This window comes from Scyliorhinus torazame, chromosome 18 (genome assembly GCF_047496885.1).
Source record: "Scyliorhinus torazame isolate Kashiwa2021f chromosome 18, sScyTor2.1, whole genome shotgun sequence".
Lineage (NCBI taxonomy): Eukaryota > Metazoa > Chordata > Chondrichthyes > Carcharhiniformes > Scyliorhinidae > Scyliorhinus > Scyliorhinus torazame.
In genome coordinates, this window is record NC_092724.1 from 9,265,949 (window position 1) to 10,331,081 (window position 1,065,133).

General features: G+C 48.7%; 6 protein-coding genes, 1 long non-coding RNA gene and 1 pseudogene across 19 annotated transcripts in view; 5 read left to right on the forward strand and 3 right to left on the reverse strand.

Moving 5' to 3' along the window:
- The first annotated feature begins 62,930 nt into the window (after positions 1 to 62,930).
- Positions 62,931 to 153,480, forward strand: LOC140394927 (guanine nucleotide-binding protein subunit alpha-14-like). 2 transcript variants are annotated; one of them, XM_072482121.1, is made up of 8 exons: positions 63,198 to 63,357; positions 114,807 to 114,920; positions 125,970 to 126,154; positions 133,799 to 133,953; positions 136,881 to 137,009; positions 141,593 to 141,722; positions 145,002 to 145,155; positions 150,004 to 153,480. In XM_072482121.1, exons 3-8 carry the CDS (start codon positions 126,008 to 126,010, stop codon positions 150,189 to 150,191), a joined length of 903 nt encoding a protein of 300 aa, XP_072338222.1. In that variant the 5' UTR covers positions 63,198 to 63,357; positions 114,807 to 114,920; positions 125,970 to 126,007; the 3' UTR covers positions 150,192 to 153,480. The 2 variants fall into 2 exon arrangements, with proteins under 2 accessions (XP_072338221.1, XP_072338222.1); XM_072482120.1 differs by lacking the exon at positions 114,807 to 114,920 and having other exon boundaries at positions 62,931 to 63,357.
- Positions 153,481 to 367,248: 213,768 nt separating this feature from the next.
- LOC140394930 (uncharacterized) lies at positions 367,249 to 646,598 on the reverse strand. The gene is made up of 4 exons (XR_011936074.1): positions 646,502 to 646,598; positions 640,608 to 640,700; positions 534,942 to 535,047; positions 367,249 to 367,777 (listed from the first exon to the last, which is right to left on the reverse strand). It is a non-coding gene; the product is annotated as an uncharacterized lncRNA (long non-coding RNA).
- On the reverse strand, positions 389,426 to 393,906 carry LOC140394928 (C2 calcium-dependent domain-containing protein 4C-like). Of its 4 annotated transcripts, none has more exons than XM_072482124.1 (3): positions 393,753 to 393,906; positions 393,383 to 393,470; positions 389,426 to 393,263 (listed from the first exon to the last, which is right to left on the reverse strand). In XM_072482124.1, the coding sequence occupies exon 3, from the start codon at positions 393,260 to 393,262 to the stop codon at positions 391,928 to 391,930; it is 1,335 nt and encodes a 444-aa protein (XP_072338225.1). In that variant the 5' UTR covers position 393,263; positions 393,383 to 393,470; positions 393,753 to 393,906; the 3' UTR covers positions 389,426 to 391,927. The 4 variants fall into 4 exon arrangements, with proteins under 4 accessions (XP_072338225.1, XP_072338224.1, XP_072338227.1 ...); XM_072482123.1 differs by having other exon boundaries at positions 389,426 to 393,267; XM_072482126.1 differs by lacking the exon at positions 393,383 to 393,470.
- LOC140394929 (ADAMTS-like protein 5) lies at positions 567,369 to 802,474 on the forward strand. 2 transcript variants are annotated; one of them, XM_072482128.1, is made up of 13 exons: positions 567,369 to 567,385; positions 645,764 to 645,836; positions 747,864 to 748,018; positions 765,334 to 765,394; positions 767,633 to 767,741; positions 769,823 to 769,950; positions 773,120 to 773,243; positions 775,876 to 775,959; positions 783,124 to 783,287; positions 792,152 to 792,353; positions 796,329 to 796,436; positions 799,128 to 799,199; positions 801,317 to 802,474. In XM_072482128.1, coding segments are annotated over exons 1-13 (1,590 nt in total). In that variant the 5' UTR covers positions 567,369 to 567,383; the 3' UTR covers positions 801,625 to 802,474. The 2 variants fall into 2 exon arrangements, with proteins under 2 accessions (XP_072338229.1, XP_072338228.1); XM_072482127.1 differs by lacking the exon at positions 567,369 to 567,385 and adding an exon at positions 644,784 to 645,412.
- Positions 802,475 to 815,432: 12,958 nt separating this feature from the next.
- LOC140394931 (uncharacterized) lies at positions 815,433 to 956,621 on the forward strand. 4 transcript variants are annotated; one of them, XM_072482130.1, is made up of 5 exons: positions 815,433 to 815,543; positions 815,699 to 815,868; positions 930,584 to 931,506; positions 950,018 to 950,231; positions 952,584 to 956,621. In XM_072482130.1, the coding sequence occupies exons 3-5, from the start codon at positions 930,600 to 930,602 to the stop codon at positions 952,789 to 952,791; spliced, it is 1,329 nt and encodes a 442-aa protein (XP_072338231.1). In that variant the 5' UTR covers positions 815,433 to 815,543; positions 815,699 to 815,868; positions 930,584 to 930,599; the 3' UTR covers positions 952,792 to 956,621. The 4 variants fall into 4 exon arrangements, with proteins under 4 accessions (XP_072338231.1, XP_072338230.1, XP_072338232.1 ...); XM_072482132.1 differs by lacking the exons at positions 815,433 to 815,543; positions 815,699 to 815,868 and adding exons at positions 901,535 to 901,632; positions 914,870 to 914,909; XM_072482129.1 differs by lacking the exons at positions 815,433 to 815,543; positions 815,699 to 815,868 and adding an exon at positions 901,521 to 901,632.
- On the forward strand, positions 854,708 to 854,915 carry LOC140395780 (U2 spliceosomal RNA; annotated as a pseudogene).
- Positions 956,622 to 982,518: 25,897 nt separating the features above from the next.
- On the reverse strand, positions 982,519 to 1,048,639 carry LOC140394932 (furin-like). Of its 5 annotated transcripts, none has more exons than XM_072482136.1 (16): positions 1,048,118 to 1,048,505; positions 1,041,572 to 1,041,676; positions 1,038,240 to 1,038,332; positions 1,029,861 to 1,029,989; positions 1,028,215 to 1,028,291; positions 1,024,178 to 1,024,263; positions 1,016,433 to 1,016,605; positions 1,012,473 to 1,012,685; positions 1,011,074 to 1,011,174; positions 1,006,394 to 1,006,497; positions 1,004,975 to 1,005,092; positions 1,003,324 to 1,003,503; positions 999,304 to 999,428; positions 992,286 to 992,405; positions 986,930 to 986,995; positions 983,037 to 983,163 (listed from the first exon to the last, which is right to left on the reverse strand). In XM_072482136.1, exons 1-15 carry the CDS (start codon positions 1,048,283 to 1,048,285, stop codon positions 986,976 to 986,978), a joined length of 1,812 nt encoding a protein of 603 aa, XP_072338237.1. In that variant the 5' UTR covers positions 1,048,286 to 1,048,505; the 3' UTR covers positions 983,037 to 983,163; positions 986,930 to 986,975. The 5 variants fall into 5 exon arrangements, 4 of the variants coding, with proteins under 4 accessions (XP_072338236.1, XP_072338234.1, XP_072338235.1 ...); XR_011936075.1 differs by having other exon boundaries at positions 983,055 to 983,163; positions 986,895 to 986,995; XM_072482135.1 differs by lacking the exons at positions 986,930 to 986,995; positions 1,048,118 to 1,048,505 and adding an exon at positions 1,048,627 to 1,048,639 and having other exon boundaries at positions 982,519 to 983,163.
- A 7,135-nt stretch (positions 1,048,640 to 1,055,774) lies between these two features.
- The window catches only part of LOC140395762 (receptor expression-enhancing protein 6-like), a 39,289-nt gene continuing 29,930 nt past the window's right edge, over positions 1,055,775 to 1,065,133 (forward strand). The window contains exons 1-2 of the mRNA XM_072483918.1: positions 1,055,775 to 1,056,100; positions 1,058,686 to 1,058,704. Of these exons, the coding sequence (XP_072340019.1) occupies positions 1,055,986 to 1,056,100; positions 1,058,686 to 1,058,704 (134 nt within the window). The 5' untranslated portion in view covers positions 1,055,775 to 1,055,985. The remainder of the gene's footprint in view (positions 1,056,101 to 1,058,685; positions 1,058,705 to 1,065,133) is intronic.

A 1,065,133-nucleotide genomic window follows, 5' to 3' on the forward strand; every position in this document is an offset into this window, starting at 1 on the left:
ATAGCCTGGGTCACATTGAGATCCAAAAAGAGGTGTTGGGCGTCTTGAAAAATATTAAGGTAGATAAGTCCCCAGGGCCCTGATGGGATCTACCCCAGAATACTGAAGGAGGCTAGAGAGGAAATTGCTGAGGCCTTGACAGAAATCTTTGGATCCTCACTGTCTTCAGGTGTTGTCCCGGAGGACTGGAGAATAGCCAATGTTGTTCCTCTGTTTAAGAAGGGTAGCAAGGATAATCCAGGGAACTAAAGGCCGGTGAGCCTTACGTCAGTGTAAGGGAAATTACTGGAGAGAATTCTTCGAGACAGGATCTACTCCCATTCGGAAGCAAATGGACGTATTAGTGAGAGACAGCATGGTTTTGTGAAGGGGAGGCCGTGCCTCACTAACTTGATAGAGTTTTTCAAGGAGGTCACAAAGATGATTGATACAGGTAGGGCAGTGGATGTTGTCTATATGGACTTCAGTAAGGCCTTTGACAAGGTCCCTCATGGTAGATTAGTACAAAAGGTGAAGTCACACGGGATCAGGGGTGAGCTGGCAAGGTGGATACAGAACTGGCTAGGTCATAGAAGGCAGAGAGTAGCAATGGAAGGATGCTTTTCTAATTGGAGGGCTGTGACTAGTGGTGTTCCGCAGGGATCAGTGCTGGGACCTTTGCTGTTTGTAGTATATATAAATGATTTGGAGGAAAATGTAGCTGATCTGATTAGTGAGTTTGCAGACGACACAAAGGTTGGTGGAATTGCGGATAGCGATGAGGACTGTCAGAGGATACAGCAGGATTTAGATTGTTTGGAGACTTGGGCGGAGAGATGGAAGATGGAGTTTAGTCCGGACAAATGTGAGGTAATGCATTTTGGAAGGCCTAATGCAGGTAGGGAATATACAGTGAATGGTAGAACTCTCAAGTGTATTGAAAGTCAGAGAGATCTAGGTGTACAGGTCCACAGGTCACTGAAAGGGGCAATACAGGTGGAGAAGGTAGTCAAGAAGGCATACGGCATGCTTGCCTTCATTGGCCGGGGCATTGAGTATAAGAATTGGCAAGTCATGTTGCAGCTGTATAGAACCTTAGTTAGGCCCACTTGGAGTATAGTGTTCAATTCTGGTCGCCACACTACCAGAAGGATGTGGAGGCTTTAGAGAGGGTGCAGAAGAGATTTACCAGAATGTTGCCTGGTATGGAGGGCATTAGCTATGAGGAGCTGTTGAATAAACTCGGTTTGTTCTCACTGGAACGACGGAGGTTGAGGGGCGACCTGACAGAGGTCTACAAATTATGAGGGGCATAGACCGAGTGGATAGTCAGAGGCTTTTCCCCAGGGTACAGGGGTCAATTACTAGGGGGCATAAGTTTAAGGTATGAGAGGAAAGGTTTAGAGTAGATGTACGAGGCAAGTTTTTTACACAGAGGGTAGTGGGTGCCTGGAACTCGCTGCCAGGGGAGGTGGTGGCAGCAGGGACGACAGTGACATTTAAGGGGCATCTTGACAAATACATGAATAGGATGGGAATAGAGGGATACGGACCCAGGAAGTGTAGAAGATTGTCGTTTAGTCGGGCAGCATGGTCGGCACAGGCTTGGAGGGCCGAAGGGCCTGTTCCTGTGCTGTACTTTTCTTTGTTCTTTGTTATCTGAAAACTGTGCTCACCACCGCATCAGTTTTGGCAACACTGAATTATGACAAGCAAGTTAAGGTGGCCATTGATGCGAATGATGTGGGTGTTGGTGCTATACTGTTGCAAGAAGATGGCAAAGGTTTAGAAAGACCTGTTTCCATGTAAACAAAATACTCATTAAAAGAAGTATTCAACCATTGAGAAGGAGGAGCTGAGTTTTGTATTGGCGTTGCAACATTTTGTCATTTATGTTGCTTACAATTCATCAGAGACAATTGCTTATACAGACCATGATCCATTGACGTTTTTGGACAAGTTCAAAGATCAAAATGCAAGACTGTTTAGATCGAGTTTATTGCTACAAATATTTAACTTGAAAATTATACTTGTAGCAGGAAGAGAGAACACGATTGCCGATGCGTTATCATGATTTTGAGATGTAAGAAAGCTGGTGGAAGGTTCAAAGTTGGGAAGAAAGACTGAAATGGATTAGAATTATTAAATTTGCATGCATTAACATGATAAAATATGTACTGTATAGATTAATAGTAGTGTTTTGTAATGAGTAGTGGTTAAAGTTGAAAAGCCATCTTTTTATATTGTTTTTTCATTTTTTAAGCGGGGAGGTATGATGAATATAAGAAATTGATTTGTGGCAGTAATGTTATTAAAACCCCTGGTTTAAAATATATGCAGTCATTATGTCTGCTAAAGCTGTAATTAGGTGTCGTAAAAGAGTGATGTAATCATTCCTTATTTGGTTACAGATAAAAGGCTAATGAAACATTGTTTATTTTTTGGATGGTTCCCGAGAGTGTAGATAATTTATGAGGGATTGGATTGAATCCCAGCTCAGCAGGTCATGTAATTTAGTGGGATACAGATGATGTAATTAATGGGAGGAGCCAGGTCTGTCTGTAGTTTTGCAGTTTGTTGTAAAATTTTTAATTGAACAGCAGTTTGCCATAGGATTTGATTCTGACAAGACAGAAGTTCTTTGTCAAATCTGACAAATCTGCTCTTGAAAAAGTCACTCTCTAAAAGTATCTACATAGATAAGCAAATAGCCTGTTTTGAACTTTATTTATAAGCGGCATTTGAACTTTTTTTGGTTGCTTAATTGGAATTAGTAGCAGAGGTAGAAAGTCAGTTCAAGTTTTTTCTTTCATTTAAGAACTGTTTAACTGATAATTGTAAAGCTATTGCTTTGACGCTAATGTGGTTAATTTTAAATTAAAGTTTGTTTTAACATAAAAGATACCTCTTGGTCAGAATCATTACACATGGGGTGAAGTATCCTTCCCTCATAGTTTTACAAATAGAAAATTGTTTGGGGTTTTCGTATCTGGTGAAAGTTGGGGTCTGGTCCAGGATACTAACAAACTAAAAGTCATAACAGGAAGCCAAGTCACCAATTCCTCTACAGGGTAGCCTTTGGCTGTGCTCACACTCAGGCCTGTAGTGAGGGCTATAGGCATGCCTGGAGCGCTGGCACCCCGATCTGCTACTGGGTGCCCGCCTCCAAGCAGTTGATCTTCCCGTTGCATCGGGAAACTGAAGGCTGACTGGAGAATCCCTGTCAGTTAATCCTTGCTCAGCAGGTCAAGGGCAGAAAGGTCAGAGTAGGAACGAGGTGAGCAGTAAGAGGACAGGGAATTGGGGGCTTGGAGTCATGCTTGTGAACCGAACTGAGTTGATCGGCAAAGGGAAATGCCTTTACGGTACCAATTTGCCAACCAATAGAAACACCCTTCACTACTAAGTCTTTGAAAATCTGTCATGATTTTGAGATGCTCACTTAAATTCTTAACCTTTTCCATTCTGGCAAGAAAAAAGCCATCAGTTTTTGAGCCTTTCATCCTGTCTGTAATTTCAAATTCCCAGTACAGTTTGAGGATATCTTCACTGAGCCCATTAACATCCTGAAATGGGATGCCAAGATCTGTTGTAATATTCCTTTAGGAGATAACAGCATGACATCATTAGAAGGGAAGCGTCATGCGATCTAAATCATTATAACTCAAGAACGACATCTAGCATTCCAACCAAACTCCAATTAATATCATGCACAAATGTAACATTGTTTTCTCATTTTCATATCGCAAGGATACAACCTCCAGTACCTTTGACTTATTAGAGTCTTTTCTACCGGCAGTTCCACTTTTATGAAATATATCAGCTGCATTTCTAAATCGTCCTCCGCTCTCTCTTACAGTCTAAGGTGTATCTGTCCCTGTGGTACCTGTCAATATCTGAGTTAGAATTCCCCATGCATGCAGCTGGCATGAAAAGATTCATGCCAGGAAGGCAAATTCACAAAACCCACCCTCAGAAACCCACGCTCAAAAGAACCAAAGATCAATCAGTCCATAATTTATTGGATTATCATTTTCCTTTTTGAACAGCCCTCCCAACCTCCAGTTCCAGTTTCAATGAAAATGATGATTAATGCCTCCGGCTTCATTCCAGACCTCCTTCAATATTTTTGGACCTTACAAGTAAATGCAGAAAGACTCAAGCTGACAGTCTGATCTCTAATGAATAGTTAATTAATCTTCCAATCTGCATTAATGAGCCTTCAATATTTCAGAAATATTATTCAAAGCTGGTTGACCTCATTCCAATCAGCAGATTTTGACTACAATTTAACTTGCGCGGTCTTCTACGCGGATTATAATTGCAATGTGAGGGTTATTGTATGAAGCTTGGTTGGCTTTCAAGTACACAGTTTACTATCCTTTACATTGTTGGGTAACGAGTCTTACTGAGCAGAAGGGGTGAGGCACTGGGATTGTTTGCGTTCTTTTTTTGGTCACTACGTGTGGCGACTATGACCTCGCAAATTGAATTAATGCCATGGTTGTTGCGTGAATATTGGTGAAGGCATTAGTGTACATGTGGTGAAGTATGCAGAGCAGGCAGATCCTGCCAGAAAGCAGTGCACAATGCTGATTTGATGTCAGTGCTCTCATTTTGAAGCTCACACTCCATCTAAAACCCTCACTCAACCTCGCACAGCTGAACATGGTGCTTAGCAGCAGGAAAGGAGGCCCCCCACCAGCAGTATTTTAAGGGATCAACAAATGCTTGCCGTATAATTACTGGTTGATTTCTCCTGGTTGTTGATTCTACAAGTACTCCGTGCTTTCTATTTCAAAAGTCTACAGAGGTGTGGCATGTGTTGTAGGAGTTCCTTTTGGCTGAATTCAAGGTATCTGCAAAAAAGAGTTGCTCCCAGATAATGGGCGTCCGAATAGGGAGAACCCGAGGAATATAGCATAACCAGGGAGAATGAACAAAAGGCCCCGAGAGTGGAACAAGCTGCTAGAAGAGGGAGGAGCGGAGACGGGCTCTCAGTAGCTGAGCGTACATTCCTAGATGTTCAGGGCAAAGGCCAAACAATTAGACACTGAGTAAGTTGGCACGGGTGCAGGGCACAGATGAGTTTTAGGGGCTAGGGCACGTGCATGAACTCCTTTGGTTATTAAAGTCAATGTTACACCTACCGAAGCTGCCTTTGTGCTCTGTCCAAAGTGTGCGGGCGTGTCATGTACGTTGAGCGCAAGTGTGTGTGTGACGGGTGGTCTTACCTCAGCCCCAGGTGAGTCTGCCCCCTTCCCCCTGGGCCGCCATCAACATCCCCCGGGCAGAGGACGGGACCGTGCGCTGCAGTGTCACAGCCGCATGCAGGGATGGTCCGGGTGGATGGTGGTACTGTGGCCATGGGTCAGACATAGTCCAACGATGTAGAGCCAGGAGCTCATCGGAGGCAGGTTGTCATCATCCTCCATGGCCTGCGATAGACACGCGTCCACCCGCAACTGGGTGAGCCCGGCCCGTTGTGCCGCCGGTGGATCGGCAATTGGGGGTGGGGGGGTGGTGTGCATGCGGGTGGGGTGTGTGGGGTTGGGGAGGGGGGTGAGGGTGCTGGGTGGGTGGATGGGTGGGGGGTGTGGGTGGTCGGCTGTTGTCATGGTGTGCGGTCTGTGGCCATACTACCCGATTCCCACGCCCATCTAGTCAGTGAAGCGGGCGTCTATCAGTCTGTCCCGTGCCCGCTGGGCCAGCCGGTAACGATGGACAGCCACCCGCCTGTGTCTACCCCGTCTGCCCTGACCATTGCCCCCATCCCCCTCATCTGGGGAGGACTGGGCCTCTTCCTGCTGCTCCTCCACTCCGCCCTCCTCTGCCTGCGGCACATCGCCCCTCTGCTGGGCTATGTTGTGCAGGACGCAGCACACCACAATGATGCGGCCGACCCTATCTGACCGATACTGGAGGGCGCCCCCAGAGAGGTCCAGGCACCTGAAACGCATCTTCAGCACGCCAAAGCACCTCTCGATCACTCCCCTTGTCGCTACATGGGCATCATTGTAGCGGTTCTCCGCCTCATTGCGTGGCCTCCGTATAGGCGTCATCAGCCACGATCGCAATGGGTAGCCCCTGTCGCCCAGCAACCAGCCCCTCAGCCGGGGATGGCGTCCCTCGTACATGCCGGGGATGGATGACCGCGACAACACGAATGAGTCGTGTACACTGCCTGGGTGACGGGCGCAGACGTGCAGGATCATCATGCGGTGGTCGCAGACCACCTGTACGTTCATTGAATAGGTCCCCTTCCTATTAGTGAACACGGCCCTGTTCTCTGCAGGTGGCCGCACGGCGACGTGCATCCCATCGATCGCGCCCTGGAACATGGGGAACCCGGCAACGGCAGAGAAGCCCACGGCCCGGGCATCTTGGCTGGCCCGGTCCACGGGGAAGCGGATGTAGCGGTGCGCCATGGCATAAAGGGCATCTGTCACTGCCCGGATGCACTGATGCACCGATGTCTGCGATATGCCGGACAGGTCCCCACTCGGTGCCTGGAATGACCCCGTTGCATAAAAGTTCAGGGCCACCGTAACCTTGATGGACACGGGGAGAGGGTGTCCCCCGCCAGTGCCACGCGGTGACAGGTGTGCCAGCAGGTGGCAGATGTGTGCCACGGTTTCCCGGCTCATCCGGAGTCTCCTCCTGCATTCCCGGTCCGTGAGGTCCTGGTATGACTGCCGGGGCCGGTACACACGGGGCGCCCTCGGGTGCCTCCGTTGCCGTGGGGCCACGACGTCCTCCTCCCCCTCCTCGTCCTGTCGGTCGGTCAGGTGTCCCTCCAGCCTGGGCGGCTGCCGCCTGCCCCTCTGCGGCAGCCTGCGCCGCCTCTCTGGCACGCTCCTCCTCCTCCTCCTCCTCATCCAGGGCAACATAGACATGAGCGGCTGCCACCACGGCGGCCAACATCGCTGGATGGTCTGAAAACATGACGGCCTGGTGGGGGGGGAGGGGAACGACGACATGTCATCATTGCCCATATCCCCTCCTCCCCCCAGCCAGGTGGCATGGACCGCATGGGTCCAACTGTTGGAGGCTGGCACCTGGCCAGGTGGACCAACTCATTTGCCCTCCCATCACCCACCCCGGCACGGACCCCCTCCCCAACCTCCACCCCGGCACGGACCCCCTCCCCAACCTCCACCCCAGCACGTACCCCCCCCCCCAACCTCCACCCCAGCACGGACCCCCCCCCCACCTCCACCCCAGCACGGACCCCCCCCCCCAACCTCCACCCCGGCACGGACCCCCTCCCCAACCCCCAACCTCCACCCCAGCACGGACCCCCCCCAACCTCCACCCCGGCACGGACCCCCTCCCCAACCCCCAACCTCCACCCCAGCACGGACCCCCTCCCCAACCTCCACCCCGGCACGGACCCCCCCCAACCCCCAACCTCCACCCCAGCACGGACCCCCCCCCCCCCAACCTCCACCCCGGCACGGACCCCCTCCCCAACCCCCAACCTCCACCCCAGCACGGACCCCCCCCCCAACCTCCACCCCGGCACGGACCCCCTCCCCAACCCCCAACCTCCACCCCAGCACGGACCCCCCCTCCCCAACCTCCACCCCGGCACGGACCCCCTCCCCAACCTCCACCCCAGCACGGACCCCCCCCCAACCTCCACCCCGGCACGGACTCCCTCCACAACCCCCAACCTCCACCCCGGCACGGACCCCCTCCCGGCACTCCCCCGGAGCCCAGCCTACTCTAACCCCCCCCCCCCCCCCCGCCGCACACACACACAAGCCGAGACACACCTCTCCTCAGGCAATCAGTCTGCGGCCACGCCATTTCCTGCCCAGAGCCAACCCCCCAGGCCGTCACTCACCTCCTCGCTGGTCGGCGTGAGCCTGGAGCACCGGGTCACGCCGATGAAAAGGAGGTTTGATTGACGTCGACGTGAACGGTCATCACGTCGACGGGACTTCGGCCCATCCGGAAGGGAGAATATCGGCAGGCCGAAAATCGGCTGCCTTGCGCAGACCCGTGACATTCTCCGCGGCAGCGGCGCCATTAACGCCCCGCCGACTTTTCTCCCTTCGGAGACTTCGGCGGGGCGGGGGTGGGATTCACGGCGGCCAACGGCCATTCTCCGACCCGGCGGGGGGGTCGGAGAATGACGCCCCAGATATCAAACTGTTTACTCTGGATGCAAAAGAAAAACCTGATGGCACCATTGATGAAGGAGCAGATAATTTTTCCAGTGTCTGACGTATGGTTACCAATTCTGGTTGAATATACACGCAGAGGTGTCGTCACATGACGTCCTACCGCCATTCATGAGGGCAGCACGGTAGCATTGTGGATAGCACAATTGCTTCACAGCTCCAGGGTCCCAGGTTCGATTCTGGCTTGGGTCACTGTCTGTGCGGAGTCTGCACATCCTCCCCGTGTGTGCGTGGGTTTCCTCCGGGTGCTCCGGTTTCCTCCCACAGTCCAAAGATGTGCAGGTTAGGTGGATTGGCCACGATAAATTGCCCTTAGTGTTGGGTGGGGTTACTGGGATATGGGGATAGGGTGAGGGTGTTGACCTTGGGTAGTGTGCTCTTTCCAAGAGCCGGTGCAGACTCGACGGGACGAATGGCCTCTTTCTGCACTGTAAATTCTATACCCCGCCTCCACAATCCAGCCATTGGTCACTCGATCATTGTGATGCCCCGTCTTCACACAGCAACTGAAAAGCGAACAGACTCCATTATCCAATTGGGTGATTCTTGACAATCAGTCAAATTGTAACCAATATGTTTTATGAGCACTGAACAAAATATTCAAAAGGGCATTTATTTATAGTGCACAGTTCTTTTTAAAACCCCCTGTCAATTTTCACTTGGATTCGCTTGCAGCAGCGCACTGGAGATGCATCTTTAATTCTCCAGGACAACCCCTGAGGCATAACGTTTGAGACCCACTCCAAGGTCTTTGAGTGCAAAAAGAAAATCAAGGTTGGCATTCCGATGCAGTACTGAGGGAGTGCCGCACTGTCAGAGGGTCAGTACGGAGGGAGTGCCGCACTGTCAGAGGGTCAGTACTGAGGGAGTGCCGCACTGTCAGAGGGTCAGTACTGAAAGAGTGCTGCACTGTCAGAGGGTCAGTACTGAGGGAGTGCCGCACTGTCAGAGGGTCAGTACTGAGGGAGTGACGCACTGTCAGAGGGTCAGTACTGAGGGAGTGCCGCACTGTCAGAGGGTCAGTACTGAGGGAGTGCTGCACTGTCAGAGGGTCAGTACTGAGGGAGTGCCGCACTGTCAGAGGGTCAGTACTGAGGGAGTGGTGCACTGTCAGAGGGTCAGTACTGAGGGAGCGCTGCACTGTCAGAGGGTCAGTACTGAGGGAGCGCTGCACTGTCAGAGGGTCAGTACTGAGGGAGTGCTGCACTGTCAGAGGGTCAGTACTGAGGGAGTGACGGACTGTCAGAGGGTCAGTACTGAGGGAGTGCCGCACTGTCAGAGGGTCAGTACTGAGGGAGTGCCTCACTGTCAGAGGGTCAGTACTGAGGGAGTGCCGCACTGTCAGAGGGTCAGTACTGAGGGAGTGCTGCACTGTCAGAGGGTCAGTACTGAGGGAGCGCTGCACTGTCAGAGGGTCAGTACTGAGGGAGCGCTGCACTGTCAGAGGGTCAGTACTGAGGGAGTGCTGCACTGTCAGAGGGTCAGTACTGAGGGAGTACTGCACTGTCAGAGGATCCGTACTGAGGGGGCGCTGCTCTGTCAGAGGGTCAGTACTGAGGGAGCGCTGCACTGTCAGAAGGTCAGTACTGAGGGAGTGCAGCTCTGTCAGAGGGTCAGTACTGAGGGAGCGCTGCACTGTCAGAGGGTCAGGACTGAGGGAGCACTGCCCTGTCAGAGGGTCAGTACTAAGGGAGCGCTGCACTGTCAGAGGGTCAGTACTGAGGGGGCGCTGCTCTGTCAGAGGGTCAGTACTGAGGGTGCGCTGCTCTGTCAGAGGGTCAGTACGGAGAAAGTGCTGCACTGTCAGAGGGTCAGTGCTGAGGGAGTGCTGCACTGTCAGAGGATAAGTACTGAGGGAGTGCCGCACTGTCAGAGGGTCAGTACTGAGGGAGTGCTGCATTGTCAGAGGGTCAGTACTGAGGGAGAGCTGCACTGTCAGAGGGTAGTACTGAGGGAGTGCCGCACTGTCAGAGGGTCAGTACTGAGGGAGTGCCGCACTGTCAGAGGGTCAGTACTGAGGGAGTGCTGCACTGTCAGAGGGTCAGTGCTGAGGAAGTGCTGCACTGTCAGAGGGTCAGTACTGAGGGAGTGCTGCACTGTCAGAGGGTCAGTACTGAGGGAGCGCTGCACTGTCAGAAGGTCAGTACTGAGGGAGCACTGCTCTGTCAGAGGGTCAGTACTGAGGGAGTACTGCATTGTCAGAGGGTCCGTACTGAGGGAGTGCTGCACTGTCAGAGGGTCAGTACTGAGGGAGTGCTGCTCTGTCAGAGGGTCAGTACTGAGGGAGTACTGCACTGTCAGAGGATCCGTACTGAGGGGGCGCTGCTCTGTCAGAGGGTCAGTACTGAGAAAGTGCTGCACTGTCAGAGGGTCAGTGCTGAGGAAGTGCTGCACTGTCAGAGGGTCAGTACTGAGGCAGTGCCGCACTGTCAGAGGGTCAGTGCTGAGGGAGCGCTGCACTGTCAGAGGGTCAGTACTGTGGGAGTGCCGCACTGTCAGAGGGTCTGTTCTGAGGGAGTGCCGCACTGTCAGAGGTTCAGTACTGTGGGAGTGCCGCACTGTCAGAGGGTCAGTACTGAGGGAGTGCCGCACTGTCAGAGGGTCAGTACGGAGGAAGTGCTGCACTGTCAGAGGGTCAGTACGGAGGAAGTGCTGCACTGTCAGAGGGTCAGTACTGAGGCAGTGCGGCACTGTCAGAGGGTCAGTACTGAGGGAGTGCGGCACTGTCAGAGGGTCAGTGCTGAGGGAGCGCTGCACTGTCAGAGGGTCAGTACTGAGGGAGTGCTGCACTGTCAGAGGGTCAGTACTGAGGGAGTGCCACACTGTCAGAGGGTCAGTACTGAGGGAGTGCGGCACTGTCAGAGGGTCAGTGCTGAGGGAGTGCTGCACTGTCAGAGGGTCAGTACTGAGGGAGTGCCACACTGTCAGAGGGTCAGTACTGAGGGAGTGCTGCACTGTCACAGGTCTTTCAGATGAGATTTAAACCAAGGCTTCATCTGTCTGCTTGGGTAGATGTAAAAGATCCCATGGAGGTATTTGGAGGAAGAGCAGGGAACTTGTATCTGGTGTTCTGGGCAATATTTATCCCTCAATAATAAACATCACCAGAACAGATCATTCGGTCATGATCACATTGTTGTTTGTCAGACTCTGTTGTGCATACATTGACTGCTGTATTTTGTACATTACAGCAAAGACTGAGCCTTGAAAGTGGTTCTAAAGCACCTTGAGATGTCTGGTCGCTGTGAAATGTGGGCTATAAGTGCATCCCTTTCTCCTTAGTAACCATCGCCTGAATCGACACTGCCTTCAACCTTCAAAGAAACCTGATTAACTGGTCATTTGGAGGGCATGTTTGGCTGCTGAATTTGCTTACATGCAAAAATACCTCAACAGCCATGGAACACTTTGAGATGTGATTAAAATATCAAGTAAATGTTTGTTGCAGCAAGGCCCAGAACAACAATGTTCTTCCAGCACCATCTTGTGGCGGGAAATAATCCTACAGTAAATGGGTGCCTCGACGGGCTGGCCACAACATTAGCCGCTTTGGCTGGAAAATTGTTCTCGAGTGTCTTCTGTTTTCACCACTAGTGGAGCCCGGACTCAGAAAATGGCAGCCGGAGAGCGTCTGGACATTCCCAGTGAGGCCAGCACCGCTACGCACACTCTAACCAATAGGACAACAGGACGCCAGCCTGGGTGTATCGTGCGTGTTCCCGAAGGATGGAGAGTGGGCAGTTTTTGTGATATTAAACAACCACTGTCGCTGATTTGGCAGATGTCTGCCGCCTGGGACCGCGCAGGTCCAGTTAACGCTCCCCGTTAGTCACTTCTGGCTAAACAGAGCAGCGGGCTGAATGGCCTACTCCTGTTCCTTAAGTTCGTAATGCAATTCATTAAAGGACAGTGATGCACAATCAATTATGACGAGACGAGAGTCGAGAGTAATCAAGGCTTTATAACGCAGAGATGTGGAGCCTCCCGCAGCTGCTGCCGAAATGGCTGCAGCTCGGTGAGCACACACATTTATACTCCGCTTACTGGGCGGAGCCAGCAGGCAGGGACCTACCCCCGCATCTGTAGTACAGGGGCCTTACCGTAATACCCCTCGTATGTGGTATATACAATACAACAGTGGTGACTACCACATTCACCCCCTGTTAAAAGAGAGTCCAGCGGGGGTGGTGGAAAGCTATTTACATACAGGTGTTTAGCATTTTAAGAAAAAGTTTACAAATTCAGACGATCGGGCACCTTGCTCCGTCGTTGCGAGCGCTGCAGTTCTGGTGGCGATTTTGGCGTCGGTTCGGTCGTCGGTGACTCCGGGAGCGGGTCGACCTCATCTTCATCCCCGGGTGGGACCAAGGGGTGGACGGATCGTCCTGGAGTGGGGGCTGTGGTGGGGTGCGCTGGGGGGAGAGAGGGTGGCGCCAGGGCAGGGGGGGGGGGGAGACGACCCAGCTGTGCCAGGTCCCTGAGGGAGACTGTGTCTTGGCGGCCATTGGGGTACGCTACGTAGGCGTACTGCGGGTTCGCGTGAAGTAGCTGTACCCTCTCAACCAACGGGTCCGCCTTGTGTAGACGCATGCACGGGGCCTGGAGCTGCCAGCCACGTTGGGAGCGAAATCCCGGAGGTGGACTTCCTGGGGAAGGCGACGAGACGTTCATGGGGAGTTTCGTTAATCGCAGTGCAAAGGTGCGACCGAATGGAGTGAAGGACGTCGGGGAGGACCTCCTGCCAGCGAGAGGCCGGGAGATTTCTGGACCGTAGGGCCAGCTGGACAGCCTTTCAGACCGTCCCATTCTCCCTCTCCACCTGCCCGTTTCCCCGGGGGTTGTAGCTGGTCGTCCTGCTCGAGGCAATGCCCCTGTTGAGCAGGTACTGGCGCAGCTCATCGCTCATAAATGAGGATCTCCGGTCGCTGTTGACGTAAGCGGGGAAACCAAACAGAGCGAAGATGGTGTTGAGGGCTTTGATGACGGTGGCAGACGTCATATCGGGGTATGGGACGGCGAAGGGGAATCTGGAATATTCGTCGACCACATTAAGAAAGTACATGTTTCGGTCGGTGGAGATGAGGGGCCTTTTGAAGTCCACACTGAGGCGTTCAAAGGGGCGGGAGGCCTTCACCAGGTGCGCTCGGTCTGGCCGGTAGAAGTGCGGTTTACACTCCGCACAGACCTGGCAGTCTCTGGTGACAGCCCTGGCTTCTTCGATGGAGTAGGGCAGATTGCGGGCCTTTATGACGTGATAAAAGCGGGTGACCCCTGGGTGACAGAGATCGTCGTGCAGGGTCCGGAGTCGGTCCACTTGTGCGCTGGCACAAGTACCTCGGGATAGCGCATCGGGGGGAATCGTTGAGCTTACCGGGGCGATACAAAATCTTGTAATTGTAGGTGGAGAGCTCGATCCTCCACCTCAAGATCTCATCATTCTTGATCTTACCCCGCTGTGTGTTGTTGAACATGAAGGCAACCGACCGTTGGTCAGTGAGGAGAGTGAATCTCCTGCAGGCCAGTTAATACCTCCAATGCTGCACAGCTTCAACGATAGCTTGGGCCTCCTTTTCGATGGAGGAGTGCCGAATTTCAGAGGCATGGAGGATGCGGGAAAAAAATGCCACGGGCCTACCTGCCTGGTAGAGGGTGGCGGCTTGAACGACGTCTGATGCATTGCTCTCGACTTGGAAGGGGAGCATCTATACGACCGCGTGCATCGCGGCCTTGGCGATGTCGGCCTTGATACGGTTGAAGGCCTGATGAGCCTCAGCCATCAGTGGGAAAACGGTGGAGTGGATGAGGAGCGGGCCTTGTCCGCATAGTTAGGGACCTACTGGGCGTAGTACGAGAAGAAGTCCAGGCATCGTTTGAGGGCCTTGCGGCAGTGGGGAAGGGAGAGTTCCATGAGGGGGCGCATGCGATCGGGGTCGGGCCCTAGCACTCCGTTCTGGACCACATAGCCAAGGATGGCTTATCGGTTTGTGCTGAACACGCACTTCTCCTTGTTGTAGGTTAGGTTGAGGAGTTTAGCGGTGTGGAAGATTTTGGAAAGGTTAGCGTCGTGGTCCTGCTAATCGTGGCCGCAGATGGTGACATTATCCAGGTACGGGAAGGTGGCCCACAGTCCGTACCGGTCAACCATTCGGTCCATCTCTCGCTGGAAGATCGAGACCCCGTTAGTGACGCCAAAGGGAACCCTAAGGAAGTGGTAAAGGCGGCCGTCCACTTCAAACGCGGTGTACGGGTGGTCCGCCTTGCGAATGGGGAGCTGGTGGTAGGCAGCATTCAGGTGCACTGTCGAGAAGACCCGGTACTGCGCAATCTGATTGACCATATCAGATATGCGTGGGAGGGGGTACGTGTCGAGCTGTGTGTACCGATTGATGGTCTGACTTTAGTCAACGACCATCCTGTTTTCTCCCCAGTTTTCACAACTCCCACTTGGGCTCTCCAGGGGCTGTTGCTGGCCTCGATAATACCTCCCTGTAGCAGCCGCTGGTCCTCAGACCTGATGAAGGCCCTGTCCTGGGCACTGTACCGTCTGCTCCTGGTGGCGACGGGTTTGCAATCCGGGGTGAGGTTTGCAAACAGAGAAGGCGGGTCGACCTTAAGGGTCGTGAGACCGCAGACAGTAAGGGGTGGTAGGGGCCAGCCAAATTTTAGGGTTAGGCTCTGGGGGTTGCACTGGACGTCGAGGCCGAGTAGCAAGGCTGCGCAGAGGTTGGGGAGGACGTAGAGCCGGAAGCCGCTGAACTCTACGCCCTGGAAGGTGAGGGCGGCGGTGCAGTACCCCCGGATCACCACGGAGTGGAATTCGGAGGCCAGGGAGATTTTCTGGTTAATGGGGAGTACTGTGAGGAAGTAGCGCCTTACCGTATCGGGGTGGATGAAGCGCTCAGTGCTCCCGGAGTCCAGAAGGCAGGATATCTTGTGCCCGTCAACCTTCACTGTCATGGACGCGGTCGCGAGGTTGTGCGGTCGGGACTGGTCGATTGTGATGGAGGCGAGACGCGGCTGGTCGGCAGCGTTTGCAGGCGATGAGCGGCCCGATGAGGTGGCCGACGAGCAGGGGTCCTGAGGCGGGGAAGCTGGCGGCGCCCACGGGCCGCACGTGTCCTGAGGCGAGCAAGATGGCGGCGCCCACAGGCCGCACGTGTGTGAGACGAGCAAGATGGCGGCGCCTACGGGCCGCACGTGTTGTGAGGCGAGCAAGATGACGAGCAAGATGGCGGCGCCCACAGGCCGCACGTGTGTTAGACGAGCAAGATGGCGGCGCCCACGGGCTGCACGTGTGTGAGACGAGCAAGATGGCGGCGCCCACGGGCTGCACGTGGGGGGTGCAGGGACAATAGCGGCGATTGAGTGGGACTGGCACACAGCAGCGGAATGTCCTTTCTTCCCGCAGGCCTTGCAGAGCGCGCTCCGCGCCGGGCAGCGGTGCCGGGGGTGTTTTGTCTGTCCGCAGAAGTAGCACTTGGGTCCCCCGGGGTTGGGTGGCTGCCGCGCGCCGCAAGCTTGGGGTTGGCTGGGGGCAGTCTCTGATGGGGTCCACGATGGGGTGTTCGCTGGCCGGGTCCAAGATGCCCATGACGGGTGAGCCGTGCGGTCGGGGGCATACACCTGTACATTGTGTGAGGCGACTGTGAGCGAGATCGATAGTTTCTTGGCCGTCGCAAGGTCGAGGGTAGCCCCTTCTAAGAGGCGCTGGCGGATGTAGGCCGACCCTATGCCCGTAACGAACGCGTCTCTAACTAGCAGGTCAGAATGTTCAACGGCCAAAACGGCCTGGCAATCGCAGTCTCTCACCAGGGCGAGCAGGGCACGCCAGAAATCTTCCACAGCCTCACCGGGGAGTTGATGCCGCGTGGACAGGAGGTGCCTGCCGTAGATTTTGTTGGTTTGCTGAGTGTAGTTCTCCTTCAGTAGCACCATGGACTCAGCGCGTCCCGGATGAGGGGAAAGATATCGGAGCTCAGCCGCGTGTAAAGGATCTGGAGCTTCTGTGCCTCTGAGGGTGGTTCTGTCGCAGATCCAATGTCTGCTTCAAAACAAGCTTGCCAATTTGCGGAGGCTGACTTGGAGTTGTCTGCTTGAGGGTGCAGCTGCAGGCGATCAGGCTTGATGTGGAGCTCCACCGTTGTAAAATCTCTGCGTAATAAATTGATGCGCTATCAGTTACGAGATGAGAGTAGAGAGTAATCGAGGCTTTATTACGCAGAGATGTGGAGCCTCCCGCAGCTGCTGCCGAAATGGCTGCAGCTCGGTGAGCACACACATTTATACTCCGCCTACTGGGCGGAGCCAGCAGGCAGGGATCTACCCGCGTATCTGGAGTACAGGGGCCTTACCGTAATACCCCTCGTATGCGGTATATACAATACAACAGTGGTGACTATCACAGGCAGACAGACTCTTGGTTTACTTGGCAGCACATTAGCACAAGTGGATAGCACTGTGGCTTCACAGTGCCAGGGTCCCAGGTTCGATTCCCTGCTGGGTCACTGTCTGTGCGGAGTCTGCACGTTCTCCCCGTGTTTGCGTGGGTTTCCTCCGGGTGCTCCGGTTTCCTCCCACAGTCCAAAGACGTGCAGGTTAGGTGGATTGGCCCTTAGTGACCAAAAAGGTTAGGAGGGGTTATTGGGTTACAGGGATGGGGTGGAAGTGAGGGCTTAAGTGGGTCGGTGCAGACTCGATGGGCCGAATGGCCTCCTTCTGCACTGTATGTTCTATCTTTTCTTAAAGTCAGCAACTGCGATGCAGCAGTTCCTCAGTAATGAATTGGAATTTCAGTAAAGACACTGCACTCTAGTCATGGTCATGCTCTCAAACCTACAGTGTCACAATTAAAAGACATTTCAATCGCTACAAAAACACACACGATATAATGTTGAACTACGATAAATAAACATAATTCAAGATCTACTTGGCTCCACAAAAATCAACCCCCTGTAATGGCCAATCTCATCATTCCCCCCTTCCCTTCCTGCTCCCTTCTCACTACCCTCTTTCTTCCCCTCTTCTCATCCCTCCTCTCTCCTCCTTCCCCTCCCCTCTCCCGACCTCCTCCCTCCCCTTCCTCATCATCTTCCCCTCCTTTTTTTCCTCCCTTTTTATCCTCCCCCCCCCTCCCCCCTCCCTTTCCCTCCACCTCTTTCCTCTCGCTGTATTCTCGAGCCAGAACCTGAGGCATTTAGGACAATAATAAGCGTCGCCTTTGGAGCCGAGAAAAAATATAAGAAAAGCCACAAGAGCCTCGAGCTGTGATCCAATTAGAGGAAGCTAAGCTCAAAGGGAGGGAAGTTCAAGACTGGGTTGCAACCAATTCTCTGACCCACACTCCCTTCCAGCCTAGATTCTGGTTGTGCAAGTCGGATTGGTGAGCCTACTCTTGCATGAAATTGTGGAAAATCAACAACGGAATGATGCACATACGCAACTGGTGGTGGTGATTGGGGGCGGGGGGGGAGATGGGGGCAGGTGGAGAGGATGGGCTGATCGTTGCTGCGATCATTTGAAATTTGGTATTCTTGTGTTTGTCATGATGAGTGGAAGATTGAAAGTTTTAACAACATATCTCTCTTTCCAGCAACATACGTGGCAACTGCAACAACAACTTGTGTCTATATAGCACCTTTTAACATAATCAGCTGTTCCACCACGCTTCAGGAACTTTATAAAATTAAAATTTGGCCCGATATAGAACGTATTAGGGAAGATGAGCAAAAGCTTGGTAAAGAGGTTGGTTTTAAAGAGCCTCTTAAAGGAGGGGAAAGAGGTAGGGGGACAGAAAGGTTTAAGTATAACCATCAATGATGGCGCAATGATGGGCAAGAGGTCAGAGGTCGGTCAGCACAGATACCTCGGACGTTTGCGGGGCTGGAGGGGGTTACAGAGATAGGGAGGGGAGTACGCTGCGCCGAATATCCACCGCCTCAGACCATTCCCTGAGGCCCGACCAGCTATTCTCCGCCGCTGACCGGCCGAATTCCCGATGGCGTGGTTCTAACATGGTCCCTCCGTCCGTGATCCTCGCGTGGCAGCTGCGGACTCAGTCCAGGGCCTCCACAGTCGGGGCAGGGCCGATTGGAGGGCAGGGTGGGTTTCTTTCGGGACTGGGGGCTATGTGTGCGGGCGGTCCGGGGCCGATGCGGGGCGCTATTTCGGTGGTCCAGGTCCGTTGGCTGAGTCCGCCATGAAGCACGGCTCGGCTGCTGGAGGCTGCTTCCGTGCGCAAGCGTGGCCTCTGATCCGGAAATGCAGGGGGGGACGTATTAGCAGCTGCGAGCTCTACGACCGCTGCCTGCTAACCCCCAGCAAGACGGGGAATCGGTGGCCTTTTGATGCCAGTTTTCCTGGCGTAAAAGACCAAAGCTTTCACGACGGCGAGGGGAAATAGTCCCAAAAACGGAGAATCCCGCCCCATCTTAGTGATGCCACCGGTAAATAGTTGGAAGATCATATTGATGTAAAAAATGACCCCAAAGAAGGGCAGCACGGTGGCGCAGTGGTTAGCCCTGCTGCCTAACAGCGCCGAGGTCCCAGGTTCGATCCCGGCTCTGGGTCACTGTCCGTGTGGAGTTTGCACATTCTCCCCGTGTTTGCGTGGGTTTCGCCCCCACAACCCAAAGATGCGCAGGGTAGGTGGATTGGCCAAGGTAAATTGCTCCTTAATTGGAAAAACAATGAATGGGGTACTAGATCATAGAATTTACAGTGCAGAAGGAGGCCATTCGGCCCATCGAGTCTGCACCGGCTCTTGGAAAGAGCACCCCACCCAAGGTCCACGCTATCCCCATAACCCAGTAACCTCACCCAACACTAAGGGCAATTTTGGACACTAAGGGCAATTTATCATGGCCAATCCACCTAACCTGCACATCTTTTAGAAATACATTTCTAAATGTATTTTTTTTTTAAATGACCCCAAAGCTGTGAGCACTCTGGTTAAGCCACAGACAGATGCCGTGGAACTTGGCGAAGTCCGTAGATAGGGAATGGAGTTTGCGGTACAGACTGAAAATAATGCGGGATCATCCGGTGCTTCCCGCCCCGGGACAAGAAATCCCCACCTGAGGTCAACGCACCTTTTGCCTTTCCATCAAATTATCCGTCCTTCCTGCAACGATTTTGTTTGGTGGGCGGAACTGGAAGATTTAGGCCAACAACTTGTGTCTTCCTAATATTTAATTGGAAATAATTTCTATTCATCCAGGACCGGATGTTGGATGATCAGTCTGGTCATTTTGAGGCAGTTGCGATGGTGTAGGGCTAGAACTCGCTGGACTGTTAATCCAGAGGTCCAGGCTGTGGACATGGATTAAAACCCCATCACGACAGCTGGTGGAAATTATAATCAATTAATAAAACACCCTAATGTCCTTTAAAGAAGGAAATCTGCTGTCCTCACCCAGTCTGGCCGATATGTGACTCCAGACTTGCAAAGTGGTTGACTCTTAACTGCCCTCTGAAATGGCCGAGCAAGTCATTCCGTTAGCGGTGGGCAACAAGTGCCAGCGACACCCAAATCCCATGAACGGATTGGAAAAAGATGTTGCCAAGGGAGAGCATGTAGATCGGAAATAGGAGGGGTGGGACAAAGGATAGATCCATGTCGGACACCAGGAGTAACTGCATGAATGGGAAGAGAAGCTATTGCAGGTGATTTGCTGGCTCTGATTAAGTAAGGATGGAAGTGGGCTCGTGCGATCCCAGCTGGCTGGGGGCTGGGGGCGAGACATGAGAAGAGGATGGGGGGGTGGGGGGGGGGGGGGGTTACCAATGTGAAAGGCCGAATGCAAGTTGGGGAGGCTGAGGACGGATAACTTCCTTTTGTCCCAGTCACATAGGATGGCATTTATGATTTAGATCCGAGTTGTTCTGATACTGTGGCCGACGCCTGATTGAACGAGTTCAGTTTGGTCCTTCTGGCAAAGATGGGCATGAAATTGGGAGCTAATAACACGGAGGTATTTTGGCCACAAAGCAATCCACAGTCAGAAAGTTTGTTGCTGTTCAGGACTCACATCCACTTGTACAATAAACTACCGGAAGAAATGTACCTCAAACAGCAGAAGTGTAAGAGAGGGAAACCGGCCGGGAGTAACTATATCAAATAAAAAGCAATGGAGGCCACAATTAAGTGGTCAGGAGTCTGAATTGAAGTCAATGACTGCAGACTGAAGATCTTGATCCAAAATGATTTATTAATATTGGCACTTATTGTTGGATTCCCTTTACAATGTCAATGGTTAAAATCTAATGACATTCGAAGGAAGAATCAAACTGGGACATCAAGGAGTCAACAAACTCACTGTTGCACAAGAGAGTCTGGTCAGCTTAACCTACATGAAAGAAACTTGGCAACAGGTTGCAAGACAGTTGCCCAGATCATATTTCAGAAAAGAGTCAAACGTTAAATTTCATGGACTTACTATAGTATCTATTGCTGTGCTAAAATCAGACATAAGGTCTACTCACCGTAGAGTTTCTGAAGAATCAGTTGAGAGCTACTTAGAAATGGGTGACATAACAATCGTAAACATTCCAGTGCGAATGTCACAAAGTGTTTCTGCGGTTTACATCGGTGCAAAGAGCTGTTCCGGAGACAGGGCAGAAAACGTCACTGTCGGCATGAACTATATACAAACCAGCCGGTAGAATAATAGGCAAATTGACCAATATCCCAGGTTAATTTAAAGGAATCCATCCAATATTGAGGATGACAGCTGTATATCGCTCAAACTTTGTTCGCCTTGTTTTTAACATCAACTGCCCCTACTCGTCCTCAGTTAGATGGCTTCCAAATAATCTGTTCTCTGCTAATAGGTCTGCAGCACTGTTGTTTATTGGACCTGGACCGTACAATCGTAATGAACAACGAAAGAGTTATAACTTAGACATCACAGTCTGAGAGTGATTGCAAGATGCAGTCTAACTCGCTATTAGCAACAACTTTCCGTGTCTTTAACATGGGGAAATGTTTCAAGTGCTTCACACAAACTAATTCCGACAAAAATTGACAAAGAAGGAAATCTTAAGGAGGTACACTTTAAGCAGCATTGTAGAGGAGAACCAAAGGACTGCTATTTTGAGAGGGAATTCTAATTAAGGGCCTGAAGAACCTTCACTGATGGGAGGAAGGGAGTACCAATATCTATCACCCGCCTTTTTACAAGATGGAGAACTTCTACTCCTTAGAATATTTAACTTATATTAAAAGCAGTTTTCTTTAAGGCCCTTGCAAACTGACAAGGTGATCGTGCCTTTAAGGTGGTGTCAGCCACTGAGACCAAAGCACTCTTGAACCCAAAAGCTTTCCCTGTGACCTGACATCAAACACCAACCGCTATTAGCAGAGGATCATTTTAAAGATACTCAGATACAACTTCGAAGCAAGAAAGGAAAAGCTGGTTGTGCAGGATAAAATCAATCCAATGTGTTTGTGTCAGTATCCTACCCACTCATAGAATCCATCATAGCATCCCTAGAGTGCAAAAGGAGGCCATTTGGCCCATCGAGTCTGCACCAGCCCTTGGAAAGAGCACCCTACTTAAGCCCACACTTCCACTCTATCCCTGTAACCCAGTAACCCCACCTAATCTTTTTGGACACTAAGGGGCAATTTATCATGGCCAATCCACCTAACCTGCACATCTTTGGACAGTGGGAGGAAACCGGAGCACCCGGAGGAAACCAACGCACACACGGAGAGAACGTGCAAACTCCACACAGTCAACCGAGGCTGGAATTGAACCCGGGACCCTGGAGCCGTGAGGTAGCCATGCTAACCACTGTGCCACCGTGCCCCCCCATTATCTCCATAATGTTTGTGTTTGTGTAGAAGAGCAAAACAGAGCCGGATTATAAAAGGTATCAGCCTCCCAGGGAGCAGCGATTCGATGTTCAAGTCCCGACATCTCTGCAGAGCGACTGACAGTCAACTTTGATTGGGGACAGAGTGGGATAATGGGATTGATTTGATTGCTCTGCGGGGAGTTGGCATGGACTTGTGGGCCTCATTGTCTCTTTCTGTGCCATTATAACTTTATCAGCTGAGTTTAATGCTTGTCAGCGAGCTTTAAGGTGGCTGCATGTGAAACCCAGTGGGCACCATGCACGTTACCTGAGTGACCAAACCGCAACACTTTTACAAGTGGTGGTGGGGCATCAGGTGACCTGCCCAATTGATGCTGACTTAAGGGCCTCGCCCAGAGTGCACTCCAATTGTCCAGCCGGGCCATTTTCCTATTTCGGGCTGGAGTCAGGCAAACGGTGAGGATTGCCCCTTAACAGGTATCCTGAGTCCATCAGTGGGCCCCTATTGTCCAAAACTCACACCCAGGTTCCTCTCCCCCCTCCCAGCCTATATACACTGGGGCCCCCCATTCCTCTTGCCCCCCTCATTGGGGCCTACAACTTGGCTCTGGCGAGACCCCTGGACATATCTCTAGCCTTGCCTCAATGCAGCTTGGCCTCCTCTTGGCTTCGCTGCAGTGCCAACAGTGACCACCATGCCTGGTGGCGCTGCCGGTACTGATGAGCTACTGGCCTGTGATTGGCCAGCAGTTTCATGAGGTAGATTAATGGCCAATCTGGCGGGGTGGGGCTCATACCCACCCTCCCAACATTTTAACTGGGGGTATGAGGGAGAGGGGGCCTCAATGCTCTGTTAAATCCAGCCCTATGATTCTAAGTGAGTATTAGTATTGAGAGTTAGTTTCTCAATATGAGGGACCGTATGCAACCCATTGCTCTAAAAGTCTCCTGGAGGGATCAAGAGATCTCTATCTGGTCAGCTTTGCAGGAAAATTTAATCTCTCAATTAATTCCGCCCTTTAAAGCTGGAGTGTAGAGGTCTAGACAAGGAATGGTGTCATGCACCTTGCCTGGGCTCTAAATGGTGCTTAAGCCTCTAATATGGTAGAGAGTAAATGCACACTTCTTGCGAGCCAGAATGCACCACCGCCGTATTGGTGGAGAAAACAAAATCTGACTTTTAGGCACACATACAAAAGCAGGATTTAGCTTCTTCACGCACGCATTAAAGGGCCTGTGGATTTGTCTTGAGGATATTTAGGAAAGCCAGGTCGACATGTGGCTCAATAGCTCTCTTTAAAGGGACCACAGCCGACCACCTGAGAGGTTATTTCTGCCAGTCGGTAAATCTGAAACACGGAGGCTCAGTCTCGGGATAAGGCGCCAGTCGTTTAGGACTGAGATGAGGAGAAATGATTTCATCAAAGGCTGGTGAATCTTTGGAATTCTCTGCTCCATTGTGAATCCTCCATTGTTGAACACATTTAAGGTTGGGCTAGACAGCGTTTTGGTCTCTCGGGGAATGAATAGATGTGGGGAGGGGGTGGGAAAGTGGAGTTGAAGCCCAAGTCTTGAATGGCAGAGCAGGCTCGATGGGCCGAATGGTCTAACCCTGTTCCTATTTCTTGTATCAACCGTCCAAAAAGTAAGCTGAAGATGAAGTTAAACCACTTGAGGATTCGGAGAGCTCCTATAGGTCCCAGTACCTCTCTGGGCTCCTGCATCACTCGCCTCCCACTGATTCCTGCCTCACATTACCAACATTGACAAGCACCTGGCAGAATGGCATGAATGAATATCTGGGCCAATGCATTTCCACATCATAAAGCTAAATGGAGATTATGTAGTTGTTGAAAGCTCTTTAAGGACCTTGCATTATGCACTGATTAAAATGAGGTACTAAAGCGTCTAGCCTGGGTGGTTGCACTCACTCAGCACCTGTCCAACTTAGCAGGTATCGCTTACCCGATGGTGTAGCTCGTGCGGTTGATGATGAAACCCTGCATTACCGACAGCCTCTCCCAGCAATAAGTATGCGATGATCTAGGTGCAGTGTGTTCAAAACCAAACTCAAAACATTCCAGAGAGTCAAGTACAAATTGAGTTATCAGCAAGCAGGAAGAGATTGAGGCAGCATTTGCTAAATTGCCTCACACCTGGGGAGATGGCGGGGTAGTGGTATTGTGACGAGGCAGTAATTCAGAGACCCTGGGTCATGTTCTGGTGACCTGGATTCGAATCATACAAAACGAAACAGTGAATCTGGAATTAAAAGTCTGATGGTGACGGTGACTCCCCTGGTGTAAAAACCCATCAGGATCACTCATGTCCTCTGTAACAATATGGATATTGTATGGGAGATAAAGAGTTAACAATTCAACGTTAAGACTTCTTACCGCCAGATGGGGTAAGAATTGGATGTTCTGAATCACATACAGGTCACCAACACTTGAAATAGTGCAACACTATTTTATTGAATCATTAACTGTTTAAACATACTCAGACTGCGGGTTAACACAATACTAGCTTTAACTAAAGACCTTTGCTTTGTCCTAACCAGTCGATGCACTCAGCACATGGTGAATGGCTGTGATACAGGCTGTGAGCTCTGTCCTCCTAGCTAGCTGCAACTTGAATGAGCAGGAACTCTGATGCCACCTGTCTTTATAGTGCGTGTGCTCTCACTGGTGATTGGCTGCGGTGTTGTGTGTGTTGATTGGTCCCACTGTGTGTCCATCAGTGTGTGTCTGCACCATGATATACTGGTGTATATTATGACAAAGAGCAGTCACATATATATATATATCATGCGACGTCCCTGGATTGGGAGAAGGTGTTTAGGCGTGAGATAGATCAGTTGTGTATTTGAGAGTTCTGCAGTTAGAGTTTAATATAGTTACCTTATACTTTACCAATACGTTCAAATCTTATTTAAGTAGTGTTAATAAATCAGCTTGTAATTTACTTCCCTTGATGTTCTTTGTTCTACACTACGCATTCAAGACATCCAGACAAAGAAAATAGAGAACATCACATCCTCTACTCTACATGCGGCCCCAGACGTTGACTCTGAAATGGCCTCGCGTGCTACTTAGTTCAAGGGCAATCAGGATGGGCAATAAATACTGGCCCAGCCATTGAGTGAATTTTTAAAAATGGATCATTATCCTAGTTATAATTATGGGAGCATTATGTGAAAGCCCAATTGAATCACTTTCATGAGCTGTAAGTTCTGATATTTTAGTAGCTGAGGATTAAAACAAATCAATACTTCAATACTGGAGGATTAGACACTGTTGAGCTGTGTTATATCATTTCTGTGTAATGCAGGCAGGTTGGAGGTTTATGCCAGTTAGCATAGTTGAGTGACGAGGGTAGATTCGCCTCTGTGTCACACTCAGTAGAAAGCCTTCAGATCCTCACTGTCACATCATTGTAACCCTACCCTCAACTTGTGCTTCATTCCAACATGGTTCCGGCTGACACTCCAGGGTCAATGAACTGTGGTGAATGGATTCTTGCGCTTTACTGCCATGGTGCAAAACGACGTATAAAATGGTTTGAAAATAGGAGTAAAAGCAAATTACTGCGGATGCTGGAATCTGAGGCAAAAACGGAAAATGCTGGACAGTTTCAGCAGGTCCGACAGCGCCTGTGGAGGGAGAAGGGAGCTCATGGGTGGGACGTACCGAGCAACCCGCTGTGCGTTCCCGCCATTGTCAACAAGTGCACCCCTCGTCGCCGGGAAACCTGAGGCGAGGATGCACCTTCGGTGGGACGGGAATGCGCCGTCGGCGGGACGGGAATGCTCCGTCGGTGGGACGGGAATGCGCCGTCGGTGGGACGGGAATGCTCCGTCGGTGGGACGGGAATCCGCCGTCGGTGGGACGGGAATGAGCCGTCAGTGGGACGGGAATATCCCGGCGGCGTGTTCGGCTGGTAAATTCCGCCCAATGTTTTGAGTCTGAATGATTCTTCGAAGATCCATCCAGACTCGAAACGTTCGTTCCCTTCTCTCTGCACAGATTCGGGCAGACCTGCTGAGATTGTCCAGCATTTTCTGAAAATGGGGATTCCTGATGCAGCTATAATTCCCTGCAATATTCCCTGTTTTCAAAAGAACTACCCAGTGGGCAGGTCGCCATTGTGACATCGATCCGGACTCTTTTGGAAATGGCCTGCAGGATGCTGGTGGACCAGCACACTGTTCTCCAGTGGCAATTTTCATGTCCGCCAATCTCTGGTCCCACTCCCATTGCACTCTGCAAATCCAGCCTACTGCCTCATTAAAGGAAAGTCAGAAAGTCGTTGTGCAGATTCCTGCCCTTGGAGGGAGAGTTTGGATGCATTAATCTGAAATGATACACAAACCTCTTCATACCAATATCCTTTCCCTGACATCTCTTATTTAGACCACTGCTATTGAGCTCTTGTTCGCTGCCAGTGATTAGTCATAGAATCATAGAATTTACAGTGCAGAAGGAGGCCATTCGGCCCATCGAGTCTGCACCGGCTCTTGGAAAGAGTACCCTACTTAAGCCCATGCCTCCACCCTATCCCCGCAATCCCACCTAACCTTTTTGGACACTGAGGGCAATTTATCATGGCCAATCCACCTAACCTGCACATATTTGGGCTGTGGGAGGAAACCTACGCAGACACGGGGAGAATGTGCAGACTTCGCACAGACAGTGACCCAAGCCAGGAATTGAACCTGGGACCCTGGAGCTGTGCAGCAACTGCGCTAACCACTGTGCTACTATGCTACCCACTTCATATATCTAATCACAGGTGTTGCCTCAGAGCTAACTAGAATTTCTTTTCAAGACTGTCCTCCCCTGAACAACTTACTTCTTGGGCGATGGACCCTGTGTTACACACAGCAGCAATCAGAGTCATCGGGGCTATTCCCCCAGATCACTTCAAAATTAGCTTTGCAGATGTCACATTGCACCATTGTCCCTTTGATGAACTTTGTGGTCCAGCACATCATGGTGGATGTGGTCCAGATGGAGCTACTCATCTGAATTGGGAATATTCATACAAGAGGTGACATCCCTAACTTGCCTGGTCATTAATCTTGCTGTGTATGGTGGTCAGAGTTTCACATTGCTTGTGCAGGCATGCGCCTGACCTGGAAGCGCCTGAAATAGTGCGAGAAGTTTTCGGGCGCGTGTCCTGATGTCATCGCGCAACATTTCAATCAAGAAGGTGATTTAACCCATTGCGGGGCTAATTGATATCAATGCTTTTACGGTGGCAGGTGGGCAGATTGGCCTAGCGGCCTTTATGGTTTAGCTGCAACCTGGATCCAGGGCGGGATGAACTGCCAGGGCTGAAATAAAATTAATAAATGTGCCTGGGAACTGAGGTCTGTGTATGACTGTGTTTTCTAGACACTCGCGGCATAGCTTTAATATTAATATTTATTGATCACGGGTCAGGATCTCTCTGAGACAGCTCCGCAGAGGCTGTCCCCCTGAGGCTGTACATTAGAAATGCCAGCCCGCCCTCCCCAGCTGCGCTTAGCCTCTCACAGAGCGCGTTTCACACTGGATGGCCGTTAATTAACCAGCCAGTGTGAAATTGTGCTCCGGAGCCGACCGCGTTGGGGAACGGGCTTCATGTCCACTTCCAGGCCCGATGAGTGCGTGTGCCCAAAGGGCGAAAATCCGGGCCTTGGTGTCCAACTTCCTCATGTAGCGGGTAGGGTAACTGACCTCTCCAAACTCTATACAAAGAAGACATTAAATTGCAAAGCAAACAAAATCAGCCCCCACCCAATACAGACAAAGACAACTATTGCTGCTTCATTCTCATTCTCTTTATACCCAACACATTGAGCAGTGCAAACCCCAATCCCACCAGCAATGCCCAGGAATGATCTCGATCTCCATGTTATAGGGCTCTCAGAGTGGGGTATTCAATGACCCCCAATTCTCTCTGCATTTAGTACCCCAGTGGCTGGGGTTTTGTTTCTGCAGTTTAGCCTGTCCGAGAACCATTTCCTCCCCTCGGGGGTGTTGGGGGATGAGGGAAGGTGGGGGGTGGGGAGAGGCGGTTGTAGGGATGTGAACTTGGAATCAAGACCAAGAACAAAGGGCAGCATGGGAGCGCAGATGTTAACACTGTTGCTTGACAGCACCAGGGTCCCAGATTCGATTCCGGGATTGGGTCACTATCTGCGCGGAGTCTGCACGTTCTCCCCGTGTCGGCGTGGGTTTCCTCCGGGTGCTCCGATTTCCTCCCTCAAGTCCCGAAAGACGTGCTGTTAGGTGAATTGGACATTCTGAACTCTCCCTCAGTGTACCCGAACAGGTGCCGGAATGTGGCGACTAGGGGATTTTCACAGTAACTTCATTGTCAGCCTACTTGTGACAATAAAGATTGTTATAAAAATGGGTCACAGGTTTAAGGTGAATGTTTGCTCTTACTTATGTGTGTGATGGGAATGACAGATACTCTGATGGTTTGACATAGGCGGTGAATTTTCTTGTAGTTAGTGTAAAGAAACTGACTGCTTTGTACTTGTGAATACAATATGACATGATGAGAGAAATCCCAAACTGTTCCAGTCAGATTTGCCGATCTGGGCAGTTAATCCAAAGTCATCCGATTGTGGGGTGAGGACCAAACCTCTGGCCAGCTCCCTCTTTTATTTGAAACAATAAACCAGCATCAAGCACCACCCCAATGTTGCCATAGAATTGCTGTGAAGAGAAGCAGGGGAGTTAGTTCCAATGCCCTGGCTCTCATTTACCCCTCAGGCATAATCATGAAAACCGATGATCTTGTTATTATTTCCTACATTGCAATAGTGACCACACTTCCAAAGTACTGAATTGTCTGTGACACACTTATGGATGCCCTGAGGTCACGAAAGGTGCTATATAAATGCAAACCATTCTTTTTTATGTTTCTCACTTCACTGCCCTCACTCTCCTTTCCTCTTCCCCTGTCAATGATATACTGCCGGGGGGAGGGGGGGGGGGTTAGTGAGAAATACAATTCCTCGTGGAGGGATGGGAGTGAGATGTTGACAGCTCTGCCTGCAAATATGTAAATAACATTAAACATGCGAGAAGCTGAACACTGAAACAATGAGGTCCCGGAGATGCTGAGTGGAACACGAGAATCAATCTTGTTTTAAAATTGACTATGTGGAGTAGTGGCTAGGGCTGTTCGAGTTGCATCTTCAACTGGGTTGCCACCCACCTCAAGCCACCCCACCCTTCACACCCCTGCCATTGGTCCATCTTCCGGGCTCATGGCCTTCCCACGGCCAATTGGGAAGCAGGTAGACTCTTTAATGCCCAATTGGATTCACCTTGGTTGTGAGTCAAATCGCCGTTTTGGTCCATCACCAATATCTTCATAATTAATCAATGAGAACTATTTTTGGAAACCCTCTTACCCTTGGGTTGCTGACAGCAATTTCGCAAAGATCGCTCCTCAATTGCTGAAGACTTCAGGGTCATCCTGGAGGGTTAGCAACCTTTCTCCTGAAATTTAAACATATCTGCATATATCTAGGTTTGGTGTCTTTTTCAGCTGTGGAGGTGAGAATAAGCACCAACTGCACTAGATTTAACCTGATGGGTTAATAGTCTTTCTGTCAGAAAGGACGAGGATACGCATGGAGATATGAAGTGCCTATTTTTTAAAATATGAATTCAGAGTACCCAATTCATTTTTTCCAATGAAGGGGCAATTTAGCGTGGCCAATCCACCTACCCTGCACATCTTTGGTTTGTGGGGGCGAAACCCACGCAGACACGGGGAGAATGCCGGGATCGAACCTGGGATCTCGGCGCAGTGAGGCAACAATGCTAACCACTGCGCAACCATGCTGCCCAATGAGGTGCCTATTATTACTACACTGAATGGTTTTGGCGTGGTTCAGAAGCATAACTTCGAACCCATTGAGTACGGTAAGCACAAGATTATTATTTTCACAAATGAAGAATGGACCTCTGCTATTTTCCAGACAGTGGCACCTGTGATGATTTCCTCAAAGCATAAGTTTTATTTGCAGTGTAATTGTGCGTTCTAAAGGCTGCGATCTTCTAAAAGATCAGAACAATAAGCATTGTGTAATTTTGCAAGAGGAAGTGAAAGCTGCTCAAACGGGCTGGGGACTGGTCCAGTTTTGTTCCCCGTGCATCGTCACACCCACATGGGGCATAGTGGAAGAAATGGTGGAAGGATTCCCCAGCTGAGTATCAGCCAGTTGGACCGTGTTGAACCCTCCTTCCGTGGTCAATGAGTCCTGGTGTTGAACTTGGACCGGGAGCTTCTGGTACAGCAATATGGGGCGCTGCAACTGCGCCACAAGCTCCCCTTCCTACTGCCCTAAAATACCATCTCGCTGAAGTTGACAGATCAGGGTGGCTGCCTTCACTTTGTCACATCTATCTATGAATAAGGAGAATAAACAATACAGAAGAAAATGTGGGGGGAAACAATAAGCAAATTTGCGGGTGATAGGAAGATTGGCTGGGTGGTTGACAGTGAGGAAGAAGGAGGTCTTGGGTAACAGGAGAATACAGATGGGCTGGTCAGATGGATAGATCAGGGGCAGATAGAATCTTAGCCTGTGATGTGTGTGGTGATGCACTTTGGAAGGAGTAACACAACAAGGGAGAGCTCAATGAATGGCCACACACTATGAAGCTCAGAGGAACAGAGAATCTTGGGGTGCTTGCCCCCAGATCCCAGAAGGTGGCAGGACAGGTGAATGGGGTAGTTAAGGAAGCACATGAGACAGTCATGGCAGAGATTCTAAAAGCAGGGAGGTTATGTTGGAGCTGTACAGGACTTTGGTTAGGTCACAGCTAGAGTACTGTGTTTAGTTCTGGTCACCGTACTATAGGAAGGAAGTGATTGCACTGGAGAGGATGCAGAGGAGATTCACCAGGATGTTGCCTGGGATGGAGTATTTTAGTTCTGAAGAGAGATTGGATAAGCTCAGGCTGTTTTTATTTGAGGCAGGGAAGGCTGAGAGAGAACCTGATTGAGGTGGATAAGATTATGAGGGGCATGGACTGAGTGAATAGAGAGAAGAAGGTTGAAGGGCCAATAACAGGGGGGAATCATTTTAAGGTGAAAGGCAGAAGGTTTAGAGAGGATTTAGGGATTTTGCTTTCACCCAGAGGGTGGTGGGGATCTGGAATGCACTGCCTCGCAGGGTAGCCGAGGCAGTGCAACTCAGAATCTTTAATAAATAATTTGGTGAGCACTTGAAATGTCATAACATTCAAGGCTATGGGCCAAGTGCTGGGAAGTGGGATTAATATATGAGTTTTGGTCCCCTTATCTAAGGAAAGATATACTAATATTGGAAATCATCCAGAGAAGGTTCAGTAGGTTGATGCTGCGTATGGAGGGATTTTCTTATGAGGAGAGGTTGAGTAGGTTGGGTCTGTACTCATTGGAGTTTAGAAAAATGAGAGGTGACCTTATTGAGACATATCGGATTCTCAGGGGGCTTGACGGGGTCGATGTCGAGAGGTTGTTTCCCCTTGTGGGAGAGTCTAGGACCAGAGGGCAGAATCCCGTGTTAGGGGTCACCCATTTAAGACAGAGACGAGGAGGTATTTCTTCTCTCAGAGGGTAGTGAGTCTGTGGAATTCTTTACCGCAGAGAGCTGCGGCTGGGCCATTAAGAATGTTCAAGACTGAGAGAGACAGATTTTTAATCAGTGAGGGAATCGAGGGTTATGGGGATAAGGGGGGGAAAGTGGAGTTGAGGATTATCAGATCAGTCATGATCTCATTGAATGGTGGAGCAGACTCGATGGGCTGAATGTCCGACTTCTTGCTCCTAAATCTTATGTACAGTGATTTCCCGACCATCATCTGCATGAGATCACCTTGGACCCATCATGAATTCTAAATTCCCTTTTTCACATCTGAACTGTTGCACTGAAGTAGAACAGTAATATTTACTCACCCATGAAGGTGGATGATTTGGCCTCAATATTGCAAATGAATTCTGATTGGATGTTCAGCAGGAAACTGGTTCTGCAGAGAGAATGTTTCTTCTTTGTCGGGAAGAGAATAAATAGAGATGCTCAAATATATGATAGTCAACAAGTAATCGAATAGTGAATTCACAGGAAACCTCTCCATCCAAAGAGTAGAAAAAATGTGGAGCTCACTAACACAGGGAGTGGGTGAAAGGAATAGTATATTCCCCAAAAGTTATTGATCCGAGTGATAGTCCTCGATTTGTCACCATCCAGCTGAGATAACCCCTAAGGGTTACAAACCCGAGTGAGGAGCGATGACTGACTCCGAGTCTTTATTCAACTCTTCCCTTACTCTGCTGGTAGCAACAAAGGGTTAATCTAACAAGGTTCCCTTTCCCTTGACTTTTCCAGACCCAGTAGCTTTGTTTAAAAACAAGTCAATTTAATCAGGCTTTCTTTAGTTAAGATAGAGTAAGTTTATTAACTATGAATAGGTAAGAAGAAATGGCAAAACTCTCATCTACATTCATACGGATTAGAGATAAGAATTGAGTCCAATAGTAAGTAAATATTTTAAAACGTTATATTGGGTTACGAGGAGTAGATGATGATATGTTGTCGCTGTTACGATTGTTTCCAGAATAGTTAGATGGCTTCTGCTGGCAAATAGGTGATTCTGCATTTCAGGTGTCCTGTCGTTCAGTAGTTTGGTAGAGGTTTCAGTTATTTTCCGGCTGCAATCATTCTGCTGGCTTATCGACTCTCACAGAAAGAGAGAGTTTTAGCCATTCCTGCAAAAGCTGGCTATCTTTGCAGGGGCCCTGCCTCAGTTATTGTATTCTCTTCAGTGTGGCAAACCTTCAGCTGTATTTTTCACAGCACGCAGACGCATACAGGCCGACAGATCATAGAAAAAAAATCCATAGTATCTCTACAGTGCAGAAGGAGGGCATTCAGCCCATCGAGTCTGCACCGACCTTCCGAAAGAGCACTCTACCGAGGCCCACTCCCCCGCCCTATCCCCATTCCCTGTGCATTGATCATGGCCAACCCACCTAACCTGGACATCTTTGGACAGTGGGAGGAAACTGGATCTCCCATGGGAAACCCAGTCAGACACGGGGAGAACGTGCAAACACTACGCAGACAGCCACCCGAGGCCGGAATCGAACCTGGATCCCTGGCTCTGTGAACAGTGCTAACCACCATGCCAGCATGCCCACTCTTGCGATGATTTTACAAGTACCTAGACTGGGAGCACAGAAAGAGGTTCCATTGTTCCTTAGAGAAAACCCCTGTAGCCAATACTGTCAGTGACTCATTGTACATTGTCAACCGCCTTTGATGTCTAGGTCTATTTTAAAAATATACAACTCGGGTCTTTGTTGAAGTCCAATATGTCCTGTTGTAATTCCAATATTTTTATCCATCGCCGTAAGGGAGAAGGGTTAGAGGTTGCGATGATAAATTTAGAAGAGGAAATGAGGGAGGAGACCCGAGTGATTCCAGCATGATTGGGCCGAATGGTTTGATTTCTGTGTCGGATATCCAATATGATGCAGCTAAGATCCAAAAAACATGACAGAATGTTCCAGACAGTATGAAGAAGGAAAAAAAGGGCGAAAAATGAATGCTCATTTAACGTACAGTCAGGACAGAAGATCAAATTAAATCCATGTGATTATATGGCTTTAGGTTTCACAGTATCAATTTGATGTTAAATTTTAACCCAACATTATCATTACGGTTCCCTTTTTGGATTTTCATAGTTTCAGATGGTTAGATTGTATAGCCCTGGTGTAATTTTATATGTAAAGGTCACTCAGTCATTGTTGCTGTTGTACACCATTTCTATCGGTAAAGAAAGTACTTTTGAAGTTGTTATGGGCCAGGGTTTAGAGAACCCCAAAGTGTATCATGGAGTTCCCCTGACCCACAACTTTTGCTAGATTGTGGTATGGGGAGCACATGGCCCACTCCACAGGTGTGGTACAGCAGAAATGGAAAAGTATTTTTTAAAGCAAAACAACGTTTATTCTATGAACTCAAGTTAACCTTTTTAAAGCATACAGTGAACATCTTAGCAACCATTAATTCAATACCCCAAAGAATACAACACTAAGTAAACCATTAAGCTTTCCTTTTTAACATCCATAAGACTTAAAAAAACAAATCCTTTATCAGAAGCACATCAGGTTAAAGTCACTACTGAAAACATTTATAATTCTGAATTCACCAAATGATCAAAAGCTAGTCTTTTCATGGCAGAGAGATCAACAGTACAGCTGCTCTGCCTGGCTTCAGCTCCCACATGGAAAACGAAACTAAAACACACCCTGCAGCCTGCTTAAAAGCGAAAGTAAAAAGCTGACAGAAAGCCCAGCTCCACCCACTCTCTGACATTACTGCAGTAGTAAACACCCATTTCTTAAAGGTACTCCCACTACAGATATTTATATACACCCATTCATAAACACGCATTTCTTAAAGGTACTCTCACATGACAAAGTGTAGTTACTTTGTATTGTAGGGAATTATAGCAGCAAGTTTTTTACAAAGCAAGATCCGAATGAGATAAAGGACCAGATCACCTATTTATCGGGCTGCTGGTTAAGGGATATTTATCAACTAAAGCACCAGGAGAATTGTCTCATTTCCTCCAGCGATCAATTACATCTACTTAAGAAAACAGGCAGGGTCGCAGTTTATCATCTCATCTTAAACACGGCGCTTTCGACAGTGCAGCACTCCCGCCACACTTCACTGAAGTGCTGCCCAGATTATGTGTTACTAACCCATGTTTGGGGTTTAAAGCAACAACCATCCGACACAGAGACAAGAGTGCGACCATCCAGCCAAGACTGACGTTTGCCACTGAAAATGTTTTTGGTGCACAGCGCGTGATTCAGACCAGAAAGAGTGAAAGAAAAGACAACTGATAGATGAATTGAAAGGAAAACTGTCAGTATTAGCTTGTTAATTACCAACATGAAGGCATACTCTAGACAAATTAGTGACAGCTTTTCAAATTAAAGCAACTTTAATGGTCTTTTCGGTAATTGGTTGTCAGGTTATGGAACATCTGCTGTACACAGTGCCCCAGATGTTCACTTCATTATCAATGGAGGCTGTTTATTGTTTAATTGGACAATTAAATAGTGATAACATATTCATGTTAATAATTACCCTGGTATCTTACTTCAGAAATCTAAATAGTTCTACTAGTGGCGTGACGGAGTCCCCTGCACTTGGCTGTGTTGTAGATGCTGGATCACGGATGCCACTCAATGGAGTTAATTCAAAAACAATCACAAATAATTTAGAATGAATATCTGCAGAGCTGGAATAAAACTCTTCTTTCTAAAGATAATTCGAAGGCGTTCATTTTCCTGTGGGTGGGAGGTAACCACACCCGCTGACTGTATATACGGGGAATTCACTCTCATGGTGCAATTCATCCCAACCAGTGAAGAATCCAGTGTATATTGGACGGATTTGGACAAAAGCTCGCTGGACATGCTCTCTGATCTTACTCTGTTACAAAGTCAGCAGAGAGTAAAGTTGGGCACGGTTTAAAACTGGGCATCCGACCCGAGCCCTCCTGGTCCTGTCTGGCATGGTCACAAACACCCTCCAATAGTGGAATGCTGTCAACAGGACCTCTCCCTGAATCAAGGATGCAAATTAACAATGTGCTTCATGTTACAATGTGTTCTTCTGATCAATTACCTGGTTAGACCACCCCTGGAGTACTGTGTGTAGTTTTGGTCCCCTTACCTCAGAAAGGCCACAGAGGGAGTGTAACAAAGGTTCACCAGACCTGTCCCTGGGTTGGTGGGACTGTCTTAGAAGAGAAATTTGGAAAATTGGGCCTGCATTCTCTACATTTTGAAGAATGAGAGGTGATCTCATGAAACCTACACAACTATTTAAGGAATAGACAGGGTAGATACAGGTAAGATGTTTCCCTTGGTCGGGGAGTCTTGAACCAAGGGGCACAATTTCAAAATAAGGGGGAAGCCACTTAGGATCGAGATGAGGAGAAATCTTTGGAATTCTCCAGCCCAGAGGGTTGTGGAAGCTCAAGCGTCGAGTATTTCCAATGTTGAGATTGATGGATTTCTGATTAACAATCACACAAAGGGTGATGGGGATAGTGTGGGTAAAAGGCATTGAAGCGTCCAATCAGACATGATCATATTGACTGGTGGGGTAGGCTCAACGGGCTGAATGGCCTACTCCTGTGTCAGCCAGGGGAAAGGTAGTGCATTGAGTCAGGCAATGGAAGTGAGTTAGGATGTTCACTAAAATTAACCATCCCTCTGAAGAATTCCCAATGTTATCATGGTTTGAGCACAAATGGAGATCTCAAGGTGGGCGATGAATTCAGTGGAAAAATGTCACTATGCTACAATAGCGGGCAGCCTTCTGTGGGTGTTAGTTACAGGGTTACCATTAATGGTACTAGCTTATCATTAATTAACTGAATTTAACAGCAACAGGATTTGAATTCAATTCCCTGGATCATTAATTTAAGCCTCTGTACTATTAGGCCATTGACATAACTGCTATGTTATAACATTTTCAATAAATGCCATTAAATCATGGCCTAGCAGTCAAGGTTTCCAATTGTCATGTGAGAGTACCCTTTAAGAAATGGGTGTTGAAGAAATGTACCTTTAAGAAATGGAGCTGCTCATGTTACTGGAGTGATGTCAGAGTGTGGGTGGAGCTGAGCTCTACTTCTGCTTTTTAGTTTCAGTTTGAGAAAAAGCTTGGGTGTGTCTGTGTTTTTCAGTGAGCTGCACTGCTGTTGATCTCTGCCATCCAAAGACTATCTATGGATCATTTGGTGAATTCAGAAGAATTATAAATGTTTTCAGTAGTGACTGTAAACTCTGATGTGCTTATGTTTAAAGGTTTGTTAAGTCTTTTGGGCGTAAAAGGACAGTATACAGGTTACTTAGTGTTGTATTCTTTGGGGGTGTATTTGATTTACTGGTTGCTAAGATATTCACTGTTTGTTTTAAAAAGGTTAACTGGAGTTCATAGAATAAACATTGTTTTGTTTTAAAAACCACTGGTCCATTTTCTGCTGTACCATACCTGTAGAGTGAGCCGTGTGCTCCCCATACCACAATCTATTAAAAGTTGTGGGTCAGGTGAACTCCATGATACACTTTGGGGTTCTCTAAACCCTGGCCCATAACACACTAATGAAGTAAATTTTCCAGTAATTAAATACAAGTAATCTCCTTTGAAACATGACTCTTTTGGTGTGGGCATCACCACATTATGTTGATGTTGTGTGAGCTCAGCACTGATTCGATTGGACTCACAGGACGGGATTTTCCGGCCGTGCCCAAGACCAGAAGTTCCCTACCTGAGGTCAACATACCTTTAAATGTTCCCCGCCCCGTCCATGATGATTCTTGCAGCGGGCTTGGCCAAAAAATTAAGGTGATCCTTTTCCAGACTAATTTAATCAGTTTCTGGTGCCGTGATGTGGCAGCAAACAAGTTAAGAGGTGGAAAAATATATAAGGATGTAAGGTTTAGGAGCGGAGTTTCAATACAGCCTTTCGCGCCTGCTCCACCATTCAACACCATCGTTGCTGATGTTCTGCCCCAACTCCACTGTCCTCATATCCCTTGATTTCATGAGAGACCAAAATAACCTGCTGATCTCAGCCTTAAGCATGTTCAACCGATAGAGAATCAACAACCGTCTGGAGTACAGAATTCCAAAGATTCGCTACCTTTGCAATAGAAAAATTCCTCCTTGCCTCGGTCCTAAATAATAAACCTTGAGACACTTCTTGAGTCCCCAGCCAGAGGAAACTAGCTCTCAGTGTCTGTCCTGTCAAGCACCTTGAAGACTTTGTATGTTTCAGTGAGATCGCCTCTCATTCTACTAAAGTCCAAAGAGCAAACATAGGCCCAGTTTGCTCAGTTTGTAGAAAAACACTCTCGTCCCAGAAACCAGCATGGAAAAGCATTAAAGTACCACCTCGAATGCAAGTGTATTTTTCCTGAAAAATGGAGACCAAAGCTGAGCACAGTATTCCAGATGAATACTAAAGCCATGTTCAATTGTAGCAAGATTTCCTTATTCCTGAACTCTCATATCCTTTTGCATTAAAGGCTAATAAAGGTCAACATACCATTTTCCTTCCAAATTGCTAGTTCTACCTACATCTGCAATACACTCAAGTCCCTCCAAACATCAATATTTACAAATTTCACACCTTTTAAAAGGTATTCTGCCTTTCTGTTCTTCCAACCAAAATGAATAACCTCACAATTCCTAACATTATACTCCATGTGCCACCTTGTTGCCCATTCCCTTTACCTGGCTATTCTCGTTGCGGTTTCTCTGTGTCCTCCTCACAGCTCACAATCCCATCTAGCATTTTCATTGTCAGCAAACTTAGATACATTACTCTTGATACTTTCATCTAAATCATAGAGATTGTACATAGCTGAGCCCCAGCACTAACCTGTGCAGCATCCACAGCCTGTCAATATGAAAATACCCCATTTACTTTACTCTCCGTTTCCTCTCCATTAAGCACTCCTGTATCCATGCTAATATATTACACCCAACTCCATAAGCCTTTATCTTATGCATTAACCTTTCGTACAGCACCTTATTGAATACCTTTTGGAAGTCTATGTTTGCTACATCTACAGGGTCTCCTGTATCTACCCTAACACATTAAAATCCCGATGAATCGATCCCAGAGGATCCGCCCACACATTGGAGCTTTGTGATAGCAAGGAGGACCCATTCCCACACGGATCCATCTCTATGTAACCAGATATGCCTACAAACACGGTCTAGGTCAGAAACAACATTTAAATGTCAAATGAAAACACAGTAAAGCAGTAAATGTGTGAAAAAGTCTTGTAAAAGGCCCGAGCTTTGCATTCAAAAATGTCTGAATTTAGCTCTGGAAAATCTTCAGACTCTTTTGCCATTCAGGCGACCAGGCGACTGATTATTCGTCAGACTCTTCAGGGCCGTTGGCCTCCTCAGTTGAAGAATGTACTGCATCTATGATCTGTCAGTTCAGTAGTGTAGTGTACAACATTGTCTACCTCCCTGTGAGTTTCCATGGTTTTTTCTGTTGGAATTTCCATGCTGGACTCCTATTGGTGAGTGAAGTGCGCTTCGTCATTGGCTGGTTGACTATGTTCCTCCTTGTTCTTAGGCAGTCGTAACTTGTTTGAACCCGATATCCGATCGACAACGCTTTTAACCTTCTCATGGGTTTCACCATGCTCACACACCTTGCGTGTCTTTTCACAGAGATCGCGATGTCAAATGATGACTTGCCCAGCGCGCCATGATACTGTGCTCCTGTGCGATCCAGCTTCTCCATAGAATCTATAGAATCCTTACAGTGCAGAAAGAGTCCATTCAGCCCATCAAGCCTGCACCGACACTCCGACCCACATCTCTGCCCTATTCCCATTACCCCACCTAACCTTTGAACACTAAGGGACAATTTAGCATGGCCAATCCACATAACCTGCACATCTTTGGACAGTGGGAGGAAACTGGAGCACCCAGAGGAAACCCACGTAGACACGGGGAGGACATGCAAACTCCACCCAAGGCCGAATCGACCCCGGGTCCCTGGTTCTGTGGGGCAGCGGTGCTAACCACTGTGCCACCATCCAGCCCCAGTCTTATTGTTTTCTCGTGTTTTTCAAAAAAGGGATTCCTCATGTGGGAACTCATTGTATAACAATGGAGCTGGTCAAGCTTTGGGGATATTTTCTTGTTGTCAGTGTACCAAATGACAATCTGGAATGGTAAGGAAATGAAAGCTGATGGGGAGAAAACAGCGAATGCGCAGTCCCTGGATAATCTCCATCCACCGACATTAATACCCGAACGCACTGACCAACTGCACCACAGGGTCTGAGACGCAGCTGGAGGCTCCTCTCTGATTGGTCAGTGTGGTCATATGACAAGTTGAGACAGGTTTGGCAAATGTGGAATTACCAGTGCGGAAATCTAGCTTATCACAGGTATTGTTCGATGGGATTTGCTACTCTGCCAGTGGGGAGTGGTTGACAACATTGAGATAACTGGAATTTTGTGTTATCTGAGTTTGACTCGTTGTGATTTCACTGCAGCTGCATTGTCAAAAAACTAAATAAATTTGTCAAAGGTAATTCCCATTTCAAAAAACTTTGTTGAATTTGTCTGATCATCACTATGATTTTTAAAGTCTATTGTTAAGACTTCCTTCATAATAGATTCCAGCATTTTCCCAACGACTGGTGTCAGGCTAAGCGACCTGTCATTCCCTGTTTTTTTCTCTTCCTTCTTTCTTGTAAACTTTCCAAAATAAACTTGGAATGGTGTTCTGATGATTCACTTCTGTGGTATTCAGTGGAAAGGTACATTTATGTAGTTCAAGAGCAAAAAAATCTTTTTTTTTAAATCCACAAATATATTTTCCATGCTCTCGCAGATAAATATGGTCATTCAAAATCTGGAACAGATTTGGGATGAAAGGAAATGAATGAAATATGACTCAATTTTCTCAGATAAAAGACTCGTTCCCTTGATTGATTGGAACGAAACAAAACTGCGATTGTGTAATGATGTTCTTTCAGAGGCATCATTAGTGAACAAAAAAGGGTTGATTTACACGGATCTACAAGATCCACAGCGTGTCCGCAGCTAGTACTGGAATACCTCCTGCCGAAGAGTACTCCTCCCCCTGGGGTGATTCCCTACTCTGAGTCCCGATTGGTCACCCAGTCAGGTGACCCTTACTCTGCTGTGTTGCCCTTAAAGGGATAAATCACGACAGATGGTTTTGAATATCTTTAGCACAATGCAAAGAAAAGCAGGGAAGTTCTCCAGAGTTCTGGCCAATATTCAACATCACCTCAATATCATTCATACTCATCTGATGTGGGACCTTACTGTATGTAAGTTGGCTGCCATGTTTCCACATATTATAACAGTGATTACAGTTGAAAAGTATTTCCTTGTCTGTAAAGTGTTTTGGGACATGATGAAGACAGGAAAGGTACAATAAAATTTTAAAATTCTTTTTTCCTCTTTCTTTTGAAACCCCCAAACCAAACTTTACCTCATGGCACCTTTCAAATTATCTCTTTGGAGTTTAGAAGAATGAGAGGCGACCATATTGAGACATATTGGATTCTCAGGGGGTTTGACAGGGTAGATGCTGAGAGGTTGTTTCCCCTTGTGGGAGAGTCTAGGACCAGAGGGCAGAGTCTCAGAGTGAGGGGGGTCACCCATTTAAGACCGAGATGAGGAGGAATTTCTTCTCTCAGAGGGCAGTGAATCTGTGGAATTCTTTACCGCAGAGAGCTGTAGAGGCAGGGCCGTTAAGTATGTTCAAGGCTGAGATAGACAGATTTTTAATCAGTGAGGGAATTGAGGGTTATGGGGATAAGGCGGAAAAGTGTAGTTGTGGATTATCATATCAGATTAGTCATGATCTCATTGAGTGGCAGGGTAGACTCGATGGGCTGAATGGCCAACTTCCACTCAAAGAAAAAAGAACAAAGAAAAATACAGCACAGGACCAGGCCCTTCAGCCCTCAAAGCCAGAGCCGATCATGATGCCCGAACTAAAAAAAAACTTCTGTCCTTACTCGGTGCGTATCCCTCTATTTCCTACATCTGATGGTCTTATCTTCTCTCCTACTCTTATTAACTTTGGTGCTCCTGTTTGTGAATATAAAATTACTGAGAATGTTTCAAAAAATTTACTGAATAAAAAGCAAATGGAGCGAACAACAGCACAACTGAACATCTAACACTTAGTGCATTAAACTAAGTGACACACCTGGTGAGTAACAAGCTTCATCTAGGTCATTATGAAGAAATATGGGAAGTACTGACAATTCTTAAAGATTTCACATAAGGTTCAAGTATTAAGATCAGGTGCAAGTCCTCACATATCCGACTCAACTGGTTTATGGAGCAAAACTGGAAGAATCTTGAAAAACAATAGGCTGGATTCTCCATTTCAGAATCTAAGTGCTGACGGCAGTGGACCACGTGTGGTCTTTTACGACCAAAAAACCCCGTGAAACCCTCACCGATTCTGGGACCGGTGAAGGGCTAGCACCGGGGCTGGGTGAACCTCCCAGCCCCCAGCCGAAAATGACTGGAGAATGGCCGGGTCCCGGGCCGCGCGTGCGCATGGCTGACGAACTGCAGCGGTCGCGCCGTACGACGTGACTCCGGCCGTGCGCGGATCCGACCCGCCATCCGCGACTCCACAGCCCACCCCCTGGCCACCCTCCACCAGTCCCCGCAGCCCTCATGGGAGCCCTCCTCGGCCAGCGGCTCCGATCCCGGCCGAGTGTGGCGGCGCTGGACACAGTCTGCAGCCGCCATGTTGGGTTCTTGCACAGCTGAGGCCACACATGTCCCACACCATCGGGAACTCGGTCCAATGGGGACGGAATATCGCAAGAGGCCCGACCCGATGACGCACCATCGCCATTGTAATGGCACTTGATGCGATGATGCCATTTCAGAGTGCATGGAGCATGGCTGACTGGCGTCAAACTGGCGCCGGCCCCAATTTCGGTATCGGAGTCGATTCTCCGCCCAATCGCCAATTACGATATCGGCAACAGGCAACGGAAAATCCTGCCCCACTTACATTTGGCCACTTATTCTTCCTGTCCCTCAATATGATTGGTTCGGAAGGGGAAACATGATCTAAACATAATTGGGGAAGGGGTGTTATAACCTGTGTGGGTCTCACGGGATAGAGATGATTCATTACCCCAGTGGAGCTTGAAGAATAAGTACCTTTGTATAATCTTGCTAACTTTTGGTTGGCTTTTAATTTGGTTCTGTTTAATCACGTTTGCTCAAGAGTCGCCAGGTATCTTTCAACTCCGCCACAAGGTTCAGAACCGAATACTGATCAATGACTCGATACACCAGTTAGTAAGTTCAAAAGCAATGCTCATTTATTTACACACAGTCAAATCTACTCATGCATAAACTCTACAAACTAAACTACCACTATTACTAAAGCCTATACTTAGCTTCGGGTACCCACTCAGTCAGAGGAACAATGGCCGTTGCTCGGTTCTGAGGCTGCTGGGTTGAGCTGTTTACAGGGTAGCAACTAGGAGTGTCTATCTCGTAGCGTGCGTCGACTTGGGACTTACTTGGTCTGATGTAGCTGCTAGGCTGGTCTCTCTCTTCGCTGAGAGCCAAAGCCAAAGGAGGAAAATTCTCCCTTGGGGGATACCTTTTATACTAAAAAGGGCTTCGCGCTCTTTTGGACGGGCCTTGAACTTGGCCTCAACTAATTGGGTCTTTCCCAATCACTTGTATCGATTTTCCTACAAAAGAGGGGTGGTTCCCTGATCGCTGGGCGTGTCCTGGTGACTGTCAGTCTGCTTTGTCTTAGCTTCTTCTGGCGCCGGTGAGTCTGTCCTAACATTGTGTATCTAAATGTTTCCCTTTTGTCCCCGGAGATGGCTCATTAGTATGTAGATTGTTTGGTAGTTTCTGTCCTGTCTGAGAGTTTAAGGTTCTACTCAACAGACAGAGCTTGCACCTGCTTGTTTCTTAGCATTGTCCAATTTTCCCTGCATTCTTTGCAGGTGTCTATTTTGTAATCGGGACGTGGCCATCCCAGATGGCTACACACCCTCCTTGTGATCCTCAACGCGAAGCGTGAAGGATCACATTACTATGTCGTCTTCATCCTCTGACCAGCCGGGGCACCCATACTTAGGCTCTACTGTCCTATCCTATGCAACACAATTTTACCTAAACCATTTAAATACATTCATTATCATAAAACTCTACGGGGTGCTATGACATTAATACATGCATTACAGAAAAATAAAAAACTGGAACCTCTAACTATTCTCAATAAACTATCCTCATTCAAACAATCCAAAAATACAAACAATCCAAAAATAATCTATACATCTTAAACTGTACAAAATAGCAGCACACACATTTCTCTGGCCTGGCAGTCAGACACAGAGGTTTACATCTCTTTATTCCACAGAATACATTAAACAAATGGATTCTCTTTAATCCATCCCAATGGGTTTGGGGGTCTGGTGAAATCCGAAAATGGGGGGCCTAAACCTGTATACCGGGGTGCGAGAGCGATATGCTCTCTTTCGCCATTTCCTAACTCTAAATGTTTGCACGGCACTGCAAAGTATCGCCAGCACTAAGAGTGCTTCGACTACATATGTGAGTGAGTACCAGGTGATAAACATATCACACCAGGGTGGGGTATTGCTAGCTGCCGCTGGGCTAGTTATCTCGGGGTTCCGTGTATTGCAGGGGTGAGAATCATTTACGGTTTGTGTGGTAGGGGTCAAGGGGGGTAGAGTCCGCGCGCAACTGAAGGGATCCTGCTAAGATCCATGTGAACACGAAGGCTGTCTTCATCTTTGTCGGACTTCTTCTTTGTCTTCCTCTCGGGTTCCTGAGGTTCCGGAGTTCTGTGAACACAAGCGTAATTTCTGTTATTATCTTGCTTAAGATCTCGTATGTCTGTCTGTCTGTCCTTGATTGCCAATTTCCCTTTATAATTGGTCACCATGTGTGACTCCCTCATTTTTTAATAAAACCGAATATTGGACTAGACATCTAAGAAAAATACTGCCGTACTGCGAGCCGTCTCGCAGCCTGCGTGATTTACCATCCCAGTGTTTGAGGATGTAAATAGCATAGGGAAGCAACCTAAGTGTTGCCAAAACCAAACAAAAGAATTTTGAATGTAATGAGCCAAAATGGGGTGCGTATGGGCCGCGGCGGGTAAGAAATGGGTGGAATCCCCAGGTAGGACGGTGATCAGTGCCATATGTGCTCTCCCGAGCGTAGCTGACCAGAGGGGGGTCCTCAGGCAGGGCGGGGACCAGTGCCCCTTTTCCACTGTCTGAGCAACCGGCAAGAATGGGTAAGAATGTGGCCGTCGTGGGGGCTGCCTCTCGAATTAGGAGAGCAATTATGAGTTGTGTTCTGTCGACAAACTAGTTCCTCTGAACTATTGTCTGGGGACAAACTTGTTCCATTAACAGCCGGGGGACGTTAAAGGAGTGGTGACGTGGGGACGTGAAAATTTTCGAGTTTACGAACAACACTTAACGATAACACTAACAAACAAACATTCAACAAACATGGTGCAGGTTCCATCAGAAAGGCCCCATTTTCTCTCCAGCGGTTCCTTTTTTTCTCCAGCATCTGGACTCCTCACTGCTCAATAGCGAACAGGGTCGCAAAGGGATTCGTTTGGTGGGAGTCAGACTTTAAGTCATCATCTTCTCCCGGCTGCCAAACTCTTGTCTGTAGTAACCGTGCTAAAGCTGCGTGGGGCGAATTGGGGTCCATCTCATCATTCCGGATGAGCCTGAACGAATTGTCTCGGTGCCAGAATCGCGTGTCGAGGTTGGAGCTACTATGCTTCAATCCGTAATCGTCGGGCAGAGGGTCTGGGTCAGGGGCTTTGATATAAGTAATCTCACATGGGTCGGTAGAATCATGCTCAGATTCGCTGGTACAGAGGCGTAGTCGTAACGTGGTGTGCTGTGGCTGTCGTCATTGTGATCGCTGCCACTGTCGCTGTCGCTGCTGGTTGAGGGAAGGGAGAGGCGGAGTCGTGCCTCTGGGGGCGGAGTTGAAGTTGTGTCTGAGGGTGGGCTGGAGTGGTTGGGGGAGGGTAGGAATACATCATCTGTGGGCGGGGTGTGATGGTCTGCTGCTGCGAGCAGGATGTGGTGTGTGTGGTTATTCTGCGAGCCGTAAGCCTTGAGCTGGTTTATATGAAACCACGCAGACTTACCATTGGGATAGGTTTTTTGTATACTGAGGGGTTGACTTTGTCCGAAATGGAGTACGGTCCGGAAAATCTTGGGGAGAGGAATGAACTGGGGTTGTAAAGGGAAAGCATAACTTGTTGCCCTACTGTAAACTCAGTGGCGTGCACTATTTTGGCGAAACAAGCCTTGCTCTGTTTCTTCCTGGTTCCAAGTCTCACTGCTGCTGCGAGTTGGGCTGCCTTTATGTTCTGTACTAGTTGTGTAACCGCATTTTCATGCGTGAGGGCTGTAACTGCGGGGCTGGCCAAATCCAGTCCTAATAAATACTCAGTGCCTTTCATGGGGCGTCTGCTCATGAGGGTGTGGGGGGGGGGGGTGTATCCTGTGGATACCGTGTTTCTTAAAAACATCAAAGCAAATGGGAGTACTGAATCCCAGGTGCTATTATTCTGCTGTACCATTTTCCTGAGGGTGGCTTTCGATGTCCTATTCATTTGTTCTACAATACCACTTGACTGGGGGTGGTATGCGATATGGAGCTTTTGTCTAATGCCGAAAATCATGAGGACGTTTTTCATTGCACGTCCGGTGAAATGGGAGCCTTGATCGGACTCTATACTGCGTGGGAGGCCCCATCTTGTAAAGATGTGGTGTGTTAATATTTTAGCCGTTGTCTTGGCCGTATTAGTTCGTGATGGAAATGCTTCCACCCATTTTGTGAAGGTGTCTATGGCCACCAACACATACTTGTAACCATTTCTGCACGGGGATAGGGGTCCTATATAATCTATCTGGAGATTTGTCCAGGGTCCATTAACGGGGCGGGTATGGCTAAATTGAGCCTTTTTAGCATATCTGTCCGGATTGTTCTGGGCACAGATTAAGCAATTCTCAACGTAGTGTATTACATCGGTTTTTAAATTAGGCCACCAACAAAGCGGTCTGAGGTGGGCTAGGGTGGGTTCAATTCCTTGGAGTCCATGATTGTCATGGAACTGACAAATGATCTGGTTCCTGTCCTGGCTGGGAACTATATAAATGCCATCCTTTAAAATCACACCGTCATGTGCGGTGATTGCGTTTATAAACTTCTCGTACGGGGCTGGGAAGGTTCCCTTTAAAACTTCCCTGATTTTCTCGTCCTCTTTCTGGGCCTTCGCTAAATCCTGAATATTGGTCTGTGAGACCTGAACTGCGTGTACTGGGGTGCTTTCGGGGGGGTTCCAAAAATAATCATGCCTGGAGACTGCCTTCGCTAGGGCGTCTGCTTTAACGTTACCAGGGGGGGAGAACGGTGATGACTGCGAACCTTAATCATTCCGTATTTCCTATCCTTCGCTGTCTCTAGGATATGGCGGAGTAATGGGGCTGAGAATAGGGGTTTACCGTCCACGGAAACAAATCCTCTTGTTTCCCAGAGTGGTAGGAATTCTGTCAAACTATTATGGACATACAAGCTGTCCGAATAGATGTCTGCTGGGGTCGGGACCGAGTCTGGTTGGTCTACAATATATGCAATCGCTGCCAGCTCTGCTGCCTGCGAGCCTAAGTGTCCTGGCAACTGCAATGAAATTTCATCTAGGGCGCGTCCCTGCGCGTCCTCTACATATATACCGCAACCGGTAATTCTCTCTCCATTTAACACTGTGGAGGAGCCATCCACATAGATCTTCAAGGGTGCGCGGTGTATGTGGGCTGGGATCTCTGGGGTGTACTACCTGTTTTCCTGGGGGGTGTTTTGGGAATAAAAGGGCCTGTGTTCTGTTTCATGGTGATGATCTCACATTCATGAGGGGTGCCTGCATACTGCAAATTATCGGCAAGGAAGGTGTGGGTTTTGGTTCTCTTTACTGCGATGTCCCGTCCCTGTAAAAGAAGGGTCCAACGGGCTGCGCGGATTTGGCTGACTGTGCCATCTTTAAGTCGGCCGTCTAACAATAGCTGTGTCGGGGTGTGTTCTGTGAGGATGGTGATGGGGTTTAGTCCTGTAATGTGGGCGAAGTATTGTACTGCCAAAAAAACTGCGAGCAGGTGCCTTTCACAGGCAGAAAATCCTTGCTCTATGGGGTCTAACAGGCGTGAGGCGTATGCTACGGGGCGTAACTGGTCGTGGCATTCCTGGAGGAGCACGGCCGAAAGGGTTCGGTCGGTGCTTGCTACCTCGATAGCGTACGGGGAATGTGGATCTGGGACCTGTAGTGCGGGGGCTGTGCTGAGTGCTCTTTTTAAAGCATCCACGGCATCTGTATGCTGTGGAAGCCATTCCCAAGGTGCCTGCTTCTTGAGAAGTTCGGAAAGGCGCGCTGCTTTAGTGGCGAAACCGTCAATATGGTTTCGGCAGTAGCCAACCAGTCCTAAAAATGACCGGAGGGCTGAGACATTGTGGGGAAGGGGCAATTTGACGATCGAGTCTTGTGCTCGATCTCGCGTTTACCATGAGTGATCACTGTTCCCAAGTAAATCACTTTTTCTTTCAGAATCTGGGCATTCTTGGGGTTGACTTTACAACCAATTTCTTTTAGGATTGCTAGGAGCTCGGTGAGAAGCAAAATGTGCTCTCCCTTTGTGTCTGTCTGTAGTAACAAGTCGTCTACATACTGGACCAGACAATCGGGGAGGGAAAATTTTGCTAATCCATTTGCCAGCTGTCGGTGGAAAATGGAGGGGGAGTTGTGGAAGCCTTGTGGAAGGCACGTCCATGTGTATTGTTGCCCTTGGAATGTAAAGGCGAATTTGTACTGGCACGCTTTAGCCAATGGAATGGACCAAAAGCCATTACTAATGTCCAAAACCGAAAAAAGCTTAGACTGGAGTCGCTGTTTGAGCATGGTCTCGGGACTCGTGGCTATGGTGGGGGCTGCTGTTGGGGTTACTTTGTTCAGTTCCCGGTAATCAATGGTCAGTCGCCATGATCCATCCGGTTTCCTGACGGGCCAAATCGATGCGTTGTTTGTGGAGGCTACTGATCTGAGTACGCCTTGATCAAACAAACTCTCTATTACTTTGGAGATTTCTCCTTCTGCTTCCTGGGGAAATCCGTACTGCCTCTGGGGTTTAGGGTCGGGACCTGTAATGTTCACAAAGCCAGCCAAACTGCCACAGTCGTGCTTGTGCTGTGCAAATGCTGCTTTATGTTCCTGCAGGACTGCCCTAACCTGTTTGTCTGCACTAATGGCTCGAGGGTCAAACCAGAAGTCTCCTACTGAGATAATCCTATTTATGTATTCTCCTACTGTGAGCGTGGTGGGGGCTCGTGCTGCCTTTGCCATTTTCCAAACACACTTGTTCACTGGGTCAAAAGAAAGGTTATGGGAGCTCATAAAATCGATCCCAAGGATATGTTCTGCTGTCTGGGGCAGATCAACTAAAACTACGGGGTGCTTAGTCATGATGTTACCTATCTGTATTGCTATAGGGACTGTGATGTGTCCCTGTTGTAAATGGCCTGTAAAGCCGCTGAGTGTAATGGTGTCTGTTGTGGGCCATGTGTCTCGCTGAAACATCGTGGCGGAATTGAGTGTGGTGCTGGACTCTCCTGTGTCCCAAAGAAATTCTACGGGTTGTCCCCGGACTTTGCCTGCCACTACCGGTCTACCGGACCTGTCCCAAAGGGTGTCGCAGACCCAAGTTGGGGAGCCCGTACACCGTCAGTTGGTGCCGTTCATGTCTGCATTCTCTGAACGGGCGCTAACGCTATGGATCGGCTTTGCCCTATTCCTGTTTGGGGTGCCTGTCTGTTGGTTTCTCTGCTGCTTCTGGGGCGCGTTGCACTCTCGTGCAAAGTGTCCTAGCTGTCCACAGTTATAACATTCTTGAGGTTTTGGCTGGGCTTGGCTGTTCCTGCCCTCATTTACCCATGCGGGGTTCTGGTGTGCTTGAACTGGGTTCATCTCTGCCTGCTCTTCATCAGGTGTTGAAAATGCAGTTTTGCCTGCAATTGATTGCTCCCAAGCGCAGGGCAATCTTTTCAAAACCATATTTCATTGTGGGCCTCATCTGAGGGGTCATAATTTGCGCAAGCTTTTCGTCCTGCTTCTGTGGTGTGGGAGACTAGAATTCGGGTCCATTTGGCCATATTATCAGGGGACAAATGGGCGCGGGCTAACTCTCCAAAAACTGCGGTGAAGTGAACCCACAAACGTCCAGCAAACGCTGTGGGGTGTTCTGTCTTCTTTTGCCTACACTTGTTTAGGCCTTCTACGGGGTCTCCTCTGTTAAAACCGATCGCATCAAGGATCGCTGTGTGCATCTCTTGGAGTGTGCCTCCTCCTACATTCTGTGGGTCGGGAAGGGCTGCTACGACTGAAGGGTCGAGGCTTAAAACTGTGAGCTTCACTTGCTCCTTTTCGACCAGGCCGTACATGGTTGCCTGTTGTTTGACTTTCGTGAAAAATTGGTGGGGGTCTGAAGTGGGAAGGAACGGTGTAATTTTTCCACATGCGTCCCGTCATTGGGTCACGGTTAACGGGGTTGTGTAAAGGAAGTCTGCTTCTCCTTCTCCTGCGGCCCTGCGGTGTGTGGTTACAGGATTCATGGGGGGGGGGGGGTGTTCTGCCTGTTCGGTTGGGGATTGGGGCGCCTTCCTTTTCTGGGGTTTTTCCTGCGTACATGTCCCATGTACGTATCTATGGACAGTCCCGTTCAATTCCTGCCAATCAGGGCCATTTTCTTGATCTAATTGGGGTCCGAATATACTTTGAAATCCATTTTGAACGGACAGCAGAGATTGCAATTCTGCAATTTGCTTCCGGCCCTTTGCGTGGTCTACTGAGCTCTGCCTTTGTTCCGTCGTGGAAGTATGGAGTGCTCGTAGGGCTGCTTTTAAATCTTTGCACTGTTTCTGCAATTTCTCAACTTGCTGTTCTGTCTCTTGTTTTACCAAGACCGCACGTTGCGTGTCCTGGTAGGCCTTATCATATTGCGTCTGAAAACTGTTCAAATGCACGAGACAAGACTGATGTGCCCTGTTGGCATCATCCACCTCTCTGTCCCTTGCTGCTAACTGCTCTTTTAAATCTCGATTCTCCTTCTCTACCTCACTCACGTCTACCTCACTGCTTCTGTCTCTCTCCTCGGTCTCTCTACGGAGCGTCCTAATGACCTCCTCTGTGCCTCGCAATTGTGCCAAACAGGACATGATTCCCATCGGCTTGTGAGCTTTCCCTAAGTTCTTCTTGTGGATCTCTGACAGGTTCTCCCACCAAATATGTCCTATACTCCCGGGTCCAATTTCCTCATTATTGCAGAATTCACTCCAAAGGGGCCATCCTTTCCCTTTGAGATATTTTCTGAACTCATCTTCCCAAACGGGACACTGTCCTACTCTACTGGTTGCTGCGACCTCGAATTCCTGGGGGTTCATAAGGCGTTCCATTGCCTTCATTACCATTTTCTCTACTAGTTTCTCTACCGAATTTGGAACAGTGGGTGATAAAACGGTGATGTAAACACGGGTATGGCTTTTGCTAATTTCCAGCCTACAAAACTCCCGACAGTTTTAGCAACAAAATTTCTCAGGTTTACCTTATATCCCTGTTAGTACGCATGCATTAACACATTTCCGAGTCTCAGAGGCTTGATCAGTACTGTTTTGACGCTTGTGGTTTTTCTGTTCCCATTGGATTCTCAATTCAAATTTTGGGTTCTCTCGGAGTGGTTAGGCCACTTCTAAGTCGAGTCCCGTCAGATGTCGCCAGTAAATGGTGCTACCTTTTGGTTGGCTCTTAATTTGGCTCTGTTTAATCACGTTTGCTCAAGAGTCGCCAGGTATCTTTCGACACTGCCACAAGGTTCAGAACCCAATACTGATCAATGACTCGATACACCAGTTAATAAGTTCAAAAGCAATGCTCATTTATTTACACACAGTCAAATCTACTCATGCATAAACTCTACAAACTAAACTACCACTATTACTAAAGCCTATACTTAGCTTCGGGTGCCCACTCAGTCAGAGGAACAATGGCCGTTGCTCGGTTCTGAGGATGCTGGGTTGAGCTGTTTACAGAGTAGCAACTAGGTGCGTCTATCTCGTAGCGTGCGTTGACTTGGGACTTACTTGGTCTGATGCAGCTGTTAGGCAGGTCTCTCTCTTCGGTGAGAGCCAAAGCCAAAGGAGGGCGTTCTCCCTTGGGGGATACCTTTTATACTAAAAAGGGCTTTGCGCGCTTTTGGGTGGGCCTTGAGCTTGGCCTCAACTAATTGGGTCTTTCCCAATCATCTGTATCGATTTTCCTACAAAAGAGGGGTGGTTCCCTGATCGCTGGGCGTGTCCTGGTGACTGTCAGTCTGCTTTGTCTTAGCCTCTTCTGGCGCCGGGGAGTCTGTCCTAACATTGTGTCTCTAAATGTTTCCCTTTTGTCCCCGGAGATGGCTCATTAGTATGTAGATTGTTTGGTAGTTTCTGTCCTGTCTGAGAGTTTAAGGTTCTACTCAACAGACAGAGCTTGCACCTGCTTGTTTCTTAGCATTGTCCAATTTTCCCTGCATTCTTTGCAAGTGCCCATTTTGTAATCGGGACGTGGCCATCCCAGATGGCTACAATAAAGTCAGCCAGTCAGACACCAACTAGAGAGGACCCAGTGGGGAACTGCTGGAGCTGTACATTATAGTTAACGTGTCAAATAAAAATAAGTTTGTCTTTCTCTCAGACATGTTGTGGGCTCCTTCCGTTGCCCTTTGCAATAGGGGGGCCCCGGGCTGTGAACATCAATAAATCTTTGACGTGCTCCTCATCATTGTACCCATTATAGTACACAAAAGACAAGGATGGCTTCCATCTGTACAGATTAGGAAAATGCAGGAACAATGCCTGCCAGGGAACATTGTGGGCAATTTCCTGATATGCATGGAAAGCACACATTTGTAAAGATTCTCCATTGTCGGTTATAATTATTGTTAAAAATTCTTACATGGGATGTGGGTGTCGCTGGCAAGGCCAGCATTTGTTGCTAATCCCTAAATTATATTACGCTAAAACTATCCTGCAGCTGATTTACCCATCTGCAGCAGTAAAGGAGCTGTAACTCCTATCCTGGGAAGACCATGCCACTGACTTATACTGAACAATTGTAATTATTTTTTCACAATGACAGAAGAGACATTCCTTAAAGAAGAGGAAATGCGATAGTCTAATTAACTAGTCACTGTCAGGACCATACTGAGGTTTGCTGAATTTTATGTTGATTTATTAAAATAATAATAGCAATGGTGGAGCGAATGACTTCGCTCGATGCCTTTAACAAGTAGGCCTTCCCAATTGGGGAGTATGGAGTGAGGCACTGCGTAGGGTAAACGGGACCTCCACTTGCCAAGGATGAGCATGATACAGTTTAACATGCATATAACATGGGCGAGAATGAGTGAGTTCTTCCAGGGGGTAGCAGATGAGTGTGAGAGGTGTGTGTGTGTGTGTGGGGCAGTGAATCACATGCACATGTTCTGGGGTTGTGGAAAATTGGAGAGATTCTGGACGGGAGTGTTTGCGGTCCTAACAAGGATAGTGGGGGAGGAGGAGGTGGACCCAGACCCTTTGGTGATGATATTTGGGGTTTCAGAGAAGCTGGAATTCATGGAGAGGAGGAAGGCCGATGTCGTGGCCTTCGCCTCTCCGATTGCCCGGCGACGATTCTTACTGGAGTGCCGGTCAGCATCGCCAGCGGGGGAGCGGCTTGGTTGGGTGACCTGTACGACTTCCTGCGATTGGAGAAGATAAAGTATGAGTTAAGGGGCTCAGCAGAGGGGTTTGAGCAAAGGTGTGACCGTGTTTGAGGAGCTGTTCGTCGCGGGGGGAGGGTGGTAGGGTGAAAAAGGGGAAAAAGTTGCACAAACTGCATAGTTGATTGTTGGGAAGTATGTTTCCCAGGGGGGCGGGGGCGGGGGGGTTTATTTGCTGTAACCTGTTTTGATACATGTTTGTGTTTGTAATAAAATACATTTAAAAACAAACAAGTGGGCATTCAACTTGTTCTTTTATTTTGGGGTCAGGATGGTCCAAAAGAACCTACATTCTGTTAGTTTTACTTGATTTCAAGACATCTGGTAGGGAAACTCTCTTACCCTAACTCACACCAAGTCCCATTCGTCCATCACCGTAAGACCATAAGACATAAGAACAGAATTGGGCCATTCTAGCCATCGGGTCCCTGTGCTTGCTAGCCTACATTGACCATCTCTCTTTTAAAATGGTCATCCTTGTCATCAAATCGCTGCATGGACTCCCCCTTCACTATTTCTGTAATATGCCCCAGCCCTAAAACCCTCTAAAGTATCTGCACTTCCCTGAACCCAGCCCATTTCCCATCCCTGATTATTATCGCTCTAACATTAGCAGCAGTGTCTTCGGTTCTTCAGCCGTAAGCTCTGGACCCCCCCCCCCCCCCCACCGCCCCCCACCCACCCCACCGAAACCTCTCTGCCTCCCCCTTCACATACCTCCTTCAAAACGCTCCTTATAACCTACTTCTTTGACCAAGGACCTAATAACCCCTTGGGATTAAGTATCACCTTTTCCTTGAGAACCTCTGAGGCACGTTGGGGATCTTTTACTACATTAAAGGTGCTTTATAAATGCAAGTTGTTGTTGAGGTTGCCCAGATTCTGAGTTGTACATTTTTTGTGATCCGCATCTTAAAACAATTGGATATTCATTTGTGGGATTAGTTGTTACGCACAGGAGCAGGAGTAATTTCAGCAATCCTGATTTCCCCTCTCATCGCCCATTCATAAACAGAAAGGTGATCTTCATTTTTGATTTTCAAAAGCAGTGGTTTATTTTTTGCCAACCCTTACATTTGGAGCGTTCCAATTCCCCATGAATAACCTGCACAGAAAACCTGATAAGATAAAATAAAAGTGTCAATTTATTTCACACACAAACACACACAAATGTAGGAGAGGGGTTTCACAATGTTCGCCTCTTTTGCAATAAAAGAAGGTAAGGGAAAGAAATGGGTTCAGGGCTAAACCGCAATAAAAAAATAGAGTTATAGTTTTATGGGAATCCAGAGTCCAGAATCGAAAGTCTCACAACGTATTCCCAGGAAGGGATGGAGGGTAGTAAGCTGACTCTTGCAGTCTGGATCCGTCTTTCCAGAAGCGGGGGACCTCCATGATGGGAGAAGGCATGTAGAGCTGGATTAATCTTGAAGGCACAAGTTCCAATGTTGCAGGAATTCACTGTGTAGACGAGGGACATGCAATTGTACGCTTGGGCTTGGGCTCTTTCTGCAGCTACGTGGGAGATGGTTAATGGTAGACAGAGACAGGCTGCCACCTAGAGACCTGTTTCTCTTCAGGGGTCAAACAGTAACTGAAGATAAGATCCAGCAGCTTAATAATTAAAGGAGTTCAGACAGCTCAAGTTTTGGTCATGTGACAGGGTGGTTGTCGGTTGACTGTCAAAGCCACTGGTTGAAACCAACCCATTCTGTTTTGGAGCAGGTAACAGTTGGGCCATTAACACATTGGATATTAGAAGTCACAAACAGCCACCTGTGTCCATAACTGGACCAGGCAGACATCACGTCTACTAAAACACTGTGTTGGTTTGATTGCAATGTTTCTGAGATGCAAAGTGTGTCACATTCCAGGAGGCGTGAGGTGTTAGCCTTGGTTCACTTTGCAATTGCTCTGAAACTTCAAGAAGCCTGCATGTGACCATCTTTCATCCATATAGAAATTTCTCCCTGTCTCCTGTCTCAGACAATATGCAGGTGATGTGCTGCTTCTGACCCCACAGTTTAAACTGCCACGTGTGATATTATGCATCAGAGATTCTGGTCATTTATTGAATGGACCCACAATGTACCAAGTGTGAAGCCCTGATCGTGCAAGACCTCTTTGGAACACTGATAGCGTTTCGCCTTTGAAGTGGATCACAATTTAGGTGGTACTTTAAAATGGACGTTGTATTTGTAAAATAAAAATCGTGCAACTCCTCTTGGGTTAATGGCAAAACTGTCCTGTAGTTTAATCTGCCCTCTCGTTTTCTCACTGCTCCCGGTTTGTTTTGCCTGCTGGTAATTTGCTCCTTATTAAACATTGGTTCACCCATTGACAAGTCCAGGTGTTCAAAAAGACGTTGATTATGTTTGCCTGTGGTGAGGAACTGTTAAAAGTTCACTTGCAGTTTTCAATCAGCATTCCTTTCACGATGAGGACTACAGGACAACCACAGGTTGCTGCCGATTTTGCAGGTTTCTGGATGAACAGCACCGCGGCCTTGCATGAACTGACCAGTATCCCGTACACAGTGGAATTGGCTGCTGGCGGAATGGAACATTTGCTGCCTTCTCCATCCAGAATCAGCATCAAGCACTTACAGATCAAATAAAGAGAAAAACTTTCGCAACCACAGGGTGTCCCAGCACCTTACATACAGCCAATGAAGGACTTTTGAAATGTAGTCACTGGGGTAATGTAGGAAATGTGACATCTCATTTGCAGTCAACATGATATCCTGGCCGGTGCTCGCTTCATGGCCACCTGGGGACCCATCTCCCCTTTGCCAATGGCCCCATAACATGTCCCTGTGTCCAGCTCCTGCCTGATCCAGGTCCAAATCTCTTTCCATGTTGCTCAATGCTTCTCAGATTCAGAGTGCTGCCTAATATAATTGCGTTCAAGGGAATTCAAATAGAATCAACACCTTCTGTTTGACAAGGTCCAAGTTTGTTCCTGTCTTGACACTTCTGGGGCTGGATTCTTGGATTCTCCATTTGGTCCCCACGCCAGTGTGAAAACGGTGGTGTTTTACGCCAGGAGAACTAGCGCACAATGGCCACCGATTCCCTGCTCCGGATCGGGGGCGGGATGCTAGAAGCCAGGTAGCATAGATCTCCCAGCTCTAGCTGCTGATATGGCATGGAGCATTGCCGTGTCCGTGTCCGTGACCACGCATGCGTACAGCAGTGGCCTGCAGCGGCCGCGCCGTGGTTCATGGCGGACGCAGCCTGTGGACCCGGACCGCAGACATAGTCCCCTCTTTGGCCCCTCGCCCGCCCCGGACTACACCCCTACAGTGCCCCCAGCCCCGAAAGAAGCCCCCCCATCCCGCAGATTAGCCCTCCCCTGACTGTGGTGGCACTGGACTGAGTCTGCAGCTGCCACGCTGAGTTCACGACGGATGAGACCATGCATGTCCCACACCATCAGGAACTCAGCCGGTCAAGGCGGCGCATCGTGAAAGTGGCGCCACACCCGATTTTGGCATCATCTGGGATTCTCTGCGTGCCAAAAAAGCAAAACTCCTACCCGGAATCATGAATGTAGGGAGGTGGCGGAACCGACAGGGCAGCAGCTTTGTCCACAGGACCAGGTTTATTCCTCGTCGCCAGTTTGAAGAAGGTACAGGGAGTCTATGCCAATTTGAACAAAAGAAACAAAGGTTTATTTATAAGGCTAAAGGTACACAGCTTCCAGTGATACCGAACTGGCTGGACGGGGTGACCTTTTATACATTAGCAATGAAGCTTCCCCCACCCTCTTAGCAAGGAAGTTCATATTCCGGAAAAGGACACTAGGAATACAATTGCCCGCACCCAGTAAGTCCCATGTGGAGGTTATGACATTTCCCTTGGCCTTCTCTGCTTTAAGGAAAACAGTCTAAGATTCTCTAGTCTCTCCGCAATAATATATTTCCACAATATACCCTGAAAAATACACAAAAAACCTCTGTAATAAGTGCGTGAAACAGGGTCTGTCGAGTTTTAACTTTTATCCTACAGAGCAATCCCAAGGTCGAGGACCACTGCCATCCATTGCTTCCAGTCCTTACAACAATGAGCCCCACTCTCAGTAAGGTATTTATCCAACTCCAGAGTCAGCGCTAGCACGTACAAAAGATTGAAGAAGTTCCATGTATCATGATAAATATCTTCAGATGTCAGGCTGACCAGATCTATCATAAAGCAGAAAATGTATCGGTTCTTTTGAAGTTAATCTCAGATACGCTTGTGGACTGAATATATTCCGTGTTGTTGTTTTATTCTCTGAAGATGGAAATTCACAATCACCAACAACAGATCGTAACTCAGACTACAGTAATGGAATGTTCTTGGTCTGAAGTGTGAATATTGCGTTCAATTATATATTGGGAGCCCGGTTCTATGTGGGTTGCCACTAAGCCGGGCTAAAATTGAAGAAAGGCATCCTATGAAATATGCAGTTATTAATAATGGATATTTGAGAATAACCAACCCAGAAATGCTCTCATTGAGTAATTCAGTGACATGCTGTGGGCGTGGCATGGTGTTGACGTTGGATATTTAAAGCAGAGAACAATCCGGGGAGACATGTTCTTCCAATTAAAAAGTTATATCTTGCCAAATTCCTCTCCCAACTGGTTCAACCAATGGACAGTTGAAACAATCCGGGGAGACTTGTTCTTCCAATTAAAAAGTTATATCTTGGCAAATTCCTCTCCCAACTGGTTCAACCAATGGACAGTTGAATAATGTAGATGAAAAAGTCTTTATTTTCACTCTCCACGTTGTGCGAAGCTAACAGATATTTTATGAACATACGAAATAGGAGCAGAAGTAGGCCATTGGCCCCTCGAGCCTGCTCTATCATAGAATGAGATCATGGCTGATCTGACAGATTTTTGACAGAATTACTTTAGAATTAATATAATTATCTTCATCAACCTTGGGTTAGTGAGGAACATTTATTGGCCATGACTTCTGCTGTTGATGGCTGCCAGCAGTCCCTGTATGGTATGTTTGTGCCAATGCTGACTGACAATAGCTTCAAACACATCAGTGGGATTCCTGAAATGGTATAGTAGGCTGACATACACATATTAAGAATGGTTCCTGGGGTGAGAAAGTGTGCGGCACAGTGGCCCAATGGTTAGCGCTGTTGCTTCACGGCGCCAGGGTCCCAGGTTCGATTCCCGGCTCGGGTCACTGTCTGTGCAGAGTCTGCAGGTTCTCCCCGTGTCTGCGTGGGTTTCCTCCGGGTGTTCCGGTTTCTTCCCACAATTCTCCCTCTGTGTACCCGACCAGGGGCCGGAATGCGGCGACTAGGGGCTTTTCACTGCAAATTCATTGCAGTGTTAATGTAAGCCGACTTGTGGCAATAAAGATTATTAAAAATTAAAGTGGAGTTTTGAGTGGAAGTGTTCTCCAGGCAGGAGTCAAGGTCATTTGGTAAGAATGTGGAGTGGATCAAATAAATTCTAGGAAAAAGGAGGGAGAAATGTTTTCAAAAAGTCCCAGTGCATTTTTGTTTGATGTTGCATATGCATTTTGTACTCATCAAGAAGCATTTTTCTCTAGGGTCAAATGGAGAAAATCAGGAGCAACTCATATATCAATAACGCCATTTTGGAACATAGTTGCTCGCTATCAGTAATGTTATAGGAGGAGCCTGGAGCTAAGTGGCATGTTCGCATTGTGAAACTAAATCAATACCTTTTCCAGAATACCATGCCAGATAAATATCTTTACTCTTTTTAAAATTTAGAATACCCATTTTTTTTTCCAATTAAGGGGCAATTTAGCGTGGCCAATCCACCTAACCTGCACATCTTTGGGTTGTGGGGGTGGAACCCATGCAAACACGGGGAGAATGTGCAAACTCCACACGGACAGTGACCCAGGGCTGGGATTCGGACCTGGGTCCTCTGCGCTGTCAGGCAGCAGTGCTAACCACTGCGCCACCATGCCACCCCTAAATATCTTTATTCTGAACTTAATTGAGGGAAATTGTTTGAATAAAAAGTTCTTCTTGGAGGCTTTTCTTTTAACTTCGCAATGGTCATATAACTACACCAGTCCTAGTGTGTGATAACCTACAGTTAACTCTTGAAAGTAACAGGCAGCACATTCGGGGTTAATAAATTGTCTGAAAGGTTTCGGATGGTGTCATCAGTAATGACACACAAAGCTTGAACTGATACTGCCATTTGCACCCTGGCTTGAGATTAGTTTCCTGATAATTGCTTCCATCCATTCATATTTTTAATAAATTCACTTTGGCCTCTTGCTGCCATGTGCTTGCTGGTGGTGGAAAGTGTTCCTTTGTCAGGAAGCTCTGCACAGTTAAAAAGCAAATCCCTGCGGATGTGGAAAATCTGGACTTTTGCAGAGGAAGGGGGTGTGAGTTGGTGCTCGGAGTGGCCAACCCCAATCCGTTCATGATCAGGGCGGGTGTATGTAATAATAATAATATAATAATCGCTTATTGTCACAGGTAGGCTTCAATTAAGTTACTGTGAAAAGCCCCTAGTCGCCACCTTCCAGCGCCTGTTCGGGGCGGCCGGTACGGGAATTGAACCCGCGCTGATGGCCTTGTTCTGCATTACAAGCCAGCTGTTTAGCACACTGTGCTAAACCAGTTCTGTATGTGTCACCTGTATTTATCCCCCTCCAATTGCAGGCCTGGGAGCCTTCTCACCTTTGCCCCATTTTCCTTGCTCCCTTCCTCCCCTCCTTGTCTGCTGCAGATGTGTCCACTTCCGCTGCACCCAGACTGTGGTTTCTGCACTGGTCTCATAATCACTTCCCGTTCCGTCATCACTTTTGTTATTCAATGAATCCTGCCATCCATTACCACAGACAGATTTTCTAAAAATTCTTTCACGGATTGTGGGCATCACTGGCTCGGCCAGCACTTTTATTGCCCATCCCTAATTGCCCTTGAGAAGGCGGTGGTGAGCCATCTTCTTCAACCATTGCAGCCCATATGGAGTAGGTACAACCACAGTGCTGTTGGGGAGGTTGTTCCAGGATCTTGATCCAGCGACAGTGATGGGACAGCAATATAGTTAGTTCCAGGTCAGTATCGCCAGGGCTTAAAGGAGAACTTGTTCCCATATCTCTTCTAGATGGTAGGCATCATGGATTTGGAAGGACTTTAATCTGGTCTTAACAGCCATTTGTCTCCAAACAGAAGCCGGAATGTGGCGACTAGGGGCTTTTCACAATAACTTCATACTTGTGACAATAAAAGGTTATTATTACATCTTTCAGTTCTGATAAGAAGTCATCATGCTGAAACATTAACTCTGTTTTGTTCTCCACAAACGCTTCCTGACCCGTCCTGTGTTTCCAGTTAGTTAACCTGTAATATATCACCATTTAATTCAATTATGTCCTCTCTTGACACATGCAAAAAGAACCAAGGTAAAGATTTGTCTTGTAACAATTATCTTTGTTTGTGTAACATCTCACATAGAACTCATCACGTAATCTAATGATATGGTCACAATATCTATTCAGGGAAAGCAAGTGCGAATATTTCCTGCCTGACACTAAATAAATCAACATTGTCATCGTATTGGACAGCAAGATCTGCTCATATAAACCATCTTATCAGCTGTCAGAACCAACTGTCCATATTTATTTATCAATTAAAACAACTCACATTTACACTGCCCATTTAATGTAATAAAATATCCCAAGGCACTACATAGGGGCATTACAAAACAAAGGGTGACACCGTGCCACATGCGGAGATATGTGGATGCTAAAAGCTTGATCAAAGAGGTCATTATTAAGGAGCGGCTTCTTAGACTGGGTTGGAGACAACTCACACAAGGTGGTGAATAAAGAGCGGGTTTCAGTTCACATAAATCTCAGATTGTGTTGGAAACTTCAGCTACAAACATGAGACGTACTATAGGGAACAATGTCACTCTACAGCAGTCACACCAGCATGTCTGCAAGTAATTTCACCTAATGGATAAACTTTTGGAGTTCAGTTGCTGCTTTTTGAGGGGAATGTTTTGAACCAGGTGATGCCAGATAAATAACAATGAGGTAAAACGACCAGTTCATCGATTTCTTTTGGCGCTATTGGATGAGGTGAACCACAGCGCTGGGAGAACTCACTGCTCCCCTTCCATTTGTCACAACCTTGAACATCTCTCTCAGCAGACAGCCACGGGCATCCCACCTTCTCCTTTCCCCCTTTCTTCCCACCCTCCTGTCCGCCCTCTCCTCGTTCTCATCCCTTCATTACTGTCGCTTACCACCTCCTACCCCATCTCCCCTCCTCCTACTGCCTCCCCCTCCTCTCCCTAACCTCTCTTCCCCTCGCCCTTCCTCTTTCTATCCCTCTCCTCCTCACAAACACACACTTTTTCCCTCAGGGTTCTCCAGTATCTGTGCAATTGTGAGCACCCTGAAATCGATTATATATCAGTAACTCAGTAAGAAGTCTCACAAACACCAGGTTAAAGTCCAACAGGTTTGTTTCGAATCACTGGCTTTCAGGTGAATGATGAAGGAGCTGCGCTCCGAAAGCTAGTGATTCCAAACAAATCTGTTGGACTTTAACCTGGACTTCAGGGCAGCATGGTAGCACAAATGGATAGCACTATGGCTTCACAGCACCAGGGTCCCAGGTTTGATTCCCCGCTGGGTCACTGTCTGTGCGGAGTTTGCACATTCTCCCCATGTCTGCGTGAGTTTCCTCCAGTTGCTCTGGTTTCCTCCCACAGTCCAAAGATGTGCAGGTTAGGTGGATTGGCCATGATAAATTGCCCTTAGTGACCAAAAAAAAAGGTTAGATGGGGTTATTGGGTTACGTGGATAGGGTGGAAGCGAGGCTTGTGGGTCGGTGCAGAGTCGATGGGCCGAATGGCCTCTATCTGCACTATATGCATGTTCTGTGTTCTAATCTGTCTATGTTCTAACCATGTCTAAGACTTCTTACGGTGCTCACCCCAGTCCAACGCTAGCATCTCCACATCACATCAGTAAATGTAACTACTTTATCGCCAAGGGCATCACAGCAAAATATTCCACAGGGGGCCCCAAGCGATGAGATATTCAGCAAATCCTGGTCACGTTTAATTTGGATTCTTGAGCAACTGCCTCAAACTCATTCTCATTCTGCTCCGGCCTTAATCTTGTTTGCCCTGTCTCCCACATCTGCGAATGAGCTAGTGTACTCATTTTGCATTGTCCATTTGACACAGGCGCTCTGTTAACACTGCCATCCGCTGTCCTGTAACATCATTCCTGGCTTTCTGGGTTCCGAATTTCCAAACAATACACTGACAGGCAATTGTTTGGCCTGAATAAGCTCATTGCATTCATTCATTGCAACCACAAATTCAACAGAGTGGGAGTGTCACAGATTCTTGGCACTTTACATACTGTGTAAACTCTGGCAGTTTCTTCCAATCCGCGACTTTTTAAGGAGATAGCTGCTGGAAACTCCCTCTCTGTCTCTCTCAATAATTCTCGGATTCATTTAGGAGCTGGGTGGGGGGTGATGACGGTGGATTGGAAAGAAGGAGGGAGCCAGGTCTCTGAGCTCTGATAGCCCTTGCTGCTTTTTGAGCTGGCTTTCAGGGAAGCGCCGCCTTTGAGGTGTTTGGTGAGTTTCAGGGAAGTTTGACGCTCCGGGCCGGTCCCTGGTCAGTTTCAGGAGTCTGCGAGCGAGTTGAGAGCGAGGGAAAGGGACTTTTACAACTTGGCGATGGCTTCGTGTTGGCGTCGCCTGTCTTTCTGTCGCTGTTTCTGCTGTTTGTCCGAGGACGAGAAGGTGGCATCAGACATTAACAAAAAAATCAACAAGGCGTTACAGCAACAGAAACAGAAGCGGAAGAGGGAACTCAAGCTACTGCTCCTAGGTAAGTGCCCCATTCACACACACACACACACACACAGAGCTGGCGCCTGACTTCATGCCATCTCGCTGGATCAACCAATTCACCCCGGGGACTTAGAGCCTTTCCATCTGTCCAATTAATCATCAATAATGCTGCTTGGTGTTTCAAAAGAAGGTTTGAAGTGTCCCCCCCGAAACTTTGCTTTCCTAGCAGGGGGAGGAGTTTGGCAAAATTTTCACGACAAGGAGAACGGAAGAAAGGATTTAAGCCTTGCGGTTAAGAGTTTGCGCTCCATGTTGCGAGGATTTTGCGCAGGTGGGGGATTTGGGCGCAGGGAGCCTCACAGGATGTGCTTTCCTGTGCTGCCAGTAGATGATCCATGCACCCCCCCCCCCCCCCACCCCCCCATTCCCAAATGACCATCCCAACAAGCAAGGTGGGGGGGAGAATAAAGGTGCCACAAGGAGAAAAGAGTTTCAATTCCGACAGCCAGTTTGCGCACAGCAAGATTCCACAAACAGCAATGTGACAATGACCAGATTCGATATTTTAGTCTTGCTGGGGGAGGGATAAATGTTTAGCTCAGGAGGTTTGCGATCACCTGATAGGACAAAGAGAGCCTTGGTTTGGTATCTGATCTGAAAGACCAACAGTGCAGCGTTCCATCATTTTTTCTTTATTCATTCTTGGAATGCGGGCTTGGCTGGGCCAGCATGTACGGAGTCTGCGCGTTCTTCCCGTGTGTGCGTGGGTTTCCTCCGGTTTCCTCACACAGTCCAGAGATGTGCAGGTTGGGTGGATTGGCCATTCTAAATTGCCCTTAGTGCCAAAAAGGATAGGCGTGGTTACGGGGATAAAGGAGATAGGATGGAGGCGTGGTGCCTAAGTAGGGTGCTCTTTCCAAGGGCCGGTGCAGACTCGATGGGCCGAATGGCCTCCTTCTGCACTGTAAATTCTATGATTCTATGATTTGTTGCCTTCCCTAATTGCCCTCGAACTGCGTGGTTTCCTCGGCCGTTTCAGAGGGCAGTTTTTAAAATAAATTTAGAGTACCCAATTATCTTTTTTCCAATTAAGGGGCAATTTAGCGTGGCCAGTCCACCTACCCTGCACATCTTTGGGTGGTGGGCGTGAAACCCACGCAGACACGGGGAGAATGTGCAAACTCCACACGGACAGTGACCCAGGGCCGCGATTCAAACCCAGGTCCTCAGCGCCGTGAGGCAGCAATGCTAACCATTGTGCCACGTGCTGCCTCCAAAGGGCAGTTAGGGATCAGCCATATTGCTGTGGGTCTGGAGTCACGTGTAGGCCAGATTGGGTGAGGACGGCAAGATTTCCTTCCCTAAAGGACATTTGTGGACCAGATGGGTTTTTTACGACGACGGATGATAGCTTTACGGTCAGCGTTACTGAGACTAGCTTTATCATTCCATATTTAGTAACTGAATTCAAATTCCACCAGCTACTCTCATGGGATGCCCCAGAGCATGAGCCTGGACCCTCATTTACTCCTTCGGTGACATCACCACTGCACCAACCATCTCCGCAACGCTGCAACCGGCACTGTCAGCCGATGTTGTGTGTTCAAGTCTCTGGAGTGGAACTGAATCCATAACCACTGACTCAGGAGGCAGGAGTGTTACTCATGGAGCCACAGCTGACATGTTGTTGCATGAACGTTGATGTGAAAAGTATTCTTGTGAAGCCAAGTGCCAGGTCTCGGTCCAAACCTACAGGAATGAATCAGAGTGAGATCCCAGACAAGGGGTGGTCTGCAGTAATCTGATTTCAACTGTCTACATTATAAAGGATATAAAGTAATATAAGTAAGAAAAGTGGAGTAAGGGAAGTAAAGCTAACCTAAGGGAGGTAAGTTAATAGTATTCTTATAGAAGCATTTTTTTGTTTAAAATGGGAGTAAATAAAGATAGTCATGCCAGGAGAGCTCACACCTATAACCTTTATTGTCACAAGTAGGCAAATAATCAGATATCATGGTATATATTGTACCAATGATAGGCAGAAAAAGGGATGAGGTCCTGCAACCAGAATTCAGGAAGCTGGGAAGTAGACTAAAAAACAGGACCCAAAAGGTAGCAATCTCTGGATTACTTCTGGTGCCGCATGCTAGTGAGTATGGAAATAGGAGGTTAGTTCAGATGAACGCATGGTGCAGGAGGGAGGGCTTTAGATTTCTGGTTTCATTGGGACTGTTTTTGGGGGCGGTGGGACCCGTACAAAGCAGATCATAATTCTGTTAGATTCAAGGTCGTTATGGAAAGGGACAAAAATGGGCCTGAAATCAAAGTTCTAAACTGGGGGAAGGCCGACTTTAATAAAATCAGATATGAATTGGCCAGAGGGGACTGGGAGTAGACACTTTTAGGTAAATTTGACAGAACAGTGGGACGCATTCCAGAAGGACCAACATGTTCCAACAAAGAAAAAGAATGGGACCAGCAAATCCATTGAGCCTTGGCTATCGAGGGCTACACAGCATTGAATAAAGAGAAAAGGGAGGCTTATGGCAGATATTGAGGACTCAAAATAGCAGAAGCCTTAGCGATGTATAGAATATGCAACAGGGAATTTAAAAAGGAAATTATGATAGCAAAGAGGGGACATGAAATAAAGGAAAATCCTAAGTTGTTTTAAAAGTATATTGTGGGTAAAAGGATAACTAAGGAAAGAGTAGGGCCTGTTAAGGACCACAGTGATAATTTGTGCGTGGAGGCACAGGACATAGGTACACAGAACATACAGTGCAGAAGGAGGCCATTCGGCCCATCGAGTCTGCACCGACCCACTTAAGCCCTCACCTCCACCCTATCCCCATAACCCAATAAACCCTCCTAACCCTTTTGGACACCAAGGGCAATTTAGCATGGACAATCCACCTAACCTGCACGCCTTTGGGCTGTGGGAGGAAACCGGAGCACCAAAACGGGGAGAAGGTGCAGACTCCACACAGACAGTAACCCAGCAGGGAATTGAACCTGGGACCCTGGCGCTGTGAAGCCACAGTGCTAGCCACATATGCTACCGTGCTACCGTGTAGGGTTCTAAATGTATACTTTGTGTCGGTGTTCACTAGTGAGAGAGATGGTGTGGGTATAGAAATCGGGAGATGGACTGTGATAAAATTAAATAAATTAACATAAACAGAGAGGAGATTCTGGCAGGCTTAGAAGTAGATAAATCTTCAGGGCCGGATGAAATATATCCCAGGCTGGTGAGCGAGGAAATAGCAGGGGTGCTGACAATTTTCAATTCTGGCCACCGGAGAGGTTCTGGGGACTGGAGGATAGCCAATGTGCTATCATTATTCAAGAAGAGAGGAAGGGATAACCCAGTCAGTCTAACCTCAATAGTAGGGAAACTATTGGAAGCAATTCTGAGAGACAGAATTAATCTGCATTTGGAGAGGCAGGGATTAATCAAGAACAGTCAGCATGGTTTTGTTAAGGGCAGATTATGTCTGAACAACTTGATTGAATTGTTCGAAGAGGTGATCACGTGTGTAGATGAGGGCAATGCATTTGCCATAGTCTACTTGGACTTCAGCAAGGCTTTTGGCAAGTTCCCACATGGGAGACTAATAGTGAAGGTAAGAGCCCAGGGGATCCAAGGAAATTTGGTAAACTGAAGACAGAATTGGCTGAATGGCAGGAAGAAGAGGGTGATGGCCGAGGGGTGTTTTGGGGACTTGAAGCCTCTGTCCAGTAGAGTTCCGCAGGGATCAGTGTTGGAGCTCTTGCTATTTGTGGTTCATATAAAGTTTGCGGATGATACAAAAATTGATGGGGTGGTAAATAGTGAGGAGGATAGCCTTAGATTAAAAGCGGAAATAGATTGGGTGGCCAGATGGGCTGATATTGGCAAATGGAACTCAATCCGGCTAAGTGTGAAGTGATGCGCTTTGGCAGGGCAAACAAGGCAAGGGAAAACATGATGAACGGCAGGACCCTGGGAAGCACTAGGGATCAGAGGGACCTTGGTGAGCACGTACATCGGTCCCTTAAGGTGGCGGGGCAGGTGGATAAAGAGGTTATGACCGAGGCATAGAGTTTAAGAGCAGGGAGGTTATGCTGGAATGGTATAAAATGTTGGTTAGCCCACAGCTAGAATATTGTGTGCAGTTCTGGAATCCACATTATGGGAGGGATGCGATAGCACTGGAAAGGGTGCAAAGGAGATTTACCAGGGTGTAATAATAATCTTTGTGTGTGCCACAAGTAGGCTTACATTTTCATTTCATTTCATTTCATTAACAATACACTGAAGTTACTGTGAAACGTTCCGGAGCCTGTTCGGGTTCACTGAGGGAGAATTTAGAATGTTCAATTCACCTAACCTGCACGTCTTTTGAGACTTGTGGGAGGAAATTGGAACACCCGGAGGAAACCCACGCAGACACGGGGAGAACGTGCAGACTCCGCACAGACAGCGACCAAGCCAGGAATCGGATGTCACCTGGGCTGGAGAGCTTTAGTTATGAAGAGAGATTGGATAGACTGGGGTTATTTTCCTTGGAGCAGAGGAGACTGAGGGGGGGCTATGCTTGAGATGTATAAAATTATGAGGGGCACAGATAGAGTAGATAGGAATAAACTTTTCCCCTTGGTGGAGGGATCAATGACCAGGGGGCATAGATTTAAGGTAAGGGTCAGGAGTTTTAGAGGGGATGTGACAAAGCCTTCTCACCCAGAGGGTGGTGGGAGTCTGGAACTCGCTGCCTGAAAAGGTGGTGGAGGCATAACGTTTAAGAAGTATTTAGATGTGCACCTGCAATGCCAAGGCGTACAAGGCTATGGGCCAAAAATAGGATTAGAATAGTTGGGTAGTTGTTTTTGACTGGCACAGATCTGATGGACTGCAGGGCCTTTTCTGTGCTGTAGGCCTCTGTGATTCTAGAACTCCAACCCTCGCCTGGTGTAAAGCCACATGGTAAAGATCCAGTAGGTAATCTGTGCACTGCTGAAACTTTCCATGGAATCTTCAGCCCTGGCTGGTGGCAAGCTTGGAGGTGGGTAGGGCATGTAATTAGGTTGATGACGTACCTGAACCCTGCTGCCTCTGCCACAGTTAGATTCTGGGTGGGAAGGCCCAGTAAGTGGCCAATTAATAAATAGTTTTTTTCAGCAGGCCTTAAATCTTTGGTGCTTTCTTCCGCAGATAGGCAGTGTCAATGTATAACTTTAAAGCAGAGGCAGTTAGATTTTTGATGCCTCAATCAAAGGCAGTCAGTGCACTGAACATCGGGCAGGGTGAACCTGCAGAGAGCCACCCTCCCTGCCCTTGATGTCAACCCCCATGTCTCCCCACAACCCACAACCCGGTGAAACCCCTTCTACTTTACTTTCCTGCGTGCTGGGACCCGGTGCCTGTCCTTACATCAGCAGCCACCCCTTCTCGCAGTGGCGCGGCCGAGCGCAAGATCTGCTGACTTCTGCGTGGACAGCGGTCTTCGGTAGGCCAGACCGATGCCCCTGGGGGTCCTGATTCCAGCCTAAGGCCCTCTGTTGGATGCTCCAGTGCCTGATGGGCTTGCGGTTTGCTGGGTCTTTTTGAAAAGAGACCGCCTGGGTCTCACTGGCTCTCTCGTTGACTGGCAAGGTCAACAGGACTCCATGCATTGCGTGGGATTTTCTTCAATTACCTAATTGGGGCAGCACGGTAGCCTTGTGGATAGCACAATTGCTTCACAGCTCCAGGGTCCCAGGTTTGATTCCAGCTTGGGTCACTGTCTGTGCGGAGTCTGCACATCCTCCCTGTGTGTGCGTGGGTTTCCTCCGGGTGCTCCGGTTTCCTCCCACAGTCCAAAGATGTGCAGGTTAGGTGGATTGGCCATGATAAATTGCCCTTAGTGTCCAAAATTGCCCTTAGTGTTGGATGGGGTTACTGGGTTATGGGGATAGGGTGGCGGTGTTGACCTTGGGTAGGGTGCTCTTTCCAAGAGCCAGTGCAGACTCGATGGGCCGAATGGCCTCCTTCTGCACTGTAAATTCTATGAAAACTAATCAAGTGGGATACACCCACCGTTCTCACATAATGGCAAACATTAATCCATTGAGAAAATAAAGCTCCTGATCGTATAATAAGCAGACATTCACCTCAGTGTTGTACAAGTTGAGGCCCATTTACCTACAAGTCAGGTACCGTTCTCAGATCACAGCCTCAGTTCCTGGTCTCTGGAAGGACCCAGATTGGAGCTTTGCAGTCCCAGTACGACGGAACCTGCGACTGTGCCATCAGCTGTTGGGGGCACGGCCACGGCCTGTACCAGCATGAGGTGCCACGCACCTGGGCACCTAGGACTGTGGCGAGGGAGTTGATCATTTATTGATTAGCCATCGTGCAGGACTGAAGCCCTCAATGTGACGGACATTTTCATCCTACACATTTTGTTCCTTTGATCTATTTACATTACAAAAACAAAACTATTTCACACCCGTACAGTCAAACTCTGCCTTTTTAGCCAGAACGTTTTGTTCATCTTCAAAATTAACGTTTAGAAATTCGACAGGAAAGTAATGGCTGCAGTGGAAGTAAAAGTTTTAATTTTAAAAACTTTTTTTTGGGTTGGCATCTCGCCACCGCCTCCTCAGGCTTTTGACTCAGTCTGGGGTGTGGCTCCCTGAGAGATCTCTCATTATTCGCTCTTCATGACAACTTTGGCAGCAACGTGCCGGTGGGGAGTCACACGAAACCCTGCCCAATGTTTACATGCGTTTCCCAGCAGGGGGTGGGGAGGGCCATAGACAGCAGTGAGAAACAGATGCCTGGACCACTTTCCCCTCCCCCTTGTCCTCACTCAGACCCCAGGGGCCATTTGGGACAGTCTAACAGCTGTTCTAGAAAGGATTAACTCATCAAGTTTCGGCTGAAGTAAAATCCTGGAATCAATAACTCAACAGGGGTTTGCCAACCCTTACTCATTTTTCTGCCGTCTTTCGGATTAAAAGTTTAATCTCCCAGGCACAGGTGCAAGGAGGAAAAAGATCTGCTCCAATTTCTGTTTCTATTGCAGATGTTTGTGCTGTTTCTAACACCAGCATTACAGGTTTAGGTGGGCACATAACTTCCTGGTTCTCCAGTGTTGCATTTCAGAAATACCCTAATGATGCTCCGGGGAATCCCTCAGGAAAGCAACTGTCCAGAAGTGCTAGCTCCCTCTGGACAACAGCGCTGGGAACCATCAGACGGAAGCGATTTAAATCGCTAACTTCGGATGGTTCTGCCAATTTTACTCGGATATTTGGAGGAAACAAAATCACTTCTAACTTCCTAAACTATTTACAAAACCGAGACCCAGTGTCGGACGGGACACCCCGCACAGGCACGAACCCGAACCCCCTGGGGACTCACCACACCACCCCCACCTCGGACCCGACCTAACTCTCACCCCTCCTGAACCAACATGACCCCACCCCCTCCTCCAGCCTGACCACCAAACCCCCCAGGCCCGCCCTGAAATCCCCTGTGTGCCCTGGCCTGACACCCTCATCCCGGTGCGACCCCTGGTCCGGCCCCCCACTTCCGAACTGACCCTCCCCCCCCCCCTCATCCCTCTCGGACTGACCCTCCCCTCCATGCGGTGCACTATTTTTGTTTTATTTGCACTTGGAATATGGGTCTCGCTGCCCAGGCCACATTTATTGCCCATCCCTAATTGTCCGTGAGAAGGGGATGGTGAGCTGCCCTGTTGGACCCCTGCAGTCCCTGTGGTGCAGGTACAGCCATGATGCTGTTGGGGAGGGAGTTTCAGGATTTTGATTTAGTAGCAGTGAAGGAGCGGCCGATATATTTCCATGTTGGAGATCGATTGCCGCAAGGGTGTATGTGTTGAGCAACTAATGATGGAAAAGCGTTGTGCTGGGTTGGCAGAGCAGCTGGAGATCATGTAATGTATACCTCCTGGATTGTGCCTGACCAATGTTGGCAACACTAAGCACCACACCTGTGCAATGGGCCATATTTTGCTGTGAGGCTAATGGCGTTCACTGCTATTCCCACACAAATTCATTTCCAACTTCTGGTGAGTATACATTCACAATTGAATGGAAGTTGCTGTCTGGGATACAGTACACTTCTACACGCTTCTTCTAAATGGCACCTCACCATCAGACTTACCTTGCAACCATATTAAACAATGTGAAGTTGCTGTTCTGATATTTTAGATGGAGACTAAATATGGCTAAAAAAGTTAGGGGGTGGATTCTCCATTGCCCTGCGCCGATATTGCAATCGCCGATTGGGTGGAGAATCCCTTCCGACGCCCGTTTTGACGCCGGTTTTCGATTCTCCGTCCCCTCCGAAATTGCGTCATCGCATCGCGCGACGCAGGCCATTGGAACGCCGTTGGCGTGTCTTCGGAAGGCCCTCCCCCCATGCTCCACCCCCTATGGGCCGAGTTCCTGACCACGTGGGGGACGTGTCGTCTGAGTGGTCGGGAACCTGGCGTGCCGGCCGCGCGCGGACTGTGTCCAGGTCCCGTGCTGCTGGCTGGGGGGGGGGGGGGGGGCTTCAGTGAGGGCTGGGGGGACTGGTGGGGGGTGGCCAGGGGTTGTCCTGTGGGGCAGTATTTGGCAGGTCGTGTCCGCGCACGGCTGGCGCATGTTGTACGGCGCAACCGCCGCAGGTCTTTGCCGTGCACCTGCGCGGCCACGGACCCGGCCATTCTCCGGCCATTTTTGACACAGGAGCCGGGAGTACTGCCTGGCGCCGCTGGTAGCCCCTCACCGGTCCCAGGATCGGTGGGTCGGCGTCGGCACATAGCCGCAAAATCGGAGAATCCAGTCCAGGGTTATCACATTCCAGTCTGATTACCCTTTTAATGGCCGGGTAAATCTTAATTACTGCCCTAAAAATCTCCCTGTCTCTGAAAATGAACTTTTACAAATGTGAAGTCTCAATCCTGCAGCTTCTAATCATTGTTGGCGATTAAACAAAATGAAAGTAACAATTGTTTAACTTCTACTTTCTCTCTTTCCTTCTCCTCTCGCTCTCCTCTCTCTCTTTCTCGCTCTCTCTCTCACTCGCTTGCTGCGATGTGGAGTGACATAGTGATATTATCACTGAGATCTAGCGTGATGCTGTGTGGCAGATGATGAAATTCACATCTGAATTTGATGGCGAATTCAATAAAAATCTGGAATTAAAAGTCTAACGGTGACCATGAAACCATTGTTGATTGTTGTAAAAACCTATCTGGTTTACACATGTCCTTTAGGCAAGGAAAGGTTCCATCCTTACCAGACTCCCCGCAACGTGGCTGACTCTGAAATGGCCTAACAAGCCACGCAATTGTATCAAACCGCGACCAAGTCAAGAAAAGGAATGAATCGGAAACCGAATGGACTACCCGGCATCGACCTAGGCGCTGGAAACGACAACGGCAAACCCAGCCTTGTCGACCCTGCAAAGTCCTCCTTACTAACCTCTGCGGGCTTGGGCCAAAATTGGCAACAGCCTGACATTGTCATACTCACAGAATCATACCTTACAGACAATGTCCCAGACACCACCATCAACATCCCTGGGTATGTCCTGTCTCACTGGCAGGACAGACACAGCAGAGGTGGCAGCACAGTGGCATAGAGTCAGGACGCAGTTGCCCCAGCGAGTCTTCAGCACCACCACTGGACTTCATGAACTCTCATGGAATCAGGTCAAACATGGGCAAGGAAACCCCCTGCTGATAACTACGTAGCGTCCCCCCTCAGCTGATCAAATCCGTATTCCTTCTGTCCATGACGGTATCAGTAGAAGTCACCACCTCGCAGTCATTGCAGAGACTAAGTCCTCTCTTCACCTACAGTGTTGAACTCCCACTGTGCTACATGGCATAAACTTCAAATGGATCTAGCAACTCAAAGGCATCCATGAGTTACTGTGGACTATCAGCTCCAGCAGATTTGTACTCGACCACAATCTGTAACCTCCTGGCCCATCATACATCCCACTCTACCATTACTACCCAGCCAGGGGATAAACTCTGCTTCAATGAAGGGTGCAGGAGAGCAACACCAGACCTATCTAAAAATGAGGTGAAAACCTGCTAATGCTACAACACAGGACAACTTGTGTGTCAAAAGGCATAGGCAAGTAATAGACAGAGCTAAACGATTCCACAACCAATGAATCAGATCTAAGCTTTGCAGTCCTGCCACATCCAGTCAAGAATGGTGGTGGACAATTAAACAACTCCCAGGAGGAGGAGGCTCCACAAATATCCCCATTCAAGGCTGAATCATTTGCTACAATCTTCAACCAGAAGTGCCAAGCTCGGCCTCCTCCGGAAGTTCCCAGCATCACGGATGCCAGTCTTCAGCCAATTCGATTCACTCTATGTGATGTCAAGAAATGGCTGTAGGCACTGGATAGTGCAAAAGCGATGGGGTGGGATTCTCTGTCGACTCACGCCGAAATTGGGAAACGCGATTGGATGGAAAAGCGATTCCGACGGCAAAGTCGCGGTGGGCACTAATGTGTCGCCAAATCCCAATTCTCCGTCACCTCGACAGCGGCGTCAATGTGGTCCAGAACGCACGTACAGTAAACAGTGTTTACTTATCATTGGCGGGCCCGACCGGTATGCTCCAGGGCCTCCACGATTCTCTGTCTCTGATTGGCCGAATTCCCAACGGCGCGTGCTATTAAAAATCGTGGAACCGGAGTGGTGGCTGCTGAGGGAGCGGGGGTACGGAAAGCGCCCAACATCGCCAGAGTTTGCTGACAGTTGCGCCGCTGGCCGGGGGGCGCCTGACAGGGCCGGAGGGAGTAGCAGGGTTGGCCAGGAGGTGGGCTGTGGGGTCGGGGTAGACGGCAGGGAACGCCATTGCCACGGCCTGGCAAGGCAGCGACGCAGCTGCGCACTCCACTGACTGCCCGCTGTGAACTTAGGGCCAAGGGTCGTATGGGCCCCCCCCACCCCCACCCCAAGCTACCCCCCAGGTGCCCTGTGGCCCCAGCTGACCCATCAGCGGGATGGGCGCGCTCCAGCGCAACCAGTGCCACCTTGTTGGCTGGGATGAGTGTGTGGGGGGAGTGTAATGTGTATGTGCGGCTGCAGCTTGTCAGCCTCAAAAAACAGTAAGAAGTCTTACAACACCAGGTTAAAGTCCAACACCAGGTTAAAGTCCAACAGGTTTGTTTCGATGCCACTAGCTTTCAGAGCGCTGCTCCTTCCTCAGGTGAATGACGAGGTATCTCTTCATTCACCTGAGGAAGGAGCAGCGCTCTGAAAGCTAGTGACATTGAAACAAACCTGTTGGACTTTAACCTGGTGTTGTAAGACTTCTTCCTGTTCTCACCCCAGTCCAACGCCGGCATCTCCACATCAAGCCTCAAAGAACAAAGAGCAAAGAAAAGTACAGCACAGGAACAGGCCCTTCGGCCCTCCAAGCCTGCGCCGACCATGCTGCCTGTCTAAACTAAAATCTTCTACACTTCCGGGGTCCGTCTCCCTCTATTCCCATCCTATTCATGTATTTGTCAAGATGCCCCTTAAATGTCACTATCGTCCCTGCTTCCACCAACTCCTCCGGCAGCGAGTTCCAGGCACCCACTACCCTCTGTGTAAAAAAACTTGCCTCGTACATCTACTCTAAACCTTGCCCCTCGCACCTTACACCTATGCCCCCTAATAATTGACCCTTCTACCCTGGGAAAAAGTCTCTGACTATCTGCTCCGTCTATGCCCCTCATAATTTTGTAGACCTCTATCAGGTCGCCTCTCAACCTCCTTCGTTCCAGTGAGAACAAACCAGGTTTATTCAACCTCTCCTCATAGCTAATGCCCTCCATACCAGGCAACACCTGGTAAATTTCTTCTGCACCCTCTCTAAAGCCTCCACATCCCGAGTGTCAATCATGGACCCGGCGAATCCCGCACCATTTCTCTTTGGAATCAATTGTGTTCCACGCGACCCCGGTGCTAGCCCCTCCACAGGCGCTAAATCAGTCGAGCTGCCGTGGAACTCCACAAATCCTGCACCGGCATCAACACTTATCCTCAGGAAAGGAGAATTGCGCCAATGGGCTGTGGCAGTATCCCGACAATAGTACTCAAGACTTGTGCTCCAGACCTTGCTGCAACCCTACCAAGCTGTTCCAGTACAGCTACAACACTGGCGCTACCCAGCAATGTGGAAAATTGCCCAGTTATGCCCTGTACATGAAAACAGGACAAATCCAATCTGACCAATTACCGCTCTATCAGTCTACTCTCGATCTTCAATAAAATGATGGAAGGGGTCATCAAAAGGCAACTCACCATCACCTTCTCAAGGGCGGTTAGAGATGGGCAATAAATGCTGGCCCAGCCAGCGACGCCCACATCCCGCAAATGAATTTTAAAAATAATTTATCCTTTCCTCTTTTTTTTGTTTGCTGTACCTGATTTGACATTGAATTCACCTGGTAACAACTCTTTCTAACACAGCTTTGCTCAGTTCTTTCATCTGATTATTTAAGAAGTTCACGCAGGTTCTGTACATCCTGTTCAATTTCAATGAATGATAGTAACCCTGCCATCCAAACCCTCCCGTACCAGTCTCCCCGAACAGGCGCCGGAATGTGGCGACTAAGGGCTTTTCACAGTAACTTCATTTGAAGCCTACTTGTGACAATAAGCGATTTTCATTTCATTTCATTTCATAAAACGTCTTTGAGTAAGCACAGATCTAACAATCAGCTAACAGCGTTTGGTCCTTAGTGAAAAACCCAACCCAATATCTCCGCTTTGTAGCTGGAGTGCAGGCCTCAACATGCTGAACAACACAGCTGCTTCTTTGACTATCTATGATCATTTAAAGTTTAGAAGAGAAAGAAATAGACTAAAGTCAAACAATAACATTACTCTTCCGCACATTTGGAATTTTCAGCAGTCTGAACTTGCTCCAGGAGTCGACTTGGCTTCATTTTAGCAGAATCTTTTGAGAAGGCAGCTCGCCAGTCCCAAGACTTCCCAGCACAATAATAATGTTCTTTTCAAATATCTCTGGCAGGTACTAACAATGATGTCCAAGGCACTAAGCGCTAAAAGGCAAGAATTACCTAATTTCTCCCGGACAGTTTTTCAGCCGCTGACCTATGTTTGGCTGATCTATGTGGTAAAATAATGGGTAAATTGAATTTTCTTCTGAAACATTTTTAAAATGCTGCTTCACGCACTCGTTCTCCCTCCCTCAGCTGCACTTTTTATTAGGCACTAATGCACTTCTTATAAAGCTGTGAATCAGTCTGGACTGAGAGATGATACCCTCACCTCGGAGTAAGAAAGTCATGAGTTCGGCAAATAAAGATTTGCATTTATATAGTGACTTTCCCGACCAACTGCAGTGAAGTGTAGTCACTGTTGTAATGGAGGAAACATGGCCGGCAAATTTCACACACCAACCTTCCGCACAGCAAAGTGATAATAAACAACTAATTTGTTTTCCTGGAGGATAAAAATTGCCACGGGATAACTCCTTGCTCTTTGAGATTGTGCCGTGGGATATTTCACACCGGCCTGCCTGAGAAGGTCAACAGGACCTTGGTTTAATGTCTGAGAGATGATGTGGTCGACAATGCAGTAAACCCCCCTCAGTGCTGCACTGGAGTGTCAGCCTAGATTCTGCTCAAGTCTCAGTCTAGGACGTGGAAGCCAAAACCTTCTGATTCATAAGCAAGAGTGCTACCTACCAGAATTCTGGCTCTCATCACCCTACCCCAGCCAGTTCGTACATAATCTAGGCAGACGCTTAGGTGGAGTACTGAGAGCGAGAAGCGTTTACAGAACTGCCATCTTTTGGTTGAGGCGTTGAACCAAGATACCACGTACCATCTGAACTGGGTGCGAAAGATTCCAGAGCACAATTCAAAGATGTGCGGGGGGGGGGGGGGGAGTTTGTAGACCGAGTGGTCTCGTATGTATGTAATGACACGCCTGCAAAAGAGGGCACATTGCAGGAGTGCGGGGGATATTGGTGGTAGCGCTGGCTGAGTGTTCGTGTAACTGCAGAGCTAATGAATAAACAACCTTGTTGAAAGTCTTTGTTGTCAGCGATTCAGGAACCCAACACACTTGCGTGGTGCCGGACGTTGGCAGTGTGGCACAATGACTTTGCCGCATTAACCTGCACGTCTTTGACAATATTGCGGGTAGTTGGGAAAAGTTCCAGAAGGAGTGGCGTATTTACTGTGGTGCTGGACTCTCTGATAAGTCGAATAGGTTACAAGCTCCCACGCTTTTAAAACTCGCAGGCCCCGAGGCCATCGGAAGATTCAGGTGGTTTGTTTTCCAGACAGAGGAGGGAAAAGTAGACTCTCAGGTGATCCTGAAGAAGTTCAAGAACATCTGTCCATTGGTAAAAAAAAAACATAATCCTTAATCGACATGCATTCAGTTCAATGAACCAAAGAGCAAATGGGTCAATAGAATCTTATACGGCCCCCTAAAAATATTGGCAAAGAAATGTGCGTTTGGAACTCTCATTGAAGATTTAATCAGGGATCGAGTAGTTTGTGGAATATACAGTGATTTAGTCCACAAGAAGCTGCTGCGAGAAAAAGACTTAACGTCACAAGCAGCTATCAATATCTGTACGTTAAATGCACAATTAGAGAGACGAAGCAGAGATTATAAGCGGGAAACAGGTATTTTCGGTCCAGGGGTACCCTTCTCCAACTGGAACAGCCAGCAGCCACCAAAGGAACAGCTTGTTTTGCATATGGTACAAGAGGCAACAAATGTGAGAAGTGGAATCACTTTGCTAAGCGTTGCAGATCTAAACTTCAGCAGCCTTTTCATCCATCAGCAACATGGTAGCTGTTCATGAACGTCAGTGATGTGAATGAATTGGAGTTCAACCAAGACAGTGAAGCTACAGAGCCTCCAACAATACTCTATTGCAAGAGCGTCGACACCACCACAGAAAAGGGTGAAATCTTCACCACCCTCAACATCATCAGCACGAACGACAGACTTAAAGTCAAGATTGACACTGGAACGAAGGGTAACGTACTATCCAGCCAGAGGTTATGGGAAATAGACCCGGATGCAGCACCAGATTCCAGAACCCAGATGTACCTCGTGGATTATGACAGACAGACAATCTGTACAGCAGGTGTAGCAACCCTCCACTGCACACAGAGAAGTGTCAAGTTCCATTTAGTTGACCAGAACGTAAAGCCACTACTAAGGCTTCGGGACAGCATTGCATTGGGGCTCATTCAACTCGGTGCAGACGTTCATGTTCTACAACTCCCAGAAACCACAGTGTGTAGAGACCTCTTCAACTGTGACGTCATGGCAAGCTACCAGTTGTATACCACATGAGATAAATGATTCCATACCACCAACATTCTGTGCTCCGAGAAGAGCACCAATAGTGGTGAAGCAGAAAGTCCTCAATGAGCTGCATCGGATGACAGCACTGGGTGTCACATCTCCTATAGATGTGGCTACAGAAGAGGTTTCAGCAATGGTGGCCGCTGTACAGAAAGACGTCATGGTGAGGATAGATATTGACCCAGTGCACTTGGACAAGCTGCTGCTCAGACCTCAGCACCAGTGAAGACAGTGGAACAGGTGATGACAAACATGCCGTCGCGTTTCACGATGGCGCGAAACGGGCATGGGTCGACTGATTCTATCCCCCACGGGGCCAGCACGGCGCTGGAGCGGTTCTCGCCGCTCAAGCCTCCCTTCCCGGCGCCAAATGGGTGGCGTGCCAACCCACGCATGTGCAGTTGGGTCGCGCCAACACGCGCATGCGCGGGGGACGTCTTCAACGCTCCGACCCCGACGCAACATGGCGCGGGGGTTCTGGGGCCAGAAATGGAACAGAGTAGGCCCGGGGGGGGGGGGGGGGGGGGAGAGGCTGGCCCGCCGATCGGCGGGCCCCGATCGCGGGCCAAACCCCATCGGAGGCCCCCCCCCCCCGGTTTATGAGCGCTTTACCCTGCCCCACAGGCCGCCCCTCGACCCTTTGCGCAGCGTTCCCGCCGGCAGCGACCAGGGGTGAACAGCGCCGGCGGGACTCTGCCGTTTCCGCACGGCCGCTCGGCCACATCTGGGCCGGAGAATCGGCGGCCCCGCCTCGTGCATCGGCCCGCGACCGGCGCCGCGCCAAACGTGCTGGCGCAAATGGCGGCGATTCTCCGCACCTCGGAGAGTCGGGCGCCGGCGTCGGGGCGCGGATGCGGCGATTCTCCGGCCCAGCGCGGGGCTCGGAGAATCGCGCCCAAAGTGATCAGCATTCTTGATGTGAAATGTGGGTTCCGGCAGACCCTGTCAAATGAAGAATACTCAAAACTAATCACATTCATGTCGCAAGTAGGCAAATATCGTTTTCCGCAATATGCTCAATGCGATCCCCACTGACAGTGAGATCCTCCAGGGGTGCATGGAGCGCCTCTTCGCAGGTCAGCATTGTTGATGACATCCTGGTTGTGAGGCCTACTAGTCATGATACACACCTTTGTCTTGTCCATGACGGAGTCAGGACCGTACAGATGAAGCTTAACCGTGCGAAATGCAGATTCCATTTCCTTACGTGGGCCATCTACTCACAGCTGATCCAGACAAGACAATAGCTTTATGACAAATGGACATTCCCGTGAACAAGCAGGGCCAACCCTGCTTTCTTGGTGTGACAAATTATCTTTCTAAGTTCATTCCACGTTATAGTGAAGTCACTGGACCTCTTTGTCAACCTCTCCACTGGGAATGGTGCTGGCAAGGGCACCACACAGCGGTCTTCAACAGACTCTAACAGGCACTCACAGTCCCTCCGGTTATACAAGATTTTGATGTTCAAGCACCCATAGTTATATCAGGAGATGCCTCCCAGCATGGGCTTGCCACAATCTAAATAAATAAAATAAATAAATGTTATGGGCCAGGGTTTAGAGAACCCCAAAGTGTATCATGGAGTTCACCTGACCCACAACTTTGAATAGATTAACAATTATCAACACCAATCCTCCCCTCAGATACAATATTCTATAAATAAACCTTAATCTTTCCTTATTAACATCCATAAGACAAAAGACCCTTTTTAACACAGAGATCAGATTTAAATTCTCTACTGAGAGCAGTCAGCACTTTGAAATCACCTAATTGATCTGGAAACAATCTTTAGTTTGCAGAGAGAGATCCTTACACCAGCTCCTTGCGTTGCCTGCAGGTATCCAGCTCTCAAAACGAAACTAAACACACCCTGTAGCTGCAAGTCCAAAGCAAAAGTAAAAGCAGACAGACAGCCTAGCTCCACCCACTCTCTGACACCATTGCAACTCACTGATAAACACCCATTTCTTAAAGGTACATCCACTACAGCTATTTTATAAAACCACCCATTTCTTCAAGGTACTCTCACATGACATAAATAATCGCTTATTGTCACAAGTAGGCTTCAATGAAGTTACTGTGAAAAGCCCCTAGCATCCAGAATGGCCTTTGTATCACTGACACTGAGACTCGTTCTGCTCAGATGGAAAAGGAACTCTTCGCTCTAGTCTTCGCCTGTCAGAAATGTTATGACTTCAAATATGACCATCCTACAACTGTTGCAACAGATCATCAGCCACTCGTAACTATCTCAAAGAAGCCTCTCCACACTGTGTCTGCACGGCTGCAACACACAATGCTAAAGCTGCAACGTTACAATTTCAGTGTCGCTTACAAACATTGTTCGGAGCTGTACTTGGAAGATGCCCCCTCCAGAGCCTTCCTAACGACTACACAGCAGGCAGATTGTCAGGAAGATACTGACATCATGGCAACAGAGGCGCTGTCCTCTCGTCCAATTCAGGAACTCAACCAGACTTCACAGGTGGGCATCACATGTAGACAACTGCACAACGTCATCATGAGGGGCTGGCCAGAGACCTCAAGGGAGCTTCCTCACCAGCTCCGCACCTTTCCTCACCATCAGAGATGAACTAACCGTACAGGATGGACTAATACTGCATGACCAGCGATTCGTCAACCCTGTTGCCTTCCCAGAGGTATTACGCCCAACAACTGCACCAAAGGGCACCCAGACACCCTCTGAGAGAAGAAATTCCTCCTCCTCTCAATCTTAAATTGACACCCCTTTATTCTGAGACTCTGCCCTCTGGTCCTAGACTCTCCCATGCAGCATAGTAGCATAGTGGTTAGCGCAATTGCTTCACAGCTCCAGGGTCCCAGGTTCGATTCCCGGCTGGGTCACTGTCTGTGCGGAGTCTGCACGTTCTCCCCGTGTGTGCGTGGGTTTCCTCCGGGTGCTCCGGTTTCCTCCCACAGCCCAAAGATGTGCAGGTTAGGTGGATTGGCCATGCTAAATTGCCCTTAATGTCCAAAATTGCCCTTAGTGTTGGTTGAGTGGGGTTACTGGGTTATGGGGATAGGGTGGTGTGGGCTTGGGTAGGGTGCTCTTTCCAAGAGCCGGTGCAGACTCGATGGGCCGAATGGCCTCCTTCTGCACTGTAAATTCTATGATTCGATGCAGGGAACAATCCTCTCAGCATTTACCCTGTCAAGCCTCTTAATATTTTCATATCTTTAATTCACTCCCGTTGCATGGAGAGATGGAGCTTTCTAAGAACAGACACGTGCGAATATATAAAAGAAAATGCTCACCAAATACTTAGTTACAGGAATCAGGGAACTCCTTGACTGACATGGGGAAAACCAAACTCCTTGAGGGCACTGAAACAAAGACAGAAAAATGCTGCCAATGGTCAGCAGGTTCTGGCAGTATCCTGGGAGAGGCCGACTCATCGTCGCAGATCCGTGACCTTTCATTGGAACAGTCTCATTTCTGATGCAGGGTCATTGGACTTGTATCGCTAACTCTGTTTCTCTCTCCAAAGGTACTGTCAGACCTGTTCAGTCTTTGCAGCATTATTGTTTTGGATTCCCAGCATCCGCAGTATTTTGCTTTTGCGTTGAGGTTACTGAATCTGCTCGTTTGCTGTTTGCACGCTTTGCATTTATAAAGTGCAGGGAGTGTCTTCACTGTAGTAATATTAAACCCGAAGACACAGTTCTGTGTGAAGTCAAAGGGTACAAACACTTGGCCCAGTCCAGCTCTCTCCCCTCTTTTTCTTCATTTCTTCCTTCTCTCACATAATTTCTCTACCCCGTTTTTTTCTAACTTTGACTCTCTTCCCCCGGATCTTTTTTCTTTGCTGCACAAGTTTGATATGTTTGATTTGCCTTCGTCTTGTTGACACTAATTCCACAATTAGCCTCCGAACTGGATTGACTTTTGTTAAGAATGGTTATGGTTGAGTGAAAGATCAGCTTTAAAGATCAGGGGCGTCATTCTCCGACCCCCCCGCCGGGTCGGAGAATGGCCGTTGGCCGCCGTGAATCCCGCCCCGCCTCCGCCGAAGTCTCTGCTCCCGAAGATTGGGCGGGGGCGGGAATCTGGCCGCGCCGGTTGGCGGGACCCCCTGCTGGGTTCTCCGGCCCGGATGGGCCGAAGTCCCGCCCAGAAATTGCCTGTCCCGCCGGCGTAAATCAAACCTGGTATTTACCGGCGGGGCCAGGCGGCGTGGGCGGGCTCCGGGGTCCTGGGGGGGGGCGCGGGGCGATCCGACCCCGGGGGGTGCCCCCACAGTGGCCTGGCCCGCGATCGGGGCCCACCGATCCGCGGGCGGGCCTGTGCCGTGGGGGCACTCTTTCCCTTCTGCCTCCGCCACGGCCTCCACCATGGCGGAGGCGGAAGAGACTCTCCCCACTGCGCATGCGCGGGAAACTGACAGCGGCTGCTGACGCTCCCGCGCATGCGCCGCATTTCCGCGCCAGCTGGCGGGGAAACAAACGCCATTTCCGCCAGCTGGCGGGGCGGAAATCCCTCCGGCGTCGGCCTAGCCCCTCAATGTTGGGGCTAGGCCGCCAAAGATGCGGAGCATTCCGCACCTTTGGGCCGGCGCGATGCCCATCTGATTGGCGCCGGCTTTGGCGCCAGTCGGCGGACATCCCGCCGTTGGGGGGGAATTTCGCCCCTGTTTCCCTGTCAATTCAGAAGGTCAGTGAGGCCAAACATCCTAAATTGCATTCAGCAACAGAAGTAAGCATTAGGCCATGATGAAACAAGTAAGCCTATCCACGGGGCTCTGTTAATTGTCACAAAAATGCATTTTGCACCTGAAAGCCCTTTAGAAGTATTTGCAGAGAGAATATATTGGGTAAATGTTTTGATTTGGTGGCTGCGTTGGGACGTTGTCTTCAAAGGGTGCATGGAGTGTAAATGGGATTAAACCATTGCATTTTTGGTTCTTTGGACCATAATCCATCTGTGTGTAAGCCCCTTTTGAGAGATCACAGGGAGTGACTCTGGGTACGATTCAGTGGACATAAAATAAAGGTCGTTTACGGGCGTGTTGGCGGGATATTTCTTAATGGCTTCAGGGCCAAGATTCACCCCGCTATTCACTGGAACTTTGTCATTTTTTGGGGGGCCTCGAGGGGTTTCTGGTGAGGCCGCACATTCGTGCATTTCCTGCACTGACGGGTTGAGCTCGCCAGCAGGAGCAGCTCCTCACAGGTCGGGGCGCCATCTCTGGCTGCTCCGACCTCTACACGTCCCCTTTCAGCACCACTCTTCCTGCTTTCTGGACCCCCTTCGCCCCTCTCTAATGGGCAAGCCCCCCTCCCCCTCCCCTACAGGACCAGACCCCTGGACATGCCAACCTGGCAATCAGGAACTATGCAGTTCCAGGGTGGCATTGCCATGGTGCCCAGATTGCACTGCCAGGGTTCCCGGCTGGCAGTGCCAAAGTGTCTGGGTGCCGGGGGAGCACCGGGGTACGACCCTTCCCTGTCCCAAACCACCCAGGGATCTCTAATAACACACTGTAGCGCACAAAGACTCCGAGAGACTAATAGAGTGAAGTCGATGAGGCTTTATTAAGCGTGACTGTTCCCCCGCAGTTCAGTAGTAGACTGCCTGCGGGGGAGGACTCCTGGTTCTTATACTCCGCTTTCAGGGCGGAGCTAGAGGTCAACAGCCAACCAGGACCCGGGATCTGTCAGCCAATGACATCACGGCTTCACAGTCCCACATGACCCCTAATGCATACTACCACATTCACCCCTTGTTAAAAATGAACCCGGCGGGGTGATGCTTCGCATGGTGGTAAGGGTTTACAAGGCTGGTCCTGGGAGGAAAACTTTTGCATGTTATTACAGTATGTACAAGGTTTTTTTTGTTTCAAAGTATTTACAGTAATCGTCAGGAGAAAAAGACAAAATGTTCTCGTTAAAAGTCCACATATTGTAGTGTTAGTTCGACGCCACGAGTCGGTCGGGCGGTCTGGTCGTCCGTGTCGATCGCCTCGGCCCCGGTGGTGGTGGTGGTGCTTGTTCCGGTGTTGTCGTCTCCGGGAGCCTTACGGTTTCAGCTTGGGCTTCACTCCTGGTCGGGCCTGGGAGGAAGACCGATCCTCCTGGGAAGGGGGCGGTCGCGGGATGCGGCGGTGGCAGAAAGGGGGTGATTGGTGTCGGGGGTGTGTGTGTGTTGCCGGCGGGCTCCAGATCTCGCAGGGAGACCGTGTCCTGTCGGCCGTCGGGGTACTCCACGTAACCGTACTGCGGGTTCGCGTGAAGGAGGTGAACCCTTTCGACCAACGGGTCCGACTTGTGCGCCCGCACATGTTTTCGGAGCAAGATGGGTCCTGGGGCCGCCAGCCAGATCGGCAGCGACGTTCCGGAGGAGGACTTCCTGGGGAAGACAAGGAGGCGCTCATGAGGCGTTTGGTTAGTGCTAATACACAGTAGTGACCGGATGGAGTGGAGGGCGTCTGGGAGGACCTCCTGCCACCGTGAAACCGGGAGGTCCCTGGACCGTAGGGCCAGTAGGACGGTCTTCCAGACCGTGCTGTTCTCCCTCTCTACTTGCCCGTTCCCCCGGGGGTTGTAGCTGGACGTCCTGCTCGAGGCTATACCGTTGCTGAGCCGGAACTTGTGCAGCTCGTCACTCATGAAGGAGGACCCCCTGTCGCTGTGGACGTATGCGGGGCAACCGAACAGTGTGAATATGGTGTTCAGGGCTTTAATGACTGTGGCCGCGGTCATGTCAGGGCAGGGGATGGCGAATGGGAAGCGGGAGTACTCGTCCACCACATTAAGGAAGTATGTGTTGCGGTCGGTGGAGGGGAGGGGTCCTTTGAAATCCAGACTAAGGCGTTCAAAGGGGCGGGAAGCCTTAATCAGGTGCGCACCATCCGGCCTGAAAAAATGCGGTTTGCACTCTGCGCAGATGTGGCAGTTCCTTGTGACTGTATGGACCTCCTCCAAAGAGTATGGGAGGTTGCGGGACTTAATAAAGTGGTAGAACCGAGTGACCCCCGGGTGGCAGAGGTCCTCGTGGAGGGTTTGGAGGCGGTTAATTTGTGCGTTGGCACATGTGCCGCGGGATAGGGCATCAGACGGCTCGTTCAGCTTTCCGGGACGGTACAGGGTCTCATAGTTGAAGGTGGAGAGCTCGATCCTCCACCTTAAGATCTTGGCGTTTTTGATTTTGCCCCGCTGTGCATTATCGAAAATGAAGGCTACCGACCGTTGGTCGGTGAGGAGAGTGAATCTCCTGCCGGCCAGGTAATGCCTCCAATGTCGCACCGCTTCCACTATGGCTTGGGCTTCCTTTTCTACTGAGGAGTGGCAGATTTCTGAAGCGTGGAGGGTTCGGGAGGAAAAAGGCCACATATTTGAATCTGGCCGCGCCGGTTGGCGGGACCCCCCGCTGGATTCTTCGGCCCATCCGGTCTGCCCGCTTGGTTAAGGGTGGCCGCTAGAGCTACGTCGGAGGCGTCGCTCTCGACCTGGAAGGGGAGGGACTCGTCGATGGCGCGCATCGTGGCCTTTGCGATATCCGCTTGATGCGGCTGAAGGCCTGGCAAGCCTCTGTCGACAGAGGGAAGGTCGTGGTCTGTATTAGGGGGCGGGCCTTGTCTGCATACTGGGGGACCCACTGGGCGTAGTATGAAAAGAACCCCAGGCAGCGTTTTAGGGCTTTTGAGCAGTGCGGGAGGGGAAATTCCATGAGGGAGTGCATACGTTCGGGGTCGGGGCCTATTATCCCATTGTGCAATACGTAGCCCAGGATGGCTAGCCGGTTGGTGCTAAAAACGCACTTGTCCTCGTTGTACGTGAGGTTCAAGGCTTTAGCGGTCTGGAGGAATTTTTGGAGGTTGGCATCGTGGTCCTGCTGATCGTGGCCGCAGATGGTTACATTGTCGAGATACGGGAACGTGGCCCGCAACCCGTGTTGATCAACCATTCGGTCCATCACTCGTTGGTAGACTGAGACCCCGTTTGTGACGCCAAATGGGACCCTTAGGAAATGGTATAATCGCCCGTTTGCCTCGAAGGCTGTGTACTTGCGGTCACTTGGGCGGATGGGGAGCTGATGGTAGGCGGACTTGAGGTCCACGGTGGAGAAGACCTTATATTGGGCAATCCGATTGACCATGTCGGATATGCGGGGGAGAGGGTACGCGTCTAGTTGTGTGTACCTGTTGATGGTCTGGCTATAGTCTATGACCATCCTGTGCTTCTCCCCTGTCTTTACTACTACCACCTGTGCTCTCCAGGGACTATTGCTGGCCTGGATTATGCCTTCCTTCAGTAGCCGCTGGACTTCGGACCGAATGAAGGTCCGGTCCTGGGCGCTGTACCGTCTGCTCCTAGTGGCGACGGGTTTGCAATCCGGGGTGAGGTTTGCAAACAAGGATGGGGGCTGAACCTTGAGGGTTGCGAGGCCGCAGATAGTGAGTGGGGGTATTGGGCCGCCGAATTTGAAGGTTAGGCTCTGTAGATTGCACTGGAAGTCTAATCCCAATAATGTGGGGGCGCAGAGTTGGGGAAGGACGTAGAGCCTGTAGTTTTTGAACTCCCTCCCTTGCACCGTTAGGGTAACTATGCAGAAGCCTTTGATCTGTACGGAGTGGGATCCTGCAGCTAGGGAAATCTTTTGTGCGCTGGGACGGATGGTCAAAGAACAGCGTCTTACCGTGTCGGGGTGGATAAAGCTCTCCGTGCTCCCGGAGTCGACCAGGCATGGTGTCTCGTGCCCGTTTATCAGCACCGTTGTCGTTGTCGTCTGGAGCGTCCGGGGCCGTGCTTGGTCCAGCATCATTGAAGCCAGCCGTGGTTGTAATGGTTGAGCGTCTTCTTCGAACCCCGTGGAGCCGTCGATGCTGGGGTCCGTTGTTGCCGTCCAAGATGGCGTCGGGGGTGAACAAGATGGCTGCCCCCATGCATCTCACATGGCTGGGGGGTCACAAGATGGCGGTGGGGGTGGACAAAATGGCCGCCCCCATGCGTCGTACAGGTCTGGGGTGGTCCAAGATGGCGGCGCCCCTCCTCCCCTCGTGGTGGCCGGGACCCAAAATGGCGGCGCCTGCGGGTCGCACATGGGGCACTGGGGGGGTTGGGGAGCGTTAGGAACACGCAGGACTCCCTCTTCTCTGGGGACAGCGGTGGCCGGGACCCAAAGTGGTAGCGCCGGCGGGTCATACATGGGGCGCCGGGGGGGGGGGGGGGGGGGTTGGGGAGCGTAAAAGGCGTGCAGGGCTCCCTGTTCTCCGGGGAGAGCGGTGGTCGGGACCCAAGGTGGTTGCACCTGCGGGTCGTACATGGGCGCTGGGGGGGGTTGGGGAGCGTAAAAGGCGTGCAGGGTTCCCTGTTCTCCTGGGACCGCGGCGACCTCCCGGGACCGGCACACAGCCGCAAAATGGCCCTTTTTTCCGCGGCTCTTACAGATCGCTGCGCGGGCCGGGCAGCGCTGCCGGGGGTGTTTCGCCTGGCCGCAGAAATAGCAGCGGGCTCCCCCGGTGTGACTTGGTGTTTGAACCGCGCAAGCCTGTGGGGTGTCCGGGGGGGGGGGTGGGTTTGTCGCGACGGGTGCGTACGGAGCCCAATGGGCTGCCGCGCGGTCGGGGCCGTAGGCGTGGGTGTTTCGCGCGGCCACGTCTAGGGAGGCTGCTAGGGCCCGTGCCTCTGAGAGTCCTAGCGACTCTTTTTCTAAAAGTCTTTGGCGGATTTGGGAGGAGTTCATACCTGCCACAAAAGCATCGCGCATTAACATGTCCGTGTGTTCATTTGCGTTCACCGGCGGGCAGCTGCAGGCCCGTCCCAAAATTAGTAGCGTGGCGTAGAATTCATCTATCGATTCTCCGGGACTTTGCCATCTCGTTGCGAGTTGATAGCGAGCGTAGATCTGGTTTACTGGGCGAACATAGAGACTTTTTAGTGCTGCAAACGCCGTCTGGAAATCCTCTGCGTCTTCGATGAGAGAGAAAATCTCCATGCTTAACCTCGAGTGCAGGACCTGTAGTTTTTGGTCTTCTGTGACCCGGCCGGGGGCCGTTCTGAGGTAGGCCTCGAAACAAGTCTGCCAGTGCTTGAAAGCTGCTGCTGCGTTCACTGCGTGGGGGCTGATCCTCAGGCATTCCGGGATGATCCTGAGCTCCATAGTCCTTTAGTCATGCTTAATAAATTGTAGCGCACAAAGACTCCGAGAGACGAATAGAGTGAAGTCGATGAGGCTTTATTAAGCGTGACTGTTTCCCCGCAGTTCAGTAGTAGGCTGCCTGCGGGGGAGGACTCCTGGTTCTTATACTCCGCCTTCAGGGCGGAGCTAGCGGTCAACTGCCAACCAGGACCCGGGATCTGTCAGCCAATGACATCACGGCTTCACAGTCCCACATGACCTCTAATGCATACTACCACACACACCATGCATTGATTCCAACTCTGGACAAGCCTCCAAGGTATGTGAGGAGTGTGTCAATATCTGAGCTCCAAGTGTCAGGTCGTGTGACAACGTTTCTTTATTATTACTAATCTCTTGTTCTCTCTTTCCCTTCCTCCTCAAGCTGCTGCAATTGGGTAGGCAGCAGTTGTTAGGTGCCAGAAAACCCAAGTGGAAAATTGGGGTAAGGGTGAGGGAGCCGTCCTCAATGTTCTCAGCAATGTCAGATGACACATGCTCTGTTGCTGTTGGTCCCCCAATGCTGAGTGTCATCGCCTCTGTAGGGCTCAGGATATAGGCCTGCTTGTCCCCTACTGTTTCTGCTCTGCTCCCTTCTACTGTGCGCCAACTTGTCCTGAAATAAAGAGGGCAGAATGTCTGATTGTGTTGCACTGAGCTTGGGTAATATTACTACCATCGCTGGGAGTATGTCGAGTCAGTGAGAAACAGGTGATAGGCCGGCAGCATTAGAATGTGTGAGAGGGATGAGCTGGAGTACTTGGATGTTAGGATTGAGTCGAATTTCAGGGAATGATACTGGGTGAGCCATCGGAGTGATGCATTGAGTACATGAGAGGAAGGAGTGAATAGAAAATGTGAAGATGCAGTCGCTGACTTTGACCACCCATGTGAGGTCATTCGACTTCCTCTTCGGCACTGTCAGGTCCCCGGGTGCAGGTGCCAGGAATAGACCACCCTGGCCACCGACTCTCAATGCTTTCCAAAGGTGTTTGTTGGAGGGATTTCTGGTCCTCTGAAAGACCATGGTGTATCTACTTACCCCACATCCACCACCAAGGCCTTTGGGACCACATGCATTGCCCCTGGAACCAGCTCACTGCCCTGGTATAGACAGAAGAGCAGAGGATAGCACTTGGCATCTGGACAGTTCTGCTCTGCCCAATGTTGAGCACCGAGGCAGTTGGCAACATGAAGATGGGAGCGGCGGAGGGCGCACTTCGCCAGCTGCTGCAATTATGGTGAGGTGGGTGCACCAAACCTGCAATCGGCTCCCCTTGGTTAGAACTGGAGGAAACCAGAGCACCCGGACGAAACCCACTCAGACACGGGGAGAACGTGCAGACTCTGCACAGACAGTGACCCAGCGGGGAATCGAACCTGGGTCCCTGGCGCTGTGAAGCCACAGTGCTACCCACTTGTGCTACCAAGCTGCCCACGGAGTGGCATCAATTGAGGCTAGTTGATGACATGAAACATGCAGTAATTTGTTTTTGACACCAGAGATTAATTCGCATTCAACTCCTATTTTTAAACCCTTTATCGGTTCCTGGTACTCTGTGTGTTGAGGCCATGTTGACCTGATGCAAGGCTCCGACAAATGTATCGCGCCTTTCCTTTGTCATCAGTGAAAAAGATACCTGTTGCAGGAATCAGGCAGCACTGGATGCAAACCCCCCCCCCCGCCCCCAGTTGATGGCCAACAGCAATGACCAAGAGAGCTGGGTGTATTTCAAGGGAACAAAATTTCTGCCTAGGTTCAGGGGGGTAGGGGTGTAACTGATCCACGCTGGCGGCACAAAATTGGCTCATCGTGAATCAGCAGCTGATTTCTTCCACAGTGCTTGCTCCCCTTTCCACTGAGGTTCACAGAAACCGTAATCATGTGACGGGAAATGGGAGAGGAAACCACACGTGTGGAAATTATCCCACAAAGAAACAAGCCTATAGGAATAGGCTTTGCCATGGGGGGTTCCGAAATTCCACAGCGGAGGATGTAATTCGGGCTTTGATTTCACGCGACGATAAACTCTGACTGTCAGAGGAGGGCACAAGCAGCCAAAACAAACACAGTGATGTCTGCATCCTGACTGTTCCCAGTCTCTTTATCCTTATTTGTGCTAAAGGCGAAGCTGCTTTCACAGCACCGTGCCGTCTTCTCGCTCAAATTAAAATGTTTCAACAGTTTCTCTTGTCTTGGAAGGGTGCCTGAATGTGCATGTGCAGTCGCTGGCACCTGTAGCGGCTGTCAGAACTCGTAAAAGATATTTTTCATTCAACCAGATTTATGCACTAGATAAAACCACACTGTTTCAGTGATGTCAACTTGGCCGAGTTTGTTGTAATCTTTCTTCGTGCTTAGAAGGATGTAGCTTCCAGTCCCACATTTCTAGGTTAAGATTTCAGTGCAATATCTGAAGGTCTTTGGCATGGGTGAGATGATGCACACTCCCTGCTATTGTGGATGTTATGATCCCATTACACTTTTTGAAGAAGGGTATAAAGATGTCTTAGTCGCAAAATAAATTAACCTATCAATGCTGTTTATCATAGAGTCAGACAGCACTGAAAAAAAGCCTTTGGCCCATCGTATCTGTGGGTCAGAAACAACCACCTAACTATTCTCATCCCATTTTCCAGCATTTGGCTTGTATGCCTTGGGATTGCAAGTGCACATCTAAATACTTCTTAAATGTTGGATGTTGTCTGTATGGACTTCAGTAAGGCCTTTGACAAGGTCCCTCATGGCAGACTAGTACAAAAGGTGAAGTCACACGGGATCAGGGGTGAGCTGGCAAGATGGATACAGAACTGGCTAGGTCTGGACACAGAAACACAATTTCGCAGACAAACATTATAATACAACATCCAAGGAAACAACATTGCTACGGAGGCATCAATCTTGATGCTAACTTGACAGAGTTTTTTGAGGAGGTCACAAAGATGATTGATGCAGGTAGGGCAGTGGATGTTGTCTATATGGACTTCAGTAAGGCCTTTGACAAGGTCCCTCATGGTAGACTAGTACGAAAAGTGAAGTTACACGGGATCAGGGGTGAGCTGGCAAGGTGGATACAGAACTGGCTAGGTCATAGAAGGCAGAGAGTAGCAATGGAAGGATGCTTTTCTAATTGGAGGGCTGTGACTAGTGGTGTTCCGCAGGGATCAGTGCTGGGACTTTTGCTGTTTGTAGTATATATAAATGATTTGGAGGAAAATGTAACTGGTCTGATTAGTAAGTTTGCAGACGACACAAAGGTTGGTGGAATTGCGGATAGCGATGAGGACTGTCAGAGGATACAGCAGGATTTAGATTGTTTGGAGACTTGGGCGGAGAGATGGCAGATGGAGTTTAATCCGGACAAATGTGAGGTAATGCATTTTGGAAGGTCTAATGCAGGAAGGGAATATACAGTGAATGGTAGAACCCTCAAGAGTATTGAAAGTCAGAGAGATCTAGGTGTACAGGTCTACAGGTCACTGAAAGGGGCAACACAGGTGGAGAACGTAGTCAAGAGGGCATACGACATGCTTGCCTTCATTGGCCGGGGCATTGAGTATAAGAATTGGCAAGTCATGTTGCAGCTGTATAGAACCTTAGTTAGACCACACTTGGAGTATAGTGTTCAATTCTGGTCGCCACACTACCAGAAGGATGTGGAGGCTTTAGAGAGGGTGCAGAAGAGATTTACCAGAATGTTACCTGGTATGGAGGGCATTATCTATGAGGAGCGGTTGAATAAACTCGGTTTGTTCTCACTGGAACGACGGAGGTTGAGGGGCGACCTGATAGAGGTATACAAAATTATGAGGGGCATAGACAGAGTGGATAGTCAGAGGCTTTTCCCCAGGGTAGAGGGGTCAATTACTAGGGGGCATAGGTTTAAGGTGCGAGGGGCAAGGTTTAGAGTCGATGTACGAGGCAAGTTTTTTACACAGAGGGTAGTGGGTGCCTGGAACTCGCTGCCGTAGGAGGTGGTGGAAGCTGGGACGATAGTGACATTTAAGGGGCATCTTGACAAATACATGAATAGGATGGGAATAGAGGGATACGGACCCAGGAACTTGTAGAAGATTGTAGTTTAGTCGGGCAGCATGATCGGCACGGGCTTGGAGGGCCGAAGGGCCTGTTCCTGTGCTGCACTTTTCTTTGTTCTTTGTTACGAGGGTCTCTGCCTCCACCACCCTTTCAGGCAGCGAGTTCCAGGCTCCCACCACCCTCTGGGTGAAAAGCTTTTTCCTCACATCCCCTCTAACCCTCCTGTGCCTTCCCTTAAATCTATGCCACCTGGTCATTGACCCCTCCACCAAGGGGAAAAGTTTCTTCCTGTTTACTTCATCTGTGCCCCTCATAATTTTATACATTTCAGTCATGACCCCCCCCCCCCCTCGTCTCCTCAGCTCCAAGGAAAACAACGCAAGTCCAACCAACCTCTCTTCATAACGAAAACTCTCCAGCCCACACAATATCCTGGTAAATCTCTGCCTGACGTTGCCCTGCCCATCATTACATCTCCAACATGTCTCTTACGCCCAAGTCCAGAGGCCTGTTCTTTGTGTGGGGCCAAGCAGGGGCCTGGCCTGCAGCAGTTCCCCAGGCGTCAGAGACCTTGGCTATCTCTTCCTCTGCCAGCCATGGATCTGCATCAGTGATGAGTAAGAAGCAGCTCAGAGACGGTTTATTAGACAATATCTGGGATGGGCGGATTGTCTTATGAGGAAAAGGTCAGAGAGGTTAGGTTCGTATCCAGTGGAGTTTAGAAGAATAAGAGGCGACTTGAACAAAACCTTGAAGATCCTGCAGAGTATTGACAGGGTGGATGTGGAGAGGAAGTTTCCTCTCGCTGGAGAATCTAGAACCTGCGGTCACTGTTTAAAAAAAAAAATTGCTCATTTAAGATGGAGATGAGGAGAATTTTTTTAATCTCAGAAAGACGAGAATCTCTGGAACTCTGCTTCCTGGAAGTGGAATATTAGAATATTTTAAAGGCAGAGCGAGATAGATTCTTGATTAACAAGGGGTGAAAGGTTATCAGGGATAGGTAGGAATGAGGGATTGAGGTTACAATCAGATTAGCCATGATGTTATTGAATGACAGAGCAGGCTCGAGGGGTCGAGTGGCCCACTCCTGCTCCCAATTCGAATGTACGGATGTTTTTATGATGTGCTCACCAGATTGTGACTCGGAGAAACTCTAGATGTATACGCGTCGAGGTAACTGTTCCTGCACCGGTTGAGGGTGTATCCTCTGAGGATTCTGTGGCACATTCCTCAGAGATGGGGTTGGGGCTGATTTGGTGGTTGGCCCCTCTTGATGGCATCCCCCTTTCCTTGCTGGTATACGGAATAGAGAAAAGAGCGATTTAGTGATTGACTAAACAGGCTTCATAATGAAGCAATCTCTGACTCTGTGGACAAGGCTGACGATTGCAGACTGGAGCGGTCCTCGCTGGCTTCTTGCGGGAGTCCTACCTCACCTTCAGCTCAGCAACGTTCCTGCCCCTCCCCAGATATCCCGGCAGCCAGCTCCTCGTCCAGGATGAGACTGCGAATGTCCGAAATTCCGCCTCCACTCCTGTTTGCTGTGGGTGTTCCTCTCGTGCAGAAAGGCAGAAGGGTTGATTGTCACCCCAGTGGTTGTTTAAGCTGTTCAGGAGCACGCATGTTTATGGCAGCCGCTGAGCCCCCTCCAGTTGATGATTAAGAAGCAGGATGTCCTGAAACTGATACAAGATTGGGAACACCAAGTGGCTGCCACACATTCAATGTAGATTTCCAATCCGCTGGTGAGTGCTGCAATGCAAACTCTTGTCTGACATCCCAGTGCACTTGCACACATACACTGCCTGATCCCCTTATAGGTGTCAGTTTGCAATGAGTGCAGACGGTGCCAGTTACCCTGGTGGAGCACAGCAGATAATTCACCTTCTTCTGACGCTACTGACTGTTTCTTTTGAGGGCCCCATGGGAGCTAGCCCCTGCTACGGCCTCCGTCCAGGCTGCTGTGGTCAGATGTGAGGGCCCACTCCTGCCATCCCAAGGAAACAGCCCCTCCCAGCTTTCCTGGCTGGCGATAGGAGAGTTTCCAGGGAAGCTTCACTGAACTGTGGGACCTCACATTGTTTTCTTCACTGAGGTATTAAGGACAGCCAGACTAAAGTTCCTGGCTTGCAGTGAGTGAAATATGGCACCCGGACCTTCGAGCCCATAAGGTAATGGCCGGGGATGGGCACTGCCTTCCTGCCCCTACCACGGGTGCATAGGTACTGAGCTGAACAGTGCAAGAGCATGTGCAGTCAGCTGCCCCACCCCTCCAGCGGAAAGCACTCCCACCTCCGCATTCACCAGAATTAGTCTTCAGAACGGAATATTCGGGCCAATTAATCTGGGACAAAATCAATTTGCACTTGGCAAAATAAGGGCTAATAAATGAAAATCAGCATTGATTTGTTGAAGGGAAATCATGTTTGACTAATTTAATTGAGATCTTTGCTGCAGGGGCAGAGAGGGCTGAAGAGGGCAGTTTTGATGGGTGCATACGGACTTTCAAAGGCCATTTGAGAAAGAAACACAGAGCACACTTGTTCGAAAGAATGAAAACTCATGGCATTAAAAAGAGAGCATCGATATGGATCTGAAATTGGCCAAGGGGCAGAAAACAGAGAGTAAGGGTGAATGGTGGTTTTCCATACTGGGGTTTGTAATAGGTCCACTGCTCTTTTCGATATGTGTTAATGACCTGGACATGGACATCCAGTGCATAATTTCAAAGTTACCAGATGACACATAACTCAGAAATGTAGTAAACAGTGAGGAGGATATAAAAGACTTTAGGCTGATGAAATGGGCAGACACATGGCAGATGAAATTTAACCCGAGTGAATTGTGAAATGATACATTCCGATGGGTGTTGCAAAAATGTTTAATTATGTGATCCGTGTGTTGTGAACATTATATTGGTAAATTTAAGGTAATTGAAAGTTTGGAATTCAAAGTTGCCACATCACGCAAGGTATTTACACATCAAAGGTCGTTCCATGTGTATTTAGATGTTGAGGGTGAGAGGCTTAAGAAGGGAAATTAGCCAGTTTGCTTGTAAAGGCAGTAAATCTGAAGCGAATTGCCTGATCTTCGTTAGAGATATAAATGATTCATGTAATTTCCCCAAGCTAAAAGAAGGATGAAAAACAACTGGTAAACAAGGAAATGGCTTAAGTACCCATTTTTGGGTGTTTCTCTGGTTGGCAATCAGTAGCTAGTGGTGTCCCTCAGGGATCAGTGTTGGGCCCACAATTGTTCACAATTTACATAGATGATTTGGAGTTGGGGACCAAGTGCAATCTGTCCACGTTTGTAGACGACACTAAGATGAGTGGTAAAGCAAAAAGTGCAGAGGATACTGGAAGTCTGCAGAGGGATTTGGATAGGTTAAGTGAATGGGTGAGGGTCTGGCAGATGGAATACAATGTTGACAAATGTGAGGTTATCCATTTTGGTAGGAATAACAGCAAAATGGAGTATTATTTAAATGATAAAATATTAAAATATGCTGCTGTGCAGAGGGACCTGGGTGTCCTAGTGCATGAGTCTCAAAAAGTTGGTTTACAGGTGCAACAGGTGATTAAAGAAACTGAATGGAATTTTGTCCTTCATTGCTAGAGGGATGGAGTTTAAGACTAGGGAGGTTATGCTGCAACTGTATAAGGTGTTAGTGAGGCCACATCTGGAGTATTGTGTTTAGTTTTGGTCTCCTTACCTGAGAAAGGACGTAATGGCGCTGGAGGGTGTGCAGAGGAGATCCCAGAGTTGAGGGGGTTGGATTACGAGGAGAGGTTGAGTAGACTGGGACTGTACTTATTGGAATTTAGAAGGATGCCGGGGGGGATCTTATAGAAACATATAAAATTATGAAGGATATAGATAGGATAGATGCGGGGAGGTGGTTTCCACTGGTGGGTGAAAGCAGAACTATTTTGAACAGCCTCAAAATAAGGGGAAGTAGATTTAGGACTGCCCTTAGTGGCCAAAAAGGTTAGGAGGGGCTATTGGGTTACGGGGATAGGGTGGAAGTGAGGGCTTAAGTGGGTCGGTGCAGACTCGATGGGCCAAATGGCCTCCTCCTTCTGCACTGTATGTTCTATGTATGTGAGGCTTATTAACAGGGGCTGGTTTAGCACATTGGGCTAAATCGCTGGCTTTGAAAGCAGATCAAGGTAGGCAAGTAGCAGTTCAATTCCCATACCAGCCTCCCTGAACAGGCGCCGGAATGTGGCGACTAGGGGCTTTTCACAGTAACTTCATTGAAGCCTACTTGTAGCAAAAAGTGATTTTCACTTAGGTGAGACAGTGGCAAAGAGGTATTATCGCTGGACTAGTAATCCAGAGTGATGGAATTTGAATTGAATTATGGGGCAGCACGGTAGCCTTGTGGATAGCACAATTGCTTCACAGCTCCAGGGTCCCAGGTTCGATTCTGGCTTGTGTCACTGTCTGTGCGGAGTCTGCACATCCTCTGCGTGGGTTTCCTCCGGGTGCTCCGGTTTCCTCCCACAGTCCAAAGATGTGCGGGTTAGGTGGATTGGCCATGCTAAATTGTCCTTAGTGTCTAAAATTGCCCTTAGTGTTGGGTGGGGTTACTGGGTTATGGGGATAGGATGGCGGTGTTGACCTTGGGTAGGGTTCTCTTTCCAAGAGCCGGTGCAGACTCGATGGGCTGAATGGCCTCCTTCTGCTCTGTAAATTCTATGATAATCTATGACTGAGTTTAGGAGGAACGTTTTCACCCAAAGGGTTGTGAATCTATGGAATTCCCTGCCCAGTGAAGCAGTAGAGGCTCCTTCATTAAATGTTTTAAAGATAAAGATAGATAATTTTTTTAAGAATAAAGGGATGTGGTGTTCGGGCCGGAAAGTGGAGCTGAGTCCACAAAAGATCAGCCATGGTCTCATTGAATGGCGGAGCAGGCTCGAGGGGCCAGATGGCCTACTCCTGCTCCTAGTTCTTATGTACTTATGTTCTTATACCTTTCAGATCAGGCAGTTTCATGTCTGGAGCTGGAACAGCTAGGGAAACGGGCAGTGAGAGAAAGATTTCCAGGAACTGGATACCTCAAAGCAAGAAAGCAACAAAGCCTATGCTTGAGCTGAGCTGAGGTGTTCACAATCGCGAGGTTCTTAAAGAGAATTGGAGGGTGACCTGACCAAATGCTTGTGGGAAAGACCTCTGAGAAATTTCATACCCCGGAGAATAACACGAACACTGAGGAGAATCTCAAGTGAATTACTAACAGCTGTGGCATACCTTGGTTTAGATCCAGGAAAAGTGATGGAACCATCGAGGGGTATAGGGGAACTCTTGGGTGGAATTAAAAACAGAAATAGAAGGGGTCCATTGAGACCGTCGAATCCAAGGGTGGGATTTTCTGCACCCCCCCTCTCCGGGAGGCATATTCTTCGGTGGCAGAGGGGGCTCGCCATTGGCATGTGGTGGGAACGTTTGGTCCCGCTGATGTCTATGCGGTTTTGTGTGACCTGCACACTCTGACACCGTGGAATGAGCTGCAGGGTGTCACCATCGGCGGGACTGGAAGATCACGCCAGCGGGAAGGGACAGACAATTTCGGCCTAAGTGTTTATGAAATATATGTAATAAATTGCAAGCACTTGCTTTGTTTAATTTTTCTATCATAAAAAGTTTATGTTAAAATGTGAAATCTTCTGGCTTAATTCTTTCAGTTAATAACTGGGAGTTTGAATTTCTTATCATAGGAAGAAATAGGAGAGGCAATACTGGAACGCGAAGACCTGGGCATTTATGTACACAAATATTTGAAAGGGACAGGACAAGTTGAGAAGACAGTTGGAAAACATTTGAGATATCATTTATTAAAAGAAGAACAGGGTACGAAAGCAAATAAACTGTGCTATAAAACGTTGGTTATGCCTCCATTGTGTACTGTGTTTAACTGTGGACGCCACACTTTTGGGGAAAATGAAATGTGCAAGGCCTTCAAGAGGTTGTAGTTGCGATTTTACTGAAATGGAACCAGTTATGTGTAGAGACCAAAGGAGCTGGGGTTGTTCCCCTTGGAACTGAGATGGTTAAGAGGAGAAAACGCTGAACTATTTTGTGAAAGTAAACACAAAGAAGCGATACTCCACAGAGTCAAGAGGGAGAAACTGTTCCCGCTCGCAACTTTCTCGCCCTTAAATTTCTAGTTTTTGACTATTGTCCCTCTTATTTGTACCTTTCGCCAGAGTGAATTTAAGTCTTTCTTAGGATGTGTGCATCACTGAAATCATAGATTATCATAGAATTTACAGTGCAGAAGGAGGCCATTCGGCCCATCGAGTCTGCACCGGCTCTTGGAAAGAGCACCCTACCCAAGGTCAACACCTCCATTCTATCCCCATAACCCAGTAACCCCACCCAACACTAAGGACAATTTTGGACACTAAGGGCAATTTTGGACACGAAGGGCAATTTATCATGGCCAATCCACCTAACCTGCACATCTTTGGACTGTGGGAAGAAACCGGAGCACCCGGAGGAAACCCACGCAGACACGGGGAGAACGTGCAGACTCCACACAGACAGTGACCCAAGCCGGAATCGAACCTGGGACCCTGGAGCTGTGAAGCAATTGTGCTATCCACAATGCTACCGTGCTGCCCGCATTTGTTGCCCATCCCTCATTGCCCCTTTATCTCAGTGGCTTGGCTCGGCTCTTTCAGTTAGTAGTCAACCACATTACAATATAGCTGGGGCTAGATTCTCCAGAAATCGGGCTATGGCCCCACGCCAGGGTAAAAATGCTGGCATTTCACTCTGGACTTTCCTTAAAGTCCTGAGCGATTCTCCTACCTGCAGGGGGCTTGCCCGGGAGTGCTCCTCGCTGCTCTGGCTGTGGATATGGGGCCCCGCACTTCCGGTCAGGAGTCCACGCATGCGCACGGCGGTGGCCGTGCCCTGCGACATGGTGGACTCGCACCGTGGACCGTCATCCAAACTGTAGGCCCGCGCGTGGCCACGGGTCTCTGCCGCCCGATCGCTCCCCTGGCCGTCCGACTGAGTCCGCAGCCGCCACCCGAGGTTCCCGATGACCGATACGTGGTTAGAAACACGCCGTCGGGAACTCAGCCAGTTTTGCGCGGAGTATCACGGGGGGGGGGGCTCTGTCAATGGCCCCCTACCCGTGCCATGTAGAACGCGCGCGAGCGACTCCTGAGCAATTCTCCGGGGACCGGAGAATCGCTTCAGCGGCGGCGGTCCCGATTTCCAGGTAAACGGCCATTCTCTGCCCCCACGCCGAACGCAATTTTGGCGCGAAGGCTCAGAGAACCCAGCCCCTGGAGTCACATGTAGGCCAGACCAAATAAAGATGTTAGATTTCCCTCCTCCAAGGACAGTTTTTATGACAATTGATGATAGTTCCGTGGTCACCATCAGGGATGCTAGTTATCAATTCCAGATTTTATTCATTGGATTTAATGAGCCTGGTTCGGCAGCTGCTGTGGTGGGATTTGAACCCCTGACCCCAGGCCATTAGCCTGGGGTTTATTCCCCAATCTGCGCAAATTGCTTTTGCCCATCCCAATCCCAATTTTAAATGTCAATTGGATCAGATCAAAGTCTGCCCATTCCAAAAACATACAGAATCAACTTCCTTACTTGCAATTCCTGACAGCAGGGGAAAGGGGGGGATTTTCCGGCTGGGATTTTCCAGCCATTCTCACCAGCGGGATCTTCCGGTCCCGCTGATGGCAAGCCCCCGCCATGAGTTCCCCGGAGGCAGGGATTAGATTCAATGGGAAATCCCATTGAAAGCAGCGGCGGGACGGGACGATTCCACCAGGCGACAACCGTGACCTTCCTCCCGAAAATGCTGTGGGGCAGCGCGGACGATTTCCCCCCCCATAAAACCCACTCCCCAAGGGTGATAATTAACTCATGCGATGAGCTGACCAAATTATACACATGTGCTCATATCATTAGTTGATTGAGAAGAAATGTAGGTCCCAAATGTAGTGCTTTAACTGACTGCTGGCAGATTAGCAGGAGTAGCAGTCAAATCAGCTCCTGCTTGTTGTGTGCCTTGGCTAAGTTCAGGGGTTGACGACGTGGGGAATTGTTGGCACAATACTGGCAACACAACACCTTGTGATTCAGCAAATTGGATCACTGCTGCAAAATGTCAGCTGCATGCTATTCTAACCATCTAAACAATAAATTGTGCGGGCCAATTTGAAATAACAATACTGGCTTGCAGTTCAACATGAATAAATGACAGATGTAGAACCCAATGGAAGCAGGAAGCTAGTTGGAATGAATGAACCAGTTTAGCTTTAGTGGATTGAGTCACTTGAAATGAAACTGCCTCCAGTCCATTAAACCTAAAATCAGAACCAGGAACAATCAGCAAAACTTGCAGTGTTAATGATAACAATGTTTTGAACGTATCTTCCTTGGCCATCAAGTCCTGGGGTGAGACTCGAACCGAGAGTGCCTGGCTCAGAGGTAGCAATGCGCCATAAGACCTCCTGCTAATCTGCCCTAGAATAAACCAAGAATCTGGCTCACTGTCAATTATAGCATAAATGACTACATGTTGCTAAAAAGCGAGGCATGTTGTCGAAACATTTTATCTTGCACTCATCAAACACAAAAATGCCAAATTTCAAACAATCACAACAATCTATATTACCAATCTATATTGGTTGACAACTTGACTCTGATTGGCTGAAGCAGTGCCATGGAGAAAATGATGGGGAACTATAGCCTCACCGAGCTCCTCAAAAAAAGGCTCATTACCTGAACATATTCCTTTTGTTTGCAGAGAATGGGTCCCTCTGTATGAATGTGTGTCACTTCTAGTAAATGAGCCAAGTAACAAGCTCAATTGATTATCTTCAATTGCTCTGGTTGTTTGAAATCTGACATTCTTACCTGGTGAGTGCAAGGCGCAAAGCTTTAACAAGACAGCATGACTCTTTTTTTTAGCAATATTCCAGCTCTGAACTACAAAGTGAAGAAATTAATGTCTCCATTTCACTTAATGCTAATCTTGTAAAGACCATTTGATTCACAATCCATGCAACAGAATCCAACTGCACCGATTTTACTCAACCAGGCCTTTTTTTGGATTATTCTCTACTCTCCGTTCTCTAACAAACTATTTGGACCAATGTTTCTTCTCAGCTGCAGCCTCTGTAAAACATTTGGGAGTGATTCAATGGAAAACAAGAATCTATGTCCGATTTTGGGCGCGTTTAGCGGGGTGTTCCTGATGGCTACAGTGCCAAGTAACACCCCGCTATTCAATGGCACTTTACCGTCTGTTTTTGGTCTTGGGGAGGTTTCTCTCTGCCGAGGCTGCACTTAGAGTAATTTCTTGCTGGGGTGACCGTCAGTGCCAAGGTGCCTGAGTGCCAGATGGAGTGCCAGGTGCCACCCTGCCCTGTCCACGACCACCAGGGATCTTTAATGGTCTGAGAGACACCCAAGGTGGCATTACAACTGGTCCATGTTTGTGGAAACCAGTATTAAATGGTGCACTGGCAAGGTGCCCCCCCCCCCCCCCCCCCCCCCACTGGACGCTGGGAGAATCCCACAAAAGCAGATTTAAATGAGCCTAATTTTGTTCAATCTGCCGAGGCGTTTTGAGCGTTGCAAATCGCGCAAGAGGCCTCTCGCGACATCAATGGCACCATCCCGACATCAAGTCGGGTGCAACGAGGATTCATGTCCCGATAACATCCTTTGGTTGGTCGTGCATTAAACCAAATCATGTAAGACTCCCTACCTGGGCTGTAAATTTATCTCATTGCTTCTTTCAAGTTCATGCTGTAAATCTAAACCAGTGTAACCCTACCTGCTCACACCACCAAGGGAGAGGAGATATTACAAAGGGTTTCACTATAAGGGAGTTACTGCGCGAACCTGAACTCTGGACCAGGTTTTCAAAACAGACTTGACTTGTATAATACTCCGGAATGAATGTATTGGAAACTGGATCTCTGTACAGGAACATTTGGTCAACTTTGATAAACATTAATACTCAATTAATATATAATGGGCTGGATTCTCCATTTGAGAGGCACATGTTCCTGCTGGACTGAATAGCGCGTGATTCGTGTTTCCATTGGGGCCGCTATTTATTCCGTGATTCAGGGCATGCACTCTGCAGGCTCGAATCAGAAGCAACCCTGGTCCAGCGGGCAGTGTAATCTCTGGGGCCGGAATTAATGCTGAGGAACCTGATAGCTGGTGCTGTTTTTAAGCACGCCACTCACCGCATACTCAATCCAGGCACGAAAAATGGCTAAGAGAAAACCTGTCCCCCCCCCCCCCCCCGATTTTGGGAGTCTGAGGTGGACCCACTGCTTGACGCCAATGAGGAGAGGAAAGATACCCTCTAACTCACGGTGGGCCACAGACTCAAGCCCACCCTCCTGAACAGCATCTGAGAGGGGGTGGCAGAGACAGTCAGTGATGCCAGCTTCACGAGGAGGAGACAGCTGGTGATTCTGATGTGTGAGGGTCACTTGTGAATGCTCTGCCCTGAGAAGGTTCCAATGGCCATGGTGCAGATGTCCTTTGTTTAGGGTGAGCTCTGCTGATCCACTGCTTCCTCTGCAGTGCGGCAGTGCTTCTGAGGAGTGCCAACACCTGGTGGGCAACTGATAGAGCTTCGTCATGTCCATTCCCTTGCTGATACTGCTGTTGTATGAAGGATTTCCAGAGGTGCGGCCTGGGTGGGCTCCCACATCACCAGAGGCTCTCTGAACATTTACAGGACACTGAGCAGTCAGCAGTGTGAGCAGCCAGGAGCCTGTGAGTAGCACCAAAGGGGTGTCTTTAAATCCACAGACTGCAGCAATGGAGGTCTGAGCCAGGCCACCACGATCCCAAGAGGGACATCCAGAGTCCACGGACTTGGCACCAAGTCATTCCTCGCTGCTGCCCCTTGCCAGGGCTACTGCTCCCCCTCAACAGCTGTGGTGCCCAGGCCTCGCTTGGAAATATTTGCGCTAATCCACACCCTCGAGGCCTCCGTCTAAGAGGGGCAAAGCATTGCGGAGGAGTGGGGCATGAAGTTTACAACCCGCTAATGATATTTAAATCCACGCAAATAACGGTTTGGCATGGACCTGCTGGGGCAGGGTGCAAACTTCGATATCGTCGCCAACAAGGAAACGGAGCATGGCGTCTGAATAGGTGCCAGGCGCAAATCGCGTTTTTTCCATTGCGCACTATTCCCCGACCGATTGTAATTCTCGCTGCTGGAAACGGAGAATTCAGCCCTGTATTTGTATAAATAGCCACGCTTCATTGTTCATCAGTGGCTGAAAACTTGAGTTGGTCTTCTCAGAGATTGGTCTGAATGTGTAATCACCTCAATTAACTACAAGTGCTTCATTCTAGACGAGGGAATATGTAGTACCAGCCTCCAGCTGGGTTCACTTGTTTTGGTACAGCAATAAATACTTTGCTTTGAAATGGTCCGAACTGAACTTTTTACATCCAAACTCACATTCTGGCTGAGGCTCACCTAGCTGACCCAGTTTTGAGCTTCAATTTGACCCAAATTTGCACAGATCGCAGTTGATGAATTGGCTTGTCAGGTTGAATTGCGCGGCAGGGTGGTGTCCAGATGTTACTTATTCCTCATGCGAGTAGTTTGTGGCTGATCGGTATATTGATTGTGACTCAACTCTGTGTTGTTCTGCCAGTCACGTCAGGGAGACTCTTGGAAACAGCCTTGAACAATCGAGTTTGTTACCTATGTTAATGCCATGGATATGATATCAACCCCTGTATATCAGACAAGGGGATGCAATTAGAAGCTCAAAATAATCTGGAAATTTACCAAGTGTTTCTCAATATAAAATGATTCAGATGTTCTATCTTTGTGACTGCAAAGAGCGTCATCTCTGACATACCTAAGGCGAAGAGCAGTATAGCGATAATGTGATTGGACGAATAGCCTAGAGCCCCCCGTCCCCCCCCGCAGCAGCGGGATTCTCTGTCCCGGCAGCCGGCCAATGTGGTTTCCCATTGTGGTCACCCCCACACCGTGGGGAAATCCGCCAGCGTGAGGGCCCTGCCGGCTAGACGGAGGGTCCCGCCGCCGGAGATTTTAAGCTGGTTGACTGTTAACCTCCCTGCGAAATGGTCGAGCGAATCGCACAGCCGAAGGGTAATTAAGGATGGGTAATAATTCGCACCCCAAAGATAAATTTCAGAAAATCTCAATCTGCTGTCATTTAAAAAAAAATAAAGTCAGATAATCCAATTAATTTTTTGCAATTAAGGGGCAATTAAGCGTGGCCAATCCACCTAGCCTGCACATCTTTGTGTTGTGGGGGCAAAACCCACGCAGACACGGGGAGAATGTGCAAACTCCTCACAGACAGTGACCCAGAGCCGGGATCGAACCTGGGACCTCGGTGCCGTGAGGCAGCAGTGCTAACCACTGCGTCACCGTGCAGCCCCTCAATCTGCTGTTAAAGCAGTTCCAAATTCAGCAAGTAACTGTTCTTTTGTTATTTATTCTCAGGTTTTTAAGGCTACTTAATGTTCCCCTCTTTAGTTGCCAAGGAGAGGTGGATTTGGTGGCAATTGTTTTACAATTGAATAATTTGGTAAGCATCATTCCGGAGGGGGTTTAGCATCAACCACACAGGGTGTGATCAGAGGCACTTAAAAATACAAGCAGGTAGTGGGGGGGGGGGTCAGTCTGCCTTCCTGGGAGGTCTCTGGTGATCTAGCAGGGGATCTACAGCAATTTGGTCATCGTGGCAATTTTATTTGGTACTAATCCCAAACTACCAAATTTCATGAACATATGGCTTGGCTGTTGCAATTCCAGTACCGTAAACACTGCTCGGCTCGACCCCTCAAATCCAATTATGATGCATATGCTGCTGAATGCTGACCTGACTAAAGGGGGTATTATTCGAGCTTCCAGTGAGAGCACTAACTTCAATAACAGCTTTATTGCAAAGCATCTTTCCTTGCTTCACTGGTGAACAATGGGGCACCCTATCTGGACAAGCAAAGTGGCTTTGCAATCATTAGCCATCCTGGTAGGAGACTCCAGCACAGTAAAGGGAAACTTTCATTGGGATAGAACTAAGAACAAAGAAAAGTACAGCACAGGAACAGGCACTTCAGCCCTCCAAGCCCGTGCCGACCATGCTGCCCAACTAAACTACAATCTTCTACACTTCCTGGATCCGTATCCCTCTATTCCCATCCTATTCATGTATTTGTCAAGATGCCCCTTAAATGTCACTATCGTCCCTGCTTCCACCACCTAGCGGGTTCCAGGCACCCACTACCCTCTGTGTAAAACATTTGCCTCGTACATCTACTCTAAACCTTGCCCCTCGCACCTTAAACCTATGCCCCCTAATAATTGACCCCTCTACCCTGGGGAAAAGCCTTTGACTATCTACTCTGTCCATGCCCCTCATAATTTTGTATCTCTATTAGGTCGCCCCTCAACCTCCGTCGTTCCAGTGAGAACAAACCGAGTTTATTCAACCGCTCCTCATAGCTAATGCCCAGGCAACATTCTGGTAAATCTCTTCTGCACCCTCTCTAAAGCCTCCACATCCTTCTGGTAGTGTGGCGACCAGAATTGAACACTATACTCCAAGTGTGGCCTAACTAAGGTTCTATACAGCTGCAACATGACTTGCCAATTCTTATACTCAATACCCCGGCCAATGAAGGCAAGCATGCCGTATGCCTTCTTGACTACCTTCTCCATCTGTGTTGCCCCTTTCAGTGACCTGTGGACCTGTACACCTAGATCTCTCTGACTTTCAATAATCTTGAGGGTTCTACCATTCACTGTATATTCCCTACCTGCATTAGACCTTCCAAAATGCATTACCTCACATTTGTCCGGATTAAACTCCATCTGCCATCTCTCCGCCCAAGTCTCCAAACAATCTAAATCCAGCTGTATCCTCTGACAGTCCTCATCGCTATCCGCAATTCCACCAACCTTTGTGTCATCTGAAAACTTACTAATCAGACCAGTTACATTTTCCTCCAAATCATTTATATATACTACAAACAGCAAAAGTCCCAGCACTGATCCCTGCGGAACACCACTAGTCACAGCCCTCCAATTAGAAAAGCATCCCTCCATTGCTACTCTCTGCCTTCTATGACCTAGCCAGTTCTGTATCCACCTTGCCAGCTCACCCCTGATCCCGTGTAACTTCACTTTTCGTACTAGTCTACCATGAGGGACCTTGTCAAAGGCCTTACTGAAGTCCATATAGACAACATCCACTGCCCTACCTGCATCAATCATCTTTGTGACCTCCTCGAAAAACTCTGTCAAGTTAGCATCAAGATTGATGCCTCCATAGCATTGTTGTTTCCTTGGATGTTGTATTATAATGTTTGTCTGCGAAATTGTGTTTCTGTGTCCAGTCTGTTTCTATTTTTGTTTTGCTGGATGTTGATTTCATGAGGCATATGGGCCAGGATAATTATATGAACTATATGAACTCAACCCCACCAACACGGCTGGCCCCGCAGCGATTTCACGCTCCATCAAAAGTTAATTGGTAGGAGACAGGTATTCTGCCCCTCATTCAGGAGGAAGCACTGCCTTCGAGAGCTGCGGCCGACCAACTCTTGTCCATACAAGAGCAGCTGCAGTGAACAGGACTAATACTGCAAGCATTTCCTAGAGCGTAAGTCCCTGAATTCCAGGATGGGGAGATTGGGGAAGCCTGGGGGGCTAGATAGAGGGGGATTGCCACATCGTTGGAGAGGCCAGGAGTGGAGGGAAGCAATGCGGTTACCAGGCCTTGGAGTGGTGGAGAAGGCGTCAAGTCTAAAACGGGGCCTGTTGACAGAGGCCCTCTCAATCCACCTTCCCGCCAGAACCTGATTTATTTTTGGCTTTTCCCGTACCCCAGAGCTCCTGAAAACTGAGGCTTGGTGGGAAATGGTACTCCCTCAGCAGCACTACACTGCGGTGTCAGCCTGCATGTTGACATTCAAGCCACTGGAATGGAACCTGAACCCACAGCTTTCTGACTAGGAGGTGAAAGTGCTACTCATTGTGCCACAGCCGACCCTGACTTGCAGAGAGAATTCCAGGGCTTGAGGCCTAGGCAGTTCGAGGGACACCACAGCCATGGGTTGTAGAAGAACAGCCACTGGACTATTATACTCACCTGAGCACAGCCCGCAGTGTTCTGCTTTGCCATTGCTCGTGGTAGTTGATGCCGAAGTTGGCGGGAGTTGGCGCATGCGCGGGAGCGCCAGCATGTACTGGCGTCATCCCAGCACATGGACAGGGGGGTTCTTCTCCGCGCCGGCCAGAATGAGCCTGGGGGAAACTGTGCAGGATAAAACAAACATACTATTTATCACTGATATTGGTAAATCATTAAATAAAAGGCCTTTTTAGGATTATGTCAGGATCTTTATCAGTTAACAAGTCATGGTACGACATCAAGTACCCAATGGAATTCTAGTTTCTTAAGCATGGGAAGAGAGACCTTGGGCGAAATTCTCCGGAAACGGCGCGATGTCCGCTGACTGGCGCCCAAAACGGCGCAAATCAGACGGGCATCGCGCCGCCCCAAAGGTGCGGAATGCTCCGCATCTTTGGGGGCCGAGCCCCAACCTTGAGGGGCTAGGTCGGCGCCGGACGAAAAGGCCTTTGGTGCCCCGCCAGCTGGCGCGGAAATGACATCTCCGGGCGGTGCATGCGCGGGAGCGTCAGCAGCTGCCGACGGCATTCCCGCGCATGCGCAGTGGAGGGAGTCTCTTCCGCCTCCGCCATCCGTGGCGAAGGCGGAAGGAAAAGAGTGCCCCCACGGCACAGGCCCGCCCGCGGATCGGTGGGCCCCGATCGCGGGCCAGGCCACCGTGGGGGCAACCCCCGGGGCCAGATCACCCCGCGCCCCCCCTAGAACCCCGGAGCCCGCCCGCGCTGCCTTGTCCCGCCGGTAAGGTAGGTGGTTTAATCTACGCCGGCGGGACAGGCATTTTAGCAGCCGGACTTCGGCCCATCCGGGCCAGAGAATCAAGCGGGGGGGCACGCCAACAGGCGCGGCGCGATTCCCGCCCCCGCCGAATATCCGGTGCCGGAGACTTTGGCAACCGGCGGTGGCGGGATTCACGGCAGCCCCCGGCGATTCTCCGACCTGGCGGGGGGTCGGAGAATCTCGCCCCTTGTTATCATAGATACCAGTAATATTTCTAAAATCACAAACATCTATTTTAGTCGGAATGTATTCTCACTAACTACCACAGGTGTGAGGATGATCTAACCGCACCAGAACATGCCGCAACCTGCAAAATCCTCTCTGGAGCACTTAAAAGGGAATTATTCAAGATATGCACATATCGTTGAAAGAAATGCAAACAGTCTTATCAATTATGTCTGATTTCTTAATTTGGTACAAATAAAACATCGTGGCATGCTGGAGTTTTCTTCCCGCACCTCAAAGGTTTGTAACATCTTTCGCGACCTCTTGTTCCTTTGTTCTAGCAATAAGCTGGAATGCGGCAATAAGCTGACTGACAGGGCGTGGAGGCAGATCCAAAAGTAATTTTCAAAAGGGGATTGGATAAATACTTGAAAAGAGGGGAAAACAAAACCCAGGGGAACGGAAGGCTCTGGGGAAAGAGCAGACTCGTGGGGTTAATTGGATAGATAATTTAGTAATAACCTTTATTGTCACAAGTAGGCTTACATTAACACTGCAATGAGGTTCCTGTGAAATGCCCCTAGTCGGCACATTCCAGCGCCCATTCAGGTACACGGAAGGAGAATTCAAAATGTCCAATTCACCTTTGGGGACTTGGTGGGAGGAAACCGGAGCACCTGGAGGAAACCCACGCAGACATGGAGAGGACGTGCAGAGTCCGCACGGACAATGGCCCAAACTGGGAATCGGACCTGCCGCTGTGAAGCAACAGTGCTAGCCACTGTGCTACCGTGCCGCCCAAGCTGACACAGATGCAAATCATAGAGAGAATCATAGAATTTACAGTGCAGATGAAGGCCATTCGGCCCATCGAGTCTGCACAGCCCTTGGAAAGGGCACCCTACTTAAGCCCTATGATCATACAATAGTCACTGTGCATCTGAGAGTTCCTATTTTATTCCATATATTCTATCCTACATCACAGAATTGTAATGCCGCAGAAGGAGGCCACTTTGTGTCACATTGGCTCCCAATGAGCTTTACGATTCAGTGCCATTCCCCGGCCTTGTCCCCATACCCCCGCACATTGTTTCTATTCAAGTAACCATCCAATGCCCTCTTGAGTGCCTCGATTGAACCTGCCTCCACCACACTTCCCGACAGCGCATTCCAGACTCGAACCAGACAGCCTGAAAATGTTTTTTTCCTCGCACCACATGGTGGGATTCTCCCCTACCCGGCGGGGTGGGCCGTACTGGCGCCAAGGAGTGAGGTGAACCACTCCGGCGTCGGGCTGCCCGGAAGGTGTGGAATCCCCCGCACCTTCAGGGGCTAAGCCGGCGGCGGTGGGGTTGGTGCCGTGCCAACAGGCACCGAAGGGCCTCCGCTGGCCGGCGCGAGTTGGCGCATGCGCGGGAGCGCCAGCGTGTACTGGCGTCATCCCAGCACATGGGCGGGGGGGTTCTTCTCCACGCCGGCCATGGCGGACCATTACAGCGGCCGGTGCAAAGGGAAAGAGTACCCCCATGGCACAGGCCCGCCCGCAGATCGGTGGGCCCCGATCAGGGCCAGTCCACCGTGGGGGTTCCTCCCCCGGGGCCAGATTCCCCCGCGCCCCCTCGAGGACTCCACAGGCCGCCCGCAGAGCCAGGTCCAGCCGGTACGGATCCGGTTTGATTTACGCCGGCGGGAACGGCCGAAAATGGGCAGCCACTCGGCCCATCGCAGGGCGGAGAATTGCCGGGGAGGCCGCTGCCAACGGCCCCCGACCGCCGTGGCGCGATTCCTGTCCCCACCAAAAAACTGGCGCCGGAGAATCCGGCAGCCGGCATCGGGGCGGCGTTGCGGGATTTACGCCGCCCCCTGGCGATTCTCCGGCCCAGCGGGGGGGTCGGAGAATCCCGCCCTTGATTCTTTTGCAAATCACTTTAAATCTGTGCCCTTTAGTTCTTAATCTGTGTCCTCTCCTTCTTTCTCTCAGCACCCTCATTATATTGCGATTGCATACTTTTACCATCTGTTGTACTAGATCGTTCTTTCCCAGCATTCCCTCAGCTTACTCTCTGCCTCACAATCTCCAGACCATCAAAACCCCAAATGCCACCCTAGGTGACTGGCACCTCTTCCCCTGCTAATCTCAAAATCTTGATGGCAACCTGCATCCATCAATGGAGGCAGGCTTTGGGCCTTGAGACCTCTGAACAAAAAGAGACGGGCGCACCGAATACAGGGAATTACAAAACTAGTTCACACCTTTAATTTGGATTCTGAGGCAAATTGTGCTGGCACTGTGATTAGCACTGCTGCCTCACAGCGCCAGGGACCCGGGTTCGATCCTTTCACTTCTGGGCCTAAGTTGAATCCCACCTCAATTGTTTACTGACGAATGGCAGGCATCGTCTGACGTGAAACCAGTTTGGCAGCTGTCAACCCTCATTCTGACTCCAATACAGAAAATGATTATTTTCAGCACCTGTCGCATTCCGAAAGGTCACAAGGAGGCTTGACGGAAGAAATGGGAAATATCCTCGGAGAAAGGAGTGCTGTTCTGATCCAAGGCTGGGGAAGGGGCGTTTTGTTAGTTCAGTGTACGTGGGATTTTATCCTGTATCTAACCTGTGTGATAGCCTGGCACAGAAGGATGTGAAAGATGCTCCATTCTTTATTTTCATCCACTTATGCTTTGGGAGTTGCCCTTCCCCAACCAGCATGGAAATTGCCAACCAACTACCTCGCTCAGGATATTTACAGTCTCCTGAGGCTCTGAGTGAGTTCCCGACCATGGGAGATTCTGCTCCATGGCCAGGGGACTTTGGATGGTGGGTTCTAGAATCAGTGCTACAAGGTTTCAGTCCCGCCTTGAAGAACCACTCGCTGAAAGTGTGGTTCTCTGGTCAGTGCAAGCATAACTTCTGTAATCCTGCCAAACAAACGTCAGCTGCATGTGAGTAGCCATAGTCTGGTTCTAAATTCTTTGCTTTTGTGGCTGGCAGCCATGCCTAATTAATCCTAATGGAGTTGCTCAACGCTTCAGACATGAAACAGAGTAATCATCATCCTTAAATACTCGTCTTCTGAAGAATAGAGGGGGTGAAATTGATCTGCGCTGGTACTGCGAACAAAACTGGAATGAATTGGAATGATGTGGCTCAACAGAGAAAGAGGAGGTGGAGGGGGAGGATGCAGAGCACCGTGGTCTCCCGGCAGCAGAGGGAGTGGACTGGGCCTGCCTTGGGGATCAAAGATCGTGTCAGGGTACCACCAATGTGAGGGATCATTTCATTCAGGCTCGATCCAACAGATCCTTTCTGACTTGGGAAGAAAAGTATGACCAGGAACTCACTCAGAGGTGCAATAGAACGATAGAATTCCTACAGTGCAGAAGGCCATTCCACACAACAAGTCTGCACCGACCCTCTGAATGATCACCCTACCTAGGCACACTTGAACCCGGGTCCCTGGTACTGAGAGGCAGCAGCGCTAACCACTGTGCCACTGTATCGCCCCTTCACTAACATTTCCATTGGAGCTACAGCCTGGGACATGCAGATGTTTTCTGCCAATGAGGGATTCACATCTGTCCAGAGGTTTTACTGTCACAATAGGCAGTCTCCTCGGCTCCTCCACCACGTTCTACCTCTTTTCTTGTCCCACCATCAATAAAAAGAGCCTTAAGTGTAAGGAAAATAAAGGTAGTTTTAAGGGATTTCTATTTATGTTGGTAAACATTAGAAATAAGGAATCATTTTAAGTGAGTTTAATTTAATGTTTCAGTGCCTGGAAGGGTAAAACCTATAGTTAATTCATGCTGGACAAAGGTGAATGTATGTGTGCGGGTTGGTTAAGTTCCAACTGTGTTTCTGTTGTGCTTAGAGAGGGCTATGGCTTGAAGAATAAATAAACCAGCAGGGGTTGCTTACCAACTGGGGCCTTGTAAGGTAGATAGTTTTAGTTTAGCTAATTTTGTTGCAGTTGAAGAAGGCAACTCTCACAGCTGTGCTAGAAGTAGTAGGTTTTAGAAGGCTACAGAGGGAATGTCTCCCTCAGCCTTGCTAGAAGAAAAGGCATACGATGGAGTAATGGATTAAGAAAACAAATGCCAGAAATCTAAAGTCCAGCTAGTTAAGGAAACTAGAAAATGAAGAGAAGTGTTCAAGAAGCCTGGAGTTAAGTAAACAGAGACAAATGTATGGTTTAGAAGGATTAAAGGAAGTGTTAACAAAGTGTTCTGAGTTAAAGAGACAATTGCAGTAACTAGATTTAAAGTAGGACAGCAAACTTCAGAGGTAGATGGAACATTTGATGTTATTTTAACACAGTTTGGGAATCGAGAGTTAAAGTAATTGTGAGCAGGTGAGCAGCAGTCAAGACAAAGCAATCCTTAAGGATTAGTGTAAAATCCTGGGCTGGATTCGCTGTTAAAAGTGGAGCGGAAGCTTCGTTTAGAAGTGTCATTTGTAAAACTTGGTCTGGAATTCGGGACGCAAATCGCTCGGGGAAGCATTATTATGAGAGAAAATTTTAAGTTGTGTTTCATGGGAATGGAGTTTGCAAGCAATCATGGGGCAATAGCTTTGGGCGTTTCTGAGGAGACATTCGCAAACATTCCCTTGGTGTTCAGAGCAGAGAGTGCGTATTTGACCACAGTCACCTTGTGTGCTTAAAAGGGACATGGTGTTAATGAGACCATTGTAGCTTAGATGTACTTTGTAATCCATATTAATCTTTAAATGTGTTAAGATAAGTGGGGAGGAAAGAAGTATTGCATCATAATCCAATTTTCCATTTATAATAAATGTATTTTTGTTGTTGTTACAACTAATTAGTTGTTTCGTGACTCTGTTGCTCTACATTTTATAAAAAAAACAATTGCAAGTTACGGTCTTTTGAGCCAGGTTTCTATTTTGGAATCTTCCCGTCCAGTTATAACATCAACTGGGTTCATAACACACGTGTGAGACTTCAAGTCTCATTATTTACACTGTGCTCATAAAGGCACAGTTTTGACGCTGGCGTGAAAAGCGGCGTTAGCCACTCCGGCGTCAACGGTCCTCGATCCTCCGGTATGCTCCCCTTCCTGGGGGGCTAGGTCAGCGCTGGAGTGGTCCCCGCAGCTCCAGCCAGCGGGGAACGGCCGGCGCGAGTTTGCGCATGCGCGCTATGGCCGGCGCGATTCTGCGCATGCGCGGGGGTTTCCGTCTCCGCGCCGGCCCCCGGGCAATATGGCAGAGCCCTTCAGGGGCCCGGCTCGGAGGAACATAGGTCCCCACGGAACCAGTCCGCCCGCCAATCAGTAGGCCCCTATCGCGGGCCAGGCCACCGTGGAGGCCCCCCCCCGGAATCAGATTCCCCCTCCCTCCAGGACGGCCCCCGCAGACACTCCTTCCAGGTCCCGCCGTGTGGGACCTGAGTAACCCACGCCGGCGGGACTCGGCCGAACCCGGTGGCCATTCGGCCCGTCGGGGCCTGGAGAATCGCCAGGGGGCCGCTTTCGGTATTCTATGTTGGGAGGGTGTTGGTTACAGAATGGAGCCTCTTACATCAGTCTTTGTAGTCTTCAGTAGGTTAACAAATAGAACATGTGCAGTCAAGGATACAGGCGAGGAGCTATGGAGCTGTCTCCATGCTTAGATCTTAACCCGTCTTGGAACAACACCACACTGAACCCTGGGTCTGGGTCATGTGCCTTCTTCCATCACAGTGTGGGCAGTACTGTACTCAGTCCCACATTAATTCTGCATGTACCAGACCCTTATGCTACACGCTGAGGCTCCCTCTGTGTTTTCTCCTTTCAAGTTGAAGAGAACCCACGTTTCTTCAGTCCTTCGCATTAACTGGGGGTTGCAATTGACCAGAAACCGAACTGGACCAACTGATGGGGCTACAAAGGCAGAGCCTGGAAACTCTGTGGTGAGTAACTCATCTCCCGACTTCACAAAGCCTGTCCACCATCTACAAGGCACAAGTCAGGAGTGCGATGGAATACTTTACAAATGCCTAGATATGGCTGGCACGGTGGCACAGTGGTTAGCACTGCTGCCTCACTGCGCTAGGGACCTGGGTTCGATTCCGACCTCGGGTCACTGTCTGTGTGGAGCTTGTACATTCTCCCCTTGTCTCCATGTGCTCCGTTTTCCTCCTACAGCTCAAAGATGTGCAGGGCAGGTAGATTGGCCATGCTAAATTGTCCCTTAGAATAGGGTAGTAGGAATAGGGCGGGGGATTGGGCCTAGGTAGGTTCATCTTTCAAAGGGTCGGTGCAGACTCAATGGGCCGAATGGCCTCCTTCTGCACTGTAGGATTCGATGGTTCTGTGTGCAGTACCAAGAACATTGAAGAAGCTCAACATCAAGCAGCTTGTTTGACTGGAACCCCATCTACTACTTTGAATGTCCACTCCCTTCACCACCGATGCACAATGGCAGCAGTATGCACCGTCGACAAGAGCATAGTGGTTAGCACAATTGCTTCACAGCTCCAGTGTCCCAGGTTCGATTCCCGGCTTGGGTCACTGTCTGTGCGGAGTCTGCACGTTCTCCCCGTGTCTATGTGGGTTTCCTCCGGGTGCTCCGGTTTCCTCCCACAGTCCAAAGATGTGCAGGTTAGGTGGATTGGCCATGCTAAATTGCCTTTAGTGTCCAAAATTGCTCTTCGTGTTGGGGGCGGGGTTACTGGGTTATGGGGATAGGGTGGGGGTGTGGGCTTGGGTAGGGTGCTCTTTCCGAGAGCCAGTGCAGACTCGATGGGCCGAATGGCTTCCTTCTGCACTGTAAATTCTATGATCAACTCATCAAAGCTCCTTCTACATCACCTTCCGAACCACAACCTCTAACACCTAGAAGGACAGGGGCAGGAGGTGGATGGGAACCTCCAAGACCCCTCCTCCAAGCCATACACCCACCTGACTTGGAGCTATATCGCCGTTCCTTCACAGTCGCTGGACCCTCCCTAACAGCACTGTGGGTGTACCTACACCACATGGACTGCATCAGTTCAAGAAGGCAGCTCACCACCACCTTCTCAAGGGCAATTTGGGGTGGGCACAACAAACCACAGGTTTGTTGGCGTTGGCCTTGTGAGTGGTGCTGACATCCTGTGAAAGAATTAAGAAAAGAAAGAATCTTCTGTGGCACGGAATCAGCCTTGTTGCTCTTTTTGTTTTGCACCGTTAACAGAGGCGGAATAGCTTCCTGGCGCACCCTTTGCAAACAAGATGCAATAGCATTCACAGGCTGTCTGACCACAATACTGCGCCGTTTAAATTTCACATCCTCCTTGTGGAAGTAAAAGGCTCAGAATATATCATGTGAACAAAGATCGGCCACGTTTATGCAGAACAGCGACCAGTGGCACCAAAGACTTAACCACTTGTCCTGGCAGTGGCTGAGGATTGTGTAAAAGGGGAAAGCAGGATATTAAAAAACGGGAAGCGATTCTCCATATAAAAATCTCTGCCTGTCTGCCTCTCTGTCTCTCCAATATACATAGAAACTCAGGGGAGGACATTTTGGCACTGACACTGGCGTCCATGGTCACGGCTGGAGGGGTGGAGAGCGGGGGGCGGGGGGGGGGGGGGGGGTGGATCTCAGCCATAGTTTTCATGAATTATTCCACTGTTGCCCTATTCTTCAATTTTATTGCATTGTCTGTATGATGATTCAGGCCAGAGTGATGATGAGGGAGCTACAGTTTGTCATAATATACACCAGTATATCATGGTGCAGACACACACACACTGATGGACATGCAGTGGGACCAATCAGCATACACAACACCACAGCCAATCACCAGTGAGAGCACACGCACTATAAAGACAGGGGACAGGAGAGTTCCCGCTCATTCTAGTAGCAGCCAGCTCGGAGCACAGAGCTCACAGCCTGCAACACAGACATTCACCATGTGCTGAGTGCATCACCTGGTTAGGACTAGGCAAGGGTCAACAGTTAAAGCTGGTATTGCATTTACCCACAGTTCAAGTAAGTTAATATAGTTAACCTTATAATAAAATAGAGTTGCACCACTTCCAGTGTTGGTGACCTGGTGCGTCATTCTCCGACCCCCCGCCAGGTCGGAGAATGGCCGTTGGCCGCCGTGAATCCCGCCCCCGCCCCCGCCGAAGTCTCCGGTACCGGAGATTGGGCGGGGGCGGGAATCGGGCTGCGCCGGTTGGCGGGACCCCCCGTTCAATTCTCCGGCCCGGATGGGCCGAAGTCCCGCCCAGAAATTGCCTGTCCCGCCGACGTAAATCAAAGCTGGTGTTTACCGGCGGGACCAGGCGGCGTGGGCGGGCTCCGGGGTCCTGGGGGGGGCGCGGGGCGATCTGACCCCGGGGGGTGCCCCCACGGTGGCCTGGCCCGCGATCGGGGCCCACCGATCCGCGGGCGGGCCTGTGACGTGGGGGCACTCTTTCCCTTCCGCCTCCGCTACGGCCTCCACCATGGCGGAGGCGGAAGAGACTCTCCCCACTGCACATGTGCGGGAAATTTTCAGCGGCCGGTGACGCTCCCGCGCATGCGCCGCATTTCCGCGCCAGCTGGCGGGGCAACAAACGCCATTTCCGCCAGCTGGCGGGGCGGAAATCCCTCCGGCGTCGGCCTAGCCCCTCAATGTTGGGGCTAGGCCGCCAAAGATGCGGAGCATTCCGCACCTTTGGGCCGGCGCGATGCCCGTCTGATTGGCGCGGTTTTTGGCGCCAGTCGGCGGACATCGCGCCGTTGGGGGAGAATTTTGCCTCTGATTTGTGATCCAGAACACCCAACACATCATGGTACAAGGAGTGGTTGCATACTAGCACTTCTGAGACCCACCTGCAACTAATCAGCATTCCGGCATCCTGAAGTATGGAGAACATCAACCCGCCACCACCGCTCCGCATCGCCGGCAATCTCGGGGTCAATTGGAAGATTTTTAAACAGCGCTTCCAGCTCCTCCTCGAAGCCACGGACAGGGAGAACGCCTCGGACACCAGGAAGATTGCTCCGCTCCTCTCCACGGCCGGGCAACACGCCATCCACATCTTCAACTCCCTCACATTCGCAGACGACGAGGACAAGACAAAGTACAAGACGGTTCTCCTCATATTCGATACCCACTTCAGCATAAAGGTCAATGAAAGCTTCGAAAGATACCTGTTCCAGCAGCGCTTGCAGGGTAAGGACGAGCCTTTCCAATCCTTTTTAACACACCTCCGCATCCTTGCGCTGTCCTGCAGCTAGGGGCCCCCCCCCCGACTCCATGATACGTGACTAGATCGTATTTGGTGTTCTATCAGACCCCCTGCGTCAGCAGCTCCTCAAAATTAAGCAACTCCCCCTAGTGACTGCCATCGAGACCTGCGTCCTGCATGAAAATGCCACCAGCCGGTACTCCCACATACAGGCGGCTGAAACGGCGCGACAAGGTCCCCATGAGGCGGAACGGGTCCAAACAATTGAACACCTCCAAGGCTGCAGCCTGGATGAGGGCGGCTATTTTGCGTGCTTTTCGCGGCCTCCCGTGCTTGTACGCGCCAAACGAGGGGACGGTGACGTGGAGGAACGTGATGCGCAGGCGCGCACCACGCAGGACCACACCGCGCATGCGCGGTGGCGCAACGAGCGTACTGACGTCACGACGTGCGGCAACTGTGGCCCCGCCCATTTAAAGCGGCAATGTCCTGCAAAATCGGAACAATGCCTACGATGTGGCAGCCTTGGCCCCTATGCTGCCTGCTGTCGAACAGCTCAGCCTGCCAATTCGCATCGCTTCAGCCAGCCTTGCAGGAACGTTCAGGCAATTCAACCCACGTTCACCAAGTCCGATTCCGACTTCCGGCAGATCAGTGACACCGAGGACCCGAGGGAACCTTTTCGAGTCGCTGTTATCACAAAGAACAGGCTGTCCCTGAATCAAAACCACCAGCCGCTGTCGGTGCACAGACGACGAGTGGTGTGCCACCCTGACGGTCAACCGATCCCAGATACGATTCCGCCTGGACACTGATGCTTCCGCTAATCTCCTAGCGTGGTCAGACTTTCAGACCCTTGGGGTTAAACCAACCATTCTCCCGTCGACCTGCCAACTAGTGGACTACAATGGCAACGTCATTCCTGCCACCGGTTCATGCCAACTCGAAGTGACGCACAACTCGCGAATAGCCATCCTTCCCTTCGAGATCGTGGGCATGACGAAGGACTCTCTGCTAGGCACACAGGCGTGCAAACTCCTAAACCTCGTTCAACGAGTACACTCTCTCTCCAAAAGGATACGTCTGCCTTCCAGGATGCGGACTTCAGGGCGCAACTCAATGCCATCATCGACCAGCACCGCGACGTTTTCGAAGGCATGGGCACGCTTCCATACACTTACAAAATCCTGCTCAAACAAGACGCCACGCCTGTGGTTCATGCACCTCGCAGAGTCCCAGCACCCCTCAAGGACCGCCTCAAGCAGCAGCTGCAGGACCTCCAGGACCAAGGAGTGCTCTCCAGAGTGACGGAACCAACCGACTGGGTCAGTTCCGTGGTGTGCGTAAAGAAGCCTTCCGGTGAGCTCCTGATCTGCATTGACCCAAAGGATCTGAATCGCAACATAATGAGGGAGCATTATCCTATCCCCAAGCGCGAGGAGATCACGTGCGAGATGGCTCGGGCCAACATCTTCACCGAACTTGACGCCTCGAAAGGATTCTGGCAAATTCAACTAGGCAGGTCCAGCAGAAAGCTGTGTACCTTTAATACCCCGTTTGACAGATACTGCTACAACAGGATGCCGTTTGGGATTATATCGGCATCAGAAGTATTCCACTGGATCATGGAGCGAATGATGGAGGGCATCATCATTTGGTCCACCACCCCGCAGGAGCATATCAGTCGCCTCCAGACGTTTTCAATTGAATACGGGACCAAGGCCTTCGCCTCAACAGAGCCAAATGTTCCTTCGGCCAGACAGAACTCAAGTTCCTAGGGGACAACATCTCCTGGTTGGGTGTGCGGCCGGATGCGGACAAGGTGGCAGCCATCACGGCCATGCAGAAGCCAGCGGATAAGAAGGCAGTCCTCTGATTTTTGGGCATGGTCAACTTCCTGGGGAAGTTCATCCCCAACCTCGCCTCCCATACCACAGCTCTCTGGAACCTGGTCAGGAAGACGACAGACTTCCAATGGCTTCCCGCCCACGAGCGCGAATGGGAGGGGCTTAAGACCAAGCTTACCACGGCCCCGGTATTGGCATATTTTGATCCCACGAAGGAAACAAAAATTTCAACGGATGCCAGCCAATCCGGCATTGGGGCGGTGCTCCTGCAACGCGATGAGGCTTCATCATGGGCCCCCGTTGCATATGCGTCACGTGCCATGACCCCCACGGAACAGCGCTACGCGCAGATCAAAAAGGAATGCCTGGGCCTGTTGACTGGGGTCGACAAATTTCATGATTACGTGTACGGCCTCCCCCAATTCACTGTCGAGACCGACCATCGCCCGCTGGTCAACATCATACAAAAAGACCTGAATGATATGACCCCTCGCCTCCAGCGCATTCTGTTTAAACTCCAGCGGTACGATTTCCAGCTCCTATACACCCCGGACAAGGACCTGATCATAACTGATGCTCTGTCGAGGGCAGTCAACACCCCGTGTGACCCAGAGGGGTTCGTCTGCCAGGTTGACGCCCATGTGGCCTTCACGGCCTCCAATCTGCCGGCCACGGATGAACGCCTTATCCACAATCGCCACGAGACTGCGGCTAACCCCCTACTACAGCGTGTCATGCGCCACATGATGGACGGGTGGCTCAAGGGTCAATGCCCACAGTTCTACAACATCAGAGACGATCTGGCAGTAGTCGATGGTGTCCTCCTGAAGCTGGACCGCATCGTGATCCCGCACAGCATGCGCCAGCTCGTTTTGGAACAGCTACATGAGGGCCATTTTGGCGTGGAGAAGTGCCGACGGAGGGCCCGAGAGGCTGTGTACTGGCCCGGCATCAATGAGGACATCGCCAACACAGTGCTCAACTGCCCCACCTGTCAGCGATTCCAGCCGGCCCAACCACGTGAGACCCTACAGCCCCATGAGTTGGTCACGTCCCCTTGGTCTAAGGTAGGCGTTGACCTGTTCCATGCGCTCGGCAGGGACTATGTTCTGATTGTAGACTATTTTTTGAACTACCCGGAGGTCGTACGCCTGCATGACATCACATCATCGGCGGTCATCCGTGCCTGCAAGGAGACCTTTGCTCGTCACGGCATCCCACTGTGATTTCGGACACTGGCCCCTGCTTCGCGAGCCAGGAATGGTCCAACTTTGCCAGCAGGTACAACTTTGTGCATGTGACATCCAGTCCCCTGTACCCCCAATCCAATGGCAAAGCGGAAAAGGGCGTCCACATCGTCAAATGGCTCCTCTGCAAGGCTGCCGATGCAGGATCCGACTTTTACCTCGTCTTGCTGGCCTATCGTTCGGCCCCACTCTGCACGGGCCTGTCGCCAGCCCAGCTGCTCATGGGTTACACCCTCAGGACCACGGTGCCGTCCATTCACGTCCCAGACCTCGACCACGTTCCGGTCCTTCAGTGGATGCAACAGTCCCGTGCACAACACAAGGCGGCGCATGACGCTCGGGCGACTGATCTCCCTGCTCTGGTGCTGGATGACAACGTCCGCATCCATCTTCCAGAGGGTGGCTGGTCTGCAACTGCTGTGGTTCTTCGGCAGGTGGCTCCCTGGTCGTTCCTGGTTCGTCTGCCAGATGGTTCCATTCGCCGCCGCAATCGGCGTGCCCTTCGTCTCGTTCCACGCTCGCTACGTGATCCTCCACCGGTGCCACGCCCTCCTGTTGTCCCCAACCTGGACTATGTGGAGATTCCGAATACTCTGCATCCTCCTCACTCTGCCGTGGCCCAGCCCGACCCTCAGCCGGTGGCTCCTGACTCACCCCTGAGGCGGTCAACCAGAATTTGTCGCCCACCTCAGAGACTTGACTTATGAGTTTTACAATGTTGGACTCTTTGATCTGTTCTGTTATCCTGTTTCATCGTTCCAGTAGTTTGTATAAAATGTTCATTTTGTTGTTGGTGTGACACCCTATTTCTCTGCACCTGGCACCTTCCCGTGTAACTAGATTAGCCTCATGTACATAGTCATATAAATAACACGCACACACATAGTCAGGTACATTCACTACACAATATTTATTGTCACGCAGGCACATGTTCTTTATATAAAAGGGGGATGTCATAATATACACCAGTATATCATGGTGCAGACACACACACGCACACTGATGGACATGCAGTGGGACCAATCAGCATACACAACACCACAGCCAATCACCAGTGAGACACACGCACTATAAAGATAGGGGACAGGAGATTTCCCGCTGATTCTAGTAGCAGCCAGCTCGGAGCACAGAGCTCACAGCCTGCAACACAGACATTCACCATGTGTTGAGTGCATCACCTGGTTAGGACTAGGCAAGGGTCAACAGTTAAAGCTGGTATTGCATTTACCCACAGTTCAAGTATGTTAATGTAGTTAATCTTATAATAAAATAGAGTTGCACCACTTCCAGTGTTGGTGACCTGTTTGTGATCCAGAACACCCAACACATCACAATCACATTTACTTTAATGTATGTTATTACGGTCTGAGCACATATTTACGAGTTAATGAAAGATTCTTATGTGCGATAGAGAGAAGCTTTGAATTGGATTTCAAATCTTAATAGCTCCACCTGTCCATCACATTACCAGCAGTGATCTGAGAGTACATTCATTTCCTTTCCCAGTCGATCTCAAGTGTGCAACAGATGAATAATTGCCTTTTTATTTGTACCTGATCCAGCCAATGCTCCAAATAGTCTTCGATATGGCGAGTTAACCACCAAATGTTGCTTTCTTTTTAAATAGAAGAAATAAAGTTATGCAACAGCTGGGTTCACCATTTGGTTGGGAAGTCTACGGCCCTCCATTGTCCTGGATGTTTGAGGGGTTGCAATGGGAGGAGAGCTACAGGCTCACTGCCTTGCTCGGCTACACTTTCTGTGCTGTCGTGTGCTTTTGACGTTGCACTCACTTTCGTTTTATTTCCCCCCCCCCCTCTCGGGTTGGCACAGTCCCTGGGAATCAATTAAAATTCACGCACAATTTTATTTTGTGTTTCTCCTCGAGAGCCGCCATGAACTGTGATGTTCAGATCATTTGGTTATACTCCTGTGAGCATTGCAAATAAGCAGGTAAATTCAATTGATCGGCATTTCAAGGGGCATTCTAACTCAGGAAAACGTTTAATGGAACATTACCAAATTAAATCAAAATGTATTTTTTGGGAGGTAAGTGAAGCACCCCCTCCACGGTCCCCACCAAGTGGAGCATGCCACTGACCTAGCCCTGAACGTAGTTGAGGAAGAGGGGCAGACAGTCGACCCGGGTGACCCCCTCGACCATCTCTGCCTGGACCTGTTTGTGATCACCTTAGCCAGGCCCAGGAGCATGCTTACAAGCAGGCCCACCTCCCTGACGGCATCCCCTCTGTGTCGGGTGGCAAAAGATGAGGAGCATGGCCAAAATTTCACAAGTTTAGTTTGTTTATGAGTGTTGTTTGAGGGTTAATTATTAACCAGAACACTGCAGGGAACATCTCAGCTCTTCTTGGCAGATTTCCGTGGGAACCACCTGAGAGAGAGGCAGGACCTCGGTGTAAGGTTGCATCTGACAGCGTAGCACTACCTTAGTACTGCACTGGAGCATCAGGGGACATGTTGTGTTCACGTCCTTGGAATGGGACTTGAAACCTACAGCAATAGCTCACAGGGAAGACCTCTACCAACCAAGCCACAGTTAAGCCTTTAGTAGGTGAGGCTGGCATATAGGTGAGGGCGGCACAGCAGCACAGTGGTTAGCACTGTTGCTTCACAGCTCCACGGTCCCAGGTTCGATTCCCCGCTGGGTCACTGTCTGTGCGGAGTCTGCACGTTCTCCCCGTGTCTGCGTGGGTTTCCTCCGGGTGCTCCGGTTTCCTCCCACAGTCCAAAGATGTGCAGGTGAGGTGGACTGGCCATGCTAAATTGCCCTTAGTGTCCCAAAACGGTTAGGTAGGGTTACGGGGATAGGGTGGAGGTACTGGCTTAGGTGGGGTGCTCTTTCCAAGGACCGGTGCAGACCCGATGGGCCGAATGGCCTCCTTCTGCATATTGTTCATTTGTAGCTGCCCTGAAAAAATAGCAATAGGCCTTTTTTTAAAAAATCAAGGTCACTTTGAACTTGAGTTAGCTGGGCTAGTAGCTTTGCAACATGTGGTCTAGATAATCTCACATCTTTTATGTTCATTTTTCTGGCGCCAACACACAAATTAAGATTCAGTTTCATAACCTGCCAAAATATAACTTGAACGTTTGATTTGCGGATTGCTAGTCTCGCACCTTAACCACTTCACCAAAATACACCGTAGCAGATGTATTTAAGATTTTGATTCTGGTCAGGTCAGCCTAGCATCCCAGGAATAAAGAGCTGTATCTCAATTCCCACCCAGATTCCTATTTCCACCTTTGAGAGCTCCATATCTCCCCCCCCCTCTCTCCTCACAGATCATCATCAAACCGTTTACTTTCCCCGGTTAAGACAAAATGCTGGGGACAAGTACCAAGGTTTCCGTCTGTGTTTCCCATTCCCATTCCAGGGAGAAACATCTCCCTTCCCGGCTCGGGCAACATTTATTGACCATTTGTAATTAATTGCCCTCAGATGACGGCAAGGTGCTTCCTTTTGAAGCATGATCACTTTGAACTTGAGTCACATTGGTTAGTTACTTTGCAACACGTGTTCTATAGAATCTAGAAACTTTTACTGTTATTTTTTTCTGGAGTCATCTCACAAATTATGTTTCATAACTTGTCATGATATAATTTGAACACAGCTGACTTTAGAATTGTTCGTCTGGCATCATAAGATCTTCACTAACAGACACAAGCTGATGTGTTTAGGATTTTGATTCTAGTTTGGTCAGCCTGTCATCCCAGAAGTAGAGTCATTTTGCCTCAATCCCCATCCACACACACAGGACTGGATTCTCCGACCCCGAAACCGCATTCGGCGATGGGGCGGAGAATCCCCGATGGCGCCGGAATCGGGGGTGCCGTCGTTTTGGCGATGCTCCGCTCGCTGATCCACGGCCTCCGAACGTTGGCTGAGGCCCGCCCGCCTCGCGATGCTCCGTCCCCGACCGGCCGAGTTCCCGACGGCGTGGGACACGCGTGGTCTCACCCGTCGGGAACTCAGCGTGGCGGCTGCGGACTCAGTCCGGGGCCGTCGCAGTCGAGGGAGGGCCGATCCGCGGGTAGGGGTGGACATATTTGGGGCTGGGGGCACTGTTGTGGAGCGGTCCGGCGTGCGTGAGCCGGCCGAAGGGGGGGGACTATTTTGTGGGCCGGGTCCTCGAGCGGCATCCGCCATGGAGCACGGTGTGGCCGCTACAGGCCGCCGTCGTGCACATGCGCGGCCATGGACCCAGCAATTCTCCAGGCCGTATCGGCAGCTAGAGCTGGGAGCTGTGTGCTGCCTGGCTGCTACCCCCCCCACCCCCAACCCTCGGAACAGGGAATCGGTGGCCGTTTTACACCAGTTTTAAAACGCCACAATTTCCACGCCAGCCATTGTGTCTCCCCTTTTCCACTGTGAGTGCGCCATATCTCCCCCTCTCCTCACTGATCATAATCAATTCATGCTCTCTTTCCAGTCAGGACAAAATGCTGGGGACAAGCACCAAGGTTTCCATCCCATTCCCATTCCAGGGAGAAACATCTCCCTTCCCGGCCATGTTTTTCCAGTGGCGGGATGGCTTTGAGATCAGCGGCTCACCGTGTAGCAAGTTGGGCGGCAAGACAATATGGAACGGGAATCCCCCTCATCGTTGCTTTGGCAGCTTCCCTTATTCTGTAATAATTGAGCAGCCGAACTTGAACCTTGATGTTTCTTTTAAACCAGGCACCGGGGAAAGTGGCAAAAGCACATTCATCAAACAGATGAGGATCATCCATGGCTCTGGATATTCAGAGGATGAACGGAAAGCCTTTGCAAAGTTGGTCTACCAGAATATAATCACCGCAATGCAGTCCATTGCAAGAGCAATGGACACCTTGAACATCCAATATCAGCATCACGGAAACAAGGTAAGATCGAAAGGAATGATATTTTTTTTAAAAGGCTGATACAAATCTGAGGTTTAAATTTCTTCCTTCATATTGTACTGTCTGTTTCCTGTGAGGATGGTTCTGGCGATATTTAAGCACTTTCTATTTCATCTGCATGTTATGAGTACCTAAGAAGTGAGAATGGCCGGGGATGAAGTTCGAAGTTCAATCTATTGACCGCGAGCCTTTGTCTGTCAGCTACACCCAACGAGGAACTGCAGTGATTGAACATTGGCACGGTGCCACAATTAATTAACATCATTGTCAAAAGATAAACACCTTGTCTTGCCGTCACCATTCCGCAAACAACAAATGAGTAATAAGTGGTTAATGGATTTTTGCTGCTGCTGTTTGAAGGAGAGATGTTGACTGAACACCAGGTTTCGTGAGGGCGGGGAGGAATCCAGCACGTGATTGTAGAGTCCAGCAGAAAGTAACAAGAATGTGTACAGAGGGTCAGTCGTTCACTACTGGTTCCGTCTCCAGCCGGTACCACACTGGCCAGCTCCATTTATACAACCGTGCTGCACCCCCTCTCATTGGAGGAGCTCATATTCCTCAAGGAACATGGGGTAGCCAATTGTCCCCAGCCAATAGGATCCGGGCAGGTTATAACACCAGGAGAACTCGTTGGTGTTTATTAAATAGTCACAGGACATTTTTAACATTCACCTGAAAGAGGCAGACAGGAGCACAGCTCAGTGTGTTACCAGAGGGTGGGACTCATGCGTTTACAGTATCTAGTACTCAGCAGTTTGATTTACTGAAGCTCCTGCCAATGGACTCCATCCGCTCGCTCAAACCACCACCAGTCTGCCATGCCGACCATATCAACGATCTGCAGGATGCACAGCAGCACCAGCCAAGGGTGCTTGAACAGTCCCTCACCCCCCTTAAACACTCCACCAAGAAGGTGAACCTGGGAACACCATCATCGCCAGGTTTCCCCTCACTGGTTATCCGTACAGTTCCTTCATTGTTGTTAGGTCGCTGGCCATAGAATCCATAAAATCCCTACAGTGCAGAAAGAGGCCATTTGGCCCATCGAGTCTGCACCAACACTCCGAAAGAACACTCTACCTAGGCCCACCCCCCTGCCCTATCCCCCTCGCCCATTGATCATGGCCAATCCACCTAACCTGCACATCTTTGGACTGTGGCAGGAAACTGGGGTCCCGGAGCAAACTCACGCACACACTGGGCAAAAGTGCAAACTCCTCACAGACACCCAAGGCTGGAATCGAACCCGGGTCCCTGGGGCTGGGAGGCAGCAGTGCTGACCACTGTCCTGGAATTCTTTGCCTGGCACCGTTGTGGGAACTCCATCATTACGAGGACTACAACAATTTATGGAGGAGGGCCAGCTGTACGTTGCCAGGGCAACTGGAATGGGCAATAAATGAGGCCCACAATCCAACAATTTATTTTGAAAGTGCTGCATTTTGATACATGTGGGAGAGGTTACGTGTTAAAATATTGGAACATTTTGCTGAAATTTGGAAAGAATGATGTAGAGTGGAAGATTAACCTTTCACTGCAGAATGTATCTATAAACAAGAGGTATTTGGAACAAGGAGGAAGATGAGGTCAGGGACTTTCATATCAACAGGCATTTTGGTTTGAGTATTAATTTGCATGTACAAAAAGGAACAGGAGACTGACAGAAATATTACCAGTTTGGCTGAATGAAGCATTTACTCAGACTAAATTATTTTCTTGCCAGACAATCTTCAAGTGGGTAATCTCACACCATTAATCCTCTGCCTGCTTTTGCCAGTAAAGTGGATAAGTTCAGGTAGCCAGCATTTATCAGCTGTGACAACAAGCAACGTGGAAAGGGAGATACAAGGGAAATATTTCATTTGGACCTTATTAATAATGCGTTTCTCTCACAAATTCTGTGCAGCCACAGTAAGGCTCTGTTCAAATATTACATTGTGCAAGAAGAGCGAACATCATTCCTGCTTCACTTCTTAACATCTTGAAAGGTTATCGGAACTCTTTTTCTTCTTGTCTTTTTGGGAGACTAGACAGTGTTGAAGTATCTCTTTCATGTGTGGTTAAGCCAGGTACCTGAAATCTCCATTCAAAGAGCAAAAAATTATTTTACAGTAAGGTCAAATAACCTTTTCCTGTTTCCCTTTAGAAGCATTTGATTATGCCACAGCTGTAACGGGTGCACTTCCTGTCCATGTGCAGTTGCAGTTCCTGTACTCATGATATTTCCCACATGTTACACACTATGCTTAATGTGTAACAGCTGTCCCCTGTACACTTGCTACACTTAATCTTCCTCAATCTATACTCTGCCATACCGTAACATAATAATAATCTTTATTGTCACAAGTAGGCTTACGTTAACACTGCAATGAAGTTACTGTGAAAAGCCCCTAGTCGCCACACTCCGGCGCCTGTTCGGGTACACAGAGGGAGAATTCGGAACGTCCAATTCACCTAACAAGCACGTCTTTCGTGACTTGTGGGAGGAAACCGGAGCACCCGGAGGAAACCCACGCAGACACTGGGAGAACGTGCAGACTCGGCACAGGCAGTGACCCAAGCCGGGAATCGAACCCGGGCCCCTGGCGCTGTGAAGCAACAGTGCTAACCACTGTGCTGCTGGTGTTAGTTTAGACGGGCAGCATGGTCGGCGCAGGTGTGGAGGGCCGAAGGGCCTGTTCCTGTGCTGTACTTTTCTTTGTTCTTTGCATAGAAAACTGCACCAAGAAACCTTTTTTCTGTTAGAACTTCTGTAAACATTTTGGTTAATAGTTGACAAATGTAACGATTTAAACACAAAACTATTTTGAAAAGCCTCTGCTGGTTTAGGTAACAAAATCTATTGATGAAAATTATAAACTATTAACAGGAAATTTGAATTGCGAAATAGAGCCCTTTCATTAAAATTTAACTTTATTTTTTGGTTGAAACCTTTGTGCTCGACTTTTAACAATTCGTTTCTTGCCCCTAAGCCAATGGCAATAAGGCAAGAAAACTTTGTACAGTATTGGTCACCTTATTTCAGGAAGAATGTAAATATGTTGGAAACAGTTCACAGAACCTTTACCAGACCAATACCCGGATTGGGCAGGTTGTCTTTTGAGGTCAGGTTAGGTTCGTATCCACTGGAGTTTCGAAGAGTAGGAGGCAACTTGATCGAAACGTATAAAGTTCTGAAAGGTTTTGACAGGGTAGATGGGGAGAAGATGTCTCCTCTTGTGGAAGGATCTAGACTTGATGGTCTGAGTTATAAGGAAAGGCTGGATAGACTGGGAATTTTCCCCCTGGAGCGTAGGAGGCTTAGGGGTGAACTTATAGTGTCTATAAAATAATAAGGAGCATAGGTAAGGGAGAGAGTCAACATCTTTTCCCAAAGTCTAGAACTAGAGGGCATAGGTTTAAGGTGAGAGGGGAGAGATACAAAAGAGACCAGGGGGGAAATGTTTACACAGGGTGGTGAGCATCTGGAACGGGCTGCCAGAGGCAGTGGTAGAGGCGGGTACAATTTTGTCCTTTAAAAAGCAGTTAGACAGTTACATGGGCAGGGTGGGTATAGAGGGATAAACAAAGAACAAAGAACAAAGAAAAATACAGCACATAACAGGCCCTTCGGCCCTCCAAGCCTGTGCCAACCATGCTGCCCGTCGAAACTAAAATCCTCTACACTTCCGGGGTCCGTATCCCTCTATTCTGTTCCTTTTCTATCCCATCCTATTCCTGTATTTGTCAAGACGCCCCTTAAACATCACCAACCGGGGCTGGTTTAGCACAGTGGGCTGAACAGCTGGCTTATAATGCAGAACAAGACCAGCAGCGCGGGTTCAATTCCCGTACCAGCCTCCCCAAACAGGCGCCAGAATGTGGCGACTAGGGGCTTTTCACAGTAACTTCATTGAAGCCTACTTGTGACAATAAGCGATTATTATAATTTTCGTCCCTGCTTCCTCCACCTTCTCCGGCAGCGAGTTCCAGGCACCCACTACCCTCTGTGTAAAATATTTGCCTCGTACATCTACTCTAAACCTTGCCCCTCGCACCTTAAACCTATACCCCCTAGTAATTGACCCCTCTACCCTGGGAAAAAGCCTCTGACTGTGCCCAAATATGGGCCAAATGCGGGCAAGTGGGACTAGCTTACTGATAGAAACTGGGCAGCATGGACAAGCTGGGCCGAAGGGCCTGATTCCTGCTGTAAACATCTATGACTCTATAACTCGGGTTTTAAAAATACGGGGCCATCCATTTAAAATGGAAGTAAAGTAACTTTTGTTCTCTCTGAAGGTCGTAGGTCTTTGGAACTCTTTACCTGAAGAGGCAGTGGTGGAAGCAGAGTTTTTGAATATTTTAAAGGCAGAGGTGATTAGATTCTTGGTAAGCGAGAGGAAGGGAGGGGGGGGGGGGATAAGTTATCAGGGGGAGGCAGGATACAGATTTAAGGTTACTGTCAGATCAACCACGATCTTACTAAATATCAGAGCAGACTAGAGGGGCTGAATGGCCTACTCCTGCTCCCTGTTCGTATGCAAGAATTGCTTCTGTGGCAGGTCAGCCGGTGTTTGGAACGGAAGGATAGCTTTTAATGCGAATTCCAGCATCAGTTTCCCAAATTCTGGCCCCTTTCTTCAGTAATTTCAACTCAGATTCCCAGCATTCATTGATTCCACTTCAGCTGAAACAAAGTGATTACACACCAGGCATGGCTTCTGCAAGAGGTAAGCTCCCCGTGGAGGGAAGACCAATAGAACTTCAGGACCCTCTTCCATTATTACTTCATGGTCCAGCTGCAGGGAGTAGCTAGTACCTCATATCCCAGCTGTGTGGGTTGTGCTAGTTAGATATTCAGTGCCAGAAATGCTTAGATCGCAGGGCTGATTCGAATTAGCAATATCCATGAAAATTCACTGCTAATCACATTAGCATTGTGTAAGAATATGCATGAGTAGACTTACCATGCAGAAATACCGACAGAACGTTACTAATTGATGGAAAGAAACTCATACAATGTTAATGACACACACTAGGTTTCCTAAACTTAATAAATATGTGCATTAATTTGCCGGTAATTGCCATGCCCACTCAAATTGTGTTTACTCTCGAAGGTTTACCAGACTGCCTCTTGGCTGAGTGCTGAAGTCTCCATTGCCGAACCTTGGTTAATGCTGAGTTCACTGAAATTAGCTGAGGCAGTGGTACGGGTGTCACAATTAATAATAATAATCTTTATTGTCGCAAGTAGGCTTACATTAACACTGCAATGAAGTCACTGTGAAAAACCCCTAGTCACCACATTCCGGCCCCTGTTCGGGCACACTGAGGGAGAATTCAGAATGTCCAAATTACCTAACAAGCACGTCTTTCGGGATTTGTGGGTGGAAACCGGAGCACCCGGAGGAAACCCACACAGACACGGGGAGAACGTGCAGACTCCGCACAGACAGTGACCCAACCAGGAATCGAACCTGGGACCCTGGAGCTGTGAAGCAACAGTGCTAACCACTGTGCCACCATATTGGTTTATGGAAGGAAAAGCGACTGTTTTACAGCAAACTTTAATGGAGGTGTGCATGTTGAAGTTAACTGAGAACAAGCCTGCTCTCAGTGGCGATACCCTCTGCATTTGGAGATTCTGCCTACACTTGCTGTGAAGACTCACATGAAGCACGGCTTTGGGGTGAGAGGGAGGAGAGTAACTGGTGGCTACGCATTCCAGTGAGCAACCCTCCAGTAAGGGACGCAATCTCTGGAAAGGAAAGAAAAACACCTCCAGGTGGGGTGCCCTTTGGATCGTTACCGTATGACAGTTCACTACATTGCTGCGAGCGCTCCGTGCCGTCCCAGCAAAACAGCCAATTTCCAATCTGACTACCTTTGCAGCCTGTATATGTAACCATAGGAAGCATCCTATCGGGCTGCATCTCTGCCTGGTATGGCAACTGCTTAGCCCAAGACATCAAGAAACTTCAGAGAGTCGTGAACACAGCCCAGTCCATCACACAAACCTGCCTCCAATCCATTGACTCCATCTACACCTCCAGCTGCCTTGGGAAAGCGGGCAGCATAATCAAAGACCCCTCCCACTCGGCTTACTCACTCTTCCAACTTCTTCCATCGGGCAGGAGATACAGAAGTCTGAGAACACGCACGAACAGACTCAAAAACAGCTTCTTCCCCGCTCTTACCAGACTCCTAAACAACCTGATTAATACTACACTCTTGTATGCTTCACCCGATGCCTGTGTCTATGTATTTACATTGTGTACCTTGTGTTACCCTGTCATGTATTTTCTTTTCATGTGCTAAGTGATCTGTTTGAGCTGCTCGCAGAAAAATATTTTTCACTGTACCTCGGTTCACGTGACAACAAAAAAATCCGAATCCAATCAAATGAAATAAATGAAAATCACTTACTGTCACAAGTAGGCTTCAAATGAAGTTACTGTGAAAAGCCCCTAGTCGCCACATTCCGGCACCTGTTCGGGGAGGCTGGTACGGGAATTGAACCGTGCTGCTGACCTGCCTTGGTCTGCTTTCAAAGACAGCTATTTAGCCCAGTGTGCTAAACCAGCCCCTGATCCACTGACGACCTCAGAAGACCTCTGGGGCTGGTTTAGCAGACTGGGCTAAATAGCTGGCTTGTAAAGCAGACCAAGGCCAGCAGCGCGGGTTCAATTCCCGTACCAGCCTCCCCAAGCAGGCACCGGAATGTGGCTCCTAGGGACTTTTCACAATAACTTCATTTAAAGCCTATTTGTGACAATAAGCGATTTTCATTTCAGAGCTGAATGAGGATGAGATTGATGGGTGAATGGGATTTAATTTTGGACAATTTGACCGGCAAAGAATGGCCAATCCGCAGGCAGCACCTTGGAGTATCCAAGGTCAATTTCAGCTTTAGCGGGGTTGAGAGTGGTGGTGGATTGGCCGCCAGTTGTATGCCCAACTCGATTTTACTTTCTAAGGGAGTGAATGTTGAATCTCAAGCTACAGAGGCAGGTATGAGGATTTCAGCAGCAGACAGGAAAAGAAGAGCAGACTCATTTCAAGATTAGAGTTGAAGGGTGATGTCCAGGTACTTTGTAATACTGACATTTAGAATTATTCATTAACAGTTTTCACTGTGAAATAGTTATTTTCATAAAGTCATTCCCTTTGTCAGCCGAGTGTAATCTTACAAGTTCACATAGGAAATTTCCATGTTGGATATACCAACAGCAATATAAAAGAGAGGAGCTGACAAGAAATACTCCAAATGTACGATTATGTAGCTAAGTACCAGTTGATACCTTGTGACATTTGTCAAGAACAATTGAATTGAATTTTAAGTAGAGGGCTGGAGATAATTGGCCAGGATGCATGGACGTAATTCAGTCCCTGTTCTAAAATTATACATTCCATTCTTTCTTTAATATTGGCACACAATTATGTCCACGTTTAAAATGGAAATGTCAATGTAAACTTGCCACTCCGTAATTACACCCTCCCTCCAGCAATGGCGCTCTACCGTCTCTGTTTAGCTCGAGCTGCAGAATTTGTCGAAAAGGCTTCATAAGAAGCTGAGGAACAAGAATCCGGGAATCAAAGTCATCCCTCTTCTACTATTTACATTCTTATTTAATTCAACAGGAAAATTCTCAGGTAATAAAGGAATTAGAAGCCTATAAAATCGCTACACTTGAACGACAGCATGCGGATGCGATTAAAAGCTTATGGAATGATTCAGGAGTAAGGACATGCTATGAACGACGTCGGGAGTACCAGTTGCTTGACTCTACAAATTAGTAAGTCTTCATTATCCTTTCAGATATTCCCTCGTGCGCAGATCAATCAGAGCGAAGAACGATGTCAGTCGTTGCATTTTAATTCTGTTTGTCTGTGCTGCCTGTTTTGATAATTCAGGAAAGTAGGAAATTTGCCTCAGCAATTCCATCGCGTTTCTGTTTGATCTCAGCTTCCAGCCGCCCACTTCTCAATCCCATTGTTCTCCAGAAGTACATGTAGTTGCCTTTTGAACTGACTTACGTTATGTGGTTTGATGGTCTTCCGTTGTATCTATTTCAATATATCTATTGGCTTCTGTGTGAAATGCAGTCAGGTGCCCCTGTGCCTGCTCGACCATTCAATAAGATCACAGCTGATCTGATTGTTGTCTCAAATCTACATTCCTGACTACCCCCAATAATTTTTCACTCCTTTGCTTACCAGAAATCTATTGAACTCTGCCTTAAACATATTCAAAGTCTTTGCTCCCACTGCATTTTAGGGAGAAGAATTCCAAAGACCATCTGAATGATTAAATGTCTCCTCATTTCTGTCTTAATTGAGCAAAGTCTTATTTTTAAACAGTGACCCCCCTAGTTCCAGATTCTCCCACAAGAGGAAACACCCTCTCCACAAGGGCGCGATACTCCCAAAAGGGAAAAAGCTCCCTGAGTGAGTGCATGTAGCTGCGTATTGCCCGGTGCTCGCAGTGCCGAGAAACACATGGCGATTCAAGGCGGCTCGCGTTGTATAAGGGTCTGAATGGGAACCGCGCTGCTGAGGCCGCACAGAGCCCCGTTTTGTACAGTGGGGAACTCTGCTCGCCGGAACTCCTCATTGTAGCGAGAGATTGGGGGGCCATATTTAAATGGCCTCCGAGGCCCCCGAAGCGATCCCCAAACTTCCTCCCAGCCCAAACGTGCCATGGGACGGCCCCTGGCCCCCCCACCCAACACCCATGCCGGGCACCCCCTGCTCAATCGTGCACACTCAAAAATGCCAGCTTGGCAGTGCCATTCCCTGAACATTCAACTAGTATGCAACCACCGCCTTCGGATCATGTACTTGTGCAGTTCCAATACCTGGACTGTTCTGGTGGTGCGCTGCAGTACACCCCCTAGAGGGTCTCCTGCTTTGTGGTGGGCTGCTGTGCTGGTCGTGGGCAAAGCAGCACTGTCTGGCGCTCATCACCAATTATCACTTGAGCGCTAAAAACATTGTGCATACGTTTAAAGTATTACAATCTTCTACACTCGAATTTCTCAAAGAGCCGCATTTTGGAAGTAGTGCAAACTTTTCCCCAGTGGTATTCATAGAGTTGGCCTGGTTTCCAACGATTAGCGGCACCGCCTGCAACTCCACTTTATCCTCATCGCCAATATTGTGTCCACAGAGGAGTCCAGGTGAGACGCGAAGATAAACTGTTTATTGAACAAGAAACTATTAACACATTGTACACAGGTCCCAGTCGGGACTTCCCTGGTTGGCTCCCATTCAGACTGAGCTTTTATACATTGTCACCATGGCTCTGCAGATGGGGCTGTCGCCCCTCAGCGGGGAAGCTTGTACTCAACGAGACTCACGGGAGACTAATTGATCCGACCCCGTAGGTCTCCTGTGGGTTATAACCATATACTTATATGAAATAATTTTCCCTGAATTCCTTACTTGCCTCCATTTCAAATAACAAATGTGATTTTCAGCCCTCTATTGCCCCTCCTTAGGCTGTCTGCCTGTTGCAATATGCTGCCCAGCCTTAGTTCAGGCAGTTTTTGCTCTCTCAGGAATGGGCCTCATTAATATACTAAATAGGGACACAGTTCAGACCCTATAGAATGTTACTGTCAATCAATCAGTGCTGTTACTGCTGTGTCCTGACAAACTATGGGTGTGGCCTGTTAATGGCAGTCCTACTGAAAGGGATTATAAACTGAAGTCACGCGAAGCTGGAGACAGGTGGGGCATTGACATTTTCTACATTCCTTCAGGGATTTTTAAACGATACAATTTCCTCAAGGTGAATTCCTTGCTGCTTTGCATAATCTGTCTATTTCCGCCTAACTGCTTCATGGAGCTGATCAATTTCACCCTGATCATTAAGGTTCAGTTGCACATTTGTGGCCCTCCCAAATGATAGTCTGCCAATAACATAATGAGTGCATAGTCCTCAGGCAGGTGGAGCAGATGCTGATACCCGTCCAAAAACTTACCCTCAGCCCAGATATTTATTTCCACCTCTCCTGACCCATAAACAGCACGTAAAAGGCACTTGCCTTCTGGATCCAGCCTTGCTCGTCTCCCTTCAGCTGCCAGGGTTCCCAAGCCCGGAGAAATCTAACCTGTAACAGTTACATTTAAATAGCTACTAAAATAATAGTCACACAGGATTGTTGACATATTTAAGTAATGGACCCGTCTGTTGAGCCGGTTCAACCACTACCCCCCTAATAATCTGTCTCCATTAAAACCAAATGTGTGCATACTGCATACAGGCTAGTGATGGGTTTCAGATGTTAGAGATTTTAAATCCCCTTCCTTCACCACCCCCCCCGCTCCCCCAAATCACACCCCACCACCCACCGTGGGGGTGTTGTCTCCAATTGACTTGGGTCTCAGATTTGAAATGTTTCAACACTTTGAGGAATGTTCAATATTTTTCAACTCCCCTTTAAACAAAATATATCTCAGTTAAAATTGTCGACGGGCATTCTCTCTTCAGAAGGGTGCTTGCATCGAGGAGAAAAGGGAAGTGGCCGGGCACCATACACACTGGGGATGTTGGATAGCTTCCATCACGTGACACATTGCAGCTCCTAATGATAAAACATTCCTGAGATGTCCTTGTTTTAACAATCGACCTATGGTAATGCGCATCAATTCTCCAAGAGGGAGAACGCTGTGCTGCCTCTTTTAAATTCTGACTCACACTAGTCCATGTCTTTTGCAGTTACCTGACCGACATTGATCGTATTGCGGCCAGTGATTATATACCAACAGGTCAAGACGTGTTGAGGGTTCGAGTACCAACGACAGGCATTAATGAGTATTCATTTAATATGCATCAAGTATCTTTAAGGTATGTGGAAACCATTTTGTGGGAATGAGAAGAAAATCCTCAAGTCGTTGGGGATATATATTCCTGGCTCAATGATGTTTAACAACACGTAGTGTGCGATCTACCGACCTGAATGGGGCACGGCCCGGCCGGTAGATGTCGGACGAGGTCTCTTCCGTGGTTTACCTGACTCGTCACGCCTCGCAAGACCCAATGGGATCCTCTACATTGTGGGTGGGATCAGCATTTGGCAAATCTGCATATTTTAGAGTGAGCCGAGTTGTCTCACTCTAATATCAGCTGGCCTGATCTACCCCAGGCGTTAGGATCTAACCCCTTCGCCTGGGGGGCTCCGACCGATAGAGACCCTTGTAGAAAGCCTCAAAAGCAACATTGACTTTATCCAGAGTAGAAACCAAGCTGCCTCCCGAATCCCTAACCTGAATAATGTCCCGGGAGGCCGCCTGCCACCTCAGCTGATGGACTAAAAGACGGCCGGCCTTCTCCCCATATTCGATAAAAAAACTTCAAATGCCGCATCCCGCTCACTGCCTTGCCCGTGGACAACAGATCGAACTGCACCTGTGACTCCTGCTCAGCAGGAGTTCCGGGCTAGGATCACGTGAATACCTGCACTTCCAGCGTAGCATCCGCCAACCTCTGCCACTCCACCCTTACCTCCCTATCCATATGCGCCTGATATGATATTACCTCTCCTCTAATTACCGCTTTCACGTCTTCCCTGAGCATGGAGAGCGAGACAGACTTGTTCTTATTGAACCTGACATACTCCTTAATAGCCTTAGACATAGGCCCACAAAATTCCCTATTCGCCAGCAACCCTACATCCAACCTCCACAGTGGTCGCTGAGTGGGGCCTGACTCCAAAGCCAAGTCTCCCAGATGTAGAGCATGGCCCACAATGACAGTGGCTGGGTATTCCGCCTTCCGCACACAAGAGTGAGGATCTACCCACCAGAAAAGAGTTGATCCTGGAATAAACCTTGCGGACTGGAGAGAAGAACGAGAATTCCGTATCCCCATGGTGCATAAGCCGCCACGGGATCTGCCCCGCCCCTATCTGCTCCATAAAAGCTAACAGCACCTCCGTGATCGACCTTCGCGCCAATGCCACCAACGTGCCTGTCAAGGATCCAATAACCATCTTGTACCTGCCATTTGGGTCTGCCACAACCTTGGCCAATGAGGAAAGTACCTGTTTGTTCATCAGATTGCCGCACCGCACCGCCCCCCCAGATCCTGCCATCGTTGGCTCACCCATTCCTTCCGCAATCTGCTGTGATCCCTCACCCGCAGGTACGTCTCCTGCAAAAACACCACACCAGCCCTCAGGTTATTTAGGTCAGGAATTACCCTCAATCTTTTTGCTGGACCACCCCCTTACATTCCAGCTGACCTCCCACAGCCCCCACCCCACTCAACCCGAAGTCAGCCACCGAGAGGGACTATCAAGCGCCTGCCCAGAGAGTGTAGGCCCAAGGCTGACCCAAGATGGCCACCAAACCCACCCACAACGTGAAACAAATAAAAGCTCATAGTCACTGTCCTTCCCCCCCCTCAACCCCCCCCCCCCTCCCCTGAACCACACCCGACCCAAATGCACATATTGGTTGCATACAAAAGAACAGTACCCCCTCCTAACCAACCCCAATCGCACCCCTCAAACAAAACAAAAATGCTAGGCTCATTGAACCTAGAAAATCAGGCCCAATAGGCCGCAGCCATTCCCCCCAACTTGCTCCCCTTCGCTAGCTTAAATTTACTGTTAGCGAGGTAGCCCCGACCCAGGGTAGAAAAAAAACTCTCCCACCCAACCCATTTGCAAAAGTAAAACAAGATCCAACACACCCCAACAAAGACCAAGGGCGGGATTCTCTGAAAATGGGGCTATGTCTCCACGCTGGCGGGAATACCAGCGCCAACCATTCCGCCGTCAACAGCCCCGCGTGATCTCGCGCATGCGCAGAATGGCCGGCGTGATCTCGCGCATGCGCGGGGGGGTCCCTTCTTCGTGCTGGACCCCGGGCAATGTGGGGAAGCCCTACAGGGGCACTGCGTGGAGGAAAGAAGGCCCCCCACGGAACCAGCCCGCCCACAGATTGGTAGGCCCCGATCGCGGGCCAGGCCACTGTGGGGGCCCCCCCGGGGGTCGGATCGCCCCGTGGCCCCCCCCCCCCCCCCCAGGACTGCCCCCGCACACTTACCTGCCAGGACCCGCTGTGCGTGAGGTGAGTAATTCACGGCAGCGGGACAGGGCAACACTTTACGGCCACTCGGCCCATTGGGGTCCGGAGAATCGCCGGGGGGGGGGGGGGGCACTGTCAACGGCCCCCGACCGGCGTGGCGGGAATCCCACCGGCCCCCGAAAAACGGCGCCGGAGAATAGGGCAGCCGGCGGCTGGACGGATTCACGCCTCCCCCCCAGGGACTCTCCGACCTGGTGGGGGGGTCAGAGAATCCCGGCCCAAATTCCCACTGGGTGCCATATATTTCAAACAATACCACCTTAAACAATACGCCACAGAACAGCTAGCCCCACATCCACACACAAAGTCCAGCCCAAGAAAACCTTTTTTTTCCAATTAAGGGGCAATTTATCGTGGCCAATCCACCTACCCTGCACATCTTTGTGTTGTGGGGGTGAGACCCACGCAGACACGAGGTGAATGTGCAAACTCCACACGGACAGTGACCCGGGGGCCAGGATCGAACCTGGGTCCTTGGCACCGTGAGGCAGCAGTGCTAACTAGAACGAAGAAATAAGAACAAATATATACAAAATACTCCTGAATCCCTTCCCATTAACAAACATAAACGCCTCCACAGGGCCCCATTAGCTTGATCCAAGTCCATGATTTTTAACAGAGGCACAGCCTCCTCCGAAGGATTGAAATAGTAGTCCTTTGACTCATAGAAACCCCACGAAACCCCACAGCTTCGCCAGATACAACACTCCAAACCGCACTCCATTCTTGTACAATGTGGCTTTAGCCTTACTGAAGGCCACCCATCGCCTCGCAAGCTCCACTCCAACATCTTGATAAATTCTAATGAGGCTCCCTTCCCACCTCGCATCACGGTACTCTTTGGCCCACTTCAGGGCCCACTCCTCCTGGGAGCTATGAAATCTTACGATAGCTACCCGTGGTGGCTGATTCGCCCGTGGCTTCTGACGGAGAGTTTGATGGGCCCTGTCCAGCTCTGGAAGGGACACGAATCCACCCCTCCCCCATCATATTCCCAAACATCTGCAAGAAATACGCAGTACGTTTCGGGCACTCTGTACCCTCCGGCAACCCCACCACTCAATTCCCTGCCACCAACGAGATCCGGCCTCCAGCGAGCGATTTGCTCGCTGTGCCTCGACCGAGCCATCTCCACACCCTTCAACACCTCGCCACACTCCTTCACCGCCTCTGAAGTTTTTTTTCCAACGTTTCTCGGGCGGGACCCAGCTCCTCCTCGATTGACCTTCGAAGGGTTTCAACATCACTCGCCATTGCCTCTCGAGATGCTTGTCGAACTCAATGGCCAGTACCCGAGTCAACATGTTGACCGCAGCAGCCAGAGCCACCACCGCCATCTTCTCGACTGCAGAACCAGGAGACACCTCCGAGTCCGTCAATGAATTTCCGTCGGCAGGCTGCTTACCTCCAGCCTTCTTTTGGCATTTTTCACAAATATGTTCCTTTTGCCTTCAGATGGGTAGAGTCTATCCACCAAAACACCCGGGTCATAAAACAAATACCCTGGTGGGAGTTGGCCAGTGCACAACCTCTCCCTACACGTCAGCACCAGAAGTCCAACGCCCCTGTTGCTCATACATCTGTCCACTCGACCTTGAATATATTCATTGAGCCAGCCCCAGCTGGTGTCTGAGGAAGAGAGTTCCGCAGAGTAATGCAAATAGTTTGAGTGAACTGTGGGATTGACGGTCTCTGCTCTTTCCAAAGGCCTGAAGCATTTCATAGCCCTGCTTACGCTCTGGACGAGAATACATTATCAATCAGTGAAGCACATCTGCTCTCCATCAGTGAGGATGGTTCATTGCTGGAAATGAAAGGATTAATGCGACCGAGAAGCTGGGGCCAAAGTCCACCATTTGCTGTCCAATGGTTTTGCAGGATGGGGAGTCAGAGCTGCCAGTGTGTGATTTTCCGATCTGTGCTTCCTGAATTTACCAGGAATGCCCTGTCAAGGAACCAGGCTTCCTGGCTGGACCGGGGTCTGTGACCCACAATTAAACAAAAAATTAACTGTTGGATTTATTTAGCTGAATATTGGATAAAGTTCTGCTCAATCTGACTGGAACCAAGTGGAATTGAAGGAGCATTAAACGTACAGAGAAACGTATCTTAGTTTTCCTTCATAAGAAAATAGCAATTGACAGTCAGTAAATTATCCTATGGTAATAAAAGTATTCTATGGGTTTACATTTAATCATTTTATTTGCGGCTATCTTTTAAAACAATAATCACTTGGCATGTATATTTTAAAAATGATACCTGCTTATTTGGTACACTGTGGTCATTTGTGTTCCCGAATGGATCGGTGATCTTCAAGATCCTTCTCTTAACTCTTAGAATTGTGGATGTTGGAGGGCAGAAGTCTGAGAGGAGGAAATGGATCCACTGTTTTGAGAATGTCGTGTCAGTTATATTCCTGGCTTCCCTCAGTGAATATGATCAAGTCTTAGAAGAGAGTGAGAATGAGGTAAGACTCCTTGGGCATCGGGGAGTTCCGTGTGTGAAGTTAACTTTCTCTAGACCTCTGCGCCCCTATTAGATTGTTGGGAACCAACTCATGAACGATATATGGGAAATTTTACAGCTCAGTTCCGCCTGCAGGAAATCTTATAGCCGACATTGCGGATCTGAAATTTGGACACATGCAATGTATGATTTTCTGACAAGTTGGTTTTCGTGGAAATTCATGCCCCGTGCCGTGTTTTGCGGCAGGGGAGGTGGCCTGCATTTGCTCATGGCAGGATCTTGTGTTCCCTTTGCTGTCAACGGGTCTTCTTGTTGTATGGGCCTCCCGCCACTGGGATACACGCGGCGGAGGTTCATTGTCGTCGGGGTCGGAAGATCTAAAATTCTGGCCAACATGTTCTGCAGTAAAAGCAAAAAATAGGCTGCGGAAAATCTGAAATAAAAACAGAGAGTGCTGAATATACTCATTCAAATCTGGCAGCATCTGCGGCGAGAGAACCGGAGTAAACATTTTGATTCCAATGTGACTCCTCCTCGGAGCTATTTGACCAGCCCTTAACCTGCACTGTTCTTCCTGAAAAGTTAAATTATTATAAACAAGTCTTGTACATTCTACAACGTGGAGCTCCCATTTAATGAAATCTTGGTGGGGGCATTGATACCAAAATAAATTTAACAAATGGAGTTTGGAATGAGGTTCCTTCAGTGACATTTTTTAATGGTGAGGCTCTTTGTTGTAATTTTAAATTGTCCATTGTTTTTTTAAAATAATTATCGGGTCAAAATAATTTATCTGAAATCCACCCTTGTCAGTTTCACATGCACTTGCTCGAATTTCTACTGGCAGGGTCCCTGTCAGCGACATCTCCAGTTGCACCAACCGATCCATCAGCTGAGCAGCCAATTTGTAGTGTCCCAGCTCACCTGGCCCACCCCGACTGTCCACCCATCCACACAACCATCTACCTACCCATCCCGTACACCTACCCATCCCATTCACCTACCCATCCCCTACACCTACCCATCCCCTACAACTACCCATCCGGTACACCTACCCATCCCGTACACCTACCCATCCACACAACCATCTACCTACCCATCCCGTACACCTACCCATCCCATTCACCTACCCATCCCCTACACCTACCCATCCCCTACACCTACCCATCCCCTACACCTACCCATCCCGTACACCTACCCATCCCGTACACCTACCCATCCCGTACACCTACCCATCCCGTACACCTACCCATCCCATTCACCTACCCATCCCGTACACCTACCCATCCCGTACACCTACCCATCCACACAACCATCTACCTACCCATCCCCTACACCTACCCATCCCCTACACCTACCCATCCCGTACACCTACCCATCCCGTACACCTACCCATCCCGTACACCTACCCATCCACACAACCATCTACCTACCCATCCCGTACACCTACCCATCCCATTCACCTACCCATCCCCTACACCTACCCATCCCATACACCTACCCATCTACACAACCATCTACCTACCCATCCCGTACACCTACCCATCCCATTCACCTACCCATCCCGTACACCTACCCATCATGTACACCTACCCATCCCCTACACCTACCCATCCCATACACCTACCCATCCCGTACACCTACCCATCATGTACACCTACCCATCCCATACACCTACTCATCCCGTACACCTACCCATCCCGTACACCTACCCATCCCATTCACCTACTCATCCCATACACCTACTCATCCCGTACACCTACTCATCCCATACACCTACCCATCCCATACACCTACCCATCCCATTCACCTACTCATCCCATACACCTACTCATCCCGTACACCTACCCATCCCGTACACCTACCCATCCCATACACCTACCCATCCCGTACACCTACCCATCCCATTCACCTACCCATCCCATACACCTACACATCCCCTACACCTACCCATCCCATACACCTACCCATACCGTACACCTACCCATCACATACACCTACCCATCCCATACACCTACCCATTCCATACACCTACCCATCCCATACACCTACCCATCCCGTACACCTACCCATACCGTACACCTACCCATCCCATACACCTACCCACCCCGTACACCTACCCATCCCGTACACCTACCCATCCCATACACTTACCCATCCCGTACACCCACCCGTCCCATACACCTACCCATCCCATACACCTACCCATCCCATACACCTACCCATCCCGTACACCTACCCATACAGTACACCTACCCATCCCGTACACCTACCCATCCCGTACACCTACCCATCCCATACACCCACCCATCCCGTACACCTACCCATACCGTACACCTACCCATCCCATACACCTACCCATCCCATACACCTACCCATCCCGTACACCTACTCATACCGTACACCTACCCATCCCGTACACCTACCCATCCCGTACACCTACCCATCCCGTACACCCACCCATCCCGTACACCTACCCATCCCGTACACCTACCCATTCCATACACCTACCCATACCGTACACCCACCCATCCCGTACACCTACCCATTCCATACCCCTACCCATCCCATACACCCACCCATCCCATGCACACAGCCACCTACCTCCCCATCCCATACATCTACCACCATATGCCCAATTACCCACCTCCCTGCCCACGTTCAGTCAAAGTTTCCTTCGATTGGAGCAGCATTTTAATGGGCTGACTATTACCTGATTAGCGGTCTACAAAAGTGCTAAAAATGCATCTGAGATAACGCTCAGTCAACTCTCCCAGCGGTCGCATGGGAAACACCATCATGTTCAAGTTTCTCTCTCGGTCACGTACACAATCCTGACTTGGACAAATATCTCCCGGTCCTTCCTTGTTGTTGAAATTCCCGGCATAGCCGAACTGTCGGAACACCTTCACCACCTGGACTAGAACAGTTCAAGTAGAAGGCCAACCACCTCCTTCCCAAGAACAGAGAAATGTAGGCCTTGCTGGCAATGTTGATATCGCTAACCGTCTCCCCGTACCCCCCACCTACTCCCCCCGCACCCCCCCACTCTCCCCTTGCCCCCCTTGCCTGTGGAGTATTGCGACTTATGCCACGCGTGCCCGGGAACCTTATTTCAATACATTAGCACGTCATTAATGAGGCCCTCTCCACACCTGCCCCCCCATAGAATATTCGCTAGGCGCCAGCGTGACATTTAGAACAGCTCCACACAAAATCTTCAACATTTAAATTTGAAAAAAATCTCGATAATTACCTGCTGTGATTTTCTTTGTTGCAGAATCGAATGAGGGAGAGCCTTGCTCTTTTCCATTTTATTTTGAAATCTGACTGCTTTGCAAATTCATCAATGATTCTTTTCTTAAATAAAAAGGACATTTTGGAGGAGAAGGTTCTTAAATCACATTTAGTGGACTATTTCCATGAATTTGACGGTAAGTAGAAAACATGATTCTTTAAGCCCGCTCTTTCTTCCATTCCTTGTAAGGATTCTCAATATTTAATGACAAAAATAAGCCTCAAATTGTGCACATCAAGGTGAAGATGGAAGACGTTAGTTCCAGGGAATGGAAGTGGATGAAGGCGTATAAGGAGCTCTGAGGATTGGATGAGATATATGTCAGCACGGAGGAGGTATGGGGGATAGGGGGCTGTGAGTTGGCATGGGTGAGGCATGAGGAGTGCAATGAGGATGATGAAGGGGATGTGAGGGTTAGAGGGCCTAGCAGCTTTTAAAACCGCTGGGACAAAGTCCCAGAGGCCCAGGCGGACCTTCTTACCATCTCCTGGGGTCAGTGGTCATGACCCAACCCTTGCAGGTTTATGGCCCGTCATATTCCTCTCCCCCTGGGGGCGATACTTATCTTCGCAGCCCGGTGGGTTCCCCTTGACTGCTTCACCTTTTAAAATACCTGCTGTAAACCTCGCTGGTGTGACATCATGTCGCCGAGGGGGGGGTTGGGGGGGGGGTCATGGCAGGGAAGCCCTTTCAGTGCATGTTAATTTATTCAAATGGATTTAAATGAGCTTCCCGCCCTTTCTGGCCAGCAACCTCTTTACTTCATTGGTGAGTGGCGGGGAAATCAGAGAACGAGATCTCACCGCCGAGATTCTCGTTCCCGCGGTCTCCCAAGATTTTCCACCGCCGTTGCCATTTTTGCCCGTGGCGAATGCCAGCAGAAATTCCCCGCCATGCTCCCGAAGCACACATCAGGAGAGTTATGCAAGACACGCGCATTACACCTTTTTCAACTATACAAAACCTTGGGAGAACCAAGGGGTTTATTCACCATGGCAACACCTCGACCAGTCTGCGTCCACTGTTAACCAATCAGCACTCTCTTCTCATGCAGTATAAATTGTTGTTCCCTTTGCTGTTGGTTTATCTTGCAGAGACACTGTGATGAGTGTCAGTCACAAACCATGTTCCTTTTTTCAGCAATACTCTAGAATTACTTCCCCAAACCTCCCTGCCTGTCTACCCTTCTCTCCTCCATTTAAGACGTTTCTTAAAACCTACCTCTTTTCCCAAGCTTTGGTTACCTTAGCCATTGTCTCCTTATGCGACTCCATAAGACCAGAAGGAATAGGACCAGGAGTAGGCAATGCAGCCCTTTGAGCCTACTGAACGATTTAATGAGATCATGGCCGACCTAACGCTCACTGTTTCTGTCTGTAACCCTTAGTTGCTCTTCTGATAAAAAAAACCTGTTGCTCTCAGCATTGAAAATGTTCAAGGACTCGGCCTGCTCAGGCGGGATTTATCGAGCAGCCTGCCGTTTCTTTCGCCGCAGCGGGCGGTAGCATGCCGTTGGCCGACGGTGGGATCTTCTGGTCCTACCGTTGTCAATGGGATTTTCCATTGAATGCACTTCTCGCCACCGCGAAACCCATGGGGTGGGGGGGGAGAGACTTGTGGGGTCAGTGGGGGCAGGGGGGGTCGGTGCCTGTGGCACCGGAAGATCCGGGGCTTAGGGGCTGGTTTAGCACACTGGGCTAAATCGCTGGCTTTTAAGGCAGGCCAGCAGCACGGTTCAATTCCCGTACCAGCCTCCCCGAACAGGCGCTGGAATGTGGCGACTAGGGGCTTTTCACAGTAACTTCACTTGAAGCCTACTTGTGACAATAAGCAATTTTCATTTCATTTCCCATTGGCACGAGCGATCGGAAAATCTTGCCCCACAGCTTCCTGGGATAACGAATCCAAAGATTCACCACTCTTTAAGAGAAGAAATTCTTCCTCAAATCCGACTTCAATGAGGTCCCCCTTATTCTGCGACTATGCTCCTTGGTCCTTCACTCTCCCAAGAGTGGATACATTTACCCTGTCTAATTCCCTAAGTGTTTCAATCCTATCACCTCTCATTCTTCTGAACTCCAAGGAGTACAGACCCATCCTGTTTACTCTTTCCTCACAGTCCCTCCATACCCGGGATCATCCTAATAAACCTCCTCTGTACTGCCTCCAATGATAATACATCTTTCCTTAAATAAGGAAATATTCTAAACGTGGCTTCACTAATACCTTTGTAGTCGCAGCGAGACCTCTTTACTTTTATACTCCAGTCCCCTTGAAATAAAAGCTAGCATTCCATTTGCCTTCCTTATTACCTTCTGCAGCTGTCTCCGAGCTTTCTGGGTTTTATAAACAAGGATCCCCAAGTTGTTTTGTGCCGCAGATTTCTGCAATCTCTCACCATTTAAATAATAATCCGATTTCTCATTCATTCTACCAAAATGAGCAATCTCACATTTTCCCATGTTGAATTCCATTTGCCAATTTTCTGCCCAATCACTTACCCTGTCAATGTCTCTCTGTAAGTTATTCATATCCTCCTTGCGACCTGCCTTCCCTCTCAGCTTTGTACCCTCCGCAAATTCTGTTCCCTCCTCCATATCATTCCTGTATGCGGTGAGGAGCTGCGGTCCCAGCACTGATCCCTGTGGCACTGCACTGGTCACTGCCCACCGTCCCCCTATCGCTCTCCGCTGTTTCCTGTCAGCTGGACAATCCCCTTTCCGGGGCAGAATCTTACCTCCAACACCAGGAGCTCCTACCTTGCATAGTAGCCTTGTTTGATAAGCCTCCTGTGAAGTGCCTTGGGACATTTTACTCTGCTAAAGATACTGGGTGGGATTTACCGGCTGTTCATGCTGGTGGGGAAATACGGCCCCTCGCCAGCCCACGGGTTTCCCAGTGACGAGGGGTGCGGTCAACGGGACAACGGTGGGACCGTTGATCCGGCTGCTGGGGTGCCACCCCCGCCGAAAAACACTCGGCAAGCTGGTAATCACACAGCTACTATCAGTCGTATCCTCTTAAGAACCTTTTTAATGTTTGATGATAGAATCCTTCAGCACAGAAGGAGGTGATTCAGCCCATCAACCTGTGCTAGCTCTTTGAAAGAACGATTCCTATCACACCTCTGCGTTTGCCCTACAAATCTTTCCCTATTAAATCTGTATCCAATTCCTTCTTGAATGCCACCGAGGGATTTTCTTGCATCAAATGATAGATCCTGGATCATAAAGGGCGCAATTCAACTAAAAGGAACAAAGTGCCATAGCGAGCTGCGTTTAGCTGCGTGTTTCCCAGCGCTCGCAGTGCCGAGAAACACATGGCTATAAAATGCCACCCATGTTAGTTAAGGGGCCTAAGCGGGGAACGCATGGCCGAGGTCGCATAAAGCCCCATGTTGTGCACTGAGGACGTCCGCTCGCCGGAACTGCTCAGTGTAGCATTTTTTATTGGCGTTCCAATCTCCAACTCCCCTGACGTGACTCCCAACCCCCCCCCCCAAGCCTCAACACCCTATGGGAGGGTCCCCGCTGTCCCGCCCGCACCCCTCCCTAAACACCTGCACAGGGGCACCTCCGGCCCGATCGCCAGTGCACAAAAAATGCCAGCTTGGCACATTGGCAGTGCCAACCTGGCACCCTGGGTCATTTCTGCGTCACTGGCGAGAGGTGGGGAAAATCAGAAAACACAATCTCGCTGGCAACAATCGTGTTTCCCGATTCTCGCGAGATTTTGCACCCACCTTTTCCGCTGATGGTAAAGGTGGGCGCAAAACCGCTTTCCAATGGCTTGGCTTGATATCTCTTTGAGGAGTGTGTATATATTGGATGGTATGAGTTGGTTTTATATTGTTCTTCCTCTGCCAGTTCCTGCACCTGGCAGTGGCTGGCGGGATTGTTTTATTATAACGTCAGGCAGTCCAGGAGTTCTGCTTGTTCACTGGGGCTTCCTGACTCCTGCCAGCTTTCCTGGGATCTGCAAATATGCCATTCCAGACTTGAGGGGCTGAATGGCCAACTCCTGTTCTTAAGTTTCTGTGGCAACAACATGCTTATCCACACAGCTGCCTTTACACACTCCAATGTCAATTATGTCCAGGGTGATACCATGATGCCATGTCACAATGCCAATACTTCATGCATGGAGGTACCAGTCCTCCTGGGCAGTGCCAGGGGCACCTATCTTTGGTGGGCAGAAAATCCACCAAGTTGACGTGCGTTCTGATTGTAATGGTATTCTTACATAGATTACATAGAACATACAGTGCAGAAGGAGGCCATTCGGCCCATCGAGTCTGCACCGACCCACTTAAGCCCTCACTTCAACCCTATCCCCTTAACCCAGTAACCCCACCTAACCTTTTTTGGACACTAAGGGCAATTCAGCATGGCCAATCCACCTAACCTGCACGTCTTTGGACTGTGGGAGGAAACCGGAGCACCCGGAGGAAACCCACGCACACACGGGGAGAACGTGCAGACTCCGCACAGACAGTGACCCAGCAGGGAATTGAACCTGGGACCCTGGCGCCGTGAAGCCACAATGCGAACCACTATGCTACCCTGCTGCTCTTCGAGCAGAAAGCTGAAAGGGTGATTTAATAGAGGCGTTTAAAATGATGGAGGTTTTAATAGAATAAATAAGAATAATCTGTTGTGAATGACAGGAAGGTCAGTAATCAGCGGGCACAGATTTAACGTAATTAGCAGAGAACCCAGAGGGAAATACTTTTACACAGCAAGTCATTACAAAATGGTGGAAAAGATTTGATAGTAACTTTCAAAAGGGAATTAAATAAATAGTTCAAGGGGGAAACCAAAAGGGAAAGAGAAGGGGACCGGGACTAATTGGATGAGAAAGAGCCAGCACAAAAACAGATGGGCCAGATGGAATAACAGTCCTGATATTCAAACACTCACATGTTCGGCCTTGCTCGGGTTAACTCGCTCCCCAGCTCAACAAATGTAATTTTCTTCGTCTTCAGGCACTAAAAGAAATGCTGGGGCTGCCATGAACTTTATCTTAAAAATGTACCTGAGGCAAAACGAAGAGAAGCAAAAAATCTACTGGCATTTCACCTGTGCCACGGACACGGAAAACATCCGAAAGGTCTTTATGGACGTCAGGGACACGGTTTTGTTGCGGAGTTTGGAAGAACTGGATTTATTGTAGAAGGAGGTGAGGACCTCACCGGGAAAGCAAGGCACTTTGTGTTGTACTCCTGGCAAAGTGGTGACTTAAACCTTCCCTCTGCAGCGTAGCTGACAACAGAACAAAATTCCTCAAAAGCTACATGGACGTGTCTACCAGTGACACGGGTTTCTTCAATCTCTCCGCTGCTGCGTCACAGTTTTGAAAAGTGCTTATCACCAAAACCAAACATTTCTGGGAATGTTCGCTTGACAATATTAGTATGGGCCTCCGTACAGCTCCCTGGAAATTTCGGGAATCAGCAAAGTCTTAACAGAAGATCAACCAGGGAGGGAGGGATGGTCAAACGATGAAGACTCTATAATGTAGCTTCATGAGTTTGCTGAGGAGGCTGTTCAACCGTCGCGATGTTCTGAAGTTAGCTTTTAAAAGTTGGGTTGCTTTTCACATTTAGGAATGAGTTTTTGCAATCCCAGAATCAGAGATAAAGTGGCAATAATCACAAGAGAGGTCATGATCCTGGTACAGGAGAGCGGTGGGGAGTATTGCACGCCAAGAGACGAGGTCATCGCTCACAATTTTCAGGCACACTTGCGATTTTATGACTTATGATTTTACGATGCTTCTCTGATGTTGTATCTTCAAAAAACTCCGCCCGCCCAATACTGCATTGAGACTACACCCTCCAACCCACAGGGGGGCATGCAAATTCAGCCCCTTCAGCTTTCTCTGCTATTCAATAAGGTCATGGCTAATCTGACAGTGGCTTCAACTGCACATTCCTCTTACCCCCCTATAACCTTTGACTCCCTTGTTAGTCAAAAATCTATCTACCTCTGCATAAAAATATTAATGGACCCTGCCTCCACCACTCTCTGGGGAAGAGAGTTCCAAAGATTCAAGACCCTCTGCGAGAAAATTCCTCTCACCTCTATCTTAAATGGGAGACCCCTTATTTTTAAACTGTATCCCCGAGTCCTAGTCTCCCCCACAACAGGAAACATCCTTTTTGCATCAACCCTGTCAAATCCCCTCAGCATCTCGTACGTTTCAGTAAGATCACTTCTCAATCTTCCAAACGCCAATGAATGCTGGCCTAGCCTGTCCAACCTTTCCTCGTAAGGTAACCATTCCCCGACCCACCTATCCATTGCGTGAATCGCCAATGGACTGCTCAATGAATAGCTAGGCCCAATCGCACGGTCTGCTCCTCCTACTCTCCTACTCTCGAGCTGTGGGCGGGGGTTCTCCAAGGGTTGCCAACTCTTGCTCGGACATAGTCCTGTAGCTGTCATCACATGACGCCAATCATCTAGCCCCCAAACTCCTGCCATTGCGCATCTGGCACAGTTCCACGCCTTTCCACACCAACAGGAACTGGAAAGAAAACACTGTCCATTACACAACTTGGTGATTCTTCAGTGTCGGTCAAACAATTTTTTCTCCTGCTCGCCAATATTTTTCGAATTCACAAACGTTTTCAAAGAAAATGAACAACAAGCTCCATTAAGTAGCTTGATTTAAGGTATTTCTCATGGACACATGATTCTGTCAGGAATAACTTTGTAGATGGTTTTGAAAGAAACACTCGGCACTTCTTGTTCTTTAGAGGGATACGGACCCAGGAAGTGTAGAAGATTTTAGTTTAGACGGGCAGCATGGTTGGCACGGGCTTGGAGGGTCGAAGGGCCTGTTCCTGTGCTGTACTTTCCTTTGTTCTTTTTTTGTTCTTTGTTCTAAGGATTTCATCTGAAAAAATTATATTTTTACAGATTCCACAAGTGGCAGTGAAAGTATCACAAAAAGCTGTTTGTTTTATTTGTACTTCTGAGACAGAGGTAAACATTTGATGGATATAAATATCTCTCTCTCAACATCTGAAAGAATTAATTGAACTTTTCTAAGCTTACAGAGATAGAAATGTTGCAACAAGAACCCAGTTTACATTGTACAAAGGCAGACTCTATTAAAGAACTGGCAGCCCTGGACTTAAGTATTTATGGAGGAATCATGGGGGCTTTAAAAGACACTTTTGCTTCCAGATGCACAGTCTGTCTTTGAAGGATGAGATCTTCCTGAAAGAACCACTTTGTACATCGTGAAACTAAGCAGGAATTAACTTTGCTAAATTAACGAGGGCAGTTGAAGTGACAGTGTAAAATCTGCACCATCTCGGTTTAATAGATTCATTAAGACAGCACGAGGCATTTGCATTGTCATTCCTGAAACTTCCTTATGACAAAAGAAACCCAAGGATGAGCATAATTTCAACATTTCAAACACGCCCACTGCCTTAGTTGACGTATAAGAGTTTTATTGCTTAGCTATAGAATTAATTTGCCTTTTCTTCATTCCATCATCAATTTTTCATCTCTGCCCCCCACTCTTGGAAGTGTTGACTCCTTCCAGAGCTGGGGTTCCATGGGCACTAACTGTCCTTGAGCTGCATTGTCCTGCTTGTTCCTTTGTCAACCTTGACAGTCTGTGTGTGGCCGTTATTCGACTGTAGGGGCATCGCAAGCCCGCCAGATCCTGTCCTTATCCGATAATCCTGACAATCGCACGTCCGGTGGGGAAATCCGGAGCAGGAAACAATTCCGATATTGATCTCCTTGGCACAGTGATGCTGAAAATTGGATGCTTATTATATTGGGCAGCCAATCTGCAGTGCCAGTTTTAAGCGTGGGTCCCAAGCGTGGGTAAATCTACCCAGTTCCCAACAACGTGAGTGTAGTGTGCTACAGGGCATTCTCAAAATGGAAAAGAAAACCTGACCTATTTAACTTTACTGTATTGAAGACACCAGCTGTTGGTAGAGGAATAGAAGTGACAATTTACAATATTGATGCCACTGTCTCCCTCTCCATCCTGCATCACCCAGCAAAGACACTCTCCATGTTGGTGTACTGAAAATGTGCCTGATTGGGCCTTGCACTTTTCAAACTTTTTAAACTTTTACAACAGATTGTGAAAAGTCTCAGCCTAGCAGATAAAGTATTTATTGTGACACAGACTCAGCTTGGGAAGCCTGATGGTGGCTGTCCCCAAACCTCTCGGTATGGGGATGGGCTCCTTTAATTGGATCTGCACCATCTGCATTGGAATTTTAACCAGCAGGCCTTACAGTGGAACACATGAACAAAGTTTGGTACGTAGAAAGGATTGTGAATTTATTACTTACAGTGTGGTAATATCATAAATCTATAAGCAATAACCTGTCATTATATAAATATGGTAAAATATAATTAACATTTTGTTAACTGTGGTTTTGTATACGTTTTCCTCATCGTATTCATGGATTAAATGTATTTCTGTACAATTCGACCATTTGTGTCTTTAAAATATTCTATTGCCTGTGAATCATAGATATTTAGACCGGATGCTGGAAATCCTGGTGGAGATCAGGATTGCTTGATACGCATACAGGTTGGGATTCCCCGACCCTGTTATTGCCGGGCAGAACAGCAGCTGAGGATGGAGAATCCACGGGAGTCTGCAAATGACTTTTTTGCCCTACATTTACATTTCCCCGCCGAATTGTCCCCCCACATTAGCATTTCCCCATCTCCTCCAGCATGACGTCACATCAGCACGATTTACAACAGGGACCTGGTGAATTGTCCCTGCTGGACGTGTACAGGTAAGGACAGCCCCCAGGGGGAGAGGGTCATACCCAGGCAGTTCCCTGGCGGTGCAAAGACACTGCCCCTTGGAACCAGGGCAGTGCCAGGTGACAATGCCAGGGGGCAGTGCCATAAAAGGGGGGGGCTTCTATTGCGGACGCTTGTGAGAGGGCATGATTTCCCATGTCCATGGTTTCCGTGTCCAAGGGTTGTGGAGGGGGGGGGGCTCCCGTTTCCGTGGGCACGTTTACTGGGGGGCAGGGTCTCCGGGGAGGGAGATCCTGTTTATAATTCTTTTACATCTGGGCACCCGATCTCTTGCAAGCTGAGGTTGCTGGCTGGGCAGGCTGATTCAGAACTGCCCGCTGACCACCGCTCCCTCCCCCCACTCCAACCCCACCAGCTTGACGTTGTGGGTCCCGCCTCCACGATTTATTGCGACTAAATGTCAAAAAATATGGCGGGAAAAGTCGGCAGTGGAGCTGACAGGTTACACATCGATTTCCCCGCCTGAGTTGACACTTATTCAAAAACTGATAAGATTCCGCCCGTAATTAGCAATGCTAGATATATTGGAGAGAATTAACACAAAAGTCATGTCTGGTAATTCACAAATATCTTGGGTACCATTCAGCAATGGGTGGCGTGCCTGGCGCGGAGCCGGGCATGATGGGTGAATCCCGGAATCATGGCATCGCTTGGCGTGATCCAGATAATAATATTTAAATGAGCCAAGGGGAAGGGGGGGTAAGGTGGTTTTTGCGTTGAGACAATAAATGTATGGGATATTTTAAAGAAGTTTAAGATGGAGGAGAAAGGTCACAGTTTAAAGTTGTTGAGCTCAGTGTTGCTTCCTGAGGGCTGTAACGTGCCCAATCGGAGAGGGGCAGCTGCTCCTCCAGCTTGCGTTGGGCTTCATTGGAGCATTGCAGCAGGCCAAGGACGGACATGTGGGCATGAGGGCAAGGTGCGGACTTAAAATGCCAAGCACCAGGAAGATTGGGGTCTGGCATATGGACTGAGCGAAGGTGTTCTGCGAAGCGGTCACCCAGTCTGCGTTTAGTCTCCCCAATGTAGAGGAGACCCCTTTGGGAGCAAAGAATACCATGGACCAGATTGAAGGAAGTTCAAGTGGCGGTTAGTCTAACATCGGGAATGAATCACTGAAAAGTGCTATGGATGCAGAATCGATTTTTCTAAAGGGAATTGTGGAGAAAAGAGTGCCTGTGTAATGGGGAAAATGTAGGGTCTAAGATTCCATAGCCCATCCTTAAAAATCCTGAAAAGCGGCAATAACAAAGGCTTGAAGAACATTGTGCTGAGGTTACAGGCTGGCTGGTACATTATTGTCAGGAATGCTCGTCTCAGGAACACTTCATACTGGGTCCCCATAGCCACCCAACTGAAGTTACCTAATTTCATTTAATTGCCTCTTTTTCCGACAGTGATTCTAATCTTTCCTATTTGCAGTGATTTAATTCCCTGTTACGATTGATTTGACTTAAAAACATCTGTAATAAAAGTGGCTGGAATTTAGGTAGGCCAGTGATCCTCGCAGTTGCAATGGGATTATTCTGATGACCCGCACTATTCACCTGTATGTGGGTTGTAGGGCAGTCTTCTCACTGAAACATTGGCAGCGGCAACCCCACCATTGGAGGGAGACCTTGAGCTCTTGCTTGTTCCCAGGAGGGTGAACAATTTGGTGTTTGCAGCTAAATCCATAGAATCACTGCAGTGCAGAAGGAGGCCATTTAGCCTACCGTTCCTCCGAAAGAGCAGCCTACCCAGGCCCACTCCCCTGTCCAATCCCCATTACCCAATAACCCCACCTAACCTGCACATCTTTGGACACTAAAGGACAATTTTAGCATGGCCAATCTACCCTGCTGCACATCTTTGGCCACGCAGACACGGGGAGAACGTGCAAACACCGCACAGACAGTCACCCAAGGCTGGAATTGGGCCCGGGTCCCTTGTGTTGTAGGACTGCTAACCCCAGTTACACTGTGCCACCCTGGCGTTTGGGATTAGGAGTCAGAGATTGTGGCGGATACATTGTCTCTTTTTACCCAGATCCGGGTGGAATTTTGATGAAAAGGCGTAGGTGACTGTTTGAGGAGTAGTTTACCCCTGGAATGGTCTGTCTTCTGATCGCCAGACCCAGCAGAAAACAGTGAGAGGTTTGGCTGGAAAGTTGAAACTGTCTTGTGCTTCACAGAGACAGTATCTTCCAGCATGCAGGCGGGGGAGGGGCAAGCTGTAAGGCCCAGTACGGGAACTGATGACTTTTATCAAGGAGGAATTCCATAAACAGAGGAAAGAAATGCATGAGGATCAAGCAAAGGCCATTGCAGAAGCTGTGGCACCCCCAAAGAGTACTTTGGGGGCGGATGGAGAGGTGTTTGGAGGTGCAGGGGTCGCAGATTCGGGAGGTTGAAGGAGTGATCTCGGACCACAGCGATCGTGTGGTGGCTCTGGAGGCGGAGGTGGGGCTCCTAGGAGACCTTTGTAAAACGCTGAGGGCAAAGGTGGAGGAGCAAGAGAATACCTTGAGAAGACAGAACCTGCGAATAGTGGGCCAGCCTGAAGGAGTGGAGGTGTGAGTGCCACGAGGTACGTCTCGAGGATGCTGGCGGGACTGGTGGCAGAAGTGGTGCTAGATAAGGCCACTGAAGTGGATCGAGCGCATAGGTCTCTGAGGCAGAAGCCTAGAGCTGGAGAGCCGCCGCGGGCGGTGATCGTGAGGCTTCATAAATTTGTGGAGAAAGAGAAAATTCTACGGTGGGCCAGGGAGAAGCGTAGCTGCGACTGGGAGGGAAATAACGTCCGGATTTATCAGGACATCGGAGCCGAGTTGGCAAAACGGCGGGCAGGTTTCAACACGGCCAAGGCGGTGCTGTACCGGCGGCAGATCAGGTTTGGGGTGCTCTACCCGCGAAATTATGGGTGACGTTCGGAGGCCGGGAGTATTATTTCGAGACCCCAGAAGCGGCCGAAGACTTCATTAAGGAGCATAAACTGGGGGAGAACTGAGTGGACAATGCTTGGGAACTGGGGTGCTGGCACTATGTAATGGTCGGGAGCATGTTTGAAGTGGGTGTAGGGATTGGGGGATTTTCGCCTTTTTTTTGTGGGGGGGGGTTTCTGTTCAATGTTGAGATTGTAAGGCGTTGTAGGGGTGAAAGGTTCATGTGGGGATGGATGATCCCATCCCTCCTCCTGTTTTATGGGACTGTTTGTGTTTAACATCTGTTTGCTTTTGGAGAAGGCTACCTGGAGTTCAGGAGAAGTCCTTGTCTGGGTGGGGGAGGGTAAGGCCAGCAGGAGGTCTTCTTCTTTGAGCTGAGGAGTGGCTGGGGAGAGGGAGGGGGAGGTCGTTAAGATGTGCCTTTGGGCAGGGGCAGCCACGCTAGCGGGTTATGCTGGTGAACGGAAGTGAGATGGTGGGGGAGAAGGCCAAGAGGGGTGGCCGGGGGAGGGGGGAAAGGGAAAGTAGGGAGGGAAGAAGGGGAGGGGAAAAGCAGGGGCGACGCGGCAGGGGGTGAGAGATGACATGGTCAAGAGCGAAGAAAGTGGCCATCTGGGATGGGCTAGGTACAGAGCGGAATTAAAGGGGCAGGAGTTAAGTGGGGAAGATGACGGACGGTAGAGGGGATTGGAGGCGCAAGCCTCCTGTAAGGGTGGTGACGTGGAACGTCCGGGGACTGAATGGGCCGGTTAAAAGGTCGCGGGTGTTTGCGCACCTCAGGAGCTTTAAAGCGGGGGTTGGCTTTTTGCAGGAGACACACCTCCGTGTGAAGGACCAGGTTAGCTTGAGGAAGGGGTGGGTCGGGCAGGTTTTTCACTCGGGGTTTGATTTGAAATCGAGGGGTGTGGCGATTTCAATGCAAATAAATGGGATTCGTGAGTGCGAAGGAGGTGAGGGATCCAGGTGGGAGATATGTGATTGTGAGTGGGGTATTGGAAGGGGCACCGGTAGTGTTGGCAGGGGTTGCTGGCAGCAATCCCGGGTTTGGCCACGTACCAGTTGATCATGGGAGGAGATTTTAACTGTGTCCTGGAGCCGAGGGTGGATAGATCGAGCCCCAGGTCGATGGGTAGGGTTCGAATGGCAAGGGAGCTGGGGGGGTTTATGGAGAGGATGGGTATGGTGGATCCATGGCACTTTCAGAACCCAGGGGGAAGGGAGTATTCCTTCTTTTCACACGTCAATAAGGTGTTTTCGAGGATTGATTACTTTGGAGTCACTCGGTAGATTTTGGTTAGGGTGGAGGGGGCAGAGTATGTGGGGATAGTTATCTCGGACCATGCAGCCCACTGGCTGGATATTCGGTTAAGTACGGGACTAGAGCAGAGGCTGGGGTGGAGGTTTGACTCAGGGTTGTTGGTGGACGGAGGTTTTTGTGATAAGGGGCGAGATTCTCTGACCCCCCGCCGGGTCGGAGAATCGCCGGGGGCTGACGTGAATCCCGCCCCCGCCGGTTGCCGAATTCTCCGGCACCGGATATTCGGTGTGGGCGGGAATCACGCCGCGCCGGTTGGTGCCCCCCCCCCCCCCCGCGATTCTCCGCCCGGATGGGCCGAAGTCCCGCTGCAAAAATGCCTGTCCCGCCGGCGTAGATTAAACCACCTACCTTACCGGCGGGACAAAGCAGCGCGGGCGGGCTCCGGGATCCTGGGGGGGGTGCGCGGGGCGATCTGGCCCCGGGGGGGTGCCCCCACGGTGGCCTGGCCCGTGATCGGGGCCCACCGATCCGCGGGCGGGCCTGTGCCGTGGGGGCACTCTTTTCCTTCCACCTGCGCCACGGTCTCCACCATGGCGGAGGCGGAAGAGACTCCCTCCACTGCGCATGCGTGGGAATGCCGTCAGCGGCCGCTAACGCTCCCGCGCATGCGCCGCCCGGAGATGTCATTTCCGCGCCAGCTGGCGGGGCACCAAAGGCCTTTTCCGCCAGCTGGCGGGGCGGAAATTCGTCCGGCGCGGGCCTAGCGCCTTAAGGTTGGGGCTCAGCCCCCCAAGATGCGGAGCATTCCGCACCTTTGGGGCGGCGCGATGCCCGACTGATTTGTGCCGTTGTGGGCGCCAGTCGGCGGACATCGCGCCGATACCGGAGAATTTCGCCCAAGGTGCGGTTGGCGATTAAGGACTATGTGGTGTTCAATCAGAATGGGGAGGTGTCGGCGGGCATTTTTTGGGAAGCACTGACAGCAGTGGTCCGGGGAGAAATTGTCTCATTTACGCTTCGTGCGAATAAGGAAAAGAGGGCGGAACATGGCCGTCTAGTGAGCGAGATAGTGGAGGTGGACAGGGAATATTCAAGGGTGCCCACCGTGAAGGGATTGGCGAGGAGGAAAAAGTTGCAGGGGCAATTTGACAGGCTGACAATGGGGAGGGCGGTAGGGCAGCTGCGTCGGGCAAGAGGGGGGGGCAATACGAGTTGGGGAGAAGGTGAGCCACATGCTGGTGCACCAGCTGCGGAGGCAGGCTGCGTCCAGGGAAATATTGAAGATCTGGACTGGGGCTGGGGATGTGGTGTCAGAGCCAGGGACGATAAATGAGGCATTTAGAGAGTATTACCAGGGACTTTATGAGGCAGACCCAGGAGGAGAGGGGGACATGGGGTGGTTCCTGAACGAGCTGGAATTTCCCCAGGTGGAGGAAGCAAAGAGGCAGATGTTGGAGGAGCTCCTGGGGCTGAGGGAGGTGCTGGATAGTATCAGGGGTAAGAAGTCAGGGAAGGCCCCTGGGCCGGATGGGTACCCTGCAGAATTTTATAAGGAATTTGCGGCGGACCTGGCACCACATCTGTTGGGGGCGTTTAATGAAGCCCTGGAGAAGGGGGAGTTGCCGGAGACGATGAAGCAGGCAGTAATCACACTAATCCCCAAAAAAGGGAAGGATCCGGTGGAATGTGGGTCTTATAGACCATATCACTATTGAACACGGATGTGAAAGTATTGGCGAAGTTGTTGGCGGGGAGCATGGAGGATTGTGTCCCGGGGTGGTTGCAGAAGATCAAACAGGCTTCATGAAGAGCAGGCATCTCGCGAGTAATATAAGACGGCTGTTGAATGTGATGGTGAATCCGTCGAGAGCTCTGGTACCGGAGGTGGTGGTGTCCATGGACACGGCGAAAGCATTTGATCAGGTGGAGTGGCGGTACTTGTTCGAAGTTTTGGGAAGGTTTGGGATTGGGTCGAGATTTGTGGCATGGGTGCGGTTGCTGTATGTGGCGCCAAGAGCGAGGGTGAGGACGAATGATATGAGCTCACAAAGCTTTGACTTACACAAGGGTACGAGGCAGGGGTGCCCGCTGTCGCCGCTGCTATTTGCGCTGGCCAAAGAGCCGTTGGCGATGGCTCTCAGGGGGTCGGCAGAGTGGCAGGGGATAATGAGGAGACAGAGGGAGCATCGTCGCTCTATGCCGATGACCTCTTGCTGTATGTTTCGGATCCGTTGGAGAGTATGGGAAGGGTTATGGGCCTGTTGGGGAGGTTTGGAGGGTTCTCGGGATACAAGCTGAATGTAGGGAAAAGCGAGGTATTCCCGGTGAATGAGCTGGCACAGCGGGCTAATTTAGGGGGGATGCCATTTACGGTAGCGAGGGATATGTTTAGGTACTTGGGGATCCAGGTAGCGAGGGAATGGACGGGGCTCCATAAGTGGAACTTAACGAAGCTGGTGGAGGAGGCCAGGGAGGATCTTTAAGAGGTGGGATACACTGCACTTAACGTTGGCGGGGAGAGTCCAAGTGGTGAAAATGAATATTCTGCCGAGTTTCTTGTTTATCTTTCAGGTCTCCCGATCTTTATATCAAATGCCTTTTTTTGGAAAATGGACACAATCTTTTCTGACTTTGGGAAGGGAAGGTGCTGAGGGTGGGGAGGACCCTGCTACAGAGGCAGAGGCAGCAATTGCCAAACTTGCTTCATTATTATTGGGCGGTGAATGTGGACAAGGTGCGGCGGTGGTGGGAAGGAGAAGGGGTAGAGTGGGTTAGGATGGAGGAAGAATCTTGTAAGGGGTCTAGTTTGAGGACTATGGTGATGGCAGCATTGCCAAAGGCTCCGAGTAGGTATTCAGGGAGCCCAGTGGTGCAGTGCACAGTGACGATATGGGGCGGAATTCTCCCCCCCCCCCATGCCGGGTGGGAGAATTGCCGGGGCGCCGCACGTGTCCCGCCACGACGCCCGCAAGCGATTCTCCCACCCCCCACAAACCGGCGTGGCGAGAATCACGGCTGGCAACGGGCGAGCGGCGATTCTCCGGCCTGGATGGGCCGAGCGGCCTGCCCAATACGATGGGTTCCCGCCGGCGCCTTCCACACCTGCTCACTGTCGGCGGGAACAGCGCGGGAACACTGGGGGATTCCTGCACCGGGGGGGGGGGCCTCAAATGGGGTCTGGCCCGCGATCGGTGCCCACCGATTGGCAGGCCGGCCTCTCTGAAGGAGGGCCTCCTTTCCTCCGCCACCCCACAAGATCCATCCGACATTTTCTTGCGGGGCGGCATCAGGGAGGACGGCAACCGCGCATGCGCGGGTGACGTCATTTACGCGGCACCGCTTTTACGCGGCGCCAAGGCCCGGCGCGCATAAATGTGCAACGCCGCTTCTAGCCCCCCAGGGGGGAGGAGAATAGGGGGCTGGGAGCGGCCTCCGACGCCGGAGTGAAACACTCCGGTTTTCACTCCAGCGTCGGCACTTAGACTCCCGATGGGAGAATTGGACCCATGGAATCAGCTGAGGAAGCATTTTAGGGTGGAAGGGATGTCGGTGCTAACGCCGCTGTGCGAGAATCATGGGTTTGAGGTGGGGGAATGGGTAGTGTGTACAGGAAGTGGAGCGAAGTGGGGCTGGTCAAGGTGAGGGATTTGTATTTGGAGGAAGGGTTCGCCAGTCTGGAGGAGCTCAGGGAGAGGGTAGAACTGCCAAGCGGTAGGGAGTTTGGGTATCTACAGGTTAGAGACTTTGCACAAAAGGTCTGGAAGGGTTCCCTAGATTGCCGGGATACACCCTGCTGGAGTGACTGCTGCTTCCGGTTGTGGAAGGGGAGGGAAGAATTGGGGATATATATAAGTGGCTGGGGGAGCAGGGAGGCGAGCGGGTGGTGAAGATCAAGGAGAAATGGGAAGCGGAGTTGGGAATGGAGATCAATTGGGGAGTATGGAGTGAGGCACTGCGAAGGGTAAACGGGACCTCCTCTTGTGTAAGGATGAGCCTGATACAGTTTAAGGTGGTGCACAGGGTGCATATGACTCGGGCGAGAATGAGTGGGTTCTTTCAGGGGGTAGCAGATGAGTGTGAGAGGTGTGGGCGGGGGCCAGTGAATCATGCGCACATGTTTTGAGGTTGTGAAAAATTGGGAAGATTCTGGGCGGGAGTGTTCACGGTCTTAGCCAGGATAGTGGAGGAGGGAGTGGACCCGGACCCTTCGGTGGCGATATTTGGGGTTTCAGAGAAGCCGGAGCTTATGGAGAGGAGGAAGGCCGATGTCGTGGCTTTCGCCTCTCGGACTGTACGGCGACGAATTCTCCTGGAGTGTCGGTCGGCATCGCCACCGGGGGTAGCAGCATGGTTGGGTGACCTGTACGACTTGCTGAGGTTGGAGAAGATAAAGAGTGAGTTAAGGGGCTCAGCAGGGGAGTGTGAGAAAAGGTGGGGGATGTTTGAGGAGCTGTTCGTCGCAGGAGGGTGGGTGTGGGTGATGGGGAGGCGGGGGGGGGGGGGGGGGGGGGCGGGGTGAAAAAGGAGAAAAATCTGTACAAACTGTATAGTTGATTGTTGGGAAGAATGTTTCCCGGGGTGTTTATTTGCTGTAACCTACTTTGATACAAGTTTGAATAGAATGCGTTTCAAAAAATAAAATAAAAAATAAAAAAACAAGTGATTGCCCTGAGGCCGGGCCGGCACAAGATCCTGCAGGACCTGCATCCTGGACACCCTGAGACCTCGAAGATGAAGACACACGTGAGGATCTACGTGGGGTGGTCTGGAGTTGATGGTGATATCGAGGACATGGTAAAACAGTGCCTGGCCTACCAGGAACACGAGAAGCTCCCTCCGCAGGCCTCGCGCTCTCCCTGGGAATGGCCAGGAACCCCTGGGTACACTTACACACCAACGCCAACTTTGCAGGGCCATTCATTGGGTCAATATTTTTGGTCTTCCTGGATGCCCAATCGAAATGGCTGGATGTACGCCTGATATCCACTACTACCTCGAGGATCAACGTGGAGAAACTACACCAATCGTTTAGCACCCACGGGATACCGGAGGTATTAGTCACAGACAATGCGACCCTGTTCAATAGTGAGGAGTTCCAATCATTTATGCATGTCAACGGGCTAAGGTGCATCTGGACTGCTCTGTACCATCCGTCTTTGAACGATTTGGTGGAGCGAGCAATTCACCCATTTAAACAAGGCATGAGGAAGCAGAGCACGGGCTCCCTTGGAACAAAGCTGGTGCGGTTCCTATTCCACAGGACAACCTGTCACAGCCAGGGTAGCACTGGCAGAGTTATTGATGGGCCGGTATCTTCGCTCTGTCAGACCCTAACATTCCCGTGGCTTGGCAGGAAATTAGGGATGAAGCTGGGCCTACAAAGGAATTATCACAACCACTGGACACCGGAGAGAGGTTTCAAATCAGGGATCCCCGGTGCATGTCCATAATTTCAGGGATGGAGCTCACTAGGTCCCCAGGTTAGTAATGGGGAGAATGGGACTGGGTTTCTCAGAACCAGAGAGAAGACCATGTGGAAACACATGGACAACCTCCAGGTCAGGGAACCCGCCTGGGAGAAAACCACGCCAGACGCATCAGTGTCTCCACCGCCACTTATGACACCATACGGTCAGGAGCCACAACCTGCCAAGGACCAGCATCCGGGCCAGCAGCACAACTACGACTCAGCCTCGGTTTTCGATATGGAAGTGTCAGCACTTCGGGACGACACCGCAACCAAAGTCGAGCGCTTGGCGGGGACCCTCCATCGCTCATCACGAGAAAGGCGATCGACAACTCGCTACAAACCCCCTGACCCGGCCCCAGCACTGGCAGAGGTGCAGCCACCTGTGAAGTGGCACAGAAGACCCACTCAGCTGACCCCTGGAAGGGAACTTTTGGACTTGGGGGCTGGCAGACGGGCGGGGTGTAATAACCCTTACGAGGCCCACGGGGATATACCAATCAATCTCCCTGTGAGACTCGAGGAATACAAGCTCGGCTAGTTGGCGGAGGCCCACCCAACTGGGGCTCATTATCTTGTTCTATACAAACGGCCTACTACCTGATACCTAACCATAACCCCAACTCTAACACTAACCCCAACCCTAACCCTAACTCTGGTAGTCCTGATTGTCACTTATTGTCACCGTAGCGGTTGTTTCTTTGACCTGAATAAACGTACGCCTACTTACCTACTCTGCCTCCTGGACCTTCATAGTTATCAATCAACACCATGGTTCAATCTTAAAAGACTCTGAACCTCTTTGTGAGACCCACTGAACAAACCCTTACAACATGTTCCATGATTCACTTCAACCATAGCTGACGTGTCCCTGAACTCCATCTGCTCAACTTGGTAATGTAACTCTCAATGCCTTGGCCAAACAAAACTTTTATCAACGTTAATTGTGAAAATTGATGCCACAGCTTTAACAGAATTTTAGGGAGAGAGTTCCAGATTTCCACGAGGCTTAGCGTGAAGAAATACTTCCTGATATCACTCCCGAATCAAAAAAAAACGAAACCTATTTCGCCACTCAGATTGTAGCTAAATCTCCTTCAGGACAGAACAACATAGCCCAGGAATTGCTGTTGCTGGTATTAAAGAAGATACTGCCTCATTTGTGTTCAATTGGAGAATTCCTCTGCTGATGCAACAGATATAAGAATGTTCTATAATGGTGTGAAGCACACATACATCACATTGCGAGGAAGATTTTGCAAGATTGTTTTGTTTTGCACAAAACTATGAAAACAGTAAGATTGGGAAGATTTCTCCATTCTGGAGAACAGTTTGTTTAGATTACAATCAAGCACTTTAGCGGATGTAATTAAAAAGATCTGAGTGACAGAGACCATCTGCAAAAAGTACTCTCTTGTGTCATTACGTTACAAAAGTGGCAACTTATGGGCAAGGTCCCCTTCCATTCCCTTGATTAATCAAAACCCAATTAGAACAGAACCTATAATGATGTTGAAGAAGAATGTAGGTTTGTGTCAGGGAAGACTGTACGTCAAAGTACACATTTCACCTTGACGTGTGTGTTTACAATGCAGGGAGAATCTTAGTTTTGCAAGCAAGTCTTCATAAAATGGTAAGTGGTAACACTCTGGGGACCGGGATTCGAATCTCACCGTGGCAGATGGTGAAATTTGAATTTAATATATTGAATATAGAGTCTGGAATTATGGCTCTAATGACAAGCATGACACCATTGTCGCTTGTCACAAAAACCCATCTGGTTCACTAATGTCCTTTAGGGGAGGAAATCTGCCGTCCTTACCCGGTCTGGCCTACATGTGACTCTAGATCCACAGTCTGATCTCCTTGGGGGAGAACCTTTGCTTGAGGGGGTGGGTGCACCCTAGAGACAGAGAGAGAGAGAGACAGGAAATGCTGTTTGAACAGTTACAAGCAGAAGGCTGTGGAGGTTACCCAGAGAGGTCATGAAGGAAGCTGCTTCAGATTAGAGACCTTTGAAAAGGGTTCTAAAGGAACTTGACTTACAGCAGAGAATTGCTTCATAAATACAAGTATCATCTTCGCCTGTCCATGTAAGTGGAATGAGAGCTGTATGTTTATTGGACGCGTTGTCTAATGGGAACTAGTGTGTTAAGTTAAGAAACTGCATGTAATCTGTTAGTGTTAGCTGAAGTAAAAGTTTAAATATTGTTTTATTTTCTTTTGTTTTAATAAAGTTTGTTTATAAAATAACCAAGCCCTATTTCTTTTATTATCACTCCTGGAATGAATCAATCTTTGCGCACCGCATTAGAACTTTAAAAAAGTTACGTGTGTGTGGTTCAGTATCTTTATCAGTGTTGAGGACTGCCCAGGTGTCTGTAACCGAAGGAAAAGTGATATAGTTCCCAGTGAGGATGGTGTGTGACTTGGAGGGTAAGAGATGATGTTCCCATGCATCTTCTGCCCTTATCCAATTCTAGGTGAGAGAGGTCATGGATTTGAAAGGTGCCGTTGAAGGAGCCTTGACGAGTTGCTGTAGTGCATCTTGTATATAATTCACACCGCTGCCACTGTGCATTGAGAGCGGAGGGAATGAATGGGCGAGGTTTACCAGCTCTTCGTGCCAGTGGCATTTTTTGGTCCTGCTGGAGGCAATCCCCAGCAGCAGGTTGCCGTCAGAATGATCCGCTCGCCACGCAAAATGCCGTAGACATTGATAAGACCGGAAGATTCTGCCAACGGCCAATGGCCAGCAACCTATGCCACCAGAACAAATGCCATGGGAGGGGCCGGGAAATGTGCTCTGTGTTTATGGTGGGTGGAGGGAGGGTGAATCAAATGAGCTGCTTTGTCCCGGATGGTGTCAAGCGTCTTGAGTGTTGTTGGAAACGCACTCAACCAGGCAGGCGGCGAGTGTTCCATCACACTCCTGACTTGTGTCCTGTCGATAGTGGGTCCTAGTCTTTCACCAGCTATCGTAGCAACGATATTAAAGTAATAGTTTGAAAATAACTGGCCTAAATAATATTTGAACATTAGTAACACAAATTGTGCCCCACATCACACATCTGTCTTACCCATCTTTTGCCAATGCAAAACTAACCTTATAATCATGTAATTCTGATGCAAATTATCCACAGTATGTTTAAAAAAGTACTAACTGCATGACCAAACCTGCATTCACAAACTTCCTGAAAATATATATATATTGCGCAATACTGGCAAAGAAATATGTTTCACCCTCAAAAGGTAAGCTTCCTTTACAGACCTGCTTAGCGGGGATTCCATGTAATCAACACCACCTCTACCTTCATTGAGAATGGGACTCGAATGGGGTATTGAGATAGTGACAGAAGAATAGGATTGGATTTGTTTATTGTCATGTGTACCGAGATACAGTGAAAAGTATTTTTCTGTGTACAGTCCAGACAGAACATTCCATACATGAAAAAAATATATAGGCCATACATAAATATACAGTGTAAATACATGGACACAGGCATCGGGGTGAAGCTTACGGAGTAAAGTACTACTCAGTAGAGAAGATGTGCGAAGAGATCAGTTCAGTTCATAAGAGGTTCATTCAGGCATCTGTTAAGAACAGGGAAGGAGCTGTTTTTGAATCTGTTCGTGCGTGTTCTCAGACTTTTGTACCTCCTGCCCGAGGGTGAACATAGGGACCGCAGAGTGGTCAGCGGCAGAAACAGGAACATGCTGAGTGAGAGGGGCGCACGAGAGACCTAGCCAGTAATGGAGTGAATGAAACTTGAGAACATATCTGTGCATAAGTAGCGAAAGATTGTGTGCACTGGAGGGCAGAGTGATGCAATAACGTTTGCAGATGTTGCATAATCAGGCACCACGTAATCAGATGTCACTAGGTCAGAATGTCATGTGTTCAAGCCTCCAGTGGTTTTGGCACCCTCACTTAACATGTAATAAGCTTAGTTCACCACTAGGCTGCAAACAGTTGCCACACAAGCTTCAATTTTTAACTAACAAAACCAAAATGTCACCAAAAGATGGCAGCATTAGCTAACTCAGTATTCGAGTAAATAAGTTTAAACAGGCTCACTGAAATAAAAGGTTACATCTATTTTTCTCTGTTTTCCAACAATGTTTAGTCGTTCCTCGGGCACACTGAGGTGCCAGTAGACACTGTTTTGTTACCTGTGTGGTGGGTAACATGTGCTACTCAATCCTTGGTTAATGATGAGGTCTTCTGAATCTCGATGAAGAAGACTCAAACTCGTCCAGTAGTAACAAAAGGTTTATTGAGTAACTGTAACAATAATTGCATGAGTTCTTTACTTTAACTTTGATAGAACATACAAAATACAGCACAGAACAGGCCCTTCGGCCCACGATGTTGTGCCGAACCTTTGTCCTAGATTAATCATAGATTATCATTGAATTTACAGTGCAGAAGGAGGCCATTCGGCCCTTTGAGTCTGCACCGGCTCTTGGAAAGAGCACCCTACCCAAACTCAACACCTCCACCCAACACCAAGGGCAATTTGGACATTAAGGGCAATTTATCATTGGCCAATTCACCTAACCCGCACATCTTTGGATTGTGGGAGGAAACCGGAGCACCCGGAGGAAACCCACGCAGACACGGGGAGGACGTGCAGACTCCGCACAGACAGTGACCCAAGCCGGAATCGAACCTGGGACCCTGGAGCTGTGAAGCAATTGTGCTATCCACAATGCTACCGTGCTGCCCTTGAGAACAAATAAATCTACACTATATCATTTAACCGTAATCCATGTACCTATCCAATAGCTGCTTGAAGGTCCCTAATGTTTCCGACTCAACTACTTCCACAGGCAGTGCATTCCATGCCCCCACTACTCTCTGGGTAAAGAACCTACCTCTGATATCCCTCCTATATCTTCCACCTTTCACCTTAAATTTATGTCCCCTTGTAATGGTTTGTTCCACCCGGGGGAAAAGTCTCTGACTGTCTACTCTATCTATTCCCCTGGTCATCTTATAAACCTCTATCAAGTCGCCCCTCATCCTTCTCCGTTCTAATGAGAAAAGGCCTAGCACCCTCAACCTTTCCTCGTAAGACCTACTCTCCATTCCAGGCAACATCCTGGTAAATCTTCTTTGCACCTTTTCCAAAGCTTCCACATCCTTCCTAAAATGAGGCGACCAGAACTGTACACAGTACTCCAAATGTGGCCTTACCAAAGTTTTGTACAGCTGCATCATCACCTCACGGCTCTTAAATTCAATCCCTCTGTTAATGAACGCGAGCACACCATAGGCCTTCTTCACAGCTCTATCCACTTGAGTGGCAACTTTCAAAGATGTATGAACATAGACCCCAAGATCTCTCTGCTCCTCCACATTGCCAAGAACTCTACCGTTAACCCTGTATTCCGCATTCATATTTGTCCTTCCAAAATGGACAACCTCACACTTTTCAGGGTTAAACTCTATCTGCCACTTCTCAGCCCAGCTCTGCATCCTATCTATGTCTCTTTGCAGCCGACAACAGCCCTCCTTACTATCCACAACTCCACCAATCTTCGTATCGTCTGCAAATTTACTGACCCACCCTTCAACTCCCTCATCCAAGTCATTAATGAAAATCACAAACAGCAGAGGACCCAGAACTGATCCCTGCGGTACGCCACTGGTAACTGGGATCCAGGCTGAATATTTGCCATCTACCACCACTCTCTGACTTCTATCGGTTAGCCAGTTTGTTATCCAACTGGCCAAATTTCCCACTATCCCATGCCTCCTTACTTTCTGCATAAGCCTACCATGAGGAACTTTATCAAATGCCTTACTAAAATCCATGTACACTACATCCACTGCTTTACCTTCATCCACATGCTTGGTCACCGCCTCAAAGAATTCAATAAGATTTGTAAGGCAAGACCTACCCCTCACAAATCCGTGCTGACTATCCCTAATCAAGCAGTGTCTTTCCAGATGCTCGGAAATCCTATCCTTCAGTACCCTTTCCATTACTTTGCCTACCACCGAAGTAAGACTAACTGGCCTGTAATTCCCAGGGTTATCCCTAGTCCCTTTTTTGAACAGGGGCACGACATTCGCCACTCTCCAATCCCCTGGTACCACCCCTGTTGACAGTGAGGACGAAAAGATCATTGCCAACGGCTCTGCAATTTCATCTCTTGCTTCCCATAGAATCCTTGGATATATCCCGTCAGGCCCGGGGGACTTGTCTATCCTCAAGTTTTTCAAAATGCCCAACACATCTTCCTTCCTAACAAGTATTTCCTCGAGCTTACCAATCTGTTTCACACTGTCCTCTCCAACAATATCACCCCTCTCATTTGTAAATACAGAAGAAAAGTACTCGTTCAAGACCTCTCCTATCTCTTCAGACTCAATACAAAATCTCCCGCTACTGTCCTTGATCGGACCTACCCTCGCTCTAGTCATTCTCATATTTCTCACATATGTGTAAAAGGCCTTGGGGTTTTCCCTGATCCTACCCGCCAAAGATTGTTCATGCCCTCTCTTAGCTCTCATAATCCCTTTCTTCAGTTCCCTCCTGGCTATCTTGTATCCCACCAATGCCCTGTCTGAACCTTGTTTCCTCAGCCTTACATAAGTCACCTTTTTCCTCTGAACAAGACATTCAACCTCTCTTGTCAACCATGGTTCCCTCACTCGACCATCTCTTCCCTGCCTGACAGGGACATACATATCAAGGACACGTAGCACCTGTTCCTTGAACAAGTTCCACATTTCACTTGTGTCCTTCCCTGCCAGCCTATGTTCCCAACTTATGCACTTCAATTCTTGTCTGACAACATCGTATTTACCCTTCCCCCAATTGTAAACCTTGCCCTGTTGCACGTACCTATCCCTCTCCATTACGAAAGTGAAAGTCACAGAATTGTGGTCACTATCTCCAAAATGCTCCCCCACTAACAAATCTATCACTTGCCCTGGCTCATTACCCAGTACTAAATCCAATATTGCCCCTCCTCTGGTCGGACAATCTACATACTGCGTTAGAAAAGCTTCCTGGACACACTGCACAAACACCACCCCATCCAAACTAGTGATAAGGTTAACAAGATCTAACTACAGTAACTATGCGTAACTCCACTAGCCATCTGAACTAATCTGATACAGCCCTGGTCACAGTGCACCCAAGAGAGAGGGAGAGACACAACGTGAATGCTTTTTATACCCCTGTTGGTCCGGCCCTTGTAGCCACTTAAAATGGCCAACTCCCGATTCAAAATGGCGAACGGCAAAGGCTGATGGGAAAGTCAGCCAACAAGACAAAAACCAGCAGCTGCAGGTTGGCTGTGTATTTACCTCTTGAAAGGCCAGACAATATCGATACCAGCAACCATCAGCATAACAAAACAACAGCCATCTGCATACTAATGAGCAATCCCCGGGAACAATAAGCAACATTTAGACACACAAAGCAAAACCAGACTCTTTGGTGCCAGCAGGAGCCTACACAAAAGGAGGTGAACGAGCACCTCAAGACCGCCCATCGATCAGGGAACCGCTCCAGCATTGGAGAAAATCGAACCAAGTGATTGGGACAAAGTCCAATCACTTGGGACCAGGTACAGGGCCGCCCCGAAAGTCGGGAAGCCCCTGAGGAATATAAGAATTGAGCCCCAAGTTCAAATCGCTCTCTTCTCCACCTCTTCGCTTTCTTCACGCTCTTCTTCCTGCCCGGGTCACCCAGCAACAACGAACCAACATTGACCGTGACCGGAGCAGTGATCATCGAATTCGTAAGTCTTAATTCAAAGCTCGCTACGAGATTGACGCTCCTAGCTACCAATCCATACCAACTTCGAATCCCGCAGGCTCAGAACCCGAACGAAAGGCCATTTGTTTCCCTGACCTGGTGGGCCAGTTCAAAGTTAAGTATAGGCCTGTTAGTTGTAGAAATAGTTTAGACGTAGAATTTGTGCATGTGTAGCGATTACTGTGTATAATAAATGTGCTTTGATTTAAATCTTACTAATCGGTGTATTGGATTATTGGTCATTACTCGGACTTGAACCTCGTGGCGGTATCATAAAGATACCTGGCGACTTGAGAGCAAAGGTAATAAAACAGAGCAATTGAACTAAGGCAAAGTCAGCAACACCCTCTAGTGATCATGTGGTGCTACTGATTACGCATTAACCTCTTATGTACATACCATACAGAGATCACTCCATCCCCCTTTTTTTTCTTGTGTTACATATTTTCTGTATGTGGTGAAGAAAATTGAACAAACATAATGGATGCAGTTTGCAACTGCATCACGTAAAATCAATGAGTTAATCAGTCAAACGTTAATACATTTAGTCTCTTAGGTTTTTCTTCTTGTTTGCTTGAAACAGATAGGCAAATGATGTTATATACAAGTTGTGATGATATTGATGATTATACAAAGCCAATTAATATTTATGAGTCCAATCTTAATTTAAAAAATTGTGGGTCCAAACTTTATGAATTTGTTCGGTTGAGTTGCTTTCTTCTTCTGTTGTCGAAGTGGTGATGTTGATGTCGTAATTTCTTTGTGAGCGTCGTCAGTGTTCTCGCGTTTGAGTGACCAACAAGTCATCATGAGGTGTTTGACTTAGTTGTCTGACTTAGACTTTCTTTTATGTTCTCTATGCTTGTGGTAGCGATCCTGTGTTACACCGTTGTCTGACCTGGACTTTTTCCTGTGCTTGCGGTATTGATTCTGTATGTCATATTTGTTGTCTGACTTGGATTTTTTCCTGTGCTTGTGGTATTGATCTAGTGTGTCATCTGCCTTGAAAGCTGGTATGGGCTTGCTTGTTCTGGAGCAGATGTGAATTTGTGAGATTTATTTTGTCATGCCATGGCATGGTTGTAATCTTGTCATTGTTTTGCAGTGTGCTGTGGCATTGTCCTTCATGTGCAGAGTTGTACCATGTTGTACAGGTCGTTGTTTCATTGTTGTTGTTTCTGTCATTTCTGTCTTTGTTGTTTTCGTTGTTGTTCTTGTTGTTCTTGTTGTTTTTGTCATGCTTGTTGTTTCTGTTTATGTTGTTTTCACTGTTGTTCTTGTTGTTTTTCTTGTTGTGCGTGTTTCTGTTTTTGTTGTTTCCGTCGCTGTTCTTGTCATTTTTCTTGTCGTGCTTGTTGTTTCTGGGATGCTTCTTGTTGTCTTTGTTGTTCTTGTTGCGCTATATGTTGTTTTTGTTGTTGCTGCGGTTGTTCTTGTTGCGCTCAATGAGTGTTCTGTGCGGATGATTTGAGTAATTGTCGCAGTTATTGGTGTCAGTGTCCATTGTGGCATCTGTTACATTGAACGTTTCTTCTTGAGAATTGTGAGAATGATCTGATGTTGCATTGATGTTGGTGACATCAGTCGTTTGTGGTGGATTTGATTCCTCTTCTTTGCTTCCTTGGTACTTCATTTCAGGTTCACTTGAATCATCATTGATTTCTTTGGGCTCCTCTTCTGGAGTTATTTCTGGTTCATTTGAATCACCTGTGGATTCTTGGTGCTCCTCTTCTGGAGTCAAAATAGTCACGATTTCATTCTCTTGTGGGTCTTGGTTCTCCTCTTCTGGAGTCAAGATCTTCAAGATTTCTATTGACGTGGTCTCTCTGGACTCTTGGTGCTCCTCTTCTGGAGTCAAAATCTTCATGATTTCATTTGACGTGGTCTCTCTGGACTCATGAGTAGCCCCCGTCTGATTGGTGAGTGCTTCTGTGCAGATGAGCTGAGATCTGTCAGTCTCGCTGTGATCCCGCACATTCTGTCTGGGAATTGTGATTTCTTTGTCACTTGTCTCACGTACAGTGGGTAGACATTCAGTGTCTTCTTGTTGGTTAAATGAGCTAGTTGCTTCACAGCTCGAGGGTCCCAGGTTCGATTCCTGGCCTGGGTCACTGTCTGTTCTCCCCATGTCTGCGTGGGTTTCCTCCAGGTGCTCCGGTTTCCTCCCACAGTCCAAAGATGTGCAGGTTAGGTGGATTGGCCGTGATAAATTGCCATTAGTGTCCAAAAAAGGCTAGGTGTGGTTATTGGGTTACAGGGATGGGGTGGAGGCATGGGCTTAAATAAGGTGCTCTTTCCAAGAGCCGGTGCAGACTCGATGGGCCGAATAGCCTCCTTCTGCACTGTAAATTCCATGATTCTATGATGCATAAAAAATTAAAAAGGAAGTCTTGCATTTATATCACACCTTTCATGACCTTAAGACAGTGTTTTCAACCTTTTTTTCCCGGGACCCACTTTTACGAACCTGCAGGCCTTCACAATTCATGCCGAACTTTGCGGCGGACCTTCGCGACACACGCCAGCTGCCCTTTGCGACTCACTATTATTGCTTACTTTTAACATAATAGGCCCTCATGATCCCACTTGCTTTGTCATTCAATGTTACATTGCTGCTGAGGACTTCAGCTGCCGATTCAAGTTCTCTCTGTATCCTTTGAAAAAAATCAAGATGTTTGTCCTCGAACTAACCATGTCTTCAAATGCCTTTGGAATTTTGAGGATTTCATTTGCCAGTACTTCCCTGTATTGAACACACATGGGCTTTGTTCCTGATTTGCATTGACAAAATTAACAATGTCATACCTCAAGAAATCATCTTAAGACTGCTTTGTTCCTGATTTCAGCTTCTTCTCAATTGTTTGTTCACCAGGGGCGCTGGAGCTCGGGATACAGCTCACACCAGCACTGCTTTGTCCTGCTGTGGACTCTCCTGTGAAGCTCTCTCCAGCAGATTAGGTTGTGAGATCCTGGCCTGTTTGTGTCTCTGGCCCTCTCTTCCTTATTACAAAATGATCCATCGTCAGTTCTTCACAGCCTGTTGTTTACTGGCTGGCAGCTACAAAATGGAGGAATCTCTCCTCCGTAATTTTGCAGCCAAAGCACAGACCTAGCACGTGACGCCAGGGGAAGTGTTGGGTGCGTGGCCCGCTCTGCCACCGCTTCTGGCAGGAAAACTCCAACGTTTGCATTTAAAGGTGGGTCGCGGCCGGCATTCTGAGAAGCCAGTCGTGACTGTTGGCTGCTTCTCCCACGATTGTGAACGCCATGACCGATCGCTCCACAACCCTCCTGCCCCCATCCCGCGACCCGCACTGAGTTTGAAAAACCGTAGGATGTTCCTGAGCACTTTATAGTCAGTATACTGTCGTATTATCGGAAACATGGTAGTTAATTTGCACACGGCAATCTCTTGCAAACAGCAATGCAATAATGACCAGATCATCTGTTTTGTTTGTCGATTGGGATTACGAGGTAGATATTGGCCAAGGCACTGGGGGGGAGACAATCTTCTGAACAGTGTTGTGGGACCTTTTTGCATCCAACTGAGAGGGTACTAGATCCCTCAGGACTGCATTGGGGAGCCAACCTTGGTTATTTGATCACGTCTGTAGTGAGGTTTGAACCCATGATCTATTGATGTAGACGTGTGAGAGTGACTGACTGAGTCAGAGGTGCTAAATTAATATTTAATTGAAAACACTGGCCCACAATTGTGCAAGTGGAAATATTTCAATGCGTAGTCTTGTGTTCAATCAGAATTGTAAACCAGCCCAAAAAGAATATTCCTGTAGCAGCATAAAGTACATGAATCACATAAATCAGCCAACCAAGATTCATACATTGACACTTACACAGCGACCACGATCTATGCGAAATACAGCACAAGTTACATCCTAGACAAGTCTGCGTGATTGAAACGAGGGCAAGTAGATTTGAATAATGTTACTGCTGGAATTGAAAGCTAATCAATGCAGAGTGTGATAAGAAGGTTAATTAACTATTCTTTGTAGATCAGACAGCCAGCTCCGGTCGAGCTGCATTTACTTGGAAAGTCCAAAGAATATTCAAAGAGGTTTGTAATGGCGCCAGAGGCATTAATCATCATTGTCATGGGGGGGGGGGGGGGGCTCTGTTCAAACAGGGAAATGATAATCCTGGAAATGATACACTCATCGATCTTTAGTTGGTTTGAGTGTGAGTTTTTAAGGGTGGATTTTGTGAATTTGCTTTCCGGCTGTGAATCTTTTCTTACCAGGGAGCATGCAGGTTGGCAGATACCACAGGGTACACCTTAAACCGTAAGGGGGCGCGGAGGAAGAGGTGTGCAGCTTCTGCATGTCATAAAGGTGGTGGTGAGCAGCCTTCTTGAACTGCTGCAGGCCCTTTGGTACACCCACAGTGCTGTTAGGGCCATTGTGGTTTCCGGTGCCTGGGTCAACACTGGGTGCATCAAGTCGTTACAAGATGTGACTGCAACAAGTCTTTTAATTGTAAGTTGCATCTTGAATGCGTGCCCTGCTGCGGTGGGGGTTTGCACGAGATCCAGCGGGGATGCAGTAACATCGTACAAGAGCTTGTAAGGGGGAGCTGTAAACATGGAGTAAATTCACAGGCAACACTTAGTGACATGAAATCTTGGGCCATCTACGAAGAAGTGTTAGCAAACCTTACTGTCATGTTATGCAAGTTGAATTCTCCTTTAACTATTCCCATCTCTACAGAGAAGTAAATGTCATTTAAATTGGCCACACCTTTGGCAAGGTGTGGTGCTCTGTCACTCGCTTGGGAGAGCGTTCTGTATTTTCAAACAGGGCATTTCTCCTCATTCCCACCGAATTGAATAGCAGGTCCACTTTGTCAGCCAGTAAACAAGGGGAAGATGTATCAGTCTGCTAATAGGCCACGGAATCTGACTATTAACATCCATTTTGTTCCTGATCTTTGCTTTTCACCCCTGTTCATAGAACATAGAACATTACAGTGCAGTACAGACCCTTCGACCCTCAATGTTGCGCCGACCTGTGAACCACTGATGCGCAATCAACTACTCTCGAGACGAAGGTATTCAGTAACTGAGACTTTAATGCACTAGAACTTTACCCCAGCAGCTTCGGTACAAAAAGTGAAGGCTGCTGGGACGGCACCGTCTCTTATACCCTGCCTTCAGGGCAGAGCTACATCATACAGCCAATGGTAGACTCCAGGGTCTTAACCAATGGCGTCGGCCTCTCAGGTACCGCAATACCTGGTACTACCACAACCACTCTAAAGCCCATCTACACTATTCCCTTATCATCCATATGTCTATCCAATGACCATTTGAATGCCCTTAGTGTTGGCGAGTCCACTACTGTTGCAGGCAGGGCATTCCACACCCTTACTTCTCTCTGAGTAAAGAACCTACCTCTGACATCTGTCTTATATCTATCTCCCCTCAATTTAAAGCTATGTCCCCTCGTGCTAGACATCACCATCCAAGGAAAAAGGCTCTCACTGTCCACCCTATCCAATCCTCTGATCATCTTGTATGCCTCAATTAAGTCACCTCTTAACCTTCTTCTCCCTAACGAAAACAGCCTCAAGTCCCTCAGCCTTTCCTCATAAAATCTTCCCTCCATACCAGGCAACATTCTGGTAAATCGCCTCTGCACCCTTTCCAATGCTTCCACATCCTTTCTATAATGCGGCGACCAGAATTGCACGCAATACTCCAAATGCGGCCACACCAGAGTTTTGTACAGCTGCAACATGACCTCATGGCTCCGAAACGCAATCCTTCTACCAATAAAAGCTAACACACCGTACGCCTTCTTAACAACCCTCTCAACCTGGGTGGCAACTTTCAGGGATCTATGTACATGGACACCGAGATCTCTCTGCTCATCCACACTGCCAAGAATCTTACCATTAGCCCAGTACTCTGTCTTCCTGTTAATCCTTCCAAAATGAATCACCTCACACTTTTCTGCACTAAACTCCATTTGCCACCTCTCAGCCCAGCGCTGCGGCTTATCTATGTCCCTCTGTAACTTGTAACATCCTTCCGCACTGTCCACAACTCCACTGACTTTAGTGTAATTTGCAAATTTACTCACCCATCCTTCTACACCCTCCTCCAGGTCATTTATAAAAATGATAAACAGCAGTGGCCCCAAAACAGATTCTTGTGGTACACCACTAGTAACTGGACTCCAGTCTGAACATTTCCCATCAACCACCACCCTTTGTCTTCTTCCAGCTAGCCAATTTCTGATCCAAACAGCTAAATCACCCTGAATCCCATGCCTCCGTATTTTCTGCAGTAGCCTACCGTGGGGAACCTTATCAAATGCTTTACTGAAATCCATATACACCACATCAACTACTTTACTCTCATCCACCTGTTTGGTCACCTTCTCAAAGAACTCAATAAGGTTTGTGAGGCATGACCTACCCTTCACAAAACCGTGTTGACTATCTCTAATCAAATTATTCCTTTCCAGATGATTATACATCCTATCTCTTATAAACCTTTCCAAGATTTTGCCCACAACAGAAGTAAGGCTCACTGGTCTATAGTCTCTACTCCCCTTCTTGAACAAGGGGACAACATTTGCTGTCCTCCAGTCTTCTGGCACTATTCCTGTAGACAAAGATGACTTAAAGATCAAAGCCAAAGGCTCAGCAGTCTCCTCCCTAGCTTCCCAGAGAATCCTAGGATAAATCCCATCCGGCCCAGTATGGTACTAAGGGAATGACCACAAGGGATCCCTGTACTGACTGCTTCCTCCCAACCCCTCTCATCGTCACCCATCTATCTTTATTCTTCGGAGTAACTACATCCCTGAAGCTTCTATCTATGACCACCTCTGCCTCCCGAATGATCCGAAGTTCATCCAGCTCCAGCTCCAGTTCCCTAACGCAGTTTCTGAGGAGCTGGAGATGGGTGCACTTCCCACAGATAAAATCAGCAGGGACACTGACGGCGTCCCTCACCTCAAACATTCTGCAGGAGGAACATTGCACTACCTTCCCTGCCATCCCCTCTAGATAAAAAAAAAGAAAAAGAAAGAAAGAGCTTACCTGTTATTCACTCCCCTTCTCAGCAAGCACTCACTCAGCAACCTCTTGCGCCCTGCACGATAACACCTGAGGGGAAATTCAGAGGCCAACATTTACCAAAATCACTTTGGAGCCATTAAAAGGTTACATTTTATTTTGTACCCACTTGATTCTGTTATAGGGGCTGCAGTCATTAATAGTTACTGACACAGTGGCACAGTGGTTCGCAGTACTTCCTCACAGCGCCAGGGACCCAGGTTCAATTCTGACCTTGGGTCACCGTCTGTGTCTGTCTCCCTGGGTCTGCGTGGGTTTCCTCCGGGTGCTCCGGTTTCCTCCCACAGTCCAAAGATGTGCAGGTTAGGTGGATTGGCCGTGCTAAATTGCCCCTTCGTGTCTAAGGGGATGCAAAACAAAAGTGTTGCCTGTGAACTTACTCCATGTTTACATCTCACCCATCATGGTGGCGTTGTTCCTGCCATCGTTTTACGCTCGAGGGAAACTGACTTTCCCCCTTCCCCGTCGTCCTCCCTGCCTGTCATTAAACCTACTGTGCGGAGTCCAGAACATTTTGCCTATTATTTTGGCTTGATTACAAATTAAGATGTTTTCGAGACTGCAGTTCCTTGAGTAACTGTTCAATACTTTTTACAAAGAGGTTCTGAGTCTTCTATGGTTGAACATTATTGGTAACAAAAGCTATATGTATATATAGGCAGGGTGCAGCCCAAGCTATGAATTAACTCCATGCTTGCTTCTACACAAGTCTCTAACTGGTCCGCAACTGATCCTAGTCTCAGGTCAGGTCTCATGTGTCTATTTACATTACACTGTGGGCAGGTACTGTTTCCCAGTCCCATGTTAACCCTTGTTATGCCAGATGACCTTATACTACAGTAACCACAACTGCCTTTCAGATAGTAGGATAGAGGATCCTGTTATGGGCCAGGGTTTAGAGAGCCCCAAAGTGTATCATGGAGTTCACCTGACCCACAACTTTGAATAGATTGTGGTTATGGGGAACACACACTCTGCAGGTGTGATGCAACCGAGATCTACAGTACTTTTAAATTAAAACACTGTTTATGAAACCAGTTAACACTTTATAAACCCACGGTAAACATCTTAACAACTATCAACACCAATAAATCCCCCAAAGAATACAGTACTCTATAAGTAACTGTTAATCTTTCCTTGCAACATCCATAAGACAAAAAGAACCCTCTTTACAGAAAGACATCAGGTTTAACTTCACTGCTGAGAACAGTTACCACTTTGAAATCACCAAATGAACATTCATAAGCTTGCAGAGATTCATATACATCTTGCTGTGATTGCAGCTTTTCCAAACTTAAAACGAAATTAAACACACCCTGTAGCAAACAGCCTAAAGTGAAAGTAAAAGCAGACAGACAGCCCAGCTCCGCCCACACTCTGACATCACTGATAAACACCCATTTCTTAAAGGTACATCCATTACAGATATTTTTATAAATACCCATTTCTTAAAGGTACTCTCACATGACAATGTCTATTTGTAAAGAGTCCCCCACAAGTGTATCACTTCAATGCAACATTTCAGTTTTCTTAACTGTCTTTTCCTGTTGGTCATATATCCAAATAACACCAGTGGTGGACAATAACATCAATTTTCAGTAATGTTCCACTGGTTTCAATCCAGTGATTAGGAGGAGTTGGGACCAAGTGTATGTGTCAAAGTTCACAGATGATACCAGGATGAGTGGTAGAGTCAAGTGTGCAGAGGACACTGACAGTCTGCAGAGGGATATAGAAAGTTTAAGTGAGTGGGCAAGGGTCTGGCAGATAGAGTTCAATGTTGGTAAATGTTAGATCATTTGCACCCAGGAAGTGTAGAAGATTGTAGTTTAGTCGGGCAGCATGGTCGGCACAGGCTTGGAGGGCCGAAGGGCCTGTTCCTGTGCTTTACATTTCTTTGTTCTTTGTTCTTTGTATCATCCATTTTGTAGGAATAACAGCAAAATGGACTATTACTTCAAAGTCCTTGCGCATGAATCGCAAAAAGCTGGTTTACATGTGCAGCAAGTAATTAAGAAGACAAATAGAATTTTGTCCTTCATTGCTGGATATAATAATAATAATCTTTATTAGTGTCACAAGTAGACTTACATTAACACTGCAATGAAGTTACTGTGAAAATCCCCCCGTCGCCACACTCCGGCACCTGTTCGGGTACGCAGAGGGAGAACTCAGAATGTCCAATTCACCTAACAAGCACGTCTTTCTGGACTTGTGGGAGGAAACCGGACCATCCGGAGGAAATCCACTCAGACATGGGGAGAATGTACAGACTCCGCACAGACAGTGACCCAAGCCAGGAATTGAACCCGGGTCCCTGGTGCTGTGAAGCAACAGTGCTAACCACTGTGCTACTAGAGGGATGGAGTTTAAAAGTAGGGATGTTATGTTGCAGCTGTACAGGGTGCCAGTGAGGCCACACCTGGAGTACTGTGTACAGTTTTAGTCTCCTTACTTGAGAAAGGATGTACTGACACTGGAGGGTGTGCAGAGGAGATTCACTAGGTTGATTCCGGAGTTGAGAGGATTTGCGTTTGAGGAGAGACTGAGAGAATGGGACTATATTCTTCGGAATTTGGAAGAATGAGAGTGGATCTTATAGAAACATATAAAACTATATAAGGAATAGACAGGATAGAAGCAGGCGGGTGAAACTAGAACTAGGGGGCATAGCCACAAAATAAGGGGGAGCAAATTTAGGACTGAGTTAAGGAGGATCTTCTTCACCCAGAGAGTTGTGAATCTGTGGAATTCCCTGCCCAGTGAAGCAGTTGAGGCTACCTCGTTAAATGTTTTTAAGGCAAAGGTAGATAGAGTTTTGAACAGTAAAGGAATTAAGGGTTGCAGTGAGTGAGCGGGTAAGTGGAGCTGAGTCCACAAAATGATCAGCCATGATCTCATTGAATGGAGGAGCAGGCTCGAGGGGCCAGATGGCCGACTCCTGCCCCTAGTTCTTATGTTATGTAACAAATTGTCTACAGATAGATAGGCAGGCAGGACTTCCTCCGAGGCCAGAGACCTACTTTCTAAGCTATTTCTATCACTAACAGGCTAATACCTAGCTTCGGACTGGCCCACCAGGTCAGGGGAACAAATGGCCTTTCGTTCGGGTTCTGGGTCTGCGGGATTCGAAGTTGGTACGGATTGGTAGCTAGGAGCGCCTATCTCGTAGTGAGTGTTGACTGGAGACTTGCGTTCTTTGGCGGCAGCTGGACAGGTCACATTCACTCCCCCTCCCAATCCTTTAACCAAATTTTCTCTTAACAAAAACTACGAACAAATTCTCCTTTCACGAAACGTTGATGAATCAATGAAAATTTAATGATGTGAGTCGCGCTGCGGTTCAATCAGTGGTAAATTGGATTTGTCAGTGGGATGTGTCAGCAATCATACATTCTCACATTTAACAGAGTTACATTAATAGTAATGGATGGTGGCAGAATAACTTTCTGGATGGGGCAAGATCCTTTATCCTGCTTGATTGATTAAAACTGGGTGGTGCTCATTCAGCAGGGGCGGGGGGTGGGGGGCAAGGCAATTCCACAATTCTTGATTCGGTGTGATGTTTCTTCGTTGAATCACATAATATATTTGCTTACTGCACACGTTCTGCTGTCAAACATTGAGAATGAAGTGCGGAGAAGAAATGGTGGTTAAAAGATGAATCAAAGATCGCACCAGGCTGTGGCTGGGGGCGGGGGTGGTGATGGAAGAAAGAGACAAGTTAGACAAAGCATCACACACATTGTCGGAAAGTACCTAATAGTGTGTCTTTTTAATGATTGCTGATGCTGTCAGCGGAAGCCTTATAAAATATTCAACTTGCATTATTTGTGATCGTTCAGCTGCTTGAAAGTCGCTGGAGATTTAATAGATTCAGACTCCGTCATGTACTTTGACTAATTTTAAATGATGGAGGTACGTGTGAATAAAGTATGTGTTGTCTGGAATGATTCCTGTTTTGGATGCACTTCATCTGGAGAAGTGTGCAGAACTTTGTACAAAGTGATGCTCTGAAATATTGTGTGGCGTCGCTCTGACACGGCGACAGAGGCTGAACGATGAGTGTGATTGGAAGTGAGATGAAGCGGCGACTGCTTATGAGGAGAGCCGACAGGAGGATAGGGAGCTGAACCTTCACCTTGTTGCCAACTTTTGGTTGGTTCAATTGGCTTTGTTTTATAACCTTTGCTCTAGAGTCGCCAGGTATCTTTATGATACCGCCACGAGGTTCAAGTTCAAGTAATGATCAATAACCCAGTACACCGATTAGTAAGATTCAAATCAAAGCACATTTATTATACACAGTAATCACTCTCATGTATAAACTCTACTTTCTAAGCTATTTCTATCACTAACAGGCCAATACTTAACTTCGGACTGGCCCACCAGGTCAGGGGAACAAATGGCCTTTCGTTCGGGTTCTGAGTCTGCGGGATTCGAAGTTGGTACGGATTGGTAGCTAGGAGCGCCTATCTCGTAGTGAGCATTGACTTGAGACTTACGTTCTTTGGCGGCAGCTGGACAGGTCACATTCAAGGGTTGGTTCGCGTTGCTGAGTGACCCTGTCAAGAAGGACGATTTGAACTTGGGGCTTTACTTTATAGTCCCCAGGGTCTTCCCGCCTTTCGGGGCGGACCCTGTACCAGGTTGCAAGTGATTGGACTTTGTTCCAATCGCTTGGTTCGATTTCTCCAATACTGGAGCAGTTCCCTGATCGATGAGCAGTCTTTGGGTGACCGTTAACCTCTTTCATGTTGGCTCCTGCTGGCGCCGAGGAGTCTGGCTTGGCCTTGTTTATCTCAAATGTTTCAATTGTTCCCGGGGATCGCTCATTAGTATGTAGATGGCCGCTACATTATTGTGCAGATGGCTGCTTGTATCGATGCTGTCTGGGCTTTTGCAGAGTTTAATACAGAGTAAACTTGCACCTGCTTGTTTCTGCCTGTGTTGGCTGAATTTCCCTTTAGCCTTTGCTGTTCTCCATTTTAAGTCAGGAATTGGCCAATCCATGTGGCTACACTCCCTCCTTGTGATCCTAACGCGAAGTAGGCTCTCCTTCGCCATTTCCTCAGACGAATAGTCTGCATGATGCAGCAGAGTATCGCCAATACTAATAGGGATTCTATCAAGTAGGTCAGGGAGTACCAGGTTATAAACCTGTCACACCAAGATGGTGTGCTGTCGCTTGTGACTGGGCTCTGGGTACTATGGGGAAGTGAATCATTAACGGCTGGGGGGGGGTTGGGGTCAGGGGGTTTGCATTCGCGCGCAACCAAATGTCCATTATGGTGATGAGCAACACGGAGGATGTCCTCATGGTTCTTCTTCTCTCTTTTCTCTTCTCTTCTCTTCTCTGGAGCTTCTGGGGTCCTGTGGGATCAAGCATAGTGTCTGTAACTATCTTGGTTTAATATCTCGTCTGTTAGTATGTCTGTCCTTCAGTGCCAATTACACCCTTTATAATTGGTCACTATGTGTGACTCCCTCATCTTTTTTTTAAACCGAATATTCGGACAAAACACTGTTAAAAATACTGAAACAGTGCGAGCCGCCTCGCAGGCTGTGCGATTTACCATCCAAATGTTTGAGGGTGTAAATAGCAGAGGGTTGGCAACCTAAGGGTTACCTGAAAACAAAAACAAAAATTTTGGAACAAAAATTGCCGAAATGTGGTGCGTATGGGCCGCAACGGGTAAGATTTGGATGGAGTCCCCGGGTAGGACGGCGACCAATGCCGTGTATGCTCTACCCGAGCGTAGCTGACCAGAGGGGGGTTCCCAGGCAGGGCGGGTCCCAATGCTGTTTCTCCACTGCCTGAGCAACCGACAAGAATGGGCAAGAAATGTAGTCACCGTGGGGGGTTGCCGTATTGGTTCTTCCTTAGAACCAGATGGGCAGTTACGAACGGGGGTCTGTGTTTCTGCCGACAGACGAGTTCCTCTGAACTGGCGCCTGGGACATTAACAAATCTCTGTGGACAAACTAGTTCCTCTGAACTAGCATCCGGGACAAACTAGTTTCTCTGACTGCCAGTGGGCGTTGGAAGGGTGGTGGCGTGGGGCAGTGGAAATTTTTTTTTCCGATCTTACATACATTTAACAGTACAACTACGAACAACATAAAACATGCTGCAGGTTTCATCAGAAAGGACACTGTTTTCTCCCAAGCGGTTCCTTTTTAAAACATCATCTGGACACCTCAGTTATCAGTTGCGAACAGGGTCGCAAAGGGGTTCTCATTTTGGGAGTCAGACTCAAAGTCGTCATCTTCTCCCAGATGCCAAACTCTCGCGTGTATCAGGGCGGATAGGGCTGCATGGTATGATTTGGGATCCCTCTCGTCATTCTAGACGAGTCTGTATGAGTTATCTCGGTGCCAAAAGGTGGTGTCTAGTTTTGTGGGGACGGAATCGGGGTCGTCATTGTGGGTCGGTGGTCGGTGGTGGCGTTTATTGAGGAATGTGATGAGGAAGGGATCACTCGAATCGTGGTCGGATTCACTGGGTGTGGGTCCTGTTGCATGGGGATAGTAGGGAGGCGTGCTGTGGCTATTGTCCGAGTCACAGTCGCTGTCTCTGCTGCTGCAGTCTGTGGGCATTCCGAGGCGGAGTCTAGAATTCGGGGGTGGAGTCGGGGTTGAGTCCGTGGCTGGGCTGGACATGTTGGGGGGAGGGTAGGGTTACATTGGCTGTGGGCGGGCCGTGGTCTGCTGCGTCGAGCATGACGTGGTGTGTGTGGTTAGATTGTGTTCCATATGCCTTCAGCTGGTTGATATGGAACCACGTAGTCTTTCCATTGGGGTACTTTATTTTGTAGACGGAAGGGCTTACTTTATCCGCAATGGAGTACGGACCCGAATATTTAGGTGACAGGAATGTGCTCTGGTTGTATACGGAGAGCATGACTTGCTGTCCTACACTGAACTCAGTCGCATGCACTGTCTTGTCGAAACAGGCCTTGCTCTGTTTCTTTCTTGTGCCCAATTTCACTGCGGCTGCTAGCTGAGCCGTTTTTACATTTTCCACTAATTGTTTGACCGCGTTCTCGTGTGTGAGGGCCGTCATTTCGGTGCTGGTCAAGTCCAATCCTAATAAAAATTCTGTGCCTTTCATGGGGTGTCCGGTCATGAGGGTGTGTGGGGTGTAACCTGTGGAAGTTGAAACTGTATTTCGCAAAAACATCAGCGCAATAGGGAGGACTGAATCCCAAATGGTGTTGTTTTGCAGGACCATTTTTTGGAGGGTAGCTTTTAGGGTCCGATTCATGCGCTCCACGATACCACTGGACTGGGGGTGGTATGTGATGTGGAATTTTTGGGTAATGCCAAATATCGTGAGGACGTTTTTCATGACACGTCCTGTAAAATGGGAACCTTGGTCGGCTTCAATGCTGCGGGGGAGTCCCCATCTCGTAAAGATGTGGTGGGTTAAGATCTTGGCTGTGGTCTTTGCCGTGTTCGTTCTGGATGGGAATGCTTCCACCCATTTTGTAAACGTGTCTATCACCACGAGTACATATTTATAACCATTCCTGCAAGGGGGCAATGGTCCAATATAATCAATCTGGAGGTTAGTCCAGGGGCCATTAACGGGGCGGGTGTGACTTTTTGGCATATCTGTCCGGATTGTTCTGGGCACAGATAAGGCAATTCTCAACGTAGTGAGTTACATCGTCTTTTAAACTCGGCCACCAACAGAGCTGCCTGAGGTGGGATCAATTCCCTGATGTCCATGACCGTCATGGAACAAACAAATGAGCTGATTCCTGTCCTGTTCAGGAACCACATAAAGGGTGTCTTTTAACACCACACCATCGTGTATGGTCAGAGCATTTTTAAACCTATCGTAAGATGCCGTAAATTTTCCTTTTAAAATCTCCCTGAGATTGCTATCCTGCTTCTGGGCCGGCACTAAATCCTCGATATTAGTCTGCGAGACCTGAACTGCATTCACTGGTGCGCTTTCGGGGGGTGTCCAAAAATATCCGTGCCTGGAACCTGCTTTTGCCAGTGCGTCGGCTTTTACATTTCCAGGGGGGCAGGAACGATGGTGACTACGAACTTTAACTATTCCAAAAGTCCTGTCCTGGGCTTTTTCTAGAATGTGACGGAGCAATGGGGCTGAGGGGAGGGGTTTTCCATCTGCGGAAACAAATCCTCTTGCTTTCCACAGGGGTAGGAATTACGTAAGGCTTTTGCAGACATAGAGGCTGTCCGAATATATGTCTGCTGGGCTGGGGAAGGAATCTGGGTGTTCCACTATGTTTGCGATGGAAACATCGCAGCCTGCGCGCCTAAGTGTCCTGGAAGTTTTATTGCTATTTCTTCTAGGGCACGTCCCTGCGCATCCTTGACGTAAATGCCGCATCCTGTTATGCGCTTCCCTTCTAATACTGTGGAAGATCCATCCACATATATCTTTATGGGTTCCCACGTGTCTGTGTGCTTGGGGCTCTGGGTTGAACTATCTGTCTTTCTGGGGGGTGTTTTAGCAATAAAAGGGCCTGTGTTGTGGTGTGGAGAGATAATTTCACATTCATGGGGGGTTCCGGGGTACTGTAGGTTATCGGCTAAAAAGGTGTGGGTCTTTGTCCTTTTAACAGTGATGTCCCGTCCCTGCAAAAGAAGGGTCCATCTAGCTGCTCTAATCTGACTAACTGTACCGTCCTTGAGTCGTCCGTCAAGTAAAAGTTGGGTGGGGGATGTGTTCTGTGAGGAGTGTGATGGGGTTTAGTCCGGTTATGTAAGAAAAATACTGTACTGTCCAAAAAACTGCGAGCAGGTACCTTTCACAGGCTGAAAATCCCTGCTCCACAGCATCTAAAACTCTGGAGGCCTTAACTGTTCATGCCGTCCCTGGAGGAGCACGGCCGAAAGGGTGCGGTCTGTGCTTGCTACCTCTATCGCATAGGGGGAAAGCGGGTCTGGAACTTGTAGTGCGGGGGCTCTTTTCAACGAATCCACAGCATCCGTATGCTGCGGAAGCCATTCCCAGGGGGCTCCTTTCTTTAGGAGGTCTGAGAGGGGCGCTGCCTTGCTGGCGAAACCTAAAAACGACCGGAGGACTGAAACGTTCTGGGGAAGGGGCAATTTGGCAATCGAGTCAATTCTTTTGCGCTCAATCTCGCGTTTACCATGTGTGATAATTGTATCCAAATATATCACCTTGTTTTCCAAAATCTTGGCCTTTTTGGGGTTGACTTTACATCCAATTGCTTGTATGAGTTCCAGGAGTTCGGACAGAAGCTCGATGTGCGCTTCCTTGGTGTCTGTCTGCAGTACTAGGTCGTCTACGTACTGGACCAGACATTCGGGGCGAGAAAACTTTGATAATCCATTTGCCAGCTGTCGGTGGAAAATGGAGGGGGAGTTGTGGAATCCTTGTGGAAGGCATGTCCACGTGTACTGCTGATTTTTAAACGTGAAGGAAAATTTGTACTGGCACGCTTTTGCCAATGGAATGGACCAGAATCCATTACTGATGTCCAAAATCGTAAAGAATTGTGAGTTGAGTCCCTGTTTGAGCATGGTCTCAGGACTTGTGGCTACCGTGGGGGCTGCTGCGGGCGTGATTTTGTTGAGTTCCCGGTAATCGATGGTCAGTCAGCATGATCCATCGGGCTTTCTCACTGGCCAAATCGGGACATTGTTAGTGGAGGCTACTGATCTAAGTATGCCCTGCTCTAATAAGCTGTCGATAACTTTTGCGATTTCTCCCCCTGCCTCTTGGGGAAATCCATAATGCTTTTGGGGTCTAGGGTCAGGTCCTGTGAGTTGTACTGAACCAGTCATCCGGCCACAGTCGTGTTTGTGGGTCACGAATGCTGTCCTGTTGTTTTGCAGAACTGCCCTAACCTGCTTGTCTGTGCTAAGCGTGGTCGGGTTAAACCAAAATTCGCCTACTGTGCTCATCTTGTTTGCATATTCTCCTATGGTGAGCGTTGCGGGGGCTCTTGTGGATTTTGCCATTCTCCAGACACACTGGTTTACTGGATCAAAGGATAGGTTGTGGGAATTCATAAAATCTATGCCCAAAATGTATTCTGCTGTGTGAGATAGATCGACTACAACTATGGGGTGCTTGGTGGTGATGTTGCCGGTTTGAATGGGTACATGGGCTGTGATGTGTCCCTGCTGTGAGTGGCCTGTAAAGCCGCTGAGGGTGATGGTGGCTGTAGTGGGCCACGTGTCCTTTTGAAACATGGTGGAGGAATTGATTGTGGTGACCCTCCTGTGTCCCAGAGAAACTCGATGGGCTGTCCCCATATTTTTGCTGCAACTACTGGTCGGCCGGACCTATCCCAAAGGGTGTCGCAGACCCAACTGGGGGAGCCTGAACACCGTCAGTCCGTTCCGGTCAGGTCCGTCTGATCTGAACGGGTGCTCACACTATGTATGGGCTCTGTCTTATTCTTATTCAGGGTGCCTGCCTGCTGGGCTCTCTGTGGCTTTCGTGGGGCATTGCATTCTCTTGCAAAGTGTCCCAACTGTCCAAAGTTGTAACATTCCTGTGACTTTTGTGGGGGGCTGTTCCTGCCTTCATTTACCCGTGTGGGGTTCTGGTGTGCCTTAACTGCGTGTATGTCTGCTTCTGCCTGCTGTTCTTCGGGATTTTTATTCGTGGGTTTGTTTTGAACAGGTTGCTCCCAGGCGCGGGACAATCTTTTTACAACCCATTTCTCATTATGAGCCTCCTCTGAGGGATCATAATTGGCGCAAGCGTTTTGTCCTGTTTCTGTGGCATGGGAGATAAGGGTGTGGGTCCATTTGGTCATGTTGTTTGGGGACAAATGGGCATGGTCTAAGTCTCCAAACACTGGTGCAAAATGGATCCACAGGCATCCAGCAAACGCTGTGGGGTGCTCGGTTTTCTTTTGCCTGCATTTATTGAGGCCATCTACGGGGTCACCCCTGTTATACCCGATCGCATCCAGGATCGCGGTATGCATTTCTGCAAGGGTGCCTCCTCCTACATTCTGTGGGTCGGGAAGGGCTGCTGCTATGACCGAAAGGTCTAAACTCAAAACTGTGAGCTTTACGTGCTCTTGCTCATCCAGGCCGTACATGGTAGCCTGCTGTTTAACTCTGGCAAAGAAGTGGTGGGGGTCTGAGGTGGGGAGGAACGGTTTGATTTTATCGCACACGTCCCGTAATTGGGTCACTGTTAAGGGGGTGGTGTACAGAAATTCCGTGTCGTCCGATGTGGCTGCGCAGTGGGTGGTGACTGGGTTCATTGGAGCCTGAACTATCTGCTCTGCGGGGGTTTGGGGCGCTTTTCTCTTCTGGGGCTTTCTCTGCGCACATGTTCCCTGACATATCTCTGTGCTGTCTCATTTAATTCTTCCCAATCAGGGCCGTCTTCCTCATCCAGCTGTGATCCAAAGGTTTCCTGGAATCCTTTTTGGGCTGAAAGCAGAAATTGCAGCTCTGCAATCCGCTTCCGGCACTTTGCGTGGTCTAATGAGCTTTGTCTTTGCTCCGTGGTGGCAGCATGGAGTGCTCTTAACGCTGCCTTCAGGTCACTACACTGCCTCTGCAATGCCTCTACCTGCTTCTCGGTTTCCTCTCGTACCAGGACTGCATGTTGCGTGTCCTGATAGGCCTTTTCCTCCTGTGATTGGAAGCTGCTTAAGTGCGTCAGACAAGACTGGTGTGCCACCTTGGCATCATCCACCTCTCCGTCTTTTGCTGCCAACTTCCTCCTTAACTCTACGTTCTCTTTCTCTACCACGTTGAAATCGACCTTGCTCATTTGATGTATGCCTTCTATCTCTTTCCGGAGCGTCCTAACGACCTCCTCTGTGCCTCGCAATTGTGCCAAACAGGACATGATTGCCATTGGCTTGCGAGCTTTTCCTAAGCTCTTCTTGTGAATCTCGCTCAGGTTCTCCCACCAAGTATGTCCTATACTCCCGGGTCCTCTTTCCTCATTGTTACAGAATTCGCTCCAAAGGGGCCATCCTTTCCCTTTGAGGTACTTCCTGATTTCCTCCTCCCAAACGGGACTCTGTCCTACTCTACTACTGGTCGCTGCGACCACGAATTCTTCGGGGTTCATGAGGCGTTGCATTGCCTGCATTGCCATCTTTCCTCTCTAAATGCTTCTCTTAAAATTTGTGGAACGAGGGGTATTAAGGCGGTGCTGTAATTACGGGTACGGCTTTCGCTATTTTCTGAAATACAAACTCCCGGCTGTTTTGTTGCAACAAAAAAATCTATCAGTTTACCTTATCGCCCTGTTAGTTACGGATGCATTTACACACTACCGAATTATGAGGATTGATCAGAACTGCTTGAACACTTGTGGTTTTTCTGTTCCCAATTGGATTTCTAATTCAAATTTTGGGTTCTCCCGGAGTGGTTAAGCCACTTCTAGATCGGGTCCCGTCAGATGTTGCCAGTAATATGTTGCTAACTTTTGGTTGGTTCAATTGGCTCTGTTTTTATACCCTTTACTCTAGAGTCGCCAGGTATCTTTATGATACCGCCACGAGGTTCAAGTTCAAGTAATGATCAATAACTCAATACACCAATTAGTAAGATTCAAATCAAAGCACATTTATTATACACAGTAAATCGCTACTCATGCATAAACTCTACTTTCCAAGCTATTTCTATCACTAACAGGCCAATACTTAGCTTCGGACTGGCCCACCAGGTCAGGGGAACAAATGGCCTTTCGTTCGGGTTCTGAGTCTGCGGGATTCAAAGCTGGTACGGACTGGTAGCTAGGAGCGCCTATCTCGTAGCGAGCGTTGACTTGAGACTTACGTTCTTTGGCGGCAGCTGGACAGGTCACATTCAAGGGTTGGTTTGCGTTGCTGAGTGACCCTGTCAAGAAGGACGATTTGAACTTGGGGCTGTACTTTATAGTCCGCAGGGACTTCCCGCCTTTCGGGGCGGACCCTGTACCTGGTTTCAAGTGATTGGACTTTGTTCCAATCGCTTGGTTGGATTTCTCCAATACTGGAGCGGTTCCCTGATCGATGGGCGGTCTTTAGGTGACCGTTAACCTCTTTTGTGTTGGCTCCTGCTGGCGCCGAGGAGTCTGGCTTGGCCTTGTTTATCTCAAATGTTTCGATTGTTCCCGGGGATCGCTCATTACTATGTAGATGGCCGCTACATGATTATGCAGATGGCTGCTTGTATCGATGCTGTCTGGGCTTTTGCAGAGTTTAATACACAGTAACTTGCACCTGCTAGTTTCTACCTGTGTTGGCTGAATTTCCCTTCAGCCTGTGCTGTTCTCCATTTTAAGTTGGGAATTGGCCAACCCAGGTGGCTACAATCTGTGGGTGAGCTCCGGGTGTGGAAACATAGCAAAGATGAAAGACGTCGGATTAAATAGGTTATGATGGAGGTCGATCTTCCCAACCAGCCCATAGCGGTGTTTGTGCTCCAAATCTATTACCGTAACTCTCCATCCCTTTCTCCCTCATATGTTTACCTAGATCCCCCTTAGATGCAAAAACGAAAACGCCATAGCCGTATTTCTGCCCTGTCGTTGAGCAACATATAAACCCCATCAATTATTGATGATATTTATGAACAAACAACTAACACGCTCACAAGCCATTCCTCCATCCACAATCTTCCCGCAGCTAAATGGGTTATTTGCTCCACTTGAGTAGCTGATGAAGGAATATCCTGCCGGTGTGCCAGTAACTGCGAAGTTGTAATGAGTGAAAGCACAACATGATATTATAACACAAACCGCACTGCTGTTAGATAGCCACTTTAAAGTCTGTTTCCAACAACGATATTTATAGTGTCTTTAATGCAGTAAATTGTCCCAAGGCACTTCAGCGACTACTGAATGATATGTAGAGTGACCTAAGTTCTTGGACTGGAATTGTGCTCTTCCCATCTCAGTTTGTAGTTCAGAATGTTTTAAGCCCAAAGTCGAATTGATGTAAAAATTAAATTTGATTTTTTTCAAGGTCCGCATTTGGTTGCCCATCCGCAATCACAATTGAACTCAGTGGCCTGGAGGCCAATGCAGAGAGCACTGAAGAGTCAACCACATTCCTGTGGGTCTGCAATCACATGTCGGCCAGAGCAGGAAAGGACGGCAGATTTCCTTCCCTCGTGGTTGCCGTCCCGCTGGCTGGTGTGAAAGGCCTTTGGCGCCACGTCAGCCGGGGCCGAAGGGACTCCACCGGCCGGTGGAGGTCCGCGCATGCGCGGGAGCGTCAGCGGCTGCTGACGTCATCCCCGCGCATGCGCGGGGGGAGTCATCTACGCGTCGGCCATCGCGGAGACCTACACGACCGACGCGTAGCAAAAGAGTGCCCCCACGGCACAGGCCCGCCCTCGGATCGGTGGGCCCCGATCGCGGTCCAGGCCACCGTGGGGGCACCCCCCGTGCCAGATCGCCCCCCCCCCAGGACTCCGGAGCCCGCCCACGCCGCCTGGTCCCGTCGGTAAGGGAGGTGGTTTAATTCACGCCGGCGGGACCGGCATTACAGCAGCGGGACTTCGGCCCATCGCGGGCCAGAGAATCGCCGGCGGGGCCCTGCCGACCCGGCGGGGCCCGGAGAATCCCTCCCCAGATGTTTCTGTTTTTAACAACAATTGTTGTCAGTTTCATGATCACCATTACTGAGATTAGGTACGAGATTTTCCACCCCCCCCCCCGTTCTTATTGAGCATGAGTGGCGACGAGGGTGGAAAATCCCACGAGTGGCCCAAATCGCGTTTCACGCTGATGTAAAGGGGTGACGCGATTGACCCCGCTCCCACCCAGTGACGTAACGGGATTCCCGACATTCAACACACATTTTCATAAATTTGAATAAAATTATCGGGCTTCCAGACCTGGTAACGCCTGCCTGTTACATTAACCATTCACATTGTCATGAAGGCACGCCAACATGAATTGTGACTGACCTCCCACAGCATGCACCTGGTGGAGAGACCTGTCAGAGGACCTCAGGTGAGGGCATTTCTCAGGGGGCAGAGATTGAGCAGTGCCAGGTGGCAGTTACAGGGGCAATGCCAGGGGGCAGTTCTGGGAAGTGTAGTTCAGGTGCAGGGGGGATTTCTATTTTTACTTTTGTGTGCCGGGGCAGCCACTGAGGCGGGCTCAATCTGATGGACAGACGTCGTGGAACCTGTCTCTTGTATTTTGTTCCCAACAATATGACAGAGAAAGCCGCTTTTCCTGCCTGCTGCCACAGGAAAAATTCCGCCCTAGCTTTATAATTCCAGATTTTATTAATTGAATTCAAATTCCATTGGCTGCCATGGGGGACTGAGCCCATGTCTTTGATTACTGGTTCAGTGACACTATAACAATAATAATAATCTTTGTTAGTGTCACAAGAAGGCTTGCATTAACACTGCAATGAAGTTACTGCGAAAAGCCCCTAGTCACCACATTCCGGCACCTGTTCGTGTACACCGAGGGAGAATTCAGAATGTCCAATTCACCTAACAAGCACGCCTTTCAGGACTTGTGGGAGCAAACTGGAGCACCCGGAGGAAACCCACGCAGACACAGGGAGAACGTGCAGACTCCGCACAGACAGTGACCCAAGCCGGGTTACTAACATCACATTATAAACCCCAATGGACTACGAACAGGAGTAATGTTCTTGAGTTCCTGTTCCTTGCCATTACTCAGTTACTCTTCTTAGAAAGTGCTTACGTGTGGGCGTTGGATAGGAGGGTATGGTATTATGCTGGGTTGCCAACCTGTGTCCACAGGTGAATAACCTGTTATACTATTATAACCGGTCCCCAGATGAAGTTCCCCAAATTTGTTTATCCGGCTGAGATCCCTCAAATTGTGATGCCCCGGGTGAGCAGGGATGAACTGGCTCCCTTTCTTTATTCAACCCCCTCTGCTGGTCACAACAACATTAATCCTAAAAAGGATTCCTCCCTTCATAGATCCCTTTTCCCAGTTTCAATATTTATGTTTGAAATGGAACTAATTTAACCAGGCTTTCTTGACTTAAAGAAAGAGTGAATTTATTAACTACTAAACTCAAGAAAGTGATAAAAGTGCATGCATAAACATTCACACAGGTGAGAACTGCGATTTGTTGTTCCAGTGGTGCTAACTTCCACAGGCAAATAGTCGGTTTCTAGTGCTCTGCTGATTGGCTGAGAAACTTTTTTTGTTTTGCAGCTGTGGTCTTTGCTGACTTACTTCCACAATCATAGTGCGCGCGGGTGCTGCTGCTGGTTCACTTTTCCTGCTTCGGTGTCACGCTTACGTTCAAACACCTCCAGCGTGAGTTCTCAAACACACACAAAGCAGCTTTGCAGCTGGCTTACCCCAGTCTTTGTATGTTCCTGGAAGGCAAAATCCACACGTCCACCTGGAGCATTTCGCGCAGGATATTTCTCCCATTTCCCGCATTATCTCCCATTGTCTCCACTGGATATGGTAATTAGTTTCTTTATGCTTTAGAAGTAACTTTTGCCTGGAAACAGGCTCCATTGTCTCTCAGAGTATCACCCACCAGCAATTAAGCCAATGGCTGACTTCAAATCCTTTGCCATCTATGGCTCGTACGTCCATTGTAAAACATTCAAAAGTCTTATTCAAAGTTCAATATTCCAGATGTAATTCAGTGTTTTTCCTTTATTATTATGACAATACCCATCTACATGCAAAGAACATCCACCCAGGATAATGTATTGGAGGGCACCAGATGTCCAAGAGTCCTTAGTGTCCAGCTCAAGTCCATTCTTTATGAAGACAAGAGTGGAAAATTGGGTGGTGGGAAGTAATAAATTATAAATCCAACATGATTTAATTTCTGAAGGGCTATTGTCCAACCATTGTTTGTTTACACACAGGCCTTGATAGGCTTCATAACATTGGCATGTTTGTGTGACAGTTATTGGTGAGATCATGTTATCCTTGACAAACATTTAAACAGAACAATCAACAGAAACAACATCACACGTGTTTGTGCAGCTAGACAAGAACAAAAAAACAAAAAGAACAAAAGGACAAAGGAACAGGCCCTTCGGCCCTCCAAGCCCGTGCCGACCATGCTGTCCGACTAAACTACAATCTTCTACCCTTCCTGGGTCCGTATCCCTCTATTCCCATCCTATTCATGTATTTGTCAAGATGCCCCTTAAATGTCACTATCGTCCCTGCTTCCACCACCTCCTCCGGTAGCGAGTTCCAGGCACCCACTACCCTCTGTGTAAAAAACTTGCCTCGTACATCTACTCTAAACATTGCCCCTCTCACCTTAAACCTATGCCCCCTAGTAATTGACCCCTCTACCCTGGGGAAAAGCCTCTGACTACTCACTCTGTCTATGCCCCTCATAATTTTGTAGACCTCTATCAGGTCGCCCCTCAACGTCTGTCGTTCCAGTGAGAACAAACCGAGTTTATTCAACCGCTCCTCATAGCTAATGCCCTCCATACCAGGCAACATTCTGGTAAATCTCTTCTGCACCCTCTCTAAAGCCTCCACATCCTTCTGGTAGTGTGGCGACCAGAATTGAACACTATAGAACAAAAGAACAAAGAAAAGTACAGCACGGGAACAGGCCCTTCGGCCCTCCAAGTGTGGCCTAACTAAGGTTCTATACAGCTGCAACATGACTTGCCAATTCTTATACTCAATACCCCGGCCAATGAAGGCAAGCATGCCGTATGCCTTCTTGACTACCTTCTCCACCTGTGTTGCCCCTTTCAGTGACCTGTGGACCTGTACTCCTAGATCTCTCTGACTTTCAATACTCTTGAGGGTTCTACCATTCACTGTATATTCCCTACCTGCATTAGATCTTCCAAAATGCATTACCTCACATTTGTCCGGATTAAACTCCATCTGCCATCTCTCCGCCCAAGCCTCCAAACAATCTAAATCCTGCTGTATCCTCTGACAGTCCTCATCGCTATCCGCAATTCCACTAACCTTTGTGTCGTCTTGCAAACTTACTAATCAGACCAGTTACATTTTCCTCCAAATCATATATATATACTACAAACAGCAAAGGTCCCAGCACTGATCCCTGCGGAACACCACTGGTCACAGCCCTCCAATTAGAAAAGCCTCCTTCCATTGCTACTCTCTGCCTTCTATGACCTAGCCAGTTCTGTATCCACCTTGCCAGCTCACCCCTGATCCCGTGTAACTTCACCTTTTGTACTAATCTACCATGAGGGACCTTGTTAAAGGCCTTACTGAAGTCCATATAGACAACATCCACTGCCCTACCTGCATCAATCATCTTTGTTACCTCCTCGAAAAACTCTATCAAGTTAGTGAGACACGACCTCCCCTTCACAAAACCATGCTGCCTCTCACTAACACTTCCATTTGCTTCCAAATGGGAGTAGATCCTGTCTCGATCCAGTTTGGTGACTATCCAGCCTGGAGGCCACGAGATTGTAGCTTCAGTTGTTACTGATCATTCAGTGACATCAGACAAAGTGACATGCGTCCAACAGAGTGAGAGCCTATCTTGGAATATGATGGGCGGGATTCTCCGACCCCCCCTGCCGGGTCGGAGAATCTCTGGGGGGCGGCGCGAATCCCGCCCCGCCGCTTTGACGCCCCGGACCCGGCTGCCGTATTTTCCGGCGGCATTTTTCGGGCGGGGGCGGGATTCCCGCCACGCCAGTCGGGGGCCGTTGGCAGCAACACCCCGACGATTCTCCGGGCCCCGATAGGCTGAGCAGCCGTCCATTTCTGGCCAGTCCTGCCGGCGTGTGTTACGTATGGTCCCACATGGCAGGACCTGGCAGGTAAGTCGGCGTGGGTTGTCCTCTGTGGGGGGGGGGGGATCTGACCCTGGGTGGAGGGCTTCCACGGTGGCCTGGCCCGCGATCGGGACCCACCGAACTGCGGGCGGGCCTGTTCCATGGGGCACTTCTTCCTTCCGTGCCAGGCCCCTGTCGGGCTCCGCCATGGCTGGCACGGAGAAATGAACCCCCCCACATGCGGCAAAATACGACGGCCGGTCTGCGCATGGGCGGAACTACGCCGGCAGTTCTGCGCATGCACAACATCACAACGGCCCTCCCGCGCATGCGCGAACATGCGCAGTCCCTTTGGTGCCAGCTGGAGCGGCGCCAACCCCTCCGGCGCCCACATAGTCCCCGAGACAGGTGAGAATTCCTCACCTTGGGGGCCACTTGACGCCGGAGTCATTGGCGCCCGTTTTCCCACCGGCACGGCCCATGTATCCATCTTTCCAGGCTTCATGGAGGAATGCAACAACAGCTTGCATTTTGATAGCACCTTTAACATAATAAAACAACTTGCAGGAGTGAATTTGAAGAAAAATCTTTAACACCAAGCCACGTAAGCTAATAGGACAGGTGACCCAAAAGCTTGATCAAGTTAGTCATTAAAGCTAATCTATAAGAAGGAGAGAGAGGCAGAGAGGCAGAGAGATTTTGGTGGGGAATTCTAGAGATTGGGGCCAGGTCACAGCTGCTAATAGTGGAGCAATTAAAATTGGGGGTGCTTGGGTAGGTACGGTGGCACAGTGGTTAGCACTACCGCCTCACGGTGCCGAGGACCTGGGTTCCCGTGTTTGCACATTCTCCTCCTGTCTGTGTGGATCTCACCCCCACAAACCAAAAAGATGTGCAGGGTAGGCCGTTTGGCCGTGTTAACTTGCCCCTTAATTGGAAAAAAAGATTTGGGCATTCGAAATTTGTAAAAATAAATAAATAAATTGGGGGTGCTCGAGGGGCCCGTGTTCGAGGAATATTGAAATCACGGAACGTTGCAAGGTTGTCGGTGGCTACAGAAATCAGGAGGGGTGAGGCCCTGGAGAGTATTGGAAAGTAGGATGAGAATTTTAAAACGGAGGCAGTGTAGTGGGACTGAAGCTTGTGTGGATGGAGGCAGGTTGAAATCAGGTCAGATGTGGGAGGCTTTTGTTTGCAGAGCAATGAGACCGGGAGAATATGCAGAACTGGCAGGCTGAAGTGGGTTTGGTTAATCATTCGCTGGTCTGTTGAAGCGAGAGATTGTTCTTAGTATCCTTCCTGTGATGGCGCTGGCGGATGGTAGATATCTTTATGTTATGGGCCAAAGCTTAGGAAACTCCAAAGTGCATTGTGGAGTTCACCTGACCTACAACTGTTTATTGATTTCAGTTATGGGAGCACAAGGGCCTGTCTTTCAGGGGTTATTCAAGAGAGGCCTTAAGTATTTTTAATCAAAAACAAAGTTTATTCGACGAATTTAGTTAACATTTTTATAAACACCTACAGTAAGCATTTGTATCAACTATCAACATAAATACCCCACACAGCTACAGTACTCTATGTATAACCCTTAATAAATTCCACCCTTTAACTGTTCCAATTTAATAACACGATCCCATAAACCAGAAAACCCTTTTCAAAGGTGTGGCCCAGCACACAGCACTCAAGACCTGGTTTGGATGCTCATGTCCTTTCCAAAACAGCAGGTTTGAGTTTCTTCCAGAAAACAATTATTTATTTTCAAGTTATCAAGCAGTCTGGAAGCAGCTTTTAAAATGCAGATGGAGGAAAAAAAATCTTCTTTCAACCTATGCAGAATAAAGCCAGTTCAAACTCAAAGCGAAAGTAAAACCAACTCAAAAACGAAAGTAAAAACCCAGAGCCACAGCCCAGCTCCACCCACACAATGACATCACTGAAGCCATGTATAAGACAAACATTTCTTAAAGGGACACTCCCATGATATATAGATCAGTTCGGGTGTTCTTCCATTAGGGGGTGTTTTTTCCCCCTTCCTCATTTCATTCGGGTCAGTAGAATGCTGTTGCTCATCCTGAACCCGTCCACTGGCTCAGAGAAGGTTCCACTGGTGGTGCCAACGAGGAGGGAATTTCCCCTCCCCTCTGAGGGCACACAGTTGTTGGGTGTCCTGACGATTTTCTTTCTCTATAGTGATGGTGCCTCCCGGCTGGGGCTGGCGGAATCATCCTTAATTTGTTGTTCAGTATAAATGGGGGTGGTGCACTTCCCTGGATGCGGTTGGAGGGGCGCAAGTCCGGCTGGGGTGTAGGGTTGTATCGGAGGTCTTGGGGGTTTCGATTCCTGTGTGTCAGGAGATGCTGGGCTGGGCTAGGCCAGATCCAATGCTATGGCTGGTATCCTGTTGCCCCCTGGAGCCTGGGAAGTCCCTTCTTGAAGGTGCCTATTAGGGACATCCTGAGAGGTGGGTGTTGCTTATTCGGTGCACCGGAGCTTGGGGATGAGCTGAGTCCTGTATTTTGGTTTATTTCCTGGTGCCCCGCTGCAGGGAGGGATGTGGATGTGTGGGGTGGGGGAGGGGGCTGGGGGGGGGGCGGGGGGTGGGGGCTTTGTTGGTTGAATGAGCAGCTTGTTCTCTTCCTCGTTAACGGGTGGTCGGTGTGCACCAAGGAAATATGGAACCAGGGTTGGGCCTTGATCCTTTGCAACCCTGGAGTTTACTTCTGGGAGCTCGACCACTTTTTCCGCTCTGATTTTCTTGGGAGGCTCTGAAGTCTTGACCATAATCCATGTTGTTGCTGGGCCCTCCGTGTACAAATGTCTGGAACGATGTTGGTTTTGTACTGGGCCTGACAAGTTGCGTTGCGTGGCATGTATGTAACTTCTTTCGGACTGCGGTTTTCATGTATTTTCTTTGCTTTCTTTTCTTTAGGAATATAGAAAGTATTCATGATTGACTCCTGCATGGGTACAGACAGGGTCGGTATCCGAGGAGAGGAGGCTGCGGTGTGCCATTGGTGCCTTTTGAACTGTTAGAGTTGAGAAAGTTGTATGTTGCCATGCTTCCGAACATGGCGCGGAAAACGTATCCTGAATTCTTGTGGTAAGTGTGACCTGCCGCGGCATGCGAAGGTGTGCACCATTTTACCATATTTTCATGGATTCATCCTGTCTCTCCCTTGGTCTCTAGCAGGGCTTATGGAAGCAGCTAGCTATGTCTGATGATTGAATCAAGCCAGTAATAATGTTGTTCTCCTGTCTCCTCTGTATTCATGTATGGGCAGCATGATAGCACAGTGGTTAGCACTGTTGCTTCACAGTGCCAGGGCCCCAGGTTCGATTCCCGGCTTGGGACACTGTCTGTGCGGAGTCTGCACGTTCTCCCCGTATCTGCGTGGGTTTCCTCCGGGAGCTCCGGTTTCTCCCCCCAAGTCCCGAAAGGCGTGCTTGTTGGGTGAATTGGACATCCTGAATTCTTCCTCTGTGTACCTGAACAGGCGCCGGAGTGTGGCAACGAGGGGATTTTCACAGTAACTTCATTGCAGTGTTAATGTGAGCCTACTTGTGACACTAATAAAGATGATTATTATTATGTTGAGCCATTTTTTCCATGCTTCCAGTGATGTATTTATTTATTTTGTAAATTTGTTGCATTGTTTGCAAAATTGTAAAATCTTCAGAAGCATACTTTACAAAAATCTGGGGCCATTTGTAGCGTATCTAACAACATGACAACTGTGATGAATGTAAGAAATTGTTATATATATTGTTTTATATATCTGTTGCAGTAATATTTTTTATAAATCCTGATTTAACATACAGGCAGGCAGCATGTAGGCAAAAGATGCAGTTAAGATGTCATAAAAGTGGGATAATCATTGATTATAACCATTTAATTGTTTACCCATATAGGGTTAGTTGACTTTTGTTTATAGAAAGTAGGTTCCCTGGAGTTTAGATAATCGGGGAGCTGTGTTTAGCATTAATAAGATAGTCATAAAGTAGTTAGTGGGATAGAAATAAGGTAATTAATAGGAGGAACCAGGTCTCTAGCAAGCAGTTTAGCTTTTAGTCTGCCAAAGACAGAAGGACTTGCAGCTTGTGACCAAAAGGGTCTCTCCTTTGCTAAAATCAACTCTCTACACAGAGCACAGCAAGTATCTCTGTGTTTCCTAACTTCATTTCTTAGTGGCTTTTGACCTATAATGGGCTTTACTTAATTGGAGATAGAGAAGGTATAAGTCAGAAGTTAAAGTGTTTCTTTTCATTGTTAAGAATTGTTTAACTGTTAATTGTAAGCTATTTTCTTTTAGGTTAATGTAGTCTGTACTGTGTTAAGAATAAAGTTTGTTTTAAAAATCCGTGTTTTTCAGTGGAATTACTCCTGGGGGTGAAATATTCCTTCCTCACAGTTTACAAATTGCAAAATGTTGGGGTTTCTCATCCAGGTCCCTCGCATACATTGGGGCCTGGTCCAGTACCATAGCAAAACACATCATAGAACATAGAACATTACAGCGCAGTACAGGCCCTTCGGCCCTCGATGTTGCGCCGACCTGTGAAACCACTCTAAAGCTCATCTACACTATTCCCTTATCGTCCATATGTCTATCCAATGACCATTTAAATGCCCTTAGTGTTGGCGAGTCCACTACTGTTGCAGGCAGGGCATTCCACGCCCTTACTACTCTCTGAGTAAATAACCTACCTCTGACATCTGTCCTATACCTATCTGCCCTCAATTTAAAGCTATGTCCCCTCGTGTTAGACATCACCATCCGAGGAAAAAGGCTCTCACTGGCCACCCTATCCAATCCGCTGATCATCTTGTATGCCTCAATTAAGTCACCTCTTAACCTTCTTCTCTTTAACGAAAACAGCCTCAAGTCCCTCAGCCTTTCCTCATAAGATCTTCCCTCCATACCAGGCAACATTCTGGTAAATCTCCTCTGCACCCTTTCCAATGCTTCCACATCCTTCCTATAATACGGCGACCAGAATTGCACACAATACTCCAAATGCGGCCGCATCAGAGTTTTGTACAGCTGCAACATGACCTCATGGCTCCGAAACTCAATCCCTCTACCAATAAAAGCTAACACACCGTACGCCTTCTTAACAACCCTCTCAACCTGGGTGGCGACTTTCAGGGATCTATGTACATGGACACTGAGATCCCTCTGCTCATCCACACTGCCAAGAATCTTACCATTAGCCCAGTACTCTGTCTTCCTGTTATTCCTTCCAGAATGAAGCACCTCACACTTTTCTGCATTAAACTCCATTAATATCAATTTCAAAATCACTAAAATCGATGATCTGGCCATTGCTGTTTGTGAGAGATTTCTGTGCACAAATTGGCTGCCACACAGTTCCAACATTGCAACAGTGACTACTCTTCAAAAATATACTTCATTGGCTGCAGGGACCAGAGGTCATGAGCGGTTTTACATGAATATAGGTTTACTGCACTTATCTCAGTCAGTGCCCCATATCCTTACGGAGAATGACGGTGACTTGGGTTAAGATAAACAGGGGGATTGCAGCAGGTTGCAATTCAGTATGACTCTTATCTCCCAGAATGGGACAACAACATCAAAGCATTTTAACGGCGGTAGTGTGATCAGAGTCGAAGTTAGAGAAATTGAACTGGGGGCAAATGAGGTGAGACAGCCTCCAGTCGATAGTCTGTCACTGTCTGAGTTTTACTCTCACTGTTCCGCGCCTGAAATCAACACTAAAGTGAAATTGGAAAAGCTTCCAGGCAGCTGACCACCTTAATGTTAGCATAGAGTCAAATATCCTGACAATCATTCCTAACATTATAATTTAATTGACATTGGGATGCCGAATAGAATATAAGTCTCTGCTGTTGCTGTTGTTAATGAGCTGCAAGGGCCTATGCAACAGCAGGTGAATTCCCTTCCAGGCCTCTGCCTACTCCTCACTATCTGGTGTCTCCGTCTGTAGCTAAGATGGGGCACTTGCGGTGGGAGTGGCAGAAATGGGAACAGAAACCCTGTTGCCATGGTCGAGTTTATTAGTGCTCAAAACCTTGCATCATCATGTTCCCATTTCATATTTACCCCTGATTCATTTGTTGTGGCATTGCCCAAGGCCAATAACTGAAACAAAGTTGTCTTTATGTGCACCAAGTGGTGGATCTGGACAGGATGGATGAGGTGGGAATGTTTCCTCTTGTAGGAGAATCTAGGACTAGGGGGTCATTGTTTAAAAATAAGGGGCGAAATTCTCCCCCAACGGCGCGATGTCCGCCGACTGGCGCCAAACACGGCGCCAATCAGATGGGCATCGCGCCGGCCCAAAGGTGCGGAATGCTCCGCATCTTTGGCGGCCTAGCCCCAACACTGAGGGGCTAGGCCGACGCCGGAGGGATTTCCGCCCCGCCAGCTGGCGGAAATGGCGTTTGTTGCCCCGCCAGCTGGCGCGGAAATGCGGCGCATGCGCGGGAGCGTCAGCGGCCGCTGTCAGTTTCCCGGCGCATGCGCGGGAGCGTCAGCGGCCGCTGAAAGTTTCCCGCGCATGCACAGTGGGGAGAGTCTCTTCCGCCTCCGCCATGGTGGAGGCCGTGGCGGAGGCGGAAGGGAAAGAGTGCCCCCACAGCACAGGACCGCCCGCGGATTGGTGGGCCCCGATCGCGGGCCAGGCCACCGTGGGGGCACCCCCCGGTGTCAGATCGCCCCGCGCCCCCGCCCAGGACCCCGGAGCCCGCCCACGCCGCCTGGTTCCGCCGGTAAATACCAGGTTTGATTTACGCCGGCGGGACAGGCAATTTCTGGGCGGGACTTCGGCCCATCCGGGCCAGAGAATCCAGCGGAGGGTCCCGCCAACCGGCGCGGCCCGATTCCCGCCCCCGCCCAATCTCCGGTACCGGAGACTTCGGCGGGGGCGGGATTCACGGCGGCCTACGGCCATTCTCCGACCCGGCGGGGGGTCGGAGAATGACGCCCCAGGTCATTTAAGACGGAGATGAGGCTAAATTTGTTCTCTCAGAGGATTGGAATTCTTTGGGGCTCTCTTCCCCAACAGGTGGTGGAAGCAGAGTCTTTGAATATTTTTAAGGCCGAGTAGATAAATTCTTGGTAAGAAAGGGGGCGATCGATCGTTATCGGGGAGGGCTGGATGTAGATTTAAGGGCCGGGATTCTCTGACCCCCCGCCGGGTGGGAGAATCGCCGGGGGGAGCGGGATGAATTCCGCCCCCTCCGGCCGCCGAATTCTCTGGCACCGGAAATTCGGCGGGGGGGGGGGGAATCGCGCCGTGCCAGTCGGCGGGCCCCCCCCCCCGACGATTCTCCGCCCCGCGATGGGCCGAAGTCCCACTGCTGTCATGCCAGTCCCGCAGGCGTGAATCAAACCACCTGCCTTACCGCCGGGACTGGCGGTGCGGGCGGGCTCCGGGGTCCTGGGGGGAAGCGGGGCGATCTGGCCCCGGGGGGGGGTGCCTTCAGGGTGGCCTGGCGCGCGATCGGGGCCCACCGATCCGCGGGCGGGCCTGTGAAGTGGGGGCACTCTTTTCCTTCCGCCTTGGCCATAGCCTCTGCGATAGCCGATGCAGAAGTGACCCCTCCCCCTGCGCATGCGCGGGGATGACGTCAGCAGCCGCTGACGCTCCCGTGCATGCGCGGACTTCCTTCGGTCCCGGCTGGCGTGGCGCCAAAGGTCTTTCCCGCCGGCCGGCGGCACGCCAACCACTCCGGCGGGGGCCTAGCACCTCAAGGTGAGGGCTTGGCCCCTAAAGGTGCAGAGAAATCCGCACCTTTGGGGCGGCCCGACGCCGGAGTGGTTCATGCCACTCCATCCCGCCGGGACACCCCCCCCCTCCCCCCCCCCCCCCCCCCCCCCCCCCTGCCCCGCCAGGTAGGGGAGAATCCCGGCCAAGGTTACTATCAGATCTGTCACGATCTTATTAAATGGCAGAGCAGGTTCGAGGGGCCGAACGGCCTACTCTTGCGCCTTGTCCGTATGTTTGTATGATCGTAAGATGGTGTGATGGCTAAAGACAATATGCATGAGACTTCCAGTAACAACAAAGGAGGTTTATTAACAGTTGGCAAAGGCAATTATATACAGGCGCAGAACAATGATGGTTCAGTTTGGACTCTCCAACTCCAGGGTCCACACCCTCTCGGGCCTCTGCTCCCAGGGCCCCCACTTTCTCTTTACTGGTCAGGGTTCACGTACTCCCACACAATTGACCCAGAGTCAGTCACATGGACCACTAAGCCAGCCCTCTTAAAGGAGCCACGCTACCACATCCCTCCTCCATTGAGTTCTTCATTACATTTTTATGTGGGATGATCGCGGAGCTGGGGATAAAATGCTCCTTGACCAACGTGACTAACTGGTCGAAGGCTTTTGAGTTGGGAGCCTCCGGGGATGTAAGATTTCTTATCAGGTTGTAGGTTTGAGGCCCACAAACCATCAAAAACATCACCTTCTGCTTGTCTTCCCCTGCTATCTCATTCACTAAGAAGTAATAGCAGAGCGTTTGATGTATTAGCACCATTGTTTGGTCACCTGGTCGACAGGTTCTAACTTTCCGATCATTGGTATTTTCACTCACACTTTGGATGCTATCATCGATGGTTCCCGATTCTCATCTGTCTCTGGAGGGTTCTCCCTTCCCACCTCAAATCCAAAATTGCTGAAGAATAGCGATCGAACCGTTTACTTTGTCGCCAATGTCGCAGCTCGAGACAATACACTGGAGGCTTCCTGTAACAACAAAGGGGGTTTATTAACAGGTCGGCAAAGGCAACTATATACAGGCAATGAACAGTGATGGATAGGTCTTGACTCTCCAGCTCTGGGGTCCACACTGCCTGGGCCCCTGCTACCAGTCCTGCACTTTTCCTCTATTGGTCGGGGTTCGGGCACTCCCGTGCGATTGGTCCTGAGCTGGTCATGTGGACCCCTTAAAGGGGCGGCACTACCACAGGTGGCCACAAGAAGCTGGGGCAGAGAGCCTTCTGACTCCACTCTGCCATCTACTCACTGGAGGCTGGAACTACATTGTGACAGGCACATTTGATATGAATGAGTTCAAATGTTCAGACACTAATATTCACAGGGTACAATCTTGAGGGCAGAGACATTTCAGAACTGAACTAACAACTAACATTTCCTCAAATGCAGTTTAGAATTAAAACTCAAAATATGAAAAATAAACACTGCTGTTTTTAGCTGGCTTTAAACACTATTTGGGAAAATTGTGAGCTATGATCTTCCAACCATTTAAAATGAAACAGGATTTCCATTCTAAAGGTTTACATTGACATTCTCAATGTTAAATGTTGCAATAGCAGTACTGCCATGAAATTATGCTATTTGATGACTTGGACAGTGTTTGGGACTATTAGGACTATAAGTGGAACACACCTAGTATATTTTTTTACACAATATTTTTAGTATGAAATATATTGTCTCTAAAGATTCTCTGCTTGATTTTAGTCACTGACAGAGAGGACTTTGTCTGATTTATAATGGCTGTACAGACTTTGTTCTTGCCATCTCTCATTGCTCACTAAGTGGGTGAGATGCAAAACAATTTCTTCAAATTGGCATCTGTGTAAAGCAAACCCAGAAATGGAAATGACTCATTATTATGAGGCTTGCAATAAAAGCGATACTGATTGTAGCATCATTAATAATGATTTCAGGTGGTTAACTGGAGCATCAGCTATCCGCAGACAGCTTGCTTCAATCTCCTGGTCGTTTGCTGTGTGTCTCACTTTACTGCCAATTAGCTTTGGGCACCTCTAAAAATACATTGCAATAACAACATTCTTTTTTATTCTTTCATGTGATGAGGGCATCACTGGCAAGGCCAACAATTTGTTGCCCATCCCCATTCCCTTCAGAAGGTGGCGGTGAGCCACCTTCTTGAACCGCTGCAGTCCACGCGATGTAGGTACACCCACCGTGCTGTTAGGGAGAGAATCTCAGGGTTCTGGACCAATGACAGTGAAGGAACAGCGATATAAGTCCAAGTCAGGAATGTGTGAAGCTTGGAGGGGGAAGGTGGTGGGTTTCCCAGATGTCAAGGGAGGGCCATGCTTGGGATCGGCCATGACGCCGTCATCATCAAATAGGCTGTTAACAATCCTTGGAACAAACTCAGATGGTGAAGTGGAAAAAGTACCAGAAGACATCTGGCACCTATGTTGCAATAAATACTCCATTAAAGAGTTGAAAGCTATAGGAGAGAGAGGGAAGAAAATGAAGATGAGAAACAGAAATATATATCCAGAACGGTTTTTAGATATTTTTTAATGAGATTGTCATATGGAAATAGCAGTACATGTGTCCCAGTTGATGGTGCATACTGAGGAGCTAACAGGACTATATTTATTTCCGCTTTTTCCATTATAGCATGGGGGTGAAGTAAACAAGCTGAACAACAGGTGACACTTCCATAGCCAGTTAATTGCACCCTTGTGCGAGTCACTGTTACCTTCACTCCAGTGCGGAGATCCATCAATCGAAATTCATTCATTCCGGTGCCCAACTGAATGTCACTGATCCGTTTCCCTTTTCTTTCTTTCAAATGCCATCTATTGAGAGAGATTGATAACAACTCTGAGCCATTCTTATACAAAACAAGTTGGTGCAAAATTGTATTCAGATGCTGAGGCTGTGCAAAAAAATCTTTGCAAAAATAATCATGTTTTGAGGGCAGAGGGAAGCAGACTGCACAAAAAAAATAGATACATGAATCTGCCCATTTTTCTCCATTGAGTCCCAGCTCGCTCACTCTAACTGGTTGAAAAACGACAGTGCCCAATGAACCCAAATGGTGTTTGAAACTTGGTTAAAAACTGCAGTGTTTTATTTTTCATCTTTTGAGTTTTAATTCCAACAAGTAACGTTTCCTCAAATGCAGCCTGGTTCAGTTCTGAAATGTCTCCGGCCTTGACATTACACCCTGTGAATATTCGTATGTGAGCATTTGAACTAATTCATATCAAATTCATTTAGCCGCCATTGTAATGGCGATGTTATGCCTATTGCACCAAGTGACGCCTCGTGGCTGTGGTTTTGGGTGAGCAGTGCATGAGTCCCCAGTCCCCTATGGCAGACCAACATTGTGAAATTGAGTAATTCAGGGCATCTGCAGGCCAGCAGGGGAGGTCTGAATCTGAAATCTATCAAATCGACCAAGCCTGCTCGATAATAAATTGTGGTCCCACTCTAATGTGACTCGTGAATGCCTCAGGGCGCATGATAGATACTGCCACCATCCCACAAACAAATTGGTTCAGTATTTGTTTGCTTACATCGCACAAGTAAAGTTTAAGCTTCTGGCTATTTATTTTGCTGTAACTCATGCTAAACAAGGGTATCCGATTACAATGATTCATTAAGCAGCCTTAGACTCTAGTATTCTGGTGAAGGGTGCAGAGTTGAAGGTGGAATTTGCTGAAAGGACTGAGATTACGTTGCTGTAGACCTGAGCTGGCAATTACATAATTAAGTCATTATGTTTTCCTGTAAAGCCTTTCAAGTCAAGAAACTCATTCATGCTTTGTAGCCAGGGCTCCTGTAAAAAACCCATAACTGGAAAGATTCAGATGCCAAGGCAGTTGAAAAGCCATTAAAGAATGTAGCAGCAGTACTGTAATAATCCCACACGGGACTTACGGGGTGGGGATGATTGTCTTGCCCGTGGTTCACGCAGAATCCAACCTCCCCCGCTAAGGAGTGAGGGAACTCAGTTGAGCATTGTATAAAAGTTCGGCCTGTAAGACACCAACCAGAAAGAGGCCCATGTAGGGATCTACCGGAAAGTGTATATACCGTATTGTAAATAAATCTTAACTTCTTTATTCTACCCGGTATGGGCTCCCCGTTTCGTTATTAAAAGTACAATGGTTGACTTATTATTATATGTAATATGAACACTGCGTTCAGTGAGCAATGTCCTCCCTTGCATTTTGGTCATTTGCCAAAGAGACCGTGGGGCAGCACGGTGGCACAAGTGGATAGCACTGTGGCTTCACAGCGCCAGGGTCCAAGGTTCAATTCCCCGCTGTCTGTGTGGAGTCTGCACGTTGTCCCAGTGTCTGCGTGGGTTTCCTCCGGGTGCTCCGGTTTCCTCCCACAGTCCAAAGAGGTGCAGGTTAGGTGGATTGGCCATGATAAATTGCCCTTAGTGACCAAGGAGGTATGGAAGGGTTATTGGGTAATGGGGGATAGGGTGGAAGTGAGGGCTTATGTGGGTCGGTGCAGAATCGATGGGCCGAATGGCCTCCTTCTGCACTGTATGTTCTATGTTCTGAAGCTCCAACTTTGATCCCTGTTTTTTCTGTCGAGTTAGTTTCTCACAGTCGGGACGGTGGTGGGTGACCTCCTGGAAGAATTACAACAGATCCAGAAAATGTGCTTCAGGAAAGGGAAAATAGGTGTGTCGGGAGGAAACTATCTTCCTGGCGACAACTCCCTCACAGATTTTTAACTGCAGACATCCAATAATATTACCGTAAGGCGAAGAATTGCTGTGACTTTACCACACGACTCCTCCAAGACTTCCATTCAGATGTGGAGATCCAAAAAGAACCAAATCTGTTCTCTGAAAACCACGGGCGGAATGTTATGATTGTTTTTGGAGGTGTTTTCTCGGCCGGGAAAAGCGGAGGGCATCCCACTGGCTGTCTTGCTGGATTTTCCCGCTAGGGATTTTCAAACATTTGGTAAAATAATGGAAAAGCCATGTTCCCCGACGTCATGCTCAGAATGAACCCATCCCACCAGCGACCCCAGCGGAGAGATCATGGTGCCTTTTTCAAAGAGCGCCTCAATTAAATTAAACAAAAATTTTAAAATGACCCCCCCACCCCCCCCACGGACCTGGGACCCCTCAGGGACAACATCCCTGCCACTGACAGAGCCCCACCGCCCCCCCAGGTAGCCAACCCAAGGGACATGTGACCCCCCCCCCAGGGAAACCACCCCTCCCCCCCACACACAAACCTCCCCATTGGAAGCCTGTCCCCCCAGCACTGCCCCCTGGCACGGCCCCCCAGGGGAGTACCTGGGGGCTGTGCCAGGCTATTGCCCGGGCATAGCCCTCTCCATCTTACCTGCCTGCCCCTGGCGAGTCCCCTTTGCCAGGTCCCAGTTTGTCAGGGCCTGTTGTAAACCCTGTCAACATCCTAATGCACGGCGATAATACAACGCGGAAGCCCGGTACTGATATTTAAATGTTTGCTAATTGATTCCCGACCATTCATGGCGGGGACCCCATTACATCATTGGCGGGGACGGGGACAATCTGAACGGGAAGTTCCACCAGCGTAAAAGGCATTTGGGGCCTCCTTTTGTATTTTCCGCTCCCACCAACTTGCCCGCCTACCGAAAACAGGGGAGGGGGGAGAGGTTACCGACCCCCCCCTCCCCCTTTCTCCCCCACCCCCACATAGTCTTTTCAGGCTGAAAACTGGGTGCGTGTTTCAAATTCAAAACTTATACTCCTCCTCAGCAATCAGATCTGGTCTTCAGGATATTTCTACCACAGCCGCACAACTTCGTTAAACACCTTTTATTAAATATCTTTATTCCCTGTCTTCTCGGATTCGATTGTCCTCAGTTAGGATACCGGAGCAGACCCCAACTTTTGTCAAGATATCAGCCAAGAACCCCAAAAGTTTTTAACATTTGTAAAACTGTGAGGAGAGGCTATTTCACCCCAGGAGTGATGACTCGGACCAATAGGTATCTTTTCATGTTAAAACAAACTTTAATTTAAACACAGAATTACCCACATTGGCATCAAAGAAGTAGCTTTGGAATTGAACAGTTCTTAAACAAAAAGAAAAACTTGAGCTGACTGGGCGCGATACTCCGTCGGCGGGATCCTCCACTTTGCCGGCAGCGGACTCATGCCCGTGGATTTCCTGACGGCGTGGGGGTGCCCACATTGGAAACCCCATTAGCTGGCTGCGGGGATGGAGGATCCCGCTGCCAGCAGGGGTGCGTGCACCAGGAAACGGGTACACGGGACAGAGAATTCCGCCCACTATCTATACCTGCTACTAACTTCAATTAAGCACCCAATACAGTTCAAATGCCGCTTATAAATAAAGTTAACAAACAGATTACTTGCCTATCTGTGTAGAAACCTTTGGAGAGAGAGACTCTTTCAGGATCAGATCTGGTAAACTTCGGTCTTGTCAGTCTCTTCTGCTCAATCTAACAACATTTAGCAAAACTGCTGTTCAATTTAAAAACTTCCAACAGACTGCTGAACTACAGATAGACCTGGCTCCACCCAATAATTACATCATCTGTATCCCATTAAGTTCTATAACCTGCTTAGCTAGGGCTAGTTATAATCTTTCATAAATTATCTACACTCCAGGGAATCTCCAGCAGTCAAAACACAATTTTATTAGCCCTCTCTCTGCAACCAAGTAAGTGGTCGGAATTAATGATGATCTCAGCTTTTCTGACTCTTTAGTTGCAGCTTTAGCAGACACACAGTCTGGATATCTTAACCTAGTTTCTTTAATAATATTACTGCAACAAATGTATACTTTAATCCAGGCTTTTAAAAACATTACTGCAACAGATATAAAATACAACATATATACCAATTTCTTACATTCATGATACATCAAACGCCTTTTTGAACTCAACATCTCTGAATATAGAAATCTTTCATGTTTTCCTATTTTGTCTCTACTTTTGGTCAATAAAATTTAATATACCTTCCCCCGTTTACTATACAAACTTTTGTAAGTTGTAAGGGTTCCTTGTTATCTCTGAACACCCGTTTGAAATTCAAGAGCTGAAATACCAAGTTTCCACACATCTTATAATGCAAATTTTAGATCCAACCTTTTTACTTGTAACTCAAACGCACTCTAATCCTTCATCACAAATGCACCAATCTAAAACCTTTATCTTTCATCTCTCGGTTCTCACAGACAATCTGTCTTGAGTAACCTCTACCGGTTTAATTATTCCTGGGCACACTCACAGCTTCCTTTACCTATACAGAGGACCAACATAACCCCCCAAATTAGAAAAAAATCTATCATCACTGCATTGAGAGCTGAATGCAAACAATGCAATTTTTGGTTAATATGCAAATCTGTCTATCATTCAAAGAACAAAGAACAAAGAAAAATTACAGCACAGGAACAGGCCCTTCGGCCCTCCAAGCCCGCGCCGATCCAGATCCTCTATCTAAAACTGTCGCCTATTTTCTAAGGATCTGTATCCCTCTGCTCCCTGCCCATTCATGTATCTGTCTAGATACATCTTAAATGACGCTATCGTGCCCGTCTCTACCACCTTCGCCGGCAATGCATTCCAGGCACCCACCACCCTTTGCGTAAAGAACTTCACGTATATCTCCCTGAAACTTTTCCCTTCTCACCTAGAACTCGTGACCCCCTAGTAATTGAGTCCCCCTTTTCTGGGAGAAAGCTTCTTGCTATCCACCCTGTCTATACCTCTCATGATTTTGTAGACCTCAATGAGGTCCCCCCTCAACCTCCGTCTTTCTAATGAAAATAATCCTAATCTCTTCACCCTCTCTTCACAGCTAGCACCCTCTATACCAGGCAACATCCTGGTGAACCTCCTCTGCACCTTCTCCAAAACATCCACATCCTTTTGGTAGTGTGGCGACCAGAACTGTACGCAGTATTCCAAATGTGGCCGAACCAAAGTCTTATACAACGGTAACATGACCTGCCAACTTTTGTACTCAATTTCCTTCCGATGAAGGAAAGCATGCCATATGCCTTCTTCACCACTCTATCGACCTGCGCAGCCATCTTCAGGGTACAATGGACCTGAACACTCAGATCTCTCTGTACATCAATTTTCCCCAGGGCTTTTTCATTTACTGTATAGTTCGCTTTTGAATTGGATCTTCCAAAATGCATCATCTCGCATTTGCCCGGATTGAACTCCATCTGCCATTTCTCCGCCCAACTCTCCAATCTATCTATATTCTGCTGTATTCTCTGACAGTCCCCTTCATTATCTGCTACTCCATCAATCTTAGTGTTATCTGCAAACTTGCTAATCAGACCACCTATACCTTCCTCCAGATCATTTATGTATATCACAAACAACAGTGGCCCCAGCACGGATCCCTGTGGAACACCACTGGTCACAGTTCTCCATTTTGAGAAACTCCCTTCCACTATTACTCTCTGTCTCCTGTTGCCCAGCCAGTTCTTTATCCATCTAGTTGGTACACCCTGGACACCATGAGACTTCACTTTCTCCATCAGCCTATCATGGGGAACCTTATCAAACGCCTTACTGAAGTCCATGTATATGACATCTACAGCCCTTCCCTCATCAATCGACTTTGTCACTTCCTCAAAGAATTCTATTAAGTTGGTAAGACATGACCTTCCCTGCACAAAACCATGTTGCCTATCACTGATAAGCCCATTTTCTTCCAAATGGGAATAGATCCTATCCCTCAGTATCTTCTCCAGCAGCTTCCCTACCACTGATGTCAGGCTCACCGGTCTATAATTACCTGGATTATCCCTGCTACCCTTCTTAAACAAGGGGACAACATTAGTAATTCTCCAGTCCTCAGGTACCTCACCCGTGTTCAAGGATGCTGCAAAGATATCTGTTAAGGCCCCAGCTATTTCCTCGCTCACTTCCCTCAGTAACCTGGGATAGATCCCATCCGGACCTGGGGACTTGTCCACCTTAATGCCTTTTAGAATACCCAACACATCCTCCCTCCTTATGCCGACTTGACCTAGAGTAATCAAACATCTATCCCTAACCTCAACATCTGTCATGTCCCTCTCCTCGGTGAAAACTAAAGCGAAGTACTCGTTAAGAATCTCACCCATTTTCTCTGACTCCACGCATAACTTTCCTCCTTTGTCCTTGAGTGGGCCAATCCTCTTGCTCCTTATATATGAATAAAAGGCTTTGGGATTTTCCTTAACCCTGTTTGCGAAAGATATTTCATGACCCCTTTTAGCCCTCTTGATTCCTTGTTTCAGATTGGTCCTACATTCCCGATATTCTTCCAAAGCTTTGTCTGTCTTCAGTCGCCTAGACCTTATGCATGCTTCCTTTTTCCTCTTAGCTCGTCTCACAATTTCATCTGTCACCCATGGTTCCCTAATCTTGCCATTTCTATCCCTCATTTTCACAGGGACATGTCTGTCCTGCACTCTAATCAACCTCTCTTTAAAAGCCTCCCACATATAAAATGTGGATTTACCTTCAAACAGCTGCTCCCAATCCACATTCCCCAGCTCCTGCCGAATTTTGGTATAGTTGGCCTTCCCCCAATTTAGCACTCTTCCTTTAGGACCACTCTCGTCTTTGTCCATGAGTATTCTAAAACTTACGGAATTGTGATCACTATTCTCAAAGTAATCCCCTACTGAAACTTCAACTACCTGGCTGGGCTCATTCCCCAACACCAGGTCCAGTATGGCCCCTTCCCGAGTTGGACTATTTACATACTGCTCTAGAAAACCCTCCTGGATGCTCCTTACAAATTCTGCTCCATCGAGACCTCTGACACTAAGTGTATCCCAGTCAATGTTGGGAAAATTAAAATCTCCTATCACCACCACCCTGTTGCTCCTACATCTTTCCATAATCTGTTTACATATTTGTACCTCTAACTCAAGCTCGCTGTTTGGAGGTCTGTAGTACAGCCCAAACATTGTTACCGCACCCTTCCTATTTCTGAGCTCTGCCCATATCGCCTCACTGCTCGAGTCCTCCATAGTGCCCTCCTTCAGCACAGCTGTGATATCCTCTCTGACCAGTAATGTAACTCCTCCATCCCTTTTACCTCCCTCTCTACCCTACCTGAAGCATCGATATCCTGGGATATTTAGTTGCCAATCATGCCCTTCCCTCAACCAAGTTTCAGTAATAGCAATAACATCATACTCCCAGGTACTAATCCAAACCCTAAGTTCATCTTACCTACTACACTTCTTGCATTAAAACAAATGCACCTCAGACCACCAATCCCTTTGCGTTCATCATCTGCTCCCTGCCTACTCTTCCCCTTAGTCACGCTGACTTCATGATCTAGTTCCTTACAGGCTTTAGTTACTACCTCCTTACTGTCCACTAACCTCATCATTTGGTTCCCATCCCCCTGCCACATTAGTTTAAACCCTCCCCAACAGCGTTAGCAAAAGGACCCCAAGGACATTGGTTCCAGTCCGGCCCAGGTGTAGATCGACCAATTTGTAGTAGTCCCACCTCCCCAGAACCGGTCCCAATGTCCCAAAAATCTGAACCCCTCCCTCCTGCACCATCTCTCAAGCCACGCATTCATCCTGCCTATTCTTTCATTTCTACTCTGACTACCACGTGGCACTGGTAGCAATCCTGAGATTACTGGCTCTGAGGTCCGACTTTTTAACTTGGCTCCTAACTCCCTAAATTCTGCCTGTTGGACCTCATCCCGTTTTTTACCTATATCATTGGTGCCTATATGCACCACGACAACTGGCTGTTCACCCTCCCCCTTCAGAATGTTCTGCAGCCGATCTGAGACATTCCTGACCCGTGCACCTGGGAGGCAACATACCATTCGGGAGCCTCGTTTTCGACCACAGAACCGCCTATCTACTCCCCTTACAATTGAATCCCCTATGACTATAGCCCTGCCAGTCTTTTTCCCGCCCTTCTGTACAGCAGAGCCAGCCATGGTGCCATGAACCTGGCTACTGCTGCCTTCCCCTGGTGAGCCATCTCCCCCAACAGTATCCAATACGGTATACCTGTTTTGGAGGGAGATGACCGCAGGGGACACCGGCACTGCCTTCCTGCTCTTTCTCTGCCTTTTGGTCACCCATTCCCTTTCTCCCTCAGCAATTCTAATCTGTGGTGTGACCAATTCGCTAAACGTGCTATCCACGACCTCCTCAGCATCGCGGATGCTCCAAAATGAGTCCATCCGCAGCTCCAGAGCCATCATGCGGTCTAACAAGAGCTGCAGCTGGATACACTTCCCGCACATGAAGGAGCCAGGGACATCAGCCACATCCCTGAGCTCCCACATTGAGCAAGAGGAGCACAACACAGGTCTGAGATCTCCTGCCATTTTTAATCTTAAGCTTAACTTAGTCCAACTATAATATCAAATAATAGATAAAGGAAAAAGGGGGGGAAAAAAAGAAAAATTGTTACCAACCACACTATCAAAAAAAATAGAAATAGAAAAACTTTACCTTATCAACACATTCAGCATTCTACTGTCAGGACCGATCAATACTATAACGGACTCCACAAACTCAGCCATTTCAAGTGAAGGATTCCATTCCAAAGGTTTAGCTGCCTTTTCTCTTTCCAATGCTGTCCAGCTCACTGCGCATTTGTGACGTTCTTTGCTTTCATTCCCAACATTTGAGTTGTGTTTCTCACCCCTATTCTCCCATCAACCTGACTCCCACCATGTACATGAGCTTTAAATGCTCCTGCTCTAATTCCCATCTTTGCAAACCATATTCTACGATCCACTTTAAGGATAGAAAAGGAATTTCTTTTTCACTTCTCTTACCAAAGGCAAACAAGCAAGTCCACCCCGCAGGACCACAACCTGCGCCACAGGTAGGGCAAAGAACCAAATCCACCCCAGCTGGCACGGAGGTCAAAGCTCATGCTGTTGGCACCAATCTGATTCACACAAGCAGCCTGGTACTCAAGTTATCAGTGTTGCTTCACAGCGCCAGGGACCCGGGTTCGATTCCCGGTTTGGGTCACTGTCTGCGTGGAGTCTGCACGTTCTCCCCCTGTCTGCGTGGGCTTCCTCCGGGTGCTCCGGTTTCCACCCACAAGTCCCAAAAGACGCGCTGTTTGGTGAATTGGATATTCTGAATTCTTCCTCTGTGTATCGAACAGGCACCGGAGAGTGGCGACTAGGGGATTTTCACAGTAATCTTCATTGCTGTGTTAATGTAAGCCTACTTGTGACAAAGATTATTATTATTAACCTATTTGGCCTTGTTATAAATGCAGCTTCCATGGCCGTCAAGTCCTAGAGCAGGGCTTGAACCCTGAGCTTCAGGTTTAGAGGCAGAGACGCTACCCACTGCACAAGACCAGCTCAATATGGAACTCAGGCAGGGAAAGGAGCTGAGGTCCCGATCAGCCAGGATTTCATTGAATGGTTGAGGAGGCTGGTCGGGCATAAAGCCCCCCCTCCTTTTCCCAGGTTAAGCCGAAGTGGTTCACTTGGCAACGCACTTGCCTCCGAGCCAGACGGTTGTGGGTTTAAGTCCCACTCCAGCGCTTGAGCACCAAAATCAAAAAGCTGGCACTGCAGTGCAGAACCGAGGGAGTGCAGCACTGCCGGAGCTGCCGTTCAGGTGAGATGTTAAACCCAGGCTCTGTCTGCCCCCTTCAGGTGGACCCCCAAAAATCCTACGGCACTCTATGAAGATCAGGGAGTTGCCCCCAGTTCCCTAACCAATATTTATCCCTCAATCAACATAACAAAAACAGATGATCTTGTCATCATCATGTGGCTGTTTGTGGGAGCTTGCTGTGCGTAAATTGTCAGCTGTGTTTTCTGCATTACAACAACGCTTACACTTCAAATAAGGGCTTAATTGTACACTTAGGACATCCTCGGCTCCTGAAAGACACTATCAAAATGCAAGCCTTTCTTTCTGTTTTAAGTAGCACTTTGTAACAGATCACAGCGCTAATGAATGCAAAATATGTGAAGCATCTTTATGGTAAACATACATTTCAATGGATGCCAACAGCTGATCAGCTCCTCTGAAGCACTAATCTCTGGACAGCTTTAGCTCATTGAAATTACATAAATGCTAATCGACACTTCATTGGCAAAGTTATTGAACAGAATACTTCAATGGCCATTAAAATGTGCCAACTCTGTCTCTCCACAGTAGCTTTTTTTAAAGGATTACCAGCAAAGATGCTGCATCGTCAGCTGCCAATAGCGAAGGACATTCTATTTTTAAACTTCCATTAAAAGCTTTCCATCTTTTCATTCCTTTTCTTCTCCATGGCAATACTGCTTTTACTCAGCACGCTTGGAGCCTGATATGACTAGAAAAAGTCCTCCCGAGCTACGAGAAACAATCTTTTCTGACTGCTAATCTAAGACATAAGATGCCCTTTGCCCCTCACTCCTCCTGCGGGACAGCACGGAACTGTCTTGTCTATTTCCACCCTCGCTGTGTCCAAACGTGTAACGGTTTCATTGTGGCTTGCGGTCACGAATGCTGCGGAAGTAATGAGGCGAGAAGGAGTGAGGCACAGACTTTAATGCCACTCTTGTCTCACACAAGCATCTCTTTATTTTAAAATAAGGCCGCATTGGTCACTTTTTAAGATTTGTTCTCGGGGTGTTAGTGAAGCCGGCAACGGTGCATTTTTGCCCATTCCCCATTTATGGGCGGCACGGCAGCACAGTGGTTAGCACTGTTGCTTCACAGCGCCAGGGTCCCAGGTTCGATTCCTGGCTTGGGTCACTGTATGTGAGGTGGCTGCACATTCTCCCCGTGGCTGCGTGGGTTTGCTCCGGTTTCCTCCCACAATTCCCGAAGGATGTCCTGTTTGGTGAATTGGACATTCTGAATTCTCCCTCAGTGTACCCAAACAGGCGCCTGAGTGTGGCGACGAGGGGATTTTCACAGTAACTTCATTGCAGTGTTAATGTAAGCCTGCTTGTGACAATAAAGATTATTATTATTGTTATTATTATTATTATTATTATTATTATTATTATTAACGCCATTGACAAGTTGGTAGCTTGAATGTCACCTGGAAATTAGTTTTGACAAAGGACCAGCTTGCTGGGTCATTTTAGACGGGTTCCAGTTTACAAAACCGGATTCCTGCTCAAAGTCCAGTTTGGTGGAATGATATTCCGGGTAAAAACCAGGAGCCTGAAAGACCTGGTCCTGACGTAGCCTGGGATTTGCTGCTCAGGCCTTGGGAAGATCAAAGCCTCAGCTCAGTCCTTGCAAGACCTGATGGGCAAGGGGCGAAGCTGGAGCCAGACCAAGGATTCTTTACTCTGGCAGTTCCTGCTTCTCAGGATTATACTGGACACACTGGGGCAGTAATGTAAAGCAATATGCAAAATGAAGTGAGTCATCCATGTTTCCGAGAATACAAGAAACAGCAGCATAGCTACATCATTTGGCCCATTGAGTCTGCTCCACTAATCAAAACAGCTCATGTCTGATCTGGGACTTCATCTTCACTTTTCTGTGCACTCCGCATATCCCTTGATTCCCTGAGGAACCATAAATCTGTTGATTGCAGATGGGATAGAACATCCACACCTCTCTAGGGTAGAGGATTCTAAAGATTCACAATCCTTTGAGTAAAGTAATTTCCCCTCATCTCAGTCCTAAATGGTCATCCCTCCTTATCCTGAGATGGTGCCCCTGTGTTGTATGGTGATATGCATCATTGTAAATACACAAGGGGTTAATGTATATACACTAGAACTAAATAAACACTAGAGGGAGCGCCAGAGACATCATGACACACAGACATTCAACCAATAGGTCAGTAAGATAGGACACGACCAATGGGCATTCAAGACACCCAGAGGTGATACTACCGTAAGGGGGCTACCCATATAAAAGGACAGGGCACACATGCTCTCTCTCTTTCGATAGGCGACACTCAGAGAGACAGGGGCAGATCAGGAAGCATCACCGCATGGATTAGAGCAGACTAGTTAGTTAGATTGAGTTACTACAGTAAGATTAGCAGCAGAGTCAAACACAAGTAGGAGAATTGTTAACTGTTCAATAAATGTGTTAAACCTATCTCCAAGTCTGAACCTTCCTTTGTCAGAGCATACATCAAGGAAGCAGCTTATGCTACATGAAGAAGCAGAACACAACATGTTGTAGATTCTCCAGCTAGCAGAAGCAATCTCTCAGAACCTACCCTAACCCCCTCAGAATATTATATGGCTCGAGGAGATTTCCTCTATCTCTTCTAAACTCCAGAGAATCTAGGCCCAATTTACTCAATGCCTCAGCGTAGGACCCCAGGGACAAATTTAGTGAGCCTTAACCTCCAATGTAAATACAGCCTTCCTTAAATATAGAGACCGAAATTGCATACCGTGTTCCAGATGTGGTCTCACCAACACCCTGCTTCAGAAGGTCAGGAGAGTGTCCAGTGTCATAATATACACCAGTATATAATGGTGCAGACACACACACTGATGGACACACAGCAAGACCAATCAACACACAGAACACCGCAGCCAATCACCAGTTAGAGCACACTCACTATAAAGACAGAGGGCATCAGTTTTCCCGCTCATTCGGGATGCAGCCTCTCAGAAGGACAGAGCTTACAGCTTACAGCACAGATCTTCACCATGCGCTGAGTGCATAGACTGGTTAGGACAGGCATAGGTCTTTAGTTTAATCTAACATCGTGTTAACCCACAGTGAAAGTATGTTCACCAGTTTCTAGCTTAATAAAATAGTGTTGCACTATTTTAAGTGTTGGTGGCCTGTATGTGTTCCACGGATCCAGAGCACCCAACACATCATCCTGGACCCCTAGTTTTGTAGCACTCCCGGGGTAAGAGGGCCAAAGAGTTGTCTCTGGCGGTGGAGGGGAGGGGAGAGGGATGGAGTAGGCTCCATCTCCCAGATTCCGGAGAATCCGTGGGGTGGGTGGGTGCCTGAGATGCGACTGAGGTGGGGCCCCGACCCCGCCCATTCTAGTATTGCCTGAAGGTTACTTCACCCAGATTTGCTCTGAATGCTTTTATTTTCCCCTGAGCTCAGCAGCTGTTGGCTGCCGTGACTGCATTAACTGGGATTGCTTACTGAACATTAATGTCACAGCAATCGCCGAATCACGAGAGTTCGGGAATGGAAAGTGGAGCTTTACTTATAATTGCAAAAAAAATTAGATTTAGATTAGATTAGATTTATTGCCACGTGTACGGAGGTACAGTGAAAAGTATTGCTCTGAAACATGAAAACATACATGAAAACATAGGACATGCGATAAATGTACAATGTACGTACATGAACACAGACATCGGGGCGGGATTCTCCGACCCCCTGCCGGGTCGGACAATCGCCGGGGGTCGGCATGAATCCTGCTCCCGCCGTCCTCCAAATTCTCCGGCCCCCAAAAAACGGCCCCGGCGTGAGTTGCGCCGCCCGCCTCGGAGAATGGCGGGGACCGGCGCGACTCAATGGGCCCCGGGGCCGCCCGAATTCTCCGGCCCGCGATGGGCCGAAGTCCCGCCTGTTTTTTGCCAGTCCCGCCGGCCTAAATTGGAGTAGGTCCTTACCGGCGGGACCTGGCGACGCGGGCAGCCTCTGGGGTAGTTGGGGGGGGCACGGGGGGATCTGGCCCTGGGAGGTGCCCCCACGGTGGCCTGGCCCACGATCGGGGCCCACCGATCCGCGGGCGGGCCTGTGCCGTGGGGGCACTCTATTGTTCCGCACCAGCAGCTGTACCAATCCGCCATTGCCGGTGTGGAAATGAAGCCCTCTGCGCATGCGCGGGGATGACGCCTGCACACGCTGGCGCTCCCGCGCATGCACCAACTCGCGCCGGCCGGCGGAGGCCCTTTGGCGCCGGTTGGCGTGGCGCCAAGCCCCTTTCCCGCTGGCCGGCAGGGCACAAACCACTCCGGGGCGGGCCTAGCCCCTGAAGGTGTGGAGGATTCCGCACCTTTGGGGCGGCCCGACGCCGGAGTGGTTCACGACACTCCGTCCCGCTGGAGTTGCCCACCCCGCCGATGACGGAAGAATCCCACCCCAGGTGTAACATGCAGAGTGTAGTGCTACAACTGTGGAGATGATGCATAGAGAGATCCGTTCAGTCAATAAGAGGGTCATTCAGGAGTCTGGTAACAGTGGGGAAGAAGCGATTTCTGAATCTTTTGGTGCGTGTTCTCAGACTTTTGCTGAAGACACTGCGAGGAAGCGGAAAATGCTCCACACCAGGTGATAAAAAGAAGCATTTTCGTGGGAAAATGTTATGCCTCTGTCAAAAAATGAAATTTTACTCCTTCAGGACACACATTTCCTTTCAATGATTTATAAATTGATACCTGCTGCAAATGGTGATCCGGTCACTAATTTCAGCCACCACAGCAATTTATATTTCTTAAATATAAATATAATTAAGATAATTTATTAACATAATAAAAACATCCCAAAACATTTCACAGGAACGTTTGAAGTGTGACGCCAACCTAGCTAAGGAGACATTAAGCAGATGAGCAGACGCTTGGCCAAGGAAGTTAATTTCAGGAATGTGGTGGAAGAGATGGACAGGGGGAGGGAGGCTATCCCAGAGTTGTAGGGTCAACACAGCTCAATGTGTGGCCACTATTGATGAAGCCATTAAAATCAGAGATGCACAAGAGGCCAGCATTAGGGGATCACAGATATACTCGGAGGGTTGCACAGATGGGCAGCACAGTAGCACAGTGCTTAGCACTTTTGCTTCATAGCTCCAGGGATCCGGGTTCAATTGCCGGCTTGGCTTACTGTCTGTACGAAGCCTGCACATTCTGCCCGTATCTGCGTGGGTTTCCTCCACAAGTCCCGAAAGACATGCTGTTAGGTAATTTGGACTGTATTCCCCCTCTGTGTACCCGAACAGGTACCGGAATGTGGCGACTGAGGGCTTTTCACGGTAACTTCCTTGCACTGTTAATGTAAGGCTACTTGTGACAATAAAGATTATTATTATTAGGGTTGGAGGGCTGGAGAAGATTACAGGGATAGGGAGCAGCAAGACCAGGGAGGGATTTGAAAATGAGGATCGGAATTTTAAAATCAATAGAAGTGATCATGGTCAGTGAAGGTACCACCGGCTCAGATTATGCCAAGCTTGTGCCCCACTGCTCTTTCAGTCTAACTTCTTAGTTTTCACATAAGTCCGATGTTCCGAGTTCAGATTATCCAGGACGGTTAACTGTTTTGGAGATGTTGACAGCGATAACTAATTTGCTGCCCTAGCAGGTATAAATAGCTACTTTGAGAATATCACATCAGTAGGATAATGGAAACTGCTATCAGTGTTTATAAGAGCAGATAGTATAATTTAAAACAACTTAAAAAGAAGTGCAATCTATATTACAGCAGTTAACAGGTGTAATGACTTGAGTTCTGGTCTCTAATCTATTCTTATGTCCCGTTGCCACTTTACCAGTCAATTATGTACTCTGAACTCCCTAATTCGGTCGATTTGCCAGGCAACACTCTCGGCATTGATCACTTGCTATTTGGTCGGCTTCCCGCTCTGATTGCTTTCTTCTGGTCAGTTAAACTGAGCCACGATTTGTCATTCCTAACTGAAGTCCGACTTGGGTTTTGTCCAAGATTTGTGTGCGGGGTCAGCGGACGGAATTCTCCACCTCCTGCCGCCGCAAACGTGAACCGCGATCGGGCGGAGAATCGGGCATCCGGCCAAAACCGATGTCCGTGCCGGGCGCCATACTCCGGTCCCTCGTTGGCGCCGATAGCGAGGTTTGGGTCCCGTGCCAGTGGCAGCGTGCAAAACTAGCATTTGCATTCATTTAAATGTGATCAGCGGGTTTGAGCCAGTGTGCTCCGGGAGTCCGCGATGCTCTGCCCCTCTCAGACAGAAGTCACTCAGGTGCGATTTAATAGAGGTATTTACAAACCGACACTGGCCGCCAGGCTGCTGAGGGGGAGAGGGAGAAGGTCAGCAAAGTTTGAAAAACTGCTACAAACTGTGGCGCATGCTGTGGGGTGGCTGCCTGGGCTGGAGGGAGTAGCAGAGAGCGATTTGGTGACAGGTCCATGGATTCGGGGTGTCCCCCTCGGTATCGGGGTGGCCTGGCTCAGACTGTCGTTGCTGCAGTGTTTGTTTTAAATGCACCCATTTGGTACAAGTTACAGGCCCCTGGCTGCTCACTCTGCAGACTGCTCACTGTGTCCTGCAAATGTTCATAGAGCCTCTGGTCATTTGGGAGCCCACCCAGGCTGCCCCTCTGGAAACCCTGAGACCCCAGCTGACCCATCACCAGGATGGGCGTGGCCAAGTTCAATCAGTGTCCACCAGGTGCTGCCTCGGTTCACTCATCAGAAGCTCAGCTCCACTGCAGAGGAAGCAGGGGAACAGCAGAGCTCACCCCAAACAAAGGACACATGCACTTGGCGTTTGGCACCCTCCTTGGCACACTGCCGCTCCCAGGGCAGAGGCTTCACCTCGACATGATCAGCTAGCCCACCCCTCAGACCACCAGCTGTCTCCAAGCCTAGCCTGCCCACCACACCCCTGCTCCCATCCATCCAGCCCCCGGACAGATTGCCACAACGTGTGTGCCACACCCTAGGACTCACATAACACTGCAGCGACGCTCCCAGCCGACGCACACTTCTGTGTCATTCCCCTTCTGTAGAACCTGCCCACACAAGCCTCTAAGCATGGAGGCAATTGGTACCACACGCTGCCCCTCTCCATTGCACAACCAGGTGCCACCCTGTTGGCGGGGTAACACACTGCTCACCCAGTGAGGCCATGCACATTGGAACATACGGCATGCTTGCCTTCATTGGCCGGGGCATTGAGTATAAGAATTGGCAAGTCATGTTGCAGCTGTATAGAACCTTAGTTAGGCCACACTTGGAGTATAGTGTTCAATTCTGGTCGCCACACTACCAGAAGGATGTGGAGGCTTTAGAGAGGGTGCAGAAGAGATTTACCAGGATGTTGCCTGGTATGGAGGGCATTAGCTATGAGGAGAGGTTGAATAAACTCGGTTTGTTCTCACTGGAACGATGGAGGTTGACGGGCGACCTGATAGAGGTCTACAAAACTCTGAGGGGCAGAGAATGAGTGGATAGTCAGAGGCTTTTTCCCAGGGTAGAGGGGTCCATTACTAGGGGGCATAGGTTTAAGGTGCGAGGGGAAAGGTTTAGAGGAGATGTGCGAGGCAAGTTTTTTACACAGAGGGTAGTGGGTGCCTGGAACTCGCTGCCGGAGGAGGTGGTGGAAGCAGGGACGATAGTGACATTTAAGGGGCATCTTGACAAATACATGAATAGGATGGGAATAGAGGGATACGGACCTAGGAAGTGTAGAAGATTGTAGTTTAGACAGGCAGCATGGTCGGCACAGGCTTGGAGGGCCGAAGGGCCTGTTCCTGTGCTGTACTTTTATTTGTTCTTTGTTCCTTGATGCCACTCAATGATAGGGCAAGCGGTACAGCGTGGAAGGCAACATAGAACATAGAATATCAGGGGTATTACTGAGGGGTAGTGGAGGTTTGTGGGGGGACATGTGGAGAGTGGAGGTGAAGTACAACTCAAGGTCACTATGCAGCTTGTTGGATCTGGATGGACAAGGAAATAGCATGGAATGGGGATTGGTTAGCCCACAGGAGTAAAGATAAATGGATCATTTTTGGGTTGAGAAGATGCAATGAGTGGACTATCCCGGGGATCAGTACTGAGGCCTCCAATGTTTACAATCTAAATTAATGACTTGGACGATGGGACTGAGTGTATAGTTGCTAAATTTGATACCATAAAGATAGGTAGGAAAGTAAGTTGTGAAGAGGACATAAGGAGACTGTAAAAGACATTGATTGGTTAAATGAGTGAGCAAAGATCTGGCAGCTGGAGTATAATGTGGGGAAATGTGGGCCGGGATTCTCCCCTACCCGGCGGGGCGGGGGGTCCCGGCGGGATGGAGTGGCGGGAACCACTCCGGCGTCGTCTGCCCCAAATGTGCGGATTTCTCCACACCTTTAGGGACCAAGCCCTCACCTTGAGGGGCTAGGCCCGCGCCGAAGGGGTTGGCATGCTGCCGGCCAGTGGGAAAGGCCTTTGGCGCCACACCAGCCAGGGCCGAAGGGACTCCGCCGGCCGGTGGAAGTCTGCGCATGCGCGGGAGCGTGAGCGGCTGCTGACGTCATCCCCATGCAGGCGCAGGAGGGGGGGTCACTTCCGCATCGACCAGCGCGGAGGCTATGGCCGAGGTGGAAGGAAAAGAGTACCCCCATGGCACAGGCCTGCCCGCGGATCGGTGGGCCTCGATCACGGACCAGGCCACCGTGGGGGACCCCGGAGCCCGCCCGCACCGCCAGTCCCACCGGTAAGGTAGGTGGTTTGATTCACGCCGGCGGGAACTGGCATGACAGCAGTGGGACTTCGGCCCATCGCAGGCCGGAGAATTGCCAGGGAGGGCCCGCTGACTGGCGCGGCGCAATTCCCGCCCCCACTGAATTTTCGGTGCCGGAGAATTCGGCGGCCGGCGGGGGTGGGATTCACGCCGCCCCGGCGATTCTCCGACCCGGCGGGGGGGTCGGAGAAACCCGCCCGTGAAATTTTCCACTTTGACAGGAAGAATTAAAAAAACAGGATTTTATTTAAATGGGGATAAACTGCAGAACTGTGTGAGGTACAGAGGGATCTGGGCATCCTGCTACATAAATAACAGAAGGTTAGCATGCAGGCACAGCAAGTGATAAGGAAAGCAAATGGAATGTTGTCATTTTTGCAAGGGGAATGGAATGTAAAAGTAGGACTGGTTTTGCCCCAGTTGTCTAGGGCGTAGGTGAGACTAACATTGTGTCCAACATGGAGCTGGGCACAGAGGGTGAATCCCGCAAGAGCCTAAATCGGGCTCTGTGCCGGGCGCCGGGCCAATCGCGAGTCACCCGACTTGCTCTGCACGTCGCGATCTGGATCTCGCCCGGGAGTCAACGGGCCTGCCTGCAAGGGCTCAACAGGGCGCCGCTTAGCACTGCCTTCCACAAGCATGGACCAGGCTTGACGGCACCGGGGGTGGGGGGGGGGGTGGGGGGGTCTCACAGGCCATTAGGAGCCACGCGGTGGTAGGGGTCAGGCCAAAGTAGTACCCCAGCTCTCTCCCTGGCATCCGGGCACGTTGAGTCTGCCTGTCTGGCACCCTGGCAGTGCCACCCATACTCCCTGGCAGTGCCATGTTAGGGGACACTGCCAAGGTGCCGGGGTGCTGCCAAGGTGTCAGGTTGGTAATACCAAGATGCCCAGGTGCCAGGTTGGCACTGCCAGAGGCCAGCCGGATGGGGAGTGAGGGGAGCTTTCCGATTAGAGGAGGGAGTGAGGGGGGGTTTCCAGGTGCTTTGATACAGTTGGGAGGGCAAAGGGTGGGGTCCATAAAGCGGGGGGGGGGCTTGTGGTAAACCACAGTATTACATTGTACTTACTGTTCTTACTTATTGTACTCACTGTTCTTATTGTTTGTTACATGTCTGGGTTTGTCCCTGCTGGCTCCACCCTTCAGACTCAAGTATAAAGGTGGCTAACCTCCCGTACCAGCCTCCCCGAACAGGCGCCGGAATGTGGCGACTAGGGGCTTTTCACAGTAACATCATTTGAAGCCTACTTGTGACAATAAGCGATTTTCATTCATTTCATTCAACCTTCAGCCCTGCCCTCATTCTGGGACCGGATGCCAGCAGGTATCTTTTAGCTGATTAAAGCCACAGTTTACTCTTCCGACTCTCGTCTGTCGTCATTGATGGTACAGCAATTTAATCAGCTAAAATGTAAAGATGGATCCATCGCTCAAGCCTGATCGCCTGGAGCTGGACCCCCAAGCAGCCGCCACCGCCACGTTGGAACACTGGCTAAGCTGCTTTGAATCTTACATTGGTTCCTCCGCCGCCGCCATCGCTGAGACCCACAAGGTGCGAGTCCTCAACCCCCGGGTGAGCCCGCAAGATTTCCTTCTTGCCGTTCCTGCTGGCGAACTCAGCTCACCAAATCAACTAAAGTGTGGCCTCGGTGGGGAGAAATCCCCAAGGAAAAAAACAGCAAAGTGCCGGTGAGTAGTGGGGTGAATCTTGGCACTGCAGCCGTTGAGAAACACCCAGCCTAATGCGTCCGAAAGTGGACCTAGTTTCAAGTCCGCTGAATTGCACCCCACACCTAGAGTACAGTGTACAGCTTTGATCTCCTTGGCCGGGATGTTAGGGCTGCTGCTACCTGGCAGGGTATTACTGTCCCGTAATATGGCAATTTCCATGGACCGCCACATTTTACATGGCCTGCCACATTCACCTGGGGAGTGTCTCATGACGGGACCATTAAATTCTGGCCTTTGTGTAAGAAAGGACATAATTGCATTAGAAGCCGTTGGGAGAAGGTTCATCTGAGTGATCCCTGGAATGAGGGGGTTATGCTGTGAAATCATCTTGGGCCTGTAATCATTGGAGTTGTAAAGGTTGAGAGGCAATCCTCTTGAAACACAAGAGGTCCTGAGGAGAATTGACAGGGTAGATGCTGTGAGAATGTTTCCCCTTGTGGGAGAGACCAACACAAGGGTCCCCATTTAAGACGGCAAAGAGAAGTATTATTTTTCGCTCAGGGGGTTGTGAGTCTGAAGAACTCTCTTCCTCGGAGAGTGGTGGAGGCAGGGGTCACTGAATATTTTTAAGGTTGAGGTAGATCCTTGATTGTCAAAGGAGTCAAAGGAGGTAGGGGTAGGAAGGAAAGTGAAATTGAGGCCACAATGAGATAAGCCTTGATCTTATTGAATGGCGAAGCAGGCTCGATGGTCCAAATAGCCTCCTCCTGCTCCAAATTCGTAAGTTTGTGTGCAAGCAGAGGAGGTAGCCTTTAAGATGTGTAGACTAGCTGTAAGTCATGCTAGCCACATATGTATCTGGATGCCTTGCTGAGCATGCGGCCTCCCGTCAGAGTATTTAACGATGGTTTACACGCCGCAATCTTTTTGATGAGCGGCCAACATGAATTTTGCATGCTGCCTGCAACACCTCAATCGGGACAGGGTATTCCTGAAAACCGGCAATCTCCAATTTGAGCTGAAAGGGAGGTAAGGAATCGCATACTTTTGAGGTCCTGGGAATGAATCGCTGACCTGGCAGGGCTTGTTGCTGACACCGAGTGCAAAGAATTGAAAGTTCTCCAGCATCGATATCCTCAACTTGATGACTGTAAAATTTCACACCTTTTTTATTAATTCCAACAGCCTCTGTCTATCCAGCTGGATGCAACATATGTGATCGACAATTGTGACACTAAGCACAGTGAGGGGCCTCCTCTGTGCCTGAGTAACACTGGGAGACCTGCCCACCACAACCTATTTGCATCATTAATGTATTGGAAAATGCCAATTCCCGACTCACTTCAACCTTTAAAAGCATATTCAAGAAAAAAATATCGCTCCGAGAAGGCGCCCTGATTTCCCCACTCTCTATTTGAAATTGTAAACAAATTGTTTGTATATTTTTATTTTCCCCCTTTACAAGGGTATTTTCCCTAATCCTCAGATTTGGAAATGTTCCCACCCTCCACTGATGACTTACACAGCAAACGTGAGGTAAGACGAAAATATTATACACCCCCCAAAACGGGGCCATGGAGGGAGCTTCGTCAACATTCACCCCTTTTTTACACCCACATAATAAATGGGGAAAGGAGGAGGGTTTCATGGCATAGCCACAATCAAAATACAAGTTTCAGGTTTTACTCGTGCAGAGTCCAGAATCGTGAGTCAACTAAAATTCTCCGTCCGAGGGGCGGTTGGCAGATGGTGGAATGCTTTGGCTTTCAGGATTGAGGCTTCACAACAGGAGAAGGCCCATAGAATTGAGTGGGTTTGGAAGCTCCAGCAGTTGGCAGGTTTGATGAGGGTCCGAGTTCTTTCTCGGGGTGGCACGGTGGCACAGTGGTTAGCACTGCTGCCTCACCGCGCCAGGGGCCTGGGTTCGATTCTGACCTCGGGTGACTGTCTTTGCGGATGACTGTCTCCGCATCTTTGGGGGCCGAGCCCCAACCTTGAGGGGCTAGGCCGGCGCCGGACGAATTTCCGCCCCGCCAGCTGGCGGGAAAGGCCTCTGGTGCCCCGCCAGCTAGCGCGGAAATGACATCTCCGGGCAGCGCATGCGCGGGAGCGTCAGCGGCCGCTGACGGCATTCCCGCGCATGCGCAGTGGAGGGAGTCTCTTCCGCCTCCGCCATGGTGGAGACCGTGGCGGAGGCGGAAGGGAAAGAGTGCCCCCACGGCACAGGCCCGCCCGCGGATCGGTGGGCCCCGATCGCGGGCCAGGCCACCGTGGGGGCACCCCCCGGGGCCAGATCGCCCCACGCCCCCCCCCCCAGGACCCCGGAGCCCGCCCGCGCCACCTTGTCCCGCTTGTAAGGAAGGTGGTTTAATTTACACTGGCGGGACAGGCATTCTAGCAGCGGGACTTCGCCCCATCCGGGCCGGAGAATCGCGGGGGGGCCCCGCAAACCAGCGCAGCGTGATTCCCGCCCCCGCCGAATATCCGGTGGTGGAGAATTCGGCAACTGGCGGGGGCGGGATTCACGCCAGCCCCCGGCAATTCTCCGACCCATCTCGCCCCAGATCAGTCCATAAATCCATCAGTCCATAAGAGGGTCGTTGAGGAGTCTGGTAACAGCGTGGAAGAAGCTGTTTTGAATCTGTTGGTGTGTGTTCTCAGACGCTTCGGTGCTTTGTTTAATAATAATAATAATAATAATAATAATCTTTATCGTCACAAGTGGCTTACATTAACACTGCAATGAAGTTACTGTGAAAAGCCCCTAGTCGCCAATTCCGGCGCCTGTTCGGGTACACAAGAGGAGAATTCAGAATGTCCAATTCACCTAACAGCACATCTTTCAGGTCTATCCACCCTATCCCCACACCTCCACCCTATCCCTGTAACCCCACCTAACCTTTTTTGGACACAAAGGACAATTTAGCATAGCCAATGCACCTAACCTGCACATCTTCGGACTTGTGCGAGGAAACCGGAGCACCCGGAGGAAACCCATGCAGACACGGGGAGAACGTGTAGACTCCGCACAAACAGTGACCCAAGCCGGGGATCGAACCTGGGACCCTGGCGCTGTGAAGCAACTACGCTAACCACTGTGCCACCGTGCATGGACTTGTGGGAGGAAACCAGAGCACCCGGAGGAAACCCAGGCAGACACGGGGAGAAGGTGCAGACTCTGCACAGACAGTGACCCGAGCCGGGGATTGAACCTTGGATCCTGGAGCTGTAAAGCAACTGTGCTAACCACTATGCCACCGCGCTGCCCTAAATGTGCCGGTCCCGCCTGCCGCGGGAAACGACACCGCCGGGACGGACAACTCGACGCACCATTCAAAGGTCCATTGACATTGGGCGTGAATTTCCGGCCTTGGGATGCCCACAAACAGAAAGGCCTGTCCACAGAAACTGTAACCATGCCTGGCATTGAATCAAAATGAGCCTCCCCAAACAGGCTCCGGAATGTGGCGACTAGGGGCTTTTCACAATAACTTCATTTAAAGCCTACTTGTGACAATACACGATTTTCATTTTTTCATTTTTCAAGTTAGGTTCCTCCTCCCTGGAGGCCACATATCCAATACATTTTCAGAAATTCCAACCCATCCACTCCCCACATGCCGCCCTCAAAATTTCTGATCACAAAATTTCTTTAATAGTCACACTGACTGAGTTTAAAAAGAAATCAATGTTTTGTTCCAGTGAACTGATAATATGGCTAGACATCTTTTGGGAACATAGCTTTGTTCAACCTGTTTCGAAAGTAATGAAGTTGACTTTTACTTTGAAGCACAGAGGACCCCCTTGTTCGTCAAACCAGGAGCTCCCTGAACGCCTTTCTGGAACCTTCCTTCAGCTATGCCCTCGAAGGATAGAGTTCAGCCAACTCATCACATGTAAACAGGAGCTGTGTTAGCTCAGAAGACGTATTCATCAGTATGTGTTACAGGGGCATCGGTTGGTGCAGCCAACTCTTCCCCAAGGGTTCAAAACTTCTCAAAACTTTAATTCTGAATCTATTACAAAAACAATTCTGTGAGAGGACACGAGGTGAAATTCACCCGATAATTGCGGCAGTCACCTGACCTCTGAGGGACATCAGAAATAATTCTCCACGCTTGACTTCACTCAGGATGCTGCACACACAGGGCTCTGGGTGCAAAACAAGGTTTCATATACGCTCTAAAGAGAAAATAAAATCTTGGCGCAGTGAAACATAATGGTCACGAAAGAAGAGCGACAGAAGGGGAGGAAATAAAAAGAAGGGAAAAGAGCATTGAAACCAATAGTTAATTTGCCATCTGGCCAACGTAATTGAACTCATAAATTAGACAGAAATTAGGTGCGGGATTTCCAGTCCCCCAGCCGTGTGTTTTCCAGTTGCCTGGCGTTCGCTGCGAAGGGGGTTCTATCCTCCGGGGATTTGTCAGTGGAAATTCCCATTGACCCCCCCCACGGCACCGCGTAACCCACTGGCGGTGTACAGTGAATCCCGACGACCGGCCTAGATGTGGGGTGGAATTTTTCCATTTCTGCAGCGTGCTGGCTGAGGCGGGAAAGGTGGCCTGCAGCTTGCCAGCCGCAACTCTCATCCTTTTGTGCAAAGAACAATGGAGGCGTGGCCAGTGCAGTCAGGCTGGAGGGGTGGGTGGGGCTGAAAAAAAGTCAGCAGCGACGGGGGGGGGAGGGGCGGCGGCGCCCCGAACCCCACAACCCACGCGTATGGAGATCCCCCAACGCACTTGGAGACACCCCCACAAGCATCACGGGTAACCCCGCCGCCCCCCACTCTCCCACAATCCCTCCCCCCCTCACCGAAAGGGGAAACCCCCCACCCAGGCACAGGTACGAGGACTCCTGCCAATGGAGCTCCCCAGAGGTCACCCCCTTCGCACCGCCCTTTGGCATCCGCCCTTTTCACTGCCTCATGGTATTGCCCCCTGCACCTGTCACTGCCTCTTTGGCACTCTGGCACTGCCCCAACAGTACCAGCATGCCAGGGGGCAGAGTGTGGTGAGCCACGTATGGCTACGTAAGGCTGTTGTATATATGTTCACTATTGTTCTACTGTTCTAGTACTATCATTATCTCCACTGTTGTATATACTTACTGTTATTGCTGTTCTGTTATTGGTTGTTGGTGTTGGAATGTTGTTATTGGTGCTGCTGTTGGCTCCGCCTGTGGCTCCGCCCCTCTGAGGAGGTATAAAGCCCATCGATCTGGGGCAGTCTTGCAGTGCGGGAGGAGCTACAGGTCGGCACATTTTTAGTCTATTAAAGCACCGGTTCACTCCTACTCAGCGTCTCGACTGAATTGATGTCCATCATGACTGTCCGGTCATGTCCCATCCCCCCCCCCCCCACCCCCAGGGGTCGTGCATACCCATGAGCCCCAGGGGATTCCCTTCACTAGGCCCATGTTTTTAAAAAAACAGTAGTAAACCTCACCAACGTGGTGCCATGCTAGTGAGGGGGGAATTGCTAATGTGGGGAATCCCGCTAATTATATTTAAATGTGTAGAATGAGGGGCGTCATTCTCCGACCCCCCGCCGGGTCGGAGAATGGTCGTTGCGCGCCGTGAATCCCGCCCCCGCCCCCGCTGAAGTCTCCGGTACCGGAGATTGGGCGGGGGCGGGAATCGGGCCGTGCCGGTTGGCGGGACCCCCCGCTCAATTCTCCGGCCCGGATGGGACCAGGCGGCGTGGGTGGGCTCCGGGGTCCTGGGGGGGGGGCGCGGGGCGATCTGACCCCGGGGGGTGTCCCCACGGTGGCCTGGCCCGCGATCGGGGCCCACCGATCCGCGGGCGGGCCTGTGCCGTGGGGGCACTCTTTCCCTTCCGCCTCCGCAACGGCCTCCACCATGGCGGAGGCAGAAGCGGCTATCCGCACTGCGCATGCGCGGGAAACTGTCGGCGGCCGCTGACGCTCCCGCGCATGCGCCACATTTCCGCGCCAGCTGGCGGGGCACCAAACGCCATTTCCGCCAGCTGGCGGGGCGGAAATCCCTCCGGCGCCGGCCTAGCCCCTCATTGTTGGGACTCGGCCCCCAAAGATGCGGAGCATTCCGTACCTTTGGGCCGGCGCGATACCCGTCTGATTGGCGCCGTTTTGGGCACCAGTCGGCGGACATCGCGCCGTTGGGGGAGAATTTCGCCCGAGGTACCCGACCTTCCTGGGCAGATTTCGACATTACGTCACGGGTGGGGAAAATTTCAAAACGTGATCTCGGCTGGCGAGATTCTCATTTTACGTATCTCGCAAGATTTTGCACCAGCATCTCCATTTGCACTGGTGGTGAATGTGGGCGCAAACACCGCTCTCCCCCCCCCACCCACCCCCCAGGCGACCATTACAAAGACTCTTCCGTTTTCAAGCAGAATCATATTCGACTCGAAGCCATTAACTCTGGGCAGGATTCTCCAGTCCCCCAGCCGTGTGCTTCTTGGACACGCGCTGTTCGCTGGTACCGGGATTCCCTCTTCCCGCCGGTTGTCACATGAAGTCACCCCACACCGGCGGGAGACCTACGGCCGTGGACACGGGCGCGCTGCCGGTGGTAACAGACAATCCCTGTTTCTCACTCCACAGCTGCCGCCTGTTGAGTTTTCTCAACACCTTCTATTCTATTTTAGACTTTCAGCAGCCACAGTATTTTGCTCTTATTCTGCAACGTATTCTGCAACATATTCACGCCGCTCTCTGACGTGGTGAGTTCATATTCACACCGCTCCCTGTTGTGGTGAGTTCATATTCACACCGCTCCCTGTTGTGGTGAGTTCATATTCACACCGCTCTCTGTCGTGGTGAGTTCATATTCACACCGCTCTCTGTCGTGGTGAGTTCATATTCACACCGCTCTCTGTCGTGGTGAGTTCATATTCACACCGCTCTCTCTGAGTAAAGAGGTTTCTATTGAATTTGCTATTGAATTTCTCGGTGACTATTTTATACTGATGGCCTTTGGTTAAGTTCTTACCCAGAAGTGGAAACATTTTCTCTGTATCCACCTTTGTAAAACCTTTTATTTATTTAAGGATCTCGATCAGTATTCAATACTCGATCTTCTCTTTTCCTGCTAAGTATTCCCATGCATTTCTGATATTATTCTTGCATATCCTCTCGGCACCTTCTCCATAGAATCCACAGAACCAAATATAACCCCTACAGGCCATTTTGTCCATTGAGTCTGCACCGACCCTCTGAAAGGGCACCCCACTTCGGCCCACTCCCCTGCCCTATCCCCGTAACCCCACCTAACCTGCACACCTTTGGACTGTGGGCGGAAACTGGAGCACCCGGAGGAAACCCACGCAGACACGAGGAGAACGTGCAGACTCCGCACAGACAGTGACCCAAGCCGGGAATTGAACCCAGGACCCTGGCGCTGTGAGGCAGCAGTGCTGACCACCATGCCAACGGCCAGTATCGGAATTACCCACAATTATTGTGGTATTACGAGGTTTAGTAAAGCCTCCCAACGGTCTCCTACTCTTATAGAGCTAGGTTTCAGCCAATAAACAATCAATATTTGACAATGTAGGCACAACTCCTGACTATAGAATATTATTTAGAAATTATGTTAATTGAAAAGCTAAAATGTTAAAAATAGAGTTCAATATATGTAAAGTAAAAGGTGAATTAGCACTGCTGCCTCACAGCGCCAGGGACCCGGGTGTGATTCCAGCCTTGGGTAACTGTCTGTGTGGAGTTTGCACTTTCCCTCCGTGTCTGCGTGGGTTTCCTCCGGGTGCTCCGGTTTCTTCCCACAGTCCAAAGGTGTGCAGGTTAGGTGGATTAGCCTTGCTAAATTGCCCCTTAGTGTCCAATATAGAATGAGATTCTGAGGGTTCAATATGATGGCCAAATTATCTGCACTCACTACATGCCACAAGTGTCCCACCCATCATTTTGGCTTGGACTGCTCAGTTTATGATCAGGGAGCACACCGGATGTATTAAAAATCCACAGATCAATATAAAAATAAACATATGTTTACTGGTCCGGTAACTCATGACACGAAGCACAATCCAGAAAGACCTCTATCTAAGGGGTTCACCTTCTCCATGCCAGTTAGTCATCAAGCTTCCGGTTAACTTTTGGACCTTTGCTTTGTGGTTGCATGAGTTAATCCCATTCCACAAGTGAGTTGTGGCTTCTGGGAACAGTTTTGTGCTGGCTTTGCACTGCAGTTGGCTGCTTTGGGAATTGTTCTGTTGGAGCCATGACAGGCCTGGCCAGTCTGACGTTGGGGCTGGCCACTGAGGGGGAAGAGTGAAGAAGCTCAGGGCACGCAGGAGCAGCCAGGACGAAGTGGGAGAAGGAGGAGTTGGCCATTTTGGGTCTTCAGGGAGTACTTTCCATCCCTCAAATTCAGTGATGAGCAATGTGTGAGTTGCCTACGCTGCGTCAAGGAGGTTGTCGCAGTTCTGACACCTGTTGCTTCCACAACTAGAGCCTCAAACCAGGGCATTGTTGGTCTGGGTGCCTCATCGACCACAGCAGTTTGTTGTGCAGTACTATGTTAAAGAGGTCACTAAGGGCTGAACATATGTATCACATTCCCTTTGGAAAAACGATGAGAGAGGACCAATCTTCGCCCACATGGCAGATTTTTCCCAAGGTCCAAGTCACTCCAGTCTGCACACGCGTTGCCATGAAGGTCTGTACCCAATGGTCAGGTTCCTGGCAACAGTCATGGTTCATTCATCCTGCGCAAGTCCTCTGTCAAGTCAAAAATCTGTCGGCCTTGGCAGTATGCCCGCAATTGAAGGGTATTACCCATAATGCACAAGTCAATTTTCAGTTGTGCCTGAATTTCTCGATGATGGGTCGCAACCCACCCCAGCACTCTGGGGTTTTCCTCATTCGATGCCTGGAGTTTGCTGTTAATTGATTAATTGATGGGCCTAACTGCCAAGATTAGTCAATAACCATTGGGCATAAGATACAGAGGTTTGAGAAATCAATAGTTCAAAAACAGCTACTTTCCCGCTGTTACCAGACTCCTGAATGACCCTCTTAGGGTCTGAAGTGATCTTATGGACTGAACTGATATTTCTATGCATCTTCTCTACAGATGTTGCACCATATACCGTATACTTCACTCGCTGTCTATGTTTATTTTCATTATGTATCCTGATGCATTTATCGGATGTTCTATCTTTCCATGTATGGAGCGATCTGCCTGAACTGTACACTGAAGAATACATTTCATCTTGTACACCTCGATCAGGTCGCCCCTCAGTCTTCTCTGCTCCAGTGAAAGCAACCCAAGCCTATCTAACCTCTTTTCATAACTTAAATGTTCCATCCCAGGCAACATCCTGGTGAATCTCCTCTGCACCCCCTCCAGTGCAATCACATCCCTCCTACGATGTGGCGACTAGAACTGCTCACAGTACTCCAGCTGTGGCCTCACCAAAGTTCTATACTGTAGCCACCTAAAATGGCTGATTCCCGATTAATTTGGCCAAACCCCGATGTAAAACGGCGAACTGAAAAGGCTGATGGGAAAATCAGCCAACAGGACTCAAACGGACAGCTGCAGACAGAACAGCGTATTCAACTCTGGGGAAGTCGGCCCAGACCGATACCTGCAACGATTAGCAGCACATCAACACAGCCATCTGCAGTTTAATCGGCGATCCCCGGGAACAATTGCTACAAATTAGCAATTGAATGCCGATCCAGACCTCTCGGCGCCAGCAGTGGCCGAGACAAAGAAAGGTGAACGACCCCCCCCCCCCCGATCAAGGAATCGCCCCATTATTGGAGCATATCGAACCCAGTGATTGGGACCAAGTCCAATCACTTGGGACCAGGGTCAAGGTCCGCCCCGAGAGGCAGGAAGCCCCTAGGAACTATAAAGATAGGGGCCAAGTTCAGATCGAGCCTTCTTCTCCTACTCGCAACCTTCGAGACCCTTCGACGAAAGAACAAGTAAGTCTTACTCCAGCGATCGCTACCAGATAGGTGTTCCAGACTATCGACCCGTACCAGCCTTTTTGAATCCCGCAGGCCAGACACAATTCGATAAGCCATTCGTTTCCCTGATCTGGTGGGCCATCATCAAAGTTAAGTATTGGCCTTTAGTGGTAGGTAATAGCCTAGAGGTAGTTTATTGTATAAGTATTTATTGCTGTATATAATAAATGATCGTTGATTTAACATTTACTAAGCGGTGTGCTGCATTATTAATCATTACTCGAGCATGAACCACGTGGCGGTATCAGAAAGATACCTGGCGACTCGTGAGCAAAGGTGACAGAATTAGAGCTAATAAAACTAAGGCTAATAAGAGCAACAATACAACTCCAACATGACCTCCCTGCTTTTGTAGTCTATGCTTCAGTGGCACAGAGGCACAGTGGTTAGCACTGCTGCCCCACAGCTCCAGGGACCCGAGTTCAATTCCGACTTCGGGTGACTGTCTGTGTGGAGTTTGCACTTTCTTCCCGTATCTGCGTGGATTTCTTCCGGGTGCTCCTGTTTCCTCTCACAGTCCAAGGTGAGCAGGTTAGGTGGATTGGCCATGATAAATTGCCCCTTAGTGTTCAAAGGTTAGGAGGAGTTACTGGGTTACGGTAATAGGCTGGAGGCATGGGCTTAAGTAGGGTGCTCTTTCCAAGGGCCGGTGCAGACTCGATGGGCTGAATGGCCTCCTTCTCTACTGTAAATTCCATGATTTTATGATAAAGGCAGGTACCCGGTATGGCTTTTCACTACACTGTTAACTTGCCTTCAGAGATCTATGGGCAAACACACCATGATCTCTCTGTTCCTCGGAACTTCCCAGTGTCATGTCGTTCATTGAATTCTTCCTTGTCAAATTTCTCCTTCCAAATTTATCACCTCACACTTTTCAGGGTTAAATTCCATCTGCCACTTATCTGCCCATTTGACCATCCCGTCCCTATCTTCCTGATATAGATTTGGTTAATTGAAAAATCTTTGCAGGAGGATGGCTAATGTCCATGAGTCACCCAGCACCTTCTCACGAATGAAATAAAATCTAGATTATTCGGCTCAACTGCAGATTACATTTTTCATTATATGGTGAATTTGTGGCTTTGTACTTGGAGAAGCAAAGACCTTTTTAGGTATGAAAGGTTTATATTGTAATCAAATAAGTATTAGGGGGCACAATGAAGTGTTACGAGTACCAAATCCTCCTTTATTGCTTCCCAGGAGGTAGAAAGCTCCATGCAGGAAAAATGTTTCTGAGTTTGTGCTGCTGTTGCAAATGGTCAGAAATTGGTTTGCAGTGCACGCACGCCCTGGCTTTTGAAATGTTCTTCTGCCAGAAGGACAAAGTCGGAAAATTACCTCCTAGGTACTTGAAGCTTGGGATGGCATGCTGGCACAGTGATTAGGACTGCTGCTTCACAACGCCAGGGACCTGGGTTCAATTCCGGCCTTGGGTGACTGCCTGTGTGGAGTTTCCACTTTCTCCCCATGTCCATAAGACCATAAGGTATAGGAGCAGAATTAGGCCATTTGGTCCATCAAGTCTGCTCCGTCATTCGACCATGGTTGAAATGTTCCACATTCCCATTGTCGTGATCCCCTTATTAATGAAGAAAACCCCTGATTGATCAAGAACACCAGATTTGTGCTTGAGATGCTGTTACCGACAAGCTACAGACCAAGAGCTGGAAGGTGGAATTAGACAGAATAGCCCCCCTGCGCCCCCACACTCCCCTCCCAACACCGATGCCAGGCGACCCTAGCCCGATTCACGTGCGCATAAATGCCAGCTTGGCACCCTGGTGTGGTTTGTCTTTCCCAACGATTCTGCCCGATGAGGGAGGATTCCTAGAGCAGATGTTTGTTATATTTTAAATAATGACTTATCTAAAATATACATATTACTCTTGAATCCACCAGGAGGATGAAATGACCTATAGTCTTCTTGTTGAAAGATGTAATATTTAATGAGTAATAAAATAATAAACTGTGAGTCCTTTGACTCAATACTAAACTAACTATCAATAAATAAAGTATAATACAGATAACTATATAACTATGCACTATTATAACAAACTAGTTCTAACTTCTCTCACTCTAGCTATTCTATGTCTTGCTTGTTCACTGTTCTGGATCACACTCTCTAACTAACTAAAAAGAGCGGCAATCCTGTTCTTATAGTATCTGACTGTGAGACATCTAGTGTTGAAATGACTGTACTACATTTACATACATTGATCATGTATATTGATATCTGACAATCACTACAGTGTTCAGAAGGCCGCGTGAGAGATGTGGAGCTCCAGTGCAAGGTGTGTAATTGGACGGTGATTGCCACTCCTCGGAAGATTCAACCCTGTATTTCCACATGATCGTTGCGCCCCCCTTTTGAAATCTTTGAAGGAATTCCTTTGCATGAGAAGTTCCAAATAGCATCCTGTGGTAATAAATATGGGAAAATGTAACTGCGCCAAAACATCAGTTCCCCCCAACTACACCCTCACTCACCAGCTGGCAAATTAACTGGCAAATAGATTATGCACCAGCGGAGGAATGTCAATTTGACCAGCTCCGTTAAAAACCCGGGCAATCTGCCAAGACCCTTGGGACCCACCGGCTCGGAGTCGCCGGTCGGTGCTGCGTCGGTGTCCGACGCAAATAAATAAGCGAAACCATGGTTATCTTACAGAACTGAAAGAAAATGTATCAGAATGCCTGGAGCCAACTTCTTCGCCTAGCAACATTTGGTTGAAAGGTTTCCAAAACTTCCAAAAGAACTAAACATTTTCTTTGGACCAGCTCGAGCAGCATGTCGAAATCTGTCATAATAAGGTGCACACTGTGCTATCCACATTACAGATACAATGCATGGTATTATGATGCTAGTCCAGCAAGCTGTGCCAGCTCACAATGCAATATTGTTCAGGAAATGTGAAGTACTTTTCTGTATCTATTTTGAAAAGACTCTTGTACCATTCGAGGCGGTTCAGTACGGTCATTATTTTAATGCATCTTCAGAGGAAGTAAACTTAGCCCACAAGCCTCGCTTATATTAACCTCTCAAGCTACATCTGGACCTGCAGAATCATATTGTTTCATCTTCAACTCAGCCACCTCCTTCACTTATATTCTGTGAGCGAGAAGGTTTAATTCCAGATCTGTGTCGTTGGTATCTGTCGCTACCTCTCCCCTCTGCTGTTGGCATCCTAATTCACGTCTTTGGCCGCGATTTTCTGGGCCCAATCGTCGCGGGTGCAAGTTCCGTTCTGGCCGCTGACTCCCACGAGAGGGGCATAATGGGGTTTGAGGGGTTTGTAAATGACGTTGCTTCCGGGGCCGTCTGATGTTCCCCCCCCCCCCCCCCCCTGATTACGTAATGCCGGCGGGAATCACTCCCGCTTTATAAAATGGGAAACCAATCATGATGACCACGGCAGGCGCTCGGGAGTGAGTGTAGCTCCGGATTGGTGAGCGGCATGGTTGCTGGCACTCTGGCAGTATCAGGTTTGCCAGCGGTGGGGCCTGGGTGGGGCCAAGGATGGGCCTCTAGGGAACCCCATTGGGGGGGGGGGGGTTCACATTATGTTTAGGGGAGGGGCAGCAATGATGTAGGGGGGAGGGGCAAAGGCACTGGTGCCCCGATGTCAGTGATGATGGAGTTGATAAAGGTTGCACACACCAGTCAACACCACCTTCACCGTTTGCCAAAATTGAAATACTTGCAAGACTCCATTTACTCCACAACTGGAGGTTTCTCCAGTTGTGATCCCATACCCCCCTCACCCCCCCATCCCCCACACTCAGATCCTATTACTGTTCTTCATTTCCAAAAACTCACCCTTTTAAGCAACCTTATCGCCTTGCCAGTCGAGTCACATGTGGTAAAATATTCCGTAACGACCTGTGTGAACATTTAGAAAGCTCCAGAAAGCTCAGTTCACATGAGAATACTTGTATAATAGAATTTAGCCTCCGAACTGTGAGAAGAAACCCCTCCCGTAATAAAAGCATCTTTTGCTCAAAGTCTCTCTTATTCACATGCATTGATGGATTTGCATTCAGCCCAAGACCGGTACAGGCTTGGAGGGCCGAAGGGCCTGTCCCTCTGCTGTATTGTTCTTTGTTCTCTTTGTTGTTTGTTCAATTTCCGTTCTACATTTTTGAATTTATTCAAGAAGATACAACTGAAGCTCAACATTATTCAGTATTAAATATGCAGAACAGTCATTATTATGTCAAAACCATTGTGGCACAAAAGAAGACTATTTGGTCCATTGAGGCCATGCAGATATTTTATTCAAACCAGACAAATAATACTCAAAGGGGGCGACTACGCACCAACACCTGCCAATGAGAGAGATCAGCGACACGGGCGTGAAATCTGGCGAAAATCGAGAAATGAGATTCTCGTCGGAGTTTCCCAATTTCCCACACCCCTGGCCAGTGACGTAACGAGGTTCAGGCCCCAAAGGACGAGAGTCTAATTTTAATAAATTTACAAACATCTTAATCTCATTACCGAGCCCCCCGGCTACATGACCGCCCCCCCTTCACAGAGTATTAATATTGCTGATGTGACGTGTCACGATGGCAAGGTTCACTACCGGTTTGGAAAATTGGGTATCGGTCCAGTGATCCCCCCGCCCCCCAGGGGCGCAAAGATAAGCATGGCCTTCGGGGGGGGAGACATGTTGTGTAGTGCCCTGTTACTTCTCCCTTTCATAGGTTAGCACTGCCAATCTGTGCCAGGAGACAGTGCCAGGACGGACCCTCTGGGGAGACCCATAGGGGGTGGGTTTTGTATTATGTTTGTTGGGGGGGGGGGGTGGAATAGGAGGCCCTGATGCTTGTAGTGAGGTGGCGATGGGGGTGAGAGCCTCCATGTTTGTGGAGCCAGCCTTGATGCCTCTATTAGGCTCCTCCCCACCATGTAAATCACACCCCCTGAATTATTTTTTTTGGCTCAAAGTCTGGACTAAAACCTCAGCCGTGCAGTGGGAGAGCGACACGCCGGCTTTCAGTAGAGCCTGGCACTCCGGACAAAATGGGAAATTCTGCCCAAAGGTTTTCTGCTCTGCAGGTCATCCCCTTGGAAGCTACCTGCAAAATGCTGAGAAACTGAGATCTCTGCATCAGTGCATTAAACTGTCAGCAACTCTCCTAATATCAGTTCAGCGTTGGGAAAACCACAAAAGCATCTGTGATGCGGGATCCAGTGGGACCCCGTCAATGTTCCAAAAACCACGGCTAATGGCATTTCATTCTGACTGGCTCAACAAAGCCTTGAAGGCTGGTGTCACTCATTATTAATTATGCAGTTCCATCATATCAGGTAAACCATTATCGTTTGTAGTTAAATTAGGATTTTATATGGACAGCCAAACACATTATGGCTCAGTCAAAAGATCTTTAGATTGTGTATGCCTTAAAAAAAATATTGCCTGAGAGTTAATCAGATGTGGGGTGGAAGAGAGACCAACATGTTCCTGTCACCCTAACCCACCCCACCAGAAGGCAAGTTGGCATCGGACCTACTCCATGTCAACCCGCCTCCCCACAGAGATGATGGACCGAATCGGGATAGTGTGGGTCTTGCACCCCTATCTGGGGAGTAAGTCCAACCCACTGCAGCTGATGGCCATTCTGATTGGCAGTGCCATTAGTGGGCGCCGTCAGGACTGTAACCAGGAGGAGGAGGCCCAATGTATCCCGACAACAGGTAAGTCCGGGACCTTGGACAGGGTGGGTTTGGGAAGGAGTGGCAGGTTTAATGTAGCAGAGGGGTAGGAAGAAAGGAGGGGAGCGGAGTAGGGGGGTGCACCTGCCACCGATCCGCAATGGGCAGCTACTGAAGGTAAAATCCCACTTCCTTCCCGCTCTTTAAAAAATGTTTTAAAAGATTGGACTACCCAAACCTGCCCGACCAATAGTTTTATGGAGCATATTATCAGGGTTAATTGGCTTGGTCAACAAGCCAATTTTACTACCCCCTTACCCTTCATATTATGGGTGTAAGCTCGGAGGTGGGTGGGAGGGTGATGGGCGGGCACCTGAAAACAGGCCAGGTGGGTGCACATAAAATGCAGCCCATCATCTTTGCACCCTGGAATTATCCTCCAGAAACACATGTCCTCTCAACTTCAGCCATCTAGAAACTGTAGATAGCAGGAATCTTTTGCATGGTTCCACTCCTGACATTCCAAATTAAGTCAGTACATCTCCAGCAGTGGCCTCTGTCCCATGTGCACACTGTTACTTGTGGAGCCTGCTAATATTCTATCCTTGGCCCAATCACCTTCCTTATCTAGACGCTCAGAATGGAGGCAGCTTCCTTTATAAATCTCAATGTCACCTCACTCAATCCATGACCAACTTCATGGTATTGAAATTTGTGTCTGCCATCAAGTCTTCTATGAATGATAGTCTCTTCAAACATAACGGGCGAAATTCTCCCCCAACGGCGGGATGCCCGCCGACTGGCGCCAAAGCCGGCGCAAATCAGACGGGCATCGCGCCGGCAAAAAGGTGCGGAAGTCTCCGCATCTTTGGCGGCCTAGCCCCAACATTGAGGGGCTAGGCCGACGCCGGAGGGATTTCCGCCCCGCCAGCTGGCGGAAATGGCGTTTGTTGCCCCGCCAGCTGGCGCGGAAATGCGGCGCATGCGCGGGAGCGTCAGCGGCCGCTGTCAGTTTCCCCGCGCATGCGCGGGAGCGTCAGCGGCCGCTGAAAGTTTCCCGCGCATGCGCAGTGGGGAGAGTCTCTTCCGCCTCCGCCATGGTGGAGGCCGTAGCGGAGGCGGAAGGGAAAGAGTGCCCCCACGGCACAGGCCCGCCCGCGGATCGGTGGGCCCCGATCGCGGGCCAGGCCACCGTGGGGGCACCCCCCGGGGTCAGATCGCCCCGCGCCCCCCCCAGGACCCCGGAGCCCGCCCACGCTGCCTGGTCCCGCCGGTAAATACCAGGTTTGATTTACGTCGGCGGGACAGGCAATTCCTGGGCGGGACTTCGGCCCATCCGGGCCGGAGAATCCAGCGGGGGGTCCCGCCAACCGGCGCGGCTGGATTCCCGCCCCCGCCCAATCTCCGGGAGCGGAGACTTCGGCGGGGGCGGGGGCGGGATTCACGGCGGCCAACGGCCATTCTCCGACCCGGCGGGGGGTCGGAGAATGACGCCCAACATTGGGAAGTCTGAAGCCATTAGTTATGGCCCTCACTGTAATTTCTACTCATTCCCACTTTATTTTTGCACATGATGATTAGCTCACTGAACCATAATCTTGAAATAAAGCCTACATCCTAAACACACATACAGATACCCAAACACACACACATGCATGCACGCGCACACAGACGCATACACATGCTCACCCCTGGAGGTGAGAAAAGAGAAGATTTACAACTGTGGGTAACAACATAGGAAGATCGGAATTAGGAGTAGAGGTAGGCCATTCAGCCCCTCGAGCGCGCTCCGCCATTCAATCAGATCATGGCTGATCTCCTCCTGGTCTCAGATGCACCTCCCCGCCTGTACCCCATATCTCTTTGACCTGTTTTTTTTATCAGGAGCATATCTATCTCTTTCTTCAAACCATTTAATGACTCCGATTCCCCCGCACTATGGGGCAGCGAGTTCCACAAATTCACCACCCTCTGCGAGAAGTAGTGCCTCCTCATCTCAGTTCAAAATCTACCGCCTCTCAACCTGTATCTGTGACCTCTCATTCCAGATTGCCCCACAAGGGGGAACATTTACTCTAATCAATCCCTTTTAGTATCTTATAAACCTCAATCAGATCCCCAACAATAAAAGATCCACAGAAATTAATATTAGTTCATGTGATTTTCAAAGTCCGAGAAGTCAAAGTCCAGAGGATATTTCCTTTGTGGTGGAGCTCAGTGCAGATTAGTTTCCGGTTGGATATAACAATATTAAAATGATCCAAAATGCTAGAAGCATGGGGTTGTTTGACATGTTCCATTAATGCATTATTCGCAACCTCACAAGCAGTTTCTCTGCTGCAGGTCAAAATTCATTGTTCTCCTTAGGAGCGAAATGGTGGCTGTTGACACTTCTTCAGGTATAATGAGTTTTGATGTCTCTGTCTTTAATATAGTCCTGGCTGGGGGAATCAGTTCATCTGTTAGTCATCTAGTTGTGCGACTAGAATCTGGCCTTACAATGTGCTGTGAGGTTCCTCAAGAATGGGAGTGGGACTCTTTTGTTCTTATCATCCCTGTTGGAACCTTCCAGAACAGATGGCTTACCTTGTAAGTCATGCGACCCACAGCAGCCATTTTGTAGTACGGCAGAAGTCTATTTTAAAATAGCAACAAAACCAAAAAGTTTTGACAGTGCAATTCTGATTTCTTTCCATGTCTTCTGGACATAACAAGCCAAATTTATTAATTGTTCACAAATGCATCAAGTTACAATTTTCAGCCTCATCTTCAAATCCCTCCACCATATATCTACAAACGTCTACAACCCCTGGGCGAGATTCCCCATCCCGCCACGCCCCAGCCGGATACTCCATCCCGGCAGCCAGCCAATGGGGTTTCCCGTTGTGGGCCCCCCGCACGCCAGCGAGAAATCCGTGGGCATGAGTGTGCTGCCGGCGAAACAGAGGATCCCGCTGACGGAGAATCCAGTCCCAGGACTCTCAATGCGTCCGACAACCATTGGCATTTTCTGTGTCGCCCGCTCCTTTTGCACTGCCATGGCTGATTGAACCATCTACACCTGACTTTCTGGAGCTCACTCCTAAAACCTAACTCAACTGGAGTCTTGTTCACGTATTCAAGGCCTCCCCTCTTCAGCACACCCTGCACTTCGCTGTCTGTTTCCATTTGAGAAGCAAGTTACATCGGAGGTGCTACACAAATGCAAATTTCTGTTGCCGCTACTGATATAAAGCCTCCTTTAGAAACTATCCTTTGTCCTTCTTATGTTAAGAAGACAATGTTAAATTGTATTTACTTTTCAAATTCTGGAAACCATTGAAGGGATGCAGTGGACCTAAAAACCCATCAAATACAATGAAAGGGCCTCTATTTAGATCACACCACACTTGATTGGTTTATGTTTAGAGACGTACAGAAAGAATAAATCGAATGATAACAGCAACCCTAATGGTATTTGTGACTTTTGTCTTCAGAGGGCATCTTTCTATGAAGCTGATGAAGTCAGCTACTTGTAGTTGATGATGTTATAAAAAGTGATCACTTTGTCCATACATGTAAAACTAATATTTTATCAATTAATTTTGTGTTAACAGGTTTGTCGAAAAATGTTCAGCTCATTTTGGAATCTCCTGGCATTTTTGAGCTAGAGTTATAGACAAATAAAATGTTACCAGAATTTATCGGGCCAGGCAGTGACCATCTCCAACAAGAGAGAACCTAACCACTTCTCCTTAACATTCAATGTTATTATTATCGCTGAATCCCTAATCATCAATATCCTTGAGGCTGTAGGCCAGGAGCGTAGCTCGAACAAGAAGATAAATACTATGGCCACGAGAACAGGTGAGTGGGAAAACTCACTTCCTTACTTCCCAACGTATGTCCACAAAGCACGTGTCTGGAGTGTGATGGAATACTCTTCACTTGCCTGGATAAATGCACTTCCAACAACACTCAAATAGCTTGACATGTTCTGGACAAACAATCCGCTTGATTGGCGTCCTATCCACCACCTTAAACATGCACTATCTCCACCACCAGTGCACTATGGTATCAATGCGGACGATCGACAAGATGCAGTGCAGTAACTCACCCGACCTCCTTCAATAGTCTTAGCAAATCCGTGATCTCTCACAGCAAAGGTAGCAGGGATATGGGAAGCTCTCAGCAGCAGGTTCTCCTCCAAGCCACACACCATCCTGACTTGGAGCAATCTTACTGTTCCTTTATTCTCACTGGATAAAATTCCCAGAACTCCCTTCCTAGCAGCACTGTGAGTGTACAAATGCCACATCGCTTGCAGCCATTCAAAAAGTTCATGACTGCCTCCTCAAGGGTAATTAGGGATGGGCAACATCTGCCGGCCTTGCCAGTGGTGGCAACATTTTATGATTAACAGTGGTTAGCACTGCAGCCTCACAGCACCAGGGACCCGGGCTCAATTCCAGCCTTGGGTGACTGTCTGTGCGGAGTCTGCACGTTCTCCCCGTGTCTGCGTGGGTTTCCTCCGGGTGCTCCGGTTTCCTCCCACAGTTCAAAGATGTGCAGGTTAGGAGAATTGGCCATGCTAAATTTCCCCTTCATGTCCAGGTGGGGTTAAGGGGGATGGGCCTAGATAGGGCGCTCTTTCAGAGGATCGGTACAGACTTGATGGGCCGAATGGCCTCCTTCTGCACTGTAGCAATTCTCTGGTAATCAAATAAAAAACACTACTTGGTCCATTGTCCCAATGTTGACTTTCTGAAAGATCTATCCAATTAATCTATTTCTCTGCACTTTCCCCATATACTTTAAAACTTCTTTTTCCAAGTACCCATCCACTTCCTTTTTGAAAGAATTCTGCGCCTGCCACTGGCATAGCACTCCATAGCCAATCAAAGCTCTGTGTAAAAGTATTTCCCTAACATCTCTCTCGTTCTTTTACCGATGTTCTTATCTCTGTGCCTCTTAACTCTGAGCCTCGTGTTCCTTCAGGAATATTCTTAACTGATTCCTTTGGTAACCAAATGATCTAGTTTTACATATATAGACGTGACAGCCTAGGTTATAGACACAAATCAAATTTCCTACTGCGAGGGAATCATAGAATTTACAGTGCAAAAGGAGATCATTCGGCCCATCGAGTCTGCACCAGCCCTTGGAAAGAGCATCCTACTTAAGCCCACTCCTCCACCCTACCCCCGTAACCCAGTCACCCCACCTAACTTTTTTGGACACTCAGGACAATTTATCATGGCCAGTCCATCTAACCTGCACATCTTTGTGGGAAGAAACCGGAGCACCCGGAGGAAGCCCACGCAGACACGGGGAGACGTGCAGACTCCGCACAGTCGACGAACGGCTGCCACCTCCGGGTGAACCCAACCATTGACCCTCGTAAGGGGAACTTTATCTTCTCGAGACTGAGAAACCCAGCCATGTCACTAACCCAGGTCTCTACACTCGGAGGCTTTTTTTCTAGTCCCTCCACATTAACAAGATCCGTCTCCGGGCTACCAGGGAGGCAAAGGCCAAGACGTCGGCCTCTTTTGCCCCCTGAACTCCCGGCTCTTCCAACAATCCAAAGATCACTACCTCCGGACTCGGCACCACCCATGTTTTAAGTACTGTGGACCTTGCCTTAGCAAAACCCTGCCAAAACCCCCTAAGCTTCGGGCATGCCCAAAACATGTGGACAGGATTTGCTGGTCTTCCCACGCACCTCGCACACCTGTCCTCCACCCCAAAAAACTTGCTCATCCTAGCCACTGTCATGTGTGCCCGGTGGACTACCTAAAATTGTATCAGGCTAAGCCTGGCACATGATGAGGAGGTATTAACCATGCTTAGGGCATCCACCCATAGACCAGCCACTATCTCTCCTCCTAGCTCGTCCTCCCACTTGCCCTTAAGCTCCACCACCGGAGTTTTCTCCGCCTCCGAAAGCTCCCAGTAAATATCCGATACCTTCCCCTCTCCCACCCAGGTACCGGAAACTACTCTATCCCGTATCCCCTGTGGCGGCAGCAGCGGAAACGCCGGAACCTGCTTTCTCAGGAAGTCTCGCACCTGCAAATACCTAAACCCATTCGCTGCTGGAAATTCAAATTTATCTTCCAAGGCTTTTAAGCTGGAGAAGCTCCCGTCTATAAATAGATCCCCCATCCTTCTAATTCCTGTCCTTTGCCATCTCCGGAACCCAACGTCCAGCCTACCCGGTACAAACCGATGATTATTATAAATCGGGGTCCAAACCGATGCTTCCTTCACTCTCTCATAGCTCCTCCATTCACCCAGATTCTCAGAGCCGCCACCACCACTGGACTTGTGGAGTATCGGGCCGGCGAGACCGGACGAGGTGCCGTTATCAGTGCTCCGAAACTTGTGTCTTTGCATGACGCCGCCTCCATCCGTTCCCAAACCGACCCCCCCCCCCCCACTACCCACTTCCTAATCATGGCTATATTAGCCGCCCAGTAGTAATCGCAGAAGTTCGGCAGCGCCAACCCACCTCCCCCCGACTGCGCTCCAGCAACACTTTCTTCACTCGCGGGGTTTTACCCGCCCACAAAAAGGCCGAAATAACCTTATTCACCCGCTTGAAAAAGGCCTTTGGGATGAAGATGGGGAGGCAGTGAAAGACAAACAGAAATCTGGGGAGGACCGTCATTTTCACGGTCTGTACCCTCCCCGCCAGTGATAGTGGGAGCGTGTCCCATCTCTTAAAGTCCCCTTCCATTTGTTCTACCAGCCGGGATAGATTTAACTTGTGCAGTGCCTCTCATTCCCGGGCCACCTGGATTCCCAGATACCAAAAGCTCTTTCCTACCCTTCTAAGCGGTAGCTCTCCCAGTCTCTTCTATCCTCTTGCCTGGATCGCGAACATCTCGCTTTTCCCCATGTTCAATTTATACCCTGATAAATTGCCAAATTCCTACTTACAATAATTATAATCTGTAATAATGACCAGTTGTAACTATTCTGCAACAAGGAAAACTGATTTAACAATGCCAACATTTGTGGTGTGAAAGATTTGCTGGATTTGAGATGTTAAAAAAACAGCGCAGAGAGATAAATCTACAGTCAGTACATCTACATTGAGCTGTTTGCTGAGTTCAGATACTTACCTGCATGCCACGTAATGAGACAAAGCTCGGTGGAGCTTTCAGCATGCACCACCTTAGCACCAACAAAAGATAAAAAGACCTGCCAAACAGGCTGTGAAAAGGACTCAATGAATTTCGAATGCAGTTATTTCGAAGTCCGGGTAAATTACTGTGTACATTTGCAGGTTTGATTCCTGGCTTGGGTCACTGTCACTTCTTGTTTCCTTTTGCAATTTCAAGCACCTTTGTCTCATGGTCTGTAGGTGGAATTTTAAGCTTGAATCTCAGCATCCACTTCTCAAAGGCCTGTGGGGTGGGGATGTCACCCCTTCTACTGTACATGAAGCCTGGCGATGGGGGAAGAGGCAGCAGATCCCGTCAAGTTAGCAGAACAATGGCTCAGAAGTTGGAGAGCATCAAGGTGTGTGACACATCCAGGGCACAGCTCTGATACTTGGCAAGGCAATGTTGTTAGTCATTGTGAGGACTCTGGGACCACACACTGTATAAGTCCCATAGTTAGTCATGGAAAGTCATAGGACAGGATTCTACATTCGGCGACGCCAAAATTGTGTTCGGCGATCGGCCGGAGAGTCCCCGTCTACGCTGGAATCGGGAGCGACGCCTATTTTGGCGATGCTCCGTCCCCTCAAAAACATCATACTCGAGGAGTATGACGCATGCCATATGGATGGCCTGAGGACGTCACCTGAGGCCCTCTCCCGATGCTCCGCTCCCGATGGGCGCTCCCGTGTGCTCGCACCGCGAGGCCCTCGCGTGGCGGCTGCAGACTGAGTCCAGCGCCGCTGTAGCCACCTGGGATGGCCACGTCCCGATTACAAAATGGACACTTGCAAAGAATGCAGGGAAAATTGGACAATACTGAAAAGCAAGTAGGTGCAAGGTCTGTCTGTTGATTAGAGCCTTGGCTCTCAGACAGGACAGAAACTGCTAAGCCATCTACATACTAATGAGCCATTTCCATGGACAAAAGGGGAACATTTAGATACACAATGTTAAGGCAGACACCCCGGCGCCAGAGGAGACTCAAACAAAGCAGACCAACGGTCACCTAGGACACGCCCAGCAACCAGGCAACCCACTCCTCTATTGGAGGAAGATCGATAAGAATGATTGGAAAAGGCCCATTTAATTGAGGCCAATTTCAAGGCCCGCCCAAAAGTGCGCGAAGCCCTTTCGGGTATAAAAGGTATTGCCCAAGAGAGAATCTTCCTTCTTTGGCCTTGGCTCTCAGCGAAGAGAGACCAGCCTAGCAGCTACGCCAGACCAAGTAAGTTGCAAGTCAACGCACGCTACGAGATAGACGCTCTTAGTTGCTATCCTGTAAACAGCTCAACCCAGCAGCCTCAGAACCGAGCAACGGCCATTGTTCCTCTGACTGAGTGGGTACCCGAAGCTAAGTATAGGCTTTAGTAATCGTGATAGTTTAGTTTGTATAGTTTTATGCATGAGTAGATTTGACTGTGTGTAAATAAATGAGCATTGCTTTTGAACTTACTAACTGGTGTATCGACTCTTTGATCAGTATTCGGTTCTGAACCTTGTGGCGGAGTCGAAAGATACCTGGCGACTCTTGAGCAAACGTAATTAAACAGAGCCAAATTAAGAGACAACACCAAAGAAAGCAAAACCGCCACAGTCGGGGATGGGGGAGCCATTCCGCTGGCAGCGGGGGCTTCGGCGGGGGCTGGGTGGACTGGCGGGGCGTGGTCCGGGCGTGATAAGGTGGATTGCAGGGGGGTGGTGTGTGGCAGGCCAGGTCCGCGCACGTCCGGCGCCATGTTGCACGGCACGGCCACCGCAGGCCACTGCCGTTCACCGGCTGTATCGGCTGGGAAAGCCAAAACCGCTGCCGGCTGCTCGCCCCCCAGCGGGCGGAGGATTGGGGCGGAGGTGGCACTGACTTTTTGGTTGTAAGGCCAGGTGCATCGCCCCGACATAGCCGCAGAATCGGAGAATCCAGCCCATAATATTTGCAATTAGGCAGCGTTCGCCAGTAAATGGCCTGGCTGTGTTATCTTACATTTAAAGAAGTTAGGGCTACATGGTTGGAATTCTGTGTAGGCTATAAAAACCTTGGCAAGAGGGATAATCCTGAATTATGCAACCCCTCTTTATGATATATCTCATCATTAGAAACCCAAGGCCACTTTGAAAACTTCAAATGACAGTAAAGACAAATAGAGAAAAATGGCACTGACATCAGCATTACTTGTACAAACTTCATTGTAATATGTGGGAGAACTTAATTTGCACAGTGCCACTTTGAAGTGATGTACAGCACAAAGGCTGCAATGGTCCAGGACAGAGGCTTAGAAGCAACAGTACGTAATTAGACTTCTGGAGTGGGATTCTCTGACCCCCCCGCCGTGTCGGAGAATCGCCGGGGGGCGGCGTGAATCCCGCCCTGCCACTCCAACGTCGGCTGCCGAATTCTCCGGCGGGGGCGGGAGTTGTGTCGCGCCGTTCGGGGGCCGTTGGCAGCAGCCCCCCCCCCCCCCCCCCCCCCCCACCAGGCGATTCTCCGCCCCGCGATGGGCTGAGCGGCCGATCGTTTTCGGCTCGTCCCGCCGGCGTAATCAAACCAGGTCCGTACCGGCGGGACCTGGCTCTGCGGGCGGCCTGCAGAGTCCTCGAAGGAGCACGGGGGGATCTGGCCCCGGGGGCTGCCCCCAAGGTGGCTTGGCCCGCGATCGGGGCCCACCGATCCGCGGGCGGGCCTGTGCCGTGGGGGCACTCTTTCCCACCGCACCGGCTGCTGTCAACCTCCGCCATGGCCGGCGTGGAGAAGAACCTCCGTGCGCATGCGCTGGGATGACGCCACCACACGCTGGCGCTCCCGCGCGTGTGCCAACTTGTGCTGGCCGGCGGAGGCCGGAGTATTTCCGCGCATGCGCGGGGGCTCTCTACTCCACGCTGGACCCCGGGCGATATGGCGGAGCCCTACAGGGGCCGGCACGGAGGAAAGAAGGCCCCCATGGAAACAGCCTGTCCGCAGGATTGGTAGGCCCTGATCGCGGGCCAGGCCACCGTGGGAGCCCCCTCTGGGGTCGGATTCCCCCCCCAGGACCGCCCCCCGCAGACTTACCTGCCAGGTCCCGCCGTGCGTGAGGTGAGTAATTCACGCTGGCGGGACTGGCCAAAACTGGATGGCCACTCGGCCCATCGGGGCCCGGGGAATCGCCGGGGGGGGGGGGGGGGGGGGGGGGCGCTGTCAACGGCCCCTGCCCAGCATGGCGGGATTCGCGCCGCCCCCCGGGGATTCTCCGACCCGGCGCAGGGTGGGAGAATCCCGGCCATGCCTTTGGGAATCAGCGTGGGGTAAGTACAGATGGTGAAGCCGATTCAGCTGATATAAATTCATAAATGCCGAGAAATCCTACAAATCCTGATTTAACTGTCCAGTTGAGTGAGGTTTGTGGGGGGGGGGGGACAATTCTTAAATTGTTAAATACATGAAATCTTGTTGACATTTTCAATGAATTGATTAAGAGACTTGACCTCCCATTGCCATGATTTACAAAATCCAGTCCTTTTCCATTCGTCAGTTTTAAAGATTTATAGCTTCCAAATTTCACAAAACGGATGAAAACGACATCTGTGGCCATCTTGCTTATTTCAGATATTTTTGTTCACGTTTAGAACCTGAGCTGGAGTTCAGTTCTGAAGGATACAATGAAAGTCTCCTCTGTCAGCTTGCTGTAATAGGGCCAAATGCGCATTGTTTTAAAGGCCCCGTTGCTGCTGGGTTCAAGGCCACAATACAAACCACGTCCGGGGTACACACAAACCCATTCAGAGTGGTTGGCATGGGGAACAATGCAAAGGTCACTCTGGTGCTCTTCCCAGGTGGGGTGGTCCTGTATAAGGACCCTCCCTGCCCTCTGATCGGCCTGCCTCCGACCAGGACGGCCGCGGACTGAGTCTGCAGCCACCACGCTAGTATCCCGTCCGGCAGGACCATGTTAGATCCACGCCGTCGGGAATTCGGCCGGTCGGGGGTGGAGAATGGCGGGCTGGGCCTCCAGCAATGGCCGCAGGTCGGGGATATGCGGCGCGGCGTACTCTCTGTGTATGCCGCTTTTCGGGGCCCAGAGAATCGGGGAACCCGCGGCGGTCCTGATTCCATGCGGGGAAATGGCGTCTCCGCCCTGGCGCCGGCCGGGATTTTGGCATTGGGGGTGCAGAGAATCCAGCCCCGATGCTTGCACTGCGCAAAATGTAAAGAAAATGTTGCATTTCCTCAACAATAATCTTTATTAGTGTCGCAAGTAGGCTTACATTAACACTGCAATGAAGTTACTGTGAAAAGCCCCTAGTCACCACATTCCGCCGCCTGTTTGGACACACACAGGGAGAATTCAGAACTTCCAATTCACCTAACAAGTACGTCTTTTTGGGACTTGTGGGAGGAAACCGGAGCACCCGGAGGAAGCCCACACAGACACGGAAAGAACGTGCAGACTCCGCACAGACAGTGACCCAAGCTGAGAATCGAACCCGGGTCCCTGGCTCTGTGAAGCAACCACTGCGCTACCGTGCTGCCCTTACTGACTTCCCATAAAGTCATGGGGCGAAATTCTCCCCAAACGGCGCGATGTCCGCCGACTGGCGCCCAAAACGGCGCCAATCAGACGGGCATCGCGCCACCTCAAAGGTGCGGAATGCTCCGCATCTTTGGGGGCCGAGCCCCAACATTGAGGGGCTAGGCCGGCGCCGGAGGGATTTCCGCCCCGCCAGCTGGCGGAAACGACCTTTGTTGCCCCGCCAGCTGGCGCGGAAATGACATGTCGGGGCGGCGCATGCACGGGAGCGTCGGCGGCCGCTGACAGTTTCCCGCGCATGCGCAGTGGGGAGAGTCTCTTCCGCCTCCGCCATGGTGGAGACCGTTGCGGAGACGGAAGGGAAAGAGTGCCCCCACGGCACAGGCCCGCCCGCGGATCGGTGGGCCCCAATCGGGGGCCAGGCCACCGTGGGGGCACCCCCCGGGGTCAGATCGCCCCGTGCCCCCCCCCCCCCCAGGACCCCGGAGCCCGCCCATGCCGCCTTGACCCGCCGGTAAATAGATATTCTAATTTACGCCGGCGGGACAGGCAATTTATTGGCGGGACTTCGGCACATCCAGGCCGGAGAATCGAGCGGGGGGGGGGGGGCCCGCCAAACGGCGCGGCCCGATTCCCGTCCCTGCCGAATATCCGGTACCGGAGACTTCGGCAACCGACGGGGGCGGGATTCACGGCGGCCAACGACCATTCTCCGACCCACTGGGTGGTCGGAGAATGACGCCCATAGAGTTTTACAGCGCAAAAAGAGGCCTGTGTCAGCCATCTACTACATATCTAATCCAATCCCATTTTCCAGCACTTGGTCAGTAGCCTTGTGCTGCGGCATTTCAAGTGCTTGTTTAAATGCTTCTTCAATGTTGTGAGGGTTTCCGCGACTAACACCCTTTCAGGCAGCGAGTTCCAGATTCCCACCACTTTGGGTGAAAAAGCTTTTCCTTAAATCCCCTCTAAATCTCCTGCCCTTTACCTTAAATCTACACCCCAATGATATTTGTGAAGCAAATGGGTTTCTTCACTAATTAAATGGCCTAAATTACCCCTCAAGAGCATTTTGCTCCAGACTTAGCTAATGAGTTGAATTCAAATTCTCCAGCTGTGATGGGATTTGAACTTATTCTCCAGGAGCGGACACGAAGCCAGCAGCCGAACCATTATGCTGTCACACACTTCGCTGAGATCGCACACAAGATTCAACTACTTCCCTAACACTCAAAAAAAAAAATAACTGGATCATTTGGAAGCACTCACAGTATTCCGGTCAATTACATGCAGTACTGAATAAAGGCTGCTCTGAATGGATGTCTGTAACTTTAACAAATGCTTGTGGAAAGATAGGCACGAGGCACTGATGCAGAAACCCTCAAAGAGTCATTGTTGCATTGTCAGTCTGCACATTTTTCATGTTCTGTGCAAAAACAAAACTAGTTCTGTCGGAAAGCTGCTGGACAGATGGGCCATATTTTCCTTCCAAATAAGAAAACATTAATAAGGCTTTGAAAGCACAAGTGAGCGAAACCTGGCAAGGTGTTTAATGGCATCTACATTTCAAATGAACACAGATATCGGGATCCACACAGGCTCGTCGGGCAGCTGTGTGACATTAAAGTCGAAACCATCATTTACAACATCCAAATAATCCTTGGCAACAGGCTGGCGGCCAATATTACTCCCGAGTGAATGCAGTTGTGTTGGGATGTTGGGTGGGATTAGGAGTTTGGATTTTTAAAAAATTATTTTTGAAAGGTATTTTTTACCTTCCATGTCTCTCGGATGAGTTCACTTCTATTACCCTTGTATTTGATGTTGGTTTTGGCATGAGTATATCCATTTATGAATACGGAGAACAATCCACATCGAAATCTATTGAAGAAACCTTAAAGAGGGAAATTTCAATGCGAATCACATTAAAATCAATCACTGGGTGTGTTCCATCTGATCATTTATTAAAATAACATGTTTCCTATGGCATGGTTGATGGTAAGGTGAAAGATTTGCTTTATTTATGAGGATAATTACACTTTGTAATGTGTAATGTATCTTACCTTGCTACCAAGGTGACGTTATATGTATCTGTCTCGCTTCCGTGGGCGGCACGGTGGTTAACACGACTGTCTCATGCCGTCAGGGACCCGGCTTCAGTTCCGGCCTGTGTGGAGTTTGCACGTTCTCCCCTTGTCTGCCTGGGTTTCCTTCGGTTACTTCTGTTTTCTCCAACAGTCCAAAGATGTGCGGGTTAGGTGGGGTTACCGGGAATGGGGCGAGGGGGGAGTGGGCCTCGGTGGGAGCTCTTTTGGAGGGTCAATGAAGACTTGGAGGACAGAAAGGCCTCCTCCTGTACTGTAGAAGTTCTATGGGGATTGTTCTACAGGGATTGTATGTTAAGTTCAGATTGCTATAAATAGGCACCTCCCGAGACCAAATAGAAACTAATTTCAGTTTGGTGGATCCTGGATAAAATTAGAGGGTATTTATCATTGGTGGTGGAAACAGGGCAGAAAAATCCAGTAGAAGCTGACTGACTTTTTTAACCCCTCTTTTAAAACACGTTTTACAAATTGTGATGACTTGAGACAATACATTGGAGACTTCCTGTACCAGCAAAATGGGTTTATTAACAGGTCAGCAAAGGCGACTATACACAGGCATAGAGCAATGATGGTTAGGTCTTGACTCGCCAGCACCAGGGTCCACACTGCCCAGGCCCCTGCTCCCAGGATCCCGCGCTTTCACGCTATTGGTCGGGGTTCACGCATTCCCATGCGGTTGGCCCCGAGACGGTCACGTGAACCACAAAGTCCTCCCCCTTAAAGGGGCTGTGTTACCACACAAGTGCATCCCAGATATTTGCATTGGAACAGTTATCTGATGACTAAAAAGGGAGGGACATGCACTTGATGCATTAAACACTTCTACTCCCTCTTTTGTTGCCTGTCTCGTTCCTCTCATTTCACTTCACTTTGATCTGTTCAAATGCTTAGAAAAAGTGGAGGGTTAGCACTGGGACTGCGGCGCTGAGTGTCTGCGTGGGGTTTCACCCCCACAACCCAAAGATGAACAGGTTAGATGGATTGGCCGCACTAAATTGCCCCTTAATTGGAAAAAAAATAAACATAATTGGGTACTCTAAATTTATTGAAAAAAATACAAAACAAAATAAAAAGTAGAATTCCAGCTCTGATCAACAGCCCACAGCTACAACGTGAACTTCTCGAATCTCTCCACAGATGCCAGTGGACTTGCTGAGTATTTCCAGCATTTTCTGTTTGAATTTTAAATTCAAGCCTTTTATTCAGGATCTTCTTTCACTCTAATTTTCAAACAACTTGCGTCCAACAGATGTAAAGGAACAATGCTGAGGCGGCGGGTGATGAAGAACTTTCAATGTTCACTACCCTCCTCAGTATCCCACCCCCACAAGCCCCATACAGTTCCTCGTGTTTTTCATAGAGTTCTTACTGGATGTCGAGAGATTTGAATGTTGCTAAGTGACTGCTGGAGACTTGCCAAGCAAGGCCTGCCAGCTGAAAGACAGATGCTGCTGATATATCTGGCAGCTAGTTAAAGAGTGGGTCTTATCGAGGGACCATGAATCAGCCGGCTTCAAGCTCCTGAGTGTTCATCCTTGAATACCGAAGCAATTAAGCAAATAAAGTTTGGTACTGCCTGATGTCAGCAGACACTGAAATATTAAATTGCTTTGCTGCTCTGAGATCGGTGTACAGAATCAGGAATGATTATCGCAATGGAAGTGGATCGATGGGGTCACCATGTTTGATAGCGTGAGGGATCAGTCAAGCGTTCAGTTGAGCTGACTGGAATTAGTGGAGCGCTTTGAGTTAGTGATTGTCTGGGGGGATGGGATTTTAACCCAGTTTGCTGGGTAGGAATCCCACCAGAAAAGGTGGAAAACCGGTTTTATAACCCGCTCAGTACAGCTCTCAATGGACAGTCAGGAGGTGTGTGAAACCAACATTGCCTTGTAATTTCCAGTGTGATGGTTAAAACTACCCCCAGATAATAATAGTCGGCTTATATTAACACTGCAATGAAGTTACTGTGAAAATCCCCTAGCAGCCACATTCCGGGCCTGTTCGGGTACACTGAGGGAGAATTCAGAATGTCCAAATCATCTAACAAGTACGTCTTCCGGGACTTGTGGGAGGAAACCGGAGCACCCGGAGGAAACCCACACAGGCACGGGGAGAGTGTCCATACTCCACACAGACAGTGACCCAAGCCAGGAATCGAACCCGAGTCCCTGGTGCTGTGAAGCAACAGTGCTAACCACTGTGCTACCACGCTGCTCTGTCGATCCTTTCCCACAAGGTAGTAAAGCTTTAATCCACTAAGGCAAGGGACTGTCGAGCAGGCCCTTTATTTTAGTAGTTGGTGTCGGCAATAATAATTCACAGGCCAAGCACAGCATGACACCAATGAATATGTCAACGGAAATTAAAATTAGGAGAGGTGTTTAGGAGTTGGAAGAGTCCATTCAGCCCGCCAAGCCTGTTCCATGCCATCCAGTTGGATTACTGCTGACCTCTATCTCAACTGCATCGATCCCCCTTGGGTCCATAATCCTTAATATCACAAGAAAGGAAATTGAAGCGTTGGCCAAAAAAATAACGATCATTTTGACAGTGACAGTGTCCGCCATGGCTCAGCGTGTAACACTCTCGCCTCCAAGGCATGTTGTGGGTTCAAGGCCCACTACAGAGACTTCAATTCATAGAATAGTAGCAGCACAGAAGGAGGCCATTCAGACTATTGTGTCTGTGCTAGCTCCCTAAGAGACACTCCCTTCCCATTACCCTGTAACCATGCAATATCTTTTTTTATCACATTCCCTTTTAAAAACCACAATTGAATCGGACTCCACCACACTCTTGCGCAGTGCACCCCAAATCCTAACAACTGGCTGCTTAAAAACAAACGTTTTTGTCAGTTGCCTTCGGTTCGTTTGCCATTCATCTTAAATCAGTTCTCAACCCTTCTGCCAATAGGAACATTTTCTCCTTAATCCACCTTGATTAGAACCCCTAGTGATTTCAAACAGCTCTCCCAAATCTCCTCTCGAAGGAGAGCAACCCAAGATTCTCCAATCTATCGACGTAAGTCAAGGGTAAAGCTGCAGTGTAGTACCAAGGGAGTGCTGCACTGTTGGAGGTGCCATCTTGCAGGTGGGACATTAAACCAATTCCGCTGTCTCAGAGGTGGACATACACTATGTTGAAAAACAGTATAGTTATTCCACTGTCCAGGCCAATACCTCAATCAACATCACTGTAACGGATCAACATTGCTATTTGTAGCAACTCCCCGTGCGCAAGTTGGCTTCTGTGTTTCCTACCTTGCAACACGAACGATACTTTAACAGTGCTGCAATGATTGTAAAGCACATCCTGATGTTGTGAAAGTTCTTTTTTGCACTCTTGTGGAAAGTCAAAATGGTCCCTAATAAATCTAGTTCTGAGAAGAGTAATTATTATATGTATCCTGGAAATTATTGTTGTCAATATTGCGCATTGGAAATAGTTAAGAAAACAGACAGAAGAACGTCATGCAAACTAACTGACCACGCTTGTGGTATTATCAGGTATTACAGTCCGAGAGGCTGAAGACCATTGGTTAAACCTAGGAGTTTACCATTGGCTGTTTGGTACGTAGCCCCGCCCTGACAGGCGGGGTATAAGAACCGGTGCCATCCCAGCAGCCCTCATTTTCTGTACCGAAGCTGCTGGGAAACAGTTCTAGTCGATTAAAGTCTTCAGTTATGATACAACCTCGTCTTTGATTGTTAATTGATCGTGCATCAATTTAATCGACAACACTTAAGCTGAAAGGATGGATCTCCGAATCAAACCGGAGTGTCTACAATTCAGCCCCCACGTGGAGAACTCGGCGGCGATATTTAAGCACTGGCTGGCGTGTTTTAAAGGCTACCTCGAGACGGCCGGAGGCACCCCCTCAGGAGAACAGAAACTGCATCTCCTGCACTCAAGGGTAAGCCCTGGGATGTTCACCCTCATCGAGGAGGCGGAGGATTATGATGCTGCGATCGAACTGCTGAAAGGACATTATATCCGCCCTGTAAATCAGGGCTACGCACGTCACCTGATTGCAACTAGACGGCAAAGCCCCGGGGAATCGTTGAAGGACTTCTACTGTGCGCTACTGATGCTGGGCAGAAACTGTGGCTGCCCGCAAGTTTCGGGGAGCGAGCCATTGGAACTTTTAATCCGGGATGCCTTCGTATCAGGTATGAGCTCCTCAGAGATCCACCAAAGACTCTTGGAAAAGGACACCCTGGGACTTAGAGATGCACGGGCCCTGGCAGGGTCCATGGATGTTGCCTCCAGAAGCGCGCAGTCCTATGCGCCCGACCGCGCGGTGGACCCCTGGGCTACGTGGCACCCCGCAGCGGCAGCCCCAAGACCTTCGCCCTGTCCCTGCAGGCCTGCACCGTAAGCCAGCCCGCTAACTCCGTCGGGCCCCAGTGTTTCTTCTGCGGGCAGGCGAAGCATCCCCGCCAGCGCTACCCGGCCCGCACCGCCACCTGCAAAGGGTGCGGCAAGAAGGGCCACTTTGTGGGGGTCTGCCAGGCATGAGCCGTGGCTGCGGTCTCCAGCGACTCCGGACCGCCGCGGCAACCCTCCCTTCGGGCCCCAGGCGGCCAGCATTCACCGCCACCCCCCTAGCCTAGGGCCACATGCGACCCACGGGCGCGGCCATCTTGCCCCCCGGACACCACGCTGGACGGATGGGCGCTGCCATTTTGTCCACCCCCACCGCCATTTTGTCCATCTCCGACCACCATGTGCGACCCATGGGAGACGCCATCTTGGATGGGGCCCCAAGCCCCCAGCTCGGCCGACTACGCGCTGCCCGATCAAAACCCGCAACTGCTTCATCTGGCCTCGGTGACTCTGGACCAAAATCGACCTCGGACACGCGCAACAGCAACAACGATGGTCTTCATCAACGGCCACGAGACGTCTTGCCTGATCGACTCTGGGAGCATGGAATGTTTTATACACCCCGAAACGGTAAGGCGCTGTTCACTTGTTACCCACCCTGTAAACCAGAAAATCTCCCTGGCCTCCGGGTCACACTCAGTGGAGATAAAAGGGTTCCACCTAGCAACCTCATGGTCCAAGGCAGGAAATTCAACAATTTCCGCCTTTATGTCCTGCCGCATCTCTGCGCGGCTACCCTCCTGGGGTTGGACTTCCAATGTAACTTGCAAAGCCTGAACTTTAAGTTCGGCGGCCCCATACCCCCCCTTACTGTCTGCGGCCTCGCGACCCTTAAGGTCAACCCGCCTTCCCTGTTGCGAACCTCACCCCGGATTGCAAACACGTCACCACCAGGAGCAGACGGTACAGTGCCCAGGATCGGACCTTCATCAGGTCAGAGGTCCAAAGGCTACTGAGAGAAGGGGTCATTGAAGCTAGCAACAGTCCCTGGAGAGCTCAAGTAGTGGTGGTAAAGACCGGGGAGAAACATAGGATGGTCATTGACAACAGTCAGACCATCAACAGGTTTACGCAGCTGGACGCGTACCCTCTCCCCCGCAGAGCCGACCTGGTAAACAGGATCGCGCAATACAAGGTCTTCTCCACGGTGGATCTCAAGTCTGCCTACCATCAGCTACCCCTCCGTACTAGTGACCGCAAGTACGCTGCCTTCGAAGCAGATGGGCGGCTCTATCAATTTTTAAGGGTTCCCTTTGGTGTCACCAATGGGGTCTCGGTCTTCCAGCGAGAGATGGACCGAATGGTTGACCAGTACGGCTTGCGCGCAACGTTCCCGTATCTTGATAACGTCACCATCTGCAGCCATGACCAGCAGGACCACGACACCAACCTCTGAAAATTTGTCCAGACCGCTAAAATACTTAACCTAACATACAATAAGGATAAATGCGTGTTTAGCACCGACCACCTAGCCATCCTCGGCTACGTAGTGCGAAATGGAGTTATAGGCCCTGACCCTGAATGCATGCGCCCCCTTATGGAGTTCCCCCTCCCTCACTGCTCCAAGGCCCTGAAGCGCTGCCTCAGGTTTTTCAGTTATTACTCCCAGTGGGTCCCCAACCACGCAGACAAAGCCCGACCCCTAATCCAGTCCACAACCTTCCCCCTGTCGACGGAGGCCCGCCAGGCCTTCTGCCGCATCAAGGCAGACATTGCAAAGGCCACGATGCGCGCCATCGACGAGTCCCTCCCCTTCCAGGTCGAGAGCGATGCGTCCAACATAGCTCTGGCGGCCACCCTCAACCAAGCGTGCAGACCCGCTTCCCCCGTACCCTCCATGCTTCCGAAATTCGCCATTCCTCGGTCGAAAAAGAGGCACAAGCCATAGTAGAAGCTCTCCGACATTGGAGGCATTACCTGGCCGGCAGGAGATTCACTCTCCTCACTGACCAACGGTCGGTTGCTTTCATGTTCGATAATGCACAGCGGGGCAAGATTAAAAATGACAAGATCTTGCGGTGGAGGATAGAACTCTCCACCTACAACTATGAGATCTTGTACCGTCCTGGGAAGCTAAACGAGCCTCCTGATGCCCTGTCCCACGGCACATGTGCCACCGCACAAGTGGACCGCCTCTGAGCCCTCCACGAGGACCTCTGCCACCAGGGGGTCATTCGTTTTTTCCACTTCATTAAGACCCGCAACCTGCCCTACTCCATCGAGGAGGTCAGGACAGTCGCCAGGGACTGCCAAATCTGCGCGGAGTGCAAACCGCACTTCTACCGGCCACAGAGGGTGCACCTGATAAAGGCTTCCCGTCCCTCTGAACGCCTCAGTATGGACTTCAAAGGCCCCCTCCCCTCCACCGACGGCAACATGTATTTCCTGAGCATGAATGATGACGAGTACTCCCGGTTCCCATTCGCCATCCCCTGCCCAGACATGACCGCAACCACCGTCATCAAGGCCCTCCAGGGTATCTTTACACTGTTCGGTTTCCCCGCTTACATACACAGCGATAGGGGGTCCTCCTTTATGAGTGACGAACTGCGTCAATTCCTGCTCAACAGGGGCATTGCCTCAAGCAGGACGACCAGTTACAACCCCCGGGGAAATGGTCAGGTAGAGAGGGAGAACGGAACGGTCTGGAAGACCGTTCTACTGGCCCTGCGGTCCAGGAACCTCCCAGTCTCCCGCTGGCAGGAAGTCCTCCCGGAGGCCCTCCACGCCATCCGGTCTCTGCTCTGTACAACTACCAATAAAATACCTCATGAACGTCTCCTTGTCTTCCCCAGGAAGCCCTCCTCTGGGACCTCGCTCCCAACCTGGCTAGCGACACCCGGACCCATCCTGCTTCGGAAGCACGTGCGGGCGCACAAGTCGGCCCCGTTGGTCGAGAGGGTCAAACTGCTGCATGCTAACCCACAGTACGCCTACGTGGCGTCTCCTGACGGCCGGCAAGATACAGTCTCCCTTCGTCCCTTCGGGACTTGGCGCCCGCCGGGACCCCACGCGCACCCGAACCATCACCCCCCCCCCCCCCCCCCCCCCCCCCCCCCGGCCACAGCACCTCACAGGAGGGTCAGTCCTCCCGCTGCTCCTGCCTAGGCCCTCCCTCCCACCGACGCCCCCTACACGAACCCCCCTCTCAGGTCAACCGTTTGCCCCACTAGTGCCACCTAGGGGTGACGAAACTGCCATGGAGGCCGAAGCCACGCTCCCGGAGTCGCTGACACCCGGACCCCCACCAGAATCACCACCGAAGCCCAGATGATCCAGGAGGACGACCAGGCCACCCGACCGACTGATTGCTTCACTGTAACTTTAATTGTAAATGAACACTGCATGTAAATATTCTCGACAACTCTGTAAGGAGGTATCACGGTACCTCCATATCTGATCATACCATGTTAGATGAGATTGTTACCATTGGCCACCACCCCCGCCGGACTCTTTTTTTAACAGGGGGTGAATGTGGTATTATCAGGTATTACAGTCCGAGAGGCTGAAGACCATTGGTTAAACCTAGGAGTTTACAATTGGCTGTTTGGTACGTAGCCCCGCCCTGACAGGCAGGGTATAAGAACCGGAGCCATCCCAGCAGCCCTCATTTTCTGTACCGAAGCTGCTGGGGAACAGTTCTCGTCGATTAAAGCCTTCAGTTATGATACAACCTCATCTTTGATTGTAATTGATCGTGCATCAACGCTTTTGTTTGCTAATGTCAACTTTTAGGTTTATGCTGGTACTATTTACTTAAATTAATCCAGCTCTCACACTGGGCCAAATTCTATCCAATAACTTGCAAGCATATTTTGTGGAATGCAATGAATTTTAATGTAAAATATACTGTAGGCTTGACCTATTCAATATTTGTACAGAGATATATTTTACATAATAATACTGATGAATGGGACACTGTTTCATTTTTAATGCTTAATTTTGGGAGCAAGACAGATTTATTACAGAAACGATGCAGATTAAAGCTCTGTCTCTGCTCTTGTTTTAGTAATTTACCCCGTCAACAAAGAACACAAGGTCTCTCCTTAAACTGGTGCAACATTTTAATCTCTCATATTACCAACCCTCACTGCCTGTCTGGGTAAGATGGCCAATTAATTCTGGATTATAGAATAGCTTTGCACTGAAGGCACACTCTCTAAGGAGCGAATTGAGATAGCTTAGTCTCATTATTAATAGGACCTTCACAGCTAGCAGAGAGCTTTCATCCAATTAGTCTGGCCTGCACAACCTCAGGACATCCCGAAGCATTTCACAGTCAATGTAGGGCTTTTGGAACGTGATCATTGTTCCTCTGCAGGCAAACCTAGCAGTAATTTTACACAGTGGAGGTCCCACAAGTTGCCACGAGATAATAGACCAGAGAAAACATTTTTTGTGACATTGAGAGATAAATATTAACCAGCAAGCTGGGAGAACTCCCTTGCTCTTCACTAAGAAGTCATGGGATCTTTTATGACCACCCGTGAGAGCAGGTGGGGCCTCAATTAAACATCTCCTCGAAAAGACAGCTCCTCTGATAGTGCAGCTCTCCCTCAGTACTGCACTAAAGTGTGTGGATGGAGCTAAAATTATGAGGGGTTTTAATTTAAATTTCCCAGGGTCGAAATGACAGTTAAAAGGGGGCACAAGTTCAAGGTGAGGGGGAAAAGGTTCAGTGGAGATGTGCGAGAGAAGTTTTTTACACAGAAGGTGGTGGTGGCCTGGAACGCACTGCCAAGTGAGGTGGTTGAGGCAGATACGTTAGCGACCTTTAAGACTTATCTGGACACATGAACAGACGGGGTATGGAAGGATACAGGCATTTAGTCTAGATAGGACACGTGATCGATGCAGGCTTGAAGGGCCTGTTCCTGTGCTGTATTGTTCTTCGTTTAATAACCTGACTGCTATCCCTTCCAACACTCGCTTAATATTCCCTAAAGGGAACAAGATTGTGTGCAAAGATATGAAACTGGGAGAAATGGGGAGAGTATTGAAAAACAAAACAATTAAACTGTCAGGGCTTGACTATTTTAAGACAATATGAATTTAGTTAAATTTGTACACACTAAATCAGCATGAGCAGTGCTGGAGTAGCAGTTATGTGGGAAATTTTACTTTGTCCCATTTTTAGAATTTTTTTTTTTATAGAGTGCCCAATTCATTTTTTACAATTAAGGGGCAGTTTAACGTGTCCAATCCACCTACCCTGCACATCTTTGGGTTGTGGGGGCGAAACCCACACGGACACGGGGAGAATGTGCAAACTCCACACGGACAGCGACCCAGAGCTGGGATTGAACCTGGGACCTCGGCGCCGTAAGGCAGCAGTGACTTTGTCCCATTTTTAAACTGCGTTTGCCCATTAAAGGCCAAACATAAAGATTGGCTTTAATTTGCACCAATGAACGTTAGGGGGAGGCAGTGCCGCAATGGTATTGTGACTGGACTAATCATGCAGTGGCCAGGATAATGCTACGGGGACCCACCACAGCACCACATTGAAATCTGAGTGCACTGAAAATCTGGAATTAAAAGTCTAGCGATGACCACGAAACAATTGTCAGAAAGATCCAGCTACTTCCCAAATGCCCTTTAGGAAAGGAAAGCTGCCATCCTTATCTGGTCTGGCGTACATGTGGCAGCAAAGTGATTGACTCTTAAATGCCCTCTGAAATGGCCGAGCTAGCCACTCGGAGTAATTAGGGATGGGCAACAGATGCTGGCCCAGCGCCAGCGAAGCCCACATTCCAAGAATGAATAAAACAAAATTAAGCAAACTCTGCAGTAACGGAGATCACCTTTTCGCACCTCTCTCATGTACCCACGCCATCTGTTCACACATGATCGGAGCTTACCCGTTTTCAGTGGGTGGAACCTTCTGCTTCATCTCCCTTGTCGGAACTTTTCAAACAAGAACATCAAAAGATTACAAGGTGAATACGGTAAAGGGAGAATATTCAGTCCGGGCCACTCATCCTCGCTCGCTACATCAAGTGACCGTGTGCACCCAGGTGACCCCAGCAGGGTTTCCCGCTCTGTCCAATATATATCTCAGGCCTTCCAGCAATGGTATGCTCAGCAGGATGCTGAGTGTGTTGTTGACCACGAGGCTGAGATTGGAATGTTATTTTGGCCGTCCTTCAGGTTCATTGGACTACCTGGAAAAAGTATTTTAAGATTAACGGGGAATTATGAATGCTGCTTTCTGTCTGGGTGGCACAGGGTTACCAAGTGCCAAATGTTTTGGTCAATTAAAATAGTCCCAGCCAGCTCACTTGTAATAACTTCGCCAGGGTCGGTCTTCTAACAATAACTTTATTAAAATAACAAAAAGTACCATTGCCGCGGTGAACAACACTTACATCACAGCCCAGGGACCTACAAAGATGCTGGTTCGGGTCAGGACAGTAAGTTTTAAACTCCTGCCAAGCATTTCCTATTGGACGAGCCTCCGCCCACTCACTAGGGGAACTCATGTTCCACGAAGCCAAAGGGGAGATCAATTAACAATCCCCTGTGTCCACCGTGGTCACCATACATCCTTCCCCACTGAAGCCCGTTTCCCCATCATAACTCCCCCCCCACGGTGAGGAGGTGCCTTCCACCACTTCACGATCGACCTGAGGGGCGGGATTCTCCGACCCCCCCACCGGGTCGGAGAATCGCCAGGGGGCGGCGTGAATCCCGCCCCCGCCGGCTGACGAATTCTCCGGCGCCGGGGTTGGGAATCGTGCCGCGCCGGTCGGCGGCCGCTGGCAGCAGACCCCCCCCCCCCCGGCGATTCTCCAGCCCGCGATGGGCTGAGTGGCCGCCCGTTTTCGGCCAGTCTCACCGGCGTATATTACACCAGGTATTTGCTGGCGGGACGTGGCTGCGCCGGCGGCCTCCGGGGTCCTCCTCGGGGTGGCACGGGGCATCTGGCCCCGGGAGGTGCCCCCACGGTGGCCTGGCCCCCGATTGGGACCCACCGATCCGCGGGCGGGCCTGTGCCGTGGGGGCACTCTACTCTTCCGCGTCGGCCGCTGTGGTCCTCCGCGATGGCTGACGCGGAGATGAACCCCCCTGTGCATGCGCTGGGATGACGCCAGCACGCGCCGGCCGACCCTTTAGCGCCAGTTGGCGTGGCGCCAAGCCCCTTCCCCGCCGTCCGGCGCGGCGCAAACCACTCCAGCGCCGGCCTAGCCCCTGAAGGTGCGGAGGATTCCGCACCTATGGGGCGGCCCAACGGCAGAGTGGTTCACGCCACTCCTGTGCGCCGTAGTTGCCCGCCCCGCCGATTCCCGCAGAATCCCATGTCTGTTATGGTTGGAATGGTGTCTGCAGGTGTGAACCGGATTGGTGACCTTCAGTTCCGGGAGGGAACAGTTTCCGATGCGGAATCTGCCTCGGTGTCTGCTGAAGTCGGAACACTCGATTCCTCTGCTTCCATCTCGAAACCTGAGTCCTTGTGTCAGGGGAGACAGACACAGGGTTCTGTGTCCTCTGTGGCCGGTGGTGGGGAATGTACAGGGACGGACTCCCTACTTCTAAGGTGGTCCAAATCTTTCTTCAAGACCTACCCTAGACCTTCATTTGTAGGATAGAGGTCATGTTTTCTCCAATATGACTCCAGAGACCAGCTCGAGTCATCTCCTAAGTCCCTCACATAGACTGGGTTGACTGCCTTGAATATTCTTTTGGATCTCATGGAATCATCATTTCGTTTCTGAGTCTCTTGTTGGGACCCCAACCTTCCTACCAGGTTTGGAAATAGTCGGCTTAATCTCGAGCGAAGATGTCGTCTCATTAACAGTTCCACTGTGGCGATGCTTGTTGTAGTATGAGGAGTGGTCCTATAATCGAATAATATCCATGCCAACTAGGTCTCCATGGATGCTGCCGGTTGCTTTTTCATTCTGATTGTAAAGGTCTGCACCGCCCGTTCTGCCAGCCCATTGGACGACGGGTGAGACGGTTCTAATATGTCTGATGCCATTTGATTTCATGAAGGCCAGGAACGCCCCACTGGTGAAGGTCGTGCCATTGTCGGCAACCAGGACTTCTGGTAGACCATGCGTGGAAAAGCTCTGTCGTAGTTTCTCGATCGGACAGTGGGAGGACATGGAGCTGGTGCGGCATACCTCCAACCGTTTGGAGTGTCGTCCACCAGGATCAGAAACATAGAACCCGGAAAATCCTTGGCAAAGTCTAGGTACACTCACAGCCATGGCCTGCCCGGAATCTCCCCTGGATGAGGGGAGGCCGAAGAAGTAGGGGGGGGTGGTCAATAACCAAGACTCCCAAAGAATGATACCATCCTCAACGCCAAGTTCATCTTCCTTGGTCAGATAAGATTTCATGCCATCGAAAGGTTGTCCTCAGACTCCACGTTCAGGATCAATTTTGACAGCGTTGGATCCTTTTGTCCAGGTCTTGATTTGCTTTGCAGAGACTGGTGAAGTCTCTCAACAATTCAAGGTCTTCATGACCTCTTCCAATGCCGTCAAGTAAGCTGGGCTTGTGGGACGAGGGGGAGGGACGAGGGGGGCGACACAATGCATCAGTGCTAACTATTCGTGTTCCAGGGCAGTGCTCTAAGAGATATTTATAAGCTGAAAGTAACAGGGCCCAATGCTGTATCTGGGTAGAGGCAATAGTGGGGATTGCCTTATCCTCCTCAAAAGGCCTGATTAAGGGCTTGTGGTCGGTCACTATCACAAAACACCTACCATAGATGTAAATTAGACGCCAGCAGCTGTCGTTGCACTTTTTTGTAGGGCTCCAACTGTGGCGGCTCCGAAGACCATTCTTGATGCTTTCGCAGCAGTATGTGCAGCGGAGACAGCAAGGCGGCTGTCTTGGAAAAGGTCAGTGTATTTACTGATAATTCGTACAGTCCACCAGTGTCCAGTCTGATCATCTCTAACTAATCCAGCCTGACACCCTGGAGACAATCTCTCCCCATAAGACTTGGCCCCTGTTCTTGCACAACAATGAGTGGAAGTCAGGTTGACTGCTGCCTACAGGTCACCAGGATCGTTGTAGTACTCTTAATCTGCAAAGGTTCCCCCGTGAGAGTGTCTAACCAGGCTTGGGTGTCTTCCAAACTCACGGATTGTGGACCGGTTTTGAGGCAATCAAATGTCTGCTCTCCAATGTCGAGTCCACCTCCATCTCCAATGGAGGACCAGTTATCAGCAAATGTATCATTGTCGGGGTGACCGTGTTTGTGCTGATATTGCATTGTCTCTTTGCCTGGGGGTGGGCATACCTGCAGGGTACAAGCCTCTGCTGGCCTTGGCTTCTTCCCTGAGTAGCACGCGTATTGCTGATTCCTATAGCTTTGCCTTGGTTACAGTGCTTATAATAGTCCCGCGTCTGACACCAACACTCACCCGAAACGGGTTCCCTCGCAGCCTTAGGACTGTCATGAAATTTCCTCGATTGCTGAGGGACATCAGCTGTGCTCCGATTTGGTGATGGCCAATTTACACAAATGCCTTTGACTGAGGAATCAACGCTTTTACATGAGGCCCTTTCTCCTAACCGGAGGACATCACTATCAGGTGGCACTTGTAGCTCCTGAGCCCCTGTTTCTGAGCTCTCCAGGGATAAGACTTTCTTAATGGCTTTGTTCTTTAGATCCAGGTTGGATTGGATTTGTTTATTGCCACATGTACCGAGGTACAGTGAAAAGTATTGTTCTGCGTACAGTTCAGACAGATCATTCCATACATGAAAAGAAAATACATAAGGCAAACAGGAAATACACAATGTAAATACATAGGCACAGACATCGGGTGAAGCATACAGCAGGGCAGAACTACTCAGCAGAGAAGATGTGTGAAGAGATCAAATCAGTTCATTAGAGGGTCATTTAGGAGTCTGGTAACAGTGGGGAAGAAGCTGTTTTTGAATCTGTTCGTGCGTGTTCTCAGACTTCTGTATCTCCTGCCCGATGGAAGAAGTTGGAAGAGTGAGTAAGCCGGGTGGGAGGGGTCTTTGATTATGCTGCCCACTTTCCCAAGACAGCGGGAGGTGTAGATGGAGTCAATGGATGGGAGGCGGGTTTGTGTGATGGTCTGGGCGGTGTTCACGACTCTGTAGTTTCTTCTGGCCTTGGGCCGAGCAGTTGCCATACCAGGCTGTGATGCTGCCAGACAGGATGCTTTCTGTGGTGCGTCTGTAAAAGTTGGCAGGAGTCACTGTGGACATGCTGAATTTCCTTAGTTTCCTGAGAAAGTATAGGCACTGTTTTCCTTTCTTGGTGGTAGCGTCGCCGTGGGTGGACCAGGACCGATTGTTGGTGATGTGCACACCTAGGAATTTGAAGCTGTCAACCATCTCCACCTGGGCCCCGTTGATGAAGACAGGGGTGTGTATGATACTTCGCTTCCTTAAGTTAATGACCAGCTCTTTAGTTTTGCTGGCATTGAGGGAGAGGTTGTTGTCGTTACACCACTCCACTAGGTTCTCTATCTCCCTCCTGTATTCTAACGCATCGTTGTTTGAGATCTGACCCACTACGATCGTGTCTTCGGCTCTGTCAGTAACATTTTTGGAGTTGTAACATTGTTTATTCCGCACACCAATCTGTCTCGCAACATCTCGGTCAGGATGGGCCGAATTCACAATGTTCTGCCAGTTTCCATAACCTGATTAAAAATTCAGTGATGGGTTTCCCCGGGGTCCTCCCTACCGTATTAAAGCGGTATCCCTGGAGGATGATGGAGGGCTTCGGGTCATAGTAATTCAAATTAGGTCTGCGAACTCGTCAAAAGCTTTCAAGTCGGGGAATCTGAGTGGGTCAGGCTTTTCATTACGCTGAATACTGGGGCCCCTCAGACCCCTCAGCAGGACCTCGAGGTGAGAGTGAGAGACCTGGTGAGCAGCCATTCCAGATCTCCTTCTCATGCTCCATCCTCAAACATCCATGTGCAATTAAGCCCCAGTAACCCATGCCATGGGCCCTTGAATTAGAAATCCTTCCTGAGAGAATGGGCACGTCATCCCACCTGTCCTCCATGATGGGCCAGGGAACTGGAGGCAGGAGGCTAATCTCACAGCTCAGTTAAAGAACTTTAGTAAAGCCCACTAAATCTGCCAGGAGGGTCAAATGATCCTGTCAGTTCAGCAAGGAAATTCCACCCATGGAGTCTCACCCCTCAGAAAGAAATGAATGTTCTGGATGTACAAATTTATCGCTCTCCTTTAATCCCACCAGTAAAGCTTATTCTTTATTTTGCGTTCTCTGATTATTTAAATGCAATTTATATTCCTCGCTCTGTGCTTCCAGGTTTGCACTCTGCGTGCCTCAGTGAGGATACTTCAATTTGATTGAAGAGTCTCTCAGTGGGTTACCCTATTCATTGATGCCATAGATTCCTGTAAGAAGATGCTGTATTGAAACAGATTTGCAGAAAATCTCTGTGGACAAGTCCATGAAAGATCTTTTTAAAAAATGATTTATTGGGATGTGGGCTTCGCCGGCTCGGCCAGCATTTATTGCCCATCCCTAATTGCCTTTGAGAAGGTGGTGATGAGCTGCCTTCTTGAACCTCTGCAGTCCGTGTGGTGTAGGTACACCCACACTTCTGTTAGAGAGAGAGAGGTCCAGAATTTTGACCCAGTGACAAGGGAAGGAACGGCAATATACTCCCAAGTCAGGATGATGTGTGGCTTGGAGGGGAATGTCCAGGTGGTGGTGTTGCCGTGTGCCTGCTGCCCTTGTCCTTAGAAATGGCAGTGGTCATAAGTTTGTCTGAGGAGGCATGGTGAGTTCCTGCAATGCATCTTGCAGATGACACACACGGCTGTCACTGTGAAGAGAATGAATGTTTATGGAAGGGGTGCCAATCAAGCGAGACTGCTTTGGCCTGGATGGTGTCGAGCCTCTTGTGTGTTGTTGGAGCTGCACTCATCCAGGCAAGTGGAGAATATTCCATCACACTCCAGAATTGTTGATTGACAGGCTTTGAATAGTCAGGATTCGAGTTCCTCGCGGCTGGATTCCTCGCCTGCTCTTGTAACCACGGGATTTATGTGGCTAGTCCAGTTCATTTTCTAGCCAATGGTCTGCAAGCATTTGTACCAGAGGTGAAAGGTAAAAGACGTCTCTTTGTTGCCGAGAACAAAATACAAACCATCATGTGATGTAATTGCAAGCACCTTTTTTCTTTAAACCATTGGCTGGACTTTCTAGTATTAAGAAGACTAGCGTTGAACTTGTTAAGAGCTAGTGAAACCAAAGATTAACAACAGGAACAACAAGTTTTGTTCTTACAACGCAAAATTACAAATTAAACATGAAATGCATTTATAGTTTTCCATTGCAGTACCGTTCGACCATTACAGCAGTGTTGTTAATTTTAACGGCAGCTGCAAGGTAAACAGAGGGAAAACCATAGTCACCCAAGAGAATTTGCAAGCAAGGAGCTAATTATTTGGTTCTTCCTCTGAAATTGAGTGCCTGAGAAGAATTAGATTGTGCAAATGAGTTCCGATTGACCTATGTCAAGAACTGCAGGGTTTGAGACTCAATTGTCAATCACAGCTGCTTTCCAAGAAGCCATGAAGTTGACAACAGCTATTAACTTTGGACACTTTTGTCTTCTTCTAGATACATTTGAAGATTAAGCGAGTAGCTCAATTCAATACACTGGTCACAGAGGTACTGCTCGGACGGATACCTAATTACATATACTTCCCTCAAGTGAAACAGCAGTAACTTTGGGCAGCACGGTAGCATGGTGATTAGCACAATTGCTTCACAGCCCCAGGGTCCCAGGTTCGATTCCCCGCTGGGTCACTGTCTGTGCGGAGTCTGCACGTTCTCCCCGTGTGTGCGTGGGTTTCCTCCGGGTGCTCCGGTTTCCTCCCGCAGTCCAAAGATGTGCAGGTTAGGTGGATTGGCCAAGCTAAATTGCCCTTAGCGTGCCAAATTTGCCCTTAGTGTTGGGTGGGGTTACTGGGTTATGGGGATAGGGTGGAAGTGTGGACCTTGGGTAGGGTGCTCTTTCCAAGAGCCGATGCAGACTCGATGGGCCAAATGGCCTCCTTCTGCACTGTAAATTCTATGTCTATGTCCAACTAGAAACATACCAACAACAAGTTGAATTGGCTAAATGGGCTAGAAATGGTTGAAACATGTCCTTTGAGATCACGTGGACTCAGAAACCATGAGGTCAAAATTTGAATTGTTCCCCCTGTTTTGTGGGTCTAAAATGGGCACAGGGAGAACAAAACTGCCATGTGGAGTTCTATGTCCAATCTGGATGGCACTTGGAACTGCTAAATTGGCCTTTTGCAGCCTGCCCTGGCAAGGAGGCCATATTTCAATATTGATTGAAAGATGCTGTGCTCATTTCAAACCTACACTCCTAACTGCACCTATAAGACCATAAGACCATAAGACATAGGAGCAGAATTAGGCCACTCGGCCCATCGAGTCTGCTCCGCCATTCAATCATGGCTGATATTTTCTCATCGCCATGCTCCTGCATTCTCCCCATAACCCCTGATTCCCTTATTAATCAAGAACCTATCTATCTCTGTCTTAAAGACACTCAGTGAATTGGCCTCCACAGCCTTCTGCGGCAAAAAGTTCCACAGATTCACCACCCTCTGGCTGAAGAAATTCCTCCTCATCTCTGTATTAAAGGATTGTCCCTTTAGTCTGAGATGGTGTCCTCTGGTTCTAGTTTTTCCTCCAAGTGGAAACATCCTCTCCACGTCCACTCTATCCAGGCCTCTCAGTATCCTGTAAGTTTCAATAGGATCCCCTCTCATCCTTCTAAACTCCCAACGAGTACAGACCCAGAGTCCTCAAACGTTCCTCATACGACAAATTCTTAATTCCAGGGATCATTCTTGTGAACTTCTTCTGGACCCTTTCCAAGGCCAGCACATCCTTCCTTAGATACGGGGCCCAGAATTGCTCGCAATACTCCAAATGGGACCTGACCAGAACCTTATACAGCCTCAGAAGTACATCCCTGGTCTTGTATTCTAGCCCTCTTGACATGAATGCTAACATTGCATTTGCCTTCTTAACTCCCGACTGAACCTGCACATTAACCTTAAGAGAGTCGTGAACAAGACTCCCAAGTCCCTTTGTGCTTCTGATTTCCGAAGCATTTCCCCATTTAGAAAATAGTCCTTCAGTGGAGCTTGTGCTTTGGGATGAATGTAAGAAATTGATATATTTTATATCTGTTGCAGTAATACTATCAAAAACAGAAACAGCATCTGTGGAGAGAAAAGGTAGCTAATGTTTTGAGTCTGGATGACTCTTTGTCAAAGCCAGAAAGAATTCTCCTGGAGCTACTTCTAGTGCGACTGTCCTCTGGTACGACTTACTGCCAACTGCTGAATCTCTCCAGTCACTTGGTGGATCTCTATCACCACCTGCTAGTCGGAGGTTGTACCGATAACTATTTACATGGTTAAATAATGATATACATTGATGTGCACATGCATATCACCCCAGAAATCAGACCTGAATCATTGCAGGTAGCTGCCAGGGCAGCTGACAAAAGGCCCAGACCAATTTAACAAAGGTCCAAAGTGCCTTGTAGATGGGACATGGGCCTCCGCACTGCCAATTTGGTTCTCACTGCAGCATTTTATGCCCCAAAAATGGGGGAAACAATGTCAAATGTCGACCTCATGCTTTGTTGTTACAGATGATCGCAAGGACATGTTTCTTCTTAATAAGCACATGTACGGTAGCACAATGGATAGCACTGTTGCTTCACAGCGGCAGAGTCCCAGGTTCGATTCCCGGCTTGGGTGACTGTCTGTGCGGAGTCTGCACTTTCTCCCCATGTCTGGGTGGGTTTCCTCCGGGTGCTCCGATTTCCGCCGACAAATCCCAAAAGGCGTCCTGTTCGGTGAATTGGACATTCTGAATTCTCCCTCTCTGTACCCGAGCAGGCGTCGGAATGTGGCGACGAGAGGCTTTTCACAGTAACTTCATTGCAGTGTTAATGTAAGCCTACTTGTGACAGTAAAGATTATTATTATTAGGAGTAGATGTAACTCAAAAAAGGCTCATCACTCCACCTTAAAATAGAAATTGCTTGGTGACATGACTGGGATTAGTCTGAGATGTCATATGGGCTGGAAGTGCGTCAGAGCTTATTGATAAATCTAAAGCACTATTTAACCTGAAACAAAAAAGATTATTTTGCAACTTTCAACCATTCGCTTGATAGACAACAGCAAAAAAATGAAAGGTGCAGAAAGTAAATGATAATGCCCTTGAACTCAGCCGATATGGCCTCATAGTTACCAAATCTGAGTGTCAAGATGTTTGATCATTCACTCTGGATCTGTCATATGCTAATTACTTTCTCGCATTCAACGCATAATGTGGAAAGTAATGAATTAACTATGTTTACATGTTTGATTGCAATTAGTGAAGCAATTAATTTTCAATGCTGAGGAAGGGTTTTTAAATATTCCAAGCTGCTTTGGAAGAATCTTGGATTCAAGTTCATTGCAAGTAAAGCATTTTAATTAATGGTTAAAATCTCAGAATAGGACCAGATCCTTTGAAAGGAATTAATTCTACCTGCACCTTCAAAATCATGACAGTCTATTCTTCTGTTTGATTCAATGACAGGTGCTGTGTATACTAAGTAGGGCAAATCAGAAATTTTAATTTTCTGTTCAGTCATTGGAGAGTTTAATTCTTGTTCAGCTCCAGCTCTGGGGAAGCAACAAAGTCATTCTTCATACCAGGAATTTCTCTCATCCAAAATCAAGCAGAAAGATTTATGAGAGCTCAAACCCGGGAGCAGTCAGATCCATTTGCATCGCGATATTGCCTGCACATGAATCCCATATCCCAGTAACACACGCACACATTACATCACAAAGTCAGGATCACACAAAAAATTGGAAGTTCCCTGCATGTTTCATCTGAATTAATAATCCAAAGAGATGGTAGTGGGCTTGGTGATGGTTTTAACTCTCTCAGATAGTTCCCCATAGCATCACATTTGGAATCATTATCCTCTACTGAAACCCTTTGCAAAGATCTTGCCTCACCTGACCTTCATTGCATCCTCCAGTCTTACCTAAATAGGGAACACTTATTGCTGTTGGTCACTGTGTCCGTAACTAGAAGACAGAAATTTGAGGCCATTCCCAAAAAGATGAAGGGTGAGGTTAGGTTTGCCATTTCAAATAGTTACCATAGTCAATGGGCATGCTCACCCAGTCCGAGTCCTTTCAGACCCACCCATCCCAATGCTCCTTAGCCCAGCTGATCTTCGTTCAGGCCAAGTATGTCCGAGCTTGCGTTCTCTACCCTGATTCAGCCTGCCCCACATGATAGGACTCATATAGCTTAGCAGTAGATCTCTGGAGCTTCGTCTTTAAACACTTTTATACAGTGCTATGGGCGAGGTGTTTTCAGAACGGCAAAATGTATCATGGAGTTCAACCAACCTCTCCATTTAATGGATTTGTTGCTTTTCCAAGCACGCGGTTTGTTCCCCAGGTGTGATATTACAATTATGGACACGTGGTTTTTAAACACAAAACAATTTTATTCTATGAACTCAACTTAACCTTTTAAATAAACATTGGATCCCTTAACACCCCTTACTTCAAAGATAACCCTGAAAATAATACACCACTAAATAATCCCTCAAAATGTTCCTTCAAACATCCAAAAGGCTTCAAACCTTCAAAACAGTAACACACCAGGTCACAGGTAATATATATTTTCTGTTTTATGGCAGAGATATATATGCTTGGTTGACTTCAGCTCCAGCACCTTGCTTTCTTCCTGCAGCTCTCTGGAAACACACAGACACACCCAAGCTGCTTTTTCAAATTGGCTTTCTCCCCTCAAGCAGATCACAGCAAACCAGAACTTCTCAAGCTGCTGACTCACACTGGCTTTCTCCTTTTAAGCAGCTCACAGCAAAACAGCCAGACACTTTTAAACTGCTCTCAGCAAAACCAGCCAGGCACTTTTTCAAACTGCAAAACCAAACTGCAAAATGGCTGACCTGACCTCAGCTCCACCCACTCTCTGACATCACTGTTTTCTTAAAGGTACAGAGCTTAAACATCCATGTCTTAACGGTACTCTCACATGACAACAGAGGCACATGTTACATTTTATACATCTGTTACGATCCCCTACAGGGACAGCATCCGCTATAAACAACGAGCATGTGTCCCAAAGTCATTGGGCTCGCTCGCAACATTACAGCTGGCGGGCACACGCGGGATTCTGAAGCATGCCCACTGACAACTAAGAGGGCAATTAAGCCCATTAAGGAGGCAATTGTTTTCAATTTCATGTGACAATTTTTGGGGTGCTTTATTGACCCCCTTAACTGCACTCTCATTTGATGTTTTTAAGTTTCAGTTGATCTATGTTATGTTCGGGCAGTGCCCCTAACAGGAGTGGCCCTTTTGCTTTGTCCCTAAGTTTGTTCCCTTTCTTCTATTTTGTTGGTTTACCTCAAAAGAGTGGCCGTGCACTTTTATGGTCAGCAGATGGTCCAGTTGGCCAGGTGGGCTTCACAGTTTCGCTTCGACCTTGAACCGGGACCGGATGAACTGTCCGAGGCGAAATGTAATGAAAAACGGTGGCCGGGATTCTCCAAAACCGCGGCCAAGTGTTGATGCCAACATAAACACCGGAGTGTTTCACGCCGGCGTCAATGGGCCTCTTGGCCCAGTGATTCTGTGGCCCATAGGGGGCCAGCATGGTGCCGGAGTGCTCCATGCAGCTCCAGCCGCCGATACGCGGCCCTGCACTTCTGGCCGCGGGTCCGCACTTGCACGCGGCGCCGCGTGACATGGCGGAGCCACACAGCGGGTCGATGTGGAAGAAGATAGGCACCCCCAGATCGCGCGCGGCCAACGATCGGTGGCCCCCAACTGTGGGCCTGGCCGTCGTGGAGGCCCCCATGGAGACTGATCCCCCCGACCCCCCACCAGGACGGCCACTGCAGCCGCGGCTTCGAGCTTCCGCCGGGTGGAACCATACGTGAACCACACCAGTGGGAACTTGGCTGGTCGACCGCGGAGAATCACCGCGGGGGCCTCTTTCAACGGCCCCCAACCGGCGCCGCGTCGACCGTGCGCGCGCGGCTGCCGCCGATTCTCCGATCGCCGGAGGTTCGCGTCCCGGCGTCGGACCTGATCACCGCCCCCCGCGCCAAGCGCGAGTTCAGCACGGAGGCTCGGAGAAACCCGGCCGGTGTCTAGGGACTGAGGCATTTTGAGTTCTGCTGTCAGGTTCTTGAATGTGCTGCATTGACACAGCCTTCTGCATTTGTTTCATCACATTTAATTTGTGCAGGTCTGCAACCCCCTGAGGCAGCTCCTCAACAGCTTTCTGTCTTTAGAGAGCTCATTAGACCTGCCCTCGCTCTCACCTTTCCTGGCACCCGCGCACCTCCCAATCAAAATAGCAAAACTCACGAGAGCAGTTCCTGGGTTACCATGTTTATAACTTCTTAACAAGTTCAATCCCTTTTTTGTTTACTCAGGACCGCTGCAATACACTGAGTCAGAAATAATGGTTCAAGAGAGTATTTTTCTGTGGAAGGTGATGCACTATCAATTACAACGAGACAAGAGTAGGATGTAATCGAGGCTTTATTACACAGAGATATGTGGCCTCCTACAGCAGCTTACGAAATGGCTGCTGTTCGGAGAGCACACACATTTATACTCCGCCTCCTGGGCGGAGCCAGCAGGCAGGGACCTACGTACCTGTAGTACAGGAGCCTTACCATATTACCCATATATACAATATAATACAACAGTGGTGACTACCACAGAAGGTCCCCTGCTCACCTGGTGCAAGAGTTGTAGAAACACTCGAGAACTTAGTGAATAATATTGACATAGCTTTTTCAGGATTTTCACGGCACATCTGACAAAGTTATGTCATTACGGCAGGTGGTCTTTCACTGAAATTTGCCTCATATGGGATCTTTTGCATCCATCTGGGAGAGCTGATAGGCCTGAGCTTCACCTCTGATAGTGCAACACTTCCTCAGTACTGTACTGGAGTGTCAGCCCGGATTAAATGACATTGAAAATTAACTCCAGGGCACTCCTTTCAGCCGATAAGATATCCTGTTCTCCAACATTCTGCCATATTCTTGGACCTTCATGGCTACTAAAGCTCTGGGTCCTTCCTTGATGCCAACATCAGGACCACAGAATATGAAAACTGATTCTATCCTGCTGAAACCCTTTGAAATAAAGAAATGCATCCATTATTAAATAAAACTCTGGAGATTGCTCCTTAATATAAATCCATGCAGCGCTGCATAATTCTGAAGGACAATGGAGTTGGATAATTGGATGACAACAGTTAATTATTTATGGACAAAAGTAAATTAATTATTCTCTGCAAGAATCAGTAAATAATACTTAAGATCTGATTTAAGTAGCGTATGTTCAGTGCCGCCAAAAAGGGCAAAACATGTTCAGTTCAATGAAATCCATTCATTATTAATTATTTTAACTGGTGTTTTAGTCAATTTATGCCATCCAACTATCAGCTAGTGCATTGACTAAAGTTGTGCTGGATATTAAATAATACACTCAGTGGTAAAGCTATGAAGGGTAAACAGAGAATCAGGGGTTAAAATATATTGAGGGGAAACCCCGTCTGTGGCTCGGTGATTGTAATTTGTAACCCGGCTACATGGGTTTCTGTTTGAGAATATAATGCTGCCTCCATTTATGCATTATCACTGTCGGCAGCCAGGGCTAACCTGAACGGTTGGCTGGCTGCACGCACAACAGGGGGCCTAACAATGGGCAAGGTTTGGCCCATGTTCTAGTTAACCATTGGGCAGCACGGTAACACAGTGGCTAGTACTGTTGCTTCACAGCGCCAGCGTCCCAGGTTCGATACCCGGCTTGGGTCACTGTCTGTGCGGAGTCTGCATGTTCTCCCCGTGTCTGCGCGGGTTTCCTCCGGGTGCTCCGGTTTCCTCCCACAAGTCCCGGAAGACGTGCTTGTTAGGTGAATTGGACATTCTGAATTCTCCCTCTGTGTACCCGAACATGCTCTGGAATGTGGCGGCTGGGGGCTTTTCACAGTAACTTCATTGCAGTGTTAATATAAGCCTACTTGTGACAATAAAGCTTATCATTATAACCTCCAACTCTTAAAGGCAGTCTGCCCCTCTTAGAGGGGAGCAGCCCTGATTCAAAGGAGATTGCTGCTGACTGTCACAGCTGCAAACAAAGAGAATGGAGGGGAATGGATCAAGATGGGATGAGTACTGACCCACGGATGCTAACGGTATAAATTGGAGCTTGGAGATGCACTCCAACTCCCTGTGGCTCCATCGCCAGCAAAATATATTGTAACAACTGATCATTTTTGGTGGCATGCAGTAATTGATGAATCAATGGTTAGGCTAACAAGTTGGAGGTACGGCCTTCATATTTTGGCTTTGATTCTCTGACATTCGTCTGTGGGAGCACAAGCTGACTGTATTGGTTTTGCTATCTTTAACTCACTGGTGAGGTACCAAAGTTGGCAACATAAAACTTGAATGAACCATATTAATCGTTTAACATGTAACGTCAGGAATATTTTGGAATTTACTAACTTGTCACATTAAGAATTTGATGTAACTTGCATTCGAGATGAAGCAAAATAGTGACTCAAGGCAGCAGTGTAGTCACTCACCATCACGGCTCAGCCTTGACATTATCTTTTGTTTGGCGTCAATCCCTGAAGCGGTAATTAAACTTGTCCCCTTGATTTTTCTCTCATCCGTCTTGTTTATTTTCCTCCTCCCGAAGGTGGTGACTCTTTGATTATGTGCGGTGCCGGAGCACCTGGTTGCCCACTGCTAACTCATTCGTATAGTTAGTATCCATGCGTGAACTTTGACAATGAGTATCAGGAAGTTATTCATCCACAATGAATATTATTGACTTTACAGTCACCTAATGCCCACAGACATGCTCTCGCAACAAACAATCAGTGGATAGCAATCACTAACAGGAGCCTTTGCTGAGTTTACCTTCTGTAATCTTCAGGAAGGACGTGAGGGCATTAGAATGTCGCAAAGTGCTGTACAGCTATTAGGGTGCATTTGAAGTGGAGATGTTGTTGTAACGTAAGAAACCCACCATCCAGTTTGTTCACAATGAGGTCCCACACACAGAAATGTGATAATAATCAGACAATCTGGTTTTTATTGATGCTGATTAAGGGATAAAATATTGGCCAAGACACCTGTGAATAATTCCTCCACTTTACCTCAGAATGGCGTCCTTGAATCTTTCACCCGAGAGAGTTGATGGGTCCTTGGTTTAATGTCTCATCCAAAAGAGAGAACACAAACAAAAACAGACAGATTCACGAGTGTGGGTCCAGGCTGAGGAGGTTTATGCGGATAGATCGGGCAGTTCTCCTGGGAAAAGAGAAGGAAAAGAGCAGATTTGATAGAGGTGTTCAAAGCTGTGAGGGGCCTGGACGGAGATAGAAAGGGAGAAACTGTTCCCTTTGGAAGATTAGGTGAAGAGCTAGAAGACATCGAGTTAAGGTGACTGACAAAAAAAGTAACATGACGAAAATCTTTTGACACAGCGAATGTCTAGGATCTGGAACGAACCGCCTAAGATGGTGGTGGAGGCTGATTTAATCGAGGCTTTCAAAAGAGAATTGGATGTGAGAAGATTTGTAGGGCCACGAGGCGAAGGTGGGGGAGTGGGATGCGAAGAGTGGCTCTTGAGGATATCTGGTACATGATGTGTTGGTTGTTCTGTGTCTGTGCCCCCTGTCTTTATAGTGCGTGTGCTCTCACTGGTGATTGGCTGCGGTGTTGTGTGTGTTGATTGGTCCATCAGTGTGTGTCTGCACCATGATATACTGGTGTATATTATGACATCCCCCCTTTTATAAAAAATGTACCTGCGTGGCAATAAATAGTGTATGGTGAATGTTCCTGACTACGTGTGTGCGAAGTATTTACAGGACGATGTACATAAAAACTAAGCTATTTACATGGGAAGGTGCCTGGTGCAGAAAAACAGTGTGCCACAAGAATAACGAGATGAACACGATATACAAACCACTTGAACGATTAAACGGAAGAACAGAGCAAATCAGAAAGTCCATGGGTGCGATTCTCCGCTCCCGCGCCGGTTGGGAGAATCACCTGGGTCGCCAAATTTTCCTGCGACGCCGGTCCGACGCCCTCCCGCGATTCTCCCAAGCGGTGAGAACGGCCCCGCCGAGTTCCGCAGCGCGCAGGCCGGAGAATCGCCCGAGACACCCAAAATCTCTATTCTCTGGCACCCCTCTCTGAAGGAGGACCTCCTTTCTTCCGCAGCCCCGCAAGATCCGTCTGACATCTTCTGCGGGGCGGACTCGGAGAGGATGGCAAACACGCATGCGCGGGTTGGCGCCGGCCATCCCGCGCATGCGCGGGTGATGCCAGTTATGCGGCGCCGGCCGCGTCATGTATGCGGCGCCACCTTTAGGTGGCGACAAGGCCTGGCGCGTGTAAATGACGCGGCCCCGCTCCTAGCCCATTATCGGGCCCTGAATCGGTTGGGATAGGGGCCATTTCACACTGTTGTGAACCTCAACGGCGTTCACGAAGGAGTGGGCACTTCGGCGCGGGAGCGGAGAATCCCGACCCATAAGTCCACAAAGTTCACAAATTAAGTCTCTGAGGTGGGTGACGAATTCTGGTTGACCGCCTCAAGGGTGGGTTGGGAGCCGCCGGCTGAGGAGCGGGCTGGACTGCGTCAGAGTGAGGAGGATGCAGAGTGACCGGAATCTCTGCATAGTCCAGGGCAGGGTCAGCAGGAGGGCGTGGCACTGGTGGAGGGTCACGTAGCGAGCTTGGAACGAGACGAAGGGCACGTCGATTACGGCACAGATTGGAGCCATCCGGTAGACGAACCAGGAACGAACGGGGAGCCCCCTGCCGAAGAACCAGAGCGGTTGCAGACCAGCCACAATCTGGAAGATGGATACGGACGAAGATGGGGAATAGGGTAGTTTGTGAGACAACGTGAAGTGTTTTCTGTGTTAAATGTTCTATATCAATGCAAATTGTTATTGATACAGTAGGTCAAGAGCGAGGATTAACCCTCTGGCCTGGTTGATCACAATTTTTAATTATTTTCGCACTGGAGTAATTTCTCTTCCAATTTCTTTCTTGTTTCCTTTATAAGAATCCCAATGGCGATCAACCATTTTGTTAAGTACAAAAGTATATTACTGTCTGACAGACATGGAACATGAAGCTGAAGTACTCGAGGTCTTTGACAGATTGATACTAATCCTCAGCTCGCCTGGCATCTCTGGTCGTAAAAGTATCGATTCGTTGCCTGGGACATTGGTATTAATAGAGAAAGCTGGCGTGTCAAATCTAGACTGAAGGAAGAAAGTACTGGACGGGTGTATGAAGTTAATGTGCATTCTACGCTGCAAAGGGCCGGGGCCTGTGAAACCTCACAACTGAAAAGTTGCCATTGTTTTCTCTGCATCGTGCTCTGGATGATTTTGACAGCTATTTTTAAAAATGGATGAAAGACTTGCATTCGCACAAAGGGGCGAATTCTCTGCGGGTGAGATTCTCCGTTCCGCTGGCAGTGTACCCCTCCATCCGTGAGTTTCCCGGTGGCGTAGGGTGGCTACAATGGGAAATCCCCTTGGCCAGGGGTGGAAACGGAGAATCCCATTGCCAATGATGGCACGCCGCCGAGGAACATGCGGGTGTGAAGGCGGAGATTTCACCCCAGTGTGTTTCACAAACTCAGGATGTCACAAAGTGCTTTACATCTAATTAAGTGCAGGTACTGCTGTAATGTAAGAAACCTGACAGCCAGTTTGTGCACAGCAGGATCCCACAAACAGGAATCTGACAATGGTGAGAACATCTTATTTTCTCAATGCTGGTTAGGGGGTAAAATATTGGGAAAGAAACCTATAAATAACTCCCCCCATTTTACCGCAAGATAGTGTCCTGGGATCTTTTACCTGGGATTAGATGGGGGCTAGGTTTAACGTCTCATCTGAAAGAGACAGAACACAAACAAAAACAGACATTGTGATAATGGAAAGAAGAGAAAGGCTGTATCATTAGTTAACTTTAATAGCGGTGGTGTGCTGTTACAGCTCACTCAGGGAGTTTGAGTTGCTGTGGCAATGTACACTTTGTAAGGACCTTTCCTCTTGATTCCTTTAGTTGCTATTTCTTTTATTTTACCTTTATCATTTTTAGTCCATGGATCGTTAATGAAGGCATACCTTTAAATCGAGCAGAGGAAGTAAGGAACTCAAAGTGCTGGATTCTACGGTTCCTCAGTCGCGTGTTTCTTGGCGGAGCGCTGTTTGCTGGCAGCAGAATTCTAAACTCACGCCACTTGTCCATGGGATTTCCCATTGAAGCCACCCCACGCCATCGGGAAACCAGTGGATGGGGGTGCACTACTGAGAGAAGAGAATTCCGACCAAAGTGCCAAAATAGTCAATGTGTTAACTTTTTGTATTTTGGGCAGAGAAACCCAGACTTTATGGCACCCGTGATATTGGAGGTTTTCGTCTCGATCGGTTGGGTGGTGGCCAATGGATTTGCCAGGGACAGTATTCTGCCCAGCGACCGAGAGCAATTGGTTCTTGTTAGGTGGTTTTTTTTTCAGAGAGTACCTGAGATAAACCACTGGACCCTCAAGGTGGAAGCAACTCTCTGTCTCTGCTCTGCTGCTTACTGCCTGAAGGCCGAAACCTCTAGACCCAAAAAGTAGAAAATGTATTTCTCTCGAATGTTGGCAGCCTGTTATTTCTGTCAATCTGCAGTGATAAACTATTACAAGCTGAAAGAAACAATATTGGCCATCTGAAAGCCTAGATTGAAGAAAGAAACTAACTGGAAGAAGTCCATCTGAAACAAAGACTCTTATCCTTGTAATTTTGGCATTATTTTACACCCCTCTTTCCCTTCTGTATTTGTTTGTCTGTGTGCGTGTAGAGAGTGGGACGAGTTACAAGGAGGGTTTAGAAATTAGATAATAGTTAACCAGTTGTAGTTGTTGCCTATTTCATTATCATTACAGTTAATAATAAAAAGTTAATTGTGTTTAAATTTATAAACCTGGTGACTGTAGTTATTGGACAGCCAAAGAACTCGGGTATTTTAAAAATAAAAGTTAATTCCAACTGTGTCGCGGCTCCGGCTCAAGTGGGGCTGGAATTAACCGTGCACTGGCCCAGGGTGTCTCCACAGCTGCGACAGGCATGTTGCAGTCTGGATCTGTGGATAGTGATCGTAGAGGCTGCAACATTCTTTTCATTACAGGATTGACCACACTCTTACGCCCTTGCCATTGGTGTGTGCGGGAATGATTTGCAGATTGATGCTCAACCTGTTTGGCCACACGATGAGCATACTTCCCCAGCCCATCAAGTTTTGGAGTTGGACTTGAACTCAAAGCAGAAAGAGCTGGAACCTATCGAGCTGGAGCATGGAGTGGACATTTAAAGCATTGTGAATAAACACTGCTATACACATACAAACGAGTGTCATCTCTGCATAGCTCTGAGATCCAAAATCTACACCTGCCTACATTACAATAGAGGTTACACTTCAAAAGTATTTTGTAAGCTGTGAGGCACTTTGGGATACCCCGAGATTATGAATTAAGGTGGTATATAAACATGAGTCTCTTTCTATTTCATCAAAAGGAAAATATGCAAATTAGTTCTGACAATAGGTTGTTGACCTGAAAAACTAACTCTCCGCCACAGAGTACATTTTTCTTAATATATTATTTTAATTTTTAGACTACCCAATTCATTTTTTCCAATTAAGGGGCAATTTAGCGTGGCCAATCCACCTACCCTGCACATCTTTGGGTTGTGGGGGCGAAACCCACGCAAACACGGAGAGAATGTGCAAACTCCACACGGACAGTGACCCAGGGCCGGGATCGAACCTGGGACCTCGGCGCCGTGAGGCAGCAGTGCTAACCACTGCGCCACCGTGCCGCCCTTAGACCTGCTGAATACATTTCCAGCATTTTCTGTTTATGTTTCAGATTTCCAGCATCTGCTGTATCTTGCAAATTATTTTAATACTTTCTTGCATTTTTGGCTGCACCTTCAACATCACCTCCCAAACCCATGACATCTTTCACTTTGAAGGACACTGGCAACAGCTGCATGGGAACACCTCCCCTTTCGAGTTCCCCTCCAACCCAACAGCATCCTGATTTGGAACTATATTGCCGTTCCTTCAGTGTCGCTCGGTCAAAATTAAGAAACTCCCTTCCTAACAGCACTGTGGGTGTACCTACACCACTTGGGTGCAGCGGTTCAAGAAGGCGATTCACCACCACCTTCTGAAGGGCAATTAGAGATGGGCAATAAATGCTGGTCTCGGCAGCGGCTCTCACACCCTATGAAAGAGTAACAAAATTATTTTGACGTTTGCTTTAAGGGAATCAAAGCAAATAGTTCACGAATAAAGACAAAATGCTGGGGATGTTGGAAATCTGAAATAAAAACAGAAAGTGCTGGATAAACTCGGGAGGTCAGACAGCATCGGAGGAGAGAGAAACAGAGTTAATGTTTGGAAATACAACATAGAACATAGAACATACACTGCAGAAGGAGGCCATTCGGCCCATCGAGTCTGCACCGACCCACGTCAGCCCTCATTTCCACCCTATCCCCGTAACCCAATAACCCCTCCTAACCTTTTTGGACACTAACGACAATTTAGCATGACCAATCCACCTAACCTGCACGTCTTTGGACTGTGGGAGGAAACCGGAGCACCCGGAGGAAACCCACACAGACACGGGGAGAACGTGCAGACTCCGCACAGATAGTGACCCAGCGGGGAATCGAACCTGGGACCCTGGCGCTGTGAAGCCACAGTGCTAGCCACTTGTGCTACCGTGCTGCCCCTGTGTGACCGTGCTGCCCCATCTGACCATCTGACCTTTCTATAGAACTGAAGAGTGACAGTATTTTGATGAATTATATATTGTGGAGGGGGCGGGGGGGGGGGGGGGGGGGGGGTGCAATGTAGAAGGGAAAGTGAGTGTTACGTAGGAGATAAGGAGAGATTAACAAAGATGTCACGGTAATAAGTCAAAGGGGCTGTTAATGGTGCCATTAGGGACAGAAGCGTATTAATAGTGGCAGAGGTGGGATAGCAGAATGTGTTGATAAGAGAGCAAAGGCCAGTGGTCATTGAGAGCAGAACTGAATAACAAGGGCCGGCGGCCTTGCGAGAGGAGTGGGGTTGTGTTGGGACAAGCCAGGGGAAACAAATATCAGAAAACAAAATGGAGGGTCTCAAGATGGAGGGGAAAGGTCACTGTCTAAAGTTGCTGAACTCAATATCGAGCCCAGAAGGCTGTAATATACCTAATCGGAAGATGAGGTGTTGTTCTTCCGGTTTGAGTTGGGCATCACTGGATTATCATAGAATTTACAGTGCAGAAGGAGGCCATTCGGCCCATCAAATCTGCACCGGCTCTTGGAAAGAGCACCCTACCCAAGGTCAGCACCTCCACCCTATCCCCATAACCCAGTAACCCCACCCAACACTAAGGGCAATTTTGGACACTAAGGGCAATTTATCATGGCCAATCCACCTAACCTGCACATCTTTGGACTGTGGGAGGAAACCGGAGCACCCGGAGAAACCCACGCACACACGGGGAGGATGTGCAGACTCCGCACAGCAATTGACGCATTGACGCAGATCGAGGACAGATGTGAGCGTGAGAGCCAGATGCTGAGTTGATATACCTAATATCCTGTTTGCAATTCGAAACAATTGAAGAAAAGTTTGTTTCATTAAACTTTGAAGGCATTGCAAAGTTATGTTGTTGTTGCTTATTTCATATTTCTAATCCAAAACACATTTGAAGGATCAATAAGGAAGAGCATGAATATTTAAAAGAGAGTCTAAATTTGAAAGAAAATCCTGGTTAAAATAGGAAGCTGGTTTCCGTGCTTCAGTTTATGAACAACAGGGTAAATAAATAAATATAGGTGGAACGGTAGCACAGTGGCTAGCACGGCTGCTTCACAGCGCTTGGGTCCCGGGTTCGATTCCGACTTGGGTCACTGTCTGTGCGGAGTCTGCATATTCTCCCCGTGTCTGTGTGGGATTCCTCCGGGTACTCCGGTTTCCTCCCACAAGTCCTGAAAGACGTGCTATTAGGTGAATTGGACATTTTGAATTCTCCCTTAGTGTACCCGAACAGGCGCTGGAGTGTGGCGACTAGGGGCTTTTCACAGCAACATACATTGCACTGTTAATGTAACCTTACTTGTGACACTAATAAAGATTATTATTAAATGCAGATTTGTGTCATAATAATATCCATTTCTTGACTTTGTAAGAAAATACTTATTTTCTAAAGTCTACTGATTTAATATGTAGTTGCCAATGTTAGCCTGGAATTCATACAAATTGAGTGTGTTTGACTAAAATTGTTTCAACTTCACTCAGCTAACATCCAGACCTAATCGTGAGTAAGTGATTGAATGACAAATGTCCACATGCATTAAAGCAGAACTTCCATTCATGTACTACCTTTTTCATCCTCAGAATGATCCAGTTTTAGTGAAGCCCGAGTCTGAAAGTTTTAAACCTTAAGCCTGTCATGTTAGGAGGGTGCAGTTTGCACGCCGGCGTAGGCAACTAAAGTTAGTAAAAAGTAACATTTGCAGGGCTGTAGGGAAAGGGAGAAGAGTGGAACGAGGTAAATTGCTGCTGCAGAGAGCTAGCACAGTCACAAAGGGCCCAATGGTCTCTTATTGCGCCGTAACAATCCGATGATTCTATATCCAGGGTCCCAACTCAATACCTAAAATTATGCTTATATAATATTACTCAGTTACATGTCACCTCCCAATAGAGGCTCCCAATACATGCTAAAAAGCAGGCAGGCTAGCATGGTGCCTAACGATGCTGAAGGTGGGCCAAATTTGCAGCAATGCAAATTTGTTCAAAACAGACAGTTGGTCCTATGCTCAAGTTCACTCGAGTTAATCTTGTAACGCAGCATCTTTACCAGAAAAGCTGATAACAGTTCACCATTCATCTGGGGAAGCCTTTCAAGAGAAATCCATCCAACAGAAAAACTAATTATGTGATAAATGACATTAAGCTTCTTTGATTTCCCTGAGGTTTTGATTTTTCAATAGTAACAATCGTTTGTTATGAGTTCTACATCTTATATGTCGGGGCCCACATTATTAATTTACACCCATATTTGAGTTTACATTGTATTAAATTATAGTTCATAAAATGAGCTACATTAAAACGTGGAATAACTTGTGGATAACAGGTGAGTTGGAAAATATCGCAAGTGACAAAGCATCTCAGGGCTCAAATGATGACCTAACCTCAGAGAAAAGTTTGAATCATCTAGCTGAACGTTCTTTTAAATAATGATGGACGTATGAGGAAGCTCATTCATGTGCATATGATAAAATGAAAGATCCTTCCATTTTAGAAAAATCCGTGTACTTTAGCTGATGGATAAATATATTGCTGCCTTATTTTGTGTTAACTTATCATTATGTTTGGTTGACTGAATGAATCTCATAGTAATCGGCTATTTAGTTCCTGATTCATCATCGAACCTCGATCTACGGAATTTAAAAAGAGCTAACCATCCAGAAGCTGAACTAAAAATTATGCTTGGCAGGATCTGAGGAAATTTCCCAGAGCTAATTAATCCAACACACTTTTAACTGACCACCTGGCTGGTTTTGATAAGGCAAGGGTCGGGTTAAATTTGCTGCAAGGATTGTTGATTCACAACACCCAGGTACCACAATGTGGAAATGTCCCTGAGCTGATGTAGTTAATATGAATCTCTCTGATGGTGAATGGTTAATACTTCCTCTCTCTTCCTGCTAACGTGGAAACATTTGGGATTGCCCATTGCATATCGAAGAAATCTTACAAAATGCATCATGATTTTTCTCCCCTTTCCACGGACCAGGTGACTCACTGCGAATGGTTACAAAGAACAAGCTGTCTTTCTTTTCGTGCTGGAAGCTGTTTTTGAATGATTTACCGTAAGTTACATAATCACAGAATTGTTATGGTGCAGAATGAGGCCATTTGGCCCATTGTGATTGCAGTGGAGTCGTCTACGAAACCTTAACATATTTGAAACCTCAGCAGCCTGAGACTCCAGCCCTATTTTGTGAGATCTCTTGCTGTATCTTCTGAGTACCTCATCTTCCTCACAGTCTGGATTGTGATGTGAAACCCTGATGAGACAATACTCCAGGTGAGATTGCACCTGGACTACTGTGTACAGTAGTTTTGGTCTCCTTATTTGAGGAGGGATGTAGTTGCATTAGAGGCAGTTCAGAGGAGGTTCACTCGATTGACTCCAGAGATGAGGGGGTTGTCTTGTGAAGAGACATTGAGCAGTTTAGGCCAAAACTCTCTCAAGTTTAGAAGAATGAGTAGAGATTTAATTGAGGTATTTAAGATGATAAAAGGTATAGACAAAGTAGATGTGGAGTGGATGCTTCCTCTTATGGGGCAATTGTCACGAGAGTGCCCCTTGAAGAAAGGTTTTTGTCTTATCACATGGCTTCAGTGATGTCATTATGTGGGTGGAGCTGAGCTGGGGCTGTGAGGTTTTTTTGAGTTTCACTTTCAATTTTGGCTGCTGTGGACTCAGACAGAGAAAAGACGTGTCTCTTTCCATTTTCATTTTAAATATCAGTTCCAGTAAAAAAAAACATTGATTATAGATATCTGCTTTGGTAACTTAAAAGATATAGTTTGCTTTCTGGAAGGGTTTAAGCCTGCTGGTGAGACGGGGTCAGAATCTCAGGGCAAGCCAGTCTTATTCAAGTGAGAATGCAGAGTGCTAGGCCACGCCCTTGAAAAGGGGTTTTGGTTTATGGGATTTTGTTTTTGAATTGGAACAGTTAAGGGGGAAATCATTAAGTGTTATACACAGATTAATGTAGCTGTGGGGTACCTTTATGATTGTAAAAAATCTTGCTGTTTGTTTATATATATACGTTAACTAAGTTCTTAGAATAAAGCTTGATTAGTTAAAGTGTCTTGGAAGACTGCTGAATCACACCTGAAGGGAAGGCTCTTGTGCTAATCCTAGCCAAATTCAACATGAAGATTGTAGGTCAGGTGGACTTCATAATACACTTTGGAGTTTCTAAACCCAGGCCCATAACACAATCTAGAACAAGAGGTCATAGTCTTCGGGTAAGGGGTAGCAGATTTGAAACAGAGATGAGGAGAAATTACTTCTTTCAAAGGGTCTTGAATCTGTGGAATCACTGCCGCAGAGTGCAGTAGATGCCGGGACATTGAGTAAATTTAAGGAGGAGTTAGACAGGTTTTTTAATTGGTAATGGGTTGAAGGGTTATGGAGAATGGGCAGGAAAGCGGAGTTGCGTCTGAGAGGAGGGCAGCCATGATCGTATTGAATGGAGAGTGCTCGAGGGGGCGAATTGCCTACTCCTGCTTCAGGTTCTCATGATGTGTTCTTAAAATTAGATTGTATCAGCTTTCCACTGGTTGGAAATTGAAATTATGAAGATTCACATTAAAATTAATAAAACTGTTTAGATTTTTAGCTTAACATTTTTTGTCTAAAAATATACATATATATTGCTTCACATTTCAGATTTCCATCCTTCGCTTCCATCATGGACTGTTCATTAGCTAGTTGTGCTGCACTGGGAGGAAAGAAAAAATGCCCATCCCTAGTTGCCCTTCAGAAGGAGTGATGAGCTGCCTTCTGGAACCACTGCAGCCCTTCAGGTGTAGGTACACCCACTATGCAGTGAGGGAGGGAGTTCCAGGATTTTGCCCCAGCGACAGTGAAGAAACGGCGTTATATCTCAAAGTCGGACGGCGAGTGACTTGGAGGGGAACCTCCAGGTGGTGGGGTTCCCAGGTACCTGCTGCTCTTGTCCTTCTAAATGGTAGTGGCCATGGCTTTGGAAGGTGCTGTCTAAGGATCCTTGGTGAGTTACTGCAGTGCATCTTGTAGATGGTACACACGGCTGTCACTGTTCATCGGTGGTGGAGGGCTTGAATGTTTGTGGAAGGAGCAGCAATCAAGCGGGCTGCTTTGTCCTGCATGGTGTCAAGCTTCTTGAGTGTTGTTGGAGCTGCACTCATCCAAGCAAGTGGAGAGTATTCCATTACACTCCTGACTTATGCCTTGTAGATGGTGGACAGGCTTTGGGGGGGTCAGGAGGTGAGTTACGCACCATAGGATTCCTCGCCTTTGACCTGCCCTGGTAGCCACAGTATTAAATTGCACATCTTTCAACACTGAGGGGCAATTTAGCACGATCAATCCACCTAACCTGCACATCTTTGGACTTTGGGAGGAAACCGGAGCACCCGGAGGAAACCCACGCAGACACGGGGAGAAAGTGCAAACACAAGATGGAATACAATGTTGACAAATGTGAGGTTATCCATTTTGGTAGGAATAACAGCAAAAGGGATTATTATTTAAATGATAAAATATTAAAACATGCTGCTGTGCAGAGAGACCTGGGTGTGCTGGTGCATGAGTCGTAAAAAGTTGGTTTACAGGTGCAACAGGTGATTAAGAAGGCAAATGGAATTTTGTCCTTCATTGTTAGGGGGATGGAGTTTAAGAGTGGGGAGGTTATGCTGCAATTGTATAAGGTGTTAGTAAGGCCACACCTGGAGTATTGTGTTCAGTTTTGGTCTCCTTACTTGAGAAAGGACATACTGGCACTGGAGGGTGTGCAGAGGAGATTCACTAGGTTAATCCCAGAGCTGAAGGGGTTGGATTACGAGGAGAGGTTGAGTAGACTGGGACTGTACTCGTTGGAATTTAGAAGGATGAGGGGGGAACTTATAGAAACATATAAGATTATGAAGGGAATAGATAGGATAGATGCGGGCAGGTTGTTTCCACTGGCGGGTGAAAGCAGAACTAGGGGGCATAGCCTCAAAATAAGGGGAAGTAGATTTAGGACTGAGTTTAGGAGGAACTTCTTCACCCAAAGGGTTGTGAATCTATGGAATTCCTTGCCCAGCGAAGCAGTGGAGGCACCTTCATTAAATGTTTTTAAGATAAAGATAGATAGTTTTTTGAAGAATAAAGGGATTAAGGGTTATGGTGTTCGGGCCGGAAAGTGGAGCTGAGTCCACAAAAGATCAGCCATGATCTCATTGAATGGTGGAGCAGGCTCGATGGGCCAGATGGCCTACTCCTGCTCCTAGTTCTTATGTTCTTATGTTCCACACCGACAGTCACCCTTGGCTGGAATTCGAACCTGGGTCCCTGGCGTTGTGAGGCAGCAGTGCTAACCACTGTGCCTCAGTGCCGTCCTGTTCACAAATATTTTCACCACCAAAGTTTTAAAAAAGAAGCAGGAAGCTTTTTATTCCACAAATAAAATGTTTATTAAGGAGAAGAGTGTAAGCCATCTGTTGCATGGAAAAATAAGCTCCTTTTAATTGATTTGTGACTATTATAAAGCATGCATTAGTTACACCATTAATCTGATTCTTTGTTCTTTCCGTGTTTAATTATGTTTATACATGTGCAGCCAAGTGAGAAAGCATGACTGGAATTACTAATTTGCGCTGGAGTTTTTTTATATCAGGTTTCCACAAAAACTGGAAGTAGTGAGTGAACTGGTTTGGGGCAAACATTTTAGGCTGGATGGTGGGGCGGGGGCTACCACTGGGCTCAAAGCTGCTGTGAGGAGATTATTTGACAGATTGCAATGAAGAAGGCCTAGCCCATTTCATCTCAATTTTCCAGACTACTGTCCCTACGTTATTTCCCACTGCAGCCACCTTGCAGTGTCCAGCAAGTTGGCAGCGTTCATCTGTGCCAGCGGGCAGTGCCATGCCATCTTCAACACAGGGCCACATTTAAATAGAGCTGGTGAGCTGTGGACAGTAATTGCTTCAGGAAGAAGCTGGCGGATCCTAATTGTAGCAAGTCGGAGGTGACCTTCCCCTCCTCAGACATCTCCTGGGAGAGAAGGAACAGCTGGAGGGGATGAACTGGGCTGGATCCAATCTGCAGCTCTTTCTTGAGGGCCGGGAGGAGCATTAGGCTAAACTGGCATCAGCTTCAGTCTTCCTTCGTGAAGGATCATGGGATGCTTTCCCATATTAAAGGCACAGAGTGCTGGTTGTAGTCTTGTTGGTGCAGCATTGTAGCACAAGTGGATAGCACTGTGGCTTCACAGCGCCAGGGTCCCAGGTTCAATTCCCCGCTGGGTCACCGTCTGTGCGGAATCTGCATGTTCTCCCCGTGTCTGCGTGGGTTTCCTCCTGGTGCTCCAGTTTCCTCCCACAGTCCAAAGACGTGCAGGTTAGGTGGATTGGCCATGCTAAATTACTCTTAGTGTCCAAAAAGGTTAGGCGGGGTTATTGGGTTACGGTGATGGGGTGGAAGTGAGGGCTTAAGTGGGTCGGTGTAGACTCAATGGGCCGAATGGCCTCCTTCTGCTCTGTATGTTCTATGGTGAAATTAGACATAAATGCCAAGAAAAACAGTCCGAAGCAAATAAATTACAATGTTGAAGATAGTATGAATGCAGACAGCGGTCTCCTCGTTGTATTATCTGAGAAAGGTTGATTGTGTTTCATGGCATGTTCAGTTGCAATTATTTTCCCAAACATTTTTTAATTGGTTCATGGAACATGCAGGCCATTTGTTGCCCATCCCTAATTGCCCTTGGTAAGGTGGTGATGAGCCATCTTCTTGAATTGCTGCAGTCCGTGTGGTGTAGGTACACCCACAGTGCTGTTAGGGAGGGAGCTCCAGGACTTTGATCCCGTGACAGTGAAGGAACAGCGACATAGTTCCAAGAGAGGATGATGTGTAACTTGGAGAGGTACTTGGAAGTGATGGTGCGACCATGAAAATGCGTGTCCTTCTAGGCGGTAGGTGTTGTGAGTTTGGCACTGCAGTCGGAGGAGCCTTGCTGAGTGTCTGCAGTGCAGCTGTCAACTTGCTCTCTCAAGCTGTTCATAGATGGGCTGTTTTGGCTAGGAACTATAGTTCAGCAGTTTGTGAATTACTCACCTTTTAGAGAATGATTATGCCAGAAATTTCTTGACAGAATCAAAATAACACTGTCACTGGCCTTCTGGCATTGGGTACCAGAAGTCAGGAAGTGTTCATATTGTGATAAGCACAAAATCTGAATTTAGATTGTAATAAAGCCCAATATCTCCCATCATTTTCGCACTAATTGGTTAGATATCAAATTCACCCATGTTACTGCTGTATTTCTCTTCAAGTGAAGCTACATCCCAGGCACTAAGTGTTGAAAGTAATTTGCAAGTTGAGTGAGTGGGCAAATGCTTGGCAGCTGCAGTATAACATGGATTGGGCGGCACGGTAGCACAGTGGTTAGCACTGTTGATTCACAGCTCCAGGGTGCAAGGTTCGATTCCCGGCTTGGGTCACAGTCTGTGCGGAGTCTGCACGTTCTCCCCGTGTCTGCGTGGGTTTCCCCCGGGTGCTCCGGTTTCCTCCCACAAGTCCCGAAAGACGTGCTGTTAGGTGAATTGGACATTCTGAATTATCCCTCAGTGTACCCGAACAGGCGCCAGAGTGCGGCGACTAGGGGATTTTCACAGTAACTTCATTGCAGGACACTGAGGACATTGCAAAGCCTACTTGTGACAATAATAAAGATTATTATTATAAATGTGAAGTTATCCAATTTCTGTAAATAAATGCGAAGTTATCCACTTCGTTCGGAGAAACAGAATGGCGGATCATTGTTGAAATGATACTAGATTGGAAAATGTTGATGTACAAAGGGATCTGAGTCTATCTTGTGCACCAGTCACTGAAAGCAAAATTTCAGGTACAGCAAGCAGATAGGAAGACAAATGGCATGTTGTCCTTCATTGCAAGAGGACTTGAGTATAGGAGCAAGCCTGTCTAGCTGCAGCTGTCCAGGAGCTTGGTCAGACCACACCTGGAATACTGTACGCAGTTTTGGTCTCCTTATCTAAGAGAGGATACACTTGCCAGAGAAGGATTGCAGAAAAGGTTCACCAGACTGATTTCCTGGGATAGCAGGATTATCGTATGAGGAGAGATTGGATTGACTAGACCTATATTCACTGGAGTTTAGAAGAATAGGTGAGGACCTAATTGAAACGTATAAAATTCTGACAGGGCTGGACAGACTGGGTACAGGGTTGTTGTTTCCTCCAGCTGGAGTGTCTACGACAAGGGGACACAGTCACAGGATACGAGGCCGGCCACTTTGGGCCGAGAAGGTGGTGAACATGTTGAATTTCCTAGCATTCTGGAGGCCAGGCCAAAACAGGTTCCTAAGATTCATTCGATGCCGTGAGTCTGGTTTCTCCTCTTCAAAATACAAAACCTAGGAACACATTGTCCTGGCAAGCACTCTTCTGCTTAAGGTGCATTCCAATTATGGGTCCCCAGAACAAAAATACAGAAATAAGAGAAAAGAAATGGAACAGAGGAAATAAACAGAAAGGACTCTTACATTCGTCTCAATAAATGAACCCACAACATAATTACCCAATCTCTAATGAGTGATACTAATAATAATCTTTATTATTGTCACAAGTAATTTTACATTAACACTGCAATGAAGTAACTGTGAAAATTTCCTAGTCGCCACATTCCGGCGCCTGTTCGGGTACACCGAGGGAGAATTCAGAATGTCCAATTCACCGAGCAAGCACCTCTTTCGATACTTGTGGGAGGAAACCGGAGCATCTGGAGGAAACCCACGCAGACATGGGGTGAATGTGCAGAGTCTGAACAGGCTGTGACCTAAGCCGGGAATTGAACCCAGGTCCATTGTGCTACCGTGCCGCATTGTTTTATATCAATATAACATGCCTGGTACTGAGATCTTCTTCCAGGAAAATAATTATTACCAGATTCTGGAGCATTTTTGTTGCATTTGTATTCTTTTAGGGGATGGGGATGGCACTGGTCAAGTCAGCATTTTTATTGCCCATCCCTAATTGCCCTTGAGAAGGTGGTGGTGATCTGCCTTCTTGAACCGCTCCAGTCCATTTGGTGTAGATATGCCATAGTGCTGTTTGGGAGTGAGTTCCAGGGTTTAGTCTCGGCGACAGTGAAGGAATGGCGATGTAGTTCCAAGTCAGGATGGTGTGTGGCTTGGAGGGGAACTTGCAGGTGGTGGTTTTTCCCATGCATCTGCTGCCTTTACCTGTCTAGGTGGTAAAGGTCATGGATTTGGTTGGTGTGTTGAAAGCCTTGGTGAGTTGCTGCAATGCATCTTATAGATGGTGCACACTGCTGCCACTGTGCCTAAATGGTGTAGGGAGTGGAGGTCCGAGGTTGTGGATGGGGTGCCAATCAAGTGGGGCTGCTTTGTCCCGGATGGTGTTGAGCTTCTTCAGTGTGGTTGGAGCTGCGCTCATCCAGGCAAGTGGAGAGTATTCCATCACACTCCTGACTTGTGCCTTGTAGATGGTAGGAGTCAGAGAGTGAGTTACTAACCACAGGATTCCTAGCCTTTGACCTGTTTTTGTAGTCAGAGTATTAATATAGCTAGTCCAGTTTGGTTTCTGGACAATGGTAGCCATCAAGATGTTGATAGTCAGGATTCAGTGATGGTAATGCCATTGAATGTCAAAGGAAGATGGTTAGATTCTCACTTGTTGCTCATTGGCAGGCACTAGTGTGGAACAAATGTTACTTGCCACTTATCAGCCCAAAACTGAATGTTGTCCAGGTCTTGCTGCATATGGGAATAGATTGCTTCAGTATCTGAGGAGTTGCGAATGGCGCTGACCATTGTGCAATCGTCAGCGAACATTCCCAGTTCTGACCTTATGATGGATGGAAGGTCATTGACGAAGCAGCTGAATATGGTTGGGCCCAGGACACTGAGGAACTGCTGCATTGATGTCCTGGAGCTGAGATGATTGACATCCAACAACCACAACCATCTTTCTTTGTGCCGGGTATGATTCCAACCAGCAGATGTTTTTCTCTTGATTCACATTGAATCCAGTCTTGTTCGGGCTCCTTGTTGCCGTACCCAGTTCAATGCTGTCACCTCACTGGAAACGTTTATTTGAAACCACCAGGAAATGATGACTATTATTCTTTTCTTTTACATGTTTAAAATGTGGCACAGAAATATCAATGTGTACGAAGCATATGTCAGAGGTTTGACATTTAGATATCTCCTGTATCCCATGCTTCTATGGAGGATGTTTTCAGCTAAGTAGTAGGTCTGTGTTGATGCAATTTCTCCGATTGGATATTTGAATCTTTAACAGAAAGGCACAGGATGATCACGTTCTTGGGCGCGATTCAACTAAAAAGGAACAAAGTCCCATCGCGAGCGTGTTTAGCCGCCTGTTTCCTGCTGCTTGCAAAGAAACATATGGCTATAAAATGCTACCCACGTTAGATAAGGGGCCTCACAGGGAACACGTGACTGAGGCCGCACAAACCCCATTTTGTGCACGGAGGAGGGCCATTTGTCGGAACTCCTCAGTGCAGCTAGAGATCGGGCCGGCATTTTAAAATAGTGTCCCGATCCCAAAAGCCCCCGATGCCACCCAAGCCCCAATGCATCATGGGAGGGCCCCAGCACCCCCTCTGCCACATCCCGCAACACCCGCACAGAGCGCCTCCGGCCCGATCACCCAGCGCACAAAAAATGCCAGCTTGGTACATTGGCAGTGCCAACCTGGCACCCTGGTAATGCCTCTGCCAACTGGCAGTGCCAACTGGCAGTGTCACCTACACACTTTGGCAGGGCTATGCTGGTACCCAGGTGGCACTGTCAGGGTTCCAGGCTGGCACTGCCATGGTGCTAGGGTGCCACCCTGCCCAAGTGTCATTCAATTTTTGAAAACCTGTGCAGAACAGCACTCGCCCAAGGTCTCTGAGGTGGAGGAGATAGATCCCAACGTTTCAAGAAACCCGGAGATCTGCGCATTACAGTGAGATAAGCTGTCTCACTTTAATATTCAGATTTGCTAAAAAGTGATCTCGCCCACGCAATAGGCAGGATTCACATCGCAACGCTTCGCGAGATCACGTTAGTTCTCGCAAGGCATTGCGAGCCAGATAGATCCTAGGAGTAGGGTCTCTCGGCTTTTATTGTTTACGCTGTGCCGTGACGAGCTGCTTTTCGGGCGCAGCGTGGCAAGTGGATCGTGCCTCTTGTATTTTCCTTCTCTGATGTGCTATAAATTACTGCACTCTGCACCAGTATTTAATATGTAAGAATATTATTGATGTAAATTTGCACCTTATCAATTTGTGCCCCACCGAGTGAAGAATCAAGATACCATGTGGTGGCATCGATCACACCTTTCACTGTATCTCTTGTGACAAAGGCAATGGCTTTTTACCTACTGTTTGCAAAAAATAACATTCAGCGACAAAAAGCAGAAGACTTTGAGTGTTGCCCTTCTCTCTTAAGTCATGGGAGCTTGGTGAATATTAATCAAATTATCTGATGGAGACAAAACAAATTTTGGTGATAAATAGCAGACAGCGCAATTGATATTCCTCTGCCTGAGATTCTAATGGAACTGTTAAATATCTTGGTTAAAGATTCCATTAAGATCGCAGACGGAGATTTATTTCACAAATGTTCCTCTGCTATTCTAACTGTAATTTCTATCATCAAACTGTTGCTTTTGGGAAACTAACTGAAAGTGGGAAGCTTGGGGACAGAGGCAAAGGGGGAGTTCAAAGTACACCGGAGTCTGTGTGTGTGAGAGAGATTATCCCATTGCTGGAGTTTTTATTCAAAGAGCTTACCTCAGAGAGTAATTAAATAGATGCCATACATTTCTTAATTTTGCATAATGCATAGCGTTCACTATGGTATAGTAATAGAGAAGAAACCTTGATGTTAATTTGTTTAAATAACAGGGGCAGGATATTTGCCTTCAGGCAGCGGAGAACTGATTTTATAAATGGAAATCATGAGGTCTACACGTCATTTACAGATAAGGGATTATTATTTAAATGATAAAATATTAAAACATGCTGCTGTGCAGAGAGACCTGGGTGTGCTAGTGCATGAGTCGCACAAAGTTGGTTTACAGGTGCAACAGATGATTAAGAAGGCAAATGGAATGTTGTCCTTCATTGCTAGAGGGATGGAGTTTAAGACTAGGAGGTTCTGCTGCAATTGTATAAAGTGTTAGTGAGGCCACACCTGGAGTATTGTGTTCAGTTTTGGTCTCCTTACCTGAGAAAGGACATACTGGCACTGGAGGGTGTGCAGAGGAGATTCACTAGGTTAATCCCAGAACTGAAGGGGTTGGATTACGAGGAGAGGTTGAGTAGACTGGCACTGTACTCATTGGAATTTAGAAGGATGAGGGGGGATCTTATAGAAACATATAAGATTATGAAGGGAATAGGTAGGATAGATGCAGGCAGGTTGTTTCCACTGGCGGGTGAAAGCAGAACTAGGGGGTATAGCCTCAAAATAAGGGGAAGTAGATTTAGGACTGAGTTTAGGAGGAACTTCTTCACCCAAAAGGTTGTGAATCTATGGAATTCCTTGCCCAGTGAAGCAGTTGAGGCTCCTTCATTAAATGTTTTTAAGATAAAGATAGATAGTTTTTTGAAGAATAAAGGGATTAAGGGTTATGGTGTTCGGGCCGGAAAGTGGAGCTGAGTCCACAAAAGATCAGCCATGATCTCATTGAATGGCGGAGCAGGCTTGAGGGGCCAGATGGCCTACTCCTGCTCCTAGTTCTTATGTTCTTATGTTCTTATGTTATGTATTAGTATATGTGAGGTTCCCTGTTACTTCCACTCACTTTAACATGTTTTAAAGAAGCATGTTGCATTCATTTAGGGCTTTTCAAAGCATGAGAGTGTTTCAAATTAATTTAGTAGCAGTTACTAACTTTTTGAAGTCACTTCTGCAATGCAGGAAATGCCGCACAGCAAGATCCTATAAATAGAATCGCAGTTCATGACCATAAAATCTTCTCATAATATTGGTTGAATGATCAAAACTGGTCAGATAATGACAATGACACCCAGGGTCATTGTGAGAAGACAAGGCCTTAATTTCTTGGGTGGAATTCCCCCAAGTCATCGCCGGCGTATTTGATGATGGGCATGGTGGAAGAATATGGCGTGAGGGCCAGAAATTGGTATCACACCAGCGTGAATTTACAGCAGGATCTTTTGTTGGTGCGTGCCAGAGGACAGCGTGAACCTCATTTAAATCCAATTAGTGGGATGCAGATGGAGGCCTGACTGCCCCCCGGCCCCCGCACCAGATTCTATGCGGCGCCGGCATAGAATTTACAGTGCAGAAGGCCATTCGGCCCATCGAGTCTGCACTGGCTCTGCGAAAGAGCACCCCAACCAAGCCCACATTTCCACCCTATCCCCGTAACCCAGTAACCCAACTTAACCTTTTAGGACACTAAGGACAATTTAGCATAGCCAATCCACCTAACCTGCAGATCTTTAGATGTTTTCTGACCGAACTTTCCCTACATTTGCACACAAGCTAAACCGAGAGTGAAGTGTTGACATCATTCCTGCCATGACAACAGCCATTATAGGCGGTCTTGTTTCAACTTGCATTGATTTTTGTTGGCATTATGAACAAGCTTTCACAGTGACTGTCATTGTAATCTGAGATATCAAATGTGTGCTGAGTTGAAAAATAGAGGGCTGAAAAGGAAAGAGGTTTGCGATTGGCAAAACCCAGAGGGTGAACAAAACGTAAATGAGAGAAAAAACATGTTATTTACATTTTAGTTTCATGGAGCTTTGAAAGACAGCAATTGAGAGATGGTATTTCTATTGTGATATATTGTGAGTGACTTTGACAGCATGAAGCAAAAGCCCATTAATTTGCCTGAACTGGACTCTGTTTGATGTTAAATTAGATTATTGTCACATTGTCAGCCTTATTTATATTGGTAAAAATAGCAACCCCAGAGATTTCAAAACCTGCTCATTTGCAACTGAATAGAGTGAGGCGCTCAGCTGTATCTGAAGTAGAATAAATTTTCCTTTTTAAATTATAAATTACCTCTTTGCTTTCATGAAATGAGTCAGCAGAGGTGTTCTTGATTGAACTTTGGGAGCATGACAGGGACATTTGAACTTATTTGAAGAAAATGAGTGATTTTTAAAATGGTCTTGCTCATGAATCATGTTTTAACCATTTCAATATTTAGAAGTTGTGCAATCAATTATTCCGACATGTAGTAGTGAATTCAGCACTCTTCATATTGAACTATGTTCAAAGGGAGATAGATGATTCAGAGACCAGGGGCGGGATTCTCCGACCCCCCGCCGGGTGGGAGAATCGCGGGGGGTCGGCGTGAATCCCGCCCCCGCCGTCCTCCCAATTCTCCCGCCCCCCCAAAAACCGGCCCGGCGTGAGTCACGCCGCCCACCTCGGAGAATGGCGGGGTCCGGCGCGACTCAATGGGCGCCGGGGCCGCCCGAATTCTCCGGCCCGCGATGGGCCGAAGTCCCACTCATCCATAGCCGGTCCCACCGGCGTAAATTAGAGTAGGTCCCTTACCGGCGGGACCTGGCGGCGCGGGCGGCCTCCGGGGTTCCTGGGGGGTTCTCGGGGGGGATCTGGCCCCAGGAGGTGCCCCCACGGTGACCTGGCCCGTGGTCAGGGCCCACCAATCCGCGGGCGGGCCTGTGCTGTGGGGGTACTCTATTGTTTCGCACCGGAGGCCGTGGTCCTCCGCCATTCTTGGTGCGGAAGCTATTCCCTCTGCGTATGTGCAGGGTTGACACCAGTACGCGCTGGCGCTCCCGCGCTCGCAGGCGGAGGCCCTTCGGCACCGGTTGGCATGGCGCCAAGCCCCTATCCCGCCGGCCGGCGATGCGCCAACCACTCCGGGGCGGGCCTAGCCCCTGAAGGTGCGGAGAATTCACGCCACTCCGTCTCGGCGGGACCCCCCCCCCGCCCCGCCAGGTACGGGAGAATCCAGCCCCAGATGTATAAGTCTCTTTCCAGCCTCTACTCTTTTGAGTACAGCTCAGTGTAGCCTCAAGTCCCTCATCAGGATTTCCAGGTGAGAGCGAGAGGCCTGTGGGGGAGCATACCCAGATTTAATTTCCATTACTCTGGGTGCTGCAGGCTGAAATATCCATGTGCGACTGAGTTCTTCAGGAACAAGCCATGATCTGTTCAACTCGCAATCCTTCTTTTGACAGAACTCTGCCCACCTCCCAAATTGGCAAGGGAGCCCGGAAGCAAGCATATTATTGGATTGCCCCAGGAAATAGCAACCATAACTGCACACACCAAGGAATGAGAGTCCAAACCCAAAGATGGTGATACCGTTGTGCCAGAGGTTGACGCAAATAGATTCTAGTCTTTTGAGTTTAGTTGACTCCAATATCCAAAGTCTAGCAATGAGTATGAGATCAAGTCAACCCTCTCTTGTCCTCTCTATAATTCATTGTATTGAAGCATAAAAAATAGAAGCAGGAGTAGGCCCTTTGGCCTAGGGTTGGCTCTGCCAATCAGGGCTGATCGTCTATCTCAACACCACAGCCCCCACACTCTTCCCCTTCCTCCTGACATCTTTAGAGTTCAGAGCCCACGATGACATGAGTCTTACTGATGCAACTTTGTTACTGCTGGCAAGGAATATTCCTACCTGCCCTGAGGTGAACCCAATGAATAAGTAGTCCATGATGGGGAAGTTTTAGGAAGTGTATCAGAGCAATGCCCTGGTAAACTTCACAGTTAAATTCCACACACTCTGGGTGGAAAAATGGAGTCGCAGTGCAAGATCAGCCATGATCATAGCTAATGGGCCCTATATTCTGCTTCCGTTCCTATTTCCCATCTGTTAATGATGCCTAGTTTCTCTGGGAAGAAATAAGGTTTAGATATTCGTATCAGCCTGATTGAACAGGAGTATCCGGTTTATTTCCATTAATGAGCCTTGATGAGACAGCAGAGTTCAGGCCAGGTGTGTGTGTGTGTGTGTGCGTAGCATGTCTCAGCACTAGCAGAACCGAGTTAAAAGAGGGGAGATGGGAATGCAGAATCAGCGTCAACCCAGGAATCCCTGGAGCAACCGCCGCAAAAAGGGGAGCCCTGCGCTTGGAACTCAGAGAAGAAGATATCCAGATGGAGTGATCAGAGCCTGGCCAGCTTCCTTCACTAGTACTGGTAATACTAAGATTGCAGGGGTGAGTGCGAGTTGTCTCTAAACTATATTCTCAGGAATCACTAGTTGAATAAAGTAAAGTTGCACTAAATTCAAGTGTCTTTAGTGTGACTGTCTAAGCCAATCGAGCGGGGTCTCCATCAACAAGGAAAAGAAAGGAGAGAATTAAACGGTATATGGAGAGATGTATGGGCTTGCTAGCTCCAATTCAACCATATGAGGCAAAGATAAAATTGCATTTCTTAATATGCCAGATTGTCCTTGAACCAAAAATAGAATCAGCAAAACATGACAGCCAATATGGAAATATATAATTTCTCTGGATTCTCCTTTTTTACTCTCTGACAGTAATAGCATTTTTAAAATGTAGTTGCTAATGGCGCGTAACAGTATTTTTGTATATCAAAAATCTTGATGTAGCGCAAGTGTCTAATTTCATGATTCATATGTTTTCGGAGTATAACGTTTAGTTGAGGATTGAAGTTTTAAATGTAAGTAACAGAGGCATTTGAGTTGCGAGGAGGGAAGGTTTGGTAAATAGATTGAAAATAATTGCAATTCAAAGAATAACCTGGATTCATTAAATATGGTCAGAGTTGGAAGTGTGAAAACACTAAGTAATAGTCTATCCCTCTGAGTTTTGTAGTGGAGATGGGACATCTACAGTTGTCTCCACAGGGGATTCAAATTATTCATGTAATTTCCCAGATCAAAGAAAGGTTGGAAAATAATTTTTAAAGAAGGGAAGTTCTTAAGGTATGCATATACTCTTAGATCAAAGGGCAGGTTTGGGAATTTAAGTTGATTAGTTGAAATCTCTTTCTGGGACATCCCAAATGTGCCACATTGCCATGAGGATAGGTTGCAGGAGGTACCCTTTTGTTTTTTTGTTTATCTGTGTGAGTTTTCACCAAAAGCAGATGTATACACCTATAGCTGGAATGGCTTGGAAACAGAAAGAGTGAAAGCGAACCAGCAGTTGGAGTTGGAGACTGGAACCAGCTTTGAGAAGCAGAGAGAGAATTTCCAGAAGCTGTAGATCAGAGGGAAAGGGTTATGGAAATAAGGGCATCTTTTTGATGTTGGAGCCACTGAGCAAGGGTCCACACTTTAGCTGGAGTGTCGATAATGATGAGATGCTTAAAGAGAATTTGACATCACCAGGCCAGCTCATGGAAAGATCCAAATAAATCTCATGCCTCGGAGAATAACAGGAACACCGTGGAGAATCAAAGTGGAGTCCTGAGAACTGTGGCATGCCTTGGTTTGGTTCCAGGAGAAATGAGGGCACCCTGAAGATCTTGTAAATTATAGGGGACCCCTTGGGTGAAAATAAGAGTAGGAGGGGAAGTGGTAGGTTGAGATTTCTGTGTTTAAAATCTGAGTTTACAAAATATAACATTTTATATTGCTTGTTTAACTCTTGTACAGTAAAAGTTTTTGTTTGAAATGGGAAACCGTTTGGAGTAATTCTTTCAATTCATAACTGGGAGTTTGAATTTCTTTTTTTAAATTAATGGGCTCCCACGATCATAACAACAGCCTTGGAATGATAATCTAAATTAGTTTAAGTTTCAGTAGTCTGTATCATTATATGAAGGAACCGTTCAATGAATTAAATTTTCTCTTTATATAGATAGTGACACTTCTCCTGTTTATTGTGAATAATCAGGCATTGAGGAAAATGTAATTTACTTTTTTCATTTTATCTCCTCCCTAAACGTATTGACTATTACTCAGCTTTTATTTAAAAATCTTGAGTCCTTTGCCCAAATGACCATTCTTCATGTGAGAGTCTTGGGGGGGGGATTCAGCAGGCTGTTTATCCAGGCAATGCATCACAGACCTTTCTCACCCAAACTTCCCACATGTGTGTTTTACCGTCGTGCGCTATGAAAATTGAGACAGTTTCTTTTCCTCTGTCTTTGATCTATACATCGATACAAAGGACTATCGCTGGCTACGGTTATGCTATTGTCCAATGTTTAGCATTTTTCTGGTGTGCAATTCCAAGACTGGAGAAACATAGCAAATCTCATCTGGCACATCAAAGCTCGTAAAAGTTTTTTTCCTTTCATTAATTAACAAAGGACAAGAAGGAGGAAACATTGAAGATAATATTCCAATAACCAGCTTCCAGTGAGTCTAAGATTGATTCTGATCACTTCTTAAACATAGCTTCAGTTAAGAATAATAATAATAATCTTTATTGATACAAGTAGGCTTACATTAACACTGCAATGAAATTACTGTGAAAAGCCCCTAGTCGTCACATTCCGGCGCCTGTTCGGGTACACGGAGAGAGAATTCAGAATGTCCAATTCACCTAACAGCACGTCTTTCAGGATTTTTAGGAGGAAACCGGAGCACCCGGAGGAAACCCACGCAGACACAGGGAGAAAGCGCAGACTCTGCACAGACAGTGACCCAAGCCGGGAATCAAACCTGGAACCCTGGAGCTGTGAAGCAACAGTGCTAACCGCTTTGCTACCGTGAATAGATTAAAGCCATTCTCTCTGTGTGATCAGTATCCAGTAAGGGAAATTGAAGGAAGGCCTCAAAGATTTGCCATGGGAACTGGCGTTCTCTCCTTCTAACATAGATATATGTAGAGATTATATATATGTCCGGATGTGTTTGAAAGGAGCTGCACTGTCAGAGATGTTTCCTTCTCCTCCATCTGATTTCTTTTTCTTTTGTAAATACTACCTTCCTGTTCCTGCCACTTTAATAAACAGCGTTCAATACAATATAATGTGATATTTTCCCAGAGAGAAAAACATTTTACCTTAAATCAACATAACCTATTATACAAAATGTTGATTTATTTTCAATTGTTCATTCAGGGGACACGGAGGTCGCTGGCTAGCCCAGCATTTACTGCCATCCCTAATTGCCCATGAGAGGAGGTATTCTGCCTTCTTGAACCGCTGGGGTCCGTGTGGTGTAGATACACCCACAGTGCAGTTAGGAAGGAGTTTGACCCAGCAACAAAGACGGAACGGCGATATGGTCTCAACTCGGGATGGTGTGTGACTTGGAGGGGAACTTGTAGGTGGCATTATGTTACACCTGCTGCACTTGTAGCAGTTGTGGGTTTGGAAGGTGTTGTCGAAGGAGCCTTGATGAGCTTTCTGCAGTGTATTTTGTAAATGACAGATACTGCTGCCACAGTGCATGGCTGCCGAAGGAGTTGGATGTTGAACGTGGTGGTTGGGGTGCCAATCAAGCGGGCTGCTTTGTCCTGGATGGTGTTGACCTTCTTGAGTGTTGCTGGAGCTGCGCTCATCCAGGCAATTGGAGAATATTCCATCACTGTGCCTTGTAGTTGGTGGACAGGCTTTGGGGAGTCAGGAGGTGAGTTATTTGCTGTAGGATTCCTAGTCGCTGACCTGCTCTGGTAGCCACAGTATTTATATGGCTGGTCCTGTACCGTTTCTGGTCAGTAATAACTGTTGACAGTGGGGGACTCAGTGATATTAATGCCTTTGAAAGTCCACGAGAAATAGTTAGATTCTTTCTTGATGGAGATTGCATTTTCCGGCACTAGCCCAAACCTGATTATTGGCTTCATCTAACTTGACACAGACTGCTTTAGTATCTTTTTCAAAAATTTGTTCATGAGATGTGGGCATTGCTGGCTGTGCCAGCATTCATTGCCCATCCCTGAGAGGCCATTTAAGAGTCAACCACATTGCTGTGGGTCTGGAGTCACATGTAGACCAGACCAGGTAAGGACGGCAGATTTCCTTCCTTCCCCAATGGACATCAGTGAACGAGATGAGTTTTTACGACAATCAACAATGGTTTCATGCTCATCGTTAGACTTTTAAATCCAGATTTCCATTTTCAAAATCAAATTCAAATTTCACCATCTGCCGTAGTGGGATTGGAACCTGGGTCCTCCGAGCATTATCCTGGATCTGCCGATTACTAGTCCAGCAACAATATCACAGCACCACTGCCTCCCCTCTGGGGAGTCGTGAATGGTGCTGAACATTATGCAATCATCAGTGACATCGGCGGTACCTGCAGATATGGACGGAGAATGACCATGTCCGTGGCCGCGCCGTAGACCGCGAACCCAGACTGCCCGATCGTGCCCCCCTGTAACCCCCCTCATCACCCCCGGACCACCCCCCACCAGCCCCCCCAGCCCCCACCGAAGCCACCCCGGCCAGCGAAACGGCATCCCCCACCCCCCCGACTGCGGCGGCGCTGGTCACAGTCCGTAGCCGCCACGTGAGGTCCCCTAAACTTGAGAGGACACATGACCGACGCCGTCGGGAAGTCAGCCCAGAGCATCAGTGGAGGGCCTCAGGTGACGGCCCAATGGCATGCGGCGTACTCAGCGACGACTCCATTTTTGAGGGGGCGGAGCATCTGAAAAACAGCGCTGCCCCCGATCTCGGCGTAAAAACAGATTCTCCGGCCAATCGCCAAACGCGATTTCAACGCCGGCACTTGGAGAATCCAGCCACTGTGTCAGCTGTGACTCTCACCTCTGTGAAAAGGACGTGAGCGACATATCCCACTCCAATGAATTGGGCAAATAATTCAGGCTGACACAAACTGAGGGACTGCAACACAATTAGAATTGCAATTTTCAGAAGAGACGTGAACCCAAATGTTTGTGTCTTCCTTCTCAGCTGGTGTAAAAGTTCCCATGGGACCGTTTAGAACTGTTTGGACAAGAGCAAGTCAGTTCTTTAGTTCCCTTGCCAAGCATGCACCCCTCAGCCTGCATGATTAATTTAAAAAATTTCACACTAAGAAAGACTTACATTTATGTAGCTGAATAATGTATCCTTTCCTGATTTCAGGATGTTTTACTCTGATTCACAGCTAATGAAGCAGATTTGAAATGAAGTCACTGTTTTACTGTTTGAACAGTAAACAACGTTCCACAAACAGCTGTGTGGTAATGGCCAGATACTTCCTTTTAGTGATGTTCGGTGAGCAATTAACATTGGCCAGGACACCAGGGAGAGCTCCTTTGACCTGACAAAGTATAAATGGTAAGATGTTATGCAAATGCAAGTCTGCTTTCCGTGTGTAGTCATGAAGGGTTATCGGTGAACGCGTCCAGGAGTTCAGCTGATGAAGAGGAAGTAGTTTGATAAACGGCTGCGCCTCGTGCTATAAATATTCAGCACCCTTGAGTAACGATCACACTGGACAGCCATTGTGGCAACACCAACAGCATAAGGACTGTCGTGGTTCAAATAACTTCTCAGTCCAAGAATTAGAATTAGAGCGAGAATCAGGACAGGGCTTCCCACATCCAAAAATGAATAAAACAAAATACGTGGGATTTTCCAGTCCGACCGCCCCTTGTGGCGTTTTTTCCAGCAAAAGAGGTGGCTCACCATTGTCCACCGGTGAGATCTTCCGTCCCCGCCATTGTCCACAGTGTTTTGCGTGACTTGCTCGTTTCACTGCTGAGGAACCCGTCGCAGGGAGTCACCCACAGCCGCTCCGGAAAATCCCGCTTATAATAATAATAATCGCCTATTGTCACAAGTAGTCTTCAATGAAGTTACTGTGAAAAGCCCCTAGTCGCCACATATCCAGCGAGTTTGCACCCCATGTTTCCCTCAAATACTTTGCTCTAATTTTAGGGGCAAACTTCTACTTTTTCTTTAATTTGCCCTTGAGCGCTTCCTCGAAAGTCTGTAAGTGTTGTCTCAGTCAATCATCTGAAATGTGGCAGCCATTTTCAGGGCTCCTTCGCCACACGTGCAAGTCCAGTTACGGTCGCTAACTCTCGTGAGAGGGCCATAACGGGAGTTGCAGCGGCCAGAACCCAGTTTGCGGTCACCCCCGCCCCCAGCCAACAATGTAATCAAGCTCATGCCCACAAATGAGGTAAACCCAATGACCATGAATTTAAATGAATTCAAATCTCATTAAACGGCAAAGCACCGTTTCTTCCAGAATTGTTCTTTCCCTCATTTATAATTACATTAGAAATGAGTCAACAGTAACATTTTGATTTTATTTTGCAGTAGTCAAATCATCCAACATTTTATACTCAAGCTGAGCTGAGTGAATTGGTGAGATACCTGTGACAATCCTCTCCAGTTCTGTTGGGAATATTGTGATGTTGTCAAGCAAGCCAAACGTGGTGCTATATTTTGTTGCAAGTATATCATAAAGCGCACTTGTTTAGTCAGATACCTAAGCACAACTTGGCTAAAATATCGAATGCCAATGAGGACATTGAAATGCAGAGTATTGTCAAAAATGAGAGACAAATGGAATGACTGATGAACTCATTGACCACTCGGACAAGGGATTCAGAAATGCCAGGATAGTCGTTGATTATTTTAAGTGTGAATAATAAATCTCTATTCCATATCTCACTTGGCCCTGACATTATAGGTATGGACTTCAATGCCAGAAATGTCTCGTACAAACACTCCATTCCCTAAGGTGTCAATATTTTTCATTACAATCTTCTGCTTGTCTAGTGAAATGAAAAATATGGCATTTATTATAAGGGAGCCGCTGAACTATTCTGCGTACAGAGGGAAGGTCTGAATTCTTGCGATAAATTATTCATGGCAGATATTTAATTACATTTTCTTCAGCTGCGGCTCAAAGCATCCCTGCCCCTGAATCAGAAGGTTGTGTATCCAATTCAGAGTCAGGAGACTATCATCCTGACGGACGGCGCAGAATGAGGGAGAGTTGGAGGTGTTGACTTCTGAATGTGACATTACACAGGGGCCCTGTTAACCCTTTCAGTTGGATGAAAAAAGACGGCAAGACGATATTCAAAGAGGAACAGGGAAATTCTCCTCAGTCTCCCGGTCAATATTTGCCCATCAAGCAACATTGCTAAATGGGCTAGCTGGTCATTATCTTGCTGTCGTTTGTAGGATCTTGCTCTGCGTAAATTGGCTGCTACATTTACTTTCTTACAGCCGTCGCTACAGTTCATTGGCTGCAAAGAACTTCAGGCTGTCCCGGGATAGGGAAAGACCATTATAAATTCAAGTTCTTTCTTCAAGGGTCGCTTATTGCTAGAGCATGGATATTCCAAAACAAGTTTCATTAATCATTTCATGACCTTCTACATGCATATTCCACCAGATGAACAAATATGCTAAGTCATGCGTTTTAATAATTCGGCGTACTCGTTCAAACAACAGTGTACGAGACAAAGGCCAGCTGGTGTAAGGCTGAAAAGTTCAGCTGAGCATTTTTAATGTAATATTCAAAGCTGTAGACCGACACAAGATCAGTCACTGCACTTCATAATCCACTGTATAAATAACTTAAATAGATGAGTTATTTTATTTTTGCCACCCATTTCAGCAATACGAAAAGATGGAGGTAGGATCAAACCTACATTTGAGTCAGAGGTCGTTTTGTTATGGACTTGTGCACCTTGATGGAATTATCCTACCCCTCCCACTGGTGGAATGTTCCAACCCTGCCAAGGACAATGTGTGGTGATATGCATTAATGTAAATACACGTAGACTAGCTAGACACTAGAGGGAGCACCAGAGACATGACACACAGACAATCAACCAATAGGTCAGTAAGATAGGACACGACCAATGGGCATTCACGATACACACAGAGGTGACACTACCACACGGGGGCATTACATGAACCCATATAAAAGGACACAGCACACATGATCTTCCTCTTTCCAGTGGAGACACTCAGTGAGTACAGACACAGGGTTGATTGAACATCACTCCCACCACGTGGATTGTAGCAGACTGGTTAGTCAGTCTGAGTGGCTATAGCAGGATTAACAGTAGCGTTGAATACAAGGAGGAGAATCGTTAACAGTAATAAATGTGTTGAAGCTATCTCCAAGTCTGAACCTTCCTTTGTCAGAGTGCACATCAAGGAAGCAGCTTATGCTACGTCGAGAGCATAACAAATCACAATGGACTTTTGAACAGCATGCCTCATTGGCGACTGAGCTATAAGATTCTGCCCCCATGTCTGTTTGCCCACATCTCCAAGTCTAATTTGAGTATGCCTAGTATTAGACAATACCCAGAATAAAATCATTCCAGTAAAACATCTCATAGGGACACAGGAAATAGGTGCAGCTGTAGGCCATTCGGCCCCTCAAGCCTGCTCCACTGTTCAATTAGATTATGGCTGATCTCTGCCTGGTGCCTCTGTGCAGCTGGAAGTATTCAGGTCTGGTGGTGTTGGTCCGAACGCTCACCTTGGGGGCGCTTTACAGGAGTTTCACCCACGAGGTGAAGCCCGTCCCCAGGCCAAACCTCGCCAGTACCTCAATGAGGTACTTCCATTCGATTCTGTTGAAGGCCTTTTATGCGTCCAGCGGGATGATCACTCTCGTGTTCTCTCTCCGGATAGGGGTCATTTTTATATTCAGCAGCCACCTGATGTTCGCAGTTAGCTGTCTACCCTTGACAAAGCCCATCTGGTCCTCTCCAACCACTTCTGGTACGCAGTTTTCCAGTCTCTTAGCCAGAACGTTCGTGAATATTTTCGTGTCAGCGTTGAGCAGTGAAATGGGTCTGTAAGATCCTCATTCCATCGGATTGTTGTCTTTCTTAGCTATCAGCAATATCTTGGCCTGTGTTGGCGTTGGAAGCAGGGTGCCCTTCACTAGCAAGTCTGTGAACATTTCCTGTAGGTGCGGGGCCAGTGTTGGTGCCAATGTTTTATACAAGTCCGCCAGGAACCCATCAGATCCCGGACTCTCCCCTCTTTCATGGAGCTGATACTTTCCATGATCTCTCCCAGTCCGATTGGTGCTTCCAGCTCCCTCCATCTATCGTCCCCCATGACTGGCATGTCCAGTCCATCGAGGAACCGTTTCATCCCCGAGTCCCCTTCGGGGGGCTCGGTGGTGTACAGTCCCTGGTAGAAGGCCTCAAATGCTTGGTTGACCTTTTTTTGATTCAGTTACCAGTCTGCCTCTGCTATCTTACATCTGCACTATCTCCCTCGTGGCTGCCTCCTCTCCACCAGAAGCTCTACTGTCGGGGCCTCGGAGTATTTTCTGTCGACCTCCAGAATTGAGTCGATCAGTTGTTGCCTGGTCGCCCTCTCTTGCCTGTCTCTACGAGCCTTGTAGGCTATAAGCTCTCCCTTAATCGCTTCAGTGCCTCCCGGAATGTGGAGGGTGAGACTTCCCCGTTCTAGCTGTTAGTGATATACTCACGAATGGCCTGTGATATTTTATGGCAGAAGACCTTATCGGCCAAGAGGTCCGTGTCCAACCTCCAGGATTGAACCCGCGCTGCTCGCTTGTTCTGCATTCCAAGCCAGCTGTTCAGCCCACTGTGCTAAACCAACCCTGTGATGTTGGTTTAGAGAGAAACCCAAGTTCCTTTCATTTCGTCATTGTAGCTTTGCTGGACGTACATGCGACTGGAAACCCTATTCATCCACGTAAACAATACGTCCCTCCTCCCCACTTCTTGGGAATTGCCACTATGGCAGGGTGAAAGCAGCTACGAGGAATTTGCCAGCCATATAGGGGAGAGCTCCACGCTGGACTTAATATCTCATCTGAAGGAAATCACCTCTGACAAGGCACTGCTCCCTCAAGTACTGCAAACGAGTGTCAGGTCAGAACATGCTCTTAAATTCTAGGTGTGTCTCAGACAAAATGACTTTTTGACTAAAGCACAAGAGTTACGACCAAGCAAGCAGGGTGAGCAGTTTGAGGCCTCAGCTGTTACAGAGATTATCACAAGTACAAGCTCCACTTCTGCCTGTGACTCAGACTCTTTTGCCTCAGTGTTGGCTAGTTTGGCAGTGTCAGCTTGCTAAAATTAAACGCGAGGGTTGATTCTACCTGCTGAGGGATTGGCGGGGATGTTGAAATTGAGTCATGATTCTCACAAACTCAACGTGAATCAGGATTGGCAAATAAAAACCTGTAACTCTAGTCAGAACACCTTTCCATTTAGTAAGGAGCATGCAGACTGGAAATGAAATGGGTGGAAGAATCCACCTGGGGCAGCACGTGGCGCAGTGGTTAGCACTACTGCCTCACGGCACCGAGGTTCCATGTTCGACCCCGGCTCTGAGTCACTGTCCGTGTGGAGTTTGCACATTCTTCAAGTGTCTGCGTGGGTTTCGCCCCCACAACCCAAAGATGTGCAGGTTAGGTGGATTGGCCACATTAAATTGCCCCTTAATTGGAAAAAATTAATTGGGTACTCTAAATTTATTTTAAAAAAAGAATCCACCTAACTATCGGTTTGGAGGCATTTTGCGAATACAATACAAGTTCCTGGTGGTGAACCTTCCTACTCTTAGCATGATGGGTATTTGCAACTTCTTAGGTTTGCACCCGAGCAGGGTGTCGAAACTTACATATATGTCAGGGAAATTCTATCAAGGCAAGCTGAGTAAATGCCGGTCTGCATGGACAAGCTAAAGGTCATCTTACCCATTGCTAAATCCCAGCGGTTTAGCCAAACTGATCCAAATGTTGTTGCTGGTGGCCCATCATCCTCAGCTGGTAACACTCCGAGTCACAAGGGTGTGGCTTCACGTCCTGCAGGAATTGTTCACAGAAATCTAGGTTGATGCTCCAGCGAGGGGAGTACTGCACTGTCAGAGGTGCTGCCTTTTGGTCGAGATGATAAACTGAGGCCCCGTCTGCCTTAATATATACACAAACGTCTAAGATCCTGAGGGGTTTCACAGGGTGGATGGGGAGAGGATCGCGCCTCTTGTGGGGTCAAATTGTAAAAATAAGGGGCCACCCGTTTCAGGCCGAGGTGGGGGGAGAAACCTTTTCTCTCTGTGGGGTTGTGAGGCTTTGGAACTCGCTTCCTGACCAGACGGTGGAAACAGAGGGCGCGATTTTCCAGGCTCTCCCGCATCGACAGGACCGGAAGATCCAGCTGGTGGCCAATGATGAGCTGCATCCGCTGCCGGAAAACTCTCCGCGGGGTGGGGAGCCTAAAACTCCGCCCGAGTCTTTGAATGTTTTCAAGGCAGAGATAGATAGATTCTTGACAAACAGGTGTCATAATATACACCAGTGTATCATGGTGCAGACACACACTGATGGACACACAGTGGGACCAATCAACATACACAACACCGCAGCCAATCACCAGTGAGAGCACACGCACTATAAAGACAGGGGACATCAGAGTTCCCGCTCATTCGAGTAGCAGCTAGCTAGGAGTACAGAGCTCACAGCCTGCAACACAGACATTCACCATGTGCTGAGTGCATCAACTGGTTAGGACAAGGCAAAGGTCTTTAGTTAAAGCTGGTATCGTATTAACCCACAGTTCAAGTATGTTTAAATAGTTAACCTTTTAATAAAATAGTGTTGCACTCCTTCAAGTGTTGGTGACCTGTATGTGATCCAGAACACCCAACACATCAAGAGGGGTGAAAGGTTAGCAGGGTAGACGGGAGGGGGGTGGGGTTACAGTCGGATTGGCCAAGATCTTATTGAAGTCCCCATCTCCCGAGCGAGAAATCATGCAGGCCTTGAGCCTCGGTGGAGGTCGTTGGTCTTCTTCTGACATTGGATGCTGGTCCTCCTGCTCTAACTGACAGCCACTGCCATTGCCTGCCAGGCAGCATTACTGACCCTGCTCCTGGTCCTCTGACCTCCTCGGGGGAAAAGGATGGCCGGCCTCTCATCGACAGCGTCGAGAAGCCTGGCCAGGTTGGCGATGCCAAAGCGAAGAGCAGGTCTGCACGCTGTCATTCTTGTAAGACGTCTGGGACAGAGTGGTGAGGGAGCGTTTAAAAGCAGCTCCTCCTTGTTAGCAGCGAGGAACTCAGGCACGAGGCAGGCGAATCAGACGGCAAGACAGCCAATGATGGCGAGACTCTCATGGGGGTTCATTTTTGGCACTAAGTGGCATTGAATACCGGCTGCGATCTCACCGACGCGGCCGTCGGGAAACACCTCGCTAAAGGGGCCCAAAATAACACTTTGAAATGTTTCCGTTAAATCGAGCCCAACGTTGCTAACACATTATTTGATCATTATCATGTTGCTATGTGTTGGAGTTGCTGCATTATGGTGTCTTCATTTCATAGTATCTTCAATGAAGCGCTTTGGAACATCTTGAAGTTGTCAAACATTATATAGAAATGCAATTCTTTCTTTTGTTTCAATGATCCATTCATATATAACGGGGTGGTTTGCCTGGGCATCTACCCAGTGGATTCCAACCAGTTTGACACTTCCATTACTTTCTCTTTCCCCTTTATCACAGGTTAAAGAAACTTTTCTGTATGAAGTTATTTTTCCTTTCTTTCTTCTGCTGAACAACCCCTCCTATTTTATTCCTGAATAACCATGGCTTCATGATCTTTCCAGGCACCTCCCCAGCGTGGTGGAGTTGCTATTCTATCGGGTTCCTCAGTTATTGTACGTTCAGATGTAAATGTGAGGAGTTATCAGTACTGATTTGGTTTTGTGATCTGCCTCACATAGTATCAATAGGTCTCCTAATGACGCAGAGAACTGACTTCATTGTTTATGTATTCCAAGAAGCTGCTTCATAAAACCAGAGTTTCCAGCCACAAAGTATATTTACACACCGCTTTATTAATGGAGTAATTATCCAGAGGCAAGACCAGGTGCAGGACAGGAAAGGAAACATTGTGCGCAGCCGAACGCCTGATTGAAATGGTAATGTTTTTGTGGAGGCTTCTGAACCGGCAGGGTGTCACGATTCATTTCTGAAAACACAGTCGAGATGGCTGAAAGCTCCATGAGCCACGGTGACATGCAGATAGAGGAGATGCGGAGGAGGTCACAGTCAGAAGAGCAGAAATCCCGGGCTCCTGCACCAGCCTGGAGGAGATTGCAAGGGGCAGAGTGGATGAGGCAAGGTTATAATAGGGAATGGGAATTCTGAGGTCAATGGGAAAACATTTTGGAGTTTGCAATCTCGATATATTTCTTGGTTCCAATATCTCAGTAGCCCAGAACACGTTCCCTACGATCCTGAATATATATTCAGTTGTCCAATTTTTAGCTAATTTCAGTGGGCCGAGCAAGCAAACTGGAAAGTCTTGTTACTAAACTTAGACTTACTGATTACATCACATGCCATGTTCCTCCTTAACATTGAGAAGTGGTAAAATAAATAGGTTGTGGTTTCGGTAGCACCTGCGAAGCAGACTTGCAAACAGATGAAAGAATAATTAGATAAGTGAGCAATAGAAATGATGCACGATATGTTTACAGGAGTTACAGGTGTAACTATTATTACGACACCCTTGGCTAAGGCATGGTCAATTCTAGTCCCCTTGACCCAGAGTCATAACACAATTGAATTAACCAATAATTCCGAGAAAAATACCCAAGGTCTTTGGCCCTTGGCTGCCCAATAATTACAGTCAACAGGTTTGTAAATTTAAACACAATTACTTTTTGTAAAAACAAGAGCTATACTGAAATAGGTAGCAAATACAACTGGTTCATGATTATCTAGTTCCTAATCCCCCACTTGCCCCCTTCTCACCCCCTATTCATAGACACACACACACAAGACAAACAAACACAGAGGGAAAGTGAGGGGTAAAAACGATAAGTAAATTAAAATCTAAGTCTTTGATTTAGGTGGTAATACCTAGGTTTTTGAGGTTCATCTTCACCCTCAATATCTTCCTTCCTGGTCTGGGAAGGAGATATTGGAGCATTCCCAGCTATCCATTCCTTACCTCGGCTCTCTGTCTTTCTTTCACTCTCCCACTTCCTATTATTTTCAAAATTACGGGGAGGTGATGGAACAAAGGTTTAAATACATGGATTAGCTCATAACCATCAGCCATAATTGCTGCTTGTCTAACAGTCATTACCCTTTGATCTTCACATGGGTTCTTATCATAGAAGGTAGGGAGTTCTTAAATTTCTCTGAGAGAATAACCTCTTTCAGAGCCTCAAAGATAGTTGCAAATTAGGGGCTGGTTTAGCACAGGGCCAAAGAGCTGCCTTTTAAAGCAGACCAAGGCAGGCCAGCAGCACGGTTCAATTCCTGTACCAGCCTCCCCGAACAGGCGCCGGAATGTGGCGACTAGGGGCTTTTCACAGTAACCTCATTTGAAGCCTACTTGTGACAATAAGCGATTTTCATTTCATTTTTCATTTTCAACTCCCAATGCTTGTACCCATCTATCAAAATTGTTCTGCCTACCCGTTTGAATTCTGCATATGCCTATCCCGGCTGTTTCTTAGATTCCGAAACTTTTGTCTGTATGCTTCGGGAACCAATTCATATGCACCCAGAATAGTGTTTTATTACCTTGTCACCCCCTCTGACAGGGAAGCATAAACCTCCTGTGCCGCCCCGTCAATTTCCTTTGATTGGGTACTTTCCACTTTTCTTTTGGCCATTCCATTTGGCTTGCTATTTTCTCAAAAGCCCTAAAAAAGGTTCCTACCTCCTTCACTTCGAATTGTGGGAGGGCCTGTATAAATTCAAACATATCACCGCTGGGTTCCGTTCCAGGATTAAGCTCCCCTCTAGTTCCTGGCACCTCCCCTCTAATTTCCAGTGCCTAAAATAATCTTTAGTGTCACAAGCAGGCTGACATTAACACCATAATGAAGTTACTGTGAAAAGCCCCTAGTCGCCACATTCCGGCGCCTGTTCGGGGAGGCTGGTACGGGAATTGAACCCGCGCTGCTGGCCTTGTTCTGCATCACAAACCAGCTGTCTAGCCCACTGAGCTAAACCAGCCCTGCTGGCACTCTCGCTCATTTTCTTTTTCCTCTCTCTCAATTGCTTTTTACCTTTCCCTCTCATGCCAACCTCTTCATTTCCATCTCCATTTCTTTTTTCGTTTTGTTGTATCTCTAATTGTTTTATTTGTAACTGGATTTTAGCTAATTCTCCTGACCCAGGCTGTGGTTCCAGCATCTCTTTCAGATTTAAACTTTGAGCAAATCCTTCAGTTATCTCTACCTTTCCAGCTTTAGCTGGTACCTCTATTTTTAATTTACCTGCCAATTCGACTGGCTTGTATTTTCAAAGGTCTTTAAAATAAACCAAAGGGAAGTTGCCCACCTGAACAAAAGTCTTAGCAGTTTCCAGAGCCATCCTGTTATATTGCTACAACCCTGGGGCGTCATTCTCCGACCCCCCGCCGGGTCGGAGAATGGCCGTTGGCCGCCGTGAATCCCGCCCCCGCCGAAGTCTCCGAAGGGAGAAAAGTCAGCGGGGCGTTAATGGCGCCGCTGCCGCGGAGAATGTCACGGGTCTGCGCAAGGCAGCCGATTTTCGGCCTGCCGATATTCTCCCTTCCGGATGGGCCGAAGTCCCGTCGACGTGATGACCGTTCACGTCGACGTGAATCAAACCTCCTTTTCATCGGCGTGACCCGGTGCTACAGGCTCACGCCGATCAGCGAGGAAGTGAGTGACGGCCTGGGGGGTTGGCTCTGGGCAGGAAATGGCGTGGCCGCAGACTGATTGCCTGAGGAGAGGTGTGTCTCGGCTTGTGTGTGTGTGTGTGCGGCCGTGGGGGGGGGGGGGGGGGGGGGGGGAGAGGGGGGGGGGGTGGTTAGAGTAGGTTGGGCTCCGGGGGAGTGCCGGGAGGGGGTCCGTGCCGGGGTGGAGGTTGGGGGGGGGGGTCCGTGCCGGGGTGGAGGTTGGGGGTTGGGGGGGGGGTCCGTGCTGGGGTGGAGGTTGGGGAGGGGGTCCGTGCCGGGATGGAGGTTGGGGGTTGGGGGGGGGGGTCCGTGCTGGGGTGGAGGTTGGGGAGGGGGTCCGTGCCGGGATGGAGGTTGGGGGTTGGGGGGGGGGTCCTTGCTGGGGTGGAGGTTGGGGAGGGGGTCCGTGCCGGGATGGAGGTTGGGGGTTGGGGGGGGGGGGGGTCCGTGCTGGGGTGGAGGTTGGGGAGGGGGTCCTTGCCGGGGTGGAGGTTGGGGAGGGGGTCCGTGCCGGGGTGGAGGTTGGGGGGGGGGGGCGTGCCGGGGTGGAGGTTGGGGAGGGGGTCCGTGCCGGGGTGGAGGTTGGGGGGGGGGGTCCGTGCCGGGGTGGAGGTTGGGGGGGGGGGTCCGTGCCGGGGTGGAGGTTGGGGGTTGGGGAGGGGGTCCGTGCCGGGGTGGAGGTTGGGGAGGGGGTCCGTGCCGGGGTGGAGGTTGGGGGTTGGGGGGGGTGTCCGTGCTGGGGTGGAGGTTGGGGAGGGGGTCCGTGCCGGGGTTGAGGTTGGGGGTTGGGGGGGGGGGGTCCATACTGGGGTGGAGGTTGGGGAGGGGGTCCGTGCCGGGATGGAGGTTGGGGGTTGGGGGGGGTGTCCGTGCTGGGGGAGGAGGTTGGGGAGGGGGTCCGTGCCGGGGTGGAGGTTGGGGGTTGGTCCGTGCTGGGGTGGGTGATGGGAGGGCAAATGAGTTGGTCCACCTGGCCAGGTGCCAGCCTCCAACAGTTGGACCCATGCGGTCCATGCCACTTGGCTGGGGGGAGGAGGGGATATGGGCAATGATGACATGTCGTCGTTCCCCTCCCCCCCACCAGGCCGTCATGTTTTCAGACCATCCAGCGATGTTGGCCGCCGTGGTGGCAGCCGCTCATGTCTATGTTGCCCTGGATGAGGAGGAGGAGGAGGAGGAGCGTGCCAGAGAGGCGGCGCAGGCTGCCGCAGAGGGGCAGGCGGCAGCCGCCCAGGCTGGAGGGACACCTGACCGACAGGACGAGGAGGGGGAGGAGGACGTCGCGGCCCCACGGCAACGGAGGCACCTGAGGGCGCCCCGTGTGTACCGGCCCCGGCAGTCATACCAGGACCTCACGGACCGGGAATGCAGGAGGAGACTCCGGATGAGCCGGGAAACCGTGGCACACATCTGCCACCTGCTGGCACACCTGTCACCGCGTGGCACTGGCGGGGGACACCCTCTCCCCGTGTCCGTCAAGGTTACGGTGGCCCTGAACTTTTATGCAACGGGGTCATTCCAGGCACCGAGTGGGGACCTGTCCGGCATATCGCAGACATCGGTGCATCGGTGCATCCGGGCAGTGACAGATGCCCTTTATGCCATGGCGCACCGCTACATCCGCTTCCCCGTGGACCGGGCCAGCCAAGATGCCCGGGCCGTGGGCTTCTCTGCCATTGCCGGGTTCCCCATGGTCCAGGGCGCGATCGATGGGATGCACGTCGCCGTGCGGCCACCTGCAGATAACAGGGCCGTGTTCACTAATAGGAAGGGGACCTATTCGATGAACGTACAGGTGGTCTGCGACCACCGCATGATGATCCTGCACGTCTGCGCCCGTCACCCAGGCAGTGTACACGACTCATTCGTGTTGTCGCGGTCATCCATCCCCGGCATGTACGAGGGACGCCATCCCCGGCTGAGGGGCTGGTTGCTGGGCGACAGGGGCTACCCATTGCGATCGTGGCTGATGACGCCTATACGGAGGCCACGCAATGAGGCGGAGAACCGCTACAATGATGCCCATGTAGCGACAAGGGGAGTGATCGAGAGGTGCTTTGGCGTGCTGAAGATGCGTTTCAGGTGCCTGGACCTCTCTGGGGGCGCCCTCCAGTATCGGTCAGATAGGGTCGGCCGCATCATTGTGGTGTGCTGCGTCCTGCACAACATAGCCCAGCAGAGGGGCGATGTGCCGCAGGCAGAGGAGGGCGGAGTGGAGGAGCAGCAGGAAGAGGCCCAGTCCTCCCCAGATGAGGGGGATGGGGGCAATGGTCAGGGCAGACGGGGTAGACACAGACGGGTGGCTGTCCACCGTTACCGGCTGGCCCAGCGGGCACGGGACAGACTGATAGCCGCCCGCTTCACTGACTAGATGGGCGTGGGAATCGGGTAGTATGGCCACAGACCGCACACCATGACAACAGCCGACCACCCACACCCCCCACCCATCCACCCACCCAGCACCCTCACCCCCCTCCCCAACCCCACACACCCCACCCGCATACACACCACCCCCCCACCCCCAATTGCCGATCCACCGGCGGCACAACGGGCCGGGCTCACCCAGTTGCGGGTGGACGCGTGTCTATCGCAGGCCATGGAGAATGATGACAACCCGCCTCCGATGAGCTCCTGGCTCTACATCGTTGGACTATGTCTGACCCATGGCCACAGTACCACCATCCACCCGGACCATCCCTGCATGCGGCTGTGACACTGCAGCGCACGGTCCCGTCCTCTGCCCGGGGGATGTTGATGGCGGCCCAGGGGGAAGGGGGCAGACTCACCTGGGGCTGAGGTAAGACCACCCCTCACACACACACTTGCGCTCAACGTACATGACACCCCCCGCACACTTTGGACAGAGCACAAAGGCAGCTTCGGTAGGTGTAACATTGACTTTAATAACCAAAGGAGTTCATGCACGTGCCCTAGCGCCTAAAACTCATCTGTGCCCTGCACCCGTGCCAACTTACTCAGTGTCTAATTGTTTGGCCTTACGGGCCCTTTGACTACGTCTACGTGGTTCCCCAGACGGTACAGCAGAACTGGAGGTGGACTCCTGTGATTCCTGCCCTCTGACACTGGATCCCTTTGGCGGCCGTTTCCTGGGGCGTCCTGGCCTAGATGGGCCAGGCTGCGGCCCGGGCGACTGGGATGGCGAGCTGCCAGCCTGTCCTGCCCGTTGCCCACCCGATGCACCTGGGACGGAAGGGGGGGAGTCCGAGGTGTCGCGGTGTACCGGGACCTCCCCTACAGAGGGAGCCGGGACGGACCACACCACCTCCTCCTCCCTCGGGGTGCCCGATGGCCCCCAGGCCTCTACATGGGTGGGGGATGCGAACGGACTGGCCATCCGACGCGCCCCCGACATCTGGCGCTGCCAGTCCTGGAGGCCCGTGCTGGTATCGACAGGGGTCTGCAGGTTTGCAGCCATGGAGCCCAGGGGGTTGTCGAACCCTGTCTGCGACAGTGCGACGCCAGCTCGCACATGGCCACTGGCGCCGATGCCCTCAGCGATGGTCTGCAGAGACTGGGCCATGGCCTGCAGAGACTGGGCTATGGCCTGCTGAGACTGGGCCATGGCCTGCTGAGACTGGGCCATGGCCTGCTGAGACTGGGCTATGGCGTGCTGAGACTGGGCTATGGCGTTGAGCGCCTCTGCCATCTGGCGCTGGCACTGGCTCATGGCCTCCTGTGAGAGGGCAGCCATTTCCTGGGCCACAGACGCCGCCTGCACGGAAGGCCCCAGGCCTCGCAAACCGTTCCCCATGTCTGACACCGTCGCACCCATTGCCTCCACCGCGGACGCCACCCGTGCGGTGTCAGCCTGGGTGGCACGCATGACCGGGACCACTCCCAGCTCCTGGACGCGGGTGGACTCCTCCACCTGCGACCGCAGCCGCCGCAAGCCACCCGTCACCCTATTCGCTCGTCTCCGTGTCAGTGGTTGCATCGGATCTATGTGTGGGTGTGGTAACTGCAGGAACCCGGGATCCATCTGGGCGGCAGATGTTCGCTTGGCCTGGGCTGCCCTCCGACCGCCCGGTCCCTCTGCTGCTCCTACCTCCACCTGCTGTACCGGGACGGCTGTGTTGTGCGCACCAGTGAGTGTACCAGACGCCTCATCACTAAAGTGCCCAACCGTGGTGAGTGTTTCTGCGATGGTGGAGGGTGTTGGTGACAGCAGTGGCGTTGTGTCGTGCTCTTCGTCCCACTCTGAGTCCATGGCACTTTGGGGTGGGGGTTCGTCTCCACCCATCCACTCTGAGTCACTGTCCGGTATTTCGTCTTCCCGGGTAGGGGTGTCCTGGGTAGTGCTGTCCCGGGTAGTGCTGTCCCGGGTAGTGCTGTCCCGGGTAGGGGTGTCCTGGGTAGTGGTGTCCCGGGTAGGGGTGTCCTGGATAGTGGTGTCCTGGGTAGTGGTGTCCTGGCTCGGGTGTGACGGGGGCCTGTGGCTGCCCCCCTCATCGCTGGGTGGTCGCTCCCGCACGTGACGGGGGTGTCGTCTCCCTGTTGCTCCAGGTCTCTCCGTCTCCCGTGGTGTGCGAGGGGCATCCTGCGGGCGTCGCATGCTGGAGGGTGCGGGTCTCTCCGTCTCCCGTGGTCTCCGAGGGGCATCCTGCGGGCGTCGCATGCTGGAGGGTGCGGGTCTCTCCGTCTCCTGTGGTCTCCGAGGGGCATCCTGCGGCGGTCTGCATCTGCGGGGGTGGGTGCCTGGACGTTTGGTCCTGCGATACACAATGAAGCATGCATAGTTAGACATCAGGCAGTGATCAGGTGATACGGGGGAGGGGGATATAGGGGAGGGGGGATATGGGGACGGGCTGTTGGTGGCTCACTTGCTCGTGGGGCCCCGACCTCTGCATCAGCAACCTCCCGGTCCTCAGGTCCGCCAGCCAGTTCCAGGGCCCTTTCCTCGTGTACGGTCAGTGGCCTCTCATCAGCGGGCCCTCCTCCAGTCCTCACATGCTCCCTATTGTTGTGTGCGCGCTTCTCCTGGGGGGGGGGGGGTGGTGGCAGGGGTGAAAGGCAACAGTGTTAGGCAGGTATATGAATGCACGCCATCAGTTGCGCGTGCATTGCAGAGGTTAAGGTTAGGGCTGGATTCACTTGGGGATATGGGGGATATGGGGGAGGGGGGATATGGGGAATATGGGTAGGGGGGATATGGGGGAGGGGGGATGTGGGGGGGATATGGGGGATATGGGGGAGGGGGGATATGGGGGTTATGGGGAGGGGGGATATGGGGGAGGGGGGAATATGGGGGATATGGGGGAGGGGGGATATGGGGGAGGGGGGATATGGGGGCTATGGGGGAGGGGGTATATGGGGGAGGGGGGATATGGGGAGGGGGAATATGGGGGATATGGGGGAGGGGGGATATGGGGGATATGGGGGAGGGGGGATATGGGGGATATGGGGGAGGGGGGATATGGGGGAGGGGGGATATGGGGGCTATGGGGGAGGGGGTATATGGGGGAGGGGGGATATGGGGAGGGGGAATATGGGGGATATGGGGGAGGGGGGATATGGGGGATATGGGGGAGGGGGGATATGGGGGAGGGGGGAATATGGGGGATATGGGGGAGGGGGATATGGGAGATATGGGGGAGGGGGATATGGGGGAGGGGGGAATATGGGGGATATGGGGAGGGGGGATATGGGAGATATGGGGGAGGGGGGATATGGGGGAGGGGGGATATGGGGGATATGGGGGATATGGGGGAGGGGGGATATGGGGGAGGGGGGGATATGGGGGAGGGGGGATATGGGGGATATGAGGGAGGGGGGATATGGGGGAGGGAGGAATATGGGGGATATGGGGAGGGGGGATATGGGGGATATGGGGGAGGGGGGATATGGGGGAGGGGGGAGTTTGGGGGCTATGGGGGAGGGGGGATATGGGGGATATGGGGGAGGGGGATATGGGGGAGGGGGAATATGGGGGATATGGGGAGGGGGGATATGGGGGATATGGGGGAGGGGGGATATGGGGGAGGGGGGAATATGGGGGATATGGGGGAGGGGGGATATGGGAGATATGGGGGAGGGGGATATGGGGGAGGGGGGAATATGGGGGAGGGGGGATATGGGAGATATGGGGGAGGGGGGATATGGGGGAGGGGGGGATATGGGGGATATGGGGGATATGGGGGAGGGGGGATATGGGGGAGGGGGGATATGGGGAGGGGGGGATTTGGGGGAGAGGGGATATGGGGGATATGGGGGAGGCTCACCCTGCCTGCTCTGACGAGGTCGTTCACCTTCTTGTGGCACTGGGTGCCTGTCCGTGGTGTTAGGGCCACAGCGGTGATGGCCTCAGCCACCTCCCTCCACAGACGCCGGCTGTGGCGTGGGGCAACTCTGCGGCCGTGCCCGGGATACAGGGCGTCCCTCCTCTGCTCCACCGCATCCAGGAGCGCCTCCACATCGCGTGACTCGAACCTCGGGGCTGAGCGACGGCCAGCCATCAAGTCGGGTGTTGCGGTCGGCTGTTCCGGTCGGGTGGGGGGGAGCTGCGCGGCCTTATGAGCCGTCACGCCGTGCAGCGCGTATGACGCTGCATGGCATGAACCACTGCGCAAGCGCGGATCCCGTTACGTCGCTGCTAGCCCATTTTGGGCCGCAGACTATCGGCCCATTTTTATGACGTGACGCAAGTGGGATTTGCGCCGTTTTTTGCGCCGATCGGCGGAGTTTCCGCCGATAACGGAGAATTTCGCCCCTGGTCTCTCTTTTTAATGTATACTTCACCCTCTAATTGAATTGGCAAATAATTCTCAGAAAAATACGCAAAGGCTATGGCCCTTGGCTGCCCAATAATTACAGTCACCAGGTTTGTAAAGTTAAGCACAATTACTTTTTATTAATAATGAGAACTAGAATGAAATATGCAACAAAAACAGTTGGTTAACTATCATGTAATTCCTAATCACCCACTTTAACATGCCCCCCATCCTTTACACACACACACACAAGACAAACAAACACAGAGGGGAAGAGAGGTGAAAATAATAAATGAAAGTAAAAGATAAGAGTCTTTGTATCAGATGCTTGTTTCTAGCACACTGTCCTTCAAACCAGACTTTCAGGTCGAGATTTCTGTTTTCCAGTCTGTAATGGCTTTCACTGTAGATTCATTCAGGCCTCTGCAGTTTCAGACATACAGCAGCTTTTCTGGAGAAAACACGAGAGAGAGAGAGACAGAGAGAGAGAGACAGAGGGAGAGAGAGAGAGACAGAGAGAGATAGCGAGAGACAGAGAGAGAAACAGAGAGAGACAGAGAGAGAGACAGAGAGAGAGAGAGACACACAGAGAGACAGAGAGAGAGACAGAGAGAGATAGAGAGAGAAACAGAGAGAGATAGAGAGAGACAGAGAGGGTCAGCGAGAGAGACAGAGAGAGAGAGAGACACACAGAGAGACAGAGAGAGAGACAGAGAGAGAAAGAGAGAGAAACAGAGAGAGATAGAGAGAGACAGAGAGAGTCAGAGAGAGAGACAGAGAGAGAGACAGAGAGAGATACAGTGGGAGAGACAGGGAGAGAGACAGAGAGAGAGACAGAGAGAGATAGAGAGAGACAGAGAGAAACAGAGAGAGACAGAGAGAGTCAGAGAGAGAGACAGAGAGAGATACAGTGGGAGAGACAGAGAGAGAGAGAGACAGACAGACAGAACTGACCCTCCCTCTGAGTGCCTAGGGACCCGACTCTGCTTTCTTAGGGTCTCTGGAAATCACCCCACTTAGGCAGGATCCAATCACCATTTGTTGCCAGGCAGAATGTGGCCGTTTGGTCAATTTATTGGCTACCAGCCAACCAATCAAACTGAGTTCCACCCCATCTCTCAGGTGCCACAGATTCTCAGATCTATTGTCCAAAACTAGCACCATATACCATGTTGCAACTTTTGAATTCTTCACTCTTTCTGCTGCTTGACTTAAAGATAAATGTCCATTAAGTATCCATGGATCAAACTGATAACGGCAAAAAAAAAGGGGAACTAAGAGAATCATCAGGAAAGACCCTTACACTATCCCTTTTCAGAAAATAGAAAATACAAAACAGTCATTTTTAAGTGAACTGAATATTTGATTTACCCATTGAGCTGACAGTCCGAGACTGACTTCCAGTGGCCGCCATGAGCTGATTGGTCGCACACAAGGGGCGTCATTCTCCGACCCCCCGCCGGGTCGGAGAATGGCCGTAGGCCGCCGTGAATCCCGCCCCCGCCCCCGCCGAAGTCTCCGGTACCGGAGATTGGGCGGGGGCGGGAATCGGGCCGCGCCGGTTGGCGGGACCCCCCGCTGGATTCTCCGGCCCGGATGGGCCGAAGTCCCGCCCAGAGATTGCCTGTCCTGCCGGCGTAAATTAAACCTGGTATTTACCGGCGGGACCTGGCGGCGTGGGCGGGCTCCGGGGTCCTGGGGGGGGGGGGGGCGCGGGGCGATCTGACCCCGGGGGGTGCCCCCACGGTGGCCTGGCCCGCGATCGGGGCCCACCGATCCGCGGGCGGGCCTGTGCCATGGGGGCACTCTTTCCCTTCCGCCTCCGCCACGGCCTCCACCATGGCGGAGGCGGAAGAGACTCTCCCCACTGCGCATGCGCGGGAAACTGACAGCGGCCGCTGACGCTCCCGCGCATGTGCCGGGAAACTGTCAGCGGCCGCTGACGCTCCCGCGCATGCGCCGCATTTCCGCTCCAGCTGGCGGGGCAACAAACGCCATTTCCGCCAGCTGGCGGGGCGGAAATCCCTCCGGCGTCGGCCTAGCCCCTCAATGTTGGGGCTCGGCCCCCAAAGATGCGGAGCATTCCGCACCTTTGGTCCGGCGCGATGCCCGTCTGATTGGCGCCGTGTTTGGCGCCAGTCGGCGGACATCGCGCCGTTGGGGGAGAATTTCGCCCATGGTGACTCCCACTTGGAGGCTCAGGGTTTGTCCATTCTCTACCCAGTTAATTGCCGCTTTGGTGGGGGAAAAGTGCAGAATAATTGGAGGGTGTTGGTTTCTTCTCCAGCGGGGAATGTTGGTGGGTGACAACACTTGGCAGAAGTCGAATAAAGCTTCAACTCAGGAGACCCTCGTAGAGCAGCAACAGAAAGTGTGGTGTAGTTGGATGTGTCGTCGTCGCCTACCCCACTGCCTGGGGAGCGGTTGATGGATTTCATCACATGGGGAGTTTAAGAAACATCGGCTTGAGGTGCAGGAGGACTGGCCCAAGGCGGTTGAGGACACGGTAGCCTCTCTTCACAGGATTTTGAAATGGGTGGAACAGCGGCTGGAGTCACATGGCACGACGATCCGCGAGGTGGAAAGGGTGGTGTCTGACCACAGTGACCAGATTGTGGAGACAGGGGTGGCATTGCTGGGGGGGGGGGGGCCTACAAGGTGTTGAAGGCGAGGGAGGATGATGCCCATATCGGCCTCCCCGAACAGGCGCCGGAATGTGGTGACTAGGGGCTTTTCACAGTAACTTCATTGAAGCCTACTTGTGACAATAAGCGATTATTATTATTATTATTATGATCAGGAGAACCAATCCAGGAAGGAGAACTTGAGAATAGCCGAATTGCCGGAGGGCGTCGAGGGAACAAGTGCTACAGATTATGTGGCAAGGATGTTCGCAAAGCTAGTCAAGGAGGGGGTCTTCGAGAAGTCCCCGGAGGCAGATTGAGCCCACCGGTCGCTGAGTCAGAGGCCAAGAGAGAGGGAGCCGCCGCGGGCTGTGATCTTCCGGATGCAGAAGTTTCATGGGAAGGAGCGAATTCTGAGATAGGCAAAGGCGACACGAGACTATAGCTGAGAGTGGAATCAGATTCGGATCTACCAGGACTTTGGGTCCGACCTGGCCAAGCGGCGAGCGAGCTTTAACAGGGTCAAGAGGGCGCTCTTTCGGAGCAAGATCCTGTTCGGGATGTTGTACCTGGCTAAACTGTGGGTGACATTTAAGGGCAAAGAACATTATTTTATGGAGGCAAATGGTTTTGTCACGAAGCATGGTTTTGGGGGAGGACCAATGCTGGGAACTCATGGTTTTGATATGTCTGTAATGTGAATGTTGGAAATCTTATCATGTTTTCTTTTGTTATGGTCGGTTGGGGGGATGATTCCTAGTCCTGGGTTTTTTCTCCAGCTGGAGATTGGGAGGGAGGGGGCTGTGGCAAGGAGGGGCCTGGTCAGGGTCTGTCCAAAGGGTGGAGGCTGGGGAGGAGGTGTTGGGGGAAGGATGGTTTGGGCAACATGGGTGGACTCCCTTGTCTTTCAGGTGGGGGCTGCCATGCTGGCAGGGATGCTAGTAAATGGAAGCTATGTGGGGGAGGGGGTTGCAGCGGGTGGCCATGGAGGGGGGGGGGGGGCAAATTGGTAGGAAGGGAGAGGGGGGGGGCGTTGTTGGTTGGATGGAAGACCTGAGGGGGAGAGGAGGGAGGCGTGCCCGGGGAGGGAGCCAGTGTCGCAGGTGGCTTTGTGGCCGGGTGTAGGTGAGAATGGAGGGGTGGATCCGGGAAGGATTAGGCATCAGGGGGAGAAGGAGTTCTCCTTCTCCCATGTACATTGGGTATGCACCTGAATACATTTTGTTGTGGTGGAAACGTTTTTCTTGATTGTTTTTTTTTTTTTTGGGGGGGGGGGGGGATTAAGTTAGTCAAGGTTTAAAAAAGATGTTAAAAATGACATACAGCTTGTACATTGGCTGTGTTATTTTGGGTGGTTGTGTGATTTTTTTTTTTGTTGTGTTTGGAATAAAATACATTTTTTTAAAAATCTGACAGCCGGAGAAATCTCAGGACGATCTCACATTGCTGATTTCAGATGAGCAATTCAGGCTGGAAATATTATTCAAATTTGGCAGAAATAATGCAGATTAAAGGCCTTGCTCTTCATCACAAAAAGAGCTGCCAATTGAACAGATATCCAAATAAACCACAAATGATGTTTGTATTCAAATTGAATGGATTGAACTCTCCTGTTCTGGACAGCAAAACAAACTGGGCCATTTTCTGTGTGAGCTGCTTTTTAATCCTGTTTTCAGTGCGACAGGAAGCAGCCAATAACTGGACATAACATAAACAAAAATGCTTCAATGTTTGCAAAAATACATTGCAGCATCGAGAAGCAGCCGGGTTTGGCAATTACCTGATTGATCGGGGAATTGGGAGTTGTACACTGAGTTTCGGACAAGCTGGAGCTCAGTTAGGGTGTGGCGTGGAAGAGCAACATTGGCAACAGGAGAGATAATGATGGCAAGAATGAGAGAATCTGTGGCTCTGAAGGTAAAGTTAGGGAAAAAGTATTGTTACAGATAAGGATAAAGGCGTTCTTCGTTTTGAGAGAGGCCTGAGGTTCGAAGCGATGCTCAGATCAATATAATAATTAATAATAATCTTTATTGTCACAGGTAGGCTTACATTAACACTGCAATGGAGTTACTGTGAAAATCCCCTAGTCGCCACATTCTGGCACCTGTTCGGGTACACTGAGGGAGAATTCAGGATGTCCAATTCACCTAACAAGCACGTCTTTCGGGACTTGTGAGAGGAAACCGGAGCACCCGGAGGAAACTCACGCAGACACGGGGAGAACGTGCAGACTCCGCACAGACAGTGACCCAAGCCGGGAATCAAACCTGGGACCCCGATGCTGTGAAGCAACAGTGCTAACCACTGTGCCACCGTGCCGCCCATATCAAAGGGACACTAAGATTGCTCATGGTGAAAGATGCGCAACCAGGCAGTGGGACATTTTGAGCTGGGCATGATTTGGGGCTAAAAACAGAAAATGCTGGAAAAGCTCAGCAGCTCTGGCAGCACCTGTGGAGAGACAATTAACGTTTCGAGTCCATCGGATTCTCCTTCAGATTTTGAGCTTGCTGATATGAAATTGGAAGAGGTCCTGGTTCATTAATGACATGGTATCAGAGAGCACGGAGTTGAGGGTGCTGATGGGAAAGTTAGTGCTGGGTTTTGTCAGCATAGAAATGCAATCTGACTCTATGCAGATGACATTGCCTCTGGGCAGTAGGCAGGAAAGGTGATTGAGAGAAAAAACCCAGGACTAGGAATCATCCCCCCAACCGACCATAACAAAAGAAAACATGATAAGATTTCCAACATTCACATTACAGACATATCAAAACCATGAGTTCCCAGCATTGGTCCTCCCCCAAAACCATGCTTCCTGACAAAATCATTTGCCTCTATAAAATAATGGTCACAGAAGTGGGACCACCCCATGCAGGGATGGCAGGGGAGCCAGTAGACAAGATGTTTTGGCCACTTGTCAATGACCAGATCAGAATGAAACATGCGCAGCGGTAAGAGGATGATTCTGGCAGCAGAGCTAATGGGGATAGATGGACATTTTTGACTCGTCGTACGTGGTGGAGAGGACCATGACACATGCTAAGCTGCATCAGAGAGCAGTCTTGGCTTTCTACGCAGCGTAGAAATTGGGTGGAAATAATTTGAACAGGAGATGATGAATGACTTGAGCAAAAGACATTGTTTACAATAGAATAAAAACATAGTGAGCCTCTTATAGAAAACAATTTATTTTAAAAATTAGGCAATTTGAAGAGTTTAATCATGGTGTATGTCAGGAAATTACATTTTCTTTGCTTTATCCGTGTTTGTTTATATTCAAGAATCCATCTATGGTTGATTACACAAAAATATAATCAGCTATGTAATTATTCACTGTTTCAAAATAAAATAAAAACTACTTACAGTTTAATTTGATTTAAACTGCGAAAGTGAAAATGCAATGTCTTAATCAATTCTGAGCATCTGGAAAGACATTGCTTGATTAGGGATAGTCAGCACGGGTTTGTGAGGGGTAGGTCTTTGAGGAGGTGACCAAGCACGTGGATGAAGGTAAAGCAGTGGATGTAGTGTACATGGATTTTAGTAAGGCATTTGATAAGGTTCCCCATGGTAGGCTTATGCAGAAAGTAAGGAGGCATGGGATAGTGGGAAATTTGGCCAGTTGGATAACGAACTGGCTAACCGATAGAAGTCAGAGAGTGGTGGTGGATGGCAAATATTCAGCCTGGAGCCCAGTTACCAGTGGCGTACCACGGGGATCAGTTCTGGGTCCTCTGCTGTTTGTGATTTTCATTAATGACTTGGATGAGGGAGTTGAAGGGTGGGTCAGTAAATTTACAGACGATATGAAGATTGGTGGAGTTGTGGATTGTGAGGAGGGCTGTTGTTGGCTGCAAAGAGACATAGATAGGATGCAGAGCTGGGCTGAGAGGTGGCAGATGGAGTTTGACCCTGAAAAGTGTGAGGTTGTCCATTTTGGAAGGACAAATATGAATGCAGAATACAGGGTTAACGGTAAAGTTCTTGGCAATGTGGAGGAGCAGAGAGATCTTGGGGTCTATGTCCATAGATCTTTGAAAGTTGCCACTCAAGTGGATAGAGCTGTGAAGAAGGCCTATGGTGTGCTAGCGTTCATTAGCAGAGGGATTGAATTTAAGAGCCGTGAGGTGATGATGCAGCTGTACAAAACCTTGGTAAGGCCACATTTGGAGTACTGTGTGCAGTTCTGGTCGCCTCATTTTAGGAAGGATGTGGAAGCTTTGGAAAAGGTGCAAAGGAGATTTACCAGGATGTTGCCTGGAATGGAGAGTAGGTCTTATGAGGAAAGGTTGAGGGTGCTAGACCTTTTCTCATTAGAACGGAGGAGGATGAGGGGCGACTTGATAGAGGTTTATAAGATGATCAGGGGAATAGATAGAGTAGACAGTCAGAGACTTTTTTCCCCGGGTAGAACAAACCATTACAAGGGGACATAAATTTAAGGGGAATGGTGGAAGATATAGGGGGGATGTCAGAGGTAGGTTCTTTACCCAGAGAGTAGTGGGGGCATGGAGTGCACTGCCTGTGGAAGTAGTTGAGTCGGAAACATTAGGGACCTTCAAGCGGCTATTGGATAGGTACATGGATTACGGGAGAATGATGGGGTGTAGATTAATTTGTTCTTAATCTAGGACAAAAGTTTGGCACAACATCGAAGGGCCTGTTCTGTGTTGTATTTTCTGTGTTCTATGTTCAATTCCTCAGCTGGTAAAGCACAAGTGCACTCTTGCCTCTCTCAGTTTTGTTTTGACCATCGTTCCAAAACAATCGAAGCACAAGCTGGATGATTATTTAAAAATCATTCTCTTCTTTTTCACCAACTCCCACCCAGTGCACAAAATCTGGCCTAATTCTCAGGTGGGGGCAAGGATCGCCAATCCACAGCTGTTGTTCGACATAGTCATCTTGGGTATAGATTATTCATTCCACGACATAATCGCTCTTCTGGCTTCTCCTCCTTTCAGTCTTAGAACATAAAACATAGAAAAATACAGCACAGAACAGGCCCTTCGGCCCACGATGTTGTGCCGAACCTTTGTCCTAGATTAATCATAGATTATCATTGAATTTACAGTGCAGAAGGAGGCCATTCGGCCCATCGAGTCTGCACCGGCTCTTGGAAAGAGCACCCTACCCAAACTCAACACCTCCACCCTATCCCCACAACCCAGTAACCCCACCCAACACTAAGGGCAATTTTGGGCACTAAGGGCAATTTATCACGGCCAATCCACCTAACCTGTACATCTATTTCATTAGTTGAGCTGTCAATAAACCCTCCAAACAAGGAATTCCCAGCCCGCATCCTGAGCAAGGCTTAAATGGTTCTGGTCATCGCAGAAATAATCAGATGGATGTTTGTTGAGGATGTCGGAGATGAGTTGACAATCCCTGATAAGGACCCAGATCCTGAAGGGAAATGTGAAGAATCGTTGGTGCAACCCCCTTTGACAGTCAAAATGCAAGTCAGCAGAGATGGACATTGAGTAGCTGGTGAGATACCACCTCTTGTATTCAGTTGACCAAAATCATCATTATGCCTCTTGACTGAGGCAACAGTTTTATCCCTGCTGAAATTCTCATTTATTTCTTTGTTACCTCCAGGTTTCACTATTCCAATGCAGTCCTGGCTGCATTCTACTCTTCATCAACTTGAAGTCTAACCTTTGCTGCCTGTGGCTTTACGTGCGCCAAGACTTTGTGACAAGAAATGTCTGGAGTGGGATACTCCTGTCCGCCAGTTGCGTTTTCCTGGGCGGCGCGCTCTCGCTGGCAGCGGGATTCTCTGTTCCTGTCTCCTGCCAATGTGATTTCCCATTGTGGCCACCCACCCTGGGATTTCCCAGGCCGCCAGGAAAAACACGGACATGGGTGCTCTGCCGGCGCAAATGAGAATCCCGCTGGCAGAGAATTCAGCCCCTTAACTTTCAAATTCTCATCCTTGCTTACGAAGCTCTTCATGGCACGAACCAGATTAACATGAATTTGAACCCACTACCATATACTTAGTCACATTTCATCCCTTGTCGAATCTTCCCACCCACCAGGCCTGACGTCATTCGGGAAGAGCGAGCATATAGCTCTCCTGTCAGAACCCTGCTCGCTCTCCTCCATCCCGCACAGGAATCCAATCGATACCAGAATGGAGCCAATGGAGCTGACCATTCTACTAATAACTGTACTGGGGGAGTTCAGACTCCAGCAGTAACGTGCGGCAGCATTGAGGGAAGACACTGCTGACAAGACCGGGGGGCTGCAGAGCAGGTTCAGGGGCCGGAGGTCGCGCCAGTTGTGCAGGGGGCATGAAGGCACCATAGGACATCAAGGGTCTGAAGAACCTTGTCCTTCATGGAGCTGTCGGAAAACATGTGCTGGCGAAGACTCGCCTCACGTGGGAGGCTGGGCGGAACTTGTGCCCCGTCCTTGCAGACTTTGCGTCAAGTGGCGGCATAGGACAACCGCTCCCTGTGGCAGCCCTAAACTTCAACGCCATGGGGTAATTCCAGGGCTCCACGAGTGGCTTTTGTGGAATATCACAGGCATAACATATAACTATATCCGTGAAGTCACAGGTGCACTGTATGCTCGGGCTCTGGACCACGTACATTTTGACCTGGACCAGGGCCGGCATGTCATGTGGGCTACAGGCTTTGGGGAAAAGCTGGCTTGCCACAGATACAAGCGCCAATCGACTGCACCCATGCCTCTGTCTGTGGCTGAGGGCACCTCTTCAACTGGAAGGGGTTCCAGTCCCTCAGTGTCCAGCTGGTGTGTGACTTTCAGACTGGCTTCATGCACGTGTGTGTCCATTTTCCAGGGAGTGTGCCTAACAGCTACATCCTGGGCCAGTCGCAGATCCCTGGAATCCTGCAGGGACAGATCAGGCTGGGGGGATGGCTGATTGGGGACAAGGGATATCCCCCCCAGGTCACGGCTGATGATGTCAGTGCGGAGGTCACAGACCACAGCGGAGATCAGGTACAAATAGGCACGCAGTGCGAAACGAGCTGTCATCAAGCAGTGCATCGGCCTGTTGAAGATGCGATTCCACTGCTTCGACAGGTCCACTGTGCCCTACAATACGACCCCCAGGGAGTCCGAAAGTGTGACCCTCTTATGACCAGGGGATGAAGTTGGTCAAGATACCGAACATCCGGCTGCTGGGTTTGGGGAATTCCTGACTGCCTGCTGGAGGGTGATGACGACTTGCAGTGAGGAATGTCTGTGATGATCCTCAGACACAGCTTATGTCTGACTCCCGTCTGCCTGCTGTCGGCACTCTGACTCCTCGATTTCTGTCCGAGTGAGGTTCGGCTCCACATTACTTTGTCCCTTAGCTCTGAAGGGGGGATTAGTGGCGAGGGTCTCGTGTTCACTGAATCTTGCCTGAGTCCTATCACTGCGAGTGACGCATTCACACTGAGAGGGCCCCTGCCCCTTCACACTCCCCCCGCCGGGTCGGAGAATCGGCGCGGCGCCGCGCGAGTCGCACCACGCCGCCCCGACGCCGGGACGCGATTCTCCAGATCGGCGCCATCGGCACCGGCCTGGTCGGCGGTCGAGGTATGCGCCGACTCTCCAGCCCGGGGCGCCGACTCTCCAGCCCGGATGGGACAAGCGGCCGTCACCAAAAATCCGGGTCCCGCCGACGCCGTTCTAACTTCCTCTGAGCCGGCGGGACCTCGGCGTTGAAGGGTCCGGGGGCGGCCTGTGGGGTGGGACGGGGGGTCCGACCCCGAGGGGGTCTCCATAGTGGCCTGGCCCGCGATCGGACCCACCGGTCGGCGGGCCTGCCTCTCTGGCTGGGGGCCTCCTTTCCTCCGCGCCGGCTCCTGTTGCCCTGCGTTAGTTGGCACCGGCCCAACTGCACACGCGCGGACCCCGTGGCGCCGGGTTCACGCAGGGATCGGCAGCTGGGGTGGCGTAGGCCACTCCAGCGCTGTGCTAGCCCCCTTTGGGCCGGGGAATGGGGTCCCGGAATAGGTGGCAACGCCGGAGTAAAACACTCCCATTTTTATGCCGGCGTCAACACTTAATCGCCCGATGGGAGAATCCCGTCCACTATGGTCACTGGGAGGGGGGGTTAAAGATTCTGAGGCGTTAAGGTGGTGATCAACACAAATATTCAATTCAGTGACATTTCTAATGATACAAGTGACAATGCCCTCCAGCTACGAGCGCCTAACTTCACCCATGCCGACGCTGTGCCACTATAATTCCTTGCACATGCATACTTCTCCCGGATGCACAGAGTTGGGAGCGCCTGCTGCCTTCCATGCCCCATTGCCTGAGATGCCCTCGGCATGAGTCCTCTGGAAGGGCGAGACCTAGATAGCTCCGGCCTACTTTTGGGTGGCAGTGGTGTTGTTGCATCACCCTGTTCTGCTCGCTGTTCCTGAGTTGCGCTGGTCTCAGGAAGGGAGGATTCAGATTGGCTGGTCACTCACAGAGTCTCTTGCGTGGAAGGCCTCGGGGTGTGCTCTAGTGGATCCCCTCCCTCCGGGTGCTCGTGGGCCCTGGGTTACGTTACCCCTTGGGATGGAGGGACAGCTGCAGTGAACTCCAGAAGCTTCAACGACATCTGGCACTGCCAGTCCTGGAGGGTGGCATTGTCTGAATACAGTTGAACCCCTCAGACATGGTCCTCCCGTCATGGATCTGACCTCTTCCCACATTTTCCACCGCAGACACCATCCTGCCACTCTTGCCAACAGGAGGTGGGACTCCTCCATTCAGCTTCACAGTCACAGGAGTGTCGCTGACATCCCATCCTGGTGTTTCCAGCTCTGGCTTTGCATCTCAAGCAGCTGAGCGACGAACGTGTCCAGAGGTGCGGCACCCGACTGTGGCACATCTGAATCCTGGGATCCAGCAGACCTCCGACTGACCAATCCCTGGGACATCCCTGCCTCCATCTGATGTGCATCAGAAGCTGTGTGATGCTCACCAGATAGTGGCCCAAAACGTGCCTGCTAAGATCGCCCACCGAGGTGTGTGTCTCTGCGCGGGTGGGTGGTGTGGGTGGTCGCTGTGACAGTTGTTCACTGTCCTCCTCTGAGATCTCCTCAAAGGTCATGTCAAGGGTGGGCGGTGGGATATTGCTGGTGGGCGGGCCAGGCTGTCCTGACTGAAAACTGATGCAAAGCCGAGTTTTCAGATCAGATGCTTTGGCACTCTGTCAAAAAAGAAAATCCTGAGGACGTAGTTTCTGCTGTCAGTGTGGCAGGGCAAGGCCTGACCACAGAGATCAAAGTGCCATCTTTAAATCAGAACTGACTTTAAACTACCCCAGCCCCTCCCCCCTCTCACCACGAAGGAATCGGAGGCTGTACCCTCCAATCGCACATTTATCAGGGGCTCTCCCATTTCGCAACAACCACAGCAACAGTATTGCTGCCACTCCACCCTCAATGTGTGCACCTCACCCATGCCCGCTGGCCCCTCAGTGAAAGTTCCCCTCTCAACGGCTGCTTTCTCCTTCACGGCTTCTTCCTTCAAAGGCCTCAGCGCTCTCCCCTCCCCACCCCCACCACACATTATGGGAACCAACCCCCTCCAGATGGGCTCCCCTGAGGGCCTATCCCTGGCACAGCTTAGTAGTGTCCTGGCACTCCCTTTTTCCCCCATGGGGGCTACTTGGCAACCCTGGCAGGAATCCCTCGACTGTTCCCTGTCTTTGTGAAGCTGTTGTGAACCTCCCCAGAAATCATAACAAAAACCCAATGGGTTTCTCCTCGTAAAGCATAATTTGAAAGAATGATGATCTCGCAATTCCGACATCTTAGTTTCACCTTCTGCAACCGCAAAGTCTGTCTGTCTTTTAAACCAGGATTTTAAAATAAATATTACTGCGGCAGATATACAAACTTAACCCAGGAGTTTAAAACAGTCACGGCAACAAATTTATATAAAACAATATATATACCAATTTCACTTATCGCACATTAAAATGTGTTTAAATGAAGGTCCCACCCTTTGTGGGTGGAAACCTCTACATCACTGGCGAGGGTCGGGGAAAATGGAGAAAGAAGATCTCGCCAGCGAGAATCTCGTTTCCTGACTCTCACAAGACTTTGCGCCTGTGTCCCCATTCTCACTGATGGTGGATGAGGGCACAAAGTCGCCCCCAGCATTTGTGCCATTTTTGTGAATCATCCATCGAAGATATGGTGGACAATTGGGAAAAAACCCCATGGAAATCAATGGCTTAGAAATCGAACTAGTTCTGTCTTCAGCTATCCAGGCCCGTCACAGTAGGACTGGTAATACGTGCAGCACCGTTTGTCAGATGTCAGTTTCTGTTACTACACTCATCCATCTCTGTTTGTGTGTTTGTCACAGGCTGACGAAGGAAGACCAGGGAACACACAAATATATTCTGCTCACGGACGTGAGGCAGCTTTGTATTTTCTGAGGTCAGCAGATGCACCGTTGCACAAAATTCCAATGTAGTCACCCCCAGAAATGTAATTCTCCTTTTTTGGTTGGATTCCAACTGCTTTCCTTTCTCATCAGCTGCATAAATATTAGTAAAGAATCTGCCCCCTTCGTGGGTTCAAATCCCATTACAGAACTTCAGCACCAAAATACCAAACCTGACCACCAGTGCAGTACCGGGGGAGTGCTGCACTGCCGGTGCTGTCGACATTCGGTCAGATTTTGTCTTCTCAGGTGGTCACAAAAGACACTGTGGCACTACTTTGAAAAAAAGGAGGGAGGTTTTCCTCAGTGTCCTGGCTAATCCCTCAATCAACATCACAAAAATAGGAAGCGGGATTCTCCCGAATCCCCGTGATGGCTGACGCTGGCGTAAAAAGTGGTGCGAACCACTCCGGCATCGGTCCGACCGGAAGTTGCGGAATTCTCTGCACTTCCAGGGACTAGGCTGGCGGCGGAGGGGTTGGCGCCGCGCCAACCGGCGCGAGTTAGTGCACGCGCAGACCGGCCGGCATATTCTAGCGCATGCGCAGAGGGGTGTCTTCTCCGCGCTGGCCATGGCGGAGTCCTACAGTGGCCGGCGCAGAAGGAAGGAGTGCCCCCACGGCACAGGCCCGCCCGCAGATCGGTGGGCCCCGATCGCGGGCCAGGCCACCGTGGGAGCCCCGCCCGGGGACAACTTCAGCCGGCCTACCAGCCAGGTCCCGCTGTGTGGGACCATGTGTAATCCACGCCGGCGGGTCTTGCCAGAAACCGACGGCCGCTCGGCCCATCGGGGCCCGTAGAATTGCCGGGGGGCCGCTGCCAACGTCCCCCGACCAGCGCGACGTGATCCCCGCACCCGCCCGAAAACCGGCGCCGGAGAATACGGCAGCCAGCGTCGGAGCAGCAGGGCGGGATTCACACCGCCCCCTGGGGATTCTCGAATCCCGCCCAGGATAGCCGGCCATTGTCAAATTTCTATTCTTTTGGGAGCTTGCTGTGCGGTGAATTGGTGGGTGTGCATGCTGCAGTACAACAGTGGTTGCATTTTAAAAGCATTTCATTGACTATGAAGTGCTTTTAATAATAGTAATAATCTTTAGTGTTGCAAGTCGGCTTACATTAACACTGCAATGAATGAAGTTACTGTGAAAATCCCCTCGTCGCCACATTCCGGTGCCTGTTCAGGTACACAGAGGGAGAATTCAGAATGCTCAATTCACTCAACAAGTACGTCCTTCGGGACTTGTGGGAGGAACCGGGGAATGTGCAGACTCCGTACAGACAGTGAACCCAAGCCGGAATTGAGCTGGGATCCTGGTGCTGTGAAGCAACAGTGCTAACCACTGTGCTACCATGCCACCCAGTGTTAGGTGGTCCTGAAAGATGCTATACGAACGCCATTCCTTCTCTCCCACCAAAAGAGTAAAGGGTTTGGTATTCACCTTTTCCCGCACTTGCCTTGTGATCATCTTTGTGGTTCAGACTGTGGAATGGCCATGGTGCACACCTCAGAGCTCTAGTACTCCGTCAACCTGCTCTTACCTGTTTGACAGAAGTGTTGGCTCATGATTCCCTTGTTAGCCTCGTTTAGGTCATATAGTAATGGAGCGGTGTTCCTTAACTTAGCTTTAATAATGATTGCTGCTATTACAAATTGAAAACCATGGAGGGACCAAATACAAATGTATATGTACTTGTATACTGTCATGTGTCAATACACAGGTGGCGCTCAGCTCTGCCTCACAAGCCCTGTTCTCAAACCCTCCACTGTCCCTAAATTGTCAGATGGCTTGTCCAAAACCGGGTCCTGACTAAAGACATTTCCGCCATTGTCTTCAGTCCCTGTTGTGACGACTGGGAGACTTTAGGAATGTTGGATTCTAAGTATTGGGTAATGTAAGAGTTAAAACCAGGAAAACTGGCGTCAAAAGGCCACAGATTTCCCGTTTTGGAGGGGGCTAGCAGGCAGCTGTTGTGGAACTCGCAGCTCCAGCTTCCGATACGGCCCCCCGCACCTCCGGGTTGGGGGCCGCGCATGCGCACGGCAGCAGCCTCCAGCGGCCGCGCCGTGCTCCATGGCGGACTCAGCCCGCGGACCTGGACTGCCAAAATAGTGCCCCGCATCGTCTGCTCGCCCGACCCGGACCACCCGCACACATAGCCCCCAGTCCCGAATGGAGCATCCCCTGCCCTCCAAGCGGCCCCGGACTGAATCCGCAGCGCCGAACGGGGATCACGGACGGTGGGACCATGTTAGAACCACGGCGTGGGGAATTGGCTCGGTCGGGGACAGAGAATCGCGGGGCGGGCCTCAGGCAATGGCCGGAGGCGGTGGATACTCGGCGCGGCGTACTCCACAAGTATGCCGAATTTTGGGGGGTGCGGTGGAGAATTGTGAAACCGGCACCAGTCCCGATTTTGTGCGCGAAAATAGATTCTCTGCCCCGTCGCCGGATGCGACTTCAGTGTTGGGGTGCGGACAATCCAGCCCCACTTGTTTTTTAGCTTGGGGAGATGCTGGGTGGAGCCAAGGAAGGCATAAAGATTTTTGTGAAGCTGGGAGAAAGGCAGTTTTGGAGAAAGCTGTTTGCGAGTCAGAGTTTGGGGGAAAGGTGTTTGGAAAATTAAGTCCGATCTGGCAATCCTTGTCCTTTTTAGACCACACGTAAAGGCAGTTTCCTTTCCCAGTAGGAGAGTTTTAAAAATGTAATAATAGTTTCAAAAGCAGAGCAGTCTTGTCTGAAGACAAGGAAGAGGCTGAAACAACCCAGTTGAAGCAGCAATTTGAAGATATTCAGCCAGAGTCTGAAGGGGTTCTAACCAGAGCCAGAATCTGCTCTGAACTGCAAATATTACTCGATGCCCTGCTGACCTTTAAGCTGGATTGAGAGCTGCATGTTTCCTTTCTCGTTGTTTAATGGGAAATTGAGTAGTAGCCTTTTCGGGTGTGAAGTTAAAAAATTGAATATTGTATTCATAATAAAGTTTTGTTTCAGAAATACCAAAACCCTGTTTTTCACGCAATCGCTCCTGAAGCGAATAATTCTTTCCCCACAACCTTAAAATAAACTAAAATATTGGGGGTTAGGTCTGGTATACTAACTGTTGTTGGGATTTGGTCTGGGATCGTAATACTGTCACAAACGCCATTCCCTAGTCCATCCCTCTCTTTGGAAACTGACTGAAGAGGAACCACTGTTTGCAGTCTTGATGTCGTATTTGGCTCCAAGGTGAGCACATGACCACATCTGCGCCATCATTAACTCCACCTGCTTCCAATTCTATAACATCGGCCAACTGGACCCCTGCCTCAGCTCATCCGATGTTGAAACCTTTATCCATCCCTTGACTCCCTCCAGGTTTGATGGCTCCAACACAGTCCTGACCAGGACATCCATTATACACCCTCTGTACATTTAAGCTCATCCAAAAACTCTGCTGCTAACCCGCACCCATTCACCCATCGCCCCTAGGCTCGCTGCTTCCAATTCAACAATGCGTTCTTGGACTTTAAAATCCTCATCCTGGTTTTCAAATCCCTCCATGCCACTGTAACATTTCCCAACCCTACAGCCCTCCAGGATTTATGTGCTCTTTTATGTTTACCCTGCTGCATGTCCCCAATTTTAATCAGGCAACACAGGTGGAGAAGGTGGTCAAGAAGGCATACGGCATGCTTGCCTTCATTGGCCGGGGCATTGAGTATAATAATTGGCAAGTCATGTTGCAGCTGTATAGAACCTTAATTAGGCCGCACTTGGGAGTATAGTGTTCAATTCTGGTCGCCACACTACCAGAAGGATGTGGAGGCTTTACAGTGGGTGCGGAAGAGATTTACCAGGATGTTGCCTATGAGGAGCGGTTGAATAAACTCGGTTTGGTCTCACTGGAATGACGGACGTTGAGGGGCGACCTGATAGAGGTCTACAAAATTATGAGGGGCATAGGCAGAGTGGATAGTCAGAGGCTTTTCCCCAAGGTAGAGGGGTCAATTACTAGGGGGCATAGGTTTAAGGTGCGAGGGGCAAGGTTTAGAGTAGATGTACAAGGCAAGTTTTTTACACAGAGGGTAGTGGGTGCCTGGAACTCACTGCCTGAGGAGGTGGTGGAAGCAGGGACGATAGTGACATTTACGGGGCATCTTGACAAATACATGAATAGGATGGGAATAGAGGGATACAGACCCAGGAAGTGTAGAAGGTTGTAGTTTAGTCGGGCAGTATTGTCGGCACGGGCTTGGAGGGCCGAAGGGCCTGTTCCTGTGCTGTACATTTCTTTTTTGATCTTTGTTCTTTGACCTGGAAAATTCCAAAATGTAATTTTGCCAGTCTATGTCAGTGCCATTGAGACTGCCCTCAGCCTGTGAGCACCTCACCAAACTAAGAACTTGGTCCACAAGTTATCAAATTTGTTTGTCCATCCTCAGAGCAAAACATTGAGTAAATTTTCTATCGTGGAATATGTCTCAGGGTAGATTTGAACAGCAATTAGAAATTGTAAGGGGCATGTGATGCTTTTCCGATAAAGAAACATTAAAGAAATTTTGCCTCCATGACTAAGGTGTTTAGACAAGTGGGGTAAACCTATACCATCAGAATTGGTCTGGGCTTGCACTCAGTGTGTACAATGGTAGCAATCTTCACTGGCATATTTCTTCCAGTGGTGTTAATTGCTATTTAAAATTTTAAATTTCACGTGAAAAACACAAAACGCTTACAATGTACGCTGACAAAATTTACGCAGTCGCTACCACAGGCAAGGAGGCTACATCCATCAGGAAAGGTTAAATAGAACGCGGATCTTTGGGAAAAAGGAGGCTGAGGAGACTTGATAGAAATCTTTAAGAGAGCGGAAGTGTTTAGAAGGACGCACATAGTGGAAATGTTTCCAATTGAAGAGAAATATACAAGGTAGTCATTCATTAATTCACTGGGGAATTCAGGAGAAACTACCAAACCCAAGCAGAAATAAGAATGTGGAACTTGCGACCATGATCGGCGAGATGGTCAACATGGAGGCTTTTAAGGGGAAACTGGATCAGCACAGGAGGGAGAAAGGAATAGAAGGTTATGCTAATAGGGTTGGGTGAAGAGCAGGAGGTGGAGTGTTGGAGCAAGACACTTGTGTGGGACAGTAAATGCTATCAGAGACCAGGTGGGCCGAAGGGCCTTGTTTCTGGGCTGTAGACTCACAAGGTGATGGTTCTCAGTCGTGTTGTTTCAAATCCTGTTGCATTCAAGTGGCATTTCTATCTGGATGGAATCTTCCGGTTGCGTCAGTATGGTGGGCAGGGGGACAGGGGGCATTGAGTTGGCGTGAGGTCAAATATTTGTGACCAGGCATCAGGATGAACTTTCGGAAATCTGTTCTTGGGATTTGAAGACTGGTCAAGCTTCCTACTGAACAATGTTGGGAGCCTGTTTGCATTTATGAGCATGTCATGCATGATCAGGACTCCTTACCAGAATTAAGCCCTCCCCAACCCCCTACCCCCACCAAATTAAGTCAGATGAGCTTCACTTCTTCCACAACTTTGAGGTCAGCAGATGCTTCTTTTGTCTTCTTGGAAATCGCTCATAACTTCACTCCTATCGGGTGTGGGAGCAGAAGTTGCATGAAGATTGGAAATCGGACGCTACCAGGTAGATCTCGAATCTCTGCCGGAACCAATGACAGTTTTCATTGAGATTGCCTTGGTACCTGAGCTGCTGTGGAACTGGAACCTTGAACATCATCTTGCCTGGGCGTTGTTGCTGGTTGTCACTGTTTTGTTGAGTTGAGCTATGTGGATTTAACAGTCACTCCTGGGTACCATGTTTTGTTCTGCTCTTGACGTAGCATAAGCTGCTTCCTTGATGTGCACTCTGACAAAGGAAGGTTCAGACTTGGAGATAGCTTTAACACATTTATTACTGTTAACGATTCTCCTACTTGGATTCGATTCGACTGTTAATCCTGCTACAGCTACTCAGACTGACTAACCAGTCTGCTACAATCCACGTGGTGGGTGTGATGTCAATCACCCCTGTGTCTGTACTCACTGAGTGTCTCCACTGGAAAGAGACTGAGCATGTGTGCTGTGTCCTTTTATATGGGTTGGTGTAATGCCCTCCTGTGGTAGTGTCACCTCTGTGTGTAACATGACTGCCCATTGGTCGTGTCCTATCTTACTGACCAATTGGTTGACTGTGTGTCATGTCTCTGGTGGTCCCTCTAGTGTCTAGCTAGGTGTAGTGTATGTACATTAACCCTTTGTGTACTTACAGTGATGTATATCACCACAGGGGTTAGTTTGGAAGGGTGGAGTGGAGGCTGAACCTGGCTGAACGGGCGGAGGGAGGGGAGAGCGACGGAGGATGTCCAGGTGCTCTTTATATATCGTCCAGTCCTCGATGCATAAGTAATGGCTGAACAGTGAAAGATCATGCATGCTCAGCTCTCCGACACCCCCCCACCAACACTAATCGCTCACTTCCTCACCCACCACTAAATCTAAACTTCAGAGCAGAAGATTCCGCTTTCTATTCCATTTCAATGGAGGAAAACAAAGGGCTTGCATTTATATAGCACTGTGCATGGTTTTACGTTGTCTCAAAAGTGTTTCACATCCAGTGAAGTAGTTCTGCCCTGTCGTCAACTGTTCTAACAGGCTGTGCACTGCCAGCGGGACCAGAGAATCCCAACGGCCGGAGAATTTCGGGCAAGACCTCCGACAGTGCTGCACTGGAATGTCAGCTTAATTCCTGGGGGGGGGAAAGAACAGTCCCGGGTATGAGCACATGACTGGTTAGTCCTGAAATCACCTGCAATGTGTCAATTTAATTGTCACCATAATGGATGACAGTAGGAGGAAAACATGTCAACAGATTTAGGGGGCGAAATTCTCCCCCAACGGCGGGATGCCCGCCGACTGGCGCCAAAGCCGGCGCAAATCAGACGGGCATCGCGCCGGCAAAAAGGTGCGGAAGTCTCCGCATCTTTGGCGGCCTAGCCCCAACATTGAGGGGCTAGGCCGACGCCGGAGGGATTTCCGCCCCGCCAGCTGGCGGAAATGGCGTTTGTTGCCCCGCCAGCTGGCGCGGAAATGCGGCGCATGCGCGGGAGCGTCAGCGGCCGCTGTCAGTTTCCCCGCGCATGCGCGGGAGCGTCAGCGGCCGCTGAAAGTTTCCCGCGCATGCGCAGTGGGGAGAGTCTCTTCCGCCTCCGCCATGGTGGAGGCCGTAGCGGAGGCGGAAGGGAAAGAGTGCCCCCACGGCACAGGCCCGCCCGCGGATCGGTGGGCCCCGATCGCGGGCCAGGCCACCGTGGGGGCACCCCCCGGGGTCAGATCGCCCCGCGCCCCCCCCCAGGACCCCGGAGCCCGCCCACGCTGCCTGGTCCCGCCGGTAAATACCAGGTTTGATTTACGTCGGCGGGACAGGCAATTCCTGGGCGGGACTTCGGCCCATCCGGGCCGGAGAATCCAGCGGGGGGTCCCGCCAACCGGCGCGGCTGGATTCCCGCCCCCGCCCAGTCTCCGGGAGCGGAGACTTCGGCGGGGGCGGGGGCGGGATTCACGGCGGCCAACGGCCATTCTCCGACCCGGCGGGGGGTCGGAGAATGACGCCCAGGCTTCCTGTGTGTACATCTTTAGGAGGTGGCAAGTAATTTGGCAACAGCTGGGGAGCAGTATTGGATCCCTCAATAACCACTGCACCGTGCTGAAATATAACCTGGAAATAAGAAAACCTGAACAGCCCTGCCAGAGAGACAGAGCAAAAAGCATGATTGGGAATACACGAGCACTAAGTGACTCTATGCTGCAAGAAACATTGAATGCTCACTGAGTTCAGCAGGCAAGTCCCAGCAGGATTGTCACCAAGCACGAAGTGTGGAGTTCCCAAACAGCACTTTCCAGCTATCTAACTGACCGACTCAGAGGCTGTCACGACTGAATAAACTTGATTTTTTTTCCTCTCATTCTCTTGCCTGAAGCAACACAACTATGAATAAGATATGTCTCTGTGCAAATTTACACAACCGCCCAACGCTGCTCGGAATCCATTGACTGCTGATTCCTGTCCCCCACCCCCCGTGCTCATTACACAACACTGACATCTGCTGAAAGGCTTAAATATAAACACACCCCTTCTGATCGTCTGGATGGTCGTATCCACCAGAGGAACCCCACCAAGATGGGCTGGGGACCCCCTCGGAAGGCCTGATGCACTGGCTACGCGGGAAACCCGGGAAGTTCCCAGGTAGTTTATACCTCCAATCAGTAATCTCCCCAGGGTCTGGAACCCTGTAAAATTCTGAGTTGGAATCGGAGACTTTGGATCACTCACTTAGAATAGTTACCAGGAAAAGTTAGGATTGAAACCAGCCCTACCTTTGGGTAACTATACTACTGACTTCCCAACTCCCCCACCCACCCTCCCAACTCCCCTACCCCCTCTCCCAACTACCCGACTACCCCACCACCCCCACCTGACTACCCCCGACACCTGAACCACTCTGTCCCTTACCCTCTTATTCACCCCCTCACCTGCCACACTACCCCCTTACCCTCCTGCCACACTACCCCTCACCCACCTGTCACACTACCCCCTCACCCACCTGCCACACTACCCCCTCACCCACCTGCCACACTACCCCCTCACCCACCTGTCACACTACCCCCTCACCCACCTGACACACTACTCCCTCACCCACCTGCCACACTACCCCTTCATCCACCTGTCACACTACTGTTGCCTGTTTCTCTTTACTATGCTCTTTACTGTGGCTCTGTCCCAATTATGACAATCAGTGAATTTACCTTCTTTCTATATTGTCTATGTCCGAATGCTTAGAGTCGGCAGGTATTGAATGATACCACCATAAGTTTCAACCGGCTATTGATCAAAGAGCCAAACACCAGTTAGTTAGGTCAAGGTCAAGGATATTTTATTTACAGACAATCAGTCATGCAGCATAAACACTACTAGTTAACTACACCTATTACTAAGACAACCTGTACTTAACTTCGGGCACCCGATTTAGGTCAGGAAACAGTGGCCGCTGTTCAGGATCTCTTGGGGTCGAAGGAGTAGCTGATGCTCGGCTGGGCTCATCCGTCTGGTAGTGGGCGTTGAACTCGAACTTGCTTCTGGTGTTGCTGCAGTTGGCGATGGCCGTGACCAGGGTACCAAGGCCAAAAGAGAGCGAGATTATGGCGAACTCTTCCTTTATACCCGGGGGGGTTTCGCGCTCTTTTGGGCAGTCCTTCGATTTGGGCCTTACTAATTGGGTGAACCCTGATCACTCCGTTCGATTCCTTAACCAATAAGTGGGCGGGGATCTGGATGGCTGGGCGTGTCCCAAGCTGTCACTGACCCCGTTGTTTGCGTTTCCCTTGGACAGGGAGTGGCGCCGAAATGTCTGGGACTGTACTGGTTGCTGGAGTACCAGTGCTTTGTGTTGGGGGAGATGGGCCATCACCTGTTAATCGGTCTGATTAACATGCTAATGGGACGGGGTTTCGATACCGTCTGGACTTTGCTGACGGATATGCATTTCAGGCTCAGAACCTGCCTGACTCTTGGCTTGTCCATTTTACCCATCAGTCTTTGTGAGTTGCTCTGTGTTTAGTTGGAAGTGGCCATGTCAGATGGCTACAGTACCCCTCACTCCCCTGCCACACTATCCCCTCACCCACTTGCCTTACATACTTAGCTTCCCTACTTAGCTCCTCAAAAAGGATATAGGGGGCTGGATTCTCCATTTCAGTGGCTAAGTGCCGGCGTAAACGGAGAATTCGCAGGCGTTTTACAACCCAAAAATCGGCACCGAACCTTACCGATTCCGGGACTGGTGCGGTGCCAGCAGCAGCGCCGAGCGAAACTCACAGTTCCCATGCCAAAAATGGCGGGAGAATGGCCGGGAGCTTGGCCGCGCATGCGTCGGCGACGAACTGCAGCAGCTGTGCCGTACAACATGTGCCAGCTGTGCGTGGACCATCCGCGACCCCACAGCCCATCCTAACCCTAACCCACCCCCCAACAGCCCACCCAGCCCTTGCGGAAGCCCCCGGCCAGTGGCACGGACCCCAGCCAAGTGTGGCTGCGCTGGACACTGTCTGCAGCCACCAAGCTGGGTTCCCGCCCGCTCAGACCACAAGTCCCCCTCGCGGCCGGGAACTCGGCCCATCGGGGGCGGAGCATCACGGGAGGGCCTGCCAAAAACGAGGCAACAGCGTTGCAACGGCGCGCGGTGCACAGCACTATTACGCCACTTCCGAGGGGGCGGAGCATGGCTGACAGGCGTCAAACCAGCGGCGGCCCCGATTTGGAGTGGATTCGGCGCCCGATCACAGATTACGATATCTGCGTCGGGCAACAGAGAATCCTGTCCAGGATCTTTAAACTCTCTACAACCTGGGATATGGTGGCTAGTGCTGTAAAAACCCAGAATAACTCTGTCCTGCATTTCCGAAGAGGCCGGTTGGGAAGTTTGGGCCAGAAATGCAGAGCTCCAGCGTAGGGTAGAAGTAGGACTGGACTGACAATCTGTCGCCTCAGAAGATTCAGCCCATTAATGAAATGAATGAAAATTGCTTATTGTCACAAGTAGGCTTCAAATGAAGTTACTGTGAAAAGCCCCTCGTCGCCACATTCCAGCACCTGTTCGGGGAGGCTGGTACTGGAATTGAACCATGCTGCTGGTCTGTCTTGGTCTGCTTTCAAAGCCAGTGATTTAGCCCTGTGCTAAACAGCCCCATTGCTGTCTTCATAATCTTCAGCATTGCATGTGTAGGAACATGGGACCAGGAGGCATTTCAACCATTCAATTAAATCACGGCTGATCTGTATCTCAACTCCATTCCCTCTTAAAATCTATCTTTAATTGTAAGGTGAAGGCCCTTGTTCTGAACTCACCCACCAGGAGATACTTGTTTTCTCCATCAACCCGAATAAATTCCTTAATCCTCTTAAACACCTCAATTAGTTCATCCTTTACTGTCCATAGATTGGGGAATCAGGTGCAACCCGTCCTTAAAATTTAATCGTTTTAGCCCTGAATCTATGCTCCATTACCCCCCACTCCCCCCCACCCCCTTTCCCTCCTCCTGCCTTACACTCACACCCCTCTCCCACAAGTCTAATATATCCTTCAGGTGCCTAGATCTGAATGTAATACTGATTTCTGCGGAGAGGTAAATCGATCCCGGCCCCAGGCCACTGTCCGCGTGGAGTTGGCACATTCTCCCTGTGTCTGCGTGGGTCTCACCCCCACAACCCAAAGAGGTGCAGGGGAGGTGGATTGGCCATGTTAAATTGCCCCTAATTGGAAAAAAAAAGAATTGGGTACTCTAAATTAAAAACAACTGTCTCATTGCATTCCGTGATGAAATAAAATCTGGAAATACATAAAACTCTAACAGCCCTGCCAGAGAGAGAAATAAATAAATTGGGCAGACAAGCCCATTCGAAGACTCTAGAGCCTGCTGCAGAAAGCATTGAATGCTCACTGAGTTCAGCAGGCAAGTCCCAGCAGGGATTGTCATCAAGCACGAAGTGTGGGGTTCCCAAACAGCATTTTCCAGTTGTCTAACTGACCGACTCAAAGGCTGTCACGATTGAATAAACTTAAGACATGATTTATTTTCTTTCTTTTTGCTTGAAGCAACACAGCTATGAATAAAATATGTCTCTGCGCTCTGTGCAAAATTAGGCAACTGCCCAACACTGCTCAAAATCCACTGACTGCTGATTCACAGCAGCTCCCTTGTGCTCTTGGGGATACGAACTTTCAATGCAGCTTAATAAGGGGGACAATCACACACCATTTATCAGCTGGTGGGTGTGTCAGATAACACGGTTTTCGCAGGGTTCAGTGATTCTCAGTTTCGACTTATACTTGAAGGATCTTACAAGAAAGTAGCCAAATTCCCCTCCAACTCGATTTTCAAATTTGCTGATGACACCACCGTAGTGGGTCAGATCTCAAACAATGACGAGACAGAGCACAGGAATGAGATAGAGAATCTGGTGAACTGGTGCGACGACAATAATCTCTCCCTCAATGTCAACAAAACGAAGGAGATTGTCATCGACTTCAGGAAGCGTAGTGGAGAACATGCCCCTGTCTACATCAATGGGAACGAAGTAGAAAGGGTCGAGAGCTTCAAGTTTTTAGGTGTACAGATCACCAACAGCCTGTCTTGGTCCCCCATGCCGACACTATAGTTAAGAAAGCCCACCAATGACTACTTTCTCAGAAGACTAAGGAAGTTTGGCAAGTCAGCTCCGACCCTCACCAACTTTTACAGATGCACCATAGAAAGCATTCTTTCTGGCTGTATCACAGCTTGGTATGGAGCTTGCTCTGCCCAAGACCGGAGGAAACTACAAAAGGTTGTGAACGTAGCCCAGTCCATCACGCAAACCAGCCTCCCATCCATTGACTCTATCTATAATTCCTGCTGCCTCAGAAAGGCAGCCAGCATAATTAAGGACCCACGCACCCCGGACATACTCTCTTCCACCTTCTTCCATCAGGAACAAGATACCAAAGTTTGAGGTCACGTACCAACCGACTCAAGCACAGCTTCTTCCCTGCTGCCATCAGACTTTTGAATGGACCTACCTCGTATTAAGTTGATCTTTTCTCGACACCTTGCTATAACTGTAAATTTATATTCTGCAGTCACTCCGTCCTGGGTTTGTACAGCTTGCAAGAAATAATACTTTTCACTGTGTACTTATACATGGGAGAATAATAAATCAAATCATATCAAATCAAAGAAATTGGTGCAAAATGGACCCTAACTGACTGATTTTGTCCAGTCACTCACCCTACACCTTCTACCAATGCTTTTACTGGGGAGTGGCCTTCAGACCCAGGCTGAGTCCCTTCAACATTGGTGCTTATCCTGCACCAGGACCCCCGGCCTGATTGGAAATCCAGACAGCACATCCTCCGCGTTGCTGGTACAGTCAAGCGGCAGACTGGTAAGCTGTACTGCAGCAAAATATTACGGGCGCTGAAAATGAAACAGAGAATTGTGGAAATACTCATCAGGTAAGACAGCATCTGAGGAGAGAAGAACAGAGTTAATGTTTCAGGTCCATGGTCTCATGGGCTTGCCGGACCTCATGTTCCACATTATGGCAAATCAGACTCTGATGTCTTGCCTAAGGTTGATGTGGAGATGCCGCCATTGGACTGGGGTGGGCACAGTAAGAAGTCTTACAGCACCAGGTTAAAGTCCAACAGGTTTATTTGGAATCACTTGCTTTCGGAGCACAGCTCCTTCATCAGGTGAGTGAAGAGGTGCGTTCCACAAACTCAGCATATATAGACAAAGTCAATGATGCAAGATGATAACTTTGAATGAGAGTCTTTGCAGGTAACCAAGTCTTTACAGGTCCAGACGGTGCGACTGGAGAGAGGGATAATCACAGGTTAAAGAGGTGTGAATTGTCTCAAGCCAGGACAGTTGGTAGGATTTTGCAAGCCCAGGCCAGATGGTTGGGGGTGAATGTAGTGAGACATGAATCCAAGGTCCCGGTTGAGGCCGTACCCATTACCTGCAAAGGCTTGCATTCAAAGTATAATTTCGCATCATTGACTTTGTCTATATATGTGTTTGTGGAACCCACCTCTTCACTCACCTGATGAAGGAGCTGCGCTTTGAAAGCAAGTGATTCCAAACAAACCTATTAGACTTTAACTTGTTGCCTAAGGTTAGAATTTAAAATGCTCCCTCCATTGGCAATGTTACCTTTCATGTCCACGTTTAAAGCAGACCTTCAGATCTTTCAAAAGAGTACATCTACATTTTTCTCAGCACGCACCACATCCCCAAATTCCCAATATTAGGTTCACCAAAACGTATCCCCTCCATAATACACAGAATAAATTCAGACTCCGATAAAAAGAAGATGCACTCAAAACACAATCTCTACAAACGGTTGTCTGCACTCCCTTGAGAGTGCGCACAGATTTTAATAAGTGCAGCTGTTACAGAAATCTGTTCTAATTCCTCAATAAATAGCAACCTCTTTTGTGTACCAGGATCATTAAAGACCTTCTCATCTCGTCAAAAGCCCAATCTACTCCCACCCCTCTCCCCAATGCAAATGCAAAAGAGGATTCACTGTTAAAGAAACAGTTACTTATTTCAAGGAGAACATCAAATGAAACTCATACACATTCAAGCGTCTGCACCTGTAAAACTGTTCACACCATTAAAGGCACAGAAATCAGTGGGCTACATATTCATCCTCAATGCCTGGGTGATAAACTGGCCCGTTATGGAACATGTGCGATCTACATTTCCATGCATGGGGTCTCTAACAAGCAGGCGATTGTTGGATATGATGTATATGTATCTTTAAGGAAGTGTATCTTACATTGTTGTCATTCACTCCAACCAAGACAGGATGTGATGTAGTAGCCCCATAACCCTGTGCTTACAAGGCAGATGTGTATACTCAGCCTCGTGGTTAACGATTATATGAACATGTGAACAAGGAGCAGGAATAGACCATTCAGCCTCTCAAGCCTCCTCTGCCATTTAATAAGATCATGACTGATCTGATAGTAATCTCAAATCTGCAAGATGCCTCCCCCGATAACCTATCTGCCCCTTGCTTACCATGAATCTATCCACCTCTGCCTTCAAAATATTCAAAGACTCTGCTTCCACTGTCTTCTCAGGGAGAGCGTTCCAAAGATTCACGATACTCAGAGAAAGGATTTAACCTTACCTCGGTGTCCCCTAGTTCTAGATTCTCCCGCAAAAGGAAACACCCTCTCCACACTTTACTTGGAGTATAGTGTTCAATTCTGGTCGCCACACTACCAGAAGGATGTGGAAGCTTTAGAGAGGGTGCAGAAGAGATTTACCAGGATGTTGCCTGGTATGGAGGGCATTAGCTATAAGGAGCGGTTGAATAAACTCTGTTTGTTCTCACTGGGACGACGGAGGTTGAGGGGCGACCTGATAGAGGTCTACAAAATTATGAGGGGCATAGACAGAGTGGATAGTCAGAGGCTTTTCCCCGGGGTAGAGGGGTCAATTACTAGGGGGGGCAAGGTTTAGAGGAGATGTACGAGGCAAGTTTTTTACACAGAGGGTAGTGGGTGCCTGGAACTCGCTACCGGAGGAGGTGGTGGAAACAGGGACGATAGTGACATTTAAGGGGCAACTTGACAAATACATCAATAGGATGGGAATAGAGGGATACGGACCCAGGAAGTGTAGAAGATTGTAGTTTAGTCGGGCAGCATGGTCGGCATGGGTTTGGAGGGCCGAAGGGCCTGGTCCTGTGCTGTACTTTTCTTTGTTCTTTGTTCTTTGTACATCCACCTATTCAAGACCCTCAGGGTCTTATGTTTTCACCAATTCGCCTCTTACGCTTCTAAACTCCAGCAGATATAACAATGTATACAAGTAGTTTTATCTTCAACCGAAGAACTCCCATTTTGTTTTACCAGTATCCCTGTTATACAATTGGTATGTTTATGTTGAATAGAAGAATGTGACCGTGATCTGCTCTTCCCTTTTTAACACCCAAGGGTTAAAATGAGTCGCAATGCTTCAAATCCTTCTGGGCATAACAGCAATTGTCCAAGACCAAATTACAGCACCACCCTCCCCTACATAGAAATTATTTTCAGAATTGAAGAAGTAATTTATTTTCTTTTTGATACAACAAGCAAGGACTTGTATTTGTAATGAAGCATATTATATCCACCCGGCCTATCATAAAGCACATTGCAATCGATGAATTACTTTTGGGAATGTGGGCAGTGCTGTGTGCAGGTGAGTATTGGAGCTAATTTGTACACATTGTAGTTCCTCAAATGGAAAATGGCAGTTAGGATGCTTTTCTCGTTTGCTGGAGTAACCTGAGACATCAGCGTTGGCCAGGAAACTGTTCTTTCTGCAGATCCATCGGAGACAGGGGCCAGGATTTTCTACTCCCGATCAAGTCGAGCGGGTTTGGCAACAGGAATGGAATCTCGCGAGAACTCCCAAATCACGTTTCATGCTGACGTAAACTTGTGAGGTGATTGTCACCTCCTCCTGTCAGTGACCGGGTGCATGTGCCCATATTCAACGCCGGGAACATCACTTGAATCTATTCGCATCTGATCATTAGGCCTCTGCGTCTGAATTATCCCCTTCCCCCCATCAACCATACATGTTGGCGTGAGGGCGGAATGGCGTGAAGCGCGGACGGTCTCCCAAGGCATGCACCTGGCGAGCAGATCTCCCAGAGGAGCTCAGGTAAGTGCAATGCTCAAGGTGGAGAGAGTCATGCCTGGGGCACTGACCAGACACTGCTCCCTGGCACTGCAGTGCTAGGGGGCAGTGAGTGTCAGGGGAAAGTGCAGTGCCAGGGACAGTACCAGGGGGTAGTGCCTGAGCAGTGTCAGGCGGGTGGGGAGATTCTAGGTGAACGCCTTTACACTGGGGTGGCCCTTTAAAAATGGCACCCTGATCATCGAGGGACAAAGTTGCTGGCGGGGCGGGAAAATCGTAGGCCGTTCCACCAGCATTGCGTCGTGGGACCTGCCCCCTTTAAATTCCTTATTTTAAGACCCGTTTTCTCCGCCATTGATGTCAGCGGCTTTGCCACCCGCTATCATTGTTTGTCGATATCCAGGAAAATTCAGTCCAGAGCATTGGTTAAACTTCTCAATAAAAAGATATCACCTCAGGCGTTATATCCAACCTTCAATGCTGCAGAATAGCTGCTGTCCAGTAGTTGATTGAAAATCAAGTTAATATCTGGTGTATTATTTTACTAATTAGTTGAATGCACTTCAGGAGCATTTTTCTGCGATCTGTGGTTGCAAATTGAAATGTACAAGAACCAGAGGCAATGACAAAAGGAGAATTTGAAAGCAGACAGCTGCCAAGATGGTCATCAATAGCATTCTTACAGAACAAAGCACCACTTCAAGTCATTTTATTCGGCTTTATTAAACAGCACCATTAATATTGAGAAGAGCTCGTGCTACTCCGAAAAGTCTGACTGTGATGGTACTCTGGGGTGTGATTGTTATCCTAGCACCAAACAGCTCCCATACGGATGACAAAAACATTCCTAGATTTTGGATTCCAGTGGATATACGTGGGAAAACATGCTCCTTAAAATAACTGTGCCTCTCAGTATATTGTGGTTAATCTCAATATTGGGGCATGAAACCCAAAAGCTTTGTGGGTATTGAAGGGGTTGACCTAGGCTGAGACCCCTTAAAACCGGATCGCTAGGGGAACACTAGAATAGCTCTACTGTGGGCAGCACGGTAGCATTGTGGTTAGCACAATTGCTTCACAGCTCCAGCGTCCCAGGTTCGATTCCCGGCTTGGGTCACTGTCTGTGCGGAGTCTGCACGTTCTCCCCGTGTGTGCGTGGGTTTCCTCCAGGTGCTCCGGTTTCCTCCCACTGTGCAAAGATGTGCAGGTTAGGTGGATTGGCCATGATAAATTGCCCTTAGTGTCCAAAATTGCCCTTAGTGTTGAGTGGGGTTACTGGGTTATGGGGATAGGGTGGAGGTGTGCGGTTGGGTAGGGTGCTCTTTCCAAGAGCCGGTGCAGACTTGATGGGCTGAATGGCCTCCTTCTGCACTGTGAATTCTATAAATTAGTTTATTGATGATTGAGACTAATCATAGAAAGTATACCCAGTAATTATTATTAACTATTAAACATATATATTTAGAACATGGCAGTAACACGCATTCAAACTCTTGCTAAAAGCAGAGGCCGCAATGCCAGACGGGATTTAAGCTGGCTAACTTGCCCATGTTTTTAAGACAAAACAGAATTATACAGAAATAGTGTGGTCAGCAATAATACAGTAAACTCAGTAAACAGATCTAATCTGTGGCCTCAACATCCTGTCTCAGACAATCCATGGTGTAAAGAGGAACCAACTTCAGCATCCTGCACCCAGACGAACAATGAGGTGGGCAGGAACTGGCTGAGATAAGTAACATGGGAATGGCAGCAAAACAAACTTAATGGATAAAGCGTCCTGGTAAACAACAGGTGGCAGGATTGGGTTAAATCATGAATGGATCTCAGTCATTGTGAGAGACAGAATTTTCTCACAGAATTGAATATACTGTGAGAGACAGAATTGAATATAATGTGAGAGACAGAATATTCTCACCAATAGTCATCATGCTACTTATAGTAAACTTCATTGGTCAATGTAAAATTGACAGCTCCAAGGATTGGATGAAGTCCAGCTGGGGTGGGCTATTGATTTTTGGAAAATTATATAATTGGGACGTCTACACCCGTGTAAAGCAGAGTGGTTTTGGCATTTATCCGAATCGCTCTCCCTCATATGTGGACCAAACTTGGAAAAATAAAGCCGTGTTAACCAGGGTGTCTGCAGGTCTTTGTGTTCAGCTCACCTGTAATCAAGAGGGAGGAACCCCACGTAAAAGCCAGCTCAATACTCAGTCCTTGAAAATGCTCCTACAGGTATGGTGCTGAAATGAGACCCCGTTGGTTCTGACAGGGGAACATAGAAGGTCCCAGGGCATTATTTCAAAGAAGAGCTGGGGCATTATTCCTGGTGTTCTGCCCAATATTTATCCCTCGATCAATGTCACAAATAGAGATTATCTGGCCATTATCGCAGTGCTGCTTGTGGGAGCATTCTGTGCGTAGACTGGCTGCCACATTTCCCAAATTGCATCCAATGCTACTCTTCAAAATTCTTCATTAGCTGTGAAGCAATTTAGGATGTGCTATGGCCATGAGAGGGGCCACATAAATGCAAGTCTTCTGATTACTGCAAGTGAATGATTGCAAAGCACTACGCCGATTAAATATTAAATAATGGGAACTGCTGGATTCAACTGCAAAAGCACAACAGGTGGAAATTAACTTAATTCTTCCAGAATAAAGATGAGCTGTCACTTAAGATTCAAATGTTAAGGATGTCAATACTGTTATCAGCCTTCCTTGTCCTCCGATGCATATTAACCTCATTAATTCTTTGGGAAAATCTTGCTATCTGCTTCTCTGTCTGCTTCTTTGACATCCCATTCCATGGTGGGTCATCCACCATTTGTCACCTGTCTAACATGGCTAGATCTCTGGAGCTCCTTCTCATGAGGACTATGATTTTGGATTGTGGCTATATCTTTATTGTGGATTAGTTGCTAAGAGCTGGCAGCTTCAATGATACGTTTTGAGCCAAATGTATTTTCTTGGGAAATAGACGGAGTTTTTGCACCATGAAGCGACTGTATCGAAAACCTTGATCTCGGTTTGTGCGGACAAGCACCGACGAGACCAAGAACAATCTGCCAGCTGTGCATTCCAGCTGTTACTGCATCATTATCATCATAGATTTATTGCAACTAGTTAAGTGAAGGGTAGAACATAATTGAACTATTCACCTCAAAGACTCTGGTGGATGCAGTAACTATGGCAAGCATGACAAGGCATGAGATTTCACTGGTTGATTGCAAGTTCCCTGTTGGTGAAGAATTTTGTTGAAGCAGAAGGAGCGAGCACAAAACATTTAAAAGGTCACATTATTGTAATATAAATTATTGTTCAGGACACATCTGGAGAACCTTATGGCGTTCTGGTAACCCTGTCCCAGGAAGATGTTATTGTTTTTGACGGGAAAGAAGAGAGGTCCAGAGTCAGTGTGCACACTGCAGGATATTGATCCACATTTGCCAATTGTGCACTAAAATGTTGAGCGGTCATGCATTTTTATTTTGGGCAAACTACCGTTCATTTATTAGTTAAAAGCAAATTACTGCGGATGCTGGAATCTAAAACGAAAGGGAAAATGCTGGAAAAACCTCAGCAGGTCTGGCAGCATCTGTAGGGAGAGAAAAGAGTTAACGTTTCGAGTCCAATGGCTCTTTGCCATTTATTAGTCACGCTCTCCTTCGCAGAAGAATGACATTTGGTCAGGTGTAACACAGTGGCGAGCACTGATGATGATTCACCCTATCAGGAATTGAAGTCCTCTTAAAAGAACATAAGAAATAGAAGCAGGACCATCGAGCCTTCTCTGCCATTCAATATGATCATGGTTGATCTTGGGCTTCAACTCTATATTCCCATCCATTCCCCATAATCCGTTAATTCCATGAGACACCAAACATTTGTCTACCCAGGATTGAGTGTATTCCACGACGGCACATCCACAACTCTACTGGAGGCAGAGAATTCCAAAAATTAATAACCTTTTGAGCAAAGTCATTTCTCCGCCGCATCTCAGTCCTAAATGATTGTCTCCTTACCCTGAGACTGTGCTCCCCCGCGTTTTAGATTTGGGTGAAGCTTGTTAGGAATGAGGGTGCTCCCAGATGACCTGATTGAAGTTTTAAAAAGACACAGTAAGAAGTCTTCCAACACCAGGTTAAAGTCCAACAGGTTTGTTTGGAATCACTAGCTTTCGGAGAACTGCTCCTTCCTCAGGTGAGTGATTTGAAACAAGCCTGCTGGACTTTAACCTGGTGTTGTAAGACTTCTTACTGTATGTGGTAGTCACCACTGTTGTATTATATTGTATATATGGGTATTACGGTAAGGCCCCTGTACTACAGGTACGGGGGTAGATCCCTGCCTTCTGGCTCCGCCCAGGAAGCGGAGTATAAATGTGTGTGCTCTCCGAACAGCAGCCATTTCGTAAGCTGCTGTAGGAGGCCACACATCTGTGTAATAAAGCCTCGATTACATCCTACTCTTGTCTCGTCGTAATTGATAGTGCATCACTGTACCCACCCCGGTCCAAGGCTGCCATCGACACCTTTTAAAAAGACTTAAGTGATCCATACAAAACTATTAATAATTCAAAAATTAGAACTAAGAGGAGCCAGATGAAACCTTTTTCGACACTGAGTAATAGGGCTGTGCAATAGGGTGTCTGGGAAAACTAATGAAGAGACAGTGTAAAAGAGCTCGCGAGATCAGTTACTGGCCAGGAAATTCCTCAGAGTTTCTCCAGCTCTCCCCGCATTGCTTTACTGTGAGCCAGGAACCCCGTTTATTTGCAATCATCAGGGTTCCCTCTGCACTCCCAGTGATATGGGAGAAGCTTCAAGTGATTTGCCAGCCAATGAGATGCATCTTTGCGTGGAGAAGGAACTCAGGCAGAGTGTTGCTACGGTGAGTGGGCGGATTGGTAATCTTGACAGCTGTTAGCTTTCTGGAGGCCTAATGGCCTTTCATATTTATAGGATCCTATTCCTTCTGCCTGATTGCCACATTTGATACTATTTCTGGCATCCCGTACCTAACGTCCAGACCATAGTTCCCAGGAAGCTGTAGACCACAGGGAAACGTGGATGACGCAATGAAGTAAAACCCTTTCTTGGTATGAATTTTGAAGCAAAGGGGACTAAATAAAATAGTTCTCGTAAAATAAGACTCACAACCTGAAAGGGGATAAATATATTTGCCGGTGTCTGTCAGAGCTCTGGAAATCATGGTGCAGGGAATGAAAAGAAATCAATTTTGGTGCAGCTGCTCATGGTCTTCCAAGATTAAAGAATATTATCGAGCTTTGCCTTACATCAAACCATAATGTGCTTGACCTGCAAAGGTTCAACACCGATGCCAGCAAGATTGGAGAATAGTTCTGTTATCCCTTACCCAGAGACATATACAAATATTTTTTAATACTATTTCAACGGCGCAAATCAGTTGGGCATCGCGCCGCCCCAAAGGTGCGAAATGCTCCGCATCTTTGGGGGTCGAGCCCCAACCTTAAGGGGCTAGGCCGGCGGTGGACGAATTTCTGCCCCGCCAACTGGCGCGGAAATGACATCTCCGGGCGGCGCATGCGCGGGAGCGTCAGCGGCCGGTGACGGCATTCCCGCGAATGCGCAGTAGAGAGAGTCTCTTCCGCCTCCGCCATGGTGGAGACCGTGGCGAAGGCGGAAGGGAAAGTGTGCCCCCACGGCACAGGCCCGCCCGCGGATCGGTGGGCCCCGATCGCGGGCCAGGCCACCGTGGGGGCACCCCCTGGGGCCAGATCGCCCCACGCCCCCCCCAGGACCCCGGAGCCCGCCCGCGCTGCCGGTAAGGTAGGTGGTTTAATCTACGCCGGCGGGACAGGCATTTTAGCGGCGGGACTTCGGCCCATCCGGGCTGGAGAATCGCAGGGGGTGGCCCGCCAACTGGCGTGGCTCGATTCCCGCCCCCGCCGAATATCCGGTGGTGGAGAATTCGGCAACTGGCGGGGGTGGGATTCACCCAGCCCCCGCCGATTCTCTGACCCGGCGGGTGGTCGGAGAATCTCGCCCCATATTTGCCAATGTAACCTGCTATTTCAACTTTTCCTGAACATAGGAATTCGTAACTGGGGGGGCATTAAATTCCTGAGATCGCCTGCTGGTGCCCGCAATGGTAGATCAGGCAACTGGTTGGCGATTGGTATGAAGCTGATTCCCCTCCTGCTATTGGGATGCGGAAGAAAGTCAGACTGGATCTTCCCTCCATGCCTGATTCTCTGTGACACCGGCAGGAAAACACGTCTGGAATAAAATGGTGTGCAGAAGTCGGGACTTACCTGAAGAAGGCTTGGGCCTGCATCCAACATTCGAGATGGAGGCCGCCATTGAGCCTGGACCCTGGACGCTGGAACACCGTGGCAGTGGGTGGGTAGACCATCTATCGGCTGGATCTTCCAACTTCAGTATCATCAAGGAGGTCCGTCTTCAAGCCTCAGCATGTCCCTGGAGATCCATCTTCTTTCTTGAATGGTGGGGAGGTGATATTGTGTACCTTTTAAATATGTCACCCAGATACCATCATGGGGCGGGTACAGTCAAGCCCGCCCACCATGGAATATGGCGCTCTACTTCCAGATGCATAATTCATTCAGTTGGGGCTGGAAAAAATGGCATGGTTTCCCTTTAGCCCTTGTCGATGGAAACACTCCCAGTCCCCTTCCCGGCCACAGGTCTCAGGCCAAGAGCAGAGAATTCTGCCCACTGAGTCTGCCTATGACATCGAAGAAAAAAAAAATTGGTCGTTTTAGGAAACCTCTGTAGCCACCTGGGTTGGCCAACTCCCGATGTAAAATGGAGAACAGCAAAGGCTGCAGGGAAATTCAGCCAACACAGGCAGAAACCAGCAGGTGCAAGTTTACTGTGTATTAAACTCTGCAAAAGCCCAGACAGCATCGATACAAGCAGTCAGCTGCATAATAATGTAGCAGCCGTCTACATACTGATGAGCGATCCCCGGGAACAATCGCAACATTTGGGACAAACAAAGCTAAGCCAGACTCCCCGGCGCCAGCAGGAGCCAACACAAAAGAGGTTAACGGACACCTCAAGGCCGCCCATCGATCAGGGAACCGCTCCGGTATTGGAGAAATCGAACAAAGCGATTGGAATGAAGTCCAATCACTTGGAACCAGGTACAGGTTCTGCCCCGAAAGGCGGGAAGCCCCTGGGGACTATAAAGTTAAGCCCCCAAGTTCAAATCGTTCTTCTTGACCGGGTCACTCAGCAACGCGAACAATCCTTGACCGTGACCGGTTCAACTGCCGCCGAGATCCAGTAAGTCTTAAGTCAACGCTCGCTACGAGATAGATGCTCCTAGCTACCAATCCGTACCAACTTCGAATCCCGCAGACTCAGAACCCGAACGAAAGGCCATTTGTTCCCCTGACCTGGTGGGCCAGTCCGAAGCTAAGTATAGGCCTGCTAGTCGTAGAAGTAGCTTAGACGTAGAATTTATGCATGAGTAGCGATTACTGTGTATAATAAATGTGCTTTGATTTGAATCTTACTAATCGGTGTATTGAGTTATTGATCATTACTTGAACTTGAACCTTGTGGCGGTATCATAAAGATACCTGGCGACTTGAGAGCAAAGGTTATAAAACAGAGCCAATTGAACCAACCAAAAGTTAGCAACACCTCACGCCTTGTTATCTCTGAGGAGCCACGGATGGCTCCCTGTGGATTGGAAATCCGAACTTGAAAGAGATTTATACTAAGGCCATCTGTATTTAATAACTCAGTCTGCCCAGAAGGAGGTGCATCAACTGTTAAGACAAAGGCTCCGCAACCTTCCTTTTAATTCCTAATGACTGAGACATTCAACAGTCTTTGAAATCCAGATGATGGATACACATCCACCAAAGATGGTGGAGAGTAGGGAGACATGTGACATGGGCATCTGCCTTGCGCAGCAAGTAACATTGCCTTGCCTTCCACATTGTCAGACTACATTGTCTGTCTGCTGTTTACAATCTCACAGCCTCAAGGAGCTCTGGCCCAGGTTGGGCCCATCGACACTGCTTCTGTTGGGAGCTCTGTGCGTCTCCAGCACGTTCCATTCACCAGGGACGCATCATGGGGGACCTGTTGTGATTCATGACGGAATGTCCTCACACCAAGGTAAATGAACAGACCAAAATGGGGGGAACAATTAGGCGTGAACGCCAGAGGTGCATATGCAAGCAGATGTAAACGAGGATCCCAACACCTCAAGCTGGGATCTCCATTATGTCATTAGCGAGGGGCTGGGACAATCGAGCAAGGAGGCCCTGCTGGCATAAATGCCATTTAGGGTCTCCCACTCAATTCTCCACCCCCTTCACTGTTCCCATCCCCGAAAACAGGGTGTACGAGAATCCCAACAATTTGAAATTTATAAGACTGAGGGAAGACTACTAAACCACAGGGGTGATAAAACTGACCAATAGGTATCTTTTATGGTAAAAAAAACTTCGATTTAAACACAGAATTAAACATATTAACAACAAAGAAAGAGCTTTACAATTAACAGTTTAAACAGTTCTTAAATAAAAGAAGGAAACACTTTAACTTACTATCTACATCAGCCACTGTTTATTCCGATTGAGCAACCCAATACAGTTCAACTGCCACTTATAAATAAAGTTAACAGTCAAGATTTCGTGTTTCTCTCTACAGACCTTCGGAGAGAGACCCTGGCTGGGATTCTCCGACCATGCGCCGGGTCGGAGAATCCCCGGGGGGGGCGCGAGAATCGCGCCACGCCGCCCCGATGCTGGCTCGCTGATTTTTGGGTACCTGCAGGATTGCCGCTGCGCTGGTCGGGGGCCGTTGAAAGCAACCCCCTCCCCCCAGCAATTATCCGGGCCTCGACAGGCCAAATGCCCGCCGGGTTCGGCCGAGTACCGCCGGCATGGGTTACTCAGGTCCCACACGGCGGAACCTGGAAGGTGTGTCTGCGGGGGCCGTCCTGGAGGGAGGGCGGGGGATCTGACTCCGGGGCGGGCCGCCACGGTGGCCTGGTCCATGATCGGGGCCTACCGATCGGCGGGCGGGCTGGTTCCGTGGGGCTATGTTCGTCCATGTCAGACCCCTGTAGGGCTCCGCCATACTGCCTGGGGCCGGCGCGGAGATGGGAACCCACGCGCATGCGTGGAATCACACCAGCTATGGCGTGCATACGGAAACTCGCGCCGGCCATAGCGCACATGCATGAACTCGCGCCGGCCATGCAGTGCCGGCTGGAGCTGTGGGGACCACTTCAGCGCCGACCTAGCCCCCTAGGAAGGAGATCACACCGCACAATTTAGGACCGTTGACGCCGGAGTATTTCACGGCACTTTTCACGCCGGCGTCAGAACTTGGCCGTGGGATTGGAAAATCCCGGCCCCTTTAAGGAAAAACCTGAACATCCTTCTGCTTATCAGACACTTTTGGTCAATTTAAAATCCTATGGCAAAACCTGCAAAACTACAGACAGACCTGGCTCCTCCCATGAATTACATCCTCTGTATCCCAAGCATAAGGCATTCTCCAGTCCCCTCCCACTAAAATGTCCCACAACCTGCTTAGCTAGGACTAAACACAATTCCTCAGAAATTATCCCAGGGAACCACCTAAACATAAACAATATTCCACTAGCCATCTGAAACAAGTAAAGATTGAAAAAGTTTCCCCCAGCGCTATTTGTTTTAGCTGTCACTGTCCTTGCAAAGTCTGATTTTATTTTTAAATTTGTGTTTATCAATATTATATTTCTGCCTTGTTTACTTTATTTATAATTATCTCATAATTCAATGTTATGTTTTGATGTTCAATAGAACTTTGTAGAAGGTTGTAAAGTTTAATGGAAAACATTTATTAACAAAAATAATGTTATAAATGCAAAGCTTTGGTACCATGTTAAGGCTTAACTTAACATTTAACATTAGCAACTGCTATATGACATTTAGTTTAATAACTACCTCAACTTTTCCAAATTTCTTGCAATAAAATAGTTACACTTTAACACAACGATCAATAAAATATATTGTTTTATTTGTTGTCTTTCTGTAAATAGGGGAGGGAGGGAGAGGAGAGGAGAAAATGGGAAGGTCCAATGTCCAAAAGCAGTAGGTGCCTGGCGAACTTGAACAGCTCTTGTGTCACCTGGACCCTGGGCTTGCGCACCTGCACCAGAGTTATGTCAGCATCAGGCTCCATATTGCCCTCCTTCAGCTCCTCCACCTCTGCTGGCAAGTCATCTTCCGGGTGAATGCTCAGTCCATGCTGAATGGCAAAGTTGTACGATGCATAACACACTACAACTGCCGCGAGTTTCATCTTCACTGTTAAGACAGTGTGGCAGTCAGAATTGGGCTGTAGGTTTTCCTTCAACATTTCACAAAGGTGTCCCATTTCTTCTTTCCTGATGCGCAATCTCCTGGTTCACATCTCCTCTGACATAATTTCATATGATGTCCTTTGTTTGTTCACTCTCAGGGGTGGGAAATTGATTTGCTTCCTCATCAAGCAGAGATTTAGCCTGACTCCAGATTTTGAATCTGCACTGGATTCTGCAATACCTATCAGAGAGATAGTTCATATTAGCTTACAGGAGGCTTACATACATCAAGGCATTAACCTTTGCTAAACCATTTGAAGTAATCACTGAAGTGTTTAAGGATCAACATTATATCAAGGAGACTCTTAATCAACACATCTTTAAATACATTGCAAAATGCAAACGTACTTCATCTCTGCATCAGCTGGGAGGAAAGGCATACTACCATCAACGTCCTTGAAGGATCCAAGAGCAGCATGATTGAGACCATGATCATCCGAAACCAACTCCACTGGGCCGGCCAGCGGATGTCAGAGTCCCGACTGCCAAAGCAAATCTTCTTCGCCCAATTCAAGGAATGTCCGGAGAAGAGGAGGACAAAGGAAGCGCTTCAAAGACATCCTGAAGGGCTACCTCAAGAAATTCAGCATTGACATTAACGCCTGGGAGACCCTTGGTCAGAAGACACCTACTTGGAAGAACTTCCTGATTGAAGGGACACAATTCTTCAAGGATACCCAATGGCAAGAGGAGGCCCAGAAAAGGGGTCTGAGAAAGGAATGCCCATGATCTGGAATCGAAGGACCCATCCCACCTCCCAGAACCACCTGCCAAGAGTGTGGTCAAGGATTCAGCCATGCAAGGATCCACAGAACCCATGCGCAGTAACATGGGGTTTATTAGGCGGACAATCATACCCGTTAATGAGTGATCGCCAAAGATTACAGGCACTCCCTACCCACTCTATCCATTATAGTTCCTTTAATGGAGTGAACATACTCATGACAAACCAAAGTTTAAAGAAAATCTTTCTATCATTTAGGGATTGCAAACTCACTTTATATATTGAAATACTTTTTAATTGAAATAACAGCCTCACAACAAACCAAAGTTTAAAAAAAAATCTTTCTTTCCCAATATGTGCATTTTAAACATATTTATAAGCGCTATTATTAAACATTAACCCACCAATCTCTGATGTCGCCTGCCTCTGCTCAATGATTCTGGATGGAACTGAATGTGCTTAAACAAGTGTGAAAACTTACCTAACATCGGGGCAAGCTTCCATTTAGTCAGTCCAACGCAGCGCTTCCATGAAAGCACTTTTTAAAAAAATTGGTCGGGAGTTTAAATGTGGCACTTTGTGCGTGCATGTCCACGCGTCGGGATTTCTGCATAGGCCTGATGTGCACCTGCGGTGTACGATCTCCGTATGCCAGAAGATCGTACGGAGGTTACGGCCCAATATGTATCCATGCACTGGAATTTCAATGCCGTAACAGCGTGTTTTGTGTTAGACTATTGGTGCATTTGAACAGTTCTTTCACATGATAATAATTAAGGTACTAGAAATTTCACCAATGAAACTGTTAAGTTGTTTAGACTAGTTTTCAAAATCATTTTGCTTTTTTTAATCAATTTACTCACAGATGGGGGAGTCATGGTGGCTCAGTGGTTAGCACTGCTGCCTCACGGCGCCGAGGACCCAGGTTCAATCCCGGCCCCCGGTTGCTGTTCCTGTGCAGTTTGCACATTCTCACCTTGTCTGCGTGGGTCTCATCCCCAAAACCCAAAAAGGTGTGCAGGGTAGGTGGATTAACCACGCTAAATTGCCCCTTAATTGGAAAAAAATAGTTCAGCACCCTAAATTTTAAAAAAGTTACTGACAGATGAAGGAGTTTATAAAAATGTTTACTTTTGGTAATAGTCCCCTTTTCAGCTGTCTTACTAAAACTACACCAAGTTGTCACTTTGAAATACATCAAGGAAAACGGAAAGAAGAAAAATAATGTCCTGTAACATTGCCCAATTGTGTTAGTTCATTGTAGAAACTGTGTTCGTGATTATACAAATATATAGATAGGGGCTGGGATTCTCCCTTCTGGGGACTAAGTCTCCACACCGGCGGGAGAACTGGCACCAACCACTCCGGCGTCAACAGCTGCCGAAAATGAGGAATTCTCCACACTTTCGAGGGCTAGGTGGACGCCGGAGGGGTTGCCGCCGTTCCAGCCAGCGCTGATGGGACGGCGCGAGTTCGCGCATGCGCTGAAGGGCCACTGTGATCTCGCTCATGCGCGGAACCGCCGGCGTGGATCCGCGCATGCGCAGACCGGCCGTCATATTTTGGCGCATGCATGGGAGGTTCTCTTCTCCACGCCGGCCATGGCGGAGCCCTACAGGGGCGCCGCGGAAGGAAGCAGCGCCCCCACGGAACAGGCCCGCCCGCAGATCGGTGGGCCCTTAACGTGGGCCAGGCCACCGTGCCCCCCCCCCCCCCCCCCCCCCCCCCCCCCCCGGGGTCGGATCCCCTCCGAGGACTGCCCGGGTCGACTTACCTGCCAGGTCCCACCGGAAAGTGAATTGAGTGATTCACGCCGGCGGGACTGGCCAAAAACAGGCGGGCGCTCGGCCCATCAGGGCCCGGAGAAGTACCGGGGCAGCCGATTGGCGTGGCGTGAACCCGCCCCCGCCCGAAAAATGGCGCCGGAGAATATGGCAGCCGGCGGTGGGGAGGCGGAGCGGGATTCGGCGGGTCGGAAAATCCCGCCCAGGGAGTTTTCCTTCTTTTCTCAAGTACATCGGGTATATTCCCGAATAGACTTTTTTTGTGGTGGGGAAGTCAACACTCCTGGGGATATGGGCGGCACGCTAGCACAGTGGTTAGCACTGTTGTTTCTTTTCAGTTGTTTGGAGCAGTCAAACTTGGTTGAATTTCTTCTGTCGGTCCCCACGTCGTCTCCACTTCTTGCTTGCCCACCAGCTAACAGACTTCTCTGTTCTCTTTGCTCTCCTTGCTCTGTGCTTCTAATCCGTGCTTCTGTTGCATGCTTCTTTTCTGAGTCCAATATTTTAAAAGCGACCTTTACAATTTTGGCTGGCTCCTCCCACCGATCTGTTGAATTTGATGAGATTCCCTCGGCTGATGGGGTGAGGAATGGTTCAGAATGGCCTTCATAATTGTTTCCCTGGTTGGGGCCCGAACCTGTTACAATCTGTAGACTTCCTGGTGCCACCAATGTGCTCCCAAATTGTTTTCCAGTTTCGAGCCAGGGCTAACAGGTCCATTTTGCATAACTATCAGGCTAGTTTTGCCCGTGACTCATTGCCCCTTTGTCATCATCCAGATGGGTTTGAGCAGGCTGTGTATTTCTGTGTCTGTCTGCAGCTATTTTGATCCCATGTGGGTTTTTTTAAAACATTGAATATTTAAATTGTCCGTATTTCATTCAAAATATCCGTTTAACAGTCCAGTTCTGGTTCAATGTTCCCGTATCATATCGACGTTGGCCAAAGATGGATTTACCTCAATTTACAGTGCTAATCTAAACTTTCAAGGAATCAGGGGCGGGATTCTCCACTCCCGCGCCGGTTGGGAGAATCGCCTGGGTCGCCGAATTTTCCCGTGACGCCAATCCGACACCCTCCCGCGATTCTCCCAAGCGGCGAGAATGGCCCCGCCGAGTTCCACGCGGCGCAGGCCGGAGAATCGCCCGAGACACCCAAAATGGCGATTCTCCGGCACCCCTGCTATTCTCAGGCCTGGATGGGCCGAGTGGCCAAACCAAAATGGCTGGTTCCCTCCGGCGCCGTCCACACCTGGTCGCTGCCGGCGGGAACAGCGCGGGGACGCTGGGGGGGGGGGGGGGCGGCCTGCGGGGGGGGGGGAGGGGGGGATCCCGCACCGGGGGGGGGGGCCTCAAATGGGGTCTGGCCCGCGATCGGTGCCCACCAATCGTCTGGCCGTCCTCTCTGAAGGAGGACCTCCTTCCTTCCGCGGCCCCGCAAGATCCGTCTGACATCTTCTTGTGGGGCGGACTCGGAGAGGACGGCAACCACGCATGCGTGGGTGACGCCAGTTATGCGGCGCCGGCCGCGTCATGTATGCGGCGCCGCCTTTACATGGCGACAAGGCCTGTCGCGTGTAAATGACGCGGCCCCGCTCCTAGCCCATTATCGGGCCCTGAATCGGTCGGGATAGGGGCCGTTTTGCGCCTCGACGGCGTTCACGTCGGCATGGGCACTTCGGCGCGGGGTAAGGAGAGTCCCGCCCCTTGGGTCCTTGCTGGAAGTACAGATCAGTGAGACAGAAAGATGTTCTCAGAGAACATTATAGGGGGCATTTTGTGTAATTCCTTAACTAACGCATATGCCAATCTTCCATCGAGATGATGTGATTCAGTGCATTAACATTAATGATAAGAGGGCTAATCTTGGTGCACGTTCATAAAATTGGTCTGGGAAGTAAGCAGGTGCAACACATACCGGCCTGCGTCAACTATACATTAGTTTATTAAGAACTTGTTAACTTGCAACTTAGCTTTTTAAGGACTTATAACTCTTTAAGTATGTTTTAGTGTCTCAGTGGCTGCTCAGTGGTCGTACTCACAGCTAGAAGGTCCAGCCCAGGACTTGAACAAAAAAAAATCAAGTGAGAGAGTACATGCACTACTGGAGGTCCTTTGGTTTAATGCTGAACTAATAACATCTCAGGTGAACATTAAAAGTTCCATTGTGTTATTTTGATGAAGAACAAGAGCCCTGACCTAAACTTATCATTCAGTCAGCATCACACAAACAAATTAGATGGAATAGATGGATGAAAATAAAGAAGATAAATGCATATGTATATAGGGTGGGTACAAGTATGGTCCCATCAACCCCCGCGCCCGCCAGGACCCGGTTACTGCCCGCTGAAATTACTTTTCAGAAGACTTTCCAATGATATAGAACAAAGCTCAAAGCGCTGAAAAGGAAGCTTGCTGTGAAAATGTTATTTTATTCCAATGTGTTGCAAGGGAAGCATGTTAGAAAGAACTGTCAATGACGGATTAAGTGGCTCACTGTCAGGCAAACCCGTGACTAATGATGGAGTGAAAAACCAAGCGGCTCCCCCCACTGGCCATTGAATTTGATATTCAGTCCTAAAACCCAGCGCAGTTGCAAGGACAAGGAAATGGAAGATATTTCTGCCTGGCTTTCAATCAAAGGTCGCCAAGACCACCTTCTCGCAGAACTTCTTGTCCGCCAGGAACGCTGAATTGAACCTTCACACAGGTCTCTGGGCACGGGGCATTTCGAATCTCACATCCACATAATGTGGTGTGTGGTCCGAAATCAGAATAGCTACGTATTCCGCCCCCACAATCCTTTATTGTAATCCTTATTACTGTCACAAGTAGGCTTACATTAACACTGCAGTGAAGTTACTGCGAAAATCCCCTAGTCACCACAATCCGCCACCTGTTCGGGTACACCGAGGTAGAATTCAGAATGTCCAGTTCACCTAACAGCACGACTTTCGGGACTTGTGGGAGGAAACCGGAGCACCCGGAGGAAACCCACGCAGACACGGGGAGAACGTGCAGACTCCGCACAGACAGTGACCCAAGCCAGGAATCGAACCTGGGTCCCTGGCGCTGCGAAGCAACTGTGCTAACCACGGTGCTACCATGCTGCCCTATATGTCAGTATGTCAGCTTTGGTTTGTGCATGTAAGCCTCAGTGGGAATCGAACCCACAACCTATTCGTTCAGGTAAGGCGACCACCGACTGCGCCTCAGCTGAGGCGTAACTTCATATTCACAGCTTTCATCAACACAATTAAAAGTCCACAAGGAATTAGCTGCAAAACAAGTTCTTGCTAAAGTTCTGTAACAAAATACATTAAATAACTTCACTGAACTTGTCAACTCAGTTGGGAAAGGCACCACATTCTCGATGTGGCTCATGTTTTTACTTGCTTTTCCTAACCTGCTGAACCTTTCTCAAAGCATACAGCAATAAAATGATTAACTTATTGGGTCCGGTTATATCATTTTTATTTTAAGGTCACCGGGATTTGCACTTACATCCAACCCTAGTCTACTGACATTACAATTTACAACAACTTCCGTTTAAGTGGCACCTCCAATGTGGTAAAAATAGCCCAAGGTGCTTCACAGGAATGTTATCAAATTAAGCGCTGAGCCCCATGATGGGAAGTTAGGATAGGTGACAATATCTTGGACAAAAGCAAAATACTGCGCATGATGGAAATCTGAAATTAAAATAGAAAATGCTGGATAAACTCAGCAGGTCTGATAGCATCTGTGGAGAGAAGCAAAGTTAATGGGAGTGATTTTACGGCCACATCGCGCCTGGTGCAAATCCTGGGAAAATTCCGGGAGAGGTCTGAAACAGGATTTGCGCTTCGTGCTAAATAGTTTGCGATGTTTCCAGTCGCACCTAGCAGATGCCCCAGTGAGAGTGTGAGCTTGATTACCATTCATTTAAATTGATTTTAATGTTCAAAATCAGCTTTATAACCCCAATTCATTTTTTCCAATTAAGGGGGCAATTTAGCGTGGCCAATCCACCTACCCTGCACATCTTTGGGTTGTGGGAGACACGGGGAGAATATGCCAACTCCACACGGACAGTGACCCAGAGCCGGGATCGAACCCGGCTCCTCGGCACCATGAGGCAGCAACGCTCAAAATCAGCTCAATGCCGAATCTTCCAGGAACGTGCAATGTTCCCACCCGCTGGCACGATGTGGCGCTGGCGGGAACCATTATTGGTCTCCACAGATGGAGACCAGACATGATGACCATGCCAAGTGGCCTCGGAGGTCATTATAGCACATGGGTACCAGGGACATGGCAAGGTCCTGCCCCCTGGCATCCTGACACTGCCAGGTTGGCACTGTCAAGTTGGAATGGTCAGGTTGGCACTGCTAGGTTGGCACAGCCAGGGTGCCTGGGGGCAGTGCCAAGGGGTGGGACCTGAAGGGGGTGGTGTATTTGGGCAGCCATTGGGAGTGTCCCAAGGCCAGCGATGTATGTTCAGCAGTGAGGGGGGGAGATCAGGCCAGTGATCCATGTTTGCTGGTGGGGGTGGGGTGGGGGGAAACATGCAATCAATAGGATTGGGGGGGGGGGTCCCGAGGTTGGGGGTCCCGAAGTCCGTGAGGGGGTGGGGAGATCCTGAATTTCATTTTGAGTTCAGGGTGGCCTTGGTGACCCGATCTCTGTGAAGCCAGGCTTGCCAGAATATCTAGGTCCTCACAATGACGTCGCAAAGCAAGCTCCCCTCTGGGGAGAAACACGCCAGTCTTCCGACTGAACCTGACACTTCGCCATTTTGGGGGAAAATCCAGCGCAACGTTTCAGATCAAATGATCCTTCTGCAGAACTGAAGCGAGGTAGAAATGGACAGAATGATAAAGTTGGAAAGGGGACCATTTGTCGATGATAAATTTGTCCATATCTCCTTTGTTACGGATAATCCCTGGTCTTGTATTCTGTCCCACCTCCTCGGTCCCCCCTGTGGGTTGTCGGGCTGGATGTGCTCACAGAGATAGGGAGGGGGGAAGTTGATGGAGGGATTTGAAAACAAGGAATAAGAGTTTTAAAATCAAGGCATCGCCAGACCAGAAGTCGAGATTGGTCAGCCAGCAGGGCATTGAAGGGGACTTGATGCAAGTAAGCATTTGGAAAGCAGAGCATTGGATTGCCTGAAGTTTAGCGAGAGTGGAAGATGAGAGCAGAGCGATATAGCACTGGGGTGGTTGGCTCTGGAGGTGTGTAAAGTATGAATGAGGGGTTCAGCAGCAGAGGTTCTAAGACAGGGGCAGAAGCGTGGGGGCGGGGTGTCAACACCATACGTCTTGATGTTAGAGAGGTTTATGGTGACAGATATCTAGCACTGGCTGGGAGAAGTGGGGGTTGGAATAAATGGTCAGGTAATGGAGTTTTTGACAGAGACCAAAGACTTTGATCTTCTCAATGTTGAACAGGAGGATCAACACCACATATCACACACCTAGAAGAGGCCATTAAACAGTGATCGGAGCACAGAGCATTTGGGTATCTTTTTTTTACTTTCTGCTCCAATGACACTGAACCAGTTATAAGATCCCTGGCTGAAAATAGAGAATTATTTCAACATTTTAAAATATAGCTGGTTGGTAGTAGAACTTTAAAAAAGACAAGTGTTGTTGAAGCTTTTGGTTTTTCACCCATCATGACAATTCACAAGAATACCAATGGAAAGAGAATTTAAGGTCAATTTAAGATTATCAGTCAGGCCCACAGTGTGGCTCACTTATGTGTGCTAGAAACTACATATTTTAATACACAGGACTCTGTCCTTTGCAGCCAGAAAGAATCTGCATTGCGTCTTATTTAACTAAACGAAATAGGCAATACCATTCTCTGGTTCATTCCTCAGGGCAATGCATGGCCAATCAGAATCAATCTGCCTGGTTTGAATTGAAATAAAACTTGACAGTTAACTGTCAGTTGTCAGTTAACTGGCGCATTCTCCATGACAACGTCTCTACCAATCAGAATCCATTTGCCAACCAATCAGCACTCTCATGCACTGTAAGTTGTTGCTCCCCTTACATTTGGTATTCGTGTGAATTGTCCTGATGAGTGCAGGTTGAAAAGCTTCAACAACATGTATCTTTTTTTTCAGCATAGTGGCACAGTGGTTAGCACTGCTGCCTCACAGCACCAGGGACCCGGGTTTGATTCTGGCATCGGGTGACTAGCTGTGTGGAGTTTGCATGTTTCCCCGTGTGTGCGTGGGTTTCCTCCGGGTGCTCCGCTTTCCTCCCACAGTCTAAAGATGTGCAGGTTAGGTGGATCGGCCATGATCAATGCGCGGTGTTACAGGGATTTTACTAAAAGTCAATCGGGCTGAAGTAGGGGGCTCTTTCCAAGGGCCGGTGCAGACTCGATGGGCCGAATGGCCTCCTTCTGCACTGTAGATTCTATAATTCTATGATAGGGTGGGGGAGTAGACCTGGGCAGAGTGATCTTTCAGAGGGCCGGTACAGACTCGATGGACCGAATGGACTCCTTCTGCACTGTAGGGATTCTGCGGGAAATAGTTTTCGCACACAACTTGAGTTGTCCTTTAAGGCTGGGCTTTCCCCCAACAGGATTGGGCAGTGACTAATGGTAAAATTCCAATTGACCTTTAATAAAATCAAAAGCTGCAGTTAGGTTGCTTATTGATAGTTGTGGGGGTAAATATTGCACAGCACATCTACAATTCATTCAACATCCTCGCTAACTGCTTCCTGGAGCTACACAAAAGAAGGACATTTCCTTTCAATGGTGTGGGGCTGTTTATTTGAAGACTTGAGTGAAAATCATTACTACCTTTTACCTGCAGAATGTGTAATATTTGTCCATCGTATCTATCTCAAATAACAGAGTGAGTCAAACTGATTGCCTTTCTGATAGGGACAAATGTACTGGCTGTTTGTCTAATCTGACAGACAATGAAAACTTGTTTTATTGATACAGAAAAGAAAAGTCTGTCTCATCTACCCCCACTATTGCACGATAAAGAGATTGAAATTATCCCAATAAAAAAAAATTGCCTGGCATGGATTTTGTAACTTTGGATTTCAGCTTGCCAGCTGAATCACAGTAAGATATACACAGTTTTCATAACCCAGTGAGGTGAAGCATCATCCAGCAAAACACTCTCTTCCTGTCATGTGAGAAGGTTACACGTTTGCAGTCTTAACCATGTCAACAGATTCCCTCCTTGTCATTAGAGGGGAAGCTACCAACAAGGTTGGAGAGACATTATTTTGACAGTAAGGGATGTTTGCTGCTCTTTGCAGAAGACACCAATGTCATTGAAAGGTCCAATAATTTAGCAATGAAGCAATATTGAAGATGTATTTCGAAGATGTCTAAGATAAGAGAAAGGGCTGGATTCTCCGATAATGGGGCTATGTGCGCCGCCAGCGTAAAAACCCTGCGTTTCACTCTGGACTTTCCTTAAGAAAGTCCTGAGTGATTCTCCTACCTGCAGGGGACTGGCAGGGCCCCAGAGTGCTCCTCGCAGCTTTGGCTGTGGATACGGGGGCCCGCACTTCCGGTCGGGAGTCCGCGCATGCGCACGGCAGAGGCGTGCAGCGGCAGCCCCGTGGGACATGGTGGACTCGGACCACGGAGCGGCACCAAAAATGTAGGCACACTCCCCCACCCGGGATTGCACGTGCCCGCGGGTCCGTGACGCCCGTTCGCTCCCCTGGCCATACATGAGTGCCCCCCGGTGAACGATCCACCCGCAACGGTCCTGACGGCCGATAGGTGGTTAGAAACACACCGTCGGGAACTCGGCCAAATTTGCGTGGAGAATCGCGGGGCGGGGGGGCTCTGTCAATGGCCCCCTACCCGCGTGGCGTCGTTCGCACGCGAGAGACCCCCGAGCGATTCTCCAGGGCCTCAGAGAATCGCGGGAGCGCCGCTGGTCCACATTTCCGGTTTGACGACCATTCTCCGCTCCCGCGCCGAACGCGATTTCAGCGTGGAGGCTCGGAGAATCCAGCCCTGGTTGTTGATACTTTCTCGCCTCTGGAAATAATTGTTTGGGACATTGGTATCCAGGTGTAGGAAGTTCATCTGACATTTCTATTCCAACAGAGATGTTAAATTATTTATGCTTTGGTTGAAAAGCAGGGAAACTAGTATAATACAAACATTAAACATTCATATACACTCATCAGCTTTACGGCTGTGTAATATATTCCTATTCATCCATGTAATGTTGTACAATGTTTACCAAAACTGACCATTACTTCGAGCAGTATAGGCTGCATTCATACAGATTTACTTCTATTTTAAAGGATTCATATTGCCCACAGTCGGTTTGCATTTCCATGGTTTACAAATGCTGTCAATGGATAATATTTTCATACATCTTAGGTGCAATTTAATGGCTTTGTCGCGCCCAGCTTGGTGTTGGGGCGAGGACTCTCGCGAGATTTGTGACGCTCCAAATGCCTCGCGTGATTTAACAGAGTCTCGCAGGCCGCCACTGGAAGTGACCCAGATTCATATCTAAATGAATCATTCGGCTCATTTAAATATATGTTTGCGAGATCGGGCGCTGTTTAGTACTAATTTCCACAAACATGGACCAGTCGGAATGGCACCTGGGCGGGGTGGGGGTCTCCCAGGCCATTAGAGACCGCTGGGTGGTCGGAGACTGCCAGGGTGCCCCGGCTGCACTGCCAGGCTGGCAGGAGCACTGTCTGGGTGGCCAGGTGCCAAGTTCGTACTGTGAGGGATCGGCCCCAGGGGGCATAACCTGGTGGAAAGGAGATGAGGGGGGTATTCCAGGCCATCTCCCCAGGGTTGGCGGGGGGGGGGGGGGGTTGGTCAAAAACAGGTGTGGGGCTGAAGGGGGGGTTTGGAGATCGGGAAAGCCAGACAAAATGACACCCCGACCTGCGAGGAGCCTTTCCAACAGGAAATGCCTCCAGGTGTGGCCTCAGCGGAGTTAACTCCCCGAAGACAAAAAAAAACCTGGCAACATGCCCTTGAATAACAGGGTGTTTCTTGGCGTTGCAGCCACGGAGAAACATCCCGCTAAACACGCCCAAAACCGGTCATGGATTTAAATCGCACTGCTTGTACATTTTAAAGATCAATTCATTTTGGCTATTGATGATCTCCTAGGGTCAATTCTACTTTTGGCCCGGTGTACGGTTCAGAGATGTGAGGGGCTGAATTCTCCGCCGGCGGGATGCTCTGTTTTGCTGGCAGTCCGGGGCTTTCCCGACAGCGTGGGGCTGCCCCACAATGGGAAACCCATTGACCGGCCGGCGTAACGGAGAATCCCGCCGGCGCGCCGCACTGAAACCCGCCCGAGATTTCTTTTTGCAGCAAGTGTAAAAATTGGAGAAACTGGTTCGTTGTCCTCAGGCAAGAGAGGACTGAGAGGAGATTAGGGAGAGATGCTCAAAATCATGAGGTGTCTCGACAGAGTGGATGAAGAAAATCTGTTCCCACAGGCAGAAGGGTCGAGTGGGGGGGCGGTGGGGGTGGGGTGGGGGGGGGGGGGGGTTCCAGCTGTTCCCGCCAATGGGATCTTCCAGTCCCACCGATAACGAAAATCCGCCATGGCCTTCCCAGGGGTGGATTCAATGGGAAATCCCATTGACAGTGGCCGGACCAGTAGATCCCACCTCCGGCCAATGGCAGGGCACCTCCCGCAGCCAAGAAACACGACACAGGGAGGGGCGGGGGGGGTGGGGGGGGGGAACGTGGAAAGTCCTCCCCGCACATTTCAAGTGATTTGAAAGCGTTTGATGCAGTGAGCGGTAGGGATTTAGATTGCACTGCTGGAGAATGTGATGGAGGCAAATTCAATCATAACTGTCCAAAGAGAATTGGATCACGGAAAAGAATTGTAGGGGTCTGAGGAAAAGCGGGGGATTGGGATGAGTTGAGCTGCGAGGTGGCCTCGTTCTCTGCTGTGACTATTCTATGCTGCTATGATGTGTACAATGAGTTCCGAGGGAAGTTCAGTGAAGGCGTCATCGAAAAGTTAATTAAAGTAGTTTTTAGAGATAAGTCATTGAGTATTAATTGAAGGACGAGGGGGAAATAATTTGTCGCTCACTTCCCCAAGTGTAAGCTTAAAAACTATCCTTAAATGAAAATACTAGCCTGTGGGAATGATATAAAAAGAGAAAATCCTCAAAACATTTAACAGTTCAGACAGCCTCTCTGGAGAGCGAAATGGTTTCAGGTCAATGATCATTCACAGAACGAGGCGAGATTGAGTTCTATCAAAAAGTGATGAATTTGTTTGACCTATGAGTCTATTCCCATTTGTAAGAATATTTGTAAGAATATTAAAGCCCGAAATCGACAAGGGCTGCTTTCTGGCTGTGGGTTTCTTATATTCTCTGGAAGTGCACAGGTTTGACTTATGCGATGATTAACACATTTACTTTAAGTGAATCAATGACTGTATTTCGTACTTCTGAAAGGAATACCACTTAAAACAATGTGCTGCTACCACAACTGAGTGTAAAAGGCCCGCAATTATGGAAACCTTTCACGCAAGTTAAAATAATTGGAACAGCTCAGGCCCTCGAGTGATATTCTCTTTACTGTAAATGTAGGAGTGGAATGTTGGACCATTTCTCGGAGATAATGTTAAATTTAATTTGTTAACTAACCTTTACATGAAGTGATCTTCCTAAACTGGCAAGCAATGTCAAGTAATTGCTGCCGTCTCTTTTCAAGTTGTTGTGAATAGTTGTCTACTGTTCATTAACTGGGTTAAGAGATGCCATTCTAAATAGAGAACTCCCGAATTTAGTTGTTACTGTCCTTAATACACCCGGGGACCTGACTGAACTTTACTGCTCAGGTATGCAATGCCTTAGCTTGCTTAGTTACCCGGGAAATTTATTTTGTTTGATTTAATGTTTACATAATTGGATTACATCCTCTACCATTCTATAGGGTCATAATGTACAAGTACTGTGGTTTTGACCAAATCCTCAGCCTTGGCAGCGTTGCTGAAATGCAAGGGTTAATGGCGATGGGTTTTGCTCAAAACAACACAGTTTTGACTCAACTTGCACAAAGAATTTTTAACAATATTGGCAAACATTCAAATATCACCGCCCAGATTTCCCGTTTTTCCAGTTGCAGGAGCAGGTAACCAGTGCCCTGTCAGGTTCCAGGTCAGCAGGTTGATTTGACTAAGTCCTTCTCGGACCATCAAGGCAGCAATATGCTTGTCTCCTTTCACAACTCCCTCCCCTTTCTCCCTCCTCCGGAACAAAGGCCGTCGTCCTCATCTGACACTTGGCAGTTTGGCCTTCACCAAAATCCAAAGCATTTCCGTTGCAAGGCGATCAAGAAGCTGCAAGGTTGTCAGTTTTACCAGATATTATTTAAAAACTGTTGCCTGTGTGGTCAGAATCATTTCAGCTTCAAGGCTAACTTCACCCCAGTTGAAAATATTTTGGGGCAGGAAGTCTGATCAAACTCTGAGGGGGTCATTTTGAAATTGGCCAACTGGGTAAATTGGCGGGCAATATCTCCCGGCTGTTCACACTAGCGGGATTTTCCGATCCTGTTGATGGCACACCCTTGCTGCAGGTTTCCCGGGAGCATTGGGTGGATTTAATGGAAAAGTCCATCGACAGTGGCGAAACCAGAAAATCCCGCTGCCGGCCAACAGGAGGCCGCTTCTCGCTGCTGACAAACAGGCCGCAGGGAGGCCAGAGGACATTGCCCAGGGTGTTATTGGATCAACCACTTAATACACATTGGTCCCAATTTTTGTTCTCATGGATATCTCAAGGGGCAGCTATTCCACCGTCACCTGTTTGTTTCATTGTTCAAAATCGAGATTTAGATTTAGAATTTAAGGCCTGAATTTTTTGTCCGTGTTGGGCGCGTGCACTCGCCGGGCATGGAAACGGGTGCGAAACATACTTCCAGCCCCAGGCGGTCCAGAAACGGGATTTCACGCTGTCTGGCCAATTAATGGACAGTCAGCTTGAAACCCGCGCCGGGAAATGCTCAGCACCGTCCGGGGTGGTGGGTGGGGGTGGGTGGGGGGAGGGGGGGGGGGGGGGGGCGGGCAGGGAGCGGGTGCTCAGGAAAGGGAAGGTGCGGGGCTGGCGATTCCAATCTGCTCCTTCAGCAGGGGCAGCCTCCGCGGAGCTGTCTCAGGGAACTGCTGACCCGTAAAAAAATAAATTGAGATGGAAAAACACTGCCAACAGAGTCTGGGCAGCACATTCATACAGAAACCTCCGTCCCCACGTGCCCTTTTAAAATTTTATTTCAGCCAGAACACTCCGTCCCGCCCCGGATCGAGATTGAAGCTAAAATGCAAAGTCCGCCTGGCCAATCACCCGCCCGCGAACTCTTAAAGGAGCCGGGCCGCGTCAAATTGTGTTCAATTGGTCCCGTATTGGGCTAAAGTATCCACCAGACTGTCAGCGGGAGCTCTTCCAGCTCACATGGGCACCCACCGAGCAAAATATTACGCAAGAGTCGCTGAGATCGAGATGCGCACCCGATGACTTAATGCCATTTTGCACACTCCTGGGTCAGGCGTGTGCCTGCCTGAACAATGTCAAATTCTGGAAACGTTTCTACGTGTAGTAGCGAGCAGGAACTGCCACGAGTCTCCCACACTCGGCCCAGCGAGGCCGCCACCACAATAAAAGGTTAATTGGACCACTTAACGAGGCCCCATGGATTTCACATTTCAAATGATGGTCCCGCCGCTGATTCGCCAGAACCGCGCTTGCCCGCTCCCCACCAGCAAGGCGGATCCGCATTTAAACCGATCCTGCACAGCCAACCCCACACAGCTGGCAGCCACGCCATCGAGGGGATGTCGACCTGGCCAGACTGTAGGGTGCGGAATCAGATGGAATGCCCTGTTCCCCCGAGGGTCAGCCAGTGCCGCTTGGGAGAAAGTGGTAGCGGCCGTCAGCTCGGGAAGGGTCCCCAGGAGGACTGGAACCCAGTGCCGTAAGAAGGTCAAAGACCTCCACCGGACCACACAGGTGGGTTGGCACCGGCCCCCTGGCACCGCCTCTACCACCCCAACCCAGCCCATGAGCATGCGCCTGGCACTGCCCCGGCCCAACACCATTCCGTGCCCCGGCCCACCCATGTCCAGCAGTGCCAACCCCGCAATATTCCCCACCACCCCGCCCACACACCCCATCTCCCCATACATTCCATCCCCCCCCCCATATGCTCCATCCTCCCCCCATAGTCCCCAACCCCCACCACCGAAATGCCCTCACTCCCGCTAGGAACCATGCATGCAACTAACAAAGGCCCTCTGTGTCCCCGCAGGAGAAGTTTGGCCACAACGGATGGGAGAGGGCCCAGACGGGCGACGGGGTGCCGGTCATCAGAATTCTCACCCCGTTTCAGGAACAGACCCTGGAGGTCGCGTGGTTGCCGAGGAAAACTCTGTCACTGAGGTAGAGGTGAGGTACGGCGCAGAGCTGAGGTTCCACCAGCTCCCACCCCGGTGATCGGTCACACATGAGCTGTTAATGCCATGAAGACAGACCCATCCCTCCCACTGACCACATGTCCAGTCTCCCACAGGATCCTCATCTGACGGTGCCACCCATCCCCCCAATCCCGCCTCCCGTGAGAACACCTCAGAGGGGAGCTCCGAGGATACCACCGTATTCACAGCACAGCTGTCAACCCCACCCTCCACCAGATAGAGGCACGCTTCTCGGTTGGCAACAGTAATGGACAGGCCTCTGGGGCACATTCTGGTCAGCGCCACACACACTTGCCGATGCACATTGGGGGAGGCAGGAACGCCCAGGCGAGACAGCAGACAGAAGTCTGCTGGATCCCGAGACCCAGCTGGGTCCTGGTCAGATACTGACCCTCTGGATCAGGTTTACCCTGAGCTGATACAGACAATAGGGAGTGGCAGTGATATTCAGAGGGGGATGGATGTCAGCGACACTTCAGTAGGTCCATGGCCAATTAGAGGCATTCCAGAGGCTACAGTATCGGGAGATTGCGTCGGCAATGTGTGGCACTGAGGCCAACACTGCTGGAGTGGCGACCGCAGTGGAGAGCCTGATGCCCGACGTGTCCAAGGCGTGGCTCAGTCAGTGACGGCCATGGCAGAGCACCTCGACAACATGTGCGACAACAGTCGCTGGGGGACAGGTCCCAGTCCCAGGTGGACCTTGATGAAGGTTGTGGAGCATGTTCCAGTCTTGGGTGGGCATTGTGGATGTCCTCCAGAGCAGGTCCTAGTCGTTGGGGGGGGGGTGGGGGGGTTGGGGGGTGGGGGATGGGGGTGGGGGGGGGATGGGGGCGGGGGGGGGGGATGGGGGCGGGGGAGCCCCAGTTTCAGGTGGACATTGCCTCGGCACATGTCCCAGTCACTGAGGAGCATCACCAAGGTAACTTCATTGCAGTGTTAATGTGTGACACTAATAACGATTATTATTATCTGGGAGCCACCAGGGCTGGCAGAGGGGCAGCCAGGGCTTAGTCCAGCTGCCCCTTCATACCGAGGTGTGCCCCAGGGCCCTATGGGCACTGACCAGGAGGAGGGGGTGACGGTGGGTGCCAATCCAGAGCCACCCTGTGGAGTGCTGACGGCGGACACCAGCTCCCCCGAGACACCCCCCCCCCCCCCCCCACTCCAGGCTGCCACCACCTCTGATGTGCATCCTGGGGACACACCAGGCACACTGGGTAGATCACGGAAGGCAGGTCGTGGATCACTGAGAGTTCAGAGGGGTGGGTGGATGAGATGACGGGAAGCAGAGGGGGGTGAAGGGGTTGGGAGGGGTGGGGAAAGTGGGATGGCACCAGCGGGAGATTAGGGTAGTTGGGAACACACATGTACAGCATTAAAATCAGTTGCACTGAAGAAATATGTCGCTCTGGCACTTTCCTCCACGATGCAGGCCGAGCACCAATCCCATGCCGCAGCCCTTCAGGCATGGTGGATCTGGGTACCTCTTCCCACCCGTTGTATCGGGTCTCCACATCGGTCACCGGCCTCCGTACTTGCGGCATCAGCCAGATCCTCAGCGGGCACCCCTCATCCCCCAAGAGCCAACTGACCATCCTGGGCTGGTCCTCGACGAGGCCATGGATGTCCGACTGCGCCAGGATGTAGCTGTCGTGCATACTCCCTGGCCAGCGTTCAGACATGTGCATGATCCTCATCTGGGGGTTGCACAGGAGCTGAGCGTTCAGGGAGTAGAACGATGTGATCCTGATTTCGCCAATGGGAGAGGGACCGGTTACATCGCAAACTGATTGGCGCCCGGCGTGGTTCTCGTTATTGGCCTCTCCCGCGATCTAAGGGCCTTATTGCGCTCCTGCTTCAGCGCGGCGCGGCCGTTAAATTGCTCCCGTAAATTTAATTCTAAAAGGAACTATTATCCTCTTGTAACATTTAACATGCAGGCCCTAAAACAGATAGTTGCATCTTTCAAAATGGGTACTGTGGTGCCTCCTCCGCAGGATTAATTAATCTCATTATTAAAAGCTCTTATGCATGTTTTTCCTGAAATAAATATTACCCCGTGTTAGTTCTCATTAGCTTCTAAGTATTTCTGTTGTGTTTGATAGGTGTAGCATCTAACAAAGAACAAAGAACAAATAACAAAGAAATGTACAGCACAGGAACAGGCCCTTCGGCCCTCCAAGCCCGTGCCGACCATCCTGGGTCTGTTTCTACTCAATATTGCCTATAAATTCAACCTTGAGAAGCATTATTTTCCCCAAATCACTTTGTACATTTATCGAACCACTTTTAAAAAATGATTCATTCACGGGATGTGGCGCGTCTCTGGCTGGGCATTTGTTGCCCATCCCTAATTGCCATTGTACTGAGTGGCTTCTTCAGCCATTTAAGGGTCAACCTCATTGCTGTGGGTCTGGAGTCACATGGAGGCCAGACCAGGTTAGCATGGCAAATTTCCTTCCCTAAAACATATTAGTGAACCAGATGGGTTTTTAAGACAATCGACGATGGTTTTATTAGACTTTAACTCCAAATTTTTACCGAATTCAAATTTCACCATCTACCATGGTGAGATTCGAACCCAGGGCCCCAAAGCATTGGGTCTTTGGATGACTCATCCAGTGACAATACCAGTATGCCACCGCCTCCCCATTTGTTCACCTTAACTCGATCATTTTGTGAATTTAAAATAAAGGTGTACCATCTAATTGCTGTATTTGGTGCTTGCATAGCAATCCAGAGTTTCTGGGCAGGATTCTCCAATAATGGGGCTATGGCCCCACTCCAGCGTGAAAGCGCAGGCGAGTCACTCTGGACTTTCCTGAAGAAAGTCCAGGGTGATTCTCCATTTTGAAGGGCGCTAGCAGGACACCTGAGTCCTCCTCGCAGCGCCGGCTGCCGATACTGGGCCCTGCACTTCCGGTCGGAGATCCACTCATGCGCATGGCGGTGCCTGTGTCGGCCGCCCCCCCGTGACATGGCGGACCCACAACGCGGATAGGCCCCCCCGAGATTGCGGGCGCCCGCGGATCGGTGGCCCCCGCTCAATAGCCTGGCCATCTGTGAGCCCCCCCCCCCCCCCGGGTGAATGAGCCCCCCGCCCCCCACCAGGGCAGCCGCGGACTGAGTCCGCAGCCACCACGCCGAGTTACCGGCGGATGAGACCATGAGAGAACCATGCCATCGGGAACTCGGCCAGTTACAGTTGGAGAATCGCCGCGGGGGCCTCTGTCAATGGCCCCGTACCCGCATCATGTAGATCGGAGAATCGCAGGAGCGGCATCGCGCCGGATTTCGCCGTCGATGCCCATTCTCCGCCCCCGCGCCGATCGCAATTTCGGCGCGGAGAATCCCGCCCAGAGTTTAAATCCTTCTTGGGTAATTTTGAAATTGAATTCGATAAACCCGCTCATTGCTGAGCCAACAGCAGAACATCCTCCACATGAACGGCTATTCACGGCTTGTAGTAAATGTGTGACAGGTTGCCTCCCAGAGCTAAAGGCTACTTTCCTGGGGCTAATTTATCCTCTGGAATTGGCTTCCTTTGGCAGTCAACACTTTGGTTCTTAGTTGCGCTCATTGCAATTCTCAAATAACCTGAATCCCAGAGGCCTATTAAGTCCAGAATTTTCAGGGCAGATAAAGGATGCCCCTGTGCCCCCCCCCCCCCTCCCCCTCATATGCTCACTTGGCTTTGGGGGGAGGGTAGGTGGGGTACAGGTATAAAACTTGGGATTGAATCTTTGTACAACTGGGCTCCATGTCACCTTCTGAACCCAGGAAGGTTGCACTTCCACATTATAACCAGTTAGTATATTGCACTGAATTCTTGAGCCTCCCCCAAAGGCGGAAATCGAGGCCCCAAGAAAGTGAGCACTTTGTCAGTTGCCAAGTGCCATCCCTAACACTGGACATTTTGCAGGAAGCCAGTTCGGGCCCCTGCGTGTTCGCTTGCCCCCCCCCCCCCCCCCAGAAGATGGGCAGCTAATTGGGCTCGTTGTGATCCTTGCTGAAAGATTTCTAGTCACCCTCCAGTTTTCTGGCAAGCTGAGGGCAGATCAGCTGCTTGGAGGTGGCAACCCAGTGAGAGGCTGTAAGAAAAAGGCCCTGCCTGCCTGCCTACGGTTACTGCCAAAGGCGACCCTGGGGGCAGGCTGCACCACATCCTCATCGCCAAGGTAGCTGTTCTTTTTTATTCAATTTTTTTAAAGTGGCTAAGCGGTCACCTTTGTGTTGAGTTGTCCTCGTACTGCAGTCAGGTGCTTCTCTGAAGCTGGAAGGCCTCTGATTCACCCTCCAGCTTCGAGAGCCCACCCACTGCCCTTAATTGGGCAGGATACCCATCTCCCTGCCAAGTAAGGGTCTACGCACTTGCAAATCTTAACTTAATTCAGTTTGTCCTCAGAGGTGTGTATCTCACCTGAAAACAAGCCGCATCCTTGTCTCTGCTCTCTGGTGAAAGACTCAGCTCATGTGAGTCCACAAACCTGTCCAGTCTTTCCTTGTGACTTCCACCTCTAAGTTTAAGGATCAATCCTGCACAGCTTCCAAAGCTTAAATATCTTCCAAGTGCTTTGATGACCAGTACTGGCTGCACTACTCGAGGTGAGGGGAAAGTGTAACCGTTTGATCATGACCCCCCCCCCCCCTGATTTCTAATGTACAGATTTGGCTTTGAATTTCATCAATCTATTGGCTCTGCTAATTGCTACTTTTTAATTAGTTGAATATGTTGAGTATCGAGTTCTCCAAGTCTCCTGGGTGTCTTTTTATTTCATCTTCCGCTGTTTTAACACTATTTAGGGACAGTAAGAAGTCTCACAACACCAGGTTAAAGTCCAACAGGTTTATTTGAAATCACAAGCTTTTGGAGCGCTGCTCCTTCCTCAGGAGAAGTGGCGGCAGGTTCACAATCACAGCATGCTGAAGGAGCAGCGCTCCGAAAGCTTGTGATTTCAAATAAACCTGTTCGACTTTAACATGGTTTTGTGAGACTCCTTACTGGGCCCACCCCAGTCCAGCGCCTGCATCTGCACATCATGACTATTTCGGGAATATGTGTGTTATCCCATCCTCCTACAGAGCTCATGGCACTCCTGAATGTAAGTCACCACATGGTGGAAAACAAAATCCGACATTTCACTACTTGAAAAATCGCCGGGGTAGCACAGTGGTTAGCACTGCAGCCTCACAATGCTGAGGACTCGGCTTCAATCCCACCCCCGGGTCACTGTCCGTGTGGAGTTTGCACATTCTCCCACTGCCTGTGTGGGTCTCACCCCTAGAGCCCAAAGATGTGCAGGGTAGGTGGATTGGCCACACTAATTTGCCCTTTAATTGGAAAAAAGAATTGGGTACTCAAAAACTCCAACATAAACGTAAGCCCATCCATCCACCTTTCCTCATGAAGATTATTTCATTAGTGTTTCAGTCCACAGCACATTTTATTAGTTTCTAATTGGGTTTCTATACTTTCTCTTCAGTTATAATTTGTTCCCAAACCTCAGGGACTTTATTTAAATCAGAACTGAATGAAGATGCTCACCGGAGACTATGCAAAGTAACAAATGTTTTTGGTGAGCAAAAGCACGGAGAGATCTTGCACTCTGCATGTCTTATACAGTAATATGGCTGGGGTCAGAACATAGATGTCTACTAAATATAAACCTTCATTAAAAACAATTACTACTTGCAAAATTAATATGATGAACTCATAGAAATTTGAGATGAGATCCCATCAATCTATATTTTTTGTAGCAAAAATAAAACAATCTTCCAATCCATAGTTGATTTGCAATTCATGATTTTGATAATTTCTCTGGTGTGTTTAAAGAAAGAATCAGAACAAAAAACGCCACTCAGTCCACAGATGATTTTTAATAGGGAATTCAATACATTGCGCAGACTTAATTTACCCGCCAGATCTGCAAATTTAAATTCAAATTATAAAACCAGTACTGACTGAACAGTGCAAACCATTGGAGAACTGCTTCATAAAGCTCGATTGTCAGTAACAAAACTGTTTACACTATTACTGCCGTCAAAATTAATATTGCAAGAGACCAATCACAACAATTCTAAGATCTGTACAACATTAGGCATAAAATGTAAACATCCATTCTTCATTTGCTTAATAAATATTAAAAACAAATAATAAACTTGGTCTATTTTACCCAAAGAATATGTACAATTTGAGGGGCATTTTAAATTATTATTTGACACTTAAAGATTTATTTGTGTGACAGCAACTCAATAAAATATCTTGTGATGTTAAGTTTATATCAATAAAGATGTTTAATCAGACTCAAAAGGGGATACCAGTTGAAATGGACCTTAATTTTCCTGGCCAAATTCAACTAAACAGCACTCCAAACCAGTGGAATTGCCAGAAGCATAGAATGCTTGCTCACCTGTAAACTTCAGAAGACACGTAACAGAAAACGTTATGGCACAGAATCAAACTCATGCCCTGTTGCACCAGGGTGGATTTGTGGTTGACCTTGCGCTTTTTAAAAAGATTTTTATGCACAACACTGAGCAGGTCACAAGAATATTTCAATTCGACTTTCAAAGGCCAAAGCTGTCATTTTTGTATCAACATTGAGCTCCAGAAGATGGTGGTAAGTTAATTTAACTCCATCCTTCCTTTCATTAAGTTAATTAAAAGAATTTCAGGTGCATGATGATCCAATACTTTTCTTTTCCAGAAATATCCTTCCCATGCTATTTATTTCCAACCAATTAGTTGTTCAATGCCGCAAGCGTTAAAATGACTGGTAGTAAAATTAAAACAATTTGGTGCCAGTGCCGAAAAAAACGCAAATTCTCTTCCGCACTTTGGAACTAGTAAAGGTGTACGAGTTGCTTGATGCTATCACAAGTCCAGATACAATCTGAATCTTTGGTGCAACTTTCATAATTGGCAGCAAGAGAAAATGATCCTTTATTTTTGAGCAGGCATGCTTGCATTAGTATTATAAAAGCAAAAACACTCTGCAGTTACAGGAAATCTGAAATACAAGAAAGAGCTGGAGATAGTCTTACAGCCTGCATGGAGAGAGAAAAGAATGATTAATGTTCAGTCAAATAAGAGTTATATTCGACCTGAAATGTTCACTCCATTTCTCTGCATTGCTGAGTATATCCAGCATTTCCTGTTGTTATATGCTCACAATAGCGTTTTTCTGCCACTTGTGCACAGACACTACAGTCATTTATCGTATACAAGTTACAAACCGACCTTTATGAAGTCAAGCACAAGTGTTAAGGTACAATGAATATCAGGCAGTTTTTGTTTAGATCCTACCATACTTGCAATATACAAAAATCTGACAGAAATAAAGGAATAAAGTCGTATGACTTTGAGAATGTCAAGCCAGGACTTTGCTCAACCCTATGCTTTTTGACAGTGGCTACTTTATCAAACTATTGTTTGGAAACAAATTGTGGAACATTTTGCTAATAACCTATATTCGTACAATATGGACTTGGGAACATAAATTATATATTCAAAGTATCACTAATATTTTACATACAAGCCAGAATGATACATGCCTCAAAATGACCAAAGTCTATTTCTAGTCAGCTATCAAATGAACAGAAGACGCCAAAATACATTTACCTTTCACAATATGGGCACTTCAATTATATAACTTTTACAAAGGTTAATCGTATTCAGCCTTACATCTTCACCTAGCTCGCTGTCTCCAGCTGCTTAGCTTCCTGCCTTGGCTGTTGCAAGCAGTTCAGATAAGTTTTGATCAGCCCCACAGACTGATTCCCTACAATTTTCAATCAACAGGTGAACACTGACAGTGCAAGACTCCAGTGCAGACACTTGGAATTCAAACTCAGGACCCTGTGCTTGGGAATCACTTGCTCCTCTGTTGGGAGCTTGTACCATTACCCGGAAGTCACAAAAGAACAGGAGGTCTCTGTGCTGAGCCACAGAATATTTGTAGAAAAGCAGGTCTTCATCTCTTTGCTGCAGAGTTGATAGGTTATTATTAGTGTGCTACAGTGGGTGTGGATCAGTACCAGTGCAAGAAATCACCAGACCACTTTCTTAGCAATGCAACTTCGATTCTATCACATAAGGCAATGTGCTCTTGGCTCCTATGGAGATCAGCTCCTTAAATTGTGGCACTCATGGATATAAATAGGCTAAATAAAAATATATATCTCCTCAGGCGACCCAATCCAAGACTACAAGATCACTTCAATTCAAAATGAAAGTTGTCTACTTCATCCATCGCATAATTTTAAATGCCTTTTTGCGAATTCGTGAGCCTGAATGAAGTGAGACTCTCTTTTTAAATCATCTTTTAATAGGAATCTATGTGCAGCAAAGTAGCTAATGTCAGAAGAAAGGTAGTAATAAGGACAATTTCAGTTCTTTCTCGCCAAGTATGACATCGCGCTTGAGGCTCGAGGCTTTGTTTACCACTTTTAGCTTCAAACCAGCCCGTTTAAATTCGTCAAGAGGGAGCGCATCGAAAAAAAAGTCTTCATTGAAGATGGGATTTCTGCTGTTCTTGATGATAGTGCTGCGCTGCTTCTGAACCTTTCCAGGAGTGAGGTACAGAATCACACAGCAGTTGATGCTTTTGTTGTCTAACGTCTTGTCATAAAGGGCTTCGGCAGTGATGATGCGGATTCGAAGGCGGGCATTAGTGCAATCATATTCCGCCGATAGCCTGATCGCACCCCCTTTATTAAGGCGGATAGTGTGCTCTTTGAGAACTCGGTCTTGGTAACGGAGCAAACTCAGGGGAAGAACCCCTTGGGGGGCAGCAGAAGCGCCCGCCGGAGGGGTCGGGCACCTGACCCGCCTTGAGACACAGGGGCTGGCATCGGTCGAGCTGCATTCGTCGGTGGACAAGGAGCTGTTCCGGGTGAACGACTGCAGTGGCTTGCAATGCTTGGCCAGATTCTCGTGGCTGAACATCTTGAGGAGGGATGCCCCCGAGACCGAACGGGAAAGAAGGGGCGAATTGAAAGGGGAGGACTCGGCCGAGGAGGCCGTGTCGCTGTCCCCGCCACTGTGGTACTTGCAGGTGCTGGCCAGGGACAGGCTGAAGTCTGGAGCGTTGAGGTGCTGGATCTCCCCATTGCCCTTCTGGCTGGGGGGCCGCTTTCGGGGGGAACTGGGCGAAGTTACGGGACTCCCGTGGTCCACGTGGAAAAGTGACTCCTTGCGCCTGGTGTGGGGGCTTTCGGTGAGGGTGGAGAACCCATAGGAGGTCTGAGTCACTGGCATGTAAGGCAGGGACATGGCACTCTGAGATTGGGGGTCATAGTTGGTGTTGCAGCTGGCTTCGCTCACATCCTCAGAGTTGGTGTCATCAGCGCTCTCAATCTGGATGATGTGCCGGTTGGCAACCTTCAGGAGGTGGCTGCTGTCGGTGGAGCTCTTGCCCTTTAGCCTGGGGCTGCCCCTGGGCTTCCTGCTGACCAGAACCTGCTCGGAGGAGGAGACCTTCAAGTTGGACCTGCCCAGCCGCTTCTCGGGCTGCTCGGCGGCGGGGTTCTCGCTGCTGGCGAAGGTGGGCGGGATGAAGAAATCGGGGATCTTGTCGGGGGTCAGCACGTTGCTGAAGAGGGAGCCTCTGGACCCCTTGTCCCGGCCGTTGGCGTCGCCGGCGCGATTCGCGTTGTTCTCAACCGAGCCTCGAATTTTATCGAGGAACCACATTCTACCTTAGAGCAAAAACAAAAAGAAACAGTTTCAAATCTGTAAGATATCGGAAACTAAACAGATACAGCTTGCAGCCGTCTGATCGGAGAGAATATTGCAACTACAAGGGAAATTCACCTCCAGCTTGCAACACCTACTCCTGGTGCAAATATCGAAGTGGCATTTCGTGGCAGCGAGTCTATTTCTGTCTAAACACCGACACAATCTGTTGGAACATTCACATTAACTTGTAATAAAGTCTCAGACACTCCCATCAATAAAGCCAGCCTCAGCCCCACCTTCTCCACTGCAAACACACCAGTAAAGGATGGATTCCGGCGCAAACATTTTCCAATCTTTGGCTCTGCGCTCGCAATGCTTCTCCTCCTCAATTTAGGCAATGAACTTTTACTGAAAATATCAGAATTGAAGTTTCCCCAATTGCCTGTTCCGAAACAAACAAAAGCGCACTTTGGAAATAAGCAAATGGAAGCAAGAGGTCACTTACATTTCGGTGGCGGTGTGTTTGTTGTCAGGTCGCTTTGACCCAATGCCGATCACTGACTGGGTCCTGTAGGAAAACTCAGCCACTCTGCCTCTCTCTCTCTCCACTTTCTCTCTCTCTCTGCCTCTTTCTTTCTCTCACCCTCTTAATCTCTCCGTCCCCCTCTCTCTCCCTCCCCCTCTCTCTCCCTCCCTCCTCTGCCCCTCTCTCCCTCCCTCTCCCTCGCTCTCCTCTCTTCCTCCCTCTCTCTCTTCCCTCCCTCCCTCTCTCCCTCCCTCCTCTTTCCCTCCCTCCTCTTCCCCTCCCTCCTCTCCCCCTCCCTCCCTCCCTCTCCCTCTTCCCCCCTCTCTCTCCCACCCTCTCTCTCTCTGCCCCTCTCTCTCCCACCCTCTCTCTCTCTCTGCCCCTCTCTCTCCCACCCTCTCTCTCTCTGCCCCTCTCTCCCTCCCTCTGCCCCTTTCGCCCTCCCTCTCTCTCACTTCCTCTCTCTCTGCCACTCTCTCTCTCCCTCCCTCCTACTCTCTCTCTCTCTCACTCCCTCTCTCTTTCTCTTTCTCCCTCTCTCTCACATCCTTTTAACCCGTCCGCCCTGTCACTCAGCGGCAATGGCCATCAGTAACCAATAGGTGAGGAGTTGGTGCTTTGGGATCAGGTTAACCTGGTTGGAGGGAGGAAGCGCTTCTTGTTGCTCAGCCCCGGCGCCTCCCCTCTCCCTCACCCCCCTCTCTCCCCCTCACTCCCCCTCCCCTCCCTCTCGCCCCTCTCCCTCTCCTCTCACCCCTACCCTCCCTCTCCCCTCTCCCCCCACCCCCCCCCCCCCCCCCCTCTCCAAACCCGCTGCCTCTCTCGGCAAGTTTGCACCGGCTTCGCGGACGATCCCGGCCCCGGGCAGAGCGCGACTGGCGCAACTAGAAATGGAACTCACTCAAAGAGTGGCGAAGGAAGTAAAGCAGGGTGATAGGGTTAGGGGAAGGAATATTGGGTGCGGGGGAGGGTCTGTAGAAGATTGGGTGGGGGGAGAGGGTCTGTGGAATATTGGGAGGTCTGTAGAATATTGGGTGGGTGGGGAGAGTCTGTGGAAGACTGGGTGGGTGGGAAGAGTCTGTGGAAGATTGGGTGGGTGGGGAGGGTCTGGAAAGTTGGGTGGGTGGGGAGGGCCTGTGGAGATTGGGTGGGGAGGGTCTGTGGAAGATTGGGTGGGTGGGGAGGGCCTGTGGAGATTGGGTGGGGAGGGTCTGTGGAAGATTGGGTGGGTGGGGAGGGTCTGTAGGAGATTGGGGGGGGGGATGAGGGGTGTGTGGAAGACTGGGTGGGTGGGAGGGTCTGTGGGAGATTGGGTGGGTGGGGAGGGTGTGTGGGAGATTGGGGGGGTGAGGAGGGTCTATGGGAGATTGGGTGGCTGGGGAGGGTCTGTGGGAGATTGGGTGGGTTGGGAGGGTTTGTGGGAGATTGGGTGTGTGGGGAGGGTCTGTGGGAGATTGGGTGGCTGGGGAGGGTCTGTGGGAGATTGGGGGGGTGAGGGTGTGTGGAAGACTGGGTGGGTGGGGAGGGTCTGTGGGAGATTGGGTGGGTTGGGAGGGTTTGCGGGAGATTGGGTGTGTGGGGAGGGTCTGTGGGAGATTGGGTGGGTGGGGAGGGTCTGTGGGAGATTGGGTGGGTGGGGAGGGTCTGTGGGAGATTGGGTGGGTGGGGAGGGTCTGTGGAAGATTGGGTGGGTTGGGAGGGTTTGTGGGAGATTGGGTGTGTGGGGAGGGTCTGTGGGAGATTGGGTGGGTGGGGAGGGTCTGTGGGAGATTGGGTGTGTGGGGAGGGTCTGTGGGAGATTGGGTGGCTGGGGAGGGTCTGTGGGAGATTGGGTGGCTGGGGAGGGTCTGTGGGAGATTGGGGGGGGGAGAAGGTCTGTGGCGAATAGACACCAGTATGGACCTGTTGGTCCAACTAGTCAGTTTCTGTGCTGTACACCCAGTCACCAGACTGGACAATCACTGGGCTGGGTTCTCTGATTTTGAGACAATGTCCCCCACGTCGGCGTGGGAATGGTGGCGTTTTATGACAGAAAAAATGGGGTAAAAACGGCCACCGATCCTCCGTTTGGCTGGGGGCTAGCATCAAGGCAGCTTACAGCACCCGGTTCGAGCTGCCGATACGACCCGGAGAATTGCCGGGTCCGTGGCTGTGCTGGGCAACATGGCGCCGGTCTTTGTGGACCCAGCCTGTGAAATAGTGCCCCCTCCCCCTTTGGCCGGCTCACGCGCTCTGGACCACACCCCACCAGTGCCCCTAGTGCCTGGCAAAGACCCCCTGCCCGTGGATCGACCCTCTGCCGACTGTGGCAGCGCTGCACTGAGTCCGCAGCCGCCAGGCTGAGTTCCCGACGGGTGAGACCATGAGAGACCTACGCCGTCGGGAACTCGGTCGGTCGGGGGGCGGAGCATTGGGGGGGGGGGGGGTTCGGGGGGGGTGAGTCTCAGGCAATGTTCTGAGGCCGTCGATACATGAACGCGGCGCTGCCCCCCCGATTTGGTCGCAAACTTTGATTCTCTGGCCGATCGCCAAACGCGATTTCGGCGTCGGCGACCGGAGAATATTGCCCACTAATTTACAAATGTGGGCTTCACTAACCATTTACTGCACATCCCTAATTGCCTTTGAGAAGGTGGTGGTGAGCACATTAGAGTCAAAGGGTTTTACAGCACAGAAAGAGACCTTCAGCCCATCCTGTCTGTGGCAGCCCTCGAGAACCTATCGAATCTAATCCCATTTTCCAACATTTGGCCTGTAGTCTTGTGAGCTGCGGCATTTCAAGTGCTTGTTTAAATGCTTCTTAAATGTTGTGAGGGTTCCCACCTCTACCACCCTTTCAGGCAGCGAGTTCCAGATTCCCACCACCAAAAAGCTTTTCCTTAAATCCCCTCTAAATCTCCTACCCCTTCCCTTAAATCCATGTCCATGGTTATTGACCCATTGACGCATTCTTGGACCACTACTAGTCCATGGAGCGCAGGTACACCCAGAGTGCTATTAGATGGGGAATTCCAGGATTTTGTCCCAGTGACAGTGAAGGCACGATGATGTAGTTCCAAGTTAGGGTGGTGAATGGCTTGGAAGGAATGTACTCACTGATCCAGCTTTGAATTTCACTTGGTAAAACGTTAATGGGTTAAAGGGGGAAAAAAATCGACTTGCATTGATACAGAGATCTTTAAAACCACCAGACATCTCAAAGCACTTTACAGCCAATGCTGTACTCACAAAGTGTAATCACTGTTGTACGTGGGAAACATGGCAGCCATTCGCACACAACAATCAACAATCTCCAACACGCAGCAATATGAAAATGCATGCATTGATGATATGTTCTTGTGATGTGACTGAGAGATTAAAATTGATTAAAATAATGCCATGGGATCTTTCAAGAATAATAATCTTTATTAGTGTTACAAGTAGACTTACATTAACACTGCAATGAAGTTACTGTGAAAATCCCCTAGTTGCCACATTCCGGCGCCTGTTCAGGTACACGGGGAGAATTCAGAATGATCAATTCACCTAACAGCACATCTTTTGGGAGTTGTGGGAGGAAACCGGAGCGCCCGGAGGAAACCCACGCAGACACGGGGAGAACGTGCAGACTCCGCACAGACAGTGACCCAAGCCGGGAATCGAATCGGGTCCCTGGTGCTGTGAAGCAACAGCGCTAACAACTGTGCTACCGTGCCGCCCTCCCACACCCACACAAGTAAATGGGAACTCAGTTTAACATCTCATCCAAAATGCAGCACCTGTAACTGGACGGCACTCCTCGGTAATTCACTGGACTAAAATCATTGCAAAAATACTGCAGATGCTGGAAATCTGACCTAAAAACAGAAAATGCTGGAAAAATTGTCAGCCTTGCTACTTAAGCACAAGCACTGGAGTGGGACCAGAACTTGGAGCCTTGTGACTCAGAAGCAAAGTGTTACCAACTGAGCCATGGTTGACATAAATAATGTCCCCTTCATACTTGGAATTTTTCATTATCCTTCTTGTTGCGAATCGATTCCATAAACTGATGGTGAGAAGTACTGTTATTCATAAAACATTCTAAATGTATTAAATGGCAAGTGGGAGTGGGCCAGAGAGTGTGGCTAGATCAGAAAAAACACCACAACAGACGAGATGGATCAAATGGCTAGAGGTGGTAATTGCTCTGTGACAGATCCTTGGAAAAGTTTGGTTTGCAGATCCTGGCTGGATTCTCCGATTTTGAGGCTATGGGTGGGATTCTCCCGATCCGCGAGATGGCCCGACGGCGGTGTAAAAAATGGCACGAACCACTCTGGCGTCGGGCCGACCGGAAGTTGGCGCCGCGGCAGCCGGCGCCGAAGGGACTGCGCAAGTTAGCGCATGCGCAGACCGGCTGGCGTATTCTAGCGCATGCGCAAGGGGGTGTCTTCTCCACGCCGGCCATGGCGGAGCCCTACAGGGGCCGGCGCGGAAGGAAGGAGCGCCCCCACAGCACAGACCCGCCTGCAGATCGGTGGGCCCTGATCGCGGGCCAGGCCACTGTGGGCCCCCCCCCCAACCCCGCCTGGGGTCAGATCCCCCCTCGCGCCCCTGAGGACTGCACCAGCCAACTGAGCTGCCAGGTCCCGCCGTGTGGACCATGTCCAATCCACGCCGGTGGGACTGGCCAGAGGCTGAAGGCTGCTCTGCCATCAGGGCCTGGAGAATTGCCGGGGGGCCGCTGCCAACGGACCCCGACTGGCGCAACGCGATCCCCGCCTCCGCCGGAAAACCGGCGGCAGAGAATACGGCAGCCGGCATTGGAGCGGCGGGGCGGGTTTCACGCTGTCCCTTGGGTATTCTCCGACCTGGCGGGGGGTCGGAAAATCCCACCCTATGTCCGGAGCATGCGACGAGTCTTATGACCAAAAAGTCGTCGCCGCTCCCACATCACGGCTCCTCCTGGTGGGGGGCTACCAACTACGCCATGTAAAGCCCACGCGGCTTTACCTCCAGACACGGGCGGAAAATTTCTGGGTCCATGGCCGCGCACACACATGGCGGCGACCTGCGGCGGTCGCGCTGTACAATATGGCGCCAGCTGCGCATGGACCTGGCCTGCCAGATGGTGCCCCCTGTAACCCCCTCGCCACCTACGGACCACCTCCCGCCATTCCTCCCAGCCCCCACCAAAGCTTACTCCAGCCAGCAGAACGCCCCCCCCCCCCCATCCCAATGTGGCAGCGCTGGACACAGTCCGCAGCCGCCACGCGAGGTCCCCGGAAACTGTGAACACACGTGGCCCACGTCGTCGGGAAGTCGGCCCATCGGGGGAGGGCCTCAGGTGACGTCCTGAGGCCGTCCCAACCGCGTGCGGAGTACTCACCGATGACTCCGTTTTTGAGGGGGCGGAGAATCTGAAAAAAGGCACCGCCCCCAATTTCGGTGTAAAAATGGTTTCACCGGCCAGTCGCCGAACACAATTTTGGTGCTGGCAATCGGAGAATCCAGATCCCTACATTTAACTGGGCAATGCTGCGAACTAATATCCTTTCATACAGGTGTTAAGTCCACACATGTACAATTGTGGAAGGTTTGTTTGTAAAAAGTTGTATAAAAAGTTGACAAAGGATCCGGGACCAACTGTTACCAATGCGCAGGGATCCTCTCATCGCATTGCTCTTAAAGTAAAAGGTGCTTAATTAACTACAAAGCACTTTGCAACATCGTGAGGCCATGAAAAGTCCTGGATAAATGCAAGTTCATTTCTTTCTCTGCTTTAGACACCCGGCTGATTTCATAACCTTTGCAATCATACAAATGTATCTATACATTGTAACATTCTGTGACTGCCCTTGGGAACAGTTATGATCACTGGCCTTTGTAAATAGGTTCAGGACAGAGGATGAAGGGACTCATCCTATCATTTTAAACCCCTGCCTGTGGGATTGAAATAAAAACAGAAAATGCTGGATCAACTCAGCAGGTCTGGCCGCACGTGTGGAGAGAGAAACAGAGTGAACGTGTCGAGTCCATTGACCCTTCCACAGGGATTGAGCCTGACCTCTGCTCAGTTTGCCACCAGGCATATAACTGGGCTTGGAGGTGAGCTGCCTGTATTAGAAACCCCGCAATTATCTCCAATTAACTTCAGTAATCTGGGGAAACGCTCAGATTGAGTCGAGGCAATAAGGCGGAGATGGAACGGTTGCTCAGTAGTATGATGGGCTTTGGCGGAGTAAATAAGGAGGAATTGTTTCCACAGAGGATCAGTGACTAGAGGACTCCGATTTAAGATGTTAGGCATCATAAGCAGAGGGAGATGTGATTTGTTTCATGTAGTAAATTGTTATGTTCCGAAATACACTGCATGAAATATGGAAATAGATTCAAAAGTAACTTTAAAAATGAACTGAATGTATACTCGAAAAGGAAAAATGCAAGTATGTGGGGAAAGAGCAGGGCAGTCGAATAATTGGATTGTTTTTTTAAAAACGAAATGGTAGTCTTTGGACTTCTTATGCGCCATATGAGCCTTTCATTCTATGATTCTATTTCTCATTGAAGTCAATCTACTCCATGGAGCTCAATTCAAAATGTCAACAGTTCCTTAAATTAAGCTCCCTAATCCAAGAAGTAGACAAAAGAAATGCCACCTTGAATTGTGTTCCATGGATTATTGGGGGGCACCAATATTGCAAGACTGTTTATATTACTTTCCTTACCAAAATGTTATAAATCATTTGGGTGCACCACTGACCTCTACCTCACAGACGCTGAGCACCAACTCTCAGACACCTCCTACCTCCCCCTGGACCATGACCCCACTACCGAGCATCAAGCCTTGTTTTCAGGATGATCACTGACCTCATCGCCTCTGGTGATCTTCCCTCCACAGCCTCCAACCTCATAATCCCCCCAACACTGCTCAGTCTGCTTCTACCTCCTTCCCCAAATCTACAAACAGGCTTGCCCTGGTAGACCCATCATATCAGCCTGGTCCTCCCTTACGGAACACATTTCCTCCGATCTTGACTCCATCCTCGCTCCCCTTGGTCAGTCTCGTCTCACCTACATTTGTGATCCCTCTGATGCCCTATGTGATATCAACAATTTCCAGTTTCCTGCCCGTAACCGCCTCTTCTTCACTATGGATGTCCAATCCCTCCACACTTCCATCCCCCACCAGCAGGGTCTCAGGGCTCGCTGCTTCCTCCTTGAGCTAGAGGCTCAAACAATCCTCGTCCGCCACCACTCTCCTCCACCCGACTGAACTTGTTCGGTCAATAAATAATTCTTCCTTTAACTTGTCTCAATTCCTGTGGCTATGGTACCCACATGGGCCCCAGTCCTGCCTGTCTTTTTGTGGGTTATGTGGACCATTCCTTGTTCCAGTTCTGCTCAGTGTATCATATTATGTAACTCGGGGAAAAGCATAAAATGAGGCCCTTCACTGATTATCAACAACGCTTGGAAAGAAGTTCAGAGCTTCAGCTCAATACATTGTTAATTAATGAACCAACCGGAGTCTTGTGACCCAAAGATCAATGTGGTTCATTTATTCATTGATTGCATGATGAAGTCTCATTAACTATGTTTGAAACCCAACAGACAATAATGTTTCTCTGAATTAGTCCAGCATTTATGCATATTTGTATGAACATATAAATGTGACACTGTTAGACTTATCAGAACGAAATCCCACCCAGACAAGCAGTAAAGATCCCCAAAAATCTCACATCGGAAACTAAAATTGGAGTCTGTTCCAGTTTCCTTGCGAATAGCCAAAAATCAAGACGTTGCTCATTCTTGTGAAGGATAAGTGACCAATTGCTTGGCACAGCAGCATAATGGTTATGTTCCTGGACTGGTACACCAGAGTCCTGAATCCCTGAGGCTGAACTCACTCAAAACCCTTTCACTTACGCGGAGTTAAAATTTGGCGTCGGGAGTTCAAATCCCGATATGACCTATATTCAGTTAATTGAATAAATCTGGAATTAAAAAGTCAAAAATCGGTAACCGTGATCATGAATCATAGAATCGTAGAATTTGCCGTGCAGAAGGAGCTCATGAAATGAAAATGAAATGAAAATCGCTCACTGTCACAAGTAGGCTTCAAATGAAGTTACTGTGAAAAGCCCCTAGTCGCCACATTCCGGCGCCTGTTCGGGGAGGCTGTTACGGGAATCGAACAGTGCTGCTGGCCTGCCTTGGTCTGCTTTCAAAGCCAGCAATTTAGCCCTGTGCTAAACAGCCCATTCGGCCCATTGAGTCTGCACCGGCCCTTGGAAAGAGCACCCTACCCAAGCCCACACCTCCACCCTATCCCCATAACCCAGTAACCCCCACCCAACCTTTTTGGACACTAAGGGCAATTTATCATGCACATCTTTAGACTTGTGGGAGGAAACCGGAGCACCCGGAGGAAACTCACGCAGACACGGGGGGAACGTGCAGACTCCGCACAGACAGTGACCCAAGCCGGGAATCGAACCTGGGACCTTGGAGCTGTGAAGCAACTGTGCTAACCACTGTGCTACCGTGCTGCCCACCAAAACTACAAGGTTGTCAGAAAAAAAGGCACCTGGTTCACTAATGTTCTTACCCAGTCTGCCCTGCTTGTTCCTCTAGACTCGCAACAATATGGTTGACGCTTAACTGCACTTCGAAACGGTCGAGCAGAGCTCTCAGTCGTGCGAATCCACGCTGAAAGTTTATAACACGGATAAAACTGGACAGACTTCCCAGAATTGATGTACCGTACGGATTGCAGCAGTTCAGGAAAGCGGGCCACCATCACTTCCTTCAAGGCCAAACGGGATGGATAACGAATGCCAACCTTGCCCACAGTTTCACCTCACTTATCTTTTTCATGGAATGGGGGCGTCATTGGCAAGGTCTGCATTTGTTGACCATCCCTAATTGCCCTTGGCTTGCCAGACAGTTTCAGAGTGCAGTCACGACAATTGACTGCGGTTTTACGGTCACCATTCCTGAGACTGGGGGCTGGATTCTTCAGCCACGCCCACCACAAGATCGTAACGGACAGGATGAGGACCATGTAAAGGTCCGTTGATCTCGAACTGGAATTGCCAGTCGCTGGGAGGGTGTGGCCAAAGAATCCCAAATCTTAATTCTGTGGTGGGATTTGAACCCATGTCCCCAGAGCACTAGCCTGGGTATCTGGATTGCTAATCCAGTCACATTACCACTACTCGACCGTCTTGATTTATGTCCATGCCCCACAATCAAGTTTTTTAAAAATGTACCTATTACTATTTGCTCACTCTATGTCCATTCAAGTGAATTATACTTTAGAATTTACTGAATGTTTATGGCTCCTATTTATAGTTAGTTTTAAATAAACACGCGGCTTGTCTTCATTTGTAAAATGTTGGTCTGTGTTTAATCTCTGCCAATTCAATGAGTTTCGGGTAGTGTGTAATCCACGTGACGTAATTGATCTTCCCTGAGCTGCATGCCTTTAATAAATTCAGGTTGGGGCGGCATGCGGCGCAGTGGTTAGCACTGGGACTGCGGCGCTGAGGACCCGGGTTCGAATCCCGGCCCTGGGTCACTGTCCGTGTGGAGTTTGCACATTCTCCCCGTGTCTGCGTGGGTTTCACCCCCACAACCCAAAGATGTGCAGGTTAGGTGGATTGGCCAAGGTAAATTGTCCCTTAATTGGAAAAAAAATAATTGGGTACTCTGAATTTTAAAAAATAAAAAAATAAATTCAGGTTATCGGGAAGAAGCGTCTAACAAAGCCTGAGGAACAATGTCTGCAATATACAATCCCTGGTGAAGTGCCGAGTATGTAAACAGTTAGGTAAATACCTCAAATGATAACAGTCCGAAATAGTTTGCAAAGAGAGGAATTGCCTGATCACCATGTCGGCACCGACATGGGCTTACAGCCACATTGTTTATGAAGAAAGAAGCAACCCCCCAATGCAAGGTTAGAGGCACTGAAACCTTCTGTTGAGCAGTTGGTTCCCAGAAATCGCACGAGATGATTGTGGTGTTGGGTGCTCTGGTGCACAGATGAGCCAACACAGTTGTATGTGGTACAACTCTATTTTATTATAACTCTTATAATACAGTTCGTTCTGGATACTCTGCACGTGCTCTCTCCCTGAGTGTGTTTGGTAACAGATGTGTCCTGGTTCTCCTCTGCAGCTAATACTGACCACCGGGGGTCGTGTCTGTGCTTTTATATCTTTCTGTCATTGGTTGTGGTGTTGTGTGTTCTGATTTGTCTGTTGGTGTGTCTATCATGATGTGTGTGTTTGAATATCATGACATCCCCCCTTTTTACAAAGATATGTGCCTACGTGGTTATAAATATAATTGTGTCGTGAGTGCATCGAAGAGTGTGTGTGTGTTATGTACAGCGTGTGTATATGACGTAACTATTTACATGGGGCGATGTCGGGTGCGTCACACTAACAAGGTTGTTCCATAACAAAACTTGGATGCGAGAGAAAAAAAAAAAACTTGAACATTGGTCTGGTCAGACGATATCTGGAACAATAAACAACAACAGGTTATAATACAGAAGTGTTTGACTTTTTGAACGTATTAACAGCGTTAGAAGTCCAGTCTAATGGGTGACCGCCTCAAGAATGGGCTGGTCCTCAAGCCGGTTCAGCTGTGGAGATTTGGGGTCACACTGGTTCACCTTGGACTGTTGGAGGTGATGCTGTTGCCGAAGTCTCTACTTTACCATTTGTTGTACTTCGTGCAGTGCTTGGTTTTTTTCATTCGTGCAAATATAACATTCAACATCTTTGTTAGTGGTGCCTTGGCTGTGGTTTGGTTCTGGTGGCGATGGAAGGGGCATGATCCGTGGCATCTCCACGAAGTCATCCTTGGGAACCAGTGGAGGATCCGGCGTGTGCGTACGGTTCAGTTGCGAGCGTGGAAGGCGGCGCAAAGCTCGCTGATTGCGCCTACGCACCAATCCATCCGCCCTGCATGCCAGGAACAAGGTGGAGTCTTTTTCTTTTTATGTTTGTGGTGGACGGCATCTTGTAGCCGATGGGTCGTTGCCATCGAAGTGGCACCATCACTAATATCATGCAAGGCGATGACTGTGCCAGATGTGGAAGTTGGCCGAGACCGTGCACGCTGGTTCCGGCCACCTGCTGTGCCGGAAGGGTGACTCCGCAGAGAAACGTCGAAGCATGTCGCCTTGGAGAGAGAATTGTTGCTCGCATCAACGTCTGGCGATGGCGCGAATTGGTGTGTCCATCATGATGTGTGTGTTTGAATATCATGACAATGATCAGTGTGGAAATGAATCAATTATCGCCCCATTAGAGTAGAGGATGCTCTTTGAGAATGGGACAGAGTGGAAGTGGAGGCGAGTGGGGAGGGTGGTCTGGGAGGAGCTTAATTCTGCCACAGCTGATCTGGGAGTGTTTTCTCCCCCCTAAATTCGAGGGTGTTCAATTTCCAGACATTTTCCCATTCTTTTACTCAATTTGAGGGCAAAAGATTGGCAGAAAGACTGCACGGTCTGGAGTGAGTCTGACCCCTGACTGGAAGTGCAGGTGAACTAGCCTACCTTGCTTCCAATTCACACTTTATCATGGAGGAAAAGGGCTACCTAAAAATATAATGACTGGGATTGTTGAATGTGAGAATGTCTGGAAATGCAACACCTTTGAATTTAGGGGGATTGTTCTCCTAGCAGCTGAACAGATCAAGGAGTGGGTTCATCACCTATCACTTCCCCCCGTGGCCACACAAATCATTTGGTTGGTTAGTGTGCCGAGCTTGACTGTGGAAGAAACACAAAACAGAGAGGCTTACGGCCGGGAAAGAGGGCGTTTAACCCATCATGCCGGTGCGGGCTGTTTGCTAGTGCAGCCTAAAATAACTTGGGCTAGAGATTGGGTTCAGTCAATGGTGTCCTGAACAATGGGGAAACACCCCCCGTGGCCTTTCATCCTGCCCTTCCCTGCTGAGCAAGAAGCAGATGAATCCCTTCACCTGTTTTAAATGACCTCTGTGACCTGGATTCTGCAATGTTACGACATGCTGCAAGACAATTGCAGTGTCTCCCGCTTCTGCCTGAAAGCACCCAGAGGTGTAAAATGTAGACAGTGACCTCCGTGGCCACTGGCAGAGTCGCTTGTAACCTTCTGTGGGCTCAGGGAGGAGGACCACTGCCTTGGCAAGCCTGAGTACCCTCAGGCGTTGCCCCTGACAATGTTGGAAGTCGGAGAACTACTCCCAGAATGGTGGGTAGTGCCTTTGATGGAGATTCCTCTCTCCTCACAGAACTTCCCATCTCAGCCTCCTCCGTACCATTCCCTGATCGTGTTGCAGACCAAGAGACACTGACAACAACTACCCCTCCAGCTTGGGCCAGCAAATCCTTTCCCCTCCGTGATTGCATTCAGCAACTGGCAAAAGCCACCACTCTCTCAGTGGCTCCAGTTCAGGGTCCAACTTGGGTATCTTGGTGTCACATCAGCCTCTTGGGATGCGTGATGTCAGAGGCAACCCTGTTTCTGAGGCTTCTGGTGCATTTTATGAATACCTGCATGCGCAGTTTTCAGGCATTAATTTTGAACCCTTTATCAATGGTGCCTGTTATATATTTTATATCTCCGAGCTATGCTTCGAGGACACTAGTTTACCTGTGTATAAAAGCTTTTATTCATGGTGCTTGTAAAAGGCCTACTCAATGCTTCAGCTCTGGCTTCCAGCTCTTTCTACAGCTTTGTTAATTTTCCCTAAGCCCGCACCCAGGCTTAACCAATCAAGCACAGTGAGCATCAATAGTAAACAGACTCGCACAATCAAACAGAGAACAATCGAACACTACTGCACAGTGTCCGTAACCTGGTGAAATAAAACCTCGGAGTATTTTGAAGGTTCTTTTTGAATGAACATTGCAGTTTTTCTTCTAGTGAGAAGCGGCAATCCCCTGCCACTCGTGATCCCCACAGTAGGTTTTTCCTGAAGCTTGCCTGGCATGAATAGTTAGGGTGATCGAGGGTCAAATGTCGCATGTCTGACATCATCAACACTCCGATCAACAGGCCTCCTCTTTTGCTTTGGGTTTCAGCTGACAATTAATGAGATTCACAAGGCTGAAACAAAGTTAAAGGCCCCTTTCTGCACTGCCGGGACGCCTTCATGTAAAGGCTTGTCAGCTAGTAGTTCAAGAAGTAGATTGTAAAGAAGATGATCTTGTGCATCCTGCTTTGTGCAGATCGATGGATAGGCGAGGTCTAGCAAAGCCCAACAGTTCTGGGACTACTGTGGGCATGCAAAGAAAATAACAGATAATCTATCCGAACCAAAGGTGGGACCTGTAGCACAATCAATCACTCACAATCAGGACCCAGTGTCTGTCCACCAATAGCCTCTCGGCATCACTGGGTACCGTACTACCCCTAATACATACCACCACAGGACCTCCTTAACCTTCAGGAATGTATGACCCGCAGGCGAAAGTCACTTGAGTGTTCCTTCACCCTTAAAAGTTGATATTCAATAAATTTTAAACAACTGCCTGTCAGTCGCAACAACTTGGGATGAAGGGAATATTCTTCCTCTCAGAAGGTGGTTAGCCTGTGGAAGGCTATTCCCCAGAGAGCATCAGGGGCTGGTTTAGCCCACTGGGCTAAATGGCTGGCTGGTAAAGCAGACCAAGGCAGGCCAGCAGCGCGGGTTCAATTCCCGTACCAGCCTCCCCGAACAGGCGCCGGAATGTGGCGACTAGGGGCTTTTCACAGTAACTTCATTGAAGCCTACTTGTGACAATAAGCGATTTTCATTTTCATTTTCAGCGAAGACTGGATCATCGAATATGTTCAAGGCTGAGCTAGGTAGGTTGGTGATTGACAGGGGGGAATCAAAGGGTTATGTGGGGAATGACAGGAAGGTGGAGTTGAGACCACAATGCAATCATCTCCGATTTTATCGAATGGCAGAGCAGGCCGGAGGCGCCAATTGGCCTGCATCCAAATTTGTATGTTGGTACATTCGGAATTATTCAGCCATTTCAATGAAGTAAAACATCCCAAGGTGCTTTGTACGAGCATTATTAAATAGAATTTGACATCGAGACACCTGAAGCTATATCAGAATAGGAAAGGCGAGGAAAGTGGAATGGTTTAGGAGGGGAATTCTAGAGTCTAGTGCCTTGGCAGCTGAAGTCAGTGCCGCACGATAGTGGAGCGATTAAAATCGAGGATGCGCAAGGGGCCAGATTTGGAGCAGTGCAGGTATCTCAAAGGTTTGTGGGCTGCAGGAGGTTAAAGGTCAGGAGCGGGGAAAGGACATCGAGGCAGTTGAAACAAAGGATAACAAATTTAAAATCAAGTTGTTACTGGACCAGGAGACAATGCCGTTCAACAGGCACAGGTATGATAGGTGAATAGGGCTTGATGCGAGTGAAAACACAGATAACCGAGTTTTGGATGAGATAATGTTTGTGGAAGCTGGGAGATAAAAGGTTGGTCCAGAAAAATAAAAATTGAAATAATGAAAATACATTCATTTCAGAACATAAACATGGGGCTCGATTCTCCGCACCACGGCGCCGAAATTGCGTCCAGTGGCGGGACGAGGAATCCAGTTTTACACATGAAACGGGAACCGGCGCCGGTTCTTCGATTCTCCGGCCCCCAAAAAGCAGCATACCCGGGACGTACGCCACGCCACATATCCCCCACCTGCAGACATTGCTGGAGGCCCGCCCTGCTATTCTCTGCCCCCGACCTGCCAAAGTCCCGGCGGTGTATTTCTAATATGGGGCGGGATTCTCCGAACCCCCGCCGGGTTTGAGAATCGCTGGGAGGGGGCGGCGTGAATCCCGCCCTCGCCGGCCACCGAATGCTCCAGCACCGGAGATTTGGCAGGGGCGGGAATCATTCCGCACCGATCGGTGGGGGCCCCCCCCGGCGATGGGCTGAAGTCCCTCTGCTGTAATGCAGGTCCCGCCGGCGTGAATTAAACCACCTCCCTTACCGGCGGGACCAGGCGGCGCGAGCGGGCTCTGGTGTCCTGGGGGGGCGATCTGGCCCCGGAAGGTACCCCCACGGTGGCCTGGCCCGCGATCGGGGCCCACCGATCCGCGGGCGTGTCTGTGCCATGGGGACAATCGTTTACTATGCGTCGGCCGTGTAGGTCTCCGCGATGGCCGACGCGTAAGTGACCCCCCCCTCTGCGCATGCACGGGGATGACATCAGCAGCCGCTGATGCTCCCGCGCATGCGCGGACTTCCGCCGGCCGACGTGGCGCCAAAGGCCTTCCACGCCAGCCGGCGGGACGGCAACCACTCCGGCGCGGGCCTAGCCCCTAAAGGTGAGGAGTGGTTCACGCCACTCCATCCCGCCGGGACCCCCCACCCCGCTGGGTAGGGGAGAATCCCGGCCCTGGTCCCAGCCCATCCAAGAACAAACAAAGAACAAAGAAAAGCTCAGCACAGGAACAGGCCCTTCGGCCCTCCAAGCCTGCGCCGACCATGCTGCCCGTCCAAACTAAAATCCTCTACACAATTTTGGGAAACTCGCGAGGCGGCTGCGGACTGAATCTGCAGCCGCCATGGTGGGGGGGCGGGCCGATCGGAGGGCGGTGGGACCTCATACGGGACTGTGCCTTTATTGTGCGGCCGGTCTGGATCAGGCGCGCGGCTGATCGGGGCCACTATTTCCGCTGTCCAGCGCCGCGGTCTGAGACCGCCGTGGAGCAGCGGCCGCGCCGAGCACATGCGCGGCCTCTGACCTGAAAGTGCGGAGGGCCGCATCTGCAGCTGGAGCTGCGAGCTTCATGACAGCTCCCTGCTAGCGCCCTGCAGGACTGTGAATATGGGGCCTTTTGATGCCAGTCTTTCTGGTGTAAAAGGCCACAGCTTTCACGACGGCGGAGAATCCAGCCCATGAGCTATCACCGATGTCTCATCCTAGGTTGCTTTGCTTGTATGTAAATCAGTTAATTTGTTCATTTAACCCTCAGCTAACATCACTAAAAGCAGATTTTCTGGTCATTCTCGCACTGTGGTTTCTACATTGCCCAGTGCAAATTGACCAAGAAAGACCTCATTGGCTAAAAAGCACTTTCTACAAGTCCCGAGCTCCATAGAGGTGTGATAACGCATGTCTTTTCCTTTAAGAAAGATCGCTTAGGTTAGAAGAGGAGGCATACATAACAAATGTTGTCTACTAGGTATCCTTCAGTGAGAGTTCATTCCAGTTTGACTTGATCAATTTAGGGGACGTGTTTCTCAATTGTCTAAGCAGGTACTGTGCTGATATTTTAACTCTGCATTGAGAAGATTTAATGGGTTTGTAATTAGATGGGGAACTGGAGATTTGTCTTTTCGAGCACTAATGAAGTTAAAGACAAGTACTGGAAGATTTTTCATGGACTAATGGGTTCCAGATTCTGTATATACTGTATAAAGTTAAGAGCGTTTCCAATTACCTCAAGGGCAGCAATCACAATCCTCGTTAGGGAGTAGCAGGCAGCCCGCTCTGTTAGCACCAAAGGCAGGCCGAAGCTATACAAGGGGAGGTTTTCTCATATGGCACTGACAGCGCAGAGCCTCACTTGTCGAGAACACATATTGAGAAACCACTTTAATCATTCCGTACTCTGTGTTAGATTGTATCCATTAATGAGGTTTTTTGGACATACTTTTATTTTACCGTTTTTTTCCTGTCAGTCTGGATTCTGGAGCATGACCTTGATCTGATAAGTCAATTTGTCTGCTACCAGCATGGCCGTCCTTCAGTCATGTTTGTCGAACAGATTCAGTCCCTCTCGCGGTCAATCACGAGAGAAAACCGCCGGCAATAAAATTGCCGCTTGTCACCACTTTGCAAAGTGAGTAAACGTTAATCATTGAGGTAAAAGCATATCACTGCGGATGCTGGAATCTGAAACAAAATTCTTGAAGGTCTCAGCAGGTCTGACAGCATCTGTGGAGAGAGAAGGGAACTAACGTTGTCAGAAAAGGAGTGCCTGGGCCTTTTGACCCGTGTCGTCAAGTTTCATGATTATGTGTGCGGCCTTCCCCAATTCACCGTCGAGACCGACCATCGCCCGCTGGTCAATATAATACAGAAAGAATTGAACGACATGACGCCTCGTCTCCAGTGCATTCTGCTCAAACTCCGGCGATACGTCTTCCAGCTGGTATACACTCCGGGCAAAGACCTAATCATTGCCGACGCTCTCTCCAGGGCAGTCAACACTCCGTGTGACCCAGCGGGATTCGTCTGCCAGGTTGACGCCCATGTGACCTTCGTGGCCTCCAATCTACCTGCCACGGATGAACGCCTCGTCCAAATTCGCCGCGAGACTGCGGCTGATCCCCTGGTACAGCGTGTCATGCGCCACCTAACAGACAGGTGGCTCAAGGGTCAATGTCCGCAGTTCTAAAAACATCAGAGATGATCTGGCAGTAGTCAATGGTGTTTTCCTGAAACTGGACCGCATTGTCATCCCGTACAGCACGCGCCAGCTCGTCTTGGAACAGCTACACGAGGGCCATCTTGGCGTGGAGCAGTGCCGCCGACGGGCCCGAGAGGCAGTGTACTGGCCCGGCATCAATGACGACATCGCCAACACAGTGCTCAACTGCCCCACTTGTCAGTGTTTCCAGCCGGCCCAACCACGTGAAACCCTACAGCCCCATGAGTTGGTCACGTCCCCTTGGTCCAAGGTCGGCATCGACCTGTTCCACGCGCTGGACAGGGACTATGTTCTGATTGTAGACTATTTTTCAAACTACCCGGAGGTGGTACGTTTACACGACATCACATCGTCTGCAGTCATCCGTGCCTGTAAGGACACCTTTGCTCGACTCGGCATCCCACATCCCACTCACTGTGATGTCGGACAATGGCCCCTGCTTCGCAAGCCAGGAATGGTCCAACTTTGCCAGGAGGTACAACTTTGTGCATGTGACATCCAGTCCCCTGTACCCCCAATTCAACGGCAAAGCGGAGAAGGGCATCCACATAGTCAAACGGCTCCTCTGCAAGGCTGCCGATGCTGGGTCCGATTTCTACCTCGCCTTGCTGGCCTATCGCTCGGCCCCACTGTCCACTGGCCTGTCGCCAGCCCAGCTGCTCATGGGTCGCACCCTGAGGACGACGGTGCCGTCCATTCACGTCCCAGACCTCGACCATGTTCCGGTCCTTCAACGTATGCAACTGTCTCGTGCACAGCACAAGGCGGCTCATGACTCCCGTGCAGCTGATCTCCCTGCTCTGGCTCCAGATGACAACGTCCGCGTCCATCTTCCAGATTGTGGCTGGTCTGCAACCGCTGTGGTTCTTCGGCAGGTGGCCCCCCGCTCGTTCCTGGTTCGTCTACCGGATGACTCCATTCGGCGCCGCAATCGACGCGCCCTTCGTCTCGTTCCGCGCTCGCTATGTGATCCTCCACCATTGCCACGCCCTCCTGTTGCCCCTGACCTGGACTATGCAGAGATTCCGGTCACTCTGCATCCTCCTCACTCTGACGCAGCCCAGCCCGCTCCTCAGCTGGTGGCTCCCAACCCACCCTTGAGGCGGTCAACCAGAATTCGTCGCCCACCTCAGAGACTTAATTTGTGAACTTTGTGGACTTATGGACTTTCTGGTCTGTTCTGTTCTTCTGTTTAATTGTTCAAGTGGTTTGTATATCGTGTTCATCTCATTATTCTTGTGACACACTGTTTTTCTGCACCAGGCACCTTCCCATGTAAATAGCTTAGTTTTTGTGTACATAGTCCTGTAAATATTTCGCACACACGTAGTCAGGAACATTCACCACACACTATTTATTGTCACGCAGGCACATTTTTTTATATAAAAGGGGGGCTGTCATAATATACACCAGTATATCATGGTTCAGACACACACTGATGGACACACAGTGGGACCAATCAACACACACAACACCGCAGCCAAATATTCTGTGTCTGTCCTCACAGTAGAACAAAAACAACTTGCATTTTTATGGCGCATCCCAAGGTGCTTCCATGGCGCATTATAAATCAAAATACGACGCCAAGCGATGTAAGGAGATACTTGATCATACACCCAAGAGCTTGATCAGTGAGTATGTTTCAAGATGTCTTACAGCGGGGAAGTGAGGTGGAGGCTGAAATGGTGTAGGAAGGATATTCTAGACTTAGGACATCGGCAATTGAAAACATAGCTACAAGTGGTGAAGTGACTAAAATTATGTCAGTGAGCACAAGACGGGAAATGGGACATCATCTGTGTAAGGACACAGGCATCAGAAATTTGGATGGCCTCAAGTTGATGGAGGTAGGTTGTGTGAGACCAATCAGGAGTGCGTTGGAATAGTCAAGTCTAGAGGTGACAAAGGCATACATCAGGTTTCAGCAGCAGATAATTTGAGATGGGGGTAAAGGAGGGCAATGTTACAGAGGTGGAAAGTGGTATTAGAAATGGCATGAATGTGCGGCCACAAGCTCATCTTTGGGTCAAGTATGACACCAAAATTTTGAATCGTCTAGTTTAGTCGCAGTTATCAAAATGTATTTGAGTTTTTATGAGGATGTGACTGCTAAGATAGATAAAATGGGCGCTGGTAGAAGCAGTACATTTGAAATTCCAAAACACATTCAGTCAGGTGCCACACAACAAATTTGTGCACAAGATAAGAGTTGAGTATTGCTGAAAAAAGATGGTGTTGCCATGGGATCCCCTCTAGGCCCAGCTTTCACCAAATTCTCTTGTCAGTTTCCATGAGAAACTCACCTTCAGTGGAATGACCCCTACCTCATGCATATTTCTGATACGTGGATGATGTCTTTGCTTATTTGAATCTGCAGCTACATTTCAGAATTTATTTACACACATTAATGAGCTCCATCCTGCGCTCAAATTCACCTTTGAAATGGAGCAGTCAAATAGTTCCCTTTCCTTGATGTGCAAGTTGAGAAATCTGCCAATAGGTTCTCTGTTGCTGTCTTCCTGAAGTCAGCTTCACTGGTAAATATACACGTCAGGATTCCTACAGTTCCACATGCTATAAGATTGGCTTTATTGGCAACCTTGGAAGAGTCAAAGAAAACAAAGAACAAATAACAATACAGCCCAGGAACAGGCCGTACGGCCCTCCAGGCCTGCACCGGTCATGATACCAACCTTGGCCAAAACCCTCAGCACTTCCTAGTGCCATATCCCTCTATACTCATCCTATCCATATATTTGACAAGATACCTTTTATCTATGTATCTGCTTCCACAACCTCCCCTGGCAACAAGTTCCAGGCACTCACCACCCTCTGTGTAAAAAACCTGCTTCGCACATCTCCTCTAAACTTTGCTCCACGGACCTTAAACCTATGCCCCCTGGTGATTGACCCCTTCCCCCTGGGAAAGAGTGCCTGCCCATCCACTCTATCCATGTCCCTCATAATCTTGTAGACCTCTATCAGGTCACCCCTGAACCTACGTCATTCCAATGAAAACAGTCCGAATCTATTCAGCCTCTCCACATAGCTAACACCCTCCAGACCAGGCAACATCCTGGTAAACCTCCTCTGCACCCTCTACAAAGCCTCCACATCCTTCTGTTAGTGTGGCGACCAGAATTGTGCGCAATATTCTAAGGCCTAGCCATTTGCTCACTATACAAGCTTCAGGGTGAACTAGGGAATCAAAGCTGACCTGCGAGATAATGGCTGCTGCGATCAGATCATCGCTCCCTGTATTTTGTGCACACTCATGAATAGGGCTATAGCTGCTTTGTTCGTGACCAGTCTACTTCAGATTACCCTGGAAGGGGAAAGCGTCTCAGAAATCTGAAGAACAGGTGAAGCAAACCATTGCATGCTGTTACTATGCTGTCACTATGCAGTAGCAACGCAAGTGGTATTCTCCATCAACAGGATGCTGCCATCTTGCTAAAAACACATTCTGCCTACAACTCACTTACTCACACAAATGTGTAACGTGGTACATGAATTTCAGTGCTGGTGTTACAGACAGGTTCATTGAATGGGCTACCAGGTGGGGGGTGTAGTATGCTGTGGGGGAGTGTAAGGTTAATCACTTTGATAGTTAAAATAGAGAAGCAGAATTTCTTTGGCAGGCATGAAAACTTTAGGTGTTGGTGTTCAGTGAGACTTGGGCATACGCATTCAATGAACAGAGATAGTTAGTATGTAGATGCAGCAAGTAATTAAGGCAATGACATGTCGGCCTTTTAATTGCAAGGGGATGGAGTGAGTACAAAGAAATGTCTTGCTACATTTGTAAAGAGCATTGGTGAAACCAGACCTGGAGTACAATGAACCTCTCTGCAGAAGGCATATAAGGAGGGATGTACTGCCTGGGCAGCGGTACAACAATGGTTCAATAGATTGGTCCCTAAGGTGGGGTGCAGGGGGCTCAATGACCCCCAATGTGGTGAGCTGGAGTGCTGGGGGAGGTCTGGAATGGAGAGATCAGAGCTTGTTAGTGCAGGAGATGAGATGAAGAGCGGCATTCCTCGTCGAGGCCCAGAAATTAAGAAGAATCCCATTTGATAGCAGGGCCATTCTTGGCACTGCCAGTGCCGGGAAACACCCGGCTAAATGCGCTGTACATGGGACTTGTGCAGAGTAGACCTGGCACTCTCCTGTGTATTTCTTTGGGCAGACAGGTTACCTCTTTGGATAGCCGGGTTACCTCTTTAGGTCTAGTGCTGCAACATTTTGGGCGAGGTAAGATGCCCTTTGGAACTGTTAAAATTAGTCATGAATGTGCGTAAAGTTTGAATAAATTCCGTGAGTGGAATTTTGAGCCCATGTTAGCCGTCAGCATGAACGGCGACACGGGTGCGAAATCCCGCAAGAGTTGGGAAACACGATTCTCACTGGCGAAATTATATTTCGGAATTTTCCACGTCCCTCACCCATGACATAATGAGGTTCCCGCCCAGGAAGGACAGGAACCTCATTTAAATCTATTAGCATCTCATTAGCAGGACTACTGTCCTCACTGAATATTCAACAGCTGTATAAAAATGGGAACCTGGCAAACTCGCCTCCGGAGGGGATATCATAGGTGGGCGCTCTAGTTGTCAGTACCCTTCAGGGTGTCTATTGGAGAGGGGGCACTAGAGAGGATGTGAGGAACCAGTTAAGCGATTATCGGGGGTTGGGTCTTACCATGAGGGTGGGGATGGGGGTGTGCTCACAGGCCTTAGCGGGCCTTCATTATTGCCGGACGTTGGTCTCCAAGCGGCCAGGTGTTCGATGTGGAGTTAGCTCATCCTCGTCCTCCCTTGTTGGGGTTGAAGCGGTCTTCCCTCGGAGGGTGTGGCTTTCTGCAGCAGCACCTGGAAGTGGTCAGCAGAGGGGGCGACTGTGAGGTCCCTGGGTTGGATCCCGTGAGAAGCCAAGCTGTAAGGGCAGTGTGGGGGACTTTGACATCAGGTGGTGGCAAGCTGCATGAGGGCAAAGGAAACCTCACACAAGGGGGGAGGGGGGGTACGAGTGCAGTCAAAATGGTCCCCCACCCTAAGGCTGTAAAGTGCAGCATCCGGACAGGAGCTCTGTGAATGTACAACGTCACTGGTTGTGGAGGTCAGGCCATCCGGGGTATAATCATAGGTGGCTGGCCACTCAATTTGGGAAGCTCCTTTGATCTGCAACTTGTTGAAGCGGGGGGAAGGAGGCTGAAATCTAAGGACATTGCTGACTGTGAATTGCAGTCTTGACATGAATCAGGTGAGCATCACCTGCCCAAGGAGGAAGGTGGTTGCCTAATCACATCCCTGACCCATCCTTAACAAGCTAATCATGCCACTTGAGTCAGTATCACAATGCATGAGTGTGCCACTGATTGACACCCAATCGTTAACCCTTTGGGAGCTGCGTCCCCAAGCATTCAATTCAATGGCCTACACACGCCTCTCCACCAGAGAGAGGTGACACAGATATTGCCCCAATGCAAGGCCCAAACTGAGCTCATCCGTCAGCCGTAACACGACACGACAGGTGGCAGGGTTTTGTCTCCGTGGGAATTCAGGATGCAAGTCACGTGAATGCACTCATGTCCTCAGCCATTGGCCTCGGAGCGGCCATCAGGGTCGCTGAAGTTCAACAAGGTGGAAATGCAGCTGACAAGTGGAGTTGGGAGGTGCAAGTGTGGGGAGCTGGCTATTGTGTGAGTGAGGAAGGAGTGAAGCTCATTGGAAAAGTGCTCACACAGAGGGATGTACACTGGTGTGTGTCCCAAACCCTGAAAGGGCTGTGGGTCAGGGCATGTCAGGCTTCCTCATAGTTCACATCACTGTTTGTCCCCTTTCAGTACTTGGATCGAGAGGAAGATGGAGCCAGTCGAGCTGGCGGAGCTATTGACTGCTGTAGAGTAACAACAAAATCAACTGTCAAGAGAAACTATCAAATGCACCTGTCAAAGGCAGTTGCCAAGCTGTCAGGGCATTTACGTCCTGCCGTTTAAGTCATTGAAAAATTTCCTGATGTTTTAAAACTCAATCACTGTTGCATGACTGGTTTCACAATAATTCATTATCACACAAGGGTGCTTGCCATTTTGCAGTTTTATTGACAGCTACAAGTGATTATAGATTCTTTGAAGTGTGACTGTGAATAGTAATACTCGTTGTTATAAGGGATTCTGCACTTGAAATAAACATTTGTTGTTATAAGGCATTATGTAGTTGAAGGAATGTAAATATAGTAAATAGATTTTATGAATGTGAGTGTTTTTTTCAATATAGTGAAGTGTGCAATTGAGACTTTGAACTTTTTTGATATTACTTTATTTTATCTCATGGGGTCATGATGAATATTGGATGAGATGGTATGGTATATGTTAAGGGAATAGGTGATGGTGGGAGCATGGTTTGATACGAGTTGGTACAAAATTGGATTTAGGGCTATAAAGGGCCTTGGCACTTGGTGCGGGACGTAGATTGGCATGGAGGGTATGAGGGGCCATGGAGGTGGTGTAAGGCTCCTTCCTGTTTGTTCTTGTTTATTCCCTATTTCCTTATTTCCCCTTTCTTTTATTTTCGCTGTTATATTTTTGATCCATGGATGTTTAATGGACCTGTGCCTTTAAGGCAAAGCAGCATGTTTCTTTATTTCAAACAGAAGGATCCAGAAGGCTGTGCTGATTGAGATTGGCTCACATCAGTGATAACTTAGTTTGATTGATTTGGCTGGTGGTCAATGAATTGGCCTAAAATGCTGTGCTCTGCCCAGTAACGGGTGGTGATCTGATCCCACTGGAATGTTTCAGAGCTTCAATGTAAATGAAAATGAAATGAAGGTTGGGTTTTGCTTTAAGTTTGTCTTCTGGCTGCTCAGAGGATGGACAGCTGCCCTCTCCCCTCCATTTGTCACCAGAAAGGCTGCAATTCTGAACTGGCAGGGACCTGGATACATTTATGTACAGGACAACCATTACAGGCTACACAAGCAGCGGAGAACTGACCAACTCTCACCCCAGGAAAGGCAGAGGCCTAGAAATAAACCACGAACAGACAGCAGAGACTGATGTGAAACTAATGGGGTCTCTCCAGGAAAACCTGTGAGTAATACATTTCTAAGCGACAGAGAATATCATTATAGACTGCAAACCAAGGACTTTAATCAGTCACCATGCTACACGGAAAGCATACCCAAGAACCAGCATTGGAAACAAAGACTTTTCTTTTGACCTTCATCCTTATTATTTTCCCCCTTCCCCCTTCTGTATTTGTCTGTCTTATGTGTGTGGGTAGAGGGTGGAACAGTTAAAGGGCATAGTAGGTTAGTTTGTTGTTATCCAGTTGTATTTATGGCATACTTCATCGTTATTCTTGTTGTAAATAAACAGTAGTTGTGTTTCAACTTACAAACCTGGTGACTGTAATTATTGGGCAGCCAGAGGCCAAAGACTTTGAGTGTTTTCATAACAATTATTGGTTAATTCACTTGTGTTGTGACTCTGGGCATGTGGGACTGGAATTGATAGCACATTTGCCCAGGGTGGGTGTATTAGTGGGCAGAGGGAAAGTCAGTCAGTGGTGCTATCACTGGAGTAGTAATCCAGATGATCTGCCATGATCAGAATGAACGGAGGAGCAGGCTCGAAGGGCTGAATGGCCTCCTCCTGCTCCTATTTTTCATGCCTCTATGATCAGCAGGCCTCTGCAGACAGCTGGTGGAATATAAATTGAGTTGATAAAATCTGGAGCCTCAGAAATGGTGGTCATGAAACAATCATTCATTGTTGTAAGAACCCATCTGGTTCACCGCCATCCTGACCTGGTCTGGCCTACACGTGACTTTAGGTCCATGGTACTGTGGCTGATCCCTAATTGCCCTCTCTGAAATGGCCTAACAAGCCACCCACCTGGAGGGGAATTTGAGATGGGCCACAAATACTGGCCTTGTCAACGATGCCCACAAAGAATAAATGGATTGGAAAATGGGCAGAGGTTGGCTTGGGGGATATGAGGAGCCATGGGCGGTGGTGGACAGGGGGGCACAGGTTGACTTGGAGGGTATGGTGGACGGTAGGTACAGGGACGCACTTGACATGGAGGGTATGAGGGGTTATAGGGAGTGAGTGTGGGGGCATGAGATGGCACATGTTGGCATGGATGGGACTTGGGGAGTGTGTGGGAGGGGTGAGGGCAGAGAAACCTTTCAATCTTTTTCTTTGAATGAGCTGCCAATGGGGTGGAGGATCCCGCAGCATATTTTTAATAATCTTTATTAGTGTCACAAGTAGGCTTACATTAACACTGCAATGAAGTTACTGTGATAATCCCCCAGTCGCCACACCCCGGCGCCTGTTCAGGTACACTGAGGGAGAATTCAGAATGTCCAAATTACCTAACAAGCACGTCTGTCGGGACTTGTGGGAGGAAACCGGAGCACCCGGAGGAAACCCACGCAGACACAGGGAGAACGTGCAGACTCCGCACAGACAGTGGCCCAAGCCGGGAATCGAACCTGGGACCCTGGAGCTGTGAAGCAACAGTGCTAACCACTGTGCTACCGTGCCGCCCCTTTTGGAACTGTAAATAGTTAAAGATACCAATAAAGGTGTTTATGTTTAAACACACCAACCACCAGATCCCATCAATGAGCCACCACCACTGCAACATAAAGAACCCACATCACACACATGATATGACGGGCAGAATGGTCTCCTTCAGTACAAAAGTCCATAAAGGAAGATGGGAAAGAAAATCGGTACAAAGAAAATAGAAAAAAGAACAAATGTTTAATTGAAAAGAGACCCTTACATTCACCAGGAGCTCAAATTCATACACATTTAATTCATGCCATTAAAGATCATTTATCAACCACACCTTCTGCTGCTGCGATCGGAAGTGTCCTCAGCCTGGCGTGGTTCTCTAGCTTCATTTTGCTTGGAAAAATTCTGCAACACAGCAGCAGAGCAACAGGCTGATGTACTAGAGCACTGCTGGAGAATTATGATGTCAATGTGGAAGTTCTGTTTCGGGTCTGTAGACGTTGGAAAAGGTCAACTCTGTTAACACAAGCAGAATAACTAATCCTATTTGTCCTTCATTTTCTATCGGATTCGATCTGCTCAAATTGTAATAATGTCATAAGTGTTGCAGGCAATGCAGATTGAGTATTTCACTGCAATTTGCTGGAATATGTCACGTGGAGTATCCATTGAATGAATAAAACATTTGTTTTCCTTCTGAATGTTCTTCTCTGCCGTTATGAAGTTACACCCTCATACTTGGATGCTTTACCATCGCTGATTTCCCAAATCCAGCAGGAATCCTTGCTGATCATAGAAACATAGAAAATAGGAGCAGGAGGAGGCCATTCAGCCCTTCGAGCATGCTCTGCCATCCATTCCGATCCTGCCTGATGATCCAATTCAACAGCCTAATCCCGCCTTCCCCATATCCTTTGATCTCTTTCGCCCCAAGTATTGTGTCGAGCTGCTTCTTGAAAACACACAGGGTGTGATCTACAGGCCACGTTGCGCCCGAAAGGCCGCACGGATGATAGATGCCAGGAGATCCCTCTTCCGGGATCTACCCGCTCACCACACCTTGTGAGAACCAGATCTCGTGAGATATTGTGATCTGAATCCCACCCGCTGTGAGGCAGCTAGTCGCACTCTGATATGCACTCGTGGGATCGGCCCTGGGATCTAACTCCTTCGCCTTGGAGACTTCAATGCTGGTCCCCACAAACTCCACAGATCCTGATGGTGCGGTCAGGTTTTACCACAAGCACAGTTGAGGCCTGGCCTTATGATTCCTAATTCCTCCAAATGTCTCAATTAGAACATAGAACATAGAACATTACAGCGCAGTACAGGCCCTTCGATGTTGCGCCGACCTGTGAAACCACTCTAAAGCCCATCTACACTATTCCCTTATCGTCCATATGTCTATCCAATGACCATTTGTATGCCCTTAGTGTTGGCGAGTCCACTACTGTTGCAGGCAGGGCATTCCACGCCCTTACGACTCTCTGAGTAAAGAACCTACCTCTGACATCTGTCTTATATCTATCTCCCCTCAACTTAAAGGTATGTCCCCTCGTGCTCGACATCACCATCCGAGGAAAAAGGCTCTCACTGTCCAACCTATCTAATCCTCTGATCATCTTGTATGCCTCAATTAAGTCACCTCTTAACCTTCTTCTCTCTAACGAAAACAGCTTCAAGTCCCTCAGCCTTTCCTCATAAGATCTTCCCTCCATACCAGGCAACATTCTGGTAAATCTCCTCTGCACCCTTTCCAACGCTTCCACATCCTTCCTATAATGCGGCGACCAGAATTGCACGCAATACTCCAAATGCGGCCCCGACTTTCTGATGGAGAGCAAATGTAACAGGCCAAGCTCCAAAGACGTTTGGTGTGGTCTTGGGGTTCACAGATTTTAGAATTGACCTTTGTATCCGGCCCAAACCATTTTGAGAAAGTCTTTGTACTTGCACCGGATCTCTCGAAAAGCACCATCTGTCAATTTTACAAACTCCAGCCAATTTTTAGCTTCATGTGTTGTAGGCAGTCGTGCCCATGAGCCTTGCCCTCTGACCTTCCACAGCAATCATGGGTAATTGAGCAGATTGGTGTTGTTACGACATCGGTGTAGTTGTGGCATCCAACATCTTTAGGGTTTCCCCCATAGGCGTTGCTAACCTAGCAGCCGTCCTGCTTAGCGTCAGGGCTTGGACTCCTCCTCGTAGGTACGTGCACGTTTGTTCTCCACCACTGTGGCAGAAGCGCCTGTGTCGACCTCCATACTGCACAGTCACCCGTTCACCCTAAGGACTATCTCAATGGGAGCCATTTTGTTCAATTTAACCATGTTTAACTCACAAATCTCGGATTCTTCCTCGGAATCCTCATCTACTTTGTGCACTGGAGTCAAGGTGTTTTTTTTTTTTAACTGGGTACGCCCTGTCTGGCGTGGCATCACTTGAATGTGGCCCTTTCGGTTACAATTGAAGCAAACAAAATCTTTGGAATAGCACGTATTCTGCGGGTAGACTCCCCCGCATCCGTAGCACTCATCAAAATTCATGGGCGGGCGGTATGTTTTTTTCTTTTGGTTCTGTCCGTGATCTTGTTCCTGGGAATGCTGTTCAGCTTCACCTGTGCCTGCCACCCGGGGTTCTCTTCTAGCAGCCGTTCCCCTCCAGAGTGGATTCACCTCGCCTTACTGCACGCTCAGAACTGACTTTTTCCACACATCCGGTGGCTTGAGCTATATCGTTTTATCCAGGGACATTTTTATTTTTACTAATAACCTCCTTTGGATGTTCAGGTTGTTAATGCCGCAAACCAAACGATCGCGTAACATGTCACTTAAGGAAGAGCGGATTTGCAGCGTTCAGCCACTGGATGAAACCTGGCGACTAATGCAGAAATTGTCTCCCCTGGGTCCCCGACGGCTGAATTGAATTTATACCGTTGCAACGTGATAGAGTGTCTGGCGTTGTAAAGCTCTTTCACCAACGCCACTAACTGATCAAACAACGTAGTATCTTGGAAAGTCTGGAGGTGTTAAACTTCTAATGTCATAAGTCTGGGTAAGTGTACCGTAAGCAAGATGACGTTTTGTTTGTCTTCCCCAGTGATACCATTAGCAGTGAAAAAGTACCGAAACCTATCAATATGTTATAAGACCATAGGACCATAAAACTTAGGAGCAGAATTAGGCCACTCGGCCCATCAGGTTTGCTCCGCCATTCAGTCACGGCTGATATTTGTCTCATCCCCATTCTCCGGCCTTCTCCCCATAACCCCATAATCTAAAACGTATCTATCTCTGTCTTCAGTTTCCTGGTCAAAAGAATCGAGTTTTCCTATTAGTGGCATTACTCTTCATGCACTATTAATAATAATTAATAATAATAATCATCATCTTTATTGTCACGAGTAGGCTTACATTAATGCTGCAATGAAGTTACTGTGAAAAGCCCATAGTCACCACACTCTGGCGCCTGTTCGGGTACACAGAGGGAGAATTCAGAATGTCCAATTCACCCAACAAGCACGTCTTTCGGGACTTGTGGGAGGAAACCGGAGCACCCGGAGGAAAACCACGCAGACACGGGGAGAATGTGCAGACTCCGCACAGACAGTGACCCAAGCCGGGATTCGAACCCGGGACCCTGGAGCTGTGAAGCAACGGTGCTAACCACTGTGCTACCGTGCCGCTCACTGTTACTGCAGAGACCACTTCTCGGGCAGTGAGCTCTGGATTCCCACCACCCTCTGGGTCTCTGAATCTCCTGCACCTGACCTTAATTGATACTCCTGGTATTGACCCCTCTACTCTTGAGAAAGTTTCTGCCTGTCTGCCCTATCTATAACACTCATCATTTTATACACCTCACTCAGGCTCTCCCTCAGCCTTCTCTGCTCTAAGGAAAACAACCCCAACCTAACCAGCCTCTCTTCATAGCTGAAACGCTCCAACGCAGGAATCATCCTGGTGAATCTCCACTGCAACTTCTTTAGTGCAATGACATCCTTCCTATAGTGTGGCGACCGGAACTGCACACAGTACTCCAGCTGTGGCCTAATGAGCGTTTTATGCAGCTCCATCATCACCTCCCTGCTCTTATATTCTATGCCTCGGCTAATAAAGGCAAATATCGCATATTCCTTCTTAACCACCTTATCTACCTGTCCTGCTGTCTTCAGGGATCTGTGGATATGCAGCCCGAGATCCATCTGGTCCTCTGTACTTCCATTGCCCTACCATTCATTGTGTATTCCATTGCCTTGTCAGTCCTCTCAAAATGCATCACATCACACTTTTCAGGGTCAAATTCCATTTGCAACTGTTCTGCCCACCTGACCAGCCCGTCAATATCGCCCTGTAATCTGAGGGAGGTCGGAGAATCTCGCCCAGTCAATTGCTCTTGTTCCAGATTTTCAGCATCTCTAGTATTTTGCGTTTGTTTTTAGACTGTGTTTGATTCGCTGTAATTGTGGAATGTTGGCAGGGATTCTTCCGATCCGGGTCCACCGCTACCAGCGAGGACGGGAAATTTGGCACTCAGCCAAAACTTCATTCCCTGCAGGATGGCCGGAGAATCCCGCCACTGTGAACGGACAGACAGAGAATCCCGGCCTGTACCTTTTAACTAGCTAGTTGCCGCCTGCTGGAAATCACAGGCAGACTGACGGCATCCTCAATTTGGCCGTTTCAATCTTCATTTGGAAAACTCTGCTCGGAATGGGAATTCAGTGCAAAAAGAGCTATCCTTGGGTCTTATTTGGTAAATTGGATCGACTGTGTAAGTGTGGACAAAGGGCCACACTGACCTTAAAGGAGTTTTCAGAATCAGAGTTCCTGATGTATCGTCTTGGCTGGGATTCTCCGGCCATTGGGAATCTGTGTTCTCGCCAGCAGGACACCCCCGCCCACAGGTTTCCCGGCGGCATGGGGTGGTTACAGCGGGACCTCCCGTTGACAAGTGAACGGCGCTCCGCTGAGATACATGCGGCTGGGGGACCGGACAATCCAGCCCCTTATGTGGTGGACAGCAACTCCAAGGTAAACTTGCTCGAATTGCAAATCTGGCTGTCAGGAAGACTCAACTAATGCCACCTGGGGCACTACAACCAGCCTCAGTGCCCACGGGCTCGGGGGGGGGGGGGGCGTGGGGAGCAGGTCCTCGGCCAGTAAGCTCTGATGGAAAATACACGTGCGTGAGCGGCAGATACAAGGAGTCTTGGCGGTGTTGCCTCGCTTGACTGAGTAGCCATGCACTCATCTTCCAATCATGCACATCAAGGCCGGGGACCTGGGCACAGTGCCAGAGGGCAATTGGGGCTCATGGAACTTGTGAAGCTCCAGCAGGAATGAATTTTGTCAGGAAGAAGGATGAGAAAGCCTGCTGGCTGGGTGCAGGAAGTGAATATCTCCCCTGCGATATTTGTGCTTTGGACTCCTGGCGATGTCCATGGATTGGGCGCTGAATCCAATCCTTTGCTGGTGTAAAGGATGCCTCCCGTTCTTTAAGTGTTCAATGCCACTACGGAATCACTGCAGCACAGGAGGCCAATGCTGGCTCTTTGTAGGAGCAATTTACAGAGTGCCAATCCCCTGCTTTCTCCCCATAGATATGCACATTCTTCCTCTTCAGATCACAACTGTTGAGTGCCTCGATTGAACCGGCCTCCACCACACTCTCAGGCAGTGCGTTCCAGATCCTAACCACTCGCTCTTTGGAAAACCTTTTCCTCATCTGTCCATTGCATCTTTTGCCAATTACCTTAAATCTCTGCCCACTCCTTCTTGATCCTTCTGCCAATGGAAGCAGTTTCTCCCTATCCCCTCTGACAAGACCCCTCATGATTTTGAACATCTCGATCAAGTCTCCTCGCAGCCCTTGCTTCTCCAAGGAGAACAGAGTCAGCTTCTCCAATCTATCTTCAGAACTGAAGATCCTCGCCCCAGGGACCATTCTCATGAATCTTTTCCGCGCTCTCTCTAATGCGTTCACATCTTCCTGAAGTGCGGCGCCCAGAACTAGTTGACAGGATGTTCTTTTCAGCTTGATGACTATAATAACTCACAGGAAAGCTGTCATAACGAAGAAGGATTTACTTACATATTTACAATAGCCTGCGTAATGCAACATCTCACTCCCAGTCCAACCCAGTTGGGGGGGACTCGGTGCACCTGAGTTTGGCCTGATTTTATACATTGCTCTTATACATCCGCCCCCTACCTGGGGAGCTCGTTCTCCACGGGTCCAACAGGGAGAACAAAGACTTCCTTTCCCTGTGGTCCTCGTGGGGGTTATGACAGTGACGATCTGAACTTTGGATCTGAAAGGAGAAAAGGGGGCCTCTCAGTTAACCAAAATGCTCATATGGGTATCAGAGATGCGTTACCATGCATTAAATCAAATCTGCCTCACCAGCCCACTCCCCATAAGCAAAGCTCGAGCCATGGTAATGATCCCACCTTGATGACTGATTACTGAGTAGCCTTAAGCAGCCATTTCCCTCTGGATTCACTCTCTTGTGTCCGTTCATTTCTCTTGCGAGAGTTGCAGGCTCCGATTTAATATTTAACGCAGTGTGAACAGATACACTTTCAGTAATGCAGCACGTGACTGGGGCTATCTGTTTATTCCAAGGACGGACTCGTTCCTAAGCTACAGAACCCATAATAATAGGATAGGTGTGGAATTGGGCCAAAAACTGACATCTACCTGAACTTGACTGGTTCCAGCTGGCTGGGTCACAACCTGCACTCGCTCAATTTGCATTTGTTCTTTTATCTTTTCTGCTCAAAGAAGAATAGAGCTCGCCTTCGCAGGTCACAGAATTTTGAAAAAGAACTATCAATATTTTAATCTTAAAGCAACTGTGGCGTTTTACGACGGCAAAATCGGCGCCGAACCCACACCGATCCTGGGAATGGCGAGGGGCCAGAAGCCGCGCCGGATAGAACTCCCAGCTCCCAGCTCCCATGCCGGAGAATGGCCGGCTCCGTGGCCACGAATGCGCACGTGACGACCTGCAGCGGTTGCGCCGTACAACATGGCGCTGGCCGTGCGCGGATCCAACATGCCAAATACTGCTCCACAGGACAACCCCCAACCACCCTCTGGCCACCCCCCCCCCCCCCCCCCCCCCCACCAGTCCCCCCAGCCCTCGCAGAAGCCCCCCTGGCTAGCAGCACGGCTCCCGGCCGACTGTGGCGGTGCTGAACACAGTCCGCGGCCGCCACACCGGATTCCCGCATGGCTGAGACCACACGTCAGCCACGCGGTCGGGAACCCGACCCATCGGGGTTGGAGATTCCGGGGAGGGCCTTCCAACGGTTCAAGTCCGGAAGGCTCTTTTTAAATCTCAGAAGTTGAGTCATGCGGACTCGAGATATTGACTCTGTTCCTCTATCCACGGAGTCTGACTGACCTGTCGGGCGAGTTTTCCGTGCAACGAGATTTCGCGCCTCCGGAAGCGGCCCACCATCAGCCAGAGGCAGGATCTTCTCACCCCCCCGCCCCATTGTCAACGGGGTTTCCCACCGAATGCACCCTCGCCGCCGGCAAACCCAAGCCGGGGATGCGCCGTCTGCAACATCCCACCACGCGAACAGTCGGAATGTTCCAGCTGCTGGGTTTTTCCAGCATTTTCCGTTTTTAGATCGATATTTAACTCCAGTGCACAATTCCATTCAGGCTTCAGCCTGACAGGCTGGTGAATGATAGGCTCAAATTAGTCCAAACCACTAATGGTACATTAGGAATGATTGCAGCATCCCACACTTTGGGAGTAGATCTCCGCCCACAGTGAACACATTATGGAAGCATCCTCCAACCTTGATTCTCCCACTTGCACTCTCTGTGACCACACTCTGCCACACGATCATTGTGACATCCGAACATCGGGGCATGCAATTCTAGGCCATAAAGATGTTTAGGCAGCAAACAGGTGCTTGGAAATCAAGGATTTAAGGATACACAACTGCAATATTATAGCTAAACTTTAATCAAAACCCATGAAGCTGGATTCTCCGTCGGGGGGGAATCTCCGTTTCGCCGGCAGGGCCCTCACGCCGGCGGATTTCCCGACGGCTTGGGGGTGCCCACATTGGAGAATCCGGGGAGGGCCTTCCAACGGTTCAAGTCCGGAAGGCTCTTTTTAAATCTCAGAAGTTGAGTCATGCGGACTCGAGATATTGACTCTGTTCCTCTGGGTGCGGCGGGAGGGAGGAGCCCGCCATGTTGTTTCACAGACTATGGGTTGGATTCTCCATTTGGGAGCCCATGGGCGGGATTCACCGCTTCCCGACGACGATATCGTAATCGGCGACCGGGCAGAGAATCCCTTCCGATGCCCAAGTCCGGCGACAACGCCGGTTTGACGCCGGTTTTCTATCCTCCGCCCCCTCCGAAATGGCTTCAACGTGTCACGCACCGCACGCCGTTGGAATGCCATTGACTGCCACCTGAAGGCCTCCTCCGTTGCTCCTCCCTGGGCTGGTCCTGGGGCTCCAGCTTCGGGGCATCCGCAATGACAGCAGCGGCAGGTAGATCGCGAGCACAGCTGTCTGCAGTCCGATATCCATGTATCTGGGGAGATACCGAGAATGTCTACAAGGTCGAGGATTCCCTTGACCATCCAATTGACACCAGGTTAGATGGTCACCCTGGAGTTGTACTGCTGCACCCTAACCGTTCACCATCGCGCCCCCCCCACCGCCCTTCCAACCTGCTTCCTCTGCTGCTCTGCTGGGGGACTGCACTGGGGAGTGCCAACACCTGGTGGGTCAGCGACTGAGCATGGCCATGCCCCTTGATACCACTTGGGAAGAGGGTTTCCAGAGGGATGGGCAGGGTGGGTTCCCTCATGACTCGAAGCCCTCTGAGCATTTGCAGGATTCACTCAGCAGTGAGAACAGCCAGGAGCCTGGAAGTTGCGGATGAGGGATGGGTTTAAATGAAATAATGAAACAATGGGGGTCTGAGCCAGGCCACCCCAATCTCGAGGGGGACACCCCAAGTACACACATTTGCCGCCAAGTTGTTCCCCACTACTCCCTGAGGTCCAGACAGACACCCATCAGCAAGGCTGATAATTTTGGAGAGATTTCTTACCTCCTCGCGCCCCCTCAACAGCCATGGTGCCCGGGCCCCACCTATAAATACTTGCACCAATTCACGCCCACGATACTGCTGCCAGAGAGGGGTGGAGCATCGCGGAGGGTGGAGCATCGCGGAGGGGTGGAGGAGTGGAGCATCTGGCTCTGAGGGGAATGTTCCAGTCTCACACTATGACTAATCTAACCACATAATGACAGTGCTTAAAAATCAAATTTAGGTTGTGAATTTAACTGTTCAGAGTCAAATATTTTGGGATCACTGCTATTTTGTTGTCCTATTCGTCAATCTTTTCCCAGTGACTAACTCATGCGGGTCTGCTGTGCAGCATACGGTGTATCAAGGTTTGCATTTGCTGATTTGAAGAAAATGTTGCCCAAAGAGGAATGTCTTTCTGGACAATGTCTATTGTAGAGGTGAACGCAGCTGACCTTTTTATTTTAATCAGTTTCCGACCGTAATGCGAATGGTGTCTGTAAACTGATACAGAATAATAAATTAACCTGCAGCAATGTATCCAAGTAAAGATGGGTTGTCAGAATTGGGGTCCAGCAGATTTCATGAAAAGGCAACTTTGGACCCTAATGGTCTGCACTGGTGGTGATGAAGCCTTTGCAGGTTGCAACCTCTGTGTTTATAATCCAGGTGGTTCCCTAGTTACCCCCCCCCCCCACCTTGTGTTTCCCACCAGAGCTTACATGCTCATGGGGAGAGTGTTTTATTTCACATGGTTAGGTGGGCAAGGCCCAGATGTGGGCACATTTCCAACACAGCCGTTCTCGTCTATCCTGGAAACTCTAGCATTCATCTGTGCTGTCAGGTTGGGTAGGCCCAAGCCCCTGGCCCTACAGCTCTTGGCCAAGGGGCATTGGCCTCTCGTGAGAGGTGGCGGGGTGGGGAGAGGGGGAAGGTTGCGGGCGAGGAGCGTTATTTTCATAGAAATTGCAGTGCAGAAGGAGGCCATTCGGCCCATCGAGTCTGCACGGGCCCTTACAAAGAGCATCCTACTGAAGCCCACGTATCAACTCTCTCCCCGTAACCCAGTAACCCCCACTTAACATGTTTTGGACACGAAGGGCAATTTAGCACGGCCAATCCACCTAACCCACACATCTTTGGACTGTGGGAGGAAACCAGAGCACCCGGAGGAAACCCACGCACACACGGGGAGAACATGCAGACTCCGCACAGACAGTGACCCAGCCGGGAATCGAACCTTGGACCCTGGAGCCTGTGAAGCAACTGTGCTAACCACTATGCTACCGTACTGTCCTTCGGCGCCGGTTTGAGTAGCGCCAAACGCTCCGGGGCCGGCCTAGCCCCTGAAGGTGCGGAGGATTCCGCATCTTCGGGGCGGCCCGACGCTGCAGTGGTTCACGCTACTCCTCGGCGCCGGGACCGCCCGCCCCTCCCCTGGTTCTCTTCAACGTTGAGGATCACAACATTCAAAGGGACAGTGATAAGGAGAACCAGCTTTACAATTGTCATGGTCCTATATCCGGCACAAGCTCCTTTTGAATTGAGGAGACAGGGTGGTGAATCTCATTTTCTTTTATACTGACGGTAATTTAAATGTGTGCCCATGGTCCACTAAAATGGGATTAAATTAAGGTTTGAGTTGACAGATCTGTGCACTGTTATTCAATGATATATTGGAGGTGAAGATAAGTGCAGACAATTTGGCAGAACTCAACTGTAGCAAGCTCGCACTGTAAAAGTAGGATATAACCTGAAGCTACACTCTCACATTTAGCTATTAAACGCAATCTCTTTTATCCATCAATTTTTATGATAATTGAGCGCTAAATAAGATTACAAGCTGACATTAGCACTGGCTTCCATTGTTTTCAATTCACAATAAGCAGAGCACAATTTCTCAAACCAGGTTTTGTGAAAAGGAGAAATGAGCATTTTCAAACTTGAGGTTGCTTGACAATCGCCATCTCATCTTACCTTCTCGCTCCTCCGAGTTCGCTGCACTTCTTGACCCTTTCCCTCCACATAAATTCTCCCACTCATGTCCATGGCCAGCCCCTCAACCTTGCCATCTCTGTCCCCATGCGTCCCCATCCTAGACAAGGTCATTTCTGATCACTTCCTTGTCTTCCTTGCTACTCACATTCCCCTTGCAAACCCCATTTACTTCTGAATCCGTTCTGGAAAGGTTCTCGCCAAGGCACTCCATTAAACAACAAGACGTAGGAGCAGAAGTAGGCCATTTGGCCCATCAAGTCTGCTCCACCATTCAATGAGATCATGACTGATCTGATAATCCTCAATTCCACGTGCCCAAATTTTCCCCATAACCCTTGATTCCCTTGCCGATCTCAGCCTTGAATATACTTAACGACCCAGCTTATACAGCTCTCAGTGATAAAGAATTCCACAGATTCACTACCTTCTGGCAGAAGAAATTCCTCTCCATCTCTGTCATAAATGGCTGACTCCTTACTCCGAGATTATGCCCTCTGCTCCTAGACTCTCCCACAAGGGGAAACAACCTCCCAGCACTGACCCTGTCAACAGAGGCAGGCTTACAATGCGACACATCATGCCAGGGCACAGGGCCCTGGCCAATGGGAAGGGCCCCGTTCTGGCCGGTGGCTTTGTGGGCACCAGTCAGAGCTCTGAATTTGCTGATCGGCTCAAGAAATACACACTGTCGTGTGAGAGTACCTTTAAGAAATGGTGGTTTAAGAAAGGTACCTTTAAGAAATGGGTGTTTATCAGTGATGTCAGAGTGTGGCTATCTGTCAGCTTTTTATTTTTGTTTTAGGCTGTTTGCTGCAGGGTGTGTTTTAGTTTAGTTTTCAGAGCTGGATAGCTGCAGTCACAGCCAGAAGGTATATGAATCTCTCTGTCTGTAATCTAAAAACTGTAAATCGATCCTTTGGTGATTTAAAACTAATAACTGCTCTCAGTAGTGACTTTAACCTGATGTGCTTCTGTTAAAAGTGTTTTTTTTAAAGTCTTATGGATGTTAAAAGGACAGCTTAAGGATTACTTAGTGTTGTATTCTTTGGGGGTTGTATTTGAATTAATGGTTGCTAAGATATTCACTGTATGTTTTAAAAAAGGTGAACTTGAGTTCATAGAATTAACATTGTTTTGCTTTAAACTTTTCCATTTCTGCTGTACCACACCTGTAGAGTGGGCCATGTGCTCCCCATACCACAATAATTGTGGGTCAGGTGAACTCCATGTTACACTTTGGGTTCTCCCATAACAATACGAACCAATCAGCAGGCATTGCAGAGCAACATCGGGCTCTGATTGGTCGAGTCCTCTTCGAACGGGAAAACACTGTCGAAGATCGTTGAGAGAGATGGTGACATGGAGGGAAGGGGCGCAGTAACAAGGATCGCTGAAAAATATTTTTGAAAACAACAGCAGCCAGGTTTCTGACCCAGGTGTGTGGAGGCCAGATAACCAGGCCGGCAGCCTCAGGCAACAGCGAGGCCACTGAGCTTACCTTGGGGGTGTGGGCCTACAAGGGCCAAGCGAGGAGGCAAGTGCTGGTCAACATTCGTAGAGGGGAGCAACGGGGCGACTCGTGACCCCCAGGCAAATGGCTGAGGAGGGAGGGCTGGCAAACCAAAGGTATAACAAAAACAGCAGCAATTTCTGACCAAGGGCCATGGGGTTGAGGAGGCCTTATCGCCAGGCCGGTAGCCAGTGAGCCAGCACAACGCCTGAGGTCATCGTCAAGCAGAGCTCAAGGTGAAGGGCAAGGGCTGAGGAGGTGCCGGTGGTTGTGGAGGGGAGCAGTGGCTGGAGTGAGCTGGGCAACCGAGGGTGAGGTGAGGCCAGATATCCAGGCAGGCAACCTGAGCCAGCAGCGAGGCAAGCCTGAGGCCCCCACGGTCCAGGGGAGCAGCAACAGGGGTGACCCCCAGGCCAGGGCAGAGGACGGCGAAGCATACCATAGCCAGGCAGCTTGAGCCAGCTGCAAGCCGAGGTTGTCATGCTGAATGAAGGCAACTTTAACCCCGGGGCTGAGGAGGGCAAAGAAAGCCTGGCCTTTCAGAAGAAAATCAAGAAAGATCAGTTAATCTGAAGCAACGCTATCTATCTCAAAGTCAAAGATGCAGAAAACTGAAGGCGAGTAATTTCTCTCGTGATAGTTGTTGAATGTATTTCCTCCATTGCATTTTGTTCCTTGATTACTTAGTATTTTTAGAATGTCATTAGTCCCTTCTACTGTGAAGGCTGGTGCAAACATCCTGGTTCCCTTCACAACAGCACTTTCAAACTCCCAACGTTCTAGCCTTTGGCCTCAAGAGCACTCTCACTGCTACATTCGGCCGACTTAAACACTTACTCTCTCCCATCCTAATCATCCCCCTTGGTATGGGCACCATCTTTAATCCCTTAAGTCCAAAGTGCTGTGAAACAGCCAGAGAGCCATTGACAAGAAGGTGAAAGATTGCCCAGTGAGGTGATGTTACCAAAATGATTAATCGTTTGGAATGATAACACAGCAACATTTGAAGGGGTACAAGCTCTATGAAGATGTTCTGCGAAACTATTTTCCTATTTGTTTGCAAACACATAATATTATTTGTGATATGTGCAGGAATGCTTCCACACCTGCTATTATGGGGTTGTAAATGTTGTATCAATTTTCTGACTGTTGCTGAAAAAAGATACATGCTGCCAAAGCATTTCATCTAATACTCATCAGGACAAAGCTTGAATACCAAATTTTTAAGGGAACAATAATTTATACTGCATAACCCTTTTTATCATGCATTATGAATTGTTGTTCCTTTTAAAAGTTGGCACTCTTTCGCCTGACCTGGTGAGTGCTAGACAAAAAGCTTCGAAAGCATGTCTCTTTTTCAGCAACCCGCATGTTTTGTACGACCAGGAGACATTTTTTTTTGCTCATTATCCTTTGCAAACATTAAATAGTTTGCCAAATACTTTATCATGAAGACCATGTCGTTTTAAGTGCTAACCAATTTGAACAACAAATTAGTGGATACTGTACTAGAGACAAGATATTATTGAGTTTCTTGGACAGGTCTCATAGATTCATAATTGATGAGTGCCACAGGCATTAACTGAATAAAGTGGCTTTTCTAACCAACAACATAAATCTTGTGGTCTACAGCAGGAAACAAATCTCAAACTGGAACTCAGGAGCTTCAGCCGAGGACAAGAGTTTAGAAAAGTAATAACACATGATCCCATTCCAAACAGCAAGGCTCCGCGCCAAAGCATCAGCAAATCCAAATTCCTCAACTTTGAAGCTTATAGTGCATGGACAAGCAAGGAGACATGGTCCAGATCACCCAAGTTCCCTTCAGACTCTCCTTTCATTTTATGGGTTGCTTTAACTGACAGATATTTCCTGCTTGCAATCAATGGGTGCGATCTACCTGAGTCCCATAATGAATGCATTTAGCCGGATGTTTAATGGCGCTCGGAGAGCCCAGAAACCCCACACTGTCAAACGGGACTCTGTTCCCATTCAAGTGGATTCGGAGCCTCAGCGGGGAACTCCCCGACGAGGCCGCATTTAGTCCTGCTTTCTGCACTGAGGAGCTCTCAACCCCCAGACACGACCCCCAATCACCCACCCAAGCCCCAACTCACTTACAAGGGGGTCCTCAGTGCCCCCACATCCACGCAGGTCTCACCCAAGGGGCCAACCCCCATTCACACAAATAATGCCAGCTTGGCACACTGGCAGTGCCACCTGGACACCTTGGCAGTGTCAGGCTGGCACCCAGGTGGCACTGCCAGGGTGCCAGGCTGGCAGTGCCGGTGTGCCACACTCTCCAAGAGGGCAAGAACCTGGGGGCCACCAATCCCCTGTGGCCAGGGTAGATCCCAGGCCTTGGGTCGATCGTGGGAGTCCATGTTGAAATGAGACTAGCTGTCTCATTCTAATGTGCAGATTTGCCAGAAAGAGATCCCGCTCACAATGGGCGGATTTGCATCATGACCTCTCACGAGATCGCGCTAGATCCCGTGTGGTGTGGCGAGCCGGGTAGATCCCAGAAGAGGGATCTCCTGGAATCCACTGCCATGCTACATTTTGGGCGCAAAGTGGCCGGTATATCTCACCCAGAGTTTCTTTCTGTTTTGAAAGGACATTAGAAGAGTTGAGACGTGGATTTGAACTCCCAGTCTCAGAGCTTAGTGTTGTAACTGAAACAGTAAATGCACTTTTTTTATTTTTTACATAACAGATTCTCAGAATATCAAAGGAAATCAGAAGACTGATTGGTGTAGATGTGAACTGGAGCAGTTGGACATTACCGTGGGAGAGCTGCATTAGCGAAGGCGCTATTGTTTGGATTGGAATTTATACCGAGGCTCTGTCTGCCTCTCAAGCAAAAGATCCCAGAGAATTATTAAAAAAGATATTATTCAAAAACCAGAATGTCACTTGCCCTTTGTGGCACCTCCCTTTTTTCACATCATTCGTTACATTTGCCCACATGACCTGATAACTTCAAGAATAATTTGCTTTTTAAATTAATTTTTATGGGATGTGGGCTTCGCTGACTAGGCCAGCATTTGTTACCCATCCCTAATTGCCCTTGAGAAGGTAGTGGTGAGTGATGTTGGAGCGGTTTCAAGACCTGTGTATTGAGTCAGCTTCCACGTGGGGTTATTCCCTGTGGCTTGGCTCATTGCAGAGAGGAACAAACACGACAACCTGGACAAGATGGCTTATTTAATCAAGCTTGTTACGTGTACACGGAGAATAGACAGGATATCGGCCAAGACCTGTTCTGCCAAACAAAGACCAGAACACAGTACTTATACAACGTTCAAAAATCAATAGCCCACCCCAGTTGGACGCGGTCCAATCGCTGAAGCTGCTACTTTTAAACTTATCCAATAGAATCGCAAGCAGTATTTAAACTTCACCCAATAGAATTGCAAGCAGCGCATGATTGATCCTCATCCTGACAGCTGTGTACAATCCCAGCAGCCTGTGCTGACTGTTAGTGAGAAACAGAACAACAGAACCAGCACCCTGAATTGTTTCACAAAGACGAGATGTCAGAAGTAATGTCCTTTTGGTCAAGTTAGCGATCCTAAATCCCATTTGATTACTTATTACTGCTATGTCCTAAAAATACATGTTTAATGGTTAATAATGATTACTCAGTCCTATAATTCATCTCAATCCTTAATAAAATAACGTATGTAAAACTACTCTAGTGGCGTGCTAACGAATCAGTTTTAAGAGGTATCATTGCTGACCCCCCCCCTTCAATGGGTTGCCTTCTTGAACCGCTGCAGTTCATATCGTGTAGGTACATCCACTGTGCTGTTAGGGTTGAAGTTTCAGGATTTTGACCTAGAAACAGTGAAGGAACGGCCAATATATTTCCAAGTCAGGATGGTGAGTGACTTGAGGGGGAGCCTGTGGCGATGTTGCCAGGCATCTGCTGCCCTTGTCCTTATAGGTGGTAGTTGGTCGTGGGTTTGGAAGGTACTGCCTAAGGAACCTTGGTGAGTTACTGCAGTACATCTTATAGATGGTACACACGGCTGCCACTGTACGTTGATGGTGGAGGGAGTGAATGCTGGTGGATGGGGTGTCAATCAAGTGGGGTGTTTTGTCCTGGATTGTGTTGAGCTTCTTGGAGAGGTTGGAGCGGTCTTGAAAACATCCCAAAGATGGAAAAGAGGCGCCAAAAATCCATGCCACCATCCAAAGGTTAACTCCAACCAATGTATTAAGTGTTGCTGTAGACAGTGACCAAGTAAATTCTTGCACTGCTGTTTTTGGGGCCATGAAAAGACTCATTTCAAAATAGTTTGGTCGCAAGGCCTTGTTTTGGAAACAGAACAATTTTTATCCCAGCTGGGTGCCCAAATATTTTCTTTCGTGTTTGGAAGAGTTAACGCACGACATGATGTGCCTTTTTGTAATCAAAAGAAATTGCTTCCAATTGCAGCTAAAAATTGCAACCAGTGACTCAGTGTTTGAGAGCCATTATCTGCTGTTTATTGACAAGTGCCAATCTCCCTTCCCTGGGAAGTAAGCAAAAAAACCACGGGAAACACGGCAACTTAGACAAAGCAGAGAGATGAGTTCCCAAGTCGAGCGATAGCTTCTTAGACCTTTCTGCAGGCATGTTAAAGCTCTAGGCCAGTGATATTCAGATTTTATGGACGGTCTGCAAAGGTAGATTTTTCATAACAGAGCAAGTTGCCCAATGACGTGAAGCCTAACCTTTTGTCTTATTTGCTTTTGCCCTTCCTGGGTATGAGTAGTTCAAAGTTCCCAAATTAGGCAGTTAAGTCACTGTAGGTTGCCAATGTTTCTCTGCTGTCAGTTGCAGGCCTTTGATACAGGTACGCAGCTTGGCAAAAGAGATACAGCACCATTTTTCTCATTGTAAAGGAAAAACCTTTGAAGGATACATGGCCTTAATATCTTGTGCTATCCGGACAGTGCCATGAGCAGTTTGACTGTTCTGCTCATCGAGGTTAAGTGAAACGGAAAGAAAACAGAGAAAGACTTGCATTTAGATTGCAACATTTAACAATTTCAGGACAGCCCAATGCTTTTAGGGACAATTAAGTATTTTTGAATTGTAGCCATTGTTGTAATTTAGGGAAATGGGTAGAAATATCAATATCAGTTTCAATACGGAGATGTGTGAGGCAATACTATTTGGTAGCAGTAATATGGAAAGACAGGACACTGTTAAGTAAATGCTTTTGAACAATGTAACTCCAGTTAAAGGTGGCAGGGGAGGTTTTTAGCCTGATTAAAATAAAAGGTTATTTGGGTTCTGGGATCTGCTACTAAATAGGAATCTTTGAGGGGGAATAGGTTAAGTTCGCTGAAAGATTGAAGAAAGAAAAATTGATCCCGTGAAGTGGCAGGTGGACCTGACAAAAGGAGATCTTAGACACCGAGGCTGAATGAAATATAGCTTGGTCATCACGCAAAAGAGGTCAGCTCCAATGGGTATATCTTATCTATCACCCAACAGGATATTAAAAATCTAATTTTGTCAGGAGAATAACAAACATTCACTTGCGCAACCTAAATTATAGAGAAGGTGATGAAGGCCTACTTCACTGTGACACACAACATACACAGCTGCCTAAACTTAAATGGGCAGGATTCACCGTTCCCAACGCCAATTTCGTAATCGGAGATTGGGCGGAGAATCCCTTCTGATGCCGAAATCGGGGGCGGCGCCTGTTTGACGCAGGTTTTGTATCCTCCACCCCTCTGGAATGGCGGCATCACGCGCCGCATGCCGTTGGAACGGCGTTAGCAAGTCACCTGACGGTCCTCCCCCGATGCTCCTCCCCCGATGGGCCGAGTTCCCGACCGGGGTTGATGTGTGGTCTCAGCGGTCGGGAACCCGGAGTGGCGGCTGCGGACTGTGTCCAGCGCCCCTCCAACCCAATGGCACCGCCTGGAAGGAGGGAGTGCCGGAGGCTGACCCGAACCTTCCACCGGGGAGACGAAGGCAGTCTGCAGCTCTCCCAAGTCGTGTGTCCCCCCCCATCCCGTACCCTGGTGCACCTCGAGGTCAACGGGCAGAACTGGATGGCACAGCGACCCGACTGTCACTGGTAAAGTGTCCGGGGCCCTCCAGCCCCAAGCCCTCTAGAGGATTCCCGCCAGGGGCATCAAAGGCCACAGGCGCGAAAAGCAACAGGTTGCCACCACCTCCGATATTCGTCCTGGGGACACACCTGGTCATAGCACGGAAGCTGAAGAAGATACCCTCCCCCCACCGAACCACACATACTCACCCTCTGGCCGTGGGGATATCCCCAGTGCTGAAGCCCAGCTCTTGTGTGTTCGATTGTTGGCTGCTGCCTCTGTGGCGCTGACACCTCCAGGGTTCAGGCAGAGTATCCAGGCCTCACAGATTGATTGGGATGCTCGGCAATTACACTGAGACATGGAACATGTAAACATGTACCCTTGAGATTCCACTTGAGAGCTGTGAAGGGCTCACAAAGCTAACAATGCCAATTCCTTATTAGCAATAGTCTTCAGCTGTGCAGTCAGAGGCTGCTCGCAGTAAGAGGGAGTTAAGATGACTTGCACCATATTACCACAGACAGTGCTCTACCCTGGGGGTGTTCAGTGGGATAGGCAGGCAGCAGCTGGAGTTGCCCCTGTTACGGGTGCACACAATCTGGGGGCTGGCCTGTAGGACCCGTGGCGCTGAGCCCCTCACCCACCCACCCAGCCCCTGGGGCTGATTGCCCAATTTGGAAGATGGCTCCTCACCCCTTCGATCAGGCACTGCGCTGGTTTGCCATTTTTAAATAGGAGCGCTGAAGGGCGCAGGCCTGACCACCCGCTGGGGTGCTGGTTAGACCCTGGGAGGCCATTAGATGGGGGTGTCAAACTCATTAACGAGATGGAGACTGCCCTGAATTGGTGTTAATTGGCACCTCGCCACATCTAAACGGGATCCGAAACCCACCAACGGCAGTGGGCTGGTTAGATTGGAACTGATTGGCACCCGGCACGGATCCCAATTCCGGCCTTCTCCACTATCTAACCGGCTCGCACGGATCCGCGTCGGTCGCAATGCAGCCGTTAGCTCACGTTTGGTCCAGCTACATTAGGGCAGGTAAATCTCCACGAATCAATGTATCATGGAGCTTTGATCAAAGACTTATCCACCAATAAGGCAACAGTGTGAGGATAAAATAATTATTTCCAAACCTAGAGGCCTATGAAATTCAATCAGGACAAGATAGCCAGTATTGGAAGTGCAAATGGAACAGTTGAACATGACATTCAGAACCTAAATCTCTCAAAATTATAGACCCTGGGCCATTTACGTGGTCACATTGAATAACGGTCCATTTATTACATCCATATACAACTGTGAGAGCATCCAATAGGTGTAATCCAAGCATTGGAGTAATTCTGCTGAACACCCACATAGCAGCAGATTGCTCAATCTAAATGTGACATTCATCCGGTCCCGATTCATAAAGGTCAGTAGATACTCATCTTCATGATTGGCGAGACAAACCTTTGTGTGATCATGGTAGCAATTGACCTGGTATAAAAATAGAAAAAGAAGAATGTCATTGCACTCCATCTCTTGCAGGGGAGAAAAACGTAATTTATAAAATATGTAGCAGCTCCTCATTCCCAATTTCTTACTCGCAACACACATTTGGCAGGATTCTCTGTTGCTCTACGCCGGCAGAGAGATCTGCGATCGGGCGGAGCACGCAGCGTCATCGAAAAAACAGGATTGGCGCTGGGGGTTTCCAATGCTCCAGTGCCCCGCTAGGAGGTTCGTGCTCGGTGCCAGCGGGAGGATGCAAATAGGTTAAATTGACCCATTCACATCCTATTAAGGGGCTGGGCACCGGATTCTCCACGTCACCGTGATTTACTGGTCCTCTGGTCTGGGATTCACATGGGTGGGATTGGTGCAGGTATTGTCAGAGTGGCCTTGGCACAGTGGGCCTCGCAATGGGCCAAGGGGGTAAGACTTCAAGGTGGGTGCCCACAAAGTCTATTGGAGAGACCCCCACTCGCCTACAATACAAAGCCTGCCCATCCCATGTCCAAAAGACCCACCCATCAGATCCCCATCAGAGCCCCACCAGAGTCCCCCACCAGAGACCTCCCCATTGGAGAGCCCCCCACCAGAGTCCCCCACCAGAGACCGTCATAACAGAGCCCCTGCACAAGAGACCCCCCCTTGGAGAGCCCCCCACATTAGACTGCCATAATAGAGTTCCCCCACCAGAGACCCCTCATAAGAGAGACCTGTACCAGAGACCTCCAGATAACAGAGATGCCTGCCTGGAAGCCAGAGAGGAATCCAGTCAGAGACTGTGGAAAAAATCTAACCACAATGTTTATAAACATCTAGCTATGATTGACAGCTCTTGACAACATCCTAACTTCCTCTTTTAAAACTCACCTGTGCCCTATACCTGCTGCCTCAAGCAGAGAAAGCAGCAGATATAAATTCCAAGAAAGTGAAAACCACATCAGCTGGGTCGAAACCCTTCAGATCTTTAACCTGCAAGGCTTTCATTCATATAGTGGAAATTGCTTGTATTCAGCTTTGATTGGCAGCTTCCACACAGCCAGCTATCTGGATTATTTAATTTCATTTCTCTTCACGCTTGAATGGGTCTCAAGTATGAAGCAGTGAAAATAACTGCAATGTTTATAAACATCTAGTTATGATTGACAGCTGTTGACAACATCAAAAGCAGCTAAGTGCTCTCTTTTTCTCTGCAGAAAACCCTATGAAACCGGGCACCTATATACATCACCTTCCACCTGGACCATGTCCAACAAGATGCCCGGGCAGCAGGATATGCTGCCATGGCTGGCATGCCACAGGATCAGAGGGGGATCAATGGCACACATGTTGCCCTCCGAGCTCTGATTGAACAAATGGTGCCCTTCATCAATAGGAAGGGATTCCACTCCGTGAATGTGCAGTTGGGGTGCGGCCACCAGTTGTACATCATTCACTTCTGTGCCCGATATCCAGGCAGCATGCCTGGCGCATATATCCTGGTACTCTCTGATATTCCCAGCACCTTCCAGGCACTCCCTCGGGTGTGGGGTTGGCCATTGGGCAACAAAGGTTATCCACTGAGGTTGTGGCTGATGACGCCTGTGTAGAGCCCCCAGACCGAGTCGGTTATAACAACTCCCACTCAGCAGCCAGGAGCGTCATTGAGCAGCGGATCGGCCTACTCTAGATGTGCATCGATGCCTGGACCGCTCTGGTGGGGCTTTCCAATATAGCTACGATTGGGTCTGAAGCGTCGTGGTGGCCTGCTGAGTGCTCCATAACGTCGCGCAGCAGAGGCAGGAAGAGGAGGAAGAACGGCAGGTCTCATCTGATGAGGAGGATGAGGCAGGTGGCCACGAGGATCTGGGCATGGAGCCTGGGCTGGCAGGGCAGACCGCACAACGTGTGATCCAGGGCTGCCGCACACAGGACAACACCATCTCCTCCTGATTTACCAACTAGGAGGCCTGACCACCAGCAGGTCCACCTCCCTGTCCCACCTCTTCAACCCCCCCCAAATTCATTCCCCCCCCCCCCCCCCCAGAATCTCTCTTCCCCATGAACCTCTCATCCCTTCCCTTCCCTCAGTCCTTAACTCCACTTTCCCCATCGCTTAGTCCTTCACAATACCTTCTCCCTGGCCTTTCACTCCTTCCCACTATGATAGCAACCCCCTGTCCCTGGCTTGACAATACCAGCAGGTCTTGTCCACATATGGAGGATGATGATGGTGACTCTCTGTGAGATGAGCTCTACTGCTCCTCATTGTTTGGCAAAGTTTGACTCCTGCCTTTAGGATAACATTCCATTGTCTTCCCAGATGATTCCAACATGATTGGCAAATCCTTCTCTTGGGCCCATGTATTTGGGAGGGCTGGGTGGAGGCGGGAGATGGTGAACGGTTCGGGTTCACTTACTGGGGATGTCAAAGGTGACGATGCGTCAGCCTATTCTGCCCCCTGCCCATGAGATGCACCAGTGTCAAGTGGGGAGGACGGGGAAGGACTGAGGTGTTCCAACGCCTACCATGCAGGAGGCCGACCGGTATGGGCCCCATCACTTCCTCCTCCCTCGGGGTGCCCTGTTGGCCCCGGCTATTCCATGGGATGGAGGTGAGACCAGAGTGAGCTGCAGATGTGCCAACGTCACTTGGCCTCGAGGTCCGCCTTTGTCTGAGCCATGGTCTCAAAGCCCTCAGCCACGGCGCACTGTGCCTTTCCATATTTTCTTTTATTATTTCAATTTTCCTGTAGTTGTGATTTTATTTTCCCTCTCCACTGAACTGTCTTTAAAGTCTTGTTGCTCGTGAAGGGCCAATAACAGTCATTTATTTTAACGGGATTTATATCTTCTCCGTATTCACTGCTGTAGCTATGGGGATGTTTGTCAGAAATATCTAAACCGGGAATTTCATGAAAGTTCCACCAGAGTCAGAGGGAAAAAGCCCAAGGTAATTCCCTGTGTGTTTTACAGGGTTTCCTCAGGTCTTCCTTCATAATTACTTTGGATAAGCAGCGCTGTTTTAGGATCGATACGCTCGGTTTTATACCCCAATTTCATACGACAAGATGGTAAAATAACTTATACTCCTCTATTATCTAACTACACTATCTGTGTTTCTTCACTGCACTTGTGGGAATTAGCTGCAACGTGTTAATTGTGTTCAATCAACAGAAAACCATATGGTTAATGCTGATAAATGCTTTGAAACTCAGGTCTTTCAAGACGGAAGGACATTTCTGGGTCAAACAAACAAAGAACAAAGAAAAGTACAGCACAGGAACAGGCCCTTCGGCCCTCCAAGCCTGCGCCGACCATGCTGTCGTTCTAAACTAACATCTTCTACACTTCCGGGGTCCGTATCCCTCTATTCCCATCCTATTCGTGTATTTGTCAAGATGCCCCCTAAACGTCACTATCGTTCCAGCTTCCACCACCTCCTCCGGCAGCGAGTTCCAGGCACCCACTACCCTCTGTGTAAAAAGCTTGCCTCGTACATCTCCTCTAAACCTTGCCCCTTGCACCTTAAACCTATGCCCCCTAGTAATTGACCCCTCTACCCTGGGAAAATGTCCCTGACTATCCACTCTGTCTATGCCCCTCATACCCTTTGAATGTACGGTATCCTCCCTCAGGATGTGTTCCATGTGTCATTTGTCCCATTTAAAAGGCTCCTTCATTGGGGCCAAAAGACATTTCTTTTCTGTGTCAAAATGTCAGGGGGATGCATTCTGGTGACATCAGCCAAAGCGTCCCCACAGAGCACATCTGCGTCTTAGTGCTGAGATCAACGTAATTGGCTGATTTCCAGAGCAATTGGAAATTGTGTCGATTTTATTATTTTAAGATTCCCGTCCCACAGAGGTTTTCAACCGAATGAGAAACATTTCTGAGATAAGCACTGACTTGTGAAAGAACTTACCCGGGTGCAGCTTTGCAATTTCAGGATTAAAGATTTTTTTTTTTAAGTAGTTTGGATAGTGAGGCATTGGTATCGATTTAAAGTCCAGTCTCTTAGATTATAAACCCTTTGGATAGAGTGCGCGACTAGACAGTAGGAAGAAAGAAGTCTCTCTGAAACTTCCCAAAGAGTTTCATATAAGAGGCTGGATCCTCTAGTCCCCCAGTCGCGTGATTCTCACCGGCGCGCCATTCGCTGGCGGCAAGATTCTTTTCTCCCGCCGCTTGTCAATGGGGTTTCCCATTGGAGCCACTCCACGGAGCCGGGAAACCCATGGGCTCTGCCAGCAGGGACAGAGAGTCCCAATGTCCGGAGAATTCCGGCCAAGGTTTGGAACTGTGATTATTGTCATGGAACCGTCTTGCCTCTCACTGGGACCGAGCTGGATTTGGAGCTTGAGCAGGAACACCAATGGAGGTGGTGGGGGAAGTAGTGGAGGTCGTCATGATATACAGACATGCACATAATGAGATACAGCTAATGAACATACAGAACAGGACAAAACCAATCCGCAGGCAGAACACTAGGGGGTGGTTTCCCATTATAAAAGACACGAGGCACTCACACTCCGCCTCTTTCCACTGAGGACATCCACAGAGTGAGTCAGGTGTATATATCACATAACACCTCCAGCACGTGGCTAAGAGCTAGTCTGGTTCAGTCAGACAGAGTAATCACACTTAGGTTAGCAGAGAGTCGAACTCACAGAGAACTGAGCTAACTGTGTGACAGGTTGAATAAATCAAATTGAACTAACTTCAAGGTCTGGAGTATATTTCAGTTATAGCTGCATCCAGTTGCAGCCCGTGTTATCTCAGTGTGCTTAACACGACAAAGGTGACCAAGAAAGCCTCTCACAGCCAACCGTACACGTTAGAAATTCAGCCCTCCCCAAGATTCTGAGACTATTTTTGGTTCAAAGAATGTAAACACCTCACTCAAATATCCGATTGGCAGAGGCAGCAAGTGAAGCTGAGAGATGTAAAATTTTTAGAAACGGGATACGGCTGATGTGTCCATTTCAGTAATGACACTTTTTAGGGTTTTTTGGATTCCAAAGCTCCCGACTATAATTAAGCGAGTGAGTAAAACTTTAGCGAATGGATTTCAGTGCAGTTAGCCCTGAAGTCATTCATTTTGGACCAAAACAGGGTAGATTTAAATAGTTTTAAATGAAGAAAACGAGAGGTCATATTCTAAGGAAAAGAAGTAGCAAATTTAAATCAGAGTTGAGGAAGAAACTATGGGCGGGATTCTCCGTTTTTGAGACCAGAGTGTTGACGCCGATTCAGTGTTCGTGGACTTTCGCGACAGCAAAACTGTCGCCGAACCTGGATCGACTCAGTGGGGGCTCGCACCGGTGTGCCACGTGGAACACAATCGATTCCAGTGACAAACGGTGCAGGAATCACCGGGTCAGTGATTGACACTCGGGAGGCTGACAAGCTGCAGTCGCACATACACACTTCATTCCCCACACACACTCATCCCAGCCAACAGGAAGGCACTGGCTGCACTAGAACGCGCCCATCCCACTGTTGGGTCATCTAGGTCCAGAGGGCACCTAGGGGGGTGGCCTGGGGGACACCTATACGGCAAACAAAGAGCAAAGAACAAAGAAAAGTACAGCACAGGAACAGGCCCTTCGGCCCTCCAAGCCTGCTCCGACCATGCTGCCCGTCTAAACTAAAATCTTCTACACTTCCTGGGTCTGTATCCCTCTATTCCCATCCTATTCATGTATTTGTCAAGATGCCCCTCAAACGTCACTATTGTCCCTGCTTCCACACCACCTCCGGTAGCGAGTTCCAGGCACCCACTACCCTCTGTGTAAAAAACTTGCCTCGTACGTCTCCTCTAAACCTGCCCCTCGCACCTTAAACTTATGCCCCCTAGTAATTGACCCCTCTACCCTGGGGAAAAGTCTCTGACTATCCACTCTGCCTATGCCCCTCAGAGTTTTGTAGACCTCTATCAGGTCGCCCCTCAACCTCCTTCGTTCCAGTGAGAACAAACCGAGTTTATTCAACTTCTCCTCATAGCTAATGCCCTCCATACCAGGCAATATCCTGGTAAATCTCTTCTGCACCCTCTCTAAAGCTTCCACATCCTTCTGGTAGTGTCGCCACCAGAATTGAACACTATACTCCAAGTGTGGCCTAACTAAGGTTCTATACAACTGCAACATGACTTGCCAATTTTAATACTCAATGCCCCAGCCAATGAAAACAAGCATACTATATGCCTTCTTGACTACCTTCTCCACCAGTGTTGCCCCTTTCAGTGACCTGTGGACCTGTACACCTAGATCTCTCTGACTGTCAATACTCTTGAGGGTTCTACCATTCACTGTATATTCCCTACCTGCATTAGACCTTCCAAAATGCATTACCTCACATTTGTCCGGATTAAACTCCATCTGCCATCTCTCCGCCCAAGTCTCCAAACAATATAAATCCTGCTGTATCCTCTGACAGTCCTCATCGCTATCCGCAATTCCACCAACCTTTGTGTCGTCTGCAAACTTATTAATCAGACCAGTTACATTTTCCTCCAAATCATTTATATATACCGCGAACAGCAAAGGTCCCAGCACTGATCCCTGCAGAACACCACTAGTCACAGCCCTCCAATTAGAAAAGCACCCTTCATTGCTACGCTCTGCCTTCTATGACCTAGCCAGTTCTGTATCCATCGAACCGTGGCCCTAAGTTCACAGTGGGCTGTTAGTGGCGTGCGCAGCTGCATGGTGTTCCGTGCCCGTCCACCCCGACCCCACAGCCCACCTCCTGGCCAACCCCGCTACTCCCGCCGGCCCTGTCAGAAGCCCCCCCGGCCAGCGGCGCAACTGTCAGCAAACGATGGCGATGTTGGGCGCTTTTCGTACCCCGGCTCTCTCTCCCAGTAGCCACGATTTTTAAAAGCCCAAGTGAACCTCGCTGTCGGGGAATCGGCCCATCGGAGGCGGGGCATCGCGGAGGCCCCGGGGAATACCGGGCCGGGCCCGCTAATGACATGCAAACGGTGTTTACTGTATGTGCATTCCGGAACACATTGAAGCCGCTGTTGAGGTGACGGAGAATTGTGATTTGCATCAAATCGGTGCCCCTCGCGGTTCTAGCATCAGAACCAATTCTCCGCCCAATTGCGTTTCGCAATATCGGCATCAGCCAACAGAGAATCCTGCCCTACTTCTCCCAATGTGTGGATAATCTGTGGAATTTGCTACTCCAGAGTGCGGTGGATGCTGGGACAGTGAGTAAATTTAAGGAGGAGTTAGACAGATTTTTAATTGGTACTGGGGTTGAAGGGTTATGGAGAACGGGCAGGACGGTGGAGTTAGGCCAGAGAGAAATCAGCCACGATCGAATGGCGGAGCAGACTCGATGGGCCGAATGGGCTAATCTGCTCCTATATCTTATGAACTTTTGAAAAACTAGAAACAGGGAGGGCCAAAGAGATGTTCGGGGTCCATGTACACATAGATCACTAAAATGTAGTAGTCAGGTGCAAAGAAACATTGACAGCACGATAACACAGCGGTTAGCACTGTTGCATCACAACTCCAGTGTCCCAGGTTCGATTCCCGGCTTGGGTCACTGCCTGTGTGGAGTCTGCACGTTCTCCCCGTGTGTGCGAGGGTTTCCTCCGGGTGCTCCGGTTTCCTCCCACAGTCCAAAGATGGGCAGGTTAGGTGGCTTGGCCACGTTAAATTGCTCTTAGTGTCCAAAAAAAGGTTAGTGGGGTTACTGGGTGATGGGGATAGGGTGGAGGTGTGGGCTTGGGTAGGGTGCTCTTTCCAAGGGCCAGTGCAGACTCGATGGGCCGAATGGCCTCCTTCTGCACTGTAAATTCTATGATTCTATGATTCTAAGACTGGAACGTATCTCGAGACTGAGGGGAGATAATGCTTTGTTGTAACAACACAAAACCATGGGGTTAGAACACATCTGGAATACTCATTACGGTTCTGCATCCCACAGAGGCCTTGGAAGGGATGCTTTGAAGTTGCACCAGAATCTCACCATTGTTCCACGGGTTAGATTACAAGGAGAGGTTTCACAATCAGCTTTATATTCCCATGGCATGCAGAAGGTTTAGAGCTGATTTGATTAAGGTTTTGGGGATTTTGAATAGAATTGATAGGGCAGATACAGGTGGCGGGATGGTGCGGCCCCCCCAGCTGTGTGTTCCCCGGTGGCGCGCCATTCACCGCCAACGGGATTCCCTACTCCTGCTTGTCAATGGCATTTCTTATTGAAGCCGCCCCACGCCACCGAGAAACCCGCAGGTAGGGGTGCGTTGCCGGCAGGAACAGAGGATCCCAAGGGCTGGAGAATTCCGGCCAACTGTTTCTGCATATGGGGGATGAGGAGACATAACCGTAAAACCAGAGTCAGTCAGGCATTCTGGGAGAAATTGGGGAACACTTCTTCAAACTAAGGGCACTGCCAGGGTGGCAGTGCCAAGGTGCCCAGGTGGCATTGGGTGTGCCAAGGTGGATACCACCCTGCCCAGAGCCCAACCACCTGGAGACCTCAGATCACCTGGGAGATTCTCCCAAGTGTCATTAAGCCTGGTCCGCATTTGTGGGAACCAGTGTCACATGTCGCCACGGCAGGGTCTCCTAGGCGAGGCCATTCAATCCCCCGCCGTGGGAACTCTGGCGTAGACATGTTCAAGTGAGGCTAACTACTCACTTGAATGTGCAAATCTGGATCCCGCCCATTGAGGACGAGATCCAGATCGCGAAGCCTCACGAGATCTCGGTAGATATCCGGAGGCGTAACGAGCGACGTAAATTACACCAGAGGCCTCTGGTGAGATTTAACAGCCTCGTCACGTCACCAAGTCGGGCTCGACTAGGCCGGTAGATTGCTGAGGCATGGGACTCCCTCCCACAAAAAGCAGTAGATGCTAGCCTAATTACAAATTTTAAATCTGAGATTGATGTATTTTTGCTATCCAGGTATACATGGAGCAAAAGTGGGTGGATCGCATTGTGTGGCAGAACAAGCTCATGGGGATGAATAACCTACTCCTTTTTCTTATGACCCATCGTTGCTGCGTTGCCCCCTTCACATTTGGGTCTGTGATAGATTCATTGACAGAGGTTGATCGTTATGGTTGGTTACCAGCACCGTTAGCGTTGTATCATGTGACTGGGACAGAAGCAGGCGAGCTTGAAGACCCTGTGGTCACCATTCCTGATGTGGTGAGGCCGCGGCTGTTCTCCCATTTACAATTAGAACCTCACGTCAGAATCAGCAAGTCTTCGATGGTGACTCAATACTGGTTTTCACTTTCAGTCAAATACCGCTGTAGAGAAGAATAGGAACCCTCAATAGATTTTCCTGAATCAACAGCAACAAAAGAAAAGAGAATAAATCGCCAGGCAGGCAGGCTAGACAGGCAGGCGGACAAGAATATATGACAGCAGCAGGTGGTGTTAGATTAGAAGTGACAGTCTTGCCTCAGATAATATTTTTAGCTGAGTATTGGAGGCTGTTTATCTTTCCGTCTGTCCAAAACTGTGGGAGAAATGTGCTGATGATTGATATTTCCCATAATCCCAGAAGAGTGAACTTGTTCTCAGTGATATTTGTAATACTGTAATTGTTCATCCACATAAAGAGCACGATTTAGCAAATGAAACAGCGCGAAGAGGAGCTCTATGTGAATGTGATTATATTTACCCCCGTTAATCTACTATTGACGACAGCTCCTTCAGCTCCGAGGTTCGAAGCTCTGGAATTCGCTCACCTTTCCATTTTGCCATGTTTCAAGGTGCTGTCAAAACCTTCCTCTTCAGCCAAGCTTTTGATCAGCTATCTTCACAAACCTCTTATCAAGGGTCAGCGACAGGCTTGGTCCTTGCGGACGTTTTACTAAATTAAATGCCCTCTGTAAATCCAGCTGGTTATTATTACAAGCCACTGGGATTTCCTAATTGCACTGTCACACGGGTTGGGGGAGGCCGGGGGGGGGGGGGGGGGGGGGGGGGGTTGCGCTAAACAGATTTCCAGGCATTTAGCCAAACAGGGCCACCTCCGAGAGAACCTTGTGTTTTTAATCTGACACCGTGGAAATATTTTGTTACCATTTATATTAAAGTTGCTTTCAAGGCGCCATGTGCTTTAAACAGGAGGGCTGGGAGGTATGTATTTTGATACGAGGCAAATTAGTTTGTGGATATGTGAATAGCACACCTACCTGGAGTGATGCACTCTGGGTTCAAACCCCAGCATGGCAGCTGGTAGAATTCAGATTCAATTAGCAACATGTAGAATTGAAAACTGAAGATGGTGAAACTGTAACTGATTGGGCAGCACGGTAGCACAAGTGGATAGCGCCGCGGCTTCACAGCGCCAGGGTCCCAGGTTCGATTCCCCATTGGGTCACTGTTTGTGCAGAGTCTGTATCGTGGATTTAGGTTATTCCAGACCTGATAACACTCTATTACTAACCTATGCCCTAGGTTAACCTATCAAAAGAGGGAAACCTGTTTACCTGCCAAGACTCAGAATAGATCTCACTAAGGGAGAATGCTTTTCCGGGTCTCAGACAGTTAAACAGGATTTCAGTTACTTTCTATAGGGAGAGTTCAGATTCGTCACTCATAACTAAATCGATACCTCTTGAGGTCGTGGGTCCTATCGCCGACTTAGGCTTCCTAAATGAGTGTCTAGGAGATCAACCTCGAGGTTAATTATCACACAGTATGATTTTAATTAAAGTATCTTTATTGTGAAAATACTACCAATAGATACATACTGAATTGCAGAGTTAAAGTATAAGTGGACTAAACAGTCCTTCTAGTTATCTACTAACATACTAACTTCTCTCAATCGAATGGGATATCTAAACATGGAAAAATCCTTAAAGCATCTTTATCAGTTTCTTAGTACATTTCTAAGAAGGTATTGCAAAACCATACTTACAACAGGTTTTGTCCGATGATACAAGTTTCCTGAGAACAGAACTGACTTTCGCCCTAAGAGGGGGGTCAGGATCAGAGAGAGATACTTCTGCTAAAATGCCTTCTCCTTATATACATTAAACTTACTTATCGGTTCAGGAAGGCATTTGTTACCTTGGCATTTATTGTTGGGTAATTACCGATAGCCAAATGCCTAATTGGATGTGCTATCACTGATAGATCTTTTAATAGTTGTAGTGTCTGTGTAATTGTCCAGGGTTCTAAGATATATTGGCAAGGGAGGCACTGGTTGGTGCCTGCCTCTTGTCAGGGTGACATTCTTTCCAGATACCAAAACAGACGCTTTTGTGAAGGCGTTATTGTAAGTGTCCAAAGGTATAGTTTGAGAAAGATTTGTGTATCTATTTATCTGGAGAATTCCCTGTCCTTATATTTTGAATACTTCTCGGGAGGGGAGTTCATCTCAAAGGATTTATGGTATATCAAAGAAAAGCCATTAATAGTTTGATACTAATGAGTCCTTGGAACCAGCTTGGAATCTCTCCCATCAGGTGGTAACCTCTATCTGACCTTTAGCTGGAGTGGTTTTATTCCACCCTGAATTAGAATGCTATTTGTATTACTGCCTTATTTTTAATCCGAATTCTGCGGTGAACGTGAAATCCATCACATCTGCATGTTCTCCCCCGTGTCTGTGTGGGTTTCCTCCGGTGCTCTGGTTTCCTCCCACAGTCCAAAGAAGTGCAGGTTAGGTGGATTGGCCATGATAAATTGCCCTTAGTGACCAAAAAGGTTAGGAGGGGTTATTGGGTTATGGGGATAGGGTGGAAGTGAGGGCTTAAATGGGTCGGTGTATATTCGATGGGCCACATGGCCTCCGTCTGCACTGTATGTTCTATGTTCTATGATTGCTCGGAAAACATTTGGTTCACCAATGTCCATCGGGGATGGGTGGCGCAGTGGTTAGCACGGCTGCCTCACAGCGCCAAGGACCTGGGTTCGATTCCGGCCTTGGGTGACGGTCTGTGTGTGAAGTTCGCATTTTCTCTCCGTGTGCGCGTGGGTTTCCTCCAGGTGAATCGGTTTCCTCCCACAGTCCAAAGATGTGCAGGTTAGGTGGATTGGCCATGATAAATTGCCCAAAGTGTCCAAAGATATGCAGGTTAGCTGGGGTTATGGGGATAGGGCGGGGGAGTGGACTTACGTGGGTGCTATTTCGGAGGGTCGGTGCAGGCTTGATGGGCCGAATGGCCTCCTTCTGCACCGTAGGGACTCAATGGTTCTATGGTATGGACCAGTAGACCCAAAAGGTGTGTTTCTGCTCTGCAAGTTCTCTGTAATGTTTCAGGATTACCCCTTCTTCAGAACCTTTGTTGCTTCTGGGCCTTTACGGTATTTGGTGTTTCAATTACTCTATTGACATCAATATACCAGTTAGGAAAATGCCTACAGTGCTGAAAAGTGGCTGAAAGGTGCCATCATTAAATCATAACTGCCCAAGCAGACCTCAGCCACTGCACTAGGTGGTTCTGAGATTCTCCAGGAGGTGGCTGCATAATCCTACCTGATCCAAATTTTTTGAAAGTCAATACACTTAAAGATTTGCACACAGAAAACTCTACAAATAAAAATGACAAGTTGATATAAGCCGAGAATTTATGCAGTGTTACATTAACAGGAACAGCAAGGTGGCATGGTGGTTAGCACTGCTGCTTCCAGGGGCCCAGGTTCAATTCCGGCCTCGGGTGTCTGTGCGGAGTCTGCACGCTCTCCCCGTGTCTACGTGGGGCTTCCTCCGGGTGCTCCGGCTTCCTCCCACAGTCTGAAAGTGTGCAGGTTAAGTAGGGTTATGGGGTTACGGGAAAAGGGCGGGGGTGTGGGCCTAGGTAGAGTGCTTTTTCAGAGGGTAGGTGCAGACTCGATGGGCAGAATGTCCTCCTTCTGCACCGTGAGAATTCTAATGCAAAGGAAAGACCTTGCATTTTAAAAATTCTTTCGTGGGTGTTGCTGGCTCAACCAATATTTTTTGCCTACTTCTAATTGCCCTTGAGAAGGTGGTGGTGAGCTGCCTCCTTGAACCTCTGCAGTCCATGCAGTGTAGGTACACCTACAGTGCTGTTAGGGAGGGAGATCCAAGACTTTGACCCAGCGACAGTGAAGGACCATTGATGCAGTTCCAAGTCAGGATAGTGTGTGGCTTGGTTTGGGGCGGGGGGGGGGGGGGGGGGGGGGGGGGAGTGGATGTTGAAGGTGGTGGATGGGGTAACAATTACGCGGACTGCTTTGTATTGGATGATTGACAAGAGCCTTTTTAATGTATTCACAGTTGTGCAAAACACAGCAGCCAATTTGTCCACAGCAAGACCCCACAAATGCTAATGATATAACAACCAGGAAGTTGGTTAAGAGATAAATCTTGACCTGGATATCAAGGAAAACCTTCCAGCTCTTCGTCAAAATAGTATAATGGGGTTTTTACATCCACGAGAGAGGGCAGAGGGTGTGTCATTTTAACCCAGTGCCTGAAAGGCGCCCCCTCCAGCAATGCTGCAATCCCTCAGTACGACACCAATGTGTCAACCCGGACAACATTCGCTGCTCAGAGGAACCCCAGAATTTCACGGCCACCGCATTTAGCATGAATTATTCCAGTTACATTGTGCTGCTAGGGTTCAATCACTTGTTGCATGCTGTTTACTTGTCCTCCCTTCCGATCTATATATTTTGAATGAATTTTGGAGTAAAGGTACAATTGATCCCCTACATTTTATAATACGGGGAATGGTAGCTGTTGCTTTAAGATTTTAACAAGCTGAAAGGAACAGAACATTTCACACGGACCCTTCACTTCCTCTTTTCATCTGTTCCAGATGACTGGCCCTTGCTGTCTTCCCAGCCTTCTCATTCTTCGGCCTGGCTCATTACACAGCTTGGAGGATGTCAATTTGATCCTCCGAAGATTTGACAGCTCATCTCTTATTCAGCCACCACTTCTTCAGAAGCAGCGAAGCACAAATCCTGGATAAGTCTCTATCTGTCTTTGTAAAGTGTGTCATTTTTCGGTCGGAATGTTAAGGCACCAAAGCTCTGCAAGACTACCAGCACTTTTAATTAACAGAGATCTTGAAAATGAAAAAGTCTGTTACCAGGATGTGGATAATGCTGTAAAGAGAGGCCGCCGTTGTCTCACGTGGGCCAGGAATGAACTGTTGATGGATTTCCTGCGGCAATCATTTTCAAACTTGCTCGGCCAATTCAAAGGGTACCAGCCATCAATTATTTAATGGGAGATACGTGTCGGCCAGATCGTGGGGTGGACTGATAGATTTGCTTCCCTGAAGGACATCATTTCAAACAGAGATCTATCCACTTTCTTTTTTTAATATTGATTTAGACTACCCAATCCATTTGATCCAATTCAGGGGAAATTTAGCGTGGCCAATCCACCTACCCTGCACATCTTTGGGTTGTGGGGGCAAAACCCACGCAAACACGGGGAGATGCCAGCACACACTGGCGCTCCTGCACATGCGCCAACTCATGCCAGCCGGCGGAGGCCCCTTCCGTGCCGGTTGGCGCTGCGCCAACCCCGCCGCCACCGGCCTAGCCCCTGAAGGTGCGGAGGATTCCACACCTTCCGGGCGGCCCGACGCCAGACTGGTTCACGCCACTCCTCGGCGCCGGGACCGCCCATTCCGCCGGGTAGGGGAGAGTCCCACCCATCCACTTTCACAGTCATTGCCCGTCACAAATTGTCTGCTTTAATAAATTCAATCTTACATCTTTCACCACACTGATAATTTGAACACAAGGAAGGGGGTGGTTTGGGGGAAATTCTTTTCGATCTTGTCATCTGCATGGTAACTGCAAATGTCTGCCTGATTTTTGGTCTGTTCCCTCAGATTACTACCCAGTTAAAAAATAACCCATGATCTCTGGCTTTCTAGTCCAATTCATCCCCACGCATCCTTGACTATTGCATCTCCACCATTGGTAGTTATGTAGCTATAGGACGGCACAGTTGTTAGCACTGTTGCTTCAGAATGCCAGGGTCCCAGGTTCGATTCCCTGTTGCGTCAACTGTCTGTGGGGAGTCTACACGTTCTCCCCGTGTCTGCGTGGGTTTCCTCCGGGTGCTACGGTTTCCTCCCACAGTCCAAAGACGTGCAGGTTAGGTGGAATGGCCACGCTAAATTGCCCTTTGTGACCAAAAAGGACAGGAGGGGTTATTGGATTACAGGGATAGGGTGGAAGTGAGGGCTTAAGTGGGTCGGTGCAGACTCGATGGGCAAATGACCTCCTTCTGCACTGTATGTATGTTCTATGTTTTAGGTGAATTGGACATTCTGAATTCTCCCTCCGTGTACCCGAACAGGCGCCGGAATGTGGCGACGAGGGGATTTTCATAGTAACTTCATTGCAGTGTTAATGTAAGCCTGCTTGTGACACTAGTAAAGATTATTATTCGGCTACCTAGGTCTGAAGCCTCAAGGGAAGTCACTCCCGAAACCTCTCTGCCCCTCTATCTCTCTCTCGCCCTCTCCTCCTTCAAGACGCTTCTTAATTCGGCATGTCCACATTGACTCTTACCAACTTTTACAGATGCACCATAGAAAGCATCCTATCGGGCTGCATCACAGCCTGGTATGGCAACTGCTCGGCCCAGGACTGCAAGAAACTTCAGAGAGTCGTGAACACCACTCAGTCCATCACACGAACCTGCCTCCCATCCATTGACTCCATCTACACCTCCCGCTGCCTGGGGAAAGCGGGCAGTATAATCAAAGATCCCTCCCACCCGGCTTACTCACTCTTCCAACTTCTTCCATCGGGCAGGAGATACAGAAGTCTGAGAACACGCACAAACAGACTCAAAAACAGCTTCTTCCCCACTGTCACCAGCCTCCTAAATGATCCTCTTATGGACTGACCTCATTAACACTACACCCTGTATGCTTCATCCGATGCCAGTGCTTATGTAGTTACATTGTTAATGTTGTGTTGCCCTATTATGTATTTTCATTTATTCCCTTTTCTTCCCATGTACTTAACGATCTGTTGAGCTGCTCGCAGAAAAATACTTTTCACTGAACCTCAGTACACGTGACAATAAACAAATCCAATCCAATCCAATTAAAGCTTTGGGCATCTGTGCTAGTTAGCTCATTATGTGACTTGGTGCCAAACTTTGTTTAATAATACTCCTATGACACACATTTAGGATGTTTTGCTGTGTTAAAGGTGCTGTATAAATTCAAGTTATTGATGTTACGACATCATAACCACGAGGGTATCGTACTGAGAAGAGCGTTCAATTTCACCACAGTGCTGCTGTTCCTACACAGAGTCAAAGGGCAGCCCAGAAGGGACATCAATTCTCAACATTTTCCTGTTTGACCACCTTCCACAAATACACTCTTGACGTGTCAACGTCTACGCTCGGAGTGGACAACCCCGCCTCTCCATCTCTAGGTAGGAATTCTCCAGCTGTTGGGGGTTCTCTGTTCCCGACAGCAGCACACAGACCCCCTGAGTCCCCCCCCCCCCACTCACATGTTTTCTGGCAGCAGGGGGTGGCTTCAATGGGAAATACCATTGACAGGCAGTTGGAGAACAGAATCCTGCGACTAGTGAACTGGCATTGCCAGGGTGTCATGTTGGCAGTCATAATGCCCCCATCACCGGTTTACAGCTTTGTGAACCAGTACCGAACGTTGCTCGGTTGAGGTCTCGCTGGCAAAGCAGGTGAAGGAGAATTGAGCAAGCGCATATTCAAATGAGCCTAATCTCGCCCAATGAGAGCGAGATGCAGATTGTGGCGTTCCGGGTGTCGCGAATCTCAATGCAGGCCTCTCAAGAGATTCAACGGCCTCGCCTTGACATCAAGTCGGGCGGGCCGAGGCCACTGAATCGTGCCCGTAAACTAAATAGCACAATTCTGGAGAGCGTGCAGGAACAGAGAGACCCGGGGTGCATGTTTATTGATCTCTGAAGATGGCAGGACACGTTAAGATAGTGGCGCGGTGCGAGACTCATCCTAATGCCAATCGCTGCTCACCCATCCCCGACCCACCCCACCCCACCCTGTCCCACACACCCTCATCCAATCAGTAATCCAGGTGATTCCCGGTTTTGCCTCAGATTCCTAGCCCGGGGAACCCACCCCGATTTCATACCATCCACACGAGGAGAATTTAGGGTTGGAATTTTTCTTCTAAGTGTTGTCGACTGTGGGAAAAGCACACCTTCTGCCTTGCCTACTTTACCCGCCGGACCTTTGAACATTTAAAGAAAGAAAATGGAAGGGGCGGGTTCGGTGACGCCATTCTGGTGGGACGGGCACCTCGGTTCCTGACAGAGCGGGACACACTCTGATAAATATTTAAAAAGGATTGCCCCCGTTGACATAGGACCCCTAGCCCCATGGATGCGGACCCTCCCCCCACCCCAGGCAAAAACCTCCTCCGAAGCTCCCCCACCTTGAGCCTCCCCGACAACATTAAACAGATTGTGCCGAAAGCTTCCAGGACTGGATTGAATGAACGTGTCATTTCTATCTCCCATGGCTGTGCAATCGAGTTCCAGCTCACTGTGCTTTAGCTGATGTAATTGTTTTGTCAGAGCTGTGGAACTCCTCACCCCTCTCACACCTGCCAATCATCTTGGAATCTGCAAGCTTTTAAATCCTAATTTAGAAGCGCAGGACCAATTTCCCTCCAGTTTTCTTGTCTTCCCTCCTACACTTTCACTGCTAGGTGATGTTCAGCGCTACATGTTTTGGCCAATCATCTAGATTTTTCAATGTTAAAAGACAACGATACAAAAGGTGTCGAAAATCAATGCCTCGCATTTAGAAACTGGATTCTAACAAGGGGCCAGAGAAAATGACTGGGATGCCAAAGAAACATGACAAAGGAGACTCTGACTGACGATTGAATTCTGCACCATGTGATCCATTCCTGGATACACCACAGAGAGAAAATTCTAGAATATCACACTATTGATAATACATCCTGGAACGTATTAGTTTACAGGCTTCTATATTTCCGTTTAGGATCAACAACACAGATCATTTTCTGTGCATTGCTAATACTTAACTTGCCCATAAAAGTCTATCAAATATCTGGGTCCAATTTCCCTCCCGGCCTTTCCTTCTCTCCTGCTGTAACTCTGGCAGACTATTGGCAAAAACAGCAGAGAAACAGCATGAACAGCCATTTACCCCACTCTGCCAAGGTTCCTGCTGATGTTACAGTGAGATTAGGGAGACCTCCCCCCTTGCAAATTATGGCTGATTATGTAAATACTTTTGGATGCGATATTAAAGAGTCCCTGTGTGAATGTAAAGAACCTATTGCACTATTCAAAGAAGAGCAATGGAGAATTCCCTGGTCCTGACCAATATTTAGCCCTCAACCAATATCATTAAAACGGATTATCGATCATTATCATGTTGCTATTTGTGGAACATTGCATTGTGCAAATTGGCTGCCAAGTTTCCAACATTAGAGCAGTGACTACACGTAAAAAAGTCCTCAATTGGCTATAAAATCCCAGCCAAGCTCACATAAAAGCTCCAAAACCTAGGACTTGGCTCCTCACTCTGCAACTGGATCCTCGACTTTCTGACCCACAGATCACAATCAGTAAGAATCAGCAATCAGCAACACCTCCTCCACAATAGTCCTCAATACCGGGGCCCCGCAAGGCTGCGTATTTAGCCCCCTACTATACTCCCTGTACACACACGACTGCGTGGCAAAATGAGGTTCCAACTCCATCTACAGGTTTGCTGACGATAGGACCATAGTGGGCCGGATCTCGAATAACGACAACTCAGAATACAGGAGGGAGATAGAGAACCTAGTGGAATGGCGCAGCGACAACAATCTCTCCCTCAATACCAGCAAAACTAAAGAGCTGCTCATTGACTTCAGAAAGCAAAGTACTGTACACACCCCTGTCAGCATCACCGGGGCCAAGGTGGAGATGGGTAGCAGTTTCAAATTCCTAGGGGTGCACATCTCCAAAAATCTGTCCTGGTCCACCCACGTCGACGCTACCACCAAGAAAGCACAATAGCGCCTATACTCCCTCAGGAAACTAAGGAAATTTGGCATGTCCACATTAACTCTTCCCAACTTTTACAGATGCACCATAGAAAGCATCCTGTCTGGCTGCATCACAGCCTGGTATAGCAACTGCTCGGCCCAAGACCGCAAGAAATTCAGAGAGTCGTGAACACCGCCCAGTCCATCACACAAACCTGCCTCCCATCCATTGACTCCATCTACACCTCCAGCTGCCCTGGGAAAGCGGGCAGCATAATCAAATACCCCTCCCACCCGGCTTACTCACTCTTCCAACTTCTTCCATTGGGCATGAGATACAAACGTCTGAGAACAGACTCATAAACAGCTTCTTCCCCGCTGTTACCAGACTCCTAAACGACCCTCTTATGGACTGACCTCATTAACACTACACCCTGTATGCTTCATCTGATGCCGGTGCTTATGTAGTTACATTGTGTACCTTGTGTTACCCTATTATGTATTTTCTTTTATTCCCTTTTCTTCCCATGTACTTAATGATCTGTTGAGCTGCTCACAGAAAAATACTTTTCACTGTACCTCGGTACACGTGACAATAAACAAACAGAAAAACAAAATAAAATGTTTTTTGATGTCCTGAGGTTGTGACAGGCACTATATAAATGCAACTTCAGGAAATTCGATGAATACACAAGAAATTGCCCAGAAGCTCAAGCAACAGATGCACATCCCAGGGACTGAATGAGGAAGTGGGGTCTTGTTGCTTCCATTATTCTGGAAAATTCCAGTGCTGCTAGCAGATGGTTGGTAGCCAAAGCCATACTTGTTATAGTTGTCAATCCACTTTGTGCTCCATACAGGAAAATAATCCCGGTCAACTGCACAACAACACGGGAAAAATAATAAATTAACAGATAGAAACTGAGAAGTGTAGGAATGACCGCTGATATTTATAAACTGTGTTCTTGGCTGCGAGGATTCTTTGGGATTTTGCTTTAATTTATGTTGCGGTTCCTCTACGGCTGTCTAGGTTAGGAATTTCCAGCCCCTTGAGTTGGGAGCAGCCACAGGAGATTCGGCAGCCCAGCCAAAAAAAAATCAACTTTCGGCGGGACCGTATGATCCTAGCAATGGGCGGGGCTGGACAACCCTGCCCTTGGATTCAGTTTACATGAGGTATACTCCCAAAACCAACAGGCATGGAACCCAAACTGTTAGCATTTGGATTCACTTGCAGATTGTTGAGTTAAAATGGGAATATGCCAGGGGTCGTGATCTACATTGGGGTGTGCGGTTCTCTGCCTTCCCATGGTGCTCTGGGCCCTCTTCTGCTGTAAGGAGGGAATGAATAGAGAACAATGGGTTAGAGTATTTTAAAAATTCATTCATGGGAAGTGGGCGCCGCTGGGCGGGGCCAGCATCTGTTGCCCATCTCTAATTGCCCTTGAACTGAGTGGCTTGCTCAGCCATTTCAGAGGGCATTTAAGAGTCAACCAAATTGCTGTGGGTCTGGAGTCACATGTAGGCCAGGCCAGGTAAGGACGGCAGATTTCCTTCCCTAAAGGACATTAGTGAACCAGATAGTTTTTTGCGACAATCCGCAATGGCTTCACGGTCAACATTAGACTTTTAATCCCAGATTTTTATTGAATTCAAATTTCACCATCTGCCAATGGTGGGATTCGAACCCAGGACCCCAGAGCATTACCCAGGTCACTGGATTAGACAGTACCACTAGGCCAGTGCCTCCCCCTAAGTGGATGTATTGATTGGATAGATGGATATTTGTGGAGGGTCACTGTGAGGGATAGGTGAGACAATACATTATGATCAAGGTATGTGTTAGTGGGTGGAAGGTGAGATTGGAGATCTGAAGAGGTGATTAGAGAGAGAGAGAGAAAGATACACCTGAAAGGTAAACTGGTATTTTGGAGTAGGCTTGGGGAAGCAGAATGTGAGGGGGCGGGGTTAGACATATATCAGGATATACTTGAATGCACCGTGCCATCGCCTTTCCAGGCCTGATTAGATCGTTAAACCTTCTCTAGCACTTTTGTCTCGTTGCGCACTCCTTCTGCTCGCCTCCTCTGTGGTTTCCAACCGTGCCTTTCTGTTCACTGTGACAGAGAGCAGATTCACCTTGCCGGGTCTTCCTATGGCTTAGTTGTAGGAGACAGAGAGTGATGACAAACGCCGGCTTTAGTGTCTGGGAGCCAGTGACCAGTGGCGTAGCACAGGGATCTGTGCTGGGCTCCCTATTATTTGTCATTCATGTCAACGACATAGATGACTATGTGGGGAGTAGGATCCATAAGTTCGCAGATGATACAAAGATTGGCCGGGTCGTTAACAGTGAGGTTGAGTGTCTTGGGTTACAGGAAGATATAGACAGGATGGTCAAATGGGCAGAAAGTGGCAGATGGAATTTCACCCAGAAAAGTGTGAGTTGAAACACTTTGGATGGATTAATGTGACAAGGAAGTATTCAATGAATGGCCTGGCGCTGGGAAGTTCCGAGGAACAAAGGGACCTTGGTGTGTTTGTCCATAGATCTCGGAAGGCAGAAGGGCAGGTCAATAGGGTGGCGAAAAAGGCATTTGGGACACTTGCCTTTATCAATCAAGGCATAGATTACAAAAGCAGGCAGGTAATGATGGAGCTGGATAAAATTTGGTGCGGTCACAGCTGGAGTACTGTGTGCAATTCTGGCCACCACATTATAGGAAGGATGTGATTGCACTGGAGGGGGTGCGGCCAACTGTTGGCAAATGGAATGAGGTGGACAGCTCAGGTGTTTTTCATGTGTCGGTGCAGACTCGATGGGCCGAAGGGCCTTTTCTGCACTGTAGTGATTCTATGATTCACAGCCCTAGGGAGAAATCAGTGAAGGCTTAAAACATTGTGAGTTCATTCCTGCAGTTTTGTGCTCGGTTTAAACACCTAAATGATCCTTCAAGTTATATCCCAACAGATTCTTGTTAAATAGTTGAATTGGGAGTTGTGACCATGCCCAGTGGTACTAATCGATAGGGAGGTCAGATAAGAATGAAGTGGCTGCTTTAAAAAGCTGCTGACAAATGTGTCTGACATTCCCGTAGTCCCCACACACTACCAAGCCCCACCGCTGTCAGTGCTCCGAACAGTTAACATGCACTTCACCGAGGCAGTGTAGAGCAACAATTGTCTTACCAGAAAGTTCAGGAGCATCAGGACAACCTATCATTGCCATGGGAACAAGAGAAAGTTCAACCTTTCGCTCCCGTTTGCTGTTTTTCCAAATTCCTCACTTTCTGACATGCCTTGAAAACCTTCGCAACAGAGTCATCAGTGCTCTCCACCCACGAGGAAACCACTTGATAAAAGCAAATTACTGCGGATGCTGGAATCTGAAACTAAAACAGAAATTACTGGAAAGTCTCAGCAGGTCTGACAGCCTCTGTGGAGAGAGAAGGGAGCTGACGTTTCGAGTCTGGATGACTCTTTGTCAAAGTTCGAGAGAACTGGAAATGGAGTTAGATTTATACGTTAGCGGGGTGGGGTGGAGAGGTGGTGCTGGATAGGGGGCCAGCGATAGGTGGAGATTGACAAAGATGTCGAGGACAGAAGACAAAAGGAATGTAAATGGGGGTGATTAAGGCTGATAGCGGCACAAAAAGAGATTAGAATGCGCGAACGGCTGAGCAAAGGTAAGCAGTGTGTCAAAGGACAACGAGGAACATTTGGCCTAAGTGGAGAGGGGGAGGGGGGGGGGGAGGGGGGGACAATGGTGAGGGGAAAAACAGATCAATGGAAGAAATGAAAATAAAATGAGAGAAATAAAAATGGGGTGGAGGTGGAGGAGGGAGTTCACAGTGTGAAGTTGCTGAACTCAATGGTAAGTCCGGAAGGCTGTACAGTGTCTAATTGGAAGATGAGGTGCTGTTCCTCCAGTTTGCGCCGGGCTTCACTGGAACACTTCACTGAAAACCACTTGATATTTTTACGTAGTCAGTGGTCTACATTGTGAGTATCGATTCCAATAACCAATCGCCCCACAGCCTCTCACAGTGCAAACACTCATACAGGCATTACCGTGTGTAGAATACAACATGCATTTTAATTACATAAGAAATAGCAGGAGCTAGCCACTCAGCCCCTCGAGCCCACTCTGCTATTCAGTCAGGCAGTGGCTGATCTGATCGTGGCCTTAACCTCTTAGTGACCCTCTTATGGACTCACCTGATTAACAGTACACCCCTGTATGCTTCACCCGGTGCCGGTGTTATGTAATTACATTGTGTACCTTGTGTTGCCCTATTATGTATTTTCTTTTATTTCCCTTTCTTTTCATGTACTTAATGATCTGTTGAGCTGCTCACAGAAAAATACTTTTCACTGTACCTCGGAACACGTGACAATAAACAAATCCAACTCCAATTTCATGTCTGCCTCCAATAACCCTTGACTCCCTTGTCAATCAGGAATCTGTCTGCGTCTTTAATATGTTCAAAGGCCCAGCCTATACTGTTCACTGGGGAAGATCATCACTACCACCTTGACAGGATGTGACCTATTGGTCCCATGGCTTGCAATCAGTCCACAAGCAGCTGCAGTCAATGTCAGATGCATATATTTAATCTCCCAGTTAACATTGTAGTATATGATCTAATCTTCAATAAAGAACCCATGTTTCACTCATCCTCATCGTTTGATTGGCATGTTTACATCTCAGAGACAAACACTAATGACCCTCTGAGAGAAGAAATTCCTCCTCATCCATGTCTTAAATGGGAGTCCCATTCAATTCAATCTTACAAGTTTTAACAAGCTTGCCTCTCATTCTTCTCAATGCCAATGTTATCCGACACATGAGAAACACACAAACGGATGCGGGCTGGAGAGGCGGTTGGGCAGGGTAGTGGCAGATATAAAATGAGGAAGTACAAAATTATCCAATTTGCTAGGGAGAATTGTCATGTGAGAGTACCTTTAAGAAATGTGTGTTTATAAATGGGTGTGTATATAAATATCTGTAGTGAGAATACCTTTAAGAAATGGGTGTTTATAAATGGGTGTGTATATAAATATCTGTAGTGAGAATACCTTTAAGAAATGGGTGTTTATTACTGCAGTGATGTCAGAGAGTGGGTGGAGCTGGGCTGTGTGTCAGCTTTTTACTTTCGTTTTAGGCTGTTTGCTGCAGGGTGTGTTTTAGTTTTGTTTTCAGTGTTGGAGCTGAAGCCAGACAAAGCAGATGTACTGTTGATCTCTCTGCCATAAAAAGACTATCTCTTGATCATTTGGTGAATTCAGAATTATAAATGTTCTCAGTAGTGAATGTAAACCTAATCTGCTTCTGTTAAAAGGTGTTTTTAAGTCGTATGGATGTTAAAAAGGAAAGCTTAAAGGATTACTTAGGTGCTGTAGTCTTTGGGGGTTATATTTGAATGAATGGTTGCTAAGATGTTCACTGTATGTTTTAAAAAGGTTAACTTGAGTTCGTAGAATAAACATTGTTTTGCTTTAAAAAAATAATTTTCCATTTCTGCTGTACCACCCCTGTAGAGTGGGCTGTGTGCTCCCCATACCACAATCTATTAAAAGTTGTGGGTCAGGTGAACTCCATGATACACTTTGGGGTTCTCTGAACCCTGGCCCATAACAGAATGAAAAAGCAGAATTTGTTTAAAATGTGATAGAGTAGTAATGGTTGATAGAATTTGAGTGTCCGCATACACAAATTACAGAAAATCAACATGCAGGGACAGCATATGATTAGGAAGATAAATGGTGTGTTATCCTTTATTGTCAGTAGGTTGAACATAAACATGAGGAGGTTTTGTTCCAATTATATAGGCCCTGACCTTCCAGTCTCTGGATCATCGGAGACCTGATGTACAATTCAAGTTGTGGGATGGGACTCTGCGGAATGCCGAAGCACTGACATTTCGGGAATTTGAACTTCCAACCGGATACTCGCCTGCTCCCTGAGACCCTCCAAAAAAATCAGTTGGAGAATTTGGGCTGTGTCGACTGACTTTCTTACCAGGAAATGTTAGGCAGAAAATTCCTAGTCTAACACCTGGGTAACTAAACAGCTGATCCTCCAAATCATTCACACTGACCGCACCTCAGAACGAGGGGTCCACGGTATAAAACTGAAATGGGGAGACATTTCCCCTCTAGCAGAGGGTTGTGAATATTTGGAATTCTCTACCCCAGAAAAGGTGCGGATGTTCAGTTCCTGAGTGGACTGTGATTGACAGGTTATTGGGCACAAAGGGATTAAGGAATATTTAGACAGAGCAGAAAAGTGAGCTTAATGTAAAGGTTCAGCCACTTTCAAACAAGAGTAAGATCAATATTTAGAATTCCATTACAGCATGCCACCACCCAGCCCGAACGAGCATTCCTTTTTTTAATGGTCTTAATACTCCTGCAAAAGGACATCGAAGAGGAATGGAGACACGCCCGGGTGAAAGGTCACGTTGGATGATCTCACCGAGGTTCTGTCAATCCTTTGGCTTCTTCACTGATAACCTGGCCATCAGGTGCGAAGCAGTTGGACACATTTCGTACGTCTCCCTGTGGCTTTTTTTTGGCATCTGACATTCTGAAAGGCAAATGATCAGACAGCATTGTGCAGCTGAAGAATGAAGAGAATTCTTTTTATTCCGGCTTGGAAACATTCCACCGTGGATCAGGTCACAGTGCATAAAAATTCACCGTGCAACTTTTCCCCTCTCCTCAGGGATTTATTCAAGCTTCTCATTTTCGATACGCGGTCAAAAATGTGAAATTCTGCGCCAGATTCTAAAATAGTTCATTCCCTCTTCTGTTGCGCATTTTACTTCTGGTCAAGAAACATTTGCTTACCTGTGAAATATATTTTCCAGTCTCCCTTTTTACCTCACACCAAACGCCTATCATGAAGAATGTACACGAAAAGGGCAACTGCAAAAAAAGTAATCACTGAGCTAATTTTTGCAGAATTGGCTTCATTGGGGTTGAACGGGCACTGTTTACTAAGTTGATTTGGAATAATAATGACCAGGACATCTGGACAGTTCAATTATACAGAAAATCCTAATCTTATGAACTCTAGATTAAAGAAGGAAAGGAAGACTTGCATTTATATAGCACCTTTCATGACCCTACACACTTTCAAGCCAATGAATTACTTTCGAAGCATCTTTCCTGATGTCAGGAAATTTAGCAGTTAATTTGCGCACAGCAACATTCTCATCAACAGCAATGTCATCCTGACCTGATCATCTGTTTTTGATGGAGGGACACTGGGACATTGAACCCCTACTCTTCTCCAAAGTAGTGATGTGGAATCTTTTAGGCCTGACTTTAAGGGCAGACAGGATCTCAGTTTAATGTATCATCCAAAGGACGCCACGTCTGACAGTGCGGCACTCCCTCAGTACTGACCCTCTGACAGTGCGGCACTCCCTCAGTACTGACCCTCTGACAGTGCAACATTCCCTCAGTACTGACCATCTGACAGTGCGGCACCCCCTCAGTACTGACCCTCTGACAGTGCGGCACTCCCTCAGCACTGACCCTCTGACAGTGCAGCATTCCCTCAGTACTGACCCTCTGACAGTGCAGCATTCCCTCAGTACTGACCCTCTGACAGTGCAGCATTCCCTCAGTACTGACCCTCTGACAGTGCAGCATTCCCTCAGTACTGACCCTCGGACAGTGCAGCACTCTCTCAGTACTGACCCTCTGACAGTGCAGCATTCCCTCAGTACTGACCCTCTGACAGTGCAGCAGTGCTATAGAACGCTTCTGATTTACACAAATAGGAACAAAACGATTAGATCAGTGCCCTGCTCTATATAGTTGGAGCTATTGTCGACCGTGGAATAGAAAGACTAGGAGTCAGTCGAGTGGATCTCAAGCTCTTACATTGGGGTCTCCCAGGTATTTGACGTGTATTTCAGCATTCGCAAAAATTTTATAATAGAACGGGCAATTTTAAAAAATATTTATTCATGGGATGTGGATGTCGCTAACTAGGCTGTGTTTATTGCCCATCCCTAATTACCCTTGAGAAGGTGGTGGTGTGTACCTTTCTTGAACCACTGCAGCCCATTCAACATGTGAGAAAGACCAAATGGAAGGATGGATTCGTTCATCAACAACCCATACAGACTGGTAGAAAATTGCGACTACGGAATATTGAGGGATGAATTGATTCACGATTGCATTGTAGTTGGGGTCCCAGATGAATCTCAATCTCTTGCAAAGGAGAGAAGATCCAACTTTAATTAAGGCAGTACAAATCACGAGGCAAACTGAGCTCAAAAGGCAAAATAGAGCGTTTCTTCTCAGGAAAAATGATGTCCCTTGGAAATGATGAGGCCATTCATTACCAGGTCAGAAGACTGATTGCGTACCAAAACAGGAAGGAATCTGCAAAAGTGGAGAAAAGTACACCAATGTTATAGGCCAGGGTTTAGAGAACCCCAAGGTGTATCGTGGAGTTCACCTGACCCACAACTTTTAATAGATTGTGGTATGGGGAGCACACAGCCCACTCTCCAGGTGTGGTACAGCAGAAATGGAAAAGTATTTTTTTCAGCAAAACAATGTTTATTCTATGAACTCAAGTTAACCTTTTTAAAACAAATAGTGAACATCTTAGCAACCAGTAAATCAAATACAACCCCTAAAGAATACAGCACTAAGTAATCTGTATGCTGTCCTTTTAACACCCAGAAGACTTAACAAACCTTTAAACAGAAGCACATCAGGGTTTACATTCAATACTGAAACATTTATAATTCTGAATTCACCAAATGATCAAGAGATAGTCCTTCATGGCAGAGAGATCAACAGTACAGCTGCTTTGGCTGACTTCAGCTGCAACACACTGAAAACGAAACCAAAAGGACAGACACACCCAAGCTTTTCTCAAAGTGAAACTAAAAAGCAGAACCAGAGCTCAGCTCCACCCACACTCTGACATCACTGCAGTAACATGAGCAGCCAAACATTTCTTAAAGCGACATTCTCATGACAGCCAACCACATCTTGAAATGCTCTCGGTGTGACAGAGGAGACTTGCACAAGTGGGAAGAATGTCTAGTAGACAGAGCAGTGTGCCATAACTGTGATATGTCAGAACGTGTTCAAATGATTTGCTGCTCTAACACATAGTCTGCAAAAGAAAGAAAAAATATTAAGGTCCAAACCATATTCAGGAAGTGGAAGAACCGCAGAAAAGGGAAATATATTTTCTGAGAGAAAAGCAAGATGCAGAAAATAAATACTGGAACATTAAAGCTGAAGCGGATGGACACCCCACAGGGTTCAAATTAGACACAGCTACAGGGGTTTCAGTCTAATCTGATGAAGTAAAGTGGCTTAAACACACTGCAGCCATCACCCATCCTGTTACAAGGTCCAGATGGGATGATACAAAGTCAAGGGACAACATTTGACAAAATTAAAATACGAGGATAGAGAAATCATTGACCCTCCGCACGTCATACAGGATCAAGTATCAATGGCGATGGAGGTCTCGTGACACAGCGGGTAGCATCCCTACCTCCTGAGCCAGAGTTCGAGACCCAACCCAGGACCTGATGGCCAAGGAAGATGTGTTCATAACGCGGCCAAACAAATTGAGTGTCAAATTGAGTCCAATACACCGATGGTTGGTGGTAAGAGCGGGAGAGACTCCTGATCGACCACCTTTAAGCAATTTTGCTGGTAGGGACAGCTGGTTTTCAAACAGTCGTGTCAGATTGGCTGCAGCAGTCACAGGTTGTGGAATTTTACGCTCGTTGAAGAGACCGGAGAGGTCACGCTCAATCTTGCTTTTTGACTTGAACAGTATTTAATTGAAGAGCCTCGTCAGCTGAGTGGCGCCCCTCAAGCTGTAAGCCCCTGGCAACAGACTAGCGACCTGTTCCGGGAAAGTCTGCCTTAGTTCATCTCTAGGTCCAGGAAGAGAGTTGGAATCAACGTTATTAAGCAGGAAAATATGCTTAGAATAGAAGTTAATCTATGAAACTTGATGAAGTTGCCAATGTGCAGTACTGTAGCACATTCAGGATTACATTTCCAAGGTTATTTACAGGCTGAGGAAGGCTAAAGATCGAATACGGTGTTGCTGTAAGGGCTGATGCTAAACCGATTTGCAAAGCAGAGTTACCTTGACAGTCACAATGCCGACAAAGTGGTTTTACAGAACTTACAGAGCAGAAGGAGGTCATTCGGCCCATCAAGTCTGCACCAGCCCTTGGAAAGAGCACCCTACCTAAGACCACACCTCCACCCTACCCCGTAACCCAGTAATCCCATCTAACCTTTTTGGACATGAAGGGCAATTTATCATGGTCAATCCATCTAACTTACACATCTTTGGACAGTGGGAGGAAACCGGAGCATCCGGAGGAAACCCACGCAGACACGGAGAGAACGTGCAGACTCTGCACAGACAGTGACACAAGCCGAGAATCGAACACGGGACCCTGGAGCTGTGAAACAACTGTGCTAACCACTGTACACTTGGCTCAACTAAGCAAGTCAGTGGAAAATGAGATCCACCCAATGGTATCTGTGGATGAAAGGCTTTCCCAAGTGGCGAAAAGTACCCCAATCACCAAATTAGATGCCCACAGTGAATGTGGGCAGTTGCCTCCGGATGAGCAATCCAGACTGACCACTTTCAGAATGCCATTTGGTCATTATTGCTTCAACAAATTACCATTTGGAATTGCACCTGCTCCAGTAATATTCCAGAGAACAATGTCTCAAACCCCAGAATGCATGGAGCCAGTGAAGTGTCACTTGGGCGACATACTTGTACACGGTTTCGCAGGGGAACAATGTGACCGTGGGGTGAGAGCAGTCGTGGGGGCAGGTTTGACATTGAATGAGAAATGTGAATTTGCAAAACATGATTGTATTTTAAGGACACATTGTGCAAGCCTCGGGAATACCAGACAAACAAAGATGCTTACTTCGAGAGTTGCCACAACACTAGAACGTTGCAAAGCTACAGAGATTCCGAGGAATGATCAACCAAGAAGGCAAGTTCCTTCCAAACCACTGAGCCGTTGAGAGCGTTTGAGAAGTTCAAACAGTGGTGCTGGAATGGGGATCAACAAAATGCTTCTGAGGAGATCAAACATTTTCTAATTTCTCCTGAAATGTTATCGCGCTAGGATCCAAAACTAGGGGCTGTTTAGCACAGGGCTAAATCGCTGGCTTTGAAAGCAGACCGAGGCAGGCCAGCAGCGCCGGTTCAATTCCTGTACCAGCCTCCCCGAACAGGCGCCGGAATGTGGTGACTAGGGGCTTTTCACAGTAACTTCATTTGAAGCCTACTTGTGACAATAAGCGATTTTCATTTTCAACTGCTGACCACGGTGATGCATCGTCAGCAGGTCTGGGTGCCATTTGATTCCAAGTACAAAGAAATGGTAAATGTAAACCTTGGCATTGTCCTGCACCGCCCCCCCCTCCCCCCCACGACCCTCTCCTCCATGAGCACTACACTCTCTTCCGAGCCCCCCTAAGAGTACTGCTGGGCAACATCACACCTTCCGAGACCAGCCTTGCTTTGCGCTGTTCTGACATCACATCACCATGGACGTATTATTTGATGTGGGGGGTATGATTCCAGTGTATGGATCCGATAATGAGACGCTAATTAATCTCAATGAAGTTCCTGACAGTGTACAACGGAAAATGGGGCCCACCACTGACAGGGGCAGGGACGATCATTGCTGCTTATATGTCAACGTGAAGCGCAACGTAGGCCTTCTCACAATATTTTCTGTTCTCATCGCCAAACCCGCCCGACTCGAGCAGTCGCGCAAAATCTCACCTAAGACTAATGAGGCATGATTCAGTGACTGAGTACATTGAAGGGAAGTAATAGGCAGCAGCAGATGCACTGTGAAGAGTACCAGTTGAAGGAACTGAAATAAAGGATTTGAGTTTCATCAGGGAGGTGGAAGTGTATTCATTACTCAGTACTAAACACCTACCAGCTACTGCAAGGAAGCTGCAGGAAATAAAGCAAGCACAGGAACACGGTATGCTACTGCAGAAAATATGGAGGCATGGGATTCAGGGTGATTTAGCAGTTTGGATCAGAAATTGGCTAGCTGGAAGAAGACAAAGGGTGGTGGTTGATGGGAAATGTTCAGACTGGAGTCCAGTTACTAGTGGTGTGCCACAGGTATCTGTTTTGGGGCGACTGCTGTTTGTCATTTTTATAAATGACCTGGAGGAGGGCGTAGAAGGATGGGTGAGTAAATTTGCAGATGACACTAAAGTCAGTGGAGTTGTGGACAGTGCGGAAGGATGTTACAAGTTACAGAGGGGCATAGATAAGCTGCAGAGCTGGGCTGAGAGGTGGCAAATGGAGTTTAATGCAGAAAAGTGTGAGGTGATTCATTTTGGAAGGAATAACAGGAAGACAGAGTACTGGGCTAATGGTAAGATTCTTGGCAGTGTGGATGAGCAGAGAGATCTCGGTGTCCATGTACATAGATCCCTGAAAGTTGCCACGCAGGTTGAGAGGGTTGTTAAGAAGGCATACAGTGTGTTAGCTTTTATTGGTAGAGGGATTGAGTTTCGGAGCCATGAGGTCATGTTGCAGCTGTACAAAACTCTGGTGCGGCCGCATTTGGAGCATTACGTGCAATTCTGGTCGCCGCATTATAGGAAGGATGTGGAAGCATTGGAAAGGGTGCAGAGGAGATTTACCAGAATGTTGCCTGGTATGGAGGGAAGATCTTATGAGGGAAGGCTGAGGGACTTGAGGCTGTTTTCGTTAGAGAGAAGAAGGTTAAGAGGTGACTTAATTGAGGCATACAAGATGATCAGAGGATTAGATAGGGTGGACAGTGAGAGCCTTTTTCCTCGGATGGTGATGTCCAGCATGAGGGGACAAAGCTTTAAATTGAGGGGAGATAGATATAGGACAGATGCCAGGGGTAGGCTCTTTACTCAGAGAGTAGTAAGGGCGTGGAATTCCCTGCCTGCAACAGTAGTGGACTCGCCAACACTAAGGGCATTCAAATGGTCATTGGATAGGCATATGGACGATAAGGGAATAATGTAGATGGGCTTTAGAGTGGTTTCACAGGTCGGCGCAACATCGAGGGCCGAAGGGCCTGTACTGCGCTGTAATGTTCTATGTTCTGTGAACAGGATGGGGAATGTGTCCAAATAATGAAATACTGGTTTAGCACACTGGGCTAAATTGCTGGCTTTGAAAGCAGACCAAGGCAGGCCAGCAGCACGGTTCGATTCCTGTACCAGCCTCCCTGAACAGGCGCCGGAATGTGGCGACTAGGGGCTTTTCACAGTAACTTCATTGAAGCCTACTTGTGACAATAAGCGATTTTCATTTCATTTTCATTTTCAAACTGCCTGGAAGGATGGCCAGATTACTCTTAACAATCCAGTACTATGGCAACACTTCGAACAGACAAAGAACCTCACAATCATGGATGATCTCCAGGGCATAAATTGTCAGGATTCTGAGTTCTCGCCGCATGTCATCCAGAGATTCAACAGGGAACGTTTCCCCACTAATTCCGACAGGGCCGTTGTCATTTCAGGCTTTCATGAGCATTGACTGACAGCAGGCCGACTTCCATCTACACTCAGATGAAAGTCCCACCTTGGAGAGCTGTCAGCCTAACAGACTGGTTCACAGCTCCCCTGCTCATCCAGGGAGAGCGCTGCAGTGGCCAGAAGAGTCCTGCGATCCATAGTGATGGTACGTAGCAGGGGTCCTGAGAAGGGGAGGGTATGGGATGTCCTGGAAGATTGTGAAGGGGGGGGGTTGTATCCTTGTTGGGGGGTAGGCTGGTGGGTGTGAGTGAGGACAGAGATGAACTGTCCAGGAGGGGCAGTCTGAAGAGATCTTCCCATGGAGGCCACGTAAGGACCTTAATAGAGGCCTGCAGGGCTTCTCGTCCGAGATACCATCCACCGCACTGTAAAATCATATCCAGGTCAAGGCGGGTGAGATCCTGGCGGGAATCCTGTCAATGAAATTTCACGCTCCCCATCCTCCACCGCCTGAAAACCCGCCTGGGGCGGGGTGGAGTAGTAGTGTAAAATTCTGGCCCTAGTTTTTAATGACAAAATAATCATTCTGAGGACACCTCGACCTGATATTCCCCAGAAAGTTCACCAAGGTCACCTCGGGATTGCAAAATGCCGAGCAACAGCCCAGTAATCAGCGTGGTGGCCAATCTCTCTTGGTCTATTGAAGAACTAATTTGATATCGCCTTACGTGTGCAGTGAGCAGCCAAGAGGAAAACACTCTTCGCCTTTCTATCGAGGCCTTGGAAAGTAAATGGTAATGGATTAATTTGAAGGTATTTCTGATTGTCATTGATTTTCACTATTTCAGATGGATTGAAGTGAATGGATCGCACAGCGTCACAGCTGAAACTGACATTTAATCACAGCCACACACAGCATCGCGGACATTGCAGAGACAGACAATGGTTCACAATTTGCTGAAGCTTTATTCCACAACCTTGTGAAGGAATATGGATTTATCCACGTGATCAGCTCAAACAAATGGAGAACTTGAGAGAGGTGATCGAACCATCAAAGACTTAATGACGAAGGCTCCCCACGTGCACCTCCTTCAATCTGGTCTATTGCATTCACTGCTCTCAGTGCGGTCTACTCTACATTGGAGAGACTAAACACAGACTGGGTGACCACTTTGCAGAACATCTTCGGTCCGTCCGCAAGCAGGACCCAGACCTTCCTGTCCCTGCCATTTAATAATAATGATAATAATAATAATGGCTTATTGTTCAACTCCCCGTCCGGCCCTCAGGCCCGCAGGTCTGCCCTCGGCCTGCTGCAATGTTCCAGTGAAGACCAAGACAAACTAGAGGAATAGCACCTCATCTTCCGATGAGGCACGCTACAGCCTTCCGGATTTAACACTGAGTTTAGCAACTGCAGACTGTGAACTCTCTCCTCCACCTTCACCCCATTCTTTTTATTTCTATCAGTTTATTTTCATTTCTTCCGTCGATCCGTTTTTCCCTCACCATTGCCACCCCCCCACTCCCCCCACCCCACCCCACTAGGGCCATCTGTTCCCTGTTCCACATTGCCCTTTGACACACTGCTTACCCCTGTTCTGCCATTAGGACATTCTGTTCTCTCAATGTGCTACCATCAGCACCCTTCTTAGCCTTGATCACCACCATTTACATTCCCTTTGTCTTCTTCGCCATGACATCTTTGTCAATCTCCACCTTGTGGTAATACCAGGTATTGCGGTACCTGAGAGGTGGATGACCACTGGCTAGACCCAGGAGTCTACCATTGGCTGATGTACATAGCTCCGCCCTGAGAGGCGGAGTATAAGAACCGATGCCGTCCCAGCAGCCTTCACTTTCTGTATCGAGGCTGCTGGGTACAGTTCTAGCAGATTAAAGCCTATTAGTTATGACTCACCTTGTCTCGAGAGTAATTGATTGCGCATCACACCTATCACTGGCTCTCAATCCAGCCCCACTGCTCCACGTCCCCTCACGCCTCCGCAGCACCCCCCCCCCCACCCCCACAGTTTAAATTTAATTTAATTTTCAATTATCTCCAGCTCTGACAAAGAGTCATCCAGCTCCCTTCCCCCTCCTCAGACGCTGTCAGACCTGCTGAGATTGACCAGCATTTGCTGTTGTTGTTTCAGATTCCAGCGTCTGCAGTCATTTGCTTTTAACTCAGATAAATACAAGGCTGGCTTCTGCTGAGCGCCTCTGTGCCATCTTCCTATTGTGGTTTTCCGTTTCGGACACCTTAATTATCTAATGTCAGGTTCCCCATGGTTATTGGCAACCGGTGGGTTATCACGGATTTCAGACCTCCTGCCAACATTTGAGTGTCTCAGTCTATTCGAAACGCAAACACCTGCAATTGCCAAAGTGATTATCCCGCTCTCCATCCATCATTTCATTGGGAAGATCAATCATCAAATTTACAGTGCAGAAGGAGGCCATTCGGCCCATCGAGTCTGCACCGACCCTTACAAAGAGCACCCTACTCAAGCCCACGTATCTAGCCTAGCCCCGTAACCCAGTAACCCTCACTTAACCTTTTTGGATACTAAGGGCAATTCAGTATGGCCAATCCACCTAACCTGCACGCCTTTGGAGTGTGGGAGGAAACCCACGCAGACACGGGGAGAACGCGCAGACTCCACACAGACAGTGACCCAGTCGGGAATCGAACCTGGGACCCGAGAGCTGTGAAGCAACTGTGCTAACCACTATGTTAGCGTGCTGCCCCAATGTGGGCCAATAATGGTCTCTGCTGTTACATTTCAGCCTTCCACTAAGATTGAGGTAGGAGATTGGGGGAAAGCAATTCTACTGCAAAATGTTTTTCTTCTTGCAAGAATTCCAGCTGCCGCGATCCTTGCAAGGGTGGTTTCCTTAAAGAAATGCCAGCGGGTCATGAAGGCTGCAGTTAATGAGCGCGTGAATAAATAAGCTTTCACTGCACTCTCTCTCTTAAAAGCCTGGGTGATCAATAAACAGGATTGAATTTCTTGTTAACCTTTCCCTGCTTAATGCCTTGGAAATCCAGAGGTGAAGGTTCAAAAATGTATAATTATTTGAAGTGCAGTGACTGACTGCACACTGAACATTTATTGAAGGAAGGTTCATGCCACTAAATACCCATCTATCCACCAGGTTGGGAATGTGGTTGACTTACACCAAGCAGTCAGTAGCCCTAAGTGTGGTAGCAAGCGGGAACTGCCGCGAGCTTCACCAAGCTCGACACGGCGAGGCCGTCACCCAGTATCAACGTTAATTGATCCACTTAACAAGGCCCCACGTGCTTCACGACGCAAATGATGGTTTCACCGTCTGATTCGCCGGGACCGAGCCCGCCAGCTCCCCGCCAACACGGGGAGCAGCACTTAAACCGATCCCGCAGAGCAAACCCCACACAACTCGCAGCCATGCCACCGAGGAGACCAGCACCATCAATCAGGGATGCCCACCTGGCCAGATTGATGGACGCGGTCGAGGCCAGGCGAGAGGCCCTGTTCCCCCGAGGGGCTCGGACGGTCAGCCACGGGGCATCGAGTGTATCCTGGGAGGAAGTGGCAACAACCGTCAGCTCGGGGAGTGTGACCAGGAGGACCGGTACACAGTGCCGTAAGAAGATCAACGACCTCCACCAGGCTGCACGGTTGGGTTGGCACTGCTCCCTGGCACGCTCCCCTCCCCGTACCATGTGCCTGGCACTACCCTTGACCCCGCCCAGCACAGCACCATTGACCACCATGCCCAGCAGCGGAGCTCCCACCGCCCCACCCCATCCCCCCAAAACTCCCCATTCCCCCCCAGACTCTCCATCTCCCCCACAACCCTCCCCCCCGTACTCCCCCCCCCCCCCCCCCAATCCCACGTGCGTGTGGCTCAGAAAGCCCCCTCTGCAACCCTGCAGGAGAACTTGGCCCATAACAGACGGGAGTGGGCTCAGACGGGCGGCAGAGCCTCGGACACCAGAGTCTTCACCCGCTATGAAGAACGGGCCCTGGAGGTACGGTGATGGACGAGGACAGATCGGGCACCGATGTAGAGGTTGGCGTATGGCGCCGAGGTGAGGACCCATTTAACCTCACCAAGATGACCCGACACACATGAGTTGCTAATGCCACACAGAATGGCCCATGCCTCCCACTGACCACATGCCCATTATCCTGCAGGTTCTCCATAAGACGGTGCCGGCCCATCCGGAGTGGTCCCCCCCCCCCCCCCCCCCCCCCACTGCCTCCCATGAGAACACCTCGGAGGGGAACTCCGAGGAGACCACCGTATCCGCGGCACAGCTGTCACCCCCACCCTCCACCAGCGCAGAGACACACACCTCGGTGGGCGACAGTAATGGTCAGGCTTCTGGTGCACAATCTGCTGACTGACCATCCTACTGATAACTGTATTGGAGGAGCTCTGACTCCAGGAGCAACGTGCGGCGACATCGAGGGAAGACCCTGCAGACAGGACCAGGGGGCAGCAGGCCAGGATCTGGGACCAGAGGCTACACCAGCCAAGGAGACAGCACGAAGGCGCTGAAGAAGATCCAAGGTCTACAGGACTCGTGTGTCCTTCATGGAGCAGTTGGACAACATGTGCCATCAAAGACTCCCCCCTTCACGAAGGAGACTGTGTGGTACCTGTGCCATGTCTGTGCTGGTGGATGGTGTGGGTGATTGCTGTGACACCTCTTTGCTGTGCTCCTCTGAGATCTCCTCCGAGGTCTTGTCAAGGATGGGCGGTGGGACATTACTGATGGACGGGCGAGGCTGTTTGGGTGATGTTCCTGCACGACAGGGAAGATGATAGTACAGGACTAGGTGAATAGCCTGGGATACACAGAACTCACTTGACATTGGTCATCTGGATTAATATGCAGTGGCTCCTCACTTTTCTCTCACAGCCCCACCTCAGTCTCAGCACAGGCCCGTTGCTGCACCTTCCCTGCGAGATCCAGGCCTCTATCCTCCTGATCCTCCGCTCGGGCATCCGCCTTGCCCGTCCTCTCTCGCTCGCGTCAGTTGTGGCCGCGACTCTCCTGTAGGAACACAAATGGGGATGATGTGAGCTGGCCGCCTGACGGGTCAGGTGTTGGTGACACCTGGCATTTGTGGACGCTGCGTGTAAGCAGGGAGAGGTTCTGAAGAGGAGTGCCAGGGGATGTGGGCAGGTGTGTGGGAGGTTGGGCGCTGGGGCCCTGCGAGGTGGCAGCATGTGAGACCGAGGGGACATTCCGAGGGGTGACGGCAAGGTGGGGTGCAGAGAAGAGGCAGGGAGAATGTGATGATTGATTACTGTACCTTTAATGTCATGATCCCCTTAAGACCGGGTTAGGAACCCTGGGGGACTCCGCCTCTGCCCCCCCCCCCCCCCCCCCCCCCAACCGGGGGCCATATATAAGGCAATGTTCAGTGGGCAGTGAGCACACTTCTCGGCTGCTGTCTGGTTCTCTGCTAATTAAAGCCTTTGTATTACCAACCATCTCTCTGGAGTTGTAATTGAGGGTATCTCAAAGAACTTACCCTGGCTGATCGGAGTAGGTCGTTCATTTTCTCGCGACACGGCACCCCTGTCACACTGCCCTGCCCAGTGCTGCCACTGTCTCACTGGCAGGATTCGTGATCTTGCTGAGGTCTCCTGCCAGCCCGAGGGAATATTGTTGCCCACCATTGTTCCAGCATCCGGGTGAGGGATCCTTCGGTGAGGAGCAGATTTCCTCCCTGCCATCCTCCCGCCCTGAATTAGAGCGAGTGCTGTGGGGCAGTTTAAACCCAGCAGTCCCTTTGATTAAAGTGTTCAGGTGACCCCCGGGGTTGGGCGAATCAGACGCTTCCCACCTCAGCCACGCGTGTTCCACGTAGGGAAATGTTTTTTCTTCACAGTGCCTAACAATTGTGGTCCAGGTCACACTGCCAGAGACACTGGAATGCCACTGGGAGTCACAGTGGTTTTCAGAGCATTCCGCTCATTTAAATATGCATCCGCCCAATTCGCCCAGCAGGAGGCGCTGAGAAACACTCCCCTAAAGGCACCGTTCAGTGAATTTGAACTTGAATCTGCTGAATCGCGCCATAAATCTTAAATTAGGCTCCAGAATGGTGGAGGGTGTGCAGAGGAGATTCACTAGGTTAATCCCAGAGCTGAAGGGGGTTGGATTACGAGGAGAGGTTGAGTAGACTGGGACTGTACTTGTTGGAATTTAGAAGGATGAGGGGGGATCTTATAGAAACATATAAGATTATGAAGGGAATAGATAGGATAGATGCGGGCAGGTTGTTTCCACTGGCCGGTGAAAGCAGAACTCGGGGGCATAGCCTCAAAATAAGGGGAAGTAGATTTAGGACTGAGTTTAGGAGGAACTTCTTCACCCAAAGGGTTGTGAATCTATGGAATTCCTTGCCCAGTGAAGCAGTGGAGGCTCCTTCATTAAATGTTTTTAAGATAAAGATAGATAGTTTTTTGAAGAATAAAGGGATTAAGGGTTATGGTGTTCGGGCCGGAAAGTGGAGCTGAGTCCACAAAAGATCAGCCATGATCTCATTGAATGGCGGAGCAGGCTCGAGGGGCCAGATGGCCTACTCCTGCTCCTAGTTCTTATGTTCTTATGTTCTTAGAAGAATGTGCATGAATCAAGGTTTTGCTTTACGTCTAACATTTGAAAGTTGATAGTAAACATGTGTTCCTGAGAACACATACATATTTTTAAAAACAATAGATTGCATAAATCAACATTGATTACAAATTGGATAATGTCCATATTTGCAACACCATCCTCACATTCAGAAACATCTGGACACATCGCTTTCCGTCTGAGACTCTCGCCCGGGGGCTCCAGGCCCTGACAATTCAAATGAAGGCGATGGTCTGTGACTCAAGCGGAATTCTCGGTTAAGGATGTTGCTAATTTTTGCTCAATACTTTGAGAGGTCAGGCCTGCCGGCAGGTAATGGGGTCCCCGTCATCCAATCCTGTTGCCTGCCTGATCTGTCCAATCCGCGATAATATTTGTGGATTATTGAGGGTCTCCCCCCCCCACCCTCCCCTTGGCTAAAGGGAATCTCAGTGTCTGTGTCACGAAGGTGCTTATTGAGGGGTTCCTATAGGTTGGGTCCTTTGTAACTCAGTCAGTTTGCAGTTAAACTGCAACTAGCAGTTGGGAGCAACACCTGTGAATACCATGATACTTGAGTTATACTGTGGGCCGCAGACGACACGCGTGCAGTGTTGGCCTGGGTAGCACGCATGGTCGGCACCGCCTCCTGCGTTTGCAGGTTCTCCATGATCGCGGACAACCCCTCAAGCAGTGCCAGGCTCTGCAACTGCATCTCCACCATCGATAGGACTGTCTGTCCCCAGAAACCAAAATCTCATCTGGACGGCAGCTAGTCCCTAGGGTCGGGCCACCCTCCGACCTCGGGGGTTCCTACCTCCACCTGATGTACCGCAGCATGTGTGGGGTGCGCACCAGAGAGTGTCCCTGGAGCCTCTTCACTGACATGCCCAACCGAGGTGAGTGTCTCTGGGATGGTGGAGGGTGTTGGAGACAGTCAGAAAGTCAATGTCGTCCCCGGATGCTGCTCCGGGGTGTCTCGGGCTGCGGTTCGAGGGCTCCCATCGTTGTCCGTATCCTCTTCCTCGCTCCTATTCGCCTGGGGTTGGGGTTGGGGTCAGGAGCAGGGGACACCAGAAGGAACCGGCCCACCAGCAGGTGATCCTGCAAGACGTGACGCATGATCGGATCCCGGGTTGGGGGGTGTGGTAGTGGAGGAGGTGTGGGGGCGGTGGTGTTGGGGGGGGGGATGGATGGGGGGGGGGGGGGAGTGTGGGGGCGGTGGTGGAAGGGGGATAGTGGTGACGCACGTGCCACGGGGAACCGCAGCGCAATCGGGTCTCACTTGCTCGCCCAATGCCGACCTCCGCCTTAGCGACTGCCCTTTCCTCAGGCCCACTGAGCACATCCAGTGCCCTCTGCTCCGCTGCAGTGAGTGGCCGCAGGTCCGGCGGTCCCCCCGCCAGTCTTTTCCCGCTTTGCCCTGTGTAGGGGAGAGACAGAAAACCCACGTGGTTGGGCAGTCAGACGCATGCAGCACAGGGGGTGGGTAGCTGTTGGGTAGCAGGGCACCTGGCCATGGCGGCCGGTGTTGCTAACTTTTGCCTTAGTTTAATTGCTCTGTTTTATCACCTTTGCTCTCGAGTCGCCAGGTATCTTTATGATACTGCCACGCGGTTCAAGTCCGAGTAATGATCAATAATCCAATACACCGATTAGTAAGATTTAAATCAACGCACATTTATTATACACAGTAATCACTACTCATGCATAAATTCTACGTCTAAGCTACTTCTACAGCTAACAGGCCTATACTTAACTTGGAACTGGCCCACCAGGTCAGGGAAACGAATGGCCTTTCGTTCGGGTTCTGAGTCTGCGGGATTCGAAGTTGGTACGGATTGATAGCTAGGAGCGCCTATCTCGTAGCGAGCGTTGAAGTAAAACTTACTGGATATCAGCGGCGGCTGAACCGGTCACTGTCAAGGGTTGGTTCGCGTTGCTGAGTGACCCGGTCAAGAAGAACGATTTGAACTTGGGCTCAATTCTTATAGTCCCCAGGGGCTTCCCGCCTTTCGGGGCGGACCCTGTACCTGGGTCCAAGTGATTGGACTTTGTCCCAATCGCTTGGTTCGATTTTCTCCAATGCTGGAGCGGTTCCCTGATCGATGGGCGGCCTTGAGGTGCTCGTTCACCTCCTTTTGTGTAGGCTGATGGTTGCCGGTATCGATAGTGTCTGGCCTTTCCAGAGGTAAATACACAGCCAACCTGCAGCTACTGGTTTGTGTCCTGTTGGCTGACTTTCCCATCAGCCTTTGCCGTTCGCCAATTTAATTCGGGAGTTGGCCATTTTAACTGGCTACACTGGTATGGGTGCTGGCATGTTTTGCAGGGTGGGGTGTGCTTGACCTCCTGGTGGGGGGAGTGGGGGGGGGGGTGTTACTGGTGTGTGTGGGACGGGGGTTAGTGCCGGGGGCTCAGTGCTGCCTAATCACCCTGGCCGCCCTGGGGGGGGGGGGGGGCCACAACCCCGCCAGCACCTCATCTCTCCCCCTGCTGCACAGCTTCATTAGTGCTGCTCATCTGAACTCCCTCACTAAATATTCCGACTTTTCTCCTTTCCGAATGCCTCCTCACGTTTCTTTCATTTTTTTCCAGCCGGCGTTTGGTCATTCCCTCCTGATCTCTGCTTCCTGACTCATCGTTTGTTTACCTTGCACTTTCCTGTTTGGAATTTATTTATGTTAAAGGCGCTGTTTAAATGTAGGTTGTTGCCGTGGCCCCACCAGCAGGGACGAGAGGTCCCAGACGCTGATAACTCCCCGTGTGTGGCAGCGAGTCACAATGCCTGTTACACAGGTCAACACCGCCACCTGCTGTTACAAATTGCACATGACCAAAAGGATTTGGAGAATTAACTCATCCCTCACCAAGACCAGGGTAGATCCTGACATTCAATGCTGGCGTAAAATGGGTGATAGAACTCTGCCTCAGATTCCTCTCATGGCAGCACCTAAAGACAAAACATTGACAGGGCTACAGGGAAAGGGGAATTGTGGGAAGAATGAATCTGGCTGAAATGCTCTTTGGGAGAGCTGGCACAGGTCGACAGGCTGAATGGCATGTAACCAGTCTGCGCTTCTATGGCTGGAATTTCAGGCCCACCCACGACAGGGTGGCGGGGTGGGGGGGGGGGAGCCCAGTTTCTGACACCCACCCCCCTCCCTCCACCACCCCTGCCCACCCCCCCACTGCAATCTTAACAGTAGCAGGTGGGACGTTGGGAGACCAATTCACCCATGGTGCAAATGAGACCCTTAACTGGCCAATTCATGGCTCATTGAGGCCCTCCTCCTTCCCCTGTAGGGGTTTTCCTGCATTCTAATTATTCTCCGGGTAAAGGTGTTTCTCCTGAATCTCCATTTAATCCATTCGGTGCTGTCCTGTCACAGAGCGATCTCTGTCTCTTTCTGCGATAACATTAAGGTGATGACACCTGATTCTGGTCTCTCCTGCTGGTGGAAACAGCTTCTCCAGGGCTATCAAAAACGTTTCACAATTTTGAAGACTTCCAACACGTGAACTGTTAACCTTCTCATTTCTCAAATCTGCAATCCGGCCTCTTCAATCATTCCCGATAGATATAACTCTCTGCTCAATTCTGGTAGCATTCCAGTAAATCATCTACGCATATTCTTCAGTGCTCATGTGTCCTTTTGCTAAAATGGGTACCTGTTCATTGTCCTCCAGGTATGATGTAAACAAGACTCCGTGGAACATGTGCAGGATTCTGCAATTCCCACAGAAGACGTATTATCATGGGTTAGCACTGCTGCCTCACAGCACCAGCGACACAGGTTGAATTCCAGCCTTGGGTGAGTACCTGTGTGGAGTTTTCACGTTCTCCCTGTGTCTGCGTGGGTTTCCTCTGGGTGCTCCGGTTTCCTCCCACAGTCCAAGGACGTGCAGATTAGGTGGAATTGCCATGATCAATGCACTGGGTTTAGGGGATAGGGCGAGGGGAGTGGGTCAAGGTAGAGTGTTCTTTCAGAGCATTGGTGCAGACTCGATGGGCCAAATGGCCTCCTTCTGCACTGTCGAGGCTCTATGGGTCATGAATAAAAGTATGGTGGACAGTCAGAGAGGTTACAGTGACGGTTGTCCAATGACGATGAATATTGATAAACTATTCAGTTCATATAAACTTTTCAATGAATGTACTGTCAACACTTAAATCAAGGCCCAGATATTTTGCTCGCATTGCACTGGCTTCCGGAATAACGGATATTCCTTCAGGAGCCACGTGTGGAAGCTCTCGGTTTGTCAGGATTTTCCATGAAAACAACACAAACCAAATAGGAGTAGACCATTCGGCCCTTCGAGCCTGCTGCACCATTCAGTACAACCACGGCTGATATGGATGTGGAGGAACAATCAAGGGGCGGGACTTTCATCACTCCGCCCCCTGGCTTGTTTTGCGACTCTTCTGGTCCCAGTGCTGTCAATGGGGTTTCCTGCCGTTCGCGCCCTCCGCCACTGGTGAACCCAGTGGGGGGGGGGGGGGGTCGCCATCAACAGGACGGGAAGATCCCACGGCGGGAAGAGCCGAAAATCCCCACCCAATATGTCTCCCTGAGATGGGCGAGTACATTGAAATTTTAGGCAAATGACTCATTGAGTGGCCCTATGATGCCAATGGAGGGGTTATTTTTCAAAGCTGAAAATTGCCAAAGAGTTTTGTCTCCCATTCAGGAAGGGCCAATTGGCTGCCCTCTGCCGTAACGGGCACTCCCGATCGCAGCCACCCCGCTCCCCCATCGCCGATACATTCCCAGCGGAGGTCCGCGGACCCTTCTGAAAATGACCCTGAGGATGGAAGACCAGACCAAGTCAGGACCTGAGTGGGAGTCTCAACCTTTTGGAGGTGGGAGAAGATTAGACAAAATAAAAGAATGATTTGTATTGATTGGGCTCCTTCTGTGGCTGTCAGACATCTCAAGGTGCATCACAGCCGATGAAGTGGAGCCAGTGTTGCCATGTAGTGAACGTGGCAGCCAATTTGCGCACAGCAAGATCCCATAGACTGCAATATGATAATGACCAGATAATCTGGCTTGTTGATGTTAATTGATAATGGCCAGGACATCGGGATAACTCTCATTCGGAATACTGCCATGGGATCTTTTGCAACCACATGAGAGGGCAAACGGGGCCTCAGTTTAACGTTCTATCCAAAAGACTGTACCTCTGACAGTGCAGCACGGCACTGGAGAGCGAGGCTATTTGTGTGATTAATGCCGGAGTTGGGCTTGAATCCGGAATCCTGTGACCCAGGCGGAAGTGCAACGGCTGACACCAAATACTGACAATATATTAATTATAAACTTTTAGCTTCGGTTGTGCTCTGTTATCTGTGTTTACAATACACTCAAAATGCAAATAATAAGTCACTTCAACCTTTCATAGAGCTGTAATCATTAGTTTACTGGACACCTGCCACAACATTCATTGCAACTCTAGTAAAATTCTAAATAAGGCAATCACAGTGTAATTTCGAAAAAAAACGAATAAAACTCCCTTTTTTATTTTTAAACTCTGGCAACTCTGTGAACAGGAATGTTCAAATAAAGCCAGTTAATGCCTTCTAACCAAGAAATGTCTTGCTCCTTTCCAAAACCTGTCTGCAACAAGGCTTGAAAAAATAAACTTTTGCACAAGAGATGTGATGCAGGATGCTAAATGTTTTTAATAAGCGGCATTTTTGTGGGTTATTTATTATGTTAGAGAAACAAAGATAGTTTTGAGGGATTTAAATTTGTGTTGGTAAACATTGAAAATAAGGTATAGTTTTAAGTGGGTTCAATGTAATGCGTCTGTGCCTGGAAGAGTAAAACCTATAGTTAGATTCATGCTGGACAAAGGTGTTTGTATGTGTTGGGGTTGGTTAAGTTTCAACTGTGTTTCTATTGTGCTTAGAGAAGGCTACGGTGTGAAAAGTAACTTTTTTTTTTCTTATTGTTTTTAATTGAGAGTACCCAATTCATTTTTTCCAATTAAGGGGCAATTTAGCGTGGCCAATCCACCTACCCTGCACATCTGTGGGTTGTGGGGGTGAAACCCACCCAAACACGGGGAGAATGTGCAAACTCCACACGGACAGTGACCCAAAGCTGGGATTGAACCTGGGACCTCGGCGCCGTGAGGCAGCAGTGCTAACCCACTGCGCCACCGTGCTGCCCTGTGAAAAGCATCTTAAAGGCTTGTGCGGGTCGTTTCTTAGTTTTAACTGGAAGCAGTTGGAGACAGGCTCCGGGATTCTCCATCAGCGGGATCCCCCGCTTCGCCTGCAGTGCACCCATACCTGTGGGTTTCCCAACGGCGTGGAGTGGCCATAATGGGAAATCCCATTGGCCGGCTGTAGGAACGGAGGATCCCACGGCTGACGGGGATGCGCCACACCGGTAAACGGGGCTGGCGGGACGGAGAATCCCACCCAGGATCTTGGGGGGGGGGGGGGGCGGGGGGGAGGTGTTAGGGTTTTAGTTGCTGTGAAATAAAGAGTCTAAAGTTCTTGTTGCTTTCTGTGCCCTCCATTTTTGAACTTCATTTTCCCAATCCATTGTCTTGACTCCTTCCCCTGAATGCTGTACATTCAACCAATGTTTATACTTTCCAGTGGCCTTCCCTGCTCTATTAATAACAGATGCATCCTTCCATTGACTAGACCCTTCAGGCAAGTATGTCACTTTTGTACCAACTTCTGGCAGTTGCCCTTTCGGAAAAATGGCCTGTTTTAATTCACCAGAAGTGTTGTGTTCCTCCACAGAAACCCTGTCTATATCAGTTAATTGGTCCTCATAGTTCTGTAACACATGTGTACCAGATGACTCTGGTTCCTCGTCATGTCTGTCTGCTCTGTCTAAATTTGAAAATTTGTAATCTGTTCCCATTATCCTTGATGAATGGACCCTAACAGTTTGGTTACCATGTTGCAAAATAATTGTTTTGCCATCTATGCCTATGATCTTCCCTGGGCCTTTCCATTCATTAGAATTGTCTCTCTTATAGTATACCATGTCTCCTTGCTGAAAAACGGCATCTGATGGCCGTACGTTATGTCTTAAAGCTCTGCGAATTCTTTCAGAGACTTCTGCTTCCAAAAAAGCTTTTCTACTGCTATGTAATGCATTTAAATGTTCAGCAAAACCAGAGCTAATTGTAGTCCCCTCCCAAGCTGGAGGCTGGTCATCCAAAATGGACGGAATTTTAGGATTTCTACCAAACACTAATTGATAAGGACTATAGCCCCCAACCATCTGCAATGAATTCTTTGCATGTACTGCCCATGCTCAAGCTGAACTTAGCCTGCAATCTGGTCGATCTGCCAAAATTTTCCGAAGCATATCGTCGATGACAGCATGATTTCTTTCACAGACACCATTACTAAATGGGCTTTCTGCAGCCGTATTCATAACTCTGATATTCATGTTTTCACACATATCCCTAAACTCATCATTAGCAAATTCTCCCCCATTGTCCGTAAGGAATTTTGCCGGTGGACTCATTCCTGTCCCTATCCATTTTTCCACGATTTGATCCAGAATTACTCTCTTTTCTTTACTTCGTACAATCGTTGATTGACTAAATCTGGTTGCTAAATCTACAAAATAAATATATTATTTGCTTTATCCCAGATCTTAAGGTCCATGGCCACAATGTCGTTAAAATCCCTGGCCAAAGGTAGGGTTACTATCGGTTGTGCTGGTGTCCTCCTGTACTTCCTACAAACTTCACAGTGGTCACTAACCTGTTCTAGCAGTTTAGTATAGTTGCCATCCCTTACCCCTGCATCCTGTAATAAATTTTTCATCCTCCGAGGAGACGGATGTGCAAATTGCCTATGCAGTTTTAATACCACAAGCTTTTTATCAGCTAAAGTCCCATTTTCAACTGCCATTAACACATCTTTAATCACTCTACTTGAAAAATTATTTGTCAGTAATGGAATACAATAGTGTCCCGACTGTGTAAATTGTAAGTCCACAGTCTTTCCAAAAACTGTTGCCTTATCCTGTTCCATATCCAGTTTCATGTGTGCTTTCTTCATCGATGGTCTGCTCAGAAGCAAAGGTATCTCACTTGATACAACATCTGTGCTAATGAAATGATTCACTCCGGCAATATTGCAAGGGATCACCACTCTTTTCAGCGACTTCAGAGTATTATCATCCCCAAACCTGAAACTCGTGGAACTTTCAAATTCCTTAACCTTGTTACAATTTTCAGCATTCAAAGAGTCCAGGTAACATTTTAACCAGTCAATTCCACACACAGTAGATGTGCAGCCACTGTCCAACACAGCACAGTTGAAGGATTCTGCAACCAACACCCTCATTACCGGCGTAAAACTGCTTGTCAATAGGGCAATGCCTTCTTTCTGGTCACTATCTTTTTCCTCTTCTGACTCTTCCATGTCGTGTGTCGCTTCAAACACTCTATCATAGAACATAGAATATTACAGCGCAGTACAGGCCCTTCGGCCCTCGATGATGCGCCAACCTGTGAAACCACTCTAAAGCCCATCTACACTATTCTCTTATCGTCCATATGTCTATCCAATGACCATTTGAATGCCCTTAGTGTTGGCGAGTCCACTACTGTTGCAGGCAGGGCATTCCACGCCCTTACTACGCTTTGAGTAAAGAACTTACCTCTGACATCTGTCCTATATCTATCTCCCCTCAATTTAAAGCTATGTCCCCTCGTGCTAGACATCACCATCCGAGGAAAAAGCTCTCACTGTCCACCCTATCCAATCCTCTGATCATCATGTATGCCTCAATTAAGTCACCTCTCAACCTTCTTCTCTCTAATGAAAACAGCCTCAAGTCCCTCAGCCTATCATAACGAGTTGGACAGTTGAAAGCATAATGGTATTGAGAGTCACATCGAAAACATCGATTTATCATGCCCCGTGCATTTCTGGGGTTCATCTTCCTATTGTACGTTCTAACTGGGTTTCTGTCTTCATAATTTCCTTGTCTCGGTCTCCGTCTATAGTCTTGAGCCCTGTTCGTAGCCATACGATTTCACCATCCTGTTACTAGTGTATCTTCCATATTCTGCCTTATTGCAGGCTGACCTATTTGGGTCATCAGAGCCATCGGAATCGAATTTTCCCCAGAAACTTTTGTAAAGCATTTGTCATCTGTTCGAATAAGGTATCCTTATCAGTAAACTGAACACCTGTCAAAACCAGGAGCCTATCCATGTTGCTCACTCTAGCACAGTCAAGTAATTTAAAGGCCAACACAGACTGTGGAAATTCCAGGTTGTGTTTCTGCAGCCTTTTATATAGTCTGCCAAATTCCATTATATAGTCTTCCATGGAGATATCCTCCATTTTCCGGAACTTATCAAAATCCGACCATGCTTCATACGCACTTAACAAGTCATCTTTCTTATAAATCTTATCCATATAACGTAATAAAGTCTCCAGACCTTCTTCTGAGTCTAACTCTTCCAATTCCAGCTCAAAAAGTACTTTGTTTCGGATTTTACTGCCATACGGCAGAGAAAGAGCCAATGCCATACCTTGTTTGCTCTTTCCCAAAGCAGTTACTTTAGTCCACATAACTACTGCACTTCTCCATTGGTCGTACGATTCCCTTTCAGAAAATAAGGGGGGATAGTCATATCCAGACATCTTTATCCTGGGTTCAGCCATGTATCTTTTTTTTTTTCCTTCTCACTCACTCCTTGGTTTGATCAGTACGGACCGGAGGTGTTCTGCAAAGCGGTCACCCAGTCTGCGTTTAGTCTCTCCAATGTAGAGTAGACCGCACTGCAATAGACCAGATTGAAGAAGGTGCATGTGGGGGCGCTGTCTCGTTTGAAAATAATAATTAGGGTCTGAGATGGTGAGCAGGGAGGAGGTAAAGGAGCAGGTGTTACACCTTCTGTGGTTAGATGGGAAGGTGCCGTGGGAAGAGGGTGCGGTTTTGGGGGTAATGGAGGAGTGGACTGAGGTGTCCCAGAGGGAACATTGCCTGTGAAATACTGATTATGGGAGTGAGGGGAAGATGTCTTTGGTGGGGGAATCATGCTGGAGTTGGCGGATGATTCTTTGAATGCGGAGGCTGGAGGGGTGAAAAGTGATGACAAGGGGGACCCTATCCTGGTTCTGGGAGGGAGGGGGGGTGAGGGCAGAGGTGCAGGAGATGGGTCAGACACGGTTGAGAGCCCTGTTGGTTGGCCACAGTGGGTGGGGAACCACGATTAAGGAAGAGTGGAGACATGGTGAGATTGTCCAGTACTTTGTGTTTTTGTTTCAGATTCCAGCATCCGCAGTAATTTGTTTTTATCAATGACTTCAGGAAGTCATAGCCAGTGTGAAAGATGGATGAAGCGCCCAGTCCCTCTGCCAGGCACCCGTCCACCAATAGTGATCAGGGAGGTCTAAATAAGCCTCATCTGGTGGAAGAGCTGAGGGCTTCCCTAACGGTGCTTCAGAGGAGGGCAGCAGCTCCTCCTCCCCTCTGCCTTTGACTCACATTTGAGGAGGCCTCAAAGTCTTTGGATGCAAACCACTTCAAAGAGGGTTAGGTGCTGTCAATTTCCAGCTCAGCACTTCAAAATCAATTGGCTACCCAGTCGACAATATAATCTTGCTCGGGAGCAGATTCTACATCCACTTCCACGCTGACTTTGCGTCCCTGACAAGCGCATAATTCGGGCCCACAGGTTAAGCGCACACCTTACATGTTGCACATCTGGACCCAGAACCAGTAGGCTACCATTAGTCCATCTTGCAACCCAATTGATTGCTATTGAGAGCCGTTATCTCTTGCGAAGGTGTCGCATTAGTGGAAAGATTGTCTCTCAGTTTAACATACCTATAATGGGCTTAGACTGTCTTTCAACACGTTAAACGGGTTTACTTGCATGTGTAACTTATGAGATGTGACCGAACAACCACTTTACTTAGCAAAGTCCATGGTGGCACAAGAAATAGAAGGTACAGAAGTCTGATAATAAAGAGTTGGAATGGAAACACTGGTCTGAATAAAGTCTTTTGCAGCTTTTTTGCCAAGACAGTAAAACAGAAACTTGTGTGTATTTGATGTGGAGCAGTTCTACGCCTGTAATCTCGAGATCCGATAAGCAAAGTTTCCTCGCAGGATGTGTTGTAAAATACCAAATAACTGTTTATATATTTTTCAGTAGCCTTTGAACCTGTAGATCGCCTATTTCAGTCTTTATCTATTTGTCTCTGAACTGTTAAACAAGGCAGGCTGTGACAGAGATGTGGCAATTAGTCGTTTCATCCAGATGTGGTTATGTTTTGGGTGTAGATCAATGAATGTGTTGGAATCAAAAATAAAATTGAAATCATTTGTTTCTCTGCTTCTTGCACTTTCTTTTTCAAACTCACAACCTTCTGACAAATCTCCTATCAATACTTGTCTCTTAGCTCTCGTGGGCAGCAGGGTAGCATAGTGGTTAACACTGTTGCTTCACAGCTCCAGGGTCCCAGGTTCGATTCCCGGCTTGGGTCACTGTCTGTGCGGAGTCTGCACTTTCTCTCCGTGTGTGCATGGGTTTCCTCCGGGAGCTCCGGTTTCCTCCCACAGTCCATAGATATGCGGGTTAGGTGGATTGGCCATGATAAATTGCCCTTTGTATCCAAAAAGGTTAAGTGGGGTTACGGGATGGAGGTGTGGGCTTGAGTAGGGTTCTCTTTCCGAGGGGGGTGCAGACTCGGTGGGCTGAATGGCCTCCCACAGCACTGTAAATTTGATGATTCTCTCAATCGGGTCCCACCCAATTCTCAATTTCATTGAAGCATAACCGAGGCAGCAGTTGAAGGAGTGCTGCGTTGTTGGAGGTGCTGTCTTTCAGGACCAGATCAGAGATGGGAGAATATCCGACTCTGCAAGGCCAGCCTTTAAAAATGGCGGGCCGCATTTCTGATCCTCGGGTGGCGGATTGAATTAGAAGTTAGGCCAGCGGCCCTCCTGGAATGAGTGCTGAGGCTGCTAGGTGAATCATAGAACCATAGAATTTACAATGCAGAAGGAGGCCATTTGGCCCATCGAGTCTGCACCGGCTCTTGGAAAGAGCACCCTACCCAATCCCACACCTCCACCCTATCCCCATAACCCAGCAACCCGACCCAACACGAAGGGCAATTTTGGACACTAAGGGCAATTTAGCATGACCAATCCACCTAACCTGCACATCTTTGGACTGTGGGAGGAAACCGGAGCACCCGAAGGAAACCCACACACACACGGGGAGAACGTGCAGACTCCGCACAGACAGTGAATCAAGCCGGGAATCGAACCTGGGACCCTGGAGCTGTGAAGCAATTGTGCTAACCACCATGCTACCGTGCTGCCTTACCTGAAGAGGAGGCCTGGGCAGAAGGCAATCCAGCTCTGTGTCGAATTTAATTTTAAAAATTATTCAAACAAAAAGCAGCCCTCCAGACATCACCCTTCACCCCCCCCCCCCCCCCCCCCCTCCCACACCCACACACACATGTAAACGTATGCCACCTCAAGCCCTCTACCCACACCGCATGGCCCCTCATTGCCCCAATTGCTATCCAAATGAATCCACCAAGTTCCGACCTGGTCCAATCTGCACAGGCCGGGTTTTAAACATACGGCCTACCAAAGTCCCGCTTCAGGTTGAGGTGATTTAAATACCCAGCTGACTCAGTAAAGGTAACATTCAACCCCAGGTAAGAAAAGGAGCCAGCCATTTAGGATAAGGAGAGATTCCCTCACTTAGAGGGTTGTGAATCTTTAAGAATTCTCCACTGCCGCAGGTTGTGGACGTTTTAACGTTGAATGTTCATGACTGAAATCGATGGATTCTGAGTCACTGATGGAGTGGAGTGGCATGGAGATAGGGCTGGAAAATGGATTTCAGCGAAGAGATCAGCTTAATGACGAGTGGAACAGGCTTGAAAGGCCGTAAGGCTGCTGCTCCTATGGGTAAATGGGCAGGTTAATGCAGGAATTAATCAGAGAAAGTTTCCCAAGATACGTAGTGTTTCAGGAAAGCATAACACAGTGTCCGAGGTTGAGGGGCAGATCAGTCACCATCTAATTGAACAATGGAACAAGCTCGAGGGATGTTGCCTCCGTAGAAAAAGAGATTTAACTCTTCCCATGTGAAGAAGAAAGGAGTCGGGGAGTGTTTAAAATGGAGCTTCGCTATTGCCCACTTTATTCCCCCATTTTCCCAACTTTAACATGGCTGACCATCCCAGTTAAAACTGCTTATTCAGCTTCATCCAGAACCCAGATCATTTGCAAAACGAAATCTATTAAAAATGCTTAATTGCATTTTAGCTTCTAATGCAGAGCCGATCCCAATTCGCACAGAAATTCTTGCAGATAAGCAAGAATGCGGACAATCCTTTCCTAGGTGTAGTTTTCCAACTTGATACCCATCTCTCCTGTCTTCCGCGACTACATCTCTCTGTCTAGTCTTGGCTCTCGCTCAGTCTGGATGGAAAGATCGCCAACAAAGATGCAGAGAAGAAAGATGTGAAGTTGGAAGAGACACAGCTAGGAAAGGAATGTGATGTTCACAGAAGATATGGCAAAGACTCATTTCTGCCTTTCAGAGATAGATAGATACAGCTAGGTTAGAGAGTGGAGTGTATTCTATACCATGACAACTTCGCAAATGTTTGAAGTGTTGTCGTAGTTGGTTGAGAGCAGGCCAACCAATAAATTCAATTTAAACCCCATCAATAATAAAGTATTAAAAGAAAAACACTTTTTCACTTGAAGCATTACAAATAATAAAATGTCTCAGCCAACTACACATAAACCCTGACAAAGTATTTTTAGTGATCATTTTGTTTTAATAATAATCTTTATTATTGTCACAAGTAGGCTTACATTACCGCTGCAATGAAACTACTGTGAAAATCCCCTCGTCGCCACTTTCCGGCACCTGTTCGGGTACACAGAGGGAGAATTCAGAATGTCCAATTTACCTAACCTGCACATCTTTGGACTGTGGGAGGAAACCGGAGCACCCGGAGGAAACCCACGCAGACACGGGGAGAATGTACAGGCTCCGCACAGACAGTGACCCAAGCCGGGAATCGAACCCGGGGCCCTGGCGGGTCCCTGCAGAATCCAACTTCAATGTTTTGTGCTATTCATATCTCTAGCTCTTACAATTAGGTTTCTCTATGAGCCAAGCCATCACCCAGTGAGTGGGGATGTGGGGTGTAAGGGCGGGGGGTGGGGGGGGTTATGTTGGACACAGATTTAATAGTAACTTTCAAAAGGAAACTTGAGGGAAAGGAGATTGAAGGGCAATGGGACAAGAGCAGGAGGATCGGGACTAATTGACGAACCGTTTCAAAGAGCCACAATAGACACAAGAGACCACATAGTCTCCTTCTGTGTGCGCTGCTCGATTCCATGGCTCTGTGCTCTCCTGTGGCATTGCTCATGGTAAGAGGGTTACCTTGCTTCCGTGGTGAGAGCAGGTTATACCGTACAGGTACCATTTTAATCAGCAGTATGTTTCGCACATGTCCACGATGAAAGGATGTTTTCAACTCGTTCATTTAGCCAGCACACGCTCTGCTCATTGGCAACTGAATTGAAACCTCAATGTAAACAGCGGTGGTGAGTGCAGTGTTTGCTGACTGTACAGCCAGGTGTTACATAGCCGTCGTGTTAGCTACTTCCATTTTAAATGGGCTGGGAGGGTCAGAACATGGAATTTTAGACATCCCACCGATCAAAGAAAGAATTGTTTTTCAGGATTCATCCTCTTTCTCTCTCTCTCCAATGCCTCTGCTAAACATTGAATAGGGAAATGAGATATGGATGTGTATTAACTATTTGCACACAATATCTGCATGCATTTTGAGATTGTGCCTTATTAAGAAATGAGATGTGCTGACAAATGCATCAACTTGCTAAACGGGAATAAACAAGGAGGCGGTGGCGTAGTTGTATTGCCACTGGACTAGTAGTAGACTTGATGGGCCGGATGGTCTACTTCTACTCCTACGTCTTATGTAGTGATCCAGAGACCCAGGGTAATGCTTTGGGGACCCAGGTTCAAAGCCTGCCATGGCAGATGGCAAAATTTGAATTCAATAAAAATCTGGAGTTGTCGGTTGTCATAAAAATCTACCTGGTTCAAGGGCGGCACGTGGCGCAGTGGTTAGCACTGGGACTGCGGCGCTGAGGACCCGGGTTCGAATCCCGGCCCTGGGTCGCTGTCCGTGTGGAGTTTGCACATTCTCCCCCTGTCTGCGTGGGTTTCACCCCCACAACCCAAAGATGTGCAGGTTAGGTGGATTGGCCACGCTAAAATTGCCCCTCAATGGGAAAAAAAATAATTGGGTACTCTAAATTTTAAAAAATAAATAAAAAATAAAAATCGACCTGGTTCTCTCATGTCCTTTAGGGAAGGAAATCTGCCTTCCTTACCTGGTCTGGCCTATGTGTGACTTCAGATCCAGTGGTTGACTCTTAAATGTCCTCTGAAATGGCCGAGAAAGCCACTATGCTCAAGGGCAATTAGGGATGGGCAACTAATGCTGGGCCCAGCCCAGCAACGCCCGCATCCCAAATTAGCTGTGGAGTAAGATGTGATCTCGCTGAGATTTAAGATCATTGACGGAGTTTATAGGTTTGAGAGAAATGATTTCCATTGGTGGAGATGAACAGGAGGGAACATTAGTTTAAAATTAGAGCCAGATTGTTCAGGAGTGATACCAGAGAGTGCTTCTTCAGCAGAACGGGCAGTGGAAATGTCTCTCCCCCCCAAAAAAAGCTGTCGAGGGTGGGGGCTAATTGAACATTTTAAAACAGATATTGTGAGATATTTATTAAGCAATGGATACGGAATTGAAAACTGTCATTAAGATGCAGGCCGACTGTGATCTAATTGAGCAGTGGAATAGCTTGAGGGACAGAATAGCCTCCTCCTATTTCCATGTTTCTAATTCCCTCATTATAGATAGCCATACTAATGAACACTGGAGCTGTATTCCTTCACATTCACTTACTTTCTGGTCATTCATATGATATGGAGCAACAAGCCTCCACCTGGACCCCTTCGTATGGTAGGTTACAGTTTAAAAGTCTAATACTCAGAGGCACAAAATCTTGGTCAATGAGGTAGATTTAAAGAGGGTCTTGTAGGAGGAGAGTAAATGCCTCCAGAACTTGAGACCTAGACAGCAGAAGGCATGGCTACCAATAGCAAGTGAATCGAGTGGGTGATGCCACAAGATGTCAAGTCCCGAATGCTTGAAAGGTTGTGGTGTGGGAGATAGGGACCAGCAAGACCATGGAGGAAGTTGAACAAAAAGGTTGAGAATTTGAAATTCGAGCGTTCGGAGCCCATGTGGGTCAGTGAGCAAGTTGTCGGCAGGTACATGCAGGGAAATGGTATGAGTCAAGATACAGAACTGCAGATCTTTGGATGAACTGAAGTTGAGAGGAAGTGGAGGGTAGGAGGTCGACCAGGAAATCATTCAGAATTGTCGACTCTGGAGGTGGCAAAGGCATGGGTCATCTTAAGCAGAGACCTGGCAGGTTGCCAACTCTGCCACCCCCCCCCCCCCCCCCCCGCCCCACCTTGTCAAAGGCAGTTAGGCATGGGCAATTAATTCTGACCTTGCCAGCAACGTTATCAGTCCAGGAATGAATCAGAGAAAGCTTCCCAAGGTACAGGGTGTTACTGGAAAGCAAAATAGTGTGCAAGGTTGAGATCCATTGTAACAATGGAACAAGCTCGAGGGGTTAAATAGATTCTACTTCTGTTCCAATGTTTCCATACAACAAAATGCTTCAAGGGAGAATGGTTTTCTGTTGACTGAATATAATACTGATCCAAAATGAAAAGAAAGAATGCGTTTCTCATGCAAATCTGCACAATAATTATTTGACCTATGCAGCTAGCCATGATGGTATTTACGTTGCTGACAATTCACTGTTGTCTTTCAGCTGTCTTCAATTATGCCTGATTAAATACAGCTGTTTAGCTTGACGGCCTGCACGCTTCCCATCCAACACAAGCCCCATTAACCGAACGACAATTGGCAAATGATTGATTGTAGGCCCATGGGCAAATCAAAGGTAATAATGTAATGTGCAATTCTGCAATACTCTCTGTAATTTCACAATAGCCAAACTATTTCCAAAATGGTTTGCTCTTTTCTTATCCTTTTTGTCATATTTGTTCATGGGATATGAGCATCGGCGCAATCGTTGCCCTTTAGAAGTTGGCGATGAGCCACCTTCTTGAATTGAATCCGGGAGGTGATGGCACAGTGGTATTGACACTAAGCCATTAATTAAGAGACCCAATGCAACACCCTGGCTTTAAGTCCCACCATGGCATATCGTGGAATTTGAATTCAATCAAGTCTAACAGTGACCATGAAACCATAGTAAAAAACACATCTGCTTTCCCTTTAGGGAAGGAAGTCTGCCATCCTTACCTGGTCTGGTCTACATGTGACTCCAGACCAACAGCAATGTGGTTGGCTCTGAAGTGGCCTAGATAGCCACACGGTTCAAGGGCAATTAGGGATGGGCAATAAATGCTGACCTATCCAGCCATGCTGTCGGTACTCCAAGCTAGAATACTGTGTGATTTGGAAGGGAGCTTGTTCTTCAATCGAGACAGTGGGGGTTGTGCATTTGGAAGGGTCTATTGACGAAACCTTGGCGAGATGCTGCAGTGCATCTTGTAGGTGGTACAGCCCTGGTTCGCCGGTGTTGGAGGGAGTATATGTTTTAGGTGGTGGATGGGATGCCAATCAAGCGGGCTGCTTTTTCCTGCTTTGGGTGTTGTTGGATCTGCACTCATCCAGCCAATCACACTCCTGACTTGTGCCTTGTAAATGGTGAACAGCTGGGCATTTAGGAGGTTGGTTACTTACCACAAACTCCCAGCCTCTGAACTACTCTTATAGCCAGAGTATCTGTATGGCTGGTCCAGTTAAGATGCTGGTCAATGGTGACCTCTAGGGTGATAGGGTGGAGGAATTTGGTGGTGGCAATGCCATTGACTAAAGTGAGGTGGTCAGATTCCCTCTTGCTGAAGATGATCAATACTGGCACTTTTCTGGTGTGAATATTCCAGTAATTTTCACTTCTCAATCCAAGCCTCAATGTTTCCCAGGACTTGCTGTATGTGGGCATAGACTGCTCCAGTAACTGAGGAATTGAAACTTGGACTCCACAATCATCAGCAAAAAATCACCACTTTTGACTATATGATAGACGGAATGTCATTGATGAAGCAGCTGAAGGTGACTGGGGCTGGGACATAATCCGAAGGAACTCCTGCTGGTGACCTGGAACTGAGAGGTTTGACTTCCAATCACAATCATCTTCCTTTGTACAAGGTGTGACTCCAACTAGTGGCGAGATCTCCCTATGATTCCCATTGACATCAATTTTTCTAGAATTCCGTGACACCACAATTACTTCTTTGATGTCTAGGGCACTTACTCTCACATCTGGGGCGAGATTCTCCAACCCCCCGCCGGGTCGGAGAATCGCCGGGGGCTGGCGTGAATCCCGCCCCCGCCGGTTGCCAAATTCTCCGGCACCGGATATTCGGCGGGGGCGGGAATCGTGCCGTGCCGTTGGCGGGCCCCCCCCGGCGATTCTCTGGCCCGGATGGGCCGAAGTCCCGCTGCTAGAATGCCTGTCCCGCCGGCGTGGATTAAACCACCTCTCTTACCGGCGGGACAAGGCGGCGCGGGCGGGCTCCGGGGTCCTGGGGGGGGGGGGGGTACGGGGCGATCTGGCCCGGGGGGGGGGGCCCCCACAGTGGCATGGCCTGCGATCGGGGCCCACCGATCCGCGGGCGGGCCTGTGCCGTGGGGGCACTCTTTTCCTTCCGCCTTCGCCACGGTCTCCACCAAGGCGGAGGCGGAAGAGACCCCCTCCACTACGCATGCGCGGGGATGCTGTGAGCGGCCGCTGACGCTCCCGCGCATGCGCTGCCCGGCAAAGTCATTTCCGCGCCAGCTGGTGGGTCACCAAAGGCCTTTCCCGCCAACTGGCGGGGCGGAAATCAGTCCTGCGCGGGCCTAGCCCCTCAAGGTTAGGGCTCAGCCGCTCAAGATGCGGAGGATTCCGCACCTTTGGGGCGGCGCGATGCCGGACTGATTCGCGCTGTTTTTGGCGCCGGTCGGCGGACATCGCGCCGAATGCGGAGAATTTCGCCCCTGGAATTCAGTTCCTCGGTCTGTGGTGGGACTAAGAGAGTAATGTGATCTGGGGTAGGGTGGTCCCAGCAGAATGCAAACGGGGCATCACGGTGGCACAGAAGTTAGCACTGCAGCCTCACAGCACCAGGGACCTGGTTCAATTCCGACCTCGGGTGACTACCTGTCCCCGTGTCTGCGTGGGTTTCCTCCGGGTGCTCCGGTTTCCTTCCACAATCCAATGATGTGCAGGTTAGGTGGATTGGCTATGCTAAATTGTCCCTTAAGTGTCCAAAAAGGTTAGGTGGGGCTACAGGGATAGGGTCGGGGCATGGCCCTAGGGAGGGTAATCTTTCCAAGCATCGGTGCAGCTTCAATGGACCGAATGGCCTCCTTTTGCACTGTTGAGATTCCATGATTCTATGATCAACAGTTGGGGTGGTTATTGGTGAGTGTGTTATGGGTGATAGCACTGCCAGCAACACCTTCCATCACTTTGCTGATGATTTATCAGAGGTGTCATGGGGAAGGTCAGGGTGGAGGTGGCCAATTGCAGGGGTCCGTCCAGCCGGGCAAGGAGACCCTTACTCCTCAGATCCTGCAACGTTCACCTGGATGCATTGCTGAATTTCCCGTGGCTCAGGAAACTCTGCCAACTGCAGTCGAATAGCTGAATAACAGTGAAGCTCACAGCCTCACTATCATATTAAAGTGCCAGCCCCTCTCCTCGCAGTGAGCTGGCCACCAGCCTACCTACCCGCCTCAGATAAAGCTGCAGGTGGTGTGTTGGAGGCATGTTTGAGTCAGAATTTGGATATTTACGATTTTAACCTCCCCACTTGACCCAAAGCCGCCCTTCTTTGGGTTGAATGTCCGCTCACTGCCTCAGTTTCCACTGAGGAAGGTAACAAAGAGGAAACTGCAACAGTAGAGGCAGCAACGAGGGGTATTAAAAGTTAAGATAGAGTGAAAGCAGACACTAGACATGATGCCCAAATTTAAGGAGGATAACAGCCTGAGTCCAGATGCATTGCATCTACAAATATTCAAGGAAACGGGGAGGAGATAGCAGAGGCAAAGTGAACTAGCTACAATTCAGTACATAAAGAAATACTGTTAAAGAAATGATGAATAGCAAATGGAACTGGGAATACTACTATCCTGTGCAATTAATATCAGTCTAGAAAATATGTTGGACTATTTGCTAAAAAATCAGTTAGCAGCAGCTCTAGCAATGGTGAATATAATGGGTTTCCAACAGAAGGTCATGTTTATAATGCACCCTATTGAATCCTTTGAGTTAATAGTAAATGAGAACAATAGCTGCAGGGACTGTTATATTGTCAAATGTGACAGCCTTCAATAGGAAACTGAGAGAACATATAGTACGGTATTAACAAAAAGATCCTTGTGATTCCATGACCATGTACTTTTAAAGAAATAGACTATATTTGAACATATGTACATTCCTTATCCAGAATATCCATCGTGTGGAGGGTTAACATGAAGCTTCTTAACAGAACATAATAAAGTGTTGGTTTACTGTTTTGCTGAGCAGCTCACAGCTGTTTCCGTCACCTCCAGCAACTGGTGAATTTTCCATTGAGTAATTATCAAACGATCAATTTGGTTAAAACTGACAATACATTCAATGTTTACATCAAGCGGGCAGCAACAGTCCCCGAAGACTGTGACATTCCCACCAAGCCCACAGCACCGTCGCCCGAAGATTATGGCATTCACACTGGGCCGTAAGACGGAACCCGACGTGAGTATTTTGAGGGCAATGAGCTCAGGGACGGAACTTTGTGAGCTCAGCTTGAACCTGTGCCATTCGGGGCCTGGCTGAACATGCGAGCGCTTTACGAGCAGAGAATCCTGCTGTGGATTTGAGCAGTGTCCACAAAGCAGCTGGAGAAGTACAAGAGAAACCTCCGAGTATTCCATAAGGCCGTAAAATAGCCGCATTCTTATCACTTGGGTTCAGACGCCTCCTGCCCAGAAATGACTGCGATGATTGCCAACGGATGAATTTTTAAACTGACTTGGACAATGTCTGTTGTTGGCTATAGCGCCCGTGTTAACCCATTTCACATAAATGTGATGTTCTTTGCTTTGTGGATGATGATGGCTTTGAAGTGTAGTGACTCACAGAACATCAAGCTATGTTGCAAACAAAGCTTATTTATTAACACTACGACGAAACTAGTTTTGAACCAACTTACTACGATACAAATATTACAAAATATATGAAGACTCTCATTCTACCTACAGAGCGTCCTGAAAACATGACTGCTCTCTATCCCGCCTCATCACCTATTCCCAGAATCGAGGTATCACGTGATTCACATGTGTGCTCTTGATCACCAGCTAGTGGTTGGAAGCATTCACATCAAATTGTTAATCCTTCATTTACCATACAATGTACATATTGTCACAATAAACAGTTTAGCACTTCTCTTAAAACACCAGAGGAATCATATTCCACCATGTTAATATCCTCTCCTAATATTGCAGCTTAAATGTAAGTGTATTTTTGTTAGCTAAAGATATCAGAGGATATGGAGAGAAAAAATGGGTAAATTGGGTTCAGGTGCAGATCAGCGATGACCTAACTGATTGTGGAACAGGATGGAGGGGCTGAATCGTCTCCTGAATTTTGTAATATTTTGTGTACAATCCAGGCTGCACAGTAATTATGAGATATTTTGCTTCTGATTTATTGTGAGGCACAGCATGTAAATCGCCAGTATATATGCTGCCCCATGATAGTTAATGGGAAGTGTGATTTGCCTTCCCTCGGGATATAGGATACTCTCTTGTGACAAGTGACATGTGCTGTACTTCACTAATGGAACCAGAGGGGCGATTCTCCACTCCCACGCCGGTTGGGAGAATCGCCTAGGCCGCCAGAATTTCCGGGGACGCCGGTCCGACGCCCTCCCGCGATTCTCCCAAGAGGCGGGAACGGCCCGGTCGGGATTTGCGGGCCGCAGGCCGGAGAATCGCCGGAGACACCCAAAATGGCGATTCTCCGGCACCCCCGCTATTCTGAGGCCCGGATGGGCCAAGCGGCCAGGCCAAAACGGCGGGTTCCCCCCGGCGCCGTCCACACCTGGTCGCTGCAGTCGTGAACGGTGCGTGAACGCTGGGGGGGCGGCCTATGGGGGGGCGAGGGGGGATCCTGCACCGGGCTTCACCTGGAATGTGAGGTGGCCCGCGATCGGTGCCCACCGATCGTTGGGCCGTCCTCTCTGAAGGAGGACCTCCTTCCTTCCGCGGCCCCGCAAGATCCGTCCCCCATCTTCTTGTGGGGCGGATTTAGACAGGACGACAACCACGCATGCGCGGATGACGTCTGTTATGCGGCGCCGGCGGCGTCATCTATGCGCCGCCGCTTTTACGCGGGCGACAAGGCCGGGCGCGTGTAGATGACGCGGCCCCAATACTGGCCCATTGTCAGGGCCTGAATCGGTCGGGACCGGGGCCGTTCCGCGCCGTCGTGAACCTTGCGGCCACTTCGGCGTGGGAGTGGAGAATCCCGCCCCAGGTATCTCAGCACCTGGAGCAGAGGCATCGACAACCGAGGAGCAAAGGGAACAGATTTGGGTGGAAGGGTGTGTGAGCTGACTGAGAAAGATTGGGCGAGAGGAAAAGAGGCTCATGTAAAACTGCCCAATGTTTCCACTCTTTAAATTTAATGAATGGAAACTGCTCCTTGATGGGCTGTTCGATTCCTCCCAAATGAATTTTCACATTAGCTTCTGCAAAAAAGCCATCTTCACTCTTTATTCTTTCATAGAATGTGGGTATTATTTGCTGGGCCAACATTTATTGCCCATCTCTAATTGCCCTTGAACTGAGTGGTTTGCCCGGCCATTTCGGAGCACAGTCAAGAGTCAACCACATTGCTATGGGTCTGGAGTCACATGTAGACCAGACAAGGATGGTACATTTCCTTCCCTAAAGGGGGTTACGGTCACCATTACGAAAACCAGCTTTATATTCCAGAGTTAATTCAATTTAAATTCCACCACTACCCTGGTGGAATTTGAACCCATGGGTGCAATTTAATGGCCTCATCACACCCGACCTGGTGACATGACGAGGCCATTGAATCTCGCAAGCAGCCTCTCGTGATATTCGCAACGCTCGAAACATCCCCCAAGATTCAGTGGAATCTCGCGACACGTCACGATCTGGATCTTGCCTTTGCTGAGTGAGATCCAGATATACATATTTAGATTAGCCATTAGCCTCATTTAAATAGATCTGCGCCGTATTCTCCCGGGGTCTGGGACCTAACGGCCTCGCTTGAGAGCTCTCGCCAGGGCGCCGTTTAGTACAGCTCCACACAAACGTGGACCAGGCGTAACGGCACCTCAGGGGGGCGGGGTCTTCCAAGACCTCCGGGTGGTCGGGCTCTGGGCAGCGTGATACCCTGGCACACCCACTGGTACCCTGGCAACTTGGCACTGCCAGCCTGGCACATTGCCAGCCTGGCACCCTGGCAATGCCACCTTGGCTGGCAGAGGCACTGCCAGGGTGCCAGGCTGACAGCGCCAATGCGCCTCAGTGGCAGGTTGTCTGTGCCATGGGTTGGGGTCGGGGGTGCCTTGCCCTTAAGGGTAAGGGCTCAAGGACCCCATTAGAGGTAAGTTCGGTGCAGTGGGGGTCCAGAGGTCGTGGTGAGGTGGCTGAGAGGGGGGGGGGGCATTAGCCTGGGCCTCTGGATTTCTGCTTCAGTGACATTACCACCACAAACCACCACCTCCCCCTTGAAAACCCAAATATTCCCAGATAAATATCTGCTTTGTGATGTTCAGGTATTTCTAGCCAGTTTGTTCTAAGAATCCTGATCATTCCATGGGTTGTCCTTGTAATGTTTGTAATGAAGTTTTTGTTCTATTCAGGAGTTCCAGTAAAATTTCGGGGCGGGATTCTCCATTCCTGAGACAGTGTTGACCCCGACGCAGGATTAGTGGGCGTTCACAAAGGCAGAATTGATGCCGAACTTGGATCGATTCAGCGACTGTGGCGGGGCGAGCACCGACGCCACGCGGTACACAATCGATTCCAGTGAAAACCAGTGCCGGATTCACCGGGTCCGTGATTGACACTCGGGAGGCTGACAAGCTGCAGCCGCATCTACGCACTTCATTCCCCACACTCACCACCCCAGCCAACAAGATGGCGCTGGCGTGTGCCCATACAGCTGATGGGTCGTCTAGGGTCAGAAGGAACCGGGAGCTTGGTCTGGGAGGGGGGGACACCTATACGACCCGTGGCCCTAAGTTCACAGTGGGCAGTCAGCAGCGTGCGCAGCTGCATGGCTGCCTTGCCGGCTCCGGCGATAGTGTTCCGTCCACTCCGACCCCACAGCCCACCTCCTGGCCATCCCCCCGCTACTCCCCCCGGCCCTGGCAGGTGCCCCCCCCCCCGGCCAGCGGCGCGACTGTCAGCAAACTCTGGCGATGTCGGAGACTTTCCACACACCCTCTCTCTCCCGCAGCCGCCACGGCGCCGGTTTCACAGTTTTTAAAAGCACAAGTGAACCGTGCCGATGGAGAACTCGGCCCATCGGAGGCAGAGCATCGCCGATGCCCCAGGGAATACCGATCGGGCCCGCTAATGACAAGCAAACAGTGTTTACTGTGTGTGCGTTCTGGAACTCAGTGAAGCCCCTGTTGAGGTGACGGAGAATTGCAATTTATTGTCAAATTGGTGTCAATGGAGAATCCCGCCCATGCTTTTTGGACGTGTCCATTATTAAGTTAGATAATAGTAAGAAGTCTTACAACACCAGGTTAAAGTTCCACAGGTTTGTTTCGAATCACTAGCTTTCGGAGCACTGCTCCTTCCTCAGGTGAATGAAGAGGTGGGTTCCAGAAACATATATATAGACAATGGGCGGGATTCTCCCCTAGCAGACGGGGCGGGCAGTCCCGGCAGCAAGGAGTGGCTTGAACCACTCCGGCGTCGGGCCGCCCGGAAGGTGCAGAATCCTCCGCACCATCAGGGGCTAGGCCTGCGCCTTCGGGGTTAGCGCCGTCCCAACCGGCGCCGAAGGGCGTCTGCCGGAGCGCCAGGATGTGCTGGCATCATCCCAGCGCATGCGTGGGGGGTTCGTCTCCGCACCGGCCATGGCGGAGGTCGACAGCGGTGCGGAGGGAAAGAGTGCCCCCATGGCACAGGCCCGCCTGCTGATCGGTGGGCCCCGATCGCGGGCCAGGCCACCATGGGGGCACCCCCCAGGGCCAGATCTCCCAGCGCCCCCGCCCCCCGAGGATCCTGGAGGCCACCCACAGAGCCAGGTCCCGCCGGTAAGTACCTGGTCTAATTTACGCCGGCGGGACCGGCCTAAAACGGGCGGCCGCTCGGCCTAACGCGGGTCGGAGAAACGCTGGGGGGGGGGGGGGGGGCGCCGCCAACGGCCGCCGATCGGCGCGGCGCGATTCCCGCCCCCGCCAAAACCCCGGCGCCGGAGAATTCGGCGGGGGCGGGATTCACACCGCTCCCCCGGCGATTCTCCGGCCCGGCGGGGAGTCGGAGAATCCAGCCCAAAGTCAATGATGCAAGAGGATACTTTGAATGCGAGTCTTTGCTGGTAATTAAGGCTTTACAGGAGCAACTGGAGAGAGTTCGATAATATAAGAGCAAGTTATGGGGTTGATTGCTCTTTCAAAGACCCAGCCCATGCACAATAGGCTGAATGAGTCCAATCTTACGTGTAATATTCTGAGGCCTGGATATTAACAAGAATGGACTAAATGGGGAGGGGGAAAGTTTCAAAACTGGTTCCCCCCCCCCCCCCCACTGCTGTAGGGTGGGCATCTTATATCATTAACTGGAGTCAGTTTGATGGAGGGGAAATATTCTGGTAGAAAATGTAAACATCGAGGAGGTTCTGGTTTCGTGGCATTGCAGCTGGAATAGTAATCCAGAAATCCAGGGCAATGCTCTGGGAAACAAAAAGAGAAAATACTGGACAATCTCAGCAGGCCTGACAGCATCTGTGGAGAGAGAAGGGAGCTGACATTCCGAGTCTGGGTGGCTCTTTTTCAAGGCTAGAGAGAACTGGAACTGGGGGTCAGACTTATTGTGAGCGGGAGGGAGGTGTGGAGCGGTGGGGCTGGATGGGGGCCAGCGATAGGTGGGGATTGACAAAGATGGTGAGGACAGAAGACAAAAGGTTGGTAAACGGGGGTGATTAAGGCTAAGAAGGGTGCTGGCGGTGGCACAAAAAGAGATGAGAATGTGTGAATGGCTGAACAAAGATGAGCAGTGTGTCAAAGGGCAACTAGGAACAGTTGCCCAAGTGGGGTGGGAGGTATGGGGGGGGGGACGGGGGGGGGGGGGACGGGACAATAGTGAGGGAAAAACAGTTGCCCTGGAGACCTGCATTCGAATTCCGCCACAGCAGATGGTGAAATTTGAATTCAATCACAAAAATCTGGAATTAAAAGTCTAACGATTTAAGTTTTGTGGATTGTCATAAAAAAACATCTGGTTCACTAATGTTCTTTCGGGAAGGAAATCTGTCATCCATACTTGGTGTGAATTCCTGATTCACAGCAATGTGATTGACTCTTAATTACCCACATGGATGGACAATAAATGTTGGCCCAGCCAGCAATGCCCACATCATCATGAATTCATTTTTTAAAAAATGGTGTCCCTCAAGCCTGCTTCTCCAATAAATATGAGTATGGCTGATTCTCTATCTCAACAGCATACTCACGCTCGCTCCCTGTACCCCTTGAAGCCTTTAGTTTTGAGAAATCGATTGTCTTCTTAAGGATATTCAGAGACTTTGCCTCCATATCCATCCGTGGCAGAGAATTCCATAAACACCAGTTGGAAGTCCTCCTTCATTGTTTCTTCACTGTCGCTGGGCCAAACTCCTGGAATACCTTCCCTAACAGCTCTGCGGACGAGAGTTTTTGTTGCTCTTGGCAGGTGGTACACTGTTAGGCCCGTCTTTCCATTTCACCGTCCAGGCCTGGCCGTCACACAAGTTATGGGCGAACATCGTCATCTTTGATACCCCGGGTGACCATTGTGCAGGTTCCATGGTATGGGGTATCTGCCCTGGCTTGGGACCACGGCGGGAGCGCCCACAAAAGAATGCCATCCTCCACCCTGAGCTCCAACAGTTTGGCTGCAAAGACGGGCAGTTCTGCGGACAGCGTGCCGTGCTGGGCCCCGTACAGGACAGTATGGCGGACTTTCACCAATACGGGGTCTTTTTGCGTTCAGTCATGTATCTGTGCAGCGGTGACTGGCAAGGTATCAATAATGTTCAGTGTGGAGCGGGATCCTGCTCAACGAATCTGCATTTGCAATTTGCATGCTTGGGCCATGCTCGAGGGCAGATGCGTACGCTGCGAGTAACAGGGCCCATCTATGAATCCTGACTAACGCTATTGATGGGATTGCCTTATCCTCCTTAAAGAGCGCCAGCCACGGCTTGTGGTCCGTCACCATAGCGAACAGAAGTCCATTTACATAATGGTGAAACTTCAACACTGCGAACACAAAGGCCAAATTCTCTTTTTCGATTTGAACACAATTCCACTCTGCCACAGCCAATGTCCTGGGCGTGAATGCAATTGGTCGCTCTCTTCCATCAGCCATGCAATGGGATCACACCGCTCTGATGCCGTATGGTGAGGTGTCACATGTTACCAAAAGAGGCTTGGCGGGGTCATAATGCGTCAGCAAACCAGACGACATTAGCTGCGTTTTTACTCGGGAAAAAGGTTCCTCCTAAAGCCCCCTCCATGCCCATGCTTGGTGCTTCTTCAGCAAGGCCTGTTGAGGGGAGTATGGTCACTAGGCCAGAAATTAATTTTCCATAATAGTTTACGAGACAGAGAAATGATCGCAACTCCACGTTTTCCGAAGTGTTGAATATCTTGCGCCTTCTCCTCCACCGAGTGCAGGCCATCCTGGTTCACGCAACACCCCGAGCAGGTGGCCTCCTTTGCATGGAACACACACTCCCCCCCCTAATGAGGTGGTCCACCTGACTCAGAAAACCGGCGGAGGGCTTCGTTCAGATGCTCGCTTTCCGTGGCTCTGGTGACCAGGACATTGTTCAAGTAGACCGCTACACGGGGGAGCCCTCTGAGGATATTCTCCGTCATGTGCTGGAAGATTGCGCAGGCCAGTGGCACACCAAATGGCAGTTGTGTATATTCATAGAGGTATCAATAGTTACATGGCACCTAGAATCGGGGTCCAGCTCCACCTGGAGACATGTATAGCTCATTTTGAGCTTGGAAAATGAATGACCTTCGACCAACTTTGCATACAGACCTTCTATCCATGGCATCGGGTACCCGTCCAGGTGGGAGGCCTTGTTGGCCGTCAACTTATAATCACCACACAGGCATACGGTTCTGTTGGGTTTAAGTACCGGGACCACCGGCGCTGCCCAATTGGTGAACCGTACTGGTCGGGTGATCCGGAGACCTTCCAGACAGCCAAGTTCAGCTTCAACCTTTGGCAGTAGTGCATAGGAGACCCGGCGGGCCCAGAAACACTTAGGTTGGGCCTCAGGGGCCACCTGTATTTTGACCACAGCTCCCTTGATTCTACCCAGGTCTTCTTGAAAATCCTCAGGATATTTACCCAATATCTCGTAAAGGCCACCAGCGTCCATCCAGAAGATCTGTTGCCAGTCCAGATGGAGGCGCTAGTCAAAGCCTAGACTCAGTCCGGGGCCCCTCACTATGATCAATGGTAGCCGAACAGACTGCTGCCCATACATCACCAGGGTCATGGCAAGGGGTTCCCCTGTATAGGGACCGAGTCTCGCTTCAGTGTTCTACAGGATCAATCACTGTACCGCGGCCCTAATCTTCTCAAAAGATTGCCTCCCAATGACCGAAACTGTGGCTCCCATGTCCAACTCCATCTCCAATGGGTGGACGTTCACCTGGAAGGTAATTCAAATGAGGGAAACTCGCGGTGCGTTGATGCATGTACTCCTCATCATCGGGCTGGTCCAGGTGGAGGGTCCGGGCTCTGGGTTGGTGTCTCCCTCGGGTAGGGTGGCGACCTGTGGTTTATTTCTCCCTGTGGTTGCTCCAGCCACAAGCCCCGTCCCGTCTCGGTTCATCCTCCACCAACTCCAGGGAGGCGTCCCACCTGGCCATCGTGGCCCTTGACCAATGGGCCAGGTCTCAGCGGTGTTTGGTCCAAGGTGAGGAGCCAGGACCCGAGTCCTAGCGGACGCTGAACGTCGGAATGTCGGGTGACCCACGCTATCCACCGCCATTCCAGACATTCCCGGGAGTTCCTGGACTCCCTTCCCTGCACTCTCCTATGAGAGGGAGATTTCTATGGCCTTCTTAAGGCCTAGTAAAGGCTCGGCCAGCAACTTCCGCGAGCTCGCCATATTGTTCACCCCACATACAAAGCGGTCCCGGAGAATCTCGGGTAAGGATGTGCCATAGTCACAAAACTCTGCCAATTTTCGTAAATGTGTCAATAATTCTGTAATGGGCTCCCCTGGGATCCTCAACCGTGTTAAATTTAATTTCGACACCCACATCAAAATCAAAAATCTTTTCTAAGATGATGTAAACCTTGGGCTGGATTCTCTGCCCCGCCGTGCCACATTTCTGTCCCGAGCCCCCGGTGGGATTCTCCGTTTCGCCGGCCGGTCAATGTGATTTCCCATTGCGGAGCAGCCCCACGCCGTCGGGAAACCGCCGGGCGACGGCAAAACGGAGAATCCTGCCGGCGGAGAATCACGCCCCTTATTCCTGTATAAAGGCCATGCTCCAAACGTTCAGCATCGCCGACCGTAGTTCCACTTTACCCTCGTCGCCAATGTAGTGGTCACAGAGGAGTCTGGTAAGAGAGTTCTGCAAGACGGTTCATTGTTAAAGTAAACTCTGTACAAACATCATTCAATTCCCAGCTGGAACTACACACAACAGCACTATCTGGGCTGGCCTTTATGTCCCACGTCCAATATCCTGCTGATGGGCCTCCGCCCGTCAGCGGGGGAGCTCCTACTCCACGAAGCTCATGGCGAGATTAATCGCTTCATTCCCGTGGGTGTCATGGTGATTATAACGATATATATTGGAGGACAAGCAAATGGGAGAGCAATCAAACAAGCACTTCAGTTCTGGCTTCACAGTGTTATGGGCCAGGGTTTAGAGAACACCAAAGTGTATCATGGAGTCCACCTGACCCACAACTTTTAATAGATTGCGGTATGGGGAGCACACGGCCCACTCTACAGGTGTGGAACAGCAGAAATGGAAAGGTATTTTTTAAAGCAAAAGAATGTTTATGCTATGAACTCAAGTTAACCTTTTTAAAACAAACAGTGAACATCTTAGCAACCATCAATTCAAATACAACCCCCAAGACTACAACACTAAGTAAACCTTTAAGCTTTCCTTTTTAACATCCATACAACTTTCAAAAAAATCTTTATCAGAAGCACATCAGGTTAAAATCAGTAATGAAAACATTTATAATTCTGAATTCACCAAATGATTAAGAGATAGTATTTTCATGGCAGAGAGATCAACAGTACACCTGCTCTGTTTGGCTTCAGTTCCAACACTGAAAACGAAACTAAAACACACCCTGCAGCAAACAGCCTAAAACAAAAGTAAAAAAGCTGAAAGACAGCCCAGCTCCACCCACTCTCTGACATCACTGCAGTAATAAACACCCATTTCTTAAAGGTACTCTCACTACAGATATTTATATACACACCCATTTGTAAACACACATTTCTTAAAGGTACTCTCACATGACAACAGAAGAAGACACAAATAACTTCCCAGATATGCTTGGGAAGCAAGGGTCTAGTGACAAGAAGGAATTGAAGGAAATTAGTATTAATAAAAATACGTGCTGAAATATTATGCAGTGGTAAACATGTACTGAAAGAATCATTATTTTCCAAATGCTGAGGTATTCGCAATTACCTCTGAAGCCCTAGGTCATTGAAATGTGTGCTACACCAAAGAAGCCATTGACTAGCTTAACATATTCTTCCTTCTTTCCCGATTCCATTCCAGAACCTGGTTGCTGCACCCTGCTGAGGAGATACTTGTGAAGAGCTTTGATAGCCAGGGTTAAAAATAGACTGAAGGTAACTTTAAAAAAAGGAATCAAGGCTGTGGCCTTGATTGCCTCAACAAGGTCTTCAGAGTATCTTGTATGAAATAAAACTCTCCAAATGTTGCAGTGCTGGACAAGCACTGATGCCGGCTCTCCCGATATTGTGGCACTGTCCATGCTCCAATTGACACGGCCGAGGAGAAAATTAAAATGTTGAAGTTGTGGCTGGATAGATTGTTCCCCTCAGAGCAGTAAGTACATTCGGTCGGAATTTATCATCTTGTAAAAGTGTTATTAAATCAAGCTTGAGGAACATCCTTCCAGAATAATGTCAAAACCTAGACTGGGGGAGATTTATGGGTTGTCCTGGCTGATGGAAGATTCATGGAAGCGAATGGTTCCTGTGGAGACGAGGAAGAAAAATCTGGTTTCGTAAAAACTATAATCCGACTTTAATGATGCTGCGATTAAGTAACTTCTCTTTAACCTTGAACTGAATATGTGTGGGGTTTAGGAAGGCTGCCCATTTTATACAGCTACTGTACGACTGGCATAGGGGCCGGTGTCATCAATCAGAAAATTCTATACATGTTCGACATTAGACGACAAGGACGGGATGCCCTCTAGCTGCGCCATACTGGTTTGCTAGATAAATATAGAACCATAACATTTCAAAACATGAACACTTACCTGAATTCCTGTAACGTTGAACATGTCATCAGATGGGGTACAAGTTAGAGAAATATATTATCTTCCGTTCTCCAGAGGGTTGTACCCTGGAGCTATCCCAGACCACGTGCTGGAGAACCTCTTATGACTCCCCATCCAAGGAATCCATGGCAATTGCCTGGGAAGGTTCTGACACACTCAGTAGAATAGTTACCCAGGATTGGGTAGAAGGATTAATCCAGTTCTAACTCCTGGGTAACTATTCTACTGACCCACTGCCCGGACACCCCACTGGGCCCACAGCTAACCTCTACATGAAACCCCCCAGGCACTCTGACTAAACTCCACCCCACCCCTCGACTCCCTCCCAACCTCTCGATACGCCTCCCCCACCGCCCGACTACCCTCCCAATCCTCAACTCTAACCAAACCTCCTCAATTATGCCTCGCCCCCTGACTGCACGCCGCAACAGTCACCCAACAACACCGACCGCCTCACCACCCGGCACCCTCCCAATCACACCCCCTGACAAACCCCCCCCCTTGACTATGCCCCCATCACTGACCACCCTCCCACCTCCTCGGTAAAATCCCACCCCGCAACCACCCTCCCAAACCACTAACTACCTCCCACACCTGACAAATACCCCCCCCCCCTCCCCCCAATAAGCTGATCCCCTCCCCAACCCAACCTACTTTCTCGCCCACTTGCCTTGTACGCCGACCATCTGTCTACAGCTTCTCAAAGCGGTTTAGGGATATTTAAGCTCACCAGAAAATAGCAGCTAATGCTGTACAAAGGGGCTGTTTGACCTTCCCCTGACACTCCTGCACTCTGAGGGAAGGACTCCAGGAGCAGGTACACTCCACGGTTCTCAGGATACCCAGTTCAGACGTCCGGGTGAGAAAACCGGAGCTGCAGCTTAGGATTCGAAAATAGAAAGACGCGTGGAACTCCCCTGAAGATTTGACCCAATATCGAACACATTCTCATTTGTTTTAGAAGCATCTGAAAATATGGTAGATGACTTTGAAGTGTCGAGGCTGTTGACAGATGGCAGCCATTTTTGCACGCGGCAAGACCTGACGAGCAGCAAGAGGTGAGTGACCAATGACTGACCAATGGGCTGTCGAACGAGAGAAAAATGTTGCGTGAGGGAGGAACGTTAACATAAAGACATCTCTGCAATCTCGATGAACAAATGTTGCAAATATTCAGTACATTGCTGAATTATCCAAAAAGGCAAAACTTTGTTTCACTTTTCATCTGAAGGGTAACACCTCTTTAATGCAGCTGGAGTATCTGATTGTGTGCTTTGGACCCGGGTAGATGTGGACTGGCAGGTAGCTGGCCAGCGGGTTGTAGCCCTCGCACCGTCCCAGTGCTCTTGGGAGGAATGCTTGATGCATTGTGAGGGCTGCGCCCCAGTGAGTTCTGAACACCAGCACCAGCCTCTCACCCTCTGCCTCGGGTCATCGGAACGTCGGCGCTGGTCTTCCCGGCCCCGCAATAATCATTTTAACTTTACCTCTTTGTTCCGATGGCTGCAGCAGGTGTGCCAGTGTAATCGGGGCACATTGCCATCTTCAGGCCCATCGTGCTGTGTTGATGCTTCTATCACCTACACCCACTATTCACTTTTTTAGCACAGGCCGAACCAAATCTGAAATAATTTCAATTAGGCGAAGTTTAGCCACTTGTAAATTGACATAGAATCGATCAATTTGGATCATAGAATCATAGAATCCCGACAGTGCAGAAGGAGGCCATTCGACCCATCGAGTCTGCACCGACCCTCTGAAAGAGCGCCCTATCTAGACACACGTCCTACCCTATCCCCGAAACCCAGCAACCCCACCTAACCTTTTTTGGACACTTAAGGAACAATTTAGCTTGGCTAATCCACCTAACTTTCACATCGTTGGACTGTGGGAGGAAACCGGAGGAAACCCACGCAGACACGGGGAGAACGTGCAGACTCCGCACAGTCACCCGAGACTGGAACTGAACCCGGGTCCCTGGCATTGTGAGGCAGCAGTGCTAACCACTGTGCTACCCAGGATCACTTTGGGTTTTTAATTTGTCATCATTTTCATATGTTAACTAGATTTTCTTCTGTGTGCAACAATCTTAAAAATATCCTTGAAGTAGTTAAAAATATTAGAAAAGGATTCCTGGCTGAGCAGTGCATTGACGTTTGGAATAAGCACTTAGATAATGCAATGAAGCCAAATGTGGTTGCTGTGCTGTTTGAGTTGGCTACAAGGATATAAAATTGGCTAAAAGGCAAAGAGCAGAAAGTAGTGGGGAGTGGTTTTGTTCAGACTGGAGGGAAGTGTGCAAGGATGTCCCTCAGGAGCCAGTGTTAAGGACAGTGGTTATGATCTCGAATGCACTGTCAAAAAGAGTTTTGGCAGGAGACTCAGTGGAATTAACATTTTCATGGCTATGGGGAAAGAGCAGGGGAGTGGGAGCTCTTTCAGTGAACTTGCGCGAGCAGATTGTGCTTGTCGTATATTGGGTAGACTAGTGAAAATGGCACAGCGGTTGTCTCTAGAAAAAAGAAATTGAAGTCAGAGGTTTGGGGGGGAGATGTAGAATTAGGAGGTAGAGTCTGAGATGTATGGGGACGGGGGTTAATACTAACTATGTGATTTGTTAATGTGTCTATATTATCCCAGGAAGTGATGCAATATCTCATGAACTTGCTGTTTAGCACAGGGCTAAATCGCTGGCTTTGAAAGCAGACCAAGGCAGGCCAGCAGCACGGTTCGATTGCCGTAACAGCCTCCCTGAACAGGGGCCGGAATGTGGCAACTAGGGGCTTTTCACAGTAACTTCATTTGAAGCCTACTTGTGACAATAAGCGATTTTCATTTCTTTTTTGGTCCTCATAGCAAGTTGAAGCCACTCTAAGATAGATCTCAAATAAAGATTAATGGCACTATCTAACGGGAGAAGCACTAAGTGCAGTAGTGAGCGTGACTTGCCGGGAGTTTCCTGACGGCCGACATGGCAAAACCATGACCAGTATCCAACATCCATTATGGCCGGAAATGATCCCTCACGAGTTCACGGCAGAAATGGCCAACTCACCAGCTGGTTCTCCTGGACGGCACACCCACTAACAAGGGGGAGCAGCACATAAACCACTTCCTACGAGCATACTCCAGACAGCACACAGCCATGGCATCACAGAGGCATGTTCCATGTTTCGGAGATGCCAACCTGACCGGGCCTCTGGTGCCGTGGAGTTGAGATGGGACAACCTGTTCCCCAGAGGGCGGCGGAGGAGCAGCCACGTGGCTGGCAGTGCCGCCGGGAAGGCAGGGCAGCGGCCGTCGGTTCGGGCAGCATCACGAGGAGAACTGTAATCCAATGACCTCCACCGGCTCGCATGGGTGAGTTGACATCAGTCCCGCCTGCCTCCTCGCCCCCCTCCTCAAAGAAGCTGCATGTTCCTCCTCCACCTCCAACACGTTGATCCGCTGCTGTGCCAGGTTGTGGAGGGCACAGCAGACCGCCACAAAGCGGGCGACCCTGTGGGGGTGTACTGCAGTGCACCCGCAGAGCGGTCCAGGCATTGGAACCGTATTTTGAACCATCCGATGCACCGCTCAATGACAACACAGGTGGCAACATGGGCCTTGTTATATCGGATGTCCACATCGGTCTCCGAGCTCCATGCTGGGGTAGTTCTCGAAGACGCCGGGGATCTCCGAGTTCCCCAAGATGTAGATGTCATGCACACTCCCTGGGAAGCGTGCGCACCCGTGCATGATCAGGAGGCGGTGGTCGCCCACAAGTTGAACACTCATGGAGTGGAACCTCTTGCTGTTAATGAAAGGCGCTCCCTGTTGCCCCGGTGCGCGCAAGGCGACATGCATGCCATCTATCACCCCCTGGACCTAGAGCATCCCGGCGATGATGGACAATCCTCCTGACCAGGCATCTTCACGGGCTTGGCCCAGCTCAAAGTTTATGTAGTCTGATGCCTGGGCATACAGGGCATCCGTGACTTCCTGGATGCATTGTGGGCTGTCGGTGGTGGAATGCTGCACAAGTCCCTGCTCAGGCTCTGGAATGAACCAGTGCTGCGGTGACCTTCACGGCCATCGGGAGCGGGTATCCTCCTCCTCCATGAGGTGCCAAGTCCGCAAGGACATGGCACAGATGCTGCACCTTGTTCAAACGGTGTCTTCTGCGGCACACGCTGTCCGACATCTCCCCAAATGACCAGCAATGCCTGAAAACTTTGGGCCATTGCTGGCCTCCCCCTCTGGGTCCCTCCCTAGCCTGATGGGCAGCCGGGTCCTCAGGGTGGGGGCAGGGCCCCTGCACATGGGCTGCCGCCTCGAGCCTGCATCGACGCTGCTGCCGCCTCCTTCTCCAGCATCTGGCTGCCGAGGCTGCCACCAGCACCCCGAGGGCAGCTGCTGCGGGGTCCACAATACCATCCATAACGTGATATCTGTGAAGAATTGGAGAGGGTGAGAGACCCACCATCAGTTATGGCTGCCATCCGGGAAATCCCTCAAGCCTCCCCCCCACCCTTATGTTTCTTGCCTTCTCTCAGGATGAAATGAAATGAAATCGCTTATTGTCACAAGTAGGCTCAAATGAAGTTACTGTGAAAAGCCCCTAGTCGCCACATTCCGGCGCCTGTTCGGGGAGGCTGTTACAGGCTGGGGAATCGAACCGTGCTGCTGGCTTGCCTTGGTCTGCTTTTAAAGCCAGCGATTTAGCCCTGTGCTAAACAGCCCCCAACATGCCATCTAAAGAGCCGATTGTGCTGGGGGACCCTGCCCTGCAAATGCACCCCAGGGCACAGCAGGTACCCCTGGGCCCCAGACCCTTGCTGGAGACATTAGTGGACTGGGCTTGGGTTCCCTCCCCGATCCACACACACACACCCTCTGGCCGTGGGGATATCCCCAGTGCTGAAGCCCAGCTCTTGGGCGTTTGATTGGTGGTTGCTGCCTCTGTAGTGCTGACACCTCCACGGTCCAGGCAAAGTGTCCAGGCCTCACGGGTTGAGACATGACACGTGTATTCAATTCGAGAGGTTTGAAGTGCTCATAAAACTAACAATGCCAATTCCCTAATAGCAAAAGCCTACAGCTGTGCAGCCAGAGGCTGCTCACAGTCAGAGGGAGTTAAAGTGACCTGCACCATATGACCATGGACAGAGTTCTGCCCTGGGGGTAATCTGTGCAGTTTGCATGGCCCAGGAGGAGGTGGGCCTCACTCTCAGTCCCAGATTGGGCACACCAAGGGTTAAAAGATACAGGAGACATCTCCCAAAAAATGCAACAAATCTTGGCTGCAACTGAGTTCATCAATGAAAATGATTGTGCGTTTTATGGCCCCTTTTAACATATGTTCCGAGGTGTTTTGAGATGTTGCCGCTTGCTGATGCTTCAGCCCTCATTAGTGTAGAGTTTCAGCGAATCAAATTGGTATTTAGAGAAATGTCAGCTACCAGGAAGGACGAGCCAACTATTAATGAAAAAGGGAACAGCAAATGCAGATTAAAATTAAAGCCGTTCATGATCGAAACTTTCTTGACGATGGAAGCAAAATTACACGGACACTGACGCGCATACTCGAAACATACTTGAGTGATTTATTCCCGAATTAAGTCAATTTTACATATTCTCACCACTGGGTCTACCGTGAACAAGGCCCAAGTTTCCAAATTTATTTCACATGTGGTCGTAACAATAAGTAGCGAGAAGAGATGTCTGTGCCATCAATTTGGAATTGATTTCAAACACAAGGCCCAAAAGTAAAACGAGAGGGTGCTAATCCGCTTCAGCACACAGCACTTAAACTCCCCGGCTCCAACAATCGACTGTGATCACTTCAAGTTCCAGTCGAATAAAATCGCAAGTATTGTGAGTTGTTTTTTTTATTCAACAGGTATAACTTTGGTTTGCCCGTATTTGTACTGTCCCAAATTAACCTCAAGCTGCCTTTTAAACTCAAGCGATAATCCGAACCCAATTGTGCTAAAAAAGTTGCTTTCGCAAATTGCAAATACAATTCTCAGCGAGTGATTACCAGAATTGGCACATTGTCATTACAGACATTTTGATAATTATGGGTCTACTGTGTCCTGAGGGTAGCTATTCAGAATAACACTGTTGTGCCTTTTGAACTTTCGTGGCAGATACACATGACTCATTGTGTGAAAAAAAACTGCATATCTCAAAAAGGCACATGTTGTAAGGCAGTTGTGTACTTGCGTAACTTGGAAGAAGAATTGCAACATTTTGGCTTCCATTCCCCCCCCCCAAAACCCTAAACAACAATCATTTTCGTGCACTTGCCAATATTCATGGGCACTTGAATTGTTTTCATGCAGGACTTGTCGTTGCAGCAGCCAGAAGCTGTTGATCAAGTCCGAACTAATCAAGAAGCTAATGTCAAGATGACCTCTGCCTCTCATGAAGACGCTTAAAGGCAGCTACCTTTAGAAGCGATGGATCAAGAACCATCTGCCGTGATCTCAGTTGGGTGGTGCAAAGGATCAAACTGCCAATCAACTGCAGGGTCACCTCATGCAAGTAAAATGTTCCCAAACCCCCCTACACAAATTTTACAGAGCAACTCACCCTACCTTTAATTCCACCATGACCTGTATAGGAGCTTCCTAGATTTATGCTGTAGTACTAGGGCCATTTTAACCATTTATTTTATGGGCGGCACTATAGCACAGTGGTTATCACTGTTGCTTCACAGTGCCAGGGTCCTGGGTTCGATTCCCAGCTTGGGTCACTGTATGTGCGGAGTCTACACGTTCTCCCCGTGTCTGCGTGGGTTTCCTCCGGGCGCTCCGGTTTCCTCCCACAAGTCCCAAAAGACCTGCTGTTGGGTGAATTGGACATTCTGAATTCTCCCTCCGTGTACCCGAACAGGCGCCGGAATGTGGCGACTAGGGGATTTTCACAGTAACTTCATTGCAGTGTTAATGTAAGCCTATTTGTGACACTAATAAAGATTATTATTATAAATATTATGTGATAGGGCAGCACGGCGGCTCAGTGGGTTAGCACTGCTGCCTCACGGCGCCGAGGTCCCAGGTTTGATCCCGGCTCTGGGTCACTGTCCGTGTGGAGTTTTCACATTCTCCCCGTGTTTGCATGGGTTTCGCCCGTATCCCCAGCCCCGTGTTTCATTTGGCTTCATTAAAATTTCAGAAAGAAGAATTTCAAACAAACTCATCAATATGTGACCTTCGGTATCACACAACATTATTTCCACCACTAAGAACGCTTCAATTCAAAGGGTGTCTGCATCTTTATGAGAGAAAGAGAGCCCCTGGCTGAGAGCAGCCAATATTCCAAAAGCTAAAAGCAATTTACATGCGAATTAGGAGCACGAATAGTCCATTCGGCCCTTCGAGCTTGCTCTGCCATTCATGGCTGATCCGAGGGTGGCCTCGACACCATGATTCAGCCTGGCCCCGATAACCTTTGACTCCCTCGTTAGTCAAGGATCTGTCCACCTCTACCTCAAAAATATTCGTCGACCCTGCCTCCACCGCTCCCTGGGTGTCGTCATCCAGGAGACACGAAGATAATAATTAAAACAAACTAATTTTAACTCAGAAGTAAAGCCACATCCACGGCAAACAACATGAGTGTCCCAGCTCGGGACTAAGAGGAACCCCCAGTCTGGGTCTGGGACAGTATTTAAAAGGCTCGAAAACAAGTCCCAGATGGGCAATTCTCCACACTTTCAGGGGCTCGGTGGACACCGCAAGGGTTGCCTCCACTCCAGCCAGCGCTGAAGGGACGGCGCGAGTTTGCGCTTACGCGGAACGGCCGGCATGGTTCCGCGCATGCGCAGACCGGCCGGCGTATTGTGCCGCATGCGCAATGGGTTCTCATCTCCTCACCAGCCATGCCGGAGCCCTACACGGGCTGGCACAGAAGGAAGGAGTGCCCCCACAGAACAAGCCTGCCCGCAGATCGGTGGGACCCGATCATGGGCCAGGCCACCGTGGGGCCACCCCCAGAGTCGGATACCCCCGAGATCCCCCCCCCCCCAGCCCCCGAGGACCGACCCCGCCGACTTACCTGCCAGGTCCCGCTGGTGCGTGAGTTGAGTGATTCACGCCGGCGGGACTGGCCAAAAATGGACGGCCGCTCGGCCCATCGGGGCCCGGAGAATCGCGGAGGGGGGCCGCTGCCAACAGCCCCCGACCGGTGTGGCGGGAATTCTGTCCCCGCCCGAAAAACAGCACCAGAAAATACGGCAGCCGGCGGCAGGGCGGAGGGGCGGGATTCGCGCCATCCTCCCCTGGGGATTCTCCGACCCAGCGGGGGGTCGGAGAATCCCGCCCAGAGTTCTAAAGATTGATGAGCCTCTGAGAGAAAATAATCTCCTCAACTCTGTCTTCGATAGAAGACCCCTTTTAAAGATTGTGCGCCTGAGATCTGGAACGAGAGTCTCTGGACGCCCCGCAGCGTGTGTCTCGGCAGAGAGAGGTGGCCCGCCTTGGCTGGCGGCAGCGTCTTGTAGTCCCGTCGCTGCCAATGGAATTTCCGATTGACTCCACCCCACGCCGCCTGGAAACCTGCGGCAGGGGCCCGTCGTCGGTGGGACCAGAAAAGCCGGCTGGTGTGCACAACTGAAAGATCTCACCCCTGGTGTTGCCGTCAAAGAGGAACATGCTGTCAAGCCCCCTCACGATCTCCTATCGACGGGATTTCCCGGCCTCCCCACGATGTATTTTCCAGTGGCGGAGATGGCGCACCGTTAATCGGCGGTGAAATCTTCCTGCCTCGCCGATGTCTATGGGGTTTTGCGTGCTCCGCACCCTCCACCACTGGGGAGCGCGCACAGGGGGGCCGCCATCAGCTGGAGCGCAAGATCCCGGCATCGCGAAGAGCTGGAAAATTTCAGCACAAGTTTCAAAATGATCACCTCTCATTCTTCCAAAATTTACCAGAAGTCGGTGAAGAAAAATATGCTTTGCACCGCGCAGGGATGTGCGCGTTTCTCTCAGTTAACCTGGGTTTAATTGGTGGTAGGAAGTTGTGAGTTCAAGCTTATTGCGACTCAAATTTATAATTTGGGTTTTCTTTCCAGTGCAGTACCGGAGGAGTGCTGTCTCGTCGCAGGTGCTGCCTTTTTTTGCAGGAGATGTCAAACTGAGATCCTATCAACAGATGCAAAACAATCCTCGCGGCATTCATTGAAGAAGTATTGGGGGGGGGGGGGGGGGGGGGGGGTGCTTTCCTAATGTTCTGGTTGACCTTCAACACCTCAAACATGGCCAAGAAAAACAACTTAACTTGTCATTCATCTCCTTCACGGTCTGCGGGATTTCACTGTGCGACGGTTAGTCAGTGCGCCGGCCTACGTAGCAACAGTGACTGGACCGCGAAACAACATCATTGGGGTCAGACGTGGTTTCGGGGTGTATTGAGGATGCGATAAAAATTGTGCATAAATTCAAATTCTTTCATTCAGAGATAATATCAGAAAGCTCTGGAGCACCAGGGGCTATGTTTTTTTTTATTACTTTGCTGTCTCAAATACAACTCCCTTCTCAAGAACTGACTTGTTTCCAGCGCCCAGCTGTCATTGCTTTATTATGTAATTTATGATCCCAGAGGTAATAACAATAATTTACCATGTTCCCTTCAGAAGGTGATCCTCCTTCCGTAAATCTTTAACCGTTTGGTTACCATCAGCAAATTTTCTCCTCAACCAATGTTTAGGTCCTGAGGTTCATCAATATCTAATCGCGGATGTTATCCCTCTTCTTAGCTTTGATTAATAAAGGAATGTCAGAAACATTTGGTGTTATTGATTTGTTCACAGGATGTGGGCTTAACTGACTAGGCCAGCATTTATTACCCACCCCTAGTTGCCCTTCAGAAGGTGGTGGTGCGGGTGATGGGAGGCACGGTAGCACGGTGGTTAGCACAGTTGCTTCACAGCGCCAGGGTCCCGGGTTCGATTCTCGGCTTGGGTCACTGTCTGTGCGGAGTCTGCACGTTCTCCCCGTGCCTGCGTGGGTTTCCTCCAGTTTCCTCCCACAAGTCCTGAAAGACGTTGCGATGAATGATATCTGTATACATATGTACCTTTAATGCGTAGGCCCCTTTAAGACCACGTTTGGAACCGTGGGGGACTCCGCCTCTGGCTCCGCCCCCAGGAAACTGTATATAAGGTTACGTTCAGTGGGCAGCATGCAGTGAGCACACTTCTCGGCAGCTGTCTGGTTCTCTGGTTATTAAAGCCTTTGAATTATCAACCTCCTCTCCTGAGTCGTAATTGAGGGTATCTCAGACGTGCTGTTAGGCAATTTGGACATTCTGAATTCTCCCTCAGCGTACCCGAACAGGTGCTGGAGTGTGGCGACTAGGGGCTTTTCACAGTCACTTCATTGCAATGTTAATGTAAGCCTACCTGTGACAATAATAAAGATTATCATTATTATTATTAAACCACTGCAGTCCATGTGGTGTAGGTACACCCCCAGTGCTGTTATGGAGGGCGCTAGATCGTAAGACTATAAGACATAGGAGCAGAATTAGGCCATTTGATCCATCAAGTCTGCTCCGCCATTCAATCATGGCTGATATGTTTCTCATCCCCATTCTCCTGTCTTCTTCACATAACCTCTGATCCCCTTATTAATCAAGAACCTATCCATCGCTGTCTTAAAGACACTCAGTGACTTGGCCTCCATAGGCAATGAGATCCACAGATTTCCCACCCTCTGGCTGAAGTAATTTCTCCTCATCTCGGTTTTAAAGGGTCGTCCCTGCAGTCTGAGGCTATACCCTCAGGTTCTAGTTTCTCCTACTGGTGGAAACATCTTCCCCATGTCGACTCTCTCTAGGCCTCTCAGTATTCTGTATGTTTCAATGAGATCCCCCTTCTCCTTCTAAACTCCATCGAGTACAGACCCAGAGTCCTCAAACTCTCCTCATATGACAAGCTCTTCATTCCCGGGATCATTTTTGTCAACGTCCTCTGGACTTTTTTTCCAGGGTTTCAACACAGCCACAGTGAAAGAAGGGCAATATATTTCCAAGTGAGGATAGTGTGCGATTTGGAGGGGAACTTGCAGGTGGTGGTGTTCCCATGTGTTCGCTGCTCTTGTCCTTCGATGTGGTCGAGGTCGCGGATTTTGGAAGGTGCTATGTGGAACCTAATAACAATAATTTACCATGGTCCCTTGGAACCTTGGTGAGTTACTGCAGTGTATCTTATGGATGGCACACACTGATAGCACTGTGTGTGGGTATTGGAAAGAATGAATGGCTAAAGTATTGCATTGGGTGCCAATCAAGACAAATGCTTTATCCTGGATAGTGTCCGGCTTCTTGAGTCTTGTTGGAGCTGCACTCAACCAGGCAAGTGGAGAGTGTTCCATCGCACTCCTGACTTGTGCCTTGTAGGTGGTGAGAAACTTTGGGGTGTCAAGATTATGTGCTGCAGAATTCCCAACCTCTGACCTATTCTTGTAAGCAAGGTATTGAAATGAAATGAAAAATGAAAATCGCTTATTGTCACAAGTAGGCTTCAATGAAGTTACTGTGAAAAGCCCCTAGTCGCCACATTCCGGCGCCTGTTCGGGGAGGCTGGTACGGGAATTGAACCGTGCTGCTGGCCTGCCTTGGTCTGCTTTAAAAGCCAGCGATTTAGCCCTGTGTGCTAAACCAGCTAATACAATTCAGTGTCTGGCCAATGGTAACCCTCGGGATATTGATAGTGGGGGATTCAGCAACAGTAACATCATTGAACGTCATGAGGAGATGGTTAAGATTTTCTTTTGTTGGAGATGTTTATTGCCTGGAATTTGTGCAGCGCAAATGTTACTTATCACTTAGCAGCCCAAGCCTAAATGTTGTCCAGGACTTGCTGCATGTGGACATGAACTGCTTCAGTATCTGAGGAGTCACGAATGGTGCTGAGCATTGTGCAGCCCTCAGCAAACATCCCCACTTCTGACGTTACGATGGAGAGAAGGTCATTGATGAAGCAGCCGAAGATGGTTGGGCCGAGGACACTACCCTGAGGAACTCCTGCAACGGCATCATGGGACTGAGATGACTGACCTCCAGCAACCACAACCATCTTCCTTTGTTTTAGGTATGACTCCAACCAGTGGAGAGTTTTCCCATCGATTCCCATTGACTTCAGTTTTGCTCGGGCTCCTTGATTCCACACTCGGTCAAATGTTGCCTTGATGTCAAGGGCAGTCACTCTCACCTCACTGTGGTGGTTTTTGTGATTATGTTCTCAGGATGGATGTTGCAGTGCTCACAAAGACCACAGAAGATAAGTTCATTAACAAAGCTAACTTTTATTTACACTACTTATTAAAGCTCGACCACTTAGTCCTATCGTAAACAATAATCTAGTAATTTACAATCTACACTCTACCAACACTAGTCTCTACACTCTATCTATAACTGTACTCTATACACTCTCACTGCTCCTCTCCAGCCTTCTCCCAGAAGCCTGTGAGTCAGAGCTTTATATAGTTCTGCATCTGGCTCCATCTAGTGGTTAATTATGATATGACAGTAACCCTTTGTATTCTGAACATTTCACATAATGTCACACTCACCTCTTAAATTCAGCTCTTTGGTCCATGTTCGGATCAAGGTTGTAATGAGATGTGGATCTGAGTGGCCCAGATAGAACCCAAACTGAGCATCAATAAACAGGTTATTGCTGTGCAAGTGTTGCTTGACAGCACTGTTGACATCGCTTTCCAACACTTTGCTGATGATCAAGAGCAGACTGATGGAGCGGGCATTGGCCAAGTTGAATTTGTCCTTTTTGTGAAGTAGCCATACCTTGGTAATTTTCCATATTGCCAGGTTAACGCCAGTGTTGTAGATGCACTGGAAGAGCTTGACTAGGGGCACAGCTAGTTCTTAAACACAAGTCTTCAGGACTACTTCTGGAATGGTGGCAGGGCCTAGCCTTTGCAGATCCAGTGCCTTCAGCTATGTCATCACATCACGTGGAGCGAATCGAATTGGCTGAAGACTGGCATCAATAACACAGGGAACCCCAGGATATTGCTGAGATGGTTCATTCACCCGGGCCGTCTGGCAATGGTGCCACATAACATAATGGAAGGTCATGACAAGATTTCATCTCCTCAAGGAGTGTGTGGTGGTCACTCCTACAGATAGTGGTGTGGACAGATGCGTCTGAAAGAGGGAAACTGGGCAGGGCAAAGTCAAATAGATTTTCCCCTCTTGTTGGTTCCCTCACCACCTGCCGCAGACCCAGTTTTGCCGCTATATCCTTTAGGAGTTGGCCAACTTGGTCAATTGTGGTGCCACCAAGACACTCTTCGTGATGGACATTGAATTCTCCCACCCAGAGTACATTCTGAGCCCTTGTCACCCTCGGCGAATCTTCCAGTTGATGCTCAACATGGAGGAATACTGATTCAGTCATTGAGAGGAGAGGGAACATACATGGGAACATAGATCATACAGTGCAGAAGGAAGGCATTTGGTCCATCGGGTCTGCACCGACCTACTTAAGCCCTCACTTCCCCCTATCCCTGTAACACTAAGGGCAATTTAGCATGGCCAATCCACCTAACCTGCACATCTTTGGACTGTGGGAGGAAACTGGAGTCCCCGGAGGAAACCCACGCAGACACGGGGAGAACGTGCAGACTCCGCACAGACAGTGACCCAGCGGGGAATCGAACCTGGGACCTTAGCACGGTGAAGCCACAGTGCTAGCCACTGTGCTACCGTGCTGCCCAGTGGCTGGCTGGACCATTTCAGGGGCAATTAAAAGTCAACCACATTGCTATGCGACTGGATTCACGTGCAGGCCAGGCCAGGTAAGGATGGCAGATTTCCTTCCCTCAAGGATTAGTGAACCAGATGGGTTTTTACAACAATCGACAATGGTTTCAAGCTCACCATGACTGAGAGTAACTTTGAATTCCAGATTTGCTAATTGAATTTAAATTCCACCAGCTGCCATTGGGTGATTTGAATCCATGGCCAGTAGGTTGCGTTCCTCGGAAGGTCACACAGCTGACCCGGCCGAGCAGATAATTGCGGACATGCGCCCTATGGCATCACACGCTTTCAAGCAATATTTCAGCCGGCAGGCAAGCATGAGAGACGGAGGTGCACCTACTGACAATCAAACTGGCAATTTAGCCCCTTAAGGGGCCAGTTGACTGTAATTGGACATGGCCTGTCTGCCTTTATGGTCTTCAGACGTGCAGATTGACCACGTTGTCTTTCTGTTTTAACTGCAACCTCTACCCAGGGTGAGATGAAATATGAGGGCTGAAATAAAATTAAAAAGGCCGTCTGGGGAATGAGGGGTTGGATTCTTCGCCGGGGGAGGCTCCCGTTGGCAGCCCGGGGGTTTCCCGACGGCGTGGGGCTGCCCCACGATGGGAAACCCCATTGACTGGCTGGCGTAACGGAGCATCCTGCCGCTGGGGTGAAATAGAAATGTGGCGCGGCGGGGCGGAGAATCCAGGCCCAGGCCTATGTTTGAATGCACGGCCTAGACATTCTTTGCATGGATTTTTGCCCCGATTTATTTTTCACAGGTCTGCAGCTACCTGAGACAGCTACGCATCGACTGTCCCGCCGAGGATGCACATTAAAGGGGCCAGCCCCCCCCCCCCCCGTTTCTCAGCGCCAGCCCTCTCCGGCAACGCTCAGCCTTTCCCAGCGCATGTTTCGCGCTGTCTGCCCATTAATTGGCTAGCCAACGTGAAATTGTGCTACAGGGGTAGCCGGGGTCTTTCCACCTGCTTCCACCGAATGTGCGCCCCGATGGGTGAAACATTCAGACCCATGTCCCCAGAGCTTTAGCCTGGGCCTCTGGTTACTAGTCCGGTCACATTACAATATTGTCAGAGTCAAGGTGACTGGTTTCCAATCAATACAGCTATTTTTTAGTAGAGTACAACATTTTTAACATATTAGATATGTGTTCATGAACATTCGATTGTGTATTTAATTTACATTTAAAGAGGAGGCTATGTGTAAATTTATTAATTTTTTGGATGTAACCAACAAGTAGCCCTCCAATCAGAACTGTCGATTCCAGAACTTATTGCACCTTGTGATAAATTCATTAGTCGTGTTTGTTTTGTATACCTATTGGTCCTTGTGAATATATCCAGAGTGTGTGGAGTATGTCTGGAGATATGTGAATTGTGCAGGTCTTCACCGTTAAGGAGTCTCCTTCCGGTGCAATTACTGTGCCCAATTGAATTAAAGTAACTGGGCAGGAAACCATTGACAAGGCGTCTCCTCCGCCAATCCAACGTTTTAAGAGTCACGTGACAAAGCTGGGTAAATGGAGTTAGGTCACAGGTGATTTTTATTGAATGGTGGAGCCTTGAAGTGCTCAAACTATGTTTGGATAATCCAAAAAAACTGGGAAAGATGAGGATAGGAGTGCCCCGAAACACAGAGCCTTGACACCTAATAGGTTCAAACCTGCAATTTGCATCAGTTCTTTCCAAACTATGGTAAGTGATCAGTCAAAGTTACATTTCATTCATAGTCCATTATTGGACTCTTATTTTAACTTCTATTAAGAATCGGTAGTCCGGTTGGTGGGAGGTGTCAAAAATACAACTTTATTATTGTTAATAACTCACACCAATGGAAAATAAAAACTGCCAATTTTCTACTTTTGATTATATTGTTTATGTAGCTACATTCAGTTCCTAGTACTTTGAAATCTTTCTGGATTATCTTACTAATTAATTATAAACCAATATATTAGTCACTATTCAGATGAAATTTGGTTTATCTTACTAATTAATTAAAAACCAATGTATTATTCACTAATCAGATGAAATTTGACTTATCCACCATTTTGAAGAATGTCTAATTAAATATTGTGGATTATCGCACATGAATAATTATCAACCCCTCGAGTTGCAACTCCACGGGTGCACATTACAAAAAGGCTGCAGAGGGAAAAGCCCAACATGGCATCTGATGACTTTTAAGTGAAAAAAAAATCAGTTTGCAACATGTGTCAGGAATGTGGAATGTTAATGCGATTAACAGTGAACTTGAAATGAAAATAAAGTAACAGAAAAGTAACAACACTAGCGGGCACCTAAAGGAATAATGAGATGCAATTTTCCCAGTAACAAGATTAGCAGGAGTCTAGAGTCACTGAGGTGCAAATGGCCATATCAGAAATATTGTTTACCAAAGTTTATTTGGATTATACAAATGGTAACTTCTAAGGGCAAGAAATTTGTGAGAGGTAGACAGCAAAATCCACAGAGAAGAATATCAAAGAGACTATATAACTGTTAGCACTGCTTTGGGGAAGGAGGTTAGTTCTCCATCCAACAGCCAGACAGACCAGTTCTATCACTGATCCAAGCCATGGAGACCTGTTCCAGCTATGATTTAGAGACACGGCAGATTTCAGATATTCTTCTCTAAAAAGATACAGTTTTGTGTCTTTGTTGAAACAGGAAGAGACATTTTCCCAGACCTGGTCATCTAAGTGGGATTGTGTGGTAACTATTAACAGGATTTGACCTATAGAGCTATAAAAATTGGATGTTGCTTGGGAAATGGGGGTGTCAGTGAGTTCAGGGAATGTGGGAACAAGAGGTAACTTCAAATAACACGGTGTGTTTATCTATCAATATACCTAAGTATCATTGTGTATATTAGTCTTTTGTCATGTGTTTTTTCTTCTCTTTTACTTTAATACATATTCTTTGTTAATTGTTAACGCAACAGCTGGACTGGTCCCTCGCTGGGTTCTACGTTGTTCCTCACAGTCTTCCACAGAAATATACACCATGAAGAACCAATGTTTCAAGTTATACTTTGGGGTTTTGAGACGCTCTCGCAGGTAACAGCAGCAGGGTTCTTAACATCTGGACAGTATGAACCATATGTGGGTGGGATTTGGGGCAATGTGCCTTATGGATCCTGGTCTCCTTTGATCAGCTATGGGGAAGACAGAGGAATTTCACAGTTTCGTTTTCCCGAATTGCTCGAAAGGCCTTTGAAATAAAAAAAATCACTCAAGTTATTTTCCTCTCCCAAGATACTCCCTGGCTATTAGTGAGTGGGGAGTGTTGGTGATCTTGATAGCCGGTTGTAACATGTCGGTGTGGGGTTGAGTCAATGGCCCATCTGAAGTGTTATGGGCAAGGGTTTAGAGAACCCCAAAGTGTATCATGGAGTTCACCTGACCCACAACTTTTAATAGATTGTGATATGGGGAGCACACGGCCCACTCTACAGGTGTGGTACAGCAGAAATGGAAAAGTATTTTTTAAAGCAAAACAATGTTTATTCTATGAACTCAAGTTAACCTTTTTAAAACATATAGTGAACATCTTAGCAACCATTAATTCAAATACAACCCTCAAAGACTACAACACTAAGTAAACCTTTAAGCTTTCCTTTTTAACATCCATACGACTTAAAAACAAAACCTTTATCAGAAGCACATCAGGTTAAAGTCACTACTGAAAACATTTATAATTCTGAATTCACCAAATGATCAAGAGATAGTCTTTTGATGGCAGAGAGAACAGCAGTACGCCTGCTTGGCCTGGCTTCAGCTCCAACACTGAAAACGAAACGAAAACACACCCTGCCTAAAACAAAAGTAAAAGGTTGACAGACAGCCCAGCTCCACCCACACTCTGACATCACTGCAGTAGTAAACACCCATTTCTTAAAGGTACTCTCACTACAGGCATTTATATACACACCCATTTATAAACATCCATTTCTCAAAGGTGCTCTCACATGACAGAAGTTCCTGGTTCTACAACAGCATGTGATCTGAAGCAAGTCCCATTGCAATTAGTAAGGTGCAAGCTTTGTGAAGCTGACAGCAATACATTACCCCATACTCACCATGCAGCAGAATGCTGCTTATAAAGGAGATATATTTGTTAGGATATAACTTTCAGATACTGTCCCCTCATTATAGATAGTTGGATCTTTCTTCATTGTCAAAACATAGTTCACAACATTTACATACATGACTATGAATAAACCTACAGTACGACAAACAAATGAACAGTTGTGTCTTACCTAGTCTTTAGAGAGTATCATTTTTTTTCTTTTTGAACTCTAATATTTAAGTCACACATGTTTATGATGAACACTTAGTGGTCACTTTCTTAGCAACGCAGGCATATCACATGGCTGGAATGATAATCTAGTAGTTTTCATGTAAATTCAAGGTTAGACATAAACATTTCATTAAAATATTCTAAATCACTGTGGCATCCATAAAATGTTCATTAACACCTATTGGACACGGACACAAAGGCCGCAATGCCAATAAATTGTGCCCAAGGCTTAATATCATCAGTTAACCATCAACTTTATCATTTCAGTGCACTCCAATTTTTTCTCTTGGCAAAAAATAGTGTCTAATTTCTCAATATTGTCCAATGATGGAATTACACAGTGTCCATGGGTATAAACAAGAGATTATAAATACTTTTATCTCATTGAATCTCAAAATTGGATACCATTATATAACCCCCCCCCCCCCTCCCGAGACCACAAATGACATTATTAGATGCTTCCAAGCTAACCCAGGTTGTGCCTTTATCACTTTTATATGAATGTGTTCAACTGAATTCTGTAACCTTCGTAAATTATAGGCTAATTCCCTTAGGGCGAGCTCTTCATTGACATTTATAGATATCGAAAGGACACAGCATGGGGCGCCATAGCCCAGCCTGTCCAGTTTTACTCCATAAGACAACCCGCCCATTCTTGATATTAGTCAAGTTAACCTTCTCTGAATTGCTTCCAAAACATTTACACCCTTCCTTAAATAAGGAGACCAATACTGCACACGATACATTAGATGTGATTTCACTAGTGCCCTGTACAACTGAAGCTTAGCCTCCCTACGTTTGTGTTCAAACCCCCTCGCAATAAATGGTAACATTCCATTAGTTTTACTAATTACTTGCTGTAATTGCATCCTTGGCTTTTTGTTGATCCTTGCACTAGGGCAGCCAAATCCCTCTGCATCTCAGAGCCCTGCAATAGGCATTGGACATGCTTAAGGTAGATACGAATGAACCTTTCCCTTCAGCAGAGGGGTCAATAACCAGGGGGCAGCGATTTAAGGTAAGGAGCAGGGGTTTCAGAGGGGATTTGGGGAAAAACGTTTTCACCAGAGGGTTGTGGGAATCTGGAACTCACTGCCTGAAAGGGCGGTAGAGGTGGGAGCCTTTACAACATTTAAATAACATTTAGATGAGCATTTGAAACGTCATAGCAGACTAGGCTACAGACCAAGTTCCGGAAAATGGGATTAAATTAGATGATTCCAGAGATGAGGGGTTTGTCGTATGAGGAGAGATGGAACAGTTTAGGCTGGTACTCTCTAGAGTTTACAAGAATGAGGGGAGATCTAATTGAGGTGTACAAGATGCTAAGAGGTATGGGTAAAGTAGACGTGGAGCTGCTGCTTCCTCTTCTGGGACAGTCTAGAACGAGAGGTCATAATCTCAGGATAAGGGGCGGCAAATTTAAAACAGATTTGAGGAAAAGCCACTTCTCCCAAAGGGTTGTGAACCTGTGGAATTCACTACCCCAGAGTGCGGTGGATGCTGGGACAGTGAGTAAATTTAAGGAGGAGTTAAACATATTTTTAATTGGTAATGGGTTGAAGGGTTATGGAGAACGGGCAGGACGGTGGAGTTGAGGCCAGGAAGGGGTCAGCAAAGGTCACATTGAGCGTATTTAAGCTGGGGAGGCTAAATTGCCAACTCCCACTCCTTGGTCATGTGTTCGAGGGAGGAGATGCTCTGGCTGATTTCGCAATCCAGCTCTTGGTCTGTAACATTAGATGAGGAACATATCAGCCATGATAGAATGGCGGAGCAGACTTTATGGGCCGAATGGCCTAATTCTGCTCTTATATCTTATGAACTTATGAACTTATGATGACCAGTGCAGACCTGATGGTCTGAAGCGCCTCTTTCTGTGCGACAAAACTCTATGATGATTCTATGACTCTACCGTTTTTACGCCGGCGGGGGGGGACATAATCTGATTTTGGGAGAATCCAGCCCAGGATTCGATAAGCTGCCACGTCAAACTTTATTGCAAAAAATAAAATCTCATGGTATTTAGACAATACGCTTTTTTAAATTCTTCTTGACAATTTTCCCACACGTGCCAGTTTGTGTCCCACATTTCCCACTATATTTGCCAAACCTTTGCCCACTCACTCAGACTGTCTCTAACCCTTTGTAGTCTCCTTAGGTCATAACTTACTTTCCTACCCAGCTTGGTATCATCAGCAAATTCAGCAACCTTCCTTCAATCCCTTCATCAAAGCCATTTATTTAAACCATAAAAAGTTGAGGCCTCAACATTGATCCCTATGGCACACCACTCGTTACATCTTGTCAACCAGAAAATGATCCATTTATACCTACTCTATGTTGCCTGTTGGCCAGCCAATCTCCTATCCATGCCAATATGTTAGCCACTATACCATGGGATTTTATTTTTCGCAATAAAGTTTGGCGTGGCACCTCATCGAATCATGGCTGGATTCTCCCAGAATGAGACTATGTCCCCACGCGTAAAAACGGTGGAGTTTTACTCCCCAAATTATGCTTAAAATGTTGAGCTAATTCAATGCCCTGCAGGGAGCTAGCCAGGACCTGGAGTAAATCTCGCACCTTTAGCTGCGGATACGGGCCCCCGCACTTCCAGTACGGAGTCTGCGCATGCGCACGGCCTCCAGCGGCCGCGCCGAGTTAAATAGCAGACTCGGACCACACACAGAAAGGAGACCTCCCCTGATCGGCCGCGCGCCCGAACATGTAACACTGCAGATCTATTCCCCTGCTGCCTATAAGGCCGCCCCGGTCTCTGATCCCGCCGCCCCCGACCAGTGCAGCTGTGGACGCCACGCCAGCATCCCGACCAGCAATAGGTGGTTTGTTCCACGCCGTCGGGAACTCGGCCGGTCGGGAGCGGAGGATTGCTGGGTGGGTCTCTGTCAATAGGTCCCCGGCCCCGTGGCGTACTCCGTGGTCATGCCGATTTTCGGGTCCTGGAGAATCGCCGAACTGGCGCCGGGCCCGATTACGGCACGGAGCTGTGGAGAATCCAGCCCCCTTTCTGGAAACCTAAATACAGTACGTTCACCTCTATTCACAGCACGTTACTTATTCAAAGAACTCCAATAAATTGGCTCAACGTAATTTCCCTTTCACGAAACCATGTTGACTCTGCTCGGTCGCATTGAATTTTTCTAAGTACCCTGCTGTAATGTCTTTAATAATAGCTTCTAACATTTTCTCTGACAGATGTTGAATTAACTGGACTGCAATTTCCTGCTTTCTGTCTCCCTCCCTGAGGAGAATGAGAGGTGACCCTGTTGAAACATAAGGGCCGGGATTCATCATAAATGTGGCTAAGTGCTAACGCTGGCGTAAACACCGGAGGTCTCCTGGCCCAGCAATTCCATGGCCCACAGGGGGGCAGCACGGCTCCGGAGTGCTCCATGCATGCGCGCGGCGGCCGCTTGCGCGCAGGGTCCGCGCAACATGGCGGAGCCACACAGCGGGCCGGCATGGAAGAAGATAGGCCCCCCCAGATCGCGCCCGCCCGCCGATCGGTGGCCCTGGATCGTGGGCCTGGCCATTGTGGAGGCCGCCCTGGAGTCTGATCCCCCCCGCCCCCCCCCCCCCCCACCAGGACGGCCCCCGCGGGTCTGAGCTCCCGTCGGGTGGAACCATGTTAGAACCACGCCAGCGGGAACTCGGCTGGTCGACCGTGGAAAATCGCCGCGGGAGCCTCTTTCAACGGTCCCCGACCGGCGCCGCGTCGATTGCGCACGGGCGGCTGGCGCCAATTTTCCGGTCGCCAGTGAATCGCGTCCCAGCATCGGACTAGCATTGCGGGCCATCTCGGCGTCAACTCTGATTCTCCGAGCCGGTGCGGAATTGGAGAATCCGGGACCAAGGTTCTGAGGGACTTGGCATGGTGGGAGTTGAGAGGATGTTTCCCCACGTAGGAGAGACTAGAATTAGGGGATCCATTTTAAGACAGAGTTGAAGAGAATTTTTTTTCTGTCAGAGGTTTGTTAGTCTGTGGTTAGGGTTAGGTTTCGGTGGAATTTTTCCCCCCCTAGAGAGTAATGGAGGCTGGGCCATTGAATTTATTCAACGCTGAGTTATGTAGACATTTGCTCAACAAGTGAGTCAAGGGGACAGACTAGAAAGGGGAACTGAGGTCACAATCAGATCAGCCATGATTTTATTGAATGAAGGAATAGCTTTGAGGAGCCAAATGACCCACTCCTGCTCCGATAGTTCTTCTGTTCCTGCACTCAGTGACTGCTCCCATGGTTCCACTGGAGATTTCACCCCTCTAATCAGCGAGACCTACCTCCCAGGCCTCGCCTCGCATCTCCACCTTTACTGACGGCCGTTCAAAGGTACCTCTATGTCTCTCCTCTTTCTTCTTGTAGCCTCAGCAGTCACCACCTCTATTGGTGACCCTGCTGAGGTTGCAGAGCTGCTGGTCCTCTGATTGGGACCTGCCTTTATCCCATCCCTAATTGGACACTGAGCGCGCCCTCTGGTCATTAATTGGCCCCTCAGGGTAATATCACATTGCGTGACTGTTTGTGGTGTAGATGTCTGACCCTTTTTGAGGCTGAGAGCTGGTTCAGAAGCCTATGGGCTTCTTAAAATACTTCCCACAAATGGGGACCAGATGGAACGGCACTCATGAGGGTCTCGCAGGGGATCAGAGGCCCCCTGGTGCATACCCTTTGGACAGGGTGGTACTCTGGCAGTGCTGGTGCCACCTGGCACTGCCAGCCTGGCACTGCCAATGTGCCCAGGTGGTGCTGCCAGCTGGCAAGGATACTGTCAGGTGCCAGGTTGGCCCTGCCATTTAGTTGAATTGCGCCCAATGATTTACTGTTGAAATGTAGTCATAATTGTCATATTTGTCACATAGACATATGCAGCTGTCAATTTGTGCATTGAGGGTCCCTCAAGCAGCAATGAGATAAAGGGCCAACTAAACTGTTTTGCTTTAGGGATGAATGTTGGCCAGGACATTGGGAGACCTCTTGCTCTTCTTTGGAAAATTGTCATGAGATACTGTCCTGAGCAAGTAGTTGGGTTGAACATCTCACCAAAAAGAGGGCTCCTCAGGACTGCACTGAATCTAATAGCTCACAACATGTTTTCAGCCCAAGTGCGTGTTAATCACGCTGTCATACCAGTCTGTAACATCTACACGATGCACGGCAAGAACTCATCAAGGCGCCTTGGGTGGCACTTTCCAAATCCATGACCACTACCATCTAGGACAAGGGCAGCAAATGCCCGGGAAAATGATCACCTGGAGGTTCCCCTCCGAGTCGCTCGCCATCCTGACTTGGAGATTTATCGCATTTCCCTTACTGTCGATGGGTCAAAATCCCGCAGATCCCACCCTAACAGCGCTTTGGCTGTAGTACTTCAAGAAGGCAGCTCCCACCACCTTCTCAGAGGCTATTAGGGATGGGCAATAAATAAGGTCGAGCTAGCGAAGCCCCCATCCCTTGAATTAACTTTAGATATATTTGATTATTCTCCAATTATTTTTCCAGCTAAGGAAACTGAACTGTGTTTTCTGTGAAGCTTGCGGCTCCCAATGTTGCTTTATTTCTAAATGTATTCACTTTCCGTCAATTCATTTGTAAAATTTTGAGGGCTTCATTTCGCTTTTGCATTTTTTAAATCTGTTGGTCAACTTTGAACAAAAATGGGAATCAGAGTGGTCTGCCCCAGGAGGATACAATGTGTAAAGGAAATAATTCTATGTTTGAACTCTGGAGTTTTGACATATTAATCCAGTACAGTCAATTTATTTCAAAAGCATGCTGTCATCTGCAGTCTAGATGAATGATCGTGTGGTGTTGACTTGCTTGAGCTGTAAACATGTTGATGAGAGGCTGGGACATGCAACTCTGTGTTCAGCTAATCTGATTGTAGGCAGGCCAAGTTGTCTAGTATCCAGTTAGGAAATCTTACCTCCACATTCTCCACATAATGTCTGATGTTCGGTTTCATCTCCCAGAAAAAAGATAGTCTTCAGATCTTTTTCATTGTTGAGTAACCATTTCATGGAAGGATTGGGCTGCGAGATAAAACAGTAATCTCAAACAAAAAGAATGTGTGGCTAAACCTGAGGGCATATTAGATATTCACGTTCATTCAAGAATTCGTGATTAAAGTCCCACAGTAATTGCAAGAGATTTGTCACATTTGGACTTCATAGGAAGTAACAATTTTCAATATGCGATTGCCATGATGAAGATCCTTATTATGAACATTGAAATAGATTATTGTCAAGAATCATTGAATCAGAGATTTATATTATAGAAAGATAATGTTTTGATCATTATGTCTGCATTGTCAACATGGAGTCATCTGGCCTAAACCCCTTTCTGGCTCTTGTCGCCTTGTAGGATATGGCACCTCAAGTAGCACAGTGGTTAGCACTGTTGCTCCACAGCACCAGGGTCCCAGGTTCGATTCCCGGCTTGGGTCACTGTCTGTGCAGAGTCTGCACGTTCTCCTCGTGTCTGAGTGGGTTTCCTCCGGGTGCTCCGGTTTCCTCCCACAAGTCCCGAAAGACGTGCTTGTTAGGTGAATTGGACATTCTGAATTCTCCCTCAGCGTACCTGAATAGGCACCGGAGTGTGGCGGCTCGGAGATTTTCACAGTAACCTTATTGCAGTGTTAGTGTAAGCCTACTTGTGATAATAATAAAGATTATTAAGTGCATATCCAAGCACTTTTAAAATGTTATAAGGGCTTTCTGCTTCTACCCTCCTAGGCAGTAAGTTCTTAGATCCATACCAGCCTCTGAGTGAAAAAGATACCCCCAGAACTAAAAGTCTTGCACTTTCTGTCCACATAACCAATGTTGTCACAGGTTTGGTTGTGTATTTCTGTCAGCATTCATCGTTGCATTTTGCTATGCCGATTTACACAATGTAGTTGCAGACTTTAGTCACTAGGGGCTCCATATGTCAAGTTTCTACATTCTCTTGTCCAACCCTGTCATCATCTTGTGGACTGAAAATAGAAAGTATTCAAAAGAGGATTGAATTGCAATCTGAAAAGAAATAATGTGCAAGGTTGCGAGATAAGGAAGGGGAGTGGGATTAGGTAGAATGCTCTGACACCGAGGCTGTGCAGACTCGATGGGCCGAATGGCCTCCTTCTGTAAAGATTCTGTGATTCTGTGAAGTTATAATCACAAACTGAATGGAGAACACCATAAACAACTTACTCACCTACATTAAAATTTTACTTATAAAATTGTATGGTTCACTAGTCACTGATTATAAACAAGTAGATATCCTAACATTAAACAGCCAGTATTATCTTTACTGATCATAGATAGTCCATGGGCGGGATTCTCCGAGCCTCTCCACGCCGAAATCGTGCTCGGCGCGGGGGGCGGCGAATGGGGCGTCCGACCCACGATTGGGTCCGATGCCATCCCGCGATTCTCCGGGGACCAGAGAATCGGCGGCAATCGCGCGCACAGTCGACGGGGCGCCGGTCGGGGGCCATTGAAAGAGGCCCCCGCGGCGATTCTCCGCCGACAGCTGCCCGGGTTCCCGCCGCCGTGGTTCACTCGTGGTTCCACCTGGCGGGAGCTCGGAGTGGCGGCTGTGGACACAATTCGTGGCCGCCCTGGTGATGGGGGGGGACGGGGGGACGAGTGGATCCGTCACTGGGGGGGGGGGGGGGGGGGGGGGGGGGGGGGGCTCCGGGACGGTCAGGTTTGTGATCGGGGGCCACCGATCGGCAGGTGCGCGCGATCTGGGGGGGTGGCCTATATTGTCGGGGCCGGTCCGCCGTGTGGGTCCGCAATGTGGCGCGGGGGCCCCTCCACAGGCGGCCCCGAGGCCTGAAGTGCAGGGCCCCGTATCGGCAGCCGGAGCTGCCTGGACTACTCCAGGGCCCTGCTGGCCCCCTTCAAAACAGAGAATCACTCTGACGTTTCTCCTGGAAAGTCCAAAGTGATTTGTGCCCGTCTCCTCACGGGCGTGGGGGTCATAGCCCCATTGTCAGATTCAAATCTGTCTATATATATATGTTTCTGGAGCATACCTCTTCATTCACCTGAGGAAGGAGCAGCGCTCCGAAAGCTAGTGACATCGAAATAAACCTGTTGGACTTTAACCTGGTGTTGTAAGACTTCTTACTGTGCTCACCCCAGTCCAACGCCGGCATCTCCACATCATATTTCACCAATAGCTCAGCTATATTTTCTTTTAGTTTAATGTTTCTTCCAACAATCCTGATATCAGCAAATTATAACGAATGAGTCACTTGAATTTCAGTGTTCAAATGGCATTGTCTAGGAGAGGACCTCTTTGGGTCAGAGTGGGGTGGGGGCAGGTGGTGGGGGAAGGGGTTACATAATGTTCACTTACAACTGTTCCAGGCATAAACGTGCAAACCTTTCCAGCAACTATTGTGCTACTCTGGGTCTATGCCTGTGGGAAGCTGCCAACTTGATTATTTCTCACAGATGTTGTGGAATCTCTCCCTCCAGTCCCCCAGCGATTTGAAGCCAAAATTCTGAAGGAGCAGTTTGCACCATCGCAACGTATACTATGACCAGGTGTCACTCGAAATCTCCCTTCAGGTAACAATGATGTTACGTGCTCCGTGAGTAGATTGCAGCCCAGAGATGCCTTCCCATGCACTCCGAGTCAAACTTTGCAGAGACCTTTGCGATCGAGTCAAGTGATTCCTGGAGACAACATGCTCAGAAAGCAATCTCCGTTTATAAACAGAACCTCTAATGCTTGCTTCCTTAACACTGCAACTGAGGATGGAGTCAATTCAATTCTCTGGTTTTCTCCCCCAGTGTCATTCGCCAATTCTTCCTCCTCAAGATCACTATCAACATCCTCAACAGAAGGTGGAGCTGCGCCATTGCTTTAACAGAAATAATGATCCACAATGCTGACTTATTCTTGACCACTATTGTGCATGAGAAATAAACAAAAATAGAAAACTTATTGCAATGCTGCTGCAAAATGGTGCTTAAATTACAATATACAATGATTTTTGGTTGGGTTCATGTGTGTGGCAGTGAGGGAAATGATGAAGATATAATAAATACACCTCCTGACCTCCCCAAAGCCTGTCCACTATCTACAGGGCACAAGTCAGGAGTGTAATTGAATGCTCTCCACTTGCCTGGATGAGTGCAGCTCCAACAACACTCAAGAAGCTCGACACCATCCAGGACAAAGCAGCCCGCTTGATTGCTCCCCCTTCCACAAACATTCAAACCCTCCACCACCGATGAACAGTGGCAGCCGTGTGTACCATCTACAAGATGCACTGCAGTAACTCACCAAGGTTCCTTAGGCAGCACCTTCCAAACCCACGGCCACTACCATCCAGAAGGACAAGAGCTCCAGATACCTGGGAACCCCACCACCTGGAGGTTCCCCTCCAAGTCACTCACCATCCTGACTTGGAAATATATTGCCGTTCCTTCACTGTCGCTGGGGCAAAATCCTGGAACTCCCTCACTAATAGCACAGTGGGTGTACCTACACCTCAAGGACTGCAGCGGTTTAAGAAAGCAACTCACCACCACCTTCTGAAGGGCAACCAGGGGTGGGCGATAAACGCTGGCCTAACCAACGATGCCCACATCCCATAAATGAATTTTTTTTAAAGGCCACCAGCCCTGAACCTCAGAGAAATCATTGGCTTCACCTACGTCCATTTTCTCATTGCTCTCACTGCCACCAATCTACAGGGCAGTCTCTTCAAAAATTAATGGCTTGTAATTTTTGGGCCTGTGTCCTGCTTCGATCTGCTTTTTCCTGGTGTGAAACATTAGATCCCTCAAGCAGAAAGAAATGTAGTTTTGAGATGGTGCAAGTTTAAGTGATACATAAGTGACCTTCATATATCTAGTGTGACTATATTAACTTCAAATACAAAACTAATTGGTTCCAACTAACCTGCTGCTCCCCAAATTGCCATATGTTTTGCTTTTTGGTCATAAATGATAATGTCAATTTAAAATATATCTTTTAAAAATAAGGACAGGACACAGGATCTTACAATTAAAACTGAAGAATGTCCTGTGACCTGCTTAGCATGGACTAAATGCAATCATTAAATTATCTATATCCTGGGAAATCTCCTACAATAAATGCAATGTTCCATTAGCCATTTCTCTCTGTACACAAGTAAATGGTTATAATCAATAATTACCTCACCTTTTATGACTTCTTAATTACAACTTTAGTAGGCATTCTGCCTGTATGCATTTTATACCGGGTTTTTACTACTATTACTGCAGCAGAATATATAACAATTTCTACATTCACCACAGAAGGTAAAGGCACAGCCACCAATGGTAAATCAATTAAAATTCAAATGCTCAAGAGGCTAGAATTAGAGGAGCACAGATACCTCAAAGGATTAAGGCGCAGGATGAGACCAGAAAGGGAGGGAGGAGCGAATTCATGGAGTTATTTGAAAAGAAGAGATTTCCCCAGGCTGGAGATTCTTGAACTAGGGATCAGTCTCTGAGATGAGGAGTGACTTCTTCACTCAGTGGGTAGAGAATGGTTAGAATTCTCTATCCCAGAGAACTGTTGGTGGGCAGTACATGGGTATCGTCAAGGCTGAGATCTGTAGATTTTAGGGCACAAAGGGAAATCAAGAGGGAATATGGCCTCCTTCTGCTCCTATTGCTTATGTTCTGCGAAAATAGCGTACGGAAAATCTCCAGCTTCCAGATAGGGGGGGGGGGGGGGGGAGACCTGCTTGTAACAATTGCTGTTCAAGGGCGCTGATCTAAGACCTGTAATGCGAACATCAATGATGATGAAGCTCACCAATCTATTGGTCTAAATGCAAAACCAAACTGGGCTGATGATAGAAATGTGCTCAGGCAGGTGCAGCTCAGTTTGTGATAAAATATATGAAAGTGAGGTTCACTGGTGGATCAGGATTTGTATTTTTTAGGCATGTGCGACATTTGACTGATTATATTTCAAGAGGAAATGAATAATTTCTTCTGAGTTCACCATACTATGACTCTCTATAGCTAAGAGCATGATGCAGCAAGGAGCACATAATGTTACATAAAAGCTGACGGCAATTAATGGTGTAAGTTTAGTCCAGGATAGCAAATGTTGAACCCTTGTTCAAGAAGGGGAGTAGAGATAACCCCGGTAACTATAGACCAGTGAGCCTTACTTCTGTTGTGGGAAAAATCTTGGAAAGGTTTATAAGAGATAGGATGTATAATCATCTGGAAAGGAATAATTTGATTAGAGATAGTCAACACGGTTTTGTGAAGGGTAGGTCGTGCCTCACAAACCTTATAGAGTTCTTTGAGAAGGTGACCAAACAGGTGGATGAGGGTAAAGCAGTTGATGTGGTGTATATGGATTTCAGTAAAGCGTTTGATAAGGTTCCCCATGGTAGGCTACTGCAGAAAATACGGAGGCATGGGATTCAGGGTGATTTAGCAGTTTGGATCAGAAATTGGCTAGCTGGAAGAAGACAAAGGGTGGTGGTTGATGGGAAATGTTCAGACTGGAGTCCAGTTACTCGTGGTGTACCACAAGGATCTGTTTTGGGGCCACTGCTGTTTGTCATTTTTATAAATGACCTGGAGGAGGGCGTAGAAGGATGGGTGAGTAAATTTGCAGATGACGCTAAAGTCGGTGGAGTTGTGGACAGTGCGGAAGAATGTTACAAGTTACAGAGGGACATAGATAAGCTGCAGCGCTGGGCTGAGAGGTGGCAAATGGAGTTTAATGTAGAAAAGTGTGAGGTGATACATTTTGGAAGGAATAACAGGAAGACTGAGTACTGGGCTAATGGTAAGATTCTTGGCAGTGTGGATGAGCAGAGAGATCTCGGTGTCCATGTACATAGATCCCTGAAAGTTGCCACCCAGGTTGAGAGGGCTGTTAAGAAGACGTACGGTGTGTTAACTTTTATTGGTAGAATGATTGAGTTTCGGAGCCATGAGGTCATGTTGCAGCTGTACAAAACTCTGGTGCGGCAGCATTTGGAGTATTGCGTGCAATTCTGGTCGCCGCATTATAGGAAGGATGTGGAAGCTTTGGAAAGGGTGCAGAGGAGATTTACCAGAATGTTGCCTGGTATGGAGGGAAGATCTTATGAGGAAAGGCTGAGGGACTTGAGGCTGTTTTCGTTAGAGAGAAGAAGGATAAGAGGTGACTTAATTGAGGCATACAAGATGATCAGAGGATTGGATAGGGTGGACAGTGAGAGCCTTTTTCCTCCGATGGTGATGCCTTGCACGAGGAGACAGCTTTAAATTGAGGGGAGATAGATATAAGACAGATGTCAGAGGTAGGTTCTTTACTCAGAGAGTAGTAAGGGCGTGGAATGCCCTGCCTGCAACAGTAGTGGACTCGCCAACACTAAGGACATTCAAATGGTCATTGGATAGACATATGGACGATAAGGGAATAGTGTAGATGGGCTTTAGAGTGGTTTCACAGGTCGGCGCAACATCGAGGGCCGAAGGGCCTGTACTGCGCTGTAATGTTCTATGTTCTATGTTCTATTTGCAGCCCTGATAATGAACCGTGTGCAGATCTAAGGAGAAATGGACACTGAAAGAGATTATAATGAGAATATTTTTTCCACAGTGGCTGAACATAAAAAATTATCCCCAGATACTTGACGTAAGGAAAAATGTACATTGGAGCAATGAAGGAATAATTTGGAGGTTTGAGCAGAAGCTTAGAGTCATAGATGTTTACAGCATGGAAACAGGCCCTTCGGCCCAGCTTGTCCATGCCGCCCAATTTCTGTCACAAAGCTAGTCCCATTTGCCCACATTTGCCTCATATCCCTCTATACCCACCCTGCCCATGTAACTGTCTAACTGCTTTTTAAAAGACAAAATCGTACCGGCCTCTACCACTGCCTCTGGCAGCCCGTTCCAGATGCTCACCACCCTCTGTGTGAAGACATTTCCCCTCTGGTCTCTTTTGTATCCCTTCCCTCTCACCTTAAACCTATGCCCTCTAGTTCTAGACTCCTCTACCTTTGGGAAAAGATGTTGACTTTCTACCTTATCTATGCCCCTCATTATTTTATAGACCTCTATAAGATCACCCCGAAACCTCCGACGCTCCATGGAAAAAAGTCCCAGTCTATCCAGCCTCTCCTTATAACTTGGTCAAGATCAAAGAGGTTAGGCTTAAGGCCTTAATGAAGAAGGTGCAAAAGGTTGAGAGGCATCCAAACCATGGGATCTAGCAACACCTTTCCTTCAGTGTTAGCCTAAGGAGATCTTGGATAAAATATATCACAGATCGGTACAGAGTAAATCTCTATCAGCTTTCGGCCAATAATACTTCAAAACCACAGGATCAACAGCACTCGTGTGGCACCAATATGACTTATACCTTCCATGCCAGCGGTCATCAATGCCAGTCTCTGTGAATGGGGTCAATAATTAGGGGCAGTGGGGGCACTGGATTGAGGGAGGAGTTGGTAACTGCGTTGTCTTACAGCCAGATTATGTTTCAAGTCCCAGTAAATGCACGGCACGTTTCTCAAGAACATCACAGAGATTTGATTCCAGGGAAGGCCAGCTTAAAAGTCAATGAAGCTGAAAAATCTTTCTACGAGCCCCATTTAAACATGAATTCAACCCCCCAAAAAAATGACGGAAAACATTCAACAAGAAGACACAATCTACACAAAGAATGTAAGACTACGAGGCTTGCCTTCACGTGAAGCTTGTCAGATGATGTACCAAGTGAGTTGCATGCTACACCGCTTTGGAAGGGAACTTATTCTTATGCTTAATTCAGAAAGGAAGCTTTCAACTGTTGAGTGTGGTTGAGGAATTATATTCATAATAATGACCCGCTCCCACTTTGTGCATTAGATCCTCATATTTGAGTTAGAAGCGTGCCTGGACTACATATCAGGAGTTAGCTGCATTAGGGTCTTCACATTAGCTACTAATTAACTGCTACTTCTTTCCAAGACTTCGCTGGCATCAATAAACATGGTGAAAATCCGAGATAAACGGTTAAACTCTCACAGGAGCTCAAAATGCCGCCTGTGAATAATTCATCAATTAGCGCAGAGCATGATTAATTTGTGACCTTTTTTATTATAATTGTGCAAAGATTTATGATTTAAGAATTCTTAACCGAGGTTTATTTCAGAACGATGGCTCATTAGTCAGACATTGTGAAGGGATGGCGGGGGTGGGGAGGGGTGCGGAGTGTGGTGCGGGGGGAGGGGGGGGGGGTGCGATTAAGCTACGGAAAAGATGAAACATACTGCTCCTCAACAGGAACTGCCACCCTCCGTGGCATTTTGGAAGAAAATATTCATCAGGAGGAACTATGATTGAAATGAATAAATTGCTGCAGTCTGATTCTAACACTTTCTTTCAGTGGTGACTGGCGGCGACGCCGCTGGGGGAACTGGGGAGTTAATGAGCCCACCATTGTGGTGAAACAATCAGTTGAATAGAAACTATCGGCCTGCAGAGATGCTTCAGGTCATCTCGCACCTAAAGAAGAACATTTTTTGTGATACTAACCCAATCACAGGTAAATGATGTACACCAACTGAACCTCTAGTTAAAGCATTAATTAATGGATGGATTTGACTTAGGCAAGCCAGGGTACAGTTTTCCATAATCCAATTTGTGCAAAGCACATCTATGGCAAAGCACGCTTGAAATAAGACTCAATGCCTCCTCTGAGCGAGAGACACTCAAAGATATGTGGCTGAAATCGCCGGCTGCTGACGCCGAAATCGCGTTAAGCGATCGGCCGGAGAAAGTTCCTGACCAAATCGGGGGCGGCGCCGTTTTGGGATGCTCCGCGCGACATATCGACGGCCTCAGGACATTGCCTGTGGATCGCCCCCCCCGATGCTCCGCCCACGACCGGCCGAATTCCCGATGGCGGCGGTCGCGGGTGGTCTCATCCGTCGGGAACTCGGCGTGGCGGCTGCGGACTCAGTCCAGCGCCGCCGCAGTCGGGGGGGGACGGCCAATCTCCGGGTATGGGGGTACTGTATCAGGGGCTGGGGGGCACTGTGGAAGGTTGGTCTGAGGCGGGCCGGGTCCGCGAGCGGCCGCGGCTGGCCCCCACCGTGCGCATGCGCTGCCACCGACCCAGCAAGTCTCTGGGGCGTGTCGGCAGCTGGAGCCGGGGGCTCTACGCTGCCGTCCTGCTAGCCCCCGGCAAAACGGAGGATCGGTGGCCTTTTTACGCCATTTTGTCTGGCGTCAAACACCACCGGTCCCACGCCGACGTGGGACATAGCCCCAGAATCGGAGAACCAGCCCATGTTGTGTATTCCTATATATATTAAATTGAGAGCTGTTGTAATTTATCACCCTGGACTGTGTCGCAATCTTTCAAACATAGAAAATAGGGGCAGGAGGAGGCCTTCGAGCCTGTCACATTTTAAACTTTCAAAATAAATTTTAATTCCATTTTGTAAACGAGTAACATTTTCTAAATTACAAAGCAAGTGAAGTTTGGATGCGAACCCTTCGAGATTAACCTGGCGTCTTCAGGGATCAAAGATTAGCCATGAGGACATTAAAAGGAATTCTGGGCTCTTCTTCCTCTCATTTTCTTTGAACACTTTCAACTATTAGTTATCAAAATGTTGGAGATGCTAAAAGAAAATAATGTTTAACCGCCAGTACAGATGGGATGAAACTTCCAGGGCATACAACCAGAGTTGGCAACACAGCTGAGGTGTCACGGCCCATAATATCATCTCGCCACAAGAGGTTAAAAGGGAAACTCACAAAGGTTTAAAAGGGAAACTAATTGGTTCCAACTAACTCTCTGCTCCCCAAAATGCCGTGAGCGGGATTCTTCATTGCCCGCACCTATATCGTAATTGGCTATCGGGCGGAGAATCGACTCCGACGCCCAAATCGGAGCCGGCGCTGGTTTGACTCCGGTCACCATGCTCCGCCCCCTCGGAAGTAGCGTAATCGCGTCGCCCGCCGCAAGGCCCGTCATCGGTAGGCCCTCCCACGATGCTCCGCCCCCGATGGGTCGCGATCCCGACCGCGCGGTTGACGTGTGTGCTGAGCGGTCGAGAAACCCGCCGTGGCGGCTGCAGACGGTGTCCATCGCCGCCACACTCGGCCGGGACCCATGCCGCCGGCCAGGGGTCTTCCATGAGGGCTGCGGGGACTGGTGGGGGTGGCCAGGGGGTGGCCTGTGAGGTCGCGGATGGCGGGGCGGGTCCGCACACGGCCAGCACCAGGTTGTGCCGCGCGACCACTGCTGGTCGCCACTGTGCGCACGCGCGGCCAGGGACCCGGCTATTCCCCGGCCGTTTTCGCCTTGCTAGCCCCTCACCGGTTTCAGAATCACGAGGGTTCGCCGCCGGTATTGGCGTCGTAAAACGCCCGTGAATTCTCCATTTCAGCCGGCACTTAGCCGCTGGAACGGAGAATCCAGCCCCGTGTGTTTTGCTTTTTGGTTATCAATGGTAATGTCAATTTAAAATATATATCTTTTAAATAAAGTCAGGGCACAGGATTTTACAATTAAAACTGAATTATGTCTGTGTATCCTGCTCAGTTTCCTGTTCTCTAATCCTGCTTCATCTGATGATCACACTTGACCTTAATGTCTCCTTGAGGGAAATTCTGACTTTGTTGATGATGGAAAATAAGTCATATTAACTGAAGCTCCCACTATATCTCTCCCTCTGTATTCATAAAGGATGTGAAAGCCAAGAAAGTTGTATAACAGACGACTGAATTGATATCGTTCTATTGATACCATCAGCCAAAGTCAAAATTGCACCTCCTCCCCTAATCCATCGTGTGTGTAGCGCCACAGGAGATCAACTTGCATGATACATAATTCATGCATGAACAGTGAAAAAAAGATCTTTCAAGAATATTGACGTCCCACGGCTCATGGAGAACATCGGCCTAAATGAGTTATGCAAGTCGTTCAGGAGAATAAAACATCAAACATGTTCATTACTCCCAAGTGTGCAATTCTGACTCAGTCAATCACTCGAGCCATCGGTTTGATCTTTTGAGCATTCATTATCATTTCTGCTGCTTATACAGTACATTAGAAAGTCATCCCATCCAGGAGACAGGAAGAAAAATATATTTACATCAGCCTGGCTACTTTATTTTTTTTTAAATGGGTAAATGGCTGGGCTGATAAAATGGCCGCCGCTGACCACATAGAATCATAGAATCCCTAGAGTGCAATGGAGGCCATTGGGCCAATCGAAAGAGCACCCCACTTAAGCCCCCGCCTCCACACTATCCCCGTAACCCAATAACCCCACCTAACCTTTTGGACACTAAGGGGCAATTTAGCACGGCCAATCCATCTAACCTGCACATCTTTGGACGGTGGGAGGAAACCGGAGCACCTGGAGGAAACCCACGCAGACACGGGGAGAACGTATGAACTCCACGCAGACATGATGGTAGCTCTGGAAGTTTCTCAGCATTTAAAATGTGGGAGGGGAGGGGAAGGAACTGTGGAAGGGAAGTTAATGAGTTACCAATTTAGAAGCATGCTGGGAATATTGACTATATTTTAACACTGCTTTTGAGCGAAAATAAGTAGATCAAGTAATGTAAACTAAATACTGCTTAGTATGTTGTACTCGGCCTTATTATGATAATAAGTTGTTCTTCCGAAGGACAACAAAATGCGTACTCAAAATGTTTTTAAACCAAGGGCAAAACATTCATATTTCCTCTTGCGTATGTTCCCAAGTTTTATCTCTTCAAAGTTTTTTATTTCACACTATAAGTATAATGGTTTTCCGCTGTATAACTCAGAGTGCAATGCCTTGGCTTTGCAGCTGAAACACTCTCTCTCTCCACCAATATATTTGTGTAAATAAATTTTGTTAAACCAAACCTCGAGGAATTTGTCTTTATTATGATTTCCACGACCAATTGGCGTAGTCGTTGCAGTTTCTCTAATTTAACGGGAAGTGAACCCCAAAACAAATCTCTAAACAGGACTCTCTCAGCAGAAAGGGAGAGAGGCATAGCGCGACCCCAGCTGAAAGGGGGGTTTGCGGCTCGGCAGCCTTAATTACTGGCCAGTAATGTGATGCACCAGATTATCAATTTTTCTGAGTTATCAGGGATGTATGTGCAACAGTCAAGTGCCTCCCTTTTCAGCTAACAGGAAATCAAGAGTCATCCTATTCTGCCGGCCAACCGCTCTTACCGCAACCACCTCAGTTTCTATCTGGTTTACAGCTTCTGCAGTGTCATTAGCTACCTGCTCAAGGATGTCTCGTAGTTCGCGTAGTTCGTATGCAATAGTGGCTATTTCTAATGGTGGTATCATTATTCCCAGCATTTGTGCCCATGTCATAACACTTCGTGTCGTCCTGTGATGGGGATGGTCCTGCAGTTGCTGAATGTGATGCACATAAGGGACTACCTATCCCAAATAGCAGGAGCCTTCCCAATTTTCTGGTATGGCCAGAGATAAAATACGTGCCGTTATATGCGGTCAGGTTTCCTTTACTATCAGTCATCATTAGTCTAATCGGATCCCCTTCCCAGGAGCCTCCACTAGTTTGATTTTCAACTCCTGACCAATCAAAGATGAATAGTCCTATCGCTGTAAGGTGGAACATAGGGGGTTGCCAATTCAAGGTCTAATCACACTGACTCGTGCCTACTGAGTGGGTCCCATATGTTTTATGATTCTTAAAGCATATACTTCCTTTTGGGACTCCAGTATAATTGGGAAGGATCAACCAGGGCGGTTGACGTGTTACATTAAATCTAGGCCCCCACCATTCCTCAAAACTATTCATATCGTATCCAGCTAATCTCCAATCCAACATATTCTGTGTATCTTTGTCACATCCTGTACTATTTTGTCTTAGAGCCCATTCTGCTATCTCTTTACTGGCGAATGGGATAGGTCGCACGGGGATGCCCTCCCCCAAGCATCTGGGAATTTGTGTACAAACCCAACTGAATTTATTTACCCTCTCTGCGTATGAGTGAGACATGTATATTAAGGTTAGTATGCAGTTTACCCTCTACGTGATGTTGGATTAATATGATAATATAAAAACATCAACGCCGTCATTCTCTTCAGGTTAGCGTCTCACTAGTACTCTCAAAGTTCTGTATGATGTAGTTTACACGAGTTGCGTGGATCCCATCTGGCTTTTCTTTTACTTTAATGGCTGTTCGGGTTGTGAGCAGCACTTGGTAGGGTCCAGTCCACTTGGGAGAAAAATAATCTTTGTTTAGTGCTCTCACATATACTTGATCGCCAGGTTTAAAGGGTATTTCCCTCTTTTTGATGCATCTGACCCTGTTGCACCTTTTCATGTTTTTTATATATATTTTTATTTCAGCGGTTTCACACAAGGCCTGGGCATATTTTAGTGATGCCTCATCTGCCCATATTATGACTACTGCCGCTGGAGTCATTGGGGGTTTAGTTCCAGTTGTCATGGGACGTTCCATTAATACCTCATACGGGGTTAAACCCGTATTACGATTTCTCTGATTTTGCAGGGCATACATTACTATGGGTATGGCATCTGGCCAAAGCAGCCCATTTTGTTGACACACTTTTGTAACTGCAGTTTTAATTATTCCATCCGCCCTTTCCACCATTCCTGAGGATTGTGGTGATAGGGGATATGCAATTTCCAGTCAAATCCCATGGCTTCTGTTCGGGCTTTGGTCAATTTGCTAGCGAAGTGAGTTCCCCTGTCACTGTTCATACCCATTGGTATCCCAATCCCAGGATATTCATCCTTCAGCACTTCGGTTGTCTGATTTTCCACTGGCTTATCAACCACAGTAGGCATCACTCCCACCTGTGATCCAGCTATATTATTACCCAAGATAAACTGTATTCCTGGACAAGATAATTTCTCTATTCCTCCCACTACCACTTCACCACTCTTCACTGGACTTTCCTACCTTACCTTATATAATGGGACACTACTCCTCTCACCTGAATTCCACATATTACCACCTTTTCTGGCAACATTCTTACCAGGCTACATAACTCTTCATCTCTTACCATCAAAGATTGACTAGCTCCCGTATCTCTTAAAATTGTGACTTCATTACCTGCCCCTCCTGATACACATGAGTAAACTTTACCCACACAAGTAAATTCTTTAAAAAGATCTAGCACCTTCTTATCAATCACCTCTTGATAAGGCTGTACAATCTTTTGCACCTCCATCGCTTCACTTGGCTTTCCTTTACCACTTTAACAAACCCCACTGTCTGATCCTGTTTTACCACATCAGCCTTCCCAGTACTTTTCTTCAACCACCAACACTGTGACTTTACATGGCCAAGTTTATTACGGTGAAAACATTTGAAACTTTTCATTTCTTTTCCACCCTCCTGGATTTCTTATTTAATCTGAGGTACACTCTCCTTATTGTCTCCCATCAGATCACCTTTACCTTTACCACTTGAGCATTTCTCATGTCCCCAGTTTCTATTCCTCACCGGCTGAAACTGATGTCGGAAACCAAACTTTGATTTATTGACTAATTCATAATCATTTGCCATTTCTGCTGCTAGTCTCACAGTTTTAACCCTCTGTTCTTCCACATGAGTTCTCACTACATCAGGAGTTGAATTTTTAAACTCCTTCAAAAGTATAATTTCTCTGAGAGCTTCATACGTTTGGTCTATCTTCAAAGCCCTTATCCACCTATCAAAATTGTCTTGATAGCAACCTGCTTTTAGCCAAGAGCGATGCTCCTGTAGGGAGGCTTGCTGCCATGCCTGTTTTAACTTTGGTTCAGTTATGGTGGATGGAAGTTCAACTGCAGCCACTTACAGTTGCGGCTGCTGTTTCGGAGCCAATTCCTTTGCTATTTTATCAGCAAATCTATTGTCGCATGAGACTTCATCGTCTGCGGTAGTATGCGCTTCACACTTTAAAACGGCTATCTTGCTGGGCAGTTGAACAGTATCTAGTAAATTTAAAACCAATTTAGCATGTTTAATAGGTTGGCCGGAGGAAGTTATGAATCCCCTGTTTTTCCATAATTGGCCAAAATCATGTACTGCCCCAAAAGCGGATCGGGAATCAGTATAAATAGTGACTGTTTTATTTTTAGCTAGAATACATGCTTTAATAAGGGCAAACTATTCGGCCGCTTGAGCAAACGTTCCCGAAGGCAGAGCAAAAGCTTCCACTATCTTGAATGGAGTTACTATTGCATAGCCGGCCAGGAGGGTCATATCATTTGGTCGATTTGCTGACCCATTGGTGAGAAAGATGATGTCTGGATTTTCTCGTGGGTGACTCAATAAATCAGGTCGAGGGGTTGTGGTGGCTTCAACCAGTCATGATCATACATATGTTCTGCTTCCGAGGGCACGGGCAAGAGTGTTGCAGGATTGACAGCTGGCGCTCGCTTGCAGGTAAAGTTAGTTTTAGAGAGGAATACTCCATACCCAGTGTGTCGAGCCGCAGCAAAATGTTACGTTGCGGATGAATTAAGCAACAGCAAAACTGAATTTTTTCTACTATGGCCGCTGTGGCTGCTACTGCTCTTAAGCAACTTGACATACCCTTTACCACAGCACATTGGGTCACCGAGTAACAGGCAAGGGGTCTTTTCCCTCCTCAATGCTCTTGCACCAGGACCCCTGTTGCAAATCTCCCTGCTTCATTCACATAAAGAGTAAAGATCTTGCTGAAATTAGGAAGTCCCAAGGCAGGGGCGCTAATCATGGCTTGTTTCAAATTACAAAATGCTTGCTCTCTCTCTAGGATCCAGGTAACAACTGATGGGGCATCCTGTAGGGTAGCCTTGCGCAGTACTGCGTCCTTCTCTCTATGGTCAGGGATCCACTGCCTGCAATAGCCTACCATTCCAAGGAAGGTAAAGGTTTCCTATTTTGTGCGCAGAGTTGGAACCCTTGCTACAGCCTGTACGCTTTCAGACCCAAGCCTCTGCTGTCCTTGCTGCAGCTGAAATCCCAAATACTGCTGTCTCCTGACAGAATTGCAGCTTGTCCATTGAGATCCTATGCCCTCTTTCTGCCAGATGTGATAATAACAAAAGGGTATTCTGTTGACAAACTAGCCCTCCCCCTGAGGCTATCAATAAATCGTCATCATATTGAGGGAATGTTGAGCCTGCAGACAACTGGCACTCGTCCAAGTCTCTTTTAATACTATTAATTCCGATATGTAAAGGCAAATAGATATTGACTTTCTGGGTGCAATGGTATGGGGAAAAAGGCTGAGAAAGTATCCATTGTTGGTGGTATAGAAGACGAAATGACATTTGTGTCCAGCACCAATAGAGCAATAGTGATAACAATTTTATTGATGGCTCTGAGATCTTGCACAAACCACCACTCGTTGGGTCTTCCTACCTTTGGAATGGGGAGTATAGGGGTGTTACAGGGGCTTTGTGTTCTCTTCAGCACCCCTTGCTGTAATAGTGCATTGATCACTCCCTCTATCCCTTTTTCTGCTTCCAGTGCCAAGCTGTATAGTTTTAGGCAGGGCAGGAAAACGTTCTTCTGTAACTGCACCCTGTGCGCTGGGGCAGAATGTACTTTTCCAACATGATTTTTATGCTGGGCCCATAGATGTGGCAGTATCTGGGCCAGGATTGAAGGGAGTAAATGATGGCTCTCTCGGGAGGTTGTTGTCTTTCAAAAGTAGCGGGCCATTGCTCCTCTTTCCAGGTCACTTTGCCCTCCTGTTTGCCATAAAATTCTATCAGGCAATTTTGTCCGTCCATTTCAATATAAATCCCATGTATTACTTTTTTCCTTTGGCCTCTTTGATCACTTCTCCCATTTGCTTTGCCTTAGCGGGATGTCTTACGATCAACGTTAAATGGGGTTCTGAAGTTAAACCCATCCTAAAAAGGTCCCTCTGACTATAGGTCAACTGTACTAACGATCCTAATCTACTGTCACATTGACAGGGCCCAACCCTGACCTATGCCTTGATGCAAGGTAACAGAGTCGTCATTCGCAAAGGCTCAATTGGCAAGGTCTGAGCCTCCCCTTCCCTCCACAGAAAGACTGAGCGGGATGATTGAGGACATACGACGCGGAGATTAATTTTTTTAAACATTGTTCTGGAGGTTGGTCCCGATATCCTGATTCTAAATACGCCGATCATTACACTCCTCCAATCTCCACCAATCACTGCATCACGATTGCGCCGGAGCATGGCGAATCTCTGCAAGCTCTCTCCCCCTGTCACTTTTCTTTTGTCACCTATCATCGTTCTGACCTACTAAAACTATTTTCCTCTTCTTATAATTAATAACAATGTTCTTCTATGTTTTCTTACAGATTTGAGGATCCTTCGGACCTCGAGGACCGGGCCCGATGAACAGCTTCTGCCCCACAGCTACAAGACTCCTCAACGACTCCCCCTCGGACTGATCTGTTCCCTGCAAGAACACTATTCACGACGCCCTATGCTGCTCTTGCTCATGTATTTGCTTTGTTTGGCCCCTTGTTCCGCACTGTAAACAATCACAATTTGTCGATGTACCATTTGTCAATGTTCTCTGTTGATTATTCTCTCTGTCTACGATGTACGTACTGTGTACGTTCCCTCGGCCGCAGAAAAATACTTTTCACTGTACTTCGGTACATGTGACAATAAATCAAATCAAATCAAAATCAAAAATCTGATAGCCTCTCCCCCCAAAACCCACAGTCAATCTCCATTCTTCCTGCCTTAATTGACAAGTATGAACTAGAGGAATGAGGATATGTGTGACCGTTTTAATGAATTGAGGTTTTTGATGTGATTGCAGTGAAATACTTTGGTTCTGGAATTTGGGGGCTTTAATCCCCTAAAAGGAGTGTAAACTTTTACATGAGGTTTACGAAAAATGACAGTTCCTTATGCTAGAGACCACGGGGTTGGTTTTCACATGAGACCAACATTTACACAGGTATATGTGGAACATTTTTCTGAAGCATGCATTTGAAATATAAAAATTGTTGTGTTATAAAATTGCAAATTGTAAATCATCCATTTTATGTGCTGGACTAATTATCTTAAATTGTTGTAAGTGCAGTTGTTGTCGCACTCAGGATTGTTCAGCAAGTGCTGTCCCATTGCAAGATCACATCGAACAATAGGTGTTTTATTCTGTGTATTGCAAGTGTGGGATTGTTGAGTACAGTCTGTACTCAACAACCCTGAATATAACGAACAACTGATGGTGCATGCTGTTTGACTCAATCAGCCAATCGTTGGGACATGGGGCCTACATAGCTGGCATCTGATTGGCACTGAAATTCAAACAAAGAACAAAGAAAGAACAAAGAACAGTACAGCACAGGAACAGGCCCTTCAGCCCTCCAAGCCTGCGCCGACCATGCTGCCCGTCTGAACTAAAATCTTCTACACTTCCGGGGTCCGTATCCCTCTATTCCCATCCTATTTATGTATTTGTCAAGATGCCCCTTAAATGTCACTATCGTCCCTGCTTCCACCACCTCCTCCAGCAGTGAGTTCCAGGCACCCATTACCCTCTGTGTAAAAAACTTGCCTCGTACATCTACTCTAAACCTTGCCCCTCGCACCTTAAACCTATGCCCCCTAGTAATTGACCCCTCTACCCTGGGAAAAGTCTCTGACTATCCACTCTGTCTATGCCCCTCATAATTTTGTAGACCTCAACCTCCTTCATTCCAGTGAGAACAAACCAAGTTTATTCAACCTTTCCTCATAGCAAATTCCCTCCATACCAGGCAACATCCTGGTAAATCTCTTCTGCACCCTCTCTAAAGCCTCCACATCCTCCTGGTAGTGTGGCGACCAGAATTAAACACTATACTCCAAGTGTGGCCTAACTAAGGTTCTGTACAGCTGCAACATGACTTGCCGATGTCTTGCTCAATTGTGTGGTGGGTAGAATGTAATTTTGGACTGACACCATCGTCCCTGTTAATGAAAACGCTTCAGCACCATGTCACTCTTTTCGGCAATATCGCAAATTTCCCCCAATTCATCAAAGAGCATGAATACAACATTACATACCACACTCTGCTTACAAATACCTATTTACAAGGTATTATACAATTCTATCAAATTGGGGGTGGCTACCAACTCACTTTTTTAAAACCTTTTATTACTAGCGAAGAGAAACTGATCTCAAAACATAGGTCGGAATGTTTCATTCAAAACGTTAGTGGGACACATCCCTGCTGACTCTGTCTCTCAACTGTTTCACACACGAAAGAGCATCAAATGGCTGCAGGCAGGACTTCCACCCCTTATGGGAGGAAGCCCCATCTTGGAGAACCACCAGCCAATCTGATTGACCAGCAGCTCTCCAGTCCTTGCAGCAAAAGGAGGTGTGGTGGACTGAAGAAGAATTTCAGGAAGATGACCGAGCCTCAGTCCCAGGACTGGACAGCAAGGTATGTTTTAGGGGTCCCAGGGCAGGTAGGGAAGTAAATGTCTGGAGGGGGGTAAAAGGGGCCAATTGGGGTGTCAGGGAAGAGGCCTGGTGGGAGAGTGAGGTCCAGTGGCTCTGGACCTTAAGACCGCAGTTGGAAGAGGGCTTCTGATGGAGGCACCTCTGCCACCTTCCCAAGGCCTAAGCCCATTCATTTTTGGGCTTTCCCCGCACCAGGTAAATACACCCGCCAGCCTGAAAATTGAGGCTGGGCAGGAAATGGCACCGGAAGGGCCTCAGTTGGGTCAAAGGTGGGCATCCGTCTGAGGTCTTGCCCGCCCCAGTGTAAAATTGCTCCTAGATCAGGATTGGTGGGAATCCAGAGGGAATCCAGTTCCTCCGAGTTCACACTCTGCCCACTCCCTAAAAATGCACTGGTCGAGGAGCGTGAAATTCGGGCTATAGAATTGTACAGCACAGAGGGGTTATACAGCCCATCGCACCTCTGCTGACTTTCTGGTCGTCCACAAACATTATCGGATCAGCCGCTTATTATATATCCCTCCCGACGAAGTGACAATCAGAAGATATATGCAAGATCATTTTATTTCTTAAAAACACATTTTGGTACATTCACACAAAATTAACTGGAAAATGCTTTTTCTGTGTCTCTCGAAATGTCCTTAAACAAGTAGAAACAAAAACATCAATATACAAGTGACTTCAGATTTTCAAAGTAAAAGTAATTTCAACAGAGGCCTTAGTTGAAATATTTATTCTCCGAAGGCTATAATAATAATTTTAATCAGTTGGACGGATCACATTCTTACGGGAATCCTTATCTGGATTTAGCCCCTTACTTAGTTTCATTGGTTCTAATTCTCAGCTGAGACCCCCATGATTCATTCAGGAAAGTGTCAGTCACTTAACAGGTGATTGGTTAATTAGACATTAATCAATTATCCCAAATTAATTAAGTGTCCCATGACTTTTGTCCCAAGTTCAAACTCCCTACGTCAAGTCTGGTCTCAGTTATGAGATTATTTCAATCTTGTTGAATGTACCTTCATATCAGATCATAACAGAACTGGTAGTACATTATTTATAACATTTGAGACAGCCACGGAGAGTATTCATACAATTATAACTTACTCATATTATTTCATCAAATTCAGTAATTTTCAGGAATCATTTTAGCTAATATTTTAAAGGACCCCCCCCCTATAATTGTTGAATCCAACAATAACTGAAAAAAAATCAAACAACTTAGAACTATAGCAACCAGAGCACAGCGAAACCTCATTAAGGCTATTCTTCATGTGTTAATACTAGATTTTCCACTTCAACTATCTACTCATGAGACTAATGAGAATCATTAGATTTTGAATGCAGTCTGTAAAATTTCCACTTAAAGTAATTAAAAGCCAATTATGTTAAAGAGGATTCCCAGGTTAGAGGACCAAGCTGGACTGTATTGTCTGACCTCAGTCGTAGGGGACGTTTGGGCTGGGAAGGGGTGCAATAATTAGCCTCAGTGTTCCCGAATGAGAGGGGTGGATTAGTCAGGGCCCCCTGTTCCTGACTGCACCCACTGGGAAGTCACATGTGACACTGGACGGGTACAGGGGCAAGCTCAGCTGTGAGGCCCTCTCCAAAGTCAAAAAGCCTTCCAATGCCCAAAGGTTGGCAGCACAGTGAGAGCCAGCTCCTGAAAGAGAGAGAGGAGGGAAATAACAGGAGGGAAAGGCCTTTTGCAAAGATGCAGGAATGTCAAAGTTAACACAGTATTGTGGTCTGGATAAATGCTTTTCGAAATGTTATTATCTGAATAAGGATTGACAGCAGCTGTAATGTGATAGGCATATTAAAGGTCAGTGTGAATTAAGTTTTATTCATCAGTGCATTTGACTCTCTAGTCAGCTAAGACTATTGAAATGCAGTGAGTGAGGCCATTTGGGTTGAAAGTTGGCATGTTTTCATTTAAATCTATTTACTTTCATCTGTCCTTCCAGCTGAGCCTTTTTCCAGTCGTATATTCCTTTCCTCTGTTTAACTTTATTCTGCGAATAGTTTATGTTCAATTCCGCTACTGGACATCATCAGTGGTTAGCACTGCTGCTTCACAGCGCCAGGGTCCCAGATTCAATTCCAGCCTCGTGGGACTGTCTGTGCGGAGTCTGCACATTCTCCCCATGTCTGCGTGGGTTTCCTCCGGGGGCTCCGGTTTCCTCCCACAGTCCAAAGATGTGCAGCTGAGGTGGATTGGCCACGATAAATTGCCCCTTAGTGTCCAAAAGATTAGGTGGGGTCACTGGGTTATAGGGATAGGGCGGGGGATTGGACTTAGGTAAGTTGGTCTTTCCAAGTGTCCGTGCAGACTAGATGGGCCAAATGCCCTCCTTCTGCACTGTCGGGATTCTATGATTCTATGAAAGGCTCTGTCAGGATGATTCTCTGTCACTATCACATTTGGGATTGAACTCAAATTAATGTGATTCAGAGCACTTCAGATTTTACTTAACTTCAGTATTCACCCCAAACCAGGCTGGTTTCTGAGGTACAAAATAGCGTAGGTGAGAAGAACATAGAAGCCAAAGTGTCCAGCTCCCATCTTGATGTGAACAGATGTTTAATATCAGGAGTGTAGGTCCAGGTTACTAAGAGCAGATTACGTTATTCAAAGTAAGCTCCTCTGCCAACTGCAGGATTTATTTTAGATTTTGAACACTCCATTGGTCCACTTGCTGCATGCTGAACTCGCACAGCACCCCAGGGTGCTGATGGGCAGTTAAGACCCCCGTACCTACCTGAATGCGGGGCTGGGAGTGGCAGTAGTTCTCCAAATCCTGCGTTGGGAAAACACGGGATGCTACCACACCATCCTGGGTCACCGATGTTCTCCTCCCGCGAACACAGCCTCGGGCATACACTTAATAACCTGCGCACACCCAGGGCTCAATGACATACCGCCAAGGCAAAGGCTTGATTGGTCACTCATGGCCCAGAGCCCAATTGCAGATCTCCAATCCAAGGTCCAGTCACATGACTCCAACCTCAGGCCCATTCACACACTTCCAGCCAAAGGCCCGATCACCCACAACCCCAGGGGCAATCACCCCCTTTGATCCCAGTCTCCAGAACACACTTCCAGCCACCTGGTCACAAACCACCAACTCCCCAGGTCCAATTCCCCAATTCCTATCTCAGAGGTCCTATTACACACCTCCACCCCCAGGCCCAATGACACCATTCATAACCCAAGCCCCAACCTCACATTCGTCCTCATTTACCTGAGTGTGGCCGCCATGCCAGCACCAACACCATCTTTGCAACTCACTGACAGCTCTGTGCAGCTCATCGCCTGCATGGAAATTATGCCTGTGGCCTAGCATCATAGCTTGGAGACCACTATTCAGGTGCACCACCATCCCCCACGCCCACCTCCACCCCCACTCCAACTACTTGACGAGAAATGATTTCCGAAGCTTCTCAGTGTTTTAAACTTGCTTCAAGAGAGCACCACGTAGACCACTGCAGCTAAGTTTGAAACTGCCGGAGAACTTTGCCAACACAGATTGGGCTTCTCCTACCTGGGGACTAAGTCCCATGTCCGGGTCGGGAACATGGGAGTGTTTCCAGCTGCGGAAATAACGTTATGCATTTCCTCTTTAGTCCCTCACAGTAGCGCCCAAGACAATTTGTCTCAAATTCCTCGAGACTCTGGGGCAAACCTAGAGGGTTGACTACCCGCGTGTCAAACCTCAAGCCGCCCCACAAAAAGACAAAAATAAATGTAGCAATACGAGAACATCTTACCTTTTTTCTGAAAAAGGGTTTTTTTTAGGGAGATCAAGTGCATTTTTTCACACCCATGTCATCAACATCGCAGCTGCTGAACTACCCATTAGTGAGCAGTTGCACAACATCTTTCAACGTTTACCATGAGAAACATCCCAATAATAACCGTGTTCTTTTAGCTGCATAATTATTAAATGACTTGTCTTGGGTAGTGAGATGAGTCAACTACCAGCTATTTCCCTGAAGCCTGTTTTTGTAACAGATAAGCAAAATTGCATTGGACAGTGTATTCTCTATTCGGTGTGTTTTGGGGCCGGTTAGCACACTGGGCTAAATCGTTGGCTTTTAAAGCAGATCAGCAGCACGGTTCGATTCCCGTATCAGTCTCCCCGAACAGGCGCCGGAATGTGGCCACTAGGGGCTTTTCACAGTAACTTCATTGAGGCCTACTTGTGACAATAAGCGATTTTCATTTCATTTTATTCAGTGGGAAGGCTGAAGAGTCCTTTAGGGATAGAGTACAGAAAGACTTTCAAAATGTTAACAAGAAAAAATCCATTCTTTCCCGTTTTTACAGCCTTCCTTCAAATTGTGTCCTCTGTTATCGAGATAACTAGATCTGGAAAAATGTCCCGCTGCTATCTCATCTAATTGCATATTTTTAGCAGTTCATGTTTCCGCAGCCCTATCGTCCATCCTATTTTAAGTGTTCAAGATTTACCCCACAGAAGTCAATTAAATACCATGGGCTGGATTTTCCGCAGCCCCGCGTGTTCGGCGCGGGGGCGGAGAATGGCTGTTTACGATTAAATCGGGACCGGTGCCGCTGAGCTGCAGGCCACCGCCGTGTGCATGCCCGGACTCCCGACCCGAAGTGCAGGGCTCCGTATCCACAGCCAGAGCTGTGAGAAGCACTCCGGGGCCCTGCAGGTATAAGAATCGCTCAGGACTTTCTTAAGGAAAGTCAAGAGTGAAACGCCAGCGTTTTTACGCTGGCAGCGCACATAGCCCCATTTTGGGAGACTCCAGCCCCATATAGGCTACAAATAGGTAAATGCTATCACTGAAATTGTACTGGCTCTTATCATTCACATTTCTCTAAAGAAACCTATCAGGCAGATGTCTACCGGGACAATGGATAAAAAGAATGTATAGTAAGAAGTCTTACAACACCAGGTTAAAGTCCAACAGGTCTGTGTCGAACCCCTAGCTTTCGGAGCGCTGCTCCTTCATCAGGTGATGTGCTCCGAAAGCTAGTGATTCAAAACAAACCTGTTGGACTTTAACGTGGTGTTGTAAGACTTCTTACTGTGCCCGCCCCAGTCCAACGACGTCATCTCCACATCATATATAGAAGGTATCCTTCCTCGTTCATCACAGGGAAGAATTCTCCATTCAGAATTGATGGCTGGGACATTAAAGAAACTAATCAACACCTGACACAATAGCCACAATCTGCCCAGACATGAGCTAATCAATTAACTTCTGGGGAATATCCAATTTGCTATGGGAGAGAGTTCATGTAACCAGAATAACCATTTTGAAATGACTTTTATTTCAACACCCACACTACCAAAAAACAGTCGAGGAGAAATCTGCCAATGGAGCAAGAAGCCTGGCCGGAATAATGGAGGGGAGGTGGGTGGGGGAGCGCCGGGGGAGCAGACAGCAAGTCACACACCCGCTGGAACCAAAGTCAGCATGGAGTAGACATGAGCCATGCTGACCCACCCTGCGCGACAGGGCAGATTAATGAGGGCCAAGTGGGACTCTCTGGCCTCGGGAGCTGCCGGCCAACCCAGCAGCGCCAGGAGAGCGTGAGTGGCCACTGCCGGGGTTGCAGAAGAAAAAGACCAAGGCCCATGATATCCCACAGCAGGTAAGTCCAGGGCTCTGGGAGAGTTTGGGTAGGTTGGGGAGAGGGGACGGGAGGGGTGAGGGGTGGGTTTAAGAGAGAGGGCGTGGGTAGGAGGGAAGGCGGCCCCAAAGAATGTCTTCCCCCTTCCGACCCGCTCTTTAAACATGTAAATGAAAACATCAGGCTGCCCACTTCCAACTGCATGCCCGTGCCAAACATTTTATGGCGTGGGCAGCGTATTATCAGAGTCAATTAGCTTGATAACAAACCTAATTGACCCTTGAATATTTATTAAAGCATGATGGTTTAAGTATTGTGACTGATTTCAGGACCCACCCACCCCGCCATTCCTCGGCCCCCTATAGAACATAGAACATAGAACATTACAGCGCAGTACAGGCCCTTCGGCCCTCGATGTTGCGCCGACCTGTGAAACCACTCTAAAGCCCATCTACACTATTCCCTTATCGTCCATATGTCTATCCAATGACCATTTGAATGCCCTTAGTGTTGGCGAGTCCACTACTGTTGCAGGCAGGGCATTCCACGCCCTTACTACTCTCTGAGTAAAGAACCCACCTCTGACATCTGTCTTATATCTATCTCCCCTCAATTTAAAGCTATGTCCCCTCGTGCGAGATATCACCATCCAAGAAAAAAGGCTCTCACTGTCCACCCTATCCAATCCTCTGATCATCTTGTGTGCCTCAATTAAGTCACCTCTTAACCTTCTTCTCTCGAACGAGAACAGCCTCAAGTCCATCAGCCTTCCCTCATAAGATCTTCCCTCCATACCAGGCAACATTCTGGTAAATCTCTTCTGCACCCTTTCCAATGCTTCCACATCCTTCCTATAATGCGGCGACCAGAATTGCACGCAATACTCCAAATGCGGCCGCACCAGAGTTTTGTACAGCTGCAACATGACCTCATGGCTCCGAAACTCAATCCCTCTACCAATAAAAGCTAACACACCGTACGCCTTCTTAACAACCCTCTCAAACTGAGTGGCAACTTTCAGGGATCTATGCACATGGACACCGAGATCTCTCTGCTCATCCACACTGCCAAGAATCTTACCATTAGCCCAGTACTCTGTCTTCCTGTTATTCCTTCCAAAACGAATCACCTCACACTTTTCTGCATTAACCTCCATTTGTCACCTCTCAGCCCTGCGCTGCAGCTTATCTATGTCCCTCTGTAACTTGTAACATCCTTCCGCACTGTCCACAACTCCACCGACTTTAGTGTCATCTGCAAATTTACTCACCCATCCTTCTACACCCTCCTCCAGGTCATTTATAAAAATGACAAACAGCAGCAGCCCCAAAACAGTTCCTTGTGGCACACCACTAGTAACTGGACTCCAGTCTGAACACTTCCCATCAACCACCACCCTTTGTCTTCTTCCAGCTAGCCAATTTCTGATCCAAACTGCTGAATCTCCCTGAATCCCATGCTTCCGTATTTTCTGCAGTAGCCTATCGTGGGGAACCTTATCAAATGCTTTACTGAAATCCATATACACCACATCGACTGCTTTACCACCTCATCCACCTGTTTGGTCACCTTCTCAAAGAACTCAATAAGGTTTGTGAGGCACGACCTACCCTTCACAAAACCGTGTTGACTATCTCTAATCAAATTATTCCTTTCCAGATGATTATACACCCTATCTCTTATAAACCTTTCCAAGGTTTTGCCCACAACAGAAGTAAGGCTCACTGGTCTATAGTTACCGGGGTTGTCTCTACTCCCCCTCTTGAACAAGGGGACAACATTTGCTATCCTCCAGTCTTCTGGCACTATTCCTGGAGACAAAGATGACTTAAAGATCAAAGCCAAAGGCTTAGCAATCTCCTCCCTAGCTTCCCAGAGAATCCTAGGATAAATTCCATCCGGCCCAGGGGACTTATCTATTTTCACACTTTCCAGAATTGTTAACACCTCCTCCTTATGAACCTCAAACCCTTCTAGTCTAGTAGCCTGAATCTCAGTATTCTCCTCGACAACATTGTCTTTTTCCTGTGTGAATACTGACGAAAAATATTCATTTAGCACCTCTCCTATCTCCTCAGACTCCAAGCACAACTTCCCACTACTGTCCTTGACTGGCCCTACTCTTACCCTAGTCATTCTTTTATTCCTGACATATCTATAGAAAGCTTTAGGGTTATCCTTGATCCTACCTGCCAAAGATTTCTCATGTCCCCTCCTGGCTCTTCTTAGCTCTCTCTTTAGGTCCTTCCTAGCTAACTTGTAACTCTCGAGCGCCCTAACTGAACCTTCATGTCTCATCTTTACATAAGCCTCCTTCTTCTTCTTGACAAGTGTTTTGACTGCCTTAGTAAACCACGGTTCCCTTGCTCAACCACTTCCTCCCTGCCTGACAGGTACATACTTATCAAGGACACGTAGTAGCTGTTCCTTGAACAAGCTCCACATTTCCATTGTGCCCATCCCCTGCAGTTTTCCTCTCCATCCGATGCATCCTAAGTATTGCCTCATCGCATCATTATTGCCTTTCCCCCAGATATAACTCTTGCCTTGCAGTATATATCTATCCCTTTCCATCACTAAAGTAAACGTAATCGAATTGTGGTCACTATCACCAAAGTGCTCATCTACCTCCAAATCTAACACCTGTCCTGGTTCATTACCCCGTACCAAATCCAATATGGCCTCGCCTCTCGTTGGCCTATCTACATACTGTGTCAGGAAACCCTCCTGCACACATTGAACAAAAACGGACCCATCTAAAGTACTCAAACTATAGCGTTTCCAGTCAATATTTGGAAAGTTAAAGTCCCCCATAACAACTACCCTGTTGCTTTCGCTCCTATCCAGAATCATCTTTGCAATCCTTTCCTCTACATCTCTGGAACTTGTCGGAGGCCTATAGAAAACCCCTAACAGGGTGACCTCTCCTTTCCTGTTTCTAACCTCAGCCCATACTACCTCAAGTAGACGAGTCCTCATCAAACATCCTTTCTGCCACCGGAATACTGTCCTTGACTAACAATGCCATCCCTCCTCTCTTTTACCACCTTCCCTGAGCTCACTGAAATATCTAAACCCCGGCACCTGCAACAACCATTCCTGTCCCTGCTCTATCCATGTCTCCGAAATGGCCACAACATCGAAGTACCAGGTACCAACCCATGCCGCAAGTTCACCCACCTTATTCCGGATGCTCCTGGCATTGAAGAAGATACACTTTAAACCACCTTCCTGCCTGCCGGTACACTCCTGCAACTTTGAAACCTTACTCATGACCTCACTACTCTCAACCTCCTGTATACTGGAGCTACTATATTTTGGGGGTGAGCTCAGGGTTGGGTGGGAAGGTGGTAGGGTGGGCACCTATCCTGTTTTACTTGCCGCCAGCCCTCCAACCCCCCACAGGAAACATGCCCGCCACGCCCATGTAAAATTCAGCCCACCATCCCCCTCCCTTCTCTCTCACGTTCAAGACTATCTCCAAAACATTTCGGAAAGCCAACACAGGAATTGAGAATTTCAATAAAAAGGAACCTCGGGTACAATTGAGTGACTTTTGGAAAAGACCATTACGGTTTATAAGAAACGGCCTCCAGAAATTGCAGCTCACATCGGCTTCAACGCCACTGGAATTTCGAGAACACCTTGGGGAAAATCTGCCTCAGCCATGAATTCCAATAGAGGTCTGATAAACAGTGCACTCTCTATTTTTGACCTATTATTAAATATTAATTCAGCTAGAAATGACCTCGAATTGTATAACTTGTACTTTAGCATGTTTGTGCGCTTGTGTGTGTTGCAAAGATTGGGACGTATATTTACCTTTATAAATATCTTCATATCTTTACCTTCTTAACATAATAAAAATGAACTCCTTTGTGTTTAAATTCAGGAACGCATGTCAGACTGGGTCCAGCACGTAGATAGTTAAGTACAGACACTGAATTAATACCTTCATCCTTATCAATTACAAAATAACCTGTTACAATAAATTGAGCAGTGGGAATGACAGGTGAGGTCCTGACCCATGTCCTCACTGGTTGGAAGAGCTATTTGGGGTTACAATCCAAGATTGAATTCACAAAGAGAGTAATTGGAAGTGGGAACTAAATTAATCCTGATGCATAAATTTAAAAAACTCCAGTCTAGGTTTCCTTGTGTACAGTGCTACAGTACAAACAACCATGGCCACATTAAAGGCCAGTTCCTTCCCAGACCAGATTGAGATTAACTCTCTGTCCCTCGAGGGGTTAGACTAAATAATAACCTGTTATGATCAATTGGAGACTTGGAAAGAAAGTCCGGTATATGTCCTTACCGATTACGACACTTGTTTTGTGCTCCTACCCGAGTCAAATTTGACCCCCGCCCATATCCAATTTGACTGCTAAACTGTTACCCCCCTGCGCCGGGATTGTGCTATAGTTACACAGATGTATAACTGTCATCATATTCAATTCTTGAAAGTATTGTTACCACATGAGAAAAAATATCAACCTTGTTCACTGTGGCATCCTAGTGCAGGTATATTTTGTTCTGAAATTATTTTCTCCATTTCTTTATTGGAACCAATTACTGTGGTCTCCTTTTGATAAGACGTTGAATCCTGTGGATCCTGGGAGAACTCAGTGAATATTACAAATGCCAGCTCGTGAGTATTTTCCATTATCTGCAATTTCCGCTCATAAAATTACACATCCAGAAGAAACCCAGCACCCGAGCCATTCTTTCACTTCTTGGTTGTGTCAGGGAAAGAAGCAGACATTTGTGTCCCCCTCTCCCGATGCACCGATGGAACCCCCGAGGAGAAGAGAGGTTCGGTCTATCACATCGAGCCGGATTTGATAGAATGGAGGAAATGGGTTGGAGCTGCACTTCTTTGAAGTTCAGGGGAGGGAGTAAGATCTAATTCAGACCATGTCGGAACGTACATGTTCCTTTGCGAAATACTTGAATTGTATTCATGTATGACTTTCCCCCAATTGAAACCACATGAAATCGACAAATGCTACATGGTTGTCCTGATTTTTTTTCTCTATTGCTTTATCAGCAGCTCACCATTCTAAGGATTGTAGGAAACATTTCTGCGTCCCTGTTCCTGTCACATTTGAGAATATAAACTGGAAAAAAAATGTGCACGCACCCGCCCACGGACTGTGATTTTCCAAGGATTAAAACTGGTGGATGGAAAAATCACAAATCGGGATTGCATGATTTCCCCAGTATTTGCTCCAGGTGTGTTGGGAGCATCAAAGACGGGAATCTTTCTTTTAATTCCCCTTGTGTGTTAGAGTCAGCGCACCAGTCAATGCATCGAGCAGAATTTCCTGTTATGATGAATTCCCACAATTTTTACCCTTTTAAAAATTTTATTAATGGTTCTACTAAAATAGCTCAGACAGGAAGGTAACACAGATTTATCAGAGCATAAAATATAACAGACAGGGAAATTAAGTCCCAGAAATCTCCACTGTGCTGAATAATAAACTGATCACTGTTGACAAGAGTCTGGTCTAATGCAATCACAGACCCTTCTGAGGTTCTCTGGTGACACTTAGTTGTCTGTTGACTCAGATAATTATGCAGACATGAGACCAATCTCAGCCAAACTTATTAGACGCCCGTCTGTGCAGCAGTTTGACTAACCCAAGCCAAACTGTGGATTGTCAGTCAGATAGTTCCAAATGATAGATTTGGGGAGATGGTGGCACACTGGCAATGCCACTAGACTAGTAATCCAGATGCCCAGGCTAATGTTCTGGGAGGGAGACATGTCAGCTGGTGGGGTTTCAACTTCAATATAATATAAAGCCAGTCTCAGTAATGAAACTACCATCGATTGTTGTAAAAACCCATCTGCAGTGATATGGCTGTAGGTAATATTGCATGTACTCAGCAGTGTGAACTCCCACCAGCAGGTGGCGTCGGACATGTAGAATTATTGCAAGACAAGATCACGGAACACAACACCATCTGGTTCACTAACATTCTTCATGGAAGGAAATCTGGCATCCTTACCTGGCTACCTATATGTGACTCCCGACCCCTCTCCACGGCAATGTGGTTGACTCTCAGGTGCCCTCTGAAATAGACTCGCAAACCATTCGGTCCAAGAGCAATTCGGGATGGGCAATAAATGCTGATCCTGTCAGCGGATGCTCCCCATTCCATGGAAGAATAAAGGGGAAAATGCACCCACTGCTAGAGTATAACCAGATTTTAAATAACTAAAAATGACAATAGTCATCTTGGTAAATTAATAATAAAATATTCCAATGTTTCTAATGTCCTTGCACCAAAACGAAAGCTCAATTTTTAAAGCTTCTTCAATGGTCGACAAAAATGTCTGAAATTAGTGAAAACTTGTCAGTCATGCAGTTGATCTGAGCATGTGGCCTGGTTAGGGCTGGGGTTGATTGTCAGTTTTTCAAACCAGTGCAAAACACAGTGCAGGATCTTCCAGCGCTTCCCGCCAGTGAGATTTCCTGATCATTGCTCCCCCACCGCCTCATCCACTCTCTGGATCACCAGGCCCTGGGTCACCAGTCTCTGCTCCACTTGCCCGATCCCAATCTCAGCAGCTCCACAACCTTGACCAGATCATCCAGGACCTCTTTCCTCTGTTGATGAAACTTATTAATCAGGAACTCTGCCAACTGCTCTGTCGATCACTGGGCAGGCAGAACGCCCTCCGTGTCCTCCGCCATCTTTTCCTGTCGGCGCATCATGAAGACTCTCCTGTTCCTGCTGAGTTTTTTTCTTGCCTCACTCCTGGTTTGTTGATCCATCCACCAGCCACAATAGAGGAGTATTACCTTCCCCAGGGACTCCTGTACCTTTTGTCCTCAAATACTTTGCCCTTCAGGCAGGGAAAAGACCGAACAAATCCGCCTTGAGGGGGAGCAACCAAATATGCGACCACTCACTCCACGGCCATCACCGCACGTCCGAATTTCCTTCAATCTTTGCGTGACTTTGGCTGATTTCAGGTGGAAAGCTCTTAGACAAGCCCAGGGCAGCGGGGTGGAAAACCCTGTCCTTTACAGTCCTAGCTCTCGCTTCCCGTACGCAGCATGGCTCCTGCGGGGACTGTCTTAACCATCACTCTTTTCTATGCCACCCATACCTTCTTTAGCCCGCCATGCTCCATGGTACAAGCTCAACCTTCCAAAGCTGCTTTTAATCAAGGCCACAGGAGGTAAATCTTGCCGTAGTCAGACCTGGCGCAGTTCCCACATTGTGTGGAACAGAGAGAGTGCATTATTTGTTTTACAACGACAGACTTGACGACTGGATCCTAATCGCTTTTACGGAGGAGAGAAACTATTGCTATTTGTATTTGCTAACATCCTTGTACCAGGTCCTAAATGTGAGTATGTATTATTTAATCTCCTCGTGTGTTGAATTGTCCCAGACGTCTTTGATTCCCATGTAACGTAAATAAAGCAACTGAATTTTCCTTTTGCTCATTGGGCTGGTCTAAATGAGTGAAAGATGTAAGTTTATTGTTTGGCTGAGATGGATCCAGAAATCTGCGCACAGCCTAGTCTTTTGACAGCAAGCTTATTTGGACAAAGTACAGATGATAATTGTTGGAATTCTATCTCGATGGGAAAAAGGATTCAGCGGAGTTACTAATTCATGCTGCAGTTTTAAAATTCAGCCGTTTCTATACTTGCGCAAGGAAGCCGGAGGCTCTGTACCGGATGTTACCTGCAAATTGGGATGGGCTGGAAGGCCTGGAAAATGGCGGAGGCACATATCGAGAGAGGAGTCCAGTGTCTTTCAGCCACCACTGTGCATTACCAGTGCCAGTTTAGCTCAGTTGGTTGGAAGGTTGGTCCGTGATGCAGAGCGATGCCAACAGCGTGGGTTGAATTCCCGTACTGGCTGAGGTCACCCATGAGGTCAACCTTGTCCCTCCCCTGAGGTGTGGTGACCCTCGGGTTAAATCAGCACCAGTCAGCTCTCCCCCTCTGGGACTACGGTGACTTTACCAGCGGTGGTAACACCAGCAGTGCGGCCTCGTAACTATTTTGCGTTGCTTGGGACTCCCAACTATTTTGTGTGAAGACCAAATAAACTAATTTAAAAGAACTGAGGGATAGAGCAGTATGACCTCCAAAGGGCCGATGGGGAGCAGCCAATTAAACCGATTAATTGTTCAATTAACAGCCACTCCCTACTTTTGCTGGCATTTTACAAATTGCACTGGTGGGTGCTGCCAATCTGCTGGGTAGTCTGATTGGGCCGGTGGTTTGGGGCGGTGAGCCGCTGTCCTTAATTGGAAGGCGAGGCCCAGCGGTAGGTGGCCTTTTAATTGGCCACTGCGGTGAAATGCTGCGGGGGGTTGGGTGCCTCTTTCGGAGTGAGTGTGCTAATATGCATTTGTGTGTGTGTATACACGTGTGTACATGTGTGTACATGCGTGAGTGTGTGTGTACATGTGTGTGCATGTAAATGCGTTTGTGTAAATGTGCATGTACATTTGTGTGTACATATGTGTCTGTACATGTGTGTGTACATATGTGTGTGCACATGTATGCATGTGTGTGTATGTGTGTACGTGTGTGTGTACATGTGCATGTGTGTACATGTGTGTGCACATGTGTATGTACATATGTGCGCACATGTATGTGTGTACATGTGTGTGCATACATGTACATGTGTGTGTGTGCATGTGTTTGTGTACATGTGTCCACTGGAAAGGGAAATTCCTGCTTGATGCCTATTTCAACTGCCACCCCTATTCTAACATCCTGGACTTTACTTCCCTCGCTATCTCAGAGCCAAATTCATTAAAAACATCCTCAAATGGGACACAGTGTAATAACTAATTTACTCTAGAATTCCCTCCCTAAACCTGTCTGTCTCTTTACCCCTCTCCCCTTCTATAAGATGCTCTTTACCACCTGCCTCTTACCTGTCCTAATATCCTCCAACGTGGCTTGGTGTCAAATTTTGTTTGATAATGCTCCTCTCAAGCACCTTGAGATGTCTTACCATATTAAAATATTCAATATAAATGCAAGCTGCGGCCTGGTTGTTTTTTTACACACTTTTGCTGCAAGATTTTTAAACCTATTGCTGAGTGTCGAGTTAGTTCTGAGAATCTCTCTGCAACAGTATCGCTGATGGGTGGGTTCATTGCGCAAAGCACAATTTGGACTGTTAGACAAGTGGGGAATCAGTAATAACCTGAGGACACAAAGTGATTGCGCAATTGTGAGGAAGGTTTCAAAGCCTTTGAATGGCGCTTATGCAGATGTTTGAATTTGCAATCTTCAATGTAGCGATCAGGACACACAATTTGAGGACAATACCTCGGTTCTGTTACTCCAAGTCTGGGCCTCTGCTGCCTTCTGTCTCATCCTAGATGTCTGCTATGTAACTGAAGATGTCGTTCAAAACTGCCAGACAGATACAACCTGTCTGTGAAGTTTGATCTTCGTGGCTAACCGCAGTATTTCTACAAAAGCACATCACTAGAGGGTGCTAACCAACACATCGATTTTACCACTCCAATGCCCCCAGCGCCGATCCTGTTGGCAATCGTGGTGAAGTCAGAACTTCACACAAGTGTGTGGGCGTGCCATGCAGCATGTGGGAGTCATTGCCTAGTATCCCAATCACACCTTGATGCCTGAACACTGCGAGGGAACAGCAGACATGCAACATCTGAACACCCAGGGGATGGGACACAGTTCTGGAGACATGTCCACAGCCGGAAGTGGATGAGCACCACGGGGAGGTGAGAGGGGAGAAGGGGGGGGGGTGCCTGGAGAGATGGGCAAAGGGTCCGCAGGGCAGCCTGCATTGCGGAAGAAAGTGACAGAGGCACTAAAATGGGTTGTGCAATACCCCACTCCCGATAGTGCACCCCCCCCCTCCCCCCCCCCCTCCCGTTTGAGCCTCTGAATGGCGCGCCTGCTCCCTCGGCTGCTTCCTATCGTCTTCATCAGCTCTGACTGCCTCTGTACCACAGACTCAGCATCAGGCTGGGACCCAGCTGGGTCCTGGGATCCAGCAGCCCTCTGACTGCTGCCTCGCCTGGGGGTTCCTGTCTCCACCTTGTCATGATATTCAAACACACACATCATGATAGACACACCAACAGACAAATCAGAACACACAACACCACAACCAATGACAGAAAGATATAAAAGCACAGACACGACCCCCGGTGGTCAGTATTAGCTGCAGAGGAGGACCAGGACACATCTGTTACCAAACACACTCAGGGAGACAGCACGTGCAGAGTATCCAGAACGAACTGTATTATAAGAGTTAAAATAAAATAGAGTTGTACCACATACAACTGTGTTGGCTCATCTGTGCACCAGAGCACCCAACACCACATGGTACAGGAGTGGATCGATACCTGCCGGCATACCTCAGTGTACAGAGACAACCAGCAGTGCCCAGGCAAAATGATAGAGCTCCCGGTTCCGCAGCCGCTCCAGTGCTACGGCGACCTCTGCGTAAACTGGCGGCGATTCCGGCAATAGTTCGAATTGTTCCTGGTGGCAGCTGAACTCCAAGACCTGGATGATAGCGAAAAAATTGAATTTCTCCTCACCATCGCCGGTGCAAGGGCAAGAGAAATATTCACAAGGTTCAGGTTCTTCAGGAGGCAGCAAAGGTACGATTACCAGGCAGTCCTGGACAAATTCTCCAAGTACTGTGAGGAAAACTCACTCCAATGGGCAAGTAAAGGTAAGAAAAGCTGCAGTACTCACCTCGTGGCTGGGATCCCAGAGCCCGCATTCCCAGAGGCCGAAATCCCGGGCCTGAGAGAGGGCTGGGTCGAGGTTGGCGGCCATCTTGCTAAAGGTATCACGCTAGCACAGTTGCGCGAGCAGTGCGCAGAACCGGAAGTTTCGTTTGCGCATGCGCGAGATGCTGCGCATGCGCAGTCAAGAAAATGGCCATCGGTAAAGGAACAGCGATCTGAGCATGCGCAGTCGCTTCCTACGTGCTACATACCGAGCGTCAGGATGTCAGAGGCCCCAGACTGCACCAATTTAAAGGGGAAATGTCCCAAATCCAATTTAAAAGGGAAACATCCCAAATCAAAAAAACAAAAATCTGTTAAAGCTGTAAAACAACCTTCCCTCACCTGGAATGACAGCACATTGCCGCAAATTGACCCAGGAGATGAATTTGACCTCCGAAGAACCCTCCGACAAGCAGTTACCTACGCACAAGCTGATGATTCCGACCTCGAATACTTCGATGACGATCTTTACAGTGTTTCCGGACCTCGCGAGCCCAATGATAGCTCCGTGGTCCTATACGACTATGACTCGGACGAACCTTTCGTGTTGCACATTGGTGGCCCCCACATTGAATCCGACGCAGATGCGGATTCATTTTTCGGATTTGAGGATCTTCAATCCAGCAGATATGACGTTCCAACTTATCAGTACCGGATGATGCTGCAGCCTGACATTAACAGACAGGGAGCGGTGCAAGCACACGGAGAGCGCCCTGCTGCCACACAGAGCGTGGTCCACGTCCCGCTCAACGTTCCCGACTCTATGAAAGAAGACATGCAAGACTCCAGAGTGCAGTCCTCGCATGAACCAGAAGTGACTCCAGTGTCACAAGCTTCCACAGCAAGCTCGTGGACAGACTCCACAATTGCAGAAATGCAAGACTCCAGAGCGCAGTCCTTGCATGGACAAGAAGTGACTCCAGTGTCACAAGCCTCCACAGAGAGCTCGTGGACAGCCTCCATGATAGAAGCAACGCAAGACTCCAGAGCGCAGTCCTTGCACGAACAAGAAGTGACTCCAGTGTCACAAGCCGCCACAGAGAGCTCGTGGACAGCCTCCACGATGGAAGCAACGCAAGACTCCAGAGCGCAGTCCTTGCACGAACAAGAAGTGACTCCAGTGTCACAAGCCTCCACAGAGAGCTCGTGGACAGCCTCCACGATAGAAGCAACGCAAGACTCCAGAGCGCAGTCCTTGCATGAACAAGAAGTGACTCCAGAGTCACAAGCCTCCACAGGGAGCTCGTGGACAGCCTCCACGATAGAAGCAACGCAAGACTCCAATGTGCAGTCCTTGCAGGAACAAGACCATGAGGGTCTAGCAACCTCTCCTGACCAACCAGCGGCAGATGATGCAAGTCTGCCATGCTCACGTGAACAGCAAGAAGGCTATAACAGCCTACCATGCTCCACTACACAGCAGCATGACCATGACGGTCTCTCATGCTACAATGAAGGGCACAGCGCTGAAGACTGTTCAAGCCCAACTGAAGACAAGCCAAAGGAATCGCCTCGTCCAAGCCCGAAGAAAAAAGGTTTATGCGCTGACCTTCAGGATCATTATAGCCGAACAGAGATTAATAATGCTGCACAGCCACAGAAGGATGCTGAGGATTTGCTAAAGAAATTAATTGAATGTTTAACTTGCAAGGAGCAGACTGAGAATTGCCAGTGTTTTAGTACGGATCGAGAAAATGGACAAGACATTGATCCTCAGGTAATGGAAATAACACAACCTGAATCATATCTACAGCAGGGACAAATGTCTCCCTTCAACACAACGCCGCATATTCCCAACTTCGGAGACCAGCAGTTAGTCAGTAATGACTCTTCAAACCTTGAGGGGAACATTAATTGCATTGAACCTATACACACTCCACTGATAAATGAGCAGAACATTGGAGCAAGAATCCTGAGGACACCGACATCGAGTAGCCAGATAACGAATTTAAAACCCACAGCAGTTTCACGTGAACCAAGTGTGCTTTCCACTAATGGTGAAGATACAGATAAGGTCGACCCGATTATCCATTGTACCACACTAACCCCAGTGATTAAGCAGTTATGTATGGGGAGTATAATGTGGGCAATTGAGAACAGTAAAAGAGAGACTGTGACCATGCCAGTCCCAGCAAAATCAGACCCAGAGACCATGAAGGCATGTACATTAGATAAAGATACATATGAGGTACCTGAGAAGAAAAGTGAAACGGAATGTTCTTTGGAAAATAGTACAATGTCGATAGAAACATTGGATCCTATATTCGAGACCATACATATGGGAGAATTTGGGGGTAATAAACAAGGTTCTGCAATGTCTGGGGGAAGATTTAAAATTCCAAAGAAGAAAAGCCCAAATGAAGGACAACGGCAAGACAATGACAGTCCACCGACATGGTGTGCACCACCAGATGAAAACTCTGACAATTTACCCAACCCTAGTGAACAGCAAGCTGCTAATGAGGATCTATCCACGGGATGTGAGACGAGTGACGACAGCATCCCACTTCCCATGCAAAAGGTGCAAGGTGACAGACCTCGCCTAGTGCGTACCGAGGCACTCGACGATCACGGTGGGACCACTGACGACTGCGGTGGCGGCGCACCGCGTCCACCCTCGATGGCTCGAGCCTCTCCACTGGTTGGTGCATTCCTGCATGTTCCGACTCCAGAAGTGCAGCTTCAGGGAATCTCGGCTGCCTCCAGTGAACCTGTTGGGACTCCGGACGGGGGGCATCGACGGAAGGCAGACCGGACTCCAGATGGGGAGCAGCCAAGCGCCGACTCTGATTCGCGCACGCCAGACCTTGCTCCGGACGGGCGGTGTCGCGGCCTCGGTGATGGCACGCTCAGGGTGACGGCGGATGCCACGGCGACAGGGAATGGATCGCGTGGCAGTCCCACTGGGTCGGCAGTGGCAACCAGCACCGGCGGTCCAAGATGGACACACCAATTCGCGCCATCACCAGACGTTGATGCGAGCAACAATTCTCTCTCCAAGGCGACATGCTTCGACGTTTCTCTGCGGAGTCGCCCTTCCGGCACAGCAGGTGGCCGGAACCAGCGTGCACGGTCTCGGCCAACTTCCACATCTGGCACCGTCATCGCCTTGCATGATATTAGTGATGGTGCTACTTCGATGGCAACGACCCATCGGCTACAAGATGCCGTCCACCACAAACATAAAAAGAAAACAGACTCCACCTTGTTCCTGGCATGCAGGGCGGATGGATTGGTGCGTAGGCGCAATCAGCGAGCTTTGCGCCGCCTTCCACGCTCGCAACTGAACCGTACGCACACGCCGGATCCTCCACTGGTTCCCAAGGATGACTTCGTGGAGATGCCACGGATCATGCCCCTTCCATCGCCACCAGAACCAAACCACAGCCAAGGCAACAATAACAAAGATGTTGAATGTTATATTTGCACGAATGAAAAACCAAGCACTGCACGAAGTACAACAAATGGTAAAGCATCACCTCCAACAGTCCAAGGTGAACCAGTGTGACCACAAATCTCCACAGCTGAACCGGCTTGAGGACCAGCCCATTCTTGAGGCGGTCACCCATTAGACTGGACTTATAACGCTGTTCATACGTTCAAAAAGTCAAACCCTTCTGTATTATAACCTGTTGTTGTTTATTGTTCCAGATATCGTCTGACCGGACCACTGTTCAAGTTTTTTTTCTCGCATCCATGTTTTGTTATGGTACAACCTTGTTAGTGTGACGCACCCGACATCGCCCCATGTAAATAGTTACGTCATATACACACGCTGTACACAACACACACACACACACTCTAGATGCACTCACGAAGGCACATATCTTTGTAAAAAGGGGGGATGTCATGATATTCAAACACACACATCATGATAGACACACCAACAGACAAATCAGAACACACAACACCACAACCAATGACAGAAAGATATAAAAGCACAGACACGACCCCCGGTGGTCAGTATTAGCTGCAGAGGAGGACCAGGACACATCTGTTACCAAACACACTCAGGGAGACAGCACGTGCAGAGTATCCAGAACGAACTGTATTATAAGAGTTAAAATAAAATAGAGTTGTACCACATACAACTGTGTTGGCTCATCTGTGCACCAGAGCACCCAACACCACACACCTGATGTAGGAGACGGCTCTCCGGGAATGTTTGAAGACAGCACTCCAGGAATGTTTGGAGACAGAACTCTGGGAATGACTGGAGACCGCACTCCAGGAATGTTTGGAGACTGCACTCCAGGAATGTTTGGAGACCGCACTCCAGGAATGTTTGGAGACCGCACTCCAGGAATGTTTGGAGACCGCACTCCAGGAATGTTTGGAGACAGCAGTTTGGTGCTCACCAGATTGTGCCCCAGAAGCCTGACCACTAATATTTCCCACCGAGGTGTGTGTGTCTGCGCTGGTGGAGGGTGGGGATGACAGCTGTGTCGTGACCATAACAGTTGCATCCTCGGAGCTCTCCTCCAAGTTGTTCTTCTGGGAGTCAGGAGAGGGGGCTGTCTGGGATGGGCCGGCGCTGTCGGCTGGAGGACCTACGGGAGAATGGACATGTGGTGTGTGGAAGGGATGGGTCAGTCAGTAGGGTAATAACAACTGACGTTTGACAGGTCCTGCCAGTGGAGCACGGTGGTTCCTCACCAGTGCAGTGTCCGCCAGTCTCCGCGTGGGTGACCGCTCTGTCCCCAGCTACCCCAATCACCTCCAGGGCCCGCTCCTCGAAGGAGGTGAGGATTCTTAAGTCCGGCACCCTCCGTCGGTCTGGACCCTCTCCCGACGGATATAGGAGAGCTTTTCCTTAGGAGACACAGAGAGGGCATCATTAGCCACATACGTGGTTCACAGTGGTGGGAGGAGGGGTGTGGAGGGAGGATTGGGGGATTTGAAGGGGGAGGGGGGGGAGGAATGGTTGCGGGTCACAAGGGGAGTTGGGGGGTGGATGCTCCCTTGGGCGGTGGGGGGGGGGGGGGGGGGGGTGCGGAGAGACATTGGTGTCTAGTCACTCATGCTGCCCGATGTAGGTCATTTACCTTCTTCCTGCACTGGAGGCCAGTCCTACTGGTCACAGTCCCCGAGCTCACAGCCACTGCCACCTCATCCCAGGCAGCATTGGCTGCCTTGTGGTTGACTCTCCAGGGCCCTCGGGGGAACAGGACATCCCTCCTGGCCTCCACTGTGTCTAGCAGCCTCCCCAGGTCAGCATCCCTGAATCTTGAGGCCAGTCTCCTTGGCGCCATTGTTACGAGCTGGCTGGGGTTGGCTAAGCAAGTGCAGCTTAAGTGCTTCTCGTCCTTGTTAGAGTTGGATTGATGGGCGCGGCCCCGGCAAATTACCTGACGAGCCTTCATTTGTGGCGAGAAACCCGTGAGGCCTCATTAAGCGGACCAATTAGCGTTGAACTGCGTTGCGATAACGTTTGCGGTAATTCCCGCTCGCTACCACACTTCGAAATTTTTTCAGAGAATTGCGCCCCTAAATATCATTTATAAATGGCCCATTAAGCTCATTCAAATATATACGGCCTATTTGAGGCCACATTCTTCCGGCGCCTAACCACACCAGCGAGGTCTCAACCAGGCGGGAATAGTACTCGTCTCCACAAGTGGAGACCACGCGTGGTGCCCACTCTGGGGGTCTCAGAGGCCCACTCTTGCCACCTGTCGTTGGGTTTGTTGGAAGGATTTACAGGTTGTCACTCAAGCTGCTTGGGAACATTACAAACACATCCTCCTTGGCCTGGGGTAGGGCTCGAACCCAGAGCTTCTGGTTTAGAGGCAGAGATGCTACTGCATCACAAGACCACCACCCTGATAGAGCAGGGGAGGTCAAAACAAAGAATCGGCAAAGAACCAATTGGATGTTGCAGTGAGGGAATGCTAGGGTCTATATATTTGGATGGAAATCGATGGGCTGAACAGCTTTCTTCACCAGTTATTATTTTACGATCTTAAAAAGAAGTGTGGCTCCATGTTTTTAAATAGGTTTGCAAAACCGGTCACCTTTTTACTCCATAGGTTTTTCTCATCATGTCCCAAATATTGTCTCCTGTTTGGAGATTTTACCCAGGTCGGAATTGGCACTTGAAATTGATGCATTTAAATGAAATGGAACAATTATTGAAATGAACGTTTCACTCTCTCTGTACATAATTCAGATGAAATAAATATGGGAATTGAGTGTAGAATGATGTAATTTGATTTTGGCCCTGGTTTCAGTGTTGACATGCTATTTAAGTTACTAAGGGCCAAGCAATATGGATACTGGGAATGTTGGGCTGAATCGGCCACTGTGACTCAATGGTTGCCCAGATTTAAACTGATCCATCTGCGGAATGGTGAAGACATAATTTAAAGTCATTACGTGAGTTATTTTAAGGTTTATGCATTATCTATGGGTTTGAAATCATTGAGTGACATGCTAGTGCATAAACACCCCATATGGTCGCCTGGGGTTCCGCGCTCTGCTATTTCAGCAGAGATGGTAACGCGCTTAAAATGAGTGAGTTTTGCAAACTGTATCATCACCTTCCGACACCACAGCTGTCACTCATTACGTTTCCTGAATATTATCTCCTTTGCAGCTGTTTGGAGCGTTCCCTCCATGTCAGAGTTGGCTGAATTCAAAGCACTGGAGATGTAAATTTAGAACTAAGACCAGCTTCCTCCACCGAGGTGTTGGAGAGACATTTTTGGCTCACAGGCCGGTATTCCACAGTGTAATGTCAGGGTCCCAAATCTGTCCTAATATCTCCTCTTCTTGCTCAGTGTCACTTTTATGCCTGATTTCATTCCCGTGAAGCCTCTTGGGATGTTGCCTTACATTAGAGACATTCCATAAACAAAACGGTAGAAGTTGAGAATAAGAAATTGGAGCCGGAGGAAGTATCTGCCATTCAATAAGGTCATTGTTGATCTGATTTTGGCCCAATTCCACTTTCCTGACTGCCCCCACCAGCATATCCCTTGGCTCCCATGAAGATTAAAAAGTCTGATGAACTCAGCCTTGAATGTGCTCAATAGCCCAGCCTCATCAGCTCTCTCGGGTAGAGTTCCAAAGATTAATGACTCTGTGAAAGAAGAAATTCTTCCTCATCAACATCTTAAATGGGAGACCCCTTATTCTTAAACTGTAGCCCCCCCCCCAGTTATAAATCCCCCTCACCCCCACAATTTTATTTGATTTGATTTATTGTCACATGTACTGAGGTACAGCGAAAAGTATTGTTCTGTGTACAGTCCAGACAGATCGTTCCATCCATGGAAAAACATAGGACATATGATAAATACACAATGTAAATACACAGACATCGGTTGAAGCATACAGAGTGTAGTACTACTCAGTAGCGAAGATGTGTGGAGAGAGCAGTTCAGTCCTTAAGAGGGTCATTCAGGAGTCTGGTAACAGTGGGGAAGAAGCTGTTTTTGAACCTATTAGTGCGTGTTCTCAGACTTTTGTACCTCCTGGCCGATGGAAGAGGTAAACATCCTCTTGATAGAGGTAAACATAGAACATAGAACATAGAACAATACAGCGCAGTACAGGCCCTTCGGCCCACGATGTTGCACCGAAACAAAAACCATCTAACCTACACTATGCCATTATCATCCATATGTTTATCCAATAAACTTTTAAATGCCCTCAATGTTGGTGAGTTCACTACTGTAGCAGGTAGGGCATTCCACGGCCTCACTACTCTTTGCGTAAAGAACCTACCTCTGACCTCTGTCCTATATCTATTACCCCTCAGTTTAAAGTTATGTCCCCTCGTGCTAGCCATATCCATCCGCGGGAGAAGGCTCTCACTGTCCACCCTATCCAACCCCCTGATCATTTTGTATGCTACCCTATAAACATACCCTATAAAGGCCCCTCGGAATCTTAAAGGTTCCATTCTTCTTAACTCCTATGAGAATAGGCCCAACCGGCCCAACCATTCCTCCTTAGACAACCCTTTCATCTCAGAGATCAACCCAGTGAATCGTCCCTGAACTGCCTCCGAGACAAGTATATCTCCTTAATTAAGAAGGTCAACACCGGGCGCCATAATCTGGGTGCGGTCTCAGAGCTGTTGATCTTGATGTGGCTGAGCTGTGTCCTTACTATCAAATTAATTAACCAGTCCAGAATGACAACGTCACCATTGCTGATAAGTAAAGCAATTGTCATATTGGCTTCTGCACCTCGTCCTATTCTGCGTTCATATTACAAGTAACATTGTTTAGGGCAGCACGATGGTGCAGTGGTTAGCACTGCTGTCTCACGGCGCCGAGGTCCCAGGTTCGATCCCGGCTCTGCGTCTGTCTGTGTGGAGTTTGCACATTCTCCCCATGTTTGCGTGGGTTTCGCCCCCACAACCCAAAAGATATGCAGGTTGGGAGGATTGGCCACGCTAAAATTGCTCCTTAATTGTAAAAACTTAATTGGATTCTCTAAATTTATTTATTTTTAAATATGTAACATTGTTTGGACAGATTTGGAGGTTCCAATTTTTCACATCCATCAACAATCAGCAGTAAAACCAAAATGAAAACAAGGATAAAACCTCAATACTGTTGAAGGATGAGGCATGGGGTTCATGGGCATTACCACCACCATTATTGGTCAAATGACTTGTCAGGCGACTGATGGAGGGAGTGTGGGAGTGAGAAGTTAGGTGATGAAGGCTCCCAGAGTACAGTGAAAGCTAAGAGTTGGCAGACGTCAAACAGAATCCAGGTTAAAGTTTTACAGATTTGTGAGAAAAGGTATCCACCCAACAGACTGCACAAACTGAAAGAGGCCTGTTGACTATGTGGCTTTACATGAATATGTGTCACTGAGCTGCGACATGGAAAACCCAGCCACTCATTCACCGAGAAATACTCTGTTTCTTGGGACTCAATTGCTCGAGAAGGGAGCGGGAGGTCATTCAGCCCAAAAGTGGATCTCAAACAATTCAAGCAAAATATTCACGATTAAAGGCCACAATTTGTAGAGACCCAGTCAGGTTTTCAATCTTGTTTGTGCTGACCTAATAATACCCCAAGGATTGGAAATGTTTCCTTCCTTGGGACTGCCAAGAATTGGATTTCCCAGCCACACAAACAAATGCTGTACTTTTCGTTTTAATTAAAAAGGGATTGTATGAATTATCTGCACCGGATTGCCAGGGACAATGAGGTACCGAAAATAACATTTATTAAAATTGCACTAAAGAAAATGTATCAGGATCTGTAAACAGTTGAGCTCCTTGATCAATTCCAGTCCAAAATGCGAGCCAATATTCCATGATGTTTTAGACAGGAGGATGATCCAGGGAACGCAGACGTCATTCAGTCCCAATGTTAAAACCTTACATTCTGTCCATCTTTTCTATAATCCTTTGAATTACTATTATTTACAGTCAAATAATGCAACTGCCGTCAATTTGGAAAGCAGAGGAATAGAGTTGGTTGGAGCATAAGAACTTCTCTGCCGTATAGGCTGAGGAGCCAGAGACGTAAAAATTAGGAACTTCAGCACCATCACTGTGTGGATGGTGTAATTAGAGCATGAGAAATTTGCATCAGCAGATTCCATTATCCATACGTGGACTAGGAAACTTATTAATAATAGTGTTTACATTAAATGTATTGGTGAGCATGACAGACCACAGAGAAAAAGGTTAATATTTGCTGAATATGCATTTTCTGTGATATCTTGGGCCCCAGTGGTGTTGGAGGCAGCACCTGGGGTATCTGTCAATGTGATGAGTTGGAAAGAAAATATAACATCAGGTTATGGATTAAAATTATAAATGGCTCGTTCAAAATGGCTACATTGCATTTTTCTCATAGAATGGGGAGCTGATCTTAGGAAGGTCCTCAGTTTTACTTTGAATAACCAATAAATTTAGGGATGATATGCACTGACAATGACTATAATAATCGCTTATTGTCACGAGTAGGCTTCAATGACGTTACTGTGAAAAGCCCCCAGTCGCCACATTCCGGCGCCTGTTGGGGAGGCCGGTATGGGAATTGAACCCACGCTGCTGTCACTGTTCTGCATTATAAGTCAGTTATTTAGCCCACTGTGCTAAACCAGACTATGTGACCCTATGCGACATTCTATCCAAACATAGGGGGCAGGTTTAGTTCAGTTGATTCTAGTTCTTAGGATTAAGGAAGGCGACCATATTGACCGCCATATTCAGAGCCAACCAAAGAGAGCAACACCGGAGAATCCATGAATGTACAAATTCTCTCTTGAACGGAGAGGACAGTTAAAGATCCACCAGGCGGGAGACAATCAGCTTGAGATATTAGGCACAATTGGCAGACAGGGAAGAACTTGCATTTGTTTAGCACCTTTCACAATCTCTGGACTTCCCAATGTGCAGCAGCCAATGAGGTAGTTTCAAAGTGTTGCAGCCAAATTGCGCACAGCCAAGTCCCACAAATAGCAATGAAATAAATGAGCAGATAATCTATTCGCTGATGTTTTGGGGGTAAATGTTGACTGTGACAAGAATGACAGAATAACCCTACTCCTTTTCAAAATAGCATCCTGGGATCACAACAGAGAGGACATACAGGGTATTAGTTCAACTTGTCACCTGAAAGGTGGGCAGGATTCTCTAAAAATTTGGCTATGTCCCCACGCCGGTGTGAAAACCGGCACCAACGATTCCGGCGTCAACGGCCCACAAAAGTGAGGAATTCTCACCTTTCTCGGGGCCTAGGTTGCCGCCGGAGTCGTCCCCGCAGCGCCAGCTGGAGGGGAATGCCCCGCCTGGCGCGGCACGGCTGGCGTATTTCCGTGCATGCACGGTGGTTCCCTTCTCCGTGCCGGCCCCCAGGCAATATGGCGAAGACCTACAGGGGCCCAGCGTGGAGTAAAGTAGGCCCCCACAGAACCAGTCCGCCTGCCAAACGGTAGGCCCCGATCGCAAGCCAAGCCACCGTGAGGGCGCCCCCGGGGTCGGATCCCCCCACCCCCCTCCACGATGGCCCCCGCACACTCACATTCCAGGTCCCGCCATGTGGGACGTGAGTAATCCACGCCGGCGGGACTGGGCCAAACTCGTCGGCCACTCGGCCCATCGGGGCTCGGAGAATCACCGGGGGGGGGCCGCTGTCAACGGCCCCCGACTGGCGCCCGAGAAACGGCGCCGGAGGATGGGGAAGCCGGCATCGGGGCGGCAGGGCGCGATTCTCGCACCCCCCACGGGGATTCTCCGACCCGGCGCCGGGTTGGAAAATCCCGGCCCCAGGACCTCTGACAGGGCAGCACTAACATACGACTGCACTGAAGTGCTGGCATAAATTATGTGCTTAAGTCTCCAGAGTAGGGACAACCTTCTGACTCTGAAGCAAGAGCGCTACCAGTGGGCCATGGCCAAGATCGGTTAATGCTGCGCCCAGCTGTATTGAATTGTTACAGTTTGTAGCATCACATCACTGAGCTATCCATGTGGGCCAATAATAAACCCTGCCCATCCATTTTTATATGTTCTCCTGTTGCCCATTGCCTAGCACTTGAAATGCAACCTCTAAAATCCTCCTGTGCCTTTAACGTTGGGTCCTAAAAATTACAGACATAGAAATACCATTTTATAACCTGAATATGTTTAAGGTAGCGTGTTAAGGGACAGCTATTCCTGTTGTGACACATTTCAGCAGAACCAATAGACTATGTGCAAATCCGTAAGTGTTTACAGGCAGTAATTCAGAAACACAACAGGGGGTTTGGATGAATACTGGTTTTAGAGTCAGCCATTGCCATGCAGTCTGTTCCACCAAATGATTTATTGCCAGATAGTTATCAGTGTTTATACATTCTCCATCCTTAACCACTATGCCTCCACGAGGGAGTAGAGTTGCTAATCCTCTCAGATTGATTTAGTCTCCTGCAATGAAAGGTTGATCTCCAGGACACTCCTTCATACAGTCCAGCAGAAAAATCACGTGGGTCTTGTTCTTCTCTTGTTTTGCCCTGTCCAGGTATGCTCCAAGCAGCAGGGGTAGAATGCAATGGAGCCATGAATACATGAGCACACATTGGATAAAGTGGTTGCTGGAGCACATGGGTTTGTGGGTATTCTAGCCACCATTATGGAGAAACCTTGGCAGTGGATCAAGGGGCAGCACGGTAGCATTGTGGTTAGCATAGTTGCTTCACAGCTCCAGGGTCCCAGGCTCGATTCCCTTCTGGGTCACTGTCTGTGCGGAGTCGGCATGTTCTCTGTGGTAAACCACGTAATTGTATTGTCTGGACTGTACTGTATCATACATGCCTGAGCTTGTCCAGGTTGGCTCCGCCTGTGGCTCCTCCCCTCGGGGCTTCTGTATAAAAGTGGCAAGTCTCCGCCCCCGGCCCCAGTTCGGGTCCAGAGGCAGGAGGCTTGCTGTTTAGTGTATTAAAGCCTCAGTTAACTTTATCAACTCGTTGTGTATTATTGATGGTGTATCATTCTCCCCGTGTCTGTGTGAGTTTCCTCCGGGTGCTCTGGTTTCCTCCCACAGTCCAAAGATGTGCGCGATAGGCGGACTGGCCAATGGTAAATTGCCCGTAGTGTCCACAAAATGTTAAATGGGGGTTGCTGGGTTACGGGGATAGGGTAGATACATGGGCTCCAGTAGGGTGCAGTTTGTAAGGGCCGGTGCAGACTCAATGGGCCGAATGGCCTCCTTCTGCATTGTAAATTCTATAAAGATGCATCCCAGGAACTGTTGTCTCTGTGACCAGACCCCTTTCACACCAAGTAGAAAAGGAGGGACGGATCGTTCATAAATACATGAGCCACTTGAGTGGAGAGACGATCCAGCAACCAGTGTTGCCATTAAGAAATGTTTTCTTTTTTTAAATATATTTATTAAAGTTTTTTAACAACACAATTTTTATCCCTTACAAACAATAACCCCCCCCCACCCCCCCACCCTGTAAGAAAGTAACGAGAAGTCGCACTGAGCAAGATATATACATGGCAAAATGATATATTTACATAGCTTTATACACTGGCTCTCTCCCGCACGTGTCAGTTTCCCCCACCCTTCATGTTATCTCTTGCTCATCCCTCCCCCCAAGCAATCCCCCATTCCCCCCCCCCTCCCAAGATGTCCCCCCCCCCCCCCGGGTCACTGCTGCTGCTGACCGACCTTCCTCTAACGCTCCGCGAGATAGTCTAGGAACGGTTGCCACCGCCTGTAGAACCCCTGCGCAGACCCTCTCAAGGCAAACTTAATCCTCTCCAACTTTATGAACCCAGCCATGTTGTTTATCCAGGCTTCCACGCTAGGGGCCTTTGCCTCCTTCCACATTAGCAAGATCCTCCGCCGGGCTACTAGGGACGCAAAGGCCAGAATGCCGGCCTCTTTCGCCTCCTGCACTCCCGGTTCGTCCACTACTCCGAATATTGCTAGCCCCCAGCTTGGCTTGACCCGGACTTTCACCACCTGAGATATTGCTCCCGCCACTCCTCTCCAGAACCCCTCCAGTGCCGGGCATGGCCAAAACATATGGACATGGTTCGCCGGGCTCCCTGCGCACCTTCCACATCTGTCCTCTACCCCAAAGAACCTGCTCAACCTCGCCCCCGTCAAGTGAGCTCTGTGAACCACCTTAAATTGTATCAGGCTGAGCCTGGCACACGAGGAGGAGGAATTAATCCTACCTAGGGCATCAGCCCATAGCCCCTCCTCAATCTCCTCCCCCAGCTCCTCCTCCCATTTACCCTTCAGCTCCTCTACCAGCACTTCCCCCTCTTCTTTCATCTCCTGGTGTATTGCCGACACCTTGCCCTCCCCGACCCATACACCCGAGATCACCCTGTCTTGAACTTCTTGTGCCGGGAACAATGGGAATTCTCCGACCTGTCGCCTCACAAAAGCCCTCACCTGCATATATCTAAAGGCATTTCCCGGGGGTAACTCAAACTTCTCCTCCAGTGCCCCTAGGCTCGCAAATGTCCCGTCAATGAACAGGTCCCCCATTCTTCTAATCCCCGCCCGATGCCAGCTCTGGAACCCCCCCGTCCATCTTCCCCGGGACAAACCGATGGTTACCCCTGATCGGGGACCACACTGAGGCTCCCACTGCTCCCCTGTGCTGTCTCCACTGGCCCCAGATCCTTAACGTTGCCGCCACCACCGGGCTTGTGGTATACTTTGACGGCGAGAACGGCAGCGGTGCCGTCACCAACACCCCCAGGCTCGTTCCTTTACATGACAACATCTCCATCCTCTTCCATGCCACCCCCGCTCCCTCCATAACCCACTTGCGGATCATCGCCACATTTGCTGCCCAGTAGTAGCTCCCTAGGTTTGGCAGCGCCAACCCTCCTCAGTCCCTACTGCATTCCAGGAACCCTCTCCTTACCCTCGGGGTCTTATTCGCCCACACAAACCCCATAATACTCCTGCCTACTCTCTTAAAAAAGCCCTTGGTGATCACGATGGGAAGGCACTGAAACACAAACAGAAACCTCGGAAGGACCACCATTTTGACCGACTGCACTCTACCCGCCAGCGAGAGCGGTAACATGTCCCATCTTTTGAAGTCCTCCTCCATTTGATCCACCAACCTCGTCAGATTCAGTTTATGTAGGGCCCCCCAACTCCTGGCTATCTGGATCCCCAGATACCGAAAACTCCCCGCCACCCACCTCAGCGGTAGGTCCCCTATCCCACTTTCTTGGTCCCCTGCCTGTAATACAAAGAGCTCACTCTTCCCTACATTGAGTTTATAGCCCGAAAACTCCCCAAACTCCCTTAGAGTCTGCATGACCTCCACCATCCCCTCCATTGGATCCGCCACGTACAGCAACAGGTCATCCGCATATAGCGACACCCGATGCTCTTCTCCCCCTCGGACCACCCCCCTCCATTTATTAGACTCCCTCAATGACATGGCCAAGGGTTTGATCGCCAATGCAAACAACAGGGGGGCCAGGGGGCGCCCCTGCCTCGTCCCTCGGTACATCCGAAAGTACTCCGACATCCGCCGGTTCGTCACCACACTCGCCACCGGGGCTCTGTAAAGGAGCTTAACCCAGCTGATAAACCCTCCCCCGAACCCAAACCTATGCAGCAGCCCCCAGAGGTACTCCCACTCTACTCTGTCAAAGGCCTTTTCCGTGTCCATGGCTGCCACTATCCCCACCTCTCCCTCCCCTGATGGCATCATTATCACGTTTAAGAGCCGCCGCACATTCGTGTTTAATTGCCTGCCCTTTACGAATCCCGTCTGGTCCTCATGGATCACCCCCGGGACACAATCCTCAATCCTCGTGGCCAGCACTTTTGCCAACAACTTAGCGCCCACATTGAGGAGCGAGATCGGCCTGTACGATCACATTGCAGTGGGTCCTTGTCCCGCTTTAGGATCAAAGAAATTGTCGCTTCCGACATTGTCGGGGGCAGGGTCCCCTCCTCTCTTGCCTCATTAAAGGTCCTCACTAGTACCGGGCCAACAGGTCTACATACGTTCTGTAGAACTCCACCGGGAACCCGTCCGGTCCCGGGGCCTTCTCCGCCTGCATACTCCCCAAACCCTTGCTCAGCTCCTCCAACCCAATTGGTGCCCCCAAACCAGCCACCTCTTGCTCCTCCACCCTCGGGAATCTCAGTTGGTCTAGGAATCGTCTCATACCCTCTTCCCCCGCTGGGGGCTGTGATCTGTACAGCTCTTCAAAGAAGGCCTTGAATACCTTGTTTATTTCCGTCGCACTCCGAACTGTGGCTCCCCTTCCATCTTTGATTCCCCCTATTTCCCTCGCTGCCGTCCTCTTACGGAGCTGGTGTGCCAGCATCCGACTAGCCTTTTCCCCATACTCATAGGTCGCCCCTGCGCCTTCCTCCACTGTGCCTCCGCCTTCCCTGTGGTCAACAGGTCAAACTCCGTCTTGAGCCGTCGTCTTTCCCCAAGTAATCTTTCCTCCGGGGCCTCTGCGTATCTCCTGTCCACTCTCAAAATCTCCCCCACTAACCTCTCCCTTTCCATGCCCTCTGTCTCTGTCTTCTCCCTGTGAGCCCTGATGGAGATTAGTTCTCCCCTGATTACCGCCTTCAACGCCTCCCATACCACCCTCACTCGCACCTCCCCATTGTCGTTGGCCTCCAAGTACCTTTCGATACACCCCCTCACCTTCCCACACACCACCTCGTCTGCCAACAGTCCCACATCCAGCCGCCACAGCGGGCGTTGGTCCCTCTCCTCTCCCAGCCCCATTTCCACCCAGTGCGGAGCGTGGTCCGAAACGGCTATGGCCGAATACTCCGTCCCCTCCACCCTTGGGATGAGCGCCCTGCCCAGAACAAAAAAATCTATCCGGGAGTAGGCTTTGTGCACGTGGGAGAAGAAAGAAAATTCCTTGGCCTGCGGTGTTGCAAACCTCCATGGGTCCACTCCCCCCATCTGATCCATAAACCCCCTGAGTACCTTGGCCGCCGCCGGCCTCTTTCCAGTCCTTGATCTGGAGCGGTCCAGTGCTGGGTCCAGCACTGTATTGAAGTCCCCTCCCATTATCAGGCCTCCTACCTCCAGGTCCGGAATGCGCCCCAACATGCGCTTAATGAATCCAGCATCATCCGAGTTCGGGGCGTATAAATTTACCAACACCACCCACGTCCCTTGCAACCTACCGCTCACCATCACATATCTCCCTCCGTTATCCACTTAGATTGTCTTGGCCTCAAATGACACATGTTTTCCCACCAATATTGCCACCCCTCTATTCTTCGCGTCCAGTCCCGATTGAAATACCTGTCCTACCCATCCCCTTCTTAACCTGACCTGGTCCGCCACCTTCAGGTGTGTCTCTTGGAGCATAGCCACGTCTGCCTTCAGTCCCTTCAAGTGCGCGAACACTCAAGCCCTCTTCACCGGCCCATTCAGGCCCCTCACGTTCCACGTTATCAGTCGGATTGGAGTTCCCCTCCCCGCGCTTTCCAAAGCCTGCCCCGCCCCCTCTGGCGCAGCTCCTGTCGCGGCCTTGTCTCTCTCCCCCGGCCCATGTAACATTTCCTGCGCGTGACTGACCCCCTGTATACAACAACCATCACACATCAACCCTCAAACATCCCCCCCACCCTCACAAACCCTCAGTTAGAGTCCAACTTTTCGGGTTGTATGAAGGTCCACGCCTCTTCAGGCGTTTCAAAGTAGTAGTGTTGGTCCTTGTATGTGACCCACAGTCGCGCTGGCTGCAGCATTCCAAATTTCACTCCTTTCTGGTGCAACACCGCTTTGGCCCGGTTGAAACCCGCTCTCCGCTTTGCAACCTCCGTGCTCCAGTCCGGGTATATTCGGATCTCTGCATTGTCCCACTTACTGCTCCGCTCGTTCTTGACCCATTTTAGGACCCTCTCTCTGTCCGTGAACCGGTGAAATCTCACCACCATCGCCCTTGGCGGCTCATTTGCCTGGGGCTTCCTCGCCAGCACCCGGTGTGCCCCATCCAGCTCCAGCGACCTCGAAGGGGCCTCCACGCCCATCATCGCCCCGATCATCGTGCCCGCATATGCCACGGCATCGGCCCCCTCCACTCCTTCAGGGAGACCCAGGATCCGCAGGTTCTTTCTCCTCGACCTGTTCTCCAGGTCTTCGAGTCTTCCCTCCCACCTCTTGTATCGCGCCTCGTGCTGCTCCACTCTCACCGCCAGGCCCAAGAGCTCGTCCTCATTCCCACTGACTCTTTTCTGTACCTCCTGGATCTTCACCTCATGGGCCTTCTGGGTCATCCCTAGTCCTTCAATTACCGCCAGCATAGGCGCCAGCATCTCCTTCCGCAGCTCCTCGAAGCAGCGCTTGATGAACTCCTGCAGCTCCGGCCCGCACTCCGCTTTGTCCCCGGCCGCCGCCATTTTGATTTTTTTTCCCTCGCTTCTCCCGCTGCTCCAATGCCGCTTTTTTGGCCGTTGCACTTCTGGTCCGGTCCATACAAGTTGGAGGGGGACCTCTCTCTTCACTTCCCCACGGTTTGTCGTCAAAAAAATTCCGTTGGGGCTCCTCCAATGAGCCCGAAAGTCCGTAGTAGCGGGAGCTGCCGAATCGTGCGGCTTAGCTCCGCATAGCCGCAAACGGAAGTCAAGAAATGTTTTCTAACCCACAAGCACCAAGGTACCTGCACCAGAAGAGATACCCATTATTGCAGTTCCTGTTAACGTTGGAATATTGTGTGCAGATTTGACCTCCTTATCTGAGGAAGGATGTCCTTGCTATAGAGAGAGTGCAGCAAAGGTTTACCCGGCTGATTCCTGGGATAGCGGGACTGACGTAAGGGAGATTTGGTTAGGATTATATTCGCAACCCTTTGGGTGAAGAAGTTCCTCCTAAACTCGGTCCTAAATCTACTTCCCCTTATTTTGAGGCTATGCCCCCTAGTTCTGCTTTCCCCGACCAGTGGAAACAACCTGCCCGCATCTATCCTATCTATTCCCTTCATAATTTTATATGTTTCAATAAGATCCCCCCGCATCCTTCTAAACTCCAATGAGTACAGTCCCAGTCTACTCAACCTCTCGTCATAATCTAATCCCCTCAACTCTGGGATCAACCTAGTGAATCTCCTCTGTACTCCCTCCAGTGCCAATATGTCCTTTCTCAGGTAAGGAGACCAATACTGAACACAATACTCCAGATGTGGCCTCACCAACACCTTATACAATTGCAGCATAACCTCCCTAGTCTTGAACTCCATCCCTCTAGCAATGAAAGACAAAACTCGATTAGCCTTCTTAATCACCTATTGCACCTGCACACCAACTTTTTGCGACTCGTGCACCAGCACACCCAGGTCCCTCTGCACAGCAGCATGTTTTAACATCTTACCGTTTAAATAATAATCCATTCTGCTGTTATTCCTCCCAAAATGGATAGCCTCACACTTGGCAACATTGAATTCCATCTGCCAGACCCTAGCCCATTCACCTAACCTATCCAAATCCTTCTGCAGACTTCCGGGATCCTCTGCACTTTTTGCTTTACCACTCATCTTAGGACACATGTGGTGAAGCAAAGTGCTTTTGGGGAGGAAGTTCAAAAGGCCTCTGAAGAATTGTGCTCTTTGCATAAAGAGACGTGACATCGCTGCCCTAAATGTGCCCTAAACCTCATGTGGCTTATTAATCAGGAGGCACCTAAATTTTTAAAATGCAGTCACGTTAGAGCAGAGATTACGCGTATTATTTTTTCTATGAAGTGTCATTTTAGCTCATTTGTTGATTTCAGCTCATTACGTTGCCTGAAATCCGAGTGCAGATGACGTGGTTGTCACCAAATATTAAATTGGTTCCTCAATAAGTGGATGTGACAGAGCCCCAGGTGCTGTTGGAAGAAGAATTGGGACTCGTACTCCAGGAAGCAAGAGTGGGTTATGCACAGGGCCATGGCTAGCACATGTGGGGGGGTTTTCCCAACACAGGTGCCTGGATAGCGAGCAGTGCCAAGAACCCTGACCAGATTTTACTTCTCACCCCAGGGGAGCTGCGGCGGGTTTTATAACCCTTTATCCTTTCAGTTCACCGCACACAGAACGGATCAGCGAAGGACCATGGAACCAGGTTTATATGAATCTGCAACACACTGCTTTAGTTTACCCAACATACCATCATGGGAGCATGAACCATTTCTTTTTAATAATTAAACTGGAGCTGGGACTGTAAATAAGCGGCCAGGATTATGCTTCATGGGTCGAAACTGTTCACAATATAAACCAGTGGGGGATTTTGATTATCTTGGGGGTTTTGTGGTCAGTGTTGGCAGATGGCCCTTATTCACTGCTGCTTCCCACCATGAGATTTAAAGCCTTTTCCCTTTGGTCTATAATCAGTCATTTTAGACATTTTTATACAGCCATTAGGATGAATTTTAACGGCATAATGGCTAAAAATTGAATCTAAATGATCGTCAAAGGCCGTAAGGGGAAGTTTTGAGAGCTGCAGAATTGGACAAGAGATACCAGTCTTTCTCACATCACTTCAGCCGGCCAGCTGCGAACCGATGAGGTTTTAAGATTGACACAACAGACCTTCCAGCACTCGAGTCTGGCCGAGTCTGGGGAGATAGCGTAACTTTATATATTGGACTCGTACTGGGTGCAATTGCACCCGTGTGGCATTAGCCGATGAAAGGGTGCTCTTAAAATTTCTCTGTCATGAATTTGAACAAAGGTATTCGCCAGGTTAAAGTAACTATCACCTATTTTTTTTAAAAAGCAGCCATGGGGAACTTCATCCAGACTACGATTAAAGGCAGATATTGCACAGTAAGGGTAAACCTAACACCTCTGTGCTTCCAGCAGTGACCCCTGATTACTGGGACCAAGGACACAAGCCAGAGGTTTGTAAAATTACAGAATGATAGCGTAGAGAAAGCTCTTTTGTAGAGTTATTCAATTAATCCTACTCCCCTATTCGCTCTTTCCCCATAGTCAGGTAATTTTTTTTCTATTAAAGTATTTATCCAATTCACTTTCGAATGTTACTGTTAAATCTGCTTCTACCACGCTTTCATGCCGTGTATTCCAGACTACTGAGTAAAAAAAAAATTGTTTCCTCATGTTGCCTCCCGTTTAGTTGCCAGTCACTTTAAATCTGCGTCCGCTGATTCTGCACCACTGGAAACAGTTTCTCCTTATTTCCTCGATCAAAACTTGTTTATGATTTTGAACCCCGCTATCAAATTTCCTCTGCCATAAAGGCAAATCTCAATTCCTGCAGTCTCTCCATGTTTGGTGGATTGGCTTTGCTGAATTCGCCTTAGTATAATAATAATCTTTATTGGTCTCACAAGTAGGCTTACATTAACACTGCAATGAGGTTACTGTGAAAATCCCCTAGTCGCCACACTCCGGCACCTGTTCGGGTACACGGAGGGAGAATTCAGAATGTCCAAGTCAACTAACAAGCACGTCTTTCGGGACTTGTGGGAGAAAACCGGAGCACCCGGAGGAATCCCACGCAGACACGGGGAGAACGTGCATACTCCGCACAGATAGTGACCCTAGCCGGGAATCGAACCCGGGTCCGTGGCGCTGTGAAGCAACCGTGTTATTGTCCAAGGATGCGAAGGTTCGGTGCATTGGCCATGTTAACTTGCCTCTTAGTGCCCAAAGACTTTCAGGTTAGGTGGAGTTACCGGGCAATGGGGATAGGGCAGGGAAGTGGGACTTGGTAGTGTGCTCTTTCAGAGGGTTGGTGCAGCCGCATTGGGCCGAATTCCCCAATCCCTAGCACCATGCTAGTAAATGTCCTGCCGCCAGGCCTTCACATTCTTCCTGAAGTGCGGTGCGTAGAAATGAATGCCTCTTGGTGCAAACTCGCAGAAGATCCCAGTTGAGCACCACAGCTGTGCGTGTCCAATTATCATAGAATTTACAGTGCAGAAGGAGGCCATTCGGCCCATCGAGTCTGCACCGGTTCTTGGAAAGAGCCTCCTACCCAAGGTCAACACCTCCACCCTATCCCCATAACCCAGTAACCCCACCCAAAACTAAGGGCAATTTTGGATACTAAGGGCAATTTATCATGGCCAATCCACCTAACCTGCACATCTTTGGACTGTGGGAGGAAACCGGAGGACCCGGAGGAAACCCACGCACACACGGGGAGGTTGTGCAGACTCCGCACAGACAGTGACCCAAGCCAGGAATCGAACCTGGGACCCTGGAGCTGTGAAGCAATTGTGCTAACCACTATGCTACCATGCTGCACTGGAATGGAGAACTAAAATGGTAAGCGACCAGGCCAAATGGATTGAACGAAATAGTTCTACAAAGCAATCGTTTAATCTGTATTTCGTCTCCCCAGAGCAGAAATTCCTGAAGTGCTCTCTACTTTAATCTAGAATCATTCAATGCTGAAGGAGGCCATTCAGCCCATCATGTTTCAGCCAACTCGTTTAACCTCCTATATCTCTGTGCTCATCCATTGCTGCCTTTCTGTGAACCATGGAGTTTCATCGTTCACCATTGGCAGCTGTGCCTTCAATTGCCTGGGCCCTAACCTCTGGAGAACTCACTGTGTCACTCTCTCTCTCTCATCTCCTTTGAGGCGTTACAACGCACGGCTGGGATTTTCTGCCCCCACGCAGCCCCCCCCCCCCCCCCACGCCCGACCCCACCCTGCCCATGGCGCGTTTTCCAGCCGCGGAGGTGGCCCACCATTTGCCGCCAGCAGGATTTTCAAGTCCCGCCAAAATCCCCGGTGTTTTGTATGGTTCACCTGCCCCTCTGCCGGGACCCCCCCCCCCCCCCCCCCGCAGGGTCTTTGGCGTATCGCCTTTGGCGGTACGGAAAATCGGTGGGAAGCACTGGAAAATCCTGCCCTCCCTCTTTGACCAAGCTTTTGGTCACCCGCCCAAGTACCAAAATATGTGTCCAGGTGTGTTTGACCACACTCCTCTGAAGTGCCTTGGGACTTTCTGCTGCATTATAGGAGCTGCATAAATGTAAGTTGTTGTTGCTACAGTTTACTGTTGTCGAAGGCTGTACAAAGTGCCCACATCAGGGGCCAGCTCTGCTCATGCAGCATAGTATTGGCTATCGGGGAGTCATAAAATGACTGAGGTAGGCACACATCAATCTTGGAAATTCAGCATCTCTGCTGTGTGAAACAGAAATGACTTTTGGAACTGGTCTTGATTCATTTTGTATTTTTGAAGGTCCTTCTCACATCAAAATGGTGAAGTTTAAATGGAAATGAGTTAAGTAAATGCACTCATACACACAATTTAGTTTGAAGTTCCTATTTTTGTGTTGATGTTACAGTCAGTTTTTTCCAACACGGTCGAGGATCTGCTGTTCACCTGAATTTCACGAGGTCCATATGTGCATTGACCTGTATCTAATTCATGGAAAGGATAATTATAAAGGGTTCTTTTTGACCCAGTAGATTATTTGAGATTATAATTAGAAATGTTTACAGTGAATGGATCCTTGACCAGCTGCCTCCCATCCAAACCACATCATCTGGAATGTCTGGCACCGTTCCACTTCACTGGTCCCACAAGTGGAACTGGAGGAGGAAATGATGCATATTTTCTTAAATTATTGGCCCATTGACTCTCAAGTTGAATATAATTTACCAGAAGTAAATCTACTTAACGTGACGCTCACCAGAATTATACATATTGAGAGGCATTTAAATGTTTTTCAATCCACTGTGCCCTGCTTATGCATTAACTCCTTTGGTGATTCCTGGCTTGTTCTGGGGCAAAGCTTTGTTGAAACAAAAATGAGACATCCTTGAATTAAACACATGTGAACAGAATAAATGCACCAGTGAATGTAAAGACACCGAGGAAACTGTTCGTCCTCAGTCATCAAGGTAGTTAAGGCAAGCCCATTGCTGGTTTAAAAGTAAATATGAATTAACACAATGGAAGGTACAGCACTAGGGGAGAGACGAGAGCAGGGCAATTGGCTTTGGAGTACAGATGTAATGGTCTGAATGACTTTACCTGTTGCTGTGAAGTTCCACAGTTGTATGCAGTGGAAACTGAAGTATCATCAGTAGATTGCACAACCATCGTATTCTTTCCAATGTAAGATTGAAGCCATATATAATATACTGCATTCTTTACCTCAACTCCAAAACAGTCAGATTGGAGTGTGTTAAAACATGCAATATTGATTGGTTCATATAATGTCAGCCGATAGAACTACATAGTGCCTCCAGCTTATAAGATTGGGTTGTGGTGCCCCCCAAAAATAATAATCAATGGAACGTCTTGTGGTATTATAGGTATTACGGTACCTGAGAGGCTGAAGTACCATTGGTAGAACCTATATGCTTGCTATTGGCTAGAGTGTATAATAGCTCCGCCCTGATAGGCGGGGTATAAGAACCCGTGCCGTCCCAGCAGCCCTCATTCTGTACCTGAGCTGCTGGGGGAAACATCTAGCTTATTAAAGCCTTCAGTTGGACTACAACCTCGCTTTAGTGGTCATTGATCGTGCATCATGTCTTTATTCAAAAAGTCATGAGCCTCTGGGTCAATGAAAAGTAGGGGCTTGGAGAGTTAGGTGGAACAGTGAGCTTCAATGGGCCTTCATTGGTTATGGATTTTACAATTCCATTAGCAAGAGGCAAAATGCCATTTGTGGTCTAGTTGGTTTATTCAACCATTGCCGTAACACACTGGGCACGAGTTTCCAGTCGTTACCACCGGAAGGTGTCCTCGCCCACCCCAGGGCAGGCTCCCCAGCGGCATGACCAGCGAGCCACGCGAATGGCCACTGACTGCGACCGGACTGGGAGGTCCCGCCAGTGGCCAATGGCCACCCATCTCCGCCACTGGAAAACCCCCTGCGGCGAGGCTGTAAAATCCCAGCCACTGTCCTTTGAATGGAGAACGGCCTTGCATTTGCACAGCACCTTTCCTGATAGCCAAAGCACTTCACAGAAATGAAGGACATTTAAAAGGTAGCCACTTTTGTAAGGTAGGACGTGCAGCTGCCAATTGTCTCACATGAACACCCCACAAACAGCAATGAAACAAATAGATAATCTGATTCACCGAGGTTGGGTTGAGGGACAATAGAAGAATTCTCCCACTCATCTTCAAATTGTGCTGCAAGATCTTCCACATGCACCCGCGAAGGTAAAACATTAACATCTCACCTGAAAGGAGGTACCCCGTACAGAGTGGCACTCCTTCAGCACTGCTTTGAACTGTCAGGGTAGATACTGGCATTTGAGTGGATGATCAGCTTGAATCCATAATCGTTTGACTTAGAAACAAGGGTGCGATCGTTGAGAAAAGGCTGCCACCCATTTATCTCCATTGAGGTTTTCTGACTGGAACTTGCAATGGGGCTGGATCAAACGAGAAGCAGCAAAAACAGGTCTCTCTTATGGTGTGTAAATGTGTGGTAAACCACTGTGTTCCTATATTAAGGGTTGTACGGTAGAACCTGCACTACAGGTTCACCTGGGCCCCTGCATGCTAGCTCCGCCCAGGAGCCGGGTTATAAATATGCGTGGCCTCCAGCTCGCAGCCATTGCCTCAGCTGCTGTAGGAGGCCACACTTCAGATACTAATAAAGCCTCAGTTTGAATTCAACTTCGTCTCCAGCCAAATTGATCGTGCCTCAATTTATTTGTATCTGATTCAGAAGATGGACCTCCGGATTAAACCAGATCGCCTGCAGTTGGATCCACACGCAAGCGACGCCAGAAAAGACTTTCAGCACTGGCTAGCTTGCTTTGAAGTGTATATCAACGCGTCGCCGACCCCTGTTCCAGAGGCTCAGAAGATTCAAATCTTGTACTCCCGACTCAACTCTCAAATCTTCCCACTGATCCAGGATGCGCCCAATTACGCTGATGCTATGACTCGACTCAAAGAGAGTTATGAGCAGAAGACGAACACGCTCTTTGCCAGACACGCGCTCGCAACGCGTACTCAACTACCTGGTGAGTCAATCGAGGACTTCTGGAGGGCCCTGATCCTACTAGTTCGGGACTGTGAGTGCCAGGGCGTTACAGCTAAGGAGCACTCAGATCTCCTTATGAGGGACGCTTTTGTAACTGGGATTGGGTCCGATGTTATCAGGCAGCGGCTCCTAGAAGCGGCCACGCGCGACCTCGCAGAGACTAAAACACTAGCGTTTTCCATGACGATCGCCCTGCGCAATGTACAGTCCTACGCCCCCAAACGCACGGCCCACTCCTCCTATGCTTCATGGGCCCCACAGGCAGCCGCCCCAGCGGGGGCGCTACCCACCCAGTACGCCTGCACTACACGCCAGCCGGTGATCTCCGGGGGGGCCCGATGCTATTTTTGCGGCCAACAAAGACACCCCCGCCAACGCTGCCCGGCCTGTGCTACCCTTTGTAAGGCCTGCAGGAAGAAGGGCCCCTATGCAGCGGTGTGCCAGGCCCGCTCAGCAGCAGTGGTCACCCCCCACCCCCTCCGGTCACGGACAATGGGCGCCGCTATCCTCCCCAGGCCATGTGCGAGCAATGGGCGCTGCCATCTTTTCCCCCACTCCTGGCCCGCTCAGCGGCAGCGGTCGCCCCCACCCTCCCCCGGTCACGGACAATGGGCGCCGCTATCCTCCCCTCCTCCCCAGGCCATGTGCGAGCAATGGGCGCTGCCATCTTTTCCCCCGCTCCTGGCCCGCTCAGCGGCAGCGGTTGCCCCCCCCCTCTTTGCCAATCTATCTCCAGATTGCAAACCCGTCGCCACCAGGAGCAGACGGTACAGCACCCAGGATAAGGTCTTCATCAGGTCCGAGGTCCAGCGGTTGCTTCAGGAGGGAGTCATCGAGGCCAGCAACAGCCCCTGGAGAGCTCAAGTGGTAGTGGTTAAATCTGGGGAGAAAAATCGAATGGTCGTGGACTACAGCCAGACCATCAACAGGTACACGCACCTCGACGCGTACCCCCTCCCACGCATATCTGACATGGTTAACCAGATTGCACAGTACCGGGTCTTCTCAACGGTGGACCTGAAATCCGCTTACCACCAGCTCCCCATCCGTAAATCGGACCGGCCATACACCGCCTTCGAGGCAGACAGCCGGCTATATCACTTCCTTAGGGTCCCCTTCGGCGTCACCAATGGGGTTTCGGTCTTCCAAAGGGAGATGGACCGAATGGTCGAATGGTACGGCTTGCGGGCCACGTTTCCGTACCTAGACAATGTGACCATCTGCAGTCGTGATCAGCAGGACCACGACGCCAACCTCGCTAAATTTCTCCGCACTGCCACTCTCCTCAACCTCACCTATAACAAGGAGAAGTGTGTGTTCCGTACAAACCGCTTAGCCATCCTCGGCTCCATGGTCCAGAACAGAGTTCTGGGGACCGATCCCAACCGCATGCGCCCCCTCATGGAGCTTCCCCCACTTCCCCCACTGCCCCAAGGCCCTCAAACGCTGCCTGGGGTTCTTCTCGTATTACGCTCAGTGGGTCCCAAACTATGCGGACAAGACCCGCCCATTCATACAGTCCACTCATTTCCCCCTGACTGCCGAGGCCCAACAGGCCTTCGCCCGGATCAGAGCTCATATTGCCAAGGCCACAATGCATGCTGTAGACGAAACACTTCCTTTCCAAGTAGAAAGCGACGCATCGGACGTCGCCCTTGCTGCCACCCTCAACCAGGCAGGCCCGTGGCATTCTTTTCCCGCACCCTTCATGCCTCTGAAATTCGGCACTCATTCGTCGAAAAGGAGGCCCAGGCTATCGTTGAGGCTGTGCGACATTGAGGGCATTACCTGGTCGGCAGGAGATTCACTCTCCTCACTGACCAACGGTCGGTAGCCTTCATGTTCAACAACACACAGGGGGGCAAGATCACAAATGACAAAATCTTGCGGTGGAGAATCGAGCTCTCCACCTATAACTACGAGATTAAGTATCGCTCTGGCAAACTCAACGAGCCCCCAGGCGCCCTATCCTGAGGTACATGTGCCAGCGCACAGGTAGACCGACTCCGGACCCTGCACGACAGCCTTTGTCACCCTGGGGTCACTCGGTTGTACCACTTCATTAAGGCACAAAATTTGCCCTACTCCGTCGAGGAAGTAAGGATGATCACCAAGGACTGCCAGGTCTGTGCGGAGTGCAAACCGCACTTCTACCGGCCGGACCGTGCGCACCTGGTGAAGGCCTCCCGCCCCTTTGAATGCCTCGGCGTGGATTTCAAAGGCCCCCTCCCCTCCTCCGACCGACACACGTATTTCCTCAGTGTGATCGATGAATACTCCCGTTTTCCCTTCGCCATCCCATGCTCCGGCATGACGTCTGCCACCATCATTAAAGCCCTTAATTCTATCTTCACTCTGTTCGGCTTCCCCGCCTACATCCACAGTGATTGCGAATCCTCATTCATGAGTGATGAGCTACGTCGGTTCCTGCTCAGCAGGGGTAATTCCTCCAGCAGAACGACGAGCTACAACCCCCGGGGAAACGGACAGGTAGAAAGGGAGAATGGGACGGTATGGAGGGCCGTCCAGCTGGCCCTACGGTCCAGAAATCTCCCGGCCACCCGCTGGCAAGAGGTCCTCCCTGATGCACTACATTCCATTTGCTCATTACTTTGCACTGCTACTAACAGTACACCGCATGAACGCCTTTTTGCCTTCCCCAGGAAGTCCACATCCGAGGTATCACTCCCAACGTGGCTCACAGCTCCGTGAACCGAGCTTCTCCGTAAACATGTGCGGCTCCACAAGGCGGACCCGTTGGTGGAAAGGGTGCACCTGCTCCACGCAAACCCACAGTACGCCTATGTGGCGTTCCCCGATGGCCACCAGGATACCGCCTCCCTCAGGGACCTGGCACCAGCAGGTTCCGCCCCCACACTACCCCGTCGCCCCAGGCGCCACCCTCCCCTCCCCCGCCACCCCCATCACACTCCCTAGGACTGTCCGTTCTCTCCCTGCCCACTCCCGTTGATCAAGAGGATTTCGGCACGCTCCCGGAGTCAACTTCGACCACGACAGCACCAACATCGCCGTCTCCACTTCGTCGATCCCAGAGGACGATCAAGGCGCCGGACCAGCTGAACCTCTGACCGGCCCACCGGATGACCAGAGACATTTTTTTTTCACTGTTCTGTAAATATTAAAGATTGCGAATTGTATATAGTTAACCACCGCCCCTGCCGGACTCAATTTTAACAGGGGGTGAATGTGGTAAACCACTGTGTTCCTATATTAAGGGTTGTACGGTAGAACCTGCACTACAGGTTCACCTGGGCCCCTGCATGCTAGCTCCGCCCAGGAGCAGGGTTATAAATATGCGTGGCCTTCAGCTAGCAGCCATTTTGTCAGCTGCTGTAGGAGGCCACACTTCAGATACTAATAAAGCCTCTGTTTGAATTCAACTTCGTCTCCAGCCAAATTGACCGTGCCTCAAAATGGAAATAGGGACACAAAATTATTCTTGATAATGTTTTGCCTGGATATTCACCATTTATTATCAACAGGAAACTGAATGCAACCATTTTATGAATGTGCGTCAAAAAACCTGCACAGTACATTCTCATGACTTGAAGCCTCATTGCACTTATTCAGCAACTTGCTTTCCCCGGTATACAAAGAATCTTATCATTAGAACCTAATGGATTCTTTGGCCTAACTCAGCACAAAGTGTCTCTTTTTGATCATGGGTTCAAAGACTCCTTCTTTATCTTTGAAAGGATTCTGATTAAAGGGCAAGCTCCGCATTGAATGCACTATTTCACTTTATTGCCATTCAGTTCTGAAACTGAGTAAGTGGCTTGCTGTAACCATTCTCAGCATGCCCGTGCACAGGCAGCAAGATAACAGAGAGAAAATGTACCTGAGCTAAAACTGCGGTGCTAAATCGATGTGCTCACCTCAAGTTACAGTGCAGAAAGAATGCATCAAAATGCTCATAGGGGAAGATAGCTATCACCTATTCAGAGTGCTCTTCAAATTCATTGACCTTAGAGCAGCATGAGCCATTTAAGCGGGAGATGGTGGCGAAATGGTAACATCACTTCGTCCAGACACCCAGGCTAATCCTCTGAGGGCAAGAGTTCAAATCCCACCACGACGGTTTACAAAGTCCAGAATTGAAGGACAGTCTCAGTAATAGTGACCTTGAAATTATCATCGATCGTTCTGAAAACCCAGAACTACTAATCATCGTTCTATGCAATTAACGTGTGAATATATCAATGGCACCATTGCTGGGAATCAACCAGGCCTAAAGCCTGTCACAAAATGTGCATCTCATTAGAAAGCTTTGCATATTGTTGCTCGGCTATCCAAGTTATCAACTCTGGCTCAGCGGTTGTCTTCTCTTCTCTTGAGCCAGACAGTTCTGAGTTCATAATCCTATAAAATCCCAGGCAGGAAACCTTTCACCTATTAAGACATTTAAGTGGCCACTTAATGACCACTTAAGGGTCTTTTCCCACCCATGCACCAATTTTAGGTTGGCAAGGTTGGGTGTGAATAGGGAGGGAAGCAGAGAAACAAACGTGTCTCCATCTCGGACAGGAAGTGGGGGTGCCAACCTCAATCAGAAGGTTCCTACGGATTTGGGGCACCCTCCCCTCCAGGGCCTTGGAGCTTTGGAGCGGACCCAGGACTTCGTTCCAGGCAGATTGCTACAGAACCTCTGGTCACTGCAGTGCTGTGACTGGATGGGTTGGCGAGCTGTCAGCCAGTCTCAATGGGTGGGACTTCCTTCCAAGGGCGGATGAAAGTCAATCAACACTCAAGGGAGTGTTAGATGGCAGTAGGCTTCCAGGAATCAGCGGTAACGTGTTACATGCCAAATCTCATACTCTCAGCATCCTATAAATTCCACCTCATAATCCAGGTCGACCTTCAACGCAGTATGGAGGAAGCGCTGTACCCGTTGAAGGTGCTGTCTTTTGGATGAGAGATTAAACTGGCTGCCCGGTGATATTTCACAGATCTGTAGGGGAGTTCTCCCTGGCGTTCTGCATGGCCAAGTGCTCATCCATCAATCAACATTGTATAACTCGTCGTGATCACATTGCTGTTTGCGGGATCTTGCTGTACACACATTGACTAGTATCTTTCTTGGATTACAATTACATTTCAGACATATTTCTTTGGCTGTCAAGTGTTTCGGGGCAAACTGAGATGCGGAAGGCATTGGAGTCTTTCTTTTTGGCATTTGTCCACCACCCCCACACAACACGACAATAGAACTTCGGGGAAGTAACACTCTGAGTACAGTTGGTGCCAGGAAAACCCACCTGGCATCGGCACAAATTGGAAAAGCGCAGACAGAGCATCAGCCATTTGTGTTGGATGAATTGCGAGCTTGCAGGTAAATTCAAAGAATTACTCCTCCATATCTTGACCATGGCTGACTGAAGTTAATTATAAAATACAATGCTCTATCTGCAGCCAAATTTAAAATGACTTAAGTAATTCCCTAAATCCTTGGAAGTAGGGGATATGATAGGAACTGAATTGTTAGTTTGGATTATGAGGAGTTATTCTTTTCTGCCTGTGTCTAAGATATTTTTAATTGTCTCAGGATATTGGAGAGACATTTCTGCAAGTTTAATCCAAATGAGCCAGACATTTATTTTTTCCGGTTGTGCTTTTGTGTCTGTTGTGTGGTATTGGTTAGCTATATGGTACGTGGGGCATTCTCAATATCTAGGTGGGTCATACTCGGTGGACCCGAGTGTCTTGTCCCGCGCTTTTTGTGCACTGATGTGTTGCTTTCTGAGGCGTTGCAGGATTGGGATTTGAAGCCACAACGAGCTAAATAAATATTGACTCCTCTGCCATCAAGCCGCACTTTCGCTCTACACAGGCCTTCTGCTCACTTTAACTCACTGCAATAAGTCACCATGTTAACCACTGTATTCTGAAATTATTTTCCTATAACTCCTCATCTCACCAGCCTTTACCTCTTCAATTGTCAACTTCTTTTGTTCGTTTTCCCTGAATTTCCTCCCAGTGCTACCCTGCAACTCCCTCACTGGTGCCTTAGACTGTTTATTCATGTGTAAGGTATCAGAGAAGTACATAGTTTTGTTTGACTTAAATCTTACAACTGTTAGTTCATCTGGATAACTGGTTAATACTCAAGAATCTCACAGCTGGCACTATAAACCTTTATCTATGAGAAAGATCGCCAGTGCTCCAGTACCAGAAAGCACAGAGCTGCATTTTTATAAGAGTTGATGGGGACCATAATGGACATCAATCACACAGCTCGTTGATGAAGAGCCAAAACGGCGAAGAAGGAAAAAACACGCTTCAATGTTAAATCTCTCCCGTCAGGTAAGAATCTTTCTAACAATGTGTGGAGCTCTCGCCGATGGTGGGATACTTGACTTTCCCTTACAAAACAATTGAATTCAATGTTCCTCTCACATGAATGATTCCTATTCAAGTTTGCTTAATAACAAACTTTCCATCAATCTTGTTAGCCACATGACCAACTTCTGTTTCTACTGCGATGCAGAGAGAGCCTGTTTTGATCTGAGGAGTAAACAGTTGGAAAATCGTAGGAGGCGCACTTATGAATTTCCAGTATGTACTCCCTACCCATATGCCTTCCCATCTATGACTGTAAACAGAGACAATGGTGAGACCATCAGTCATTTTACAATATGCTCTGCATTCACTTAAGTGTAGTCACGTTGCCATTGTATCTTTTACTTCCCCTACCATCAGTAACTTTACAACTGACCAATTATCATACTACGAGACTAAGATATTTTTAAATGGCTGATCGTCACACCAGTAACTCTGTTTGATCGTAGTATTGCCGAAGGTCTGACTCGGCAATTCAAGAAGATCAAGGGGTCGAACCCTGGCTTGTGCCCACCTCAGCTGGCAGAGTAATAGGAGCAATACCATTAGCTTCAGTAGCCCTGAGTTAGAAGGAGGAACCAATGACCACGGTGACCTATAATAACAACCACTTAGCAAATGTCAGGCGAACTTGAAGTTCTTGGGGCAGAAACAGTTATGTTTTCAACCAGAGGATATTTAGAATTGGAACCACACGAGCTGTGAAACACGGAACCTTTATCGTCTTTTCCAATCAGACTCCCTCTGCTGGTACATGTATGTATGGTAGCCTCAAGTGGATAAAATGCCCAATGCAATTTTTAACATACAACAGTGAGAAATGGATCTAGTTCTTCTGTGAAGCTTTTCATGCTTATAATTCTCTGTTGCTGGAGGACAGATAGTGCTTTTGGAACCACATTCAAACCAGCATCTTCAAGTGAGGAAGGCAGAAAATTGTAGGGCTAGAGTCACTTTTGATAACTCTGCTATTCTCTCTGACTCATCAATGATAACCATAAATAGCTCATTGCTCACTTAAAATCACAGCATTAACACTGCTTGTAAACTTACCAAAATTAATATCACAAAGTTAGCTCAGTTGGCTAGACAGTTAGGACATGTCATTGAATGTAATGTCAGCAGTGTTTGGTCCAATCCCCTTTCTGGCTCAGGTAGACTTTGGGCCTGCTTCCTCACCTCACTCCGAAGTAAATATCATGGAATAAGCCATGGCTCAACAGCTCTCAAATAATGGAGGACCATAACTGAAGAAAGAGAGAAATATCAGGAAATATTATTTAACATGCAGAATAGACTTGAGCAGTGACGGTGAAAAGGCCAAAATAATTTACTGTTAAGGGGAGACTTTATACTCTCTTGGGGTGGATTACCTAATGTTGTCTGAAAGCCCTTCCTCACCACTAACTAATCCAGATCTTGGAATCCACCTCAAATCCCAAATGTCCCACTTAATTTAACAACTCCGAAGTATTCATCCAGTTAGAATTTCCTCCCACACTCCACTGAATACAATTTGAGAAATGAAGGATCCCTGGTTCCTCTATATCGGGTGTTGATGCCTCGTTTCCTGTTGCAGGATTCCTTCTCTCGCTCCTCCTCGAATAATTCTCATTCTATCACCCGACCTAACTTGACAAGTCTCTCATCGCTCGTCCAGCCGCAACATATTGCTGTTGTCTCCGCCCCTGGGAAATGAGGAGAAAACCTTGACAGAACAAGATTAATGACTTCATTTGTTATCTGTGGTTCCACTTCTCCCAAAGAATGATGACAAATTCCATTTAATTAACAGCATAGAAACAGGCCTTGCGGCCCAACTGGTCCATGGTATTTATGGTTTATGCTCTGGATGAGCCCCTTTCCACCCCCTACTTCTAACCTCTCAGTAGAGCCTTCTATTCCTTTCTCCCTCGTATGTTATATAGCTTCCTCTTATTGGGTTTATGCTATTTGTCTGAACTACTCCCTGTGATGGCATGTTCCACATTCTAAGTATTCCCTGGGTAAAGAGGTTTCTCCTGAATTGATCAATGACTATGTTATACGTCTGGCTTCCAGTTTTTGTTCCTCCCCACACAACAATAGACGCATCTTCTCCGCATCCACCTGATCACAACTTTCTGTCATCTTAAAGACCTCCCTCGAATCACTCCGATGTTACTATTCCAGTGGGTGTTGCTACTGAACAGAGAAATTCCAGAATGGAACCCTGGCTCAAAAGATTGTAACTTTTTTCAGAAAATATTGAGGAACAGAGTCATAGGACCGCTGATTAGCTTTGACAAGAAGAAAAAAATAATTTATTAACCATGAAAAACTGGATTATGATACAATACTCCTTTACTGCCCCCTTAGCTTCACAAACGTATACAGTTTTCAAAAACAACTCCATTCCGAATGCTACTCAGCTGAACTTCTGTGGATTTCACTCACAATCCCCTCCGATGATTATCACATGAGGGTTTCCAAACACCACTCCCAAAAAAACAGGGCTGGATTCTCCTTATTTGAAGACTAAGTGCTGACGCCGGCGTGGGAACAGTGGCGTTTTACGCCCGGAAAAACGGCGCCAAAGCTGCACCGATCCTCTGTCTGGTGGGGGGCGAGCAGGCCCACAGCGTAAAGCCCCCCCAGCCTTACCTGCAGATACGGCCGGAGAATTGCCGGGTCCGTGGCCGCGCATGCTCACGGCTGCAGCCTGCAGCAGCCCTGGCTTGCCAAGAACTGCTCCCCTGTAATCAGCCTCTCCACCCCCGGACCACCCCCCACCATTGCCCCCAGCTCCCCCCTAAAGACCCGCCTGCCCGCTGAACGGCTCCCACTCGACAGTGGTGGCGCTGGACTCGGTCTGAAGCCGCCACGCCGGGTTCACGAAAATAAAAGGGACAAGTGTTCTACGCAGTCGGGAACTCGGCCCATTGGGGGCGGAGCATTGGGGGAGAGCCTCAGGTGACGTCCTGAGGCCGTCCCGACGGTGTGCGGTGTATTCGAAGAGTACTCCATTTTCGAGGGGGCGGAGCATTGCAAAAGCGGCAACGCCCCCAATTTTAGCGCAAACGGAGATTCTCCGGCCGATCGGCGAACGTGATTTCGGCGTCGGTGACTGAAGAATCCCGCCCACACACTTTAAAACCTTCTTTCAAAAAATGCTTTCCATTAGCTGTTTGCATTAAGATTCTGCTCCAGGTTTTCCAACTATCCTTTCAACAAAGCTTCCACTCCCCTTTTCAACAAGGAATCCATCTCCAAGTTTTCTACCTCTCCTTTCAGGTATCCTTTGATTTAAATGCTTTTACACCAACTCTGATGTCCAGCCACCAATTTTCTCAATTATTTCAAATAATGAAAACAAATAGTATCTCTCAAACTGTAATAACATCTCACAAACTTTAGAACAACTTCAGATATCTTTCTAGCCTCTCATGAGCTAATTTCTTTTCAGATTTATCTGAGGCTTTACTGAACGGTATTCTGCTCTCGTTTCAGGTCTTCTTTGTTCCTTTAACTTCAGATGTTTTGGAAACTTCTCTTCATTTCTCTAGTTTCCTTAACTAGCTGTTCTTTAAGTTTCCTGCACTTGTTTTCTTAACCATTACCCCATGGCATGATTTCTTCGAGCAAGCCGAGAGAGATGTTTCCTCGCCAGCCTTCTCTAATCAATTGCTGCATTCAGGTACAACTACACTCAAAAAGCTTGTCAACCCTAAAGGTGCCCCTGGTTGCCAGGCAATGACTTTTACTTCTCTCAGCTTGTTTACTTTTCATTCCATGACCCTCTTTCAAGACAATGGAAGCACGGTTCGAACTGACCAAAACCCTTACACGTCCAGTCTGAATCTATCTAGAGTTTTAATCCTCTTACGCAGAACTACTAAGTGAAATCGACTTAAAGCTATACCTTATTTTTAATATTTAATAATACAAATATAGATAACTTAAAAGTAACTCTGTTTGCCTTCAAAATACATGAGGGGGAAGTTATACGAAGGGGAAAATGCTGTCTGATAAGACAGAGATTGGATACATTCAGGGATGCAAGAAATTATGGTGTTCCATACCTCAGGAATTCAGATTCTGAATTGCTTGCATTCCAATTCAAGATTCATTTTCATGGATGGCATGTTACAGGTGGTATTGCCCAGAACTGGTATTAACCTGTTCAGCATTGAAACAGTGCACACCAATTTAAAAAGTGGCAAATATCAATGTATTTTATACAGGCTAAGATAACAAATCAAGTTTATCTACATTTTTAAAATAATAGAGAAGGAAAGGCTTTAGGTGAATATTAAATGGCACACCAATAAGATCTACAATACACAAGAGTTTATTCATCTTTTTTTACATTCCTGACTGTTTTCAAGGGAACAAAATAAACAGCCTATTTTAAATTTCTCAAAGCATCTACATTAGTTTCTTGAAAATGGTACAGTTTCTTGAATGAAGCAGATGTGCCTTGGGCGGCACGGTAGCACAATGGTTAGCACTGGTGCTTCACAGCGCCAGGGTCCCAGGTTCATTTTCCGTTTGGGTCACTGTCTGTGCGGAGTCTGCACGTTCTCCCCGTGTCTGTGTGGGTTTCCTCCGGAGTTCCGGTTTCCTCCCACAAGTCCCTAACGACGTACTATCAGGTGAATTGGACATTCTGAATTCTCCCTCTGTGTACCCGAACAGGCTCTGGAATGCGGTGACTAGGAGCTTTTCACAGTTACTTCATTGCAGTGTTTCTATAAGCCTCTTGTGACAATAATAAAGATTATTATTCTCTTGTTTCTTGGGAAACAGCAAACAGTTTTGAGGCATGTGCTGTAGAGAGAAGGTGTAACATACAAAATGCCTGAAACACTAACACTCAGAAAGCAGCCAGTGCGTCAGAACTGATTGCCACAGAATCATTCTTATGTTTTATAGTTTTCATTGCTAGATAGACCTTCCATCCATCACAATTGGAGGAATAATGCCATAGATTTTTGTCATCTTCACTAACATGATGAAGACCCTATAGCATGACGATGTTAAAAAATAGATACAGGGATCTGTTACACACACAATTCCCAATGGCTTATCAAACACAACCACAAAGTAGAAGTTATTTCCAAAATTGCCACCAGCATCTTGCAGTTACTTGCATTCTGCCCCGACTCACAATCATGCCCCATTTCTCTCCTTGTGCCCCTAACTGTTTTCTTCCTCTCCCCACTTCCTCTCTTCCATCTCCCCTTTGTCACCCTTTTCCCCTTTCATCACTGTCTCCCTTCTGCCCTCCCCTCTGTCCCATCCCCTCTCCCACTTCTCCCCATCCCAGCCCCATCATTTGTCAGCCTCGCCTCTCTGCCATCCATAGAATCCCTGCAGTGCAGAAGGAAGCCATTCGGCTCATTGAGTTTGAATCGAGCCTCCGAGAGAACACCTTACCTAGGCCCACTCCCCCACCCTATCCCCGTAACCCCCCCTAACCTGCACATCTTTGGACTGTGGGAGGAAACTGGAGCACCCAGAGGAAACCCACGCAGACACAGAGGGAATGTGCACACACAGGCAGTCACGCAAAGCCGGAATTGAATCCGAGTCCATGGCGCTGTGTGGCAGCAATGCTAACCACCATGTCACTGTGCCGCCCTGTCCTGCGTTTAGTTGTCCTGTATTTAAATTCTGATTGACCTAAATATTACCTAGAGGAACAAAGGCAGCAGGTGTATGGAAGCACCACCACATACAAATGCCCTCCAAGTCACACGCCAGACTGCTTTGGAAATATATCACCATTACTTTGTTGTTGCCGGGTCAAAAGCCCGGAGCTCTCTAGTTAATAGCACTGTGCACGTGACCTAATCAGCAGCTCCAGGTGGAATCCCCTTCAACAGGACAAATAGGGATGGTCAATGAATCCTGGCAGGCGACCACGTCCCATGAATGAATAAAAAAATAGACACTTTGGCTTAGTCCTGAGTGAAAAGTCCAAGGAGATCCACCAGTCTATATTAAATTTGATTATTCACTTTGCAATTGTTTGCTGCTCCCTCTCTTTGGACTGTTTTTATTTCAGTGTCATCAGAAAACCCAAGAAGTTTACATTTGGTCTCAATAAACATGGTGTTAATGTATATTTGAATCAACTGGATATTAAGCACAAATCCCTGAGGGAGTCCACACAATCTGACAGTGCAGCACAACCAAAAACAGTTGGTACAACCTTTACATCAGAGAAAGTGACAATTAACAATAGGTGGCTGGATTAGACAGATCGTGTGTACATGTTTACAACTTTAGAAAATTTCACAAACTCAATCCATTTGAAACTTGTTCCTTGTGTGTTTTGAAGCATATAGAATGTCTTTGTGTTTGCTGTGCGCTGCTATAGGTTTTGAACCTGAATCTCTGCCAAGTGAGTACACTTGACAAGATGATACACTTCTCTCTGATGGGCTGTGGGCCCCGATTACAAGTACAATCCTGTTCAGTCTCATGTTTTAGCGATTCAAGGGTGAGTCAGACATTCCTTAGGCAGGAGTACAGTGCAGGATTTCTCTTAGCTCATCTCAGCAGCAAGATGTCACATGCTCAACTGTGAATGTCTGGCAGTCCAACAGATTCAGCCGGGTCAGGAGCGAAGGGCACAGTCCAGATGGAAATTTTAACTGCAAACAAAAGGGGCAGGTTTGAGCTGAGTGGGGAGATAAAGTGTTAAAGATCGGAATCCGGGCACTAACATTCTCCCCACCCAGTTCCGGCTTTAGCAGAGGTGGACAAAGAACAAAGAAAAATACAGCACAGGAACAGGCCCTTCAGCCCTCCAAGCCCGTGCCGACCATGCTGCCCGACTAAACTACAATCTTCTACACTTCCTGGGTCCGTATCCCTCTATTCCCTTCCTATTCATGTATTTGTCAAGATGCCCCTTAAATGTCACTATCGTCCCTGCTTCCACCACCTCCTCTGGCAGCGGGTTCCAGGCACCCACTACCCTCTGCGTAAAAAACTTGCCTCGTACATCTACTCTAAACCTTGCCCCTCGCACCTTAAACCTATGCCCCCTAATAATTGACCCCTCTACCCTGGGGTAAAGCCTCTGACTATCCACTCTGTCTATGCCCCTCATAATCTTGTAGACCTCTATCAGGTCGCCCCTCAACCTCCGTCGTTCCAGTGAGAACAAACCGAGTTTATTCAACCACACCTCATAGCTAATGCCCTCCATATCAGGCAACATCCTGGTAAATCTCTTCTGCACCATCTCTAAAGCCTCCACATCCTTCTGGTAGTGTGGCGACCAGAATTGTACACTATACTCCAAGTGTGGCCTAACCAAGGCTCTACACAGCTGCAACATGACTTGCCAATTTTTATACTCAATGCCCCGGCCAATGAAGGCAAGCATACCGTATGCCTTCTTGACTACCTTCTCCACCTTTGTTGCCCCTTTCAGTGAGCTGTGGACCTGTACACCTAGATCTCTCGGATTGTCAATACTCTTGAGGGTTCTACCATTCACTGTATATTCCCTACCTGCATTAGACCTTCCAAAATACATTACCTCACATTTGTCCGGATTAAACTCCATCTGCCATCTCCCCGCCCAAGTCTCCAAACAATCTAAATCCTGCTGTATCCTCTGACAGTCCTCATCGCTATCCGCAATTCCACCAACCTTTGTGTTGTCTGCAAACTTACTAAATTATTGTAATAAAGTGGCGAGTCTCACTGTCTTTCAGGACTTTGAATTTAATTGTTGGCAGTCGAGTTTCCTGAGCCTAGGGTCATCCGACTGACACCTGGATGTGGATCAAAGGGCACCTTTTACACTTAATCGCTGGAGCGGGCATGGCTGCTTAGTCAAGCATCCCCTTGCACCCCCTCCCCCCCCCCCCCCCACCTCCTCGACAACTCTTCCGATCTCCCCAACCTCCAATTCCCTGCCCCCACCCTCACCAAGCATTTGAACCCTACCCCACCCTGCCCCACTCTGCCCTCTGTCCATTCTCAAAAGATCGGGTAATTTAAAACCTAGCCCATTATGGTCGTACTCCATACCCTTCAACCTTTCAACCATTCTGATTTAATTGGGGTGTCTCATCATGTAGCAGAATCGGAGACAGAGCGAAAAAAAATTGCAGCGGGCACATTGCTTTCCAATCCCAACACAATCAGCTGACCTGACTGACAGGGCCGAATTTCACCCTCTCAATTCGCTGTAGGTTATGAAATATGAAGTTACCCATTTTCTCCTTATTTAACAAGACCAAATGCATCAGTGCATTGTCAAGTTGATATTATGTCGAAGGCTTGGTGCAGCTGGAGTATTCTTGCCTGGGCAGGTTGTGAGTTCAAGTCCTGCCTCAGCTCTTGAACAGAAACTCTGGCTGATGTTTTGACACTGTACTGATGGAGTGCTGCATTGTCCAAGAAGCCCCACATCTCCTGGTTTAACACTCAGGTTGCACAAGGTGAACATTGCAACTAGAACGGTAAGCTGTTGCAGGATCAGCTGGGGTTAGTGGAAGGAAGGATCCTTCAGATCCAAAGGTTTCTGGGAGTTTAGCAATGACGTGGCAGCTGGGAATGACGAACAGTGAGATTTGTTTTACATTCTGCCTGGCCATCCTTAGATTGACTGCCCGAGGGGCTTTGAAACAACTTGGGGGTTTAGATCAAACAATACCCCTCCCCCAGCATCTCCCCTCCTCGCACACCCTTGCCCGCCCTTTCAAACTCTCCCAAAGGTTTCTCAATGATCAATATCGTTGGTCAGAATTCTTCCAGGAGAAGATGGAGGTTAGGGGAGTGCTGGAACTATTAAAGAGGAGACACTGCAGCAGAGTTTGCAAGCAGAAAAGCTTCTTTCTCAGTGGAGAGATACATACTGGAGAGTGGGTTTCAACAAAGAGTAAATAGAAGAGCTATTCCAACTACTGCATGATGACCTCAATCCAATACCAGTAGCCTGCCTGTGCATTGCAATGACTATGAGGTTAATCATAGAATTTACAGTGCAGAAGGAGGCCATTCGGCCCAACGAATCTGCACAGGCCCTTGGAAAGAGCACCCTACTTAAGCGCACGCCTCCACTCCATCCACGTAACCCCAGCTACACTTTTGGACACTAAGGGGCAATTTCGCATGGCCAATTCACGTAACTTGCACATCTTTGGACTGTGGGAGGAAACCGGAGCGCCCGGAGGAAACCCACGCAGGCACAGGAGAAAGTGCAAACTCCACACAGACAGTGACCCAAGGCCGGAATTGAACCCAGGACCCTGGAGTTGTGAGGCAGCAGTGCTGACCACCGTGCCACCCTCAATAGGGAATGGTGGCAGAATGGTGATGTTAGTGGAATAATAATTCTTTCCCATAAGAAATCTTGGGTTCAAAGCCCAACATGGCAGCTGGGGCAAGTTAAATCCTATTAATGTGATAAATCTGGAATAGAAGGCTAGTCTCATTAATAGTAATCATGAAGCTATGGAATTGATCACTAACCCCCCCTTAGTGAAGGAAATCTGTCCTCCTTACCTAGTCTGGTCGACAAGTGACTCCAAATCCACTGCCCTCTGAAACAGCCTAGCAAGCCACTCAAGGGCAGTTAGGGGTGACAACAAATGCTGACCGAGCCATGACATCGACCACCTCCCCGCAATGACTTGAATAAAAGTAATTCTGGATTGGGTCATTTCAGGTTGCCCTCGGGGCAATCTCTGCTGGAGTGTCCTGCATTCAGCAGGCATCTCGTGTAGTTCGAAGCCTCCCTGAGACCCAGGTGCAATAGATAGAACCCAAGCTACTTTGCAAGCTCCTGCGAGTCTCTCGATCTATCGAATCAAAGTGCTTGCCACTGTTAGAATGTGCACATTGAGTGTTACAACATAAAAAGAGGCCTGTGCACTAATGTAGGATTTTCTGGAAGTTTTCATAATGCCCTCACCATTGGGAACTCTGTGTTTGCTGAACTCTTCGTGGAAGAAAGTCATGCCTATGAGTGTTTTATATACATGGAAAGGATGTTTCCTCTTATGGGTGAGTCCAGAATTAGGGGCACTGTTTAAAAATTAGGGGTCACGATCTTAGGACAGAGATGAGGAGAATCTTTTTCCCTCAAAGGGTTTTGGAACTCCCTGCCTCAGAAGGCAGTTGAGGGAGGGCGTGGGGAGGTTCATTGAATGTTTTTAAGGTGAAGGTAGATAGATTGGTGTTAGGCAAGGAAATCAATGGTTACCGGGGGTAGAAGGGAATGTGGAACTCGAATCGAATCGGCTATATATAATTGAATGGCGGAACAGGCTCGAGGGGCCTAATAGCTACTTCTGCTCCTACTTCGTACGTATGTTCCTCTGCCCGTAAACCCCATCTAAACCCCCACCAGCCAGCAAAACAACAAACAGTGACTTCCTCCCAGGAGCAAACAATATAATTCTGTTCCCTATTGATAGCACAGGAGCAGATTCTCATGATTCAACCTTCACACAGGGAAGCAGTAGAAAGAGAGAAAACGAGGCATGTACAGACAACCAGGGGTAACACAGTGTCAAGAAAGATTAAATTGTCTTTGGTTCACTTACATGAGAAGAGAATGTGCTTTTACGTGGTGCTCAGCTATTCATGTAGATCTGAGTCAGACAGAAAAGGATGTGATTCTTCTGCACTGACGTAATCAATCAGTTAATTATTGTCAGCATAGTCAAGTAGGGACAAGGAGGTCCATTGTGGTGGAATGTTCGATGATGGATACTTGATTAAAGGATTAGCACTTTATTTGAAGTTGGGGGATGTGTTAATGGTGATAAGTAGATTGTATTAGATAGAAGAGACATCAATGATCAGTTATGTTTGAACAAATGGGTAGTAATTAATGAGGGCTCCTCAGCCAAGTGGTCATCCGGGTATTTTCCTCATGCACACCCAACTCTGAAGCATCTAAGGCCACCTGAATTGTCCAATTCCAAGCCTCTGTAAATAGCAAAGTTCTACAGAGCACAGCATGTTGGATCAATGTAGGACACACCAGCTGGAATATATTCCAGATCATTCCATGATTGCTCCTGCTAAAGACCCCAGTGATCCTTCAGAAGACCCTTCCCGAAGAGGCATGTGACCTATTGTGTCACTCCCCTGTTGTTGTCCAGATGGGTGGTTCTCCATGGGAACAGGCTGTGTGCCTTGTCACATATACAAACAGACAAAAACAATGCCTGTTAGTTCTGGATTCACCTTGTCGAGAACGTTATGTATCTTATATATTTCAATCAAGTCACCCCTCACTCTTCTAAAAGCCAGTGGAAACAAGTCCACTCAGTCCAACCTTTGCTCATAAGACAACCAGTTATCAATTTAGTGAACCTCCTTGATCCACCGCCAATGCATTTACATCCTTTCTTAAATAAGGAGACCAAAACTGCACACACTCTTCAAGATATGGTCGCACCAATGCCCTGGAAAGCTGAAACATGGAATCCTTATTGTTAGGCTAAATTCCTCTTCCTTCACCAAGTATGGGTCTCTCTTCCATCTCCTCCTTTACAGCTATTACTGGAAAGTTTTTTGTATTTTCTATAGTGAAGACAGAAGCAAAATATTTGTTAATTTCATCTACCATTCCCTTATTATCTACTATAAAGTCTCCACTGTCACTCTCTAGAGGACCAACACTCACTTCACTTCTCCTTGCTATCTGATTTTACACTTAGGGATTACAAAGTGTCCTCTGAGGGCATAACAATCAGTCTGGTGGCCAGCATTACTCACTTTATAGAAGGAGTGGAAACTCTTGCTATCTGTTTTTACATTTCTGCTAGCTTTCTCTCATGCTCTCATTTATTTCTCCTGATTAACCTTTCAGTCATTTTCTGCCATTCTTTATATTCTGAGGATTAAACTGGTTTGCTGTTGACGCTGTGACCTGCTCAGCTAGCCACCTCCCTGATTTTCTGGACCCAGGTTGGATTTAACCAGAACTATTTACTTTCAGTCGGCATTTACACGCTTGAACCTCCACACGTGCGAACCTCCTCTTTTGCTGTCTTCAAGATCTCGCAAACTACCCAGTCACGTGGTCTGACATAATTATAACATCAGCATCATGTCTGCTTCTGATGTTAACTCTTTGCTCTACATCTCCCCCAAGTCGTTTTCTTCATAATATCTGCATCCTCCTACAACTTCCCTCAAAGTCTCAGACTTCACAGGTCGTTCTCTGAGGTATCTTAACCAATCTTTCTGATCTCCTTTTGAGGTTGAGGTAATCTTCCTTCTGACTGTGTGAATGTTCGTCTCCTGGGTGACGCGCCTGCAGTAGATCTTGCCTCTTTTTCAGACCTGATCTGAGCAGTAAGCCCAAGTTTCTATTGGTTTTCTTTTCAAGGATACTAATGTTTCTCCTCATGATACCCTGGCCTGCCTCAACCCTGGACCATCTTGATTTGGATGTTTTTTCAATGATTTTACTTTCCCTTTGTAGGCCTCGGACTCATACTCACTGCCTGGGCTTTTGCACAGGTAAGTCACACTCTCTATTCCTGTTGTTACAGTTCCGAGCCCGGCTGTCTCTCTGGTCTTCCTCACACTCTTTTACCCTTTTGTGGTCATTGGTGGTGATGTTGGGTTTGAATTGTTGCATCAGAGGTGAAAGTTGTATTCTCAATCTCCTACCTCTGATGGTGAGAAGCCACTATGTAGTGGTGAGGATCAATAACTCGGAAGAGCTAGATTAAGGTCTTCATTTTTCTTTAATAAATCTTTGATGGTTCATTCCCCACTCTCGGCCTCTCCATTTACTTGAGGGTAGCGAGGTGCACGGTAGCACAATGGTTAGCGCTGTCGCTTCACAGTGCCAGGGACCCGGGTTCGATTCCTGGCTTGGGTCACTGTCTGTGCGGAGTCTGCACGTTCTCCCCGTGTCAGCGTAGGCTTCCTCCGGGTGCTCCGGTTTCCTCCCACAAAAATCCCGAAAGACGTGCTTGTTAGGTGAATTGGACATTCTGAATTCTCCCTCAGTGTACCCGAACAGGCAGCAGAGTGTGGCGACTGGGTTTTTTTTCACAGTAACTTAATTGCAGAGTTAATGTAAGCCTACTTGTGACACTAATAAAGATTATTATTATAAACTGGTCACACGGACAAAGCCAAACTCATTTACAAAATTTTTGAATTGCTCATTTGGAAGTTGAGGTCAGACACTACAATGTCCAGAATGCCGGTGTTGAATAAAATCTCCCGCGGGATTGAATTGCTGCTTTGGCCATGATACTGGGTGATTTGTTTACTTCAATCCACTGTGAATAGTAATCAACAACGGTAAGGGAGGTACTTCCCTTAAATCCAAGGAAGTCCATTCTGAAGGGCTCCCATGGTCTTGATGGAAAAGAAAAAGCTCTTAATGGTACATTTTATTCCTGGTTGTTGACAGCACCAATAAGACAGGTGGGAATCATTCCTTTTATAAAGTGAGTAATCCCTGGCCACCAGGCTGATTGGTATGCCCTCAGAGGAGGACACTTTGTAATCCCTAAATGGTCTTGGTGAAGACCTTGAAAAATATCAAGCCAAAGGCCTTTCCTTGTGACTCATTTCTCATATGTCTCCGTGTGACTAATAAGTCCTCAATGACAGTGAGATGCACGGTTATATTACACTGGTGTAGTATTGGGTTACTGGGGATATAGTCTGACCATCCTTCCAGACAATATTGATGGATTTAAAGACATTCTTCACCCCATTTCTGGACTTGCTTTATTTGCTGCAACTTTCTAGCACTAGTTAGTTAAGTGCTGACTGGTTAAGGACATATACGCTTCAATGTCCTCGATGAGTTCAGTTCCTTCTGATGGTAACTGAGAAGTGTGTCTGATGTTGTTTGACATTTTCCTTACACATGCTCTGTGATAGAGTCAGTTGTCTTCAGTGTTAATCTGAGCCGTTGAATTCTGGGCAGCATCCTTGCAATTTCTTTCATGGTGAGAAGGGTGACTCATAGTTTATGGTCTGTTTCGATTTTGAAACATAATCCTATAACACAGCGTGAAAATGTTTCACAAGCCCATGTTGCTGCCACGGCTTCTTTTTCTATCGTGGCCTCTTGTTGTTCCATTTCGGTCATTGAGCTGGAGGTGTTTGAAATTGTACTGCCCCAGAGCTGTAGATAATACATCTGCTGCTCGATAAGTCTGGATCGTAATGTGCCAAGTTTTCAGAGGAAATTAAAAGTTCTTTAATCCTTTCAAAAGCATTTTGCTGGTCCACATTCCAGTCTCAAAAGCTGTCTCATGGTCTTGTTGACCTCTGCTGAATTGTTTAGATACAGTGCCTACTTGGTTCACTATCCCTCGGAATGTTTGAAGCTCAGTTATGTTCCTGGGTTGTGGAAATTCTCCTATATCTTTCATTTTTAGTGGATCAATTGTGATTCCAGGGCTTGTACTATGTGGCCGATGGGTTTGGCGAATTCGCACATTACATTCAGGGTTTAGCCTGCTTCCCATAAAGCTTTCGGGGCTGCTCTGACCCCTCGATCGTGTACCCCTCTTGTGGATTTGTGCATGAATATATCGTCCATGTGACATATAACTCTTTCCATGCCTTCTAAAGTGTTGGACATTGTTCTCTGAAACATTTATGGAGAAGATAAGATTCCAAAGGGCGATCTATTGAAATGAAGGGCAATATAAATGCAGTCAGCGATCTGGATCCATTGTCCAGAAACAACTACTGAGAACCAATTTGGTAAATAAATAATAATTCTAAAAAAAAATTTAGAGTGCCCAATTCATTTTTTCAATTAAGGGGCAATTTAGCGTGGCCAATCCACCTCCCCTGCACATCTTTGGGTTGTGGGGGCGAAACCCATGCAAACCCGGGGAGAATGTGCAAACTCCACACGGACAGTGACCCAGAGCCGGGATCGAACCTGGGAGCATTAAATCCTCCCTCATCTGTAAGAGATCTGACAATGCTTAGTCTGACACCCCTACAACAACATTTACTAGTTCCCTGCCAGCTGACAGAGATTATTGATAAAGAAATTTGTGCTTTTGCCTGGCCTTTGTTTTCTGCTGTTAAATTTATCCCTCTCATTTATTAAAGTTTCAACAGATACTGAAATAAGTGTTAAAAGATTGCATGACTTCTTCATAAGACGCTGACAGCTTATCAACCACTAGCTGACACTCACATCATCAGGGATAGTTCCTACAGCATAAATAGGGGTACTGACCGAGACTTTCCAGGCCTTTTTATGTAATCCTGAAGCCTTTCTGTACCTTGTGAACATTTTTCTCCTGTTGTCCCATATCTGGGGCATGCTGAGGGCCTTCCCCGTTCTGAAATGGCACTGGGAGTAGTAGGGTGGATTCCAAGCTTCTGCCGAGCCCTGGAATTATCCCGACATTTGATCCAGCTTCTCCACTGCTGATGGTTGGTTTGGGCCTGTGCCCCCTCTTGTTTGGTCTCTGGATCTGTGTCACAGCTTGTACCTGATGCTCCAGCAATGTTCTGACTTCCTAGCGAGTCTTGGATTGTTTTTGTTGTGTCTTTCCTTCAAGGTTCCCTTTTCTTGCCAGCCCCGTAGCTTCTTTCAGTCTTTCACTCGCTGCCACCATGTTGCACTGTGTGGCAGGCATGCAGACAGGGTTTGTGGATTGTCTCCTCTCCCAATGCTGCTCGAGTTCATCGTCTTTTTCACCAGAGGTATTTATTTGCAACAAGTATTCACACATTTGGACCTCCAGACGAGCTAAGAGCTTCTGCTCAGTTGCAGATCTCTCTCTTCCTACCCAGCCTTGTGATCTGGCATCACCATTACAACAGCATCATGTATGTTTCTGATGTTTACTCTACATTTACTACACCTCCAAATTTGTACTCAGCCCTGGCGCTATGAAGGTAATTCCAGAGGTCAGGGCTGTGCGGTTGCATTGAGAAGTGTTCTGGTTGCTGCCATTCCTTCTGTCACCTCATTGGGAGGGCCGCTTGTTCTAATGGGAGCAATCAGCTCCTGAAAACCCTGACAGACAACAGGATGCAGCTCAGCTGCCAAGATCTGGAAGCTGGTGTGTTTCAGCTCCTACAGTCATCAGATTTGCAGTTTGTGCCTCTGCATAGTAAGTAGCCCATACTAACCAACTGACCACTATTTTGATGGGGATCAGCTGCAGATTGCAATGTATCTACCAAGAGAGTGTAAGATTTAGGGCATTGTGGCAGAGGAACACAAGACATAACCCCTGAGACAGTTCCAACGCGCCACAGCAAAAAAACGCACCGACCTCCTCAGAAGACAAACACGGGACACAACCGACATAGTACCCTTCGTCGTCCAGAACTTCCTGGGAGCAGAGAAACTACGACATTTTCTTTGCAGCCTTCAACACGTCATGAAATGAAAATCGCTTATTGTCACGAATAGGCTTCAATGAAGTTACTGTGAAAAGCCCCTAGTCGCCACATTCCGGCGCCTGTTCGGGGAGGCTGGTACGGGAATTGAACCCTCGCTGCTGTCATTGTTCCACATTGCAAGCCAGCTATTTATCCCACTGTGCTAAACCAGCCCCTAACCAGTTTCCCCCTCTTCTGGTGTACACCCACATCAGAGAACTGTCGGAGGACCACTTGGCCTGCTGGTCTGCTTTAAAAGCCAGCGATTTAGCCCAGTGAGCTAAACCAGCCCCTGGTTTATCATCGATGAAGATGAACATCTTGCCAAGGCCTTCCCCACACCCCCACTATTTGCCTTCAAACAACCGCGCAACCTCAAACAGACCATTGTTTGCAGCAAACTACCCAGCCTTCAAAACAGTGACCACGACACCACACAACCCTGCCATGGCAACCTCTGCAAGACGTGCCTGATCACCGACATGGGTACCACCATTACACGTGAGAACACCACCCACCAGGTATAGAGTGTATACACGTGTGACTCGGCCAACGTTGGCTACCTCATACGCTGCAGGAAAGGATGTCCCGAAGCGTGGTACATTGGCGAGACCATGCAGACGCTGTGACAACGGATGAACGGACATCACGCGACAGGCAGGAATGTTCCCTTCCAGTCGGGGAACACGTCTGCAGTCAAGGGCATTCAGCCTCTGATCTCCGGGTAAGCGTTCTCCAAGGCGGCCTGCAGGACGCGCGACAATGCCGAATCGCTGAGCAGAAACTGATAGCCAAGTTCCGCACACATGACTACGGCCTCAACCGGGACCTTGGATTCATGTCGCATTACATTCACCCCCCCACCATCTGGCCTGGGCTTGCGAAATCCTACCAACTGTCCTGGCTTGAGACAATTCACACCTCTTTAACCTGTGATTATCTCTCTCTCCAGTTGCACCGTCTGGACCTGTAAAGACTTAATTACTGGCAAAGACTCACATTCAAAGTATCATCCTGCATCATTGACTTTGTCTATATATGATGAGTTTGTGGAACCCACTTCTTCACTCATCTGATGAAGGAGCTGCGCTCCGAAAGCAAGTGATTCCAAATAAACCTGTTGGACTTTAAACCTGTTGGAGTTGTAAGACTTCTTACTGTGCCCACCCCAGTCCAACGCCCGCATCTCCACATCATGAGCAGAAATGATCGTGAGGCTATGGCTCAGTTAATAGCACACTTATCTTTCAATCACACGGTTCTAAGTTCCAGTCCCACTCCAGGGCTTGAGCACAGAAATTAAGGCTGACACACCAGTCAGCAATACTGAGTTGGAGATGCTGTCCTTCAGATGTGATGTTGAATTAAAGCCCCACATCGTCCTGGTTGATGTAAAGGAGCTCAGGGCACCATTTCAACGATGAGCCGGCGAGTTATCCCCAGCGTCCTGATCAATACTTATTCTGCAATGAACATCATAAAATACAAATTATCTGTCTAATATCAGATTGTTGTCTGTCTGCACATTGGCTGCTGGGTATGCCATTGACTGGTGGCTCTGAAAAGTGTCTTCCTTAGATTTCTTCACCCTTTTGTTCAGTTTGAAATATTCATCAAAGAAGCACAGACATGCCGATCTGACACTGGCGCATAACCTCCTGATAACTCAGTGTTGCATTTAGAAAGTGCCCCTCTAGGAAGTTCCCACGTAAGGGTTTATCCGGCAATTGTCCAGATGTGCTAATGTCCTCTGGACAATTGTGCTGGGCTGGGAACCATCTGACAGAAGCGATTTAATCACTAACTCCGGATGGTTCTGCCAGTTTTACCCTGAAAATTACTCTGAGAGAGTCAGAGCATACCCCCCCCCCCCCACCGAACTGAACCCCCTCCCAGACTGCACCCCCCTTTGAACTGAACTGACCATTCCTTCCCGGACTTCCCCCCCACGCCCGGACTCACCCCACACCTCCCCACTCCCGAACTGAACTGACTACTCCTTTCCAGTATCCCCACCCCCCTATCAATGATGCCCTCTTTCCAGACTGCCCCCCCCCTCCCCATCTCCAGTCTGAATCTCCCCGCCCCCCCCCACTCCATTCCGACACCCCCCTCCAGTCCAACCCCCCGCCCCTCCCAGACTGACCCACCAGTCTGAGCACCCTCCTCCACCTCACCCCTCAACCTCCACAGGCCGATGCCCACCCACCCCTTCCCCCAGGTCCAACCCTCCTCCCTCTCTCCAGTTAGACAATCCCCTCTCTGCCCCAGTTATTCCATGCCAATGCAGCCCGGGGCACGCTTCCCTGTTGCTGTCCCATCCAGCCTGAGGAAAGTTAGGGGACAGATGCTTTGGATTCCCAGCACAAGTAAGTCCATCAAGAGTGATAATCCTCTGGAGATTGCCGCTCTGAGGAAGTTACGGGCATGTTAACAGAGCTCCCTATTTGTTTATACATGAGTGATACCACGAGGCTGGTTGCTAAACTAATTATCAGGTCTGTTTGTGGAAGCGAGGAGAATTTCTGGCGTTGTGTCTTCTCCAGATGTTGGGAAATTCCAGAATATGTCTATTTACAGCAATGTTTTTCAATGACTTAATTGAAACAGTAAATGCTGATGTCGTAATCGAAAAACTGGCTGAGAGGGCCTACTCAGCCTCATAGTGCAAGATGTATCTTTCTCAAAGCAACGGACGTAGTTCACCTATGTATAGAATTTGAAGGGAAATGCGATATTAAAACATTAAACTCTTAGGCCTGCCGTTTCAATCCATTGCTTCAGTATAAATGCTGAGAATATTCAGCTGCCAATAAGAAGTAATTGCTTATGTGAGGTCACTTTGACTGACATAACTCCTCATTCATTTTACCGAAAATCACTAAACATTCACCCAGAAATGAAAATGTTGCTCGCCAATTTCGACTATTTTCCAGGTACATTTCAAAATTTACATCGTCTTATCGTTGGGGAGCAAATTGAAATATTGGCCGCGATTCAGCGGACTCAAATTTGGGTCCAGATTTGGGCGCGTTTGGCGGGTGGTTCGAGACGGCTGCGTTGGCGAGATCGCGGCCCTTATTCAAAGGTCAAAAATGAGCCCCCGCGAGATTCTCGACATTACTGACTCCCCCGCAGTCTGATTCACCCGACTCCTGCCTCAGCAACTCGCCGGTCACAGTGGGGAGCTGCTTTTAAACTTTTTAAATAACTATAACAATAATCTTTAATAGTGTCACAAGGAGGCTTACATTAACACTGCAAAGAAGTTACTGTGAACATCCCCTAGTCGCCACATTCCGGCGCCTGTTCGCCTACACGGAGGAAGAATTCACAATGTCCAAATTACCCACAAGCACGTCTTTCGGGACACTCCCTCACCGCTCACTCTCATCGACACTGTGGATGAGAGGCAGGCCACCCTGTTCCCCAGTGGGGGGTGGAGGACCAGCAACAGGGTCAGAAATGCCGCTAGGGTGTCAGTGCAGGCAGCATGACAAGGATGACCCGCCATCCAATGTCGGAAGAAGGCCAATGACCTCCAATGAGCAAGTTACTACCTCTCTCCAGGCAGTTCCGCCTGTCACCTCTCAAATTCCAAAATCCCCCTCCAACCCCCCAAACCCCAATCGACTGGCTGATACCTCAAACCCTCCCCACGTCCGATCTTCATGCTAGTTCTTGAGATCCGTCAGGCGCCCACCAGCACAACCCCTCCATGTCCAGGTGCAGTGCCCACACATGTCACCTGCGACAGACCCCCCCCCCCCACACCCATCAAGCCTCCAGCTCACAATACCCGCTCTTTGTCCCCGCAGGAGAAGATGGTCCTTAATAAACAGGAAGAGCCAATATGGGAGAGGAATCCCAGTGATTCAAAGCCTTATCCCATATGAGGAATGGGCCCTGCAAATTGCAGCGTTGTCCGTGGAGAGAGCAGTCACCTACAGCGAGGTTGGCCTGCTCCACAGAGGTGAGGATCTATTGGCCCTACACCCAGATGACCTGTCTCGAGTGAGCTGTTTATGTCAGACAAAATGGTCCCTCCCTCTCACTGACCACATGCCCATTCTCTCGCAGGATCACCAACTGATGAGGCCGGATCATCTGGATTCGTTCCCCCTCCCCCACCAACCAAGAAAACACCTCTGGGAAGAGCTCCGAGGAGGCCATCATCGAGGCGTCACAGCTATCACCACACCTTCCACCAACGCAGAGATACACACCTCGGTGGGTGACATTAGTGGACAGGGTCAGGGAGCAATCTGGTGAGTACCACACAGTTGCTGATGCACATCAGGTGGAGTCAGAGACATCCAAGGGAGTCAGCATTTGGACAATTGCTGGATCCCAGGACACAGCTAATTCCCAGCCAGGTGCCGAGCCTCTGGACAAGGTTCTCCCAGAGCTGATGCAGATGATAGGACACAGAGTGTGATTCAGGATGGGGTGTCAGTGACATTCGAGCGACGGCAGGGCTGTTTGGAGGCATCCCAAAGGCTTCATGAGCAGGAGACGGTGCCAACAATGCATTGCACCAAGGCCAACACTGTGAGGGACTGGAATGGAAAACCTGGAGCACAATGTCATGTCTTCAGTGGTGATGTCCAAGGCATGGCTCAGTCTGCGATGACTATGGCTCAGGGCCTTGGCATTGTGTCCCAGTCGCTGAGAGACATGTCCCAGACACAGGTGAATATTGCTGAGGCACTGCAGAGCATGGCCCAGTCACTGAGGAGCATCGCTGACAGCGCGACACCATGGTGCAGGGGAGATGGGGGGGGGGGATTGGGGGTAGGGAGGAAAATGGGGGAGAGTGGGGAATTTGGGGGGGGGGGGAATTGGGAGGGGGAGAAATGGGGTTGAGGGGATTGGGGGGGAGGCAGGGAAATGAGGAGGTGTGGTTAAGCTGACAGACACAGCCTTGTCCTAGGAGAATCCGGAGACGATGAGGGTCCTCCTAGCTTGTTGGACCTTTGCCGTCACTTGTCCTCCATCCTCCGGTTCCTCCTTGGGCCCGTCCTCCAGCCCCTTCAGGACCGCCTCATCTTCCTTATCCTCCTCCTCAGACGAGGTTGCATGTCCCTCCGCCTCCTCCTGCTCCTCCTCCTCCTCATTCAGCATGTTGCCCTGCTGTGGTGTCAGATCGTGGAGGGCACAGCAGACCACCACAAACCGGGAGACCCTCTGAGGGGTGGACTGCATGGCACTGCCAGGGCGGTCAAGGCATCCGAATCTCATTTTCAGCAGCCCGATACGCCGCTCAATGACCTGACCGGTGGCAACGTGGGCCTCATTTTAACGGGTCTCCACCTCGGTCCCAGACCTCCGCACCGGCGTCATCAGCCATGACCTCAGCAGATGACCCTTGTCCCTCACAAGCCAACTTGTCACCCTGGGATGGTCCTCGAAGACACCAGGGATCTCCGAGTGTCCCAGGCTGTAGCTGCCACGCGCGCTCCCTGGGTAGCGGGCACACATGTGCAAGACTCTGAGGCGGCGGTCGCACACGATCTGTACACTCAGAGAGTGGGGCCACTTCCTGTTATTTTGGGCACTCTTTGATGTCCCAGTTCTCGCAGGGCAAACTGCGTGCCATCGATCGCCCTCTGGACTTCCTGCTGATGGCAGCAAACCCTGCAGCCCGGGCATCTTGGTGGGCCTGGTCCAGCTCGAAGGGGATATAGTCTGATGTCCGGGCATACAGAGCATCTGCCACCTTCTGGAGGCACCAATGGATAGATGACTGTGATATTCCACACAGGTTCCCCGCTTGAGCCCTGGAATGCCCTGGAAGTGTAAAGGTACAGTGACCTTCACAGCCATCGGGCCAGGTGACCTCCTCCTCCAAGGGGGTGCCATGAACCTCTTAAAACCTTGGAGAAATGAGTAGCGCAGTAACAGAACTGTTTCTCCATTATAGTAAATTGCTCAATTCTTACATTAAAATAACAGGCAGTGGGATGACACACAGACACATTCAATGTTTAAAAGTTCAGACTGCAAACAGCAGTTTTGAGCCAGAAAAGTAGCATTAATCATTGTTGTTCCTGGAGCTTTCGTGTTAAGGATAGCAAGGCAAATACGGAACAAAGTTTCAACTGCAGTGTCCAAACAATGGACCTTAACTCCTATTCCCGGAACAGCACATCCAATTCTGCCAGTGTGAAGTTTTGCACACCAGGTCCCCTTAAGGCCTCCCTGAGTAAGAATTTCAGTTTATTGCCAATTTGCACTGAGTCGTCAGTGTGTCCACATGCTACAGGACGTAACTGAGACTGTCTAAAACGTAACAATCCTGAAATCCTAAAGGTGCTGGAACGAGTGAGAGAAAACAGTGAGCTGGGAGGAGATCCGGTTATACAACCTTACTTAATGCAGTTAATGTAGCTCACCCTCTCCTCTCCCCCCCCCCCCTCCCTGAACTGTGACAAAGTTCCCCTGTCCTCACTTTCCACTCCACCAGCCTTGGCATGCAAAGGATCGTCCCCCACTATTCCCACCAACTCCAACAATGATGCCACCATGGAACACATCTTCCCTCACCACCACCATCCCCCCGCCCCTCCTCCCCACACTGCACCTAGTCAGCATTCTGCATGGCACACTAGTCCATCCCTCCAACTCGCCCAACTCTCCACCCTCTCCCCATGGCACCTTCTCTTGCAACCGCAGAAGGCGCCAACACCTGTCCCTTTCCCGCCGCCCTCACCATCCAAGGCCCCAAGCAGTCCATTTGTGTGAAGCGACATTTCACTTGAACGTCCTTCAATTTGGTCTATTGTATTCGCTGCTCCCAATGGGGTCTCCTCTACATTGGGGAGACTAAACGCAGACTGGGTGACCGCTTCGCAGAACCCCCTTCGCTCAGTCCGTCAGCCTGACCCCAATCTTCCTGGTGCTTGGCATTTTAAGTCCGCACCTTGCCCTCATGCCCACATGTCTGTCCTTGGCTTGATGCAATGCTCCAATGAAGCCCAACGCAAGCTGGAGGAGCAGCTGCCCCTCTCCGATTGGGCACGTTACAGCCCTCAGGAAGCAACACTGAGCTCAACAACTTTAAACTGTGACCTTTCTCCTCCATCTTGAACCTGTTTTTAAATATTCCATACATTTATTATTCCAGTGCAAATACCCTCCCCAACCGCCCCCCCCCCCCCCCCCCCCCCCCCCCCCCCCGATCCGGCGGTGTGGCGATTATAAGCTGACAGTGAGCAGGGTCTCACGCGATCGGGATACCCCATACCACACGTGGAAGATCTGTACGCAAAGTTGGCCGGGGGGTCACTCGATCACAAATCTTGACATGCGCTACGCAGACCTCCAGTTGGTGTTAGACGCAGCATCACTGCAGTATGTTGTCACCACCACTCCCACTGGGGGTTGTAAGAGTACACCAGGCTTCCATGCGGGATGTTGTCAGCGTGTGAGATTTTCCAGCGGGTGATGGAAAATATCCTCCAAGGGCTTCTCAAGGTAGCCATCTACCTGGGCGATGCTCATTCCAGGACTCACCGACAAGCACCACCTGGGTAACCTGGAAGTGGTCCTCTGACAGTTCTCTGATGTGGGTGTACACCAGAAGAGGGGGAAACTGGTTAGGGGCTGGTTTAGCACAGTGGGATAAATAGCTGGCTTGCAATGTGGAACAATGACAGCAGCGATGGTTCAATTCCCGTACCGGCCTCCCTGAACAGGCGCCGGAACGTGGCGACTAGGGGCTTTTCACCGTAACTTCATTGAAGCCTACTTGTGACAATAAGCGATTATTATTATTAAAGTGCATCTCCCAGGTGAAAGAGGTCACATATGTTGGATACTGCATCGATAGGGACGTGTTGCACCCAGTGGGAGAAAAGGTCCAGGTTATTAAGGAAGCGCCGACACCTGAGAATGTAACAAGCAGCGGTTATTTTTAGGGCTCATCAATTTTTATGGGAAGTTCATCCCGAAACTGACTTCCTTGTTGATGCTCTTGCACGCGCTATTATGAAGAACCAGAAATGGGCATGGAAAGCTGCAGAGTGAAGCAGCAATTGTTGTCATCCAAACTGTTGATAGACTATGAGCCATCGAAGCCACTCGTCATCACATGTGACGCCTCCCTGTATGTCATTGGGGCAGTGTTGTCCCACCGGTGGAATGATGGGATAGAACGGCCAATAGCTTATACGTCCAGAACCCTGGGCGACACAGAGCGCCGCTGTGCACAAATTGAGAGAGGTGGGCTGGTCGAGCCAGTCACAGTAAAATGTTCCACAAGTACATCTCTGGACTTCATTTTATGGTGATCATGGGCCATTACCCCTTTCATGCCCTCTTTAAGGAAGGCAAGATGATACCACCAATAGCATCAGCTGGATTACAACGATGGGCAGTGCTGTTGGCACATCCGTGTATGAGTACACCTTTGAACATTGTCCAGGTGCACAGATCGCACATGTGGATGCCCTCAGCTGACTCCCTGCCTGTAAGCCCCCCGTCCTGGCCAATAGTGAACAGGTTGTATTGACATTGAAACCTATGGGCACCATACCCGTGACGACCGCACAAATCTGCGTGTGGACCCAAAGCACCATACATTGACAACATTGCACCACGTCGTCCCACATGGCGGGCTACAAGGAAATCCTGACTTCGCTAGGCAATGTTTCTGTTCCTTATAGACGCCTACTCAAAGTGGATGGACATGCACAATGTCTCCTACACCTCGCCAATCACTGTGGAGACGTCGCACCAATTCTTCAGCACCCATAAGATCCCAGAGGTGCTTGTTGCGGACAATGATTCCCCCTTTACCAGTGAGGAATTCAAGGTGTTTATGCATGCCAGTGGGAAGAAACATGTCCAAACCATCCCATATCATTCATTCTCAAACAGTCTGGCTGAGCGGGCAGTCCAGACATTTAAACAGGGCATGAAGAATCAGGCTGCAGGTTCTACTGAAACAAAGCTGGCATGGTTTCTATTCAAATATAGAACAACGTTGAATATCACAACTGGGGTAGCGCCGGCAGAATTATTGGTGGGTTGACGCCTCCATAACCGCCTGAGTTTAACACTCCCGAGCCTTGGCGGGAAGGCGGAAAGAAAACAGATCCTCCAGAAGATCAACGGACACGCCAGAGGTTTTAAACCAGGGGCAGCTGTTCACGTTCAGAGGTTTGGGAACGGCACCCAATGGATCACAGGGACCATAGCGGATAGAAGGGTGGTCAGTTTCATACACAGTCAGGCCTAGAGTGCGGACCATGCACCAGCACCCTATACAGCTGCAACATAACCTCCCTGCTTTTGAACTCCATCCCACTCACTTAAACTATCTATATCCCTCTGCAGACTTTCAGTGCCCTCGGCACATTTGGCTCTACCACTCATCTTAGTGTCACCTGTGAACTTTGACACATTACACTTGGTCCCCAACTCCAGATCATCTATGTAAATTGTGAACACTTGCAGACCCAACTCTGATCCCTGAGGCACACCACTAGCCACTGATCACCAACCAGAAAAACACCCACTTACCCCCACTCTTTGCTTTCTGTCAGTTAATCAATCCTCTATCCAAGCTAATACATCACCCGTAACGCCATGCACCTTTATCTTATGCAGCAGCCTTTTGTGCAGCATCTTGTCGAATGTCTTCTGGAAATCCAGGTACACCACATCCACCGGTTCCCCATTGTCCATCGCGCTCGTAACGTCATCAAAGAATTCCACTAAATTAGTCAAACATGCCCTACCTTTCATTAACCCATGCTGCACCTGCCCAATGGGGCAATTTCTATCCAGATGTCTTGGAACCACCTTCACCCTCAGCACCTCTGACATCACGTCAGCGAACCCCCCCAAAATCCCTCCAACTTCGGGCAGGCCCAAAACATGTGGACATGATTCGCGCCCCCCCCCCCCCCCCCCCCCCGCACACCGCCCACACCTATCCTCCACCCCCACATGCATACATGTATACATACATAGATACATGCATGCATACATACAATGCAGCTAATTTGTATACAGCAGGATAAAACAAATAGAAATGGATATTAATCACTAGTTATTCTTTGGTGGTTATGGGATAAATATTGGCCAGGCCCTTAGGATAATTTCCTCAGATCACCTTCAAAGAGTGCCATTAATTTTTTAATGCCCACCCAAGCAGACAGGGCCTCATCAGTTTACACATTCAGCAATACTTTGGTACTACACTCAAGTGTCAGCTTGGTTTACACCATCAAATCCTGAAGTGGGGCTTGAACTTCCAACTTCTGACTCCGAGGTGAGAGTGCAACCATTGTGTCCAACTCATGCTTCTAAACCGAGTAGAATAGAACTTGAGCTTACTACATTGATCCAAAATATCAACTCTAAGTACATGTGTACAAACTCTCGTATTACAGGGCTGCCACACACATTTCCATTTCCACAGCAAGATTGGAGGATTGTGTTCTTTTCAGCACTGATATATTCCATCGCATTTTGGATGAATGGTGGAGACAGATGCTTAAATAATAGTTAAAAATAAATTACCGGTTCGTTTTTCCTAATCCTCCAAATAGCCTAGTTTTAAAGTATCGTGGCAATTAAGCTGTATTTATTTTTAACCAGGCTGAAAGATTAATAGACTTGGCCTGGCATATTTCACTTGGCATTTTTACTGTTCATGCACTCAGTCTTGGTTCTATCATTTTCCTGGCCGAGATATAAAACAGAACGATCCATCCTCATGTCAGCAAACCCAACACAACACGGGGTTTATAGGCTTTCACAGTGAAAACTGAGGTTGCAAAAGGCGCGCTACTAAAATGGACTTGTTTGTCTACCTGTAATTTTGTAATCGAGGCTGATAACGACCTTGAAATCTCATCTGACTGGATGAAATTTAGTTGCTGAACAGGTAGTCACAATTAACTTTATATTAGATTTGAACCTGCTCCAAGAACAAGGATTAAAAATTAAATGGGACACAACTGTTGAAATTTGCCTGGATCGGTGGGGCCTTAAATGTATGTTCAGCGTATCGGTTGTAGTTTTCAACACCGGCATCAAATGCATCTAACCTTCCAATCAGAGGCACGGCGAATCAAATAAATCTAAACCTGGGTCCAGAAAATCGGGGAGGTGGCCCAGCTGAGCAGGTCGCCGCGTCGGCAACAAGCCAATTTAATCCTCATCGCCTGTTTAATAAGGACACGGGGAGTCCACAACGAGTAAACTAAGAACAAAGTTTTATTCACACGAACGATATACACTTCCCGGTAGATCTCGACCGGGCTCCCCTCTCGTCAGTGCCTTACTGGCCGACCTGATATACAGAGGTTAACGGAGATACGCTGCCCCCTAGCAGGGAGCTTGTACTCCGCAACGACCACTAGGAAGACAGGCAATCCCGTGCAGGATATTACAATAACGTTCTGGGGTTATACTTGTATTAATTCCTAATCGTTTTTATGGTGTTCTAAGGATTATTAGTAAAATGCGTTGTCTGATATCAATGGAATAGGAAGCCATTTTGTTTTATAAATCCTCACAATGGCAGCGTAGAAAGCTAGCAAAAGCTAACCAACCATTTGTTTTTTTTAATATAAATTTAGAGTTACCAATTCTTTTTGTTTCCAATTAAGGGGCAAATTAGCGTGACCAATCCACCTACCTGTCATGATATTCAAGTGAACATCACAGCACATACACACATACATAATGATGGACAGATCAACGGACCAATTAGCACACACAACACAACAGCCAATCACAGACAAGAGCATACACAGTACAAAACAAGGAACACAACACTTCCTGGGCAGTCCAGCAGGAGACGGCTCAGGGCAAGGACCTCCATGCCAGACACTCAGACAGTCACCATGTGCTGAGTATCAGAGTTTGTTATATAAATAGTTAAAAGAAATAAAACTGCGTTGTACCAATCGCAACCGTGTTGGTTCGCCTGTATCTCAGAGTACCCAACACTTCATTACCCTGCACATCTTTTGGGTTGTGGGGGTGAGGCCCAGGCAGACACGGGGAGAATGTGCAAACTCCACACGGACAGTGACCCGGGGCCGGGATTCAAACCCGGGTCCCCGGCACCGTGAGACAGCAGTGCTAACCACTGCGCCACCGTGCCGCCCTCTGACCAACAGTTTGTAAACAATTTGCACAGTCACCATAGAGCAAGACAACTAAGGATTGCCTCTAAGAATATGGCAACATATGTTGTTACACTTTATAAGTTTAGTTGCAGGTATGTCTGCAGCATTCCTTCACTGGCATTGAAGGAGAAAAGAACATAAATACATAAAAACCTGAAGAAGGAAATGCAAATGTTGAAAACCCAACTTGGTCTTATATTTGGAGATAAGGAGGATCCAGGGAGCTATTGTCCAAGGAAACGCTGAAAAGTTAGCTTAGAAATGATGTATTCTGTGACTATGTATTTACCTTTAGTAGTCATTATTGATACTTTTTTCTCTTTTCGATTCGAAACATTTTTTAAAATCTTTTTTTCCAATTAAGATGCAATTTAGCGTGGCCAATCCACCTACCCTGCACATCTTTTGGGTTGTGGGGGTGAGACCCACGCAGACAGGGGGAGAATGTGCAAACTCCACACGGACATGGAGAATGGAGATGAGAAAAATATCACCCACGATTGAATGGCGGAGCAGACGCGATGGGCCGAATGGCTTAATTCTGCCCCTATGTCTTATGGATCCAGGATTGGACTATTCAGCCACCACAGAACCCACCTCCCATAGACCCAGGGCCGGGATCGAACCCGGGTCCTCGGTGCCGTGAGCCAGCAGTGCTAACCACTGCGCCACCGTGCTGCCCCTTAGATTAGAAACATTAGTGACATTTACATCTTCACTAAAGTAGCCAAGACATCACTTTTCAGAAGTTTACTTGTGGGTTTGGGTAGGATGCTCTTTCCAAGGGCAGGTGCAGACTCGATCGGCCGAATGACCTCCTTCCGCACTGTAAATTCTATGATTCTATGATTCTTCACATTTAATCCCTCTGCTCCAGATCAGAGCTGTCTATTCCCTAAGATCTATTTTCTCTCTCTCTCTTGGGCAGTCCCTCAGTGTCGAGGATGACTTGTTTCCACTCCAGGGAGGTGGGTTCTGTGGTGGTTGAATAGTCCAATCCTGGATCCATGAGACATAAGACATAGGAGCAGAATTAAGCCATTCGGCCCATTGAGTCTGCTACGCCATTCAATCATGGCTGATATTTTTCTCATCTCCATTCCCCTGCCTACTCCCCATAACCCCTGATCCCCTTATTAATCAAGAACCTATCTATCTCTGTCTTAAAGACACTCAGTGATTTGGCCTCCACAGCCTCCTGCAGTAAAGAGTGCCACAGATTCACTACATTATGGCTGAAGAAATTCCTCCTCATCTCTGCTTTGAAGGATCGTCCCTTCAGTCTGAGATTGTGTCCTCTGCTTCTAGTTTTACCTACTAGTGGAAATATCCCCTCCACGTCCACTCTATCCAGGCCTCGCTGTATCCTGTAAGTTTCAAAAAGATCCCCCCTCACTCTTCTAAACTCCGAGTACAGACCCAGAGTCGTCAACTGCTCCTCATACGACAAGCTCTTCATTCCAGGAATCATACTTGTGAACCTCCTCTGGACCCTTTCCAAGGCCAGCACACCCTTCCTTAGATACGGGGCCCAGAACAATTCACAATACTCCAAATGTGGTCTGACTAGAGCCTTGTACGGCCTCAGAAGTATATCCCTGCTCTTGTATTCCAGCCCTCTCGAGATGCTGCCACAGGTTTGAAGATGGTGTTTGATCAGGTGGGTGGGGCATTCTGAATTCCGCGCTCTCTTTCCGCTGTTTATGCTTGGCCTCCGCGTGCTCCACCCTGCGACGCTTGAGATGATTGGAGGAGTCTGACATTGGAATGAAAGAGCAACAACATTGCTGCAGTTATGATATTTTTTCCACAGATATCTTTGACGTGTCTTCTCAACATGGTCTGATATATGTACTAACTGCGGGAGTTGTTGCAGAATTACACTTTCTCTACTTTGTTCCAATCTTCTCCATTCCAATCTTGACGATACTTAACTTTTCCTGTGGTACATCTCTGCCAATATCTTCCTGCAACTCATCCAAATGGCCATTTTCCAGTCATCATCCCAGAGCATTGGCAAGCCGCAGGGTTGAGGAGGACATCAAAGCCAAGTCCAATCCAATGAGATCAACGCAACTTCGGTTGCAGCTGAAAATCATCTAACCCTGTGCAACCCGGATCGAATCTCAGAACTTCTACTTCGGTTACAGGGCCCACAGCCTTTTGTAGAAATACTTCAACCATTCTTAAACCCTCAGTGACGTCTAACAAAAGAGTCAGCCAGTCTTTGGACACCTAATAATGAAGGTAACTAAATCTTCATGCAGAGTTGTCAACTAATAATGCTCAATCAATTTTCTTTTCCAAAAGATTTCACAACTAAAGTTAAGCTGATTAAATCTGTGGGCTACCCTATGTTCTCATTGCCGCGCCATCCAATCACACTTCATTGAGGATATCAGTCGATGATCAGTAGGTGGCATGGTAGCACAGTGGTTAGCACTGGTGCTTCACAGCTCCAGGGTTCCAGGTTCGATTCCCTGCTGAGTCACTGTCTGTGCGGAGTTTGCACGTTCTCCCCGTGTGTGCGTGGGTTTCCTCCGGGTGCTCCGGTTTCCTCCCACAGTCCAAAGATGTGCAGGTTAGGTGGTTTTGCCATACTAAAATTGCCCTTCGTGGCCAAAAAGGATAAGTGGAGTTACTGGGTTACGGGGATAGGGTGGAGGTATGGGCTAAGTAGGCTGCTCTTTCCAAGGGCCGGTGCAGACTCGAAGGGCCGAATGGCCTCCTTCTGCACTGTAAATTCTATGCACTATGATTGATAACATTCTCCTGAGACAGGTTGCGCTAGACACAGCATCATCCCCAGTCTGAGAAGAAGCTGCTGCCATTTTTAAGCATAAGCATATGGCCTTCATCAAAAGCACCTTTCCTTCCCAATGTTTTGAATATAAGATTACGTAATTGGACATGTATCCCTGATTTCCCTGGAGACTTCTCGGGATGATTGCGCAGAGGAAATTAAGGGATGAATTCGGATAGCACAGGATTTAAACTGGAAGAGAAAGAAAGCTAACAAAAATGAAACAAGCTTAAAAGAACATTAGAGCAGACGCATGAAGCTGTCTCATCCGTAATTCGGAGAGTTGGACATTGCAAGATAAAACTGGGAAAAGAATCAGGGCGCTTGAACGGGAATGCTAAAATCAGCTTCTCACCAGACCTTAAAAACGAGGTGCACCAGTGATTCCATTCCTTCAAAGTTTGCCGGGAAGGTGGAAGTTATGGAGACAATCTCTGAAACACAGATGTCCCATTTCAGGCATTTGTTTTTGTATGGCAGCTGTGGAAGGTTTAAATTGCACCATTGTGAATGGATAGCTCAAGAGAGAGAAAAGGAGGAGGTGACTGTGGGAGTCATGGCATGTTAGCCGTGCGAACGAAAATGCTTCAGTTTAGAGTCTTAGGGTCAGCAACAGCTAAAAGTGGTGAAGCCACCATTTATTCTAATCTTCCCAGATAGAGGGTGGATTGACATGTAGCTATGTATCCTAGCAGAAAATCAAGGATGCTGTTTAGCATGTAAGGGAAACAATCAAGGCAATTGGCCTCTGGGGTCCACTTCTTTCAACAGACCATGTCCATTATATCATACATACGTACATACAATTTACAGTGCAGAAGGAGGCCATTCGGCCCATCGAGTCTACACTGGCCCTTGGAAAGAGCACCCTACTTGAGCCCACCCCCTCCACCCTATCCTCGTAACCCAGTAACTCCACCTAACCTTTGAATACTAAGGGGCAATTTATCATGGCCAATCCACCTAACCTGCGCATCTTTGTACTGTGGGAGGAAACCGGAGCACCCGGAGGAAACCCACGCAGACACGGGGAGAGCATGCAGACTCCGCACAGTGACTCAAGCCAGGAATCGAACTTGAGACCGTGGCGCTGCGAAGCAGCAGTGCTAACCGCTGTGCCACCGTGCCACCGTATACTGATCTACTCTATTCCCAAATCTATTCTATTCCCAAACAGTTGGGTATTTCCTGAATTATTGTTAATAATCAAACAACAACTGTAAATAAACAGTCAAAACAACAGTATTTGGCCTTGTATCTTGCATTCCTATATTCGCAATGGGACGACAATCAGGGTGGTGCACTGAGTAGGGAAAGGCAGCCAGATCATTTGCCATGCATTGACCGTAGTTCGATTCTGACCTCGGGTGACTGTCTGTGTGGAGTTTGCACGTTCTCCCTGTGTCCATCTGGGTTTCCTCCGGGTGCTCCAGTTACCCCCACAGTCCAAAGATGTGTAGGTTAGGTGGATTGGCTAAAATTGTCCCTTAGTGTCCAAAATGTTAGGTGGGGATACTGGGTTAGGTGGGATGCTCTTTCGGAGGGTCGGTGCAGACTCGATGGGCCAAATGGCCTCCTTCTGCAATGTCGGGATTCTATGAGAAAATTCAATCAATTGGTCAACTTGTATGTTTGAATCGTTAGCTTCCATTTAATCAAGCCTTGGCACTAAAAGTGAACATACGTGCCCTTTGATAGTTAAGTTGTGTAAGAAGCGTTTATACAGGGTTCTTCCTGGCTGACCATGACTCATTAAGAGAGCAAATGATTTAATAAACTTGGGATTTATAAAGGAATAGCATTCATTGCAATAGCAATTTTCCTAATGTGATAGTATCCAAGATTTAATGATAACAGCATCCGCAACCACATCAGTGATAGAAAAATAAAGTTCAATTAAGATGAATTAATAAATCTAGATCTAACTTAACTCTCGCCAAACCAGAGACAAATGATCTACTGCAGGTACTATCAGCTGCTGGTACCATGGCTGAGAAATTACCTGCTGGTGAATACCTTACCGGTTTGACATGTTAAACACATATCAAAGATTGGCCTGGTCACCATGTCAATCAGTAAGATTCTGGGATTCATGCAGCTGAAGTCAGTTTGTCGCAAATTAGATTGGTTTGCCAAATTAGATTGGTTGAATAGATTGGTTGAATCATTACCATATCACATGCAGGTGCTCTGCAAACAAAAAGAATATGTTCAAGCCTTGCACTGTTCTTGAATTATGCACGAATTTGGAACTCCTTTAGTGCCTCATTTCTTTCTTTATGGCAAAGCCTCGGCCAATCAGAGTCAATTTTCCAAACAATCAACATCCTTTCCTCCTACAGTATAAATTGTTGTGATCGTTTGACATTTGACAATCTCGTGTTTGTCCTGATGAGTGCAAAACAAAAAGCTTTGGCAGTATGTCTCTCTTTACAGCAATACAGAAGCCAACAAGATGATCAGAGGATTAGATAGGGTAGACAGTGAGAACCTTTTTCCTCAGATGGTGATGGCTAGCACGAGGGGACATAGCATTAAATTGAGGGGAGATAGATATACTCAGAGAGTAGTAGGGGCGTGGAATACCCTGCCTGCAACAGTAGTGGACTCGCCAACATTAAGGGCATTTAAATGGTCATTGGATAAACATATTGATGATAATGGAATAGTGTAGGTGGGCTTGAGAGTGGTTTCACAGGTCGGCGCAACATCGAGGGCCGAAGGGCCTGTACTGTGCTGTAATGTTCTATTCTATTAATGTCTGCTTTTGTGGGTCCCGCCCCAAATATAACGAACTCATATTAATATAGTGCGTTTGATGTAGTCAAATATCTCAAGATGCCTCACAGAAGTAGAACTAGATAAATGGCCCAGAACTGCCATTAGATGAATTTTTTAGGTTAAGAAATGATAAACCGGCTATAGAATAAATTATATTAGCTGGAAAATTAGTCAAAATTATATGAAAATAATCTGATGTGGTAGAAACAGAAGGGAGGAAAATAGATGATGGGGGAGAAATTTCACATTTTTATTGGTGCGTATTTTAATTCCATAAAAAGCCACATCAGAGTAATTTTATTATCATCGTGTTGAAGCTTGTTCCAAGATCAGGTTGCGGGTTAAAATCTTTAAAAATAGGCATTGCAGTGAGCCTGAAATCTCCTTGGGCACACAGCACTGGAAAGATTAATTCCAAGCACAACTGGCTCTCCATCAAATGTTTTGTGAGACGCTTTATTTCTATTTTTGGTTAACGAAAATGTGAAGAAAACTAGGAGGGAAGTGAGGAGGGTGGGGGGGTGGGGAGCAGGCAAGGGGGGAGGGCAGAAGAATCATTGAGTGGTGCAGAGAAGAAAGCTATCTGATTAGGCTTCTCTCCTTTAGGTATTCAAGAAAGAAATGTAGCGCCTATCACTGGCAGAACAAGACCAGCAGCGCGGGTTCAATTCCCGTACCGGCCTCCCGAATAGGCGGCGGAATGTGGCGACTAGGGGCTTTTCATAGTAACTTCATTGAAGCACCCCCCCCCCCCCCCCCCCTCCTGCTGACCTGCACATCCCTGGACACCAAGGAATAATGTAATATGGCCAGTCCACCTAACATGCACATCTTTGGGCTGTGGGAGGAAACCGGAGCACGCGGAGGAAACCCACGCAGACTCGGGGAGAACGTGCAGACTCCCCACAGACAGCAACCCGAGGCTGGAATTGTACCCGGGTCCCTGGTGCTGTAAAGCAGCAGTGCTAACCACTGTGCCGCCTTGCCGCTCCAGAGATCATAGAATCATAGAATTTACAGTGCAGAAGGAGGCCATTCGGCCCATCGAGTCTGCACCGGCTCTTGGAAAGAGCACCCCACCCAAGGTCAACACCTCCACCCAGATCCAAAGCAGGTCCGGGAAAATTGTGGGATAGAGTGCTCTATTTGCCAATTGACTCCAAGACAGAGATACATAAAATGTGAGTTGTAATATCTGAGAGCCTCCTGAGCCAAGAAATTCGCAGAGGTCAATTAGGTTGGTCACACTTTGAGGGCAGCACTGTAACAGCCATGGACCATTCAGAAGGTTGGGTGAATACCCCGTGGAAACTGTTTTAACACGGGTGGCAATAAAATCCTTCACTTTGCCGGCATCTCCAGGTCAGATTGGAGACATCTAGAAACTGGCGACCCTAGATGCACACATGCCGAATGGGAGATGGAGAAAAAGATAAACACAGCACCTAAGAACAAACTTGGAGTAGAGCTGGATAACAAGTTTGGCTGAGTGCGAGGCTAGTTTACTCGTGTACTTGGAGTCATAGTGGCATGCTGACTCAGGGAACCACTCAGAAGAAATCAGAGGTCAGCCGTGTTTACAATCTTTGCTGTCACACTATTTACTTTGCGCTGTTACAGCTGTCACATTGGTTGACAAACCAAAAGGAGGGAGTGGGGGGGCGAGAGAGAGGGCACAAATGAATCATTGGGCTGGAAGTTGGAACCCGTTGCTTTTATTTTGAAGGTGTAAATGGGTGCCTAAAGGTCTATTAACAACCTATCATATGAATTTGGAGCAGAGATAGGTAGTTTGAGATTATTCCGCCATCGTGCCTCATCTGATGTGACATTCCCGCCTACCCTCAGTATCCTTTGATTCCTTTGTCAGCCAAGAATCTATCTAAGCCTGCCTTTAAAATCTTCAATTATCCTGCCCCCATCCCTCTCTGGGAAAGAGAATTTCAAAGATTCATGGCCCCTCTGAGAGAGAAAAATTCTCCTAATTTCCGTCTTAAATGACAAACTCCTTATTTTCAAACTCAAGAGTATTTTTAAATTTGTTCATGGGATGTGGCCATCGCGGGCTGTGCCAGCATTTATTGCCCATCCCTAATTGCCCTTAATGGGGGTAGTTAAGGGTCAACCACATTGCTGTGGGTCTCAAGTCACATGTAGGCCAGACCAGGTAAGGAGAACAGATTTTGTTGCCTAAAAGACATTAGTGGGCTTTTACAACAATTGACAATGGTCACCATCAGACATTTAATTCCAGATTTTTATTTAATTCAAACTTCACCATCTGCAGTGGCAGGATTTGAACCTGGGTCCCCAAAGTATGACTGTGGATCTCTGGTTTACTAGTCCAGTGACACTACCATTACGCCACCACGTCCCCATAGCTCCAGCAGGCGGGATTCTCCACTCTTGTCCGTGGTGGGACCCGTTGCGAGCGAGAACGGGAAGCTTGGCTTTGCAGTCAAAATTCCAGTCATTGTCAGCGTCAGCGGAGAGTCCCATCCGCGAACGAGGATGGAAAATTTCAGACAGTGTCATCTGCAAGGGGAAAATAACGCTGCTTCAAAGGACAGCTGCAACCCAGGTAACGGTGACCGACGAGGAATAAGGAAATAAAGCCGGCAGGAAAATGGTCTGTACTGCTTCCAGCCTCTTTGGGAATGTGTACCACCCGCTGACCTGGAATGGGGCGCGATTGAGACGCCACCCAATGTATAGCCCTGTGTTTTCAGGACACCTAATTTCCGAAGCTTGACCACAACACAGTGTGGAGCTAAATCGTCGCTGGATCCACTCCAAACTGGATTTGTCAGCGTACTGAGTTCCTGAAAAGGGAAAACCAGGTTCCCAGAAATTATCTAGATGCCAGAAGAGACATATTAGGAAAAAAGTTTCTATTGTGCAATTACTTCCAGAATTTTATATGACTGAAGCTTTCCAAAATAGAAATGTTTTCACAATGATATCAATTTTTAACATGTTCCGCAAAAGGTTGCGCTGATTGGTTTATTTTTAGGTTTATTGAAGCCACAACAAACTTCACTGCTTCTCAATTTTTTCAGGACATTACTCCTCTTACATTTACTTCAACTTCTCATCCTCCTCTTTCTTGAATGGCTATCTTTGATATCCCTTTCCTCTGTCGTCCCCACCCCCCCACCCCCAGGTGCCCTGTGACCCCCACGCTCGCACCCCCACCACATTGCCTGTGTGCGTGTGTGTGTGTGTCTGTGTGTGTGGCAAGCAGACTTTCAGATTTGACACCAGTCTATGGACTCCAGTGGCTATTCAGTCATTCAACCCATCTTAGAATCAGAGAATTTACAGTGCAGAAGGAGGCCATTCGGCCCAACGGATCTATACGGCCCCTGAAAGAGCAGCCCACCCAAGCCCACACCTCCACCCCATCCCTGTAACCCAGCAGCCCACCTAACTTCAGGACACTACGGGGCAACTTAGTGTGACCAATCCACCTAACCTGCACATCGTTGGACTGTGGGAGGAAACCGCAAGAAAACCCACTCAGACACAGGGCAAACGTGCAGACTCTGCACAGACAGTCACCCAAGCCGTGAATCGAACCCGGGTCCCTGATGCTGTGACGCAACAGTGCTAACCACTGGGCTACGGTGCCGCCCACCCACATCTTGTTTTTATGAGCAAGAAAGGTTTGTGTGAATGGGCTGCAATAGCAGAAAGTCACCCATCTCTGTACCACAATTTGAAGTAGAACTCTAACTGGTTCACCCCCTCCCTGTAGTGATATGTATCACTGTATATACACAAGGGGTTAATGTGAATACACCACAACAAAGTAACCACTAGAGGGAGCACCAGAGATGTATATTATAGATAAAACAGGAAGTCAAAGGGACTCTTCACAGGAACGGCAGCCAGTGAGCAGGACACAGACAAGCAGCTCAGATGTAACATAGTATAAGCTGGGTCACTGACCGTGTGGAGTTTGCACATTCTCCCCGTGTCTGCGTGGGTCTCACCCGCAAAAAAGATGCACCTGCTAGGTGAATTGGCCACACTGAATTGCCCCTTAATTGGGAAAAGAAAATTGGGTGCTGTAAATTTATTTTTAAAAATAAGTGAAAAATGAAGTTGACAGTTAAATGAAACATCATCATTAAAATGAAAGTGCATCGAACATCTTTCTTAATTATAAGTTCTGTGTGGGATGACACGGAGGTCTTGTGCTGCGGTGGGTACCGTTCCTGCCTCTGAGCCAGAATCTCCGGGTTCAGGTCCCACTCCAGAACTTGATGGCCAAATGCGGTTCATAACGCGGCCAAACAGGCTGACTAGCAACCTGCAAAAAACCTTCCACACACGCCAATGGCTGGCGGTAAGAGTGGGAGAGACTTCTGGTCAACCATGCTTGATATGGAATGGCGCCCCCTCAAGGTATACAGCCAAATGACCTGTTCCAGGAATTAGTATAATAATAATCTTTATTATTGTCACAAGTAGGCTTACATTAACACTGCATGATGAGGAAACCCACGCAGACATGGGAATTACTAGCTATGGGAAATGAAAGTCTGACTTAGTGCCCCGCTGGGTGCGGGAAGGGAATGGGATAGCAAGGATTCTTGCCAAGTGTCCCAACCAATATCTGCAGCATCTTCACTCAACCAACATAACTGAAAAAGAACAGATTGTCTGGTCATTTATCGTATTTCTGTTTGTGGGAACGTGCTGTGCACAAATTGTCTACTCCATTTCCTACATTACAACTTGGACCACAGTTCAAAGTGCCTGTAAAGTGCTTCAGGATGCTTTAAGGTTGTAAATGGTGCTATGAAAGTGCATGTCTGTATAAAATTATTTCTTTCACGGTTGATTCCAAATCCTATCAACCCATGGCACAGCACGTTACAATATTGTAGGACATTAGAGTGTAGGAGTATGTTTGAGCATCATTCTCTGAGTCAATCCTGAGGAACCTGTATTGTTTATATTATGTACTAAAAAGCTGCTAAACTGCCACTGTAAATGTTCAATTATTGTCTGTTATAACAGCAGGATTTATGCAACATGTTCTGTACAAAGGGATTGTGTGTAACTTCTTATGCAAAGTGAGTATAATGTGTAGCGAGGTAAGAATGTGTTTGCTTCGCAACATCGGCAGTTAAAAAAAATTTGCTTTCATAATGTGGTTACAGATGAGTTGTTGGCCGATCAAAACAATGACAATGATATTTGATGGTTAGAAGGCCATGAGTTGGTGACCCCAGCTTGGGGCAGTGGTTAGGGGATCACAGCTGACACCAGGGGTGAGGGAGAGAACAAACTGGTCCCTTGTAAGCTCTTGACTGACCCCTGCTGGAATGGTGTCGGTGTTGCATGAGCTGAAAACCTGGGTTGTCTCGAAGCTCTTCCTCACCCATTCACTTTTTCTATGGTTGAATATCCTGCCAACACCCACACCCTGAACTCACCCAGGAGGAAGAGGTGGATGGCCAAATCACCAAGGGGCAACCAGCGACTGCGGAGCGACACTCAATTATCTTGCAGAGAGGGAAAAATTAACTATTGGAAAGAAAACGGGAATTTCTAATTCAGTGGAATGGGTGGTCAGGATTTTTTTAATATATATATATATTGGGATTCAGGGCACCAATTCCAAACTCTGATTTTAAACATTTCAGGAAACAATTGAAGCGTAATGAAGGATGAAGAAAGAAGGTGCATGGAAATTAGATTTTGTCTCAACATTTAAGGGAAATGGAATCCTTGGATGAATGCTCAACGTAAGCTGCCCCAGTGCAATGTATACCAGAGGTGGGCAGGCCCAGGGGCCACGTGCGACCCGTCTAGGTACTGAATGTAGCCCACCAGGCACTTCCTTGACCGTTGCCCACACGCAGCATTGCCACAATCCGCTGATTTCCTTCTGTGTAGTTTCTTTCTTCCCGGTTTGACTGAAGTGATTTGCACGTAAAGCGAGGGGGAGTGAAGTGAGGTGTGTGCTGATTGCTCACCACACTGACTGTGAGAGCCGTGCGCTCCTTCTGCGTCCAAAGTGTAAATATTTATTTTGTTTCCACCATTTTAAGTTGATGATAGCTGTATTAATATATAAATGATTAAGCATTTTCTATAACTCGTCATGAAATATTCAGCGTGCATTAAATGTTTTTAATCTTATTCATGGGGTCAGGGTTAGTGAACAAGCCCCATTTGAAAAAATGAAAATCACTTATTGCCACAAGTAGGCTTCAAATGAAGTTACTGTGAAAAGCCCCTAGTCACCACATTCCAGTGCCTGTTCGGGGAGACTGGTACGGGAATTGAACCGTGCTGCTGGCCTGCCTTAAAAGCCAGCTCTTTAGCCCAGTGTGCTAAACCAGTCCCATTTCAATCCTGCGGCCCATTGAGATGAAGTAGGGCCACTCATGTGGTCCATTCACAAGCCTAGGTTTTCCATCACTGCTTTAAAAGCTTTAACGTCTGGGTGGCACGGTGGCGCAGTGGTTAGCACTGCTGCCTACAATGCCGAGGACCCGGGTTCGATCCCAGCCCCGGGTCACTGCCTGTGTGGAGTTTGCACATTCTCCCTGTGTCTATGTGGGTCTTAGTCCCCACAATCCAAAGATGTGCAGGGTAGGCGGATTGGTCACGCTAAATTTCTCCTTAATTGGAAAAAAATAACTGGGTACTCTAAATATAAGAAACAAGCGGTAACATCCTGGATTGTCAGGGAAATGCAACCAAGGAACACACAACCCCCCCCCCCCCACCTCCTCCTTATTCCCCCTCCACCCGAGTAAAAGAATGTGGCAGGTCAGCATTGGAGTAGTCACATCTGAATCTGAGGTTCCAGCTACAGAGGCAGGAGTAGAATCGGACAATATTACGCCGATGAATATTCGTGGCATTGTGATGTTGCTGATATGCAGTCGGAAGTTCATCCCGGTTGGCACCAAGGTTGTAAACAATCTGCCTCGTCCTCAGACCGTTGCGGGGGCAAGATGGGAGGGATGGAGTCAGTAGCGAGGGGCAGGGTTTCTGGGACTTCCCACTGGCAGAATCTTCCAGTCTTGCCGAAGACAAGACCCCTGTGGCACGTTCCCCGGCAGCGGGACAGACAAGAATATCCCGCCGGCAGCCTCCGCTGGCAGCAAACACGCCGAGGTGGTGAGACGGAAAATCCCGCCCTGGGGAGTGAGTTTTATTTATTCTTTCCTGGGATGTGGATGTCATTGGCAAGTCAAGCATTTGTTGCCCATCCCTGACCATCCTTGAACCTGATGAGGTTTGTCAATGGTTTCAAGGTCACCATGGCTGAGACTATAGAATCCCTGCAGGGCAGAAGGAGGCCATTCGGCCTATCGAGGCTGCACCGACCCTCCGAAAGAGCACTCTACCCTGGCCAACACCCCCCACCTATTCATCAAGGCCAATCCACGGCCAACCTGCACATCTTTGGGGCTGTAATAATAATAATAATAACAATCTTTATTTGTGTCACAAGTCGGCTGGTTTAGCTCAGTGGGCTAGACAGATGGTTTGTAATGAAGAACAAGGCCAGCAGCACGGGTTCAATTCCCATACCAGCTTACTGGGAATGTGGCGACTAGGGGCTTTTCATACTTTTGACAATAAAAGATTATTATTATTATAACACTGCAATGAAGGTACTGTGAAAATCCCCCAGTCGCCACACTCCAGCGCCTGTTCGGGTACACAGAGGGAGAATTTAGAATGTCCAAATTACATAACAAGCATATCTTTCGGGACTTGTGGGAGGAAACCGGAGCACCCGGAGGAAACCCACGCAGACACGGGGAGAACGTGCAGACTCCGCACAGACTGTGACCCAAGGCGCAAATCGAACCCGGGACCCCAGGCGCCGTGAGGCAACAGTGCTAACAACTGCGCCACCTAGTTTATCCATTCCAGGTTATTAATTGAATTTAACTCCCCACCAGAACCTTGGTCCCCAAAACAATTCAGGACCACTGGATCACAGCTGGGAAATCGCTGTTCCCCCAGCACACGGTACATGGATACAGAAACGATTCTGAAGGAGAGATCCTGTCCCTTTAAGCAAAAGAAAACACGCCCAGTTCATGAATATGTAGTTCAGTTCTCTGAGACTGGCCCTTGCTATTTAACAAGCACTGAAACATACATGAGAGACCCGGAAAAAAGAATTCTCTTCACTTCTAGTGGATTGTTTCAGCTGCGAGTAGTTTCAAAAACTTTGGGCTGATCCTAAACTTTTCAACTTCCAGACCGACGCGTGGAATCTTTCACCCAAATGAGTGCAGCAAAGGATCACCTACCTGTGTGTGTGTGGTAGTTAAAAGAATGAGTACAAGTGGCCAGTGAAACACGTGTTTGTATTTCAAAGGGGAGGGGGGGAAAACATTGTGAAGGATGAAACTTGCAGGAAAATGAGTCCTATCTGAGGAGAGGTAGTTAAATATTGAGAAGAGATAGCCGGTGGGGGAGAGAAGATTGAATAAACGACCACGCTAAATTACGCAAAGCTTCAAACCAGAAAGGACGCGACTGAATTCTGCTGCCTGCACTTTTACTAGGAGTGAATAATCATCGCCCTGGACAGCAGCTGAAGGCTGCAACCCGGGACACCTTTTCTTCCAGTTTGGGTATTGCCAATGTTGCAGGCGATCGATTGTGAAGATTTGGCTCAAGATGAAGCTACGAGATGACAGCCCCAGATAAGCTCTCACATTGAAGCGCAGACGAGTGGGATCAATAATGCTCCGCCTGTGCCCCTGGTATGTGCAGTACAATCATTGACACTGGCTCTATCTCAGAGTCCACTCCCTGAAGGTGGAATAAAATAGTGCCTGCGCCCTTTTAGACATTTTTTAAAAATTGGATCATCGCGTGTTGGTGTTGTTGAACATTTAAACTTTGAATGGAGCTGCTTACTTCGTTACTGATGCTGGGACGATGTCCTGTCTTATGGTTATCATTTGATGGAGGAGGCAGTTTATTGTGATCAGTGCAAATGTTTCGGGTATTGTTGTTTTCTGGGAGGGGGAATTCTGAGGTCCTTCTCTCTATTTGCCTTTTTAATGTCTGTGTCTCTCTCTCCCCCTACCCACCCCACACACTCTCTTTAGGAGATGGTACTGCTGGAAATCCTGGTTGCTGGCTGGGTTGGTGCTGGGGTTTGCAGCCCTCTGCAGTGCTCAGGTACGTAACAGGATAGACTGAATCAGTGTCATATACACTAATATACACTACACACAGACACACACATACACACACACACGCACAGCCAGGCACACAGACACACACACACACACACAGACACATACACACAAACACAGACACACACACAGACAGACACACACACAGACACATACACACACAGACGGACACACACACAGACACACACACACCCACACACACAGACAGACACACAGACAGACACACACATCCACATACACACAGACATCCACACACACAGACAGACACATCACCTGCACACACAGACATCCACATACACACACATCCATCCCCACACATACACAGACACATCCGCACACACACACATATGCACACACACGTACACTGACACACACACAGGCATCCACATACACACACAGATATCCACACACAGGCATCCATCCACACACAGACACATACCGATCCACACACATATAGACACACACATCCACACAGACACACACATCCACACAGACACACACACGCATATCTGCACACACACACAGACATCCACACACTCAGACACACAGCAATAAATACACAAGCACATAGATCCACACACAGAGACAATAATTCCAGCAAAATCATTCACCAGTAATTAATGTGTGACTGTTAATTTAGGATTTTACCTGCCATTTCCTCTTTCTCCTGTTTTGTTGCTGTCTTTTGAAGTGAAACTGTTAGTGAGATCAGAAGGCATCTTCTAATGGTTAAATTGACTACTGCTTTCAGTTCCTTCATTCTGAGGTTGTCTTTTTATTGTTTCGGAAAAGGGAGGTTCCTAACAAGATACATTTACAAAGACAAGGTGAACCTGATGTTGGGCCTGGCCAAGCTTGCCATAAACAAGTCCAGGCAGCGGGCGATGGAGGGAGTTGCCCAGCCCAATTGTCTGCCCCTCAGCCATGGCAATATTCACAGCTAGATGTGCCTGGAGAGGGAGCACGTGGTGTCCGCTGGCACCATTGAGGCCTTCCATGCCCGATGGGTACCACAGGGACTGGGGTGTTCCATCGCCCCCTTTGGACATATTTTGGTTTAATTTTTAAAGTTTCCTTTGTGATTTGTTTTTGTTTGATGCAATATAACTTTAAGGGGCTGCTCTTTTGATTTATCCCTCAGTCTGTTTAATTGGTTTAACCTAAAACAGTATAAGGACAATGTGCAGTCACAGTGACACACAAGGCTTTGCAGCTATCAACTACTTGCATTTATGTGACTGTAAATCCCCTACGGGATATACATCTCTCAATATAACCCTGCCTACCCTGGCTGAAATCAGTTGACAGCACAGAGTGGAAATCAAACCTGGCTGGCCCCATGTATTGCTCAACAACTCAACCAAACTAATTGTGTTCCTGTTAAATAGGATTTTTTTAATGATCAGATGATATTTTGAATAAAATGAGTAACTTTTTAAATTGTTCCCCAATATTAAAATAATAAGAACCAGCTGAATGCTGAATCTTGTAGCTACATTTACGGCATCGTTATAAATAAGGGCCTGAAGATTCCTTCCTAATATCACAAGGATCGCCTGTCCAACATACAGGTATAAACTCAAGTCTCCATAGTCCCAGATAACCAGAGGCTGCTGCCCCCTTTTGGGGAGGGGGGGGGGGGGGGTTGAGAAGAAGAGAGAGCTGACTGGGTTTAACTTGAGGATCACCACACCAATAAAGGCCTTCATGAATGACCTCAGCCGGTACGAGAATTAGGTTGTGAAGTGAAGGAATGTAGATAGGGTATTGTCACTGGGCTTGTAACCCAGAAGCCCAGGCTAATTCTCTGCGTGGGCCACATGGGTTCAAATCCCACCACAGCAACTGGTGGAACTTGAATTCAATTAATAAAATCCGGAAGCTAGTCTCGGTAATAGTGGACCATGAAACTGTTGTCGATTATCATAAAACCCCATCTGGTTCACTCATGTCTTTTAGGGATGGAAATCTGCCATCCTTATCTGGTCTGGCCTCCATGTGACTTCTGACCAGCGTGATTGCCTCGCAAACTACTTAAGGATGAGGGCAACAAATATTGGTCTTGTCAATGTGAGACCCACATTCCATGCCAGAATACATTTAAAAACAATCACCTTTCATGCTTGCTGACTAAATTAGAGCGCATCCACCAAAACCTCAAATTTAAGCACCCCATCCTATGTTCAGATCTTTCCCCTATCTCTTAGCCTCCTCTCGCCCTACAACCCTCTGAGACCTCTGTACTCTCCAATTCTTGATTCTCGTGCATCCCCAGTTTTCTTCACCCCAGCAATGGTCACCATTTCTTCAGATGCCCAGGCCCCAAGATATGCAATTCCTTCTTTGAACCTCATTGCCTCTCTCTCCACCTTTAAGACCCTTGCTGAAGTCAAACCGCTTTGATCAATGTCTCCTTCTTTGATTTGGTGTCAATGTTTGTCTGATTAAGCTGCTGTGAAGTGCTTTGGGCAATTATTATTTCGTTAAATGAGCTTGATGAATGCAAGTGGCTTTTTTGCTGGTTGGCAGCCTGCCAGAGAGTAGCTCCTGATTGAAGGTTGTGTGTCAACCCTGGCAATAGATCTGGCTTGTGTCAAGGGAGGAGACTTGCAAAATGGATTCTCATTATTACTTATACCAATAAATATATGTTGAATTCTTAATTGTTAATTACGTTTTGATCTTCATTAAGAGTACTTACCGAGCCTAGGCAGTAAGTGTCTGCAGAGTATTGCGCAGTCTTATATTGCACTGAGACCTGTGCAGGACTGCCAGCTCCTGACCTGTGAGTCTTGGGCAATTGGCTGCAATCTGTAGTTAAGAGTCTCTTGAATCAATAAAGGCAACTGTGTAAGACTCGTATGTGGGAATATGGATCCGACTACGATATTGGATTTTGTTTATTGTCACGTGTACCGAGGTACAGTGAAAAGTATTTTTCTGCGAGCAGATCATTAAGTATATGAAAAGAAAAGAAATACATAATAGGGCAACACAAGGTACACAATGTAATTACATAACACCGGCATCGGATGAAGCATACAGGAGTGTAATGTTAATCAGGTCAGTTCATAAGAGGCTCGTTTAGGAGTCTGGTAACAGCGGGGAAGAAGCTGTTTTTGAGTCTGTTTGTGCGTGTTCTCAGACTTTTGTATCTCCTGCCCGATGGAAGAAGTTGGAAGAGTGAGTAAGCTGGGTGGGAGGGGTCTTTGATTATGCTGCCCGTTTTTCCCAGGCAGCGGGAGGTGGAGATGGAGTCAATGGATGGGAGGCAGGTTCGTGTGATGGACTGGGCTGTGTTCACGACTCTCTGAAGTTTCTTGTGTTCTTGGGCCGAGCAATTGCCTTACCAAGCTGTGATGCAGCCTGATATGATAGGCAACTTAACTTTTGTGTAGTTGTAACAGAAGTGGTATTCCTTTAAGGTGGCCTTGTTTTCCTTTGCCTCACATTAATCACCTGCTAACAATCACAGCCACATAATAAAACTCTCAGAACATGTCAAGAACCTCAGTCCCTTCAGTGGACAAGGGATCAGGTTAAAGTTCGAAAGAAAGCTGAGGCAATATATTCTCCAGTTCTAGTGCTTTCAGAGTGACAATGTGTTGGTAGCGCCCATTGTAGTGCTCCCGTCTCTATAGTATGTCCCAGTGGTAAAAGATGCCAGTCGGCATACTTGTATGCTGATTTATGATTTTGATTTGAATTTTGTCACGTGTTACCGAGGTGCAGTGAAAAATATTGTTCTGCGTACAGTCCAAACAGGTCATTCCATACGTGGAAAAAAGAACACAGGATGTACAGTCCAACCTCAACAGTCCAAAGATGTGCGGGTTAGGTGGATTGGCCATGATAAATTGCCCTTAGTGTCCAAAATTGCCCTTAGTGTTGGGGGTGTTATTGGGACAGGGTGGAGGTGTTGACCTTGGGTGGGGTGCTCTTTCCAGGAGCCGGTGCAGACTCGATGGGCCGAATGGCCTCCTTCTACACTGTAAATTCTATGATAAATTCTATGATGTACACAAATGCACAATGTAAATAGACACAGGCATCGGGTGAAGTATACAGAGTGTAGTGTTGCTCAGTGGAGAAGATGTCTGGAGAGATCAGTTCAGGAGGACCATTCAGGAGTCTGGTAACTGGGAAGAAGCTGGGCTGGATTCTCCGTTTCAGCGGCTAAGTACCGGCTGAAACAGAGAATTTGCGGCCGTTTTCCGACGTCAAAATTGGTGCCGAACCCTCACCGATTCCAGGACCGGTGAGGATCTAGCAGCGGCGCCGGGTGAAACTCCCGGCTCCCGCGCCGAAAACGGCCGGAGAATGGCCAGGTTCGTGGCCGCATATGTTACAGCGGTCACGCCGTACAACATGGCGTCGGCTGTGCGTGGACCCGACCCCTCATCTGTGACCCCACAGGACACCCCTCACCAGTTCCCCCCCCCCCCCCCCCCCCCCCCCCGGCCAGCGGCATAGATCCCGGTCAAGTGTGGCGGTGCTGCACCCAGTCTGCAGCCGCCACGCCGGGTTCCCGACCGCTCTGACCACACGTCAACCGCGCGGTCAGTAACTTGGCCCATCGGAGCATCGCGGGAGGGTCGGCCGATGACTCGGCAACGCCGTTGCAATGGCGTGCATCACGCGACGCGACGACACCATTTTGGAGGGGCGGAGACTCACAAACCGGGGTCAAACCGGCACCGACCCTGATTTGGGCGTCGGAATGGATTCTCCGCCCGATCGCTGATATCGGCGTTGGGTACAGAAAATCCTGCTCTCTGTTTTTGAATCTGTTAGTGCGTGTTCTCAGACTTTTGTATCTCCTTTCCGATGCAAGAGGCTGGAAGAGAGAATAACCCGGGTGGGAGGGGTCTTTGATTATGCTGCCCGCTTTCCCAAGACAGCGGGAGGTGTAGATAGAGTCAATGGATGGGAGGCAGGTGTGCACGATGGACTGGACTGTGTTCACGATTCTCTGAAGTTTCTTTCGGTCCTGGGCCGAGCAGTTGCCATACCAGGCTGTGATGCAGCCCGATAGGATGCTTTCTCTGGTGCATCTGTAGAAGTTGGTAAGAGTCAATGTGGACATGCCGAATTTCCTTACTTTCCTGAGGAAGCATAGGTGCTGTTGTGCTTTCTTGGTCGTAGCATCGACGTGTGTGGACCAGGACAGATTGTTGGTGATATGCACACCTAGGAATTTGAAGCTGTCAACCATCTCCACCTTGGCCCCGTTGATGCAGACAGGGGTGTGCACGATATTATTAACGGGGTCCAATTTTAACTCTGTTTAAGTGAATAGGTGTTGAGGGAGTTGAAATCCTGTCTATCCAGTGACCAACCGAGCCACATTAATTAGAAACGTTGCAGTTTTGATTTCTAATGTGTGCTGAGCTAGCTAAACAAGAAACTCGGGCAGCAGCAAGAGGTGTTTGCAGAATTGGACTGTGTGCCCAAATCAGCAAGGAGAGAATCATCCTGTGTTCTCGGCTCCCATCTCCGTGTAGAAGTCTGTGTTCATTTAAGGATCTTCCTCCGCTTTGCCACCATCTCGAGTCATGTTTTCTTCTGGAACTTATGGTCAAGGCTCAAACATGAATTTGTGCGAATCCCTTTTGTGTGAAGCACTGTGACCCGAAGTAAAATTGAATCGAGCATCTCTTCACGTAGCTCAGACTCCTGACACAATGCATTGGCCTCATAGCTCTCCTGTGAACCTTCACCATTCAAATGTGTTTTTAAACTGGGAAATAGATCAGATGGAAGGTGTGAACAACATGTTTCCACAGGTAGACTCTGTAGCTTCCACTTATGCGTGTGTGAGGATCAACACTTTAAAAGCAAATAGCCAAGGGGGAGTCTCCTGCAACGTGCCAAACTGTTTGGATCAGACGGTGTGCATTGAAAGGCTCAGAGTGAACTTCATTAGCATGGCACTTTTTTAAAAACATTGACTTATTCATGTTTGCATTGTTTTAGACCGGGGCAAAGAGCCAGCTCACAGTTATGATGGTTGAGTGTTTATCTAAAGAGGCTCCTGTAGTCATAATGCAATAAAAAGTTGTAGCCCATTGAGGGGAGATGAGCCAATAGCTGGGAGCATGATATTTCACAACACGTCTTGCGAATTTCTACACTTGCCCAATGTGTCTGTTGCCATAAGCACAGCACTGCATGAAAAAATCCGCAGATTATGGACATGGCAGTTTCTCAATAATAATTTTGCCTTCCCCACGGAGATGTCATTTATTCAGCTCACTACAGCTGTGTAGCCCCAAGTATACTTAGTAAGTTATTGTTATGCCACATAGTTTACCATGAGCTTTTCCGGAATGTACCATTTTTGGAGTTATTTACAGATGGCAATGTGTCGTCTCCGTTCAGTGCTGTGCTGTGGGGGACGAAGTTTGAACTTCCATACTGGAATGTTGATGCGTGCAATGCTTTCCATTTTCTGGAATTGGCTCCCAGATGTAAGGCGGCGACTCCTTAATATCAATTTCATGCTGTGGTAAATGTCCGTGGGAAAACCACTGCCTAAGGTTTGCCACTAGTAAGATGAATGTGCTACTCAGCCATATGGAGCACAGGAGCCTTTGGTTTGGTATCCAGCCAGTGCTGACGTAGATCTGACTTAACCAGGGCAATATTTGGGCTGTTTTGATTGAGCTGACCATCGCTAAGCTATGGAGAGTGTGAGGGGGCATGCGGGAGGCGGATGGGAGGAATAGTTTAATACTTGATGGCAAGTTCATATTGGATATGAAGGAACCACAACATCAGGTGTGATCCTGATGCTCGACAGAACCATATAGCTTTCATAATTCACTATCAAAACTTACACAAGAAAGACTACATAAATATTCCAGTCGGGGAACACATCAGCAGTTAAGGGCATTCAATGCAGAATCGCTGAGCAGAAACTGATAGCCAAGTTCCGCACATATGAGTACGGCCTCAACCGGGACCTGGGATTCATGTCGCATTACATTCACCCCCCACAATCTGGCCTGGGCTTGTGAAATCCTACCAACTGTCCTGGCTTGAAACAATTCACACCTCTGGGGTTATCCCTCTCCACAGTCGTTCCATCTGGACCTGTAAAGACTTAATTACCTGCAAAGACTCACATTCAAAGTTATCATCTTGCATCATTGACTTTGTCTATATATGTGTTTCTGAACCCACCTCTTCATTCACCTGAGGAAGGAGCAGTGCTCCGAAAGCTAGTGATTCAAAACAAACCTGTTGGACTTTAACCTGGTGTTGTAGGACTGTGCCCACCACAGTCCAACGCCGGCAGCTCCACATCATTCATACAAATTGAAAGAGAAAGCAGGTTTTTTGGCCCAACCAATCTGCATTGATGTTCATCTTTTGCACTAGCAACCGTCTCAATCTCTCGTGCTCCCCCTAATCCCAAATATTTGATTCTCCCTGCCTTTCGCTCACATATCTCACCTATTCTGAAAGGCTGATGTAGTCTTTTCTTCAGCTGTTTTTCACAACCCGCTGTGCCAGAATGGTTGTCATGCTCTCTGTCTCAAAGTTCATCCAGTTAGTCTTTTATCTTCCCCTACTTTCTCAGGGGGTGGAACTGGAGAATTAATAATTACTTACATCTCTGTACCATTTCTTTTTCACTCCTTTATCACTTTCAAAAGAGTGACTGTCCATTCAAACATTGTTTATAACTAATCATTCTTGAGGGGTATTGGGAAGTGTTCAAATAGAGTAAACCATATGAGCAAAGGGGTGGCACGATGGCACAGTGGTTAGCACTGCTGCCTATGGCACTGAGGACCCGGGTTCGATCCCAACCCCGGGTCACTGTCCGTGTGGAGTTTGCACATTCTCCCCGTGTCTGTGTAGGTTTCACTCCCACAACCCAAAAATGTTCAGGTTAGGTGGATTGGCTGCACTAAATTGCCCGTTAAATGGAAAAAAATAATTGGGTACTCTAAATTTGTTTTAAAAATAAAATAAAAGCAAAACTGGAGTATATGGGAATCAGGGGGGAAACTCTCCGCTGGTTGGAGTCATACCTGGCACAAAGGAAAATGGTTGTGGTGGTTGGAGGTCAATCATCTCAATTCCAGGACATCCCTGCAGGAGTCCCTCAGGCAAGTGTCTTAGGCCCAACCATCTTCAGCTGCATCATCAATGACCTCCCTTCCATCATAAGATGGAGAATGCACAGGACGGTGGAGTTAAGGCCAGGATGAGATCAGCCAGGATCGAATGGCGGAGCAGACTCGATGGGCCAAATGGCCTAATTCTGCTCGTATATCTAATGAACTTATAATAATAATCGCTTATTGTCACACGTGGGCTTCAATGAAGTTACTGTGAAAAGCCCCTAGTCGCCACATTCCGGCGCCTGTTCGGGGAGGCTGGTACGGGAATTGAACCCGCGCTGCTGGCCTTGTTCTACATTACAAGCCAACTGTTTAGCCCACTGTGCTAAACCAGGTCAGAAGTGGAGATGTTCGCAGATGACTGCACAATGTTCAGCACCATTCGTGACTCCTCAGTTAATGAAGCAGTCCATGTTCAAATGCAACAAGACCTGGACAAGATCCAGGCTTGGGCTGACAAGTGGCAAGTTACATTCGTGCCACACAAGTGCCAGGCAATGACCAGAGCAGGTCAAAGACTAGGAACTCTACAGCGAGTAACTCACCTCCTGTGCCCTCAAAGCCTGTCCACCACCTACAAGACACAAGTCAGGAGATAATGGAATACCCTCCACTTGCCTGGATGAGTGTGGCTCCGAAAACATTCAAGAAGCTCAACAGCATCCAGGACAAAGCAGCCCGCTTAATTGCTACCCCTTCCACAAACATTCAATCCCTCCACCACCGATGAACAGTGGCAGCCGTGTGTACCACATACAAGATGCACTGCAGGAACTCACTAAGGTTCCTTAAGCAGCACCTTCCAAACCCACGACCACTACCATCTAGAAGGACAAGAGCAGCAGATACCTGGGAACCCCACCACCTGGAGGTTCCCCTCCAAGTTTGAAGGGCAACTAGGGATGGGTAATAAGTGCTGGCCTAACCAGCAATGATCACATCCTGTAAGTGAATGAAGAAAAAAATATATATATATTGTAAGCAAAATACTGCGGATGCTGGAATCTGAAACAAAACAGAGAATGCTGGGAAAGCCCAGCAGGTCTGACACCATTTGTAGAGAGAGAGAAACGGAGTTAACGTTTTGAGACCATTTGACTCTTCATTGGAAGTGTGTGTGTGTGTGCTCTTTTTGTGTTTTTGACTGTGACGATGAGTGCAGTGGGAAATGGAAAGCTTGCCAATTCTGAAACTCCGTGACAGCACCTGGGCACTCCCAGGGCATAAATACAAAGTAAAGCTCCCTCTAACTTTGTTCCAGCTGCCTGCCTCGGTCCTGACCTCATGTCTTTTGAAGTATCTGAATGTTTGAGACTGCCCCTTTAAATGTGGTGATTTCCAAAAGAGCATGCTGGAGTCATTTTTTTGTAATGACTTTATAGTTGAGTGAAAAATAGCAAGCAGAGCGTAGTCGGGGTCATAAATTAAAACGTCAAGAGAGCCTATGTAGCAATAATCCCTCAGATAGATAAATACTGAGGTGCGTATCGGTTCATAGGGAATTAATCCAAGTTACTCACCCTGCTCTATTGTTAAATGTTGCTATTGAGCGGTTGATGCCAGAGTTCTGACAATCACCGGTTATAATAAATTAATCCCCTTAGCTACTCACTGTAAGAAACCTCCTTGAATAGTGAGCTTATTTGTCAGAATTCCTCGCAGGTTCCAGATTGACACTTTGAAGAGTGAAAAATTCTAAACTACTCCACAGAAAGAGAATGCCCATGAGCGAGTGCGCAATCCACAGAGCAGACTCCCTTGAAAGAGGATCATCTTTCATATTGAGCAATTCGTACTGATTAATTCAAATGCCATTGAGAGAAATTTCTTTCAAAAGTATAATAATAATCTTTACTAACATTGCAATTAAGTTATTGTGAAAATCCCTTAGTCGCCACATTCTGGCGCCTGTTCGGGTACACAGAGGGAAAATTCAGAATGTCCAAATTACCTAACTACCTAACAGCACGTCTTTCGCGACTTGTGGGAGGAAACTGGAGCACCCTGAGAAAACCCACGCAGACACGGAGAGAACGTGCAGACTCCGCACAGACAGTGACCTAAGCCGGGAATCAGACCCGTGTCCCTGGCGCTGTGAAGCAACAATGCTAACCATTGTGCTACCGTGCCGCCCAGTTAGAGTGCTAGCAGAGTGTGGCTGGGGTGATAGCGGAGTGGGGTTGGAGCGATAGTGAAGTGTGTTTGGAGTGACAGTGGATTATGCTTGAAGTAATAGTGGAGTGTGGTTGGAGGAGGTTGGAGTGATCGTGGAGTGTGATTGGGGTGATAGTGGTTCTGGGTTGGAATGACAGTGGTGGCTTGGAGTAATAGTGGGGTTGGAGGAGGTTGGAGTGATAGTGGAGTGTGGTTGGAGTGATAGTGGAGTCTGGTTGGAGTGATAGTGTATTGTACTTGGAGGAGGTTGGGTAGATGTTTGGAGCAAAGGTTGGATGGGGCTGGAGATGCAGAATCCACCTAGTTCACCTTCTAACATCCTGGTACGACGCAAGAACAGAGTTGTTGACGAATGGCAGTAATCAATAAATTAGCCCGTAACACATTCAGACATGAGACTTTGGAAACTGTAGGTGCAAAGCTGCCTGCTCCTTCGAACATGATATACTGGTCAGGTGGGTAGAAAATTGGCAAATGGAATTCAACCCAGAGGAGTGAGTGACACATTTGGAAATGTCAAACAAGGTAAAGGGTTAGACAATAAGGGTAGACTATTGAGAGGTGTGAAGAAAGTTAAGGATGTTGGAGTGAATGCCCACAGATCCCTGAAGCCAGTCGGACAGGTTGAAGGCATTTAAAAGCATGTAGAATCCTTTCCTTTATTACTTTGGCTACAGAATATGAGAGCAGGGTGCCTATGCCCGAACAGTACAAAACTATAAGTTGAGCACCATAAGCAGTTGTGGTCAGCTCATTACAGAAAATATATAATTGCACTAGAGAGGGGACAGAGGAGATTTATGAGGATGTTGCCAGGACTGGAACTTCAGCTAAGTGGAAAGGTTGGTTAGTCTGGGGTTGTTCTGCTTGAACAGAGACTGAATGGGGGAGTTTGAATTGTGTACAATTAGAATCATAGGATTATCGAATAGGATCATAGAACCCCTACAGTGCAGAAGGAGGCCCACTCTACCTAGGCCCAACCCCTCACCCTATTCCTGCAACCACATCCTAAGGGGCAATTTAGCATGGCCAATCCACCTAACCCGCACATCTTTGGACTGTGTGAGGAAACCGGAGCACCCGGAGGAAACCCGCGCAGACACGGGGAGAAAGCGCGAACTCCATGCAGTCACCCGAGGCCGGAATTGAACCTGGGACACTGGAGCTGTGAGGCAGCAGTGCTAACCACTGTGCCACCGAGCCGCCCCAACCTCCACTCCCACCATACTCCACTGTCACTCCAACTTCTTCCAATCTCATTCCACTATCAGTCCAACTACAGTGCACTATAACTCCAACCTCCTCCAACCTCACTGCACTATCAATCCAACCTCCTCCAACTACACTCTGCTATCACTCCAACCTCATTCCACTATAACTCTCACCTCCTCCAACCACACTCCACTATCACTCCAACTACAGTGCTCTATAACTCCAACCACACTCTACTGTCACTTCAACCTCATTCCACTATATCTCCAACTTCCTTCAACCACACTCCACTATCACTCCAGCCTCCTCGAACCACACTCTCCACTATCTCTGCAACCTCACTCCACTATCACTTCAACCTCCTCCAGACATACTCCACTATCTCCCAATCTCCTATAGGACCTGTTCCTAACTCCCCTGAAAACTCCTCTAGCCCCTTCCATCTTCTAACTCTGATCTGCTAAATATTTCATTCTCCATTGGTTGCAAATCCTTTGGTCATACTGTGCACACTCTCTAGAGCTCCTAAATGTCTTTGGCTTTGGACATTGTTTCCCATCTTCAAAATCCCTTCCTCTGAAACTTTGGCCATATTCCCCACTCTCATAATTTCCGACCCATTCTAATCCCGTTCCATTACCTCGGGACATTTTCCTGAATTAAAGGTTCTATAAACATGTAAGTTGTCCTTCTCCACTTTGAGGTGCGAGATCAGGGTGGTTTTATAGGGGCTGAAAACGATGCCTGGTCAATCAAATTCAAAGTGTTAAGTGTCCTATAGTTAAGTGCTGCATTGTCAGGCTGACCATAATCTAATAATGATAATTTCAATGGTGCAAGTTCCCTCTGGTCAAAGCACCATGGGTCTCAGGTTAGCGCTCAACTTCAGACTGTGCCAGATCAAACTGTGATGTGTTTCAATACCATTCCAGTCCCAATACTCAATGGAACTGTTCTCCGCTGATACATAATGAGCATTTAAAGGCATTGATGGGCAACGTAGGCCAGTGAGTGGACTACATAGAGGCCCTCCTCCATCCCAGTGGGCTGCAACATTGAAATCGGACATGTTCACTGACCCTGACACCATGAATAAGATTCAATACATTTAATACACGGCGAATATTTCATAAAAGTTCCAGAAAACGCGTAATCATTCATATATGATTACAACTGTCATCAACTTCAAATGGTAAATACAAAAGAAATATTTGGACGCAGAGGGAGCGCACGTCTCTCACAGTCAATGTTGCGAGCAATCAGCACATGCTCACTTCACTCGCCTTCGCTTTACGTGCGAATCACTTCAGTCAAACCGACCGGGAAAAAAAATGGGAAGACGGGACTCTGCGGAATGTGACGACCCTGCTCGTGGGCCACGGTCACCAAAATGTCCCGTGGGCCGCACTTAGAACCCAGATAGGTTGTATGGGGCCCTTGGCCCACCGCTGGTTTGAAGGGACATGATCCCCTCAGCCATGGGCACGTTTCTTCTGAGGGAAAACAAGGGAAATTTTTCATTCTTACTCAGTGGACTGTGATTTGGAAAGCCCCGCCTGTTAGGGCGGTGGAAGCAGATTCAGTATGAACTTTCGAAAGGGGGTTGGGTGAGTACTTGAAAGGGAAGAATTTGCAGGGTTACATGGAGGGGAATGGGATTAATAGGACAGTTCCTTCCAACGAACTGACACAGGGACAATCGGCCGAATGGCCTTTCGCTGCGCTGTGCGATTTTATGATCCTACATCAAGGACATCTCGTTTTATCTCAAAAGCTTTGTTTTTGATGAGTTCCGAAGGGTAATTAAGAATATTCTTCCGTGGCAGATGATGAACTCCCTTTACCATTTAAACTATATGGGTATCCTGTGAGGTCCCGTGTCGGAGCCAGGAATCTTGTGTGGTCCCTTGTCACTGAACACTAACCCACATTGTCAAGTGAATCAGACTTGATCAAAGCGAGGGTGAGCTCCCTGTGGTGTAAGTACTGTCAGATGCCGTGTCAAAGGATTACCCGCAAAAGTCCAAACTATGGTTCAACTAAAATGCTCAGACTTTACTGCCGTGATTTATAGCCCAGCTTGATTTCTTTTGATTAGATTTCTGCCTTGAGATCCACACCCAAATGACCAATGTCTTCCAGTGGAATTGACTGCTTTCTGCTGGTGCCCTCAATAGAATTCGGTGCATCAGAGGTTGTGGCATGTCGTATGGTCCAAATGTAATCATTGACCTCATGAAGTAGCTTTGTTAAATCAACGTTGAGTGAGATTTATCAGGACCATGAGGTGGAATTTTCCAATCTGCGCGCTAATGGCGGGCTTTCGCACCAGCTCTGCAGCGCTCATTAAATATTCATCCACAGGAAACACGTCGGAATGCTGGCGGGTAGCCTCGCCATGACCTCACTTCTGCCTCACCCCAGGTAAAGCACAATCGCACACACCAGGACTGATGCACAGCCAAGTGGTTCCACACCCAGTGCAGAAAGAGGACCCGTGCTCCCAGTGCAAGTCCATCATCTCATCACTCATTACCTCATGGACTCACCAGCCCATCACACATTCACATTGACCTGCCACCTCCGGGAACATCACCACTCACTCTCACACACACCTTCACATCTCCATCAGCCTTATATCCTCGCAACCTCATCCTCTCTGCGACTCCATTCACCGCACACACACACGCACTCACACCAGTGTCCTTCATTGGTCCATCCCTGATTTCCTGCATTGTGAAGAAAGGGCTGATAATCACTCTCAGTTGTGCATCTTTCCTTTTCTGGGAATACTCATATCTGTCGCCTGCCCCTTTACTTGACCCCCAGTGCAATGCACCCAAGGGCCCCGGAGACCCTCGGAGACCTCAGCAGCTGAGTCCGTCCTCACTTAAATTGTTTGCTGCCCAATCACTTCATGTTGCAATACCATGGTGCTGAAGTCTCAGCGCCAGACTTGATTGGCCCCTCCTCCTCCGAGTGTGCATACCCTCCCAAAGTCCTGATGGAGTGTGATGTTGAGGTTTCCCTTACTCCATGGCATCGCAATCCTTACAGTCAAATCCTCAAACCCATTGTGAGAACAAATGTGCCCATGACCCGGGGTGGACCTTGATCCTCCTCATCCTGAGGCCTCTGGCACAGTATAAAGTAGAAGCCCCCCCCCTCAGCATCCAGTGATGTGTGAGCCTTCCCCACACCCCCAGTTTAGGTCTCGCCCTGTAGCGCCTCGTGTTGCTGAGGCCCGAATCCACAATGTCCATTCCCTGAGTGGAGGCCTCACTCTGCAGCCAATGGGAAGCCACCCCCGCCTTACCACTGCTTTACCTCCCACCCCGAGAGCGAAGTGCTATTGGCAGCCGGGCCTGACGAAGACTCCACGGTGCTGGGAGCACTGCGTGAGTGTTGTGAAAGAATCAGGTATCTCGAGGGAAGTGTGGCTCGCCAGGTGTGCGATGTTTGCATTGTGAAAGATGTCGGCGTGACCCCTCGCCAATGTGGCCTGTTAATTCAGCGTGGGGGTAGGACCCCAGCTTGGAGTCCTCTTAATGAGTATTAATGATATCAAAAATATCAAAAAAGTTCCCGACGTTGCCTAGTAGGAAATGCGGCCCATACATTGGAGTATGTACGGCACAATCATGAAAACTAGCTTAGCGACTTCGTGAAACCAATTTTTCCGCTGTCGCAATATTTTCTGTTCCTGTCCGCCATGACCCTCACTGCAGGGTGGAGGGGAAATCCCACCCATTGGGTGGGTGTTGGGCAGGTGAATTGTTCAGCTCTGCCTGGTGTACCCAGCCATTTTCACCCCACAAATTGTAACCCGTACCAGTCTCCAGAAGATGTCACAGCTCCCTAACAATCTTGTAAATGCTACTGTGGTATTTGTTCGGTGAGTCTCTTTTTTTATTCGTTCGATGGATGTGAGATTCACCGGCTATTCTTCTTCATGATTTAAGTTAAAATTAATGTCCTAAATCTAGTTCCACTTCTCAGCAATCAAAATCAAGAATCATGTGGGCAGCACGGTGGCACAGTGGTTAGCACTGCTGCCTCACGGCACCGAGGTCCCAGGTTCGATTCCGGCTCTGGGTCACTGTGTGTGCGGAGTTTGCACATTCTCCCCGTGTTTGAGTGGGTTTCGCCCACACAACCCAAAGATCTGCAGGCTAGGTGGATTGACCATGCTACATTGCCCCTTAATTGGGAAAAAATGAATTGGGTACTCTAAATTTTTTTTAAATAATCAAGAATCATCGCATCATTTCCGATTCTCGCTCATTCTTCACCAAGGCTGAGAAACCCTTTAGCTCCATCAGATGTCCCTTCATCCAAACGTACAGGTTTCTAAAGCTCAAGCTAGCTGTTAGTTCCCGCTTTTCCTCACCTTCTGTCCATTCTTTTCAATCTCAGTCTTCTGTATTCTGCCGTTAATTTATTTAAAAACAGAACATAGCCAGGTCTCCTCTGTGACATGACATCTCTTTGGGTGTACACTGTTCCTGACGAGATTCACCCACTCTCATCGTATGTCATTCAAATAAGCCCAGCACTAAAGATTGCCTTCACAACGACACGCTCATTGAAAATGCATGAGAGACATAAAGCAGACTTTGGATTTTATTAAAGCTATTCCCATCCTCCACCCATGGTTTACTTTAACGCTTAACATCAAACCGTCATACTTGGGTAATTTAAGATTTCGGACAACATTTCTTTTACGCTTTGCAATTGGAGATTGAATTCTGCAACTGTGCCCTCCATTCTCCAAGGCCCCGGGGCCCCTGCCAATCAACTCACCATGAACCAGGGACAAGGGGAAGAGATCAGCAAGCTCCTGACAGATTTCATGTTGCAGCGCAGGCTCCCTGTGAGACGTGAAAAATTGAAATCAGACGGATTCCCACCATCACTGTATTCTTTAAACAAATCGAGAGAAAGAAATTGAATGCTAAAACTCTTCTTTTTTTATTACTCATAAAACATCAAGTGATTGGGAGGGGTTATTGAGCCCGATTTATGTGGGGGAACCTAATTAGCGTACACAGTTAAAATGGCATAATCACTGAAATATTCTGGCTTAATGAATGCCTCTCCATTGACATTACATATTCCCACAGGCTGTGAATTTCAGTGAGTTTTCCAACACAGCTGTTGCAATGATACCAAGAACCCATTGTTCCTTCATAAGTCATAATAGGGGCCGGCACGGTGACGTAGTGGTTAGCAATGTTACCCCACGGCGCCGAGGTCCCAGGTTCGATCCTGGCCCCGGGTCACTGTCCGTGTGGAGTTTGCACATTCTCCCCGTGTCTGCGTGGGTCTCACCCCCACAACCCAAAGATGCGCAGGGTAGGTGGACTGGCCACGTTAAATTGCCCCTTAATTGGAAAAAAGAAATTAAATAAATCATAATTAGGTAGAAGAAAACGGTAGATATTAATCCTGATTCTTTTTTAATTGAATTATTTTCATTGCGAAGAGTGAAGCTCCCTCTTCGGGCTTTAATATTAAAGAGATTTTTGTTTTCAAAGTTTTATGAACTGAGTTACTAAAGATTTTGGAACATGATAGATGCAGTGGTCATTTTCCCTTTGGTCTCAATCTCTTGTGACTTCATGTTCCAAGCAGAGGATTGTTCCTCGCGCTATTCCTTGTTCTTACAACAGTCTTCGACTCTCCCTCATTCTTCTCCAGAGCCTCAACAGTTGGGACTCGTTGCCGCCCTCAGTTGTCCCTCCCCACCCTCGCCTCGGAAATCATACTGAAAATCCAACATTAATGTTATCAAATAACTATTCCTTGACGTGCCTTGTTTTCTGCTATTTAACCTTCGGCGATGGCCCTCTCAGTAACCATTTGCCCAGCTTTCTCAATGTGTTTTTAAAATAAATTTAGAATATCCAATTCTTTTTCTTTCCAATTAAGGGGCAATTTAGCGTGGCCAATCTCCACCTACCCTGCACATCTTTTTGGGTTGTGGGGGGTGAGACCCACGCAGACACGGGGAGAATGTGCAAACTCCACATGCCTCAGCGCCGTGAGGCAGCGGTGCTAACCACTGCGCCACCGCGCCGCCCTCCGCTTTCTCAATGTTAAGAGTTTGCTCACACTTCAACAATCATTCAGGGAACACTACAAAGCCCCAGCTGCGGGGGAGGGGAGGAGGGGAGGAAGGGGGGGGGGGAGGTTGTCACTGGGGTGCGTTGCAGTTCACACAGGGAGTTTGGGTTGCCGTGTGTAGCCACCTGGGTTGGCCACTTCCCGACTTTAAAATGGAGATCCGCTAAGAATGCTGGGAAATTCAGCCAACGCAGGAAAAACAAGCAGGTGCAAAGTTTCCTGTCTCTCAAAACTTGCAGGAACCCAGACAGCACTGAAACTAACAACCATCTACATATTGATGAGCGATCTCCGGGAACAATTGGAAACAGTTAAGATAAACAAGGCCAAGCCAGACTCCTCGGCGCCAGCAGGAGCCAAGACAAAGGGAGGCCAACGAACACTTAGGAACCGGCCAGCGATCAGGGAACAGCTCCAGTATTGGAGAAATCAATCCAAGTGATCAGAACTTAGTCCGATCACTTGGAACCAGGTACGGGGTCCGGCCAAAAGGGCGCGAAGCCCCTGGGGACTATAAAATAGAGTCCCCAAGTTCAATTCGTCCTTCTTGGCGGAGTCTCTCAGCAGCTCGAAACAACCCTTGACCGTGACCTGCCTAGTAGCTGCACCAACCAAGTAAGTCTCCAGTCAACGCACGCTACGAGATAGGCGCTCCTAGCTACCAGTCCATACCGAAAGACCATTTGTTCCCCTGACCTGGTGGGCCAGTTCCAAAGCTAAGTATAGGCCTTTTAGTGTTAGAGAGCGTTTAGTAAGTAGAGTATATGCATGAGTAGCGATTGACTGTGTATAATAAATGTGTTTTGATTTGAAACTTACTAACTGGTGTATTGAGTTATTGATCAGCACTTGAACTTGAACCTCGTGGCGGTATCATAAAGATACCTGGCGACTCTAGAGCAAAGGTTATAAAACAGAACAAATTAAGTAAAGATACAACTAGCAACACGTGACAACATGCACTTTTACAAGGTGTAGTCTGGAGCTATGGATAGTGATGGGAGAAGTTTCAACATTCTTCCAATCAATGGGTTATCAAGGATTTTCCCTGCTCTTCCCATCTGCCTTTGGCATGTGTTGGAAGGGTTTGCAGGTCGATAATAAGATTGTAAGACCAGAAGTAGACCATTCGCGCCATCAGCTCTGCTCCGCCACTGATTGAGATCTTGACTGATCTGATGGGATAATCCTGAACTCCGCTTTCTTGCCTTATCCCCTTAATCCTTGATTCCCTTATTGATTAAAAGTCTGCCTATCTCAGCCTTGAATAATCTTAATGACCCAGCCACAGCTCTCTGCGATAAAGCATTCCAAAGGTTCACTCCCCTCTGAGAGAAGAAATGCATCCTCAACTCTGCGAAATGGGCGACCCTTTACTCTGAGATTTTGCCCTCTGGTCCTAGACTCTCACACAAGGGGAAATAACCTCTCAGGATCTTAGAATTCCTACAGTGCAGAAGGAGGCCATTCCGCCCATCGAGTCTAACCCAAACCTCTGAAAGAGCACCCTACCTAGGCTCAATCAATCATACTATCCCGTAACCCCACCGACCGCAAATTTATCATGGCCAATCCACCAATCCGGACTGGGAGGAAACCGGAGCACCCGGAGGAAACCCACGCAGACACGAGGGGAGGGATTCTCTCAGCCCGGGGCCGGGCCAGAGAATCCCCGCGACCGGCGCGAATCGCGCCACGCCGCCCCAACACCGGGACGGGATTCTCTGCAGAGCGGAGAATCGGCGCCATTGGCGCTGGCGTAGTTGGCGCGGTGCCGATTGGGGGCCGCTCTACGCGGCCCACCCCCGGCTGATTCTCAGCCCGGGATGGGCCGAGCAGCCGTCGTAAAAAAACCCGAGTCCTGCCGGCGCCGTGCACGCCTGCTCTCAGCCAGCGGGACCTCGGCGTGGAAGGGTCCGAGGGCGGCCTGTGGGGGGGGGAGGGCGGGTCCGACCACAGGGGAAGCCTCCGATGTGGCCTGGCCCATGTTCGGGGCCGGCCTCTTTGGCTGGGGGTTTCCTTTCTTCCACGCCAGCCCCTGTAGCTCTGCACCATGTTGCGTCGGGGCCAGCGCGGAGAAGGGCCCAGTTCACGCCGGGATCAGCAGCTGGAGCGGCGTGAACCGCTGCAGTGCCGTGCTGGCCACCTGGGGGGGGACCAGAATTGCTGGTCCTGAGGCCGTGTTGACGCCATTGAGAAACCGACGGCGTTTCCAACGGCGTCAACACTTAGCCTCAGGATCCGAGCATTCCACCCGGGGAGAACGTGCAAACGCAACACAGACACTCACCCGAGGTGAGAATCGAACACGGGTCTCTGGTGCTGTGAGGCAGCAGTGCTAAGCACCATGCCGCCCCATCTACGCTGTCAAGCCCCTGAGAATCCTATATGGCTCAATCTGGTCACCTCTCATTCTTCTAAACTCCAGTGAGTACAGGTAAAACCTACTCAACCACTCCTCGGAAGAAAATCCCTCCATACCCAGGTCCGAGTCAACCTGTTTCAACCGGTTTGTCCACATTATGTCCTTGGCCAACAAGTCCTGCGGTAGGCCGGAATCCAGAGCTTTGACTCAGAGGCAGGCACGCTACCCACTGCACAACAAGACTCCAAGGGCAGGATTCTCCAGTCGCCAACGCCGAAATCACGTTCGGCGATCGGCCGGAGAATCCCCGTTTGCGCCCAAATCGGGGCTTTTGCAATGCTCCGCCCCCTCAAACAGCGTAGTACGCCGCACACTATCAGGACGGCCTCAGGACGTCACCTGAGGCCCTCCCCCGATGCTCCGTCCCTGGTGGGCCAAGTTCCCAATGGTGTGGAACACTTGTCCTTTTATTTTCGTGAACCCGGCGCGGCGGCTGTGGACTGAATCCAGCTGGGGGGCTTTACGCTGCGTGCCTGCTAGCCCCCCCCCCCACCGGACAGAGGATCGGTGCAGCATTTGCGCCATTTTTTCGGGTGTAAAACGCCATTGTTCCCACGCCAACGTCAGCACTTAGTCTTCAAATCGGAGAACCCAGCCCATATCTATTTCTACATACTTTTATTATCAAATATGTATTTTATTTGGTGGAGAATTTGTGACATTTACAGGCAAGTTTGCGCTGCAGTCTCAGTACACTGTCGCCACTCGACGGCTGATTCATCGGAATTGTCTGGCTCAACATTCCATTTTTTAAAATTAAACTTATTCCTGCTGCAAACACATGTTACTAATGACAGCAGGTGACGTTTTAAGGAGTTCCTTGATAAGCAGAGACGCACTGCTGTTAGGGTGCCAGAAATAAAAGCAAAAAAATATGTTTGGCGTACAGACAGGCAGCAGATTGTAGTTGGGTGTATTCACTTTTCCAATATTTATTTTAATCGGGATAGCAACAACCCGCAAAGCAAAAACGGACACGCACAGTGCGCTGAAACACCAAAACTAATCTTGATTTGTTCCCGTTAACGGTGCTCTGAGGAGAGGAGAGTTGTAAAAAAAACAATAACTTAATTAAAAGCAGCCAAATCAACTGGAGTAAATTAGTTCATAATTATAATCCAGCTTTAAATTTACCAATTCAATCCGTCAGTAATAGAGATGCCAAATTAATTCATTTTCTTGTTGGTGCTTGTTAAGGTAAATTGCAGCTAAATAGAGCAGACAATTACGTTTCAGGATTGCCGCTGGGTAGGAGGAATTACTCTGGAAGATGCACAATTTTGTTGACTGCATGACCTTTTCACATATATGATGGCTATACCATGCTTCCTAATTGTGGACTGGACAGGGGCGGTGCAGTGTTGGGCATCCTGTACTTCTTCATTCACTCATGGAGATTGTGGGTAGCTAGCAAGCCCACCATTCATTCTGATGCTTTCTTCAAACACAGTGGGGGCGATTCTCCAAATTGGGGACTAAGTGTTCGCGCCGTCGTGAACGCTATCACGTTTCACGATGGCGCGCAACGGGCATGGGGATGACTGATTCTGTCCCCCACAGGGGGCCAGCGTGGCGCGGAGCGGTTCACTGTGCTCCAGCCTCCCATCCCGGCGCCAAATGGGCGCCACGCCAACCCGCGCATGCGCAGTTGGGCCGCACCAACCTGCACATGCGCGGGGGACTTCTTCAGCGCGCCGGCCCCTACGCAACATGGCGTGGGGGTTCAGGGGCCGGCCGCGCAACAAAGTAGGCCCGGGGGGGAGAGTCCGCCGATCGGTGGGCCCCGATCGCGGGCCAGACCCCATCGGAGGCTTCCCCCGGTGAAGGAGCGCTTTTCCCCGACCCACAGGCTGCACCCCCCGACCCTTCGCGCAGAGTTCCCGCTGGCAGCGACCCGGGGTGAACGGCGCCGGATGGGACTCTGCTTTTCCACGTGGCCACTCGGCCCATCCGGGCCGGGGCATCAGCGGCCCCGCCGATTCCAGCAGCCCACGGCCGGTGCTGCGTCAAACGTGCCGGCGTAAATGGCGCCGATTCTCCGCACCTCGGAGAATTGTGCATCGGGGCAGCGTGGCGCTGTTGCGGCGATTCTCTGGCCCGGCTCGGGGCTCGGAGAATCGCGCCCAGTGTGATTAAACTATTGCGATTATATTCAGTTTGAGATTAAAGCTATGTTTCTTAATTTACACTTTGATCTGTAGAATTGTTTTGACAGTTTAACAAGATGAGTTAAGAAGGGCGGCACGGTAGCACAGTGGTTAGCACTGCCGCCTCACAGCGCCAGGGACGCGGATTCAATTCCGACCTCGGGCGACTGTCTGTGCGGAGTTTGCACATTCTCCCCGTGTCTGCGAGGGTTTCCTCCGGGTGCTCCGGTTTCCTCCCACAGTCCAAAGATGTGAAGGTTAGGTGGGGTTATGCGGTTACAGGGATGGGGCGGGGGGGGGGGGGGGGGGGGGGGGGGGGGCAAGGTAAGGTACTCTTTCAAAGGGTTGGCGCAGGCTCGATGGGCCAAGTGGCCTCCTTTTGCACTGTAGGAATGTTGCTAACTTTTGGTTGGCTCTTAAATCGTAATTTGCTCTGTTTGTTTAACCTTTGCTCTAGAGTCGCCAGGTATCTTTATGATACCGCCACAAGGTTCAAGTTCAAGTAATGATCAATAACTCAACACACCAATTAGTAAGATTCAAATCAAAGCACATTTATTATACACAGTAAATCGCTACTCATGCATAAACTCTACTTTCTAGGCTATTCCTATAACTAAATGGCGTATACTTAGCTTCGGACTGGCCCACCAGGTCAGGGGAACAAATGGCCTTTCGTTCAGGTTCTGAGTCTACGGGATTCAAAAGCTGGTATGGACTGGTAGCTAGGAGCGCCTATCTCGTAGCGAGCGTTGACTTGAGGCTTACTTGCTTGGAGGCAACAAGACAGGTAACTGTCAAGGGTTGGTTCAAGTTGCTGAGTGACCCTCCCAAAGAAGAACGATTTAAACTTGGGGCTTTACTTTATAGTCCCCAGGGGCTTCCCGCCCTTCGGGGGGACCCCGTACCTGGTTCCAAGTGATTGGACTACTTTCTGATCACTTGGATCAATTTCTCCAATGCTGGAGCGATTCCCTGAGGCAGCACGGTAGCACAAGTGGATAGCATTGTGGCTGCACAGCGCCAGGGACCCGGGATCGATTCCCCGCTGGGTCACTGTCTGTGCAGAGTCTGCACGTTCTCCCCGTGTCTGCGTGGGTTTCCTCCGGGTGCTCCAGTTTCCTCCCACAGTTCAAAGATGTGCAGGTTAGGTGGATTGGCCACGCTAAATTGCCCTTATTGACCCAAAAAAAAAGTTTCGGGGGAGTTATTGGGTTACGGGGATAGGGTGGAAGTGAGGGCTTAAGTGGGTCGGTGCAGACTCGATAGGCCGAATGGCCTCCTTCTGCACTGTATGTTCTATGGAGAATGATGTTGGTACCTACATTTCATAGTCTGAAAATCACAGGCAGGATTCTCCCATCGGGCGGCTAAGTCCCGACGGCGGCGTAAAAACGGGAATGTTTGCTCCGGCTTCGATGCCTTTTCCAAGACCCGATTCTCCGGGCCACAGTGGGGTAGCACGGCGCTGGAGTGGCCCATGCCGCTCCAGTTGCCGATCCCGGCCTGAACCCGGCGCCGCGGGGTCCGCGCATGCGCAGTGGCCTTCTTCCCCACCGCAGCCCCGACGCCAAATGGAGCAGGGCTACAGGAGCCGGCGTGGAGGAAAGGAGGCCCCCCGACAGAGAGGCCGGCCCGCCGATCAGTGGGCCCCGATCACGGGCCAAACCACTACAGAGGCCCCCCCCCCCCCGGGGTCGGACCACCCTCCCCACCCACAGGCCGCCCCCTTCAACGCCGAGGTCCCGCTGGCTCAGAGGAAGTTAGAACGGCATCGGCGGGACCCAGCTTTTTGTTGACGGTTGCTTGGCCCATTCGGACCGGAGAATCGGCGCGCCGGCCCGGGTCGGAGAGTCGGCGCGTACTCCGACTGGCGCCGCACCGACCACGCCGGCCCCAGTGGCGCTGATTCTCCGCTCTGCGGAGAATTGCGTCCCGGCATTGGGGCAGCGTGGCGAATTTCCCACGGCCCACCGGCGATTCTCCGACCCGGCGGGGGGTCGGAGAATTCCGCCCCATGACTTTCGAACATGCATCACAGTTCGCTGCTGCAGGCCAAGATCTATCTAATAACACGTTAACCGTATGTTACGCACATATGGTAACTATCTTCAGGAGCTACCCTTTGCGCATCGAGAGATGCCTTTTTCTTTCTACCCAGGTGCTCTATAAAATACACAACCCCAACACCTCCCTAAAATACCCAAACCCTCTCTGCCGAAGACCCTGGACTTACCTGGCTCCAGGATCCATGGGTCTTGTTCTTGGGTCTGTTTGAGCTCCCTGCTGTGCCCACTAATAAGCTCTTGGTGCTGCCTTGGCTGAAACTCCCAAGGGAGGGTCGTTGTTTTTACAGAACATGGGTACCTCTGGCTTGACCAGTGTTTCTATAGCTCATCCCTAATTGCCCCAATTGTTCGCCCCACTGAGGGGCAGAAGTCCCACTGGCAGTGAGTCAGCCTGCCCATGGTGTATTATAAGATGGGGTGGACTTTGCGTCAGCTCCACACCGACTTTGCTACCAGGGCCGAGGTGCCCCTCTGCCCCCCTGTATAATATGCTGCCCATTATCTTCCTACCAAACATGTTGGAGAACCCAGTGAGAAATGGGAAGGGTTTTTGATCATGAGGGGTTGATGGTGACAGTTATTCATGGCAAAATTCTACTGCCTGTCGCATTTCCACCTTCCCTTCCTCGTGCTCCGTAATTGGCAGCAATTTTGCAAAACTGCCAGAAGTGAGTAATTAACTTGAACGTGGATTTTGAGTTGTCATCCTTCTCCAAGAAATAAAATCTAGGGAGAGCTAGCTGAAAATAACAAAAGGAAATTAGCACAGAAGAAAAATGTTTCAAGTAAATACCATAAAAACCCTATCACACAACCAGTACAATTACACCCCCACCCCGCAATCCACAAAGAAAAAGAACAAGACAAAACCTAAAGCAAATCCTGAACCCGCCACCCCCCCCCCCCCCCAAACATCTGACGGTGACCAGCTCCCTGGAATGGGAAATGAAACGCTGCCACCTCGAATAGACCCCTTCTGCCGAACCCCTCATGATATACTTGACCCTTTTCTAAGAGCAAGAACTCCAGAAGATCACTTGACCACAATGAAGCACTGTCGTGAACCGGAGTGTTCCACCCACTCAAAACCCACTGTTGGGCTATCAATGAGGCGAAGGCCAGAGCATCTGCCTTCACCCCTGTCCGCAGCTCCAGCAAGTCCAAGACCCCAAAGATAGCCAATCAAAGGGCAAACCTCCACCTCGATCCCATTAATTCCTGCCACGGTGACGAAGAAGGAGACCCAAAAGCTCACCAGTTTAGGGCAACACCAGACATGCGTGTGATTCGCTGGACCCTGTGAACACCGCTCGCACCTGTCCTCTACCTCCGGACAAAAACCACTCATCCGTACCCTGGTCAGATGTGCCCTATGCACCTTGAACTGAATCAAGCTGAGCCTAGTGCATGAGGAGATGGGGTTGACTCTGTGTAGAGCTTCACGCCACACTCCCTCTCAGAACCTTGCCCAAACCCCCCTCCCACTTCCTTTCATCAAATTTAGTTTCTCGAGCGAGGCCCAATCATGGGCCGCCCGGATTCCCAGATAATGGAAGCTGGACCTGGCCAGGCTAAAAGGCAACCTCCCCACATCAGCTCCCTTCATTGGGAGAATCACCGGAAAGCATTCCCTTTTGCCCAGGTTCAATTTATACCCCGAGAAGGTGCCAAAACTCCTAAGCAGCTTCATTACCTCCTCTACACTGGAGAGAGGATCCGTCACTTACAACAACAAATCATCCGAGTGTAGAGACACACTATGCTCTCCCGCCTCCCCCCCCCCCCCCCCAACCCCAAAATCTAGGTCCAAAACCAAACCTTCCCAGGATCTCAAACAGATACCTCCACTCCACACTGTCAGACACCTTTTCAGCATCCAATGAAATCATTACCACTGGCTCAGGGGCTAAAGAGAGGACAGAATAACATTAAGGAATTGGCGAATGTTGGCCGACAGCTGCCTGCTCTTAACAGACCCAGTCTGTTCTTCCGATATAACTCCTGGAAGGCGGGGCTGCAAGCGCATTGCCAAAACCTTCACCAGCAGCATTGCATCCGTATTTAATAATGAAATAAGGTGATACCTCCCACACTCGATCAGATCCTTATCCTTCTTTAAAAGTGAAATTGATGCCTGTGCCAATGTGGCCGGCAACATCCCCCTCGACATGGAGTCGTTAAACATCTCTAACAACAATAGGACCAGCTGACCCGCAAATCTCGTTTAAAATTTGATTGGAAATACATCCGTGCCTGGCGCTTTACCCGATGCATCAAACCCATGCATTTCATGACCTCCTCCAGTGTCAGCGGGGTCTCCAATTCATCCCTTCTCTCTCGTTCTACAACCGGGATAGACAAACTATCCAAAAACTCTGACAGAGACAACCCATCCTCGGGGGGCTCCGACTACAATAGAAAACCTCAAGCCTCATTGACCATACCTGGGCGGAGACCAACCTGCCACTCGAGTCCTTTACCTGCACTATTTCCCAAGAGGCCGACTGCCTCTTCAGCTGGTGCGCTAACAGACGACTGGCCATTTCTTCATGTTTATAAAAAGCCCCCCTCAAGCGTCGCAGCTGGCGCACCATCCAGCCTGTCGAAAGCAGCCCAAATTCCAACTGCAGTATTTTTCTGCGTGCCAGCAACTCTGGATTCAGGGCAAGCGAGTATTGGCAATCACCAACTTCTGCCTCTCCACCCTTTCACTCTTCTCTTTACGTGCCCTATAAGAGATTATCTCCCCCCCCCCCCCTCCCCCACCTAATGATTGCCTTCAGAGCCTCCCACAATGTGGAAGGCGGAATCTCCTCACTCCTATTAAAATCAATGTACTCCCCAATCGCGGAAGAAACCCTCTCACAGAACTCCTTATCCACCAACAGCGTTGTTTGCAACCTCCAAGGGGGGGGTCGCTTAGCCGAATACCCCACCCCCACCATCCCCGGAAGCAGAGAGCTACCCACCACAAAGAAGTGGATGCGAGAGTACACCTGATGTACCTGAGGGAAAAAGGAAAATCCTTCTCATTTGGATGTAAAAGTCGCCATAGGTCTTCTCCACGTGCACCCCCCCCCCCCCCCCCCGCGCCCCAACCCCCTGCTCCATAAAGGCCAAGAGTGCCTTTGCCACCTCAGAAGGACTCGAAGGCTTCATAGAATTTACAGTGCAGAAGGAGGCCATTCAGCCCATCGAGTCTGCACCGGCCCTTGGAAAGAGCACCTACTTAAGCCCCAAGCTTCCACCCTATCCCCTTTATTCCCGTAACCCAGCAACCCCCACCTAACCTAGGGGCTGGCTCAGCACAGTGGGCTGATTAGCAGGCTTGTAATGCAGAACAATGCCAGAAGCGCGGGTTCAATTCCCGTACCAGCCTCCCCGAACAGGCGCCGGAATGTGGCGACTAGGGGCTTTTCACAGTAACTTCACTGAAGCCTACTTGTGACAATAAGTGATTATTATTATTATTATTATTATTATTAACCTTTTTGGACACTAAGAGCAATTTATCATGGCCAATCCACCTAACCTGCACATCTTTGGACTGTGGGAGGAAACCGGAGCACCCGGAGGAAACCCACGCACACACTGGGAGGATGTGCAGACTCCGCACAGACAGTGACCCAAGTCGGGATTCGAAGCTGGGACCCTGGAACTGTGAAGCAACTGTGCTAACCATTGTGCTACCGTGCTGCCTTGATCTATCCAGCTGAGGGTCCAGTACACAGTTAAAATCCCGAGACCACATTGGGAACAGAAGTGGCAACTTGTTGAGAAAATCGGTATCATCCTAGTTTGGTGCATATACATTGACACCACTGGGGTACCCATCAACATCTGACTGGCCATTTCGGTTCTATCAGAATCTTAGCCGCCAAAAAAGATACTTTCTCATTCATCAAAATCGCAACCCCCCAGGACCTACTGTCAAATCCCGAATGAAATACTTGCCCCACCCAACTCTTCCGTTACCTTGTCCGATCTTGAGAGCCGATACCAGGCCCACCCAAGATGGCCACCAAATGCCCCATCAAGACAGAACAAAGAACTGTTTATAGCCAGCGTCAGAGAACCACCCCTCCCCCTCCTCCCGCCCCCATCAATACCACACCCAAATAACCCAGCAAACAACAGCAAGGCAAACAAAGACTCACACCCCCCCCCCCTCTCCCTCCCCAACCTAAACAAAAACAAAACAGCTGAGCTCATGCTAACCCCCCCCCCCCCCCCCCCCCCCACAACAGTATAAGCTGCAGATATCCCCATCCCTCCGCTCCCGTTAACAATTTAGGTCTTTAGTTAGCAGAATGGCCCCCTCACAGAGTGCAACAAAGGTCCATAACACCAACCAGCTCTCCGCCCAAATCCAACTTTAATCGGCCCAGAAAAAAAAAGAAAGATGCATGAACAACAACACCCCACCCCACAAAACCACAGTAAAAATCCAGGTAAATCCAAAACACCCAAAACCACCCCACTAAAACCCCAGAATTCGCATTTCCACGTACATCTCCCAACCAATATAACCCACAGTTATCACGATCCCAGTCCATGTTTCTGCACAAACGCCTCAGTTTCCTCCGGAGTTTCAAAGTAGTAATCTTGTCACTGGGAGGCGCGTGGGTACACCATGCTAAATCGAACAGCCTAGGCCTTGTTGAAAGCTGACACCTCTTGGCCAGCTCCGCCCCAAGCTCTTGATAGATCCTCACAATGTGGCTCTCCCATCTGGAGTCCCGATGATCTTTTTCCCACCGCAGAACCCTTTCTTTGGCTTGAAATCAGAAAGCGCACGATGATCGCACACGGTGGATCACCACTGTTGGGGTTTCTGCCTCAACGACCCGGCGGCCTGATCCAACTCAGGAGCGGACGTCATTTCCCACCCCCCAACCATCTTTCAAAACAACTGCGACATGACCTTCGTCAGTCTCGGACCCTCTGTGTCCTCCGGCAACCCAACCACCCTCAAGTTCTGTCCTCCGGAGCGATTTTCCAAATCATCCACCTTGGCTCTCAATGCCTTGTTCCCATCGACCAGCCATGCCAACTCCACTTCCAGGGAAGTGATCTGGTCACGTTGCCTTGAAAGAACCACCTCCACCTGTTTTAGCTCCGCGCCCTGGGCCTTTACCACTTCATCCACTTTTGACAAGGCCGCTCAAATAGAGGACCCCTCAATCACTCTTTCATGATCCTCAGAGGCCTCCCACCATAGTTGCTGAATCTTCCGCCCCCATCAATACCACACCCAAATAACCCAGCAAACAACAGCAAGGCAAACAAAGACTCCCTATGGCCCCTTGTTCACTGGGATGCCTTGTAACCATCTCAACTGTTAGTGGAGTGGCCACCGATGCTGCAGGAGCCTCCGCCATTTTCCTCGAAGAGTTCCCAAGGCGTCCGAGTTCGATGACATTTTCCTGGACAGGATTTTCCAGCCGCGCCTGCCCAACTACCAGAAATTCCCGCCCGAGGTCAACAGACCTTTACATGGCCCCCGTCCCATCCGTGGCGATCTTGCGGCAAATGCGGCTGAAAAATCCATCCCCGTATTTTTCTGCTGCCTAGTCTTGTATTTATTGGGCGTCGCTTTGATGTAGAAATCTTAACCCATCGATCTAACCAAACCTCAGCCCAAATCTCCTCTAAATATCTGGCGAAAAGGGTTTAAATAAAGGTTCTCTGGCGGGAGCCACCTCGTGTGCGAATGCTCTTCTACATGTTGCCACCGGGAAGCCTTGTATTAGACAAAATGGTGGGACTGTCAGTGCTCACTATTATTAAGAATAAATCAGAAAGCAAATTCTGGCATCTGCACACATGTGTGGTTAAATGTAGAATTAGGAAGGTGCTGTACGATTTGCCCTTCATCACACCAAGTTTCACTCCACAAACACTTTGCTGAAAAACTTGGAATTCAAATATGTGTAAATTTGTGATACTTCCAAGGTACATACCACTAGACATGCCAGGAAAGGTTAGGAATTCCCCATTTAGGTGTAAGCAAATTTTTAACAATGTGGAAATACGTAACTATAGAAAATTATATTTTACAAGTGTAGGGCCTCATTCTTATAGATTCTAATTGGTATTGGAGAAGTTAATTTTTTTCACTTTTTCACTTTTCTTTCTGTCTCTTTTATCTCTCTCACAGATTTCAATCTTTTATCCCTTCTCATTATTTCACTTTCTGTAAATGATTTGGCATTGAATTAATTATTCCAACTTACACTCCTTTGGACTCTGCAAGCCTCGTTGGGGTCTGGCTTGGCTCAGTTGGCTAGACAGCTGGATTCACGATGCAAAGCGAGGCCAGTGGCTCTGCCTTCTCACCTTCCCCTTGCCTGGGGTGTGGTGACCTTGAGGTTAAATCACCGCCAGTCAAGTGGCCTATGGTCACTGGGATTATGGTGACGTTTTTCCTGCCTACCGCTCTGAATCTTATATTTAATCTGATGCCTATGGCCCCTTGTTCCAGGCCCATCAACTACTGGCAACAGTCTGCTTCTATGTACATTATCCTTCCTCTGCATAATTCTGTTATGTCGCCTTGTAATTTGCATTGTTTCAACCAAACATTCACCTTTCTTCATATTTGTAGTTCCTCATACCAGACAACATCCAAATGAATTTGTATAGTAAAGACTCTAAGGCTTTAATATCCTCCCAGTAGTGTGGAGTCCAATATGGCACACAGTCCTCTCACTGAGGTCTTATTAAGGCCTTAAACAGGCCCACCATTATCTCTTGGGATAAAATTGAGAATTCTACTCATTTATTCCTATGGCTTTATCAAAGCTTTAATGTCACATGAAGCTGTATCCTCAAACTCCTCTGGTTTCTCTCAACATGGAGTTTACTTCCATTCAGAGAATATGGAGAGAGCACTATGGGGGTTGTATAACATGAAGAGGAAGCACTCCTGATTACAGCTATCTCCTTTCACTGGTTGCAAGAACAATGTGAGGCATTGAATTAAGAGTATGTCAGAGAAAAAACATTTTTTCTATCATGTATTGATACTAATACACCAATTAAGCATGCCAGAAACATTATTAACACAGGTTCCCACACAATGAATGGATTGATGATTGAAAATGACTAAGTCACTGGCAAACCAGACAAAACCACATTAACAAGGTTTCATTGGAAAAATCACGCAAGGACCAGGCATGTTTTGCTTTGCACCAATTCCAAGACATAGCACCGTTGCCACATCATAGGGGCGTGTAATGGATGTATTATATTGAAGCAAACCCTACGTTGCAAAGCAACAGTCATATCAAACGTAAGATCAGTTCAAAATCTCAGAACTCCATGTGTTCCAAAAAGTTGTCCTCAAATCTTCTCGCAGTAAACATACTTTGTTTTTTTCACAATACAATGCCCCTGTTGTTTTCTTGTGCAAGAGATGATTATAGGACCAAAGTGAGGTTTGAACAGGCTAAAAAGCACAAAACCATTTAAGTGGCTCTTAATTCGCATCATCAACTTGCATTTAATTGAGAATAGTCCCAGTCAAAAATCTGATTAGTGTGTATTTAATGGGTATTATACTGATTATATAAAATTCTCCCTGTCCCCAACTTTCATCTCCTGATCATTCAGAGGGACTTTTCCTGCTGCAATATTTATCCAATCATTCAAACCATGCGATTGGAACAATGCGGCACAATTAAAATCCAAACTACTGAGCAATTCAAATGGAGTTACTTTGAATTTAACTTTGTGTTTCACTCAATAGGATTGACTTGAGTTTGCCAAAATTGGTGCTAATAGGGCAGGAGTGGCCTCAAAGGCAGAATCAGTAGCATTATCGCCCCATCAATGGCAACAATTAGCCCCAATAGGGGCCAACGTCTGTCATCTTCAGCCAGAAGTGTTGAGTGGATGATCCATCTCCATCTCCTCCAGAAGACCCCAGCATCACAGATGTCAGTCGTCAGTCAATTTGAGTCACTCCACCTGATTTCAAGAAATGACTGAAAGCCCTGAATTCTGCAAACGCTCTGGACCCTGGCAATATTCCGTCAATAGTACTGAATATTCCGGCAGTTGCTGCATCCCTAGCCAAGCGACAACACTGGCATCTACCCGGCAATGTGGAAAATTGCCCACGTGTGTCCTGTACACCAGGGACAAGACAAATCCAACTGGGCCAATTACCGTCCTATCAGTCTACTCCTCATCATTAGTAAAGTGATGGAAGGGGTTATCAACAGCACTAAAACGTGCCATTTACTCAGCAATAACCTGCTCACGGACGCTCAGATTGGTTCCGCCAGGGTCACTCAGCTCCTGACCTCATTACTGCCTTGGTTCAAACATGGACAAAAGAGCTGAACAGGGCGGCATGGTGGGGCAGTGGTCAACATTGCTGCCTTATGGCGCCGAGGACCTGGGTTCGATCCCGGTCCCGGTTCATTGTTCATGTGGAGTTTTTACATTCTCCCCGTGCCTGCGTGGGTCACACCCCCACAATCCAAAGATGTGCAGGGTAGGTGGATTGGCCGTGCTAAATTGCTCCTTAAGACAAAAATAATTTTTTTAAATAAAAAAAAAATAGCTGAATGCCGGAGGTGAGAGTGACTGCCTTTGACAAAGAATGGTAGCAAGGAGCCCTAGCAATACTGTGGTGAATGGGAATTGGGGGGAACTCTCTGATGGTTGCAGCCATACCTGGCACAAAGGAAGATGGTTGTGGTGGTTGGAGGTCAATCATCTCAGTTCCAGGGCATCGCTGCAGGAGTTCCTCGTGGTAATAGTGCCCTACTATCTTCAGCTGCTTCATCAATGGCCTTCCTTCCATCATAAGGTCAGAAGTGGGGATGTTTGCTGATGACTGCACAATGTTCAGCACCATTCGCGACTCCTCAGATACTGAAGCAGTCCCTGTCCAAATGCAACAAGACCTGGACAATATCCAGGCTTGAGCCGACAAGTAACAAGTAACATTTGCACCCCACAAGTGCCAGTCAATGACCATCTCCTACAAGAGAGGATTGAACCATCATCTCTTGACATTCAATGGCATCATCATCACTGAATCCCACATTCAACATCCTGGGGGTTACCATTTAGCAGAAACTGAACTGGAATAGCCATATAAATACCATGGCTATCAGCGCAGGTCAAAGGCTCGGATTCCTGTGGCGAGTAACACACCTCCTGACTCCCCAAATCCTGTTCACTATCTACAAGTGTGATGAATGTCGAAAATTCTTACATATTTTATTTTGCTGTAGTAATATTATTAAAAGCCCTGTGTTCAAATACTTACAGGCAGTATGTCTGCTAAAGATGTGATTAAGAAATCGTAAAAGATTAGGTAATCATTAATTTTAACCACTTCCTCGTTCACAGAGAAATGGCTAATGTAATAATATTTATGAAAAGGAGGTTCCCTGGGGTACATGGAGGTAATTTAAGAGTGAGTGCTGTTTGGTCCTAGCTAAGCAGGTCATGGGACATCTTAGTGGGATACAGATGATGTAATTAATGGGAGAAGCCAGGTCTGTCAGTAGCTTTAGCAGTTTGCCATAGGTTTCTAGTCAGACAGGGCATTTTCAGGTTCCTGAAAGTATCTCTCTGCAAAGATTCTGCGCAGAGAAAAGCAAATAACCCTGATTGGTAACTTCATTTGAGTGGATTTTGAACTGTATTGGGTGGCTAAATTGGAGCATATATAGTGACAAGTGTAGACAGTGAGTTCCAGTCTTTTCCTTTTATTTAGGGACTGCTTAACTGTTAGTCGTAAAGCCATTTCTTTGGTATTGATGTGGTCAATTCTGTATGCTTCCTTCGCTGTCACTGGGTCAAGATTCTGAAACTTCCTTCCGAACAGCACTGTGGGCGTGCCTACTCCCCAGGGATAGCAACAGGTTGAAGAAGGCAGCGCACCACCACATCCTCAAGGGTAACTAGGGTCGGCAAATAAATGCTGGCCTAGCCAGCAACGCCCGCGTTCCCTATATGAATAATAAAAATAAACCCTTTGTAAACCCTTGTAAAACAGATTTAAGCAAGCTGCGCCCCCAGGAAATTTCTCCATAAACGTAATGAAGCACAGTACTCCGGCTGAGGTTGCAAAGAACCCTTGTAGCAGTTTGAAAGGAACCTGGTCGATAAACAGCTGAGGGCAGTGGTAATCTTCATAACCCGAAGCGCCGGAGCTGTTATTAAAGGGGCAATTGTAAAATAGACGGTGTAAATTATCAGTGGTGCCAGGGAGAAATGTGTCCGGTTTTCAGACAGCTAGATTTGGGGTACTGTACCTGTAATTGACAACAGAAGCAATGATGAAATGAGAAAAAAAACTTTCAAGCAGAGACTGATTAGGATCTGGAACACACTGTCTGAGAGTGTGGTGGATGGAGGCAGGCTCAATCGAGGCATTCAAAAGGGATCATCATTTGAAAAGGAATATGTGCAGGGCTACGGGGAAAAGGTCGGAAGTGGCACTCGGTGAAATGTTCGTGCAGAGGGTCAGCATCGGCAAGGTGGGTCAAATGGCCCCCTTCTGTGCTGTAACCATTCATTCCGTGATTCTCTACTTTAAATGCAATGACACCATTTGTGGATGTACCTTTACCAATAGGGTTGCAATAGTTCAAAACGTGGCCAGCACTACCTTTTCAAAGGTAATTAGGGATGGGCCATGAATGAATATAAAAAAATAAATCTTCGCTTTCACTCTTTCAATTATTCATCAAATCCCTACAGTGCAGAAGGAGGCCAATCGGCCCATCGAGTCTGCGCCGACCCCCCGAAAACGCACTCTATCAAAGTCCACACCCCACCCTATCCCCGCAAACCCACCTAACGTTTGGGCACCAGGGGGCAATTTAGCATGGCAAATTCACCTCACCTACACGTCCTTGAACTGTGGGAGGCAACCCACGCAGACACGGGGAGAACGTGCAAACTCCCCACACAAACAGTCCCCCAAGTTGGAATGGAACCCGGGGTCCCTGGGGCTGTGAGGCAGCAGGGCAGGTTGGTGGAATTGCAGATAGTGATGAGGACTGTCAGAGGATACAGCAGGATTTAGATCGTTTGGAGACTCGGGCGGAGAGATGGCAGATGGAGAATAATCCGGACAAATGTGAGGTAATGAGATCTAGGTGTACAGGTCCACAGGTCACTGAAAGGGGCAACACAGGTGGAGAAGGTTGTCAAGAAGGCATACGGCATGCTTGCCTTCATTGGCCGGGGCATTGAGTATAAGAATTGGCAAATCATGTTGCAGCTGTATAGAACCTTAGTTAGGCCACACTTGGAGTATAGTGTTCAATTCTGGTCGCCACACTACCAGAAGGATGTGGAGGCTTTAGAGAGGGTGCAGAAGAGATTTACCAGGATGTTTCCTGGTATGGAAGGCATTAGCTATGAGGAGCAGTTGAATAAACTTGATTTGTTCTCACTGGAACGACGGAGGTTGAGGGGCGACCTGATAGAGGTCTACAAAATGATGAGGGGCATAGACAGAGTGGATAGTCAGAGGCTTTTCTCCAGGGTAGAGGGGTCAATTATCAGGGGGCATAGGTTTAAGGTGCGAGGGGCACGGTTTAGAGTAGATGTACGAGGCAAGTTTTTTACACCGAACTCGCTACCGGAGGTGGTGGTGGAAGCAGGGACGATAGTGACATTTAAGGGGTATCTTGACAAATCCATGAATAGGATGGGAATAGAGGGATACAGACCCAGGAAGTGTAGAAGATTGTAGTTTAGTCGGGCAGCATGGTCGGCACGGGCTTGGAAGGCTGAAGGGCCTGTTCCTGTGCTGTACATTTCTTTGTTCTTTGTTCTATTAGCCACTTTCTGTCGTGTATCTGGTTAAAGAGAAGAATGGCGGTAACTTATTTTCTTCCCCTGCCCCTCCAGCCAGAGAGGTGTTTGGAGTCCAAACTAATTAAGGGAACTTGAGGTTTGATTTGGGGATTTTTACCTTTGACCCACCTAATTGCACTGGGACAGAGAGCAGGACTGAACTTTAAATGTTCGTCCCTGCTGAGTACACATTTCATTGTTTACTCTGGTTATCACAGTATTGTTAGCAATTGTCTGCACGCAGGATCTGCATGACTAAGTGCCGTACCGTGTCCATACCACCTGGCTCAGTGATAAGAGCCTCTGGTTATTGTTTAATTCTCTGTTGATTCACATGTATGATAGATTAGATTTGATTTATCTGCACAGTTTGCTACAGAAGAGACAGGTTTGCACAATGATACACACCAGCCCTTACTTTGTGGCGGTGAGGTTTTGCACAATGTCTAACTGCAAAATGAGCCGGGCCGAGGTGTCCCGGGCCCACCCAGCACAGGCTCCATGAAAAACCTCTCCATAACCAGCATCTAAGCTATTTTCCCGGACTTCCCATGGCTGCTACATTCACGTTGCCTTGGCGAAGTAGGCCAAATCCAGCAGAAACTCATCCCATGGAACATTCGGAATGATTTCAGGCCCCCGACAAACTGTGAGTCACCCCACTAACAAAAGGTTTCCTGGCCTGAAGAGTCCACAGAGTCAACGTCTGTTTCCTGGGAGCAGAAGGAGGTTATTTTGGACCCCTGAGTCTGCGTTGTATTAGATCCGTTCCTCAACTTGCTGGACAATATAAAGGACCGTTGCTGGGTGCCTGGATGACAATACATCTGGTGTCCGAATTAAATCAACAGTGGAAACGATTGAAATCCATCGCTAAATCTTTTGACTGCAAAATGGGCCTCTTGATTAATCCCATCATCGTCCCGGTGGTTACAGGGAGGCAGTGGGTTAGTGGTAATGCCACTGGACAAGTAACCTAGAGGCTCAGGCTAATGCTCAGAGAATGAGGGTTCAAATCCCACCACAGCTGTTGGTAGAATTTATATTCATGGGGTGCACGGTCACACAGTGGTTAGCACTGCTGCCTCACAGCGCCAGGGACCCGGGTTCGATTCTGGCCTCGGGTGACAGTCTGTGCGGAGTCTGCACGTTCTCCCCGTGTCTGTGTGGGTTTCCTCAGGTGCTCCGATATCCTCCCACAGTCCAAAGATGTGCAGGTTAGGTGAATTGGCCATGCTAAATTCCCCTTAGTGTTCAAAAGGTTAGGCGGGGTTCTGGGATTATGGGGATAGGGCGGAGGAATGGACCTAGATAGGGTGATCTTTGAAAATGAAAATGAAAATCGCTTATTGTCACAAGTAGGCTTCAAATGAAGTTACTGTGAAAAGCCCCTAGTCGCCACATTCCGGCGCCTGTTCGGGAAGGTTGGTACGGGAATTGAACCGTGCTGCTGGCCTGCCTTGGTCTGCTTTAAAAGCCAGCTATTTAGCCCAGTGTGCTAAACCAGCCCGATTGGTTTAGCCATGTGGTTAGCTCTGTGGTTTCAGAGGGTCGGTGTCGACTCGATGGGCCGAATGGCCTTCTTCTGCACTCTATGAATTCCATGATTCTATCGTGCGAAGGAATGGCTACACACAACCCAGAAAGTGTGTCCAAACTTAAAAGAAAATTCCCAATTAAGGGGCAATTTAGCGTGGCCAATCCACCCACCCTGCACATCTTTGGGTTGTGGGGATGAGATCACACGGTCAGTGGCCCGGGGCTGGTATTGAACCCAGGTCCGCGGCGCTGTGACCGTGAGGCAGCAGTGCTAACCTCAAGGGTGTCTAAACTTAAACTGCTCCAAACACCTCAGACTTTTAATACTTTTAAAACCACTCAAATGCCTCTGTGCAATCCAGTCCAATCACAGACATTTAAAAGCATCTTCTGCGAAGGTGTCTTTTGGAAAAAAATAATAAAATGTGACTTCAGGGCTGCTTATCACAGAGTTTAACAGCTAGTACTTCTGCGCACAGCGTAAATCTAATGCAAAAAGAAACAAATCAGCAAATCATAGCCATGCTGCAATTAAGCCAAAGGTTTCATCAGACCTGATCATTTAAACCCATTTGTTACTAATTAAAGGGCCAGTTTTTATTTCAGACATTTTGGCAGTTGCATAAAATTTGATTCCTGGCTCCTTCCTGTGGGATTTATAGACCCATCATTTTCCAGATAATGATATTTATTTGCTAACAGCAATTTCCAAGATCTCTCCCCAAGTCGTGTCGAAAGTCATGATGACTGTTTTCACCCCAATACGGGGAACACCTCTGCTCTTCTCTATACATAGGTGGAACTAAACTGGGAAGACAAAAACTGAAATTTAAAGACCTTAAACTATTTTGAGGAGGGCTGGATTGGCCAGCAGTCAAGTCTAGCTGTGACCCAAGTCCCTGGGCGCGATTCTCCGAAATGGAGACAGAGTGTTCGCTCTGTCGTGGCGACGGCGCGAAAGGGGCGCGGGCAGTACTGATTCTGTCCCCCACAGGGGGCCAGCACGGCCCTGGAGCGGTTCACGCCACTCCAGCCTCCCATCCCGGCACCAAATGGACGCCGCGCCCAACCCGCACTTGCGCAGTTGGGCCACGCCAACCCGTGCATGCGCGGGGGACTTCCTCAGCGCGCCGGCCCCGATGCAACATGGCATGGGGGTTCAGGGGCCCGCCGCATAATAAAATAGTGCCGGGCTGGAGAGGCCGGCCAACCGATTGGTGGGCCCTGATCGCAGGCCATACCCCACCGGAGCCCCCCCCCAGTGAAGGAGTGCTTTTTCCTGACCCACAGGCCGCCCCTGATTATACCTGCATTGCCTGTGTGAACGTTGGGGAAGCATGGGATCGTCTCAAGCTGCATTGAATAAGCTGCTTGATACCCAACGGGGCAATTTCAATCTAACCTACCTATCCATTGGCAAAACTGACGGGATCAGGAGTGATACTGGTTTTGGACCCCTCCAGGTTTTAGTACCTAAATCAAGGGAGCGTGATATCGAATGGATATAAATCCAATGTTCCAGTGGCTGGGGTGGGTTAAATTGCCCCTTCGATGCGTGGCTCACACATCACAAATGGCAGCGCACTGGGAGAGCAGGCAGGACCTGGGAAAGTGAATCCCAGCAATCCCTCAGTCCCTACTGGAGGGAAGGAAGAGAGGCGAAAAGCAAATGAGCCGGCGTATGTCAAAGACTGGCCCCAGGTTGAAGGATTCTTGTTGAATGACTTCATTTGGCTGAATCCACATTCAGCCACAGTGTCTGAACACTTCCAACTGCAGCCGTTCAAACATTCAGCAATGTGAATTGCTCAGTACATGTCTGCCTAATTGCAACCAAACATATGTGAGGCAAACGTGTGCTGCCAGGCGTGTGATTTAAGATGGCAAATCTCTCTTATGACATAATCATTTCCATTCCGGAGCGGTTGAGCAGCAGATCTGCCTCAACTCCTTTTGTTCTGTGTTTTAACAATCAATCGAAAGGGATTGTGGTGTGGTGTGTTGGTTTCAGTCGCTCGTGCAGGAGTTGACCTGGCTAATGCCAGACCAGCAAGGCCGGAGAATGCCGGGAGTTACATCTGCCCATCGCTGTCAGTTTCTCGGCCTGTGACTTTGCCCACCATTTTCCCACTATCTGGGCTGTTGTGTAAGTGTGTGCTGGTTCAGTTGGGCCAGCCCATTATTCACCAATGGGTGTACCATTGTGAATTAAGTTTAATCAGGATTGGGTGACGGTGACCTTCCATGAGCTGCTTTTAATGTGGGTTAACGTTGAGTCATTCTCTTTACCTGTCACAAGCTATTTGCTTCTCGCAGTGATCCCTTTTTGACAGTTCTCTCTCCTCCTTTCCTGAAGGGGCTAGGAAGAGCTCAATTACCTCACTCTTGGGTTGCCAACTGCCATCAAATGTATTCCTGGAAGTTTCGTCACAGGACTAGCCCCTACGCACCGGCCATCAATCAGCCAACACGTCCATCCCTGTGACTCACAAACCTTCCTACACCAATTGAAAGAAGACTCATTATCCCATTGGATGATGCTCGACTGCCCGCCAAACAGCTCTTTTCTCCCATTTTTCAATATTAATAATAATCTTTATTGTCACAAGTAGGCTTACATTAACACTGGAATGAAGTTACTGTGGAAATCCCCAAGCCGCCACATTCCGGCGCCTGTTCGGGTACACAGAGGGAGAATTCAGAATGTCCAGTTCACCTAATAAGCACGTCTTTCGGGACGTGTGGGAGGTAACGGGATATCCCGGAGAAAATCCACGCAGACACGGGGAGAATGTGTAGACTCCGCATAGTGACCCAAGCCGGGAATTGAACCCGGGTCCCTGGCGCTGTGAGGCAACAGTATATCTCTTAAAGGGAAAATGTTCAAAGAAAATGACACCAAAAAAGCATATTTTTTAATGTCCCACTGACCTTCCTCCAGAGCTGCACACAGCTGTGTCCAGGAGATTGAATTTTGATTCCTGGAGACTCCAAACCAATCCTGAAGGGTTGGCAAATCAACTTACTCAACCTAAGTGTTCTTTAATTGCACACATAGGGCTGGATTTCCTTGGAGCTGTTTCAACTCCATTGTTGTGACGTTGCTGGAAGCATAGCAGTATCTTCAGTTCCCAGCAAATTGAGGCCAATAAATGTCACGTGGCTATTCGACTAGAGGCACCGCCACCAAGCCTGTCCTCAGACGAAGTTGACACATGTGGCTAACACTGGGCTGTGACCAGGAGACCAGCTGTCTTCCTTGTTTTCAGAGGGAGGCTTGGCTGGGGGGGGGGGGAACCCAGCTTAGTCGGAGGCTGAAAATTCCCTTCACACTGACGGGATGAATTTTTGCAAATAAGTTCTTGGAACTTCGGATCGAGCTTCCCGACGGCCAGTGTCAGGATGCCCTTTTGCATGGATTTACATCATACGAGCATCTCTCCAAATTAAATTCTTTGCTCATCATAAATTAAAACATTCATATTTATGACTATATACAAGTGGCATGTGTTGTGTTATGCTGCTTCAGATAACACAGGCTGCTACTTGATGCAGTCTTAACTAAAGGATGCTCCAGACTTTGAAGTGAGTTCACTGTGTTTTATTGAACTATTAACACAGTTCTCAAATGAGTTCGACTCTCTGCTAATCTAACTGTAGTAACTCCGTCTAACTGTACCAGCTTGCTCTAAGCTACGTGCTGGGGGGTGATGCTGCTGATCAACCCTGTCTAACTCTCTAGATGTCTGTCTGTGGAAAGAGGCAGGATGTGAGTGCCTCATCCCTTTTATAGTGTTTATGTCATGCCCCCTTGTGGTGATGCCACCTCTGAGTGTCCTGACTGCCCATTGGCTGTGTCCTATTCTGAGTGTTCATTGGCTGCATGTTTGCATATCATGACAGCGTGCAGCAGGTGGCGTTGACTTCTCCATGGTTAACGGTGAGTTGTCGGTGCATAGTCTTATTTGTTAAGCATCCGTATATGCTGGACGAGGGAGGGCTCAGGCAGTCCGGATGAGGGAGAGTGTAAACTGTCCGGATGAGGGTGAGTGTAAACTGTCCTGATGAGGGTGAGTGTAAACTGTCCGGATGAGGGAGACTGTAAACTGTCCGGATGAGGGCGAGTGTAAACTGTCCGGATGAGGGCGAGTGTAAACTGTCCGGGTGAGGGCGAGTGTAAACTGTCCGGGTGAGGGCGAGTGTAAACTGTCCGGATGAGGGTGAGTGTAAACTGTCCGGATGAGGGAGAGTGAAAACTGTCCGGATGAGGGTGAGTGTAAACTATCCGGATGAGGGCGAGTGTAAACTGTCCGGATGAGGGAGAGTGAAAACTGTCCGGATGAGGTTGAGTGTAAACTGTCCGGATGAGGGAGGGTGTAAACTGTCCGGATGAGGGTGAGTGTAAACTGTCCGGATGCGGGTGAGTGTAAACTGTCCGGATGAGGGTGAGTGTAAATTGTCCGGATGAGGGAGACTGTAAACTGTCCGGATGAGGGTGAGTGTAAACTGTCCGGATGAGGGTGAGTGTAAACTGTCCGGATGAGGGTGAGTGTAAACTGTCCGGATGAGGGAGACTGTAAATTGTCCGGATGAGGGAGACTGTAAACTGTCCGGATGAGGGTGAGTGTAAACTGTCCGGATGAGGGTGAGTGTAAACTGTCCGGATGAGGGTGAGTGTAAACTGTCCGGATGAGGGAGACTGTAAACTGTCCAGATGAGGGTGAGTGTAAACTGTCCGGATGAGGGCGAGTGTAAACTGTCCGGATGAGGGCGAGTGTAAACTGTCCGGATGAGAGTGAGTGTAAACTGTCCGGATGAGGGAGACTGTAAACTGTCCGGATGAGGGTGAGTGTAAACTGTCCGGATGAGGGAGGGTGAAAACTGTCTGGATGAGGTTGAGTGTAAACTGTCCGGATGAGGGTGAGTGTAAACTGTCTGGATGAGGGTGAGTGTAAACTGTCCGGATGAGGGTGAGTGTAAACTGTCTGGATGAGGGTGAGTGTAAACTGTCCGGATGAGGGCGAGTGTAAACTGTCCGGATGAGGGAGAGTGTAAACTGTCCGGATGAGGGTGAGTGTAAACTGTCCGGATGAGGTTGAGTGTAAACTGTCCGGATGAGGGAGGGTGTAAACTGTCTGGATGAGGTTGACTGTAAACTGTCCGGATGAGGGTGAGTGTAAACTGTCTGGATGAGGGTGAGTGTAAACTGTCCGGATGAGGGCGAGTGTAAACTGTCCGGATGAGGGAGAGTGTAAACTGTCCGGATGAGGGTGAGTGTAAACTGTCCGGATGAGGTTGAGTGTAAACTGTCCGGATGAGGGAGGGTGTAAACTGTCCGGATGAGGGGGGTGTAAACTGTCCGGATGAGGGAGACTGTAAACTGTCCGGGTGAGGTTGAGTGTAAACTGTCCGGATGAGGGAGACTGTAAACTGTCCGGATGAGGTTGAGTGTAAACTGTCCGGATGAGGGAGACTGTAAACTGTCCGGATGAGGTTGAGTGTAAACTGTCCGGATGAGGGAGACTGTAAACTGTCCGGATGAGGGTGAGTGTAAACTGTCCGGATGAGGGTGAGTGTAAACTGTCCGGATGAGGTTGAGTGTAAACTGTCCGGATGAGGGAGGGTGAAAACTGTCCGGATGAGGGAGGGTGAAAACTGTCCGGATGAGGTTGAGTGTAAACTGTCCGGATGAGGGAGACTGTAAACTGTCCGGATGAGGGAGACTGTAAACTGTCCGGATGAGGTTGAGTGTAAACTGTCCGGATGAGGGAGACTGTAAACTGTCCGGATGAGGGTGAGTGTAAACTGTCCGGATGAGGTTGAGTGTAAACTGTCCGGATGAGGGAGGGTGAAAACTGTCCGGATGAGGTTGAGTGTAAACTGTCCGGATGAGGGAGACTGTAAACTGTCCGGATGAGGGTGAGTGTAAACTGTCCGGATGAGGGTGAGTGTAAACTGTCCGGATGAGGGAGGGTGAAAACTGTCCGGATGAGGGAGAGTGTAAACTGTCCGGATGAGGGAGACTGTAAACTGTCCGGATGAGGTTGAGTGTAAACTGTCCGGATGAGGGAGACTGTAAACTGTCCGGATGAGGGCGAGTGTAAACTGGCCGGATGAGGGTGAGTGTAAACTGTCCAGATGAGGGTGAGTGTAAACTGTCCGGATGAGGGTGAGTGTAAACTGTCCGGATGAGGGTGAGTGTAAACTGTCCGGATGAGGGCGAGTGTAAACTGTCCGGATGAGGGCGAGTGTAAACTGTCCGGATGAGGGCGAGTGTAAACTGTCCGGATGAGGGCGAGTGTAAACTGTCCGGATGATGGTGAGTGTAAACTGTCCGGATGAGGGTGAGTGTTAACTGTCCGGATGAGGTTGAGTGTAAACTGTCCGGATGAGGGTGAGTGTAAACTGTCCGGATGAGGGTGAGTGTAAACTGTCCGGATGAGGGAGGGTGTAAACTGTCCGGATGAGGGAGACTGTAAACTGTCCGGATGAGGGAGACTGTAAACTGTCCGGATGAGGGAAAGTGTAAACTGTCCGGACGGATTTGTGTGCAAACTGTCCGGTGAGGGAGGATGAAGGCTGCCCAGTGAGCGAGGGGGCAGGCTGTCCGGATAAGGAAGGGGGCAGGCTGCCCAGTGAGGGAGTGGGCACAGGCTGTCCGGATGAGGGAAGGCCAGACTGTCCGGGAGAGGAAGGGGGAAGCTGTCCGGATGAGGGAGGGGCAGGCTCTCTGGATGAGGGAGGGGCAGGCTGCCCAATGTGCGAGGTGCAGGCTCTCCGGATGAGGGAGGGGCAGGCTGTCCGGATGAGGGAGGGGCAGGCTGTCTGGATGAGGGAGGGTGCAGGCTCTCCGGATGAGGGAGGGTGCAGGCTTTCCGGATGAGGGAGGGGCAGACTGTCTGGATGAGGGAGGGGCAGGCTGTCCGGATGAGGAGGGGGCAGGCTCTCTGGATGAGGGAGGGGCAGGCTCTCTGGATGAGGGAGGAGCAGGATGTCCGGATGAGGAGGGGGCAGGCTGTCCGGATGAGGGAGGGGCAGGCTCTCTGGATGAGGGAGGGGCAGGCTGCCCAGATGAGGAGGGGGCAGGCTGTCCGGATGAGGGAGGGGCAGGTTGCCCAGTGAGCGAGGGGCAGGCTCGCTGGATGAGGAAGGGCCAGGCTGTCCAGATGAGGGAGTGGCAGGCTCCCGGATGAAGAAGGGGCAGGCTGTCCGGATGAGGGAGGGGCAGGCTGCCCAGTGATCGAGGTGCAAGCTCTCCGGATGAGGAGGGGGCAGGCTGTCCGGATGAGGGAGGGGCAGGTTGCCCAGTGAGCGAGGGGCAGGCTCGCTGGATGAGGAAGGGCCAGGCTGTCCGGATGAGGGAGTGGCAGGCTCCCGGATGAAGAAGGGGCAGGCTGTCCGGATGAGGGAGGGGCAGGCTGCCCAGTGATCGAGGTGCAAGCTCTCCGGATGAGGAAGGGGCAGGCTGTCCGGATGAGGGAGGGGCAGGCTGCCCAGTGAGCGAGGGGCGGGCTCTCTGGATGAGGAAGGGGCAGGCTGTCCGGATGAGGGAGGGTGAAGGCTAATCCACTCAAGCGGGCATTGGTCATGTTGGAGGGTGCCCTCTGGTGACCGGAGGCTAGAGGGTCCTGACCTGCTCGGACTCTCCTGCAGAGGTGCTCCATCCTCAGCCTGATTCGGGAGGCAATGAGGTTACTGGCCGAGAGGGGGTGGAGTGGCAGGACACCCTTGGAATGTACCGGGATGAAGTCCACAGTGAACCTTTATGGTGCCCCTTCTCCCTGATGGCATCTCCTTGACTCCTTGAGCAGGTGAGAGACCTGGAGGGTGATCGAGGTGCCCTGTCCCCTTCTTGCTGTACTGGAGCCGTCGCTCGAGCGACAGAGAGCAGGCCCGAGTGCGTGTCCGGCAGACAGCGTTTGTTCTGCCGGTCCTGGGTCTCTCCAAGAGAGCCACCACCCTCTACAGGGGGGGAGCCAAGCACTCACATGGTGGAGCGTCCGAGATCAGACAGGACATGAATCGACTCCTCCAGCTTTCAGTCCAGTCTGCACATGGGCACTGGAATCGCCAACTACCCAACGTCTACTCCAGAATGGAAGATACTACCCACAAAGGCTAATTAAATTCAGTGGTTAGCATCTAGAACCTTTGTGGCCTATATACGCACTTACAACTGGAACCACGGGGGAATCTGTATCTAAATCCGATTTTGCTCCCGCAGCTTGGTGTCAATATGCCCCAATTACCGCGTGAAACTTTGCAGTTTATGAGTGACATTGGGGCAACAGCTAACGAGCAAGGTGGCTACGGGACTGCAAAAAGGCAAACTGAAATGTTTTTCCCACTGGGCCCAGCGAGTAGAGCGGGATTGCCAATGGAGTTTTATAAACAGGCTGTGGAATATTATTCTAAACCTTCTTCCGCTCCTGTGTGTCACGGTGGAACGTTGGAAGCTGGCCTACTGCTTATTTATGTACTGCATGCACTGTTAATGTGCTTCCTAAACCCTGTCTGATCGCAGCAAGATAATGATCATTCTAACAATACTCTTATCAGCTTGAGTTATGGGTCAGTGGAACTGCACACATTAATTCTTGCAGCATGGCCTCACAGTAAGCTTTGCTTATTGAACAGAAGGTGTTAATAATCTGCTACCTTAGGCTTGAGTCGAATTGGCTTTCAGCTCCTACAAGGAGCACTGTTCACTGCTGACGTCACGGTAATAAATATCCTTTTCACTCGCAGTAAAAGGAGAATTGCAGTCTCCAACAATGCTTCCTCAAAAGATGAATGGCATCTGATAAGATTTGGATCCCTCGAACAGCCTCCCCCACTTCCCATCCCTAGCCTTCCCCATAACCTCCTCCAGCCCTTACAAATCTGAGACCTTCCCTTCATTCCCCCACTCCATTCACCCGACCAATGCTGGTGCCTTCAGTCATTGAGGCTGCAATCTCCAGAAATCCACCTTGAAACTCTCCTTAAATTCCTCCCTCTTCAGCCAAGATTTCAAGAATCCATCCTAATAACTCCCTCTTTGCTTTGATATCAATCTCTGCATAGTATCCGGAGTTGTTCACTGTGCTAAGGATGCTGTATAAATGCAAGTTGTTGTTGATTTGCACTGTTGCAGAAATTGTATAAATTGTTCCCTTTACGGTGCACCACTCACCACTACATCCTCTGCTGCAAAGAAAAGTCGAAATGGTTCCTTTAAATGGATAAACCTATTAAACAATCACTTCATTCCAGATTCTGAGAGTAACACAAACCATCTGAGCCAATCTGGCACCTCGTGCCAAGGTCAAAGTCTGACGATCCCACCGAAGGGAGTCCGCACAAAGCCCAGCCACAAATTAGCCCAGCACAGTTTAGTTGGTCCATTTCCAGGACGGCCTGGAACCAGTTTATTGAAACTCAGCCCTCGTTAAAATGCAAACAACATGTGGAAAAACCGAGGACGTTTTCAGATGAGCTCTCTGCGGTCGAGCAATGTACCTGGCGAGCTTCTTCCCTTTTTAGTTAGTTAGCATGCGGTCACCATGCGCCCATGAAGGAGCGTAATGTGCCAGCTATCCTTCTGAGCTAGTACAGAGTAGGAGCCTCGCTGCCCACCCAGTTATAGTTACGCGATTGTAAGTTAAGCTTCTACCTGCTGCCTGCAATTGTTTCTTCACTCTTGCCATTGCCCAACGCCCCTCCCCAGACATCCTGGGTCACAGTCTCACTGTCGCCAGCGCTGTTGTTCATGGGAGCCATTATGTGAACATTTACAGTGAGTAGCGGCAGATAATCAACCTGGGACACCCAAGCCAATTATTAAACGGTGTTTAATGGGGGTGACACGGGCTCTCGCCTGGTGGCTGGAGAGCCAGTGAGAGACCCACACCGACTTGTTTTAGGAGCGCCCACTTTAATAAGGACACGGTGTGTCCACACTGAGTAAAATAAAGAAATGTCGGTTTATTTACACATGATGTTTACACTAACCGATAGATCCTTACTGGGTTCCAGTTTTGGTCAGTGCCTTACTGGCCAAGGTTTTCTACAGAGGTTTTTTCTTTTAATTTTTTTCAATTAAGGGGCAATTTAGTGTGGCCAATCCACCTACCCTGCACATCTTTGGGTTGTGGGGGCGAAACCCATGCAGACACAGGGAGAATGTGCAAACTCCACACGGACAGTGACCCAGGGCTGAATCCAGGTCCTCGGTGCCGTAAGGCAGCAGTGTTATACAGAGGTTAATAGCGACCCCTAGCAGGGAAGCTTGTATTCCGCAAGGATTACGGGAAAGATAATCATTTCCGCCCCTAGACCCTAGGCTATTACACCCGCCACATTACTTACCATCAGGAGGTTAAGCGGGCAGTACGAGGCTTGCCCAGGATCAAGGACCAGGCCAGTCGGAGGCTGGCAGCTCTTCAAAGCTCAGCAGCACTACGGGGAAGACAGTGGCTGCCGCCAGTACTGCACCCACCTGCGGTCTAGGATTGACGTGGACCCAGGCCAGCTGAGTGATGATAAGAGTGGGTGTCGCGGGCTAGGGATTGTGAGGTAGGTGGAATGGGGTCAGCAGCAAGGGCATAAGGGTGACTGTCAACAGATCCCACCTCCCACAGCTCCCAATGCCAGGTCACTCAACCTGGAAACTTGTTTGGGTTTCCCGTGTGCCGAGTCCCCTTCCCGCCTTTGGTGAATACCAGCTGCGATGGCATAAGGCCCATCACCAGCAAACGCATCAGGGGAAAATTCCACCCATTGGCCTTTCCCAATATCCACAAATGGGCACCAGCAGCAGGGCATGCTGGGTAGCAAACGAAGCAGCTCTCCTCATAAATTCACTCCTTTAACCTAAGTTCACTGAAGCCAATTGTGGCAGCTTCTGTTGCTCTCCAGGCAGAACCGATAGCTTAGTTAGGTTAAGGGTCAGCCAGATCTTTGATGTGCCAGGTCCGTGTGACATTCCTTGGAGAAACCCACTGAGCAGTTGGAAAAGAGATTTTTTTTAAAAAACGTAATGAAAAACCAAATAATGGCAAATAATGTAATTAATGAAGAAAGGGAACCAGCAGGTTTGAATTGGAAGTGTCCATCCAGTTCCATGTGGAATGTATGTTAATCAATGTTGGGCTTAACCGAGCAGAATAGGCTTGGACAGAAACAGGAAATGCTTGGCAGGTCTGGCAGCATCTGTGAGGAGAGGAAGAGCTCAGGTCAAAGACCTTTCATTAGACCTGCATACAAAAATGGTGGAAATGCACTTTTAATAATAATACTAATCTTTATTGTCACAAGTAGGCTTACATCAACACTGCAATGAAGTTACTGTGAAAAGTCCCTCATCGGCACACTCCGGCGCCTGTTCGGGTACACTGAGGGAGAATTCAGAATGTCCAAATTATCTAATAGCACGTCTTTCGGGACTTGTGGGAGGAAACCGGAGCACCCGGAGGAAACCCACCCAGTCACGGGGAGAATGTACAGACTCCGCACAGACAGTGACCCAAGCCGGGAATCGAAACCAGGACCCTGGAGCTGTGAAGCAGCGGTGCTAACCACTGTGCTACCAGCTAGCATCTGCAAATGAAACCCATTCTCCTAGATTCTGAGGAAGAGTTAGCACTCCAGACACGCTGGCTGACCCGATCTGTCTCTCTGAAGTTTTCTGCTTTTCTTTCTGATTTCCCCTTTCATTTTCTTACACTGCCCTGACGTGGGTTAGGTACCCTCCACCATGGATACTACCCCATCTATTGTCACTCCTGAAGTAAAGCCTTGGATAAATACTCTCTCAGGTAAATACACGGGGCGGAGCGAGAGGTGGGGTAAGGTGCCCATCTCTGAGTGCCATCATTGAGCAGGGGTCAAAGCACGGTCAAAATTACACCCGTCTTCCGAGTGGGCTGTAAGTTTAAGCTTTCTGCTTAAACACATTTGCTTTATCACGAACGTAACGTATCCTTTAACCAGCATAGCTGGGCAATGTTGTAAAATGTGATTTCTCCGTTGCGGTAAAAAACAATCTTTGCTATATTGAAGAATAATAACTTATTCCAACTTAAAATGGGTTGCTCACAAAATATAAGCATTTTTAATCCAAATGTTAGTCCATTGCCTGTGGGGAATCCAATTCTAAATAGCTGAAAAATACTTTTTTTTTAAAAATGTGCAGAACACTAGTTTCATTGGTGTATAATCATCTTCTTAGCAAACATTTATTAAATCTATTAATACCCCACATTAAAAATTTAAGAACTCCCTGAACAGCCACAAGGAAACATATTTAGTGGAAACTCCCCATGGGGAATATTTTGTCCTGTGTTGTGAGCAAATTCAACTTTCAGCATTATGTGTTTTTTAACAAACTAGCCCAAGAGATCATGGAAACGCCATTGGCACTGAAAGTAACTTTGATGTGAAATTCCATCCCCAGGCCGTCCAATTCATCCTCACTTTGCCACTATTTAGCTATGGTCTACTGCCCCCGGGGACTTTACCCCCACCAGCAGCACGCACCCAAGTCTCAATCCGTTTTGACGATATTTAATGAGTTAAATATCGTACCAGCCTCCCCGAACAGGCGCCGGAATGTGGCGACTAGGGGCTTTTCACAGTAACTTCATTTGAAGCCTACTTGTGACAATAAGCGATTTTCATTTCATTTCATTTCAACAACGGAAGCTAAGCTTGGCACTGCAGCGCCCTCCTGGCCTTTTGACCCAACTGCAGTTCAAGCAAGCAAACTGAGGCAGTCTATGTTTTGCCTGTCCGTCACAAAATGAAGAACACTGCGGCAATCAACTCACCGCCTGAGTGTCTACAATTCACCTCAGGCCGTGGTATGGGGCTGGTAGACATAATTCTTCTGTCAGCCTAATTATGTGATCAGAACCCAAGATGGCTGTACTGTACCCACCCTTTGCTGTTCTTTAGTCATAGACTGAACTTAGCAACTTTGTGTTGCTAAGTTCAGGATGGTTTGTGTAGTGTTCACAAAGACCACAAAATAGCTTTAACTTGAACAAAGCTATAAATTTATCAACACTAATCTGGATTTGACACTTACTCCTATATAATACACAGTTGATAATTAGCATACAGTCTACACTCATCTACTGCTAATCTCTACACTATTATAAACTATGATCTGCCCTCACTCACACTATCTTTCCTCCAGTCTGTATTCTAGCTAGCTTCTTCACTTCTCTCCCCACAAGGCTTAGCATCAATGTCTTATATACTTGTAACTCTAGCTCCATCTAGTGGCTGATCTAGACATTTCATTTATCCTTGCAGTTATACATTTCTGATAATGCCACAACCCTGAAAGTACTTGGTGGTATCTGTGAGGGTACAGTGGTACAACTTTCAGTTCTTTCATTCTGTCAGGTTTTGTTTAACAAGCAAGGACACCCAGCCACGTGAACACAATCACAATCAATCAATCATAGATTTAAATCTGTGCAAGGGCAGCACGGTGGCGCAGTGGGTTAGCACGGCTGCCTCACGGCGCCGAGGTCCCGGGTTCGGTCCCAGCCTCGGGTCATTGTCCTTGTGGAGTTTGCACATTCTCCCCTGTGTCTGCGTGGGTCTCACCCCCACAAACTCAAAGATGTGCAGGTGAATTGGCCACGTTAAGTTGCCCCTTAGTTGTAAAAAAAATAATTGGATACTCTAAATTTATTTTTAAAAAGATTTACATAGAGGCGCTGCTTGAGAATGGGGATAGTGAACCTTGAAGCCTTTGTTATTTTTGTTGAGTCTCTGTACAGTTGGAGCTGATATGCTAGCCTGTAGAGTGTTCTATGTGCTTGCTTTTTTACCCCATGTCAGAGATATTATTTAAGCAGGCTTTTGTTTTAGAAGTGCTTCCAATATGTCATTCGGACTTCCAGATCATTTCCTCCCTAACCGTATAATGGGCATGTGATGACAGTGTGCCTCCTCTCAAAGGCTGATGAAAAAGAGATAGATCTTAACAGGAAAATGAGTCAGGAGTCTGCATTCCAAGAGCCCATTCCACCGCCTCGATGTCTCCGACGAGTGCAAGATGTCATGCATTTTTATTCTGTATTGATGCTTATTTTAATCCGACAGTTGCATAACAAAAGTAAGTGTGTAACGAACGTTGGAATAAGGATGCAGAAATCAAACGCTCCAAATCAAAAGCATGTCAGTGGGGACTTTCCACTTGTTGGAGGTTCTTCAGGTCCATCGTTTGTTGCTCTTTTGCAGACGTGATCTGATCCATCTCATCACACCCTGACTCTGCGATCGCAAAATGTTGCCAGCTAATCAGTCAGATGCCCGTCTTGTTTAAAATTAATTTACGGGATGGGGGCGTTGCTGGTTAGGCCAGCATTTATTGCCCTTCCCGAGATGCCCTTCAGAAGGTGGTGGTGCAGTCCCTTGACAGCTGCAGTCCCTGAGGTGTAGGTACACCCACCGTGCTGTTGGGGAGGGAGTTCCAGTATTTTGGCCCAGCGACAGTGAAGGAGCGGCGATATATTTCCAAGTCGGTTCGACCACACTTGGAATATTGTGTCCCGTTCTAGTCGCCTCGTTATAGGAAGGATGTGGATTCTTTGGAGAGGCTGCAGAGGAGATTTGCCAGGATGCTGCCTGGACTGGAGGGCATGTCTTATGAAGAAAGGTTGAGGGAGCTAGGGCTTTTCTCACTAGAGCAAAGAATGAAGAGAGGTGACTTGATAGAGGTGTACAAGGTGATGAGAGGCATGGATAGAGTGGATAGCCAGAGACTTTTCCCCAGGGTGGAAATGGCTGTCACGAGGGGACATAATTTTAAAATGATTGGAGGAAGGTATAGGGGAGATGTCAGAGGTAGGGGGCTGGATTCTCCCAAAATGGGACTTTTTAATTTCATTTCATTTTCATGTCCACGCGCCGGCGTAAAAACGGTGGAGTTTTACTCCAGAAATTCCGATAAACAAGTTGAGCTAATTCAATGCCCTGCAGGGGACTAGCAGGGACCCGAAGAAAATCCCGCAGCTTTAGTTGCGGATACGGGCCCCCGCATTTCCGGTTTGGGGTCCGCGCATGCGCACGGCCTCCAGCAGCCGCACTAAGCTCCATGGTGGACTCGGACCGCAGAGCCACACACAAAAATTAGAACCCCCCCCACCCCGATCGGCCGCGCGCCTGAATATCTAACCACGCGGATCTAACCCCCGGCTGCCTGTAAGGCCTCCCCCAGTGTCCGATCCCATGCCCCGACCAGGGCAGCCAGTCCATAGCCGCCACGCCAGCATCCCGACCGGCAATAGGTGGTTAGTCCCGCACCGTTGGGAACTCGGCCGGTCGGGAGCGGAGGATTATTGGGCCGGCCTCTGGCAATGGGCCCCCGGCCGCGCGGTGTACTCCGCGGTCACGCCGAAGTCCGGGTCCTGGAAATCGCCGAACCGGCGCCGGGCTCGATTACGGATTGAAAGTGAGTTCTCCGACCCTGCGCCGGCCGTGATTTAGACGCGGGGCTGCAGAGAATCCAGCTCAGGTTCTTTACACAGAGAGTGGTGGGTGCGTGGAATGCACGGCCAGCGGATATGGTGGAGTCAGAGTCATTAGGGGCATTTAAGTGACTCTTGGACAGGCACATGGACAGCAGTAAATTGAAGGGGTGTAGGTTAGGTTGATCTTAGATTCAGATAAATGGTCAGCACAACATCGTGGGCCGAAGGGCCTGCATGCAAGCCCGCTCGGCCGGACCTAGGAGTGCGCAGGCCCAGAGCCCAGTGGGACTGACCACTGCCTCCTGAGCTCAGCGCGCTGTCCCAGGACCACGGTTCTTAAAAAATCGATGGAGTCGTCCCGCCAGAAGCGGCGACAGAGAGCAGGTCACGCGTCCGGTACACTGATGTCCCGTTATCTGGGTGCGAAATCACGGAGGAGAGATTCCTCCATTTTGTAGCTTCCAGCAAGCAAGCAACTGGCTGTGACGAGCTGAAGATGGATCATTTTGTAATAAGGAAGAGAGGGCCAGAGACACACAAACAGGCCAGGAACTCACAACTGAATCTGCTGGAGAGAGCTTCGCGGGAGAGTCCACGGTGGGGTAAAGTAGCGCTGATGTGAGCTGTATCCCGAGCTCCAGGGCTTCTAGTGAACAAACAATTAAGAAGAAACTGAAATCAGGAACAAAGCAGTTTCTTGAGGTATGATATTGTTAATTTTGCGAATGCAAATCAAGATTCAAAGCCCATGTGTGTTATATGCAGGGAAGTACTGGCAAATGAAAGTTCAAAACCCTCAAAACTTCAAAGACATTTGAAGACTAAACATGGCGAGTTCGAGGACAAACCTCTTGATTTTTTTTCAAAGGATGCAGCGAGAACTTAAATCGTCAGCTGCAGTCCTTAACAGAAATGTAACATTGAATGACAAAGCAGGTCGGTGGTGGAGGGGTTGAATGTTTGTGGAAGGCGGAGCAATCGGGTTGCTTTGTCCTGGATGGTGTCGAGCTTCTTGAGTGTTGTTGGAGCTGCGCTCATCCAGGCACGTGAAGAGTATTCCATTACACTCCTGACTTGTGCCTTGTAGATGGTGGACAGGCTTTGGGGAGTCAGGGGGTGAGTTACTCACCGCAGGATTCCTAGCCTTTGACCTGCTCTCGTAGCCACAATATTGATATGGCTGGTCCTGTTCAGCGTCAGGTCTGATTGGTAAGAAGGTGGCATTATCAAGAAGCAACGTTTTTAAGTTAAGTTAAATTAATTTAATTCAAATTAATTTTCTAACTTTTAGAAAAATATTTTTGTTCTGTATTTTTGGCTGAGAGGCCAACGATGAGGCAACTGTGGATATTTAATGATGTCTCCATTTCAATCTGAGCCACTAGGTGAAGAATGCTTTTTCAGTTATTCCTCTTCACTCCTGGAAGAATCCGCTCCGCTTGCTTCCTGCTCGGCGTGACTCTAACCAGGGTCACGAAACCCATATCTGTCCAGGCTCCATAACAGTAAACAGTAGTCCACTGCACTTGGCCTACCCCAAACTTGTTTTTCAACAAAAGAAATGTTCTTGTTTTAAATGAGTGATCGGCCTGATTGAACATTGTTGGGCCCCGCAGCTGGGGGTGCCCGGCCTCCCGGAATCTCCAGGAATGAAGGATTAATCTCCAGCAAACCGCCGCGAGCAAATACAGGAGAAAAATTAAAGCGGCAGCAAAACATGGGGCTCGATTTTACGTCCCCCTGTCGGGCGTGTTTTGGTCCACCTTCTCTTAGACCTCTTGAAGCCCTCAAGGATCAAATATTTGTCCACTTAAGTCACTCAATCTGCCTCGTTGCCATAGTCCAGGATGCCGTGGGTGTTGGGTGAGAGTGATAAGGCTGTTTTTGTCAAACAAATTTGGTGAGGAGGGGGGGGGGGGGAAAGGGGGAGAGGGCGCGAAGAGGGAAAGATGGAGTGGTGCCGTTTGTGCATTGGTGGAGTCCCCGCCATCCAAGATGTTATCTTTGAGCGCATTTGTTTAGTTGACACCCAAGAACGTGAAAGGTGATATGTAAATGCAAATTTCACCTCCAACAACAACTTACATTTACATAGTACCTTTAACGCAGTAAAATGACCCATGGTGTAATTCACAGGAGCATTATTGTGGTGGCTCGAGACATACACCGGAGTCTCCCAGTAGTTAACAAAGGGGTTTATTGAAAGGTAAAGGCAGGGAAGTGACAGGCACTGAACACAATGGTGACGTTTAAGGGGCGTCTTGACAAATACATGAATAGGATGGGAATAGAGGGATACGGTCCCTGGAAGGGTAGGGGGTTTTAGTTCAGACGGGCAGCATGGTCGGTGCAGACTTGGAGGGCCGAAGGGCCTGTTCCTGTGTGTAATGTTCCTTGTATTGTTCTCCAAGATAGCCAAAGTTGTAGGGCGGGATTCTCTGACCCCCCCCGCCGGGTCGGAGAATCGCCGGGGGGCGGCGTGAATCCCGCCCCGCCGCTCCAACGCCGGCTGCCAAATGATCCGCCGCCATTTTATTGGCGGGGGCGAGGATCGCGTTGCACCGGTCGGGGGCCGTTGGCAGTGCCCCCCTCCCCCCCCCCAGGCCCCGATGGGCCGAGCGGCCGCCCATTTTCGCCCGGTCCCGCCGGCGTGAAATACACAAGGTCCATACCGGCGGGACCTGGCTCTGAGGGCGGCCTGCGGAGTCCTCGGGGAGGGGGCGCGGGGGGATCTGGCCCCGGGGGGGGGGGGGCCCTCACGGTGGCCAGGCCCGCGATCGGGGCCCACCGATCTGCGGGCGGGCCTGTGCCGTGGGGGCACTCTTTCCCTCCGCACCGGCCTCTGCAAAGCTCTGCCATGGCCGGCGCGGCGAAGAAACCCCCTGCAGGAATCATGCCAGCGGTTCTGCGCATGTGCCAGAACATGCTGGCGCTCCCGCGCATGCGCCAACTCGCGCTGGCCGGCGGAGGCCCTTTGCCACCAGTTGTCACGGCGCCAACCACTCCAGCGCCAGCCTAGCCCCCGGAAGTGCGGAGGATTCTGCAACTTCCGGGCGGCCCAATGCCAGGGTGGTTCACGCCACGTTTTGCCGCTGGTACGGCCCGCCCACCGGTTGGGGGAGAATCCCGGCAGTAGTGTTTTCAAAGAACATTGAGCTACATGTTTAAAGCTAGTTTATTTTACACTACTTGAAATGGTTTGCATACTGTACTGAGAAACAACTAACAAAATAATAGTATTGAATCTATGTTACAGTAATTAATTATCTCTCTAATACAACCAACACTCTAACTCAATCTCACACTATCCTGCTCCATCAGCTTCAACAGAATGCTGAGCGACGTAGCCTTTTATAAAACTACTCAGTGATGCCATCTAATGTTGATATACATGAACATTGTCTTGTTAATCCTTTACTCACCTTAGATTATACATATCATTACACTGTGCTGTAATTATCTTTGTTCTTTGAACACTGTACAACAGGTCCTTACTCTTCAGCTCCCTGGTCCTCACTGCCGGAGTCCTGCTCCCAGGGCCCCAACGCAAACTCTCCAATGCCCAGGGTTTCCAAGTCGATCATGTGGTCCTTGAAGCTTGCCACCTTTAAAGGGGCTACAATACCACAATTATCAACCAAAATTTGACACTTAGACATGTAAGAAGATATTAAGATTGGGGACTAATGCCTTGCTCAAAGAGAGAGGTTTGAAGGAGTGTGTAGCAAGGCAAAGAGGTTTAGAGAGGGAACTCCAGAACCTGGAGCCTTGGCTGCTGAAGTTGTGGTGGTCAATAATGGAGCGATTTAAAAAAAAAAAAACAGTATGTGCTAGAGGCCAGAATTGAAGAAGCATAAGAGGTTTTGGAGAGTTGTTGATTGATTGATTGATTTATTGTCACATGTACCAAAGTATCTTTCTGCGGTTGGAGGTAATCGCTTGCAGACATTTGTTCAATAAACTGCAAAGACTTTCAATTCTGAAGTCTTTGCAAGTCACTGATGGGTTAATAACAAATACTACACGGTATCAGATGGAAGTACCCATTCTGATCGCAGAATGTTTCAGAGAGACACAAACACAAAACAGACCGAGAGAAACCAGAAGCCCAGCCTTCGGCGCAGTTCCATGTATGTTTCAACTAATACTTCCAATCTGCATGTGATTGATTCAGCAATAATCCTGCATTGTATTTATCTTAACTACTGTATCCAGCAAACAAAAATGAGATGTTAATCAGGATAACAAGCATTGTACAGACAGCCAATTAATATACAAAATATACTAATTCCAACAAAAGTACAATGACAGGCAATCTAGCAAGCAAGTGGATGGCTATACATTTGTGTACTAGCTCATTAAACAGAGGGGAAAAATGAATACACTAATCATCTGGGCTGTGAGATATTGAAATACTTGGTGGTCTTCATTGTGAGGTAGATGAAGACAAGGTTGATGTAAGGATTGTTTTTCGAGGGATGAAACAATTTTGTTTTCAAAAGACTAATAAAACCAATAAGTGGCATAATGGTTTTGTCACTGGACTAGTAATCCAGAGGAAGAAGTCTTACTACACCAGGTTAAAATCCAACAGGTTTGTTTCGAATCACCAGCTTCCGGAGCGCAGCTCCTCCATCAGTGAGTCACCTTGATATTTTCATGACATCAATATTTTCCTGACATCTTTCAGTATGTACAACCTGAGACAGTAAATCTCAAGAACCTGATGATCATCAAGTGCGTCAAAGGCCATGAAACAATATGTCTTGCAAGGAGAGGGAAAGTTAGATGGTAATTTGCACATTCAACCTGATTTCACAGTCCCCGGAGACGGTTATCAGTCAGTTAACAACCTCTCCCTGGAAAATTACTTGTCAAGAAGCATGGGCGTCATTCTCCGACCCCCCGCCGGGTCGGAGAATGGCCGTAGGCCGCCGTGAATCCCGCCCCCGCCCCCGCCGAAGTCTCCGGTACCGGAGATTGGGCGGGGGCGGGAATCGGGTCACGCCGGATGGGCCGAAGTCCTGCCCAGAAAATGCCTGTCCCGCCGGCGTAAATCAAAACTGGTATTTACCGGCGGGACAAGGCGGCGTGGGCGGGCTCCGGGGTCCTGGGGGGGGGCGCGGGGCGATCTGACCCCGGGGGGTGCCCCCGCCGTGGCCTGGCCCGCGATCGGGGCCCACCGATCCGCGGGCGGGCCTGTGCCGTGGGGGCACTCTTTCCCTTCCGCCTCCGCCACGGCCTCCACCATGGCGGAGGCGGAAGAGACTCTCCCCACTGCGCATGCGCGGGAAACTGACAGCGGCCGCTGATGCTCCCGCGCATGCGCCGCATTTCCGCGCCAGCTGGCGGGGCAACAAACGCCATTTCCGCCAGCTGGCGGGGCGGAAATCCCTCCGGCGTCGGCCTAGCCCCTCAATGTTGGGGCTAGGCACCTTTGGGCCGGCGCGATGCCCGTCTGATTGGCGCCGTTTTGGGCGTGGGTCGCACCAGTGCCGTGCTGGCCCCCTGTAGGGGTCAAAATTGCTGCTCCTGGGGCCATGTTGACGTCGTCAGGAAACGCAACGGCGTTTACGATGGCGTCAACACTTAGCCTCAGGATCAGAGAATCCCGCCCAAGGTCTTGCACGAGTCAATATTCTAATTACTTGCGTCTCTTGAATAATGTTGGTAATGAAAGGAAATTATTAATTGGAAAATGTGTATTGATCCAAAGCCACTTAACAAAGACCTTTAATTTTATTCCTTGATCATAGATGCTAATCTCAGCCAGCAAACATAAAATTCTTCATTGCTTTAAATGCAATGATTGGGTTTTGCAGATTGTATTAGTTGGAAAAATGTTAAGTCTCTGACTAGCTTTCTCACACCACTTAGACGATACAGATGGCTGCCTGTGCATTCTGGAATCTGTCCCGGCGTTGAGGAAATTAATATTCTTTACAACAAGTGACAAGATAATGTTCCTTGCTGGTACACTGAGCAGAACCAATCTACCTCATGTGGTCACAAAAGTCGTGATGATTGATATACATTTGGAAACAGAAGAAGAGATGGGATGGCATCAATACGCTGGCTATTTACCCCTTTCTGAGGATATTATGGCCAGGGTTCAGCAAGCTGCTGGTGCATTTGAAGGTGTGAAATGGTCAGTGCGCCTGAAAGATGTAAAGTGTCACATCAGATTCCTGTCTGTTTCAACAGGGGGGGCGTGACTAAGCAGACCCTCTTGAGTGCTTTGATATTCAACGGAAATCATTTAGGAGGAAAGAAGTTTTGAGGCACTGTTATCACTCAAACCACATCCTTGGTTGTCTTCAGTGAATAAGGGAAGTGAGTTACTGGCCTCTAATTCAACAATGACTTGCATTTATGTACAGATTTCAGTAAAAATCTCCCACCGAGCTTCACAGGAGTGTTTTCAACATATAGGCCTGTAACGTCCTGGCTCACCAGTGTTGGGTTTGGGTGGTACCCCAAAGATGTGCTGGGGAATCCCCCTCAGAAGTTCCCATGTGAGGATTTACCCACTAATTGTCCAGACGAGTTAACTTCCCCTGTTTATTTCCTTTGTTCCCATTTCTTTATTTTGTTTTCTTATTTTGTTCCATGGACCCATAATCGGGATGTGCCTTTAAGCAGAAGACTCAAAAGTTGAAACAGCCTGCTTGCCAGGACACTGTGTTCCCAGGTTTTGTGTCTGGGAGAGACTCCCTTCTCCGCGCCGGCCCCGAGGCAACGTGGCGTAGGGCTACAGGGGCCAGTGCAGAACAAAGGAGGCCCCCAGTCCGAGAGGCGGCCCGCCGATCGGTGGGCCCCGATCGCGGACTCCTCGGCCCCGGGTGGATCTTAGGAACTGGTTATGGAGGGAGTTTGTTCGATTGGTTAACTTGCAACTGGTGGGTTGGCCAGGGACAGTGTTCTGCGCAGCTAGTGATTCCTGCATGATCCTTTCTGAGAGAACTTGGCAAAGGTGTTTAGACCCTGGAAGTGAAAGGAACTCTCTCCCTCACTCGCTCCACCTTGCTGAAGTGAAGGAACAGCTCTGTTGTTCCGAACGCAGTGAGTGCCTGGCACATCCTTTGCTGTAAACCTGTAAAGTCCCGAAAGACGTGCTGTTGGGTAATTTGGATATTCTGAATTCTCCCTCCGTGTACCCGAACAGGCGCCGGAATGTGATGACTCGGGGCTTTTCACAGGCACTTCGTTGCAGTGTTAATGTAAGCCTACTTGTGACAATAAAGATTATTATTATTGTTATTAATGGCAGAGGTGGGCAACCATGGCAGAGAAAACCGCCTCAAGCCTAGAAGGAAGTACCAAACAGAGAGTCTGAACCTCTGAAAGACATTAACTGGAAGTCATCCTAGTGCATCAAAGATCCTTATCCTTTTATTTTTATTAATATTTCAGTTCCCTTTCCAACACCCTTTCCCTTCTGCATTGTTTGTTTGTTTGTGTGTGTGTGGACAGAACGGGGTGAGTTAGGAAGGGGAGGGTTGGGAAAGGGGAGTAGATAGTTACATTTTCTGTCTATCAAATTATAATACTTTGCAGAATAAAAAGTTAATTGTGTTTTAAAGTTATAAACCTGTGGCAGAATTCTCCAGATCTCGTTCGCTGCACCGCCACTGCCAGCGAGGGCGGAGAATATGGCACTCCGCCAAAACACCAATTCACTACAGCGGGACTGGAGATTCCCGCCGCACGCGAGGTCGGAGAATCCCAGCCACGCGCGAGGTCGGAGATTCCCAGCCACACGCGAGGTCGGAGATTCCCAGCCACACGCGAGGTCGGAGTATCCCAGCCACACGCGAGGTCGGAGAATCCCAGCCACACGCGAGGTCGGAGAATCCCAGCCACACGCGAGGTCGGAGAATCCCAGCCACACGCGAGGTCGGAGATTCCCAGCCACACGCGAGGTCGGAGATTCCCAGCCACACGCGAGGTCGGAGATTCCCAGCCACACGCGAGGTCGGAGAATCCCAGCCACACGCGAGGTCGGAGATTCCCAGCCACACGCGAGGTCAGAGAATCCCAGCCACACGCGAGGTCGGAGAATCTCAGCCACACGCGAGGTCGGAGATTCCCAGTCACACGCGAGGTCGGAGATTCCCAGTCACACGCGAGGTCGGAGATTCCCAGTCACACGCGAGGTCGGAGATTCCCAGTCACACGCGAGGTCGGAGATTCCCAGCCACACGCGAGGTCGGAGATTCCCAGCCACACGCGAGGTCGGAGATTCCCAGCCACACGCGAGGTCGGAGATTCCCAGCCACACGCGAGGTCGGAGATTCCCGCCGCACGCGAGGTCGGAGATTCCCGCCGCACGCGAGGTCGGAGAATCTCAGCCACACGCGAGGTCGGAGATTCCCAGTCACACGCGAGGTCGGAGATTCCCAGTCACACGCGAGGTCGGAGATTCCCAGTCACACGCGAGGTCGGAGATTCCCAGTCACACGCGAGGTCGGAGATTCCCAGCCACACGCGAGGTCGGAGATTCCCAGCCACACGCGAGGTCGGAGATTCCCAGCCACACGCGAGGTCGGAGATTCCCAGCCACACGCGAGGTCGGAGATTCCCGCCGCACGCGAGGTCGGAGATTCCCGCCGCACACGAGGTCGGAGATTCCCAGCCACACACGAGGTCGGAGATTCACAGCCACACACGAGGTCGGAGAATCCCAGCCACGCGCGAGGTCGGAGATTCCCAGCCACACGCGAGGTCGGAGATTCACAGCCACACGCGAGGTCGGAGTATCCCAGCCACACGCGAGGTCGGAGAATCCCAGCCACACACGAGGTCGGAGAATCCCAGTCACACGCGAGATTAGAGAATCCCAGCCGCAAGCGAGGTCGGAGATTCCCAGTCACACGCGAGATTAGAGAATCCCAGCCGCAAGCGAGGTCGGAGATTCCCAGTCACACGCGAGATTAGAGAATCCCAGCCGCAAGCGAGGTCGGAGATTCCCAGTCACACGCGAGGTCGGAGAATCCCAGCCACGCGCGAGGTCGGAGAATCCCAGCCACGCGCGAGGTCGGACATTCCCAGCCACACGCGAGGTCAGGGAATCCCAGCCGCAAGCGAGGTCGGACATTCCCAGCCACACGCGAGGTCGGAGAATCCCAGTCCGGTGCGGGATTCTCCGATAATGGGGCAAAGTGTTGATGCCGACGTCGTCATCTACCACCAAGAGCAGCGATCCGCGCCGCACATGGTCGGCCCGGGTCAGCACATGCGAGTGGGGTGCCGCCTCCGCACCGGCCCCCGGGCAACATGGGGAGCCCTACAGGGACCCGGAGAGGAGGAACATATGAGCCCGCCCGCCGATCGGTAGGACCCGATCATGGGCCTGGCCACCGTGGAGGCCCCCCCCCGGAGTCGGATCGCCCCTCCCCCCCCACCAAGACAGCCTCCACAGCCAGAACGGCGAGGTCCCGTCGGGTACATGCGAACGACGCCAGTGGGATTCGGCCGAACTCTGCGGGCATTCGGCCCGTCGAGTGCAGAGAATCGTCGGAGTGGCGTCACAGGATTCGTGCCCCCACCCCGGCGATTCTCCAACCCGCCGCGGGATCGGAGAATCCAGCCCCAGGGCGAAATTCTCCCCAAACGGCGCGATGTCCGCCGACTGGCGCCCAAAACGGCGCCAATCAGACGGGCATCGCGCCGCCCCAAAGGTGCGGAATGCTCCGCATCTTTGGGGTCCGAGCCCCAACATTGAGGGGCTAGGCCGGCGCCGGAGGAATTTCCGCCCCGCCAGCTGGCGGAAAACGGCCTTTGTTGCCCCGCCAGCTGGCGCGGAAATGACATGTCGTGGCGGCGCATGCGCGGGAGCGTCAGTGGCCGCTGACAGTTTCCTGCGCATGCGCAGTGGAGAGAGTCTCTTCCGCCTCCGCCATGGTGGAGACCGTGGCGGAGGCGGAAGGGAAAGAGTGCCCCCACGGCATAGGCCCGCCCGGGAATCGGCGGGCCCCGATCGCGGGCCAGGCCACCGTGGGGGCACCCCCAGGGGCCAGATCGCCCCGCGCCCCCCCCAGGACCCCGGAGCCCTCCCGCGCCGCCTTGTCCCGCCGGTAAATAGGTACTTTAATTTAGCCGGCGGGACAGGCAATTTATCGGCGGGACTTCGGCCCATCCGGGCCGGAGAATCCAGCGGGGGGTCCGCCAACAGGCACGGCCCGATTCCCGCCCCCGCCGAATATCCGGTACCGGAGACTTCGGCAACCGGCGGGGCGGGATTCACGGTAGCCCCCGGCGATTCTCCAACCCGGCGGGGGGTCGGAGAATGACACCCCTGGTGTCTGTAGTTTATTGGGGCTCAACCAAGGACCTCAGGTATTTGCAATAAAATTTAATTTCACTTGTGTTGAGACTCCAGCTCGAGTGGGGCTGGACATGACCGCTCACTAGTCCAGTGTGCTGCGACACAACCGCTCACTAGCCCAGTGTGCTGCAACACGACCGCTCACTAGCCCAGTGTGCTGCGACACGACCGCTCACTAGCCCAGTGTGCTGCGACACGACCGCTCACTAGTCCAGTGTGCTGCGACACGACCGCTCACCAGCCCAGTGTGCTGCGACACGACCGCTCACTAGCCCAGTGTGCTGCGACCCGACCGCTCACTAGCCCAGTGTGCTACGACACGACCGCTCACTAGCCCAGTGTGCTGCGACACGACCGCTCACTAGCCCAGTGTGCTGCGACACGACCGCTCACTAGCCCAGTGTGCTGCGACACGACCGCTCACTAGCCCAGTGTGCTGCGACACGACCGCTCACTAGCCCAGTGTGCTGCGACACGACCGCTTACTAGCCCAGTGTGCTGCGACACGACCGCTCACTAGCTCAGTGTGCTGCGACACGACCGCTCACTAGCCCAGTGTGCTGCGACACGACCGCTCACTAGCCCAGTGTGCTGTTATACGACCGCTCACTCGCCCAGTGTGCTGAGACACTGTTACTCTTAGAAGGAATATCAGCAAACTATTTTAAACTCCCAGACCACGTGGGACACCCTCCACACACGTGGCCACCCCCAGCATTCCAGCACCCCCTCACCTCCCCACCCCAGGCAAACCTCAACACCACCCCCCAACTAGCACTCTACCCCAATGGTATTCCTCAACCACCATCTGCACAGGATTCCCCGACCCCCTGGCCTTGACATAACTGCCTGACCCAACCGGGCCCGACCCTCCACTGGCCGGCCAACGCCACCAGACCCCACACCACCTCGATGTCCAACTCCTCACTCCCTATCCCCCTCCATGTGCATACCCCCACCCCCACAACCCATTCATTTACCTGCTCCCCGACCTGTTACTTTCAATGGGACTCACTTGCTTTACGGCAGCAAAAAAGGGGCCATGTGCTCCTTCATTCCACCCCTTTTACACTTCACCGCTCGCTGCTCGAGCCTCACCCGGCCTGAGTCAGACAGGGTCGGGCGAGACGGGTACTTGAGCATTTTAGCGCAGGCAAGTTGGTACAGGGTGGCAATCTGCCACTGATTGTCACGCATAAGTTTATAAGATATAGAAGCAGAATTGGGCCATTCGACCCATCAAGTCTGCTCCGCCATTCATGGCTGACATGTTCCCCATCTGCTACCTACAATGTTACAGGCCAAGAGCTGGGTTGCAAAATCAGCCAGAGCATCTCCTCCCTCGAACACATGACCTCGGAGCGGGAGTCGGCAATTTAGCCTCCCGAGCCTAACACCCTCAATGTGATCATGGCTGATCCCATCCGGACCTCAACTCCACCATCCTGCCCGCTCTCCATTACCCTTCAACCCATGACCAATTAAAAATCTGTCTAACTCCTCCTTAAATTTACTGACTGTCCCAACACTCTGGGATAGCGAATTCCACAGATTCCCAGCCCTTTGGGAGAAGTAGTTTCTCCTCAAATCTCTTTTAAATTTGCTACCTCTTATTCTAAGATTATGCCCTCTCCACTCCAAGGAAGTTACAGCCATTTAAATACGTAAGTGTGAAATATACAAAGAGCTTCAAATTAAACAGGGGTTGGGATTCTCCTAACCTGAGCCGGGTCGGAGAATCCCCGGGGGGGGAGGCGCGAATCTCCCCGCCCCGCCGCCGGCTACCCTATTCTCCGGCGCCGTTTGTCAGGGGCCGGTGGGATTCCCGCCACACCGGGCGGGGGCCGTTGACAGCGATTCTCCAGGCTCCGATGGGCCGAGTGGCCGTAAGGTTTTGCCCAGTCCCGCCGGCGTCAATTACTCACCTCACGCACGGCGGGACCTGACAGGTAAGTGTGCGGGGGAAGTCCTGGGGGGGGGGGGATCCGACCCGGGAGGGGGAGGGGGCCCACGGTGGCCTGGCCCGCAATCGGGGCCTACCGATCTGCGGGTGGGCTGGAGGTCACATGTAGGCCAACTGGAATGTTCTTGCTCCATGTTACCGGTGTTGAACTTCATTGGCTATTTTGAATGTACAATTTTAACATGATTTCGGGAGGGCTCATGGAAAAATAAAGGAGTGTTATTCCTGACTTACGCCCATTGTGGGTTGGTTGAACAAACTATACTGTTTATTTATTTTTTACCGAGCAGCCCACCACAATGCTGATGTGAGATGATAGCATCACAAGTTCCTTCCCTGTGCTTTGTTGTTTATTTTTACAAATGACGGGGAGATTTGCCAATGAGTTATAGTAAGTTGGACCAGATAGAAACATTTTTCTTTCCTCCGCAAGAATCTAATAATAATCCTGTTCCAAAAGCAACGGCATGTCCCTGGAGCGCCATAAACAGTTTTACAACATTTTCCAGGAATATCTTCATCCAATAATTAGTCTCTCATCTCGGTGCTCTTTGTAAGGCCCGGTGCAGACTTGATGGGCCGAATGGCCTCCTTCTGCACTGTAAATTCTATGATTCTAAAATTCTAGGAACACTTTCCCAGTCTCAGCAGCAAGTGGTCTCAGGTCAAAGCTTAGATTCTTACTATAGACTCCGCAGCAACTGGCCTTAGCTGGGGTGTTGGATGGGAGCTTAGCTGGGGTGTTAGATGGGAGCTTAGCGCATTTTCCATTTCCCAGTCGCTATTGTCGACTCCCTGAGTCAGGTTGCCAAATCAGTCCTAATGAGCTGCAGTTTTGTGCTGGATGACATTCCAGAAGGTGCAAACCAACTCAGTTCCTTCCAATGCCGTGGGCGGGATGTCCGTCTTCTGGTGCGGTGCGCCCTGCCGGCAGCGGGATTCTCCATCCCGGCGGCCGGCCAATCGGCTTTCCTGTTGTGGGCACCCCCACGCCGTCGGGAAATCCACGTGGCGTGAGGCCGCTGCCGGCGAAGCGGAGGATCCCGCTGACAGAGAATCCGGCCCTGTATGTTTCCCATTACATTTATAATTACGGGGAGGCAGTGGCGTAGTGGTATTGTCACTGGACTAGTAATGTAGAGACCCAAAGTCATCCTCTGGGGACCCGGATTCGAATCCCACCAGGGCAGATGGTGAAATTTGAATTGAATTTTAAAAATTTGGAATTAAAAATCTAAAGATGACCATGAAACCATTGTCGATTGGCGTGGAAACCCATCTGGTTCACTAATGTCCTTTAGGGAAGGAAATCTGCCGTCCTTACCTGGTCTGGCCTACATGTGACTCCAGATCCACAGCAATGTGGTTGACTCTTAAATGCCCACAATGCAACCTCCAGCCCGAGGCGTTTTACCCAGCTCTTCGGTATCCTATGGCTGATTGGCCTTTAGACGATGACTGGGCCTTGGAATGTTCTAGTCTGCAACACGGTCATAGACAACTCTTCGCATTGGAAGACCAACAAATCATGGGAAGACCAAAAAGCGGCTTTCACCGAGTTTTCGTATTGTCAGGAGTGTTGCCTTTTGAATGAGCCATTAAACCATTCCACTATTTTGAAAGAGGGCAGGATAATTCTCCCAGTGTCCTGGCCAATATTTTTTTTGCTGGTCAAGAAATAAATATTGGCCAGCAAAAAAAAAACCCTCACTAAAACCGATTACTTGACCATTATCCCGTTGCTGTTTGCGGGATCATCCTGTGCGCAAATTGACTGCCGTGTTTTCTCAGTGGTGACAACAATGCAGTTGCATTTCGCTGGTTGTAAAGCTCTTTGGGATGTCCTGAGGATATGTAAGGCGCTATATAAATGCAAGTCTCTTTTATTGTCCTGCACACAATTTGTGTGAGAGGGGTGGCTCATCAGGCCTCACATTCCCCCACTTCCCAATGCCAATCCACCCCCCCCGCACCCATCCCGCCCGCCATGTAAGGGCCTCAATTTGTGTCCAGGCAGGAATGCGGCCTTCCCCCTCCAGACTCATTTGGGGGTTGTTGGGGTGGTAGTGGGGTCCCAAACCTGCAACCGCCTGCCCAATCTATAGAACCCCAAAACCCCAGCCTCCAATCGCACCATTGTGGGTGGGGGGGAGGGGGGGCGCGTTACGTTGTGCCCTACACTTCAAAACGTACTTAATTGGTTGTAAAACTTCCTGAGTTTGTGAAAGTTGCCATAATGCGATACCAAACACGTAAGGAAGTACATGAATCAGGAACCTTTTGCCTGAACACACTTCATTATGCAGTAAGATCTAAGGAATCTAATGATACACCCTGTACTTATTTATTTAATTTTCTTTCTTTAAAGTTATTAGCAAACAAAAATACATCAGAATTTAACACCTGGTAATTTAAGGACCGTTCATTGCACTTTCACGCACGCTGGTTAGGCAGTTCTAATGTGCTAGCATCATAATAAAAATACATTTATTCTGGCATTAGGAAATCATAAATTTCATATCTACAATCCCCAAATTGAAATCCTGGGGCCAATTTACAGGGCCACCTTCTGTTCGCACCTGTAGAAAACACCACCTTGGCTTTTACACTTGACTTGTTAACCCAATTGCCTCAGTAAGGTTCCCAAAAACAAAGATAAGCAACTACTTTGAAGTAAAGAAAAAGAGTCACCTGCTACAAAGGTTTGTTTGAAAAGGATACTGTTGATACATTTTGTATTCACTAAAATTAATTTGGCACACAAGTCATGATTTACGATACCGCCCCCTCTAGATAGCCTGCCCTTAGAGGGCATTGGCAACCGTGGGTTGTCCCTTGACTACACTTGTGCACGATGCAGAACAAGGCCAGCAGTGGGGGGGGGGGGTCTGCAGTTCTGCAGTATGGATGACTAGGAAACTCTCCTACTCTTGGCACCTGCCATCAGGTGCAAGAACAAAGAAAAGTACAGCACAGGAACAGGCCCTTCGGCCCTCCAAGCCCGTGCCGACCATGCTGCCCGACTAAACTACAATCTTCTACACTTCCTGGGTCCGTATCCCTCTATTCCCATCCTATTCATGTATTTGTCAAGATGCCCCTTAAATGTCACTATCATCCCTGCTTCCACCACCTCCTTCGGCAGCGAGTTCCAGGCACCCACTACCCTCTGTGTAAAAAACTTGCTTCGTACATCTCCTCTAAACCTTTCCCCTTGCACCTTAAACCTATGCCCCCTAGTAATTGACCCCCTCTACCCTGGGAAAAAGCCTCTGACTATCCACTCTGTCTATGCCCCTCATCATTTTGTAGACCTCTATCAGGTCGCCTCTCAACCTCCGTCGTTCCAGTGAGAACAAATCAAGTTTATTCAACTGCTCCTCATAGCTAATGCCTTCCATACCAGGAAACATCCTGGTAAATCTCTTCTGCACCCTCTCTAAAGCCTCCACATCCTTCTGGTTGTGTGGCGACCAGATTTGAACACTATACTCCAAGTGTGGCACTGAAAGGATATACCAGACAAGAACCTAGAATTTCTACCTCAGAGGTAGGTACACTACTAATGTGCCACAAAGCCTCCACCGATTTATGATACACTTGATGTAAATCAGTTCTAATCAACACTAGCTGAAATCTGCAGAAAAAGTTTCCAATCTTAAGGACCACAAATAATTTTTTTTTTTTAATTTCCAACTTTTTCTACGTGCCAGTTGTGCAGCATTCTTGCCTCGTGTCAGAAGATTCAGCATCCAAGTCTCACTTGAACATAAAATTGAGGCTGAGATTCCAGTGCAGTACGGACGGGGTGCTTAACCATCAGAGGTGCCATCTTTCAGATGCCATGTTAAGCCGAGGCTCCATCTGCCCTCTCAGACGGGATGGAAAAGATCTCGCGGACCTGTTTGGAAGGAGAGCAAAGGAGCTATCCCTGGTGTCCTGGCCTTGTGTTTTTCAAACTTTTTTTACGGGGACCCATTTTTACCAACCGGCCAACCTACGGGACCCAACCCAGCCGAACTCCGCGACCTACGCCGGCTGAACTGCGTGACCCATCATTTTCTCTTACCTTGTTTGCTGCTGACAAAAATGGCCCTCCTTTGGCCCTCGTACACGCTCCTTCAATGGAACCTGTTGGATGAAGGTGAAGCCTTCCGTTTTCGGAAAGTATGGAGTCTCCATCTGTCCAAAGTTCTGCATTTTTTTCCTGTAAACTTTTGTCAAATAAACCCCCCGCCCGGAACTTGTAATAAAAATTGAATGAATAAAATAAATGAAAAATATAAAAACAAAATGAATAAAATAAATGAATAAAATAAAATGAATAAAACCCCCTCGAACTTGTAAAAAAAAATCTGCGACCGTTTAAAAAAAAAGTGGCCGTACTGTGCATGCGCATAGTTATGCGTATACGCACCGACGATCTGGCACGCACGCGCAGTGCGGCCACATTTTTTTTACATGTTCGCGGCCACTTTGAAGGCCACTTGCAGCCGGCGTTGTTAACAGTCGGCTGCTGTGGCTGTTGCGCGCAGATTTGCACGATTGGGAGCGCCACGACGGACGGCTCCATGACCCTCCTGGCACCCACCCGCGGGTCGCGCCCCCGAATTTGAAAATGCCTGTCCTGGCCAATAGCTATCCCTCAATCAACATCACAGCGATCTACCTGCCTCATCATGTCCCACCGTTAAATCTCGCACGAGGCCTCTCGCGAGATTTAAAGGCCTCATTATGCCTTGTGAGATCTAACGAGATCTCGAAGTAACGAGGTGCCGCAATCTGGATCCCGTCCATTGAGGTCTGGATCCAGATTTGGAGTGAGGCTGACTTGAATATGTTTGTGGCAGAGTTACCCAAGTCATGGGATCTAACCCCCGCGCCTCGGAGCTCCCAAGCAAGCGCCATTTACCATTGGTCTCCACAGACATGGACCAGGCATAACGACACTTGGGAGGGGGGGGACTCCCAGACGATCGGGGGCCCCCTGGGTGGTCAGTCTCTGGGCAGGGTGGTACCCTGGTACTCTCGATGCCACCCTGGTACTGGTCAGGGTTTCCAGGTGGCATCTTGCCCGCACCAGCAATTGGGCTTGCGGGTGTCCTGCCCTTATAAGGTGGGGTGCAGGGGGCTCGAAGACCCCCTGGTTGGTAAGTTGCGTTGGGGGGGGGGGGGGGGGGGGGGTGTCCGGTGGGGGTGGTCTAGAGATCAGAGCGCCATTTAAAAATGGTGCCCCTATTCCTGCACTGGCGAGCGGAGTGATCAAATTTCCGATATGTGATGTTGGCCCTTTGAACAGAGTGGCAAAGTCGGAAATTCGCCCCGTACAAGTCGAATGTCGTCAGAATTGTGAGTATGAATACTGCCAATTCTAAAAAAATTATTATTTTGTATGTTGCCTCCATCACAAAATAAGGAAGGAAATGTTCTCCATATTTCCACTGACCTGACAGAACTCATTTCTCTGCAGCTGCTGGTGGCGAAATCCTAGTCTAATTTGCTGATGAGAGAGAAAAACAAAAATCCCCTTGGCCACGAAGTGATTAGCGATTTGTTCAGTGGCGCCTAACTGAAGGAATGGGCAATGAAAAGCTGCTCTTAACACCGGGGGCGAAATTCTCCCCCAACGGCGGGATGCCCGCCGACTGGCGCCAAAGCTGGCGCAAATCAGACGGGCATCGCGCCGGCAAAAAGGTGCGGAAGTCTCCGCATCTTTGGCGGCCTAGCCCCAACATTGAGGGGCTAGGCCGACGCCGGAGGGATTTCCGCCCCGCCAGCTGGCGGAAATGGCGTTTGTTGCCCCGCCAGCTGGCGCGGAAATGCGGCGCATGCGCGGGAGCGTCAGCGGCCGCTGTCAGTTTCCCCGCGCATGCGCGGGAGCGTCAGCGGCCGCTGAAAGTTTCCCGCGCATGCGCAGTGGGGAGAGTCTCTTCCGCCTCCGCCATGGTGGAGGCCGTAGCGGAGGCGGAAGGGAAAGAGTGCCCCCACGGCACAGGCCCGCCCGCGGATCGGTGGGCCCCGATCGCGGGCCAGGCCACCGTGGGGGCACCCCCCGGGGTCAGATCGCCCCGCGCCCCCCCCCAGGACCCCGGAGCCCGCCCACGCTGCCTGGTCCCGCCGGTAAATACCAGCTTTGATTTACGTCGGCGGGACAGGCAATTCCTGGGCGGGACTTCGGCCCATCCGGGCCGGAGAATCCAGCGGGGGGTCCCGCCAACCGGCGCGGCTGGATTCCCGCCCCCGCCCAATCTCCGGGAGCGGAGACTTCGGCGGGGGCGGGGGCGGGATTCACGGCGGCCAACGGCCATTCTCCGACCCGGCGGGGGGTCGGAGAATGACGCCCCGGGTTCCTGCCATGTTGACAATCGCAGGCCCGTGGATTTTAAACAGGGCCATTGCTGTGAGACTTGAAGCGGATTAAATGTTAAGCGCAGCCCACTTTAAGACCCGCACTTCATTTCAAGTATAAAATATAACTTTCCAACACGTTGTTCAATTGCTGTAAACTACCCTGATATGCAAGGTGAATTCCCATCCGGAGACAAACGCGTTAAACGTGCGTCTTTACAGAAAGTAAAAAAAGAAACAGCACTGTAAATAATGATTTAATTGGCGAGGGGATTGGATTGGGTAGTGCTGCCACAAAGTACTTCAGCCTCCTGCAGTCTGTGAAGGAGATGTAAGTATAAACTACGTGTTCCTGTATCAGAACAGGTAGATTAATTCACTGTCATTTCTACCTGTCAGCATGTCCATTGTCCCATTGTGTCTGGGGTGACACGCACCCATTGTCCACTTTTACAAACGGCCTCCTCATCTCCCTGCTCCACTAATCCTTGGCAAGCTGCCCCCATCTTCCATGCATGCAAACAATTGAGAAAATTAAACTTGAATATATTATAGAGAGTGAACGTCCGTGAGCTTCTTCTGAGCCAGAGGCTCCTGTTAGCATTCAGATTGCACCATTCACCTGCTCACTGGCCCAGAGTCAATTATGAATACACACACACATCAATCATCTCTATGTCCGCACATACAATATGCTGGACGGGATCTTGCTCTCTCCTTCAGTTTAGACTTCTGCTTTGCAATAATAAATTCCTTACAGAAGTTATTTGTAAATTGTTGCAGCGTTTACAGGCCTAACTCAGTCCCAGATCTCAGGACACTGAGAATGCATTCCTTCAAACCAGAGATAAATCCCGTTCCCATGGCAGTTATTATCAACATTGTGGGACTATTTATAAAAGTTTTATCCTGGAAACGAACAAAGCTGGGAGAATTTACACGCACAATGAAAAAGCCCTTGCTAGACTACACTCCATCGCATTATGGGACCCTTGTTGGCTGTTTCTTTCAGTTTCTGACCATCAAAAATTCTTCCAGTGACCAAAACCCTCAAAGAAAGAGCAACTTAATTAACTGCTAATCTGCCATTGACTAGCTGTTGAGCGAGGAACGGTTGAGGACTCTGGGTCTGTACTCGATGAAATTTAGAAGGATGAGGGAGGATCTTATTGAAACTTATAGGATACTGCGAGGCCTGGGTAGAGTGGACGTGGAGAGGATGTTCCCACTTGTAGGAAAAACTAGAAGCAGAGGACACAATCTCAGACTGAAGGGACGATCCTTTAAAACAGAGATGAGGAAGAATTTCTTCAGCCAGTGGATGGTGAATCTGTGGAACTCTTTGCCGCAGAATGCTTGGGAAGGCCAAATCACTGTGTGTCTTTATCCAAAGATAGATGGGTTCTTGATTAATAAGGGGATCAGGGGTTATGGGGCGAAGGTAGGAGAATGGGGGTGAGAAAAATATCAGCCATGATTGAATGGCGGAGCAGACTCGATGGGCCGAGTGGCCTAATTCTGCTCCTATGCCTTATGGTCTTATTGAGGTTGCTCCATCCCATTCGCCATACTCTGTGTGGTCACTCTGTTCTGTCTGTTGCTCTCTCTGTGGCCACTATCTCTATTGATCACTCATTGTATGATCCTTTTCTCCCACCCATCATTCTCCCTGTAGTCTCTCTCTCTCTCTTGTCTCTTATGTCCATTCACTGTTGTATGGGTTGTTCTGCGGGTATGGACATCTTTTAAAAAATGACAGTATAGAACGCCAAATGCAGTCGTCAAATGGTTAATGAAGCAACTTCCTGATTCTGTCAAACATCAATACCTCAAACAGCTGCGTGAGCGTGGCCTGGTGAAATAATACTCCGGAGTATTAGATAAAAGCAAAGCAAATGTTTCTACATTAAACATTTCACATCAGAGCTTACCCTCCCTTGCATTTTTGCACATGGCCTTTGGAAAACCCCAGATAGGTTTGTGCTGAATAGTTTCCACAGCCGGCACTATGAACTGAAGCTTTGTGTTTCTCCAACATGTCCAATTTCCTGATTGGAAATGGGCAGAAGGAGAGGGAATGCGGCACAGTGGTTAGCACCACTTCTCGCCCAACGGCCTTGACTCCAGAGAAGGCCCACGGCTGCCCAGTTAAGTGTCTGATTGGCACTTAATTTGGTGGGCCTTCGCAGAAAGAGATGATGCGGGGCTCTCGTCAACACTGCAGCCATTGGGCAAGACCCCAGAGTCTCCATTAAATATTACCCTTTTGAGTGGGACTTACATAGAATTTACAGTGCAGAAGGAGGCCATTCGGCCCATCGAGTCTGCACCGGCTCTTGGAAAGAGCACCCTACCGAGGCCCACACCACCCAATCCCCATAACCCAGTAACCCCATTCAACCAACACTAAGGACAATTTTGGACACTAAGGGCAATTTAGCATGGCCAATCCACCTAACCTGCACATCTTTGGACTGTGGGAGGAAACCGGAGCACCCGGAGGAAACCCACGCACACACTGGGAGAACGTGCAGACTCCGCACAGACAGTGACCCAAGCCGGGAATCGAACCTGGGACCCTGGAGCTGTGAAGCAATTATGCTAACCACTATGCTACCGTGCTGCCCCGCAACATCCTGACACAGAGTCGAGAATGCCATCAACTAAGGGCAGAATTCCCCATTTTGAGATACGTGCGATGCTGGGCAGCCCCAGCACTGCCAATCCAACTGGCCAGAAAGACGGGATCCCGTGCCAAGTTCTGCTGTTGGAACCTTATTAATTATTCATGGTTAGGCTCCCCTCTGACTCTCCTGGTGGACCAGCAGTTGATTCGTCCACCTGCCCTCCCGGGGATATGAAGGTCCGGGCGCCGTATTTCAACACCAGTCCAGCACACTCATATCACTCTCTCCAGCCCACCTGTCTTCACCAGATCGCGCAGGATGCCACCTTTCCCTCGTGCCCATCACCTGGTGAGGCACCCCTTTTGAACCACTACCCACCACATCTGAAGTCTTCGTGCATCCCCTTCCAGTAAAGGATGCGGTCTATGGCCTGTGACCCCCTTATTTCTGAGCTGTTCACGCAGTCCTGCCAGGGTCCAGCTTTCCTCCCCTCGAGCTTTCCTCTGCCTTCCACTGTTCATCTTCTACGCCCACCTCCTTTCCCCTCTGCCTGCCATTAACCCGCTGTTGGGAGAATCGCAATGCGATTTTACGTTGGTGGGTTTTTGAATTTTTGTCTCTTGCTAGATTCTCTGTTTCCGCCTGCCACCAAACCCAGGGTGGGGAGGGTGTGTGGGAGAATTCTGCCCTTACGCGTGGCTGACACTGTTTGATATTAATAAGGTAAAGGAGTGAAGGGGAGAGGAGAAATTGGTGAGTTAAAAGACTCAATTTATTTGGTCCCATTTTGAATTTGCCCATCGTTAATGGAATGAAGTTGGGACAGTACGGTGGCGCAGTGGTTAGCACTGCAACCCCACGGCACTGACGACCCAGGTTCGATCCCGGCCCCGGGTCCGTGTGGAGTTTGAACATTCTCCCCATGACTGCGTGGGACTCACCCCCACAACCCAAAGATGTGCAGGGTAGGTGGATTGGCCAGGCTAAATTGGCCCATAATTTGGAAACAAATGAATTGCGTACTTTAAATTATGAAAAAAAGTTCATGGAATGAAGTTGAACACAGCACAGAAAACAACTTCCCATCAGAACAGCTGTCCATCTGTACTCGAGTACTGCTGCACATACGCAAAACATGCACAGATCTTCTGAGGGCTAATACCGCAATCCCATGCTCCCGGTGAAGAGGTTGCTATTGAGGGGAGTACAGGTCAAATTGAGGCTACAGCACTTGTGAGAGCAGGATCCTGGAATTAACCCCAATGTTACTGGCTGCCTCATTTAAAAAAGGGTTACAAAGTGGAAACCTTGAAGCTCTCTGAATGATTATTGGGGGAAAGGCATTTTGATGTTCCTGACAGAATGTGAATTCTGGCAGATGTCACCAGCAGATCCATAGAACCCCAGAATCCTTATGCAGGAGGAGGCCCTTCACCCACTGAGTCTGCACTGACCCTCTGAAAGAGCACCCCGACCCAAGCTCACTCCCGCACCCTATCCCCATAACCCCACCTAACCTTGGATACTAAGGGGCAATTTAACATGGCTATTCTACCTGACCTGCATATCTTTGGGTTATGGGAGGAAACCGGAGCACCCGGAGGAAACCCACGCAGACATGAGGCGAACGTGCAAACTCCGCATAGAGTCACCCAAGGCTGGAATTGAACCCGGGTCCCTGCCGCTGTGAGGCAGCAGTGCTAACCACTGTGCCATCATGCCACCAGAGGAGCCAGAGGTGATGAAAGTCAGGCTATGGTGAGCTTGACCCCCTCACTGGCAGTACATGTCCACCTGGTCCACTTGGAAGGAGGTTTTGTTCCTGGAAACAGTGCAAATGTCAGCAATTCCCTGCTGTGTAGGTCTGAGCCTCCTGAGGCCCTGGTGCTCAGTCAGGTGCAGAAAGCTGAACCTCTGCCTGTAGACCTTGTGTTGCGGGTTGGATGCTGCGGCCCATTTGTCCTCTGCAGCAGCAACAAGTAGAGCAGAAGAGAGCTGCTGTTCCTCTCGATGTTACCGGTGCTGCTCCACTTGTTCCTCATCTGTCCTCCAAGATGGAGCTGCAGGAGCTGAGGCTTAGGAGACTGACAGCTGACAAGTCAACTTCTTGGACCATCACCTAGAGTCATAGGGTTTTGCAGCAAACAAGGAGGCCGTTCGGCCCACCGTGTCTGTGCCGACCATCAAGCACCTATCTGTTCCAATCCCATTTCCAGCACTCTGCCCGTAGCCTCGTGTGCTGCAGTGTTTCAAGTGCTCATCTAAATGTTTCTCAAATGTTGTGAGGGTTCCTGCCTCTACCACCCTTTCAGGCAGTGAGTTCCAGATTGCCACCCTCTTCTGGGTGCAAAGGTTTTCCTCAATTCCCCCCTCAATCTCCTGCCTCTTACCATAGACCTATGTCCCCTGGTTATCGATCCCTCCACTGAGGGGAAAAGTTCCTTCCTATCTAACCGATCTATGTTCCTCATAATTTTGTATCTCAATCAGGTCCCCCCTCAGCCTTCTGTGCTCGAAGGACAACACAACCCCAGCTTAACCAGCCTCTCCTCGTGGTTGAAATGCTTCAGCCCAGGCAACATCCTGGTGTATCTCCTCCGCAACCTTCCTAATGCAATCATCTTCTTCCTCTCGTGTGATGACCAGAACTGCACACTCCAGCTGTGACCTAACAAGTGTTTTATACAGTTCCAACATAACCTCCCCGCTCTTATATTCTATTCCTCGGGTAATAAAGGCAAGTATCCCATGAGCCCCCTTAACCACCTTATCTTCCTGTCCTTTAGGGACCTTTGGGCCTGAGCTCCCTCTGGCCCTCTGTACTGCCCAGCATCCATTGTGTATTCCCTTGTCTTGTTCGTCCTCCAAAAATTCATCACCTCACACTTTTCAAGGTTATATTCCATTTGTCAGTGTTCTGCCCTTCTAACCAGGCCCATCTATATTGCCCTGTAATCTAAGGCTGTCATCCTCGCTATTTATCACACCACCAATTCTTGTGTCATTTGCAAACTTACTGATCATATCCCCCACTTTCACATCAAGATCATTAATGTCCACCACGAACAGCGAGGGACCCAGCACCAATCCCTGTGGTACCACTAAGCCAATTTTGGATCCAATGTGCCAAATTGCCCAGGATCCCGTGGGCTCTTACCTTCTTGACCAGCCTCCCATGCAGGATCTTGTAGGACTCGATGGCCTACTTCCCTCCTCCTACATTTTCAAAACCTTACTAAAGTCCACATAGAGTACATCGATTGCGCCTCCCTCATCTACCCACCTAGTCACCTCCTTGGAAAATTCAATCAAATTTGTTAGCTATGCCCTGCAAGACAATGCAAGTGGATTCTCAGAACACGTCCTGTGAGCAAAATGTCTTTCACTTGGGGAGCGAAGGAGCTTTCAGGGCTCTGTATTTGAATACTTTCCAGCTTGACAGCCGTTCAGCCCGAGGTCCACCCACTTTGTCGAAAATGGCAAGTCTCAGACAAGCAGAGAAATGTGCATGTTGGCAGGTTAAACCCAGAATCCAGGGTTAAAACTGCCAGTTGGATTTTTGCAAGTTTAGATCTCAGACCCACGCCAACAATTTGAGCTCTGAACCGAGGAGTGTAATAATCACTGCTACACCCTGATGTTGAGGTTTACACGGAGGCCGCAGGTTCCAGTCACGTTCCAGAGGAACGGTAGATACCCCAGTTCCAGCACTCATCCCGAAGAACAGCAGGGACAGGTGGAGCAGAGGGACCTCACCATTGCCAAGGCAAAACCCCACGGATGCAGGAAATCTGAATGAAAACAGATAAAATGCTGGAGATGGTCAGCAGGTTCGGCAGCACCTGTGGAGAGATGAACCATGGCTGGGATTCTCCAAAAATGGTGCTATGCCCCCATGCCGGCCCGAAAACGGGCGTGAATCACTCCAGACTTTTTTCAAACAGTCCGGAGTGATTCTCCGGTTTTAAGAGGGATAGGAGGGCCCCGACGTGCGTCCCGCAGCTCCTGCTGCCGATATGGGCCCCAGCGTGCTCCCACCGATCGGTAGCCCCTGATGGCGGGCCTGGCTGTCGTGGAGAGCCCCCCCCCCCCCCCGGAGTCTTATCCCCTGCCCCCCACCAGGACGGCCACCCCAGCCGCGAGTCCGAGCTCCCGCCGGATGAAACCAATTGGGAACCACGCCACTGGAAATCGGCGGGAACTCATCCGGTCGACGGCGGAGAATCGCCGCGGGGGCCTCTTTCAACGGCCCCCGACTGGCGCCGCGTCGACTGCGTGTGTGCAGCTGCCGATGATTCTCCAGTCGCCGGAGAATCGTGGACTGATCGAGAGTCTGAGACCCCGGCCAGGATTCTCCGAGCCTCCGTGTCGAAACCGTGCTCGGCGCGGAGAATGAAGTCTCAGACACGCGACCGGCTCCGAGGCCGGGGTGCGATTCTCTGTGGACCGGAGAATCATCACCAGCCGCGCATGCGGTCGACGAGGCGCCGGTCGGGGGCCGTTGAAAGAGGCCCTTGCTGTGATTCACCGCGGTCGACCGGCTGAGTTCAGCCGAGATCCACCGGCGTGATCCAACCTGATTCCACCCGGTTGGAGCTCGGACTCATGGCCGCGCTGACCGTCCTGGAGGGGGGGCGGGGGATCAGACTCTGGGGGGGGGGGCCTTCACGACAGCCAGGCTCGCAAACGGGGGCTACCGATTGGTGGGCGCGCGTGATCCGGGGCGGGGGGAGTGTGGCCTATCTTCATCTGCACCGGCCCGCTGTGTGGCTCTGCCATGTTGCACGGGGGCCGGCGCGAAAACGGCCGCTACATGTATACGCGGACCCACAGCCGGCCACTGTGCGCATGCGCGACCCACGGCCGGAGGTGCAGGGCCCGTATCAGCAACAGGAGCTGCGGGGCGCACGCCGGGGCTCTGCTATTCCTCTTAAAACCGGAGAATCACTCGGACTTTTGGGGAAAAGTCTGGAGTGATTCGCGCCCGTTTTCCAGCGGGCGTGGGGGCATAGCCCCATTTTCGGAGAATCCCGGCCCCCATTCTCCGCCCCCGCGCCGAGTGCGATTTCGGAGCGGAGGCTCGGAGAATTCCAGCCCCTGTTATCTTACCTCAGGTGAAAATTCATCCACCTTAAACATTAACTCTGTTTTTCTCTCTATAAACGTTGCCAAACCTGCTGAGAATCCCATGTTACAAAAATTAGACTCGAAGAAGCGAAGCGGGAACTGATGTGAATTTAATTAAAAGATGTGATATACTTTAAAGGAGACGGTCACAGGGAAATATAACGAGAAGCTAATATTCAATATGACCTTGGTCCATTTAAGTATCGGGGGGGTAGCAGTGATTGTTACACTCAGTGAAGATGGGAGTTCAAATCCCACCATGGCCAATTCTTGAAATTGAATTTAATAAATCTAATATCTTATGAGCTAGCGTGACTGTGGAAAATGCCTGCGACCTAATTAAAATGACAGGCAGGGGAAAAGCAGCTGGTGCATCGGGTGTCAGCTGTGAGGCCACGGGTAGCACTCTTTCGACCGAGTCATGGGTTGTTTCAAGCTATCTCTCAGAGACTGGAGCATAAAAATCTAGGCCAGCGCTCCGGGACTGCATTGATGGAGCTGCTGCATAGTTGGAGCTCTGGGGCTGGTTTCTCCGATTTTGGGGCTATTTACGGAGGATCCGTGGCGTTTCATGTGGGAAAAATTGGAGCTGCCCCAGCACCGATCCTCCGACCGGTGAGGGGCTAGCGCAAAATAAACGGCCGGAGAATTGCCGGGTCCACGGCCGCTGAGACCACACGTCAACCGCGCGGTCGGGAACTCGGCCTATTGTGGGGGGTGGAGCATCGGGGGGAGGCCCTTCAGGTGACGTCCTGAGGCTATCCCAACGGCGTGCGGCACGTGCCGCGATGACGGCGTTCTGGAGGGGGCATGGCGTGCGAAAACAGGCGCCGCCTCGATTCCGTCATATAAAGTGATTCTCCGCCCAATCACCGATTACGAATTTGGCGTCGGAGAACAGAGAGTCCCGCCGCTGGTCTCTCAGATGTGACATTAATCCAAAGGCTTTATCCACTTTTATAGCCAGATACAAATGCCCACGTACTACTACAGTAAGATTTTCATCATCCGGCGTGCACAAGGAAATGGGTGTTGCCGGTTAATCAAATATGGTGGGTTCACAAAGAGTTTTCCGTTTACCAATGGAATTCAACGCGATACTTGTAGGATGAAGTAATATGCAAGACCAGAGGAAGAGAAGATCAGTGGGTGGAATTTTACACCCCCCCCCCCCCCCCCCCCCCCTCCCCCGGTGCTTCCCGGCGGTGGAGGTGGCTCATCATTGGCCGCCGGTAGGAACTTCCAATCTCGCCAATGCCTACGCCGTTTTGCCTTCTGTTTGCCTGTCCCATCACGGGGTGTCATCTGCATACTTACTGATCTTACCTCCTACTTTTCGAGGATTCCGATCCGCGGGCGGGCCTGTGCCGCGGGGGCACTCTTTTCCTTCCGCCTTCATCATGGTCTCCACCATGGCGGAGGCGGAAGAGACTCCCTCCACAGCGCATGCGCGGGGATGCCGTGAGTGACCGCTAACGCTCCCGCGCATGCGCCGCCCGGAGATGTCATTTCTGGCGGGGCACCAAAGGCCTTTTCCGCCAGCTGGCGGGGCGGAAATTAGTCCGCGCGGGCCTAGCCCCTTAAGGTTGGGGCTGGGCCCCCCCAAGATGCGGAGAATTCCGCACCTTTGGGGCGGCGCGATGCCCGACTGATTTGCGCCGTTTTGGGCACTGGTCGGCGGACATCGCGCCGATACCGGAGAATTTTGCCCCCTGTGTCCAGTGGTGTACCGCAGGGATTGGTGCTGGGTCCATTGCTGTTTGTGGTGTACATTAATGATCTTGACTGAAAGTAGGAGGTATGATCGTGGGAAGGGCTGAGAATTGTGTTTTTACTCCTCATTATGAACAATGCATTCAAACATAAATTGAGGTACAAAACTGTGCGGCATACAGTACAGGTTCTGAATAACTTAGTAATTGCTTTCGGCCGGTAAAGTGCTGATAATGTATTCAGGATTCATCAGAATTCCGATAAGTAGAGAATTCCGTTTGTAGAGTGCTGGATAACACAGGGGCTTACTGTGTTTTGTAGAACAGCAGGTGTTTGCCAAGACATCCCAGCTAATATTTATTCCTCAATCAACATCACTGATCAATGGATAACTGGCCGTTGACCAATTTATGTTTTCTGTTAGCAAATTGGCTGCTGTACTTTCCTACATAATGACAGTAACTATCCTTCAAAAATATTTGGACTCTGAAGTGCTTGGGGCCATCCTAACATTGAATGATGTTATAAAGACCTGGGGCGAGATTCTCCGATCCCCCGCCGGGTTGGAGAATCGCCGGGGGCTGGCGTGAATCCCGCCCCCGCCGGTTGCCGAAGTCTCTGGCACCGGATATTCGGCGGGGGCGGGAATTGCGCCGCGCTGGTTGGCGGGGCCCCCCGCTCGTTTCTCCGGCCCGCATGGGCCGAAGACCCGCCGCTAAAATGCCTGTCCCACCGGCGTAAATTAAACTACCTACCTTACCAGCGGGACAAGGCGGCGCGGGCGGGCTCCGGGGTCCTGGGGGGTGCGCGGGGCGATCTGGCCCCAGGGGGTGCCCCCACGGTGGCCTGGCCCACGATCGGGGCCCACCGATCCGCGGGCGGGCCTGTGCCGTGGGGGCACTCTTTTCCTTCCGCCTTCGCCACGGTCTCCACCATGGCGGAGGCGACTCCCTCCACAGCGCATGCGCGGGGATGCCGTGAGCGGCCGCTAACGCTCCCGCGCATGCGCCGCCCGGCAATGTCATTTCCGCGCCAGCTGGCGGGGCACCAAAGGCCTTTTCCGCCAGCTGGCGGGGCGGAAATCAGTCCGGCGCGGGCCTAGCCCCTCAAGGATATGGGTCGGCCCCCCAAGGTGCGGCGGATTCCGCACCTTTGGGGCGGCGCGATGCCGGACTGATTTGTGCCGTTTTTGGCGCCAGTCGGCGGACATCGCGCCGATACCGGAGAATTTTGCCCCTGGAGTGAGCGCCGTTCAGCACCGGTCCCCACAAACGTGAACCAGACGGAACGGCACTTATGGGGTCACCCAGGGGATCTGAGGCCCCCAGCTGCAAGCCCTTTGGGCAGGGTGGTGCCCAGGCACTGCAAAGGTGCCCAGGTGGCACTTCCAGCTGGCACAGGCACTGCCAGGTTGGCACTGCCAAGGCGCCAAGCTGGCATTTTTCTGCCCGCGCGATTGGCCAGGGTTGCCAGGCAATGGGTGGTGGGGGTGGGGACCCTCTCCACAGTTCGTTCGGGCTGGAGGCTGATTGGAGATAGTTCTGGGGTCCTTTATTCATTCCGGGTCGCGTTGAATAGCCATGTGTGTCCCGGCACTGTGAGCACCGAGAAATACGCAAATAAACCCACTCGCTACGGGACTTTGTTCCCTTTCGGGAGAATCGCGCCCAAGCTCTCTCTTTCTTTATCAAACCTACCGCCACCCCAAACCCGCCAGCCTCCCCCACCCCACCCATGATGGTTAGGACATTGCGACGAGGCATGCCTCCTTCCCCTCCCTTTGGTAATCTTATGGAAGAAGAAAAACAGCAGAGAACAAATCTTGAGACAATGAGGAAATAAAAAATTACCTTCAGTTGTGTGAACATGCCATCTGTCCTGACTCACAGTGTCCCTTCCTGATTTAGTGAGCCACTCCATTGGAAACACAATTGCTTCAACGGAAAGAAAGCAACTTCTCAAGAAGGGAGGGGCACTCAATACAGTCGTGCCAATGCTGCCCACACCCTGAGCAGAAATAAAAGGAATGTATGAGATAAGATTGTTTCAATCAGACAAAACCATGCTTGCACCCTGAAGATTTCCCAGCCCCTCCACCCCCCCCCCCCCAATCCCCACCGTTGTTTATTCTGTCTTCCATACCACATCAGTCGTTTAAAAAAATTGACTTCGTAATTGAGACCATCTCAGTTGAGACAGACGTAGTTCCAGGAAGATGGTTGACGCTGTTCTTTCATGTGCCAGTTGCTCCAGCCCATGTAGGTCTGGAAATGCGATCAGCTCTTTCTTTCCCAGCACATTAGCTTTGCCCTGAATTTATTGACAGACCACAAACTGCAAAGCAAATGCTAAACAATCAACCCTCTAGGGATTCTGGTGGATTTGTCAAATCCCCGACCAAACACCACCCAAACCTCCCAGAGAACTCAGGAATCAGCTTCAGGCTGAATGAAGTTATTTTGATTCTCTCTGGCAGCTACCCTATAGATTTGATGGCGCGTGCACTGGTATTTTGCTCATAGCTTCAGGAGCATTTTTGGCTGTTTTTCCTAAAAGAAACCAAGGCAAGGTGTTCCCGCTCCATTTGCCAAAGTGTACTCGCAAAGCCTTTCGGGATTTTCAAAAAATATTGTGTGGCATTAATGAGCTTTCCAATCAATTCTCTTCCCTCACCTATTGGTGAACTAGGCAGACTTTCATCTGTTTCCATAACCAGTAATTCATAGAAAAAGTAGCTAGTTTGTCTCCAGGGGCCTAGAGCTTGAGGGGCGCCGCTCCACATCAAACGGGCTGTCGAGGAGTCTCCCACTCTCACCACCAGCCATTGGCGTCTTTGGAAGGATTTGTAGTTTGACACTCAGCCTGTATGGTCACGTTATGAACGCAGTACCCCTGCAATGTGCTGAATTATTCACAACTGCGTGACTCGAGTTGGCAGGTACTAACAGCAGAAGCGGATGTGGAACATGAACTTGCCATTCAGCCCAGTCTCAGTTCTTCCAAACACCACGGGCGCGATCCAATGGCCCCGCTGTGCTAGAAAAACAGCTCGCGATGGCGCAGCATGGCCGATGAAAGCCAGGAAACCCCGCTCGCTGGATCTACCTGGCTCGCAACACCTCGCAAGATCCAACGCGATTTCGCGAGTCTTTGCGATGTAAATCCTGCCCATTGGGATCACTTTTTGGCAAATCGGCCTATTTGAGCGAGACAGTTAGTCTCACTTTAATGTGCAGATTCCTGTGGTCCTCTGCTCTTGGTGAAAGTGTCTACAGGGGACCCAAATGGAGACACCCTCTTGCCTGACAGTAGCCCACACTAGAAAAGCTGCCAGGCTATCTGCCTTGTCTCCGTCTTCTCCTGCTGTGCATAAAATAGTGGCAGAGTAGGAATGAGGCCCTTTAGTAGCCATTAATTGGCCACCAATGGACCTCAATTGCCCTAAGGATGGGCAAGCTGCCTGACACCTTCCTCACCCACTATAATATGGCGGACAGGTTCGGTGTGGGAAGGAAGAATGCAGTAACACCAGCTGTTTAATTTTCCGAGTTCTCTGCCTTCAAACACACTAAGAAGTCTTACAACACCAGGTTTCATAAGAAATAAGAACTAGAAGCAGGAGTATCACATCTGGCCCCTCGAGCCTGCTCCACCATTCAATGAGATCATGGCTGATCTTTTGTGGACTCAGCTCCACTTTCCGGCCCGAACATCATAACCCTTAATCCCTTTATTCTGCAAAAAAGGTTAAAGTCCAAAAGGCTTGTTTCGATGTCACTAGCTTTCGGAGCGCTGCTCCTTCCTCAGGTGAATGAAGAGGTATGTTCCAGAAACACATATATAGACAGATTCAAAGATGCCAGACAATGCTTGGAATGCGAGCATTAGCAGGTGATTAAATCTTTACAGATCCAGAGATGGGGTAACCCCAGGTTAAAGAGGTGTGAAATGTGTCAAGCCAGGACAGTTGGTAGGATTTCGCAGGCCAGGTGGTGGGGGATGAATGTCATGCGACATGAATCCCAGGTCCCGGTTGAGGCCGCACTCATGTGTGCGGAACTTGGCTATAAGTTTCTGCTCGGCGATTCTGCGTTGTCGCTCGTCGTGAAGGCATTCAGAAAACATAGCAGGTGGTGGGGGGTGTCATGAAATCCTGCCTGAATGGATCCCTTTATTTCCTCCTGGGCTGCCTCTAGTGTACGGTAGCTTTAGTGGACAAAATGCGCGCAGCAATTTTCAATACGCTATTCTACCCAGTGAGCAAGTAAAGGCAAAAATGTCAGAGTTGTTCAAAGTTATAATTTGATGTCACAAACAGAGAGCTGGGGTACCAGAGGGTTGAGCCTTATTGGTCAGAATGGTCTTTCTTATCCCAGATTTCAATGATATTCGTATCCCTCAGTCTTTCTCTGGGATTGGAAGCATCAGACTTGCCCACAGAGAGGAAGATTCCCCCTGAGCTCTGCCCATCCACCAGGAGCACCCTGCTCACTATTTCAACCAGGCTCAATACTTGACAAGGGGTTAAAGACAAACTTCCCTTGAAGAAGATCAAAATAATTCAACTACGCATGCAGCGAGACACCAGACTATTCCTCTTCCAGAAGAAACTGCAAAGGGTGAAAATCTGAAATAGAAACAGAAAGATACTGGAAATACACAGCACACGCATTGTGAGGAGCGAGGCATTGGAAGTAATTTCCACCTTCAGCTCTTGGGTGGTAGACTGCCAATCAGATTGCCGGCTCATTACAGAACCTGCCTGACTTTCAGCTCAATGTAAGTGAGCCAGAGTGCATCCCTATCCGTCTGCACTGTTCAATAGTGGAAATGAAAAACGCCACACTCCCCCACCCCCACCCCCACACCAACCCGCCACCGTTCAGCCCGAAGATCTGTATTTCAATAAAGGGTGTACAATACAAACCTCATCGCCACCTTCGATCAGCTGATGAACATGAGGGTATTTTATACGTCTGGAAGATGGTGGCAGCATTGGGATTGGGAAACAGATTTCAGAATCCTGCTCTAAATACTTATTGACCAAAGACTACGAGTAGATTTTTACAATTGACAAAGGAAAATGGAATGAAACTTTTTGCATCGGAATTTTGATGGGAAAAGCATGACCAAAAGTCATGACAACAGGAAGTTGTTCGAGGACAAGTTTGTGTCACAGAAGATTTTTAATAATGTAATTAAGTGTCGTTCAATAAAAAACTTGTTGTCCTCTAACAACTCTATATATATATATATATGTGTGTGTGTGTGTGTGTGTGTGTGTGTGTGTGTGTGTGTGTGTGTGTGTGAATAGTATACAAGTCATTATACAAGACCAAAGATGTGCAGGTTAGGTGGAATGGCCATGGTAAATTGCCCTTAGTGTCCAAAAGGGCTAGGAGGGGTATTGAGTTAGGGGAATAGGGTGGAAGTGAGAGCTTAAGTGGGTCGGTGCAGACTCGATGGGCTGAATGGCCTCCTTCTGCATTCTATGTATGTTCTATGTTCTCTGAAGAGATCAAGGACGGAGAGCATGCTACATGCCTGTTCTCTGAAATTGCAATGTGGGACAGCCAAAAAACTAGAAAATATTTTTTTAATTGTTTACATCTGAGATTGTTACAGCCAACAATATTCTTCATCAAGTTACATGTTGCTGATTCAATTTCTCTTCCAACTTTAAAATCTTCACCCAAAACCACATTGCGCTTTGTGCAAAATTCAGTCGCACGTTACGAGGACAATCAGGAGAATAATCCACAGTTTCTTATCCTCGGTGAACTGGTCCTTCAAGTTCGCACCATTGAGATTGAAGCTGAACCACACCATGCTGTAACTTGAAAAGAAAATTTGCCTTGTTGGCAATTGCTCCCCAGATTTGGCACATCTGTTTATTAGTCTCCAAGAAGGTATTATTTAAACTCAAAGCTGTCAACCTGGGAAGATCCTCGGTGTGAACTTCACAGTCGCACACCTGGGGCGACATTCTCCGACCCCCCGCCGGGTCGGAGAATCGCCGGGGGCTGCCGTGAATCCCGCCCCCGCCGGTTGCCGAAGTCTCCGGCACCGGATATTCGGCGGGGGCGGGAATCAGGCCGCGCCGGTTGGCGGGCCCCCCCCCGCTCGATTCGCCGGCCCGGATGGGCCGAAGTCCCGCCGATAAATTGCCTGTCCCGCCGGTGTAAATTAAAGTACCTATTTACCGGCGGGACAAGGCGGCGTGGGCGGGCTCCGGGGCCCTGGGGGGGGGCACGGGGCGATCTGACCCTGGGGGGTGCCCCCACGGTGGCCTGGCCCGCGATCGGGGCCCACCGATCCGCGGGCGGGCCTGTGCCGGGGGGGCACTCTTTCCCTTCCGCCTCCGCCACGGTCTCCACCATGGCGGAGGCGGAAGAGACTCCCTCCACTGCGCATGCGCGGGAAACTTTCAGCGGCCGCTGACGCTCCCGCGCATGCGCCGCCCCGACATGTCATTTCCGCGCCAGCTGGCGGGGCAACAAAGGCCGTTTCCGCCAGCTGGCGGGGCGGAAATTCCTCCGGCGCCGGCCTAGCCCCTCAATGTTGGGGCTCGGTCCCCAAAGATGCGGAGCATTCCGCACCTTAGGGGCGGCGCGATGCCCGTCTGATTGGCGCCGTTTTGGGTGCCAGTCGGCGGACATCGCGCCGTTTCGGGAGAATTTCGCCCCTGATATCTAAAATACGTCATGCCAAGAAACATAAATACACCTAAAAGTAGCAAACTGCATCTGGCATGTGGGCTCATGGAGATGAGCACATGTATTCCGCTTGACACCTCTTCTTCCTGCCTTCCTCTCTCTCTCTCTCGGTCTGTTGTTTTTCTCCTTTTTGTAACATGTAAAGTCTAGGAATTTGCAGGTAATTATGTGAAGGGTTTTTGTGTGGCAGTGAAAGCTGGGCCAACTACGCCTCTGGCATTGTCAGGGAAATCAGTACATGTAACAAATTGTGATCATTAGGGAGTCATCACCACCCATAGGAGGGAAGGTGGCCTGTTCAATTGGGAAGAAGGATCCCCTCCATACATGTCTAGTGCCCAACTCTGAATCAGGATCTTAAGTTTTGAATTAAATCAAAACAGAATTGAGGAGACAGCGGTAAAGCTAGGCCCAGATTGGATGGGATTGTCCCATTAAATTCAAAAGTGCACTGAAGCAATCTGTCATTATTTAATTGGTCGGTGGGTACACGGGCAACTGAACCACCAAACCTGTAATTGCAGGTTTCTTTCTGGCTTTTTAGAGTTAGTGTCTGGTTGGTACTTGTCATGATATTCAAACATCCATCATAACACATACATAATGATAGACAGACCAACGGACCAATTAGCACACATAACACGACAGCCAATCGCAGACACTGTATAAGACAAGAAATACGACACTTCCTGGGCAGTCCATCTGGAGACAGCACAGGGCCAGGACCTCATTAGCAAGACACACAGTCACAACGTGCTGAGCACCAAGTCAGATGTGTAAATAGTTAGTTGGAATAAAACTGCGTTGTACCAATCGCAACCGTGTTGGTTCATCTGTACCTCAGAGCACCCAACACCTCATGGTACCAGAAGTGAATCGATACCTACCGGCAAATCTGCCATCCTGAGCCATGGACAGCCGCAACAAACCGCAGCCGTTGCAAGTCGCTGGGAACCTGGGCACAAATTGGAAGCTCTTCAAGCAGCGATTCGAACCCTTCATGCAAGCCAATGAACAACAGGGCGCCTCGGACGAAACAAAGATTGCCATGCTCCTCACTACCGCAGGTCAGCACGCCATCGATGTATACAACTCCTTGGTGTTCGCGGAAGGCGAGAACAAATCAAAGTATGACACGGTCCTCCTCAAGCTCGACAAGCACTTCAACGTTGAGGTCAATGAAAGCTTTGAGAGGTATGTCTTTCAGCAGCGCCTGCAAGGTAAGGATGAGCTCTTTCAGTCCTTCCTGACGCACCTCCGCATACTCGCGCAGTCCTGCGGTTACGACACCACATCAGAGTCCATGATCCGGGACCAGATCGTTTTTGCCGTTGCCTCCAGTGGCCTACGCCAGCAGCTTCTAAAAATTAAAGGCCTGACCTTAGCATCTGCAGTTGAAGCCTGTGTCCTGCATGAGAATGCGACCAGCCGCTATGCCCAATTTCAGGCGACCGAATCGGCACAGAGGGGGTACCACGCGATCGAATCGGCAAACCAGGCCGCCCACGAGGCCGAACGCATCCAGGCAATCGAGTTTCTCCCGGCCCGCGTTTGTGCGCGCCAAAACCTACGGCAACACTGAGGGACGTGCTGCGCAGGCGCGCCCGACGCAAGACCGAACTGCGCATGCGCAGTGGCGTAACGAACGCCATGACGTCATGACGTGCGGCAACTGTGGAGCTGCACATTTAAAAGGGCAATGTCCTGCAAAAACCCGACAATGCCTACGCTGTGGCAAGATGGGACACTAAGCTGCCTACTGTCGAGCGGCTCAACCTGTTGATCTTCCGCATCTCCGACAACCTCGCAGGAACGTGTGGACAATTCAGCCTCCACATCATGACATCCAAACCGACGACACAGATGACCAAGACGCCTTCCGGGTTGCGGTCATTGATGCGAACCGGGTCAACACCATCAATCCGGGCGATGAATGGAGTGCCACCCTAACGGTTAACCGATCGCCGATCACTTTCCGCCTGGACACTGGCGCCCCCGCCAACCTCATAGCATGGTCAGCCTTCTATGCCATGAAGGTCAGACCACCAATCCAGCCATCCCGGTGCAAGATGGTCGACTACAACGGGAACATTATCCCGGCCATGGGATCCTGCCAGCTCCAGGTGACACACAAAACACACACGGCCACACTCTCGTTCGAGGTAGTTGGCTCATCGAAGGACTCCCTGCTGGGCGCACAGGCATGTAAGGCTCTCCACCTTGTGCAACAAATTCTCTCTCTCTCTCCAGACGGCACGTCTGACTTCCCGGATGCAGAGTTCAATGCACAGCTCCAATCGCTCCTCGCCCACAACCAGGAGGCATTCGAAGGCATGGGAACACTGCCATACACCTACCGAATTTGCCTCAAACCGGACGCCATTCCGGTCGGTCACGCACCTCGCAGGGTTCCTGTGCCACTTAAAGACCGCCTCAAGCAGCAGCTGCAGGATCTCCAGGACCAAGGGGTCCTATCCAGGGTCACGGAGCCCACGCCATGGGTCAGCTCCATGGTGTGTGTCAAGAAGCCCTCTGGCGAGCTCCGCATCTGTATTGACCCCAAAGACCTCAATAATGATATTATGAGGGAACATTATCCCATACCCAAACGGGAGGAGATAACCAGTGAAATGGCCCAGGCGAAGGTATTCACGAAACTGGATGCTTCTAAAGGATTTTGGCAGATCCAACTGGATCCGTCCAGCCGAAAGCTATGTACCTTCAACACCCCTTTCGGCAGGTTCTGCTACAACCGGATGCCATTTGGCATCATCTCGGCATCCGAGGTCTTCCATAGAATCATGGAGCAGATGATGGAAGGTATCGAAGGGGTGTGCATATATGTGGACGATGTCATCATCTGGTCCACCACACCGCAGGAGCACATACATCGTCTCCAACGTGTTTTTGCCCGCATATGGGAAAACGGCCTGCGCCTCAACCGAGCCAAGTGCTCCTTTGGCCAGATCGAGTTGAAGTTCCTGGGGGACCATATCTCCCGGTCAGGGGTCCGTCCGGATGCAGACAAGGTGAGCACCATCACAGCCATGCCGCAGCCGGCCGACAAGAAGGCTGTCCTACGCTTCCTTGGCATGGTCAACTTCCTGGGGAAGTTCATTCCCAACCTTGCCTCCCACACGACGACTCTGCGCCACCTCGTCAGAAAATCGACAGAGTTCCAGTGGCAACACTGGAATGGGAGGAGCTCAAACGCAAACTCACTACGGCACCAATGTTGCCGTTTTTTGACACGTCTCGTGCCACCAAAATCTCAACTGATGCCAGCCAATCCGGCATTGGAGCAGTGCTCCTGCAGAGGGATGACACGGCATCATGGGCCTCAGTGGCCTATGCATCGCGGGCCATGACCCCCACAGAGCAGCGCTACGCGCAAATCGAAAAAGAATGCCTGGGCTTGCTAACCGGTTTAGACAAGTTCCACGATTACGTCTATGGTCTTCCACGGTTCACGGTTGAAACTGACCACCGCCCCCTGGTCAGCATAATAAACAAGGACCTGAACGAGATGACCCCTCGCCTCCAGCGCATCCTACTTAAACTCAGGAGGTACGACTTCCAACTGGTCTACACTCCAGGGAAGGACCTCATCGTGGCGGATGCCCTATCCAGAGCAGTGAGCACGCCGCCAGATGCGGAGGGGTTCGTATGTCAGGTCGAGGCACAGGTGGCTTTTACAGCGGCAAATCTGCCGGCTGACGACTCCAGTCTGGCCCGTATCCGCCGAGAGACTGCGGCCGACCCCCTTCTACAGCGTGTGATGCGCCACATGACGGGAGGATGGCTCAAAGGGCAGTGCCCGCAGTTCTACAATGTACGAGACGACCTAGCCATCATTGATGGTGTCCTTCTGAAGCTGGGCCGGATTGTGATTCCGCACAGCCAGCTGGTTCTCGACCAACTACACAAAGGCCACTTGGGGGTCGAGAAGTGCAGACGGAGGGCTCGAGGGGCGGTATACTGGCCGGGCATCAGTGACGATATTGCCAACATGGTGCTCAACTGTACAACCTGCCAGAGGTTTCAGCCGGCGCAACCTCCTGAGACGCTTCTGCCCCATGAGCTGGTGACGTCCCCCTGGGCGAAGGTGGGTGTCGACCTGTTTCACGCGCTCGGCATGGACCATGTCATCATAGTTGACTACTTCTCAAACTACCCAGAAGTCATACGCCTGCACGATTTGACGTTGTCTGCTGTCATCAGGGCCTGCAAAGACACCTTTGCTCGCCACGGCATTCCGATGACTGTCATGTCGGACAATGGGCCCTGTTTTGCCAGCCATGAATGGTCGTCCTTTGCTGCTTCGTATGGCTTCACACACGTGACGTCCAGCCCTCTGCATCCCCAGTCCAATGGAAAGGCGGAGAAGGGCGTTCACATTGCCAAGCGGCTCCTCTGCAAGGCTGCTGCTGCCGGGTCGGACTTCTACCTCGCCCTGCTGGCCTATCGCTCGGCCCCACTAGCCACTGGTCTCTCACCAGCACAGCTGCTGATGGGTCGCGCCCTCAGAACCACTGTGCCTTCCATCCTGGCACCAACAATAGACCATGCTCCGGTACTGCATAGGATGCAACTGCAGCACGATCGCCAGAAGAGATCGTACGACATACGGGCAACTGATCTTCCCTCCCTGGCCCCTGGAGACAACGTCTGCATCCACCTACCAGACGGTGGCTGGTCAGCACCTGCCGAAGTTCTCCGACGCGTGGCTCCCCGCTCGTTCCTGGTACGCATGCCGGATGGATCCGTGCGTAGGCGCAATCGCCGAGCCCTTCGCTTACTTCCACGCTCGCAACGGGACCCTACACAGACGCCAAGTCCTCCACTGGTTCCTGATAGCGACTTCGTGGAGCTGCCATATACCATGCCCCTTCTGTCGCCGCCCGTGGCCAGGCTCGCACCTCAGCCGGTGGTTCTCGACCCACCCTTGAGGCGGTCAACCCGAATTCGTCGCCCACCTACTAGACTGGACTTATGAGACTGTTCACACGTCAAACTTTAGCAACCACTGTATTGTAACATGTCACTGTTGTATCGTTCCAGGCCTCGTTTGATCATTCCAAATTTCAACGTTGTTCTTTGTTAGCATGTCACACCTGACATCACCCCTTGTATATAGTTAAGCCCCATGTACATGATGTAAATATTATGCACACACACCTTTAGCTGCACTCAGGACACATTTATATTTATAACCGCGTAGGCACATAATCTTGTAAAAAAAGGGGGATGTCATGATATTCAAACATACATCATAACACATACATAATGATAGACAGACCAACGGACCAATTAGCACACATAACACGACAGCCAATCACAGACAAGAGCAGACACAGTATAAGACAAGAAACACGACACTTCCTGAGCAGTCCATCTGGAGACAGCACAGGGCCAGGACCTCATTAGCAAGACACTCACACAGTCACAACGTGCTGAGTACCAAGTCAGATGTATAAATAGTTAGATGAAATAAAACTGCGTTGAACCAATCGCAACCGTGTTGGTTCGTCTGTACCTCAGAGCACCCAACACCTCAGTACTGACCAGCCAAGAGATCACAATGGAAGCACAGCTATCCCAATGTTCAGTGTGTATTGAAAGTCCTCTATCCGCATCAATTTCATTTGGGTTCCAAGGAGGTTATAGTTAGAGATAACTGTTCACCTTCTAGCTGAGAGAGAATATAAGGGATCCAATCTCCTTCTGCCAAACCAAGGTTTTCATTCTACAAGCAATATTAAATATCTACAGGTATCTTCCCGCCCAGCCCAACCCGCTGCCCACTCCTCTCTTGATAATCCATTAATTTAGTGAGTAGAGGGATAGATTGACTATGTGGAGTTTGCACTTCCTACACTTGCCTGCGTGGGTTTCCTCCAGGTGCTCCAGTTTTCTCTCACAGTCCAAAGATGTGCAGGTTCGGTGGATTGGCCATGGTCAATGTGCAGGGTTATGGGGATAGGGTGGGGGAGTGGGCCTAGGTAGGCTGTTCTTTTGGAGGGTTGGCGCAGATTCGATGGGCTGAATGGCCTCCTTCTGCAATGTAGGGCTTCTATGGATTTGCGCTTTGTTCACAAGTGTACCAGGTAGACTACTTAAGAACTAAAAAAGGTGATTATGTTCCTAACATCAACAACATGTGTATTTAGATTTTGAAGTATAAGGGTCTGGCATATATAGGTTTGATGTGGGACTGAGTACAGCACTGCCCACACAGTAATGTAAGAAGACACGTGGCCTTAGGGTCAGTGTGGTGTTGAGCAGAGAGGTAGTAAGACACAGACATGGAGATAGCTCCATGTCTGTACCCTTCACTGTGTGTTAGTACATAGTTACAAATAGTTTGTAAAGTTTTGCTGTTAACAATCAGAAGAACTTGAAGACTTTTTTAACAGATGCATTCTGTAACCAACACCACCCCAACATAATCACATTTTAACATAATTAGATCACCCAAGGAGACAAAGAACTTCACACGTTCTTCACATTTAATGCTTCTTTTTTTTTCCAATTAAGGGACAATTTAGCGTGGCCAATCTACCTACCCTGCACGTCTTTAGGTTGTGGGTGAGACCCACACAGACACAGGGAGAATGTACAAACTCCACAAGGGCAGTGACCCCGGACCGGGATTCGAACCCGGGTCCTCAGCGCCGTGAGGCAGCAGTGCTAACGCTGCGCCACCGCGCTGCTCACATTTTATGTTTAATATGATGATGGACGGTAGTGAGGATAGAAGTTTAAGGAGACGGAAGGCTATGGAATAAAGGAGCAGACGTTTGTGCTTGCTCACCTGAATAATACCTTCCTGATGGGCAGTTTTGACTGAGGTGAATGTTGTAATATTAGCTGCAGTCGAGCTAGGCCTGGCAATTCATGTCCAGATGCAGTGTGCACACAGGATGCTTTGAGAGAGCATCTTTAATTAAGGGAGGGAAAATGACAATCAGAGGCGTCATTCTCCGACCCCCCGCCGGGTCGGAGAATGGCCGTTGGCCGCCGTGAATCCCGCTCCCGCCGAAGTCTCCGGTACCGGAGATTAGGCGGGGGCGGGAATCGGGCCGCGCCTGTTGGCGGGACCCCCCGCTCAATTGTCCGGCCCGGATGGGCCGAAGTCCCGCCCAGAAATTGCCTGTCCCGCCGGCGTAAATTAAACCTGGTATTTACCGGCGGGACCAGGCGGCGTGGGCGGGCTCCGGGGTCCTGGGGGGGGGGGCGCGGGGCGATCTGACCCCGGGAGGTGCCCCCACGGTGGCCTGGCCCGCGATCGGGGCCCACCGATCCGCGGGCGGGCCTGTGCCGTAGGGGCACTCTTTCCCTTCCGCCTCCGCAACGGCCTCCACCATGGCGGAGGCGGAAGTGACTCTCCACACTGCGCATGCGCGGGAAACTTTCAGCGGTCGCTGACGCTCCCGCGCATGCGCCGGGAAACTGTCAGCGGCCGCATTTCCGCGCCAGCTGGCGGGGCGGAAATCCCTCCGGCGCCGGCCTAGCCCCTCAATGTGGGGCTAGGCCGCCAAAGATGCGGAGCATTCCGCACCTTTGGGGCGGCGCGATGCCTGTCTGATTGGCGCCGATTTGGGCGCCAGTCGGCGGACATCGCGCCGTTGGGGGAGAATTTCGCCCCAGAAGTCACATGGAAGGAGGGAAGTGATAGATTTACTGGGAACAAGGGTATTAACTGCAGAGAAAAGGTGGCTAAAGAGATCAACAGTAGCAGAAGAGTCACAGATGGAGAGCAAAAGTTTAGTTGAGTTCTCATGCGTGAGCTTGTGAGGGAGTTGGGAGAGTTTTTCGCTCAGGCAGAATGTGAGATAGTGGGATTGAAAGAAAATAGAGCAATACAGTACTTTAAGTAGTCCCAAATAATATGGTTATGTTAAGCATCATTGAAAAATTATTACCTGTTTAATCGTTTTAGTTGTTGGTTCCAGAATATGTTTGTTCAAGAAGTCTTCATGACCCTCATGTTTTGCAAACATATCCGTACCATGGACACAACATTTAGCGAATGTCAGTTGCTCAAGAAAGCCCACAAGTACGATAAAAATGGTCCTTGCATGCCCAGCCTCGAAAAGTCACACGTCTGCACTACACGCAGGTGTAGGGGCTTATAGAGAAGGTGCAGAACTGGCAAATAACTACATATGTCCCTGGAAAGGTCAAGGAAGTGCAGAACTGGCAAGTGGTGTATCTGCACACGTCAATGGAAACATCGAGAAGACTCTATTTCACAGAGTGCAATGTTCTGCTCATGTCCGTCCTTGGCTCGCCGCAATGCACCAGCGAAACCCAAAACAAACTGGAGGGGCAGCACCTCATCTCCCGATTGGGGACGTTACAGCCCTCGGGAATCAACATTGAATTCAACAACTTTAAACTGTGACCTTTCTCCTCCATCTTGACCCCCTTAATTTATATGGGAAAATGTTTTTGCCCCTTCCCCCGCCCTGTACTCTCAACCCCCCACAGGGCCATATGTCATTTGTTTTTCTGCTTTCTTTTCACTGATTACTGACCTTTGTTCTCCCAGTGACACATTCTGCTATGCTCCCTGATGCCCCTATCAGTACCTTCTGCAGTCTGTCACACTGTCATGAACACTTCCTTTGGCTTGTGCCCAACACATCTCCCCTCACTCCCACATATCTCTGACCTTCTACTGTGCTCCAGCCGCCCCAGCCCCTCTTATACAGTGTCAAATCCATCACATTTATCCCTCTCTTTAGCTCCGAGGAAGAGTCCTATGGACGCAAAGCATTAACTTTGTTTCTGTCTCCACCGACGCTGCCAGACCTGCTGCGTTTTTCCAGCATTTTCGGGTTTTATTTCAGATTTCCAGCATCTGCAGTATTTTGCTTTAATTTTAGCTTGTACGTCAGCTGATTTTAGCTGATTTTGCTGAATTCTGTTTCAGTATTTTATCCCATAATAGTAAGACTCACCTGATGAAGGAGCTACACCCTGAAAGTTAGTGATTCCAAACAAACCTGTTGGACTTTAACCTGGTGCTGTAAGACTTCTTACTGTGCCCACCCCAGTCCAACGCCCGCATCGCCACATCATTATCCCATAACGGCGGCACGTTGGCGCTGTGGTTATAACTGCGGTTAGCGCTGAGGACCCAAGTTCGATCCCTGTCCTGGGTCACTGTCTGTGTGGAGTTTGCGCATTCTCCCACTTTCTGCGTGGATCTCACCCCCACAACCCAAAGATGTGCAGGGTAGGTGAATTGAGCAGGCTAAAGTTGCCCCTTAATTGGAAAAAAAAAGAATTGGGCACTTTAAATTTAAAAAAAAGTTACCCCATAAATATGTGAGAAAAGTCTGCAAGGTGGCTAGCTAATGACCATTAAGTGGCAAGGCCTCCTTTATCTGAAAGAAAGAGGCAAACCATAATTTGCCACAATTATTACTCGCTGCAGAATTCCCAGCCTCTGACCTGCTTCTTTTGCCACAGTATTTACATGGGTGGACTAGTTCAGTTTCTTGTCCATGGTGGCCCCAAGGAGTGTTGATGGTAGAGGAATTTACAGATGAAAATGTCACTGGGTGTCAAGTCACTACCTGGCGCATCACCGTGTCATTTATCACCCCAACCTCACTCAATCAAATGCTTCCTTGGTGTCAGAGACAGTCACTCTCACCTTCCCTCTGGAGTTCAGCGTTTGTTCATGTTGGGATCAGGGTTGTAATGAGGTCTGGAGCTAAGTGCCCCTGGCAGAAGGCAAGCTAAGCATTGACGAGCTGGTTATTGCTGAGGAAGTGCCACCTGGTGGCACTTTCAATGACACCTTCCGTTGCTTTGCTGTTGATCAAGAGCAGACCGATGGGATGGTAATTCGCCGGATTAGGTTTGTTGTGCGTTTTGTGGGCAAAACACACCTGGCAATTTTGCACAATGATGCCAATGTTGCAGCAGTCATGGAACATCTTGGCGAGGGTCGTCACTAGTTCTGGAGCGCAAGCATTCAGTGTTACATCCAGGATGCTGTCAGGCCAGGCCTTCAGCCTTTTTTCTGTATTCAACGCCTTCAAATGTTTTTTGATATCAAGTGGAGTGAATCCATTTGGCTGAAGAATGGCCTCAGTAATGACGACACATCAGGAGGAGGCTGGAGATGGTTGCAAATGCTTCAGCCTTGTCTTTTCCTCATCAACGAGAAGGGGGATATTTATGGAGCCTCCTCTTCCCTTTAGGTGTTTAATTGTCTTCCACCATTCAACGACTGGATGTGGCAGGACGGCAGAGCTTTGATCTGATCCATTGCTGGTGGGATCACCTTGTTCTGCTTCTCACTTGCTGCTTCTGTACTTTGGCAGGTATTTAGTCCTCGGTCATATTTTTTATCGGATTAACGTCTTATTTTTGGGGTGAAAGGGAAGGTTAAGTTGAATTTATCATAGATGTAACCAGGTCAAATCTGAGGTATAAAAATGTGCATTGAAGAGGTTGATGAACGGGTGGGGGGCTTTTTCTGTGTCTCAGCAAGGTTTGGGTGCATAAACTTGTCTTTGGCACTGAAAAGGATAATCGGTGATTTATGTGAACTATAAGGAATGCAGCTCGGAGGTTGATGGAAAACTACTGTGACTCTGATATACTTCTGTTTCACCCCCTTTCCTGTGGATGTGGTAGGTGCTTGAGTTTCATACTTTATTGATGTCATGTGTTAAAAGCTTGTTATCAGCTGACTCAATCACTGTGTAATGTTAATGGTCCATTACATATGACTTAGAGCAACAACATATTATAGGGGAACACCAGGGTATTCACAAGCCTCATTTCATGATAAGCTCAAGCGGCAAGTATTTACGATGCTGATTTCACAATCCTGGGACAGCCAATAGAGTCATCGTACAGCAGGGAGATGATAGACCTCAGAACACCGCAGACAGACGGACAAGTGGGACGAGCCTAGTGATAGAAACTGGGCAGCATGGACAAGCTGGGCCGAAGGGCCTGTTTCTATGCTGTAAACATCTATGACTCTATCTATATGACTGAAGGCTTGGATGAAGGAAAAAGTAAGGTTGACACTCTCATTCTCGATCAAACCTGTTTCCCATTGAGCAATAGGCTTCAACCCCAACATTATCCAAACACTGGGAGTTTAGAAACACCAGGAGATAGTTTGTTGTGTGAGGTGGATAATTACTTGATCCCGAACTGAGCTTCCGGCCCCACATGCTCTCCATCACCAAGGCCGCCTCTCTCCACCTTTGCAATGTTGCCCCTGCCTTCGGCCAGCTGTGTCTGGGGCCTTTGCCCAGGCCTTTGTCCACTCCAGACTCAGCTATTCCAGAGCGCTCCTTGCTGTCTTCCTGTCTTCCATCTTTCATAAACCTGAGCTCACCCACCTGTATCCCAACTCACACCCAGTTCTGGTCTCCATCAACCCTCAGATCATTAACTTATATGGCATGATGGGGCGGCACGGTAGCACAGTGGTTAGCGCTGCTGCCTCACAGCTCCAGGGACCCAGGTTCAATTCTTGCCTCGGGTGACTGTGTGGATGCATTTTCTCCCCTTGTCTGCGTGGGAGTCCTCCGGGTGCTCCGGTTTCCTCCCACAGTCCAAAGATGTGCAGGTTAGGTGGATTGGCCATGCTAAATTGCTCCTTAGTGTCCAAAAGGTTAGGTGGGGTTACTGGGTTATGGGGATAGGCTGGAGGCGTGGGCTTAAGTAGAGTGCTCTTCGATCGGCCGAATAGCCTCCTTCTGCACTGTATATTCTATGATACATTGGCTCCCAATCTTTCCGTGCCTCACATGTTAAACATTCTCATCCTTGTAGTCAAATCCTCTCCATGCCCTCACCCACTCATATCTCTGTCATCTTCACTGGTCCTACACCTTCTGAGAACTCTTGTGTGCCTCCAGCTCTTGTCCATTCCTAATTCAGTTCACTCCACCATTGGCGGTGTTGCGTTCAGCGGCCACGGGCCCAGGCGCTGGAATTCCCTTTCTAGTGCTTCTGCCTCTTAACCTCTCTCTCCCTCTCTCTCCTTCTCCTTAAAACCTACCCTTGTGGCCAAGCAACCGTGTAGCATGTTTTCTTGTCACACTTTGTCTGCTAACATTCCTGTGAAGTGCCTTTTGAATATTTCACTCTGCTACCGGAGCTATCTATGCAAGTTGTTACTATCTCTGGAGTTTGAGCATTCTGGAGAACTGGCATTGAAAAGGTCATTTTATCACAATTTGTCTTCATTCGTATATCTTCTATAAGAGTGCTGTGTGGGATTAGCCTGAGTGCGTTTGCACATTGGATAAACACCCCACAATACTCAGAATCAATGGAACATTCTTGAGATTAACCCCATATTGGTTGGATTCTTCAATAAATCTCTCTTTAAAATGTTCAACACTGCCTTTGCTTGTTAATTTTATTTAGCAAATGAGACATTTCTGACGTAAAGTAACTATCGGAATGAGGTTCCAACTTCATGGTGTTTCCAAAGCTGTGGCACAGAAGCATGTTACAGGCAGTCCTCGACTTTAGAACATTAGAGTTACGATGAAAGTGCCGTTTAATTACTGACACCCTAGGCGGCATGTAGCGCAGTGGTTAGCACTGCTGCCTCACGCCACTGAGGACCCGGGATCGAACCCCGGCCCCGGGTCACTGTCCGTGTGGCGTTTGAACATTCTCACCGTGTCTGCGTGGGTTTCACCCTCACAACCCAAAAACGATGTGCAGGGTAGGTGGACTGGCCACGCTAAATTGCCCCTTAATTGGGAAAGAAGAATTGGGCGCTCTAAATTATTTTTTTTTAGAAGAAACACAACGTCCCAGTCTTTAATCCTCGGAAACAGGGCAAAGATGACAGCTCTAGCCTGAAGATAGTTGCTGTGTGGTAAATTATGGCTTGCGTCGACACCACACTCAGAAGCTGCAAAATGATGGGTGTTCAGCTTGAAAGGAGCAAAGATATAGAGCTTCAGTTATGTGGAGAGACAAGAAAAGCTGAGTGTGTTTTCCTTAGAGCAGAGCAGGTTACGGGTAGCTCAATATTATGGGTGTTTTGCGAAGAGTGAATAAGGAGATAATCTTTCCACTCGCAAGATAAGTAATCAGAGGCCAGAGACTTGCGGGTAATTGGCAAAATAACAGGGGAAATGAAGAGTTTATTTTTGTGGGGCGTGATCTGTTACAATTTGAGACACATTAGGGCAGAGAAAGAAGATTCAATAGTAAATTTCAAAAGGTGGTTGAAAATGTAATTGAATAGGGCAGCACGGTGGCACAGTGGTTAGCCCTGCTGCCTCACGGCACCGAGGTTCCAGGTTCGATCCCGGCTCTGGGTCACTGTCCGTGTGGAGTTTGCACATTCTCCCCGTGTCTACATGGGTTTCGCTCCCATAGCCCAAAAGAGAAAGTGCTGGAAAATCTCAGCAAGTCTGGCAGCATCTGTAGGGAGAGAAAAGAGGCAACGTTTCGAGTCCGATGCCTCTTTGTCAGCTTTGATAAAGAGTCATCGGACTCGAAACGTTGCCTCTTTTAATTCTCCCTACAGATGCTGCCAGACTTGCTGAGATTTTCCAGCATTTTCTCTTTCGTTTCAGATTCCAGCATCCGAAGTAATTTGCTTTTATAGATGCGCAGGTTAGGTAGATTGGCCACGCTAAATTGCCCCTTAATTGGAAAAAAATGAATTGGGGACTCTGAATTAAAAAAAAAAAGAATATGTCATTGAAAAAGAAACATTTGCAGAGCTGCAGTAAAAGAACGGAAGAGTGGACCAATCGAATAGCTCTTTCAAAGAACCAGCATAGACATGTACTCAATTGTCTCCTTCTGTGCTGTAGGATTCAGTAATTTACCCTTCAACTTGCTCCTGCTGTATCTGATCTGAATGGAGTCACAGGATGCCGAAGCGTAAAGGCTTGGCCACTACCACCTCAACCAGGGCAAAGATATAGCCTTCAAAGGGCCAAACGGCGGTGGATCAATTACTGCTGATGAAAAGCTTCCCCTTGGGTGTATTGATTGACTCGATGGTTTCATTTGTGGCTGTTTTCTCAAGTAGGTTGTGCATCAGAAGCCAAGAAGGCCTCAGTGGGCGAACAGAGCCCGTCAACGACGCCAGGTTTGGTCCAATGAGTGGTCGCCATGGGGGAGCTGGAGTGCGTGTTCCAGCACATGTGGTGGAGGAGCATCATTCCGGAGCAGGCGCTGTTCGAGGTACGTGGCCCGAGCTTTTATCTGCAACACACCACATTTCTTCATTCCTTCTTTCGTGGGATGTGCGCGGCGCTGGCAATGCAATGTTTGTTGCCCGTCCCTAATTGCCCTTGAACTGAGTGGCTTGTTAGGCCCTGTCAGAGGGCAGGTAAGAGTCAACCACTTTGCTGTGGGTCTGAAGTCACATGTGCGCCAGACCAGGTAAGAATGGCAGATTTCCTTCCCTAAGGGACATCGGTGAACCAGATGGATTTTCACACCAATTGACGAAAGTTTAATGGTCGCCATTACTGAGAATAGCTTTCAAGTCCAGACTTTATTAACTGCATTTATAACATTGGTGGTGGGATTTGGTGCAGTGTATTAGCATGGACCATTGGATTACTGGTTATTTATTTAACAGATTTTGTGTTGCCACGCTACAAAGACCCACTCCCACCACTCGAAACGTACTGGAGTTGTTACATAGCAGTGCCCTCTGGTGGTAGCGATTGCACACTGCAGAAATTTGAAACTGAGTGAGAACGTGGACATGTTTGCCCTATAGCAGTGAAGGGCTGCAAATTCACCCCCCCCCCCCCCTCCCCGTGGGTTGCGGGGTGGTGGGGAGCGGTCGGAGTGGTTCATTTTAAGAATAGGCAGGTAGGAAGAAAGGACTATCTTAAGGGGACTGACCCCCGATGTGCAGGAAGCACCCTGAAGATAGCAGACCGCCCCCCCCCTCCTTTACACCCTGGTATGAACATGGATTTTTTTAATGACCTGCCCATTCCCACCTGACCGCCCATGTCAACTGCGTTATGGCATGGGGTGTATATTATCTGGGTCCATTGTCTTGTTAACAAGCCCAACTGACCTTTGATTATTTATTTAAATAAGGCTGCGGGGGGGTGGGGGGGGGGATTGTCGATCTTGGCATCTAACCAACATGCTACAGGGGTGAACCCAGGACCGGCGGGTGTTGGGGGTGCCTGTTATTTATGCCAACCCCCTCCCCTTCGCCACCGAAAACACAGCTAACAGGGGCACATCAAACACAGCCTAAGTTTCAGTCAACGCATTGCCTCATGTCCAATATGTTAGTCCAATTAACTGGTAAATGGGGTCATGGAAAGCAGCTTTAAAATCGTGGCCCCTCTCAGGATTTGTGGAGCTTGCGAACCCTTCTCCAATTATTGGAGTCAATGAGGAGTCACGAAAAGAAGAATCCAAAATAGTCTATTTCCTGCTTAGGCTAGGAAAACAATAACAAAGCAACAATCCAAGTCCCAGCCGGGACCAGATCTCGGGGACTTAATGAGCCCGCTGTCGGGCCTGCGCCCCCTTGGCGGGGAGCACGTACTCTGCGAATCCCATGGAGGGGGGGATCAATCTAGACGTCCCTGTGGGTCTCATGGGGGTGACAACAACAATGCTACAACCAACCGTCTGCCAGATTTTCAGAGCTTGTGTGGCACACGGTGAGGGAACACATCGCCCCAGAAGAAGAAAAGAAGAAGGAGAAGAAGGCTGTTAAGTTGATTGACGGCTCCTTGATCCTCTGTGTCACCTTGGGCCAGTGGAGTGGCACATTCTTTTGCCACGGTAAAATCACTTTCCAGGTGTTTCTGCTCCTATCATTGTAAACTAAAAATGTTCACAAAAGTAAAATGGAACAGATTTTCAAATTAGCATTTCGAATTGCTTGCTGTGCAAGACAGAAATAGAGTTCGTTTTTTTTTTTAAAAGATGGCCAAAAAAATGAAAGATTGAAGGGGCGATTCTCCGAGCCCCGCGCCGGGCCGGAGAATCGGCGCAACCGCACCACGACGCCCCGACGTCAGCACGCGATTCTCCGACGTGCGGAGAATTAGTGCCATTTGCGCCGGCGCGTTTGACGTGCCGCGGGCCGCTGGAATCGGCGGGGCCACCGATTCTCCGACCCGGATGTGGGCCGAGCGGCCGCGCAGATACGACAGAATCCCGCCGGCGCCGTTCAACCCTGGTCGCTGCCGGCGGTAACTCTGCGCGAAGGGCCGGGGGGCAGCCTGTGGGGGGTGGGAGGGGGGCTCCGTCCCCGGGGGGGTCCTCCAATGGAGTCTGGCCCGCGATCGGGGCCCACCGATCGGCGGGCCGGCCTCCCCCCCCCCCCCCCCCCACCCCCCCACCCCCCGGGCCTTCTTTCCTGAGCGGCCGGCACCTGAACACCGACGCCATGTTGCGTCGGGGCCGGCGCGCAGAAGACGTCCCTCGCCCACGCGCGGGTTGGTGCGGCTCCCATTTGGCGCCGGGAAGGGAGGCTGGAGCGTCGTGAACCGCTCCAGTGCCATGCTGGCCCCCTGTGGGGGACAGAATAGGTCGTACCCGGGCCCCACGATCACTTGGGCTCCATGTGGGAGAATCACACCCTGAGGCAATTCTAGCACAAAAGTATAGTATCATCTGCATCGGCAACCTTTTGGTGGGGTAGGATAATAATAATAATCTTTTCTATAGTCACAAGTAGGCTTACGCAATGAAGTTACAGTGCAAAGCCCCTAGTCGCCACATTCCGGCGCCTGTTCGGGTACACTGAGGGAGAATTCAGAATGTCCAGTTCACCTAACAAGCACGTCTTTCGGGACTTGTGGGAGGAAACCGGAGCGCCCGGAGGAAACCCACGCAGACACGGGGAGAACGTGCAGACTCCACACAGACAGTGACCCAAGCTGGGAATCAAACCCAGGTCCCTGACACTGTGAAGCAACATTGCTAACCACCGTGCTACAGTGCCGCCCAGTTAAAGTGCTAGTAGAGTGTGGTTGGGGCGATAGTGGACTGTGATTGGAGTGACAGTGGAGTGTGTTTGGAGTGATAGTGGAGTGTGGTTGGAGTGATAGTGGAGTGCGGTTGGAGTGATAGTGGAGTGCGGTTGGAGTGATAGTGGAGTGTGGATGGAGTGATAGTGGAGTGCGGTTGGAGTGATAGTGGAGTGCGGTTGGAGTGATAGTGGACTGTGATTGGAGTGACAGTGGAGTGTGTTTGGAGTGATAGTGGAGTGTGGTTGGAGTAATAGTGGAGTGTGGTTGGAGTGATAGTGGAGTGTGGTTGGAGTGATAGTGGAGTGTGGTTGGAGTGATAGTGGAGTGTGGTTGGAGTGATAGTGGAGTGCGGTTGGAGTGATAGTGGAGTGCGGTTGGAGTGGTTGTAGAGTGATAGTGGAGTGTGATTGGAGTGGTTGTAGAGTGATAGTGGAGTGTGGTTGGAGTGATAGTGGAGTGCGGTTGGAGTGATAGTGGAGTGTGGTTGGAGTAATAGTGGAGTGTGGTTGGAGTGTGTTTGGAGTAATACTGGAGTTTGGCTGGGGTGATAGTGGAGTGTAATTGGATTGATAGTGGAGTGTGGTTGGAGTGATAGTGGAGTGTGGTTGGAGTGATAGTGGAGTGCGGTTGGAGTGATAGTGGAGTGCGGTTGGAGTAATAGTGGAGTGTGATTGGAGTGGTTGTAGAGTGATAGTGGAGTGTGATTGGAGTGGTTGTAGAGTGATAGTGGAGTGTGGTTGGAGTGATAGTGGAGTGCGGTTGGAGTGATAGTGGAGTGTGGTTGGAGTAATAGTGGAGTGTGGTTGGAGTGTGTTTGGAGTAATACTGGAGTTTGGCTGGGGTGATAGTGGAGTGTAATTGGATTGATAGTGGAGTGTGGTTGGAGTGATAGTGGAGTGTGGTTGGAGTGATAGTGGAGTGTGGTTGGAGTGATAGTGGAGTGTGGTTGGAGTAATAGTGGAGTGTGGTTGGAGTGTGTTTGGAGTAATACTGGAGTTTGGCTGGTGTGATAGTGGAGTGTAATTGGATTGATAGTGGAGTGTGGTTGGAGTGATAGTGGAGTGTGGTTGGAGTGATAGTGGAGTGTGCTTGGAGTGATAGTGGAGTGCGGTTGGAGTGATAGTGGAGTGTGGTTGGAGTGATAGTGGAGTGTGGTTGGAGTGATAGTGGAGTGTGGTTGGAGTGACAGTGGAGTGTGTTTGGAGTGACAGTGGAGTGTGGTTGGAGTGATAGTGGAGTGCGGTTGGAGTGATAGTGGAGTGATAATGGAGTGATAGTGGAGTGTGGTTGGAGTGATAGTGGAGTGCGGTTGGTGTGATAGTGGAGTGTGTTTGGAGTAATAGTGGAGTGTGCTTGGAGTGATAGTGGAGTGCGGTTGGAGTGATAGTGGAGTGTGGTTGGAGTGATAGTGGAGTGTGGTTGGAGTGATAGTGGAGTGCGGTTGGAGTGATAGTGGAGTGTGGTTGGAGTGATAGTGGAGTGTGGTTGGAGTGACAGTGGAGTGTGGATGGAGTGATAGTGGAGTGTGGTTGGAGTGATAGTGGAGTGTGGTTGGAGTGATAGTGGAGTGTGGTTGGAGTGACAGTGGAGTGTGTTTGGAGTGGTTGTAGAGTGATAGTGGAGTGTGGTTGGAGTAATAGTGGAGTTTGGCTGGGGTGATAGTGGAGTGTAATTGGATTGATAGTGGAGTGTGGTTGGAGTGATAGTGGAGTGTGTTTGGAGTAATAGTGGAGTGCGGTTGGAGTGATAGTGGAGTGTGGTTGGAGTGATAGTGGAGTATGGTTGGAGTGATAGTGGAGTGTGGTTGGAGTGATAGTGGAGTGTGGTTGGAGTGATAGTGGAGTGCGGTTGGTGTGATAGTGGAGTGCAGTTGGAGTAATAGTGGAGTGCGGTTGGAGTAATAGTGGAGTGCGGTTGGAGTAATAGTGGAGTGCGGTTGGTGTGATAGTGGAGTGCGGTTGGTGTGATAGTGGAGTGCGGTTGGTGTGATAGCGGAGTGCGGTTGGAGTAATAGTGGAGTGCGGTTGGAGTGAGAGTGGAGTGCGGTTGGAGTGAGAGTGGAGTGCGGTTGGAGTGAGAGTGGAGTGCGGTTGGAGTGAGAGTGGAGTGCGGTTGGAGTGATAGTGGAGTGCGGTCGGAGTGATAGTGGAGTGCGGTTGGAGTAATAGTGGAGTGCGGTTGGAGTGATAGTGGAGTGCGGTTGGAGTGATAGTGGAGTGCGGTTGGTGTGATAGTGGAGTGCGGTTGGAGTGATAGTGGAGTGCGGTTGGTGTGATAGTGGAGTGATAATGGAGTGATAGTGGAGTGCGGTTGGAGTGATAGTGGAGTGATAATGGAGTGCGGTTTGAGTAATATTGGAGTGATAGTGGAGTGCGGTTGGAGTGATAGTGGAGTGCGGTTGGAGTGATAGTGGAGTGATAATGGAGTGATAGTGGAGTGTGGTTTGAGTAATATTGGAGTGATAGTGGAGTGCGGTTGGAGTGATAGTGGAATGCGGTTGGAGTGATAGTGGAGTGTGGTTGGAGTGATAGTGGAGTGATAGTGGAGTGATAGTGGAGTGATAATGGAGTGATAATGGAGTGATAATGGAGTGATAGTGGAGTGCGGTTTGAGAAATATTAGAGTGATAGTGGAGTGTGGTTGGAGTGATAGTGGAGTGTGGTTGGAGTGATAGTGGAGTGTGGTTGGAGTAATAGTGGAGTGTGGTTGGAGTGATAGTGGAGTGCGGTTGGTGTGATAGTGGAGTGTGTTTGGAGTAATAGTGGAGTGTGCTTGGAGTGATAGTGGAGTGCGGTTGGAGTGATAGTGGAGTGTGGTTGGAGTGATAGTGGAGTGCGGTTGGAGTGATAGTGGAGTGCGGTTGGAGTGATAGTGGAGTGTGGTTGGAGTGATAGTGGAGTGTGGTTGGAGTGATAGTGGAGTGTGGTTGGAGTGACAGTGGAGTGTGTTTGGAGTGACAGTGGAGTGTGATTGGAGTGGTTGTAGAGTGATAGTGGAGTGTGGTTGGAGTAATAGTGGAGTTTGGCTGGGGTGATAGTGGAGTGTAATTGGATTGATAGTGGAGTGTGGTTGGAGTGATAGTGGAGTGCGGTTGGAGTGGTAGTGGAGTGTGGTTGGAGTAATAGTGGAGTGTGGTTGGAGTGTGTTTGGAGTAATACTGGAGTTTGGCTGGGGTGATAGTGGAGTGTAATTGGATTGATAGTGGAGTGTGGTTGGAGTGATACTGGAGTGTGGTTGGAGTGATAGTGGAGTGTGGTTGGAGTGATAGTGGAGTGATAGTGGAGTGTGGTTGGAGTAATAGTGGAGTGTGGTTGGAGTGTGTTTGGAGTAATACTGGAGTTTGGCTGGTGTGATAGTGGAGTGTAATTGGATTGATAGTGGAGTGTGGTTGGAGTGATAGTGGAGTGTGGTTGGAGTGATAGTGGAGTGTGCTTGGAGTGATAGTGGAGTGCGGTTGGAGTGATAGTGGAGTGTGGTTGGAGTGATAGTGGAGTGTGGTTGGAGTGATAGTGGAGTGTGGTTGGAGTGACAGTGGAGTGTGTTTGGAGTGACAGTGGAGTGTGGTTGGAGTGATAGTGGAGTGCGGTTGGAGTGATAGTGGAGTGATAATGGAGTGATAGTGGAGTGTGGTTGGAGTGATAGTGGAGTGCGGTTGGTGTGATAGTGGAGTGTGTTTGGAGTAATAGTGGAGTGTGCTTGGAGTGATAGTGGAGTGCGGTTGGAGTGATAGTGGAGTGTGGTTGGAGTGATAGTGGAGTGCGGTTGGAGTGATAGTGGAGTGTGGTTGGAGTGATAGTGGAGTGTGGTTGGAGTGACAGTGGAGTGTGGATGGAGTGATAGTGGAGTGTGGTTGGAGTGATAGTGGAGTGTGGTTGGAGTGATAGTGGAGTGTGGTTGGAGTGACAGTGGAGTGTGTTTGGAGTGGTTGTAGAGTGATAGTGGAGTGTGGTTGGAGTAATAGTGGAGTTTGGCTGGGGTGATAGTGGAGTGTAATTGGATTGATAGTGGAGTGTGGTTGGAGTGATAGTGGAGTGTGTTTGGAGTAATAGTGGAGTGCGGTTGGAGTGATAGTGGAGTGTGGTTGGAGTAATAGTGGAGTGCGGTTGGAGTGAGAGTGGAGTGCGGTTGGAGTGAGAGTGGAGTGCGGTTGGAGTAATAGTGGAGTGCGGTTGGAGTGATAGTGGAGTGCGGTCGGAGTGATAGTGGAGTGCGGTTGGAGTAATAGTGGAGTGCGGTTGGAGTGATAGTGGAGTGCGGTTGGAGTGATAGTGGAGTGCGGTTGGAGTGATAGTGGAGTGCGGTTGGAGTGATAGTGGAGTGCGGTTGGAGTGATAGTGGAGTGCGGTTGGTGTGATAGTGGAGTGCGGTTGGAGTGATAGTGGAGTGCGGTTGGTGTGATAGTGGAGTGATAATGGAGTGATAGTGGAGTGATAGTGGAGTGATAATGGAGTGATAATGGAGTGATAGTGGAGTGCGGTTTGAGAAATATTGGAGTGATAGTGGAGTGTGGTTGGAGTGATAGTGGAGTGTGGTTGGAGTGATAGTGGAGTGTGGTTGGAGTAATAGTGGAGTGTGGTTGGAGTGATAGTGGAGTGCGGTTGGAGTGATAGTGGAGTGATAATGGAGTGCGGTTTGAGTAATATTGGAGTGATAGTGGAGTGCGGTTGGAGTGATAGTGGAGTGCGGTTGGAGTGATAGTGGAGTGATAATGGAGTGATAGTGGAGTGTGGTTTGAGTAATATTGGAGTGATAGTGGAGTGCGGTTGGAGTGATAGTGGAATGCGGTTGGAGTGATAGTGGAGTGTGGTTGGAGTGATAGTGGAGTGATAGTGGAGTGATAGTGGAGTGATAGTGGAGTGATAATGGAGTGATAATGGAGTGATAGTGGAGTGCGGTTTGAGAAATATTGGAGTGATAGTGGAGTGTGGTTGGAGTGATAGTGGAGTGTGGTTGGAGTGATAGTGGAGTGTGGTTGGAGTAATAGTGGAGTGTGGTTGGAGTGATAGTGGAGTGCGGTTGGTGTGATAGTGGAGTGTGTTTGGAGTAATAGTGGAGTGTGCTTGGAGTGATAGTGGAGTGCGGTTGGAGTGATAGTGGAGTGTGGTTGGAGTGATAGTGGAGTGCGGTTGGAGTGATAGTGGAGTGCGGTTGGAGTGATAGTGGAGTGTGGTTGGAGTGATAGTGGAGTGTGGTTGGAGTGACAGTGGAGTGTGTTTGGAGTGACAGTGGAGTGTGATTGGAGTGGTTGTAGAGTGATAGTGGAGTGTGGTTGGAGTAATAGTGGAGTTTGGCTGGGGTGATAGTGGAGTGTAATTGGATTGATAGTGGAGTGTGGTTGGAGTGATAGTGGAGTGCGGTTGGAGTGGTAGTGGAGTGTGGTTGGAGTAATAGTGGAGTGTGGTTGGAGTGTGTTTGGAGTAATACTGGAGTTTGGCTGGGGTGATAGTGGAGTGTAATTGGATTGATAGTGGAGTGTGGTTGGAGTGATAGTGGAGTGTGGTTGGAGTGATAGTGGAGTGTGGTTGGAGTGATAGTGGAGTGATAGTGGAGTGTGGTTGGAGTAATAGTGGAGTGTGGTTGGAGTGTGTTTGGAGTAATACTGGAGTTTGGCTGGTGTGATAGTGGAGTGTAATTGGATTGATAGTGGAGTGTGGTTGGAGTGATAGTGGAGTGTGGTTGGAGTGATAGTGGAGTGTGCTTGGAGTGATAGTGGAGTGCGGTTGGAGTGATAGTGGAGTGTGGTTGGAGTGATAGTGGAGTGTGGTTGGAGTGATAGTGGAGTGTGGTTGGAGTGACAGTGGAGTGTGTTTGGAGTGACAGTGGAGTGTGGTTGGAGTGATAGTGGAGTGCGGTTGGAGTGATAGTGGAGTGATAATGGAGTGATAGTGGAGTGTGGTTGGAGTGATAGTGGAGTGCGGTTGGTGTGATAGTGGAGTGTGTTTGGAGTAATAGTGGAGTGTGCTTGGAGTGATAGTGGAGTGCGGTTGGAGTGATAGTGGAGTGTGGTTGGAGTGATAGTGGAGTGCGGTTGGAGTGATAGTGGAGTGTGGTTGGAGTGATAGTGGAGTGTGGTTGGAGTGACAGTGGAGTGTGGATGGAGTGATAGTGGAGTGTGGTTGGAGTGATAGTGGAGTGTGGTTGGAGTGATAGTGGAGTGTGGTTGGAGTGACAGTGGAGTGTGTTTGGAGTGGTTGGAGAGTGATAGTGGAGTGTGGTTGGAGTAATAGTGGAGTTTGGCTGGGGTGATAGTGGAGTGTAATTGGATTGATAGTGGAGTGTGGTTGGAGTGATAGTGGAGTGTGTTTGGAGTAATAGTGGAGTGCGGTTGGAGTGATAGTGGAGTGTGGTTGGAGTGATAGTGGAGTATGGTTGGAGTGATAGTGGAGTGTGGTTGGAGTGATAGTGGAGTGTGGTTGGAGTGATAGTGGAGTGCGGTTGGTGTGATAGTGGAGTGCAGTTGGAGTAATAGTGGAGTGCGGTTGGAGTAATAGTGGAGTGCGGTTGGAGTAATAGTGGAGTGCGGTTGGTGTGATAGTGGAGTGCGGTTGGTGTGATAGTGGAGTGCGGTTGGTGTGATAGTGGAGTGCGGTTGGTGTGATAGCGGAGTGCGGTTGGAGTAATAGTGGAGTGCGGTTGGAGTGAGAGTGGAGTGCGGTTGGAGTGAGAGTGGAGTGCGGTTGGAGTAATAGTGGAGTGCGGTTGGAGTGATAGTGGAGTGCGGTCGGAGTGATAGTGGAGTGCGGTTGGAGTAATAGTGGAGTGCGGTTGGAGTGATAGTGGAGTGCGGTTGGAGTGATAGTGGAGTGCGGTTGAAGTGATAGTGGAGTGCGGTTGGAGTGATAGTGGAGTGCGGTTGGTGTGATAGTGGAGTGCGGTTGGAGTGATAGTGGAGTGCGGTTGGTGTGATAGTGGAGTGATAATGGAGTGATAGTGGAGTGCGGTTGGAGTGATAGTGGAGTGATAATGGAGTGCGGTTTGAGTAATATTGGAGTGATAGTGGAGTGCGGTTGGAGTGATAGTGGAGTGCGGTTGGAGTGATAGTGGAGTGATAATGGAGTGATAGTGGAGTGTGGTTTGAGTAATATTGGAGTGATAGTGGAGTGCGGTTGGAGTGATAGTGGAATGCGGTTGGAGTGATAGTGGAGTGTGGTTAGAGTGATAGTGGAGTGATAGTGGAGTGATAGTGGAGTGATAATGGAGTGATAATGGAGTGATAATGGAGTAATAGTGGAGTGCGGTTTGAGAAATATTGGAGTGATAGTGGAGTGTGGTTGGAGTGATAGTGGAGTGTGGTTGGAGTGATAGTGGAGTGTGGTTGGAGTAATAGTGGAGTGTGGTTGGAGTGATAGTGGAGTGCGGTTGGTGTGATAGTGGAGTGTGTTTGGAGTAATAGTGGAGTGTGCTTGGAGTGATAGTGGAGTGCGGTTGGAGTGATAGTGGAGTGTGGTTGGAGTGATAGTGGAGTGCGGTTGGAGTGATAGTGGAGTGCGGTTGGAGTGATAGTGGAGTGTGGTTGGAGTGATAGTGGAGTGTGGTTGGAGTGACAGTGGAGTGTGGTTGGAGTGACAGTGGAGTGTGTTTGGAGTGACAGTGGAGTGTGATTGGAGTGGTTGTAGAGTGATAGTGGAGTGTGGTTGGAGTAATAGTGGAGTTTGGCTGGGGTGATAGTGGAGTGTAATTGGATTGATAGTGGAGTGTGGTTGGAGTGATAGTGGAGTGTGTTTGGAGTAATAGTGGAGTGTGCTTGGAGTGATAGTGGAGTGCGGTTGGAGTGATAGTGGAGTGTGGTTGGAGTGATAGTGGAGTGTGGTTGGAGTGATAGTGGAGTGTGGTTGGAGTGATAGTGGAGTGATAGTGGAGTGGGGTTGGAGTGATAGTGGAGTGCGGTTGGTGTGATAGTGGAGTGCAGTTGGAGTAATAGTGGAGTGCGGTTGGTGTGATAGTGGAGTGCGGTTGGTGTGATAGTGGAGTACGGTTGGTGTGATAGTGGAGTGCGGTTGGTGTGATAGTGGAGTGCGGTTGGTGTGATAGCGGAGTGCGGTTGGAGTAATAGTGAAGTGCGGTTGGAGTGATAGTGGAGTGCGGTTGGAGTGAGAGTGGAGTGTGGTTGGAGTAATAGTGGAGTGCGGTTGGAGTGATAGTGGAGTGCGGTTGGAGTAAAAGTGGAGTGCGGTTGGAGTAATAGTGGAGTGCGGTTGGAGTGATAGTGGAGTGCGGTTGGAGTGATAGTGGAGTGCGGTTGGAGTGATAGTGGAGTGCGGTTGGAGTGATAGTGGAGTGCGGTTGGAGTGATAGTGGAGTGCGGTTGGAGTGATAGTGGAGTGCGGTTGGAGTGATAGTGGAGTGCGGTTGGTGTGATAGTGGAGTGATAATGGAGTGATAGTGGAGTGCGGTTGGAGTGATAGCGGAGTGATAATGGAGTGCGGTTTGAGTAATATTGGAGTGATAGTGGAGTGCGGTTGGAGTGATAGTGGAGTGCGGTTGGAGTGATAGTGGAGTGATAATGGAGTGATAGTGGAGTGTGGTTTGAGTAATATTGGAGTGATAGTGGAGTGCGGTTGGAGTGATAGTGGAATGCGGTTGGAGTGATAGTGGAGTGATAGTGGAGTGATAGTGGAGTGATAGTGGAGTGATAGTGGAGTGATAGTGGAGTGATAATAGAGTGATAGTGGAGTGCGGTTTGAGTAATATTGGAGTGATAGTGGAGTGTGGTTGGAGTAATAGTGGAGTGTGGTTGGAGTGATAGTGGAGTGTGGTTGGAGTGATAATGGAGTGCGGTTGGAGTAATAGTGGAGTGCGGTTGGAGTAATAGTGGAGTGCGGTTGGAGTAATAGTGGAGTGCGGTTAGAGTAATAGTAGAGTGCGGTTGGAGTAATAGTGGAGTGCGGTTGGAGTAATAGTGGAGTGCGGTTGGAGTAATAGTGGAGTGCGGTTGGAGTAATAGTGGAGTGCGGTTGGAGTAATAGTGGAGTGCGGTTGGAGTGACCCAAGCTGGGAAACGGACTCTGGTGCTGTGAAGCAACAGTGCTAACCACTCTTCGGTATATTTTGTGCGACTAAGTGCTGCCAGAAAGGGTTACCTCATGTTTTGAGATTGGACCCCCTTATCCCGGATCTCTCCACCTTAAGAAATAGCTTCTTTTTACCTACCCTATCGAGTCATTGCATCATTTTAAGTTGTGATGTGGAGATGCCGGCGTTGGACTGGGGTGAGCACGGTAAGAAGTCTTACAACACCACGTTAAAGTCCAACAGGTTTGTTTCAAACACTAGCTTTCGGAGCGCTGCTCCTTCCTCAGGTGCTCCGAAAGCGAGTGTTTGAAACAAACCTGTTGGAGTTTAACCTGGTGTTGTAAGACTTCTTACTGTGCTCATTTTAAGTTAGATCACCCCTCAACCTTAAACACCAATGAAAGGTGCTTCTGAATTAACAGAAGCAGACTGTACATATGAAACTATTCCAATCTGTGATTGTGCTCCCTCTCTCCCTGGAAATATCTGCTCTAATCCCAATTTATCTTGTAACTTTTAATATGTTCTGTCTTTCTCATCCGTGTCCTCAAACTCTTGGCCTTTCCCCATCTTTGCAATCTCCTCTAGACCTATAACCCTCTGAGAACCTGGGTGACTCTAATTCTAGCCTCTACAGCACCCCCAGTGCTAATCGCTCTACCATTGGGGCCATCACTTCAGTTTGCCAGGCCCCAAGCTCTGGAATATATTTCCTGCAGCTCGCCACCTCGCTTTCCTTGTTTAAGACTCCTTAAAATCTGGACCTTTTGGTCATTTCTCTTTTATTCCTTAATGGGATGTGAGCGTCGGAGGGAAGACCAGCATTTGTTGCTCATCCCTTATTGCCCTTGAGAAGGTAGTGGTGAACCGCCTTTTGTAAAAATTCAAAGTACCCAATTATTTTTTTTTCCAATTAAGGGGCAATTTAGCATGGCCAATCCATCTACCCTGCACATCTTTGGGCTGTCTCCCCACAGACACGGGGAGAATGTGCAAACTCCACACGGACAGTGACCCGGGACCGGGTACGAACCCTGGTCCTCAGCGCCGTGAGACAGCAGTGCTAACCACTGCGCCACCGTGTCGCCGTGAACTGTCATTTCGAAGTGCCGCAGTCCGTATGGTGTGGGAGCATCTCAGTACACCCGACCTAATATCTCCAAGTGTGGCTTTGTGTCATATTTTGTTTTATAATATTCCTGTAAAATGTGGTGGAACATTTTCTTATGTTAAAGGTGCTCTATAAATATAAGTTTTGTCTTAGAAGTCATGATTAATTCAACATCAGTGGTGTCATATTCAGACAAGCCTTTGCTTGAAAAAGATCTTTGCTCTATTTAGATTTCTAGTACTGATCATATTTTGATGCCCTCCTATTACCCTTCACAGGCCTGTGAAAATAACCTTTGATTATTTTACTGTATTTGGCTCCCGGGTTATATAAACTCCCACACCAAGTAATCCAGGTTTGCAGCTATTTGGAGGTTGAAGTTTTCTATTGGTCACTATACTATTAAGAGAGAGTTGCACCACTTACTCAAGGTATTTTTTAAACATTATTACTCAGGATGTGGGCACTACTGACTGGGCCAGCATTTTTACCCATCCTTATTTCTCTTGAGAAGGTGGCTTTGAGTCCGTGTGCTGTTAGGGAAGGAGTTCCAGGGTTCGACCCAGCGACGCTGAAGGAACAGATATCTCTGTCCAAGTCAGCATCGGTCAGGTGAACGGGGAGGCGGTTGTGTCCCCGTGAGCCTGCTGCCCTTATCCTTCTTGCTGGTAGAGCTTGCGCGTTTGGGAGCTGTTGACTGAGAAATCTTGGTGAGTTGTTGCATCTTAGAGATGGTGCACGCTGCTGCCAGGGTGTACCAGTGGCGGAGGGCAGGGTGTTTAAGATGGTGGCGAAGGTGCTATAGTTGACTTCAGTGCCCTAGATCGGAGAAGGGTGAAGAATCAACCAGGGTTCCAGTTCCTGATCATTATCCAATGAAGAATGTCTCCTTGTGTCAAATAATGATCAGGGTCGGTATGACCGAATCCCAATGTTGTTGTGTTATGCTTCTTCACGTAGCATAAGCTGCTTCCTTGACATATACTCTGACAAAGGAAGGTTCAGACTTGGAGATAGGTTTAACACATTTATTGAACAGTTAACAATTCTCCTACTTGAGTTTGACTCTCCTGCTAATCTTGCTATAGTAACTCAGTCGAACTAACCAGTCTGCTCTAAGCCACGTGGTGGGTGTGATGCTTCTGATCTGCCCCTGTCCTACTCTCTAAGTGTCGCCTGTGGAAAGAGGCAGAGCATGTGTGCCCTGTCCTTTTATATGGGTTGTGTAATGCCCCCTTGTGGTAGTGTCACCTCTGGGTGTCTTGCCTGCCCATTGGTTGTGTCCTATTCTGTGTGTTCATTAGCTGTATGTCTGCATGTCATGACGTCTCTCTAGTGTTTACTTAGTCTTGGTGTATTTACCTTAACCCCTTGTTTATTTACAGTGATGCATATCACCATAAATGTGTCATCAGAAGAGGGACAAGTTTTTCACAGGATTTTCACAGTAACATCATTGCGGTGTTAATGTAAACCTACTTGTGACACTAATGAAGATTATTATAAGTTAACTGGAAAATAATATCAGTAAACTGCTTGATGATTCAGCTGGAGATACACACCCAGGGTTTTCCACCTCCACTGTTTCAGTAGGATTAAGCCAGAACAGAGGCCGGTGACTTTTGGGTTAATTTGGGCTTGAGTTGTTTTACAGCATGGACGTTTAAGCTGGGGAATAAACCTAAATGACCTACTTTGTTGTTTCCCAGAGGAAGCAATGGTGATTTCAGTGATTAATGAACACTTTGGAAAACTATTTTCAGAATTCAAACTGTGCACATAATTTCCTTCAAATAACATCTGCAAAAATAATTATCGCTGACTTTTTTATGAATGTGATGGAGAGAAAAAGGTATGACCAGAGGGATAATTCTCAATTGAAGTGTTCATAGAATTAGCAAAAATGTTCTTAAAGGGGGAATGTCACCAGAGCTTTACAGCAGATCATATTTCAAGAACAGGAGTGAGAGATTCTCTGAAGCCTTGAGTTGACTAACCGGCACCTTCTTGTACTGTAACGTATGCTCCATCTGTTTTGGAGTAAAGTTTGTTTATGGATTTTTAATGTGGGATTTTGAAACAATTAAACGGAGCTCCCTCCAAGGATGCTGGCCAGGGAAATGGGCAGGCAAGCATCCATTCTATGATCAGATGAATTGCCTCAGACATTGGATAAAACATTAAACTGAGGCCCGGTCTGCTCCATCAGGTGAACGTAAATGAACTTGTGGCACTATTTGAGAAAAAGGAGGGGAGATTTCCCCCTGGTCAATAAATATCTATCCTTCAATCAACATTCCGAATACAGATAATCCAGCTGTTATCATATTGCTGCTTGTGGGAGCTTGCTGCTTGCAAATTCCTGTTCTTCCCACATTATAAGAGCGACCTCACTTCAGAAGCACTTCATTGGCTGTGAATTGCCTCATTGGGAAGTCCTGAGGTTGTGAAAGGTGATATATAAATGCAACTCTCTCTACTTTTGGTTTGCAACATTTTTGATCTCCTGCTCTACTGGACATTCAGGTGGACCATTGAAATGAAATGAAGTGAAAATTGCTTATTGTCACAAGTAGGCTTCAAATGAAGTTACTGTGAAAAGCCCCTGGTCGTCACATTCCGGCGCCTGTTCGGGGTGGCTGGTACGGGAATTGAACCGGCCTGCCTTGGTCTGCTTTAAAAGCCAGCTCTTTAGCCCTGTGCTAAACCAGCCCCATTGTTGAGACATGTGTGAACATAGAGCATAGGGCAGCATGGTGGCACAGTGGATAGCACTGCTGCCTCACGGCGCCGAGGTCCCAGGTTCGATCCCGGCTCTGGGTCACTGTCCGTGTGGAGTTTGCACATTCTCCCCGTGTTTGCGTGGGTTTCGCCCCCACAACCCAAAGATGTGCAGGGTAGGTGGATTGGCCACGCTAAATTGCCCCTTAATTGGAAAAACGAATTGGGTACTCTAAACTTATTTTTAAAGAAGAACATGGAGCACAGAATTAGAGATTTGTGAATGTCCCTTATGAGTAAATAGCTCCCAGACAGTAAGTAGAGGTACGGATGGAGAATAGTCACTCGGAGTGGAGGGGGTATCTGACTGGTCAGCACCCATGGAATCCAGAACTGTGCTAACCTCATACAGTTGAATTGTTCAGATACTGGCTGTCTAGGATCGTCTATAAAGAATGGTATTTGTGTAAAGTTGCATACAAGGGAGAGAGCTGCGAAATTAGTGCTGCTTAAATCAAGCTCCTCTCATGTCCATAACAAAAAGCTTGCCAATGGCAGCCCCCAAGATGTTGACAGTGGGGAATTCCGCGATGGTAATACCATTGAATGTCAAGGGAAGATTGTTAGATTCTCATTTGTTGGAGATGATCATTGCCTGGCACGAACGTTACAAGTCACTCATCAGCCCAAACCTGGATATTGTCCAGGTCTTGCTGCATTTGGACATGGGCTGCTTCAGTATCTGAGGAGTTGCGAATGGTGCTGAAGATTGTGCAGTCGTCAGCGAACATCCCCACATCTGACCTTATGATGGAAGGAAGATCATGGATGAAGCAATTGAAGATGGTTGGGCCTAGGACACTCCCCTGAAGAGCATCTGCAGTGATATCCTAGGACTGAAATGATTGTCCTCTAACACCACAACCATATTCCCTTGTGCTAAGTATGACTCCAACCAATGGAGGTTTCCCCCATGATTCCCATTGACTTCAGTTTTGCTCGGGCCCCTTGATACCACACATGGGCAAATGCTGCCTTGATATCAAGGGAAGTCACTCTTTAATTCATCTCTTTAGTTCATGCTTGGACTGAGGCTGATATGAGATCAAGAACTTAGTACCCCTGATGGAACCCATTTCCTTAAGTGGGTCGGTGTAAGATTTGATAATAATAATCTTTATTGTCACAAGTAGGCTTACATTAACACTGCAATGAAGTTACTGTGAAAATCCCCTAGTCGCCACACTCCGGCGCCTGTTCGGGTACACTGAAGGAGAATTTGGAATGTCCAATTCACCTAACAAGCACGCTTTTCGGGACTTGTGGGAGGAAACCGGAGCACCCGGAGGAAACCCACGCAGATACGAGGAGAACGTGCAGACTCCACACAGTGACCCAAGCCGGGAATCGAACCTGGGACCCTGGCGCTGTGAAGCAACAGTGCTAACCACTGTGCTACCGTGCCGCATAATGCACCTGTGAAGTGCCCTGGGGTACTGTTAAAGACGCTAAAGAAATGCAAATTGTCATTGATGTTGCAAACTCAATCTACATCCCTGCCCCAGCTCGAGAAAAGTCTCATAAGAGAATGCAATTGTGACAAGCCGATAGTTTGATTTTGGTACAGAAATGGGACTGTTCTCTTTCCAGCAATCAAATCGCTCCTCAGTTTGTCTGTTTTCACTTGTCAGGTTCTTGAATACAGACGGTTGTCAGGGGGATCAGCGGCAGTACAGAGTGTGTAACCTTGTGGTGAGTACACTTCTGATGGAGCACTGGCAGCACTCCATGCTCTTTACATCTTTCAAAAGCACTTCATCCCAATTTAGTTACCCAGCATCGATTATAACTCCAAACAAGGATCTTAATCCTTCCCATCGATCAGAGCAATTGTTTACTTCCATCTCCGACTTCCATCTCTAGCCCAGCCGACCTGCTGCTGAAATCCTCACCCATGTCTAATTGTCAGCTCCATTATCAGCCGTTCCAGCCTCGATTCTCTGTGATCTTTAGCTTACCCTGGACTTTGATGGCTTTACCCTGTCCCACACCCAATCCCAGACATTCATCCTGTCCTCGCCGCCCCAGTCTCATCTTCATGTTTGAACCTCTCCCTGGATTCACCCCTCCGTATCTCCACTATTTATTCCAATGACCATCAATGCTAAAAGTAAAAACAGAAAATGCCGGGAAAAACCAGCAGGCTATGGCAGCCTCTGCGGAGAGAGAAACACGGGGTTAACGGTCGGGATTTTCCGCCAGCCCCTACCACGGTGTATTTTTCGTTGGCAGAGACGGCCCTCCATTGGGCGGAGACGGGATCTTCCAGTTCCGCCACTGTCAATGGGGTTTCCCATTGTTCCAATTGTTCGTACCCTCCCCCATTGGGGTGCGGGAGATCACCGTCGGCGGGAACAGTCTGAAAATCCCGCCCAACGTTTCGGGTCTGTACCCTTTCATCAGAACTGGAGAAAGTTAGAGATGTGTTATGGGCGAGGTGTTTTCAGAACCCCAAAATGTATCATGGAGTTCAACCAACCTCTCCCTTTAATGGATTTGTTGCTTTTCCTAGCGCACGGCTTTTTCCCTAGGTGTGGGATTACAATTATGGACACGTGGGTTTTTCCACACAAAACACTGTTTATTCCATGAACTCAACTTAACATCTTAAATAAACATTGGATCTCTGAACACCCCTTACTTCAAAGACAACTCAGAAAATATTGCAACAATAAATAATTCCTAAAAATGTTCCTTCAAACTTCCAAGAGACTTAACACCTTTAAACAGTATCACATCAGGTTAAAGGATATATATATTTTCTGTAGAATGGCAGAGATATATTAGCTTGGTTGACTTCAGCTCCCGCACCTTGATTTCTTCCTGCTAACTCTCTGGAAACCCACAGACACACCCAAGCTGCTGTCTCAAACTGGCTTTCTACTTTTAAACTGCTCTCAGCAAAACCAGCCAGACACTTTTTAGCTGAAACTTCAAGAATGGCTGAACTGAGCTGATCTCCACCCACTCTATGACATCACTGTTTTCTTAAAGGTACATTGCTAAAAACATCCAGTTCTTAAAGGCACTCTCGCATGACATAGGTTTTGACAAAGGCGTAGGTGGGACATGAACAGAAGGAAGGACTGTGATAGGGTGAAAGCCAGGAGATTAAATAACAAGAGAGTTATTTTACACGGCTGAAGAGAATGGTGATGGAGCAAAAGAAAATCCAAAGAAAATAGGTGCATAGGGCAGGTGTGCTGCTAATTGGGGGAAAACAAGTAAAGGAAACACAATGGAGTACACATTATGGTCTGAAATAGTTGAACTCAATGTTGAGTTTGGAAGGCTGTATTGGCTTTGACCCGATCACAGGCATTGATTTTGTGCTTGAACTACCCAGCCCTTTGTAATAACACATTGGGTGGGATTCTCCGATTGGGTGGAGAATCGTGCTGGTTTCACTCCAAATTGCAATCCCCCGTCACCTCCGCAGCGGCGTCAATGCAGTTCGGAACGTACGTACAGTAAACACCGTTGGCTCGGTATTCTCCAGGGCCTCCACAATGCTCCGCCTCCGCCGAGCAGGATTCTCCAGCGGGGGAATAGGGAAGCAAAGGCAAGGGCATCAGCCCTCCTCCCCATATGAAGTTCTGGCTGGTCCGATACCCCGAAGGCCACCACTCCCGGGCATGGCTCCACCCTCACCTCCACAAACTTGGACATCGCCTCGAACAAGGCTGTCCAGAACCTGACAAGTCTGGGGCATGCCCAGGACTTGTGGGCTTGGTTGGCGAGGCCTCCTTGGCACCGTTTGCATTTGTCCTCGGTTCCTCATCAGTTTTGGTTCTTAATTGGACCTTTGCAACCAGCTTTGGGATATTTTTCAACAATATATGGCATGCATTGTAAAATCAAAGTTGTATTGTGCGTTCTTGCAGCCTAGATCTTAGCAATTTAAGCAGTAATTTGACACAATTCTCATAGGACTGCCCTCCAGGATCCATTGATTTCCGAAAGATGCAATGTTCTCTCTATAACAACAAGCCAATCCAGGGCAACTTGATGAATCACCAGTGGCTGCCATTCTATGGGGGTAAGTGCAGAACGTTCTCCGCAATCACAGTACAGTTGAATCATTAGGATCCGAGTGATGTGGACCCGGAGGCTAATTCAATTGACACTAACTGGCTTCATCTTGTTTAAGAGGATGGGATTATAGGGAAGCTCTCAGCTGGCGTTTGCTATCAGAACAACGCAACGGGACCCCATGATACTCTCCGAAACTTGTGCACATCGTCTAGCGTACATGCAATAATAAGTCTAGCTTCTGTACACCTAATCTAACCTCATCCAGTAAAAATGATAACAATGATAATGAGCTGGATTCACTGATCCCCAAGCCACATGTTTCTCGGCGGCGCACTATTCGCTGGCGGCGGGATTCCCTCTTCCCGCTGCGCGTCAGTGGGATTTCCCAATGACGGGGTGCGCCTCCAGCCGGAAAAAGAATCCCGGCCAATATGTTTGGAAAGAAGATAATGGCCTTGGAAGCACTGCAGCTTGACCATAATAGACTCCGGGCTCCGAGGGATAAATTATGTGGAGAGATTACATCACTGAGGCTTGAATTCCCTGGAACGGAAAAGGGCAAGGTTAAGATTGATTAAGGTTTTTCAGAACTTGGAAGGAATTTGCAGAGCAGAAAGAGAGAATCATTTCCTCCACAGTGTCTAGAACGAGAGGACATAGCCTCAAAATCGGAGACAGGCTGTCCAGGAGAGAAGTTAAGGAACACTTCCTTTCACAAAGGAAGTGATGGAATTCTCGCCCATGTGAGCTCAACTTTAAGTCCTAGATCGGTAGACTTTTACTGGTCATGGATAGTGAGAGATATGTGGAAAGTAGGATATAGAACAGCCATACGAACATACACACCAACGTACGAAATAGCAGCAGGAGTAGGCCGCTCGGCCCCTCGAGACTGCTCCGCCATTCAATCAGATCATGGTCGATGTGATTGTCGCCTCCTGCCTAACCCCGATAACCTTTCACCCTTCTTTATCAAGAATCTAATACAATGCCATGCTAGCATTAAATGGCAGAACAGGTTTGGGGGCAGCACGGTGGTGCAGTGGTTAGCACTGCTGCCTCACGGCGCCGAGGGCCCAGGTTCGATCCCGGCTCTGGGTCACTGTCTGCGTGGGGTTTGCACATTCTCCCGGTGCTTGCGTGGGTTTCGCCCCCAAAACCCAAAGATGTGCAGGGTAGGTGGGTTGAGCACGCTAAATTGCCCCTTAATTGGAAAAAATGAATTGGGTACTCTAAATTTATTTTTAAAAAAGGTTTGATGGGCTGTGTTCCAGACTCCTGTACACCTAACCTTGTGTGCAACTAACTGTGATATAATACCTAATCTTGTGTAAAAGTAATAATGCTATGAATCCTGTACACATGATGATTAAAAAGTGCCATTGCTACAAAAAGTAATCCATAAAAATCTGGCTTCAATCATTGTATGGAGATCAATGTGGTGGTTTTCAGAGGAGTGGAGATACTAGCAGATTAATTGCCTGAGTGGTCCTGTACATTAAAATGTATCTAAGTTACAGCTGTATCTGTGGGGTAACAATTCCCTCTCCAGCGCGATCGTAAATGCATCAGTGAAGTTTCCCTCTGATCATTATCTCCAGAAAGATTGTAAACTCATTACCAAAGAACAGGTTTACAGTTTTGCCAGAAATATGAAGCACAGGAAATCTTTACAGACACATTTACGATGTTGCAACGTGCAATGACCAGAGGGATTCTGACCCCATGAGAAGAGCATGCAAGGAACAGAAAAAGATGAACACAGCTCATCTCTCTCTGACCTTCCAACTCCCACAGCCAAATTCATTTTAAACTACTTTAGTGCCTGATCCCCATACCTAATCCTGGCTTTCTAATGTTCTGAATTCAGCAGCTGGGACCGACAAGATAGAAAAGCTTGGATCAAATGGTTTTAACCCTCTCAGTACCACTAGTCCCAAAAACTTAAGAGCAAACTTTGTTTCGTGCCTATCATTGATCTATCTGTTGTATTGGACTTTCCTTGGGTTTGGTTTAGTGACTCACCGTTGTCTGGGGAGATTTGTGTCAGCTTGAACCTTACTCTCTTAATCTTCAATTCAACAGCTCCCAATCAATGTGACCTCAACTGCCTAGCCAAAGGGAAGAATTTCTACTACATGTTTGGTCGTGTCCTGGATGGGACGAAGTGTAGACCTGACTCACCGGATATATGTATTAACGGGCAATGTCTGGTGAGCAATTTCCCAGTAAAATGATATAAACAGAAAAATGATTTTGCGCACCCGATGAACAAGCTGCTGGATCAGGCTGAGGGCAGTGGGTTACATTATTGTCGGCGGGGTGTCAGTGATGAGGACCGCTTGGCAATACAGGGACGGTGCTCCCAAAGTAAATGGCCATTCTCTGAGCACATAACAACCACTGTTTAAAACTGGCACTGTCGCCAGGGATGGAATATGTCATTTACTTGCTTTTCGGTATCTCCTGCAATGTAACCACTCTTTCCTCCCCCCCCCCCCCCCCGCCCCCCCCCCCCCCCCCGCCCCCCCCCCCCCCCCCCCCCCCCCCCCGCCCCCCGCCTCCTGCAGCTAACTTCATGTCAGCGTTTTCAGAGCTTGACCCAGTCTTACCTGGAAACTCCCCACCAGAATAACATGTTGAAAACTCTCAAGAGAAACAGGACATGTAGCCCTGGCAAATGCCTCCTTTTTCTTTTTGACGAGGCCTACAATAGCTCTCGTTATCCAAGGTTCCCGAAAATTGCCGTATTTATCCTTCTTTCTCACAGGAACATGCCGGTCCTGAATTCCTTCCAACTGACACTTGGAAGCCCCCCACATGTCAGATGTTGATTTACCCTCAAACATCCACCCCCAATCTAGGTTCTTCAGTTCCTGTCTAATATTAGCCTTCCCCCAATTTAGTGTTATAATTAGCCTTCCCCCAATTTAGCACATTCACCCTAGGACCACTCTTATCCTTGTCCACCAGCACTTTAAAACTTACTGAATTGTGGTCACTGTTCCCGAAATGTTCCCCTACTGAAACTTCTACCACCTGGCCGGGCTCATTCCCCAATACCAGGTCCAGTACAGCCCCTTCCCACGTTGGACTGTCTACATGTTGTTTTAAGAAGCCCTCCTGGATGCTCCTTACAAACTCTGCCCCATCTAAGTCCCTGGCACTAAGTGAGTCCCAGTTAATATTGGGGAAGTTGAAGTCTCCCATCACAACAGCCCTGTTTTTACTCTTTTCCAAAATCTGTCTACCTATCTGCTCCTCTATCTCCCGCTGGCTGTTGGGAGGCCTGTAGTAAACCCCCAACATTGTGACTGCACCCTTCTTATTCCTGATCTCTACCCATATAGCCTCACTGCCCTCTGAGGTGTCCTCCCGTAGTACAGCTATGATATTCTCCCTAACCAGTAGCGCAACTCCGCCACCCCTTTTACATCCCCCTCTATCCCACCTGAAACATCTAAATCCTGGAACGTTTAGCTGCCAATCCTGTCCTTCCCTCAACCAGGTCTCTGTAATGGCAACAACATCAAGTACTAATCCAAGCTCTAAATTCATCCGCTTTACCGGTAATACTTCTTGCATTAAAACATATGCACTTCAGGCCACCAGACACGCTGTGTTCAGCAACTTCTCCCTGTCTGCTCTGCCTCAGAGCCATACTGGCCCTATTCCCTAGTTCTCCCTCAATGCTCTCACCTTCTGACCTATTGCTCCCGTGCCCACCCTCTGCCATACTAGTTTAAACCCTCCCATGTGGCACTAGCAAACCTCGCAGCCAGGATATTTATGCCTCTCCAGTTTAGATGCAACCCATCCTTCTTATATAGATCACACCTGCCCCGGAAGAGCTCCCAGTGGTCCAGATAACGGAAACCCTCCCCTCCTACACCAGCTGTTTAGCCACATGTTTATCTGCTCTATCTTCCTATTTCTAGCCTCACTGGCAGGTGGCACAGGGAGTAATCCTGAGATTACAACCCTCGAGGTCCTGTTTTTTTAACTTTCTGCCTAGATCCCTGAACTCCTGCTGCAGGACCTCATGCCCCTTCCTGCCTATGTCATTAGTACCAATATGTACAACGACCTCTGCCTGTTTGCCCTCCCCCTTCAGGATTCCCTCTACCCGTTCAGAAACATCCTGGAATCTGGCACCAGGGAGGCAACATACCATCCTGGAGTCTCTTTCACGTCCACAGAAGCGCCTATCTGTGCCCCTGACTATAGAGTCCTCTATGACTATTGCTGTTCTGCGCTTTGACCCTCCCTTCTGAACATCAGAGCCAGCCATCGTGCCACTGCTTTGGCTGCTGCTGTTTTCCCCTGATAGGCTATCCCCCCCGACAGTATCCAAAGGGGTATACCTGTTCGAGAGGGGGACAACCACAGGGGATTCCTGCACTGACTGGAACAATCGATGTTCCAGTTACTTCACCATCCCCAATACTTCTCCCTAAGGTCCTAAATTATCAGTGTTCCCTGTGTGTGCACGCATTAATTCGCACAGCGCTGCACAGGCTGCTTTAAGGTCGAACATCCCCTTTAAGATAGCATGTGCGCACAGTTGCACAAAATAATTTAGAGGTACTGTCCATTCGAAATGGCTGGAAAACATTCAGAGGGCACATTGATTGAGGTTCTACAAGCCTCAAAACCCCTCCTGTATTGTGCTCAGTTGGCACGATGCAAGCTGTGACATTGAGTGTCCGCAGGCTATTCAACTGCCAAGGCAAAACTAGTCAAAACGCATATCCTGTCTTTGCCAGGACTGACGCGACAACCCAGGAGGCTGGGCTGTTTTATTTGTACTGAGGCCAACATAGAACCCTGCTCACTGCCGACCCTGGCTCAGAACAGTAATTCTGTGGAGACGAGGGATGGAGATAGGTGACTTGAATTCCATGCACGGTATTATAATATTCCCAATTTAGCCAATCGGCGGCAGTCCTGAATGAGATTGGATGTGGGGCTTTTCCTGTAGAGTTAATCTAACGACGCCAATGCTTCTAATAACAGACACCAAGCACATACAGGTCAGAGCTACTATGCCTTGGACCCAGTTCTCCCCCCCCCCCCACTATGCACTCTGTAAGCGTAGCTCCCTATTGAAGGTACAGAATTAGCCCTTACACGTGTGTTTTTTGAGCACTCCAAACAATACTGAGCACTGTGTGACACGTAAACAGGAGCACTTACATTGAAATGGATAAGTGAACCTTGTGCGTAGAATGTGGGGCAGGCCCTTCAGAGTAACTGAGGCATGTACATTTCCCTCACATCTGTCTCACCGTTCACATCAGATTCTTTCACTGTCGATTGACTGTAACCGCGCTGAATCAGTGGAGGTACATGTTTTGGTTTCCGCTCTCTTTTGCTTTTCAGAAAGTAGCTTGTGACAGGATCCTCGGCTCAAAGGCCACAACGGATGTCTGCGGCGTTTGCGGAGGACGGAATGACTCGTGCGTCTTGGTCCGGAGAGTGTACCGATCAGCGCTCCCCTCTACTGGTGATTGCCTTGTGCCTTGAGTAAAACATGGGTCGGAATTGCCGTGGGCGCTGATAGTCTGCGGTGAACCACAATGCCACGAGCAACGCGCAATAGCTGGTGGGGAGTGGGAGTAACAGTGCAGGCCCCCTCTGCCAGATCTGAAATTAAAAAAGAAACTAAAAAAAAACTGCTGGAAAGGTACAGCAGTACAACCAACATCTGCAGAGAGAGTATAAAGAAGGGTATTTGCATTACCCTTCAGAGCACACAGCCTAAACACCAGAACCTTTTCCCTTTACAACTGTTGACTGACCTGCTGTGTTTCCAGTGTTATTTCTTTCCAGAACCATGCTGCCCCAAGGCCAGATTTTCATTGATTATCACAACTGATTAGCTGCCAATTATTATTAACCTTGGCCACTCATCTCTCAATACACCTTTCTAGGTGTGGCATGGTAGCACAGTGGTTAGCACTGTTGCTTCACAGCGCCAGTATCCGAGGTTCGATTTGTGGCTTGGGTCACAGTCTGTGCGGAGTTCACACATTCTCCCCGTGTCTGCGCGGGTTTCCTCCGGGTGCTCCGGTTTCCTCCCATAGTCCAAAGACGTGCTTGTTAGGTGAATTAGACATTCTGAATTCTCTCTCCAGTGTACCCGAACAGGCGCCGGAATGTGGCGACTTGGGGCTTTCCACAGTAACTTCATCGCAGTGTTAATGTAATACCTGTGACAATAAAGATTATTATTGTTAATTTAAGAATTTGTCACCCGGTGTTTTTGAACTTTAGCCTTCAGGTGATCGCCGGAGATGTTTTTATTTGTATCTTTAACTTACTCTTATCAAATCGCTCTCTTTGTTATGTTAGCAAAGACTTAACTTTGTAAAATCAAAATAAAAGCTATTGCACAATCAGTGCTTTGGATGTCCCTTAATAGGAAGGCCATTGCGAACGTTCAGAGTTGAATTCAAGAGTATAGAAGGAGCCACATGAGATACTGGGATTAGTTTATGGGGAGGCAGTGGCATAGTGGTATTGTCGCTGGGCTAGTAATCCCAACACCCAGGATAATGTGTTGGGGGCCCCGGTTCAAATCTCACCACAGCAGGTGATGGAATTTGAACTCAATAAAATATCTGGAATGAAAAGGTCTAATTGACAATAATCAATTGTTGGAAAAACCCATCACTAATGACATTTAGGGAAGGAAATCTGCCGTCCTGTCCTGGTCTGGCCTACATGTGACTCCAAACCCACAGCAATGTGGTTGACTCTTAACTGCGCATCCTCAAGGGCAATTAGGGATGGGCAATAAATGCTGGCCCAGCCTGCAGCGCCCACACCCCATGAACAAATTTTTAAAAAGTTCCACTGGGACGAAAAAGGCTATGAGACGATTTAATAATGACTCTTAAAATTTCGATAAGTTTTTGATTCTGTTTTTCGTTGACAGAAGAAAGCGGAGAGGAGACTTGATATTTATTCAAGATCCTGAGGGGTATGGACAGGGTGAATAGTGAGAATCTTTTCCCACTCAAGCATCAAGAGCTAGAGGCACGGATTCAAAATAATCATAGAATCCCTACAGTGCAGGAGGAGGCTATTCGGTCCATCGAGTTTGTACCGACACTCCAAAAGAGCACCCTACCTAGGTCAAATTCCCTACCCTATCCCCGTACCTCACCTAATCTTTGGACACTAAGGGACAATTTACCATGGACATTCCATCTAACCTGCACGTCTTTGGACTGTGGGAGGAAACCGGAGCACCCAGAGAAAGCCCACGCAGACACAGGGAGAACATACAAACTCCACAGAGATGGAATTGAACCCGGGTCCTGGGCGCTGTGAGGCAGCAGTGCTAACCACTGTGCCACCACCGTGGGCAAAAGGAGTTGAAGTGTTGTGAGGAAAACCTTTCTCACCCAGCGGTAGATTTGGGTCTGGGACGGATTTCCCGGGAGGTTGGTGGAAGCAGGTTCAATCGAGGTATTCAAAAGGGAATTAGATTGCTATCTGAAAAGAGCGGATGTGCAAGGTTACCGGGACAAGACACGGGTGTGGGATTAGGTAAAATGCCCTTTCAGAGAGAGAGTGCAGACTCAATGGGCAAATGGCTTCCTCCTGCCCTGTAAAGATTCTGTGATGGGGTGAATAGATTACAATGATTGCCGATGGTGGGGGTCTTTCCACAAGGTCATCAATTTAAAATTGCCACTTTAGAATAGGGATCGCATGTTGAATACATTTCTCTGAAACTGATAGTTATTGGAGCATAAAATGCTTCGCCACAGGGAACGGTTGAGGCGGAGATCTTCAAAGCAAAATTGGACACATTTTAGAAGCAGAGAAAATGTAGAGTTATGGGGAGAGGTTGAGCAGTGGGATCAGTTTGGGATTATTCCTTCTAGGAGCTAGCACAAACAGAATGGGCTGACTAGCCTGTCCCTTTGTTAGAAGCTTCTATATAGTATTTTATAATTTTATAGTATTTTACTATGGCTCTTGGATTATATTCTATGATGTCCACAACAGAAATTTTTATTATTTAAATGTCTTGCACAGTTTTGTAAAATGCTTGTGTTTAATAAATCATCACTTGCCCCAATTTCCGAACTAATTTTTATTCCAATTTTTCTAACTAATCCTAGGTTACTTTGGTTACAATAATGTAACTGTAATCCCAGCAGGAGCCACGAACATCAAAGTTACAGACAACAGCAGGAACTACCTGGGTAAGTCAACCTCTCATTTACAAGAGTTGAAAGGTTGCGGCAGTAGTGCGCGCCAAACTAGCTGCCGTTTCCCTTGTTCTTTTCTTGACAAATACATGAATAGGATGGGAATAGAGGGATACGGACCCAGAAAGTGTAGAAGATTGTAGTTTAGTCGGGCAGCATGGTCGGCACGGGCTTGGAGGGCCGAAGGGCCTGTTCCTGTGCCTTCCCTTTTGTACTTTTCTTTGTTCTTTGTTCTTTGTACTGAGTTCGCTGATTTCAGGCAGGACTGAGCTGCACTCAACTCCAGTAGGTTAGTTCATGACAAATCAGCCAGGGATCCCACTCTTTTAAAATAAATTTAGAGTGTCCAGTTCATTTTTTTCCAATTAAGGGGCAATTTAGTCTGGCCAATCCACCTACCCTGCACATCTTTAGGTTGTGGGGGTGAAACCCATGCAGACACGGGGAGAATGTGCAAACTCCACACGGACAGTGACCCAGAGCCGGGATCGAACCTGGGACCTCGGTGCCGTGAGGCAGCGGGGCTAACCACTGCGCCACCGTGCTGCCCAGGTAGCTGTCTACCTACCCTGACGGGTGGTGCTGTTGATGGCAATGATCACTCCAGGCTTGTGCACAAACATTGACTCAGCAGTGCTGTCCTGAGGGATGAGCTGCATTGTCGGAAGTGCTAGCTTTTGGATTAGGCGGTGAGCTGTGGTCCCATTTGGCGGAGGTTAAAGGTCCCGTAGGCACTATTTTGAAGAAGAGCGGGGAGCTTTCCCCGGTGCCCTAGTCAAGATTTATCCGTCAATTAAGCCTCAAAACAGATTATTTAGTCTTTATCACATTGCTGTTTGTGGGCACTTGCTGCAAGCAGATTGGTTGCTGCCTTTCCTACATTACAACAGCAACTACACAGAAAATACTTAATTGACTGTATCGCATTTTGAGACACCCAGTGGTGGTAAGCAGCATTACATAAATGTGAGCCTTCTCTTTTGTATTTTTTTTAACCTGACATTTCAAAGTATACCTCAATGGTTCAACTAATTGTAGAGTACATTATATATGAAGCTGCTACCTGATAAATAATTAGCAGTTGGGGGGAAACTCTGATGCAGTGTCCGCCATGGAGGAATAACATACTTGGCTTCCTGTGGTGATTGTCCCTTGAAGGGCAACACAGCAGAGCAAGGGTCACCTGGTCTGGGGGACCAATTGGGACTTAGAGTGTGTAATCACCCCAGGGGGGTGGAGTCCCCCCAGGCAAGAAGCACGTCGGGAATTCGGTGAAGCCATGCGGCTGCTGAACAATACTTAATTAATAAATCCTTTTTTGTGTCAGTTAATGAAGTCGGTGAGAGTGCACCTTGACACTTCCCTTTAATACAAATCGATAATGTCAGCATTAACAAGAGTGAGAGTTCTGGCAATCCTTGGGTTTGAACCCATGTCCTTTATAGTGTAACACTGAGCCACATGAGCTATCAGCCCACCAGCTACAGATTGCGTTCTTTTAGGAAGTAGTAATTAGTGGTTTTGAAATACGTATGATTAATAAGTCAAATTTCTGGCTGCCTAAACAAACGGGCTGTTGTGAATCTATTGCAGGGCTGTCAGTAAAATAAGTGATCGTGCATGGTGAATCCCAGAGTCCAGTGCTGTACTTCCACAGAGGTTCAGCAGATGCTTCTTGGGGGGGGGAAGGTGGGGGCAGAGAGAGAGAGATTTTGGTCATCTGCCCTAATGTGGCTCAGTGTCAAACCTGTGTGATGGTCTTCCAGCAAAGGAGCACCTCAGCGTGTTTTTCCATGTTAATGGCACAACATAAATACAACCTGTTTTTGATACCCATGATTGCATTCACTAGCCCCAAAATTATTTTTGTGTTGAAGAGAAGGTATTTCTCTTTTGATGATGAGATTTGAAAGACCAAGGCCCGAGGTATAGGACACATTCCCAAGGCCCGAGGTATAGGACACATTCCCAAGTCCCATGGTATAGGGCACATTCCCAAGGCCCATGGTATAGGGCACATTCCCAAGGCCCATGGTATAGGGCACATTCCCAAGGCCCATGGTATAGGGCACATTCCCAAGGCCCATGGTATAGGACACACACCCAAGGCCCATGGTATAGGACCACTCCCAAGGCCCATGGTATGGGACACAGTCCCAAGGCTCATGGTATAGGACACATTCCCAAGGCCCATGGTATAGGACTCAGTCCCAAGGCTCATAGTATAGGACACATTCCCAAGGCCTGTGGTATAGGACACAGTCCCAAGGCCCGTGGTATAGGACACAGTCCCAAGGCCCATGGTATAGGACACACTCACAAGGAGCGTGGTATAGGACACACTCACAAGGAGCGTGGTATAGGACACAGTCCCAAGGCCCGTGGTATAGAACACATTCCCAAGGCCCATGGTATAGGACACACTCCCAAGACCCATGGTATAGGACACATTCCCAAGGCCCATGGTATAGGACACACACCCAAGACCCATGGTATAGGACACATTCCCAAGGCCCATGGTATAGGACACATTCCCAAGACCGTGGTATAGGACGCAATCACAAGGTGCATGGTATAGGACACACTCAAGGCCCAAGGCATAGGATACATTCCCAAGTCCGCGGTATAGGACACAGTCCCAAGGCTCATGGTATAGGACACATTCACAAGGCCCATGGTATACAACACGTTCACAAGGCCCATGGTATACAACACGTTCATAGGGCCCATGGTATAGGACACAGTCCCAAGGCTCATGGTATAGGACACACAAACAAGGCCCATGGTATAGGACACACCTACAAGGCCCATGGTATAGGACACAGTCCCAAGGCTCATGGTATAGGACACACTCACAAGGCCCATGGTATACGACACACTCATAGGGACCATGGTATAGGACACACTCAAGGCCCTTGGTATAGGACACACTCAAGGCCCTTGGTATAGGACACACTCAAGGCCCTTGGTATAGGACACACTCAAGGCCCTTGGTATAGGACACACTCAAGGCCCTTGGTATAGGACACACTCACAAGGACTGTGGTATAGGACACACTCACAAGGCCGATGGTATAAGATACATACCCAAGGCCCATGGTATAGGACATAGTCCCAAGGCCCTTGGTATAGGACACACTCACAAGGCCCCTGGTATAGGATACATACCAAAGGCCCATGGTATAGGACACAGTCCCAAGGCCCATGGTATAGGACACACTCATAATAACCATGGTATTGGACACACACCCAAGGCCTATGGTATAGGAAACATTCACAAGGCCTGTGGCATAGAACACACGTCCAAGACCCATGGTGTGGGATAAACTCACAAGGCCCATGGTATAGGACACACACACAAGGCCCATGGTATAGGACACACTCACAAGGCCCATGGTATAGGACACACTCACAAGGCCCATGGTATAGGACACACTAACAAGGCCCATGGTATAGGACACACTAACAAGGCCCATGGTATAGGATACTCACAAGGCTCATGGTATAGGACGCACTCACAAGGCCCACGGTATAGGACACACTTACAAGGCCCATGGTATAGGACACACTCCCCAATTTGCGAAGAGAACAGATGAAATAATTCATAAATGTAGACAATAAATTTATGTTTTTCTTAACTGACGTTTGAAGATTTTTGAAGGATGGAAAGGTTGAGGAAGGTAAGGAGTTCCACAGCTTTGAGATCATGGTTCAAGTCGGAGGCCTTTGTGATGATTTTTAGTTGTATTGGAGCCAAGTATTCAAAGGGAGCACTTGTGATGTAGTGGGTAATGACTGCCTCGAAATCAGAAGCCCCAGGCTCAAGTCGCCAGGATTTGATGGCCAGGAAAGATGTACGTGTTCTTAACTTGGCCAAACAGGTTGACTATCAACCTACAAATACTTCCAACACAAAGACAGGCTTGAAGACTGGGACAGAGCCCTGCCTAGCCATGTGATGGAGCCTCTGCCATCACTATCCATAGCCGACTACAGCACTGCATGTTGTCACAGCAACCTGGAGCCCCTGCGCGAACTGTACACACCGACAAATATTCAAAGCTATTTTAAGGCTGGCGGTCCTAAAGCCTTTGAAGTTCAGTTATACGGTCGGCAAAAGTTGATTTGACGAATTTGCAACCTGGAGTTCCCAGGTGGGAATGAGTCAGAGCGAGGAAGTCTCTGCTTTGACGTCCATGGATGCCGTTGGCCACTGGACATATTCTGGATCATGCGATTAGTTGAATTAAGTTTTCAGATGACTCCCTGGCCTCTCTGGCTGATTAATCACAGAAGTCGGCGCGGGTTCCACAATCCGTCTCGTACTCTGCTGCCCTCAAGTAAACAATCCTACTAAGCATTTGTGGAACGCGATAAAAGTTGTTTATTTTTACTATTGGTCTCTGGTCCCTGTGCCTCCTGGGCATTCTCAGCAGCTCCGATCTCGATTTCAAAAACTGTCCTGGCAAAGCTTCCTGTATGTTACTTATCTAAAAAACACTGCAAAATAAACAAAGCAGCTACAGATGGTGCAAGCGAGGGTGCTGGGAGTGGGGGGAGAGGTTGGTGGGTCAGTGGGGGTGACGGGATACGCTGCCTGTGAAGTGGATGATGTGAGTGGGAGTGTTGACAGGTTATGCTGCTTGTGGATTAATGTGTTAGGCCCACATTGTCCCCTGTCCCCTTCAGAACTATCTCACCCATCAAACATCTTCCAACAAAGGAAGTCTTCTCTTTCAACAGTTAATTCAACCTCCTGGGTCTGTATCATCCTCAACCAACGAAGGTGTCCTATGTCATAGGAGTACTGACGATGGGAGTTATGTTATCCCTAAGATTACATCATTGGCCCATGAAAGGGTGGGTACACACGTATGCTGCTAATTCCAAAGGAGGGGTGGTCTTTGCCCAGCCATGATGGGCAGTCATTTCCTCAGTGCCATGCCAAGCGGCTTAGGGGACCGTGCTCTTCCAAACTTTCCGATCATGACAACAATGGAAGAGCTCGTTGTTGGAGTTCTGGTTAAACCAGTCTTTAATGGTGTTGAGCTGCTTTCTGCTCTTCGACCATGAATCCTGCTGAGGCACTCCAACGCCTCTGCACAGATAACGGGCGGGAATGGTTGCACAATGGGGGTGATAGTCTTGCATTGGCCCCATTAGAAAAGGGTCCTCCTGTCTGCTTCAGGCGATAATTAATTGTTAATAATTAAATTGGGTGCCAAGACATAAATAGGACCCCGTTCTCCATTTTAGACAATAAAAAGACGGAGTGTGATCAGGCTACAATCTGTCCCATGGAGAGCGAAAACAAAAGAGTCCACCAAGTACAGGTGATGAATTCAGATTAAGCTCACAAGTAATTGAACAGCAGCGACCCGAGAACAAAACATTCCCGTTGCAACATGTCAGCATTATTGAGCATTTCCAGAGCCCTCTGATTCGGAAAGTGTTGATTATGGTGTTCAGCCACATGGTTCTGAAATCCTGGATCCCCAGTGGGGAGTGAGAAAATACCGACAATCCCAAAACATGAGGTTATATTTCCTCAAAGTTGCCTCGTTAAATTGTCAGGTGGCGCGTGTAGTCTTTATCGATTAGTTCTTCAGCCAAGAGTTCTTCAGCCAAGAGATTAATTCCACGCTCCCAGTGTTCCACATCAAGGGCTTCTCGGAGTTATTACCTGGTACAAGTCCATACCTGGCAGGCCGAGAGAGCAAAATAAGATGGTAAAAGCATTTGGCATGCCCTTGACACCGGAGTTTGCAGTTTTAATGGCTTTGCTGCGACTTTAATGCATTTTCTAATGATTTAAGTACAAATACAGTTGGAAAAGAATACTTGTGGCATTGGTCCGCAAACTGCAAATGTCCGATTTCTTGGAGGAGAATGACCATCGGTAAACGTGAGATCATTGGGAGGATCTACCTGGAAGCATGTGTAGATACATCTTGTGGCACAAAACACTGTCTGCTGGGACAGGCCTTCAGCTACAACATTGGAGAATAGGCTGAGAAATCCAATGGAACGTCCATGTCCTGCCTGACATTTCCATGTCGGGCTCCCTTGGGTGATGAGTTTCATCCATGCAATCTGAAATGGAGGGAAGTATTTGTGTTGAAGGAGGTCAGAACCATAGGCTAGCCCCGCCTTGGTCAAGTGTACCACCCAATTGGGCAAAGACATGATGTTGGCGAATCCTGTGGAAATGGCACCAGCTTGGCTCATTCACCCATCAATTATACAATCAGGGGAAACAGTCCCTTGAGGGAGAACCTGTTCAATGTGTGTTAGGAAACTGTGATCCATCTCCCAACTGAAATATCATTTGAGGTACCAAGGTTTTTAGAACTGAGCATTAATTCTTTTGGACATTAATTTCCATTTTGGCATAATCTCCATCAGCTGAATTCTGCCAACTGTTGAGAAAAGCTTTGCACCAAATAAATGTCTCGTCATCCAACCTCAGATGACCTCCCACCTCGATTGGCATTTCTCCATTTCCCGCACCAGACAACCTGTGCCCTTTTCAGAGAAGAGATGGCAATTGTGTGCCACGTTATCCATGGCTTTGTGCCGTGATTTAGTAAGCAGAGGAGATTATCATCCCATCAAACTGCTCTTCACTGATGTCCGTGACCTAGACGTGTCCAGCCTATTTGCCCCTTTAGCATCCAAAGATGTGCAGGTTAGATGGGGCAGCACGGTAGCACAAGTGGATAGCACTGTGGCTTCACAGCACCAGGGTCCCAGGTTCGATTCCCGGCTGGGTCACTGTCTGTGCGGAGTCTGCACGTTCTCCCAGTGTCTGCGTGGGTTTCCTCCGGGTGCTCCGGTTTCCTCCCACAGTCCAAAGACGTGCAGGTTAGGTGGATTGGCCATGATAAATTGCCCTGAGTGACCAAAAAGGTTAGGCGGGGTTATTGGGTTGCGGGGATGGGGCCGGGTGGGGGTGCTCTTTCAGAGAGTCAGTGTAGACTTGATGGGCTGAATGGCCTCCTTCTGCACTGTAGTGATTCTATTCCATTGCCCCATCCCATGGTGTAGGAGATCAGTGGTCAATATGTAGTCCCACAACTATGGATAATTCTATTTTTGATTGCATTGATTATGAGCAATTACATTTTTCGTTGCAACGCTTCTGTTTTCTCTCTGCAGCCTTAATAAGTGGCAAAAATCACTACGTGATTAATGGGAACTGGGTTATAGACTGGCCCGGGGAATTTGATGTCGCTGGTACCAAAGTGCTCTACAAGCGTTCTGCTGGCAACCATGAGACTATTGAAGCGGCAGGACCGACCGCAGAGGATCTCCGTGTGATGGTACAAATCTTTATGTAAAATGTGTGGCGATTATTTCTCACGGAAAGTGATTTGTTACACGTCGGTCACTATTTGCGCAATTACTACCGGTGGGACTTTAGCAGCCGTGATGGTAACACCCCAAAAACTTGCGACAGGCTCTTCCGAGCCCGAAAAGCCCTGATGCGGTGTCCCTATACAGCCAATCAAACTCCGCTTGGGATGCTTTGCTCAACTCACAAGAACATCTAAATTCATCCTCTGCTGCCTTCGGCGATTTAAGAACAAAGAACAAAGAAAAGTACAGCACAGGAACAGGCCCTTCGGCCCTCCACGCCCGTGCCCATCATGATGCCCTAACTAAACAAAACCTTCTGCCCTTACTCGGTCCGTATCCCTCTATTTCCTCCATATTCGTGTATCCATCCAGATGCCTCTTAAATGTTGCTAATGTGCCTGCTTCCACCACATCTGGCAGCGCGTTCCAGGCACCCACCACTCTCTGCGACAAAAACCTACGCTTAAACTTTCCCCCACTCCCCATGAACCTGTGCCCCCTTATTGACACTTCCACCCTTGGAAAAAGTCTTGGGCTGTCCCCCCCCCCCCCTGTCTATGCCTCTCATTATTTTGTAGACCTCGATCAGGTCTCCCCTCAGCCTCCATCTGAAAACAATCCTAGTTTATTCAACCTCTCCTCAGAGCCAACACCCTGGAGACCAGGCAACATCCTGGTGAACCTTCTTTGCACTCTCTCCAAAGCTCCCACGTCCTTCTGACAATGCGGTGACCAGAACTGCACGCAATACTCCACATGCGGCCTAACCAAGGCTTTATACAGCTGCAACATGATTTCCCAACTCCTGTACTCAATGCCCCGGCTGATGAATGCAAACAGGCCATGTGCCTTCTTAATCACCTTGGCCACCTTACCATCAGAAATAATTGCTGACATGACATTTTTACCTCAAGTTGATTTTCTCACAATTCAAAGATTTAGAAAGAACCCAATGCTAGTTCAGAAAAGACAGAAAGCTGCTGAAACAAATGTCATCTGCTGAGCCAAATTTATCATTAACTTCATAAATAGTTTCTAGGAACATAGAATCCTTCTGTTAATTATTTATAACAAAACCATCGACACCTGTGTAAGAATGTATACATGACCTTATTCTAAATACGGAAGAAATTAAATATTTTCTTGTCAGGTTTGTCAGCTTGCAGGTTCCTTGTCTTTTCGAATCATAGAACGAGGCCATTTGCCCATTGTGCTTCTGCTGGTTTTCTTGAAAGTGGCATCGAATCAAGTATTTCCCCCAGGCCCCGCCAATTTTCAAGTTTAAAAAGAATTCTTTCACGGGGGTGGGCATCGCCAGCAAGGCCAGCATTTGTTGTTATCCCTCTTTTCCCTCGAGAATGTGGCGGTGGGACTCTGCACTCTAGGAGGTGTAGGTACACCCACAGTGCTGTTAGGGAGGGAGTGCCAGGACTTTGTCCCGGCGACAGTAAAGGAACGGCGATATAGATCCGGGTCTGGGTGGTGTGAGTCCTGGAGGGGAACTTGCACACATTTAGAATCATAGAATTTACAGTGCAGAAGGAAGGCCATTCGGCCCATCGAGTCTGCACCAGCTTTTTGAAAGAGCACCCTAACCAAGCCCACACCTCCACCATATCCTCATAACCCAGTAATCCCGACCCAACACTAAAAGACAATTTTGGACACTAAGGGCAATTTAGCATGGCCAATCCACCTAACCTGCACATCTTTGGACTGTGGGAGGAAACCGGAGCACCCGGAGGAAACCCACGCAAACACGGGGAGGACGTGCAGACTCCGCACAGTGACCCAAGCCGGGAATCGAACCTGGGACCCTGGAGCTGTGAAGCAATTGTGCTAACCACTATGCTACCGTGCTGCCCGATTTAATTCCTTTTACGGAAGTTACTGTTGAATCCCATTGCACCATCTTTTCAGGCAATGCATTCAGATCAAGCCCTCTGAATCCTTTGATCTATTAGCTGAGACATAGAATATAACAGCAGGGAGGTTATGCTCGAACTGTCTAAACATTGGCGAGGCCACAAGTTGAGTACTGTGCGCAGTTCTGGTCAATTCATCACACAAAGGATGTAATTGAGTTAGAAAGGGTACAGAGGAGATGTATGAGGATATTGCCAGGACTGGAAAATTGCAGCTGTGAAGAAAGATTGAATAGTCTGGGGATGTTCTCCGTGGATTGGAGGAGGCTGAGGGGAGATTTGATCGAGATGTACAAAACTGTGAGGGGCCTGGGTACAGTAGATGGGGAGAGCCTATTTACTTGAGCAGAGAGATCAGTGACTCCGGGGGTAGAGATTTACAGTGATTGGTAAAAGAGATAGAGGGGAGGCGAGTGTCATAACTCCCATGAAGACCACGGTGAAACTATTATTGATCTCCCCGTGTGACTCATGGAGTGGAGCTCCCCAGATAGAGAGCGGGGAGTGGAGGCCATCTGCCTGGGGCTCGTTATGTTCTGATATAAAAGTTGGCCCAAAGCAGGGACGAGACAGATTAGTCCTCCCAGGAAGGATTGTACTGGGAGTGAGATGCTGCTTCGCACCTCTGTATATAGTTAAAATAATTTAACCTCCAATCTTCGCTTGCTTCCTCAAGTTACTAAACTGGCGACGAGCATTACAAGAAACTCCGGACTTGCTCACAGAACCGCCTGACTGCCGGGAGTTTCTGCTTGGGACCTAACATTGTAACGATTTAACATACCATTATTTAAAGTTGATGCTTCGCTATACCAAGGCACGATTGGCAACCGACACTGCGGATCCTTTGAAAATCGTGGAGACCACCGTGACTCCGGTAATGCATTGGCAGCAGTCGGTTCGACTCCCGTTGGTTGTAGTCAGAGACCAGAATCAAATTTGTTGGGGTGCGACTGGTTATGGGTCCTTCGTTTCGAATGGTGACAGGTCTTTCGGATGGGCACCGGCAGCCTATATGACTTGCTGGGTAAATACCCCAAAGTGTTCCAGGAAGGTCTGGGTAAAGGCGGCCAAAGCCCATATCTACGTGGATCCTGAGGCTCAACCTCGATATTTCAAGGCGAGACCTAATGCTTTGTTGATGGAGGTCGACGCAGAACTTCAGTGCCTGCAAAAGCAATGGGTAATGCGGCAAGTGCAGTTTGAGGAGTGGGCCGCGTCTGTGGTGCCAGTAATGAAGCCCGAAAAGACTGTCGTCTTTGCGGCGATTTCAAAGTCATTGTGAACAGGGCCACGTGTTTTGACCAATACCCGATGCCCTGTGTAGAAGATTTATACACCAGATTGGCTGGAGTCATGTGTAACTGCAACCCAGAGTCCAGAGAGTTTGTCACCATTAATAATCATCGGGGATTGTTTGATACACCCGTGTCCCGTTTGGGGTTTCATTGGCCCTGGAGATCTTTCAGTTTGTGATGGGCCTCCCGAAGGTGGCTGTCTACTTGGACAACGTATTCATTACGTAATCTACAGAAAAGGAACATATGGATGACCTTCAGGAAGTGCTCCGGCAGTTTTTCAATGTCGCCGCCCGGCTGAAGAGGAACAAATGTGTGTTCCACGCTAAAGCGGTGACCTATCTCAGGGTGGGCAGGGGTGGTCTACGCCCAGTGGAGGATATGGTTTGCGCAAGAAAAGGAGCCCCGACCTCGAAGAACCCCATGAAGCTCCTGTCGGTTTTGGGCCTTGTCAACTACTGCGGAAAGCTCGTTGCCAGTTTGGCCGCTCCGTTGGCTCTGCTCCATGTGCTATTGCAGAAGGACCAGGAATGGCGCTGGGGCGCTTCACGGGACAAAGCATTTGGTGCTGTTAAAAAAATGTTTGTCTTCCACACAGCTTCTTCCACATTATGGTCCGGCTAGGCCTCTAATATGGACTTGCGTTGCTTCCCCCTACAATATATAGGGTTGCATCGCAACCTATTGTGTTTGCTTCGAGGACTCTGGTGGATGCAGAGCGACGTTACGCTCAGATAGAGGAGGATGGTTTAGCAGTAATTTTCGCAATAAAGAAATTCCATCAGTACGTTTAGGGGAAACATTTTGTCATTATAACTGACTCCAAACCGCTGCTCGGCCTTCCCCGGGAGGATAAGGGAATCCCATAGTGTGCATCAGCTCGGATCCAGCGTTTGATGCTCCTGCTCGCAGCGTACAAATTGTCCTTCCGACACTGCCCAGGAATGCGGATTGCCCACACCGATGCCCTCAGCTGTCCGCCGCTGGCCGTGCGCGCCCCATCCCCACCCGTGGCGGATGAGGTAATTGCGGTCCTGAATTTCATGGATACCTTGCTGGTGACGGCTTCTCAGGTAGGGGCGTGGTCACTGCAGGACACGGGATTGGTGAAGCTTCCTCTCATGCTGTTGAGTGGCGGGAAGAAGGAGGCCGTTCTGGTGACCCTCCGGCCTTTCACCGAGAAATTTGCTGAGCTCAGTATGGAAGATGGCGTCGTATTGTGGGGCGCATGGGTGAGGCGCATGGGTGGTCACCCCCCCCCCCCCCCCCCCCCCCCCCCCTGCTGCAGAACCTTCACAGTGGCCACCTGGTTGCCTCTAAAATGTAAATGTTGGCCCGCAGTTATGTCTGGTGGCCCGGCATCAATGGGGGCAACGAGAGGGTCACCCGCAGTTGCTTGGCAATCCAGGAACAGCGGAAACTCTCACCGGCAGACTCGTGACATCTGTGGGGATGGCCAGGACGTCCATGGGTCCGTCTCCACGTGGACTTTGCGGGACCGTTACTGGGTTCTACGTTCCTCATGGTTGTGGATGCCCATTCGAAGTGGCTGGAGGTGTGCAAGGTGGCCTCCACAACGTCCAGGGCCACGGTAGAGAAGCTCCAGGGAATTGTCAGCACAACGGTGATGGATAATGGGTCGCCATTCACCAGTGAGGGATTTTCCGGCACGGTCGGACCGCTCCGTACCATTCCTCCTCCAATGGTTTAGCAAAACGGGTGGTCCAGACCTTCAGGAGGAGTTTGAAGAAGCAATCCGCGGGATCTATGGATATCCGGCTGGTGAGGTTCCTTTTTAATTATGGCACAACGCCCCATGTGACAACGGGAGTGGCCCCTGCAGAGCTCCTGATGGGCCTCAGACACGGAACCCGGCTGAGTCTCACGTTTCCGAGTCTTGGCGACAATGTAGAGGCACAACAGGAAACTCAGAAATGAGACCACGACTTGAGGGCGCCAGGGCGAACATTTCACACTGGGGATGCTGTCGACGCCTGCAATTCTGGGGATGGAGCGCTGCGGCTCCCAGATGTCGTACTAGAACAAACGGGTCCGTTATCCTATAAGGTGCGTGTTCTGGGAAAGGTCGGGCTAGAGCATTTGGACCACCTGATGAAGCGGGAACCCGTACGTCTCGACAACCGACCGGCAGCATTGGTGTCTCCGCCGCATCAGGAACCACCCCTCCGCCCGGGGACCCAGCCCCACGGGTCGCATCGCCCAACCCCAGCAGGAGGAGGGAGATTCGGAATCTGATATGGAGGCAGAAGGACCAGCGGATGACAGCTTGTCGCGACTGAAGCCCAAACAGTCCCTCTTCAGCGGTCAGCCAGGAAGGAGTGATCAGCGAACCGTTACACTCCACCCGACCCTGAACCGCCTCAGGCAGGGGCACAGCCATGGACAAAGCGGAGCAGAAGGCCCCCCCAGCTATTGCCGGCAGATGGGGGATTTTCAGGCTTTTGGGGGAGGGGTGTGGCATAACCTCCACGATGACCACAGGGAATCCATTATTGACCTTTCCACGGGACTCATGGAGCACAAGCAGAGGCTGATTATGTATCGATAAAAGCTGCCCAAAGCAGGGCCTAGACAGATTAGTCCTCCCAGCAAGGATTGTACTGGGAGCGGGATGTTCTTCACACAGACCCCTGTATATAGTTAAAATAAATGAATGTTCAATCTTCGTTTGCTTCCTCAAGTTACTAAAGTGAGGAAAAAGTGTTTTCACCCCAGGGGATTGTAGCAGTTTTCAACTCCCTGCCTGAAAGGGTGGTCGAGGCAGAACTCCAACTCAATTAAAATGTGTTTGCATCTGCACCCGAGCTGCTGTAACCTGCAGGACTCTGGAACAAATGGAATGTGGGATTCGGCAGGGTGGCTCATTCTACAGTCGGTGTACACACGATGCACCAAATGGCCTCTTTCTGTGCTGTATACCTTCCAAGGTTCTTGACTCTTTTGCTGATTATTTTAAACATGCAACTCTCCTGCCAGTGAACCAGTCCAACCCTATCAAAAGCTTTGATAGTTAGTGAACGGGCAGCACAGTGGCAGAGTGGTGAGCACTGCTGCCTCACACCTCCGGGTGCTCCGGTTTCCTCCCACAGTCCAAAAACATGCAGGTTAGGTGGATTGGTCATGCTAAATTGCCCTTCCTGACCAAAAAGGTTAGGAGGGGTTATTGGGTTACGGGGATAGGGTGGAAGTGAGGGCTTAAATGGGTCGGTGCAGACTCGATGGGCTGAATGGCCTCCTTCTGCACTGTATGTTCTATGTTCTACAGCTCCAGGGACCCGGGTTCAATTCCGGCCTCGGGTGACTGTCTGCGTTGGGTTTGCACGTTCTCCCAGTGTCTGCTTGGGTTTCCTTCGGGTGCTCCGGTTTCCTCCCACAGCCCAAAGGGGATGGGGTGGAAGAGTGGGCTTAAGTAGGGCGCTATTTCCAAAGGCCAATGCAGACTCGATGGGCTGAATGGCCTCCTTCAGCACTGTAAATTCTATGAACGTCTATATTACTTTCCCCTCGTCTTCTCTGCTCCAAAGAGAATAGACCCAGCAAGATTTAACACACCCACTGTTGATGCACCATTTATAAGTAAAACAAATTCCAGTCAGAAGATAATATGAAAAAGGAGAATAGTTTCCTCACGCATGATGTACATCAAAACCATAAACGTGCATGTTTATAAAAGGGTTTAATTTGGTTCAACACACACAGGAGCCCTTCCCAAATGAATCCTTCAGGGGAAAAAACCTCATTGAGCATCCCAAGGAAAAGAACAAAGCAACGGTGGCACAGTGGTTAGCAATCCTGTCGGACAACGCCTGGGAGCCGAGTTCAATTCCGGCCTTGGGTGACTGCTCATGTGGAGTTTGCACGTTCTCTCCGTGTCTGTGTGGGTTTCCTCCGGGTTCCTCCCACCGTCCAACGCTGTGCAGGTTCGGTGGATTGGCCTTGCTAAATTGCCCCTTTGTGTCCAAAGATGTGCTGGTTCACTGGGGTTACAGGGATAGGGCAGGAGAATGGGCCTAGGTAAGGTGCTCTTTCGGCGGGTGGGTGCAGACTTGATGGGCCGAATGGCCTCCCTTTGCACCGTAGGGATTCTACAAACTCACGTTTCATTGGTTAATGACATTGAAATTATTGAACTCAGTTGACACCTAAACACCAGATCAAAGAATCTTTCATGAATACTTTAAGCTTTTCCATACTAATCTTCACACAGCACTGATTCAAGACCAAAATCTGAGGTCTGCTGTTAAATCAACTGACCAAACCACACATAAATCATTCCCAACACTTGACTACTGCCACACCATCTGAACCATATCCCAAAACCTTGCTGAAAGAGGTGAAGTGATACAACGCAAAAACTAGCAAGCTGAAATAAGCAATTTATTCATTCCTGCTATTTTGATACAAACCCATACAATACTTGAAGGTTGTTATTAAATGAACAAAGAAACTACTGGCAAATTCTTAAGCATTAGTAAGGTAACATCACACTGTGTGCCTTCATCTAACCACGGAGGGGCCATTGTCAGTACATTACCGAATGCTGCAATGTTGGCTTGTGTTAAGTTTCACTGTTTTAAAGATATTCTGTGGGAATCTACAAAGGTTCAACTGGAGACTGACCTCACCGCCCCCCCCCCCCCCCCCCCACCCCACCACACACACACACTCCACCCCCACCCCCCTCACCAAACTGCCTCCCAGTCCCGTGAAAGGTTTTGATAAAGCTCCTTGTCTCTATGGCTAGGAATTCTACAAATTCTGTTACATGGCTTTTTGACACAGCCCAAAGGCATCTCTAGCAGATCAAACCAAGGTCATCAGTAACAAGGTCGGCGGAGAGTCAAGTGTTCAGATTATCCCATTTTCTGATCCAAAGGGGGGAGAGTGTGGAAGAGGTGGGCTTAACCAGATGGAAAATAACAAACGAATCATCTGGTGAAATCATGTCTTGCGATATTGTTATTTCCACATCAGCCATGGATCACTTGGGTCACACACTCACCTTTCAATCGCAAAATTATGGACTCATGCAAAACTCGGGCTACTTGAAGACAACGTTTAAGATGTCATCCCGATGCAATACTGAGCGAGTGCTGTACTGTCAGCGATACAGTCTTTTGGCTGAGGCATTAATCAAAGTCCTGTCCGGCCATTCATGTGAATGTACATGATCTTGTGCCTCCGATGCAGAGAAAAGCAGAGCAATTCTCCCCAGGATCCCGGTCAATAATCACACTTCAACAGACATCATTATAACTAATTACTGATTTACCACCTTGCTGTAAGCAATTAGCTTCTGAGTTTCTGACATTCTGAGCGATTGCACTTTTAAAGTATTTCACTGTCTGTAAAACACTTTGAGGATGTCCTGAACTTGTGAAAGGTATTATATAAATGAAACACTGTCTAAATTAACATAAAATATTTTGGCCAATAATTTAATTGAGACCTGAATCTATTTATGAGCCTTTAACAAATAGCAGGTGAAGGAAATTAACACAGAATAAATTAACTCTCAATATGATCATTTCACATACTGCAATTCCACCTCAATGGGCTCACGGAATCATTACTGTGTTACAGGTTCTTCTGCAAGAGGGAAACTTGGGTATCGAATACGAGTTCTGGCTTCCCAATGAACGCTACAGTCATTACCAGGGGGGCCATAGTCCGCTGAGGCAGCCTGAGATTGCTGTGATAGAGGCTGACCATCCTCTCAGTTACCTGCCCTGGACACAGACCACAACAGCCCCCACCACGACCAGAAAGCCAGATGTCCACCCAGGTAAATTGCAGCCATTTGTTCAAACCTCCTGCAATCGCTAGAGTTTTCGATTTCAGTAGAAGCCATTTTCCATCGCTGTTCCCCCCCCACCCCCACCACCACCACCCCCACTTATGTCACATCACCTCGCACATATTTTGAACGCGCCTCAAACCTGAATGGGGCCAGCCTGCTGCCTGGTCTCGGCCAGTGCTGTTCTAGAAGTTACCGCCAGGAGGCGCAGCAAAACATCCCAAGGTGACCCATCCGGCAGGCAGCATTTTAAACCTTCCCCATGGGGCAGATTTGGAGGCAGCGAGGGCATTTAATCGGGTGATACATTGGCGGGCGGGGATTCCGCCACTTCCCATCTGCAAGCCGATCAAGGCTCTGACGGGAAAATGGCCCTCCCACCCTGTCGCCAATTGAAGCCATTAGGTGGGCGTTTCATGGAGTTTCTAACAGGGACGTGGGGGCAAGATAGAGATATTCTCAACAATTTCACGGATCTCTTGGCCGAGCGTGGGTGGGGTGGTGAGGGGGGGGGGGGGGGGGAATGTAGTCACAGCAGAGCCCGTGGCAAAGCCTTGAGTGACAGGTCATAGCTTCAGGACTTCCACACTAATCTGTGTATACATGGCCCAAAGCTACAGTCAGTCTTTTTTCATAGAATTTACAGTGCAGAAGGAGGCCATTCGGCCCATCGAGTCTGCACCGGCTCTTGGAAAGAGCACCCTACCCAAGGTCAACACCTCCACCCTATCCCCAGAACCCAGTAACCCCACCCAACACTAAGGGCAACTTTGGACACTAAGGGGCAATTTATCATGGCCAATCCACCTAACCTGCACATCTTTGGACTGTGGGAGGAAACCAGAGCACCCAGAGGAAACCCATGCGCACACGGGGAGGATGTGCAGACTCCGCACAGACAGTGACCCAAGCCGGAATCGAACCTGGGACCCTGGAGCTGTGAACCAATTGTGCTAACCACAATGCTACCGTGCTGCCCACAATTTTGGGGTGTGCGGTAATGATAGTGAACACTGATAGATTGCTGCGCCCCCCGCCCCCCTTGCAAATCCAGGCCAGCAGCATTTGAAATAAGAAACAATTGCATATGAGCAATCTCATTGAACTACAAGGAATCACAGGTTCACACAAAACGAGAGAACTGAATGAACACAGGAATCACTTCTCCCATGGTCATCTTGATACACTTTGCACAATGGAGTAACTTCAGTGCTCCCATACTCCCAGTGTACTCATCGTTCACAGGCAGTGCAGCTCACAGAATTAGCCCTGCTGTGTTCCAGGCCCCACTCCAATCTGAGACCCTCCTTCATTGTTTTGTCAATGAGAACACATGATCAGTAAATTCACCCTGTAAAGTTGCAGAAACTCTTTTTATTGAACTACGATGGTCTTATGGTGTTTTTTGGTTCGCGTCCCTGCCTGTGAGCTGGAAGCTCTGGGTTCAAATCCCACCCCGGGAATTGACGGCCAATTGCGTTCACAATGGGGCCCAACAAGTTAAATGTTAACTTGTAAATTCTTCCAACACACGCCAATGGCAGGTGGTAAAAGTGGATGGGGACTGTTTTAGCTCAGTTCATGATGCAGTGAGACCAGCAGCGTGGGTTCAATTCCCGTAATGGCTGAGGTTATTCATGAAGGCCCTGCCTTCTCAACCTTGCCCTTCACCTGACCGTCCTCAGGTTAAGTCACCACCAGTCAGCTGTCCCCTCAAAGGGGAAAGCAGCCTCTGGTCATCTGGGACTACGGCGATTTAGCTGTGCTTAAAGTGTGTTGCCATAGCAACCTGGATTCCCTGAGTGCACTACACCACACCACTCTTGAAATAATTTTTGGGTTTTTTTGCAACTCCTTAAATCTCCATTTTTGCCAAAGAATGTTTTGATGTTCAAAAACATAAGATAGTCTTGAATTAATCTAATAAAGAATTCAGCTGAAACCTATTTGCCCAGAGAGTCCCTAGACTGTGGAACTTGCTACCATATAGGGGTGGTTGAGGTGAGTACCACAGATCCCATTGATGGAAAGCTGGACAAGTACACGAGGAGGAAAGGGATAGATGGGTTTGCTGGCGGAGTTTGAGTTGTGTGGAGCATAAATACTAGCATGTAATATTGGGCCAAATGGCCTGTCTACGCTGTTCGCTCAATGCCATATGGGGGGGCAGTGACAGAGTGGTATTGTCTCTGGACTAGTATTCCAGAGGCCCAGGACTGGAGTCGCCTGCACCACCCACTGCAAGAACGCCACGGGCGAGCCGCGTACAATGGAGAACTCCATTGACCTCGGGTGGGATTCTTCGATCGCCGGGCGGACGCGGCCAGAGGATGCCACCCCCAGAGTCATGCTCTGTGGACCAGGGTTCAAATCCCGCCATGGCAGCTGGTGAAATTTGAATTTTAAAAAAATGATCTGGAATTAACCATGAAAACATTGCCAATTGTCGTAAAAAAAAACATCTGGTTGACTAATGTCCTTTAGGGATGTAAATCTGTCGTCCATCCACATCCCATCGTGTGAAAGACAGGGGAAGAATTGGAGTAGTGAGGGCAGCACGGTGGCACAGTGGTTAGCACTGCAGTCTCGCGGCGCCGAGGTCCCAGGTTCGATCCCGGCTCTGGGTCACTGTCCGTGTGGAGTTTGCACATTCTCCCCGTGTCTGCGTGGGTTTCGCCCCCACAACCCAAAGATGTGCAGGGTAGGTGGATTAGCCACGCTAAATTGCCCCTTAATTGGAAAAAATGAATTGGGTACTCTAAATTTAAAAAAAGAAGAATTGGAGTCACTGGACTAGTAATCCAGAGACCCAGGGTGATGCTCGGGGAGACGCAGGTTCAAGTCCCACCGTGGAATTTAAAGTCGAATGATAGCCATGAAAAGATTGCAGTAAAAACCCACCTATTTCTTTAATGCCCTTTAGTAAATCTGTTGACTTTTAAATGCGACTTAATTGCAGAGAATGAGGGATGGGCAATAAATGGTGGCTGGCCCAGCCTGCATCACCCACACCCACACCCACAGCCTGCAGCACCCACACCCACACCCACAGCCTGCAGCACCCACACCCCATGAAGGACTAAAATAATACCCTGGAAAACAATGAAGGTTTTCCCATGGCCTTTTAGACACTCTCACAATCCCGGATTCATTCAGGAATATTTCACTTGGGATTTGGATTTATTGTCACGTGTACCGAGGTGCAGTGAAAAGTATTGTTCTGCATTCAGTCCAGACAGATCGTTCCATAAGACCATAAGACATATGAGTGGAAGTAAGGCCATTCGGCCCATCGAGTCCACTCCACCATTCAACCATGGCTGATTTTAACTCCATTTACCCGCTCTCTCTCCATAGCCCTTAATCCCTTGAGAAATCAAGAATTTATCAACTTCTGTCTTAAAGACACTCAACGTCCCGGCCTCCACCGCCCTCTGTGGCAATGAATTCCACAGACCCACCACTCTCTGGCTGAAGAAATTTCTCCTCATCTCTGTTCTAAAGTGACTCCCTTTTATTCTAAGGCTGTGCCCCCGGGTCTTAGTCTCCCCTGCTAATGGAACAACTTCCCTATGTCCACCCTATCTAAGCCATTCTATTATCTTGTAAGTTTCTATTAGATCTCCCCTCAACCTCCTGAACTCCGTCCATGAAAAAACATAGGACACAATGTAAATACACCGATGTCGGACGAAGCATACGGAGTGTAGCACTACCCATTGGAGAAGATGTGCGGAGAGATCAGGTCAGTGCATAAGGGGGTCTCTTTCTCTGCACATGAGGGAGAGTCACAGGCAGATACATAATTAGGGAGACCCTGACAAATAGGAGTGTTGGAGGAATTGTCTTCACCCTAGGAACTCCTTTTGGATAGACGCAGGTTTTTAAAGTTCTTGCGTTACTGACTTATCTTTTCCCCCCTCCTGGCCCCCTGCTTCTCCCCCCTCCCTTCTTTCTCCTCAGGCTGGGTTCATCCCGCTCAGCGACCACCAGTGCATCCCCATCAAGATAATCATTTTCAAAATATATTACCAAGGGAGGATCCCATCCAGTCCACCATCCTTCAGGCCGGTGAGTGAAAATGTCAAAGGCACTGCGTGACACAGGTTTTTGTGTTTCTTTCCGATCGGTTTTATCTGCCTCTCCCAGGAAACAACATGGCTGCCGGTGGATGTCCTGGGCTGGTGCGGGATAGGTGTTGGGCTCACACTCTGTAGACCCAACAGGAAGATAGATCTGGCCAGGCCCTGATTGGGGCCTGCTTTTATTCATTAATCTGACAAGCCCCAGGTGGTGGGTTTCCACCCTTATATGGGGAGCTTGTATTCAATAAGTCCCATTGGAAGATCAGTAATTGTTGTCTCAAGGGGGTTATAATAGGTATGAATTGGGATTGAAAGGTTAATAGCTGCCTTGACCAATGATACTGAAATCATGAAGGCTGAATGGGCGACTCATGTTCCTATGAACACACTAAGGTGGTTGTCCTTAATATGGGATTGTGATTTCAATCCGCTACAGTATTTCAGCGCCCTACAAAGTGAATTATCAATTACCAACAAAGTATTCCGATATTTGTTATATGGACGCGAGGCACCTTGAATGGCGTTTCGAGAATTTCTTAAACGTTGAAAGAATTAACCACACACAGAGTCTCTTGTTTGCTCTTTGTAGCCAAATCAAACAAGCTCTTTATTTACAGTTCCGCTACTAATGGCGGCCGTGCACTCTCCACCAATGCTAAATCAACCATGTTGTTTTTTTTCTCTCATAGCTTGATCTTGAGTTGCTTGAATGTTAAGGGTGAAAAGGCAACCACAAATGTCATTGAACACGAGATCCATGTTTGTCTTTATAGAGAGGAAAATAATATAACAACATAACTGGCTTTCCATAACCGAGACGGTGTTATACCTTGCATGGAACTATGTGACGTGGAAATTCTTACAATAGACGTGTGAATTGTAGAGAAAACCTGAAAGTCTCACCAGCAGAAACATGTCTACACAAAGCTATTTGCAACAGTCAAAACACATTCCTTAATCGGTTGTCTCTATCTAACATTGGGAGATCGGTATCCCAGTGAGCGAGCTTCCTGTCAGCTGCTGAACTGTTACCACCCAGAAAGAAATAATGAATATTAAACTTCCTGTCACCTCACTGCACAGTCTTTCTGAATCTGTCTCACCCCCAAGCCCAATGCACACCTGCTGTGCTACTTTGTCAAACATGAGGGTCTCCGCAATACCGAGGTACAAACACCAGGGGGAGCAGGAAAGGAAGATTTACATTTAATTAGCACCTTTCAAAACCAGAAGGTATCTCAAAGCACTTTCCAGCCAATGAAGTACTGTCATGGTTGCAATGTAGAAAACATAGCGGCCAATAGGCAAACAGCAAACTCCCCCAAACAGCAATGTGGTAATGACCCGCTATCTGTTTTTGGGAAATTGAGTGAGAGACAAATATTGACCAGCGAGTGCTATCCCGCTCTTATTCAAATGTTACATCCACCCAAGAGAGCAAATAGGGTCTGGTTTTACTGAAAGATAGCTCAGATCTCCCTCAGTACTGGAGTGTCAGGACTAATTGTTATTTTCAAGTGGAGCTGGAATCCACAACCTTCCGACTCAGAGGCGAGAGTGTGACGAAAAGAGCCACAGCTGGCATTTTCAAAAGTGGGAAGAGGCGCGGAAAAGTGCGCAATCCACAGATCTTTAAGGTCTCAAACGAGGTGGAGAGATGTTCGCCACCCATTGAGAAGGCTGGGCAAACATATCCCTTGGTTTCTCACCCGAAGCAACTCCTTTCCCAATCAACCCATCCCACTGAGAAGATTCACTGGCGCTGTCCCAGTCCACGGAAAAGGGAATCTTTCCTCTTTTTTAAACTGGATCTGCATTTTCCTCCTTCTCCTATCTGCGATCACGAAAAGCTGAATGTCCCTTCTGAACAATATCTCTTCGCTGACAGTCTAATGGGTCTATCCTCCTTCTTTCATAGAATCATGGGACCCCTACAGTGCAGAAGGAGACCATTCGGGCCATCATGTCTGCACCGAGCCTTCGAAAAACCACCCCACCAAGGCCCAATCCCCTGCCCTATTCCTGTAACCCCACCCAATGTTTGGACACTAAGAGCAATTCAGCATGGCCAATCCACCTAACCGGCAAATCTTTGGACTATGGGAGGAAACCAGAGTACCAGGAGGAACCACCAGGAGAACGTGCAAACTCCACACAGACAGTCACCCCAGGTTGGACTGGAAACCAGATCCCTGGCACTGTAATGCAACAGTGCTAAGCACTGTGCTGCCATGAGCTTTAATTACTTGGTGCCTAAGCAAAATCTTCGAATAGGTGGTATGGGCGGCAGAGTAGCACAGTGGTTAGCTTGTGTTGCTTCACAGTGCCAGGGTCCAATGTTCGATTCCCGGCCACTGGGTCGCTGTCTGTGCGGATTCCGCACATTCTCCCCGTGTCTGCGTGGGTTTCCTCTGGGTGCCCCGGTTTCCTCTCACAAGTCCCAAAAGACATGCTTGTTAGGTAATTTGGACATTCTGAATTCTCCCTCTATGTACCTGAACAGGCGCGGGATGTGGCGACGAGGGGATTTTCACAGTAATCTCATTGCAGTGTTAATGTAAGCCTACTTGTGACACTAATAAAGATTATTATTATTATGCATTAACTGTCATGTTGATGAGCACTACGATAAAATAGACTGATACATTTCAGTAATTACCATCTATCCCTGATCTAGGTTACTGTAGAAAGTGTAAGAAGTCGAAAGGAAAATCTCAAAGGATAAAACAGTACTGCCAGAAAGACTTTGGTAAGATATCAATAAAACATAAAACCATTACTTTAATGTATGAGGAACTAATTGCAGGATGTATGAATTTATTTCTTGGACCCATAATGAGCACTGGCGTTCATGTGCAATGAAATCCTGTTCTACAAATTGTCTCTCATGTTTGTTTTTGTATCAAAGGTCAATTCTGTAAAGTGTATTCACTGATCTCAGCATCAAGCCAGGCCCTGAGGGGGCACATATTGCAGAATTGACACTACTGCACTTTAGCCTTATCTGTGCTCCCTATCAGAGGGCTCCTCAATGGAAAGCATGATCAGTGAATTTGTCTCTCTGTATCAGAGGAACTATCAGTAATGCAAAGTAAAATCTCCCTGGTAGGTAAGTACATTGCCCAATGTGCAAAAACGCCACACAGAGAAAGTCCTAGCATCGGCCTTGGTTTCATAGAATCCCCACGGAGCAGAATCAGGGCCATTCGGACCAGCGAGTCTGCACCCACCCTCCGAAAGAGCGCCCTTACCTAGGTCTACTCCCTCACCCACCCCATAACCAACCTGCACATCGTTGGACACTAAGGGGCAATTTAGCATGGTCAATCCACCTAACCTGCACATCTTTTGGACTAGTGTTCGTCTCAGCTCAGGTGTCAGAAGGTTTTCTGCGATTATTTCAGTGTCCTTGAGCTAGTTAGAGGAAGAAAATCAACCAGGGTTGCCACTCGCTCAGTATTGAACGAAGCCTGTGCATGTGCAAGTTGGCCCTAGAGTTAACAAGCATGGTGGCATGCACGGTTAAATACTCAGCTAACACTCACTGAACCTTTATTCTTTATGGGTTTCACCCCAGTGCCGTCCATTGTAAAGGTATTTACATGTACACAGTGGCGATAAGTCGCGTACTGTTTTACATTTACTAACACTGTTGATCTCACCCAATGTATCATTTTTTGAAGTACAGTCACTGCTTGTAGATAGGCCAGCACTTCAAACCAATTTGAGCACAGCAAACACTCACAGGCGTGAAAAAATGTTACCGAGCACCGCTGAAGAACTGCCTGAATAATTCTTGAATTATGCCATGGGATCTTTCGGCACGTCTGGCCTCACTTTAATGTTGGTCCAAAAGGTAGAGGGTGGGATTCCCTGTTTGCCAATGCTGAAATCGGAAAAGGCGATTGGACGGAGAATTGGTTCCGACTCCAAAATCGCCGATTTGACGCCAAATTGAAATGCACCTCTACAGCGGCGTCAGTGCGTCCGGAACGCATGTACAGTAGACACCGTTTGCATATCATTAGCGGGCCCGACCCGGTATTCGCCGCCTCCGATGGGCCGAGTTCCTGACAACAAGGTTCACTTGTGCGTTCACAAATCGTGAAACTGGTATGGCGGCTGCTGAGGGAGAGGGAGGGGGTAGGGAAAGTGTCCGACATCGCCTTAGTGTGCTGACAGTTGTGCTGCTGGCAGGGGGGCTTTGCCAGGGCAGGGGGGTGGGTATGGTGTAGGCTGTGGGGTCGGGATGGTCGGGCACGGAACACCATTGCCGCAGCCGGCAAGGCAGCCATGCAGCTGCGCACACCGCTAACAGCTCACTTTGAACTTAGATCGTTCGTATAGGTGTCCACCCAGCCCTCTGGCCCTGGCTGCCCCATCAGCAGGATGGGAGCGCTCCAGCACAACTAGTGCCATCTTGTTGGCTGGGATGAGTGTGTGTGGGGGGTGTAATGTGTATGTGCGGCTGCAGCTTGTCAGCCTCCTGGGTGTCAGTCATGGACCCGGCGAATCCCGCACCATTTTTCATTTGAATTGATTGTGTTCCACAAGGCACCAGTGCTAGTCCCTCAATAATAGCAGAATCAGTCCAGGTGTGGGGCCAGTATTTCTGTCGTGAAAGTCTACAAATTCTGCGTTGGTGTCAACACTTCATCTCAGAAACGGAGAATCCCGCCCAGTATCTGTGACAATGGTTGAACCCATGGCTTGAACAGTGGGAATGCTGCCAACTGAGTGAGGTAGAGGTCTGTTCTCCTGAGAAGTCTCCTGGAGACTTGAGGAAGGGAATGTGGGAGAGAGTAAATCACCTGAAACCTACCCCGACTTTGGTCCATTAATGTTTTTTCTTCACTCTCTCACCAGTTTTTCGTGGGCGAATCCTCAGAAAGACTATTGTGGGGTCCGAGACTCGATACGATGTGCAGGTCAGGCAAACATACAAGAACAAATACCCCATTGTGCACAGGGAATACATCTGGGTACCCAACACATGTGACTGTCCGTATCTTCTGGAGAAGCGGGAGTACATTATGATGGCAAGACGACACGTGAACTTTGAACAGACATTGAACCGAATCTTATTGGAGCACAACAGTTTTGTAAAGTTGTGGCAGCCAAAGGAAGACTTGATGTTGCGAGACATTAATAAATATTGTCATCGGTACTCATAAAGGGAAGTCAATTATGCTGCTATCATTTTACAACCCTGTCCTATATTGGATAGTATCTAGGAAGCACTCGTGACATTGCATAGGAAAACCATATAATTCCATCAGTTACGTACAAACTTCCTATAAGCAACTACTCACAGCCGATATTAAGTACGTCTTTCTAAGCTACCAATAGCAATCACTGGAAGATGCTATTTGATGATGACTGTGTAGATCAAGGCAAAAATGAGTGATACTGAATTATTGGAAATGGGTCCATCCTCTGTTGTAATGAAGCATATACTTCATATTGGAAAGAGCTAGTGGGAGCTTTCTGAAGCTTATATGTGGTCAATCTTGACTAACTGTCTGGTTTTGTTGTAAGGAATGTTCTCTATGATGAACTATTCAATATGCAAGGTACCAGTACGCCCAATATTGTTAATAATGGCAGAAGTTAGACGTGTAAACCACAGACCAACCCAATATTACACTATTGTGACTGGAGCACAATGACAATATTTCTACTGCACCTCAAAGAATAATGCACTTAATTGTTCTGTAAAGTTACTCCCAATGTATTTGGGATTTCTATTTCCTGAAGGATGCTCCTCGGTTTGGACAGTTTTACATTGCATGGATCCCATTTCTTTAAGGACTGGCAGTCTTTATTATAGCTGGCATGTTCTGAAATCTGGGTGATGTATTGTACTGATGCCAAATCTTTTATATCAGCTATTTAAATATGTATATTAAGTATCTCGCTAGTATACTGACGCTAATCACTTTGCATGGTACATGATGTATTTAAGCATCAAAGACATTTTTAAATACTTTATTGTACACTGTCATTAAAATTGACAAACTTTAATTATTTTGAATCATTTCTTCCCTGACTTTCACACACACTCCACGATGTTAGACCCAAGTTAAACATTGTGAGGTTACGAAAAGGTGTTATGTACTGGAGAGCACAGGCAGATCAGAAACCTGTGCCTGCAATGAAAAGTTAGCAACGAATAATTGAGAGGATTTGATTGAAGGAACCATTTGCAGTGGCAGGAGGAACTGCTTCTTTAGCATTCCTTCAAGTTTAAGATATTTAAACCATTATCACTTTATGCTACAACTGATAAACAGGATCAGATATCATGCACATTCGTAACAAAAACAGAAACCCCCCCCCGCCCCTCCAGCCACCTCTTATTGCGATTAGAGAGACAACGGAAATTAACAATGCTGAACATTGAACGAATGGGCAGGATGTGAAGAGAAGCAAAGGAAAGTTTATTAAACACACGAAGGAGAGGAGGAGGCAAGAGGCTGTAAGAAAATAGAGTAGGACAGAAAGTAAAGATTAACACTGATTTAAAAACAGGAAAGGGTGGAAAAATTCAGAGGGTCCGGCAGCATCTGTGGTGAGAGAAACACTTTGCGTCTAATATGACTTCTCCTCGGAACTTGACACCAATTGTTCAGTGCCACGCGGAAACAAATAAAATGTGGGAAATCTGTGAACCAGGTGATCACGACTAGTTAAATTGGGAAGTATTGCAAAAAGAAGACCAGGATGTAAGCATTCAAGAGTCACTGTGTAGCGCAGGTAAAGACTTTGCAGGCTGTAATATAAAGGAAGTATTGGTAAAGGGAACTGGTTGCCGATATAAAAGAGCTTGCCTGAATGTATTCCCACCTGCCGACAAACTGAGGAAGCAAGATTCCCTTTGGGGGTGAACTGGTTTTTACAGCATTAGGGTTTTCAGGAGATCTTTTGTATTGGAAAGGAAGAAATTAATTGTAGTAGGCACAGATGAAATGTTTCATTCATTGTGAATTAGTCATCTAGCATGTCAGGGCAGCACGGTGGTGCAGTGGGTTAGCCCTGCAGACTCACGGCGCCGAGGTCTCAGGTTCGATCCCGGCTCTGGGTCACCGTCCGTGTGGAGTTTGCACATTCTCCCCGTGTTTGCGTGGGTTTCACCCCCACAACCCAAAGATGTGCAGGGTAGGTGGATTGAAAACGCTAAATTGCCCCTTAATTGGAAAAAATGAATTGGGTACTCTAAATTAATTTTTTTAATTTAAAAAAAATAAAAAAGTCATCTAGCATGTCAGAATTAACAAGGTTAAAGTGAATATCTTTGATGATTGATAAATGATGCAGAAAGGCATTTAGTTGATGTGTTGTGGGGTTTTTGAAGTAATTATATTCCTTGCCAATATAAAATGGAACTGTCTTGGTCTTTGGAAAAAATGAAGTAGTTTTTGCGACACATAAAATGCAAATAAGGCAACAGTGCTCTGGCCCGGATGTGAATAATATCCAAACACAACATGTTTGAGGTGTTTGAACCTTCAACCCAGTGCTTTACAGCCTCCTAAGGTAGGAATTGATTGGAACTTGCTACCATTTGGTCTGTGGGAGGCTGGGAAAGGGTTAGGTTAAATAAAATTTAATTTGGCTCTGCTAAATTGCCGTTAGTGTCCCAAAAGAAAGGTTAGTTGGGGTTACGGGGATAGGGTGGAGGTGTGGGCTTGAGTAGGGTGCTCGTTCCAAGGGCCGGTGCAGACTCGATGGGCCGAATGGCCTCTTTCTGCACTGTAAATTCTATGGGAAGGTGCATTTATGATTGTACCACAAGCAATAACTGGAGAAATTCTGCTCGCTGAGCTGTTTCCCAGGTGGAGCGCTGCACAATAACAGCATCAGACAGCTTGTAAAGTGCATCTATCCCTCAATTCCATAATTCCTTTGAGAGAAACATGAAGGGAGGAATAATTGTAGCCTTTATATAACAAGACCTGAACGCTATACATGAATAATTATATGTAATCAATCCAAGCTGACATATGTTCATTATATAGGGAAAAATCGACAGTGATTTTATATATAATGTGTTTCCTGGCCTCAACACATCCCAAAGCACTTTATAGCCAATGAAATGTTTTTGAAGTGAAGATACTGTTCATAGAATCATAGGACCCCTACAGTGCAGAAGGAGGCCATTCGGCCCATTGAACCTGCACTGACCCTTCGAAAGAGCACCCTACCTAGGTCCAGTTCTCCGCCCTAGCCCAGTAACCCCACCCAACCTTTTTTTTTTATTAAATATTCTATTGAAAATTTTTGGTCAACCAACACAGTACATTGTGCATCCTTTACACAATATTATAACAACACAAATAACAATGACCTATTTTATAAACAAAAAATGAATAAATAATAAATCACAAAAATGAAAACTAGCCCTAATTGGCAACTGCCTTGTCACAAGTAACACTCTCCAAAAATATAATTTAACAGTCCAATATATAATTATCTGTAGCAACGACCTATACATACTATACAGTATATATTAACAACCCTGAGAGTCCTTCTGGTTCCTCCTTCCCCCCCCCCCCCCCCCCCCCCCCCCCCCCCCCCGATCCTGGGCTGCTGCTGCTGCCTTCTTTTTCCCATTCCGTCTATCTTTCTGCGAGGTATTCGACGAATGGTTGCCACCGCCTGGTGAACCCTTGAGCCGACCCCCTTAGGACGAACTTAATCCGCTCTAGCTTTATAAACCCCGCCATGTCATTTATCCAGGTCTCCACCCCCGGGGGCTTGGCTTCTTTCCACATTAGCAATATCCTGCGCCGGCTACTAGGGACGCAAAGGCCAAAACATCGGCCTCTCTCGCCTCCTGCACTCCCGGCTCTTGTGCAACCCCAAATATAGCCAACCCCCAGCTTGGTTCGACCCGGACTCCTACTACTTTTGAAAGCACCTTTGTCACCCCCATCCAAAACCTCTGTAGTGCTGGGCATGACCAAAACATATGGGTATGATTCGCTGGGCTTCTCGAGCACCTCGCACACCTATCCTCCACCCCAAAAAATTTACTGAGCCGTGCCCCAGTCATATGTGCCCTGTGTAATACCTTAAACTGAATCAGGCTTAGCCTGGCACACGAGGACGACGAGTTTACCCTGCTTAGGGCATCTGCCCACAGCCCCTCCTCGATCTCCTCCCCCAGCTCTTCTTCCCATTTCCCTTTTAGTTCATCTACCATAGTCTCCCCTTCGTCCCTCATTTCCCTATATATATCTGACACCTTACCATCCCCCACCCATGTCTTTGAGATCACTCTGTCCTGCACCTCTTGTGTCGGGAGCTGCGGGAATTCCCTCACCTGTTGCCTCGCAAAAGCCCTCAGTTGCATATACCTGATTGCATTCCCTTGGGGCAACCCATATTTCTCGGTCAGCGCTCCCAGACTCGCGAACTTCCCATCCACAAACAGATCTTTCAGTTGCGTTATTCCTGCTCTTTGCCACATTCCATATCCCCCATCCATTCCCCCCGGGGCAAACCTATGGTTGTTTCTTATCGGGGACCCCCCCAAGGCTCCAGTCTTTCCCCTATGCCGTCTCCACTGTCCCCAAATCTTCAGTGTAGCCACCACCACCGGGCTTGTGGTGTAGTTCCTCGGTGAGAACGGCAATGGGGCTGTCACCATAGCCTGTAGGCTAGTCCCCCTACAGGACGCCCTCTCTAATCTCTTCCACGCCGCTCCCTCCTCCTCTCCCATCCACTTACTCACCATTGAAATATTAGCGGCCCAATAATACTCACTTAGGCTCGGTAGTGCCAGCCCCCCCCCTATCCCTGCTACGCTGTAAGAATCCCTTCCTCACGCTCGGGGTCTTCCCGGCCCACACAAAACCCATGATGCTCTTTTCAATCCTTTTAAAAAAAGCCTTCGTGATCACCACCGGGAGGCACTGAAACACAAAGAGGAATCTCGGGAGGACCACCATCTTAACCGCCTGCACCCTCCCTGCCATTGACAGGGATACCATATCCCATCTCTTGAAATCTTCCTCCATCTGTTCCACCAACCGCGTCAAATTTAACCTATGCAATGTGCCTCAATTCTTAGCTATCTGGATCCCCAGGTAACGAAAGTCCCTTGTTACCTTCCTCAGCGGTAGGTCCTCTATTTCTCTACTCTGCTCCCCTGGATGCACCACAAACAACTCACTTTTCCCCATGTTCAATTTATACCCTGAAAAATCCCCAAACTCCCCAAGTATCCGCATTATTTCTGGCATCCCCTCCGCCGGGTCCGCCACGTATAGTAGCAAATCGTCCGCATACAAAGATACCCGGTGCTCTTCTCCTCCCCTAAGTACTCCCCTCCACTTCTTGGAACCCCTCAACGCTATCGCCAGGGGCTCAATCGCCAGTGCAAACAATAATGGGGACAGAGGGCATCCCTGCCTTGTCCCTCTATGGAGCCGAAAATATGCAGATCCCCGTCCATTCGTGACCACGCTCGCCACTGGGGCCCTATACAACAGCTGCACCCATCTAACATACCCCTCTCCAAAACCAAATCTCCTCAACACCTCCCACAAATAATCCCACTCCACTCTATCAAATGCTTTCTCGGCATCCATCGCCACTACTATCTCCGTTTCTCCCTCTGGTGGGGCCATCATCATTACCCCTAACAACCTCCGTATATTCGTGTTCAGCTGTCTCCCCTTCACAAACCCAGTTTGGTCCTCGTGGACCACCCCCGGGACACATTCCTCTATTCTCATTGCCATTACCTTGGCCAGGACCTTGGCATCTACATTTAGGAGGGAAATAGGTCTATAGGACCCGCATTGTAGCGGGTCCTTTTCCTTCTTTAAGAGAAGCGATATCGTTGCTTCAGACATAGTCGGGGGCAGTTGTCCCCTTTCCTTTGCCTCATTAAAGGTCCTCGTCAGTAGCGGGGCGAGCAAGTCCACATATTTTCTATAGAATTCGACTGGGAATCCATCCGGTCCCGGGGCCTTTCCTGCCTGCATGCTCCTAATTCCTTTCACCACTTCTTCTACCTCGATCTGTGCTCCCAGTCCCACCCTTTCCTGCTCTTCCACCTTGGGAAATTCCAGCCGATCCAAGAAGCCCATCATTCTCTCCCTCCCATCCGGGGGTTGAGCTTCATATAATTTTTTATAAAATGTCTTGAACACTCCATTCACTCTCTCCGCTCCCCGCTCCATCTCTCCTTCCTCATCCCTCACTCCCCCTATTTCCCTCGCTGCTCCCCTTTTCCTCAATTGGTGTGCCAGCAACCTGCTCGCCTTCTCCCCATATTCGTACTGTACACCCTGTGCCTTCCTCCATTGTGCCTCTGCAGTGCCTGTAGTCAGCAAGTCAAATTCTACATGTAGCCTTTGCCTTTCCCTGTACAGTCCCTCCTCCGGTGCTTCCGCATATTGTCTGTCCACCCTCAAAAGTTCTTGCAGCAACCGCTCCCGTTCCTTACTCTCCTGCTTCCCTTTATGTGCCCTTATTGATATCAGCTCCCCTCTAACCACCGCCTTCAACGCCTCCCAGACCACTCCCACCTGGACCTCCCCATTATCATTGAGTTCCAAGTACTTTTCAATGCACCCCCTCACTCTTAGACACACCCCCTCATCTGCCATTAGTCCCATGTCCATTCTCCAGGGTGGGCGCCCTCCTGTTTCCTCCCCTATCTCCAAGTCCACCCAGTGTGGAGCGTGATCCGAAATGGCTATAGCCGTATACTCCGTTCCCCTCACCTTCGGGATCAATGCCCTACCCAGCACAAAAAAGTCTATTCGCGAGTAGACTTTATGGACACGCCCACCCAACCTTTTGACGCTAAGGGGCAATTTAGCATGGCCAATCCACCCAACCTGCACATCTTTGGACTGTGGGAGGAAACCGGAGCACCCGGAGAACACCCACGCAGGCACGGGGAGAATGTGCAGACTCCACACAGTCATCCGAGGTGGGAATCAAAACTGGGTCCCTGGCGTTGTGAGGCCGCAGTGCTAACCACTGTGCCACCGTGTTGCCCGTGTTGTAATGTAGGAGCAGACCAAATAGGTTGTACTGTCAGGCGGATAATATAGTCAGTGCATTCTGATTGCTTGGACCTAGGAAAAGCAGCAAAGCAAGTCGAAAAAGCATTGTTCGTAGGAAAGGATTTCACATGATTGCACACGGGGGCATTGGGCGTAGGTAGTGTGCTCTCAAAGGGCCGGTGTACACCCAATGGACCAAATGGCCTCTTTCTGCACTGTAAGACTTCTATGATTGTCAATGAGCTCCTCAGGTTGCGACACATTCAGAGGAGAATGAGGGGAGATTATTTTACTACTGGTGTTTTATTCACTGTCTCCTCTGTTCCAGGAATCTCTAGCCAGTAATCCTGTTCCGCCCTCCAACAAGTAAATCTCAAATTTCTTCCAGTTCCGATGAAAGGTCATTCAGGTGAACTGTTAACCCTGCGTCTCTCCATATATGGGATGCTGGACTGCTGGATGATCCCATCCTTTTCTGTTTTAAATTGGAGATATACTTTTGTTCAGCATTTACAGTGAAATCAATTGTAAGTGTTTTCTGAAAAAATATTATTGGAAATATTGACCAGACCCAATCTCCATGTGTTTGTTTACAGCCTCAGGGATAAGACTAGAGTTAAGAAAAGTATTGATGATGTTATCCTCAAAGGCTACACGGAACAAGGGACAATTTCCACTCTTGACATTATGCGCATTCCTTAGTCACATTTACAATTTCTCTACCAGTTCACTGAGTGGGAAGTTCCGCCCCCTCACAATATTCCTCAAAGATTACATGTAATAAAGGCAGAGATTAATCCGGGATAGTCAGTATGGTTTTGTTCAGGGAATGTTGTGTCATACCAACTGAATTGAATTTTTTGAGCAAGTAACAAGGAGGATTGCTGAGGGTAGTGCAGTGGATATGGTCTATGTGGATTTTAGTAAGGCATTTGACAAAGTGCCACAGAAAAGACTGTTCGGAAAGGGATACAAGAGAACACAAACATATAAATTAGGAGCAGGGGTAGGCCACTCAGCCCCTTGAGCCTGCTCCACCTATCAATAAGATCATGGCTGAATGTGGTGTGTTGGATCTAAAATTGGCTCAGTGACAGGACGCAAAAGATGGTGAACCTGTGGAATTCTCGAAGTGCTGTGGAGGCCAAATCATTGGATATATTTAAGAAGGAAATAGATACATTTCAGACTCTAAAAATGTCAAGGGCTATAGGGAGAAAGCAGGAGTGTGGCGTTGAGATAGAGGAAAAGCTATCATCATGTTGAATGGCGGAGCAGTCTGGAAGGGCCGAATGGCCTACTACTGCTCCTATTTTCTATGTTTCCACGTTTCAAAGGGGAATGATTGACTAATGATTGGATATACCTTAATGACCTGGACTTAAATGTGGGATGCACGATTGGGAAATTTGCAGAACATGGATAAATATGGTGTCGCTGATAGTGAAGAGGCTAGCTGTCGTCTCCAGGATGATATCCATAGTTTGGTCGAATGGGCAAGAAAGCGCTAAATGGAATTCACTCCAGAGAAGTGTGAAGTCATGCATTTTGAGAGGGCAAAGAAATCCAGGGAATTCTCAGTAAATCGGAGGATATTGAGAGGAGTAGGGGATGTGAGAAACTTTGAGGTGTGTGTCCACAGGTCCCTGAAGGTGGCAGGGCAGGTAGCAATGGTGATAGAAAAGGCATATGGAATGCTTTCCCTTAAATAAAACGGGATAGCATACAAAAGCAGGGACGTAATGCTGGAACTGCGTAAGGCCACAGCTGGAATTTTGTGTATAGTTCTGGTCACCACATAACAAGGACATCATTTTTCTGGTAAGAGTAGAGGAATGTTGTGGGAAAATTGCAGCTATGAGGAAAGATTGGGTAAGCTAGATCTGTTTTCCTTAGAACAGAGAAGATAAGAACCAACCACGTTGCTGTGGGTCCGGAGTCACATGTAAGCCAGACCAGGTCAGGACGATGATTTCCAAAGGGCATTAGTGAAGGTGATGGGTTTTTATGACCATTGCGAATGGTTTCATGATCACCATTGGAGTTCTAATTCCAGATTTTTATTGAACTGCAATTCCTCTATCTGCCGTGGTGGGATTCGAACCTGGATCCCCAGAGCATTTCCCTGGGACGCTGGATTACTAGCTCTCAGTGACAATACCACTACCAACACCGCTATGCCCCCGCCTCGTCTCCCTTAGTATAGAGGTCAATTACCGGCGGGGGGGGGGGGGAAGCACAGGTTTAAGGTGATTGGTAGAAGGATGAGAGAGGCTATTAGAATGAAATGTTTCACCCAGAGGGCAGTAGGGGTCTGGAATTTACTGTCTGGATAGGTGGTTGAGGCAGATACCTTCAAGCTTGTTTAAAAAGTACCTGGATCTACGCTTGAGATGCTGTAACCTGCAAATGCTGCGGACTACAGGTGGCTGACTTTTTCAAACATGATGGGCTGAATGGCCTGTCACTGTACCGTAACCTTTCTATAGTCCTGTGAACAAAACTGCAGGAAATCTTTTACATATCAAATCTGCTCCAAAGGATCCTCCACCGTGTCCAAGAAACAGTCAACGAGCAAGGAACTTGAATACAAAGACAATGGATTGGATGACTGAAGTTAAACCAAATCTGTAGCCAGAAAATTAAAAGTGGATGTTAAACTTGGATTTCCAGGTATCTGTGTTCCTTCAACTTTAATTATTACGGGTAGTTCAGGGAAAGCTGCCCAAAAAAACATTTTTATTTGTTTTTATATGCATTATTAAAAGGGAGAATTTGCTTCTACTGAGTGCCTTTCTACTCATTTTAATAAGGTCCAGTGCAATGAAAGGTTTGCAATCAGTTTGAGGATCCTGATTTGGTCAGTTTGACTAAGAAATATTCGCAAACATTGTGCGCCTCTGCCAGGTTTTTTAAGGGATTTGTCATGCCTAGTTGGAAGTAATTTGAAGTGGCCTAAATTCAAGGCACTGTAAACCTCAGCAAGTTCCTTTCAACACCTTTTAGTCACCACAGAATTAATGCTTGTGGGCAGCCAGTGGGGAACCCTTGTTCAAAGGCGCTCGTGACTGATCAAGAGACCTGGCATCAGGAAGGGAATTAGGGCCTGCTGAGCGCCACCCCTGCCCTTGCTGCAGACCACCCCTCTCCTGCAACCCCCACCCTCTGATCCACATTAACTCCTACCAACTTTTACAGATGCACCATAGAAAGCATCCTATCGGGCTGCATCACAGCCTGGTATGGCAACTGCTCGGCCCAGGACCACAAGAAACTTCAGAGAGTCGTGAACACCGCCCAGTCCATCACACAAACCTGCCTCCCATCCATTGACTCCATCTACACCTCCCGCTGCCTTGGGAAAGCGGGCAGCATAATCAAAGATCATAATCAAAGAAAGCTTGCAGCATAAACACCTGAGACGGTACGGGGCTCTCGTTGACACTCTAGCCAGCGAGCAAGACAGTCACCTCCATTATGTAAATACCAGAATGTGTCAGTCACGGCTCAGTTGGTAACGCATTTGCCGCCCTGCCAGAAGGCTATGGGTTTAAGCCTCGGACCAGCGACTTGAGCACAAAGTTTTGGCTATTCCAGTGCAGTACTAAGGAAGTGCAGACTCCGCACAGACAGTGAGCCAAGCCGGGAATCGAACCTGGGACCCTGGAGCTGTGAAGCAGCAATGCTAACCATTGTGCTACCATGCTGCCCTGTTCTCCTGCCAGAGCTGAATCGCTTCTGGCTTGCGCTCATGCTGGGAGTGGCGCCCAGAGGTAATTCACTGTCCCTGGTCATGCAAATGTATGTTTTAATTTTAATTAAATGTATGGCAAGGATTTCCGCCGTGAATCCCGCTGTCGAGCTGTCACTTTGAGTGTGCGGCCCGATAGCAAGGTCTGGCGCCTGCCCCCCCCCACCCCCTGCAATGCAATTCACACTCCCAGAAGGCACAGGTGAGAGTGACCGATCCCCTTACCAAAACCCCCTAACCAGAGGCCCCCACCAGAGACCCCCATACCCCAGACCCCTCCATATCACAGACCCCACCGTATCACAGAACCCTCCATATCAGAGACCCCACCATATCAGAGACCCCCATAACAGAGACCCCCCCCCATATCAAAGAGCCCCCAGGTTTTACTAGGCTGTAATTAACAGCTTCCAGGTGACTATTGTTTAATTTCATGCTTGAATGGATCTCAAGTATCCTGCTGTGAAATTAACTGCAATGTTTATAAACATCTAGCTATGATTGACACTCATGACCACATCTAAAGCAGTTAAGTGCTTTCTGCTGAGAAAAAAGAGGGAGCGAAAACACTTAACTTCTAGGTGTTTACAAATATTGTGGTCAGGTTCAAAGCAGGGGACTTGAGATCCATTCAAGCATGAAGGGAAATTACATTAAACAATCCAGACATCTGGCTGTCTAGAAGCTGTCAATTACTGCCTAGTAAAAGCTTTTTCTCTTTGAAGTGCAGAGCAAAGGATCTGAGGGAGTTTGGACCCTTGTGATGTGGTTTTTGCTTTCTATTAAGTCACAGCTACTGCTTTACCTGCCTGAGGCAGCAGCTGTAGGGAACAGGTGAGTTTTAAAGCAGTGATGTTTTCACTGTTTCTGTCTGGACTGCTCTTTTGCTTCCAGGAAAGGGTAACTGATTGGAGGAGGGGGGTCAAGTCTTTGTTATTGGTGGCCTTTGGTGGGGGTCTCTGATGGGGGCCCCTGCTGGGGTCTGATGAGATGGGCAGAATTTTCATTTGATGCAGGAGGTGAGGAGGGAAAGGAGTTGCAGCTCCAACAGGAGGCACTACATGGCCGACATCAGCATTCAAATCAACAAGGGCCTGAGAAGCACAGACCCAGAGAGTGGAGCAATTCACAACAGCAAGGTTCCATCATCCTCGTGACTCCTTTCTACACCTGAGTGAGAGACAGTGCAGGGCAAGGCAGCAATTGTGCAGAGATCTGGTCCACCACATATGTCACTTGCTCTGAGAAGACCCCACGCCATGTGGGTTTGAAGGTTTCCGCCGGCCATTGGCACTGAATGTGACGGCAGCACTTTCCCTTGAGTCTTTCCAGGGATTAACTGTGGACCTGTGAGGCATTTCACACGGTGCAATCAGGAGGTGGCCAATTCTCTTTACAAGAGGGCCCATCATTATGTGAACATTGCTGGGGACGAGAAGAGCCGGGCTGAGAGATTCACGGGCGTCACAGAAATCTCGAGCTTCACAAGAGTGCAGGGAGCAATGGACTGCACCCATGTAGTGAAACAGGCTCCCTGGCAGCAGCCCTTGAGGTTCATCAACCGCAGGGACTTCCATTCGGTCACCTGCCGTTGGTGCATCACCATCGAAAGCAAAGCCTGCACGTGTGTGCACTGTTCCCTGGCAGTTGCCATGACTCCTACATCCTCAGGTGCCTGAGATCTTGGAGAGGACAGAATGTCTGCAGGGATGGCTGCTGGGGGATAAGGGCCACCCACTTAAACACTGACTAACTAATCTGGTGCATCGCCTTCAGACTCCAGCTGAGGAAAGGTACAATGCTCCGCACGTCAACGCATGCTCCCTCATAGAGCGGACCACAGGACTGCTGAAGACGTGATTCGGATGCCTAGGCTGCTCAGGTTGCTCACTGCAATACGCAGCGGAGGGGGTTTCCCGCATCATTGCAGTTTGCTATACCCTTCGCAAAAGTACCTCACTGATTAAAGAGTCTGTGCGGAGTCTGCACGTTCTCCCCGTGTCTGCGTGGGTTTCCTCCGGGTGCTCCAGTTTCCTCCCAGCAGTCATAGAATCATAGATGTTTACAGCATGAAAACCGGCCGTTTGATCCACCTTCTCCATGCAGTCCATCCCGAAGGACGTGCTTGTAAGGTGCATTGGACATTCTGATAAAATATTGAGGAAAGATATGAGTGGCACGGTAGCACGGTGGTTAGCACTGTTGCTTCACAGCGGCAGGGTCCCAGGTTCGATTCCCGGCTTGGGTCACTGTCTGTGCGGAGTCTGCACGTTCTCCCCGTGTCTGCGTGGGTTTCCTCCGGGTGCTCCGGTTTCCTCCCACAAGTCCCGAACATCGTGCTTGTTAGGTGAATTGGACATTCTTAATTCTCCCTCAGTGTACCCGAACTGGCACCGGAATGTGGCGACTGGGGGATTTTCACAGTAACGTCAATGCAGTGTTAATGTTAGCCTACTTGTGACACTAATAAAGATTATTATAGAAGGTATCTCCTTGCTCGGCCATTTCAGAGGACAGTTGAGAGTGAACCACATTGCAGTTGATCTGAAATTACATGTAGGGCAGACAAGGACAATAGTTTTCCTTCCCCGAAGGTTTCTATAGCAATTCAATGGTTTTATGGTCGCCGTTCCTGAGACTAATATTCTATTTCAGATATATGAATTAATTGAATTGAACTCCACCAGCTGCTGTGTGAGATTTGAACTCACAACTTCAAGGAATTCATCCTGGCCTCTGGAATACTAGTCCTTTAACATTCCCATTAGACTACCACCACGCCTGTGAGCAAGAAGTCTAATAAATTAATTCCTGTGGCTACGACTTCTCCTCATTTTCTGTTTACCTTACCATCAATGCAGACTTAATAATACATTTCAGCATCGGCACAACTCGACCCTTTGAATAGAGAGAAAAACAACACTTTAATCATTGAGGTTCTTTCGCGATGCACTCAAATTCCAGTCTACTCTCCAACAATTAACAGTGACAGCGTACCGAAAATGTCTTTAGAAAAAGAACAGCTCACAGCTAGCATCTTTGAAAGCTGCTAGTTACCCTGAGCACTCAAAAGGTTAACTCTATCTTTTACATATTCAAATTAGCCTCGTTGTGTTCCCTAGCAATTCCATGGAGATATGCAAATGAAAGACCGATTTATGCATCAATGTTAGCAAATTTTACTCCCAAGTTACGGTGTTACTGGGGCTTGCGTTAGCTGATCCTTTACGATGTAGTGTGAAGCAAAGCAAGATAAAATGTCCAAACTTCTGAAGGACAGGGAGCCCGATCATCCTTAATGGTTGTTGCATTGGAGGTTGGTCATTTTTTTTCCTGCCTTGCAGGAGAGTAAAGGCCAGCTTAGTAAAATGCAATCACAGCTAATTGCTAATTAAGAGTTTACTAAAAGGATAGAGCATTAAAAAGAAAAGCAAAAAAAAAAAATTGAACTGCCTCTCTGTTGTTTTCTAGCATTTCGATCTTCAGGCAGGGCATCTTGACAATTAATGGCATTGCCTTCAGGAGCCTATTTTTAGATGCACCACTGTAAGTGTGCCAGGTGTACCTACCTGCAGCGGAGAGATGTCAGGAGTCTGAGCAGGAAACAGATCAGGACCCTACCGTCAAAGAAAAAGAAGCAGGTAAGTTCTTACCTTTTTCAATCCTTATAAAATAATTATTTTAATTACACCTATTAGCTATTTGTTACAGTGTGTTCGTGAGCCATAGATGGTTGATTAGCAAAGTATCCTTGCCGTTCTAATTGTGACCTCAAATCAATTGAGTGTAACTAGCAGCCTTCTCTCTCTATCTCTCTTATCATCTGACTGGGAAAGGTATTTCTTTGTTGTGCGTTTCAGATGCTTGATGCTACGTAGGGCAAGGAGACAGATATGTAGAATGACGAAATGTGTATTGAATGTACCATCAAATCAAGCGTCTCCAATCTAGATGTAATTGTGTTTCAGTGAGGCTGTCTCTGTTTTTTCCCAAGGCACTGATGACAAGTTATTGCAGAGTTAGCAATCAGATTATCTGACAGATCTAAATCTGAGCCTCATTTCTCCAGAAGTTTTGATGTAGCCCAGGTGTGTCTTAAGTCCTAAAGAGCTCATTCACTCAAGCCTTTATTTTTCAATTTTCTTCGGGAATCTCTGAGATAATTTCACTCAGCATAGGTCTGGGATCGTCATGCTCTGTATGATTCAATATCACGCTGAGCAACGTTTAAATGGGCAGAAGTATTTAAGTAAGGAAGCTCTAGTGTTCCAGTTTCACTGAGAAAAGGGGGGTGGGTTTATACCATTAATTTGCATGCACAATGGCCACCATAGAATTATCATAGAATTTACAGTGCAGAAGGAGGCCATTCGGCCCATCGAGTCTGCACCGGCTCTTGGAAAGAGCACCCTACCCAAGGTCAACACCTCCACCCTATCCCCAAAACCCAGTAACCCCACCCAACACTAAGGGCAATTTTGGACACACTAAGGGCAATTTAGCATGGCCAATCCACCTAACCTGCACATCTTTGGACTGTGGGAGGAAACCGGAGCACCCGGAGGAAACCCACGCAGACACGGGGAGGACGTGCACTTTCATCTTCATTACCTGGGTGGTGAACTGGCAGAGTTGGAACACTCGCCTGCTGTGAGACCCATGCGAATTTCAGTTCCATTAATTCCTCATCTTTTTGCCAGAATTCATTTGCCAAATGGAGAAATAGGTGTGTTGCCACTAGCCCTGTGAGAGGAACATTCTACAGCTGTACAAAATGGTGTGATGTGTAGGTAGAGTGGGTAAGGCCCTACTCCCATGGTTGAGGAGCATTGATTTAGGGGGGGAGGTAGGAGGTTCTGAGGGGACTCGAGGGGAGCCTCTTTCACCCAGAGAGTGATGAAGATCTGGAACTCACTGCCTAAGAGGGTGGGAGAGGCAGGAACCCTCATAAAATCTAAAAACAAAACTTGAATCTGCACTTGAAGTATGCAACCTACAAGGCTACAAAGTGCCAGAGAGTGGGATTAGGCTGGGCGGCTCATTCTAGGCCAGGAAGGAATGGGCCGAATGGCCACCTTCCATGTATATGTCTACGAATGCACACAGGGACCCATTTGCAATTCTTCAAAGAAAGAAACATGAGCAACTGTATTCATGTTTGGGTGAACGATCTGCCTATAGCACAGCCATATAGCCAAATTAAACTGCATGTTAGAGAGAGTTTACGCATCGCAATAATATTCTCATTCTAATTTAACATATTTGTTAAGTCATTCATGTCTGAAGAGCCCTGAGATATAATTGCAATGTTAATCCCCAAGGGGTTAAAAAAAAGTACAGCATTATTGAGTTGCATGCTCGTGTTCTTGAACCAAATATATTCACAATCGCTGCAGACTTATTTCACGACCAATTGAAACCAAATCAAGACCAAGCAATCCTGGACTGACCACTAAATCCTGAATGAAATTGTCAGGAGTTTTAAAAAGTGGAATGCTGACTACAACACCCTTCCACACAAGCTAAAGAAAGCTGCAGCAGGTAAAACAGTGTGAGATCCATGTGGGTCAGAATCTAGGACGCTGAGGTAGTTCTGTGCATCTGTCACTGTCGTCCAATATAAAAGTAGGTCAATATTTTAATGTGCGAGCTTTTGGTGCCACCAATCAGATTCATTCCCTGCGCTGCATGTGGCTGTAATGATTTAAATCATTTTGGGCACGGGTACTCTGATTTCTATCTGGCAGCAGCTAAAACAGTTCACAGCAGGGTCGGTGGTCGACAGCTTGCCTTTAACAAGTTGAAAAATATGGATGGAAGTTGCTTTGCACATCGACTGTAAAACGGGCAGGAGAGCGAACAGTTCAGCATTGGGACAGATTGACCAGACACCGAAAATAACACAGAATAAGGAAACAGCAAAAATGGGGAAATAAGAACACTTGTCCGAACTGCTCTTGTGTACCTTAAAATGGAACACCCAATAGAAACAGGGAATAGAAACAGGGGCGACACAGTGCTTAGCACTGCTGCCTTGCAGCGCCAGGGACCCGTTTTCGATTCACTGTCTGCGTGGAGTTTGCATGTTCTCCCCGTGTCTGCGTGAGTTTCCTCCGGGTGCTCCAGTTTCCTCCCACAGTCCAAAGATGTGTCGGTTAGGTGGATGGGCTAAATCGCCCCTTAGTATCCAAAGGTAGGGCGGGGTGGGGTGGGGTGGGGTTACAGGGATAGGGGACGGGAGTGGGCCTGGATGGGGTTCTCCTTCGGAGGGTCGATACGGACTCGATGGACCGAATAGCCTCCTTCCACACAGTAGGCATTCTATGATAATTAAGAATACAATTCCAAACTGGTTTTAAATATCTTTAAATGGAACGCCAGAAAAAAAGGGGATATTAGAATACTGGTCGGAATCATTTATTTCCTTTTGCAAATAATGCAAGAGCCCTGAACCAAAGTGACTTGTCCTCAGTGGAGTGAGCACTGGGCTGGCCCCACTCCAGTCGATTGTCAGTCAAGCTCCTAAACCTTTGCTGAAGAGCCTTTATTCCCACCGGGACCCTCAGATGAACATTGATTGCATCCTGTAAGGTGTTCTTGAGCAGTTTCCCTGCACAGATAGCGCGCTAGCTCGATATCCCAAGTTCATTTCTCATTGCATTTTCAAACACTGGGGAATATTTGCTGTCCTCCAGCCAATAGCCATTTCTGCCTTTTCGTGTACCCCATCTGGCCCAGCAGCCTTTGGACTCATTCCTTCAGCTGTTGTGTACAATGTGTGCTTTTCTCACCCCTGCAAAGGTTGTAGATTTATGAGTTACATCTGGAACTTGATGTGAGGAGCCCATTGAATGACTACCATTTCCTAACCTCCTGTATTTTTACCCAGTCCATAAGGACATAAGAAATAGGTGTAGGCACCAGCCATTTGAGCCAACTCCATCATCCAATAAGATCGTAGCTGATCTGGCTGGGGGCTTCATTCCACTTTCCTACCTGTATGACCCTGACTCTTTTGTCAGTGAAAAGCCTGTCTAACTCAGCCCTGATCATAGTCGATAATGCACACTGGTGAAAGGAATTCCAAACATTAACAACACTGGAAAAGAATAAATTCTTAAAATGGAGACCCTTTATTTTGAAACTTATCGCCTAGTTCTAGAGTCTCCCATGAGGAGAAACATGGGGCGGCATTCTCCGACGCCCCGCCGGGTCGGAGAATCGCCGGGGGGGGGGGGAGGGGGGGACGGCGTCAATCCGGCCCCCGCCGGCTGCTGAATTCTCCGGCGCCCGGGATTTGGCGGGGGTGGGAATCGCACAGCTGGCAGCGCCCCCCCCCCCCCCCCCCCCCCCACCGATTCTCCGGCCCGCGATGGGCCGCCCGTTTACGGCCGGTCCCGCCGGCGTAAATTAGAGTAGGTACTTACCGGCGGGACCTGGCTCTGCGGGCGGCCTCCGGGGTCCTCGGGGGGGCGCGGGGGGATCTGGCCCCGTGGGGCTGCCCCCACGGTGGCCTAGCCCGCGGTCGGGGCCCACCGACCCGCGGGCGGGCCTGTGCGGTGGGGGCACTCTATTCCTCCGTGTCGGCTGCTGTGGACCTCTGATGGCCGACGCGGAGATGAACCCCCCCCCCCCCCGCACATGCGCTGGGATGACGCCAGCACACGCTGGCGCTCCCGCGCATGCACCAACTCGCGCCGGCCGGCGGTGGCCCTTCGGCGCCGGTTGGCGTGGTGCCAAGCCCCTTTCATGCCGGCCGGCGCGGCACAAACGAATCCAGCACCAGCCCTGCCCCTGAAGGTGCAGAGGATTCCGCACCTTTGGGGCGGCCCAACGCCGGAGTGGTCCACGCCACTCCTTCGCGGCGGAGTTGCCCACCCCGCCGATTCCCGCAGAATCCCGCCCTTGCTCTCTCTATCTACCCTGTCAAGTCTTTGCAAAATCTTTTATATTTCAATAGGATCCCCTCTCATTCGTCTAAAGGCCAATGAATATGAACACAACCTCCTTTTAAGACAAACATCTCAACTCTTAAAGGAATTGCATTGCCTTTAACGAAACTTCCGTCGTGTCTAGATGGTTTAAAAAAAAGTGCTCCGGAGCTTACGTTGTTGCTGTGAACTATCGACCTTTCGTTGGCCCCTTTGCCTCTTTTATTACGCTCAGGTGCTGGGTTCAAGGCCCACTCCATCCTTTGAAGGCTGAAGGCTGACATTGCGGTGCGGTGCCAAGGGAGTGCCGCATCATCAGAGGTGCCATCTTTTGGATGAGATGTTAAACCGAGGGCCCTTGAGTCCTCTCAAGTGCATGTAAGAGATCCCATGGCACTATTACGAAGAAGAGCAGGGAAGTCATCTCCAGTATCTTCGCCAGTATTTATCCCTCAACCAACATCAATTGAACGGATATACTGGCCATTATCACATCCTTATCCATGGGAGCACGTGCACAGATTGGGCACAGATTGGCTCCCACCTTTCCTACATTACAACATGACCACATTTCAAAAAGTACTTCCTCAGTTGTAATGCGCTTTGTGACTATTCTGTGATGTGAAAGGTGCTGTATAAATACAAACCTTTCTTCTTCACACCACGGAAGTTTGATCATTAAGTGAACATAGATTTGGCGATGCGCTCGCACCCACTCGGAGTGACAATTGGGAGACCTGCACCCCCTTCTGGTTTGGGCCTCATTGATGTTTCGTCGGCAAGCTTCAGACGGGACCCGTACAACCTCTCACTGATTTAGCAGCGGAAAATAGGGGCGGGGTTGTCACTCCCCCCCCCGCCCCGCCCATCCCGCAGTGTGTCTCATTGCGCAAGAGGCGGCCAAGTCATCAGCTGGCGGCGAGATCCTCCAATCCCGCTGCTGTCAATGGGGTTTCCCGTTGCCTGCACCCTCCACCTTGCCATCGGCAAGACTGGCGGCTGCCACAGGCGGGAATGGCTGGAAAATCCCGCCCTAGGCCAATTATAGGAAACAGCTGTCGGGCCGATAAGAGACGTTGGGATTGTGGAATTGGGAGCGCTGGAACGCATGCTCCTCCAGACCCCACAAATGTTTTCAGGAAAAACCCATAAAACCTGCTTTTTGTAAATTTCACCAACCCTTAAGGATTGCCCACTTGGCCGCATAATTCCTGGAAAATGCGACTGACAAACACCGCCAACGCTTCACCCATTTCTCTCTGACAGACACTGGGTGACTTACAACAAATGGAGGTCCCTGATTTACGTGACGCGCCCATTTAAACACCTGCATGGTTCCAACAGACATAATGGGCCCGCCACTTCCCGTTGGATGTACAAGGCCAAATTCGCTTCCAATTGTCACACATCATCCTGGCTGCAGGAACGAGATTGTCATTCCCTCATTGACACTGGGCCAAACCCTGGAACTCCCCGGCCGGGATTCTCCGAGCCCGCGACAGGTCGGAGAATCGCTGCGGGGGGGACGCGCCGAGCTGCCGATTCTCCGGCCAATTGCGCCGGCGCGGTCACCGTGGCGCCGGGGCCCCCACGGCGATTCTACCGCTCGACGGGCCGAGTGCCCGCCGAGACCCGCCGGCGTCGTTTGCATATGACAGTGGGACCTCGCCGTCCTGGTGGGGGGACGGAGGGAACAAACTCCATAGGGATCCTCCACGGCAGCCAGGTTCGCGATTGGGGGCGACGATCGGCGTGCATGCTAATTCCGGGGGGTGGTCTAAGTTCCTCCGCGCCGGGCCCCTGTAGGGCTCTGCCATGTTGCCCGCAGGCCGGTGCGGAGATGCCCGTGGCGCGCATGCGCGGACCCGCGCCGCCCGTGGCGTGCCGGCCTTTGACGCCCGAGCAGTGCACAGCACTCCGGCGCCGTTCTAGCCCCCGAGGACGGGGAGAATGACTGGGCCTAGAGGCCCGTTGATGCCGGCGTCACTCACGCCAGTTTTGACGCCGGCGTCAACCCTTGGCTGGGATTTCGGAGAATCCCGGCCCCCGTCTATCAGCGGTGCGCCGGTCCCTTCACCACGTGAACTGCAGTGGTTCAATGAGGTGACTCACCACCACTTCCCAAGGGCAATTTACCAGCAAAGTCGACATTCTGCCAACACTCAGAGAGTGTTGTTTACTCACTAAACTCTCTCCCTGGCAGTCCCTTGAATCAAGGAGGACATTTGCCATGCAATACATCCCATGACTTGAGCATGCGTGTGTAACCTTTTAATGTGTATATTTATACACAAAGAACAAAGAAAAGTACAGCACAGGGACAGGCCCTTCGGCCCTCCAAGCCTGCGCCGACCATGCTGCCCGTCTGAACTAAAACCCCTTACACTTCCTGGGTCCGTATCCCTCCATTCCCATCCTATTCATGTATTTGTCAAGACTCCCCTTTAAAGTCACTATCATCCCTGCTTCCACTACCTCCCCCGACAGCGAGTTCCAGGTTCCCACCATCCTCTGTGTAAAAAACCTGCCTTGTACACCTCCTTTAAACCTTGTCCCTAGCACCTTAAACCTTTGCCCCCTAGGGCATAGGGATACCCACTTTCAATTTCATAGATACACACACTTTCAATTTCTTACCATTTTTTCTTCCTCTTCCTGGATTATTCTCTAATTGAGGAAACATGATCTGGGGGTATAATGTATTGTCTATCTGGGGGTGCTGGCTGCTGACACCAAGATAGTAATCACATGAGCAAAATCAGGTCAGCTCACAAATAGACCACAGATCCTGTGTGTCTTTTCACCTTATACCTCACGTGGTTATAGGAGTGATATGTTTGTATCCCATGTGCACAATGCAGCTGTACAGCTTGAAATGAGTTTCCAGTCACATCACTAAGATATTCCTCACAATACTGTCTGGCTAGGGTAGTAGAATTATTTAAGACTTCAGGGGTGGTCGTCCAAGTTGCACGTTACCCCAGGCCCGGGTAAGGGCCCCATGTTCAGGGCTAGGTGTCATGGCCAATGGGTGAATCAGTGAGTTTTTGACGGTGATGACGGGAGAGGTAGAACGAGCTACTGAAGAAGCAGCGGACCACGAGACAAGAGAAATGAGCAAGAGGACCAGGCCTTTAGCCGATCATTGCAACAACGCTGTCTTAACATGGTTATGAGGTCCCATCCTTTGAGGTGTAAAGAAACCCTTCTGGGAGAAGACAGCTGATGTAAAGGCTGAAACTATCCGGTCCCTCCCACCAGCGGCATCTTCCAGTCCCGCCGAGGGCGGCCCCTCGCGACACGTTGCCTGACGGCGGAGGGTGGGGGGGCATGCAAACCCCGTGGATATCGGCAGAACCGGAAGATCTCACCACCGGCCAATGGTGGATGGCTTCTTATGCCGGAAAATATGCCACGTGTTTGGGGGGGGGGGGGGGGGGGGGGGGGGTGCAGAAAACCCAATTCAAAGGGTTTATCCAGTGCAGACTCGATGGGCCAAATGGCCTCCTTTTGCACTCTATGATTCTATGATAACATTTTTCACATCCTCAGGACATTCCAAAGAGGCTCATAACTAAAGGATTATAACTAGTGGGCAGCACGGTAGCATTGTGGATAGCACAATTGTTTCACAGCTCCAGGGTCCCAGGTTTGATTCCGACTTGGGTCACTGTCTGTGCGGAGTCTGCACGTTCTCCCCGTGTCTGCGTGGGTTTCCTCCGGGTGCTCCGGTTTCCTCCCACAGTCCAAAGATGTGCAGGTTAGGTGGATTGGCCATGCTAAATTGCCCTTAGTGTCCAAAATTGCCTTTAGTGTTGGGTGGGGTTACTGGGTTATGGGGATAGGGTGGAGGTGTGGGCTTGGGTAGGGTGCTCTTTCCAAGAGCCAGTGCAGACTCGATGGGCCGAATGGCCTCCTTCTGCACTGTAAATTCTATGATAATCTATGATTATATTCTTAGTGGAGCAACGTTGACTTGTTGGCATGGGCTGAAAACTTCTGGCCATTCCCGCTGGCGGGTTCTTCTGTTCCCCCTGATGCAGCACTCCCAACCCAGGCCCAAAAGACCCCACCGCCAGTCAATGACAAGCCACCGTGACGGTTTGCAAGGCAAATTCCACCCATAATATCAGCCAATTTATGTACTGTTAAGGTTCCACAAACAGCAAGTGACCAATGAATGAATCAGTTCGACACGAGGTTGGTTGCGGGGTCAATGGCGCTCAGTACACTGGGAAAATTCCATGTTTGCTCTCATTAAGTGTGGTGGGATTTCTTTTTTTTTTAACAAAGAATTTTATTGAGGTATTTTGTGGCATTGTAAACAATTACAGATAACAGAAATGTGCAAACATCAATATAAAACCAATACTTCAATCAAACCATAATGTACATACCCGCTCCTCTCCCCTAGACGCGCCCCGCCTATTTATCCCTCCTACTCTACTCTAATCTCCCCCCTTCCCCCCTCTCCCCCCCCCCTCCCCCCCCCCCCCCCTGCTGATGTTCACTCTCCCGCGAAGAAGTTGATGAATGGTTGCCACCTTCGGGCGAACCCCAGTACCGATCCCCTCAAGGCGAACTTAATTTTTTCCATACCCAGAAAACTTGACATCTCCGAAAGCCATAGTTCGGTCTTTGGGGGTTTTGAGCCCCTCCAGGCCAGCAGTATTCGCCGCCGGGCTATTAGGGAAACAAAGGCCAGAACATCGGCCTCTTTCTCCCCCTGGACTCCCGGGTCTTCCGAAACCCCGAAAATTGCCAACCCTGGACTCATCACCACCCTTGTTTTCAGCACCCGGGACATGACCCTCACAAATCCCTCCCAGTACCCCCTAAGCTCAGGACATGCCCAAAACATGTGAACATGTGGACCATGGTTCGCTGGTCCTCCTGCGCAGTGGGATTTCTTTTTACACCCATCGGAACAAGCAGGTGGGGCCTTAGTTAATCTTCTTAGCAGAAAGCCAGGGGGCTGGACTCTCCGGTTGGCGACGCCGAAATCGCGTTCGGCGAACGGCAGGAGAATCCAACTTCCTGCCGAAATCGGGGACGGTGCCGCTTTCGCGATGCTCCACCCCCTCCAAAGCGGCGTACTCCTGGAGTACGCCACGCCACATATTGACAGCCTCAGGACATTGTCTGAGGACCACCCCCGATGCTCTGTGACCGACCGGCCGAGTTCCGGACGCCGTGGGTCTCTCATGGTCTCACCCATCGGGAACTCGGCCTGGCGGCTGCGGACTGAGTCCAGCACGGCCACAGTCGGGGGAGGGCCGATCCGTGGGCAGGGGGACTTTAACAGGAGCCGGGGGCACTGTGGGGGGTGGGGGTGGTCCAGGCCGCGCGCGAGCCGGCTGAAGGGGGGAACTAGTTCATGGACCGGGTCCGCGGCCGGCCTCCGGCTTGTTGCAGGGCGCGGCCGCTGTCGTGCGCATGCGCGGCCACGGACACGGCAATTCTCCAGGCCGCATCGGCAGCTAGGTGTGCAGGTTAGGGGGCTTTACGCTGCCATCCTGCTGGCCCCCAGCAAAACGGGGAATCGGTGGCCATTTTGCGCCAGGTTCCCTGCATTCCCTCGCCGGCGCGGTGACATAGCCTCAGAATCGGAGAATCCAGCACAGGACCTTTGACAGAGCCGTGCTTCTCAGAACCAGATCCACCTGGATCATGTGCTGAAATCCTGGGATTTTCGGGATCCCTGCAGGTTTTCCAGCAGCGGATGTGGGCGGCGGGTTCCTCAGCGAAAAGGCCGGTGAGCAACGCAAATGGCTATTGAGCTATAATAATCTTTATTCGCGTCACAAGTAGGCTTACATCAACACTGCAATTAAGTTACTGTGAAAATCCCCTCGTCGCCACATTCCGGCGCCTGTTCGGGCACACGGAGGGAGAATTCAGAATGTCCAATTCACCTAATACCACGGGCGGGATTCTCCCCAACCCAGCGGAGCGGGGGGTCCCGGCGGGATGGAGTGGAGTGAACCACTCCGGCGTCGGGCTGCCCCAGAGGTGCGGAATCCTCCGCACCTTTAGGAGCTAGACCCGCCCCGGAGTGGTTGGCGCCCCGCCAGCCGGCGTGAGTCTGCGCTATGCGCGGGAGCGTCAGCGGCTGCTGATGTCATCCCCGCGCATGCTCGGGGGGGGGATTCAACTTCGTGCGGCCATGGCGGAGGCTGATGGTCGGCGCATAGGAAAAGAGTGCCCCCGTGGCACAGGCCCGCCTGCCGATCGATGGGCCCCGATCGTGGGCCTGGCCACCGTGGGAGCACCCCCCGAGGCCAGATCGGCTCACGCCCCACCCAGGACCCCGGAGCCCGCCCGCGCCGCCTGGTCCCGCCGGTAAGGGACCTGGTTCAATTTATGCCAGCGGGACCGGCATAGAAGCAGCAAGACGGCCGGAGAATCGCCGGGGGGGTGGCGACCGGCGCGGCTAGATTCCCACCCCTGCCGAATCCCCGGTGCCGGAGAATTCGGCGGCCGGCGGGGGCGGGATTCACGCTGCCCACCCCCCCCCCCCCCCCGGCGATTCTCCGAGCCGGCGGGGGGGGGGGGGCGGAGAATCCCGCCCCACGTCTTTCGGGACTTGTGGGGGGAAACCGGAGCACCCAGAGGAAACCCACGCAGACACGAGGGAGAACGTTTAGACTCCACACAGACAGTGACCCAAGCCGGGAATCAAACCTGGGACCCAGGAGCTGTGAAGCAACAGTGCTAAACACTGTGCTACCATGCCGCCCAATGGTGACCCACTTCTGCCACCAGAAAACCCTGTTGGTGGGGGTGGGGGAGGAGGGTGGGCGTCATTCGGCCCATCGAGTCTGCAGCGGCGCTTGGAAAGAGCACCCTACCCAAGGTCAACACCTCCATCCTATCCCCATAACCCAGTAACCTCACCCAACCCTAAGGGCAATTTTGGACACTAAGGGCAATTTATCATGGCCAGTCCACCTAACCTGCACATCTTTGGACTGTGGGAGGAATCCGGAGCACCCGGAGGAAACCTCGCACACACGGGGAGAACGTGCAGACTCCGCACAGACAGTGACCCAAGCCGGAATCGAACCTGGGACCCCAGAGCTGTGAAGCAATTGTGCTATCCACAATGCTACCGTGCTGCCCTGAATAAGCTTTAATATTAACATTGAAACTTTGCTATGAAACCTTACAGTGCTTTGGTTTAACAAACACTTACAAAATGACAAACCTATCTTGTTACACTTCTGAAGTCAGGTTGGTTGAGTAATGGTTGTGAATTGTGCGTTAAGTTGTTCATTAAGAAACTGTCCATCACCGACAGAAGCAAAGATTGTCACTTAAGGATGTAACTTGACAAGTCTGGTAGGAGCTTGCAATTCAATATGTTGCAGAATTGACAGCTACGTGACTAATTTTCTGAGTGTCTGCTTTAATATTTTAATCTTTAGCAGCCACCTTCTGGAATTAGGGTTTTAGGCATTCGATCAAGACAAACACGTTGGATTTTCTAGGGTACAAAAGCCCGGGATCCCTACTTTCTAATTGACTGCACCGCACCTCCCCAAAGTTAATGTGCTGTTACACGCAGTGCTGGAGCAGCTTAATGTCATAAGAAATATTTGCATTTGTAGAGCATATTTCACAATTACAGAATTCCCCAAAGCATTTTACAGCCAATTAAGTGTGTTTGAAGTGTAGTCACTATTGTAGAAAATGGGTCTGTCCATTTGGGTACAGCAAACTCTCAGAAGTAGCAATGTGATAATGACCCGATAATCCATTTTTCATAATGGTGATTGCAGAATAAATATTGGGCAGGACATCAGGGATAACTACCCACCTCTGCTTTAGAAATAGTGTAGGGTTGCCAACTGCGATTAAATGTATTCCTGGAGCTTTTGTCACATGACTTGTCCCCACACTTCAGCCATCACTCGGTCAACACGTCCATCGCTGTCACTCACATCCTCCTTACACCAGTTGGAAAGGGAAAAGACTCATTGCCCAATTGGATTATGCTCCACTGTCATCCTAACAGCCTTTTACTCCCCCCATTATCAATATTTTAACATCTGGCAAAACAAAATGCTCCAAGAAAATGATTTAATTTTATTTTTTAATGGCCCAATGATATTTTTTCAGGGTTGCATACAACAGTGTCCTGGAGATGGATCTTCAATTCCTGGAGACTCTCCAGGCCAATCCTGGAGAGTTGGTGACCTTAAAATAGTGTCATGGGATCTTCTAGGGGCACCTGAGAGAGCAGGCAGACCCTCGGTTTTGTTGTAACTGGCCTTTAAGGGATTGCAGCATGACGTCACTGGAAGGAGGTTTGTCATGCGATCCAGTTTTAGCTTCACTTTTGCTTTTAAGCGGAGCACACAGAGACAGGCCTACTTCAAAGCAAAAGAGGAACTAAAACCGGATCGCATGGCACACAGATTCCACGGATGTCATGCTGCAAACCCTTGAAGGCATTTTAGAAGAGATTTGGCATCTCAGTCCAAGGATGGCACTCCAACAATCCCTCAGTATTGTGTTCGAGTGTTAGCACTCATTCTTGGCGTATTCACAGCCCTTTGACTCAGAGGCCAGTGAACCATGTGATAAGAGGAATGTTACTGCTCCATGTGCATGAGACAGTTGGCAAATAGTCCATGCCAGTCAATGCTCGTGTAGAAGAATGAGCCTATTGCAGGAAGGCAGCTTACAGGAAGAAACACGGTCCACAGATGAAGATAAGACAGTGTCCCAGTCAGACAGTTTCCCCCAGGCCACAGCTCCAGGATAAAAACAGCTGGTTAATCATTTGACTGTTAACACAGTGGGAGAGTGAACGCACAAGGCATGGGACCTTTGAGAGGAAAAAGGAGCATCTGTGAAGGGAAAATGTGTGTCTAAACTAATGCAAAGTGTTTATTTGGAAGACAGATCTCTTATGTCAAACTTTGAATTAATTCCCTTGTGTAACGTTTGTTGGAGCGTCATCAACAGAATGTGACACTTTCTTGCTCAAGTGACGAGGGTGAAAATTACCCTGAGCGTCTCTCCTTTCTTCCTGCATCCTCAGGAGATGGAATGATGAATCATCACACCAGCTCCTCTTCAACCACAATCTTTCACAGGATCTGAAAGCTGCAGAAACTCTCACATTACCATTCCCACGACTTCTGCAGACCTGACTTTTAGGAATCAGTCTGAGCATCACCTATTCTCCGATCGTATGGCCTTCGCCTCTCGGATTGCACGGCGGCGGATTTTACTGGAGTGGCGGTCGGCATCACCACCGGGGTTAGTGGTTTGGTTGGGTGACCTGTACCACTTCCTGTGGTTGGAGAAGATAAAATATGAGTTAAGGGACTCAGCAGAGGGGTTTGAGAAAAGGTGGGGGATGTTTGTGACCATGTTTGAGGAGCTGTTCATCGCAGAGGGTGGGGGGTGAAAAATGGGAAAATATTTGTACAAACTGAATAGTTGATTGCTGGGAAGTATGTTTCCCAGGGTGTTTGTGTTGTAACCTGTTTTTATACGTGTTGGTAATAAAATACATTTTATTAAATGTGCGTGAGCCACAGCACATTGGTCCGCATGCCCAGCTCTCAGTGAGAAGGCTTTGATTCTTGGTCCGACGGTATTGATGGAACTTTGCACCAACCATTTGGCAGGCTCAGCCAGAGGCATTGATCAGGCCTCAGAGCTCAATCGCCAAGGGCACACACTCTCCAAACCACGACGGGACACCGGACGCTGCGCGGGTATGTCTCGGGGCCTCGGTGTCGAAGCCCAGGGCTGCCCTGCAGGAATCTCTGCCCTACAGTCACCATCGCTACCTTGTAAGAGTGGGGAGCAGCTTGTGACGCCCCCAATTGCACGACCCACAATGTGGGAACCCCCTTTTCCACAGTCGGATGAAGGGAAAGCTAGTTAGAAAGTAAACAACAGAAGACTATGTTGACAGGAATAGATAAAGTAAACGGGGACCAGGCTTGTATGGACCATAAACGCAAACATGGATCAGTTGGGCCAAAAGGTCCGATTATGCCTGTTTTCTGTAAATTCTATGTAATCCTCGGCTGAACACAACACACTGAGAAATGTTATCCCATTCCACTCTCCTACTTTATGACAATTAACATTGGCAGAAAGTCACTTACAAACAACCTTGTAAAATTCAGCCATGGACAAACATAAAAAGCAGAGAACCATGTCTGCAGATGTTTTATGCGGTTTTGTCAACTACAAAGAACAGATGCTACCCAATGGACTCATTTATCCCAATTTTTAAAAAAAATCTTCCAACCCGTCCCCAAAATTTCTCTCACAGAAAACAATGAGAACGCAAGATGCCAGAAATAACAAACTGCTGCTCCATATTGTAAGTGGGGTCGAGCACAGACCGTAATCTGCCTGAGGCCCCAAATCAGCAGAAAGCAGTGAAATTTTTAACAAGGAGGGCAATGTGGTTTTTTTGTTGTACGTTGGAGATAAGTGTAGGACTAAAGATTTGTCGGGATCACTATCTACCAAGTGGAGAAATTGTGCCAACGACATAATTAGTGGGGTTGCCAACCCTCCAGGATTGGCCTGGAGTCTCCAGAAATTAAAGATCATTTTTCAGGACATTCTTGCGTGCAACCCTGGAGAAACATCATCGGGACATTAAAAATGATAGTTTATTTTTTGTCATTTCCTTTGAAAATTTCTCTTTCCGCAGGTATAAAAATATTGAAAACGGGGGAGAAAGGGCTGTTCGGCTGACAGTCCAATTGGGTGATGAGCTATTTTGCTTTCCACTTGCCGCAGGAAGGCTCCACGAGGATGGATGTGTTGGCCGACTAATGGCTGGACTGTGGGGAAATCCATGTGGTGGGACCTCATTTAATTACAGTTGGCATCCTTATCAACAAGGTGTCACCTTTTCCAAAGGCAATCATGGAGGCCACAACACGCCTGTGTTCGAATTCGATGCCGCCTACTCTGAGAGCCCACAAAGAAACAGAGAATAAAGCTGCACTGTGGTGCTCCAACAATAGTGGCCCCATGAGAGACTGGCATTCCTGCCACCCTGTTCGGGTCATAGATAGAGTCATAGACGTTTACAGCATGGAAACAGGCCCTTCGGCCCTGCTTGTCCTAGCCGCCCAGTTTCTATCACTAATCTAGTCCCACTTGCCCACATTTGACCCATATCCCTCTATACCCACTCTGCCCATTTAACTGCTTAACTGCTTTTAAGAAAATAAAATCCTACCCGCCTCTACCACTGCCTCTGGCAGCCTGTTCCAGATGCTCACCACCCTGTGTGAAGGAATTTCCCCTCTGGTCTCTTTTGTATCTCTCCCCTCATCTTAAACCTATGCCCTCTAGTTCTAGACTCCCCTAACTTTGGGAAAAGATGTTGACTATCGACCTTATCAATGCCCCTCATTATTTTATAGACCTCTATAAGATCACCCCTAAGCTTCCTACGCTCCAGGGAAAAAAGTCCCAGCCTATCCAGCCTCTCCTTATAACTCAGACCATCAAGTCCTGGTAGCATCCTCGTAAATCTCTTCTGCACTCTTTCTCGTTTAACAATATTCTTCCTATAATAGGGTGACCAGAACTGAACACAGTATTCCATGTGTGGTTTTACCAATGTCTTGTACAACTTCAACAAGACGTCCCAACTCCTGTATTCAATATACTGACCAATGAAACCTAGCATGCTGAATGCCTTCTTCAGTACCCTGCCCACCTTCAAGGAGCTATGAACCTGTATTCATAGATCTCTTTGTTCTGTAACTGTCCCCAACTCCCTACCATTAAGTGAGTAGGTCCTGCCCTGATTTGATCCACCAAAATGCATCACCTCACATTTATCCAAATTAAACTCCATCTGCCATTCATCGACCCACTGGCCCAATTGGTCAAGATCCTGTTGCAATCTTATATCACCTTCTTCTGTTGTTATAAAATAGTGAATATTGCTGCCAGATCATGCCAGATTTTTCAGCTTTGGCATCACTGTCGACGACCCCGTGTTTCTCGCACCAACCCACCTCAATGTGATATATTACTTAGCTACGTGAAGCACCGTCATGTGCCACTGCGTTGATTGTTCATTGTGTAGGGATTTTATTTTTGTTTCGGGCAGGTAAGAAATGCAGCACTTATTTCATTTTGGTTTTGCGAGATTCAGCTTTCCAATGTTGCACTAATGTTTCAGGTGGAAACAGTCCAGCCCTGTCGAGGTGGCATTGGAGGTCAGGAATGGGGAAATGTCAGAGGTTGGCAGTCGGGACGGCTCCCTGTGGTGATATGCATCACCGTATATACACAAGGGGTTAATGTGAATACACTACAACTAAGTAAACACTAGAGGGAGCACCAGAGGTGTCATGATATGCAAACATGCAGCTAATGAACACTTAGAATAGGACACAACCAATGAGCAGTCAAGACACCCAGAGGCGGCATTACCACAAGGGGGCACTTCACAACCCATATAAAAGGACAGGGCACACATGCTCTGTCCCTTTCCACAGACAGACATCTAGAGAGTACATCAGGGTTGATCAACAGCATCACACCCAGCACGTGGCTTAGAGCAGACTGGTTTAGTTAGACTGAGTTACTACAGTTAGATTAGCAGGAGAGTCAAACTCATTTAAGAACTGTGTTAATAGTTCAATAAACATATCGAACTCATTACAAAGTCTGGACCTTCCTTTGTCAGAGCGTACATCAAGGAAGCAGCTTATGCTACACGAACAAGCGTAACACAACACGCTCCTGCTGCTTCCTTGCTGGAGATGGACTCATGGTGGCAAAGGTTATCCACCCAGCTGCCATTTGGAGGTGCCCCTCTTCAGTAGGCCGGGAGGCCCTCGGCGCCTCCTCGCATTGGTCTAATGAGCGAGCCACAAGAATGAAAAAGCCTCAAACATTACCAGCCCAGTGGAGGGGTTTTCCCTCCGCACCCATGTGCCCTCGAGCTGTGCGCACTTGCCCATTTTTAAAATTGAAGCATGCTTCTGAGAGCATCCCCATTTTGAAATGCCCTCGTGCCTCCCACCCTCTCCATGGCGGGGCTGCTGTCCGCCCACTTCTGCGGGGCCCTCTGATTTGATTTGATTTGATTTATTATTGTCACATGTATTAGTATACAGTGAAAAGTATTGTTTCTTGCATGCTGTACAAACAATGCAGACCGTACATAGGGAAGGAAGGAGAGACTGCAGAATATAATGTTACAGTTATAGCAAGGTGTAGAGAAAAGATCAACTTAATACGAGGTAGGTCCATTCAAAAGTCTGATGGCAGTAGGGAAGAAGCTGTTCTTGGGTCGGTTGGTACGTGACCTCAAACTTTGGTATCTTTTTCCTGACGGAAGAAGGTGGAAGAGAGTATGTCCGGGGTGTGTGCGGTCCTTAATTATGCTGGTTGTCTTTCCGAGGCAGCGGGAATTATAGACAGAGTCAATAGATGGGAGGCTGGTTTGCGTGATGGACTGGGCTACATTCACGACCTTTTGTAGTTTCCTGCGGTCTTGGGCAGAGCAGGCTCCATACCAAGCTGTGATACAACCAGAAAGAATGCTTTCTATGGTGCATCTGTAGAAGTTGGTGAGGGTCGTAGCTGACATGCCAAATTTCCTCAGTCTTCTGAGAAAGTAGAGTCGTTGGTGGGCTTTTTAAACTATAGTGTCGGCATGGGGGGACCAGGACAGGCTGTTGGTGATCTGTACACCTAAAAGCTTGAAGCTCTCGACCCTTTCTACTTCGTTCCCATTGATGTAGACAGGGGCATGTTCTCCACTACGCTTCCTGAAGTCAATGACAATCTCCTTCGTTTTGTTGACATTGAGGGAGAGATTATTGTCGTCGCACCAGTTCACCAGATTCTCTATCTCATTCCTGTACTCTGTCTCGTCAGTGTTTGAAATCCGACCCACTACGGTGGTGTCATCAACAAATTTGAAGATCACGTTGGAGGGGAATTTGGCCACATAGTCATAGGTGTATAAGGAGTATAGTAGGGGGCTGAGGACACAGCCTTGCGAGGCACTGGTGTTGAGGATGATCGTGGAGGAGGTGTTGCTGCCTGTCCTTACTGATTGTGGCCTGTGGGTTAGAAAGTTCAGGATCCAGTCGCAGAGGGAGGAGCCAAGGCCAAGGCCACAGAGTTTGGAGATGAGTTTTGTAGGAATGATGGTGTTGAAGGCTGAGCTGCAGTCGATAAATAGGAGTCTGACATAGGTGTCTTTGTTATCTAGGTGTTCCAGGGTAGAGTGCAGGGCCATTGAGATGGTGTCTGTTGTGGACCTGTTGCAGCGGTAGGCGAACTGTAGTGGATCAAGGCAATCTGGGAGGCTGGAGTTGATTCATGCCATGACTAACCTTTCGAAGCACTTCATGATGATGGATGTCAGAGCCACTGGACAATAGTCATTAAGTCACGCTGCTTGGCTTTTTTTTGGTACAGGGATGATGGTCGTCTTCTTGAAGCAGATAGGGACCTCAGATTGTTGTAGAGAGAGGTTGAAGATGTCTGCGAATACCCCCGCCAGCGGATCCGCGCAAGACCTGAGTGCTCGTCCCTGTTCCACCCAATGTCCTGAAATTGGACAGCGAATGTAGATTAATGGTTCGCCATAGAGCACACTGCAGAAGCAAGCGGTCCCAACCCCTAAAGATTTCTGACGTTGATAAAATTGCACCCTTTATGATGTGAGGGCAGAGTACCAGGATGTCAAGAGCAGGATTCAGATTCGCTACTTGCATTATAAGCGGGCAGCTAAAGGCTTCAGCAGCCTGTGAACAGATTATTTGTTAAGGAACTGGGAAGATGTGAAAAATACCAGATGATGCAACGGTCAGGTTCTGAAAAGGGCACAAAACACTGAGTAAAGCACTTCAAAACTGAAATCAAATGGACTGTGAATGGGAGGTACTGACAGTATATTAGTCGTTGTGATGCGAGATGGCAGGTAAGATCCTCCCACATGCAGGGCTGTTGGTGCCTGGAAAGTCGAGTAGCTGAGTTGATGGGAGGTTTGACCTCTCTCGCCCATCCCTGGACTTCACTTCTGCGTGCATCCGGTGAAATCTCCTGATGTTCTCAATGCTTCGCTGAATTAATCTTCTCCATTTTGAGGTTGGTGACATTCCAGGGACACCCCATGAGTCAGCGAAGACATTTGACCTCTGCAGCGATACTTTGATGACATCCGTGAAGAGTTTCCATTGTCCACCTGGAAGTCTCCGGCCTAAACTGAGTTCTGAGGAGAGCGGACCACACATGTAGGACGGATTCTTCCCATGAAATGGCCAAGTGTCAGGTTCTGAGTGAAAACCGGAGTGTTTCCGCTCACAAACACCCAGGTATTCTCTCCAGATCTTCAGACGCATTGTTGAAAAAAAGCAGGGATGTGTGTCTTGCACCATCACTCTGGCAGGGTGGGGCCATTTTTAAATGGCGGTCCGATTTCTCGACCCCCAACCCCCCCACATCCCCATAGCCTTAACTCACCTATAAGGGGTTCCTTGGCCCCCCCCACCCCTGTGCAAAAATGTCAGCCTGGCACCACCCCTGCCAGCCTGGCAGTGCCATCTGGTTACCGTGGCAGTGCCAGAATGTCACCCAAGTGGCACTGCAGGGTGCCATGCTGGGAATGCCAGGGTGCCACCCTGCCCAGCGGGCAGGCACCTGGACTGCTGATCACATGGGAGACCCCACCTAAGTGTCATTCCACCTGGTCCTGTTTGTGGGGACCAGCACTGAACGGCACTCGCCGAGATCTCCGAGGTAAAGGGGGTTCGATCGCAACACCTCGGGTAGATCATGGGAGAGCCGATTAGAATGAGACTAACTGTCTCACTCTAACGTAGAGATTTGCAAAATCGTGATCCTGTCCACAATGGACAGGATTCACACCGTGGCGACTCGCGAGATTGCATTAGATCTCGGGAAGCGTGGTGAGTTGGGTCAATCCCGCAAGAGGGATCTCCCGGCATCTACCAGCCTCGTCGCACTGCCTTTCGGGCGCACCGCAGCCGGCAGGTTGCACCTAGTATGTTCCACCTTTCAGTTCCACACAGACTGTGATTACACAAGCTTGCCACCCCCACATCGATTCTGTCTACACCTCCTGCTGCCTCGGGAAGGCAGACAGCATTATCAGAGACCCCCTCCCACCCAGGCATTGCCTTCTTCCAGACCCTTCCATCAGGCAGAAGGTACAGAAATCTGAAGACCCGCACATCCAGACATAGGAACTGCTTCTTCCCCACAGCTACAAGACTCCTCAACGACTCCCCTTGGACTGATCTGTTCCCTGTAAGAACACTATTCACGACGCCCTATGCTGCTCTTGCTCATGTATTTGCTTTGTTTGGCCCCTTGTTCTGCACTGTAACCAATCACTGTTTCTCGATGTACCATTTGTCAATGTTCTCTATCGATTATTTTTCTACTATGTGTACGTTCCCTCGGCTGCAGAAAAATACTTTCCACTGTACTTCGGTACATGTGACAATAAATCAAATCAAATCAAAATCTGGGATGAATTTTCCTTTAAAAGATACAGATAAGTTTGTTGAATGTGGAAATGATCATCTGCAATGGGTGTGGGAAGGACAAGGGAATGGAGACAAGACCTTGGCAACCATGATGGAAACTGTGGTCATGTTTCCTCTGACCGTTGCACTTTTTGCCATTATTTGATCAGTGCGGAATCAAATGTTCTCATTTCCTGTCCTATGACTCTGTCAATAAAACTCTGTCAAAGACACTCCACTAAGTACCGCAGCAAAATGTCTCAACATGATTGGAGGAGATGACCTATTTGAAAACCAGCAGTGAGTTTTCTGTCGTAAACACAATCGTGCTTTAGTGCACAACTCAACGCCTCATGTAGACTGCACGACAGTTATAATCTCTGGAAGTGAAACCATTTTCCAAATATCATTCTAAAGATATACAGCGGGATTTTCTAGTCACGCCCGCCTTGAGTCCCGAAATTCCCGACCGAGGTCAACGGATCTTTGAATGGTCCATCAAATTATCGGTCCCACCCGCGAACATTTACCCCATGTTCTATGAAACCATAATATTTAATATCCTAAAATCTAACTTCTGGTCACCCAGCTCAATGTGGTATGTGGGGCATTGCTGGGTGATATTAGTTGCCAACCTTTCTCATTATACACAGGTTACAGTTGGTCAAAAGCAATTCACGATGAGGAGCTTGGAGATGGTTCAAAGCTGTAATAAGAGGCAATGCACAAATGAGAAGAATCTTTTTAACTCACTCTGGTATGGCAACTGCTCGGCCCAGGACCGCAAGAAACTTCAGAGAGTCGTGAACACCGCCCAGTCCATCACACGAACCTGCCTCCCATCCATTGACTCCATCTCCACCTCCCGCTGCCTGGGGAAAGCAGGCAGCGTAATCAAAGATCCCTCCCACACCAGCTTACTCACTCTTCCAACTTCTTCCATCGGGGAGGAGATACAGAAGTCTGAGAACACGCACGAACAGACTCAAAAACAGCTTGTTCCCCACTGTCACCAGACTCCTAAATGACCCTCTTATGGACTGACCTCATTAACACTACACCCTGTACGCTTCATCCGATGCCAGTGCTTATGTAGTTACATTGTATATGTTGTGTTGCCCTATTATGTATTTTCTTTTATTCCCTTTTCTTCTCATGTACTTAATGATCTGTTGAGCTGCTCGCAGAAAAATACTTTTCACTGTACCTCGGTACACGTGACAATAAATAAATCCAATCCAATCCAATATTCCTAAACATTCTGAAATTGCAATGCACCATCAAGGTTCAATGGGAATAAAATGGAACATGAGGTAAATTGGGGTATAATGATTTGGTGACACCAAAGTATTGGAATCTTTGCCACCCATTTTGCAGGCTCATGCAAATAAGATAATTCTCCGTTACGCTGGCCGGTCAATGGGGTTTCCCATTGTGGGGCAGTCCCACGGTCGGGAAACCCCCCCTGCGACGGCAAAACGAAGAATCACGCCGGCGGAGAATCACACCCAATGCCTTTTGTGGCCACTTTACCAAATTGGTTTGCCCCGAAAACGGACAGTGGCCGCATAGCAATGGATCAGCCATGTTTAAAATACGTATCTAAATTTGAAATCAAGGGAAAGTCTCCTGCTCTATCCAGCTGTACATTAAAACCACCGGCACCAGGTATGCATGGTGGCACAGTGGTTAGCACTGCTGACTCACGGCGCCAAGGACCCGGGTTCACTTCCGGTCCCGGGTCACTGCGCGTGTGGAGTTTGCACATTCTGCCAGTGTCTGCGTGTGTGTCACCCCCACAACCCAAAGATGTGCAGCGTAGATGGATTGGCCACACTACCACACACCCATCACCCAGATCCTCCTGATCACTAACACACACCCATCACCCCGATCCTCCTGATCACTAACACACACCCATCACCCCGATCCTCTTGATCACTAACACACACCCATCACCCAGATCCTCCTGATCACTAACACACATCCATCACCCAGATCCTCCTGATCACTAACACACATCCATCACCCAGATCCTCCTGATCACTAACACACATCCATCACCCAGATCCTCCTGATCACTAACACACACCCATCACCCCGATCCTCCTGATCACTAACACACATCCATCACCCAGATCCTCCTGATCACTAACACACATCCATCACCCAGATCCTCCTGATCACTAACACACACCCATCACCCAGATCCTCCTGATCACTAACACACACCCATCACCCAGATCCTCCTGATCACTAACACACACCCATCACCCCGATCCTCCTGATCACTAACACACATCCATCACCCAGATCCTCCTGATCACTAACACACATCCATCACCCAGATCCTCCTGATCACTAACACACACCCATCACCCAGATCCTCCTGATCACTAACACACACCCATCACCCCGATCCTCCTGATCATTAACACGCACCCATCACCCAGATCCTCCTGATCACTAACACACACCCATCACCCAGATCCTCCTGATCACTAACACACACCCATCACCCCGATCCTCCTGATCACTAACACACACCCATCACCCCGATCCTCCTGATCACTAACACACATCCATCACCCAGATCCTCCTGATCACTAACACACACCCATCACCCCGATCCTCCTGATCACTAACACACATCCATCACCCCGATCCTCCTGATCACTAACACACACCCATCACCCCGATCCTCCTGATCACTAACACACATCCATCACCCAGATCCTCCTGATCACTAACACACATCCATCACCCAGATCCTCCTGATCACTAACACACACCCATCACCCCGATCCTCCTGATCACTAACACACATCCATCACCCAGATCCTCCTGATCACTAACACACATCCATCACCCAGATCCTCCTGATCACTAACACACACCCATCACCCCGATCCTCCTGATCACTAACACACACCCATCACCCCGATCCTCCTGATCACTAACACACACCCATCACCCCGATCCTCTTGATCACTAACACACACCCATCACCCTGATCCTCCTGATCACTAACACACACCCATCACCCCGATCCTCTTGATCACTAACACACACCCATCACCCTGATCCTCCTGATCACTAACACACACCCATCACCCCGATCCTCTTGATCACTAACACACACCCATCACCCTGATCCTCCTGATCACTAACACACACCCATCACCCCGATCCTCCTGATCACTAACACACATTCATCACCCCGATCCTCCTGATCACTAACACACACCCCATCACCCAGATCCTCCTGATCACTAACACACACCCCATCACCCCGATCCTCCTGATCACTTACACACACCCAACACCCTGATCACTAACACACACCCATCACCCCGATCCTCCTGATCACTAACACACACCCATCACCCCGATCCTCCTGATCACTAACACACACCCCATCACCCCGATCCTCCTGATCACTAACACACACCCATCACCCCGATCCTCCTGATCACTAACACACACCCATCACCCCGATCCTCCTGATCACTAACACACACCCAACACCCTGATCACTAACACACACCCATCACCCCGATCCTCCTGATCACTAACACACACACCCATCACCCCGATCCTCCTGATCACTTACACACACCCAACACCCTGATCACTAACACACACCCATCACCCCGATCCTCCTGATCACTAACACACACCCCATCACCCCGATCCTCTTGATCACTAACTCACACCCATCACCCAGATCCTCCTGATCACTAACACACACCCCATCACCCCGGTCCTCCTGATCACTAACACACACCCCATCACCCCGATCCTCCTGATCACTTACACACACCCAACACCCTGATCACTAACACACACCCATCACCCCGATCCTCCTGATCACTAACAAACACACCATCACCCCAATCCTCCTGATCACTAACACACACCCAACATCCTGATCACTAACACACACCCATCACCCCGATCCTCCTGATCACTAACACACACCCCATCACCCCGATCCTCCTGATCACTAACACACACCCATCACCCCGATCCTCCTGATCACTAACACACACCCTATCATCCAGATCCTCCTGATCACTAACACACACCCAACACCCTGATCACTAACACACACCCATCACTCCGATCCTCCAAATCACTAACACACACCCCATCACTCCGATTCTCCTGATCACTAACACACACCCAACACCCTGATCACTAACACACACCCATCACCCAGATCACTAACACACACCCATCCCCCGCATCCACCTGATCACTAACACACATCCATCACCCCCATTCTCCTGATCACTAACACACACCCATCACCCCCATCCTCCTGATCACTAACACACACCCATCACCCTGATACCCCTGATCACTAATACACACCCATCACCCCCACCTTCCTGATCATTAACACACACCCATCACCCCGATCCTCCTGATCACTAACACACACTCATCACCCCCACCCTGCTGATCACTAACACGCACCCATCACCCTGATCCTCCTGATCACTAACACACACCCATCACCCCCATCCTCCTGATCACTAACACACCCCCATCACCCCCATCCTTCTGATCACTAACACACCCCCATCACCCTGATCCTCCTGATCACTAACACACACCCATCACCCTGATCCTCCTGATCACTAACACACACTCATCACCCCCACCCTGCTGATCACTAACACGCACCCATCACCCCGATCCTTCTGATCACTAACACACACTCATCACCCCGATCCTCCTGATCACTAACACACACTCATCACCCCCACCCTGCTGATCACTAACACGCACCCATCACCCCGATCCTTCTGATCACTAACACACCCCCATCACCCTGATCCTCCTGATCACTAACACACACCCATCACCCCCACCCTTCTGATCACTAACACACACCCATCACCCCCATCCTCCTGATCACTAACACACACCCATCACCCCCACCCTTCTGATCACTAACACACACCCATCACCCCCATCCTCCTGATCACTAACACACACCCATCACCCTGATCCTCCTGATCACTAACACACACCCATCACCCTGATCCTCCTGATCACTAACACACACCCATCACCCCGATCCTCCTGATCACTAACACACACCCATCACCCCCACCCTTCTGATCACTAACACACACCCATCACCCCCATCCTCCTGATCACTAACACACACCCATCACCCCCACCCTTCTGATCACTAACACACACCCATCACCCCCATCCTCCTGATCACTAACACACACCCATCACCCTGATCCTCCTGATCACTAACACACACCCATCACCCCCATCCTCCTGATCACTAACACACACCCATCACCCTGATCCTCCTGATCACTAACACACACCCATCACCCCGATCCTCCTGATCACTAACACACATCCATCACCCCCATCCTCCTGATCACTAACACACACCCATCACCCCCATCCTCCTGATCACTAACACACCCCATCACCCCCATCCTCCTGATCACTAACACACCCCATCACCCCCATCCTCCTGATCACTAACACACACCCATCACCCTGATCCTCCTGATCACTAACACACACCCATCACCCTGATCCTCCTGATCACTAACACGCACCCATCACCCCGATCCTCCTGATCACTAACACACACCCATCACCCCCATCCTCCTGATCACTAACACACCCCATCACCCCTATCCTCCTGATCACTAACACACACCCATCACCCCGATCCTCCTGATCACTAACACACCCATCACCCCCACCCTTCTGATCACTAACACGCACCCATCACCCCCATCCTCCTGATCACTAACACACCCATCACCCCCACCCTTCTGATCACTAACACACACCCATCACCCCCATCCTCCTGATCACTAACACACACCCATCACCCTGATCCTCCTGATCACTAACACACACCCATCACCCCCATCCTCCTGATCACTAACACACACCCATCACCCCCAACCTCCTGATCACTAACACACACCCCATCACCCCGATCCTCCTGATCACTAACACACATCCATCACCCCGATCCTCCTGATCACTAACACACACCCATCACCCTGATCCTCCTGATCACTAACACACACCCATCACCCCCATCCTCCTGATCACTAACACACACCCATCACCCCCAACCTCCTGATCACTAACACACACCCATCACCCCGATCCTCCTGATCACTAACACACATCCATCACCCCCATCCTCCTGATCACTAACACACACCCATCACCCCCATCCTCCTGATCACTAACACACCCCATCACCCCCATCCTCCTGATCACTAACACACACCCATCACCCTGATCCTCCTGATCACTAACACGCACCCATCACCCCCATCCTCCTGATCACTAACACACACCCATCACCCCGATCCTCCTGATCACTAACACACCCATCACCCCCACCCTTCTGATCACTAACACACACCCATCACCCCCATCCTCCTGATCACTAACACACACCCATCACCCTGATCCTCCTGATCACTAACACACACCCATCACCCCCATCGTCCTGATCACTAACACACACCCATCACCCCCAACCTCCTGATCACTAACACACACCCATCACCCCCATCCTCCTGATCACTAACACACCCCATCACCCCCATCCTCCTGATCACTAACACACACCCCATCACCCCGATCCTCCTGATCACTAACACACACCCATCACCCCCACCCTTCTGATCACTAACACACACCCATCACCCCCATCCTCCTGATCACTAACACACACCCATCACCCCGATCCTCCTGATCACTAACACACACCCATCACCCCCATCCTCCTGATCACTAACATACACCCATCACCCCCAACCTCCTGATCACTAACACACACCCATCACCCCCACCCTTCTGATCACTAACACACCCCCATCACCCCCATCCTCCTGATCACTAACACACACCCATCACCCCGATCCTCCTGATCACTAACACACACCCATCACCCTCATCCTCCTGATCACTAACACACACCCATCACCCCGATCCTCCTGATCACTAACACACACCCATCACCCTGATCCTCCTGATCACTAATACACACCCATCACCCCGATCCTCCTGATCACTAACACACACCCATCACCCCCATCCTCCTGATCACTAACACACACCCATCACCCTGATCCGCCTGATCACTAATACACACGCATCACCACCATGCACCTGATCACTAACACACACCCCATCACCCCGATCCTCCTGATCACTAACATACACCCATCACCCCGATCCTCCTGATCACTAACATACATCCATCACCCCGATCCTCCTGATCACTAACACACACCCATCACCCTGATCCTCCTGATCACTAACACACACCCATCACCCCGATCCTCCTGATCACTAACACACACCCATCACCCCACCCTTCTGATCACTAACACACACCCATCACCTCCACCTCCCTGATCACTAACACACCCCATCACCCCGATCCTCCTGATCACTAACACACACCCATCACCCCGATCCTCCTGATCACTAACACACCCCCATCACCCCCATCCTCCTGATCACTAACACACACCCATCACCCCCATCCTCCTGATCACTAACACTCACCCATCGCCCCCCACCCTCCTGATCACTAACACACACCCCATCACCCCCATCCTCCTGATCACTAACACTCACCCATCGCCCCCCCACCCTCCTGATCACTAACACACACCCCATCACCCCCATCCTCCTGATCACTAACACACACCCATCACCCTGATCCTCCTGATCACTAACACACACCCATCACCCTGATCCTCCTGATCACTAACACACACCCATAACCCCGATCACTAACACACACCCATCACCCCCATCCTCCTGATCACTAACACTCACCCATCACCCCCCACCCTCCTGATCACTTAAGTACTTCCTCCTCCTCCAGCGGCGCTGATTTATGTTCGGTATTAGTGGGCCTCGGTAGCTGACCCATCGGCATCTCCTCTTCTGTGAGGGGCAAGTAAGTCAAATTCTGTCCTTAACGAAACTTCCAAACATATGTTTCTAGCTATGCTGGCAGTATTGCAAGAAGACCCCCCGATGTGTTTTTACTCCATAATCACACTGGTCAATTTTGGACCCTTCCGGCAAAGCTCCATTTGTGATCAGCGAATATCACTTTAAGTTTGGGGTCTTTGGTCCGTGTCACATCAAGAAACATTTCCACCATAGTTTCAAAATGAATTGAAATCCCAAGTTGTAACAAAATAAAGCACAAATAAAGTATGCAGGCCTCAGGATAACTCATTTATGCTTTGATTACCGTAATGCCCTTGAGTCTGTATGTGTGTCAGTTCTAGCCACGAGAATTCCAACCAACTTTATTCATTTGTGTGGCTGAACAAAGAACAAAGAAAAGTACAGCACAGGAACAGGCCCTTCGGCCCTCCAAGCCTGCGCCGACCATGCTGCCTGACTAAACTACAATCTTCTACACTTCCGGGGTCCGTACCCCTCTATTCCCATCCTATTCATGTATTTGTCAAGATGCCCCTTGGGGAAGCAGTGATAGTTTAACGTTGAGGTTAACGATCTATTATTGGGGGCAGGCAGGAATTGGGGTTGAGGTTATAACCAGGTCATCCTCGAAGGGCCAATTGGCCTGCTCCTAATTCTCGGACGGGATTCTCCGGCCTCCCAGCCGCGTGCTTCTCGGCAGCGGGAGGCGGCGCAGCATTCACTGGCAGCTGGATCCTCTGCTCGCGTCAATGGGGATTCCCATTGAAGGGTACAGACTGTGGCATGGCTCCTCGGGGGAAAGCTCTCGAAGGGTTCACAGTGTAAGACCAACAGAACAATACCGACTAAATCAGGCCCCATAACCTTGGCATGTATTCATTCCTCTGAGTATCAAAGATTGAGAGGCAAACTAATCCAGGCTTTTAAAATCTTAAAAAGGATTTGATAGAGAAACTATTTCTCTAGTGGGAGAATCAAGAAAAGAGGGGTCAAGGTTTTACGATACAGCTCGGGCATTAAGGGGAGAAATCAGGGGCGAAATTCTCCCCCAACGGCGGGATGCCCGCCGACTGGCGCCAAAGCCGGCGCAAATCAGACGGGCATCGCGCCGGCAAAAAGGTGTGGAAGTCTCCGCATCTTTGGCGGCCTAGCCCCAACATTGAGGGGCTAGGCCGACGCCGGAGGGATTTCCGCCCCGCCAGCTGGCGGAACTGGCGTTTGTTGCCCCGCCAGCTGGCGCGGAAATGCGGCGCATGCGCGGGAGCGTCAGCGGCCGCTGTCAGTTTCCCCGCGCATGCGCGGGAGCGTCAGCGGCCGCCGAAAGTTTCCCGCGCATGCGCAGTGGGGAGAGTCTCTTCCGCCTCCGCCATGGTGGAGGCCGTAGCGGAGGCGGAAGGGAAAGAGTGCCCCCACGGCACAGGCCCGCCCGCGGATCGGTGGGCCCCGATCGCGGGCCAGGCCACCGTGGGGGCACCCCCCGGGGTCAGATCGCCCCGCGCCCCCCCCCAGGACCCCGGAGCCCGCCCACGCTGCCTGGTCCCGCCGGTAAATACCAGGTTTGATTTACGTCGGCGGGACAGGCAATTCCTGGGCGGGACTTCGGCCCATCCGGGCCGGAGAATCCAGCGGGGGGTCCCGCCAACCGGCGCGGCTGGATTCCCGCCCCCGCCCAATCTCCGGGAGCGGAGACTTCGGCGGGGGCGGGGGCGGGATTCACGGCGGCCAACGGCCATTCTCCGACCCGGCGGGGGGTCGGAGAATGACGCCCCAGGAAGGGAATTTTCTTACAAAGGTTAGTGGAATCTGAAATTCGCCCCCCCAGAGGTGTGGATGCTGGAACAATTGGAGCCTTCAAGACTGGGATTGTTAGATTTTGTCAGGTAATTTATAATTTAATAGGGAGGTGATCAGGTTGACTCTGACGCAGTGGAGGAGGTGCAATCAGGTAACGTAACCCGAAGCAAGAATTGTTTTTTATTGATCGTAATTGGTTGCCGGGCCGCTGGGTGGATCATGGGTGTGTTTCTATGGGATGAAACGGCCCCCTTCTTTGAACATGTTGGACTTGTTGGGATTCTGTACCTGTGGTCACTTGTAATACTAAAAGGAAAGCAAGAAGCAATTTACTCAGCCCTGACTGTCCAGTAATGTACTTGCTTGTAGAGAGCAGTCAACTTATCCAAATGGATATTATCTGAATTAGAATTATAAGGCCATGAAGTATTTCCATTTGTACCTGTTATCTTTGGTGCTGTTAACTGAATATTTTCAGCTATAAATTCCTGTGACTAAAGCTATTTCTTTCTACTCATATGGACTGCCTCTCGACCAAAGGTCACAACCAAACTTGGTCAACCCCTTAAGCTCCAATCCCTCACCAAGGTCCGAGGGAACTGGAAACTATAAACGTGAATCAGCTTTGGATGATATCTGGATACGAATAAAATAATTAACACAGCAGGCAACGTCACTAATCCTTTCTTATTGAGTGAGTGCCCCGGATTGCGCCCCTGAACTGGGGGGTCAATACACAGTAAACGTGATGTGAGAAAAAAATGTTTTCACACAACGAGCGGTTGGGGCCTGGAAGTGTGGTGGAGGCAGGTTCAACCGAGACTTTCAACAGGGCATTGGATGATTTCTTGAATAGAAACAGTGTGCAGGGGTACGGGGAAAAGGCAGGGGAATGGCAGTAGGTCATAATGCTCTTGTGTGTGTCAGTTATAGCCTAGAGGCAGACACCATGGACTGAATGGCTTCCTTCTGCACAGTAAGAATTCTACAAGGGATATAGAGCTGTGGATAATTGGCTCTGAGGTACGGAATGGCCGTGGTCTAATTGAGCACAGAGCTGAAGAGGCCACTCCTACTCCTCGTTCCGATTAAAGGGTTTAAAATTTTGTTAGGAACACCAATCCTTGGGAATCCTCATGGGAACACTTGCAACATTGCTACATAACAGTTGGAGGAAATTCCCACCCATTGTTGGATCACAATTGAGAGCATTCTGTGTCTAGATACAAACATTTAACGCAATCAGCAGAAAGTGCTCCATTTCCAACGAAGAGCCGTTCTCACTTTGAGGAGTTTGTTGTGAAGAAAGACATTAAAATATCAGCAATGCTGGAAATTATTCTAAAATATCACCTTCCTTAAGCCACCTTTTTCATATTTGAACAAATCATTTATAGTCCAGGGGGTAAGGGAGTAAAGAAAGAGCTGCATTTATTTATTTAAACATTTTTTTTTAAATTTAGAGGACCCAATTATATATTTTTCCAATTAAGGGGCAATTTAGCGTGGCCAATCCACCTACCCTGCACATCTTTGGGTTGTGGAGGGTGAGACCCACACAAACACGGGGAGAATGTGCAAACTCCACACGGACAGTGACCCAGAGCCAGGATCGAACCCGGATCTTCAGCGCCCTGAGGCAAGAACTTGCATTTATATAGCGCCTTTCACTCTATCACAATGTCCCAAGAGCGCAATAAGTGGCCCTGAATTGGTTCTCAAAGTCACTATTGATATCGAATCAAATGTGACAGCGAAGATTACACTTTTAGTAGCTTTCATTTTAGCACGAGTCAAAACTAATGCAAATTGCACGGGACTGAACAGGCAAATGGTACTTTAAATAAAAGGGTGAATTTCACTTTAAAGATTCAACAGAAGAAAGGTTCGTCTCACACAACCACAGGCACCCACATCAGTCCCCGCACAACTGCGGCGCTACACAGCTACACAGTGCCACAAGAAGCTGCTTTTTATCAACTTCTGTCTTAAAGCCAATAAGACCATAAGACATAGGAGCGGAAGTAAGGCCATTCAGCCCATCGAGTCCACTCCACCATTCAATCATGGCCGATTTCAACTCCAGTTACCCGCTCTCTCTCCATAGCCCTTAATTCCCCGAGAAATCAAGAATTTATTCCTACGCAGCATAGGTCAGGAGTCCTTCCTGACAAGAGGCTTCACTTTTGGGTTTCATGGTTATGATCATCATCAGGAAGGCACACTTCTACAAACCCTCTCTCCCTCACTCCGGACGGTCTAACGTCACTCGCCGTCCAGCCATATTTGTTGCTATGACAAGTTTGCGCGGTCGAAGATGTGCGGCAAACCTTTAAAATATAGACTGTTGTCAAAACTAAGCTAATTAATTGTGGTGCCTGATTCACTCAAGACAATCACATCAGTGCACGGCCGATCGTTTACGCACCTCCATTTAGTAAAGAAACGGCTTCGTATTTTATAAGGGATGCTGTCAGTTTAAATGACCCCCGAACAGGCGCCGGAATGTGGCGACTAGGGGCTTGTCACAGTAACTTCATTTGAAGCCTACTTGTGACAATAAGCGATTTTCGTTTCGTTTTTTCATTTCAAAGATCATTCGGTTTTCTAAAGGGTTAAACAAAAACAAGCCCCTTGTGTTCAGGCTCATGTTGGCTGGAGACGAGACAATTTACTTCACAGTGACTGGGCTGACGCCGACCAGAGTGGGCACTCTGAAAGGAGATACGCAAAATCTGATGTCGGTATGTGAGGCATTTCTCAGGTCAGCTCTGAAAGAACAAAGAACAATGGACAAATTACGAATGGGGAAGTGTTGTGAAAACAAATCAAAGTTTATCTTTGGATAAAGATTGCCTTGAGATTCGCACCTCGCACAATGGTGATGCTTTCCAAAGAAGGGCCAGGCGACAAAGGCAGCTGGGCCATTGAGCGTACAACTGATTCTAATTGAGAAAGGGTAATGCTTCGATCAGGCATCATATGGAAGGTTGGAATGTCACTGATTTCTGGCTGTCAGCTTGCCCAGCTCTCAAACATTAATGTCTGGCTGTATTTTTAATTACTGCCATGTTGGACTCTGATTTCACTGGCCCCAATTCCACTTGTCCTCTCATAGGGTTTCCCCCAAGGCTGGGAATTCTGCAGCAAGTCACTTCCTTCCTGACTGAAGGCCTGTCCACCATCTACAAGGCACAAGTCAGGAGTGTGATGGAATACGCTCCGCTTGGTACCATCTACAAGATGAACTGCAGCAATTCGTCAATGCTCCTTTGGCAACACCTTCCAAACCCGCCATCTCTACCATCTAGGAGGGCAAGGGCAGCAGACACATGGGGCGAAATTCTCCGTAATCGGCGCGATGTCCGCCGACCGGCGCCAAAAACGGCGCAAATCAGTCTGGCATCGCGCCGCCCCAAAGGTGCGGAATCCTCCGCATCTTGAGCGGCCAAGCCCTAACCTTGAGGGGCTAGGCCCGCGCCGGACTGATTTCCGCCCCGCCAGCTGGCGTGGAAATTACATTTCTGGGCGGCGCATGCGCGGGAGCGTTAGCGTCCGCTCACGGCATCCCCGCGCATGCGCAGAGGAGGGGGTCTCTTCCGCCTCCGCCATGGTGGAGACCATGGCGAAGGCGGAATGAAAAGAGTGCCCCCACGGCACAGGCCCACCCGCGGATCGGTGGGCCCCGATCACGGGCCAGGCCACCGTTGGGGCACCCCCCGGGGCCAGATCACCCCGTGCCCCCCCCCAGGACTCCGGAGCCCGCCCGCGCCACCTTGTCCTACAGGTAAGAGAAGTGGTTTAATCCACGCCGGCGGGACAGGCATTCCAGCAGCGGGGCTTCGGCCCATCCGGGCCGGAGAATCGCCGGGGGGGGGGGGGGCGCCAACCGGCGCGGCACGATTCCCGCCCCCGCTGAATCTCCGGTGCCGGAGAATTCGGCAACTGGCGGGGGCAGGATTCACGCCAGCCCCTGGCGATTCTCCGACCCGGCGGGGGGTCGGAGAATCTCGCCCATGGGAACACCATCACCTTGAAGTTCCAATTCAAGTTGCACACCATCCTGACTTGGAAATAAATCGCTATTTCTTCGCTGCTGCTGGGTCAAAATCCTGGAACTCCCTTCCTAACAGCACTGTGGATGTACCTGCATTACATGGACTACAGCGGCTCAGGAAGCCAGCCCACCATCGTCTCCTCAAAGACAGTTTGTGTTCAAGGGCTGAATTCACGGAAGTGGGATTCTCCGCCCTTACTAGCAGCGGGATTCTCCAGTCCGGCTGCAGAGAATGGAAGATTCGACTCAATGCCAAATTCTCCATCCTCACCAGCATCAGCGGACTCGCAACGGAGAATCCCGGCCCAATGTGGGTCTTGGACTTCCCCCACATCCTGGCTCAGGTAAGTGAGGTTACCAACTAAGCTAGCACCAGGGAAGGGACAATTCCGATGAGCAAAATATGTTTTTCAAGGAAATACAAACCCAATCAAGTTATTTTATTAATTCAGACAAATACATTGCCGCCTGTGGCGTCATAACCAACATCCTGAACATGTGGTTCTGTAAACATCTGGCTGGCAAATGTTTCGGAGTGTAAGAAAATTGCTCTGTGAAACTGGAATCATTCCTTCAGTGGAGTATTAACGAGGATATCCAGAGTTCACCCCAAGCCATTGATATTTTGCGCTATTTGCATGTGTCACACCCGCCACGAAAATAGTTTCTCACTCCACAGCGAAGAATAGAGTGAGAACAGGAAGCAGAGCAATATTCAAGGGGAAAAGTAGACACAGACAGTCCTAAAATCACAGAATCATACAGCACAGGGGAGACCATTCAGTCTATCATCTTGTGCGGGTTCCCTGGAAGAGCTATCGGTTAATCCTATTTCTGCCCCCTCCCCCCTCACACCCTGGAGTACTGTGTGCAGTTCTGATTCTATTCTCTAGAATGAACATACTTGCCGTAGAGGGATTGCGGAGAAGGTTCACTGATTCCAGGGATGGCAGGATCGTCGTACGAGGAGAGATTGGGTCAACTAGGCCTGCATTCGATGGTGTTTAGAAGAATGAGAGGAGATCTAACTGAGACTTATAAAATTCTGACAGGGCCGGACAGACTGGATGCAGGGACGTTGTTTCCTCTGGCCGGTGGGGGGGGGGGGGGGGGGGGGGGTGGGGGGGGGGGGGGGGGCTCTGGCGGGGGGGGGGTGGGGGGGTTATCTAGAACAAGGAGCCTCTGTCAAACAGCCTGGTCAGATTATTTCACAATCAAAACCAAAATGACCGTGAAAACACTAAACAAGAACTACTTTTTGGGGGCCGGCAGAGTGGCGCAGTGGTTCGCACTGCTTCATCACGGCGCCGAGGTCCCAGGTTCGATCCCGGCTCTGGGTCACTGTCCGTGTGGAGTTTGCACATTCTCCCCATGTCTGCGTGGGTCTCACCCCCACAACCCAAGGTGGATTGGCCACACTAAATTGCCCCTTAATTGGAAAAATGTTTTAAAAAGCACTTTTTTTTTAATGCCCATGTAATTTATCTCCTGGGGTTAGTAGTGTCTCTCAGGTCACAACTTGATATGTTGTTGTGAATTCTCCGCCGGCAGGATTCTCTGTTTTTTTTTTAGAATTTACAGTGCAGAAGGTGGCCATTCGGCCCATCGAGTCTGCACCGGCTCTTGGAAAGAGCACCCTACCCAAGGTCAACACCTCCACCCTATCCCCATAACCTAGTAACCCCACCCAACACTAAGGGCAATTTTGGACACTAAGGGCAATTGAGCACAGCCAATCCACCTAACCTGCACATCTTTGGACTTGTGGGAGGAAACCGGAGCACCCGGAGGAAACCCACGCATACACGGGGTGAACGTGCAGACTCCCCACAGACAGTGACCCAAGCCGGGAATCGAACCTGGGACCCTGGAGCTGTGAAGCAACTGTGCTAACCACTATGCTACCGTGTTCCGCCGGCAGCAACCCCCCCGCTCGAGGCACATGCGGCTGGGGAGAGGGGGAATTCACTCTGTTAACTCTGGCCGTGATTCAGTGGACTCAAGTTAAAGTCCGCACATTTAGCGGGGTGATTCTCAGTGCATGCAGTGCTGAGACACGTCCCACTGTCCAATGACCCGTGGCAGCACGGTAGCATTGTGGATAGCACAATTGCTTCACAGCTCCAGGGTCCCGGGTTCGATTCCGACTTGGGTCACTGTCTGTGCGGAGTCTGCACATCCTCCCCGTGTCTGCGTGGGTATCCTCCGGGTGCTCCGGTTTCCTCCCACAGTCCAAAGATGTGCAGGTTAGGTGGATTGGCCATGATAGATTGCCCTTAGTGTCCAAAAAATTGTCCTTAGTGTTGGGTGGGGTTACTGGGTTATAGGGATAGGGTGGAGGTGTTGACCTTGGGTAGGGTGCTCTTTCCAAGAGCCGGTGCAGACTCGATGGGCTGAATGGCCTCCTTCTGCACTGTAAATTCTATGATTCTATGAAACTTTGCCATTTTTGGGGGTCTTGGGTTGTTTCTCCCCACCCAGAGGGATTTCCTGCCGGTGAGCTGAAGATCGCCAGCAGGAAAGGCTCCTCGCGGATCGGGGCGCAATTCTGGCTGGCAGCCCCGATCTCCCCCACTCCCCTCCCCCCTGCACAAACATTCAGGCCCAGCACCCTGTTTCTGAGGCCCCCTTCACACCTTCAACGTTGGGTAGACCCCTGGGAATGACCCCTCATCCCCCCTCTACCTGGAAAAGCCCCCCCCCTGGCAGTGTCAACCTGGCGCCCAGGTGGTGTCATGGAGCCACTGCCATGGTGCCCAGTTGGCACTGCCAGTAGGCCACCTTGCCCTATGCCCCATCAGCTGGGGCTCTTCAATGGTTTGGGAGACCCCCGGAGGTGCAGTTACGACTGGGTCACGTTTGTGTGAACCGGTATTAAGCGGCGCCCTGGCGAAGTCCCGCAGGTGCAGCCGTTGAGTCCCGGGCGCCAGCCCTCGCTGGGTGGAGTGAACCAGGTGACTCGCACGAAGTTTGGCGCTCAGCGCGGAGCCCAATTTGAGGCTCACACGTGATTTGCGTCCAGAGGCCCAGATCCACACCTGGGGCAGCGGGGTCGCTGTATGAATATATTCTATATTATATACGTGATGAATTCTCTCCCCGCCCGCCACCAGTGGTAGAGTTTTCGATGCCGTGCAGAAAGACGGGATCCCGTTCGGATGCTCCAGCCACCAGCTGGCGGTGGCATCGGGATTGGTGTCTCTATTAATGGGTTTGGCACTGGATTCCCTCACAGTCCCGCATAACGCCACTGGAGAACCAGAGAGCTCTGCCTAGTATCCCAAACGGAGAATTCCAGACAAAATATATTGGGCGGGATTCTCCGCTGTACACCTCGGTACGCGAGAGAATCGGGAGTCCGGGAAACTTCGTGATTGCCGCCGGGCGATCCGGCTCACCCGCTGGTGGCGGGAAGACGCTAATTGATGCAAATCGGTCCGATTGATCCATTTGCATCCACTTAGCGGGCCTGGCACCAGAGTCCCCTCGCAATTCACTGATCCTCTGGGCTGGGAAGCACGCGGGCGGGAATCACAACAGGTATCACCAAACGTGAACCTGTCGCCCTCGCGGGGGTGGGGGGGGGGGGGGGGTAACTCCTTAAGGGAGTTGCCCACAAAGTCCAGCCAAGGGCCACACTCCCCGCTCCCCAACAATGCACGGCCTGCCCACCCTTCCCCTACCAGACCACCCCTCACTGCCTCCCACCCTCAAAGACCCCGAAAACAGGAGACCTCACCCAGGGACCCCCCTAACTCGGGAAAGCCCCCCAACTTGGGCAACATCCCTCCCCAGTCACCTCCTAACTGAAGGGACCACCCACACGGACCCCCGTAACTAGAGAGAAAGAGAGAGACCCCCTAACAAGCCTCCCCCCCCCCAGAGCCCCTCCCCTCCAGACCCCCACTCCCCAGAAAAGCAACCACTGTCTGGGAACTAGAGAGCAGTCCAGGCAGGGGCAGTGAAAAGAAATTAGGGTTGTAATACTCACCTGGAAGCACCACGTGTCCAGTCTTGGAAAGCCGTGAGCTGTGTTAAAACCCCTCAGATCCTAGAGCTGCCAGCCATTCATTCATTTTTAATAGTGGGCTGTGACTGACAGCTTCCACAAAATAGCCGTGAACCTTGCTTCATTCATCTTCTTCATGGATGAGTAAGTCTAAGTGTTGAAAGCACAATGTTTACAAACATCATCACTTCTCGGCCTTTTGGCTAAGATCAAGTGTAGTATCTGCTCTGCCTTTTGGGCTCAGATCTGGTATGTCTCGCTTATGAGGACCATAAATTGGTTTGAATTTGAATTTGAATTTGAATTGGTTTTTGGGGCAGGCAAGGAGCTGGATTAGGGGTTCGCCCCTGACCCACACTCTGAGCCCTGGTTTTGTAACTCAGAAAAAGTAATTTTAAAATCAAAAATGCTTACAAACATCAACCATATCAAAGAGAGTCAAGTGTATTCCAAGCATGCCCCTTCACGCTTGAGTGATTTTCAAGTGCTGAGCTGGAAATTAACAGCATTTAACTCTCTTTGAGTGTGCTGGGTGCTCGTTCTGTGTGTTGGGTGCTGGTTTTGTGGGTGTTGGGTGCTGGTTCTGTGTGTGTTAGGTTAAGGTTAAACTTAAGGTTTTGTACCTGAATGCTCGGAGCATTTGAGATAAAACGGATGTATTAGCTGCGCAGATAGATGTACGCTGGTATGATATAGCTGGGATTACGGAGAATGTCTCCAAGGTGACCAAGGATGGGATCTAAACATTGAGGAAGTGCAGACAGAAAGGAAAAGGTGGTGGAATTGCATTGTTGATTAAAGAAAATATTTTTTAAAAATAAATTTAGTGTACCCAATTCATTTTTTCCCAATTAAGGGGCAATTTAGCGTGGCCAATCCACCTACCCGCCACATCTTTGGGTTGTGGGGGCAAAACCCACATAAACAAGGGGAGAATGTGCAAACTCCACACGGACAGTGACCCAGAGCCGGGATCGAACCTGGGACCTCGGTGCCGTGAAGCAGCAGTGCTAACCACTGCGCCACCCTGCTGCCCGCCGATTAAAGAAAAATTGATACAATATTGAGGAACGATATTAGCACAGTTGATGTGGAATCTGTATGGGTTGAGTTAAGAAACACCAAGCGGCAAAAAACATTCACAGTGGTGGTATACAGACCACAAAGATATTGAATTTGATTATCAGCCATAATCATAATGAATGGCGGAGCAGGCTCGAAGGGCCGATTGGCTCCTCCAGCTTCTACTTTATATGTATGTCTCTATGTAATTGTGGAAGGGTTTGCTAGAGTGGCACTAAATGTCTCTTGTGGGAGGCAGTGGCGGAGTGGTATTGTCACTCGGCTAGTAAACCAGAGACCCAGAGTCATGCTCTGGTGACCCGGGTTCCAATCCCACCATTGGCAGATGGTGAAATTTGAATTCAATAAAACTCTGGAATTAAAAGTCTAATGATGACCATGAAGCCATTGTCGATTGTCCCATCTGGTTCACTAATGTCCTTTAGGGAAGGAAATCTGCCGTCCTGTCCTGGTCTGGCCTACATGTGACTCCAAACCCACAGCAATGTGGTTGACTCTTAACTGCGCATCCTCAAGGGCAATTAGGGATGGGCAATAAATGCTGGCCCAGCCTGCAGCGCCCACATCCCATGAATGAATTTTTAAAAATTGTGGGGGAGAGAATAACAAGAGGCCATCAATGTAAGATAGTCACCAAGAAATCTAGTAGGGAATCCAAAGTGTGGGGAGAAGGTGGAACTCGTTCCCATAGCGATTGATTGCAGTGAATAGTGTAGATTAATTTGAGGGGGAAATAGACAAATATCTGAGGGAGCAGGGAGTAGAGGGATACAACAGTAGATTTAAATCGAGGAAAGTTTGGGATGAGGGTCTAGCAGAGCAGAATCTCCGGCATGAACGGATTGGGCCATGAGTCTGTTTCTGGGCCATAAGCCTTAAATTATCCTATGCAATCGGCCAACTACTATCCCTGGGAGTACGATCCCCATTTGAACCACTCCCTGGGTGTAGAGGTCTCCCCTGAATTTCCAATTGGATGTATTAGTGACTACGTTTTGTTTCCCATTGCCATTGAGTTTCCTGCATGTCCACCATCTTAGATAAAGATGGATGGAAGCCTTTGAGACGTTGTGGCTGGGATTTCCCCGACCCACCCATGACGATGCGTGCCGCTAGTGCGACCTGAAAATGCCGCCTTCTATATGGTGACCCTAGGCTCCCATCTCCCCCACCTCCCCAACCCCCACCCCCAACAAGCGGAAACATTTTCTCGACATCTATCCTTTTAAGCCCTTTCCTAATCATAAACACCTCTGTTAATTCAGCCGCTTTTCCGGAGGAGAGTTTGACTTGAAGATCGTGGAAAACGTGGAACGGACCTGCCAAATTCAGTGACATTTCTGATCGTGAGCCCCGCTTATTTGTGTAAACAGTATCCGCTCCAACTTGAATGTAATTACAGTCGGGAGTAGTGACTGCATCTGGACTTAACTCAACCAGAAACAGTGTGTACGGAGGCATAAACAAGGGCCCCCAGCATTTACATGCTGTGGACAGATGTTGGTTCCTCGTCCTGCCAACTGCTGGAAGCATAGAACGTCCCGAGTTTTTAATAGTCACAAACATGAATACAATTGGAAGGTAACAATCCCCAGTATTAACTGTTAACTCAACCTTTCGCCTGTACTCTGTTATTAAACACAATGATTTTTAAAAATGATATTGCTGCAACATATTACATCAGGAAACAGAACAATAACAGCTGTTGGTGAAAGCTCAGTGTCAGTCTGCTGCCTTTTGTATCTTCAAGGATACACCTTTGGGTCCAGGCCAGAGGGCACCTTAAGTTGGGTAAAAGATGTCCTTTGTTTGCCTGTTAACACAAACCAGTCCACACACGGGTCCTCTTTCATCCTCTATTCTCGCTACTTAGCGCAATCTTCTCAATCTTCTCAAGGAGCTGAAGTGCAAATCTTACGATGGCCTTTTTTTCTCATTACTACCCCCACTCGTATTTCTGTGTCTGTAATATATTGTGCAATCATAGGCCAGAATTGTATGCTCCCCCACCGGTGGTATTTTAGATAGGGGTGGGGTGGCTGATATTGAAGGGACGGGATCTCCTCCGGGCCCCCGCCCACCGACACCACACGGTGATTTTATGCTGGGGTGAGCAAAGCCTCAGACAGGAAGCCCCCCCCCCCCCCCCCAACACTCCTTTACCCAAATGGCTAATTTTCTGCCCCCTTAAGGGCCTTTTCCTCCCAGCCTCAATTTTTAGGTTGGTGGGAGGATTTAACTGGCATGGCGAAAGGATGAGAATCAACCGTTAGATTCCAGGTGGGAAGGGGACAGAGGTTGCGGCTCCGTCAGAAACCCCCTTCCGAAGTCCAGCGCACCCCTACTTAAGATCCAGTGACCTCCTTTCCCCACGGCTCTCCCTTGAGACTCCAATCACCCCCAGGTCTGCCCAACCCTCCCTGCCCCAAGGGGACCCCTCAAACCTATCTGGGCCTCCGGTGCCCAGATGCAGCCCCAGGTGTCTTCCTGCATTTCTTCCTCTGTCCGCTAAGGACATTAATGAACCAGATGGGTTTTTACGACAATCGACTTCCCCCAGTAACTGTCAGGGTCTGAAGGGGTCTTGGTTGGGGTGGGGAGCGGGGGGGGGGGGGGGGGGGCGGGGGGGGGGGGGTAGTTCTGAAGGGAGGGCCTGAGGGTCGGGCCTGAAGGGAGGGGCTGGCAGGAGAATCTGGAGGAGCCTCAAAAGAGAGCCCTGAAGTGTGTGTGTGGGGTGGGGGGGGGTCTTTGGCGACTCCATAGCAGGAGTGTCACTCGCTTGGAGGTGGCCTGACGATAGCGACTGGGGGAGGATCTTACTTGGTGATTGGGGGGAATGTGGTTCTGTAGGGTTGTCTAAAGATTGGGGTGCTCTTTAAAACGGCATCCCAATCTCTGAGGAGCCGGACATGCCCCCACACACCTCATTCACGGTGCAAAAAAACCTCCCAAAAGTTCCAAGAGTGGGTGGATTGTGATCTGGATCGCACTGACATTCCCACCGGAGACCACACTTAGAAATCTTTGAGGAGAATCTCCTGCCTTCCCAGTCCGGGATTCCTATTGCATGTCTATCTGTGTCAGTAATTCCATGCTTTCCATTATCTTTCCTGAACTGGTATCATTAACTGTCCCATCATTGGGAAATGGAAGCATCTTGGCAATGTCTCCAGGGCCTCAGACTAATGGTAATGGAGACCTGGGTTCAAATCTCACAACGGCAGCTAGTGGAATTTAAATCCAATTAATAAATCGACAATATAAAGCCAGTCTCAGTAAGGATCACCATAAAACTATTGTCGATTGGTGTAAAAACCCTTCTGGTTCACTAATGTGCTGTTAGTTGAATTGGACATTGTGAATTCTCCCTCCGTGTACCCGAACAGGCGCCGGAATGTGGCGACGAGGGGCTTTTCACAGTAACTTCATTACAGTGTTTTTATTAAAAAATATTTTTTATTCTCCTCCTTTTTCAAATTTTCTCCCAAATTTACACGCACCAACAACAAACAATAATCAGTAACAAATATGTCAATCCCCATATCAATAACAACGATCCCATCCTCCCACCAAACCCCAAACATTAGCCCGCATGTTCGCACAAACAAATGACAAAAAGAAATCAGGAATCACCCATAGTCACACCACACACCCCCAACACCTCCCCCCCCCCCAACTAATGTTCGATGTTATCCAGTTCTTGAAAGTGCATAATGAATAACGCCCATGAATTGTAGAACCCCTCCATCCTTCCCCTCAGTTCAAACTTAACCTTCTCAAGAGTCAAGAATTCCCACAGGTCCCCCCGCCACGCCAGGGCACTGGGTGGAGAGGCTGCTCTCCATCCCAGCAGGATCCGCCTTCGGGCGATCAACGAGGCGAAGGCTATGATATCTGCCTCCGCACCCGTTTCCAACCCTGTCTGGTCCGACACCCCGAATATGGCCTCCCAAGGGCCCGGGTCCAGTTTCACGTGCACCACTTTAGAGATTACCCTCAAAACCTCCTTCCAGTAATCCTAGCTTCATTGCAGTGTTAATGTAAGCCTACTTGTGACAATAATAAAAGATTATTATTTTTATGCCATTTAGGGAAGGAAATCTGCCGTCCTTACCCGGTCTGGCCGACAGTGACTCCAGACCCTCAGCAATGTGGTTGACTCTTAAATGCCCTCTGAAATGGCCCAGCCAGCTGTTTAGTTCAAGGGCAATATAGGATGGATGTTCAATGCTGACCTTGCCAGCCACACCCAATGAAAAGTTGTTGGGGCAGTGTACTCGATAAGTATGTGAGAAAGAAAGAAATCGAAGTTTATGCTGATGGGCTAAGAAGAGACAGGAAGGGAGGAAGGAGGTTCTTCTGGGGTGTAAACACAGGTACGGACCTGCTGGGCTGTGTTTTCTCTTTCTGCATCCGAAATACTGTTGTAATATACCTTTAAAGGATAGCAGTGTGACATCACCAGAAGGGACGTATGTCATGTGATCCAGTCCCAGTTTCACTTTGGCCTGTGAGCAGAACACAACACGCACAGCTCTGCTGCTGATGTCTCCAAGCCTTCTAGCCATGTATATCTGTTCTCAAGTGCCTAGTCTAAATAAATGAACCCGCAACATGTTTACCCAATGCCTTTTAGGTGATTGGTGCCACTATGTAATTACAAAAACACAATAAATACAATGGAATTCTAGATTTTGAATTTAAGGAGGGAGTGTTCTTTCACACCCCGCCCACTCGGGTGTCCTGGGCAATATTTATCCATCAACCAACATCATTAAAACAGATTCTCTGTCCGGAAACACATTGCTATTTGCGGGATCTTGCTGTGCCCGAACTGGCTACTGTGCCTCCTACTTTACACCAGTGACGGAATATTTCAAAAACGCTTCATTGGATGTTAAACGATTGGGGACATGCTGGAGCTGGTGAAGGGCGCTGTACAAATACTTGGCCAGGATTCCCCGGGTCCGTCCCGCTACCGCTGCCAGCGACGGCGGAAAAATTGGCGTTCAGCCAAAACTTCAGCGAGAACGGGGAATCCCACCGGCGTGAACGGACAGAGAATTAGAAATATAGAATCCCTACAGCGCAGAAGGAGGCCATTCGGCCCATCGGGTCTGCACCGACCCTCTGAAAGAGAACCCTACCTGGGCCCAATCCCTCTCGCTATCCCCGTAAACTCACGTAGTCTTTTTTTTGGCCACTTTGGAGAAGTTTAGCATGGCCAATCCACCTAACCTGCACATCTTTGGACTATGGGAGGAAACCGGAGCACCCAGAGGAAACCCACGCAGACACGGGGAGAACGTGCAGACTCCGCACAGTCACCCGAGGTCAGAATTGAACCCGGACCCCTGGCGCTGTGAGGCAGCAGTGCTAACCATTGTGCCACCCTGCCTTGGATCTATTCCACCCGTGGATTCATTTTACTGCTGATACTCAAGGCATTTATGTCTAGATTCTGAAAATAAAACTTAGTAAATTAATTCTGTTTCACAGATTGTTCGCACTGTACGTCAACACAGACTGCCAAGAATTCACATGATCAATAGCAGGGATGTCAAAATTAATTCATGTTCTAAAGGCAATAGCTCCATCTAATGGTAAATATGAGCATTACAAGAATCATTCAATATTTGGGGGCGATGGGGTAGGAGCAGCTTTCCTTCTTCAGCAATGCATGGCACCATATTAAATCTGCAGAACACAAAATACTGTGTTTCTGCCAAGGTGTGTTGGCCTGAATTGTTAACTCATGCGACGAGCAGAGGGCAGAGTCTCAGAATAAAGGGGTCACCCATTTCAGACAGAGATGAGGAGGAATTTCTTCTCTCAGAGGGTTGGGAGTCTTTGGAACTCTTTGCCACAGAGAGCTGTGGGGGCAGAGTCCTTGTGCATATTTAAGGCTGAGATAGATAGATTCTTGTTCAGTAAGGGAATCGAGGTCACTGTCCGTGTGGAGTTTGCACATTCTCTCCGTGTCTGCGTGGGTCTCACCCCCACAACCCAAAGATGTGCAGGGTAGGTGGATTGGCCACGCTAAATTGTCCCTTAATTGGAAAAATTAATAAAACCAGTAAGGAGAATCAAGGGTTATGGGGAAAGGACAGAAAAGTAGAGATGGATAGTCGGACCAGCAGGGATTCTGTTGAATGTCAGGGCAGGCTCGAGGAGCCGAATAGCCTACTCCTGATCCCATTTCTTATGATGTGGAGGTGCCGGCGTTGGACTGAGGTGAGCACAGTAAGAAGTCTGACAACACCAGGTTAAAGTCCAACCGGTTTATTTGGAATCACTAGCTTTCGGAGCGTAGCTCCTTCATCAGGTGAGTCACTCACCTGATGAAGGAGCTGCACTCCCAAAGCTAGTGATTCCAAATAAACCTGTTAGACTTTGACCTGATGTTGTAAGACTTCTTACTGTTCCTTATGGTCTTATGGTATCCTCCCCCTGTGATGTGCCAAGTGGTTCGATCATTTTCTGCTTTTTTCAGTAAGGTTTATGATGCTATTACGCAGAGTGTCCCAGGGAGGACCCCCTCCTGTGTTTGTATTGTACTCTGGAGCTGTCCCTACACATTATCAGCCAGGTGAGTCAGAGAGTAATGAAACCTTCTCACAATGACTACCTCCTAAACCTGGACTGAGAGAGCAGAAAGAAGTCTTACAACACCAGGTTAAAGTCCAACAGGTTTGTTTCAAACACTAGCTTTTGGAGCACTGCTCCTTCCTCAGGTGAATGAAGAGGTAGGTTCCAGGAACATATATATAGACAAAGTCAAAGATGCAAGACAATGCTTTGAATGCGAGCATTTGCAGGTAATTAAGTCTTTACAGATCCAGAGATAGGGTAACCCCAGGTTAAAGAGGTGTGAATTGTTTCAAGCCAGGACAGTTGGTAGGATTTTTCAAGCCCAGGCCAGATGGTGGGGGGCGAATGTAATGCGACATGAATCCCAGGTCCCGGTTGAGGCCGTATTCATGTGTGCGGAACTTGGCTATAAGTTTCTGTTCGGCAATTCTGCGTTGTCGCGCGTCCTGAAGGCCGCCTTGGCCTTTTACCCAGAAATCAGATGTTGAATGCCCTTGACTGCTGAAGTGTTCCCCGACTGGAAGGGAATATTCCTGCCTGGCGATTGTCGCGCGATGTCTGTTCATCTGTTGTCGCAACATCTGCATGGTCTCGCCAATGTACCACGCTTCGGGGCATCCTTTCCTGCAGCGTATGAGGGAGACAATGTTGACTCCGAGCGTTGTCTACCTCATCAAAGGTGGTTTGTTGTTTGTGGGGAGGGGGGGGGGGGGGAAAGTATGGGATCGTTGTTGTTAATAAGGGGATTTACATTGTATTCGTTACCAGTTACTGTTTGTTGGTGGGGTGTAACTTCTGAAGAAAATGTGAAAATGGAGAATAAAAATATTTATTAGAAAAAAGAAAAGGTTGATGGTGTAAGAGAGTTTGCCTTCACTATTGTCTTGGCACTGTGCGCATAAGGCAATTCGTGATTAACCCTTCAATGGAATACTGTTGCCTGTCCATCACACTGACTATTTGGCTCTTGCTCTGCATTTCACTATTCCCAAGTGACCTTGGTGGATTTTCTGAAGAATATTGAGTCGCGATGTTTTAGGGATGTTTCCTTTGCTCAAAATATTAGCAAAGTACAGGATTATTTGGAGTGTATCCTGGCCCCCCCATTAAGGAACACTCTTTTATTTTCATGTGCTCATCATCTTGCTGTCGTGTTTGCTTAATTTGTCCGTGGCTGCTCAGTGTTTGGTGACGAGCGAAGTCTATGCTTCCAATTGCCCAATAAAATTTGTGTTTTCCAATTTAATTCCTTACACTGTTAATCTTGATGATACATCCCCTGTTGGCTGATACTTCCTTTGAACATACGCAGTAACTGAATCGTATCTCATGAGTCGCAGTCTAAACCATTAAATTCCATGTGGCATTTTCACAATTTTCTTTAGCTTAAGAAGGTCTGTGTTCAGTTTCAATTTTAAACCCAAACTCCATGACATTCAAATTCTCTTCCCACAACTAGCGGTGAACTAAGGCAGGCTTTTGTCTGTTTCCGTAGCTAGTAATTCCTGGAACAGGTTGTTAGTCTGTTGCTAGAGGCTTATAGTGTGAGGGGCGTCACTCCACATCAAGTCTGGCTGGCCAGGAGTCTCACCCGCTCTTACCGCCAGCCATTGGTGTGTTGGCAGGATTTTCAGGTTGGCACATTCAACCTGTTTGGCCATCAAGTCCTGGGGTGGGGCTCAACCCTGGAGCTGGTGGCTCAGAGGCAGGGAGGCTAACCCACTGCACCGCAAGACCTCCAATCCTAAGACATAATCAGAGAATTTCTCGAATGGCTGTCCATGCTTCTTTCTCAATGGTGTCATACCTCATCTCTGTGGGAGGGATCTTGAGCCATGATAAACTGGTCTTCTTTTTCCATTTTATGAACTTGAAACAGCATTGCGTCCAAGTCAGTAAATGATCCACCTGCTGCTATAATAGTTGATAACTCTGGATTGTAATGTGCTAATATTTCTGGTGAAATTAGGAGACCTTTGATCTTGTCAAAAAGATTTTCCTGGACCACTGTTGACTTTGCTCAACAGCTGTTGGAAGGGCTCAAAGATTTCCGCCACGTTTGGTATGAATTTGCCGACTTGTTTGATCATCCCAAGCAACCTTTGTCATTCTGTAATGTTTTTAGGCTGTGGTAACTCTCTACAGACCTTGGTTTTCTGCGGATCGACCGTAATTCCTGACGTTTGCGTAATGTGGCCTAAGAGTTTAGTCGGAGGCTTTGCAAACTCAAATTTATCATTTAATGTCAAATTTGCTTCCTGGAGGATTTTGAGGACTGCTGTCACTGGATGTTCTTCCCTGTATAAGAATGTCGGCCATGTGGCATGTTACTCCGTCCATGCCCGCCAGGGTCTGAGATATGGGGGTGGATTCTCCGGCCTCTGATGCCGAAATCGTGTTTGGCGATCGGCCGGAGAATCAAAGTTTCCGACCAGATCGGGGGCGGTGCCTCTTTCGCAATGCTCCGCCCTCTCCAAAGCAGCATATCGACGGCCTCAGGACGTTGGCTGAGGCCCGGCCCCTGATGCTCCCCCCCACCCCCCCCCCCCCGACCGACGGAGTTCCCGATGGCGTGGGTCTCTCATGCTCACATCCGTCGGAAACTCGGCGTGGCGGCTGCGGACTCAGCCACAGTTGGGGGAGGGCCGATCCGCGGACAAGGGGAACTTTGCCAGGGGCTGGAGGCACTGTGGGGGGTGGTCCGGGGCGTGCGAGCTAGGCCAAAGGGGGGGGGGGGACTATTTCACAGGCCGGGTCCACAATCGGACGGCGCCATGTTGCATGGCGCGGCCGCGGACCCGGCAATTCTCTGGGCCGTATCGGCGGTTGGAGACGGGTGCTGTAAGCTGCCTTGATGCTAGCCCCGAGCCAAACGGAGCAACGGTGGCCGTTTTATACCATTTTTTGTGTCATTAAACGCCACCGTTCCCACGACATTTAGCCTCAAAATCGAGCATTTTGTCCTTTGGAAATCTCAGATGCAGAAGCATTTTTTAATTTGTTAATGGGATGTGGATGGCGCAGGCTGGGCCAGCATTGATTGCTCAAACCTCATATTGGCCCTTGAGGGGCCAATTAAGCATTAACCACATTGCTGTGAGTCTGGAGTCACCTGTAGGCCAGACCAGGTAAGGACGGCAGATTTCCTTCCCTGGAGGACATTAGTGAACCAGATGGGTTTTTACCAACAATCGACAATGGTCATCATTAGACATTTAATGCCAGATTTTTATTGAATTCAAATTTCACCATCTGTAGTGGTGGGATTCGAACCCGGGTCCCCAGAGCATTACCCTGGGTCTCTGGTTTACTAGCCCAGTGCCAATACCACTGCTCCACCACCTCCCCATTCCAAATAGTGACCTGTTAAAACAATAACAACCAAACGTGTTGATAAAAGTAGTTAACGATCTGGATTTGTTATCCGGATTCAACTGCCGAATGCCGCTCTTAGCATCCAAATTTGTGAAGGGCGGGGGGCGCTGTTTGCTCCTCTGGTAAAACTTTTATCCACTGATGCCATTGGGTGCGTCTTGCGCTCTCTTGTTTAATTGAGTCAGGTCCACACAGATTCTAATTGACTCATTAGACTTTGGTGCTGTGACCAGTCCAGAACATCTGTTCAATCTCACTCTTGACTTTGTCCGAGAATTGGTGAGGTTTAGTATCTGCATTACGGTTACCCGGTATTTTGTTTTCAGCTTTCCTAAGCCTGCAAATAGGGATGGAAATTCATTCCTTTAAAAAAAATGTTTTTACAGTACCCAATTCATTTTTTCCAATCAAGGGGCAATTTAGCGCGGCCAATCCACCGACCCTGCACATCTTTGGGTTGTGGGGGGGGAGACCCACACAGACACGGGGAGAATGTGCAAACTCCACAGTGACCCAGAGCCGAGATCGAACCCGGGATCTCGGCGCCGTGAGACAGCAGTGCTAACCACTGCGCCGCCGCGCTGCCCCTCACTGGACTGCCCGTCAGCAGTTTCATCAACCTCGTGAATGAATCTCAGCTGCAAACATACTTTTCTGCTCAGTGGTGATAACTCCTGGTTCTTTATCACAGGGGTTCCACAGTTCCTTTATCCTTGTATCTTAATCTTGCCAAGCGTTGGCCTCTTATGCTCAGTGTTGTTTCTCTTGGATCTTGTTATTAACATAGGATTATAAGCCATTCAGCCCCTTGAGCTTGTCCCTCCATTCAATGAGATCATGGCTGATCTGTGACCTAACTCCATAGACCTGCCCTTGGCCAATATCCCTTAATATCTTTGCGTAACAAAAATCTATCCATCTCAGATTTAAAATTAATGAATGTTCTAGCTCCAACTGCTGTCTGTGGAGAGAGATCGAAACCTCTACCACCCTTTGAATAAAGAAATGCTTCCTATCATCTCTCCTGAACAGTCAAGCCCTAATTTCTAGACTATGCCCCCTAGTTTTAGAATCGGCAACCAGTGCAGGTAGTTTACTTTTATCTATTGGATGGTGGATGGCTGTAATGTGACATGTTTAAGCCATTGGACTTCATTAGATAATACTGAAACACCTGTGCCTGTATCTGGGTTGAATTCTATGGGTGACTATCAACTTCTAATTTAATGCTCTATTTTCTGCTTTGTTATTTTTTCTTTCTGTCGTTCTTCCACTTGTTGGATTTTACTTTGTCTCTTTATTATTTCCTCTTTCTCCCTGTGAGCTGTAAGGATTTTGGATGTTCAAACTATTTTAGTGTCCGAACTACCCACAGTTGTGGCACTCAGCTCCCCCTGCTGGGCATTTTCCCCATTCGCCTTGGGTTTTCCCACAACACCAAGAGCATCTCAAATGGGGGGTTCGTGCACTTTTGCCCGATTCCATGGACTTTATTTTCACTTCGCTTTCGCATTTTTGTCTGGCATATTGAATGGTTTCACTGTTTTTTCGCAAGGAACATCATTCCTCTTCAAATAGCCGCTTCCTAATCTCGGTCTGTCAAGCTACTTCTACTGCCCATTTGAGAGTTAAATCTTCCCTCATTTGCAAAAGATCTGACAGGGATTCATCAAAGACCCCAGTCACTATATGGTCATGTATTAGAGGATCCCTCAGAGTGGAGGTGGTGGTTTAGTGGTATTGGCCCTGGACTATTGTCCAGAGACCCAGGGAAATGCCTGGGTTCAAATCCCACCAGGGCAGATGGTGAAATTCAAATTCCACAAAAATCTGGGATTAAAAGTCGAATGCTGACCATTGCCAATTGTCGTAAAAACCCATCTGGTTCACCGATGTCCTTTAGGGAAGGAAATCCGCCGTCCTTACCTGGTCTGGCCTACAGGTGACTCCAGACCCCACACAGCGATGTGGTTGACTCGTAGCTGCCCCCCTCTGGCATGGTCCGGCAAGCCACTCAGTTCAAGGGCAATTAGGGATGGGCAACAAATGCTGGTCCAGCCAGGGACGCCAACATCCCAAGAAGGAATAAATAAATCCCATATCTCAATTCTCTGCGAGTCTGTACAGGTCATTTATAACTGGGTCCATGGATCCACCCATTTTTTCCCTCCTATTAAATTTTGCCTTGACAATTATCACATATTTTCAAATGCTGAAGTATGAATGAGTGCCACATGTGTTTGAAACCTTATCGATGCCCTGCCCTGCAATAACATTATCTGCTATGGCCTCCACTGCGTAAAGTTCTGCTCCTTAAAGAAAGCTTGTCTGTATCTGGAGAATCCCCTTCTCCACTGGTCGCAGTGTTGAGCCTGGGTAAGCCTTCAGCACGGCAGGATGGCTCTGGGAGCGGCAATGTAGACTCCACACTTACCCTCAGCTCTGGATCACCTGCTGTGTCAGTAGTTTGGCTTACAGATTGTGTCTGCACTCTGGGTCTGTGATGCACGATCAATGACCACTAAAGCGAGGTCCAACTGAAGGCTTTAATAAGCTAGATGTTTCCCCCAGCAGCTCAGGTACAGAATGAAGGCTGCTGGGGCGGCACGGGCTCTTATACCCCGCCTAGCAGGGCAGAGCTACCATACATCCTAACCAATAGAAAGCATACAGTTTCCACCAATGGTGCTCCAGCCTATCAGGTACCGTAATACCTATAATACCACAGTCTGTGTGTCTGCTGTCTGGACTCCGGGTCTGTGTGTCAGATCTATTCTGCCACAATGCTCCATTCTCAGGTCAGTCTTTAATCTTGTCGCAGGGTAGGTGGATTGGCCACGTTAAATTGCCCCTTAATCGGAAAAAAATAGAATTGGGCGCTTTAAATTTATAAAAAGGACCAAAAAAAGTCTCCAATCTTGTTTCTTGTTGAAGGATACCGAGGTAGGGGGGGGGGGGGAGTTGGGTGGTCAGAGGTTTAGTGGGATGGAGTCAAGGGAGCAGGTGATGGATCTCATGAACAAGATGAGCTGGAGGAGGGCATGAGGGGAGATAGGAAAAGAAACTAGTGGGAGATGAGAGTTCAGGGCTAGGGCGGTGAGGAACATTCAAGGAAAGTTGGCCCAGTAGGCTAGTGGAAGGGATGAACATGGCAGGGGTAGCTGGGCAGATGTCCTCCATCCTTGTGACAAAGAAATCCATGGACTACTATTAGGGAAATTTTATCTCAACTTCCATATCGGAGGGGTAGCACGGTGGCGCAGTGGTTAACACTGCTGCTTCACGGCACCAAGGACCCGGGTTCGATCCTGGACCCGGGTCACTGTCCGCGTGGAGTTTGCACATTCTCCCCGCGTCTGCGTGGGTCTCAGCCCCACGGGATGGGTGCGGGATAGGTGGGTTGGCCACGCTAAATTGCCCCTTAATTGGGAAAGAAAAATGAATTGGGTACTTTAAATATATTTTAGAAACAAAACTTCTGTATAGAAATTGAAGGGGATAAAAGATTAACGTTCCACCAAATTGTTCCTGTGATTTTGCAAGCTGCAAATTGTTTTTTAACATAGTTTTTTTCAGCTGGTTTCTGCACGGCAACCAAAATAAATTTGAGAAAAGTGATGTGACCGGTCAAAAGCAGGAGATTCTTGCCGATCTGTTGGCTGTGCTCTGACTGGGGCAGATTCTAGAGGGTGACAGGAAAATGGCAGATTTAGGAGCAAGCTTGATGCTTCTTCTGCCTGTTCCAGTGGCTTTGAAGGGGATCAGGGAGTCCTCCCGTTGCCAGGACTCCCCTCAAGTAACACCACCAAAATAAACCACATTGTCTCCACATCAGGGTGGCAAGGTAGCACAGTGGGTAGGACTGTTGCTTCACAGCTCCAGGGTCCCAGTTCGATTCCCAGGTTGGGTCACAGTCTGTGAGGAGGCTGCACGTTCTCCCCGTGTCTGCGTGGGTTTCCTCCGGGTGCTCCAGTTTCCTCCCACAAATCCCGAAAGATGTGCTTGTTAGGTGAACTGGACGTTCTGAATTCTCCCTCGGTGTACCCGAACAGGCGCCGGAACGTGGCGACTAGGGGCTTTTCATGTAACTTCATTGCAGTGTTAATGTGACACTAATAAAGATTACTATTATTATCTGTCATATTGGCATTGAATTCACCCTGTGAATCATATCAGGATTAAGTTGGTTTATAAAACGTAGGGAATGCCAGGCAAGTCGATCAGGGAGAAGGGAACAGGTGGTTACAATGATAGGTTTAGACGAGCAAAGACGGGAGGAGGTTCCAGAGGAGCATAAACACCGACATGGGACTGTTTGGACTGTCCCTGTGTAACAGGTAAATTACAACGTAAAAGCCACCAATCCCCACCAGGTGGCAGCAAAGCAGTAACTTAGCCATTCTGTTGCAGAGTCCAACACTTATTCCTGTTGCACTTTTTAATTTGTTCGTTATCGTGACATTTTAATTTAATAATCAGGTTATTTTCCTGCAATGTTACAGGCACATAGGCTGTGCAAGTCATGAGGTGCAACTTCACAGGGAGAAATAACTTGCGTTTATATAGCGCCTTTCATGCCCGCAGGCCGTCTCAAGGTGCTTTAAAGCGAAATAAATACTTCTGAAGTCTGGTCATTGTTGTTTAATAATTGGCAACCAATTTGCACCCAGCAAGCTCTCACAAGCGGGAAAGTGATCGTGACGTTGGTGGAGGGACATATCAGACGAGCGATGCCTTGAGTATGAAATTCTCCTCTTTGTTTCCACAGCTGTCCATGGCTATCTCACTGTCTCGGCCGGACATCAAACCCTCTGAGATATCTGCATTCCGAAATTCTGGTCCTTTGTCCATCCCCGGTTTTAATCACTCCAGTTGCCTCGGCCACCAAGCTCTCGAATCCCCTCTCCACGCCGCCCTCTACCTCACTTTCCACTTGTATCACAATCCTCACAGCCCGCGCCTTGAGCCAAGCTTTTGGTCATCTCACCTGATATGTAACTTGCCGTCATATTCTGTTTTGTAACGATCCTGTAACGGACCTTGGGGCGTTTTATTGTGTGAAAGGCGGTATATAAATGTAAGTTGTTGATGTTGAGGACAGCATGATAATCATCACCTTTATTGTCACAAGTAGGCTTACATTAACACTGCAATGAAGTTACTGTGACAATCCCCTAGTCACCACACTCCGGCACCTGTTCGGGTACACTGAGGGAGAATTCAGAATGTCCAATTCACCTAACAGCATGTCTTTCAGGACTTGTGGGAGGAAACCGGAGCACCCGGAGGAAATCCATTGTGGTGAGCCACGTATGGCTGTTGTATATATGATTGTATTTACTCACTGTTACAGTTGTTGTGTTGATGTTGTTGTTGGCTTCGCCTGTGGCTCCGCCCCTCTGAGAAGGTATATAACCCATCGATCCGGGACTCTCAGTGCGGGAGGAGCTACTGGTGGGCACATTCTAGCTGATTAAAACCACAGTCCTTGTTAACTACCGTTTCGACTGGATTGATTGGTATCATCCACGCAGACACGGGGAGAACGTGCAGACTCTGCACAGACAGTGACCCGAGCCGGGAATCGAACCTGGGACCCTGGAGCTGTGAAGCAACAGTGCTAACCACTGTGCTACCGTGCATAACCCTGCTCTTCCATGTCATGAGGGGGCGGCGCACTGGTTATCAATGCTTCCTCACAGCGCCAAGGGCTCGATCCCGGTCCCGGGTCACTGTCCGTGTGGAGTTTGCACATTCTCCCCGTGTCTGCGTGGGTCTCACCCCCACAACCCAAAGATGTGCGGGGTAGGTGGATTGGCCACGCTAATTGGAAAAAAAAGAATTGGTACCCTAAATTTTGAAAAAAAAGGAAAGAAAATGTCATGGGACTTTTCGTACCCACGTGAGGGGGCAGACAGGGCTTTGACTTAACTTCCTGTTCGGAAGACAGCAATGCTGAAACGTCAGTGCAGAATCTTGTCATTAAGGCTCTGGGATACACAGCCTCGTGACTCAGAGCAGGGCTGCCTACCTAGCCACAGCCTAAGCTGACAAGTAAGAGTTTGCAATCAATGTCTATTCTATCCCGAGGCCTCTCAATACGTGGCCTTGTTGCTGTTACAACATGCGAGTGCTGTGTACAAACAATATTGAAGACCATAAGACCATAAGACATAGGAGCGGAAATAAGGCCATTTGGCCCATCGAGTCCACTCCACCATTCAATCATGGCTGATTTCAACTCCATTTACCCGCTCTCTCTCCATAGCCCTTAATTCCTCGAGAAATCAAGAATTTATCAACTTCTGTCTTAAAGACACCCAACGTCCCGGCCTCCACCGCCCTCTGTGGCAATGAATTCCACAGACCCACCACTCTTTGGCTGAAGAAATTTCTCCTCACCTCTGTTCTAAAGTGACTCCCTTTTATTCTAAGGCTGTGCCCCCGGGTCCTAGTCTCCCCTGCTAATGGAAACAACTTCCCTACATTCACCCTATATAAGCCATTCATTATCTTGTAAGTTTCTATTAGATCTCCCCTCAACCTCCTAAACTCCAATGAATATAATCCCAGGATCCTCAGACGTTCATCGTATGTTAGGCCTACCATTCCTGGGATCATCCGTGTGAATCTCCGCTGGACCCGCTCCAGTGCCAGTATGTCCTTCCTGAGGTGTGGGGCCCAAAATTGCTCACAGTATTCTAAATGGGGCCTAACTAATGCGTTATAAAGCTTCAGAAGTACATCCCTGCTTTTATATTCCAAGCCTCTTGAGATGAATGACAACATTGCATTTGCTTTCTTAATTACGGACTCAATATTGAAGTGACATAACTCTGAAGGACGCTTTTAGGATCCTGAAATATTAACAAATTACCGAGGCGAAGGCTGGTGAGGGAAGTGGGAGAATCCACACATCTTTGCTGTTTTTTCACACGGTAAGAGCTGTCAACTCTCCGGCAGGAAGAGTCATTAACGAGATCAGGAACAACCAGGCTCCAACCTCACACCTCACTCATTAGAACATCTCGGAGGATTTTGCAATGGGTGATGCTGAATTTGAAATCAGGAAAGGCAGTGCGAAGGAGACTCTGGGGGTGATGTTGAGCCCACACCAACCATCAGTGAGAATGGCAGCACGAGCTCAAACTCCACGCAGAATCAAAAACTGAGGTGCTAGCTGTCATAATATACACCAGTATATCATGGTGCAGACACACACTGATGGACACACAGTGGGACCAATCAACACACACAACACCGCAGCCAATCACCAGTGAGAGCACATGCACTATAAAGACAGGGGACAGGAGAGTTCCCGCTCATTCTAGTAGCAGCCAGCTCGGAGCACAGAGCTCACAGCCTGCAACACAGACATTCACCATGTGCTGAGTGCATCACCTGGTTAGGACTAGGCAAGGCTCAACAGTTAAAGCTGGTATTGCATTTACCCACAGTTCAAGTATGTTAATATAGTTAACCTTATAATAAAATAGAGTTGCACCACTTCCAGTGTTGGTGACCTGTTTGTGATCCAGAACACCCAACACACCATGGTACAAGGAGTGGTTGCATACTAGCACTTCTGAGACCCACCTGCAACTAATCAGCATTCCGGCATCCTGCAGTGTGGAGAACATCAACCCGCCGCCGCCGCTCCGCATCTCCGGCACCTCAGCGTACAGTGACAACCAGCAACAATACCCAGGCAAGATGTTCAAGATCCGGGTTCCGTAGCGGCTCCAGTGCCACGGCGATCTCCGCGGAAACTGGCGGGCATTCCGGCAAAAATTTGAAATCTTCCTGCTGGCAGCCGAACTAGAAGACCTGGCCGATCCTGAAAAAACAGAGCTTCTCCTCACCATCGCCGGTGCCAGAGCAGAAGAAATCTTTTAAAAATTCAAGTTCCCCAAGGGGCAAAACAGGAGCGACTTCCAGGCAGTCCTGGACAAATCCGGCAAATACTGTGAGGAAAACATACTCCAGCCAGCAAGGAAAGGTAAGAGAAGCGCCAGTACTCACCACGAGGCCGAGATCCCGGAGCAGAGAACGATTTTGGTCGGCGGCCATCTCTGTAAAGGGACTGCACTTGCTCAGTTGTGCGACGCCGCGCATGCGCAATCACGAAAACGGCCATCAGTACAGGAACCGCGATCTGCGCATGTGCAAACGCCTCCTACGTGCTACGCGCGTCATGACGTCAGAGCCCCGGACCATGCCCATTTAAAGGGGAAACATCCCAAATCAAAGAAAAAATCTTTTAAAGCTGTAAAACAACCTTTCTTCACCTGGAATGACAGCACAATGCCTCAAATTGAACCAGGAAATGAAATAAACCTCCGAAGAACCCTGCAACAAGCAGTTACCTACCCCCAAACCGAGTCCGATTCCGACTTACCACAGACCAGTGACACCGAGGACCCGAGGGAACCTTTTCGAGTCGCTGTTATCACAAAGAACAGGCTGTCCCTGAATCAAAACCACCAGCTGCTGTCGGTGCACAGACGACGAGTGGTGTGCCTCCCTGACGGTCAACCGATCCCAGATACGATTCCGGCTGGACACTGGTGCTTCCGCTAATCTCCTAGCGTGGTCAGACTTTCAGACCCTTGGGGTTAAACCAACCAATCTTCCGTCGACCTGCCAACCAGTGGACTACAATGGCAACGTCATTCCTGCTACCGGCTCGCGCCAACTCGAAGTGATGTACAACTCGCGAAAAGCCATCCTTCCCTTCGAGATCGTGGGCTCCTCGAAGGACTCTCTGCTAGGCACACAGGCGTGCAAACTCCTAATCCTCGTTCAACGAGTACACTCTCTCTCTCCAGAGGACACGTCAGCCTTCCAGGATGCGGACTTCAGGGCGCAACTCAATGCCATCATCGACCAGCACCGCGACGTTTTCGAAGGCATGGGCACGCTTCCATACACTTACAAAATCCTGCTCAAACAAGACGCCACGCCTGTGGTACATGCACCTCGCAGAGTCCCAGCGCCCCTCAAGGACCACCTCAAGCAGCAGCTGCAGGACCTCCAGGACCAAGGAGTGCTCTCCAGAGTGACGGAACCAACCGACTGGGTCAGTTCCGTGGTGTGCGTAAAGAAACCTTCCGGCGAGCTCCGGATCTGCATTGACCCAAAGGATCTGAATCGCAACATAATGAGGGAGCATTACCCTATCCCCAAGCGCGAGGAGATCACGTGCGAGATGGCTCGGGCCAACATCTTCACCGAACTTGACGCCTCGAAAGGATTCTGGCAAATTCAACTAGACAGGTCTAGCAGAAAGCTGCGTACCTTTAATATCCCGTTTGGCAGATACTGCTACAACAGGATGCCGTTTGGGATTATATCGGCATCAGATGTATTCCACCGGATCATGGAACAAATGGTGGAGGGCATTGAGGGTGTGCGCGTCTATGTTGTTGACATCATCATTTGGTCCACCACCCTGCAGGAGCATATCAGTCGCCTCCAGCGCGTTTTCAAACGAATACAGGACCAAGGCCTTCAGCTCAACAGAGCCAAATGTTCCTTCGGCCAGACAGAACTCAAGTTCCTAGGGGACCACATCTCCCGGTTGGGTGTGCGGCTGGATGCGGACAAGGTGGCAGCCATCACGGCCATGCAGAAGCCAGCGGATAAGAAGGCGGTCCTCTGATTTTTGGGCATGGTCAACTTCCTGGGGAAGTTCATCCCCAACCTCGCCTCCCATACCACAGCTCTCCGGAACCTGGTCAGGAAGACGACAGACTTCCAATGGCTTCCCGCCCACGAGCGCGAATGGGAGGGGCTTAAGACCAAGCTTACCACGGCCCCGGTATTGGCATTTTTTGATCCCACGAAGGAAACAAAAATTTCAACGGATGCCAGCCAATCCGGCATTGGGGCGGTGCTCCTGCAACGCGATGAGGCCTCATCATGGGCCCCCGTTGCATATGCGTCACGTGCCATGACCCCCACGGAACAGCGCTACGCGCAGATCGAAAAGGAATGCCTGGGCCTGTTGACTGGGGTCGACAAATTTCATGATTACGTGTACGGCCTCCCCCAATTCACTGTCGAGACCGACCATCGCCCGCTGGTCAACATTATACAAAAAGACCTGAATGATATGACCCCTCGCCTCCAACGCATTCTGCTTAAACTCCAGCGGTACGATTTCCAGCTCCTATACACCCCGGGCAAGGACCTGATCATAGCTGATGCTCTGTCCAGGGCAGTCAACACCCCGTGTGACCCAGAGGGGTTCGTCTGCCAGGTTGACGCCCATGTGGCCTTCACGGCCTCCAATCTGCCGGCCACGGATGAACGCCTTATCCACATTCGCCGCACGACTGCGGCTAACCCCCGACTACAGCGTGTCATGCGCCACATGACGGACAGGTGGCTCAAGGGCCAATGCCTGCAGTTCTACAATATCAGAGACGATGTGGCAGTAGTCGATGGTGTCCTCCTGAAGCTGGACCGCATCGTGATCCCGCACAGCATGCGCCAGCTCGTTTTGGAACAGCTACACGAGGGCCATCTTGGCGTGGAGAAGTGCCGACGGAGGGCCCGAGAGGCTGTGTACTGGCCCGGCATCAATGAGGACATCGCCAACACAGTGCTCAACTGCCCCACCTGTCAGCGGTTCCAGCCGGCCCAACCACGTGAGACCCTACAGCCCCATGAGTTGGTCACGTCCCCTTGGTCTAAGGTAGGCGTTGACCTGTTCCATGCGCTCGGCAGGGACTATGTTCTGATTGTAGACTATTTTTCGAACTACCCGGAGGTCGTACGCCTGCATGACATCACATCATCGGCGGTCATCCGTGCCTGCAAGGAGACCTTTGCTCGTCACGGCATCCCACTGTGATGTCGGACACTGGCCCCTGCTTCGCGAGCCAGGAATGGTCCAACCTTGCCAGCAGGTACAACTTTGTGCATGTGACATCCAGTCCCCTGCACCCCCAATCCAATGGCAAAGCGGAAAAGGGCGTCCACATCGTCAAATGGCTCCTCTGCAAGGCTGCCGATGCAGGATCCGACTTCTACCTCGCCTTGCTGGCCTATCGTTCGGCCCCACTCTGCACGGGCCTGTCGCCAGCCCAGCTGCTCATGGGTTACACCCTCAGGACCACGGTGCCGTCCATTCACGTCCCAGCCCTCGACCACGTTCCGGTCCTTCAGCGGATGCAACAGTCTCGTGCACAACACAAGGCGGCGCATGACGCTCGGGCGACTGATCTCCCTGCTCTGGCGCCGGATGACAACGTCCGCATGCATCTTCCGGATGGTGGCTGGTCTGCAACTGCTGTGGTTCTGCGGCAGGTGTCTCCCCGCTCGTTTCTGGTTCGTCTGCCAGATGGTTCCATTCGCCGCCGCAATCGGCGTGCCCTTCGTCTCGTTCCACACTCGCTCCGCGATCCTCCACCGGTGCCACGCCCTTCTGTTGTCCCCAACCTGGACTATGTGGAGATTCCGAATACTCTGCATCCTCCTCACTCTGCCGTGGCCCAGCCCGTGCAGAGGCCACAAACACCTCTGGAGACTCACTAAGAGTCTCATGGTTCAACGCGCATGCTGATCGAGCAGGCCATTGGACGGCTCAAGTAGGAGCAGGGATTTGAGCACTAGAGAAGATATTGGGGGGCATGGTTGGGATAGGTGGGGGGGGGGGGGGGAGGCGGTGGCCGCGTGACCTGTGTTGGCAACCCACGAGGTGGCTGGGGGAGAGATTGAATGTGCGAGGGGTGAGTGAGGGAGTGCAGGAAGAGGCTGGGGGTGGCAGACTTACCCTGGCCGCGTAACAAAGGGCCTTCATCCTTTTAGTGGAACTGCTGCTCCATCCTCTTCTGCAGTGCACTGGCACGGACCAGGGCTGCCACTGCCTCCCAGGCGGGTGGTCGCTTGCTGGAGGGACGCGTGTGGGAATGAGGATATAGGAGGCCCCGCCTCTGCGGGAATACGTTCTGTAGTCTGGTAAGGTCCCCCTCCACGAACCTTACGGCAGGATTTCTGCCTGCCGCCCCCTCAGTTGTACCTGGAACAAGTCCTGGGGAGGCGTTGAAATGGAGCTCTCCTTTGATTCTATTGACCAGCCCCAGGCGAGTGCATCAGTGTGATTTGGCCAGGACCATGGCGTTATTCACTAGAAGAAAAAAGATTTGTTCAAGAGGCTAAATATCCCATGGATGTCCCAATCTCAGCACTGGTGCGAAACACACCATTTCCTCACCGGAACTCACATTTGCCATTATTAAGGACAATTCCGCACTCTGAGTGTGAACATGGCTCTCGGTGTGAACAAGGCTCTGAGTGTGAGCGAGGCTCAGTGTGAACGAGGCTCACTGTGAAAGAGGCTCTCAGTGTGAACGAGGCTCAGTGTGAACGAGACTCTCAGTGTGGACGAGGCTCAGTGTGAACAATGATTAGTATGAACGAGGCTCTCAGTGTGAACGAGGCTCAGTGTAAACGAGGCTCTCAGTTTGAACGAGGCTCTCAGTGTGAACGAGGCTCAGTGTGAACGAGGCTCAGTGTGAACGAGGCTCTCAGTGTGAACAAGGCTCTCGGTGTGAACGAGGCTCAGTGTGAACGAGGCTCAGTGTGAACGAGGCTCTCTGTGTGAACGAGGCTCAGTGTGAACGAGGCCCTCAGTGTGAACGAGGCTCTCAGTGAGAACAAGGCTCAGTGTGAACGAGGCTCAGTGTGAACGAGGCTCTCAGTGTGAACGAGGCTCTCAGTGTGAACGAGGCTCAGTGTGAACGAGGCTCAGTGTGAACGAGGCTCAGTGTGAACGAGGCTCTCAGTGTGAACGTGGCTCAGTGTGAACGAGGCTCAGTGTGAACGTGGCTCAGTGTGAACGAGGCTCTCAGTGTGAACAAGGCTCAGTGTGAACGAGGCTCTCAGTGTGAATGAGGCTCAGTGTGAACGAGGCTCTCAGTGTGAACGAGTCTCTCAGTGTGAACGAGGCTCAGTGTGAACGAGGCTCTCAGTGTGAACGAGGCTCAGTGTAAACGAGGCTCTCAGTGTGAACGAGGCTCAGTGTGAACAAGGCTCAGTGTGAACGAGGCTCTCAGTGTGAACAAGGCTCAGTGTGAACGAGGCTCTCAGTGTGAACGAGGCTCAGTGTGAACGAGGCTCTCAGTGTGAACGAGGCTCAGTGTGAACGAGGCTCAGTGTGAACGAGGCTCTCAGTGTGAACGAGGCTCAGTGTGAACGAGGCTCAGTGTGAACGAGGCTCAGTGTGAACGTGGTTCAGTGTGAACGAGGCTCAGTGTGAACGAGGCTCTCAGTGTGAACGAGGCTCAGTGTGAACGAGGCTCAGTGTGAACGAGGCTCAGTGTGAACGAGGCTCAGTGTGAACGAGGCTCTCAGTGTGAACGAGGCTCAGTGAGAACGAGGTTCAGTGTGAACGAGGCTCAGTGTGAACGAGGCTCTCAGTGTGAACGAGGCTCAGTGTGAACGAGGCTCTCAGTGTGAACGAGGCACTCGGTGTGAACGAGGCTCTCGGTGTGAACGAGGCTCAGTGTGAACGAGGCTCAGTGTGAACGAGGCTCTCTGTGTGAACGAGGCTCAGTGTGAACGAGGCTCTCAGTGTGAACGAGGCTCTCAGTGTGAACGAGGCTCAGTGTGAACGAGGCTCAGTGTGAACGAGGCTCAGTGTGAACGAGGCTCTCAGTGTGAACGAGGCTCTCAGTGTGAACGAGGCTCAGTCTGAACGAGGCTCTCAGTTTGAACGAGGCTCTCAGTGTGAACGAGGCTCAGTGTGAACGAGGCTCAGTGTGAACGAGGCTCTCGGTGTGAACGAGGCTCTCGGTGTGAACGAGGCTCAGTGTGAACGAGGCTCAGTGTGAACGAGGCTCTCTGTGTGAACGAGGCTCAGTGTGAACGAGGCTCTCAGTGTGAACGAGGCTCTCAGTGTGAACGAGGCTCAGTGTGAACGAGGCTCAGTGTGAACGAGGCTCAGTGTGAACGAGGCTCTCAGTGTGAACGAGGCTCAGTGTGAACGAGGCTCTCAGTGTGAACGTGGCTCAGTGTGAACGAGGCTCTCAGTGTGAACAAGGCTCAGTGTGAAGGAGGCTCTCAGTGTGAACGAGGCTCAGTGTGAACGAGGCTCTCAGTGTGAACGAGGCTCTCAGTGTGAATGAGGCTCAGTGTGAACGAGGCTCTCAGTGTGAACGAGGCTCAGTGTAAACGAGGCTCTCAGTGTGAACGAGGCTCAGTGTGAACAAGGCTCAGTGTGAACGAGGCTCTCAGTGTGAACAAGGCTCAGTGTGAACGAGGCTCTCAGTGTGAACGAGGCTCAGTGTGAACGAGGCTCTCAGTGTGAACGAGGCTCAGTGTGAACAAGGCTCAGTGTGAACGAGGCTCTCAGTGTTAACGAGGCTCAGTGTGAACGAGGCTCAGTGTGAACGAGGCTCAGTGTGAACGTGGTTCAGTGTGAACAAGGCTCAGTGTGAACGAGGCTCTCAGTGTGAACGAGGCTCAGTGTGAACGAGGCTCAGTGTGAACGAGGCTCAGTGTGAACGAGGCTCAGTATGAACGTGGCTCAGTGTGAACGTGGCTCAGTGTGAACGAGGCTCAGTGTGAACGTGGCTCAGTGTGAACGAGGCTCTCAGTGTGAACGAGGCTCAGTGTGAACGAGGCTCTCAGTGTGAACGAGGCTCAGTGTGAACGAGGCTCAGTATGAACGAGGCTCTCAGTGTGAACGAGGCTCAGTGTGAACGAGGCTCAGTGTGAACGAGGCTCAGTGTGAACGAGGCTCAGTGTGAACGAGGCTCTCAGTGTGAACGAGGCTCAGTGTGAACGTGGTTCAGTGTGAACGAGGCTCAGTGTGAACGAGGCTCTCAGTGTGAACGAGGCTCAGTGTGAACGAGGTTTAGTGTGAACGAGGGTCAGTGTGAACGAAGCTCAGTGTGAACGAGGCTCTCAGTGTGAACGAGGCTCAGTGTGAACGAGGCTCAGTGTGAACGAGGCTCAGTGTGAACGAGGCTCTCAGTGTGAACGAGGCTCAGTGTGAACGAGGCTCAGTGTGAACGAGGCTCTCAGTGTGAACGAGGCTCAGTGTGAACGAGGCTCAGTGTGAACATGGTTCAGTGTGAAAGAGTTTCAGTGTGAACGAGGCTCAGTGTGAACGAGGCTCTCAGTGTGAACGAGGCTCTCAGTATGAACAAGGCTCAGTGTGAACGTGGCTCAGTGTGAACGAGGTTCAGCGTGAATGAGGATCAGTGTGAACGAGACTCTCAGTGTGAACGAGGCTCAGTGTGAACGTGGTTCAGTGTGAATGAGGTTCAGTGTGAACGAGGCTCAGTGTGAACGAGGCTCAGTTTGAACGAGGCTCTCAGTATGAACAAGGCTCAGTGTGACCGAGGTTCAGCGTGAATGAGGATCAGTGTGAACGAGGCTCTCAGTGTGAACGAGGCTCAGTGTGAACGAGGCTCTCAGTGTGAACGAGGCTCAGTGTGAACGTGGCTCAGTGTGAACGAGGCTCTCAGTGTGAACGAGGCTCAGTGTGAACGAGGCTCAGTGTGAACGAGGCTCAGTGTGAACGTGGCTCTCAGTGTGAACGAGGCTCAGTGTGAACGAGGCTCAGTGTGACCGTGGCTCTCAGTGTGAACGAGGCTCAGTGTGAACGAGGCTCAGTGTGAACGAGGCTCAGTGTGAACGTGGCTCAGTGTGACCGTGGCTCTCAGTGTGAACGAGGCTCAGTGTGAACGAGGCTCAGTGTGACCGTGGCTCTCAGTGTGAACGAGGCTCAGTGTGAACGAGGCTCAGTGTGAACGAGGCTCTCAGTGTGAACGAGGCTCAGTGTGACCGTGGCTCTCAGTGTGAACGAGGCTCAGTGTGAACGAGGCTCAGTGTGAACGAGGCTCAGTGTGAACGTGGCTCAGTGTGAACGAGGCTCTCAGTGTGAATGAGGCTCAGTGTGAATAAGGCTCAGTGCGAACAAGGCTCAGTGTGAACGAGGCTCAGTGTGAACGAGGCTCAGTGTGAACGAGGCTCAGTGTGAACGAGGCTCTCAGTGTGAACGAGGCTCAGTGTGAACGAGGCTCAGTGTGAACGTGGCTCAGTGTGAACGAGGCTCTCAGTGTGAACGAGGCTCAGTGTGAACGAGGCTCAGTGTGAACGAGGCTCTCAGTGTGAACGAGGCTCAGTGTGAACGAGGCTCAGTGTGAACGTGGTTCAGTGTGAACGAGGTTCAGTGTGAGCGAGGCTCAGTGTGAACGAGGCTCTCAGTGTGAACGAGGCTCTCAGTATGAACAAGGCTCAGTGTGAACGTGGCTCAGTGTGAACGAGGCTCAGTGTGAACGAGGCTCAGTGTGAACGAGGCTCAGTGTGAACGAGGCTCAGTGTGAACGAGGCTCTCAGTGTGAACGAGGCTCAGTGTGAACGAGGCTAAGTGTGAACGAGGCTCAGTGTGAACGTGGCTCTCAGTGTGAACGTGGCTCAGTGTGAACGAGGCTCAGTGTGAACGTGGCTCAGTGTGAACGAGGCTCAGTGTGAACGAGGCTCAGTGTGAACGAGGGTCAGTGTGAACGAGGCTCAGTGTGAACGAGGCTCTCAGTGTGAACGAGGCTCTCAGTGTGAACGAGGTTCTCGGTGTGAACGAGGCTCAGTGTGAACGAGGCTCTCAGTGTGAACGAGGCTCAGTGTGAACGAGGCTCAGTGTGAACGAGGCTCTCAGTGTGAACGAGGCTCTCAGTGTGAACGAGGCTCAGTGTGAATGAGGCTCTGAGTGTGAACCAGGCTCAGTGTGAACGAGGCTCAGTGTGAACGAGGCTCTCAGTGTGAACGAGGCTCAGTGTGAAGGTGGCTCAGTGTGAAGGAGGCTCAGTGTGAACGAGGCTCAGTGTGAACGAGGCTCTCAGTGTGAACGGGGTTCAGTGTGAACGTGGCTCAGTGTGAACGAGGCTCAGTGTGAACGAGGCTCTCAGTGTGAACGAGGCTCAGTGTGAACGTGGCTCAGTGTGAACGAGGCTCAGTGTGAACGAGGCTCAGTGTGAACGAGGCTCAGTGTGAACGTGGCTCAGTGTGAACGAGGCTCTCAGTGTGAACGAGGCTCAGTGTGAACGTGGCTCTCAGTGTGAACGAGGCTCAGTGTGAACGAGGCTCAGTGTGAACGAGGCTCAGTGTGAACGAGGCTCTCAGTGTGAACGAGGCTCAGTGTGAACGAGGCTCAGTGTGAAGTGAACGAGGCTCAGTGTGAACGAGGCTCTCAGTGTGAACGAGGCTCAGTGTGAACGAGGCTCAGTATGAACGAGGCTCTCAGTGTGAACGAGGCTCAGTGTGAACGAGGCTCAGTGTGAACGAGGCTCAGTGTGAACGAGGCTCAGTGTGAACGAGGCTCTCAGTGTGAACGAGGCTCAGTGTGAACGTGGTTCAGTGTGAACGAGGCTCAGTGTGAACGAGGCTCTCAGTGTGAACGAGGCTCAGTGTGAACGAGGTTTAGTGTGAACGAGGGTCAGTGTGAACGAGGCTCAGTGTGAACGAGGCTCTCAGTGTGAACGAGGCTCAGTGTGAACGAGGCTCAGTGTGAACGAGGCTCAGTGTGAACGAGGCTCTCAGTGTGAACGAGGCTCAGTGTGAACGAGGCTCAGTGTGAACGAGGCTCTCAGTGTGAACGAGGCTCAGTGTGAACGAGGCTCAGTGTGAACATGGTTCAGTGTGAACGAGTTTCAGTGTGAACGAGGCTCAGTGTGAACGAGGCTCTCAGTGTGAACGAGGCTCTCAGTATGAACAAGGCTCAGTGTGAACGTGGCTCAGTGTGAACGAGGTTCAGCGTGAACGTGGCTCTCAGTGTGAACGTGGCTCAGTGTGAACGAGGCTCAGTGTGAACGTGGCTCAGTGTGAACGAGGCTCAGTGTGAACGAGGCTCAGTGTGAACGAGGGTCAGTGTGAACGAGGCTCAGTGTGAAAGAGGCTCTCAGTGTGAACGAGGCTCTCAGTGTGAACGAGGTTCTCGGTGTGAACGAGGCTCAGTGTGAACGAGGCTCTCAGTGTGAACGAGGCTCAGTGTGAACGAGGCTCAGTGTGAACGAGGCTCTCAGTGTGAACGAGGCTCTCAGTGTGAACGAGGCTCAGTGTGAATGAGGCTCTGAGTGTGAACCAGGCTCAGTGTGAACGAGGCTCAGTGTGAACGAGGCTCTCAGTGTGAACGAGGCTCAGTGTGAAGGTGGCTCAGTGTGAAGGAGGCTCAGTGTGAACGAGGCTCAGTGTGAACGAGGCTCTCAGTGTGAACGGGGTTCAGTGTGAACGTGGCTCAGTGTGAACGAGGCTCAGTGTGAACGAGGCTCTCAGTGTGAACGAGGCTCAGTGTGAACGTGGCTCAGTGTGAACGAGGCTCAGTGTGAACGAGGCTCAGTGTGAACGAGGCTCAGTGTGAACGTGGCTCAGTGTGAACGAGGCTCTCAGTGTGAACGAGGCTCAGTGTGAACGTGGCTCTCAGTGTGAACGAGGCTCAGTGTGAACGAGGCTCAGTGTGAACGAGGCTCAGTGTGAACGAGGCTCTCAGTGTGAACGAGGCTCAGTGTGAACGAGGCTCAGTGTGAAGTGAACGAGGCTCAGTGTGAACGAGGCTCTCAGTGTGAACGAGGCTCAGTGTGAACGAGGCTCAGTATGAACGAGGCTCTCAGTGTGAACGAGGCTCAGTGTGAACGAGGCTCAGTGTGAACGAGGCTCAGTGTGAACGAGGCTCAGTGTGAACGAGGCTCTCAGTGTGAACGAGGCTCAGTGTGAACGTGGTTCAGTGTGAACGAGGCTCAGTGTGAACGAGGCTCTCAGTGTGAACGAGGCTCAGTGTGAACGAGGTTTAGTGTGAACGAGGGTCAGTGTGAACGAGGCTCAGTGTGAACGAGGCTCTCAGTGTGAACGAGGCTCAGTGTGAACGAGGCTCAGTGTGAACGAGGCTCAGTGTGAACGAGGCTCTCAGTGTGAACGAGGCTCAGTGTGAACGAGGCTCAGTGTGAACGAGGCTCTCAGTGTGAACGAGGCTCAGTGTGAACGAGGCTCAGTGTGAACATGGTTCAGTGTGAACGAGTTTCAGTGTGAACGAGGCTCAGTGTGAACGAGGCTCTCAGTGTGAACGAGGCTCTCAGTATGAACAAGGCTCAGTGTGAACGTGGCTCAGTGTGAACGAGGTTCAGCGTGAATGAGGATCAGTGTGAACGAGACTCTCAGTGTGAACGAGGCTCAGTGTGAACGTGGTTCAGTGTGAACGAGGTTCAGTGTGAACGAGGCTCAGTGTGAACGAGGCTCAGTTTGAACGAGGCTCTCAGTATGAACAAGGCTCAGTGTGACCGAGGTTCAGCGTGAATGAGGATCAGTGTGAACGAGGCTCTCAGTGTGAACGAGGCTCAGTGTGAACGAGGCTCTCAGTGTGAACGAGGCTCAGTGTGAACGTGGCTCAGTGTGAACGAGGCTCTCAGTGTGAACGAGGCTCAGTGTGAACGAGGCTCAGTGTGAACGAGGCTCAGTGTGAACGTGGCTCTCAGTGTGAACGAGGCTCAGTGTGAACGAGGCTCAGTGTGACCGTGGCTCTCAGTGTGAACGAGGCTCAGTGTGAACGAGGCTCAGTGTGAACGAGGCTCAGTGTGAACGTGGCTCAGTGTGACCGTGGCTCTCAGTGTGAACGAGGCTCAGTGTGAACGAGGCTCAGTGTGACCGTGGCTCTCAGTGTGAACGAGGCTCAGTGTGAACGAGGCTCAGTGTGAACGAGGCTCTCAGTGTGAATGAGGCTCAGTGTGACCGTGGCTCTCAGTGTGAACGAGGCTCAGTGTGAACGAGGCTCAGTGTGAACGAGGCTCAGTGTGAACGTGGCTCAGTGTGAACGAGGCTCTCAGTGTGAATGAGGCTCAGTGTGAATAAGGCTCAGTGCGAACAAGGCTCAGTGTGAACGAGGCTCAGTGTGAACGAGGCTCAGTGTGAACGAGGCTCAGTGTGAACGAGGCTCTCAGTGTGAACGAGGCTCAGTGTGAACGAGGCTCAGTGTGAACGTGGCTCAGTGTGAACGAGGCTCTCAGTGTGAACGAGGCTCAGTGTGAACGAGGCTCAGTGTGAACGAGGCTCTCAGTGTGAACGAGGCTCAGTGTGAACGAGGCTCAGTGTGAACGTGGTTCAGTGTGAACGAGGTTCAGTGTGAGCGAGGCTCAGTGTGAACGAGGCTCTCAGTGTGAACGAGGCTCTCAGTATGAACAAGGCTCAGTGTGAACGTGGCTCAGTGTGAACGAGGCTCAGTGTGAACGAGGCTCAGTGTGAACGAGGCTCAGTGTGAACGAGGCTCAGTGTGAACGAGGCTCTCAGTGTGAACGAGGCTCAGTGTGAACGAGGCTAAGTGTGAACGAGGCTCAGTGTGAACGTGGCTCTCAGTGTGAACGTGGCTCAGTGTGAACGAGGCTCAGTGTGAACGTGGCTCAGTGTGAACGAGGCTCAGTGTGAACGAGGCTCAGTGTGAACGAGGGTCAGTGTGAACGAGGCTCAGTGTGAACGAGGCTCTCAGTGTGAACGAGGCTCTCAGTGTGAACGAGGTTCTCGGTGTGAACGAGGCTCAGTGTGAACGAGGCTCTCAGTGTGAACGAGGCTCAGTGTGAACGAGGCTCAGTGTGAACGAGGCTCTCAGTGTGAACGAGGCTCTCAGTGTGAACGAGGCTCAGTGTGAATGAGGCTCTGAGTGTGAACCAGGCTCAGTGTGAACGAGGCTCAGTGTGAACGAGGCTCTCAGTGTGAACGAGGCTCAGTGTGAAGGTGGCTCAGTGTGAAGGAGGCTCAGTGTGAACGAGGCTCAGTGTGAACGAGGCTCTCAGTGTGAACGGGGTTCAGTGTGAACGTGGCTCAGTGTGAACGAGGCTCAGTGTGAACGAGGCTCTCAGTGTGAACGAGGCTCAGTGTGAACGTGGCTCAGTGTGAACGAGGCTCAGTGTGAACGAGGCTCAGTGTGAACGAGGCTCAGTGTGAACGTGGCTCAGTGTGAACGAGGCTCTCAGTGTGAACGAGGCTCAGTGTGAACGTGGCTCTCAGTGTGAACGAGGCTCAGTGTGAACGAGGCTCAGTGTGAACGAGGCTCAGTGTGAACGAGGCTCTCAGTGTGAACGAGGCTCAGTGTGAACGAGGCTCAGTGTGAAGTGAACGAGGCTCAGTGTGAACGAGGCTCAGTGTGAACGAGGCTCTCAGTGTGAACGAGGCTCTCAGTGTGAACGAGGCTCAGTGTGAACGAGGCTCTCAGTGTGAACGAGGCTCAGTGTGAACGAGGCTCTCAGTGTGAACGAGGCTCAGTGTGAACGAGGCTCAGTGTGAACGAGGCTCTCAGTGTGAACGAGGCTCAGTGTGAACGAGGCTCAGTGTGAAGTGAACGTGGCTCAGTGTGAACGAAGCTCAGTGTGAACGAGGCTCTCAGTGTGAACGAGGCTCAGAGTGAACGAGGCTCTCAGTGTGAACGTGGCTCAGTGTGAACGAGGCTCAGTGTGAACGTGGCTCTCAGTGTGAACGAGGCTCAGTGTGAACGAGGCTCAGTGTGACCGTGGCTCTCAGTGTGAACGAGGCTCAGTGTGAACGAGGCTCAGTGTGAACGAGGCTCAGTGTGAACGTGGCTCAGTGTGACCGTGGCTCTCAGTGTGAACGAGGCTCAGTGTGAACGAGGCTCAGTGTGACCGTGGCTCTCAGTGTGAACGAGGCTCAGTGTGAACGAGGCTCTGTGTGAACGAGGCTCTCAGTGTGAACGAGGCTCAGTGTGACCGTGGCTCTCAGTGTGAACGAGGCTCAGTGTGAACGAGGCTCAGTGTGAACGAGGCTCAGTGTGAACGTGGCTCAGTGTGAACGAGGCTCTCAGTGTGAATGAGGCTCAGTGTGAATAAGGCTCAGTGCGAACAAGGCTCAGTGTGAACGAGGCTCAGTGTGAACGAGGCTCAGTGTGAACGAGGCTCAGTGTGAACGAGGCTCTCAGTGTGAACGAGGCTCAGTGTGAACGAGGCTCTGTGTGAACGAGGCTCTCAGTGTGAACGAGGCTCAGTGTGACCGTGGCTCTCAGTGTGAACGAGGCTCAGTGTGAACGAGGCTCAGTGTGAACGAGGCTCAGTGTGAACGAGGCTCTCAGTGTGAACGAGGCTCAGTATGAACGAGGCTCTCAGTGTGAACGAGGCTCAGTGTGAACGAGGCTCAGTGTGAACGAGGCTCAGTGTGAACGTGGTTCAGTGTGAACGAGGCTCAGTGTGAACGAGGCTCTCAGTGTGAACGAGGCTCAGTGTGAACGAGGTTTAGTGTGAACGAGGGTCAGTGTGAACGAGGCTCAGTGTGAACGAGGCTCTCAGTGTGAACGAGGCTCAGTGTGAACGAGGCTCAGTGTGAACGAGGCTCAGTGTGAACGAGGCTCTCAGTGTGAACGAGGCTCAGTGTGAACGAGGCTCAGTGTGAACGAGGCTCTCAGTGTGAACGAGGCTCAGTGTGAACGAGGCTCAGTGTGAACATGGTTCAGTGTGAACGAGGTTCAGTGTGAACGAGGCTCAGTGTGAACGAGGCTCTCAGTGTGAACGAGGCTCTCAGTATGAACAAGGCTCAGTGTGAACGTGGCTCAGTGTGAACGAGGTTCAGCGTGAATGAGGATCAGTGTGAACGAGACTCTCAGTGTGAACGAGGCTCAGTGTGAACGTGGTTCAGTGTGAACGAGGTTCAGTGTGAACGAGGCTCAGTGTGAACGAGGCTCAGTTTGAACGAGGCTCTCAGTATGAACAAGGCTCAGTGTGACCGTGGTTCAGCGTGAATGAGGATCAGTGTGAACGAGGCTCTCAGTGTGAACGAGGCTCAGTGTGAACGAGGCTCTCAGTGTGAACGAGGCTCAGTGTGAACGTGGCTCAGTGTGAACGAGGCTCTCAGTGTGAACGAGGCTCAGTGTGAACGAGGCTCAGTGTGAACGAGGCTCAGTGTGAACGTGGCTCTCAGTGTGAACGAGGCTCAGTGTGAACGAGGCTCAGTGTGACCGTGGCTCTCAGTGTGAACGAGGCTCAGTGTGAACGAGGCTCAGTGTGAACGAGGCTCAGTGTGAACGTGGCTCAGTGTGACCGTGGCTCTCAGTGTGAACGAGGCTCAGTGTGAACGAGGCTCAGTGTGACCGTGGCTCTCAGTGTGAACGAGGCTCAGTGTGAACGAGGCTCAGTGTGAACGAGGCTCAGTGTGAACGTGGCTCAGTGTGACCGTGGCTCTCAGTGTGAACGAGGCTCAGTGTGAACGAGGCTCAGTGTGACCGTGGCTCTCAGTGTGAACGAGGCTCAGTGTGAACGAGGCTCTGTGTGAACGAGGCTCAGTGTGAACGAGGCTCAGTGTGAACGTGGCTCAGTGTGAACGTGGCTCTCAGTGTGAACGAGGCTCAGTGTGAACGAGGCTCAGTGTGACCGTGGCTCTCAGTGTGAACGAGGCTCAGTGTGAACGAGGCTCAGTGTGAACGAGGCTCAGTGTGAAGGTGGCTCAGTGTGACCGTGGCTCTCAGTGTGAACGAGGCTCAGTGTGAACGAGGCTCAGTGTGACCGTGGCTCACAGTGTGAACGAGGCTCAGTGTGAACGAGGCTCTGTGTGAACGAGGCTCTCAGTGTGAACGAGGCTCAGTGTGACCGTGGCTCTCAGTGTGAACGAGGCTCAGTGTGAACGAGGCTCAGTGTGAACGAGGCTCAGTGTGAACGTGGCTCAGTGTGAACGAGGCTCTCAGTGTGAATGAGGCTCAGTGTGAATAAGGCTCAGTGCGAACAAGGCTCAGTGTGAACGAGGCTCAGTGTGAACGAGGCTCAGTGTGAACGAGGCTCAGTGTGAACGAGGCTCTCAGTGTGAACGAGGCTCAGTGTGAACGAGGCTCTGTGTGAACGAGGCTCTCAGTGTGAACGAGGCTCAGTGTGACCGTGGCTCTCAGTGTGAACGAGGCTCAGTGTGAACGAGGCTCAGTGTGAACGAGGCTCAGTGTGAACGAGGCTCTCAGTGTGAACGAGGCTCAGTATGAACGAGGCTCTCAGTGTGAACGAGGCTCAGTGTGAACGAGGCTCAGTGTGAACGAGGCTCAGTGTGAACGTGGTTCAGTGTGAACGAGGCTCAGTGTGAACGAGGCTCTCAGTGTGAACGAGGCTCAGTGTGAACGAGGTTTAGTGTGAACGAGGGTCAGTGTGAACGAGGCTCAGTGTGAACGAGGCTCTCAGTGTGAACGAGGCTCAGTGTGAACGAGGCTCAGTGTGAACGAGGCTCAGTGTGAACGAGGCTCTCAGTGTGAACGAGGCTCAGTGTGAACGAGGCTCAGTGTGAACGAGGCTCTCAGTGTGAACGAGGCTCAGTGTGAACGAGGCTCAGTGTGAACATGGTTCAGTGTGAACGAGGTTCAGTGTGAACGAGGCTCAGTGTGAACGAGGCTCTCAGTGTGAACGAGGCTCTCAGTATGAACAAGGCTCAGTGTGAACGTGGCTCAGTGTGAACGAGGTTCAGCGTGAATGAGGATCAGTGTGAACGAGACTCTCAGTGTGAACGAGGCTCAGTGTGAACGTGGTTCAGTGTGAACGAGGTTCAGTGTGAACGAGGCTCAGTGTGAACGAGGCTCAGTTTGAACGAGGCTCTCAGTATGAACAAGGCTCAGTGTGACCGAGGTTCAGCATGAATGAGGATCAGTGTGAACGAGGCTCTCAGTGTGAACGAGGCTCAGTGTGAACGAGGCTCTCAGTGTGAACGAGGCTCAGTGTGAACGTGGCTCAGTGTGAACGAGGCTCTCAGTGTGAACGAGGCTCAGTGTGAACGAGGCTCAGTGTGAACGAGGCTCAGTGTGAACGTGGCTCTCAGTGTGAACGAGGCTCAGTGTGAACGAGGCTCAGTGTGACCGTGTCACTCAGTGTGAACGAGGCTCAGTGTGAACGAGGCTCAGTGTGAACGAGGCTCAGTGTGAACGTGGCTCAGTGTGACCGTGGCTCTCAGTGTGAACGAGGCTCAGTGTGAACGAGGCTCAGTGTGACCGTGGCTCTCAGTGTGAACGAGGCTCAGTGTGAACGAGGCTCAGTGTGAACGAGGCTCTCAGTGTGAACGAGGCTCAGTGTGACCGTGGCTCTCAGTGTGAACGAGGCTCAGTGTGAACGAGGCTCAGTGTGAATGAGGCTCAGTGTGAACGTGGCTCAGTGTGAACGAGGCTCTCAGTGTGAATGAGGCTCAGTGTGAATAAGGCTCAGTGCGAACAAGGCTCAGTGTGAACGAGGCTCAGTGTGAACGAGGCTCAGTGTGAACGAGGCTCAGTGTGAACGAGGCTCTCAGTGTGAACGAGGCTCAGTGTGAACGAGGCTCAGTGTGAACGTGGCTCAGTGTGAACGAGGCTCTCAGTGTGAACGAGGCTCAGTGTGAACGAGGCTCAGTGTGAACGAGGCTCTCAGTGCGAACGAGGCTCAGTGTGAACGAGGCTCAGTGTGAACGTGGTTCAGTATGAACGAGGTTCAGTGTAAGCGAGGCTCAGTGTGAACGAGGCTCTCAGTGTGAACGAGGCTCTCAGTATGAACAAGGCTCAGTGTGAACGTGGCTCAGTGTGAACGAGGCTCAGTGTGAACGAGGCTCAGTGTGAACGTGGCTCAGTGTGAACGAGGCTCAGTGTGAACGAGGCTCAGTGTGAACGAGGCTCTCAGTGTGAACGAGGCTCAGTGTGAACGAGGCTAAGTGTGAACGAGGCTCAGTGTGAACGTGGCTCTCAGTGTGAACGTGGCTCAGTGTGAACGAGGCTCAGTGTGAACGTGGCTCAGTGTGAACGAGGCTCAGTGTGAACGAGGCTCAGTGTGAACGAGGGTCAGTGTGAACGAGGCTCAGTGTGAACGAGGCTCTCAGTGTGAACGAGGCTCTCAGTGTGAACGAGGTTCTCGGTGTGAACGAGGCTCAGTGTGAACGAGGCTCTCAGTGTGAACGAGGCTCAGTGTGAACGAGGCTCAGTGTGAACGAGGCTCTCAGTATGAACGAGGCTCTCAGTGTGAACGAGGCTCAGTGTGAATGAGGCTCTGAGTGTGAACCAGGCTCAGTGTGAACGAGGCTCAGTGTGAACGAGGCTCTCAGTGTGAACGAGGCTCAGTGTAAAGGTGGCTCAGTGTGAAGGAGGCTCAGTGTGAATGAGGCTCAGTGTGAACGAGGCTCTCAGTGTGAACGAGGTTCAGTGTGAACGTGGCTCAGTGTGAACGAGGCTCAGTGTGAACGAGGCTCTCAGTGTGAACGAGGCTCAGTGTGAACGTGGCTCAGTGTGAACGAGGCTCAGTGTGAACGAGGCTCAGTGTGAACGAGGCTCAGTGTGAACGTGGCTCAGTGTGAACGAGGCTCTCAGTGTGAACGAGGCTCAGTGTGAACATGGTCAGTGTGAACGAGGCTCAGTGTGAACGAGGCTCTCAGTGTGAACGAGGCTCAGTGTGAACGAGGCTCAGTGTGAACGAGGCTCAGTGTGAACGAGGCTCTCAGTGTGAACGAGGCTCAGTGTGAACGAGGCTCAGTGTGAAGTGAACGAGGCTCAGTGTGAACGAGGCTCAGTGTGAACGAGGCTCTCAGTGTGAACGAGGCTCTCAGTGTGAACGAGGCTCAGTGTGAACGAGGCTCTCAGTGTGAACGAGGCTCAGTGTGAACGAGGCTCTCAGTGTGAACGAGGCTCAGTGTGAACGAGGCTCAGTTTGAACGAGGCTCTCAGTGTGAACGAGGCTCAGTGTGAACGAGGCTCAGTGTGAAGTGAACGTGGCTCAGTGTGAACGAAGCTCAGTGTGAACGAGGCTCTCAGTGTGAACGAGGCTCAGTGTGAACGAGGCTCTCAGTGTGAACGTGGCTCAGTGTGAACGAGGCTCAGTGTGAACGTGGCTCTCAGTGTGAACGAGGCTCAGTGTGAACGAGGCTCAGTGTGACCGTGGCTCTCAGTGTGAACGAGGCTCAGTGTGAACGAGGCTCAGTGTGAACGAGGCTCAGTGTGAACGTGGCTCAGTGTGACCGTGGCTCTCAGTGTGAACGAGGCTCAGTGTGAACGAGGCTCAGTGTGACCGTGGCTCTCAGTGTGAACGAGGCTCAGTGTGAACGAGGCTCTGTGTGAACGAGGCTCTCAGTGTGAACGAGGCTCAGTGTGACCGTGGCTCTCAGTGTGAATGAGGCTCAGTGTGAACGAGGCTCAGTGTGAACGAGGCTCAGTGTGAACGTGGCTCAGTGTGAACGAGGCTCTCAGTGTGAATGAGGCTCAGTGTGAATAAGGCTCAGTGCGAACAAGGCTCAGTGTGAACGAGGCTCAGTGTGAACGAGGCTCAGTGTGAACAAGGCTCAGTGTGAACGAGGCTCTCAGTGTGAACGAGGCTCAGTGTGAACGAGGCTCAGTGTGAACGTGGCTCAGTGTGAACGAGGCTCTCAGTGTGAACGAGGCTCAGTGTGAACGAGGCTCAGTGTGAACGAGGCTCTCAGTGTGAACGAGGCTCAGTGTGAACGAGGCTCAGTGTGAACGTGGTTCAGTGTGAACGAGGTTCAGTGTGAGCGAGGCTCAGTGTGAACGAGGCTCTCAGTGTGAACGAGGCTCTCAGTATGAACAAGGCTCAGTGTGAACATGGCTCAGTGTGAACGAGGCTCAGTGTGAACGAGGCTCAGTGTGAACGTGGCTCAGTGTGAACGAGGCTCAGTGTGAACGAGGCTCAGTGTGAACGAGGCTCTCAGTGTGAACGAGGCTCAGTGTGAATGAGGCTAAGTGTGAACGAGGCTCAGTGTGAACGTGGCTCTCAGTGTGAACGTGGCTCAGTGTGAACGAGGCTCAGTGTGAACGTGGCTCAGTGTGAACGAGGCTCAGTGTGAACGAGGCTCAGTGTGAACGAGGGTCAGTGTGAACGAGGCTCAGTGTGAACGAGGCTCTCAGTGTGAACGAGGCTCTCAGTGTGAACGAGGTTCTCGGTGTGAACGAGGCTCAGTGTGAACGAGGCTCTCAGTGTGAACGAGGCTCAGTGTGAACGAGGCTCAGTGTGAACGAGGCTCTCAGTGTGAACGAGGCTCTCAGTGTGAACGAGGCTCAGTGTGAACGAGGCTCTGAGTGTGAACCAGGCTCAGTGTGAACGAGGCTCAGTGTGAACGAGGCTCTCAGTGTGAACGAGGCTCAGTGTGAAGGTGGCTCAGTGTGAAGGAGGCTCAGTGTGAACGAGGCTCAGTGTGAACGAGGCTCTCAGTGTGACCGTGGCTCAGTGTGAACGAGGCTCTCAGTGTGAACGAGGTTCAGTGTGAACGTGGCTCAGTGTGAACGAGGCTCAGTGTGAACGAGGCTCTCAGTGTGAACGAGGCTCAGTGTGAACGTGGCTCAGTGTGAACGAGGCTCAGTGTGAACGAGGCTCAGTGTGAACGAGGCTCAGTGTGAACGTGGCTCAGTGTGAACGAGGCTCTCAGTGTGAACGAGGCTCAGTGTGAACGTGGCTCAGTGTGAACGAGGCTCAGTGTGAACGCGGCTCTCAGTGTGAACGAGGCTCAGTGTGAACGAGGCTCAGTGTGAACGAGGCTCAGTGTGAACGAGGCTCTCAGTGTGAACGAGGCTCAGTGTGAACGAGGCTCTCAGTGTGAACGAGGCTCTCAGTGTGAACGAGGCTCAGTGTGAACGAGGCTCAGTGTGAACGTGGCTCAGTGTGAACGAGGCTCTCAGTGTGAACGAGGCTCAGTGTGAACGAGGCTCAGTGTGAACGAGGCTCTCAGTGTGAACGAGGCTCAGTGTGAACGAGGCTCAGTGTGAACGTGGTTCAGTGTGAACGAGGTTCAGTGTGAGCGAGGCTCAGTGTGAACGAGGCTCTCAGTGTGAACGAGGCTCTCAGTATGAACAAGGCTCAGTGTGAACATGGCTCAGTGTGAACGAGGCTCAGTGTGAACGAGGCTCAGTGTGAACGTGGCTCAGTGTGAACGAGGCTCAGTGTGAACGAGGCTCAGTGTGAACGAGGCTCTCAGTGTGAACGAGGCTCAGTGTGAATGAGGCTAAGTGTGAACGAGGCTCAGTGTGAACGTGGCTCTCAGTGTGAACGTGGCTCAGTGTGAACGAGGCTCAGTGTGAACGTGGCTCAGTGTGAACGAGGCTCAGTGTGAACGAGGCTCAGTGTGAACGAGGGTCAGTGTGAACGAGGCTCAGTGTGAACGAGGCTCTCAGTGTGAACGAGGCTCTCAGTGTGAACGAGGTTCTCGGTGTGAACGAGGCTCAGTGTGAACGAGGCTCTCAGTGTGAACGAGGCTCAGTGTGAACGAGGCTCAGTGTGAACGAGGCTCTCAGTGTGAACGAGGCTCTCAGTGTGAACGAGGCTCAGTGTGAACGAGGCTCTGAGTGTGAACCAGGCTCAGTGTGAACGAGGCTCAGTGTGAACGAGGCTCTCAGTGTGAACGAGGCTCAGTGTGAAGGTGGCTCAGTGTGAAGGAGGCTCAGTGTGAACGAGGCTCAGTGTGAACGAGGCTCTCAGTGTGACCGTGGCTCAGTGTGAACGAGGCTCTCAGTGTGAACGAGGTTCAGTGTGAACGTGGCTCAGTGTGAACGAGGCTCAGTGTGAACGAGGCTCTCAGTGTGAACGAGGCTCAGTGTGAACGTGGCTCAGTGTGAACGAGGCTCAGTGTGAACGAGGCTCAGTGTGAACGAGGCTCAGTGTGAACGTGGCTCAGTGTGAACGAGGCTCTCAGTGTGAACGAGGCTCAGTGTGAACGTGGCTCAGTGTGAACGAGGCTCAGTGTGAACGCGGCTCTCAGTGTGAACGAGGCTCAGTGTGAACGAGGCTCAGTGTGAACGAGGCTCAGTGTGAACGAGGCTCTCAGTGTGAACGAGGCTCAGTGTGAACGAGGCTCAGTGTGAAGTGAACGAGGCTCAGTGTGAACGAGGCTCAGTGTGAACGAGGCTCTCAGTGTGAACGAGGCTCTCAGTGTGAACGAGGCTCAGTGTGAACGAGGCTCTCAGTGTGAACGAGGCTCAGTGTGAACGAGGCTCTCAGTGTGAACGAGGCTCAGTGTGAACGAGGCTCAGTGTGAACGAGGCTCTCAGTGTGAACGAGGCTCAGTGTGAACGAGGCTCAGTGTGAAGTGAACGTGGCTCAGTGTGAACGAGGCTCAGTGTGAACGAGGCTCTCAGTGTGAACGAGGCTCAGTGTGAACGAGGCTCTCAGTGTGAACGTGGCTCAGTGTGAACGAGGCTCAGTGTGAACGTGGTTAAGGGGTGATGCGATCAAAATATTCAAGATATTAACAGGGAAAGACAGGGTTGATAAAAATAAACTATTTCCACTGGTTAGAGACTCGGAAACAAGCGGGTATATTCTAAAAATTAGGGCTAGACTGTTCAGGGGAGATGTTGGGAAGCACGTCTTCATTCAAAGGGTGGTAGAGGTTTGGAATTCTCTCCCACACACAGCATTTGAAGCTGGAACAGTTGTAAATGTTAAATTTGCGATAGCTAGGTTTTTTTTTAGCAAAGATATTGGGAGATATGGGCCAACGGCGGGTATATGGGGTTAGGTCACAGATCAGCCATAATCTCACTGAATGACGGGACAGGCTCGAGGGGCTGAATGGCTGAATGGCCTGCTCCTGTTCCTCTGTTCCTAAGTACTGGACCGGTCCAACATTTGCCCCTCATCATGTCTGTAGCTTCACAGAATCACAGAATTGTTACACAGAAGGAGGCCATTTGGCCCATCATTGTCTGCAATGGTTGTCCAATCAAACATTATGGCCTAGTGTTGTTCCCCTTCTCCCGTACGCTCGCACCTCAATGAATGAGACACCAGCCTGCCTGGAACTAAATTCTGGAGACTGCCCTGAGGTATCTCATTTCCTGCAGAATGCTTAGTGATTTTTATCCCACCTGTGGGGGTGAAATTTGAACCTCGGTTCCTCGAAGGAAAAGGCTAATGTCTAGCCCAGTTTCGGTCACAATTAGTATGCAAGTTTGTGCCAATATTATTGAACGGGAGCTGAATCATGTGTTAACCTGACCCCTGCTTGTCAGTTGGAACTGAATGATTGTGGATTCACGGTTGTGAGTGCATTAAATCTACGTGTGTTATTTTGCATGCAATGAATTAACTGCTGCATAACTTCATCATTAGTGATGGAGTTTCAGTGAGAATGCAGCTCTCCATTCATTCTCTGCCGGAAGGCAGGTCCTTGGCTGAGTTGGCAGTTTTTTTCTGCCAATGATGCTTAGCCCTTGCTTCCCACACCTGGGGCAAGCCGAGGAGGTAGGTCTATCTCAGCTGGCGCAGGAATCGAACCCGCGCTTTTAGTGCTGGCCCGTACCACGCACTGGCCATTTCGGCAACTGAGCTTATCGCCCCCACACAGGCTTTGGACTCCAGTAATAAAGCTAGTGGGATTGTGTACATTCACAATTATCTGTTGGTGTTATGCAATGGACGCATCACGAGGGTCACTGGCAATCCTTCACACCCTGGGGTTGGGATTTGGGTGGGATTGACTGTCGGATCTCAAAGTACATTTGAACTCATTCAAATTTTGATCATCAGATTGGATGGAGTCTCTTTTATTGCTGTGGTGGGAACTAATTGTAGCTTCTCAGGTGTAACTGACAACTCTCAGTATGTGCAAACAAGACACCCTTTTCTTAATGAATGCTAATTTGTTGTTATAGACAGTTTTTTGGATTCGCTGAAGGTCATTGCAAATTCAGAACAGTAAACTTACTTTGAACTGCGTTTGCTTTAAACTGGACCAAAGGGACATCGTCCTCAACCTTCTTGTAAACAACGGGCAGAGCTCCTTCCTCAGGTGAATGTGAGGTGAACAGCTACTTTCGATCCACCAGAGAAAGGAGCAGAGCTCCGAAAGCTAGTGATTCGAAACAAACCTGTTGGACTTTAACCTGGTGTTGTAAGACTTCTTACGTATAATACATGCCACAACTAATAAAGGCAAATGTCCTGTATGCCTTTGTTTCCCCAGAGACTCTCGAGTGGGGGCCAAGCCCTCTTCCATTGATTTCTAGAGGTCCTCCTACAAAGTTCATTGGTGCTTTTCGAACTCCTTCGCCAAGGTACTAAAAAACACCTTGGCCATCAGTGGACTGGCTGGAGCCCCGGAGACTGAGTCCGCCATTTTACCTGCCGATGATCTCGGAGTGGCCTCAGGCTCCACCAACAAACCTTTGCCTCCCATCTTCTTCCCCCTGACGTTTTGGGGCATTTTAGTCAAAGGGAATCCATATTACATTAACTAGGTGGGTTTTCAAGAGAAAACAATACACGGCACTGAGAAAAGGGGCAAAAAGTACAATACTCACGTGGAAGCCACCTCGCGCATGGCTTCCCCCATGTTACGCCACCAGAGGTCCCCTCTGGAAAGCCTTCTCAACTGCCCAGTTCACCTGTCCTGCAACTTTCAAGTATCTGTGGACAAGCACCCCAAGATTCCTCTGTGCCTCTGAGATTCCTAGTTTCCTGCCATTCATTGAGTACTCCCTTGTCTTGTTACTCCCTCCAAAGTGCATCACCTCACACTTTTCAGGGTTAAATACTATGGCCACTAACCTTCTGTCAAACTTTACAGACTGAAATACCACAAAATACCACATCACCGCCTTTGGTGTAGGCCACCAATTCAAGGATCCCAGGGGTGGACATAGAATTTAGAATCATAGAATTTACAGTGCAGAAGGAGGCCATTCGGCCCATCGAGTCTGCACTGGCCCTTGGAAAGAGCACCCTACCTAAACCATACCTCCCCCCTATACCCACACCTTCACCCTATCCCCGTAATCCCACCTAACCTTTTCTCTTTTGGACACTGAGGGCAATTTAGCATGGCCAATCCACCTAACCCGCACATCTTTGGACTGTGGGAGGAAACCGGAGCACCCGGAGGAAGCCCACCCAGACTCGTGAGAACGTGCAGACTCCGCACAGACAGTGATCCAGCCGGGAATCGAACCCGGAACCCTGGAGCTGTGAAGCAACTGTGCTAACCACTATGCTGCTGTGCTGCCCTTAAGAGCTGCCCTTGCCCCATGAGAACTGCTGGCCAATCAAAGGCCAATCGCTCTCCATTGAGGGAGCGCCAGTGGGTAAGGTGCCACCCACCAGCAATGCACCAAGAGAGAGAGTCCTCCAGCATTGCCAAGGAGCACAGGCCACAGGTAAGTGACGGTGGGATGGAGCCATGGGGTGCGGGTCGTGGTTGAAGAGGCAGGGACTGGGTTTTGGCACTCAGCGTCCCCCCACCCCCTTCCCAATGTAAGGTCCTTGGATCAGGCTCGGAATGCAATTGATGAGGGACTGCACCCGCTGCTAGTCCACAAACCATCTGCTTGTCAGGCACCCCACATGCCGGGTTCCGTGCATTCGGCTGCCTGAAGACCCACGGCAATGGCATTATGCCCTTAAATGGCCCACTTAAGTACGTTAATTGGTAGCAGGGCATGAGTCTTCCTACCCTGAATGGAGTTGGGGGTTCCGCACTCAACAACTCCTCACTCCATTAAACCCCCCCCCCCACCCCCGCTCTCCCCCCTTCACCTCCAAGCCTGCCCCAGGGGGAGTAGGGCGAGTTCAGGTCAGACATTCACCCTACATCCTGCCGATTCTACTCACCATTAAAAATGGAGAGGGGCTGTTAAGGAATATTCATTCTCCTTCAACAACATCACAAAAATTTGCATTTATTCAGTGCTCTCGAGGTACAAAAATGGCTCAAGGCTCTTCGCGCAGGCATATGTACAATCAGTGGACATGGGGGACAAAGGACATACCATGAATGGCGACGTAAGGTTTGGTCAAAGGTGGGTTTGGAAGAGAACGTGTTTTTAGAAAGGGAATTCTTGAGCACGAGGTCTATTTAGCTGAAGGCATGGCTGTCAATATTTGGCCAACAGAGGAGCCAAATCCAGCAATGGAGAATTCAGTAGGTTTCTTGCGCTGGGGGAGGTTACAGAGATAGAAAAAGAGAAAGCAAGGGCAGCACGGTGGCACAGTGGTTAGCACTGCTGCCTCACGGCGCCGAGGTCCCAGGTTCGATCCCGGCTCTGGGTCACTGTCCGTGTGGAGTTTGCACATTCTCCCCGTGTCTGCGTGGGTCTCACCCCCACAACCCACAGATGTGCAGGGTAGGTGGATTGGCCACGCTAAATTGCCCCTTAATTGGAAAAAATGAATTGGGTACTCTAAATGTTTATTTTTTTAAAAGAGAAAGCAATAGAGTGATTTAAACGCACGGTAAATGTGTGATATCGGGGGCAGGGGACCAGGAAAGGACAGCGATGAAAGTGCAGCCAGGGCCTGTTTTGAGGTAGGATTTCAGCTGCTACGCTTCGGATGGATTCCGGTTTTCGGTCAACATGACTCCCTCCTCCGGGAAGACCGCCCCTTGGCACGAGATGAATTCCTGATCCTAATCCGGACTTCAAATCTGAAAAATTCTGTGGGAAATGATTGCGGGGAGTTGCAAAGTTTGAGACTCCCTGGTTACAATTGAGGAGTGAAAAAGATAGAGGGTGCGATTTAATAGAAATGGAACAGAGTCCCGTTTTGGACCTCAGGCGCCCACCTCATAAGGGCAGGGCACCCCCGGGCCTGATTCCTGGCATGGGCAAAATGCCACCTGGGCACCCTGGCACTGGCAGGGTGGCACACAGGTGGCACTGCCAAGGTGGTACTGGCTTGTGTCTTCAAGTCCTCAAGTCTTCAAGACACAGGGTGGTACCACCCTGCCCAAAGCCCGACCACCCAGAGGCACCCAATCACCTGGGAGAGCCCCTCAGGTCTGGTCCACATTCGTGGGGACCAGTGTTAAACGGCGTCTGCTCGGTGTCTCTGAGGCGAGGCCGTTGGGTCCCACACCTTGAGTAACTCCGGTGCATACATATTTAATTGAGTTTAACCACACACTTAAATATGCAAATCTGGTTCACGCACAGTGAGTGTGAGGTCCAGATTACGACGCCTCGCGAGATCTCGTTAGATCTCACAAGGCGTTGTAAATCTCGCAAGAGGCCTCTCATGGGATTTGCTGGCCACATTGCGTCCCGTCCTGGGCGTGACGACGACGCTGAGGAACTCCTGCAGCGCTTTCCTGGTTGGCCTCCAAATACCACAACCTTTATGCTCAATATGACTCCAGCCGGTGGAGAGTTTTTCCCCCTGATCCCCAGTGATCTTTATATTTCTCGGGCTCCTGAGTGTCACTCTCGGCAAAATGCTGCCTTGAAGCCAAAAACCGCAACTATCACCTCACCTTAACGTTTCCTTCCAAAGTACTGGCACCTCTGACATTGTAGCACTCCTCCAGTACTGCCCTGGAAAATCCGGATTAATTCCGTGCTCCAAGTCCCTGGTGTTGGGCTTGAAGACACAGGCCGGATGTCTCCGTCTGTTTGCAGGTGGCGGGATTCTCTGATCCCGACGGCAGCGCACGCCCGTCCGTGGGTTCCCCGGCGGCGCGGGGTGGCTTCAATGGGAAGCAGGGAATCCCGCTGCCAGCGAACAGCGTGCCGCCCCCCGCTGCCGAGAAGCACGCGGCTGGGGTGGCGGAGAATCCCACCCTAAATCTTCTGATTAGTGATGAAAGTGTGCCTCACTTTATAAATTACAGTAATGAGCCTTACAAGATACTTTGCAGTGATGATTTGGGACATTTATTTTGCCGTATCATCGAAATGAAGATAAAACAAAACGCAAACTTGTTCCAAAATGTGTTTGCCGGGTTCAATCCTCCGAAGGGTTAAGTGCTTCTTGTGTAGCAGAGTGTCGAAGCACAGGGCTATACTTAAGGTGACCACAGTCTGATTGTGCATCCTGTGAAACTTGTAATAAGGGTGAACAATCATGCACTGTCTTCACTTTCAGCTTTCCAAGGGAGCTGGAGGTCGGCGCACAGGGATTGGTTCCTGTCAATTGACTGCTCAATGTCTTTGTGCGAGAGAAAATGCAAAAAAAAAAAGGCCTGTTGCTGATTGGTGAGCCCATTCTCGATACGATTGGAGCTGAGCCTGTGAGGGGGTTGGGTTGTAACTGTAGCCACCGTCATGCCCGAGACTCTAATCACATTTTCTTACTCCCAGCAAGTACTGTGTGTCACTGTTAACCTCACTTGCAAGAAGCTGAGAGAGAAGGCTTGTGGCATTCGCATTCCAGTCAGTAAGTAGGTCTCAATTCTCATCCTACTAGTTAGAGCTAATTAACCCGAGTTGTTCAATTCATTTGTGAAACCGGCCTGTGCACCTTTTCAGAGCTGGGCACAAATTGATGGCTTCATCGTGAAGTGCAGAACAATTGAACACATCTTTCGGTAATATTCAACTTCAATGCACAAAAAAAACTGTGCAGCACGGTGTACTATGCCATAAGAATGTTAAGGTTTGCTCAATTAACACAAAACTGGTTTGCATGAAGATGTGTTGGATATTTTATGGTGTTTGTAGTGAGGGCTTGCTCTGATACCCTGAAGTGTGTCCGTTTTGCTCATCTCCTGTCCGAAGTCAGAATGTTGTGGATTTGAATGCCATCCCAGTGTCTTAGGCTGGCATTCCCACGCGGTGCTGAGGGAGTGCCGCATTGTTGGAGGCACCCACCTTCAGGTGAGACGTTTACACCGAGTCGCTTCCTGCCTGCGACGATGGTTTGGTGGATCTTAGGCTGGAGCAGCGGTTTCTCGTGCTGTCCTTCGTCAACACAAGCAAAACAAACAGACCACCTGCTAGTTTAGTTGAATACTACTAGTGGGATGTTGCGGGTGTTGAATTTGCCTGCCTCCATAACAACAGTCACTGCACCTCCAAAGAATACCGGGTGGGGTACTGTGAAGTGACACAGAGCTCAATACAAATATGATCATTAGGAGCAAGGCATTGAACTTGGAACTCCACTGAATAGGAGCCCAAGTTAATATCAAGATGAAAATGGGATGACTTGCATTTAGATAACACGTTTTCATGACCACTGGACATCCCAAAATGCTTTGCAGCCAATGAAGTGCTTCTGAAGTGTTGTAGGAATTCGGGGAAACTGGCAGCCAATTTGCACGCAGCAGGCTCCCACAAACAGCACTTGAGAGTGGCCAGATAGTCCGTTTTGTTTCAGTGCTGATTTGAGTGTTGTGATGTTGATTGAGGGGTAAGTATTAGCAGGGCAGTGAGAGTGTTCTTCTTTGAAATTGTGCCATGGATTATTTTGCATCCACTGAAGACAGCAGGTCAGGTGGATCACAGAAAGCCCACACCCCTGGCACATCTGCACCCCCTCCCATCAGTACCGTGTTAAAAGTGCGGCCCTGATTTTTGTGCTCCAGTCTCGAGAGTGAGACACTCCGAAGCAGGCATGGCACAAACTGAGCAATTGAAAAGGTGCAACTTGTTGCTAATTTCAAATCTCATTTGTTACAGACTGATAGATATCAGCTGTGATTTTTTTTCAATTGTATTTTCTTGGTTAATACAATAGGAGTCTTTGGTGACACGGCTAAACAATACAAATGCAAAATTAACAAGGTTAGCGATTAGGAAGTATTTGTTCCCCTTGAGATATTTGTGAGCTGGGACAATTACTCACAGAAGGAAATTGATTTGTGGCCAATTGGCACCTTCAAAAGGTATCTGGATGCCAGTTGTTGAGAAGAAGGCTGTGAAAATATTAAAGCACAGTTTGATTTAACTGCAATTATGCCATGAGTTTAGCCTTAGTTTAAAGTAAATGCAGTTTCATACAAGAACTAAAGTTGTTTTGCGTAAGTCAGATGTTTAGGGCTCACCCTAGCTCCACAGTGAAGTAAGATTCTGACCTTCATAGAATCCCTACAGTGCAGAAGGAGGCCATTTGGCCGATCAAGTCTGCACCGACAGCCCAAAAGAACACCCCACCTAACCTTTTGACACTATGCGCAGTTAGCAAGGCCAGTCCACCTAACCTGCACAGCTTTGGACTGTTGGAGGAAACCGGAGCACCCGGAGGAAACCCACGCAGACATGGGGAGAATTTAGACAGTCGCCCAAGGCACAACTGAACCCAGGCAGATCTAACTCCAGATTCATTGGGACTTTCTTCCGAGCCTCCTCAGTTCCACGCGGATCAAGAAATCGGGAGCACGCTGAATGGGGATTTACCGATCTGTGCCATTAGTGGGTGAGGTGAAATCCTCCGCTTATAAATTTAGCCTTTACAGCTATGCTGGTGGCAAAAACTGAAGTATTGTAGCTTTGCAACAACACCAGAGCTGTGTCAGTGCACCCTCATTGATCCTTAAAGCAGGAGACCAATAAGTGGCAACGGAGTATGCAGAGAAATTTTAGAATAGAACACTCTAGACATAATTCCAGGATAGTGTTGACATAATGGGTCGAAAGGGCTCCGATGATCTTCTATAACTTGCATTTATATAGCACCTTTGTGGTAATGCATGATTTACTGGAGAACAGTCAAATACAAATTGACACAAAGCAGATGGATACTCGGGCAGGTGACTAAAAACTCGGTCAAAGAGATAGGTTTTGAGGAGGAAGGAGTAGTGGAGAAGGGAGGGTAACTCTAGAGCTTGGAGTCTAGACGGCTAAAGGTGCGACAAGCGGTGGGGTAAAGGAAGGCAGAGGCACAGGAGACCAAAAGTGGAGCAGTGCAGAGATTTTGGGAGGGTTGTAGGTCTGGAGGTGGTTAGAGAGAGAGAGGGGAATGAGGCCATGGAGGGATTTGAACTCAAATCAAGCCATTCAGACACAGGAGGGAGGGCAATGTATGTCCCGAGCACTGGGGTGATAGGAGGCCTTGGCCACCGCATTGCAGGAAGGACAGCAAAATTTGGAGAGCGCCATGGCAGTACCGGCAAGTGGTGTGGGACAGAATATGAGCAGCTGGGATTTAGATGAGCTCAAAGTTCATAAAGGGGCAGTGAGCCTATCCGTTCCGTTCTCGGCAATGGCATCGACTGCGTTGGGCTCTGGGTAGCTCAGATTCCTTACGTTTGTGGCAGATTTCAATGAGATTAATGAGTTTATTTTAGACGAGGGGACGGCTCCCAAACATGACCACAATCCTTCAAATAACAATCCTAGAAACCGCTAACCAATGAATTTATCCTCGAGCGCCCCCACCCTCACCCTCGAGATTAATTTAGGCAACTGATTCTGTGTTACAAAAAAGATTTAAAGCAGACATATGATAGTTCCCTGAAAGCGATGAGGACTGGATGGAGGAGGAGACCGGAGACAGCTGGACGCTAAGGCAACAAAAATGTCACATCCCTGACCTTAAATGCTGCAAAAATGACAATGTCCAAAACGGGAGGTCAGCCAGAATGGAATCACTTGTCGATGATCATTAGAAATGCCTAATTTATTTCATTTTGAGAGCTGAAATGGCCACCAGAAGGAGTAACAGAGACCAGTACAGGATTCATTAAGAAGCAGCTGGGTTGTCTCAGTGGCAGGTCAGCATATTCTTAAAAAGGTGAAAGGCTGACGGGTCAATGCATCCATAGCTCTGACAGATACTCTGTGATAAACTGATTCATACAATCTCCGATATCCACCCCCCAGCGACCACCAGGATCTGCAAACTCTGAACATTGTTGCACTGTTGAAAATGAAAAATGAAATGAAAATCGCTTATTGTCACAAGTAGGCTTCAAATGAAGTTACCGTGAAAAGCCCCTAGTCGCCACATTCCGGCGCCTGTTCGGGGAGGCTGGTACGGGAATTGAACCGTGCTGCTGGCCTGCCTTGGTCTGCTTTAAAAGGCTGCTTTTTAGCCCTGTGCTAAACCAGCCCCTATTTTGCCTTTGTAGACAGCTGCATCCAGGACAGCGGTCAGATCTGCTCAATGTATCTCCATTTTAGATAAGTGCCCCGGTCAACTCGCAGTTTGAGCATGCAGAAACACGCGTGGCCCCAATCAGGGACACACGCATGGCCCCGATCAGCTGGATTGCAGCCCCATAAAAGATGATGGCAGATGTTGACAAAGTAGACGTGGAGTGGATGCTTCCCCTTTGGATGTTGTTTATTGTCACGTGTATCGATTTACTGTGAAAAGTATTTTTCTGCGAGCAGCTCAACAGATCATTAAGTACACGGGAAGAAATGGGAGTAAAAGAAAATACATAATTGGGCAACACAAGGTGCACAATGTAAGTACATAAGCACCGGCATCGGGTGAAGCATACAGGGTGTAGTGTTATTTTTTATAGTATTTACAATGCAGAAGGAGGCCATTCGGCCCATCGAGTCTGCACCGGCTCTTGGAAAGAGCACCCTACCCAAGCCCACGCCTCCACTCTATGCCCATAACCCAGTATCCCCACCCAACACTAAGGGCAATTTAGCGTGGCCAATCCACCTAACCTGCAAATCTTTTGGACTGTGGGAGGAAACCGGAGCACCCGGAGGAAACCCACGCACACACGGGGAAAACGTGCAGACTCCGCACAGACAGTGACCCAAATTGGGAAGCGAACCTGGCACCCTGGAGCTGTGAAGCAATTGTGCTGCCCCCTGAGGTCAGTCCATAAGAGGGTCATTTAGGAGTCTGGTGACAGTGGGGAAGAAGCTGTTTTTGAGTCTGTTCATGCGTGTTCTCAGACTTCTGTATCTCCTGCCCGATGGAAGAAGTTGGAAGAGTGAGTTAGCTGGGTGGGAGGGGTCTTTGATTATGCTTATGGGGCAATCAAAAATGAGAGGCCATAGTTTTAGGAAAAGGGGTGGCAGGTTTAAAACACACGAGGAGAAATTACTTCTCCCACTGGGTCATGCATCGGTGAAAGTTGTTACTTCAGAGTGCAGTGGATGCTGGGGCATTGAGTAAATTTGAGGAGATAGTAATGGGTTGAAGGGTTATGGAGAACGGGCAGGAAGTGAAGTTGAGGCCAGGAGGAGATCAGCCATGATCGAATCGAACGGCAGAGTTAGCTCGAGGGGCTGAATGGCCGACTACTGAGCCACGTCCTTGTGTTCTAAACAGAAGCCTGACGTTACAGTGAATGCACGGTACTTTTACACTACAGCGTCGCCCTTCCTGTGTTTGAATAGGAGCACTTTGGGAAGTTGGAAGTAATTTTGAGCAAATTGTTCTCTTCTCTCAGACCCACCAATGTGGAATCCTTAAGGGATAAAACCGTCTCTTTTTCCTGTTCCTCGGCTGGAGGTGCAGACTCTGTGTAGTGCGATCTCACTTGCACCAGGAACCCCTGGCAACTCATTCAACAGGCCACCCTCCTGAGGAAAGATTGGAAAGGCCGGAGTTGTTTTCTTTGAAACAGAGGAGACTGAATTGTGGAACATTATTAGAGGCCTAGATAGAATGGATAAGGAAGGACCCATTTCCCTTAGCAGACAGAGAGGTCAATAATAATCTTAACACTGCAATGAAGTTACTGTGAAAATCCCCTAGAACCAGGGGGAACTGATGCAAAGTAATTGTGGAAAGTTTAGAGAGGAGTTGGGAATTTCTTCCACCTGGAAGGTGGCAGGGGTCTGGATCTCAATGCCTGAAAGGTTGATGGAGGCAGGAGCCCTCGCTGCATTTCATAAGGTGCTTAGATGAGCACTTAAGGTGCTGTAATCCACAGGGCAATGGCCCAAGAGCTGGAATGTGGGTTTGGTTTGATCGCCTTTTTTCAGCCAGCCCAAATGGAATGGGCTGAATGGTTTCCTTCTGTTCCACAGATTTTCTATGTTTCTCCCTGTTCGAGGCTATTCACAGCCAGGCCTGACCCTCAATCCTAACCCAACAATCACAGCGGTAGTGAATAATGTAGGAGTTCTTTCTGATGATTTATTTATTTCCCCTTTCTTTATTGTTGTGCCATTATCATTTTTATCCATGGATGCTTAATGGACATGTGTCTTTATATCAAAAAGCAGAGAGCATGAGGAACTCAGAAAGTTGCAACATGGTGTATGGTTCTGGTTTTTCAGACAGGAGAACTCGGACGTTTCGGCACCCAAGAGATGGGATGGAACTCCGTTTGATTGGTTAAAATTGGTCAAATGGCTGTATTCTGCCCAATAGCAGGTGGTGATAGGATCCTGTCTGAGTGGGATGATTTCCAGAGACTTAAGGAAAGCAGAGTTGAGACCTGGACATGCTCTCTCGTGCGCTCCCTCTTTCTCATGTTGTGTCCAGGAGAATGCTATCTGTTGCTGTTTTTCTGAAACTGCAGAGACCTGAATGAGTCGATCGCGAAACCATTGCCCATTATAGGCTGCAAACGGAGACCTGGATCAGAAAGCTTACTTTGAAGGAACGTCTGCTTACAGACACCCATCTGAAACAAAGGGAACAAATGGAAACATTTCTAAGTATCATTTTGGGCTTGTTTGCCAGGGCCTGCCACAAAGGTGACCACTGTGGTCTCCAGTAATTCCGCATCTCTCTCTCTCTCTTCCCACCCCCCCCCCCCCCCCCCTCCCTGCTGACACCGGCAAACCTCAAGGGTAACCGGAAGAACAGGGTGGCACGGCGATGCCAGTGACACCAGCACGTTGACTGAGGCCCTCTGGGCTCCAGGCCCTCCGAGGACATCCACCAAAGCATCAAAAGACCACAGAGCACAAAAAGCAGCGGGCTGCCTCCACTTCTTTCTTTTTTTTAAAAATAATATTTTATTGAAAATTTTTGGTCAACCAACACAGTACATTGTGCATCCTTTACACAACATTGTAACAATACAGATAATAATGACCTTTTTTAAATTTAAACAAAAACAACAACAAATAAATAACTATTAAATAACAAAAAATAAAAACTAGCCCGAATTGGCAACTGCCTTGTCTCAGGCCACCCCCCCCCCCCCCATCCCCCCCCCCCCCCCCCCCCCCCCCCAAGTCCTGGGCCGCTGCTGCTGCCTTCTTTGTTCTCCCCTATCTATCTTTCCGCAAGATATTCGACGAACGGTTGCCACCGCCTAGTAAACCCTTGAGCCGACCCCCTTAGGACGAACTTAATCCGCTCTAACTTTATGAACCCCGCCATATCATTTATCCAGGTCTCCACCCCCGGGGGCTTGGCTTCTTTCCACATTAGCAATATTCTGCGCCGGGCTACTAGGGACGCAAAGGCCAAAACATCGGCCTCTTTCGCCTCCTGCACTCCCGGCTCTTGTGCAACCCCAAATATAGCCAACCCCCAGCTTGGTTCGACCCGGACTCCTACTACTTTTGAAAGCACCTTTGTCACCCCCATCCAAAACCCCTGTAGTGCCGGGCATGACCAAAACATATGGGTATGATTCGCTGGGCTTCTCGAGCACCTCGCACACCTATCCTCCACCCCAAAAAATTTACTGAGCCGTGTTCCAGTCATATGTGCCCTGTGTAATACCTTAAACTGAATCAGGCTTAGCCTGGCGCACGAGGACGACGAGTTTACCCTGTTTAGGGCATCTGCCCACATCCCCTCCTCAATCTCCTCCCCTAGCTCTTCTTCCCATTTCCCTTTAAGTTCGTCCATCATAGTCTCCCCTTCGTCTCTCATTTCCCTATATATATCCGACACCTTACCGTCCCCCACCCATTTCTTTGAGATGACTCTGTCCTGCACCTCTTGTGTCGGGAGCTGCGGGAATTCCCTCACCTGCTGCCTCGCAAAAGCCCTCAATTGCATGTACCTGAATGCATTCCCTTGGGGCAACCCATATTTCTCGGTCAGCGCTCCCAGACTCGCAAACTTCCCATCCACAAATAGATCTTTCAATTGCGTTATACCTGCTCTTTGCCACATTCCATATCCCCCATCCATTCCCCCCGGGGCAAACCTATGGTTGTTTCTTATCGGGGACCCCCCCAGTGCTCCGGTCTTTCCCCTACGTCGTCTCCACTGTCCCCAAATCTTCAGTGTAGCTACCACCACCGGACTCGTGGTATAGTTCCTTGGTGAGAACGGCAATGGGGCTGTCACCATAGCCTGCAGGCTGGTCCCCCTACAGGACGCCCTCTCTAATCTCTTCCACGCCGCTCCTTCCTCCTCTCCCATCCACTTACTCACCATTGAAATATTAGCGGCCCAATAATACTCACTTAGGCTCGGTAGTGCCAGCCCCCCCCTATCCCTACTACGCTGTAAGAATCCCTTCCTCACTCTCGGAGTCTTCCCGGCCCAAACAAAACCCATGATACTCTTTTCTATCCTTTTGAAAAAAGCCTTCGTGATCACCACCGGGAGACACTGAAACACAAAAAGGAATCTCGGGAGGACCACCATCTTAACTGCCTGCACCCTCCCTGCCATTGACAATGCTACCATATCCCATCTCTTGAAATCTTCCTCCATCTGTTCCACCAACCGCGTCAAATTTAGCCTGTGCAATGTGCCCCAATTCTTAGCTATCTGGATCCCCAGGTAACGAAAGTCTCTTTGTTACCTTCCTCAACGGTAGGTCTTCTATTTCTCTACTCTGCTCCCCTGGATGCACCACAAACAGCTCACTCTTTCCCATGTTCAATTTATACCCTGAAAAATCCCCAAACTCCCCAAGTATCCGCATTATTTCTGGCATCCCCTCCGCTGGATCCGCCACATATAGTAGCAGATCATCCGCATATAAAGATACCCGGTGTTCTTCTCCTCCCCTAAGTATTCCCCTCCATCCCTTGGAACCTCTCAGCGCTATCGCCAGGGGCTCAATCGCCAGTGCAAACAGTAATGGGGACAGAGGACATCCCTGCCTTGTCCCTCTATGGAGCCGAAAATATGCCGATCCCCGTCCATTCGTGACCACACTCGCCACTGGGGCCCTATACAACAGCTGCACCCATCTAACATACCCCTCTCCGAACCCAAATCTCCTCAACACCTCCCACAGATAATCCCACTCCACTCTATCGAATGCTTTCTCGGCATCCATCGCCACTACTATCTCCGTTTCACCCTCTGGTGGGGCCATCATCATTACCCCTAACAACCTCCGTATGTTCGTGTTCAGCTGTCTCCCCTTCACAAACCCAGTTTGGTCCTCATGAACCACCCCCGGGACACATTCCTCTATTCTCATTGCCATTACCTTGGCCAAGACCTTGGCATCTACATTGAGGAGGGAGATTGGTCTGTAGGACCCGCATTGTAGCGGATCCTTTTCCTTCTTTAAAAGAAGCGATATCGTTGCTTCTGACATAGTCGGGGGCAGTTGTCCCCTTTCCTTTGCCTCGTTGAAGGTCCTCGTCAGTAGCGGGGCGAGCAAGTCCAAATATTTTCTGTAAAATTCAACTGGGAATCCGTCCGGTCCCGGGGCCTTTCCCGTCTGCATGTTCCTAATTCCTTTCACCACTTCTTCTACCGTGATCTGTGCTCCCAATCCCATCCTTTCCTGCTCTTCCACCTTGGGAATTTCCAGCCGATCCAAAAACTCCATCATTCTCTCCCTCCCATCCGGGGGTTGAGCTTCATACAATTTTTTATAAAATGTCTTAAACACTTCATTCACTCTCTCCGCTCCCCGCTCCGTCTCTCCATCTTCGTCTCTCACCCCCCCTATTTCCCTCGCTGCTCCCCTTTTCCTCAATTGGTGTGCCAGCAATCTGCTCGCCTTCTCTCCATATTCATACTGTACACCCTGCGCCTTCCTCCATTGTGCCTCTGCAGTGCCTGTGGTCAGCAAGTCAAATTCCACATGCAGCCTTTGCCTTTCCCTATACAGTCCCTCCTCCGGTGCTTCCGCATACTGTCTGTCCACCCTCAAAAGTTCTTGCAACAACCGCTCCCGTTCCTTACTCTCCTGCTTCCCTTTATGTGTCCTTATTGATATCAGCTCCCCCCTAACCACCGCCTTCAACGCCTCCCAGACCACTCCCACCTGAACCTCCCCATTGTCATTGAGTTCCAAGTACTTTTCAATGCATCCCCTCACCCTTAAGCACACCCCCTCATCCGCCATTAGTCCCATATCCATTCTCCAGGGTGGACGCCCTCTTGTTTCCTCCCCTATCTCCAAGTCTACCCAGTGTGGGGCATGATCCGAAATGGCTATAGCCGTATATTCCGTTCCCCTCACCCTCTGGATCAATGCCCTACCCAACACAAAAAAGTCTATGCGTGAATAGACTTTATGGACATAGGAGAAAAACGAGAACTCCTTACTCCTAGGTCTACTGAATCTCCACGGGTCCACCCCTCCCATCTGCTCCATAAAATCCTTAAGCACCTTGGCTGCTGCCGGCCTCCTACCAGTCCTGGACTTCGACCTATCCAGCCTTGGTTCCAACACCGTGTTAAAGTCTCCCCCCATTATCAGCTTTCCGGTCTCTAGGTCTGGGATGCGTCCTAGCATTCGCCTCATAAAATTGGCATCGTCCCAATTCGGGGCATACACGTTTACCAACACCACCATCTCTCCCTGTAATTTGCCACTCACCATCACGTATCTGCCCCCGTTATCCGCCACTATAGTCTTTGCCTCGAACATTACCCGCTTCCCCACTAATATAGCCACCCCCCTGTTTTTCGCATCCAGCCCCGAATGGAACACCTGCCCTACCCATCCTTTGCGCAACCTAACCTGATCTATCAGTTTCAGGTGCGTTTCCTGTAACATGACCACATCTGCTTTAAATTTCTTAAGGTGTGCGAGTACTCGTGCCCTCTTTATCGGCCCGTTAAGCCCCCTCACGTTCCACGTGATCAGCCGAGTTGGGGGGCTTCCCACCCCCCCCCCCCCCCCTTGCCGGTTAGCCATCATCTTTTTCCAGCTTCTCGCCCAGTTCCCACGCGGCTGTATTTCTCCCAGACTGTGCCCCCCCGCACATCCTTTCCCGCACCCACTCCCCCCTTTCCCCAGCAGCAGCAACCCAGTAATTCCCCCCTCCCCCCCCCCCCCCCCGCTAGACCCCCCGCTAGCGTAATTACTCCCCCCATGTTGCTCCCAGAAGTCAGCAAACTCTGGCTGACCTCGGCTTCCCCCCGTGATCACGGCTCGCCCCGTGCGGCGCCCCCTCCTTCCTGCTTCTCTATTCCCGCCATAATTATCATAGCGCGGGAACCAAGCCCGCGCCTCTCCCTCGGCCCCGCCTCCCATGGCCAACGCCCCATCTCCTCTCCCTCCCCACCTCCCCCCATCACCACCTGTGGGAGAAAGAAAAGTTACCATACCGCAGGATTAATCATACAATCCCTCTTCGCCCCCCCCCCCCACTCGTCCCACCACTTTGTCCAAACGTTCATTTTCGTAGTCCAATTATTCCAATTTTTCTTCTACAATAAAAGTCCACGCTTCATCCGCCGTCTCAAAGTAGTGGTGCCTCCCTTGATATGTGACCCACAGTCTTGCCGGTTGCAGCATTCCAAACTTTATCTTTTTTTTGTGAAGTACCGCTTTGGCCCGATTAAAGCTCGCCCTCCTTCTCGCCACCTCCGCACTCCAATCTTGATAGACGCGGATCACCGCGTTCTCCCATTTACTACACCGAGTTTTCTTCGCCCATCGAAGGACCATTTCTCTATCCTTAAAACGGAGAAATCTCACCACTATGGCTCTGGGAGCTTCTCCTGCTCTCGGTCCTCGCACCATAACTCGGTATGCTCCCTCCACCTCCAACGGACCCGTCGGGGCCTCCACTCCCATTAACGAGTGCAGCATCGTGCTCACATATGCCCCGACGTCCGCCCCCTCCACACCTTCAGGAAGGCCAAGAATCCTCAAGTTGTTCCTCCTTGCGTTATTTTCCAGTGCCTCCAACCTCTCCACAGATCGTTTCTGGTGTGCCTCCTGTATCTCCGACTTCACCACCAGGCCCTGTATGTCGTTTTCATTCTCTGCTGCTTTCGCCTTCACGACCCGAAGCTCCTGCTCCTGGGTCTTTTGTTCCTCTTTCAGTCCTTCAATCGCCTGTAATATCGGGGCCAACAACTCTTTCTTCATTTCCTTTTTTATCTCCTCCACGCAGCGTTTCAAAAACTCTTGTTGTTCAGGGCCCCATATGAAACTGCCACCTTCCGACGCCATCTTGGTTTCTGCTTGCCTTCCTTGCCGTTGTTCCAAAGGATCCGCTGCAATCCGGCCACTTTCCTCTCCTTTTTCCATCCGTGTCCAGGGGGAACACCCTTCTGGTTTACCGCACGGTGTTTTCAGCCGTTAAAATTGCCGTTGGGGCTCCTATCAAGAGCCCAAAAGTCCGTTTCACAGGGAGCTGCCGAAACGTGCGACTCAGCTGGTCATCGCCGCACCCGGAAGTCCGCTGCCTCCACTTCTGATGTACATCCTGGGGACATACCTCGACATAGCAGTAAACCACGTAAGATTGAGGATCACTGAGTGGGCACTGGGGAAGGGGCGGTGTCACAATCTGTAGGTGTGTTGTGTGTGTGTTCTACCAGCCACATTGCACCTGAAAGGCAGCGTGGCCGGTAGAGGCCAGGAGATCCCTCTTCTGGGATCTACCGGGTCACCATGTCCCGATCTGAATCCAGCCCATTGTGGGCGTCCCAATCTCCCCTGCACTGAGGGAGTTCCAGCGAGCGGATCTCCTCAGTGCAGGGGACGGGGCTAAGTGTGGCTTCATCGGGAAGTTCCCTGCCGATGCCCCGAATATAACCAGGTGGGTAGCATGGCGTTTCTCGGTGCTGTGAGCGGCGGGAAACACCCGACTAAACACGCTCGTCCTGGGACTCTGTTCCGAGTTCGGATAGATCTCCGGATGTTGTCTCCGTTAACTCGGGGGCAGAAATTGGAGCTGGGCCTAGCCTGGCCTGGACCCGAATGGCTCAGGAAACATATGTAACCATGGAAACACCTATCAATTTACTTTGATAAAGACAAATAGTTTCAGAAGGTGTATAGTTTATTGAGATAAATTCATTGATCTCGGAGAGCGTTCAATTGAACAGACACAAATGAGAGAGGGCCCACTGGTGTGTTACTCGTGTCTGCCCTTGCTTCCTTTTGAACAAGGTTCCCTGCTAGGTGAATTGATAAGTTTTATACCAGGCGTATATTTTACAAAGTCTCCAATTCTGACAAAAGCAGAACTCATTTTATCTTGGCTCATAGCTTCAATGGTCTAATTTGCCATCCCTCATTGCTGGTCCATAAATACGACCGATTCTCACTGGTGTGTTTCATTGGCTCTGTGTTTGGTCACACTCTTTTTTTTAAATTAGTAATCTCACACATAACATTTCCCCACCTTTCCAACTTGGATATTTTTGTACCACAGCCTATTTAATTTTCCTATTAACTATATACAGGTCGAGTATCCTTTATCCATAAATCTGAAAACCAAACACCTCCAAAACCCCCACTTTTTTTTGGGGGGGGGCCTCATCAGCCTTTAGCACAGGAAGTCTTGTTGCTTTGTTCGCATTGTTTGACGTAATATGATGCCAGCTCTGTGGCTCATTGAGGAGTTTGGGACTTGGATATTTCAATGTGAAACATTTATTGTTCGTCTTTCACTATTTACAGATCTCCAGCTACTGGCACGCATGGTGCTGCTGCCATGCAGGTAGGCTACTTCCAGAGTATTATCTCCTGAGTCTATTACCGTGTGACTCTATGCATCATACCATGGTGCTGTTCTCCAATCTCATGTTAACCCTTGCTCTGCCAAACACCTTTTTGTTACAACAGCATAGAGACACTTAACCCCCCCCCCCCCCCGCCCCTCCTTCCTCACCTGAAGATCATTTTCCTCCTTTCCAGTGGAGTATTACAATACAATTTTTATTTGCTATCCCTTCTCCTTAGCTCGAGTATCTTACTTTATAAATTTATTAACGACTCTTCAACTTTTTACAGACACTCTGGGATTTGCACTTGTTAAATTTGGACTCAAAGTTTCTTTTTCTGTGGTGTTCGCCATTTTCCTGCTGGGAAATGGAATTTTCATTCCACTCCACTCGCTTCACAAGTTCAGCCAAACATTTGTTTGCTGTTTTATTTTCAAACTATCTGGCAAGCTTATGAACCTTTTCACTCAGCTCCGCTCGTCTTTCTTCTAATGCCTTGCATTTCAGTGTCAGATTTACATTTTCCAATCTAATTGTTGTTTTTTCTTTCTCTTTGTCTTTGTTGGTTTCACTGTTGGCCGGGTCTCCTTGAACTGACTCGTAGAATCCATACAGTGCAGAGGGAGGCCATTCCGCCTATCGAGTCTGCACCGACTCTCGAAAGACCACCTTACCCCCCCCCCCTATCCCCGTAACTTAATCTGTATATCTTTGGATTGTGGAAGGAAACTGGAGCACCCGGAGAAAACCCACGCAGACACTGGGAGAAATTGCAAACTCCACACGGGCAATTGGACCCAAGTCGCTGGCGCTGTGAGGCAGGAGTGCTAACCATTGTGCCACTGTCCCGCCCAGGTCTGTCTCCAGCGAAGTCTTAACTTGTTTCAGTTCTGTCATTCTGCTACTCTTGGTTTCCTTATCCGCTCACAGCTTGGAAAGTTCTGTGGCTTTGCCTTTCAATCCCTCTTCATCGTCAGCTTTTCAGTATTTTGTAGCCTTTTGCTTCCTCCTGGAATATTGAGCATTGCTAAGTCTTCCCGACCAGCTGGTTCTTCGGTTTTGTTTCGAGTGACATTACATTCATGATGCTTCGCTTCATAATTGTCCAGCAGAATAAGCTTTGACCTGAGGGATTCTTGTACCGCCTGAAGGACTGTTGTTTGTGAAGCTCGCTTTCTTTATCGCGAGTTCTCCTGTAATCGAGCAAAATCTCCTTGAGTTTCTTCGGCTGTGCTTCCATTCTGCTGTTAAGACTGTCGTCATGTCTTTGTGTTGCTAAATGGTCACACTTTTCTTGAGCATTTGATCCTGAAGGAAAACCAACTGTTCTTTCAATTGTCTCTGTTCTTCTTGCCCTTTTGCCAACTCACTCTGGGTTTCAGTGCGTCATCTCGATGACTCAGCTTTGAATCTTGCGCTTCAAATCTTCCCGTTCAGCCCTGGTGTGAACATTTCCCTGTCGAAGGACTTCATTTACTTTTTGCACGTTTTGCTTCTTTTGATTTACCTCCGATAGCTTTCCTTCACTCACAGCCATCAGCACACTCTGCACTGCCATCTGCTGTTGCAGTTTGTGTACTGTCAGCACCATAACATGGGCTGTGCTAGTCTCCAGTTCATGGTTGCTCTGCCGAACACTTTACTTTAAAATGTCATGCAGGCACATAACGCAACACCTTGAGATTTTTGTGGTGAATATGTCAAAAATAAACTTGTTACAGGTACCTTGTATTTATTATTCAGTGATATATATCACTTTTCCACCCATTTTATTTACTTTCGACTATAGATAGCCTAGGTTTATGCTAATACAATGTAAGTTTATATGTGGTCCAAGCAGATGGGCTGCTTCTAGACTGTTCTTTCTGAGTCTATTACCATGCGATTCTATACGTCTTACCGTGGGCTGTGCTATTCTCCAATTCATGTTAACCATTGCTCTGCTAAGCACCTTTACATTACAATGGCTTGCAGGCACATAATTGTTTACCTTGTGACTACTGTGGTGAACATGCCAAAAAGAAACTTATTACAGGCACCCTGTATTTATTATTCAGTGATGCATCTTACTTTTCTAGTCACTTTATTTACTTTAGCCTAGGCTTATTATGCTAACGTAATGTAAGTTATGTGGTATCTGAAAACCCAAATTACAGGCAGTCCTCAGATGTACGACACAATTGGTTCCTGAAAACCACGTCTTAAGTCAAAAAGTCATAAGCTGAAACCAATTTTCCCATTGGGGGGAAAAAAATGTTATAAATGGGGGTTTGTTTCCTGAACTCTCTTTTCACTGAAAAGTAATGTTCCCTTTCCCTCAACTTATGGCCATTGGCCATGACACCACGGACAGAGGTTTGGAATCACCCCTTATTTGATGCTTTGTATTTTTGAAGAGAAAACAATTGAGTGTTAAGTAAACTCAAAACGTTTTGTCAAACAGGCGGCCGGCTCATCAGTTTCTGCTGAGTCAGTTAGTTTTAAACTGGGGCTTTTGTCACGTTAAAGTTTGTGAGATCTTCTAGATCTGAGGAACAATTTGTCCTTTTTGCGGTTGTGAAAGGCGAAACATAGTAAATAGTTGGCAAAGAACAACTGTTGGCTGGCGTGGCGTCATAACGTCGCAACTGACGGTATAAAGCCCGAGCAGGCTGTAAGTTTATAAATAAGTAAGTTCTGTTCATCGTAACTCAAAGATCGTAAAGTCGAGAGTGCCTGTATCTGAAATCCAAAATGCAATCGACCTCTAGAGTTTCAGACAAAGGATACTCGGCCTGCATTATAAACAGCTAACAAAATCCCGTTGGCATAGTACAAACTTTGAAACCTGTTCGTAGTCAGTGGAATTTGGTTAAGATATGCCAGTCAAGTATTTAACTTGTTGAGTCAGTTCAGTGGGATATTTGGGCAGCATTTATTGCCTGCCTTAGACATTGTGATTCACTATTATATTTGGATGGAGACTGCTACACAGTCCAAGGGAATGGGAAGTGGTGTGGTGGCTGGATGTCTGTGTGATTCTGGAATATGCTCAGATCAGGCAGTGCGTGTGTTGCTTGCAAGTTATTGTCGACCTGACTGAAGAACGCCACATAAACCAGCTCATTTATTGCAGGAACCATTCCTGCACAAGCAACATGTGTTCTAACCAACCTTTGTAAGTGTAGTGTGAATCCCAGAATAGATTAATTTAATTGCTGCTGCGTCACACACCCTCTTGGCAGCTTCTGTCTAAGCAGCTTGCACGTCCAATCAAGGCCCGCTCTCCTCTGCACCTCCTGCAGTAAAACCAAACAGAATTCTAAGCATTACCCGCAGGCACTATGCTTATAAAACGCTGGCGTTTCCTGAATGCACAGGTCTTTTCCCGTGGTGAAGCTGCGCAATCTGGCAGCCTTGTGCATTAGCAACAAAGATTTCTGACCTTCATTAATAGGGTAAAGCCTGCTTGCCTGTATGTGGGTACGTTCCTGTGCATCAGTTGGATTCCTCGCAATACATACAAGATCTCGATGCTTATAGTTCACTCTGGACCTGGCTTTTGATGCAACTTCATTCACCCATCTCTCCCTTGCGCACACCTGTCCACAGCTTTGGTCTGAACACTACAATTCATCTTCCGTGCTCAAGTCCCAGTCTAGGCTCGAGTGGAAAATTCAAATTGACACTCCAGTGCAGCCCTGAGGGGACGCTGCACTGTTGGAGGTGCCATGTTTCAGGTGAGACTTTAAAGTGAAGCCCCATCTGCCTGTTGGGTAGATGTAAAAACTCCCACAGTACTATTTCAAAGATGAGCAGAGGCGATGTCCCGAGCAATATTTTCCCCCTCCGTCAACGTGACAAATACACAGATTAACTTGTCATTAGCACATTGCAAATAAAATATTTAATTGGCTCTAAAGCGCTTTTGAGACATCTGGGGGTGGATTCTCCATCGCTCGACGCTGGTATCAGGATTCCCAAACAGGTGGAGAATGGGGCGACGAAGGACTGATTTGCCACCCCTCCCCCTGCCAACCCTGCATTATCAATTGAAAGTACTTAGCTGCTTTTGATGTGGCAAGGAACTGTCAATCATTGCAAAAGTGTTTAGAAACATTGTGGTTCGCATCAAAGCAGGGTAATGGAGATGCATTCAAGCATGAAGGGAAGGATAGATCAACAATCCACCAAGCACCTGTCTCTGGGGCGATAAAACTGTCAATCACTGGCTAATGTAATGTATCACCGCATGAAATTGAATGGAAGATTTGCATTTCAAAGGCTTTCAAGGGATTTGAAGCCCTTTGAAGTTCACCTGGCTTAGGGAAGTCTCTGACACATGTAACTGCTGTTACTTTAAACACTTTTGCAGCAGATGTTGGGAACGGGTAAGTGAAAATACAGTGATTTTTCACTCTATTGGACAAACTGCTTTTCAGCTGTCTGGTGGGAGGGTTGGGTCACCTTCATGTGTGCATGCTGTGGGTGGTGACCTGTGATTCCCGTGGTGGTGGTGGTGGGGGGGGGGGGGAAGAGCATGCTCCTCCTTGTCAGTGGGGGGAGGTAGCGGGATTTGCACTGTAGGGGGAGGGGATCCACCACTGGACCCCGATATTGGCCGTCCGCTCAAAATGGTTGCTCGGTACCGGTATTCCGACAGAATCTGATGAGCTCTCCCCCATGCATGAATTAGCACGGTGCAGGGGGGAGAATCACATCTAGGTGCCTCTAGTACCAGTGGAGGCCAGTAGCGATTCATCACTGGCAGGAGAAGGTAGTCTCCAGAACGGAGAATCCCGACTCAAGTGATGAGAAAAGTGCTATAAAAACACAAGTATTCTTGGGAAGAACTTCAGCCATGTTCCGAATCCAGTATGTTCCTGAATAAGTCAGCCATGGGCATCCGGTTTTAATTCTCGGCCTGTGCTGTATCTAGTGAACATAAATCAATCCATCAACTGAAGGTCCATCATTGACCTCCGTGTTATGGGCTGAGGAGAGGAAATGATCCAACTTTCCTGTTTTAATCGTTATCACTGGAGTCGGGGATTGCGTTTGACTGAGATGCTCCTATGAATTCATTGTTCTGCGTCCATGTGTAAAGAATGGTCACAAGGGTGAAGTATAGTACTCCAGTGTCTGTGATTCCGAATTCTGGACTCCTGATTCATGTCACAATGAGGAGACCTGGCTGGAGTGCGAAAAACAGAATGAACTCCGTAGACTGGCTTACTCGCCCGAGCTTAGATTTTTTTGGCTATAAAGATCCTGGGGTGTATTGACGGATCTTCTCTCCTGCACCTCCAGTTGCATCACAATGCTCTAAAAGCACAGGAAACGATTTACTGAGGTTTGCAAATAAGGTTGCAATGAGCTACCCTGCCAGCACAACTATCTCGTGCAAAATTTCTCGTGCAAGGGCAGCACGGTAGCATTGTGGATAGCACAATTACTTCACAGCTCCAGGTTCCCAGGTTCGATTCCGGCTTGGGTCACTGTCTGTGCGGAGTCTGCACGTTCTCCCCGTGTCTGCCTGGGTTTCCTCCGGGTGCTCCGGTTTCCTCCCACAGTCCAAAGATGTGCGGGTTAGGGTGGATTGGTCATGATAAACTGCCCTTATTGTCCAAAATTGCCCTTAGTGTTGGGTGGGGTTACTGGGTCATGGGGATAGGGTGGAGGTGCTGGACTTGGGTAGGGTGCTCTTTCCATGAGCCGGTGCAGACTCGATGGGCCAAATGGACTTCTTCTGCACTGTAAATTCTATGAAAATACCTCCACCATTTGCAATGGTTTCACGTCGCACTTGTATGAGCCTTTGCGAAAAGGCCTCGACTTCATGGTGTTTTCACACACACGGAGACATTTTGACTTTGAATGCAGGTGTAAAATGGATCGTGTCAAATTAGCAAGCATTACACTGCAGATCCCACTGAAATCAAAGGCAAGGACTTTCCGGATGAGTGAATAGATGAGTGGTTGATTCCACAACGCTCCGCTCACACTATTATCTGGCACGCACTGTGAAACTGACCCAATTGTACTGGGGACTCTCAATATTTGGCTGCATGACAGGCAGCAGGGCAGTGGGTAGAGTACACTGGCACCATACAACTGTACTGGCACAAGGCCAGCCCCCACAGATCAGACCTATTTGAACAAATATCCTTTCATGCCTCAAAGTCCGTGACCAAATGGCTGAATCCAGTCTGGACCACATGTGTGGGTGGAGGGGCGATGGTAAATTTCCACTGGTTCTACTTATTTTCACATCAATGTTACTTCTCAATCCTAATCACTGCCATTCAATGGTGAATAAACAACTAATGATGATTAGGTTTTATGAAGAAGGGAACAATTAAATATCATTATGCAGAGAAATTTAATTTGCCTCCTCCAGTTTGTGTCTGTACAATGCGTGGTTCCTTTCCTTCAGACTACCCTACAGTGGGATTTCAACACCCATTGGGTCTCCACAGTAGAAATGGGGAACTTCGACAAGGGCAGCTTTTGCCTGGGCAGCACGGCGGCCCAGCGGTTAGCACTGCCGCATCACGGCGCTGAGGACCCGGGTTCAATCCTGGCCCCGGGTCACTGTCCGTGTGGAGTTTGCACATTCTCCCCGTGTCTGCGTGGGTTTCGCCCCCACAACCCAAAGATGTGCCGGGTAGGTGTATTGGCTACGCTAAATTGCCCCTTAATTTGGGGGGGAAAAAGAATTGGGTACTCTAAATTTATTTTGTAACAGCGTTTGCCGTCAGTAATTCAACACCGACTCAGTAAGATTGTTGTTTAAATTCTAGCTGGAGTTTTCTGCTTTTCGTTGAATTAAAGCCATTCTGTGTATCCTTAGTGTTTACGTTCTAACATCCTTTCTCGCCTCCCTAATGATCGTCCATTACCCTGTGACAGATTAGAAAACACAAATAGATTTGGGCTTGGATTCTCCGTATCCTGACGCAATCGCGTCCGGCGCCGGGGCAGAGAATCCAGTTCCACGCGTGGAATCGGGACCAGCGATGGTTCCTCTATTCTCCGGCCCCCCGAAAAGCGGCGTACCTGGGAAGTACGCCGCGCCGCGTATACCCTACCTGCTGTCATTGCTGGAGGCCCGCCCCATTATTCTCCGCCGCCGACTGGTCCAAGCCCAGTATTTCTAATATGGTCCCAGCCGTTCGGGAAACTCGCTAGGTGGTGGCGGACTCGGTCCGCGGCCGCCATGGCCGGGGGTGGGCCGATCAGAGGGCAGGGGGGCCTTATACGGGGCTGTGCTTTTATTGTGCAGGCGGTCCGAGTCGGGCGCACGGCCAATCGGGGGCACTATTTCCACGGTCCTGTTCGGTGTCTGATTCCGCCATGGAGCACGGCACAGCCGCTGGACGCCGCCGCCGTGCGCATGTGCGGCCTCTGACCCAGACGTGCGGGGAGCCGTATCGCCAGCTGCGAGCTCCACGACAGCTGTCTGCTAGCCCCCCTGTAAGGTGGTGCATCTGTGGCCTTCTGAAGCCAGTTTATCTGGCGTAAAAGGCCACAGTTTTCACGACTGCGTGGGGGCATAGTCCCTGAAACCGGAGAATCCAGCCCTTGATTTTTCTTGAACCTTATTCGATTCTCTCCCAGTGCTTATGGCTTATTCCAGCTGAGAAATCTGGCAAACGAAAACAGGGATTGAGACCAGCTCCCTCGGAGTGTTGTGGGATTCTTCGAGGCACACTGGGGGATTCTCTCAATCGGTGACTAATCGTACTCCTGTAAAGTGCCCTGGGACATGTTACATTGCTTTAAAAATGCAACTTGTTGTAAAGTAGTTCTGCTCAAAGATCTGTATTAATACCACCGCCATTGCTATTCCTGGCCATGCAGTGGAATTGCACATTACCCTTTGACTTCTGAGAGTTGGGTTTGAAGCCAGCCAAGTTGTTAAACCTTCTCTCTGCTGGCTATAAGACATAGAACATACAGCGCAGAAGGAGGCCATTCGGCCCATCGAGTCTGCACCGAGCCACTTAAGCCCTCACGTCCACCCTATCCCCATAACCCAATGACCCCTCCTAACCCTTTTGGTCACTAAGGGCAATTTACCCCCCCCATTATCCTTCCAACGTCAGTGAGTACAGTCCCCATCGCTCCTCATATGTCAAGCTCTTCATTCCAGGGATCATTCTTGTGAACCTCCTCTGGACCCTTTCGAAGGTCAGCACATCCTTCCTTAGATACGGGGCCCAACACTGCTCACAAATGGGGTCTGGCCAGAGCTTTGTACAGCCTCGTATAAGTTTTAACATGCCATGGATTGGGACAATCTTCACTCAGTTGCAAGTGAATATGAGCCCCTGGCACGAAATAAGAGCATCATGAATTGAAGTGGAGCTTAACTAATACGATTACCATGAACCAGCCGCCCTGATAGAATATCGTACGGTCCATGCAGTAATATCACTTGTAATGATTGTAGCCTCAGGTTTAATGTGAACAACAACCGGGACAGCAACTAGTGGCAAATAAAAGGTGTGATTTAATGGAAACCGAGTCCCATTTTGGGCACGTTCCACGGGTTGTTCCTGGCACTTGCGCAGTCGAGAACGACACACCACTAAATGGGAATCCGCTTCTTATCTGGGCCTCGGCGAGGAACTTGCCGCCAAGGTAGCACTTAGACTCATTTAGTGCAGGAAGAGATTATGGCGCCCTGATCTCTGAACGCACCCACCCCCACCCCCACCCCCCCACTGCGGCCTCTGGACACCTCCCCCACACCCCCGAACTTACCAATTGGGGGCTCCTCGAGGCCCCCGCTCCCTGGATGCCATGCTGGCAATGCCCCTGCTGGCCTGGCAGTGCCACCTGGGCACCCTGGCATTGTCAGGGTGGCACTGCCAGAGTGCCTGGCTGGAAGTGCCGCAGTGCCCAGGTGGCATCGGGAGTGCCAGGGTAACACCTTGCCCAGACATGACCTCCCGGGGTGCCCCCGATCACGGCAGGACCTTTGTGGAAACCAGTGCTATAAGGCGCCAGTCGGGGGTCTCTGAGGCAAGGCCATTAAGCCCCATGCCTTGGGTAACTCCGGTGCAGCCAGTCAAGTGAGATTAACTATTCACTTTAATATGAAGATCTGTATTCCTTCGCATTGAGAGCAGGATCCAGATCCCGGTGCCTCACACGATCTCGTTAGATCTTGCAAGGCGTGACGAGCGTCATAAATCTCGCAGGATTTACCAGCCTCCGTGCTGGGCATGATGAGGCAGCCCAAAGGCTCCAGGAAAATGCATTGGGAAAACCACTATTTGCATAATTCCATTTCCTATGTGGAATAATGTTGTCTGGCAACAAGTTGTGACTTCACACTTTATCCATGTGTGTGAACACAGTGTGCTGAGTATACTGGCAACCCCTTTCACTTGTCCCTGCCTTGTGTAGTCACTTGTGCCAGCAGTAACAAAAAAGGTGTGAGATAAATGCAAGTTGTTGATGTTGGCATGATAATATTGCACAGCGTATGTTCCAAGCTCTGGAATCTGTAACTCAAATAGTCACAGCTGCTCCTGGGTCTCATAAAACCATAGTTTACACCACGGGAACCAGTTGGCAGATTTGGTCTGTTGCATACCTCATTTCTAGATTAATCTGACCACCAATCCCATCCCGTAGTCCTGTACCTGCCTCGGCTTCAAATATTTATCCAATTTTCCTGTAATATTCTCCACCTCAAAGCATTCCATCTCCAAGAAAGACATTTCTGCCACCCCTCTCCTCACTCGAGGCCAATTTGAAATGTATGACCTTTTCTCACTTCCCAAGTGTAAAAAGCAACCGTTAAATTCCCACTTGGTTCTCTCCACTCCAGCACAAATTGTCCCAATCTCCTTTCTTTCCCCAAAAGCCTACTTTCTTATTCCTGCACGATGTTCATGCACTGATGCTGTGCAGTGCATATGGCTTGGACATCCTCGACAGTACAAATGACTTGTTAGGGTTTGACGTCGAGGTCTTAACGATGCGGTGCGTCTTTGCTACAGCGTCCATTCTTCAATAAAGGTTACTTGATTTAATTTTGCTCCCAAGCATCCTCTGACAACAGGTGATAATTTTGTAAAAAAACAAAAAACGGAGTTTCTATTCTCCTGCATATGATAAATGAGAATTACTCAGTTTTCAGTATTGACACTGAATATTGGAAATTTTGCAGGGCTCCATCTAACAAGAATGAAGCAGCATCCCACAGAGAGTTAGGCAAAGCGTTTGTAAGATTACAGACAGATATATGTACAAACTAGGGGCAGGATTAGGCCATTCAGCCCCTTGAGCTTGGTCTGCTATTTGGTAAAATCATGGCTGACCTGATTGTGACCTATACCTTCCTGTCTACCCCCTATAACCTTTGATTCCCTCATCAATCAAGAATGTATCTAACTCTGGCTTAATGATTCAGCCACCCCGGAGAAGAGGATTCTGCAGATAATCCGTTCAGAGAGAGAATCGCCCTTCATATGCGTCATAAATGGGAGACGCCTAAATTGTGTCCCCTTGTTGTCGCGTCTCCCACAAGGGGAAACGCCCTCTCAGCATCCACCCTGTCAAATCCCCTCACAATCCCGTATGTTTCGATAAGATCACCTCGCATTCAGAATGACAGAATTGTTATAGCACAGAAAGAGGACATTCAGGCCATTGTTTCTTCATCAGCTCTCCAAATGAGCAATTCACCTAATGCCATTCCATACACCCGCCCCCGCCTTCTCCCTGTAACCGTGCACATTCTTCCTTTTCAGATCAAGATCATTTGAATGCCTCAATTGAATCTACCTCCACCGCTCCCTCTCACACCGAGCATTCCAGACGTTAATCACTCTCTGTGTGCAAAAGTCTTTCCACCTGTCAGTTTTCTTCTGTTGCAATACTTTAAAACTGCGCCCTCTCGTTCTCGATCTTCTCCTGAGTGGGAACGGTTTCTCCCTGCCTACTCTGTCCAGCCCCGTAATGATTTTGAACATCTCTATCAAATCTCCTCTCGGCCTTCTCCAAGGAAAACAATCCCAACTTCTCCGATCTATCTCCATAACTGAAGTTCCTCATCCCCCAGAATCATTCTCGTGAACCTTTCCTGCACTCTTTCCAATGCCTTCTCATCTTTTCTAGATTGGTGCATCCAGAACTGGACGCAATACTCCTTGCTCTTGTACTCTATTTCTCTCTGTCCCTGTTAATAAAACTTAGGATGCTGTATGCTTTATTAACCGGTCTATCAATCTGTCCTGCCACCTTCAATGACTTATGCACCTATACACCCAGATCCCTCTGCATCTGTGCCTTTTTAAAGTTATTCTTTATTTTATATTGTCTCCCATGTTCTTCCTACCAAAATGAATCACTTCACGTTTCTCTGCATTCAGCTTCGTCTGCCACTTGTGCGCACAATCCACCAACTTGCCCGTGTCCTTTTGAAATTCTACGTTATCTTCCTCATAGTTCAAAATGCTTCCAAGTTTTAAATCATCGGGAAATTTTGAAATTGTTCACTATGCACCAAGGTCTATATCATCAATATATGACCGGAAAAGCAAGTGTCCCAATACTGACCCCTGGGGTACACCAGTACAAGCCTTCCTCCAGCCCGAAAAACATCTATTAACCACCACACTCTGTCTCCCAGTCACTCAACTAATTTTGTGTCCATTTTCCTATTGTCCCTTAACTTTGCTCACAAGTCTGTTGTGTGGCACTCTATCAGCTACCCGCTCCAAATGTTTTATGGGTGGAATAAAATTCTGGAGGCCCGAGAAGGTATGTCCAAAAGGAGTTTAATTTGGCTTGGCGGCCAAAAAAGTAACAGCCGCAATGCGGCCCATAGCTCCAAGGTTCCAAACCTTGGACTGCCATTCCAGCCGGTCCCAATCCGGGCCGGCTTTTGTGAGGTGATTTCTACCAGCCCCAGCTGATGGGCCTCCGCCCACCAGCAGGGGGAGACCCATATCCCACGAGTCGATGTGAGGGTTATTACAGCTGGGCAGCAATTTATCAGCATTAATTAGTTTGATAATGAGCCTAATTGATCCTTGATTGCTTCTTTGAATATGGTGGGCAGGCTGCCAATTTTCATTCCCCCTGGATTTATGGGGGGAGTCAGAGTGGGTGGGAAGGTGGTGAACTAGATATCTGGCGTATTTAACGTGCCCCTCCCCCAACGCCCACCCCACCCAAAAAGAACAGCCAGCAGGCGCATGTAAAATCTCTCTTCCTTTACCCCATCTGCTAAACTTTTGCCCACTCACTTATCTATCAATGTCCCTTTTACATATCCCTTATGTCCTCTTCACAACTTACTCTCCTACCTATCTTTGTGTCAAGGCCAAACTTTAAAAGAAAAATTTAGAGTACCCAATTCATTTTTTTTCCAATTAAGGGGCAATTTAGCGTGGCCAATCCACCTACCCTGCACATCTTTGGATTGTGGGGGCGAAACCCACGCAAACACGGGGAGAATGTGCAAACTCCACACGGACAGTGACCCAGAGCCGGGATCGAACCTGGGACCTCGGCGCCGTGAGACTGCAGTGCTAACCACTATGCCACCGTGCTGACCGTCAAGGGCAAACTTCGCAGCCATACCTGTAGGGCCCTTTCATTCAAGTCATTGATATAGATTGTAAGAAATTGAGGCCCCAGCACCGATCCCCGTGGCACTCCACTCGTTACATCCGGCAAACCCAATAAAGACCCATTTATCCTTGCTCTGTTTCCTGTCAGCTAACCAATCCTCTATCCATGCTAATATGTTTCCTCCCCCCACATTATCAAGTTACTCAGGCTGGAGCAGCAGTTGTTTTGTGGTTTTCTAAAACAACAAAAGTGCAGGACGACAGCCTCATCTGTCCAGGAGTCTGACAAAAGTTTCTTTCTCTGTTTGGCACCCAGCAGTACGGCCGTGTCAAAATCTGACTCTGGAAACCAAACACCCGTTACACAGTTGCAAACATCTTGACCGGGACTCTTTTGGGGTCACAACTTCCTACACGGACTGACCTTTCGTTCCCCTCCAAAATAAATAAGATTTAATCAGCATGATTTCATCGTGGAGTCCAGTTGCGCTTAAAGGCGCTCCAGTCTTACAGGCAATTAACAAACTTACTGGAGCTATTTTCATTTCATGAGAAGCCAGACATTCACACTTACAACCTCCTGGCATTAAGAATGCAGTGGTCGGGGTGAGGGATTTTGCATATCTGCACAATTTTCTTCCCTGGTGAGCAAAGTACGAGTAACAGTCTGCAGAATAATACCGGCCTTGCTGACTGCATTCAACCCTATGGCAAGCTCAAGTTGGCAGTGCAATCTGACCACAGCCTGTACGTTGTAAAATATAAACTGTCTCTTCTGATTCCAAGAGCTACGGGGCCTCCGTGAAAATAAACTGCACACATGAGAAACATACCACTTTAGCAATTCTTCTTGTCGTGAATCGTACTCCTGACATTTGCCTGAAGTTGACATTTTTATTGCAAGTCTTAATGCGGTATGTTTCTTCTCTCCATGGTACAAGAATACAGAGGGAGCTAGTGTCAGAAATGCACACACCTGGAAGCAGTAGCTGTGAATTTATTGCAACTCCCAGCTGCATGCAAGTGATATATCCGATGGAAGTGGAATATTTTAAAGTAATTAACACATAGAAGTCAGAATAGGGAAAGGGCTCGGATATCAGAGGGTCCCTCCAAAGATTGTTTGCTGTCAATTTTTTCCAGGTTTCTGCGTAACAGCACTGAGAACGTTGCCTTTTTTTTTCAAATGCATTCTTGGTCCAAATCGGTACATCGTGTCTGGTCTACGTCTCCGTGCTAACATTTTTTATACATATTCAGAAAATGTAAATGTGCAATTTCTTCGTCATCACGGATAAGGGACATAGTGGGAGCAAACCAGAACTCTTTTTTAAAATTTTCTCGCCATCTATCCATTAGTCGAGGTGTGGGCTGTTTCCCCCATACTCTCAGTTTGTGAGGTCAATTTTCAAAGTGACTCACTGCAAAGAGTTAAATCGGACGTATTGTTTATTCATACATTCAAACCCGGGCAATGGTCGCAACCACAACAACATTCATACACGCACACGCGCGCGCACACACCCACACAGTAGCACAAAAAGAGAAGATAGGAAAGAGGCGTTTTTATAAGTATGATTAACTTGAAAGGTAAAGGACCACAGATATTGATACCAGTTCACATTATTACCAGAATCCAGTGAGGGCTCCTTCATGGAGAAGTTACAGTTCAGGCGGGTTCAGATAGCTGAAGCAGAAGTTGCAGAAGAAATTTAAAGTTGATGGCTATGCAGTGAGATGCAGTATAAAGAGATTTGACCTGCATGGCAGACGCTGGCAGGAATCTTCCAGAGAAACAGGCTTCCAGGAGATTTCGACTTGATGCAGGCTGTTAGTCAACCTGGAGTTCTGCTTTGTTGTTGCATGCTGGAGGCTAATCCACAGACTGAGTTGCAGGTCTAGAAATGTAATACGGGCAGTCCTCAGACCTACAACACAATTACTTCCTGAAAACCATCGGAACATTGTAAGTCAGAACCGATTTCTCCATAAGATCGGATTCTCCGGTTCATGGCCGCATGTTTCTCAGGGGCAGACTGTGGACTGGTGGCAAGATTCTCTGCTCCCGCTGCTTGATGATGGGACTTCCCACTCAAGCCACCCCATGCTCCTGGGAATCCCACGGGTGGAGGCGCATTGCCAGCCGGAAAAGAGAATCCCAACGACCAGCGTATTCTAGCCCATGTTATAAATCGGGGATTGTTTCCTGGACCGAGACCCAATGCTCTATTTTCACCAAAGTAACCTAGAACTTTGTACTCTGATAACAAAGTAATATAGCAATAAATTAATATTATAAAATACAAATTTTAAGAAAAAGTTTGGAAGTCAGAAAGATGCACAAAGTAAAAATGTTGTGGAACAACAACTGTGCACCTTGAGTCAGGGAGATGGATGGCACAGAAAATCGAGGCGCATGTACGGATGTAAGTTCATTGGTGTGGCATCGTAAAGTCAAAACCAAGATTGTAAATTCAAAACAGGGTGCCAATTAATAAATGTAAATTTGTAAATGTCCATCATACCACGAATGTCGTAAAGTCAAGGACTGGCTCTATTAAAACTTTCCGAAGGCCAGAAGCTTAGGTCGTGTGATGTTGCATATTAATGAATCAGTTCAGTGCAGTTTCTATGCCTCTGGTCAAAATCCATTAGTTACCTTGGCGATAGATGGTGCCTATTTGTGCCTCTATAGGTTTAACAGGTTCTGATGGCTCTCCTGTTGTTATAGGACCAAGTTGGAGAGAGAGATTGTAATGTGTCCTCATAATAAGAGGTCTGAGATTCCACAAGGTTGAGGGTTGAGCTTCTGTCCTGTAACTGCTGCTTGAAATTTTCAGAAACTGTAGCCAATCTGTGATTCATACGACCTACAGCAGCCATTTTTGGTTCAGCCAAATCCACTTTTTAAATAAGCCCTAGGCAACAATGTAAATAATTCTCATTTAATTTGAACTAGTTGAATTTTAATTCATCATGAGATGATGGTTTGCACCACAGTGGTCTATTCTATGTTTAGAAAAACTCTAACATGGTCAAATATTTGTTAACTATCAAATGGAAATTTGTTTAGCTTTCTTTTCTTATCTTTTTAGGGGTTAGCTCCAAACAATGACTACACCGAGACAACCAGCAAATAGTCATGAATTGCAGGAGTTTGACAGTGTGAAGGAATCAATCACTGACATCATTAACCAGCTACAAGACATTGATCCAAGTCGATTGTCCTTCTCTCCGTTCTTGGACCTGGACACCCAGATTACCTTGGCACCTATCTCAGATAGCCCAGAATCATCGGTGGAAGAACTTCACTCTCTGTCCGATGAAAATCTGGGGCATTTAACTGAGCCACTTCCAAAAGCCAAAAAGGGACAGTACAGTGAAACCCAACAGAAGCCCATGAAACACCAGAGTATGCAGAACGACGGGGGTTTGACTATGATTAATGCAGAGCTGGTAAATCGGACCCTTCCATGCACAGAAATCCAGAGAAAGCAACCCGACAATGTGTCTCTTGTCATCACCGCAGAAACCTCTTTTCTAACTGATGAGAAAGTATCTTTCTCCGAGCCCTCGTCACCCAGTGAAGCAAGAATCTTTCCTACCCAGAATTTCACCACCAAGGCGGCGGAAGAGAGGTTGGGAACCCTGGAGCAGGCACACAAATTTGCCAGTCGGGCCTCCGAGGTGCAGCCGCTCCTCGACCCATCGCCTGACACCGAGACCATTGAACTGATTTCCAGTGACTGTGAGTGCAATGCGGCAGCTGAATCCTCGGGCAAGGAGGTGACTGGAAGGGCAACCAGAAACCGGAATTGCTGTCCCTGCTGTCAGTGCTGCACCGCTTCACACCTTAAAGCAATATCGTCCGTCTTTGTTGCTCTGATTTTTATACCTTGGATCCTTTACGGTCTCTACTTGTTCGTGCCTTTTGACCCACCGCCCTGTCCAGACCTAACCAGTCGAATGACATTTACCCTCCGCTGCAACATAATTGCAGTCACGCCAATTTTATTCGGTAAGGATTTATTTTTTTAATAGTTTGCGTTGAGAAACAGTTGCCTACTTTTCCCCCGCTGCTCTCCAATTCGCTCCTGAAGGCACTAACGTATTCTGGAGTACAGTTAACTGGGTTTTGGTGTCTTGCCCATGGCTGTTTTTTTATGTGCGTGTCCACGCCACCAATATTCAACAGGGAGGGTGTGGGTGAGGCCAACATTAGCCGAAGAGCCTGCCCAGGCCTGGGATACGGAGACACTCGGGATCGTAAGGGCAGGGCCTTATTCGCGGTTTGTACATTTGACTCTCACTCGGAGCTGCAAGGCCTGCAAGTAGGAGAGCCAAGAGAAGGCCCACAATTGGGAGAAGCATGGAAGAGGGAGGCCTGTGATAAGGATGACTGGGAGTAGGGGAACAGAGGTAAAGATAAGTGCCAAGGCAAGGCTCAATGTCTCCTTGGGGGGCCTACGGGGAGAAATTTAATTGCCTCGGGCAGCCAATACGTCCTACCTCCACTTCCCTGTCGCAGCCTCCCCCAGGAACCCATGCAGCACCGGGTAATTTCCAATTGCGTTGCAGCAGCCCAATTTAAACATGTTAATAAGCATCCGGCCGCTCCTTCGTGGGTCAACTTTCAACCCCACTCCCGTCAACCATCCCCCACCCATCATTGTGGAGTGGAGGGGGGGTGAAATTAACATTTCATGGATAGAGCACCTTAACAGGGTATTATTCTCTCTACCATTCTACTGAAACAGAAAAGTGGGTGCACCCAAGTAACATTGCCTTGATGCAACACAATACTTGGCCTTGGGGCTCCGATATGCTTTCCAGTTGGCTCGGCATAAATTTCTTCACCATTAACTTTGCAGAAACTTCTTTACATGTTACAACCACTCATCGAGTGGGACAGAATAACGCCAATCTATTTTAGAATGGTATGGGACATTGCTGCCCACAATTGGCCTCATTGACCCTATTTTACAGTTCCACAGAACTCGAACAACAAAATTCAATTTCAGCCCCCGAGTTTCTGCCACCATTAAAATTAATAATGAGCGGAGGGGGTGGGGGGTGCGGAAATAATTAATAATCGTATGGAGATTAATTTCTCTGCTACTTTTGACTAATGTTTCAACCTATTATTTTCCTCAGATTAATGCTCCTGTTAAGATAGGGGTGGGGATGGAGGAATTCTATCCAAACCTGACCGCGTTTGTTAATAATGGTGCACAACATAATTTTAATTTCCCGATTGTGGGGAGCAAGCATTTATATTTTAGTGGTGTACTAATGATGAAATTATGATGGCCACAATCTGAGTCCATGTTTACAGAGCAGCTTGGTCCAAAGGAATGTTGTAGCCACATCTGTCTTTGGGTTTCAAGAATGCATCTCCAGCCTGTGATCCTTCTAGAAATTGTAACCCCTGGATTGTAGCAGCAATTTTCTTTTGTCCACTAAAGTGGCCACTGGACCAGCAAGGCCGATAAGTGTGAAAGTTGGCAAACCTACAAAATAATATTTGGAATGAGTGCCTAACAGGTTGTCTTGTTCCCTATTTCTCAGTTAGCCACGTCCAGAGGTACTGTCATACACTGGGGCATTGTTACACCTTCCAGTACTTCACCAAGTTGACCATGTGTGAACGCAGGGAATGAACACATCTGACCATGAGTGTTATCTTCTCGTACAGAGACAATTACTGAGTCGGCATACTACAGAACATCTAGTTCAAGACTAGTTAATTTTAGTATAGTATGGGGCAGTACGGTGGCGCAGTGGTTAGCACTGCTGCCTCACGGCGCCGAGGTCCCAGGTTCGATCCCGGCCCCGGGTCACTGTCCGTGTGGAGTTTGCACATTCTCCCCGTGTTTGCGTGGGTTTCGCTCCCACAATCCAAAAATGTACAGGGTGGGCTAAATTGCCCCTTAATTGGGAAAAATTAATTGGGTACTCTAAATGTAAAAATTTTTTTATTACAGTATAATTAACTGTGGGTAGGAAACTAATGCTATAAAAATGGAACTAATACAAACTCGACTGACCATGATGGTTTCTCCTCAAGACTCCTCCAGGCTACAGTATCACGTGCTGCTACTTGCCTGACACCCGCTGGTTGGAGACTATATATATTTACACATTCACCTGTTAATGCATATCACTCCAATGAGGATATCATACCTGCTAATACTTTTCAGTAGAGATTATTGGATAGCAATTAGGAACAGAGACCCTTTCTCCTATTTCTCTCCTACCTCCCCTCATGCCCTCTTTGAACTAATTTTGTCCACAAGACCTCCCTCCTGCTACTTGGTCCCTGTTCCCACTAAAATGCTGACCACACAAGGCTCCTTCCTGGCAGCCATGTTAGATGATTTTGTTAACAATTCTCTCTCCACTAGGTGTTGTCTATCATCACCCTCTCCTTAAAACAAAAAACAGCCCTTGATCTTGATCCCTAGATCCTTGTAAACTACCGCTTCATCTCCAAAGTCCTTGAATGAGTTGCTGCTTCCCAAATTCTTGCCCATCTTTCCCAGAACCCCATGTTTGAATCCTTCCAATCAAGATTCAGCCCATGCCATGGTGCCAAGAAGTCAGAAAGGACATCTAAGGTGGCAGTGATAGAAGCAAACTATTCCTCCTCTCCTTTTCGACCTGCCTGCAGCCTTTGACACAGTTGACCACACCATCCTCCTCCAAGACCTTCAACCAAAGCCACCAAAAGCAGATTCAGATCTTTTATCCGATTGATTGCTGTACCAATGTTGGCTTCCCCATTTCACACTTCACAATCAATTACTACCTTGTCTGTGAATCCCTTTGGGATGTTCCAAGGTCTTGAAAGGTACTCTATAAATGCAAGTTATTTCTTTCTTTCTTAGGACCCCTCGGAGAGATACAGGAAAAGCCACCAAGGTGCCTGCTTCTGGCTGTTCTGCAGTGACCCATGCAAGCCAGTCTGAAGGTCCCAGCTCAGAAAAGTCATCCAATTAAGGATGTGGTGCGTGCACCTTTTTAAGACCTCACAAATTCCCTTTTGAAAGAAATGGGTGGTCATAAAACACTTGGCTCAATTGGAGTCTTTTGATGAGGAATCCCAAAGTGGGAATTGCAGCCCAGACCAACAGTCCAGTACACCAAGGCAAAGACAGGACTTATTTCACTGTCAAGCAGCCTAACACAGGCCACTTGGGCAAAGTTGATAACTGTGCAAGGGTGAATCAGCAAATGTCTCCAGGAAAGGAGTGGAGAAAATGGCACTGGGAGCCCATTGAGTCCTTCCGTTCTTCTCTTCTCTCTTCCTGCCCCTAGACGTGCAGGAAGGCAGACTTTTGTCTGTTCCCATAGCTAGTGATTCCCTGAACAGGCCACTCATCTGTCCCTAGCTTGAGGGATGCCACTCCACATCGAGCCTGGCTGACCAGGAGTGTCCCTCACTCTTACCGCCAGCCATTGGCATGTACGGAAGGATTTGCAGGTTGATACACTCACCCTGTTTGACCGCGTTATGAACGCACCTTCCTTTGCCCATCAAATCCTGGGGTGGGACTCGAACCGGGAGCTTCTAGTTCAGAGGAAGGGACGCTAGCCCACTGCACCAGAAGACCTCCCCTCTTCCAATCTTCTTGTAACTGAATGTCGAACTCCGCTCCTGAAAAGTCGCATTCAATTTAAAGGTCGTTAAAGGTCGTTAATAACCTTGTTTGTATTCCATGAAAAATACTCCTTTTTTTCTAATGTTTATCCACAGCTTTCCGTATGCCTCAATGCCCAAACTAATTTGAAACCTGGCCCAGCTGTTCAGGCTCTCCCCGGTTAAACTTTGTGACTCCTCACTATGTTTAAGTGAAGCAACAATTCCTTTTCAATCCCTCTTTGATGTCAAAATAATCTGGATACTTTACCAATATTTCAATTCCACTCTGTCTGCGTTCGCACAACAGAAATTGACCATCAAAGATTATTTGCCATCTTTAGACAAATTAACCCAGGTATTTTACCCTTTTCCTGTTCAACTTTTTTCACAATTTGGATTCCGATTTAGCCGTTGAAAAATTCAGTTGCTGTTAATGAAAGAAATCTGAGCCCCTACACAATCCAAGAAATAATTTATTTATATGAATAATTCACTTTTAGAATAATCATTTCCCCAAGTGCTTCATAACCGATGATTCATTTTGAAAAGAAAGACTTGCATTATATGCAGGCTTTCAAGACCTGGGGCAACACAGCCAATTAAATACCCTTTACATCACTGTTATAATAAGGGAAATGCGAAGGAACATAGAAACATGGGATCAGGAGTAAGCCATTCGGCCCCTCGAGCCTGCTCCGCCACCGTTCATCAACTCGGGCATGGCCGATCTTCTACCTCAATGCCACCTTCCCTCACTTTGATGCTATTGGTACCTAGAAATCTATCATCTGCTTTGAACATACTCAATGACTTGAGCCTTCACAGTCCTCTAGGTAGAGAATTCCCAAGATTCACTACCCTATGAGTGAAGACATTCCTCCTCACATTGATCCAAAATGGTCTCACTCGTATTCTGAGAGAGTGCCCTCTGATTCTAGAACCCCCTCCTCCCCCGAATCAGGGGAAACTACCTTCTTGCCTCTACCCTGTCAAGCCCTGTAAGAATTTTGCACGCTTCAATGAGATCACCTTTCCTTCTTATAAACTCGAAAGAATATCGTCCCAAACACAATCTCACACTGGGGTGGGCAGAGCCTCGGGTGGGGAAACCCGCCCTTTCCCCTATTAAGATGCTTCATTAAAGCTCATTTCCCACCCGGTCTCAATGTTTGGGCTGGTGGGCGGAGGTCCGAACAGGGTGGGAAACCCAAAAATAAACAATTCCCCATCTCGGGAGAAGGATCGAGAAGGGAGGGTCACCTCTTTAGCTTTGGGCACACTCCCCTCCGGGACCTGGGAGCTCTGACCCGCTACCCCTCAGCCTATTCTCCGCCACCACAATCACCACCCCCCCCCCCTCATGACCATCCCAGGGCTTATGTTAAAAACAGTCCCGGGACTTTGTTCCAGCCAGTGTATTCCAATACCTCTTCTGGTCGCTGTGCCCTGACTGGTGGGACAGTTGTTGGCCAATCAACCAAGGGCCACAGGAAGTCCCACCCACTGCCAAACAGTTTGCAATTGACCCTGAAATGGCAGTGGGCTTCAGAGATTCAGCAGGAATGGGCTACTCTCTGGATAGTTCGACGCTCCTGAAATTCTGCCCTCACTCCTCAAATGCTGCCCTATATCCCCCAGTTCCTGAAATGGGACCAGAAAAGCTAATAGCTAGGGCATACAGCCAGAACAGTAGAATACTATCCTCCAGAATTTATGGTAAAGCTTCACGGTGACATTGTCAGGTCACTATCGCAATTTAGGACAGCACGGTAGCATTGTGGATAGCACAATTGCTTCACAGCTCCAGGGTCCCAGGTTCGATTCCGGCTTGGGTCACTGTCTGTGCGGAGTCTGCACATCCTCCCCGTGTGTGCGTGGGTTTCCTCCGGGTGCTCCGGTTTCCTCCCACAGTCCAAAGATGTGCAGGTTAGGTGGATTGGCCAATGATAAATTGCCCTTAGTGTCCAAAATTGCCCTTAGTGTTGGGTGGGGTTACTGGGTTATGGGGATAGGGTAGAGGTGTGGACCTTGGGTAGGGTGCTCTTTCCAAGAGCCGGTGCAGACTCGATGGGCCGAATGGCCTCCTTCTGCACTGTAAATTCTATGAAATTGTGCGTCTAGTTCTATATAACCACACTACATAAAAGATATTCGCGACATAGAAAAGGTGCACAGGAAAATAGGAGATTGATCCCAAGTTTAAAGAGATGAGCTAGGAGATTAAAAGTGTAGAAAAGCAATGGTTAAATGTGGGCCTCAACGAAGAATATTAAATGAGAGACAGAACTGAAAGCTGAGTTGAAAATGTATATCAGGAAGAGAGCTTCTTTATTCCAAGAGTGGCCACTATTTAGACTACCCTGTGGTAGTTTAGAAAAAATATTGGGGGTTGTCACATTTCAGGATTTCCAATCAAGTTTTGTCTTCTTGGTAAAATGTTTGGAAATAGTTATGTTCAAGTGAAAGCAACGGGGTTGCATTTTCACAAGGATTCTTTGGACTGTCCACTCTTAACATACATGGAAGATCTGCACAGATCTTGGAAAAATGGCACAGGCATTTACATGAACACACAGTGAATGAAGATAAAGGAACACTGGGAAATGAGACTGATAGCTCTGGGAAGGAAGCCTGTATTAATAAGGGAAATCGGACCCATCTCAAACCATGTAAAGTTATGTAAAGCCCACCTGTGGGCATAAATGCAGCACATGTCAATTTTGATTTTTCTTGCTCGATGAATGCGCTTTGGCTAAACGAATCAATATAATCTTTGATTACATCTGTTGCTCTTTTAAAAGAAAAGGCTTAACTATTTTATCTGCCATTGTCTCATGTACTCCCGTGGGGACGTGTATGGCCAACACAGCATTTGTTTCCCATCAGAGAGGGTCCATATTGTTTTTATTTATTTGTGGGGTGTGAGGATCATCATCCAGATCGGCATTTACTGCCTATCCTGAATTGTCCTTCAGTAAGTGGCTTGACAGGGCAATACAATTACTTTGGCTGCGGACTTGCATATAGGCAGACCTGATGGATCAGCCGTCTTCTTTCCCTGAAGAACATTAGTCATTTTACAGCAATCTGTTAGTTTCATGATCGCCATGTGTCCTTGTCTTTCCTCCTGCTGGATGTGGAGCGGTTCCTCTGAAGCAATATAACCACTTGCCCATTTCATTTACATGGCTAATTACCTAGTATTGTCCTCTAATTGTAATGGCTACATTTTCCCTTGTTAGTACCATCTTCCTCCAAAACCTAGCCATCTGCCTCAGTCCCTTGTGAGTGTTTATCTTTTGTCCCTCTGTGTTCACTGTAAATGCCGGCGCAATCGCTTCTCGCCCTTTTTTCGAAGAACAAGCCCAATATGAGGTGCGATGCCTTTTCTTGTCAACTTGGATCTTGTATGTCTCTCTTGTGGAGACCATGAATTGGCTTCAATTTGAATTTGAATTGGTTTTTGGAGCAGGCAATGAGATGGATTAAGGGTTTGCCCGTCCATTCTGTGCATTGGCTTTGTAACTTTAAGGATGGGGTAAAAACAAATTAAGTAAATGCCTTCGCCATTTTCCAGATTTCTGAAGATCTTCTGTGTATGTTACCCAGTGACAATTCAATCCTATTGTTTTCAATTGAATATAACTCGTTTGCAAACCTTTTCTATGAAGGCAAAAAGTGATTGGCAATCCTGAAACATGACAAATGCCAATATGTTTACCTAATATTATCTTGATATAACTTGTGTAAAAGTGTGCTGGCCACTTCCATGGAGGACCCTTATCGTCAGGACTGTTGCCCGTGAAGCCCACGGTCACATTGAAGGTTGTAAACTTGTAGCAGGAACGTTCAAAATGTAACTGGACATTAAAACGGGACTGTCAGTGCGCTAAAGGAATGAGTTTCAATGAGCCAAATGCTGTTTTTTCATCCTTGACCTTTTTTTTAATAATGCTTCTTTGTTGATCTCGTGGGCCTGATGATAATTCTTCTGCCTTTGTCCCCATAACAGCCATTATTGCTTTTGAGCAAATGTAAATCTCATTGACTTGTTCTGCGGTGAATTCATAGGCTACGTTTTGTGAAATGGAACAGAAATCACTTTAAAAATCCATCAGAACGATCAATATTTCACGCTTTAGTGAGCTTGATGCGAATGCCATGCTTATAGTGATTGACTTGATTCATTTTTATTTTACCGATTTTTTTTTTTTTTTTTTTTTTTTTTTTTTTTTTTTTTTTTTTTTTTTTTCTCTTTCTCGTGTCACTTTGGCTAATGTCTGCAAAATCCTGTGTCGACATTTCCATCAATCCCATTTCACCGGAGGCGGTTTAACACTAAGCTCCGTTATCTACTCACTCTTGCTCTGTTTTGCAGCCTCTGATGTGGCGAGAGAATTGAGCAATCCCCATTTCACTTTTATTCTCTTAGGTGCCAGCCATGACCAAGTTGGTAACGCTCTTGCCTCCGAGCTCCAATCCCACTCCCAAGACTTGCGCACAGAAATCAAGGCCGGGGTTTTTCGGGACCCCCGTGGTGTGGTTTTCTGCCGGCGGAGGTGACTTACCCTTGGCCTTCAGTGGTATCTTTCGGGTCCCAACAAGATCTGTGGCGTTTTGTATCGCTCCGCAGTTGGGGATCCCACCACGGGGAGCTGGCTTCGGCATGACCTATAGATCCCACCACCGGGAAGGGCAGTAAAATCCCGCTACAAGGCTGACACACCAGTGGAGTAGCAAGGGGTTACTGCACAGGCTAGTGTGATGTATATAGAAATTGTTATCTATTATATTTGCGGCAGTAATTGTTATTAAAAACTCAGGTTTAAATAGATACAGGCAGTATGTCTGCTAAAGCTGTAATTAAAGAGACGTAAAGGGTGAGAAAATAATTCATTCAAACCACTTACATATTACAGATAAAAGGCTAATGGAACATTGTTCATATTTTGGATGGTTCCCTGAGTGTATCTAACTGATGAGGGTTTGTATTTAGTCCTAGCTAAACAGGTCATGGAACTTAGTGGCATACAGATAATGTAATTAATGGGAGGAGTCAGGTCTGACTGTAGTTTTGCAATTCCCATAGGATTTGAGTTGACAAGACAGAAATGTATTGGTTCTGCTCTTGAAATGATCTCTCTCCAAAAGTCTCTACTGATAATGTGGTTAATGTTTAAATTAAAGTTTGTTGTAACATAAAAGATGATCTATTGGTCAGAGTCTTCACTCCTGGAGTGAAATGTACTTTCCTCACAGTTTTACAAATTGAAAGATATTGTTTGGGGTTCGCGTCCGGTATCCTGATAAATGTTGGGATCTGGCCTGATATCCTAACACAAGAGGTGCTGTCATTTAGGTGACATATCCCGATGTCCCATGTGTCCCCTCGGGTAAATGTAAAGGGTTGCATGGTACTACCTTGAGGAAGGCTGGGAGTGTTCTCCCTGGTGCCCTGGCCAATATTTAACGCCCAAACAACGTCACAGAAATGGTTTATCTGCTCGTTATCATACTGTTGTTTGTCGGAACCTGTTGCACAAATTGACTGCTGGGTTTCCTACTCTACATCAGTGACCATACATCAAAGGTATGTCATTGGCCATAAAGCATTTTGAGACATCTGTAGGTCAGTAAAGGTGCTATACAAATGCAAGTCTTTTTCTCTTTCGGTTACCATTTAAGCAGGACCACAAGATTTTCACTTTGGTCACCCTACAGTTCTGTCCACCGGTTGCACTACAGTTAATTGAGGATGCAGCTTGTGCATTAAAGTTCTACAGTAATTGTTTATTAAAATAATCCTGAAAGGGTTCCAGTCCATGTCTTTCCAGTCCCTACACCCACAAGGTAACATTTTTCCTTGAACCATGCTTAAGTCAGTCTCCAACTTGGGGCAGAAAACTTTAGGTTCCTCCTTGCTTTGTGCTGTACTTTAAGTCACTGTTCTTTGTGAGCAGTGCCTGTGCTCAAAAGCAGATCGTAGAGGCTGCGTTGCCTGTCTTTAGTGAAAGAGAATTTGCCAGCTTGTTGATAACATAGAACATAGAATTTACAGTGCAGAAGGAGGCCATTCGGCCCATCGAGACTGCACCGGCTCTTGGAAAGAGCACCCTACCCAAGGTCAACACCTCCACCCGATCCCCATAACCCAGTAACCCCACCCAACACTAAGGGCAATTTTGGACACTAAGGGCAATTTAGCATGGCCAATCCACCTAACCTGCACATCTTTGGACTGTGGGAGGAAACCGGAGCACCCGGAGGAAACCCACGCGCACACGGGGAGGATGTGCAGACTCCGCACAGACAGTGACCCAAGCCGGAATCGAACCTGGGACCCTGGAGCTGTGAAGCAATTGTGCTATCCACAATGCTACCGTGCTGCCACTGTGCAGTGTTACTGATTTCATCAGCAGCGTGCCTGCCAGTGCAGACACGATGGGCCGAATGGCGTCCTCCTGCATCGTAGCGATTCTGTGAATATCAGGATGTCCCAGGTAGGATGAAGAGTTGAAAGTTTTGCCGCACCACTGTCTTTGCCCTTGATTGTTACGTCCAACAATGAATTACTGCCATGGCACAGCCAGCTCCCACTTGACTGCTCCAGATTCAGATTGAAAATTATATTAAAGTCAACAGTTTAATCCCTTGTTTGCCTTGACATCGAGGGGGGAGGATTTCATCAAGGCCTGTAACCCATCAGGAATGGGAGCAGAGAGAGGAGTCAACCAAGACGGATCGGAGCTGTTCATTGGCAGTTTCCGAATTGTGGGGTTGGGGGAATGGGTGGTGGGGGGGGGGGGGGGGAGAGAATGGGTGGTGGGGGGGGGGGGGGGGGGGGGGGGAAGAGACAGGATAATCCCCAAAAGCCAGCATACTTTAAAGGGGGGGGATGCAATTTTGCAGTGGGCAACTTAAATTGATTTTCAACACCGGAAAAAGCAGGAAGATCGGGTGACAGGGAGGCTCCCCGGGTTTTCAGTGGCCACTTTGGAACTTCCTCCCCAGGAGCCCAGCAGAATGGTCAAAGGACACTGCAGGGAAGTGGGTGTGCACACATGTTTTTTTTTTAACAAACAATTTTATTGAGGTATTTTTGGCATAGAGAAAAAGTGACATTGTACAGTACAAAAAAAAAAGTCAAGACACAAATTAAACATAGAGCAAACCACGGCTCTGTTGTGTGCACCCATGTTACCCGGCACCAGTGGCTCAAGCGGGTCAATGCCAGGGCCATTGATTTAGGGAGGAAATCTAACGATCTGACCAGGGCTACTGAGGTAAAACCTGTACCCCTCATGTCTGTTACTCTCTGCATCGGCTGTAGTCCTAGAATTCACAAGGCTTCCTTATCCTAGCCCCTTATCTGAGACAGTGCTCGTGTGTTTCAGATTCCCTGGCCAGCGGAAACCAGCTTTCAGCATCTATCCTATCAAGCCCCTTCAGACCTACGTGTGTTGTGAAGCTATTTTATTCAGTCAGCCTATTCAATGTTGCACGTTCACTACCCCAGTCCTATTGTAGGCAAATACTAAATCTAACAAAGATCCTCTGTTGCCTTTCATACCCCTGTGATCATTTCCGATCAATCACATTTTTCTTTATTTTAAGAAGAAACTTGAGATGGCAGTCGCTTACTTGCAGCTTAGACTTGTGTTCCCAAGGGACAGGTAGCAGTCAAAGTTATCTGTTCTATTCCTGAATCTCCAGGTCCAATCGGAGAGAGGTTTGTAGTGCGAGGAGAAACAGAATCATTTCACAGCTGGATAAATTGCTTCCTCCTCAATTTACAGGCAAGCTGCTCCTGACAATGTGCCCTTTGTGCTTTGGGCTTTACCAGTAATTCAGACTTGACTTGCCCTACAGAAAAGCAGCCGTATGTTTTCACTAGTCCAGAGATTGCAGACAGATGGGCAGCTGGCGGGGTGTTTTTCTCTCCCCTGCCAGGAGGTCACCAGGCTGAGATAGCCACATAAAAGAAGAAAATACAAAGTTACAATTGACTGCATCAAATGGTCAGAGGAATGAGTGACCATTTAACCCCTCAAGCCTGATCTGCCGTTCCTTGGGATTGGTGATCAATGGCCTTAACTTAATGTTGTAGGTTCATCCTGGTCTGTGCTGGGTTACCCCAGGTTCCATCCTGCTCAGGGCTTGGTTGCGTAAGTCTGACTGAAGCAGAGGCACTGCAAGCTTTTCTATTGCTTTATTTCTCTCATGGGACTTGGGTGCCACTGGCAAACGGCAGGGCCAACATTTGTTGCCCATCCAAATTGCCCTTGAACGGAGTGGCTTGCTCTGCCATTGCAGCGGACAGTTCAGAGTCAACCACATTGCTGTGGGCCTGGAGTCAGATGTAGGCCAGGCCAGACTGGGTCAGGATGTCATAGAATCATAGAATTTACAGTGCAGAAGGAGGCCATTCGGCCCATCGAGTCTGCACCGGCCCTTGGAAAGAGCACCCCATTTAAGCCCAGACTTCCAACTTATCCCCGTAACCCAATAACCCCTCCTAATCTTTTTGGACACTAACGGGCAATTTATCATGGCCAATCCACCTAACCTGCACATCTTTGGACTGTGGGAGGAAACCGGGGCACCCGGAGGAACCCCACGCAGACACTGGAACAACGTGCTGACTCCGCACAGACAGGGTCAATGTTACTGGGACTAGCTTTATAGATAGAATCCCTACAGTGCTGAAGGAGGCCATTCAGCCCATCAAATCTGCACCAAGCTTCCTACCAAGGCCCTGCCCTATCTCTGTAACCCCACCTAACCTACCCATCTTTGGACATTAAGGGGCAATTTAGCACGGCCAATCCACCTAGGCTGCACATCTTTGGATTGTGGGAGGGAAATCGGTGCACCCGGTGGAAACAGGGAGAAGGTGCAAACTCCACTCCACACAGACAGTCGCCCACGACGGGAATCCAGCCCAGGTTCCTGATGCTGTGAGGCAGAGGTGCTAACCACTGTGCCATCCACTGTGCCATCCAGATTTATTAGCTAACTGGAAATTCCACCAACCGTGTGGTATTTGAACCCATGTCCTCAGAGCACCAGCCTGGGCCTCTGGATTACTAGGCCAGTGACATTACTACTATGCTATCATCTCACACAGAAAGTGTCTTCAGTGTTCTTGGGCTAGGAAGCTGGCAAGTGGCCCAGGTTTTGCTGCTGATTGCTACACAGTGACATTATTCTGCTTGAATAGTGTGGACATCAGATGAGTATCTGGTACTCTCTGTGATTGAACAACCAGATGGTACCGGTACTCGCCTTTGGCAAGTTGGGTAAGATACTTGGAGGGCTGCTGAACTTCCCTCATCGCCAGCCCTCCTCCTTTTGAAGAAAAGGCATGGATATTTATTAAAACACAGCAAGAAGGGATCAATAAATGTCAGTTAGCGGACAACCACTTGGTGAACTGACATGGTATTCCTTTGTCCCTTCTGGAGGGCTTTTAATCTGTTAGTTACGACCGGGAGTCAACACAATGGACAAGGAAGGTCAAATGAACATGTAAATCTTCCAGCAATATTGGCAGGAAATTGAACCCACACTATTTATTTTATCTGCTTAATTAAAAGGAGTGCTAACAAATGAAAATTAATTCCAGCAGCGAACCTGTTCCTTCCTTTAATGCCTGACTTCAGAAACTCAAGAATCATAGAATTTACAATGGAGAAGGAGGCCATTCGGCCCATCGAGTCTGCACCAGCTCTTTGAAAGAGCACCCTACCCAAGCCCACCCTATCCCCATAACCCAGTAACCCCACCCCACTAAGGGCAATTTTGGACAGTAAGGGCAATTTAGCATGGCCAATCCACCTAACTTGCACATCTTTGGACTGTGGGAGGAAACCGGAGCACCCGGAGGAAACCCACGCAGACATGGAGAGAATGTGCAGACTCCGCACAGGCAGTGACCCAAGCCGGGAATCGAACCTGGGACCCTGGAGCTGTGAAGCAATTGTGCTAACCACCATGCTACCGTGCTGCCCCATGAAACGTGAGTGGTCCGTCGAGTTTTCCATCTTGCCCGGAATGATTCCTGCAGGATGGGAAAATCCCAGCCATTATCCCCGTCTTTCCCTTTCCACGCGGATCTGGATCTGCTGGGCGTTTTCTGTTTTTATTTCGCATTTTAAGGCGTCTGCCATTTTTATTTTTTTTCTTTGTATAAATTTAGAGTACCCAATTCATTTTTTCCAATTAAGGGGCAATTTAGCGTGGCCAATCCACCTACCCTGCACATCTTTGGGTTGTGGGGGCGAAACCCACACAAACACGGGGAGAATGTGCAAACTCCACACGGACAGTGACCCAGAGCCGGGATCGAACCTGGGACCTCGACGCCGTGAGGCTGCAGGGCTAACCCACTGCGCCACCGTGCTGCCCTCGCTGTCTGCCATTTTTAAAAAGAGGTATTTGGGAGTGAATGGAGTGCGGATGGTCATCAGGGTTAATGAGCACCGAGCAGTAAACGAGGTTGTGTAATCTAAATAGCCACTGTTTCGATGGGAAGGTTGAGAAGTATGCTGACCTTTACTGAGCACTTTAATTAGGTTAGCATTTGCGCTGATTAGCAAGTTAATGGGAGGCTATTGTCCCGATCGAAATGATGCACTGCATGCCTCAATGATTGAAACCAAAGAAAACACCCAACAGCCGGGGTCATTCAGCAACTTTAAACTAACAAATCTGTCCATTCGGCAGTAGTAAAACTCCTGATCTGTCAGAATCTAAACAGAAAAGGGGAAACTTTAGACACTACCTATCAGCATCTGAAAGAGAATAGGAAGATTACTGTCTCAGGACCTGATGAAGGGTCTTGTTCAAAAACCTGACGATATCAACATCGTTGATGTCGAAGTTCAGAAAAATGAAAAGTGATCTGATTGAAATGTGTCAAACTCCTGGAGGGTTTGACCTTGTTGATGCTGAACGTTTGTTCCCTCTGGCTGAAGAGTCAAGAACTAGGTGTCATACTAACGGAGTAACTGGAGGTCATAGAAGTGGGGGTGATTTGTATGTTTGTATAAGGGGTCTAGCCAATTAGAACTGAAACCAGGAGAAATTTCTTCTCTCGGACGGTGGTAAGTCTTCCGAACTTTCTAACCCAGGGGGCCGCGGATGCTCAGCTGTTGAATACACTCCAGGCGGAGGTTGATAGATTTTTGCACAGTAAAGGAATCGAAGGATTTGGGGATAAAGCAGAATTGAGGAAGGGAAGAGCGACCATGATCTTATTCAATGTCAGAGTAACCTCTAAGAGGGCAGCACGGTGGCGCACACTGCAGCCTCACGGCGTCGAGGTCCCAGGTTCGATCCCGGCTCTGGGTCACTGTCCGTGTGGAATTTGCACATTCTCCCCATGTTTGCGTGGGTTTCGCCCCCACAACCCAAAGATGTGCAGGTTAGGTGGATTGGCCACGCTAAATTGCCCCTTAATTGAAAAAAATTAATTGGGTATTCTAAATTTATAAAGAAAAAGTGTAACCTCTAAGGGCCGTTTGTCCTACTCCTGTTCCCACTTCTTAGAATCTTATTAACCTGGTTTTCCCGTTTAGGGGGTGACTAAACTGCACCGATATTCAAAGCACTTTGTGTTTTTATTCTGACATTCAATCAAAATTGAGAAAAAATGGTGGAGCAGAGTATCAGCAGGGCAGCTGTTAATCTAATCGTTGGCTTCCCTTCTCATTCTCCTGTACCTACCTAAGCAGAATTCAGGCTCCTTCTCATTGGGCCACTATCCTACCCTTTCATAGGTAATTAAATAAATATTAATATAGAAGTTGGGAGAGATCATGCGGATGCACAAGGAAGCAAGGTAGCAGAAGGAGGAACGAAAGGGAAATTGGGTTCCGCTTTGCAGAGGTTCTTGGGGCAAAGGTGGGCACCTGCGGCACAGGGCCCACGAGACATTTTGGGGTGGCACGGTGGCAGAGTGGTTAGCACTGCTGCCTCACAGCTCCAGGGTCCCAGGTTCGATTCCCGGCTTGGGTCACTGTGCTAGTCTGCACGATCTCCCCGTGTCTACGTGGGTTTCCTTCGCGTGCTCCGGTTTCCTTCCACAGCCCAAAGAGGTGGATTGGCCACGATCAATTTCCCCTTAGTGTTCAAAAGGTTAGGCCGGGTTACTGGGTTACGGGGATAGGGTGGAGGCATGGGCTTGAGTAGGGTGCTGTTTCCATGGGCCGGTGCAGACTCGATGGGCCGAATTGCCTCCTGCGCTGTAAACTTTGTTGACGTCACCCATGCACAGTTTTGCCAGATTCCACTACTTTCGTCCACATGGTTTTTGTCACGACTGGTATGACTAAAATGATGCGCCTGTAACGTAATTGCATGTGAAGTGAGGTGTGTGCTGATTGTACACAACATTAACCATGAGAGCCACACGCTCCCTCTGCGCCCAATCAAAACATGAATATTCCTTTTGTTTTTACCTATTGGAAATTAATAATTCTATTGATATATGAATGTTTAAGCAAATGTTTAGGCATTTTCCATAATTCATTATGAAATGTTCGGCGTGTGTCAAATGTATTCGATTTTATTCATGGTCAGTGAGCAAGCCCGATTTCAACCTTGCGACCCACTGAGATGACGGAGCCAGCCTAAGTTGCCCATCACTGATCTAGGGGTTCACGTTAGCAGGCGAGAGTATGTTAAATAGTACGAAGTCTTACAACACCAGGTTAAAGTCCAACAGGTTTGTTTCGATGTCGCTAGCTTTCGGAGCGCTGCTCCTTCCTCAGGTGAAGGAAACAAACCTGTTGGACTTTAACCTGGTGTTGTAAGACTTCGTACTGTGCTCACCCCAGTCCAACGCCGGCATCGCCACATTATGTTAAATAGTGTCTGGGGGACACTATTTAACAGGAGGCATCACACTTTGAAACGGGTCCATTTTAAGAGTGGAGGAATGTGCTCTGAGAAAGGCGCCTGGGGCTACGCTTTTAATAGGGGATGGGATTGCGCGTTTAAAGGAAGTGCAGAGTACATTTTAATGAGAACATGCTGCTTGTTCTGCCAGTAAACAGAAAACACCAGGAAGGCAAAGTTGGTTCAATTTCTGAACAAACATCCGGATCTTCCCCCTCAGAAGTATCACCTTCCACTTGCAGAAGTGCAGCAGTTGATTGTCTCGTCTCCGCAGGCGACGTGCTGCTGTCGTACATTCAGTTAATTGTCTGGAGATTTCTAAGCCAGGGGCAAAGCCATTATGATGGTTGCATGGCAACTGCGTTGCCATATGCATCGCAGACGCCCCCGATTCTCCAGTGCACAAACTTTTTCATTGGGGGAAAACACCCTTAAGAATTTTTGCTTTGTTCTTCAAGGATGCAGAACTCTTGCTTGTTTATTAACGCAAATCGTCCAACCACTCCTTTAATAGAAACAGATTTTTAAAAATATTTTTATTCAGATTTTAACATTTACAACACACAACATTACAAAGTAAACCAACCTCCCCACCTTGCTCCCTCCCCTACCCCCTAGCAGTCGACAGTAACCAGCTCCTTGAAATGTAATATAAACAAACCCCCATCTCTGATGGCACCCCTCACTCGTCTTCCCCTGTCTCCCCCCTCCCCCCACCTTTTGAGCAAATCTCACATTTTCCAAATGAAAGAACTCCATTAGATCCCAATGCATCCCGCCGGCGTGCTGAACCAGAAATCTGGCACGGCAGGATGGAAAATCCCGTCCCACCTCTTTGACCAAGTGTTTGGTCATGTGTCTGACGTATCTCCTGAAGTGGCTCAGTGTCATACTTGGTTGTATTATGCTCCTGTGAAGCACCTTGGGACATTTTATCATGTTTAACCAATTTATCGAGTTCTTGGAAGGAGTTGCATGTGCTGTGAGTAAAGGGGAACTGGTAGATGTGCTGTACTTAGATTTTCAGAAGGCATTTGATAAGGTGCCACATCAAGGGGTTACTGCGGAAAATAAAAGCTCATGGTATAGGGGGTGACATAATGACATTGATTGAAATTGGTGAGACTACAGGAGACCGAGCAGGCATAAATTGATCTATTTCTGGTGGGCAGGATATGCCGGTTAATGTGACACAGGAATCAGTGCTGGGGCCTCATCATTTTACATTTTTTTTATAAATGACTTGGATGAAGGGGGACTGAAGGTATGTTTGCTAAATTTAGCTTGACAACACAAAGATAGGTAGGAACGTAAATTGTGAAGAGGACGTGAGGAGGCTATAATGGGACATAAAGAGGCTGAGTGAGTGAGCAAGGAAGTGGCAAATGGAGTATAATGTGGGCAAATGTAAAATTATCCATTTTGGCAGGAAGAATAAAAAAGAAACCCAAAATGATGTGCAGTGTAGGTGGATTGGCCACGCTACATTGACCATTTAATTGAAAAAAAATAATTGGGTACTCTAAAATTAAAAAAAGAATCCTATTATCTAAATGGTGAGAGATTGCAGAGCGCTTGAGGTGCAGTGGGATCTGGGTGGCTGAGTGCATGAATCACAAAAGGTTAGTTTACAGGTACAGTATGTAATTAGGAAAGCTAATGGAATGTTATCATTTTTTATGTGGGGAATTGCTTACCAAAGTAGAGAGGTTATGCTTCAGTTGTACAGGGCATTAGTGAGACCACATCTGGAGTACTGTGTACAATTAGGGCTCTGACTTGTACACCCACATTGGTAAACCATTGCATTGCTGTATCTGAGTGATTCACATCTTCAGCCAGAAAACACATTCAAAGAAAAGCTCCATTTGTTTGTAATGTTTAATATTACATGTTGGAAATGTATGTAGAATTCTTTGTCAAACATCTTCTACTGCTCCTATTTTGATCCACACTTAAAGATTTAACATGTTTTGATCTTTTCCAGGTGTTGTAATAGGTTCCCTGTCCCGGCTTTGTTCCACAGTGATTGATCCCTTGGACACTAATGTTCGTGCTGTTCTTATCCATCAGAGATATGTTGGCAACTCCATTGAGCAGTTTACCATCTACTTTATCAACATGGTTGTAATGGCAACCTACCTTCACCAGGAACACCTGAAGATCATTCCCATCTTAGCAGGACTCTTTGCAGTGGCAAGGTGAAAAATAATATGCAATAGACAATGCTGGAATTACTAACGATTCTTGAAAGCTAAAGGCTCCAGAGTTCTCCCAGTGCCCTGCCCAGTGTGATACTGAGCACGTGGTCCCAAAGTTTATCCTTGTTTTGTGATGAGTTCATTCATTGTATAGGGCAGCACGGTAGCATGGTGGTTAGCACAATTGCTTCACAGCTCCAGGGTCCCAGGTTCGATTCCCGGCTTGGGTCACTGTCTGTGCAGAGTCTGCACATTCTCCCTGTGTGTGCGTGGGTTTCCTCCGGGTGCTCCGGTTTATTCCCACAGTCCAAAGATGTGCAGGTTAGGTGGATTGGCCGTGATAAATTGCCCTTCGTGTCCAAAATTGCCCTTAGTGTTGGGTGGGGTTATGGGGATAGGGTGGAGATGTGGACCTTGGGTGGGGTGCTCTTTCCAAGAGCCGGTGCAGACTCGATGGGCCGCATGGCCTCCTTCTGCACTGTGAATTCTATGATATAGGGTAGAGATAGAACCTCCAGTAGCCCTGGGAATAAAATCAGCCACTCTTCCACTCCTGATCGCCATCCGAAATGGAGCCGGGGGAGCAATTCAGCCCCTCGAGCCCACTCCGCTATTCAATACCATCATGACTGATCTCACCTCGGCCTCAACTCCACTTTTCTGCCCGCTCTCCATAACCTTTCAACCCATTATCAATTAAAAATCTGTCAATCTCCTCAAATTTACTCAAAGTCCCGGCATCCACTGCACTTTGGGGTAGTGAATTTCACAGATTCATGCCCTTTTCCGAGATGAGTTTCCTCATCTCTGTTTCAAATCTGCTACGCCTTATCCTAAAACTATGACCTCTCGTTCTTGACTGTCCCACAAAGGGAGGCATCCGCTCCACATCTACTTTGTCAATACATTTTAGCATCTTGTAAACCTCAATGAAATCTCCTCTCGTTCTTCTAAATGCGAGAGCGTATACGCCTAAACTGCTCAATTTCTCTTCATAGGACGAGGCCTAAAAGCAGTGTAGGGTCAGAATTACTGTAATACATCATGACTTCAGAAATGTTTCACTATGGGCTGGATTCTCCGTCCCGCCGCGCCACATTCCTGCCCCGACCCGCTGGCGGGATTCTCCGTTCCGCTGGCCGGTCAATGTGGTTTCCCATTGTGGGGCAGCCCCACGCCGTCGGGAAACCCGCGGGTGCCGGCAAAACGGAGCATCCAGTCGGCGGAGAATCCCGCCCTATATGTCTGCCTTGACCATCTCATGCAATCTGTAAAGCCAAGATGTACACGTTATGCTGTTAATAGAAACCTGGAATATACCAGAACACAGATGTATGCTGCTACGCAGAACCTCTGAACCCATCAGGGCCCATGTGTACCCAGTTATTGGAGATCCTTGGACATAGCAGTGTACATCTACCCAGTTAATGAGATCCTGAAGGATACCAGGACAAATATACAACACGTTACTAAGCTAGTTAAACACTCAAAAGAGGCAGATGAGGAAACATGGAGGAATTATTTATGGCCGCTCATTCTCGCTTAAATAATCACAGAAATCCCAACTCAAGGATATCAGTTGGCCCATTGACTAGTTAGTCACGCTGGAGATAATCACTCCAATTTCATCTCCCCTGTAACTTTTAGTATTTTTCTTCAAGTGTAGATTTGATTGCCTCTGTTGCCAAGTGATTAGGATTTAATAAGCATGTGGTAATGTATTTTATATTCCAATCACCCTTTGTATGAAAAGATCTTCTAAAACTCCATTTATGCTTCGAGTTTATTCTTAATTTTATACCTCATTATTACCATTTTGCACAGCAGTGGAAATAATTCATCATTAAACCCTCAATTTTGACCGTCTTGTGTTCCGATTTATGTAGTGTTGTTCAAACCATATTGAGTCATTTTAAAGAGAAGAACAGATTCCAAAACGTTCTTTAGTGTTCTCTATTAAACACGTCGTGTGTCCATTTTCATGCACACAGATGCATGTGCGCACACAGACAACACAAAATAAATCTGCTGGAATTTTGAAATAAAAGCAGAAAATGCTGGCAACATCTGTCCAGCGAGAAACAGAGTGATGTTTCAGCCAAACATCTTTCAAAAGAACCACAGACCCTGCTACACACATGCACACACACCCCAGTCAAAAGGCCCATAACACACAGGAGCAGAATTAGGCCATTCGGCCCAGAGAGTCCGCTCTGACTCTCCAGGTGCCCATTATGATTTATGCAATTCTCCTGCCTTTTCCTTATACCCCTGCGCATTGTTTCAATTCAAATAATGAAAAAACCTCGCTCACCGTTAACACTTACAAAATTTATTGCCCCTTTCTTGCAGACTGATATATTGGATTACAGCCGGACTGAGCAGCGCCTATCGTGGATTTGGATTCGGGCTCTCGTTTTTCCCAACCTTGGCGATGGTGGCCTATAATTTCTATTGCATGTATGAAGTAGGACTGGATCACGACTTTGTCCCAGCTGAGAGTGGGGGGCCCACCCGTCCTCCTGCACCAAGACTGAGGTGGTGGGGTCTGGGGGGCTGAACTGCATTGGGGCAGAGAAATCGCACTGCATCGCGGAAGACTAGACTAGTGTACTGTGTGATAGTGCAGGGAGAATAATGGGCAAGGGTCACACTTGTTAGTTTTTTGTGGTTGGCTTATTGCAGTTTAAATTTAAAAACTACAAATATCAGACAGGATGCAGTCTTGTGACTGTTTTAACAAGCATTCAACTTTTCTGGAGTTGAGACTAACTAAAACTAGGAGATGATTGCTGTCTGAACAACAGTACTCGTTTAATGTCACCCAGGCACAGTGTTACGTCTTATATATTTCCTGAAAGTTTGTACAATTATCTTATGCAATCTCATCTCAAATCGTAGCATTAGAGCCAATTAAGGCACACTTAAGGACGTTTATGACCAGCCAATATGGGTACAATTATATTCAATTTTACTGTCAAATTGAAATAGCTTCTCCTGGTCTTACAAAGCTGACCACACAATTTACTTTTATCAATCCAGTACAAAGAACAAAGAAATGTACAGCACAGGAACAGGCCCTTCGGCCCTCCAAGCCCGTGCCGACCATGCTGCCCGACTAAACTACAATCTTCTACACTTCCTGGGTCCGTATCCTTCTATTCCCATCCTATTCATATATTTGTCAAGATGCCCCTTAAATGTCCCTATCGTCCCTGCTTCCACTACCTCCTCCGGTAGCGAGTTCCAGGCACCCACTACCCTCTGCGTAAAAAAACTTGCCTCGTACATCTACTCTAAACCTTGCCCCTCTCACCTTAAACCTATGCCCCCTAGTAATTGACCCCTCTACCCTGGGGAAAAGCCTCTGACTATCCACTCTGTCTATGCCCCTCATAATTTTGTATCTATCAGGTCTCCCCTCAACCTCCTTCGTTCCAGTGAGAACAAACCGAGTTTATTCAATCGCTCCTCATAGCTAATGCCCTCCATACCAGGCAACATTCTGGTAAATCTCTTCTGCAACCCTCTCTAAAGCCTCCACATCCTTCTGGTAGTGTGGCGACCAGAATTGAACACTATACTCCAAGTGTGGCCTAACTAAGGTTCTATACAGCTGCAACATGACTTGCCAATTCTTATACTCAATGCCCCGGCCAATGAAGGCAAGCATGCCGTATGCCTTCTTGACTACATTCTCCACCTGTGTTGCCCCTTTCAATGACCTGTGGACCTGTACTCCTAGATCTCTTTGACTTTCAATACTCTTGAGGGTTCTACCATTCACTGTATATTCCCTACCTGCATTAGACCTTCCAAAATGCATTACCTCACATTTGTCCGGATTAAACTCCATCTGCCATCTCTCCGCCCAAGTCTCCAGACAATCTAAATCCTGCTGTATCCTCCGACAGTCCTCATCGCTATCCGCAATTCCACCAACCTTTGTGTCGTCTGCAAACTTACTAATCAGACCAGTTACATTTTCCTCCAAATCATTTATATATACTAAAAAGAGCAAAGGTCCCAGCACTGATCCCTGTGGAACACCACTGGTCACAGCCCTCCAATTAGAAAAGCATGGCCTAGCCAGTTCTGTATCCACCTTGCCAGCTCACCCCTGATCCCGTGTGACTTCACCTTTTGTAATAGTCTACCATGAGGGACCTTGTCAAAGGCCTTACTGAAGTCCATATGGACAACATCTACTGCCCTACCTGCATCAATCATCTTAGTGACCTCCTCGAAAAACTCTATCAAGTTAGTGAGACACGACCTCCCCTTCACAAAACCGTGCTGCCTCTCACTAATACGTCCATTTGCTTCCAAATGGGAGTAGATCCTGTCTCGAAGAGTTCTCTCCAGTAATTTCCCTACCACTGAAGTAAGGCTCACCGGCCTGTAGTTCCCGGGATTATCCTTGCTACCCTTCTTAAACAGAGGAACAACATTGGCTATTCTCCAGTCCTCCGGGACATCCTCTGAAGACAGCGAGGATCCAAAAATTTTTGTCAAGGCCTCAGCAATTTCCTCTCCAGCCTCCTTCAGTATTCTGGGGTAGATCCCATCAGGCCCTGGGGACTTATCAGTAGCATCACATGGTTCTCTGCTCCTCAAAATTGTGAACTCGTTCTTAAAGGAAGTCTCCATTCTGAATTACCGCCACGTTCCAGTTACTTTCGAAGAGGGACCCAAAACAAGACCACTGTTTGTGTAATTGCCAGTGCTAAACCACAATGACTTAATTCTTAAGGTTTCCTATGGTTATTGTCAATCTGTGTCACCGACTGACTCCACCAAGCTTAAAAATTGTCTGGCGTAGGGGCCTTGCAATTTAGCCATATGACTGAACACAGAAGCTGGGGATTTCCAGCATTTAGTCACAAATTAATAGGCGAGAAGCACACTATTGTACTCAGGAAGCCCTTCATTATTTAACTGGACTAGGAGATCTCGGGGCTCTGATTATGGTGAAATCCAGTGAATCAGGCATACCAGCATTAAAGTTCCGCTCGCAACGTTACTCTGGCTGGTGAGTCACCACCAGACTTGCATGCTGTAAAAACCTACATCACCTGCAACCGATGGGCGATCTAATGGTAAAAGATCACTTCTAAGGACAAGATCACCCAGTGTTAATATTTCCTGGCTGCAATAAACAATATGCATAGCACATAGATTGCTCATGGAAAACTTTTAAATTCTGACTAATAATGGAGCCTTTCATATAGACTAGCACTCAGGATTTTCTGAACTCTAACGCATTCCCTTTCTCATTGAACTGATGGTGTCACAGGTTGATTAAAAGCCATGTTACATGTCTATCTTGCAGTGTTACTCTGTGCAAGAGCTCGGAACCATTTCCCTTCAGTAACACTGAGCACACAAATTCACAATGGAAGATTTGTGACGCATATTTGCAGGTGTATCAATTCTGAATTTCCAACAGTACAATTTAACAAAGGGCCCATTGACCGTGGATATTTTAAAAGTGTGCTATTATTGGGTTTGTTTGAGGTCTCTATGCTGATGAATACACAAATATAATATAAAACAAGACACCTAACACACCAGAACACTATTAAGCACTCTTACTGATTTCAGTGAAGGACGTTTTTCACGTTAGAATTTACCAAGAAAGCCAGCTCATGCCCGTACAGGATGGCTGGACTTTTTGCAGACTTCTTGTGGTCTGTAACCTTCAACACACACAAGGTAGTACTTACACTGAGAGCACAGATGACTCAAGACAAAGACCAACAAATCCAGTCCTCTCGGGATTTAACCACCGTTTCCGATTCAATCCCAATCTGGTCGATATTTACCTTGGAAATATAGGCATAGGGCTAAGAAACCTAGCAGAGGGAGGTGCCAAATCTGCAAAAGGAAGTGAAAAAACACTCTGTGGTGATTGTAATGCCAAACCTGAGTTTACAAATGTTAAGATTAGAGAAGATAGACCGAGGAGGCCTAAGGAGTTGCCAATGTTGAAGTCCTGGGAAACAATGGGTTAAAGTACGTGCCTGTGCAACGAGTCTCAGTTTGAACACTGAGGAGGAAGGATATTTGCTAAAATCATTGATTTTTCATGAGTATTGTGAATAATTTCACTTGAAGGCAGTAGCATAGTATATGCTGATCACCCCTATCTCCTAAATGTGTATCATAGTGAATTGTTAAGTGTTTTATTTTATTACTGATACCGTTGTAACTTAAAAGAGGTACATTCAAGTATTGAATATTAGTCATTTTTATATGAAGTGTTTAGATATGTTTATCTGCATAGGACTTTGATCCACCTATAAAATATGTTGATGAGCTAGTTATGTATTTAATCTAATACATTTTAAGACTGTGTAAGTGTGTAATAAAGTTACCGCATTGTGACAATGCTTTACAGAGAAGTTTCTACATTTCAATCCCACGAAAAATTATATCATGCATTTTATATTCCGGTGCGAGTTATACATAAAATCATAAAGGAGAAGGCAATTCGGCAAAATGACCCTTCTCCACCGTTCAGTACAATCTACCTTAAATCCAATTTTCTGCTCCTTAATTTCCTAAGTAGCCAAAAAACTATTAATCTCTCTCTTGATTATGTATAGTGCAGTGTTTTTTAAAATCGGTGTGCTTATTATATATCTCGGGTGCTGTGGCCTTCCCCAGAACTGTTGTTCCATTATCTCTCTAGGCCCCTGTCATCCCTGGAATGGCATAGAATCGCTACAGTGCAGAAGGAGGCCATTTGGCCCATTGAGTCTGCACTGACCCTCTGAAAGAACACCCTACCTAGGCCCACTGCCCCACCCTATCCCCAAACCCCACCTGGGGCAATTTAGCACGGGTAATCCACCTAACCTGCATATCTTTGGACCGTGGGCGGAAACCCACGCAGGAACAGGGAGAAAGTGCAAACTCCACTCAGTCGCCCGAGGCCGGAATCGATCCCGAGTCTCTGCCGCTGTGAGGCAGCAATGGATGTTTCTGGAGCCCAGAGTTTGTTGAGGTAATGCAGGAACGCATAAACACATGCAGCCTCTTGTGTCGGGAACAGCTAATGCAATGGCTTTACTCTCTTTTCACGTCGGGTGCTAGGTTCAAATCCCACCCTGATAGATGAATGGAGGTTTGCTTTCACTACCACTTGAGCTGCTTCTGGGTGGGATAAGGTCTGTTGTGTGGTTAGGATTAGGTAAATCCACAGCAACAAAAGAAACTGATCGCTTAAGACACCTTGGCAAACAATCAGATAAAACATAGTGGAAATGTCATTGGTGCAATAGAGAAGTGCTCTTTTGGGGTTGAGGCATAATATTTAGGAAAAATAAAACCTGCATCAACTGTGATTCATTTGTTTCTGAGTCAAAAGGTTACGAATTAAAGTTCCACTTGAAAGGCTTGGGCAAAAGGTTTTATGTTGTCACCCTAGTGCAATGATGAGAAATGTGTGGCCCATCAAGGTTCTGAAAGGGGCCCGTGAGACATTTTGTTGATCATTGCCCACACACAGGGTGGTCAGATTCCACCGGTTTCCATCTTGTGTATTTTTTTCCAACCGGAATTACTGAAATGATGCGCACATAAAACAGGTACACGTGAACTGAGGTACGCGCACAGGGTGGCATGGTGGCACAGTGTTAACACTGCAGCCTCACGGCGCCGAGGTCCCAGGTTCGATCCCGGCCCCAGATCACTGTCCGTGTGGGGTTTGCACATTATCCCCGTGTCTGCGTGGGTCTCATCCCCCACAACCTAAAGATGTGCAGGGTAGGTGAATTGGCCACGCTAAAATTGCCCATTAATTGAAACAGAAAGAACTGTGCACTTTAAATGCATTTTTTTTTTTAAGTAAAGTACGTTCTAAATGCACACAATAACTGGGAGAAAATGTACTTCACACAAAGGAAACCTGGGAAGGGCGAAAGGAAACGTACGGCTGGCGAAACCTGGGAAGGGAGAAAGGAAACGTACGGCTGGCGAAAGAGAAAGAAAAACTAATCGGAATTCCTGACATCGCCTAAATTCCAAAATATAAAATGATCGCCTTGTCTGTCCCAACTTGCTTTGTACTTCCTGTGTTTGCTTTGGAGATGATGGCGGTCGTGGCGCGGTCAAAAGGCTCAACGTTTTGAATGTTGACCCTTCGTCAAGACTCTGGATGCTGAGGAAACACCCATATAGGGGCTGGTTTAGCACAGGGCTAAATCGCTGGCTTTGAAAGCAGACCAAGGCAGGCCAGCAGCACGGTTCAATTCCCGTACCAGCCTCCCCGAACAGGCGCCGGAATGTGGCGACTAGGGGCTTTTCACAGTAACTTCATTTTTGAAGCCTACTTGTGACAATAAGCGATTTTCATTTCATACAAAATATTTTCAGTTTTCTTCTATTTATCACTATCACACCGCACCCCAAACCCCCCCACCCCCCACCCCCACCCCAACTTTCCTGGATTCATCTTTGTGGGAAGTTTAGCATTCGCCTATTTCAACAGAGCTATGGTCAAACTGCAAATAATTTTTTAATTGCCTAAAGAAGCAACTCTGTGCTGGAGACAGTGCACTCCCAGGATTCCTTCAACTGGGGGGAGTGCTGCCCACCACTTTTCAAACCACAATATTCTGAAATGAAGCATGGGCAAGGCCTGAAAGTAAGAAGCTGCTGCCAGATACATTTCACAAACACTTCAGTTGGTCACATTCCCATCTAGCACTGTTCTTTCTTCCATCGGGGTTTTGTTCTTCCCTTCTGCTGCCCTCTGGTTACCTCTTTCCCAAGGGACCATTCTTCATGTGAGTGCCACAGGGCAGCAGGGCATCACAAGCATGTTCGAATCCTGCCCTCAGCTCCCATTTTCAAACAGAACTCACTGCACAATAATTGAACAATCAATCTTCCTTTCCCCCCCCTCTAGCTTGCTGCCAACACCACCATTGAGATCAAGTGTCGGTGGGGCTCCTTGGGAATTGTGTTTTCCAACTCAATTAACCCCTAACTCTCCAACCCGTCACCAATGCCAGTAATTGTATCTTTACATTAGTCATTATCAAATGAGTGCCCCAAACCTGTACACACTTATCACTGTGTCAATTGTATAAATTAAGGTTGAGTAAGTAATCCAAGCTCAACAGATCCGCCTATTGGCTAAAATTATTGACATGAGATCAGATTTATGGATTAGAAAACACATAATAGGGCACTCAAATTAATGGGTTGACAGCAATGATACTGGGAGGGGGGTGCTTAATATCAACCATCTGTTTGTCCTTGAGAGGTTAGTGATCTATGCAAATATGTTCTACCTCTTTAGGTTATAAATATTATCCTGGCATTGCCTGCCTACACTGATGGAAGACCATTTTTAAATTGTTACTTTTAGTGTATTTTTTCTAGCTTTCCTTGAATAACAACAGCTGAACTTCTATTCATCATGTGGCTGTTTGCTCTTGAACACACACACACATGTCTGTGTGTAAATGTACTATCCCAGATAATCCTATTGTGATTGTAGTCATTTGTGCTACTGGTACCTACGGGATGTCACTCAAATCCAGTGCATTGTAACTAACATTTCCAAGGACCTGCGGAAATATTTCTGCAGAGTATCTAAGATCCTAACTTTTCATTATCCTAATTTTTTTCATTAACTGATATTGCAGAGGATCATTGCAAATCTTTTTTTCAAGGACTTGCCGCAAACCTAGCAAACATCAGAGGAATGCTGGATGAAATCTCATTCCTAGTTACCGTGCGCATGGTAGTACAGTGGTTAGCACTGTTGCTTCACAGTGCCAGGGTCCCAGGTTCGATTCACGGCTTGGTCACTGTCTGTGCAGAGTTTGCACGTTCTCCCCATGGCTGCGTGCGTTTCCTCCGGGTGCTCCAGTTTCCTCCCACAAGTCCCAAAACACGTGCTTGTTAGGTGATTTGGACATTCTGAATTCTCCCTCTGTGTCCCCGAACAGGTGCCGGAATGTGGCGACTAGGGGATTTTCACAGTAACTTCATTGCAGTGTTAATGTAAGCCTACTTGTGACAATAAAGATTATTATTAGTTATAAGCTGTGTCCATAATTGAAATAGCCCCCCTCTTCCTCTGCATACCAATGTGTATCGTTAATACCAATATCCAACTATAACTTTCCTACTGTCCAATTAATAGCTCAGTTAAAAGTGCTCTGGTGCACTTAAAACCGGGTGAATGAAGAGTACTTGGGACCCCATCCTCTCCTATAGACTAAGATTTTGATGAAAGTTCATTGATCTGAAAGGTTAGGGGGAATTTTATCTCGCCCAAAACCCATTCATTCGCATGGAGTTAAAATCAGACCTGTAGCTTCTCCCTCCACAATTGCTGCCAGACCTGCTGACTATTTTCAGCTTTTCTACTTTGATTTAAGATTTTGCTCTTGTATAACGTCAGAGGCGGGATTCTCCGCGAACCGGCAGGGCAGGCCTCTCCGGTGCCGAGGAGTGGCGTGAACCACCCGATGGTGCGGAAGGTGCCAGATCTCCCTGCGCCCCTCCGACGACTCTGCAGGCCGCCCGCGGAGCCAGGTCCCGCCGGTAAGGACCTGTTGGGATTTACGGCGACTGGACCGGCCGGAAACAGGCAGCCACTCGGCCCACCGCGGGCCGGAGAATCGCCGGGGGGGGGGGGGGGAGCTGCCAACGGCCCCCGCCAAATCCCCGGCGCCGCAGCAAGCGGGGGCGGGATTCACACTGCCCCCTGGCGATTCTCCGACCCGGCGGGGGGTCGGAGAATCCCGCCCCAAGATGGCCACTTTTTTGCTAAGCCGATGGATTGATGGCAGGAAGCAAAAGTCTGTGTGTAAAATATACATGAATGTAGTAAATGATGGAAATTGTCATACGTGCAGGCATGTAGATGATTTTTTACAACTCCAAACAGCTCTCTTTTAATTATCAGAAGTACTGTGTGTTTGTGTGTGTGGTCACCTCAAAATTGATGGTCCAATTCAAACACGAATGAGCAGACCACCTCCTATTGCTCCACGTGTCTGACCTTGGTGCCCACCAGATTAAGACGTGCGTATGTAAGCCAAGGGAGAGAAGTAAATCTTACTTTTCTAAAAGAATGATTAATGTTTGGAGCAGTCCTCGAGTAAGTAACTGCTCAAGATTAAGGTCAATCCCAAAAGTTATAAATAATCTTCCACAGGGAGAATAAATTAGCAAATGTTATTAGCCATGGCTCATGCTATCTTTCACTGCCAGTGTGAATTTATTATTTTAAGATGGAATCTGCTGCAATGTGATCGTTCCTGAGCAGGCACGCTGGTGGGAGGGGAGACTTCAGTGCAGACTGCTCTATTGTTTCCTGTCTGAAAGCTTTCCATTCAGGCAGTAACATCTCCTTAAAAGTATTAAATGGGGGCAAGAGAGCTAGTCAGTGCCCACTGAACTGCTGTTTTGCAGTACCACACTATATTTTAAAGAAAGCAATGACCAGCTCCAGACTCCAAGGTTGCAAAATTCACACAGTGTGACATTTGCATCGGTGTCCTTCGTATCTCTTTTCCTGCAATTATTTTTCCTGCCAAATAATGACTTGCGCAAGCATAGTATTAATAATAATCTTTTTATTGTCACAAGTAGGCTTACATTAACACTGCAATGAAATTACTGTGAAAATCCCCTAGTCGCCACACTCCGGCGCCTGGTTGGTTACACTGAGGGAGAATTCAGAATTCTCAGCCGGGTAATTGAACCCACGCTGCTGGCCTTGTTCTGCATCACAAACCAGCTGTCTAGCCCACTGAGCTTGAACCTAATAAAACATCCCAACATACTTTGCAGGAGCATTGTCAAACAAAATTTGACACCTAGCCATATAAGGGGATCGGCAAGGTCGGTTTGAAGTAGAGTCTTGAAGGGAGGGGGAGGGAAGTTGTTATACCGTCAATTCACTGAGAGACTGTGAGAACGAGTGAACATTAGGCTTTAATATCCATGAACTCGCCTGCCAGAGTCGGCTGTACAAATGAGTGCCACCCACAGGTGGCCGGACTATATATGGCCCCGGTGAGGGCGGAGCCCACCGGGGTTCCAGTACAGTACCTGGAAGTAGCCCATATCATCACTTCCAGGTCATGGATCACATCATTATACAGACAGTACAGACAGCTCATGCATGAGGTGAAATACATTCACCACAGAAGTACAGAGATTTTGTCCCAGGAGGTTGAAGTGGGATAATGTCCCCATTGCAATAGCAGGCACAATCTCCCTAGCTCCTCCTGTGACAAACAGTAGAAACTGTGCAGAAATTCCCCCCTTCCCCCTAATTGTTCCTATGCTGCCTCCAGAGATTGCAATGTTCCAGCTTACAGCTATATTGGAATTGTTTTGTCTTCAATTTTATTTGAACTTAATTCTTTCCACATCACCCCCACCCCTCTCATAACATGCACCTCATAACTCAAACTGCACAATTCGCTCCTATTCTCCTTATCCACAAAATTAGAATAAGAATGAGATTATTGGACAGTTTACTGTGACAGGATAATTACTCTGCTGGACGACCTCTAGACCAGCCAGTGAGAATGAGACCCGCTGTCAATTCTGGGTCAGATCCAAAAGATTTAAACGTCTACTTCCCCCTTGCTCATACCAGCTCTGGGAAACTTGACTCCAAATCTAATTCCGATTACGCCCGTGGGGGCGAGAAATTAGTTTACCCCAAGAGGAAGCAGTGAAACATTTTATTTGCACACTTCCCTGTTATCAGCATTCACTGGAAGGTGAGCAGTGTGGATTTTCTGCGCAATTGCTAACAGATCTGATTTAAATAATCTCAGACCACAGGATAGTTTTCTGCAAATGATGCATTTTTAGATGGTTTATTTTCTGCCTGCACTTCACCCACGTGGTGCACACTGGTAAAGGAGAGTTTGAGCTTACGTCAAATAGGGAGAGATCTTCAGATTCTGTCTTAACAACAAAGACCAAAGTAAAGTACTGTGGTGAACGTATTATGGCAACCATTCACCACTGTATTGCATTGTACTATGTTGCTGCCCTTTGGGTCCACCTATGGACCATTGTATTGTATTACACCGCTTGTATCATGTTGGTGCCCTTGTGGGCTCCGCCCCCTTGAGGGGAGGTATATAAAGCAGCTGCCCTGTAGGCGGCTCTCAGTGCAGAGCAAGTCGCAGGCAGGTACTGTTCTAGTTGATTAAAACCACTGTTCACTTCAACTCTCTGTCTCCTGTGAATTGATGGTCGCATCAAGTACAGCACAGGAACAGGCTCTTCGGCCCTCCAAGCCTGCGTTGACCATGCTGCCCGTCTAAACTAAAATCTTCTACACTTCCGGGGTCCATATCACTCTACTCCCATCCTATTCATGTATTTGTCAAGGCGCCCCTTAAACGTCACTATCGTCCCTGCTTCCATCACCTCCTCCAGCAGCGAGTTCCCGGCACCCACTACCCTCTGTGTAAAAAAAAACTTGCCTCGTACATCGACTCTAAACCTTGCCTCTCGCACCTTAAACCTATGCTCCCTAGTAATTGACCCCTCTACCCTGGGAAAAAGTATCTGATCATCTACTCTGTCTATGCTCCTCATAATTTTGTAGACCTCTAATTTTGTAGACCTCTATCAGGTCGCCCCTCAACCTCCTTTGTTCCAGTGAGAACAAACCGAGTTTATTCAACCTCTCCTCATAGCTAATACCCTCCATACCAGGCAACATCCTGGTAAATCTCTTCTGCACCCTCTCTAAAGCCTCCACATCCTTCTGGTAGTGTGGCGACCAGAATTGAACACTATACTCCAAGTGTGGCCTAACTATGGTTCTATACAGCTGCAATTTCTATTTACAATATTTGCCAATTTTTATACTCAAAAAGTATTTTTAAAGATATCTCATTTTAACGATTGAGTAAAGCTGAATTTTGGATTGGTGGGTGCGTGAAAGGTTCCTCCTTTTCTACATTTCAAGCAGATGACCCATATACAAAATGTTCCTGGTTCATTTCCGCTTTCAATGAAGGTTGGCAAGATGCCTTTGTTGCTGTTACTAGTGGCAATGAGAGATATTTTCTCAGCACTGGGCAGCCACTATAAAATGTTACGCTGCATGTATTTGGATAGAAAAATCGCAGACTGCCAACCACAGAACTAAGAAATAGCCAGCCATTTAATCAGGGGCAGAACGGAGATGAAAATAGCCAATGTGTCAACATGAAAATGGGTTACGCAAAGTCATTCCGTAGCAGCCCCCAACTTAATATCAGTTTCTCAAGTTGACCTACCTCCAGAAGAAAACACAAATCCCTACAAAAGATGGTAAATACTTTAACCCTTTTTGAATTGATTCAAATCTGTGCTTTCCTGTGCTATTATCTCGTCAATAAACCCCATAACAGTATTAGCTAACATATAACCACCTCACAGTTGGTATCATGACCGGTACAGGCTTGGAGGGCCGAAGGGCCTGTTCCTGTGCTGTATTGTTCTTTGTTCTAACAGTGTGATACTTACCACCCTTCATATTAGGCTGAAGAATATGATAGACACCTCACAAAGTCTGTGGTGGGACATATCAAAGGGATGGGATAATAGCCCCATAGTACATAATCCCAGTTCCAAGGGTTCAGGTTTCAGGAGATTCAGCACGGGGAAACAAGGTTACTTTTGGACTCTGAACGCAAGTCAATGGTATTGAAAAGAAACTCATAACAACACACGGGACAGTGAGATAACAACATATTTGTGTTAATGGCAGCTATCAGAGCAAAGGTGCAACCAAAGGTACCATCCATGGTTTAACGGAAACATCTCTAAGTGTCATTTTCGATACAAATAGCGGGGTGTTTCATGACGGCTGCATTGGCGAGTTAAGTGACCTACATCCAATGCTAATTAGTGCTGAAGATGAGCCCCCACGAGTTTCTCGCCATGTGAGTTCGCCAGACTCACGCCTCAGCGTCTCCCCGCCAACAAGGGGGGAGCTGCTTTTAAACGCTCCCTCACCACTCACTCCCAGTCAGCACACCAGCATGGCAGCCCGCAGACCTGCTCCCCGCTTTGGGGATGCCAACCTGGCCAGGCGTCTCGGTGCTGTGAATGAGAGAGGGGAGCCCTTCTGTTCCCTCGAGGGGGGCAGAGGGCCAGCAGCAGGGTCGGCAATACTGCCCGGAAGGCAGTGGCAGCGGCTGTCAGTGCGGGCAGCAGGGTCAGAAGGACCAACGTCCAATGTCGGAAGAAGACCCAACAACCCTCACCGAGCTGCAAGGATAAATTACCACCCTGACAGTTCTGCCTGCCACCCCTCACATTCCCACCCCTGCCCCCAAAAATCACTGTTTGACCCTCCCCACATCCGGTTTTCATGCTTGTTCCTCAGCCCCCCTGGCACACACCAGCACTACCCCTTCATGTTCAGTTGCTGGGCCCACACATGCCACCTGCTATAGACCCCCCCACCCCCCAACCCATCAAGCATACATTTCACAAAGCCCTCTCTTTGACCCCGCAGGAAAGGTAGCCCATAAGAAGCAGGAAAAAGCCCACTCTGGGGGCGGAGTACCAGAGATCCAAATCCTCACCTCCTGTGAGGAACAGGCCCTGGAAATTGAGGGGTTGTCCGAGGAGAGTGCAGTCACCAGCAGTGAGGTTGGCCTGCTCCACAGAGGTGAGGATCCATTGCCCCTTCACCCAGGTGACCTGTCTCAAATCAATTATTCATGTCAGACAAATGATCCTTCCCTCTCACTGACCACATGCTCATTGTCTCGCAGGATCTCCATCCGGAGTGGTCCCACCCCAAAAGACAACCTCGGAGGAGAGCTCTGAGGTGACCACCATTGAGGCATCAGAGCTATCACCACCAACCTCCACCAGAGCAGTGACACTCACCTCGGTGGGCAACATTAGTGGACAGGCTGCTGGGGCACAATCTGGTGAGCACCACACAGTTGATGCGCATCAGGTGGAGGCAGGACCATCCAGAGGAGTCAGCAGTCGACGGTCAGCTGGATCCCAGGACTCTGCTGAGTGCCGGTCAGATGCCGAGTCTCTGGACAAGGTTATCCCGGAGCTGATGCAGATGTTAGGACACAGCCGTGACATTCCGGAAGGGGTGTCAGCGACATTCCAATGACTGCAAGGCAAAGCCTACAGCGTATTGAGTGGTGGTGCCCAAGGCATCGCTCAGCCTGTGACGATAATGGCTGAGGGCCTCGACATCATGTCCCAGTCGCTGAGGGACGTGTCCCATAGGCAGATGGACATTGTCGAGGCACTGCAGAGCATGGCCCAGTCACCGAGGAGCATCGCTGAGGGAGTCAACACCATGGTGCAGGCAATGGGGAGCCAACAGATTGGCAGAGCCAAATGATGCCAAAGCCTCTGGAGCTCATTCCAGCTTCCCCTCCATCCCATGGAGACCCCCCAGAGCCCCACGGGCATCGTCAGGGATGAGGAAGCTCTGGAGGCCAACCCGGGCCTGTCACCAAGGAGACGATGGTGTTCCAAATCCCCCCCCCCCTGACACTGGCAGCGGGCAGAATAGGGTGGCACAGCGAAGCCAGTGACACTGGTAAGTGGGCCGGGGCCCTGCGGTTCCAGGCCCTCCAGAGGACGTCCGCCAAATGCATCAAAGGCCACAGGGCGCGGAAAGCCCCAGGCGACCTCCACCTTTGATGTGCATTCTGGGACACACCTAGACTTAGCACTAGACCATGTAAAACCAAGATTGAGGAGCACTGAGAGGGCACGGGGGGGGGGGGGGGGGGGTCACTATGTGTAGCTAGGGGAAATTGAAATATCCATCCTCACTATATGTGAAGCCTCTGACATGTAAATCTTCACAGCAGGTCTGTCTGCACCCTCACCCCTGTTGCCCTTTGCTCCTCACCCCATCTGCCCCCCTAGGCACAGTGGTCCAAGATCAAATGCCCCCGATGCAGACCCCATTCAAAGGGTGGGTGTGAGCATGCTGTCAGCAGAAAGACAGGAATTAGTCTTTGGCTTAAATGGAGGAGCAGCAGAGCTTTTCTCACAGCGAGTGATCATCACTCTCCTGCCTTGTATATTGGCCCGCTGACAGTGCCCACACAGGCCCACCACCCTGGGGTGATGTTACACAGACCGTGGGAGGGTGGAACAGGGTAGTCAGGGCAGGGGGCTGGTGCTGTTGGAAAAAGCCTCATCCCAGAGAATCGAGGGAGGATAAGGACCTCTCTGATCCTGCAGGCATTCCAGACCCTCGCCGCCATCTGCCCTCCAACCTTCCGGCTCCTCCTGCAGGTCCTCCCCGGGCTCGTCCTCCATCCCCTCCTGGTCCGCCTCCTCCTCCTCCAACAATGCTGCATGTCCCTCCTCCTCCTCCAGCATGTCGCCCCACTGCAGACCACTGCAAAACAAGAGACCCTCAGGAGAGTGTCTTGCAATGCACCATCAGAGCGGTTCAAGCATCAGAACCGCATTATGAACATTCCGATGCACCGCTCAATGACAGCACGGGTGGCAACATGGACCTCGTTACATCGGATTTCCGCCTCGGTCTTGGCCTCCGCGCTGGCATCATTAGTCAGGACCTCAGCGGATACTAATTATACCCCAAGAATCTTCTCACAGATTGCCATCCAATGAGCCAGTTCTGCTGGAGAACCTTGCTCTGCACACTCAGCCCCGGCCACATCTGGAGCACCGAGACCCCAGCCGGAAACATTAGGGAGACCATCACAGGTGCCCTCCCCTGATCCACGCACTCACTCTTGGGTAGTGAGCCTATCCCCAGTGCTAAAGCCCAGCTCTTTGAGTGTTTGATTGTTGGCTGCTTCCTCTATGGTGCTGATGCTTCTAGAGGTCAGACAAAGTGTTCAGTTTTCAAAATTTGATTGAAATGCGATGCAATAATTATCGCCTGAGACATGGCGCGTGTACCCACGAGAAATCACTTGAGAATATTTTGTTTATTTATTAAACGGTCAACAATGCCTTCATTCAAAAAGATGAAAATAAATTATTTAACAGTCAATATAACATATTAAACAGGCAAGGAAAAGGCATTGTGCCATATACACACAAGCACCGTTTTGCTACAGATTATCAGAACAAACACAAAACTACAATAGTTCATTTCTACAAAGAGAACCAAATGAACAGTCAACAGTACAATAAAGTCACCAGCAATCTGCACAAGCATTTCTTCAACACCTTCATCAAGTTTCTCATTCGGATCATGTCGCCTCTCTTCCCCCTCCTGCTCCTCCCAGCAGCAGACGCCCAACAGTAGAAAACCACACCAGAAAGTCCCACCAGGAGAGAACAAGCTCACCTTCCCCCTACTCCAGCACTGGCAGCAGGTCATCTTACATCCTCCCTTTCCTTACTCCAGGCCACAAAAACAAAGCGGCGACAGCAAACACACAGCCTCCAGGCAGCTGCATTCGGACCAATCCACCTCTCTCCCCCACCTCCCGCAGCTCCCGACAGTCGACTCTCACACCGATGCAGAGCACACCAGAAAAAGTGCCGCTTCTCCAGTGCTGGCAGCAGGACATCAATACCACCACTCCTCCTTTCCTATCTTTCCGGAGCACTTTGTATCGAGGAATATTTAACATCCAGTCCTGCCTTCTTTATGCTACAATGCCATGTTTCCACAATGCAGTCTGTGCATGTAAGTCACCAATCTTATTTACCATGTCCATACATGCACAGTAACCCGAGTTTAGACTCTATTACTGTCTCCTTTTCTCTGACCCCCATCTATTAAATTGCGATTCAAATAGTGTCATGGGATCTCTTACATCTACAAGAGCATGATGTGGAGATGCTGGTGTTGGACTGGGGTGGGCACAGTAAGAAGTCTCACAACACCAGGTTAAAGTCCAACAGGTTTGTTTCAAATCACTAGCTTTCGGAGCACAGCTCCTTCCTCCTTCCTTTAACTCAGCTGATGAAGGAGCTGCGCTCCGAAAGTTAGTGATTCCAAACAAACCTGTTGGACTTTAACCTGGTGTTGTAAGACTTCTTACTCTATCTACAAGAGCAGACAGAGGAGACCTCACTTTAATGTTGTATCCAAAAGGTGGCACCTGCACAGTGCAGTGCTCTCTGAGTACTACAATGGAATGCGAAGCCTTGATTGTTGTGCTTAAGTGGTACTTGATACCAGAACCTGGGACTCAAAGGCAAGAGTGGTACCAACTGAGACACAACTGTAGTTGCAGCCACAATCCACCAGATGGGTGCAAACATCAAACCTTCAATTTCAAATTTTAAAAAATCACTATGACCTCCTGCGCCAGGCCAAAGCCCCAATTTTAACCTAACCTACCAGGTGAAAATGAGATTGGTTGGGGTCAATGGTGGATTAAAATTAGGTGGGACATAATTTGGGCATTCAATCCAAACCCACTCCTTTTCACCGAGCAGCTCTTGTTATAACGGTGGGCAAGTCTGCTGTCCCCTCTCTTTACGCACCAGCTCTCTTTATTTTATGTTCTTCTGCACGAATCAGTTGATTCCATCTATAAAATAGAGAAACCTTCTGTTGCCGAACCAGGACAGACTTCAATCCTGTGCAATTCTATTACCAAAGGACATCACTGTGTCATTTCCCTGTACAGCATTGAACAAATAGGAAGACTTGCATTTATATAGCATATTCCATGAGCCTGGGACATCCTAAAGTGTTTTATATCTGATGAAGTACATTTAAAATATAGGGCAGGATTTCTCACTGAAGAGGTGAGTGACGTGTCCCTCCCTATTCCAGTGGGTTTGCCCTGCAGCCATTTAATGCCCTTGTCATGATATGCAAACATGCCACCAATGAACACTCAGAATAGGACACAACCAATGGGCAGTCAGGACACTCAGAAGTGGCATCACCACAAGGGGGCATGACATAAACACTATAAAAGGGATGAGGCACTCACACCCTGCCTCTTTCCACAGACAGACATCTAGAGAGTTAGACAGGGTTGATCAGCAGCATCACACCCCAGCACGTGGCTTAGAGCAAGCTGGTACAGTTAGACTGAGTTACTACAGTTAGATTAGCAGAGAGTCGAACTCATTTGAGAACTGTGTTAATAGTTCAATAAACACGGTTTATTGAAGAGTCTGGAGCATCCTTCAGTTAAGACTACATCAAGTAGCAGCCTGTGTTATCCGAAGCAGCGTAGCACATGATACCAGGAGTGACTGTTCAATCTATTTAGTTCAACTCAGCAAGATCCGTGACAACCAGCTACTGAATACAGGCACAATGGACAAGATTCAGGTTCCTCATCGGCTCAGGACCACCGGCAATCTTTGTGCCAACTGGCGATCATTCAAACAGAAATTTCAACTATACGTGGAAGCTGGTTTAGCACACTGGGCTAAATAGCTGGCTTTTAAAGCAGACCAAGGCAGGCCAGCAGCACGGTTCAATTCCTGTAACAGCCTCCCTGAACAGGCGCCGGAATGTGGCGACTAGGGCCTTTTCACAGTAACTTCATTGAAGCCTACTTGTGACAATAAGCGATTTTCATTTCATTTCATTTCAAGCATCCAACCTCAATGGCGCGATTGATGCCCGTAAGATAGCTCTTCTACTCACCACTGCGGGTGACCATGCGATAGAGATCTTCAACTCCTTTCACTTTTCCGAAGGGCAGGATAAAACAAAGTACCAAACCATCCTGGACAAATTTGACGGCCACTGCGAGGTGGACACCAATGAAATCTTCGAGCGCTACATCTTCAAGCAGAGGATGCAAGGTAAAGACAAATCCTTCAACTTCTATCTAACTAACCTTAGACTGCTAGCGCAATCCTGCAAGTTCGGTGATATCACTGACTCCATGATCAGAGACCAAATCACTTTTGGAGTCCACTCTGATCCTCTGTGAGAGCAATTGTTGAAAATCAAGCACATGACCCTGCCAGTCGCGATTGAAACGTGTACTGTGCATGAGCACTCTAAAAATCGCTATTCACAGTACAAAACGGCAGAAAGTGAAAAACAAGCGTCCCACGAGGTGGCGAGTGTTCAGACCATCTCCCGGATGCAGCGCCTCCATATTGACGTAAGCGGCCATTTTGCGCGCTCTTCCCGGGCCCCGAGGCATGCGCAATGCGATCGGGAACACGAAGCGGCCGAAAACCGCACTGCGCAGGTGCAGACGTCCGAGAACCGCACCGCGCATGCGCAACGACGCACTGAACGTCATGACGTGTGCGAACTGTGGCACCGCTCATTTTAAAAAAAACTGCCCTGCAAGAGGCAAACGCTGTTTAAACTGTGAGAAACCAAATCACTATGCAGCCCTGTGCAGATCTGCACCACCAGTCAGGAGCCAGCGCTCCCAATTCCGACAGCGGCGCATCTGAAGTGTGCAACACCGAATGCATGACTCTGATCCAGGCGGTGCGACGGATCCAGATGATGAATACCTGGATAACACTTACCGAGTGGGCATTACTACGCCACACTGGACACATCGCGAGTCCCATCAATCCTGGCCGTGGATTCTGAGGACGAATGGCATGCAGTGATGAAGGCCCCATCCAGTTCAAACTGGACACAGGTGCCTCCGCCAACCAGATTTCGCAGGTGGACTTCAAGAGAATCAAGAAGCTCCTTCCAGCTGCCTGCAAATTCCTGGACTACAATGGAAACGCAATCAAGGCACTGGGGTCCTGCCATCTGCAGGTGCCCAGCCGACACACACAAGCAAGCTTACGCTTCGAGATTGTTAAACCAGTCAGGGCGTCCCTGCTAGGTGCGCACGCCTGCAAGCAACTGAACCTCATTCAACGGGTCTACACCACGACGCCGTCCCATTCGGATTTTCAGGCCAGCATCGACGACATCCTAATCCAGTACCCAGATGTATTTAGCGGGATGGGCACGCTGCCGTACGAGTACAAGATTCTACTGCGGCCTGGTGCCAAGCCAGTGGTCCATGCACCCCGACGTGTCCCTGCTCCACTGAGAGAGCGCCTGAAGGCAGAGCTCACGAGTCTACAACAAAAAGGCATCATCTCTAAGGTCACTGAACATACCGACTGGGTCAGCTCGATGGTATGCGTAAAGAAGCCGTCGGGGGACCTACTCATCTGCATTGACCCCAAGAATCGAAACAAAAACATTATGCGGGAACATAACCCCATCCCGAAGAGGGAAGAAATCATGAGTGAGATGGCACACGCGCGCTTCTTCACAAAATTGGACGCATCCCAAGGATTTTGGCAAATCCAACTTGAAGAATCCAGCAGAAGGCTCTGCACCTTCAACACACCTTTTGGCAGATTCTGCTACAACTGAATGCCATTTGGCATCATCTCGGCATCAGAGATTTTCCATCGCATCATGGAGCAGATGATGGAGGGAATAGAAGGGGTTTGTGGCTACGTTGACGATACCATAATCTGGTCCACAACCCCAGAGGAACATGTGTCGCGACTCAAGAAAGTATTCCGACGCATACATGAACTTGGCCTCAAGCTAAACAGGTCCAAGTGCTGTTTTGGGACATCCACGCTGAAGTTCCTGGGCGATCAGATTTTACAACACGGTGTGTGCCCGGACACAGACAAAATTAAAGCCATCGAGGCAATGAAAGTCCCCGAGGACATGAAGGCAGTACTGCGCTTCCTGGGAATGGTCAATTTCCTTGGCAAGTTCATCCCGAATTTGGCCACACACACCACAGCCCGTACGCAACCTGGTGAAAAAAAATCAACCGCCTTTGAGTGGAAGGCGGAGCACCGAACAGAGTGGCTGGAGCTGAAAGCCAAGCTCACCACTGCACCCGTCCTTGCATTCTTTGACCCAGACCGAGATACCAAGATATCCACAGATGTGAGTCAGGATGGCATTGGGTGGTGTTGCTTCAAAGAGACGACACGTCATCCTGGGTACCAGTAGCATACGCGTCACGGGCAATGACACCAACTGAGACCAGATATGCGCAGATTGAGAAGGAGTGTTTAGGCCTTCTCACCGGCATCGTCAAATTTCATGATTATGTCTACGGCTTGCCAACATTTACTGTTGAGATGGATCATAGGCCTCTGGTCCACATCATCCAAAAGGACCTGAACGACATGACGCCTCGTTTGAAGAGAATTCTGCTCAAACTCTGGAGGTATGATTTGAATTTGGTGTACACACCTGGCAAGGAGCTCATCATCGCCGATGCATTGTCCCGCTCCGTCAACTCACCCAGTGAACCACATCAAGCACATTGAATTGCAGGTACAACTGTGTGCAAGCACTTTCCCAGCTACAGATGAGGAGATCGTTTTCATCCGAGAAGAGATGGCCAAAGACCCCCTCCTGTTGCAGCGAGTCATCCACAACATCAGCAGTGGCTGGCAGAAAGGGCAATGCCCTCAATTCTACAACGTCAAGGATGACCTGACGCTGATCGAAGGCATCCTGCTCAAGCTGGACAGGATAGTCATCCCCTATGTCTCCAGAGCACGGTGCTGTGGCAGATTCATGAGGGACACCTGGGCGTAGAAAAGTGCAGACGCAGGGCCCGGCAAGCTGTCTACTGGCCCGGCATCAACCAGGACATCACGCACATGGACCTGAACTGCGAAACCTGTCAGAGGTTCCGACCAGCGCAGAGCAAGGAGATGCTCCAACCACATGACCTAGAGACCTCCCCGTGGTCCAAGATTGGCATTGACCTATTCCACGCGAATGGTCGCGGCTATATCTTAATCATCGATTATTTTTCGAACTATCCTGAGGTGCTGAAGCTGCCAGACCTCACAGACCGTCATCGAAGCGTGTAAAGACACATTTTCATGGCATGACATCCCGAACACCGTCAGGAGCGACAATGGCCCGTGCTTCCACAGTCGAGAATGGTCCACGTTTGCCAAGAGCTACAATTTCAGGCATGTCACCTCCAGTCCGCACTATCCGCAGTCCAATGGCAAAGTTGAAAAAGGGGTGCACATCGTTAAGCAGCTCATCCGCAAGGCCTCAGACTCTGCTTCCGACATACATCTTGCACTACTTGCATACTGGGCGACTCCCTTGTCCACTGGCATGTCGCCAGCTCAACTGCTGATGAACAGGGACCTGCGGACGATGCTTCCAGCCATACACCTGCCCAACCTTGATCACCTCCTGGTGCTGCAGAAGATGCAGCAGCTTCGCAACAGCCAGAAGCAGAGCTTTGACGCACATGCCACCAATCTGGACATGCTATCCCCGGCAGACATGGTCAGGATCAAGATACCAGATGGTGGGTGGTCTGCTCCAGCTGTCGTTGTTCGACAGGCCGTGCCCAGATCCTATGTCATACGTATGGCTGGTGGCTCCATTGTGCGAAGGAATCGAAGGGCACTGCGAAAAGTTGCTTGCCCACAACCACTTTCCCCTCCATTTCCACATGTCGAATTGCCACCTCAAGACACCTCGAACCACGAGGCCACCAGTCGTGCCTCGCACTCGCCTGTCAAGACTCCGTCATCCCCTCCACCACCTCTCCGGCAGTCGACGAGGATCAGACGCAAGCTTCAGAGACTGGACTTATGGGCATTTGTTTTGTTTGTTCTGTTCTGTATTCCTCAGTCAGTCACATTAGACAGACACATTCACATGTATATACATCTAGAAATTCTTTTTTAAAAAGGGGAGATGTCATGATATGCAAACATGCAACCAATGAACACTCAGAATAGGACACAACCAATGGGCAGTCAGGACACTCAGAGGTGGCATCACCACAAGGGGGCATGACATAAACACTATAAAAAGGGATGAGGCACTCACATCCTGCCTCTTTCCACAGACAGACATCTAGAGAGCTAGACAGGGTTGATCAGCAACATCACACCCCAGCACGTGGCTTAGAGCAAGCTGGCACAGTTAGACTGAGTTACTACAGTTAGATTAGCAGAGAGTCAAACTCATTTGAGAACCGTGTTAATAGTTCAATAAACACGTTGAACTCATTTCAGAGTCTGGAGCACCCTTTAGTTAAGACTGTATCAAATATAAGCCTGTGTTACCCGAAGCAGCATAACACAACAGCCCTGAAAGGGGTTAACAGGCTCAGGCAAGACTTTCACTCTGATTTGGAAAGGAAGTACCACCTCCAAGAGGTGCCGGTAAGTCAGAAGGCCGGTAGCTCCCTCATCCCAGCAGCACCACTGGGAGCAGTGGCCACTGCTGAGACTGAATCCAGTCCTCAACAGCGCAAAGCCCTGGCCCAGATTGGGAGAGGAGTTTCAGCAAGGCCAGGGGTAGGAGGGCCTGGGGAGGGTGGGGACACCCGCTGTACAGAAGCCAGTAAGGGAAGGGAAATTGGAAGAGGGCCCCCACAATGGGCCTGGTGGGCACTGTAAAAGAGAAAACGCACGACTGGAAGGGCCAACGGGATATCACCGCCCAATTGTTTTGATAAGCATTCATGAGATGCATTGCAAGAATTGCAGCGTCATTTTCCTCCAGAGGGTTTCTGACCTCTTGGCTCCTGCTGGATCCTCCTTGCCCCCGGGGGGCAGAGTGGGAGAATTCCGCCCCACCTCGCCGCTAGTTTCCTCAGTTCTGTGACAGAGTGGCAACCTAGGTTGTCATGGCGAATTCTCTTTTTCTTTTAAATTTTTCCAATGAAGGGGCAATTTAGCGTGGCCAATCCACCTACCCTGCACATCTTTTGGGCTGTGGGGTGAGACCCACGCAGACACGGGGAGAATGTGCAAACTCCACAGGGGGTAATGCCGGATTCTCTGAGAGTGCTACCAACTGAAGCACAGCTGCTGCCGCAATGCTGGTGATGACATTATTAAAATTGCTGTGACACTAGAATTCTCCTCGATAAAAACATGTCCCAAAATAAGGCGCAATGTAGAATTACCAACATGTCACAAACTGTATTAATTATAAACAGAAAAGATGCTAAATGATATGTAGATGGAGGGATAATTACAGATAACAGTTCAGAGTGAAAAAGGAGAAAGAGAAACAAGTAAACCCAAACTGAGAAGCAATGTCACAGAACTAATCTTTAGAAATTCAAGGCGAGGCAAATAATTGAGGATTGAATTTTTTATTTTTTTCCCTAAGTTTACTTATTGCGGTGCTACCACAAAGGGTAAATGCTTGGTTCATAAAGCTTCTGCCTTTATCTTTTCTAAATAATGCATACATTTACAGAGCACCATCGCACCTTAGAGTGCAATTTGCATGCAGCCTTTCCAGCCGTTTTGTTCTCCATTCATTGACTCACTGCTGAGATTACAAATAAGAGGTCGTTTGTGAACTAAATTGAAAACTGTTTTTATGGCTTAGTGATAGGCATCACAAACTCTATCGAGACTTAAATCTGCTGCACATTCTAACAGTCTCCTCGTCCCCGGCCATATCAAACATCGAATCTCACCTCGGAGACCTTCCAACTGCCGAGCGGGGAATGGAGCAGATGAAAAACTAATTAGACTAAAAGATCTAAAAAACACAGCCCAAAACAATTAGATTCCCAGTCTCAGTTCTTTCAAAATAGTCATGCTGCGTTCATCCGAGCTGTCCTTAAATTTTCTTTTTAAATCATGTGATCAGGAAAGGGTTAATCTCTTACAAAAAGGAAAAACTTAAAGCTGAGAAAGTGGGTCACTGAGCAGATGGACATCTGAACTCAGTCAACAGCTGGTGCACAGACCTGAGGTTCACTCTTCAGCACCAATAAACGAGCAGTCTGCAAACGCCTTCACCAGCCATGATGGATAGCCTATCCTAACTGGCAGGGTGGCACAATGCACAGGATTATTTGTTAAAAGTCGAGAAGGTGATCTTACGGAGGACAGCAAGATCATCCTGCGAACATATTTCAGATGTTATCTTAATTTGAACACAACGTGCGTCAAAACAAAGAACAGGGAAACGCTTTTCCCCTGTTATTGGAAGAATGCGAGTTGTATTCGACTGCTCGAGAGAAACCCTACAGTACAGAAGGATGCCATTCAGCCCATCAAGTCTGCACTGACCCGCTGGAAGAGCACCCTACCTGGACTCACTCCCCCACCCTATCCCCCTAACTCCACCTCACCTGCACACCTTTGGGCACTAAGGGGCAATTTAGCACGGCCAATCCACCTAACCGGCACATTTGGACTGTGGGAGGAAACCGGAGCACCCAGAGGAATCCCACGCAGACCCAGGGAGAATGTGCAAACGGATTGTGCAAACTCTACAGAAGGCAGTGACCCAAGGACAGAATTGAACTGGCGCTGTGAGGTAGCAGTGCTAACCACAGTGCCACCTTCTCGTTAGTTTATCCTACTTCACTTCAGCAGAAGGAAACTTCACCAAGAATTCATTGAGGAATTGAAGACAGGTCACTTCATTGTGACTCCAGTTCCTGAATGAATCATCTAACCTTAGTCATGAATAAATAACCATGCAGATATGTAGATCAATTTGCTGATTTTTCTTTTTAATACTGGAAGCATAACTAGGCAGCAAAGAGGAAAGACAGGTAATATTTCAGGTGGAAGCCCTTCATTGGAACTGAAAAAAGTGAAACAAGCGTTTTAAATGACGTTGGAAAAAAAAGCTTGAAAATGATTGATAAAATCTTAAAAGAGGAGGAGTTTAATGAAGAAAACAGGAGGAGCTGTGGACCATTCAGCCTCTCAAAATTGCTTTGGTATTCTTTTTAAAACCCAACTCCATTTAGTTGTCTTTTCCACCCAAATGCCTTCTAAATTAGTATCATCCATAAACCTGAGATGCATTCAAGCATGAAGGGAAATGCAATTAAACAATCCAGACATCTGGCTGTTGGGAAGGTGTCAATTACAGACTATAAAAAGCTATTTCTCTTTGAAGTGAATAGAAGCCTCACAGATCAAAGGAACTGAGAGAGTTTAAAGTCTTGTGGATTTCTATTGAAGTTACAGCTGCTGTTTTTTTGTCTAAGGCAGCAGGTGTAAGGCACAGGTGAGTAAAAAGCAGTGATTCTTTCACTGTTTCTGCCTGGACAACTCTTCAGTTTCTGGGTGCTGTGGGAGGGGTTTATGGGTGCTGTGGGAGGGGGGCTGAGGTTCTGCTGTGTAAGAGGGGAGAAGATGTCCTCTAATGGACTTTGGGGGCACCTAACTTACCAACCCATGCTGTCAGTGAGCGGTGCTCAAAATGCGGTTCCAATGCCTGGATCGCTCTGCTGGTGCACTGCAGTACACCCCCAGAGGATCTCCCGCTTTGTGCTGGTCTACTGTGCCCTCCGCAACCTGGCACAGCAGCGGGGTGACTTGCTGGCGGAGGAGGGAGGGGGAGGTGTTTGTGGCCTCGTATTAGGAGATGGAGGCAGCAGACCAGGAGGGGATAGAGAGGTCCTGGGCAGCATGGTGGCACAGTGGTTAGCACAGCTCCAGGGACACGGGTTCAATTCCGTCCTCAGGTGACTGTGTGGATTTTGCACTTTCCCCCCATGTCTGCGTGGGTTTCCTCCCACACTCCAAAGATGTGCAGGTTGGGTGGATTAGCTATGCTGAATTGCCCTTAGTGTCTAAAAAGGTTAGGTGGGGTTGTGGGGATAGGGTGGAGGCATGGACTTAAGTACGATGCTCTCTCCAAGGGCCGGTGCTGACTTGATGGGCCGAATGGCCTCCTGCACTGTCAATTCTATGAGGTACCGGACGATGAAGGACAAACAGTGGCAAGGGTCCAGCGTGCCTGGGGGACCATGGAGGCCTTCATTTCTCATAGGACGAGACTTTGTCAGCTCACCTCTTTCCCCACCCCAATCCCTTGTTTCCCTCTCCCTCCCAATCCCTCATCATTCCCCTCACCATTTCCATCATCCACTACCCTCCTCCCCTGCAATTCCCTGTCCCGCCATACCCCTCCTTCCTCTCCGCCTAGAACATAGAACATACAGTGCAGAAGGAGGCCATTCGGCCCATCGAGTCTGCACTGACCCCCTCAAGCCCTCACTCCCACCCTATCCCCGTAACGCAATAACCCCTCCTCACCTTTTTTTTTTGGTCACCAAGGGCAATTTATCATGGCCAATCCACCTAACCTGCACATCTTTGGACTGTGGGAGGAAACCGGAGAACCCGGAGGAAACCCACACAGACACGGGAAGAACGTGCAGACTCCCCACAGACAGCGAACCTGGGACTCTGGCGCTGTGAAGCCACAGTGCTATCCACTTGCACTACCGTGCTGCCCACAGACTACCCTATCCCATCTGTGTAATATCACCCCAGGGTATTGGACGTGTCGGCACAGTCAACAGGTCAATGCACAAGGCAGGAGAGTGCTGGTAACCCGCTGTGAAGGAAGCTCTGGTGCTCAGTTTCTGACTCCGATCTTTCTGCTGACAGTGCGCTCACATCCACCCTCTGAACGGGGTCCGCATCGGAGGCTTTACATATACCTGGTGTAACATATTTTAATAGTGACCATTCAACATTTCCATTCCCCCTAGCTACAGATAGTGACCCCACCCCTCCCCGTGCTCCTCTCTCTTCTTGATCTTACGTTGTCTACTGTTACGTATAGGTGTGTCCTAAGGATGTACATCAGAGGTGGAGGCAGCCTGCTTTTTTCTGTGCCCTGTGGCCTTTGATGCCCTTGGCGGATGTCCTCTGGAGAGCATGGAGCCGGAGGGCCCGACCCTACTTACCGGTGTCACAGGCGTCCCGTGCCACCACGTTTTCCCCACTTCCCTTGAGATGAGCCAGTGTAAGGATTCGCAAGAACTGGAGACCGGCGTCGTCCTCTTGGTGGAAGGCCCCAATTTGGCCTCCAGTGCTTTCTCCTCACTGAGGGTGCACGTCGGGCTCTGGGGATTTTCACGGGACGGAGGGGCAGCTGGTGTGAGTTCCAGAGCCCTCAGCTGGCCCTGCCAGTCCTGGTGCCTCCAGTTCTCTACCGTGGTGTGAACACGCTCAGCGATGGTCCTCAGAGACTGGTCTTTGCTTTGGAGTGCCTCAGCAATGTCCACCTGCATCTGGGACAGTCACAAACTGAGCTGTGCCTTGGGCATGCAGACATCATGCTCCAGGCATTCCACTGCAATCGCTACCCTAAGTGTTAGCCTCGGTGCCACACATTGTCGACGCCATCTGCAGTGGTTGTAGCCTTTGGAACTCCTTCAATCGACTATGCACGTGCTGGAATATCTCTGACATTCCCTCCTGAATCTCATGGCTGCGTACTAGCATTTGCGTCAAATGTGGGATAACCTTGCCCAGAGGCTCGGCATCTGACTGGGACCAAGCAGAGTCCTGGCATCCAGCAGGCCTCTCTTGGATGTTCCTGCCTCTTCCTAATGTGCATCAGCAACTGTGTGATGCTCAGCAGATTGTGCCCCAGAAGCCGGCCCACTAATGTCGTCCACCGAGGTGTATGTCTCTGCGCTGGTGGAAGGTGGGGGTGACAGCTGTGACGCCTCGATGGTGGTCTCCTCGGAGCTCTTCTCAGAGGTGGTCTCATGGGTGGCAGAGGAACATAGACTCCTGATGTCTCGACTCCATCAGATGGAGATCCTGTGAGACGATGGACATCTGTTCAGTGAGAGGGAAGGATCATTTTGTCTGACATGAACTCACTTGAGACAGGTGTTCTGGGTGAAGGGGCAGTGGATCCTCACCTCTGTGGAGCAGACCAACCTCACTGTCAGTGACTGCTCTCTCCTCTGATAACCCCACGCTCTCCAGGGCCCATTCCCCAGAGGCTGAGGACTCAAATCTCTGGTACACCCCCCCGCCCCCCCACTTCTTGTGAGCCATCTTCTACTGTGGGGACAGAGAGGGCATTGTGAGCCACTCACTTGATGCGTCGGGGATCTATAGCATGTGTGGACACCACTCCTGGAGATAGGGCTGTGCTGGTAGGTTCGAAGAGGAGAGGACAATTTGAGAGGATGCCAGGAGAGAGGTGGTAACTTATCCTCGCAGCTGTGGAGGTAATTGGTCTTTTGCCAACATTGGGTGGCAGTCCTCCTGGTCTTGCTGCCTGCACTGACAGCCACTGCCACTGTGAGGGAGCGTTTAAAAGCAACTTCCCCTCGTTAGTGGTGAGACGCTGAGGTGCGGGTCTGGCTAATCAGAAGGCGAGACAGCCAGTAATGGAGAGAAGCTTGTGGGGGCTCATTTCTGGCACTAAGTGCTGTTAGAAAGGGGCAGTGATCTCGCCAACCTGGCCGTCGAGAAACACCTCGCCCCAAATTACATTCAGGAAATGTTTCTGTTAGATCAGGCCCAAGGTTACAAAATTAGCAAGCCTCAAAGGAGTACCTGGACTACACGAGTTAAATTAAGAGGAGAGATTACACAAATTAGGCCTGTTTTTGCTAGAATTTAGACGGTTAAGGGGTAATCTATATTAACAGGGAAAGACAGGGTTGATACAGATTCTAAAACTAGGGAGCATAGTCTAAAAATTAGGGCCAGACCTCAGGAAAGATGTCAGGAAGCACATCTTCACTCAAAGGGTGGTAGAGGTTTGGAACTCTCTCCCACAAACAGCAGTTGAAGCTAGAACAGTTGTTAATGTTAAATCTGAGATAGATAGGTTTAAAGGATATGATCCAAAGGCAGGTATAAAGAATATGATCCAAAGGCAGGTATAATGAGTTAGGCCACAGATAAGTCATGATCTCATTGAATGGCAGGCAGGCTCGAGGGGCTGAATGGCCTACTCCGGTTCTTATGTCCCGAGTTGGGAGATCCAAAGTTCCACCTTTTCTCCCCCACCCCAGAATCAAAAGGGTTTAATAACAGGCTAATAATTTTGCCTATGAATAAATTACATTGGTTACAGATGCATCTGCATAGAGTCATAGCTCTGTCCCATGGAAGCCGAAAAATAGTATGGCCAGGATGTTGCGACTATGCCACAGCACATCTCCCAGCAACAGGAGATGGGCTATTTATTCAGAGGGACTGTAAAATTCTGGCCTCCCATGGACCTCTCCATTAGCCTCGTTTGATTCCCCGATGAGAGTTCGCCTCACTACCACTGCTAGCGAGGATGGAGAATTCTCCCATTCACTGCAGCTGAAGCGGAGAATCCTGTTGCCGTGAACGGATGGAGAATCACAACCGTGATTACACAGCTTCTTCAAGAGATAAACTGGGAATATGGTGCAGATTGTGAATGAAGAAAAAGCCTCAAACTATTAAAAGTAACATCCATGTTTCTTTGTCCAGGTTTGCATTATCTACACCAAATCTACCCCCTTAAATTACTGTGGAAATTCCAAAGAGAATGCATTCCTGCACTTGTTGAAAGCCTCTGAAAATGGAAGTTTGATTAAAACTAGTAACTTCGGGGAAGCTGAACTGGAAATTTTATTTAAACAGATTAAAGACAAAATAGTAGCTTTGTTGTGACTGATGAAATAATGACTACAGGATCTGCATAAAATTAGTTAATTGTCCTTGTGTCGGTCCAACTGTGTAATAAAGTAAGTGGATTCGGTCTCGCTGCCTCCAGTTCCTTCATCCGTAGTGTCACGTTGTACTCTTAGTTGGGTTGTTTCAGAGGCTGCAGTCAGGGAGGTAGCTACCATTACCGTCTGCCTCGTATTTAAACGGTATATCAACCATGACAGTGATGTTACACCACACATCAGGGCAACTGGTGCACCAATGAGGATTGTGACCAACACAGCGACTTTGTAAAGCCCATGCTTTTCGTTATTCCTTCCACTCATACCAGAACGTCTTGGGTAAATCGGAGTTGAGCAAGACTGATGATTTTCATCATAATTGGAAAACGGAGGGCACGTCAGACAGTGATTTACAGAATAGCCATCGCAGGAATAGCAAGATAAATGGCAAGGAGCACAGGCATCCACGGTGACACTTGTGCGAACACCATTCATTGTTTTATTTAAAGTTCTTGAAATATTGTAATAGCGTGGAGGACAGGTGGCAAGGCAAAGGTGTCCAAAGATGACAAAGGTGCCATGGCATTCTGTAGAGAAAGAAGAATCCATGAGGAACTTTGATAAACAAAATAAAGTTATCCATATTTAAGAATATAATCCCAACTTCAAATAAATCTGTTAAAATCTTGATGGTGTCCATCTTGAATAATGATACAGAACATCATTTGATAGTTCACTTAAGTTGGACATAATCACAATTATCACTTCTAGCAGTCAGGTGTATTCTAGTAGTTCATCAAATTACTTCTAACCTTGTATTCCAAAAGATCATGCAAGCCAGGTATATAGGCTTTGAGCAGAAGCTTCAGTGTTATTTAATGCAACTGGCATTTCTTCATATGGATGTCAGCACACTATTCAACCATGGAGAACCTTCATTGTTTTTACCTGGCCATATCTTCATGATATTCACACATGCACATTTAGAGAAAGAGTTTGTGGATAAAAAGCATCATCAGGAACCGTGACAATTTCCTCCCTAGCCTTGGGACAGTCACATTTGACATTTTTAAATTGCTTCATTTTTGCATAAACGACTCCCATAACCATCAAGCTAAATTTAGTCGACATTCACGAACCAGCCACCTGCTGAAAGATTTAGATTAGATCTAAATGAAGTAACTGGGGTTTTTCAACACTAGAGACGAAAGTCATTAAGACATTTCTGTAAACCTGTGAATCCATTAGGCTGGGTTTGCTCAGTGGAGTTTAGCCAGGAGGGGATGATTGCTACGATGAACTCTCATTGGATTGCCTGCAGTTTTATCACCCAACATTGAAAGCAGAAATAGGGTCAAGGTCAAGCTTTAGCCTTCCTTTCCATCCAACTAACAAAAAAAAGGGACAGATGCCAAAAGACTTGTGATTGTACCGGTTCTGGTTATGTTCAGAGTCAAATCAGCTTCAGAGAAATTTGTGTCGAGGAGAATACCTTGATTAACAAGGCAGTTTTTAGTTTTAATTCTTTACCAGACTAGGAATTATAGAGGACAAGATTTAATATAAACATTTCTGCTTACAAATCAGCTCACTGATTTATACTGCCATCTCACTAAAGTGATGATCAATTGGCCTTTCGAAAGGTTTGAGTAAAGCATCTGGTGAAATGCAAGATTCCAACAATCAGTTTATAAAACTAAGGGGATTCATTGTTCTTGCTGTTGGGTCACTATTACTTGACTTAATATTAGGTTGTAAAGGTAAACTCTTGGACAGAATTTAATTACAGGAATAGCACGTGACCGGAAAGCAGAAAGTAGATCACATGCAGACCTGAAACACATACCAGACATCAATACGAATGACAGTAACCCCCAATATCAGCTAACAGTACAAACCAGTTATCAAAACCTCTCTTCTGCAATACAGCAAGCCACTAAATAATATAGCGACCGGCACGAGACAGTGGTGGGAGGCAAATACTGTTCATACAAATTCGTAGTCAACTAATAGGGTTTTTCAAAAAAAAAAAAAAGAGATCTTGGTATAGCTCATTGTACTATTTCTGGTTGCTGTAGCCAAGACAAAAAAAATAAAATCAAGGGCCCTTATAAAATTTGAGGTATTCAGAAAAGGAATTTAGCAAAGGGCCTTTTTTAAACAGGTAAACAAGGTGATTTTGGGTTGTGTGTGGGCAGGTAAATCCCCGCAGGCCAGGGGGGGGGGAAAAAAAAAAAAAGTGGGTTGGCCGAACTTTCGCAACTACTCTACTGGGCGGCAAATATAGCCATGATTAGGAAGTGGGGGGGGCCTCGGTGTGGGAGCGAGTAGAGGCGGCATCGTGCAAGGACGAAGTTTGGGGGCATTGGTAACAGCGCCTCTGCCGTTCTCGCCAGCCCGGTACTCCACAAACACAGTGGTAGTGTTGGCCCCGAGAGTCTGGGGGCAGTGGAGGAAGCATAGGAGAGTGGAGGGAGCATTGGTCTGGGCTCCAATCGGCAATAACCAATCGGTTAGTAGAAGGCTGGATGGGGGACTTTCGGAGATGGCAGAGAGCAGGGATTGCGAAGATGGGGGATCTATTTATAGATGGGAGCTTCCCCTGTTTGAAGGATTTAGAGGAGAAATTTGAACGGTCAGCAGGGAATGGATTCAGATATCTGCAGGTACGGGATTTTTTGCGAAGGCAGGTTTCGACCTCGCTCCTACTGCCACGGGGGGGGGGGGGGGGGGGGGGGGGGGGATACAGGACAGGGTCCTTTCCAGAACAGGGGTGGGAGAGGAGAAGGTTTCGGATATTTCTAAAGAACTCATGGAGTCAGAGGAAACGCAGACAGAGGACCTAAAGTGCAAATAGGAAGACGAGCGGGGGGGGGGGGTAGAGGCAGGTCTTTGGGCAGATGCGTTAAGCAGAATCAACATGTGCCAAGCTCAACCTGATTCAGTTTAAGGTCGTTCACAGGGCACACATGACGATGGCCCAGATTAGCAAGTTTCTTGGGAAAGACGACAGGTGTGCGTGGGGGGGGGGGCAGCAAACCAGGTCCATATATTTTGGGCATGTCTGAAGTTTAGGGGATTTTGACAGGGTTTTACAGATGTCATGTCCACGGTGTTAAAAACAAGAGAGGTGCCAAGTCCAGAGGTGACGATTTTCTGAGTGTCGGAAGAACCGGTATGTCCAGGGGGTGAGAGAGGCTGATGTCTTGGCCTTTGCCTCCTTGGTAGCCCGGAGATGGCTATTGTTAGCATGGAGGGACCCGAAGCCCCCGAATTCAGAGATCTAGCTTAGTGACATGGCTTAGTTTCTCAGACTGGAGAAAATAAAGTTCGCCTTAAGAGGGTCAATGCTAGGGTTCGTCCAGAAGTGACAGCCGTTTGTCGACTTCTTTGGAGAAAACTGTCAGCGGGTTGGTGGGGGGGGGGGGGGGAGGAGGAGGAGTTAGATTATTGTTTAGAAGAGGTAGGACTTGAGGGAGGGAGGTGGTCTTTGCATTGTGTTTATATTTGTACTGTTATTATTATAAAAGCTTAATACAATGTTTTTCAAAAGAAAAAGAAAAAAAGGAATTTAGCTCAATCTTGACTGATATTTTAAGCAGCAGCAAATTTGAACCAATATAAATCAATATTAATTAGAGTGGGCAGGAGTTGGCCAGAGATAACAATAAAGTTTCATTTTAAAAGTAGAAGAGAGCCTGGAAGCTGCAACAGAATTGTTACATATAATTAACACTTAACCGAAACCCTCAAATATAATTTATGTTTTAGTAATAGTGCAGAAAAGGTAGCCTTCCACCTTTAATTGAAGCCCCTGCTTAAAATCAATTGTGGTCATTGCTGCAAACATGTAGGAAATGTGCAGCATGGAATGATTATCCACGTTGTAGAGGATGGGGGCAGTAGAGCTCTAGCCATTGCATGTAATTAGCCATTCAGTAATTAACAACCATGAACAATAGGCTCACAAAAATGCAATGACAAATTGGCCAGGTAGATACATGCGCAAGTGAACTGGAAATTGAGAAAATTAGCAAAGTATCAAATTTCCAGCTCCCTTATGCTCATGGCAACACTAGGATTGCTAGCTTACATTACGCCCAAAAGACTCCTGGCAGCAATTGTTTTGTTAATTGTGCACTAGACGATTCCAATATACTGGAAAAGTGCATTCAGAAATAGTCTTCCTACGTCTTTTAACTCGTGTTCGTAATATTTTGAAGCAAATTGCAATTTTTGGCCTGTGTATTTGAGGGGGGAGGGTTGAGACGGGGAAGGCAAAGGGTTTCCTCCTGCAGTTAAAAATATTGGTAGTCACCTCTCATTCTTTGTCAAGTGCATTGATTAACTCACAAGTAGCCTGAGTAGTTTCAGAAGTACGATGAAAGGCAAATTCCTTCTAGCTATGCATTTTTCTTTCTAGAAAAAAAAATTAAAGAAAAATCCTTTGTTCTTGTTTTGAAAACCCATGTAGTGATATTACAGTGGGTTCATATTTCCATGGAGAAGATTTCTGGAGTACAATAAAAGGGATGAAAATCATTTTCACAGGATGATTATTTATTGGAGTTTTTCTAGCTGATCACACGTGTTAAAGCCATATATTACATTAGTTTTCTGTAACTTGCAACATCAGTTAGGTCTGGTCAACATGCACACTCACCAGATCGCAAACTGAACAGAGGCCATTTTACTTAATTCAATGCAATTGACTTCCTGGGGCTCTTTTACAAATGACAGATCTAGCTGTCATTCAAACCTGTCAGACAAGAGTTAGCATTGAAAGAACAGGGTCAGGATGCTTTTCCTTTCAGTCTCTGCTAGTCGTTAGAGCCATTGTTTTCCGGCCATTCCCACCAGTGGGATCTTCCAGTTCCGCCGATGGCAACTCCCCACCACGGGTTCTCCGGCGGTGAATGGTGCGAACAATGGAAAACCTTTAGTCAGCAGCAGGACCGGAAGATCCCACCACCGGCCATTGGAAGGCCACCTCCTCAAAACATGCCATGGGGCAGGAGGGAATCCCACCCGAGAAATTGTAGGTTTTTCTGGCTACCTGTACTTCTTACTCAGTCTGAAACTAGCAGCAGAATTAAAGAGTGCTCCATGGTAGCATATTATAAGTGACTTGTTTCATGATGCAATTTTACCTGGACTTAGAAATAGTGAAAGGAAATAGTTGTAAATATTCCATTTGCACTGATGTATTTTTAAATAAATTAGACTTGAAATATAACTGAACTCAGTATTATTCTTGCCCATGACATGGGCATCCTGTAGCAGAGCATTATATATTCCAGTTAGCCAGAATACACAGGGTAAACAAAGATTTCTTTCTGACCTTGGGTCTTGCTACATTTACTTTGACATTGTATAGGCAAGGGAACAATGAACCAAAGGAAAATAGTAGTGTGCAAAACCGCAGAATCAAAAATATTTTGTCAACACGAGCATCATAAACACAAGCCAGCCAAAACCAATACTGCATTCAGGTGACATGAATTTACCCTCAATTTACCTTGCCTGAACTGGTTAATGTGCTACTGTCTGATATTCTATTACGTAATGAAGTACAACCCAAGGATTCATCACAGCAAATCCACTTGGCACAATTCAGCAACCGTGTTGCATGCAGCACGGATCGAGGCACACTGGGAGAATAGCAGGAGGGGGCAAACCATTTTACGATTCACCCGGCCTGCTCCCAATAGGGAGTTCCGGATCACCCCCAAAAATGGAAAGATCATTAACACTCATTTAAATCTCACGAACGAGAACCACCCTTCAGGGGGGGCTGAGGCATTTCAGGTTAGAGGTCGTCCCTTGGGCCAGGGTTCGTCTGGGGCTTTCCATCTGTGAGGCCTTCAAGCCATCTATAAATATTGTGGAGGGGCAACCACAACTACAGCCCGTCTGTCCTACCAGACTCTATGACAGATCCCTGCTGCGGTTTCTATCCAGAAATTCAATTCCACTCCCTTTGACTGTGAGAAGCCTCTAATTTCACAGCTGAAGGCCATTTCAAATGAGAAATTAGCCTCGTTAGTTGTGAGAGGACTTCACAGCTGCAGGCTGTATTTGCTGCTTTAAAAAAAAAATTTAGAGTACCCAATTCATTTTTTCCAAGGGGCATTTTAGCATGGTCAGTTCATCTACCCTGCACATCTTTGGGTTGTGGGGACAAAACCCACGCAAACACGGGGAGAATGGTGACAGTAACCCAGAGCCGGGATTAAACCTGGGACCTCGGAGCCGTGAGGGGCTGTGTTTGCTGCTTGTGGCTGGTGTTGCCTTCTTTTTACGTAGCTGGAAAGTAGGACATTTTTTTCCTAAGATACCTGAAACACCAGGCTCTGGGGACTTAGGAGTACAATGGAGAGTTCTGGCGAGCGGAGCTCACCATTGTAAAAGACGAGGCTATGTATGGCAACAGCCGTGCCTTCCCCATTCAGGTCCCTTATTCAAAGCGAGTCCTGTTGAATAGCCATGTGTTTCTCAACACTGCAAGGGCCTGGAAAAGTGCGGCTAAACGTGCTCACTCAGGGACTTGCTCCCTTTGGGGAAGATCACACCACCAGTCTCAACAAAGAGACAGAGCAGCACCTGTGTCACACCCTTGTGGACTTAGTATCTCGTATTGGAGGTGGACACCTTCTCCCAATGTCCGTGAAGGTCGTTACAGCCCTAAACATTTACAACACTGGATCCTTCCAGGGCTCAAGCAGGGACCATTGTGGCATATCCGAATCTTCCAGCCACGGGTGCACCTGGGAAGTGACAGATGCTCTGCATGCCCAGGCATCATAATATATCTCCTTTAACCTGGGCCAGGTCCACCAAGCTGCCCGGGCTGCAGGATTTACTGCCTTTGCCAGGATGCCCTCGGTCCAGGGGGAGATTTATGGCACGCATGTTGTCCTGCAAGCACCAGGGCATCAGAGAGTGCCCTATATTAACAGGATGGGGTCCCACTCCCCGAATGTTCAGATTGTGGAGGACCACCACCTCAGAATCATTCACTTGTGCGCCCGCAACCCGGAGTGTGTGCAGGACGGCTACATCCTGGGGTACTGAGATCCCCGGTGTCAGAAGTCCACCTCAGGGTGACAGCTTGGCTATGGGAGACGAGGGATACTGGAGGTTGTGGATGATGGCACTGGTGCAGGGGCCCCGAGATCGAGGTAAAGACCCAATACAATGAGACCCATGTTGCCAAATGAGACCCACATTGCCATCTGTGCTGTCGTTGAGTGGTGCATCAGGCTGCTGAAGATGCAATTCCGATGCCTTAACCGCTCTGGTGGTGCCTTGCTGTATATCCAGATATGGTCTACTGCTTTGTGGTGGTATGCTGTGCCCTTCACAATCTGGCTCAACAGCAGGGTAACATGCTGGAGGAGGCAAAGGGATATTTGGCCTCGTCTAAGGAAGAGGACGTGGCAGTTCAGGAGGGGCTGGAAGACGAGCCCGAGGAGGAGCCAGGCGACGGCAATGGTCCGACATGCGAGGAGGATCAGGGAAACCATCAGTCTCCAGATTCTCTTCAGCCGTGTCCATCAGCTCAGCCCCTCCTCCAATCAACCTGCCCCCCCTCCAAGGGTCTGTGTAACATCACTCCATAGTGATGGGCCTGTGTTGGCAGTCAGCAGGTCAGCATACAAGGCAGGAGAGTGATAACTCGTGTGAGGAAAGCTCTAATGCTCCTCATTAGCTACTAAAGTCTGATTCCAGTCTTTCTGCTGGCAACGTGCTCACACCCATCCTCTGGTTAGCACTCTTGCTTCACAGCTCCTGGGTGCCAGGTTCGATTCCTGGCTTGGGTCACTGTCTGTGTGGAGTCTGCACGTTCTCCCCATATCTGCGTGGGTTTCCTCCGGGTGCCCTGGTGTCCTCCCTAAAGTCCTGAAAGATGTGCTGTTAGGTAATTTGGACATTCTGAATTCCCCCTCAGTGTACCCAAACAGGCGCTGGAATGTGGTGACTGGGGGCTTTTCACGGTAACTTCATGACAGTGTCAATGTTTTCTTTTATTTCCTTTTCATGTACTTAAATGATCAGTTGAGCTGCTCGCAGAAAAATACTTTTCACTGTACCTTGGTACAAGTGACAATAAACAAAATCCAAAGCCAATCCAATGCAAGCCCACCGGTGACAAGATTAAAAACAACAAAAACAAAACGGTGTCTGCATTGGGAGCTTTTGATTTTGGACCACAGTGCCCAGGAGGTAGAGGGAAAAACAGGGCTCTGAGTTGCGGGCAGGTCCACTATGAAGATTAATGTGACAGAAGCTTCACGAGTACGGAGGTGTGATATGTTTGAATAGTGAACATTTTACAGTGACAGATTTTCATTACCACTAGCTATATAGTGACCACAGCCGTGTCCACCCAATGCTCCTCATTCTTGGTCTTTCGTGGTCTACTGCTACGTCTTGGTGTCCCCAGGATGCATATCAGAATGGAGGCAGCCATGGGCTGCCTGGTGGCGCAGTGGTTAGCACTGCTGCCTCACAGCGCCAAGGACCCGGATTTGATCCCGGCTCTGGGTCACTGTCCGTGTGGCGTTTATGCATTTTCCCAGTGTCTGCGTGGGTCTCACCCCCACAGCCCAAAAGATGTGCTGCCTTGGATGCCCTTGCAGACATCCTCTGGAGGGTCTGGAGCCAGAGGGCCCTGGCCAACTTACTGGTGTCGTCCTGCCACCCTCTTCTTCCCACAACCAGAGATGCGTCAGTGTTAATGTTGGGATGTATTGTCAGCACCATCTCCTGCGCCCAAAGCCTTTGGGGCTCCTCCAATCAGCCTTGCAGTCACTGGAATGTCATTGACACCCTCGCTGGAATCTCACGGCGCTGGTCTAGAGTCTCGGCAGAGTCCCAACTGCTGACTCCCTTGGCTGTTACTGTCTACACCTGATGTGCATCAGCAACTGCGTGGTGCTCGCTAGATTGTGGCCCAGATACCTGTCCCACAATGTCGCCCGCCAAGGGGTGTCTCTACACTGGTGGAAGTTTGGGGTGATAGCTGTGACGCATCGCCAGTAGTCTCCTCGGAGCTCTCCTCCGAGGTGTTCGGGGCTGTGCGGGGCAAAACGACTTAGGATGGCCCAGCCCAATCAGATGGAGATCCTGCGAGACAATGGATATGTGGTCAGCGAGAGGGAAGGATCATTTTGTCTGACATGAACAAACTCACATGGAACAGGTCATCTGGGTGAAGAGGGAGTGGATACTCACCTCTCTGGTGTAGGCCAAACCAAAGTGAGAGCAGGTCTGCGCGCTGCCATGCTTGTATGTTGACTCAGAGTGGTGAGGGAGAGTTTAAAAGCAGCTCCCCCTAGTTAGCAGGTTGGGCAAATCAGACAGCAACAGAGTCAGTAATCACCAGGGGCTCATTTAAGCACTAAATACAATCTTGCCAATGTGGCCATCGCGAAACACCTCACCAAACATGCCCAAAACCAGATTTTTCCATTGAATCGCACCCACCGTCTTCCTTTCAGTTACTGCATTCAGAATCTTGTTGCCATCTTGGTATACTTCCCTGGGCTAATGTTACTAACAGCGAGAAACCAATGAAACGCCTGTACACCACCGCCCAGGAGAATTAAACGTGGCAAAAACAAACGTTCCAATTTGTGATAATTGATCAACTGTTGCTTTTGTCACCAAATTACTGGACTAAAAATTATGAATGATGTCTTTTTACCTTCACAGAGTCGATCAACATTCCAGTTGTTACAGTGACTTATCACTGAATCCTTTATGCGTCTTGCCATCATGTTTTCATCAGTGCCATACAAGTGCAACTTGAAAAAGGACAGAACTCCTGCAGAAGATAGATTGCCATCATACAACACAGTAATAGAAGCTGGTAATACTCTTTTAAAAAAAAATAATCCAGTCATGCATTTTTGGTTGAACCATGCTGAATACATTGCATTACAATTATCTATCTGGACTGTAATACAAATACAAAAAAAGGTATACTGAAAGTGATTTCATCTGGAATCATGGAAATCCCAAAAGGAAGGATCAAAGTTCAAATGATGGATAGGTATTTTGATGCATGTTTTAATAGCCTGTTATTATGCAGGTAGATCTAGAATTTATAAAATGTGCCACTAGTGATGTTTTAATAGCCGGTTGTTATGCAGGTAGATGTGCCACTAGTGACTAATGAAGAAAATAACATTCTGTAGCACTGGTTTCAAGTAACAAACATCTTCCCATTTAAATATTTCTGTGCCGCAGGTCATGAGACAATCCAAATTATAACTCGTTCTTAAGAGTTTTTGCAGCAAGACATTGGGATTTATTAATTCTTTAGAGATGTGAAAAGGAAAAGATCATTAGGGGAAAAATGATCTGGTTACTTGTGGAAACAAGAGAAATAATAATGGAGAACAGGGAAATGGTAGATGACCTTCCCTCCATCACACGGTGGGGATGTTTGCTGATGATTGCACATTGCGACTCCTCAGACACTGAAACAGTCTGTCTCCATGTGCAGCAAGACCGGAACAATATTCAGCTTTGTGCTGATTGAGTGGCAAGTAACATTCATGCCACACTAGTGCCTGGCAATAACCATCCTCACAGAATCTGGCTACCATTCAACCCATCAAGTTCAAAATGGTCTTTAAATTCGCAAACCTGGTGACTTGTAATTATTGGGCAGCCAAGGGTCAGGTATTTTTCAAAGAATTATTGGTTAATTAGAACATAAGAACTAGGACCAGGAGTAGGCCATCTGGCATCGAGCCTGCTCCGCCATTCAATGAGATCATGGCTGATCTTTTGTGGACTCAGCTCCACTTTCCGGCCCGAACACCATAACCCTTAATCCCTTTATTCTTCAAAAAGCGATCTATCTTTATCTTAAAAACATTTAATGAAGGAGCCTCTACTGCTTCACTGGGCAAGGAATTCCATAGATTCACAACCCTTTGGGTGAAGAAGTTCCTCCTAAACTCAGTCCTAAATCTACTTCCCCTTATTTTGAGGCTATGCCCCCTAGTTCTGCTTTCACCGGCCAGTGGAAACAACCTGCCTGCATCTATCCTACCTATTCCCTTCATAATTTTATGTGTTTCTATAAGATCCCCCCTCATCCTTCTAAATTCCAACGAGTACAGTCCCAGTCTACTCAACCTCTCCTTGTAATCCAACCCCATCAGCTCTGGGATTAACCTAGTGAATATCCTCTGCACACCCTCCAGTGCCAGTACGTTCTTTCTCAAGTAAGGAGACCAAAACTGAACACAATACCCCAGGTGTGGCCTCACTAACACCTTATACAATTGCAGTAGAACCTCCCTAGTCTTAAACTCCATCCCTCTAGCAATGAAGGACAAAATTCCATTTGCCTTCTTAATCACCTGTAAACCAACTTTTTGCGACTCATGCACTAGCACACCCAGGTCTCTCTGCACAGCAGCATGTTTTAATATCATTTAAATAATAATCCCTTTTGCTGTTATTCCTACCAAAATGGATAACCTCACATTTGTCAACATTGTATTCCATCTGCCAGACCCTAGCCCATTCACTTAGCCTATCCAAATCCCTCTGCAGACTTCCAGTATCCTCTGCACTTTTTGCTTTACCACTTATCTTAGTATCGTCTGCAAACTTGGACACATTGCCCTTGGTCCCCAACTCCAAATCATCTATGTAAATTGTGAACAGTTGTGGGCCCAACACTGATCCCCGAGGGACACCACTAGCTACTGATTGCCAACCAGAGAAACACCCATTAATCCCCACTCTTTGCTTTCTATTAATTAACCAATCCTCTATCCATGCTACTACTTTCCCCTTAATGCCATGCATATTTATCTTATGCAACAACCTTTTGTGTGGCACCTTGTCAAAGGCTTTCTGGAAATCCAGATATACCACATCCATTGGCTCCCTGTTATCTACCGCACTGTTAATGTCCTCAAAAAATTCCACTAAATTAGTTAGGCACGACCTGCCCTTTATGAACCCATGCTGCGTCTGCCCAATGGGACAATTTCCATCCAGATGCCTCGCTATTTCTTCCTTGATGATAGATTTCCAGCATCTTCCCTACTACCGAAGTTAAGCTCACTGGCCTAGAATTACCCGCTTTCTGCCTACCTCCTTTTTAAAACGGTGGTGTCACGTTTGCTAATTTCCAATCCGCCGGGACCACCCCAGAGTCTAGTGAATTTTGGTAAATTATCACTAGTGCATTTGCAATTTCCCTAGCCATCTCTTTTAGCACTCTGGGATGCATTCCATCGTCTACCTTCAGCCCCATTAGCTTGCCCATCACTACCTCCTTGGTGATAACAATCCTCTCAAGGTCCCTGTCATAGCCTCATTTCCATCAGTCACTGGCATGTTATTTGTGTCTTCCACTGTGAAGACCGACCCAAAAAACCTGTTCAGTTCCTCAGCCATTTCCTCATCTCCCACTATTAAATCTCCCTTCTCATCCGCTAAAGGGCCAATATTTACCTTAGTCACTCTTTTTTGTTTTATGTATTTGTAGAAACTTTTACTATCTGTTTTTATATTCTGAGCAAGTTTACTCTCATAATCTATCTTACTCTTCTTTATAGTTTTTTTAGTAGCTTTCTGTTGGCCCCTAAAGATTTCCCAGTCCTCTAGTCTCCCACTGATCTTTGCTACTTTGTATGTTTTTTCCTTCAATTTGATACTCTCCCTTATTTCCTTAGATATCCACGGTCGATTTTCCCTCTTTTTACCGTCCTTCCTTTTTGTTGGTATAAACCTTTGCTGAGCACTGTGAAAAATCACTTGGAAGGTTCTCCACTGTTCCTCAACTGTTTCACCATAAAGTCTTTGCTCCCAGTCTACCTTAGCTAGCTCTTCTCTCATCCCTTTGTAATCTCCTTTGTTTAAGCACAAAACACTAGTGCTTGATTTTACCTTCTCACCCTCCATCTATATTTTAAATTCCACCATATTGTGATCGCTCCTTCCGAGAGGATCCCTAACTATGAGATCCTGAATCAATCCTGTCTCATTACACAGGACCAGATCTAGGACCGCTTGTTCCCTCGTAGGTTCCATTACATACTGTTCTAGGAAACTATCGCGGATACATTCTATAAACTCCTCCTCAAGGCTGCCTTGACCGACCTGGTTAAACCAATCAACATGTAGATTAAAATCCCCCATGATAACTGCTGTACCATTTCTACATGCATCAGTTATTTCTTTGTTTATTGCCTGCCCCACCATAATGTTACTATTTGGTGGCCTATAGATTCTTTGGTGGCCTATAGACTACTCCTATCAGTGACTTTTTTGCCTTACTATTCCTGATTTCCACCCAAATGGATTCAACCTTATCCTCCATAGCACCGATGTCATCCCTTACTGTTGCCCGGACGTCATCCTTAAATAACAGAGCTACACCACCTCCCTTACCATCCACTCTGTCCTTCCGAAAAGTTTGATACCCTCGGATATTTAACTCCCAGTCGTGACCATCCTTTAACCATGTTTCAGTAATGGCCACTAAATCATAGTCATTCACGATGATTTGCGCCATCAATTCATTTACCTTATTCCGAATACTACGAGCATTCAGGTAAAGTACACTTGTATTGGCTTTTTTACCTCTGTTCTGAATCTTAACACCTCGATCAGTAACCTCTCCCAAGTTATATTTCCTCTTAACCTTTCTCCTAATTTTCCTTGTCGTTGAACCCATATCTTCATGTAACAACCTGCCGCGTCGCTTACCATTAATGTTTTCACTTCCCGTTTTATTTCTTTTAGTATTCCTGGTCCTAGTCACGGAGCTCCCCTCAGTCACTGTACCTTGTACTGTCGCCCTTTTTGATTTTTGACTATGGCTTCTCTGCCTTACACTTTCCACCTTACTGCCTTTTATTTCTGTCCCCGTTTTACTACCTTCCAACATCCTGCATCGGTTCCCATCCCCCTGCCACATTAGTTTAAACTCTCCCCAACAGCTCTAGCAACCCCCCCCCAGGACATCAGTTCCAGTCCTGCCCAGGTGCAGACCGTCCGGTTTGTACTGGTCCCACCTCCCCCAGAACCGATTCCAATGTCCCAGGAATTTGAATCCCTCCCTCTTGCACCATCTCTCGAGCCACGCATGCATCCTCTCTATCCTGACATTCCTACTCTGTCTAGCTCGTGGCACTGGTAGCAATCCTGAGATTACTACCTTTGAGGTCCTACTTTTTAGTTGAACTCCTAGCTCCCTAAATTCAGCTTGTAGGACCTCGTCCCGTTTTTTACCTATATCGTTGGTGCCTATGTGCACCACAACAGTTGGCTGTTCACCCTCCCCCCCCCCCCCCCCCAGAATGTCCTGCAGCCGCTCCGAGACAGCCTTGACCCTTGCACCAGGGAGGAAACATACCATCCTGGAGTCTCGATTGCGCCCGCAGAACCGCCTGTCTATTCCCCTTACAATTGAGTTCCCTATCACTATAGCCCTGCCATTCTTCTTCCTGCCCAGCTGCGCAGCAGAGCCAGTCACGGTGCCATGAACCTGGCTGCTGCTGCCTTCCCCTGGTGAGCCATCTCCCTCAACAGTATCCAAAGCGTTATATCGGTTTTGCAGGGAGATGACCGCAGAGGACACCTGCACTGCCTTCCTACTCTTGCTCGGTCTTTTGGTCACCCATTTTCTATCTCCCTCAGTACCTTTCACCTGCGGTGTGACCAACTCGCTAAACGTGCTAGGCACGACGTCCTCAGCATCGCGGATGCTCCAAAGTGAATCCATCCGCAGCTCCAGAGCCGTCAAGCGGTCTAACAGGAGCTGCAACTGGACACACTTCTTGCACGTGAAGGAGCCAGGGACAGTGGACGTGTCCCTGAGTTCCCACATCGCACACGAGGAGCATGACACGGGTCTGAGATCTCCTGCCATGTCTTAAACATTCGGTTAACTTCAACAACTACAATTTCAGCCAAAAAAAAACAAAGAAAAAATAAATATACCAATGAAAAGAAACAGAAACACTACTTACCAGTCACTTACCAGGGATAAAAAGCACTTCCTCCCCACCCAGCTTTGAATTCCCACCAAGATTCAAATTCCCAAACTCACTCTTAGCTGTGTCTCACTCCTGGCTCGGTCTTCTCTAGCTCACTGGGAGAACTCACTGGGAGAACTCACTGGGAGTGAGTTTACAAGTTGCTCTTTTTAAACTGTCCTGAATGGACTCCCCTCCCCCACCTGCTTTTAGATCAAGGTAGATTTAAGTGACTGACACTTAACTGCCAACCAGTTGTGAGTGGGTGGGGCAGCCCTTGTTAACCCACACTGCACAATACTAGCTTAATTTAAATTAATTTAAACTCCTGAAATTTAAAAGGAGCTGCCTTACTGATTTAATTCAATTCCCACCTAGATTCAAATTCCCAAACTCACTCTTAGCTGTGTCTCACTCCTGGCTCGGTCTTCTCTGGCTCACTGGGAGAACTCACAATTCAAGTGTTACAACTCCAGACCACGGGGGGTTTTCCAGTGCTGGGAGGGTGTGTGGAGGAGGTCACCGCCAAGGGGTTCCTCAGCTGGAGAACAGTGACTGACAATCTTGACTTCCTGTCAAGCAAGGAACAGTTTGGAGGAGATGACCACAACACCAGGTAAATCCATTATGGGAGGGAGTGGAACAGGCAAGACCCCGTTTAACATTGCTTAATTTTTCAATATTTTGCTTTAACATTAGTAAATTAACAGGGTCTTGTAATCTCATTGAATGTTCCAAGATTCATTTAAATCTCGTTTCCTGCATTATGATCGGAATGGCACCATTTTAGGGGTAGCACGGTGGCGCAGTGGTTAGCACTGGGACTGCGGCGCTGGGGACCTGCGTTCGAATCCCGGCCTTGGGTCACTGTCCGTGTGGAGTTTGCACATTCTCCCCGTGTTTGCATAGGTTTCACCCCCACAACCCAAAGATGTGCAGGGTAGGTGGATTGGTCATGCTAAATTGCACCTTAATTGGAAAAAATTAATTGGGTACTCTAAATTTTTTTTTTAAAAACGGAATTGCGGCATTTTGCTACGTGATCAGAATGGTGCCTGTAATATTCCACACAGAACCTACAGGGTGGGAATGCTAGTCTTTGCCATGCTCCTTGCAGACGCCCCCCCACCCCCAACTCCCCCTCATGTCACTTGTCTCTTCTGACCCCATCGTACATTCCGATTGAAAATATAGCTCCAACATGAAGCCAAGATCCGATGTTGTGGAAGTGCGGGACCCAATGGTGCAGCAGCATTTTTTCCCTGTCAAGGGATAACTCATACCATAACCCCAACTACAGTTCAAGTTTGTGATTTCAGTTAGGATTTTCAGGAATGTCACCACAACTTTTAAGTGGGGACTTGCTGCAAGTTTAAATGTTAACCCATTTCCTTTGAGCAGGTTGGTTTTCCCATGCGTTCATTAAAATTGGACTTGGCAGATTGGAGTCAGGCATCAGACTTAACACCAGTTGCCCATGCAATCCAACGCCATTCTTTTCTTGGGGCTCCAGGGTCACTTTCTATTTGAAAACAGGTTTCCTATGTTTATGTCCCCCTCTTTATCCCAAAATTTCAAATCTGATGAGAATTCAAGGTCAGAGAGCTCCTTCAGTAAACAGAAGAAAAATAAAAATACATTAGTTGCACGTTGCAATCTAGCGGGAAACATACCAAAACAAAATGCAGCATTCCAGGTTTAAAAACATACCAGAGTTTCTTGAACTTCCTTTATTCTCAATCTCGAGGGTCCAAATTCCTTGTGGATCTTCATCCCAGCTGTGGGTGGTCATGAAAGTCCAGTCTCTATATCCATAGGGTGATGTATCATATGGTCTTAAAAAACAAGACCAGCGTTTATATTAGATTGGGCAAACTTTCCTCTAATTAAAGCCTCACTATCTGACAAGTTAGGAGAAGCCATTACAAATATTAAAAAAACACCTCTTTTTGGAGCAGAAACAGGATAAGGACTGCACGAATACAAAGTTACATAGACGATTTAAAAAATTCTTTAGGATTTATTTTTCAAACATTTCTTTGGTATATAGAAAAACTGAATTTCCTTTTCTAGTTATTATTTCTTCAACTAAAATTGTTCATTTCTAAATTCCCTCCCAGATAGGAAGTGAGGTCCATTGGATCCTAGTTACTCCCAACAAGTGTAACAGGTGTAAATGTGTTAAGAGCATGATACCTGCAATTTGGTATCAATTGGTGCGGTATAATAAAAAGGTCAAGAATAATCAGGTTCTATTCGCTTATTGTATTGCTACTTGTCAATACTACTTGTGGCTCTGAGCATTTCCCAAAAAGATGTGTGGCCGAATTATCAGTTCCTGAGATTAAGTATTGACGCCGGGGCAGGATTCGTGGACTTCAACAGGAAAACTGGCGTTGCACCTGGACCAAGTGGAACATACCGATTCTAATGAAAAACCAGGTCTGATTCACCGGGTCTGTGATTGACACTCAAGAGGCTGACTGCCGCCTCTACACACTTCACTCCCCACACACACTCATCCCAGCCAACAAGATGGCACTGTTGCGCTGGAGTTTGCCCATCCCATTAATGGATTGTTGGGGCCAGAGGGCACCTAGGCACTACATTCACAGTGGACAGTCAGCGGTATGCACAGCTGCCTTGCAGACTGCAGCGGTGAACGTAGTGCCCATCCACCCCGACCCCACAGCCCGCTACTAACCCCTGGCAGAAACCACCCGACCAGCGGCACAACTGTGGCAATGTTGGACACTTTTCGTACCCCCTCTCTCCCACTTTTCTTTTTATAAATTTAGTGTACCCAATTAATTTTTTTCCAATTAAGGGACAATTTAGTGTGTTCAATCCACCTTCCCTGCACATCTTTGGGTTGTGGGGGCGAAACCCACGCAAACACGGGGAGAATGTGCAAACTCCACACAGACAGTGACCCAGAGCCGGGATCGAACCTGGGACCTCGGCGTTGTGAGGCAGCAGGGCTAACCTACTGCACCACCGTGCTGTCCACCCTCTCTCCCACTTGGCAGTCACGGCGCTGATTTCCCGATTTTAGAAAGCACAAGTGAACCTTGCCGTCGGAAATTCCTCCTGGTGGAGGCGGAGAATCGCGGACGCCCCGGAGAATACTGGGGCAGGTCCGCTAATAGAACATAGAACATAGAGAATACAGCACAGAACAGGCCCTTCGGCCCACGATGTTGTGCCGAACTTCTGTCCTAGATTAATCATAGATTATCATTGAATTTACAGTGCAGAAGGAGGTCATTCGGCCCTTTTGAGTCTGCTCCGGCTCCTGGAAAGAGCACCCTACCCAAACTCAACACCTCCACCCAACACCAAGGGCAATTTTGGACATTAAGGGCAATTTATCATTGGCCAATTCACCTAACCTGCACATCTTTGGACTGTGGGAGGAAACCGGAGCACCCGGAGGAAACCCACGCAGTCACGGGGAGGACGTGCAGACTCCGCACAGACAGTGACCCAAGCCGGAATCGAACCAGGGACCCTGGAGCTGTGAAGCAATTGTGCTATCCACAATGCTACCGCTAATGATATGCAAACAACATTTACTGAACTTGGGAGTAGAACGCATTGACTGCACTGTCGAGGCACCGGAGAATTAGGATTTGCCGCGAACCCGGTGCCCCCCATGATTATGGAATCAACACAGAATCAACACTATGAAAAGGACAGGGCAGCACGGTAGCATAGTGGAGAGCAGCACGGTTGCTTCACAGCTCCAGGCTCGATTCTCGGTTTAGGTCACCGTCTGTACGTTCTCCCAGTGTGTGCGTGGGTTTCCTCTGGGTGCTCCGGTTTCCTCCCACAGTCCAAAGATGTACAGGTTAGGTGGATTGGCCATGATAAATTGCCCAGTGTCCAAAAAGATTAGGTGGGGTTACTGGGTTATGGGATAAAGGGGATAGGGTGGAGGTGTGGGTGCTCTTTCCAAGGGCCGGTGCAAACTCGATGGGCTGAATGGCCTCCTTCTGCACTGTACATTCTATGATTCTATGATAGGCATCCAGAACTATGGAGTCTTTCTTTCATATCCACTATTTCCCAACCAGCTACAAATTTAATTAAATACTTATGGTACAGCCCTTGATCTAAACAAAACCTCACTCCAGAAAGCAATATTGTGGAATCACCAATAATACTAGTAAAAGCCAAGCTAAGGTCATGACGTCAGCTGTCATAAATAAAAATGAGTGGAGTAGTAAGCATAATTCGTTGGTTATGAATGGAGAACAAGTAGAATATCTCACCAGCAATAGAGAAGCATGGTAGAAGGTGAATGAAATGAAATGAAAATCGCTTGTCACAAGTAGGCTTCAAATGAAGTTACTGTGAAAAGCCCCTAGTCGCCACATTCCGGCGCCTGTTCGGGGAGACTGGTACGGGAATTGAACAGTGCTGCTGGCCTGCCTTGGTCTACTTTAAAAGCCAGCCCTTTAGCCCTGTGCTAAACCAGCCCCGAGGTGAAACATATTATTGTTCTGCAAGGACAAACAAATTACACAAGAAGAAAAAAGGAATGCTTCAAACCTCATTAATGGCGAGATAGTCTACTTACTTTTTGCTATCAAGTGCCACATAATATTGAACACATTTGTATACTCACTAATCACTTCTTCATTATTCCCAATTTCTGCTTAAAACTTCATTCAGAGTAATGGGCATGTTATCTCCATGATTGACTAGGCATTAAAAGTTTTGTTTTCAGTTCCAAATAGATGCTTCATAATCTTGAATGCACTTTGAATCATGCTTTGAATTTGTTCTAGCCCAATCTCAAATATTTGAGCAAAGCCTAAAGCACAAATAATTTTAAAAACCAATCCTTTTGAGTTCTCATAGTAGTCGCCATCATTGATTAAAAACTTAAAAGATAATAGTAAGCATGAGGATTGGACAAGTTAGAAACCAAAGGTCAATGAAAGAAAATTGAGAGAAAGGAGTAAACTAGCAAAAAATAAGATTGATTCTGGAGATGAGGGTTGCCTTATAAGGAAAGGTTGAATCCTGTTGCCCTACATGCTAACAATAAGAGGTAATCTCTTTGAAAAGTACAAGGGGCTCGACAGAATAGATACAAAGCCTGTTTCCCTTGGCAAGATAAAAGGGTCAATCATTTAAGACTGAGATGAGGAGAAATTTCTTACTCGGAGGCTTGTGAATTTTTGAAATTTGATCGAGTGCTGTGGATGCATTTAAAGGTGGAAAGATATTTGGATACTGGCAGGGGAAAAAAAAAGGGATATGAAGATCAGGTGAGAACATGGAATTGGGGTCCAAAATCATATTAAATAGCCAAGCAGGCTCGAGGGGCAAAACAGCCCAATCCTAGTTCTATTTTTGTTCTTATATTCACAGTCCTGTCAGATATAATGCAATAGTACCTTTGCACTGTCTAGTGAGATTTTTTTTATTTTTAAAAAAAGGAATATTTCTATGAAACTAAAGTTGAACTAGCAATAATCCAGAGGTATTCAAGTGACACCAAAGAGAAAATGCTGGAAAATCTCAGCAGTCTGGCATCATCTGTAGGGAGAGAAAAGAGCTAACGTTGAGTCCAGATTACCCTTTGTCAAAGCTTGGTTTCAGATTCCAGCATCCGCAGTAATTTGCTTTTATCCAGTATTCAAGTGACAAGTGGCCACTCTGGAACATTTCTCCTCCTTTATCTATATTTTAGCAAATAAACTACATGGACTTTCATACCTTACATCAACCAACTTGGAATATGTCCCACTTGGGCTAGTGAGAGAAATCCTCAGATCACCTCTTCGCGTGTAGCTCAGTGACACTCTAACTTCCACGTGCTCAAGAGATTGGATGTAATTTTTAGTTCGAGAACAAGGATCAATATATTTCTTTATAACGAGCTTGTCAGAAATAACTCTGAAATTTAAAAAAAGCAATCCTCAATCCTTTTTAAATTCGAGGAATACATACAAGTGGAGTTTGATCACACTAAATTTTGATGAACATAATGAGTTAACATTAGATTAACTATTTCCGTCATTGCTCAGAGGAACATTCAAACTCAGTTAGCAAACTAATCCAGCATAGGGGTAGGAGTTTACAGATTTGGGGGAAAAAATACAAATAACAATTTCTGAAATTTAGTGTCACTGAAATGCGTATTCAACTTGATCTATGATAGAAGCCAATTTATAGCTACTCCAGAAAAAGGTGTGGATTATTTCGTATTGCAGTGAACAGTGACATTTCCAATTGAGTTTTGTATACATTATATAAAATAACAGATGACTGAGAATGTGTTACATATAGCAATAAAGGCTAGTGACAATGCTTCAGGGTTGCAATACTATTAACAGGTTTAGAAGAAAAATGGTACTAGAGTAGTTTAAGATCAATCCGTACTGCAGCATTATACCACTCTAGCCAAACAGCAATTATTCAATAAGTCTACTTTGGGATTCAAATTAGTTTTTTGTTAAATTTTATTCATTGGAGTTAGCTTCAGTCACTTCAAAGATCCAGATGATCACCTAAAAAGAACATGACAAAGATATTCTTCCAGCATATTATTAATTATTTAATCTATTCAGTTTTATACATCAAAACCTCAGAGACTGTGTTAGGGTTTTAAACACACTCCCAGCCAGCCACATTTTTTCATATAATATACACAATCGTCAACCTTTGACAATAAGCAGTTTAGTCCGAGACGCTGATGCAGATGACTGTTGTGTACCTATAACTGCTTACATTGCACTCACTGCATGAAATAATGTGTTACATCAGTACTAGTTATTTTCCTTTGAAGGGATTATTCAAGTCTTGCTGTGGGCTCCCCATGATTAGTTTATCAGGTATTCAATCTTTTGATAAGAATATTGAATTTGGGTTCCAACTCTATAAATGAGAGAAGTTGTCCCCAAGTGCATATCAGGAGCTGGAGACTACAATTACACAGCCAGTGTTGAAAATGTGGAAGTTATCAGAGGGAATAGTGGAGTCAATATTAAGGTGCAATTAAGATGAAGCTAGGCAAGTATGGGAGGGTTGTGCTGATAGGGTTAGATGAGGAAGGGTTAGATGAGGAAGGATGAGACCCAGCTCAAGTGGAGCATAAACAGAGAGATTGACTGGTTGGAAGCTGAGCTCTATGTATCACATGGGCATGTTATATCTTGTAGGCTTTGATGCATGCTTACCAAGCATACTCTAAGAAACAATTAGAATTAATTATGTACCATTTTCGACCTCCATTAAATATTAGTTAGAAATTTTCTGGGTAATGAATAGGCTGCTAATAAAAATAAAACCTTGTAAGACATTCAGAGCCATCTGTAATTCTATACACTATATACACAATAATTCCAATCTGCATGAACATGCTTACTGTGGGGATTTACTAATGTCTATGGAGCATTCCCTCTGTGGGTTCACAGTCAACCACTTTGTTGCTAAATCCACCAGAAGTCCAGCATCTAGTAGTCCATAACCATAGTGGTGGCTCACTGGAAACAATTAATCACAATACATATCATCAGCATGGTTTATTCGTGAACAATGTGATTTTAGGAAGTTTGATTACGGTCGCCCTCAGTGCAAAAACCAAATCATATCCAGGCAAATTAAAAAACACTTCACTTATTGCATTAGAGTCACATTTTTCAATAGGCTATATACCTGTTATATATAGGCAAAGCATGTGCTACTGTTATTTTAGATCATGTAAAACAAAAAAGCCAAATCTACTCTTCACAATAATAATCTAATTTTTAAAAATAAATTTTTTTAAAATTTTTTTTTTTTTTTAAAAAGCAGTGTGTTCAGGCATGATTCAGCGTCAGAGACATTTGGGGTGGACTTTGATCTGAAACACTGGTTTAACCTGCATTTAGCAGAAGTCATCATCTCAGTAAAGAGCTTAAGAGTTCAAAATAGACATCTAGGAGATTTATTAAGGGGATGTTTGCCAATTAGTATGTCTGCTCGTGTTCATTCAAACCACACTGCACAGCGTGGTCAGCACTTGTCCTAATGCCCTCTAACTGTGACTAGCAGTTGAGCGTAAACATGGCATTGATATGGATTTCAAGAGTTACTTTAAAAGGGATACTCATTGATCAATGCTAACCGGAACTGTAACAAGAACGCCAAAACAGATCAGGAGACTGATCAACATGCTAGCAACATTTATTCTGGAAATTCAGAGGACTGCACTTTAATAAGAGCAAGTGCAGTTCTAAGCATCCTTAGTCACCAGGAGAAAGGGTGTATTTGGTCAGCATCTTGGTTTGAATGAGGAATAGGATGAGGGCACAAGTCCAGGCAACAGAGCACCTGCTGCGACAAGAGAGGGGCCAGAGATAACATCCTACACCACCACCTCTTACGGATACATGGCATTACCTCCTGCTATGGAACTCCTCCACCTCTCCTTTGGTACCCAAATCATGCCACAACATGCTGCTATGAACAAGCTAAAGCATCAATACCTTCAGTGGAAGTGGGTGCAAGGAGCCCACATATACTGCACAACAAAAATTGCATCTAAATCAACACCGGAGGGTCAAGCTCAAGTTTAGCACATCCAGGCAAATTCACATTATGCTCACCAGCAACAGGGGCCAAAATGGTGCTAAAGCCAGGCTCTCAAATGGACATGTCTTATTCACACAATATCCACTGTCTATTTCTATGCTTCAGTGAAAATAATCCCTACAATGTTTTAAAGTTCATTTTTCCAGTTGTATTAGAATAAATTATTTATTTTGCTAAAGACAGGATGACACCCAAGAAATAGCCGGTTTACCTTTGCGTCCCACTCCATTTTTGGCCCAGTCGTCTGCTTTCAAATGCAAGGGTTTGGATGCTCTCACCACAAGATGTTGCATATCGCGCCAGGTCAGTGTAGGGCTACAAACAGAAACCGGATATTGCCATTTTTTGCAAATCAATACATTTCATAATTTTGGCGATGCATCTACTATTTAGCCCCTTTAAAAATAGAATGTTATCCCAGCTGTTTTAGAAGCAGGGAAAGATGACTTCTAAATGGAGATATTAGGCCGACCAAAAGCTGAGTCAAAGTGAAAAGGAAGAAGCAGAGGAATATACAGAATTAATTCTATTGCATAAGCCTAGTTGGGTGAAGGCAAAAGGAAGAGGGTTGCCCAATTGGCCAGAGTTGGAACAGAATTCCAGGAGAATAGTACTGGAGGTTACCAATGGAAAGGGGAAGGAGGCAATTATAGGATTTTAAAACACAGAGTAAATTAAGCTAAATTGAAAACATTTTTGGGGGGGGGGGGGGGGGGGGGGGGGGTCATTAGAAATAATATGGTCATCCAAGTCAGGAATTGGGGCGAATAGGAGGTTGTACAGAATAAAGATATTTTGTATGAGCAAAGTCAAGAGCGTGGAGAATCTGAGACCAGCCAGGTACGCATTGGAATAGTCAAGGGTGGGGATGACAGAAACTTGCAGGTGGGCAAGTATGGGTTGGAGCTCAGCTGGGCCTGGAGCAATCTGGTTCAACCAGAGACAGACCAGGAATTGGAAGACATGAAGTAACATAGGGTGTGTGTGGCATGGCCAGAAGACAATTGCTTGTTTCATAAACTTTTAATTATTAATAATAATCTTTATTGTCACAAGTAGGCTTACATTAACACTGCAATGAAGTTAAAAGCCCCTTGGATAGCACTGTCTGAAACTGGGTATCAAAATAGCTGACGCATGCAACAGTAGAAAAGTCAAGAGAGATGGAGGAAAGGTAAACAGCAGAGGAAAAATCAGCTCAGGTAATGGAATCCATTTGATTACAGGAGACAACGATCCAGCAGAGGAAGGAGAAGGAGGTGGTGGTGGGTGAGTATGCCATGGTTATAATTATATAGGAAAGAATCAAGCCAAACCAATCCATTTGGATTTTTAAAAAAAAAGAAAATATTCCTTCAGGGGACATAGGTGTCACTGGCTAAGCCAGCATTTAACACCCAACCCGAAAGAAGGTGGTGGTGAGCAACCTTCTTGAACCACTGCAGTTTATGTGGTGCAAGTACACCCACAGTGCTGTTGGGAAGAGCCCCACCCACCCTCTTGGGAGGAGGGAGGACCACAGCCAAACCGAACCCCTGCCAGAGGTCCCTCAGAACCCTGTTCTGTGGAACCCAGTTTTGGAACGCCTGTTATGCTCTAATGTTCCAAGTACACATGTTCTAAGTACACAGTCCATGTAAACCAATAGTCGAATAGTGGTCAGACACACCACACTCTGAAACCAAGCAACAGATGCCACCAAAACAACTTCGGTGGGTTGCTCACCAAATCCTCCCCAGATACTTGTTCCGCTGAGTGTAAGCCAGCTGGTCTCTCTGGAACTCTAGCTTCCACAGGAGTGTTTCCAAACTCCACTCAAAAAACATAGGTACACATGGTTGGAGTCCTCTCCCACACAAGGCCTTCACCAACGGTTTCAATCTCTGCTTTTGGTATTCCTCAGCCCTGGATGGCCTTGTGTATTCAAGCTTCCATGCAATCTCTCTTATATTGAGTATAAGAATTGGCAAGTCATGTTGCAGTTGTATAGAACCTTAGTTAGGCCACACTTGGAGTATAGTGTTCAATTCTGGTCGCCACACTACCAGAAGGATGTGGAGGCTTTAGAGAGGGTGCAGAAGAGATTTACCAGAATGTTGCCTGGTATGGAGGGCATAAGCTATGAGGAGCGGTTGAATAAACTCGGTTTGTTCTCACTGGAACGAAGGAGGTTGAGGGGAGACCTGATAGATACAAAATTATGAGGGGCATAGACAGAGTGGATAGTCAGAGGCTTTTCCCCAGGGTAGAGGGGTCAATTACTAGGGGGCATAGGTTTAAGGTGAGAGGGGCAAGGTTTAGAGTAGATGTACGAGGCAAGTCTTTTTACGCAGAGGGTAGTGGGTGCCTGGAACACGCTACCGGAGGAGGTAGTGGAAGCAGGGACGATAGGGACATTTAAGGGGCATCTTGACAAATATATGAATAGGATGGGAATAGAAGGATACGGACCCAGGAAGTGTAGAAGATTGTAGTTTAGTCGGGCAGTATGGTCGGCACGGGCTTGGAGGGCCAAAGGGCCTGTTCCTGTGCTGTACATTTCTTTGTTCTTTGTTCTCTCAGGTATCCAGCTACACCAAGGACACCACTATTTCAAGGTGGAATAGCCTTGGTTTGATTATTTCCTCTTGTGGGACAATGTCGAATGAGAGGCCTTAGCTTTAGGATAAGGGATAGCAGAAATGAGGAGCAATTACTTCTCTCAAAGGGTTGAGAATCTGTGAAATTCACTACCCCAGAGTGCAGTGGATGCCAGGACGTTAGAATTAATTTAAAGAGACAGAATTTTAATTAGTAATGGGTTGAAGGGTTATGGAGAAAGTAGAGTTGAGCTGAAATTATATCAGCCTTGATCTTACGAAATGGTAGAGCATGCGCGAGGAGCTAATTGCCTACTCCTAGTTCATGTGTTCTTAACAGGCGGCATTATGATGTCACCAATCTTAGGATTGCTTCAGACGTCTGGCTTCTCCAGTTCTGCACCTTGTAGCCCAGTCTTTAATTGGGAGCCTCCCTCTGCCCCTTTCTTTTTCAGTGAACAGTCAGTACCAAATTAGATTCTGGTTCTTTGACTTCAGTCTTCTTATAACACTTCTTTTCATTCCCTGGTTTGAAACTTTGTTCTTTAGTTTCTGGGACTTCGTATTGTCCTGCCTGTACTGGCAGCTTTTGTGGAAGGTTTCTTGCTTTTTGGGTTACCTGGGTTCCAAATCAAACTCAAATGCTTCGGCATTTCAATGTGCGCCTCTGGTTGCTAAGTAACAATTTCAAAGCCTGTAATTGGTTTTACGTCATAAAACCTCAATTACAATGCAGTCAAAAAGAAAGTGAAACACCCATGTTTACCATTAAGCTAGCTGTTTTCTTAGCACACAAATACAGAAACACAAATAAAGCTTAAACCTATATTTCCAACACACAACAGTACAAATATAGTTTACTTAAACTATATCTATTTCCTGATGTGCAGTGAATCAAATTGGCTGAAGAATGGCATCAGTTATGTTCGGCACGTCTGGAAGAGGCGTAAATGAATCATTCACTCAGCTCTTCTGGGTGAAGATGGTTGCATGTACTTATCCTTTGCACTGATGTTCTGGGATCCCCCATCATTGAGAAAAGGGATATTTGTGGAGACTCCTCCTTTAGCGAGTTGTTTAATTATCCATCAGCATTCACAACTGGATATGGCAGATCTGATCCATTGGTTGGGAAACTACTTAGTTCAGTCTATCACTTGCTGATTAATGCTGACTGACACGCAAGTAGTCCGGTGTTGTAACTTCACCAGGTTGGCACCTCTTTAGGTCTGCCTGGTGCTGCTCCTGGTCTGCCCCGCAGAACTATTTGTTGAATCAGGGTTGATCCCCTAGCTTGATAGTAAAAAAGGTGAGAGTAGGGGTATTCTGGCCCATGAGGTTGCAGATTATGGTTGTGTACAACTCTGATGATTGCACATAGCGCTTCATGGGGCCCAGTTTTCAAGTTGCGAGATAGCACAGCAGAGGACAGGAGTCCGAGAAGGATGGTGTAGTCGACTATGTCAAAGGCTGTGCAGCAATCAATGAAGGAAAGCATATCAGTCATACTGGGTTCATCACTCTTTCACTTCGGGGGACATTAATGCTGTAAAAAGGGATGAAACTGGATAGGAAAGACTGCAACACGAGTTGTGGGAAAGATGGACCCAGATTTGGGAATTCAAAGCAGAGGAAAAACAAGGCTTTAAATTGGGAGTTGATCTACCAAAGAAACCTAGAGAGGGACAGTACCAGAAAAGGAGGAATTAATTACAATTTCAGATAACTATGGAAGGCAGAAAAGAAGTTGGGTAATCAGCAGTGTAGTGGGATTAAAGAGGTAGACAAAATGAACAGACAGGGTGAAGGGAGATAGGGACAAAACTAGCAAATTATACAGGATCAGGGATAGAACTGGTGAGGGTTGGGATGCAGTAGAGCATAGTCTGAAACAGTGACACAACTACAGGAGCTTCTTGCACCTCAGAAGTATCGGAGGTTAAAATAATGTTAAAAGCAGCAAGTATTTTTGTTCTCCCAAACATTCCTGGGTAGTAGAATTAGTTTGGTTCATGAGAGCGAAGCCTGAATACTTCAAGGAGTCCAGCCAAATCTGGCAATGGATGGCTAAAGCAGTTGTCTGCTAGAGATGCAAGGAATGGATTCACTGTAAACCATTAAAATTAACAGGATAATTTTCTACGTTTGGATCAAGCAGTTAGAAGCTACTGCTTCTAAAAAATTGATGTTTTTAAAAATCATTAATTACCATATGTTGCTTGGACACAATAATGAAGGCATTAGAAATATTTAAACCCATTCATACATCAATAGCACACCCAAGAACATTTTTGCATTAAACAAAAAATTACTTTGCTTCGAGAGCAAGAGCTATGATCCCAGCAGCAAGTGGTGCAGATGCTGATGTTCCAGTGTGTTTCTCTGTACATCGTAAACGAAGGTCTGTTGTTACCTGGGAAGAGGGTGGAAGGACAGAAAGAGATTACTGACGGAGTTAACCAAGACATTATTAACTTAACCTCCTCACGTTTGACATATCAGAAATGAAGTATCATTTTGAAATGCCTTCTTTGGGAAGTCAAAAGCAATTTAGATAAATGGAGTCTACAAATTTTGAGGTCTAGCTCCAGAAGGTGGGTTTTTCACTTTGGAGTGATCAAAAGAATGAAACAGGTGGAGTCATGCGTACAAATATATGCTCCCGTGCGAGTATGCAAAAAGAGTCTGCCCGGCACACTGATTTATGGGGAACAGTTCTCCAATATTTCAAGTCATCTATCTTCTGACACAGCAAAATAGCAAAAGTAAATCTTGTCTAAACAGCCAGATGCAAAGCCATGGGGGGGAACAAAAAAAAAAATGAACAATGGGAGGCAATTTAATCGGTTCTCTTCCTTCCCCTCGCACGCACTGCCCCTATATCTACCATCCAAATGGAATTGGGCAATCAGAATCCAGACACCGAACCACCTTAAACACACCACTTCCAATCTGAGCAAAGCTGCAGCAGGTTAGCCTCCTGCCTCTCAAAATGTGGGTGCCAATTATTTAACTATGTTCAGGAGTCTTCACAAAAGGAAAATTATAGTAGTCTTCCAGAATTAATTGCAGCAATATAGCTTTCCCATGACTTGGGAAGCGAGAAAGAGCGGATCCAGCAACAGGGCAGCACGGTGGCACAGTGGCTAGCACTTTGGCTTCACAGCGCCAGGGTCCCAGGTTCGATTCCCAGCTTGGGTCACCGTCTGTGCGGAGTCGGCACGTTCTCCCAATGTCTGCGTGGGTTTCCTCCGGGTGCTCCGGTTTCCTCCCACAAGTCCCGAAAGACGTGCTAGTTAGGTAATTTGGACATTCTGAATTCTCCCTGTGTACCCGAACAGGCGCCGGAATGTGGCGACTAGGTTTTCACAGTAACTTTATTGCAGTGTTAATTTAAGCCTACTTGTGACAAAGATTATTATTATTATTATTAAGTGCTTCTCAAAAGACTACCACAGTCCTCTCCCTGTCCCATAATTTCCCTCCACTGCAAACCACCCCAGTCTTTCCTTAGCACCCCCTCTCTCTTTGGCCAACAGCCAACCGCTTGGAAACAGAAAAGTTTGGACATGGTCTCACCATTCAATGTAGCAGGACCTTGATTATCTACATTTCCTCCCCGCTCCAAATCATACCTGCCCCATCCCCATCTCCGCACAAATATCAGAGCAAATGATGTGTCTTTGTGCACAGACAAAAAAGTTTTCTTACGATCTGTTTTTCTGCTCTGCTTCCGCTGCTATAAGTAGTTGTTAGCGTTGAAGCGCAGGCCTCGCTGTACCAAGGAACATTCCCCAGTTGAGTTGTGCTGCCTACAGACAGTGTGTAGATACTGTTGGTATAACCATCGCAGTTACAGTTATCATACTGGAAGCCTCCATTACCAGATGCCCAAACAAAGATGGAACCAAGACCACCTCGACCCTAAGAAGGAAGTAAGTAAGTCACCACGCAATTCTGAATGGCTCCAAATTTTAGATATGGCTAAAATGAACGCCTAAATGACTGCAGATTATTGATGTTGAAGCAGTTTAATGATGAAGACTATATTAAAGATAAGCATAGCACTATGGCTAAGATAGCATGCATTGTTAAAAAGTCACCAAGGCACAATTACAACGCAATTTAAAAAAACTTACTGAATCCTTTATTTTCCCGTCCCAAATGACCCGTCACAGAACCTGACATTAACAGGACTTTCTTCAACCAGCAAAACATTCTCCCAAGTTCTAAGATCCATAGATGGAATTGAGATAAAAGGATGGACGGGTGAAACAAATAATGGGCGGAATTCTCCCCCCTCACGCCAGGTGGGAGAATCGCCAGGGCGCCGCGCGTGTCCCGCCACGCCGCCCCAATGCAATTCTCCCACCCCCCCAAACCGTCGCGGCGAGAATCACGGCTGGCCGCTGGGAGAATCGCCGCTCGTCGTTTGCAACGGGCGAGTGCCGATTCTCCAGCCCGGATGGGCCGGGCAGCCTGCCCAATACGACGGGTTCCCGCTGGCGCCGTCCACACCTGGTCGCTGCCGGCGGGAACAGCAAAGGAACGCTGGGGGGGGGGGGGGGGAAGAAGAGAGGTTCCTGCACCAGGGGGGGGCCTCAAATGGGGTCTGGCCCGCGATCGGTGCCCACGATCAGCGGGCTGGCCTCTCTGAAGGAGGACCTCCTTTCCTCCGCCGCCCTGCAAGATCCATCCGACATCTTCTTGCGGGGTGGCCTCGGGGAGGACAGCAACCGCGCATGCGCGGGTTGGCGCCGGCCAACCCGCGCATGCGCGGGTGATGTCATTTACGCGCCACCGCTTTTACGTCACGCCAAGGCCCGGCGCGCATAAATGACGCGACGCCGCTCCTAGCCCCCCGGGGGCAGGAGAATAGGGGGCTGGGAGCGGGCTCCGACGCCGGAGTGAAACACTCCGGTTTTCACTCCAGCGTCGGCACTTAGACTCCCGATGGGAGAATTGCGCCCAATATTTCTAAAGGGCTCGAGTGGGTAGGTGTCAAGGGGCTGTTTGGTTGCAGATTCTAGAACTAGGAGGAGTCATAGAAAAATATCGGAAGCAAATCAAAATTTCTTTCAGGAAAAATCTGGCATGGACATGTGTTCAAGGAGGAAGAAATTAGGGGTGACCCATTTATGACTTGATAGTTTGTAGATTCTCTTCCCCAGAGAGAAATGGTGCTGGTGGCTAGGTCAAGGCAGAGTTAGGTATATTTTTGATCAGCGACTGTTGCTTCTGGATGTGGAAGGGGAGGGAAGAATTGGGGATGTATACAAGTGGCTGGGGGAGCAGGGAGGCGAGCGGGTGGTGAAGACCAAGGATAAATGGGAAGGGAGATCAATTGGACAGTATGGAGTGAGGCACTTCCATAGGGTTGTAGCCATCTGAGATGGCCACCTGCAAAGGACCATGGGAATTATGGCCAACCCATGACTCCGACAGATACAGAGCTTGCGTATTTGCAACCCAGATAGGTAGACCTGATCGAAACCCCCGCTCGTTTGCATTCTAATGGCCCATTTCCCCAGAACAATAGGACTGCACTCAAGAAACCGATACAGCCAGACTGATCGGCGCCACTCGCTTTACTCAGAGAGCCCAACAGCCAAGGTCAATGACCACTAAGGACCCGCCCAGCTACCAAGGCACCCCCCCTTTATTGGCCAAAATCAAAGGCAGTGATCGAAGCCCTGTCGAATTATTGGGTCCAAGATTAAGGACCGCCCCAAAGAGCGCGAAACCGTAGAGGGATAAAAAGGGACACAGCCATGTGTTCGGTCTCTTTTGGACCCAGCCTGTGCCAGCCTTCTTTGAATCTGGCCTGTGCCAGCCCAACTGCAGCATAATGACCAGACAGCCAAGTTCAAGACCAACGATCGCCATCTGACGGATGAGCCCAGCAGAGACAGAGCCACTTCTTCAAAACAGCCACATGAGATTAAGATAAAGGCCTTATCCATCTGCACAGAGCCAGTCGCCCTGAAGTAAGTATAGGTTATTCTAGTTGATAGGTGTAGTTTAACTTGTAGTATATTGTGCTTGCATGATGAAATAAACCATCTTTGAACTTGAACTGACTAACTGGTTGTGTGGTCATTTGATCGATATATGGGAAAGCCTCATGGTTCAGTAAGAGAAATAGAAACAACCACATTATTGGTGACGCTCGTGGGATAGTATTCCATTAAATTGGCAACAGGGTAAACGGGACCTCCTCTTGTGCAAGGATGAGTCTAATACAGTTTAAGGTGGTGCACAGGGTGCATCTGGCTCGGGCGAGAATGAGTGGGTTCTTTCAGGGGGTAGTAGATGAGTATGAGAGGTGTGGGCGGGGGCCAGCAAATCACACGCACGGGTTTTAGGGTTGTGAAAAATTGGGATGATTCCGGGCAGGAGTATTCGCGGCCTTAGCCAGAATAGTGGAGGAGGTGGACCTGGATCCATTGGTGGCAATATTTAGGGTTTCAGAGAAGCCGGAGCTCATGGAGAAGAGGAAGGCCGACGTCATGGCCTTCGCCCCTCTGATTGCACGGCAGCGAATTTTGCTGGAATGGCGGTCGGCATCGCCCCCAGCGGTAGCGGCTTGGTTGGGTGACCTGTACGACTTCCTGTGATTAGAGAAGATAAAGTATGAGTTAAGGGGCTCTTCAGGGGAGTTTAAGGAAAGGTGGGGGATGTTTGTGACTGTGTTTATGTGGCTGTTCATCGCGCAAGGGGGGGGGGGGGCGGATTGTTGGGAAGTGCGCTTCCCAGGGTGTTTATTCGCTGTAACCGGTTTTGATACATAATAAAATACATTTTTTTTGATCAACAAGGAAATCAAGGGATATGGGGGACAAGCAGGAAAGTGGAGTTGAGACTACAGTCAGATCAGCCATGATCTATTGAATGGCAAACCAGGTTCAAGGGGCCCAGTGGCCTACTCCGGCTCACAATACTTACAGTAGCAGGACAACGGGGTCAGCCATTTAGGACAGAAGAGGAGGAGAAATTATCACTTGGGAGGTTTGGAAATGAAATCTTCAGACTCCCTCTACCTCAGAAGACTGGGGATGCAGTCGAAGAATATATTCAAGATTGAGGGAATCAAGAGCTGTGCAGATCAGATGGGAAAATGGATCGGAGGTGGACATTCAGCCATGATCGCATTTGGATGTCAAAGCAAGCTTGAGATGCATACATGGCCTACAACTGTTCTCATTCTTTATTTTAAATATGAAAGTCTCACCTTTTCTTGTATCTTATGCAAAATGGTTGGCTAGAGGCAACTAGTCCAATTCGGTGGCATGATGAAATTTAATTTACAAAGTGTAAGAAAAACAGAACTCCACAATCACATCTTATAAAATGTCTATTCCATTCCCAGATGACCTCCCAACTAGAAATTCTAAATCTCTAAAACAAGGAACTACAGAAAAACATCAGTACATTGTAAATACTCTCCAAATAAATGTTAGAACAAGAGCTGTGTTGGATCACAGTTTTTAAGTGCTGAGGAATATTTTAAAAAGTAGTCTATGCCATCATAAAAGCTGGTCTCATACTGAAACATGTTAATTATCAAGAATTACTTGCAATGGTTTTAGTTTAAAGCACACAACTCCGTATTGGAAAGCTTAGCACTCTGTAAAATACACAGTTTCTCAATGAACGATTTAGTGATCTTACATTTGTAATACCCCTGAGAAATGCCTGACTTGCCAACATTGCTGGCCCTTCCACAGTCTGCCCATTGTCTTCTGGACCCCAGCTGGCACTATAGATGTGTATGTGCTGAGGGTTGAGGCTGAGTGAGCGGGCTTCCACTACATCAGTGATCTCACCATCAAGCATTCGTACCCCTGCAGGCGGAAATAGACAAACAAAACTATTACAGATGGCAAGGGACGGGAAACCACAAAACACCAGAGAACTGTAATCAACAAATATAGTACTGCTCTTGCAAAACAGTTCTAACATCACCAACCACCACACCAACATGGTGGCCAACTTGGCTATGCCTGGAATCAAGGTAACACATATCTATCCAAATATCAGGTGGGTAAACAACAAGCAAGATTAAAGGGTGCGATTGTCGCACCCAACTTGGTGATGCGACGAGGTCAGACTCGTGAGATTTGTGACGCTTGGGACCCCAACGAGATGTAATGACACCTCACAATCTGGATCCCTCACAATCTGGATCCCTCCCTCGCTGGGCGAGATCCAGATTAACATACTTAAATGAGCCGTTAGGCTCATGTCTGCACTCTCCTGACACCCGGGAACTAACGCCCGTCCCCAACAGACCTCGCCATGGCGCTCCCAGGCCATGGTGGTGCCAGGCCTCTAGGCAGGGTGATACCTGGCACTCCTGCTGGCACCACAGCACTGCCAAAGTGCCAGGCTGGCAATGCAAAGTTGGCCATGCCAGGGACCATGCCCAGGAGATGCCCCGCCCCTCAGAGGTGGGGTGAGCTTGAGTACTCCCCCAAGTTGGGGCAGTGGGGGGGTTTGAGAGATTGGGATGGCATATGGCACCGAGAATGACCCTGCTGTACGTGCCCAAAATGTGACTCAGTATTGTGTAGGTTAAATCGCCCAAAATGTGGAGACCAATGCACATACTTTGGCCAAAAACACACTATGGTAGAAATGATGGGCTAAGGATTGCAAAAGACTAAAATCTACACCTCAAAGGCATTTTCAGGTAAAGGGAACCGCATCCTCTCCAGGGGTTGGATAAGAAAGGAATATCAATAGTATGTTTCATGGTCAATGAGCCAAGAAACTTCAGTTAAGTTCAAAAGGTTTAAAAATGTAATAATTTGCTGCATAATGAGCTACATCTTTTGAAAGACTTTCCTTATTAGGATGCAGTAAATGACCCATTTTATACATACAAAAAACTGCATGTAACTGCAGGCCCAAAAGCGAATAGAACCCATAATGGATTACCTAGCAACATACTGCTAATATATTCCTTTCATGCCCCATTGACTCTTTACATTACAACAAAGAATTCAACATGAGGAAAAAAACAGTAGCAACCATTCACATCTTTCAGCTGAAGTTGGGGGAATTGAAGCAGCAGGAAGATCAGACTGCAAGAAACACTGCCCATGTTACGGTGTCCGTTTCAAAGTGCCTTTAGCACAGGTGCAACAAGCTGCACTTTTACAGAAGGCACAGATAAAAAATGTGGTTTTTTTTTTAAAATTCATTTATGCAATGTTGGGGTTGCTACTTAGGCCAGCATTTATTGCCCATCCCTAGTTGCCCTTCAGAAGATGGTGATGAGCTGCCTTGAACCGCTGTAGTCGCCGAGCTGTGGTACAGTTCTGTTAGGTAGGAGTTCTAGGAATGCGACCCAACAACAGTGAAGGAACGGCGATATATTTCCAAGTCAGGGCAGCAACTGACTTGGAGGGGAATGTCCAGGTAATGGGGTTTCCCAGGTATCTGCTGCTGTTGTCCTTCTAGATGGTAGTGGGTTGGGAAGGTATTGCCCAAGGAACCTTAGTATTACTACGGTGTATCTTGTAGATGTTACACACAGCTGTCACAGTTAGTTGGTGGTGGAGGGATTGAATGTTTGTGGAAGGAGGAACAATCAAGCAGGCTACTTTGTCCTGGATGGTGTCAAGCTTTTGTTGGAGCTACACTCATCCAAGCAAGTGGACATATTCCATTGCACTTCTGGCTTGTGCTTTGTAGATGGTGGACAGGCTCTGAGGGGGCAAGGGTGGAAATCAGGAGGAGAGTTAAATCACTGTAGGATTCCTCGCCTTTGACCTGCTCTGGTAGCCACAGTATTAATATGGATTGTCCAGTTCAGTTTCCGATCAATGGTAACTCCCAGGATGTTGATTGTGGAGGGACTCAGCGATGGTAATACCATTGAACATCATGGGGCGATGGTTAGATCCTCGCTTGTAGAAAATGGTCATTGGCTGGCACTTGTGTGTGGCGTGAATGCAATTTTCCCATTTGTCAGCCCACGCCTGGATATTGTTCCGGCCTTGCTGCATTTGACCATGGACTGTTTCACCTCATTATCTCGGAGGAGTTGCAAATGGTGCTGAACATCTGCGAACATCCTCACTTCTGACAGAAGAGAGATCATTGATGAAGCAGCTGAAGACGGTTGGGCCTAGGAAACTAACTACCCTGAGGAGCTCCTGCAGTGATGTCCTAGAGTTGAGATGATTGACCTTCAACCACCACAACCATCTTACTTTCTACCGCGTATGACTCCGATTCCAATTAACTGTTTTGCTAGGGCTCCTTCATGCCACACTCTCAAATGCTGCCTTGATGTCAAGGGCAGCCACTCACCTCACCTCTAGCATTCAGCTCTTTTGTCCATGTTTGAGCCAAGGCTGTAATGAGGTCCGCAGCGGAGTGATCCTGGCAGAACCCAAACTGAGCATGTTATTGTGGAGTAAAGTGCTGCTTGATAGCACAGTTGACAACGCCTTCCATCACTTTGCTGATGGCGAGTAGCCTGATCGGGCAGTAATTGGCTGGGTTGGATTTGTCCTGCTTCTAGTGTACTGGACACACACGGGCAATTTTCCACATTGCTGGTAGGTGCCAGTGTTGTAGCTGTACTGGAACAGCTTGGCGAGGGACGCAACAAAGTTCTGGAGCACAATTGTACTATTGCTGGAATATTGTCAGGGCCCATAGCCTTCGCTGTATCCAGTGCCTTGATTTCTTAATATCACGTGGAGTGAATCATTTTGGTTGAAGACTGTGATGCTGGGGGACCTCCGGAGGAGACCGAGATGGATCATCCACTCGGCACCTCTGGCAGAAGTTTGTTGCGAATGTTTTAGCCTGGTCTTTTGCACAGATATGCTGGGGGTATTTGTGGAGCCTCCTCCTCCAATGAGTTATTTAATTGTGCACCACCATTCACGGCAGCTTAGATCTGATGAGTTTGTTGCGGAATTACTTAGTTCGGTCTATTACTTGCTGCCTGTGTTGTAGCTTCACCAGGTTGACACCTCATTTTTAGGTATGGTGTTGCTCCAGGCATCTCTCCTGCACTCTTCATTGAACCAGGGCTGATGGTAATGGCAGAGTGGGGATATACCAGCGATGGCCAGTCTGAAGACGCTAGATCTGTTCGATGCCTATCCCATTTAGCATGGTGGTAGTGCGACAAAACACAATGGAGGGTATCCTCAACATGAAGACAGGACTTTTGTCACCACTGTGACTGTACAGTGATCACTCCTACTGATACGGTCATGGACAGATGCATCTGCAGCAGGCAGATTGGTGAGGATGAGGGCAAGTATATTTTTCCCTCACCACCTGCTGCAGTCCAGTCTAACAGCTATTCCTTTTAGGACCCGGTCAGCTGTGTCTGGCTACCGAGCCACTTTTGGTGATGATCGAATGTCCATCTAGTCGGCACCCTCGCCACACAAGTGTTTCCTCCAACTTTCAACACGTGTACAATCAGCTGATGCTGGATGGTACGTGGTAATCAGCAGGAAGTTTCCTTGCCCGTGGGGTCCAGAGTCAATGTTGAGGACTCCCAGGACAACTCCCTCCCGAATGTATACCACTGGCACCACCTCTGCTGGGTCGGTCCTGCTGGTGAGACAGGACACACCCCACGAATGGTAATAGTGGTGCCTGGGACATAATCTGGAAGTTATGATTCTGCGAGTATGACTATGTCAGGCTGTTGCTTGACTAGTTGCTCTTCCAACTATGGCACAAGCCCCCAGATGTTAGTAAGAAGGCTGGGTTTGCTGTTGTGGTTTCCAGTGCCGGGGTTGATGCCGGGTGGTCCGTCCGGTTTCATTCAGTTTTAAGTCAAATAATGTTGACAGCACTAAAGAAAATGCATGGCACAGATTTTGTAGTTAGTGGCAAAGTGACAAGAGTTCACTGATGATCTTGAAGAAAGCCACCCATGAGATCACTGGCATTAGCTATTGACGATTTCTAGTGCAATGGTCCCCCTTTTGTCTCGGTACACCTTTATACTATAACGAGGCACAGCTTGGATATCCTCTAACTGAGCAGTTCAAAACAAAAAGGTAGGAAATGGCACTGACAGTCACCAAAGAACCCAGGAATGGAAGGATGATTGCATCAATAACGGTCAACATATTCTGCACAAATACAGGCTCTCTCAGCGGGACAATGTGCGCGTGTAGCATCCCTGTTTCCATCAGAGGTCTGCACACCAAGCTTTACAACAGGCTCCCTGTACAGGTATCAAGATGATGAACGTGCAAGGTTTTTCATTCCTGGATCAGAAGTAATGAGATGAAGTGACTTACAGCTAAAATGCAGACTGGATGAAATTAATAATTCATATCCAGATGGGGTCCTTGTAATTTCCCAGGAGCAGATGCTGGACAAAATCTGGACACAAAACAAGTTCATAGTGTCTGTCAGGGAAGGTCCACTCCTCTGTAGGACATTTAGGATTTTATTGGACTTCAGGCCAGAGAGAGAAAGGCTGACATGGACTTCTGGAGCACAGCTCTGAGCTTGGAAAGGAGGAAGAAAATGGCATTGTGGGACAGTCGGGGGTAGAATAAGTGGATGAGGACTCAGTCTGAAGAACGGAGAAAGATATCAAGGGGACAAATTAATCGACAAATAAATCGGGAAAAAGTATCAAACTGAAAACTTGCATTAAGTTAAAAAGAGCCCAAAACCCTTGGTTGGGATGGATTGTATCCACCAAATAGGAGGGGCAGTGGAAAGCACTCTATTACCTGTGCATTAATAATAATCAGATCATCTACTGAAAGACAACTCACGTTATTTCTGTATTTAAAAGTAGAACAAATCTAAGAATCATTATTTTATCCCAGGGTGACACCACTTGGATAACTGCCGCTGTCTTCAAGTGTGTTTGCATTTTAAAAGGGGCCCCACCCGTGTTAAAATCGTTAGGGCAGCAAAGTGGCCCAATGGTTAGCACTGGTGTCTATGGCATAGAGGACCCGGTTCGATCCCGGCTCCGGGTCACGTCTGTGTGGAGTTTGCTCATTCTCTCCATGTCTGCATGGGTTTCACCCCCACAACCCAAAGGTGGATTGGCCACACTAAATTGCCCCTTAATTGGAAAAAAAAATAATTGGGTACTCTAAATTTAAAAAAATAAATATGAAAACCATTGCTGTCTGAATTGTTAGCATGTATATATTAATAAGGTAACATTTTCACTCATCTCCCTCTGACAGATGACAAACTGACAGGGCCGCTTTGATGGTCTCTGTAGAAACACATCCTAGGAGGTGTTGCATACGAGTGGGTGAATGCTATTGGGAGACAAATGCTACTTGCGCTCCACATCTCAGGGAGCTGAGAAAACCGCAGCAGAGTCATTAAATGTGGAAAAGAGATAAGCATTATCTGATCTATAATAGTCCCATTAACCTTTTGGATAAAAGCAGCACAAGGTCAATTGTTTATTTCACTGGTTTGGTTTATCGGGGCGGGGGGGGGGGGAGAAAAGAGAGAGAGAGAGAGAGAGAGAGAGAGAGAGAGAGAGAGAGAGAGAGAGAGAGAGAGAGAGATTACTACTTTTTTTTTTTAATGCAGCTGTTGCGAGGAGGTGATCACATTGGAAATCAGCAATTGGTCCCGAATAGGAAACTGGAGACCATTTAAACGGAGATTCCTGGGGAATACCCGAGAAACACAACTGGTCAACCTGGCTGAAGGGAATTTAATTCAAAAGGGGCTCGTCAGGTGCTTGATAAAAGGGCACGTGCACAGGTGGCCTTGGCAGATGTGCACCCTCTCTCCAGTGTGCTGCAGCACAGCGATTGGGGATCACTGCTCTAGAGTAATGTCAAGTATGCTAAACAGTCAATCGTTTTGCAGAATTAGCACAGACAGCAATTAGGAAGTAACAGGCATGTTTTATCATTCACTTTCTACAATCAGTAACAGGCAGGTTTTGTCATTCACTTTCTAGAATCAGCAAAACAAAGGGCACGATCTATCTGAATGGGAGTCCTACAACAAGGATGTTTCCTGGCACTCAGAGCGCCGAGACACTCCGCGCCGAGAAACTCCACACCATCGAACTGGACTCTGGGGCCTCAAGCTGGGAACTCGCCGACAAGGCGCACTTAAGTCTTGTTTTCTGCACTGAGGAGCTCCACTTGCCAGAACTCCTCAGTGGGGTAGGAGATCGAGACGCCATTTTCACAACACCCCCCTGCCCCCAAACCAAACCCCAACTCATTTACAAGGGGGCCCTCGGGCACCCCCTCCACCTGCCCCGGCGCAGAGCATCCCTGGGCCGGATCCCTGGGAAAAATGCCTGCTTGGCACCATCAGTGCCTAGAGGGAAACCACCTGGGGGCCTCAGATCTCCTGGGAGACCCAGGCTCCGTCTGGTCCCGGTTTGTGGAGCCCAACACTGAACAACGCTTGCCTGAGGACTCCAAGGATTAGATCCCAACACCCTGATTAGAGCGTGGGAGAACATATTAGAGAGAGACTAGTTGTCCTGCCCGAATATGCAGATTTACTAAAAAGGGATCCACTAAAAAGTGTTAATGGGCACGATTCACATTTCATGATAGTGTTAGCTCTCGTGAGGTATGGCGAGCCGGGTAGATCCTGGAAGAATGATCTCCAGGCGTGGCGAGCCAGGTAGATCTTGGAAGAATGATCTCCAAGCATCTACTGGCTGCATCATGCAGCCTGTCGCCTTTTGGGCATGAAGTAGTTGATAGATCGTGCCCAAGATAGAAGCAGAAACAAAAATAATTAATGAATAAAGTTTGTAAAATTTATAAGTCAGGGGCATTTAACATTCCACAACTAAAAAGGAGTTATTCAAAGCTGTAAAGGTTATGCAGCCTTGTAACTTAAACATACCATTTAAAACCAAGTTGTACTAAATTCAACAAGGTGCAATTCAAGCTAACGTGAGATTCTTATAAAAAATGGAAGTTCACATCAATTCAGTGATTTCTAATAGACTGCAACATCACAATGAGGGAAGTGGGCAATCTTACTGAGAGCAATTTCTGAATTTTCACATTTAACTGCACATGCGTGAATGCCAGACGTTGCTGACAAGTTTCAAAGTAATGATGGTGAACATTGACAATTCACCCTCAAATTACAAAATCGAGGTGGTTAAAAAGAAAGTGGTTTGTGATCAAGTTGCTTCGGAATGCGGTAAACATTGATCCAAAATGTAAAAAGCAAAATACTGCGGATGCTGGAAATCAGAAATAAATACAGGAAAACGAAAGGTCATATGGACTCAACATTAATCGTTTCGCTCTCCAAAAGGTGCTGCCAGACCTGCTACGTTTATCCAGCATTTCGGTTTTTATTTTGATCCAAAGGTTAATAGCTTCAGTGTGTTGACGGGAAAACAGAAATTTTAATATGCTATCCTTAATTTGTAAGCAATGATACTTTACCACCAATTCTGGCATTATAGGCTATGCCAATGCCGCAGAGATTATTGGCCACAGCAGCCACCTCTCCTGCACACCGTGTTCCATGCCTGTTAAAGATAGAGTTTTCAGAACAGTCACAGATGCTCAGGAGATTAACATATGGATTATGAACCCAAAGTCATGGAACTGGGAGCTACCCACTGACAACTGAAAAAAATATGTAGAGTACCTAATTTTTTAAAAAACCAATTAAGGAACAATTTAGCGTGGCCAATCCACCTTGCCTGCACACATTTTGGGTTGTGGGAGTGAGACCCACACAGACACAGGGAGAATGGACAAACTCCACAAACTCCCAAGGCCAGGATCAAACCTGGGTCCTCAGCACGTGAGACAGCAATGCTAACCACTGTGCCACTCAATTTGACATTCTTTGGCCCAGTATTTTAGCACAGTAAGAAAAAGTTAAATCGATTTGAAACAAATAGCAACATATCAACTCCTAAAACAGCCTCATAGGCATATCAGGTAAACCTGGTGATTTTAATAAGAAAACATCCCATAGAATCCCTCCAGCGCAGGAGGCCATTCGACTCAATAGAGTTTGTACTGACCCTTGGGAAGAGCACCCTACTTAAGTCCCACGCCTCCACCCTATCCCCCTTTATCACCATAACCCCACCCTACCTTTTTGGACACTAAGAGCAATTCAGAATGGCCAATCCACCTAACCTGCACATCTTTGGACTAGTGGGAGGAAACCGGAGCACCCGGAGGAAACCCACATGATGTGTTGGGTGTTCTGGATCACAAACAGGTCACCAACTCTATTGTATTATAAAGGTTAACTATATTAACATACTTGAACTGTGGGTAAATGCAATACCAGCTTTAACTGTTGACCCTTGCCTAGTCCTAACCAGGTGATGCACTCAGCACTGGTGAATGTCTGTGTTGCAGGCTGTGAGCTCGGTGCTCCGAGCTGGCTGATACTAGCAAGAGCGGGAACTCTCCCGTCCCCTGTCTTTATAGTGCTTGCGCTCTCACTGGTGATTGGCTGCAGTGTTGTGTATGCTGATTGGTCCCAATGCATGTCCATCAGTGTGTGTGTGTCTGCACCATGATATATACTGGTGTATATTATGACACCACACACACACGGGGAGAACGTGCAGACTGCATACAGACAGTGACCCAAGCCGGGAATCGAACCTGGGACCTTGGAGCTGTGAAGCAACTGTGCTAACCACTATGCTACTGTGCTGCCCAAACAGAAATTTCCAAGCGATAAAAACAAACATGGAACAGGCGGAATGGCACTTGGTTGGGGGACAACAGCTAACACCTTGGTGCTGCCAAGGTGGCACTGCTAAACTGGCAGGAGCACTGCCTGGGTGCCAGTACTAGGGTACCTGAGTGCCAGGTTGGCACTGCTATGGATCAGGGGGACCATGCCCATTAAATGGAACATGAAAGGGGGATTTGAAGGGTGGGACAGTGGTATGCTGTATGGGGGCACCCCAAGGGACTCCACAGCAAGGTGCTGGGTGGGGGTGACATTACCCATAGGTGGGGGTGACCCACCAAGCTCACTTAGATCACTGCACCCTTTAAAAATGGTGGCCCAATCTCAGCATTCAGTTCCCCAGTGTTAAAGAAAATTCAAAGTGTGGGCTAAACCGGTGAGAAACTCACCAAGGCCAAAAAAGTGACTATGTGTCATTGAATAGCGGTGGGGAACTTGCTGGCGATAAACCCCCTGAAAAAAAACTCGCCACAAATTTTTCCGGAGAATTGCGTCCAAGATTAAAAGATATTGGAATAAATATGATATTTTCAGTGCAAGTTTTAGATCGACCTCATTTGGTACATATACAAGACAGAGACAGATTATGCAGCACAAACCATTATGTCACAGTCATCAGGTTATTTTCCACTTAGAAAAAGTATGTAACTATTTTAGATGCAGAATTTTAAGAGATGTGAAAAACAAATAATAGTCTACTCATACCCTCTAGTGGCTGTTGTTTGCAAAGATGGTTACAGCAATACATTTCACAAAATCATGGAATAATTCAGTCAGTGTTCTACTATATATTGTGCACACAAACTTGGCACATTCCTCAAGGTACTGTCCTGGGCCCAACCATCTTCAGCTGCTTCAACAATGACCTTCCCTCCAAATTAAGGTCAGAAGTGGGGATGTTCAGGGCAGCACAATGGCGCAGTGGTTAGCACCGCTGCCTCACGGCACCAAGGACCCGGTTTTGATCCCGGCTCCGCGTCACTGTCCGTGTGGAGTTTGCTCATTCTCGCCAGTGTCTGCATGGGTCTCACCCCCACAACCCAAAAATGTGCAGGGTAGGTGGATTGGCCACTCTAAAATTGCCCGTTAATTGGAAAAAAACAAATTTTTCATTTTTTTTTTTAAAGTGGGGATGTTCGCTGATGTTTACACAATATTCAGCACTTCCCATTTCCTTAGATACTGAAGCAATCCTTGTCCACGTGCAGAGATAATTCCCCACCCAGAGGTGAATCCTGATGAAGGAGCTGTGCTCCGAAAGCTGGTGATTCTAAATAAACCTATTGGACTATAACCTGGTGTTGTAAGACTTCTTACTGCTACCATCTAGAACAGTGTTTTTCAAAGTGGGGGTCATGACCTGCAGGTGGGTCACAGGATGGTGTAAGATGGGTCGCCAAAAAGATCTCCTGACCATATTTTCTGTTTCCTCTCTGGGTAAATTCTGGCTGCAGTGCAGTGCATGTCCACAGGAGGCTGGTGTAGAGGCCAGTGCTGTGGACTTTCTTGCCTTCCTGGATCACTGTTACAGCCACTGGCAGAAACTCCAGTTTCTATAGCAGCTGATCGGCCAAGTTAGTCAGCACCTGCAACTAAAACTGAAGAGTTTAAAAGGAAAAATCTATTATTTTGAAAATTTCTTTCCTGAAGATACTCCTGCGTAGAGTTAAGTTTCCAGGAGTGTTTAATGTGTTTTTTTGCCAGGCCTACATCTCCCACCCAAAACCAAATGACTGGTGACTAGAATACGTTTCCACAAGTACCCCAGTCAGCAACTCATAGCTGGAGGGCTCCCATGTACAAGATTTATCAGATAATTCCTGCATATCCTACGGGGATCCCTGTGGGGATCGCCTCACCTTTCAATTGGTCCATTGTTATAAAACTGGTTAATGTTTGCCCCATTCTGATCTCGGATGTGGAAGCCCCATCCTTCCTAGTCAGGGGGAAAGTGCAGGTGATTAGGGATTTTTATTAAAAGTTATTTAGATCGCCAAACAACAAGAAAATTACAATTGTTACATTTAATAATAGTGCCAACAACGAATGTGACTTTTTAAAAAACTATGGAGAATCTATTGTGAACGTGACGTGGGTCAAGAGATTTTGTAGAATTTTGTAAAAGTAGGTCTTCCTAAAGTTTGAAAAACACTGATCTAGAAGAACAAAGGCAACAGTCAACTGGGAACATTACACCACACACCATCCAAACTTGGAAATATATCACTGTTCCTTCACAGTCGTGGAGTCAAAGTCTTGAACTCCCTCCCTAACAGCACCATGGGTGCACCTATACCACATGGACTACAGCGGTTCAAAAGCGGCACACCAGCTCCTTCTGAAGGGCAATTTGGGATGGGCAATAAATGCTGGCCTAGTCAGTGATGCACTTATCCCAAGAATGATTTTCAAATCCCCAGAAATAAAATTTGTATATCTTACTATTTTTAAAATTTATTTTTTCTTTCTATTGCTCTTCTAGGTCAGTGCAGCGTTCCACTGTTGCAGATAATGTTTTGAAATATAAACAGAGCAAATGTCAGAACAGTAACATTTAAAGAAATTTACAACTCACTGTGCCTGCCCACCCATGATCATTAATTAAGCTTAATTTTGATTACTATATACATGTTAACTGTCATACACTGAGCAATCATCATTCTCCGTAATGGACCAGCCATTGGATTACTGGTGTGTTTAGTGCTGATTCAGCTGAAAAATTAAGAACATCTTCAAAATGTAAACAACTTACCGATTTTCATCATTAAAGTTATATCTAGGCTGGGGGTCAGGATCATTATCATTTATATCAAAGCTTGCATTGGGGTCCTGCAAATAAAAATGCAAAAATCTAAATCAAAAAGATGGCTTTCTGCGGTCAGCTTCACATTTGAAAACTATAAAAGAGAACATTCGGAACGTTTATTTTTTTCTCCCTACAGAAAGCATCAGTTACTTGTTGAGTACTCCACAAGTACCAGATATCTTCCAGTATATCACCCAAACAGCTATTTGCTTCAGAAGGTGGAGACAATTCTGACCTCGGGGGGGGCATCATAATTGAATCCAATTATATCTTTGACAAGCAGAAGTACATGAACTTTTACCAGAAGTTAACAAAAGCAGAAAATATTGGCCAATCTCAGCAGCATCTGTGGAGAGAGAAGGGAGCTAGTCTGGATGACTCTTGTCAAAGCTTCATCCAGACTCGAAAAACCAGCTCCTTTCTCTATCCACAGATGCTGTTAGAGCTGCTAAGATTGTCCAGTATTTTCTGTTTTTGTTTCAACTTCCAGCATCCGTAGTAATTTGCTTTTACCAGAGATCGCTGGATAGTTCCAAGAGTAGATATCCTGGATGGTTTATTTTCCCCTTTATGAATCTAACGGCTTAGAGGACAATTTGAGTGCTCGTACAAGGAATCAAACTGAGACCCTGCTTGGTCTTCATAAAGAAATGTATTGCAAGCTACAAATTCATCACAGCTGTTGAAAATTACCCACTTTATCATATTCAGATATACTATTCGAGCTGCATTATTCAGATATAATATTCCAGCTGTATTTGATATTGAAGTAGTCTAAATATTCCGGTCATACTGAAGAAAACACTTGTCGACACACAAACATTTGCAGTGAATGGTTAGGATCTCAAATGCACTGCCCAGGTTGAGAGAGAATGAACAAGAGTGAAAATCTGCAGGACTCGGGGGGGGGGGGGGGGGGGGGGGGGGGGGGGGGGGGGGGGGAGGAAAGAAAAAGGTCAGGCACTGTCTAATTGAGTTGCTCTTACAGGAGGGCCAGCACAGATATGACAGGCCAAATGGCCTCCTCCTGTGCAAGAACCATTCCATGATCATTCCCTTTGGCAGTGTTTTAAAACATTAGGTGATTTGTGTTACTTGGTCCCTAATACAAGGGATGTATTACATTTAATTAGATCTGCACGACGCCTTTCAATTAAATATCAAAATGGAAAATACTTTGAATATATATGCTGAACATCTGTTCTTTTCTGTAGAACTTTTCAAAACTCGTATTACTAGATTATTATACTCATTCTCCAATGCATCCTCCAACACTTTCAGGCCATGGTCAAATGCAGACATTAAACATGGTCTAGAAAGTTTCCAGAGGCAGATGAAAGTGGATTAAACAATTTCATACATACTCTTCTAATTAGTGAAAAATGAAATTAGAGCCTTAATTAAGTGAATTAGAAGTCCAGTATTACAATAACAATTTAATGATGCGTGAAAAAGTAAGGCCATTTTACAAGTACTGTCTACATATTTGAACTAATCTCCCTCTGTCGTGCCTCTCCTTACTTTATGCTATTTCAGAAAGAAATACAATAAAGACTGGAGTGCGTTTACAAGGTGCTTCTATTGGATCTTACATAATTTTCAGCCAAGTCCGGATGGTTCTTCTCTATTCCATCATCCAGGATGGTGACCACAATCCCCTTTCCTGTGTAACCCCGCTTCCAAGCAGATAGAACATTTAGGTCATTAGGAATCGCACTGTTCTAAATAAGATAGCACAAGCTTTTATTGCAATTCAGCCATTGAAAACAGTAGCAACTACAGTATTTGAGAAAGTCTTAATCTTATTCGGTGGTCCTGGAACAAGTACATAGTCATAGTATAATTTTCAACAACTATCCCACAACAATCTGTAGTATATATAAATTCATGCTGCCAAGTTATCACATTCTTGTTGAAGCGCTGATCAAAGGTCATTCCAATGATCAAAAAAACCTCAATTTAATAAGCAATCAGACAGATTTATATTATTTTAACATAGTTGTGGGGAGGAAAAGAAAGGTTGAAAATGATATTTACATCAGCAAGTATGTCACCCAAGGGAAACGAGGCCCCCATGACCCCATTTTGAAGAGCAGCGGGGGGGGGGGGGGGGGGGGGCTTGTTGTGCACTATATGACTGCTGCATTTTCTACATAACATTCATTAGCCGTCTTTGAGACAACTGGTGGTCACGGAAGGGGCTATACAATGAAATTTTGTCCATGATAGTCACTCAATTATAAATGGCAAGTCATTGTGTCTACCTTCTCAGAAAGAACACGCAAAGCCTGCCCCTACTAAAATACGGTGCTATGTTTTAGCACAGTCAATTGCCAAATTTAATCATTAGCCCCAAATCTGGAATTCTGAATAATAAAAGCAGAGTTTTATCATAGATCATAGAATTTACAGTGCAGAAGGAGGCCATTCGGCCCATCGAGTCTGCACCAGCTCTTGGAAAGAGCACCCTACCCAAGGTCAACACCTCCACCCTATCCCCATAACCCAGTAACCCCACCCCACTAAGGGCAATTCATCATGGCCAATCCACCTAACCTGCACATCTTTGGACTGTGGGAGGAAACCGGAGCACCCGCAGGAAACCCACGCACACACGGGGAGGATGTGCAGACTCCGCACAGACAGTGACCCAAGCCGGAATCGAACCTGGGACCCTGGAGCTGTGAAGCAATTGTGCTATCCACAATGCTACCGTGCTGCCCTGATTTTATTATCTGCCCTTTATTATCTATAGATTATCCATTACACTGCAAGGATTTCACAGTAACTTATTGAACAATACACTGACAACGGTGGCATGTTACAGGCTTCACTGCACAGGCATTATTGGCATTTGTTTCAAGTTAGGAAATTGTGATTTCCCATGTAATCTTGCGGCAGATAGTTAAATTTTATGCCCAGCGTGCTCTCCTCACAAACTAAATCTGGTTATCGCACTTTTAGTACATTTTTGCAGAGTGGAAAGTACCAGTTCAAATAAACGTTTCACTGCACATAAAGGCTTTACAAGCCTGAAGAGCATTACAGAACTGAGTGAACATCCCTCCTTTCCCAACACCAATGTGTACTATATTACTTTAGTTCCCATAGCTTCAAGATAGATAATAAGCAGCATGGAGTTTTAGAATACATTGGAATCCACAGTGATTAAGAAGGGCAATGTATGTTTTAATTTTAGACTAATTAAGGTTCTTTAAGTTAAAGGCACCACTAGAGTCTTTAGACCTAGTACTTTCCAGCAGCAGAATCCAATTTTCAGTAATTTTAACATAGTATTAAATACCATGTAACATCAAACTCATGCCGAGATAGCATACTTCCGTAGAGCCCTCCAGGAGAATTGGGCAGTTTTAAATAATGACGGGTAAACATGTTCATGACTGAGTAGAGATGCTAAACTCGCAGGGATTTTTAAAAAAATTCCAATTAAGGGGCAATTTAACCTGGCCAATCTACCTACCCTACCCATCTTGGTTGTGGGGATGAGACCAGCGCAGACACGGGGAGAAATGTGCAAACTTCACACCTCACGGACAGTGACCCAGGGCCGGGATCGAACACAGGTCCGGAGTGCTGGGAGGTAATAGAGCTAGCCTCTACGCCACGTGCCACCCAGGCATTTAAAATTAAAAGAAACTTTTTTTTTTTTTTTTAAATAAAAGAAAACACATTATTAAATGAACAGAGTATTTTCAAAAACTTTGTTGAATACTAACATGCCATGAACACGTCGAGAGTCACAAACACAGCCCAGTCCATCACATGAACCCACCTCCCATCCACTGACTCAGTCTATACCTGCCATTGCCTTGGGAAAGCGGGCAGCATAATCAAAGACCCTCCCACCCAGGTTATTCTCTCTTTCATCAGGCAGAAGATACAAAAGTCTGAGAACACGCACAACAGATTCAAAAACAGCTTCTTCCCCGCTATTACCAGACTTCTGAATGACCCTCTAACGGACTGAGCTGATCTCTCCATGCATCCTCTCTACTGTTGTAGCACTGTACTCCATATGCTTCACCTGATGTCTATGGCCATTTATTTTACATTGTGTATTTATAATATGTCATATGTTTTTCATGTATGGAACTATGTATGAACTGTACACAGAACAATACTTTATCACAGTACCTTGGTACACATGACAATAAATCTAAACATGGCGGACAACCATGTTACTTGGTACCAAGATCCCAGAAAAAAACATCATATCAACCAAGCACCTGGGTCAACTTTTACTAAGTTAGACCAGCTGCCTCTGTCGTCACATGTGGGTGGAGTAGTATTTACTTGCAATAGTATTAGATACTGGGATTCATTTCATATCTGTTGGCACTTTACAACCAATTATTTTCTCCTCCAACTAGCGGAGAAAATGAAGCCCTATTGTGAACTGCACAAGGTTAGTTTGGACTAATGTGTCACAGAGCCAGACTCTTTAGTTGCTTTAATGCTTGGTGTCGTTGAGGTCAGGGTTTTAAGTGCGGGTCGCAAAGTTACCGGTCATAGTGTTACTGATCACGCCTAACAGCCACTACTGGCATTTTTATTGAGAATAGCGACCGACATGAGAAGAAATGAGGCGGTGTGTCTGAGGTTGGCAAAAGTGGGTCCCTTAAAAGCAAAAAAAAAAAAGTGAATTGCTATTGAAAGTCAATGCACCACAATAGACCCCACTCCCAGGATCTACTGGGCTCGCTACGCGTTGCAAAATCTGACACGATCATGCAAGACATCGCAATGTAAATCCTGCCCATGGTAGATGGGATCACCTTTTGGTAAAACTGCATATTAGAGCGAGACAGCTCGTCTCACTAGTTTTGAGGTAACCATAAACGGGGACCATACCAGATGGAACTGCAATCATGGGGGTCCCCCAGGGGATCGGAGGCCCCCAGAGGCATGTCCTCTGGGCAGGGTGGTACACTGACACTGCTTGTGCCACCTAGCACTGCCAAAATGCCAAGCTGGAAGTGCCATGGTGACATATTTTGCATGGCAGTGATTGGGCTGGGAGAAAAAGAATTAGGGAGCTAGGACGCCATTTAAAAATGGCACCCCTATCTCTCAATGCACTGAGGAGTTCTGGCAAGTGGAGCTTCTCAGTGCAGAAAATGGAGAGTGCGGCCTCATCGAGGAGTTCCCCACCGAGGTCCTGTATCTACCCGAATGGGCGTTACATAGCAGGGTGTTTCCCGGCGTTCTGAGCGCCCCGATCCTGTACAGGACTCTGTCCCCATTCGGGTAGATCACGCCCAAAATCTCCAAACAAATTGCTTAACAGGAAGGTTTCCCATGACTATGTGAGATAGCTAACATTGAGGGCGTGTGGGGACAAAGGCTGCAAGAGTAAAACACCTAGGGACAAGTATAGCTACTGCAAGGACTAATAGGGTGTGGCACAATCAATACAAAATGGCAATAAATCATGGCAATAAATAACTGATTTGGCAATTTTCTTTTTAAAATAACCTTTTCATAGCTTTGGAAGCATAAGAAAATCATTGTTCTCTGCATATCTTTCACTTTTGACTGGATCAGAGATTCAAAACTTTCTTTATTAATTTAAGAGATGTGGGCGTTGCTGGCTAGGCCAGCATTTATTGCCCATCAGGAGTAGGTGGAAAGCTGCCTTCTTGAACCTGCAGTGCCCGAGGTGTAGGTACATCCACAACGTTGATAAGGAGAGAATTCCAGGATTTTGACTCAGCAACAGCGATATATTTCCAAGTTAGGATGATGAGTGACTTGAAGGGGAACCTACAGGTGATGGCATTCCCAGATATCTGCTGCTCTTGTCCTTCTAGATGCTAGCAATTGTGGGTTTTGGGGGGGGGGAGGGAAAGAGGTTCTGGTCAATGGTAACCCCCGGGATAATGATGGATTCAGTAATGGTAATGTCAGTGAACGTCAAGTAAGTGATACCCCAAAGGACTTGTGTGGTAGTATGCATTAGGGGTCATGTGGGACTGTGAAGCAGTGATGCCATTGGCTGACAGATCCTGGGTCCTGGTTGGCTGTTGACCTCTAGCTCCGCCCTGAAGGCGGAGTATAAGAACCAGGAGTTCTCCCCCGCAGGCCAGTCTGTTACTGAACTGCGGGGAACAAGTCACGCTTAATAAAGCCTCATCGACTTCATCTCTATTCGTCTCTCGTGAGTCTTTGTGCGCTACAATTTATTAAGCGTGCTTAAAGGACTAAGGAGCTCAGGATCATCCCGGAATGCCTGAGGACCAGCCCCCACGCAGTGAACTCAGCAGCAGTTTTTAAACACTGGCAGACTTGTTTCGAAGCATCCCTCCGAACGGCCCCCGGCCGGGTCACAGAAGACCAGAAACTACAGGTCCTGCACTCGAGGGTAAGCCCGGAAATTTTCCCTCTCATCGAAGACGCAGAGGATTTCCAGACGGCGTTTGCAGCACTAAAGAGCATCTATGTTCGCCCAGTGAACCAGATCTACGCACGCTACCAACTCGCAATGAGACGGCAAAGTCCCGGAGAATCGCTAGACGAATTCTACGCCGCGCTAATTTTGGGACGGGCCTGCAGCTGCCCGCCGGTAAACGCGATTGAACACACGGACATGTTAATTCGCGATGCTTTTGTGGCAGGTATGAACTCTCCCCAAATCCGCCAAAGACTTTTAGAAAAAGAGTCGCTAGGACTCTGAGGCACGGGCCCTTGCAGCCTCCCTAGATGTGGCCGCGCGAAACGCCCGCGCGTACGGCCCCGACCGCGCGGCAGCCCCTTGGGCTCCGTGGACCCCCGTCGAGACACCATGCCTGGTCGACTCCGGGAGCACAGAAAGCTTCATCCACCCCGACACGGTAAGACGCTGTTTTTTGACCATCCGTCCCAGTGCGCAAAAGATTTCCCTAGCTGCAGGATCCCACTCCGTACAGATCAAAGGCTTCTGCATAGTGACCCTAACGGTGCAAGGGAGGGAGTTTAAAAACTACAGGCTCTACATCCTTCCCCAACTCTGCGCGCCCACATTACTGGGATTAGACTTCCAGTGCAACCTGCAGAGCCTAACTTTCAAATTCGGCGGCCCAATACCCCCACTCACTATCTGCGGCCTCGCAACCCTCAAAGTTGAGCCCCCATCCTGGTGTGCAAACCTCACCCCGGATTGCAAACCCGTCGCCACTAGGAGCAGATGGTACAGCGCCCAGGACCGGACATTCATTCGGTCCGAAGTCCAGCGGCTACTGAAGGAAGGCATAATCCAGGCCAGCAATAGTCCCTGGAGAGCACAGGTGGTAGTAGTAAAGACAGGGAGAAGCAAAGGATGGTCATAGACTATAGCCAGACCATCAACAGGTACACACAGCTAGATGCGTACCCTCTCCCCCGCATATCCGACATGGTCAATCGGATTGCCCAATATAAGGTCTTCTCCACCGTGGACCTCAAGTCCGCCTACCATCAGCTCCCCATCCTCCCAAGTGACCGCAAGTACACAGCCTTCGAGGCAAACGGGCGATTATACCACTTCCTAAGGGTCCCATTTGGCGTCACAAACGGGGTCTCGGTCTTCCAACGAGAGATGGACCGAATGGTTGATCAACACGGGTTGCAGGCCACGTTCCCGTATCTCGACAATGTAACCATCTGCGGCCACGATCAGCAGGACCACGACGCCAACCTCCAAAAATTCCTCCAGACCGCTAAAGCCTTGAACCTCACATACAACGAGGACAAGTGCGTTTTTAGCACAAACCAGCTAGCCATCTTGGGATATGTAGTGCGCAATGGGATAATAGGCCCCGACCCCGAACGTATGCGCCCCCTCATGGAATTTCCCCTCCCTCACTGCTCAAAAGCCCTAAAACGCTGCCTGGGGTTCTTTTCATATTACGCCCAGTGGGTCCCCCAGTACGCAGACAAGGCCCGTCCCCTAATACAGACCACGACCTTCCCTCTGTCGACAGAGGCTTGCCAGGCCTTCAGCCGCATCAAAGCGGATATCACAAAGGCCACGATGCGCGCCATCGACGAGTCCCTCCCCTTCCAGGTCGAGAGCGACGCCTCCGATGTAGCTCCAGCGGCCACCCTTAACCAAGCGGGCAGACCCGTGGCCTTTTTCTCCCGAACCCTCCACGCCTCAGAAATCCGCCGCTCCTCAGTGGAAAAGGAAGCCCAAGCCATAGTGGAAGCTGTGCGACATTGGAGGCATTACCTGGCCGGCAGGAGATTCACTCTCCTCACTGACCAACGGTCAGTAGCTTTCATGTTCGATAATGCACAGCGGGGCAAAATTAAAAATGACAAGATCTTAAGGTGGAGGATCGAACTCTCCACCTTCAACTATGAGATCTTGTACCGTCCCGGAAAGCTGAACGAGCCGTCTGATGCCCTATCCCGCGGCACATGTGCCAACGCACAAATTAACCGCCTCCAAACCCTCCACGAGGACCTCTGCCACCCGGGGGTCACTCGGTTCTACCATTTTATAAAGTCCCGCAACCTCCCCTACTCCGTGGAGGAGGTCCGTACAGTCACAAGGAACTGCCACATCTGCGCAGAGTGCAAACCGCATTTTTTCAGGCCGGATAGTGCGCACCTGATCAAGGCCTCCCGTCCCTTTGAACGCCTCAGTCTGGATTTCAAAGGGCCCCTCCCCTCCACCGACCACAACACATACTTCCTGAACGTGGTGGACGAGTACTCCCGTTTCCCCTTCGCCATCCCCTGCCTTGACATGACAGCGGCCAGTGTCATTAAAGCCCTTAACACCATATTCACACTGTTCGGTTGCCCCGCATACGTCCATAGCGACAGGGGGTCCTCCTTCATGAGTGACGAGCTGCGCCAGTTCCTGCTCAGCAAGGGTATAGCCTCGAGCAGGACAACCAGCTACAACCCCCGGGGGAACGGGCAAGTAGAGAGGGAGAACGGCACGGTCTGGAAGACCGTCCTACTGGCCCTACGGTCCAGGGATCTCCCAGTTTCACAGTGGCAGGAGGTCCTCCCGGATGCCCTCCACTCCATCCGGTCGCTACTGTGTACCACTACTAACCAAACGCCTCATGAGCACCTCCTTGTCTTCCCCAGGAAGTCCTCCTCTGGAACGTCGCTGCCAACCTGGCTGGCGGCCCCAGGACCCATCTTGCTCCGGAAACATGTGCGGGCGCACAAGTCGGACCCGTTGGTCGAGAGGGTTCACCTCCTCCACGCGAACCCGCAGTACGCCTACGTGGAGTACCCCGACGGCCGACAGGACACGGTCTCCCTGCGAGATCTGGCGCCCGCCGGCAACACGCACACCCCCCCCCCGACACCAATCACCCCCTCCCTGCCACCAGCGCACCCCGCGACAGCCCCTTCCCGGGAGGATCGGTCCTCCTCCCAGGTCCGACCAGAAGTGAAGCTGAAGCAGAAACCGTAAAGCTCCCGGAGGCGACAACACTGGAACAAGCACCACCACCACCAGGGCTGAGGCGATCGACAAGGACGACCAGACCGCCCGACCGACTTGTGGCATCGGTGTAACACTAGAATGTTGTGGACTTTTAACGAGAATTTTTTTCCCGTTTCTCCCTCTTACGAATACTGTAAATAGTTCAAAACAAAAAAAAAAACCCTGTACATACTGTGATGACATGCAAAAGTTTTTCCTCCCAGGACCAGCCTTGTAAACCTCTACCACCATGCGAAGCACCACCCCGCCGGGTTCATTTTTAACAAAGGGGTGAATGTGGTAGTATGCATTAGGGGTCATGTGGGACTGTGAAGCCGTGATGTCATTGGCTGACAGATCCCGGGTCCTGGTTGGCTGTTGATCTCTAGCTCCGCCCCGAAGGCGGAGTATAAGAACCAGGAGTTCTCCCCCGCAGGCCAGTCTGTTACTGAACTGCGGGTAACAAGTCACGCTTAATAAAGCCTCATCGACTTCATCTCTATTCGTCTCTCGTGAGTCTTTGTGCGCTACAACTTGTACTTACCAAGTACCACTGCTTATAATATAATGGATCTGAAGGAACAGAAAATGCCCGCTTCTGTCGCCGTTTTACTACCTGCTGTTCCAGCCATTTCACCTAAACAAGAAGACAGTTGTATAAGTTCACAGAGGCTGAAGTCTAAAATAGTCAAAACAGTTGAAAAAGCAGAACTAGAGGCAATAAATGCCTAATAAATCCTTCAATATTTACTATTAAAAATGTTAGAGAAATCAGGCATGACATCCATAACCGTGACATACACAAAATGAATTTGTCCTTCATAATTTCAACTCTCCAAAGTCGTTGAAAGTGCATTTGGACAAGGGAAGTGATGGGACTTTCACTCAAAATGAGGGCTCTTTGGGGTGTAGGTGGATATGCGGGGTTTGTGCGCTAAAAGGGGATCTCCGGGCTTTCCTAGGGCCGGGCAAGGGGGAAAGGGACCCGGGCGGGGGCCTCCACGCTGGCCGGTTTAAGCCGGCCAGTGAACGGGAGTGAGGTGGGGGGAGGGGCTGCGGCCATCGGAGCCTGGCAGAACAGGGTCCAAGTGGTCTAGCCGGGGTGGAAAGTTGGGGGGAAGGAACCGAGGTTGGGAGGATGAGTTTCACAAGAGGCAGTGGACGGGAGGAGCTGGAGACTTGGAGGGGAGGGGGGGGGGGGGGGGGGGGTACAACTCTTGGGTATCATGTACGGTAGGTACTCTTTCAGAGGCTGGATGGGGTTGAGTGTGTGGGGGGGGGGGGGGACTCTATAGGTAAATGGTGACAGTGGGCGGTCCCGGACTCCTTTTTCTTTTTCTCTTCTGTTTTTTGTTTCCACCTTGGGAGGGTTTGGTTTATTGGATGCATATATTGACAGGTGGGCCGTTGTTTGGGGTGGTGGGAGGATGGGATCATTGGTATTGTTAAGGGGATTGATTTTGTATTTGTTACCATTTACTGTTTGTGGGCGGGGCGTAAATTTTTGAAGGAAAATGTAGAATAAAAAAATATTTTTTAAAAACGAAAGTGCAAATCAATACCTATCTTTCCAAAAATTTGTTGTTTGAACTGCTGAAAGGCTTCTATTCTGCCACAGGACTGGTTCACACCAGTGTCTGTAGCCATCTGGGATGGCCACTCTGATTACAAAATGGCCACTTTGCAAAGATTGCAGGGAAAATGGACAATGCTGAGAAAACAAGCAGGTTCAGAGCTTTCCTGTATATTGGAGCCGCAGCTCCCAGACAAGACCAAAACTGTAGGCCCATTAGCATACTAATGGCCCATCTCTGGGAACAAAAGAGTAACATTTGAGTAACCGATACGAAGGCAGACACCCCAGCGCCAGAGGAATCCAAAACAAAGTGGGCCAACGGCCACGTAGGACACGCCCAGCCATCAGGGCACCCACCCCATTATTGGATGAAATTAATAGGAATGATCAAGAAACGGCCCAATTGATTGGGGCCAAGTTCAAGGCCCGCCCAAAAGAGCGCGAAGCCCCTTTGGGTATAAGAAGGCGGCCCCGAGAGAATCGCTCTCTTGGACGCGGCTCTCACAGCGGAGAGACCCGTCCACCAGCTGCACCAGAAGCAAGTAAGCCCAAGGTCAACGCTCGCTAATAGATGGACGACCTTAGCTGTTCCCCTTCACCACTTCGACCCCAGCAGCCTCAGATCCGAACAACGGCCATTGTTCCTCTGACTGAGTGGGCGCCCGAAGCGAAGTATAGGCTTTAGCAGTAGTGATAGTTTAGCCGGTAGTATTTGTGCATGCGTAGCTATTACTGTGTGTGTAAATAAATAGCATTGACTTTGAACTAACTAACTGGTGTACAGAGTCTTTGATCAGTATTCGGTTTTGAACCTTGTGGAGTATCGAAAGATACCTGCCGACTCTAGAGCAAACAAAATTAGGATTAAGGAAGGCGACCATACTGACCACCATATTCAGAGCCAACTAAAGAGAGCAACATGTCCCAACAACATCCTATATGACAGACAGTTTATCACAAGTCAGTCTCTAGCTGCAGGCTTTAAAATAGTTCCTCCTCCAACGTCCCGCCTCTCCTCGGTTACCAGCTATGTGGGACTGTATTGATCTGGTTCCACTGATATGGATCTAAATCGTCAGAACCATCTGCAATTACTTTTCCTCCCATTCCTGCATCATTGCCATCCCCGATCCATCCTTGGCCCTCGCCCACATTGCCTCCAACTAAAATGTTGGAAAGACTGGAGCCAATGGTCCTTAGACCCTACCACCAACGCAACATTTTGGGTGGGATTTTCCAGCCCTGCCCCCTCCACCAGAACATCTGGTCCTACCGAAAGTCAATGACCTTTTGGTTGGACCGACGAACCTCCCAGGGCGTGACCTGCCACAACGGGGACAGAGAATTCCAGCCTTTTAAACTACAAACTATCCACTATCTAGTAGGGAGATGAGCAAAGAAAACAAGCGTTTCTGTAGAGCTTTTCACAGCCTCAGAACATCCCAAAGCACTTTACAACTAATGATCTGTTGTGGTCATAGAATCAGAATAGTCACAGCACAGAAGGAGGCCATTCAGTTCCTGTATCGATGCAAGAGCATGTTGGTTAATCCTTGCCCTTTCCCCACAGCCTGCAAAATCTCTCTTCTGGTGCTTACCTAATTCTCTTTCGAAAACCATTATTTAAGAAAGAAATCAGACAGTACCTTCCACTCACTGTGTAATAAGGTTTCTCCTTAATTTCTCTAAATACTTTGTTGTAGGAAATATCTTTTGAGCCTTGAAACTTAATGCACTCCTGGCCGGCCATCCAGCTTCCACCCTTCATAAACTCAACTCAAGCTCATTCAAAATGCCGTTGCATGTATCCTAACTCACACCAAGTCCAATTCAGCCAAGCCCTCACTGACTTACATTACCTACCAGCAACCACTACCTCAAATTTAAAATTCTCATCCTCAAGTTTAAAACCTTTTCATAGCCTCACTTTCCCATGTTACGTCTTCAGCCTCAAATTGGGTTTTTCCCCCAACTCCGGCCTCAAGTCATTCCCACACTATTAATAGTCATGCCTTCAGCCACCCAAACCCCAAGTTCTGGAATTCACACAAACTCTCTGCGGCTGAAAATCTACCTCCATGACCAAATGTTTAGTCAAAAACATCTTTGGCCTAACATAAGGTACAACGTGATTGGACATTCCTTCTCTTCTTTCCATCCTCCTCCAAACTTCACACCAGAATTCAGGAGGATGAGGAAACAACGTTACAAAAATATAATATGCCTATCCTATCCACAAGATTGAAGATTCAAGCAGAACATTAGGTACATTACAGTTCAACTATGCAGCATTAACTTGCCTTGGGTTCCTTTTCCAGCCGTCTATGTCGCATGTGGTGTGGATTGATGGATCGTTTGGACACTCCTTTGTGTTTAAAGTAGTAATAATGTCCATCTTCAAAAATCTTTTATGGAAAATAAAAGACAACTCAACTGTTATTTCCAGCATTTGCTGTTACATTGGAGTCTTTATCACTGCTCATAGAACATAAAACATTACAGCACAGTACAGGCCCTTCGGCCCTCGATGTTGCGCCGACCTGTGAAACCACTCTAAAGCCCATCTACATTATTCCCTTATCGTCCACGTGTCTATCCAATGACCATTTGAATGCCCTTACTGTTGGCAAGTCCACTACTGTTGCAGGCAGGGCATTCCACGCCCTTACTACTCTGAGTAAAGAGCCTACCTCTGACATCTGTCCTAAATCTATCTCCCCTCAATTTAAAGCTATGTCCCCTCGTGCTAGATATCGCCATCCGAGGAAAAAGGCTCTCACTGTCCACCCTATCTGATCATCTTGTATGCCTCAATTAAGTCACCTCTTAAAACTTTCTTCTCTCTAACGAAAACAGCCTCAAGTCCCTCAGCCTTCCCTCATAAGATCTTCCCTCCATACCAGGCAACATTCTGGTAAATCTCCTCTGCACCCTTTCCAATGCTTCCACATCCTTCTTATAATGCGGCGACCAGAATTGCACGCAATATTCCAAATGCGGCCGCACCAGAGTTTTGTACAGCTGCAACGTGACCTTATGGCTCCGAAACTCAATCCCTCTACCAATAAAAGCTAACACACCGTACGCCTTAACAACCCTCTCAACCTGGGTGGCAACTTTCAGGAATCTATTTACATGGACACAGAGATCTCTCTGCTCATCCACACTACCAAGAATCTTACCATTAGCCCAGTACTCGTCTTCCTATTATTCCTTCCAAAATGAATCACCTCACTTTTCTGCATTAAACTCCATTTGCCACCTCTCAGCCCAGCGCTGCAGCTTATCAATGTCCCTCTGTAACTTGTAACATCCTTCCGCACTGTCCACAACACCACCGACTTTAGTGTCATCTGCAAATTTACTCACCCATCCTTCTATGCCCTCCTCCAGGTCATTTATAAAAATGAAAAACGGCAGTGGCCCCAAAACGGATCCTGTTTTGTGGTACACCACTAGTAACTGGACTCCAGTCTGAACATTTCCCATCAACCACCACCATTTGTCTTCTTCCAGCTAGCCAATTTCTGATCCAAACTGCTAAATCACCCTGAATCCCATGCCTCCGTATTTTCTGCAGTAGCCAACCATGGGGAACCTTATCAAACGCTTTACTGAAATCCACATACAACACATCAACTGCTTTACCCTCATCCACCTGTTTGGTCACCTTCTCAAAGAACTCAATAAGGTTTGTGAGGCAAGACCTACCCTTCACAAAACCGTGTTGACTATCTCTAATCAAATTATTTCTTTCCAGATGATTGTACATCCGATCTCTTATAAACCTTTCCAAGACTTTGCCCACAACAGAAGTAAGGCTCACTGGTCTATAGTTACCGGGGTTGTCTCTACTCCCCCTCTTGAACAAGGGGACAACATTTGCTATCCCCCAGTCTTCTGGCACTATTCCTGTAGACAAAGATGACTTAAAGATCAAAGCCAAAGGCTCAGCAATCTCCTCCGTAGCTTCCCAGAGAATCCTAGGATAAATCCCATCCGGCCCAGGGGACTTATCTATTTTCACACTTTCCAGAATTGCTAACACCTCCTCCTTATGAGCCTCAAGCCCTTCTAGTCTAGTAGCCCGAATCTCAGTATTCTCCTCGACAACATTGTCTGTTTCCTGTGTGAATACTGACAAAAAATATTCATTTAGCACCTCTCCTATCTCCTCGGACTCCACGCATAACTTCCCACTACTGTCCTTGACTGGCCCTACTCTTACCCTAGTCATTTGTTTATTCCTGACATATCTATAGAAAGCTTTAGGGTTATCCTTGATCCTACCTGCCAAAGACTTCTCATGTCCCCTCCTGGCTCTTCTTAGCTCTCTCTTTAGGTCCTTCCTAGCGAACTTGTAACTCTCGAGCACCCTAACTGAACCTTCATGTCTCATCTTTACATAGGCCTCCTTCTGCCTCTTGTCAAGTGTTTTGACTGCTTTAGTAAACCACGGTTCCCTTGCTCGACCACTTCCTCCCTGCCTGACAGGTACATACTTATCAAGGACACGTAGCAGCTGTTCCTTGAACAAGCTCCACATTTCCATTGTGCCCATCCCCTGCAGTTTTCCTCTCCATCCGAAGTCTTGCCTCATCACATCATACTTGTCTTTCCCCGATATAACTCTTGCCCTGCAGTATATACCTATCCCTTTCCATCACTAAAGTAAACGTAATCGAATTGTGGTCACTATCACCAAAATGCTCACCTCCCTCCAAATCTAACACCTGTCCTGGTTCATTACCCAGTACCAAATCCAATATGGCCTCGCCTCGTGTTGGCCTATCTACATACTGTGTCAGGAAACCCTCCTGCACACATTGGGCAAAAACGGACCCAGCTAAAGTACTCGAATTATAGCGTTTCTAGTCAATATTTGGAAAGTTAAAGTCCCCCATAACAACTACCATGTTGCCTTCACTCCTATCCAGAATCATCTTTGCAATCCTTTCCTCTACATCTCTGGAACTTTTCGGAGGCCTATAGAAAACCCCTAATAGGGTGACCTGTCCTTTTGTTTCTAACCTCAGCCCATACTACCTCAGTAGACGAGTCCTCATCAAATGTCCTTTCTGCCACCGTAATACTATCCTTGACTAATAATGCCACCTCTCCCCCTCTTTTACCACCTTCCCTGAGCTTACTGAAATATCTAAACCCCGGCACCTGCAACAACCATTCCTGTCCCTGCTCTATCCATGTCTCTGAAATGGCCACAACATCGAAGTCCCAGGTGCCAACCCATGCCACAAGTTGACCCACCTTATTCCGGATGCTCCTGGCATTGAAGACACACTTTAAACCACCTTCCTGCCTGCACACTCCTGCAACTTTGAAACCTTACTCATGACCTCACTACTCTCAACCTCCTGTATACTGGAGCTACAATTCAGGTTCCCAAGCCCCTGCTGAACTGGTTTAAACCCTCCCGAAGAGCATTAGCAAATTCCGCCCCCCACCCCAAGGATATTGGTACCCCTCTGGTCCAGGTGTAGACCATCCTGTTTGTAGAGGTCCCACCAACCCCAGAATGAGCCCCAATTATCCAGAAGTCTGAAACCCTCCCTCCTGTAGCCACGTGTTCAACTCCTCTCTCCCTATTCCTAGTCTCGCTTGCACGTGGCACGGGTAACAACCCAGAGATAATAACTCTGTTTGTCCTAGATTTAAGTTTTCACCCTAGCTCCATGAATTCCTGCCTTACATCCCTACCCCTTTTCCTACCTATGTCGTTGGTACCTATGTGGACCACGACTTGGGGCTGCTCCCCCTCCCCCTTAAGGATCCCGAAAACACGATCCGAGACATCACGGACCCTGGCACCGGGGAGGCAACACACCAACGCAGGTCGCTCTCGTTCCCACAGAATCTCCTATCTATCCCCTTAACTATGGAGTCTCCAATGACTAATGCTCTACTCCTCTCCCCTCTTCCCTTCTGAGCAACAGGGACAGACTCTGTGCCAGAGACCTGTACCCCATGGCTTACCCCTGGTAAGTTCCCCCCCCCCCCAAACAGTATCCAAAGCGGTATACTTGTTACTAAGGGGAACAACCGCAGGGGATCCCTGTACTGACCGTTTCCTCCCAGCCCCTCTCATCGTCATCCATCTATCTTTATTCTTCAGAGTAACTACATCCCTGAAGCTGAGGGAGGGGGAAAATAAGAGATCTAATCAGCAAGAGATCCCATTCTCCCAAGCTATTCTGGCCAGATAGAAAATGGACCACACAATGTTGACAATGACAATTTAAGTAGGCAAAGGGCTAAATCCATAACTTGCACCAAGTAGATATTTTCATAATTTACATTAGTTAAATGACAGGGCCAGCGCAACCACTAGGCAGTCACCTTGTGCGAAGTACTAAATGAGCTAATCACAAAACTTCACAAGTAAACAGGTTTCAGTATGGGAATAGAAAGGTCAGCATCTACAGATACACATCCACATAAACAGACATACCTATAGATTCCCATGTATTTACATTGCAATCTTTCTTATTGTTTGAGTGTTTAAACAATTTGTACATCTATATAAACTATTCCAAAACTGTAAACCAGTAAATAACATCAAAGAACGTAATTTACAGGTAGCACAGTGGTAGCATTGCTGCCTCATGGCGCCGAGGTTCAATCCTGGTCCACTGTCCATGTGAAGTTAGCACATTCTCCCCATGTCTGCATGGGTCTCACTCCCACAACCCAAAAAGATGTGCAGATTAGGTGAATTGATTATGCTAAATTACCCCTTAATTGGGAAAAAAAGAATTGGATAAAGTAATTTTTTAATGAAAATAAAACAACATAATTTAATCTATACCACAATCGTAATAATTGATTGTATAAATGGTGCCCAAAATCATAGAGTAACTGCTGCAGAAACATCTAGTATTACCATTACAGAGTCAAAACCAGCAACCTCAGGAGAGGACTCTGCCAGATTTCAGGTTGGGAGGTTAGGGTCAAGCTGGATCATGTGCAGTATACCATCTAGCAAAATTGTCCAGGTAAGTTTTTTTTATTTTATTCAGTTTCCTCGACTTTGCTTATCCCTGTTGCAAAAACAATTCTGCAGCCACATTCTTTTGTGTAATGGAAGAGATTTGTCTTTCAGGAAGTTAGGAGAGTAAACATCTACAGAAAATCACTTTCATGCAAAGAAAGTTGGAAAATAATTTCCTGGCATCACACAATATCCAATCCCAAGCCTAGGGACAGAGGAAAAAAAGAACTAAAGTACCATGTCACTATCATTTTTTTTTTTAAATTTTAGATTACCCAATTATTTTTTCCAATTAAGGGGCAATTTAGTGTGGCCAATCCACCTGCCCTGCGCATTTTTGGGTTGTGGGGGCGAAACCCACGCAGACACGGGGAGAATGTGCAAACTCCACACGGACAGTGACCCAGAGCCGGGATCAAACCTGGGACCGCAGTGCCGTGAGGAGGCTGTGCTAACCACTAGGCCATCGTGCTGCCCTCCATGTCACTATCATAACCATAAACGACTAAAGCATCCTGGCTAATATTTCTTTTCCAACCAACATCCTGAACAAAATGTGGTCAGGTTGCTGTTTGCTATGTAAATTGGTTGCATAATTCCTGCATTACAAAAATGATTACACTGCAAGAAAGTGCTTTCCTGGATGTAAAAGAACTTTGGGACAACCTGTGGCAGTGACAGGCACTATACAAATACAGATCCTTTTTTAAAAAATAATTAAAAGGGGTGCAGGAGTCACTGACTAGGCAGGCATTTATTGCCCATTCCAAATTAGCTCTGAGAAGGTGACCCGCCTTCTTGAACCACCAATCACATATACAGTGCTGTGAGGGAGGGAGTTCCAGGATTTTGACCCATTTGACAGTGAAGGAACAGCAACATTTCCCAAGGCAGAATAGTGGGTAGCTTGGAGTGGGAATGTCTACACCACCCTGGTCCCTCTAGATGGTAGCGGTCATGGGATGGAAGTTGCAGTCTCAGAAGCTTGGCGAGTTCCCACAGCACATCTTGCAGATGGCACACCGGCTGCCACTGCGCTCCTGCAGCAGAGGGAGCGAATGTTTGTGGAAGGGGTAGCAATCAAACAGGGCTGCATTGTCCTGGAAGGTGTCAAGCCACTGGAGCATTGTCAGAGCTGCACTCATCCAGGCGACTGGAGGGTATTCCATCACACTCCCGACTTGTGCCTTGTAGATGGTGGACCAGCTTTGGGGAGGGGGTCAGGAGGAGAGTTACTGGCCGCAGGATTCCTGGCCTCAGACACTGCTGGGTCCAGTCGGGTTTCTGGTCGGTGGCAACGGGTCCAGTCGGGTTTCTGGTCAGTGGCAACGGGTCCAGTCGGGTTTCTGGTCAGTGGCAACGGGTCCAGTCGGGTTCCTGGTCAGTGGCAACGGGTCCAGTCGGGTTCCTGGTCAGTGGCAACGGGTCCAGTCGGGTTCCTGGTCAGTGGCAACGGGTCCAGTCGGGTTCCTGGTCAGTGGCAACGGGTCCAGTCGGGTTCCTGGTCAGTGGCAACGGGTCCAGTCGGGTTCCTGGTCAGTGGCAACGGGTCCAGTCGGGTTCCTGGTCAGTGGCAACAGGTCCAGTCGGGTTCCTGGTCAGTGGCAACGGGTCCAGTCGGGTTCCTGGTCAGTGGCAACGGGTCCAGTCGGGTTCCTGGTCAGTGGCAACGGGTCCAGTCGGGTTACTGGTCAACGAAAACGGGTCCAGTCAGGTTCCTGGTCAGTGGCAACGGGTCCAGTCGGGTTACTGGTCAACGAAAACGGGTCCAGTCGGGTTTCTGGTCAATGGTAACCTCCCCCCACTGGCGCTGACCATCCCACCAAGTGAGCCATACCCGTCCCAAATTGATGAAGCCGTGTTTGAGAGCTATTCTGCCGGCATCTCCCTCTCCGCCGGGGATGTGGACAGCCCAGCTGTTGGTGTAGAGCCGCCTGCCGCCGTCCAGCTCACTCAGGACGCTGGTCACGAGCGCGGCCACCAGCAGCCGGCGGGCGCCCACCATAACGACTGGAGCTCGCTGCGATCCCAGCTTCAGCCTCCAACTAGCTCATCTTATAGCCGGCGGGTCCGGCGGTGCGAGGCCGCGGTACACAAACTTGCGGCAACTCATTGACACAATTACATTCCAATAGTGTGGGGAGGGAAAGCCGGGGCGGGGTGGGACGGCAATGGTGAGCTGATCACACAGGAACCTGCGCTGATTGTTATTGTTCAAGTGGGAAAGCGGGGCTGGCGGAAATAGCCGAATGTGGCCGAGCCCCAGAGCCCGAGTCCCCGCCCCCAGAACCCGAACCCCCGGCCCAAGAGCCCGAGCCCCCGCCCCCAGTGCCCGAAACCCCATACCGTGTCCAGGAGGCGGCCCTGGCGGGGGGGGGGGGGGGCGGGACAAGGAGCGTCAGCCAATCACCGCCGCGCTCGGGCTCGGCCGTTGGAGGAGGATGACGTCACCTGTCAGGTGTGCTCGAGCTCAACGGCCGGCCGCAGGTGACGTCATCGACAGGTGCGCTCCAGGTCAACGGCCGCCAGCAGCGGGTGACACACCTTGTGGGGGGGGGGAGGAGGCGAGAGCTCAGAATGAAGACCTGCCATTGATATATTGCACAGCCACCTCCTCCAGATAAGAGCTGTGAAGTTCGTATATCCAGCCTCCTAAACTCTGTTCAACTCTAAGCATGCCAAATAAATTCAGAGCAATCATTAACAAGGCTAATGGGATAGAAAAACAGAGAATGCTAGAAATATTCAGCAGATCAGGAAGCATCTGAAGACAGTGAACAGAGTTCATGTTTTGAGTTGGTCACCTTTCACCAAATGCAATGGGATGTTGAACTACTGTTAAACATGCCAGAAGTGGCAACATTTAAACTTTATATTCCTCCGATTAGAACATATCTCGAATACTATGCCCACTCTGATCACTAAAAAATTAAAAAATGTAAAGGATCTAAAGAAGTGAGAGGGGAAAATAGTTCATGATTCAATTTACAGACATGTGAATAGGGAACTAAATAGAGTGCAATCCTCCACCAGCTGCATTAATTCAACAGGATTACAATTACACTGGCTCTTCCTTGAATCTTTTCCCTGCCATGTTGATGCCCTATAACTACAATGCTGAAAAATAAATATTTTCTTAGGAGTTTTGATTTCACTGAGGAGGCTTTAGGCCAAGCCACATCTAACAAACTGCTCAGAAAACTCTGCTCGAGGGCAGTACGGTGGCGCAGTGGGTTAGCACTGCGGCCTCACGCCGCCAAAGTCCCAGGTTCGATCCGGGCTCTGGGTCACTGTCTGTGTGGAGTTTGCACATTCTCCCCATGTTTGCGTGGGGTTTGCCCTCACAACCCAAAGATGTGCAGGCTAGGTGGATTGGCCACGCTAAATTGCCCCTTAATTGGAAAAAATGAATTGGGTACTCTAAACTTTAAAAAAAAGAAAACTCTGCTCACCTTTTGAAGCGGTGACAATTCTACCACGGTGGCCAAGGCAATCCACAATGTTCTAAAACAATCAACAACATTCTAAATCAAACCCATAACATTCTAAAAGAAAAAGTCAATGTGCCCTATCTTCCAATGTTAATGGATGGATTGTTTAAAAACGTACACGATCCTGATCTCGATCTTCACCAAAAACGAGTCAGTTTCCTGGGACCATAAGCTATGCTGTCTGTGTGGAGTTTGTACGTTCTCCCCGTGGCTGCATGGGTTTCCTCCTGGTGCTCTGATTTCCTCCCAGAGTCCAAAGATGTGCAGGTTAGGTAGATTGGCCGTGCTAAATTGGCCCTTAGTGTCCAACGGCTAGATGGGGTGACAGGGTTACAAGGATAGGGCAGGGGAGTGGGCCTAGGTAGAGTGCTCTTTCAGAGGGTCGGTGCAGACCCGATGGGCCAAATGGCCTCCTTCTGTACCGTAGGGATTCTGTGATTCTACCTGTGTACCAAGTTTTGTTGAAATCCATCGGTTAATTCTTCAGATATATCGTTTACAGGAAAAAGTCTAATAGGGATGGAGACGCCTCTTTCCAAATTCACTGGCAGAGATACCAACTTTATAGAATAAATTGCACAAAATCAAATGTTTTCTGTTCACCTGCCACAGATGAGGCAGCCCCATGACAATTTGTTGTGAAAGTGCGAAAGAGATTTATTGCTAGTTCGGAATTAGCAATTTAAGTGTTGCAGATTTTATTGCATAATTCTCCTGATCATCCTTTGTTGGCAGCCACATTCCCATGTTATGCTCTGGCTGTGCACTGGAATCATTAATTTTCTTTTGCACAGAAGTCACCATGAAAGATGGCAAAAAGGGGAAAGTGCAAAGAATAAACTGCATTGACATATTAGATTTTTCAATCTTTTTTTCCCCCACTTTTGTTTTTGCGGAGGATGCCTTAGCTATAAATGTTTTGCTCATATGAAGACAAATTCTTTATTTTGAAGGTGACAAGTTAGCTTTCTGGAGTGTGCAATCTTTTTTTCTAAGCATTTAGTTAACTGGTCAGCAATAAGAACAATTAAAATGTTGGAATTGCATTGAATTTATTTACATCATTGCTCCATCTTTTTATTCAATGTCAATAGTATATCTGGAGCATTTGCTATATTGGGGCTGGTCTAGCACAGGGCTAAATCGCTGGCTTTTAAAGCAGACCAAGGCAGGCCAGCAGCACAGTTCAATTCCCGTACCAGCCTCCCCAAACAGGCGCCGGAATGTGGCGACTAGGGGCTTTTCACAGTAACTTCATTTGAAGCCTACTTGTGACAATAAGCGATTTTCATTTTCATTTCATTTCATTTCTATCTATTCACATTTCTGTCAGCAGCCATGAACACCAAGAACTATTTAATGATATTTATGATCACAGTGGAAGTACAGAAATTGGCAATTTGGACCATTTCTTGTGCATTTTGCTTTTTGTCCAAACTATTTAATCTCTTAAAAAAATATTCCACAGTGCTCCGAAAATGACATATTTCAAAATAATATAGTATAATAAAATATGGGTGGCACGGTAGCACAGTGGTTAGAACTGCTGCCTCACAGTGCTAGGTACTTGGGTTCAATTCTGGCTTTGGGCATCTGTGTGGAGTCTGCACTTTTTTCCCCGTGTCTGCGTGGGTTTCCTCCGGGTGCTCCGGTTTCCTCCCACAGTCCAAAGATGTGAAGGTTAGGTGGATTGGCCATGCTAAAATTGCCCCTTGGTGTCCAAAGATATGCAGGTTAACTGGGGTTACAGGGATAGGGCGGGGGAGTGGGCCTAGATAACATTCCACATATCACACTAACCATTAAACAACAAGGAAATGTTACAGTTCCATATTGGTACAGATACAAAGCTGTATCCGCTCTTTTGCACACAAAAAACAAACACACGGTATCATCCCTCACAGGTTTATCAACTGAAACAGAGGATAAGGCTGAGAATGTGTTATCATGTCCAGACTTTGTCGTAGAAATGACCTGTCCATCAATGTGTTTCTTGTTCCACGTATCAGCGCCATTCTCTGTCCAGGAGCCGCAGCTGTGCAGGCCCCTCCCAAACGGTCCAATCTCACCGGAACCAAACCCTGGCATCCACATATTCCACTGGCGCTCAAGGAGCAGTTGAATACACTTCCAGCGTGTTTAACCTGCGGTGGACTCAAGTATCTTAGAAAAAAATTGCCGTTATTTCTGGCTACAGAAATCGATGGAAACAGCAACAGCAGCCTCCAATTATTTGCAGCCACCAGCAGCAGCAAGCAGCAAACACAACCTGCAGCTGTCAAGTGTTCACATATAACTAATGAGGCCAATTCCTTATTATCAATAGCCTTCAGCCAGAGGCTGCTCACAGCCAAAGGGAGTTAAAGTGATCGTCAGCATATAGCCGCGAACGGGGCTCTGTCCTGGATGTGTTTGGTGGGATGGACAGTCAGCAGCTGTAGTTGGCCCCATTATGGGTGTACACAATTTGGAGGATGGCCTTTAGGATTTGCGGGCGTGGAACACCGCACCCCACCCCTCCCCCCAGCCCAAGACGACCCCCGACTGATGGCGCCCAGTCCCCCGACCAGACCCATTTACCCCACCGAGCACTGGGGCAGCCGTCCAGTGCCCTGGGCTGCATGAAAATGAAAATGGCTACTCCTCCGATCCCCACAGAAGCCATTGCACTACATTCCCATTTTTAAATAGGAGTGCTAAACGGCGCCCACATGACCTCCTGCTGGGGTGCTGGTTGGATCACAAGAGGCCATTAGATTGGGTTGCATCTTGCTAATGAGGTGGAGATTGCCCTTAATTGGCCTCAATTGGCTTTGCGCCATGTCTGGCCGGATGTGGAACCTGCCAGCGGGAGCAGGCCGGTTAGATCGCAAACCGATTGGCACCCAGGGCAGATCCCAATTTCGGCCCCTCCCATGATTTAGCCAGCCTGCAAGGATCCAAGCCAGGTGCAATGTGGCCATTAAATCGCGCCCATAAACTGTTCCCATTGGTGGAAAGGCTAAGGACCAGACAACACTGATATAAGATGATTTGGAAGAGAACCACAGAAAACTTAACAATTTTTTTTTAATGCATCGAGTGATTAGGATCGGGAAAGTGTTGTCTGAGATTGTGGTGGAGACAGATTCAACCGTAGCTTTCAAAAGTGTTTACCAGATTGATTCCTGCGATGGCAGGGTTGTCGTATGAGGAGAGATTGGGTCGATAGGGCCTGTCTTCCCTGGAATTTCGAAGAATGAGAGGGGATCTAACTGAAACATAAAATTCTGACAGGCGTGGACAGACTGAATGCATGGATGTTGTTTCCTCTGGCTGGGGTGTCCCAGGATATGGGGTAGGTTATTTAGGACTGAGATGAGGAGAAAACTCTTCACTCAGAGAATGGGGGACCCATGGAATTCTCTATGAGAGAAGAGTCTCAAAGCCAAGTCACTGAATTGAGAAGAGTATAGATAGATTTCTGGACTCTAAAGGTGTCAAGGGGTATGAGGAGAGTGGAGGAGCACGGCTTTGAAATAATCATATCATATCGAATGGTGGAATAGGCTCGAAGGTCTGAAAGGTTTATTCCAGCTGCTATTTTCTATGTTTTTAATAAGTACCTGAAGAGCAACAATTTACTGGGATGTAGGAAATAAGTGGGGAATGTAACTAGCTGAGTTGCTCTTGTAGAGAACAGCACAGACACAATGGATCAAGTGGCCTGCCCTCTCCGCTTTAGCTATTTTATCATCGTCATCTCACTTATTCCCCATGTTAATAAGTTTTACATTCCGGCCACTCTCTGAAAAAATGCATTTCCCCTGAATACCTATTTAGAATTTGTTTTAATAATTATAGTTTTGGCCCTCCATTTTGGTCTCCCGACAAACGGAAACATCTTTGCTACGTCTACCCTCGCAAAGTAGATTGAGGGGAGACAATGGAATTGTGGTACTGACACTGGCCTCATAATCTAGAGGTCCACGTTAACAGGGACATGGGTTCAAATGGCAGCTAGTGGAATTTAAATTAATAAATCTGTAATTGAAAGCACCAGTGACAGTGCCATGACATTGGTTGTTGTAAAAACCCAATGGTTCACTAATGTCCTTTATCTGCTGTCCTCACCTGGTCTGGCCTACACGTGACTCCAGACCCACAGCAATGTGATTGAATCATAGAATTTTTTGTACAGTGCAGAAGGAGGCCATTCGGCCCACCAAGTCTGCACCGGCCCTTGGAAAGAGCACCCCACATAAGCCCTCCACCCTATCACATAACCCAGTAACCCCACCCAACCTTGAATCTTAAGTGGCCTGGCAAGCCACTCAGCTCAAGGGCAATTATGGATGGGCCACAAATGCTGGCCGTGCCTGCGACGCCCACTTCTCATGAAAGGATAAAAAATTAATATTAACGATCTCTTATCGGGTCACCGCGCATCTTCTCTTTTCCACAGCAAAATGCCCCAGATTATCAATCGTTCCTGGCAAATCTAATCTCTCCATTCTTGTTTAGAACATAGAACATACAGTGCAGAAGGAGGCCATTCGGCCCATCGAATCTGCACCGACCCACTTAAGCCCTCACTTGCACCCTATAGATCCCTGAAAGTTGCCACCCAGGTTGAGAGGGTTGTTAAGAAGGCGTACGATGTGTTAGCTTTTATTGGTAGAGGGATCGAGTTTCGGAGCCATAAGGTCATGTTGCAGCTGTACAAAACTCTGGTGTGGCCGCATTTGGAGTATTGCACGCAGTTCTGGTCGCCACATTATTGGAAGGATGTGGAAGCATTGGAAAGGGTGCAGAGGAGATTTACCAGAATGTTGCCTGGTATGGAGGGAAGATCTTATGAAGAAAGGCTGAGGGACTTGAGGCTGTTTTTGTTAGAGAGAAGAAGGTTAAGAGGTGGCTTAATTGAGGCATACAAGATGATTAGAGGATTGGATAGGGTGGACAGTGAGAGCCTTTTTCCTCGGATGGTGATGTCTAGCACGAGGGGACATAGCTTTAAACTGAGGGGAGATAGATATAGGACAGATGTCAGAGGTAGGTTCTTTACTCAGAGTAGTAAGGGTGTGGAATGCCCTGCCTGCAACAGTAGTGGACTCGCCAACACTAAGGACATTCAAATGGTCATTGGATAGACATATGGACGATAAGGGAATAGTGTAGATGGGCTTTAGAGTGGTATCACAGGTCGGCGCAACATCGAGGGCCGAAGGGCCTGTACTGCGCTGTAATGTTCTATCCCCGTAACCCAATAACCCCTCCTAACCTTTTTTTTTGGTCACTAAGGGCAGTTTATCAGGCCAATCCACCTAACCTGCACGTCTTTGGACTGTGGGAGGAAACCGGAGCACCCGGAGGAAACCCACGCAGACACGGGGAGAAAGTGCAGACTCCGCTCAGACAGTGACCCAACGGGGAATCGAACCCGGGACCCTGGCGCTGTGAAACCACAGTGCTATCCACTTGTGCTACCATGCTGCCGGTTGAATTCTAGTAATTTTTTTTAAGGATGGCACGGCAGTGCAGTGGTTAGCACTGCTGCCTCACGGCGCCGAGGATCCGGGTTCGGTCCCGGCCCCGGGTCACTGTCCAAGTGGAGTTTGCACATTCCACCCCCCCCATGTCGGCATGGGCTTCCTCCGAATGCCCCGTTTCCTCCCACCGTCCTCCCTGTATCTGCGTGGGTCTCACTCCCACAACCCAAAGATGTGCTGGGTAGGTGGATTGGCCACGCTAAATCGCCCCTTAATTGGGGGAAAAAAAATAATTGGGTAGTAATTTTTTTATTGGTTTTGCCATCTGCTCTTATGCCTTTCAGCACTTTTATGGAGACCAGGAGTGTGCACTGTGTTTCAAACTGTGATTCCCCAACCTGTGACTTACTGGGCAGTGGCTGCTTCAAGGATAAATTAGCAGACAAAGAGCAGGATCCAGGTATCCACATTAGCTCCAATTGGGCAAGTGGCGTGTCAATCAGAGAAGGGTTAGCCGGAAGCGTGGCTCCTGCAAAACGGATCGAGCAGACGCTAAGCGGATTGGCAGAAAGGTTTTTGAGAGTCAGCAGCTAGTGGATTAGCAGGAGAGCTACCATCAGCGGAAAGGGCAGGGGGAGGAAGGGATTTCAGTGCTGTCTTGTGTGGGTGCTGAAGCTGCAGAGAGGGGCACAGAAGGCGGGAGGGGGGGGGGGGGTTCAAATACAAATTCGCTGCAAGAAAAGATGCCGTCCTTGCGGGAGCGCTTTGAGAATTTCCTGAACGAGAAGAACTTCATCACCAACATACTGGGGAAGATTGAGGAAAGGACTGGCGTGCGCAAATACCATCTGGCTACAGGTAGACTTGAGAGGCTTGCTAGTTGCCATTGCAATGTTGCTCAGTGCAAACGGGTTTGAATGGGAGGAGTTTATTTTGCATTCGTTGAAGAAAATGAACCCCAACAGTGGACTGTCCTAATACCATGTCCTGTAAATGTCAAGGCGAGTGGCGCATTACTGGGGGAGGTAGGTCCTGTCTGGCTCAGTCTGTTCCAACGGTTGCCCCATCTGTTACTCTGTGTTACAGATTTGGGGCGAGTCAGAAGACCAGCAAGATAATCTTTATTCGCGTCACAAGTAGGCTTACATTAACACTGCAATGAAGTTACTGTGAAAAGCCCCTAGTCGCCACATTCCGGCGCCTGTTCGGGTACACGGAGAGAGAATTCAGAATGTCCAGTTCACCTAACAAGCACATCTTTTGGCACTTGTCGGAGGAAACCCACGCAGACACAGGAAGAGCGTGTAGATTCCGCACAGACAGTGACCCAAGCCGGGAATCGAACCTGGGAGCCAGGTGCTGTGAAGCAGCAGTGCTAACCACTCTGCATTCGGCAACTTCACTGATGTGTCTGACAGAATGGAAAATATCTGCTTTACTCAGAATCCTTGCTTTCCACTGAGGGAGGGGGAGCATCCACTAACGATTTAAAATTCTTTGTTAGTTTCTCATCTCAGACCAAAGTGGGTGGTATGGTATCACAGTGGTTAACACTCGCTTCACAGCGCCGGGGACCTGAGTTCGATTCCGGCTTGGGTCACTGTCTGTGCGGAGTCTGCACGTTCTCCCCGTGTCTGCGTGGGTTTCTTCCGGGTGCTCCGGTTTCCTCCCACAAGTCTCAAGACTTGCTTGTTAGATGAATTGGACATTCTGAATTCTCCCTCCATGTACCCAAGCAGGCGCTGGAGTGTGGTGACTAGGGGATTTTCACAGTAACTTCATTGCAGTGTTAATGTAAGACTACTTGTGACAATAATAGAATCATTATAGAATTTACAGTGCAGAAGGAGGCCATTCACCCATCGAGTCTGCACCGGCCCTTGGAAAGAGCACTCAACTCAAGCCCACACCTCCACCCTGTCCCCATAAACCCAGTAACCCCACCCACCCAACACTTAAGGGCAATTTTGGACACTACGGGCAATTTAGCATGGCCAATCCACCTAACCTGCACATCTTTGGACTGTGGGAGGAAATCGGCACCTGGAGAAAACCCACACACACACACACTGGGAGAACGTGCAGACTCCGCACAGGCAGTGACCCAAGCCGGGAATCGAACCTGGGACCCTGGAGCTGTGAAGCAATTGTGCTAACCACTATGCTACCATGCTGCATATGTATTGTATAAATGACATGCCACTTTTTGTTCCAAAGGCCACATACATTCTTAAATTTCTGAATTAAGAGATTATAATGTGTACTGAATGAATTGCTTATATTTAAAGCTGCTAATGCGTGTGTTGAAACCTGCTTATGATACCATTGCCTGTCCAAAAGTAAAAGGGCAGAGAAGAAAATCTGACATTTTTAATCGCACTGGGTGGTGGGTTTAGGAAATTTGGTTACTTGAAAGATTGATTATTTTAAAGGACAAAAATGCAGATATTAGATAGGGAAAGGTTTACGACTAAAATTTAGGATCCCTGCTTTTTGGAGTTTGTGAATTTTCTGTACATGATGGAGTAGCCAAGCAAACAACTGGTTTCACATTATTGAAAGGATATAGAGGCAATGCTAAAAAAGCTTTATAACTCCAGTCAAAACTGACCAGTTTTACATATTGGTGGGAAAAATTAACAAGCTCTTGAAAGGAATAAATGGAGGGATGACCTGCTCGAGAGGGAGGCCTCTAGGGTTATGGAGGAGTTTGATTCAAGATTTGGGCTGGGGCGGCACAGTGGCCAGCACTGCTGCCTTGCAGGGCCAAGGACCTGGGTTCGATTCTGACCTTGGGTGACTGTGTGGAGTTTGCATGTTCTCCCCATGTCTGCATGTGTTTCCTCCCACAGTCCAACCATAAGACATAGGAGCAGAATTAAGTAGGAACAGGTTTAAGTAGGGTGCTCTTCCCAAGGGCCCGTGCAGACTCGATGGGCTGAATGGCCTCGTGCACTGTAAATTCTATAATTAGGCCATTCGGCCCATCGAGCCTGCTCTGCTATTCAATCATGGCTGATATGTTTCTCATCCCTATTCTCCTGCCTCCTCTCCATAATCCCTGATCCCTTTATTAATCAAGAACTTATCTATCTCTGTCTTAAAGACACTCAGTGATTTGGCCTCCACAGCCTTCTGCGGCAAAATGTTCCACAGATTCACCACTCTCTGGCTGAAGAAATTCCTCCTCATCTCTGTTTTAAAGGATCGTCCCTTCAGTCTGAGATTGTACCCTCGGGTTCTGGTTTCTCCTACTCGTGGAAACATCCTCTCCACGTCCACTCAATCAAGGCCTTGCAGTATCCTGAAAGTTTCAATAAGATCCCCCCCCCCATCCTTCTAAACTCCAACGAATTAGACCCAGAGTCCACAACCGTTCCTCATACAACAAACTCTTCATTCCGAGGATCATTCTTGTGAACCTCCTCTGGACCCTTTCCAAGGACAGCTATCCTTCCTTGGATACGGGGCCCAAAACTGTTTAGGTATGCAGGTTGGGTGGATTGGCCATGCTAAATTGTCCCTTGGGGTCCAAAAGGTTAGGTGAGGTTCCTGGATTACGGAGATAGGGTGGGGCATAGGCCTAGGTGGGATGCTCTTTCGGAGGGCCAGTGCAGTCTCGACGGGCCGAATGGCTTCCTTCTGCATTGTAGGGAATCTGAGAGGTAGTAATGCAGTACTGCCTTTTGATTAGGTATGATCCAATACTCAGCAAGTTCCTCTGCGGTATGCAAAAACTCGATAGGATTACATTTTGATGTAAATATGGCTTTGAAATGTTCAATTGAGAGTGCTTAGCTTGTCAATCTGAATGTTTTCCCATTCGATTCATGAAGGGTAAGCTTTATGCCACTGATTTCAAGTATCACAATCCATGGTTTTATATATTTATATTTCAGTACACAAAAGATATTAATATATTTTAGACTTCTGCAAATGCCCCCCTGAAATTACCAGGCCGTGAACACCTCCATCTTGACACTAGCTGTATAGCATCTCTACAGAAACTTATTAGTTTATTCATTGTACATGGTGGAAATCTCATTTCAAAAAGGAGCGGCAACTTTTATTTCTGTAGTTCCTTTCCCCAGGTACTTCACCGGAGCGTTAGAGAACAAAATGACACTGAGCTAGATATACGAGGTCGGATGACGAAAAACTTGGTAAAAGAGGAAAGCAAGGCAGAGAGGTGTAGGGAGGGCATTGCAAAGCTTAGGGCCTGGGCAACTGCGAGCGCGGTGGTGCAGCAATTAAAATTGGGAATGCTCACGAAGCACGGATTAGAGGGTGCATATATCTCGGAGGGTTGTGGAATGATATGGGGCAGCACGGTAGCATTGTGGTTAGCGCAATTGCTCCAGAGTCCCAGGTTCGATTCCCGTCTTGGGTCACTATCTGTGTGGAGTCTGCACATTCTCCCCGTGTCTGCGTGGGTTTCCTCCGGTTTCCTCCCACAGTCCAAAGATGTGCAGGTTAGATGGATTGGCCGTGCTAAATTGCCCTTGGTGTCCAAAATTGCCCTTAGTGTTGGGTGGGGTTACTTGGTTATGGGGATAGGGTGGAGGTGTGGACCTTGGGTAGGGTGCTCTTTCCAAGAGCCGGTGCAGACTCGATGAGAGAATTCTCATTCTCTCTCTCTCTCTCTCTCTCTCTCTCTCTCTGATGCTTGACTGGGAGTCATCATAAGTCAGTGAGCACAGTGATGCTAAGTGAATGGGGCTTGAAGCATGCTAAGATATGGGCAGCAGAGTTTTAGCAGCCCTCCACTTTATAGAGGATAGAATGTGGCAGACCAGCCAAAAACACAGTGTTACCTCTAGACCTAATGGATACAAAAGGCATAAGTGAGAGTATCTGCAGCACAGGATCTGAAATGGACTAATGCGGGTGATGCCATGGAGGTGAAAATAGACAATCTTGGATGTGGAGTGATGATGACGTCAGAGGCTAATCTTGAGATTAAATATGACACCATTGTATTGGTACATCGGCAACCAGAAACGGAAATAAGTTGACCATTGGGTAGTCCTGGGACAAGTTGTTGCATGCCCCCAAAATTAAAACTTATATTTATGTGCAGTTTTGCGTATGTTTTTTCTGGTGACATTTTAGACTGCTGAGGATACTGACATTTTAATATGAGCTCAATTAATATTTGGGATGAGTCTGCCACATGAAAGAGCATCCAAACTCAGTGACTTAACTATCCATGAGGTAATTCCTTAATTCCCTTTCACTACACACCCTTTTTTAATTCAAGGCGGGCCAAAGTCATAACTGGAATCTCACTATTTGCATAATGGCTCAGTTACTTGCTGGACATTGAACTGAACAAATGAAAGACTATTTAGTAACCGTTCTGATAACATTGTGTGATTGAGCACTTTAATTAGTGTGATTATGCACATGCCGTGAAACAAAGAGGAACAAATGTGATGGAAGTTAATAAATTGTAACTTGTATTGCCAGTTTGTTATTCACTTAAGACCGTAATGTAGCATTGAATCCTTCAAATGGACCTTCCATTTCTTGTATGAAAGAGCAATAAAAGTATGCAGTACTAGTTGTGCAGTATTCTGATAAGAGCAAAGGCTTATTGCTGAAGGCTCACTAAACTAGCAGCTTGTCTCGTGTTGTTAAACTTGTGTTATAATTGATCTTGTCCCTTCTGTCCTATCGTGCCTGGGGGCAATTGTATTTGGCAAATAACATGGAAAAAACATTCAAATTGGATTTGGCTGCAGTGCAGCATTTCCATAGTGTTGCTAAGGTGCATGATTGCAGGTTTAAGGTGCAGTACTGAACTAATGCAATTCATGGTGACGTTCATTTACAAATATAGAAAAATTAGTGCCTCACAAAGAACTGTTGTCCTCTTGTTTGGCTGGCTGAGTTGTACATAGGATATTATCGCTGAGGTTTAAGTGAAGGCAGCTGTAGCCAGGATAGCTTGCTTTTTGAGCTCAGTGGCAGAGTATTGATCCAACAGTGGTTTTCAAACAATTCTTCGTTTGACAGTTTGGGTGCTAGTAATTTTTGTCGGGACTCCTTATTTAATATAAATGGGGCAGGATTCTCCGGTTGCCGATGCCAAAATCGCGTTGCGTTCAGGAATCGGCCGGAGAACACATGATTCTGACCCAATCGGGGCAGCGCCGCTTTCGCGATGTTCCGTGCCACGTATCCACAGCCTCAGGACATTGCCTGAGGCCCGATGCTCCGCCGCCGACCAGCCGAGTTCCCGACGGCGTGGGTCACGTGTGGTCTCACCCGTCGGGAACACGGCGTGGCAGCTGCGGTCTCAGTCCAGTGCCGCCACAGTCGGGGGAGCGCCGATCCGCGGGCACAGGGGGACATTATTCGGGGCTGGGGGCTCTGTGGTGGGGGTGGGCCGGCACGCGCAAGCCGGCCGAAGGGGGGCACCATTTCGCAGGCCAGGTCCTCGAGCGGCCTCCGCCACGTAGCACGGCACGGCCGCGGAGGGCTGCCGCCGTGCGCATGCGCGGCCATGGACCTGGCAAATCTCCGGGGTGAATCGGCAGCTAGAGCTGGGTGCTCTACGCTACCGTCCTGCTAGCCCCCAGCAAAAGGCGGAATCGGCCGTTTTGCGCCTTTTTTTTCTGGCCGTTCCCACGCTGGCATGGGGACATTCCCCCAGAATCGGAGAATCCAGAATTACCTGTAGAATTGGAGCATCCAGCCATGGTCTCCATACCTAGAGAAAGTACATTAGGGTGGGAGAAGGAATTTATTTCACTTGCCCATTACATAGTCCAAAAGGCAAAAAAAAAGCTTGTATGATGGATCTAATGAGGACAATCTGGTGACTTGCCACACTGTGCAGTCATGCACCTGTGTACTTTTTCACTATTTTATCAAAGCATTTGACAATCTCTGGTTGCAAATAAACTGAAAAATGGAGGCTGGTCTGCAATGCCCCACACTTTTTTTCCAAACCTTCCTGGAAGTGGCCATCTGACTTGCCCTTTCCCTGCTTAAGCAATGTGAATTTGCTGTACATGTCTCAAAGGTGTGGACTGAACTGAGCAGAAAAAGTTTAAACTAAAATTAAAGCCTATTCACTCCAATCGAATTACCATTTTAATGGCATGTTAAGTATGAATATAGAATTGTTTTGCACAGGTGTAGAATTGTTATACTTTCACTTTGTTTACACTGTTAATTAGCTGATGTATTGGGGTTGTTGTAGACCTGAGCATCTCCCATAAGGGCCCTCTGACTTTCGTTTGTAATTTGAAACCCAATATTGGCTCAATATTTCTATTTTTAAAAATAAAGTGAACTTACTGACAAAACTGGTACAGAAGAAAAAATCCACAGATTGCTACAGTTATGAAGTTTATAAGATTGTTTATGTTTTAATTTGGGGCAAAATGTAATCCATTCTGTAGTCTGCCGGGCAGCTAGACTGGGTAGTTTGATTGTTGGAAAATATTTTACAGTAAGAAGGTGTTGATGCTTGGAGACAATGACAGCAGCCTGTCTCCCAGAATAATGTTGAGAATATTAGGTTGTAAACAGTTATACTTTAAACTGCCCTCTTAATTCTACAGTAAAATAAATAATTAAATCAGCATCTCTACCTGGATACAAAGCCCATGTGATTCATATTGCTCTGAAAATAGGCTTTGAGAGGGAAGGATTCCTAATATATCACGGAAGCTCGCAGACACCAGTCTGCCAGGATCCAGGAAAGAGGCAGCGAGGTTCACCACACAAGAATGGGGGTAGAATCTCGTGCTCAGATTGAAGTGAAACTTGAGCAGTTAAGGCTAAGCTGGAAGATTCGCCTAACTTGAGTGAGAGGGAGGATCTCCAGTAATGCTGTAAATCATGAAGGACAATTTTGAGGTTATAAGCTGCCAGGCTGAGAAATGTAAAAGCAGAAGAGAATCCCCGGGAGCTAAGAATACTTTTGGACTAATTCTGGGAAAAGTGAAGTCTAATTAATAATAATAATAATCTTTGTTAGTGTCACAAGTAGGCTTACGTTAACACTGCAATAAAGTTGCTGTGAAAATCCCCTTAAGGGCAGCGATGCTACATATCAGACTGGGTTTTCTTTTTCAGCTGTGTTAAAATTGCTGTTCAGTCGTTTTAAGTACGAGTTGCCTCCAAAAATAATGTTTAGTCAAAGGTACTTTTAGTCTGTTTGTTACAGTCTTAAAACATGAAATCTTGTCATTCTTCCAGCTGTTAACTTAGAGTTTCGAATTTCCCTTTTGGCTGTGGGACGGTAATAGAATGTGGGAAATCCTTCAATTAAAAACAAATGCTGCAAACACTCCAGTTAAGCAGCATCATAGAGAGAGAAACAAAGTTAATGTTTCAAATTGATGACCTTTCATCAGAACTGGTGGTATTGTTTGTTCTGAACTGCACAAAGCTGGGAGATTTGCGAATGTAAGTAAAACAAAATGCATCACAAATTAGCTGTTACCCAGACAGAAGAGGGTAGAACAAGTTCTGAAATTCAAGTAACATACACTTTTTATCAATGATTTTTTTTTTGTGCGGTTTACAGTCGGCATCAGAAAATAGAGAATATTGAAGTAGAAACAGGAGCTAACTGCTTGAAATGTAGGACCAATTCAAAGCAATTTCGATATTTTATAACAAACTTAATGCCTTGTATCTCTGTTTCCATCATCAAGATCCTGTCCTGTGACAATGTCGGCTGGAAATTCAGAAACTGTCTATCTGTGCAAAATGTTCTGAAATGTTAATATTACTGTGGCTTATATTTGATTGTGCCTCACTTTTTTTTCTCTTGTAATTCTTACTCTTAGCAAGAAGTGGGCAGCACGGTAGCATAATGGTTAGCACAGTTGCTTCACAGCTCCAGGGTCCCAGGTTCGATTCCCGGCTTGGGTCACTGTCTGTGCGGAGTCTGCACGTTCTCCCCGTGTGTGTGTGTGGGGGTTTCCTCCGGGTGCTCCGGTTTCCTCCCACAGTCCCAAAGATGTGCGGGTTAGGTGGATTGGCCATGCTAAATTGCCCTTAGTGCCCAAAAAGGCTAAGTGGGGTTAAGGGGATAGGGTAGAGTCGTGGGCTTGGGTACGGTGCTCTTTCCAAGGGCCGGTGCAGACTCGATGGGCTGAATGGCCTCCTTCAGCACTGTAGGTTCTATGATAGTAATCAAAAATATTGGCCAGAGTATAGACTTGTGTAGATGAGCAGTGTCCGGAGGCAAGATTGTTGTGAGCGTGTGGAATGTGGCAAGCATCACATTAAGGATGGATAGACCTGGACCATATCTAGGTTTCGGCTGGCCAGTGGCAAGTAACATTCATGCCACACAAGTGCCAGGCAATGACCATCACCAACAAAAGACTAACCATCGTGCTCTTGACATTCAATGACATTGCCAGTGATTAGTTCCCCACTTTCATATAAGCATCCTAGGGGTTACATTGACCATAAATTGAATTGGACTAGTCTTATAAATACCATGGCTACAGGAGCAAGTTAGAGGCTAGGAATCCTACGACGAGTAACTTTTTCTCTCTCTCTCTCTCTCTCTCTCTCTCTCTCTCTCTCTCTCTCTCTCTCTCTCTCTCTCTCTCTCTCTCTCTCTCTCTCTCTCTCTCTCTCTCTCTCTCTCTCTCTCTCTCTTTCCCCCCCCCCCCCCCCCCCCCCTCTCCCCCAGAGCCTGTGCACCATCTACAAGGCACAAGTCAGGAGTGTGATGGAATACTCCCTCTTCACCTGGATAAGTGCAGCACAAAACACTCAAGAAGCTGAAGACTAGGGCAGCACGGTGATGCAGTGGTTAGCACTGCTGCCTCATGGCGCCGAGGTCCCAGGTTCGATCCTGGCTCTTGGTCAAACTCCACACGGACATTATCCCCGTGTTTGCGTGGGTTTCGC

Excerpts from the sequence above, each read along its gene's own strand:
- LOC140394927 (XM_072482120.1), top strand. The coding sequence starts at position 63,204 with ATGGCTTCGTGTTGGCGTCGCCTGTCTTTCTGTCGCTGTTTCTGCTGT. Across the intron at positions 63,358-125,969 it reads ACTCAAGCTACTGCTCCTAG|GCACCGGGGAAAGTGGCAAA; the intron begins GTAAGTGCCCCA and ends CTTTTAAACCAG. Across the intron at positions 137,010-141,592 it reads ATGCATCAAGTATCTTTAAG|AATTGTGGATGTTGGAGGGC; the intron begins GTATGTGGAAAC and ends CTTAACTCTTAG.
- LOC140394928 (XM_072482126.1), bottom strand. The coding sequence starts at position 393,262 with ATGTGGTTCCTCGATAAAATTCGAGGCTCGGTTGAGAACAACGCGAAT.
- LOC140394929 (XM_072482127.1), top strand. The coding sequence starts at position 645,393 with ATGCTCCGCCTGTGCCCCTG. Across the intron at positions 765,395-767,632 it reads ACAGAGTGTGTAACCTTGTG|GACTGCCCTCCAGGATCCAT; the intron begins GTGAGTACACTT and ends CAATTCTCATAG. Across the intron at positions 799,200-801,316 it reads GTACTGCCAGAAAGACTTTG|TTTTTCGTGGGCGAATCCTC; the intron begins GTAAGATATCAA and ends CTCTCTCACCAG.
- LOC140394931 (XM_072482130.1), top strand. The coding sequence starts at position 930,600 with ATGACTACACCGAGACAACCAGCAAATAGTCATGAATTGCAGGAGTTT. Across the intron at positions 931,507-950,017 it reads AGTCACGCCAATTTTATTCG|GTGTTGTAATAGGTTCCCTG; the intron begins GTAAGGATTTAT and ends GATCTTTTCCAG. Across the intron at positions 950,232-952,583 it reads GGACTCTTTGCAGTGGCAAG|ACTGATATATTGGATTACAG; the intron begins GTGAAAAATAAT and ends CCTTTCTTGCAG.
- LOC140394932 (XM_072482133.1), bottom strand. The coding sequence starts at position 1,048,285 with ATGGTGGGCGCCCGCCGGCTGCTGGTGGCCGCGCTCGTGACCAGCGTC. Across the intron at positions 1,005,093-1,006,393 it reads AAATGGAGTGGGACGCAAAG|TGAGCCACCACTATGGTTAT; the intron begins GTAAACCGGCTA and ends AATTGTTTCCAG. Across the intron at positions 999,429-1,003,323 it reads TCCAAGTTGGTTGATGTAAG|ACCATATGATACATCACCCT; the intron begins GTATGAAAGTCC and ends TTGTTTTTTAAG.